The 1,093,063-nt window shown below is 38.8% G+C and overlaps 6 protein-coding genes across 11 annotated transcripts; 1 reads left to right on the plus strand and 5 right to left on the minus strand.

Moving 5' to 3' along the window:
• The first annotated feature begins 10,180 nt into the window (after window positions 1-10,180).
• On the plus strand, window positions 10,181-505,691 carry FMN1 (formin 1). Of its 2 annotated transcripts, XM_036735850.1 has the most exons (18): window positions 10,181-12,095; window positions 145,707-145,885; window positions 168,514-168,631; window positions 223,531-223,592; window positions 289,864-290,660; window positions 298,481-298,631; window positions 339,812-339,899; window positions 358,575-358,636; window positions 361,769-361,857; window positions 369,460-369,589; window positions 371,255-371,401; window positions 373,439-373,498; window positions 377,483-377,603; window positions 417,751-417,843; window positions 474,407-474,458; window positions 480,042-480,191; window positions 503,442-503,526; window positions 505,647-505,691. In XM_036735850.1, the coding sequence occupies exons 1-18, from the start codon at window positions 10,181-10,183 to the stop codon at window positions 505,689-505,691; spliced, it is 4,344 nt and encodes a 1,447-aa protein (XP_036591745.1). The 2 variants fall into 2 exon arrangements, with proteins under 2 accessions (XP_036591745.1, XP_036591746.1); XM_036735851.1 differs by lacking the exons at window positions 10,181-12,095; window positions 145,707-145,885 and adding an exon at window positions 162,707-164,080.
• Window positions 505,692-547,214: 41,523 nt separating this feature from the next.
• Window positions 547,215-548,799, minus strand: GREM1 (gremlin 1, DAN family BMP antagonist). Of its 3 annotated transcripts, none has more exons than XM_036736291.1 (2): window positions 548,773-548,799; window positions 547,215-548,562 (listed from the first exon to the last, which is right to left on the minus strand). In XM_036736291.1, exons 1-2 carry the CDS (start codon window positions 548,797-548,799, stop codon window positions 548,245-548,247), a joined length of 345 nt encoding a protein of 114 aa, XP_036592186.1. In that variant the 3' UTR covers window positions 547,215-548,244. The 3 variants fall into 3 exon arrangements, with proteins under 3 accessions (XP_036592186.1, XP_036592185.1, XP_036592184.1); XM_036736290.1 differs by having other exon boundaries at window positions 547,215-548,569; window positions 548,681-548,799; XM_036736289.1 differs by having other exon boundaries at window positions 547,215-548,799.
• Window positions 548,800-609,863: 61,064 nt separating this feature from the next.
• On the minus strand, window positions 609,864-680,661 carry LOC118830141 (neuroendocrine protein 7B2). 2 transcript variants are annotated; one of them, XM_036737040.1, is made up of 6 exons: window positions 680,558-680,661; window positions 674,554-674,785; window positions 633,260-633,409; window positions 627,076-627,185; window positions 615,302-615,355; window positions 609,864-610,406 (listed from the first exon to the last, which is right to left on the minus strand). In XM_036737040.1, the coding sequence occupies exons 2-6, from the start codon at window positions 674,768-674,770 to the stop codon at window positions 610,311-610,313; spliced, it is 627 nt and encodes a 208-aa protein (XP_036592935.1). In that variant the 5' UTR covers window positions 674,771-674,785; window positions 680,558-680,661; the 3' UTR covers window positions 609,864-610,310. The 2 variants fall into 2 exon arrangements, with proteins under 2 accessions (XP_036592935.1, XP_036592934.1); XM_036737039.1 differs by having other exon boundaries at window positions 627,076-627,188; window positions 680,558-680,655.
• A 1,915-nt stretch (window positions 680,662-682,576) lies between these two features.
• Window positions 682,577-718,611, minus strand: ARHGAP11A (Rho GTPase activating protein 11A). 2 transcript variants are annotated; one of them, XM_036737038.1, is made up of 12 exons: window positions 718,530-718,611; window positions 711,990-712,060; window positions 709,785-709,881; window positions 708,974-709,227; window positions 708,127-708,290; window positions 707,609-707,755; window positions 703,579-703,653; window positions 702,241-702,408; window positions 691,955-692,084; window positions 688,598-688,706; window positions 685,216-685,354; window positions 682,577-684,891 (listed from the first exon to the last, which is right to left on the minus strand). In XM_036737038.1, the coding sequence occupies exons 4-12, from the start codon at window positions 709,054-709,056 to the stop codon at window positions 683,309-683,311; spliced, it is 2,598 nt and encodes an 865-aa protein (XP_036592933.1). In that variant the 5' UTR covers window positions 709,057-709,227; window positions 709,785-709,881; window positions 711,990-712,060; window positions 718,530-718,611; the 3' UTR covers window positions 682,577-683,308. The 2 variants fall into 2 exon arrangements, with proteins under 2 accessions (XP_036592933.1, XP_036592932.1); XM_036737037.1 differs by lacking the exon at window positions 718,530-718,611 and adding an exon at window positions 717,184-717,312.
• Window positions 718,612-988,006: 269,395 nt separating this feature from the next.
• Window positions 988,007-989,961, minus strand: GJD2 (gap junction protein delta 2). Its single transcript, XM_036737199.1, has 2 exons — window positions 989,891-989,961; window positions 988,007-988,904 (listed from the first exon to the last, which is right to left on the minus strand). Exons 1-2 carry the CDS (start codon window positions 989,959-989,961, stop codon window positions 988,007-988,009), a joined length of 969 nt encoding a protein of 322 aa, XP_036593094.1.
• Window positions 989,962-1,028,816: 38,855 nt separating this feature from the next.
• On the minus strand, window positions 1,028,817-1,036,674 carry ACTC1 (actin alpha cardiac muscle 1). The gene is made up of 7 exons (XM_036736891.1): window positions 1,036,570-1,036,674; window positions 1,035,423-1,035,573; window positions 1,032,763-1,033,087; window positions 1,031,799-1,031,960; window positions 1,031,460-1,031,651; window positions 1,030,100-1,030,281; window positions 1,028,817-1,029,146 (listed from the first exon to the last, which is right to left on the minus strand). The coding sequence occupies exons 2-7, from the start codon at window positions 1,035,549-1,035,551 to the stop codon at window positions 1,029,003-1,029,005; spliced, it is 1,134 nt and encodes a 377-aa protein (XP_036592786.1). The 5' UTR covers window positions 1,035,552-1,035,573; window positions 1,036,570-1,036,674; the 3' UTR covers window positions 1,028,817-1,029,002.
• Between the last annotated feature and the right edge of the window lie 56,389 nt (window positions 1,036,675-1,093,063).

Genomic DNA, 1,093,063 nt, shown 5'->3' on the forward strand with positions numbered 1-1,093,063 from the left:
GCCCAAGGTCACACAGCTAGTATATGTGTCAAGTGTCTGAGGCCAGATTTGAACTCACATTCTCCTGACTCCAGGGCCAGTGCTCTACTCACTGTGCCACCTAGCTGCCCCTAATTTAAACTTTTTAACTTCCTTTGAAGCAGAAGAAGTGAAAAGTGATGTATTGGGTAGAGAGCTAGCCTTGGAACAAGAAAGACCCTAGTTCAAGTCTTGCCAATGATACTGTGTGACAATGGGAAAGTCATCTGATGTCTTTGTGTTCTAGAGACAATTCTCTGAGACTGTAAGTTGCAGAGAAGTCATGTGCAGATCTACTCACATGTCCTTACCCAATAAACTCCAGTGGTTTCCTCTTGCCTCCAGGAACAAATACAAAATGCTCTGTTATGCATTCAAAACCCTTCATAACATAGCCACCTCCAACCTTTTCAGTCTTCTTACACTGTATTCTTGTCATACACTCTTCAATCCAGTGATACTGGCCTCCTGACTGTTCCACAAACAAGACACTCCATCTCTCAACCCTGGGTATTCTCTGGCTGAACCCCATGCTTGGCAAACTGTCCTTCCTCTGCTCTAACTACTGACCACCCCCTCACCCCCATCCCCCTGCCTGGCTTCCTTAGGTCCCAGCTAAAATCCCATCTTCCACAGGAAACCTTCCCCAATCCTTCTTAATTATAGTGTATTCCGTCTGCTAATTATTTCCTATTTATCCAGTATATAGCTTTTTTGTGTATATTTGTTTGTATGTTGTCTGTCCCATTAGATTTGAAACCCTTTGAATGTAGAGACAATGTTTGCCTTTTTTTGCATAACTAGAGTTTAGCACAGTGGTTGGCATATAGTAAGTGTTTAATAAATGTTTATGAATATCTGGTCACTGGACCCAGATGGCGCTGGAGGAGAAAGTGAGGCTGGTGACCTTGCACAGCCCTCCCTCACTGAAATCAAAGTCAAGTGCAAGTCATGTCATCATTTCCCTGATGTCATGGTCCTCTTCGAAGATGAAGGAGAAGCACAATTGATTGATTGAATCTGGTAGAGGAAATTCCTCACTTGGAGCGACCAGTACCAGTAAAATCACAGGGCTAACCGCTATCCCTTCAAAGAAAGATAAGGGATAAGAACAGTGTCAGCTACTAGCAGCATTTTCTAATAAATAAGTGCAAAAAGACAGTAAAAAACTCTGTGAGAAAGCAGATTTCTTGAATTTTTTCTGCCATAAAGAAAAAGGAATGGTGCAATGGGGGAAGATGTGGGGAAATAAATGAGTGAACACAACAATTTATAATTCCTACTCTTGTACCATCCCACACAAGAAGTAAATGGATGTTGTAGCTCAAGCTAAAATATCTTAGATTTAATGTTTAGAGGGCATGACATTGTCAAGTACTGAGTAGAGAACTATTTAAACTAGGCTTTTGCTTTCCAGCCAGAATCCTGTAAGAAAGCTGTTGTCACTAGACATAATAGCTGTAGCTGGTTCTTGTATATTATTCTAGGCTAATGTAAATGAAATATGAATTGCCGTTTGGTGGTAGGAGTAGAGAATACAAAATTACAGAAAGGCAGAGTCCAGCATAAATATATAGAAATATATTTATAGTTAATGTGTTATATATTATTTATAAATATTATGTATAATATATATTTATTTTAAAACATTTCTTAAGAATTAGAACCTGTTCCAGAGTAGAATGCACTAATTTCAGAGGCAGTGAGTACCCCATCACTGAAGGCTTTTAAGTTGAGATTGGATGCCCACTAGTGAAGGATAAAGGTAGGGAGAACACTGTTGGAATCCATGACCTCTGAGGTCCATTCCAGCTCTTGAGATTGTATGATAGATTTCTTTGAGGAATAGATTATATGAGTATTAAATATCTTTTAAAAATATTTTCTGTAATGACAAAACTCTGGCAGACATTTTTCAGTTTGAGTAGAGTGAAAAGCTTCTAGCTCACTGGAAAAAGAATCAAGCAAAAAAGTTGCTACAGCATTGTGGTTTTGTGAGAAAATGAGAAAATGTCTGCCTGAGATTTGCTAGTGGAAAGGAAAGGGATGGAAGGCATGAAGACTACAGAAAAAAAAAAAACAATGTACTTTAAAGCTAAACAGAACTAGAGAAGGTCACTTAGTAGACCAAATTAAGATGTATAATTTAGTGTGTGGCTCCCACCCCACAGAGCTGTTGGATTGCAGTAAAAATATGGTGAGGCAATGCAGCTTGAATTAGTTGGAGGAGCTCAGCACAGAATTGTAGCCACTGTGTATTTTTGTCCTCTGAGTTGCTTTTCTTTGTGTTTTTTTTCTCTTAAGACTGTGATTTCTTTCTCCTTTTTAGTCTGCCATGTGGAAAATATGTGTGGTGACTCAGTTGACTTTCTAATGGGTTGTCAGAGAGAGGGGTTGGTCCTGGTTTATAAGCATCTTTTTTTTTAAATGTGCCTTTCAGCAGGGCCCTGGCAGAAGGTTGGAGACCGTTTGCTGAGGACAGAGATAGCTATTTTGCTTTTGTGAGGGAGAGCTTTGTAAGATTTCTTGGTCTTCTAGGAGATGTGACCAGATATTATTCTGAGTTAGCAGGTTGGAAACTTATGACTTAGTTTTCTTCTTCAGTTCATAAGGGATTTGAAAATTGATGACACAAGTGTTGTGTTTGGCCAAGCTCAAAATCTGGCAGAGATGCTGGACTGCTGAGCAAATCCTCATTGCCTTTTCTTTGGTTTAGAGAGCTGTTTGGGGGAAAGCTGTGGGCTTGGATTTTAAAGCATTGGGTACACTGCCATGTACCCAGTGGGAATTCAATACATATTCATTAATGATGGTGGAAGGAGTGCCACCACAGCATGGACATTTTAAAGCTTGGGGTGGGGGAGGGAAGGTAGGAAGACTTAAAGAAAAGTAGTTTGAACATGACTTTCTGGGTTAACCCAACTGAAATTGTTTGTATCCTAGATGCATAGGGGGCATACATAGCCAATTCTAATTCTATTTCAGGACCACAAAATAAACACTCTTATTTTCCTTCCCAGGTTCCCTCAGAGATTCTCTCAGTGTTTTTAAATGTAGGCAAAAATGAGATAAAACTCAGATGATTAAATATTGTTTATACTACATTGCATTATATTGTCTAGTTTCATGTGAATGGGGCTGTAAATTGGTTCAAATTCACTTTTGTCATCTGGTGGACGTTATTCTTTTAGCCCTTCACTTAGAATGTGGAATGATGGCTTCTCCTTAGAAGGCCTTGTTTAAATAAAAATGCCTAGAAAAGGGTGTTAAGCTATTCCTATCTTCTTACAATGCCATAAGAAACTCAGAACATGTCATGAGTCTCAGTTCTAATTGGCAATTAGAATTCGGGCTTCCAAACTCTTCTAGCAGGCTATTCATGTCAGGATTCTGATTCAAACGTTCATCTTTTTGTAATATCTATTTTCTAATGTTGGCTGCATGTCCTGCCAACCTCTGAATCTGTTGTTAAGTCAAGCAACACTCTAAATGCATAGCTTGTGTCTTCTGATCTCATTTATTAACACTTACTTTGGCCCTTAATTTGTGGGCTTTTCACCTCTCGGTACAGATAGGGTACTCATAGGTTGTCCTATTTGTGGAACCCACAGATAGGGAACATATTCCAAATACAAGTACACAGAAGATGATGTCATTGGTCCCCAGGAGTTAGTTTCTCCTGGATTTTAGGATAGGCAGTGACTAAGAAGTTATAGAGATGGCAACAAATAATATCACAGGTTACCAAGGGCTATCTTCAGTTAGGGAGGAAAGAGAAAAGGACTCAGGTATACAGCATGGATCATAGGATCAATCATGGACATAGAGCTTTTAGGCCATCTCTTCAGAGTCAGGAGGACCTGAGTTCAAATCTGGCTTCAGATACTTACTAGCTGTGTGACCTTGGGCAAGTCACTGCCTCAGTTTCTTCATCTGTAAAATAAACTGGAGAAGGAAATGGAAAACTGTGGAAGTTGTAGAAAGGCTGTTTTGGGGGTGAAAGACTGAGATTGTTAACCCCTTAAAGTTGCAAAGCAGATCAAAGAACCTGTACTAGCAGCCCTCTGTGTGCTCTTGCTGTTGGTTACACAGTCTTGTTGTTTATGGTCACACAGTTACAGAGCCCAGACTGAAGCCCAGATCGCTGACTCAAGGTCCAGTCCTGGGTCTTTATTGGGAAGTAATAATAATTGGGCATAATAATTATAATAATTAATAATAATAATAAGGCAGCTAGGTGATTCATTGCCGGGCCCAAAGTCAGGAAGACATCTTCCTGAGTTCAAATCTAGCCTCAAACACTTCCTAGTTGTGTGACCTTGGGCAAATCACTTATCCCTGTTTGCCTCAGTTTCTTATCTGTAAAATGAGCTGGAGAAGGCAATGGCAAACCACTCTAGTATCTTTGGGGTTCACAGAGTCAGATATGACTGAAAAACGACTTAACAAAATATAGGTACAGAGCATTTCCCCCCCCTCATTGTTAGGCCTCACAAGCCAATCTGTGAGTTAGGTACTAAAGTATTATTATTCCTGTTTTGTGGTTGAAGACACTGAGGCTCGGAGAGGTTAGGTTAAGTAATTTCTCTTATAGTCATACATCCAGCAAGTGACAGAGTTGGATTCAACCCTAGATCTTGGCTGTTGGCATTCACTGAATTGGAAAGTGAGGACTAATTGTCTCCCAAAACAAAATAGCAGCAAGAAGTAGCACAATCACATTAAGAAGGCATCCTCTGGAGCATTGCAATCATAATAAATGAACTAATTATTTTCTCATCAATGCTTTTTCCCCTAACCTCTCCCCACCTCTTTTTGGGAGGGAGGCTTATTGTCTTTTGATCCTCACAAGCAACCCTATGAGCTAGGGACTAAAAGTATTATTATTCTTGTTTTACAGATGAAGAAACTGAGGCCCAGATAGGTTAGGTTAAATGATTTCTCCCATGGCCATACATCCAGCAAGTGACAGAAGTAGGATTCAAACCTAGACCTTTTTGGCTTCTTGCCTCCCCTCCTTTATTTCTAATAAAATTATTCAGTGATTCTTAGAGAAGTAAAGTTAATCAGTAGAAGGCATTGAGCTAAGACTAGTGACTCTTGCCAATGAAGAATTAATTAGGTTATTAGAACCTTTTCAGGATATTTTTAAAAGGAAGGCACAGTGATGTTCCCATTTCAGCCCATGAGAGGAACTTTGTGGAGGTCCTTAGCATTGTTTATGGAACATTTACCTGGTCCTGATTACTCAGGGCCCAGGAAAGCTGGAAAAAACAAGAGGATTTAGGAGAAGAAAGTTGCCCCTGTGGAAAAAAGGTGGACAAAACAGGAAAGAACAGCTAAGAAGGCTCCATTCTCAACAACAAGACACCCCAGAATAAAGCTATTACTTCTCTCCTCCCTCTGAATTGAAATTTAAATCTTCCTTCTCACTCATCCTATATTTACAACTTAAACGCATTCATAATTTTGCTTGGTGAAGAGTTAGGTGTATAGTGTCATTCTATTGTTTGTTCAATACAAGAAAAATAAAAACAGAAAAGAAAATCCAATTTTACATTGTATCAGAAGTACTTTTGCTTCTGTTTTCAGGGATCTGTACAGGTATTGATCCTTGGGAAAGGCGAAGCAGGGTTTTAGAAATGTGAACCTGTTTAAGCGGATTCTGCCTTAGGAAAAATTATGGTGTAGGCAAGGTTTATCTTTAATGTTGTGCTGTTTCGTTTTATGGCCTTCCACTCTCTTCTACAGGTACCAAGGTCTTTTGTGCTACTTCTTAGCTGATTAATTCCCTACCTCAACCTCCAGGACTTCTCCATTAATTATTGCTCTTCATTCCTTCCCCAATAAAATTTATTTGTGGTATATAGGAGTTGTATGCTGGAACCAGGTCATTGTTAAATTTGCATTGTGAGCAGTTACACTTCAGAAATTGGCAAATTCTACAAATTCTACAAACTAGGTCTTGATCTGTTGTTTTCTTGATTGTCTAGACTTTAGAAAATGACGAAGAAAATGTTAATGATGCAGATTAAGCTTAAATTTGTGTCATGCATATATTTCACCCCTAGTGAACTTCATCAAATTATCTCCTGTATTTTAGGTGTTTCGATGACACCACAACCATTTGTTAAACATTCACTCAATACAAATGTTATATGTCTCATTCCTTGCTCATTTGAAAGAGCACTAGATTTGGAGTCAAGAGACTTGGGTTTGGGCCCCAGGTCTTACACATAAGCTATATGATCTTGGACAAGTCATTTAGCTTTCCTGGGTTTCAACTTATTTATCAAATGGAAATAATTAAAATTGTACTACCTGCCTCATAGGTTGTTGTAAATAAGCACCTTATTGTGTGTGTGTGTGTGTGTGTGTGTGTATGTGTGTGTGTGTGTATATCTAAGCACCTTTGTACATAAATGTGAGAAGTAAATATTAGCTATCAGTTTAAAAGGTATCTCATGATAATGTAATAATAGCTGATACCTGGTTTTAATGCATTGCTTCTTCCAAGGAGTAGTTTCATTTTACTAGAGTTGGAAATGACTTAATCCAAAGAAATAAATTGCTAGTAGTGGAATTTCAGGAATCAAGATAGTCTGGACCTTCCTGATACCCTTCAAATCACAACGGGCTGTTACAGGATTATACATTTAGAGCTGAAAGGGATCATATAGGTTATCTAGCCTAGTCCCCTCATTTTAAAGATGAGGACACTGAGGACAAGATACCTAAGCTTGGGTATCTAATGTAATAAATCTGAGGTATCACAGGTAATAAATGGCAGAACCGTGATGCCAGTCAAGTTCCTGTAACCTCAAATCTAACACTCTTTGCCTTATGCTGCTGCCTTAACCGTGTATCCTGGCTTGGATTTTAATGTATTCACTATGGGGTTTCTTTTTTCTTTTATATTATTTATATTAGTATTAATTTATTTGTTATTTTATTTATTTTTAATATTATTTTATAGTTATTTTTATTTTATATTATTATTAACTTGACACATCAACAAATATTAACAATTGCTTAACAATACAAAGAATGGAAGAAGAGGATTGTGTATGACCCTGTAAATCAGTATTTTTTATATGGCTTATTTTTTAAAAAGTATATATTGGATTGATTCCATTGATTCCAACACCACCCTGTTCACCTCTATCCCCTTGCGAACTTCCTTCAGTTATCTTCTATGTGTTTTGAAGTGTGTTTCAGTGATACTCTTCTCTTCTTTCCTGGTTTGAAATCACTATCATACTTTATTAAAAGGAATAGGAAGTTGTACATGATAGATTAGTAGTTTCATATGCAATCATCTTTTTATTACACTATGTCATAGAATTGTTTATTTTATTCCATAAATTAAAACAAAAGAAATCACTATCACTACCTTCCCTACATCTCTCCATAACCCTCTAATACCCTCCCCTCCCACCCCACCCCCCCCATAAAAGTTGTCCACATGCCTTTATGTACCAGGCAAGGTGGTAATCTCTGGAGATACAGAGAAAAATAAAAAAAACAAAAAAAACAAAATAAGTCTCTGCTCTCCTGGAGCTCACAGTCCAATGGGAGAGACAACATGTAACCAACTATTTACAAACAAGATAAATACAAGATAAAATGGAGATAATCTCAAAAGGAAGGCATTAGGATTAAGAAATACTAGAAAAATCTTCTTGCAGAAGGTGTAATTTTAGCTGAGACTTGGATGGAGTCAGGAGGTAGAGATAAAGAGGGAGAGACATTGCAGACATGGTGAACAGCCAGTGAAAATGCTGTCTGGTGTTGGAGTGTCCTGTTGGAGGACTAGCAAGAAGGTCAGTGTCACTAGATTGCAGAATAGGTGAGAGGTGTGGGGGTAGGTAGGAAGGTGTAAGAAGACAGGAAAGGTAGGAAGAGCCAGATTATGGAGGAATTTAAAAGCCAGATAGAAGATTTTTATATTTGATTATGGAAGTAGTAGGGAGCCTGTGGGGTAAAAAGACCTGCCTGTAACAGATAAAAGTATATGGAGCTTCAATTGGCCTCTAAGAAACAGAAAGAAGTTAACCAGATTAGAAACATTTAGGAGTTAGCTGATTAGCTGGGTCATCAGAAATTGGGTCCCCCTGAAAATTGTTTTTTTTTTTACATACCTATATGTGTGTTTCCTCCAGCAGTGAGAATCTCAATCTCTATACACCCTAGTAAACTGTCTTTATGAATTGGTGTGATCAGAAATATCATTACCTGGTGACTGATGTTTTGATGATGAGCCTCTCTAAATGCAGCTAGCCTTGTCTTAGACATACTGCCTGTCACTGGGCCTTCACTTGAAGCCTTTCAAGCTCTGTATAACTCACTGGCAGAGCCAATGTCGTTGCTGATGTCATGCCGAAGTATCAAGGCAGTATTTTAATGGAATAAATAAATAAACAGCTTTCAAACTACAGAAGCTGCTGTTTAGAGAAGAAAGGATTTGATTCATCCTTGTAAAGTAACACCAAACACAGTGATACTTTACAATGCTTATCTTCCCCCCACCCCCACCCCAAGATCTTAAAGAACTTATTCTCCTTAACCTCAAAATCTCTGGCAGAGAATATGTGTTATTTGATAATCATCTACAGCTTTAATAACCTAAAACCGCACCAAGATTTTTGGGACACTTGTATTGCAGATGAAGGGAGCTGAGACACTGAGGCATAAAAGGCATTGGAAGGAAGGAGCCTTGCATTTAGTCCCGCTGAATTTCTGGCATGGTCAATAATAATACTAATTAGCATTTATATAATGCTATAAGGGAAGGGCACTTTTATAGCACTATGAGATAGGGCAACCAGGTGGTGAAATGGATAGAGCACTGGGCCTTAGAATCAGGACAATCCGCATTCAAATTCGGCCTCAGACACTTACTCACTATATGACCCTGGGCCCCTATTTGTCGCTGTCCCTTGTCTGTAAAATGGGTATATATTGGAGAAGGAAATGGCAAATCACTCCAGTATCTTTGCCAATAAAACTCTGTCCACAGGTCACATAGAGGGAAGGGAATCAGTATATAGTGCTAGGTCGGTGCTAGGCACTGTGCTAAGTGCTTTTCACAAATATTATCTCATTTGATCCTTGCAACAACCCTTCAAGTAAAAGCTTCAAGGTAAAAGATACATTATCTTCATTTTATACTTGAGAAAACAGGCAAGTACCTGAGGTCAGATCTGAACTTAGCTCTTTGGGACTTCAAGCCTAGCACTCCTTCACTGTACCCACCAGCTGCTCCAGTGCTATATAAATATTGTCATTATTATTATCTCATAATTCTGTAAGGCAGATGCTATTATTATCCCCATTCAACTTTATATTTAAGGAAACTGAAGCCAAAGAAAAGTTCAGTGATTTGTCTGGGGTCACCCAACTAGCGGTTGTCTTGAGGCAGAATCTGAACTCAGGTGTCACTGGCTCCATGTCTAGCACTCTATCCACTTTGCCACCCTACTGTCTTCATAAGGTTTGCAGAGTGCTTTGTGTGTGTTACCTCATTTGATCCCCACAACAACCCTGCAAGATGTTATTATCCCCCTTTTACAGATGAGGAAGCCGAGGCTGGGAAAGGTTAAGTGCTTGCCCAGGGTTATATAATTAATATGTGTCTGAGGTAGGATTACAATTTAAGTCCTACTGTGCTCTATGCACTGTACCACCTAGCACCAAAGTACACATCCCTTTTTTTTTTTCCTTTTTAAAAAAAAATCCTCAGGTCCTATATGTAGCAATATCCAAACTTCCAGTCTAGAGAAAAGATGGGGCTGATCATGGTTAAGCCAGAAGGTAAGTCCACAATCACCTCCTACTTTGGATGACACTGGTGGTTTGAATAGTGAGCCTTAATTAACACATTTATAAAATGAAGAGTTTGTTTGAGGTGATTCCCAGGGTCCCACTTAGCCCTAGATCCTATGATCATTTTGCTTTGTTTGAGTTCTGTGTCTGATTTGTACAAACTCTGTTAGACAAGCTACTTTTCTCCCCCTCGTTCCTTCTTACAGGCACCCTCATTACGGGAGATGACTGCCAGCTGCCTTCTGTGCATTCCCACCATCACATGGCCCACCACTAGAGCCTGAGAATCTCAGCCACAGACAGACCACTCTGATGCATGAATAATTAGGTGAGCATAATGGAAGGCACTCACTCCACCCTTCAATTGCACAAACCCATTACTGAACTCTGCTACATCAGCTTCTATCTTCCAAAGGGGAAAGTCAGAGGATTTTCATATAAGGGCACTGTAACTCTAGACAAATCCAATAAAGGGTTTCATAACTGCTATCAAGTCAGGGAGGGGTCAGATACCATCAGCCTCATGCAGCAGCCATATGAGAATCCAGGGGACATTTTTTTCAAACAAACCACTACAAAAGACATCCTCATTGAGCTCTACAAGCTCACTGCGGAAAAGGAGCGGCTACTGGCCAATCTGCTGAGCTCACACCATATCCTGGGGATTAAGATGGGGAACCAGGAGGGGAAGCTTCCTGAGCTGTCTGGGGGCCTGGAATTTGAGGATGACTATTTCCAGAGTTCTGGGGGCTTGCAGGGGGAGCCACCGGCAGGCTCTTTGGACAAGAGGACAACTCTGAAGAACAAAAAAAACAAGAGGTTTGGCAAGCAAAGGGAAAGCTTTGAGGAGCTCCTGCAGAAGAGACTAAGAAGGAAAGAGCAAGGGGGTCAAGAATCAACTTCTGGGTCAGGGAGGGACAGGGTTACTTCAGGCAGCTGCCCTTCTCACTCCTGGGCAAGGCCTAATCGGCATCTGGAGGACAGAGGGAACTTGCCCCTGAATAGGAATTTTTCCTCCCCACAGCACAGGAGGGAAAGCTATTCTCCAGAAATCCCCAGGACACTAGAGTTAGAACCAGACCTTCAGGCCTCTGTGTCTGGCTATGAGAATGCTACATCGGGAGGGGAGATGCTGCCTGCGGGCTGTAGTTCCGTGGGGGATTCCCCAAGGTCTGCTGTTCACTGCATTCAGGTGCTGCATGGCAGGCCCCGTAGGGCAGAAAATCAGCAAGTTGTTTTATTGGAGAGGGGGGAGAACGCTGAGAAGGGCCTAGAAGCAGAGAGGTGGGGGGAGAAGCCGACCAAGAAGACTCGAAGGAAGAGACCGGTCACCAGAGTGGTGACCAAAGTCCGGGATCTGTCCTCTCAGGTGCAGAGAGTTGTAAAAACCCTCCCTGATTCTGAGGAAAGGAACACTTCTCTCCATGGCCAAGACATGGGGGAGGGGACTCCCCTTCCCTCTGCCATCCAGTCCGAGTGTTTTCCCAAAGCAGATCTGCTCACACTCCCTGGAGAGGAGGTCCCAGCTCAGCCAGCCACAAGGAAGGGGAAGAGGCCACAAGGGGACAGGGCCCGGCCACTGGCCAGAGAGCAAGCTCCCCTTCCCAATGAATCTTCCAGCCTGGTGGGAGCCGTGAACAAAGCCCTCCTGAAGGTTATGCAGAGTGAGAGTCTAGATGAAGTCAATGAGTGGAAACGGCTGGGTTTCCCTGACACCAGAAAAACTGTTTATCCGCTCCCAGAGGCCAGGATCGGGAGGAAAGTGGGCCTGTCCCTAAGTAGCCACCAAGCCTTGTCTTCGAATGGGTCCCACAGAGTGGACCCTGGCTCTCCCTTGCTGAGGGCAAAAGAGAAGAGGCCTTCCCCACCATCGCCAACACCTGTCACCACTCTGTTTAATAATTCATCCCCACCATCCACCACGCCTAGACAAATGTCACCTGTTCCATCTCTTTTATCTTCAAGGCTTCCCAGCCCCCAGCTGCATCACCGTATCCTCCGGCTCCCTCCCCAGCCAAGTGAGAGGGAAGCTGCGCTCTGTGACAGCCCCAGCAGGAAGCCACGCACCAACTCCGGCCTCCCCTTGGCTGACCCTTCTGTGCCACAGCCTTCTACCAGGGTTACAGAGACCGAAGGAGCCGGGCTGGCCTCCCTCCGAGCTGGCCTGCCTTGCTTTACGCCCGGGGAGCGTTTGGAAAAGGGGCCAGGCCAAGGGAAGGCTGCTGCTTTGCCCCAGCACCAGCTGCCTCCAGGTTAGTCCTGTTTTAAGATGTCCTAAATCTGCTCCTGTGCTTCTCTGAAAAGCCCCGTTCTTCATTCAGAGCCTGGTTAGTAGTGATATCAAAAGTATCTCCTGATCAGTTAGCCATGTGGCTTGTCTGCAGGCCTGGTCCTTGGTTGGAGGGTAGGGGGATAGGGGTGAGAGATGGGTCGACCTGACAGAGTTGACTCTTTTCAAATGTCTTTTTCTTTGCTTTCTGGATCTGTCCACCAGCCCTGGCCTCAGGGATATTTGGAGAAGAGATAGGCAGAGAGGGATGGCAACCTGTTGGTTTTGCTTTTGATTATGGGATAATTGATCTCTTGACCCCAGAATCAGCACGAAACTTACACACATCTGTACAGACATGTTTGTATTATATATGTGTACATGCATATATATATATATACATACATACATATATAATACATATTACACATACACATGTATACACATGGAACAATTTTTGTGTTTACTTGGGGAGCCCAAAACCTTACATCTTTGTTGATTGTATATGTTTGTTTGCTTTTCAAAATTAGAACTATGATTTCACTGGTACAGGGAGCCCTCAGCGAGGGACTGCTAATAGTGCAAATGGAAATCTTCTCTACTGCCAAGTCTTAGAGAGTTGTCTGAGGGCACTGAAAGGTTAAATTACTAGTTTAGGGTCACACATTCAGTATATGGCGGAGAACCCAGGTCTTCTGAACTGAGGCCAGTTTTCTGTCTACGTTATACCACCTCCCTGGCTTGTTGATTTTTTTAAAAATGTTTTTAAGTCCTCAGCATAGTCTAACTCAGGTTGTTTTTTTCCATCGTCATTCCCTTGGTTCCGGTGGGCATAGAAGTACAACTTGTTTTCCCTGATGTGGGTTATTGTGGTTACTGATTTGACACCATAACTTTTACGTGACTGACTTGGATTATGTGTTGGATTTTGGCCATAATTAGTATGGGTGACACCATTTGAGGAGACAATTACACTTGGGCTCTTTCAAGTCTTCTCTGCTAATTCTGTAAGTACTGTGAGAACCAAATAAAGCTTTTTATAAAAAGTGTCGCTTCTGTAGTGCTCATATCAGTCATTCTAATCTATTAATGTCTAATTAGGCTAATGTGATAAAATATTCACCATCCCTATCTTAGGTTGTATCTTCAGTGCTTTCTCTTTCAGGTTTCCCTTTGTGACACATGGCCAGTGACTATGTCTAAATAATGTTTCATATTCTGATCTGTTGCTCTCGGCTTTATTTGTCTCACAAATTGGGAAAATCATCCTAATTTTTGTGATGCTAATAGCTAGTATTTATATAGAGCTTTTAGGTTTGTAAAACCTTTCCCAAATATTATCTCATTTGATCTTCATAACAACCCTGAGAGGTAGGTGCTTTTTTTTAACCCCATTTTATAGATGAGGAAACTAAAGCAGAGGTTAAAAGACTTGGCCAGAATCACACAGCTAGTATGTGTCTAAGGCCAGATTTGAACCCAGGTCTTCCTAACACCTATCCACTGTGCCACTTAATGATGCAAATATTCATTTATTGAAAAGCAATCTAAAGTGTGATATGCTTTTGCTTACTTTATAATTTATACTATTTGGAAAATTTCCAGTTTCCTACAAATTTAAAAACCTAGACCACATTTATTAAAGAAATACCCTATAGTAATTGTTTTCCATGTTCCTTTTGTAAGATGTTAACTTTATTTGGTAAAGCTATTTTCCTATACCAACCTGATTACTCAGGGAGGGTATAGAGTGTTATTTCCTGTAGATATTGAAGAATTAAATAGACTTACAGAGATCAGCCAGGGGTTGATTAGGTTCAGATCTTTCTGGATACAGGGAATTCAGTTAGTTGGCCTCTGGAGAAGTGCTTTTTCCAGTTCACTCATAGTTTCAGAATTGCTTGCCACTTTATTCTAGCACAGTGCTTTTCACAAATAGGTATTAAATCAATATTTATTTATTAATTTAGTAATTGCCTTTTCTATTCTTTCCATTTTTTGCTACCAATTTATATTGTAAAGAGAAAGTGCCTAGTAGATTTTGGTGGACCAGAATTCAAATTCTACATCATACACTTTCTAGTTGTGTGACCCTAACAAATGGCTCTACTGAGATGTCCTTTCATTGGATTATTTTTATCTTGCTTGTTCTTTGAACTATCTTCTGGGTCATTCATTCATCATTACCCTGAGGAATGGTATGGGTCTACAATAGTAGGTTTGTAACAAATTGGTCCCTGAAATCACAGGAATTCCTTTATAGGCTCTTTGCTTCTGATTCTGTAGAGATAAGAAGGGGAGAAAGAGAAGAAAGGAATGAAGCAAGTGAACACTTTCTCTTTGAGCCAGAATCCTTTTGTTCAGAAGTTCAGGAATAGTTTCTGGAAAGAAACTTCTCAAAAAAGAATGGAAGGAGGAACTCTCCATGTATATACTTGCTAGGATTCCTTCTTCTTTTCTAGTTTGACCATAGATGGAGAATCCCCCTTCCTCTATCTCAAACCATCTTTTCTGTAGCCAGTTAGGTAATGGAGTTGGAGGTTGGGATATGGAAGTGCTATTATGAGGAAGAACATTGAACTTGAGTTCAGAAGATCTTAGTTCTAGTCTGAGTTCTACCAAGATACTTTCCTTCCCTTGCTGTAGTTTCCTCATCTGTAAAACAAGGCAACTGAGCAGATGATCTCCAAGGCCCCACATCTACATCTACCATTCTAGATCCTTGTATCTTGGGTGACTTCCTCTGTCTGAGGGATCTGGGAAAGGTCACCTGTCACTTTCTATGGCTATCCTTGCCTTCCATTTCTTTTTTTCCACCCATTTAATCCCAGAGGAAGCTGTGGTTCAAATAGTTCACAGTACAAATCTCCAGCAGATATGGAGAGGCATATTATCCACTTATTTCCCCACAGTGCACCAGTCCATTCTCTGAAGCCTCCTCTGGTGTTAGGTATTAACCAGGTTGAGTTTACGGTCAGTGAAAATGTATTTCCTGTGGAAATAATTTCTAGGTATTTTATTGAAGCAATGTGACAAAGATTATCAAAAGCCCTCATTAACAGCAAAAAAGGGATTAAAGCTGCCAGAAATAATCAGATTCCTTCCCATCTAGAAGAATCTTTCATACCATAGGTAAGTAGCAAAACCAAGAAATAAATCCATTTTCTTTTTATACAATAGCCAGCGGCCAACTTTGCCATCACTACCTGATGCAGACTGATTAATCCAGTCCTCTTTCCTCCAAGGAGGAAGGGGTGGATAACTAGGGTGACTGGTGAATCACTGAGTACAAACCCTGATTCCAAATGAATTGTACCAACCCCAGGATTTAGCTTTTTCTGATCTATTCGAGATTGGTACATTTGTAAAAAGTTCTTTTTCCCTTTGTCTACCTCCATATAAAATCACATAGACCTTAACAGCCACGGGCCATCTGGATAGAACTGACTTCCTGGGAGCACTTAGATGTTACATGTGTTACTTCATTTCCCTGAGCTATAGATGGTGACCCAGTGGGTGGAAGTGAAGCAGAAAAACATGTGGCCTTCTACTGTCAACATACCCCTTAGAGCAGCTGAATGCCTAACTGTGTCTCTGTTCTTGAGCCACTAGACTCAACTAGGGTATTCTCTATATTGGAAGTAATAAAAGGTGAAACATTACTAGGGTTTTCCCCCTCATCACACCTGCCATTTGACTTTTACACTGTGAATCCTGATTGCATAGATTTGGCAAAACTGGACACAAGTGTATAGAAATGCCCAGTTCTTCATTCAAAAGACTTTCTACACAAGTGTGTTTTCTGAAGGCAGTAGTAGCAATTAATTGAGTACCTACAGTGTGCTAAGCATAGTGCTAGGTGATGGGAATTCGAAAGCAAAAATGAAACAGTTGCTTCCCTCAAAGAACTTATTCTCTATTGTGAGAGATAATGTGTGTGTGTATACACACATATGCATATATATATATACACACTTAAATATGCTATCTATATGATATGTATTTACATACATATACACATATATGTATATTATGTGTGTGTGTGTGTATACACACATGCTAAATAAAAAATAATGGAGAGGGGAAGGCCACTGGAGGGAGGGGTGGATCAGGAGAAACTTTATGTAATAGATGTTGCTTGAGCGGAGGGTTGAGGAGAAAAGGGATTCTAAGAAGTGGTGAGGGGAAAGGAGTTCATTCCAGGCATGAGAGCTTGCTGGCACAAAAGTACAAATAGGAGACAGAGTGTCACGTGAGAAACAGGAAGAAGGTCAGTTTGATTGGACTACAGCTCATGGAAAAGAGGGCAATGTAAAATAAAGGCTGGAAGGTAGGTTGCCAGTTGGTGGGGCCAGGTTGTCAAGTACTTTAAAAGTCAAATGGAGGAGTCAACTGAGGATAGACTTGGGATTTATCTATTGCTTATCACACTTTGGTAGATCCATCATCTCAATGATGTAGGCTCTTCCTCAAACAGTACAGATTAAAACTCAGCCACATCTTCTTATCCTGTACCACTGTGGTTCATGTCTTTCCATGAACTTAATACTTAGTATACCTCCCTCTCATTCTTTTTAATATTTGGGGTAAACTAGGGCAAAATTCTGGCCCTCTATCTATATACATATAATATTATATAATATATATATATATATGTATATATATATATATATATATATATATATATATATATATAGAGAGAGAGAGAGAGAGAGAGAGAGAGAGAGAGAGAGGGAGAGAGGGGGGGCATATCTTTCAAATGTCATCTATCAATCATCTAATCATATATAGTCACATTTTGTGGAATTAGCTAGAGGGTATCCATATCTGTAGCAAAGTGCCCCTATGTATGGGTAGAATATAACATTTTCACAAATAATATAGGTCATTCTCTATCTTAGAAAAAGCCTTTGATGGAAGACAATAGTTATGATCATCTCTGTAGTAATATTTGGGAGACTTGTTGTTGGGTGCTGCTTTCCAGCATTCATCTTTTATATGAATAGATCCTTTTAAAATCAGACGAATCATGTGATTTCTTGCTCAGTCTTTTGCCCAGGAAACAGCCTAGTGCTCTGGGGCCCACCTAAACAATCTGATGTCATTGTTCTTTTAATGGGGACACTGAAATTATGCTTTGGGCTTGTGTCCTTTTATTGTGAAAGATTTGGTAGACATGTTCAGGTCTTGTGACTGTTAGCAGAAGAAGCAAGCTATTGTGGAAAATGGGCTAGATTTGGAGTCACAAGGCTTAGGTTCAAATCCTTGCTTTATTATTAAACTTCCATAAGTGAACATAGATATGTTCTATGTGAAATCCCTATAGTCTTTCTGGGAAAAGGGAAATAAGAACAGAAGGAATGGGGGCTTGGGAACAGCACCATAGTAGGGAAATGCTGTTCCCTACCTAATCTACCCCACACTAGTTTCCTTCTTCTGATTTGTATAGATCTTTTGCCTGTGAACACTTTGGTCTAGAGAAATTAGAAATTAGCTCTTTGATTTATATTGAGTGGGTTCATTCTTGAGTCTCCTTGGTTTGTGTCCCAACCCAAGGTTTTTCTTGAGAACATTAGAATTTGGCAAATGTCTAGTTCTTTTAAGAAAACGAAAGGGACCCTCATTTCTTAGGCTAAAAAAGCCAATAAATTTAGGACAAGCTTGATTTACTCCCCTCTTCCTGTTCGAAAAGCATTAGCATCTAGGTCAAGATGACTCTCTTTAATGAGCCCCACCTCCTCTAGGAACACACACAGTCATCTAAATGTAAAGTGTTACCCTGGGGTTGAGCCTATCCATGAAATTCATAGACACTCAGAATTTCTAGAGAGATATTCCTTTCCTTAGCCCTGCACAGTCCACATAACTCACAGCACCAGTGAGGGGCTAGCTTCATGTTTGTTCCTTCATGGCCATCTCTTGCTACTGTTCAGCTTCTGCTTCAACTCCTGTGTTTGCTTGGTCCAGGAACTCATCGTGGTTCAAGGACACCCCTGCTTAGTCCAAGAACTCTTCTGATTTTCTCTGGCAGCTTGGTCTAGCAATATCTTAATTGTTCCATCCCTACTGTAACATTATGTTCCTGCAGCGACCAGGATCATCCAGGTAGGTATTCTTCACTGCCCAGTTAGTGCCTCCTTTCACTGAAGTGAAACCACTTATCTCTATAGTTTTCCTCCAGGGAGCTGAACTTTGTGCAACCTACTGGCCTCTTTCTGACTCCCTAGATCTACTTCTTTTCTCTCTGGTACTCCAGTCTCCCTTTTAATTTTTTTTTTCTGATAGTCACTGACAGGACTTATGAAATCTTATCTAATCTCAATTGGGCCTCCACAACAGGAAGAAATCCTTTTATTCCTCCCTAATTTAATGTTTATCTTACCTTCCACAAAGGCTGTTCTAAACTTCTTAGTATTTTTTCAAGCATCCTTACACTACCTTTCCATGACCCTTAAAGTTAAAGGATGTCTCCATAGTGTGTGTAAGGGGGTAAGGCTAGAGGTAGAAAACAGTCATCTCTCCCCTCTACCTTAACATAGTGGTCTCAAAAGTATTGATCATCTATGAATTATATGATACATTTTGGCAAAGTTTTTTATCCAATAAAGATTAAACAAAAATGCTCTGACTTTTAAAATGATTGACCTTAAGGTATCTGGAAAACAGACATATAAAATGATACATTTTTAGAGAATTCTGGTCAAAATTTTATTATAGCTTAGTCCTGGTAGACATCAGTATTTAATCAATATATGTTCTAGTCATTTACATTTTTTTAAAAATACATACTTGCATATGAGAGGCAGCATGGTATATATAGTAACTAGAAGACTGGACTTGTAATCAGGAAGACCTGGGCTCAAATCCTACCTCAGATACTTACTAATTTTGTGACCTTGGGCAAGTTGCCTACCCTCATAGCCTCAGTTTCCTCATCTGTAAAATGAAATCAACCCATGGTGTTGTTGCGAGAATCAAATGAGATAAAGTATGTAAGGCACTTTGCAAACTTTACAACACCACATAAATATAAGCTGTTGTTACTGAGTGCTTTCTAGTTTACAAAGTGATTTATATGCCTTATCTTATTTTATTACAGAGTTGTACCTTAAGCAGAGGTATGAATTAGGCACTACCATTTATCTTACAGCAGCCACCCTTAATTCAGAACTAGTGTCTAGGATGGAATTAACCAGCTTGAATAGGGTTTGCCTTGTTACCCCTATGCCTTATAAATATTGAGGAAAAACCAACAGCTTAATCATGCATGTACATACAGGCTGACTAGGGTTGGAAGGAAATTAGATAAAGTCTAAAAGATGTTGAACTGTGAGAAAGTGAGGATTTTAGTAAAAAATTGTATTAATACACAGTGCCACTGTACTTTAATCTATCAGTTTTCATGGCATAGGGAAATGAGCCAGTTACTTACCTATGTAACCATGGGCAATTCACTTTTCCTTTTGGTCTCATTTTATTCAACTATAAAATCAAATGGTGTAATTGTACTGAAGGATCTCTAAAATCCCCTCCCAATTGTAACTCCAGCTATCTTTTCACTATCACATCTTGTGACAGAATCACTTTTTGTCAGATGGGATTGATTTGGTGGCTTACAATCTTTCTCTTCTCACTCCCAATCTTTCTGGGTTTTTCAGGTCTCATTCTTCCTATCTAATTTTCTTCTTTCTGTTTCTTTTCCTTTCTTCACTTACTCATCACCTTATCCTTTTCACTAAAACTGAACCACAAATTATATGGCCTTCCCACAAATTACAAATATGGTAAACTTTTTTCCAAATTTTTTTGTAAAGCTACATGGGGTTTGCCTTATGCAAGCTTAAATGCCTCTAGTCTAAAATACGAGGTGGGTGTATCTATTGGTCTTTATTTAGTAATACCTTCTTTAGATAGTAAACTCCTAGAGAGAGGCAATATGGTACAGGGTGTAGGTAATTGACTTAGAAGCCAAGAAGCCATGGGATCATGTCAAAACTCTGATGAAGACTGGCTGTGATTGTAGAGAGAGGCAGCTCAATGTTGCAGTGGATAGAGTGCTGGATCTAGAATCAGGAAGACCTGAATTCAGATCTAGCCTCAGATACTTACTAGCTGTATGAACCAGGGCAGGTCACTTAACCTCTGCTTGCCTTAGTTTCTTCAACTATAAAATGGGGATAATAATACCAGCCCACTTCCTAGGTTTGTGAGGATCATATGAGATAATATTTGTAGAGTGCCTAGTGTAGTATCTGGTATACAATAGGCATTTAATAAATGCTTGTTCTCTTCCCCCTCCTTCTCATCCCTATGCTGTATGAGCCTGGACAAGTTGTTTATCATTTGGGACTGTGGCCAAATCTTTTATTATCAGTTTTGGAGAAGGTGACAATTTATATTAATAGAAGAGAGAATTCTCTCTTATTTGGTGGTTCTTCAAAATGATGATGTCAGATATCCATTCCCTATTCTTAAACTCCCAGAAAATACAGGGCATCTTCATTTTTCTTTCTATAAGACTCAGTGAAGTATCAGGCTATGGTCATTTTTATAGAATTGAATACTATGGTTGCAGTTGAATAAACTGATTATCACATATATTGGATTTTATGTACGGGTTTGAATAATACCTTGCTGAATACTGATGATAAATGAATATTACTTTAATCTTTTTTTATCCCCCCATCTGTATCTTTTGATCTTGAGTAGCTCTTTGATTCTAAAAAAATATAAATAAGGACAAAAAGCATGCCATACTGGGAGAGACTTATGATGAACCATGATAATTTAATTTTCTATTTTTATATAGTACCATATTTTATAGTTTCTTCTTTTTAATATAGTTTGAGCTTTGGGAAAGTGATTTCCATTGTTTCCTTTCCCCCCATTTTTTCCTTTGTTTCTTGATCTTTTATTCTCCTACATGAATCTCGTTATGATTTTGTCTAATTTTATGAAGTATCCTCTTGTAATTTAATTGGTTAGATATTTGGTAGATCTCTTAGTTTTGCTATGTGAACAATTTCCTTTTTCAGTCATAGCTCTATGATGATATTTTTATGTCTAGTTTTGTGTAATTTTCATTGGTAATATGTCACAATGTATTAATTTCTATTATGCACTTCTTTATTCCCTGCTGGGTGATACATACTTTCAATTCTTTAGAAAATATGACATTCCATGACTTGTTGACATAGAATTTCACCAGAAGCATCTTAGTTTTTTTCATGAAGTAAATAGATAAGTTGGGATTTACTTTAAATATACCATGTATAAATTTGGAACTAGGCACCAATTTCTTTAGCCTGTCTAAATCTGTTCTTAATCCTGCCCACAACCTAATGCATAGTGCACTTTCTTGTCTGTGTGGCCTATGACTTCCAATTGTACTGACTACACCTATAATGTTAGTTCCATCATTATGACTGAAGCTAGAAGAAACCTCAGAGATGATGTAGACCAACTCTCTCATTTTGTAAATGAGGAAATAAGTTTAGAGTTTAAGTAACTTGCTCACATTATCTTGGGAAGTGCTCTACAGAGCTGGGATCATATACCTCCTGTACCTGACTTCTACTGACACAAATACAGTATGCTTTCCATTAGACCGTATTGGATTATCATACTAATTTCTGACCTCCACTTATTAGCTTTGTCTTCATGGTGTCCCTTTATATACCCTGGCATGCCTGATTATGTTTCCAGGTAAGAGTCCACCAACTTGGCCTTGCTGGACTATCTAAGAGAAAGTTGTTAAGAGTTTTGAATATAGACTCAGGAGATTTCTAAGTATAGAAACTCTGATGTCCAGTGAGCAGTAAGGATGACATTTGACAGTGGACAAAGTCGGAAATGCATTGAAAGTACTGTAAGGTGAGAATGAACAGCTAGAGACAGAGATTATAATTCCCAACAAATATAATTATTCTTGGGTATTAAATAAAATATCTAGAATATAACAAGTGTGGTTATTATCTAAACCTTTTTTTCGACCGTAGGTTTTCAACTCCCTAACCACCTTCAATTCCCATCCTAGAACGTATCTCTGATATTATCTTAGAATTCAATAGAAATATTAGTATTCACTTTAAATATCTTACATGAGTTTAGAATCAGTAAATGAGCATGTGCAGATAATGGCTGTGACACACCCATCTAACCAATTAACAATTTTCAATTCAAATCAAATACCAGCCCATTTGTTAACCTTGACTTCTGCGTATCATTGCTCCATCAGGATAGGTCTTTCTTCTGTAAAATTCATGTTTTCCTTTTAGTAAGATGAAATTTAAGAGGTATAAAAGCAAAACCTCAGGCTTGGGTTTAAAAAAAATCAACTTTACAAGTATAAGATGAGAAAATAGCAGGATAGCAGTTTGTCTGAAAAAGTAGCTGGAGGGTAATAGGCTGAAAGCTTTGTATGAGTCAGTGTGCTATGGCAGCCAAAAAAATCTAATAAAATCCCAGTCTGCATTAAAATCTTATTGGAAATGATAGGGAGAGGGAGAGGGAGAGGGCGAGGGCGAGGGCGAGGGCGAGAGCGAGAGCGGAAATATATTTACCTGCTCTTGGGAGACGGCACAGTGAATAGAATGTTGGGCTTGGAGTCCAGAAGGCTTGAGTTCAAATTTGGTCTCAGGCACTTAGTAGCTGTATGATCCTGGGCAGGTTACTTGACCTTTGTCTTCCTCAGTTTCCTCATGTATAAAATAAGGTTGTGAAGATAAACAGAGATACTTACAAAGTGCTTTGCAAACTTTTGTAAACCATAAAATTATTATTATTATGCTTTTGGCATAGAGGCAGGGGACTTTGAGGCAGAGTGTTCTATGTGTTGTTAGACCTGGACTTTACAAAAGGTTGTCTTTTACTTAATGGTTTTAATTTAGTCCAAAGGAAAGTTCAGTTTCAGGGAGTGTATATATCCAAATATGACTGCTATGTAAAAAAGCATTAATAAAGTTTAAAAAAATAAAGCAAATATTCTTACTGGTAAGGTTTCCAGGTTTCTTTGCAATAAATAATGTTAGCTTTTGGTTTTAGACAAAGTTCCTTGATTCTACGTGAAAGGAAAAGTCTTTTCTATTCTTATGACTTTAAGTGGATGTGTTTTAAAAATAAAAATATCAGTTGTATATTTTAGGTCTTTATTTTGCATATGTTGTTACAATTATGTTCCTTTTCTGTTTTACTCTCCCCTCATTTGAATATAAGAATCGTATTTGTCTGTTAGAAGGAGTTGGGTAAAATGCTTTCTTTATTTTTGAAAATAGTTCATATAGTATGGAGATTATTTGTTCTTTAACTATTGGGTAGAATTCATCTGTAAGCTGATTTGCCAGAAGGCTTTTCTCCCCTTGGGAATTCCTCAATGGTTTGTTCAATATCTCTTTGGATGTTTGGATTCTTTATTTCTTGTTTTATTCTAATAGGCATTTTGTAGGTAATGGGGTTCTCATCTACTAACTACAGGCTATGTGATTCGTTGCAAAGGTATTCCAAAAGGCCTGTCAGCTCCAGTCACTTCTTCCTTGTCTCATCCAGTCGCTACTTTGCTCAAGTCATCCTTTGAGAGACAGTGTGTGTAAGGGAAGAGCCTGTGGGGCCTGCTGCCCTCTGAAACCATATATGGACTAGTGAAAAGGCCTTAGGCTTTGGCTTTTTCATTTATTCTTTTCCCTTTTAGGTGAAGGAAATTGGAGGCTCTGTCCTTACAACTTCAAAAGTCAAGAGGGGCATCCTTGCACATTCCGTGGGGTAGGGGGGCATTCCAGAATCTAGGGTATAGAGACAATGTAGCACTGAGGACCTGAGGAGCAAGGAGTGATTTTGGGGTGTGACTTTCAGTCCAATGGAAGCTGAGACAAAGACTCATCCTGCAGTCATGCCATGTCTAGATCAACGCTATGTAGGAAATGAGCTAAATTCTGAGCCTATTCCCACCCTCACTCCCAAGACTGAGGATGGTATAGAAGAGAGGATCCCCCTAAAGGGGTGGAGGATGAGAACCTTAGTTCTTGCCATGTCTTTGAAGTAAATATCCATTTGTAAAAGCCAATTGATATTATGTATTTAAATGAAACTAAATAACTAGCAACAGGTACCTAATAATGGAAGGAACATGATTAGTGGGGGCTTGAGCTGATGGCCTTGGAGAAAAGAGACTCCCAACCCTTCGGGATACCTTGGAACAACAAGGGAAAGATATGAGAGGCTTGACTACAGCAGACAGGGTCAGAACATACTATGAAACATTTATTTTTGGAAGTTTTAATACATTTAAATTTTGTAGAGATATTGGATATTGCGGATTCTGATAATTTTTTACATTTTGTATCTGTTCATTTCTGATCATACAGAATGAAAGAATTATACATATTCTTCTCTGACCATAGCACAATAAAATTTATAATTAATCAGGGAAATATGAACAAAATATAGAGACCTAAATGGAGGCTAAATAATAAGTGAGTCAAGAATAAATTATAGCAATAATAAATAATTGTATTAAAGAGAATGATAATAACGAGACGGCATACCAATACTTATGAGATATGGGTTGCAAATGAAGCAGTTCTTAAAAGAAAATTTATATCTCTGGACATATATTTAAAAAGAGAGAGATGGAGAGGAGAGATGAATTCAACATGCAATTTAAAAAGTGGAAAATAAATTAAGAAGCCCCAAAGTAAAACATATGGAATTCCAAGGAGAAATAAAAAAAATTTAAGGCAGTCATATTCATAAAGACAAAGATACTTTTTCATGAATACAACAAAATTGATAAATCATTAGATAATTTTATTTTAAAAGGAGAGAAGATGTGCTTAGAAAGGAAACATTGTTCAGAAGTTGGATTAAGGGCAGGTAATGGAAGATGAATAAAAAGTGTGGCCTGGTCTTATAAGAAGGTAGAAATGAGCTGAGACTAAAGAAATGCAAAGAAAAAAGTGTTTCAAGCTATATGGGGGGAAAAGAAGAGGTATAAAAAAGGTATACAATCACTGCTCAGCAGAAATAGGATAGAATATTTAGAGAATATCTAGAAAAAGAACTAACAGTCATAAAGAGCCAAAATGACTTTGTCGAGAGTGTGCCATACTAACCTCATTTCTTTCTCTCTTTTTTTGACAGTTACTATATAGATAGATCAGAAAAAATATGACAAAAATAGTTTCCTTAGATTTGAAGAAATCACTTGACCAAATCTCTCATGCTGTTTTTGTGGACAAGCTGGAGATAAGTGGGTTAGAAAATAGTATTGCTAAGTGGATTTGGAATTAGTTGATAAGAATAGCTAGCAGATATATAGCACTTTACAAATATCTTGCAAAGCTCTTTACAAATATCTGATTTTATCCTTGCAACAACTCTAGGATGTAAGTTTGATTATTATCCTTGTTTTATGGATGAAGAACATTAAACAAGATTAAATGACTTGCCAAGGGTCATACAACTAGAAAGTATATGACGTAGAATTTGACCTTGGATCCTTCTAGCTCCAGGTCAGGAATGACTAGATCCAAAGAAAAGTTACTGATGGGTCAATGTCATGGTAGAAGGAATTTTCTAGAGGGGTCTGCCCTTGGCCCTTTGCTGTTTAACATTTTAATCAATGACTTAGATAAAGGTATAGGTGTTATCATCAGATTTTCAGGTGACACAAGGCTGAGAGGTATTATATAGATTATGGTCAGAATCCAAAAAAGATCTTGATAGGCCAGAATTTTGGGCCAAATCTAGGAACATTAAATTTGATGTTTTAATGTATTAATGCATAAAGGCAAAGTTCAATACTTAATTTACTTGACAATTACAAGATGGTGATGGAGTTATGGCTGAATAGCTATTATGAAAAAAGATCTGCAAATTTTAGTGGTCTGCAAGCTCAAAATGAGTCAATGATACAGCAACTGTGTAAACTATTGTGTTTTATCAGTGTTACATACGAGGGTGAAGATAGCCCTTCTCTGACTAGATGACATCAAAATATTCTGTTCAGTTCTAGGTAGAATCTTCATAAGTTGGAGCATATCAAGAGTAGAGAATCAGTTTAAGTAACTGGAGGTTGGTGGGTATATTCAGTCTGGAGTAAAACATCTGGAGAACATTATTCAATCAATCAACAAGCATTTATTAAACATCTACCATATGCCAAATGCTGTGCTAGGTGCTGGGGATAGAAAGACAAAAAATAGTCCCTCCTTTCAAGAAAGACTCTAATGGGAGGGGTAGAACAGGCACATATATGAGTATATACAGACTAAATGAAAAATAAATACAAAGTACTTAAATATGTGGTAGTGAGGGAAGGAGGACATTAGCTGTTGGGGGGGGGGGCAGTGAGAAAAAGGCTGAATGCAAAAAGTGACTTTGGAATCTTGAAGGAAGTAAAGTGGAAGTAAGAAGGTAATAAATTCCAGCCATGATGAATAGTCAGTGCAAAAATATGCATATAAGAGATAGAGTGTTGTGTCCATGGAAGAGAGATCAATTTGGTTGAATCATATATTTCTAGAAAGGGAGTCACGTATAATAAGGCTGGAAAGAAACTATAGGTAGTCCTGGTTGTGAAGAGTCTTACAATTTATATTTTATACTAGTGGTAGTAGGGAGCCATTAGAGTTCATTGAGTAGGGTAATAACATGGTCAGACCTGCACTTAAAGAGAATCATTTGTTACTTGTGTGGATTGGGGTATGGAAAAAGTTGAGGCAAGAAGACCAGGATGTTATTGAAATAGTCTAGACTAGAGGTGATGAAGGCCTGAGCTAGAGTTATGGCTGTGTGAGTAGAATGAGGGGGGCATGTAAGATATACGAGATGGTGCAGACATATAAACTACAAGACTTGATAACTTGATAACTGATCTAGGGCGAGTGAGAGTAGCAACTGGAAGATGAAACCAAGGTTGTGAACCTAGAAAACTGGAAGGACAGTGGTGCCTTTGGGAAGAAGGCAGATGAAAGAGGGATTTTGGAAGTACAAAGGGCAATATTTGGCAGCTAGTTTCTGTTTTCAAGTATTTTACAGTTTGTCCTGTAGAAAAGAGAATAGACATGATCTTACATCAGAGGGCAGAACTAGGAACAGTGGGTGACAGTTGCAGAAAGACCGATTCCTTTTGTGTATGGATATAGTGCCAGACACAAAATCACTAAGACCCAAGTTCAAATCCTTCTTTAGACACTTACTAGCTTTGTGATCCCGGGCAACCTCAATTTCCTCATCTATAAAACTGGGATAATAATACCTACCTCACGGGACAGTGAAGGATCAAACAAGATGCAGGATACCATGTGTGCTTTGCGAGCCTCGACTCTCTCTACAAACTTTAGTTGTCATTTTAGAGCTAGAGTGGCATAGTACATAGAATGCTGGACCAGGAGTCAGGAAGATTGAGTTCAAATCCTGTTGCAGATACCAGCTGTTTGGGGAAGTCACTTAATCTCTCTTGTTCTCATCTGTAAAATGGGGATGATAAAAGCATCTACCTTCTAGGGTTGTTGTGAGGATAGAAGGAGATAATATATGTAAAGTACTAGCTATCATTATTATTATTACTATTGTTATTTAAGGAAGATCTAATTGGCAGTTAGAACTATTCAGAAGTGTAATGGGCTGAGTTGGGAGAATTGATTTCCCTTCACTGGGTGTCTTCACACAATGGCTTAATGACAATTTATCAATTTATCACAAATAGAGAAATAATAATGTTCTAAGTGGCTAGTAATATTTGATAAAATTTTTTCGCAGTGCTCTCCTTTTACTTATGACTAATTTATGTGAGACATTTGAACATATTTTAAAGGCTTCCCTAGTAGATTTTAAGCTCTTTGAGGACAGGAACTGTGTCTAATTTCATATTTTTAATCCTTAGTACCTAGCAAAGCACCCTGCGTATCATGGTTACATGATTATTTTTGTTTAATTGAATCAATAGAGGAAAATACTTTCAAAATGCCACATATTAAATTTTTGAAGATAAGTTTGTAATGGTCCATCATTATCAGTTAACACCAGTGAATTTCAACTCTTTTCCTTGGTCAGGCTAACAACTCTTGGTTTAGACAAAAATAAAAAGTAATTTTGCATTGTAAAGATAGTTAGGCATTAATGTCAGTATTTTTGACGTATACAATTATCTATATTTCAGCAAAGTTGGCTGGAAACAATTCTAAATGTTGAATTCCTTTTGCTCATGGAATTGCATTTTAAAATTGAGGAGGAAAAATAAAATAAAATATTAAATAAAATTGGGGATGGCCCCTAGTGAGGAAGGAAGGAGATATGGTCTACTCCTCACGATGCCACTGCCCAGTTAGAAGGTTTCTGTTCTTCCTTCTTTCTTGCTGTTAATGCAAGGCAATTTTACCTAACTTATTACTGTTGCTAGATCATTTTATATTTGAAAAAGGCCACAAGGAAAGGCATAATATTCCTATGATAAATGATTATTTTATACTTTATCATTATCAGCTTTCAGTTTGGAAAAAAAAAACACAAATAACTCTTTGGTATATTTCAGTTGTCTGTGAATGGGTTAGATGTACATGAGCTGCATGGCTAAATTTATGGAGCAGATAATTCACTGGAACCAAAGTTCCCTTGGAATAAAAATAATATTCTAGAATTTAAAATTTTACTTTAATTTGCTCAGTAAAGCTTATCACAAGACCAGAAGGCTACCACCTTACTGAGCAGCTGAACATTTGGGACTTTAATCAACCTATCAATCTATCAATATGCTTATTTTGTAACAGGCACCATGCTAGGAGCTGAAGATCTAAAGATAAAAGTGAAAATGTTTCTTCTGCTCTCAAGGAACTTACATTCCATCTGATGAAACAACGTGTGTGTGTGTGTGTGTGTGCGCGCGTGCGTATGTGTATACACATACATACATACACATAAGCATATATGTAGTTATAGTTATATGCAAAATATATCCAAATGAAATAAAAGATCATTTTGAGAGGAAAGACACCATTTGTCAAAAAGTGCTTTGTATAAAAGCAGCACTTAGAGCAGAAACAAAAGAATGAATGAAGTGAGTATTCTTTCCTACTTACTCATTTAGTGGATGTTCACAAATTGCTTTCATTTTTGGAAGCCAATATAAATAAAAACAGTATATAATGCTATCTCCTACAGAGTCACATGTGCATGGCACTGTGTAGGGTAGGCTTTGTGCATAGGTAAAATAGCTGATCATCCACAGGGTATGATTTCAAGAAGTGCCAAGAAGAGCCTGCCACTTGAAAGAACAAATAAACCACTAAACTCAATAGTCACTGAGCATATATTAATACCTGCTATGTCCCAGTCACTGTACTAGCCCCTGGGGAATAGGTTTATAGAATCATAGATCTAGAGGTGGAAGAGACTTCAGAGATTATCAGTTTCAACATCTTCATTTTATAGGAAACTAAAGCCCAGAGGTGACTTGCCCAAGGTCAAATAGGTGACAGAGTCAAGATTTGGTCTCAGCTACTCTGACTCCAAATATGGCACCCTACCCTTTGCACCGTACCATGCTGAAAGCAAGACAGGTCCTGCTCTCCATGAGCTTTTATTCTACTAGGGGAGAAAGAAAAAAGAAAAAGGGTAGTAGAATATACTAGAATTATCTAACAGGAAAATTATATAACGGGAAAATGTACATTAGAGTAGAAATCCATAATCCAGAATGAGGAAATACAATAGCGGCTATTTCTGTAAAGATCAGTTGTGAGAGATATATAAGAAATATTGTGGTAGACAGCCAGAAGGAGGCATTAGATGATGAATTCCAGAAACAGATCTCAAAACTAACATGGAGACCACATATAGTGGCCACAAGAGACTTGTACTAGACAAACTTTTGCTTACGAGACATGTTGACACTTGATTATATTCCCATACTGAAGGAACTCACTGATGCTTGAAGAATTGAAATATGTTTTATTTCGAATGTTTGCATATCTAATATCTTACATTGTCCTTAAATCATTTATGAATAAAAGTCTTAACTTCCCAACAAAATTATAAACCTCTTAAGGGCAGCGACCATATCTTAGCTTTCTACTGCAACCCTATACTATCTAGTATAGTTTAGCTACATCATCAATACTTGTTAATTGAGTTGAATTAGATTTTTAAAAGATCAAAACTGCAAACCTAATATCTAGGAACACAGCAGACTGAAAACATCAAGAGGATGACTTCAGCTTAGGCATTGTCCATCAAAGCCAGGATGCCACATAGCAGAGGGGATTGGATTAGTTCATTTCATGATGCTCCTGAGGCCTGGCACACAGTAGAAGTTTAATAAAAGTTTATTGACTGACTTGACCTTCCTAAGACCATTATTGCTTTTCGTCTTGTGTTTCTTTGTGTCAGCTGCTAATTCATGCCAGCTGTGGGCTGGATGCCTCATTATGAGCCAGAGATTACTCTTTTGGATTATAGAAGATTATGACTGAATATTGGGAAAATGTTCTAGTAAATTTCTACTAGAGAGACAGCTATTGTGTAGTGGAAAAGGTAGGGGACTTGCAGTCATTAGCCCTGATTCTAATCACTGATGCTAGCTCTGTGACCATGGCCATATCATTTAACCTTTCTTGAGTCTCAGTTTCCTTATTTGTGAAATGTGGTCATCATCACAGGATCATAGAATAAGATTTTGAAGTTACCTTGGAGATCATCTAATCCAATTCTCTCACTTATCCTGGTTCTTTATCCTTCCCTAACATGATTGTTGTAAGGTTGGGCCTTGTCTTTAAGCATTCTGTAGAACGGGAATTCTGATACTCAACCCATTTTGAGTGATTGCTACATTATTTTTAAAGGACCCCTAAAATTTCTCACCAATGTACAGTTCTAGAAAATCTGGATATATTCCTGGGGCTGGGAGGAATGGCATTAGATTAAGCTCGTATTCTGAAGGCCAAGTGGCAGAGTTTTGAAAGACTCTCTGAAGAATGGCTTTGGCTGCAGCTGTGAGCAGAAAAGCCACTTTTTTAATTGGAATAACTTAACAGCATGACCAGCTTTAGCAACACTTGTTGTTTTGATCTCAAAGTGAGACATGACTTTCTAGTCAAAGCCAATCAGTGAAGGGTAGCCAAGTGAATAAAACTGAAATGAAAAACCAGAGGCTGTTTAACATTTCCTGTTTCTTGCTGGTCACTGATTAACAATCTTGTATTTCGTAATACCAAAGGCCAAATGCATTTGCATGGATGCACACTTTATGGCCCAGCATGTTTGTGAAACACAGGGATGGCCCTAACAAATTTTTTTTTTTATCAGATTGTGATTTCGTCACCATAGGGAGCTTCCACCAAAGTGCTCCATCTATCAACCATGCCATCGCCTGCTCTATTTAGTCTTCGAGAGTCGGAAGGGGCAGGGGTGGGGGAGGTGGTGTGGCAGTAGTACATTGACAGGTTGTATTTAGAGAAGGTCTTGAACCCAGGTCTTCTTGCTCGGAGGCAAGCTGTCTATCCACTCACTGTCTACCATACTGCCTTTCTGCTATAAAAATAACCTATATTTACATAGCACTTTTTGGTATCAAAAGATTTTATAGAGATTATTTTATTTGAGCTTCTCAATAATGCAATTAAGTAGGGAGGGCAAGTATGACTATACTAGTTTTATAGATAGAGAAGACTGAGATTCAGAGCAGTTAAAAAACCCCAGGAGAACTGAGATTAGAATGAAGTTAAAACCATGTTCCATCCCCACATGTAGGTCACCAGGTTGTGTGATTTAAGGGGCATCAAAAAATCCAGCTCTCAGAATCTACCCCCTCCCCACCCTATTGCCCTGTTATTTGTAGGATCTGAGGAAGCTCATGGACAAGATACTCAGAATGAAAAGGTGTGGACAAGATCACAAAAGGATCCATCATCATCATTATCATCATCATCATCGTAACATTTATATAGCATTTACTATATTCCAGGCCCTGTGCTAAGCACTTTACAATTATTATCTCATCTGATTCTCACAACCACCCCGGGAGGTAGGTGTTATTATTATCCACATTTTACAGATGAGAAAACTGAGGCAAATGGGTTAAGTGCCTTGCCCAGGGTCACACAGCTAGTACGTGTCTGAGGCCAGGTTTGAACTCATATCTTTCTGACTCTTGGACCAGCACTCTACCCACTGTACCACCTAACTGCCCCCAAATATGTGCAGAGCCAAAAGTCTTCATACAGTTTTAATCTACTAAAACTTAAACCTGCACGAAGACTTTTGGGACATCCTATATATATATAGGATATATATATATATATACACATATGTATGTATATATATGTATATGTATGTGTATGTGTATATGTATATATATATATATATATCACTTACTGCCCTTTATAGTTTATGATGTTACTTTTTTGCTACACCTTTGTGAGGTAGGTGAATCTTACAGATGAGAAAACTGGGTAATAATAGCTAGCATTTAGATCACTTTAAGATTTGCCAAGCACTTTACATATGTTATCTCGTTTGGTGTTCATAATAACAGCTCTATGAAGTTGATGCTTTTAGTAACTTTGTTTTACGATTGAGAAAACTAAGGCTGATAGGTTGAGTGACTTGCCCAGGGTCACAAGTTATTGTTGTGGTTTGCCTTTTTCTCAAAGAGGACTAATGATATCATGAAGGCGATGTCATGACTTAAGCGTGAATTGGATTTAATTGAGGCAGAACTGCACAAAGTTGTCAGTTTCACTCTCTATTTCACACAGTAAGTATCTGAAGCAGAATTCGAACTCACTCCTTCCTGACTCTCCATTATACCACTGAGCTGCCAAGTGGAAATTCAGAGATGTTATTTGATTTTTTTTTCATGGTTTCAAGGTATATAGTTTAGTAAGTGTTAGAGGCAGGTCTTGAAGCCAGGGTCTTCCGATTCCAAACCATGTGTTCTTTCCATGAAAGCATACCACCTCTATAAAAAAATAAAGGTATGGATTATCTCAAAGCTCTTGTCACATATGAGGTATGGAATTATAAAGCAATAATTGCTTTCCATATGCCTCATATGAAAATGAACTTCATTAGTTTATATTAACCTTAGACCTGGGGAAAAGGTGCTGGATTTGGAATCAGAGTACCTGGTTTGGGAGCCTGCTTCTACTTAAAACCTGTGTGATAGTGGGCAAGCCATTTAAAATCCCTAGGTCTCAGTTTCCTCATCTGTAAAATTAGAAGGTTGGACTAAATGGTCTCTAAGGTCCCTTCCAACTCTAGATCTTTGGTTCTATGATCCAGTTCCAAACTCTAAATTCAGCAACACTCAATTCAGCCAACATTTATTAAGTCCTTTTTGTGTGCAAGGCACCATGTTAGGTGTTGAGGATACAAAAGCAAAAATGAAATAGTCCTTGCCCTCAAAGGGTTTACATTCACACAGACACTTTGTACACAGTGGATACTGTGTGGTATACTACGTGGATACAAAGTATTTAAAATGAGAGGAAAAAACATTCAGAACTTGGGAGTGGGGAAGAAGTCTCAGGAAAGACTTTGTGTATGAGCTGTGATGATGGGCATTACATGAGGCAAAGATGAGGAGGGAGTGCATTCCAGACCACTGGGCAAAGACATTATTAGAGAGCAGAACCTTTAGAAAATGTAACATTAGTCCCCAATTGAGAAATGGTCAAAGGATATGAACAGGCAGTTTTCAGAGGAAGAAATTAAAGCTATCTATAGGCATATGAAAAAATGCTCTGGATCACTACTGATTAGAGAAATGCAAATCAAAACAACTCTTAGGTACCACATCTCTCTTGTCAGATTGGCTAAAATAACAAAGCAGGAGGATGATAAATGCTGGAGAGGATGTGGGAAAATTGGAACATTGTTACATTGCTGGTGGAGTTGTGAGATGATCCAGCCATTTTGGAGAGTAATTTGGAACTACGCCCAAAGAGCCATAGGAATGTTCATACCCTTTGACCCAGCAATACCACTTCTAGGGTTGTATCCCAAAGAAATCACACAAGCGGGAAAAGGACCCATATGTACAAGGCTATTTATAGCAACTCTTTTTGTGGTAGCCAAGAATTGGAAATTAAAGGGATGCCCATCAATTGGAGAATGGCTGAACAAGCTGTGGTATATGAAGGTGATGGAATACTACTGTGCCATAAGAAATGGGGATGATGCAGACTTCGTAACAACCTGGAAAAACCTACATGACATAATGCTGAGTGAGCGGAGCAGAGCCAGGAGAACATTGTGCACAGCCACAGATATATGAATTCCGTGAGGACCAACCCTGACATACTGCGCTCTTCTCAGCAACCTAAGGGGCAAGGACAACTTCAGGGGACTCACGATGGAGAATGCTATCTTCATCCAGAGAAAGAACTGTGAAGTTTGAATACAGAACGAGGCGCACTACATGCTCGCCTTTTCTGCTTCTCTTTTGTTTTTGTTTTTGGGTTTTTTGTTTTTTGTTTTTTTTTTTTGGTTCTGTTTCTTCTTTCTCATGATTCATTCCATTGGTCAAAATTCTTCTCCACAACTTGACTAGTGCATAAATTAATTCAATGCGAAGTTATACATGACAGTTATATGAGCTTCCATGCCATCTTGGGGAGGCAGGGGGGAGGGAGGGGAGAAAATCTGGAACTCAAAACTATGTAGAACCATGTGTGGTAAACTAAAAATAAATAAATTAATTAAAAAAAAAGAAAATGTAACATTAGGCACATATTTTCAGATGTGAAGGACCTTTGAAAGAGTAGGGATAAAGAGGGAAGACTTGGGTAGGACACTAAAATGAGGGTCCTTGGGAAGAGAAAAAAAAGGCATATGGAAATATAGGATGCTTGAGCTAGGAAGAAGGTCCTGAAAGCTGACACTCTAATACATACTTAGTGATCAGCGAGGTGGCACGGTAGATAGAGTGCCAGGCCTGGAGTCAGGAAGAACTGAGTCCACTTACTAGCTGTGTGCTCCTGGTCATGATGACCTGTATCTGCCTCAGTTTTCTCATCTCTGAAATGGAAATAATAATATCAATTTCGTAGGGTTATTGTAAGGATAAAATGAGATAATATTTATAAAGCCCTTTGCAAACTTTAAATTGCTACATAAATGCTAACTATTATTATTTATAATTTTATTGGATGTGACCCTTAGATATATAAGGAAAACAATTTAAATATCTAATCATTTATATTTTGGGAGGATTAAATTATATTTTATTTTCAGGTCTACATTGTCTCCCTCCTATGTTCCCTCCATTTCCCATTCTTTACTAGGGATATCCCCCAACGGATCGGGAAGCAGTGATCACTAAAATCCAACATAGCCTTTTAGCAAGAACAGGTCATGCCTGACTAGCTTCAGTTCATTTTTAGGATAACTAAATTGGGAGACCAAAGGAAAGTTGTAATGTTGTAGGGACTTTTCCTATAATCCTGTCTGGTTAGGGGACTAGGTCTCCCTATCATCTCTCCACCTCACAGAGGCTTGAAGTTCAGTAGCTCCTGACCCCAGTACTGAGAAGAAGAGGAATTCATTACTACCTTGGGTAGTCTGGTGCCCCTCCTCTTCCTCACCCCCACTCCCACCCCTATCTTTACTGCCAAAAACTCACCATTTTGGTACCAGACTTAATATTGACACCTAATCAGCTTTTGCCTAATGCAGGTCAGAACTGCTGAGCTCCAGTGATACAGCCTCATCCTCCCCAGTAGCAGGGATTACAGATGATCCTCCATCCCACCCAGCATTGGTTGGTAAGACTCACTAGAGCTTCTACTCTCTCAGAAGGCCTTTGAAGATTCATGACCTGCATACTATGGTGGAGCATCAACATAGGACTTCTGTGGAGTGTCAGCTTGCATATTATAACAGAATTGTATAACTAGAAAGGACCTAATGGGTCATCTAATCCAATTTATCTAATGTAGGAGTCCCTTCTATGACTCCCTTGGAAGATAAAGAATTTAGTAGCATAAGAATCATCCCTTCCAGCATTATCATGCTATTTCTTCTACGTGTGTGTGTGTGTGTGTGTGTGTGTGTGTGTGTGTGTGTGGCTCTTTTGAAGGTGATTTCAATCTTTGCATGCCAATTAGGAAAGATAGTTATCCCTTCCACCGCTGACTTTCACCCTTGTGGTTTCAATATATGGTGGGTCAACATAAGAAATTAAATGGGAATTTTTTGGGAGTTTTGCAGAAGACACAAATGACACGAGAAGGTCAACAGATGACACAGAAAAAGTTTAGATGCTCAGAAATGTATAAAATATATGTATAGTATTGTATAATATCAACCCAAATTTTATAGTAAGGTACCATAAACACTCCATAAAAGAAAAAGAAAAAATTTAGATTTTTTTCTCTGGTATATAAAAGAAGAACAAAAAAATTTACATGGATTTTCCAAATTGTGGGGTTGCCCCCCAACCCCAGAGATGTTGTATTAGCAATTTTGATTCGAAGATCTTTCACACTCATGTGATTACATCACAGGAAGCCTGTTACATGGTGGGAGGAGCTTACAGACAGGAAAAGGAAGTTTTGACACAGAAAATTCTGAGAGTGAGAGAAAGATGTTATGGCTGCTGGTGGCTGCTAATGGCTGCCCTTGTGATTGTTAGAACCGAACAGGCTGACTTAGTTGTACTGTGAGTTTGTTTTGGGGAAGACCCCAGCAGGGAGTCAAAGAGGTTTTGGGATGGCGAGGCTCCAGGTTGTGATATTGTGTGCGGAATGTTTTACTGCTGTGGTAGACTGGATAAATGGCTTGTGAGATATGGGTCTCTGGTGTCTGAATAAATGGTTTACTTCTTCTGCCTTCTATGTGGAGAGTCTTGTATACTTTGCAATAACAGAACTACATAGGCATTTTGACAATTATCATCTACTTTGTTATTATTGCCTAACTATTTCAGATGTGGAAGGAATTTTTCTCAATACCCCTGCCTCAATAGACTAGTTCCTGGGGGGATTTAACCACAAGGGGGTGCTACTGGTTAAGTGCTGGCATTTCTATGCTCACCCTGGTGATTTTGCACTCAACCCAATACCAGAGTGCATTGGGGCGAGTATCAAATTCTTTAAGACTCTCAGAGAGCTGGCTACCTCTACCCCTTATCTTTATCCCTTGTGTAGGTAGTATTGCTCCTCATTTGTCTAAGAGTGTGATGTTTGTAGATTTATCCAAATAGATAAATAGTACCCCACTTTGAGAAAGTCTATCCTCTTCTTTTAGGATAGCTTTTAGAATTCAGCCAAACAAATGGCATAATACAGTCAATCACAAATGAAGAAATAAGTGTATGGTTCTATACTCATAGCCATAGTTGGAAAAGGGAAAAATTACATTAAAACTACTACAGTATTTTCTGGGTGCTTATGGATCTTCCCAGACCCAAGTAGCCTCAAGCCATTCTATGGACCCCAAATGAAGAATTTGAGAAACACAGTTTGGGTGCAAAGATTCATAACTTCTCTTCAACCACTCCCACAGAGAGGTAGCAAGTATCTCTTAGGGTTGCTGTACTCATGGCCAAAACTCACAAAAGGTCAATGTCTAGTCAGTTGGGGGTACTCAGGTCCGCTGACCTTTTTTCCTCTTTCTATCTATGTAACATATAATGAGCCTACTTTCTGACTGCTTTTCTGAATGCCTTGCTCATTGAATGGGCAGTCCTTCAGTCCTCACTTCGAGGAGTTCAGCCTCAGTAGAATATAAGAGCTGGGCTTAAGAGCAGGCCCAGACATAGCAAGAGAATCCACTCAAGCCTGCTATACCTCAGTCTTCCCTTTGAACAGTTGTTCTCACTGACTCTGTCCTTGATCACTTCCACCCCAATTTCCCTTATTTGTTGTTTTCCATATTCTCTCTTGGTGTGTACACCTACCTTCCACTTTTTCTTAAGCTTTATAGGTGGGGATAATGGGAGAATTAAGTCCACAGTGCATGAAATCATAACTACGCTTCCATTACAGAAGTAATTACATCTTTATACTTAACAAATGGGAAAACCTATTTTAAAATACTCAGTGAAATAAAATTCAGCTTTATCAATGAGAAAATTTTATTCCCCAAAAGAAAGTAGAAAAAAATTACCTTCTTATCTTCTGTTTTTTAAACATTCATTTATTGCTTTAGGGATTCATTTCAGGAGATGGGACTTAAATACTTCATAATGCAGTAAATAAGGGATGGAATGTTTGTAAGATTAGAAATTAAATATTAATGGAAATCTTATCCCTATTCTGACATTTTAAACTATAATTTAAAAGCCAATTAAATCCAGTTGACTATAATAATGTCCCAGATTCATGAATAAATTATATCAGTACATTTAGGCATTGATATATCAGAGATATATTTGATGGGGATGAGGGACAATTGGAAAAAAGTTTTAATACAGCAATAACAATTGCTCAAATACCATTAACTGAATTCCAACAGTTGCTTTTTGAAAGTAATAGTTATCCAGAATCCTATAAATTATCTCATTTGTAGTTGGTCTATTTGTAGACAGGAAGATTTTTCTATAAATGACCATATTGGTGAATAACTTGCATATTATTGGGTATTAATTGCTCTTTTAATTTTTTTAAATAGAATTCAACTGTGAATGTCTGGACCAGGGATTTCCACTCCTCACCCTCCACCCCAATCCCTCTGCCTCTTGTAGGTCTTTGGGAGTTTACTGAATTTCATTTCCTTAGCTTGTGTTGCTTAACATCTCCATTTCACGTTATTAATTTGACCATTTTATATTTTGGTAGTGATTATCTATTTCCTTTAAATTCTCAGTTTTGCTAGTAGGTAACACTGTAGATAGAGTGCTATACTTAGAGTCAGGAAAACCTGAGTTTCAAATCTGAATTCAGACACTTACTAGCTATATTGCCCTCAATAAGTCACTTGACCTCTCTGGCTCAGTTTCTTCCTCTTTAAAAGGGGGACAATAATAGCATCTTCCTCTCAGGTCTGTTGGGAGAACAAATGAGATCACATATGGCAAGTACTTTAGGTACTTTAAAACATTATATAATTATTATTAGATAATTTTATTTAGAAGATTATGATTATTGCTTTATTTCTCCACTATAAGTTCTTTTTAATTTTAGAAATTTGACATGTTCTTCGTAAATGAGCTTAGCTAAAGGTTTATTGATTTTGTTAATTTTTATGAACTCTAGAATTTTTTCCATTTTACATATTGCTCCTTTAATGTGTAGGATTTCCTCTTGTGTGTTTCTTGATTGTCTAATTTTTTAAAATTGCATGGTTGATGTCTTTTTTATTTTGTTAATTTATATTTCCTGAAATATTTTTTCTCTGAGGAATTTTCTCATCATTATCGTTACTTTTTTTCTTCATATTTTATTATTTAATACTTTAGTTTTCAACATTCATTTCCACAAGATTTTGAGTTACAAAATTTCTCCCCATTTCTGCCCTCCCCCCCACTCCAAGATGGCATATATTGTAATTGCCCTGTTCCCCAGTAGGCCTCCTTTCTGTCACCCCACTACCCCACATCCCCTTTCCCCTTACTTTCTTGTAGGGCAGGATAGATTTCTATGCCCCATTCCTATATATCTTATTTCCCAGTTGCATGCAAACCCATCTTTCTTTTTGAGCATCTGCTTTTAAAACTTTGAGTTCCAAATTCTCTCTCATCTTCCCTTCCCACCCACCCTCCCTAACAAGGCAAGCAATTCAACATAGGTCACACATATATCATTATGTAAAACATATCCACAATAATCATGTTGTGAAAGACTAACCATATTGATTTTTCTCCTTTGACCCTGTCCCTTTTCAAAAGTGTTTGCTTTTGATTACCTCCTCCCCCATCTGCCCTCCCTTCTATCATCCCTCTTTTTTATCCCCTTCCCTTTACTTTCCTGGGGAGTAAGATACCCAATTCAGTGTGTATGTTATTCCCTCCTCAAGTCAAATCTGATGAGAGCAAGATTCACTTATTTCCCCTCACCTACCCCCTCTTCCCTTCCAACAGAACTGCTTTTTCTTGCCACTTTTATGTGAGATATCTTTACCCTATTTTATCTCTCTCTTTCTCCCTCTCTCAATATATTCCTCTCACCCCTTAACCCCTTAATTTTATTTTATTTTTTTAGATATCATCCCTTCATATTCAACTCACCCTGTGCCCTTTTGTCTCTCTCTCTCTCTCTCTTTCTCTCTCTCTCTCTCTCTCTCTCTCTCTCTCTCTCTCTCTCTCTCTCTCTCTATATATATATATATATATATATATATATATATATACACACACACATGTGTATACATACATACATACGTACATACATATATGTATATATATATAATATGTATATTACCTTCAACTACCCTAATACTGAGAAAGGTCTCATGAATTACATACATCATCTTTCCACGTAGGAATGTAAACAAAACAGTTCAATTTTACTAAGTCCCTTTTGATTTCTCATTCTTGTTTACCTTTTCATGCTTCTCTTGATTCTTGTATTTGAAAGTCAAATTTTCTATTCAGCTCTGGTCTTTTCATTGAGAAAGCTTGAAAGTCCTCTATTTTATTGAAAATCCATATTTTGCCTTGGAGCATTATACTCAGTTTTGCTGGGTAGGTGATTCTTGGTTTTAATCCTTACTCCTTTGACCTCCTGAATATCATATTGCAAGTCCTTCAAAGCAGAATGTAGAAGCTGCTAGATCTTGTATTATCCTGATTGCATTTCCACAATACCCAAGTTGTTTCTTTCTGGCTGCTTGCAGTATTTTCTCCTTGACCTGGGAACTCTGGAATTTGGTGACAATATTCCTAGGAGTTTTTTTGGGGGGGGATCTTTTTCAGGAGACAATCAGTGGATTCCTTCAATTTCTATTTTACCCTCTGGTTCCAGAATATCAGGGCAGTTCTCCTTGATAATTTCTTGAAAGATGATGTCTAGGCTCTTTTTTTGATCATGGCTTTCAGGTAGTCCAATAATTTTTAAATTATCTCTTCTGGATCTATTTTCCAGGTTAGTGGTTTTTCCAATGAGATATTTCACATTGTCTTCCACTTTTTCATTCCTTTGGTTCTGTTTTATAACATCTTGATTTCTCACAAAGTCACTAGCTTCCACTTGCTCCAATCTAATTCTTAAGGTGGTATTTTCTTCAGTGGTCTTTTGGCCTCCTTTTCCATTTAGCTAATTCTGCCTTTCAAGGCATTCTTCTCCTCGTTAGCTTTTTGGAGCTCTTTTGCCATTTGAGTTAATCTATTTTTTAAGGTGTTATTTTCTTCAGTATTTTTGGGGTCTCCTTTAGCAAGTCATTGACTTGTTTTTCATGATTTCCTTGTATTGCTCTCATTTCTCTTCCCAGTTTTTCCTCTACTTCTCTAACTTGCTTTTCCAACTCCTTTTTGAGCTCTTCCATGGCCTGAGACCAATTCATATTTTTCTTGGAGGCTTTTGATGTAGGCTCTTTGAGTTTGTTGACTTCTTCTGGCTGTATATTTTGATCTTCTTTGTCACCAAAAAAGGATTCTTGAGTCTCAGTCTACATCCTTTTTTGCTGCCTGTTCATGTTGCCAGCCAATTGCTTGATCTTTGAGCTTTTTGTCAGGGCATGACTGCTTGTAGAGTAGAGAGTACTTTGACCCAAGTTTTAGAGGCTGCGCTACTGTTTTCAGAGCTACTCCTACTCCACTGTCACTGCAAGCTCTGCCACAGCAGTGCTCCTCCTCCCCCAAAAACTGCCAACTGGGATCACAACCCAGATCCAGGCAGGGCACAGCAAGAGTACCTGCCTTTGTGCCAGCAAAGCGCTCCTTGCACTCCCGCTCCGACCTGCCACTTGATTCCTCCCACCCTGTGAGCTAGGGACTCTGGAAGCAGCTGATGCTGGAGCTCTGGAAGCAGCCACAGGAGCTTCCTACTGCTGCCACCCCCAGGGCTCGGGCTGTACCACTCTCACCCCTATCCAGCAGTTTTCCCACTAACCTGCTCAGTGGTGTTTGTAGTCTCAGAAGTCTGGTGACTGCCACAGCTCAATGATTCATGGCCCTCAGGCCTGCTCTGCCAGACTCCCAGTCTGGTTGGTCCTGGCACAGCCCATGCTGGGCTGTGCTCTGCTTCTGGCACAGTGTGATAACACCCTTCCCTGCAACCATCCAGGCTCCCCTGGGCTGGACACCTGCTTCCCTCTGCTATTTCGTGGGTTCCGCAGCTCTAGAATTTGTTCAGAGCCATTTTTATAGGTGTTTGGAGGCATTTGAGGGAGAGCTTAAGCAAGTCTTGGTGCCATCTTGGCTCCACCCCACCATTATCATTACTTTTAACATAGTTATTACTCTGTTATTTGTTCTTTGACCAACTTGTTATTTAAGGATGCTATTAAATTCAAATCTCTATGTTTTGCTTTGTTCCCTTTATTAATTATTATTTTATTGCGGTCTGGCCTATAAGTGGCTATGTTTACTATTTCTAATTTTATATTTGCTTATAATTTTTCTGTGTCCTAAAACTGTGGTCTCTAAACTCCTGTGATTGCACACCTTTAATAATCAGACATTTCTGAGTATACAACTCCAGTGTGTAGCCTTACTTATTTGTAAATTATATACATATACTACTATGCTAGTTATTATATAGATTTAAGATTTCTACAGAAAATTAAAAAGATAAGATAAAACAAAGTTCCATTTTATCTTAGAGTCCATTGAGAATTACTGGAGTCTATTGAGTAGGGGAGTTACATGGTTATGTTTTCACTTCAGAAACATCATTTTGTCAGTTCCGTAGTATTGATTGGATAGTGGAGAGAATCAAAGCAGTAAGGAGGCAACTGCAATAGCTCAGACAGGAGGTGGTGAGGGTCTGTTCCAGGGTGGTGGCTGTGTGGGTAGAGTGAAGGGAGCAGATGAGATGTGGAAGTGGAAACAACAAGGTCTGGTAATCGATTGACTATATTGAGTGAGAGAGAGTAAATAGTTGAAGATGACATGGAGCTTGTGATCGGGCGGCTAGAAGGATGGTGGTACCCTTGTAGAAAGTTTTGGAAGATGGGACATTTGGAAAGAAAGATAATATAATGATATCTGTGAGGTATGAGAACCATCCTGCCTGCTTGTTCTTACTCTGTCCCACCAAAAATGAAAAGAAAGAAGGTAGGGCTTTTACTCACCGATCACTGCTTTGGAGTGTAGAATTTACTCTCTGAGGGGCACTTGGGGTAGTCCAAAATTTATCTGTGGTCAGGGTTGGGTATGTAGCTTCTGCCTTGGGTGCTGGGTCAGAATTAGATTATAAATTCTCTGAGACTTCAGATTGTGTACTTGAATAGAGGAGAGAGAACAGAGTGAAGGAGTTTTGGTGATTCTGTCCCTATGTGAAGTGGGTGGGGGGGCGGGGTAGGAGAGAGAAAAATAGCAGTAGATGTGATTGTGTTAGAGACAAGCTCTATAATGGGTTGTTTTGGAGAAGGTGGGATACAACCTATTTTCCAACCTTCAAATCAGTAGAACATGCAGTCCTTGGTGTCAGGTGATAGAAACCTTGAAGTTGGGTTCTGGTCTCATGGGGAACTGACTTAGCATTTTTGTAAAGGTACTATTAGATGTTGAGAAATTTACATAATCTTTAATGTTACTACTCATAACATGCCATTGGTCTTTAAGATCTAATTTCTCCAACAGACACACACATACACACCCACACCCACACCCCTATAACTTTTATACATATATAAAACATATATGTATATACGTATATATGTGTCTATACATATACATATATACTTAGATTTATCCAGCTCTGATAGGTTGTTCTAAAATTATGATGTTACCATACTTGTATTTTTTCCAGTTTAGTTTATTTTCTTTTAAAATCTAGATGCTATTCCATTTAGTGCGTACGTGTTTAATAATTTATCTTTTTTTCTATTGTCTATGGTACCTTTGAACATAATGTAAATTCTCTATCTTTACCAATGTAAAGAAGTTTTATTTTTAAGTAAATACAACTCTTGCTTTTTTAGTGGAATGGGCATGTGATTATCAGATACACAGCAATTTTTAACCTGTCATCTAAATTTCATTCAATATGTATTTGTTAGATGTCTTTCTTGTAGACATCATAATGGCTAGTTTTCTTTTTGTATTCATTATGCCACTCTTTAAAAAAAATTAGATTGTTTAATCTATTCATGTTTAAGATGATGAGGCTTGTTTTTCACCATTTATTCCTTTTATATTATTTTTGCTTTTAAGTAAATATTGCTGTGGTATTTGTCCATCCATACCCATTTGCCTGCTCTATCCAAAATCTTTAAAGTTTCTTACTTTTAATTTTTTCTTTCTCTTTTCTTGTTTGTTCATTTGATCATTTTCTTGATTATTTGTTTAATTAATTAATTATGTGTTTCTACAGTCACTCTCTTGACCTATCTCTTTCCTCATATAGGTAAGGTTGTGCTTCAAAATCTTTTCTCCCCGTAAGCCAATTTTAAATAACTTTGTTTCATGGTGCCCTTTTTCAAGAAGTTTTCCTTTACTTTGACTCATTTTTTTTTCTCTTTGCTTTAATTCTATTCTAAATTCTGTGGACTATGCCCTTCCTTCTTTATTTTCTCAGTATCCCTCATGAGCATAAAACCTATGATATAATATATTTGAACTCTCTTTTCTATACCTTTTCTATGTTCTTGAATTTATAGCTTTTTACTCCATCTTCTCTATTTTTATCTGTTCCTCACTTATTGAAATGTTGAATGGAAACAGTGTAGTGTGGTAGGATGATAGGAGCTACTGTGTGGCCCAAGTTACAAGGCACAGCTCTACTCCCTGGCCTCAGTACAATCACTTACAACTCCTACAGGATTATTTGATCACTAGTTCTATGTCCTATCATCTTGGGACTGGTTGTATTTGCATTTTCATACCCTCTCCTGCGGTGGGGTACAGTCTTGCAAGGTACAAGCTGATGATTAGTGAGCGAGGCTAGTCCTCAGAAAACATGCTCAGGCTGTTCCTGAGACAATGCCCATAGTCTTTATAGCATTGCAGAACCTCTTATAGCTTATATGTTGCTGGAATCTAGAGTCTAGGGCCACCTCCATGCCAGATGAGGCATTGAGTAGAGCATCATCTGTACTTGCAAAAAGTATTCATCACTATGATAAAGGAGATCCAGCATAGACTCTAGGGAACTGTGGGATTCCCTATGGATAGTTAGGGTTAGGTCCTGTTCACAGAATGTGTTAATTGCATCAGTCCTCAGGACATTGTAGAGTATTCAGAAAGAGGAGTTTCACCTGTCCATTGACACAGGAAAGATAAAATGGATGAGGAATATCAGTTGTTCATATATCAGTATGCATCTGAAAGGACTCTCTATAGAGTTTGTCTGACTGTATGTTTATCTGGGACAGACAGTACAAATGGACAGTGAAATGAACCCAAAGTTGAAAAGGAGGAAAAGATCACGCTAGATTAATTTCAGGTAAAGGGGGTAAGAACTGAAGTACCTACATTATAGAGTTATTGTGGGGATCAAATGCATGTAAAATGTATTTATGTAAAATGCTGTCAACTATTAGATATTATTTTTGGCTCCAGTTTTTTAAAAAAAATTGAATGTTAGGATGATTTTTGAATTGGGCCATTGGAGGATGATTGGATTTTTCTCTCTCATCTTCTTTGTGTATGAATTATATATGAATATATATATATACATCTATAATTCTATTATTTAAAAAGAAATAATAGTGTAATCAGTCACTTGATAGTGTTCTAAAGTTAGTATGAGAGGATGGTCTTTTTTGAAAATAGAATTGAGAAAGTTACATAAATAGATTCACCTCTGTTTTATTTTGTTTAAATTTTCTGTAATGTCTGCCTGGTAAAAAATATCTTGAGCAAAAAAAAAAAGGTAAAATATAATTATTTCTTTTCCTTTTGACATCCATTGCCATGATCTCAACTTTTTAATATTAATCATAATATTAAACAGTCTAGACTCTGCACAATATCCACAGATAACTATCCAGCCTGCCAAATACCAGCTGCTGTTGTTTGGTCCTAAATGCTATTCCTCTGGGAGGCATTTAGTTTTATCCATTTGTGTCTCAGGATATAGCTCTTCTAATCTATTTTGTGTTATCAGTTAGGATGGATTTGAGCTATAGGGCTTCATCCTCTGAGTAATTAAGATATTCCAGTCATACTTCTTTACAAAGAAGCCAGACTGTACTTTCTCCTTGCCTTTGAGATTCTTTTAAGAGCCAATGAGACACATAATAAAATATGACAAATTTCACAAAGAGGAAATTTCACAAAAAGGAAAGAATTTACTCTGGTGTCAATGCTGGTGAAGCTCTTTAATAGTGGCTCCTGAAATCCTGAAGAAAAATCAATTTTGATTTTCCTTGGTATGGTACTTTCCTGTTGGAGGTTTACAAGTTGCTGATTAGGAGCTCTCCTATCTATATTTGGCCATGTCTGAAATAATGCTGAGCAGATCATAGTTGAAAATCATTCTCAAAATCTCAGAACCAGAAGGGACTTTCAACCCCTCAATTAATCAATATTAACCAATAAATACTTGTTAGGTATGTACCAGGCACTATGCTAAGTGTTGGGGATACAAAAAGAGGCCTTTATAAACAAGCATTCTGAAGACCTAAGAAATGAAGCAAGTTGCCCCAAGGTCATTCTGAGTTACTGGCAGAGCTGAGACTGGATCCCAATTTTTCTGACTCTCAGGTCCCTCCTTCTTCCCCGTTCTTTGTGATGCAAAAATATAAGACAAGACCTCTTGTAGATAACTTGCAGTCATCAGAGCGTGGAGGCTCTGTTCTTAGTTTTAAATTGTACATAGGCTTCCTCCTATCCTTCAGCCCAGTTCTGGGCCCCATTTCTGGAGTCAGATGATACATGCTTTGAGAGTACAGACTAATTTTATATACCAGCCTAAGCAAAAAAAAGTAAATATGTTGGAGGGGAGGAGAAGAGAGAGAGGAGAGACTGGGGAAGTGGGAAATCCACATGTGCTAAGTAGAAATATACAAGGTTTTTAGAGTATCTGCTGTTCTTTATTTTTTTCCAGGGAACTGCATTCCTTCTTTCCTAGGTTGGTGGGTAATGAAGAGAGAAACCTATCCCAAATTCTTCTTCAAGTAAAGATTGAAGCTGCTTACATAAGGGCAAAACATATATGAATACATATATTTATGTTAGAATAGAAGTTCCTTGAGGGCAGGAACTGTCTTTTTTTTTTGCTTATATTTGTACAAGTATTTGCCCTCAAAATTACTTTGCTCAAGATTTTGTAATAAATGCTTAATTGGTTGATATTTGTTTCTGTCCTTTGTACTTAAGTAGTAATCATAGTAGAGAAAAGAGAGATCATAATCAAAGTTAGTTAACTGAATTGAGAGCTGGGATCTATTTTGATATTGACTTAGGCAGGATAGACAGCAGCTGAGTGTGTAATATGTGAAGGCAGGATAGTGTATAGTAAGGGAGACTATTAAAGATTATTTTAATAGCCAGTTAATAAAAGTCAGCAAGCTTTTATAAAGTGCTTACTATGTGCCACAGTTCTAAGTGCTGGAAATACAAATACAAGCAAAATTATGATTCTTGCCCTCAAGGAGCTTATATTCTAATGGAGAAAACACACAAAAGGAAGATGAAAAGGGTGGAGCGGGGATGAGAGGTATTTGGTTCAGGGGTCATGATGGAAAAATCCAGAGGGGTGCAGCATGGTGGGAAATAAAGGGCTGGTCTCTGTGCCTCCCCTTAAATGGAAGTTCCTGGGAGGATCTTCTACTTTCTAATCAGAGGGATAGCCCCCAGGGGCAGAGGGTCCTGGTATGAGTTCTAGAACTAAAGTGATGATCTTCTAGAATGAAGAGGTTTCTGGCGCATGATGGATTTGTTTAGAGGAATGCAGGGGGAAAATGAATGAATTATCAATGTGCATATTTTCAGTGTCAGAAAATTAAGCTCCCTATGCCATGGTGAACCTACCTCATAGCTTTGCTGTGAAGAAAAGGCTTTGCAAATATCAAAGTGCTGTGCAAATGTGAGTTACTATTATTATACATTTTGTTTTCTGTGTTGCTGTGGAGTCCCAAAGCCTCAGGAAAGAGGACTGTAATCTATAGGGAGTGTCATACTCAAACTTTGGCTATGCTGAGCAAATGCCTTCATATAGATCTACCAACCTCTATCGCTAATTTTCTGTGTGACCTTAGGTAAATCCCTGAACTTCTCTGGGCCTCAGGTACCTCCTTTATGAATGAAAAGGTTCGACTTGACAGCTTTTAAGGTTCTTTCCAGCTCTGAGTTCATGTTGCTCTAGCACTAAGAATCATTGCTGTGAGGGTATTGTTTTTCTTTGTTTTCAATTTAGTGGGAAGGCAGGAGGGAGGGTAGGGCTAATAATAGGGTCCCCCCTCTCCCCAAAGAAAAAGAAAAGAAAGAGCATCATTGAAAAATTTCTTAAATGCTCCAAAGAGAACAGAAGGAAGACTAAACAGAAACACAGATAAGTAGGACAGCTTTGAAAGTTATATGTTGAATTTATAATATGCTTAAAAGGAAAAAGCAATATGTATATAACAGAGATTCACAGTTTAATGTACCATGTTCTTTTCTTGTTCTATTTTGTGTATAAAAGTGCTGATTTTTTTGGTGTTCATTAAATTAAAAAAAATCTTTTTTAAAAGATGATCACATTCAATGAGCTTCTGAAAATCCCTATTACCAGCGATCTCTCCTGGCCGTCTGTGTGTGTAAAGCACATTCTTTGATTTGGGTCATCGTTAATATGACTGTCTCTTAGAATCATAGTTGGCTTGACTCATAAGGAAAGGGGTTCAGGGTGAGAGAGGAGCCCAGGTGAAAAAAGAGAATAAGGCTAGCAACAGAAGGGAAAAGGGAGAGTGACAGGACCATGTATGTATAAGCCATTTATATTTCTGCTTTGTCTCAGCTTCTGCTGCCTTATCCAAGAGAGATGATTAGAGGGAAAATGACAGATGGATAGGGCCTTTTATGTCCTAATTTATGTTGCCTTTAGCTCATCAGATTATTAAAGGCATCAGTCTTTCAAGCTTCAAAGCCTCTCCCAGCTCTGAGGGTACACATAACAATGGCAAGAACAATGACAGTAATTGCCATATATTGGTTTTGTCACAATAAATACAAGTATCATTTCCCCTGTTTTATGACTTAGGATACTAAGGCTTGGAGTTGCCAGAAGTCATATAGCTGGTGGTGGCAAAGACTGAATTAAAAACTCAAGTTTCATGACTCCAAGTCCAGAATGGGCAAGTGCTGTAGGCTTCACTGAAAATATTAGGTTTTATTTGTATCCCAGTGGTAAATAATAACCTTAACATGATGCTTAAATTTCTTTGTTGATCACTGTTACATTAATTTTTAAGTACAAAAATCCATAAACAAGCAGTTAGGAACATTAGATGTGGTCTTATTGGAAATGCTTAACCATGTATTAGTTTTTCCTCAAGTCAAATTTTAAAATGAATAGTTTCCCATTTAGTACAAGTCACTGAATTTCTATAACAAAATAATGAAAGACCCAGTGAGTACAAACCAACAAATTCATTCAGCTCTTGGGCTGAGAAAATACTTGGATTAATTAGATGTATCTTTTAAAGCTGTATTTATCTTTTTTGTCCTTTGGCTAATGTCTCTTTCTTTGATTGAAAGGATACTGTTCAGAATCAGGAGAGAAAATAATGCCTACAAAACAAGAACAAAAACAAAAAACACTCAGCACTGAGAAGAGGAGGGTGGCCTGAAGTTCAAGGGTTCAAAAGAGTTAAAAAATGACTCAACACACACAGATGGGAGTCATAGTGAATGTGAATAGCACAAACACTGTACAATTGCCCCCAGTCAGTTGCCAAGTTTCATCAATTCTACTTCTTCAATATCTCTCCTTTCACCACAGTCATTCTAATTCAGGCCCACATCATCTTTCACTTGGCTTGGTACAATGACCTTCTAATTGACTCCATGCCTCTATTATGCTGCTCTAATCCATTCTCCCCAGCAGTTGCTCAATTAATCTTCCTAGAACAAAGGTCTAACCATATCATTCCTAGGTTCAAAAAGCTTCAGACAGTGAAATATAGTAGAGCAAGTATTGGACCTGGATTCAAATTTTGCCTCTGACACTTAATAGCTGTGTGACCTTAGGCAAGTCAATCTTCCCCTCTTTCATTTCCTCATTGGTAAAATCAGAGGATAGGAGTAGATAGCCTCTAAGATATTTTCCAGCTCTAAATCTATGATCTTATGCTTTTAGACTAAAACAAAAAAAAATCCCATTTGATTTTGGGCAACCCAGCCTCTTAGTATTATATTTATTATTCTGTGAACATCCACCTAATAAATAAAGTTGGGGCAGATCATTTTTGTCTTCGTATCTCATGAGTCTAGCACATAGAAGGAATATTATAAATTCTTGTTGACCAAATGATTGAGTCTATCTTACTGGGAAAACCAGAGCTAACCTTCTGTTGGCATAGCCTTTAATAATTTAGGGTGATCTTTCTATGATGAAAAAATAGTTAAATGAATTTGGAACTTGTTGAAAGCTGGACCCAAAGATCACATTAATGCATTAATGTAATTAATACATTAATGATTGTATGTCAAAGTGGAAAGTTTCTAGTGGTGTGCTTCAGGGGATCTATGCTTGGCTTTGTGTGAGTCAACATTTTTATCAATGATTTGGAAGAAGGCATAGATAACCTTTCAACTATATGTGAAATTTAATGCAATTTGTTTATGGCATATGCTAATGAAACAAAGTTGGAAGGGATAAGTAATATATTGGATGACATTACAGATCCAAAAAATGTCTCAACAGGCTAGAGTCTTGGCCCAAATCTAATAAGATAGAATTTAATTTTAAAAGTGTAATCTTATTTTGGGGGTGAAAATACCAATTTTATAAGTAAAAGATGGCAGAGAAATGGCTTGACAGAATTTTTTTCCCACTTCAGTGCTATTGTTTAGGAAGGATATTGATAAATTGTAGGATGTCCAGAGTATGACAACCTGGATGGAGAAGGACCTTGAGATCCTGCCTTACAAGAACAAGTTGAAAGAACTGGGGATATTTAACTTGGAAAAGAGAAGACTAAGGGAAGCATGATAGCTGTTTTTATGTATGTGAAGGGATATGATGTAGGAAAAGGATTAGACTTTTCCTGCTTAGCTCCAGAGAGTAGAAATAAAAAAATTAGGTGAAAGTCCCAGAGACAGTTGGGCAGCTTGGTGGCACAGTGGATAGAAGACTTCTCTTCCTAAGTTCAAATCTGGACACTTACTAGTGGTGTGTCCCTAGGCAGGTCACTTAACTATTTGCTTCAGTTTCTTATCTGTAAAATAAGCTATAGAAGGAAATGGCAAATCACTCCAATATCTTTGCCAAGAAAACCCCAAATGGGGTCCGATGAAGAGTTGGACATGACTGAAAACAACTTAACAACAATGAAACAACATAAAGATGATTAGAGCTCACCACGTGGTTTGTTCAGGAGGTAGAAGGTTCTCCCTTGCTGGAGGTTTTCAAATAATGGCTCCATGACCCCTTGGCAGATATGTTGTAAAATGAATTATTGTTGAGGATGGGTTGGACTAGATGGCCTATAAAGTTCCTTCTAACTCCGAAATTCTGCATTATGAATTCTATGGTTTCTGTTTATGCTTCCCATTCTTTTTCCCCACGCAAGGTTTAATTTAACTAAACATTCATTCTCCCCTGGGTTGCTACACACACATACAAACACACACACATTTAAAGATATATATGTCGGTGTGTGTGGTGTGTATATATATATGTGTATATATACAAATATACACACGTACATATATATATATATCTTTAAAAATCAGTATAATTGTCTTTAGATAGTTTTATATGGTTTTAGAGATTATCCATATTCCTGATGATTTCCTTTGGTGGCTATTTAAGCTCTTTAATTCTAGTTCTAAATCCTTAAAAGTCTGGCATTGTGAGACTTTTCCTGACTATCTCAAAGCTCAGTTATCATGTATTCCTCTGATAATAACTTATCTGTAGTGCTCATTTGGCACTTAGTTCATCCTACTTTGAATTGCTGTTCATATTTTGGGATGTATGTCCTGTCTGTACAACTGGATTATAAACTCCTTCAAAGTAGATACTGTATCCTGTTCTTTGTAAGTCTTTCCATCTCCAATACCATGGAAAATGGTAGGATGGTTTAAATGAAAGTTATAAATATTTAAGTATTATCAGTGTTTAAAAGTGTTCTTTTTTCCTACTTTCTTTGACTTATGAAAATAAAGTGTCTTAAAAGTTGTTTTTTTTCAATCTGACACCCACCAGGGCCACTCTAGTAATTTTTGGATATGAGATTAGTTGAACACGTACCCAGGTAACCGGATAATTGACAAAATAGCGAAATTGTTGATCTCCTTGATCCTATAGCCTATACCTCAGGGTGGCATTAGGAAATCAGATAACTTGGGGTAATTGAAGAGTCCCATTGCTATCAGTTGCAAGCCTCATTAGGGGTGATATATCTTAGGTGATATGCCAACTTGGAATTCTTCCTGCAGTTTTGACTAGTCTCAATGGCTTTACTTGATGGTACCATGGGTCTTTGGGCTGGGTAACAAGATTCACCATAAGCTTCCATCTAAGCCTTTGACCCTGCCTTGTTTTGAGCCAATTTGAGACTTAGTTACCTGGAGCCCTGTGGACTTCTGCCACCACCACTTCTCCAGCTCTCCTCAGATTCCTTACTATTTTGGCCTCTGCACAGCTGCAGACAATAAGCATAGATGGGTAGTCGTGGTGGTGTTGGTAGTGATGGTGGTAGAAGGGTTATCACCTGCCCATGCAAATAAGCAGCAGAACATAGGGTACCACACACTGAAGTCCTACTGACCTCCTCTGTGGGTGGTTCTCTCATAACTTGCTTTGTTCATGACTTACCCTTTAGCTCCATTGTCCTGGTGATGTTTCCTACCTCCCCCTTATAAAAAAATCTGTACCTGCTTTCCCTATCATCTGAAAAGATTTCTCCAAGATGATTAGACTTTTTTGTCAGACCCTACCTCACTGCATATTGTCCAGATGGCCCAAGATTCCCTCTGGTGGTAAAGCGAATCACTGTTTCACAAGCCACAAGTTCCTGCCTCAAGGACCCCTGTCGGATTGAAGGCCACAAATCTTCTTTACCCTCTATTCTTCTTGTATTCTCTTATAACTTCCTAATAGTTGAAAGAAGTAACATAATAATAAAGTACTAGTCCTCAAGCTTGCTACTTAATTCTACTCCTCAGCACTAACTAGTAGACATTTGGTCTACTTTTAAAAAGTCTTCCTGTAGGCTATAGATGCCAGAAACTTCAGTTTCTGGGAAGAAGGAGGAGTCAGGAACCTTGGAATTCTTGGAGTGTCTTGGATCCTGGAGTGTAGTCTAAAAGCTTCCAGATTCAGAGCTTTTGATCTGAGCTAGAGTAGGAGATACTAAATCTCTTTATCCCTAATAATATTTTTCCTTGATGAGTATGACCACAAAATGAACAATGGGGAACCATATGTTCTGTGACTGCTGCTTTTTTTTTAATGCAATCACCAAAACTAGTTCAAGAAAAAACTAATTTTTGGAAAATGTATATAGGTTTTTCTGTTTTTTGACAAAAGTATTCTTTTTAATGAGAAGACTTCTCTGAGTTATTATATATGATTTCTTATAACTCAGCTATCCTTAGTTACAATATTGTCACCTTATATTTGTACAGCATTTTTCACTCCTCAAAGTATTTTTCACAAATATCATCTCATCTAGAGTTGTTAGGTTTTCATTTAAATTCATGTGGAAAAAAATTAGATAAGGTGCTAGATAAAGAATAACATCATTTATCAGCTCAAAGTATAATAGCCAGTCAGACTTTTACTAACTTTTTTACTTCAGAAAATATAAAGTTGAGTATATGTTGGCATAATTTTGTAGACTTTTTTATTTTAAGGCTATTTTATTCCTTAAAAACTGCTCCATAAATAAAAATCTAAGTAAAACAGACTGAACTTAGAAAAAAAGTTATGAGATGAGTCCAAAATCCTTCCCATTTTATGAAAAGATTTCACTGCAAGTGAGAAATTGGACATGCACCAAATCAGCTTTGCTTTTCAGTCTGTTATTGAACTTTTTTTTTCCCCAGGAATGAAACTGCCCATCCATATGTCAACAGTAATTTTATTTTGTAAAAAAATACAATAAACATACTTTTCATAGAGAAAACAAATACATTGTCAGCTTAAAACTACAGTTTGTTGCATGGGAATCAGAATCTAAAAGGAATATAAACATTCTAAAGTCATTTGGTTCATTTCTATTTCTACTTTATCAAATTTTGTACCTGGTATTTCAGTTCAGGAATGATTGAATGTGGCTTATTTGACATTTCTCAGCTCTTAGAATTATCAGAGAAATTTAAAGAGGCATCAGATCTTCAATATTATTGGCTCAAGGCTTAAGTCACAATCGCATGATGGCAAAGATTGCCATTTTTATTGTAACTGGAGTCCAGGGCCCTTCAATCTCATAGACTGGATCTGATAGTAGGGGCTAACTCAAAAAAAGGGTTAGTCTTTTTTTTGGTTCATTTTACCACAACCCAGAGTTCACTATGGGTCATTTTATAAATATAATGTAAGTATAGCTAGTCTACATTTTCCCAGATTTGGGTAAAAGGCTCCCTGGCTCCTATACAAGCACTCATGGTAACATGTTTGTGTGTACATGACAGCTTTTATTTTGCCCAACAGAAAATGCAGTATCACTAACTTATTTTGGGACTTGGGAAATTCAATTCAACAAACATTTATTAAACACTTAGTATGTTCGAGATCCTGTGCTAAGTCCTGGAGACACATCACTGCTTATATAATCTTTGTGTTAGCACAAGGATTCTTAGCCATTTTGGTGTTGTGGACCCCTTTGGCAGTTTGTTGAAGACAGATCACTTCTCAAAAGGCATCTTAACTGTGGATCACTCTCAATATTTTAAAATACATAAAATAAAAACATATAGAATCAGAAAGGAAAGCAATCATATTGAAATAGTTATCAAAATATTTTTTTTAAGTTCATAGACCCCCCAGTTTAGAATCCTAGCTCTAGCACTGAGCAGTGCTTTGAACATGGAAGATACTAAAATATTTGTTGAATTGCCCAGATTCCCATGGCAAGTTAATAGTAGAGTTATGGCAGGAAGTTCGCTTCTCCAACTCTTAAGTTAATCTATTTCCACCCTATGGCATAGTGCCTCTTCTAAATAGGAAGTAAAGTTGTCTTTTTTTTTTCTAAAAATCTATAGTGTCTTAAATTGACTGCAGAGTTGGTTCACATGAGTGGCTTCATTATTTTTTTGGATACACTTGGGCATGTAATAAGGTTTGATCAGTTAATGAGTAACTTTAACTAGATCCTGTAGTTGCCCGAGGGAATGTTTGTGTATTGACCCTGAGCAATATGGTTCTTTAATCCCATAGTAAAACTGATGAATAGTAGAAGTCTCAAAATGGTCTACTTATTACTGAGATAATCAATGTTAATTAGTATGCAAGCTCGTTATTTATAGTAAGGAATTTTAAAGACTAATCTATGTTGATGGAAGAAGTTCCAACATCAGAGAACTCCACAAAAGGAAAACATAGGCCTGCCTAAGATCTTGCCAACCATAAAGACCTTTGTAATTAGAAGAGGATTTTACATAGGCTTACAAAGTTGTTGTTGTTATTATTAAAATTAATATCATGTACATAAAATCCTACTCCAATGCTTCATCATGGCATGGGGGTGGCCCTGGTTTCTTAAAGTAATGGAGTACAAGCTCTGTCAGTTTCTGCCATGATGGGATTAGTCAATAAACTGAATGCTTTCTGAGGACCAGCATAGCTGAATATGGAAAGGCTCATCATCACTCAGCCACGTGGTGATGAAATCTTTGAACATGGGAACTCGTGAAACTACATTAGAAGGTACCCTCAATCCTGCTTTACCCTCATCAAATTCTTCAGTGATGGTGTTGTAAAAGGAAACACAGTTTGTTAAAATATCACTGTTTTCACTTTGTGATTTTTTTTCTAGTAGATCAGACAAATATAAAATTTAATTTAGCTGCCACTACTCTAAATGTGAAATCCTTGTTGGCAGTTGGTGGTACAGTGGATAGAGGGCTGGGCCTAGACTCAGGAAGACCTCAAGTTCAAATTTGGCCTCAGACATTTACTAACTGTGTGCCCTTGAGCAAGTCACTTAACCTCTGTTTGTCACAGTTTCCTTAGCTATAAAGCAGGGATAATGATAGTACTAACCTTGAAAGGTTGTTGTGAGGATCAAATGAAATAATATTTATAAAAATGTTTGGTACAGTGCCTCAGACATAGTATGTATTATACATACATTTACACATACACATATCTATTTATCTCTTTTAATTAAATCTGTTTTGGCTTTAACTTTGTTTAAGATCATGATTGCTACCCCTGCTTTTTTATGTCAGCTGAAGCATAATAAATTCTACTCCAGCCTTTTATTTTTACTTTGTGTATGTCTCATTTTTAAATATGTTTCTTGTCAACATTGGTTTTTGATTCATTCTGCTATCAGTTTCTGTTTTATGGGTGAGTTCATTCCATGCATATTTAAAGTTATAATTACTAGCTGTATACATTTCTCTCCATCCTCTTTTTCCTCACTATTTAGCCTTCTCTTTTTACCCTAACCCTCCTCAGAAATCTAATTTACTTTTGAGCACTGTCTCCCTAATCCACACACACTTCTTTTTTTTTTCCCTTAATTTCATTTTATTTCTTTTAGATATCTTCCCTTCATCTTCAACCCTGTGTCACACATATATATACACATAGATATATACATACATACACATTCACTTATATATATACATAAACATATATATATATATATATATATATGCATATTCCCTTCAGCTACCCTAATACTGAGGTCTCATGAATCATCCATGTCCTCTTTCCATGTAGGAATGTAAACAAAACAGTTCAACTTTAGTAAGTCCCTTGCAATTTCTGTTTCTTGATTACCTTTTCATGCTTCTCTTGATTCTTATGTTTGAAAGTCAAATTTTCTATTCAGTTCTGGTCTTTTCACTGAGAAAGCTTGAAAGTCCTCTATTTTATTGAAAATCCATATTTTGCCTTGGAGCATGATACTCAGTTTTGCTGGGTAGGTGATTCGAGGTTTTAATCCTAGCTCCATCGACCTCCGGAATATCGCATTCCAAGCCCTTCGATCTCTTAATGTAGAAGCTGCCAGATCCTGGGTTATTCTGATTGGGTTTCCACAATACTCAAATTGTTTCTTTCTGGCTGCTTGCAGTATTTTCTCCTTGATCTGGGAGCTCTGGAATTTGGCGACAATATTCCTAGGAGATTTCTTTTTTGGATCTATTTGAGGAGGCGATCGATGGATTCTTTCAATTTCTATTTTGCCCCGTGGCTCTAGAATATCAGGGCAGTTCTCCTTGATAATTTCTTGAAAGATGATATCTAGGCTCTTTTTTTGATCATGGCTTTCAGGTAGTCCAATTATTTTTAAATTATCTCTCCTGGATCTATTTTCCAGGTCAGTGGTTTTTCCAAGGAGATATTTCACATTGTCTTCCATTTTTTCATTCCTTTGGTTCTGTTTTATAATATCTTGGTTTCTCATAAAGTCACTAGCTTCCACTTGCTCCAATCTAATTTTTAAAGTAGTATTTTCTTCAGTGGTCTTTTGGACCTCCTTTTCCATTTGGCTAATTCTGCCTTTCAAGGCATTCTTCTCCTCATTGGCTTTTTGGAGCTCTTTTGCCATTTGAGTTAATGTGTTTTTTAAGGTGTTGTTTTCTTCAGTGTATTTTTCAGTATTTTTTTGGGTCTCCTTTAGCAAGTCATTGACTTGTTTTTCATGGTTTTCTCGCATCCTTCTCATTTCTCTTCCCAATTTTTCCTCTACTTCTCTAACTTGCTTTTCCAAATCCTTTTTGAGCTCTTCCATGGCCTGGGACCACTTCATGTTTTTCTTGGAGGTTTCTGTTGTAGGCTCTTTGACTTTATTAATTTCTTCTGTCTGTATGTTTTGGTCTTCTTTGTCAGCAAAGAAAGAATGCAGAGTCTGAGACTGAATCTCGGTGCGTTTTCGCTGCCTGGCCATAATCCCAGCCAACTAACTTGACCTTTGAGTTTTTCAGTGGGGTATGTATGACTGCTTGTAGACTACAGAGTTCTATGTTCCACGTTTGGGGGGGAGGTGCCAGCTCTGCCGCACCAGCACTGCTCCTTCCCCAAGGACCCCCAACCCGAACTGGGCTCAGATCTTCGGCAGGCTGTGCACCCCTGCTCTGATCCGCCACTTAATTCCTCCCACCAGGTGGGCCTGGAGCCGGAAGCAGCAGCAGCCATAGCTGCCCCACCTCCGCTGCCCCCGGGGCTGGAAGCCGAACTGCGAACTCCTTCCACTCCCGCAGCTTTTCCCACTAACCTTCTCAGCAGTCTTTGGTGTTTGTGGGTTGAGAAGTCTCGTAACTGCCGCAGCTCACTGAATCAGGGCACTAGGGCCCCCTCTGCCCGGCTTCTGGTCTGGATGGTCCAAGTCGCTCAGGCTGGGCTCTGCTCCACTCCGTTCCCAGCTCCCAGCTCCGTGCGGGATAGACCTCACCCAGAGACCATCCAGTCTGTCCTGGGCTGGAGCCCTGCTTCCCTCTGCTGTTCTGTGGGTTCTGCCGTTCTAGAATTGGTTCAGAGCCATTTTTTATAGGTTTTTGGAGGGGCTTGGCAGGGAGCTCAGGCTGGTCCCTGCTTTCCAGCCGCCATCTTGGCTCCGCCCGAGACTACAGCTCCACACACACTTCTAAAAGTCTCTCCCTTATCCTTTCCCTTGCCCTCCAATTTATAAATCTGTACACCCTTCTGACTTCTTCCTTTGTCCTATCCCCTTGCCTTCCTATTTCTCTGTAAGTTAAGACTTTATACCCTACTAAATGTATATGTTATTCCCTCTTTAACCCAATTCCAATGAGAATATGGTTCCTGCTTTACCCGCCCTTCATCCTGTTCTCCCCTCCACTGTAACATTTCTTCCATTTATGCTTCTTTTGTATGAGATAATTTGCTCTATTTTACCTCTCCCTACCTAATTTTATTTTTTAGGATCATCCCATCATAATCAATTCAACTCCAAATCTTCTATGTATACTCTTTCAAACTGCCCTTGTAGTAATAACATTCTTAAGAGTTACAAATATTATTTTCCCATGTAAGAAATATACAGTTTAATGTTATTAAATCATTTATAATTAGTTTTTCATGTTTACCTTATGTTTCTCCTGATTCTTGTAAATCTAAATTTCTATGTAGTTCTGGTCTTTTCCTCAAGAATACCTGAAAGTCCTTTAGTTTATTAAATATCATTTTTTTTCCTTGCAGGATTAAATTCAGCTTTGCTAGGTAAGTTATTCTTGGTTGCAAACCCAACTCCTTTGCTCTTCAGAATATTATATCCCGTGCCCTTTGGTCTTTAATGTAGGAGCTGCTAAATCCTGACTATAGCTCCAACAATATTTAAATTGTTTCTTTCTAGTTGCTTGTAATTTCTCCTTGGCCTGGGAGCTTTGAAAATTAGTTATGATGTCCCTGCGAGTTTTCTTTTGACATCTCTTTTAGGCTGTAATTGGTAGATTTTTTTCCAATTTCTTTTTTACCCTCTAGTTCTAGAACTTCAGGGCAATTTTCCTTAATAATTTCTTGAAGGATGGTATCTAGACTCTTTTTTATCATAACTTTTTATCATAACTTTTTTATCATAACTATTATAACCTGTTTTAGGTCAGTTTTTTTTCTAATGAGATATTTCAATTATTTTCTATTTTTCATTCTTTTGATTTTGTTTTACTGTTTCTTGATGTCTTATGAAGTCATTAGCTTCACCTTGCTCAATTCTAATTTTTAAGGAGTTATTTTCTTTGGTAAGTTTTTGGATCTCATTTTCTAACCGGTTGACTTTATTTTTACTCATTTTTCCCAATTTTTCCTAAACCTCTCTCATTTGATTTTTAAAGTCCTTTTAAAGCTCTTCCAAGAATTCATTTTGGGCTTGTGACCATTTTACATTTTTCTTTGAATCTTTACAAGAAATTGTTTTGTCTTTTGAGTTTGCACCTTGGTCTTCTCTATCACCATAGTAGTTATTGATGGTCTGGTTGTTTCTCTGTTTTTTACTCATTTTAATAGACTATTTCTTGATTGTTAACTTTATGTTAGAATTGGGCTCTGCACCCCAGGTTTGGAGAATAATGACTCAAGTTTCTGGTTTTTTTGTGCTGTTGTTTTCTGGCTCTATCCAGGGAACTTTGACCTCTTGGTTCTTCCAATGTTCCAAGGCCACATGTGATCACTGCTGCTCAAGCTCATGCCTTGGTCTATAAGTGACCTCAGATACTCCTCTCTACGCTTAGCTACCACCAGGGCCTCCAGTACCAAATACAAACACTCTTGTTTCTTTTAGTCCCTCAAGCAGCTGCAAGCATCAACTCTTCCCTCTGCCTTAGAACCAAAACCAGGTTCTCTACTCTACTGCAAGTGACCACAGCAGGGCCCTTGCCCCTCTGCTACTGCACTCACTAGCACATGTTTGCTCCTCCTCTTCTACAGCCACAGCCCAGGATCCTGTCCGGTCAGTGCCTGGGCCCCATGTCCAGCACCAGTGAAGGGCCCCCACAATCTTCCCCTGATTAGCTACCACCTTCTATGTGGTGAAAGCTCCTAAAGCTAAAGCTTCTGCCTACTCAATTGCCCCCAGAGCATAGTATCTGTATTTTTAATTATTTCTGCTGCCCTAAAATTTACTTTGAGGCATTGTTTTAAGGTATTATGAGGGGAATTTGGCCAAACCAGGTAGTGTTTCTCACCTTATTCTGCTATCTTCCCACAATTCCAGTAATCACTTTTAGTGGGTGCTACATAAATGCTTATTCCCTTCCTTCCTTACTAGAAGAACTGAGTCTTATCCATTCTTGACATTCTCACTATAAATGAATAAAGGAAGGAGAAGGAAAATGTATATAAATGGAAAGATATCTCACAGGTTCTCCTATGAAAGGCAAAGAAAGGAGTCAGTAGACCACAAAGATAACAAGAAACCTTATCTTAGGAGCTATTTCATTATCCCATATTTGAAGACAAACACTATGAATGAATACTTATCTTGAGAAAAGAATTGGAAGATGTTGGATATAGTGAGCACCAGCTAATATTAAAAAAAAGGAAAGGTAATTATATTTTAACAAACAAGAAATAAACTGTATTTTGTGGGAGTTTTTCATGAATTCTGTATCTGCTTAGACTACTGACATGTTAAAACTAAGATGCCAATGAATACAAAGCTAGAAAAGGAATAAAATGAGAAAAAGATACAGCATTCACTTAAAACAACTTTAACTGGACCTGAGTCATTGATGATGTAAATTGGATAGGGATGGCAGAAAGAAATTAGAATAGATTATAATAATTTCATATAGAAATCATACCTATGTAAATAAATCATTATAAAGAGGCAAAAATAGCCTAAAACCTTAATTAGCAAATAATTGACTTACTTTCTAAGTAAAATTTCCCTAGAGTTTTACTCTAGAATGGTGGCATTAACAAGCCAAAGAAAACTTGACCATTTTAGAATCAAGCCCCATGGAAGGTGCCAGACTTGTGTGACCTCAGAGCCTCTTTGGTAGATGGGAGGGCTGGTCTTGGGTCACAGAGTACAGAGGGAAATATCCATATTAATTATATCATACATCCCCTTGAATATTTGAATAGCCTATCTGTATCTTAGTTTCCCCATTTTATTATTTCCAAATACATAATTTCTAAGGTCCTTTCTTTTATAAACTTCTATGGCACTGTGATCTCATCAATATGAGTGCTCCTTCCAGTAGCCCAGGCTAAAACCCATCTATGTTTTTTCATCCTGTGTGAGTCCTTCCATATCCTCCTATAAATACTCCCCATGGGATGAACTTTCTCTAATTATCTTAACATTAGAGGATACCAATGCAGCATGTAGGCTATCATTTACTCCTTGCTCTAGCTATATAATATACTGGTCCACCTCCTTGTATATTCATATCTTTTATGGTTTTGTGATTATGATTTTATGATCTTTCATCCATCAGTAGCAGGGACTTCAGGAATATACCAATATACGTAGTATCACTTTGTTTCAAAAGGATTAAAATCTAGATAAAGCAAAGTTGACCCTTCTCTTTCAATGTATTCTCTCCTTTAGCAATGTGTCTGTCCGCATCTGGGTTATGGATAAGGGAGTTCACCAATCACAGTAGGCTACTAACTAGAAGGATCTGCCCCTATGGATCCTTTTAAGGATGATAACCCCCTACTCTCAATTTCGTGTTGTGCTTTTGCTTTACCCCTTGAAGTACAGCGACTATCACAGACAACTATGTCACCTTCATAATGGTCAGTAACTTCTCCCTCCCTGGCTTTTTACATGCACCTGGGAAATAAAGATAAGCTGGAGGATGAACATTTAGAACTTTTTATTGTTCAAATTACCAGTCAAATGATATTTAGGTAATGTACTCATTAGATTTGTACATTAATGGAGTTATATATAGAATACTGTAGAAACACAGTAAGAATAAATCTTACCCATTTCTATTCAGGAAGGTCCTTGCACTCCTTTATTTCTAAGCTTCACAAATGTTTTCCCTCTGTCTGTTCTAGTCAAGGTCAAATGGTATTACTTCCCATCCTTCAGATCTTCCCCAGGAGCAGAACTTCCAGAGCCATCTTGCTCAGATACCATCTTTTTATATTCTATTTTTTGGGAGCCTTAATGAAGCTTACAAGAGAGTAGATGTTACCTGCCTGGTGTTTTCATTGTGAGCCAAGAACTCAATAAGTTTAGAGATTTCTTTTTGTAATTTTTTGGACTAAACTGCTGATAGTCCTTTAATTCTTCCATATTTGTTTCAGTGTCATTAATGATTCCTTCTGCCATATTGACAGATTGTACACATTCCTTCACTCTGTAAAAGTTCACTTAAATTAAGTAAATTAAGTAAAGTTCACTTTATTTCACTTTTCACTTTCACTCTTTTCACTTGTACTTGGCATCACTTGGCATACCTCTCTGCACTTTAAACCATATTCTCCTATACAACAAAGTGGTTCAGTAAGTAGAACACTGCATCTGTAGTCAGGAAGACTGGAGTTCATTAGCTGCATGACCCTGAGTAAGTCACTTAAACTCTGTTTGCCTCAGTTTCATCAACTATAAAATGGGGATAATAATAGCACTTATCTCCCATAGTTGTTGTGAGGTTCCAATGTGATATTATTTATGAAGTTCTTAGCACAATGCCTGGCACATAGTAATTAATAAATGCTTGTGCCCTTCCTTTCTTCCTATGATAAGAATGGATCATGAATCTAATGTTCATTTCCTGTATCTTTATCCTTTGTAGAAACACATATGATCCCATCGGCAATCAATATCAAATGCAACTTTAGTGTGTGGGATTTCGCATAAGGCTGGTAGAATTCCAATTAAAGTAAATTCTCTAAGAGTTTTGTTTTCTGCAGCCAGATCTTCCTTTCCCTGGTACACTTTAATTTCTACTTGTGTCTAATCATCAATAGCTGTAAAGAACACCTGGGTCTTTTAGTTGGCAGAGTTGTGTTCCTATTGACTAGTAAGGTCTTAGTGCCTCAAGAAAAGGAGAGTCACATACAGTAGCAGCACATCTGTGATATCACCAACCGAATGGCAGCTGTAATAGCCACAGTCTCATCAGGATTTACAGCTAAACTCTTGGTGGCCTGATCAAATAGATCCTGCACAATCTGGTGAACCTTTGGCGTTTTGCTCATGCCATCAAGGCATAAAGAAGCCTCTTCCAATGTTGGTCTTGCTGACTTCAACATGTTATGTGGCCTTCTGTGTTGGCAATCATAATGGGCTCTTAGCACTTAGCTTAACCAAGTGCCCTTGAAAAGTTTGGCCTTTATTTCCTTGAAGAAATTAGTAGTGACCTCCGTGCCTCAAGGGAAAGCCTAGTTTACATGGGTTTGAGTGACATATTTGTGACATCAGAGGCTTTTAGACCATGTGGGCTTAAGTCACCTCTTTGTGACGATTTTTGGTCATGTGGGTGAGTCACATGTGTGACTCACCCTTGACCCTAAAAAAGATATAAAACCAGGGGTTAGCTTTCTCTTTTCTGGAGCTCTGACCCACAGCAGTAGTGGCACACGTGACTCTGGGCCAGCCCTTGTTATGAGCTCCTGGGCTGAACTTAGATGTTGGTAACTCTGAATTGTATTTGGCCTGTCTGTCGATGTTTGTAATTTGTTTGTACTTGCTCTGAAGTTCAGGGTGCTGGATTTTTCCCCTGAACTAAGTGAATGGCATTTGTATGCTGAATTAAAGTAAGCTTGTTAACCCCTTAATGTTCCTTTCCTTAGTAAAGCAGATCAAAAGAACCTGGGCTTTTGCAGCATTCTGTGAGCTGGTTGTTGTTGATTTTACACTCCCCACAGCAGCTGCTAGCCGGATTGTTGAAACACCTTCTGACACTGGTCAGTGGTCTTCCTGATGAGCTCAGTGACAAAGACCCTCAAAATGAGGTCAAGCCAGATTCAGGTTCAGTGCTTGGACCCAGAAGCATCCATGGTCAAATATATTAAGTTGATGTCAATCATCACAGAAAAAAGTTCACATTAGGGCTTCTCAGAGGCTTCTTATACTCAATGAAAGGCTGAATTGTGTTTAATAAAGTCATGTTCTATCTCTCTTTTGAGCACCTTCATAATATGCTAGAACATAGCCTGATTAAAGTCTTCACTAACTAGGAAAGTATCTCCATTGGTAGATTTTTCTTCAAATATTTCTTTCTGAATTTTCAGAGAAAATATGTCAAAAGTTCTACTGCCTAAATCAAACATGACTATAATTCTCTTCATATTCGTCTAAACTGCAAGTCAAGGCAGAAACTATAGGTTCCTTTATAACTCGAAGTATAGCCAGGCCAAATATTTGCCCTACATCTTTGATGACTCATCTGTGGAAGTAACTGAAATAAGTTAGAGGTACAACTAGATCCTGATAAGTGTGAATAATGAAACGTATGAAGTGGGCACATTAGTCAAGTTTTGTTTGCATACTTCCATTGGGCTGGAACTAATTACCATATTATATATATATATGTATATATACACATACATATATGTATACACACATATATACATATATATTATATATGTACCTTCAAATAGTGCAAATTTGAATAAACATTCACCATTATTCATACTAATTGAGACCTGACTGTACAATGATAGCTGGATTTTTGTTAATAACCTAGGAAGTTTTCTGCAGTCTCCTTCATCTTCATCAACACAAACATACTCATCTGACTTCGAAGCCCCTTTCCATGGGCTTTGACCTAAGCAATCACCAATAGAGGCTCAATACCAATGACCACCCCTTTGATCGTTTCTAACATATAGTCCCACCCTGAAATTATTTTAAATTATTTAAAAATTATTTTAAAAGCCTCATGACTAAAACCATTCCAGTCATCCTGTCAGAGGTGAGGTGGGTGCCCATAGCACAGCTGGTATTGAGCGTGGCAGGTGAGCAGATGGGTGCTAGGATGCATGCAGAGTGGCAGTTGCAGCTTTTTTCAGCTTTGTGGCATTTACAACTAAAAGAAATCGTAGAGATCATATAACTATTCCTATTTTAATGTCTAAGAAACCAAGGCAAAGAAAGAGAGGTTAAGTAACGTGCATAAGGCCACAAAAGTAAGTAGAGTCAGGATTTGAACTGAGGGCATTTGCCTTTAAACCCCATATTCCAGGAAACTTGGGTTTTGAGTCTTTGCTCTTCCACTTATTTTCTGTGTGACCTTGGAAAGCTACATCATCTTTTTGGGTATGTATTTCTTCCTTTGTTTATAATGCTGTTTTATAATATTGCACTTTGGAAAGTATTCCATCCTTTATCTTCCCTCCTTTCTTATGGAAGGGATGGAGCTACATCTCACTTAGTCTTTATCGTCTGGGCCTTACCTGTCTCTACTCTGCCCCCTTTCTTTTTTATATCATAGTTATAGATTGAATTAACCACATCTTCTCACAATAATTAGCTCACTTTTAGCTGAGGGGCCATTACTTTGCATCCCTAAGGTCACTTTCTATGTTATAATATTTATATCAGACATAAAGATGTTAATAGAATAATAATAGTTCAGAGATCCCAGTTAGGAAAATTCCTGACATTGGGACAAAGGTTTGGTTCTCTGTCCAAATTTAAATAATATGATTTTCTAGTTAATCCCTGGCTTCTTTATATTTGTGGCAAAATCAGGATACAGTAAACTCTTTGGTAAAAGAAGGAAACACTATATTTTAGTCTCTGTGATGAGATAGGCATGAAGGGAGGAATCTGGAATACAATTCCTTCAATTCTTAAAGAAGTGAGTAAAATCAGTGGCTTCAGTCCAACTTGTGTCTTCCAAGATGAGTACAAAGGCTCAAGTGATAGGCTTCTCACCTCTATCTGTCCTTTCTCTGCCATGGCTCAACTTTCCCTTCAGTTTCTCCTCATCTGTTGCCCTCAAATCACCTCATATCAATTCTTTCCAGCTTGGCTTGTTAAGTTCCAGGTGGGCCTAGTGATGCTATGTTTCCCAGTCCTTCCTCACAGTCTGCTCTCTCGTAGGCTCTGTGTGTCTCTTTTTAAAACTCCCTGAGTGTCACTTAAATCATACTTCAAGCTCAACAATAATGATTGTCCAAATCGCTCTCAGGACTGTGAGGGGAATACTTGTCCCGATGAACTACAAATCTGGAATGCCATTCAATTCTCAACTTTCTATTACAAATAAAATAAAGGTTTGTTGTTTGTGCTTTGTTCCGGAAGATGACCAATGACATCAGGAAGGTGATGTCTTGACTTGCAAGTGAGCTGGATTTAAGTGAAACAGGGCTGTGCAAAGTCACCATCCTCACTTTCTCCTCCAGAGCCATCTGGATCCAGTGGCAAGACATAGATCAGGATGACAGGAGATGGCCCCACATGTAGTGGGAGACCTTGGCCTTTTTAAGCTAAGGTCTTTGCCAGGTCTCAGTTTGTCTGAGGCAACACCTATTCAATGATTAAGGCTAGATAAGAAATGAGGCAAAAAAACCCCTCTTTTACCTACTCAAAAAAAATCTGGAAGAGTAAAAATTGTGGCAGCAGACAATCTCCTAGGGTACTTGTGAATCTAACATTTCATGATGTTCTAGCCTGTTTTTTCATTTCTGTTCTTGCCATTAATTAGCTGTGTGACTTTGGGCAAGTCACTTAACTTTGTCCAAAGTAAGCCTCAGTTTCCACATCTGTACAATGTGAGAGTTGGATTAAATAACCTCTAGATTTCGCTAAGGTTATCTCCAGAAAGATAATCCTACTGATGCCAGTTGATCTTCATGGGCTCCAGGTTTTAGAGCTAGAAGGGACCTTCATAAAATCAAAATCACTTCCCTATTATTTGAGAGAAACTAGAAGCAGGACTTACTTCTGAAGAGGAATTGCATTTGAGATACTCAAAATGATCCTGAAAAAAAAATTATACAGTTACCACCTTATGGTTAAACAGGCTTGTCTCTGTCCTCAGTTCATGAGTGTTGGCCAGACAACTGTATTTGTTTGAGAGGGAATCGGGCTTCTGCTATTTCATTGATGCTAAAGAAATCAAGTCTATTGATTGCTTCTATCACTATCTGGGAGCCTGGGAATGGGTTTCTAAATAGCAGTAGACCCAAAGAGCAATCCCTGGTTTTTTAGAATCTGAATGATTGTTCCCATTAATTCAGTAACCATTTGCCCGGAAGGAAATCACACTTTCTCATTGTCCTTTTCAAGGCCATGCTTTAATGAATGGTAGATCTGAGGTAGGGGGAGGGGATGATCTTTGGGTTAGATTTCCCAGAGTAAATGATGAATTGTGAAGGGTTTTATCATCATTTAGCTGTGTGTGTAAAATGATCATGGTGAAAGGGAACTAATGTAGTCTTTATTGCTTCCTGGAGGAATTTGGGAAACACATTATTTCTATTCACAAATGAACAAGAAAGAGAGAATGAAAAAAAATCAAATGGAGGAATATGACTTGTAAAATTATAATTGTAGACAACTTGGTCAGATCACTAATTGAAGCAGGAGGGACATGGAACTTGGGATTGTTTTGTTAGGACAAAAGCAGTTGAACATAGGTAGTGTAGTGCATGTAGCAAAAACAGCACCAGGTGTTTTGAATCTGGACTCTGACAGTAACTGTAGGCTCATGGGCAAGTCACTTAACCTACGTAAGCCTCAGTTTCCTTATCTGTAAAATGGGGATAAAAACATATAAACTACCTCTCTCACAATGTTGTTTCACGGAAAGTGGTTTACAAGTGTATTAATGTTGTTGCTGTTAATTATTATTATTTCTTATTTGAGACCGAATGTCCCTATTTTGTCCAGGCTGGAAGTACAGTAACTGCTTACAGACCTGACCTCACTGATAATACTCATGGAAGCTTTAATTTGTGCTAGTTCTTCCCTGGGTCAGTTCACCCTTTCTCAGGCAGTCCAGTGGCCATACCACTACTCCCAACTATCGTATTATTTGAAAATATATTCTGAGCAATTCTCAATATCATTGAAATTTAATATTTGAAGAAACTGTCTTTGAGAAGTTCAATGACATGTTCATGATCATTGCTATTAAATGCCTGAGGGAGGATTTGAACCCATGTTTCCTAATTTCAAATTTAGAGCTCTGTCCATTATACCACATTGCCACCCTATTCATAGACTCATAGATTTAGAGCTGGACTCTTAGATGCAATCAAGTCAAACCCTCTCATTTTACAGATGAGGAAACTGAGGCCCAAAGAGGTGAAGTGATTTTACTAAAGTCACACAGGTTGTCAGAGGTAAAATTTGATCCTGTGTCCTCTGACACCAAATTCAGTGCTCTTTCCACTATTCCACATCTTGTTGCTTCCTCATCAATGTCTTAAATACAGGAACTCTGAAACCTGAGAAGGGAAATTAGGGAGCTACTATTTTGTAACCTTAATGATATTTCCCTTGACAACTTTGTCTATCCAAGTATTCAGCCTTAGTACTGAATGGGCTGAAAATAAAGATGAAGACAGATTAAATGATTAATAGAACAAGGGCTGTGGAGATTATGAATCCTGAATTATCCTTGAGTATTAGGTTTTTGTAAGATACTACTAAGAAGCAATAAGAACCAAATTATATCAGAATTTCTAGTACCCTTCATGCCCTATTTCTCACTATAATTAGATTTCTTATTAATGCTAGGAGACTAAAGCATACAGCCGTTAGACAAGGTGGATATGGCCTAACATTTCAAGGAGACTCCAGGGCACTTGAAACAAGCATCTTTAATTTACATTAGAATTAGCTTAAATCTATAGCAGTTTGCAGCATTTTTTTGTGCTTATCTTCCTGTGGTTTCCAACATTACTGGGGCCACCAATCTCCCTTAAACAGGGAAGAATACTTGACCTACAGTAAAATCTGAGCAGGGTTAGGTCAAATCACAGCTCCTAGATGTGTAGTTGCCAGATCCTGAACACAATATTAGAACTGCTTGGGTTTGGATTTCCTTAATTATGGTGTATATGGGTGTGGAGTGGGGTTAGGTAGTGAATGGAAGGACTTTTTTCCCACTGTCATTGGCACTCATGAAGTCAAGGTAAACTAGGAAGAGGAAGACAACTCAAACCTGGAGGTATTTGTTTGTACTCACAGCAGCATGGTGGAAGAGTCAAAGCCAAAACTAGGAATTCTAGTACCTGGGTCACGAGATCAAGTTGGCATGGAAGGGGAAGAGCCAGAGAAACCAGGACACCCTAAAGCTACTGCACATTGCCATCATAAATCCCCAGGCCAGATGATGTATAGGTAGTCTTCCTAGGTTGAGTGTAGTCATGCCAGTTTGCCTGTGGCAGAGAGTGGCTTGGGGAGAAGGGTGTGTGTTTCAGCAAGAGGACCCTTAGCGAAGTGGCAGCACATATTTCCTCTCCCTGAAGCACTGATATCTGGAGAAATACCCATTTTCCCTGTAGGGGATCTTCCTATCTCACGATCCTCTGTGTCACTTAGTACCCTGAGGGGAGGAAGCACAGTGCCCTACATGCTGTTACCCTGAAGAAATGTCCTGATGGCCCAATGCCAATGCTGGTTATATCTCTGGAGTGATAGATTGCAAATGTTTATATTAACCCACAGTAGATGTAGAAATAATTGAGTTTGCTGAGGTGAGAGCAAGGAGAGTAAGATAAGAGGAGGTGGACAAGAATTTCATGGTTGTTTTTGGGAAGACTGAGGGATATAATTCTCACACCTAGCAGAGGTGTACCCAGTTCTTAATGAGAGACTAACAAATGTCATCTGAAGGATATGAGTCTATAACTCCCTACCAGATGTACGTATTGTTCTTTACTTTCCTATTCTTTCATTTCCCATAAATATTAAAGTGGGATTCACAGCATCACTTCATCTCACTGGTGGCACTCAAGACTACGTTGTTGACCTTTGCCATACCTGCTTGCCTCTTTAATTATTACCTTCTATGTCAGGATCTTCATAGAGTTCTTGTGTCATTTTAAAGATTTCACATTGAAAACCTTTAATAGCTTAAAAATTGAGTGCCCACAACCTAGGTGAATTTCTCTGGCAAAATGAAGTGAATTTTCCTTTCACAACTCAAATGTCAGTTCTGTCATAATTCATCTTATGGTTTGTAATAGATATGGTCAGAGAAAGGACAGGGTATGGGGCCAGAAAAACTTTATGAAGACTAAAGCCAAATGGACAAGTGTCTCAAGTATTGTGGTGTAAAGGCATCCTCCCATATGGGAGTCACTGGAGAGATGACACCTCCAATGTAAGCTTGTGTCTTTTGGGTATAATTATGTGATGCAGTTGTCCTAAAAAAACCCAAAGAAACATTTAATGCGTTGACTTTTCAGGGCTGACTCTTAGCCATTTTTATAATTTTTTCAACCTACAACCTAAATACTAGAATCTACATGAGAAATTCTGAAATTTCATCTAGTTCTAAAATCTATGATTTGATTTCATGATGACCTCACAACCCACACAAAAACAAGCTTGCGTTCATGTACACACACACACACACACACACACACACACACACACACAAATGAGAAATCCTTTTCAAGGAAAAAAAATCTTTTACTTCCCTCAATCAGCAAGCATTCTGATACTGCCACCACTCTGGTAATTAGGTGATGAGTGCATCACCTCATGCTTGAACGATTGCAATAGTCTGCTGGTTGGTCTCTGCCTCAATCAACTCTTTTTCCCCTCTAACCCAAACTCCACTCAGCTGTCAAATTTGTCTTCCTCTATCACAGCTCTGACCACGTCTCATACATGCACGCACATGTGTACACACGTACACACACACACACACACACACACACACACACACACACACCATTCCCCCTTCTCCTCATACCACATACCATTCAGTAAACTGCAGTGGCTCCCTATTACCTCCAAGATCAAATGTAAAATCTTTTGTTTGGCTCTTAAGTTGTTGTTTAGTTGTTTTCAGCTGTGTCTGACTCCTTGTGACCCCTTTTGGGGTTTTCTTGGCAAACATACTGGAGCAATTTGCCATTTCTTTCTCCCACTCATTTTACAGATGAGGAAACTGAGGCAAACAAGGTTAAGTGATTTGCCAAGGGTCACTCAGCTAATGAGTGTCTGAGGCTCTATTTGCTCAGGAAGAGGAATTGTCCTGAGTCTAAGCCTGGCACTCTTTCCACTGTGCGACCTAGATGCCCTTGGCTTTTAAAGCCTTTCATAAACTGGCCCCCTCTTACCTTTATAGTCTTATACCTTACTCCCCTCCACACACCCTGGGATCCAGCCTTTTTGTTATTGCTCTCCCATGACATTCCATCTCCTGATTCTGGGCATTTTCTGGGCTGTCCCCCACGCATTCTCTCCCTCCTCATCTCTGTCTCTGGACCTCCCTGGCTTCCTTCAAGTTCCAGCTAAAATCTCTTACAAGATGCCTTTCCCTATCCCCCTTAAAGCTAATGCCTTCTCCTGTTGATTATTTACAATATATCCTGTATATAATTTATTATATAAACAAACATGAAACACAGCTGTTTCATATGGTGTACCTCTGACAGTGAGCTTCTTAAGAGCAGGGACTGTCTTTTGCCAGTTTTTTCTTCCCAAAGCTTAACACGCTCAGTTAGCTATGCACTTAAGTAATGTTTGATGACTGACTTATTAAGCTCCTTCTATGTCCCAGGCCCTGTGCTAGGTGCTGAGGCTACAAATAGGCAAAGAAACAATTTCTAATCATAAGATACCTATATTCTAATGGGGAAAATAAGAGGTAAACAAAGAAATACATACAAAATAAACATAGAATGAATAAAGACAAAGTAGTTAAATATAAGATAGTATAGGAGGGAAGACACTTGCAGCTGGAAAGTAGAAAGGATCAGAAAAGACTCCATGCTGAAGACAGCTTTCCCCTAAGTTTTGAGAGACATCATGGCATAGCAGTAAGAACACTAGTCCAGGAGTCAGCAGAACGGTGTTTTGGTTCTGGCTTTGCCATTTAGCGAGATCTACAGCATCCGTCTCCTGATTGATCTTCTTTCCCAACCCTTTGAGTTGTTTGAATTTCTCTGGGGAATGTGCTACCCCCTCTTCTTTTTTTTAAATTAAGATATTTTATTTTTAGTTTACAACACTCAGTTCCACATGGTTTTGAGTTCCAGATTTTTTCCCCTCTCTCCCCCACCCAAGATGGCATGGAATCTGGTATACGTTCTACATATACCTTCACATTAAACTTATTTACACAGTAGTCAAGTTGTAAAGAAGAATTATGAGCAATGGAATGAATCATGAGAAAGAAGAAACAAAACCAAAGAAAAAGAGAAAAGAAAAAAGAAAAAAAGAGAGCGAATAGCTTGCCTCAACCTGCATTCAGACTCCATAGTTCTTTCTCTGGGTGTAGATAGCTGTTTCCATCATGAGTCTTTTGGACCTTGTCTTTGAACCTTGTATTGCTGAGAAGAGCAAAGTGTATCAGAGTTAGTCATCACAGAATCAATATATCTGTGGTTGTGTACAATGTTCTCCTTGTTCTGCTCTACTCACTCAGCATCATATCATGTAGGTCTTTCCAGGTTATTATGAAGTCTGTATCTTCCCCATTTTTTATAGCACAATAGTATTCCATTGCATTCATATACCACAACTTTTTCAGCCATTCCCCAATTGATGGGTATCCCCTTGAATTCCAATTCTTTGCTACCACAAAAAGAGCTGCTATAAATATTTTTGTACATACAGGTCCCTTTCCCACTTGTGTGATCTATTTGGGATACAGCCCTAGAAGTGGTATTGCTGGGTTAAAGGGTGTGCATATTTTTATAGCCCTTTGGATATGGTTCCAAACTGCTCTCCAGAATGGCTGGATCTGTTCACAACTCCACCAACAATGTAACAGTGTTCCAATTTTCCCACATCCTCTCCAGCATTTATTATTTTCCTGTTTTGTCATGTTAGTCAATCTGACAGGAAAGATGTGGTACCTAAGAGTTGTTTTGATTTGCCTTTCTCTAATCAATAGTGATTTAAAGCATTTTTTCATATGCCTATAGATATCTTTAATTTCTTCCTCTGAAAACTGCCTGTTCATATCCTTTGATGATTTCTCAATTGGGGAATGACTTGTATTCCTATAAATTTGGCTCATTTCCCTGTATATTTTAGAGATGAGGCCTTTATCAGAGATATTGGTTCTGAAGATTTTCTCCCAGTTTTCTGCTTCCCTCCTAATCTTTATTGCATTGGCCTTTTTATACAAAAACTTTTCAATTTCACATAATCAAAATTATCCATTTTGCATTTTGTAATGCTCTCTATCTCTTGTTGTCATGAATGCTTTCCTTTCCCATAAATCTGATAGGTAAACTATTCCTTGCTCTCCTAAATGGCTTATAGTATCAGCCTTTATTCCTAAATCATGAACCCATTTTGACTTTATTTTGGTATATGGTGTAAGCTACCCCCTCTTCTGTAGCAAAGGCATCTTTGGTTAGACTTTCCCCTGCACCAACCCACTTCCAAGTGGTTTAACTTCTGTCCTATTAAAATGAGAGAGAGACACACACACAGAGACAGACAGAGAGAGACATACACAGAAACAGAGACATAAAGACACACACACACAGAGACAAAGAGAAAGACAGAGAGACACACAGAGAGAGACACACACACACACACAGACAGAGACAGAGAGAAACTGATTTCTGAGAATGACATCTTTAAAGAGGTTGGAATGGTCAGTGGTGGAGGTTGGGGTAGCAAAGGCCATGAATGGATTAGAGGAGAGATTGGGTTGTTTTGTTTTGCTACCTCCTCCTTCTTTTCCTTTCCAGAAGGGACAGCCTCTAGTTTATCCTCCCTCCAATATTTTCCCTATTTAGTTGTTAAACAAATATTTCTGAAGTACAGCTATGAGCAGATCACTAATATATTCAAAAAGCTTTAGCGGCTCCTTACTACCCTCAGGATAGGTGAACTATGAAATCCTCTTTTTGACATTTATAACCTTAAAATATGCCTTCTACCTGCCTTTCTTGACATTTCGCATTTCTTCCCTCATTTACTTTATGTTCTAACCAAACTGGCCCATGTACCATTTGCTGTACATGACATTCTTTCTTTCACCTCCATGCCTTTGCATAGATTTTCTCCTGTGCCTGCAATGCCCTTCCCCATGCCTGGAATATTTCTCTCCTCAATCCTGTTTCTTGGAATCCTTAGTTCCATTCAAACCTCAGCTCAAGTTACATAAGGACTTTCTGGATTTCTTGTATTATTAGCACTTCAGTCCCAGAATTTACTTTGTATTTACCCTGTGTATATTTTGCGTTTACTTATCTGTGCATGAATTCTTTATTTCCACTTGAACATAAACTCCATGGGAAGAGCGAGTATTTTCATTTTGGTATTTGTATCCACAGCCCTGGACACATAGTAGGTGCTTAATACCTATTGAAGGAAATGGCAACATTAGCCAGTTGGGAGAATTTAAGATGATGCTGTAACTAAACTAGTCTCTGGGCACCTTTGTCCTCTTATAATAATATTTAAAGCAAAAAAAAATTTCTAATTCTAATAATAGGCATGATTATATAAGATGTCTACACAATCTTAGTTATTCAAATCTTAGTTATTAAAACTTAAAAGTGCACTCGGACATTTGGGAAACCCTGTAGAGAAGAGAAAATAGACAGTGACACAGAAATGCAGTGATATTTCCAATTTAAGCTTAACTCTGGTATGTTTGATGATGCATTTAATTCTGAGTCCTAGCTTACATTTTATAGCCAATCCTCATTCTGCTGTCCATATATCTTGTCCTCTTGGCTTTGGGGGCGTAAATGTGAGTAATCACCTACCAAGCAGCATCAGCTAGGGGAAATTGCTGGATGGTTTCTTCTCAGTTTGTTCCTGTTAGACAGTTAGTTAGACTGCCAGTATTGATTTTCTGGGTCATTGTTTGATACGTGAAATTGTCTTTGCTCTGTTCTTACAATGTCAAGGATGGGCTTTGGGTTTAAGTACCATTTATCTCCGCTGGTGAGGAATTGCTTCCTCACTTTGGGGCTTTCCTTTCAAGATTCATACAAGTCCCAGTGAAATGAGGTGAAGTGAGGTGAGGTGGATAGTTTTCCTTTCCCTGCTCCCTGGCCCTTTAGTGAAGAGAATTGACTGGAGAAGGGCCAGGCCAGCACCTGAAATGACTCCATGTAGACAGAAGCCAACTGAACAGTGGCCCGAGTGTCAGGCTATGGCTAGGGAACACAGTCAGTGGGAATTGAGTCAGTGAGAAAAGGACACCTGTGATTTCTGGATGATGTCTGTGGCAGGTGGGAATCTATATCAAGGGTGATTTATTTCTGTTGTGTTGAATGATGGGCATTACCAAATCTATTTGTAGCAATTTTCACAATTAGAGCAAGCTAGTGGTGGCATGGGTCCAGGAAGGAGCTCAGCTGAGGTGCAGCCCCACTTGAGTCTAAGGAAAGGAAATGTACCACTCTCTGGTAGCTTCCTATTTTAACTACAGTAATTGTTGTGGACTAGATGTAAGGTCCGTGGTTTTTATGCTATTGGCAGATGGCCAGTGCTATCATTGTCCTCCATTTTCAGCTCTCTAAGAAAAGCCTCAGAGATATAGAAAAGAATATTATTATTATCATTAACAGGTAGTATTATTATTATACCATTATGTTCAATTTTACAGATGAGAAAACTGAGGCCTAAACAGATGAAGTCATTTGCCTAGGGTCAAACAGTTGGAATATATTGAACCTGGGATTCAACTGGAAGTCTTCTGGCTTCTAGACAGGTGTTAAGGAGAAAGCAGAGTTGAGCCAAAGAGTCTGTCATTGTACATTCTAATTCTTTTGGGAATGAAAGGAATTAATCTCAAACTGCAGAGCTGCAAGATCCAAGAGTTAGGTCTGGATTCTCTTGGGTTGATGGTGTCTTCCACTAAAATGCTTGTCTCTTTTTGTACCCTGAACCTGAGAGCAAAACTGTACTACTAAATGTATTACTAAAATTACTTAAAGAGAGAAAGATTTTTTCTAATTCTAATAATAGGCATGATTATATATTTATTTATATGTTATTACTAAATCATTAATTTTGTATTACTGTGTTACTAAATTATCAATTTTAGGAAAATCACCAATGCTTAAGTCTAATAATTAGCTAAAATGTGAGAAGATAATGATATTTTAGATGTATTTAGGGCCCCTTTTTCTAAATTTTACCTAGTTATCTCTTTGAGAAGTGGGGAGTATGACTGTTTTGCTCCAGGTACACAGCAATTTATGAATTCTTTTTTTAAGTTTCTTTTTTAAATCATATTTTATTTTCCCCCCATTACATGTTTAAACCATTTTTAACATTTCTTAAAAAAATTTTAAGTTCAAAATTCTGTCCTTCCCTCTCTCCCTCTCCTTCCCCTTCCCTGAGATGGTAAGCAATTCAAAATTTGTGTATTCTTGATTTACCTTGTTGCTGATGAAAGTAGAGGAATCAATAAAATAAATTGCTACTTTGAATTTGATTCTGATCAATAAGGAGGAACTCCTTGATAAAGAAGAAATGATAGAGAACTTAGGAGAAGCTGCCAATCAATATGCTGACTAGGTAATAGAAATTGTGCTAGGTACTGGGAATACAAATATAAAGAATGAAACAATCTCTACTCCAAAAGTGCTTATGTTCTAATGGAATAACTATCCTCTTACGGCCCATGATGAACAAAGAAGACAATACTGAAGGCATTCTGAGTTCCAGACCTTTGGAAAGCAGATTTGAAAACTTCAGAGAAATAATTGGCATCATCCAAAAGACAGAGAGTCTAAAAAGGGAAGACAGTTTAAAAGGGATAGGAAGCTCTCAAACATAAAATTCTGATTTAACTGCAAACAAGCCTAATGAGGAAGATGACTCAATGAGCACAGGATTTTAAGAGATGCATAATAAAGGTAGAAAGAAGGGCAAATAACCAAGGACCATTGTGTGTGGTGCAGTAGAAAGAACGGACTTGGATCAGAAGACCTGGCCTTGTGTCTTCAGCTGTGACACTTCAAAACTGTAATTCTGCAGATGTCACTTGCTCTTCTCTTGGCTCAAGTTTTCCCATGTGTAAAACTGGGATAATAATACTCATTGTATACCTTACAGAGCTGATGTGGGGAAAGTACTTTATAAACCTTGAACTCCTATCTTAAATTGTTGCTGCTGTCATTGCTATCACTATTTTGTTCTTTTGTGTTGAATGGAGCTCACATAGAAATGGTCCTGGGATAAGTTGATATGCTGCTATTATTCTTTTACATTCAAGGTGTGTTTGGTAACATATTGTACAGGTGGATAAAATGATTTTTTTTGGTAATTGAATGAAAATATTTAGATGCCCACTCATTTTTTATAGACTCACTGAAAGCTTCATCAGGACAACTCTAGTAGTAGCATATAGTTTGATGGAGATGATATTTTTTCATCCTGTTCTGCATGGTTTGTATTTCTTCTTATGTATCTATATTTTAAGAGATTTTCATTCTGCCTAATATTGAGATTATGAATGTTTGATATGGCAACCATTATTAAGGTGTTTTTCTTAAATTTTTGTAAGTCAGTGTTTTGTCTGAGAGATTATGAACATTTTGTTTGTAATAATACTCTAGTGCCAGTGAAATTTATTTGTTGAATTCACAAGAACATTGTGACGTTTGTATTTGTAGTATCTACTACTTTATGAAGAATTATGGGCCTGTGCTGCATAATTTTTGTTATTTGATCATGGTTCTGGTAGATGTGGAATTTTTGCATCTTCCAATGATATGTTGCATGGTTTCTATCGTTTCCTTGCAAAGTCTGCATCCTTCAAGGAGTCCATTGCCTTATGAATGAGCCTTCTGTAGTTTCTGGTAACAGTGACCTGATCCTGTATTACTATCATGAACCCCTCCATTTCTATTAAAAAAAACTGCCTTGACTTAGTAATTTGTTTGATGGGGTTTTTTTGGTAGGAGTATTGTTAGTTGATTTCATGTGGATGTTGCACAGGAAGGGTAATGTTTCTTGGATCTTGGATAGTGGTGTAGGGTATTGCTTCTATATATGCATAATTTGGGGACTTGTGATGGAAAATGATAGAGTCCCCTAATTTGCTACTAAGTTAGAAGAGCTAATGACTCAATTGGGTGTATGCAAAAAGATCTATGGACACTTCCCTGCTCTTACTTTCAGGTTGTGATGTATATTGAGGGCAAGCCAATGAGTGTGAGAATAGTGAGCCTAATTGTCAGTCTTCCTCAGGATTGACTTTGGTCTAGGAACCAAGTGCTTGAGTACAGAACAAGGAGTGATGTCCTTGAGGATCCAGCTGCTATTTCTCTGTGCTAGAGGATACTAGTTACATGTATTCACTCCCATTATGTATCTCTAGAATCAGCTTTCATTATTGTGTCTGTAGAGGAAATTTTTGTAAAACTTTAGCCTTATATAGTCTAAGAACATCTATTTTCTCCTACCTTTTTGATGAAAAAGCAGTAATCTTTCTAGAGCTGCCTTGGGATGGTGATCCTTGTGTTTTAATAATATTGTACAAGTTATTGTTTTGATACTTTCTAAATCTGTCATCAATTATCTTACTATTCCAGAAGTATACATTAAGACTGGTATTTCTAAGATCTTCCATGTTGAATTTTGATTTCAGGATGTCAATAAACATCCTGACATGTTATTACTTTTTGCTACTTTTTTTGTCCTGATAACTTGACGTGTCTTTCTTGGAGATGATGGTGAGATTTTTAAATATCACCTTTATCCATTGGACTTATCCAATGGAACATCTGTGTCCATCCTATTTGGTCTCCAGATCTAAGCTAACCTTTAGTCTCCATTGTCCCTTGGTATTGAGAGTTATACAGTTATTTAGTCCAAGTGACATTTTGATATCATTGAAAATTTCTATGAGATGTAGAAACTGCTTATTGTGTTTTTCAATGTAGCCCTACAATGTAATGTTGTATGCATATATTGAATGATTATTTCAATAGTATGATGAATTTACTCTTTGAATTGACAGCCCCACTAAATTCTATTCAGGAAAAAATGACAATGGGCTTATGACTGAGCAGAATTACAATGATATTTTGCTATTTCCCTGAAAGATGATATATTTTATGTCAATTTGTTTTTAATGTTATTGTGTTTGTAGTATATTTTAAATAGAGAACAGTTGTCCATGTATACCTCAGATACTCAAGTATTCTCATTGTATTTATGCAAAGTTTATATATTCGCAATAAATAAATAAATATGCAAAGGATATGTCACAAAGTTGAAAGCTCTTGGCTAATCAGTGAAGGCAATATGGACATGGCTTCCTATTCTGTCTGCATCTTTGCTTCTATTTAGAGATAAATAATAATGTTTGGTTTCTTTTCCATCCCTACTCCCATTAACTATGAAGTAGTTGTTGCTGTTCATTTAATTCAGAATATCTGACCTAACAATTACACATATAATGTAAGGGATGATTGAAGGACCTTTTGATGTTTGACATGAAGAAGCAAAGTCTTGGATTTAAGTGTCAGTAAGGAGAAGTCAATGGTGTACCATAGCTATCTTCAATTATTTGAAGGGCTATACTCTAGAAGAGGGATTAGATTTATTTTATGCAGCTTCAGAGAACAGAATTACATTCAGTGTGTAAAAGTTAATAGAGATGATTTCAGCTGAACTTAAGGAAGAACTTTTGAACAATTAGAAATATTCTAAAACAGAATAAACTCCCTTCACAACTGGTGTTTCAGCTGAAGCTCATGAGAGATTTTGCAGAATTGATTCCTTCACTGGGTAGAGAATTAGATTGGGTGACCTCTAAGATTCTAGTAATTGAAACAGAATGAGAATATTGATTTTCTAAATCCTGGCACAGGATTCTTTCTTGAACTGGAGTTTGAATGACTAGACATTAAAGGATCAGTAAGAAATCATGGAGTTGGAGGGCAAAGGAAGAAGGAAGACGTGATGTAGGAATAGGAAACATATGGCAAAGGGCATGGAGGTGAGAAGTATATAGCTTGGATGTGAGACAGGAGTCCAATAATTTAGTTGCCTGGACTTAGTATTTATAGAAGGGAGAGGTAAAACTGCAAAGGTAGGGTGGTATCATATAGTAGAGGGTCTTAATGCTTGGAATAGGAATTTGGACTTGGTAAGCACATAAAAGGAACAGAGAAAGATAAAGCCATATCCACATAAAGAATATGTGTTCAGCAGTGATATGAATGGTAGTTTGAAGGAGGGAAGGAGTGGAGTCTGAAATATTTTAATGAGGCTATTGGGTAATCACACTGGCATACCCAGGATGGCTGCTAGTGCAAGTTCTTAGATCTGCTTTACTAAGGAAAGATAGCTGTTTCAGGGGTTAGCAATCTTACTTTAATTAAACACACATATATCATTCACTTAGTTCAGGGGAAAAAGTCAGCACCCTGAACTTCAGAGCAAATACAAACATAAGTTACAAACAGAAAAAAATAACACAAATCAACAGACAGGCTTCTAACTGTCTGACTATAGCAATACATACAGTTACCAGAGAGAGAAGCACCAACATCTGGGTTTTCAAAGCTGTGAGGCTCCTTAATGGCCTCATCTGGCCAAATCACATGAACACTCTTTCAATGAGTGAGTCCCAAAGCAAAACACTAACCTCAGAGTATAAATATATATATATATATATATATATATATATATATGTATATGTATATGTATATGTATGTATGTATCTATATATATATATATATATATATATATATAGTTTCCAATCAAAGACTCCTGATCCAAACCTCAGAGTACACACACACACACACACACATACACATACGTGTGTGTATATTTATATATATATATGTATATATATATATATATATATATATATATATATATATATAATATAGTTTCCAATCAAAGACTCTTGATTCAATCAAAGACTCCTGATCCAAACAAAGGCAAGACTCATTCAAAGGCACCTGATTGCCTTAGTGCTGAGAAGTACTTCAAATGACAAAACAGGAAAAAAATCCCACTTTGCTTGCCATTACAGGTGGTAGCAATGGGACTAGAGAAGAGGGTATGGATGTAAGAGAAGATATAAAGGTGGGATCCATAGGAACTGGTAACTGATTGAATAAAAGACATAAGAGAGATAGAAGAGTCCAAGGTGACACCTTGGGTTCAAATTTGGAAAACTGTCTAAGAGTGATACCTTTTATGGATGTAGATAAGTTAGAATACATTACAGGTTTTTGGGGGAAAGGTAATAAATTTGATTTAGAATATTTTCATTTGGGATACCAGCGGGATGTTAAGGCAACCAGAAATAGAGTTTAGAGCTCAGAAGAGAGGTCAAGGCTAGAGATATATGAAAGGGATCTTAGCAGTCATCTACCACAATTACCTCATTATACAGATGTAGAATCTGAGACTCCAGGGACATTCAGTGACTTAGCCAAATTCACCCAAGTAGCAAGTAGCAGAACTATGCCTGTTGTTTCAGAAGCAGCTGGGGGGCACTGTGCATAAACTGCTGGGCCTGGAGTTGGGAACACCTGAGTTCAAATGTGGCCTCCGACGCTTCCTAGCTGTGTAACTTGGGATAAGTTACTAAACCTCAGTGTCCTCATCTGTGAAGTAGGGATAATAGTAACACTTGGCTGTAATAGTAACCCGGGCTGTTATGAGGACCAGATGATATAACAATTATAAAGAGCTTATTACAGTGCCTAGCACATAGTAAACATTGTATAAATGTTATCTATTATTATTGTTTGTGATCGTTGAACTGACGGGAGTGAATGGAACTGCCAGTGGGGAGAACAGGAGACAAGAAGGCTGAAGGTAGAAGTTTAGTGGCGATAAGTAGCACAGAGCTGCTTTATATCCAATCTAAAAATTTTCCTAAAATTTGTTGCCTGATCCTTCTTCCCACACCTACCAGGTTTGCTCCAATATTATTCTATTCTATTCTATATTTATATCTTTGTCTATATCTATTTGTGTATACATGAATGCAGGCACTTCTCAAGAGTTCATTTTTTATATATGTAATATATATATATATATATCTGTGTGTATATATACACAGATCTATATATGTTATAGATATGTAATACATATATGGGATAATAATAGCACCTATCTCACAGTGATGTGATGAACAGATGAGGTAATATATATATATATATATACACACACATACATATATATATATATATATATATACATACACACGTATGTGTGTGTCTGTGTGTATTAAATGCTTTGGAAATGTTGGGGACAGCTAGGTGGCCCAATGGCCAGCATGCCAGCTTTGGAGTCAGGAAGACCTGAGTACAAATCTGGTCTTGGACAATTAATATTTGGGAGACCCTGGGCAAATTGATTAACCTCTGTTTGCCTCAGTTTCCTCCTCTGTAAAATGACGATAATGATAGCACCTGCCTCCCAGGTTTGTTGTGAGGCTCAAATAGGATGAAAATTGTTGAGTGTTTAGCATAGACCCAGGCATGTAGTAAGCGCTATATAAATGTTAGTTATTGTTATTATTATATAAAAGGTTTTGAGCAGAGAGTGACAAGGTGATATCTGCATAAATAATATATGTTTTCAGGGGTGTGAAGGGTGGATTGAAGCAGGGAGTGAATAGAGTCTGAAATATTTTAGGAGGCATATGCATCTATGTGACATGTATTGCTACATATTTGTATATCATATCTACATATGTATGTGTATTTTAAGTCATGTCTCTTCATGATGCCATTCGGAATTTTCTTGACAAAGGTACTGGAATGGTTTGCCGCTTCCTTCTCCAGGTCATTTTACAGGTGACGGAACTGAGGCAAACAGGGTTAAGTGGCTTGCCTCGGGTCACACAGCTAGTGTCTGAGGTTGGATTTGAACTCAGGTCTTCCTGACTCCAGGGTCAGGGCTGTGTCCACTATGCCTCCTAGCTGTCCTATAAAGCAACTTAGAGAACTTCTAATCTAAATTAATACCTTTATTTCATAGTATACGAACCCATCATTCCAATGGAGGAGACAACGTGGGAAAAAAACTATATGCATACAAAATATGTGTATTGGAAGTAGTTGGAAGGTAATCTCAGAAAGAAGTCTCTAGCAGGGATGGGGCAGGAAAAGGGGAGGCCAGTTACCACATCTGGTTCATCCTAGGTCTGCTCCTTCTCTTGTCTTGTTTTTCTTTGTATCCCTGTTGCTCAGTGCAGTGCCTGGTACTCAAATACTTGAGATAAGAATGAGGATGGTGAGGATGATGATGATGAGGAAGATGATGATGATAAAAGGGAAGGGAGAAAGAAAAGTCAAAGGTGACATCTGTGTTCCAGAAAGAGAAAACTGGGTGAATGATGATACCATTGATAGAGATAGTAAAGTCAAACAACAGTTTATTTTTTAAAGGTGAAAAAGGTAATGCATTTAGTTTGGAACATGTTTAGGATGCCAGTGGAACATCCACTGTTAAGCTGTCCAATCTCCAACTGGAGATGTACAAGCATTTAAATTGAACTTTTAATTTTAAAAGTCCCACAGGTAGATACAGAATTCTTAAAATAAAAATGCATTTTAAAACATGTTTACATTGTTCAGGCTGTTGAAATATTTTTTGATTATGTGCCTGGAAGATTAATATTGGGTTTTGCATGATTGGATACAGTCCCAAACAGATTTTCACAAGCTGAATAACCAAGTGAGGCCACCAATTTCCCTCCCACTGCAAATGAGAAAACCACTGCTTTATCAGAGTGCCAAGCAGGCTTTTGGTCTCTTCCCCTTCAGTGACCCATGCAAAGTGGCCTCTTCAGCCCTGTGGGAATTTGTTTTCTCACATTTCAGAAGGACAGTACAAACTTCTGTTCAGGTGTGAAATGGATCTTTTCCAACTGATGCCAAAGAGGAGCAGTATCAGGGAAGGCAGAGTGATAGAATAGGCATTTTCTCTCTTAACTAGGTTATGTTGTCCTGTCTGTATATCTTAATTTTTGATCTTCCCCCTGTTTTTTTTTCAGTCTGTGCTAGCATTTAAAATCGATATTCCCTTTGTTTTCAGTGACACATCTTTACAAAAGGAAGGTGGAGAGAAATTTTGGGATGCCAAATGGTCTTGAAATTCTTCATAATAGTTTGAATATTTCTATGTAGTGGTGTTTCCAGAATAAGTTCCCTCAATGAGCCAGGCACTAAATATTTAAAGCAGTTATCTGTCTTGGAAGAAGTTTGAGTGTCAGATCACTCTTCACATGAGACTTCAAATTCTTTTTTGAGTGTCTTAGTGAAGAAAGGGAGAGGCATTTAAAGAAGATTTGTAGAGAGAAAATGGAATAAACCAAAAATCTTGATCTTATATAGTACCTCCTTTGAATCCTTAAATGCTTCATACTATTATTTCTATAAATATAATTTTTCTTCCCATTTTCCAATAGAAAAGCTGAAGTACAGTTAAAATTTTAAAAGTTAATTTAAAAAAAAAAAAAGTTAAAATTTCTTCCATCATTCCAGCCATCCAGGTTTGAAACCTAGGAGTCAGTCTCATTATAACTCTCACTCACCTACATGTCATAAATGACTGGATATTAGAGATCCACAGAGAAATAATGATCATGGTAGTCCTAGCTCAGCCAATAACTAACTATGTGGCTTTGGGCAAATCACTTTACATATCTAGGCCTCCATGTCCTCATTTATAAAACGAGAGGGTTGAATTAGATGTTCTCTAATGTCTCTTCCGGCTCTAATAGACTATGTTTCTGTAATTAAGAATCATCATAACTGTGTCTGATTAATTATGAAAGCCCTTCTTTAGAGATACCAAGTAACTTTAAACCTATACCTATTTCAAATCAAGGCTCATTGACCATTCTTCCTACTTTATAAATAGGGAAGGTGCGATCACATAGGCCAAGTGAATTATTCAATGACACAAGAAGAATGAGGAATGGAGTAGGGACAGAGTCAACAAGGTGAGCTTTTCAGTCCTCTGCTCTATTAACCAGACCGTAATGTCTTAATAAGTCTCGTACAAGTAGCCAGTGCTGGTTTAAGAATTGCTATAAGTAGGAATGAAAAGTGAGAGAAACCATGAATCTGGGCCACTAGCTACAATGTTACAATGGAAGATGAGGCAAGGAGAAGAGAAATTTTTAATGGAAGACATGGAAATGAACAAAGGAGCAGATGAAATATAGCCACGGGCTATTGAAATGTAAACAACAAAGCCTGATGGAAAGAGTAATAAATAGAGAAACAAAAAGAAACAAACTAAATTTTAAAAACCTACTTTTTTCTCTTCTGCTATCTTTCTGTGTGACATTGGACAAATTGCTTAATTACTTAGCAGTCATTTATTAAGAGCCTATTATGTGCCAGTCATTGTTAAAAGGGCGTGAGGGTCCAAATAAAAAAAAATGAAATCTCTTTCCTCAAAGAACTCACATTCTCCTGGGGATGTCAAAGGAAGATAACAAAATAAATCCACAGTGATGGGAAAGGAAGGCAGAGGGAGGCTTGGGAGCAGATCAAGAGTGAACCAGGAAAGGCCTTAAAAGCAGGCGGCACTTGAACCGAGACTCCAAGGGAACCAAGGATTCCTAAGAGAAAGAAATAAGGAAGGAGAGGATTATTGGCCTGTGCAAAGGCAAGAGGGAAAGAAATGATGTCACGTATAAGTTGACCAGTTTGAATGTTGAGTAGAGTGTGTGTGGGCAAATAGTATATCAGCCCAGAAACGTACATTGGGGCCAGAATGTGAAGGGCTTTAAATACCAAATAAAGATGTTTTGATTTTATCCTATAAGCCATGAGCTGCTAGATCAGGGAATAACATGGTCACAGCTGCATTTTAGTGATAGTAATTTGGCAGTCATGTGGTTGGATTAGAGAGGGAGATCAGTTAGGATGAAACTGCGGTAGTCAAAGATAGAGGTGATGAGGGATAGGTCACTGGGGTGATGGTGTTGTGAGTAGAAGAAGGGCATGGTTGAAAGAGATGTCGAGGAGGTGGAACTGACAAGATTTAGTTACCTATTGGATCACAGAAACATAGCCTGTTAGATCTGGAAGAGTCTTCAGTGACTATCTCATTTAACTCCCTCATTATATAGCTGAGGAAAACTGAGACCCACACATGTAAAGTGACTTGCCCCAAGTCACACAGCTAGTTAGTGGCAGAACTAGGATAACAAGACTGATCTCCCAATCTCTTCCCAATGCCATAATCATCTGTTGCTTTGTGGATCTCTAATATCCAGTCATCGGTGATCCAAGAACAACTCTTTAGAAATTCCAGGTATGGCTGTGAGCCAGGCATCTTGAGAAGAGACTCCCTAGGTTAATGTCCACGGTGCCAAATAATTTAAAATTAAACATGGGAGAAAGTGTGATGTAGTTGCCAGATCACTGAATAGGGAGTAAGAAGATGTGGATTCTGGTCTTTCCTCTGCTAATTCGCTCTGGCCTTTCCCTCTCAGAGCCACAGTTCCCTGATCTATAAAATGACAGGGTTGAGCAAGATGATCTGGAAGATCTTTTCTGCTTCTAATGCCATTCCTAGTAGGTAAGTGACCAAAGGATATGAATGAAGAATTATCAAAACAATTACAAACTATTAACAATAGGCGAAAGAATGTTCCAAATCTCCAGTAATAAGAGAATATAAACAAAACAATCTTGAAGTTTTATCTCATACCCAGCAAATTGACAAAGATGACAAAGGGTGAGAATAGTTTATATTGGAGGGATTGTAGAAAGATAGATCTACTGGTGCCTTATTAGTGGAGCTGTGAATGTGTACAGCCGTTTTGGAAAGCAATTTGGAATAAGGCAAATAAAGTGACCAACATGCTCCTACTCTGAAAAAGATTGACTACTAGGCATAATGATACTGTGAGGAAGTCATTGATATAAAGAGACTCCTAATATACAGCATAGTATTTATTACATGACTTTTTGTGGGTAGCAAAGAACTGGGAACGAAGTAGTTATCCATGGATTAAGGAATGGCTAGACAAAATGTGGCCCATGAATGTAATATAATATTATTGTACTGTATGGAAAGACAAATATGATGAACATAGAGAAGTATGAAAAGATAGGTGAATTGATGAAGAATGATATAAGTAGAACAAAAAAAAGCCCCAAACAATATGACTACAATAATGTAAATGTAGATACAAATACCACAAAACAATTGTGAGTAAATTACAAGAAAAACACATGGCCCCAAAGAAAAGATGAAAAGTTATTTCTACCACTCCTTTGCAGAGGTGGGAGGTCCATGGCATATATTTTCTCAGATTTTTTGCATATAGCGATTGTTTTCACAATTTTTTCCTTCTTTTTTTTTTTCCTTCTTCCTCTTTTTCTTTAAAAATTTCTTTGTTATGTAAGATGGCCCTTGAGGAGGAAGGGAAGGAATTCAAAGGGAAATTCTGAGGTCGTTAAAATTTTTATTTTTTAATTTTAATTTTATTTTTTTAAATGTTTTTTGGACAAGGTCTTTAACCTCTGCAGAGGTCAGTTTCTTCACATGTAAAATGAGAGGGATGGATTTAGATGATCATCAAGTGAGTGTGGTGACTGCTTTAAAAAGTGCTAGATTTGTAGTCAAAGGACCCAGGTTCAAATTCTAATTCTTATTACCTGTGTGACTGGGCAAGTCACCTAACATCTCTGGGCCTCAGTTTCCTCATTTGAAGAGGCCATACTCAATTATCTGTCAAGTTCTTTTACCTCAAAATTTAAGTCTTACCCTGGGATACCATGATATCTTGATGTGTTGGGATATAGTTTGCCCAGTAGAGGGGGATATATCCTCATAAACAAACTCCCCTCTGGGCTACTTCTCATTCCATTCTCTTCACTAGGCATGGTAGGAAGGAGAGCTTAGGGAAAGAAATGAAGTTTGAGGAGTGACATCATATGGGTGGAGGTGAAGGCAATGATGACAGAGTGAAAGTTGCCATTCTGTTAAGGATTAGAAGAGAATATTAAAGGTTGCCGTAGGAAATAGAATCCACAGCCTTATGTGTTCCTTTATGTAGTGCTAACTTAGCAATAATGTTGTGGGTAAAAGAGTGGGAGGAAACAGGCTTGGGCGTTCCTGCCTATGTCTGGGAATTTCCTTCTTCAGTTTGTGGTTCATGTTCCTGATGTTACTGACTAAAGATGGAAACTTCACACTGGGCAAATAGTCAAATGCAGCTTGGTAGATAGTAAAGTCATTTACTCAGTGTCATTGCCAGGTCTTGGTCCAATGTTACTCCCTGCCCCCCAAGTCCCAAATGAAGAAATGCATCGTAGTGGAATACTAAAGAATCATAAAACTTAGAGACACTTTTCCACTGACAGATGATAGATTCAGAAAGAGTGAATGTTCATCTATTTATAGTTGGAGAAGTTATACAGTCATTTTCTTCTCTTGGAAACTCTGTCTAGAGACATGGTATGATGAGAATCTGGCCAGTTTGCTTCATTTTATTTGTCTGGCCCCGATAATCTTTTTCTACAGAACTCATTTTGTGGTAGCTCTGCTTGGGGACAAAAGTACTAAACACTTGGTGTCAATTGAGTGTGCTTATACTCTTAGGTTTTATTGTGAAGGTAAAGTTCTGTTTCCATGGAAACGTCGGCCTTTTGTGGTATTCAAGTCAGGAGCATCTATTCACTGGATAGCTTCTGGTGATGGCCTACAGTTTGGTAGGCTAGCCATGACTAATTGTATATAAATTCCCTATTTCTACAAGTGCCTGATACCATCCTTCCCACGCAATCAGTGCATTATAAATCTTTTTGAAATTGAATAGTAGTAGATGCAGTATTTGAAGGCAATATGATTGAAGATTGCCCACATTCTCTTAGACAGTGAAAATAGTTTAAGAAATCTTCTCTTGTCTCGGAGCCTCCCTCTGACTGTGGAAGGAGGCATAGACTATGCCCAAGGAGCTTCCTAGGACAAGTAAGTGTCCCTACCTCTCTCTCTTCCATCTCTACAAATGGTGGAAAAGCAGATGTGAGAAAATAATGACAGTAATATGTTGTGTCTGTTCAGTATTATTCTCCCAGGAGCACAGAATATTTTTTGGTCATTCTAGGTTTGGGGGGAATTGATCCTGGAGCAAATATCTACCTTCTGTAATTCCAGTGGGGGAGTTAGAAGTGGGGACTGTTATCCTATATGTCAGCTGAGGCTGGGTTGCCTGAAAAGGGTTTTGGAAAGTTATTTGCTCTATGACTTACGGGCTAAACTGGCTTTTTAATATGTTTCTGGAGAGGAAGCCAAGGAGGCATCGGTAACTATGGTCATCTACCCTGAAAACTGCCTAATAATTTGCTATTATGGGAATTTGACCAATTTATTTCATTTTGGTTGGCAAAACCATGCTATATCTGCACAGAATTCACTTTGGGACAGCTGGGCTGGCACGATAGTGTGGTGTGGTGGATAGAGAGCTGAACTTGAAGACTGGAGGACTTTAGAGAGGCAACTTATTAAGATTTTAAGTTGCAGAAAAAGTGCTTACCTGTATTAGTGGAGGGAATTTTCTTTACCCTGGAGTTCCCCATACTAAGGATATCTCAAGTCCAGGCCCAATCCCCCCCACCCCCCCACCCTGTTCTTGTGTACAAAGGTACTTGAGTCAAGCACTTATTTTTGATTGAGTGTCCACATTAGTAGGTAATATGCAGAGATTACATATAGCAAATTACATATAGCCTTTTTTTGTAAAAGTTTACATAGGTTGCATGAAAATTAATCTTTCGGAAAATATGGATCACATATGCAAATACTATTTGTATAAACATTGATTTTTATTTTACTTTTAATTTTGTAGTTTTAGTTTCTTTCTCTTTTTAAACCTGATTTTTAGTTCAGAAGATCACAGATTTAGAGTGGGAAGGGACTTGTCTAGAGGTGTCAAACTCTCAGGTCTTGGGCTTCAACTGGCCCTCAGGATGCCTGAGTATAGTCACAACCAGATTAAAATGTAACTGGAAAACATTTGACAAACTAAGTAAAATACAATAAAACATAGATAGTGTTAGTATGTGGTTTTCTAAGTCAATATACAGCCCCTTGAGATCCTTATGTACAATGTAGTGGCCCCATTTCTGAGTTTGACACTGCTGATCTAGTCCAACCCTCTTATTTTACGGATTTGGAAACTGAGGCCCACAAAGGTCTAGTGACTCATCTAGTGACAGAGCTGGGGTTTCAAAACAGTTCTTCCTGACTCCAAGTCTAGCAATCTGTCCTCTCTTGGTCTCTCTTGGGAATAAATGAATTTTATGGGATTCCATGGAGGCTATTGATCTGGAGTTCACAAGATCTTCCGTGTAGCCAAAAAGGAGTTAGATCTGCTCAAACATAACCTCTTTGCCCCCCAAAACAACTGTTCTTCATGAAATACACATGCTCACTAATTCACTTTAATATGCCATGGCTACTAGAGTTTTTTTTTTTTTTTTTCCTGCATACACTGAATGCTGATTTTTGTTGTTGAGTCATTTCAGTCATGTCTTCTTTGTGACCCTGTTTGGAGTTTTCTTGGCAAAGATACTGGAGTCTTTTGCTATTTCCTTCTCTAGCTCACTTTACAGATGAGGAAACTGAAGCAAACAGGGTTAAGTGACTTGCCCAGGGTCACACAGCTAGTAAGTGTCTGAGGCCAGATTTGATCTCAAAAAAGGAGTCTTCTTGACTTCAGGCCCACCATGCTATCTACTGTACCATCTAGTTGCCTTCTTTGTATCGCCAACAGTATCAAAGTGTCAGGCACATAATAGGTGCTAAATAAATGTTTGTCGAATGATTGATTAGTAAGAACTGGATACTATTGAAGACCTACAGGATGACCTGTTATAAATAGTTCTGACATTGACTACAGATTTCTCCCTGAGATTTACAACTCAGCCATTATCCCAAATCCAAACTTAACAGAATTTAGCTTGATTTTGGGATTTTGCTCATGGGCACAAATGTCTGGAATACTAAATTGCTCACACTTAAGACAGCTGTTTGATACCATTGGATTCTAAAGTTGTTCTGCATCATTTAAATTCCCACCTCACCACCCCACTCCTGTTTTTGCAGGTGATTACATTGTGGCATTGCCTAATTGCTGTTTTAATTGCTAAGTTGTATTACTCAGGCTTTAAAATATGTATTTACATGAAAGACGATCATGTCTCTCCTGCAGGGTAATGAATATAATAAGATGTTAAACTTCAATGAGGTTTTCTATGCTGGACTTTACAATGTTTTAGGAATAGTAATTCAGCTGGAAAGAGAAAAGGCATGTTTTCCAGTGAAAAGATAGATGAGGAGATAAAATGAGGCAGCAAAAGTACTTGCCTGGGGGTAACAAGGGGAATACATGACAGAAAACTCGGGTCCAGAATTCAGGTTTTCTATTCCCTGACAACTTTCTCACCTCACTTTTTCATCGTCCTGCTTTCAGGTTCATTCAGATTATTTCTCCATAGATCATCTATTGAATTCGTATTGCTTCTTCAAAATGCAGGGTTTTTACCGCCTTCCATTTGATGATCTGGCTCCTCTAATGATCCTCCCTTATCCGTGTGTGTGTGCGCGTGCTTCTCCCTCCTTTTCTCATCCCTGGTTTCTGCTATAACTTATATTTTTATTTTTTTTATTTTTGGAGGGGAGAAGGCAGGGTAATTGGGGTTAAGTGGCTTGCCCAAGGTCACACAGCTAGTGTGTCAAGTGTCTGAGGTCAAATTTGAACTCAGGTCCTCCTGACTCCAGGGCCAGTGCTTAACTCACTGCACCACCTAGCTGCCCCTTCTTCTATAACTTTTAACTTACCTCTTTTTTGTATTTCTATCTTCTCATATTGGATATTCTGCCTGGGATCTGTCTCTCTCTCTTCTTTACCACTACCTTTTCACCTCTTCCCCTTCTTTCTCCATCTTCTTGGAGAATTAGCAGAAGTATGGGGCTGCCTAGAGCCATAGACGCTTTTTCATGTGGGTTGCACTGTGCACAGCTCACAAGTGTGACTTTGTCAGCATATCTGGGGTAGGGAGGTGAGAATTGAAAAATGTTGGACACAGACTTTTAGCAAACAGGTAGGTGAAATGTAGTATCATTATCACAAAGATCCTTATAATGACACCCACCGGAAATTTGGTCTCAGTCCCATCAAATCCTATACCAATTATAGTTTCGCGGACCCAAGAAAAATTCAATTTAAAGTGAAGGCTATGACATTGCATGGGCATGAAGCAGGAACATGAACCATATGAGATATAGATTAGATACAGGTTTGGATTGGATACATTTTGGTTTTGTTCTCAATAGTTTTGTAATATGTCTAAATTTGGAAATAGATTTCACTGGTTCACAAGGTTTTAACAAAAAAAAAAGCTACCGTTTCTAGTTTTTTTTAAATTCTCTTTTGGTTTCCATTCAGTTTGGAGCTCATAAAATCAAAGAGACATTCTCTGGTTTTTCAGTAATGGTTAAATTTGGCTTAAATTCCTAAAATAAACCCAATTGACTAAGCAATTATGCATCAATAATGGTTTCTGCTAGTGAGAAGGAAGTTGGAAGTTTGTGGTCCTGACAGATGGTTGATCCAGACTACCATTAGGGTAATCATGTCAAACAGAGCACATACTAGGTCTTTAATATTTATTGAATTCAATTGTCTCAGAGGGATCAAGATTTGGTCCTATGGCCTGAAATGTAGAACCAATTCAAAGCATCAAGTGGCAATTACTTGTAGGAAATTTTTGTTCCTTCTCTACACAAGGGAAAGTGTGGTTTGGAGACTTGTGGGATTTCTTAGGGATGGGGATAGGGAGTAGATCTGTTATTTCATTGGTATAGGGGACTTCTGGGTAAGGAAATTCTCTCCACCAATGCAGACTGATGCCTTCTCTGTAATATTTTAGTTACCTAGAGTCACACAACCAGTATATGTCAGAGGATGAACTTGAACCAGGGCTTTCTCACTTCAAGGATGGCTCTCTTTCAATTATGTTAAACCATCTCTCAGTAGTTCTTTGCTATTCCCAAATCTAATCCTGATGAGATATCATGACATCTTTCCCAACAGTGAACCAGTTTTTTCTCTCTGTGGTAGGAGTAAGCCTATTGTCCTAAATTATGATTTTATATTTATCCTATCTTAACATGTGCTTATATATTCAGAGTTTTTCTGTTTTAGCCAACTCTATGAAGTAGAAAAATGGACAAACAACTTATGGTTAGTTGTTGTCTTTCATTCTTGAAGAGGACCAAAATGACATCACTATATTGGAGTCAAGGTACAGTGTGTCTGACTGTGGCTGATCAGACCAATACCGATACTCAGACCAATACCAATACAGCTTGGAAGGTTCTAGCACAGGTCAGGCACAAATAGTCCATATGAACATTTGGAGTGGAGATGTCTCTAAATTTGTACATTGTACATTTCTATACCAACCTATAAATACCAGCAAAGAAGCCTTGCTTCTCTGAGATTTTTTTTGCTGACTTTAGGCAGCCTATGTGTGGGGGAAAGGCTGATACATTACTCAGGGCTATTGGCAGCAGCTTAAGCCTTCCTACTCCCACAAGTCAACTACTTTATACCTTCTTGACCATATTAGGAACATTTTTCCCCAGGTGGCATAAGTGAACCAAAAATCACCTTAGTAGGTCACTCTACCTGTTAGTTTTACCTTTCTGAAACTCATACAAATATTTACTGTAACCTAGTTTCAAGCCATGCCTGCAGGGATAGACTATTCAACTCTTTTAGCCCAATGAAATTGTATTTATAATGCCCCAAATCTAGAGGACATGTCCCCCTGCTCTCTTCTATGTCAAACTATATTAGCAGTTTTTCAGGGTAACCTTGTAGCCTGGAACAATTTCATTAGAAGTATATGATAAAACCTAGGTATAGATGGGTTATAATATGTTCCATAGCTGGAGCAAGATACTGAGGAACAAGTCAGTTGATGTTAAATTTGATGGATGGACATGTGGTGTGACCATGATACAGAATGTGTTCCATGCATGAATCTTTGAAAGTGAGAAAGAGGGCTGTGGAACAACACAATAGCAGGGATTTGGGGGGCAGGGAAGCAGAGAATTGCTATACTTTTTCCTTTACTGCTTTTTGGTATTCTATTTATGATGTTCCAGTAATGTGTGGTCACTGGCCTCTCATTATTCTTGTGTTGTGCTCCATTTCAGTGCTGGAGTTGTAAATATTGACCAAAGTTTAGTGAAGTTCCAGAGTATGAACAGAGCTCTTCAAGATATTGGAGTCAGCATCTTGATTTTGTTTTTTGCCCAGATGTGACCCCAAGAATCACTGCAAGTGTTCATAGTATTCTCAAAACTCAGTGTAAATAACTAGTCATGAGTTACCTATATGTATCTAGCATGCTTTTATGGGGAATTCTAAAAGAGGATGTTGAACTTTTAAATTATACATATATGTAATTATGCATATGTATGTACATGTATATATATAAAATCTAGAGATTGTAAGTTATAGTCTCTTGCACACAAATAATGCTTCTGCTTTTAGTGCCATATTATTTAATCCAATTAAAATGCTTACTAAATTAATGGCATTTTTACAGAGGTTGTTGATTAAAAATATGTTGAGAAAAGTAGGAAGAGGTGTGGAAGTAGGAAGATCCTGTAAAAAATCATACCCTTAGGAAAAATGATAGTAGGGAGCAGAGTTCTTGAATGACAGCTGTATGCCCATGGTCCTGCCTGACTGCTGGCAGAAGATCATTTATGCTGGTCGCAGAGCTCCCTTGACCTTACGTAGTTGTGTTTGTAACTTCCTGAGACTTTTTGTTTGCTCTTACTACCTCAGTCAGAGCTAAGTAAGTTTGGGCACTGGGGTAAATCTGGGTTATGTGATTCCTTACAAAAAAAAAGAATGCTGAAATCTTGTATACTTATGTACTCTGATATAACTTTTAGTTCTTTTCTACCTGTAATCTTCGACCATTTAGGAAGAATATATTGTACCTGATTTTTGTTCTGAGAGAATAACAACAGCCCTTGGCCAAAAACTAAAAAGTTCTGCCTTGACTTATTATTTTGGTGATGGAACCCCAACCCTCTCCCACAGCAGCACAGTGCTAATCTCATAGATGGCACTCAGTGAATATGCTTATTTGAATTGAAATGGAAATTCCCCTTTATTGTCAAATCTACTGATACCAGTGCTCAGATCTATACTATGGGGTGTAAAAGTCCAGGGCAAGTGACGTGTAATGTCCTGCCTCCTATTTTTTGAATGTAGACAAAATCGAGTTAAATGAATATCAGAGACTGAAATGTCAATAGGGAGTGAAAGAAGAAATCTCACAAAAGGACATCTCGTACACATCCCCTACTCTTCACTCACAGAGTCACCACCGTGGTTCAGGCCCTCATCATCTCTTGCCTGAATTATTGCAATAGCATCCTAATTGGTCTCCCTACCTCAAGTATCTTCCACTCCAAACCTGCCTCCACTCAACTGCCAAAGTGATTTTCCTGAAGTGTTAGGTCTGTCCGTGTCAACTCCACTCTCCCATTCAGCTCACTTCGGTGGTTCCCTAACACATTCAGGATCAAAGGTAGAGTCCTCTATTTGGAATTTAAAGCTCCTCACAACTTGGACTCTTCCTACCTGTATTGTCTTCTTACACTTGTCGTCTGTGTACCCTAGGATCCAGCTACATTAACCTTGCACATGATAATCTCTACCTCCCATCTCCGTGCTTCCTTCCTCTCTTACCTGGAGCACTCTTCCCTCCTCACCTCCCTCTATGAGTTTCCTTGACTTCCTTCTAGACTCAGCTCCAGACCCACCTCCTACAAAAGGCTTTTCCCAATCCTCCAAGTTGTTAATGGGTTCTCCTCCGAAATTACCTTTCATCTAGTCTGCATGTATCTTGTATACACCTAATTGTTTACATGTTGTCTCCCTCATTAGAACATGAGCTCCTTAAGGTCAGGGGTCATTTTTCTGTGTACCCCCAATTTGGAGCACCTGAGTTCAAATCCAGCCTCAGACACTTCCTAGCTGTGTGACCCTGGGCAAATCACTTAGTCCTGTTTCCCCCTCAGTTTCCTCATCTGTAAAATGAGCTAGAGAAGGAAATGGCAAACCATTCCAGTATCTTTGCCAAGAAAACTCCAAATGGGGTGACAAAGAGTCAGACATGACTGAAAAGACGAAACAACAAAAACGGAAAAGATGACTTCATGGATGTGAAATTTTATGATGTTTCATTAAATTGTTGCCTTCGACCACGTAGTACAGTAACTGAAAGATATAGTACCTTTTAAAATGTCTTTCTGGGGATTTGGGGCTGATTCTAACATGTTGAATGATAAAGTAAGTTATCAAAAGATATTGACAAGCTAAAATGTTAGGTCAAACCTCCTCAGATGAAATATAAGAGATATATGGGTAAAATATTATACTTGGGTTCAAATGATCAATTTTAAAATATTATATATTTTTGATATTTTTAATATTTTTTGAAGGGGGAAGGCAGGGCAATTGGGGTCAAGGGACCTGCCCAAGGTCACACAGCTGGTGTATGTCAAGTGTCTGAGGCCGGATTTGAACTCAGGTCCTCCCGAGTCCAGGGTTGGTGCTCTACTCACTGCACCACCTAGCTGCCCCAAATGATCAATTTTTACAAACAGGATATAGGAGATACTTTGAAATGCAGAAGTTCATCTGCAAAATATCTGGGAAATTTAGTGGTCTTCAAAGTTTACTATCAGCTAACTATGAAATACCAGCCAAAAAAAAGCTAATGGAACTTTACATTGCATTAAGAGAGACAAAGTGTCTTAGGTGGCGAAGTACATGGAGTATTAGACCTGGAGTCAGGAAGATCTGAGTTCAAATCTAGTGCCAGATACTAACTAGTTGTACGACCTTGGATAAATCATATTGCTCCTTTCTGCCTCGGTTTTCTGCTCTGTAAAATCATGAAAACAATAACACCTACCTCTCAGGGTTGTTGTTTCAGGAGGACCTGGGGTTTGTTGTTGTTGTTGTTTCTATACTCGTGTCTTCATTACCTACCATAGTGCCTTGTCTATATAGGAGGCATGTATTAAATATTTGTTGGGTTGAATTGAGAAGGTGACATGACAACTAAAAAGACTAATATAATCTTATAGTGTGTTAATAGGAACATGGTATCCAGAATGAGGGAAGTTCTAGTTCCATTTCTCTGCCTGGGTCAGATCACTTTTGGAACATTGGGTTCAATTAACAATGAGGGTGAACAGGATATTGAGGGAACTTAGAATCGGGTCACAGGAGGATCTGTGTAAGAAATTGGGCTGTTTATCTCAAAGAAGAGAAGGTGTAGGTGGGCCATTTTAGCTGTCCTCAAATACCTGAATGACTGCCATATAGCACAGGGATTATTTTCATTCCACTTGTTCCCAGACCTAGGGGCACTGGGTGGAGATTGCAGAGAGGCAGATTTGAGGGTCAGTGTAAGGGAAAAAATACCCAACTATTTGAGCTGTTTAAAAGTGAAATGGGCTTTCTTGGGGGAGTCCTTCCAACAATGAGCAAGTTCCTCATTGTTGGAGGTCTACTAACAAATGCTGGATGACCACTTTTAGGGATCATAAGGTAATAAGACCATACGTTTCTAGCTAAAAGTGACTTGGAGACATTTGTTCCTTCTTCACCTCTGTCTCTCAGAATTTTAATCTTCATTCAGGGATCAGTATAGATGTTGTATTTACAAAACCTTAGTTACCCCAACCATTAGTATAATTTCCCTCTTTAAATTAGTTATTTACTTTTCTGTTTACATAATTTAATCTATCCCCATACCCCACCTTCCAGAAATGTAAAATTCTTGAAGAGAGGGATTGTTCCATTTGTGTTTTGGTATCCTTAGCACCAAGTTGCCTTATATATAGCTTATGTTTATTATATTATTTATTTCAGAGCTGTCCAAAATGCTGCCCGTGGGCTGCATGTAGCCAGCAGTGCGATTTACCACCTACAAGCATAGAAATTTACATAAATGTTTTAGAAAATGAAGCCGAGCTACTGTAGAGCTCTCACTAAAATGGCAAATCAAAATATATTGTCTATTGTTTCTATGGAAAAAAAAAAACTAAGTTTGGACAGCCCTGATTTATTTTATGAATATATTTTAAATTTAAATCTAGCCCAAACCCATATTTTACAGGTGGATATTATAGAACTGGAGAATTTTACATGTGGATATTGCTGTTCAGGTATGGTTTGGGCTAATGTCTGGTCCCTTGAAACGCTGAAATGCTAGAATATCCGTCACTAACTTTCCATTATCCAAAATGTCTATTGAATGCCATACCGAATGATATTTGTCAACTTTCCACTCTTACTGTCTATCGAACTTCATATTCAGTACCTGCACTACATTTAGCCTGCTTGAGGTTAGTGGGTGGTAAAGATGGATGATCCCCAAAACCTTACTAAAATGACTTTTCAGCTTGGTATTCTATGCGGGTGGGAGGAGGGGCAGGAAGAATGTTTGCTTATTAAATTCTTTCATTAACTTGGTTCCCCCAAAGCCTTACAAATTACTGTGTTTAACAATCTAAAAAGAATTAGCTACAAAAGTAATTGGGATTTAATCTAGCTATCTCAAAGAACTTTATAAAAAGTGGACTGAAAGAATTATTACAATTTCCCACCATCCCTAGAGAGAGAAAATAGGGCAGTTCTCTTTCCTTTTAGATTACATGGAAAATTAGTTGTAGTTTCTAAATTGTATCTTACGGGAGAGATGGGCCAACATGGACAGATTCTACACCAGGCTAGTAGCAACAAGATGAAATCAATGTCGATACATCAGCCATCCCCATTCCTCCACAGAGTGGGACAACTGCATGTGATTCCCCAGAACTTATGGTTATATATTTACACACACACACACACACACACACACACACACACACACACACACACACTGCACTTGGTGATAGGAAATTACTATTCACCAAATATTCAAAGGATGAGCTTAATGCACCTGATATAGAGGCACGAGTCAGAGGGAGGGTCAGGCTAATTAAAACCTTGTATTGTGCCACAGAGTCACTAGCTTCTTATGCCATGTAATTTTAGGGAGAAACTAGTTGACAATCTGTTGGGCTATTTAAAAAAAATACACACACACACACACATATCTCCCTCCCTTGAAATAAGTTGCCTTGGTTACAAGAATTCAGATAAATCAACAACCTATGAAGGAAGAGAGAAGATGATTTAAAACAGGAGTTCTTAACCTTTTTTATGTCATGGCTTCCTTTACCAGTGTGGAGAAGTCTGTAGATTCCTCAGAATAACACTTTTAAATGCATAAAATGCATAGAGTGACAAAAGAAGCCAGTTATATTGAAAACACAGTTTTAAAATATTTTTTAAAAAAACCAAATTCAGGGATCTCAGGTTAAGAACCTCTGAAAAAAATTCCTCATAATATAGGAAGAATGAACAAAGTTTTCCTTTAATTCTCACGACAAATTGGGAGGAAGGTACTATTATTATCCTTATTTTACACATGAAGAAACTGAGGCAGACAGAGATTAAGAGACTTATCCACATTCACACAGCCAGTAAATATCTGAGGCCAGATTTGAATTCAGCTTTTTCCGACTCCAAGTTCAACATTCCATCCCCTTCTCCACCTACCGCCCTATAGAGGTCAAATGTTTAGGGTTGTGGGTCCCCACGCACCACTCAGCTTGGTCATAAAGATGAGGAAAGAGAGGCACACAAGAAAAAATTTCCCCCATTGTCACATTCTAACTCAGACCTAGGAACTCAATTCAAACATTCTGACTCTTAGGTGTCTTCCTCTCCATCACCTCCTTATAACTTTCTGTAAAGGGCTCACTGGGCAATTCAAAATTTTGGTGACTTACTTCTTCAGGCCTAGAAGTAATCAGCATTTTTTTTTTCTTGAACTAAACCGAAAATCAGATGGCTGATAGTACTATTCTCAGTCCAACACCATCCGTCTATTTTTCCTCAGTTGTTGTGTCTCCCATTTCATATCTTTGAATCACAGTGATGGAATGTCCTGTCCAACTGTAGGAAGGGCTGACTTAGCGAGGATCCCTGCCAAGAAGTGGGTGAAGAGGAAAAGAGGTGTCTGGTGTTGAAACTTTATTTTTTAAACAGGGCTAAAGAGTACTGTTCCTTCCTGAAGCAATAGGCTTATAGCATCCATGGGTATATAAAGCACAGCAAAAAACCAAAAACCAAAAGCAAACAACCCTCCCCGCCACCCAGAAGAATAACTAGTATTGCCATGAACAAGAATCCCGGATCAGCCTCCAAATGAATAGGGATCTGAGGGCATGGCACTCTTTTCTCTGATTCCCATGGTGATTACCTAGATTAAAGGTTAACAATCTCTGAAAAGGACTGCACTCATGTTCAAACCCTTTTTACTTCTGATGTGTGGGAACCCATGCTGCCAACTCTCAAGATTGGAGGTGTAAGTATAGGCTAGTGGCTGACTTTCATGATAGCAAGATGGGTGGTACCTCTCAAGGACACTGAATTTGGAGCCAGAGGGCCTGGGTTCAAATTCTGGATCTTTCACCTACTGCCTTTTGCCTCTTTTTGTATCTGTAGTGCTTAGCACAGTGCCTGGCACATCGTAGGCACTTAATAAATACTTATTGAATTTAACTGAATTATGTGACTTGCTGTAGTTCATAACATCCCTGGGCTTTGGTTTCCTCAGTTCCACGAAGAGGAGTTTGCATTAGATCAGAGGTGTCAACCATCATAGCCTTTAATATTCCTAAGTATAGCCTGAACCAGATTAAAATATAATTGGGAAATATTTTAACAAAATAAATAAAAACCTAAGAGAACATAGATAATGTTAATGTGTGGTTTTCTAAGTTAATATGTTGTCCACTGGAATACTTGTATTTGGTCTATTTGATGATGATGATCTCTGAGGTTCCTTTTAGGTCTCTCTTTGATCCTATTGATCTGTGAGAAGTTGGGCAAATCACTTAACCTCTCTGGCTTGTAGTTTCTCATTTTAAAAATGAGATTGGATTACATGGCTCTGAGGTTCTACCCCCAAATCTAAAATAGTGGTAGAAATGGGGATATGTGGCAACAATTGGTTCACATGTTATTTTGGACACACGTTTGGTTGTTGATACCTAATCTAGACCATGTAAAATCAGTCAAAATTTCATATAGGAACTTTGGACATTGTTTAAATGGCCAATAGGACAGAATAGTTTCTCCTTGAATTTTTTAAAGGCTTTCCTCTGCTCACAGGTCCAGTTTCTTTAAAAGGAAAGTAGTCAAGGAGAATATCAGAAAAAGAAATACAAATTTCAAATTCTGCTGAATTCTGAATGTGACCTCAATTGGAAGTATGACCTTTGATGAATCATTTAATCTCCTCTCCCTCAGTTTCTTTACCTGTTAAATGGGCATAATAATCTTTGCCATCATCATTCCTAAGTGGGGCGTTGTAAAGCTTAATAAGATTATGTTGGTCAGGTGCTTTGAGCGCCTCAGATAAAAGACGCTATATAAACAAGAAGTCTCATTAAGGATAATTATGCTGCTATTTTTCCTACTTCAGGTGTATAGCTGAACCTAAATGCTATATGAAGGAAGTTGTTTTACAGAGGAAATGAAGGAAAGCAGGTTTCAGAAACTTAAAGAAAAATCCTCAAATATTCTTTGAGGAGGCAGATACTAGACCTTTGGATTTTAGAGGAAGAAAACTTTATCATAGGGTTTTTAAAGCAAATACACAAACAAAAAGGTCCAAAGTTTCTGAATTTAAATGGAAAAAAAGGAAAATAGCTCTTCATCAGGTTCCCCCATCCCAAAGGAGAAATATTAAACTTTACAGGAAGAACATAGCTAGGTTTTTTTTTTCCTATTTTAAATGTGAGTGTAGAGTGGGGAAACCTGTTTGACCCTCTGTACAGACTGCTGGTTGACTCATTAGTGTTCAGTGTGCTCTGCATAGTGTGGCATGGTAAATAGTTGCTTGTGCAATGGAACAGAAGAAGAGTATCCACCAATGCTTCTCCCTTCTCCCTCCATCCTGAGAGCCCATCATGTTTGCTGCGGGCTCCCCACCCTTCAGCACCATGAGTCCCTGCTACCACCATAATGCCAGAAATGGCCAGTCGATTTCAGTTGCCAAGATCTGGAAATGCCGTCACAGGAGGTCAGTAACCCCAGAGGAAGGTAAGCTTGAAATTTTGGATCTGGCACATTGGTTGTAACAAAACTCTCATTTGAAAGAGTGAAACATGCCTGTCTTTGTGTATAATTCAGCATCTAAATTCATTTTTAGCTGACTTATTATTTCCACCTATTGATGATCTACTGGAAGAAATACTGAGGGGACAGGGTAGTATTTTGGCAGCTCAGCACTGGTGAAATGGCTTGAACATACATTTCGACTGTTATCTACAGGGTTGCTGTAAGGTTATAGTGTTTTGGCATCCAGTTTTTGGTTTGTTTCAGACTGAATATTGATCAGTCCACTGTATTATATTGAGGCTGTATGATGGACTGAAGGGGTAGAGTTCAGGTTACTGTTTACCTTTTTGGAAAGGATATAAGGCTTATAAATAGATTCTTATCTTGAAGGTAGTTTCATAATTGAGGATTTTACCTTTGGGGATATGAATAGAGTTATCTTTTTTTAAACTGAATACCTGGCTATGCCTTAAAAATTTATTTGAAGCAAGAAAATAGAATACCATATCAAGGAAACAAAGATTCTATGTTTGGAGAATAAGGTTCCTTTTGTTAAAAGTGTGCCCTTTTAAATATGAAACTTGAATACTTGGTTTAGTGAGGACAGTGTGGTATAGTGGAAAGAACACTGGATTTGGAATATTGAGGACCTAGGTTCAAATCCTGTTATGCTACTTACTATATGTGTAGGAAAACTTTCTTAACCTCTCTAGGTCTTAGTTTCATATTGGTAGAGTTGTCCTAGATAAACTCTGAGGACTCTTGCAACTCTAAATCTTTGATCCTATAACTATTTATGAATTTGGGGAAGAAGGGATTTCCTCTTTTCCTCTTTCCCTATCTCTTATCTGACATCTTCAAAAATTACTGGTGGTTGGAAGTCTTGAAATTTCATTTTAAAGTTTAGAGATAATTGCTTAGGAAAATGAATTCATTTTGGAAAAAAATGGAAATAGGCTAAAGAAATTGTATTTTATCCTATTTCACCCATCTTTAAGCTTCTTATTCAATGATATCTGCTTGATATCATAGCCATTTTTCTAATTTTTTTTTCTTTTGTCAATCTCTTAATATGGGTTAGAGCCTCTTTCTGTTGGGAGAAAAAAGTGAGAAGGGGTTTCAGCCTGCACATAAAATGGTTATTAGTGAAGCCAATGAGAAAATTCTTTAACTTTTAATTGCCCACTGGTAACTAGTAATTAAATAAAAAAGGCTGGTTTCCCATGGAATGTTTTAATCAGCAAGTACAATCACTTTTAAGATTGTGAACCACAATTTGTGATCGTAAAGTATTTTTTAAAGGGGTCTAGGTGAAAGTAAGCTGATTGAGTAAACATTTCACCATTCATTTTTCCTGTATGGCTAGTAATGAAAACATTAAAATGTATACTTTTTATTCATATATATGAGAAGTAAACAGTATTTTGATTTGGAGAGCAAAAGATTTTTACCTAAGAACGTATTGAGAAAGAACCAAAAGGCACAATAAACTCAAAATTAAAAAAACTTTTCATTTAATGAACCAAGGTAAATAGTTCAGCAGTAGGGAATTTGGAAGGCAAATGGCACTGGGATTTTATTCCCAGTTCAGTTTTTGATTTACTGTTAGGCACTGAGCACATTTTGTAACCACTCTGTTCTTTACTGCCTTCATTCATTCAAAGAGAATGAATTTTATTCCCTCTCCTTCTTACCAAGCTTGTAGAAGAAGCTATTTGCACAATTTTTGAATAGGTAGATAAAAAATACCTGAAATGTGTGTTACTTCATTATTGGAATCAACACAAAGCATTTTCTTGCCTTCATTTTCAATCTCACTTTTATTTATAGTTTTTAGTCCCTAAAATAAACCCAAAGTACTGTTAGCATTAATCATCATAAGTCGCAATTTCCAATGATCTCTTCTTAAGGTTGAGTCATTTAAGGATATCAAGTTCTTAAAAGTAAAAACATATATAAATAGAAGAACCCAAGAAATGAAGGTCACCACAGTAACCTCAGAGACCCTAGAACAGGGGGTCTGGTCTTTGTGTTATAGACCTTTTTAAACCCTGTGAAGCCTATGGAACTCTTCTCAGAATAATATTTTTACATGCAAAAAATAAAATACATAGGATTACAAAGAAAACCAATTTTGTTGAAATGCAATCATCAAAATATATATTAAAGCAAGTTTAAGTTGTTAAATCCAAGCTAAGAACCCTTGCTCAAAGAAAAGCCCTCCTAGTACTGGTACTCAAAATCTGTACAGAGTTATCAAATTATTTGAATTTTAAGTAGAAGCAGATACATGTATTATGTTTTTTATGACAGGAAATCATAATTACATATTTTGTTATTGACAGATGGATTCTGGAGGCGTATAGCTTCAAGGCAGTGGCACCTGGATTTTGTTTTTTGAGGAGGGGGTGAGGGTTTGGGGGGGCAGTTTCTCATGCCAACCACCCGATTGTTAAAACATTCCTTCTCACCTTAATCATCCATAAACAGTCCTACCCTAAGCTTCTACCAGTAGAGACCTGTCTTCCTTTGACTCTTGGAAAGAAACTTTGTATGCATAGAGCTTTTCTTTTTTCTCAGCTTTTGCTGTTGGTACCCCTGATTCGGAAAATATCTTTCATTTTAACTAGAGAATATTAAAGCGCTCTCCCTTGCATATTTACCTTGTTCACACTTTGAATTTTTGCTATCTATGCCCTATATTTTTGTTGGAGAAAAATGATTAATTTTAGGAACAGTGGCTTCATTACTTACAATCATGATTTCTCTATTTTGAACTGGTTAATGAAAAAAACAAAAAACAAAAAGACTTTTCCCTGGAAAAACCACATAATCTGCCATAGGTATTCAGTTTAGTGGTAGGAAAGCACATTCAGAGGTGGATAGCCTAGTTTTGTTCTTCTAAAGAAAGAAGACCAACATAATTTAGCAACCTCCTAAAGACTTATTCCTGCCTATGTGGGAATTGAATCATACTGAAGAAGTGAGGGCAATGGGGAAAGATTTCAATCTAGAATTGTAAGAAGTTGAAAATCAAAGAATTGAGAAAGGGGTAGGAGACTACTTGCTAGGTCATGCTCTACTTGAAGATAAATACTAGAAAACAGAAGAGTTAAGTGGATTCATACTGCTTGGATGACTAGATTAGATACAAAGAGAAACATTTATAGGTTTATGGGTGGGGGCGAGAGAGAGAGAGAGAGAGAGAGAGAGAGAGAGGGAGGGAGAGAGAGAGAGAGAGCAAGAGAGAGAGAGAGAGAGAGAGAGTGCTTTTTTTTAATACCCTATTGTCTATTTTCATATAACAGCACTAGTCCCAGAAGGGCTGGGGAAACTCATGCTGTCCCTCTAAAGGATCTCTAACTCTGGGTTCATTCTGAGAATTCAGATTTGTGTTTGGGAGGAGCTTGGCTTCTTTAAAGAGGCATTAGTCGCCTTTTCTCATCATTTCTTCTTCTTTGTTCTCCTACCCAGGGAGCTCAGGGGGAAAATTACTTAAAGTTTAGGTTTACTTCATGTCTAGGATCTTCCCAAAATGGAGCAGAAAGGTATTTAGTGTGTATGAGAGAGATAAGGTATAGGGAGATTCTTCATTTCTTCTATAAAAGAAATGCTTAAACCACAAAAGATTCATAAGTGTGTATTGATAATGACAGGATATGACTAGTAACTCATATCTCCTATTATTTTTTTTCTTGGAGGTTGCTTCTTAAAACATAAACCAAAGAATATGCAGTGGGACTGAGAAAAAGACATTTCACCTTTACCTAAACTCTGCAGTGTTTGAACAATTCCCTCAAGGTCCTTGTCTTCTAGCAAGCCAGGCCAGGGCTTGAGCTCATCTGCTTTTTGATGATCTCTTCTAAGAAGCATCATAGTAACTTTAGAGGGTATTTCGCACAATGAAACAGAGACCTAGTGAGGGACCTGGGTGCTTCTGACCTTTCAAACTCATGAGGTTACCCACCATGCTGGAAAATCCATCTCAGGATTACTTTTTGATCACTTATGTTCAGGAAAAGAAACATAAAAGCAAAAAGTCAGCCAGACTGATCAGGTTCTAGCTTGCCTACACACACACACACACACACACACACACACACACACACATATACACACACACATACACACACATATACACATATACACATACACATATATATGTATATTTATACACATACATACATATATATGTATATATATATGCCTACTTCTATGAGTGAACAGATGTGATGACATTCAGAGAGAATTTACAACACATGTTCTGGAGAAAGGAAGAAAGGGGGAAGAAAAAAGTTTTCTATCTCTATAAAGTGTATTGAGTGCTGAGTGCTTTCTGCCTCAGTAGTTAATCCCATTTGACATAGGAGCCTCTTCTTACTGTCAGACGATTAAAAGGATTGTTGAATCATTCCTTCCCTTAGTGCCAAGTCCTTCAGCATTGAGTCCCACATGTGATGTTGGTTTTCATAACACTATTCTCTGCTGATTCTCTACATGGTCTGCCACTGGAATTCAGTTTTAGGAAGTAGGAAAACATACCCAAGGTTGGGTAGCTGAATCTTGTTCTGGTTCTCTTCCTACCCATGTGATTAATCCTCCTGAGTCTCCTTTGCTAGATCTGAGTCTAGATAGTGCCCACTAATCATGGATGTCTCCCAAGCCTCTCTAGTGGGCCCACTTCTTTTCCCCCACTATACTGGTTTGTTTGGTGATATCATCAGTTCCTGTAGATTCAATCATCATAATCATCTCCATGCAGATAATTCTCAGATCTATTTATCCATCCCTAACCTCTCTCCTGGTCTCCAGAGTTATATTTCCAACTGCCTATTGTGCATCCCAAACTAGATATTCCATAGACATTTTAAACCGAACATGTACAAAAGTGAAATCAGTAACTTTCCCTCAAAATTCTCCCCTTTACATAACTTTCCTATTATTGTTGAGAGTAGTACCATCTTCCAGTTTCCCAGGCTCAAAACCTAGACATTATCCTCAATTCCTCATTCTCTGTTGCACTCTTCACCCCCCATCCAATTCCCCTTTTTCTGTCACATTCCTCACCCCATCCCATTATCTAGTCTGTTGAATTAAGTCCTGTTAATTCTACCTTCCCAATAAATTCCACATACCATTACTCCCCCCTTTTGTCCTTTGATGCTGCCACCATCTTGGTATAGGACACTCATCATTTTACACCTAGACTATTACAGTATTCTAATGAATATCTTTGCCTCAAGTCTCTCCCTACTCTAATCTATGCTCCACTTGACTATCAAAGTGATTTTTCTAAAATTTTACACACACACACACACACACACACACACACACACACACTCAGAGAGAGAAAGAGAGTTCAGTAGACTCCAGTGGCTCCCTGTTACTCCCAACATCAAATACAAAATCCTCTGTTAGGCTTTCAAAGCCCTTCATAACCTGGTCCCTGCCTTTTCTAGTCTTCTAACACCTGACTTCCCTCCAGGTACTCTATGAGCCAGTGACACTGGTCTCCTTGCTGTTCCTTGTACAAGACACTATAGCTCCTCTCTATATGCCTTTACCCTGGTTGTCCCCCATGTCTAGAATGCTCAGCCCTCTTACCTCTTCCTCTTAGTTTCCCTGGCCACCTTCAAGACTCAGCTGAAATCTCTGCCCCATCATCATCTCTTCCCCAGCTGCAAATGCCTTCTCCTTTCAGATTGCCTTCATCTTCTCTGTACATTGATGGTGGTGCAGAGGAGAGAAAGCTGATCTTGGAGTCAGAAAGAACTCAGTACAAATCCTGTCTTAGATACTTCCTAGCTGTGTGATACCAGATAAGTCATTTAATATCCTTCAGCCTCAGTTTCCTCATCTGTAAAATGGGGATAATAATAGTAACTACCTTAACAGGGTTGCTGTGAGGATCAATTGAGATACCATGAAAGTACTTGCAAGCCTTAAAGCCTTATGTAAATGTTGGCTGTCGCTGTTAGCTAGTTATGTACCTAGTTATTGACATGTTTGTTGTCTCCCCCATTAGAATGTGAGTTTCTTGAGTGAAGGAACTGCATTTTGGGTTTTTTTTTGTTTTGTTGCTTCTTTTTTGATCTCAGAGCTTATCACAGTGCCTGACACGTAGTAAGGCTTGTTGACTGACTACTGTGGCAGAAATCACTCCCTATATGCATTGGTGGAGGTGGTAGTCAAGCAGATGAAACCACAGACATCATCTCTCTAGAACCCGCCCGTTCCCATCCCTACCAGCACACAGGTGCTACTTATACTTACAAAGAGAGAGGGAAAAGAGATCATTATCACTTTAGCCATGTATGCTAGAGTCACATGAAGAGACCTCAGCAACTACGAGAACTGAAGTTCAGGGACTAGGCATCCTCTTGCAGGTGTAGAGGATTTAGGACATTTAGTGACTTGGATATACAATGTAGTGTGACCCTCAGAATGAGATAGCATTTGTTGAATGAGCGGAATCTTGAAATAGCAAGGTCACTCTCAACCGTATTTTCCAGATCGAGGAAAGCCACCCTTCAGCCTCTGTATGACTGTAACATAGATCTTTCTTAGTTAAGGCTAGGTGCCCCCCCCCCAAAATGTATGCAGGTGAAATATGTATACAACAGAGCAAGAGAATGGCAGCTAGCCAGTGCAATGGGAAGAATGCTGGACATGGAGGTAGAAAAACCTGAGTGCAAATGCAGCCTCAAATAGCTGTGTGACCCTGGTCAAGTCATTTAACCTTTGTCTGCCTTAGTTTCCTCATTCATGAAATGGGGATAATAATAAGACCTACTTCCCAGGGTTGCAGTAAGGATAAAATGAGAAAATATTTGTGAAGTTTTGTGAACCTTAAAGTGCTTTAAAAAAAGCTGGCTATTATTATTATTTTTATTAGCAAGGCTTACTTCTAGGTGTTGGAGACTAATAGGATCTTAGCTACTGAGGCGCTCAAACATTTCAGAGATAATTTAAAAAATAATAGCTAGCTAGCATTTATATAGCACTTTAAAGTTTGCAAAGTACTTCAGATATATTATTTTATTTGATCCTCACAGAGGGGTAGGTCCTATTATTGGCTCCATTTTTACAGAAGAAGAAAACAGAAGTGACTTGCCCAGGGTCACACACTTAGTAAGTGTTTGAGGCAGGCTTTGAACTGGAGTTTCTCTGAGTCAAGGTCCATTGTTGAATCCCTTGTGCCATGTAACATTTTCTATCTTCTAACTACAGTATATAAGAATGAATCTTGGTGAAGAGTGAGTAGGTATATGTTTACAATAGTTAGGAGGAAATATAGTTTTGTTTAGATACTTAAGATGGAATGAATGGTTACCAAGCTCTGATTATTAGACACCCTTCAGTAAAGGAACATTGTTGGTCATATTGTAGGGGAGGAAAATTTTTGGTGGTTCTGTCATAAATAAGGTGGGAGAGACTAGTGTTTGTATGATGTTTGCACAGTGTACCCAAACAAGCCCTGAGTGATGTGAGTCAAACACCTGAGCTAATGATGACATCTAAGAAGAGGAGGAAAGGCATCAGAGAGATTTTTGTGGGTCTGATGACCAAAGAGCTCTAAGTTTGTTTGTTTTTTCCCTGTGAAAGTGAAACCACCCTCATATTCAATTCTCTTCTGAAAACTTGGCCTCTATTTGGTAAGAGTGTCTTGGGAAAAGTGTCTTATGGTGTTACCATTGTTGGGTTTAATTTTGCTTGGTTGTTGGGTTTAAGTTTGCAAATCTGTTTCTTCAGGTACCTGCCTTGGTCATGGCTTCATGGTCCAAACAGTTTTCATTCATAGATGTGGCCAAGTAGGAGAGATCAGCATCCTTTTGCATTGAATTATCCTTTTAAAAAGGCTTATTTTTTCCTACTTTAATAGTATTTTATTTTTTCCAGTTACATGTAAAGATAGTTTCCAAATTCATTTTATAAGATTTTGAATTCCAAATTTTTTCTCCCTCTTTCCCTCCGTCCCCCCTCCCCCAGACAAGAAGCAATTTAGTATAGGTTATACATGTACAATTATGTTAAACATATGTTTACATTAGTCATGTTGTGGAAGAAGAATCAGAACAAAAGGGAAAAACCATGAGAAAGAAAAAAAAGAAAATAGTATGCTTTGATCTGCAGTCAGACTCTATAGTTCTTTCTTTGGATGTGGACAGCATTTTCCATCATGAGTCTTTTGGAATTGTCTTGGATCATTGTATTGAGAAGAGCTAAATCTATCACAGTGATAATCTCACAGTGTTGTTACTTTGTACAATGTTCTCCTGTTCCTTCTCACTTCACTAAGCATCAATTCATGTAAGTCTTTCCAGGTTTTTTTCTGAAATCCACCTGCTCATCATTTCTTATACTACAATAGTATTCCACTACATTCATATACCACAACTTGTTCAGCCATTCCTCAATTGATGGGCATCCCCTCAATTTCCAATTCTTTGGCACCACAAAAAAGCTGCTATAAATAGTCTTGTACATATGGGTCCTTTTCACTTTTTATGATCTCTTTGGTGTACAGATCTAATAGTGGTGTTGCTGGATCAAAGGGCATACAGAGTTTGGGCATCATTCCAAATTGCTCTCCAGAATGGTTAGATCAGTTCACAACTCTACCAACAATGCATTAGTGTTCCAGTTTTCCCACATCTTCTCCAACATTTATCATTTTTCCTTTTCTGTCGTATTAACCAATCTGATAGGTGTGAGGTGGCACCCCAGAGTTGTTTTAATTTGTATTTTTACAATCAATAGTGATTTAGAGCATTTTTCATATGGCTATAGCTTTAATTTCTTAAGACTTGTTCATTTAAATTAAAGTTTTATTGGTGTCTTTTGTTGCATCACAGTCATTTCTATATAAACTCCCCACACTATAAACCATCCCATGTAACAAAGAAAAATAGTCAAGTGAAGATGGCACAATGAATGCATCCGACAGTATATGCAGCAACAGCTATATTTCATTATCTTTTTTTCTCTTCTTTTTCCAATTCTTCCCCCCACCCCATTCCCTGATAGTAATGTTCCTGTGTACATTCTTCACCAATCAAGGACTGGAGAATAAAATAGAAGAATAATTCTCATAGGTTTTCTTATCTGTAGGTGCATTATTGGAATTTGAATCTTTGGACTTAAGCTGTTTTTTGCTACCTCACTTACTCCACTTGTTAGCCAGTTTAACCCCTTGGCCACCATAACAAACACTGTATCTTAAAAACATACATTTAAAACCATAATTTAAAAAAATAATGCCCTAATGCAGATACATAAGACCAAGAGATACTGTTGAATGGATAAATTGTGAAAGAATTGTAAATTATTAACAAATTAAAGGTGGTTCCAGATCACTAATAATAAGAGAAATATGAATCAGGACAACTGTAAGGTTTCACTTGACATTGAATAAATTGGGAAGATTGACAAGAGGTTGGAATATTTATAGTGAGGAGGTCTGCAGAAAGACAGTTGGTGGAACTATGAATTGGCCCAATCACTTTGTAAAGCAATCTAGAATTATGCTAAGAAAGTGACTAAAATGCCCATACCCTCTGACCTAGGGATACCACTGTTAGACATATACTCCAAGGAAATGAAAAACAGAAATCCCATCTATACTAAAATATTTATAGCATCACTTTTTTGTAGTATTAAATAATTGAAAATATTTTTGGGGGACTAGAGGAGCAAATTGTGGTATGTGAATGTAATGTATTATTTCCATGTCATAATAAATGAGTATAAGGAATCTAGAGAAATGTGAGAAGACTTATGTGAACTGATAGAGAGTGAAATAGGAAAAAGCAGGAAAATAATTTACAAAATGACAACAATGTAAATAGGCAAAAAAAACCAGAAACTAAAACAAAAGTGAATGTCCAAGCTTGCCTCCAAAGAAGAGATGAGAAAATGTACCTGCCCCCTTCTTTGGAGAAATAGAGGATGATAGGTATGGAATACATATATATTGTCATACTCAATTGATATGTTGGGTCATTTTGCTGAATTTCTTTCATTTTTTACTCCTTTTCTTTTTTCTTTTTTTTAATAAGGGATTGTTTACTAGGTAGGGGATGGGTATATTCAGAAATGAAGGTGATATAAAAATAGAATATTTCAATGGTATTCAAAATTTTAATGTCTTCAGCATAATCTATTACCTCTCCCATTAATACTTCAAGTTTTCAAAAGTTTAGTTATTTTATCACTGTAGACATTTCTTATTTCAATTTAATTCACAACCTTGTATACTTTAGGTGATGGTGTTTATGAATTGTTTCTGACCAAAAAAAGTCATTATTTAGTAGTAACCCATTCAACAAACCTCTCTAAACTTAGCTAGGCTGGTCCTCAGATGACATACTCTCATCACCCGTACTCAAAGCCAGATTTTGGAATTCTTGGCATTGCCTTTGAGAAGAGTTACTTCTATGCAATGATGAAGCATCAGAGTAGGACTTCAGTGAAGCCATTCATCTGTCATTATCAAATGATACTCACTCTAATGCTAATATCATCACTATCCAGTCTTGAGCAGAAGGAATTTATCTATGGTACACCCTAAATTCTTATTTTGGAAATTGACTCTTCCAAGCATTTGTCCATAGGCTCTGAGACACCTAGTTTGGTATAAAAAAACCCTAGTGATTTATGCTTTCTAGCTATGAAACCCCTAGTGAGAATCCTCTTTGTTGCATGAGCTTTAGTATTCATCCAGTGGAATTCAGCACCATCACTGTCTAACTTGCAGTTTTTCTCTGTCTTAGGTTACACAGAAATGTAAGTGTGTGCAGGGTGGGGGGTGGGACATGAAGGAAAAGACACAGAACTTGTCCTCTAGCATTTGTCTCTCAAAGCTGCTCTTGTGTGTTAGAGTATCAACTCATTGTGAATAGAAATTCTCATTCATTGTATTTGTATCCCCAGTGAGTGGCACATAATAGGTGTTTAATAAATGTTTTTTGATTGATTAATTTACTCCACAGTAGCAGAAACATATACACATACACACACACACACACACATACACACACACACACACAGATTAGAGTCATGTGTGAGGGGGTCTCCAAGTCAATTAAACAAACATTTAAGAATATATTGTGTGCAAAGCAGCTTGCTATGTATCAGGAGATTCAACAATAAAATGAAATTGTATGTGACTCTGGCAGCTTTCCTATTTTTAGCTATTTTTTTTTTGGAGGGAACATCAAGCTCCCATGTCCCTTCTGATCAAAGCCTTAGATAAGTTTTGATTGAAATGAAATTTTGCATCTTATGTTTTCCTTAACAACCAGGTCTATAACTGGGTCTGAGGGAGGCAGTGTGGTTTAATGGAAAGACCACTGAACTTTGTGTCACAAGACTTGAACTGGAATCTACCTCTACCGTTTATTACATGTGTGACATGGGACAATTCACTTAACCTCTCTAGGTCTCATTTTCCCCATTGGTAAAGTGAAGGAATATGATTAGTTAACTTCTAATGCTCTTTCCAGCTCTGGAACTATGGCTCTATCACCCTAATATTAACCACTTGTGAAATATATCTTAGAATTAGAAAAGTCCATGTATACCCTAAAGTATTTCTTAAATGGGTCAATTCCTTTTCCAGAACAAATTCCTTCTAAGTAGTATTTTGCGATGTATAAAAGTATGAGAGACATAGTTTCTGGGTAATTAATCATTTTGTTAATCATGCTAGCATTCTTGAATACCAAAGACCCCTCATGGAACCCACACAGTGCTTGTATGCCATTGAAAGAGTGGGTGTTCCTGAGAGTGGCAATAGACTCTGCTTAACAAGTAATGAGAGAATGAATATTATAATAAGAGGCGGACTTACTCTAATGAGGGATTGGGGGATACTGACTCTGATGACTCAGTCCTGGACAAAGATACATATCTTTTATCCCTACCCAGGCTTAGGGCAGTCTTAGACAAAAGAGGGTCTACCTCTGCTCAGACAGCTGAGTGAAACACAATGTTCCAGATTTCACCTTAGATTAAATCTTTGTAAGCTTCTCTAGTTGAGTGGGACAACTCCAAGACTTCCCATCATCTCATCATCTGCTATGTACTTTGGAGGACTAAGCTTTGACCTAATCTCCAAATGAGGAGGGGAAAAAATCCTAGATCTTCCCAATATTTGGTTATTTAATATTGATTTCTCTCATTTTTAATAGAATAAAAATAGAGACTTTAACCACAAATATTTTAAAATACCCACTTCTTTTCTAACACAAGCCAAGTCAACAAGTTAATTCAACAAGCGTTTAATAAGTACTTAATGTTTGCCAGGCATTTGGTAAGAACTGGAGATACAAATTTAAAAAAGGCAAAAACATGTTTCTGACATCATGGAGCTCACATTTTCATGGGGAGACCACATGTAAATAACTAGGTATATACAAGATTCGTACGGTGTACGAAGTAGATGGAAGATCATCTCAGAGGGAGGCACTAGCCACTGGGAGGCGGGCAGTGACTGGAGAAGGAGAGATTTGAATTGAATACTGTATTGAAGGAAGTGGAAGATAAGCTGAGAAAGAAGAAGCTGAGATGAGAAGCTGAGATAGAGAGATGAGGAGGGAGAAAAACCATACCAGTCATGTTGTAAGGAATTTTGGGGGAGAAAAGTAGGAAGGATTACATTGAGCTTTAAATGCCAAGGAGGGAATTTTACAGAATACTTGGGCACTTACTGTACTTTGAATCTGAGTCCTGTCTGATAGTATCCCTTGGATTGCAAATACAATGTGGTGCAGAGGATAGAATCCTAGACCTAGAATCAAGAAGACTTAGATTCAGATCTCATCCCAGTCACTCAGTGTGTAACTGGGGCAAGTCACTTGATATTCCCAAGCCTCAATTTCTTCATCTAGAACAGGCCTATACAACATGTGACCCACAGGCTATTTACAGCCCACCAAAGGATTTTGGTGGCTGGTGAAAAATGTAGGGTTTCCATTGCACATTCTCCTGTTTGCACAGCAACCAACCATCATCAGTCTGACTCTCGTCTAACTCATCTGCGACCTGAAGAAGTTTAAACTATTTTAAATTTTGCCCCTACCTACTGCCAAGTTGTGCAGGTCTGATCTAGAAGATACAAATAATAATACCCTTAGTACCTTCCTCAGAGGGCTGTTGTGAGGCTCAAATGACATAATATGTGCAGAGTGCTTTGCAGACTTTAAAATACTGTATGAATCATTCCATGTGACTATTTGTGTTGTATGAATGCCAGTTGTTACTGTTGTTATAATTGATAACAATAATAATAATCTAGGGACTCAGCCTGGGGATTCACCATAACTGGAACAACATAAATGGGAGGAACAAAATGCCCCAAAGTGGACAGTGTAATTATAATGACCAAGTGGGCTTTTCAGAAAAGGGGATAAAATGAACCTTTGTAGAGGCAGGGGCTAAGGAATCGAGAATGGTACATGTTGTGTCAGACTCAAGGCAGGAGTGAGTTTTGCTTTCTTGTGCTCTTTATGTTTCCTTTTGTCTCATTAGAAAAGCTGACTCTCTAGATGGGAGAGGAGGGAAGGTACATCTGCAGATGAAGGTGATGTAAAAATAAAACATTTTAATATTTTTTAAATCTAGGAACTTTGATATAAAACTTTGCATACACTGGTTCAATTTGGAATTTCAAACTTTTTCGAGACTTTCGAAGAAACCTCAGCATAATAGTTCCTTTTGGGATGTAAATCCCAAGAACTATGCTCTATTTAGCTCCCTAGTTGACATGCATATAAATAGTAATTTACCCCTGTAGTCTTAAAATATAATACTGGCTTTTATGCACGCCTTGTAAATGAAAATGATCCACCCTAAGTAAGGCATGCACTCTAATTTTTTTTCTAGTTATTTTCATCCATTCATAATTTGGTGTCAGTGGCAACCAATGACATGCCATGGTGAGATGGCTGGCCAGGGGTCAGGGGAAGGAGTATGTTACTGAGAAATATACTTGTAGATAATTGTAAGTTGACTATCCAATTCATAGACCCAATTCACAAGAGTTGATTTTCCAAGTCATCGTTGTTGTTGGCAGACAGGTAAATGCAGTTAAGTGACTTGCCCAGGCTCACACAGCTACTAAGTATCTGAGGCTGGATTTGAACTCAGGTCTTTCTGACTCTTTGCCCAGTGCTTTATCTGCTGCATCACCTAGCTGCTTTACCAGTAATTTTAGATAGAAACACACACACACACACACACACACACACACACACACACACACACAGAGAGAGAGAGAGAGAGAGAGAGAGAGAGAGAGAGAGAGAGAGAGAGAGAGATGCATAGATATATACATCTCTCTCTCTACCTGTCTATAGCTCATACTTACAAGAGTTGTTGCAATCTGTCTGCTTTGCTGTTGTATGCTAAAGACAATGGGACCTTTCCATCTGAATTGTAGCTGAAATTTTCTGTCTGTATTATGACCCCCATTAGAATGTGAATTTCTTGAGACCCAGATTGTTTTACTTTCCTATTTGAATTCTCAGTGCTTAGCACCATGTTTTACACACACCAAGTGCTTAATAAGTGCTTTTTATTCATTCCTTCATTCCTATTTAAAATACATAGAATCTAGAGCTACGAGTAACCTCAGAGTTCAGCAGAGGATAAGGAAAAAAAAACTGGGGATATGAGTTTAAATCCTCCCTCCGAGGCTAATTTTCTGGTGTAACTTTGGGCAAACTATGTAACCTCTATGGGCCTCAGTTTCTCATCTGTATAATGGGAATAAATACTTATAAAATGAGAGAGCTGGACAAGATGGCATCTTAAGTTCCTTTTATCTCCAATCTGTGATCCAGGTAATTGTCTTGCAGAAAGAAAAAGCTCTTTGATTTTTATTGCATCTGTATGTTTTTAGTTTTTCCTCATTTTACAGGACACTTTTCTAAGGCCTTGTGCATGACAAAGAAGGATATATTCCCTGTCCTCTGGGATCCGAATACTTAGCGTGCTTCAGGAAGAGTGTTCTATCTGCGTAACTCTGCTTCTGACTTATTCCTGGATGTGGTCCCTGCTTAGAACTCCTGTAATCTGCCTGGCAGCTGGCCTTTCCTGACATCATGAATGAAGTCATTCAATGAGGTGCTGAGATCCCTGCAGTTGGACAATGACTGCCCTTAGTGGGTTAATTATCATCACCAAGTGCTCACAGTCTTGGCTTCTATTTTATGGTCCATTATGTAGTTATGGGCCTACATTGTAGGAATGAATGAATAAGAATATCATTTAAGTGCTTACCATGTGCCAGGAACTGTGCTGGCCCAAATAGATCAGAAGCTAGTAGAATATAGGGGCTAAGTCAAATAGCTATATAGATATAGGTATGGATAAGTATACATACATATGCATATAAATATACATACACATAGGTGGCGAAGTAGATAGTGTGCTAGGGCTGGAGTCGTCAGGAAGATTTATCTTCTTGAGTTCAAATCTAGCCTCAGATACTTACTAGCTGTGTGACCTTGAGTGAGTCACTTAACTCTGTTTGCCTCAGTTTCTTCATCAATAAAATGCGCTGGAGAAGGAAATGGCAAATCACTCCAGTATCTTTGCCAAGAAAACCCTAAATGGGGTCACGAAGAATCGGATACAACTGAAAAACTCAACAACAACATATGTATACATTTTTATTCGTCTTATTCATACATATGCATTATATCTATCACTATCACAATCTAGTAATAAGTGCTCGAAAAATATTTGCAGGATAAATCTATTAAAAGAACAGTAATTGAATATGTGGCAGTCACTTAATATCCTAAGTCTTTACAGATACCCAGAGCTTTAGGAGGTATTATTTTGATGAAGCTTAAATTAAAACCCTGAAGTCTGACATAGGTTCCTCCCACGGACTTTGCTGTCCTTTGGTTAGACATCCCGAGGGAAGCTTGAGTATATTTTCTTTTATTAGATTTTATTAGATTTCTGTATTAGCTAATAGTTACTGTATTCTGTTTTTATTCAGAAAAATAGTAATAAAAATATTTCTTTGGACTTATTAGTAATATTTTATTTATTTTTATTATAATAAACCTAGCACTCAGAACAGACATGAATAAACAGATAATCCTAACAAATATGAGACAAATAATTCTCCAATAGGTCCCTAAATTCCAAGTTATTTACATTCTGATTATATAGTCAGGATGTCTTGGTGCAATTTTAAGCTTTACTAGCTTACAACGGCTTCAAGAGCTTAAAAGTACACGAAGATTTTCGGGATTCCTTGGTATTTTACACACACAAATGCTCATTTATATGTATGTATATACATGCATACATGTATGTAGATATGCATATATATACGCACACCTAAATATATGTGTGTATATGTCTTTATGTACGTATACACATGCATACACACTCACACACACGCACATAGATATACAAAACAATACATTTACTATGTCCCATTTTGAATCAAACTATGTGCTACTTAAAGATCCATTACCTTTGAGGCCACTAGGTGGCGGAGTGGCTCGATCACTGGGTCTGAATTCAGGAAGACCTGAGTTCAAATCTAACCTTTGAGACTTACTCACTGTGTGACCTGGGCAAGTGATTTAAGCTCTGTTTGCCTCAGTTTTCTCAGCTGTCAAATGGGAATAATAATAGCACCCACCTTGCAAGGTTTTTGTGAGGATCAGACGAGATAATTTTTGTAAAAGCCCTTAGAACAATGCCTGACATAGTAGATAACATATAAATGCTTGTTCCCTTCCTCTATTTTTTTAAATATGGCTGTGGGTAATTTGGATTCCCTTCTTGTATTGATGATCTTATTTTGCATCATTCTGTAGAGATTTTCCTATGTATCTTTGTATTTCGTTATTTTTTTAAAATATACACATATATAATATTCCATGAATGAATTGTTCCAACATTCCTCAATAGGTAGGCATATAGATTGTTTCCAGAATCTTGCTATAAATGAGATGAAATGTTCATAAACACATTTTGTACAAATAGAACGCTTTATCCTTTTTAATTGATGTCTTTAGGCAATTGTCTCAGCAATGAGATCACTTGGTTGAAGTCTATAATCAGTTTGATAACTCTGATGTGTTGTCAGATTTTGCTCCAAAAAGTTTTCACCACTTTACAGTCCCATAAGCAAAGGAATGGAGTCCTTGTTTCCCAATATTTTTATTTGTATGATCCCCATTTCAAGCTCTTGATGCTTTCTTTTCCAAAGAAAGAATCTCTTAACACAGAAATCTTTTGTCTGAACAAAAAAAGCCCCCCCCCCCCCCATAGATAAAACATGAAGTGAAACAGGGGGAATATAAACTAGTTTTCCTGGCTATCAGAAAGTAATTTTTTTCTTTCTTTTTTTTACTACTTCACACCTTTCTTCTGTGGATCATTTCTACAGACACAGCCTTTGACCTTTGAAAAACCTTATTTCTACAAAGGTAGGATATAAGAAGAGGATGAATCTAGCATGAGATTATAAGTGCCTTTCTGAGCACGGTTGCTTCATTTACTGGGCTTTGGAGGGAGACGGATTACTCTCTGGCCAACATATATCAGCAGTGTAATTTCATTTGCTTCATGTATTTCAAATGCTATCTTCAATGTTATGGCAAGTTCATTTTGTTTCCTCTTTCCTGAGCTATCCCAAACTCTTTGGATGCCTCCCCCACCTTGTAATGCACATATTTCTCCTGTCCCAAACCTCTGATGGATTAACATTGGAGGGCAAAGTGTCAATCAGTATGAAATTTGTAGAAGTGGATGAGGACTCAGGAGGAGAATGTGTGAAATTTAGGATGAATTACTGTTTGTGTCCTGTCTGTATTTACTAAGTCAGTGGAGTTGTTTTGGCAAATGCTGTCTCTTTGGAGTCTCTTTGAAGTGACCATCTAATGAATCAAGAAAAAGGCAGTTAAGGCTCTCATAGTAAGAACATCAAAAGAGGAATGAGATATGTTACAGCCCAGGAGTCAAGGGCTATATGTTGACTTTTCCAAAGAATGAGGATAGAAGGGATTTGGATGACTGGGTGGGTTTCCTTTATCTCTCGACCTTTTATCTCTTCATTTACCAACTCACTCTGCCACCTTATTTTCCTTAGAACTATTCATGCATAGCTTAATATCATACCAGTGTTCCTGGCTCAGAAAATGAAAGTTATATTTTGTCGAAAGGAAAGATGTCGTGATGTAGCTTCACAATGTAATGTCTATTGGTTTAGAACAATGAAAGTGAAGTGATCACATTATATTGGAAACAGCAATGTTCTTGGCATAAATTTTAGGCCACAGTCTGAGTGCTTGTATTGGAAAATAAAAAAAGGAGTGGGTAGGAGAAATTTCACTAACTTTTAGGTTATCATTTTAAGAATTCACTTTAGGATCAATTTCCTTTATTATATAATTGTAATATTACATACATTGTAATAAAATGCAATTGGGATGTTTTGATTTTATTTTAACATCTGTCTTGCACAAAATCAGTTCTCTGCTTTCCTTCTGTCTTCTGAGAAAGAAGCCGCTTAATTACCAAGAACCTAGGAGGCAGAATAAGGATGAAAGAGGAAAAATAAAGGTCTTAAAATAATTCATGAATACGATAACTTCTCCCCAGAAAAGAGTTGATTGTTATTGAGGCATCCAAAAAATGTCTAAATTCATGAAAATTTATGAAAGGTACATAAATTCCCTGCTATTTCTCATCACCACCCATAGGAGAAAACCAAGACACAACCTATTGAACAAAATACTATTTTAGAATATTATAAGCTTGGATTCCTACTTCTAACTCTGGCTTTTTGGAACTAGGTTTCTTGTGCTGGCATGCTCCTTGACTTTCTAACAGCCTTGCCAATGTTTGTGAAGTTTGTCTTTGGTAATGTGCCCTACTCCCCCCCCCCCCCCAAAAAATTTCAGAGTCTGTTAGCTAGGTTAGGAACATCGAATAGTGATATTTTCAATATTCTCTGGAAGTCTTGCCTTTATCTCCAAGTTGGTCACTGAGTAACTAAACTTCAGAAGGTATCCTCAGGAGGTCACGAAAAGGTGATGATGACTCCTAGCATGTTTGGTATATCACCTGTGTTGAGCTTATGGAAGAACCCACACATGTGCTGATATGGAAGGTTTAGAATATCTATCATTATAAGGAAAATCTACATTAATGAGATCATATAGCAATGGGACAATCAAAAAAGAATTTCACAACCCTCTTCCTAGACATATTCTTGTGTGTATATGTAACATATACCAAGAGTACAATTAGCACAACAGATATACCCTTTATTAAGTTGACCTGTTCAATACTATTTTGCAGTAATGTTTTTAGTAGAGTTATGTTATAATGTATTAACAAAATCCCCCGATGCTTAGTCAATTACTTGTTTATGATATTGTTTCCATGGCACTAACTGCCCTCCTTAACATCTTTTATGGTATTTTCACAACCACCTAATGATATCGGGAAGAGCAGGCATATATGCTTTTCAAAGAAAGAAACCATATGACTTTGTATTTGCCTGCCTATAGATGTTTACAGTCAAGGAGATAACGTTCTTTAGCCCCTTCCTCCTCTGATTTTTTTCCCTCCAAACTTTTGATTTCATTGGTATCATGAAGTCTTAGGGAGAGTTGTTCAGGACACCAAGAGGTTAGGTGATTTCTCCAGGGTCAGACAGCCAGTATGCCTCAGAGGCCTTACTTGAACCCAGTCTTCTTGACTCAGAGTCCAGCTCAGTGTCCACTTTGCCATCCTGCCTTACTTTGTGATACCCTGTCAGCTATAACACTGTTAATTTGCACCCAAGGCATTCCTGTTTTTGTGTAATTTTTCTTTATGAGTCCCCCCTCCAGTTAATTTGCTGTATTCTTGATCTCATGGCAAATTAGAGAACCAGTTTATAATTAAATTAGCTGGAAGACATTACTGAAAGATTGGTGCCAGTTGTTCTTGATAATTTTATTTTAGTTTCCCACAGCTGACTCAGTCTTTAATGGTCTGAGTAGCCTGGGCACATTTCAAGTTTTAATTGTGCTGAGCCTTCTGTGATCGTCATTTCCATGACCTCACACCAGGGGGTTTGCTGATTTCTTTCAGAATATTCTGGAGCTTCATCATTAGTGGGTATCAGCTGGGAATTCAAATGAAGGATAAGAATGGAAATTGTTTGGTTTTCCAAGCGTTCTCAGTGAGTCATTGCTTTGTCTCACCCTGCTGTTTTAAAAGATAAACCTGAATATTGTGTTTGAAATGTAAATTTATATGCATATTAACAAAATAATAGTGATAACTCACCCTTGAAATACTTGTCAGCTTAATAAAATGAGATCAAATATGTTCTTCTATTCAGAGGTAATTATTGAATATCATTTATCTGTCTATAATTCCTCAGAAGTACTGCACCAAAATGTTCCCTTTGTAATCTAAATCAGAATTTGTTAAATGGAGTTGTCTTGGGATATTTGTTCACACTGTTCCCTACCTTTGTTTTTCATTTAGGAGTCAGTTTAAATGTCATCTCCTTTGCAGATCTTTCCGTGTCCCCTCCCTCTCTATCCTCCAAAGTCAAAAAAGTTTTCTTCCTAGTAGGTTGAATGGCACTTATATAACTCCCTTATGTGGCTATGTATTTTCTATTTTGTATTATACTTAATTTTTTTGCTATATGTTTATTTTCTATACTAGATTATAAGCTTTATGAGAGAATAGACCACATCTTGGACATTTCTGCATTGTCTTCCAAAATTTGGCACTGTGCTAAATAAATAAGTTCTAAAATGAATTGTCGAGTTGAGTTTATTGGTAAATAATTGACTTAGTATTAACAATAACTAAAATAGTGTTTTACAAAACACTCCAGTTCATTTTCCCATCTGAGCTTCACTACCACCCAAAAATGTCAGATCATAGCTTTTAGAGCTGGAAGGAACTTTAGGGGCCACTGAATGTAATGACTTTGTTTTACAGATGGGGGAACTGAAACCCAAGGGGTGTGTCCAGGGTCACACAGCTAGTATCTGAGGTGAAATTTGAATCCAGGTCTTCTTGACTCCAAGATCAGTGCTGTGTCTACTATACCATACTGCAAGCATGATTATTACTGTTTAATAGGGAACTGGACCTCAGAGAAATTAAATGACTTTCTGTTAAGTAAGATAGATAGGCACACAATTCATTAGCTGCAGAGATGGGAATTAAACCCAGGCAGCATAGTATCATAGAAAGAGCACCAGGTTTTGAGTTACAGGCCCTGAATTTTAATTCTAGCTCAACTTCTGACCAGCTATAAGAGTTATTTAGCAGATCTGTCTGTTTCACCTTAAAGGGAGAAGGTTGGACATTATAGTTTCCTCTAACCTCCTTTTAGCTCTAAATTCTGTGATTTCTCCCTGGTGAAGAAGATTTGGATAATTTCACTTATACACAAGGAAGGATAGAACCTGAAATAATTAGCATTGATATTTTTAGTGAGAGAAAAGCATCAGTTTTCTTCCAAGATTGCTATTGGGAAACCAATCCTCCAAGACAAGAACAATGTTATTGGTATAGAAACAGTGTTACACCCAGAAAACTTTCACTAGTAAATTAGCAGCATTCTGTAATTCACTTGTGCGATACCTGATGAAGCTGAATGTTGGCAGACATCACACAGGTTTGGGTTGCCCTAACATAACAGGTAATTGTTAACTTTACTTCATTTTGTGTTGTGTCAGGCTGGCTCCCTAGAAGGATGTGGTTAAATTTCCTTTTTTCCTTAGAAAAATGATATTCCTCCAAAGCAGAGTTTTCTCTCCATTATTGAAATTAAATACTATTCCTCCAGCTCCATTTTTTTCCAAGTTCATTTATTACAATTTGATCCAGTTACTGGAAACTAAATCTGCCCATGAATTGGGGAATGGCTGAACAAAGTATGGTATATGGATGTAATGAAATACTATATTGCTATGAGAATTGATAAAAGGACCGTTTCAGAGAAACCAGGAAAGACTTGTAGGAACTGTTGCAGAGTGAGCTGAGAAGAACCAGGAGAATGATTCATAACAGCAATGCTATAAAGACAACTTTGAAAGTTATATAAACCCTGATCAATTCAATGACCAGCCATGCTTCCAGACAAATAATGATGAAGCATACTACTTATCTCCCGATAGAATTCACTATATGAAATATGAGAGGTGTTTTTTAAATGTGGCCACTACGGGAATTTGTATTGTTTAACTAGGGACATTTGTTACAATGTTTTTCTTAATCTTTATCTTTTTTTCAATTGTGGGGGGGTGGGGTGGGAGGAAGGAAAACTCAATTTCTGTTCACTGAGAAACTATAATTTAAAAGGGGTTGGGTCTGGGGAAAAGAAAATGAAAAAGTAAAGATTTAATGGAAAAGGTAGCATCTAATGTAGATAATAAACCTAAAATAATTGCAGATTAAGAGATATAGAAAATTGGAGGAGAAATAAATGAAAACCAAAACGACTATAGACTGTAGACTAACAATTCTAAAAGCTGCTTCCTTAAAAAGACTAGTGAAATTGAACAACCCTTTTATCAAATCTGATTTAAAGGAAGAGTGACCACAGAATCTACTACTAGGCATATACCTCTTAGAGGTCATTAATAAGAAGAAAGTACTCATATACACCAAAGTATTTCTAGCAGCAATTTTTTTAGTGATAGCCAAAAAAAAAAAAAAAGAAGCAAAACAGATATCCCCTTGATTGGGGAATGGAACATGAATACAATGGAACATTACCATGTTGCAAGAAATGAAAAATATGATAATATAAAGAAGCATGCAAATATTTATATCTAATGAAGATTAAAGAACCACATATATGTATATGTACATATACGGGCAGCTGGATGGTGCAGTGGTTAGAGTACCAGGCCTGGAGTCAGGAAGACTCATTTTCCTGAGGTCAGATCTAGCCTCAGACACTTACTTACTTGCTGTGTGACCCTGGGCAAGTCACTTAACCCTGTTTACCCCAGTTTCCTTATCTATAAAATGAGCTGGAGAAGGAAATGGCAAACCACTCCAGTATCTTTGTCAAGAAAACCATCAAAGGGGTAATGGAGAGTTGGACACAATTGAAAAATGCCTGAGCAACCAATATATATATATATATATATATATATACACACACACACATATATATATATATATATACACATATATATGTGTGTGTGTGTGTGTGTGTGTGTGTGTGTGTGTGTGTGTACATACACAACTATAACAATGCAAATGGAAAGAACAGGCACAAATTAATTTTTAAAATGAATGTTACAAAATTACAAAGAAAAAGCATGGCCCCGAAGAAGAGACATGAGAAAACACTCTTACCTCACTACATTGCATATATTTTCATACTTTTAGATACTGTGATTGGTTTTTCTAATTTGTTTTTATTTCTTCTTTCACCTTATCTTTTTTATTTCTTTAATGATATAATTTTGTATATGGGATGGCTCTCTGGGAGAAGAGGAGAGAAATGCTGGAAAAAATTCTGATTTAAAAAAATTAAAAATCAATAAAATTTTGTTTTTTTAGGAAGAAAATAAATATTTATTAATTGAAAAATAAAATGTAAAGAAGTCCAAGTCAGTATAATTCATCAAGGTTTTATTAAGCACCTACTATATGTAAGGTACTTTGCTGGGTCCTAGGAATACGAAGACAGAAATGAACAGATTCCAAATCTTGTTGTTTCTGCCTCCATAACATATCTCACATATGGCCCCTTCTCTAGTCTCATGGCTGCCACCTTAGTTCAGACCCCAATAACCTCTCCCCTCAGATATTATAATAGCCCCCTAATTGGTTTTCTTGCCTCAAGTCTCTCCCTAATCCAGTCCATCCTCCATAATGTTGTTTCAGTTATTTTCCTTAAGCACAGATCTGACCATATCACTCCCCTACTCAATAAAATTCAGTGGTTCCTTATTGCTTCTAGAGTCAAATATAAACTCCTCTCCTTAGCTTTAAAAATTCCTTACAACTTTGCCCCAGCTTATCTTTTCAGCCTCATTGGGCATAACTTCTCCTCCTACACTCTGCAATTCAGCCAAATTGGTCTTCTCTTTGTCCCTCATATGTGACACTCCATTTCCAGCCTTGTACATTTGACCCTGTGCAATGGACCATACTTCATTGCTAGAATTGGGTTGTAATGTGTGTGCTCTGGTCCTGTCTTCCAGAGACAGGTTATATATACCCCCTTAGGGTTTTAGATTACTCTTATTATTTAGGATGGCTTTTTCTCTGCTACTACTGCCTCAAGTTCCCCTGCTGGCTCTGTTCTTCCTCCTCCCACCATTAGGCATCAGGAACTAGCACCCCAGTTAGATTTAACTACCTAGTAACAATTCACTTTTACAAAGGGATATTTGCTTTAAAGATATAACAAGAACAAATGTATAGATATTTTCCCCAATACCTCAAAACTTAACTGTTGCAACAAAGCATTAGTCCCACAAAGGGGAAATCCAAGGGATCATCGCTGTCAGATAAATTTTCATATTAGCTTCCACTGCTGAGGTCCCAAAGGTCACTCCCAAAAGTTGTTCCTTATTCCTTAAGGTATTACTGCAGTGCTGGCTGCCAAACCCAGCCTGGACTCCAAATCCTATATTCCTGTTGACTTAGTCTACTGACTTTTTGAAGGTTGGCATGGTTTCTAACCAGAGATAAAGAGTCATTCAATTACGGCAAAAAAGAATGAGAGAAAAGAAAAGGCAACTGAAGCCATTCCTGATCCCCTCAACTGCTAAAGCCTTCTTTTCTGAACCACCTTATATATAATTCCTCTGTGCTTATTCTCTTTATATTTATTCTATATATGCTGAAATATGTACTTGTTGTCTCCCTCAAAGTATAAGCTCCTTAAGAACAGGGATTGTTTCATTCATTGTCTTTATAACCTCAGCATCTACCACAGTGCCTGGCACATAGTAGGTGCTTAATAAATATGTGTCACTTGATTAATCATTCTGGATAGAAGAAGTTCATTCATAAGGGTACAGTTTTCCAGATATTTGACAGTCAGCTGAGCCAACAAATAGCAGAAGTATGTTCATATGTTGAGTATTCATAATATACAAGACTTGAATGTAAAGCATTCCTGCTCATTAACTCTGTCTTGTTTCTACCTTAGTATTCTACCTGATGATTCAACTTCATTTGTAAGATTTTGATTCATGGAAGTTCTTTATGCCCTTTTCATGGATCTGAGTATTCACTGAATACCATAGTTGAAAGGTTCAGTTGAAAATGTGGATGGTAGGGAATGTTACAATTATCTACTGTCACACAATTTCTGTGTCAAGCTAGGGATTTAATTTTGAAATGTCCAAAACACATCCCTCTTCCTAATGCTCACAGGAGCTCAGTGACAACCAGAGTTGGATATGTAACAGCTATTCACTTAAAGAAAAATCCTCAGACCTTTGTCACTACAGTTAATGCCTGTGTTGAATTTGTGTTGGGAGAACTTTCCTTCATTAACTGACAACATCAGTTGGATTGCCTTTTGCTGATTGATTAGTATTCAGTGAGGAATTAAATTCTGCACCAGGCTTCATGTCAGGATTTACAAAGAGCTAAAAATAGATTGCAGGATCACAAAGTAGGAAATGTTAGTATTCATTAATGACTTTTTTTATCTTTCTCAGAGTGAAAAGTGACGTACCTGCCAAATTGGGTGTTGGGGAGTAAGCTTATTTGCTGAAGACAGTAAAAATAGCATTAGATTTCTTTGATTAGGGTCTCTAAGAAAGAAAATCCTGGGTAATATAGCAAAAGAAAAGAGACTTACCTTTGGTATCTTGTTTTGCTTATTCAAAGCAAAACAGCAGTCTTTTCATTTAATAGGGTTTAGAGCTAGAAAAAAGAAGCAGCATGACTAAAGGCAGGAGATCTGGATTAGAATTCTCCTTCAGGTGCTTACTCAGCAAGGTCATGGAAAACACAATTTAGTCTCTCAGAGTCTCATGTTCTTTCTTCTTCTGAAAATGGGGATAATAATATTCATACCCTCCATCTCACAGGGCACCTCACAGCATTACTTATATGTAGGTCATTATTCTCCTATAGTGGGAGCTAGTAGATTCTGAAGTTTTATCTAGAATATCTCAATGTTTGTTACCACCACTGCATACCTCTTTCTAGTATTTGCCAATGATTCTCAGGAGACAGAATCCCCTCTTTTAGAACCTTTTAATAATTTGGGCACATGAAAATTTTCTGTTCCCTCACAGAATATTGGGAATTCCTGAACTAGTCCAAGCCTCTCATTTTATAGATGAGGAAACGAAGCCCCAGAGAGTTTAGATAACTTGCCCTAGTTAATGAAAGACTTGGTATCCTGATTCCTAGGTTCATGTTCTTTCTTTTTTTTAAACAATCATTTATTTTCTCTCCCTCTCACATATACCCCAAGTTGGGGGATAAAAACCCAATATCCCTGTAACAAATACCATAGTCAAGTGAAACATATTCTCTCATTGGCTTTGTCCACAAATTAATGTCTCTTTCTGTACCAGGTTCTCATTCTACACCCCTCTGTCAGGAGGTAGATAACATACTTTCTTACTGGTCCTCCAGAATTGTGGTGTGCCATTGTACTGATCATAGCTCTTATCTTTTCAAAATTATTTCCACTATAAAATATTGCCCTATATGTATTCTTATTGCCTTTGTCTTCCTTCATCTTCTTCCTTCTTCTCCACTCTCCTTTGAGCTCCAAGCCCCTGAGTTTAACTTGTAGAATTTTGGTACCTTTTTGCTATTAAAAGGTATCATTTGAGAAGGAATATTGCTAGGTAAATAACATCAGCATGTGAAGTAGGCATCCTGTTTTACTATTCCTTTTGTTCATTTTAAGAATCAGTAAATCCTGGAACTAAGACACCACAAAGACTAATCGGGAAAGATGACCAAAAAAAAAAAGAATAAAAAAAATAATTCTCTATTTGCCATTGTGCCTTCTTTTAGATTATAAAATTTTCAAAAAAGTGGATTAGACCTCTGCACCATCAAATTGATAAGATTTTAGAGGTAGAAAGAGACCTTGGAGATTGTCTAGTCTAATATTTATTATAGATGAGGAAACAGGGTCAAAGAGGCCATGTGACTTCTCCAAGGTCACAAAATTCCAAACTGGATCTATAGATCCAGTGTTCTTGCCACTAAACTATGCTGCCTGTACACGGCACCATGCTTGTGAAAGACAGTTGGCATATATTCTTTGTGGAAAAAAAGAGTGCTTTCTGACCTTTCTTACCTCCATTGCTAGGATCATCTCTTAAACTTTATATTGAGACATTGGAAAAAGGAACATAGTATGTGGTGACTTGGTATATAATTGACTTTATTATTTAGCTTCTTATTTGGCATAGTTGGTTGGTTGGTTGTTGTCCTTCATTCTCAAAGAGGACCAAAATTACATCACTATGTTGAGATCAAGGTACAATGTGTCTGACTGTGGCTGATTAGACCCACACAAGCTCAGAAGTCTCTATCACAGGTTGGGCACAAATAGCCCCTATGAACATTTAGGGTAGAGATGTCTCTAAATTTGTGCCTAATATTATAGAAACATATAGAATGTTAGAAGTAGAAGAGATGTTAGGATGAAGGGAAGTCAATTCAATCCCCTCATTTAACAGATAAGGAAATGTTATTCCTGCGTGGGGAGGTAGTTTGTTGGGACTTGAATCCAGGTCTTCTGGCTTCACTATGCCATGCAGCCTTCATTGTCTTAAGTGTTTGAAGCATGGAAGTCTAAGTTTCAGATTTTGCTCTGTGAGGTAATCCAGAATTGGTGACTCATGAACTTCCAAGACTTCATCCTTCTTATTCCCTATTCCAGGGCCACCTAGACCTCTCGTAAGGGAATGGGATCCACCAGTAGTGCCACTTTAGTTACCAGGCTATAGGATCATAGCTCACTAACTCTAGAGCTAAAGGGACTTGAGTCACCTAGTCCAGCCCTCTTACTTAATAGACGAGGAAACTGAAGCCCAGGGAAGTAAAGCAACTTGTCCAAGTTCATACAATAAATGCCAGCTACGGGAGTTAATCTTAAATCATCTTCCTCTGACATGGCAGCTGGGGTGCAGTCACAGGGGAGCTGGATTCAAAACCAATACGACCAAATTCAAGTCCTACCTCTTAGCACATGTTAGTCCATGACCTTAGCCAAGTCACTTAATCTCTAAGTGCTTTATGTAACACTTTGAGACTAAGTTGCGAAGAAGGTGCAAACTTCATGAAAGTTTCTTCACCTGTGAGTTCTCCATACCAACGAAATCACAGGACAGCATCTCTCCTATTCTTTGACTCCAGAACAAGTACTACCACCTGCTTTTTTATTATGGACTTAAACATCAACAAACAAACATTTCAACATACAAGGAATGATTTAAGAAGAGGATTGTGTAGGCAATTGTGAATTTGTATTATGTACCCATTTTTTAAAAGTGTCTGTTGAGGTGGCCTTTCCTTGTAACAAGTATAGTCAAGTAAAACAAATTTACACATGGACCATGTCTGAAAACATATGCCTCATTCCATACCTTTCTGCTCAGAGGTGGGAAAAATGCTTCATCATAAGCCTTCTGAAGTCGTGATTGGTTGTTGTATTGATCAGTATTCTTGCATCTTTTAAAGTTGTTTGGCTCTGTATTATTATGGTTGCTTTATAAATTGTTCTCCTCACTCTTTTTACTTCACCCTGAGTCCATAAAAGTCTTCCCAGCTTGCTTCGCATCAATCTCTTTCATCGTTTCATATGGTAGAGTAATACTTCATCACATGAATATTCCATAGTTCATTCAACCACTTCCCAGTTGATGGGCACTCTCTTTATTTCCTATTCTTTGCTACAACAAAAGAGATGAGTGTTCAATGAACATTTTGAAAGCACCTCCTATGTACCAGGTGATACAAAGAAAGGTATGACAGTTTCTATCCTCAAGGAGTTCACAATCTAAACACATAAAAAGGAAACGAAAAGCCAGGAGGTGGGGAGAGGGAAGGTTACCCAGGCATGGAAGCATGCATGATAGTCATGCAGCCAGGATGAGAAATGATCTGAGGAAGTATGAGTTTCTGAGTTGATTCAGTCTTATAGAATGATGATTTTTTTTTAGATGAAGTCCAGAAAAGTAGCTCAGATAGGAAATGACAAGGGGTAGGAAAGTATAAAGAAAATTTTCTGGCAGCCATCCTTAAATGCAGAAGAATAAGGGAAGAGCTCCCAGATTTCCACCTCCCATTCTCTCTAGAGATATAGGATGCTGAGGAGGTATGAGTTTCTGAGTTGATTCCATCTTGCAGAATGTTGAGTTCATGTATTAGTCTTTTTCCTCTTCTATGACCTCTTTAGGGTAAATGCCTATTAACAATGTCACTGGCTCGAAGAGTGTAATTTAGTGACTTTGTTTTATAGAAGCATATTTTAAAATGTCTCTTTTTAGATTCACTCAAAATATTAAGTAATAATATTAAGTCTAAAACTCTTTCTAGACTTTTCCCTTTGGGAAGGTGGGTAGAAAGCTATTGTTAGAATGCCAATGCCTTCCTTAGGGAAATGGATTAAAAGTGATAGCCAGACTTAACTCTGGCCTAGGTAAGATCTTGGCCTTCTCCACCCATTAAGTGTTTGGTACTAGGATCCACTCAAGGGAAGTGCCCATTTCTATTGAAAGGCAATGTGCCTTCTTTGCCTGGAATTCAAATTAGATTCTTGATATAGATTTTTGGAAGGAGTCTCCTTGATTCCTGGAGGGGAGTGGTCTAGGAGGACAGGGATAGTGACTTGGTTGCCCAAATATTCTTAATGATAATTCAGAACTGTAATATTACATATTGATATTTTCTTCTTTGAGATTCCTATAAATATTACCTAAAAGTGTCTTGGGGGAATAAGTCATGTTGGAGGGAAAGAGAACCTTTAGACATCTCTCTGTCCAAGGTAGAAATGCTTGCATATTCACTTAAAGTTAAATTAAAATTTCTTCTGGAAAACTTCAGTACAGTAGCAACATCTTTTTCTTTGACAGTAAGTGTATTTCTAATTGATTTCCAGAATTGTTGAACTACTTCTCAGCTCTACCAATAGTATATTGGTGTCTTTATTACTTTATTACTATGTGACTCTGAGACTCAGCTTCTACTTGAAATCCTAGACTATTCAAGGTGTAAGATTCTTCAGAGATCATTTAGTCCAGTCATATTACAAACGAGGACAATTACCTAATTTGCAGTCTGTGCCCTAATTTTGGGCATCTGCCCTCCTTGAGGACAGTGACCACATTTCTGTGACTCTCATTGACAATGGCCAACTCTGGCCCTGTCCACCTTGTTTTCTACTTTGGGATAATTGTGTGAGTGACTGGGCTTTCAGCAAGTCCAGCCAAGTAGGAAGACAATGTTTTAAAGAGGAAAGAACACTGGACTCAGCAGAACAGAGTTGTGGTTTTGGCTCTGCCGCTGCATGACCTTGGGCAAGTCACAACCTCTATGGGCATTAGCTTTCTTTTGTCTAAGATGATCTGTCATAATGGATTATTAAGGTCCCTTCCAGATTTAACTGTCTATTATATATAAGAACTACTATTAGTATTTTCATTTCGTAGCTTAGATGTACTGCTTTGGAAAGCATTGTTCAGAGATGCCTGTGAAAAAGCCAGCACTACGGTTATTTGCTGAGGTGATTGGCTGGCTTCCTGGGAGTTATTGCATTCGATGATGTGAATCCTATTTTAGGACTTGGGTAGAGGTTGGATCTGCTGCACTGACACACTCCTATGAATTCTGATGAGCTTGATGATTTTTCTCTTTAATTTCCTTCGACAAAAATGGTCACTAGCACTATTTAACATTTGGGGAGCTTTATCAGTATATGGGGTTCTACCCTTACAAATTTCATAAACAGAGAATGTACGCTATTACCAAGGTCTAGTAAGGGATTTTTTGAAGAAATCAGTTTTGAGGAGCACTAAAAAGAAAAAGAAAAAAAAACAGGAAGAAGTAGGAAGCATGATTTGTTGGTTATCTTAACTTGGAACAATAGCAAAAAAAAAAGAAAAGAATAAAAAGGACTAAGAAAAGGGACCACAGTGGGAAGTCATGATAGCCTCAAACTGCACCAAAACTACTGGAACACTCTGTATAACATAAGAATAAGGACAAGAGACTTTAAACTAGATAGAAGTGTTTCAGTTTTAAAAAGGAATCTTAGTATTCAGTTTTTAAAGGAACCTTGGTGGTTATGTGGTTTAGTGAGGGGGAGGAGATTTGAGAAAAGGTCATTGGGGAAAAATCATTTACCTTCACAAACTTCAGTTCTCTCAGCGGTTCACCTCTGTCTCATGGAAATTGTGGGAATGAGTAAGAAAATACATGAAAATGAATTTAACTCTCTGAAAGAATGATTTATGATCACAGAGTTTCATCACCAATTGTAACTGATAACTTTACAAAATATTTTACTTGCGTGTATAGCTTATCTCCCTATATACATACAAGATTATGACTATATGAAGGAAGAACCACTAACAAATTAATGAATCAGGAGTTTGTGGATACTTTAAAAAAAGAATTATGAGTTTTAAAAATACCTTTTTTCTTAATTATGTTTTGATTGGCAGCTAAAATGATGTTTGAGTCTAGTAATTCTTTGCTGTTAAATAAGATATATTGCAGTATATAGAACTTTGGACTGGGAGTCAGAAAATCTGGGCTCTTCTGTCTCTTGTCCTTTGGTCTCAGTCTCATTTATAAAGTGAACGGGTTAAAGTTGATGGCACAGTATCTGGCACATAAAACATACTTAATAAATTCTTCTGATTGATTTATAATTCTGTAATCACATTCTAAAACTGGAAGACACTTCTGGGATTATCTGGTCCACCCCCTAGCCAAAGAAGTCTTCCCTTAAAACCTCTCTGAAAAATTGTATTCAAAACTGCTTAAACATTTCCAGTCACAGTGAGCTTTACTACATTGCGAATCAGTCTATTCCATTTTTGGGCAACTTATTGTTAGGGAGTTATTGCTCAGTTAAGCCCCAGATTGCTTCCCTATAATTTTTCACCCATTGAGCCTCATCCTCTCTTCCAAGATCAGTTAACTAGCATCTATTAAGCATTCACTATGTGCTAGGCATTGTGCTAAGTGTTGGGGATACAAAAAAGGGTAAAAAACAAATAATTCCTGCCCTGAGGAGCTTATAGTCTAACGAAGGAGACAACATGCAGACAACTATGTAATATGTATATTACATATATACACATATATATGATACGATACACACATATAAATAATATATACCCACAAATTCACATATACATATACACACATATGTGTATATATGTTATATATGTGTATATATGTGTAGGTATATGTACGTGTACGTGTATATATGCACACATATATGTATACAGACATATATACATACATACGGAGATAGAGAGAGAGAAAGAGAGAGAGAGAAAGAGAGAGAGAGCATTGAGAGCATTCCAGGCAGGGGAGGCAGCTGGTGAAAATACTTGCAGTCAGAAGATGGAATATTATATATAAGAACAGCAAGTAGACCCTTGCCACAGGATCAAAGAGTACATGGAAGGGAATAAGGTAAAAGATGACTGGAAAGGTAGGCAGGGACCAGGTTATAAAGGTCTTTTGAAAGCCAAACAGAGGAATTTATACTGATCCTGGAAGTAATAAGGGGCCACATACTTTGAATTCCTCACAAGACAGCTCTTCAAACATTTGTAGGCCAAATCTTTAATTCTTTACATCAGAGGTTCTTAAATTGGGGTCCATGAACTTAAAAAATTGTTTTGATAATTTTATTTCAGTACAATTGGCTTCATTTGTAATTCTTTGTATTGTGTTTTATACACTTTAAACACATTATTCTGAATAAGGGACCTATAACAGAAAAAGGTTAAGAACCTTTGCTGCAAGCTAAATATCCCCAGTTGCTTTAACTGATCCTCACAATGTATTTTTTTGTTTATCTCTTTGTCATCATGGTCACTCCTATCTTAGACACACTAATCTTTAATTTACACAATCTCTTCTAGGTTTAAAATTCAAGCTAAGTCCATATTAGTGCAAATAATGAATCAACTGAAATAGTTGCATTATTTGAACCCATCCTGCATATTTCCATTGAGCTGGAACCAGTGACCACATTTTACTTAATTATAACTTTGAATAGTCTGAATTTAAATGCATGTGACCACTTCAAGGGGTTCATTATTCTTACTATTTGGGACCTAGTTGTATTCTATGTCTAGAATTAAAAAATACTTAAGCTTTTGGAAATTTGGGCTCCTTTTCATTTGAAGGTTCACTTCAATATAAATTACAAACTGGCACAGAGGCAAGACACTAGTAGTGACAAAATATTTCATCTAAATAGCTATTGGAAGTATGATTTTTCTAAAGGTGGAGAATCTTGATATATCTTTTTAACTTACCTTGGCAAGTTCATCTCTTAAAAGGTACAAGTAACCAGGAGAATCTTTGTGGTACTTATCTCAAAGCTACCAGGAAGCCTGAGACTGGTAGATCTCTTGAGCTCAGGAGTTTTTGTGTTACAATGAGCTAAATAGATCAGGTGTCCCTATTAAGTCTGGTACTAATATGGTGAGCCCCTGGGAGCAGGGGCCTGCCTCTAAGGAAGAGCAAAGAAATCCAAGTCAGAAATGGAGCCAGTCAAACCTTCGATGCAGATCAGTAGTGAGATTGGGCCCATGAATGGCTGCTATATTTCCAGGCTGGATAGAATAGCATACTCAATCTCAAAGCAATAAGAAAGGAAAGGAGAGGAAAGGGCTTGGAAGGAGACAGGGAGGAAGGAGAAGAAAGAAGAAAAGAGGAGAGAAGAGGGGAGGAGAAAGGAGGCAAAGAGAGGGGAGGAGAAAAGAAGACCTAGCCCTACTGCTACCTCTAAATTTTCTTATAATATTCTATCAAAATTATTAAATATATATTATTTCATATAACGGTATTCAGTAATTTTGTTGGTTGTTGTTCATTTGGTCATGTCTGTTCTTTGTGACCCCATGGACTCTGTATGTGCTAAAGCACATTGGGTCCTTCTATCCTCCCCTGCCTCTTGAAGTCTCTCTAAGTTCATGTTTGTTGCTTCCATGATACCATCCATCCGTTTCATGTTCTACTGTTCCCTTTCCTTTTGCCTTCGATCTTTCCCAACATCAGGGTCTTTTCAATGAGTCCAATCTTCTTATTATGTGGCCAATGTATTTAAGCCTCAGTATTTGACCTTCCAATGAATAGCCTGAATTAATTTCTATAAATATTGACTGATTTGATCTCCTTTCTGTCCAAGGAACTCTCAAAAGTCTTAGTATGTCAATTCAAAGCATCAATTCTGCAGTACTCAGCTTTCTTTATAGTCCAGCTCTCATAGCCATACATTGCTATTGGAAAAACTACAGCTTTGACTATATGGACCTTTGTCAGCAAGGTGGTGTCTCTGCTTTTTAGTATGTTGTCCACATTTGCTATAGCTTTCCTTCTAAGAAGCAAGCATCTTTTAATGTTGTGACCGGCATCACCATCTACCATCTTTGAGCCCAAGAATATAAAATCTGATTCTGCTTCCATTTCTTCTCCCTCTGTTTACCAGGAAGTGATAGGATCAGTTGCCAAGATCTTAGCTGTTTTTTTTTAATGTTAAGCTTCAAGCCAGTTTTTACACTCTCCTCTTTCACCGTCATCAAGAGACTTCTTAATTACTTTTCACTGTCTGCCAACAGAGTGGTATCATCTGGATTTCTGAGATTATTGATATTTCTCCTGGCAACCTTAATTCTGTCTTTTGATTCATCCAGGCTGAAACATTTTGTTAAACTGTTTAAAGGGAGTAAAAAATTTAAGCCCTTCTCCTCTCCACAAGATATAAATCTTTTTTTTATACAATTTGACATTATTTTCACTCATGCCTTCACCAACACACATCTACTTCCCCCTAAACATCCCCAAATTGTATTTTCACAGAGTGTTTCCCAAGGATACTCCATTTCCCCAAAGAAAAGCTAACTACTCACGGTCATTGACCCAAAGATTTCATTACCTTCATTCTCCAGTGCTATAAACAGAATATCGTGCTCTTAGGAGGCTGAGATCAAGGAAATAGCAAAGGCCTTCTCAAATCCCTTCCCCTTCCCATTATTCTCAGGAGAAAGCCCCACAGTCTAAGAGAGGAGCCAAGCAAGAAGTCTTGGAAGTTAGAGGAGGGGGTGGGAAGCAAAGAGAGGAGATGAGAGGAGAGCAGAGGGAGGGGAGGAGAAGAAAGGAGGAATTCCTTGAAGTAAAAAAGTGACAGAAATCTTAGGAGAAAGGCTGTCTTCTTAAGAGTCCTTCAAAATCAATGAAAGGAGTGGTAGGCATAATCAGATATGTAACCTAGACATTATGAGAGCAGATTTCAAAATCTTCTGTGTAAAGGTAATTGTGATCGTGAAGAGCAGTAGTGTCAAACTCAAATGGAAACCTGTGGCATGGCATATTGACTTAGAAAACCACAGATTGACATTATCTATGTTGTATTATATTTATATATTTTGTTTAACATTTCCCAATTATGTTTTAATCTGGTCAGGCAGCACTCAGGAGTTTTGCAGCCCGCCTGCCAAATTTGACACTTCTAACAGACCTAATAAAAAGAATATGGCTCAATAGGGTTAGACTGCTCCAAAACATGAATTTATGACTATAGAATTAAATTATCTAAATTAGGAAGAAAAGAGCAAGGTATCTAGGGAAAAAAGTCAGTGCACGGGCAGCTCTTAAATGAGCTCATATTTCTAAAGGGAATATAAAAAGGTTGGAAGGAGGAAATATATAACCAAGGAGGCATCTGAGAATAACATAAACTCGTATTTCTAGTGCATGGAAAGCTGAATCCCAAAATGAATTGGGGCTTGTGAAGAATATTAAAGACAACAAAAATGGTCTTTTTGGTATCACCAGGATGGGAAGAACAAGTCTCATTGTTTGAGGACAATGGCATTGTGTGAACAGATGACAGAAAAAAATCAGAGAGACTCAACTTCTCTTTCTTTTTCTGTCCTCACTATCAAGGAAGTTTCTCTTCCAACTAAACATGGTACCACATAAAAATAAGTTGGAGAGGGCAAAAGACTAAAGACTGGTGCAGCTATAAGAACCTACTTTAAAAGAATTCATATCTCTTGGTCCTTTTATTCCAAAATAATGAGATAATGTGATCAGAAATCTCTGTTGACAATCTTTGGGAAATCATGGAGAAGGAGAGAGATACCAGAAAGCTGGTGATGGATTGTCCAGATTTTCAGAGATATTAAAGAAGGCTCATAGACACTATGGACCAGTAAACTTGATATTGGATATTAGAAAATTTTTAGAATGGAATATTAAATAGATGATTAGTGAGTATTTATAAAAGAGGGGAGTAGTCATTTGGATCTAGAATTTTTCTAAAGAACAAATACCAAGCTAACAACTTCATTTCTGTCAGGATTATTAATATAATTAGATGGTAAGCATATTGTAGACACTGGTGTATATTAATTTCAGTACAGCATTTGACAACAACTTTCTCGTAGAAGAGAGTGAAAATGGTGATTTGATATTTTAGTTAAGACAGATCTGTAGTTGGTTAACTAGATATTCCTCAAAACTGTTGATTAATGTATTGATAAACTAATTAGAGATTCCTAGTTGAATGCCATGGAATTGTACTTGGTCCTGAGCTTTTTAACTTTCTTATCATTGACTTAGAGAAAACATCAAGAATAATGATGTTAAATTTGCATGTGTCACAAAGCTAGGAGAGATGCAATACAAACAAAATTCAACTAATGCAACACAAAGTTCAAAATGTTCTCAATATGCTGGAATAAATAGGGATGGGGTAAGAACTGGACCTGTAATTTAATTGGCATAGGAAACTCCCCGATAAGGACACTCCTTGTGCCAGTGCAAGTCAGCACCTTCTCTGCAACTTAGAATGGCACCTAGAACACTGAGGGGTTAAGTGAGTGACCCAGGATCACAGCTAGTATGTGTCAGAGGCAGGACTTGAACTCAGGTTCTCTTGGCTTTGAGATCAACTTTCTCATCATTATATCATGTTGCCTCCAATGAAGCTAGAAAAATAAAATAAACCAGTTTAATAATGATGAATTAAAGTCTGAGATGTTAAAAAAAAACTTTGATTTTCAGGATGGAAGATATATGGCTTGACAGTAATTCCCTTGAAAAAGACAAAAAAAAATCTCATTAGGAGCCAGTAGTGTAACATGGTTGCTAAAAATACTGGTGTCATCTTAGGCTGCAATATAGTACTTTGATCAAGGGAATTGATAGCCTCATTGTAAACTGCACTAGTTAGACCATCTGGAACCTTGTGGCTAGTTGTAAACACCATAATAGGCACATAAAATTTTTTTAATGTGATTAGGATACTGAAGGTACTAGAAACCATGTCGCTTGAAAAATGGTTGAATAAGCTAGAAATGTTTAGCCTGGAGAATAAAATGTTTCACTTTGTGTGTATGGGGTAAGGGAGGAGGGAAGAAGGTAACACAGTCTTTCTCTTAAAATATTTTTAAGTCTTTGATGTGAAAGGTAGATTAGATGTCTTTTACTTTACTTCAAAAGGATCAATGAGCCAAGGTAAAAATAAGGAGGTAAATTTTAGACCAATAAAAGGCAACACCTTCTAAGGATTAGGGCTGTTCTAAGGATGAGGAAGGTATTATTTTGAGAAATGGTGATCTCCAATCAATGAAAACTGTCAAAGTATGGATGGACAAAGGTTTCCAGAGATGTTAGAGGGGAAAATACTGCTTCAGGGGTGAGGGGGATCTAAGTAAGCTGTTTTTACTTCTAGTTCTAAGATTCTGTGACTCAGTGCTATGGATGACATTAATTTATTCAAAACTCTAAAATGCAGAAGTCTGGATACTAGGCTCCAATTTTCTTTCCTTCTTTCCTTCTTTCTTTCTTTCCTTCTTTCCCTTCTTTCTTTCTTTCTTTCTTTCTTTCTTTCTTTCTTTCTTTCTTTCTTTCTTTCTTTCTTTCTTTCTTTCTTTCTTTCTTTCTCTCTTTCTCTCTCTCTTTCTCTCTCTCTCTCTCTTTCTCTCTCTCTTTCTTTCTTTCTTTCTTTCTTTTTCTTTCTCTTTTTCTTTCTTCTTCCATGCTGTAGGCATTAAAAAAATTTAGTCTTTTGCTATACCATTTATAATACCTATACTATAATACCAGATTCAGATGTATAAAAATCACCTTCTACAGATTTGATACATTTCTCCATTACTCACAGCAATTTGAGGGACCGTGTTGAGATTTCCCACTTAAGTATAAATCTATTCAGACAATGGTCATTTTATTTCCTTCCTGTGATCAATCTTTATCTCTATGGAAAGAACATATTAGCCAAAGACTTTTCTCCCCAAACTCATATTTTTAGGAGTACTGTTCCTTCATTCACAATCACTGTCATTTTCCTCTCTTACTTCTTGTAGTAGAGATTTAGGAAGGTAAGATGGACATAGAGACAGACAGTATCTCAAAATATGTCTGTCTAGCTAATTCAGTGACATTAAGTGATAGCTGCAAGGTAATGCAGGTTGTGATTATTCTCTGAAATTGACAGATAGAAAAACTATCCATTACTCCACTGTCTTTCTAAGTATAGATATGAATATTTACATGTGTATACAGAGTCTACAGAGTACTTAACACTGTCACTTTCCATTAGGCACACATCTAGATCACTGTCTCCTTCGCTTGTAAGTACAAGTTTTAAATCACCTAAGGAAAGCAACCTGTCTGTGTCTAACATATCACTTGTGATATTCACAGTTGAGAAAACTTCACCTTGTTGGATTTATTTTAACTCGAGCCTGATGGATGGCCTTGGGAGCTGTAACACTTTGAAATTCATGAGAGGAATTCAAATTGAAGAGTTTTCCCCTCCTTATTTTAAAAGGCATTACCAATTTATCACTGCTGCCAAGGAGAGGATTCTAGTTGATGTACAAATGAGAGAAGTAGAGTGATAGAGGGGAGGAGAATTTTATTTTAGGGCAGTGGCTTTAAACTTGGGTCCATGAATTTTTTTAAGGAAAAAAATATAATTGGTTTTCTTTGCAATCTCCTGTGTATTTTATTTTTGTAAAAATATCATTCTGGAAGAGATCCATAGGCTTCATCAGACAGCCAAAAGTGTCCATGACATAAAGAAAAAATTAACAACCCCTGTTTGAGGGGGAGTTTTGCCCAAAGTGTAATATATGGAAAATCAACCGGTCTTTGGAAATGGGAATTTCTTTGATGATGAAAAATCAGGGTTGATAAATGAGATTAACCTGTAACATTTAATAGATGTGGAGATGCTTGGTATGAATTAGGAAATGTGTTATAAATGCTCTCTTGAGTTATTTGATTTTTAAAGCTCTGTACTTCATTCTGAGTGTTTTCATTATGATTGATACAAACAAGTTGAAATTTCAGTTATGACTGGGATTGGTTATACCTTATGACAGAAACTGAATTTGTTTGGGTTGGGATTTGCAGACTGTGTTAGGGGGAGAGACAAATGATATTTGAAAGATTCCAGTTGCATGTAGGCATGGTTCCCATTGCTAGATGAAATTTGACCACAAATTTGACCACTCCTTTCTGTGCGGTCACTATTTTTGATAATTTCCAGTGGAAATCCCAGTCTTTAGGTTAGCGACAGGAAATGCAGTTCATCATTTGAATGCATGGGGAAGGCCCAGACTTTCAGAGTGGTCCTAAGGTAAGTCATACCATTATTACTGTATCTGTGATGTGTTGCATTAACAGGGCTCAGTTGTAGGATTAACCTTTTGTGTGTACATGCATATTTGAATAATGTCTTTGGGAAACTAAAATGATAAATGACAAAGGGAAATACAGAAAGGGACTCGTGTTAGTCACATGAAAGAGATAGACAAATGATAAATTTAGCGATGTAAAAAAATAAGCAGCCACCATGTAAAATGAAAGTTCTATTCCTCTAAACCTGCTCTATACAATACCCTGAATGATTTTTGGGTGAAATTTTAGTAGAATATATTTACTTGAGTTTTTTACCAAATTAATCAGGGAAAGAAAGTAGTATGCACACTTGCTACATAATTTACACATTCATAGCAGGGGAAAACTTATTTGCTAGATTTATGCTTCATATATTCAAATGAAGAGTGTGTCCTGTGTTCTAACCTGCATCATCAGACCACTTAGAATAAAAGCTTTTTGCATTGAATTCTGTGTCTGGATTAATTCGGCTTTTGGTCCTTTGTCATACTGACAATACAAAAATGCTTACCTATCAAGGTTTCATAATGCATGTTTCCTTCATTTGGATACTGTCTGTTTTTTAAAAAATCTTTTTAATAATTTACTCCTCAAAGCAGTCTCCAAAACTAAATTACTTTTTACTGTTTCTGCCCTGGGTTTTGCTTTTTTCCACCCTCATCTTAAATGGCAAGTAGACCACATGCACAATCTTCTGCTATATTTGCAGTCACTACAGAAAGAAGATTTTTTTTTCTTAAAATGGGAAGCAGAAAATAAAGAAGAAGAAAATTGTTAATTGTTATCTATATCAAAGTTTGTGAAATTCTGTACTCTCTGTGGTTCCATTATACCATTAAGAATTTTTACCATCAGACAGTTTCCTTTGATTATACATGCTTTAAAAAAACTTGAAGGCATTTTGCTTCCTTATGTGTCGTGATGTGTCCATTTTGTTTTATGTTGCGTCCTTTATTCATTGCAACTACATTTAATGCCAACAGTAACTCCAATGTCCAAATGGAAAGCAGAAATGTAGAGTGAGATTTGGAAGTGAGAAAGTTGCACTGAGGTTAAGAAAGTTGTGAAGGGAGAAACCATAAATTAAATCAGCTTTTGCATCCCCCAGTTCTACTTTCTGTGAAGAGAGAAGTCTCAGAAAGAGACAACGGCATCAACAACAAAAAGGAAGTGTAGCTGAAGGAAATTCAGTCCTTTGGTTCTATAAAACATTATTCCTATTTCATGTGATGAGAGTAGGAGAATAAATGGGGAGAATGAGAGATCTGAAAGCCTAAAGACATCTTGCCTTAAGAGAAGTAGCAAAAGACCTAAAGGACAATGACAGTTGAACAGGGGAATTATTTTTACCTGTTCTTCTAAGGTAAAAGGGCAGTTTGAATTTAACATTCTGGACACCCTGAAGTCTGCCGAGTAGAGACTAAGCAAACACTACTAGAGATCCCAATCTATCTGTTGCTACTTGAAAAGCCTTTAACCAAATAAGCAAAAGAAACACCTGCCATACACTTGGATAATTTGACAGATGGTGACAGCAGAAACACTGCCCCCTATGTGATGAAGCATAATAAAAGCTTTTGTGTTTCCACTTTTTTCTCTTTAAAAAAAAAGGCCATCTGGTATGAAAGGTCAGCATGAAATGCTGCCTGGCAGTCCATTTCCCAGCTGGCTTATTTTAAGCTCATGTTACTCATGAATTGAATTTCCAATTGGATAGCAGTGGCCAGTTAGCTGAGCAACTTGTGCATATACACACACACACATATGCATATGTGTGTGTGTGTATGTTTACCATAATAACCTTGAATTCCAGTTTAATAGATGTACTTACCTGTCACGTGCTTAACAATGAGTCTCAATGCAGTGGTAGGTTGACCTCTATCTCTTTGGTCTTTCCTACTGGTCTTAAAACATCACCATCATTCTGAGTTTGCTCAGAATGCTAGATCTGGGAGGGACCTTAGAGAGCAGATGAAGAAACTGAGGCCTAAAGAAGTTAAGGAACTTACTCAAAGTCACATGACTAATTTGTAGCAGTGTCAAGACTTGAACCCAGACTTCTGACTACTAGTCTGATAGTTACTTTCTTTATGCCAGGGGTTCTTATCCTGTGATCCATGGACTTTTAAGGGATCCGAGGATAGATTTCAGGGTGTCCATGAACTTGGGGGGGATTATATATTTATTTTCATTAACCTCTAACTGAAATGTGGAATTTCCTTCAACTATGTAAAACTATTATTCTGAGAAGGGGCCCATAGACTTCACTAGACTGCCAAATGGTTCCATGACACAGAAATAGAAGACAAACCCTTGGTTTAGGTAAAGGTAGAGAGAAAAATAGTAGTCTTCTTTTATTGACTGTGAATTTGGACACATCCATGAGTGTGACCCAGAAATAGTGATTATGACCTAACCCTTTGAAGAAATTGGGTCCTAAAAATAACTCTGAAATAAGGGTAAAGGAAAGAGAAGATAAAGTTTAGATAGGGATTTCCACAAGTTGGATTGAGATTTTTCCAGCCAACACCACTGATGACCTTTTATGTATGTGTTGACATCTTTTAGGCATCTCCCTAGAAGGCTTCATCAAGGATGGCTTCACTGAACAGTCATCATATAAAGAGAGCTCCAGTAGGGATGGAGATGTATGGGTCTTGGGCTACAGATCAGGACCATCCTATCCCTTCCTGGTCCATGAGGAGAAAGAGAAGCCCAGCAGGAGTGAGCTGCATTTGGACCTTCATGTGAGTGTTTCAGTAGAAGTCTGGCTGTTTGTGCTATAATTTTATGTAATCGATACAGATTCATTTAATATTCTTAATTGTTACCTGTTTTTATATATTGCATCATTTACGAACTTATTTAGATCAAAAAGATATGGTGTATTAAAAAATATTTTGGTCATATAAAAATGTGAGCTCTGGGAGAGGACAGCGCTTTCTCAAAACAAAAGAAATGGGTAAACTAAGGCTAGATGGCTTGACTTGGAGCACATAGTATGTCAGAGGTGGAGTCAGGGACACAATTTAGATTTCTTGTTTCCCTATTAGTCAATCAACAAGCACTTGTTAAATGCTTAGTATATACCAGGAATTGTGCTCAGTGCTAGGTATATAAAGAAAGGCAAAAACACAGATCCTGCCTTAAAGAGCACTAATGATAATAATAATAATAATATAATAATAATAATAAATAGCTGCTAGTATTTATACAGTGCCAAATATACGCCTGAAACTGTGCTAAGTGCTTTACAATTATTTGATTCTCACAACAACCCTGGGAGGTAGGTACTGTTATTATCCCCATTTTACAGATGAGGATACTAAGGCAGGAAGAGGTTAAATGACTTGCCCATGGTCACACAGATAGTAAATACTCTGAGGCAGGATTTGACCTCAGGTCAGGGACCTCCAGTCCCCGTCTAATGGGGTAGGCAACAGGTAAGTAAATATATACGAGCTATATAAGGTGTAAATGGGAAGTATGGTCAGAGAGAAGGCATGCAAGTGAGAAGAGGGGGCAGGATAAGCATCCTACAGAAATTGGGATTTGAGCTGAGTCTTGAAGGCAGCCAGGGAATCCAGGAGGCAGAGATAAGGAGGGCCAGCATGAACAGTCAGAGTCAGGAGATAGAATGTCATGTTCAAGGAATAGCAACAAAGTCAAGGTGACTGGATCATGGACTATGTGGAGAGGAGTAAAGTATGGAGAATGGGAAGGTAAGAAGGGCCAATAACTGATCAAATGCCCAACAGAGGATATTATATTTGATCCTATAGGGAATTAGGAGCCACTAAAGTTCATTGAGTGGGGAAAGGACAACTTGGTCAGACGTAGGTATGAGGAAAATCACTTAGACAGCAATCATCAGACTAATGCGGGTTAGACTCTCACATTGGGTTCAAATGATAGCCCAAGTGACTCTATAATAGTTGTAAATTGGTTCATTGATAGAGACTCCTTAGAAGCCATTTTAAAGAAATCTGAAGTGAAGAAATTATATTGCAAAGAATTGCTGTGTTCTCGAGACTCAAGTGGAATTCATGTATCTATGGTGTTCTTATAGCTGCAACAACCTGCCTTCCTTTCTTACTTCTATCTACTTAAGTAACAGATGGAATTTAATTATAGTTGGAACTTAAGTTCTCATAGTTGGGAAGAAATTTAGAGGCTGTTTTGTCCAACCCATACTTGAACATGAATTCCCCACTACAATAAGCCTGACAAGGGCCCAAACCAGCCTTTTTGCTTGAACACTTTCAGTGAAGAGGAGCCCACTGACATGTGAGGTGCTCATTCCCCTTTAGGATAGCTCTAATGTCAAAAAAGTTTTCTTCCCACCCCCTAACCCCTGCCACAACCCACCATCATCAAGCCTATAACAATAGCTAATAGTACTAGCATTTATATAGCACTTTACATTTTGCAAAGTTCTTTACAAATATTTTATCCTCTCAGCTGTGAGGTAGGTGCTATTACTATCCCCCTTTTACAGACCAAGAAACTGAGGCAGGCAAAGATTAAATGACTTGCCTAGTATCACACAACTACTAAGTATCTGAATCAGCATTTGAACTCAGGTCTTCCTAATTCCAAGCCCAGCATTCCATCCACTTACCTGCCTGTTGCCTGTATTTGTCTCCTTGAAACTCCCACCCATTCTTTCTAGTTCTACCATTTGAAGATCAAAAAGAACAAGGCTAGCCCCTTTTCCATGTGAGAGACCTTCAAATAATTGGAGGTGACTATCTTATCTCCCTCTTTCCCAAGTCTGCTTTCCCTCCATCCTCAGCTCATTCAACTAAACTAATCCACATATGGTATGAGCTTAAGGTCCTTTACCATCTCGTATACATTCTGCATACTCTCCAACTTAGCCAATGTCCTTCCTAAAACGTGTCCAGTACTAAATGCAAACAGAACTGATTTAACTTCCCAATTTCCCAATAGAAAACCTATGTTATTCATGAGGGTCCCTTCAGAATATAGTTTCCCCTTTTTCATTCATTCGTTCATTCAATAAAATCATATCCAACACAAATTTAATAAACTCTTACTCCAGATAAAATACCATTATTGAGATAATCACCTTTCAAATGAGCTGAAATAACTGATCAGACTACAAATATTCCCACTGGCTCAGGATCTATCTACTATCTCCAATTTCCTTTTTTTAAAAAAAATATTTGAATCAAATATTTCCCTCCCACAGGCCTCCAAATTAAGCAACTCATCCCCCCAGCCCCCACCAACAAAGTTTTAATTAAAAATAGTCCAGAAAAAGAAATTTCCTACCATTGGTCATGTCCAAAAATATATGTCTCATTCTATATTTTAAGTCTGTCACCTCTCTAGCAAGAGGTGGGCTGTTAGTTCCATCTTTTAATGAAACCCTCTGGATGCACGGTATTTCATTGCATGATTTAGAGTTCTAAAGTCTTTCAAGGTTGTTTTTCTCTGAAATGTTTTTTGTATAATGTTTCTCTGTAATGTTGTTATATGAATTGTTCTCCTATTTTGACTTCACTCTGCCTCAGTTCATAGAAATCTTCCTAATTTCTTTGGAATAAATCCGTTTTATCATTTTTTATTACATTCATATATGATAATTTGTTTAACCATTCTCCAATAGATGGGCACCCTCTTGGTTTCTGTTTTGGGGCTAATATAAAAAGAGCTACTACAAATATTTTTGTACACATTTTTTTTATTTCTATGATCTCTTTGGGGTATAGGTCTACTAATTTGTGCCCAATCTCCCACCACTGATGAGAATTTGTGTCCAACAGTAGTTAAATTAACATATTTAGGTTAGAGTTTATTCATTAAAATTTGTATGTACCTGTTGCTAGAGCCTCCTTAGGTCTTATCTAATTACTTTCAGACTTTGGACCTATTTGCATGGCTGGTTTGGATTGTGCCCCTATTGCTCACAGGCATGATGATTTACTTCTCACACTTTTCAAAATCCACTCTGGGTGTGGCTTTGAATTTTCCTGTGGGAAACACAAATTAATAATTATCCTCTCTCCCGGAGAAGCAACAGACCTCTCTCTGCCAGTCTCCTCTAAAGGGCATTTGAAATTAGCCTGCAGGTTGGAAATCATCCCTCTTTAGGAGCTGACATGGACTTTGCTAAACATTAGTCACTTCCTATTTTCCAAACTAGTTTCACAACCTGAGTGATGGACTGGAGTCTTGGAGGGTAATAGTGACATCTATTGGTGGAATAGCTGGAGAGAATTTAAATAGAAATTATTGAATGTTGCAAGACTATCACATAAAAGCTGCTGGATTTATATATTGGTAATCAGGTTTTTTTAATCCTAGTTTCGGACCAATATATATCTTTTTAATTAATATAGCTCATAGGATTGTAGATTTACAGTTGGAAGGGATCTTACAGGTTGTTAAATCCAAGCCTTCATTTTACATACAGATGAGGAAATTGAGGGCCAGAGAAGTTAAGGTCATACAGCTAGCAAATACTTGAGGCAGGATTTAAACCCAGGTCTTTAAGAATCTAAGGCCAGTGCTCTGTCCACTATGGCCTGCAGTCTCTTAGATGACTTTTCCAGTACTTCTGGGTAGGCCTTAATACTCTATAAATCATAGCATCTTGTCTCAAGTTTTATTATTTTTGTGTTTATATACTACTCTACATCATTTCTTTAAAGACCACTGTAATAGAGAGTAAAAGACATTTTTTTCTTCCTGGTGATCTGAACAGTTAAGGTAAGATACTGCTCTCAGGAGAAAAGGGAATAATATTGTACCATTTTTTGACCAGTTGGCAAACATTTATTAAGCACCTGTGTCAGGCACTGTGCTAAGTGCTGATAGAGGCAGTGTGTTACAATAGAAAGAGTATTGATCTTGGAGTTGCCAGAGCCAAGTTTAATCTTGATTTTTTTCATTTAAAACCTTCGTGACAGGAAGCACATCATTTAAATTATCTGGTCGTCAGTTTTTTCATCTATAAAATCCAAAGGGTTGAACTAAATGACTTCTAAGATCCGTTCTATCTCTAGTTCTGTGATCCCATGATATAGAATTACCCATAATATTCTATTTTTAGCTCTGTTCCTGATTTAAAGCATAACCCTTGGGAAGTCTGTTAACCTTCCTGGGTCTTTTTGTAGATTAGAGATGCTTTTTCCTCATCCGTTTCTCATTGAAATTCACCACATGGGCAATTAAAATGTATTCCTTTTCAGGCCAAGCCTGCTTACTGCTACACATGGGATCAGGTAGGTTCAAATAAGACTGAGCTTAATGCTTCATAAATCTCACTTTGAGAAATTTTGAGCACTAATTTTTAAGGAAGATGCCAATGAACTGAATGAGCAAATAGTACTACGTCAACGGTAGCACATGGAGGTTACAAAACCTTAATCATCTCCAAGTGCACAAACACCCCCATGAGTGGCAAATTCGGAACATGAAGATTAAAAAATACAAAAAACAGACTGCTACGTATTTACTCTTACGACTGCCTTCCCTTTGGTTTGAGTTGTTGTTTAAAGGTTGATTTTGTTCAGTTGTTTTCAGTCATATCTGACTCTTCATGACCCCTTTTGGGTTTTTTCTTGGCAAAGATACTAGAGTGGTTTGCCATTTCCTTTTCCAGTTCATTTTGTAGATGAGGAAACAGGGGCAAACAGGGTTAATTGACTTGCACAGGGTCATACATCTAGAAAGTGTCTGAGGGTGGATTTGAACTCATAAAGATATCTTCTTGATCCCAAGCCCAATGTTCTTTATCCATTATGTCACCTAGCTGCCTCTACTTGAAGATAATTAATTAAAATTCTAAAAAAGATTTATTGAATTAAATCATAAGCTGGAGACCAGGCTGGACCTAGCTCCTAACTATGGCTAAGATAATCATATGAAAGCATGTGGGAAGAGACTCTTTATTGCCCAACATAGAGAATCATTTATTAAAAAGTCCTTAAATTGATGTTATAGAAAAATAATAGCAAAACTACAAGATGGTTGAGGGAAGCTGAAGGATATAGCTTTGGCGCTGTCTTGGGCAAAATCTTAATCAGTGGTTTGGATGAAGATTTGGGAGGCAAGTTGCCAAATTTCTGGATGATATGAAATTGAGAATGATAGCTAATGCATCGATTAGAGGATGAATTGAGATTTTAAAAAGAGATTAACAGGGGGCAGCTAGGTGGCGCAGTGAGTAGAGCACTGGCCCTGGAGTCAGAGTTCAAACACCTGAGTTCAAATCCGGCCTCAGACACTTGACACATGTACTAGCTGTGTGACCTTGGGCAAGTCACTTAACCCCAATTGCCCTGCCAAAAAGCAAAAAAAAAAAAAAAAAAAAAAAGAGATTAACAGGCTAATGGATGATGGGTTGATGATATTTAGTAGGGATAAATAAAATGCCTTGCACTCAGGTTAAAAACATCAGAAAGTGGAAATATACCTTAGAAGTAATTCATATGAAAAAAGACATAAAGATTTTAGTTGGCTCTTAGTTCAAATTATGACAATATGAGGTCACCATTAAAAAAGTCAAGGAGATCTTTGGCTGTAATGGTAAAAGTGTAGTATGCAGAATAAGGAAGACATTAGATTTACTCTTCAGATCATATCTAGAATATCATTTTGAGTTCTGGCTACCACTAGAATATATCTAGAGGAGAGTGATCAGAATGGTCAGGGGACTCAAAATCATATCATACGAATATCATTTGAAAGAACTGGTTATGATGAATGAACCTTGGAAATGGTCTGTTATAGGGGAAAGAACTAGACTTACATTTTGTAACTCCAGAGGACAGAACTATGACAATGGATAGAAAAGGACTTATTTTTCCCTGATACGACTTGTCCTAAACTAGAATGGGCCATTTATTTTATGAGGTAGTGAGTTCACTGTTACCTAAGTAAGTCTTCAGAGACTGATCACTTAGTACTATCTATATCTATTCTATATCTATATCTATACATATATAGAAATGTATATATATGAAGATACAGATATATACATATATATGGATATATATATGGAGATTATATATATGAAGATATATACATATATATATATATACACATATATGCAGATACATTTCTTCTTGGGAACTGCAAATGGTTATTTCTAACTCATATCTCACTTGTGGCTATCTTAACTACTTTAAAAATTGCTACTGAAGGAAGATTAGCTGATCCAATAAAATAAATACCTCCCAGAATCAAGGAGTATGCAGATTTCTCATCAGTTCAGTAATAGCAGCAAAATAGAAATTCACACACCCCTACGGTTTCCTCATTTACAATAAATAACAGATTGGGAGTTGAGGTGGGAGGGAAAGGCTAAATAAGGATAGGGTAGCAAAAAAAAAGAAAAGAAAAGAAAAAAAAGATAGAGTCTTGAAGCATTTTTTTAAAAATGTACACAAGAAAAAATAAGGAAAGCTGGAATCATAGACAAGTAGGAAAGCATTGAAAGTTACATATTGAATTTATTATCTGTTTAAAAGAAAAGCAAGCTGTGTATGAGACCAACAGTTTTGTGTACAATCTTCTTCTTCAGTTATGTTGTGTGTATGGAAACAGAAATGCCTGTTTTACTTGGTGTTTAAATTCAGAATCTTCAGAATAAATAATTTTTAAAAAAAAATCAAAATAAGCAATGGTTCTCCCCTGTGAAACCAAGCTACATGAGGGATTACATGTCATTAGTTTCACTTTGAAAACTGGCATGTCCAAACCAAATTATTCATTGTAGTAGGACAAATATCATCAAGTAAAGGGGTTCAGGATAATCCAGAAGATCCTTTCATTTCTTCTTGATTGTGTTTCTTAAAGAGTATAAAATATCTTCAAGAGAGATATGAGCTGGGAATGACTGCTTTTAATTTCCAAAAAAAGAACACAGAATATAGAGAAAAATAATTAAGAACTGGCTGCTTGTATAACTTAGCATTGCAAGGGATCCAGAAGTGACCAAGGTAAGGGACAGAAGAGGTCAAGGTGATCAGTGAATCAAGGTGATCAGTGAATCTGTGATGAATAGTGATAATGGCATATCGCACGATAGAGATGCTAGCTCTCCAGCCATCTCTGCCATTCTTGACATTACTGGCTCTTCTAGTTCCAGAGAAAACTGGGAACACTTGCATAAGCTGATGCAGAGTAGAGTAGGAAGGTATAGAATAATTTATACATAATGTATATATTATATAATATCAATTATATAAAATTATAATAGATAATTTAATATAGTAACAACATAGAAAATCAACTTGCAAATATTTAAATGCTTTGAACAATCTAGTGACTATCTAATGACTCCAGAGGAGAGATGATGACATATGCTACCCACTTTCTGAAAGATGGGTAATGGTCTCAAGGTGCAGAGGGGGAAATACATTTTTGAAGGGCAAAGAAATGAGTTTGTTTTGCTTGACAATGTTGGTACAAAGATTGCAGTTTTCCCTTTTTATTTTCGAGATTGGATTTTTCGGGGGAAAGGAAGGAAGGTAGTACAACTTTCCTCCCCTTTCCAAAAAAAAAAAGAAGAGAAATTAAAAGTCATTAAAGCATCTTTTAAAAGTGCAGATAAGGGAATAGAAGGAACTTCATAGGGGAGCACAGCTTTGAAAGTAACATGTTAAATTTTTATAACTTCTTTTTTAAAAAAAACAAGCTATACATAGTTATAATGCATGGTTTCACATATCTTTTTCTGTTCTGCTTTGTATATGAAAATGCTCCTTTTTGTTTTCATTAAATTCAAAATTAAAAAAAGTAAATTACTGGCCCTCTCTATGGTGTTACCCCACTTGACTGTTAACATCCGTAAAAGTGGGGGAAAAGGCTTACAACTTTCCAGTACACCTCTGAAAACTCCATGTAGTTATTTGATTAAGGAAATTGGAATCATAGTTGCGCTTGGTGGAGATTTCACTTTTTTTCCAGTGGCAAAGGGTTAAGTTTTATTTTAGTGCTTCAGCATCAATATCAGATAGGCCCTACATCTTAATAGGGGGCCTTATAAATATTAACATTTCAATTTTTAAGTAACATCAATAAGAAAAAAAAAACACCTCTAAGGAAAGAGAGCTTCATACGTATGGTGTGCTACCCTCATCCTCTGCCCTGGGGCTTCTCTAATTAACAGCTTCATATCTGTACCTCTCATCGTTGTACCTAGAATGCTTAAAAAGAAAATATCTCTCACAAATACATCCCTTAGATTCGCAGATGATTTTGCAAATGTCTGTGTTTTAATTGCAGAGCTTTGATCTCAGGAGATTTTTCTTTTTACTGTTGTCAAAATAGATTCCTTTCCTCTTTTAGGGGTGAAAATGAAATATGAATAATTAGGTAAATAGGAGATTTCACTCTTGAAGCCCAGCATATGGTAAGGATACATTTTCCATTTGGGGAAATAATATTCAAATGAAAAATATATAGAAAATTATTATTGGAGCATCATGCATTCTTTGTCCTGGCTGTGTCAAAAGTCAGTTCATACTTTGAATATGTTTGCAAAATCTTGTGCCAAGATCTCCAGGTCTTCTTTTCGTCTTCTCTCTATGGCTCAACAACATCCTCCTTTCTGCGTTAAAGAAGGAAATATTGAAGCTCAAGAAACTTTACTAGCCTGCCCCAGGAAAGTCATGACATGGAACTATTTATGGTAGAATAGTACATATCTCTGAGTAACATAGTATTTTCTATTGCATGTTTGATTTTAATATATGAGCCCTGACTTCTGAGTATACAAAACTTTAGGAAAAGATAATACTTCTTGAACTATGTCTTTCCTAGGCTAGGTAGTCTAATACTTCCTAAAAAGGACTTTAAAAAATGAATAGCAACTATGATTACAGTTTTATTATCATGTATATACAGATAGCACCTTGAAATTTACAAAGAAGTATATATTCATCAGAAGCAGTCTGGAATAGTAGCTATATGGTAGACCTCTGAGTCAGAAGGACGTGTCTTCAAGTTATGCCTTTGACAAATATTGGCTGTCACCGTGGGTAAAGGTACTTAACTTGCCAGGGCCCTAGACAAACTCTTTAAGCCTAAAAGATGCATGACAGTTTTGCTGATTTGCATTGGCTTTTCTCATTTGATGTATGCTGATGAAATCACACATCTGGCCCCACAGACCTATACATAAATTATCTTTTTTGATCCTCTAAACATAATCACAAGTACTGTAAAACAACTACTTCTCAGGGTTGTTGTGAAGATCAAATGCCGATAATAAATGTACAGTGCTTAGCACAGTGCCTGGCACATAGTAAGCACTATATAAATGTTAGCTATTATTGTTATTATTATTATTAATCTATCAAATGAGGATTGAAATATTGTGTTATCCCCATTTTACAGATGAGAAAACTGAGACTATCCAACTAGAGTGGAGGAGTAGAGCCAGGAATTGAATTTAGGTCTTTTGAGCCCAAGTCCAGGGCTATTTTCATTTTGTGCTTGGTAAGCAAAGAAGCATCAAAGTAGCACAAAAGAAACATGACATGGGCAAATCTAGAGGCATCAACATCTGAAATGTTCAAATGGATTATTTGTGTCTGACCTGTGGTAGAGCCCTTGGAGCTTGTATTGGACTGATCAGCCACAGTCTAACACACTGTACCTTGACCCCAACATTGTGATATCATTGGTTCTCTGTGAACATGAAAGACTAACAACAATACAAGTTGGTCTTTTGATATGATGAAGGGAGAGCTTTAAGGAGATCAATCCAATGAAACTATGAAGAATATTTGAGATTTGAGATGCTGGTGACAGGTAAACCAATTTAGAGGACTCCAAAGTACTCTGGGAAGAGGATCATAAGGTCTGAATGTGGGATGGAGAATCAGAAAGACAATTGGGTTATGGGGAATAAGATAGTCACAGAGAATTCCAGGGCCACAGATAATTCCTTTAGCCAAGGTATACTTATCCAGTCTTTATGAGGATATAATATTGTACTAAATGCTAGTTCAAACCCCTTCTCCTACTGATCACGGCCCCGCACTGTTAGAACTTCAGATTCATATACATCCTCACTCTTACCTTTCTTTCAGACTTTTGAGTATGTCCCTGGCTCTACTAATTTTCCCTCTTATAGTCTTCCCTTCACTTTCTTGTTTTCCAGCATTTTCTGACTCTGTTAAGCCTTTTGAGAACCTCATTAAACCACACCCTTGGAAACTTTTGGCCTTAAAGTCTCTAAGGGGAAAAGACCCTAATTGCTACAACCTGTATTTCTTGCAATGTGAAGGTGCACTTGATTTGTACTGATTGACTAAACTCAGTTGTTGAGTTTAAATAGGTTGGACCCACAGGGAATGCTCTCAATCAGGCATTCATAGGACTTAAATGGTAGATGGTCTTAGAACATCATGAAGGTAAGGAAAATACTTCAAAGTTATACTTCTTGTGCCCTTCCAGGAGCTCAAAGAGTATTCCTGGATTTCTTCGTTTTAGTCATATTTGCTTATGAGTTAGGCAAGTGTGTTATTGTCCATTTTGTCCCAGATAAAGGAACATTATGTGGGGAAGAAGCTGAGTTATAGAAAGGGTCAAGTCACTGACCAAATTAATGAGGGAGATGTAGAGTTAGTATTTTAGGGGAAAAAGAAATGGATTGGAAGTTGAGAGACCTGTAGTCAGATCCTAGTTCTGCAATTACCTGACTGTGAGACCTGAGAGAAATTAATTAATTTCTGTGGGCTTTATTTTTAATCTGTAAAGGTGAAAGGGTAGAGATAAATGGCCAGTAAGGTCCCCTCCCATTCTGGAATGCTGTGATTCTGACTTAGCTCTCTCAACTCCACCTATATGTGCAATTTCCCATATAATCATTTGGGTAATTTGATAAATTTGGCAGCACTCCTCAAATAAAACAAACAAAAAATGACCTTTATCCTTCCTTTACACCATAATCCCACTGTTTCTTTATTATTTCCTAGGCCCTTACTCTTTCCTCACCTGTTCTCATCTCAAATAGTTCCTACTTATAGATTGCCCCCTCAGTGAACTTCTTCACATTTCTGCTCCTTAGCATTCTTTACTTACTCTCTAATTCTACCCATTTTCCTAGGTATCTGGTTCTAGTAATAGTCAATTGAACCATAAATGACTGACTCCCTTTGGAATTTAGACCAAGGAGAGATGTAGAAAGTAGGAGCTAAAATCACAGGAATCAGGCACTATACCTAGGAGAAACCGAATCTACTTTGCCTCATTTTTTTCTTCCCTTCTGGAGGTTGCTTTTATCAGAATTTCTCTCTACAAGGACATCCTTTTAGCTGAGTAATCAGTAACCAGTAAAAATCAGGAGAGCAGTAAAAAGGAATGGGGAAGAAGATGAGCAAAGTTCATTTTGTAGTTTGCATAGAACTTCAATGGCCTAATGGCTTTGGAAAACTATTTTTAAAGCCATATTTACTTACAGTATCAGGCTAAGGGCCTTGTAATACAGTGGAAAAACCACTGGACTTAAAGAGATGAGTTTTTATTCTGTTTCTGCCAATAGTTACATGATCTTGCAATATTCACTTGATAATTTGGAGCCTTTGTTTCCTCACCTCTATAATAAAGGGGCTAGATTAGATGACCCAAAAGGCCCATTTAAGTTCCAAAATCACATGCCCCTATACTCCGTGAAAGGGGAGAAGCTAGCACCGAATCCTTGTTTTCCAGGGACAGATGGTAGGGAAGACTTTATCTCTTGCTATGTTTACTATTTTGGTGAGACAAGTCATCTTCTTATTTGGTGGCTATCCTCATTGGGATGAAGAATACTTGACTACATCTTCAATCTGAGTGTAGCTGGGATTATAGTGGGATGAAGAAAAAAGGAAAAATTCCCTGGTCACCTAATTCAGAGAATATATTTCAGATCCCGAGTAGCTGGGCAAGCAAGAGTTGTTATAAAACCTGTTTATAGAAACCTTTATGTAGGTCAAGTACTTCAAAATTATTTGCTATTTGTATCTTATTATGGCTGTCTAAAGTAAATCATTGTGAGGTCCATTGTACACATGTAAAAACTATCAAGTATAATAAATGTTATAGAGGTATCTTGAGACCAGAACAAGTAGACTAAGATAGCAGGTTGGAAACAGACTGAGAGCAGCAGATAGGAGGAATTGCTGTTATATTTAGGGAGATCATCTTGATTATAATCATTATGGACATCCTGATCAAGTTTAGATGGTGTCTTTATAAGTTGTTGGTGCTTAGTTAGTCTTTGTTAGTTGGTGGCTCACACATGTCCACATACTTAGATGGTCATTCTTTTTAGGCCCAATCCCAGTCATTTACTCTAAGTCCATTGGAATATACTCCTTTGTGTGGCTATATTAGATGTCATACTTCGTGAAGGAAAGGGGAAAAAAAACCTCAAAAACTAGGTGATTTCTTTATGCCCCCTGCTACACTAGGATTCTTTGACCTACTTAATTTTTTGAAAATTTATTGTATTTTTAATTTATGGATTAAAACAAGCCTTTCGATAACATAGCATAATAAAAAAAGATGATAGCCTATGGAAATGCAAATCTGTTATGTACAACTTGCTGTAATCAAGGCCAATATTAATGGATCTCTTCTTGGCTTTTAAAAGGAAATCTGTTAAATTTCCCTTTAAAATTTTGTCAGTGAAGAATGATTATTTTTATCTTCAGTTTTCTGGAATTGGCTATGGGAGACAAGAAACATGGGTTCTAGTCTTTGCCCTCTCATTAACTTTCTAACCTTGGGTCAGTTACCTGACCTCTCTGGGGCTTCAGTTTCTTCATCTGTAAAACGTGGCTCATAGATGAGGTGACCCCTAAGGTCCCTTTCATTTCTAACATTCTGTGATGCTGGTTTTTGTTTTTGTATCTCTAGGGCCTACCTAGCATAACGTCTTGAATATAATAAGTCATATTTACTAAGTATTTGTTCATTTAACTTCTAAATCTGCTTTTCCATTTCTATAGTAAAACTCACCACAATGACACTGAGCTCCCTGGTCTGATGGTAAGAGACAGCTACTGGCACTTGGAGGGAGATTTCATGTCCTTGAAAACTTAGAGGCAGCATAGTATAGTGTGAAAAGTATTCCATGAGGAGTCAGGAAACCTAGCCTCCATCTGTCACTATCACATGTTAGCTGTCTGACCCAAGGCTAGTCACTTAACCTCACTGGACTTCAGTTCTTCATTTATAAAAGGGGAATAAGAACACCTTACCTGCCTCGGATTGGACCAGATGATCTCCCTGTCTTGAGGCTTCCTTCATTTCTCAGTTCTATGAATCTATGATTCTCCTCACTTAAATTACACTGCCTTTGGGCATCAGGATGAGATGAGACATCTATCATTCCACTATATATAGCTCGTAAAGACCCAGCTGTTTGCTGTTGCCCCTTCCATCCAGTGTCCTACTATGTCCTTTTCTAGAAACCAAAATATAGTGAGTTATTAGTAGAGAGACAGCGTGGTACAGTGGGAAGAGGATTGGCTCTGAATTTAAAGGACCTTCCATTCAAATCCTAACTACTTGTGTGACCTTAGGCAAGTCAACTGGATTTTCTTAGTCCTCATCTGTAAAGTAAGGGGTTTGTTCTAGATGGTCTTTGAGACAGACCCCTTCTACCTCTAAAGGAGGTATTCTTAACTTTGCTTTTTGTCCTGTATCCCTTGGGCAGAATGGTGAATACTATGTATCCCTTCTCAAATAATGTTTTTTTAATGCAAAAAATAAATTAGGTTACAATGGAAACTGCCTATATTGAAATATAGTCATAATAATATATGTGTAGATATGAGTATGGATCTGCGCACACACACATTCCCTGCGCTAAGGGAGTTCTAGAGCCTGTTCTAAAGCCATGATCTTATAGACCAAAACCGGGGCAGGTTCCCCACTTCTGGACCAGACCTTCTCACTTAACACCTTGTGTGACATGTCTACCCCTTCCCACACCTACCCTAAATATTTGTTTGTCTACAAGGGTCTCAGGTTTGATTTTTGAAAAGGATTTAGTTTGTTAATTTCTCCTTCCTTTTTTGTCAGAAAAGTTGGAGCTTTGTAATAATGATCTGTAATGAGTAACTCTGCTGAACAAGAAGCAAGCCTATTTTGAAACCACCATGTCATGTCTGAGATTCTCTCTAGCATCTTGGTGCTTATCCAGCCTAGTCAATAAGCTGACATCCTTGAATTAGAAGGCCGAATGCGGAAAGATAAATTTGATCTTGTGGTGAAAATGGAACAACAAATGTCTTTGATAAAGGGTATTTCCTATATGTGTCAGTGAAAAATTATATAACCTATTCATTCCCATATATGCACAGATGAGTGTGTACATATATATGTATAAATATGCCTCTTACAATCTGCATGTGTATGTGTATGTAGATAGATGGATATAGATATAGATAGCTTGTAGGCTTCTTGGGGGCAATGGCTAGAACACACACACAAACACACATGTACAAATATATATATATGTATATATACATATATATATATATATACGTATATATATATATGTGCGTGCGTGTATATTTCGAAACTATATTTCCACTGGTTATTCAAGTGCCTCACACTTAATAAGTGAATTGTTCAATATGCATTCACATCTTTAAATAGACATATATTTATAGAGAATTGCATTGGATCAAGTGCTTCCTAATTATATATTATTTGTGCTTCACAGAAGCTGACTAAGGTAAATCATTGCAACAAACTAGCTAAGGTAGATTACTGAACATGTTGCCCATTGCACAGATGTGAAGACCAGCTCATTTGTGTTGTGTATTCCAGTTCTCAAAATCCCAAAATTGCAAATTGTTGTCTATGAGTAGAGAATGTAACTGAAAATACCAGTGTATACCTCACCTAGTCCTTTCCATACTGATCACACAGGGCTTATCTTTTGGTGTGAGATTGTATTAACTTGTATTAACATTTTTAGATTACATTAGATAACATTAACATTAAAAACTTTGTATTAATTGGACTCACTCTTCTTGACACTTTTGTTCAGAGCAAACTGGACATATTCATAACTAATAATTACTAAACAAGTTTGGTATGCCCTTACCGTGCTTAGCGACACAGTGCTTGCACATAGTAGGTACTCTGTATAGATTTGTGTTTGGCTTGGCTTTAGAAAGCATGTCTAGAAATAATCCCAGAGGACAGCTCAGAAACTAGGCAACAAAGCTAGTATTTTTACACATCTTTAGTTTCCAGTCTTAGTAAGTAAGAGGTGTGGTGGTAATGAGCTTGCGTTTGTGTATTTATTTGGTGACTTGGCTCTGACCACAGAGGCTTGTGTGAGCCTTATAAAATCCTTTAGACTTTGAGGAAATTTGTCCCCCTGGCAACAGTCCTCATATCAGTTTGCCTAATGACAGGTTGCATTTTGCCTGAGGTAACTAGAACTTTATTCAGTGTGATATGTTATCCTAAAGGTGGTGGGGAGCGTGGTGTCAGGGAGGGGTGAGCAGGGGGTTGCCCCTCTGCAGCCAGGATTTTCCTTGGGAAATAGAGAAGTTTCACTCCCTGTGAAGAAGCAGTCAGAATGTTACACATTCAAGGTGCATCCAGGGCTGGCGGTTTACTCTGCCACTGGTATAACTTACAGGCACTGGGCGTGGTGATGAATGTGCCTACTAAGTACCTGTTTGTAGAACACAGGCGCAGCTACAACACCAGTAATCTGAAACCAGTCGTGTTGGTTTTCTCCTTCACTGGCCCTGGCAGCTGAAATCTGCATTCCAGATGAAACCTGTGGGGAAACGGAAGAAAGCACAACTTTTTTGGGGAGGGAAATGCAACTTCATGGGCAGTAATTTTATCCTTCAAGAAACCTTGAGGACTCTGGGCATTTTGCGACTTTTCTGTTTCTCTGTCTCACTTTGGTTTGGATTTTGTGAATGCCCCGTCTGGGGTGGAGATGTTTTTGCCTGCTTTGGCCCGGCCCTCTGATTGTAATCAAAACTGAAAAGATGATATGTGAGCGGTTTTCTGAAGTTTTCTGCTGAATCTCATTTGAAACTCTCTTGGGCTACTCCTCCCAGAGAGCCAGACAGACGCTGTCAGCGCAGGCTGACCGGCCCAGCGTGTTCGGGGAACCTCAACTTTCTCAACAAGGAGGAAGTTGAATATAACCAGGAGAACGGCAGGAATTGGGGCGGAGCTCATCGGTGGAGTTCTCGGCTGAGATTACAGAGTCGCAGGCTGACTTTCTGTCCTACAAAAAGCCTTTTGTGCCGGGAATAAATACGGAAGTGGCTGAGGAGAAGCTTCCCTGGGTTGTATGTAGTAAAGGTGCAAAGGCTCTCGGCTGTTTTGGGCTGTAAAATTTGACAGACGTTTTAAAGTTGACCTAGTCACCTCATAACTAAAACAGGAAGAAGGATACAGTGACCTAAGGAGAGACCAAGTTTGTTAACTGTGTCAATTGAAGAGACTGGTTGCCAGCCGTTGTTGGGTTCTCTTGATGGATGGGATAAACTGAGCCAGCGGGAGCCTGGCAGTCACTTGCACCAGGAACATATTTGAATGTTTTGGAAGACATGGAAGACGAGGACAATTCTCTGAATGGCAGTGACGGCCCCAGACCTGAGCATCCAACAGAAGATGGCATTGAAATAACCCAATCTATCCTGAGTAAGTTTTCCATGAAATCCTTTTTTGGATTTACTTCTAAATTGGAATCCACGAAGCCAGCAGAGGAGGATGCTGTGCTTAAAGCCTTCCGAAATTTGGGCTCTGAGCCTCAGCTGCAGCTGGGGAGCAATGACAAGGATCAGGAGGCCAAGGCCCAGTTTCCACCTGGTCTCCTGAACTGTGAAGGTAACACAAATGTGGAGCCTGAGCCAGAGAAGGAAGGATGCCCTGGGAAAGAACAAGATGGAGGGTCTCTTCTCAGGCAAGAGCCACATCCATGCTCTCCTCTGAGTCCAAGCAGAGATGATGTTCTTCTTGTTCATGGGACCCTTGTTCATACCACCAGTGATTCAGATTCTGAGGGTGAAGGCCTGGAAGTGAAAAAGGGTACAAATAGTATCAGTACAACACCAGACAGTTCTGTTTTACCTGAGCCATCTGTGGACCCAAAAGAAACCCCAGAGGAATCTAGAAAAAATGAACCCATGAATGAGATGAATGAAATGGAACTCAGTGCAGGAGTTTGTTCAGTGACTCCATCTGAGTCAATGAGTGATTTGGAGCAAAGAGAAGATAGCCTGTCCACAGGGTTGGGCCCCAGACAGGACCATCCTGGGGAAGAAGATTCCTCCACCATAGCTTGGACAGTAGATAAGAGCTCATTGGCTGGGATCTCTGAAAATGCCACTTCCAAAAAAGAAGCATCAGGGGAGAAATCTTTCCAACTCCCAGCCTTCTTTAGTGGGCTACGTGTGCTAAAGAAGGGGGCCACCACTGAGGGAGGTGAGACAATCACTGAAATTAAACCAAAGGACAGTGACCTGGCTTTACTTAAGCTGACACAACCTGTCCAAAAATCTCGAGCCCTACCGGGGACACTCTCTAGGAAGAGTGGGGAGAAAACACCAGACCTGAAAGCCACTCCCACTCTCTTGGAGCAGATCTCTCAGCTGCTAAACATTGATATGCCCAAAACTGAACAAAAAGAAGTATGTGAGCAGTCCAAGGAAGAAGAGATGGGTAGTGATACTGATCAAGAGAGTCAGTGCAAGACTGAAGAAGTCCCATCTCAGAATGAAGAGGTTAAACCTAAACCCCCAGAGACTGCCCTGGAGACCTTTAAAGCCTTTTTTATGCGGCCCCCCAAAAAAGGGTCGACAGCTGACACTTCTGAATTAGAAGCCATCAAGCGGAAGATGAGGCATGAGAAGGAGTCGCTAAGAGCTGTGTTTGAGAGGTCCAAGTCCAGGTCAGGGGACAGCTCGTCTGATTCCAGAAGCGTATGTAGAGTTGCATTTCCTACTTTAGGGCTAAATGGAGGTGGTTGTTCTTTTTCCCCACAATCTTTTTCTGGGTGATTATTAAGGTGGGATCTGCAAACAATAGTTGGTGGGACTTGAGGAATGCTAATTATTCTGCTACTTTCTATTTGAGTATTATAGTGAACATTACACTCCAAAACAAAACAAAAATAGGTACAAAAAAGCAACCTAACCATGTGCTTTCAGTTCCTGGACATTCAGTCCCAGGTTTATGATTTCCATGCCTTTTGGTTATGCCCCTGTAACAACTCAGTCTCTGCTTCAGAAATGGACTGAATTGGTTATATCCCATGGGAAATGAATAGCATGGACAGAATTTCATTCATTCAACAAACATTTATTAAGAACCTTCTATGTGCCAAACATTATGTTAATATATTGCTTTTAAACCTTTGCAGTTAGGAATGACAGGACTGAAAGGGACTGCACATTGAGTTTGGAACCCTCAGTTGCAGAGTATGGTATGGTGGAAAGAACTCTGGATTTGGAATCAGAAGTCATGGGTTGTTGTCCCAGATCTGCCACTTACTACCTCTGTGGTTTTGGACAAGTCGCATTCTCTCTAGCCTCAGTCTCTTTGTCTCTCAAATGAAAGGATTACACCAGAACCTCTTAACTTTTTTTGGTCCGTGTTTATTATTGACTCCCTTGATAGTCTAGTAAAATCTATAGCCAGACTTCTTTATTTAAAATAAAATAGTTTTAAAATGTATGGAATTACAAGGGAAAAAATTATATTGAAATACAGTTATCAGAATATTAAAGAGGCAAGTTCACATGCCCCAGGTTAAGAACCCCTGTTCTAGAGTGTTTCTAATTCACTTCTAACCCTGACATGTGCTTCTCTGGTACTCCTGAAAGGGATAATCAAATAGTTTCCCCTATTTGTAAGAAATTCATAAAGATGAAAAAATTCGGGGAAGAATGTTGATAAAACATAATACTCAGAATCAGGATACCTAAAATTGCTGGGTGGTACAGTGGATGGAGCACTTGTCCTAGGATCAGGAGGACCTGAGTTCAAATTCTGCCTCAGACACTAGCCATGTGACCCAGGGCAAGTCACTTAACCTTTGCCTGCCTCAGTTTCTTCATCTGTAAAATGGGAAATAATATCACCTACCACCGAAGATGTTGGGTGGATCAAATGAGATAATATCTGTGAGGCCCTTAGCACATAGTAGGTGCTTAATAAGTGCTTGTTTCCTTCTAATCTCAGCTTTGTGATTATCAACCTTTTTAGTCACTTTACCTCTCTTCCTTCATCTAGGAAATAAAGGGGTTGACCCTGTGACCTTCTAAGATCCTTTCTAGCTCTATTATTTTGTCATATGAGACAGCTTTCAATTCATTCTCTTCCTCACAAGTGCCAGCGGCAAAAGTTGGGCATGACAGAGTGTAGAAAGAGACCTATAGGCTTTCCGTTAGTAAGCATGTTTAAAATTTTAAGGAAGACAACATACAAAAATAACCTAACCCTAGGGAAGAGACAAAAAGTAAAAATAACCCCAAAACTGAGATTTGGGAGTCCTGGGATCTAGTTTGAAACTTCAAGTGGATAACTCTGGAAAGGCTGATTGAAATAGTTTCTCCATCTGAATGTTAGGGAATAGTGAGGGGTGTAATAATAATTTGAGTTTCTCTAATAAAAATAATGGTAGAATAAAAGGGAAATGGAGCATGTTGATGTAACTGAACAGCATAAATAAAAGAACCAGATTTGTTCAGAGTACCTAGGTTTGAATCCTGGCTTTTATGACAAATCACTTAACCTTCTGTTTCTTAGTTTCCTTATTGCAAAATGTGAGGGTTGGGATAAACCATCTCTAAGGTTCCTTTTAGCTCTAAATCCTATGATTCTCTAATCATAAAACTAAAACAGATAATTTACCAAAGTTAACAAATATCTCTCCAGTAAATAAAATGAAGTCTTATATAACAATAAAATTTTCTGTTGGAATATTTGCTCATAATATTTTGACTTACAATTATAAATTTGGGGTTAAGGACATTGGAGGATATGGGTTTGAGTTTCTGCTCCATTACTTTACTATCCATGTGTCTTTGGGCATATCATTTAACCTCTCTAGGTCTCATTTCCCTCATTTATAAAATGATGCAGTTGGACTAGATGACCTCTGAGTCCTTCGTGCTCTAAATCTGTGATCTTATTATTTGTATACCTTGGAGAAAATAATTTCATGGAATAATTGCCGTAAGCATGAAGACACAATACTGTGCCCACTGGGAAACTGGTTGCTTTGGAAAATAATTTAGCTTTATCTAGAAAACAGTTTTAACTTGAAGATCATTTTGTTCTTTTTTTCAAAGACATATCAAGGAAATAAGAGAATTAGTTATTGAGTTGTGTTTTGGCCAATAGTTATAGGAAATGACTGGCCTTACACTTTTACAGAACCCCTGAAATTGCTTGGACACTACAAACTTTACTATCAATGTAACAGTAGTGTCTTTAGTTTCAAATCTAATTAGCGATTTTTCATAGTATATATGAAGAGGAAACAAGTGAATTTTCCAATTTTCCATAATTTCCAAATATATGAAGAGGAAACAAGTAAATTTTCATAAATAGGGATATAAGTACTAGGCTTGTGATTTCATATGTGTATATATGTATATTCTCTGTACTATAGGGAATCCCCAGGTGAGAATAATTCCTCTAACCTTGCAAGCTGGAAACTTCTCAAGAACATGTCTAGAGCACTGAAATGTGACCAGGGTCACACACCCAGTATGTGTCAGAGGGAGAACTCAAACCCAGGTCTTCCTAACTTTGAGGCCTGCTCTCTAGCCACTACACCATATTGCCTCTATTTCATAGGCATATTTAGTTTTAATGTATCTTAAATGTGTATGTCTGTATGGTGTTTGAATATGTAGCATTCCTAGTTTCTATAATAATGACTTCAATCCAACAAACATTTATTAAATAACAATTATGTTCAAGTCATGGTGATAAGTGCTGGTAATTCAAAGATGAACAACAATTGTTGTCCTCAGGTAGCTTACGCTCTAATGGGAGTAGGGATAAGGATAAGACCTACATATACATAAGTATGATACAAAGTAGAAGGTGATATAGGCAAAGGAGGCTTTCCCAACTGCCAAATAAAATATAGCTTTCATTTTAAACCATTTATTGAACAGACACTTGCTAAATAAACACTTGGCTAAAATGTAAGGTAAGCATTTTGATAAGCATTCAGTAAACAAAGGAGCATAAAACTAGTAAAAAATGTGTCCAGAGGAAGACAAACAGGATAGCAATAGGAACTCTCAACTGTGTCATTGTAGTGCCCATTAAAGGAATCAGAAATTTTTAACCTGGGAAAAATAAACTGGGGATGGGGAGGGGACATCATAGCTGTGTTTAATAGTTATCATGTGGAAATTGGAAAATGCTTACTTTGTAAAACTTTAGAGTGAAAAACATTAGAACCAGAGGTGGAAGTTACAAGGAAGTAGATTTTGGATCAATAGGAGGAATAGTTGTTGGTTTTTTTTTTCCCTTAACCTGCTGGATTATCAAAAATTGAATGGATTGCCTCATGAGCTAGTGACTTCTTTATCACTGAAGATATTCAAGTAGGTGCAAGATAACAAGTTACTGTGGATATTCTTTACTTTTTAAAAATTCATATAAATGAGTTTACCTTTAAAGTTCCTTTCATATTTATTCTCTCATTCTTGTTTATGAGAGATCTAACCAGAATGAGAAAAGAACTATGTAGAAGTAACTTTTAAAAATTCTTTTTCTGAAAAAGAATTGGATAGGACTTAGAGCTAGAAGAAACTTTATAGCAGAAATTCTTAATCTGGGTTCAATGAATTTGTGTTCTGAAAAAAAAATTTTTATAACTATTTTATTTACAACCAGTTTCTTTTTTGTAATCTTATATATTTAAGAGCATTATTTTCAGAAGGGGTCCATAGGCTTGACCAGATTGCTAAAAGGGTCATTGGGGTAAACAAAAAATTAAGACTCTCTGAGCTTTAAAGCATTTAATTCCACTCCCTTAAGGCTCTACACAATAAGAAACAGAACTGAGACAGGAACCTGGTTTTTCCTAGCACATACTTAGTGCTCTTAAAATTCACCTAACTCATTAACTCACTCTAACATCTTAAACTGTATGATGCTAAGATTTAGGCTTCTTTTGTTTTAACTACAACTGATCATTTAAAATCATTGGAATAGAACCACATTGGTAATGAAATACACTCTTCATTGTGTGGATTAAATGAGATAAAGATAGAGACAACTGGTATCATTAAATTTTAGCAGCCAAAAGAATGGATTGATACTGGCCACCTTCTATTCAACTTTCTTCCTCACCCCCCCTCCCTTGCCCTCTTTTTCTTTAAAATAGGCTGACCAGAGTCCCACTGAGCAGGATGATAGAACTCCTGGACGACTCCAGGCTGTGTGGCCACCTCCAAAGACAAAAGACGAAGAAGAAAAAGTGGGATTGAAGTACACTGAAGCAGGTAAAATAATGAAAGGGGAGTGGTGCCCATAGTGCTATAAATCTCTCATGACAGCTGGGGGTTTTGTTTTGTTTTTAATGCTGTCAATTGGATCTAGTCTCAACTGGATTTTTGCATTTCATTGTCATGTTGTGCCTTTGCTTCTGAGGACTCCCTATTGTTAGTAAGTCTGTTCTAGAAGACAGAGAATAAATGCAGTGAAGTGAATGAAGCTCTTGGTGTGTGGAATGTTCTGGTGTTGTCTTGGGATTGCCTAGAATGTATAAATTACAAATTCCTTGGGAAGATGAGAGTTGGTTCTCATGCAGTAAGTTAGCGGGATCTGGTAGGGTTGCTTTCTTTTGTGGGCATAGGGGAGAGTATGCTTTAGGGCATTGATTCTCTTGAGCTGTAGTATGATGTGCTGTGTCTGAGCAATGCTGTAAGGCTAGGGGAAAGTTGGGCCAAGGGAATGTACAGATACTTTATCGGTTGTTCCTTCTCTTTTGTTGTTCAATGCATTATTTATTTCAAGGCCAGTTTTAAATCTGCCTGACTTTCTGGGAAACATACTGTGCTCTATGAGAGAAGGGAACTCTTTGAGTAGAACTTACAAATGGAGACTTCCAGATAACAGAGATGTAGAAACACAAAATAGCTCCATTGTATATGTATATGTATAATACATGTTTATAACGAAAATTGTTGAGGGTGGGGATGTGAATGGACTCATATCTGAAGATTGTCTATTTGCAGAACATTTCTTTGATGTAACTATGATTTTCTAAATTTACGTACATATCCATAATTTAGCAAAGGTCATCAGGGTTTTGATCGAGAAAACTGACATCTGGGAAACAGTCATTCTCCCTGAGGCAACAAACATCTCCCCATACCTCATTTTGTGGTTTTATGGAAGCAACTGACCTCAGAGTCTCATTGCCATGGTGCCTCTTATGTGTGCAATGGCTTGACTTTGGTTATAAGCTGCCCCTTCCCTGTATGATCTCATGCAATGGTAAGACTATCTCATGCCTCACCCACCACACTGAATTGCCCCAGGAAACTGTTTTAGCTTGTTACATTTCTGTGTACATAGATAGAATTTGGGAAGTAACATAATTTGATGATTTTGCACAATGAGTTGTCTTTCATTAATTTTCTGAAAGGATTGAGGCTTGTCACGTTACTCTTAAAAAACTTAACCCGATAAATTTTGTCTGAGTATTTTTGAATCATTAACATCATGATAGGACTTTTGAGACATTTCACAAAGATTTCCTCCTCAGGTTTAATTACCAGAGTTAGAATCTATGTAGCTATATCTAAAGCTAATCAGCTGTGTTTTGCTACTTGAATCCTCTTAAGGCAAATTTGGAAAATGAAATGTAGCTATCTTAGCAATATTATAACTCTCTTAATTAGCAATACTATTATTATTAGGTTGTTTTTCTCTGGATCAGTCATGGTTTGGATGTTTGGAAAACAAACTATAATGAGGTTTGCTGAGCTGACAGACTTCTACTAGCTGACACTGATGACCTTAGTCTATGACCTTTCTTTACTCAGTTTTCCCAAGGATAAAATGGTTACTTTCTGATAAAGTATCTAGCAAGGAGATTAAAGGGAGCATATTCCTGTTGTGTCTTTCTTGCTTTCTCTCCCTACTACCCAAACCTTCACTAGTCTTTTCTAGTCCTGTTTCATATGCCTGAGGAAGATTCTAACTAGATATTCTTGGCTTAGCCCTTGGTGATAATATTGCCTCTTGAGCCTGAAGCCTAGACTTTGTAGGTACTAGGTTCCTTTGACTTGGGACCAAGAGACTGGGCCTCTTGTCTCTCAACCTGACATCTGTTTGTTGCTTATAACATGACCTCGCCTTACTCCACCCTTTGTTTTCCCTTAGGCTAAGTCTATCTGAGCTGATGAACATAAGATGTGTTTCTGCTTTACTCATCTGAATCATGGCTTAAACAGGTTTGGGGCTTTTACCTTATGGAAGTAGATCCTGTGCTCCCAAATGAATCTGTGATCTGATAGATTCTGGTATTCCCTCCAGTGATGTAGATTGATTTTTGTCCATAATATATAACTTGACCATCTTTTCCCCAAATTCCACTATAGGAGATCCACAAAGTGTACTGAAGGGCTTCCTTGCTCTTTCCCATGTGAGCAACCCACCTTCTTGTCATACAATTCCTTGATGACCTCTTTTACTCCTAGTCTACAGATTTCCACATTGGTTCTATGTTAAAGCCTGTTCAGACTATCTTGAGCCTATCAGTTTCCTTTAGTGGTACTTTTTAGTGCTTCAGACACAGTCTTGTTCCATGTGTCACTATCTACAGCAACATTGGTAAAAATGTATTTTTAGTATTGAGCAGATGGGCCTTTACTTTTTTGGGAAGATGCTGTTTACTATATGGTTTTATAATATCTAAAAAGATTTACAGGTCATATGACAATCAAACCACCATATCCTCACTGAAATGAGTAGAAGCATGGAATACTAGAAGATGGATTTAGAGCTAGAGGATCGGGCTTAGAATCCTAGGTCTGTACTACTTTTGTAGTAGAGTTTGGACAAGTTGTCAGTCAGCTGTCTCAATTTCCTTATCTGTTAAAAAAAAAATGAATGGGCCAGGCTAGATGATCTTAAGATCCTTTCAGGTAATTGGGCAGATGCAGTTCACCAGAGGAGGTCAATCAGACTATAATTTAAAAGCTTATTATTTTGTACACTTTTGCTAGACATTGAATAAAATGCAACACTTACCCTAAAAGGTCTTATAACCTACTTTAGGAGATTAAAAGCTGGGATTTTTTTGGTGTTGTTCTTATAATACTAGTCTTGAGTAAATTATTCTTTCCTTCTGATTGTCTTCGAATTCATCCACTCTTGAATATAATCTTAGCACATAATTTTTTAATGTATTCTGCAAATCTAGGTCCTTGGATCTATGTGCTTTGGTGGTGGTGGTGGGAGGGGAGGAACATAGGAAACCTGAAGCTGTACTCTTGAGTCCAATTAAGTTCTGCAGGGACATGCTAGGCTCTAAATCTTTACTTATTTAAAAATCTGTACTCTGAGCCAGTCCTAGGTAAAACTGAGAACTAGACAGTTACTTTAGAGGCAGCAAGGTAGTATAGTAGATAGAATGCTGCACCTGAAGTTAGGAAGTTCTGAGTTCAAATCAATTAACCACTGTTTGCCTCAATTTCCTCAACTGTCCTTCCAGGGTTGTTGTGGAGATCAAATGACATAATATTTGAAAATTCTTAGCATAATGCCTGACACACAGTAGGTACTTAATAAATGTTTGCTTCCTTCCTCCCACCTTCTTAGCAGTCATTTTCCTATTTTAAGCAGTCCCTTCCCTGGTGACATCTAGGGAAGGTTATCTGATACCTTAGACTTGCCCAGCCTCACCTGGCATCCTAACAGTTTTTTGCTGCCTTAATCTCCCATATTGCAAATCTACTTCCCCAGTACCTTTTCATCTTTGGGCTTATACTAATGTTCCTAACTTCAGGTCCAGCATTCTATCTACCTCAAATAAGAGAGGTAGAGGAAAAATTGGGAAAAGAAATCATCATTTTTACCCCTGAAGGTTTGTATTCAGTTTTGCTGACTAGGCAATTCATGGTCATAGTCCTAGCCCCTTTGTCTTCTGGAATATCATATTCCAAGCTGTCCATTCCTTTAATGTATAAGCTGCTAAATCTTATGTGATCCTGATTATAGCTCCACAGTATTTGAATTGTTTCTTTCTGGCTGCTTGCAGTATTTTCTACTTTCTGGAATTTAGTTATAATATTCCTGGCTATAATATAATAATAGAGTTATCAGGACAGTTTTCCCTGATAATTTCTTGAAATATGATGTATAGGCTCTTTTTTTTGATCATGGCTTTCAGGTAGTCCAATAATTCTTAAATTATCTCTCTTCAATCTATTTTTCAGGTCAATTGTTTTTCCAATGAGATATTTCACATTTTATTCTTTTGTTTTTTTTTTAAATTGTTTTCTTGGTGTCTCATGGAGCCATTGGCTTCCGCTTGCCCAATTCTAATTTTTAAGGAATTATTTTCTTCAGTGAGCTTCTGTACCTCTTTTTTCCATTTGGCCAATTCTAGTTTTTAAGAAGTTATTCAGTAAATTTTTGTATATCTTTTTCCATTTGGCAAATTCTGCTTTTTAAGGAATTCTCTTTAGTGGATTTTTGTGCCTCTTTTACCACTTCATCTATTCTGTGTTTTAAGATGTTATTATCTTGAGTGTTTATTTTTGTGTGTGCCTCCTTTATCAAGTTGTTGACTCTTTTTTTCCCATGATTTTCTTGTATCACTCTGATTTCTTTTCCCAATTTTTCCTCTACCTCTCTTATTTGATTTTTAAAATCCTTTTTGAACTCTTCCAGGAATTCTTTTCAGGCCTAAGACCAATTTATATTTTTCTTTGAGGCTTTAGGCATCCCTGTTTTGACTTTGTTGTCTTCTGAACTTGTGTTTTGATTTTCCCTGTCACCACAGTAGCTTTCTGTGGTCAGGTTTTTTTGTTGTTGTTTGCTCATTTTCCAACCTATTTATTGACATTTAACTTTAGGTTAAAGGGCTCTGCTGGAGTGGAGGGGACGTTGTCCCAAGTCTCATATTTTTTATCCTATGGTTTTCAGACGCAAGTCTGGGGATCCATAAGTTTTCAGTTCTTCCAAGGTGGCATAGTCTAAGGAAAGCTGTAGTCACTGCTCTCCTGGCCAGTGCTTTTTTCTGTGAGTGACCACAACCATTCTTTTCAACCCTAGAACTGTGTCCTGAGTCCTTGCTTCTCTGTAGCTGCACATTCTAGTGTGGTAGTGGTCTTTCTCATCCTGAGACTGTGACCAGGAGCTGCTTATGGGCAATGCAACAGAGTCCTGCACCCAATGCCATCAAAGAGTTCCCTGTAATCTCCTTCTGACCAATTGTCCAACCCCCTTACCATTTATGGACCACGAGCTCTGAAGCCACCACTGACAATTCAGTCTTCCCCATGGCCTGCTGATATCTTGGGGTGTGCCTGCCCTGGACTGAGTTCTGCTCTTACTCCAGTAAGACAGACTTTGTGTCAACCTTCTAAGTTGTCTTAAGCTGGAAAATTGTTTCACCCTATCCTTTTGTTGGTTCTGCCACTCCAGAATTCGTTTTGAGGTATTATTTTAAAGTTTTTTGGAGGGTTATTTGGGAAAGCTCAGATGCCATCTTTGCTCCTTCTAATTCTTAATCTATGATCTATGAATGTTATACCACCCTGTAATGGAATGACCAACCTTGATTTTAGAGAACTGAAAACAAAACATACATTCATCCTCTGACAAAGAAGAGATGGACTTAGACTGCAAATTGGAACTTTTTTTTTCCTTTTTTGGACATGGACAATTCAAGAAATTTATAGTGCTTAACTATGTATATTTGTTACACAGTATTTTTTTCATCCAATGGAATGGTAGTAGGAGGGAGAAAAGAGATTATTGTTCATTGAAAAAATGAAATGTAATTTTAAAAAATTATACCACACTGACTTTCCAATCAGTACTAGGAAAGATACTTTGAACTTGAAGTCAGACCTGACTTCATTTGTCTCATCTTCCTGCTGTATTCTAAATTCCTTAAAGTCAGGGACATGTTCTTTTCTTTCCCTATATTTTTAGTACCTCTTACAGTACCTCAAATGTTGTATGTCCTTAATAAATGTATGTTGAATTGCCTTGAGCACAAGACCCAGATCTATCAGTTTTTTGTCGTTGTTGGGCAGTCCTAGATAAGTCACTTAACCTCCCTGAACATCATTCTTCTCATCTCTAATAGCATCTGTAGTACTGACTTCCTGAGGTTGTTTTAGGGTCCAAATGAAATTGTAGAATCATAAATTTACAGACTGAAGGTCCCTCAGAAGTTATCTGATGCTATTCCCACATTTTACAAATGAGAAAATGTACATAAAGCTTTGCAAACTTTAAAGCTCTATAAACTGTCACTTATTACTGTTGTTGTTGCTCTTTAAAATGTGTATGGTGACTTGGTTTGGTGGCCAAGATTCCGAGTAATCATTAATATTTGATGAGAAAGCTTCCAGGTTGATTTTTGAAGTCCATAGTCATTCAGGAAAGACCCTCTCCTGATAAAAATGGATTTTAGATTTCCCTGTGGTGAAACATAGGATACAGAAAAGCAGTAATTTTGGTGATATAATAATTCAAAAGAAGATCTTAGAGGGGGAAGGGGCAGCATTCTTAATATTATATCTTTAAAACAATTTTTCTTTGTGCCAATAGCACTATAGTGAACCTTTATTCCATGCTAGTTTAAGTTCTCATTCTTAGACTCTTTTCTGCCTTCTCTAAGTAAAATACGAAGATTGTGGTGGGTCCAGAATAAGAGGGAGTAACTTGTCCATGGTCTAAAGCAAAATCTTGGTTACCCAGCAAACTTGGAAATGAGGATGTTCTAATTAACTGAATCATTTGGTTAATGTTAAATGTTAATGGAATGTTAAATGGAAACTTCTGTCCACCCTCGGTATTGAAAATCTTTTTTAAAAAACAATGTTTTATTTTTCCTGATTACATGCAAAAATAATTTTAATGTTTATTTTTAAAAATTTTGAGTTCTAAATTCTCTTCCTCCCTTCTCTCTCCCCTCCCTGAGATGTTAAACAATTTGATATAGGTTATACATGTGTAATCGTGCAAAACATTTCCAGATTAGTCATGTTGTGAAAGAAGACCTAGATACCCTTCAAAAAAATGAGAAAAATAAAGAGTGAAAAATAATATGCTTCAGTGTGCATTCAGATTCCATCAGTTCCTTCTCTGGAGGTGGATAGCATTTTTCATCATGAATCCTTTGGAATTGTCTTGGATCATTACACAGCTGAAAATGACTGTCATTCATAATTGATCATCATACAAAATTGGTGTTACTGTGTACAATCTTCTTTTGGTTCTGCTCACTTCACTTTGCATCAGTTCATGCAAGTCTTTCCAGGTTTTTCTGAAATCATTCTGCTTGTCATTTCTTATAACAACAATATTCCATTATAATCAGATACCACTACTTGTTCAGCCATTCCCTAATTGATGGACATCCCCTCAATTTCCAATTCTTTTCTACCACAAAAAGAGCTACTATAAATATTTTTGTACAAATATGTCCTTTTCCCCTTTTTTTTGATCTCTTCATGATACAGACCTAGTAGTTGTGTTGCTTGGTCAATGAGTTTGCACATTTTTGTAGCCCTTTGGGCACAGTTTCAAATTGATCTCCACAATGGATGGATCAGTTCACGACTCCAACAACAATGCATTAGGGTCCCTTTCTTGAGGCATACTAGGATCATAGATCTAGAGCTGAAAGGGACCATAAAGGTAATTAAATCTAGCTCTTTCATGTGGAAACTGAGGCCAACAGAAACTAATTGATTTTGACTTATGCAGTAATTGGGATTCAGACTCATGTCATGGGACTCCAAATTCAGTACTTCAGTGTACCATGAAGATCATTTTTATGACTCAGAATCATGGACCAAAATTTAATTTGGTCATTCTTTTCATAATTGAGGATCTTCTAATACCTTGTCACTAATATTAATCATACATCCAGTACCCCAGCTATCTCCTATCTTCTAATCTATTATAAACACAGATGTAAAAGTTGTTAGAGCTAGTTGCATTGCCTGTATCCTAAGAGAAAGAGGACTTTAGAAATTATATTAGTGGTTTTTACTTTTGAAATGTGTGGAAAAAAATGACTTATGATGTGCATCTTTCTGCTGAAAGTTGACCACTGGATAGAATCTGGTTAATTGAAAGTTTCTGGATAGTTGCGGTTTCATTGCATATGGTTTTCTTTTCAGAAACCAGATTTGACTGCCTGATATTTTTTTTTTTCTGATCGATTCACCTTAAGGGAGGTATCTCTTCTCTTTTTCTCCCTTCAGTCCTCAGACCTGGTGAATTGAGTTCCATTGCTGAAGGCCGCCTGCTTTTTCACTGTGACCAGTTTAATGAGAATTTGTTCATCTCTGCAGGGATTTGCTGCAGTATTCTGTCTCCTGCAGAGCCCTGAGGGGAAATATGGTTGATGTTAGTGGGATTGGAATGGCACTCTGGAGAAATTGAGTATTAGTGAAGTATAAATGTTGGACAAGAGGAAAAACTACTGTTTATATTCAGGAATAAAGTTTTACCTTTTTCTTGTATACTTTGAATTGTATAGAGGAAGAATTTGTTGCTTTCCTCAACTGTAGATTTTGAGATTGTGACTAGGTTTTTCTTATATTGACAATGAAAATCTGATTAAATATGAAGGCTGCAGCTTTTGTAGAGAGGAAGATGTAGGGTGTTACATTGCCAGATTCATGGGAAATTAGTTTTCAAAGCTTATGATAATCTCATCCTGGACCTTAGCAATCCTACTCAATAACACTGTGTCACCTGTAGAGGTCCCTGGTGAGAAAGCGCCAAAGTGACCAATCTTCTAACCTGGGTGGGGTCAACAAGCCTTTTGGTTTAAAAAGGACTTTGGGATCCCTTAGCAGTAAGATAGAGCTATTGTTACTCCTCTTCCTAGTAAGTCTTGTATCCTTGTAGTATCAGGCAGGGAGGATTTGAATAAATACCCAAGGAGAGCATTTGCTTTGAGTTAGTATGATCATCCATTGTATCAGTTCTGGTTGGATTTTGTTTCCTATAAAGTGGAAAAAGCCAAACTGCATATTCTAAAGGTTTTACTCAGGTTTTTTTTCCAACGCTGTGTTAAACCTTAGGCTGTGTGTTTCTTCAGTGTATTTCAAGGGATGGCACTACTTAGGATAGGGACAAGGATAAATTGATACCCTGACTCCTCCAAATGATGCCTTAAGTTTTGTACTAAATACATACAGGAAGGTCTCAAGTTCAGTCAGGGTGCAAATTTGTATTAAGTACCTATTATGTATAAGGCATTGTGATTCAAGGGTGAAAATATAACCCCTTCTCTCAAGGACCTTATGATCTAGTGAACAGATACAGAAATAATTCTCATACAAGTTAGAAAAGCGGATTCAGTGCATAGAAGAAGGTAAATAGCATTGAAAGAAGAAGAGGACTCGTATCCATTATCTGGGAAACAAGAAAAGGGTGTTTTTGAAGAAGTGGCACCTCCAGAATCATTCCACCCACCCCAAGTTGAGGTGCCAGGCTCTCGTCAATGGAAAGGGGACAAACAGAATAGTTCTCAATATGCAGATTTTCAAGGATGTGAATTTCCTCCTCAATCAATACGTACTTATTAAATACCTTCTATGTATTAAGCCCTAGGGATATAAAGGCAAAAGCGAAAACAGTCCCTACAGCCAAGAAGTTTATATCCTAACAGGGAAAGCAACATGAATGTTTCCAAGTATGGCATGTCCCAAAAGTCTTAGGGCAGTTTTACTCTTTAATAGATTTAACTGCTCTAAGACTTTTGTATCACTGTATGTGTTACACAGTATATAAAAAATAAGCACAGTGTACTTTTGGGAAGGCACTAGAAGTTAAGGGTATCATGAAAGGCTGCATGTACTGCATGCATGTAGTGCATGAACTGTGTTATTTTCATGAAAAGTGTTTAAGGCAAGATAGCATGTTAGCATGTTAAAATAAAAGTGAGCAGCTTAGAATCTTGGAGCTTTAAAAGAGCTTAGAGCTAATCTAATTTAGTCTCTCATTTTATTTATAGATAAAAGAGCTGAGTTCCAGAAAGGAAATGGGACTTTGCTAAAGTCACATGGCTGCTTCATAGAACAGCTTGGATTAGAACGTTGGGATTAAAGCATCGCATCCAAATGGAGTTCTGAGTTTTTCAAATATACACACAGTTCAAGTAAAATAGAGTAGAAGGGAACCATTCAATATTATATAGACAGTGTCTTTTTAAAATTAACTCGAGGGAGATATTGAGCCCATGCTTCTTTCTAAGAGGAAGAAGGAAAAGGGTTGGGGATGAATGACTCATTCTGAATAATGGAGGACAGCATATGAAGACCACACCATATGCACTGACACATCTGCTGGTGTTGACTCATTCAGTTCATACAGATCACTTGACTTTAGTTTCCCCATTAAAAAAAAACAAAACAAAACAAAAAAAAAACATGACAAAAAATGAATTTACTACACATATCCTAATGTTGTAGATGATGACCTATGAACCTGAAAAATGTACTTTGAAAAAATGCCCCCAGACACTATCTATTTGGGAACATCTGTAAGATCCAGATGGCTGTAGATTCAATTAGTTTTTACTGAGCACTCATATATTAAATAGTCTAGTGGAAAGAACACTGCACTGTGCATCAGGAGGTTTGGTTTTCTAGTTCTGACAGAAAGCTTTGTAACCTTGGACAAGTCACCTTCCCTCCCTGGGCCTCAATTTCTTCATCTGTGAGAGGAGGATTAGTGGTAAATGAGCTCTAAAAATTTCTGCGAATTTTGAGATGAGATAGACAGACCTGTAATAGTCTTTGCTTGAAAAGAATTTAAGTAAGAATTTAAGTATTTGCATAAGAATCACATGGACAAAAAGGCAAGAATGGGACATAGCATGGGTGGAAAGGGTATCCACACTATAGAAAAACATGGTTCTGTCAAAGCATAACAATAGATATTAACTATAAGATAATACATAGACAATAATATTCAAAGACATACTATTTTGTTTGTCTGGGCATACTTCTTTCACTAATACAAATCACATGGCCTATATAATTTGGTGCATAATCTTTAGTCATTGCTCTAGCCAAAAATATCAGTAACTACACCCCAACCTGGTGGTAAACCTCTCTAAACTTAGGTGGATTGCTTTTAAAACAGAAGCGAGGGAGGTAGGAAGAAGGGAAGGAAGGAAACATGCATTTATTAAGTGCCTACTAAGTGCCAAGCACTGTATTAAACACTTCACAAATATCCCATTTGGTCCTTACAACAATCCTGGGAGGTAGCTGCTACATTCGTTCCTTGGAACATACTCTAAGATCTTTCTAGTTTGGTAGGATCTGATGGAATTGTGTCCTACTGAATAAGTGGATGGAAAAGCATTAAAAAGTACCAACCACTGGGGATGTAAATGCAAGAGCATTTAAGAGCGCTTAATAGAGGGGAAACTAAATGGAAGAGTAGTGACCAGCAAGGAGTATTTTGGCTGGAAAAGTTATAGGGATGGTGAGTTGAGCCAGAAGGAAATAAAGTGGCAATGATAATACTGAAATGACTGTGGTTCCATAAAGAGAAAGGAAGGAGTTAAACACATGTTGAGAGTATATGAGAAGCAGAGAGTACACATACTTTGGTGGCAGCAAGGCAGCTGGTGGCCAAGAACTAAAGTTGAATCATGCTCTCCTTGGCTCTTGACCTACTGTTCTTTCCACTATTCAACCCTGCCTCATTTAGGGAGTAAAGTTATTCCTGGTGGGGGTGGGTGGAGGGAGGAGCAGCAGGACTGAAGATAAGATCAATGCAGGGAAAGCAGCAGGAAATAATTGGATTACGTGCCAGTAGTAGTAGGAAGTGAGCGTGGCAAGATGGTAAGTTATAGAAGGGCAATCTCATATTTTATGTTAATTTTGTTTCAGGTTTTCTTTTATTTTGGGTTTTTGTTTAGACTAGGTCTCTCAATCTTTCCCAGGGTTCCAGTGGAGCATCTACTCCCAGGCCAGTTGCACTACTGATAAGCAAGTGTGCTTTATCTGCTCCATTTCCTGCCTCCTTAGGCAGCCTGGTAGTTCCACAATCCCTGTGGCTCTCCACATTGGTGCTGGATCCTGATCAACTTAAGTACTACTTTACCTTGAAATTCTAGAGCTCAAAAGATTCACCAGCCTTGACTTCCCTGGCTACAGGAACTGCAGGCATGCTTGACACCATATCTTATCTTAACTTTGTGTTTCCTCTGTGGCTGACAGTGCTTTCTGAATGAGTATGTGCTTGATAAAACTTAATGAATTTGAATGGAATTGATAAGTATGTTGACAGGTAAAGACTACATGGCTTTTTGGCTGGTGGTTGATGGCACTGAGTTGATGTAAGAGTATGATAGCCACTTTATGGATTTGAAGTAGGCTAGAGAAGAAACAAAAAGATCAAAAATCTTGGAAAAACTGTTTCCAGTTGCATTGGGCTTGGAGTCAGGAAGACTCATCTTCATCAGTTCAAATCCAGCCTTAGACACTCACTATGTGACCTTGGGCCAGTCACTTAACCATGTTTGCCTCAGTTTCCTCATCTGTAAAAATGAACTGGAGAAGGAAATGGCAAACCGCTCCAATATCTCTGCCAAGAAAATCCTAAATGGGGTCGTGAAGAGTTTGATATGACTAAAATGACACACCGATAACAACAATATCCGAGTTACATTTCAAACAGATGGTGATAGCTAGTGAGAAGAGGTAAAAAATGAAAAAATAATAGCCCTTGCCTTTTAGGAGTTTATAGTTCAACAGAGGAAGGGGAGGTAGACAGACTATGATAAAACAGGTCAACAGAACCTAATGGGAAATAGTGGTGGTACAAACTAAGAGGTTTGGGAAGGGAAGGAAATAATTTATGTAGTGTCTTATATGCCTGGCACTGTGCTAAAGGCTTTTGACACATATTATCTCATCTAATCCTTCCAACAATCCTTCAAGGTAGGTGATATTATCCCCATTTTGCAGTTGGTTAAACTGAGACAAACAGAGGTTAAGTAACTTGCCCACAGTCACACAGCTAGTGAGTATCTGAGGCTAGATTGAATTCGAATATTCCTGATTCTGGATCCAGCATTCTCTCTATTGCATCTCCAGCTGCCTCTGATGTATATTCTACAATAATGTGCTGAAAGAAATAATATTATGAGGAGTGGGGGTGGGTATTCCTCTAAGTGGTATCACTTGATTTTGCTTTTAGAAATGCCACAAGGCTAGAAATAGTTTCAAGGTAATCTAGGTGTTTTCTCCCCATTAGATAAAGTAAACTGTTTCCCTGCCTACCCCTTAAAAACTTCTGATAATTTTTTAACTACCCCATTGCCAAGTTATAGCCAGTCACAGCTAGCTCCCAAAGGAATAAAGAGTAATGAGGAGGGAACATAATAGGAAACAGAAATGAGTTTAATGAAGAAGAACTAGAAAGTGTTATGTGCTATATCTGAAGTTCCAGCTAATTTTCCTGAGAATCCTAGTTGCAGGTATTTTTTCTTACTATTTCTGCCTTTTTGTTGTTGTTGTTCAGTCATTTCAGTTGTGTCTGATTCTTTGTGTCCCCATTTGGGATTTTCTTGGGTTTGATATTGCCTTCTCCAGCTCATTTTATAGATGAGGAAACTGAGGCAAACAGGGATAAATGACTTGCCCAGGGTCACTTAGCTAGTAAGTGTCTGAGGTCAGATTTGAACTCATGATGACTAGTCTTCCAAATTCCAGGCCTGGGACTCTATCCACTTTACCACCTAGATGCCCCAATATATCTGGCTCTAAATATATACTGGTTTCTCAACTCTCCTCAGTTCCCTGATGTCACTACAGATGAGTACTTTTCTCTATGGGTAAATGTTAAGAAAGTTATATTGTCAGCTGCTTTCTAGCTGTTCCTTTTGAACTGTTGTTCACTGTAAATGATCTAGTATCTTACTAGAAAGGGACAGAGACAATGTAGCTAGTTAACTGGACTTGTTGTAGTGTTTGTCCTTCGTTCTCAAAGAGGACCATGACATCAGGGAAATGATGACACGACTAGCAGTTGACTTGGATTTGAATGAGGGACAGCTGTGCAAGGTCACCAGCCTCACTTTCTCCTCCAGAGCCATCTGGGTCCAGTGGCCTGATATTCACCAGGAGGACTGGAGATGGCCCAGGATGCATTGCAAGACCCTGGCCCTTTCAGGCTAAGGTCTTTTCAGGTTCTTTGAGTGAGGTAATGCTCATTAAGTGACTAGGCCTCTTTAAGAAGTTAATCAAGGGGTGGCCCCTTTAAACAAAACTCCAAAAAAATAAATCAAACTGGGAGGGAAGGACCCTCAGGGTTCCTGGCCAAAAGAGAAACAGTTACTGTTTCATATTTACATTCACTCTGTGCTAGATGGGCAATCTAAGAGTTCCAGAGTGAATTGGGTTTAAGGCTTGGCTTTTCAGAAAGAAATCTAGCCAGTAAACCCCATGTTAAGGAGGCAGCCTTCAACCATCAAAATGGAGCACAGAGAGGAGGCAGATGCAGAGAAGGCAGAGAGGCAGAGGCAGAGTTTATCCTTCAAGTCTGGAGGACCTGTATTCAAATTTTGCATCTGACACTTACTATCTGTGTGACCATGAACAAGTCATGTAAGTTCGTTGAGTCTCAGTTTTCTTATTTGTAAAATTGGATTAGTCATATTTGTGTTTTGTTCATAAGGCTTGTTAGATTCAAATGGGATAGGAGGGATGGATGGATGGAAAGAAGGGAAAATTTACTAAGTACCTACTATGTGCCAGGTACTATGCTAAGCACTTCATAAATTTTCTTATTTGATTTTTCACAACAACCCTGCTAGCTAGGTGCTATTATTATCCCCTTTTTACAGTTGAAAAAAACTAAAGCAGAGGTTAAGTCCAGGGTCACACATTTTAATAGTAAGGATCTGAGATCAGATTTGAACTTGGTCTGTCCGATTGTAGATCCCGCGCTTTATCCACTACACCAGTTAGCTGTCTAAAATTGGTATTTGAATTTGGGTCCTGTAACTGCAAGTTCGGAACTCTTTCTACTTCGCTACTCTACCTCCTCCTTTGCAAACTTCAAAGTGCCATGTAAATGCTGGGAAATACTATTTGTACACAGGCGGCTGGGAGCTGTATGGCTTCCCTCTTTTTTGGAATGCTTCTGCATCGTCATTGGAAATCTTCCCTGTCCAGTAAAGCCATGAAGATGATTAGAATGATGACATATTTAGGATACAAGAAAGCTGAGTTCTTGAGTCCATCACTGATATGCTGTGAAATATTAAGTCACTTTACCTGTGTGTACTTATTCATAGGATTGTAAGATAATAAATGTAGATGTGGAAGGGATAGTATTAGAAGTCATGAAGTGCAACTCTCATTTTACAAATGAGGAAACTGAGGCTGAGCCACATATGGTCGCAGTAGTAAATTTTTGAGGCAGGATTTGAACCCAGGCCTGACTCCAAGTCCAGTGTCCTATTCACTGTACCATACTATCCACATTCTTTTTTGTCTCTACCTCCTCATTGGTAAATGATGTTATCTTTCCCATGCCTCACAAGAATGCTATATAGATAAATGACATATTAGAATTGAATGTCAACAGGGGCCTATAGAACAGGTTCTATAGAAACTTTAGATCTCTCAAGAGGCAGTATAGTGGAAAGTGTGGTGGATTTGGACTCAGAGTTAGAATTCTGATTTGCTACTTTCTTCCTGTATGTCCTTAATCAAATCATTTGACATCTCTAAGCCTCAATTCTTCATGTGAAAAATTGGGATAGGAGATGAGTTGAATGGCTTCTGAGATTCCTTGTGTTTCTAAATTGATAATCCCATGAAAATCTTAGGCAGTAAGGCTACAAAGGTCAGCACCATAGGTTTGGTGTGCATATAGCACAATTGATGTCATTCTTTTCCATGTTCACAGATCAAATCTTTAGCCCTGGCCATTCCAGATGAATTCTATTGGTCATATAAAAGAGAATAGTCAGGAGAGTATGGACCAATCAATTCAAATCCATAACCGTTATTAGAAAAATAAATCAAAACACATTCTAGTAATATATTTTATAGAGACAAAATATTAAGTATTAATTAGAGAAGGGAGTATTGTTATTTTTTTACTTTTTCTTGAAGTTTTTCTATTATCCTGGAAATAACATTTATTTTCTAACATAAATGATGCTTTCACTGTGATGTAACTTAAATTCACGTTACTAATCTGTGTGACCTACAAGTAAAAGACTTGATTTTTAAGAATTCTACTTATGGGGTGGGGTGGGGCCAAGATGGTGGCTGGAAAGCAGGGACTTGCTTAAGCTCTCTCCCCAAATCCCTCCAAACACCTGTAAAAATTGGCTCTGAACAAAATCTAGAGCTCCAGAACCCATGAAATAACAGAGAGAAGCAGAGCTCCAGACCAGGACAGCCTGGATAGTTGCTGGGAAGGGTCTATCACAGGATTCTGGTAGCAGTGTGCAGCCAAGCGTGGGCTGTGCCAGAACAGACCAGACCAGGAGGCAACCGCAGTAGGGCCATGAATCATTGAGCTGTGGCAGTTACCAGACTTCTGAACCCACAAATGCTGAAGACCATGGAACAGGTTAGTGGGTAAACTGCTAGATCGGGTTACAGAGCTGTCTGACTGCCAGCCATGGGGATGGCAGAGGTGGTGTGGTGGTGGAGCTCCAGCATCAGCTGCTTCCAGAGTCCCTGGCTCACACAGTGGGAAGAATCAAATGGCAGACCAGAGCAGGAGTGCAGGGCTTGTTTTGACCTGCTTGGATCTGGGTCGCAATCCTGGTTGGCGGTTCTTGGGGAAGGAAGAGTGCTGCTGTGGCAGCAGTGATGATGGAGTAGAAGTAGCTCTGAAAACAGCAGTGCAGCCCCTAAAGCTTGGGACAAAGCACTCTCTACTCTACAAGCAGTCATACCCCGACAAAAAGCTCAAAGGTCAAGTAGTTGGCTGGGAACATGGCCAGGCAGACTCAGACTATAGAATCTTTTTTTGGTGACAAAGAAGATCAAAACATACAGCCAGAAGAAGTCAACAAAGTCAAAGAGCCTATATCAAAAGCCTCCAAGAAAAATATGAATTGGTCTCAGGCCATGGAATAGCTCAGAAAGGATTTGGAAAGGCAAGGAAGAGAAGTAGAGGAAAAATTGTGAAGAGAAATGAGAGTGATGCAAGAAAACCATGAAAAACAAGTCAATGATTTGCTAAAGAAGACCCAAAAAAATACTGAAGAAAATAACATCTTAAAAAATAGACTAACCCAAATGGCAATAGAGCTCCAAAAAGCCAGTGAGAAGAATGCCCTAAAAGGCAGAATTAGCCAAATGGAAAAGGAGGTCCAAATGACTACTGAAGAAAATACCACCTTAAAAATTAGATTGGAGCAAGTGAAAGCTAGTGACTTTATGAGAAATCAAGATATTATAAAACAGAACCAAAGGAATGAAAAAATGGAAGACGATGTGAAATATCTTATTGGAAAAACCACTAACCTGGAGAATAGATCCAGGAGAGATAATTTAAAAATTATTGGACTACCTGAAAGCCATGATCAAAAAAAAGAGCCTAGATATCCTCTTTCAAGAAATTATCAAGGAGAACTGCCCTGATATTCTAGAGCCAGAGGGTAAAATAGAAATTGAAAGAATCCACAGATCGCCTCTTGAAAAAGATCCCCAAAAGAAAACTCCTAGGAATATTGTAGCCAAATTCCAGAGTTCCCAGGTCAAGGAGAAAATACTTCAACCAGCCAGAAAGAAACAATTTGAATATTGTGGAAACACAGTCAGGATAACACAAGATCTAGCAGCTTCTACGTTAAGGGATCGAAGGGCTTGGAATATGATATTCCGGAGGTCAACGGAGCTAGGATTAAAATCAAGTATCACCTACCCAGCAAAACTGAGTATAATGCTCCAAAGCAAAATATGGATTTTCAATAAAATAGAGGACTTTCAAGCTTTCTCAGTGAAAAGACCAGAGCTAAATAGAAAATTTGACTTTCAAACACAAGAATCAAGAAAAACATGAAAAGGTAAACAAGAAGGAGAAATCGTAAGGGACTTACTAAAGTTGAACTGTTTTGTTTATGTTCCTACATGGAAAAATAATATGTCTAATTCATGAGAGCTTTCTCAGTATTAGGGTAGTTGAAGGGAATGTATATACATATATATACACGTATACATACATACATACATATATATATACATACATATACATATATATATATGTATATATATATATCCTGCCCTACAAGAAAGTAAGGGGAAAGGGGATGGGGGGGAGTGGGGTGACAGAAGGGAGGGCTGACTGGGGAATGGGTTGATCAGAATATATGCCATGTTGGAGTGGGGAGGAGGGTAGAAATGGGGGAAAATTTGTGACTCAAAATCTTGTGGAATTCAATGTTGAAAACTAAAATAATAAATAATAAAATTATTGTTTAAAAAAGAATTCTACTTATGAGTTTATTTTTTTAAACAAAGGTGCATTTTATTATGCAAAGAAGACTTTGTGCTATGACTTTTGATTCCTATTATTCAAGGAGTATGTTAAATAGGTGAGAAATTATGATACAACTAGAAATTTTGTTAAGAAGTCCAAGACTTAGCAAAATTTGCTCTACTTAGCCACACTAAGACAAGAGAAACAAACAAAAAATCAATGCAAATATTCTTAACCTTAATCTGTTGAGGATTTAATTAGTAGAGTAGAAGAATACTGGCTAGAGTTGAAATCCAATAGGAATGACAATCCAGTGGTTTTCAAATGGGTCCTCTGTGCTCTTCTACAATAATACTATCTCTTATTAGAGCAAAGCCTCCCTCCTCCCTATATTGCCATTCTAGACAAACAGAATGAGACTTTGGAAAACTGCTGCTATTGTGTATTGAGCTTCATGGTAGAGCTAGGATAACTCCTTGGGGATTTCCTTTGACTTAGTTAGAATGAACATTCTCTCTGGTGTAATCTTAGAAGGTGTAGGTCATGACATCAGAGTTACCACTGCTCACAGATGATATCAAACATTTTTTTTTTATCAAGGGTCATTTGGTGTCTAATTCACTAGTGGTAGTAATATACTTGTTGCAAATAATTTCATCTATGTCTGAATTAGTTTCATTCTCATGTATGCACATGGGTTCAGTTGTCATTATCCTGGTAAAGGCGGATAATGGGATCACAGATAATAGAAACCCATAGATTGTCTCAAAATTTATTTTAGCTGATACCTTAATCTCTTTTCTCACTAGATGCTTTATCAGAGTGACAAAAGAAAGGCAAAATTCATCAAAATCTATACTGCTTTAGGGTTTACAAAACACTTTCCTATTAAAAGCCATGTGAGAGAGATGGTTTAGATATTATCTGCATTTTACCAGTGAGAAAACTGAAGTCTAGAAAGTGATTTGCCTAGAGTTTCACATGGCTAGCAACTAGCAGAGATGGAATTCAAAATCATGCCTTCTATTTAAAGATCCTGATTCTTTCTACTGTATTACATATGGAATTATTTGAATTTTACCTCTTATTACTGTGTCCGCTCTCTGCTGGAAATGTTACATAGTGATGAAATACATTGTCATTTATGCATTAGCAAGAAAACTAGATAATCCATAAAATGAATAACTATTCCCCTGATGCTATCTGATTATATATCTGCCCATAAGCAGAAGTGTTACTCCTTTGTTGTTTTATTCATTCAATAATTATTAAGTGCTTATTATGGGCAATTCACTGAACTGAGTGGAGAAAAAATAAAGATAAATGAGAGACAATCTCTGTTGTCTTGGAGTTTATTTGAGGAGGAAAAGGAGAATACTAGCTGATATGTATAAAGCAATTTTCAAAGTTTTCTTCTTGCAATAAATTTTTGAAATAGGTTGAGCAAGTTTTATTAGCACCATTTGACAGATATGGAAATTGAAGCTAAGGGAGGCTTTGACTTAAGGTCACAAAAATATTAAGTGGTGGAGCTTGAATTCCAGTTAAGGTCTTCTAACTCTAAATTCCCTGCTCTTTCTACTCTACCGCATCTAAGGAAATGTTATATTCCTATATAGAGGGTGTCCCCAAACTCATGCAGTTTTAAGATATTTTTTAAAAAAACCAAACAACTAGATGAAGACTTTGGGAATACCCTGTACAATAGTGAATCATGTTTTATGTTCTTCAATGATTTGCATAGCTCGTACATAAGTCACCTCATAAATATTTGTTGAATTGATGAATAATTATGATATGAACAAACGAATTGACATACTAGCACGAAGTATTTCATGCTAGGATTAGTGCTTCTCTAGAATGAGGAAACAAAATTATATTCAGTAATACATTGTTTCTCTATTTAATGTCTGTTGCTACATAGTGCTCTTTTTCCAATGATGAAGAATAAAGACCTCTAGGGAGAACTGATAGCAATACAGCATAGCCCAATAATTTCCTCCTCTTGGCATCATGATATGCATATGTCCTAAGAGCTTTGTCTGCCCCTTGGAGTAGAGCAATAAGAGGTCTGTTTCAAATCCCACTCCCATATTTACCAATGCTTACCTCTTCTCCTAGTCCTGGTCTAGTTCTACTTTGTGAACCCTTTCTTAAGCACCTAGCTTCAAGTTCTCTCCCCATCCACCGAACCCCTATATTTATTTTTACTGTTGTTTTGGCAGTTATAAGGTTACATAGTAGATAGAGCTCTGGACCTGGAATCAGAGACGTGAGTTCAAATCCAACCTCAGATACTCGCTAGCTATGTGACCCTATGTGACCTCAGACTCCATTTTCTCATCTGTGAAATAGGGGTATTGATAGCACCTACTTCTCAGGGTTGTTGTGATGATAAAATGAGATATTTGTAGATCACTTTTTGACACAAACTTCCAAGCACCATAAAAATGCTAGCTATTATTATCTTACCTCCTCCCCCCACCCTCTTTTTGAGAGGAGGTAAGGGTGGGGTGACCTAAACTTTTATTGTTATTTATCTTTTTCCTCATTTTGTCTTTTCAATTAGATCACAATCTGGAGAAAGATGGTGTTACGTAGTTGAAAGAACATTGGTCTTGGAGTCAGAACCCAAATTTAAGTTTCATTTTTACTTATTAGTGTATACCTTCAGTTTCCCCATATGTTAGAAGAGAATATCACTACTACTTACCTCAAATAATAATTACAGAAAATCATGTAAGCTTAATCACTAAAAAACTGAATTGTTATTATTTTGCTAATTCAAGGATTTAGGATTTCAATAGCATGGGTATCCCATACTTTCACAGATCTCACCTTTCTTTGCTGTTGTTAAAAATCCATCACACCTTGTCCTTACCATAAATAGCTTTTCTGAATTTGGCAAGGCTGGTATTCAGACAGAAGACATACAATCTGTCATTTCTTGGCCTATACTTTTATTTGAAGCCTTTCTAACTTAGTAAGAGCCTTCAGAATAAAAGAAAGATAGCTAGATAATGGTAGATAATAATGATAACTATGCCAACTGGCATAGCCTTTAAGAATCCAGGATCTCGTCCATGCCACTGTGTGATAACAGAGAAAGATTTGCATTGAGGAAAAGAACATAAGATCTAAGTCAATGATTCACGTGGATGTGTGGTCTTGCCTTGCGGATAGCTTGTCAACAATTCAGATTCCAACCTGTTAGGGCCGACGTCCTCTTAGTTCAGGTTAGATGTTGGGAGGAAGTGAGGCATTAGTAAGCCATTGAAAGTTAATAAAAATTATTTACTTAGCCTTAACATAGCAAGGATAATACAAGGATACAGTAGCACTTCAATCCATTATATCTATATGAAAATGCATCTGTCCAGTAGGGCAGGGCGTGGAGACTCATTCGATCTTCTGGTATCCAAGTCAGAAGGGCACTTACCCCATGTGGGTGGGATATTTTGTTCCCCTAAGTGACGAAGATATATCAACGTAGCCAGAAGCCACAGAAGTCAATTATGGGAACCACAATTTGAACCTTACTCCTACCTAAAGTCAAACAAATCCTGGCTTTGTCTCAGTTTAGGGTCTAACCCATGTTGTAGGGAGGGAAGATAGAGAGGGGAAGCCTGATAGATATTGGTCCTATCACACAACCTACACATCCCTGCCCATTTTGTGTAAACCTTGTCCATATCTTCTCATATAATCACCACCCAGGGGATTCTCCAACATGCTGGTGGCATTTCTGATTTTCCCTTCATACCTCAAGGATGCAAGTGAGATAAACAGGGTGCTACTTACTTATCCCTCACTCTTACCACATGAACAGTTCATCTTATTTTGGATCATACATTTCTTCAGTGTTATCCTTTATTATAGTGCTTCATAATTCCTTATATTTTACTTATTAGGCTGCATGTACCTCCACTATGTACCTCTTCTCTGAGTGATACTCATTTTTAATTCTATGTAGTATAGTGTCACATGATTCATGGGCATTAAAATCACTGGTGGGATATTTGTATTAAAAAGATGGGCTTTTACTTCCAGGAGAAGCTTGAATCAATTAATGGAGCATTGAAAAGGCAATCTAGCTTATTCTCTTCCTCCTATGTAATTCTGGGCCTAATTCCTTGTCCATTTAAAGTATTTATCTAAGGCAGTGGATCTCAAAATGTTGTCTTGGGACCCATGTGGGTCTGTGAAGTCAAAACTATACTCACAATATTTATTAAGATGTCTTCATTTCAAATACGGTGAATATCCACAGATATAACTCACGTAAACAAAAGCTCTTTGGAGGGTCCTCAGTAATTTTTAAGAGTGTAAATAGATGGGGGGAGGATTCTGAGACCAAAAAAGCTTAAGGACTACCAATCTCAGGCATATGAACTGATGAACAAACTTTATAGATTGTTCATTTAACTTCCTGTTATAATCTGTGAGCTGCCTCTTTCTCATACCAAACCACTTGACATCATCCTCCATTTTCTCCTACCTTGCTTCAGTTGATAAGGTATCCCTTGTCCCCAGCAGGATAAACCTCTCTATTTGTCACCTTGATCCCCTTCCATCCTGTTTCTTCTGAATGCTTGACCTGCAATCATCCTCCAGTCTCTAATTTTTCGTCCCCTTATTTACTGACTCCTTCCTCACTGATGACAAAAATACCAGTTCTCCCTATCTTAAAAAAAAAACACCCTAAATCAATAACTTGATTTGACTTTACTGTTCCTTCAATCTGTCCTCTCATATCTCTTCTCCTTTTCACAAGTGAACTTTAGAAAATGCTCTCCATTCTTATTGCTCAACTTCTCATTCACCTGTCAACCTCCTATACTATGGCTTCTCACCTCATTACTCACTCAATTGAAACTACCCTCTCTAAGCTTACCAGTAATCTCTTTATTGCCAAATCCAACGACCTTTTCTCAGTTTTCATTCTTGGTGAATGCTCTGTAATCAAGATCTATCATCTCTTAATTCTTTAGATCACCCACTCCTCCAGGATAGTCATTCCTTCATGGATTTTCTTTACACTACTCTCCACTCAGTAGACTTTACTGGTTCACTTGTCTAGCCAATCCTTCTCAATCTCCTTTGTGGGATCATCATCTATGTCCTGTCCTATTTTCTACCTGTAGGTTTACCCCCAGGCCTTTGTCCATGGCCATCTTGTGTCCATTTTGGCCTATCAGTGATGTCATCTGCCTCCATGATTTCAACTATCGTATTGTAGAGATGATTTTTATCTCTGTAGATCCAACCCTCATTTCTCTCCTGAGATTCAGTCTCATTGCATCAACCGCCTGTTTTATATTTCCCTTTGCAGTTCCCATAGATATCTCATATGCAACATGTCCAAAGTAATACTCATCTTCTTTACCCCCAAACCTTTCCATTTTTTTTTTTCAATTTCCATATTTCTAGGGAGGAAAACACCATTCTTCTAGTTGGCCAGGTCCACAGTCTTGGAGCTGTCCTTACCTCTTCTCTTGCTCTCATCCTTCAAATCCAATCAGTTGCCAAGTTTTGTTGATTTAGCCTCTCTTGCACGTGGCCCCTTCTTTCAACTCACACTATCCCTCAGGTTCAGGCCTTTATCAGCCCCAGCCTAAAATACTACAGTGGCCACTTCATTGGGCTCCCTAACTACAGTTTCTTCCCTTCTTCAATCCATTCTCCATACAGTAGCCAAAATAATATTCCTAAAGCATACATCTAATCATGCTGCCACCTTCTCAAGAAACTCCAGTGATGATCCCTTGATTCTGGGATAAAAAGTAAGCTGCTGCTTTTAGCTTTTTAAAAGCCCCTCACAATCTGATTTAAGCCTACCTTTTGAGGTTTTATTGCACATTACTTTTTTTTTTCATGAACTCTGTTTCAACCAAACTGGATTGTTACCTGTTCCATGAAATATCATTCCACTTTCAATCTCCATGACTTTGAACAGTCTCTCTTCCATTCCTGCAATGTCCTCCCTCCTAATTTTTGCCTTGTACAATCCCTAGCTTCCTTCAAGGTTCATATTAAATGCTATCTCCTACATGAGGTTGATCTTGAGTTCTGCTAATGCCCATCCCCCTGGAAATTATTTTCTATTTACTTATCCGTGTATGTTTTATCTCCCCTCAAGAGAATATAAATTCTGTGAGGACAAGGACTGTTTTGGCTTTGTTCTTGTGTCTCTAGCATCTAGTGCCTTGTACATAATACTTAAAAATTCCTTTTTGGTTGAACGAGTGAATGAGTGGGAATAATGAATGCTGATTGGATGAATGAAGCTAGTCTCCACTTGATTTTCCCTATACGGAGAGTTACACCAAACTCTCTCTGAATCTTATCCATGAGAATCTGTAGTAGGGCTTGATATAAGAACAATAGTATCCATAAACAAGAGGATCTTTTTTAAAAATAAATTTATTTATTTTCAGTTTTCAACATTCACTTCCACAAGTTTTACATTTTCTTCTCCTCCTTCCTCCCTTCCTCCCCAAGATGGCTTATAATCTGATATGGGCTCTACATATACATTCCTATTAAACACATTTTCACATTAGTCATGTTGGATAGAAGAATTACAATGAATGGGAGAAACTAGGAGAAAGAAAAACAAAACAAAAAAGAAAATAGTCTCCTTCACTCTGCATTCCAATTCCACAGTTCTTTCTCTGAATGTGGATGACATTTTCCATCATGAGTCCTTTGGAATTGTTTTAGGTCCTCGCATTGCTGAGAAGGGCTAAGTCTATCAAAATCAGTAATCGCACACCATGGCTGTTACTGTGTATATTGTTCTCCTGGTTTTTCTCACTTCACTCAGCATCAGTTCATATAAGTCTTTTCAGGTTTTTCTCAAGTCTGCCTGTTCATCATTTCTTATAGCACAACACTATTCCATTACACTCATATACCATAACTTGTTCAGCCATTCCCCAATTGATGGCAATCCCCTCAATTTCCAATTCTTGGCCACCACAAAAAGAGCTGCTATAAATATTTTTGTACATGTGGGTCCTTTTCTCATTTTTATGATCTCTTTGGGATATAGCCCTAGAAGTGGTATTGCTGGGTCAAAGGGTATGCACATTTTTTATAGCCCTTTGGGCATAGTTCCAAATTGCTCTCCAGGATGGTTGGATCAGCTCACAGTTACACCAACAAAGGATTAGTGTTTCAACTTTCCCACATATTCTCCCACATTTATAATTGTCTTGTTTTATCATGTTAGCCAGTCTGATAGGTGTGATGTGGTACCTCAGAGTTGTTATGATTTGCATCTCTATGATTAATAGTGATTTAGAGCATTTTTTCATATTTCCTTGACTGGTATAAAAAACAGCATAGCAGCACCTGCTGCCTCCTCTTCTACTGACCTCCACAAACTTTTAGGATAGATAGCTTTAATTTCTTCCTCTGAATACTGCCTGTTCATATCCTTGGACCATTTATCAATTGGGGAATCACTTGTATTCGTGTAAATTTGACTCTATATATTTTAGAAATGAGGCCTTTATCGTTGTAAAAATTCTTTCCCAGTTTTCTGCTTTCCTCCTAATCTTGGTTGCACTGACTTTGTGAAAAAACTTCAATTTGATGTGATCAAAATTATCCATTTTGGATTTCGTAATGTTCTTGATCTCTTGTTTGGTCATAAATTCCTCCATTCTCCATAAATCTGACAGAAAAATTATTCCTTGTTCCCCTAATTTGTTTATAGTATTAACCTTTATACCTAAATCATGTACCCATTTGGACTTTATTTTGGCATACGGTGTCAGACGTTGGTCTGTACCCAGTTTCTACCGTGCTATTTTCCAGTTTTCCCAGTAGTTTTTCTCAAATAGTGAGTTCTTATCCCAGAAACTAGGGTCTTTGGGTTTATCAAATAGTAGATTACTGTAGACATTGACTACTGTGTCTTGTGTACCTAACCTATTGCACTGATCTACCACCACTCTATTTTTTAACTAGTAGCAAGTAGTTTTTATGATTGCTGCTTTGTAATACAATTTAAGATCTGGTATAGCTATTATCTCTTTTTGATATATGCGTGTGAGATATCATATTGTTAAAAGAGAGACCTCAAGGCAACATTTAATTTATAGAGGTAATGTATTTCTTAGAGTCAGTAAGTAAACACAGTGGGATCTTGTATTCTTTACATCTTGGGTGGTTATAAAATAGTAAATTACAGTGGAACATAACTTGTGAAAACCTGCTCTTTCCTAATACCCTCATCAAAGATACCCTACTTGTACACATATTTATTCTTAATTAAAAATTAAAATTGACAGGAAAGTAGGTATATAGGTCAGTAGCTGTTAATTGTATCTTAGTAATTTGGAGGAGTATTAATAAAGTGTGACATTTTCTTCTATCTCTCCCTCCACACCGCGCCCCCCCCCCCCGCCCCAACACAATCTTTGGTTTCTTCCTTTCTTGATAGCTGGTGAATTGATTCCTTGATGCATTCAAAATTCTGTCACCTCCAATATACATATCCTTCATGTACCCTTCATCTAATTAAGCTGAATTTCCTGTTTTTGTCCTCTTAGAATTATTTCTACTCCCTCTCTAAGCCTATTTTAAATTGTGATATTGGAGTCTGAAAGTGTGTTCCTACTTTCATTGATGTTGAAAAGTTTGTTAGAAAAATCCTTGAAGGTAAACCAGGAAAACTGTATGCACAATGACTTCAATATTGTAAATAAGGAGGAAGGGAGAAAAGGAGGAAGGGGAATTGAAACCAATATAACTATAGTGATACAGTCTTGTCTCTGGGAGAGAGTTAAGAATATGGTCCTTCCTCTCTATTTGTATATGTGGAAGACTGAGGGCATGACTATTGTCAGATGAAATTGATGAGTTAATTGATTTTTACTGAACAGCTGTTTTCCTCTTCATTCTTTGTTACAAGGAATGGCTCTCTGAGGGCAGAAAAAGAGAAGGTTCTATTTAGAAATAAAACGGATATTTAATTAAAGATATCCATAAAATTATTTTTAAGAAGTCTCTACAGTTTCTTTCCATTTTTATTCTATTGGTTATCCTTCAGTTTTATCCATAAATAACCTGGATCCATTGACAAAGTTGGATGTCTCACTGGGCTTTCCTTAGAATGCTCTCTCAGTTCTATGAGATGACACTTTCCATAATCTTCTTCCATCCTTATCACAAAGATCCTAAGATTATAGCTTTACAAGGAGAAGAAATAGAGGCCGAGGGAGATGAAGTAGCTTGTCCAAAATAATGCAAGTAGTAAATATGAGAAGAAACCCAGGTCCTCTGACTGTAAAGACTCTTTTCACTTTACTCTCCTACTTAGTTTATATTCTTAGTCTGTTTTACATTTAACTGCTGTATTTCTCTGCTTGGCAGAGAAGTAAAATCTTGGCTGACCAAAGTGCTTTGTAGGCTTTTTTTGTTTTCCTCATTATGGCAATTGATTTACAAAATAGGATCATAGATTCAGAACTGGAAAGGACCCAGAGGCCATCTTGTCCAACCTCTTCATTTCACAAATGAGAAAACTGGGGCCTGAAGACATCAGTTAAACTTCTATATAAAATTGTTGTAATCATTCCGTGTTCTTTATTCCATCCATATCTCATTTTTCATGATTGACAAGTTCTTTAAATAGAACTGGTTAGAGATCTTTACATTAAATGTCATATTTTTTCTCTTTTTTAATACGTCTAGCGTTGCACTAACTATGATCATTGCTATAATAAATCACTGGCCTTACTGTACAGAGGCAGCTGATTCAGGACTAACCCATATCAGAAAGGGTTTTTTTCCCTTCCCCTGTTAAATATAGTCAATTTCATTTTTGTATGGTGTTCTTTAGCGTTGGATATGTCTGATGCCTACTGATTCTTTTTCGAAGTATTTATGATGTGAAGTAATGATTAAGCCCTTACTATGTGCCAAGTACTGTCAATGAAAACAGAAAAAAGTGAAATGTCCCTGCCCTCAGTACCTCATTTTATAGTCGAGGGAGAACATGTATTTTAAAAATTCAGCTGTATGATGGGTGGGAAAGCCTTTATAGTGACAGGACAGATGATAAGACCTTTCAGTTATTATCCATAGGTCAGATGACGGTGCCAGGAATTTTCAGGACATGGCACAGGACAGATGGTAAGTACTGAAGGATCACTCAGGAATGGCAGAGTGAATAGTAAGATTGGAAAACCTTCTATCTCTCACAGGAAGGAAAAGAGGCAGTGACATCCATCTCATCCCTGCCATGAGAGCAGGGGGAAGAGGTTAAATGAGAAGGCAAGGATGACAGTGTTAGTGTGGGAAGGGGATCTGGCTGTTCCTAAAGGGTTCTGAGTAGTCTATAAGTCTTTCACTTCCCTCATTCCTTATTATTGATCAATATTTTCTGAAATCATAGCCTTTTCACCATGATAGTATCTGTCCAAGTTTTCTTTTCATTAGCATAGCTTTTGAGAATCCCAGGATCATTGCCACATGATGATAAAGCAATGGGAAAGGATTTTGTGGAGGTATTAGACCTCTTCACCATTATGATTAATTGACTAGTTACTTAAAACAGCCATCCTACCCACCTATGTAATAATGCATAGAACATTAACTATAAAAGAATAATAGCAGGATAATGACTTTTCCAAGGACCATTGATGTCTGAACTCTCCTAAAAAAGATGAGAAGAATGAGACGATGATGAGGATGATACATATTCTTCATCTTTTTGCCAATGTCCTCTTTTGATGCTATATGTTTTGAAGATGACCTGGGCCTTTTGAAGGCTTTACCAAGTAAAATCTTGAACAGGTTCTACTAAGTTGAAAAAGTTTTGAACCTGGACCCAATGACAGACTGTTGCCCAAGGATCAGCCTTGTTAAATTCTAAATGATTACTCCACCAAAGTCTGAAGACCAAACAAGTGAACAAAACCACTCATTCAGCATTATGTATACTAAGTAAGAGTTGCATTATGCATCAGTGGAAGGATCAGGGAAATCAAATATATTTTGAAGGACTGAAGTGCCTTGCACAAACAATTTATTAAATGCTTACTAAGTGCCAAACATTGGGGATATAAATACAGAACCAAAACTAGTTTAGTCCATGACTTCAAGATGCTTGCATTACATTCTAATTGGGGAAGACAATGCATAAAAGGGAATTATAGATAGGGAATAATATATTGGCTTTTTTTTTTCTTTTTAAGGGGAAGGGTCAGGCAATTGGGTTTAAATGACTTGCCCAAGGTAACACAACTAGTACGTGTCAAGTGTCTGAGGTCGGATTTGAACTCAGGTCCTCCTGACTCCAGGGCTGGTGTTCTACTCACTGCACCACCTAGCTGCCCCAACACATTGGCTTTTAAAGTTGAAGTGATGGTTAATTGAGCCGTATGGGAGTAGATGACATATTCTTTCCAGAAACAATGACAGCATTGATCTTATCATGATTCCAGAACTGGAAAAGGGAGGAACGACAAGATAGTAACATTGTAATTGGTTAGGAGAAAAGCACCCCCAGATGTATATGTAGCACTTAATGAATGAGGTAGCTACCAATCACACCAAACAAGAGCAGGGCTCAAGGGCAGGAGTTCTAGACCTGAAAGGGCTAAGTCCTTCAGGGCTTCTTATCTGGGAGGTGGTAGCAGATAAGCAGAAGTCCTGAGAGTGAAGTGAAGCTCAGTGGGCAATGAGCTGGATCCCCATATGCATTTGGGGAGACTAGACAAAAAAGAGAGCATTAAGGAGAGACTCTGAAGTGATTGATGGATGTTAGTAGTCAAAGAGGATGGAAGAGTCTGCTTGCTTTCTTCAGAAGAGTGATGCATGCTAGAGCAGGAGCTAACCTAGAATACATGGATAGATTTTAGGGGGTCTAAGAACTTGGATGGAAAAAAAATTTACATCTTTCTTTTTACTAACTTTAGTTCCCTTTGCAATCCTATTATTTTTTATTTAATATATTTTAAAACATTATTCTGAGAAGGCTCTATAGGCTTCACCAGATTCATAAAAAGGTTAAGAATCCCTGTTCTGTGTGGTGTTGTGGAAAGAGTGCTAGAACTGAAGTCAAGAGACACTTGGATTTGAATCCCATGTTATCAAGATGAACTTTGTGACCTTGGTCAAGTCATTTAACCTCCATTGACCTTCCTTTCCTACATAGCTTCTGAGGTTTCTTCCAGCTCTCTATCAATGAACCTATGATACTATAATTATGGGCAAGTTATTTAACCTTTCTAAGCTTCAGATTCTTCCCTGTAAATTAGGGATAATATAGTACATATAATACCAAATTCACAAGGTCATTGTGAAGATTACATTATATATATATATATATATACACATATATATATGTATGTATATACCTAATGTGTATGTGTACACATGTACACAAATGTGTATATGAATATATAGTCCTTTGCAGTATAAATTTTGCCTATGCTATACAAATGCCAGCTGTTGTTTGTCTCCCAAGAGCATGACAAAGCTTGTTTCATCTTGTGTTGGTATGTCTAATTTTCATTGACAAGACCCCATGCCTGATGTGATATGGGGACACTGATATTAGCGTGTGTCCATATGGTTTGACAAGGAATAGGATTTCTTCCCAAATAGTCACAAGTGTTGTTTCACAACCTTGGGGTGGAGGTGGGATTTGCTACAGGAACTGCCCTAAAGTAAGAATTCTAGGGAGTGCCTTATGGAGTAGAACCCATTCAGAAGTTCCCAACAGGAATGAAGAGTTCTTGGGCTATGTGTTTTTGGGTATGAGCTTAAGTATCTAGTCCTCATGTGAACTAGAGTTTGTTGCTGAAGTGACAGTGAAGATTCAAAACAGAAACTGTCATCTATCCTCCCAAACCTACCTCTCTTCCTAATTTCTCCTTTTCTATTGAGGTTTATCTTTCTGATCTCGCATTTGGTATTTTGGAGTCATTTTTGACTTGCTCTTCTTCCCTCTACATATTCAGTCAATCACCATATCATATTGATTCTATTTCTATAACATCTTTAATATCATATAGGTCCCCTCCTTTCCATTCATATAGCTAGCTACCACCCCAACTCAGGCCCTCATCACATTTCATTGAGACTATTTCAGATGCATTCTAATTGGTTTCCCTCCTGGCTCTTTCCTTCCTAACTCAACATCCACAGTGCTGCCAAAGTGATATTCCTAAGGCAAAGATCTAGCCTTGGCATTTAATAAACTCCCTATTACTTCAAAGAAGAAAATACAAAGGGCATTTAAAGCCCTTTACAATCTAACTCCAACCTAATTCTTTAGTCATCTCTTACATTTCTCCCCTTCATGTACTCTCTGGTACAGCCAAAATGGCCATCTTGTTACTCTTCACACAAGGCATTTCCTCTCATCTCCTTGTCTTTTCACAAGCTCTTCCCTGTGCCTAGAATACATTCCCTTCTCTCTTCTACCCCATATTATTCCTACTTATATTCAAAGGTCAGCTCAAATGCCACTTTCCATATGAGGCCTTTCCTGATTCTCCCAGTTGTTAGTGCCTCTCCCAAAAAACTGCCTTGTATTTATTTTGCGTGTGCTTATATGTGAACGTGTTGTTTTCCCCAATTAAATGTAAACTTTTTGAAAACAGGAATTGTATTACATTTTTTTCTGTATCCCCATTGCCCCACCCAGTGCCAGGCATACAATGGGTACTTAATAAATGCTTGAAGATTTTTGCCCATTGTCCTATTCCATCTCCCCACCAGAAATTAGTCAAAATCCAATTCTGCATACTTTTTCTGTGCCTCTTTGTTTTTGTAATTGGGGTTAAGGGGTATCTTGAGTTATACTTCCAATTAATTGAATAACTAGTCTGTCTAATGCACTGTGTTAGATGCTAAGAACATCACAAAGGTAAAATAAAATTTTCTGTCCTCAAAAAACTTATGATTAGTATTATTTCAAATAATATTAAGCATTCGATATTATTAAAACCAGGAATGTTGGGCCTTTGAGTCTTGGGCAAAGTAAATTTATTTTTTAAAGAGATAGTCATTATGAAATGGAATATAGGATGTAATATTCTAGTTTTGCATCAAATTTGCCTGAATTGTGTTCTCTACAATTGTATCTTGGATGGGTAAGTAACATGGACAAGTGAGATATTGGGTATGATTTCTCTTCTTAGTATTTATTGGTACATTAATTTTTTCGGTAGGTCTGGGCAATGAAATCTATCAATTTCTTAAGAGTTAAGACGTACTTTTAAAAATCAATTTTATTTCATGGATTTGGAAGGAAAAATGTTCTCCAAAATTGAGCCGCATCCTTGGGTGTACCTTTATATCCAAGAGAATACAAGAAGGAGTTCTACCTCTAGGCTTACTCTGGTGTTTTCTCTTCTTGCTCTCCCTTTGAGGGAGGTGATTTCCCACCTCTCCTCAGAGACAGTATTGTGGGATTGTGGATAGATTGTTAGATGTGAAAATAAGAAAAACTTGTATTCAAATGTTACTTATTAGCTGAGTGACCATGGATGTTTCACTTGACCTTTCTAAACCCATTTCCTCATCAGTAAAATGGGGATAATAATACCTGTATCTATAATACCTCATAGGACTATCGTGAAGGGGAAAAGAGAATGAACATAAAGTATATTGTTAACTTTAAAGCAATAACAATTTTATTATTGTTGTTAGGTGGGCTATTTGCTCTTCGTAAAATGATACATAATGAGATTGTGCCAATTGAATTCTTTTTGAACATCTTTAATTCATAACATACTGATTTCATTTTCAAAATAAAAGCATTGGAATTTAAATTGGCTAACATTAGTAATTTGTAGAGGGTTTGAAAGAAGCATCTCTCAGGATTGTGTTTAGGAATAATGAGTAAAATACTTCATATGCCTTTGAGTAAGTACCTTTTACTTGTTGAATAGATCTCAAATATTTATTTATTTGAAACATAAAACCCTTAAAACCATTACAGGTAGTGACAGATACTTTTAAAAATCAAATTAAACTGATAATAATAATGTTAGCTGGAACCAAGGTCATGATTTAATAAATTGAACCTTTTGAAAAGTATTGCCGATTCTTACTTACTCTGTTTCTATGGCATCTGTTGCCATAGTAACCAAGGAAGGCTTTGAAAGATGAGAGAAAGAAAAGAAAATGGGAGCATCACCTCTCTGCAGCTGCTGATATACCAAGTTATGAAAATGAATAGGAATGGACTAATTGTGAGAGCCTTGTATGAGTTTCCAGAAGCCTGGGCCAAAAAGTGTCATCGTAATGTATGGAGCTTAATGTTAGTACAGAAAAGCTTTATTGCTTAGGCTCAGAATAGTGTTTAGGAGGCTATGTTTTAAGAAGGATGCTTGTAAGGTTCAGGGAGAAGCTTTTGTGTTATGGAGGGACGAGATTTTTAGGGGGGAATTAAAGGGAATAAGCATTTTAATTGGTGGAAGGGACAAAGAAGGGGAATGGAGAAGTGAAGAGAGACTAACTCATCCCATGGCTGATTTGTGGTCTGTTCTGATAGAGACAGAACTCTATTCTTCAGAACTTCCGAGAAACTGTCACTTTTTAGGTGTTCCTGAGGTCATACAAGGAACAAAGGTGCTGAAGTTTGTTCATAGTAGGAAATTCTGATTTAAATCATAACTTTCCACAACTAATTTCCTGACTAATGCATTCTTTCAGTACAGTGAGAAGGTTCACTCATCACTCACGGCCTTTTGTTTTGTAATCTAAATGCTAGGTTATTTTGTATCTATTTGGTGGCCTAACAAGCCGTCTTACAGTCTTAGAATACAGTGGAGGGTGCCCTAAATACCTATCACTCTCCTAAAGTCCTAAATACCTACCACTGAAGCCAACAAAAATAAAAGCAAGTAAAGCATGTTGCCCTGGCTCACCTGCCACTGTTTCTTAAGCTTTGTGGAATGAAGTATCTATGATCTATATCTATTGATTATAACTTGTTTCAGCTGCTTCTCTTTCCCCTCATCTATGCATCATCCTTGCTTTGTCCTAATATGTTTTGCAAGCCCCCTCTTTTGTATGGTGGGGAGGAAAAGGGGATAACTTTAGCCAAGTGTTGACTGTGGTGTTAATCATTCATATCCCTGCATCTTAGGAGTTGAGAAAGGAGTTATAGGGGGGACTAAAGGGAACCAGAGGTTTGAGAATTGTCCTGTGATATAATGAAAGGGGAGGTGATTAAATGGAAAGAAAGGATTGGGGATTACTAGGCAGTATCCACAGGGGAGGGGAACCTGCAGCTTCCAGACCATGTGTGGCCCTCTAGGTCTTCAAGTGTGGCCCTTTGACTGAATCCAAACTTCTCAGAACAAATCCCCTTAATAAAAAGATTTGTTCTGTAAAACTTGGACTCCGTCAAAAGGCCACACTTGAGGACCTAGAAGGCCACATGTGGCCTTGGGGCTGCAGGTTCCCCACCCCTGTGTGAGTTACAGCTGTGATGAATGCAAAGGTGTACTAATTCTCTAAAGAGCTGGGAGGTAAGTCAACATCTCTTGTGGAAACCAAGTGCAAAGAAAACAGTATTATGTTTGTAGACTGTCAAGTAGAACTTGCTGTATGATCTCTGTCTCCCATGACAGTGATATTGAAATTCTGGGTTAAAATCAATGAATTTTCCCACTAACTACCACATTGATTTAAATGTAGGCAACCTATGCATATAGGCTACACCCTTAAAATCAGATATTTGAAAAGGGAAAAAAATGTATAGCTATACACTGATGAAAATTTACATTAAACTGCCACAACAGTATTTACTGAAAACTATTTACATTGATTTCAATTCAGGTAAAAATGTTTAATTCTTTAAAAAAAATTTTTTTTGACATCTTTTTTAGTTATATCACCTTTACTTCTCAATATGTACCTACCTCTCTCCCACCTAGAAATCCATCCCTTTTAAGAGAAGATTTTAAAAAAGAAGGAAAACACTTTAGTGAAACTGAGCAACAACTAGCACTAATAGTATATGTAGTGTTATACACTTATATGTTTGCCCTTCCCTACTTCCAAAAAAGAAAAAAAAAGTTACAACCTTATATTTCTCTGACTAGGTTTGGTCATTGTAATAATATTGTTGCTGTTATTTCCAATTATGTTTTACACACACACACACACACACACACACACACACACGTATTCCTATATTTCTCTGCATTTTTCATTCTCATCATTTCAATGTAACTGTTACATTTGTTCACCACCACGATTTGTTGCCATTCCTCAGTTAATGGGGATCTACTCTGTATTGTCACAAAAGTGCTACTAGTAGTATTTGGTGTATGTGAGACCTTTCGTTTTATAATTGACTTCCTCGAGATATATGCCTAGCGTATATCTAGGTCAAAAGCTATAGACATCTTACTCACTTTAGATAGCCAGGTTGCTTTCCACAATGAATATACTTCAGTTCTACCTATCTTTCTGCATCTCTCCAACATTGATTATTCCCATTTCTTGCTATCTTTGCCAATTTTCTGGGTATGTGATAAAAGTTGAGTGATTTGATTTTCATTTTTCACAGTATTAGTGATTGAGAGCATTCTTTCATATAATCAATGATAGATGGCACTTTTGTTTGAGAACTGCTTTTCCCCCCTGTCCTTTGACCACTTATCCATTAGGGAATGGCTCTCGTATAACTTTCTAATTGTCACTGCTCCCCATTCTTTCCATTGTTAGATATTATATATTAAGTTTCATTCAGTCAAGTCCAAGTCCAAGATTATGAATCACACTCCAGGGTTTATACAAACCAAATTTGAGGAGGAAAAAGAACAATAATTTTCTATGCCATTCAGTATTCATAAATCTATTTTTGTTTCAAAAGAGATTCCGGCTGCCCATAAGAGTGTATTTGTATCCCCTTTGACTCTGATCTCTAAAAATAAAGGTCTCTCATTTTAATAGCCACTTTCTAGTCAGCATGAAGGGAATGCTGGTGCACAGGGACTTTGGTTCGGCCTATTGTTTTATTTGGGGTATTTATCTTTGCACTAAAGTCAACAAAGGTCTTTCTTCTTGCAATAATGTGCCTGCAAGGTGGCCCAGCATTTATTTTCTGGTGCCTTCTTTGGAAGAGGGTTTGTAGGGTTACATTGTATTTAGACTCTGGCTCTGAGCAACTCAGAAACCTTGTTGCCTGTACCTCCACGGGCATAATTTCCTAGATAGCTCATACAACTACTTAATAAGCCGGAGAAGAGCCATGTGGCACCATAGAAATCAGAGCAGACTGGATGCTGGGAGCCTTACATTCCAGCATCAGCTCTGTGACCTTGGGAAAGTACTTGTAAAATGAGGGAGTTAGATGAGATGGCATCAAAGGTTCCTTTCAATCCTAGAGTTATATTATTCTGTGGTTGCTTTTGAACTTTATATGCCATCTTGCATCTTTTAGCTTCCAGGCACAGAGCTTCTAATTATAACTTGGAAGGAAGGAAAGAGAAATGTCATATGACTTAGCCACCCATAAGCACTGTCATAGTAGTCAATTTGTATATAATGTGTACTTGTCATGTAATCTCATAGTAGTGAGGTTCGTACAATGTTTTTTTTTTTTCACTTAAGAAAATCTTCCTCATGGTTTGGTTTATCATGGCATATACCAGGAGAGAAGAGGTATTACACAATTATCCTGGAGTTTCTTGTTCCTAATACAAAACTTGTTAAGATTCTGCCTTACACTTCAAACTGTGTGGTATTAGAGTTGCATTGTGAAGGTGGAGTTTCATTGGATTGGCTAATAGGTCTTTGGGAACTGAAACTACGTGACTGTTCAACTGGTAAACCAATGTTTTTTGCAGGAGGCTACATAAGTGGTACATTTTACACAGGAAAATTGGCAGTTTAATGTTCAAGATGTTCATCTTACTGCTGGATCATAGGAATCGAATGGTTACAGAAAGTCAGTTGTGTGCCTCTCTTTTCAATTTTCTTTTCTTTCCACTTCCACCCTCTCCCCAAATTGGGTTGATAGCTCCTGGTCCCGGAGCTATTGTAACAAAAAAGAGCAGGACCCAGTGTTTCACATTAGCCTAATTTGTTTATCACCGAGCATATTTCTGTGTTGGAGATTGGAATTGCTGGTGAATGGTGGGGAGTATTTTCTTATTTCTAGTATCAGTTTTAATCTCCATTAGTCAAATTATTTCCTTTGAGGGAAGGGAACAAAACCAAATTATATAAGGAGGATGAAATTAGTTGACAGTTGTTAAGAGATTTGGCATTACTAGTTTGTCATGATTCTGTGACACTAATCAATCTGAGCTGATGTTTGAGTCACTGAATTGTGACATTACATACAAGAAAAATTATGTAGGTACCCTTTGCTTGAGCAACTGTATTTTACCTTCAGATTAATTTGGTTGTCCTATTTACTCTTGCTTTCTTTTGTAATGAAAATGCCTTTTATTCATATATATGCTTTTATCCATAGCACTCCTAATTCTTTACAAGGAGGGACTACCAGGTGGGTGCAGAGTCTCTTGCTTTGTGATATATGTAAGTGTGTATATGTCTGTCCTGTTGGATTTCTTGTTTATTTTCTTTCTCCTTGGAATAAAGATAGTGATTTCAAGTGTTTCTGTGTGGTAAGAGTCTGGAAAGGAAACTATAGATCAGAGCACCTGTTAAAAAAAAAACTCTCATCATATTTAGCTGGGTTATCTGGGGAAAAATATAAAAGGTTTCTTGGGTTTTTAGTAGTCCTATGAGTTTCTAGAATCTTTTCTATTTCCCAGAGATTATGAGTTTCTAGGATCTTTTCTGTTTCCCAGAGCATGGTCTGGGCAACAACTAGTTGTTGTCACTTTATTAAATATATTGTACTCATATTACTTGTTAACCTCAGTAGCAAGTACACTCTCTGGTAATTTTTTTACATAAATATCCATCCAATTTTGACATCCACTTGTATATGTCTTGTATATGAGATTCATCTCATTAGAATAGTTTGGAAATGCATAGGGAGTATACCAGTGCACAGGACCATCTCTATGATCTTGTGTCTTCTGGATTTGTCACTAATTGTTATACTTTTGCTTTGAAAGACACTTAGGTATATTTCTATCCTGAGTTCTAAGTGTGACTACCTCTTTCTGCATGGCTGTGATACTGTTGTTTCACCTTTTGGTCCTAGGATTGGGCTAAATTCCTCTCTTTGTGCAGACATGAAGATAGATGCAATAGAAGAAAATTAAGAACACTCAGTTTTGCCATTCAGTATGGTGATATGATGTGAGTCAAGGTCAGATTATCACAGAGAGCAGTAATTGCCTAATGGCAAATAGTGCAACCTACATTTGAGGGTGGGTATTTTTCCAGAGAGAGAAACAATGCCCTTTGGGCCTTGTAAACTCAGTGTTGTGGCCTGGCATCACAGGAACTTGTCCAGCCTGTTTTCTGTAGGTCAGCTCGTTGGAACTTAAAGTTACGGAGTTATAGAACTCCAGAGCTGGAATAAAAGACACAAGACAAATAGATCCAGGGTATCAAAATACCAGAGTTGGTATCTTTAAATCATAAATTCTTGGAACTGTAATGAACCTTAGACATCATATAATCCTTTTCCCATTCTCAGCCACCCCTTTTTCTTTCTAGATGAAGAAGCTGTACCTAGAGAGTTCAAATAACTTACTACCAAGGCCACTAAGTTAAACAAAACAACAAACCTACAAAAATTACATATATATTTTAAAGTTCTTACTTTGTTTAGGGAATGATGTGAAGCCCTGGGTAGGATATGAGGTTTAGATAAAACGTAGTCCTTGGCTTCAAGGAATTAGCTTGTACTTGAACCCAGGAATCTCAGCTCCTAGTTAAAAGGGCTGATTGTGAATTGTGAAGCCAAGAAATATTCCATATACATCTCTTTCTCTCTATCTGTCATATATATGTATATATAGTATGTATATATATATATATATGTGTGTGTGTGTGTGTGTGTGTGTGTGTGTATATATATATATATATAGAGAGAGAGAGAGAGAGAGAGAGATCTTCTGTAGATAGGATACATATATATGCCTTATAGTCTGTTTCAGATATTTCTTGGATATAAGAAAAATAGAGAATATTTTTCATTACTGAATTCAGATATATTAGAAATAGATAGTTTTCCCCAAAAGGTAGAAGTAGCTTCAACATAAGGAAAAACTCATCAATTAGAGTTGTCTAAAAATGAAATAGGTTGCTGCAGGGAGTAGGATGTTCCTCATTACTGAGCTAGGTCTGCAAGCAGAATTTGTAAGCACTCAGTGAGAATTTCATAGGCTGGATTCATGATTTAGGTGAAAATCGAACTATGTGATCTCTGAGGTTCCTACCAAGTCTGTTTGATTCTTTGATAATACTACCTAGGTTTGTCAAGGTCAATGACTTATATAGTCTTTAATATGTTTTTGCTGAGCACTAGAAAAATTCACAATATCCCTCATCCATTTGATTTGGACTGAGGATAAGTAATTGACTTCTCACAGAAGAAATATGTTAGTTTTTAAGTTTTGATAGTAACAGTTTCAGACTCAAATATATCTACTGCCATCTAGTGGCAATGATCAGGTAAATTTTAGATGTTCTTTTAAAAAAAAAATGATTTTTCCTCAAAATTATGTCCTTTCTTTCTGAGGCAGATTGTAGCTGTAGACCTGGAAGGGATCCTGGAGTTTGTTTAGGCCAACATCTTCATTTTACATATGAGAAAACTAAGGGATAGAGAGTCACACAGGTAGCAAAGCTGGGATCCAAGCAAAGGTCTTTTGACTCCAAAGCCAATGGTCTCCACTACTCATACCACTTTCTGAGAAAATTCTTACTCTTTTTGGATAATTTTAAAATTAACCTTGCTCTTATCAGATTCAGGGATTGCAGACATAAACAATAGTTTATATTTCTATAGTACTTTCATTATGCCTTAACTGCAATATATGACTGTGGACAAATTGTATTACCTCTCTGGACTTTTTTCACTTCATCTATAAAATGAGGGGGTTGAGCCAGATGCCTCTAAGTCCTTTAGAGCTCTAAATCTATGATTGAATAATCTTTATTTTAATGGATATAGATAGTAAGCATCTGCTTTATTTGAATCTCTCTATAACCTTCAGATAGGAAGGAAATTATACCAGAGACTTTTATAAATTAGGAAATTGATATTTAGGGAAGCTAAATACCTTATCACATAGAGCAAATAAGTGTCAGAAATGGGAATAAGCCCCAGGTTTTCTCTCTCTAAATAAAAAATTTGAAGGTAAGTAAGTTATAGTGTCCTCCTCTCACTTTCCTAGTCCTTTTCTTACCTGACCTTATATTCAGTGACCCATGAAACAAGCTCCCACTAATTCCTTTCCTAGAATTTCAAAATGGCTCACAGCTATTACTTGAATCTTAGATTGCTTTAGCATATTCATTTCAATTCAATAAACATTTATTAAGCGTTAGGATCCAAAGATACGAAGTTTTTTTTTTCAAAGTCTCAGTCCCTACTTTTAAGGAATTTATAGTTTATTGGGAATTGACAACAACAACAAAAAAAGGCAGAAAAGTAACTTGGACTTTTTTTTAAATCTGGTTTTTATCATAGCAATCACATACCATAGTAGTCTACATGTAATAGTCCATATATATATATGTATATATATATATATATATATATATATAACATATATCAGTCTACATATATAATCAGCAATCCACATATACCCTGCCAAACGTATCTTCCTTGGGAACTGACTACTAAATGGTCCTTAGTTGTGAATTTTCACTTCCTAGAGACTAGGTAAGAAGCCTATCGGAACACACTGATTTTTTGCTGAACATTGGATCCCGCAGGTCTCTCTTCCTCTCACCAAAACTTAGGATGTCAATTTTGGCTCTCATGTGGAAAGAGTTGAAAAATATGAGCTTCTTAATTTTCTTCTGTCCTATGTGCCAGAATCTTTCCTGGAGTTTTTGGTTTCAGAGAATGGGTGGAACTCTAGCCCCTCATGAATAGCTACCTGATTAAGTTCAATGACCAAATTGGGCTGGAGATCTCAAATTTTACCTTTATCTAGATATGTATCTATGAATCAGTTGAATTGGATTATGAAATAAAACAGAAGCAAAAACTTGCATTAATGAGGCCCTTTAATTTTCTGTCTTAAGCTCCTTAGAAACTGCAAGGAGACTGTGTGGTTGAGTGTTTGGGTTCTATTGCAGTTTCATCATCAAATGAGTATATACCTCTGGCTAGGCTTGTTTATCCCTTGCAAATTAAATTGTGGTACAGCAGAAAGGGTGCTGAGGGATTTGAACTCAGAGGGCCAGGAGTTAAATCTCACCTCTTCTACTACCTCAGTGTGGCCTTGGAAAAGTGGCTTAACTTTTCTGGGACTCATTTTCCTTTGTAAAATGGAAGGGATTGGACCAGATGTTAAGGCCCCTTCCAGTACTTAATCTGTGATCTGTTATCTCCAGTGTCCTTTAGCATGCTGAAGTGAGAAGGATTATGGTACAAGAGAAACACTGGGCTTGGATTTAGATCTAAGCCTTGCGCTGTCACAACCCCCCTGAGCATCACTTTCCTTGTCTGTAAATGGAATAATTTACACTCCAGTATCTTTGCCAAGAAAACCCTGTGGACAGTACTGGTGTGCTTTGGTCCATGGGATCATGAGGAGTCTGACATGACAACTCAACAGCAACAAATGGGAATAAAAGTACCTCCCTGTCTATCTTATGGGGGTTTTGTTAGGATCAGATAAAGCAATGAATATAAAGCACCTGTATAATCCTGTAGTGTTTCCATAAGCTGCTGAGCTGTGGAAGACGTGGTAGTGATGGTAGTTGTCATCCCTGATTTCCCTAGCACTTCAATTGCCTCAAGAAGTAGCATAACAGTGAGAGGCAGTGTTGTATGGTGGATAGAGAGCTGACTTTGAATAAGATTTGTGCTCTGGTGCTACCTCTTTCAAATACTGTTTGAATAACCCTGAGCAAGTTACCTAACCCCCAATTCCTGCTCTAGGGCAGTAAGATCAAATTAAAATAGAAACAGATCCCTGAAGCACCACACGTTGAATTAGAAACCCACAAACTAACATTATTTATATTGTATTTTTATTTACTTATTTTGTTAAACATTTCTTAGCTACATCTTCATCAAGTCAGGGCAGGAGAGGAGTACCTATCTCTATCAGTATGGGGAATTTCTTCACCTTGACTTGTCCACGTGTGGCTTATTAATTTGTCCATTGAGTTTCCTTTATGGAGTTTCCAAATCTGATTTTCCGCCCACTTATCTTCTTGGTAGTCCTCTTTCTTCAGACTGACAGATTATTCCTTTTTGTTTACTGCTGATTTCTCAAGGCATGCTTTGGTGGTTTCTTGCTTTGAGTTTCCCTGATTGCTGTTTTTTGGCCACATAAATATACGTACCATATAAATGGTATAACTTCTTTTGTTGATTAGTCTGTTTTCTTTTTTAGTTTTTGTCCCATAGCCAAAACAATAAGCATTTATTAAGTACCTACTATGTAGCAGGCACTAACCTAAGAGTCAGGGTTACTTACAAAGAAAAACAAAAACAGTTCCTTCCCTCAAGAAGCTCAAATTCTCAGGAGGAAGAACAACATGCAAGCAACTATGTATGAGCAAGATGTATACAGGATAAATTGGAGATAATCTTAGAGGGAAGGCACTAAGGTTAAGGATAGGCAAAGGCTTCTTGTAGAAGGTGGGATTCTAGTTAAGACTTGAAGGAAGTCAGGAGGTGGAGGGGAGAAGGGAGATGATTCCAGGCATGGAGAAAAACCAGTAAAAAATGCATAGCAACAAGAGATGGAGTGTCTTGTGTGAAGAACAGCAAGGAGGCCAAAATCATTGAATCATAAAGTGCTTGGGGAAGATTAAGGTGCAAGAAGATTGGATAGAGAGGAAAGGGATGTGTTAGGAAGGTCTTTAAAAGCCAGAGGATTTACATTTGATCCTGGAAGCAACAGGGAGCCACTGGAATTTATTGAATAAGGGAGTAACATGGTCAGACCTACACTTTCAGAAGACCGCTTTGATGTCTTTGTAGAGAATGGAATATAGGGAGGAGAGATGATAGAGGGAGGCCAACCAGAAAACTATAGAAATAGTCTAGGTGTGAAGTGATGAGGGCCTTTACAGGGTAGTGTCAGAAGATCGAGGGGGCTATATATGAAAGATATTTCAAAGGTAGAATCAATAGGACTTGGCAACATATCAGATATAAGTGGTGAGAGAGTGAGCAGTCAAACCTGGGTCACTGGGACTGATTAACTCTACAGGCACTCATTAAGTAGAGTGAGAGTAGAATTCTGCAGAGTCTGTTTGCCCACATTCATTAAGTAGAGTAAGAGTAGAATTCTGCAAAATCTGTTTGCCCACACCAGGAAAGCTGTTTAAAACTGGATCAGAGGGGACATGGTTCCTTCCTCAAGGTTCATACCTTAAGTGTAGTATTCTGTGGATATATCTATTGTGATTCCTGCCCTGCCATTCCAGGTTTCCCACTCCAAAGTCTGTCCTTCTTCCATTTTGTGCCTGGTCTAAACCCTGAATAATTTTCACCAGAGACTAATCAATTTGTCTGGCTTGGGCCTCTGGATTCCGTCTCTGGCCTGTATAAGTGGACCCCAAACCTTTCCTGTGTTCTTCAGTTTGGTCTGATATTTCAGGATGGGTAGTAACTGCACATCCTCTTTCTATATCAACTGACCATTAGAACAAGATCTCTAGGCATCACTCCTGAAAACCCATCTCCCTATTCTAGTTACCCATGGACTTGTCCATAACTTCCGATGATCTGGAACCAAGATAAATTAATTCCAAAGAATTAGTATATTTCCTGATTAGCAAAAACCCTGATTTTATTTGAAGTCCTAAACTTTGGTATCTACTACTTGAGGTAGGCATGACCCATGCATAAAGTAGGGAAATGAAAAATAATTTGAAAAGTATAAGATTTCAGGGAACTGCATGAGGAAATTCAAAAGGATGATTTAGCTGTGGGGAAAAAAAAGATGGTGCAGCAGACATTCACAAAATACTAATGAGAAAGAGAAGACAAATGACGGATGTAGCAGCTGCTGGCAAATGATGAAATGCAGGACAGTAATGGTCTGGGCCAATTTTTAGTGTCACACAGGTTGTTGTCATTATGTCTGACTCTGCTACTGTGAAAGGTAGCTGCTATGAAAAAGTCACACACCCTTGTTGGAAAGTCAGTTTTACATTCAGCAGCTCTCCCTCTCATGGCAAAATACTGTCGTCACTGAGTGATGCACCACATGAATCCATGAAAATTCAAGGCACCCCTCTCTCTCTCTCTCTGACACTCCATCATCATACTAGAAAGAAAGGGATTGGAATCTTGATATGCTCATTTTTAGAGTTTACTGACTCTCAACTAAATTATCCTGTAGTAAAGGATTGGGGCAGCCCATGAGCTGAAGCTGGACTTTCTTAAACATACATAGGATGTTACACTACTGAGAACAGTATAGTCCCTCTTCACTCTATCTCCCTCTCCCCAACCCTATTGTTAGTTGTTTCCGGGGATTTGAATGGGAATAGTGACAGGAAGTGAGGACAGAGGCGCAGCAGTGGGAGGAGAAGAAGGTGACTACATGGAAGGTAAAGGTCAGAGGAAGCCTGGGGAATGATGGAGGTGTTATCCTTGCTGGGTCTGGCTGTCATGTTCACTCACCGTGCTCCTTGATGGCCTAACAGAAGCCGAATGAGGTCAGCAGTCCCCCCAGTGACTAGACAGATGGAGGAGAGGGGGAGAGAAGCACCATCTTTCTCGTATTTTTATTCAGACCAGATCCTGAGACTAGTCCCTGTGCTGAGAGTCTGGTCTACAGGAGCTATAGAGTTTCTGAGTTTTCAACAGCTGGACTGAGCATCAAGTAGGCATTCTTGCATTTCTTTACCCACTCAAAAAGGATCAACAGTGGGGAACCAAATGAATAATAATAGCTACCATTTATGTAAAGTCTGCAGACCACTTTACAAATATTATTTTATTTTCACAGACACCCTGGGAGATAAGTTCTATTATTATCCCTTTTTACAGATGAGGAACTGAGGCAGAGATTAAATGTCTTGCCTAGAATCACAAATCTGAGGCTAGATTTGATCCTATAACTTCCTGACTACAAGTCCAGTGCCTTATCCACTGTGCCAACTAGCTGTCTCTACATATTAAACAAGCAAACAAAAACCCTGATACTATTCATTTCCTCAAACTTCTGAGTTTGGATTGATCTATTTTGAGAGACTTCTGGCATGTAGGAAAAGGACAGGCTTACAGTCACTCAGTAGATTTTTTTATTATTATTATTACATGTCATGTCCTTGTTATATACTGTGTTTTTGCATATCAATTCTTGACAAAGAGAAAATGCTATGTATGGTATCTGAGCATGTTGGTCTGTTTCTTTGGAGAACTAGTTCCATTTTTCCAAGGATATATGACTAGGGATTCATGAAATATTTCCTGCTCCAAAGGCAGCAAGATTTTAATGCTGATTAGGAGCCCAGAGCTGATTTTGTTTCGGTAAATACACAAATCTACCCTTACCTTGACAATTAATGAACATTGTCCTTTGGAGAAAAGTGCAACAAAAGATTTAGGTGGTCACGAGCTCTTTGGAAACCACAGAGAGCTTGGTGTTTTTCCAATACTTTTGCAGGCCATACTCAAACTTCCATAGTGAGTGTGGCATTTGACTTTCTGTAAATACAGATAGACTAGAGTTAATGTTCTCTCTTCCTCTAGATTATCTTCTATTTGCTTATCTACTTACATGACGTATCCTCCCAGTAGAAAGTAACCCACCTTTACTTAAGTCAAAGAATGTTTTTGTCTTTGCATATCTGCCACACAGTTCCTTGTACATTTTTTTCCCTTTTTCCTTTTTTAAAGATCTATAGTTTTATTGGTATCCTAAACTTATAGTGTGGAAATTCCATACACTAGTGCATATTGGATATTCATCTTTAACTTATAGCCTTTGAGCAATGTCTCGGGGCACAGAGATTATGTCAGAGACAGAACTTGAACTCAGGTCTCCAGGTCCCCAAGGAAAGCCCTCTATCCACTGTGCCATACTTCCTTTCATGTGTTCAGTCATTATTAATTGTGTCTGATTCTTCATTGCCCCATTTGGGCTTTTCTTGGCAAAGATACTGGAGAAGTTTGCCATTTCCTTCTCCAGCTCATTTTACAAATGAGGAAACTGAGGCAAACACAGTTAAGTTACTTTCCCAGGGTCACATGGTTAGTAAGTATCTGAGGCCAGATTTAAACTAGGGTCTTCCTGACTCCAGGTCCAGCATTCTATCCACTGAGTCACCTAGCTGCCCCACTTCCTTTCATAGAAGGCATTTAATAAATGTTTTCTGTATACATTGAATTAAGCTAAAAGTTTTAGGGAAGCAGTGTGGCATAGTAAAAGGAGCACTGGGTTTGGAGTCAAAAGACCCAAGTTCAAATTCTTACACTCATCTATTCCCTGTGCGGCCTTGTATAAGTCACTTAACTTTTCGGAACCTCAGTTTCCTCATCTCTAAAATGAAGGAAGAGGTTAAGAATAAGAATGGGCTAGTTTCTTTTTCAAGGCTATTTCCAGTTCTTAGTCTATATTTCTCTGCATTATGAGGAGAACTTTAGTGGAGGAAAACATCTAGCTGTAAAAAATTAAGCTCAGAAATTGTTCTAAAAAGTTTAACTTCTTTCTCCAAGAACTTATAAGATATGAATTTCATGTCTCTCCACCTTCACACATTTTTATTATAATGACTCTGAGACTTCTGTACAGCTTGTAGAGAGAAAAGAGATAGGTGATAATAGGATTCCTTGTGAAACTGTCTGCAGAAGGAACCTTTATCCATCCATCCAGGGACCATCACTAAACTGCATCAATACCTACTTATAGCGCTTGCCCCTACACTACAGTAGCAGTTTCTATTCATTGTCTTATACCCTTCATAATAAAAAAATTACTAGATCATTAACTCCCATCTCTAGAATTTGCTTTTGGGAATTTTTAAAACTAAACAATATCTAAGTTTTTTTTTTTATCTAAGAGAAGAAAATTCCACAGCTTTTCTCAGTAACAAGTTCCTGTGTCTTGCTACTTAACAATATTAATGACATATCAATTTCTAGATATTTGGTATGTTTTCTTTTAGATGCTTGCCCAATCATTAATAATGTAAAACAAATCTTTGCTTCGTTCATGTTCTTAAAATCCCTTTCACTACTTAGGAGAAATGTGATCATCAGCAAAGACAATTCCCGTATGTCTTTAAGTAAAATAATCTTTTAGTAGTTCTGTACATCATGATGAGCTGGAGGACACTGTCCATGTTATGACAGCTGGCAAAAAAAGATGCTGACTTGTTGCTGGGAATTTGCTTAAAAGGAAGTATTGTGCAATGAAAGACCAGTGAATAATAATAATACTTTAAAAATACACTGCAGCTTGTTTTTATTGAGCAAAAGGTAGCTTGACAGTTTCAACCCAATGGGCAGGTTCTAAAACCTTTCAGTTGTTCAGATAAAGAATTGTTTGCTTACAGGGAAGTCTTCACACTTATTCTCATGAAGGTAAATTTAAGAATCAATAAGCAGCCCTTTTCCCTTTTCTGTACTTGAACAGAATATGCTCACTGCCCTCCTACCAAGTTCTATCATCCTTTCCACCAGAATAGATGATACTTGTTTCTTCAATCCACTGACTTTCATAAAGCCAATAGCACAACTGAGTAAAAATGACACACTCTGGGTAAAGCCCTCCGTTATACAATTAAATTCTCAGTTCTGAAGGCCTGACCCCTTCTTCTCACTATCAGCTACAGTAACTGAGTCCCAGAGTTTTTTTTTCCTTCAGGCTGGTTTTGTCATTGCTAAGTTGTTTAGTTGTGTCTGACTCTTTGTGACCCCATTTTTATGGGGTTTTCTTAGCAAAGATACTGTAATGGTTTGCCCTTTTCCTCTCCAGGGTCCTCTTTTTACACATTTAGAGAAACTGAGGCAAAAAGAGGTTAAGTGACTTGCCCAGGCTCACACAACCAGTGAGTGTCTGAGGCTGGGTTTGAACTCAGGTCCTCCTGACTCCAGGTCCAGCACCCTGCCCATCATGCCGCTGCACTTTCAGAAGTGGTCATTTATAAAGACACAATTCCTATTGATAATCAATCTCATTTGGAAACTATTGACCTTTTGAAAGTGATATTACTTTCTACACTGTGAACTATATTTAGTCACCTGAACCCTTATAAGCCTTTTCTCTGTATTTGAGAAACTCATAAATAAGCAGTACTCTTTAGAAAGGGCCTTGACCAGAAGGCATTATTATAAAGTTCTAGAATTTTTGATCACCTTGTCCATCCTCTCAATGTAGAGATGACAAGAGGGAAGAAGTGATTTGCCAAGGTCACACAACTAGTTCATGGCAGAGCCAAGATTAGAATTCAAGACTGCAGTGAATGTTCTACTAAATCTGCCTCTTCTTATATGCTGTATAGCAATTTGATTTAGGCCTTCTAATCAAGAGTGTGTTTGTGTGCTTTGCTTGTAAAACTAGGACTCTGGGAAAATATATTTACTTAGAGGTGAGGTAAAACATGAAACATATTTTTGTTGGGTGTCAGCCCCAATGAAAAAATAACCTTTAACTACCATTTTTAATGATCCGATTACAAATATATTTGTAATATACCCTTCAAGGGATACAGAGAAGAAATAGCAGAACCTTCATACTTTTCATTAAGAATACTGCAATATTTATTTCAGGATAAAAACTGTAGCACAGGTCCCAGGAGCATACCAGGCAAAGTGTAACTCGGGATTTGAATCTCCGAAATGATCCAGATTGACATTCAACATTTCTGTGGAGTCTGGCTTTTTTGAGTCAGTTTATATACATTAGTGCACCAAAATATGCAATCCCAGTACCTCTGTTATTAGCTTCATTTGACATATTGGAAAGCTGAAGCAGTCAGTACTGATTCAAGTACCCTGCAGAAGGCCACGGGTGATCTCCAAGAGGATGCGGAGACTGTATAAGTTATACTGTGACTCCTATCCCCAGCTTTTGTGCAAATGAATCAAGTTAAAATGCACATCAAAGGGGAACCTTAAGTAAAAAAGGGTCAGGATGATGATGAGGTAGGAAAGAAGGGCAATCTGATCACTTTGCTTTGGTGGTTTTAAAAGGAAGAATTATAAACTGATTGCACGTATAAGAGCTTGTAGTTCATTTTAAGTACCAGCTAACAAAACTAAGTCCCTTTCTCCTACCTCCCTGCCTCCTTGAGGGTGCCAAGATTCCTCCTGGAATCTGGAAGGATGAGGAGTGATGGTGAGGTGATAGTGAGAGGATATATATAGGAATTAGGGGCCAAAATAATTGCCCTCCAAAAATCAGAGGCCTGATTTACCTTACCCAGAGTTTCACTCTTGGTGGTGTACCCTGAAAATTTTAGGTGCTTAAACATTCAGTAGGATATAGTGGATAAAATGCTGGACTTAAAGTCAGGAAGACCTGTGTTCAAACATCTCCTATGACATTTTTTTCTTACCCTGGGTAAGTCACATAATCTCTATATACTTTAATTTATTTGGTTGAGGTCTGTGTTGGTAAATTTCTGCTGACAAATATCTCTCTGTATCCTTAAGTCACCTCTGACTGCCAAGTCTTTTTTTTTTTTTCTTCCCTCTTTCTCTCTTAGTTTAACTATGAGAAAGGTTATGGTCTTGCCTTCAGGTGCAGTTGCAGACATAGTCCATTTTAGGTAATAACCTTAAAGTCATCAAGACCACTCCAGGCTGTACATCTAATTAAAACATGGCCTTTTGATAATGATCCCTTAACAGAAAGGATAGTGCATATCAAGTTACTGATCTTGCCCTCAGGTCTGTCATTTCAGGCTATATCCAGACAGGAATGGAGCAGTACGAGAGTGCATTCATTGCCTGTCTCCAAAGAGTAAACAGAGCTAAAAGCCTCTAATATCTCTCCAGACAGCATGGCATAGTGCATGATGAGTATGTGTTTAAGGGGAAATAGTCATAGAATAAAATTTTTTGAAGGGCTACTATGTAAATATGACCCAGAACACTGGGCTTATAGCCAGAAATATTAGTTCAAATCTTCCCTTAGACACTTACTAGCTATGTGACTCTGAATTAGTCAATATCTTTGATTTTCAATTTCCTCATATGTAAAATAAGCATATTAGACTTCATGGCTTCTAAGGTCCCGCCAGCTCTAACCCTATGACTTGGGTTACACGACCTATATTGTCTGGGAGGATGGAAGGGGTGATATGTATCTCTCTTTTATTATTGTTCCCACCCCAGAAACTCTGAAGAAATTTTCTGAATCAGCTTAGGTATATGGCTTGTGTCTAGGCTAACCCAAAAGAAAGGATACCCAATTCTTGCATATGTGCTCAGTGTACAATATAGAAATTGGTCATGCATTAGTCTTTATTTCATGAACCACAGAAAATACATGATATAAAGATTCAGTAGGTCCTAAGAAAATATAAAAACACGAAGGACTCAAATAAGGACCAAGGACCTGGGAATCCACCATTAAGAGTGAATTAAGTGCCTATTATGTAGTAGACACCATGCTAGGTTCCAGAAAGACAAAGACAGAAGGTCAAAAAACTTTGGGAGGATGCCCAACAGGTACTCACATTCACTTTGGACCTGTATTGTCTCTGTATCGCTCAAGCTGTATTGCTCTCTAAGTAGGTTACTGAGGTGGTGCAGCATCTACATGTCCTCTCCTCTCTTTCCTCTAGAGAGAATGATACATGCAGGATACCTTTTTCTTCCTTCCTAGATGGTTAGGAACCAAACTCTCAAATTCAGCAGCACTTGATCTTGAAGTTTTCCAGAAGGCAATTCCCAAAGCTGATTTTGTCTAGGAAATCACCTTTCTCTAGGAAAGTCAAAATCTCTATCTCCTCCCTACCCCAAGAAAGGACATTGAGGTTTAGGAACAAAATTATTAAACATCCTTCTCAGATGTGTCCAAATGTATTTGTGATTGCTATGTACTTCTAATGTCATCATTATTAGGCCTGCTGAGGTAAGAGAGAACCCTTTTCCACTTCCCCTTTCCCTTGCTTTACCCTGGAAGAAAGTGGAGAGGGAGCCCTAGGGAATGGAGAATGGCAACATCTGCCTGCTATTTGTGGACCACTCTGCCCACTGACTTTCTCAGGAAGGCTCTAAGGCTACAGGTTCCATGGAATGTGCCCAGAAGGCAAGACCTTATAATCTCATATTTCGTTGAGGGAGTCATCCAACTGATGAGGCTTCCTCTGATAAATGTCCATAATAATAATAATAATAATAATAATAATAATAATGTATATAGTGATTTGGGTTTGAAAAACACTTTACAGATATGTTTAGTTATACAGATTTTACACCAACTCAATTTGGACTGATTCGTACATCGTTATTGTTTTATTTAAAGTACACACATTCACATAAGAGGCTATAATAGCTATCTCTAGAAGTCCTTAGTGATAATGTCTCATGTGTTAACTAGCAGCTCGGGAGAGAGCCCAGAATTACCTAAACCATTTTTATATTAGTGCAATGAGTTTATCAGACTAACTGCTTCTCATCCTGGAGGGCTCTGAGCCTGGTCCTGAGGAGATGAAGGGACAGAAAGGAGCAGAGGTAAGAGCTCTGTCAAGAAGGCACAGTGCCTACCATGTGTCATGCACTGTGCTTAATGGTATGCATGACCTTAGCAAAGTTAGGGGGATGGTATTGCCGAATAGGAACCAAGGAGAAGAATCCCTAAAACGTTGCCTAGTAGAGTCTTTGTTACATGAAGAATAGAGGAGTAGGGGAGGGGAAGCTTTAGATTTATAGGCCTGAGTTTTATTCACTTTTGTGCTAATAGTGTTTTATTCTCAGCTAATATTTTTAAAAGATGACTTGACAGATATGAATTCTTTCATTTGCCCTTTTACAAAAAAGTTTTATTACTTTATTTCAGAATATATACTCCTCCCTGCCCCAAACCCAAAACCTTCCCTTATATCAAAAATTAAAACAAAAAACTGTTCAGCAAAACCAGCCAATACACTGACAGCATTTGACAGCATACCACATCCCATGGTTCCATTCCTCTTCAATGAAAGAAAGGAGATATATTTTAGCACCTTTTCTGTAGGGGGCCAAGATTGGTCAGTATAATTTTACATTTTTATTGTTCTTTACATTAATGTATTCTATGTATTACTGTAGTCATTGTGTATATATTTTCCCCTAGTTATGCTTACTTCGTACCGCGTCACTTCACATAAGTCTTCTCATGCATCTGTGGATTCCTCCTTATTTCTTATGGTGCAGTAATATTCCATCATATCTGTTCCACAGTTTGCTGAGTACTTTCCAATCCATAGGCCTCTACTTAGTTTCTAGTTCTTTGCTATCACAAAAAGTTCTGTCGTGAGTATTTGGTAGATGGGTCCTTTATGTCTTAGACCTCTTTGAACTATATACATAGCAGTGGGTTCTCTGAGTCAAAAGTTATGTACACCTTGTTATTGGGGTTTTTTTTTGTTTTGACTTAAGTCCAAATTGTTTTCTAGAATGGCTGGATTCATTCACAGCTCCACCAGCAGTAAATTAGTGTGCTTATCTTCCTGTAACCCAGCTAGCATTGACTATTTCCATCTTTTTGTCTCCTTGGCCAATATTCTACATATGCGAGGTAAAACATTAGAATTGTTTTAATTTTTATCTCTCTTATTGTAAGATATTTGGAATAGTCTTTCTTATGATTGTTAATAGTTTATAATACTTTTGAGAACTGTTTGTTCCTATCCTTGACCACTAAATGGTTCTTGGTTTTTCTTATATATCTATGCAAATTCCCTATATATCTTCAATATCAGACCTTTATCGGAAATATTGACTTCAGAAAAATTTCCCCAAAAGGTGAATTCCCTTAATTACATTAATTTTGTACATGTAAATTGAAATTATTTATTTAATTTTTTGTGATCTCTTCTATTTTCCTTGATTCATTAACGAAACCATAGTTATGAAAGTTGGGCAGCTAAATGGCCCAGTGGATGGAGCACTGGGCTTTAAATCAGAAAGGCTAATCTTTGTGAGTTCAAATCTGGCCTCAAACTCTTACTAGCTGTATGACCCTGGGCAAGTCACTTAACCTCAATTTCCTCATCTGTAAAATGAGTTGGAGAAGGAAATGGCAAACTACTCCAGTATCTTTTCCGAGAAAACCCCAAGTAGGAACATGAAGAGTCAGACATGACTGAAACGACCAAGAAACAACAAATTGTGAAAGATCTTTCCATCTGTCTTCTTTCATTTGTAGAATCTATTCATTTACTTTGGCCAAAAGAACTCATATCACACTCTGATACCCCCAACTCCAACCCATGTAGTAAAACAAATGCTGCACTTAAAATCAGAAAGCTAACTCTAAACTTAATAGTAATGTGATCTTAGATTTGAACCAAAGTCCTCTAACTTCAAATCCAGTATTCTTACCATCCATACAGTTGCTGTGAAGATTAACAAGACAATATATGTGAATGTACTTAGTAATTATACAAAACCATAAACAAATGTAAGGTGGGAAGATACTGATCATGACATACATTGTTAGACCAGGACCTTAATTCCATGCTTCTCATTTCTGATACCCTATTGGTTAAATAAGCCAATTTTAACTGACTTTCGGGTCAAATTCCAAGCCATTTCCCTTTCTCACTCATCATGCTTTATCTCTCTGTATAGCATTAGCTTGAGGGTTACGTGTGTCATTCTGTGTCATGACTTGAGAGTTAATACAACGGAGGTCTCACCCCTTTCCACTCTAGTTCTCATTGTACTATGATTTCATGGTGTTCAGCCTCATTGTAGGACGTGAGTTTTAATTAGTAGATCAATAAGCATATATTTAGTACCTACTGTGTAAGTTTATCTTGACTTCATTTCAGATCTATGGTGTTCCCAAATCTGTATGTACTTGAGATTGAAATACTATTAAACTTGAACTAAAATTTGAAATTAAAAAGAAATTTTTTCTTAGTCCCTTTCTCCATTCTTGTCTTCTCGAGTCTATAATCAAATTGATCAATTGCCTTTACTTTCATCTCTGTCTGTATAGATTAAAACCTTGTCTAAGAGCATGCTTAGATTTTTCTATCAAGAGAAGGTTTCTGAAAACAAAATTTAAATTCTCTGTTCCTACATATTAAAAAAAAATTCCCTTGTTTCCTTTTTTTTTTTTTTTGAGCATGTTCATATTTGTTCTCTGTGGAGCTTTAGCTGACTGTGATCTCCTCCCTCATGTCAAATATTCAACCCAATATTTATATGAAGCACTCACCTCCATATTTTTTAACCCTACCCTTCCTGTCTGATCACTGTGTTTGGCCATAGTCTGAAGTTCTGATAAATGGTGTACTTATATATCCTGTTTCACATGTGTTATTTTATGACTTCATATAAGCCCCCTTTATTAAATTTCTGCCTTTTTGGAATTCAAACCAAGACAGTCTCCCCAGTTGGCCTCTAGGAGGGCATCTATCCTTGGATGAATGCTCACTTGAATTTGGTGAATGATTTCTTGCTCCTTTTGTAATGGCTTCTTTTGTAATTTTACAGAGTACCAAGCTGCAATTTTACACTTGAAGAGGGAACACAAAGAAGAAATTGAAAACCTTCAGGTACACTTCTTTAGTCCTACTGGTTATAGGAAACTGATCTGTTTCTCTCAAATATTGAAGTAAATCTCACCCTTAGATGAAATGTTTGAATAGACAGCTTTTTCTGGCAATACAGGCTATGGAAATACCCAGGTACACATTTAATCCTCATTTTTCAGGAAAACCCCTCAAAAGGGTGGGAAGAGAAATGTGAAAGTCAGTGAAAGATATTTAAATGGAAACTGTAACTGAGGATGCACGTGCCATTGAAGTTTCACCATATAAGAATTATTTTCAGCTGGTTTCTAGTCTGTTTCATGGTTAAATTTTCAAGAGAGGTCCCTTATGTCCAATGATGTACAAAGATCATCTTTATAGATAGATAGAGCAAAGGACTGGAAAAGTAGAGATTACATTTAGGAAATGGAAAGTAGATCTTATTGGCTACAGTTTGAGATGCATGAAAATAAAAAGAATTAAGGCTGGAAAGATTAAATGATTTCCTTGCCTTTCTGATCTTCCTTCTCTTCTGTCTTTCCATGCAATCTAATATATTTGAAAGATTACTGGACTGGCAGTAGATCTGACTTCTAGTCATTGCTCTCTCACTAACCAATCATATGACCTTGGACAGTCAACTTACCTCTGTTTCTTCATTTATAAAATGAAGTACTTGCTTTTAATTAAAGGTCATTTTAGCTCGAATATTATGAATCTATTATCCACAAAAGAGAGTCTGCATCTTTTGGTATACTGCTAGTCTCTGTCTCACACAGATAAATGGCCCTCTGGGGCAGGATCCAAGAAGAAGTGGCTTGACTATTGACCATCTGCCAGTGTGACTAAGGTCCTATTAGCGTTTTAACCTCAATTTGTCTAAAATGGAACACATTTTTCCTCAAATATACCCTTTCTCCAGACTTCCTTATTTCCCTTCAGGGTACCATAATTCTTCTAGTAGCCCAATTCTACTACTTTAAAGTCATCGGTGACTCTTTCCACTTCATCACCACATGTACCTCAAAGCTAATCACTTGCCCAGTTTTATTGATGTGACTCTTACCTACACAATTTTGCATATTAGTCCTCTCCTCTGCTCGCGTGGCCACCATCTTAGTTTAGGCAAACTCCATTAGAGCCTTCTAATTGCTCCCTGCTTTAGTCTCTCTCCCTTGCCAATCTATCCTCCACATAGCTATCAAAATAATCTTCATAAGGAAGAAGTCTGACTATGTCACTCTTTTATTGAAAAAAATCTTCACCAGCTCCCCGTTGTTATTGTATAAAATATTAGGATATTAGGGTAAAATGCTAATATTAGGACAAAATGCAAACTGTTCAAACTGTTAAGGCCCTCCAATGTGATTTTTGCCTGCCTTTGCTATTCTCTTTCATATTGCTCCTCTCCTTGCATTTTCTATTACAACCAAATTGTACTCTTAGGTATTGTCTGAGCCTTCTATTTTCTGCTCCATTAATTTTAATAGACTTTGTCCCTCCTGCCTCAAATATACTCCTTCTTTATCTCCACCTTTCAGGATCCATAACTTACTTCAAGATTTAGTTCAGGTAACATTTCCTTCATGCTGCCTTTCCTAACCATCCCTAACCTTTCCCCTCCTACTGTTAGTGAAAAGCAATTGGATTAGGTCAAATTCTGGATCTGTTACTTAGCTGTATGACCTTGGGCAATTCACTTCACTGTTTAAATGCCTACAATATGTCAAGCATTGAGCTAGATACTGGTGGAATAAGACAAAAGGAAAATCATCCTTTCTTTTAAGGAACTTACTTGGAATGATAGAAGAGAAGTGAAAAATATATACGAAGATATATAAAGTTATTTTGGGGATGGGAACAACTGGGAAGAATTTAGAAAGATTATTTAAAGAAGGTGACACTTAAATTTATCCTTGAAGGGCAGCTGTGGACTCCAAATCAACCCTTTTAAACCTCGGTTTCCTTATTTGTAAATTTGGGGGTTTAGACTAAGTGACCTTCAAGCTCCTTTGTAGCTTGCAATTAATGGTGCTGTGATCTCTTGATTTACCTTGTACTTATCTGTATACATGTTTATTCTACCAGAAGAATATAAACCCTCTGAGGGCAGGAAATGTTTCATTTTTATCTTAGTATTTCCAATGCCCAGCACAAAGTGTTAAGTACTTGAAGGAAAAGCCAATGTTTGGATATTGTGTACTACCTGAAGCATAGAAAAATGAATTGTCAGTCTTTTGCGGGGGGAAGGCAGGGCAATTGCAGTTAAGTGACTTGCCCAACGTCACACAGCTAGGAAGTGTGTCAAGTGTCTGAGGGCGGATTTGAACTCAGGTTCTCCTGACTTACAGAGCTGGCGCTCTACTCACTGCGCCACCTAGCTGACCTGAATTATGAATCTTAACTTCAAAATAATGGATATAAAGTCAGTTCTTTGAAAATTGCTGACTCAGTAGCTTACTAACTAGCTAGATTGATTCATCTAGTCCTATCCTCTTATTTTCAAGGTGAGGAAAATGAGGCCAGAAAAGGTAAAGTGATTAAGCAAACTAGAGGTAGAGGTGAGACTTGGACTCAGGTGTGTTGACCTCTTCCACTGCAACACATTGCCTTCTGTATTGTGTGAGGGCAAATGAAGAAATAATTAAAAAAAATTTTATTGTAACTTGTGGCATAACATATTACTATTTTACTTTTAATTTTCTATTGGATAGTTTCCCCAATGTTCTATGTAAGGAGATACCATTTCTTTAACTGAAGTAGTTTAAGTGTTGCTTATAACCACCCACTGTTAGATGAAAACTTATATGTAGATTCAAGCCACACCCAATTTAGCTAAAGAAGTCAAATAGCTGATGGGAGGAGAAGGGTATTTCTTAACAATACCAATAATAATAATTATTATTATAAGAAGAAGATGACCTTTTGATTTGAGGAAGAGAGAGTCTGGACTTTTATACTTTAAAAGGCAAAAGGATCAAAATTCAGTCTGAGTGAAAAGGGTGGGGAATTGCTTAAGAAACATTTGAGGATATTCAAAGAAGTCCTTGAGCTGAAGGCATTACTAGAAGATGAGAGAGTAGTTAAAGGGATCTCAATGCCAAAATAATGTGAAGTCTTAAAGAAGTGTACAAACTCTGGGTGGATTTTGATCCCAGGCCAAGATTCAAGGAAACATAAAACTACATCCTGATTAGGGTCTGAATATGATATTACCCTTAAGCAGTGATGGACAACATAGAAAATACAGTAAGAAAGATATAAAATTATTAATACCTTAGAGTTTGTTTTATAATTACTCTAGAATAGGAATTCTTAACCTTTTTATGTCATGTATCCAGCCCTCTGACAATATCTTCTCAGAATAATGATTTTTAAATGCATAATATACATGAGCTTACAAAAGAAACCTATTGAAATAGTTATCACCTTTTTTTAAGTCCATAGACTACAGGTTAAGAACTCCTGCTCTAAAATATATGGTTTACTGGTTAAATTTAATTATTTTAATCCAGTGGAATTTGTTTTAAATTTAGAAGGCCTGAAGCACATTAATCTCTTCCTAGTCAAAATTTGCTTATGATTTATGTCCTACCTGAATAAATCATACTATCATGAAATGCTTGTGTCACTTGGTGATGTCAGTAGAGTGGAAAGAATGCTGGATTTGGAAATGGAGACCCTGGGTTCTAATGCTGTCTTTGCTACCTTTTTGCCCACCTATGTGACCTTGAACATGTCATTTAGCTTCTGGGACCCTTAGTTCTTCATTTCTAAAATGAGAGAGTTGGAATAGATGCCTTCTGAATACCCTTCTAGGTAAATATCTGTGATCTTGTGATTCATGTTCTCAGTATTTCCTCCTCCTGCAAGGCACTTGATCTCTTCTCAGAATTACTCACTTTATGTCCCTGGAATTAGGATTTCTAAATGAGAAAGTACTGGACCTAGGAGGCCATGTTATTTATCTTTGCATATATCAACTTTCTTTTGGAAATTCAAAAAACTACATTAGCCAGGGAACTACAAATACAAAGGACCATAGACTCTTACCAAAGATCTTTACTTTGCCATGTTGTCTTGGCCTTCCAATCTTTACAATAAAAGTGTTGCTGTTTGTCCCATTTTACATGGGGTTGTCTTGAAGATGGAAGAAGATGCTCCATATAGAAAGGGCTCTTTCTACCTGGGAGGCAAAGGATTCTACAGATGCCAAGGTTTCTTTGTAGCTCTCTAAGTAGTTGGAAATTCAAAGTTTCCTGGCTAGATGAAGACAGAAAACTGCTGGCATAACATTTGAGGTTGCATGTATGGCAAATTGACACATCTAGTGTGGAGAGAGTTTAAATATTACTAAAGGTCTAAGGCACATTTGAAAAAAAAAACCATAGTAAGAACCTATTTGCCTCTGATACTTTCTTGTGAAGAACTAAAGAAATTCACTTGTAAATTTCTCAGTCTCCTAATAATTTAAAAACCACTATTTTTCAGAAATCAGTTACTCTAAGAACTTTAAGAAAAAGAGTGAATACCTGGGATGTCCATTCCAGTACAACACCAGAAAAGTTTAATTCAAACTGGATTAACCAATGTCCTATCCTGGATATAGATACCAGAGCCTCAGAGTATGAATAATGAATTCTCTGAAATTTTCATTTTCTAAAAAGAAAAATAAAATGTGTGCTTTTGACATAACAAAGCAGAGGAAGCATAGAGGGAAAATGATCAGTTGGGTTGATAGAAATTCAAGGATTGAAAGGGGCACAAGTATAGTTCACTGTATATATTGGGATCCTAACTGACTGTCTGTTCTGACCACTGACCAGTGGCAGTTTTCTGTTACTGAAATGAGTGAAGGACTTAGAGTCTGCAAGATCTGGTTTTAAAATCTTCCTCAGAGAGTAATTAGCTGTGTGATTATTAGAAATTAACTTAATCTCTCTGAGCCTCAATCTCTTCATTTGTAAAATGAGGGTAAGAGTAGTACCTATTTCACAAGGTTGTTGTGAGGATCAAATTAGATAATACATACATACATATATATATATATATATATATATATATATATATATATATATATATATATATATATAAAGTGCCTTGCAAACCTCAAAGTCTAAATATCAGTTGTTATCAACCATTGAATCCATCCTGAACCCAAATCACGAGAAACAGAAGAATAATTATCTGATTTATAACATCCTTCTATAACATAGTCTCTTTCTTATCCACTCCACTGTTAACAGCTTTCAATATCAGATTAGTCCTTGCTACACAGTTGATGCATTCTCTTTTTATCTCACAGAAGTCTCCTAGAGTTGTACCTCCATTTTTTGTCTCCTTCCATTCACACCGGAGTTTGAAAACTGGGGGTCTAGTCCTCATCCTGTGGAAAGTCAATCAGTCAATAAACATTTATTAAACTCCTACTAAGTAAGGTAATATCAATCTGTAACTAGATATTTGTCAACCCCTGGATTTCAATTAGTCCAACTGACCAGACTCCCTTCTGCTGCATAATTTGCCTTTATACAAGAAGCGGACCTTTTTATAGAATGAAATCTTCAGAGAATTAGTATACTTGCCTTCTGAGGCCAACATGAAAATGAAGGTTGTTGGCTCAGTGTATGAAATCATCATTCAGATGATTTTTAACTTCTGAAATTATATTTGCTGTGTGAATGAGTTGAACTGGCATTCTGAAGGTTTCGTGATACGTTTGAAGCCGGATTTCCTGCATGTAAATATTTTGATAAAGTAGAGTTGCTGTTAGGAAGAAAATGACCAGCTTTCTCCTTTTCTTGTTACTTGATAACAGATGGTGCTTTTTTTATTTTAGTGACACCATTAGCAATGATGTTCCAATCAGAATCCAGAGATGACCATGTTTTGAGAAACAACTTAGAGATTATCTATTCCAACAGGAAACTGAGGCCTAGAGATATTGATCAACTTGCTCAAGGTCACTGGAATAGTAGGTAATAAGTAGCAAAGCCAGCATTAGAACCTACACCATCTGACTCCAAGTTCCACATATTTAAGTCAGGAGATCTGGTTTCAATTTTTTGTTTGTTCACTGACTTCCTAAATAACCTGGATAATTGACTCCCCCTTCCCAATTCTGACATATGTACAATGGTGGTAAATATCTAACACTTAAATGTACTTTTAGAAATCTAACTAGGAGAAATTAAAAATACAATACAAAACAAATCAAAAAACAACTTAGGGAAAATACAATATAAACTTAAAATCTTTAAGATAGAGAAGGTGACCAGCAGGATAGTAGAGTAGTTGATATTCCTTAACCCAACAATCTAAAAACAAAAAATGCTCTAAATTTATAGTAATTGAGGCTCCATAAATAATATAGGAAAACATGAACACTACCCAAATGTAAAAGCCTTTGGAGAGTGAAAAGACTTAAACCATCACCAGCTCATCCAAGATGTTGAGTGCACCTTAAACCTAAAAGGCCTCTCTTTCATCCCTTCATGACATTGAGCCACTCTAAATTGTTTACACCTTAAAAGAGGTATAATACCTTGATCCACTCCTTTGGCGGGGGTGGGGGGGGGTGGGACTTGACAGTACAGTATCAGCTGGAAAGGAAAGGACCTAGAAACAGATATGCTCAGACTTCTCCCAGGAGAATGTTCATAAGGCAGGCTGCAATACTTCCTTTCCACCGTTCCTTTCCCCCAACTTGGGGAAGCTAAGGCTGCCCAGCATTGGGATCTGTGCAGGAGAAAACTTGTGTACTATCCTAGTGGAAGAGAGTCGGGGCTAAACATTAGAAGAGGTGTCTGAATGGACTCCTGGAATTGGCCAGTACCTGAGGTAGGTAGGGGAGACAGTGATATAGAGTTAGGGTATATTAACCTTGGAATGAGTTGTCAGAGTAAGGTCAAGAAGTAGTACTGGACCTCATCATGCAGGATACGGACTGATATCACACCAAGTTTCCTTTCTTCATTCGTTGATATTTCTACAAAAATGATAAGCAGAAATCCCTTCCCAAAACAGAGGAAAAGAATAGAGGAAGCAAGAATGGGATAGCTCTACAAAGGCACTAACATTAGAAAGGAATAAAGGAGCAAGCTCAATTTTTGTATTCCAGAGACCCTGCCTTTCATAAGAAACTTAGAATAAAGAACATGTTAGTGTATGGTTCATAGATGAGAGAATAGAGTTCAGTATAGCCACAATGGGAATAGAAATAATCACGACAAAATAAATCAATAATTCTTGGAAGGAGTACCACCAAAGAATGTTCCATAAGTTAAGAAGTTGGACCAATAGAGGGAAGATTATAAATAAACTATTGTGAGGATGGGAAAGAGGGAAGGGTCAAAAGTTTAGAAAGAGTCAATAAATAAAAATAGAAATGAATAAATTACATAAACTCAAGAAACTTTGAATAGGGCAAGCGAATGGGAATTGAGGGCAAGGGAGAGCCTGTAAGAATAGACTGGGATCAAATGAATGTAAGCCAAATTTATCACATGGACCTTAAAGCACTGATTTAAAAGATGGATCAAAATCTATATAAAATAAATAAATGAAGCAAACTTAAAAATCATGTCTTTCAATGTGAATGGAGGGACTCCTGAGTTATATTGCTGTCAAAATGATTATTTACTTTATCTAGACCCTTTTAACTTTCTAATCCCACTCCACACCCTCCCCCGCAAAAAAAAAAAAAGGAACCATGTGCTAGATATAGAACAGCCACAGCTAAATCCACGGTACTAAGAAGAGAGAACTGTAACAAGTCTAGATCCTGTTAAATTAATATTGGAGAATGTAATGTTCATTCAAAACTCCTTACCCACCCCCCTCTAAGCTTCTGTTGTAGGGATGCAAGCTGTCTTACAGCCTTATTTCTGGGCCTCATTGAGGGGACTTCTTCCAGCTACAGCAGTTCTGCCAGAACATTCCACTACTTTCCATTCCTCCAACTTGCAACAAGCAGTGGATATTTATTGTCTTTGTACAATCACATGAGGAGGGAGGGAATAGAGTGGCAACCCACAATGTGTTGCTTTCCAACTGTGACCTGATCCTAGTTTAGGGCCCCTAGGATTGTAGAGACCTTCCCTAAGACGCCCTCACTCTACCCCATAAGAAGTAAGACACTCTTAACGCCAACCAACTTGAGGAGGAAAGGAGAAGAATTGAAGGAGAAAATGGGCCAGTGACTAGCCCAGTCTGGGTGGCTATTCCAGACATAAAGGAAAAGATACTGAAACACATCTGAGTTTCAACCGACCAACTTGAGGAGGAAAGGAGAAGAACCGAAAGAGAAAATGGGCCAGTGACTAGCCCAGTCTGGGTGGCTATTCCAGACATAAAGGAAAAGGTACTGAAACACATCTGAGTTTCAGTCCTGTCCCCCTCTTGCCCCCCACCCCCCCAGAGGGTACTCGGGGCAGAGATCCAGGCTGGTGAACCCAATATCCCCCAAAATATGGAGGCTGAATCAGCTTTACAGCCTAACCTCAGGAATATCCCTACCAGTAAAAGGGAGCATGTAGAAAGTGACAGGGAAATATTTTAAAAGGGGAGAACATCAAAGATTTCCAGAGGAAAGCCTACAATATTGCTAGAACAACAGGGATAATCGTGAAACCAGAAGGAAAAATGTACACTAAATCCCTAAAGAAATTGCAAATCTCTCTTAACAAATATTACAAGACAAAGAGGAATACTGTTCCACATGAAATATGAATACTATAGCCTCCCAAGAGAGCATGGGACAGCAACAAGAAACTCCAGAATTGTCCAAAAGAGGGATTAAAACCATAAAAAATGAAATCAGGAATGAATGTCAGTCTTAACTTAGAGCTCTTGGTGCAACTAAAAAAAATCTATGATGAAGAGTCTCCTTATAGATGGTAGAGATGAACAGAAGTTTAAAATAACAATCCCAAGGTAGGATAAAGACTGGCAAAAGAGAAATCAAGAGGCAACCATATTAAAAAAAAACATTGAATTCTATACAAACCAAAGAAGTTGACCTTGAATACAGCTTGCACAGAGATGAAAGAATGACTGGAAAAGTGTTAAACCCTTATTCTGTGTCAAGCAATGGCCAAGTGCTGAGGATACAAATAAAGCAAAGATGCCCCTGTAGTCTGTTTCCATTCTTCATGGAGCTCACGTTAGATGGGGAAAATGACACATGTAGGGGAGTTTTGACGAGGGAGAGCTATATCAAATAGACCGACACACCCTATCTAGGTACAGTGAAAGTTAGTTTGATCATGGTTCCAGAACTATAGGGTTAGAAGTTGGCAATTAGACTGTGGAAGAGGTAGTCAGAGTGAAGGATTGCTGGGGTTGGATGGAACTTAAAGATCAAACCTAAAGGCAGATGTTATTGTGGACTAATAGCAATAGTGTTTACCACATACTAGTCATTTAATAAATGCTTATTAAAACAACTACAACGACATAATTCTCCCAGAAGAATATGATAAATTTTTAAAAATCTGAAAATCATAATGAAGAAAATAAGAAAACTGCCCAGAATTTCTAAATACAGACAATAAATCAAGACTTGAGATAATTCCTTGATTATTTGCAAAAAAAAATATGAATGGATTAAACAACAGTAAAATAAAAGACAATGACAGAATGGATAAGGAAATAAAACCCATTTTCTACATATGAAATAATCTAAAAATAAAGATATATGAAGAATCAAGATAAGGGACCATGACAAAATTGACTGTTCAGGTGAGTCTAAGAAAATAAAGAGTTGCAATAGTGCTGTCAAACAAGACAAAAATGAGATGTAAAAAGTAATCCTCCCACATTAGTAAGTCAAGCCAAGAAATGCTTGAGCATCTACCATGAATAATATACTTTAATGATCTACATGTAAATAAGGAATCTGTGCTTTATCTATGGGTTCATAAAATGTGAGAACTAGAAAGGACTTTGAAGATCATAGACCAACCACTGCATTCCACAGAGGAGGAAAATTAAGGCTCAGAAAGAAGAGATTTTGCCGAAGATGACATAGCTAGTTAATGATGGGGCCAGAGTCATAAAGAACCTTATTTCTTGGTTCTTGATCCAATGTTCTTTCCACTGCATCACATTGACTTCTTTTGGAGGGGTGTTTATATGACTAAAGTAATCATCCTAAGCTTATTGGCTCAGGGCCTAAAAGAAACTAGACATTGGGGACTAAACAGGATCAAGAGGTTGGAAAGTAGAACTTTAAATGGAATAAAAAGCATGAATCACATCTCTGGTCCTGTTTCCTTCAATCTATTGATACTTATTGTTCTCAGCAACATCATCTCCAACTCTATAAAATGTAGAAATAATAGGGAGATGGAGAGGAACTACTACTGTATAGAAGAGAGTGAGGGGTCTTAGGCTTAAGTCATAGCTCTGCCATTTAGGAGCTTTTGATTTTGAGTAAGCCATCTAATTCTCCTTGGCCTCACCTCAGCTCATAGAATTTCATAGTTGGGAGCAACCTTAAAGATCACCTAGTTGAACCCTTGTTCAAAGAATGAACCTCATAGAGAGTACTCCCAAGAAATGGTCATCCAGCCTCGGCTTGAAGTTGTCCAGGAATGGTGAACTCACTAATTCCTGAGGCAATTTTCATATTATTTTAACCAAGGTTGTAATTAGCAATTTTAACACCCAGAGCACATACAGAAAATGTACCCAGAGCAAGCAGCATGAAAAGTATACTTAAATCAGTTTTTCAAGACACATTCATTGGGCATGGAGAGATTTCAGAGAAAGACTAGGATACCATCCTATTTAATGGGAGTCACAGACTCCTTCCACCATCAAGAAAGGAAACAGGGAAAGGCCAAGCTAAGGTGGAAGTCATCAGGAACAAGGAATTACCTGGTATTTTTAGTAATTATTCTTGCTAAATAGGTGCTAAGATAAGTTTGAATGGAGGACAATAAGAGCTGTCAACAACATCTACATTTTGGTGTTCTAGGGTAAAGTCCACCATAATCATGATCTCCAATCAGAAAATGACAGAATTTTGGAGATAGAAGAGAATTCAATAACCATTTGATAAAATCAATTTTTATTCAGGCATTTTCAGTCATGTCTGACTTGCACAGTGTCACACAGCTAGCAAGATTAGAATTCATGAAGATGAGTCTTCCTGACACAAGACCTTGCACTCTATCCACTACACCACCTACCTGCCTGATAAAAATCTTTAACCCAAAAGAATTCCCTCTGCGACATATTTGACAAGTAGTCACCTATCCTCTACTTGAAGGTCTCCCAAAAAGGGAACACTGCTTCCCCCATTTCCTGAGGCAGTCCACTGTACTTTTGGACAGCTCTAATTGTCAATAAGTTAATAGTCAATAAACATTTGTTAATTGCTTGCTATGTGCCAGGTACTGTGCTAAGTACTGGGGATATAAATATGAAAAAAGAAAGTCCCTGTCCTCAAGTAGGACAATCTAATGGGGGAAGACAACGCATGAAAGAAAGCTGAAAAACAGTGAGGGAGAGAGAGGTACAGTGGAGAATTCAGAGATGTCCCAGAGTAGTACAGCCAGGTGAGAAATGAGATGTTTTTAGATGAGCTCCCTCCCAAATGGAGGTTTGGGAGCTCATGGCTCCACCCTTCAATTAAAGGGGCAGTGGGTAGTGATAGGATGGAGTTCCAAGGCTCATGCGATCTTTTAGGATCATGAAGTTTTCTCAATAATGAGCTTCCTGGGGTGTGATAGAGAAGTTACAGGCACCCTGAGTAGTGCAGCCAGGTGAGATGTTTTGGGCTGAGTTCCCTCCTTAAATGGAGGTTAATTAACAGGAAGCTGTTTCTCTCCCCCCCCCAACCCCACCATGTAAAACCTAAATATGCCCTTTTTTTCAACTACTATCAATTGCTGCCCTCCAGAGCCTACCTAACAAATCAGATTTAATCCCTTTCCCACATGACACATCTTCAAATGTTTGAAGAGAACTATGTTGCCTCCTCTCCCCCCACCAAGTCTTCTCAAGATTTCCAGTTTAATAGCTCCACCTGTTCAGAAATTTGTTCTTTATATTGTGTTGAAATCTGCTTCTCTATACTTTTTGACCCCAAGGTTTTTCATATTGTTTCTGGTCCCTTTAATGAAATTTCTTGTCACTTATTTGAAAATCTGATGTGGTGAATAGCATGCTGACCTTAGAGTAAGGAAGACTTGGATTAAAGTTCTGTCTCTGACAGTTATTAACTGTGTGATGCTGAGCAAGTCTCTTAATCGTTCAGTGTCTCAGGCAATATTTTCTAAGACATTGATTACTATAGGTGAGTTCTTCTCTTTTGGTAGCAGGCTCTTCTTTACCAGGATTTCCTTACATTCACAAAATCACATATCCTATCTAAAAAAACCAACCAAACAAGAACTCTGTCTTTTGAGCCAGCCAGTAAGGTCCAATTTCCTCTGAGGAGTGCCTCTATAGTTTTACAATATTAAAAAGCACATGAAATGTACATTCAGTTGTCAAATCCTGTCAGTTCTACTTCTTTCATGTCTGTCATATACTTTCCACTTCTAATGCAACAAATCATTATTACTTCTCCAAACTTCCTACCTGGACTTCCTTCTCTCCTTTCCTTTTCTCCATCCCCATTTCACTCCCCCCTCCAATTCATTCTTTTAAGTTTTATTTTGAGCTCAAATACAAAAAAAAGAGAATTTATATACACGTATATGTACATATATAACAGAACACAAAAAAGAATGTATATAAAACCATAAATTCCCATTATATACTGCATGCTTTTTAAAAAGTATATAATGAATTCCATATATTGCTTTCAAAACTGTCCTATTTTCCTGAGCTTTCTTTTGTCTTCTTTTAATTAAAAAAAGTCTCAATGACCTTTAAAATTTTTTGTCACATCAATAACAAAAACAAGAAAAAATCATATTATGTCAATAGATGCTGAAAAAGCTTTTAACCAAATATAACACCCATTCCTATTAAAACACTAGAAAACATAGGAATCAATGGAGCCTTTCTGAACTGATAAATAATATCTATCTAAAACCAAGAGCAAGCATTACCTGCAACAAAGATTAACTTGAAGCTTTCCCAATAAGATCAGAAATAAAGCAAGAATATCAATTATCACCACTATTATTCAATATCGTATTAGAAATGCTAGCTATAGCAATAAGTAAAAGAAATTGGAAGAATAAAAGTAGGCAATGAGGAGACAAAACTATCACTCTTTGCAGTTATAGAACCAACTAAGAAATTAGTTGAAAGAATTAACAACTTTAGCAAAGTTGCAGGATATAAAATAAGCTCACAGAAATCATCTGCTTTTCTATATACTACCAAGAAAACCCAGCAGGAGATTGACCTGATTAGTCTACCTGAATACTCAAGGGCTAAGGTAACTCCAGAGAAAAGGTCTACACTTTTACCAACTTTCCTGCCTGTTGCCTATCTGTCTGTAGAGCCTCAAATATAAAGTGCTGTTTAATAGCTCAATCATTTCCTTCCAATCACCTGACTTTTTGCCTCAACCACAAAGACGTCAGCCATAGTCTTAACTGGGCGTCAGAGGAGGGAATCATGTAGACCTGAGGGGCCATTCTATATAATTATGTGTGTGTGTATGTATGTATGTGTATTTGTTTATTTAGTCATTTGGGGTTAAGTAACTTGCCCAGGGTCACATAGCTAGTACCTCTGAGGTCAGATTTTAACTCAGCTCCTTCTGACTCCAGGGCCTATGCTCTATCTACTGCACCACCTAGCTTCCCCCTGTTATATTTACCCTACGCTTAAAACAAGCTAATTATTGTAACAGGGCATCAAATATGTTTTTATTTTTCACTTTACTCTTTGCTTCTATTAGATATGGGCACATGACTTCTTGAGCTATGGTATCTAGGCCTTTTTTTTTTAGTGGTTTTCAGTGAGGCCACTGACTCTTAAATTATTTCTCCTTGACCTGATTCTTAGGTCAGTTGTTTTTAATGACAGATATTTTACATTTCTTCTATATTTTGTTTTCTATATTATTCTGTTCTAATATTTCTTGTTATCTCATGGTGTCATGGATTTCTTTAGTAAAATGCTTCTCATAATTTAAGGGGTAGGCATTAATATGAATATTTTGTTCATCTGAATTGACTACCTTAGGACTGAGGGGAAACACAACTCCTACCAAGAGGAAGGATGGGTTTTCTGCCTAGAAGACACAAGTAAGGGAGATTCTAAAGCCTAGGAAGAGAATAATTGGGCAATTATCTTCATCATTCTCAACCTCCATATGTTTCCTCAACTGTAAAATGAAAGGGATAGGCTAGATGGTCTATTCGAACTCTATCACTCTGTTCTTTGATTCTATGAGTAAAAATAGTTGGAGAGTTAAAGAGGGAGAAGCTAGCAAACAAAATTAAAGGTGTTAACATTTTAATCATATTATCATGAAATATTTATTGAGCTGTGAATAAGACCATGAGACTACCACCACTGGTTCATTTGTAGTAAGATGCATTTGTGATGACGTGCCATTTTCAGTTCCAGACCAATGTCTTACTAGTAGACTGAATCAATTTATGTGCAAGGACTAATATTTAAATAAACTAAAAGTATTCTCAAAGCCTTTTATAGACTTTTCTACAAAGTAAATATATGGCAAGTATCTTTGGCCCCACTTTGTCATATAAAGAAACTGAGGCCAAGAAGATGAATGGTTCTCTAAAATCACAGTGTAAACTTTCTCCCCAATCTCCAAGTTTATTTATTATACTGAATAACTTATGACTTAAGATTGAAAAATTCTTGTGTAATAGAGAATTTTATGTTTGGTGCTAAGTCCTTTATTTTGCCTCAGGGTCCTCCCCACCCTCTCCCTCCCCACCAGACTAATGAGTTGAGCCAAACATCTTCCAAGTTTTATGACCCATACTTCAAATTTGGGATCTTTGGACTCATTTTTCCACTTTGTACTGATTCTGACTTATGGTCAGGATGCTATTCTTGAAAAAAAGAATAAGCCATTCTACATTGCTTGTTCCTAGCATCTGAGACATCATTTGATTATTGTGAACATAAACTCAACAATTCCAAAATTATTGAGGGAAAAACACAATGCAAGCACAACTGCTCTGGGACATTTGAACAATTTCGGGTCTTTGTCCTGTTGTATAAAAGGACACCTCAGTTTGCCTTTGCTTCTGTGTGTCAGTCCCAGGAATGGCACATCACCACTTCAGCACTGATTTACGTTGAAAACCTTTGCCCCAGCAAGGCCAATCTCAGTAGCCCTTTAAGTGGTGAAAGACTTAGGTTTAAGGGGAAGCTAGGTGGTGCAGTGAGTAGAGCACCAGCCCTGGAGTAAGGAGGACCTGAGTTCAAATTCAGCCTGAGACGCTTGATACTAGTATTAGCTGTGTGACCTTGGGCAAGTCACTTAACCCTAATTGCCCTGCCATCCCCCCTCAAAAAAAATTTAAAAAAGAATTAGGTTTAATATTTATCTTATGCTGACCCCTTTATATTACTGGGCAACTAGAGAATTATTTTTTCAAGCTCCTAAAAAAAGAGCATCTGTGTGATATCCTGGAGATTTGGCCTCTGAACCAGCAAGACCCAGATTCAGGTTACACATATGCTGGCCATGTGACCCTGGTATCTCTCAGTGCTCTTGAAATTTTTCAAGGTTATTAGCTGCATCCTCTGCCTGCATTGATAGAGGAAATTTATTCACCCTGAAGTTCCCTGTATCAGTGAAATCATGGGTCCAGTATTTAGTCCTCTCCTTATCCCAATTGAAGACCCCTTTTTGGCACCCAGCTTAAACTCTTGGGGCCCAGTTCCTTTAATACACACATTTCCTTTCCCTCAGTGCCCTCTAGGGAAAGGCAGCATGGAATAGTGGATAGGATATTGGATTTGGAGTCAGGCAGATCCAGAATTTGGGTTCAAGTTCTGCCTCCAATATTTGTTAAGTTGTGTGGCCATAAGCAACTCATTTTAATCTTCCCAAGTCTCAGTTTACCATTCTGTAAATTGGGAGTAACAATAATAATTGTACCTCCTTCACAGGGCTGTTAAAAGGTTCTCTGCAAACCATAAAGTGCTGTGTCAATAAATTTTTTTTCATTACAGCCCGAGTTGCCTTATATGTAGGTGCTTAATAAATATTTATTGTTTTAACTTCTCAGTGAGACAGATTATCTCAGTGCCTGATCCATTTCCTGGGGAAGGTTAGGTACTTTAGCAAATTTCATGAGTTCTTATCAGGTCACCAAGGTCTTATTTGGTAATATTGCTTTCCTGTATCCTTAAAATGGAGAAACAGCTTGGGTTAGTGAAGATTATGGAACCTGGAGTCAGGAGATGCAGACACCATCTTTCACTAAAGGAAAAGCCTAGAGCCAAAAAATTTCCAAACTCATCCCAGGTGCATTTATTTCCAGTGCAGATTCCTGGCTTGCCCGGGCTACTCAAACTGATTTATATGACCTTGGAAAAATAATTTCACTTCTCTCAGCTTCAATATCCTGATCTGAAAAATGAAGGAACTGAAGTAAATGATTTCTCAAAGGCTCCCAAGGTGGTGAACTTATTCATTTGAGAGTAACTTCAGCATAGAATTGCATGCATATAGTTTAGAATCATTGGATTCCAGTCCTCCCTCCACTCTTGATATCAGTTACTTCCCATCCCTGCTCTTTTTCCTAAAGTTATTTTTTCCCTTACCTATTCTTCCTCTCATTATTTTCAATAAGAAAACTCACTCATGTTGTGTATAAACCGTGTTGAACTCCTCCAAATTTTCCATACACCCTGCAAGGTGGTTTGAATAAACCATTTAATTTAGAAGGTCTGCATTTATGTTCCCTATCATGCAGGAGTCAGGTGTGACCTGTTTGGCTCCCTGCTTCTCCTTTTGTGAAAGGTGAAAAATAATACATACCCCTCATCTGCCTCGTGAGAAGCAGTTACAGATTAAGGAGATTGTGGCTTTGAATAGTTTGAAACAAGGTGGCATGAAGATGCCAGAGGGGTTTATCAGTTTCTAACCACTAATGTGACTGGACAGTAGAAGGGTGGGGGGTAGGGAGAACTGGTTACTTTAGTAAGTAACCTTTTTCCTTTATTAAACCAGGATCATAGACCTTGGCATAGGCAGAACTCTATATTAGAGTCTCTGGTGTTTCTATTCATTGTTAAATGCATTCAGGTTTATAATAGGGTGATTAAGCTATGAAAGGAATCTGGGAATGGACTCCAAACTGGATGTGAATTTAGGCTGTATTTTGTTGTCCCCACTGGAACAACATTGTATGTCTCCATTAGGAAACACTTGTGGACTTTCTTAATCTTTTTGTGGAAATAAAGTTGTAAGAATCAGGGCACCACAAAATAATTGTATTCATACAATGTACCCCTTGGGCCCACTTTTACTGACTTACATTTTGCTGATGAAGCTAAAATGAACAGAAATTGGGTTGGAACTGAAGTTGTTGGGGTTTAAAAATAATCTGGCTGATTTGCAAAATCTCATGTTACTCATTACCAACATTAAGCAGATAATCTATTCATTTCTGGGGAATGGAACAAGGGAAAAGGAGTAGAGTTATTTGCAATCCAAGAATCATTTGTATGCCTGGGCAGAAACTGATGATATGACAATTGTGGCATAGTGGCACCATGAAGGCCCATAGTATAATACTGTTAGCTTAATTGAACTTACTATTAGATCAATTTCCCTGCACCAAACAAAACAGAAATATAGAAAAATCAGTTCCTTTGAGAGGTGTCAAGTCTCCCAAACCTATACATTTGCATTTTCTTTATGACTTGTATGCCAGTTGTCACTTTATGTCATTAAATTCCTAGAAGCCAAGAGGCATGTTTCAAATAAAGTCATTGGGGTGCTATAGAAAGGGCATGGGGTAAGGAGCATAGTCGGGGACCTAGGTTTGCATCCTGCCTCTGCCACTCTCATCTGTATTATTTTACAGGAGGCATTTCATGCTTCTAGCTCCTAGTATACTCATCTCTAAAATCAAGTACTTGTATCAGATGGCCCCTGAACCTCTTCTAGTTTTGGAGCTATGAATCCTAATTTGTAGCATAGAATCCTAATTCAGAATTGTTGTGAATAGAGAGCCCTATATAAACCTGAAGGCATTATATAATTGTGAGCTATTACTGCGATTTTTGTTTTTATGCAATTGAGTGAAACAATTTCACAAGTATCGGATAGTCCCAGGGAATTCTTTGCCTCCTCCCTTTGGAGGATCCCATCTTACATCACAGGCAGATAACAATGCATTGTGCCAGACTCTGGTCCTGCACAAATAGGTGGGTTGCTGAATAACAAGTGTTTTCATTATTCATGTGCAATACACAGCTGGTTGCTCATCTCCTAGGATTCTTCTCCTCAATTCCAGTTTCAAGCTTCATACGTGTCTGTGCTTTTCTACTGAATACACATTTCTTCTTGTTACTACACTCACCATCTTTGAAATACCATTGGGACTTGAAGTGGCTTTTCTGGGAAGATTATTGGCTTCAGGTGAGAGACTATCAGTGGAGCTGAAACATTTTGAATGTTTGGATTTGTTATTCTGATGCTTCACTTAAGAGAAGGGAGTATAGTATGGTAGAAGGAACTCTCAAATGGGAATCAGGAAACCTAGGTTGGAGCTTGGTGCCCAACTAAATTTCTTATTAATTTTGAATCTTGGAGGTTCTCTTGGATCTATTTGCATTTCCACCACCCTCCTACCTTTTTGCTTAGCTCCAGAATTGAAAGCCACTCCTTGCTGAGATGCTGTATAGTGGATGTAAGAAGGACACTCAACTGGGATCAGGAAACCAAGGTTATAGCTTTGCTGTCAACTATTTGTGTGACATTGGCAAAGCAATTTAACTTCTCTTGGAATCTATTGCCTCATATATAAAATGATGGGATTGAAATAGATATCAAAAGGCCCTGGTAGCTTTAAAATTGTTTCTTTGAGGGATCGATAATTATTATGTTTTAATTTATTCTCATCTAGATTTTTGGATCCTCCCAAGTACGGGCCATGCCTGACATTTCTTTTATATCTCCTATAATGCCAACACAATGCTGGGCATGTAGTAGGGATTTGATAAATACTTTTTTAAAATCTCTGACCAAATACTGACATGATATAACACTAATATCATACTTTAACAAACCTTGTTGGAAATTCTTCTTCTCATGTCTTGTGTTTGGTTGCATCCTTTTCGTGAACAGCATAATACATTAGATGAGGAGGTTGAAAAGAAGCATAGACCTCTGACTCACCACTGACTCAGTAGACTTTGGATTTCTTAGCTTCCTATTTCACTAGAAGAGCCATTGAAAAGATGGAGTATTGTAACAGTATTGTTAGAGCCACAATACAATCCTTAGATGAAAGGATTGAGAAAACAGCTAGTGAAAGGGGAGAAAGGAAGGAAGGAATGTAGGAAAGAAGGGAGGAAGAGATTGAGGGAGGAAACTAGCATTTATTAAGTACCTGCTGTGTGCCAGGCACTATGCTAATCACTTAACAAATGTTTCACTTGATCTTTACAAACAGCTCCAGGAGGTAGGTGGTGTTATCTCCATTTTACATTTGAAGAAACTGAGTCAGACAGAGACCCTGGGCAGACTTTTTCCAGGGTCATATAGGTCTGCATTCAAGAAAATTTGTTGGAGGGATTAGAAAAGGAATTGACTAGCTCTTAGAACCTTCAGAACTTTGTTGTATTCCCATTTGGGGGATAAAAGTCAGAGTCTATCTTCATAATGCAACCACAGGGCTTAAATTTTTACATCTGATTATGATGTAGCAAGCTTACCCTTCTCCCCACCCTTCCTCCCCTTTTAAATTGTTATATCCAGTACAGAGAGGCAGTATGACATATTGGATAGAGAACAGATCTAGAAGCTAGAAGTACCTGGTTTCAAGTCTCGCCTCTTACACATTCTGACTGTGAGATCCTGAGCCAGTCACTTGACCTTTTAGTGCCCTAGGTAATCCTCTAAGACTATTAATTGTAGAGAAGTTTCTTTGGACCTGCATTAATAGAGGGAGTTTCCTCTCCTGGGCATTCCCTATACCAAACAGATCATAGCTCCTGTTCCTTTCCTTTGATTCCTTGGAGATCATTTTTCAAGATATTTGTTATTACTTTGTTGGATTATATGAGATTATAATTGTGTAATCCCAGATTCAGTCCCTGTTTAGTATATAGGTGCCTTGACTTTTTGTGCCTTCAGTAGACCATTTTCTTTTCCTTACATAACTAAGTAATAACTTTGATGGAGAGAGAGAGTGATAGTAATATCCCTCCTTCAATTTATTTACTTCTCCTTAACCACTTTTTCCCCTCCCTTTGGTCCTGTCCCCTGTTTGAGAAATGCTATTCCATCATTTTATCACTATGATCCCAATTGTTGGTTGTGGCCATTTGGCAGATAAGAAGAATAAAACTCAAGAAGGCTACAAATGATTTTTATAAGCTCATAGAGTGAGAGAGTAGTAAGATCAGGTTTTCAACTCATGTACCTGTCCATTTAATTTTTTTTTACTTCAAATATATTTATTCCTCTCCTCCTTAACCCTTACTTCCAATTCCTAATTTCCTACAGTGTGTCATATAAATTCCTCTGACTCTCAATTCCCAGCATCACTGAGGGAAAACAATATTGTTTTCCTCTGTGCCATCACCTGGTTGTGGGATGTTCCCACATAGGGTAAACAGTTCTGTCAGTCTCCTTGAACAAGTCCAGGCATATTTGTGTTTTGAGATCCTAGTTGCTAATCTATCATGGAGGTAGGAGAGCATGATTGTTGACCATTTCGTTCTAGTTTATTTTGGCTTGCTTTGTGGTCTGGAAGTGTTTATAAGATGAAGGTGCTTGAGTAGTTTTTTGTCTCAGTAATATTCTGCATATGTTTATTGCCTCAGGGTGACTCTTGGCTTTGATAGATCTACACTAAGTGTAGTGTCAGCACTCATCGGTAGTATATGATTGTGAAGAATCCAGAAGATGTTACTCAATAGAGTAAATGGTATGAAACGTTTGGATAAAATGAAAGGTAACTTCAACACTAGGTCAGTAAAGCCAACAAACATTCATATAGTTATATTGTAGTCCAGGTGCTGTCCATGTATAAGGAAGCAATGTTTTATGTAGACACACACACACACACACACACACACACACTCACTCACACATATATATAGCTGTATGGGATGGAAAAATCAAATAATTGAAGAGACATCTTTAGGAGAAGCAAAGTGAATTTATTTTACAAACCTCACGAGGTTTGGGCAGTTGCCTCCAATAGGAAAGTAGTGGAGGGAGGCAAAGTACAAAGGAAATGCAGCACTAGATATACTCTCCCCGCCCACCTCTATCCCTTCTCACCATTGGCTGGGAGGCAGGCTTACAATCTAGGTGTGAAAATACAGAGCCAATCCATACATACTTCCCTTATTTGGCTACTGATGAGGTGATGGCTAAAGAGAAAGAATGAGGAAGGAGAGGGGGACCTTCCTGGAGCAGAGAACAAACAGCTCACAGGTAGTCCATTATCTCCCTATTTGGTAAAATTCTTGTGCTAGCGCTGAGAGAGGGGGAAGGGAAGGGAAGTCTTCAAACTAGGACTGATCAACCTTTTGTAGGGACATTATAGATGCGGTTTGTGTTTGTGTATATAGGTGACTAGATGGCTTCCCAGATTCCTCCCAACTTGAAGATATAGTGATTATAATTTTGTTGTTGTGATTGTCCTTCTTTCTTGAAGAGGACCAATGACATCAGGAAAGTGATGTCTTGACTTACAAATGAATTATTTAAGTGAGGCAGGCCTGTGCTGAGTCAGCAGCCTCATTCTCTCCTCCAGAGCCATCTGGGTCCAGTGGCAGGACATAGATCAGGATGACTGGAGATGACCCCAGATGCAGTGGAAGATCTTGGCCTTTTTAAGCTAAGGTCTTTCCGAGGTCTCAGTTTGTCTGAGGCAGCATGCATTCAGTGATTAAGACTAGGTAAGAAATGAGGCCAAAAAATGGCCACTTTTACCTACTAAAACAAACAAACAAAACACAATGAAAATCAATCTGGGAGGGGAAGACCCTCTGGGTTTCTGGACAGAACAGAAACAATTGCTATTTACACTCATCCTGAGCCATCAAAACTCAATTAAAAACAGTGTCCAACTGAGGCTTGGGTTGGAGCTCATTATTAGACAATCACTGAGAGCCAGAGTGATTGGTTTTAAGGCACAGTCAAGTAGCTCCATTTGAATCTGAATGGGCTTTATTAAAGCTTGGTTTAACAGAACTCTATTCAAGAAATTTATATTGTTTTGGGCAGCACACTCACATGTGAGTATATGGTTTTCATTGTGGAGGGAGGAAGGGACTGGAGGAAAGGGAGGGTGGGGGAGAGGGAAGTAGGAAGGGAGAGAGGAAGGGAGGAAGGAAGGCAGGCAGGGAGGCAGTCCCCAGTGGGGCAGCTACTACTACTCACAACAATTATTTTAAATGCTATAAGGAGCTGGATGATCTGTTATTGTCAAGCTCATCATCTGTACCTTATTAAGGGTATGATTGGATTAGTGTTGTACTTGGTAAGTAGGCATTTATTTGCAGCCTTACGCCTTTTCATGAAGCTTAAGAACCCTTTCTGAAAGGATTAGGAGACCTATGGAAAAGGAGACCTCCTAGTTACATTTCTACCTGAGAAAGAAATAATAAAGATTCACTACAAGATTTCCATAGCATAACTTTCTCTGAAGGGTTATTGAACATTGCTTTCCCCAGATATGTGAAGAATTTGATTTATGCTTCGGTGTAGTGTCTTTACTCTGGGAAACAAGAGTCCTTTTGTGTCTTTATTGTTGATAGGCTGTTGCTTTATTTATGATGCAAGTTTCATGATTTGAGGTGGCTCTGTGAGTGGGTGAAGATGCAATGGGACCAAGTGGGGACTGAGAAATAGGGGCAGGATGAGGTCAAGGAAAGAGCCTTCCCACTGAATTTCTCCAAAGCCCTGTCACCTCCCAGCCTAAATTTGTGATGCTTTTCCTCTCCTTGTGCCACCACCTTTCTTTTTCATGTACCACTCAGCAAAGTGTTCAGAAGGATGTATGTAAATAATGAAGGAAACCGAAAAGGAGACACTCAGATAGATGAGTCATGGAACCCTAAGGGTGTTTACTATAGGGAAGGTTTAGTTGTGTTGACTGTTTTGCCTTTGCTTAGAAAATGGGTGGGGTGTCAGGAGGTACTACAGGAAATCATATTGATAAATTATCCTTGGCTCATTGTTTACACCATTGTGTGGCTCAATCTAGTTGACATTTCTAGAAGCGGTTATTTTGCCATCTATCCATGATGGGAGGAACTGAGAAGGGGACAAAATAATCTCAATTAATATTAGGAATACAGGTGCCCACTACTCTGAGTAAATTGATTAATTTGTCAACAAGAATTTCTTAAACAAGTAATCCTGTGTTACAAGAACTCCTGTGTTAGCCACAGGAAATAGAAATACAAGAGTGAGTCATTCATTGCCTTCAAGGAACTTAGATTCTCTTGAAGGGATACAACATCTGGCCAGATGAATGAATATTAAACATACATGAAATAAATATAAAGCTATTTGGGGTGATAATACTGCTTAGTCATTTGAAAAATGATTTCACCTAGGTTAAATATTTACCAAGAGAGGGAAACTAATTAATATTGACATAGACAGATACTCTAGATATCCTTTGTGTTAAAAAGCTTTATATGGTTTTGGTGGGCAGCATATTTACTTTTCGAATTATGTTTTACTCAGATTAATATTCCAATTAGTTTGTATTCACTAAGCATATACCAATTAGAAGTAGAAGCTAGCTTATAAGTTCTGAAATGAAAAATCTCTTGTGAAATATGCAAATGCAGAATATAGGGAATCAATTGCATTATAAAAGTGTAAAACTTATATGTCCAAGATGACATAGTTGTTTTTTTAATGATGCTTTTTTTTACATCACTTTTATTTCCAAATATATCTCTTTCCTACCCTTTACCTTACCTAGAGATGTAGCTGCTTCAAAAAGAGTGAAAGAGAAAAAAATGTGTTTAGCAAAACTTATTGATCTATCAACTAAATCTGATAGTACATGCAATGTTCTGCGTCCATAGTTCCTCACCTTTGCAAAGAATGAAGTGCATTTTTTCCTCTTTTTTTTTTTTTTTGGAGAGGGGAAGAGGACCAAGTTTGGTCTCTTCAATTATACTCTGGTGTATTTTTTGTTGTTGTTGTTGTTTTGGTCTTTCTATTTGTATTACTGACTTCACTAAGGAAGATATATTTCATAGATGCCTATTTGTAAATTTCCAAAATGAGAACAAAAAACAAAACAAAACAAACAAAAAACAACCTATTTGTAAATTTTAAAAAAAGATAGGAAAATAAATTTCATTATTGCCTATTTGTATATTTAAGCACACAAACAAATCAATCTCCTTCTGCATTATTACTGTGTTTACAATTCTGCATATGTTTATTGACTCCCTATTATGCACAGTGATTCTGGGGATTCAAAGAAGCTAAAAATACCATCACTAACTTAAAGGAATTTATAATCTACTTGAGGACCTAGGAAAGTATACATAAAAATATAACAATAGAAGGCAGTTCTTTAGTAAGTCTAATCCTGTTTCATGGTGGAGTTGAATGATCCTTGAAATTTATTACTTCCCCACAGCAGCTACCAGAAAAGGAATTACAGGTTAGTGGAAAGAAGGGATTATTATGTGATTAGTAACAGTAGCTTTGAGTTCGCAACTGTATATAGGTAATGTTAGACAAATTTCAAATTATATCATCCAGCTAATAGTTTGTAAATATCTTATGACTTTATATCATCATCTGACAAACAGGCAGTTACTTACAAGTTTAGGAATTATGTTGTGTTGGAAGTCACTTCTCCCTGTCACCACTGGAGGTCAGTTTGGCCTTTTTTCTACTTAGACTTTTCTTTTGCCTATACAACATTACTATCTTATTCTAAGAAGAGGTTTTGCCAACAAGGCATCTACAAATAGTACCTAATTTAATCTACAGTACAAATTTATTGTACAATATTAATATAATAGAATGCATATTGCCTGAAACAATGTAAACTAATTGGTATATAACCTTCTAATCCTTTTAGTCTTTAAAAATATTAAATACATGTTTTCTTTTCTCAGTAATCATTTGTTTTAAGTAATTTGGCATTGAGTACAGAAGATTTTGACACATTTGTCATCATGAAACCATACTTATCATAGTGGCTATTAAGCATGCCTTTGACAAACAATCCATTTTTCTACATCTGACTTTGATAGGCCATTGAAACATGTTTATCTTCATCTCTCAAATAAATTTCTTATCCTTTTGTCATGTGACAAATTGCAACATTGAGTTACAGTATTCCTTCACTCTTTGGAATATCTTTAATTCTGGAGCAATTCTACTTCTCAGTGCATCAAAGTATTTATCAGAATTCATCACTTGCTTAATGAGGATAAGGCTTCCTAGACCAATAGTATTTTTTTAAAAATTCCCAAAATATTGTTGGATAGCTATTTTACTGTCTCCTGAAGTCACTCAGAACTTACAGGCCTACCTGAACTTTTCAAGACAAAGGTTTTGGTATAGCCCTGAATGAAGTAGCGAGTTTCATCAGTAAAAATGACCTTTTTCCAATAACTAATTATTTTCATTGTCTTGCCTGTGACAATTTTTTTTTCTTTCATAACAATGATTAGCAGCTAATTTTTAAGTTAGTCTTCTCATTTTTCTTCCAACTATTTGGGAAGCCTCTGCCACATTGTAAAGAAATCAATAACCACTCCTCTAGCTGCTAGGTTCTTCTGAAGGTCTTTGCGTGTCTTCTGATGATTAATTAAGCTGTTTTGTAGCAGTATTTTGTCCATCTGGGCTGTTACTTTTTGTTTTTGACTACACTTCCCTTTGTTCACTGGTAAGACTAATCCTCTTTCATTGTATGGTTGAATGATCCATGAAATTCATTACTTCCTCTCAGCAGTTAACATTGCAATATCTCTAATAACCACTGAAGTATGCTCTTTCATGAGTACCATTGATATATGCATATATATATATAGTAATAGTTCTTTAAAAGTTAGACAATTAAAAACAAATTATGAAAGCAAAAAGAGTATTTGTGTGTGTGTGTGTGTGTGTGTGTGTAGCACAAAATCCAGCACTCAGATGACATAAAGCTAAGTAAAGTTCTAGTCATTCCCAATCTAGTTCTTTCTATCTAGTCAAGCTAGACATTCTGAGTCAGCCTTATCTTAGTAGAAGCACACATGCATGACCAGTGCTGTCATAAAATGAAACCATATCAAAATTAGTGCTTGTCCCAAGTAATTAACACACTACTTAATATATTGTGTACATATAAAACATAAACATATATGCATTTTGTGTACATGTGTGCAAATGTATTTCCCCCTTCCAACTTATTAGTACTTACTCCATGAGTCATTGAAATAAAAACCAGTGAGGGCAAGTAGAATCCCATAGCATCAATTGTGGTCCATTCAGGGATAGAATTAGAGGAAATGAGTGGCCTCCATCATGCTATAAATCACCACTGCTAAGTCATCCCACAAAGTAACAACAAAGCAGTAAGTTTAGAATGCAGTGACACTTTGGTGTCTTCCTGCTCCTTTTTTTTTTTAAAGTGTAATGAAAGAAATCCAGTTCCTGAAAATTTTCTAAATTTCCTTTGAAACAAATATAAAATCCTTGAAACCAGGCACCCATAGCTATTTTCAAGTAGATGTTTCTTGGCAGAGAACTTCTTACATATTCCAGTAGTTAAATGACTATGACAGTACTAAGTTAACATACCCTACCTATAAAACCACTTGCTACCTCTGTTTTTTTATATGATGAATTTCCTGTTCTTTAGTGTCGTTAGGGATGATGAGGTAATTATAGTTATTCTGCTTAACAGTTACCTCCCATATACAATACATAGTTTGATAAAAGAATTAGAAGTAAATGAAGTTAAATAGACATTTGAAGAGATCAAATATCATTTTTTTGCACATTTTAGCACCTGGTATAAATGCTTATAAATGAAGGATGCTGAATAAATATTTCTTTAATTGAATCAGTACAAATGCTATTCCAAATATATGAAGATTATGTGAGCAGCAAGATGGAGGAGTAGTTTTTCCCAACCTTCACCAACCCAGAAATCTCAGGAAAAGGAATTTTGCGCCACATATAAAATAACCAAATTTAAATCCACAAGGTTAGATAGAAATACCACGCAAGGTAAAAACCTCATGAAACAACACTGGAGAGTTTAAGTACCAATTCATTATCCTCTACCCCTAAACCCACCTCATATAATTCATACAACAGTCCATTCTGCTTGTCAGGCACAGTGAGCACGAGCACTATACCTCAGGGTCTGTTTTTAGGCACCCCTACTCACTCTCTTGGTCATCAGTGACCAAGTCTGAACCTCTCCCTTCCACCTGACAAAAGACTAGCAGCAACTGGTTCTATGCAACTGTACAAAGGAAAAGGAAAGGAACTGGTGGAGGAAGACTTAAAAAGGATAGGCAATATGGATAGTACAGAGCACAATTAGAAGGGGAAAAAGCATCAGGAACCCAAAAGAAAAGGGACTAATAACCAAAATGGGACCAGTCCTCTCCCCTAGAGTATGCTGTGGCCAGGGATCCAGACTGGCTTGTCTTTAGGGGTTTGTGTAACAACTGAAGGGGGAGAAACCTAAGAATGAAGGAAGGAAACCTGAGGCAAATATTTGGGAGTATGAGAGAAAAGCTGAAAGAGTAAAAGTTCAAGAGAGAAAAGCCTGATTAAAACTCTAGCTTATAAACAGATAAACCAACATAAAAAGGATCATAAATACAGAAGGAAAAATGAGCAAAACCTCAGAGAGGCCCCATGCATAAATATTTTACTGTGAACCAAAATTCTCCGATGAGGAAGAGAAACTTTTTGACTCCCCAGAGATGTTAAAACATCAGTAAGGAAGGCTAGAATGCTTTAAAGTAAGAAATTGGGAATGAAACATACCTAAAATCAGAAATCTCTAAAAAGATTTATAAAACCTAAAAATTAGAATAGAAAAAAATTGAATTTGTTGTGAGAAAAATCCCTCAAAAGAAATAGGGAGCAAAAGATTTGAAACATAAAAACATTAAAGTGGAAGAAAATTTGACAGAAGAGAAGACAAAAGCAACAATATAAAAAAAACACAAAATTCTATATAAACCATTCTGTATGAACTTTAAGGCAGTATGGACTGGCATAACTTAAGGATTATAGCTTTACCAGAACATGAGGAAGTTAAAATTCTAGATACCCTACCAAGTAAGTAATAGTCTGGAACTTTTGAATATAAACAACAAAACATTGATCTATAGAATCCAAAAAGAATTGTCAAAAAGGGGAAAAAAATCAGCCCATTTAGATTCAAGACTTAATAGTTCCTAAATTCCACAATTTCAGTATCAAATAACAAATTTTGCAAGCAGCCCAGAGAAAGGCATTCATGTGTAAAGGAAAAGAAATTCAAATAATACAGGATTATTTTGACTTCATAAAAAATTGGAGAAGGCAAAAAATAGAATTTTCCAAAAGACAGAGGAGCTCTAGTCAAGACCCAAAATTATATACATTTCCTGCCAATTTGAGTCTAACAATCAAAGAAAATTGGACTTTCAATAAGAGAAAGGTATTTGAGGCATCTTGCAAAAAAAAAAATCAAAAAATGACAGAGGTGAGCTGATGACATGATTTGCAGATACTCCGAAGTACAAAAATACTGTGAAGGTAAATAAATACAACAGAAAAGTCTAAATAATGAAAGCATTTTTTAATGCATATAGTGTATTGTTTAAAAAGAAAAAGTACAAAAGGAATTATTGAAAGACAAAAAAGACCTGCAGGGCCAGAGATTTAAAGTGAATTCAAAGTATCAGTAGAAGGGAAACAGGAAGAGTAAATTAATATTCTATTTACTAAATCCCTTAAGCCTATATCAGTGAATGAATCTTGTATAGGAGGGAATAACAGAATGGGAGGCTTTGCAAATGTGGAGAGAGGAAGGTGATGGAAAGGACAGGTGATGCACCCCTAACAAGTCTATAGGTGAACACTGAAGGGATAGTATCTCTAGTCTTTCAATAATATTGGGGGGAAGAGGGCAGTTAGAGAATAGCATGCAAGTAAAGGAGAAGAGGGGGTACTAAGATGGCAGTAGTAGAATGAGGGAAAATTTCCCTCAAGGGTGTCACTAAAGAACTAACACCATAAGAGAATAATGTTTTCATTAAGAGATAGGTTTTCTTCTCCACATTAGGAGCCTACCTTCTCTAAGAAAGGTTTGTTTTTCCTGACTAATATCCCACCCCAGGAGAAGGGATACATATAAGTCCCCAAGGACAACCAGCAGTCAAAGCAGTAGAAGGGAAATGGTACTAGAGAAGATAAGTTAACATAGTATTAGGAGTACAGATTGATGATGTTGAAGGTAGGAGTTGAGACTGGTCTTATGACTTGGGGCCAAAAAGGACTCCCTCTATGGGACACTGTTTCTGTCTTATGTATTGATTTCTAAGAGCAAGAGATGACAGAAAGCAGGTTAATATCTTAAAAAGTAATAAAGGAAATGGGATAAAAGAGAAAGTTCAAATTTGGTACATCTGAAACTTTGCCCTCATGAGACACAAAGGGACAATAAAGAGGAATCACAGAAAAAAGGGGTGTAATTAAGGAATTAGAAAATGAAATCCAGAACATAAAAGAGGAAAGAAACATAATGACTATAAGGTGAAGAGCAACTTTTTGCTCTTGCAAAAGAAGGTTATTGCTGGGCATGATGGCACATACCTGTAATACCAGTTACAGGAAGGCTGAGGTTAGCAAATTTCTTGAGCTCAGGAGTTCTGAACCAGGTGTGCTAAGTTAATCAACATGTCTGCATTAAGTCCTGACTCAATCTGGTGAGCCCAAGGTGAGGGTGAGGGAAAGGCCCCCAACCCCTTGGTGAAACCAAGTAGCCAACCATCTTAGATCAGAAGCAGAGTGTGATCAGCTACCAATCAGTAGAGGAACCAGGCACTGAATGAATATTACATTTCCATCCTGAGCTGGCTATGGAAGAGAAAAGGAAGAAAGGAAGTAAAGGAGGAAGGGAAAGAGGGAGGGAGGGAAAGAAAAAGAGAGAAAGAAACTTAAGATGTTGAAGAGGAGGCAGGAGATATGATTCTGAACCATCTCCATGTAACTGGGCGGGGGGGGAAGGGTGGAAAGAGAGAGGAAATGGGGCAACTAGGTGGCACAGTGGATAAGGGCCTGAGTTCAAATTTGGCCTCAGACATTTCATACTTGGTAGCTGTGTGACCCTGGGCAAATTACTTAACCCTGATTGCCTCGCCTAAGGGAAAAAAAAAAGAAAAAAAGAGGAAATAGATGGTTTCTTTTAACAATTTAAGTAAATTCAAAGAACTTGGGAGAGGGAAGGTAAATAGGAGCTAGAGGAGGGCTGATAGAAATCGAATAGTGTGAAGATAGTGTAAGCAAAACTAATCACAGAAAAAATTACTGAATTAAGATGAAGGGAAATGATCACTATGAAAGAAATTATAGATGAAAGCATAACAATCATAACTTTAAATGTGAATGTATTAAGTAAATCAAAAAATGAAAGGAAATGATAGAATAAGTAAGAAAACAGCTTTTATGTAAGAATTACACTTAAAAATAAAAGCATTCAGAATGAACATGAGGCTAAATCAAAATCTAGCAGAAGATTCTGAAAAAACAGGAGGTGCAGTCATTAATGTAGCCAGTATAAAATTTTTAAAACTAGAAAATCGGCAAGTAGACTTCAAATAAGCACATGGAAAAGAACTGTGAAAATTTGAAGAGAAATAGATAAAATAGAGAATACAATGATCACAGAACTGATAAACAATACTAAAAGCTGTTTCTTTAAAAAGACTGGACTAACCACTCAGGGCAGCTGGAAAGCTGGGACTTGCCTAAAGCTCTCCCCCTCCAAACACCTATAAAAATGTCTCTGAACAAATTCTATAAATGCAGAACTTACGAAATAGCAGAGGGAAGCAGGGCTCCAGCCCAGGATAGCCTGGATGGTTGCTGGGTAAGGTCTAACACACCATGCTGGAAGTGTTATGTATGTATATAGACAGAGGGCACAGGGTGAGTTGAATATGAAGGGATGATATCTAAAAAAAAAAAAATTAAATTAAGGGATGAGAGAGGAATATATTGAGAAAGGGAGAGATGGAATGGGGTAAATTATCTCAGATAAAAGTGGCAAGAAAAAAGTTTTTGGAAGGGAAGAGGGGGCAGGTGAGGAGGAATGAGTGAATCTTGCTCTCATCAGATTTGACCTGAGGTGGGCATAACACACACACTCAATTGGGTATCTTACTCCACAGGAAAGAAGGAGGAAGGAGATAAAAAAGGGGGCACTATAGAAGGGAGGGCAGATAGGGGGAAGAGGTAATCAAAAGCAAACACTTTCAAAAACGGACAGGTTCAAGGGAGAAAATTAAATAAAGGGAATAGGATAGGAAGGAGCAAAATATAGTTAGTCTTTCACAACTTGAGTATTGTGGAAGTGTTCTGCAAAATGATACATGTGTGGTCTATGTTGAATTGCTTGCCTTCTTAGGGAGGGTGGGTGGGGAGGGAAGAGGGGAGAGAATTTGGAACTCAAAGTTTTAAAAGCAGATGTTCAAAAAAAGTTTTTACATACAGCTGGGAAATATGATATACAGGCAATGGGGCATAGAAATCTATCTTGCTGTACAAGAAAGTAAGGGAAAAGTGGATGAGGAGAGTGGGGTGACAGAAAGGAGGGCTGACTGGGGAACAGGGCAATCAGAATATATACCATGTTGGAATGGGGGGGGGTAGAAATGGGGAGAAAATTTGTAATTCAAACTCTTGTGGAAATCAATGCTGAAAACTAAATATATTAAATAAATAAATAATAATTTTTTAAAAAGAACTAAGCACTTCCTAATCCCACCCCCAGACACCAAACTGACATGTTTCCCCCTTTAATCTTTTATAAAAACTCCCCTACACCCCTCTATGTTTGCAGGTTCCCTAAGAACTCTTGCCCACTGAAAAACATAATAAATCTTTGCCCCCTTGACTTAAAAAAAATGGCAAAATCAATCAACATTTAGCTAACCTAATTAAAAAGAAAGGGGAGGAGAATCAAATTACCAAAACAAAAACTGAGCAAGGCAAAATCAGAAAAGAAATTTAAATAATAAGTATCAGAACTTATTCCAACCCATTATATGCCAGCAAAACTGAGAACTGGAAAAAATAGAGGATTACTTGAAAACAACGTAATATAACCAAATTAAATGAACATCAAATAGAAATCTTGACCTAGTTTTAGAAAATGAAATTGAACAAGACATAAAGGGGAGATAAAGTCCAAATAGATTTACAAGTAAATCCTATCTACTGTTCAAGGTCACTACTATTCTTATGTACCTTTTTCTTAAAAAAATTGAGAAAAAAGAAAATACCTTACAAAGATCTAAAAGACGAGGAGGAGGGAGGAGACAAAGAAGAGTATGGGTAGAGAGATAGAAGGTCCAGAACAGTGCATTGAAGTTACATTCTTAGTGGTTAGAAAATAAATGATGAGCTAGCAAGGGAGTTTAAAAAGGAGTCCTCAAATAAGATATGCCAGAGAGGCAGAAGAGGGAAGTGTTATGGAAGCTGAAGGAGGAACATATATAGGAAGAAGGGGTGATTAGTAGTGTTAAAACTGGAAAGAATACACACACAGGAAAATTAATCAAGGAAGCATTAAAAATGCACAGAAAACATAAAATTCTGGAATTAGAAACAAACAGGACAATTTTGTTACTGTCTTGTAGAATTCAATATATATTTAAAAAATCAAATTGTATATAACCAAAGTTTGTAGTTTCATATATAGACCTTTTTTTGTTCTTTCTATATTGAAATTTTGTACTTGATGATAATTAAGTTTATAATAAAGGGGTTATTTTTTAAATGCTGAGAGATCAAAAAAGATGAGGACCAACTAGAGCTTTTGTTATTACAAGGAATATTGTTTGTTGGTAATATAGGAAAGATCAGTTTCAGGTAAGGGTGTTTTAGAAGCCTGAATATTAGTATCTGATAAATAGAAAGGTGGTAAGCAAGTAAGCAACTTAAAAAAAATTTTTAGGATCTTGTCAGTGAAAATGAGAAAAGATATAGGATAATCATTTGAGGGGTGGTCAGGATCAAGGGAAGGACTTTGTTGCGCTATTCATATTTGTTCTAAGAATGGGGGAGACTTAAAAATGTTTGTAGGCAGCTAGGAATGAGCCAATAGAAAAGGAGAGATTGAAGATGAGAGCTTGGAAGGAATGATTAATGGTACCACTTCTCAGAGGAGGAGGGATGGGAACAAGGATACAAGTTGAGGACTTGTTCTTGACAGGAGGACTGCCTCATCCTCAGAGAAAGTAATGAAGGAAAGGAGAGGAGAAATAAGAGAAGCATTTTGAGTAATGTAGCTGGTGAGATGAAGTTGCTTCTGTTGGATGGACTAGATTTTCCCAGTAAAGTAGAAGGCAAGGTTATCTTCTGAGAAGTAGCAGAATAAACTTTGTGGTGAGAGATTTGGACACCGCTGTGGGATCCTGATGAGGAAAGAATAAAGCTATATTTTATGGAATGTACTTGTCTCCTAGGCTACATCAGATGAGATCATGCATGTAAAGTGTTTATAAACCTTGCAGTGACACATAAATATCAACCATCATTATCATTACTATTGCTATATGCTCACATATTAGCTGAATGAATACAAGCATTGGTTTTCTTTAAGACTGGGACCATTTCAATCATAAATAAGAGACTTTGCAGTTTTGCCTTGCTCTGGAAACGTATATGGCTTTATTCTCTGCTTCATAACAGAAAGAGAGCATATTCCATTCACCCTCTTGGAAATAAAATTCCATATTCACCCCCAACGAAGAATCTCTCCCCTCCCCTCTCAGGTATAGCCCATCTCCAGGGGAGGATTGTTTCCCTGACACTGTGAACCTATGGTGAAATCTTCCTAGTGTTCCTATCAATGGATGCTATTGAAAGGAAGTATGTGTTTTGTGTATGATAATTTAATGTAGCCTGTATTTTCCAAATAGATACTATAAAAGTAATTGAAAATATTAAACAGGGCAAGCAGAAAATTAATTTTATGAATGATTGTAAATAGAAAGAGTGTGTATGCTTGATTCAGAGAGGCAAGCAGGTATTACAGATGGGGAGCTCTCTTGCTTACATGTGCCATTCCTCTAAAACATTACATGAGGAATGGAACCAAATGTTATTATTTCAGGTGGAAAGAGACCACACTTGGAAACTCCTGCTGTGTTTCGATATAGAGTACTGCATAATGGGCCTGGACGGCACCTAATGGATAGAATAATTCCTTTCCAGTTTGCATTGTTCAGGATTCCTCTGTCTTGGTCATACCATGTGATAGAGACAAATTAAACACATTGGCTGTCTCTTCACCTCTCATAAATTACTACTGTCATTGAATAAATTATTTTAGAGGTGAGCCTATCATTCCACAACTTATAGCCTTAGAAATTAGCTTGGAGCATTATTTGTAATGGGGATAAGCTAGATGCATTCCCAATAAGATCAGGGGTGAAACAAGGATGTCCATTATTACCCCTATTATTCAATTTGGTACTAGAAACGTTAGCTGTAGCAATAAGAGAAGAAAAGGAAATTGAAGGAATTAGAATAGGAAAAGAAGAAACTAAATTATCACTTTTTGCAGACGATATGATGATTTATCTAGAGAATCCTAGAGAATCAAGTAAAAAACTACTTGAAATAATAAACAACTTTAGCAAAAGTTGCAGGATATAAAATAAACCCACATAAATCCTCAGCATTCCTATACATTACTGACGAAGCCCAACAGCAAGAGATAGAAAGAGAAATTCCATTCAAAGTACTGAAGGCACTATAAAATATTTGGGAGTCTGTTTGCCAAGACAAACCCAGGGCCTATATGAACATAACTATGAAACACTTTCACGCGAATAAAATCAGATCTAAATAAATGGAAAAATATCAGTTGCTCATGGTAGGCCGAGCTAATATAATAAAAATGACAATTTTACCTAAATTAATCTATCTATTCAGTGCCATACCAATCGAACTACCAAAACATTATTTACTGAGCTGGACAAAATAATAACAAAATTCATTTGGAAAAACAAGAGGTCTAGAGTATCTAGGGTATTAATGAAAAGACATGCTAGAGAAGGTGGCTTAGCCACACCAGATATTAAACTGTACTACACAGCAGCAGTCATCAAAACTGCCTGGTACTGGTTAAGAAACTAGGGGTGTGGATCAGTGGAATAGGATAGGTACACAAGTAGGAGAAATCAACAAGTTTAGCAATCTACTCTTTGATAAACCCAAAGAGGCCATCTTCTGGGCTAATAATTCACTATTTCACAAAAACTGTTGGGAAAATTGGAAAATGGTAGGGCAAAAACTGGGCATAGACCAATATCTTACACCATATACCAAAATAAAGTCAAAATGGGTTCATGATTTAGGAGTAAAAGCTGATACTATAAGTAATTTGGGAAGCAAGGAATAGTTTACTTATCAGATTTTTGGAAAGTAAAGAATTCATGACCCAACAAGAGATAGAGAGCATTACAAAATGCAAAATGGATAATTTTGATTATGTCAAATTGAAATGTTTTTGTACAAAAAAAGCCAATGCAACAAGAATTAGGAGGGAAGCAGAAAATGGGAGAAAATCTTTGCAACTAGTATCTCTGATAAAGGCCTCATTCTAAAATATACAGGGAACTGAGCCAAATATATAGGAATACAAGCCATTCCCCAATTGAGAAACGGTCAAAGGATATGAACAGGCAGTTTTCAGAGGAAGAAATTAAAGCTATCTATAGGCATATGAAAAATGCTCTGGATCACTACTGATTAGAGAAATGCAAATCAAAACAACTCTTAGATACCACATCTCTCCTGTCAGATTGGCTAAATAACAAAACAGGAAAATGATAAATGCTGGAAAGGATGTGGGAAAATTGGAACATTGTTACATTGCTGGTGGAGTTGTGAGCTGATCCAGCCATTTTGGAGAGCAGTTTGGAATTATGCCCAAAGGGCTATAGATATGTTCATACCCTTTGACCCAGCAATACTACTTCTAGGGTTGTATCCCAAAGACATCACACAAGCGGGAAAAGGACCCATATGTACAAGGATATTTATAGCAGCTCTTTTTGTGGTAGCCAAGAATTGGAAATCAAAGGGATGCCATCAATTGGGGAATGGCTGAACAAGCTGTGGTATATGAAGGTGATGGAATACTACTGTGCCATAAGAAATGGGGATGATGCAGACTTCGTAACAACCTGGAAAAACCTAGACGACATAATGCTGAGTGAGCGGAGCAGAGCCAGGAGAACGTTGTGCACAGCCACAGATGTATGGATTCCGTGAGGACCAACCCTGACATACTGCGCTCTTCTCAGCAACCTAAGGGGCAAGGACAACTCCAGGGGACTCACGATGGAGAATGCTATCTTCATCCAGAGAAAGAACTGTTGAAGTTTGAATACAGAACGAGGCGCACTACATGCTCGCCTTTTCTGCTTTCTTTTGTTTTTGTTTTTGGGTTTGGTTTTTTTTTTTTTGGTTCTGTTTCTTCTTTCTCATGATTCACTTCCATTGGTCAAAATTCTTCTCCACAACTTGACTACTGCATCAAATTAATTCAATACAAAGTATGCAGGACAGTTATATGAGCTTCCATGCTGTCTTGGGAGGGAGGGGGGAGGAGGGGAGACAATCTGGAACTCAAAACTATGTACAACCATGTGTGGTAAACTAAAAATAAATAAATTAATTAAAAATAAAAAAAAGAAGGGAAAAAAAAGAAATTAGCTTGGAATACTGAGCAATTAGAGATTTACCTCTGGTCACATAGTATGTACCAGAGGCTAGTGTGTATTTGGATCTCCTGATTCCAATTCCAGTGCTACACCAGAGGTGCCAATATGAGGCTGATGGGCTGTATGCCACAACATTTCCAAGTGTGGCCCAGTACCAGATTAAAATGTAATTGGGAAATATTTAACAAAATAGTTACGATACATTAGAACATGGGTAATATTAATATGTGGTTTTCTAATTCAATGTGCAACCCACAGGGATCCTTTTGTTTCTAAATGAATTTAATGATGCTGCACTATACCATGCTTTTTCTCCAATTTTGTGTAATGGTCACAATAGCCTAAGGATACTTCAAGCCTTAGACTTGAGTGAACTCTGCTGTGATTGAAAAAAAAGTCCAATCTGACCAAATTCCTCTCCATTACAAACATTCTTTGTTATTCTTATCATCATCGTTATCATCATATGCAATGTTCTAATCACTGTAAATAGTGATCATCTTGGTACAAAGTGGCTTTCTTTTTTTGAGTGTCATATTATTGCTCCCATGAAAAAAACATCGTTCAAATATGGCTCAGTCTAAAAAACTATCATACTTTTTTTGTGTGATGCCAACATTTTCAAGTAATGGCTTAATCTCAAAGTTAGGTTGCCAGCAGCTAATTCAAACTCCTTCCCCTGTGCTATGAACAATAGTGGATGGACCCAAAAGAAAAAGGGGTATGGGAGGGGGAACAAGATTGCATTACAATTCTGGCAACATCAACCACACTAGTAAAATCAAATCCAATGTTGTTTACCGACCCTGAATTTATGTGAGTGCCCAGGCTCAAAGGGCTGGAATCCCACTGGACTACAAGGTCTATAGTTCATGGCAAAAAACTCATCAAAAAGAACATTTTAGTCGTTTAGGCTTTTCATTTTAATCAGCCACAGCAATAAAAGAACCTTAGGTGTCCAAAAACATTCCATAAGATCAAGAGGCTGTTCTCCCACTCAATGAACTGCTTTCTTATTGGATCCATATAATGTCTGCAACCTTAGAGTGTCATGGAACCATTGCCTTCTACTCATTGGCTTTTGGGGATGAGGATTTTGGGGGGGGAGGGTGGGAGGGGTCCTTTGGCTATGTATCATGATATTCTACAACTATGGCGCCTAGCAGGGAGACCACAACATGTGCACAAAATTTATCAGACTATTTCTGCCACTTAAAACTTGTGACCTGACATCGTGCAGGCACTCTGCTGAATGTAGAAAGAAACCCTCATCTATGACTTTGATGACCTTATCAAAAGGAAATATAATTCACTGTCAGAGACACATCTGATTAATTTGAATTTTTCATAAGGTATCAGTTATTCTCTTTCAGAATAGGATGAATAGTGTTTGTCTGGAAGGGAAGGGAGGCACTCATTTTTTGAGGGGGTGGGGGAGGGTGTCATTTTGTTTTGCTTTGCCATTTCAATTTAAAAGTGATAGCAATTCCACAAATAACACAAGTCCTTAAGATCTTAGGACCTTCATGCTAGTTCTGTAATTCTGTATTTTTATGGTTCCGCTAAAGCTCTGTAGTCTTTGGCACTTAAGTTAATGGGTATGGAAAAAAAATATTGTGATGTCCCTGTCTTCAGATGTAGACATGACCAGAAAATGTGTTGCCCAAGGTTACAGAGAAAGTCAGAAACATTAAGACTCCAGAGCACATGATGGCCTTATCATTCTTGAGGCAGGTGTCCCTTGGCTATTGTATAATAATCCTAATTCATCCTCATTGGTTTCCAGGTTAATTCAAGGAACTGTAAAAAAGCTGAAAATTACAAATGAAAACCTTGGTCTCCCTGTTTTCCTCCTGTATGGCTTTCATTTGAGCTATGTTGACTGCTCACAAGCAGAAGCTCCCAGTTTCTAGTTCTTTTTTTACATTAATTTGTTTTATTTTGCTACTGAAAACAATTTTAAGGAAAATATCTTACAGCATTTTCTCTTTGTGCTACATAAGGTTCAGAGTAGTGGGAAATTAGAAATGAGAGAATGAGGAGGAAAGCATCATAGTTTTTGATGTGGGGAAAATGATGTAGTAAAATATAACAAATATTTCTAATTTTAAAAACCATGTATAGTATTATTTTAGTTCTCATCTGTATTCAGTAAGAAGTCACTATAAGTTTAACTATAATGTTTAAGCTTGACATGACTGAGGACCTCTTATTCCACATAGTTTTGGTAGTTTAATATGGAATGGAAATTCAAATTAACAAACTTTAAGCATGTATGCTGCTTAAAGTACATAACAGAATATTGCTATCTCTGTGGTCGGTTGATAGCATGTTATATATCCATACATTTAGTACAGAGAGTTTCTTGGACTATTGCATTTTTATATAGGTGAATATAAATGAATAGGAGCTTCAGTGGACTACCCCTACATTTATGTTGCCTGCTGCGCCATGGTTATAAGACATTTCTTATAACATGTCCTTTAAGAGTAAGGCATAGGAAATATGACAGCATGAAACGTGGAATGAGGAATAATTCTCAAAGGTTCTAATCAAACAGAAGTTACATTAATAGAGAGTAGGAACATTCAACAAAGTTGATGTAACAAGAAAGAATGGCTTGCCCCCTTCTTTTTCTAATGAGGAAAGAAGAGCTACCCCAGGACAACCCAAGGGATGCACAGGCTAGAGATAGAAGAAGTTTCCAAAGCTATTTAATCTATGACTACCCCATTTGGCTAGAGGAAAGTGTTATAAGGCTAGAGTCAGTACTGGATTGCATATGAACCAGTTAACTTTTTACAGTGGTCCATTATTATGCATTTTAAAATCCGTGCCTTTGATTACAGTTAGGCCTGGGTAAGTGAGAATGGATGAATTACTGCAAATCTATCACCAGTCCGTAGGGAAAAAAAAATCTTTTAACTTATATGCTATTCAGATAGAAGTCATTATCATCTTATTTATCTATTCTGAAGATGTCTTTGTTCTGATTATATTAAAATATGTTCCTTGTTCTGTTGAGGGTCTAGCTATGTGAAACAGAAACATCAGTACGCAAGAACTTACTCCTTTGTCATTCTCCCTACCCTCATCATTGCTGCAGCACTTCCACCAGCACCACCACCACCACTATCACTACCATGAAGCAACTATTACCACCAAGACACAAACACAAACCAAGAAATGCCACCATAGTGATTGCTGTGGAAACCACAGAAACCTCTGTAGAAAGGATTCTGCCAAAGCTGCCAATATTAATCTGGATTCACAAGTTACAAGACATAACCTGAGTATTCTTATATATTTTGCATGATATCTGATGTCTTCTGACACTCAGTTAATAATTAATTGATTATTAGCAATGTGAAGGTCTTGAGAAGAAATAATTTGTGCATTTGAAGCTAAGCCTGTTTTAATCGGGGTCCTTGTACACTCTGCAATTTGCTCATAACAAAAGTTAAAGTCTTAAGTACCCCCTTATTGGTACATTTAAAAGGGACAGCAGGTCATGGACAAAGCCTGAATTTCTAGACTTTTATTCTATTTAATGTACTTATCATCTTCAGACACATCTTTGGCCAAAACGCCACATCAATTTACGTGAGTCTACAAAGAACTTAACTAATATTTAAAAAACAGACCTCCTCTATTTTCTTTGTTTCAGTAAACATGGAAGAAGAAAAATGTAAATCTTTCATTTGGGTTTATTTTTTATAAGTAGGGATTTTAATTGTGTATTTATAAATTTGGAGTGTTTGATGCCTTAAACAGTTAAGATAATAAATGGAAGTTGGCAGAGCATTGGTTTTGATTTCTGGATGTTAATGATACTTGGAACATCAAAATACATGTGAAATTGCTTTATAATATAATGCATACAGTATAACTTTGGAAAGGATTAGATCTCCTTTTTGACTTCTTTTTCCTTGGAATAATGACAAACCACATTCTTGGATTTTTCCCCCCTTAGATTAAACTTTATACTTTTGATTGATATTCGCCCCCTTAATTTGTGCATTTGAAAGGATAATTGTTCCAAGAATTACATATGCCAGTCTTTGCAGTAATTGCAAGAGATGCATTTAAATCAGCATTCTTATTCTTAACAGATCTAACATGGGATATAGTTCATAAAATATTTTCAAATAAATGTTTAAATATTTAAATGCGTCAAAGCAGTGTTTTAATGTTACTGAAATTTCATTCTACAAGATAATTAATGGTTTCTATGATTATGTTCTCTCAATCTTCATTTTAAATGTTATATCATGCATATGTTTAATTATATGGATGAGAGTATCCTTTTGTTCTGCATACACAAAACATTGCATGTTTAATAACGAAGTATTCACATTGGGATAGCTTAGGTAAAGTCTACATCAAGAAACAGACCATCTCCTGTTTTCTTGTTGTCTAATTCTGTCTTAGTACTTTTCAGTAGGTGGATGCTAATTAAAATAATATCCACATAACCTGTATATACAGTTCCATGATCTGCTCCCTTCATGGGAAAAAAAAAAACTGGATCATATCCCCACCCTTGCCAATCTAGTCTAAACAGCTATTAAACTACTAGAGTCCTAAATATCTCATTTCTAGGACTCTCATCATTGGGGCATCACCTTTCTTTCTTTTTAAATTATATCATCAGTCAAGGTAGTAGGTGACCTTTAGATTTCATGTCCTTGAACATACTATTAATACAGCATGTGTAACTGATTATCATGGTTGAGGGTTTGAAAGAAAGGAATTTTGATTTTCATACAGATTGGCATAGAGATCATTTGGGGGGGTCCAATTTCCTTTAATTACTCACCCCCCTCGATTGCTGTTTTTTAAAAATTCAAACAAATGCCTGTTTTTCCTCAGCTTTGCTTTCTTTTTTTGGTCCTTCTTTTGCTGATTTCCTTGCTACACTAATGGCAATAAGAAAGAAAATGTCCCTGTTCTAAAGATGATAGGAGAGGCATCATGGCCTAGTGAAGGGTCACTAGATCTGGAATCGGGAATACTTGGGTTTTAAAATCTTGCCTATTGTTGGCTGTACCTTGGCCTTGGTTTCTTTATCTATAAAATGAAGGTAATAGCAACTACCTTACAAGGTTGTTGTGAAGCTCAAATGAGATTAAGTATGTAAAGTACTTTGCAAACCTTTAAATGCTATATAAATATGAGCTACTGTAATTTTTTCCATGTCAGACCAAAAATACAAGACTACTCAGTACTAAAAATGGAATTCATGGAAGGGAAATGTTTGTCCTTCATCTTTCCTGGATAGAATTGTTTGTAAGGTCCATGATTTTTGAGTTTTCTATGCACAGAATCCTTGGACACAGTTTTCTTCTTCTTGGTTGTGGTGTTTTGTTTTTTTTTTTTAAATCCATTGTTCATTCATTTGCATAATCATAGGAAATGATCATAGGATTTAGAGCTGGAAGAGACTGGAGATCATCTTGTCCAATCGCTTTTGCTATACAGTTGAAGAAACTGAAACACAAGAGATGTTAAGTGACTTAGCCAATTCAATTAAGTATTAAGTGGCAGAGCCAAAATTTGAACCCTGGTCTTCTGGTTGTAAATCTTGTGCCCTTTTCATCATTTCACATATCTGGGAGAAAAGCAAGAAATCCATCCCGGGAACTTTGCTATGTCTTTGTCTTCTTTCCTCCTTTTTAGATTGGGGGATAGATAATTGGCCTCTAACTACCACGCTAAGTGTTTTTTGGTGAGCTAGTTAATTGGTAGACAGTGGCATCATGATGAGACAGGAAAGGAATCGGGAGAGAGCTGGGTTTAAGTCCCTCTTCATATTGGCTGTGTAACTTCAGATACTGGAAAATCCTTCTAGCTCTTGTGTCTTGGGCAACTCTAAAATGTTAACTTGTGAGTCAGTTACTTGTCTGTGTTTATAGAAGGGAGTTTCCACACTCTTGAGCTCCTCACACCAAAAAAAAGAGGTCTGAACCCCCAATTCCTCCCCCACAAATAATAGTAAACAGTAAAAAAACTTATTTAGTGCTTTAAAATATGCACAGTGCTTTATAAATATTACAAATATTATTTTATCCTCACTGTGAAAGGTAGATAGGTATCATTCATTACGCCCATTTCACAGATAAGGAAATGAGGTAGAAGAAGGTTAAATGACTTATTCAGGGCCAGGTCAAATATGAACTCATGTCTTCCTTATTCCAAGTCCAGCACCCTCTCTCCGCTTGTACCACCTAGCCACTTTAAAAAAAAAAAACAAGCAACCAAAACAATGGAGAAACAAAACATATTAGGTAATATTATAAAAAGCCCAGTGTTTGAGCCTGGGTCACATGAGAACAGTGTCAAATCAGGTGCTGATCCATATCTCTTGAGTGTGCAGAAACTGGTCTGGGAGTTGAGATTCCCCAAATCCTGTTTATAATTCCTGGCTGGAATCCCAAACTTTAGAGATGAATGAGGAAGGGAAAAATAGTAGGAGACAACTTCTGAAGCTTAAAAGGCAACAGAGCTGAAATGGAAGTAAATATTGGAAAAGGTGGCCTTATATTCCCCCAGTTGGTTTGTACATTAATAACAGAAACATGTTTAACTTAGTTCTGTGCCTGAAGGTTTTGATTAGAAAAACAGTTTTTAAAAACTGCCCAGATTATAACTCACCCATGGTGCCATGCTGTTTTGTGGATTCCTGACCCATTCACCCTCTCTGTCTCTTTTTCTTTACTTCTCTCTCCCTCCTTTCCCTTCTCCTCTCCTCTGCTCGCTCCCTAACCCCTTCCCTATTCCTCTTCTCTCTTTGATTATTGAATTTAACTCTTGTTCTCAAACTCTATGAGGCATGGTGGTATTATGTTTGTCTCACCTAACTCTCCACCATGAATGATCTCTTGCTACAGTTGTTTAAGCTGCTTTGAGTTCCATATGTGATAAAGGTTGAATCTAGGGTCGCTTGCAATCATTTGTCTTTCTCTTTTGGACTAAAATGATCTTGATAAGCTGGAAGCTATCGTGTGTAGACTCCTGTTTGAGGAGTTCATAGGGTAGCTAGCTAATGAAATAGTGTTGGACTTAGAGTCAAGAAGACCTGAGTTCAAATCCTACCTCTGACATTTACTAGTTGTGTGACTATGGGCAAGTTGCTTAACCCTGTTTACCTCAGTTTCCTCATCTGTCAAATAAGCTGGAAAGGAAATGGCAAACTGCTCCAGTATCTTTGCCCAGAAAACCCCAAATGGGATCACAGAGAGGCAGATACGACTGAAATGACTGAACAAAACCCATAAAATAGCCAAAATTGAAAGGGCTCACTCAGGAGAGTGCTGAGCTCTGATCACCAGAGATCCTCAAGCAAAGGCTGTGTTCATGAATCACTTCTTAAGGATTCGTGATTTCTTGGGGATTAGGGATATTTGAGTAAATAACCTCTGACCTTCATGATGTCTGCATTTTTCTAGTCCTCTGGGAATTTGACTGGATGATTCTTAAAGTCTTTTACAGCTTGCACATGCTATGGTTATAAGTCCTGAACATTGTACTTCAAACAGCTAGATGGCTCAGAGGATAGAGTGTGGTTCTGGAGTCAGGAAGACCTGAGTTCAGATTCAGACACTAGCTGTGTGACCTTGGGCAAGTCATTTAACCTCAGTTTACCTTAATCCACTGGAAAAGGAAATGGCAAACCACTCCAGTAACTTTTCCAAGGAAACCCTATGGACAGTATGACCCATGGAGTTACAAAGAGGTGGACACAACTGAATAAGCAAACAGCAACAATGATTGCTCTTTTCCCACTGCTATAACTCTATAGTTCAGGTCTTATTATCTCTCTTCTGGCAAGGGAACATGGTATAGGAAAAAGAGTCTCAACTGGAGCAAAGGGTTTAGGTTTGAAACCCAATTTCTGCTTTTTATTTATTACCTGTGTGACCTTGCAAGTCTCTCGATGTCCTTTTGCTCATCTGTAACATGATGGGTTGAACCTCTTGTGTTCCTTCCACCTCTAAATTCTATGACTATGTCAGTAGTTTATCCTTTCTGCTCATTACTGCCAGGGGAATCTTCATAATGTTCCAATTCCTTCACAATCCTATTCAAAAGCTCACAGTGGCTCCCCATTGCCTGTCAAAGTCCAACCTGGCAATTAAGGTTCTGCATTTAAGGTTACATTTCTGGCTTCCTTTTATACGCTGCTTTCTCACATATTCTGTATTAAAGCACGTTGGACTATTTATCTCTCCTAAACTTGCTCTGCCTTTTTGTACCTCTATGCTTTTATTCATAGTCCCTTGTACATGGAATTAAATTTTCTTCCATCTCCCAATCTTCCATTTACTTCCATCTCCCATCTTCCATCCCCTTCCATTGCAACCTATCCTATCTTTTATGGCCCAACTCGAAAAGCACCTCCATGAAATCTTCTCATGGTTCTTCCCAGTCAAAAACTTTGTCCCATAGCCGAAGTGTGTGTATGGTGAAGAGTGGGGAGAGGGGGCATTTACTCACTTGCCACTGGCTTCAAGTACAGAACCTATTTGTTGCAGCCACAAGGGGACCTTTGGGATGGGGTTGGCATTTTTCCAGTGACACCAGCCTAGCTAATATGGACAGCTATTCATTTAGGTTTTAACTGCCCCCAAAAGGCCAATACCAGGTTCAGAGGGGGAGAATTTGGGAACTTAATAACTCAATGTGCTAATATGGTTGTTTTGGAGTAACACGCAATTTACTATTATGTACTGGGGTAGGATGAGACTTGTCTTTCCAGTCTCTGATTGGTTGATCATATACCCTCTTTAGTGATACCATTCCCTTCAGGGCTCCCTCCCTTGTATCCTCTCCCCCCGCCCCCATTTTTAAGAACATTGATCCAAGGCAAAAGTCAATAATGGTCTGAACTTGGATGCTGGTTGTGTGAGTTGTGAAGAAGTGAGAAAGGTGGTAATAAACACTGCAAGATGCTTTAACTAATGGATATGTAAGTTGACTGAGAATGAGTTGTTGAAGATTTTACTAAACCTCGGTGACTGGAATGATGGTGATACCCTAGATATAACTATAAAAGTTAGAAGCAGTGGAAGGCAGTGGGGTGAGTAGTAGAAATAATTTTTTTTGTAGTGACAAAGAACTGGAAACTGAGGGAGTGCCCATTAATTGGAGAATGACTGAGCAAATTATTGCATAGGAATATAATGGAATACTATTGTGCTATAAGGAATGAAGGAAATGATGATTTCAGAGAGATTTGGAAAGACTTATATGAACTGAAGCAGCATAAAGTGAGCAGAATCAGGAAAACAGTTTATATATTGTAAACAAACAAGCAAAAAAGATCTCTGATCAATGAAATGCTCAACCATAATTCCAGAGGACTGATGAAGAGTGCTACAGACCTCATAACAGAGAGATGAAGGACTAATAGGCAGAATAAGAAAAGCATTTTTGAATATGGCAAATGTGGGAATTTGTTTTGCTTAATTATGCTATATTATGAGTTTCTTTTTTTCTTCCTTTCTTCCCTCTATCCTTCCTTCCTCCCTGAATGCCTTCCTTTCTTCCTTTCTCTCTCTCTCTTTCCCTCCCTCCCTCCCTGCTTCCTTCCTTCCTTCCTTTTTCAGTAGGTCAAGGAGAAAAATTAAGAACTAAATAATTGAAAAAAATTTAAATATTTTTTAAAAAAATGTCTAATAGTTTTATCATATAGGACAGGAGCTCAGGCAAGGATTTTAAAATACAAATTTTGGAGTAATCTGTACTGAGGTGATAGAAGTGTTTGGAGTGAGTGAGATAAAACACTTATAAGGTTTGTGCTATAAGCTTTACAAAGGGCTTTATACACTCATTTGAAGCTCAAAACAATCCTATAAGGTAGATATTACAGGTATAATTTCCTTGTTTTATAGATGAGGGAAATGAAGATGAGGTTAAGTGACCTGCCCATGTAACACTTTATTGGATTCAAACTCAAATCTCTTCTGATGTCCAAGTTATACTGTCTCACATAGTAAGAATATAAGCTTCTTAATGTCCAGGACCATGTTTTTGCCTTTCTTTCTATCCCCAGTGCCTAGCACAGTGCCTGGAACATATGGTAAATGCTTATTGACTAACATAGTAACTGACTTCTGTACCATACCTCTCTGAAATGGGAAAACATAAAGCATAATGAATATGAATATTCTTTTAGGCAAGGTGGGGCAAAAATAGGTAGAGGTTATGGTAATCTAGCAAAAAGAACCATGACTTGGGAACTGGAGGACCTAAACTTAAGTCCATTCTAGCTCTTAGTCTTACCAGTGTATAACATTGGCTAAGTTGTTTAAATTTGTGGAGACTTATTATCTCATCTGTAAAGTGGACTTAAAAATAGCATGACCCATGTGTGAAGAAAGTACTTTGTAAACCTCAAAGTTTATGGAAACGAGTCTCTGCTGTTGTTTCAAAATAAGCAATTGTTGGTAAGAAAAAGCTTTCCACCCTCACCCATTAAACATTGCATATGTTACTAGACAGATCTTACTGACTTCTCTCCCCAGCCTGAGTTATCACGAGGGAAAGAAGTTCTGGCCACTTGGCAATTTCTCTGTGGCTAAAGACTAAGATGATGATATTTGAGAATTCTCTATTGTAGATGTTTCTCATAGGGTCACACCCAAATCTATAGAAGCCAATCTATGAGAGAATTTGCGTATGGAATGCCCTGTGATTAGGATATATTTTTGGAGGCAGGCTATTTCTTTGAAGCATAGAGGCTGGAGTTTTCTGTCACAGCATCTGAGACCTTAGAGATAATTACAATTCCTATCCCATCCCCTTGATTTTACAGATGAGCCTCAGAAAGATAAGGGGATTTTGTTGTTCAGACATTCATTTCACTCGTGTCTGACTCTGTGACCACATTTGGGGTTTTCTTGGCAAAGATAGTGGAGTGGTTTGTCATTTCCTTCTCCAACTCATTTGATGGATGAGGAAACTGTGACAAACAAGGTTAAATGACTTGCCCAGGGTCACACAGCTACTAAGTGTCTGAGGCCAGATTTGAACTTAATAAGATGAGTCTTCCTGACTTCATCACTTTCTCCACTGTGCCATCTAGCTGTTCCTATAAAGGGACTTAGAGTCACATAACAAAGTCTTCTAGTAGCATTAGCAGCATCTCACATTTATCTAGCACTTTAAGGTTTATCCTACAGCAACTCTGTGAGGTAAGTAGAAGAAATGTTTTCCCTGCTTAACAGATAAGGAAACTGAAACTCTAGGAGGTTAAATTACTTGCCCATAGTCATACAGCCAGTAAGTATTAGAAACAGAATTCAAACCCGGTTTAATTTCTGATACATATCCAGGGCTCTTTTCACTGTACTCTGATTCTCACCAGAAATTGGACTCAAAGAATCAGAGACTTTAATTCGAACTGTTCTTTCTATCTACTGCACAGTCGCCAATATTTTGTTAGGAATGGAATCTCCTTGCGTATTTGCTTAGGAACTAGTGTCTTTAAGGAGGCCTTTATATTCTATCAAGCCTGTTAGTTCATGCCTGCTATTTTGAGTATTCCTTGTAGCTGGGATCTTTGGAAATTTAAGACATTCCCCTCCCCTGTCTCCTCTAGAGGAACCTTCATGGGCCAGAACCCAGGCTTTAATGAGAAACATGTAAACTCCATTGTTTGTCCTCCCACTTGCATTAGCCTATGATCTCAAACCCATTCAACAGCAGATTTATCAAGTGATGGATCCCTGGGTAGCCTTGAAGTGGCAGAAGGGGAAAAGGGAATATGGCCTAGGCACACATCATCTGTCATTTGTTCAAATAATAAAGGTAGGAGGCCGATGTTTGCTGGTTCAGTCAGGGAAAAGCATTTAGGGAGGCTGTTAAATTGTTCAGTTCTGGGAGGGCTGTTACTTGGCTAATGAAAGCACCATGGAAGATTAAGTCTGTGTTTGAAATGCAAACTAAAATTAGGTGCATGAGAGTTCCAAGATGTTTTTATTGGCCTTTTGTTTGCTTAGTTTGGTTTTTATGATTGGTGTTTGACAATGAAAATGACTTTGATAACCCATATTGACAGTCCCTAGAAATTGTATACATCTCACAAATGTATTATTAGTAGTCAATAGTTGGTTCTGATTTCAAGCTAATCAAGGTTTATTATGCCTATAATTGCTATTCATTTCACATTCACAACATGTTTATTAGAAAGGAGGCTGAGAGACTAATAGATGTCCCGTTCTGAGTTGTGATATAGTAGAATGAATGCTGACTCTGGGGTCAGAACGCTTGGGTTCAAACCCTACATCTGTTGCTTACTTATCTGTGTGGCATTGGGCAAATCACTTAACCTCCTTGGGCTTCAGTTTCTTCATCTATAAAACAAGGGTTTGAACTAGAATGCCCCAGAGATCTCTTCCAGATCTAGGTTTAGGATATTACAGAAAGCTCCAAGAATCCATCTATAAGGGTGATCTTAGAAACTCTTACAGAGTGTTAAGTCCCTCCGCCACTGTTGAAGGTAAGGGATCATTAACCAGCTTCAGTATGCTGGACATCCAAAATTGTCAGACTCCTTTGGTTGTGGAGAGGGGGGTTAGTACTCAGTCTAATCATAGGTGGAAAAGTACACAATCACCGAAGCTGGAAGAACAGGATGGAATACAATCTAAGTCATTAGACAAAGTGAGATAAATACATCAGCTAAAATGAGGATGGAATGGAATCCGGAAAAAGGTCTTTGGGAAGACAGATCATTGAGTGAAAAGGATTCCCTCTTAGCAGCTTCCCTTTGACAGAATGCTTTATGTACCTTCTTTTGCATCTTAAAAACAAACAAACAAAACTGCTCAGCTGTGCTTTAGGAAAGAGATACAGAGAAGTCATATTCCTTGCTGGTTGACTGATGGTGACTGATGCCACATCCTACAGAAAATTTGGAGTGTGGAGTGGCAGCGCTTCAAATATAATTCAAGAACCTGAAATTCTGTTCTTCAGAATAATATGTTGGCCATTGTATTGTAGAATTATAAATGTAGCCAATTATAAAAGTTAATAACGAAGGTCTGATAGGGGTAGAAGGTGTACACTTGGGATTAAAAACCCATTGTTCTCAATCTGGCGCTCCAACTTCATGTAGAGTCCATAAAACTTAAAGTCACGTGCAACCTCAATAATAATGGCAACATTAATAATAGGAATTGGAATCCCAAATCCGTTCTTTCTCACAGTAGAGAGGGAATTAATGTCTTGGCTTCTTGCCTAGGAATATTCATCCTTCAATGTGCTAAATTCAAGAAGTATTATTAAATTTGGAATTATGTATAATATGAATCATATGAAAAAATGTTTCTATGACTGTCCCAAGGTATATATTACCTATAATTTAGATTCTGAATTTAAAATATTAATAGCTAAGAAGTGAAATGTTATGAAAGGTCTGCTTAATGATTCTTTTAGTTCACAAAATGCTCTCCAGCTACAATCATTAAGCTATTAGTATTCTTGTTTTGGCTTTCCAGAGGAGGAAATTTCAGTACAGATCTCAAGTGCTGATTAATTTCTCTTTTCCGTATCTACTTCCGTACTACATTGTCACATGATTTATTCATAATTGCATGTGCTCAGTTCCTTTTTAGATCCCTATTTATTAGGAATCGTCCTATCACAACCATAAGGCACAATTTCTCCCAATTGTCTGCTTACTTATCATAGTGGTTTGGAAAACATATGCATGAATCTGTTTACCTTTGTGGCAACATTGCACTGATAACAAAAAAAAAATCTATTTTCTGTGGCAGCTAGTTACTTTATATGGCAGAGGTAGTATCCCAACTTTCTTCAGTAATAGTTGAACTCACTTGCCTCAGTAGCACTTAAGGAAGAAATTATGCATGGAAATATGGAATCCTAGAGTTGAATGGGACCTTAGAGACATCTTCATTCTGTAGATGAGGGAACCAAATGATTTGCCCACACTCAGGCACATAGCTAATTAATGACAGGGCTAGACCTATAATCCAGCTCTCCTGACTTGGCCCAAATTCAAGGCTCTTTCTACTACTTGAATTGAAATCAAGAAACCTAATTTCTACCGCTGACATTGGCATTAACTCTCTGAATTATCCCAAGCTTAATTTATCTTTGCATGGTAGAAAGTGGAAAAAAAAAATAAGAGAAGCATTTTAGATTTGGAACATCCTCTGTTTGTCATCACTGACCACTAAAGAACAGAGAATGAGGAATACTCTTTAACTATTATACCCAACACCAGACATGTCAGGAGTATTTGTGGTCTTTTTACATTTCCAACAGTTCCTTTTCCTTCATTTTGAGTACTATCCTGGCACATGTGATGCCATTTTTACCTACCAGTTCTAATTTGCATCCTTCTTTCTTGGAGAGAATACCTAAACTTAGCCAATCACATACACAAGAAATCCATGCTGAGGAGAAAACAATTTTAAAGGAAATCAGTGATCAATTTTCAAGATATCTTAAGAAAAAAGATATTCCAAGAGAATAGCAAAGATCACAAATGACACTTTTATGTAAACAGGTGACCAAGGAAATTTTAGCAGAGTAACCCTAGTTATTTACATATTTTCTCCCCATTAGAATGTGAGTTTCTTGAGGCCAGGGAAGGTTTTTTGTCTTTATATCCTCAGTGCTTGGCACAATGCTTGGTGTGCAACAGATGCTTAATAAATACTTGCTTGACTGTCTTATCTTTATAAAAATCTTTATGGGAATGGTCTTTGTAAATATTAAAAAGCATCCTTGAAGAAACATAAGGGTGTAGGTGGTGGTGTTGTTTGGTCATGTCTGACTCTTTGTGACCCCATCTGGGGTTTTCTTGGCAGAGATTCTGGAGTGATTTGCCATTTCCTTTTCCAGCTCATTTTATAGATGAGGAACTGAAGCAAACAGGGTTAAGTGACTTGCCCAGGGTCACACAGCTAGTAAGTGTCGGAGGCTGGATTTGAACTCACCAAGATGAGTCTTCCTGACTCCAGGCACAGCACTCTATCTACTGCACCAACCTAGGGTAAAAGTAGGCTTTGCAAATGATTCCCTATTGGAACACCACTTAACTGACTGAAAAGTGGAAACTGTAAGTTTATACTGTGTGTATTGTTGATTTTGAATTTTTTATTAGAAGTGCTTGACTCAATAGAACCAACTATAATGTTGATTTTATTTTGCTAAACAAATGCAACCATATGTTCAAAGATGTAGATAACCAACATCAAGTGCGGCATAGAAAGGGAGATGTAACTTATCCAAAAATTGTGGCTGGATGTATTTGGCCTGTAAATGGGGGGAATGGTTTGCCAACCTCTGACCTAGATCATTTGCCCATTTCATAGAGAATGCCCTAGAAAGAGATTTCTTTTTGATAGGTTTTTACTGCAACAAACATTTTCTATCTTCCAAACACCAATATTTGCCTACTAATGCTATATTGCCACATATTATACTAAGCCATCATCTCAAAAAAATCAAAATTGCAGATAACACAAAGGACAATTGGAAGATGCATCCTGCCTGTAAATAGATTGTAGCATACTGCCAAATAGTTCAAGAAGAAGCTTAAAAGATATAATGAAGAACATAGAGAACAGAAAAAGAAATGCATTAGTCACATATTGAAAGTGATGAATAACATATGGACAATCCTATCCTGTATCATTACCCCAGCCCCAAGCACACCTTTTAAAAGAATCAGAAAAGGTGTATTAAGTAGATACTTTATAGAAGATTGAGAAAAGGTACAATACCATGGAAAGGGCACTGGATTTGGAGTCAGGGGAACTGTATTCAAATCCTACCTTTATTACTTATTACCTATGTGACCTTGGGCAAGGCATTTAAGCCCTCTGAAATTCACTTTCCTCATCTATAAAATGAAAAAGATTAAATTAGATGGCTTCTCCTTATACTTCTAAATTGATGATCCTGTGATTTATAGGAAGACAAAAACAAGAATTGCCTAGAATAAGGAAATATAGAGAGGATCAAGTCTGAATTTGTGAAGGGATTTTGTCTAGGTGTAAGGTATAGGTATAAGGATCCATCGAAGTACTGGAGAAATACTGATAATATTAAACATCTGTTTATGCTATTCTTTATTCTGTATTTGAAGATAGCAAAGAATTTGTGACAGTTCTTGATGCTTTTTGGCATTTTCTTTTATGTCTTTTTGTTTTCTTTTTGCTTTACCCCTTCTTCCCCCATATTCTATCTGATTTTAATGGTACTATAAATACAAAGAAAAATACAAATGCAAAAATCTGTATTCACAAGATTCTCTCTTGTAGTTTATATGATATATTTTTGTTTTCTGTGTGAACTAATAGTTTGCTTATTAAAATCAAATAACATTTCATAGGTGCCTCAAGAAAACCAGTATCATTCTCATTGTGTTTTGGATTTTTGTCTATTTTTTTTGGTGGTGGTGGCATGTATTATTCTGGTTAGTTAATCAGGATGATGATCTTGGATTCTAAAAAGCTATTATAGAGGTGTATAAGCTGTAGAAGGTTCTACCAAACTTAAAAGACTAGAAGAATAGGCTGAGTGATGGACAGAGTCAGTCATTTGAGAATTTTCCTAGCCAAGTTCAGAGGAGCTCATCACCACATTGACCTCAGGGTGATGAGTTTTCTGCCAAAGCTACTCTCACTTAACTTCTATGAAGTCATAAAGGAATTACAATTAGCACTGGTAGAGGGACTATTCCCACACTGATGAAATAACAAGTTGAGATATTGAGGTCTGCCAGTGGTGGCAAAGAGTGGAGCTCATGAATGAGATAAAAAACAAGTTAGGGTACAGCAAACTTGTTCTTGAAGTATATGGCAGGTCAATTAGTTACTTGAATTGAATCAATTTCCATTCCAGTTTAGTACTTAATGCTTCCAACCCCCATTTTCCTTTTCCTTTTTTCCTTAGTGATAGAATTCTTTTCTGAACTTGTAGAGAATAGGTCTTAGCAACATGTTGGGAACTTCTGGCTTACTCCGACCTGGGGATGTAGAATTTGGAATAGTTCCTGGAAAAGGTTGACTCAAGTTGTATGGCAGATAACCTGGATTTTTACTGGCCCTGGCAGCCCTACTGGGATAGCATGTTCATAACAACAAAATACTAATGGGTAATTTTTCCACAGCCCTTGGCACTAGCTTGATATCTTTCATCAACAGGCACTTTTCCCCCTTCTTTTCGACAGACGTGCTCATGTGGACCAGACAAGCAAAAGTCTCCCTCCAGTGCTTGGGTTTCAGTACAACACGTCCCTTTGATGCTATCTCAGAGCAGTGGTAATGTGAAGGATTCTAAAGTAATAGTAATAATAATAATAAAGAGGATTTTGGTTTTGGAAAGGAAGAGGAGGGAAGACTGGCTTTGGAAAAGGCTAAAGGAGTTGCCTGGAAACTAGTCCTTGATCAGATTAGAATCACAAATATGACTCTATTATGCTAGATTCTTTTATATGAAAACAGCTGCATAGAACACTCAAATCATTCTACTATCTGTATTTTGAATTAACAAAACAAAACAGCACCAACTTTTTTTTACAACACCTGTATGGAAATAACACCTGTGCATTTGATTTAAATTTGCCAGTTACCAACATCTCTCATTAAAATCATAGGACCTGGATTTGAATCCAGTTCTACTATTCATAAATTCTGTGACCTAAAACAAATCCCTTAATCCAGAGGTGTCAAATATGCTGCTTGCAGCCCTCAATATTTAAGAGTGTGGCCAATCCAGATTTAAATGTAATTGGAAGGCAGCTAGATGGCTCAGTGGATAGAGCATGGGCCCTAGAGTCAGGAGGACCTGAATTCAAATTTGACCTCAGACACTTACTAGCTGTGTGACCCTGGGCAAGTCACTTAACCCAGTTGTCTCCAGAAATACGTAAGTAAATAAATAAATAAATGTAATTGGGAAGTGGCCAACAAAATAAGAATTACCATATAGATAATGGCAATTTGAGGTATTCTAAGTCAATACATAGCCTGAAGCAATCTGTTTCTGAGTCTGACACCACTAACTGTAAGCTCTCTGGACCTCAGTTTCATCATCTGTAAAACTGAATTTAGACTGGATGAATTTTAAGGTCACCTCTACCCCTAAATCTTATGCCTCTGTGTTACTGGTTATAGAGTAGGGGTTGGGAGTATGCTGGAAGAATAGAAGGCATGGTTCTTGCTCATTAGTGGGCTATCATCTAGCTTGGTTTACATAAAAATGTGTTATCAAAAAATATATACGTAGAACAGGTTATCTTCTAGTTTGATGTACATAAAATGTATACGGTGAAAAGACTTAAAACAGCAAAAAACGAATGTTTGGTAGAGTGTTCATGGAATGCCGAAATGCTGAGGGAATACATGGCATAAAAGTTATGGAGGAAGGTAGTTTCAGTCTAGAAAGGTCTCCTGGGTAGGGAGGGGTGGAGTGGAGTGGGGTGTGTATCCCACAACAGTATAATGGGGGGGAGGGCAGAGATGTCTTAAAGTCTGTCCATTTGTTACTTAGCAGATAAGTCTTACAGAATTGCCCGAGGCTCAGAGAAATTAATGGCTTGCCTGTGGTCACATGGGTAGTGTCATAGGTAGAATTGGAATCCAAGCCTTCCTAATTTTAAGCCCAGCACTCTATCCATTACAATTCTCATTCTGACATGGAACAAGCAAGAGAAGATCTTGATGAACACTCTCAATTCAGTTAAATATATGCTAGTGCAATAGAGTGCTGGATCTGGAGTCAGGAAGACCTAAGTTCAAATCCAGCCTCGGATATTTACTAGTTACATGACCCTAGGCGAGTCACTCAATCTATGTTTGTCTAAGTTTCCTCAAATGTAAAGTGGGAGTAATAATGTCACCTACCTTGAAGCGTTGGTGTGAAGATCAAATGAGATAATATTTGTTAAAAAAACAGTGCTTGAGCTATTGCCTGGCACACGCGCGCATGCACACATACACACGCACACACGCTATATAAGTGCTTACTCCCTTCAATTGAACAAACATTAAGCACCTGCCATATGCAATGTGTTGTTCTGGGTGCTAGGAATAGATGCAAAGAAAAACAGAAACAGTCCCTGACCTCAAGGAACTCACATTCTACTGGAAGAATAGAATATGTACAAATAAGTAGTAATTATAGGCTTCCTCTACTTGAGTTTACCCTAGCTACAATTTCTGTAATTTCAGGGCGGGGATAGAGCCTGGATCTGTGAGTTTGTTGGTTTGGGGAATTCCTAGTACAGAGGCAGCTGGATGGCTCGGTGGACAGAGAGCCTAGCCTAGGGTCAGGAAAAGCTGAGGTCAGATTTGACCTTCGACATTAGCTGTGTGATCCTGGGCAAGTCACTAACCTGCTATTTATCTCAGTTTCTTCATCTATAATCTGGAGAAAATAATAGCACCTACCTCTTGGGGTTGTTGTGAAGATTTAATGAGATGATAATTTTAAAGCATTTTGCAAATCTTAAATCAATATGTAAATGTTAGTTATTATTATTCTTATCTTTTGCAATGCAACCAATGCAAATGGGCATCTTAGCTATTACTTAAGAGAATTGTCTTGGCTACTGAGAAGTTGAGACTTGTCCCATGGTCTCATAGCCAGTATGTATTGGAGATGGGTCTTGAACCTAGGTCTCCCTTACTCTGAGGCAAGGTATTAATCTGCTCCATTTTGCTGCCATTCTCAACCTTCCAGAAAAACCTATCTTAAATATCACTGGTATCACATCCTCCACATGCTTTAGTTCAATTCAGTTCTGCAAACATTTAAGCATTCATTGTGTTCAAGATGTTCTACATGAAGGGAACTAAAAAATAAAAAAACAAACATGTTCTGTTATAATGTAGTAAAGTGGTGGGAGAAAGCTCTTGAACTAGGAATCAATAGAGACCAAGTTCATATCCAAGCCTTGATCCTTTTACTTGCTTCCTGACCCTTGGTAAGTCACTTGACCCCTCTAAGTTTCTGTTTCTTCGTCTGTTAAATGAAAATCATCATGCTTGCACTACTGATACAGTTCATTGTAAAGAATATGCTTTGATAGCATTATACAAATGTGACTTATTATTAGAGATATAGTCTTTATCTTGAGGAGTTTACAGTCTAACATATGTACATGTTGTATAGACATAAACAGAAACATCTGTGATACAAAGTAGAATGAGATAAGTACCAAGGATAAGTCTAGGCAAAGTGCTAGGAAAAATATGAGATGGGAGGGATCACTTTCACCTGGGGGAGCGGGAGTGAGATTCCCTTCATGGAAGGCTTCCTGAAAGAGGGACATACCTGAGTTGAGTATTGAAAGGAGGGAAATGAATACATTCGAAAGGAGCATTCCAAGAATGGAGCAATGCATGAGCCAAGGAACAGAGATATAAGAAGACAGAAAAAAAAATGAAAGAATCAAAGAATGTTTAGTTTATCTCAAAGGACAGTAACATGAGATATATGAAGGAAAATAGTGTGAAATAAGGCCTGAAAGGTAAATTGGAACCAAATTATGAAGGACTTTGAATGCTAACCTAAGGATTCTTTGTTTCATAGGCATTAGAGAGCCTCTGAAAAGTTTTTAGTTAAGGATGTGATGTTGTTGCTGTTGAGTGATTTCAGTCATGTCCAACTCTTCCTGACCCCATTTTGAGATTTTCTTGGCAAAGATACTGGAGTGATTTGCCATTTCTTTCTCTAGCTCATTTTACAGAAACTGAGGCAAACAGGGTTAAGTGACATGCCCAGCTAATGTCTGTGGCTAGATTTGAATTCATGAAGATGAGTCTTGCTGATTCCAAGCCCAATGATATCATTACAAAGGCTTAGATGACAATCAATTAAGACAGTACCATGAGAATTTAGGTGAGAAGAGATGGAAATCTAAACAAGGATGGTTGCAGTGGAAGTTGAGAGAAGCAGACATATATGGAGGATGTTGAAGAAGGAAAATCAACAGGCAACTAATTAAATTTGGGAGATAAAACCAAAGATGACTCAGAGGTTAGGAGTCTGATTGACTGATAATATAGTATCATTACAAAAATAGAGATAATACAGGGAAAGGCAGCTTTCAGGGAGAAAATGATACAGTCATTTTAGACATATTGACCTTGCCTTACGAATGGAGCATCCAGGTAAGAGAATCTAGAAGGCATTTAGAAATCTGGAACTTAGCTGTGTGGAAAGGTTCAGGTGTAGAGATATGGATTTGAATCATTTACATAGAGGTAGCTTTTGAAGCCAAGGGAGCAGATGAAGTCATCAAAAGACTATAGAAGGGGCAGAGCCAAGATGGCGGCTAGAAAGCAGGGACCTGCCTAAAGCTCTCCCTCAGGACCCTCCAAACACCTATAAAAAATGGCTCTGAACAAATTCTAGAACTGCAGAACCCACGAAATAGCAGAGGGAAGCAGGGCTCCAGCCCAGGACAGCCTGGATGGTTGCTGAGTAAGGTCTATCACGCCATGCTGGGAGTGGAGCAGAGCAGAGCCCAGTGTGGGCCATGCCTGGACCAACCAGACTGGGAGCTGGGCGGAACAGGCCCTGGCGCCCTGAATCAGTGAGCTGTGGCAGTTACCAAATTTCTCAACCCACAAACACCAAAGACAACAGAGAAGGTTAGTGGGAAAAACCGTGGGGACAGAGTGAAAAGAGTTCTTGGTTTGGCCACCCTCCCCGGGGGCAGCAGAGGTGGTGCAGCTCTGAGAAACTACAGCTACAGTTTCCTCTGGCCCCAGGCCCACCTGGTGGGAGGAATTAAGTGGCCACTCAGAGCAGGACTGCAGAGCCTGCTTAGATCTGAGTCAAGGTCTGGGTTGGCAGTTCTTGGAGGAAGAGAAGTGCTGATGTGGCAGAGCTTGTCGTGTAGAAATAGCTCTGAAAACAACAATGCAGCCCCTCAAGCTTGGGACAAAGTACTCTTTACAAGCAGTCATACCCCAATGAAAAACTCAAGGGTCAAGCAGTTGGCTGGGAACATGGCCAGGCAGCGAAAAACGGACTCAGATTCAGACTCAGATTTTGGAATCTTTCTTTGGTGACAAAGAAGATCAAAACATACAGCTAGAAGAAATCAACAAAGTCAAAGAGCCTACATCAAAAGCCTCTAAGAAAAACATGAACTGGTCTCATGCCATGGAAGAGCTTAAAAAGGATTTGGAAAAGCAAATTAGAGAAGTAGAGGGAAAAATTGGGAAGAGAAATGAGAGTGATGTGAGAAAACCATGAAAAACAAGTCAATGACTGGCTAAAGGAGACCCCCCCCAAAATACTGAAGAAAATAACACCTTAAAAATAGACTAACTCAAATGGCAAAAGAGCTCCAAAAAGCCAATGAAGAGAAGAATGCCTTAAAAGGCAGAATTAGCCAAATGGAAAAGGAGGTCCAAAAGACCACTGAAGAAAATACTACCTTAAAAATTAGATTGGAGCAAGTGAAAGCTAGTGACTTTGTGAGAAATCAAGATATTATAAAACAGAACAAAAAGAATAAAAAATGGAAGACAATGTGAAATATCTCATTGGAAAAACCACTAACCTGGAAAATAGATCCAGGAGAGATAATTTAAAAATTATTGGACTACCTGACAGCCATGATCAAAAAGAGAGCCTAGATATCATCTTTCAAGAAATTATCAAGGAAAACTGCCCTGATATTCTAGAGGCAGAGGGTAAAACAGAAATTGAAAGAATCTACAGATTGCCTCCTCAAAAAGATCCCCAAAAGAAAACTCCTAGGAATATTGTTGCCAAATTCCAGAGCTCCCAGATCAAGGAGAAAATACCACGAGCAGTCAGAAATAAACAATTTGAGTATTGTGAAAACACAATCAGAATAATACAAGATCTAGCAACTTCTACATTAAGGGATCGAAGGGCTTGGAATATGATATTCTGGAGGTCAAAGGAGTTAGAATTAAAACCAAGAATCACCTACCCAGCAAAACTGAGTATCATGCTCCAAGGCAAATATGGATTTTCAATAACATAGAGGACTTTCAAGCTTTCTCAATGAAAAGACCAGAGCTGAATAGAAAATTTGACTTTCGAATACAAGAATCAAGAGAAGCATGAAAAGGTAAACAAGAAAGAGAAATCATAAGGGACTTACTAAAATTGAACTGTTTTGTTTACATTCGTATATGGAAAGATTATGTGTATATTTCATGAGACCTCAGTATTAGGGTAGCTGAAGGGAATACGCACACACATACACACATATATATGTATATATAGACAGAGGGCACAGGGTGAGTTGAATATGAAGGAATGATATAAAAAAAAAATAAAATCAAGGGATGAGAGAGGAATATATTGAGAGAGGGAGAAAGGGAGAGATAGAATGGGGTAAATTATCTCACATAAAAGTGGCAAGAAAAAACAGTTTTTTGGAAGGGAATAGGGGGCAGGTGAGGGGGAATGAGTGAATCTTGCTCTCATTGGATTTGATCTGAGGAGGGCATACCATACACACTCAATTGGGTATCTTACCCCACTGAAAGAAGGAGGAAGGAGATAAAAAAGGGCAGGGGGGAGACAGAAGAGAGGACAGATAGGGGGAGGAGGTAATCAAAAGCAAACACTTTCCAAAAGGGACAGGGTCAGGGGAGAAAATTGAATAAAGGGGGATAGAATAGGAAGGAGCAAAATATAGTTAGTCTTTCAGAACATGAGTATTGTGGAAGGGTTTTGCGTAATGATACACATGTAGCCTATGTTGAATTGCTTGCCGTCTTAGGGATGGAAGAGAGGAGAGAATTTGAAACTCAAAGTTTTAAAACCAGATGTTCAACAAAAACGTTTTTGCATGCAACTAGGAAATAAGATATACAGGCAATGGGGCATAGAAATCATTCTTGCCCTACAAGAAAGTAAGGGAAAAGAGGATGGGGGGGAGTGGGGTGACAGAAAGGAGGGCTGACAGGGGACCGGGCCAATCAGAATATACGCCATCTTGGAGTGGGGGGGAGGGTAGAAATGGGGAGAAAATTTGTAATTCAAACTCTTGTGAAAATCAGTGCTGAAAACTAAAAACATTAAATAAGTAATAATAATAAAAATAAAAAAGAGTATAGAAGACGAGAAAAGAATCAAATATGAGAATGTATATAAGGAAGAAGGAACTAGCAAAAAAAGGCACAAAGAAATAACAGGAAGGTAGGAGAAGGGGCATAATAAATCCTTTGTCATAGAAATCAAGGGAACAAATAATATCAAGAAGAAAATTACTGTGTAGTAACACAGGCCAGTAATCCCAGCTTTGGAGGAAACAAAAGGGAGGTGTGTGTGTATGAGGCTGATGAACTGCCTGAGTTTTGGAGTTCTGAGCTGCAGAACTTAGAGTCTACACTAAGTTGAGCACAAATAGGGTGAGCCTCTGGGAGCATAAAGTCACTAAGCTGCCTAAGGAGGGGTGAACTGCATAGGTCAGAAAAATGGTTAAAGTTTCTGGGCCAAGCATTATCAGCCTTGGCCTATAAGTGGATACTACATTTCTAGTATGGGATTAGATAGAGAGATTAAATATTTTTTAAAAAGTGGCCATGGGGAAGGTGAGGTAAATTCAGAGTAAAAAAAACCATTAATATATTAAGACAGATGAAGAAAGAAAAAAGACAAGTGGATTAAGTGAGAAAGTTTGACCTTAGAGAAAATTGTTTAAGGGTAAAGGTAAACTGAATCATGAGAGATTGAGGAGTCATCAGAGTGTCAAGGGATTGAAGGTAGTGAGTCTTTCCCAAAGCTTTGCAAGAGAGAAGGGATAGAAAAAAAGCGTAACGAAGAGGCAGAATAAAAGGAAAGGGGTCCACCTCCCCTCCCCCAAGATAAAGCATACCTGAACTTTTTTATAGATGGAGGAAGAGTCTGATAGAGTGGAAGACATTTAAGATATGAGAGAGAGAGAGAGAGAGAGAAAGAGAGAGAGAGAGAGAGAGAGAGAGAGAGAGTGAGAATGAGAATGAGAATGAGAATGATTGGAAAGACATTATGTAGGGGAGCACACCAAACTCACAATTGAAGGGTTTAGCTTTGGCTAGGAAAGGGGCAACCTTATCCTCTGAGGCTGGAAAGAAGAAAATAGACAAGGATTTATGAGGAGGGCAGGATACCTTGGATCTCCTTTACTGTTGTTGTTTGTCCTTCCTTCTTAAAGAGGACCAAGACATCAAGAAGGTGATGCCCTGATTTGCAGATGAATTAGATTTAAGTAAGGCACGGCTATGTAAAGTTACTATCCTTACTTTCTCCTCCAGAGCCATCTGGGTCCAGCAGCAAGACATAAGTTAGAAAGATTGTAGATGGCCCTGGATGCAGTGGGAGATCTTGACCTTTTTAAGCTAAGGTATCTCTCATGTTTCAGTTTGACTGAAGCAATGCCCATTCAGTGATTAAGACTAGGTAAGAGATATGGGAAAAAATTTTAAAAGGCTTCTTTTACCTACACAAGATAAATCAATGGGGTGGCAGAGGGGGGGTGGGGGGTGGGGGAGTGGGGGGGGGTGGGAGGGGAAGACCTTCAGGGTTTCTAGTGGGAATGGAAACAATTGCAATTTACCTCACTCTGGGACATCAAAAACCAAACAAACACCAAAAGAGGCTTGGGCTGTTACTTATTATTGGCCAATCAGTGAAAGCCAGGGTGATTTGGTTTTAAAGCATAGTCCAGAAGTTCCATTTGAATCTGAATGGGCTTTATCAAAGCCTGGTGTTAACAGAGTTGTATTTCAAGAAATTTATGTTCCTTTGGGCAGAGCACCCACATGTAAGTATATGGTTCTCTATGTGAAGGGAGAGAAGGAAGGAAGGAAAGAAGGAAGGGAGGGTAGGAGGAAGGGAAGGAGCAGCAGCATTGCCCAGCTGGAACTGGCTGCTCCTACTCACAGATTGGTGTTTGTCCTTAGTTCTTCTAGAGGACCAATAACATCAGGAAGATGATGGAATCAATAAGAACCAAAATTCTTCGAATGTGGCAGTGAGGGAGCAATTGAGACCTAGTCCAGTGCCTTATCTCATACACACACACACACACACACACACACACACACACACACATACACACATACACACATTCATACACATTCACCAACATTCTTTCACACACTTATACACATGTGCACACACTCTCAAATACACATCCACACACACAGACTCATACATTCACATGTGTTCACTTACACACTCATACATGTTCACACACTCACACATACACAAGCTGACATACACTCACAGACTATACATATTCTCACACACACACACACACACACACACACACATACATACACATTCACCAACGTTCACTAACATTCACCTAACGGTCATTAGGGCAGAGAATGGGTTGTTAATTTATTTGAATCCCACCACTGGCCTTACTGTATGCCAGGCCTTGCACTAAGTACTTTAAAAATATCTCATTTAATCCTTACCCACCTAGGAGGTGGGTGCTATTATTATCCTCATTTTACAGTTAAGGAAAAGTGAGGTAGACAGAGGTATTAAGTGATTTTCCTAAGGTCACCCAGCTAATAAGTTTCTAAGGCCAGATTTGATCTGGTCACTCTAACTCCAGGCCCTGCCCTTTATGTGATGGGATACAGGCTCTGGAAACCCCCTTGAACTCTCCTTGAATCTTCCTACTTGATGGGGTTTGCCTGAGGCATCCCGGTAATCCTCTCAACTGGTCTTTCATTGTTGATGTCCAATTCTCTGTTACCCCTAACCTAACCTAGCCCAGCCTGTACCTCCAGATTGTTTCCAGCTACTTGCCACATTTGATCCTCTCTAGACTGTCATTCTCCCTTGCCCACATGGTCCAGGTCCCTGGCATTCCCAGCCGTTCTCTGTTACCTCACAAGTTACCCCAGCCTATTGGCCATTCTCATCAAGATCTTCCCTAGACCCATCCTCCAGTCACCCCAGACTACTTGGCCACTCCTAGATGCCTCCCACAGTCTTTCTGTATATGAGATCCATCTCGTTTCCATGAAAGTGCTCAGATTCAGTTTGGCCTGCTTGTATTAGAGATAGAAATGCTCAGATTCCTTAAGACTCCAGCCAAGGCTGAGATTCCTTAAAAGTCTGGCCAATATGGCAGATCTTTAATAAACCGTTTTTTCTTTGGCAGAAAGAAGGCTTGGGTGGAATTCATTCAGGCAGGACCCATGTGTCGCTATTTCAGGGTCCCAGCACCCCTAAACTGCAACATATACGCTGTGCTACCTCCAGAAAAGGTCCATAGAATAACAGAATCTCACTTAGGTGAGACCTCAGAAGTCATCCAATCCTACCTATGTCTGAATGGAAATTGTCTCCGCACTATCCCTGACAAGACTGTAAACTTGATTCCCCTTAAAGATCTCCAGAGATGGGGAACCCACTGCCTCCCATTCTATTTCTAGATAGCTCTCATTTTAAAGATTTCTTTATATTCTTTATTTATCTATATCTATATTTATATTCTTTATATATCTAATATATTATGTTAATATTTCTTTATATTAATCAAAGATCTGTCTTTCTGAATCTTCTATTGATTCCTCCTTTTTCTGCCTTTACTGCATTTCACATACTTTAAGACAACTATCACAACTCCCGAAAGTTTTCTGTTCTTCAGTCTAAACACTTTTTGTTCATCAACTGTTGCTCATATAAGATGGTGGTCCCTTTGGAAATAGGGTATGCCCCTGTTGTTCATATCAGATTAGCCTCTGGCAGCTATAGGGAGTTGCCAAATTACCCCCATCTTTTCTTCTTGCTACTGGATGACTACTTTTCTGCTATTCATTCTTTGAATCCAAAAAAAAAAAAAGCTTTTTTCCTCAACAGGATTCAGTGTCACCAAGATATCTCTAAAAGTTCAGAATTTTGGAGGCAGGACAGTTGGAAATAAAAGTGAGGTTTAGGCCTTGAGACCATGGTGGGTGACTAAAGTAGAGTGGAGGAAGAGGTCCAGGAAATTAAGTTTAAAAAATGCTCTTTGTGGTGGAAAAATAAGATGTTAGAAGGCTTATCAATTTGGACATTGAAGCCTCAGAAAGACATTGGGAAGAGAAGGAGTAGAGAGGAGAAATGTAATTTCTGCATGCATTTATTAAGTGCAAGGTAAAGGGGATTTAAAGATTAATAATAATAATAATGTCCTTTGCTTACAAAAGCTTACATTCTTTTATGAAAACTATGACTTATACACAAATAATTATAATACCAAGTAGGATATGATCTAAACTTTGAGACAAGAAAGGATACTTGCATCTGGGAGGATTAGGAACGGTTTCATGGGTGAAGCAACAGGGGTAGGGTATATTACTGGAAAACCTCTGTGAATTGAGACAGAGCAAAGTGAGTGGAACTAGGACAGTTTCAACGCATCCTGATATTAAACTTATTAATTTGGAATTCTTGTTTAATTTTGAATAAGTCTAAGACAAAACTGGATACTGATGATTTAAAGCAGGGTTTCTCAATTTTTTTTTTGTTTCACAGAACCCCCAGGCAATCCAAAGACTATGAACCTCTTCTCAGAATTTTTAAGTGATCAAGATAAAATACATAGTATTACAAAGGAAAGCAATTATTTTAAAAAGCAGTCATCAAAATATTTTTAAGAAAGTTCACAGACCCCAGGCTAAGAACCCCTGGTTTAAAAGTTAGACTATTAAAAAAAAGCATTAAGAATTTTGGAGACTAACCTCTCTCTACCTTTTTGACCGATATGTTAGTCTGAAAAATCCAACAAAGACAGGCATTCTAGGGCGATTGCTGGAACAGCAGCTATAGGCCAGAAGGATCCCCAAACATGCCTTTCTTATGACAGTCAATTTCCAAGCCAGACCTTGAAACTACAACACGCATATTCAGGCACGTCCGAATATGGTTTGTGTTTGATACTTTAACCGGGTAAAAGTTCTTAGGTGATGTTTTTGCTCTTAAACTTTAATCCTCAGTAATTATTCCCCATGAGCTCAGGTTAGCTAAAATCACCCTTCTTTTCCAAGTGTTTTAAGTTTCTGGAAAATTCATAAAGTGAAATGTATACCCATTTGGATTATTTCATGATTGCCGCTTTGTCTCTCTATTCAAATTGCATGTGCTATTTTGACACTGGGAGAGTACTAAGTCTTTTAATTAATATGTCTGATCTTCATTTTACTGAACTCTTTTCTTTCTTTACTCTTATCCTCAGGCCCAGTTTGAACTGAGGGTCTTCCACATTAGGGGAGAGCACGCAGTAATAACGGCCAGACTAGAAGAAACCATTGAAAATCTCAAGTGTGAGTTAGAGCACAGGTTGAGTGGAGGATGTGAAAAGACGAGAGATGCCTGCATCTCGACAGAAGATGATTATCCACCAAAGACTTTCCGAAATGTCTACATACAAACTGACAGAGAGACATTTTTAAAACCCAGTGAAGATGAAAGCAAAACCATTAAAAGTAGCCAAATAGTACCCAAAAAACTGAATATCTCCTCTCTAAACCACTTATCTCCCCCAAATGACAACAAAGATATCTCTTCAACCCTCCAATCTTTAGAAAGTTGCTCATCTGGTCAACAAAAATCATCTTCCCCTCCTGCTCCTCCACTGCCAACAGTGATTCCTCCGCCTCCTCCCCTTCCACCAGGACTTGAGCCTCCACCATTATCTTCACAATCAAGTGCTGGGTCACCACCCCCTCCTCCTCCTCCACCCCCACCACCTCCTCCTCCACCACCTCCTCCTCCCTTACCTCTAAGTTCTGGGAGTACCCTTCCTCCTCCCCCCCCACCCCTTCCTATCCCACCACCTTTCCCCAGCACTGGGCAACCACCTCCACCTCCTCCTCCTCCTCCAGCTCCTCCAGGAACTGGACTACCACCTCCTCCTCCTCCCTTCTTTGGAGGCAACACATCCTTCAGCCAGATTCCTCGAAAGCCTGCCATTGAACCCAGCTGCCCCATGAAGCCTCTGTATTGGACAAGGATACAAATAAGTGGTGGAAGGTAAGGAAAACCCTACCATGACACCTAAAACTTAGCTTCTGCTTGTAAAATTCCCAAGAGCTTCCATTAAGTGGGGTCTTATTCCTCGTAGCTCTATACCTGTTCATTGCATAGTATAACATTTACCACATGCATGATTCCTAAGTTCTATGTGTGGTTATCTTGGTGATGATGGGATACTTTTGGAAGGAGTGTCGGTTGAATTTGGCAGCTATTTGGCAGACATTGACTGGTCTTTTCTTCACTAAATCTTTGGTGATGGTATGCCAAGCAATGATCTTTGAGCAGGCACACCCCTTCCTGCCAGCTAATAGATCATTTTTAGAGACTGGACCTGGGTGTGTCACAGAGAGAAAGAGAGAGAGAGAGAGAGAGAGAGAGAGAGAGAGAGAGAGAGAGAGAGAGAGAAGACCAATTCTGCAGTAGATAATGTGGATTTTGATAATATCTTTTGAAAAAGATTTTGAAAAGCAGAGATTCTTCAGGTAAAGGGATACCTTTGTGGTGGAAAATTCATAAATATATATGCTGTTCAACTAGAAGTAACTAAGTGGTAAAGTGGAGAGGCCATTAAGCCTTGGGTCAGGATGACTTAAATTCAAATCCAACTTGACACTTACCAGCTGTGTGACCCTGGTCAAGTCACTTTAACCACTGTCTGCCTTAGTTTCCTCAGCTGTAAAATGAGCATCTACCTCCCATGATCAGATAAAATAACATTTATAAAGTGCTTAGCACAGTGCCTAGCACATAGTAGGTACCTAATAAATGCTTCTTCCCTCTCTTCCCTTCCCTCTCTTCCTTTCCCTCACTTCCCTACTCTCCCTTCCCTTCCCTTTCCTTCCTTCCTTCCTTTCTTCCTTCCTTCCTTCCTTCCTCTTATAAACAGATGCAAGTAAATTTAAATTTGGGGCCCAAAAGGGGTATGAAATGATCTAGGATGAGTGAAGAAAGACCAGATGATTTTTTAAATTAGTTGATTGCAAAATTATCTTAAAACTATGTCTACTGTACCCTCTGGAAAAAGCACAGTGGTGTAATGGAAAAATCAGTGGTCTGAGTGGGCAAAAGCAAGACTTGTATTTAAATTCCACTTTTGCTTCTTACTGGTTATGTAACTGCATGCAATTCATTTAGCCTTTCTTTGGCCCTCAGGTCCCTCATCTATACATTTCAAGATGCTTGTTACCTTTCTCATGGGATTGTTATGAAGACCAAACGAAATCATATACATACATACATACATACATATATACATATATATGTATGTATGTATGTGTATATATATACACACACATACACACATATTATATATATATACATATATATATATGTGCTTTGCAAATCTTATCAGCTGTTATTTTTATTATCATTATTTTTCCAAAAAAGTATTACTTTTTGGATCTAGACAAACACCTTTTTTATGTTATAAAGATAGTTATGAATGATATTCATTTAGTTAATAATAATAATAAGTTTATATAGCATTGCAAGGTTTGCAGAGCTTTACAGATGATCTCATCTTATCCATACAACAACCTTAGGAGGTAGGTGCAGCTATTATCCCAAATTTATAGATAGGGAGACTAAGGCAGACAGGTTAAGTGACTTGCCTAGAGTCATACAGATAGTAAGTATCTGAAGAAGTATTTGAATTCAGCTCATCCTGACTCCAGGGCCAGTACTCTATGTATTGTGCTACACAGCTATCTTAAGTTATTTGAATATTTCCATTCAAACCAATTTTCATATAGATTTTTAAAGCTTACTTCTTTGCTGCCAGTAAGATTGATGTATGATGTACAACTTAGTTTTATCTCTCCATAGCTTCCACCTTCCAGTATTTGCCAGTTCTACTCCCTGACTGCCATCTGTTCTCCATTGTCATTTGTTAACAGAGCTTGAGCCTGATTATAGGAGATGGACCTAATGTCAGGGTTGAAGGGGTCACCATATTTTGTCATATAATTGCCACATTTGTGAGGTGATACTTCTCATGGTCTTCCTCCTCCATAGATTTTTTGCAAATTAAACCAGTGCTACTCTCTGCTACCACGAGAATTTATGGGAAAGAAGGAATGAGAATTATACAGGATGGGGAAGGCAAGAAAAGGTCATAATCTGTGCTGGGGGAAGAAGTAGACACACTGGTCAAAATCCCAGACCCACCAAAATACCATCTCCCACATTGTCTTGCCCCTATTTTCAAGCTAAAACTAGTAGGAATTGGGTGATAGCCAGATCCAAGTAAAGATGTTGTTGAATGACGATCAGTATTCACTCTATATTGTCTTTGTTCATACTATGGTATAAGGCAAACCATATGATGATGCCTGACACAATCAATAGGACTTCTAGTTTACAGCAGTAGGAAAACTGGAATTGGGATGGGAAATGTTTTAAATCTAACCAAGCAGGTGAATAGCCTGGTCTTAGCCTATCCCAAGTAGCAATTTGGAGCCTTTCTTAAGCCCACCATTAATAAAGAATAGAAACCAGATCTTATACTGGGCAGCTACTTTTTAACCTTACAATTAAATGTTGAAGCAAACATGCCTGTGATCCTGAAATAGCCACACCCAAAACTCAAGTGCCCCTGGCAGTCTCACCTAAAGTTGAAGTAAAGGCTCCTAGGAAATAACTTTCCAGCACATTTATTTTGAGTGATTTTCATTTATTTGGCATTCTTAAATCCAAGTGGAGAAGCACTCAAGGCTAATAGATTTCATCTCTCAGTCACATAATGCAGTTCTCGGATCGTACTTGTTTCCATTCCCGTGTGTGTCTAACTAGTCTTTTTCCACATTCTGTCCCACCTGCTTTCATTATCAGTGGGTAACATTAGAGCCTTGTAACAACACCTCTGGGAGAGACAGACTCTGCTTCTGCTACTCAATCTGGGTTAAGTACAGGCCAAAGATGATTGTTGTCTACATTTTTTCCTCCTTATGTATTGTACCATTTTGAAAAAGGAAACAATTTAATATTAAAACTCTCATTAGTTTCAAAAGAAATCTAGTGCTTCACTTTTGAGAGAAGGGAAAAGCATGTGAATATATTTACAAATCCCAACCAGAGGCATCAGGAGAGGCTGACTCAGTAACAGTTTCAGGCACTAAGCCACAATGTATGAAGTCTGGGGCAGGGGGTGGGGGGACATTTCTCTCTGAATGAACTGTAAAGTATATTGAACATGGTCACCTTCTTCCTTCTCTGGGTGTTTTATGATTTAATATGGTCCCACTGGACTGTTTTCTCCCTCCTAATACCCCCAATTTAAACCAAAATACACTGTGATTTTTATGTCATTCATATTCTGTTTTGGATGGGCTCTTCGATGTGGTGAAATGTTTAATAATTAGTAGTCAACCACATTGTACTAAAAACCAAATATGGATCTGTTTCCTGATAACTAACGCCCTAGATAGCAGGAGGTATGTAATTATACGCAGCCACATGCATATTGTTGCATCTGTATATACATACTACTATTTTCTTATTTCTGGGGAGATGGTATCATAATCTGAAAGCACTGTTGTTCTTGGAGTCTGAGAAACTGGGTTTGAATCTTGGCTCTGGTGACCCTAGGCAAGTCATGTAATCTCTCTACTCCATGGTTTCCTCATTTCTAAAAATGAGAAAATTGGACTAAACGAACATTGATATCCCCTCCAATTCTAAATCTGTGATCCTGAATGATGCCTGTTTTTGAGCAGTAGAGAAATCCTCTCCCAACCCACCTGATTTGCTTTCTAAGTATTTAGATTTAACAAAACTATTTTTTTTTAGAATGGCTGCTTTCAGCAACATGGTAATAATGTCCGATTTGTTGCATTTTCTTATTATGTTATTGATAATATATTACTAATTAATTAAGCACCAATGACAGTAGTAGCTCACATTTATATACTGCTTTAAGATCTACAAAGAGCTTCTTATGCATTATTGCATTGTAGCTTCACAACAACTCTTAGGAATATAAATATTATCCTCAGTTTATAGAGGAGGACCCCAGAGTCACATAGCAGGTACGTATCAGAAGCAAGCCTTTAACGAAGGCTTCTCCGATTCCAAATATATAGCGCAACACTCTGTCCTCATTCTCCATTTGGATGAGTTCAGACAGCCCTGTGGTAGATATTTGATGGAGTCATCGAACACCCAGCCCAAGAGGTATCCCTTACTGTTCCCACCAAACGAGACAATCCTCAACTGACAAGTTTGGTTATCAAAGTTCATTTATGATAAGTCAATTATTTGGAACTCTGAATCCATAGATATAACAGCATCCTATTTTCTATTAGTATCATTAAGAAAAGTTAAAAAGGAATATATAAGTCTTCTAGTCCAGTTCACAACTGAGTAGGAAACCCCTACTCAGAGACCCTTACAAGTGATATCCAACTTCTGTTTGATGACCTCCAGGGACACCTTTCCAAGCAACCCATTCCACTGTTGGACAGCTCTAAAAAGGATTTTTTCCCCCTTTCTATTGTTGTTGTTCAGCCATTCCAGTCCTGTCCAACTCTTCTTGACCCCATTTGAGATTTTTTTAGCAAAGCTACTGGAATGGTTTGCCATTTCCTTCTCCAGCTCATTTTACAGATGAGAGAACTGAGGCAAATGGGGTTAAGTAACTTGCCCAGAGTCACTCAGCTATTAAGTGTCTGAGGCCAGATTTGAACTCAGGAAGATGAGTCTTCCTGACTCCAGGCCTACACTCTATCCAGCTTCCATTGAGCTAATATTGAGCAATTAGGTGGCTTAATAGATAGAGTGCTAGACTTGAAGTCAGAAGAACCTAGGTTCTTCTTGTATCTATATGTGCATATATGTACATATGCTATACCAGCTGTGTGGTCTGGGCAAATCACTTAATCTTTCTTAGCTTTAATTTCCTCATCTCTAAAATGGGAATAATAATGGCACCTGCCTCTCACTGTTGTCATGGAGATCAAATGAATTAACGACTGTAAAGTGCTTGGTAAACATTACCAGGGCTATATGAACCTTAGCTATATCATCATTATCTCCATCAATAAAAGCTTGGCCATTCTTTCTACCCATTTGTTCTTACTTCTTCGCACTGGGGATAGGCATTGTTCTTGTTCGATCCTGTCAGACTCTTCATAACCTCATCTGGCGTCTTCTTGGCAAAGATACTGGGGTGGTTTGCCATTTCCTTCTCCAGCTTGTTTTACAGATGAGGAAACTGAGGCAAATAGGGCTAAGTGACTTGCCCAGGGTCACGTAGCTAGCAAGTGTTTGAGGCCAGATATGAACCCAGGAAGATGAATCTCTGTATGTTCTATCCATTGTGCCACCTAGCCGCCCCTGGGTATAAGCACAGCATTTGTCTATAGTCTAATATTTTTGCAAGACAGCACTTTATATATTTGACAACTTCTATCTTTTCACAGCTGCTGCAATTCTCTTCTTTAGATTAAATTTTTTAGTTGTTTCCATCAATCCTGATCACTGGCATGGTTTACCCTATCTTAGTTTTCATCCTCTGTTATATGGTTCTTCAGAACATAATACAAAACTCCAGATGTGGTCAGACCAGAGCAAAGTACACTGATACTTTAATCCCCCTCGTTCTGTATACTGTGCTTCTATTAGTATAGCCTAAGATTGAATTAGCATTTTTCACTGCCATGTTATACCGCTGACTCATTAAGCACCAGACTAAAGCCCTGAAATCCTCACATGTTTTTCATATGAACTATTGTCCAGCCATGTCAAGTTATCCTACCCTCTTAGGTTCCTAGACCAACCGGCAGCAAAAGATTATTTTAACTTATTATATGGTATTAATAATATTAGCTAACGGAAGAAAAAAAAGAAAAAAAATTTCTTTCTGACATTCTGTGCATAGGGCCAGTCTTAAGCAACATTTTGAAATAGGTGGTTTGTCTTAGATATCCATCCCAATTCCACTTCAGATTCCCCCCATTTCCTAATGCCCTGCTTTCTAGGATCCCAGGCTTCCTTTTCCTGATGAGTTCTTAAAGTGCTGTAGCATTCCTAGACCCTAAAACCAATAAGCACTTATTAAGTGCTTACTATGTGCCAGGTACTTTGCTAAATGCTAGGTATACAAATATGAGTAAAAAGTAAGACTGTGCCTGCCCTCAAAAAGCTCATATTCTAATGGGGGAAGACAACATATAAAAGGGAACTGGTGGGAGGAAAGGAGGGGATGGTGGTGAAGGCAGAAGCAGAGCCCAGAGAAGAATAAAGGGAACTCCCCTGAAAGTACTTGATGCTCCAGAATCACCTCCCTTTAATGGAAACTCCCAGTCCCTCTGTACAGATATCTCAGCTGAGTGTTAGAAAGAAGAAATCTTATTGAACTACTTCATTTAAGTTTGTGAAATAATAGCTGTTAAGTGCTCCTGAGTGTATTTGAAGCTTTCATTGGCAACCAGGGGGCAGCAGTGGCTACTGATACAGCATTGGACCTGGAGTCAGGAAGACCCTGAGGGAGTCACTTAAATGATTGTCTCAGTTTTCCTCCTCTGTAAAATAGGAATCATAATAGTCTCAATCTTACAAGATTGTTGTGAGGAAAGATTAAGATAATGTTTGTATTGGTACAGTATTTTTGCATCTGTGGGACCTACTTTTTTTGTTTAGTAGTTGAACTATATATAAACTGTACAATCTGTAAAGTTTTTATAGAATAAATATTCAGTTGTGAAAACTGGTTAAAATAAAACTAATATTTGTTAACAAAAAAAGATAATGTTTGTAGTGTACTTTCTAAACCCTAAAACATTATATAAATACTGGCTGTTATTGTTACTATTATATCAAATCCAAATGAATTTTTAATTAATGGATTTATAGCCAGTACAAAAAGCCATAGTAAAACAGTAGCAACAAACAATATTTGGAAGCTTTGAGAAGATAGTTTGAGGGAAAGGGCACTACTACTCTGAGTCAAGCCAGGCATTTCTAAGAATCTGTCCCTACAGTCAGCTGTCCTAAATTATTTTTGCTTATCTAAGCTTCTCTTTACCTTTCTCCCCTTCTGAATCCATAGGTCCCCTTAATGGATTAAATTAATTAATCTCCTTATGGATTAAAAGTTACTTTTCTTTTTGTCTTCCATGACTGCTATGACAGGAATAGCAGGGGTTCTGATAGTAGGAGAAAGAGTTGGTAGAGAAAAGAGAGAAGGCAAATGCATCAGGGACTTGGAGTGGGTATTTCCCAGACTCAAATATGGATCATTTATTAACTGGTGTTCTAGAGTAGTTCAGTTTTACCTTGGGTGGGTATAAGCAGTTTCAGATAAAACTGAGCCATTATTAAAAGCCAATTTTGATATCAGAGTAAGAAGAACATGCTGGGGGCAAATCTTTAACTGGAGACTCTATTTTGACAATACCTTTGATTTTCTAAGACTATACTTGGCAAAATTTTTATTTTATTTTTCTCAAATTTTGTACTAGTAGGTGCTAAGCCTCCATAGAAACTTTCAAGGAAGTGTGGAGGCTTGCTCATTTGACCTCACTAATCTGATGGCTGAATCCTCCAGTCATCTTTTTTTATTGGACTTCATCAAATCCATCATTTTGCTGCTTTCAAAAAGCATCCAACTTTTAGGATGTATATTTGCTTTAATATCTACCCAATATTCTGTTATACTTTTTCACATTCTCCTAAGCCAATCTATTGGGATGGGAAAAACAACATATTCCCCAACTCTTGAAAGGGTTATTTGTTTAAAAAATTAATTAGAAAAAGATCTCATTGTTTCACAGTGTCATTGATTTCAATTCATTATATCACTTTGCTTTTTTCTTTTTAAGCCAAAGTACTACACCAACCCTATGGGATTCCTTAGAAGAACCAGATATACAAGACCCAAGTGAATTTGAGTATTTATTCGCCAAAGACACCATTCAACAAAAGAAAAAGCCTTTGTCAGAATCCTATGAGAAGAAAACCAAGGTCAAAAAGGTACTGAGTAATTATAGAAACAGTCATTGTATTCCTCCTTATAGATAAGAATTAATTATATGCTGCTCTGCTTACCTATCTTTTCAGGTAATATTGGAAGAATTTTTGAGTCATAGGAGGAAAGAAGGGAGTCTTAAAATTAAAGTAGTGAGAGTAGAAACTTGATTCCTGCTATGGTGTTCAGAGAGTCTATGAACTTTTGTGCAATTTTATAGATTATTTTACCTGATCTCATAATCTAGGTCTGCTATTTTTGCATCAGCCTGTTCTTAGTTCTTCAAAAATGCATTTAAATTTAATGAACAAGCCTGGAGAACATAGTATTATCCTGTCCCATTCCTTCTCCCTCTCCCTTTCCCCCTTTTCCTCCTTCTTCCCCTTTCCGCCCTCCTGAGCAGTGGTATATTTTCTATTAAACAATAAAAAGATTGAAGGTTTTGATAGCTTTGCTGCTTAAGACATTTGATAAAAGCCCAGGTAATATGAGTAAGAAGAAGCACACAACTAAGAGTCAATGGATATGGATTCAATGTCTCATTTACCCATGTGATTTTAGACAAATTACTTTTAGTCTCTAGACCTCAGTTTCTCCATTTGTAATAATAATAATAATAATCCCTGGCTTGTCTATCTCAGAGAACTTCAGAAATGGAAAGGACTTTAGCAGTCACCTATTCCAACACATACTGGAGAGGAATTATATAATTCTATTATCCTTTGAAAACCTCTAAAGAGAAGTAGCCCTGCCACCTCCCAAGACACCCTGCATGACTTTCGGATACCTTGGTATTGCTAGGAATCTTTCATCCATTTCCTCATCTGTGAAATGTAGATGATAATAATAGCATCTACCTATCAGACTTGTATCAAATGAAATGATATATGTAAAGCATTATGCAAACCTTAAACCATAAATATTAATGCCAGCTGTTACATGACTTGCTTTTGTTGTTGTTCAGGCATGTCCGACTATTCATGACCCCATGGACCATAGCATGGTCCATGGGGTTTTCTTGGCAAAGATATTGGAGTGGTTTTGATGGGGTACTTGGGTGCTTGTGCTTGGACCCCAATGTCAAGATCACATTTCTCCCTAGCTTCAAAACACTGTCCCTGACAGTTTTCTCCCCAGTCCAAGGACACTCATGAGTGGACCCCAGAAAGACAAACTCTCTTTCCTCATCACAGGAACTAGCTGACCTCAGAAGAAATTCTCCTGTAAAAATGGAACTATCTCGTTACCATAGAATTATCATGTATTGATTCTCAAAGTTATCATATACAATCCAGAGGTCAACCTATAGTCATCAACTCTCAAAGCTATCTTGCTACAGACATAACAGGCTAAAAATACGCCCCTGAGAAACCCCTTCCCCTGGTTTCCAGTAGTGAATGATACCTGTGACCAAGGTTGTAAATTATCACCTAATTAGCATATCTGCCAGATAATCCACTACTTTTCCTACATAAGCTTTAGCATCATTTCTGTAAAGGGGCAAGCTCCTTAGGGAGCTCTACCCACCATATTGGCGTTACAATAAACCTTTGCCACCTTGACTTAAAGAATGCTTGAGTCTGTGAATTCATTGTAGACTACCCTGTCCAGTACTTCAGTCCTTGAGGGGTACCTGAACCCCTCAAACTGCATCAGTTTACCATTCCCCTCTACAGTGGACTAAGGAAAACAGAGTCACAAGGGCACACAGTTAGCATTTGAGGTCCAATTTGAACTCAGGTCTTCCTGACTTCAGGCCTAACGATCTATCCACTGAGCCATCTAGCAGCTGACATGCTGAAATATGATATACTATGAAACTGGAATTATATTTTCACAGGAAGACTTTTGCTCTTAATGTTAAGTAAAATTATGGCAAATATTTACAAATCATAATTAGAATTTTCTGATAAAGTAACAATGTTCAGAGTATAATTACATGATGAGCATGGTTGAATCTACATAAAAGGGGGAATCTGCTTATATCTTCCTGGGTCTTGCATATCTGATCTGTTTGAGATAGCTTAAAAGATGTTTCTTGCCTGTTGGGGTAATAATAGTCTTTTCATTCCAAAGCAAGGATCAATACTCACCTCATCTAGGATGTTTTCTTTCTCTGCACTCCAATCAAACCCACATTTGTTCACTACTTTATTTATCCTTTATAGTTCTTAAATACTATGGAAGATCTTCCTGATGCATGATGTGGGTGCATATCTAATGGTGGTCTAAGCCCTCCCATCCTCAGTGGGTTCTTCATCTCCTTCCATAAATCTTCCCTATATTTAATTTTCTCATTAGCTGTGTGACATTAATAAGTCAGTTAATTTCTCTGGACCTGATTTTCCTCTTGGGTAAAGTGAGAGAGTTGGACTGGGTACTCTCCGAGGTCTGTTCTAACAACAAAAGCCTGCTAGGAAGATATGATAAATGCTCACATTCTCTCTTTGTTTCTTCTAGGTTGTTCTTTTCTATTTTGGTATCCTCACAGGGCCTATCTACCTAATGCAGTGCTGGGTAGCTATAAAGCTCATTAATGCTTGGTGAATAAATGAAATACACCCATTTTTACTCCCAAGGTAAAACTCCCTAGTTAAAAGCTATTGGTCTAGTTTTGGTCATCTCTTATCTCTTAATGGTTTGCTTATTTAACTAAGGGTTTTAAACTAGGGCTATTTGTACTTAAAGAGTGCTTAAGTAATCTGTCAGTTTCAAAACAAAACAAACCCCAAGACCTCTACTTTCCTGAAAGCTGCTTGATCTTTCCGCCCTGTGGGAGTATCACTTATCTTGTGGTTAAAAGATATTTGTAAGGTGTGTTCCACAGTTTTGTTTTTGGGGGTGGGACCCCAGCATACCTGTAAATGGGCCAAAGCTTTTGAATTTTGAGAATTGTTAACCTCCTGCTCCTTTGGGGCAGAGGGTTTTTTTTTCTTTTTCTTTTTTGTATCCCTGGGCCTAGCACCAAAGCTAGCAGAGCAGGCAATTCATAAATGGCTGTTGATTGATCAATTAGTAGGAATTCAGTTAATTTGACTTGTCTAGGAATCAGATCACTGTTATGACTGCTGTTGGCTAAGCTTGTTAATTCACTTATTGCCAGCCAAGTACCCAAGGAAGAGGTAACATAATTCTTGCCTTGCTGTGTACATAAGTTACATGTAAAAGATACAGATTCGTATCATCCTCTCCAGGGAAAGCTTCATACTCCATTCCTAGGAACAACACTTAGGCATACTGAATTTGAAGGAACAATTTTGGAGAAGGTACCTAAGAAAATTCTCTCTCAGGAGCCTAATTTGGATCCAGAAAAGTAGGCTTACTAGAAGCCTAAATCTGAAGCCCGAAGGGACCTCAAAGATCATGTAGTCCAGTCTCCTCATAGAGACAAGGAAACCAAGGGCCACATAGTGGGCTTGTGATTTGCACAAAATCACACAGGTAGTTAGCCTCAGAGGGATGTTTGAACCCAGATCTTTTGACTCTAGGAGCTACTATTCTTTCCAAGGCGCCTCCTATTTCTGCTTTATGTCTATCTCACATCACTATGGTCCTGGGAAACAGCGTCAGATGCTCTGGGCCTTCGGCAAACTTTTTATGACTTACCTTAATTATTAAGATTTTCAGTTTACAATGTTTTAAGCAAATCTGAGAAATCCACCAGCTGAACTCAAGCCAGAAAGTTTAAAAGAAAAAGCCCTCCTTCCTGCTTCTTACTACATATCTCTCATGCCTTCTCATCTAAGTTTTTTAAACACCTAACTCTCTCTCCTTAGGCTCATCTCATGAACTTCTTTCAAGAGGTCCTTTTGGATTACCCTGATGGTTAGTGTGTATATTGTCAATCGGGAGTTGTCAGTCAATTCTGACTCTTTATGACCGCATTTGGGGTTTTCCTGGCAAAGATACAGGAGTGGTTTGCCATTTCCTTCTCCAGCTTATTTTACTGATGAGGAAACTGAGGTAAACTGGGTTAAGTGACTTGCCCAGGTTCACACAGCTAGTAAGTGTTTGAGACCAGGTTTGAACTCAGGAAGACTCATCTTCCTGACTCTAGGACCAACGCTCTCTACTGCATCACCTAGCTGCTGTCAGCATGTGTATAACCTTTACGATCTCTGAACATATATCCTTTAGTAGAATAGGAGGTGGCACATTGCATGTAGAACTCATATTCAGTTTGCATTTATATCTCAGAAGTCTGGAATAATGTTTGGCATATGATAGGGGCTTAATTGAGGATTCTTAGTTGGTTCATTAAATTTGATCCCCTGGCTCTTTTATAAACTGAAAAGGGATTTTTTTGTTTGTTTTTTGTTTTTAATAATTGTAACCAGTCCAGGAGTTTGAATTCCAGATTTGCCTTACTATATATGTTACCTTGGTCTTTACATCTGTGAAATGAGGGGGCTGGGCTAAATGACCTCTATGCTTCCTTCTAGCTCTAGCTTTTGTCATCACTTCATCCCTTGTTTGGTTAAAAATTTTCTTCATAGTCATATTTGTGCAATATTCCATTCCTCAATTTTTTTAAAAAATGATGTGGCCTTTTATATTTAGGCATTGTATCTATTTTGAGCTTATTTTGGTATATGATGCAAGATGTTGGTATGAATCTAAATTTTGCCAAAATGCTTTCCAATTTTCCCAGTTACCCCATTAGTTATTGTTAACATCCACAAAGGTGTATTCAAACCTGAAAAAAGAGAAAAATCATCTCATGAAAATGATAGAAAATTGCTTCAGGAACTGTGAATTTTTATTGTTACTCCTAACTGGTTAGGCTTCCCTCTGATAGTCAATGTGACTTCTTCCTTCTCCCCTCATCCCACCCCATAGCATGACTTAAGGTTATGGTTTGTAGTTATAAAACTGAGCAACAGTAACTTCCAGGGCAAAAACTTATATGTTGTATATATTATTCCCACAGCGCCCTAATCAACAGCATTGTTTAATCATTTTCGAAGTTTATAATGAGGAACTTCCACACCTTATTCCAGTTTACAGATTTCTCCCTGGGTTCTGTGGCCAACCTTTGAGAATCCAGTTTAAAACAAAACAGAATCTACTCAGTTTGCTTTTACCTGACAACAAATAACTTCAAAAGCTAATTTGTGCTTGTATTTATTCATATTTTAAAATCAGCTGTCAGAACTTGTCAAGAGTTGAAAATACATTGACTCCTTCAAACTGATGTAATTTGTGCATATGCGATGCTTGTTTTGAGTCTTTTGCTGGCTGTTGCATAGTAATATAACCACATTGGTACCCTAGGCAGAGGCAGTTTTAATTAGGATACTCCTTACCTCCCTAAAACCACAAGAGGGCACCTTAGAATGTATAGACAAATAGGCTTTCTCTGTTCCAATAGCACCAGAAGAGAGGAGTGACAGCTCTTTAACGCCTACACAGTCCTATTACGAGTACCTGTATTATTGACTGTGAGCCCAGGCATCGGACCACATTACTAACATATCCACACCCCAGCCAATTGGACCAAGCAAGAAGAGAAATTATTAAGCAGTTCAGTCCTAGTGGTTTGAATGAACAATGACTGTTAAAAAGTCCACACATGAGGTAGATCTTGTCTTTTCTTCAACGACTAGAGTCTTCTTGCTTTTTTCTTCAGTTTCCCAGTCTCCGGGGGGATTGGGCTGTGTGTGTGTGTGTGTGTGTGTGTGTGTGTGTGTGTGTGTGTGTGAGTGAGATAATCTGGTCGTCATAATAATAGGCTTACTTAGTTTATACATATTGAATAAGTTATGTCTCTTCTAAGGATATTTCCTATTTCCTTGGCTCCTGCCCTGAAACCCTCAAGTTTGCCCCCTCCTGGTTCAGTATACATATTAGGAAAATTTTGAAGTCTTGCCCGTCTCTCTCCCTAGACAGGCTACCTGTATTTATAGCTTTCCAGACTAAGCCTATTTCCATCGACGTGCCATGGGCTGGAGCCATCCAGATGGGAGGATGATGACTCACTATGCCAGCTACTTCTCCAGTGACAGAGACAACCAAAGCCTCTGTTTCTTAGCCAAATGGGTTGGAGAATATGATAGGAATAAAATCTGGTAATAGTCATCTCAGGGCTCCAAATCCCAATAAAGGTACTCAGTAACTTGGGGGCTTACTTTCAGATGTAATGGTTTCTGTGCCTATTCATAGGTATAGACGTGGCTGTACATGTGGATATCTCACAAGCACACACAAATACTCCACGAAACCAATCTTGACACAAACACAACTGAATCCACAATGCAAGTGCACATGCACACACCTGTTCCCTTATGTTCACAATATTTAGCAAATATACACTCACATAATTTTTTTTAAAAATCCCAGTAACATACAAAATTTAGCATAGTGGTGGGCACATAAAGGGCTCTGAATAACATAGTATTGACTAAATGGCCATAGATCCTTGCATTTATCTATGTAACCCACTTAAGAAAGAAAACCAGAAATATCACCATTTGGCTAAGACTGAGCCAAAGGTAAAGTTCCACAGTACCTTTTCATACATTCTCAGAATAGCCAGATGATTTCTCTAAACACTAAATGTTTATAACTGTATACAAAACAGGATTTAGATATTTTGGCTCTGTATGGCATCATAGATTGAGAGCTGGCTTTGGAGTAAGGAAGAGCTTGGGACTAGTCCTAGCCTAACACATACAGGATGTCCCAAAATCTCAGTATAGTTTTAAGGTCCTAAAGCTTTTAAAATTAAAGCAACACTAGTTGAGTGGCCTCTCAGGGTATCAGACAATTCCCTTAGACTGTAAATTGCAAAATAGTTACAGACCTGCGTTGACAGAAATTTCTTTACTGGGAATTATTCCCTACATTGACAAAAACCATAGTTACAGACCAAAAAATGAAAACAAAGTTAATAGACTATTTTATATCTAGAGTGTATATTGCAGAGAGAAATATTCTGAATACTATGGTAAAGATCAATAGGTTCTCAGCTATATTATAACATGAAATTCTTGGTGGTATAGGTAAATTTGATCATCACTTTTAAAAATCAAATTTCATATTTAGCTTTCATATCAAGATAAAAGACATGTTAACCTGAGGCACACCTTGAATTACACTGGAGCCTTCTGTAAAGGTTTTATTTTATCAGATCTAGGACATCATACTAATGATCTTTTAGTAGGATAATGGGAATCACAGATCTAGAACTAGAAAGGACCTAAAACCCTCTGCCCATTTTACAGATGGGGAAACTGAAGCTAAGGACATTAAATGATTGGCTTAAGAAGACATAATTAGTAAGAATATAAGGTGGGCTTTTGATCCAGGTCCACAGAATCCAGAGGCAATGTTCTTTGTAGTCCCTTCACTGGGACAAATCACAACTCCTCTTTTCCTTAGTAGACAATCTTTGTGAGTAACTGGGACAGAAAATATTCATCAGAGAGTGCCCAACATTTTATGATCACCCTAGCCTTTCTGAAGTCATTTAGATTAGTCCTTAGCTGATAGACATATCGGTCCATCTCAGCATTCATACTCAAAACCTTCCCAGTTATGTACAGAATCTAAGAGCTTTTAAAGAATTTTGAGTTTCATCATTATTATTCTTCCTCTGTATCATAGGGAGGCATCAAAAAAGAATTAAGTGGAGGAATAATATAATAATGGTGATGGTACACTCAGGTGTATTACTCTTGGGTTTGTTGTGGTTCATTCACATCTGATGCTTTGTGACCAGATTTGGGGTTTTCTTGGCAAATATATTGGAGTGGTTTGCTGTTTCCTTCTCCAAGTCATTTTTTTGGATGAGGAACCTGAGGCCAATAGGATTAAGTGACTTGTCCAAATTTGAACTCAGGTCTTCCTGACACACTATCCACTGCCCTTCCTACTGGTGTACCACCCATTTACCCCATTTACCAAGGACCTTTTCCTCACAGTCAAGCATCATGAAACACACTGGATTTGGGAATTGAAGGACTAGAATTAAAATCCCAACTGTTACTCACACCTCTAGGCCTCAGTTTCTCCATTTGCAAACTATGATTTTTAAAGTCCCTTTTAGTCCTAAATTTTTATGAACTGTATGAGATCAGTAGTACAAATAGTATTGTCCCTAATTTCTGCCTTTATTGAGGCTCATGCTTATGGACACATGCTAGTGAAGTTACAGATCCAGGGTTCAAATTCGGTTCTCCCAGGTCAACTTCATTTTTCTTTTCACCCTCATGATGTTGAATATTTACACACACACACACACACACACACACACACACACACACACACACACATATATACATGTATATATGTATATATATGTTTATGTGTGTGTGTATATATATGATAAAATCTTGTCATGATATTTGGGAAAACTTTCCAGTAAGGAAGTGGAGAACTAAGAATGTCATTTGGAGAAAGAGAAGAACTAGAACATTAAGGGAAATAATGAATCTCAGGGTAGGAGTAAAAGGAGAACAGCATCAAAATATATTTTAAAGGAGCAGTCATCAAAATCACTTGGAATCAGTTAAAACAGAGCAATAGAACAGACAAGACGAGGGAGAATCAAGGACAGTGGAACTTAACTACCCAATAGTCAATAAAATGGAAAACAAATTAATTAGGAAAGAACTTCTAATTTGATAAAAAAAATTACTGCTGGGGAAACTGGAAAGTTGTCGGCAGAAATTAAGCTTAAACTAAAATCTTATACTTTATGCCACGATATATTCAAAATATAGGATCTTAATGTTAAAGATCATACTATTAAAAGAATTAGAAGAGAGGCTGATCATATACCTTTCAAAGCTCTGAGTGAGAGATATATTCTAAACTAAACAAGGAATGAAACAATTACAAATTGTAATGGAGAAAACTTTGATTACATGCAAGGAAAAATTTTCTACAAAAACAAAATTGAATTAATACATCAGGAATAAAAAGGGAAGTAGTGGAATGAGAAAAATAACTTCCTATCAAATTTCTCAGTTGAGGGTTCATCCCATTCACATTCATAGTTATGATTACTAATTGTGTATTTCCCTCCACCTATTTTCCTTCCTATTTTTCTTCTCTCTCCTTTCACCCTTTTCCTCCTTGACAGTGTTTTGCTTCTGTCTACTACCTCTCCTGGTCTGCCCTCTCTTCTGTCAGTCATTTTCCACTCCACCTTCCACACCTTTACTTACTTTCCTCCCCTCCTACTTTCCTGTTGGGTAACATAGATTTCTACATTCAACTGATTGTGTATATTATTCCCTCTTTGAGTCAATACTGATTAGAATAAGGTTCAAGTGATGTCCATTACCCACTCTCCCATCTTTCCCTCCACTCTAATAGGTTTTTCATGCCTCTTCATGTGAAATCATTTACCCCATTCTATGTCTCCCTTCCTTCTGCACTCAGTGTACTATTCTTCCTTATCCCTTAATTATTTTTTATGGCATTCACTCAAATTCCCCTTATGCCTGTACCCTCTGTCAATGTATATTCCTTCTAGCTGTATAGTGGTATAATTTTTAACAATTACAAGTATCATTTTCCCATGTAGAGATGCAAACAGTTCAGCTCCATTGAATCCCTTACAGTTTATTTTCCCTTTTTTTGCCTTTATAGGTTTCTTTTGAGTCTTGATTTTGGAGATCAGTTTTTTTGTTCAATTCTGGTCTTCTCCTTATGAAAGCTTTAAATCCTTCTGTTTCATCGAATGAACATTTTTTTTTTCCATTGAAGTAGTATGCTTAATTTCTCTGGGTAGGTGATTCTTGGTTGTAGTCCTAGCTCCATTGCTTTCTGGAATATCATGTTCCATGACATCTGATCCTTTAATGTTGCAGCTGCTAAGTACTGTGTAATCCTGATTGTGGCTCCCAAATATTTGAATTGTTTGTTCTTAGCCACTTGCAGAATTTTTCCCTTGACCTGATAGTTCTGAAATTTGTCTATAATGTTCCTTAGAGTTTTTATTTTAAGATCTCTTTCCTGACGTGATCAGTGTCTGTTTACCTGGTGCTGCACTGATGTTGCCCTGAGGCCCACGATGGACCCTCATGCCTTGTGGAGTGGGGGGTGGCAGGTACTTCTAGAAGCTGTAGGGGTCTGGCAGCTTACTTGGTGCTGGACTGGCATCCTAGTGCTGGCATCTGACATGTGCTGAGGCCAGTGGGGTGTTTCTGCATTTCCCTAGCTATACAGAAACATATAGTGGTCTGGCTGCTGGAGGCTGCCTGTTTGTCCTACCTGGGGAGTCCTGGTGTTGGCATTTGCCTGCTCCACTTCGCTGAGGCTCAGGATCACCCACTGGTTTGCTGTGATAGGGCTTGCTGCTGGCTTGCTGGGGTGCTTCCTGTCCTGGACTGGGCTCCCCTTTTACCAAGTAAGACAGACCTTTCCTGCTGACCTTCCAAGCTTCTTGGGCTAAAAATTTGTTTCACCCATCTTTTTGTTTGTTCTACTATTCCAGAATTTGTTTTTGGAGCACTATTTTATGGTTGTTTGAAGGTGAATATGAGAGAGTTACAGTGATTTACTGCTTCTTCTACCATCTTGGCTCCTGGAAGTGAAAAAAATTTAAAAAAATTGTTATATGGGATTACTCTTTGGGAAGGGGGAAGGGAGACATGAGGAGAAATTCTAGTGGTATAAAAAAACCCAAAAAAATTCTCAACAAGAATCCACTTTAGAAGGAGAATTCTGAATTTTAATTATATCATAAAGATTTAGTTAACCTTTTGGTTGAATATTCCAAAGTACTTGACAAGATCAGTGGCTAAAGGTATGATTTATATCAGAGGAGCTAAATTTGCAAATTAAAATCCTAGGTGACTGTCCATTGAACCTGGAATTCTGTCAGTTTTTTGGGAGGCAGTGTGCTATAATGGGAAGAAAAAAAGCATTAGTCCAGTAATCATGATACCCATGTTCTGTTCCCAATTTTTATGTTAAGTAGGTGTGTGATTTTCAGTAAGTCATTTCACCTTTCTTGGTCTCAGTTTTCTCAACTATAAAATAATGGAGTTGGACAAAATTATATTTAAGGTCCTCTTTGAGCTTCCAAAGATTCTGTCATTGCTCCACTTTTACAGATGGTAAAAGTCAGACATAGAAATGTTAAATGACTTACCCAAGGCCAGACAGATTGATGAATCACAACCAAACTCAGGCTTCCTAATTCTCTTCACAAGCAGGGCTAACTTTTCCAAATCAAATTCCCTTCATTAATCCACATGTTATACAGGAGGAGCTCAAGATATAATACATCACACCCATCTTAGTAACATCCCAAAGGAAAGAAAAACAATTATTTTTTTTTAGAGAAATGACAAATGCATTTATTTTTTGTATTTTTTTCAAAGTTTATATACTCTTAGGTTAGGGAAACTAGTGTATCATAATATGAAGATTTGTACTTCCAGTGGTGCTACTATCTCTGTTACCTTGGTCAAGTAGTTTAAATTCTCTAGGCCTCAGTTATCTTGTTGGTGAAATAAAGAGGTTAAATTGTATATATTTAATTCTCTTCCAGAACTAAAGGTTTTTGGTTCATTTTTAGTGATGCCTTTTGTAATTATATTACAGTCATTTCAGGAAGTAGAGTGGTGATACAGATCTTTCTCTGCTTCCTGAGAGAATACTCCTATGAAACAAAGAAAAATAGTTTAGCCAATATACCCAATACATTGACTGTGTCTGATAATTATTGTTCTGTAAGAATGTGTACAATATTCTTCCCAGAAAGTCTCTCCTTCTCTACTGTGAGAAGGGAGATTGGTTTCATTATCTGTTTACCAGGACTATAAGTGATTTTTTAAAAAAAATTTGAAGATCAACTTTTAGTGAGCTTTTCATTTAAATTTAAAAATAGGGGTTTTTTGGTAATTTTTAATTTTTTGTTGTTCTGATTTTAACAAACTAACAAACATCAATCTTTATGTGTACAAAAATAACAATAGAAAAGAGAATTGTACATGAAACCATGAAACTACTATGTGCAGCCTGATTTAAAAAAAAAAAATAACAAATTTATGTATAATAAATTCAACACATTCCAAAGTCTCCCTCTGAATTTCCTTCTGTTGTCTACTGCACATTTTAAAAATTCTTCATTCACGTTCTTTTGTTTTCATTACTTATTTTTTAAAAAATATAACTAGCTCCATTCTTCCCCCATCCTCCCCCTGGTTAAAGTAAAATCCCTCCCTCTTAACAAATAAACCTTTTTCTTTTTGACAAATAGGCAAAACAAATCTATACACTGTCCAGGTCCAAGGTGGCACAGTGGATAGCGGTCTAGAATTGGAGTCAGGAATATCTGGCCTCAGACACTTACTAGTCATGTGACCCATGGTAAGCCATTTAACCTCTGTCTGCCCCAATTTCCTCATCTGTAAAAGAGGGACGATAATAGTACCTACCTGTCAGGTACGTAGTGCTAACTATATCTCTAGTTCCTCATCTGTCTTTCAAGAATTAGGAAGCATGCTTCAATCACTAATCTTCTGGAGTTGTGGTTGCTCCCTGCATATATGCGTTCCTGTCTTTGCAAGTAATTTTTTCTTCACAATATTATAGTCATTGTATAAACAATCTTCCTAGTTCTGCTCTTTTCACTCTGTAATAGTTCACATAATATTCTTAAGTTTCTTTGAATACTCTTTCATAATTTCTTACAGTGCAATAATAGTCGATCATATTCACATTCCATATTTGGTCTAGTTATTCCCCAGTTGATGGTCACCTGCTTTTTTTTTCTTTAGTTCTTTGCTGTAACAAAAAACTGCCTCTGCGAATGATTCTATATACATGTCCTTTTTTGTTTTTTGGAGGTAATAGTTAAATGACTTGCCCAGGGTCACACAGCTATGATTTGCCCAGGGTCATACAGCTAGGAAGTATCTAAGGCTGGATTTGAACTCAGTTTCTCCTGACTTCAAGGCTGGTGCTTTATCCGCTGCACCACCTAGCTGTCCCTACATATCCTTTCAAAAACAGATCTCTTTGAGGTATATTTGGGGTATGTGCCTAGTAAAGATATCATTGTGTTAAAGACTATGAAAATTTTCACTGACATTGTAGTCATTGAGTAGTGTGTCCTTTTGCTTATTTTACTCTATCAATCTGTAGGAAATCTCATATTTTTTCTGATTCTCATGTTCATTATTTCTTGCTGCATAATAATTCAGTTTTACTCCAATGCCAGGTTTGGGGTTTTTTTGAGCCATTTCCCAATTCTATAACATACTCTTTTAAAAATTTCTTTGCTGCCCCCAAAAAGTACATCTCCAGATGTTTTGGTATTTATTAGAGCTTTGATTTTGTCTTTGACCTCTGTTCAACATGTGGCCAATACTGGGATCACTAGATCAGAAGGTCTTTTACCTATGGAGAAATTGTTCTTGATATAACATGTGTGTGTGTGCGTATGTTTCAGTATATGTTTCATGTGTATTTTGAATATGGCTTTTATCAGTGATAGTGGAAATATTTTCTTCACTCAGTTATTTCTCTTCATATTGTCTTCCTGAAGTATGTTTGCAAAATTTAAAAAATTTTACATAATTAAAATTGTTTCATTTTATTTCATTTATCACTTATTTCATGAAAAATTATCCTCCTATACATAGTTATGAAAGTTACCTCCTCAAATTGTTTTCTAATTTTTTTCTTATTTAAACTTTTAAATTCAGATTGATTCATCCATTTTTGGAGCTTATTATGTTATAAGGTATAAGATACTGCATACACCTAACATCTGCCAAACTGCTTTCTAGTTTTACCAGCAATTCCTGTCAGAAAGAGAACCTTGCCCTAGTAATTTAGATTCTTGGGTTTATCAAACCCAAACAGCAAAGAAATGGGGCTGCTCTTTTGTGTTGCTTCTGTTTCTTGCTTATTTAGTCTGTTCCACTGTTCTACATTTCTGGTTTTGACCATCCCCAGATAATTTTGACATTTGCTGCTTTATTATATACCTTGAGGTATGGTAATATTATGCCTGCTTCATTTGTACTTCACATGATTTCCCTTGAGGTTCTGAAGATTTTGGGGGTGGGGGGTGGGTTGCTTTGTTCTTCCAAATGAATTTCATAATTTTTCTACCTCTATAAAGTGCTTTTCAATAAATTTGATTAAAATAATATTAAATCCATTAATTTGTGGTATCATAATTTTTATAATATTGGCATGGTGAGACCGTGAGCCAATTATTTCTTGTCTTTTGTTTCTGTAAAATGTATTTTATAGTTTTATTTATAGAACTCTTGTGTACATGTGTGTATAGGCTAAGACCCAAGTGTTTTATGCATTTTGTGTTTTTTTCAAAAGGAATTTCTCTTAATGGCTTTTCTCCTCGGTTTTATTAATTGTTTAGAAATTGATGATTTTATAAATTTATCATATATTCTGCTACTTTGCTAAAACTATTAATCATGTCACTGAATTTCTTTTTTAATTCTCTGGAATTTTCCAACATACCATCTGCAAATAAGGATAATTTGACCTATTCTTTCTCCATGCTAATACTTTTAAATTTGTTTATTCTTATAAGTATCATTTCTAGAAATATGTCAGATAATGGTGGGAAGAGGGATTTATTCTTGCCTTTCCCCCTGTTAAGACTGGGAAAGCTTTTAGTGTTTCTCTGTTGCAAATAATGAAAGCTCTTGGTTTTACATATATGCTCTTGATAATATTATTTGCAACATACCATACCTCTGGTTTCAGAGATTTTAAGATGTATGAGTCCTATATATTTTCATATTTTTGTATATTTTGAAATAACATTTTTAAAAGTTTTGTTGTTTTATGATTAATTATGCTAATATTTATCCTAATATTGAACAATCTATGAATCCCAAGTATCACTCCACTTTGGTCATGACAGAGTTGCTGGACATATTGCTACAGTTCTCCTTGAAAAGATTTGATTCAAAATTTTTGTATCAATAGTAATTTTTATGGATGTTCACATACTTCCTTTGTTTCTTCAAGTTTGCCATCATATAATTGTACATAATAGTTTCTGACAATTCCTTTCATTGACTTTCACTGAAACATCTTGGGCACAGGAATGACAAAAATAGATTTATGCACAGGAAGTGATGTGAAAGAGGTCGATGTTGGGAGAAAGTGGATGGAGCTGGAAAGGCCAGTCTTTATGATAATGTACTTGTGATCTATGTAATATAGGATGCACATAGGCACACATGCACATTATGTTGATGCTTTAAGTGAACTTTAACTCCTACCATTCACAAAAATAATTATCCTTCTGTGCTTTATCTTGTGAGACTTTTGTCCATTCATAAATCTACTCAGGGCGATAGACCCAGTCCTCTCATCCTTTTTGTCTTGCTTGGGTGCAAGTGTACTATTTCTATTACGTAACCAATCCATCTTTTCTGGGCATGCTTGTATTTTTCAATGTCCTTCACTGAACTTCTTGAAAGTCTTTGTATAAGGAGACTCAATCCCTTAAATTTAGTCAAATAGAAACACCTAAGGAGCATTCATGCACCAGGCTTGTCTCTGCAAGTTATTTCTCTTAAGACAAATAAAATTTTCTTCCAATAAGTCAAGTTCAAGCCTCTCAGCAGTAAGTCACACATGGCTCAAAGCAACCATTTCCAAGCTTCCTTTTAGTTGCCATGTAGCAGGAATTGTGATTCTGAGAGTGCTTCAAAAAGGAGGGGATAGCCTCTACTACACTTTATACTTCAAGCAACTTCTTCATGCTGTGACAGATGATCACTGTAGTCAAAAATAATTTATCTTATCCTCAGCAACCCTCTGGATTTTGATAGGCTCATCTTTGGATGACAGCTATTGAGTTCATACTCAGTTTTCCCAGGTTGTTAGTATTCTGTCAAAGCTTAAGGTTCAATGGCAAAGCTTTTCAGAACCCGAGATCATCTCCATGTTATGATGAATATTTAAGTAGGACTTTAGTGGAGATACTCAATAATATTTTAGGAACTATATATTTATATAAGAGCAGTATTAGTGGCCAGGCTTGGTCACAGTCTAGATTAGGTACTAGGGAGAGTACCATCCTAACCTTGGACTCAGGAAGATCCAAGTTCAAATCCTCTCTAAGATACCTAATAGTTGTGTGACCCTAGACAAATCATTTAACCTCTCCTAGCCTCAGTTTTCTCATCTGTAAATGGAAATAGTTTTAGCATCTATCTCACAGGGCTGTTGTATCACATCAAATATGATAATATATGCAAAGTACTTTGCAAACCCAGGGATAGGGCTTGAACCAGTTATTATAATAATATAGGGAATTTCCAGGTGAGACAATTTCTTCCAATTCAGGTCAGAACCTTAACTGCAACTTATAGTCTTACAGGTTTGCCTAGAACATTGAAGGGCTATGACTTGCCAGGCGTCATGCATCCAGTATGTGTCAGAGGCTGGACTTGAACTCAAGTCTTCCTGACTGCAGGGCCAGTTCTTTATACACCACGTCATTTTGCCTCTGAAAACCATAAAGCATTATATAATGTTAGTCATGGTCTTGATCATCATTATCACTTCTGAAATCTCAGCTTACCTCACACAAAAGTGTTCGTTTTTTTTTCTTCAGGATAGTCTAGATGTAGTTCTAGGACCTGATACAATTTTTACCCATCTGTGATCAAGGGATCACGATGCCTGACTATAAATATGGGGTTTATAGAGGATGCTGACAATGATTTTCTTTTAAAAAGGAATGCTAAAAACTTTTTTTAAAAAAAATCCACTTCTAATATCCAAGCTCAGCTCTGCACCTCATGACATAGCCAAGACATTGCTAATCTGTGGTTAGTACAGTGAAATTATGATTGACCTAATTAGGGCAGCAGGTTAACTATGGTGTATTTGCAAAAAATGGAAGGGGGAGGGAGGACTCATGTGTAGTTGTGTTCTGGGTCCCAGAGGCTGCTGTCAGAGGTTATTTTAAAAAACCATATCTGTGCCAGAACCATCCTCATATGCCATCTACAATGTGTAAATGGGATTGGAGCATTTTTTGTGGCACTTTCAGTGGAATGAATGACAAAGGAGATTCCAATGTGAAGAGCTAGTGAATCACTTTGAGTTTTTCCCCCCTCTTGTTCCCAGCTGTAATCTTTAGCTGCCAAGCCCCTCACATATGAGTAGGAGAATGTGGGAATTCCCTAGTACAGCTTTGTGAAAGGGGCTATCCTTGCATCCTTGTTCAAAAAGAGAGATTAAAAGGGTCTGATTTGACATAGGAAAGTGAACCCTAAATGCGCTCTGGATTAGAGCAGAGGAGTAGCCCAATGTAGCCTAGGGATGCTTTTGATCCACCCTCCCCCTGCTTTTTTCTCTACAAGGAATATGGTTCCAAGTAATATGTGGCCCCAAGCCCTGGTTCTGATAATATGGAATATAATCATCAACAGCAAACAGGTTGAGAGCTTACTTTGTGTAAGTCATGGTGTTCAGCTTATGAGCAGTGATATGAGCAAAGTGTCAGAAATGTCATCTTCGCATGCCTTGATAACTCTGCCAAAAATGGATATGACACTTTACCCCCAATGCCTCAAGTACTTAGTGTTTCCTCTTGAATTGCAATTGAGGCTTTTGGTTCCTAAAAGTAATATATTCTCTCTCTCTCTCTCTCTCTCTCTCTCTCTCTCTCTCTCTCTCTCTCTCTCTCTTTCATTCTCTTTCACTCATCTTTTCTCTGTCCGTTTTAGTGGATCTAGGCACTTCAAAATGCCAGATGATGTAGAACAAAAAAAAAACAGTATGAGTGTTCCTTTAAAATGACATCCAGGGGCAGCTAGGTGGTGCAGTGAGTAGAGCACCCACCCTGGAATCAGGAGAACCTGAGTTCAAATCCAGCCTCAGACACTTGACACATGTACTAGCTGTGTGACCTTGGGCAAGTCACTTAACCCCAATTGCCCTGCCCCCCAAAAAATTACATCCAGTTGAAAGTCAAGAGATTTGTGTTGCTTTCTCTAGGGTCCATAGGTCGTTTTAGTATCATCTCCAATTATAATGTGTTGCAGCTTGCTCAAACCTACCATGTGCCTCTCCATTTTGTCTTTTGGCTAGCCCCAAAACTTAATTTGTCAGATAACATGACATGGACAACTCACAGAGTTGGTTTCACATATGCCTTGGAGAGATGTAGTTCATTGGCAATGAGTTGGGCTCAGATTTGACTATAATGAGGAAAGCAAACTGGACTGCTTTGGGGAAATTCAACAAGCCAATGACACCAGCCTTCTCTCTGAGGCAAAGGCCTATCTTTTTAAACAATATTCTTTATAGTTAAAAGTTATAGAATCACAATTTTGCTGATGGAAAAAGGAAGAATGGAGATGACTGATATTATAGGAAGTTGAGCTTGGATACCCATAAGTAAATTCCTAATGGGAATTACAAAGTGAAATATAGATGCCAAGGAAATTAAGATTGTGGTTTTAAGCGCACACACACACACACACACACACACACACATATATATATATATATATATATATATATACATATACACACACATTGGTTGGGGATAGAAGAGTAGAAGTCTATGGCCAGATACATTCGCCCTTTGGGGAAGGAGGATAATGGACAGACCTGACTCAGGAGGGTCCCCTGTTAGCTTAGATATAAAATTGGAACAAGATGAGATACTCATATGTCACTCAATAATCAATAAAAGGAAATTTATTTTTGCCATAACCTAGAAAGAATATTCAATAAAGATACAATAGCATTTAGCTTGGGTGGACACAGGTTTCCTTGCCTCTCTATATGGAAATCTGGTCAGCAAAGCAGAGTGGAACATTTTGCCCTTCTCCTTTCTTTTAAATTTGAACTCTGCTCCCAGGTTGGCAGGGGCTCTGTCTCTGACTTTGAGTATCTGTAGGCCCTGGCTGTTTACCTGGTGCTGCACTGACATTGCCCTGAGACCTATGGGGGACCCTCATGACTGATGCTGTGTTGAGGGAGTGAGGTGGTAGTTGGCTGGTGCTGCTGGAGGCCATAGGGGTCTGGCAGCTTACCTGGTGCTTAGACACCTGTAGGGTAAGTGTCTACCTGTTTCTATATCTTCCATCATAGGGACTGGATTCTAAACCTGGAGTTCATGACCCACAGAGAGGCTGTGGATTGAGTTTGGGGGCCATGAATACTCATGGGAAAAATTACGTCTTTATTTCAATATGATTGATTTCCTTTGTAATCTCATATTTTTTGTGCATTTAAAAACATTATTGAGAAAAATAGTCCCTAGGCTTAACCAGAGTTCCAAAAGAGGGTTCATGACATTAAAAATATTAAAAACCCCTGTTCTAGCTACCGTCTCATGTTACAGACAAAGAAACAGGCCTAGAAAAGTGAAACGGCTTATCTATTGTATCACAAATAGTGATAAAGCTAGGGAAAAGAAGGAGATATCCAGTCCAGTGAGGGCTCAGACCTCTTAGCTTATTGATGCAGAGAATTTCCTGTAGAGCTGGGGATAGCAAAGAGACAGGTAACTGGGAAATATAGGTGGAACCAAGAAAAAAAAATATGCTATATTTCTTTGGCCTAATAAGTATAGAAATCTACCATAAATACATCTTATTTAAATTATTAAATAATTTTATGAGATTTAAAAAAATTCTATAAAATTTTTTTAAAGCCAGGCCGTAGAACATCAAAGCTAGATGACTTCTATCCATAGAGTCACTGCTTGTGAGAGAGATGGCAGAGTGAACTGTAATCCTGACTCTGCCCCTGACTATGTTTGTGACTTTGGGCAAGTAACTAGATGTCTTTAAGCTAGAAGATAACTTAAAATGCTAGATGTGTAATATCATTTTATAATATTAACCAAACTTTTGTCTTGGCTAAATGGTTTCTATCAAACCTTCTGGAATAATCTTAGTATGTATCTATTTGGCTATATTCAGGCCAACTTTAGGAATTTAATCTTCAATTCAACTCAACAAGCACCTACTGTGTGCCAGGCATTGTACCAAGTGCTAGAACTGCAAAGAAAGGCAAAGATAAACCTGCCCTCGAGGAGCTCCCAATCGAATGAGGTCCAAGTTATCAAAGAAAGTTATAGTTGGACTCTGAAAAAGGAGTGATGACTGTTTCCCAGTTCTGTGGCTTTATATTTAGGCTTGCTACTTTTTCCTCTTATGATGCCATGAATCAAATTTTTTCAAATACCTGTAGAAAACAGCAAGACATAGCCTATTATCAGAAAGAGTGGGGTTCAAGTCTTCCTTGTAACATATTGTCTATGTGACGCTCTGCCAATTGCTTAAATACTTGATGCCTCCAAGAAATTGTCTGAGACAGTAAATTTTAGAACTATTTCTCATTTGTGTTGGTAGATGAAGTTTCTTCACCAAGAGAAATGAAATCACAGATGTGGAAATAAAGAGGACAGGTTATATTGAATAAGATGAAAAGAATGGTAATTCTATTGATTTAATTACTACCATGAAATACTATGATTTGTAAATGGAAATGACATCACTGAAACCCCTTTTTCTTTTTTTCATTTTTAAGCATTTATTTACATTTCATTTATTTACATTTCAGTAAGTACTTCCCAAAAAACCTTGCTCCAATGTACATTTCTCTGAAAACTTTTAAGTAATATAGAGTCCATGGATCTGTGGATAGATTTCATAGAGTCTCTGAACTTGTATGTGAAAAAAAAATATATCTCTATATATGCATATATGTGCACATATATACACAGACACATAAATGTTCCTTCCTTTCATCTTTCTCTCTCTCTTTCTCTTTCTCTCTCTTTCATTCTTCTAACCTCTATTTGAAGTTTAGTATTTCCTTCAGTTATGAATGTAGGCAAAAAAACCCAGTGTTCTGAGAAGAGGTACACAAGCTTCTCCAAGCGGCCAAAACCAAAATTCTCCATGGCTTCTCCATTAAGCCTCTTCATTTAATAATGTCATTGCAACTTAAAGTACGGTTACTTCTACGTTTGTAGTTTGCTGATTGTTAGCAGAAAGAAAAGATGTGTGTGGTTGAGAATGGATTTGTACTGACCCCAAAGCCTCAGGGCTTTAAATTCCTATTGTTGACATAGTGCTAGTCCACATGAGCAGTCATTCCCAAGGCAGGCCACCCATTTCAATCATGAATGGTAACTCTGTAAATGAATGTGACCTGGCAGTGGTGAACCAGAGTAAAGAAAGAAACCCTTTAGGAAAGGGACTTTAGGGTTTAGCTGAGGAAGCTGCTTCTTGCCTTTCAGGATTGTTTTTTCGGTGTCTTCTCCTTTAAAGCTACCATTCGTTTACCCTGTATTCATCTTGTATGGACTGGTGTATATTTATTTTCTTCCCCCTTAGAACATAAGCTCCCTGAGCACTGGGAGTGTTTTAGGATGAGTGGATGTGTGGGGTTTATGGGGGGACTTTTGTTTTGTTTTTATATCACTATCACTGAATATAATGCTTGGTACATAGTCAACAATTAGTAAATATTTATTCTTTGATTGAATGTGGGTTCTGCTAGCCTAGGGAGCAGAAGATAGTTGGAAAGTGAAGAATGCCTAGAGAATGGCTTTAGTAAACAAGAGGCTGGGAACACTGTAACTATCAGGGGCCAAACCGAATTTTTTACTGGTGCTGATGATGTTTTCAAGACCGTTTTCCAGGCCCATGTAGGTGATGGATACCCTTTGAATTCATCTGGAGACAAAGGCAAAGCGTAATCTCAGTTATAATTATATTGAGGAGCCTTTCCTGTTAGAATTTGTTTCGTATACTTTGAGGTCCATTGGCTCCAGGCCGGCCCTGTAGCCAACAGTGCTCAGCATCACTCACTCTCTAGCTTCCAAAAGTGAATGGGAAAATGCCAGGTAATTTGCATCATGTGTACGATCTAAATCAAAGTCCATCCATCATTTCTGAGTCCTTGAATGCCGTGATTATCATATCAAAGACGTAGGATGACATTGAAGATAATAACTTTTCTGTTGCCCATTATCTCTAACCAGCTTTGAGTAATTATTAGCATATGTTCCTGAAAGTTTAATGTGAATGCTGATTTTCATAAAGGCAGCCCTATTTGAAGAATCAAGGGTATAGGTAGGACCATTCTCCAAATCTGTATTTTAAGTGGAGACAAGGTAGGAAGGACAGATAAAGTAAACTCCTGACTGTATCTCTTTTTTCTTCTTTCTAAAATTTTCATTAAATGCTCATATAAGAATTTTTCCTGCTAGGTAGGAATTCAAATTCAATTCATGAAATTCAGCAAACGTTAAGTGTACCTAAGTCTGCTATGTATAGAGAAGCAACACAAAGTATAAGGAGTCAACCTGGAATCAAAGAAAACCTGAGTTCGAGTCTCACCTCTCACACATATTGGCTATATAACCCTGCGTGAGTCAACTTACTTTCTTAGTATTCTAAGTACCTCTTAAAGTCCCCATTCTGGCCTCAGACACTTACCAGCTATGTGGCCCTGAGCAAGCCGCTTAATATCTGCCTTTCTCAGTTTCCTCATTTGTAAAGTAGAGATAATAATAGTACCTACCTCCCAGAGTTGTTGTGAGGATAAAATGAGATAAAATTTGTAAAGTATTTTGCAAACCTTAAAATGAGATATAAATATATTATAATATATTATAATGTAATATAAATAATAAATATAAAATAAATATATTATTGTGATGATGATGACGATGATCAGTAGTCATGATTAAATGAGTTCCTCACCTAAGAATTCCCTCTACCAATAAAATTGTAGTTCTAGTCCCTATCCTATTCCTATCCCTTCTATTTATTTTTTAAACATATTTCCACATTAATCATGTTGTAAAAGAAGAATCAGAACAAAAGGGAAAAACTACAAGAAAGGAAAAAGAAAGAAAGAAAACAGTACGCTTTGATCTGCATTCAGACTTCATAATTCTTTCTCTGGATGTAGATAGTATTTTCCACCATGAGTCTTTTGCAATTGTCTTAGATCATTGCAATCTTGGTCTTCACACAGTGTTGCTGTTACTGTGTCCAATGTTCTCCTGGTTCTGCTCACTTCACTTGCATCAGTTCATTAAGTCTTTCCAGGTTTTTCTGAAATCCACCTGCTCATCATGTCTTATGGAACAATAATATTCCATTACATTCATATACCACAACTTTTTCATCCTATCCCTTCTAATCCTCAGGGAAGGCAGGGAGACTAGGGAGAGGGTCCCCAGAAACATGAGTGAAGATAAAACTCAGAGTCCAAGATAATTCTGTGATCTCTTTTGCTTCCCTTCTATGGGGGATGGAAAGTGGGATTTATGCCATTAATTCAGAGACTAAGAGAAAATAAACCTAAAATGAATAAGTGTTTAAAATAGAGGTTCTTAAACTGGGTTCCAGGACATATGCTCGAGCACACAGACACACACACACACACACACACACACACACACACCCCTCTCCAACCATGGGATCTGTGTCTAAATTTAAGGAGGAATATTAACTTGAATGGAAAAAATACGTTTTTATTTTCACTGATCTCTGAAATTTGGTGTTTCTTCCAATTATTTAACAGCATTATTCCAAAAAGGGGTCCTTAAGTTTCACCAGACTGTCAAAGGGGTCCAGGACACACACAAAAAGGTTTAAGAATCCCTAAGTTCAAAAACTGTTGTGATGGTGGGGGCTACTGTGTTGTTACTATAGGAGATCGTCTGCAGTTTTATAATCCTATCCTCTAAAACCTTGATAGTATTGAACTCATTATTTGCCCCCCTCCCTTCCCCTAAAAGAGTCCTTTTTAACCCCTTACTCCCATGCCCCCCTGGCAAATACTTAGGCTAAGCAGGGACCGTTGACTTTATTGACCTTTGCCAAGGATGTCGGTTCGCCTTTCTCATTTTTCCTTGTCATTTTCTCTTTCCTTCAGGCCTTGTCACACTTGTTTATTTGTTATACTGTTTATGGCTTGAGAAGTTTTAGAGGTGTGTTTTAGTGTTTGTACTGTAAAGGTACAGCAGCTTTGGACTTCAAAATGATTTAGCCAGAAAGACTCTCATCTTTCTGGGATGACTAAATGTAGTCCTTCCTCGAAGCAAAGAAATGATTGGGATAATCTCTCAAGGTTCTTTGTAGCTCTAGGACTCAAATTAGGTGGGAAATTGGATGGGGCTTTGTTGGGCAGTTTGCTTTCTACAAGACAAAAAAGCCCTTAAAATCCCAAGATGGGCTCCTATACCTTCCTTCCAGCCCTCACCTGCTCTAGCCTTCTCTGCAATTGCTTACCTACTATATTCATTAGCATGAGAAGCAATAAAAAGGTTTTTCTGTCCCGACAGGGTGGAGGGGGAGAGTGCCAAGTATGTTTCCTGACACATAGCAGGATGACAATTCACTTTTTCACATTTCTTGGTTGGGATCCTAAAATGCTCAAGTAAACTTCAACTGGGCAATTTTATGTGTCCCCAAAATAAGGCCTTGGAAGAGATTCAAACCTAACAGTTTGACAGAACAGTGAAGCTTATTTTGCCTTGTAATGTTTAATGGGATGGATTATCAGGCTGTGTGAGGAAAGCTCATTTTAATGGCAGCATCAGGCAAACTGACAGAGGCTTCTGCCCAGAAGCATACTGGGCTAAACTGACCACAAGTAGAAAGAGCTTGTTTGCACCGAGTCAGAAGACATTTCATAATGCAAGACAACATTGCCAGCCACTTGATGTGAGCTATGAGACAGATGAGGAGTACAGGGTGGAGAATCAGAGGAACAAGGGGTCTGAGTCAACACTTGTATTGCTGGCTTCAGGCCAAAAACCAATTTGTTTTCCCAGCTACGTGCTCACTCCAGTTGAGAAGAGACAGCAATCTGGCTGCTAGGTCTGGTCCTCTAATGCCCTCTGCCAGCTGGTACTTGGCACCTGGCATTGGCAAGGAAGAACAGTCACTTACCTGCTCCATCTCCAGCCACTGGAACACTGGGAATGGCAGGGAGGGACAAGAATAACCACAGTCACAAAGCTTTGCTTCTGTCTCTTGCCTCCTCTTATAGTTTGGCATGCAAGGCCTGAATCCTAGCAGCTACCACACCCCCATTCCCATGACCCATCTTATGCATTCCTTGGCAGAAACACATTTGCCATAGGGGAATGCTTGCTATATTTTCTAAGTTCATCTTTGGTGAGGGGGAAAATGTCTACAGTTTTGATCTGGGATGTACGAATGGGAGATAGGGACAGGAGGATAAGAATTAAGCATGAGAGGACCCTCAACATTCCAAAGAACTCAAACACTGTCTTCTTATTTCATCCTTAGAGGAAACTTATCTACAACAAGCTTCAGCTACCCTTTATGGAGACTATAATGTCTCAGGTTAATCATCAATGCAGCCATCTCAGCTTCCCAGAATCTTCATGAGGCTACCCCGTTAAGAGGAGAGGGCTGGGAATGGGAAGACAGAGATTCTAGTCAGAGCCCGGTGCTGGATTTAGGTGTTACATCATTGAGACTCTTTTTCCTCATTTTGTCATTGATTAACAAGGTTTGTGCCACCTGCTTTTCACTACTTCATGTGGGTGTCTTAAAGATAAATGAGAGACTCAGCATGAAAGCTCTTTGGTCCCTTTAGAAGAAGAAAAGGAATCTGGAAATTTAAGGACTAAACCAGCCACACCTCTCTGATGTGCCCTGGGTGGCAAGGAGAGGGTGGGATCCTGAAACATTCATGGGAAGGCAATATAATAATATCTATTTCTAGGTGGCAGAATTTTAGTATATGAAGATATGAAGAGTAGGTGTTCCATAACTTGTAAACACAAAGATAGAATAAATTTTGTTTAAGATTTTACTCTTTTGCTGACTTGCTATTGTCATCTTTTTCTACAGTAAACATTTAGTTTTCTAACATATACTGTAGATGCATATATGTATGTGTGTATATCTGTATACATATATGTATATATGTATAATCTCACTACGCAATATGATCTCCATCCTACATAATTAAATTTGGATTCCATTAAGCTGAAAATTTTACCCTAGCATTCCCTGGCTGACTCTTTTTAAAGACACATTCTGTGTACTCTAGTTTCTTTTCTCTGTTTTACCCAAATGCCCTCTTGCATCTCACTGAGTAAGGCAAATGGAGGTTTGGTAAGAAGAGACATAAACAAACAAATAAATGAATGAAAAAAACTTGTAATATGTATATCAATATAAAAATATTGAATTTTATCTGACATATGGTAAATGCTTACTAAAGGCTTATTACCTTGTATCCCCACGTTTGGTAGCATTAGACTTTAAGCTCCTTGAAGAGAAGGACCTTGTCATTTGCCTCTGTATCACTAGCACCTTAGGAAGAGAAAGAACTCAAAATTTAAAAATTTCTAAAAATTTTCATGAACTAGATCAACAAATATGAACTTTCCATATTTAAAATAATCTGTTATTTATAGCTTTAAAAAAGGGATAATGACTCAACCTGTGATTTCACTGAAAAGAACTCTCAAATGAGAGAATTTCTTTTACCAAAGTGGATTGTCACCTTTTCTTCACTGAGACATTAAGTAACTTTCCTAGGGCCACAGAGTTGGTTTGTGTCAAAAGTGAGATTTGAACCCAAGACTTCCTGGTTCTAAAATTGAGTCTCTGACCACTATGCACCTGTCATCCTCTGTCCTATCACTTAAAGACATAAGATATAAAGAAAACCCTTGGGTTATAGAAACTGCATCTGAAATTAGGAAATAAAAATGTTAGGGTCATGTCTAAGTACAGGGTACATACTTATGTTGAATACAAAGTTGACTCTGGGTGTTGTACAGGGCTGGGTGATTGGGGCAGAGAAATTAAAAAATGGATCCCCTACTTCCTCTAAGTCAGAAAATATTGTCTAAAAGAGAAAGGTTTCCATACTCATACTGATTTCAAGCAGAATCTCATTCATTCTGCCAGGTCTGCTCTCAGCATTCTAGTCAGAGACATTTATTTTTATTTCGTACTTTATTTGCCTGCCAAGTTAATCCAGAAAGTTGCAAGGTGTCTGTGGACGTGAAGCTTTCACTGGGCTTTCAATCTTGCCCTGCCTGGCAGCCCTCACCTGGCTGAGTGGAAAATGTGTAATTTTCCAGGAAAGTAAATATACCTTCCCATTTCCATCTTCATTTCTATCATTTATAAATCCGTTTTTTTTACCAAAATAAACCCCAAAATGTACCGATGAGAAATGGTAACACTGTGGACACCTTTAATAAGATGTTGGCTCAGAGGGTCCAGGCAAGGGACTAATTTTCCCCTTTCTGGAGAGCACTACAACAGTTGCTTGGGCAATGGATGAATGCACATGTTTGACATGTCCTTTAACTGGCATGAGGTAGGAGTCTGGAAAGGCTTTGCTTTTAAACTAGGCATGTCTAATAGGGTTTAATGCAACCTGCGAATTTACCCCTGAAACAAGGTCAGCTTTTAGGTCAGAAGAATGCTGTACAAATTGCACTCTCTTCCAGACTGTAATTATACCTGGGAGAAGTTAATATGCTGCCAAGTTCAGCAGACTCCAGATATGACCAAGATAAACTGGGAGCTTTTTAATACCACCACCCTTCCACCACCCACCCAAAAAACCCTGACTTTTTTAGGATATGATATAAAACAAAGCATTTTTCTGTACACATGTGAATACATACATATGTACAACCTTGAAGTCTTCGTCAGGCTGTTATTTAGGGGGTTGGTGCCCATAGGTCACAGAAGGATAGATGTAGAGCTGGAATAGACCTTAAAAGTCATATAGTCTGACTCTTTCATTTTACATATGAGAAAACTGAGGCCAAGGTCACACAAATAGTTAAGTAGTGACAGGATTTGAATCCAGCTCCTTAGGCTCTAAATCCAGCTCTCTTTCACTGCTGTGACTCATTGCTTATACAAATAATTTTGGTTTTGTAGTAGAAAAATAATTTTAATATATAATATATATCATTTATAATTAAGAAACCTGGCAAATCTACCTTTCTCAAAGAAGATTTTTTCTGCATATCTGAGTTTGTGGTTTTGTGTAAAGATGGGGGTATTACGGTATTAGCCTTCTCAATTTTCACACTAACCTCAGGATTCTGTGATCATGTGATGTCATGTGGATCAGTGACTTCAGTGTAAATGCTAGGTCCCCTCTGCAAAATTTTGCAAAATTCCAATCATGTCCTTCCCCCAACTCTTTAGCTCACTGCCATCTACTTTCTCCATGTTCTCTTTGTGGATTGGGAGGGAAAGAGGAAATGGATCTTCTATAGCAATATGAAACATTGAGTTATTATTAGTACTATGATGTATACTTTCAGGGGACTTCTTGATATTTTCTCTGAGCCATAATTCCACATCAACTTTTTGAAATAGTATGATTGAATGATTTGGGTTGTTCTCATTCATCAGCTATCATACCTTAAGGAGTGATATTTTAGCATTTTTCACCACCTCAAAACTCCCTATTTCTAAGAAATGCTAGTGTATAGAAGTATACCAGAATTCTTACTCCAAGACCCACATAGATAAGAGAATAAATGAAAACAGAGGTCTTTTTCTTTTCTGCCATGTTCACCTGGTATGATACCAATCATGTGATTTAGAGAGGACTTCTAAATGCACACAGGGAAGAGATTTTGGGCACCAGATTTTGAGACTCAGTTGTACCATTTATTCCCTGTATAACTCTAAGATAATCACTTAACCTCTCTGGGATCACCTAAAAATTGAAGAATATTTGATTAGATAATATCTAAGATATCTATTAGATGGTATCTTCCTTCAAATTCAAAATTTCTCTAGTAGAATTGTCTTTGTGGTACTGATCAGATATTTTATAGATGAGGGAAAACTGAATATTTCTGCTTAGGAATAAAAGGAATAGATATTTTCTCTGTCATCTTGTCACACAGAGAGGTCATGGAATGCTTTGGAGTGATGAGACATATCCTCAGAGATGTTGCCCTACAGTGGTTTTCCTGTTTGGAGACCAGAGACATAATATTCTCCTGTGGCATTTAAGCATTTCTCCTTCCTTGTCTGCATCTTTAATTACTTAATCTCAAATGCTGAGAACTAAAGAAATACTAAAAGAGCCATGCGCTTCTGAGAGCATTTTCCTACCATCTGTTGGGGCGTGGGGAAGGGGAGAAATCCAGATTGATGCTTGATATAGTAGAAAGAACACTGGCTCTGGAGTCAGAGGCCCTTGGTTCAAATTTGACCTCTGAATTCAGGCTCTGCTTCTTATTACCTCTATGATGTCAGATATGTCATTTAGTGTCCCAGGACTTTAGTTTCTTTATCAGTAAAATGATCGGTTTGGATTAGATGGCCTGCAAGGTGCCTCCAACCTGAGATCTACAATCATATCATTCATTTAACTATTGTGTGTCTTCTGCAGGTCTTTCTAAATTTTCCTGTCTCATTGGGCTTATGGTTCCAGAGTTCATATCACATCACATTCTATGTGGTTGTATGATACTGTTAAATGTGCAGTTTCACAATTTAAGGGAATAAACATGTGGAGTTAAAGGCTGTTACACCTTATACACTGGAGTTTTGAAAAAAGAACAAGTTCACTTTCATGAATAAAGTCTTTGTTAGTCTTAGGTTGTGATTTTTTGTTCTGAAGGATTTATCCTCAATATCGCTCAGCAAATGAGGCCATGGAAAAAAATGCTGGATCAAGAACCAGGCAGCTCTGACTAGTTGTGTGACCATGGACAAGTCATAACCTTTCTGGGTCTTTTTTTCTCATTCCTTCAATGAGATGGTGTGGCTATAAGATCTCTTAATTCCCCTTCCAGTTCTAAAATTCTACTATTCCCTAAGAAAATTCCATGCCAGGCAGCCCACTGTGTGTTTTAGAACCAACTTGTTCTTAGGTAATCTGGTGTTTCTCAGGGACCTTAGTCTCCAAATATCACTGAGCATGACTGCCATGGTGAGTCAAGAGCCTGGGAATAAAAATCATATCTGCTAAGATTCTGGAGGTCTCTGTCTACAGAGCATACTTCTAAGCATTTCTCAAATCATAAAAAGAGGTCAAGGTGATTCAGTACATTAAAGCTGAAGGCTCTAAAATTAAAAAAAAAAAAACCTAGTGCTTTACATATGTCCCAATTCTGTTTTTTTTTTTTATTTCTGCATTTGGTACATTATTCTAGGTTCTTGTGTATATTTTAGAGCCTAATTTTGTTATCTAGAATATTGCCTAAGCCTTTCAAACTTTGTATCATCTGCAAATTTGATAATTGTACAATCTCTACCTTAATTCAGATATTAAATATTTCAGTGGATGTCATGCCTTAGATATAGGTATTCATTCTATCAGTGAAAATCACATACTCGTCATACCTTCTCATCCTATGGGATTATCACCCATGTTCTTTGATAAGTCTCCATAGATTAATCTAATGTATTGGAGTCCTTTCCTTGGATCTTTTCGTATTCCATTGGTGCCAGTATAGCACTTAAGCTGTACACCTATTATCGTTTGCTACATATCTGCTCCCTCCCTTCCTTTTTGCTGACTGTTATCCTTTATGGCACTTCTTGCTTTGTTGGAATTATGTTGTAGGGTATTTATAAACCTGTTGTGTATATCTCTCCATTTCCTTTTGGACTGTTTACTACTTTAGGGGGGAAAGTTGTGGTATTTAAAACTATTCAACATTACTTGGAGCATGTAGATTTTTTTTGTTTTTTTAAAGTTGAGGTTTGGCATTGAAAAGCAACTTGGAATAATTAAAAAAGCAAAGTTTCCCTGAATATAGTCCTGCCGGACATCTTCCTTCTAGCCTCTTCAGTGAGAGCTATGATTACTCAAAAAGATAAACATTAACAATCCATACTGGAAAACTACATTATGAAAAATACTAATTATATATACTAATATGTAGTCTGATGATCCAGCCATTGAGTAATACTTCAGTACCTAGAACTGGTGCTACTGCTAGGCTTTTAATACAAAAAATGGATAGAAATATTTGTAAAAACAGGGTCAAAGACAGAACCGTGTGAAACTACTGAAAAACAATGGCGACAGCACCATCCTTCATGTTGACCTGAATCTATTTAATCATTACTTTTGGGGTATGGTTTTTCAACCAGTTTTATAATAAGTCCTGACTCTCCTGTCTTCCAGCTTACGTATCAAAATCTTTGCCAAAAAGATAGCATAAGAGACTGTGTCAAATGCCTAGCATATTTTGGCACACTTTATCTAAGGAATCCCCCTGATGTATTAGACTAGCAACCTTGTCAAATAAGTAAATGCATTTAAAAATGTAAATTTTTTATATTGTTTTTTGGTTACATTCATTCCTGAAAATACTTCTGTTTCCCATTCCCACCTCTGCCCCTCCCCCCACAACCAGCCTCCACCTCGATTCTCCCCTGTGATGTTTCCCTTGTAACAAACAGTTAAAAGGAAAAAAGTACCAGAAAACCAAGCAATACATTGACCAGATTTGACTGTATATGCAACATTCCAGGGCCATAATCCCCTAACCCTTCGCTGAAGGGAAGGAGGTCCATTTTCCCTGTCTCTTCCCTGGCGCTGAGCCAAGTCATATTAATTCTATACCATTCCATTTCCTTTTATTATCCTTTCAGTTTATGTTGCTGTAGTAATTGTGTATAATATTTTCCTGATTCTGCTTACTTTGTGTAAATTTGTATGTCTTCTCGTATTTCCCTGAATTCTTCATATTCACCATTTCTAAGCAATATCCAATTATATTCATGTACCACAATTTGTTTAGCTATTCTTTAATCAGGAGATACCTATATTGTTTTCAATCCTTTGCTACCACAAAAAGCACTGCTATGAATATTTTGATATATATGAGACCTTTCTGGATTTTTTTTTTATCATTGACCTCCCGGGGGAATATGCCTAACCATGGAATCTCTGGGTCATTTAAATCACTTTCTAATGTCATTCCAATTTTCTTTAGTTAGATCAATTCAAAGCTCTACCAATAGTGTATTGTATGCCTGTTTTTCCAAAAATCAATCCAACATTAACTATTTCTATCTTATGTCTTCTTTTTTCAATTTGCTAGGTGTAAGATGTTATCTCAGAGTTGTATAAATTTACGTTTCTCATAATACACTAACATTTTACAATACTTACAGCATTAAGACCAAAAGGTGTAAGTGATCTATATGTCAAAAATTACACTATAAGAAAGTTTTAAAGGAAAATTTTAAAAGTACCAAATTTTAAATTACCAAATTTTATTTAAATTACCAAATCAGGTACTTTTTACATCCATGGTTAGGTAGAGAATTGTTTGTCAAACAAGGGACAAAAATGATCACAAAAGACAAAATAGATAATTTTGATTGTATAAAATCAAAACACTTTTGCATGAACAAAATCAGTACAACTAGAATTTTTAAAAAGGAATGCTCAATTGGGACAAAAGTCTTTGCAGCAAATATCTCAAAAGTCTGATATTCCAGCTATATTTGAAATTAAGACAAAAATAAGATTAAAAATCAAATATGATCAAATGATATAAAAATTTCAAAAGATAGATGGCGGCTGGTAAGCAGGGACTAGAGTGAGCTCTGTACCGAGTCCCTCCAAAAACCTATAAAAAATGGCTCTGAACCAATTCCCTCCAAAAACCTATAAAAAATGGCTCTGAACCAATTCTAGAACGGCAGAACCCACAGAACAGCAGAGGGAAGCAGGGCTCCAGGCCAGGACAGCCTGGATGGTCTCTGGGTGAGGTCTATTCCACACGGAGCTGGGAGCTGGGAACGGAGTGGAGCAGAGCCCAGCCTGAGCGGCGTGGAACAACCAAACTTGGAGTCAGGCGGATGGGGCCCCTAGCGCCCTGAATATGTGAGCTGCGGCAGTTACCAGACCCCTCGACCCACAAACACCAAAGACTGTGGAGAAGGTTAGTGGGAAAAGCTGCGGGAGTGGAAGGAGTTCCCGGTTCAGCTTCCAGCCCCGGGGGCAGCGGAGGTGGGGCAGCTACAGTTGCTGCTGCTTCTGGCCCCAGGCCCACCTGGTGGGAGGAATTAAGTGGCTGATCAGAGCAGGAGTGCAACAGCCTGCTGAAGATCTAAGCCCAGCCTGGGCTGGGGGTTCTTGGGGAAGGAGTAGTGCGGGTCTGACAGAGCTGGCACCTCCCCCCCAAACGTAGAACATAGAACTCGTTAGTCTACAAGCAGTCATACCCCACTGAAAAACTCAAGGGTCAAATTAGTTGGTTGGGAATATGGCCAGGCAGCGAAAACGCACCCAGATTCAGTCTCAGACTTTGGATTCTTTCTTTGGTGACAAAGAAGACCAAAACATACAGCCTAAAGAAGACAACAAAGTCATAGAGCCTACAACAAAAGCCTCCAAGAAAAACATGAACTGGCCCCAGGCCATAGAAGAACTCAAAAAGGATTTGGAAAAGCAAGTTAGAGAAGTAGAGGAAAAATTGGGAAGAGAAATGAGAAGGATGCGAGAAAACCATGAAAAACAAGTCAATGACTTGCTAAAGGAGACCCAAAAAAATACGGAAAAATACACTGAAGAAAACAACACCTTAAAAAACAGACTAACTCAAATGGCAAAAGAGCTCCAAAAAGCCAATGAGGAGAAGAATGCCTTGAAAGGCAGAATTAGCCAAATGGAAAAGGAGGTCCAAAAGACCACTGAAGAAAATACTACTTTAAAAATTAGACTGGAGCAAGTGGAAGCTAGTGACTTGATGAGAAATCAAGATATTATAAAACAGAACCAAAGGAATGAAAAAATGGAAGACAATGTGAAATATCTCCTTGGAAAAACCACTGACCTGGAAAATAGATCCAGGAGAGATAATTTAAAAATTATTGGACTACCTGAAAGCCATGATCAAAAAAAGAGCCTAGATACCATCTTTCAAGAAATTATCAAGGAGAACTGCCCTGATATTCTAGAGCCACAGGGCAAAATAGAAATGGAAAGAATCCATCGATCGCCTCCTCAAATAGATCCCAAAAAGAAATCTCCTAGGAATATTGTCGCCAAATTCCAGAGCTCCGAGATCAAGGAGAAAATATTGCAAGCAGCCAGAAAGAAACAATTTGAGTATTGTGGAAACCCAATCAGAATAACCCAAGATCTGGCAGCTTCTACATTAAGAGATCAAAGGGCTTGGAATGCGATATTCCGGAGGTCAATGGATCTAGGATTAAAACCTAGAATCACCTACCCAGCAAAACTGAGTATCATGTTCCAAGGCAAAATATGGATTTTCAATAAAATAGAGGACTTTCAAGCTTTCTCAGTGAAAAGACCAGAACTGAATAGAAAATTTGACTTTCAAACACAAGAATCAAGAGAAGCATGAAAAGGTAATCAAGACACGGAAATTGCAAGGGACTTACTAAAATTGAACTGTTTTGTTTACATTCCTACATGGAAAGATGATGTGTATGATTCATCAGACCTCAGTATTAGGGTAGTTCAAGGGAATATGCACATATATATATATATATATATATATATATATATACATATATATATATATATATATATAAAAGTGAATGTGTATGTATGTATATATCTATGTGTATACGTATGTATGTGTATGTATGTGTATATATATATGTGTTTATATATATATGTATACGTATGTATGTGTATGTATGTGTATATATATATGTGTTTATATATATATATATATATACACACATACACATATATATGTAAAAGAGAGAGAGCAGGCACAGGGTGAGTTGAAGATGAAGGGAAGATATCTAAAAGAAATAAAATGAAATTAAGGGATGAGAGAGCAACATACTGAGAGAGGGAGATAGGGAGAGATAGAATGGGGTGGATTATCTTGCATAAAGGTGGCAAGAGGAAGCAGTTCTGTGGGAGGAGGGGAGAGGGCAGGTGAGGGGGGAATGAGTGAACCTTGCTCTCATCAGATTTGGCCTGAGGGGGAATACCATACATACTCAGTTGGGTATCTTACCCCACAGGAAAGAAGAGGGAGGAAGATAAAAAAAATAAAAAGGGGGGGATGATGGAGGGGAGGGCAGATGGGGGTGGAGGTAATCAAAACAAACACTTTGGAAAGGGAACAGGGTCAAGGGAGAAAATTCAATAAAGCGGGATGGGTTGGGAAGGAGCAAAAGGTAGTTAGTCTTTCACAACATGATTATTGTGGAAGGGTTATACATAAAGATACATGTGTGGCCTAGGTTGAATTGCTCGACTTCTTAGGGAGGGTGGGTGGGAAGGGAAGAGGGGAGAGAATTTGGAACTCAAAGTTTTAAAATCAGATGTTCAAAAACAAAAAGTTTTTGCATGCAACTAAAAAATAAGATACACAGGCAATGGGGCGTAGAAATTTATCTTGCCCTACAAGAAAGGAAGGGAAAAGGGGATGAGAGGGGAGGGGGGTGATAGAGGGGAGGTCTGACTGGGGAACAGGGCAACCAGAATATATGCCATCTTGGAGTGGGCGGGAGGGTAGAAATGGGGAGAAGATTTGTAATTCAAACTGTTGTGAAAATCAATGCTGAAAACCAAGTATGTTAAATAAATAAATTTAAATAAAAAAAATCAAAAAATCAAAAAAAAATTCAAAAGATTTATGAACTATTAACAATGAGATAACAAATTGTTCTAAATCACTAATAAGAGAAATGCAAATCAAACCAATTCTGAGATTTTATCCCACACTCAGCAAATTGGCAATGATGACAAAAGAGTAAAATAGTCAATGCTGAACAGGATGTAGAAAGACAGACATACCAATATAATGTTGATGGAGCTGTGAAGTGGTCCGAACATTTTGGAATTGGAATGATGCTTTAAAAATGCTTTAAAATATTCCTGTCTTTTGACCCAGAGATTCCACTGGGTAAAAAGAGAAAGGTGCTATTTGTGCCATTATAATTCTAGCTGCAGTTATAATAGAAATAAAGTGGATACTCATGATTTGGCAAGAGACTAAACAAATCATCATACTTAATGCCTAGGAATATTTCTGTGCTATAAGAATATAGCTTTGCATTTTGATAGATGTTCCAACAACATAATAACTACTTATCTTTACCAAGCATGCTAAGTTCTCCTCCCTTAATATTTATCTAAATCTTAAAAATGATTTCTGGCATCTTTTGTACATCAATCAAAAAGACTTTTATTATTTCCCTTAGGAAATTGCTTCATACTCATAGTAAGCTCACTGTGAGAATCTTTCTTCCTTCTCCTTGGCCCAAATTGCCTTTTCCCGACTTTACTCTATTGATCTTGGTTGTCACTCCCCATGCCAATCTGCTTGGTCCAGTAATTTCAAAACTTAGTTCAAATAAATATCCTTGTTTATTCCAATTGTCATGTTAGCTATAATCATAATTAAACTTGATCATACTTCCTTAGAAATAAGACCAGAGGGGCTCACATAGATAATCTACCCAAATTCTAGAAAACTCTGGACACATCCTAAAGGCACTGACCAGACAGATACCATACTAATCTGTTGGCCCATTGATCAAATGTTTGGCCTGCTTATTAGTCTAAAATGTCTTTTTCCTTGGCATGTGTTCTCTTAGTTACTTTGTGTATCTGGACTTGATTAGAGTGTGTATTTTAAACTATATATTTCCTCCACCCTTTTTACTCCCAATTCCCTCATGAATTTTCCTTGTAATTTGTTTGTCATCCTCATATTACAAGGAAGAAGCCAACATTTTCCCTAAACATACCCTAGATCAGTTCTTCCTCTTACAACTACCATGGGGATGGCAATGAACCTAGCTATTTAGTAGAAATATAGTGCCTAGAGGTGCCAAGCAAGAAACGGACCTTTGTCATTATCTTGTGCACCGATGTAATATTACCATTTCCTAAAGAACTCAGAAGAATCGGCATGTAGGTGAATAGGACACTGGATTTAGAGTCAGGAATACCTGAGTTCAAATCCTGCCTTAAGTATTACCAGCTTTGTGGCACTGGGCAAGTTACTTAATCTCCCTCAGACTTAATTCCTTCATCTTTAAAATGGGCATACTAACAAAACCTACTGTATGAGAATCACGTGATATGTGTGTATACATATATACATACACACACACACATACACACACACACACATATATATATATACATATATATATATATATATATATATATATATATATAGTTTTTCAAACCTTCAGGTGCTATACAAATGCTAGCTAATATTACTATTGAATATATCATCTAATGAGTTCTTGGCATATCCCCATAAAGTAGTGTGAGGTTGAAAAAAAAATTATTATCACTGAATTACAGATAAGGAAATTAAGACACAGAATGATTTGAAGGATTAGTCAGGCAAAGAATTAGAGACAAACCTGGGGAAAAATAATAACAATGACTCAACTTTGGAGGGAATAAATAAACTTCTTCATAGAAATCTTATTAGACAGTACAGGCATAATAATCCCCATTTTACAGATGAGGAAACTGAGTTTCAATAAGATTAAATTAGTTAATTTTTGTGCCATAGTATGTGTTGGAATCAGGATTCAATGTTCTTTCCACTATACTGTATTGCCTCTCTAAAGGAATAGAATGAGTTCCCAAGTTCCAGAGTTTCCCATCACTTTCTCGGGAGGAACCACTGCATTGCATAGAAGTTGATAATCTTAGCAAGGCCAAAGATCATAGGATCATAGATTTCAACCTGGCAAAGGCTAGAAGTTGAGTTTAGCAATCTGGGTAAACAAATTTAAAAAAGATAACAATGCCCCATGATTCCAAGTTATAGACAGTTTCTAAGGGTGCAAGTTATTACTGCTTGCTCCCACAACCCGCTGAAAGTGGGGAAAGGTACAAATGCTTGGTCACCCTTTTAGATAGTCCATGTTATTTACAAAGAGAAGGTTGAAAGTTAACAGTTTTTTTTTTCCTGTGGAAGATCATACTTATACTGTCTCCTTCAGAGGGTCATTGTGAAGAGAATACCAGGTACACTGAAAGGCAATGTGGTGTAGTGGACAGAGCAGTGGACTCGGAGTCAGTAAAGTCAGGGTTCAGCTCCTACTTCAGACACGTAACTAGCTAGTGTGACATTAAGCAAGTCTTTGAATCTCTGTGAAACTCATCTGTAAAATGGAGATACTAATATTTATACTGCTTACCTAACAGGGTATGAGATAATTTAGCTAAAGTGTTCTACAAACATTAAGGATCTATATTAAGGTTAGCAATTATTATTAAAATTTTAAAGCACTGTAGAAAAAAGTTATTATGGTTATTTGCATTATCAGACTGTTTACTGCCACCTCTCTTCCTGACATTTTGCATGCGTTGTTTCTGTCCTGAGTATGAAATGTGAAGCCAAAGAATTTCCAAAGCCCCTTTTCCCTAAATTTTCATTCAAAGTCTGCTCTAGTGATGATGTGCATTTTCTTTCGATCTCCTTATGGTAGTTTAGCAAATTAATTACTTATGCCTTGGTGACATTTATTGTCTTCATTTGTGATTGGCAATGTTCACTATTTAAATTTGAATCTGAGCTCTTAGCTTCCTAAAATAAAAAGCCAGGAGAAAGACAGGGTGGGGGTAAAAGGAGGGGGAGAGGAAGACAGAGTAAATGGAAACTGCACAATTCAAGTAGCATTTTAAAGGTGTTTGAAGCTTGCTCTATTCTAATTTGTGTACCAAACTCTTTTATTTTTTGCCTGTCTTCAGGAAGAATAGACCAGCTAAGCACTGTCTCTTTCTTTATGGGCCTCCTGAAATATTGTGCAATGAAGCTCTCTCTTGAGGAAAATTGATTGAACAAATGGGTTTGTTCCTCTTGACCAAACAACATAGAATTGATAGTATTGTGGCCTCAGTCGCTTGAGGAGAAGCTGGTCAGTAGGAAAGGCAAATGCTTAGGACACTAATACTTCATTCAGTAGCTTTATGTAAAACCTTAAACACAACTATGATAGAAAAGAGTATAAGATTAATTTAGCCTTTATTCTCAAACTCTAGTAAACATGTTATATATTCCATAATACTTTCACAGGCACCAGTGTTTGTCTTTTATTTTGTCATCTAGCTAAACCATTGTTTCTCTGAATGTTGTTCAATGATATGAGTATATGAACCTAGAAGGGAGTGAGACAGAGGTGATACACCACATTAACTTGACTGATGTGGACATTTATAGAGATTTACAAAGTACTGTCTTCATAATAATGCTATATGGTAGGTTGTGCAAATAGTACTGTCCCTGTTTTACATATGTGGAAAACGGGGCCCAGACAGATTAAGTAACTTACTGAAAGTCACGGAATCACTAAGTATCAGAGCTGGAACTAATACCCAGGTCTCTCCCAGGCTTTCACTGAACTGCTACTTCTCAGGCTTAGCACAATATTACATTCTGGTGCCATGGGGAGCAATTCCTCCTAATTTACTGGGATTCTTAATCCCCTTTAGGGAAAAATACCAAGGATTTTTTTTACCTCTCGTCCCAATATTTTTGCTAATCACAAGTAGGCAAATGATCAATAGTCAGGATCTCACTTCTATGACTGGAGGAAAGGAGAAGGGAATAAATGATAACACTGTGACAGTTTAATGAATTCTCGAGCAAGGATGAAGAAGCATGTTAAATGATTTCAACCAGATCTTAGTAAATTAGGATACCAGGTCATCTGATAAGGGAGAGAGGTGGTGGCAAGAACCAGTAAGAAAAAGGGAAAGCTATAATGAGATAAGGACTTGGTAACCATAGGATAGAAGGATTATAAAGTAACATCAAGGGCCCAGCTGAGGTCATGTACTTCATGAATTTGTAGTGGGTGAAATCAGTTGGGATCCATTTCCCCCAAATTCCCATAGAAGTGAATTTTGATCATTCTGTGGTAGTTCAGTAATTGCCACAAGAAAAATTGTATTGTCTTAAAGGATTATCAGCATCTTCATATTGCTGTCCCAACAAATAATCAGGCAGGGCCATTTCACAAAACTAAATTTAATTAATATTTCAATAATCATTTGTGTATACTTACTGTTCTTTCTTGTGTCCATCGCATAGAATATTGTACTTTCTCCCATCTTTGCTGCCTTTATTGTCACTCTGCAAAGGTCCTACTCCAGTGTCTCCAAGAACTATGGATTAAGCCTTTGCCTCTGGAGTGAAAACTGGCAGATTCTGCCAAGCTGGAAAGGTTTTGTGTATGGCAGATATGTGTGTATGCACATGCACATGTATATGCCAATCAAGACCTAGCCTAGCTAATTTTAAAGAGACATGATCACCAGAATTTTAGCCACGGCAAATTATTATGACCTTATCTGAAAAAAAAAAGCATAGAATTGCAGTCTGAGTTGCTACATGATGCACCTACACCACTTAATTACTGGTGAAGTCACAAGAGGGGCAGCATAATTTAGTGAAAAGAGCTTTGGATACCTAGATTCGCATCTGACTTAATATCTGTGTTACCTTGAGCTAGCCATTCACCATCTCATGGGCTTGATTTCATCATTTGCAAAAGAAAGAACTTGAACTCAGTCATCTGTTAAGATCTGCTCTCACTCTCAATCCTATCTTATATAAAATCATAGATCAATAGCCAGTTGTTAATAAACATTCATCAAGAGCTACTATGTGTCAAGTACTATGCTAATCTCTGGGGGATAGAAATAGAGAAAAGGAAGACAGCCTTTTCCCTCAAGGAGCTTATAATCTAACGGAAGAAGACACACACAAAAGGAAGGAACATAGAACTTAAAAAGACCTTAAAGGTCATCAGGTCCAACCCCTTCATTTTACAGACGAGGAAACTGAGGCCCAGAGAGGTTAACTAACTCAAAAACCCATAGTAAAAATCTGAGACAAGATTTAGACCTAGGTCCTCCTGACCCCAAGTCTAGCACTTTGTCCTATACCACATTACGTCTCTTTCTTGCTCGTATTACAGAAGTGAGAAGTCATCGATGTGACATCTAGTTTGGTATTTTTTTGGGGGGGGGGTTGCTGTGTGTAAGAAGAGCATGACTTTAGGGCACTTTCAGTGAAAGAAACAGAAAAGGTTAATTGATTTGTGATCAGGCTAAAGTCTCTGAAGAGATGAAAAGAAATTCATTAAGTTAGAGAAGTGTCGTTTAGTATCATTTGAGACTTCATTTAGCTCTTCCATACTTTATTTGGTTTCTGAAAGATGGTATTACCTTTTGGACTAGTATCATGTCTTTTTTTTTTAAACTCTAGATCATCAAACTGCTGGATGGAAAAAGATCTCAGACTGTGGGAATTTTGATATCTAGCTTGCATTTAGAAATGAAAGATATCCAACAGGGTAAGTCTTCTCTATTGGTTCATTTATTATTTTTTTAAATAAAGACTGTTATTACTTTGTACCCTGACACTGCTAAAAACAGAATGAGTTTGACAAAAGGATAATTTGTGTGTCTGTTATTCTTTACATAAATGTCAAATTAATTATTTTTTTTCTAAAAGAATAATATAATCTAGCAAAGGAAAGCAGTTCCAAAGCCAAATTGACTTCCATGCCATACTTGTTATAAAATCTGACTGTATCCAAAATGAAAACACTCCCCCTTCCTCCTCTATACTCAATTGAATATAAATCCTTATTTTATTTTTTTTTCCATTTCACTTGCAATATGTTCTAATTACAACACTTCAGAGATATTTTAGTAGTGTTTAACACTCGTTTTAGCAATGGAGAAACTCTGAATCTCTTCTTCCATTCAAGGTTTGTCTATCAAAATTATTTTGTTTTGGCTTTTGTGCCTCTGAACCAAGAGACTCTGCTTTCCCTTTCCAGGAAACTCTTTGCATTTGTTAGGTGTTTACTTTCTTGCTCCAGTTTTTAAAAATCCATTCAGAGCTATAAAAAAAACAGATGACAACCGCAGTGTAATTAAACTAACTGGCCTATATTCTGTTAGAATATGTCCCACTGTTAGAATGGGAGAAATAAGAGTGAATCTCAACAACATAAGTTGCCATGAATTAGATAGAAAGATTTTTTGGGAATTTTTAGTTTGTGTTGCCAAGAACATTTCTTCTGGAAATATTTTTATAAAGTTTTAACAATTATTCTGATTCGGAGGACATTTTGTAAAATGGCAAACCCCAGTCTTGGTTACTTCAGTGCCATATGGTATGCATTGAGATGATTTGTTCTCAGAATCATGTGTAGCCCATATCATTCCAAGTGTCTTGGGTCATGGCTTCTTTAATCCTCTTTCCTTTTTTTTATTAAGAATTTTTATTTTTAGTTTACAACACTCAGTTCCGCATGATTTTGAGTTCCAGATTCTCTTCCCTACCTCCCCGCCTCCCTCCCCAAGACAGCATGGAATCAGATGTATCTTGTACATATAACTTCACATTGAACTTATTTACACAATAGTCAAGTTGTAAAGAAGAATTATAACCAATGGAGTGGACCATGAGAAAGAAGATACAAAACAAACAAAAAATGAAACAAAAACAAAAGAAAAGAAAGAGAGAGAGCAAAAAGTTTGCCTCAATCTGCATTCAGACTCCATAGTTCTTTCTCTGGATGTAAGTAGTTCTCTCCATCATGAGTCTTTTGGAGTTGTCTTTGAACCTTGTATTGCTGAGAAGAGCAAAGTCTACCAAGACTAGTCATCACAGAATCTGTGTATCTGTGGTTGTGTATAATGTTCTCCTAGTTCTGTTCCACTCACTCAGCATTATATCATGTAGGTTTTTCCAGGCTATTATGAAGTCCATATCTTCCCCATTTCTTATAGCACAATAGTATTCCATTACATTCATATACCACAACTTGTTCAGCCATTCCCCAATTGATGGGCATCCCCTCGATTTACAATTCTTTGCTACTACAAAAAGAGCCGCTATAAATATTTTTGTACATACTGGTCCTTTTCCCACTTGTGTGATTTCTTTGGGATACAACCGTAGAAGTGGTATTGCTGGGTCAAAGGGTATGAACATTTTTATAGCCCTTTGGGCATAGTTCCAAATTGCTCTCCAGAATAGCTGGATCCGTTCACAACTCCACCAGCAATGTAACAGTGTACAAATTCTCCCACATCCTCTCCAGCATTTATCATTTTCCTGTTTTGTCATTTTAGCCAATCTGACGGGAGAGATGCGGTACCTAAGAGTTGTTTTGATTTGTATTTCTCTAATCAGTAGTTCTTTAGAGCATTTTTTCATATGCCTATAGACATTCTTAATTTCTTCCTCTGAAAACTGCCTGTTCATATCCTTTAACCATTTCTCAATTGGGAAATGACTTGTATTCCTATAAATTTGGTTCAGTTCCCTGTATATTTTAGAGATGAGGCCTTTATCAGAGACACTAGTTGTAAAGATTTTCTCCCAATTTTCTGCTTCCCTCCTAATCTTTCTTTCATTGTCTTTTTTATACAAAAACTTTTCAATTTAACATAATCAAAATTATCCATTTTACATTTTGTAATGCTCTCTATCTCTTGTTGTGTCATGAATTCTTTGCTTTCCCATAAATCTGATAGGTAAACTATTCCTTGCTCTCCCAAATTGCTTATAGTATCAGCCTTTATTCCTAAATCATGAACCCATTTTGACTTTATTTTGGTGTACAGTGTAAAATATTGGTCTATGCCCAGTTTCTGCCCTACCATTTTCCAATTTTCCCAGCAGTTTTTGTGAAATAGTGAATTCTTAGCCCAGAAACTGGATTCTTTGGGTTTATCAAAGAGTAGATTGCTATAGTCATTGACTACTGCATCTTGTGTACCTAACCTATTCCACGGATCCATGACTCTATTTCTTAGCCAGTACCTGGTAGTTTTGATGACTGCTGCTTTATACTACAGTGTAATATCTGGTATGGCTAGGCCACCTTCCCTAGCATTTCTTATCATTAATTCCCAAGATAGTCTAGACCTCTTGTTCTTCCAGAGGAATTTTGGCATTATTTTATCCAGCTCTGTAAAATAATTTTTTGGTAGTTCAATTGGTATGGCACTGAATAAATAAATAAATAGGTAAATTTGTCATTTTTATTATATTAGCTTGGCCTAACCATGAGCAACTGGTATTTTTCCATTTATTTAGATCTGACTTTATTTGTGTGAAAAGTGTTTAATAATTATGTTCATATAGGCCCTGGGTTTGTCCTGGCAAATAGACTCCCAAATATTTTATAGTGTCTACGGTAACTTTAAATGGAATCCCTTTCCTTTTTTCTTACTGTCATTTACCTGTTTAATCATTATTTTAAGGTGGATTAAATGGAGTCCTTCAAAGGGCTAAGCCTTTCAAAGGTCTCCCAAAAGATAGAAGCTTTGAGCATTAAAAAAAAGAGGAGGGGATGATAACCAAAGAAAAGAGGTGCTCAGGATGAAATGGGGTAACTAAGACCAGGCCAAGATGAGGAAGGACAGCTGAAAAACAGGGAAGAGGGAGTGAATGAAATAGATGAGTGAAAAACATTTATTAAGTGCTTACTATGTACATGCACTGTGCAAAGAGCTATGGATACAAATGTAAAAACCAGACAGTCTCTGCTCTCAAGCAGCTCACAGTCTAATTAGGGGAACCAGCATGTAAAAGAAAGTCCAGCTGAATGGAAGATTAAAAAAGACAGTAATTGTAGGGCAAATGGCAAAGCCTGAGGCACAAATAAGTTCTTTGGTTGTATTTAGGTGAAGATTGAGGGGTTTGCTTTTGGTGGAATCACCTTTTTGGTGGAATCAGGTAGGTACCTATAGGGGAGTAATTGGAGGCAATTCTAAGAAATTGCTAGATACTAGGGGAAAATAGTTTGCTAAATTAACAATAAAGATGAGAAAGGGAAGCAGAAAGACTAAACAAAAGGCTAGGTCCAGGTGTGAGCTAAGCAAGGCAAAAATGTTTGAACTTGGAGATGCAGGAGAGGTAGCAAGAGAGGAAAGGAGGGCAGAGCCAAGATGGTGGCTGGAAAGCAGGCACTTGCATAAGCTCGCAGCCAGGTCCCTCCAAAAACCTATAAAAAATGGCTCTGAACAAATTCTAGAACTGCAGAAACCACAAAATAGCAGAGGGAAGCAGGGATCCAGCCCAGGGCAGCCTAGATGGTCGCTGGATGAGGTCTATCTCACACTGGAACTGGGGGAGGAGGAGAGCAGAGCCCAGCGTGGGTGGTGGCAGGACCAACCAGACTAGGAGCCCAGCGGAACAGGCCCTAGTGCCCTGAATCAGTGAGCTGTGGCAGTTAACAGACTTCTCAACCCACAAACACCAAAGACAACAGAGAAGGTTAGTGGGAAAAGCTGCGGGGGACAGAGTGGAAGGAGTTCACATGGTTTCGCGGCTGCCCCAGGGGCAGCAGGGGAGGTGCAGCTACAGAACTACAGCTGCAGTTCCTTCTGGCCCCAGGCCCATCTGGTGGGAGGAATTAAGTGGCAGATCAGAGTAGGAGTGCACAGCCTGCTTAAGATCCCAGTCAGGTCCTGGCTGGCTGTTCTTGGGGAAGGTGGAGTGCTGGTGTGGCAGAGCTGGCTGTATAGAAATAGCTCTGAAAACAACAGCGCATCCCCTCAAGCTCGGAACAAAGTACTCTTTACTCTACAAGCAGTCATACCCTGACAAAAAACTCAAGGGTCAAGTAAGTTGGCTGGGAACATGGCCAGGCAGCAAAAACAGACTCAGATTCAGACTCAGACTTTGGAATCTTTCTTTGGTGACAAAGAAGACCAAAATATACAGCCTAAAGAAGTCAACAAAGTGCAAGAGCCTACACCAAAAGCCTCCAAGAAAAACATGAACTGGTCTCAGGCCATGGAAGAGCTCAAAAAGGATTTAGAAAAGCAAGTTAGAGAAGTAGAGGAAAAATTGGTATGAGAAATGAGAATGATGCAAGAAAATCATGAAAAACAAATCAATGACTTGCTAAAGGAGACCCAAAAAAATACTGAAAAAAATATTGAAGAAAACAACACCTTAAAAAATAGACTAACTCAAATGGCAAAAGAGCTCCAAAAAGCCAATGAGGAGAAGAATGCCTTGAAAGGCAGAATTAGCCAAATGGAAAAGGAGGTCCAAAAGACCATTGAAGAAAATACTACCTTAAAAATTAAATTAGAGCAACTGGAAGCTAGTGACTTGATGAGAAATCAAGATATTATAACACAGAACCAAAGGAATGAAAAAGTGGAAAACAATGTGAAATATTTCATTGGAAAAACCACTGACCTGGAAAATAGATCCAGGAGAGATAATTTAAAAATTATTGGACTACCTGAAAGCTATGATCAAAAAAAGAGCCTAGATATCATCTTTCAAGAAATTATCAAGGAGAACTGTCCTGATATTCTAGAGCCAGAGGGTAAAATAGAAATTGAAAGAATCCACTGATGGCCTCCTCAAAAAGATCCCAAAAAGAAAACTCCTAGGAATATTATCGCCAAATTCCAGAGCTCCCAGGTCAAGGAGAAAATACTGCAAGCAGCCAGAAAGAAACAATTTGAGTATTGTGGACAAACAGTCAGGATAACACAGGATCTAGAAGCTGCTGCATTAAGGTATCAAAGGGCTTGGAACATGATATTCTGGAGGTCAGTGGAGCTAGGATTAAAACCAAGAATCCCAGCAAAACTACCCAGCAAAACTGAGTATCATGCTCCAAGGCAAAATATGGATTTTCAATGAAATAGAGGACTTTCAAGCTTTCTCAGTGAAAAGACCAGAGCTGAATAGAAAATTTGACTTTCAAACACAAGAATCAAGAGAAGCATGAAAAGGTAAACAAGAAAGAGAAATCCTAAGGGACTTTCTAAAGTTGAACTGTTTTGTTTGCATTCCTACATGGAAAGATGATGTGTACGGGTCATGAGACCTTGGTATTAGAGTAGCTGAAAGGAATATGCATATATATATATGCATGTATGTAAATATATTCATGTGTGTGAATGTATATATGTGTGTGTGTGTGTGTGTATATGTATATATATATATATATATATATATAGACAGAGGGCACAGGGTGAGTTAGAATATGAAGGGATGATATTTAAAAAAATAAAATCAAATTAAGGGATAAGAGAGGAATATATTGAGAGAGGGAGAAAGGGAGAGATAGAATGGGGTAAATTATCTTGCATAAAGGTGGCAAGGAAAGCAGTTCTGTAGGAAGGGAAGAGGGGGCAGGTGAGGAGGAATGAGTAAATCTTGCTCTCATCAGATTTGACCTGAGGAAGGAATACCATACACACTCAATTAGGTATCTTACCCCACAGGAAAGAAGGAGGAAGAAGATAAAAAAGGGGGGACAATAGAAGAGAGGGCAGATAGGGGGATGAGGTAATCAAAAACAAACACTTTCAAAAAGGGACAGGGTCAAGGGAGAAAATTCAATAAAGGGGGATAGGTTAGGTAGGAGCAAAACATAGTCTTTCACAACATGAGTACTGTGGAAGGGTTTTACATAATGATACGCATGTGGCCTGTGTTGAATTGCTTGCCTTCTTAGGGAGGGAGGGTGGGTGGGGAGGGAAGAGGGGAGAGAATTTGGAACCCAAAGTTTTAAAAACAGACATTCAAAAACAAACAAAAAAAAGTTTTTGCATGCAATTAGGGAATGATCTATATATAGGCAACGGGGCATAGAAATTTATCTTGCCCTACAAGAAAGTAAGGGAAAAGGGGATGGGGGGCAGTGGGGTGACAGAAGGGAGGGCTGACTGGGGAACAGGGCAACCAGAATATACACCATCTTGGAGTGGGCGGGAGGGTAGAAATGGGGAGAAGATTTGTAATTCAAACTTTGGGGAAAATCAATGCTGAAAACTAAATATACTGAATAAATTATATTAAAAAAATTTTTGAAAAGAGAGGAAAGGAGAAGGAGGGAGGAAGAGAGGGCGGGGGTTGGGGGGCGAGAGAGAGAGAATGAAAATCACTAACATTTTGTAGCAAGAGAAAAAAATGAGGCAGTGGTTCATGAAAATGACAGAGCTATCTAGGGGCAGATGGACAGAAAATTCGATAAGTTCAGCAGGATTTTGATATAAAAGAATAAAAAGCCTTGCTTAATCTTAAAGAAGTCCTGAAAAATAATCATCTTAGTGGGCAGGTGCCTATTTAAATGACCCAGAACACATGAGCAAACCCTCATTTACTTTTGTGATTAAGCCCCTCTTGGCAGGAATTATTCAGGTTATGACTGTTACAGCTCCACCACAATGGAGAGACAGCATGATAAAAGGGAAAGAACCTTGGCTCAGAAATCAGAGGAATGAATGATTCAGAGACTGCTTCTGACACTTACTACCTGTGTATGTATTTGGAAAGTTACTTCAGTTTCCTAGGCCTCAGTTTCTTCATCTGTAAAATGAAAGAGTTGGACCAGTTGACCTCTGAGGTCCCTTTCACTCTAGAGCTATGATCCTAGCCATTCTTACATTTCCCATGGAACACACTGTAGCTCATAGTCCTAGGGATGAGACAGTGAGAAGGAATGGAATGAACCCTGAACTGGGAGACAGAATACTTAGCCCTGCCATTTAATACCTGTGTGACCCTAGGTGAGTATTTCAACTTTTCTAGGCTATAATTTTCTTATCTATAAAATGAGAGTTCCGTGTTATCAGGGTCTCTTAACCCTGGAGTCCATGAATTTGCTTTTTTAAGAATATATCTTAGAACTGTATTTCCATATAATTAGCTTCCTTTGTAAACTTAAGAATTTTATTCTTTCGTACTTTAAGACATTATTCTAAAAGAGGGTTCATAGACTTCACCTACTGCCAAAGGGGTCCATGCCACCAAAAAAAGGTTAAGAATCCCTGGCTTAGATGAACTCACTCACATGTAGCACTACATTTGACGAATCTAAGAAATTGATTTATCAGACTTCCTGAAAAGCCTCTCACTAAAGTTAGTGAAGGATTCCCATACATAGTGGAGGAACCACCATGAAAACAGAAGTTTCTTTACAGTTTTGGAAAAGTCTAAGATTGCCGAGTGTCAAATCATGGGGATGGTGTGGCCAGGTTTCTCCCAGAGTAGCATCTGATAAGATTTCACTGGCATGTTTATAAGTAAAGCCAAATCTTCCACAAACTTGCTAGTAATAAAAGCATGCCAGGATGCTCCATAGATAATAGCAAGTCTGACAAAATAACCTTATATTCGAAAGGCCAGGACTTTTATGATACTCTGCCTACTGTCTGTTTCAATGGTGTCTGGTAGAATATTTATCATCAGAAATAGCACGCTTAGCTCATCTCCACCCCTCCTCCCCCTTTCTAAGCTCACTCATCAGCCAAGAACCTGCTTACATGGAGGAAAAATGTGTGGTCAGTGCTTTCCTGTTGATGAAAATGATAAAATCATGAATTCCTAGGACTGGAAGAAGTGTAAGGTGATCATTTAGTCCATCCCCCTGCCTTCAGCACCCAAGCCATTCCCAAAAGATTATTGTCTGCCTGTTCTGAAAAATCCCCAGCTTCTCTTAGTAATGCATTCCAGATAGATGTGGCAATATAACCAGAACATAGTCTTCTTTTTGAGATGGTTGACTGACGCAGACATCTGAAGGTCACTTAGGACCATCAACGTCATTTGCAATTTGCTTTGCATGTGCATATGCAAGACACAGAAAAAGCTACAGACTAACTTGTATTGTCCTCTTACCAAAAGGATTCCTATTCTTAGGCTGGCCTGTGAGAGTCCAGTGAGTGGAAGTCCTGGACGCTAGGTAGACAGAGTTTGATGTGAAAGTAAAGTAGGTGGCTATTAAGTTATTAAAAGAAATCTGAGAAATTAAGGAAAATGAAATAACCTTCAGACAACGACCCAGAAAATGGGTGGAGGAGGTTGAAGATGAGAGCAAAAACTTGTAGTGGCTCCCAGAACATTGTTCTCTTTATTTATTACCCCTAAAAACATGACCTAACCTATCATTTAGCACCACAGAATTTACAGCAAGAAGAAAATTGAAAGTTAGCCCAACCGTCTCATGTTGCAGGTGCAGAGATGGTGGTCCAGAAAGGGAAAGTCACTCCCCATGATCACACAGGTAGTAAGTAGCAGTACTAGGATTCATGGGCAGGTCTTTGGATTGGAAATTCAGTGATCATGCCATGACATCATGATTCTCTAGTAAATCAAACCTGTTCCCAATGTTCCTGACTACTTAAATGAGTACCAGTAATGATCTCAGAGAGGACCAACACAACAGGAAAGGTTTTGTTGATGAGTTAGTACAGAATGATGCTGCAGTTCTTTTTCTGTGACTTCTTTAAAGATTGCCAATGAAAGCTTTAGGGGTCATTCCCCACATTTTGAGAAACTGTCTTTTTGGAGAATTCATTCCATTAATTGGCTGTTTTTAGTAAAAAAGAAAAAGAATCATTGCAACATATTTAGGCAAATGTTTATTTGTATATTTTAAAATATTTGCCACTTGATTAACATTTTATACATCTCTGTTGTTAGGAAACTTTCATGCCAGGGCTTTTTCATACTTTAAATATATTGGTGGCTCCATGATCTCATTGATGTGGGTCCTCCCTAATATTGGGGCAGAACACAACCTATCCATGCCTTCTTATCCTATTCAATCCTTGTCTCTGACCTCCTACAAAGTCTCTTCTGGGGGTCCACCCAACATGCTGGAGACATGGAGGTCTTTTAACATTGCTTGGATAGTAGTACTGTATTTAGCCCATTCATGTGTTACACCCTGTTCTTACTACATAACTTGGTTCACTTCTTTTCCCCAGCATATATCTCCTGGATGATATATTTCATGCTATTTTCTGTGCATATCATTGTTGGTAATTTGCCAGAGCCCATTGATACCCACTGCATATTTCTTCATTATCCTTTGGATTACTTGCAATTTTGATTCTTCAGAGATTGTAGCATTCTATAACTATTAACCCTATAGCATTATCAGAAGAATATATGTGTTTAAAAAGAATGGTCTTGCCTATTGCCTGAGGCTTTTCCATTTTATTCTTAATAATATTCACTAATAATTAGAAAAATGCACATCAAAGCATGTCACACCAAGCAAACTGGCAGAGATGACAAATTTGGAAATAGTGTTGGTGAGTAAGATGGGCACATTATTAATACACTAGTGATCCAGCCATTCTGGAAAGCATTTTGGAATTATGCTGAGAAAGTGACTAAAATGTCAATATTCTTTGACCCAAAGATCCATACCCCAAGGAGATCGTTGGCAGAAAGAAAGGCCCATATACCCAAGATATTCATAGCATCCCTTTTTGTAGCAACAGTTAATTAGGCGAAAGAAAGTAGATGCCCATTGGTTGGGGAATGGCTAGTGTTTAGTAAAAGATAATGGAATATAAATAATTCAGAGAATCATAAGAAGACATATCAACTGATGTAAAATGAAGTAAAACCAGATAAAGGATATAAAAAGTCACTTCAACAATGTAAATGGAAGGAACAAAAAAAATGTAGATAGAGTAATTATAATGACCAAATCTGGCCCTATACAAGAGTTGAGAAATGCATCTCTCTTCCTTTTTTTGCAGAGGTGGTGGATCATGGGTGTGGAATATTGTGTATACTCTACCATTGATGTGTTGGTTGATTGTGCTGATTGCTTTATTCAACTTCTTTTTCCTCTCTCTCTTTAAATCTTTGTTAGAAGAGAATGCCCTTGAAGGAAGGGATATATTTGGAAAATAAGATGATGTAAAAACAAAGAGGTTTGTTTTTGGTTTTGGTGGGAGTAGATGACCAGACCTGTGATTTCTTTGGTATAGGGAACACTCGCTGAAGAAATTCCTTTTAACAATACAGATTGATACTTGCTCTCCAATTTATAGGGAATTGCCTTGGGCACTAAATGGTAAAGCAGCAGCAAAGATATCAATTAAAATTACGATTTTTTTAAAATGAGACTTTGTGCTTCTGGCCATTGTTCTTGGTGTAGAAGTGGACAATTCTTGTTAACCATACCCAACATAGACCTCCACAGCAACCAACTGGGTGCTACAAACCTCATAGCATTTATTTGAAGTTTCTCAGACTTTTGAAAATGGTGTTTCTTATGTTCAACCTAAAGTAAAATTAAAAAAATATTCAGAAGTAGCCTCTCAATCTTAGCTTTGGGGAGTGTAGGTGCCACAACGATGGTGATTTTCTCTGTCCCATTGACCCTTTTTAAAAATCCAGCTGCCAGGAATGAAAAAAAGAAGCAAGCCAGTCATTTACAGGATTAATTTCTAAACCCTAAGTCTTTAGATTCCAATGTCTGTCTCTTAGATTTTGTTCCCTTCAGCTTTGTCTCCAGAAAGATTTGTTGAAATATCGGTACTAATTGAAAATCAACATTAATTTCCCTGTAGTTCAGAAATGCAATGTATATGGTCCAGGTAATTTTAGAGAAAATCCCAAAGAATCTCATTTGACTCTAGGGGATCTTATTAACTAGACCCTAGGTATCTAAGGATCCTGTGATGTGCAGGATATTCCAAAATTTTGGTGCATTGATTTTTGGAACAATATTTTTTTCAAGATGATTGAGAGATTTTACATGATTGAGGATAGGGTATCTTGGTTTCAATCTGAGCTATTTTGTCTGACTGTTTGTAGTTTGTATCCTAGATATCCCCACCATGCGTGTTGCTTTACTGCTCTTTTGATTTGGGGTGTCTATGTAGGTTTGACATAGTTCCCAACAAGGTATTAGTAAAGATCTCTTGGAATCATACAGACTTTTTAGTTTTCAGGGCTGCAGATGCATAGTACAATTTACTGACTTGATATTTTGTTTTCTTTTTCCTTTGAAACTTCTTTCATTGGATCTCTGACCATGTATCTTACTTGCTCTAGGGTTTTTATTAGTTATTTTGGGCTTTAAATATAACCTCAAGATCATTGCCATCATTTGAAGGAAAGTAGGCTTTCAATACTTTTAGGTTCATTTTAAAATCAAGAGCCTCATTATTAGTAATCTTAAGTTTTATGATATGCAGCTGAAAAAAATTCAGTCTTTTCCAATAATTGGTATAATTAGAACAGGTTGGATCAGCCCTTTAAGTCCCTTGGGGAAGCTTATGGGAATTAAATAAAGGTTTAGCCAATATTATAAATGCTGAGTAGATAAAAGTATAGTTGTAAATTAATCAATCTCCCACTATAGAATGTGAGCTCCTTATGAACAAGGATTGTTTCATTCTTTATATGTGTATCGCTAGATCCTACAGTAGTCCCTAGAAGACTGTTAGTAAATCTATTATAAATATTCTATAAATTCTATTACAAATAATATTTGCCGCCTTTAATCTCATGCTTTAAAGTTTTCGAAGTGCTTAATGGACATTATCTCATTTGATCCTCTCTATAACCTTTTGAGGCTGGTGCTCTTATTATCCCCATTTTATAGACTAGGAAACTCAGGTTAAGTGAATTGCCTAGGGTCATACAGCTAGTAAGTGCCTGAACCAAGTCTTCCAAAAACCACCTAACTGCCCCAGAGGACAAATACATTCCAACCACTCCTTTTGAATTTGGCGAAGATTCCTCTGAGCTTTGTGGCTAGATTTTTTACATAAATTTTTATTGACATTTTCTGTTTTTTACATTATCATAATATTTCATGTATTCCTCCTCTTCCCCTTCCCTCTTCCAGAGAGCCATTCCATGTGACAAATAGTAGTTTTAAAAAAAGAAACAAAGTTAGCACAACTGATCGATACATTTAAAAGTCTGGAAACATGTACAATACATAACATTTGTGGACCTCCCACCTCCACAAAGGGTTTGGTTTCTGGGTGTCGTCTCATATCTCTTCACTTGATCTATATAATTATGTTATACTTGCTTTTGATTGGTTGGTGTGTGGTTCTTTCTATTTACATTGTTGTAGTTACTGTGTATGTTATTTTCTTGGCTCTGCTTACTTCACTCTGCTTCAATTCATATAGATCTTTCCATGCTCCTTTGTATTCATCATACCCATCATTTCTTACAGCACAGTAATATCCCATTACATGCATGTACCACTATTTGTTTAGTCATTCTCCAATTGATGGGCATCTTAATTTGTTTTCAATTCTTAGCTATCACAAAAAGTCTTGCTATAAATATTTTGGAGTATATGGAGATTTTTTTCTTATCAATAACATCCTTGGGGTATAAGCCCAGTAGTGAGAGTCTCTGGTTCAAGAGCATACAGACATTTTAGTCACCTTATTTGCATAATTCTAAATTGCTTTTCAAACTGATTGTAGCATTTCACAGCTCTCCCAGCAATGTATTAGTGTGCCTGTCTTTTCACAATCCTTCCCTCATTGACTGTTAACATTTTTTTTGTCATTTTTGACACAGATTTTATGAAATCTATATTCATCTCTGATATTGCTGGGGAATATTTAAAGTCAGTATTTCTCTAGAATAAGGGTCCTTAACCTAGGATAATATGAGGTGTGTTTTCTTAATATTTTGATAACTGTATTTTACTATAGTTTCCTTTGTAATCTTGTGTATTTTATTTTTGCTTTTAAAAACATTATTCTGAGAAAGGGTCCATAGGCTTCACCAGACTGTTAAAGGGATTCATGATGTGCTTTCTCTCTGTCTCTGTCACTTTCTCTCTCTCTCTCTCTCTCTCTCTCTCTCACACACACACACACACACACACGCTAACCCCTGCTTTAGAAATGCTGATATTGTAGAAATGATGTGGAGATTAGGGTTGTAGAGCTGTTAGCATTGGCTCCTTCTTTTACTCTCTCAAGGTAGCTTTTACTTCTCTCCCATACAGTTCTCTCTTTCTCTTTATCATCTTGTTCCCTACTCTCATAGTTATCATTATCTCTCCTAGTCAATGCCTCTCTTGTTCGAGGTAAAACAAAAGGTAGTTGCTATTATTGAAGAAGAAAAGAGGTAGTATTCAGAATTCATTATTTTCTTTCATTTTTAAAAAATGAAATTTTATTGATTTTTTATATCACCATGGTCTCCCCCATTGTTCCTCCTCACCTCAAAAAAAAAAGATTTTTTGAGACAAAAAAGAAGAAAAAAATCAGCATAATTGATCGATACATCAAAAAATATGAAAATATATGCAGTGTGGAATACTTGGAGACCTCCTTCCTCTGCAATGGAAAGGTCTTCTCATATCTCTTCTTTCAAGTCATGCTTATTCTTTATAATTTTGCAAAAGTTACTTTTTGTGGTTCTTTCATTTACATTGTTGTAGTTATTATATACATTGTTTTCTTGGCTCTGCTTACTTTACTCTGCTGCAGTTCATACAGATCTGTCAGATTTTCTGTATTTATCACATTCATCATTTCCTCTTGCATAGTAATATTCCATCATATTCATGTTCCACAATTTGTTTATCCATTTTCCCACTGTATAACTGATTTTTCTAGCTAGAATTCAAAAATAGGATCATTAATGAAACTAGGCTTAAAAATATCTCTTTTGTGCTGAAAATCTACAGGTAATCAAATACCTAGTGTTACTTAAAATGCTAATGGAGACCCCAGTTTTATACTTAAAGCCAGAAGTGACATAAAAGAAACAGAAAATCTGATAGAATAGTAGATCTACCTTTTTATTTTCCTGGGATAAAAGGGGTCTAATTATACATGTAGAAATATAGTGGGGTGAAAAGGAAAGATAGGAAATACCTATTTGAGAATCCCATTTATGGATTAATCTACCTGAAGACAGATATAAATCTCCTCCTCATTTCTTCTGGGCACAGTAGCAGGACATAATAAATTGGTGTAGCTAGGTAGCAATGAATTTGAATCTCGCCTTTGACATTCACCAGCTGTGTGGCACTGAGCAAATCACTTAACCTTTCTGGGCCTCAGTGTCTTCATCTGTAAAATGTTTATAATAATAGCACCTACATTTCACAAAGTTCTTCTGAGGATCGGATGAGTTAACATATATAAATTGCTTTGCAAAACTTAAATCATTATATAAGTGTTAGTTAATATTATTCTTCTTGTTATTTAAGAGTAGAGACAAAGGAACATAAACCTAGAACACAGAGGCCGACTAATCTAACCACCTCGTTTTATAGTCAAGAAAATTGAAGCCCAGAAGGTGACACGTAGATAGTAATTGCCAGAGAAAGGATTTGAATCTAGATCCTCTGACTTTAGGCGTTTAGACTGTTCTGTGTTTTTTTTTCCCCTCTTTCTTTCCCAAATTAAGCTATTCTAAAACCCAAGTATGAGCAGAAAATAGGGATTCATAATGGAACATTGTTGAAACTGATCCCATCAGGAGCCCTCACGTGGTTTATGAGTGAACTATTAGAGTGTTAAAGTTAGCAAAGCCTTTCCCATTAGCAGGCTTGGGTTGTTGCATTAGTCTTTTCTTTGCTGAGAATATACTCAACCAATTGTGAAATGTTTATTCACTTACTGTCATATTTATTAACCAATTGCATTCAGAGTAGTAAGGAGAGACATAGAATCCTTTGACATAAGATGATGGCATATGTAAGAATTCTTATTTTGTGTGTAAGTCAGAAATTCTAGGAAAAGGGACCAAGCATAGCAGAGTCCATCAGATTTGACAGCTAACTTTGTTTTCACCATTTGAAGTCTCTCATCAATGACTTCCTTGATCCTTTGTCTTTTGGACTTGAGATTAGGAAAAGTGTTGAGGGTGAGAAAATGCACCATATAGGGCAATGAGAACTCCTAGTTTCACTATGCTTACCTTTAAACCTGTGAAAAGCAATTTTTAAGTCTGAGAGGGAAGCTTACCTTTTATGCAAGGCCCTCTGCCTGTGCCTGGAACTGGCACATAGTTTTATGTGTGCCTGTTAGTTTGAACGCATGATGTGGATCTGCTTTTTGTCCAGGCTGACGGTTATTATATCTTAATGGGTGAAACACTACGCTAATGATCCTTGTGTATATAAATTCTTGTAGTAGAGAGCAGGCACCAGAGGACCACATAAAAATGTTTGCCTCAATTTCCCTGCAAAAAAGGAGCTCAGAAACCAGACTCGGCCAAGTAACAGATTTTTAAAGGTAAAGGAACCCAATAAAATTACCAGCTTTTCACAGCGTGTGTCTACTTCCTTTCGACATATTGTGAGGTGTAGGTGAAGTATTCTAACTGAACTGACAGTGTGAGGGGGACAGCTCAGGAGAGAGCAAGATAAAAGTAAAAACCACCAGCAATGATTGGTCTTCGCTTTGTGGATTTGACACTTCACCTTTCAGACACCATCTGCAGGAGTGTTGGTATAATGAGATATGGAGAGGAGATCAAAAAACTGGAATACTGTATCAGGGCCTTAAGGCTGGCTGCATTATGCTTTTTGGAGTTTTGGTATTTGTTCATTTTGCTGGAATAGCCAGATGAAAGGCATAGGTTCAAAATAGGGTGAAAATGAGATTTTGTCAGACCTCAGGTAACACAAAATCGTATCAAAGAATGATTTTTTTTCCTGGTATGATGACTTCCTTGTTGGTTTTCTGGGTTAATATAACATACTTCAAGTTTTATAGGCTGTGCTTTTGCACAACAAGCATTTATTAAGTGCTTATTACCTGCTAGGCCTTAAGAGTAGGTGTAGGGTATATAAAGAAGTCTCAGAAATGGTCCCTGCCCTCAAGATGCTTGAGGCATTATGACATAGTAAATCAAAAAAGCCCAAACTAGGAGGCAGAAGACCTGTGTTCTAAACTTACCCTAATCTTCTAACTAATCTTACACTATTTTCTAGCTGTACTCCTTAAAACAAATTGTTTAAATCACTTCAACTTGTTTTGGTCTTATCTGATGCATCTGTAAAATGGGGGTGTGGTAGCAATAATGATACTTTATCTTCCTAAAGACAAAAGGGTATATATAAGATGATTTAATCTACATATTTAATTTGCATTTAATCTACAGATCTGTGACCTAAAAAATAAGTAAATGACGAGTGTCAAATGAGTGATATATAGATAAATAAGTGCAATAGGAATACCGATTGGAAAGAAATCATTGTAGTCATGGAAAGCTTCCGGCAGCAGGTGAGAAAGACTATGATGAGGTGTATTCTGTTGCTGGCCCATTTTCTCTCTGCAATACCTGTAAAATTCCAGGAGGTTAAATTTGTATCACTATTAGGAATCAAAGGTTGAAGTTTTCTCCTTCGATATCTCTTCTAGTCAGTAAAAAAGATAAGTGAGAAACTAACATTCACTAATGAAGTTTCTTTATAGTCCATATGTTTTGCCTTCTATCTAGAACACAGAGGATAACCAGTTGACATTTACTTACTAAATTATTGAATCTTTAAATGAAAAAAAGAATGGATGCTTATTGATGGTATAACTCATATGTTTTCTGGTTAAATTTACACAATAACTGTTTAACATTGCTATTCAAATACATATCAGATCTATAGAAATTTTAATTTAGATGTGAGAAAGATAACTGGGTATTTTCCTTTCCCCTCGTAATTTCGTTGGCTGATTTTCCTAAGAAGGTAATGGGATTTGCATAAGGCTGAAAAGGTATCTGGCCATTTCATTTAAACAGTTACTGGAGGTTTAAAGGCATGTTCCATCTGATAAATTAGTGAGTTCATATTATTGACACACATAAAATAACAGTCCTGCTGAGAGGGTAAATTCTTTCCTCCTTCCTTCAAGTGATGACTGCATTTTCATTTAGTGGTTTCAGATTGGTCTATGTGAAAGTGTATGGCTTTTTGGGTTTCACTCAAAGCTTAGATGCCTTACTTTGTTACTAAAGTATTAACCTGCTCTTTCCACATCCCTAAAGCCACAGGTCAACCCTAGGTGTTACAGTGAGTGGTGAATCAAGGAATTTAGGGTCTTTGCTTAGTATCGTATGATGACTTACAGCTGAATAGCTCTGGCACATTTGGTAAAGTGACTCATATGGTCCTAACTTGAAAAAGAAACCACATGAATTGAAGTAAACTTGAATTTTACCTTGATGGTCTTTAGCATGTTTGTATTTTTTCTCTTCTTCCTCCTCCAGGAGTCACATTGTAATACCAGTGGACAGATTAATAATTGACAGGCAAAATTTTAAAGCATTCTAAATGTCACTGGTCCTTTTAATAAAATTAATTAGCCTGCCATGGAGAAAATTTACTAGCCTGCTGGTTAATTTCACAATGTAAAAATCAGGGAACAGAGTGTGTGTGTGTGGGGGGGGGGGTGGGTTGGAGAAGAAACCTTATTACTTTTGAATAATTATTTAAAGATGTGAGCCTTGCCTATTTCAGACATTTTGGATAGCCAAATCCATGAGGGCTTTTAAATCTCAGTGTTTGTGTCCCCACATTGAAGGGAAGAAATGGAACACAGCTGAAATGGAGGGAGTATCAAGTAGCAGTTAAATGGCTTGTTTAGGTTACAGTGCAACAATTGAAATGGGACAGAGAGGTTGCTTTAAGATTGGGTTTTGGGAGGTGGCCATAATCTTCATTTGCCATCGACACTATTTTGTTCTTCATTCTCTTTGTAACCTAAACAAGATGTTGGGTTGGCAGTGGAAAGGTGCTTGAAATCACATGCCTGGATAAATTTAATTTGCAAAATTTTTCTTTGTTTCCCCTCAGAAAGGGAAAGAATCCTTTAGTCAGGTCTGTGACACTAGGTACTAAATCTCTTCAATTACTGGCCGGGAAGAAAGATTAAAAAACGTGCCTCAAACCTACACCCTGGTTTAGTTCTAAAGCATAAACACTTCTCCTGCAGAGCCTAAATTAAACAGCAGTGGGACATGGAGTTTGTGGAATTAAATGAGGCAGGGCAAGGGCGCAGGCCAGTGATAGAAACCATTTTGGCTCCTTTCATTTTGGCTCCCTGGGGATAAGGGAAGGAGAACAGTAATATGGTGAAAGGCATAGCTTGTGTGAGAATGTGTGATATTATATTGCCTGGAAACTAGGAGTGAAATAAATGTTGGCTTGGGGGGTCTAATGAAATTCATTCTCTCTCTCTCTCTCTCTCTCTCTCTCTCTCTCTCTCTCTCTCTCTCTCTCTCTCAGCAATTTTCAATGTGGATGATTCTGTGGTAGACTTGGAAACACTGGAGGCCCTGTATGAAAATGTAAGTATGACTTGCAATGTCCATCCATATTTGTCTTTGCTAAAAGCAAGAAGGCAAGAGGGGCATACTGGATAGTGGAACTAGCCTTTAGGTCAGATAGATTTTGGGTTCAAGCCCTGCCTCTGACACAAAGTAGCTGTGTGACCCTGGGCAAGGCCCCACCAAGGCATCTTTTTCTAATATGTTCTATATCAGTTGTTAACAAGTTATCAATATTCATTAGTAGAAAGAGTGTTTCCATTACACCAAGAGTTTCCTATACACGTGAAATCACAAGTCCAGGACAAAACTAATAAACCAGCTAAAAAAGACCACCCCCCAAAACAAAAGAAGATGAAAGAGAATTGTATTAACCTTTAGACATAACCTCTTCTTCTTGAGAACCTCAAAAATGTCCATAAGCTTTATCTGGACATAAGAATTGTACCATTTTGTAAAAAACAAGTATTTCTCTTTTGCATTTAATAACTAATTATTATATTAGGACCAAGGTTTTTCCCCTTTTCTAAAGTTCCTCATCCAGAAACCAATGAGAGTGGGAAATTTCTCTTAAAGATTTATCCAGGCCAAGATCTAATCCAACAGTAAAAGAAATCCTAAGTTTTGGCCAATGGGTATATCCCTGCTTGTTGTGTTTGCTCACTTGGGTCTGGAGAAGTGTTGATTCTCCCTGTTGCCAGACTGGTGATATGGAAATTGATCTCTTTGACCAAGATTTGGGTGACCCAAGTCACATATCCCAAGACCATCATTTTAATCTAGTCCACCTCCTATTGTGTTAACCATTCACAGTTGATCGGTACTCCTCAGGAACACCTACTCTTCGAAGAGCATATAAACTGTGAGCCTACCGCCTAAGAGAGACAGCCAAATGACCATCCTTTTATTAATAAACATGCTGGCCTTATTATAATAAAATGATTAAATTACCCAGAAACTATGTCTCTCAGCATTTTTCAATCATCATGCTCCACCAGAAGCAGTAGTGGGGAGTCTAGCTAAAGGCTGAGATGATAATACAAATTGAATCACGTAAATCTCTGTTGCAATGCTCAGGGTAGTAGATCTCATTTCCATTGTGGAGTAGCGGTGAAGGGTGAGATTAAGGTTGGAGTTACCTTTCCTATAGACAGTCTAATCTGATGGAAAAAGCAATAAGCAATCAGAAAACTTAGGAGATCTGGGTTGTAGCACCAGCTCTTGCTCTAACCGTATGTATTCTCTTGGGTAAGTCCCTTAATCTCCATGAGCTTGAATGACCTCATTTGAGGAGTAGTACTACTATTTAGCTACTTAATCTCAAGGGCAGTCAGGAAGACCTGAGTTCCAGTCTGGCCTCAGAAACTTACTAGCTGTGTGACCCTGGGCAAGTCACTTGACCCTGTTTGCCTCAGTTTCCTCATCTGTAAAATGAGCTGGAGAAAGGAAATGGCAAACCACTCCAGTATCTTTGCCAAGAAAACCCTAAGTGAGCTCACTAAGAATCAGAGAGGGCTGAAGTGACACAACAACAACAGCTTAACCCCAGAAGTGTGCATGAGGGCAAAATAAGATGATGGATATGAAAGTGCTTTGGGGAATAAAAAGACTCATAAAACTATAGGGTGAGATTATTTAGCATATTAGTGGAAAATGACTGTCATCATCTAAGTTAGGTGAGAAGGATTCCCAGAAAAGTCAGAACAAACGCAGTCACATTCTTGTGAGTGGATTCTTCAGCATTAGGCGGGATAAAAAAACTAAGGGGACAGGTCACCAGGTGGCTGAGTCCCCAAAAGTGACTTGGGGATCTTGGGCTCTGGAAATTATTCCATTCAGTTTTACAAATAGTTCTTGTGTTTTAACATTCTGTGAGTTGCGGTATGTAGAGCATGCAAAGAAGTGCAAGTTTTGACCCCTGCCCTTGAGGACTTCACAGCACAGTTAGAAAAGCAACACATACCACACACACGCACACACGCACACACACACACACACACACACACACACACGAAATAATTTATGATCATATAAGGCTGCAGCATGGCATAGTGGATAAATTGAGAGGCACCCTGGCTGGGCTTAGGGTTAGTTTCAGATCTCATCTCTGGAGCTTACTAGCTACGGAATCCTGGACAAAGCATTTAACTTAGCTTCCTAAAGCAATTTCCTAAGACATGGGTACTAAATCATAGGTGAGGTCTAATCTACATTGGTGGTGCAAATTACCATGGTGAAAAACACTTTGCTTAAGAAATCACACGTTCTGTATAAAATCCAAATGAAACAATATATAATTAAGTGTAAATTTTGCTAGTGCTATCAATGTTCAAAGAAAGAGAATGAATAGGATGAGTATTTTAAAAAAAAACAAGAACCTGATAATAAACATATAATGATTAGAAATATTCTTGACAATAAAGAACTCTAAGGTGTTTGAGGCCTGGTAGAAGACTAAAGAGTTTCAGGTATGATGTAACTTCTGGGTCACAAAGGGAAGAGAAACAGTTATAAGACTGAAAACACAGTAACAATTCACATTATAACACCTTAGAGTTTGCAAAATACGTGTCCTCACTTTAACTCTTTGCAGTATTGATAGTACATTACTACTACCCACTTTGTGCAGACAGTTAACTGAGGTTTGGAGAGGTTGTGACTTGCCCAAATCGCAGAATTAATAAACGTTAGAACCAGGACTTCAACTGAGACATCCTTACTCTTGATCTGTCATTCTTTTCCACTTTGCCGTCCTTGAAATATTGGGTACCGAAAGAGAATCTTTGAAGAAAACATTCAGGGACCATATACCTATAATTTTTTTACATGACAATATGTCTTTTATGGGAAAAAAATACTGATGTGTGCCTCAGAGCCGTTTCTAAACTGGGGGTATACGAATCTGGGATCTCTATCTATACAACCTAATGCCATTGGCTGCTCAGCCTCTGAACCTTTTCCTCTCTGATACTTTGGCTTTAAACCAGCTGCCTCCATCTCTCACAGTTCAGGGAAGGGAAAACTTTCTTATCCACCAGCTTGAATAGCCATACAGACTCCAACCTTTTGTGTAGGTTGAACTAAATGATCTCTGAGATCCCTTCCACTCCTGAGATTCCCTCTCATTTCTTCCATTTTGTTATTTTATCACAGAGAGCCCAGAAGGATGAGCTGATAAAAATAAGAAAACATTATGAAACCTCCAAAGAAGAGGAACTTAAACTTCTGGACAAACCTGAGCAGTAAGGAAATGTGAATGTTTCTTCCCTGGGTGGGAAGGGGAGACTGTTAAGCTTGGGGCCAAAGTGGGGATTGCTGCCCTTCTTTTCCACCCTGCCATCCTCCCCCTGCCCCCACTTTCCTGGTCCCTCACTTTTGAAAACTAAAACCCGATCCTTATAATCTGTTAGATCACAATGTAGTCATTCCAGTGACCTATTGCACAGGCACAGAAATAGCCTCAGATGCCAGGAAATTCAGCATCAAGATTTAAGCTGCTGCATGCTCTCTCACTCCCCTCCCTTCCCCCTTTTCCCCTAGTTTTAGTAACTCACTAATTCCTCCTAGACTAAACATTCCGGCTAAGAGTAACTGAGGAAGATAACGTAGTTCTGACTACTTGCCTACTCTAGGAAAGAAGCAGCATCAGAGTCCCAGAATTAATTACAGTTATTATTTTCCTAAATGTTTCCTCCAATAAATAAAACCAGATCACATTTTGCTCCCACATTCTTCTAGCTGGCTCTCTTGTTGTTTTGTTTTGTTTTTTCTCCCCCACACAAAGCTTTCGAACTTCTTTCTGTATTTTTCTGTTTGTACCCATCTTTTTTTTTGTTCTGCAACTGTGGTTCAGTGTCAGTCTGCCTTCCCATCCCTCATTCATGCAGGTAACAGCTGTAGGAAGATCAGAGATGTGGAAGGGCCTCAGAGTGGATCCTGGGATCCTTCAAACTACTGTTGACTTGGGTGGATCACACCAAGCCTAGTCTCGAAGAACCAAGAAAGCACTAGAGAAAACTGAGGGGCCTCTCGGCCCTTTGGGCACAGTTAACATCAAGAAGGATCCTTGGGGAACAGGTGGAACTGAGTACCCATAGAACTCTTTAAGAAGATTAGAGCCCTTGGATATATAGTACTGAACTTTGAGACATTTCCCTCCAACCTCCCTTACATACTCTGCTGAAGATCTATAGGGTGGCTGGGTCTACACCCCTGAGTGATGGTGGGATCCCTGAACTAAATCCCTGAGAGGCATTGGGTCCCCAGTGTGTGTTATTGGAGGCTTTGGGTCTTGACCTCAGAAATTTGGATAGGAATAGTCCTCAGAAAAGTGGGAAGCAGATCATTTCCAACTTTTTCCCTTATCCTTTTGTTGTCATTCCTTTTCCTTTTCTAAGATTCTGAAGGCCTTCAGTATTGCAGGGCCTTTCATCATGATGCTATACCTTAGCCTGCCCTCATTCACAGTGCCCCATAGTCTAGACATGCCTTCCTCATTGTCTTCCCTGGCTCCGAATCCTCAATCCACCCTTTCCTGTTATGTGCCTCATTTCTTCTCAGACCATACTGTCTTTTTAGCTAAGTCTCACAAAAGTGTTAATGGTTGACTATGAAATAGCTAATGGCGGGAATTTTAGGCCATGGAAAATCTGAGATATCTGGGGAGAGAGGTTTAGGTAGAGCAAGCTTTTCAGTGCTCCTCAAATCACACCATGTAGGCAATTGCCTGCTGAGACATTTGGAAAGGATCTTGCTGCCTGTAGACACCAGTGCCATTTTTTGTACTCAATGGATAGAATGCTAAACCTAGAGTCAAGAAGACCTAAATTCAAATGTGGCCTTAGATAAGTAATCCTAGGCAAGTAACTTAGTCTTTGCCTGTCTCTGTTTCCTTATTTGTAAAGTGGACATAATAATAGCACCCAATTCCTAGGATTGTTGTGAGACTCAGATAAGATAATATTTGTAAAATACTTTTCCAACTTCACAGTTTCATATAAATGCTAAGCTGTGAGGAAGTATCTTTGACCTTGGTTTTTAGCTATAATTGATATTTTAAGCAATGAGCAAATACCTAGTAGGTAACTGGGGGAAGGATGCTTTTGCTTCTCTCTCCTCTGGCTCTACACTGCCATTCCTGATATCTCTACCACCAGAAGATCTTCACTTTCCTTTTCAGCCCTGTCGCCTTCCCAGAATTATTCCAGATGCCAAGATGTCAGATCATAAATATGGGTATAATAGTAACTCTTAGCCTAATAACGAGTGCCCCTATAGCTGTCATGTTGAAGTATTGGGAGAGGGAGGAGGTTTCTAATCTAATGGGTCATGAACATAATGGTTCCTCAGAACATCTATGAGAATCATTGACAGCAAACCAGGCACTTCTGTTGTTCCTGGCAAGGTGGGTGTGCATGGGTTGAGTTGTTGGAAGGAGAGGAGAACGAGAGACTATTCAGACTGAGCAAATTTTACCTTCCCTCCCGACCTCCTGCACAGTGTTGTGTGTGTTTGAGGTTTGCCAGAGTTTGACTCTCTGGCAACCTATTAGCTCTTCAACTCTTAGTAAGTTGACTATAAGTATGTTTTACATACTGGAAAATATGAATCATTTACTGAGTTCCAACATTGCAATTTCCTTCAAGTACTGTGGTGCCAGTCCTGTAAATCATAGCAAGGGGCGGTTGGCCTCATCGCTCACCTCATCAGCTTTATTCCATCCCAGCCCGAGAATTGGAAAAACATTTGTAGTATAGCAGTTGTCTACTCAGGACAAGACCAAAAGCCACTTGTGTGATAGAATTAGGCAAGGGATTTAGGGGCTCTTTGTTCTATACTCATTAAAAAGAGCCCCTGGGATATATACATCGATCTCCCTTTTGACTGGTCAGAGACTTCAGAAATAAGAAACCAATGACTGGCCCTTTAAAACCAAGTGGACAGTTACTAAGTACTCCTGGCATTCTGGTAACTTCTGCCATGTAGTCTTACACAGGTTAGGTAACTTTTAGAATGCCTTTTGGATTTTCAGACTGAAGCAAAATCATTTTTGAAAATAGAGAAAGAAATGAGAGAAAAATAACTACTTACATGGATATAACACTTATAGATTATGAAGTACATGTATCATTTGTCCCTTTACATGTGACTTAACTTTTGGGGAATTTGTTCCTCTGTTGGTGTATAGTGGGGAAAACCCACTAGATTTGAAGTCAGAAGACCTACATTTGAATCCAAGAGCAGGACTGGGAATGTTAATAACTTAGATGCACTTGTTCTAAGCTAATATACTTTCTAGTAAACTCAAGCTAGAGAAATCCCAGTGTTCAGAATATAAATGTTCATTATTTAAAAAGAGAAACACTGCATTTGTGTTGGGCCCCACTTTCCTCGTTTGTAAAATGAAAGGGGTTGGAATAGATTATCTCTGAAGTCCCTAATAGCTTGACATACTAGGAATCTGTGAAATAATTGGCCCAAAGATAGAGGGGTAGACTACACAAAATGTAGTTCATCAAAAAATATTTATTGATTGCCTACATTGTGGAAGTCAATTTGGTTGGCGTTATGGTGCTTACACAGAAGAATAAAAGGAAACCTCAAGGAGCTTACAACAAACAAAACTTACAACTTACAAAACTTCATCACATTTTGCCCCTTTCCTGATAAAAGGGAACAGAGTCACAGTATCCTAGCACTTCACAAACTCTGATTTGGCTTAGTATCATGGGAACTTATCCAGGTTGCTTTGAGACCCTTTTCTAAGACACAGCCTCAGTTCTTGCCTGGCTATGCCACTTATGTTGAAAACTGCAAAATGCCATTCAAACATCAGGCTTGTGTTTCTCATTATGATTTCAAAGGTGTCTAATACTGTTTATGTGACAAGAAGAGTGCAGTGAAATCTCCATCTTCTAATATCACGAAGCTCTGTCTTGTCAAACTGGCAAAGTTCCAGTGGGCATGAAGAGCTAGATAGCTACCTTAGTATCACTGACTGTAGGGTTGTAGCTATGGATGGAGAGAAAACAGATGGGAGAGGATGTCTTAAGGACATAGTCTCCAGTTGGTTTCATAGTAATATATTTCTCAAATTGATCAAAATTAATTTGAAAGTGCCTAAACCTCCCCCTTACACATATGGCCAATCCAGATAGTAGGTCCTAGTCCCTTCTATGACCCAGACCCAGAAAAAAATTCTGGGAGAAATTCGGAAGTTTTCCTTTATGCATATTGCTCTCTAGTTGTGTTGAAAAGTCTATTTCTTTGTAATTATCTTGGTGAAATCAAGGGTATCTTTCAGTTGTTCCAAGTTCCCTGATAGGAAAAAAACCCTTAGAACAGAAAAAAAAAATCAACTTTAGGACAGAAAACATAATTTTATGTCACGGAGATATTTGGTAGTCTAATGCTATGGAACCCCTTCTCAGAATAATACTTTTAATTTCATTAAATAAAAGAATTACAAATAAAATGATTATATCCAAGTTGTTATCAAAATACTGAAAAACAATAATAGCTAGCATCTACATAGAATTTAAGATTTTCAAAGTCCCTTATATATGTTAACTCATTTTATCCTTGTAAGAGTCCTATAAAGTAGGTGCTATTGTTATCCCCACTTTACAGACAAGGAAATTGAGGTACAGAGAAATTAAGGAACTTGCCCACGGTCACACAGTTAACAAGTGTCTGTGGCAGGATTTAAACTCAGGTTTTTGGTTTGTTTGTTTGTTTTTTTTTCACTTCAAGCCATTATGGTATATCTACTGCAACATCTATCTACACAAACAAGTTCATAGACCTTAGTTTAAGAACCCCTGCTTCGAACTGTTATTGAGAAAAGGGGGAAATGACTCAGGAAATAAAGAGAAAGGTAACTTCCTGGTTTTTGTTTGCATGTAGCTATGCACCCAGAGAAATACATTTCCACATACTCCCTAAAGCACAGTGACAAGCATTAACAAGGACACTGCTTTGTGTACCAACAGAGTAAATAAATGTTCTCACGGCCTCCAATGATCTCATTCGCAGAGAGATGAATGAAAGCATGGAATAGTTGGGTTGGTGGACCAAGTATTGACAATTAGTCTCTGTAAAGTTTGATTAGTATTTGTGAGAGGAATACACCACAGGCTCACCACATATATCTGAAGGAATTTGGTATGGACATCATTAAAAGACATTTGCTTTACTTACTAGCAGTGTGACCTTGGGCAAGTCACTTAACCCCAATTGCCCTACCTTTTCCCCTCCAAAAAAAAAAAAGACATTTGCTTTGTAGTTGCTGAATCTTAACCAGGGTCAGCCTCTTTGAAAGGTTTTAGATGAGGTCCATTTGTGTAATCAGAGACACAATTTCCAAGCAGAAGTTGGATTCCTGAAGGTATGGGGAAAGGACAAGAGCCTTTCTCACGTCTGGAGTCCCAATTTGCTCAACTATAAAAGGATGGGTTGTCCTAGAAGATTTCTAAGGTCCCTTCCAGCTTTAAATCCAATGATCTTATGTAGCCCTATTGCTGATCATTTTCCTTTCCCACCACATTTTCCTTGCCATTCACTCTAATGACCAGAGGTTATAAGGCTTTTGAAGAAGGACTCCTTTTCTCCTATGGACTCCCTTTGCTGAAGCAATTAATTTCTCAAATGAAAGAATTTGACTTGAATGGAGGACTGAGTATGGAAAAGCAGTTGATTATTATTAGTTTATTAAAGTGTAAATATCTCCAGAAGTAGAGGGATCATAAAGTGTGAGCCAAATAAACTTCTTCGGGTACAGAAATAAAAAGCCTTCCAATTTTACTCCTGTGTAAAAGTGTTCTTTATGTCAGACTGCAGAAACCTCAAGGAAATGGTGCTCTGGGTCCATCAAGACCTTCAGAAATACCAGTTAGTCATCATCTCGATTCCAAAATCAAATTAATAGCTGAGTGTGTGGATTCTCTCCTTTGCTGAGGTCATGGCCAGCTGTTTCCATTCATATTAATTTATGCCCCTTACTCTGATTGTTGGCCTGGAGAACTTGTCAACTATTCCAGCCTAAGTCTGCAAAGACCAGTAATGCCTGAACTCAGACAGTGAGTTACTGTGTAGATCAGTCCCCACATTTAGCTGTCTGTTGGGATCTGTTATTAGTGTTTTCTTTATACTTTGTCAACACATGTAGGGTAAAGTGAAGGGCTGAGCAGTTGTCAAGTGTTTTAATCAACATAGACCACTAGTCTAAATTATAGAAAGTCATGTATTGTTAAAAAGGACTTTGATACTGATTAATAATAATAATAAGTAGCATTTACATAGTACTAGGCTTTCAAAGTACTTGATATGTGTTATCTCATTTGATCCTCACAACAACCCTATGAAATAGGTACGGTTATCTACATTTTAAAGACAAGAAAGCTGAGGCTGACACAGACTAAGTGACTTGCCCGGGGTTACAAAGTTAGCAAATATCAAAGACAAGATTTGAACTCAGGTCTTCCTAACCCCAAATCTAGCACTCCTTCCACTCTGCCACCTGATATCTGTCTTATAGATTTAAGGCTGGAACTAACGTTAGAGGCTATCTAATCCAACTTGCTCATTTTACAGACTGGGAAACTGAGAACAAGAGAGGTTAAACGCCTTGCCTGAGGTCACACAAGTAGCAGAGCCCGATTTTGAACCCGAGTCTTCTGACTCCAAGTCTAACTCTCTCTCTCTGTTACTCCAGTCCACATCCTAACTTTACAGATAGAGAGACAAGAACTAGAGAAGTGACATTTGCTTAAAATCACGTGGTGACGAAGCTGGGTCAAGACTCCAGGTGTTCCAAGTCAATGCTCTTTCCGCTACTCCATACAGTCTGCTTGCTTTTTCCTGGCCCTGAATTCTGTATGTCACTTAACCTTATAAACACAGTGAGAATGGGTATTTTGAAGAAGGGAGTGACCATGCTTAATTTCAGATACTAAAAATAAACATAGGCACTTGCACCGATGTTTGCTCTTTTGGAGCAAACCACATATGACAATAGAGACTAGTGGTCATGGTTTTAGGCAACAACTTTTCTGGTCCTGAAATGCTTAAGATCAATTCAATGGATATTTATTAAGTACCCACCCAACATACCGTTCTGGGCATCGGAGAATATGAAAAGATAAGACATGGTCACTGCCGTCATGCAGTTTGCTATCTAATAATACAGGCATATACATATAATACATATGTATGTAGAAATATGCATATACATGAATATATACACTTATCTTTAGGGAATCTCTATTAAGTAAGAACTTTTTAATAGAGGTTGAATTTGAATTGCAAAAAAAAAAGGTTGTATGTGAACCATATTTATAACAAGCATCTCTATAGTTAAGGCTTGCAAAGCACTTTACAAATATCTCATTTTACTCTCACAACAACCTTGGCTTCGAAGTAGGTGCTTATTGTGCCCCTTTTACAGATGAGCAAACTGAGCCAGGTAGCAGTGATGTGGCTTGTCCAGCGTCACACAGCTAGCAACTAATTGTCTGAGGTCCGGTCTAAATTCAAGTTTTCCTCATCCCCTTGCTCTTTACTATGTCAAATAGCAAGCGCGCAACTGGTTGGAAACTGAACTCTTTGATCCTCAGTTTCTTGTCACAAAGTCATTTCTGCCACTTGGTGGGACTTCTGTAAGTTCTTAGATTTGTCTCATCCAACATCTTTTGTAGGTGTTGGGTTTAAAGTACCTAAAACTCACACCAAAATGACTTCTTCCTCAAATAAAGAAAACTCTGAGGCTAGCTCCTTTCCGTTTTGTTTCTGTCATTTAATTTCCCTGAAAACATCTGTGTATGTGTAATTCATTCTTATTTCCACAGATTCTTATATGAATTAGCCCAGATTCCAAATTTTGCTGAACGTGCCCAGTGCATAATCTTCAGATCTGTCTTTTCTGAAGGCATTACCTCTGTTCATCGAAAGGTGGAGATCATTACCCGGGCTTCAAAGGTGTGTTCGTTACTTAATATGATATTCAGAGACGGGGGCGGGGTAGATAAAATGTCCTCCAGAGAGCATTTTCCACCATAGGCGTCTTGATTTTTCAAAGGCCTTTAAAGTAGGGATTTTATTATTTCCTACCCTTTTTTGCGGGGTGGAAGTCGGGTGGGGAGATAAAAACATCTACACCTCCCATATACCTCTGGATCTAACCACTGGCTCTTCAAAACCAATTATATTGAAAACAAAATCATTTTATCACAGTTCTAGCACTTGGTAATGATGATAATAATGACGATAATAACTGACACATAGGTTTTCATAGTGTTTTATACACATCAAAAAGCACTTTAAATACATTGTCTTCTGGTCCTCAAAACAGTCTTCTGAAGTAGAACATCTCCTGAGTGGTTTAAATGAGAAGAATATTGGCATTGGGTCCATAAGATTGATGCATCTGAGTCTCATGAAGTTTTGAAGATAAGATGGATCCTAAGGACTTGGAATGCAAATATATATCAGTATTTTTTTCTTGCCTGTATCTTTGGACCATTTACAGGAGTTTTGTATGATCAGGGCCCCTAAAGTAGGCCTACAAAAAGGTAACTGAGGTGGCAGTAGAGGGAAGGTAAGATTCCATATGGATGGCACCAAAGGGGGAAATATTCTCCCTACTCCAAGAGGCCCAATATAGTCACAGCTCTTGCTATACCAGACATGTTAAAACACTTTGGGGTTCAGCACAAGGCTTAAAAGGTTTCATTTCCCCTTTTTCTTTCAAAGATCCATTTCTATGAGAACACAATATTTTCCATGAATGACTTGATACTTAATCAGTTTTCAAACGGTCATAGGTTTGGTTTTTTTAACCCCAATATTAGATGTTTTCGATAAAGAAACAATAAATATTACCATATTATAATGAACTCCTTTAGAACCGCCCTCCCAGAGAAGAGGAAAAGATTGAAAGTAATTTAAAACAAAACAAAAAACATTTCATCTCTGCACTGAAATGGATTTCTATCCATCTAAGACCATAAGGAAGAAATAAGTTCTCTTGATTTTTTTTTTCATTTGAGTAACAAGAATAAGAAGAAAACCAAAATGAGATGGGGATCTGAAGGAAACCTTGAACAGTTTTAAATTGTAAAAGTTTATGGACTCATCAGCAAGCACATAGTAAATCCCAGTGCATGGCCTTAGGTTGCTTTCAAAGTGGCTGTCCTCTTAATTTTATACTTACTGAGAAAGGAGAAAACTCTTACTGTTTGTACTATACTGAGTATAATCGAACTGTACATATATGAATTGCCTGTCTTCCAGGTAGATTCTTAAGGGGCTTTAAATTTCTATGCTGAAGTCATCAAGGACTAAGTCTAAATAAGTAAGACTTAAAAAAAAATGTAGACGATTAAATGTATGTGTGTTTTTTTAAAGCCTCGATAGGTTCAAAGACAGCATGGTTTCTCCAATTAGTCTTTTATAGTATAAAATATGCAGTGCTTATAATTAATTTGGTGAATAGAAATCAGTAATTTTTATGAGTATTTCTGGGGAAACTGATTGGGGAAAATGTGTTTTTAGACCACTAACAACATTGTTGCCCTGTCATGTATCAGCTGCATTATCATTTGGGGTTTAAGACAAATCGTAACTTGGTATTTGCTTTCACAGGGCTTGCTAGACATGAAGAGCGTAAAGGATATTTTAGCCTTGATTCTGGCTTTTGGGAACTATATGAATGGAGGAAATAGGACTCGGGGTCAGGCAGATGGATACAGCTTGGAAATTCTGCCCAAACTCAAGGATGTCAAAAGTCGGGTTAAGTATCTATTCATTCTGGTGTAATGGACATCAGGCATTTTTTCTCTCTACCCATACAATTTCTTGAATGAGAAAACTCCCTATACTAATAAAATTTAGCATCCTCATGGGACAGCTAGGTGGCGCAGTGAGTAGAGCACCAGTCCTGGAGTCAGGAGGACCTGAGTTCAAATGCGGCCTCAGACACTTGGCACATGTGCTAGCTGTGTGACCTTGGACAAGTCACTTAACCCCAATTGCCCTGCCAAAAAAAACAAACAAAAAAGTTAGCACCCTAACGTACAGAGGTGGCCAGAGCAGTGAGAGGTTAAGTTACGTGCTCAGGGTGACAAAGTCAGTATGTGCTGGAGACGGGTCTTGAACTCAGCTCTTCTTGGACTGCAAGTCCAGCTGTCTATCCAGTATGCCACATTGCTTAAAATAATTTAATTCAATTACTCTCCCTGACTTGTCTGTGAAGATGCATGTTCTTCATAATTTTTTTTGGCTTGCTTTTTTCTCCTTTTGTTTCTCAAGACAAGGTAGTTTTTCCTATGGGACAATTAGCTCTCTGGTCTCTATGGAAGAGTCCAGTACTACTTTATTTCATTCTATCTATTGATTGCTTCAAATGAGCTAATTAGGAGCTGAGTTTCAGGAGCAATGAGGAGGATGTGAAACAAATAACCCATCATCCCATCTGTCACGTGAAACACCAGCCTAGCGGAGCCTGGAGTTGGCTGCGTGTAATCTATTCTTTCCTGAACGGCAGCAATGAGGAATCATCATTACGACTGTGCATTTGAATTGCTTTTTAGCTAACGACAACAACAATTGGGCTGGAGTCTCCCTACTGTCACAGACCCGGAGCCTGATTATCAGTTGGCTCCACACCCCTGCAGAGTCCATTCTTTAGGAGCCACCAGCCTATACCTTGGAGTCCCAAGGAGGTTGGGGGGAGGTGAGGGAAGGCACACAGGCAAATTAGAATTGGACCCATGTGAACAGAACACAAAGACTGCCTTGTGGGAGGGCCTGCTCTCCTCTGGCCTCCCAGGGTCATAAAATGACATGGTGTTCCTTTTAAGCCTTTTTTCACGCCATTACGAGCACTCCTATGTTGTGCCTCTCTCGAGATGGAAAAGTTGGGGGGGGGGGGATGGAATAGAAAACTTTTCTATTCTGTTTGGGTCTCCTTTTCACTCTTCTATTCCTTCTCAACTCATAGCATGATAAATAAATAAATAATAGCTAACATTTAGATAATGCTTACGTACTATGCTAAGTGCTTTACAATTATTATTTCATTTAATCTTCACAAAATCTCTGGGAGATAGGTGCTATTATTATCACCATTTTGCAGATGAGGAAACAGAGGCAATCTTGCCCAGTGTCACACCGCTAGAGTAGGAGGCTGGATTTGAACTCCAGTCTTAATGACTCCAGACCCAGTGCTCTGTCTATCGCACCACCTACCTGCCTCAGTGGAAATACTTTGTGTCTGTTTAATCATTGCCCCAGAGAACTATAGATAGATAGATAGATAGATAAAAGTTTTAGAACCTGAAGAGACCTTAGCCCGTAGCTTCACCCTGCTCCTTTTACAGATAAAGATACTGAGTCTCAGAGAGATCATGACTTTGCCAAGCGTCCCACAGGGAGTAAATATCTGATTTAGAATTAGAATCCAAGTCATTTGACTCTAAATCCAATTTCTACTGTATCATTGCACATAATACTTAAAGATTTTATTCCTTTATTCATATTGTGGAAAGATTTTGCTTTCTCTCATCATCTATTTCATTCCCATGATACTTCCTATTAGGGATAAGTTTATTTCAATAGTACGGATGAAAAACTGAGGCATAAAAGTGGAGGCATTAGGACTCGGCTTGAGGAAAAAGGAGAATATGGTAGAAGTCAATTTGAACTAACATGCTTAGGGTTAGGCAACTGAACCTCATCCTTTCACTTAACATGTGGAAACATGTAAATCAAATGATTTTAAGTTAATCTAAAAGTGTGAATGACTTTATTTTTCTGTTGTCTCCTTAGGATAATGGGATTAATCTGGTAGACTACGTTGTGAAATATTATCTGCGCCATTATGACTCGGTAAGCACAGCGAATGGCAAGAGAAAATAACATTTTCGATGATGCTTTTCCAGAAAGTCCGGAAGTGACCGCATGCCTTCACACCACCTTCTACTATACCCAGGATTTTTCTCTGGAAAAATCTAGATGGAGTCAGAAAAGTCATATTTCTAAAACAGAGTGCTGTGATGACTATTCAAATGCTGAAAAAAACCAAGTCATCACAATGCCAGACCTTTTTCTCCTTGGTGCTTGTGTGCGACTGGTTTGAGGGCAGGGCATTTCAAGCCTTTGTTATCGCTGTTAAGTGGTTCGTTCATGTCCAATTCTTTGTGACCCTATGGATTATAGCATTCCAAATCTAGCTGCCCAATTTAGTTTTATTTCCCAAAAAGACTATGGAGAAGAACAAATGATGGTCTCGGTCTTCAAGAAATGCAGTAGCTTGAGTGGAAAAATATGGCAGGGAAATGTTGACAACCGTACTGTTTGATTATCCATTTACAGTCAGGATGATGGCTAATACTTAGAAGGAGGCAGCCAGGTGCCTCAGTGTGTAGAGCGCTGGCCCTAGAGTCAGGAGTTCAAGACCTGAGTGCAAATTTGGCCTCGGATACTTACTATCTGTGTGACCCTGGGCAAGTCACTTAACCTCTGTTTGCCTTAATCTCTTGGACAAGAAAATGGCAAATCACTCCAGTATCTTTGCCAAGAAAACCTCATAGACAGCATGGTCTGCAGGATCACAGGGAGTTGAACATAACTGAATAATAATACTTATAAAACACTTTTAGGCTTACTAAGAACTTATTGCACGCATACAATATCATTTGATCCCCATAACATCCCTGTGAGTTATGTGTTATTATTCCCGTATTACAGATAAAGAAGGTGAGGTTGAAGAAAGTTACAGTGCACACCCTTAGTAAGAGCTGGAGGCAAGATTCGAACTCAGATCTTCCAGACTTCCTAGTCTAGTACTTTATCATAACACTTGGCAGCCTATGCATCACTGTTCTAGACCAGGGAATCTCAAACTTTTTATCTTAATACCCCTTTATACTCTTAAAAATTACTCAGGATCTCCCTTAAAGAGCTTTTTAAAAAAAAAACTGTGACATATCTATCAATATTTATTGTATTAGAAATTAAAATGTCTTAGTATTTTTGTGAAAATTTTTTTGACATTGAGGAGCACCCGAAAGGGTCTTGGGGACACCCTGGGGTTCCTGGACCATACTTTGAGAGCTGTTGTTTTAGATCTTGTAAGAAGATTTGGAAACACTACATACCCTCAGGAGGCCTTCAATCTGTCTGACAAGAGATATAGTTCAAGTACCCAGAGAGGCGGGGAAAGAAAAATATTTAGACATTTCTGTTATTTACCTTTTAAAATGAATACATAACTTCTAATAAGCAAAAAAACCCAAAACTATAGGCTCAGGATTTCTTAGAGAACTAAGGTAAACAAAACAAGGTGAGACTAGTCTAGGACAACTTAGAAGCGGTGCATCTATCTTTTCACATTTTAAGCATAAACATGAAGTCCCTATGTAATTTGAGCATTATCCTGAAAGACGTTAGGAGAGGAAGGTTCTAATCCTAGGTTTTAATCATTGCCTGCTTTGGAGAGTGAATTGCCTGATATGCTTGTGACTCCATTAACTGAGACGAATAATTTGGTGATGAAAGTTTTCAAAAGACAAACTAAACTGTTGGTGAGTAGAGTTGAATGCAACGAAACAAATCCCTCAAAGGAAAATTTTAAGATTATATTCAAACAGGGAAAGGCCCAACCCAAAGTGGAGGAAAACCCATATTTCTGTGGTGGTTTATTGATCTTTATTGTGCAAAATGTATTTAACTTGAAACTAGTATGCAATTTTGTGATTTATTAGATCTCCGTCTTCAAGTGCAAGCATGGGTGGTGATTTTTGTGGTTGGCAACAAAGAGCAGTTATTTGAGGGCCCTGCCCCAAGTTTTCTTCCTCGACATCTTAAATATTTAGGCCCTACCTAGGGTATGTTGGATTTTAGTTAAAAGCTACCTGGGTCCATGTCTTTTGAATTCTAGTTGAAGAATGTTCAGAATTTAGAGATGTCTATGGAATTCACCAGCATGTGAGCATTCTTTCTCACGAAACAGAAGCTCTCTATGGATGCTTCCAGGTAGAGGGACTTTCATAAGAGCCACTAATAGATTGACTTTCTTAGTGATCTTGTTAAATCCTGGGTTGAGTTGAAAAATGGGTGGGAGGAAAGGAACTTGGTATAAGTATCAGATCATAGAGCACTATGGAGCTTTTTGGGTGAGCATTTCGCTCAGAGCTATTCTTCATATTAATCCACATTTCTGTTTCATTCAGGAAAGCTGAAGCAGCTAGGTGGCTCAGTGGATAGATAGAACACTGAATCTAGAATCAGGAAGACCTAAAATCAAATCCAGCCTCAATCACTTATCAGCTCTATGACCCTGATTCAGTTACTTAACCTCTGCTTGCCCCAGTTTGTTCATCTGTAATATGGGGTTAATAATACCATTTATCTCCTAGAATTGTTGTGAGGAACAAATGAGTTAATATTTGTAAAGCACATTGAAAACCTTAAAGAGTTAGCTATTATCATTCTTCCTGCTACTTCTAAAATAAATTATAGAATCATATCTTTAGAGCCAGAAGGGATATGGGAGACCATGAAGTCCAATTCTCTCATTTTTCATATGGGGAAACTGAGGTTAAGAGAGATTAAATAAGTTGCCCAAAATCCTATAGGTCTCTTCAACTCCAAGTGTAGCGGCTCTTCCAGTATTATTCTAACACCAAGCCCCATAAATAAATAAATCGTTTGTGATTTCCTCAATATTGATGCTTCCCCTCACCTGCTACCTCAGTGAAGTTCAAAAGTGAGTACAGAAATTGAAAAAAAAGTCTTAGGGAGCAACCTCTTGATGATGAAATATCTCCTTATACTTACCTACTCATCCTTAGGTGATAGATACTCAGGCCATTACTGGACCTATACTCAAAGCTTCTACATCTCAATAGGAGCTCTCAAAGCTTATTCATATTTAATTGGATCACCTTTGAGAAGCCAGAACCACCTCTGTGCCATAATAAGGCACATGAGGACTTCATGAGAGGAAGTTATTATTATTATTGATGGCAATAATAATAAATGTGTTGTTGTTTAGTTGTTTTCAGTCATGTCCAACTCTTCATGGCAAAGATCCTAAAGTGGTTTGACGCTTCCTCCTCCAGCTCATTTTACAGATCAGAAAACTGAGAAGCAAACAGGGTTAAATGATATGTCTAGGATCACACAACTAGGAAGTGTCTAAGGCCAGATTTGAACTCAGTAATCTTTTCTTTGGATGAGTCCAATAACATTTGGAAAAAGCCTTTTAGTTATTTATTTTGATCCAAGCATAAAAATGTACCTAGTTGGAATTTTATATCATAATGGCAAATCAAGCAAGTTACAGAAGTCGTTTGTAGAACTGTAGGAAGACTATTGTATATTTCAGGATTCACTCTAACCAGACAGCAAATTTCACGAGTTTTATGTGTATCCTTATCCAGTGAGTTTCTAAACTATTTATTTAAGATACTCCTATGATAACTTGTTTAACTGTCAGCATGAGGGACTCAAACTTTAAATTTGAGCTGCCTTCAAATGCCTAATTCTTTATCCCTAAGAACAGAGTTTCTAAGATCAAGATATACATAACAATTTTCTTTTTGATTCACAAGGCAAAATAGAATCCAACCCATGTCTATAGATTCACAGAGCCAACAAGACCAAAAATGTATTCTGAAGGAAAGTAAAGTAGACAGAGAGGGAACATAGTTCATATCTAGAAATGGTAAAACATTATGATTATTGTTCTAACACTATACAAAGCATTTTTTCCCATCAGTATCACCCCTTTGAGATTCTAACTACATGTCAAGCTAGGGGATTGTGCTTTATTTATTCTCTCTCTGTGTATACATTTCTTTTTCTTAGGAGGCAGGAACAGAAAAGAGTATCTTTCCTCTCCCTGAGCCACAGGATTTCTTTCTGGCTGCCCAAGTCAAGTTTGAAGACCTCATTAAAGACTTGAGAAAGCTGAAGAGGCAACTGGAAGGTAATGGGAATTTTTCCATTGTTATGATAATAATTGAGAGCACTTTTTTAGACACAGGATTGTTTACTGGTTGGTATACATTGATGTATGGTTGTCATAGCATTCCACAATCCTTACAAAAATTTCCATCCCTCTTTTTTTTAATGTAGTAGGTTTAAAGATTTTTAGGTTATTCTCATACTGTATACTTTTCCTACATACACACAAATGGAAACGTTCATACTTGATACATGTGTAAAACGAAGTGGGAGCACCATGGCAAGGCACAGGAAGCCAACCATTTTTCTTTTCGCATTCTATTTCTGCTTATTTCAGATTTTGAAATAATTCAATATAAAAAGGAGGACACCTCTCCCCTCCCCATTTTCTTTTTTAAAAGGTGAAAATAATGCTTTTCTTAGGCAGGAATTTTCCTCTGGCATTTCCAGAGACTTGCGTTTTAACTGTGGAGACATCGCTTTGCCCAAGAGCATAAAGATGCCTCAATGCTAGACTAAGTACAACCGAGGAGCTGTAAGGAGGACTTAGGAAGAGCGTTAATGTGGAAATGGAGCTCTGGAGCCAAAAGAGGAGTTTGAGGAAATGAAAAACTTCGGCTAGGAAAATTTTTACTCTGAGATATAAAATAAACATTTTCAAAAATGTTTATTGTAAGAGGGAGCTCAGAAACTTAACTCTTTGACTAGTCACAACTTGAGATTTGAAATAAAATAGGGATCATCATCTCCCAGATGCAGGAATAACCATTTATTTTTACTTTAGGCATAAAACTTGTTTAAATAAGTGAGGTGGTGACAAGCAAATACTTATATCTTGTGAATTTTACTAAAGAAACATGTGGGTTCCCTCTTTTGATATAGTTGGAGGAGTGAATTTGACTAAATGGGCAGTTCATTTAGGAATGTAATATAAGAATTTGTGATCGTTTTGCACTTCCCTTCCCAATTCTTTAAGACCCGATGGTGTGTTGTCTTCTTCCAAGTTGACCCTACAGCTCAATTTCTTATTGTAGTAAAACAGGGAAAGCCATCATATAGCAATTTATCCTTCCCCTTTGCAATGGTTGAATCTACCTTCAAGACAGCTGCAAAGGTCAGCAATGGTAGGGCAGGATCAGTGCTTGTTTATTCAATAGAGCCATCCAAGAGTGCTCTATCTCTTCTCATCTCTTGGCCCCTGTAAAACCCTTGGCCTGCCCTCTCATGTAGTCCTTTGTGTGGAAACCTGATCTCCGTTTGATCTTCCCTCTTCTCTAACTTGCCATCCGGGGCTGCCTCGTTCAGTCTTCCTGCCTCCGCGGCTTTGCTTTGACATCCCTATGATTCTGATGATAAATTGCAAAGTCAGAAGCAGGAGGGTGCCGGGGAAGAGAGTAGGAAGGTGGTGGTTTCCACTGGAGCTCCCTACTTTGATTTATTTTGTTTCCTCCAGGGAAACACAGGGGTCTAGTCGAGAATCACTTATTGACTGGCTGACACTTTTCTTGGTTGATTGTAAGGAAATGATGGGGGCCCTCCAGCTCCAGTTTAGTGGCCTCACAGAGAAAGCCAGAGATACACTTCCATTGTTTTTCTTTTTTGTATTGGGCTATACCAAAGGATTTTAAACACTAAAAAAGCACGTTAAAACCAGTGTATCCCTCCCTACTGTACACATTGAGATCTTAAACAAAAATCTTTAGAGATGCCATTGTTTTTTATTTTTCCTTTTATAGACAAAAAGATACCCAGTAACTACTTAAAGAAAATATGGACCATTGATTCTTTAATGAATTTCTTTTTCTCTAACATCTGGGCAGACCATCTAAAGTCATGGTGGGTTTGTTTAATCTAACATTCCCTTTCAGGTTTAACCTCCCTGTCGATAAGACCTCGACTTGAGCTCAGATTAAATGTTTAATTGAAGAGGACATAATTTTCACACATACAGCAAAGATTTGATGAGGCTCTGAGGTTTATTGTAGCCATTAAAGTGTCGTGGCTGCTGGCAAAACCCCAGAAAATATCTAAAGCTAAACCAGATGTGATTAGCAAATCCCAAGAAGCACCAGGCCCTAATTCTCTAGGCAGGCACAGTCCTTTAGAAGCAAATAATTTGAACAGCATTAGCTAGAGTAAACGTTGCACCTTAGCAGTAAGATTTAAACTGAACTTCATTAGTATTCACACATAGGTCAAAGATAGATGTTGTAAATGGCCATTGATAAGTCGAAGTGTCAATAATATTCATTATAATATCAATAAGTGTCAATAATATTGATTATAATATCAATAATAATAATAGTAACTAGCATTTATATAGTGCTTTAAGGTCTGCAGAGTGTTTTGCAAATATCATTTCAACACTAGGAGGTAGGTGCTGGTTTTATACCCATTTTTACAGATGAGAAAAATGAGGTAGATAATGGAAAGAGTCTTGAATTTGGAGTCAGATAACTTGGGTTGAAATCACAAGTTGCTATTTACTGTATATTTCACCTTGGGCAAGTCCTTTACCTTTTCATTATTCGGTTTCTTCCTATCTAAAATGAGAGTGTTGAACTGGATGATTTCTTGTGCTTTGCAAGCCAAAATGTGCCATACACTAACTCCAAATCCTAGGATCTTCTGCACAGTAACAGAACACCATTCTATGCAGAGTCTTGGGTAGTTTCTGTGAGGAGATGAAAAGGAAATCAAAGGGATCACCTGAATCCTTTAAGGAATATATAATCTAATTTAGGAAATGGAAACGGTGGAGGGGGGAAGAGTATCTGAAAAGAAAAATGTATATAAGGTAAAACAATGAAGATAAATGTGCATATAAATGTATAGCTTTTCTCAGAAGTAGACAGTTTTGCAAGGAAGTGCTTATTTGTCTGGGAGGAGATAAATGACAAGAAAGCACTAAGAGGAATTCATAGCTGCTACCACTGTTCCCATATGTTAAAAAACCATCACAGGTAAGACTAGATAGACATTTTGGCTCTGAGGGTCCCCATCCTGCCTGAAATTATTTTCCTATGCTGCCTCACTCCTATCCAGAGGAGGACCACTGCCCAGACACACATTTCCACTTCCCCAATGCCATTGGTGTTTTATATTCTAAGAATTTAAAAATTCATCCTTTGGCCATTACTTAAAACTGCCTTTAGAAGGGAATTTGAAAGCACTTCTTTTATTTTCAGATTAGAATCTGAAGGCAAATAAGATGTCATAGCTACCACTGAATCACGGACTAGAAGAGTTGAGACTAAAAGCCATGGTCTTTGATTCTCAGTCTTGTTCTGTTATGTAAATACACACACATGCCCACACACATGTACGCACACACGCATACCCATCTCTCGGCCATATTTCCCTTATGGGATTTGTTGTAATTGAAAAAGAATTGGGTTAGTACATGTGTTCTATGGATGCTAGTGCCTCTATACATTCAAAAATAACACCAATATGACTGTAAGCAACTTGGAAGCTAGTTAACCCCTCCAAAAATCCACATTTGTTTATCACAGTCTTACAGTGGTATTTTATTCTGGCTGATAAAAACATTCATTCTGGCTGCATAGATGACAGGTCTTAATAAATGACTTCAGAGGAACAAGCATTGTTTATTGGCACAGGAGGCGCAAACTACTCAGAAGAGCCCAGAGAAGCTGGCATACTCAAAATAGCTCATCTTAGGAAAAAAAATGAATGTTTCTAAATCAGTCAACAGTATATATTGAGAGCACTTTGTGTATAAAGCATAAAACTAGGGGCAGGGTAGGACATTAGTCAAAATCATACTAGAGCCTGCTTTGAGAAGGAATGAGTTAATAAGGCTGGATAAGATTATTTCAATAACCAGTGCGCACGTTATGGGCCCTTCGTCTTAAAACCTTTCTGATTGAGAGCCCTATTCATGACACAGGATTATACATTTTCTTATTCTAGGATGGGTTAGCCTAAGTATGTTGACATTTTCTCCAGATACTTCTTCACACTTGTCTGAACCACTTCCTTTCTTCTGTGCCAATAAGAAATACTTGGGGCTGATTTCTCACATTTATGGGAAAGCGATGGGATCATATTTACCCTACCCACAATTTTATATATCTTGACCTTGTCCTGCCTTGACCATCATCTTTTCAGGCTGAAGAATTATATCTTTTTTAGACTGTCTTTATATGGAAATCCCAACTATCCCCTCCATGGCTGTAGTAGTCTTTCCTTGGACTTTTCTACCATTTTCTCTTCCTTGAAATTGGATGACAAGATCTATACTTTATCTTCAAGATTCTATATTGGTCTACATACAGGCTACAATTTTTCCCCAAATATGTCATACACAACCCAAATGTAGTCTTATGACCATGCTTTTAGTAACAGAAAGAAAATAAAAATGATAAAGCAAAAGTGAGATGATGGTTAAAATGAATCATATCTTTGTTTCAATTGAAAGATATCTATAAAAAAGCCCCCAACATTTCACAGAACATTTACTTTGTTTGATAAATTGTCTATTTTTCGGTGTACACCTAAAACTTCCTTACCTTTTCAAAGGAATGCCAGTAAATCAACTAGTCTGAGTATTTGAGCAAATAGGCCTAAGCAAGAAACTACCCGGTGTTCATTCAAGGGTCCACCAAAGGAGAAAGCAATAAAAACGCTCAATGAGTACATAACCATCTCTGCTAAGATTCTTTATGTTAGGAGACTGGCAGTTTATAAAACCCTGCATCCGAATCTTTCGTTTAATTTCTACTGAAATTCTTTGCTAGTGCCTGGAACATTTTGTGGTTGTTGAATTGTTTCAGTCATGTCCAGTTTTTTGTGACCTCATTTGGTGTTTTCTTGGCAAAGATACTGGAGTGGTTTGCCATTTCCTTCTCCAGCTCATTTTACAGATGAGGAAACTGAGGCAAACAGGAATAAGTGACTTGTCCAGGGTAAGTGTCTAAGGCTGGATTTGAACTTGGGAAGATAAGTCTTCCTGATTCTAAGCCCAGTGCTTTATCCACCATGCCACCTAGGTGGCCGTGCATGGAATATAGCAAAATTTTAATAAGTGCTTGTTGACTTATTAATTAAATGATTATGGCATTTAAGTTACCCTGCATTCTGGCATGATAGTAAAAAGATCACTACCTCAAGACTCAGCTGTCCAATTGGTCCTTCTAAAGTGTTGAGCTGACCATGTTTCCCTTCTCCCTATTCAATAAACTCTTGGGACTCCCTATTACCTCTAGGATCAAATAATCCCTTCTTAACCTGGCCCCATCCTACCTTTCCAGTCTTCTTATACCTTATTCCTCTCCATAATCTACAATCCTTGCTGTTCCTCACACATGACATTCCATCTCCTGACTATACATTTTCATTGTCTCCCTTGTTTGTGTAATGCTTACCCTCCTCATCTCTGTCTCCTAGCTTCCCTGACTCCCTTCAAGCCCCAGAAAAGACAGATCCTTCTGCAAGAATCCTTTCTCAATCCCCCATGGCACCAGTGACTCCCTTATATTTGTATTTTGTTTGTACTTGGTTCTTTGCGCATGTTGTCTTCCTCCATTAGACTATAAACTCTTTGAGAGCAGGGACTGTTTTGGTGGATTTTTGTTTTGTTTTGCCTTTCTTCACATCACTAGCATATACCCTCTTAGCCCAGTGCTTGGCACATAATAGGTGCTTAATAAATGTTTGTTGACTTGACTTGCTCTTGTAGGTCCTACTAACTCAATTAAAAAAAACTCCAGGGAAAGACCTTGTCATGGATTTTATGACACCTGAAAACCAGCCAAAGCCTCTTTGGAGAGGCTTATCACCAGACTGACCCCAGGATGATGAATTTTTCAGGCATAGAAACTCATGATGGTTCAAATATGGCATAACATGGTTACATTTTGCATTTGTGCAAACTGATGGAATCTCACACTGATGGAATCCCAGATCCTTAATATAGTGTAATGTAATGGCAACAAAAACACACACACACTCACACACACACATTATTCATTTATCCCTATCCTTGATCTTTTGTCTTTAAATCAGTTCACTATCTATGATAAAACATCTTTCTCATGCCAACATGTGACAGCAACTTACTGTTTTGAAATTAATCTGTTGTGTAACCTTGTCAAAGGTTTGCTGAACATCTTGATCAAGTTTTGACCACTCTTCCCCCGCCCTTGAAAACATATTTGTTTATTCTCCTTCACAGATACTCTTAGTGGATTGAGTCACAACCACTCCTTGCATAAACAGCTTTGCTTTTTCTCTAATAGTTTAAGCTTGTTTTAATGAGCATCAGTTTGCTCAATGAAGAAGTGAAACTTATCCCTTTATTTCTGGATAGCATTTTCTTATGGTTGGAGCCTGGAAAGCAGTCTGACAGTCCTTTATAGGGACAGTTTATTCATCCATACTCAAATTTCCACCAGTTAACCCTTGAGTGCCCTTGTAGAACTCTTGGCTGGTTGCCATCTAGACATAGTGGTTTATTTGCATCTAGTTTGAAACTTAGGTTTTTAACATCTAGCTAGTATTTGGACAAATATTCATTGCTGATAATGGATTATCTTTTGCCTTTCTCACATCTTCAGCGCTTAGTATAGTACCTGGCATGTAGTAATGGCTGACTGATTTGAGCAAGTATTTCTGACATGATTGAGAGGCAGTATGACATTGTGAATGAATCTGGCCTCAATGTCAGGAAGACCTGGGTTCAAGTCTAGCCTTTAACTCATATTGGCTGTGTGCCCACAGGCAAGTCAGATTCCCTCTTGGTGCTCTAGGTCACTCTAACTGAACTGGTAGAAGAAGTGTCCTAATCCAGGATTTCCCTATACAAAAGTAATCAGAGTTCCAGTTCCTATGTCCTGCTTCAAAAGCTAATTGTGGTATGAAAATTTTCTTTGCTTCTTCCTCAAATAAAGACTAAAGTGAGTCTTTAGTATTTACTGTTACTGGACTGGTAGCCCAGGAAATTCAGTAGACAGTGCATTTGAGAAAGTCTTATATAAGAGCCATGTTCAAAGACAAGATGAGGTTTGGGTAATACGTGGATTCATAATTGGCTGAATAACTTGATCTAAAAAAAATCCTGTAGAGGAGTCATTGATTTCATCATGGTGGTGACTGAGGAAAGCTCCCTTGCATGTAGGCATACAGATTCCTAACATTTAATGGAGAGATTTGGCCAGGGGAGAAGGAGAATCCAAGCTAGGCAGAAGAGGATCATCCCCTGTATTTTGTCTTTCGATAGCAAGTGTCCAAATGAAAGACTTGCAGTTCAGTTATCCCTTAGCCACCTTATGCTGTGAAACTGGTCACAAAAGTTCAAATTTCACATTAGCAATCATCTCAGCACATCAGATACTTCTTATAAAGTAGACCATGATACAGAGTTTTAGAGGTGATGTATGGGAAGTAGAAGGGAAAGTCAGTATTAACATTTTAAAATTACCTGCGTAGTCAGGAGGAGTTTGCACATATGGGTTGGGCATGATGGATTATGTGATTCTGTGTGTATGTGTTTGTATACCTGTGTTTTCAGAGAAATTATATTGAAGAAGAAAAAGTGTTAACCTTTTGTTATTTTAATGATTATGCTTGTGCTCTCACATTTCCAAAGCATTAGTTGGTCATGTGAATGGTTTATCTTAAACATATCATAAAGAAGTTAGAAGATATAGAAGCTAAATGCTTCAAAGAAAATGCTGAGATGCTTTAAGAAAGTGAAATTTTTCTTAAGAGAAAAGATTATTTGTTATATTTATATAACAATATATTAATTTATATTTGCTTTATGCATACACTTTATTTTTAAGTTCTTTTTTTAGTTTTCAACATAGTTTTCAGCAACATTTTCAACATTCAACATTCAAAATCTTTTACAAGATTTTGAGTTCTAAATTTTCACCCACCCATTCCCCAAGATGGCATGTGATATGATACAGGCTATACATGTACAATCATATTAAACATATTTCCACGGTAGTCATGTTCTAAAGAAGAATCAGAACCAAAGGGAAAAAACCACAAGAAAGAAAAAGAGAAAATAGTATGCTTCTATCTGCCTTTAGACTGCATGGTTCTTTCTCTGGATATGGATAGCATTTTCCATCATGAGTGTTTTGGAATTGTCTTAGATCGTTGCATTGCTGAGAAGAGCTAAGTCTATCAAAGTTGGTCATCACACAGTGTTGCTGTTACTGTGTACAATGTTCTCCTGGTTCTGCTCGTTTCACTCAGCATCAATTTGTCACGCATATACTTTAATGGATCTGCAATCTCATCTATGTGTGTTTTCTCTCCATGTCTACAGATAAAAACCTCTACATGCCCTCTCATCTTGTGTGACTCTTATCCCTATTATATCATAGCTCCTCAGGAAAGGCCTTCTAGATCTTTTTTAATACCATGGGGTACCAGTGCAGTTGGTCAATAAACATTTATAAGAACCTACTGTGTGCCAAGCACCCACATCATTAACCATTTATTAAACACCTACTATGTGCTAGGCACTGTGCTAAGCACTAAGGATACAAAGCAAGACAAAAGATACCTTGCCCTCAAAGAGCTTGTATTCTAGTAGGGGAGACAATATGAAAATAGCTATGTACAAACAAGCAACATACAGGATAAGCAGTGCAGAACTCAGGATGTCCATCTGTGATCTCTCACTTTTGCTTCATGACCAGCTCACCTCCTTTTCCATTATATATTCCTCTGTTATCCCACTTGCCTTAAATTTTGCTGATAGATTGTCATTAGAAATGTGTTGAAACCTATTTGTGTCCCCCATGAGTCTGTTTCTGTCTCTCTCCCCACCCTTGCCCCCCAAACCCTGCTTTGGAACATCCATAACATTAATTCTTCAGAGACTGTAGCAATTTAAGATTTGTAATCAATCATACAGCAGGAAAATTGTGTTAAAAAGAGAGGGTTTTTGTCCTGGGGATCAAGCACTTCATAGTTTCCCAAATGCATTCCAATTCACTTTCTTTCTTCTATTCAATCCTGGGCACAATTCTGCCAACCTGGAACATCTGTCCCAGATATCATGTGCTGATTTGCTGTCTTAATAGATCGATCATTTGTGCATTATAGACCTTGTCATGTCTATCTTTGTATCTCACATTGTGCCTAACACAGTAGGTACTTAATGGTGGTTAAATGAATGAATGAATCAGTACTAATTCAGATGCCTCAATAATAGGGATATTTCCTCCTTCCCTTTCCTCTTTGTTTGATCTCTTTTGGGTCCCTTCATGTACATAGATATTTATATCACTTCTTTTTGTGTTGGCCAAAAATTAGAAACTAAGAGTATGTACAATTAAGGAATGGTTGAATAAGTTATGGTAAATGAATGTGATACAGTACTATTGTGCTGTAAAAATAAGGTAACAGATGCTTTCAAAAAGACATGAAAAGACTTATATGAACTGATGTAGAGTGAAGTGAAACAGAACATTTTATACTATGATATCAATATTATAAAAATGAATAATTTTGGGTATTCTTGTAAAATGATGAAGAATGAAATGAGCCAAAACAATTTATACTGTGTTATGGAAATGCTAGTTTTGTTCCATCAATTGAAAATAAAATAAATTTTAAAAATAAAAATAATTACAGTGCTATAAAAATAAACAATTTTGAAAGCTGTAAGAACTATAATCATTATAATGACCGTTTATGATTCCAGAGGACCAGTGATAGAAAATGCTATTACAGAGAGGTGATGGACTTGGGGTACAGAATGATACATATACATTTTGTATACAGATATTTAGGGAATTAGTTTTGCTTGACTATGCATCTTTGTTATAAGAAATTTGTTTTCCTTTTCCCCCCAGAAGGGTGGGATGGGAAGGGAGAGAAAATAGATTTCTGTTCATTTTTTTTTAAATAGAGAGGTGGGGATGGGGCTACAGACGTGAAAAGTTGCATGCACTTTTAGATGAGATCACTGTATAATTAGTTTTATTTAACTGATTTTACTTTGTTATGAGACCTCTCACAAAATGGGATTAATCCCTCAAAGTTTGTAATATAAAAATAAAACACTTAAAACATCAGTAAACCTTAAAAATAAGGAAGAAAAAAAGATATTAGAGATAGGAACTGAACCTGTCATTTCATTAGTAAAGGGAACTCCTCCCAGGTAAGGAAACTTCCTCAAATAATGCAGGTCTATATTTTCTGTGCAATTTATGGATCTTATGCCTAGTTAACCTATATGATTCTTATCCATGTTCTACCTCCCCTCCCTCCCCACCTAAATTCTTTGTAGGGAGTTGCCAGGGACCTTGAGAGGTTAAGTAATATGTCCAGGGCATACAGACAGTATATGTTTGTCAAGATTTGAACCCCAGTGTTCTTGGCTCTGAGGCCAACTCTTTACTATACCGCACTTTCATGATAATATATCTATTTTTTAAATCCTCCACACAAAAAAGTTATACTCATGAGATGAACCTGCCTCTTTTTAGCAATCTCCAAAAGATTTTAAAGCTACTATTGGCTATATCTAACTTATTAGCTTTTTCTTTCTTTCTCTCCAGTATGAGTTTCTGCCAGTGCTTTTTTAAAATCCGCACTGCAACACAAGACCCAATACATTAGCCAGAGTGCTGAGCATGTTGCTATGGTGTCAAAAATATTTAGTTTTGCAAGCAAAGTGGATTTTTTAAAAATAAAAAATACTTTGATTTGATTTATGTTTGCAAAATGATTTCAACAAAGCAAACTTAAGGAACAGGATTAAGCATTTCACAGACAGTGGGTGTAAAATGTTGATCTGCATCATGGTGACTTTAGAGGCAAAGCATTCAATTAAAAAGAGTGTGATGAGGAAAGGTCACATATTTCCCAAATGGAATGCCTTCAAAGACAAACTGTATTGTGCAGAAAGAAGAAGGAACAAGACAATTGAAACCTAGTTCATCTGTTTGAATACCAGAAAAAAAATTGTATTTTCATATATGGGTGTCTCTGAGGAGAAACAGCCTTTTTATAGTGAGGAGGAAACACAACCTCCTGGAGGCAAAAGGCTTGGGTTTGATTCCTGGCTCTTACTACATGGGTCACTTTAGACAAGACATTTAATCCCAGTGGGCCCCAGTTTCCTCATCTATAAAATGAAGGGCTTCAACTAGATGCTTTCTAAGGTCTTATACAGGTCTAAATAAAAAATCCTGTGAAGCCATGATGATGGCCTCTCTCATGTGAAGGGTGAGTAAGTTCTTCCATTTTACACTATTTATAGAATGATACTCGTCTCGATATTTTCTTTGAGGGTAAAAACTAACACCTTGGAGTATAAACCATAGCTCCATTTGACCTTTTCCAGTTTTATCTCCTTTATCACCTGTTTTCCCACAGTACACTCCTTCATGTAACCACCACTATAAGTCAAACTGGACTGCTCTGGTCTTCAAATGCATTGTAATATTCCTGCTTCTATCCCTTTGCTCAAGCTGTTCTCTGTGTCCAGAATGTCCTTCCCTTGGCCTTTTGTCCCACTTCATTTTCACCTGTTGAAATTATATCCATCCCAACTCAAATATCACATGTCCTATGACATTTTCCGTAATGGGACACAGTACACCACAAAGGAAAAAGTTCTGGATTTGCAGTCAGAGGACCTGGGTTCAGATCTCACCTTTGTGTTTTTTTTTAAGTGACCAATTTGTTCTCGGAAATATCACTTAATCCATCTGTGCCTCATTTCCCTACCTTTAAAATGAAGGGGTTGAAATAGATGGTCTCTGTGATCCTTTTTAGCTCTAAATCTTTGCTCCTAGGATTTCTCCCCTCTCCCTGCATCTTGAAGTGATCTTTCTTCTGGAAAGTTCATTGTATTTTGTAGTCTAGAGGAAAGAGCCCCAGATTTGGAGGCAGAAAACATGGTTTCAGCTGTGGTATTTACTGATTATGTGACCTCAGGTAAGTCACTTAAAGTCTCTAAATCTTTCTAATCTATAAAATTAGAATAGTAGTACTAGAATGCCTCAAAAGGTGATTGTGAGGATCAAATGAGATTGTATAAAATGATACATAAACATGGGCTATAACTATTTGTACCTTTCTCGTGGCACTCCCTTCATTCCACTTATTTGTGTATATCTCTTATCTCTCTCCTGTTAGGCTATAAATTCTCTAATGGCAAAGATTGATTTCCCTTTGCATCTCCCCCAAGTGATTAGCACAAGGCCTTGGACCTAGTCCTCACTAAATCAGTATTTCCCCTAGCTTCCTTCAAGTTTCAGATAAAATCTCACCTTCTACAAGGAGCCATCCCAGTCCCCCTTAATACTAGCCCTTTCCCTATTGATTATTTGGGATTTTTAATGTTAATGAGGATTGTTAATTCCTGTTGATTATTTCCATTTAATCTTCTATATAGCTTGTTTATACAAAGCTGTTTGCTGTTGTTTTCCATGATCTCCTTGAGAGGGGGGACTGTCTTTTACCTCTTTTTATATCCCCAGCACTTAGCATAGTGCCAAGCTGCCCTAGCACATAGTAGGTGCTTAATCGGTATTTTTTGACTGATAGAAGCTTGGGAACCACCTGTGTTTAATAGGTACTTAATAAAAGCTTGTTAACTTGTGTTTTGAAAACTGAATTGACAGTCTAGTTTTCCTTAGCTATTTCCACAAGTACTATAAATATAGTCGTGATTGGGTAATTTCGTTAGTTTTGTTAAGGAAAACAACTTGAAATCCTAAGACTTTGGATATCTGCTGATGGTTTTGTCAACTCTTAGGATGTATCATATTTGTTATCTTGATAGAGTGCTTGAAAGAATGTGTAGATAGATCTTCTACTTAGACTGTCCTTTACCCAATGGTTCTAATATTGATATCGATACCTGCAATCTGTAGTTGAATTCCTTTTTCAGCGTTATGTTTAAAAAGAAAGAAAACCCAAAGAGGTTATCTTGTATCTTGTCAAATTATCTCTCAGAGAAGGTTTGTAGATTACTTGGGAATATTAAAACATTTTTCCCCAAGGCAAATTGTGTGCCCTATGTAGACACGCCAACCCCCGCCTCCCCCCCCCCCCCCCCAGGGAGGCAGAGTAAATATTGGAAATAGTTGAGGATTTGGAGTAGAGGACCTGGGTTCAAATCCTACCTGTGCTTCTTACTACCTGGCAAATCACATAACCTCAGTGCGCTACAGTTTCTTCATCAGTAAAATTAGAGGTTGAGATTAGATGGCTTCTGGGGTGCCATCCAACTCTAGATATATAATCCTGTGAACCTAGTCAGATACAAGCCTGCTTGGAGCCCCAGTAGTAACTCTAACCCTTGCCTCACTGAAGAAATTCATTCCACAGTGTACCTGTACTTAGAGAAAGCCTTCAGCAAAGAAGACATCTCCCATTTCTTGTCAGGGTCTTTCTAGGATTTCTGGCACTGACCCTGGAAAGGAATGACATTTTGGTCATGTACATGAAAAGATAAAGGGTAGAGCAGGTGGGGTGGGGGGAGGTTTATTAACTGCGAATGCACTGCACTTATATTATTAATATTATCCTAATTGCTTTATTATTATTATTTTAAACTATCAAAATTCCTAGATACCAAGTAATCAGTATAAACCTATACCTAACACCTAAAATTATAATGTTAGGAAAACCATTATCCATGAGCACAATTTTGTATCTGAGGATTTTGCTTAATCTTTTTTCAACCTAGTTAAAGATTCTTGATTTATTTTTCAATTTACAGAAATATCCAGTGATCTCTAAGCATATTTTTGGCCAAGGGCTAGCCCCTTTTAATAGGTGAATGAATTCATTCAGTGTTAGAGATTCAATTTTAGCTTTTTCCCGTTAGTCAGTTGACACTAAGTAAGACTTTTTGCCAACTTAGCACTTTCCCCGCTTGGCTACTACTCCCATCATTTGCAGCCCTTACATATAACAACTAGTTAAAATATCCGTAAAGGACTGCTTGCTTATGAAAATGTGAAAACAATCAACGAACAGATATTTGAAGTGATTACTTATAAGCTAAGGATTTTAGCTTGGTGCCTTATATATAATAATCTATACAAGGAAGTTAAAATAAATACAGTTGGGTATAAATAAACAAGCACCATAATTCCAGTCTTATCATGAGTACCTGACTAAACAGGGTTCAGAGAATAGTACTAAACTATTATTTTGCCTTTTTTCCCTTTCTGGTTTTGAGCGCTACAATTTTCTTCACAACACCAAAGGACAAAGGTACCTGAGAATGTAACATTTATTCCCAAACTGACCTTTTCTGAACCATCTCCTTTTTCTCTTTCTTCCTAGCATTGGCCCTCCCTGGAGTGCTCCTACCCTTCAATGCACTTCATATCCCCCAAATCAATTCAGATATCAATAGAAAGGAATTATTACAGAAAGGAAAAAAATTTCTTCCAGGTATCCCATAATAATCTAACTTGTCATTCTGTGGGACATAGATTGTCAGTGATGGCTAGACTAAAAACTTTCACTAAGCCATAATTCAAGTAAGGGGTTGGATTAGTGACAGGTTTACAGGAGAGTATGGCTTTAAATAGTTGAGGTCACTATCAGAAGAATTCCCAGTAATACCATTGAAAATTGAGGGCAAGCCAAACTATTGCCCATTCTAATTTACTAATATGAAACTATTTCTGGTTGTGCATTTGGTTTTCAGACAGGTCCTAAGAAATATTGGCTTCCAACTGATTGACACTGCAGTCTTCTTTATGACAAAGTCTTGTTTATAAGCCTCAATTCGTCTGACAGCTTTACAAGTATCTGTGGTGTTTTAAAAGAAGATTGCCTAATAGACATTAAGTGAGACACATAGGACTTTGTAAATATTTTAGCTGGAATTGGGGATTTTGGAAATTTCTGAGCCAAATATTGCATTAAATCTGAAGACAGTGGCAAACTGATTAGCAGAGGCTTCCAGCTTTCCGCTTTTGCCAGTGTTTCCCATAGCCAGTATCCTGGAGTATCAGGAGGGGTTATATCCAACAGTTTAGAGTCTGCATTTTTAAAATAACTTTCCAACCTCTTTTTTCCCCTACTATTTTTTTCTTTCTTTTTCTTTCTTTTTCTTTTTTCTTTTCTTTCACCCTGTCCTTCTCTCCATTTCTCCTTCTCTTTCCCTTCCCTCCTCTCTCCCTTTCCTCCCTCATTCTCTGTAAAAACCTTCTTCCTCTCCCTTTTCCCCTCCCTTTCTCTCCTTACTCTTTTGCTCTTTCTCCTCTCCTTTTCCCACTCCTTTTCTCTCTTCTTTCCATTCTTCTCTCCTTCCTTGTCTTTTCCTTCCCTTCCTCATTCCCTCTTTATTTTTCCCTCGTTCCCTTCCTTCATCTCCCCACTCTTTTTCTCTCTTTTTTCTTTCCTCTCTTCATAATTTTCCCTTCTCTTGCTCCCTCCCCTTTTTCATCTTCCTCCCACACTCCCTTCTTCACCCTCCCCCTTCTCACCTACCTCTCTTTCTTCTACCTTCCCTTTCCCTTTTCTTTATTACCCTTCTCCCTTTCCCTCTTCTCCATTCTTTCCTTCTCCCTTTTCCTTTTCCCTCTTTCCCCTTCTTTCTTTCTTCCTTTCCCATCCTCCCTTGTCCCATGTCTGTCAAAGAACTATTCTGAAAGTAGAAAATCACAGTTAAATGTGACTAAATAATAGGAGCAGAAACTGTGAACCAAGAGGTCAGGGAGGCAGCAGAAGGCTTGCAGCTGTCCTGTGTTGAGTAGTATGAAAACAGGTTGCTTTTGCTAAAGTAATTGAGTATCTTTAATCACTGACTTTTCTGTAGTCAGCTGCTATTGAGTCAGTAGAGAAATGGGCTAAAGACCCATGTTGACTGTACAGCTTGTGATTCTTTACCTTGAGATTAAATTTCCATATCATATCTTGAAGAATCAGAGGTGTAGACCTTTAGGAAAGCATCATTTGCTCTGGGTTAGTTCAATCAACTAACAAGCATGTATTTTGTGTTTACTATGTGTCGGGTACTGTGCTAAGTGCTACAAAGGCCAAACGACAAAAACAGTACCGGCCCTCAAGGAGCTTACCACATTAATGGGGGAGGCAATGCATAATAGGTCCATATGAAATATATGCAAAGTAGTTGGGAAAACTCAAGTTGGTGGTTGGGGATGGAGAAGGGACTGGAAAGGGCTACTATAAAAGGGTATTTGAGCTGAGCCTTGAAGAAAGGCTGAGATGTCAAGAGGGAGAGCATTGTAGACACAGAGGATAGACATTGCAAAGGAATAGACATAAAAGATGGAGTGCCAAGTATAGCTTTATTTTCGGTATTTGATTTTAAAAAGTACCACTTCATTGCATGGGTCCTCATTGAAATGTTACACATTCTATATGCTAGCTACTTCAATTTCAAGGGCCATATCTTTATTATGATGATAAGCATACAGTCCAAGACTATGCATAAGTGGGTATGGGACCAGATCTAGGCTAAGCTGTAAAGTAATGAAAACTTTTCTTCAGAATTCCTTTTCCTATTGGTCACCTTTTCTCCCTCCTTGAGTGTCCATCCTTCCATGAAACCCATTCATTCAGACTTTGAGGTTGAGCTCTAGCTCTTTCAAAATAGTAGATTCATCCGAAACAAGACTGTTACCACATCAGCACCACTTTAGGCTGCATACCCACATCCCAGACTAGATCTTTCTTGAATCCCTTTTTCCCCCATGATCAAAACTAAATTCCCTATATTAATTGCCTTTAGAGCCTACATTCTTCTGACTAATCTGTTAATCCTCAAAAGTTTATAGGTGTTTCTCCATTAAAATGCTACCCTTCCAGAGTAACGTATTTTCTTTTTAACAGGAATCTTCAGAAGCCAGTGCTTTTGTCTATCTCTAATAGTGGATATTTTAGTCCCCATAGAAGCTAGTAGAGGAAAAACTAGATAGGCCTCTCATAACCCTTTAAGGTATTCCATGTAGGCAGCTACATACTCTGCCTGCCAATGAGGTTGGACCTAATGTAGATAGGTCCTTGATAAATATTATTCGAATACTGATGTCTACGAGACTAAGGCTCAGCATGGGTATAATCAACAGAGTGGAAATTCTGACTCAGATGCGTTGTTTGATAGAGAGAACTGTTGAATAGCTCTGTAGACAATTTCACGCAAAGGTTGTAGTCGGTGGCCCTTCCTGGCAAGTCTTTCCAAAGCCTTAAAGCATGTTGGCATGCCTTCACTTGGCCCTGTCACTTCTGCTTAAGTTTTTTTCACAGAAAATGCCCATGATCATGGGACATTAAGGTGAATTTGATCTTGTGCAGCCTCCCTCTGTGGAGTGAATCAGCGTCATGGGATTCCCCTGAGCTCAAACTTTCATGGTGGGTTGGTTTTTGCAGAACATTTCTCTAGGGGAAAGGAGTGTCCACTTTGGGATTTGTGCTTCTTGATTCCTTCCAAGCAGAATTTCCCTGTAAAATTTCAAGACAAAATACCAAGTGATGGTGTTGTTGGGACAAGATTTCCATGAAATAGTTGAGATAGAAAAAGCCGTTTCATCTCTCCTTTTGCTTCCAAATGAGCACACACCTAAAAAACATCAAAGACAAATGAGAGTTGATCTAACCTGAAAGACGTCAAGAGAAAAAGATTCCAAGAGCCTCCTTCACTCACCTTTTGGAGCATTGTTCTCTGGATAGATAAATTCTTTTGTGTAAATTCAATTTGTGCTCCAACTACATCTCATTTCTTTTTGGTCTACCTTCATGAAAATCATAATTCACCTTTTGGTATTTTCTTCCTCAGGATAAACAATACCACCTAATTTAGTCTTTCCTCACAGGTCTTGTTTTCCATAGTTAGATGGTTTAATAGAAAGAGCACTAGTTTTTATGTCAAAGACATGGATTCAAAATCTAGCTATGCTACTCATTACTTGAGTGACCACAGGGACATCACTTCATTTATCTCCATTTCCTCTTCTGTGACATTGATGTTGAGCCCCTTCTAGATATAATAATCAGGCAGCTAGGTAGACGGAGCATTGGGTCTGGAGTCAGGAAGACCTGAGTTCAAATCTGGCCTCAGACACTGTCTATGCATCCCTAGACAAGTCATTTGACCTCAGTCTTCCTCTATTTCTTTGGTTTTAAAATAGGGATAATAATAGCATTTACCTCTCAGTGATGTTGTGAGGATCAAATGAGATAACATTTATCAAGCACTTATAATTTCTGAAACATAACAGGCACTTAAGAAATGTTTATTCCCTTCCCTCACCCTTCCCGATTTGATACAAGTTAATGCTGGGATTAAAACCTAGGAGAGATCCAGATAGAGATTCAATAAGGGAGAAATCACTTAAGACTTCATGGGAGGGGTGATATCAGAACTGGATTTTGAAGGAAGTAAAGAGAGGCAGAATGATATAGTGAAAAGAGTAGGGCATTTGGAATCAGAGGAACTAGGTTCAAATACCAGCTAAGCTACTTAGTACTTTTGTTTCTTTGGGCAAGTTCCTTAATATGTGTGGGCCTCAGTTCCCTGTTCTATATAATGAGGGTTTTGGACTACCTACTCTGTTAGAGCCTTTCCAATTCTTAAGTGTAGGAGCTTGTGATTTTTTACAGCAGAGGTCAATCAATTATTTTATTTTATTTTACTGACTGGCTGACTTCCAGCTCTAAATTTAGGAAACTATCATTTCAACCAGTAGAGGCATGAGGAAAAACATTGCACACATGAATATGAGAAGATACAAAAGCATGAAAGCACAAAAAAGGCAGGATAAAATCAGGGAATCATGAGTAGTCTGTTTTGCTTGTGACATACAGTGTACAAAATGGAAACCATGCCATGTTAGAGTTGTTTATCCTGGAGACAAGATGTAACAGAGGACGTAATAGTTGTCTTCGAGTGTCTAAAAGGGCCCCTCAGGTAGAAGAAAGGTAAGACTAGTTCTACTTGGCCTCAGAGGAGAGCACTTAAGTCCATTTCCTTTTGTCCTTTCTTACCAGTGTTGCAAGAAAGTAGATGGTGGCTTTATATCTGAAACTTCCTCACTGTTGGAGCTATCTGTAGGCAGAATGAGCTGCCTCAGAAGGTGATAGGTTTCCCATCATTGGAAACTATCCAGTAGAGACCTGTCAGGGACATTCTAGAGAAGATTTACATTCAGATAGGAGTTGGACTGGTTGAGGTCCATTCCTACTCTTAAATTGTGTCTCATAGATAGGCAATACCACATAATCCAGGAGTCTAATATATGCTTTTAGAGGTCCTACTTACATTTAGGTTTGAATCTACCTTTCCCCAAGTCTCCAAGACAGTTTTTGCCTCTAGAATTAGATTGGATTTGACTTGCAAGAGAGTGTTCCCACTGCCTTCACTTGTCCCAAAGTCTCAGGACCTGTACTATAGCAGTAACACCTCACAGTCATTTTAAAACTTTCCTTACTCCCTCCTTTTGCCATCTAAGAGAGCTCTGAGTATCTCAGAGCAAAGGAAAAAAATATAGAGAGAATCGGTTTGCTTTAGTAATTATATCCTCCCCAGAAGACAAAACCTGATTAACAAGAGCCAGAAAAGAGTGGCATCTTTATTACAGGTCTTAATACCCCTAAATTAACCGTGTTTCATCTATATCTCTATTTTTCTTTCTGTCTCTCTCTTTCTCATCTATTTCTCTATATCTCTATAGTCTCTGTATCTCTATATGCCAAAGCTAGACTCTAGAAACCTGTCAGTTCCTCAATTCCCTTATTTGTAGTATCTGCCCATATTTACTGGATAATTTGCTGAACAAATAAAATGGTTTATGGAGGCTGCTAGTGCTCTTTGATGGCTGTCAGCACATCAAAAGGATGTTTACTTTTTTTAAACCCCTCGGTTTGCAGGTTGTCTTAGAGCTTGTGACTCCATGCTCTTCCTCCACTCAAGGGTGACCCTGCTCTTGGCTTGGTAATACCCCCTATCGGCTGCTCCCTGCTACTGCCTCTCCCCTTTGAATATGTATTCTTTCATCTGACTGAGTTAGCAGTAAAAGAATACCCCAGACACACAGGCAATAGGCCTTTAAAGTTCCTCTCTTTGCCTTCAGTTCTCTGAATGACCATGTCTCTTTCCAATTTGGCTTTTTCTTTGTCTTAATGTCCTGAAAACAACACTACCCTTCTTTTCAGTAATTTAGCCCTTATTTTGGGCTTTGATAAACCCTTTACTACTCAAGAAAGACACAGGAAATTGAAATTACAAATAAGGAAAAAAAATTTTAAAAAGTTTCATTGTGCTTATCAATTATTATTCCTGGCTCTACATACAAATGTATCAAGAACTAGGACCTAATCCAGCTGGTCCTCATTAGTGTGAATAATGAATCCTGTGAAATGGTTGTAATATTTGAATTTATACTATTCAAAGATATGATTCCATGTAAAACCTGGAAACTAGTTCTAGCTTAATGAAGATACACAGTGTGAATTCAAATAAAACAATTACTTTGTGAGATTTATTATCCACGCTATTCAGGACCTAGCTATCCTTTTCAGTTCTTCCCTGTCTTGCCTTAATGAGTTCTTTCTTTCAGGTTTTGGTCCTTAGAATTAGCTGGCCAAATTTTGACTAGACTGAGTTTTAGGTAGAACTCTGTGTTTCTAGTTTATATAAATTTGATTTGGCAAAGGCTATGAGATATGTCACCCATGTCTGAATTTATTTTCCCAGCCCTTACTCTAGGTTTAGGGGCTTCAGATTTATAGCAGGCATTATCCTTTCTATGCAAACTCCTTGTTGACCTCTATATGAATCTTTCTCCTGGATATTAAGTCTTCAATAAATTTATAGATGCCTTCAGAAATAATTATAAGATTCATAGCAGAACTGGGATTTAAATCTCTAAATATGATGCGAATCCAGTGCCACAAAAAAATTTACAAACATGATAAATTCAGAGAATTATAGAAAGACTTATGTGAACCGATGCAAAGGGAAGTAAGCAGAGCCAGGAAAAGAACATACACAGTGACAAACGCAATATAAATGGAAGGAACAATAACCACAAAACAAATGAAATGGAACATTGTGAAATTGTAAAGACCGAGCTACACCCTAAAGAAGAGATATGAAAAGACACCTTCCCTGGCTCCTTTACGGAGGGTAGGAGTCCACAGTTTTCAAATATTGCATTTAATGTTGGGCTTTTACTGTATGTATGTTGAATTTTTTTTCTTTGTTACGTAAGTGACAGTACAATGGGAAGACATAGGGGAAGGATAGATGGGGAATGGGGGAAAGTAAAAATAAATTATATCAGTAAAGTACACAAGAAAATTTTTATACCAAACTATTTTCATCATTAAGGACAATAGAGCTACCACTGGCACTAAAGAAGGATAAAAAGAAAACAGAGAAAGCAACTAGATTAGACCAAGTGAACACAAGGAGATTTGTATAAGAAATAACACAAATGTGAAGGCATTGATATAAAAGGTATTTGACATAGATGAAGATAATAAAGGTGTGGAAGGAAAAAATCTCAGACCTTGGTAATCCTGAAAAAAAAAGTAACAGGAAACATCAACAGATATTTGTTTGTGTCTCCTTTTCCATCTATATTCAGTTTTTATAAGCATCTTCAACACATGGATGAAGGATATCCCCAATGAGGATATTAGGGAATGGACTGGCTTTTCTAAGTGATATTGTATATTGGACCATACCTTTCCCATCAAGCAGTCAACAAGTATTTATCAGGTGCCTATGATGTGTCTAGCACTGGAGATGCAAAGACTAAAAAGGAACACTCTTTACCTTTAAAAAGCCTACATTCAATTGGGGGATTGTGTGTGTATGGATGTGTGGACATGTGTATGTGCATGTATATGTGTGTATGCATACATGCATACACACATATATACGTGTGTATACATGCCGTTTGTAGCAGCTCATGAGAGCCAATTGTTAATTTTTCAATGTGAGCATTTACATTTTGGAAATTGGCAACTGCTATAAATCAGAGCTTAATTTATTGTTTTGTTGATTGTGTGGATTTAAAGTGATGGAGATTAATAATGCCAATTAATCTTAAGAGTATGTATACTTTTTTTCAGAGAACTGGCTATTGAATATTTATCAGCAAATTCCTTTATATTTGTATTCCATATATATTTGTATGTATGTAAAGAGTATGAGTATTTGTGTGTACGTAAAGAGATTTACATAACCATAGCTAAGCAACTAAGTGGTAGTAGATAGAGCATTGGGTCTGGAGTCAGAAAGACCCGAGTTGAAATACTGCTTTAAACATTAATGAATTCAGACACTGTTGAATTTTTTTTCTTTGTTACATAAGGGATGGAACTATGGGAAGACATAGGGGAAAGATGGATGGGGAATAGGGGAAAAGTAAAAAAATATATATTGGCAAAGTACACGAGAGGATTTTTATACCAAACTATTTTCATCATTAAGGACAATAGAGCTACCACTGGCACTAAAGAAGGACAAAAAGAAAACAGGGAAAGCAACTAGATTAGACCAAGTGAACACAAGGCAAATCACTTAACCTCTGTCTGCCTCAGTTTCCCCAATTGTAAAATGAAAATAATAATTTCATGTATATGTATGCATGTATATATGCACATATTCAATAAACATTTCCCCCAATCCAATAAACATTTATTAAGCACCTACTATATGTCAGGCACTCTGCTAAGTGCTAGAAATACAATTAATAAAAAGAAAAACACTAAATGGGGCAGAGGAGACAACACACAAAAGGAATCAGGAAAGGGAGAGGAGAGAGGCCAGAGAGTGCCCAGTATAGAGGCCTCTTGTTCCATGGAGTTGAAACCAGGCAGAGCAAAAGATGCAAAGTGGAGTGAGCCAAAAAGTCTAATCTATGTCCCCTGTAAAGGAAGATGGGGGAGAGGAGGCTGAGAGAGGTGGTGTTAGTCAGAGCTTGAGTTAGAAGCATGGTGGTGAGATTGGATGTGTGTCTCTGTGTGTGTGTATGAATAAGGTCAGGGACTAAATTAAAGGATGTCCTCAAGGAACAAAAGAAGATGGATTGATTATGTGATAGAAGCAAGGAGTAAAAGGTGGACTGCTTGAGTGTCCCACTGATATCTTAATAGTGTCAGGAGGAAATGAGGAAAACCCCAGCTCATTGGGTTGACCCCCCCAATAGTGAATTTATTGTAACAAGAACTACATAGGAAAAGCAAGAATAAATAAGTTGTGGGGCATCTAGGTGGCACAGTGAGTAAAGCGCTGGTCCTGGAGTCAGGAGGACCTGAGTTCAAATCCAGCCTCAAACACTTGACACCCCTATTAGCTGTGTGACCTTGGGCAAGTCACTTAATCCCAATTGCCTTGCCTTCCCCCCTCCAAAAAAAGAGAATAGATAAGTTGCAATCTGTCATTGCAGGGAACATTCAAATTGGTGAGATCACAGCTCTATTTGAGTATTTCCATCACCAATCATGCTAGGAACACTCTACCGCAACTTTCATTAAGCTTTAGAAACAAAATAGTAAACATACACAGTGTATCACTTAACCAGACCCAATAAATTATTTTTATGAGCTAAGGGACACTAATGGTTTTGTTAAATATATCATTAGGTTAAAGAGAAAAGGTTACCTCAGTCTTACAATTTATTGATTATTGATGGATTCTTCATTAATGAAATATTCATATGAAACTGTTGAGTGAATGGGGATTAATAGTGTCCTTGCCTGAAAAAGTAATTAGCAAATTCTTTAATTCTCTCTGTGAAGCATCCTATTTTAAAAGGCATCTCAGAGATTTCTTGGCCCTGCTTTAGTGAGAGTAGTTTGCCCTGACCGTAAAAGAAGGGCCTTCTTCCCTATATTCAATCCGTAGTCCCATTAAGGGAATCACTTTACTTCTTCCAGAAATTCTCCCAGTTAGATTCTGGAGGCTGCTGCGTATCCTTAGACTGGAAGAGAGCCTCCCCTGGGTCAGCATAGATATAATTTCCCGTAGATTTTTCAGGACTTTTATGTCAAATATGTCTACTAGGGCTTACAGACTTCATGGCCCTGATACAGGGAACATGAGTGTAAATGATATGCAGAAATGATACTGCAGTCTCACTAGTTTCAACCACCTAGTCTTTTCCAGAGGTAATTAATTAATGAACAAATATCAGTGGTTTGAGTTCAACTACTTTTTTTCTTTGTCCAACGTGTGGTGGAAATTCTAAATCGCTGTGAAATGGATAAAGGGTGTAGGAATAGAAATAGAAGGCTGGGAGGCAAGTGGGACAATCAGTTGCTGAACTATCAAGAGCTGATGGTAAACATCTTGTCTATTATTTGAGCAAGTCACTTAACCTGCGTTTACCTCAGTTTCCTCCTATAAAATAGGAATGATAATATTCTGTACTTTCCTGGGTTGTTGTGATGATAAAATGACATGTAAAGCACTTTGCACATATTAAAGTGTTATTTGTGGTTTTGTGGTGGTGGTGGTGGTGGTGGTGATGATGATGATGATGTTTTGACCTGGTTTGTAAGTGAATGCACAAATTGTGCTTTAGGTCAAATGATTGGGGTAATTAGAAAGCATAGACTTCTTCAAGACTTGAAAACATCCCTGATTTCACCAGTTTGGGTTTTTCTTCCAAAAATACAGATTGAAACATCTCCATGCTTTCATGAATTGCTGTGGCCATGCTTTCATTGTCCAGTAACCATACCTCTGCTGATGAGCCACTCTGTAATTAACTAGGCTTTGATAACACCTACACAATCTATTGTTAAATCATATTTGAAGCCTTTCCATCTTGGTAAAACTATAGAGCTTATGTTATTCTGGCAGGATCTTCCAGAGCTCACAGTCACTTTAATGCTTCACAATAGGAATTTATTGGAGGCAAATTATGTATAGACTGGGAATTCTCAAAATCATAGTGAATTTTTAAGCTATTGAAACTTCAAAATGAACTAAGTTGGAGAAAGGCTATATATGTGCATGCATATCCGTTACATGTACTTCAATGTGTATACGCTTCAGTGGACCTGCGATCCCAGTGATGATGACTGCTCATTTCACTGATGAAGAAAACATGTCTACAACTTCCGATTTTGTATAGTCCTCGTCCTTGTCCTTACATAACTTTTCTGTAAAACATATACCCGAGTAGCAGAAACCTTCCTCTGGTCAGAGGTTCCCAAAGTGGGTGATACCATCCCCTCGGAAGTGCCGGAACCATCCAGGGGGGTGATGGTAGCTTTGGGTGCAAGTGGGGGACGTTGAATAAAAATAAGGGGGCGGTGGAAGCATAAGGAAAGAGGAGAATTTTGAAAAACCGTTCATACATGTTTCATCTGTTGTGTAACAGAGTTAAAGTCATAGTGATTGCATTATTTTCCAAATTAACACACAAAATGCTAGGTATAGCTGATCAGTGGTCAACTCCCCTGAGAGGTCTTAACAAGCAAGTGTCAGGGAAGTCCAGGATGCATCAGCAAGAATATATGCATGTAATGACTTATTTATAATATGATACTATACAGTTATAAGATGCAATATCGCATCATCAAAATTTCCATGCAGGAAAAAACCACAAATTTGCAATAAATTATTAAATTTAAGATACATCACTTTTTAATTTTATATTTTTTTGAAATGATGCAAATTTTAAGAAAAACCATTTTACAAAAGTAGATTTTCAGCAGGATGCTGAGTAATTTCTTTTTTTAAAGGGGACAGTAGGTCAAATAAGTTTGGGAACCTCTGTTGCAGGTCTTTTAACATTTTATAGGTACTAAGGCTATCTCTTATCTTTGGTTCTTATTACATAACTGACTTTCCTCCTTTACTGCATTCCTTGTGAATGTGTGAATTCCTCAGTAGCTCTTGTAAAATCCTTTTCTATTTGTATCCTCATTGCTTACATGGTGATTCATACATAGTATGTAATAAATGCTTCATTCATTATACATAAATTATTATTGATAATGTTCTCTTATGTGTTGTGTTTAAATATAGCATTGTGCTTAACTTTAAAATGTATGAAGGAATTCTGTACATTTTTATCATAAATTCCTTTTTTCTGAAATTAATTTCTGATCATCTACTTTGAAAAGGCACATGTATGCATATAGGTAACCTATAGAACTCTTGGCAAATGAAAAAATTGACTATAGTCTGGACCTCCCACAAGATTTACTGATGACCCAAGAGATTTCTTAGAGGAAATAGATAAGTAGTTATCAATATAAAATGTTCTTGGCATTTGGAAGCAGTAATATTGAGGTACTGTTTCTAGAGTGTCTTTATAAATAGGTTTAAGGATATCAATGGCAACTTTTATGTATTTAGTCTTTACTCTGAATATTTACCCTGACCTTCAAATTCATTCATTTGTCACACAGCCCTAACCTAAGGGCTAAATCTAAGTTATCTAAGTTATAAATCATAGTCAGATAACTTTAGCTTAGGTAGAACTATCTTATAATCATCTCGTCCATTCCCTTGACTTGAGGCAGAATTTTTGTCTAAATTGTTCCAGACAGAGAAGAATGTCTAGATACATACATACATACATACATATATATATACACACACACACACATATATGTATATGTATACACACACACACATATATACACACACACATACATACACATATATATATGTAGGTATGTATATATACACGCTCCAGAAATGTCTTTTGGTCCCCACTTTGTATTCCTTCACTCCAGTCGGATATGAATTAAAATGTAAGCTCCTTGAAAGCAGGGCCTACTTACTTTTTTATTTGCATCCCTAATGCTTAGCACAGTGCTTTGCATGCAGTAAGCACGTAATAAATGCTTTAATCATTCATTCATTCATTCATTCATATAACTACCTCACCCAAATTGTGAGTAAGGTTCTCCTAACATGTTAGATTGTAATAGGACATAGACCTAGGTTGGGATTATGTAACGAGACCCTCTGTTGTCAGCTGGGCCTGGCCCAGGCTGCATGCTTGGTAGTATAGGTTTGATACTGGAACAAAATGGGGCACAATAGTCCATTTAATAGTTAAAAGGAGGTATCTAGCAGCTATGTGGGGCACAATGAATAGAGCACTGAACCTGAAGTCAAGAACACTTGAGTCTAAATACTGCTTCAAACACTTAGGAGCTGTGGGACCCTTGGAAAATTTTTTAATCTCCGCCTGCCTCAGTTTCCACAACTGCAAAATGGGACTAATAGCTACAGCACCTACCTCCTGGGTTGTGCGAATCAAAGGAAATTTGATTTGTAAAACACTTGGCACAGTGTCTAGCACATGTTAGATGCTTAATAAATGCTTGCTTCCTTCTTTCCTCATGGAAAAGAACTAGCCTAGGCTTCATGGGATTGGGCCTTAGGAAAAACTAGCCCAGACTAAATAGCAAGGCTCCAGGAAATATTGCTCCTAACAATTAGTCTGTATGTCAACAAACATTTATTGAGCACTTAACTATTTGCCAGGCCCTCGGATATCAAAATAAAAATTAAACAAACAAAAAAATCTAGCCCCTGCTCCCAAGGACCTCACGTAATAGAGTAGTCATCTTATAAATAACAAGGTATGTGCAAGACCTAAGCAAAGTATATGAAGGTAATCTGAAAGAAGAAGGTATAGGGAAACCAGGATACCACAGCTTCTATAAGACAATCAGCATCAGTATGATCCATTCTACAGCTAATCCCCCAGCACTTATACTGTTTGCTCTGTACTTGACCTCTAATTGTCCAAGCATCATACATTTGACCTCTTTGTCCCCTCTGCTCTTATTCCACCTCAATTCTCATTCCTGCTTCCCCCCAACTATTAATGTAGGTTCTTGTTCTTTCTGAATTGTGACCCAGTTCATCTACTTATCCCCTCTATTACTCATCTGCCTTTCCATGCTCATGCTGATCTTTATCATTGGCCAGTATACCCTCATAACCATGCTGCCTGTCTGTTCTACTTTGTCAGTATCATGAACCAGTTCTAGACTCCAAAGAAAAGCACTTAATTGGAACTCTATCATCTACCTACTTATTCTAAATTCTTGAACACTGAACCCCACCTGTGTACTTGGAACCTACTTCTGCTCTCCTATTCAGTTCAAACCCCTGTTCCCTGGCCCCAGACCTTCCTGCCTGATCTAAATCATTGACATTATAGGTGGTCTGTTTGTCTGACCTCTATGGCCTACCTACTTTCTCAAGTCCATACAACACTCATATATCCTCTTAAAACTTGCTGCTCCATTCCCCCCACAAAAAAACCCATTTTTGCTTTCACATGGAATTCTGAATATCATCAAACCCCAGAAGCCTAGATCTTAGGCCTGTCTTTGACCTGTTTTTTGTTGTCCCTTGTCTTCCCTCTCACAACCTCACAGAAAGGAAATGTACTAGCGTGTTTCAGAAACCTACTTAGGAAGTTTTTATTTTCTGCATCTTTTGTCACCTAACTCCTTCTTGCCCACTTTCTTACGTCCCTTTTTGTTTAGTCCTATCCTTAGGGGAGATGATGGACAATAAGTTGCTATTGTCCTTTATGGTAATCTTTTTAGAAGTGGCCTCTCATTCTTCTCTTCTAGCTAAGTCATCCCTGTTCCTTCAACCTTTCTTCATACGTCCTTTTCTTTCCTACTTCTTTTTACTCCTAGACAAGACAAATTGCTAATCACCTCAGAATAATAGGCTGGAGGTGCTGGTCCCATGTGGAAAACGACACTCTTGCCTTTAGGAAGAAAAGTAGCCAAAAGTAATTTTTAAAGGAATAATTGGGTCACAGGAGGTTATCTCAGCTGAATCCCTAAACCATGGTAAAAAACAAATATAAAACGGTTTTGCGCATGTCTACACAAGTTAGAGCCATGGGGTTATCAACGCACAGCCTAATTTAAGTGCAAAAAGATGGATTTGGGGGGTAATGGGTCTAACAGTCTCCTCTGGCACCTTAACCATATGAAATTCACCATGAGTGGATTTCCTGTTTGCCTTCACATGATTTCCTGTAACACTACTACTCCTCTCCATGCCAAGACTTGAAATTCTTTCCAACATTTAACATCAGAGCTCAAGAACGTAAAATATGCACATATCATTTCAGATTTCTGTCATTTATATTTGACTTAAATCAACTTTAAAACTTCCTTTATGTGGCCTTTTCTGTCTAGACATTTTTTAACATACACAAAGAGTAGCCACAAAATTGTAGTTTCTCATTTGTGCCAACCTTTAATAAGAGAATTAAAAAAAAAGTTTTTTCAATCATTTTACCACTCACTTTTGTTTACAATTTTTTTCCCACATACACTAACTTATGCTGCTATCTAGCCCACAAGTAGAATAGTGAAATTTGCATTTTACTGTATAAATAAATTTTCCTTCAATCTCTTTCTCCAGTCATTCATTTTAAAGTTCAAGCTGTTAACCATGAGAGGTCCACGGCATCACAGGTCTTTTTCTACGTCCCTGTTGTATTTGTAATGCATTTTTTTATTTCTGCATTTTTGTAATATTTATTTTTGTTGGACACCCATTTGGGGGTAGAAAATTGAAAACTTGTTTTGTTCCTCCGAAGGAAAATTCGTGCTTTCCTGAGCAATGTTAAATAAAAGAGATGAAATAAAGTATTTCATCTGAGGGCAAATTATTTACCCATTTCCCATTAATCATTGCAGTTCTAGACTCTACGGGTAATCATAAAACAGTTTTTCACATATAAACTCCTTGCACAAAATCTTTCAGTGGCTCCCTATTGCCTACAGGATGAAGATCAAACTTCTTGAAATAGTATTAAAGTGCTCCAAAATCTGTCCCTTACCTATTTCTCAGATATCACGTCCTATAGTTTTCCTACTCAAAGAAAGCTTTGGTTTCAGTGTGACTCATCGGCTTATTACTGACCACATGTGCCATATACATTCCTACTTCTATGCCTTTTTTTGTTTTCTTTGACTCTTCTATTTTTTTTTTGAGGTCAAGCCTCAAGTCCTATCTGCTTCTATGAATCAGTCTTCAATGATCTCTCCTTCCTTCTGAAATCACAAAGCACTTACTCTATATATCGCTCCCTTGGCATTCAGCATATTTTACTTCGTGTTGTCATCTATTAAGTGTCTACTCTGAGAAAAGCATTGTGCTAGGTGCTAGGCATGCAAAAAATGAAAAATTATATGATTCAGGCTTGTCATCTTTTAGAACTATAATGTGTATACAAAGAAAAACAAACAGTAGAAGTTAGAATGAGATTAAGTACATGGGAAAGTTAAGACAGAGGCATGAAAGATTTGGAAAAGGAGGTACTATTTCTAGTTTTTTGTTTGCTTATTTTTTGAGGTAGTTGGGGTTAAGTGACTTGCCCAGGGTCACACAGCTAGTAAGTGTCTGAGGTCAAATTTGAACTCACATCCTCCTAACTCCAAAGCCAGTTCTCTATCCACTGTACCACCTAACTGCCCCTATTACTTATAATTTTGAGGATCATAAAAGGCTTCATTCATGGCGAAGGAGATAACAAAGAGCCTACACAGCATAACTGTCATCTTATTGGACTACTCAGTACCATGCCTAGAGTGGGGAAAATCCAACAACCAAAACATGTCTCAATTTTCCAATGAAGTACACCCTAGAACACCTAAGTTTGTAAGTCCTTCAGTTTACTTTGATGAATACCACTTCCTTGCCCTAGAGTTGATTTAACTCTAACCAGTTTTTAATAGTTTTGGATTATATTGCATTAACTAAATGCTTCTTTGAACCTTCTAAACTGCAGCACACCTTTATTCATCAAGAGTGTTCCCCTTGACATAATTCTACTCATTGCCAGTATATAAATTTCTTCTTAGTGTTATCTTAACTGAGTTTTTCATAGGCCTCTTAGAGCATTATCTTACTTTTGGCCAAAATATTTTTTCCTTTGATGAATGTACTCTGTTCTTTCCATAGACTAGAATTGTGAAATAGTCATAATTTTAAAAAAGATCAACCTCAGTGAGCATCTTATCTAGCCCTATTATTTGACAGACTAAGAAGCTGAGACATGACTTGTCTAAGGTCACACAGGAAATTGAGGGCATCATTAGGACTAGAACCCGGTCATTTGACCTGATTCTGGGTCCAGTGCAGTTGTTTGTTCTCCTGACTCCTTTATGTATTTATTCTCTTTGTACTTATTTTCATTGTGGGATCTCCCTGTACAACATAATTAATATTTACCATCTAAAACTCTTATTAAAGAGATAATTTTTTTCTTTTTTTCCCAAAAGCTAAGCATTTTGCTTAATCCAAAGTAACAAAAAGTGTTTTGTTCCTATTGCCTTAAAAAAAAGAAAGAAAAAAGAAAAAAACAGTCTCACCCTTCAGTGGCTGTTGGTTTTCACATTGAAACCACTGGAATGACTTCTTTGTTTGAGGCTGCCTTGGTGGTCCAGCAACATTGTGTACTCACTGCTGGCTGGACAATAAACTGCATTCATGTATTCCTCAGTAGCCTCCCCTTTCCATACTGCCAACCTCAAATGGAGCTTCCATTACTGTGACAGTTTCATCGTTAATTAGACTCCTAGTCCCCCATTTGTTTGATATTAAATGTCTCAGAACAAGATGAGTTAATAAATTAGCACAAGGCAGGCTGCCTGGCCACTGAAATGTACTGCTGTGCTGTGGCAGTCAGAGGGCAACCCTCTTGTTTGATCGTAGGGGGAAGTTTAATCCTAATTGACCACATGGGAGTTCCGTCCTGTTAAGGTTCAAGAGAGAGCACAGCGGTGGAGCCTGGTTTGCTTTGTACTTGTTTCAGTTCCTAATTTTCAAATGGGCAAGCTCAGAGCCCTGGGAGGCTCATTTCACACTTGCAGGGTGGGGGCCCTTTGCCAGGGGGTTTTCTGACATGCCACAGCTAATCCTGATGATGGGGTGGTGTGACTGCAGCAAAGGGACAGGTGCAATTACCCTCCTCCAGACAGGGAATCTGTGGGTAGAGGGTGGCCCTTTCACTAAACAAAGATGACCTAGGATGTCTGTGGTCAGCAAGCCCAGGCCATCCCCCACTTCTGCCTGACTTTGCTGTCAAAATGGCCCATGTTTCTAATGTTTGCAAGGACACATTCTAGGGGACTCATTGTAAAATTCCAAGGGATTTAAATAAGCAACTGCCGAAAGACTGCTCCCACAGGCAATGCGAGGAATGAAATAACACCAAAAATATATCCTGGTCTTTAAAATTAAGGGACAGAACTGGATGATCTCTAAGGGCCTCCCCCTCCACACATATATATGTATGTATATATATATATATACATATATGTATGTATGTATATGTACATATGTATGTGTGTACATATGCATACATATACACATACATAAATATGTGTATATATAACTATATATACACACACATATATACTTTCAAAAAGCAGGAGGAAAACAACGAAAAAAATTCATTAACCAGGATCCTGTTTTGTTATACTTGATTGGAAGCTTTTCTCTAGTAACCCACAAAGCATCTCTTTTGCCCCCCACTTGGACTATAGAGAAAGAACCTTGGATAATTGTCATAACTAATAGCCAAAGCTGAGGACTAATAAGTCACACTTATTTGGCATTACTCTTGTGTTTATAGGATGGATACCTTACTATTTAGTCTGTTTTGGGGTGGGGGGTGCAATGTTCCCGGGGTGGACCTATGATTTCATCAGTGTAAGGAACTCCTGGTGGAGAAATCAACTTGTTCCACCTGTGAAGTTCAGCATCTCGTCTGTAACTTGAAAAGTTGCCTTAGGCTCTGAAAGGTTAAATGACTCTAGTTATATAACTGGTATATGTCTGAGGCAGGACTGAAACCAGATTTTTCTGACCCAAAAGACAAACTCTATCTCTAGACTGTGCAACACTTTTTCCACATTATCCATGGGCTCCCTGAAAAATGTGTGTCAATTCTATTGTATTTTAAAAGTACTAGTAAGCTAGTTAAGGAATCCTTTTTTTGTTCATTTCCCAATTTTTGATTTATCTTATTGAACTTGGTTATAAATCCATATTTTCATATATCACACTAGCTTCAAAAAAAGTACACTAGCACATGAAGCAAAGTGTTTGAATATAAGCAGAAAAGCGTATGTAACTATATGAATTTATGCAGCACTATTAACCCTTTGTTAACAGTTGCATGTTACTGTATGGCTCTAGCTCTCTTATGGGACAATGCAGTGGATAGAGCATGGGCCTAGAGTCAAGAAGACATGAGTTCAAAGTTGACCTCAGACACTTACTAGCTGTATGACCTTGGGCAAGTAACTTAACCCTGTTTGCCTCAGTTTCCTCATCTGTAAAATGAGCTAGGGAAGGAAATGGCAAATCACTCCAGTATCTTTGCCAAGAAAACCCCCCAAAGGGTCAGGAAGTCGGAAACAAGTGAAAAACAATTAAACAACAGCAAAGCTTCCTCATATCTAGTTCTGGAATGAAGATACTGTATCTTCCTATGTTCTGAGACTTTCCGTTGCTATAAAGTCAGGTTAATCATATTTGCCGTCTATGTACTTCACAAGCTAAAGTGGAGATTGGTGTGATGTCTTTCAAGTATACTGAGCTTTTAATTAACAGTCTTACAAATAGCTACACACCCAAAACAAGTTGTTTTTATTTTTTTTCCCAGCTGAGTAAGAATTTTCTTTGGACTTATATCTCTTAGGAGATGATTGTGGGCTTAGGTAGAGGATGGTGGTTCAGACTGAAATTTGGAGAATTTGTTAGAAAGTCTGAGTTAATGTTACTGCTAACATTACTTAGAGTTCTTCTACCCCATGCCCACCTAAAAAACTACTCGATATATATACATATATAAACATGCATACATATACATATGTATATGTAGATACACTTACGTGTATATATATAGATATCTATATCTGTCTTTATCTCTATAGCTATATCTGTCTTCAGGGCTTTGGGACTAGATCCAGTTGGCTTTCTGGAGAAGTTTTATAACCAATAAATACAATCCATGTGATTTCTCAGTCCCACATGATGATTTCCTTAAATTTCCTTCCTAAGCTTCATGACTATTTCTGACTTGCTCAGAAATATATTTGCACCTTTTCACTGTCCTGATCTCACTTTTCTTTTGCCAATAAAGAATGAGTGAACAAATGACAAAGCATTTATTAAAGCCCTTAATATGTGTGAAACACTATGCTGAGTGCTAGGTATATATATGTATATAGAAAATCAAAACATTCTCTGTTCTCAGGGTGTTTTGGTTCTAATAAGGAAAAATGCATACAGGAAATTTCAACTGTAAATCAGAGGGAAAAGCCCCAAATCCCAGTAGCACTTAGGGGGCAGGAACCAAAGGGATAGCTCTGCGCCTTCTTTAATGTCATTTCCACTGATAAAACCACATTTTTCAGATGTTGACTCCTTTGAAAGTGTCAAGGACTTTGGTGGTGGACTTTGTTTTCTAGGTCTTCAGTGGTTGTGATTGCTGACGAGATGGGGGGCTGCAACTCCAGCAGAGGCAATTGCCAAGTTGCGTCTCCATATTACTACCCTGGACCATGGCTCTGGGGACTGGGCTGGTGGGAGGATCAGTGGTCTAAGTGTTGTTATTCCTAGGGCTTACTGGCTAGGCAGGGGTAGTAGTTAGTGTTACAACATTACTGGCTAGGCAGAGGTAGTTAGTCAGTGTTATAACATCACACTGAAGTGAAATAAGGACTAAAATCAGAGGTGGAGATGCCTAAGAGATCCCAAATAAATCTCCAATAATAACAACATTGCTAGAAAGAGTAACAAAAATGTAAAGAAAATTACATTTCTATTCATTTCAACAAGAATTTCACTGATGTTAAATACTGTGCTAGGCATTAGGAATCGAGAGATGAAAAAGGACAGTCCCAGCCCTTTAAAAGCTTACAGTTTAAGATCTAGATACAACATAAACATAAATAAATAATATGAGTTAGGGTATGATAGGGAAAAAGAGACTAAAGCAAAGTAATTTAGGAAGATTTGGTTAGAAGGAGAAAATTTGAGGAGAAAGCACTTTCAGTTTGGGCTGTTATGACAGAAAACTGAACACCACCTAATATGATATAAGAAAAAGAATAAATAGTAATGTATTCATCAATATTTTAACTTATATTTCTGCTTGCTATAAGAAGTAATGAATTGGCTCTCTTAAGTAAGATCTTATACCTTGATTTCAAGTTCTGGATCTCTGCTGTGAAATGCAAGAATGAAATTCAAACATGGGTGTGGTAATTCAAGTGAATTTTTATTTTCCTATGAACAGCATTGGCACCATAGAAACATAAATCTAGCATCCTCATTTTATGTATGCTGAGTGCTAGGATATATGTAAGTAGAAAACCAAAGTGTCCCATTGCCCATCCCAAAGCCAATTGGTAAGGGACACTGTCTTCAATGGTGGCAGTGAATACACTGCTTTGTTTATAGTTGGAGTTGGTGAGAGAGGAGAACTCTTCAGTTTTCCTGGGTTCTCTTCACACTGAGTTGCTTTGGGTTCTGCAGTCACTTTGAGTGCTTCTGGCTTTCAGCTTCAAGAGAGAAGATGGAGGAGACAATCGCACTTCATGTTACTTTCATGTTTTCCCAGAGTCTTTTCTTTCAGCAACCTGAAGAGAACTCAAGAAGAGTCTCAGCAGCTCCACCCCACCCCTTGTGCAGGGCTAGGCATTCCTCTCCACAACTGAGGAGAAAATCCTATACCAATTGGCTTTGGGACTAGGGTTACCATATGATGAAACAAAGGCCCACAGAAGGGAAGTAACTTGTCCTATTTCATGCAGGTAGTTAATGGCAGAGTTTGGTGTGAAAACTTAGGTCTTTTGATTCCCACATCAAGAGCCTTTCTACTCAGCCATACTCTCTTCTTAGACTAGGTCACAAGAGAGCATCCCATGTAAGGAGGTGATTGGCCTCAATAAAAATGGATATGTAAATGGACCCCTAGTTAATTTATTTGATCAGTCTTTTCTCATACTCTACATAGAAGCACAGAATTCTTGAGCTGAAAAGAGACTTTGTTGTTGTTTTCAGTCGTGTCTGACTCTTTGTGGCCCCTTTTGGGGGTTTCTTGACAGAGATCCTGGAGTGGTTTGCCATTTCCTTCTCCAGCTCATTTTATAGATGAAGAGCTAAAGCAAACAAGGTTAAGTGACTTGCCTGGTGTCACACAGCCAGTAAGTATCTGAGGCCAGCTTTGAACTCAGAAAGATGATTCTTCCTGACTCCAATCACTGCTCCACCTCGCTGCCCCAGAAAGGGACTTTAGTTATCATTTATCATCTGACTCCTTTATTTTATGAGTGAGGTTATATTTTCAGTATTATCTGAATTGATAAATTTTATCTGTATATCTAATTTCACAAGCCATAGGCTTACCATTACTTCACATATTTTTAAGGGCTAATCCAGTGGAAAGGACACTAGCTTTGGAGTCTGAGAACCTATGCTCAAATTCCATCACTGTCACTTAACTGCTTATGTGATTGACAAGGGTCAAATCATTTAACTTCTCTGCACCTCAGTTTCATCATTTATAAAATGAGAGGATTAGACTAGATGACGTTTATGGTCCTTGGAGCTCTAAATCTTTGATTTTCATAATCTCATTTGAAAAGGTCTGAGTATCTGGGACATCTGAGAACAAAAGTGGCACAGATACATATTTGGCCTCTAACCTGATATCTTCCCCAACATTTTTTTTCTTCCAGATTTGATGGCTCATGGTAGATTAACTTGTTCTTTTGGGGAAAACGTTATATGATAGTTGACATTTAGAGAGCACTTTGAGATTTACAGCTAGGTTCTGATTAGTGTGGATAATGAATACCCTGAAGTAGTCTCATGCATTTTAATTTTCATTATTTGAAGTTATAATTATGAAAAATATGGCTGTTGATTTCAGACCAGTGGAAAAATGCAGGGCAAATTTAAATAATGCTACTACTTGAGCAAGGGGTAGGGAGATTCATTATTTGCATTGAGACCTATTTGACATGCTTTATCTCATCTAATTATTCACAATAACCATGTGGGTTAGGTAGTACAAAAGCTATTTTCCCTATTTCGTATTTAAGGAATTCAAAACTTAGGCCAAATGACTTGACCAAGATCACACAGCTAATAAATGGTAGACCCAGGATCCAAACTCGTCTTCTGACATCAAGTCCAGGGCTCTTTCTGCTACATCAGCTCTCTCAGCCCAGCTATCCACTCACTAAATGGCAGTTCATATTTTCCCACTAAAATATGTAGCGTTTCCTTGAATTGAGACTTTTATGAAATCATTGATGACGTTTGGTCTCAAAGATCATTCGGAATTCTAGATTCTTTTTTTCTATTTCCTATTTTGGATTTGGGGAAGAAATGTTTTAGAGTGATAGTTTTATTAGATTTTTTTTAATGTCACAATGAAAGCAAAAGAAGCTGGGGATTGGTACACACTTTCTGGAAAGTAATTTGGAACTCTGCCCCAAAAGACACGAAACTGTGCATACTCTTTGATCCAGCAATATCACTACTAGACCCGTACCCCGAGGAAATCAAAGAAAGACAAAAAGACCCGTATGTACAAAAATATTCACAGAAGCTCTTTTTGTGGTGGTAAAGAACTGGAAACTAAAGTGGGGATGGGGTCCATCAATTGGAGAGCACATGAGAAATTTATGGTTGTGAAATAATAGAATAATGTTTTACCATAAGAAATGAATAAGGAGATTATTTCAGAGAAACTAAGGAAAACTTGCCTTAAAGAAAGGGCAAAAGAAGGTTTTAGAAAATGTTTTCTGCAAGATAAATATGCGTGATTAAAATAGTATTTGTCTCAGGAATAACAAACTTTTGTTATGCTCTTCGTGGAGACATTTCCTTAACGAGTGTTGGGATAGTTCTCTAAGAATTACTTGTAACCCCCCTCCCCAGAGGGCTCTGACTGTTCCAACAAACACTGGATATTTTATCTTACTTTAAAATTTATTAATGTATTTTGTTTTGATACAGCAGATACTTCTTAATATGCACAAACTGTCCTGACTTCTAAGTACACTCCCTGAAATATAGGTTATCAGTTACTGACAGAAAGGAGGAATGTGTCCCTTGACTGAGAGTATGATAATAACATTGACCATTATACTTTACCAGAGTTTTGTGACTTCTCAATGTTGGCGTTATATTTTTATAGTCATTGTATATAAAATTTTTTTGGCTCCACTCTTTTCCTTCCTCAAGACTTCAAGAGACTCTTACCAAGTTTTTCTGAATTCTTCATAGTCATCATTCATAAGATTATGAGATCATAGGTTGAAGGATAGAAGGTACCTTAGAAATTAACCCCCTTATTGTATACATAAGAAAACTGAGGCCCAGAGATGGTAAATGATTTACCCATGCCAGATCTAGTAATCATCTGAGGTAGGGTTTGAACTCAGGTCTTCTTGACTCCAAATTCTCTACTATTTTCATTGCATCTCTAGTAAAAATTCCATTGTATTCATATAACATAGTTTGCTTAGCTATTTCTCAATCATTGGGCACATATTTCGTTTCCAGCTTTGTGCCTTGACAGATGCCACCATGGCTGTGTTTGTATGGACATTTTTTAATACTATCAATAACTTCTTTGGGATATAGCCCTGAGAGTGGAACCTCTGGGCCAAAATATAAGAGCAACTTTGTAACTTTCCTTGAGTAATTCCAAACTATTTTTCATATGGGCTAAACCAATTCATAGCTCCACCAGCAATAAATTAGCATTGTCTGTTTTCCTTCAGCTCCTCCAACAATGATATACTGGGTGCTCTGGAGTTTGGAGATGGGGGCAGTTAATTCATAATTCCTTAGAAATGCATAGGGTTAGACTAGAAATGACACAAGAGACCTCCAACATCATATTATCATTTCCCTGACAGTCCCAAAGTTTCTTAAGAGTTGCCCAAGATTCCAGGCATCTTGTTTGAGATGATATTTTTAAAATGGTACTAGGGGATATCTGAGGGATCTTTTTAAAACTTACTACCCCCAGAGCTTACTATCGTTACAAAATAATCAATTTTTGCTAGGCCCAAGCTCACTGAAGGTTCTGAATTGGTTCTTAAAAATCTAGAATTATTTGGGCAAAAAGTACTCAGAGAAAATAAAAGGTTTACCCTCCCCCAGTCCTTTTTTATTCAAGGTTCTGTGGTATCCGTAACAGGATTACCCTCAACCAGAAGCTAAGGTACATGTTTCTGTCTTTCACACAGTGCAAGATTGTTCAGGCTAAATCAGAGCATCAGGCTACATGGCTGATTTATGGTGAAGCTCCAACAGATTCAGAATATTCTCTTAGACAGTGACATGTCAGGAATCTGGCCATGACCAACAGACAAAAGTATTCTTTAATTAGCTCCAGCTTTGGAAAAATTAAACCTTTGTTTTTTGTTGTTTTTTTTTTTCTAGTGGATTTCAGATACCGGAACAAGCTAACAGGGACCTCAGGCAAATGTCTCTTTGCCTAGGTTGAGTGTGCTTTGTTGTGGTGAATTATAGTATATAATATATGCTCATGTAGCCAAATCAAACCTGCCCTTCAGAGGTGGCCTGATGGTTCATTTTGCTGCAAATTTCCAAAATAATTTTCTTAGAGCCTAAAATATAGTAATTTTATGGGGGCTTTGTATTTATTGTTTCAGGGGGCTTATTAGTAAGGGTGATGGTAACTTTTATCTTCCTGTTCATTCATGACCTAACTGGCAGGCCCTATGCCATGTTCTTGATGAAGAAAGCATAATTATGACATCTTATTCCTGGTTGCCCTACTTAGAGGTAGGGGCATCTGCAGCAACTGCTTTCTAGGTCTCTTTTTTTTGGAAAACAAAGACATAGGCTGTAATTTGTGAATATGAAGAACAGAACCTTTAACTTTCTCAGTCTAGACCTTCAAAATTTTTGTCTACTCTGGTGAGTCAGAAAACGACAACAACAACAAACCACCTTATCCTTTTCCCACTTTGCTGACTTTTCTGCCTAAGGAACACATTGGAGGTATAACATTTCCTTTTTCCTAAATGACCCTTGTTATTGTGAAGGCCTCTTTGTTATTGTGACATGATGGAAACCACTGGAATTTGGCTAAACATCAACTAATAATCCAGCCAAGCAATTAATTAACATTCTAATTCTGGGATTCTTTTCACAGCGAGTGAGAAGCAGATGGTGGTTGTGTGCAAGGAGTCCCCAAAGGAGCATCTCCAGCCTTTTAAGGACAAGCTAGAGGTGTTCTTCCAGAAAGGTAGGCAGTATGTTGCTCAGAAACATATTGTATATCCTCCCAGACCAGTTAGTATGGTCCAACCTCCACTTCTATCACTGGATAATTATACCCAGCTCCAACTACTCTATTTCTACATCTTCCTACAGCTTTCCTGAACACCTGTGTACATAGTTAATATGAAATTAATCTGTACTTGATTTATATCACCTTTTTCAGTGTTCTTAGATCAGAGGTCCTTATCCTTTGTGTCATAGATCCCTTTGACAATCTGGTATAGTTTGTGGACCCCTTCTCAGAAAAATGTCTTTAAGTGCATAATACAAAATATTTAAGATTATGAAAACAGTGAATTATATTGAAATATAGTTATTAAAATCTTTTTTAAAGAGGAAACAAGTTCACAGGTCTTAGTTAAAAAATCCTGTTTAGATCATTTTAGTTCTATGCATCTGTACCTACCCTATTACTCTCATTCTTTGATAAACTGTTTAAAGGAGGGCCCATGTCTGCTCTTTACTGGGAGCATAGATTTAGAGCTGAAAGGGACCATAGGGGACATCTAGTCTAATCATGGCCCTATTTAGCAAATATAGGGTAAGGTTAAGTGATTTATTAAGTGATTTGTTACATTGTACTTTATGCTGTGGGTGCTCATTTTTACCTGACAAATTGATTCACCAGTGGAAGTTATATAAAGCTCTTCCAAGCAATCGTACACATCATTTACATGGTCAGAATGGCTTAATTGAGTATTCCCTTTCTGATTTCTCTGAATTTCATCAATTTGAGGACTATGAATTTTTTTATTATTTTTTTTTTACTGTTTGTCAAACTGTACTCAGAAAAGCAAAATAAACCAGGTGATATCATAAAGGGAGTCAATTAATCAACAGATATTTATGAAGCAACTACTATGTGCCAGGCACCATGTTAAGTATTAAAGATACAAAGACAAAAATGAAACAGTCCCTTACAGGGGCCTTATATTCTGATGGGGAACATGTACATATATAACTAAGTATGTATAAATGTACATAAAATGAAGCAAGGTAGTGTTGGGAGAGGGAACACAAGCAAAAGGGAAAAGAATCAGAAACAGCTTCCTGTAGAAGGTGGCACTTGGGCTAGATCCCAAAACAAAGCCAGAGATTCTAAGACGGAGAGGTGAAGGAGGACACTCCTGAAATAGGAGATAGCTAGGAAAAATGCCAAGAAATAGGTGTCCTTGAGAGCTGATGACTTCCCTCTCCTTGGAAGTCCTCAAGCAAAGACTAGCCATCTATGAAAGGAATCCTCACTTTTTACTGCATAGGAGATAAATGGTCAGTTACTCTTAGAAGGATGATGAGGTCCTTCCCAAATCTATGATTCCATGACTGTGAGGATTCCGTGATTGCTTGTGTGTGAGGAAAGGCAAGAGACTTTAGTTCAATTACAGATTCATCTTTCATTAAAAAAGTGAATAAAAGCGAGGCGTACAAGACATAGTATCCTATTTAGAAATATCACTTGGGCACCTACATTATTCATAGAACTGACAGAGGAAGAGAATATCATTCACTGTCACCAGTCTGCCAGTGCCTTTTAAGACATGAAGGTAGCATTTCTTGCTTTCTGGGTTATTTCTTAATCTGTTTTTTTCAAAATTTAGAGAAAGATAAGTAAGAGAAAAAGAAAAAAATCTGCTTGCATTTATCTTTGCTAGAAAGCCAAAGGAAATGAGTGTATGAACCTTTGGTGAGCCATCAACATACCATTGCTGATTTTGAATCAGCCAACATGATACCACACCATAAACAGAAGACTGCTCATCAGGGTGAATCCATAAATCATGGCCAACAGTCACTGGAAGTTGGCAGAATTTCCTGCGTGAGTCAGAGAAGCTGGATTCTGGCTGTCTCTTCTGAGGGGGAAACATAGCTCTTGTGCCCCCTCATATTAAGGAGTTATAAGAGTAGTCACTGCACAAGTTAAAGCTTTACTCTAACATTCTGCAAATAACCCCACCAGTTTACCATCCTGAAATCTAAACAATGAGACTAACACACAGACATTCTGTAAACATAAAAGACATTGCTAGATGGCATAGTGGATAGAGTGGTGGACAGAGTCAGAAAGAAGTGAATTCAAATCCTACCTCAGACACTCTCTGTGTGACCCAAAACAAATCACTTACTTTCTTCCAGCCTCGGTGCTTTCATCAGTAGAATGAGTTTAATAATATGTGATAACTTATGTACAGTGCTTTGCAAAACATGAAGTATTATATAAACACTAGTTATTACTAATAAAATAATCATAAAAGAAAGAAGCTAGTCTTCACATGTGATTAGTAGAAGCTATCTGATAATTTAATTATAACTGGACAAGTAAAAAGCTTGCCTTTAAAAAACCTTTTTTCCCCTAAATTACCAATAGCTTCCTTTACTTGATATGAAGTCTTAAGACAAAGATTAATTTGTATTTAGTTTTAACTTGTATTTTGAACAGTAAATATTCCAGATTTCTATTAATAGATATCTGTATTGCCTTCTCTCTGGTGGCCGCATTAGCAGTTAATTTATCCACACTCTAGATAGCATTTTTTTTAGTTTCTCCATGCATGCTTTTTTATACATTTGCCCGTTTTCTGGAAAAGAAGAGATGTACCTGTTGGGATAGATCCTTGATAATCTTGTTAGCTCCTTGGTAGAATGATTTTGAAAGTCTCAGCTTAAAATTATGTGTTAAAACTTTTGTTTCACTGAACTGTTTTAAATTTCTGCTCTACAATAGGTTCTTTAGTTAATGTTTGTTGAGTTTATGACTCAAATGGGTTTAGGGTCTTTTGGACAATATGGTTTCAAGAAGAATCATGGGCTCTAAAGCTTCCAGAGAGCATCCTAAAGGCCACTTATTCCAGCACCTTCAGTTTACCAGTGAGGAAACTGAGGCACAAAAGGATTAAAATGGCATGCCCCAAGATCACACAAGGACTAAGTAATAGAATAGGAGTTAGAACTCACATCCATTTGCTCCAAATCCAGCTGGCTTTTCTACTGCGCAGTTCAAGTTTTCCCCCCTTTTTAGGATTATATACTATGATTAGGAACACAGAGTCTGGTGCTGTCATTGTGGTAAGATGAAATGTTCCCTTCATTTTGTATGGCTGGTTACATAGAGCAGCCTGCTGGAAAGTTTGTATTCCATGATAGTTATTATCACTCATAAAATCTTAAGCAATTGAGTTCTTTATGCTTGAGAAGTCACATGAGGTGTGACTCAGTTGATTCACGGAAAGGCTTATTTTTAGATGAACTGTAATTCAGTTCTTCTAACAATCATAATGATTTAATTTTTCTTTTGTAAATCATATCCTGTTGCCACACTCGAGTGACGATGGTGTCTTTGAACTTTGCTTTATGTCTTTTATTGGTCCTCCCCTTCTCCAAACACCCTTAAATAGCCTCGTTTGATGAAACTGCCTTACTCCTACTTAACTAATTTCATTCCCCAAACAGAAGTGAAAGTATTTTTAATGGCAACACTTACCAGAGTTGCACTCTTCACAATATTTGACCTTTCTTCTCACGCATTTCCCTTTTCCACTGTGTTCTTTTGCTTGTTCCAATTTACAGCTCAGTTCAGGGTCAGCTTGTGAAGGCATTATTTAAGCTCTAGGTTTCCCACCCTCAGATCAAACATGTTCATAATGATATGGCCCTCAAAAATGTGATACACACATTAAAGTTTCCCATAAACCTGGCAGGGATCCTGTAATTGAAAGAATCCACAATGAGGTTGATTGGGTCCCAGGTATGGCTCTTGTAGGTGGTCTTTTCATGCTGTTAAATTGGCTTTTTGTATTTACAACTCTAGCAGGGAGTACTGAAGTTGGAATGGGCTAAACTTATTTTTTGTGTGTCCTAATATTAGCATTCTCCCACACTTGGTGCTATCTCATTTTCTATTATTTTATCTGACATACTGCTAATTAAATAAAATCAGTGTGATCTTTAATGGTACAGGGTGTCCCAAATGTCTTAGTGTGGTTTAAAGTGATTTAAGCTTTCATAGCTTAAAACTGCACTAAGACTTTTGGGACAGGCTGTACACACAGCTATGGAATTTACTGAACTATAACTTTTTCTTGTTTCTCAAACCAGTCCTTTTGAGATTTTTTTTGACTGGCATAACTTTCTTACAGTTGTCCTTAAATTCCAGATAATTCTACCACATAGGAAAAATAAAAGTAAGATGCAATGTATGAGCTATCCTATACCTCCTATGTAGAAGGGTAAAGAATTACATAAATCTTTGTTTTATCTAATTGTTAAAACTCTAAAACAGGATGGTTACAATAAAATATCTAGATGCTTTGCTTCTTGTTCAGATCCATTCTGAATCCATTTCTAGATCTTATATGAAGCACATTGCCAAACTCAAAGGAGTGCCTCATGATCTTCCTCCAAATAGTTAGAAGATAAAATATTATCTTGGTTAATAACCTGGAAGATTTGGCCTCTGTCTCAGGTGACTTACATTTAAATGAAATTAATAAATAGGTGTTGAATGGAATAAAAAACTGGCAAAAGTAAACTTTTTCCTGCACCTTTCATTGCTATTAAAACACTAAAGCCCATTAAGCAATCCAAACAATTCAGATAAAATAGAGAGCAAGACCATTCACATCATCTTCAAATATAGAGGTACTTGGAGTTCTGGGAAATGCAACCTAAGAGAAAGTGATGAATTCAAGAATCAGAGACATACATTTTTGGACATAATCAAAAATCCAGAGTGTGTTTTGCTTTACTATGCTGATTTGTTATACAGATGTTTTTTCTTCTGTTTTTTAATTGAGGAAAAGGGTAGAAAGAAGAAAGAGAGGTTAGTAATGATGGGGAAAAAAGAGAGCCATTGAATTTTTTTAAAGCATGGAAGAGTCAGACAATAAGCATTTATTAAACACTTACTATGTACCAGGTGCTATACTAAGAGCTAGGAATACAAAGAAGAGCAAAAGACAGTCCCTCTTCTCAAGGAACTCATAGTCTAATGGGGGAGACAAGATGCAAATGACTATGTAAAAACAAGCTATATACAAAATCAGTGGGAGATCATCAACAGAGATAGGAACTACCATTAAGGGGGATCAGGAAAGGGTTATTGTAGAAGGTGGGATTTTAGCTGGGTCTTGAAGGAAGCCAAGGAAGCTCAGAGGGGAAGAAGAGGACAGAGAACATTCCAGACATGGGGGACAGCAAGTGAAGTGTTGTGTGTGAGGAACATCAAAGAAGCTAGGGTACTAAATCTTAGAGTATGTAAAGGTGAGTAAAGTGTAAGAAGACTGGAAAAGTATACACCTTTATAATATCTATATTACTATTTATAATATATATTATAATGTGCATTTATAATATATTTATTAGATATAAACAGATACTTATATTACTCATGGTTATCCAGCTAGTATAAGAGAGGTAGGGCTTGGACCTAGGTTTTCCTGACTCAGAGTGTCTTTATACCTTAGACAATGCCTTGTACTATTCTTTTTAAAAAGTAATGCCACCTGTGAAAATAAATCTAAAGATTTTAGTATATGGAAAAGGAAGCAGGAGAACCCAAGGTAGATAACCCAATCATCACTAACATTTTTGCCAGGCATAATGAGCAGAGGGAAGGATGACCAGAAGCAATGATTTCAAGAGGCAACCAAAGAGGTCTCCTTGAAAAATGGAGATGATGTATTTTGATCATTTGGTAACACTGGAAGAGTGTTCCTTGGGCTAATTTAAACAAGTCATTCTCAGAATTTTCTGTCAATGACCCTGTTTTCCTTCTGACTCCATCTTCTTTTTATTTTTATTGTCTCTATTTTTTATTCTCTTGAGCCAAGAAACACTTTTCTTTTCATAATCACTAATCTCATATACCTCCACTCCCCACCCCTTTTTCCTTTCTTGATAGAATATAAATTCCTTAAGATCAGGAATAGTTTCCTTTCTGTCTTTATATCCCCAGGACCTAGAACAGTGCCTGGCAACACAGTAGGTACTTAATAAATGTTTATCGATTTATTCTTCCTCTTCTGCTTGCTGTTGGGGGAGGGGAAGGGAGGGCAGGGGAAGCGAAGCTTTCAGAGCACTCATTCTTCCCTTCCCTTCTAAGATTGATTTAGGGATGTGGTCTGATTCCAATCTACCTCACTGATTTAATATAAGTCCAACAGAGTATGACCAAATCTCTAAGACTGTCTAAACAGACTTCCTATCACACTTAGCTGAAATGTCATTCATTGATTGATTCAGTGGAGGTGTCCAAGCCTTGTTCACACCTAGTCCTCATTATGAGTGTTCACTGGATTTATCAATGGAACAGACTTCTTAGGTCATCTCATCTGAATTCCTCATTTTATAGATTTAGAAACTGAATCCAGGGGATGATTAAATGATTTGCCCAAGATATTAAGATATGCCCAGATATTAAGAGTGAGAGGTAGGATGTGGCCTCAAGTACTCTGACTCCAACACCATTTTTTCCACAGTACCATGCTACCTCCCATATTGTGGAAAAGCTTTTAATTTTCTTGTTTTTACCATGGTATAACTCCAGCCTGCCCCCTTCCAAAAACCAACCAAACAAAAACAACTACCACATGCCTTTAAAAAATTTATTGATGTGTTTTGTTTTTATATTACAAACATTAACAGATTACCCTCAGTCCATGAAAGAGCTCTTGTAACAAATTAAAACTATTACAGTGATCTCATGTGAAAGTACATGCAACAATTCACATATGTAACACCATCCAATGCTTCTATTAAAAGATTTCTTTTATTTAACAATGATCTACTTTCTCTCCCTCCCATCTCCCGTCCTATTAGAAAAAAAAAGAAAGAAAAAATTCCTTGTAACAATTATTCACAGTCAAAGAAATCAAATCCTCCTTTTGGTTGTGTTATGTGTTTATCTATATATCTATGTATATATGTATATGTGTGTAGATATATGTATATATGTGTATATATTTACATTTAATTATTTAATTATTAAGTAATTAACTGTCTTTAAGCAGTGGTTTAAACCATGGTTTGTAGTTGTATATATTTAGTAGGTATACTTCCAAGAATTTTGTACATTCTATAGTTGTTTTAAATGGAATTTCTCTATTCTCACTGGGTTTTATTGGTATTGCATAAAAATGCTGATGGTTTGTATGGATTCATTTTACATCTTCTAAGTTTTATTTCCTCTCCTGCAAGTTTGCTCAAGTTACTAGTTGTTTCAGTGATCGAGTATACCATCATCATCTGCAGAAAAGTGATCATTTGGATGCTTCTTTACCTGTCCATTCATATAAGTCTCTCTGTGTCTCCTGAAAATCATCTATTGCCTCATTTCCTCCAGTCAAATTTGATTAATTAAATAAAAATTCCAGTATTTCAGAATTTGCAAAATGATAAAAGAAGGGACCTTACCAAATTATTCCAGTGTCACAGACATGGTCTTAATGTATAAACCATGGAGAATTAAAACAGAAAACAGAAAACCATAGATCAATATTGCTGATAAACATTGATGTTAAATTATTACATTTCAATTAAGTTTATATTTAAATGATTAAATTATTAATAATGGTTTATTGTTTTTAAAGCTCCTATTAGGACATAAAAATCAATAAAATAAAATTTTAAATTATTTAAAACATACTTGTTTTAGGTACTTAAAATATTTTACTTTTAGGAGAAATTCATGTAATGCTATGTTCTGTTAAAGGCAACCAGTTTGTCTCCAAACCTTTACCCTATGGGATTTGGACATCATTTGAAGGAGTGTCATAGGATAGTTTCCATAGAATTTTGTTACTGTGACCTTAGGCAAATCATTGACGTATCTAAAAATCTAAAAAACAAAAAGATGCCAGTATTTGTGTCTTTTCTTGATGTTGACACTGTAAGGATGTGAGAATAGTACTTGCCCACTAAGCATTAGACTTGTGGAGTCTTAAGAATTAAGCTCTTATACTCACCCTATGCATCCCACTTTCCCCAACTAACATTTATTTTAGTCATACTCTGTTAAGATCTGTGTTGCTCAGTGTTTCATAGAGTTAACTTTGATCTCCCTCTTCAGTGATGGTTGTTTTCACAATGAACTATACAGTTTCATTTTTAGTCCAACTACCTCTCCCAATGTGTTATTTGGAATTCACAAATCAGTCTCATCAATTCTGGTTGTAGATTGTAATTTCATTTCTGGTGGCAGAAGCTAAGTGCCTGTCACATATTTATTCCCCAACTTCCTTCATTCATTGTTTGGCTTGTAGCCAAAGACTTTAACATTGATGCAAAGGCTTTTTATGATGATTTTTAAAAATCATGTGATCCCTGAATATAGAATGAAGCTCTTTCAAGAATATGTAAAACTTTAAGATCTTTTCATCTTTTAGAATGGCTTATGTTTGTTTTCTTTGCTTTATCCATTCTTCACACATACCTCTTCCTTGACCACTTGTAGAAACACTGGGTTATTTAGAGCTAAGAGACCTTAAACACCTACCAGTTATAGAGAACATCTTAAAGTTACCAGTACTTAAGTACCAGTGAACTGTAGAGAAAATTGGGAGCAACAAGATGAAGCAGTACTGGCTTGTGAGCCATAGGGACCAGAGCTTCCATGAAATTTCCTCCAAAAGACTGCAAGCTTAAACTAGCAGTACATTAGTATTTAATCATAGAGTATTAAATCAGACAAATAGAGTCTTATAAGTTTAAAAAGTGCCAGATACATGTAATTGTTTTTGTTCTTTTGTATTCTTATTCCAAAGGAGATTTGTTATGGTGGTGAATTCCTTTTGTATAAATTGGACTAGTTAACCAGTGAGGTCTCTTCTCACTCTCCAATTCTGTGATTGGTCATATAGAATTTTATTGCCTTTTTATTCTTAAAAAAAATTAAATTAAAAAAAAACATGCATTTCCTGGGGTGAAACAGAAATTCAGTGTCTGAAATGAGCTTAGGCACCATCTACTGGCAGTTCAATTAATTGGAGATACCTGATCCCTGGGACCCAGAAAGAGTCTGAAAGTTATATCCCAGTAGTTAACCCAAGTAAAGTTGTAGCAAACACACAAAATTCAACAGTTTTATGATTAATAACTATCTGATATCAAGAAAAGATAGCGTAGCATAGTAGGAGGAGAACAAGCCTTAGAATTAGGAAGAACTTCATTCAGGTCCTACCTCTAATTCATATTTGGTTCTATGATCCTAGGCAAGATATTTAATATCTCAGTCTCTGCCTCCTCTTGGCCCCCACCCTACCCCGACCCTGGTTACTGGGAGAAGAGAGATATTAGACTGACTACCAAACTGAAGATCTACAAAAGCCATTGTGCTGACCTCGTTGTTGTATGCCTGTGAAACCTGGGCAGTATACCAGCACCATGCCAGGAAACTGAATTGCTTCCATTTGAATTATCTTAGGAAGATTCTGAAGATCACCTGGCAGGATAAGGTACCAGACACTGAGGTCCTTACTCGAACTAAACTGCCAAGCATTCAAACTCTGCTTCAGAGAGTGCAACTCCAATGGGCTGGCCATGTTGTTTGAATGCTAAATGTACGCTTGCCAAAAATACTATTTAATGGGGAACTCACACAGGGCAAGTGTTCACGTGGTGGTCAGAAGAAGCAATACAAGGACACTCTCAAGGTCTCTCTTGAGAACTTCAGAATTAATTGTGTGACATGGGAGACATTGGCCCAGGACTGCTCAGCATAGTGTGCCCTCATCAGAGAAGGTGCCATGCTCTATGAGCAAAGCAGAACAGAAATAGCTCAAAGGAAGTGCAGGATGTGCAGATTTGGAGTATCCACCCCAAATGTTCACACAGATTATTTTGCCTGACCTGTGGTAGAGCATTCTGAGCTCATATTGGATTGATCAGACACAGTCGAACACATTGAAACTTGACTCTTAGCATAGTGATGTCGTTTTGGTCCTCTCGAGAATGAAAGGACAACAACCAACCAACCAATTCTAGTTACTATTTAAGACTAAAACACAGGAGAGTTACCATTCTGCATGGGGAAATAGGATCCCTATGCCAATGAAATCACAGATCCAGACAAAAACAAAAATCTCTTAACTGTTCCAAGTAAAGTTAGAGGATCATAGAATAGAATGATACATTTAGAGCTGGAAGGTACCTTAGAAGTCATCTAATACAATCTCCTCATTTTATAGATAATGAAAATGACTTGTCCAAGGTCACCTGGATAGTAAATGGAAGAGACTAGATTCAAGAGACATAGCTTTTTCTAGTATATATACCACATTAGCAGAGTTACACACACACTCCAAAAAACAAAAAAACCTTGAACTGAATAAATCTGCTTTGGTCTCCTTAACTCCATTGAAGATAGATAAATTTCCTAATTTTAGAGCTCTGCAGCAGAGAGATTCCACCACCATCTTGGATCTCCTCTGAAGAAGAAACTTTATAATTCTGTCCATGGAACATGGAAGAAAATAAACAACCTCATGTGCTAGCCTTGTGAACCCAAACCCATAAAAAGATCTAAGTGTTTCATACCCATTTCAGTACTTGAGAACCTTTATTTGTGACCAAGAAATATTTCTTTGTGCTTTATCAAGTCCTTTTGCCTTCAGTTTAAGGACGTTTTGTCTCATCATGCCCTCAATGGACATGAGGAACAGCAAATCAGCATATACAACATAATGACACTTTAAGAGCTAAAAAAACACACTATTTAGTCCCAAAATTTCCAGCCTACACATGACTTTAACCTGCCTTTCTAGGTTCTTTGTTACATCCAAACAGTCTTTTTGTGTTCTTCTTGGCTGTGACTCTTTGAAAATATAAACTGTTTCCTGAATGATATGTCCTACTCATCTTTATTTTCAAGTCACCTGAATCTTTGTTTCCATTTGCTGGTGTGGCATTTATCAAAACAAAAAATGAGAGAGTTAATAAAAATTATTGGCAGAAAAATTAATGCTACAGAGAATAGAGCCAGAGATACAAAGAAGGGCAGGTCTCAACCACCACTACATTCTTTTTTGTAGCATAAACCCTGTTCAATTTAAGGTCTGGCTTTGAGAACTTAAACATTTTGATAAAGGTATAAATTATCAGAGGGGGAAGGCAAAAGATATTGATCCCAATGACCTTTGGCTTTTGTGAACCTTAGTGTTTCCTTTCTTGTGATCTTGCCCTGAATAGAATAGGACATCCAAAGCCCAGCGATAAGTTCACATATCTTTCCAGTGTATCATGATTTGCTGTCTAGCCACTGAGATGGCCAAGTCAGTGATGACTGCTTCTGACGTTCCTGAAGCCCAAGTAAGGCTCTGTTGCCAGGATGACAAAAATCGCACGTTGCTGGCATATTTTAATCTAGTATTCCAGGAGAAGTTTTTCTGAGTGTTTGATGTTTTTTTCTCCTCAAAGAAGGGGGGAGGGAAGGAGACTTTTCAAAGTAATGTCTCTGTAGATGCAGTTTAATCTATCAGATGAATATACTAGTGACAGTAGGGATTGGCACAAGGCTAGACACTAGACCTGAGATTTCACTGGTATAGGGAACTCACAGGTGAGAAAGCAACACAGGTTAACTTCTCTGCAATTTCTTCTTAGAGTTTCTTGAAGCAGTGTTCTGGACAACTCTCTAAGCCCATAAAATGCAAAGAAATTATTGATCTGCATTGGTATAGGGAGTTTCCTCCTCCCCAGAGTTCCCTGTATCATTTAAGTTACAGGTCCAGTCCTATCACCTGTACTAAAGAAATATGCACTTACATTGGCACCCCCTTTAAGTGTTATCTCCCAAATTTTAAATGGAACACATCCACCAGCAGTGACAAGCCAAGAAAATAGCCACCATGATATTGTTTCCCATGAACTGTGATACTCCAAATCTAAAATCAATGAGCTGTCATGGAAAGAAAAAAATCTTATCCAAGTTAAAAAATATGTGAAGTAATAGCCAAAGGAATAAGGAAAACCACTAGTCGGGCTAAAACTGTGATAAATTGTTGGTGGTTTGTTTGTTTTTCAGACTTGTTCCTGTGTGTAAGTCCTTTTTTCAGTAACAGATTCTGTTCTTTCCCATAATGCAAACCTTTTGTATGTTCTGTTGCTTCTGTCTGTGTATATCTTCCAAAGAAGGGAGAGAAATATCATCTTTTCTACTTTAAAAGACTGTTCTCTCACTGCCTAGGGGCTTACCCAATTGTATTCACATTTTCCTTTCCAGAACTCCTGTCATTCTAAATTATATTTTTGCTTCATGAATGCTCCACTGGAATAGAAGGTTCTAATCAGGACTTCTTTCTCTGATTTTTATACCATTTTTTTAACCTGGCACTTCCCATCCCTCTCCGTGTATTTCCATTCATATTTTTAGCACAAATGTAAACCCAGAATAGCATCATAATATCATCCACTTCCTACAACACATGCTTTTATCTACTGGAAGAGAGTGTGTGTTCTTGTATCCTTTCTTGCCATGGAGTTTATAGAAATCACTATTTCACTGTTTCTTCTCAGCTGCCTGCAAGTGAGGCCACACACAATTCAACCCCACCCCCTCCATCCCACCCTCTGCAATTACTGTTTGTCTCTGTACAGGAGAAACCAAGCCTGCTTTCATGGTTTATGTATTCATTTTATTGACAGAGACTAAAGGTTGGTGGGAGACCTCCTCCGAGAGATTAAAGGAGGCATGCACATAACTGTTTACCACATTATTTTTCACAGAATCATAGAAGGGCTAAGTTAGAAGGGACTTTAGTCCAACCCATACCTGAAGCAGGAATCCCTTCTCCGTTCCTGACAAGTGTTCATCAAGCCTTTGCATGGAAACTGAAAAGGACTGGGACTTCACTACCTCCTAAGACAATCCCTTCTGGCTTTGGGCAGTTGATTAGTAGGAAATCTTTCCTTCTATTGAGCCCAAAATCTGACTCTCTTTAGTTTCTTCTCATTGCTCCTAGTCCTGTCTTTTGGGGTCTGGCAGAATGAATCTAATTCTTCATCCATATGGTAGCTTCTCAAAAAGCTATCTTGTCCCTTGTGAGCCTTCTCTTCAAAGTAACCATGCTCAGCATCTTCAACTGATGCTCATATAACATGCTCATCACACACTTCGTACTTATCTAGATAACCTTCAGTTCATGACACCTCCCCAAAAATCCAGAACTCAAACTTGAAGACAGTTCTCCTGATGTGATCTGAGCAGGCAGAAGACTATAGATTCTATGATTCTGGACCTATGCTTCTATCATTATAGCCTAAATTCATTTTATATATTTTGTTGGCCAGATCACGTTGTTGACCTATATTGAGCTTACAGCACACTAAAATTCCAGATCTGTTTCAAAAGTACTTTTGTATGGCTACACCTCCCCCATTAATCAGATTGGCATGTGGAATCTTAGATTTGGATGGCTAACACAGCAGAAATTACTGGTCCATCTTAGTTGTACTTCTTAATCTATTATCTCCAACTCTTCCTTCAACAGCCTTTGTATACTTCCTGGAGAGTATAGAATGTGATATGGGAAGAAAAGAGAAGAGGACAGTTGTACTTTCACATGCTGGGGCTTCAAAAGAGATAGGTTTTCCCTCATGCCTGGAATTTTTTCCTTTTTCACTTCTACCTCATGGAATCCCTATTTTCCTTGGAAGATAAGCTCAAATACCTCCTTTTCAGCATCTCTCAAATATGGTTCCTTTTCTCCCCTGACACTGCTACTTCTCTAGTGGGGGCCCTCATCACCTTCCACCTGGACTCCTACAATAGCCCACTGGTGGGTCTGCCTACCTCAAGATCACCATCCTGCTATGATGAAATACTGCAACTGAGTCTTTGCAGAAGGTGAAATAGCACAAGATAAGTGCTGTCTTCATTCAAGAGATGAGGGAACTAAGAAAAATGCAGAGAAATTAAGCCATTTGCCCAAGGCCACACAATTAATAAGGGGCAGAGCCAATGTTTGGATCAAGTCTTCTGATTTCAAATACAATATTCTTTCCACTACAACAAAACTGTTTCTAAGACAAGATCAAAACAAGATGGGTTCAAATCCTGGATCTATCACTTAGAAGTACTAATAACTGCCCATTATATTTTGTTTCAGGTTTTTAAAATCATTTATTTATTTTTAGTTTTCAATATTCACTTTTATAAGATTTTGAGTTCTAAATTTTTACCCCTACTTTCTCTCCCCTCTCCCCAAGACAGCATGCAATCTGATATAGGCTATACATGTACAATCATATTAAACATATTTCCAAATTAGTCATGTTGTGAAAGAAGAATCAAAACAAAAGGGAAAAACCACGAGAAAGAAATGGCATTCAGACTCCATAGTTCTTTCTCTGAATGCAGATAGCGTTTTCCATCCTGAGTCTTTTGGAATTATCTAAGATCATTGCATTGCTGAGAAGAGCTACCTCTGTCAAAGTTGGTCCTTGCATAATGGTGCTGTTACTGTGTCCAATTTTCTCCTGCTTCTGCTCACTTCACTCAGCATTAGTTCTGCTTCAGAGTTTTTAAAGCCCTTTGAGTATCTCATTTGCTCTCCCCTCCCCAACAACCCCAGAGATAGGTGCTTCTATTAATCCTTATTTTAGAGATGGAGAAACTGATGTTGAGAGAGGTTTGACAGTTTGTCCGAGGTCAAAATAAGTGTCCAATTCAAAATCAGGTGTTTCTAACTCCACTGCTTTCCACTGCTCCATTCAGCTGCTTACTGTCTCCCTATGTGACCTTGGATTAGTCATTTAATATCTCTGGGACTTCTTCAGTTTACCTCATCTGTAAAATGAGAAGGCTGGATTAAATGTTGGACTAGAGTATCTTCCAGTGCTATGTCTATAGTCTTAGGAACCTGTGAAAACAAATTACAATATAGGAGGATATGAGATAAGTACCAAATAAAAAATGAAAAGGCCAGGACAACTGAATAGGCTAGTTTTCATGAATGAATATTCTTGATTCCATTTTTTCTATTACTTCTTTCACTGGAATATCTAAAAGTTTATTTCAGAGAATAGGTAAGGAAAGGCCAGGTTTATAACTGGGAAAAGGGGCCTGCAGAAAGGGCCTTTACAAAAACCTTGGCCCAGCCCTACCTCTACATGTAGGTTCTTTGCTTTGATTAGGGGTTCATGTGACATCTTCTCTGTGCCTTTTCTGTACCCTGAGCTGGATCTCCCCCCACCCCAATTTGTTGTAATTTCAAGAGAAATAATCTGATTGCTCATCCTATTGTCATCCCTGGGCTGTGTAAACATTCAGATAGGCAATGAGTGGCTGTATTGGTGCCCTGGACCGCTGCTTGTACAAACAGACTCATCACTCATCTTTTGGACTATAGTTATGCAAGTATGAGATAATGGGGATTTTGCTCAGCTTTCAGAATTTCTTCATACTGTTTAGATTTCAGTCTGCGTGTCAAAATCCTATTGTTCAAACATTTTGGCAGCAACAACTGCTGCCACTTGGTTCATTTTGGGGGAAAAATTCAGATTATGTTGCATTGATTTTTTTTACATTAAATCATTTTTTAAAAATAAGGCAAGAAATAGGCCTGAGCACACTGAGATCTGTAGGTATCATCTTTCCTTAATTAATCATATGCTGAAAAGTGTGTGTGTAGGGATGTGTATATATTTATATATTATGGGCACATATATACATATGTATGTATGTGTGTATGTGTATATATATATTAGTATGTATGTGTATATGTGTATATGTGTGTGTATGTAAATTATACACGTACTAGAACCCCAAGAGTTAAAAAGATGCATCCTTTGCCTGTTTGTACTGGTCAGCCTTCTGTTGCATTCTAGAGGATGAAAAGTCAAGTCCCTTGTATCTGAATTCTTATGATGTGCTGTGTCACTGTGATCATGTTTTTCCTTCTAGCTGGCATTCTTTCCTTTACAGCACATTCCTAGAGACTATGTAGAGGGACTCCTTTCATGTTAAGGACCTCCTTCTAAAGGAATGCCTCCAACCTTTTTTTAGGATCCATAGGAAACAGTCCAGCTGCTACTAGCAGCTCAAGCCCTGTCTCTGATTCTTTTGAGATGAGTTGATGACACCAGATTCATTTTTCTTTTCCTCTAGACATCTGCCTCACCTCCTCAGGTTTCTCCTTTCTCTGCTTCTGCTTTTAATTTTCTTTTCCCTTAGTTTTCTCTGCCTTCTATCGTTAGCTTTCTTCTTTCTGTCTCCTCCCTTCCCTTCTGATTTTGTTTTTCTCTCACTCTTTCTCCTCAGACCCTGTCTCTGTCTTTGACTCTTAATGTTGGTTATCTTTTCTCTGAATCTTCCTTAATTTTTCTAGTCTTCCTTTTCTCCACAACTCTTTCTTTAGCCTCCTTTTCAAACCATCATTTATTTCTACTCTTAACTCATTAGTCTCAAATGTTCTCCCACACACACCTCAAATTCATGCCAATATCCGTTCTCTTATAGTGTTAGAAAATCACAGGAACTTGCATTCAATTTAGTCATTGATATTCACTTCCTCACCAACTCAAAGCTCTCTTCAGCACTATTACTGTTGTAGTTGACCTCTACTCCTGCTAGATACTCTGGCCTTAACCTTCATTTTGATGCTCGGTAAGATGTGGCAACAGGGAGCACACCATTGACCATTATTACTCACAGTGGCACCTTTGCTCATAGAATGCCTGTAGAAGCCATTCTGAGATAGGACTTAGTAGGGGGACCTGGAATCCAGACACTTCTCTAGGGTAGGAGGAACTTGTCAGGTCAGAAGTGCTCAGGGAGAGCCAAGGATCATGTCTTGGTTTCTTCTCTGAGCTCAGATACTTTTCAAATGAGACTGAAAGGTAACTAAAAGGAGATAGGCATGGGTACTAGCCCAAGGATTTCATTGATATTGAGAAAACCCAAGTGATGGAATGTCCTCTATCAATCCAGATCAGCACGTTCTCTTCAAATTATAGTCTGAGTTACATAGAACACTGAGAGGTATGTGTAAGAGACAGAACTTGAACCAGTCTTCTTCATTTTGAGGCCAACTCTCTAACTATAGTACCATGCTCTCTTAGAATAAGGGGTTCTTTTGTCTTTTACTAACATTCTTCAGTATTCCTGTAACCATTCCCATGATATTTTGTTCAAGTGCTATTTGCTCTATGCCCTTTAAGCACAAATATCATATGCTTTAGTACAAGTATATCCAGTAGGGTATTCAACCCTCTCTACTTGTATTCTTTTTACTTGGGGCAAAGGAAGTAGAGTTCAAATAAATATTATTGGCTTGAGTTAATATAATGATTTCTCCTGAAGAGAAATGTATTTTATCAGATAAACACAATATAATTTAAGTACTTAGAATATAGTTTTTTCATGAAAATATATAATAGAATATAAGTTCCCTGAGGGTAGAGAATGTTTTATATTTGGTCTTTGTATCTCCTGTTTCTGACACATAGTAATGTTAATAAGTGTTTGTTGAATTCTCAGACTTCATCTTAAAACTCTGAGACTTTCTTATCTCTCAGGATACTCTCAGGACCCCGTGGATCTATAGAAGGGTTCCCAAACTACCCTTCCTTCTTTATTGTACATCAGTTCCTTCCACTCATAGTAAGGTCCAGCCAAACTGCCTTTCTTGTTGTTCTTTGTGCACGGCATTCAGTCTCTCACTCCAATAATTTTGCACACCGACTGTGCTCCATGTCTAGAATATGCTCCCTTTTTATTGTTATCTCTCTGGATTCCTAATTCTCTTTAAGGCTTAGTTCAAGTCTCAGCTTCCCCATGAAATCCCTCCTTATGCTCCAGCTGCTAATGCCTTCTGTTCAAAATCACTTTGTATCTCTTTATATAGACCTATACATGTTCATGTTTTCTCTCCCACTAGACTATAAGTTCCTTGAGGGTAGAGACTCTTATTTTTGTCTTTGTATCCATAATAAATGCTTCATAAATACTTGTTGATTTAATAATTGTTGACTGGTTAAAGGGAGTGAGATAGCTTCAGAGCTGTTAAGTGAAAAGTATGTGAAGCTATACACAGGATATCTAGAAGGATCTGGATATATTTAGCTTAGGGTTGTAGGGGAATTAAAACTGATAGAATATAAATTGTCATAAAGAATGAACAGAAGAAGAAACATGTAATGAAAGGTTAATATAGTCACTGACAGACCCAAAATTAAATATCAAATGCAAAGAGCTGAGCCTGGAAAACTGACTGTTCTCCTTTTTCCTTTCTTCTTTTTGTTTTTTAAATTCCCCTTGACTCCATCTGCTTTAATCTGTTCCTTCCTCCTTTGCATCAGACCCAGACAAGTGTTTTCCAGAGTGAATCTGTCTTATCTATGTGCCAAGGTTATCTCTACCTCCAAGGTTACACTCAAGAAGGAGTGGCTATCTTTTAATGATGGTCTGAAATAGGATTCCTGTGGAATTACCCATGACATCCACATGAAAACAAAGCAAGAACACACACACACAAATACCACCATAGCAGTGGGTATCACAATTCAATATGAGAAAATTTCCAAAGTTTCTGAGGTTGCAAGTTGGACCACAAAAAAAATGCAGCAGTGTCTCCAAACCTCTTTGGTTTGGAAATTAGAATGGAAGGGGAGATTATTCGATCAGGCTTCCTCACAGGATATCCAGTACTTCCCCACTTCCAATGGGCTGAAAAAACTCCAAGAGTAACCTGCTTGGTGGTCTGGGCCAGGAAGAGGAAACATTATTTTTGTTTTGGGAAAAAAAAAACTTTTCAGTGTTTTTTTTTAAAAATATCATTAATAATTTTTAAAAAGAATTCTGACCAAAGTTAAAATCAATCATCATTTTATCAGAATGACAGCCATTTCAAGAACCATGATGATTTATGATCACAAAGTACCAACACCAGCATTTAAAGGAGGGCATATAGCCCTCCTTTAAAATGGTTGAGAAGTGTTTACCATTTCTAACCCACCTTCTTCCTCATGTCCTACCCCCTAATAGAGGGATTCCCCTGGAAGGTTTGTCAATTTGTAAAAAGAAGAGGGCTTGATGAACACCTGACTATTTTGTAAGACTGGCAACGATAATTATTCACAAATAATCACAGTCACTGGGTTCTAACATTAGAAGTATCTTGGAGGTTATAGAGTCCCACCTGACAGGAGTCCTCTCTACAACATCCATAACAGATTGCCATCTAACCTTCACTAAGAGGTGTACAGTAATTTGCAACTCACTGATTCCTAAGATGGCCGCTTCCCCCTTCAGAATTATCTGATTGTTAAGTGTTCCCCTCATATAAAGTTGAAATCTTACCTCTCTGCAACTTTTATTCTTTGGTTCTAATCAACGTGGGTGATGACAATGACTTTCCCCTTTGGTCCAGAAGTCTCATTTCTCAACTTATAGGCGTTTGGCTTGTATTTAACGTTTCCAAGCTCACAGTTCAATACTTAGCATGTTTGTAAGCTTCTACTAGATATGTTTCCCCTCTGTCAAAGTTTCCAAGTTCTCTGTATAGTGCTCTGTGAATATAAAGCAATAATAATAAAGCAGTACAGAATCGATTTCCTATTTTCACAAATGCTCTCCCTTTTGATGCTGTATATTTGTGAATCCTGAATTTCTGAAGAACCAAAGTATGGATGTCCCTGAAGACAGCGGAGTGATGCAGTGTAGGAGCCAGTAGGCTGGGGCATATTTCCAGTGACCTCTTAGTGCAAGGAAGTGATGTAAGGGTTAGGTGTAAAGGAAACATATGATGAGACAAGATTGACTGGTCATGGACAGTCAAAGGACAGCAGATGGACAACCAATCCGCTAAATGTAAAAACATCCAGAAGACCCTCCAAAGTGTTGGGTAGATACTATGTGGAGGCTCTTTGGACCCATATGGACAAAAATTGCATAGGATAAGGAGCTACAGAGTAGTTGCAAACTGATCAACCGGTAGAGGGAGTACCCACATAGTTACTGAATTTTGAAAAGCACTAAGGGAGACGTAAAGTTTCGATACACCATAGTCAACTAAGGCAACAGCGACAACACACTGCACCTCATTTTGAGCATTGCTATTGGAGAAATTAGAAAATTATTGGGAATTTCTCTCTCTCTTACTCACCTTGAGCAAGTCATTTAAGGTCTATTGGCCTCAATTTCCTCATCAATAAAATGAAGGATCTGTACTAGAGAATCCTCTAATTGTATGATCCTACCTTCTCAGAGTATGCTCCACAAGCTTACCCCCTGACCCTAAATCCTCCTCCAAGTTAAAGGACATTTGACCGATTCAGATGGTGTTTCAAGTGGTAATAAGGGACTGCTCATAGGTAGCTAGATTTAGGTCTGTGTTCATAGACCCAGGATTTTCAGAAGGTGATGATATTTCAGTTTCATAAGCAACCACTAAGGAAGAATATATATTATTGGAAGCTTGGAGAATGACCATCAACTTTTCTTGGTTGGGGCCTCTTTCTACCCAAGTCCCCCGCCTCTAAAGTCAGCAATCCAGAAGAATTAATGAGCAAACAGAGATGACATCTGAGGAGAGGGAACATGCCTGTGTATGTTTAAGTTTTTGTTTCCTCAGCCTGCTACTATCAAAACATAGGGAAACCCAACTCTGAACTAAAGGCAGGATGGGAGTTTAAGATGGCTTAAGATGAGTTAGTTATCGGCTTCATGTCAAGGACTAAGAAATGATGAGTTGTCCTCTAGACTGTAAATGATAATTCATGAGTATATATTGTCTGTATATTTTTACACCAAAGATATGTTAAGGAACTCACAGGAGAACAATAAACTGCAGATTTTTGCTCTGTAAAAGAAAAGCCAAAACAAGTAGGGAGTTACTATTTGACAGCTTACGTTAGTTTTCCTTAGAATGTGATAGAACAAGTATTCCAAGAACAAGGCCTAACAGCTTTGGAGACCAAATTTGGCTAAGAACAAATATGGCCACATAGGAGGGGAATACCAGAAAAGGCCAAACACCAGAATAAGTAATAAGGAATTTTTTATTTATTTATTTTTTAATTTATTTAACATATTTGGTTTTCAGCATTGATTTTCACAACAGTTTGAATTACAAATTTTCTCCCCATTTCTACCCTCCCCCCCACTCCAAGATGGCATATATTCTGGTTGCCCTGTTCCCCAGTCAGCCCTCTTCTCTATTACCCCCCTCCCCTCTCATCCCCTTTTCCCTTCCTTTCTTGTAGGGCAAGATAAATTTCTACGCCCCATTGCCTGTGTATCTTATTTTTTAGTTGCATGCAAAATTTTTTTTGTTGTTTTTGAACATCTGTTTTTAAAACTTTGAGTTCCAAATTCTCTTCCCTCTTCCCTTCCCACCCACCCTCCCTAAGAAGTCAAGCAATTCAACCTAGGCCACACGTGTATCATTATGTATAACCCTTCCACAATATTCATGTTGTGAAAGACTAACTACATTTTGCTCCTTCCCAACCCATCCCACTTTATTGAATTTTCTCCCTTGACCCTGTCCCCTTTCCAAAGTGTTTTTTTTGATTACCTCCACCTCCCCTCCATCATCCACCCCTCTTTTATTTTTTTTTATCTTCCTCCCTCTTCTTTCCTGTGGGGTAAGATACCCAACTGAGTATGTATGGTATTCCCTCCTCAGGCCAAATCTGATGAGAGCAAGGTTCACTCATTCCCCCCTCACCTGCCCTCTCCCCTCCTCCCACAGAACTTCTTCCTCTTGCCACCTTTATGCGAGATAATCCACCCATTCTATCTCTCCCTATCTCCCTCTCTCAGTATGTTGCTCTCTCATCCCTTAATTTCATTTTATTTCTTTTAGATATCTTCCCTTCATCTTCAACTCACCCTGTGTCTGCTCTCTCTCTTTTGCATATGGGCACATATATAAATACATACATACATACATACATATATATATATATATACACATACACATATATACATATACACATAGATATATACATACATACACATTCACTTCTATATATACATAAACATATATATATGTATATACACACACATGCATATTCCCTTCATCTACCCTAATACTGAGGTCTCATGAATCATACCCATCATCTTTCCATGTAAGAATGTAAACCAAACAGTTCAACTTTAGTAAGTCCCTTGCAATTTCTGTTTCTTGATTACCTTTTCATGCTTCTCTTGATTCTTGTGTTTGAAAGTCAAATTTTCTATTCAGTTCTGGTCTTTTCACTGAGAAAGCTTGAAAGTCCTCTATTTTATTGGAAGTCCATATTTTGCCTTGAAACATGATACTCAGTTTTGCTGGGTAGGTAATTCTAGGTTTTAATCCTAGCTCCATTGACCTCCGGAATATCGCATTCCAAGCCCTTCGATCTCTTAATGTAGAAGCTGCCAGATCTTGGGTTATTCTGATTGGGTTTCCACAATACTCAATTGTTTCTTTCTGGCTGCTTGCAGTATTTTCTCCTTGATCTGGGAGCTCTGGAATTTGGCGACAATATTCCTAGGAGATTTCTTTTTGGGATCTATTTGAGGAGGCGATCGATGGATTCTTTCCATTTCTATTTTGCCCTGTGGCTCTAGAATATCAGGGCAGTTCTCCTTGATAATTTCCTGAAAGATGGTATCTAGACTCTTTTTTTGATCATGGCTTTCAGGTAGTCCAATAATTTTTAAATTATCTCTCCTGGATCTATTTTCCAGGTCAGTGGTTTTTCCAAGGAGATATTTCACATTGTCTTCCATTTTTTCATTCCTTTGGTTCTGTTTTATAATATCCTGATTTCTCATAAAGTCACTAGCTTCCACTTGCTCCAATCTAATTTTTAAAGTAGTATTTTCTTCCGTGGTCTTTTGGACCTCCTTTTCCATTTGGCTAATTCTGCCTTTCAAGGCATTCTTCTCCTCATTGGCTTTTTGGAGCTCTTTTGCCATTTGAGTTAATCTATTTTTTAAGGTGTTGTTTTCTTCAGTGTATTTTTCAGTATGTTTTTGGGTCTCCTTTAGCAAGTCATTGACTTGTTTTTCATGGTTTTGTCGCATCCTTCTCATTTCTCTTCCCAATTTTCCCCCTACTTCTCTAACTTGCTTTTCCAAATCCTTTTTGAGCTCTTCCATGGCCTTGGACCAGTTCATGTTTTTCTTGGAGGCTTTGGTTGTAGGCTCTGTGACTTTGTTGTCTTCTTTAGGCTGTATGTTTTGGTCTTCTTTGTCACCAAAGAAAGAATCCAAAGTCTGAGACTGAATCTGGGTGTGCTTTCGCTGCCTGGCCATATTCCCAACCAACTAACTTGACCCTTGAGTTTTTCAGTGGGGTATGACTGCTTGTAGACTAACGAGTTCTATGTTCCACATTTGGGGGGGAGGTGCCAGCTCTGTCACCCCAGCACTCCTCCTTCCCCAAGAACCCCCCAGCCCGAACTGGGCTTAGATCTTCAGCAGGCTCTTCACTCCTGCTCTGATCCGCCACTTAATTCCTCCCACCAGGTGGGCCTGAGTCCAGAGGCAGCAGCAACTGTAGCTGCCCTGCCTCCGCTGCCCCCGGGGCTGGAAGCCTAACCGTGAACTCCTTCCACTCCTGCAGCTTTTCCCACTAACCTTCTCCGCAGTCTTTGGTGTTTGTGGGTTGAGGGGGTCTGGTAACTGCTGCAGCTCACATATTCAGGGCACTAGGGGCCCCATCCGCCCGACTCCAAGTTTGGTTGTTCCACGCCGCTCAGGCTGGGCTCTGCTCCACTCCGTTCCCAGCTCCGTGTGGAATAGACCTCACCCAGAGACCATCCAGGCTGTCCTGGGCTGGAGCCCTGCTTCCCTCTGCTGTTCTGTGGGTTCTGCCGTTCTAGAATCGGTTCAGAGCCATTTTTTATAGGCTTTTGGAGGGACTCGGTAAGGAGCTCATTCTAGTCCCTGCTTACCAGCCGCCATCTTGGCCAATAAGGAAATTTTTAATGGTAAATTTTTTTTTTATTAAACAGTAGCTATTTTTCTTAGTAAGTCAAAGATATTGCTACAACATTGTTTGCCTTCAAACAAGATCAATCACTCAGACAATCAAGAGATTGCCAGCAAAAGAAACTAATCTGATTTAAATGATGCACTTTATTCTCTGTTGCCATTTCTTCTGAAGTTCCCAACTTAGATTAACCACTAATCTATTTGTAACCTAAATGCTTCTTTAGAGAATTGGTTGAAGGCCTCTAACCAGTGAGGATTCTGGACTAAATGATGTCTTCAAGTCCCTCCTAATTCTAAATCTTTGGTCCTATGATTCTATAGTAAATTCTACTTTTAAATTTGATGAGACTAAATGTTATGAAATATGGATTGTACTTGCCACTAACTCTTTTGGAGAAGTTATTTCAGTGCTTTCAGATAAGATGTGCTCTGAGACACCAATATTAGATAGCAAATTTAATAAGGTTTTCAAGACTAGTAGTATTGGAGGTATTGATGTAAACCATGCCTCCAGTCATGGTTTCTTCTTCTATGTGCTAAATTCAGGAGCATTGTTGGATGCATTTCTTCATAGTATCATGACGTCAGTCAGGAGGTTTACTTCCTCTGTCCTTGGCTCTCCCTCATATTTGGAATGCAAGTTGGCTTTCTATGGACCCTCACCAGTGCCAACTTCTGATAGAATAGACTTCTCCAGACCAGCCCCTTGATAGCACAGCTGTTGTTTTCAGGATATTTTCCCATGGCCCAAGCATTTTCTTTCCCACCAATTATACAGATATAAAACCAAAAACACTTTCTTCCCAACAGAACCCATCTCTACAAAGTTACCCCCAAAACAACTTCCCTTCCCTCAAAAACTGGAGTGCTACAGACTGAAATTTCAATGGAAGAGGGAATTCCATTGAGTAGAGACAAGAAAAGATTAGGAAACTAAATAGAAAGTTAGCTTTTTTATTTTTTGAGAAAAGATGACAGACTATGAAATTAATTTTTTATGCCCCATGTTTGTCTTTTTTTCTTTAGACACATCTAATATAAATTATAATTACCTGTATCTTATCTCTGTACTATCTTTCAGCCAATAACTTCAAAATATTTCATTTGCCAATAGCTTTAGACCTTCCCTGATATTTGGAAAAATGGAGGCATGAAAGATTACATAGCTTACCCCTGATCAAACCATAGGATTTGGCAGATTTTCAAATAAAACTTAAATCAGCCTTGGAACACAAGGCAGTCCTTACTCTTGGTTTGAGAATGAGAATATTAATGGATTTTTTTTTATCTAAAAGGCACTGCCCACCCTATCCCACCCATACCCAGACATGTACTTTAAGCCATCAAGCCTTAAAACATCTCTTCCTTCTGTAAATCTAGTGTTCTCTTGTAAAGATATGTTAAGGAACTCACTGGAGAACAATAGACTGCAGATTTTTGCTCTGTAAAAGAAAAGCCAAAACAAGTATAAAGCATATCATTTAAACACCACAAGTCAATAAATAGCCCCCAGACTTGAGACCTAAAGCTAAGAAAAGCATTAAATCTATGGGCCTTCATGAAGGCGTAATGTTATTTCATACTTCTCTGCTGCCACCACGATTTACATAACAAATCGCTACAAAATGCAATCATGTCAAATGTTGGAAATAAACTCCTTAGAGTGTAGCTATTTTTAAACCTCCCATAGTAATAAGAATGACTTTTTAAAATGTACAAAAGCGGAATTTGTGTTTTTAGTCATGACTAACAGCAGAAGCTCTCTGCAGTTGGGCTTGGATTAACCTAGTGAAAAGAAAAGACATTTTTTCTATGAGATAAGATGGTATAATGGAAAGAGTGCTGGACTTCAAGTCAGGAGAGAACTGGATTCATATCAGGTCTCAGTTACTTACTGTGATAAAGTCACATAACCTCTCTGAGCCTTTTTCTTCATCTGTAAATTGTAGGGGAAAATAGAACTAATCTCACAACTTATTGTGAGTATCAGATGAAGTAACATGTACCATATGCAATATTCCATACCCTTATCTGATCACTTTGCCAAACAATCTCATCTCTTCATCAGGGACAAACTTGATCATTATAATTATACAGTATTTTTTATTTTATATCATATATTTATTTATAATTTTATTATATATTATTTATACCATATATAAAAGTATCATTTTTATCATGGTAATTCTTTCATTTGCATTGTTTTAGTCATTACATTTATTGTTTTCCTGGTTCTCCTTACTTCACTTTGCATCAATTTATAGAATTCTTCCCATGCTTTTCTGTATTCCTCATATTCATTCTTTCAAATGGCTTGGTGAGATTCTATTATATTCTTGTAACATTGCCTAATAAATGGAAGGAAGGAAATAAGCACTTATTAAGTACCCACTACATGCCCTACACTGTCCTAACTGCTTTGTAAATGTTATCTCATTTGAGCCTCACAATAACCCTGGGAAGTAGGTGCTATTATTATTATTCCCACTTTACAATTGGGGAAACTAAGGCAGACGAAAGTTAAGGGATTTGCCCAGGGTCACACAGCTTGTAAAGATGTATCTCAAATCACATTTGAATTCACATCTTCCTGACTCTAGAACCAGCATTCTATCCACTTTGCCACCTAGCTGCCTCTACTGTTTTTATACTAGGTATTGACTGTTTACAGTTCTTTGCTAGTATAACTAGTGCTGCTACAGATACATGAACCCTTTCTTTCTAACTTTGACCTCCTTAGAGTGTATGCCTAATAGTGGGATCTCTTGGTCAAGGGATATGGAAATTTTAGTCCCTTTTATAGTACAATTTCAAATTGCTTTCCAAAATAGTTGAAGCAATTCATAGCTCCACCAGTAGAGAACTGGTGCTCCTATCTTTCTGTTATTGTCTGTCTCTGTCTTTTCTAGTGTTCATCATCCCTATATTGTATCATCTTTATTTGTAGGATGTAGAAATTATATTCTTAAAGCATAGGTCTAAGTCACTCCCTGTTCAATAAACTCTAGTGATTCCCTATTACCTTGAAGACCAAATATAAACTTCTTTTTTTGGCATTTAAAGCCATTTATAATCTGGTTCTAACCTACTTTCTCAAGCCTTATTATATGTTAGTCCCATTTACAGTCTCTTAAGTGCAATGAAACTGGCTTTCTTGCTGTTTCTTACAAACAACAATCCTACCTCCATAACTTTTCACCAATTGTTTCTCATGGCCGGAATGTACTCTCTCCTCACTTCAGCCTCTTAGAATCTCTGGTTTCCCTCCAAACTCAGCTCAAATACTGCTTCCTAGTTGAAGATTTTCCTAATTCTCCCCAACTGTTGGATACTTATTTTTCATATACTTATGTGACAGGAGTGTTGGCGGCAAAATGCTAACATGTTCTAAAAGGTACATTTAGAAATAAATACAAATAACCATGGTGCATTCTCCCATTCTCTGCTGTTCCAAAGAGAATTGGATTTTTATATAATATTTCAATATTTGAGCCATCTGGGGGAGTGTGTAGTATTTAGTTTGCCCACTAGATAGTACTGTAGTTACCCATGAGTAACCTACTCCACCCACATCCTCCCCCCTGCCCACCCCCCCAGCACCCCATCCCCCAATATAAACACACCTACGTTTCTTGTTGTTACTGTTCTCTACCAACTAGTGAAAAAAGTAGCCCCAGGTTCAATGTAAATCTAGTGGTGTGATCTGGAAGATACCCCAAATTACCCAAAATGCAAAATCTCAACTCAATGAGCCTCAACTCCATTAGCTCACTTTACCTCCTCATTAACAATACCATAGTAACAGGAGTCAACAATTCATATTTAATGGCCTTATAACTTCACACACAGTCACCATAGAAAGTTCAAGCATATAGCAAAATAAAACTTCAAATTGCAGACCGCAATACTGCAATGTCATTGTAAATTGGTTTAATTTTTTCCCTTTCCTCCCATCCCTCCTCCTAGCTAGTCAGAGAAAAGGAAAGAAAAGGGTTTAGATAAGTTTAAAAACACTACTTAAAATTTAGCCACTCAGAAGGAAACTGAGAACAGGAATTCTACTTCATGTCATTGACAACAGCTGCTTAGTTTTGCTCCATTCCGGTCCATGCTTGACTACTAAGCTTGGTTGCTCTCTACTTCCTCCGGTCTGTATTGAGTGTCTGCTTTAGTTGTGTTCCAAGTCCATGAATGTCCTCACAAAGAGAGATCAGTTCTCTCTTTTCTTTCTCCTACTAAAGGCCATTGGAGCAGTGCAATACACCCCTGCCCTGCTCCATTTCCATAGCAAGAAAATCAAGGAGTCTTAGGGACTGCTTCTTCTTCATCCTCCTCTCTAAGCTATTCTTGTCCTTGTTCATGGTTGGACTTGCTTTCTAAAAATGGAAGCAACAAATTAAAATGTGTCTAGAGGAAACATTCTTTTGCTTGCTCTTGCTTTGATTTCCATTCAGCATGAATGGTTTGGAGCCTCTCAGCACATGTGCAGACTTCCTAGTGAGCAACAGAGAAGGGATATCTCCTAATAATGTCACATGGTGGGGAACATGTCCTGCTTGACTTTTTTTCCCCACTGTGGTGACATTTGCCTAAAACTCTTCTTTCTTCTAAGAATTGATGTCTCAAACTTTGAGGGGTTTGTATCTGGATGTAGAACATTGTTTTATAAGCCAGCAACAGAATTTCTTTAATCTTTCAAACTGTTTGTGACAGTCATAACTATTTTCATCACTCACGGTTCCCAGACTTTAAACAGATGAAAGGGTGATTTACATGGATTGGCAGGGACTTGAGAATCCTTCTTGCTTTGGTAAGCTGAGACAATAGCCTCAGTCCATAAAGACACCAAATAAGGTGTCCTGGAATGTGATTGTATCCATATGCTTTCACCTAATTCAATATAGACACAGTGAATAAATCCCAACATATAAGTACTAATCTTGCCTAGGAAGAGCAGGCCACTAATTTGATTCCCACCTTGCTACCCAACCCAAAGAACCTCCAGTGACCCAGTCTGAGTTTGGGATATTAATGAAAATAAGAAATTTTGTGGAAATGTTTAATTTGGTGAAAAGCAAACAAACACTGTACCCTCAAAGGATATGCTCCATTTCCTATTCACCATCAATAACTATTGGCAGCTGGATCCTAAGAAAGGTTTCCCAAATCTTCCTCACTATCAGTACTGCCAGACCATCAAGTTTGTAGAACACCCCTCTCCCCAACACTGGCCAGCTATTCTCAGCTTTGAGAAAGAGATTTACTATAAAGGCTACTTCAGGTAACTCTCAAAAATCATTACATAGTTGCAAACTGAGTATTATGTAATATACTTTTGTTCTCATATTTTTGGCTAGTTATATTAAGATTAAAATTTGAGTGGAATAGAAGAAAACAGTAAAGGAAAATTCTCTTCATTTTGGCTGCAATTTTATTCTCTAGTTTTCTTTGTTCTTTGAATTGATAATCTGAATTTGTGGTCAAATTGCCAACTACTGCCAAGTGATACAATGATGCTTGTCATTTTCCAGTGTCTTGTTTCCAGATCCAAAACATTTTATAGACTTTAAGCCTAAAAAGAAAGGTGCAAAAAGCTTAAGAGACTTCCCAAGAACATTTATTTAATAGATATCTCTTTTCTATTAGGGATATAATGGGATGAAAAGTTAACTTTGAAACCTTCAAATAAAAGTTATATGTCCAAACTATCAAAATGCTCCCTTGTTATGTCTACGTCCTTTGTATTTGGATGCTTTTTAATAATTGCTTCCTTATTTGTAGAGTAAACTTTATCCTAATTTCATTAGGTCACTGGAAAACATGGTTTGGCTAGAAAAGAGACTGAGTAAAATGCTTCCTTCCTTTCATCCAACAGTCCTGACAACTTTTTTGATCACAAATATTTATATTCAGTTCTCAGGGAAGATTCCTGACCATGCTAAACCCAGATGGTGTGACTGTGCTTTAAAATATTTCTGTACTTATACATTCACTGACACATAGAGACAGCAATAGCCTGACTTTTTATATCTTGTGGCCATACTGAGTTTATTTGTATCCAGTCTTCTGAAAAGCTAGCAATTAAAACAGCTCACTCCTGTCCACAGAAACTGAATGTTGTAGAACTAATGAAATTCTATATTTTTGTCCAATTAATTTAAAAAAATTAGATCTTCTTTGAATGCCTAATTATTGATCAAAAGTCATCGGGTTGGAAATTCAGGTATTCTGGGTACTCGATCCATGTTCACCTATCAATCTTGATGTGAAACTCCATGTTGAAAAGAGAATAGTAATGCTTGTTCTCTCCTTTCCTCATATGATGGATGTAATAGCAAATATGAAATGTCTTGACCATATTTGTCAAAAAGCAGCATATGAAATTAAGATAATTATATTTGACCATTTCACCTTGGATGGTTACCACTGTTTTAAGACCATATTCCCGATGCTGAGCAAAGCTTTTCATTTTTATCATATATCAAGGCTAGTACATATTTAAGAAAGAGATAATACCTACACATATGAATTATGAAAATGTAAATTGTGATCATTATAACCAACTGAATCTCAATGTAATATATTCAGCCCTCTTCATGCTACTAGTATTAATAATACTAGGCAGATGTTGGATTTTTCTGCTCACCAAGTCATATTGAAGCTGGTTGGTGGATCTCATCCAGGATAGCATTTTAAAAATAGCACTGTATGATCACAATCCAACTGAGCTCTCCTGGGTTCCTAAGTGGAGAGTCATTTCCCCAGAAGCATTGCTCTCATATGGATCAATGTCATCAAAATGATGATTTATCACCTTTTCTCTCAAGAAGATATACAAGATATTTTAGTAGAGGAACCTTGCACATATTTTCTAATATTCTTCTTTGGACTAAACTGAGCTATAAAAGTAAACACTAGTTTATATCCCCACCGGGGATAAGACAGTGGGCTGGAAGGAAATGTAATACTTTCTCCCTTTTTTGTGCTCCCTTTTGGTTTTATGTAGTTTGGTACAGGGTGAACGTACTGACTCTAGGCAGATGTTTGTCTTCTTTGATCTGAGTAGTAATAGAAGGCAGTGGGGACTGGTTAGGTTTGGAAGGAGGTGGCACTGAGAAAGATAGCCTGCCAAATGTATATTTGTTTGCAAAGTAGGATTTTGCAACCTAGTGATCAAAATAATACTGTAAATTCATTATGATAGTATTCCTCTCTTTAAAACATTTTGGTAAAGTCAGTCAACTAGCATTTGTCAAGCTCCTACCATGTACAAAGCACCAAGGAGATAAAGGCTAACAATGAATGAACGAATGAATAAATGAATGAATGAGCGAATGAATGAATAAAAACAAAAAAATGAAACTAAAAAACAGTCCCTGCTTTCATGGAGCTTATAGTTTATTGGGAGAGAGAACTCAAACAACTATGTACAAACAAGATAAATTGAGGGTAGTCTCAGAGAAAGGGCACTAAGGACAAGGAAAATTGAGAAAGGCTTCTTGCAGAAAATGATACTTTAGCTGAGATTTGAGGGAAGCCAGGAGTTGGAGAAGAGGAGGGAAAATATTCCAGATATGGAACAGCCAATGAAAACAAGTAGGATCAGAAGATGGATTTTTTTCTGCATGGAACAATAAGGAGGCCATTGTCACTAGATTTTAGAATATTGGGGGGCAGGGAGAGTAAGGTATAAGAAAATAAGAAAGATGGTAAAGGACCAGGTTAGGAAGAACTTTAAAAGCCAAACAATGGAGGTTTTTTTTTGATCCTAAAGGCAATAGGGAGCCACTGGAGCTTTCTGAATGGAGGAGGGTATGATATAGTCAGATCTGCCTCTTAGGAAGATCAATATGACAACTGAATGGAGGACAAACTAGAGAATTGTGGCAGGGAAACCAACCATCAGGATACTGCAATAACGCAGGTGTGAGATAATAAGGTTCTATACCAGAGTGGTAGCAATGTCAGAGGAGAGCTGGAGGTGTATACAAGATATCATGAATGTAGTAATGGCAAGTAATTGGTGACTTATTGGATATGGGAGAGAGGAGGAGGTGAGAGAGAAGAGCTGAGGATGCCATCTATGTTGTGTATCAGAGTAACTGGGAGGATGATCATACTTTCAGCACTAATAGGGAAGTTAGGAAAAGAGGAAGGTTTAGGGAGAAATAGAATGAGTTTGTTTTTGGATATGGTAAGCTTTAAGATGTCTTCAGGACATCCAGTTTGAGATATCTCACAGCACCTGGAGATGCAAGACCAGAAATCAGTACATTAGGACTAGACAAGTAGATCTAAAAGTTCTCTGCATAGGGATGATAATTGAAATCATGGAATCTGATTGCCCAAGTGAAATAATAGAGAGGGAGAGAAGAAGAGAGGGCCCAGGACAGCCCCTAGTTAGTGGGCGTGACATCCATGACATGAAGATATCTAACAAAGGAGTTAGAGAAGGAATGGCCAGACAGATAAGAAGAGAACTAGAAGAGCACAATATCATGAAAATATCACGAGAGAGAAGAGAGTATCAAGGCAGAGAGTGATCAACAGTATTAAAGGCTACAGAGAAGTCAAATAGGCTAAGGACTGAGAAAAGATCATTAGATTTGGAAATTAAGAGATCATTGTTAACTTTGGAGAGAGCATGATGAATGACAAGATTGGAAGCCAATCTGAAAAGAGTTAAGAAAAAAAAAGAGAGAAAAGGACATTTAGACACAAAGGAAAGGACAACAGGAGGATAGCAGGAATAGATGGAACAAGTGAGACTTATTTGAGAATGGGCATGTTTGCAGGCAGTGGTGAAGCAACTAATAGGGAGCAAATGAAGATTAGTGAGTAAGCAAAGATGATAGAGAGGACAGACTGCTAGAAAAGAAGTCATGGCATTAGGATCAGTTGTGCATATAGAGGGGTTTATCTTGGCAAAGAGAAGATCCACCTCTTTTGGGGGGTGGATGCAATAGGGGTTAAGTGACTTGCCCAGAGTTACACAACTAAGTGTCTGAGGTCAGATTTGAACTTGAGTCCTCCTGACTGCAGGGCTAGTGCTCTATCCACTGTGCCACTTAGCTGCCCCTGAGAAGGGCCAACCCTTCACATGAAACAGGAGTAAAAGAGGAGATAGTGGCAGAACACACCTAGATGATGCGAGATGATAAATAGGGGAGAAGAGGAAACTATCTGTGATTGACCTAAATTTATTCAGTAAAATATGAAGCAAGGTTCTCAATTAAGAGAGCAGGGGGAAGAGGTATGATAGGAGATTTGAAGAGGTCTGAAAAGTTTAGAAAATCCATTGAGGTAAGTAGGATAGTGAATCAAAAAGGGATATATAAAAAGGTTTCCTACCAGTGAGGGCCTGGTTCCATTAGCTCCATTTTGAACCCCTCTCGAGAAGGCTTGTTACTAAAGCACCAAAACCTTATTTGAAGGTGACCCTATAACACAGTTTGACCCAGACACCAGTCAATGTTGAAGCATCCTGATTTTACAATGAAAGTGATTAGAAAGTCAAGGGCTAATGAATTCTGGTTCCTAACTAGTTATTGCATCCCTCTAACTAAATCAATTTTCTCTTGGTCTCTGGGTTCCTGGATCTGTAAAATAAGGTTTTATCTTCCCTTTTCTGAATCTTCCCTCAGTTTCATTAAATACTACTAGTTTAGGTCCTCAGTTAAGTTCTAAGTCTGCCCTTTTGTTGCAAGGAAATCCTCCACCATTTTTCAGTTCTGGGTACTACTGGCATGTAGCTTTTCAGTGACCCAATGGCAATACTCTCATAGTCCCAGCATATTCTATTGCATATCCTTCTCCATAGGAGCTCAAAGTATTTCACAGAAATTGATTTATATTCATAACGCCTTTCTCAGAAAGGCAGTTATTAGTTTCCTTATTAATTATGATGAAACCGAGACTCATAGAGGATATTACTTCTCTAATGACCAAATAACAGCTGGTTTTGGAATTCAGAAGAAATTCTAACTTAAGTCAGGAGATACTGAGGCTTGAATTCTGCCTCTGACCCTAGATAATTCATTTCGCTCTTAGTTTCTTTCTCTATAAAATGAGGATAATGACACCTGTATATTTCTACCTCTCAGGGTTGTTGTGAGGAAGAATAGAGGAAATTTATATAAAACACTTTGTAAAACCAAACACTCTATGTTAATTATAAACTGTTAGAGGTCTCTCCACTCTGCCCCCCTTGAGATGCTTCTCATTGGTCTACAAGCTAGGTTTCCAGAGGATACATAGGCCCCTGCTGACTTTTCTTGAGGCTTCTGGTAATCCTGCTTCACCCAGTAGCCACAAATTGGCTTAAAATGAGCCAAGCCTATGACTGCTGCTTGCTAGGGTTGGATAAGAAGCAACAAGACAATATGAGTCTGCACTTTTTTGCCTGTAGTGCATTTGTCCTTTATGACAATAACAGTGAATTTGTATGGTGAGGAAGTCCTCCAACCCAGGCTTTGTTTTATGTTCCATTGACTTAAATGAGGCTCATCTTAGATGGCCCATCCTATCATTCACCTGCTTACTTCTTTTTTTCCCTTCATGTTTTTGTCTAGAAGCACCATATTTAATGGTTTTTGGGGTTTTTTAATAAACTGAAACTTCAATATAAGTCTATAAATACAGGGTGTGCCAAAGGTATTAGTGCAATTTTAAGCTTTAATAACTTAATTTATAATTAATATAGCTTAATTTAATTTAGTAGCAATTAAAGCTTAAAAATGCAGTAAGACTTTGGAATACTTAATATAAGTTACTGAGGGAAGAAAAGAAGCCAATACTATCTTAGTCTGCATTAATAGAGGCATAGGAGATAATGGTCCCACTGTACTTGACCTTTTATTCTTCCCTAGACAAGAGTGCATCTGGAGTTCTTCCTTCATGACTGATCAGCCAACTGATTCTGGGCGCTAGATTTTGGGAAGTTCATTAACAAGTCCACAGTTGGGCATCCTACTCATGGAGTCTACACCAGGGCATCCAGGACTGTGAAAGAACTGGAGTCTATGACATATGAGAATCTTTTAGATAAACTTAGGATGTTTAGCATGGAGAAGGAAAGGAATGGGGTGGGGTGGAGTATTAACTCGATAGCTGTCTTCAGGTATTTAAAGGGCTATCATATGGAAGAGACATTAAACTTTCTCTACTTGACCTCAGAAGGAAGAAATAGGTGTAATGAGTGGAAGCTTCAGAGGGGCAGATTTCAGTTCTGTGCAGGAAAGACTTCCTAGGAATCAGAACTAACCAAAGGTAGAAACAGGATGCCTACAGAGGTAATGAGTTCCCCATCAATGGCTATCTCCAAATTGAAAGTTGGATGATGATTTGTTAGGGATATTATAGAGGACCCTTCCAATCCCCAAACTCTGTGATGTTATGCTATCTATAGGGCTTGTGGGTTGTTGTTTAAACCACTATAATCATGATGTTTGAGAAACTAAGGAAAACCTTGTAAGCAGCAGGAACTATGAATTGTCATTGGGATCTGTGCTTTGACCCCAATCAACTTGCAGCCCATAGTATGAAGACAATGGCAGACTCACATGAATTCAGTGCTCTCATTTCCTAGTGTTATTTTTGAGTCTTCATTATCTTTGTTAATAACTAGGTGGTAGATGAGTCTTTCTTTCTTTGTGTTGCTTTTTTTTTAATTCCTAGCCCTCCCAAAGAATTCAATATAACGTCTGCTGTGGATGGAGTGCTGGCAACTCCAAAGCCCTTTTCAAACAGTGTGTGGCTTGAAGCATTTAAATGAAACGCTATTTATTCACAGCTGCTGTTTTATAGAACTGTTAAAAAGAAAGCACAGCCCCAACATGGCCTTCTGCTATTTTTGCAACAGAACATTAGAGCCACACAGTCTCTCCCCAGGCCTGACGCCCTTCTTCCCTTCAAATTCAAATAAGCCCTTTCTGGGTTTTACTGTGAAGAATATCCTTCATAAGAGAAAGTTACCCATAAAGAATTCCACCGGCTGTTCTGCCAAGTCTGCCACTATGAGTAAAAGAAAAGTATTACTTTTAGAGGTTTGTTCCTGGGGAACTTCTTAAAATGAACTTTACTTTTAAAGTGGTTATTTTAATAATTTTTATACTTTGCCATTTTACTTTCTTTCAGAGTCTCTGAAGAGCTGAAAGCCTAATAATGATAATAATCACTAGCATTTACATGTCACTTTATACATGTTATTACTTTTGATCCTCTCAACAACCTTGTGAGGTATGTGATATTATTATCCTCATTTTACAGAGGAGAGGACATAGAAAACTGAAGTGACTTGCCTGGAGTCCCAAAGCTACTAACTTTCTGAGTCTACAATATTATCGAACTTTTTCTCGTGTTTCTCATGACCAACTTTTGGGAAAGCCTGATCAAACTAGAAATGCCAGAACTTTGGTTCTATAAGTTGATGAGAAAGAAAGAATAGTAGACTGGGAACCAAGAGACCTGGGTTCTGGTCACAGTTCTACCACTGATTTGGGAAGGTTAATTTCTCTAGCCTTGTTGCCTCACATGTAAAATGAAGATGGTTATGTAGTAGAAAGATCAATGAACTTGAAAGGAGGAAGATCTAGGTTTAAGCCCCAGCTCTGCAATATTAGTCATAGGCTCACGTAGCAATCACTTAACTTTCTGAGCCACAATTTTCTCATTTATTAAACGAAGATAATAGTGTTTATACTACCTACCTCACAAGGTTGTGGCAAGGAGGATGCTTTGGCAATCCAAACATGCTATACAAACTTTATTTTTATTAAGAATTAATCATTTGACAAATCATTGATACTAACCAAACATATAGATTATGATAGTAATAATTGACTTTAAAAAATTGTGCATTTTAATGTTATTACTAAAAGCCCTTTCGACATTGATGGTTGGTATAGGTATTCCTGTGCATGCTTAGAGTTTGATTCCTTTGGTCAGTCTTGAACTGCTCTGCTGTACTTCTTTTCATTACCATAGTTACCACATTCGAACCCTACACTTAGCATGGATAGGAATATAGTGTAGTTGCTTAATCTCAGATATACAATATCCCTATAATTACACTATTGAAAATAGTAAACTGGAGGGCTTGGGCCCTAATCCTGATTCTACTACTCATTCTTACATGACCTTGGGAAAATCTATCTCTTTGTGCCTCATTTCTTGGTCTATAAAAAATGAAGATTACTAGATGATCTTTAATGTCCCTTCCAGCTCCCGAATCTGTGATGTTGTGACCCTGAAATAGCCATCTTCTAAGGCTTCTTATATGACCCAAGTTTATTCTTAGAGCCTGCTGTTGTTCAGTCCTGTCCAACTCTTCATGACCCCACGTACCACAACATGCCAGGCCAGGCCCTTCTTTCCTCCGCTATCTTCTCAAAGTCTGTCCAAGTTTATCGTTGTTTCCATGACTCTATCTATCTCGTCCTCTGCCAACCCCTTTTCCTTTTGCCTTCAATATTTCCCAACATCAGGATCTTTTCCAAAGAGTCCTGTCTTCTCATTATGTGGCCAAAGTATTTAAGCTTCCCCTTCAGTATTTGAATTTCCAGTGAATAGCCTGAATTAATTTCTTTAATTTTTTCACTGAGTTGATCCAAGGGACTTTCAGAAATCTTTTTCCAGCACCACAATTCAAAGTGTCAGTTGTGTGGCTCTCAGCTTCCCTTGTAGTCCAACCCTCACAGCCATGCATTGCACTGGAAAGAGCTTAGCTTGGACTCTACAGACTTTTGTCAGCAAGGTGATGTCTCTGCTTTTTAGTATGCTGTCCGGGTTTTTCATAGCTTTCCTTCCAAAGAGCAAGTATCTTTTAATTTCATGGCTATGGTCACCACCTGAAGTGATCTTTGAGCCCAAGGATATAAAGTCTGACACTTCTCCCATGGGACCAGTTGCCAAGATCTTCATTAGTTTGTTTTACGTTAAGCTTCAAGCCAGCTTTCACACTCTTCTCTTTACCCTCATCAAGAACTTCTTAATTCTTCTTTACTCTCTGCCATTAGGATGGTATCATCTACCTATCTGAGATTGTTGGTACTCCCCTAGCTACTTTAATCCTGGCTTTCAAATCATCCAGTCTGACATTTTGCATGATGTACTCTGCATGTAAGTTAAATAAGGGGACAATATACAGCTTTATTGTGCTCCTTTTCCAATCTTAAGCCAATCAATTGTTCCATGTTTGGTTCTAACTATTGCTTCTTGGTCCGCATACAGGTTCCTCAGTAAGATGATGCAGTGCTCCCGTCCCTTTGAGGACTTAACACATTTTGTTGTTATCGACACAATCAAAGGCTTTAGTGTACTCAAGGAAGCAGAAATAGATTTTTTTTTCTGGAACTCCCTTGCTTGTCTACAAGGAACTGGACCTACGATTTCATTGGCATAGGGAAGTCCCAAGTGTGAAGTCTCCCTCTATCAGTGCAAACCAACACCTGCAACTCAAAGTCCTAGAGTTTTGCCCAGGGCACTAACATTAAGTGGCTTATTGAATCACACAGCTAGCTTGGGCCCAGGCCATCCTGGCTTTTAGGCTAGTTCTCTATCCATCATGTGATGCTATTCATCTTCCTCCTTCACACCTCAACAGAACTACATTAGGTATGATCATAGTCTTCAATAATGTTCTAGAGTTCAACTCCAAATTTCAGCTACTAAGCTGCTATCAGGCTTCCTCTGCTGTTCCCCAAAGCTCGTGCTGGTCCTGCTTCTGAACCCCATCCATCAGCTAGGAAAAAACAAATGAATAAACAACACTGTTGCTGGTTGATGGTTAATGGCAGCTACCGAGTTACCTTTAAACTTGTATGGATCTGGAAAAGAAATACTTAATCCGGGAAGACTGAAGCCAACCTGTTGATGGGAGCCCTGTGCCACAGGACTAATTGTATGCCTTGCCTATTGCTTCAATTGCTTTTTGACAGCAGTGAAGGACAAATTTCAGTGGAGATAATGTGAAGTTAATTTGGAAAGCAGGAAAGTGGAGGACACCTTAGGGAAGAGATGACATGAAGAGGAATTAAAAAAACTAAGAATCAGAATGACATAGGTAGACAAAGGAGACAGAAGAAGATAAGATACTCACATATTTCTGGCCAAGCTCAATTCCTTAAAAAAAAAAGTATTATCTCATACCTACCTTTTAGAGTTATAAAATATTTTCGTAGACTTGGAATTTAGAAAGTTTGGACTTGAAGATTTATATAATACTCAGAACCATAGGCCCCCTCTAAACAGCCTCTATTTCCCTGTATAAGTTCCAGTAACTTATATCTCTTAAAACAGGAATGTAGTTTTTATGTAATAGAGAGTTTCTCCTGCATTATATTTTTGCTACAAGAGTTTCTGGAGAGCAAACAATTTTCTATGTACTCATATTTTTTAAAGGACCTTCATGTTGGAACTGCTTGAATTTACCTTTAGGAACAGCAAATTGAAATGTCTATAAATGGCATATTTGTCATCGATGCATCGGAACATGGAGTCAAAGTAAACCATATTATTGCTGTTATCATTATTCATTAAGCCTGCTATTTAAGATGGAAAAACCTTAAAAAAACATCAAAGCCTCTAAGTTATTCTTACCAGTTCTGTTTTGAATATAAAATCATATGACATGAACTTTCAATTTTAACTTTGTTATATAAATGGCTTTAAACCTACCACAAAGTAATTGTTGCTAATAACAGTAATGTTACACTGGGTTTTGTTAAGTGGCTATGAGGCATTGTTTTCCCCGCTCAAAAGTGTGGAAGAATTTTTTTAATGTCAGGTTGGGTCATAAGAACCTAACTTCTTGACTACATTTTTTTCTATTATTTTTTACCATCAGTTGTTATATTTCTTTAGGAACCTTCATTACATTCTTTAAGGAAAGAAGTGAAGCTAGCAAAGAAACAGATGTGTCCCATATAAAATATGCAATAAATCTTGTCCCAACAAATTCTTTGCTCTGGAGTCTCTGACAGAAACTGTCAAATATCCACTTTAATTCAGGTATAAAATGTTCACTCCGTGTCATGGCGCCAACCGCCATATGCCAGAATAAAATCAGTGACTAGCAATAAAAGGGAATTCAACCACCTTTGAAACCTTACAGGCAATGAGAAAGATGCATATAAACCTATGGAGAATAATTTCAGCTTTGCCACTATCCCACTGGACATTTACAATGAGCCTCTACTCCCAATTATGAAAGAATTATACTTTTAAAAAAATACCATAGATGGATGCAAAAAGGAAGACCTTCCTAATGAAGAGGAACATCTTTGGACACAGAAAACCATACTTTCTCCTAACCCATCCCTTTTCCTCTCCCCTCTACCCTGAGCTCCAGAATCCCCTTGAAGGGCAGATCCTAGAGCTTTAGTCAAACATCTGTGGCTGCTGCTCCCAGCTCACTTTGCCCAGTTTTCCTAGATCATGTGAAACCAATCTTGCTTAAGCTCAATCAGAAGAAATGACTTCAGCCTCATAAATCATTGTTATCATCCCACAGGAGGAGGTCATGCTATGGCTTTTCTCTACTAAAACATTTCAAGCCTCTGGTTTCACATGCTTTACCCCTTCCCCACCCCTCTCTGAAATCAGCATCATGTGGTTCAGACAACAACCTTTACGCCTCTACCTGAAGGGTACTAGTCAGTGGTTCTTTTCACATTTTCTTATTATTTGAACATTTCTATCTTTTTTGAGTTTGGAGGGAAACCTACTTCTCAATCATAATGCTTATACTATGTATTTCCCTTAATTTTCCTATTATGCTACAAGAAAAATGCTGGTGCCCTGTTGCATCATAAGTGAACCTAAAAATGCATCCTTTATATTATCTCTCAGATTCTTTTTCCCCAACACAGAATAGATTGAGTCTAACCTTTTTTTTCCTATTAGGTCTCAGGTCTCTAATTTTGTAGTTCTGTAAGCTGGATACACTTGGTCAATTCAAAGAGATTTTTCTATGTTGTAGATGCAAACCATAGTGTAAGGATGGAATTCTTCCAAATGTAGTTAAATGTAAAATTTGCTTTCATTACATTTAAGAAATAGAGAGAGGCCAATAGAACACAGAAGAAGCACTAAATTTGGAGTCAGTAGACTGAGTTAGAATTCCAGTTCTGCTCCTTTCCTAGCTCTGTAACCTTACTTCTTTGAGACTCAGTTCCTTCATCTGGAAAGTGAATAAGTTGAAATGGATGACCTTTTGAGCCCTTGTTAGCCCCAAATCTATGATTCTTTGATCCATCTTTAAATCTCAAGATCCAATGAAAAAGCTAGGAAAATTATTTTGAAGCTTTTTGCAGTTTAGGAGTATCAGAGAAAAGAATTATTTGTATTTTCATAAGCCACTTATTGTAAGTTAATCTTATTTTCCATAAAATTGTTCTTTAATTGCATACAATTGTGTATTATAGAAAGCAGCAGTGCCCTCCTTCACCTTAACAATAGCATTACCAAAAATTTCATTGCCACTAAAGCATGTTATCGCCTAGAGGAGTTTGCATTTTGATACTGATTTACAAACTTCATAAACATACATATTTCCACTCAGGTTTCCCACTTCCTAGTTGATCCATCACAGTTTTCAGATGCCAAAAGGATCTATGTTTTTAATAAGTTAACATTATAGCATATGTCTAATGTATGACCCATTTGTTTTTCCTGAAGTAAAAGCATTTTATAAAGAAGAGTACTGTCTCTGCGTTGAATGATAGCTAAGGAATAAATGACTCCAAAAGTCTCCATCTCATTGAGTACTTTCCCCCCAGTAACATGGCTTCTTTAAAACAGATCCTTGTTTGTTTGTTTTTTTTTTCTTTTAATTGCTCTGAGAATAAACCCTTGTACTAATGGTATAGCTGTCCGCTAGTAGAATGTAGAAGCACTTCTTTAATATGGAAAGCATGTCTACTATGGTAGCTTGTATGGGAGGTAATACTACTAATTAACACATATATAGTAGCACTTAAAGATTTTATATCGGGGCAGCTAGGTGGCGAAGTGAGTAGAGCATTGGCCCTGGAGTCAGGACCTGAGTTCAAATTCAGCCTCAGACACTTTACACACTTACTACCTGTGTGACCTTGGGTAAATCACTTAACCCCAGTTGCCCTGCCTTCCCCCCTCAAAAAAAAGATTTGTATATATCTATATACATCTATATATTTGTATATATCTATATATCTATAGATATATATATAGAGAGAAAGAGAAAGAGAGAGAGAGAGAAAATCCTGTGAGCTAGGTACTAGAAGACTCATCTCCATTTTACAAATGGTAAATTAAGACTCAAAAGCATTAAGTGACTGGCCAGTGTCATGTAGCTAATGAGCATGAGAGGTGGGATTCAAATCCAGTATTTCCGACTCCAGCTCAATCCACTATGCCCTGTGAATTGAAGCAGGTCATTTATTACTTTCACTGCATTGATACTTAGTTAACTGGAAAATAGCTTTGATTATTAATGGATTTGGGGTTGCATTTCCAAAGAAACTCTTTAAAACTATAATTCTGAGAAAAAATGTTGGAATAAAGTAATAGATATGAAAGTGCTTTGAGTGACAGCTAGGTTGTGCAGTGGATAAAGCACCAGACTTCAAGTCAGGAAGACCTGAGTTCAAATTTGGCCTCAGATACTTACTAGCTGTGTGACCCTGGATGAGTCACTTAATCCTGATTGCCTCCAAAAAAAGGGAAGAAAACACTTTGACTAGTTTATAAGTACTACATAAATTCAAATGTTATAGTAGCAAATGCAAAGGAAAGTAAGAAATGTATGTGAGTTAGGAGAGGAAACAGGATATAATTAGAATAATAAATTTGGAGTCCAAGGAATTGAGTCCTCGTACCAACTAGTTGACTAGTTCTGTGGCCCTGGGCAAATTACTTAACCTTTCTTGTCCTCAGTATCATCATGTGTAAAATAAAGAGGTTGGAGTAGAGAACTGAGATCCCTTCTAACTTTAAATCTGATTTTATTTCTGCCTTAGTGTCCTAAGCCACTACTAGAATTCTTAAAGAGAGTTGTGGCTTAATAGTGGAAAATGAGTGATTCTTCCATAGACAATCCTCTTGCCTAGCACAAAGATCCCAGGTACATTTTAAGGGACTTCTTTGTCTCATTAACTCTATTAGGATAATCTTGGAACTTCAGTATTGGATACCTCTAAGGTAAAGTTATCTCATTCCATCACAAGCATACTAGCATATGCGGCTCAAAACTCATGTTCATACAGGTTTATTTTAGGGGTTAAGGGAACTATTGGGGCTTTTAACAGAACCATAGAAAGCATCAATACTCACCAGCAGGCAAATCTCTCCACTCACTCCCCCCAAAGGTTTTTATAGCCTCAGTAATTTATAGCAATTTCTACTGAGGGTTCCTCCTCCACATTAGATCTCCTCAATGTAGTTCCTACTACTGTCAAAGAGCTCTTTCCCAGCTTCCTTTCATATTCTCCTTTGCTGTCCTGAATTGTTGTATGACTGCTTTCCACAATTCTCAGATCTCGGCAGGTAGCAGCCATTCACTATTCATTGTTATAGGTGTGTTTCATGGTCCTTCATTACTCTATAGTTCTTCTTGCTATTTCTCTATGTGTAGTTCTCCTCAGCCTCCACCAGATGGTAATTATTCCCTTATCCAGGGGATCAGCTCTCTTCCATGGCCAGTGGGGAGGAGTATGCCAAAATCTCTATTTTAGCAGAGTGTGTTTACAATTCAAAATTCATATGTAGATCAGACTACTTACGTTTTTCTGAAGTCACTTTGTATTCTCGTTCTTTCTCTCTCCCCCTCCCTCCCCCCCCCTCTCTTTCCCTCTCTCCCCTCTCCCTTCCTCTCCTCCTCCCTGTCTCCTCTTCTTTTCTCTCTCTCTTCTTTCCTTTCCCCTCCCTTCCCCTCTCTCCTCTCCTCTCCCTCTGTCTCTCTCTTCCTCCCTCTCCCTCATCTTCTCTTCTTTCTCTCTGTCACTGTATGTGTCTCTCTCTCCTCCTCCTCCTTCTTCTACCTCTCTATCCCTCTCCCTCTCCAGGTAAAATGATCAGCCAGTAGTCAAACTACTAATTAATTAATAGCATTTATTGAACCCTGCTTGTTGGCCCAGCAAGTGTTGGGGGACTGGGGAGGATAGAGTCAGTGATAAGTCTTGTGATTTCATTGGTATGGGAAATTGAGGAAACTCTCCCTACAGCTGTAGGTTGGCTCCTTCTCTGCAATTTATAGTCCTAGAAAATTAATTAGAACACTGAGAGGTGTCACAGCCACTACATGTCAGAGATGGAAACAACACAGATCTTCCAGATTTAGAGGGTGGTTTTCTTTAACTTGGGAATACAAAAGAAATAGAACTTTGTGCTCCTTGACTAGTAGACCACTAAATTTTAGCTATGGAGACAGAGCATATAGGTTCTGTGCTGTCCCTCCAGACCTCTCAAAAATCCAAGCCAGCAGTTTACTTCATGGTTAGTCTGAATAGTTAATGAATATATGACCCAGTCATCTCTTCACCCACAAGATTTATAATCCTGAACTCTAGGGACTTGTGGTACAAACTAATGAACAAATATGGATTGTCCCTGCCTTAAGTGAGGATATCACCAATTTAGTAGCTCTAGTTTCCCTCTTGGCATTGGAACAGACTTTAATGGTCAGAAGAAATGCTGTAAAGTGATTGCAAGTTTTGACTCCATCCAGAATAGCTGGCGGTTCATTCCTAGTTCCTAATTTAGTGTTCCAAAGCTCTAGTCTCCACCTCCTCTGAAATTTCCACAGGGTACTTGCTGAAACACAGACTATGGATGATCCTCTGGAAAATCTGGAATTTTAGAGGAAACCAAATGCTTTCATCATTTTGCTTCCTTTGGCATCTTCTGTAAGAATGATAGACTACCAAAGCCCACAGCACTCAGCAGAAACTTGCAAAAATTCTGAACTACTAGTAGATGCCCTGGCCAGGAATTCCATTATGAGATTAAATGGCTGATTTCATTGAGCATTGTGAAAAGGACATTAAAAAAAAACTTATAGGAGGTTTCCAGGGAAAAGTTATATTAACATAATTATTTAGAACATCTATAAATACTTGTTATTTTCTAGCCTGTTAGCTAGTGAGAAAACATACCCACAAAAGACTCTTATCATTTCATTTTTATTTATAATGCTAACTTTTTATTTAAAAAATATATATGTATATATGTGCCACATCATGAGGAATTTCATACTCTTTCATAACCACCTGACTCTTATTAATGCTAATGAGTCTCTCACAGCTGAATTTCCAAGTGAATCACTCCAAATCTTGGCTCCTGGATGTTCTAGAGCCAGAGTTCTGGAACCTGATGTTCTTAAGCCAATGAAAGCCAGGAAATTCAGTATGAAGCCTGAAATTCCATCTTCCACTTGCTCTCTGACGTGCAGACTCATGCAGAAAACTTGGTAATTGTTATAATAACTCACCTTTATATAGACCTCCTCTGTTTGTTATGTGCTTTCCTTAGATAGAAAATAAATCCAGCTCTATGATGTGGGTAGTATATTACTACTTCCATTTTGCAGATGAGCAAACTGTAGCTCATAGACATTAAATGGCTGGGGTCATATAGATGTTACATGACAACACCAAGTCTCAAGGTTGTATTCCTACTTGTCAGACTGGTCCTTCTCCATTCTCTTTTACTGGGTCAGCATCTGCCCATTAGTTGTGAGTTTTCTCCAACCCCATCTTTTAAAAAAAATTGAATGTACAATATGTATATATTTATTTCTAATTTAGGAAAGAACCCTGTCTCTGTAGAACCTGGGTTCAAATCCTGTCTCTGATGTTTACTGCCTTAGTGACCTTGGGCAGGTCACTTAACTTCCCTAGGTCTCAGTTTCCTCATCTGCAAAATAAAGGAAGGAAGGTGACTATGATAGCCTCTGAAGTCTGCTCCTGTTCTAGAACAATTATCCTATGATCCTATCATCTTGGGTACAATGCACTACTTTACTAATGTATTAGGTACAATCAAGGGTGTGCTGGTAAATATTTAACAACTGTCTCTGCAGAAAAAAAATTATGCATGATACATTTTTAAATTTAATGTGCATCATTAACATTTTCTCCATTCTTTTCCTAAAGTTCAGACAATGAACAAAACAATAAATCAAGCCTTGATTTGTAGCATTTGCCAGCTTCTGAAGTGTAGATACTCACACTCAGAATTTAACAATCAGCTCTCGTGTGCTAGTTTAAGCTAACTCCAGCATATTCCTGGCGTTCATTATGAAGCATGCTTTTTAAAAATAAATGAAGAAGGATGAGAGAAAGGTGAAATAAACCAAATGATTTAATGTTAATTTGATTTTTATTAAAATGACTTTTGCTCTCATTAAAATTTATTAACAGTCATTTTAACACAAGCTATGTAATTAGATGGTTTTTTTAGTTGGCCTAACATTTTGATATACAATGACTGGAAAGTCTGATTTTAAATTGAGTTCACTTAAATGCTTGGTTTTAATGACTGTCATAGCTTTAAAAAGATATCTTACAATGATACAGAGATCCAAAAGGAACAATTGTACCACTGACTTAATAAATCATATTACTAATTTTTAACCCCTTTCTACCAATTAAGCACAAGTTTCTGTTGAAATTTTCTAACAGTTTTCCATCTTCCCTTGATGCCAATCAGTTTTTCTAGTAAACATATCAGAGAGTTTTACATCTTTAGATTTTTTAACAAATAGATTCAAAACCCAATAAAACTCTTTATTTGGATCTTTTTTAAACAAGTTAGAAAACTTTGTTTCCAAGTTTTTCACCTTGTGCAGATATGTAAATTTTATACATGAATCACAGTTTTCAGCAACAAAATGTTAGTTCTTAAATGTCTTCCTAGTCATTGGCAATTAGCCAATATATATTTTTACATTTTATTTTAATTTTATTTTTCTCAATTACATTATTAAACAAGAAATTTACTTCTCTTCTTCTCTCCCCCCCTCACTGCTCCAATTTGATACCGATTATACATGTGCAATCAAGATGCAATATATATTTAAGAGGAAATTCATGATTAATTATAGTAGATGAAAAACCCATATTAAAGACAATCTTGATGATTTCATGATGGGGGAGACTTAATTCAATCTGATTAGATGGTCACTGGTTTTCTTTCATAATGTGAAAAGCTAGTCTTAGGAGTAGAAGCAGTGTCAGTTCTGCTATTTTCCTATTCACTTGTACTTGCATTATTGTTATTCTCCTCAATAGTTTCTTTTTAAAAATTTTTTTTTGTTTCATTAAATATTTCTCAATTGCATGTAAAATTATTTTAACAGTCATTTTTTTAAAATGTTGAGTTCTTAATTCTCTTCTGCCCTCCTTTCCTTTCCCCCTACCTTGAGAGGGCAAGCACTTTGATTTCAATTATACACGGGAGGGCATGGCAAACATATTTGCATGATAGCCATGTTGCAAAAGAAAACACAAGCAAATTAAACAATAAAAATAAAATAAGTTTTTTTTCTAAGTATGCTTCAGTCTATATTCAGAGTTCATTAGTTTTCTCTCTGGAAGTAGAAAACATTTTTCATCATGGGTTTTTTTTTTAATTGTCTTGGATCATCATCTTGATTAGAGTAGCTGAGCCTTTTACAATTCATCATCCTTATGGTATTGCTGTTACTGTGCATAATATTCTCCTGGTTCCGTTCACTTTGCATCACTTCATACAAGATTGAAACCATACTGTTTGTCATTTCTTATAGTACAAAAAAAATTCCATTACAATCATATCCCACAACTTGTTAAGCCATTCCCCAATTGATGGGCATACCCTCAATTTTCAATTCTTTGTCACCACAAAAAGAGCTGCCGTAAATATTTTTGTACAAATAGAGATCTTTTCTCTTTTCTTTGATCTCTTTGAGATACAGACTAATAGTGGTATTGCTGGTCAGAGGCTACGTACAGTTTTATAGCCCTTTGGCATAGTTCCAAATTGTTCTTCAGGTCAGATTAGTTTACAACTCCACTCATGGTTCATTAGTGTCCCAATTTTTCCACATTTACTCTAGCATTTGTCACTTTCCTTTTCTATCAGGTTAACCAGTCTTGTAGGTGTGGGATGGCAGCTTTGATTTCTTCTTCTGAAAACTGTTTACTCATATCCTTTGACCACTTGTCAACTGGAGAATGACTCTTTATAAATTTGGTTCAGTTACCTATATATTTAAGAAATGATGCCTCTTTCAGAGAAACTAGCTGCAAAATTTTTTTCAGTTTCCAGTTTTCTTTCTAATTTTGGCTGCGTTAGTTTTTGTATGTATGCAAAAACTTTTTAATTTCATGTAATCAAAATTATTTATTTTATTTCCCATAATCTCTTCTATCTCTTATTTGGCCATAAACTCTTCCATTATCTGACAGGTACATTTTTACATGTTCCCTCAGTTTGCTTATGATAGGACTTTTTATGTCTAAATCATGTTTCCATTTTGACCTTATCTGGTATATGGTGTGAGGTGTTGGTCTATGCCTAGTTTCTGCCAAACTGCTTTCCAGTTTCCCAGAAATTTTTATCAAATGCTGAGTTCTTATCCCAAAAGCTTGGAACTTTGAGTTTATCAAACACATGATTACTATGATCATTTACTACTGTGTGTTATGTATTTTACCACTGAGCCATCACTCCGTTTCTTAGCCAGTGCATAATTCTTTTCATGATTCAAGCTTCAGGCTTTTTCATACTGCTGTTTTCAGTTAGCAAAATTTGGAAGGTTTTAGTGCTTCCAATTTGGTGTGATCTGGGGAGATATGAGGTCACTCCTCTCTTGGTCTGCACTCTGGTCCTTTCCCAGGAAGGGCCCCTGGTCCCTTGGGATTGCAATCAATCCTGCTCCTCAGGGTCCTTCCTCCTTTGGGACTAGAAATTATACTGTTCCTCAGAGTTCCTGATCCCTTAGGGCTAGAAGTGATACTATCCCTCAGGGCTTCCACTCCCTCTTGAACAAAAGTGTTCCTTTCCACACTTGAACTAGGCAATGGAGTTTCAGACAGTTGTCCCTCAGGCCTCCCCCTTCCTCTTGGCCAAAAGTGCCCCTCTCTGCCCTAGGACTATGACCCAGAAGTGGTTATAGGCAGTAGAGTTGCCAAACACTGTCTGGTACTGCATCCAATGCTAGCACAGGTATACCCTGTAACCTCTTTCTGACCAGTGCCATATCCTTTTACCATCTCTGGCTTGAGAGCTCCTGAAGCTGCTGCTCTTTCTATCACCACTACTTAGTCCCACTAGTGGTGTTTCATCCATGTGGGCTCCAAGCCACCCTCCTCCTTTGTGTCACAGATCTCTCTTTATGGACTCCTTCCTAGGTTGTCTTGGGCTGGAAGAATGTCTTACTTTGACCTTTTATTGGCACAACCATGCTAGAATTCTGTTAGAGGCATTATTTTAAAGTTGTTTGGAAGGAAATGTTGGGAGAGCTCAGCTTAGTGCTTCTCTAATTCACCATCTTGGCTCTACCCCAATGAATGGTTTCTTCACAGGCAGTTTTATTAATCCACTAGTCCATTTTGTGTGGATTAGTTTAGTTAAAAATAGATAATCCATAAATTCACTTAACTGGGCACATGTAAGTGTAACATGTCACCGTATGCTGAAAGCAAACTGGAGAGTTGTTAACATCAATCCGTTCATTGTTGTAGAATTCCTACTCTTTTCTCATGTATCATACACATGTTCATCTAACATACAAAGTGAGGGTTCCAATATCAAGCCATATATTAAATATTTAGTGAAGCTTAAGTTATTTATTATTTTTATTGATAATATATATATATATAAATAGAAGTTTTAATGGTTTTTCCCCTTCTGTGCTCCCCATGAATGCAACCTACTTTGGGAACCACTACCTTAAGGGTCTGTCCTAGTTCCTCTCCTCTTCTCTCTCAACTCTTTTAATAAAGTAAATAAAAATAGAATAAGATATAGATAATGTTAATGCGTGTTTTTTTTTAAATCAATATGAGGCCTACAGGGATCCTTATGTGCAGTTTAATAGTCCAGTTTCTATTTGAGTTTGACACCACTGATCTAGGCAACTCTCTACTATAAGTTGTATAAAAGAAGATGTTCACTTGCATTGGTAGAAGAATTTCCTCACCCAGGAGTTCCCTATGCAAATGAATCACAGTTCTGCACTTTTTTCCTATCCATTATGTGTTGGCTGGCCCACTAATCTATGCTTTCATCTTTCCTAGGAAAGATATATACAAGGTGTAAGAAAGGTAGCCCTTATGACTCTAGACTTTCCTGCCCTGGTTTAAAGTCTACAATTGGGCTTTTCCTTTATTTCCTCCAAAATGACCTCAGAAAAGCTATTCCCTCTCCATCTTCTCCCCCCCATGAAGTCTCCCCTTCACTGCTATGCTGTTGTCACTCTTGGCGAGCAACATTCTTTGCTCCTGAAAAGTATAAGACAGAATGACTTTCTAAGCAAAAGTGTAGTATCAGATGGATACCACATGAAGGGGGAAAGCACTCCCTTTGTTTCCTCATTAGCATCGCTATTTGTAGAGCCATAATAAAAACAACTTCTTTATTGTGTGTCCTGTTGGTTTATACCAGTCACGTCAGGTCTATAAACCATGGTATATTAAAGTATAATAGACTGTGTAAAGAATTCTAGGACAATCCCCCTATCCCACTTCCCTGTTCCTGATTCCACTGCCTTTACCACCCCGACAGACAGGTATCCATAAACAGGTCTTAATTATGTTTGGCATAATGGAATGAATTTCTTTGAAAGTGACTTCAGAAACTACTTTCAGAACATGAATGGCATCCCTTTGAAAATCAAGTTGTTGAATACTTCATTCAGGACGTTAAATGGATAAATTTCCTTAGCCTGAATACCTCACAGAATTATAACTTTATTTACCATGTGTGTCAAAATGGGGCTGCCATGATTACACCATTTTAAAAAATTACCATGTCATATATGGAATTTTCTATTGGGACTTATGATTATTTGTGTTAGCTAAGGGCTTCTAAGTGGTACAGTGGATAGAGTGCTAGGCTTAGATTCAGGAATGCCTGAGTTCTTATCCAGTATCAGTATGACCCTGGGCAAATCATTTAACTTCTCTTTGCCTCAGTTCCCTCAACTGTAAAATGGGGATAATAATGGGACTTATCTCCCAAGGTTTTGTGAGGGTCAAAGGAGATGATATTTGTAAAGCACTTAGTAGCTACTTAATGAATCTTTCCTTTCTTCCTAATTAATTATGATAGTGAGAAGCAGTGTAGTATAATAGAAAGAGTGCTGGATTTGAAGTGAGAGAGACTATGAAATCAAATCCTGTCTTTGCTACTTTTTTGTGACTTTGAACAAATTATCTTATCTCTCTGGGCCTCAGTCTCACCTTCAAAATCAGGAAGTTATTTAGTTTTATATATATGATCCTATAAAGCAGAAGGGAATTTAGAGGTCATAGAGGTCAATCCTGTCATGTTATTATTGTTTGTGTTATTATTAAAATAAGGAAACTGAGGTCCCTTGTCAAAGATCATGTACTTAATGAATTGCATAACTCAGATTGCAACCTAAGTCTTGACTTTCCATTCCAGTTTTCTTTCCTCTCTTTCCCTATGACCCATGCTTCTTTTCTTGCCCAAATGTACCAGTTCCCAAATGGGATATGCTAGGATGAGGAAGAGAAGTATCATGCCATTTAAGTCTTTCATACTGAGGGAGTTGGGGTGTATGGATTGTTCAAGGAGGAGTAGCACCACTGATGTATTCTTTTCCATAAAAAAGCCTTATATCCTAAAAGTAATAAGATGAACAGATCCGTCTTCGTGCTTTGATAGTGTGGGTGTGACTCACTGTTGTGTAACATTCCATCTGGTCTAATAAACATTCTGTCCAATTAACCAGATCAAAGGTTACCCAACCAGTGATTATTAGGTAGCCTGATACAGTAAAAAGAACAGTGGATTGGGAATCAGGAGCTCTCGCCCTGACTTTGTAACTAGCAAGTCCTATCCAAAACTCAGATTTGTCATCTGTAAAATGGATAGAATAATACCTGCCCTGACCACCTCACAGGATTGTTGATGAATCAAATGAGATATCATATTATATTGTAGTATATTATGGCTATGAAGCATTTTGGAAAAGCTGTAAAGCTTTATACAACCAGAAGGTGATAGTATTATCATCAAAATTTTTCATCATCATTATTCTCAACTATTGAATTTCCCAACTACGTAAACTTGGGTTGTTGGTTTGTTCATTCCACTGGAATGGAAATTGTACTGATTTACGGGAAGACAAAATAAATCAATGGAAAGAACTCTGCTAGGAGTCAAAAGTCTGGGTTCTGGTCTTTTCTCCTCTGTGACCTTGGGCAAGTCCTATTAGTCCCTACATGCCTCAGTTTCCTCATATGTAAAACAGGGATAATAATACACTATATACTTCACAGAGTTTTTGTAAAGAAAACTCTTTAAAAAACAAGCCAGTAGTTATTCTTAGGATTAGTAGTATAGCAGATGCATCTTAAAAACGATGGAATTGTATCAACTATAGTAATATGGTGTGGTGGAAAAACCACTTGAATTTGAGTTCTGGCTCTGCTACTAATTACCTATATGACCCTGAACACGTCATCTTATCATTTAGGGCCTGAGTGTCCTCATCTTCAAATGAGAGGATTAGAAGAATTGATTTCAAGAATCATCATCATCTAATACATAGGATATGTGCCTCCTTAAAAGTCTTTTAGTATAAGCTTCATGTTATACTATATAAACATAATACATTATTGTAATATTTCATGTTACAATAATAGTGATCAATGCATGTTATGCAGAGAAATGGTAGAAACTGCTACACATTATTGCAGGTTACAAAAGTTTAGCCCCAACCAAATATGTAGCAAAACATGCCTCAATAGCTAGAATTTTGTCATTTCATCAACTGAAAGGCAACAGATCCCCATGATACAAATACAGACCTCAAGTTATCCAGGAGAATGCAATCAATAAACTGCTGTGGAATTAGACCATTGGCACAGATCAAAGTGTTGCTCGTGATCGCCTAGATAGAACATTGATCCATAAAAACTTTAGAACGATATTTTTTATCTCCATATAAAATGCACATATCCTCCAACTGAAATGGAACAAAGAACTTCCAAAATACAGACATCAAAATACAGAAAGGACAAAAATTGCACAACATGGAAAGAGGACAAAGTACAGATCATCATTTATTATAGGATAAGCTTATGTCCTACTGCTTTTAGTAAACTACAGAAAAGCAGGTATTTTGTCTGCTTGTACAGTGGTCCACAGAACATTAAGTATAAAAGAATAATAGCAGGGTAGCATCTTGTCTCAGGACCTTCTTTATCTGAACTTTATTGGAAAAGGTAAGAAGACTGAGATCACAGTAACAATATAGTGAGAATGAGAAAAATAATGATAGCTAACACTTATGTGGTGCTTTCAGTTTTGCAAAACATTTTGCATACGTTATCTCATTTAATCTTCACCATCTTGAGGTAGCTATTTTTGTTACCCCCATCTTACAAATAAGGAATATGAGGCTCAGAGTGATTAAGTGATTTGCCTAGGGTCACACAACCAGTAAGTTTTGGAGACATGATTTGAACCCAGGTCCTTCCTACTCTAAGTCCAACTCCTTTCTACTATCCCTGCAAATGACCCTACCAATCAGCAAGTATATATTAGGATCATACTTTATATTTAGCACCATGATAAAAAAAATCATTGGACACAATTATTTTATGAATTAGTTGCATACATTTACTTTTTTGAGTTTAAAAAATACATATAACTCATTAAGTTTGAGTAGGAAGAGGTACACCTACCATCAGCATTATGAAACTAAACAGCTAAAATATAAATGGTATTTCAAGGATATTGTGTGACTAACTCTTTTTGCTACATTAAAGTATTCTTCAACTTGAGAGTAACATGGGCATGTATTTTATGATGACTTTCAGTTTCAATGATGAGTACTCAATTTTTTAAAAATGAATGTTAAAAATATATAAATGTTAAAACTTTTAAAAGGAATCCATTAAGATTGCTGTTAAAGGAAAGAATAAAATGTTGATTTAGGTTAGGAAGATTTTTTAGACTGGAAAAAGTTGTAAAGAGATTCTGTAGTTTTCTGAGGTTGGATGCAAAATTAATATAATGTTATTTGTAAATAGCAACTTAGAGGATCTTGCCACAATTAGTTCATTAGTCTATGGATTCCTAGGAGAATTGAAGTAATCATGACTTATCATTAAGAGACTTTGAAGAATATCATGCTCCATTTAGTTTAAAGAATAAGATAGGTATCTGTTGAGGTAAGAATATGCCATATTCTCAAATATGGGATAAACTAAGTGTTTACTCATGATCTTATTCAGCCCTGGGATGCTAAAAGAATCTGAAAGTGGGAAAGTATAGACATTTAAAACTGATTTATTATAAGATAAATGGTTTGCAGAATCCCATATTTCTGATATTTGGTCTTGGATGAGGCAGAGAGATCTATAACCTTTCAACCTTTAAGAAATGCCTAACCAAAGTCATGTTTATTTTCAAAGTCATGGTTAAATTTCAAGCAGATGAGCTTAGGTGAGAGTTGGTGGAGGGGGCGGCAAAGAGGAGGAGGAACATGGTACAGTCTTTTTGTGCAGGAATTATTTAATTATCCTACATAGTTGACATTGAATTAGTAATTTAAATAAAGGTAGAGGAACCTTTTATTTTCACATTTCTCTTTCACATTAAGATCTCAGATACAAACATAAAGCCACCTCCTATGTCTTCAATAGAGCTGTTTTCTCACAACAACCCTGTGAATTAGGCAGTACTTGCATTTCATCTCCATTTTCAAGTCCAAGAGCTTTGTTAGCTCAAGTATATTTCCTATTATGTGCAAGCTAGTGCAGGGGCTGAAGATTAATGCATCTGCCTTCATGGAATATAAGAGCAGAATATCAGGATCTGAGATTTGGCCTGGATTACACCATCTTAGCTTTAGGGGTTCAGCTCCAAGTTCAGGGCTCCATTTGTTAACATAAGTCTGCCTCAAGTAGTTGACATTTCTAGTGAGATAAGTGGAAATGCTAGTCTGGAATAATTAATAATATTAGCTACTAGTTTCTAACATTTGTATAGTGATTTTAGGTTTACAAAGTACTTTATGTGGTATCTCTCTTGATCTTCTCAATAGCTTTGTGAGATAGGTGATATTATCCCCATTTTACAGATGAAACTGAATCTGATATAAATTAAATGACTTGCTCAGAATCACATAGCCAGTGAGTCTAAGGTGAGAGTTTGAACTCAAGCATTCCTGAATCCAAGCCTGAGGCTGCCCTATGCACAGAGCCACCTACTGGCCTAACTACTACCACTACTTGACTAGACTAGGACCAAAGAAAGTCAGATCTTTGAAAATTGGAGGCATTAATATTCAGTAATCATATTTATCAAGGCAATTTCTCCAAGAAGCTGAATACTCAAATAATATCAATAATCAAGTAATTCATACTTTGAAAAGAATTTTCAGCTGCTAATGGTAAGAGTTTGGGGAGTTGACCTTTATAGAACATCAGGTTCTAAAGAGTTCTCAGTTGGGAGAATTCCCACCATGCAGTGCAACATAAAGGTTAAAAGGTTTTGTTCTTGCAAGACAAGCCAACAGGATGTCCACAGTCAATGGTGATTGTTTTCATGATCATATTGCAGCAGATAACACAAAGGCTCTCTTCTTCTTCTTCTTCTTCTTCTTCTTCTTCTTCTTCTTCTTCTTCTTCTTCTTCTTCTTCTTCATTGTCATCGTCATCACATGGACTTGTTCTCAACAGTTGGAAGGGTGATTTTGAATTCATGATTTTGGTAGAAAGGGTTGGGTGACAGAAGTGGCTGAATTCATGTTGATTCTCAGGAGATAAGGATGTGAAAATCTGGTGGGAAGCTGGCATTGGCCATTATCAGGAGTGATGGTGCAGCCAAACTGTCCTTCTTAGTGTTCCTCCATCTGCCGGGTCCATGCTTTTTCACTGGCCGTTTCCTGTTCCTGGAATGTATTCCCTCCTTACTTCTGCTTCTTAGAATTTTTAGATTCCTTCATTATTCAGTTCAAATGCCACCTAGATATGAGGCCTTTCCATATCTTTCCATTAGCTAGAATCCCACACTCCCAAATTACCTGATATCTATTTTGTATGTACTTATATGTTTGTCTCCCCCAATAGGATGTAAGATTTCTGAGAGTGTTTCACTTTTGTTTTTGTATCCCCAACACCTAGCATACTCCTTGGCATATAGTAGGTGCTTAACAAATGCTTATTGATGGATAAATTGAATGAGTGAGTGAGTGATGTAGAGTTGCAAAATTGTTCCATATACCATCTCCACCATCATGTTCCAAGTTACCAGTTCCAAATGAAGGCTGATATTGCTTTTTTTGTTTTATTTTTAAGGTAAATTCTCAGATCTTGAGCATGAGATAAAAAGTCAGTAGGTATGGTGGAAGATAAAGAGATTTTTTGTAATCATAATTGTTCTTCCTTCACAGCAAAAGGAGAGCATAAAATGGAAGAAACCCACTTGGAGAATGCTCAGAAAAGGTAAGTGGCCAATCAGTTTCTTATTCTTCTCTAAAAGAACCATTCTCTCAACCCCATTAAGACCAAATTTCCAAGAGAAAAATAAGTCCTTGGAAACCGGATTAGAAGCTCTAAGGGAGGGTGGTACAATATTTCCAGAAGTGATAACACCAGCTATGTGATTTCATTCTGCCTTTGTAGAATAGAATTATACAGATTGTGTCTAAGTAGCTTTAAGGAGATACTTAGTGGCTGCTTCCCTCCTTCTCATCTGTACGAATAGTATACTGGAACAACTTTTGTAAAGGTCTTCCTTTCCTCTGATTTTAAACAAAGATGGTTTGAAGATGAAAGAAAGTAGCAAGTGGTTGAGGGGAAAGGGTGAAAGACCTCTAAATGTCCAATGCCCTCACTCTTTGTTCCCTTAAGAGGAAAAATGAGGAAAAAAAACAGTAAGTTGAGAAGATGATTCCTTAACATTCTTTATTCCTTTTGCACAGTTCAAGTAACTCAACACTCTCTCCCTTTTGCAAAGTTGAGCTGGGACCTAATGCTTTAGAAGTTCTCAAATTAAGGGTATATATTTGGTGCAGGTCTTTGCCAGTCCAGATGTTGGACAAAATTCCCACAGCATTCAAAAGTGGGATGAGAAAAACATTGGACATTAGAAAAACAAAGTACACTACCTCTATTATTCCATGCTGCTAACATAAGTTTCTTTCTTACTATGAGATACCATTTTTTAAAAACCCGTTGATTTCCAAGCACTAGGTAGGAAAAGGTTCTGGTTCCATTTATACTGATTTCTAATAGGACATATCATCTGGTTATCATTCCACTGTACCTGTTCACATTGTGAACTTGCTGGGGAAGGAACTTTAGGGAAAATATTTTCAGTGTTCTAGGTATAGAACCCCCTTGGCACTGTAATTCTTCTACGCTGATTCCTTTTGGGGGGAGGACGGGAATATAGTTATAGTTATAAACTTAGATTTTATCGCAGTACTTCTTAAACTCTGGGTTGCACAAATTTGGCAAAAGTAAAAGGTTTCTGAATGCTCGGAGACCAAAAATGAATTAAAAATCAAATGCGTAATGAATCTGAGGTGTTTCTGGCAGCGCTTGCCCATTTGGCATCTCAACTTCACTACAGCCTTGGTTCTGAACACAAATCACACACACTTTGCCCTGTGCATGCCTTTGGGCCCTACAATGCCAATGAAGAATGGAAAAGGTTAAAGAAGCCCTGGAAGGTACCTTTGCCCTGAGTATATGTTATTCTTTTGTTTTCCAGTGTATAAAGGAATATAGTTGCTTGATAGTACAGTTGTTTTGTTCATGTAGGGAATCCCAAATAGGTGCTGCTATCAGAACACTCAGAAATGCTGCTTTCAAGGGCAGACATTCATTTTGCTGTCTTTGTTCGTGCTTTAAGAAAAGAGGCCCACCTGAGTGGGTGAGGCTGCTGCAGTGCGTTAGCTATGCTGAGTGAGGCCGTAAATTGCCATTGTCAGCATTTTCTGTGGCTTTGTGGTGAAGGTGGTCTAGCTTTCATGACAGACATGAAAAAAAAGATCCCATCTTTAATGTGGAAACCACAATTGTTTAGTTGCCCTCTTAAAAGGAGGTTGGTGGTCAGTGTTGTAATATTCATGCGAGATTTGGTCAATTCTTCAGTTTTATCCTCAAGAGAAACAATTTACTCTGAGGCTAGAGAATATTTGCTTTTCCTAAGCAGTTTCTGAAGGGAATACATGGAAAACAATAAGTGAACATGTTCCAGTGTGGGATCTTACGCTGTAAATACAGTTTCCTGGGATTTTTGCCTAAGAGAAGATACAGAACAATTCACTTTGCTGGAAGGGGGAGGGAGGGTCTTTGATATAGTCACTATCTATGCCAAAATTTTGGTTGAATTAAAAGGATATAAATCAGACAGGAAATTGCAGAAGAAAAAAGAGGATAATTAAGGGAGTAATTTCAGGGTAGGAAAAAAGTCATATGAATACAAAATATACAGTTAGAAATCCATTTTTTTTAAAGTTGAAAGGTACTTTCATGTATTATCATTCTACTCTGAGACACTAAGAAACATTGTCGTCCTTTGGACTGCTATCTGTTAGAGAGTATTGGCCTGCTCTTGAACAATCTATTAATATGATTAGTTATTATTTGGACATGAAAGCTTATTTTAGATTGTTTACAGTGGCCACCTCTAATACTTATTGAAATTAAATTCTAAAAGAAAAGTACATTGCATCTGGAGCTTGGTATCCTAAACCTCTCAGACAGTTGTAGATTTAATTTCTAGGTTTTCCTTGAGAAGGGTAACAAAGATTGACTCAAATCAAGTGTTTGGTCTTTGGTAAAGTTGGAGGGATTAGCCAAGCTTGCTCATCTTCCAACAATTTGTTTTCTCTGGTTTCTCTAGAGGTACATTTGCTGTTAGTTTCCAAAACATACAGGCAGAATTGCTGAAATTCAGCATTCTCTTTAGTTTTCACCCCAGTAAGTGTTAGCTAACAGGGTCTCAGAATCCCAGGGAGGGGGACAATGAGTGTGTATGGTTAGACTCTGTTTACATTTTGGGAAACCGAAACCTCAGAGAAGATGACAAGCTTTTCTCCTTCCCTGTGATAATAGCAATTCTCCAACCCATAGTGTCATTCCCTGAAATGGCTTCAGTGTTTATAGTATCATCAGGAGTCTGTGGATCCATTCAAACACAATGTTTGTTTTTTACCCCTTTGCCTCATGCTGCTGGTGAGGAAGGAGGTAACCTTTCTCTCCTTCCTCTTTCTTGGAACACATTTCTCAGTGCTAAAGGCAGACTTACTGATTGTGTGTGCATGTGCAAAATAAATGTGAAAGAATAGAGGGAAAAAATTAATAAGAAATATTTATGTGCTATACACCAGAACTTTCAGAATGAGTAAAGAAAAAAAAAGTTTATAAAAAAAACTACCTGCCTAAAATAGAAGAAAATATTTTCTTTTTAAATACCCACCCCACTTACAAGAGAGATATGGAACTGTAATAGAAGTAGAGTCAGGCATCAGGACACCTGGATTCTAATCCTGTCTCTGCCACTAAATTTGGGAAAATTGTTTCACCCACCTGAGACTCATTTTCATCATCTATAAAATGAGGGGTTAGAACCAGATAATCTCTAAGATTTCTTTCCAGATATAACAATCTATATCATCTAAATATTCCACAATAAACTCCTCCATGCTATCTAATTTGTTACTTGTTTCCATGGTGATGACTTTTTTCTTTTAATAGAAAAAATTACTTCTGCCTATTCATTGATTTCCTAGGAATTTTTATTCCCATAGTCTTGAAGTTTTGCATCTGGCTTAAAAAGGGGAAAAAAAAGAACATTTCTTTTTCATTTTTATTATTTCTGTTTTTCTGGTTATCAAAATATGTATGTTTAAAATTACAAGACTCATTCTCTTAGGAAACCACTAAAATTATTGACCTGCTCCCTTTCTGTGCTTCCATTCTTTTGATAACTTGGATGTAAAATTCCCTGGCCAACATTTTTAATTTTTACTAAAAACATATTTTTTTATTTACAGAAGCAAAAAGAATTTATAGGACTCTGAGCTGTAGTTCCAGCTTGGATCTCGCCTAATCATGGCCATGGAGTCAATTAGCAGTTCATCTGTGAAATGCGATAAAAATCTTATGACATACATATTGCCTGATAATTGAAAATGAGATGAAAGTATGAATCATAATTGTAAAGGGGCTTCAAAGTTTTATAATAACTGATGAACAGAGTTCCAGAAGTCCTATATTCAGAATGGCCACAAAAATGCGGAGCCTGCAGGAGATGATAGAGCCTGGAGTCATAAACCTTGCTGGTCATAACTCCTTTGATTACTTTCCAATGCCCTAGGAAAGAGGTCCCTTTACTGAAGCGTGCTTGCCTCTGGCAAATTAGCCTTTTGGTACTTTCCGGGGAAAGGAGGAGTGAATGAGGGGAGTGGATAAGAACAGAGTTTAAGTTTAGAAATAAAAATCGTTGACTCTCTAGAGCTTTGTATTTACTCAAAGAATGACAGTTTGGGGGACCTAGGCATTTCTATGCTAAAAATCACTAATAAGGCTTGTAAACAGTGAGTAGAGCACTGGCCCTGGAGTCAGGAGGACCTGAGTTCAAATCCAGCCTCAGATACTGGACACTTACTAGCTGTGTGACCTTGGGCAAGTCACTTAACCCCAATTGCCCTGCCTTTCTCCCTTAAAAAAAAGGCTTATAAAATACATGTTTTCTAATTCTCACAACAACTTTGTTTCCCCCCATTTTACGGATGATGAAATAGAGGCTGAGAAAGATTAAGTGACTTGCCCAAGGTCACACACCTAGTTTATTTCTGAGGCTGGATTTGAATTCAAATGCTTCTGACTCCAAGTCCAGAACTTTATCCACCATACCACCTAACTGCTTATAATAATAATAGCTAGCATTTGTACCATACTTTACAGGTTTGCAAAGTGCTTTAGAGAGTTTTCCTTATTTGAGCCTCACAACCACCTTTTGAGATAGGTACTGGTATTATCCCCATCTTACAGATGAGAATACCAAGACTAGAGCGCAAAAGGGCCTGGAATCTGGAAGTCTCCTCTTTCTGAGTTCAGCTCTGGCCTCAGACACTTATTAGCTATGTGACCCTGAGCAAGTCACTTAACCCTATTTGCCTCAGTTTCCTCATCTGTAAAATGAACTGGAAAAGGAAATGACAAATCACTCCAGTATCTGTGCAAAGAAAACTCGAAATGGGGTCATGAAGAGTCAGGAACGACTGAAAAACAAATGAACAACAGAGTGCGAAAGAGGATCCATAGGATATGGAGATTCTTTTCTTTGAGGCCTCAGTTTGGGTTTTTTTTTTCTCCCTTACTAAATCTTTACAAAGGATTTTCTTCCAGCCCAAACATCTTCCCATCTCCCAAGCAAATCTGGCTTTGGTTGTACCAGCTATGCTATATGAGTTGATATGAGTCTGTTTATGTTATTGAATTATGCTGGGCTAAGCAGAATCAGAGACTGGATGGAACAATAGCCATCATGTAGTGCAACCCCCTCATTTTGCAGAGAAAGAACCCGAGACCTAGAGAGCTTAAGGGAATGACCCAAGGTTAGACCTCTAGTTAATGGCAGAGCTTGGGATTACAATCCAATTTTCTTACACCTAGTTCAGTACTCAGTGTACCCCATTTTATCATGATTTTAGTTCTGGTGTGGAGGAGAGGAGTGGAACTCAAAATTTTCCCCTCTTATTCCATTCTGCCCCTACCCAATACACACACACACACACACACACACACACGCACGCACAGACGAATTGTACATTTTGATTCCCAGACAAGAAGCTATGTCCCCGGAATCATGCCCCCAAAGAAACAGAATTTGAAGATTGTCATATTTGGTGGTCAGGACTGTAATACTCTCTGAGGTTGAAGGGAACTTACAGTAATTATTAGACTAAGCTACTGAGTCAGAAACCAGGCTTGCGGGAAACCTAGATTCCCCCCAGTGGGTTTACGTGTTGACAGTTTTCCTGCCTCTCTCATCTTTCTTCTCTCCTGCAGTTTTGAAACAACAGTAGGATATTTTGGGATGAAGCCAAAGTCCGGTGAGAAGGAGATCACACCCAACTATGTGTTTATGGTGTGGTATGAATTCTGTAGTGACTTCAAGACCATTTGGAAGCGAGAGAGTAAAAATATTTCTAAAGAAAGGTAAGGTTCTAATAAAGTCATTAATACCCCCTTCAGGAGTCTGGGAAACTGCCTTCCCAAACTTAACAAATTACACTCCCATATTTCACAGGCGTCAGTGTTTGCTTTCAGATCAAGTGGACATCAAGGAAAGATTATTGCCTCGGGGTACATAGGGAAATTCAGGGAAGGCTTGCTCCACACACCCCCCTCCCAAGCAGATAAACACACATGATCTGATAAGTTACACTTTCTTAACCCCTTCCAATTACTAGCTAGTAAAATGAAAGGCGAGCAGTGCTAATTTGCAACAGATTGCTTCTCTGGGCATTCTCATGTTGGGCCGGCCTAAATGAGGTGGTATTGCTGTCGCAGACAGTACAGACAAATAAAAGTGAATGCTTTTCCCATTAATATACTGAACTTGCATCAAAGGGAAGTCCCTGAGACTCAGGCCACACTTAACACAATGTTGAAGCCCCACGTTGGATTTACAGCGCCACTTCTGACTCCTTGTATCCTGCCCAGGACATCAAACTGCATGCCGCTGGGTCTCATTGCAACCTCTTGATTTTATTAGTTGGGAGCAGAAGGAAAACCTCAGCCTCAAGTCGGTTTGGGTTTTGTTTTCTTTCTTGGAAAGGCTGGATTTTGCTTTGGGTTTATCATAGGGAACATCCCTGCCTGTATCTCTTATTGTAACTGGTTCTAGCAGGCTGCCATCTTTCTTGAAGGAGTCCCATCGGTCCATACTTCAAACAGGTCTGAACTCCTGCAAAACAGATGTATAGGCAAGCTGGTTAAGAGTGAAAAGGAAAAAAAGACGTCTCCTGAAGTGAAGGAAGGTATTCTCCCAGACGCTATCTACACTAAATATTCATTGGAAGTTATTCCTATTCATCACTACTGACTCTCACTCCTTTCCATAACCTTGAAATTATAAAACAGAGAGATTTTGGTTTATGGTTTTGTACCTGGGAGAAAAAAGATATTTAGCTCTCAGCATGTCATGCCTCAAAAGTTAAATTTGAGGGTTTTGATGAGTTATAGTGCTTTTTTAAAAAATAAATTTTAACTATACATTTTGTTATTATACTGCCTAAATTTCATTCTATGTCCTGCCCCCTGCCTCTTATTGGAGAGCTGTCCCATATGATAAAAAAAAATTAAAAGAAACGTGGAAGATGAAAAAAAAAATCAGCAAGACCAGTCAATACATTAAAATATCTGAAAATATATGCACTGTTCCATTCCTGTAGACCTCCTGCTTCTGCAGAGGAATGGGAGCAGGGAGCTGTCTTTTTATGTTTCTTCATTAGGGTTATGGTTGTTCTTTGTGAATTGCAGTACTTTCTCTGAGGTTTAGCTGGCAATACTATTTGGTTCTCCTGTGATACGTTATCAAGGAACAATTTTAGAGATTCTCATCTCCCCCTCCCCTCCCCACCTTAGGAAAATAAGGGCTTACTAAACTTGCTCCATGCAACTGAAGAAGAGATTATGACACTCTTGTTAAACAACAAATTTGCAGCAAAATCCTAATAATCTTAATACCCAACTAATTGGCTTTCTGCTGTCATGATGCTAACTCTTGGGAACACAGGAGCATAGATAACCCTAGACAGGGTGGAGACTTCAGGGGCCATGTAATCCAACCCCCTCATTTTTCATATGAGGAAACTGAGGTCCAAGAAGTTCAAGTGACATCACACAAGTAAACAAGTGTCAGACGCAGTACTTGAACCCACTTCCTCTGACACCAGAACCACTTCTCTTTCTACTGTAGCTATTCTGTAAGATGAATATTGTGTTTTACAAGATCCCTGCAAAAGATGGTACACCTAGTCACCTGCTTTTTTGATGGAGTACCCTCGTTATTGGTTTTCCATACATGAACCTTAGTCATAAAATCCAGTAGCATTTCCTATGCCTCCAGCCAGGGGTCTCTGTCAAATTACCACTTGAGCTGGAATCTTAAGAGTAGAGACCCCCCCCCCCCCCGCAAACATCAGAATGACAACGAGAAATCAGTCAGTTATTTTTCATTCTAATGACTGTTGAAATGCCACACAGTACACAAATTAATGAATGTCACTCTGCCAGAGGAGTGAACTCTCTTGTCCATTCAGACCAGAATAATCATCTTTCTGCCAGGGCAATAGAACCCACCATTCTTCAAAGTGACATTTTCCCCAGCTTGCTCTCATAGGCTTTTTTTTTTGAGCTTTGCTTTCTGGAAAACAACTACCCGCTTTGTACTCTGTAAACCAACACCTTTTAAGGATCCTGAGTTTAAAGTTTTTAAGATGGAGACACTTTTTGAGGCCTCTGATTTGGCAGTCTTGGGCATCTCTTCATTCCAACCATTCTTTGTGCTGCGGAAACCCCCTGATTTCTAACTTAAGATAAAATCTTTGAAAATTAATGATGGCTAGTAGAATATTTTGAGGAAGGCATTAATTAATTAAGAGTTGCAAACATGTTTATGTAAGCTAATGGAAACTAGTTAAAGATCTTGGTTATTGTCTGCTATTCCCTCATGCAGAATTTCTCAAGGGAAATATAATGAGGAAGTAGGGACTTTGGGTTGTACTTTTTCTGAAATGGCAGGTATTTTGTTCTTTGGGTCCTCTCAGACTGATGTAGTGAACCTTGTGGTGACTTCAAGCAATCAATTTGCATTTGCACAATAGCAAGGTGTCAGCCAAGAACAGCCGGACTCCTGGACTTGGAGACCTAAGTTTGAATGTTTCAACAGTCACTTAATAGCTAGGGAGCCCTGGGCAAGTCACTTAAGCTCTCTCAGCCTCAGTTTCCTCATCCGTAAAATGGGGATAGTAATAACACCTATGTCCCAGGGTTGTTGTAAGGGTCAAATAGCATATGTAAAGCACTTTGTAAACCATAAAGCCCTATATAAATATTAGCTACTGTTAATCATTTATCAGTAAGCATTTATTAAGGACCTGCTTTGTGTCAAGCACTATGCTAAGCTATTAGTTATTAGTTGTACAAAGTACTATTTATCATTTTGACACCATTTGCACTGAGGATGCATGGCAGACCTAATCAGAGAATTACAGAATTTGAAAATTGGTAGGGAATCTCAGTGGCTATGTAGTCCAACTGATAGACAAAAGGAATCCCCACTGTAATAGACCGTAAGAATAGAAGTGGACCATTAGAATTTTAGGCTGTGTTTTGTCTGGAAATCAAATTGTGTTTACCAACACTGAATACTCAATTGTAGCCTAATATTAAAAAAATTTGTCCAATTACACCATAAAAATAAAATAAATACTCTTATGAAAACTTGATCTTTTAACTATTCACAAAAACTAAAAGTGTAGTGTTAGAGTTCATCCAGAAAAATTTTATACTTCATCTTTTTTTTAAGTAATAAATTGGGGCAGCTAGGTGGTGCAGTGAGTACAGCACCAGCTCTGGAGTCAGAAGGACCTGGGTTCAAATCCAGCCTCAGACATTCGGCACACTTTACTAGCTGTGTGACCTTGGGCAAGTCACAACCCCAATTGTCCTGCCTTCCCCCCTCAAAAAAAATAATAAATTAAGTTATATTAAGGGCAACTAAATTAGACCTCAAGAAATATAGAGGATGGGGGCAGAGGTAGCACCAATTTTTGTTTTATGTTGGTGTTTGTGAAGTTTTATATTTGTACAGCTCTGTGACTAGAAATATTGCAGACTGTTATACTTAGACATTTGAGGAAATTTGGTATAATGGAAAGGGTACTAGACTTAAAGTCAGAAGACCTGGGCTTATTTCCCACCTTGCTACCTTTGTGACTTTAGCAAGTTACTTTAATTTGGGGTTTTTTTTAGCAAATTTTTCTTGTCTGTAAAATAGTGAGTGTGACCTATTAAATGGAAAGTTTATCTCAGAGTAAGAAGGATTTGGGTTCAAGTTCTAGTTCTGACAAATACTGACTGTGTGACCCCAGACAAGTCACTTATCCTTTCAATGTCCCCACTATCTCTCTAAGTTACAGAGTGGGTACTCATCTGTTTTGGTAGAGGGAGTTTCCCCACTGGGAATTCCCTATGACAGTGATATCACAGTTCCCATTTAAGATATATATATATACGTATATATATATATATATATGTATATATATATAATTTAAATTATATTTTATAAATTTGTTATAAATTATAAAATTTGTTATGAATTATCTTATATATACATGTTTATATATTGTATTAAACACATCATATAATATTTTATACTTATTATTATATTATAAATGTCACATATATTTCTAAGAGCCTTCATGGTAGAGGAAAAGGAGCACCATATTAAGTCAAGAGACTTAGCTTCTAGACCTAGCTTTTCATTAATTTCCTATTCACCTTGGAAAAATCTCTTAACTTCTCTAGCACTCAGGTCCCTCATCTTCACTCTTTTCAATTTCCTTAGACCTCACCAACCCTAGGCCAGCCTTGAGCAGGTTATATGAGATTTATCTCGGAGATCTCTGCCAGTTCTTAATATTCAGTGATCCTTGGAAAGAGTCTAGACAGTAGTGACATGACGTAGTTACGAGCAGCAGTTAAGTCTTTCTTACTGTCTGATGACATTCTCTTTTGAGTTTACTTCCGTGAATTTCATAACCCAAAACTACTGCTGCTTAATGATAGCTGGGATACCTTCATTATAAAATACTCTAATACCTAATTGAGAAGGCCTGCCTACCAAATATATGTTGGAGTTCACAAAAGGTAAACTCCCAGGGAAACCATGTGGGAAATATTATTGGTAATTATTCATTCACTCTGAGCCAAACCAAACAGCTATACTATTTAAAAGCCCACAATGGGAAAGTAATAAATGAATAAGGAGTATGGTGAGCTTTGTGGGACGTGCAAAGGAGAGATTCCATTATACATATAACACTTACTATACAGGATAAGGAAATGGTTACTTTATTTTCAAGCCCAACTAAATTTGGAGTAGATGTTTTGAAATACATCACTTGTAACTGCTGTGGCCATATATAAACTTATATTGTTGCTGCTGTGGTTAGCTTTGAGAGTTATGAATAAATTCTCCCCCACTACCGAAGTGGATAATAAGATTTAGAGCTGGAAGGAATCCTAGAGATGATATAGTCTCAAGTCAAATGACTTGCCCAAGGTCACGCAGGAAACGTCAGAATCAGAACTGGAATACAGGTCTTCTCTACTGTGTCATGCTACCTTTTTGGAGTAAGAGATGAGGTTCTTGGACAGTCACGGTCACTCATTCAAGTGACGTGGGGACCACTGAGTATGGTACAAACAATAGTTATACTTTGATTTATAAACTGAATCCTATTCCCATTGACTTGCAATGGAACTCCAGAGACCATTACCTTCAATCAATCAATAAACATGTATTAAGCAACAGAAATACAAATAGAAGCAAAAGATAATCCTTGCTCTCAAGGAGCTTACAATCTAATCTTTGTGATTAAATTTCAACTGGCACTGACTTCCAACACTTAAGCTTTGAGTTTCTCTGCCCCTCTGTCAAATTCAAAAAACCTACCCTTCAGTACATAAATGCTGTACGATTTTAGAGAGAGTTGGTGTGGTGTAGTGTAGAGGGCAGCTAGGTGGCACAGTGGATAGAATGCTGTGCCCGGAGTCTTCTTCCTAAGTTCAAATCTGGCCTCAGACATTTCCAAGGTGTGTGACCATGGGCAAGTTACTTTACCTTGTTTGCCTCAGTTTCCTCATCTGTAAAATGAGCTGGAGAAAGAAAAGGCAAACTACTCTGGCATCTTTGCCAAGAAATCCCAAATAAGGTCACAAAGAGTCAGGCATGACTGAAAAACGACTCAACTCTCACAGTGTAGAGGGAGCTGGACACAGAAGTCAGGAAGACCTCAGTTTAAATAGTACCTAAGAAACTTGCGAGCTGTGTGACACTTAGCAGGTCCCTTACCTTTTCTATGCCTCAATTTCCTCATTGGTAAAATGAGGGAGTTGGCCTCAGTGGCCTCTGAGGTTTCCTTCCTGCTCTAAATCTATGATCTCCTATTTAAAAGGAACTTTAAATGATCTCTCCTTGACACAATCAATTAGGAGAGATCTATTATATATCTACCATGTGCCTAATATCTTGCTCATGCTATGTGCATCACAAAGGTATAGTACTATGGTGACTTACTTTTATACAGCTCTTTAAAGATCACAATGACCCAGTGAAGCCGGTAGTGTATTACTATCCCCATTTTACAACAGGGAAACTGAGACTCGGTTTATATGCTGCAGTGATAAGCAGTGGTAAATGTTGGAGTCAGGATTTAAAACCCCAATTCTCCTGATTCTAAGTCAGATCATAGGATTGTGTATCTTAGGTCTAGAGTCAGCCTGGGTCTCAGAAGCCATATAGTCCAACCTGTTCATTGTACAGATGAGGAAAATAGACCCAGGAAAGTTCCAAATGAGGGTCACACAGAAACCAGGTGTCAGAGGAAGAATCTGAATGCTGGTTCTCAGACTCCAGAGTTGCTGTACCTGGCCTCTACTCTTTCCTCTGTACCCTGCTCCCTAAAGTTTAATCGATCAGTCACTAAAACACACTTATGAAATGCTTATTTTATATCAGCTACTATATTAAGGGTTAGAAAAACAGAGGAAGGCAATAATGGAGCTTGTCACTTTGAATTCACATTCTAATGGGGAAAACAACATGTAAGTAACTAGAAATAGCTACATATATATGACACATATACAGAGTAAATGGAAGGTAATTTCAAAGAAAAAAGTACAAGCAGCTGGAGGATCAGAAAAAGGATTTTTTAAAAAATATATATATATTTAGTATTTTATTTTTCCCCAGTTACATGTAAAAACAATTTTTTAAAATTCATTTTTGAAAACTTTGAGTTCCAAATTCTCTCCCTTCCCCTTCCTCAACCCCCTTCATTGAGAAGGCAAACAATTCAATATAGGCTATACATGTGTAGTGATGCAAAACTCTTCTATAATAATCATATTATGAAAGAAAACATAGAAAAAACTCAAGAAAAATAAAGGAGATTTTTAAAAGTATCCTTCAGTCTGCATTCAGACACCATCAGTTCTTTGTCTGGGGTGGATAGCATTTTTCATCATAAGTCCTTCAGAGCTGTCTTGGGTCATCATATTGCTGAAAATAGCAAAGTCATCCACAGCTGATCATCCTATGATATTGCCGTCACTCTGTACGAAGTACCTTCCACTTTGCATCAGCTCACATAGGTCTTTCCAAGTTTCTCTGAGAGCATCCTGCTTGTCATATCTTATAGCATAATAGTATCCCATCATAATCATGTGCCACAATTTGTTCGACCATTCCCCAACTAATGGGCATTCCCCTCAATTTCCAATTCTTCGCCCCCAGAGAAGAGCTGCTATAAATACTTTTATACATGTAGATCATTTTCCTTCATTAAAGGATTCTTGCAAAAAATGGGATTTCAGCTAAGTCTTGAAGGGAGCCAGGAAAAGGAAGAGGTAGAAAAGAAGAGAGAACAAGGATTCTAGGCTTAGTGGAGATGGACAGTGCAAAGGCACGATAATAGCTAGTAATAAGAGCTAACATTTATATAGCACTTGGTATGTGTCAGGCACAGTGATAAGCACTTTACGAGGATTACCTCATTTGATCTTCAACATCCCTGGGAGGTAGGTGCTGCTATTATTCCCACTTTACAGATGAGGAAACTGAGGCAGAGATTAAGTGACTTGCCCTGGATCACACAGCCAATAAATGTCTAAGGCCGGATTTGAACTTGGGTCTCCCTGATTCCAGGCCCAGCTAAATCAGACACTGCATGGTGAGAAGGAAAATGTAAAAAGACTATAAAGGTAGGAAGAGGCTAGATTATGACGATCATTTTTTGTGTGTGAAAGGATTTTTATTGAATTATAATTTGTAAAATGAGGATAATAATGCCTGTAACACCTCTTCCATAAGGTTTTTGTGAGGTTTGAATTAAATAATATCTTAAGACCCTCACAAACTTTATAGGGCTATACAAATGTCAGTTATGATTATTAACATGGAATTCACTTCCTATTGTATCCTCCTCAGTAGATGACTCCTTCTTAGTCTTTCTATATCACCACTTACTTGCTGGGCATCTTCATCTGGATATCCCATAGACTTCTCAAACTCAAACTGTTAAAAGAGTCATTACCTTTTCCTAAAACCTATTCCTCTCCCTAACTTCACTGTTTCTATCACTAAGTCACTTCAGTTCAAATGTAATCCATTGCCTCCATCCACCACCCTGATGCCAGATACATATTCCTAAAGCATAGGTCTGGCCATGTCACTACTTTGCTTAAGAAGCATCAGTAGTGTCTTATTGCTTACAGAACAAAACATAAGCTCTTCTATTTGACATTTAAAGACCATGATAATCTGGCTCCAACATATCTTTCTAAACTGATTTCACAATACTCTTTCTCATTCATTCTACATTCCATTCATAATGGCCTATTCTACAGGACTTTCTGTCTCCCACCTTTGTACTTCTGGAAAGGTCATTATCCCTGCTTGAAATGTCTCTCTCCTCTCATTCGCCTCTTGGAGTCTCTGACTTATTTCAAAGTTCATCTCAAGAACCACTTCTACGTAAGGCATTGTTTTCATAGCCAAAGAGAAAAACAAAGTTTATTACAGATTTGCCATAATGGGTAGTCTTAAGAAATCTCACCATTTGTTTTTTTTCCTCTTCTACCAATGCTGGTATTTCAGTTTATTAATTTTTTCTTTTGATAAATTCTTATTTTTAGTATTTAATATTTTTAGTGTTTAACATTGATTTCCTCAAGATTTTGAGTTACAAATTTTCTCCCCATTTCTACCCCCCCCCACTCCAAGATGGCATATATTCTGATTGCCCCTTTCCCCAGTCTGCCCTCCCTTCTGTCACCCCACTCCCTCCATCCTCTTTCCCCTTACTTTCTTTTAGGGCAAGATAGATTTCTATACCCCATTGCCTGTATATCTTATTTCCCAGTTGCATGTAAAAACAACTTTTTTTTGAGCTTCTGTTTTTAGAACTTTGAGTTCCAAATTCTCCCCCTTCTTCCCTCCTTACCCACCCTCCTTGAGAAGGAAAGCAATTCAACATAGGCCACACATGTATCATTATGCAAAACACTTCCATAATAGTCATGTTGTGAAAGACTAACTATATTTCCCTCCATCATATCCTGTCCCCCTTTATTGAATTTTCTCCCTTGACCCTGTCCCTTTTCAAAAGTGTTTGCTTTTGATTACCTCTTCCCCCAATCTGCCCTCCCTTCTATCATCCCTCCTCTCTCATCCGCTTCCCCCCTACTTCCCTGTAGGGTAAGATACTCACTGAGTGTGTATGTTATTCCCTCCTTAAGTCAAATCCAATGAGAGCAAGATTCACTTATTCCCTCTCACCTGCCCCCTCTTCCCTTCCAACAGAACTGCTTTTTCTTGCCACTTTTATGTGAGATAATTTACCCCATTCTATCTCTCCCTTTCTCCTTTTCTCAATATACTCCTCTCTCACCCTTTAATTTTATTTTATTTATGTATTTTTTTAGATATTATCCTTTCATATTCAACCTGTGCCCTCTGTCCATATATTTGTGTGTGTGTATGTATACATATATATATGTATAATATGTGTGTATGTATGTATATTCCCTTCAACTACCCTAATACTGAGAAAGGTCTCATGAATTACAAACATCATCTTTCCATGTACGAATGCAAACAAAATGGTTCAACTTTAGTAAGTCCCTTATGATTTCTCTTTCCTCTTTACCTTTTCATGCTTCTCATGATTCTTATATTTGAAAGTCAAATTTTCTATTCAACTCTGTTCTGTTCATCAAGAAAGCTTGAAAGTCCATATTTTGCCTTGGACTATTATACTCAGTTTTGCTGGGTTGGTGATTCTTGGTTTTAATCCTAGCTCCTTTGACCTCCAGAATATCATATACTAAGCCCTTCAGTCCCTTAATGTAGAAGCTGCTAGATCTTGTATTATTCTGATTGTGTTTCCACAATACTCAAATTGTTTATTCGGGCTGCTTGCAATATTTTCTCCTTGGTCTGGGAGCTCTGGAATTCGGCAACAATATTCCTAGGAGTTTTCTTTTTGGGATCTTTTTCAAGAGGCGATTAGTGGATTCTTCCAATTTCTATTTTACCCTCTGATTCTAGAATATCAGGGCAGTTTTCCTTGATAATTTCTTGAAAAATGATGTCTAGGCTCTTTTTGATCATGGCTTTCAGGTAGTCCAACAATTTTTAAATTATCTCTCCTGGATCTATTCTCCAGGTCAGTGGTTTTTCCAATGAGACATTTCACATTGTCTTCTATTTATTCTTTTGTTTCTGTTTTATAATTTCTTGATTTCTCATAAAGTCACTAGCTTCCACTTGCTCCAGTCTAATTTTTAAGGCATTATTTTCTTCGGTGGTCTTTTGGACCTCCTTTTCCATTTGGCTAATTCTGCCTTTTAAGGCATTCTTCTCCTCCCTGACTTTTTGGAGTTCTTTTGCCATTTGGGTTAGTCTAATTTTTGAGGTGTTATTTTCTTCAGTATTTTGGCAGGGTCTCCTTTAGCAAGTCATTGACTTGTTTTTCATGGTTTTCTCACATCACTCCCATTTCTCTTTCCAATTTTTCCTCTACTTCTCTTACTTGCTTTTCCAAATCCTTTTCGAGCTCTTCCATGGCCCGAGACCAGTTCATATTTTTCTTGGAGGCTTTTGATGTAGGCTCTTTGACTTTGTTGACTTCTTCTGGCTGTATGTTTTGATCTTTGTCACCAAAAAAAGATTCTGTAGTCTGAGTCCTTTTACACTGCCTGTTCATGTTCCCAGACAACTACTTGACCCTTGAGCTTTTTGTCAATGTATGACTGCTTTTAGAGTATAGAGTACTTTGTCCCAAACTTTAGGGGCCTTGTGCTGCTGTTTTCAGAGCTACTTCTACTCCACCATCACCGCAAGCTCTTCCACACCAGGGATCTTCCTCCCCCAAGAACCGCCAACCAGGACCGTGACCCAGATCCAAGCAGGGCAAAGCGAGAGACCCCTGCTTCTGCACCAGCAAAGTAATCCCTGCACTCCTGCTCTGATCTGCCACTTGATTCATCCCACTGTGTGGGCCTGGGGCTGGAAGCAGATGCCGCTGTAGTTCTGGAAGCAGCCGCAGGAAGTTCCTGCGGCTCCTGCCATACTGCCCCGAGCCGGGGCTGCACCACACACTTTTCTCACTCTGATCCAGCAGTTTCCCCACTAACCTGCTCCATTGTCTTTGGTGTTTGTAGGTTGAGAAGTCTGGTAACTGCAGTAGCTCAGTGATTCATGGCCCTCAGGCTTGCTTTGCCCAACTCTTGAACTGGGCGGTCCTGGCCTGCACTTCATTCCCAGCACCGTGCAATAAACCCTTCCCAGTGACCATCCAGGCTGTTTTGGGCAGGAAACTTGTTTCCCTCTCTTATTTCATGGGTTCTGCACCTCTAGAATTTGTTCAGAGCCATTTTTACAGGTGTTTGGAGGGATCAGGGGAGAGCTTAAGCAAGTCTCTGTTTTCCAGCTGCCATCTTTGGCTCCATGACAATCATTAATGCCAATCAGAGGAGCTTCTATTTGAACTTGGAGGTAACAGGGAACCAGTGGAGTACCATTGATAGGGGAGTGGGGAGATGGGAAGGGGCAATCTGTGGTGACATGGGCAGACCTAAGCTTTAGAAAAATGACTTTGGCACCTGAATGGATGATGGTTTGGAGCAGGTTTTGACTAGAGACAGGGAGACCTATTAGAAAGCCATTACAATAGCCTAGATGAGAGGTGATGAGGCTTGAAATTGGAAGGTTCTGTGAATCAAAAGAAGATGCATATAAGAGATGTAGTGAAGGCAGAAAAACAAAACAATATTTGGCTATGGATTGGGTATGTGGCATGAATGAGAGGGAAGAAGGAGTCCAGATGACACCAAAGTTGTAAGCCTTGGTGACTGGGTACATAATGGTACCCTTGACAGTAACAGGGAAGTCTGGAGGAGGTAAGGGTTTGGGAGAAAAGGTGAGTTCTGCTTTGGACACATTGAGTTTGAGTTGCCTGCAGACATAGGACATGGCTCTTGTCATCAAAGATCTTGCAATGTAACTGTGGAGGAAACATAAACATACATGAAACAAATATCATGGTGTAGGAAGAACAGAGATGTGGTATCTGAAGGCCTTGGGCAGGTCATTGTATTTCCCAGACTTCAGTTTCTCATTTGGAAAATAAGAAGGTTGTACTATATGACCTCTAATGCCTAGAGGTCCCTTACAGACCCAAGACCCTATGGTTCTGTGATATAAATGAAAAATGTGTCTTATTGGCTATAAATGATAGTTAATATTATGATAGAAAATGGAGATCTTGTGGGCTATAGAAATCAGAGGGTGCAACTGAGCTCAAAGGCTAAGCAGAATTTATATACAGACCCAGGAGAAGAAGGGACTTATTTCACATAGGTTGAAATATCATGAGTAAAAGCATGGAGGTAGGAATGAACATGGTTTACATGAGGAACAGCCAAGAAGTTAGCACTTGTAGGGTACAGTTAGAGGAGTACAAGGAAATAAGATTGGATGGGTAAGATAGAGTCAGGTAGTAGGAGCCATAGAAAATTAGCTAGAGCAGCCTCATACTCTTGACACTAGCTGTGTGACCCTTGGGCAAGTCACTTAACCTCTGTCTACCTCAGTTTCCTCAACTGTAAAATGGAGATAGTAGCACCTACTCCCAGCATTATTGTGAAGATCAAATACATTCTTAGCACAGTGTCTAGCATATAGTAGGCCCATCATAAATGCCTATTCTCCTCCCACATCAAAAAAGATATTCAAGAAAAAAAATTCCATAGCTCCTTACTAACCTCCTTATTTGTGTGTATATATACACACACACAAACATGCATGCATATGTATATACACATACACCCCATATGTGTGTATGTATATGTGTATATTTATTTCCTTAATCTTCCTGCTGCTGGCGGGTAAGCCTTCATTTGATTAATTTAGATTGTGGTATTGTTGGTGTGCAATCAAGAGTTCAAGTCAGAGGAGACCTCAAGGGAACTCTAATTTAGCTCTGGGAAGGCATGAGGAGGTGTCCTTTGATTCTCATTTCTTTAAATTAGAGCAGGGTCTGGGACTGTCCAGAAGCAGATAGGGAAAGCATTAGACAAGGAAAAAGCAGTTCTTCCCTTCTCATTTGGTGGCTTTAATTCCAGCCCCCTATTTCTAAGAAGGTGACAGGGGTGGGGAACCTGCAGCCTCGAGGCCACATGTGGCCTTCTAGGTCCTTAAGTGCAGCATTTTTTTTTTTACTAAGTCCAAGTTTTACAGAACAGATCCCTTTATTAAGGGCATTTGTTCTGTGAAGTTTGGATTGAGTCAAAGGGTTGCACTTGAGGACCTAGAGGGCCAGATGTGGCCTTGAGGCCACAGGTTCCCCACCCACTGCACCAGCTCTCCAGTTGTTCTCTTCCAACTCTCTTTGTCCCTCACCTTTCCTTTCTCTCCTTATTGAAGCCCAACGTGATTGCTTTGGAGAAAGAGAGTCAAGGGGGTATCTAGTTCAGGTTGGGAAGTGGGATCATTTTGGTCCTATCTTTTCTACTTTGAACCCTAAGTTGGAATACCTTGCTTCTTCCTTTTATATTGTTATAATTAACTACATTAGGATACTCAAAATCAAGGGTGTCCTTCTTGCTGCTGAGAGATGGGGCACTTCATCTATTCATTATAAAAATGATAACAACTCTGACTTGATGGAGAGGTTGGGAAGGTGAGCCAATTGGAAGAAAGATATGTGTTCCATTTTGCATATATTGAGTTTCAGGTGAACATCCAAGGAGAGATAACCTGTAGTTATTTAGAAATGCACAAGTTCTGTGCTTGATACTGAAGGGGCTATGCAAATAAATAAGGCATGTTCCCTGGATCTTACCATCTTACCATCTAGTATGAAATAGGAAATAATGCACTCTGTAACCATATAATTACATAATTGGAATATTGTGTTGAATATGTGTGCAAAAGAAATGCTTAAACAGATGAATGCTATGAGAATGATGAGGAAAAGAAGGATAGTAATAGGGAAAATTTGAGGGAGGGGAGTGACCAGATCTAGTAAGGTAGATTTGACCCAGATCTTGAAGGATGAGTAGGATTTCACCAGGCAGAAGGAGCTCAGATAAGGACTTTAGGAAGTATCTGTCCTCACTCCATTCCCTTTCCTTGGCAGTGAGCAGTGGAAACCCAAAGTAAGACTCCTCCTAAGATCCAGCTTCAGAATCTTAAAATGATTTGTCTATATAGCTCTTGACAGGGCCAGCCTTTGGGTGGAGGTGGAATAGGAGGTTGCCTTCATGGCACACCTACATGGTGTGATTTGAGGGCTGGCTGGAAAGCTCCCCTATCCAAAAATATTTCCCCCACCCCATCCTTCCAAACAGCCTTATACCATTTTTGGTACTAGGTGAGGCTGAGCAAGTGAGGCAGGTGTGTTTTATAAACAAAAAACAAGGACTTGGTATCTGCCATCACACATATGTTTTCATAACCAAGGCTTGAAATATTTTTCCAAGGACAAGCTGAGAATCCCCTGTGAAATTGCAGATTTACTCTATACGGCTAAAAACTTCAGTCTAAAAGCTATTAACTTAGATAACTCCCTCTGACCCATTACCTTTCACTCTGCACCTCAGTCTCCTGGTTAGCTTGGGGTGTTACGTCTGCTAGGTGCAGAGTGATTGGTTTTAACTGACTGTGCATTCCAGGGCAAGTCCAGGGACACCCTCCACTTTTACTCCCCTGTGGCCTAGAAAAGAAACCATGGAAATATGAGGGAATTTTGTTCTGTAATTAATCATTTGAAGTTAGAGTGTGTTTTGGTTCTCGATGTGGTATCACATTGAAAACTATGAAGTAGTTCATTCTGTCACCGGTATACTGGACACTGGGAAACTTCCTCAAAGAGGAAAAGAAGAATCTTTGCTTAGGAGGCTGGGAAGGGGAGTTTGGTGGATGTAAAATTTAATGTCTTATTCTCTCACCTCCATATAACAGGCAAACACACACACACACACACACACACACACACACACCCTAAGTGAGTAAGTAATGGTCCTTTTCTAAGAGAAAAGGTTCTAATATTAATTTTCAATTTTCCCACTATCCCAGCATACCCTAGGTCACCAACAGAACTGTGAGAGGGAGATAGGACCAGGGTCAGTCATCAAAGAACTGATGAAGAATATGGGTTTGCCTCAATCTGAGTGTGTGATCCTGACTGTCCTCCAAAGATAAATGCATATTGGCTTATCTTTTATTTTGTACTATCTGTACTTCTCACTTCAGCTACTGCGGGTTATTAGAAGTCATACTTTCTTACATCTCAACAGTATTTCACGGGGACTATCAATCCTTCATCATCTGCTACCCTTATTATCGTCAACATTTCATCATTATCCATTGTCCAGGTCAGATTTAATGGTTATGTGGGGGGTTTGTTTGTTATTACTAATAAAGGAGAGTGGCTTTACTTACCATAATTCACTGGCTTTGACAATCCGAACTGCTAGGAGATAGATAGACAGACAGACAGACAGACAGATCAGTGGATGAATGTATAGACAGACACATACACGCACACATATTATATTTTTTTCCAAAGGTGCAAAGCACAGTCTGACTTTACTTGCCACTTTACCACCCATCACAATTATTAACCACTAAAAAGAACTTTTATTAAAGGCACAAAGAATAAAGTTGGGGGTGCTTCCGGAAGCAGCATGAATTCATAGTAATAATAACAGCATTTATATAGAGCTTTAAGATTTCCACAGTTCTTTACATATAATCTCATTTGATCCTCAAAACGACCCTAGGAGATGGATGCCATTACTACCCCCATTGTACTGAGGGAAATAAAAAAATTGAGGCTGAGTAACTAGGTGGCCAAAGCAGATCTCCAGCTCAGGTCTTTCTGACTCCAGGCTCAGCCCTCTTTCCTTTGTGCTACCTAGCTAAAGGAATATCGCTCTGGGGCCACTCCTTGCCCCAGGCTAGTTCTGAAATCCTTCCTTGAATCTGCACAGTTATTCTTCTCTATGGCCAGAATGAAACATTGCCACCCTTGTGTAACTGAACCTGACATTAAAAATTGCTTCCTAAAATTGCTGCTAGGTATTGACTTTAAGAATGCCAAGAGGATTGTACCACCTCCCTAGAGCAAATTGAGAAAATGCCTCTAAGGCAGTGTTCAGGAAAAGTGGACTATTGCTGCTTCAATTAAGTTAAACAAATATTTATTAAGCCTCTTTTGTCTGCAAGGCACTATGCATCCATCCCTCTCCTCTAAAAGTGCAAGAAACTTAATGTCAAACAAACAAAAAAATCAATGCAGGTTGTACCCCTGACCCTCCTAACCAGAAAAATCATTGCCTTTTGGTTAGCCCTGAATTGTCAAAGAGGAGGTGAGTGTGTGTATGAAGTGGCACCCACCGTCAAACCATCAGCTTATCTTCTTTCATCACCTTTGTGATCTCTCTTCCTCTGGGTGTTCACCTCTGGCCTGACTCTACTTAGCTTTCAGGTCATTTAGAGAGCAAAAGAATTGATAGACCGCTGTTGTGACTTCCTTGTACCTTTACCCATCTCCTTTTTTACTTCCTCTCTCAAAGACAGACCAGAGATTTTTAGCAGTATTACCAGTACCCTCACTGTTATTTTTGGTTCCTTTCCCCCAGACACTTCCTGGCAAATCATCTGGTTTTCTCCAGTGGGTTGCAGGAGAAGCATGCCTTAGAGAAGTGTGAAGCAGAGCTCCCTCGCATTGCACCACACTGCTGAATGCAGCATTGGAGAATTGGAGAATTCTTCCCACCTGTAGGGTCTAGAGCCAATGGTAGCAGTCTTTTCTAGGTAGAAGCCCCATCTACTCCTCAGACGAACCAAAGCCAGACTTTACTAAACTGACAACAAACAACATGCTTTGCTTCTTCTTTCGTTGGTTTTTCAGCGTATGTTTTCCACGTATTCTGAAGCAGACTCTAGAATTGGGAATTTATTTATATGTAGAGAGAGCCAAGTGATAGTGGTTTGGGTCTTAAGCTTTCTTTGTCATTTCTCAGCAGTCTTGGGTTTTTCCCCAGGCAAGCAAACTTGCCACAGTTTTTAAGGACTCACTGCTGTTCATGTTGGCGCATGGAATCTGCCTCATCAATTCCCTTAGAGTATTTTGACCTCTGTCTTACAGTGGTGAGTGATATTAGGTCGTTTTTTGAACAGATTCATGTTACAGGTGGTCATATTTCATGCATTTAGCAACTTGCATTTCTTAAGCTGTCTTCCCTATAATTGCCTCCCTTTTCTATGCCTTTGTCCACCAAAGTTTCCAAAACCATTAACTTTTAATATCTTGGATGATGACGTATATATGATCACACAGTGATTCATGTTTCAAAGTCACCCTGTTCTGCATGGGCCTTCGATGTTATTTTACCCCTCTTATCCCAGTCCAAACCTAAAACTTACTTCTGAATTCCTAAGATCACTTGGCTGGTATTGTCTACATGACCCAAAATGGGTAATTTCATTATCAGATTGTAACAATTCAGTAACCAGAATATTACCCTAGATTATGTGTATGCCTACTGATATAGTGAAGTATTATTAGCACTGAAGAAATGTTCAAATGGATGCAACCAAATGATTACCAAGAAAGGTATGCTTATAGCAGAAGGGGCTCTGAACTGAGACTGACATGAGTGACTTCAGTTCTAATACAATCCCTGCCAATGTTTTGCTGAGCAACTTTGGACCAGTCATTTTTACTTTTCTGGACTTCTATTTCCTCCAGTGTGAAATGAGAAGATTGGGCCAGGTGGTGTCAAAGGTTCCTTCCAGCTCAAACAACTGCCAAATCCATGAAAACTCACTTTCAATATCCAAATCAGTTTGGGCTTATCAGCCCTGCCTCAATTAAATCCAATTCACTTACAAGTCAAGATAGCACCTTCCTGACTTCATTGGTCCTTTTCAAGAATGATGGACAAACAAGAACTGATAAGAGTTTAGGATTGTTAGAATCATACATGTAGAGCTGGGAGGAATTTCTGAGGCCATCTAGTCCAATTCTCTCATTTTACAGATAAGGAAACTGAGGCTCAAAAAAAGGATAAGTGATTTATTTGCTGAAGGTCACACTGGTAATAAGTGTCAGAAGTGGGATTTGAGCTCAGGTCCCCTGACTCTGGGGGAGCTAGGTGGGGCAGTGGATAGAGTGCTGGCCTTGGAGTCAGGAAGACTTGAGCGTCAGACACTTGCTAACTGTGTGGCCCTGGGCAAGTCACTTAACTGTGTTTGCCTCAATTTCGTCATCGTAAAATGAACTCGAAAAGGAAATGGTAAACTACTCCAGTATCTTTGCCAAGAAAATCCCAAAAGAGGTCATAAAGAGTCAGGCATGACACAAAAACAACTAAACAACTACCACCGCTTCTGACTCTGGAGTAACTACCACCACACTGTCTCTGTTGTATTCCTATTCTAGAAATTTTAGGAGTAAAAGATACCAATGTGGGGAGAGAGGGAAATTATAGGAAGGAGGCAAGAAAGAAGGGCATGATAAATACCAGGCAAGGCTATAAATAAAATAAATCATAGTGAAATATTAAGTAATTACTACCCTTGTGTGAGAAGGGAAAGTAGAACTCTGATATTTTACTTATTTTCCTGTTTCTTCTTTTGGCTTATGGCTCTCATAGACCTGACCATATGTTTGCTTTCTGGCTGGCAGTGACTATGCTATGATGCTAGGTTATTTTCTAGGAAGTAGCAAGAGTGGGCATTGGTTGAGGAGTTATGGGTTGATTTGTGTCTCATTAGCATTTTGTTAGAACTCAGACTGTGTACAGGGCTCTGTCATTCTAGGACTCCAGCAGTCAGTTTGCTTGTAGTTTAAGAGACCTTATCTTTTTAACATATTGTTAACTTCCAGTTGTCTCTGAATAACCCTTTGGGGAGAAGCACCAAGTTGGTAGTCATTCTTCCCATCAATACCCAGGGAACTACCCTAGAACTTCCGAAAGGCCATAAGTAGATAGTGTTCTAATCCTAATGATTGTTTAGATACAGCATGTGATCTAGGGCAGTCCAAATTGTCCTGTCCCTGCATCCCCTCCTTCATATATACACACAATACCTCATTTAACTTTTGACTGATTACTCAATGTAAACAAATAACTGACTTCCCACCTTTTTTCCATAAACATCTCCACATATTCAGTCTTTGCTTTCTCATAGAACATGATCTCCATTAGATGGAAATAGAATGAATCCATCTGCCCAAATCTAGGGATCTTGCTTGGTCTCTGATGTATAAATCTCATCTGGAGTGAGCTGACATCATTTCCTATCTGGAAAGCCTCAGAAAATTAGAGTGATCATAAGTCACGAAAAGGCTATGGCAGTATTGATTTAGTATAGGACGTTCAGGAATGTTCTCGCCCATCCCCTTCCCCAACACAATCAAGAGTAAATATCTAATTCCCTGTCAAAGGGAATTAACAGGGAATTAAGAGTGAAACTGACTTCTGGGAGGTGAGGGAGTATTTCTCATATACCAAGAAGAACAAGACTTCTGTGGAAAAATCTTCTGTTTGGCAGACTTTCCCTACCTTTCTGGTCTTCTTATATCTTATTCCCCACCATATAAGCCAAATCTCCCCATCTGATTAAATTTTGTGCCCAATCCATTGTCTGTAGTAATAGTGCAAAATATATATACCAAAGATTCAGTTTATAGGCTTTACATTTAAATGCCTGTCATAAACCATTTTTAATCCAGTTTGTTTTTCTTGTATGAATGGCTAGACCAGTATCTGTCATATGACTCTGGATTCACTGAGGTACTTTTGGAGTCATCTAGTGCTAGGTGGCAACTAAGTGATATAATTAATAGAACGTTTGGCCAGGAACTCAGGAAGACCTGAGTTCAACTGTGACCTCAGACTCTGGCTTTATGTCCAGGGTAAGTCACTTAACTTCTCTGAGCCTTACTTTCTTCAGCTATAATAACACCTGCCTCCCACAGTTGTTATGAGGATTAAATGAGATAGTATTTGTAAAACAGTTAGCATAGTGTCTGGTACGAAGTAGGCGTAGATGAAAGCTTGTTCCCTTCCTTCCCTCCCTTCCCAATGAAATTAGGATAATTTCATCTACAAATAAGAACATTTGCAGAATCTGACCATTGGTTAAAAAAAAAACCCTTTGAACTTTAAGCAAGACACAGGATCATAGATTATACATTTAGAATTGGAAGTACTGAGGTCATTGAATCCTACCGCTTTATTTTATAGATGAAGAACTGAGGCCCAGAGAGATTAAATGATTTGCCCAGGATCACACAATAAGTGTCTGGGGCAGGAATTAAAACGAGGCTTTCTTGACTCCAAATTCCATACTCAATTCACCTCACTATATACTAAACTGCCTCTTGTGTTCCATGATGCAGGCCAAAATGCTTCTGCCAACCTATAGCTCCCTTTGAAAAATTTCCTTGATGTCAGCATCCAACAGGCTATCCAGCAAAATAATCTCTGTGATAACTTATGTCACAAAGGCTTATATAATTTTGACATGTGCTGAGACACCTTGCCTGAGAAGATCCTGCAAGTCTGTACTTTACTCAGTAGAGTCATATGCTTTCTTACAAACAAGTTATAAACCCAGTGAAATCGTAAAATTCTCTCCTCCTGAAAAAAAAATCTGCCTATTCCTTTCTCTTGTTTTCATAAAGGATATATCCTCAGCAGTTCCAATGTAATTCTCATAAAGATTTTATAGGAGTATGATTAATGTCTCTCTTCTAACACTTTCATATATACCTAATACTGTCTTTATTTTAGTTCCTACACTGGAAGTTGCCTTGTGCCGATGAAATCAGCTCATTCCTTTCTTTGTGTTTATGCCACCTCACTGCTGATTCCCTATGTGGACAGGGGAAAGGAGGAAGGAAGGAACGAATGAACGAACGAAAGAACCAACTGGCCGGTTGGGCAATGCAGGACAACTGGCCAGTTCCTTCCTTCCTTCCTCCTCGCTCCTGTCTACATACCCTTACCTGCAGGTGCTCTACTGAAAGGAGTAAATTTCGATTGCTAACCCCCCCCAAGATATATTGGGGTTTACAGGCTAGATTCCTTTTTTAAGGACCATGCCTTAAACTCACATCACTCTGGCTCCCATTGATTGGCCAACAATAGGTCTCAGCCCAAGCTCTACCTGGCCCTTGTTTGGGCCCCAAAGGCTCAGAGGGAATGTAAATGGCAGCTGTTTCTGTTTTGGCCAGAAACCCTGAGAGTCTTCCCCTCCCAGATTTTTTTTTTACTAGGTAAAAGAGACCATTCTTTGCTTCATTTGTTACCTAGCCTTAATCACTGAATGGAAGACCTTAGCTTAAAAAGGCCAACGTTTCCCACTGCATCTAGGGTCCCCTCTAGTTGTCCTGATCTATGTCTTGCCACTGGACCCAGTTGGCTGTGGAGGAGGGAGTGAAGCTGGTGACTGCACAGTCCTCCTTCACTTTAATCCAATTCTCTTTCAAGTCAAGCACAACATCACCTTCCCAAAGTCATAGTCCTCTTGGAGAATGAAAGACAGACAATCTTACTACTGCTCTGTGCTCTGCATGAGAGGAAGACGGCATCTGACAGAACTTAGGACAGTGTTTTCCATTTTGCCTCTAATTTACTCTTCCAGCCATATTCCACACTTCTCCCTTTCATACACAGTCTATACATAAAGAACAATGTAGTGTGGCAATTTATATGATTTATCATCAATAATAATAATACTAGTAACTTACATTTATATAGTTATCTGAAGTTTGCAGTGCACTTTCTTTAAAGTACATTATTTGATCCACATAACCAGCCTCTCAGTTAAGTGCTATAGATATTATTCCTGTTTTACAGATGAAAAAATAGAGTGGTTAAGTGACTTACTTCCAGTCAAACAACTATTAAGTGTCAGAAGTGAAATTTGAACTCATATCTCTTTTAAAAGAAATGCTAATAGCCCCAAAAGAGCTGCTTCAGGTGGAGCATGCTATACTACTAATCTCCATTACTGTTGCTTTGCTTTGCAAATTCCTCAATATTCAGTGTTTCAGAAGTGGTTTAAACTGGACTCAATCTTTTTAATACATTCTTTTCTTGAGTGGGGATTGGCACAGTTATTTCTGCAAATGGAAAAGTTTAGTAAGTAGGGAATTTCAAGTTCTGTTACCATCTAATCATGCCTAGATCTAATATCAAGAGATGCCCAGTTTTCTGGTCAACTTGGCAAACTTTTTTCTGGTCGTCTTATAAATCTCTGCTCGTATGCAAGTCAGACTGTGTCTCTGTGTCTCTATGGCCCTCTCTCTCTCCCTCTCTCCCCCTCATTTTATTCACCCCCACACCCACTCTTCATGTAACCAAGGTAGGGTTTCAATTCATTATCATTAACTCCCAACTGTAGACAGAAAGATTGATTTTGATGTGTATTTTGAATGTATTAAATTAGCCTTGCAAATAGCCACTTGCCTCAGGCAAGTGATGATTTATATTGAGCAACTAGTGGAGAATGTGAATTTCCCTTATTTAAGTCCATGAAGGAAAAGGGTACTTTTTTTAAGTTTGTGGGTTAATTTTTTATGCATGTTTGAAATTTTCTAGTTTCTAAAAATTTCCCCAGAGTTTCAATTTTCAGAATTGTCTCTGATAAGCAGAAAAAGAAGCAGAATCCAATTAACCATGCAAAATGCATACTGAGGGTTAAAGAAACTATATATGATATTCAGTTAATAGGAACCTACCACATATTCAGAGACATAGAAGCTTAAAATTGGAAAGGTCCTTAGAGGTCATAGATGACCTACAACCTTCCAGTGAAGGAATTTGATAAGGAATTCTGGTTTTGATAAAACATCAACTAATCAGTTAGGAAATGTGGTAGGGGAGTGCTGAACTTTCAAATCTAATTATCCACCTCGAATTTTAACACTGCTAATCATTTGGAAATGATTCTAATATTTCCAAACTCCCAAGAAACTGATTGGATAATGGAGAAACAATGGTTAAAAATGAGTTCTTCTGTTTCTGCTTAATATAATTCTCTCTACTCTTTTTTTTGTCCCTCTTTCTATTCATTTCTTCTCTTCATTTCAGGCTAAAAATGGCCCAAGAAACAGTCAACAAGTTAACAGCAGAAAAGAAGGTGGAAACAAAGAAAATCAATCCCACTGCCAGTCTGGTAATAAGATGTTTTATTCAGTGTAACCAATGCTTTCTTAATACTGAAAAAAAAAGAAAAGTAAATGTGAGGTAAAAAAAATGAAGCTTTTTAAAGTTTGCCTTCTTTTCCTTTTCCTTAATTAAAATGGACACCATTACCAATAAGCCCAACCTGGTCTCCCTAGAATTCTCACACCCTTTTCTCAGTAGATCATGGGAATAGAATCATAATACTTTATATTTCAATAATACCATACTTCTGAAATATCCCAAACATCTTCATATTTCCAGTCTCATTTGTTCACACAACAGAAAGGGCAACCAGTATTCTCTTTGAGCAGATGAGGAAACTGAGATGCAGGAAATTTAAGCGATCTTGCTAAGTCGTAAAAAAGGGTATCAAAATCCAGACCTCCATGTTCCCAGCCCGGTGCTGTTTCTCCTGCCTTATGTTACCTCACCAGCAACAGGGTAAAATTAACATGTGACGAGCTACATTGAATTTCAACTCAAATGGAGTGGAAGATAGATGAGTATAACCCAAGAAACATTTAACTGACCCTCTTCACTATTAAATAGAAGCAAATTTTTTAAACACTGATTTTTTTTTAATTAAAGGTTTTACCATCATTTTGTTTAACTGTATCTTATGACAACCTTATAAGGTAGCTCCTCTGAAGTTTGGTATGGCTTGTATGTAGGAGCTCAATGCATGCTATTTGATATAAGAAATAAAGAAACCATGACCCAAAGAACCTGCTTCTGCTAATTGATGGCAGAATGAGTACATGAACCCCCTGAGCTATGTTTCTTTATCTCCCATGCCTACATGACTGGGAATTTCACTCGACTTTCAGATTTCTGGACTGTGGGCTCATGCTCCAAACAAGTATTGCTTTTGTTCTCTTCCATTTCCACCTTGCATATGTCATTCTCCCTGCTCTCACAGACAAACTTCATCCCACTAAGGTACCCCATCTTTATTGAGAAGGTGGGATCTTCTATTTTGTCAGAGGGAAACCTATGTGGCTCATTACATTATTGTAATTATAAATTGACCTCAACTAGCCAGATTCCAATTACAAAGCATAACTTTTTTTTGTATGGGAAGTATCAAAAAGCCTATAAGATAATTCCTTATACAAGTACCTGAGTAAAAAGATGGTATTTAAATTTAGGTGGGTATTTTTTTAAAGTTGACTGAATTTAGAGTCAGGAGATCTGAGTTTTAATCTTAGTTGTGATATTAACCACCTGTGTGACCCTGAGCAAGTTACTTAAGCTCTGGCCTTCAGTTTCCTCATTATTAAAATGAGGGAGCTGTATTAGCTGGACATTAAGCTCCCTTCCAGCTCTCAATATATGTTCCTTGACACTATTATCTCATAGATAACAGGCACCTCTCTTTGGAGGTCCAAATCATTGTCCATTTCTCAGCGAACTTCCTCTCTCTCTCTCTCATCTTTCCATACCGGTGCTTGTTGGCCTTTTAAATGTTTCTGTCTCATCCCACAAGCAACACTCATCCCCTTAACATCTTCAACATATATCTATATTAAACCTACAGAAAGTGTGCATTCATGTTTCTATTCTGTGTATACTTGTTTCTATTTATGTAAACTCAACAGAACTATATGCACCATTCATCTAAAGGGGGGAAAGATTAATGGAGAGGAAATATTGGTAGCAGCAGTTCAAACTGGTGAAAGAATATCTACTGTCAGTCTTCTGCAGATATTTTCAACCTGGAGACAGGAACTTCTCATATTCCCATGAATGAGAAATCACTATTGCTTTCCATAAAGTCCTTGGGTAATGTACCTTAGCAGGTCCTGAAAGGTGTAAGGGGAACAAAGAGTAGCCTGCTATCCTTTAGAACTTGATCTGAGACCTGGAGTTGCATGGGGTTAATTTTGCAATGAGCTTTAAAAAATAAAAAATAGTTGGTGGGCTGGGTAAGGGGTATGATGATGACAGAACAGTAGGATAAAGAGTGATAGACAGAGAAACATTCATTCCTTTGGCATGTTTCAGACAATTCAGCACAGCCTTCTAGACCACATGCTTGCTGTAATTTGAGAACAGATGGAAAATTAGAGAAAGGAATGATAATAAACTTATTTTTTTCTTAAACAACAGAAAGAAAGACTGCGTCAGAAGGAAGCCAGTGTGACCACCAACTGAAAGGAGACATGTGAAGAGGATGGCAGTGGGACTTGATAACCTTGCATGATGCTTTGCAGTGTAACTGGTGCCCTGGAGAGCACTTGATAGAGGACTCGGTTACCAAACATTTGCTTTGCTCTACTTTTCCTGAGATTATCCAAGGAAAGCTCTCCAGGTCTTTGCAGAAGAAGAGCCTCAAGAAGCCAGAGGAACAATGAGAAGCTGTTTACAGGAAAATTAGAAAGAATTCTGGTAACTAAACCTTGGGGGAACCCAAAGGGATCCCCTCTGCTAAGTGACTAATGGATGCACCGTGTCTATTCAAGGCTCATTGACTAGAGTTTGATATACATGTTACAAGAGATGAATGAGGGAGCTGTTATCAACAGACCTGCCCCATAAGATCCTTTTGAAGCCTGGGTCTTCCCTCCCTGCTCTTTTGATTGTTGGCCCTATTTTAATCATGTTGGAAAGAATATGCATTCTTCTTCTCAGAAGGGTTGAAGATTTCTATACATAAATATACCCTGTATTTTATTATTTTGCTACAACTATTTTTAGAGACCCAAGACTCTGTAAATATCCCAAGTTAAAAGGTTGCACACCGGTGGGGAGGGGAAGTAGTAGCCGTAAACTCCATTCTCCTAGGAGAATGTCTAATGATTCCAGGTAGTTGGCCTGTACTAGGTTAATTCCCTTGTTTCAGTGTGATGACTGTTTGGTGTTCTTCCCTCTGGGCCTAGGTATGCAGGAATCCTGCATGCTCAACTCCCAGAAGACCAAAAAAAATAAAAACACCAAACAGCCTGAGGATCAAATTCATTGCTTGTCCAGAAGAGAAAAAGTGGCAGGTATATTTTACATTTCAGACTGGCATTTGATTAGTGATGCCACAGGACAGCTTGACATCAGGGGTGTGGTCCCCAGGTGAATTTTGCTGCCAGAACAGTTCAGTTAGGGAGCCTCTGGAGATCCCTGAGTTCTTTCTTCCTCCTGTATCCAAAAAGATCAGGAGTCAGATATGAAAACTTTCTCACTAACAAGTGATGTTTGTGGCAGATACAGGTCCTCAGTGTAGAAATAAATGAGCTCATGGGGAAAGACCTTCACGTATAAAAGAAAAAAAATGGATAAGCCTCAAGTAGGCCACTCTTGAGCAGGTAGTTTAGTTTAGTTTTGTTTTATAATCCTGAGAAACTAGGAGTAGTTCCTGGGACATAAGCCATGATGATAAAATTGTGAGCCCAGGGAATACCCATCTTGGACCCTTCCTCTGACCTGACTCTCCTTACCCCCCTTGTTTGCCCTTTCGTTCTCAGGTAGAAAGCCATAGAACAGGGAGGAAAGTAAGGAGAGGTTTTAGGTGATGTTTCTGGGAAGGCGGTAAAGCTACCTCTGCTGATCAGTGGAGCACCATCTAGATGCAAGAAATACCCCTTGAGTGCCTTTTCCATCCCTACTGCCTCTGATATCATCCATCACCCTTCTCCTCAGACTCCCAGATCATTCTGCCTTGTCGGGTCCCTGAGTCTCTCTCCACTGTGTGGTCCCCACCAACCTGCCATTCAGCAGTCCTTTCAGAAATTGCTGCAAATAGAAGCATCTAATAAAAAAAACCCTTCATCCTTAACACAGTTTTTATCTCTAAGGAGTTTTTTTAAATGTATCATGAAGGTCAAATCGAAGCATAAGAAGCATATTCACGCAGGTGCTAATTGTTTTCTTTAAGCCGCCAAAAAAAGGAAAATGATTGGCTTTTTGTATCCTCAGATAAAGTGCTAGGACAATCAAGGTGGAGAATCTATGCAGAACTATGTAGGATTCATTTGACTTCCTGGTTAAAGAGCCTTCTATTGCTGGGTTCTTATGTTTCCTATTCTGTCTCACTCATGTGGTGAGATCTCTGGAAATTTAGCAACTAATAAATTTGATGGTAGTGATCCATTTAAAATAAAGTCCATCCACTACTGTTGGGAGTTCTTCCTGGTATTTTCATGTGGAAGAAGAGTGTCCATTTCCCCAGGGAAAGCAGGCTAGCACTACTGAACCTAAATCAGTGTAAATTTTTACTTGATGATCGGCGACTACAGAAGGGAAATCACTACACAGTTGGACTTAGTCTGCTATTGTTGGAGGGATGCCCCAGACCAAGAAGTGGGATGTTGAAAAGAACAAATCCTTTAAGGCAATTAGGATTGTCCTATTTACCCCAAAAAGCACATCTCAAACAGCTAAAGACTGGAGAAGGAGAACAAGAAAGTAGCTAACAGAGAGCTAGGCAAATGCAACCCAAGTTACCGGTAGTCCTACCTTTGTCTTGGTTGAAGCAATAGAAATTGGTTGTAAAAAGAAGAAAAAGACTACTGAGAGAGTGAGAGGCTTTTGCCTTCATCCTGCTGCTACTGATAAAGCCTGATGGTCTGGTCACCTCCAGCCAAATGTAGCACATCACATTAATGCTCTGTACTACTTTTGCACTGTCTTCATTACCTTTCCCGAGTTTGGCAGTGTATTCACCATTGAAAAGAGGCCTCAGGACTCCCAACCATTCCTCCCAAGAAGCACTGGCTGAATCCCTAGTTCATAGTTATTCCTCAGATGTCAGCTACTAATGAATGTAAAAGACCTAAAGCAAGTCTGGCCAGTGAGGCCCTTCTAAATGAACACACCGTAATATAATAGACTGGAGAGGAGGTATAGTAAGGTTCCTAAGATTTATGTGGCATAGAGCTACTTCTGATTTGCTCAAAGTGCAGAGATCAACAGATGAGTTTATGATCAAAGGTGTAGAAGTATAAGCCATTGTGACAGCTGGGTGTGGTAACAACCAAATCCATGATTGATGGATTCGTTTGTGTATGTATGTATTTGGCTACCCCCAAATGAGGAAGAATAAGGGGAAACTCATCCAGAACATTGGACATTTCTAAAGAGGAGGGGGGCTCTAATAGCTGTTGAGTTCCCTACCCATTCTTCAGTGGAAATATCCACATACTTCCAAGGGAAGGGGTTGCTAACAACAGCATATCTTTCTATCCCTCAAAAAAAGAAATACTACAGCTCCATATGAAGTGAGCAAGTAACTGGGTTCAGGGTATCTAACTCTCACTCAACTCAGTAGAAGGGGCAAGTTGGCAGTAACTACTATCACCTGATTAACCAGATCCAGCATCCAGCAACTAGATCAAAGGGTCAAATGTGACCATCTACTTGGTACCCATAAGATAACAGCTTCTGAGCATGGCCCCCATTACCTAAGGAGCATGCTAATATCCTTATAGCCAATTTCTTGATGCCATAAATCCTGAGACTGCATGTTTCCTGCAGTGCAGATTCTTACAAAAAAAAAAAAACGATTGCAATAAGCATTGATTGCTGGACATGTATATGATACTTACATATGTTACTATCTATCCATGCACAATGGCAAGAAAGCTATATCAGGCCGCAAAATAACCTGCATCTTACTATGAAGAATATTAGAAGGTGGGTTCTCTTCTGCATACAGACTTCTAACCCAAGTTGAAAAGGAAGGAGGAAAAGCAAAGTGTGGGTAAACAAGAATGGAAATGTGAGTGCTAGGTGGCATTTCACAGCCTAGCATCTCAATACCTGGTGGCAAAACATGGGGAGAAAATGATCAGTCATGACAATCATCTCATGCAACAAGAAGGTGGCTTTTAAGTCACTGAGCCCTGTTGATAGGAAGTGCCTTCAGAAACCCCTAGCAATGTGCTAGGGCCCCCAAGGCAAGGGGAAATGTGAAATCTGGAAAACGGCAGAGGGAAACCCTCTGGTGCTATTGTGTCTTGCATTTTTCCAACTGAAATGGATTTTATCTTAGAGTTAGCAAAGAGACTGAGTACTTATGATTTTTCAGTGCAAATACAGAAATCATTGCAGTGTCTAGGGTTGGACTAGGTGACCTTTAAGACCATTTCTAGCTTAACCACTTTTCCATTAAGATCTCATAGCCTACTATTGAGGAAATTGGGTGCCCTTATTTGTTACAGGAGGGCTGTGGATGGCTTTAGAACTTTAATGATATTCGTCAAATGGTCATTGTTAATTTTCCCAAAGACCAGTTGTAGATGAAACAGGAGAGCTACAAGTGTACTTGAATAATGCTTTGCCTATGATTTACAAATCTCACCATAGATTTTGCATCCTGTTCTCAGGAAGTTTTCAATTTAATTTTGTTATTGCTTCTCTAGATGTTTCCATTACTTGCTTTCTCCTACTATTTTTCCAAGCCTTGATGGTGGATATAAAAGTATACAGCAGAAAGAAAATTTAAATCTGAAGTCATACAAAGATAGAACAAACTCTAGAATTCTACTTGGAATAAAGGAAGTAGGACATCAAAGGACTTGCTCATTTCATAGGGTTGTACCCACCATCAACCCTTAATCATAAACAGTGGGTAGGGTAGAAAGAAAATGCCAATTGTAAGATATATGAAATCTCATCTTGTGTAAGTCATGAATTTAAACCTTTGTGATTATCTGATGATTCTGAGCAGAGTAGTCCCCAGCCCCTGTTTGAACCATCCATATAAGCACATATAAACTGTTCATGGTCCAGAGAATGGTGAAATCTAGTTCCTTTTGAAAAGTCTACGTACAAGGCAAAACAACATATTATGATGCTAAAAGCCTTGGATTGGGAGTTTAAAAACCTGAGCCAGAACCTTGCTCTGCCATTAATTACTGTATGACATTGGAAAGAACAACCTTCCTAGACTTCACTTTCTCTATCATCAAGACAAAAGAGTTGGACGACTTAGATGTCCTCTCTACTCCAAAATGCTGCAATCCCAAGATGAAGCGGTAGAACAAATCTTTTTTAAAATTTATACCATTCAGTACTTCAAAGAGAAATCTCAAGATCAAGCCCTGAACTTTGTCTTAAATTTGTTGGACTTCACATTTACTTCAAACCCATCCTAATGGACAGTGAGGTCGAAGTTAAAGTCCACATTATCGGACTAATGTTGTCAAAATTGAAATGTGGCATTGGCAAGAGAATAAGAAAAGAGCTAGATGTATCCCTGTGTGTCACAACTACAGCTGAATCTCATGATTATTCATCCAAATAGAGCGGTGTCTATTTTTCTGTGTCCTCTTCTCTGTAGTATTGGTTAGTGATAAGCCTTTTGTTTCCATTTTCAGCATTTCCAGGCTTGACTCTACTTTTAGTGCAACATTATCAACAATTAGTGATTATTTAGCCCTAAATTTGGTGCTAGAGCCTTTGTTATGCAAGAATAATATGGTCAATAAAAACACTAACATTTAAGGTGAACAGACTCCCTCAAGATTAGACTAGAATTTCTTCCTTAGGTAGTGGTTCCATCTTGATTTTTCAATTAGCCTATATCCTAACTATGGCTACTCAATAGTGGCTTATAAAAGTGTGGAATATCCAAAGGACATGGACCTCACACACGTTACAAAGTCCAATGACCATACTTTAAACATCAGTCAGTTGACCTTTAGAAAACTTGATTTAGTAGGAGAATGGGATGTGGCAGTGAATGTCGCTGAATTATTGATTTCGTTCCCTTTACTTCTTTGTCATATAACAACAAACTTGCCCCTATCTTATTCCAGAAAGCCCCTGGGGTTGACATGCATGTGAAATAAGTTCCATAGAGTCAAACTGATCTGGAGTTCAGCACATGTGGCCAGTTTCAGTCTTTTCAAAATGCAAAATAACCAAATTTGTTGTCGGATAGATTTCCTCTTTCAAGCAACATGCAGAAATAATTCACTATGCTTAGAAACCTCCCTCAACATTGGCCAAGAATTGCACATGAGGAAAAAGCACCTTCAAAAATGGGAGTCAATAAATATTTGATCATCCTTTTATATCAATGTAACATGGTATTTGCAACTCCACTGGCAATTGATTCTAGGCACAATCACTCTGGGTGACAGGGAGACAAGTTCTTCATGTTATTGGGCAATGGCACAACTGATATTTCTATACAGCCTGTCAGCTGTTGACACCTTGTTTGAGGCACCAGATTCCTATTTCACAATTTTTATTTTCCTCCCAAGAAGCAGTCAAAACCTTACATTCTCCAGGTCAACGCCTTTATGGAAGTTACCGAATTTAAGATGCTCTCAGTATGTCAGACTTGAAGCCAATTTAGTAGGCTTACTTTTTTTTTGCTTGAGATCTCTAATCAACACTGTGATCCAAATTTGTCAAAGGACATGTAGAGTATTAAAGTTTTCTGAAAATGAAGCAGTAGAAATGCAAGTGAGATCAAGCCAACCAGAGATGTTTCATGCTATTCCAAACCAGGTAGAAAGCTTTCTTTGTCCAAGAGTGTGCAGGATCAGCAACCAATGGAGAAGACAGTGAAAAATCCCACACTTCACTTCTTCTCTAAGACCTTGTCCCTTTGTTATCTTCCTGTTCCTCTCAAGCTGTGTCTCCTTGTCCTTCCATTAACTGGCTCCTGAACCTATAACAAATAACTAGTTTGACTGACTCTTTGTTGACCTACCTCAAAGAATCTTTTTTCTCCTACTTCCTATGCCCTAGAATAATTCTCAGAGAATTTACTCTAGTGTTTTATAGTCTACTTCAGTCCTGAGTATAAACTAGCTAAGGATTGAATTGCATGTTTTATCTTAGAAATCTTAGAAGATTTTCTGCATTCAATGTGCAGGGGAAGATAGCAGAATTGATTTCAATTCTTAGACAAAGTGATAGATGAATCTGCCCATTTATCTTGCCACACCACCTTCTCATAAAATTTCCTATTTCCTATCTTCTCTGAAATGCTAAGAATGCTTGTGTCTGTCCTTTGATCTTAGCCTGCTCAAAATATTTCCGTAGGCTATTTTTTTATGCATTGTGTGAAACTTGATACAAGTGTGCTAGCAAAATGTCAGTGAATCTACAGTTTCTGGCTAGCTTGCCGCAAGGAATTTGGCAGCCTTTAGTATAAGTCTAACATATTCCTCTGCATGTGGGCCATCACCTATGCTGAGAAATAGCTCCCATAATCTTGCTGGTGTAAAAATTGGGGGACTGTCACCCTGAAGAAAGGGAATATCTAAATATAGAAGCATTTCTTCAAGATTGGAGCATGCATTGCCAATACATTATTGTATTGTATACTTAACCTATCAAGCGAGGAATCATGAAAACATTTTCAGGAATGTATGAGTAGTGATTTGTCAACAGCCCTGGCAAAGTTCAACATACTTTGCTCTATTCTCACTGAAATTTTCCTTCTACTAACATCTCATGGACTATAAAGCATTTTTATCTATTCAGCTGTCTGCTGTCATTTTCCAAGCCCAACACTCTGAAACAGAAAGGTGGTTCCTACAAATAATTGGGCATAGGGGATCTATCTGAGTGGATCTTCACATATAAGCCTCTGGAAAGACATTGGTCAGATATGCATAGTGTTTTCTCCACTATTTGGTCTTCATTTCGTTAAGAGCTATAGAATGAAGATAAGTAACAAAGTTTTCTGGGTACCTTCATCTTCCCATTGAGAGACTAAAAGCTCAATCAAAATCTTTATATTTAAGACCAGTTTGGGGAAAGGATGAATAGTTCAGTTTTTATCCTCCATATCTGACACATGTAGAGTTACTACCTTGCTTTTTTTTCTTTTCAAAACATACCCACCAAAAGTTTCCATTTGTCCTTCTTGTAATACTGTATGATAGGCATTCTTCTTGAACTATCCTCACTGGTCCAATGTGGTTCTACCTCCTAGTACAAAAGAATGGATAGGTGTCGTTACAAGGCCCCACCTTGCCTGTGGGCATTATAATTCTCTCTGTCAGCAATTTCCCAAGGCATAAATCGTGTGATCCTCCTATAGAAGCTTCATTTTAAAATCATCATAAGTATTCAGTAAAAGACATGTTCCTTTAAACCACCATTCTGAAATATGCTTACAGTAAGGGGAAGAATGGTTTTTTAGCTAAATTTTTTCCGGGAATTTTCTAAGGAAAAAAAGTGACAATTAATGCTCAATTTCTCTTTTTTGACTTGGGTTTCAGTATGAATACCAAGCTGGCAATGGGAATCATGGTGTCTCCAAATTGACTCAGAGGGTCCTATGCCTTAGCCAGGAAAATAAGCACTGGCCTACATGCCTGGGACCTAAATGAAATCAGGGATAGGTTTTAATAGAAATCAGGAAGTGGACTAGCCAGATGTTTATATTTTCTTATCTATGAACTGGGAGATAGCAGATGATGGAAAGAGGATGGGAAGAGATAGGAGATGGAACATATGGAAAATTGGGTGGAGCAAACAGATTTTTTCAGAACAGTAAACTTTTAGTGGCCCAATGGTTTTTGTACATTCTCTGCAAAGAGTGAAGTGTGATCTCTAATCAGTGAGATCTCCGCAGTGAGATGTAATGTGCAAACATCTCTGTGAGAGTTCAGTAAGCCTTTGACAAGAACCGAAGAGTACCCTGAAAACCTTATTATCCTTCGTGTTGATCACTTCCTGGAAATGTGTTGAAGTGGAAGATGCCAAAATGAAACTGGCCTGTGTTTGATTTGATGAGTCAGCTAAAGGTATGTGTTTACTGGTCCAGTTCCAGTTTTTCTGATCATATCACACTGAATTTCCAAGACTCCTTTGGTCATTGGCAGTTTGCTTCATTTTGCTTATTCCCTTTTGATGCTTCTCCCACGTCTTCCCCTTGTATTCCATAGCTATTACTTCTTTACCGTTACAATCTCACTAGGCCTCAACTCTTTCCATCTCTTCTATCATAAATAACTTTCCCCTTCAATCTCTGCTTCATCCCTTCATACCCTTCACATCCCATTCCTTCTCCTCCTCCACAACACCTTTCATTCCAAAGGATGCCCTCATGATAGTTATTGGACTAGCCAATTCTACATTGTTGTACCTCTTGGTAGGGTTATTGTTGCTTCAACACTTCCAGAGACCTGCTTACACTAAGCATGCCTTCAAACACACACGGAATCAGGAAAACAAATGGGGGAAAAATTTTATTGGTCTGATTAATTTTTTTTTATTTTTGATCTGGCTTTAAAAATAAAGCAAAATAAATAAATATTTGCTTTGTTTTTATGGGAGATTAATATAACCCATCCTATTCTAGCCCTACTTTGGCTTTTAATTTGGGTTAGACATGAATTTTAGTAGAAGTTATGGCACAGTTTGGGTAAGAGGAGGAATAGTTATTTGAAAAATCAAACTTACATGATCTTAAATAGCTATTAATAAGCTAATTGGATTCAGGTACATTTCCTTTAAAATATTAAATGTATATGTATTTCTAATCTATATTTGCACATTTAATTTTGTAAAAGCTGAGAAATGCTTATGAGTTGGATTTGTAAACATCCTTTGCAACCAAATGAAGTATTTATTTTTCAAAAGAAAGGGTGAAGGAACTATTGTTGGTTTGTATATAATGAAAATATAGATATATATTTTCCTCCTTGACACTGCTATTCACCATATTAAGTGTATTTTTGTATGTAAAATATATTAGATACAGATTGTCTACTCAAAGAATTCTGTCTCTCATGTAGTTATTATTTATCCTATGTTATTCATACTATTAATGTTTTAGGCCTCTTTCAATTTGTTTTAAGAGATAGAATCTATTGTTTTTTAATTTGCAGAGGACTACATTTATGGCTTAGAAATGTAAATTTCTGAAGGTTATTTTAATAAATGTTTTCATGTGTTCCAGGTGTGTAGTACAAATTCATTGTCTATTTTCATTTATAATAGAGCTTACAAATATGGGCAACTTGTAACTTACCAAGAATGCCTATCTTCTTTCATTTGTGTCTTAAGCTTATTACTGCCACAACCTCCTATTTACTATCTAAGGGAATCTGAGAAAGTTCACCATTTCCATTTTTCTTTCCACTTTATATGTTTTTGTTAAGAATTTACATCTTTGCCTTCTGTATTCTAACTCAGTGCCCACAAATGGTCTACTATAGCTACAGTCAAGATTAAGCACTAACTGATCCTCATCATTCATTTTTTTCTAAATTGGACTATCTTAAAGGCAACCTCTATCTTGAATAATAAAATGGTGGACCTGAGATAAGAAACAGGAGTTGGAAATTCAAAAGTTCATGCATGTAGGAATGGGAGGAAATGTATATGTTATGACATAAAACAAAAAGGAGAAAATTATGTTCAAACTCTGCAATAAAAGCATGGATTGGGTTGATTTTATGAGCAGTAAGTAAATGGCACCATATTAAAATTCAACAAAAGTGTAGTCAGCAGATCTAAGATGCATAGCAAAAGATATTCCACTGTATTTAAAGATAATAAAGTAACACCTAATTACCATTGAAGAATTTCTATTCTATCTTTAGTAAATCTTAACTATGAAATCATGGAGTGGAAAGATATTCTTATAAATCATCTAGTCCAACCCCTTTATTTTACAAATAAGGAATCTAAGTACCAGAGAAGTTGCATAAATTGCCCAAGATTATTTAAAGAAGTTACATAAATTGGACAAGATGAGATCAAGACCTAGGTCTCCTAACTACTAGCCTTGTTCTTCATCTACTACACTCTCTTTCTCTCAACAAATCAAGGCTTCCTCCTTTTTATCCAGATATACTATTATGTTAGTGTAGGCAGAGTGAAAACTTACCTTATAGTTTAGAACTTGGGACACCAGAATCCTAGAATTGTACCAGATAATATTGATTCCAGCAACCTAATGATGATCATGACCTGTAACTAAGAGCCAAGAAAGATATTGGGAGAAATGTATTGTTGAATATCTTTTGACAGAAGGAAAATCTCCATGGCACTCAGAGTCCAAGAAGAAATGTCTAACAAGTTGTGGAAATATTTCCTCTATAGTTCAGCCAAATTATAGCTTTTCCTTCTAGGTAACCTGATAAAAATAGGCAAGGGTGGATTGAGTTATAAAGATATATTGTCTTATGGTCCTGCACCACCCTCTGATGTACAAACTTTCCATGAGACTAGGAAGGCAGAGAAAAAAGTTTGTGGTGTTGATCATAATTTTCCAACATGAAAATACAGATTTGCAGACTTCTTATGTCCATATTCTCCCATTCCAATACATTGATACAACTCCTCTATGATTCTGAGATCCATAAATTCTTAAGGTTGGAAGAGACTCAGAGCCCACCTAGTCCATGTGCACCTGAACAATAATTGCCATGACAACATATTCAAAATGTAGTCATCTAGCCTTTACTTGAAGACCTCCACTAAGGAGAAAAACCATTTACTCCAAAAGCAGCCATTCCACTTTGGGATAGTTCTAAATTTCATCAGATCTAAATCTGCATCTTTGCAACTTCCTCCCAATGTTCTTACTTCTTCCCTTTGGGGCCAAGCAGAATAATTCTAATCCCTCTCCCAAATGGCAGTCCTTCAAGTACTTGAAGAAAGTCATTGTGTTTTTTGTTCTCCAGGTCAAACCTCCCTCAGTCCTGCAACTCATTCGCAGATGGCAGGACCTTGAGGCCCTTACCATCCTAGCTGTTCTCCTCTAGACATTCCATCATGTATCAATGTCTTTCCCAGAACAGAAATATTGATTAAGTTTTTTCTGATCTAATTAAGCGCAACATTACAGTCTGTCATGAGCTTGTGGGATCCTGACAGTGTCATCTAGTTATGTTAACTGTCTTTTCTTTGTGTCATCTGCAAATCTGAAAAGCATGCCATTCATTACTTTATCCAAGTGATTGATAAAAGTGTTGAACATTAAAAGGCAAAGGAAAGATTACTTAGACATTCTACTGGAGGCCTCCCTCCAAGTTGACATCAATTTATTAATGATTACTTTTAGGATCCTGTCATGTTCTGGTTCATTTCCTATGTCTAAATTTTACATTCTCCCTTCAAAATAGATAGATAGACAGATGGATGGATGAGACAAATGTAGATATAGGTAGATAGCTATACAGATATATTTTATTCTGAATTTAAGAAGAAACAACATTTCAATAACATAGTAGAATAGAAAAAAAGATCATTGCACATGAAACTGCAAATCTATTCCTTTTAAATATATGCTAAAGTTATCATGTAACTTTTTTTTCCTTTTTTTCTTCCCTCCCCTCACCCTAGAGATGGCTACAAATGTGTGTGTATGTAGATATATATAGAGAGAGAGATATAGATATAGATATATATAGATATATGTATATATGTATGTATACACACACATGTATGTAAAATCATTCTATGTATACTTGTATTTATCAGTTCTTTCTCTGAATGAAGATAGCATTTTCCTTCATAATAAGTCCTAGTGTAATTAATTTGGATGTTTACATAGTCAAAATGAAGATTCTTTCTCTGATGTCAAATTGAACACAACTCATTCAAGCTGCTTTATATCTTTTGATACTTATCTCTTGACCTACACAGTATTAGTACTAAAGTCTACTTACAGGTACATTAATATTGGACAGGATCTTTCCCCACCCCATCCCACCCTTTCCCTACCCCCACCCCAGTCCCACCCAACATTATAGAAGAAATCAAGAAATTCGTGAGTGTTATAAATGTGCATTATAAAATTCCTCCTTTTTCCTCTTCTTTTGTCTTTGGTCTTCAAAAGATTTCCCAGCAACTGCTATCCTGAACAGGAGTGTCTCTTACCTTAGAGGCCAACACTACTATAAAATTGTAAATATTAAAGGAGAAAAGAAGAAAACATGTGATACCATGGTTCTATTCCTAGAGGGCAAGCATTCTTTTTCTTTTTTTCTTTATTTTTAGCACACGGCCAGCAGCCAAGACTATCAGTCTGAAGTATGGTCATGGCTGAGAGGTAAGTGAAAAGATTGATGTCTGTTTTACTGACTTCCACCTTGGTCATAGACACAAGCACAGTGCACTTCACACACTGCAAGAAGAGATGCATAGGAAAATACTCAGCCTCCTACAATCACAGCTACCCTGTGTTTTTGCTTATAAGGTGAGTAATGAGACTTTATGTATGTTCCTTACTCTTGTTTTAGACAATGTTGTTCTCTTAAACCTCTGCCAGTCCAAGTGGGCACATGTCTGCTGCATAATTTTCTGTTAAAAGCCCCATGCAGAGGCATAAGTAGGAATTATTTCACTTAGGGTAAAAACAGCTGGGCATAGGGCAACACAGAGGACCATATGACCATGGATGTAGCCACATTAGAGGACGTAGTGACTTGTCCCCCAGAAAAAAACTATCCCTCCACAGATTAGAATGGAGAGAGGGACCCTGGAAGAAGTTCACTATGGTGAGAGGAACTATATGGCTGTAGCACCCTGAGAAGAGGTCCCAGGGAGATGCAGGCCAATAGAAGATGGTGAGGTAAGGTATAGGAAGAAAGTGTCCTCAACTATGTCAACACCTTGGGATAAAGACCCATCACCTTGGAGCCAATCATGACTCTATTACTTCCAAAAAAGGATATGAGTTGCCACTACTTCTGGGAAAGTTAAAGAACTGATTGTAAGATCTAAATATAAGGAATGCAGCCTACATATCCTGTAAAGTTTTAAAGAACAGCTAACAGCTTTTCTTTCTTTTTTCCTGTGGGTCTTATAGGCATAATGTGAGATGAGATGTGAGCTGGAATAAGATTGAAATACCAGGGAAATATATGGGAAATGCTGAGTATGGACAAGCAGGCCCAATTAATGCTTCATTGCTTTCTCTCCTATGTTTGCTTTGTCATCTGGAAATAACCATGGAATGAATAAGCCTTGAAATATTTCTTAGATGGGAGAACAATGTCCTTACCACAGAGGAGGATATTTCAACAACAGAGCTGGATTCTGCAATGCTTAAAAGGTCCCAGGGATGTCTAGCAAGATCTTTCTTAATGGGAGCCACTGATTGTTTTTCAACCCATTTGGAGGGCATTAAGTATCATTTTTCAAAATAAAGGACACAAAATTCCGCCTTGCTGAGAGAGGAACAACCTATTTTGCTTCTGTTTCTCTACCAAGGAGGATGACTTTTAGACTGGAAAAAAGAACAAAAATGGTTAATGGGAAGTTCATAAGCAAAGTACATAAGGACATAATGAGAACACCTAACTGCCCTTAATGAATTCAAGTTGCCCAACCCAGATGAACTAATTAATGTGACTGCTAAACCACTGTCAGTGCCACTGACATGGGGAAATGGAAATGATACCATGTAGATGAACAAATGCCCTAAATTTTTTTAAAGGAAAGAAAATAGAATCTGCATACTGTAGTCCAATTCCTGGGATAATTCTTAAACAAATCGTTCAAAGAAATGAATAGTTAAATGGTTTTTAGAACTTCTAGAAAAGGAGGCAGTAATTATGAAGAGCCATCATGGATTCACCAAGAATAATTGGTCATGATCTCTATGTGTAAGTACTTGAAGGATAGTCATGTAAAAGAGACATTAGTTACCCTATTTGGCCTTAAAGAGCAGAAGTGGGAAGAATGGATGGAAGTTGAAGAAAGGCAAATCTAGACCTGATATCAGGAAAAACTTCCTAGCATTTACAACTATGCAGAAGTGGAATGCCTCTCACTGGAAGTCTTCAGGTAAAATTTGGATAATTGATTGTTGGGTATGTTACAGTGGGGATTCCTTTTTCAATGTGACTTGGATTGGATGACCCCACTGAGGATGCCTTCAACTCTAAAATTCTGTACTTCTGTGGGCTCAAAGAATGTGGATGTTCCTTTGAACAATGCAGACTTCAATCAGTCCATGCCTGCCCATCCTGTGTGACTCTTGTCTGAGTCTTCCTAAAAAAATTCAACAGAGAAGGTCCACCCGATGAGCTGCAGTTCTTTCTAACTTTCTTCAATTTCAATAGAATGCCAGGGCAGCACATGGGATATCCTTTGGCTGGCCCTCTTTCTCACCACATGACCAGCCCATGATTCTTCAGCAACATTTTTAAAAATTTTATTTTATTTTTAATTTACAGAATAAAACAAGCATTTCCATCATCTTGTAGTTTTAAAAAATGATTATAAATACCAAAATTAACTACAAAGGAGCATATATTTTTGAATGACATCTTTTACTTTGATTCTTCCTAGTTCCTTATTTAGAATACATTAGAATATGAGCCAGCCTATGTATGATGAGGTCTCATCAATAAGAATGACACAGCCCCAGGCAGGAGTGGGAGTTATATGTAACAATAATAATATAATAACGATAATAGATGACATTTACATAGCATCTACTATGTGCCAGGCACTGCGCTAAGTGCTTTACAAATATTGTGTCGTTGTGGTTGTAGTCCTTCGTTCTCAAAGAGGACCAAAATGACATCACTATGCTTGAATCAAGATTCGATGTGTCCGACTGTGGCTGATCAGACTAATATTGGCTTGGAATGCTCTACCACAGGTCAGGCACAAAGAGTCTGTGTGAACATTTGGGGTGGATACTCCAAATTTGTGTGTGCTGCATTTCCTTTCAGCTGTTTCCATTCTACTTTGCAGTGATGTCTTTTGATTTGTGCGTAAATTGTGTTTAAGTGAGGCAGAGTTGCACAAAGTCATCAGCCTCACTCCCTCCTCCAGAGTCATCACAGTCCAGTGGCAGGACAGAATCAAGACAACTGGTGATGGCTCAAGATGCAGTGGATGACCTTGGCATCTTCAATGTCTAACCAAGCTCTAAGTACTCCACGGTGCCTTCTTCAGCTGCCTTCATGGCTACTGGAACAAATTGCCCTCATCTGCCCATTCCACCAGAGGAAGTCTTCACGTGCTTGGGGTAGACACCACCCTAACTCACCAATGGGTTTGAGACCCCTTGGTTACCCTCAGCCTGGTCCAGCCTGTCTGCCAAAATGATTTACGAGGGTGTGGCCACAGTGCATGCCACAGCTTCTTGGAGCCACAGGTGAGAGTTGGATTGAACAGGTGGACACCAAAGGTGGAAAGCAGCCCTGAAAATGGCTTGGCAGCCATCACGCCAGAGGTACCAGCCCTCCCTGAACGTACCCTACATGTCATGTGATCCTCATAACAACCTTGCAACGTAGGCACTATTATTATCCTTAGTTTACAGCTGAGAAAACTGAGACAAACAGAGGTTAAGTGACCTGCTCAAAGTTACAAGCTAATTTCTGAGGCTGTATTTGAACTCAGGTCTCCCTGACTGAAGGCCAACACTCTATCCACTATACCTCCTTGCTGCCTCTGTTCACCATGCCACCTATGTGCCTCCCCACATTAGGAGGACACCATCATGGCTGCAGCACAGTGGCAAGATAGGAAGATGTGCTGTGCTATCTTCATTCTAGCCATCATGGTGACCTTCTGCCCTCCTCACAGGAATCTTGGACCCTGTCCCTGGAACCACCTTGGCCTCTGATTGGTGAGCTTTCACCTTGCTTGCCAGAAACAAGGAACCTAGTACTTGTCAGGGTTACCCTGTACACAGTCCCCCATCCTTTTCTACCTCTTCTTCATATACTGTCTTCCTTGAGGGAAGGAACTGTCTTGCTTACTTGTATTTGTACCCTAGTTCTTAGCCCAGTGGTTGGCACATGGGAAAGGCTTAATAAATATTCTGTTCAGATGTTTATGAAGCATCACAATGCCTTGGAGAATTTAACTATTTCATGATTTTTTTAATTCATTCAAGTGGCCAATAAAACTTATGTTAAAAATTTAATAAATTAAAAGGTTCTACTGGGGCAAAGTTTGACATTTGCTTAAACAATGGTTCTCTGTTCCTTGACCAAATATGACAATACTCTGGTGGATAGAAGCATGTGTGCTTACCCACTGAGCTATAACTGGCAAGAGCTGTCTTCTGCTCCAGGAACCAGCAAACAATTCTTGTCTACCATGGGTGTTGAGAGCAGTAAGGGGTAAAAGACTAAGCTGTCGTTCCTACTTCCTGTGATGAGCAGAAGGCTATTCTCACCATGGCCCTTAACTGCACTTCTTCCATCTTTGTTAGTTTATGTACTACAAAAAAGGATTTGCTCCATAAGACAGAGTCCCTTGTTTAGTAAAGAGTCCAATTTCTGATTTGATGGAGAGAGGACAGAAAGGAGTTTACAACATATGTTCTTAATAACTAAATTTGTTCATGTTATTAAAATTATATCTGGCTACAGGATGATAATTTTAGGAAGCCTGCCATTGCTCTCCACAGGGTATCTCTGGTGGAGATAGAAGAGATGTCAAAAAAGCATCAAACTCTGCTCAAGGGTGAAATAGGCAATAGGTGATCAGGCACACTGAGTAAACTGTCCAGTAAGAAAAGAAAGGAAAGAAAAAGAGAGGAGAGGAGGGGGCAGGGGAGGGGAAGAGAAGGGAGGGAAGAGGAGAAGTCAGGGGAGGGGAAGGGAAACGAGGGGAGGGAAGGGGAGGGCAGGAGAGGGAAGGAGAGGAGGGGAGGGGAGGAGAATCTCAAAACATACATAAAAGCTCTGATTTGGAAAGGACTTCAGAGGCCATCTAGCCCTAAACCTAGCCAATGAGTGATTTCCCATCTATAACACCATCTCCTAAGTAATCACCTAGCCTTTGTTTGAATGGGGAGAATCACTACTTCAAGGAGCTGCTTAGGAGCCAAGAGCCAACAGTTTCTAGTTCTAAACTACTCCAAGGTTCCTCCTCATATCAATAAGTTGGCAAGGATGTCAAAAGATACAAATAGTCAACACTGGAGGGAGTGTTGGCAGATAGGCACACTAATACAATGTTTGGTAGTGCTGTGAATTGGTCCAGCCATCCTGGAAAGAAATTTAGAATTATGCTAAGAAAGTGACTAAAATATCTCTACACTCTTTTTGTCTAGAGATTTCACTGTTAGACACATAACAGAGATCAAAGACAGAAAGAAAGGTCCCATATACAACAAAATACTGATAGCATTTCTTTTTTTTGGCTTTTTTGTGGTTAAAAAAAAGAATTGAAAACAAAGTGTCATATTTGGGGTCAAAGGACCTGAGTTTAAATTCTAGCTCTACTACTTATGACCTCTGTGACCTTGGGCAAGTCAACTAACCTCTTGGGGCTTCATTTCTTCTTCTATAAAATGAGAAGAATATACAAGATGATCTCCATAGTCTCATTAGTTCTCGTTTTATGATCCAATAATTTCATGTATGGGGCAGCTGGGTGGCACAATGGATGGAGACAGGAAGACCTGAATTCAAATCTGTCAGACACTTAATAGCTCTGTGACCCTGGACAAGTCATTTAACCCGATTTGCCTCAGTTTCCTCACCTATAAAATGAGCTGGACAAGGAAACGGCAAACCACTCCAATATCTTTGCCAAGAAAACCTCAAAAAGGGGTCACAAAGAGTCAGACATGACTGAAAACAACTGAACAATTCCATGTAAGCCAAGAGACCTGAGCAAAAGCCTAGAAGCTGTCCCTTGAAGCTCTTTGATTAAGGAATGACTAAACAAGTTTGTGGTACATTAATGCAATAGACTATTATTGCACTACAAGAAGAGATAGATATGAATTTAAGGAAGAATGGGAAGACTTATATGAACTGATCCAGAGGGAAGTAAGCTAAATTAAGAAAGCAATATCTATAATATCTAGTGTAAATAGACAGAATAATGAAAACAACAAAACTAGAAATGAGTGTTGTGTAATTATTATAACAAAACTTGGCCCTGGAAAAGAAATGAAAAAAATCAGTCCCATTCCTTCTCTATAGAGGTAATGAACAATGGATGTGGAATATTATATATACCATCTGACTTAATTGATATGTTAGTTGGTTTTGCTAAAATGCTTTTTTTTGTTCTTTAAAAAGTTCGCTGTTCAAGCTCACTACATGAAGGAAGGGAGATGGATATATTCAGAAAGAAAAAGCAAAAGATACTGATAATCATTAGCCTAAGCAAGAATAAAAGCCAATTTCTTTTTCCATTTTTAAATACTTTTATTTGTTTTCCCATTTCAGGGATTAATAAAATCTTAGCCTTGGAAGAGACATTAGAGACCATCTTATTCAACTTTCAACTGAATGTAAGAACTTCAAAATCCCTGAAAGGTGGTTCGTAAAATATTTGAGAATATTGACTGTGTTTTCTACAATTCTCCTTTCCACATTACAGGGGTTAGGGGTAAGGCACCCTGGTGATCTGGAAAATCTGTATAAAAATTTTGGTCCTCTTTTCATTCTAGAGAAGAAGTCTGAAATTTTTTTCTTTTTTTTAACAGGGTGTTTACAGTACCTTGTTGTAAAATCTGGGTTAAGTATTTGGTCATAAGCTACATATAGGTCAATATTAAGTAAAAATAACTATATGAAAAGAAATAAAAATACAAAATAAATATAAAAAGAAACAAATTTGAGGAGGATAATACTAAACATACTGAATGTACAACAAAATATATTTTTAAAAAATAACCATTGAGTAGCATATGTAGTGTGTCTTTAATGTCTGTGTTACCCCCTTATCAAAAGACTAAATGAGAGATGTTTGTGTAGGTGGCATGTAGATGACTTCAACGTGGAATCTATGGGGTTTTGGGTGGCTGGGGGCATTGTCCAGAAGTAATAACATTTTAAGGGTAATCCCTTGCTGACAAGGTATTTTCTAACCTCCAGCACAAAACACTGATGGAACCAGTCAAGGAAGTGCTTTGGTCATCCATGCTTTCTTACTGAACATCCAGTAGATAGGCACTTTTCCTTTCCTTCCAAAGCTCGAGGGTTAGCAGCTTTATATATCAGGATTGTCTTTATCATGAACTCCGTAACACTGGCACAAAAGAGCAGGGTAACCCTATCCCTTTTGGCTTTAAAACCTGGGGCTCACTTCTCTTCTTGGCTAATGTATGTTCTCTGAAGCATCTTTTTCCAATACAGGGCAGTTTGGTTAGTATTGAATATCTGTTCTGGTTTGTAACCTTTCTCTTCAATCAGTTTCTTTGGGATTTCAGGAAACTCTGTAGCTGCCTCTTGATTGGCAGATGCTGCCTCTCCTATTACTTTTACATTGCTTAGGCTAAACCTTTTTAAAAAATTTTCAAACCAGCCTTTGCTGGCCTGAAAATCCATAGGATTAGACCCTTCACTTTCATTTTCCTTTAGGAGATCATATAAGGACTTAGCCTTTTCTCAATGATGCCAGAGTCTACTAGAATGCCTTTCTTATACCAATCCTGCACCCAAAAGAATGTTGCACTTACTACTGGAGAGAGATGCAGATTTCGTAGCTTATACAAATGCTTTGCAGTTGTTGGTGTGGCTGCAGGCTTTGTGGATTTCCTTCTCTTTTTTTCTTTTTTTAAAGTAGTGTTTTGGTGTTTCCCAATTACATGGCAAGATATTTTTAGCATTCATTTTAAACAAGATTTTGAGTTCCAAATTTTTCTCCTTCCCTACCTCCCCTCCCCTCTTCCTAAAATGGTAAGCAATTTGATATAAGTTATATATGTGCAATTATGTAAAACATTTCCATATTAGTCACAGTTGTGAAAGAAGAAACAGATCAAAAGGGAAAAAACTGCAAAAAAAGTGAGTCAAAATAGTATGCTTTGATCAGCATTCAGAATCCATCAGTTCTTTATGTGGACATGGATAGCATTTTCCTTCATGAGTCAATCATTATGTTGCTAAGGAGAATGAAATCATTCGTAGCTGATCATTACGCAATGTTGCTGTTACTGTATACTATGTTTTCTTGATTCTGCTCATTTCACTTTGCATCAGTTCGTACAAGTCTTTCCAGGTTTTTTCTGAAATCTGCCTGCTCATCATTTCTTATTGCACAATAGTATTCCATTACATTCATATACCTTGTTCAGCCATTCCTCAATTGACGAGCATCCCCTCATTTTCCAATATTTTGCTAACATGAAAGTACTGCTATAAATATTTTTGCACATGTAGGTCCTTTCCTCTTTTTTATGATTTCTTTGGGATACGGATGTAGTGGTATTGTCAGATCAAAGGGTATGCACAGTTTGGTTGCCTTTTGGGTATAGTTCCAAATTGCTCTCTAGAATGAATGTATCAGTTCACAACTCTACCAACAGTGCATTAGTGTCCCAGTTTTCCCACATCACCTCCTTCCAATATTTTTCTTTTTTGTCATATTAGCTACCCTGATAGGTGTGAGGTGGCACCTCAAAGTTGTTTTAATTTGCATTTTTCTAATCAAAAGTGATTTAGAGCGCTTCTTTATATGCCTATAGATAGCTTTGATTTCTTCATCTGAAAACTTCCTGTTCATATCTTTGACTATTTATCAATTGGGAAATGGCTTGTATTTTCATAAATTTGGCTCAGTTCTCCATATATTTGAGAAGTTAAGTTTTTATCGGTGATGCTTGCTGTAGAGATTGTTTCCCAGCTTTCTATTTTTCTTCTAATCCTTTTTTTTGTTTGTTTTTTTGGATCAGGGAAGGCAGGGCAATTGGGGTTAAATGATTTGCCCAAGGTCACACAGCTAGTACATGTGTCAAGTGTCTGAGGATAGATTTGAACTCAGGTCCTCCTGACTCCAGGACCAGTGCTCTACTCACTGCACCACCTAGTTGCCCTTCTGTTTTTCTTCTAATCTTTGTTGCATTGGTTTTGTTTATGCAGAAGCTTTTTTATTTAATATAATCAAAATTATCTATTTTACATTTCATAATGCCCTCTTTCTCTTGTTTGGTCATGAATTCTTCCTTTCTCCATAGATCTGACAGTTAAACTATTCCTTGCTCTTCTAATTTGTTTATGGTATCACTCTTTATGTCTAAATCATGCACCCATTTTGACCTTATTTTGGTATACAGCATGAGATGTTGGCCTATACCTAATTTCTGCCCTATTGTTTTCTAGTTTTCCTAGCAGTTTTTGTCAAATAGTGAGTTCTTATCCCAAAGGCTAAGGTCTTTGGGTTTATCAAACACTAGGTTACTATGGTCCTTGATTACTGTGTCTTGTGCACTTAATCTCTTCCACTGATCCACCACTCTATTTCTTATCCAGTAGCAGATACTTTAGATGATTACTGCTTTATAATATAATTTGAAATCTGGTATTTCTAGGCCACCTCTCTTCATATTTTTTTCATTAATTCCCTTGATATTCTTGGCCTTTTGTTTTTCCAGATGAATTTTGTTGTTATTTTTTCCAACTCTATAAAACAATTTTTTGGTAGTTTGATTGGTATGGCATTGGATAAGCAAATTAGTTTAGGCAGAATTGTCATTTTTATTACATTGGCTTGGCCTATGGATGAGCAATTGATATTTTCCAATAGTTTAGATCTGTCTTTATTTGTGTGAAAAATGTTCTGTAATTTTCTTCACATAGTTCCTAGGTTTGTCTTGGCAAATAGACTCCCAAGTATTTTATATTGTTTACAATTATTTTAAGTAGAATTTCTCTTCCTAACTCTTGCTGCTGGGTTTTGTTGGTCATATAAAGAAATGCTGGTGATTTATATGGGTTTACCTTATATCCTGAAACTTTGTTTGTTGTTAATTATTGCAACTAGTTTTTTAGTTGATTCTCTAGGATTCTCTAAGTATACCATCATATCATCTGCAAAGAGTGATAGTTTTGTTTCCTCACTGCATATTCTAATTCTTTCTATTTCTTTATCTTCTCTTATTGCTATAGCTAACATTTCTAGTACTATATTGAACAATAATGGTGATACATTCTTGCTTCACCCCTGATCCTACTGGGAAAGCTTCTAGCTTATCCTCCTTACAGATAATGCTTGCTGATGGTTTTAGATAGATATTGCTCATCATTTTAAGAAACACTCCCTTTATTCCTATGCTCTCTAGAGTTTCTAATAGGAATTAGTACTGTATTTTGTCAAAAGCTTTTTCAAGCATTTGTTGAGGTAATCATTTGATTTCTGTTGTTTTTGTTATTGATATGATCAATGTGTTGATAGTTTTCCTAACATTGACCCAACCCTGCATTCTTGGTATAAATCCTACCTGGTCATAGTGTATAATCCTTGTGATTTATTGCTGCAATTGCCTTGCTAGTATTCTGTTCAAAATTTTTGTATCAATATTCATTAGAAAAAAATGGTCCTTAATTTTCTTTCTCTGTTTTAGCTATTTCCGATTTAGGTATCGCCACCGTATTTGTGTTATAAAAGGAGTTTGGCAGGACTCCTTTTTCACCTTTTTTCCCAAATACTTTATATAGCATAAATGATTGTTAGAATTCATTTGTGAACCCATCTGGCCCAGGGGATTTTTTTCTTAGGGAGTTCATTAATGATTTGTTCAATTTCTTTTTCTAAGATAGGATTGTTTAGGCATTCTATTTCTTGATGTATTAATCTGGGTAATTTATATTTTCATAAATATTCATCAATTTTACTCAGATTGTCAGATTTATTGGCATATAATCAGGCAAAGTATTTCCTAATGATTATTTTAATTTCTTCTTCATTGGTGGTGATTTCACTCCTATTCATTTTTGATGCTGGATGTTTGGTTTTCTTCTTTCTTTTCCCTGGGCAAGTGATTCTTGGTTGTAGTCCTAGCTCCTTTACCTGCCAGGATATCATGTCCCATGACCTCTGATCCTGTAACATCGCAGCTGCTAAATCCTGTGTAATCATGATGGTGGTTCCCCAATATTTATATTGTTTCTTTCTGGCCACTTGCAGTATTTTTTCCTTGATCCCATAGTTCTGAAATTTGTCCGTAATGTTCCTGGAAGTTTTTATTTTGGGATCTTTTCCCTGAGGTGATCAGTGGATTCTTTCAATGCCTGTTTTGCCCTCTGGTTTCAGGATATCGGGGCAGTTTTCCTTGATAACTTCTTGAAAGATGTTGTCCACATCCCTCTTTTGATTATGACTTTCAGGTAGTCCAGTGATTCTGACATTGTCTCTCCTGGGTCTATTTTCCAGGTCAGTTGTTTTTCCAATGAGGTATTTTACATTTTCCTATTTTTTCACTCTTTTGAAATTGTTTGGTTGATTTTTGATGTTTCATTTGGTCATTAGCTTCCACTTGTTCAATTCTAACTTTTAAAGAGTTGTTTTCCTCAATTAGCTTTTGTACCTTCTTTTTCATTTGGCCATTGTACTTTTTAAGGAGTTGTTTTCTTCAGTAGATTTTTGTACCTCCTTTTCCATTTGGCCAATTCTATTTTTAAGCAGTTGTTTTCTTTTTCCAAGCTGTTAACTCTCTTTTCATAATCCTCTTATATCACTCTCATTTCTTTTCCTAATTTTTCTTCTACCTCTTTTATATGATTTTTAAGCTCCTTTTTGAGCTCTTCCATGAGTTCTTTCTGGGCTTCAGACAACTTCCTATTTTTGTTTGGGGCTTTGCCCATAGGTATTTTGACATTATTGTCCTCTTCTGAGTTTGTATCTTGATCTTCCCTGTCACTGTAATAACTTTCTATGGTCAGATTCTTTTTGCTGTTGTTTTTTGCTCATCTTTTTTGGTCTTTTTCCTTTCTTTTAAATTTAAGCTCTGCTCCTGGGGAGGAAGGGGCACTGTCTTAGGCTTCTTGTGCCAGGGGCTATAAGCCTTGGCCGTTTACTTGGTGCTGTGCCAATGTTGCCCTGAGGCCCACATGAGACCTAGTGTCTGATTCTTTGCTGAGGGGATAAGGTGGGGGTGGCTGGTACCACTAAAGGCTGTAGGGGTCTAGCAACTAACCTGGTGCTGAGCTGGGATCTTGTGTCAGTGCTAGTGTCTGGCGTGTGTTGAGGCCAATGAGGTGTTCCTGCATCAGTTTCTGCCTGTTTCCCCAAGCCACACTGAAGAACATAGTGGTCCTGGGGTTGGAGGCTGCCTGTTTGCCTGTCTATGCTGAGTTATGTGTGGGCTCCTGGCACTGGTGTTTTGCGTCTGCCCATTTGCTTAGGCATCTATCTGTTTGCCTAAAGCTAAACTGAAACACATGGAGGGGGAGGCTGCCTGTTTGCCTGGGGCTATGCTTAAACATGAAGTTCTTGGAGCTGAAGGTTGCCCTTTCCCCTGGCATACTGGGGGGGGGCAGGTCCTGATCTTGGTGTTTGTCTGCTCCACTGCACTGGGGCTCAGGATCTCCTGCTGGTTTGCTGAAGCAAGGCTTGCTGCTGGCTCACTAGAACTCTTCCTGCTCTGGACTGTGGTCTCCTTTTACTAGAGTGAGACAGACTTTTCCTGCCAACCTCCCAAGTTTCTTGAACAAAAACATTGTTTCACCCCATCTTTTTGCTGATTCTGCTGTTCCGAGACTTTTTTTGGGTTGCTAATTTATGGTTATTTGGAGATGAATGCCTTTTCTTTTTTCTTGATATGTCTTATGACAGCACTTCTTAAACTATGGAGTCACATAACTGAATGTGGGGGTCACAAAAAGTTTGGCAACAGTAAAAGATTTCTGAACATGCTACAATCAAAAGTTAATTCAAGAATTAAATAAGTAATGAATCTGAGGTGTTTCTGGCAGTGCTTGCCCATGTTGCGTTGCATGACTTCACTGCAGCCTTGGTTCTAAACAAATAACATGCACACTTTGCACTATACATGCTATCATGCCACACATCACCAACAACTGCTGCCAGAAACACCTCAGCTCAGAATCGAGACTAGTGTATGTTGTTAATTGCAGTATTTTCATTATACATACAAGGTTTCCTGCTCTTACAGAAACATAGTAGTTCAATTATGGAAAATAAAGACTTTTAATATTTTTCTACCATCATTCCTTAGCATATAAGTATCAAATTAGTATATCTTTGAATTGTATTGTGTTAGAATGTTTGATTTTAAAATTGTTATTATATTCTTTTATAGAAACATATGTTTAATTGCAGCAAGTAAAAACAAAAGCCCTTTAATAATATTTCTCCACCATCAACACTGTATGTGTATGTAAGTATGAATGTCAGTTTTTTTAAAATTAAGCATAAACAAATATAATTTCATAAACTAAAGCTAGTATTTATTTGAGAAATTATTAGCAATATTTATTTGTATTTTTGGACAAAAATATTTTTAGTTATGAATAAGTGGCCAAATTTAGACAGAAGAAGTAAGAATACTGATGACAATGTGGCAGAGTATTCACTACCAGGTTGTGGTACACCTAAATTGACAAGAAAAAGAAAATATGTTGAATCATTTTTACAATATGTATTTACTTCTAATAATGATGATGGTGTGGAAAAACCTCTTTGCTCAATTTGTAATGAAGTTCTGGCTGCAGAGAGCATGAAACCAGCCAAACTAAAATGACATCTTAATACCAAGCATGCAGCATACTGCAATAAATCAAAGGAATATTTTGAACAACTTTTCAAATATTCAAATAAAGAAAAACAATGTCTTGAGAAATTTGTTGCTGTCGATGGAAAGTATTTACTTGCATCTTATGAAACTTCTTATTTAATTGCAAGAACTAAAAAACCCTAGGCTGTAGGAGAAGACCTAATGTTACCTGATGCTATTAAAATGTCAGAAATAGTTCATGGGAAAAAGTATGGGGATGAAATTCATAGAATTTCTTTATCAAGTGATACTGTTTCCAAAAGAATTTCTGAAATTAGTGATGACTAATTCCAGCAGCTTATTACCAGGCTTAAGGGCAGCCCAAAGTTTGCAATTCAGTTAGATGAAACAACTGATATTTCTAACATGGCACAATTGCTACTTTATGTAAAATATGTTTATGAAGGAAGCATATATGAAGAATTATTGTTTTGTCACCCTCTGGAAGGGCACATAAGAGGGGAAGCTATATATATATATTAAAGTAGATAAATTTTTCACAAATGATGGTTTACAGTGAAAAAATTACATTGGAGTCTGTACAGATGGTGCTAGAGCAATTGATGGGTGAGAATGTTGGATTTGTAGCAAAATTTAAAGCTGGTGACAATGAACATAACACTTTTACTCACTGCATGATCCATTGGGAGGCACTTACAGCCACAAAAAAATATCACTAGAGTCAGATGTTGTGCTTCACAATATTATAAAAATCATTGACTTAATTAAAGACATGACCTTAACAGTCATTTGTTTTCAAACTTTTGTAAAGACATGAACTCCAATTGCAAAAGCTTATTACTACATGCAGAGGTACAGTGGTTCTAAAGAGGATGAAGTTTAAACAGATTATTAAAATTGAAAGATGAAACTGTTATATTTTTGACTGAGCAGAAATCCAATTTTGTTAATTTTTTTCATAATGGCATATGGCTTGCAAGACTGTGTTATTTGTCAGATATTTTTTAAAAAAAACCCAGTGATTTAAACATGTTGCTTCAAGGGAAAAAATGTGATATATTTATGTTAAAAGATAAACTTGAAAGTTTTACTAAAAAAGTTAATATATGGAAGAATAGGGTGTGAAATAGTTCTTTAGAAATGTTTACAGCTACAGATGATTTTATAATTGAAAATAACCTTCCCAAACATTTAATTGTAAGAGTTATAATTGATCATCTGAAGTGCCTGGAGACACAGTTTTGGAAGTACTTCCCTTCAAATTTTGATTCCAAAAACCTAAGTTGGGTTCATAAACCATACTCAATTGAAATAAAAAATGTCAGTCATCTGCCATTAAAAGTTCAAGAAGAATTTGCCAAGTTATCAAACAACATAGGTTTAAAACTTGAGTTTCCTAAAAAATTGTTAAATGAATTTTGGCTTGGGATTAGAACTGAATTCCCAATAATTTCTGAAATGGCCATAATCATACTTCTGCCATTTTGTCTTATGTATTTATGCAAGTGGCATTTTCAGCATTGACGATTATAAAATCAAACTACCAATCAATTCTGAAAAACATTGAAGATGTTTTACACCCTGCAATATCAAATATTTTACCAAGATTTAACTCTTTATGTAAAAATAAACAAGCACTCCATCTCATTAATATGCAAATTTGCTTTACTCTTTAATAAATGGTAAAATTATATATATATATATATATATATATATATATATATCAAAGAATTGTTTTAAAATAAATTTATTTATGATTTATTATCAGTAAATGTTTGGTTTGTATACCTATTTTATATACCTATATACCTGGGGTTGCATAAAAATTTCCTGAGTGAAAAGGAGTTGCAAGTAGAAAAAGGTTGAGAAGCTCTGCCTTATGGTGTACTCATTAATGCCCTAACTACAGTCAACTACAGCAGTCATTTACCCTGAACAACGCATATCTAACAATTCTTTTTTCTTCATCACTTTCTTCTGTTTCTTTGGAGCACTTTCCAAACCACTAGGAACACTACACTTGGGACCCATAATTTTAATAGAATTTATGCTGTTTAAACCATACAAGATTCAAGGAACTCAAGATGCAAAGATCACTGCTAGAGTACCACCAGACATCACATAAGAGATTGCCCTAAACATTCTTGGCATGGCCAAATCAGTACATAGAATTGCAGTTCTTTTGCTAAAAATTGAATTTTAAGAAATAGCTGTTCATTTATATTATTAAACAGTAAAATGCATACTGTACATGTAATATTATATATAACAGTACATACATTTTACGCATTTATGAATTAGTAAACTTTTTAAGATAGTTTTACATTTCTAGTCCTTGTGTGTTATCTGCTGCTTTTTGTGGTTTTACAAACTTAAACTTTTTACTTATTTGAACTTTAAAAAATAAATTGTGTATATTTATAGTATTAAAAGAAAATATTTTCATACTAGACAATATTATACATATATTTTATGCATTTCTGAGTTTCTAAATTTTTTTGTCATCTTCTGGCCTTCACGTATCATGTGCAACTTCCTCAAAACTCCCCAAAAGTTTCTATTGAATTTCTTATGTCAACCCACATGATATATCAAAACCTTCATGGGGAAACTCTCAATGTGGAAGGGATAATTTATTTCACAGATCATAGGATGAGAGATTAAGACCTAAACAGGCTGTTATTACTCTGTAATCTAACTGGAGCCCAAAGAGTCAAGTGACTTACCCTGGACCACTCAGGTAATTAATGAAGAGCTATAATTCTAACTCAGCTTCTCTACTACCAACCAAAGCCTGTTTCCTTTACCCTACTCCGTGTTACCTTCCTTGGTAACTTTTCAAAACAAAACATAATGCACACCACAACCCCAGGACAATTCCCCTCATACCTGGTAAAGTGCTTTGCATATAACAGACATTCACTAGTATGAGAGATGGACTGATTACTTAGCATGGTGTGATGCAGAGGTGTCAAACATACAGCCCACAGTACTCCTAAATACCACCCAACCATATTAAAATGTAATTGGGAAATACTTAAGAAAATAAATAAAAACAATATTGATAATAACAATAATAAAATTAATAAATACAATAACAAAACAAATATATAATAAAATATATAAACATTTTAATATAATATGAATATATTAAAATATAAAAATAAAAAATAATAATGATAATAGAACAGAGATAATGTTAATGTGGGACAGGGATACTTGTATGAGGTTTCGTGGCCTGATTTCTATTCAAGTTTAACACCGCCAGTATAAAGAATTACACCCAACTTTATAGTCTCTCCCTACTCAATTTGGGATCAGTCCCTTTTTATTTAAATAGTTTTTCCTGCCATTGCTGCATTTAAAAGCATCAATTTTAGTGACAATATTAGTGAAACCATACAATAAACTCTTCATTGCCTGATATGTTATATCTCATTTATTAGTTAGACATTAATTAAACCACTTCAGAGAACTTTTAGAGAGAGACCAAAGGGCAGGCATGAGCCCTGTTCTAAGTACTTCTTTTCTCAGACCACAAAGGTGAACTATACCAAAGAGGAGCAAAGGATCCTATTTAATGTTGTAGAGTCAGTGAAGTATCATAGTAGATAGAGTACTGGATTTGCAGACAGGAAATGATTAATTTGAATGTTGCCTCAGTCATTCAGAAATTGTGTGATCCTGGACAAATCACTTAGCCTTTCTTAGTCTCAGTTTTCATCTGTAAAATGGATAATAGCACCTACTTCATAGGACTAGTGTAAGGATCAAATAAAATTAATGTATATAAGTGCTTTGCAATCCTAAAAGCACTATATAAATGTTAGGTATTGTTATGGTTTTTATTTTTCACTTTGCTGGTGGTACTTTGGAGATTTCTTTTAATGGTTCCAACATTCATTCAGGAAAAATCCTTGAACTCCGAAAAATTCATTAATTCAAAATATAGAAGAATAAATTGCTACAAAATATCCCTGTACTTGATATCAGGTTTGATTTAAGCTTCTGAAGGACTAGAGCAAAGAATGTAATGGAATATTACAATTTTGTAAGAAATGAAAAATAGATATAAAGAAACATGGAAAGATTTATATCTAATGCAGAGTGAAGAAAGAAGAACCAAATATATATATATGTGTGTGTGTGTGTGTGTGTGTGTGTGTGTACATATACGGGCAGTTAGGTGGTTCAGTGGCAGTGGATAGAGTGCCAGGCCTGGAGTCAGGAAAACTTGTCTTCCTAAGTTCAAATTTGGCCTCAGACACTTCTTAGCTGTGTAACCCGAGGCAAGTCACTTAATGCTGTTTGCCTCAGTTTTCTCATCTGTAAAATGAGCTGGAGAAGGAAATGGCGAGCCACTCCAGTATCTTTGCCAAGAAAACCCCAAACAGGGTCATGGAAGAATAAATATTAAACAACAGCAAGAGTTACATGCAATCATCAATGTTAATCCAGATACTTAAACTCAGGATAAGAAATGAATAGACTTAGCTATGTGCTAGAAAGTCTGAAAATTGCTAGAATGAAAATTAAACAAAATTAAAGTTAAAAATTAAAGTGAGATGAAGGATTTATATGACTTTATGCTTTTGGTTTCTTTGTTTATAGTTGCTTCTTTCTCTCTTTTGCTTTGATAACACAGACGTCCTATAAGAAGCTTCATGCCAGATTTGACACTGGGACAATGAGTTGAATGTTCCATTTCAGAAAGAAATAACAAAACAAACAAACAAAAAAAGGCCTATGCCCCCAAGTAGGCTTTTGTTTCATTGCAGAGAAATGTGCCTGAGCCTCTGCCCAGTACTTTCCTTTTTGGGCTGCACTGAAGACACCCCAGTTGCCTATATATAGCTCTGTCTTGTGTAAAGAATTTAAAAAGCATTAGAATGCAGAAATCAAAGAGACAATAAATTTAAAACCAATCTTATTGTCTGCAGCCTAAAGTGTTATTTAGATCAAAGGGGAGGGGACATCTGGCTTCTGGCTGGCTGCAAAAGTCAGATCACGTGACCTATCGATTCCACTTGCTCATTTCCAGGGTCCAGTAGAGCTGGAATTTTGCAATTCCCTGGGAAAGTTAAATTGGTGAATGAAAGCCAAACTTCCCCATCTTTTGGGAATGAAAACTACCTACATAGAAGAATATAAAAATGGACAGGCCACTTCATTCCCTGCTTCTCTAGAGATTTAAAAAGCCTGGAAGAATGGAAAGAAGCAGTTGTGTTGAGATATGGTGACTCTTATTTCAATGACCACCCTTCCCTAACCCCTCCCCCTGCCCCAAAACTAGATCTCTGTGGTTTGAGAAATAATACTGACCTTGCAAGGAAGGGAGGAAAAGAAAAAAAATTGATAGGCTCTTTGGATTTTTTTTCTTACCTGCATCTGAGTTTAAAGTTTATTTACAAAATGTTGAAATAGAAACTTTTGTCCATTTTTGCTTGTTTGTTTTGTTTTGGTTATAAAGGTAAAGATTTGCTTTATCATCTGACTATAGCTATTTTCAAATGACTATGTATGACACAAATATCTCTTGTGTTCTTTTAACTCAATTTTTTTTTCTCAACATCTGTGCAACTTCTATACATTATTCACTTCCAAACTATATGAATTACAACCTCACTTTTGGCATAGAGGTGGAGTTCTGGTAACCTAAAAGCCTCTTTTAAAAAAAATAGGTACCGGAAACAGAGAAGTCTTCAGCCCCTTACGTGACTTTGACTTCACTTACTCTCAAGAAAGAGTAACCCAAGTGTAGGGTATTCCAGTAATTGAGGAAAACAATTGTAGATGTAGAGGATAACAATTAAAAACAATTCCTTTCCATAGCCACCCCCCAAAAAATGCCCTAGAAAGGAATCCAGACAACCACAAGCTAAATAGCATGGGACATTTTTATACAAGTTGCCAGCTGCATTCCTAGACCACTAACACAGATCTTTCAACTTCCAACACAAGGGCCAAGGTCCCTGCTAAAGTGTCACCACAAATTACTGGATATCCCTCAGCCGTGCTTGAGTACTTCATGGGCTTCATCCCTCCCCCTACACAATGTGCATTTTCTGTCTTTCTCACCCACCTTCTCATGGGAAAGGAACTCAGTCACTGACTACCATTTCCTAGTGGAAAATTGTCTGCTGCCTAAACACGAGTAATTGGAAAATGCCTCATGAGTCCTAGAAGATTTCCAGCCTAGTAACCTTCCCCAAGAGACATGGTACTTTTGAGTAACTTTGACTCACTTTATGCCAAATATGACCATAATGGTAATTGATTAGAATATAGTCACCTTCTCAAGCCAAGAGTGTGGAGGGTTAGGGGAAGATTGAAAGATGAGAACTGTGTACTGTTAAAATCTGTATTTTAATACCTGACTACTTATCAAAGGAGAGGGGTATTCAGTAGCCTTCTATTCCTAGAAGTGTTGAAATAATTCTTTTTCATCTAGTGTTTCATCAGAAAGCATTGTTCCCAGAATTCCACTTTGGGAGCACTGCCAAACTTCCTTTGTAGTCAAAAGATAGCATGAAAGAGCATCACGAGGGAGAGTTTGGTACTAACTTAGCATTCCACTACTGACAGTGCCTCTGAAGAGACAAGAAAAGGAATAAAGAAGGAGGCCTCCCCACTTTGCCCCCAATAATTAGTCTTTGATTACACAGTCTGAGTTTGGAAGACAAAAAATGCTATCTTGAGCTCTGAATAGGACTGAGACCCAAAAACTTGTTGGTTCTGTGTTCAAAAACCCAATGCCTTCTCCAGCAATTAGGCCATACATCTTAATCTCTTTCAGTGAGTCCCCAATACTTATGGGAGAAATAAGGAAGAGCTTGGTATAGTAGAAAGAATATTAAATATGGAGTCAGAGGACCTCAGTTAAAATTCTGACTTGGCCCTTCTTACCTGTATGACGAAGTCACTTAATATCCTCAGGCCTCCATTTTCAAAGGAGTTAAACTAGATAACCTCTCATTTCCAGCTCTATAATCCTACTATCTATGATCCTGTGACTCTTGATTCCTTAACTACTTAAAGAAAATTGGATCACTTTTGTATCTACGACAGCATATATCCTTTCACTCTAAGAAGACACAGGGATGGCTCTACCCTGCCCTGTACATTTATGGAGTAACTGATAAAGGCAGTGGACTTCTATTAGAAATCTATTGAAATAGACTATTAATTAGAGGAAATTTAGAATCATTTCCCTCTATAAAAAGTCTCCATTTTTGCTTCTTGATCCTTCAGATTTCTAAAAAGGAAACTTTTAAAAATCTTCCCTTTCTCCCACCAAAAATTCGAACTAACAAAGGCAAGGGGCAGTTAGGTGGTGCAATGGATAGAGTGTTGGGCCTGAAGTCAGAAAGACTCATCTTCCTGAGCTTAAATCTGGCTTCAGACGTTTACTAGCTGTGTGACCCTGGGCAAGTCCTTTCACTCTGTTTGCCTCAGTTTCCTCATCTATACAATGAGCTAGAGAAGGAAATGGTAAACTACTCCAGTATCTTTGCCAAAACTCCAAATGTGGCCACGAAGAGTCAGACACAACTAAAATGACCAAACACAACAAAGCCAAACTTTGACTGGAGGAGACGAGGGTGAAATGCATCTGAAATAAATGTCTGGTAATTGAAAGGAATGCAGATTGCATTACTGTTTATGGCCTTGTTCTCGAGGTTGGATGAGCATGTTGAAAAAATGTGGTGTTATGTTTATTTGCATAGTTATCAACTTTCAGGCAAGGCATAGATCTAAGCATCTCCACTCCCACCCTCCACCCTCAACAACCCCCAAATTACAATAGACTTCACAGCCTATTCTGAAAGAAGAGTTTGCTTATCCCAGCCCCCATTCCAGCCTAACCAGCTTATCTGCCCACTTATATTTCCTTTGTAGTTTTTCTGAGAGGTGTTTTTGGCTCTTTGCCTTAAAAGAGCAATCTTGACCACCAGCATGACCAAAATTAGTTTCTGATAAATGCAACAGGAGACAAGAGTTCCTATATCCCTAGGGGGGTGAGTAGGTAGGATGAAATATTACAGATAAGCATCAAGATCCAAATGACCCAACTAAAGTTTTAATTAGCCCCTAGTCAGAAAATGGGGTGCTCCTTATTTGCCAGTTACCAGCACCTTGAAATCCATGGAACACCAGTCCCATGCAATCTATTTGCCTCATTAAACAGTCATCACTGTTTTTGTCCTTGCTTATTTGACCTCCATGTCTTGCCAATGTATACCACCCACTCACCCACACTCATACCTCATGTTCTTTTGAGATTTCTGCTAGACTTGTATCAAACATTATAAATTCCCTATCCCAACTCTGTCCCCAGCACACTATGGGTTTCAAAGGCAATAAATCACTTTAGCCTCCCTATGGAGCTGTAAGTTAAACTGTTTAGATAAGATTCTGGGTATAAGTTCATGGTGGATGTATGTGTGTGTGAATTTTTCTAAACAACCTATCGACTTATATAACTTAAAGGAACTGAAGCTTTTTCTAGTCCTCTGGTCTCTGTCATCCAAAGAAATCCTCCTGCTCTGCTTAGCATTATTATCAATTTTCACTGATTTTTAGCTGTTCCCTTAGAATTGAGAGCCTCAAATCCAGTTACCTTACATTCTTACATACTACATGGTGGTCTAGGTAAGTCTGAAATGTTGAATCAAATGACTTGATCTATCCTTTCCCTCATTCCTCCTGAAATCTAAATCTACATCATAGATATTCTAAGGTTTGAAATGGGGACGTAGGAATTATATGAGATGGTGCAACAAGTCTTGACGGGACTATATCTTAGCTTCTTCTCTGTAAACTGAGACTAATACTTGCCCCTAGGAATGTTAGGATGTAGAGTCCCTCCACTCCGCTTCAAGGTCCTACTGAGTGCTCCTTTAACTCTCTTCTGCTAGAAGCAGATGAAGCTGCTGATGACAGCTATGTAGATTATTGAAACTAGTATTACCTTGTCAATATTTGGCAGCCGGGGAATAAGTCATTGTTAATTACAATTAGCGATGGCTTAAAGTTTTTAATTGGTTCAGAAATAGATGTTGTTAGAGTACAGTCAGTCAATCAAAAAACACCTCCTATATGCTCAGCATTATGCTAGACATTGGACACTGAGAAAGGAGAGTCATTTCTTAGTATTGTAAGGAAGTACCATGCATATCTGCTTTTTCCTTGATTCCAGAGGCACAGGGAGCTATTGGTGGGAAGACAGCACTCTTCTGCAGATAGGTAGGACCTGCTTCTTTATTACCGCATATATTCCCTCTCATTCATCCACCATTGAATTCTCATTCATTTAGCCAAGAAGATGAGATTCTAGCCTTTCTTCTTTAGGGCATTTAAGGACCTTGACAACCTGGATCCAGCCCACCACTGCAGATTTGTTATCCATTACTCCCCTTCACATATTCTATAGTCCAGCAAAATGGCCTACTTGTTTCTCACAAGTGACACTCAATGTCCCATCTTTATGCCTCGGCACAGGTGGAATTCAAGACTGATACGTACCCCCTTCTAACTTCTCCCTCTTAGAATCTCTGGCTTTCTTCATCTCTCTTACACAAGGCTTTTCCTGATTCCTCCAGATGATTATGCCTCTTCCCTTTGTCCATATTTTGCATCTGCTTGTATAGATATGCACTGTTTTCCCAAATAGAATGTAAGCTCTTTGAGGTCAAGGATAGTTTCTGTGCCTATCATGATACCTGGAGCATAATGAGTTCTTAACAAATGCTTCTTCATTGACAGATTGCCCACACCCAGCATTTCACTGTATCACTGAACTGCAAAGAAATGCCCTTACACAGGGAGACAAAATATGGCATCAATTCAATATGAACAGAATTTTTGAGGCAAAGGAAGACTTTTTGTCATGGACTCATTTCACTGTACATTTGAAGGTACCAGAGGTGGGGGAAGGAGGTTTCTAACCATTAAAAAAAGACACAATAGCATCTTAGAAACACTAAAATCTAATTCTTTATTTCATGATAATGGAGAACAGTGATAATATGAATAATGTAAATACATGGAGAATCAGAAAATATTTTTTAGTTCTTCCAGTTGTTTCAACCTCCTTGCCACTAAATTCTTCAGTGGCCTATATTTAAAGGATCAATGGTGTCATTATTCTCCATTATCACTGAATGAAGTGTTGATCATGGGTGCTCATGAGAAAATGGTACTACCCTTTTTGTTTATGTTTGGAAAGTATACCTCCCCTCCACCACCACCACCACCCCCAGCTGCTTCTACTACCGCTGGAACACATGCATAAAGAACTTCTAGCTTCATTCATGGAACAGGTTATAATATTGGATGGCATCTAATAAGATTAAATTTAATAGGGATATGCAAAGTTTTGCCCTTGGGTTCAAACAATCCACTTTGTTAGTATGAGACAGAGTTGAAAGCATGGCTTAACAATATATCTAGTAGATCGGTGGATGGATTGCAAGCTCCTTTTGCATCAACAGTATGATGCAGCAGCCAGAAAAGCTACTATGATCTTTAGCTACATTCATAGAGGGCTAGTATTCAGGATAAGGGCAGCGATAATGAACTGATGTTCATAGCATCATAGATTTTGAGAGAGAAGGAACCTCAGAGGCTGTTTCATCCTATCTCCCCATTTTTCAGTTGAAGAAACTGAGGCCCAAAGAAATTAAGTGATTTGCCCTTGGTCACATGGGTAGTAAGTAGATGATAGGGTCAAGTCCTCTGACTTCAAATCCAGCACCCTTTCCGTTGAACCACACAGGAAATGTCTAGCCCAAAGAAAAGAAGGCATAGGGAATATGATAACTGCCATTGTGTATTTAAAGAACTGTTATGGGACAGCTAAGTGGCACAGTGAATACAGCACTGGCCCTGGAGTCAAGAGGACCTGAGTTCAAATCCAGCCTCAGATGCTTGACTAGCTATGTGACCTTGGGCAAGTCACTTAACCCCTATTAGCTTGCCTTCCCCCCCTCCAAAAAAAATAAAGAGTTGTTATATGGACTCTTCCATTGGCTCAAGAGGACAGAATGAAGTACTATGGGTAGAAGATGAAGAAGGGAAGAGGTAGGCTTGATGTAAGGAAAAGCTTCCTAATAATTAGAGCTGACCCAAGTTGGAATAGGCTTTCCCATTCTTGAAGGACAGCCCTTATTAGAGGTCCTCAAGAGAAGACTAGATTATGATCCACTGAGGATGCTTCCAAGGGAATTCTGGGTGAGGTGTGGGTTGGACCAGATGGCTTCTAGATCCCTTCTGATGCTAATCTTCTACATTCATTTCTTCCTGGCTCAAGTCATGGTAATTGCATAATGAAATTAACTGGGGCCTGCGGGAGAATTAGGTGGAAGGTACAAAACCTCTGACATTTACAGAAAGCATAGAAGCCGCCATCTTTCCTCCTTTCCTCCTATGACAAGAGCTATCACAGTGCAGTAGAAAAAGTGTTAGATTTATAGTCAAAAGACTTGGTTGCAACTCTACTACTTACTATCTGTGGGATCTTGGGCAAGTTACTTAACCTCTCTAGGTCTCAGTTTTCCCATCTGTAAAATGAAGGTTTGGACTGGATGATCTCTAATGTTCTTTCCATCTCTAAATACATGATCTTATAATTTAAAAAAATTTTTCCTTCTCTACTCACTTCCCTCTACCTTCCATCCCCAATATGAGAAATTACACAAAACAAAACAAAAACAATATAGAAGAGGTTTAATTTATTGGTTACCCTTGAGAAAAGGCTATATATAAAATTCTTGGGTGAAAATCCAATCCTATTCAATTACATATCAATAGAAATTCATTTTAAACCAAATTTCCTTTTGAGTCCATGAACACACATAAAAAAATAAGGCACCTCATAGTCTATATCTTTTTTGTTTAGAATAGAGAAGTTTAAATACATGATACAGTTTATATTAAATATCTTGGGGAATGAGAGATCAACAGAACTTTTTTTCAGTCTTATGCATTAGTTAGCCATTCATGTATTCTATGCATAAAATTGACATTTAAAATTTTTCCTTAAGGCAACTTTCTTTGTGAATTATTGTTGATATTGGTATTTCCTTTCTGTACATCTTAAGTCTTCACAGATATTGCTTAAAGTCTTTACAAATGTTGCTTCAGGAATGTTAACCTCTGAAACATAAAGTAGAGATGTCAGTCCCTTAATTTTTGATAACTGCAATACTTCTATGTGCACAGATACAACAAGGTTTATTGTCTCCCTCTGAATAAAAGTCATCCCATACAAAAAGCTTTCAACCACCTAGAAGGAGCCAGGGTCTCCTTTGCCTAATTCAGAGGAAGCCATACAAAAGAAGGAAAAAACTGCTGTTATCACACTGAACAAAATATTTGAATTAATAATTACATTAAATACCCATATCTTTCTGTTTATTCACATTCCACACAGTGGAAATTATCTCCTTTATCTTCAAATTTCTCTCTTCCCTTGTCATAATTATTATTACTATTAATTTTAATTTTTGAAGAAATGCAGATGACAAAAACACTTAAAGTATATATATATGTATATGTAAAATATATATTTGAAAAGATGTCAGGTATACGCCATAATATGCAATTTCAGTGTTTGGCATTATTTTAATAGGAAAGATTGAAATCATGTATATCTCTCAGTCAAAACAAATAAACCTACAGCAAATGCAGAAACGTATTATTGCATCATCAGTGAGTACCTGATATAATATGTAACCAATGTGGCATTTTAAGTAAATGTTGGAAGATAGGCTGTATTCATGCTAATCTTAACCAACAGTGGCATAAGACAACAAATAGAACTACTCTCTTTGTTTGCCTAGTTCTGCTTTGGGGGTAGTTATGTTGCTGATTATCCCCGGGAAGTTAATTTTGAGGAAACTCTCTTTACTGTAGCCAAATCCTCCCCAAATGCAAGACTGTGGTACAGGCTACTAAAAGGAAGATTATTGCTGGCCACTTAAGTCATCTCTTTTTAACAAAATCACATGCCTGTGGCGGAGTTAAAACAACAAGAGAAATTCAGTGTTTACTGGTTCTGAATGCTATTTCTCCTCTCTGGTGTGGTTTTATATTTTCGGTTCCATTCTTGTTTCCTCTTCCCACTCCCCATTTTGGCTTAGGCATTTGTGTGCTTAATTAAAGCCATTCTATGCTTTCCTGTTTGAGGATTTGAATGAAAGAAAGATTTGGGGCAGGGAGGATTCATACAAGGAGTAGACAAGATGCTTCCACATTGGAAGTATCTTTGTGTGGATATGGGAGGGGGAGTATCTATGGTAGATCTTGGGTCAAGGGTAAGATTCATCAGGAAGGAATTGGAAATGAAATTCAATCAGAATTGAAAATTGGAAAAGGAATTCAAAATGAAACCCAGTGATGGATCTTCAATTCTATCTTAAAATACATGGTTCTTGTTTCTAAGTGTTGGGTGGGATGACTTTGAAAATGATTTCTTGGCGAGCTAGCAGTGTCCTGAATTTTTTAACTCCTGGTCTTTGAGTTCCCATCCCCCTCCCCAGTTGTGGAGCCGAGAAGGCACTGGGCAAGAAGAATACAGGTTTGATTTTGATGTATAAAACCTCAAACTTTGGAAAAACGGTGTAGTCACGCAGACACCAGAGCTAAGCATGCCTATCCTCAGCAGTGTTCCATCTTAGCCTTAGATGGAGATTAAGTCAGGAATAGCCATTGGGAGCTGCCCCAGTTCATTTAGAGCAATGCAGATAAGTTAACTAATAAATATCTGAATGATTATACATCAAATACACGAATATTATTGGACAAGAAACAAATTTTCTTATTCTGAATGCCTCCTTTAAAAAAATAAATAAAATAGGGATTTCCCTTGAAATTCTGAACAGAGGACTATAGAGGTAAATGTTCCTATTCTTTATCTTTCGCTCTGAATCATACTAACATATGACTCTCCCAGGAGATCTCTCTTCTTCCTCTCTTACCCCTTTTCTGTCTTTCCTTTTCTCTTTTTCTCCTTTCTCTTACCTTCTATTCCTTCTGGTTAAAAAAGAAAACACCACAACCGCAATGTTGTCATAACCATCCCTAGCTATTCCATGTTATACTGGAGCTTGTATACTTTAATATATTTGACAAGTTCAGATCTGGCACAATTAGCATCAGGACTTCCAGAAAGAGCCAATTTTAAGCCAAAATTCTAATTTACAAAAACAATGCTAAAACCGTGAAGAAGAAAAGAAAAAGAAAATTGCTTGAGTCTTCTTTTAGAGAGATTTTTCCATGCCATTTTCCCCATAAAAGCATACCTTAAAAAAAGGTGCCAGATCTGAACTCTTCATGGAGAAGGAGGTCTGAGCAATATTTCTCATGATCCCCAGGAGCAAGGGTGGTGGTGAGGGGCTATTTTAGGTTGGTTCACCTAATTCTGAAAGTATTTGTGTCTTAAGTCTGGCCTTGCTGACTACATGTTGCTCGTGTGCTCAGGGCCAATAATTAGAAATGGTAGGCCAACTAGGACAGCTAAATGGCATGGTGGATAGAGTACCAGGCCTGGAGTCAGGAAGACTCATCTTCATGAGTTCAAATCTGGCCTCAGACACTTACTAGCTGTGTGACCCTGGGCAAGTCATTTAATCCTGTTTGCCTTAGTTTCCCCATCTATAAAATGAACTGGAGAGGGAAATGGCAAAGCATTCCAGTATATTTGCCAAGAAAACCCCAAATGGGGTTAGAAAAAGTCAGACAGGACTGAAAAATGTCTCAACTAAGAACTGAGGCCAACTTTAATTTTGATCTTAGTTGATATTCTTCCTTATTCTGTGAGAAAAGCAAGCGACTTAGCCTGGGAGAAAGGATAGGCTAGGGATTCTTTTTTGTGAGTTGTACAAATGGTGGTAAATACCTATCAAACTGGCCTAGTTAGTAAGTAGGCCAGCCACCATGACATGAAATGTAGGGAGAAAGAGAAAACACTTTGAAGCCAACCCCGATATTGAGACCGTAAGAGATCATCCATCGTATAGAAAAATCTTCACAGCCCTGTCTGGGAATTGAATTTTGGGTAATCAGCATCTCCCATATACTGCTACCTTGTCCTCAACCATGTGTTAGAAGGCCAAAGCAGCTTCCAAACCACTATGACTGGTTCTATTTAGTAGCAGAATGTAGGCCCCTCACAGGCTGTTTCATTTATGTCTTTGTATCTCCATCACTGGCAGAGTGACTAGCATATAGTGATGCTTAATAAATTCTTGTTGAGTGAACAATTATATAATGATTTAATTTTCTAGAAGGCTTTAAGCCCTGTATTTGTGGGGAGGTGGGGCAGAGGGTGAGTAGGCAGTAACAGCTTAGTTCTTTTTATATATTGTGAATTTTCGATGGGCTGGAAAAATCAGCAAGATAGAAAAATGATCTTGGGTTGGAAAGTGCCACAGTTGAAAATTTGGATCCCGACAAATAATGTCGAGAAAATCAAAGCTAAGCCTACCATATTTTATTCAGGTCCTTTTCAAAATGCACAATAGAGTTAAGGGTGTTGTGCAAGACATTTGTTGAGTCCTTGCTTTACTTAGGTTCTGTTTCATGCAGCAAAAAAAAATCTCTACTTCAAAGGATGATTTTACAGTGTTTTCATGTTCAATTCCCTATACACACCCTACCTCAATCCTTCCAAGCTCATGTGGACCCTACCCCTAAATTCTACTTCCTGGACCACTACTAGCCCCTCAGTGTCTCACCTCCATTTTTCTGGCAATCCAAGTAACTGGAGTATTTTTGCAAAGAGGAAAGTATATAAAACCATGGTAAGAAGATAACAGGGAGAGCTCACAGAAAAGAGTTTGGTTTGGAAACAGCTATTGATTTGGAGTTTGTGGGCATGGACCAAAGGCTGGGTAGGAGAAGGAGCTTCTGAAATCACTTTTCTATGTCAGGTACAGATCTGAAAGCAAGTCCCTTTCCATTCTCCCTTAACAAAACCCAGGGTTAACCACTGTTCATACAACACTCATTCTGAAGAGAATCTTAGGTGCCTAAGAAGGCGTATTGAAGGCAGAGGCAAAGCAAGACAACATCCCTGTACGGCTTGTGATTTGCCTGAGGGAAGTTGCCAGGGATTTGGGTCATCTGCATCAACCCCAAGTGCAACAGATACTCTTTACATAATAGGAAGTGCCCTCCAGAAGAGATTGTTTTATCCCCCATGGTGCCTCTGGACATGCATGCAATGCTCCAATGCACAGACAAATACATAGGTGCTTGCTCATGCCCAGAGGCAGTGAGTGGTTCTTCCTGCATTTGGGATTTGAGCATAGGAAGTGCCAAGCTGTCTTTGACTGGGCACTGTGCGCATCTGGGGCTGAGTCGTTAGGTAGGCTGGGTGTCTGTGGCCTAATCCAAATCAATAGATATGCAGCGACACTGCTTCACCCGGGTGACTCTTTTCTTCTTGGTCGGTGGCTGCAATTCGGGACAATTGAGCGTCACCATCATGGTGGTGAATTTCTTGGGCTTGCAGAAGGAACATGACTGAAAGGAGCCTTCCTCCTTCCGGATGTGCCTGGGAATGTAGAAAGAGTTGCACTGGCCATAGCAAAAGCGGTTGATGATGGTGCGGCTGTTGCAACCCTCTTCATGTATGGTCTGCTTGAGAGGCTGTGTCTTACACCAGTCCCGCTTCAGGTATTTGCGTTCAGTCACATGCAGGGCCTCCTGGCTGGACTCCAGCACCTCTTCCCCGGGCATGGCAGTGCCCCGGCCCTGGCCCCTCCCCCGATTCCTGGATCCAGGCTGTTGGGGAGTCTGAGTCTGCTCTGAGTCATTGTACTGGTCTTTATCAGGAGGTGGGATGGCACCTTGAGATCCTTTCTTTTTCCCTTCGGTGGCAGACAGTAAGGTTCCCAAGAGGAGAAGCAATGCCCCCACGGTGTAGGCGGTTCGACCCATCCTAACAGAAAGGAAAGAGGGAGCAGAAAGGAGAATGCAATTATTCTTCTCACATGGAAAATAAAGGAATCACCATAACTATCACATGGAGAACTAAAGCAATGATAGCTAACATTCATATAGCCTTTAAAGTTGGGAAAGCATTTTCCATATATTGTATCATTCTATCCTTCCAACACCTGTGACATAGATGCTCACCCAAGCCTCGATTCACTCTCCAGACTTCTTCTCCTCCTCTTGGCCTACTGCCTTGCCTCCCCGGAGAAACCTTCCCCTCTTGCCCTTGATTGGTGACTCCTTCCCCTAGGACCACCATTTGACCCCCATCGTGCTTCACCTCACTCATACCTGGATTCATTCTTAACCCCTTCAGCTATACCCCCAAAATCTTCCTGAACTCCCTTTTCCAGCCCACCTATATGCATTGTCTTCTCCCATTAGAACATATGCTCTTTGAGGGTAGGGATTATCCTTTTTATTTTTATTCTTTGTTTATATTTGTATCCTCAGGACCTGGCACATAGTGAGTATTTAACATATACTTTATCTATGTATGTATGTATGTATGTATTTACCTATCTACAACAAGCATGTGAAATGGGTACTATTGTGATCCCATTTTACAGATGAGAAAACTGGGACTGAAAGAACCTGAAATGACTTACCCCAAGTCACACAGCTAGTAAATGCCTGGGACAGGATTAGAACTCAGGACTTCCTGATTCCAAGTCCAGGCAGTGCTCCATCTTAGAGTACCACATACATCATTTTCTTTGATCGTGAGGGGAAGGCAACTTGTAGGGGGAGAAGGAGTATAATAGACAGAAAGACCACCAGCTGGGGTGTTCACAAACTTGCCTCACAGTAGGCTGAAAGACCATTGTGGTACTTGCTTGAAGCTACCATGCTACTTCTCCTCTCGAGGAAGCCTGGTATACCAGAAAGAGAGTTGAGCTTGGAGAAAGGAAAGATCTAGGTCCAAATCTGAGCTCCAACACTTACTAACTGTGCCATCATTGGTAAGTCATTCATCCTTTCTGAGTCTTATTTTCCTCATCTGTGAAATGGAGATAATCCCATCTATGGTAACTGGTCCCCATATGTGAGGATCAGGTGAGATAATATTTGAAAAATGTTCTTTCTGTGAAGCTTAGACAGCTCTCTAAATGTCAGTTATTATTATTACCCCTGCCTGGTTTCCTGTCGTTAGAAAAGAACTATAGATCATCACTGTCTGTCTCCCCCTCCCCCTTCCCCACTCTTATTTTGCCCTGATTCTAAAATTTTACAAATGAGAAACAACCAGTAAAAATTGAATGCTAACTTTTTAAAATTTCCTCCCACTCCCCACCATAAGATTCTATATAGAGCAGGGCGGTATAATGGAGATTGCTAAATCAGAGGGCCTGGGTTCAAATTAAGCCTCTTTCTATTTGCTACCTATTTGACTTGGGCAAGTAATTTCACCTTTCTGAGTCTTAGTTTCCCAATCTGTAAAATCAAGAAGCTAAATATCTAAGATCGACACCATCTCTAAATTCAATAATTATCCAATTTATCCAAAGGATTCAATAATTATCCAATAGACAATATGTGTGAAAAATACACATTCCACAGGCCCAAAGAAGATACTGTCTTTCAAAACCCTAAGAATAATGTGGAATTGCAACCACAAGCCACCAAATATAACACCATACGTCAATAAAAAGGAATCAAGATTCTGACACAACCTAATACTTCGGGGGAAGCAAAGACTCAAAGCAAATAATGTGACATTTTCATTCCAGTTCTGACTTTAGATTTCCTGGCTTTTGTCAGTTTGTGTTACAACATCACTGCTATTTAACAGAGCAAACTTTCCCCCCAAAATTATTAATTTACTTATTTTGTCCTAACATTTTTTTTCCTAAAAAATCTAGTGTTATAACAGTGCATGTTTTCTCCAGACACCAAGATGACTTGAGCCAGAACTATTCCGTCTCCCAGGGAAATATACTTTGTATTTCAGCAACCCTTAGAAGTCTGTGTTATTTACTCAGTACAGAGACAGAATCAAAAATAAAATTCAAACCAGTCACTGCCCATTTCAGTAGAGGAACACAAGAGATGGTCCCAGGCCTCCATCCTAGAGAATCTACTGTAGATCTCTGCCAAAAATGGATCCCAGTCCAGTTCTAGGCCTAATTCCAGGCTGTATTACTTATCGATGGTTAGTTGTTTGCAATAGAGGACACTTTTAATAGTAATAGCTAAGATGGATACAGTGCTTTTAGATTTGCAAAGTGCTTTACAAATTCTCATTTAAGGGTCGCAATAACCCTAGGAGATAGGAACTATTATAATCTCCACTTACAGATGAAGAAACTGAGGCAGATAGAAGTTAAGTGGCTTGCTCAGGATCACCCAAGTAGTAAGTGTCAGAAGATGGATTTGAACTCAAGTTTTCCTAACTCCAGGCACAGTGCTTTATCCATTTGACCACCTTAGTGCCTCATAAGAGAACACTTGTTCTAGAGAAAGAATATAGAATCATAGAACTTGGAGCTTAAGGGGATCTTGGAAATCGTCTAACCCAACCCCATCATTTTATACACAAGGAAACTGAGACCAAGAGGCTAATTGATTTACCAAAGGTAGATAGTCACATAGTAAGAAGGACTAAGTAGCTGGTGTAGCCCATACTCACAATCATAATCTTCCAAGGTCTCATGATATAGTGGTAGGTGGATTGAGGGAATCCAACTAGCCCAGCAGAAGTAGAAGGAGAGGATGACTTTAAAAAGGAATAGAGGGGCAGCTAGGCGGCACAGCGAGTAGCGCACCAGCCCTGGAGTCAGGAGGACCTGAGTTCAAATCCGACCTCAGACACTTGACACACTTACCAGCTATGTGACCTTGGGCAAGTCACTTAGCCCCAATTGCACTGCCTTCCCCCCTCTAAAAAAACCCAAACAAACAAAAAAAGGAATAGAATGAGGGGATATATTAGGGTAAATGAATAAATGTTGACAAGGCCTCCCCACTCATCTCATGGCAGGCAATAGACTTGTTCCTTTAATTTAACCTTTTGTCTCTTCACAAGAAGAAAGTGTTTCTGTTTAAAGAAGTCTATTTTATGGTGGCTGCTGTTTCAAATCGAGGTGAGGTGGGATGGGGAGTAGAGAAGTTGAATGAAATTATATGGAGAAAATGTTTTAAATTTTTCTCTGCAATATGCAAATAAATTGGTAGCATCTTGTCCCTTCCCACATGAAAGAACTATTTTCTCATCCTCATTTTACAGAAAAGACATGAAGCAGTAAGGCAATATGCCTTATATAAATTCACCACACAGAGTAAATCAGTGGCACAGCCCAGACTAGTGCTCACGGTTTTTAACTTTCATCCCAACAAGGTCTCTGCTAGCCTGGCCAGCCTCCCAAAGCATGCCTTCCTTTTTCTAAGGAAACTCCAAAGTCCATTAGTTTTATGAACTGGTCTTAGGCCAAAATCTGTGGATTTTATTTTCTAATTGAAGTCATTTTTATTCACTTTGGGGCCAAAAAGAAAGCAGTAAGTTCAAAACCATGTTTCACTTGTCAAATACTATATAAAACTCACCAAATGTGGTTTTTAATTTTAATTTGGACAGGCTCTGTTCTTCCTATGGGAGCACACATGTCCCATAAGCCAACTCTGAGGGGAAGGGGGGAGGGGTGGCAAGCTTTATTTTTTCTTAATAAAAGAAAATTACAGATTTCTTATATTAAGATTTAGTAGCCTGGCACAGTCTGGAAAAATTACTATGAATTTTTTTCTTAAAAAAAAAAGCATAACTACTGTTAACTTTAAAGATCTTAAGTACTTAGTGTGGACTATTTGAATTCTTAAACATTATAAATAGCTGTTAAGACAGGAGTAAAGGCCAACTTCAACTATTTCATTCAAGCAAGGTCTGTTTCCTGGAAACCAACAGTACTCTGAAGAGTAGGGGGAAAGAGGGATGTTGAAAGCTCTGTATCCTATATCTTTGTGGGAAGTTAAAGGGAGGCTATGCTGTTCACTAACTAAAAACATGGAACTTTGAACTTGGGCTCTGTTGAGCCAGAGTTAGAGTTAGCTTTTCCATTACTCTTTGGGATATTCTGCACTTCTACCTTCCAAATCTTCTGCCCAACACTTTGTTTTTTTAAACAACATGAATGTAAAGAAGGAACAATAAAACGTAGGGAGGGGTCATATCCCCTCCATTAAATTTTATGATCCATGAGGAGCTGTGTCATTTTTCATCTTTGCATCTCGAGCATGTAACACTCACAGTAAATGCCTAAATAAATGCTGTCTTGATTCATCTTAGTATCCTGGAGAAATGGAACAGTATCTTATATACAGTGGGTAGTCAATAACTATTGATGACAATGATGTCCCAGAATAGGTTTTGTATGAATAGCCACTATGTTCACAGTGGATCTCCCATTGTCTATGAGGGCCGTATGTGTTCTGAGTGTTTTCTTTCCACTATACTATCCACTTACATAACCATGCTAGATCATTATTCTAGTAGCAAAGTTAAGTAGAATTAACAGTGACAAGCAATATAAGAGCATATCTCTGTCACTTACACATGTGACTTTAGACAAGTCATTTAACTTCTCTAGATCCTAATTTCCTCATCTGTAAAATGAGGAGGTTTGATTTGGTGATGTTTAAGGTCATGTCTAGTTCTTTGGGTTGGATTCTGTGATCCTTCATACTCACTTTTGTGTCAGCTGAAGGCAGAAGCATGCTAGAGCCAGCTCATACTTGGACAAACAAATGTTAAATATTCGGTGTGAGCTTTTACATCTCAGAGATCAGAGAATGCTACAAATCAGGACTTAATTTAGTGTTCTGTCTAGACATAAAGTGATGGAGAAAATGTTTATAATGTGAATAAATGTTAATAATGTAAATTAAACTTTAAAATGTCATGCATACTTTTTTCCCCTAGAAGGCTGGTTGTTAAACATTTACCAGCACACCAGTGAATGGGTTCTGTCAACACATTAGAAGTCTATGTCAATTTTCACTGAATATTCTTCCACGTAATCTGATTAGATTTTTGTGAAAAGCCATCTTCTATCTGTTGGACTATCTTTCTTCACAGGTTTTCTTCTCTTCCTATCTCTTTAAAACCTAACTAAAAGTATATCTTTTTTATCTGACTCTTTTCTTGAGTTTTCCTTCATGACTGAGAAAGAAAGTTTGCCTGCAAGACACTCAGTGTGTGTGACATATGCTGATTTGCAGGTCATTGTGGTGGGTGCCACTGGAAAGACTTTGGGAGCACAATCTTCTGGAACTTCAAGAATAAAAAAATAGAACTCGTTTGCACAACCTATTTCTAGTGTTCTTTACTCAACATAAGACAGAATCTGTTATCTTACTAAATTTGGGGCTATTTCCTTTTTACTCGGCTTTCTCAGCATTTCATAATTTGGCTGACTGTGTCACACCTACTTATCATAATAACATCCAGCATTTATATAACATTCTAAGGTTTGCGAAGTGCTTCACAAATCTTATCTCATTTGTTCCTCACAACTCTGGGAGACAGGTGTGACTATTACTCCCATTTTTCAGACAAAGAAACAGGTGGAGAGAGGTTAAGTGACTTACACACAGTGTCTGAAGCAGGATTGAAACTCAGGTCTTCTTGACTCCAAATCCAGTCCTTTTTTCAGTGGCTGTCTAGTTTTTAAGGGTTTGACACAATAAATACAGTAGAGAAAAGCTATAAGGAGGTCAGAGGCTTGTGCCTAGGCTCTTGGGTAATTCTCAGTGAATAAAGTTTTGGAAAGACATACTTTAATGTGATAGTCTCCTTAAAAGGATGCTAGAGATGCTCACCTATACTCCACACTTTTTGGATGATGTGACCCTTTTCTTCCCAGGCTTATAGTCTAGGAAGTGCAGAGTAGGAGTGGAGAAGAGTTGGGTATGTTATTGTTTTAGAGCTAAGATGAATTCATCATAACTCAAGATAACTATTTAACAATGATAATTATAAAATAAAATAATCTCGAATTTTCTGACTGCTGAACTCACCAAAGAGAAAAGTAGTCGTTACATGGTTTTTTTAAATGCCTATGAAGAACCAGAAACTCATCCATCCTCTGCATGTTACAAGTGCCCAAGCCAACAAATCCTGAAACTAAAGACCATTAGTTAAGTTGAACTTGTCTCCCTCTATTGCATAAACCAAATGACCAGACTCAAATCCAATTCACTTGCAAGTCATGGCGTCATCTTCCTGATGTCAGGGTCCTCTTCTAGAACGTAGGACAAGACCAGATGACACTCAGAATCAGAAGACACAAAAATTTAGAAGTTGGGTACTTAAAGTATTATCAGTATATTAAAATAGGTTGAGAAAAAATTATTCTGCAATAAACAATATCTCCATCAATATGATGATGTCAAGGCAAATTCATGTTACATACAGGTTTTTTGTGTGAGTATAGATCTACTCTAGGGTACATGATCTGACACCGCGAATGACTGAATTTGTAGTGTATACAAGGTCAAGTTTTTATTTGCATTACGGGCATGAAGGATTTTTTTTCCCCTTAAAACTGCATTGTTTGGAAATGTTGTAAACCAGCACTTGAGATCATTTATTTAGAGCTAGAAGGGGCCTGGAAGGTCATCTAACCTAATCCCCTCTTTTTACAGATGAGAAAACTGAGGCACAAAGGAATCAAGTGACTTGTCCAAGGTCACACAAGTAGGAAGTGGCAGAACCAGTATTTGAACCCAGGTACTCTGTTTCCAGAACCAGTGCTTTTTCCACCATACCAGGCTACCCTCAATGAATGAGACTTATTTTTCATCTTCTTTGTTTTTGATGAAGAAAAAATTAGATCTATTATGAATTTACTTCTCTAGGATTGGGTGTTATAGAAAATCATTTTTAATATATAAGCAACAAAGGTGATACTTGCTGTCATGATTCATTCCTGTCATCTAGCCCATAAGTTCACCTTCCCCACATACACACACACACACACACACACACACACACACACACAAAATAAATGGTTTTTCCCAACTCAGTGTCCTGGATTAGTCATTTCTGAGACATGATTCCCTCACAAGATTCATTGTAGACAATGCTATTTCCCAGCATTACCTCTTAGAGCAGTTGTATCTCTGCTAGTGTATAAAGTACCATTTATATAAGTACATAGTAGTAGTATAGTAGTATATTATATAAAATATATAGTACATAAAACAAAATCTTTAAGCAGACAGAAAGGGAAATGCCCTTGCGACACATTTGATTTCTGTCTTTGGTTGCTAAAGATAACTTTTCCAGCTTTTGATCCTTGAGTATTAGAAGGTCTGGAGATGTAAATGTCATCATTTCTCCATGTATTTATTTAGCACAGTGTTCTAACAGGGAACTTCAATTTGGGAGACAGAGGCAGATCAGAACCACATTGCTGATGCATAATCAAATTGGAGCTAAGAGCCTGAGGGTCCCAAACTCCTGAGTCCTAGTTAGAGACTGTACAAAGATGAGGAAATGAATCATGTTTCTATTCTTCTCCAGTGTAGCCACTATAGTAAGTGCCTGCAGAGACCCTATTATTCAACACACACACACACACACACACACACACACACACACACACTCTCCAACTTTTCATTTAACAGGATTTGCTCTTCCATGAATTTTAGATTTCTCAAGGCTGGACCCTACAAGTAAATAGTTTCTCCCTCAAAAAGATAATGTGATTAAAAAAAAATTACAAACCTATGACACTATCAAACCCAGAAAATGCAAAATGAAAATGCTAAGCTCAGCAGTAACCTTAAGGTTTTTCTTTCTTAAAGTGACCACAGTTTTGAAGAAGCCTTAAATAAAATTTCATGCTCAAAATGAAACAGTAGTTTGCCAAGGAAGATTAGTTAATTCAGCTGGATTGCTTTAGATTTTAGTTTATGTGCTAGATAGGGATTGAATTTGAATCATGCTGTTATTTAGGCACTTTGGAAAGTTTTTCAGATAAATCCTTGGGATTCATTTCACTCTTAAAGAGTTATCTTAACCTTTTTCCTTCTATTTGTTTTACTTATGTGGATAGACAGAAAGAAGCACTCCTCCAGGGCCTATAAGGCAATTTAAACAGAAAATAACACAATGGGCTGATTTAATCAACTCCTTTCCTGGCAGCATCACTTTGGGGAAAATAAACAACCATTAATAAACATCACCTAGATTTGCTGCTTCAATAGGAAGATTCCATAACCGATTCTGGCCTCTGCAAGGAAAGATCTACAAAAGTCTTAGCAATGAAACACTTCTGGGTTTTGTTGTTAGTATTGTTGTCATTAAAAGGCTTACAGATTCTGCTAAGAGGAGGTAGTCCGAGAGCTTAAAGTGCGAACAAAGGAAGGGCACAACAAACCCCAGCAGGGAAGGAATTCGTTTCTGATTCTGCAACCAGGAGGTGAATTTCCCTAAGGAAAAGTGATTTTTTTTTGGTTCTCTCTCTCTCTCTCTCTCTCTCTCTCTCTCTCCTCTCTTCTCTCTTCTCTCTCTCTTTTTATCTCTCTCTCTCCCCTCTATGTCCAGATACCTATGCTCCCTTCAAATATCCAGTGGCAAACTAGAGCCCCCATGGCTAAGGTGTGTTAGAGCTGGAAAGCCCATTGCTAGATGATGCAGAAAGGAGGATATGGGTGGCATTTTGGTTTTTACTTAACGTTAATAGGTTAAGGAGGCAGCCTGGCACAGAGGATAGAGGGTAGGCTCAGGAGTGAGAAAAAACTTGAGTTCATGCAATGTGACCTTGGGCAAAGCCCCTAAATTCTCAGCCCATTAGGCGACTCTCTAAAAGCAACGAATTGGCGATCTGCACCGTTGGAAGGGTTTTCCACAACTAGACGGTCCCCTCACTCTTTTAAAATCACAAGTTCCTATTAAACAAGGGGATGGGTTGGGGAGGGGGAAGATTAGTTTCAACACTGATTGCATTAGCCCCTAGGCAACTGAACTTTCTGCAGGGTTGTTTGTAAAGGCAAAAATGCTTAACTAGATCAGGAACGCCTATAAGACGAGTTCCTGAGACTACAGGGGATTGCAAAACTGCCAGGAGCTCCAGGCTTTCTTGTGACACAGACTTTTCCCCCAGAGTTCCTGTCACCGGGTGCCTATCGAGAGCCTGAACGGTGACTGCCCCTTTTGAGTGACAGTCGAGGAGGAGAAAGGGAATAGGGAAGATGGGATTTGGGATGGACATCTACAACTTTTTAAAGTACCTTCCAACGTAAGAGTAAGAGTGAGCATTTCAGTGGAAGACGGAGGGAGTGTCACCTAGGGCTGGACTACGTGTAGGGATAAGTGGAGATCCTGGGGGTCTCCAACTTTGCGCGTCTCTAGGAGTTCCTCGCTCACTTTGGTTTGGAACCGCACACACATACCCAGTCACCTTTTACCAGGTGCGCAAAGGCGCAGGCGAATGGTTCTCACACTGCTATTCGCACGACCCTTCGGTTTTCCCTTCTCCCAGTTCTCCCACTTTGCTCGGCCAGTAGGAGATAGGAGACTGGGGCGGACGGACACACACACACACACACACACACACACACACACACACACACACCACATCACACGCACACACTGTAGCACCCACAAAAACACATGCACAAGCACACCTGAGAAGCTCCCATTCTCCTTCCCTGCTTACCCCCCGCCGCTGCCCCACCGTCAAGTCCACGGACTCAATTCCTTTCAGTGCCCGGGTCGGAAAGGATGACCCCACTGCTCCCCAAGTCTCAAGTCTTCCCCAATAAGGGAGATGAGACGTCAAGGCCGCAGCTCCCCAGCCTCTCTCCCTGACGGATGGGGTCTCTTCCCGCCTTTTAGGGGAACAGGAGGCGGTCTGAGAAGGTAGGAGCGGAACAGGCGCTTCCTCGATAGGCTTGACCTACTTGGGTTCCACCGAAGAGAAGCAACCTGCAGCTTGGGACAGCTCCTTCTCTGGAGCTCGCGGTCCTTCTTGGGATCGCGCCTGTCAGCAGACACCTCCGCCCGGGGAGAACAAGGAAGAAGGATCCCAGCATGGATTGCGGGCTGTGGGCTGCACTGATGGAAGGGCTCGAGATTCTCTATAGAAAAGCTCTCTTCGAAGGGTCTGCGCCCAACCAGGCACTGGCATCTGTCGGGTTAAACTCACCTGTTCCGAGGCGTCCTTTTTCCTTCTCTTCCCTTTGTGACCGAGGGTTTTTGTAAGTGTTCCTAAGTCGCTGGGACTGCCCCCAGGGGCTAATTCCGCGCCCCCGGACCCCCCTGGGGCGGCACGCGGGGTTAGCTTGGGAGCTGCGACTGTGTCTGCACTGCTGGATTGGCCCCCGAGTCCATGGAGGGCGCGCCGAGTGCCTCTGCATCTCGGCGTCTCCCATTTAAATGTCCGCCGGCTGAACGCCGCGCTCCGGGGCCTCGCCACATCATTGGCCAGGCGCCGCCCGTCCCGGACCCGCTATTCCGCCCCCTTTTCCCGTTATTGAGTCCCCCTCCTTCCTCCCCTCCCCATACACCCCCCTCCCTGGCTCCCAGCGGGGACCCCTACCAGACTGAACCCGCCTCCTTTTCTCCTCCCTTCCCAAAGCCCCCTCCCTCTGCCGGGGCCAGCGGGGAGAGGTCACCCCAGGGGACCGCGCCTGGAATGCACAGCAAATCACATTTTCCGCTCCCGTTAGAAGGGGAAGATCGGTAGGAAATCCCCCAGCCTTCCCACCCCCCTCATTTTCTCCTCCCCCGCCCCCAGAGCTTTGCCTTTCTCTCCTTCTGAGGTTTCTTTCATTGCCTTGTGGCTCCCTACATCCCTGTCGGTCGCTATCTCCTGATAGAGGAAATCTGTGTCACGACAGAGGATGCGGTTATTTTCGTCCAACGTAAGATTGATCAGAGAAAGCGGGACCCCGAGGGCCCGGGAATCCCAGGGGTTTGATTCTAGGTCCCCAGATTTGAAATGGATCTCAAAGACCCTCTTAGCCACCAAGAACTCAACCACCACGGACCTCGGAGCACTTAATCCGTCTATCAACTTTTCTTCTTCCATCCCCTCACTCTCCTTTCCAGGATTACTTTTAAATGCAGACTAGCTTTTTAAATGCAGACTAGGCTACAGATGTTTTGCGGTATCCTTCTGAAGTAAGGAGGGAAAGTGGAGGGAAAAAACCCGAAGAGCCAAAATTTAGTCGACCTCACAGAGGGAAATATTTACTAATGGAGAATCAGGTAACTGTAGCAATCAGAGATGATTAAATCTCGAAAAACTAACTCCAGAAAAGTTAAATGAAGAAATGTAATATTTAAAAAAGGCTGTTAGTCTTTGGAGGTATATGTTCACCTATATTACTATCATTATTCACCCAATTAATGTATCAGACACTTCTAGGCACATGAATATTGTGTATGTGTGTGTGTGTGTTTAAATAGGAGTAAGGACTTTTCACATTTGCCTTCCTTGGCCATTCCACTCCCATATCATACAGAAGAAAAAAAATGTACATCCATTTAGTCAGCTTAAAAAAAAAAGCCCTATTATTCCAAAGACTGTGGAAATTGTTTTGTGTGTATCTGCCATGACCCATAGGGAAAAATTAGCCAGTTTTCTTTATCGGCAATCAGCTTTGCCTGGATGTAGAAAAACATTAAAAGTTATGCAAAAGAACGTTTTGAAAAGAGCATATCTGAATGTTAGCTTCATTTGTGACAATGAAATCTACAAAAAAAAAAAAGACAGGGAGAATTTAAGAACCAATTTTTCATGAAATACAAAATCAGAGAAAGTCAGAGAAAGAGTTCCCTTTTGGAAAAGGAACTTATTGCTGATCTAAAGTCAGAGACAACAATCCTAATGGTTTTAAATGACCTTACATGGTTTTTTTCCTAATTCATTTCTTGGAATGAGCAACTTCCACAAACATATGGACTATAACATCTGAATGGGTGCCTTATGTCAAACCAGTTTAAAATCCAATAGCTATCTGAAGAGAGTGGTTAACGTAGACATATATGTAAAACATTAGAACGTGACTATTTAACCAAGAATCGCATGAGACAAAGCCTACCCTGGATTGTCCTGATTTAAAATTGTGGAGCCAAATTCTGTCATTGAATAAACTACTCTTCAGTGTTTCAGATGCCTAATCTCACTGGTGCCAGCGTTGTCTCCAACTGACAAAGATTATAATCCCTCTCATTTTTAGTCTTCATGATTCTTGTGTCTAGAAAAATCCATAATCTAGTGATCACTCTTACCTACCACCTTTAAGAATAATGCTTTTTATTATCTCTTCTTTAAATGCATCCTATAAATATTATGCACTTTGCTAGGACTAAAGAACTAGTTTATTACACATGAGGTCTATAGTGATGAGCTTCTCAGAATTTAGCTAGGTTAATCTTATTCAAAAGACATCCGATCCATGAAAGGCCCATTCTAGGATCCTTTCCAGCTTGGTAGAGACCTCCATAGTTTGTACTCAGTTCTCAAAAATTATAAACTAGGACAAAGGGGATGTATTTTGGCAATTCATTAACAGTAAGACTGTGCCTAATTCTGGTGTCATTTTAAAATGTTTTGGTGCCTCTCTCTCTCTCTCTCTCTCTCTCTCTCTCTCTCTCTCTCTCTCTCTCTCTCTCTCTCCCTCTGTGTGTGTGTGTGTGTGTGTGTGAGAAAGAGAGAGAGAGAGAGAGAGAGAGAGAGAGAGAGAGAGAGAGATGGAAAGATGGACAGAGAGACAGAGACAGAAATAGAGACAGAAAGGAAGGAAGGAAGGAAGGAAGGAAGGAAGGAAGGAAGGAAGGAAGGAAGGAAGGAGCGAAGAAAGGAAGATTTCATTTTTAGAGACTAGGAAATTGTTCAAGAATTGATTCTTCTTTATTCAATGATCTTTTGTCTTAAACTCTAAGTAAATCCTGGAGCTCAGTAATGATAATAAATGAGTCCATTAATTCAATTGAATTCAACAAATATTTATTAAGTGCCTACTATGTCCAATGCACTATGCTAAGTGATGGGTCTATAAAGACAAAAATAAGACAGACCTTGCCTTTAAAGAAATATTCTAATGGGTGGGAGGTTGCAACATGTATGTAGAGAAGTAAACAAAAAAAAATTGGGCAAAGAAATACAAACTAATTCCAAGGGGGAAAGACTACTAATATCTAGGGGATTTTGTAATAATATACAAAACTTTCATATGTATTGTTGCTCTAGCATCATCCTCATGGGGTAAGGAAACTATTTGGATAGCCATCAATTTAATTTGTTTGCATAGTGAAGCAATGGACTAAAGGATTTGGATTTGCTGGAGTGGACTAAAGAAGTAGATTCTTAAATCAAGTGATCTGTTGTAATGACATGAAGAGCCATTAAAAACCTCTAGAGTTGTTATCTTTGACCTTAGATTAGCAAACTTCAGAGTCAGGAAGACCCAGGTTCAAATCCTGCCTCTGGTACTAGCATATGACACTGGACAAGTAATAACCTTCCAGAAGTCCCCCACACCACAAGTTCTCTAGGATTTTAAATTTGTGAACAACTATCTTTCTGGTTGAGTAGCGGGAGTTTCCTAACCAGATGAATGAAACCACAGATTGTAACAACCCCTCCTCAAAGAAAATGTATTTATAATGCAAACTATCTGTGAGTTCTGATCTGGGTCGAAGATCCAACAGGATATGAGTTCCTCCAGGACAGGGATTGCTTTTCATTTTTGTATATGCATCTTTCCCTAGCCTAACCATGACTTGCTTGTAGTGGAAGCTTAATAAATACTTGTGAAGTGGAGCTGAATTGACCTGAATCATAGAAAACTAAACCAAAGTTGCTGGGTAAGGGTGATGAGCAGAATGGAAAGGTCAAACCAGTTTACCTGAGCCAATATGTTTAAGCCTTCTATTTTTAGTAGATATAGAGTAGGGAGTCAAGTGAACTAAGTGGGTTTGTATAAGGATAAAATTTATCTTAACAACAACCAGTTTACCTTAACAGTTCTTTTTTCCAAATCATTTTTGGATTACTAAATAGATATTGTAGACAACTAGGTAGTATAGTGGATAGAACAGTGGTCTTGGAGTCAGGAGGACCTGAGTTCAAATGTGCCTCAGACACTTAGTAACTATGTGACCCCGGGCAAGTCACTTAACCTTGTTTGCCTCAGTTCCCCATCTGTAAACTGAGCTGGAGAAGGAAATGGCAAATTACTCCAGTATCTCTGCCAAGAAAACCTGAAATGGGGTCATGGAGAGTCAGACATGACTAAAATGACTCAACAACAATGTATAGATATAAATTGAAAACAGGATACCTTGATTCTAATCTGAGTTTGGCTACTGATTTGCAATGTCATTTGCAACTGATCACCAGGGAGTGTTAGTTTGTTCTTTATGCTACTGGGCTTCTACCCTTTGGTTTGAGAACTGAATTACGTAGTAAAGTCTATAGATCAGGTGTAAGAAGACCTTGACATTTTTGTAAACATGGTGAGCTTGAATAGATCATTCCATCCCTACCTAAAAGATGTCATCTGGAAAACATTGTGTTTAAAGTATACCACACCTCTCAGCTTCAGTTTTCTCATCTATAAAATAAGAAGTTAACAAGTTGAATTAGATGGTCTCTAAGGTCTCTGACTCTAAATCTGTGATCCTGTAATCCCAGTCTCTCTCTCTCTCTCCCTCTCTCTCTCTCTCTCTCTCTCTCTCTCTCTCTCTCCCCCTTTCTCTTTCCCTATCTTTCCCCCATCTCTCTCTGGTGAGATCTCAAATAGAATTATCCTTCAGAGGATCACAGTACCATATTCATTCAAAAATGACTAATAACACTTGAAATCTTATAATGTTTTAAAACTTACAAAATGTTTCATTACAAAATTCCTTGATCCCATCATAATCTGCTATCATTCCATCTCCTCCGAGCCTCATTTCTCCTAAACCTTTTCTTTATCCTCAAGGGAACCTCTAGCCCCTCTGCCCCTCAGGGTTCTCCCAGGCTCCATTCTGGCTTTGTTTTCCTCCTTTCCAAATCTTGATCCTGTAAATAACCAATTCAAATCCTACTGTCCTCTCCTGTCAATTCCCTGCCCCCTTATCTATTGCCACTCATACCTTAGCAAACCACAACCTCAGATTACCCCTACCACCTGTGTCCATTCCTACTCAAGGACCACTGAAGGATATTGGTGGAAGTCAAGGAACCACATTGTTTGGATCTGTTACAACTTTATGTAATTTAATCTTAACTGGGATTTCACTACATAGGAATTACTCCTTTACGCATCCCTAATAGCTTCTCCCATTCACCTCAGTGGTTGTTTCAGATTTTCTCTTCTCCCTTCAAAGTTCCCACAACATTCTTTCCCCCTTTCCTCTTAGCAGAGTACTTTCCCTCATATTTTATTGAGAAAATAGAGGCCATTCACTCAAAACTCACTCTTTGCCCCTTGTTTACATCTCCAGATGCTTTGACACTATCCCCACTTTCTTATTTTATTCTAGTCCCTGATGAAGAGGTGACCTTTCCCCTCACCAAGACCAACCCCTTTACCTCAACTCTGGATCTTACCCTTTCTAAACTTTTTACAGAAAAAATCACTCCCACAATCAATCCCCCTCTCTCTAAATTCAAATACCTTCCTTTCTACCAACTTCTTCCCTGCTACATATAGATCTGCTCAGTTCTACCCCTTCCTCAAAAACACATCAGTTGACCTTACCATCCCCTCAAACCAAAATCCTGTATCTCTTTTCCATCTCATATTCAAACTTCTAGAAAAAATGTCTATTCCTATTGCCTCCATTTTCCTCAAACCCTTGCAACTTGACCTCTGATTTCTTTGCTCAACTGAAACTGTTCTCTCCAAAGATTCATAACTACAAAATCCAATGATCTTTTCTCAGTCTGAATCCTCTCTGTAACATTTAACATTATCAACCACTCCTTCCTGGAAACCCCATTCTGGGTTTTCATAACAAAACTAGTTCTTTTCCTACTTTCTCTCAATCTCCATTGCTATATTTCCATCCATGTCCTGACTCCCTAACTGTGGGTGGGCTTCAAATTATATTTCCAGACTTATTGCACATTATTCCTATTCAAATTCCAGCCAAGGTGGTCAACTTGCAATGCATCACAGATGACATTTCATTTTTCATCCCTATGTCTTCTTACAGACAGTCCAGCATTTCTGCAATTTACTCCCTTCTCACCTTCCTCGTACACGTCATACACCTCCTGCATTAAACTTTTCCTGATCATCCAAGATTACCACAGGGTGCCATGCTACCATACAATCTGTCTGTCTTTCTTGTTTATGTCACTTTCCAGATCTAAAATTTTGGATTTGAGGATTATAGATCCAGAGCCAAAAGAGATTCCAGAAGCCATATAGTCCAAATCCTTCACATTATAAGTGGGGAAACTGAAGCTCAAAAAGGTCAAATGATTTGCTTCAGGTGTATGAGAGTTGACATAAGAATTCAGGAACTAAAACGTTGCTCCTCTGACTCCAGAGCCAGTGTTCCTTCTCCCTTCTCTTTGTGTGATCTTGGTAAAAATTCCTTAATTTCTTTGAGCCTCGGTTTCCTCATATATAAAATAAGGGAGTTGGACTAGATGGCCTATGAGCTTCCTTCCAGCTCTAGAGCTATGATCTTATGATCCATTCTGTGATAGTACAATGTAGTAATGGATTGGATCTGGTCTGGGGAAAGAGTCCCTCACCCCCTGGCCCCCACCCAAATCATTCCATATTTTCTTTGTATATATCCCATGTTCTTTCTTCCAATAGAGTGTTTGCTCCTTGAGGGCAGGGGCTATTTTACTTTGTCACCATGTCTTTAATGTTGACCACAATGCCTGTATATAACACACTATAATCAGTCAGCATTCATTGAGATCAATGTTATGTAAATCATTTCATTTCAGCCTTGAAATAACTTTGTATGCTTTGCACTACAAGTATGACTTTCCTCATTTTACAGAAGAGGAGGCAGAGGGTCAGAGAGCCATTTGGCTGTTCTTTCATCCACAGATCATAAGTAACTGAGGTAGAATCCAGTTTTTCCCAACTCTGAGTCAAATATTCTATCAGCCTCTTTACACTGGCCCATCTTTGCACACATTATCTCATTCATTTCTCACAATAGCACTGATGTCGTATTGCACAAAGAAACTGAGAGACTCCGAAAAGTCTTGTCAAGGTTACATGGCTAATAAGTAGTGGAACCAGAACTTGAACCCAGGTCTTCTGTCTCTAAACCAGCATAGTTTCTCCTCTACCATGGGACTTCACTTGAATGATGTGTGCTTTCTGTTTAAATAAGAAATTCAAAACACAACCATTCTATGATTTCCTACATTCTTTTTTTTTAAAAAAGTTAAACATCTTTATTTAAAGTTTTGAGTTCCAAATTCTATTCATCCCTCTCTTTCCTCCTCCCTCCTTGAGATGGTAAGCAATCAGCTATAAGTTACACAAGTGCAATTATGTAAAACATTTCCGTATTAGCCATTTTGTACAAGAAGACTACAATAAAAGGGGAAAAAAAGAAGGAAAGAAAGTGAAAAAAATAGCATACTTCATTCTGTATTCAATCAATATAAGTTCTTTCTCTGAGGGTAAATCGTATGCTTCACCATTAGTCCTTTGGGATTGTCTTGGATCATTATATTGCTGAGAATAGCTAAGTCATTCACAGTTCTTTATTGAACAGTATTGCCGTCACTGTGTAAAATGTTCTGGTTCTGTTCACTCTACTATGCGTCAGTTCATGTAAGTCTTTCTAGGTTTTTCTGAAATCATCCTGCTTGCCATTTCTTACAGCACAATAATATTCCATTACAATCATATACCACAGCTTGTTTAGCCATTCCCCAATTGATGGACATCCCTTTGACTTCCAATTCTTAACTACCACGTAAAGAGTTGCTATAAATATTTTTGTATGAATAGGTCATTTTCCCTTTTTTGGATGTTTTTGATTCCCTACATTCTTAGGAGGATCTAGTCTAAAAACTGTCTGAGCCTCACCACCCTTGTGGTTGCTATTATTAATAACAGGATTGTTTTGTGTTATCATTCTAGGGCCATAAAGGTTAGTGTGCATGATCCTACTCAAAGGAAAGGCACACAAAGATTTGTCAAGAAAATAGGGATGCATCCTACATACTGTCCAAAATCCCCACTGACCCTCACTGGCCAGATACATATCTAGAAAGGAAAATGGTATTTGCTTTTTTATATTTACACCCCTCATACCAAGGAATCCTTAACCTTGGGTCCAAGGAGTCCATGCATAGATTTCAGAGAATCTATGAACTTTTTTTTTACATATTTTGATAACTGTGTTTCAGCTTAATTAGGCTTCTTTGTAAACCTGTGTGTTTTATTTTATGCATTCAAAAAGAATTATCCTGAGAAAGAGTCCATAGGTTTCACCAGATTGCCCCAGGGGGCCATGACAGAAAAAAAAAGATTAAGAATTACTGCTATACACATTTGTCTTCTTTGAATTTAGGGACCTCACAGATTGTGGTCATTCTCATTAAAGCTGGGCTGTGATTAATCATTTGTTTCTAGACCTAGTGATTCAATCCCAGCTCACAAAGAAGGTATTATCCAAAGAATCTGTCTCATTTTTGGTGTCTTGGTATGTCGCTGAGGAACAGCTTGTTCTAAGATGGGTAAACATAATTTATATTCTGCTTCATTCTGTCTACAAAGGGCATTAAAAACATGATTAAAAAAGTGAGTGTGTGAGAGATAGAAAGAGGCAGAGTAAAGAGAGACAGAGAAAAAGACTGTGGGGGGAGGAAGATTCTTTCTACACTCTCCATTCCCACTCAGCCTAAAAGGCTGGCTCATATGCAATATGATGTCTCTTAAAAAAAAAGACAAAAATGTAAACTGTGGACGCCTTACAACTTACATCAGAGGTATACATGTGTGTTCTATCTAAACTAACCATTCATTTGCTAATGTTTGTAAGAGCTTTGTGAACTTAAAGCATTTGGGGTATATACTCAAGCAATGGTGCCTTTGGAGATATGATCGAAAAGGGAAGGAACTAAGTGTAAGAGACAGTCATTTAGAATCATGTCCATGAAATGTGAGGAAAGTATTAAGAGTTAAACTGACCCACATTCTTTCTGATACAGATGACTATGTTTGCACAAAGTTCAAAAAGTTCATCTTTACCATATAATTTGGACACAAACATTTTTCCCAACCTCCATATAGTCTACAGTGCTTGTCTGTATATCAGAGAAGGAAACAAAATCAAGAATATTTTCAACTAAATAATACAAAAGTATTGTTATTCTTGGGAATAGAATTCTAGGTGATCAGAAGGGCATCTCCTGAAAGAAGGAGCTTCTATGTTGCTTACGTTGTTGTCGGTTAGTAGTTTTTTCTTGTCGTGTCCAACTCTTTGTGACCTTATTTGGGGTTTTCTTGGAAAAGCTACTGGAGTGGCTTGCCATTTCCTTCTCTAGCTCATTTTACAGATGAGGAAACTGAGGCAGAGTCAAATGACTTACTCAGGGTCACACAGCTAGTAAGTGTCTGAAGCCAGATTTGAACTCAGGAAGATAAGTCTTCCTGACTCCAGGCCTGACACTCTATCCACTGTGCTACCTAACTGCCCCAGATTTCTTACAGATACTCTCAAAGACACTCCTCTTTCCTGCTGAGATGAAAAGTCAGGGACTCTTTCTCTAGACCAAATCCAATCTGTTATTACAATGTAATATCACAGAATATTCATGGGATCATAGCTCTCAAGCTGGAAGGAACTTCAGAGGCCATCTAGTCCAACTCCCCATTTTACAGATAAGGAAACTGAGTCTCAGAGAAGTTAAGGGATTTTTCCCAAGTTCGTACAGGTAATAAGCAGAAACAATACTGTCTCTGAAGTCAGCAAGGTTCAGCTCCTGTTTCTTATGTTAACTACATCATACAACCTGGAGCAAGTCATTTAACCTCCCAGGCCTCAGTTTCCTCATTCATTCAGACTATATGGCTTCTCGGGTCTTTTGGCTCTGGATCTATAATATTCAAATCCAAAATTTTACCTCCGGAAAGTGACATAAACAAGAAAGACAAACACATTGTATAATAACATGGTGCCCCTGATAATCTTTTCTAATTTTAAGTTTTTTTCAACTTGACTAATTTTCTCCAAACTTACCTTTCTATCAGATATCCTATTGACTAACAAATATAGGCAAGCACCCAGAAACACTTCTCAATTGCCGTAGCTAGCTGGTGTCTTGGCTAGAGCTCTAAGCCTGGAGTCAGGAAGACCCGAGTTCAAATATGGCCTCAGACAACTATTACCTGTGTGATCCTGGGCAAGTCACTCAACCTCTCTTTGCCTCAGTTTCCTCATCTGTAAAAAGAGAGAATAATGACACCTAACTCCCAAGTTGTCATGAGGATCGAATGAGATAATATTTGTAAAGCTCTAAGCACAGGGCCTGGCAAATATGAGGTGCTATTATATAACTGCTAACTATTATTATTGTTAATTATACTCATATAGACTAGGTCTTTGGGCTACTCCCTGGAGTCCCCTCTAACAAAACTGCCAATCAGATTAGTCTCTAAAACGCTGATATTGTTCTATGGAAAGGTATTGGAACCCAGAGCTGCCACAAACTCAGTGCTTGAAACGTGAGTAGAACATAGAATCTTCCATCACCCCTAATATTTACTCTTTCTAGTCTCCCACAAATCCAGGCACAAGACCCCTACTGTACTGCTCAGAGACTGCCAGGTTCCAAAACCAATCACTACTGTCAAGAGAACATCCGTCAAACTCAGAGATAGGAGTGGCAATTATTGGCTGCAGACAGCTGCACTATCTTCTTTGCACAACTGTCTGCCTTGCCCATCATTTTCAACCCTAACCATTTACCACATAGGTGTTTGTGGGTTAATTTGCATTAAAGAGTATCTTAGCAAATATAACCATCACAGAATTGGGCGCTAAGTTCCCTCTGATACAGACTGAATTCTGCAAGGTGGGGGAAGACTTTGGAGTTACAAAATATAATTTTAACTAAAGCTTAATTTTTCAATAATATTCAAATGGTTTTAAATAGAGACATTCTATTTTCACCAAACCACTATACAGAAAAAGAGATATGTGCATCTTAGTCATACGTATAGGTTTACGGACAGGCATTTTGCTGTGCAGTGCTTCTTAAATTGTGGGTCACAACCCCATGAGGTCATGAAAAATTTGGCAACAGTAAAAGGTTTCTGGGTGCACAATGATCAAAAATTAGTTAAACATCAAACTCATAATAAATCTGAGGTGTTTCTGGCAGTGCTTTCCCGTCTTGCTTTGGGCAACTTCACTGCAGCCTCAGGCCCCTCTATGCCAAGGAATGCTGCCTAAATGCGAAAATGGTGGGAAAAGCTTAAGAAGCCCAGGTGTAGAAGATAGAGCACAGGTTGGAGTCAGGGAAAAAACCTGAGTTCAAATCTCATCTCTGACACCAACTCTATACCATGGAAAAATCATTTAATTTCTCCAAGCCTGAAAAAACTCTTTAAGATTGATAGATTTATATATTGCAGTTTTCATGGGTGAAGGAAATTTCCAAACAGAGGAAATCATGGACCCTTGATACGTTGACATTTATGTATAAAATGTTTCTAATAAATTCTTAATAAAATGTTAGGTATCCCTTTCCAAAGTTTTCCTCTTTATAGCTAGCTCTCAGGTGTGACTAGAAGGTATAGTAACTTTAGAACTGAATTTTGGGGGTCAGAAAGACCTGAGATACCTTACTAACCTCAGACACTACAGCTTACTAAACTTTAAGTCACTTGACCTTTCCCAGACTCAGTTCCCTCATATGTAATATAAGGATAATAATAGCACCTACTTTTTATTAAGCTTAAAGCACCATATAAATATTAACTACTATTACCATCTTTGGATATTTTACAGGTCCTTGTCTTGAATTTTGTTAGATTAATATTTTAATAGAGAATACTTTTTATTGTGTCAATTGCATTTAAAAAAAACAAAGAAAATTTTATCTACACATGGAATAATACAATTTTAGGGTGTCATCTCAATATATTTTCACAACATTTTTCAAGGAAAAATGCTGAGAAGCAGACTGGAAAGAAACACAAAGACTTTAATCCCAGATCTGCCTCAAGCATGTACTGAGTATATGCTAATAAATATGGAATTAAGGTCATGTCAACACTATTTCAGCACAACCAATCAAAATCATGAAGATCTTACCAGTTATTCATTGGGGTTGTTTAAGGGCATCAGGAAGTGGACTGGAGATGGCATGTTTGGAAACTGGCTTGTGAGTGACAAAGGAAGAAACATAGATGGAGAACTAGGACTGGTATGAAGGACTTCATTAACCAAGGAAGGAGTTCATTAACCTATGTGAGAAGGAAAAGGTGAACTATAATGTGAGCATATATGGAATCAACGACTGATTGTAGGGGAGCGAGTCTGTTTGTAGTGTGAAAACAGGTTTGATTGGGAAAAGTGAATGGGGGGCAGAGAGGAGTGAGGAGGGGATGCACAGTATGTGTGCCAAAGGCAAGTGGGAATTGGACAGTCCTGAAGGGACTATGTGAGGAGCCTGGGTCCTCATGTAGGTATGTGTGTATGTATGTATGTGTATATACACACAAATGTGCATATTTTGGGGGGAACCCTGTAAATAATATGATAATACTATTTGTAATTCTATAATAATATTTCTTAATAGCTAACATTTATATACCACTTAGCATGTGCCAAGCACTTTACTATTTACTATATATCTCATTTCATCTTCCCAAAAAGTCTGGGAAGTAGGTGTTATTAACATCCTCACTTTACAAATTGGGAAACTGAGGCAAACAGAAGTTAACTTGCCCAGAGTCACATAGCTAATAGGTGTCTGAGGCCAAATTTGCTCTCAGGTCTCCCTGACTGCAGATCTGGTTCTCTATCCCCTGTTCCACCTAGCTCCCCCTATATTATCGTAGTCATCAGTGATAAGAGGCTATTAATTAGATTTACCTCAGATCTCTTATCTAAATAGACTACTTCCTGAGCTTTCCTGGTCTGTTTTGGAAAGATGTTGTCCATATGGTATTGGAGGACCTTGAGCATAAGATATCTATATCTGTAAGTAGCAAGTTTATGACAAATATCATCAAAGGTGAACTCATCATCTTCCCCTCTAAAATGTCCCCCTTTGGGGTAGCTAGGTGGCTCAGTGAGTAGAGCACCGGCCCTGGAGTCAGGAGGACCTGAGTTCAAATCCGGCCTCAGACACTTGACACATGTACTAACTGTGTGACCTTGGGCAAGTTGCTTAACCCCAGTTGCCCTGCCAAAAAAAAAAAGTCCCCCTTTCCCTGACTTCCTCATTTCCATTGATGGTATCCTCATCCCTCTAGTCACCCAGGCTTGAAAGCTTGGAACCATCTTTGACTCTTCTGCCTCCCTTCCTCCCCTTAATCAATCAATCATTTATTAAATGCCCATTATATGCCAAGCACTATGCTGAGAGCTGGGGATACAAGTACAAAGAATAAAACAATCCCTGCTCACAATAGGCTTATATTCTGACGGAGGAAATAATAATCATGCCTAAAATATAAATGTAAAGCTAATAAATACAAATGTACACAAAATTGTTAAATATAAAGTAGCTTGGGAGAGAATAAACTAGCTGTTGTGGGGGGAGGGGTAGAGAAAGGACTTATGCATAAGATAATTCCTGGGCTGCATTTTAAAGGGAGAGGCACTCTGTGAGATAGAGGCAAGAAGCACATCCCAAGCATGGGAGACAAAGCAGAACAATGACACCAAATGAGAGATGAAGTGTCATATGTGAAGAACAGAGAGAAGACCAGTTGGGCATGAATGAAGAGTAGAGGGAAGTGGGGATTAACGACTAATAAGCTTAATAAGATAGGCTACCAATCACCTGTCAACTCTAGATTTCACCTATGTAATATAGATGTTTTTCTCCACTCACACAACTACCACCCTTGTTCAGGCCCTTACCCCTCTCTCACCTCTTTCCAGACTATTGTAATAGTCTTTTAACTGTTTTCCCTCCCTCCAGTCTCTCCCCTCCAATCCAGCCAAACAAAGCTGCCAAAATAATTTTCTTTACATATCACTCTCCTGCTCAAGAAACTGAAATGGCTTCCTATTACCTGTTAATAAAAATTTCTCCATCAATTAATTATCTGTTGTGAGGACTAGATCAAGAGCTAAAACCTGAGATTTAGCCTATCAACAGAAAAGAGCACTCTGAAGAAGAAAAAAGAACGGAGAGAGGGAGTAAAAATAAATTAAATTAATTTTGTTTTCAACTAAGTTTTATGAATACTTTTTAAAAATATCATATGATCATAGACTTAGAGCCAGAAGGCACTTCAGAAGCCATCAACTGCAGTCTTCTCTATTTAGAGATGAGGAAACTTGAGCCCAGGGAGCAAAGGAACTTGCCCAATGTCACATTGTCATTTCTGGGTGTGCCCCCTACACACACACACACACACACACACACACACATACACACACACACACACACGCATGCACACGTGCCCGCACACACACACACATCCTAAAATTGAACCTTCCTTTGTAATAAGAACAAGAGAAACAGTTAAGCAAAGACAATTGAGTGATCATATTTTATAATACAGACAACATTCTGCCCCTGGAGTTCCCTAGAACTACGCCCTAGTGTCATTATCTTCTTTTTATTATCTGTTCCCCTGAATCATGATCACCCTCTCCATCCAATCCTTTTTCCAAGGCACAAATCAGTTTAGAATTTTATTCTGTCAATAGCAGAAAGCCTCCTGCTTAATCCAAAATGACTTTTTGGGACCCACTATTGTTCTGCCCAGAACTGAACTGGGAATAAGGAGAAGTCTTCTCTCTACCCTTCTTCCCATTCCAAACAGCTAGAAGGTAACTTGATATCACTTGTAATTATGATATGGCCAGGATGGCTAAGCGGGCCAACTGCTGACATACCTGTAGGATAAAATAATCAACTCTTCAACTTAGCATTTAAGGACCTCTCCAATCTGGCTCCAACCTGCCTTTCCAATCTTATTTCATATTACTTCCCTTCATACTTAAGCTCCCTGATTTCATCCAGCTGTTTCCTACCCCATGCATTCACACTGACCATCCCATAGGCCTCCAAAATGTTCCTCCCTCTGCCTAATCAAATGCTCCTCTTCTTTCAAAGGACCAGCTCACTTTTTGCCTTCTCCATGAAGTCTACTGTCATACCTTGAGCTGGAGTGAGCTCCCATTCCTCAAATCATCATAGAGCCTTTGTCGGTATCTCTATCACACTGTACCAGTCAAATGCTTATTTGTCTACATGCTGTATCTCCTTGGTGGACTATACAGTTTTCGAGAATGTGAATTGTATAGTTTATCACTGATGTATCCCCAGTGAGATAGAAGCTGTTTAGTATTTGAAATACATCCAAGCAAGGGCAGGAATATAAAGGAAGGACATTGATTTGGACAATGAGAGACATACATAAAGTCTTTGCCAAATGATTGCCATTTAAAATTTCTGTTCTATTTTGTCAGGCCACCCACAGCATCAACATTAGAAGTCATTCTTGGATAATATACCAGTGTGAGAAACGAATATTCCTGTCTTATATTTAATAACTAATTATTGTATTAGAAGCAAAGTTTTCCCCTTTCCCACTTCCTTATCCAGAATCAACCAATGTGGAAAATCTCTAATAGAGATTCCCCCAAGCCAAGATCTAATCAAACAGTAAAAGAAATTCTAAGTTTGGGCTAATGGGTGTATTCCTGCTTATTGTGTTTGCCCAGACAGGCCTGGGGAATATGTCGATTCTCCCCATTATCAAGACGGGTGATATGGAAGTTGATGTTTCTCTGACCAAGATTTGAGTGACCTAAGTCATGCACAGCGAGATAGCCCCCCTGCCATTGTCTTAACCAATCAGAGTCCATTGCCATCCCTCAGAAACACCTACTCTTCAAAGGGCATATAAATTGTGCTGCAATCACTATTCAGAGACTTTTGGTCTAAGAGAGGTGGCCAAATGACCATCCTTTTATTAATAATCTGCTAGCCTTATTAATAAAATGATTAAATTATTCAGAAATTGTGTCTCTCTAACCTTTTTAATCATCACACCGGGATGTGAATGAAAGTTATGACTGTTAATGGGGACTCCAGCCATTGTCACTAATTTTCTTTTTCTTTAATTTTTCTTTATTTTTTAGTTGATGGAATGAAGCATTTCCATAACATAGTATAATTTTTAAAAAGACGATTGAACATGAAATTGCAAATCTGTTACGTGCAACTAGCTATTCTTTTTAAATATATAATAAAGTTATCTCGTAAATTTCTTTTTTTCCCTTTTTTTTCTTTCCTCCCCACCCTAGAGATGGCTACCATTAGACATAAATATATATATGTGTGTGTGAGTGTATACACACATATACATATGTGCATGTGAAATCGTTCTATACATACTTCTATTTATCAGTTCATTCACTGGATACAGATAGCGCCATATGTCTTTTGTAGTTAATTTGGGTATTTATAATAGTCAAAATGACTTAGTCACTCAAAGTCATTCTTAAAACACTGTTGCTGTTACTGTATATGTTTTCTTAGTTCTGTTCATTTTGCTCTTCATTATGCTATGCAGGCCTATTCGTGTTTTTCTAATTTCATCGAGCTCCTCATTTCTTATAGCACAGTAGTATTCCATCACAACCATATACCACAACTTGTTCAACTGTCACTGTTTTTCAAAATATCTCATTGCAGGTTCTATTTCCCTATATCTCTCACATCCTGTTTTTTTTTCTTTTTCTTGGAGTGGGGAGGCAAGGCAGTCACATCCTGGTTTCTACTCCTCAAATGGAAGCTACCTATTTGTGACCAAGATATCTACTGAGACACAAAGCTTTGGCCATATTATGAAATTAGCCTTCTAAAGGAGCTCTGTTAAAGGCAGCTAGGTCATGCAGTGGATAGAGTGGAATCAAGAAGACTCATCTTCATGAGTTCAAATCTGGCCTCAGATACTTACTATCTATGTGACCCTGGGCAAGCCACTTCACCCTGTTTTCCTCAGTTTCCTCATCTGTCAAATGAGCTGGGAAAGGAAATGACAAACCACTCTAGTATCTTTCTCAAGAAAATCCCAAATGGGGTCACAAAATGTCTGAAATGAATGAAAATGACTGAACAATAAAAAGGGACTCTATCATTGGGTAATTCAAAGAATACTGGACTGGGAGACAGAAACTGTGGATTCAAGTCTTGGCTCTGCTGTTTGGTAACTCCAGGACCTTGAGCAAGTCATTCCCCCTAACCTAGATGACCTCAAAGATTCCTGCCAGTTCCAATAAGAAAGCTCAAGATATGATGATTTTAAGGTGTCATTTAGATTTTTCAAACATTTCATTTCACTTCTGAAGTAGCATTGTATAGTGAACAAGACACTGGGTTCAGAGTTAGGAAAACCTGGATTCAAACTTGCCTCAGATACTTACTAGCTGCACGATCCTGAGTAAGTCATTTAACCTCTCTATATCTCATTGGCCTTGATGGTCTCTATCCCTTCCAGCTTTCAGTCTATGATCCTATGGCCCTATCAAAGTTACATAAGGAAATATTTCCTGCTGAATTATACAACTATATTTAAGTTGCTCGTCAAATGATCATTGAACTTTAGAACTGAGAGGAAATGTGAGATCATCTGATCCAAATCCCTCATTTTGAAGAAGAGGAAACTAAAGCTTAGATGGTTAAAGTGAGTTGTCCAAAAGCAGATAGCATCAGAGACAGAACACAATCTCCTTATTCCTATTTTATGGATACAGTTTGTTTTTTCCTTTCTTCTACCATGAAATAATGATCTACTATGGAAATAGTTTTTTCTGGGAACTTTGACTATATAATTAAGTTCTTTCCATGAAATTAAAAATGGGCCAATATTCCTAAAGTCTAAAAGAAATCACATGTGTATGAATGCACACTTGTACTGACTGGGAAAGAAGCGCGATAATCAGTTCTTATGTGGAGGGTATCTTGGATGTCTTGGTCACAGACACCTTCATTAGGTGGAGATGATGGCCTCCAAAAGAAATATCAAGGTTCTCTAATGGAAATATGGTAATGGGCTCAATGAGGAAGTTATAAGATACATCTTCTTCTGTATTCCCCCTTTGTTTGGCTTTTTGACAAACCTCCATGTAATTGTTGAAAGGCACTGCTTGAATTCTCTTCATCTAATAATACTAAAAATAGTACCTTTCATTTGTTCAACACATTACAGTTTCCAAAGGGATTTCATATACCTGAACATTATCTTCTTAAAGAAAGGTTGAGATGGCCAAGAGAAGGGATAACAATGGAATGTGTAGGGTTTGAAGCCCTAATTCCTTTTGAAAGCACTTTTTGAAGAAGGCAAAGTCACTCTCTAGGAATATGAGAAAGGCACCATTACTTTTGTGTGCATATACACACATGCACACACACAGACACTTGTTTAAGAATGAAAATTAGTGGATCAGCCTAATCCATCATGAAGGAACACTGTGTAAAAGCAGTGTTATTTTGGTTGTTGCAGCTTCTGTGTGAGTGGTTCCCAACCACAGGAGTATCTGGTAGCCATCTGGGAGGAGGTGGATTGGTTAAGAAGATGGGACTGGCTGCAGAAAATGCAGGTGGAGCCAATACATATTTTGCAGACCTGGTAAAAAAAACAACTTTTTTCCAACCTAATAATTTTCAAAAAGTATTTATTGGCAGAGCATGGTTAACCCACTGTTAAAAATATGCATAGAGGATGCTGGACCTAAGTTCTTTTATCCCACCCTTTTCCTCTATTCCACCCTTTTTGCCAGCCCTTACTTCTCATGTTACACCTCCACATTCTGCCCCAACTAACTTTGCCCTGTATGTCAATGTTTATACACAGACATATTTCCAAATACATATACATGGATGCACACATACAGACACAAACATATTTCCAACATAAACTGATATTGGTGGGACTAGACCATCATTACTGTTGTAGTGATTTTGAGACTTTTAGGATGAGAGGGTTGTTTTTACTGAAAATAGTCCTTTCATATAATATCAGAAACATTATTAATGTTGATAGTACCACCATCCTTCTGGTCATCCAGAAGTGTGGTCATGTCTGAGTAAAATCATCATGCCATGTGCTCTGATTTCCTTTCATACTCCATCACTGTGGTAAGCTCTGGGCATTTAATATATGTTTCTTCCTAATCTATCTCCTTCAAAAATTTCCAATGTAATTTCCATTTCTGGGAAATCAGACAGACATGCTTGGATCTAACTCTTTTTATCTTTAAATTCCCAACTGTCTGTTTTCTTTCCTTCATCCTGTCAAAATAGCCTATTTTGACTAATTTTAAACTGAGCATATAGCAGACCAGCTTCTCCTTGATCTTTTCCTTTCTGATAAAATCTTGAATTGTCATTAAACTTTTTTTGCAATGTGTTTTCTCCCCAAGCACAAGATGCCAGGAGTTTAGTTTCTCCTTTCTCTAGGCTGTGTCAACATCCCAAAAGATTTGAAGTTTTATCTTTCAGGTGAATCTTCTAATCTCTTTCTCTTCTTCCAAGGCTCACAAAGTAGATGGAGCAATTATCCTTGAGTTGAAAATTGTTATTAAAAACAATAATGGAAAAAATGTAAATTCATTTGGTGGGAAGATTTTGTACCTTTATTCCTCTTTGGGCTGCACTCCTAACTCTCTGGATTTGTTTCTCTAACCCTTCCCCAGTATTCTTCTCACCCTGGAAGATTCCATCACCACTGTGGCCACTTCCTTTGATGGATCACTTCCTCCTGGAACATTTTGCATGCATATACACACATGCACACACACAAACAGACACTTGTTTAAGAATGAAAATTAGTGGATAAGCTTAATCCATCATGAAGGAACACTGTGTTTTTGTTTTTTAAGGAAATTTCCCAAGTCAGCCACATTTACTCTTTCATTCCTCAGTCTTCTCACCACTTTTGACTCTCCAGACTTATTACTCTACCATGCACCACCCCCACATATTTCACGGATACCTTTCCCTTCCTATCATCTTTCAGCTTCCTTTTATGTATCGTCTTCTCCCCATTAGAATATAAGCTCTTTGAGGGCAGGAACCATCTTTTCTTTTGCTTGTATGTGTATTCCCAACACTTAGCACCCAGTCTGGCAGAGAGTCGGCATCTAATAAATGGTTGTTGGCATGACTTCGTAAGTTGTCTTAGTTTAATTGGAGACAATGTGCTGTAGGCATCTACATTGAATCAGGGAGAAAATATCCACGCTTCCTGAGGGGAAAATACTGATTATACTTTAAAACTGCCACAAAATGTATTCCCCTCCCCCCACCAAAAGTGATTTACCTTAAGATTCAAGTGACAAAGATCAAACTGCAAAGGAAAGCATCAATCATACTTCAGACTGAATAGTAACAAGGCTATGATTCTGTGCCATGCAGAGCCAAGCACAATAACTGAGGTTAGTGTTTTCAATTGAACATATCTATTTGTAAAAATAGAAAAAACATGGCACCAGAATTTCCATACCTCCTTGCTATCCACAGTCCCCGCCTGACCACCCTCCACCTCCTCACCACCACACCATAAAAAAAAAGTTGGGGAACTTCTGGAAACATCTTTGGTGCATACAATCCACGAAACAGTGAAAGAATAAATTGGGAGAAGGTTGTGCTGGGTAATAATTATGATTTACAGAGTGTCAGAAGCATTTCTTCAGTTTATTTGTGGCTCTCTAATGGGCCCCCAGTGACCTTAGATACATCACTCACTCAGTTCCTTTGCCATTTTCCTGAGAATGACTCTTTCTGTTATGTAAAAATCCCTTCAAAGATCTTCTGAGGATATGTGATTGACTGTTTGCGAAGTAGTTTTAGTTTCCTAAGTGGTCTGTGCTATCTAAGTATGATTACATGGCTATCCATGTCAGAGAATTCCATTTCTCATCTCAGTAAAAAAAACTTCCCAATGTTATCTCAACACATTTAAAGAGAATTTTAAGATGTTGATGTCCCATTGAAAAGTCAGAGACGTCCTTACAGGCTTGAAAAGATCCCCTGAAAAAGTTAGTGAGAAAAGTTACTCTCATAAACCTGGAGAAAAAGCCCAGTAATAATGGGTTGTCTTTGGATTCTCCTTTCTCTGAGCCATAACTAAGTGGGGCAGCTAGAGCTTTGTCCTAGGGTACTAAAATCTAGAGCAGAGGTTCTTAACATTTTTGTGTCATGGATCCCTTTGGTAGTCTAGTGAAAACTATGGACAGAAAAATATTTTTGCCTAAATTCATAATTAAAGGAAATGAGAAATTTCAGTTAGAGATTAGTGGAAAACAAAGATGTCATTTTTTCCCACCCAAGTTAAAGAACCTCCTGAAATCCATGGGCCTCATGTTAAGAACCTCTGATCTAGGGGACAGCACTGTCAAAGGCTACGCTCTTCTTCTTCACTTTCCATGGCTACAGCCCAGGTAAGCAGTCCCTAATCACCTGATCTGCACACTTTGCTCAATGTGCAGAATTCCTGCTTATGGTTCTGCTCCCTCCTCAAAGGAGTGCAAAGTACTTCATAGATATCTAGTGGCAAATGGTAGCATTCACCTCATTTTACAGCTGGGGCAGAAATCAATTAGAGAGATACATATAGTTATTTATTAAATAAATGTAAAAGGTGACTGAATGATGAGGTCTCTTGATTTGACCAAGCATATTGTTCCTTGAGTCCAACAAATGTGCAGTGAAATCATCATACTTTCCAAGTCAATAATTGTCTTTTCTTTGATGCTCCTCAGTTTCTAGATTTGTTTTAGCTCCTTTGCCAGAGCAACAAACCTTATTTATTTATTTTTTCTGTGTAAATGTTTGTGGTTTTTGCTAAATGGACCAGTTATATCAACACGTCCTACCACATTATTAGTTTTATCGAATAGCAGAACGTCTGGCCTGCTGGCCAGGATGTGTTTGGTGTCTGTCCATACAGTACATCTTGTAACAGCCCTTTTCTAAGATATTTTAGATTTCTTTCGTGTAAGTTAACATGTTTATCAGCCCATATTTCAAGGCAAATTTTCTAGTGCATAATTTCTGTAGGAGAATTTTCCCTGTTAATATGATCCATAGACACTAAAGTGCTTCATTCCCTATTTCTGTGTGCATGGAAATTGCTGACTATTGGAAAAAAATGTTGACTGGTTGGAAGAAAGGAAGGAAAGAAAAAGGAAGGGAGGGAGGGATGAAGAGTAGGAGAGATAGAGGAAGTAAGAGAGGGAGGAAAAAAAGAAGGAAGGAAACAAGTTTTGGTTTGGGGGGTTTTTTTATTAAGCACTTTTTATGTGCCAGGTTCTATACTAGACATTTTACAAATATTATCTCATTTGAGCCTCACAACAACCCAAGTAGGTGCTATAATTATCTCTGTCTTACAAATGAGAACACTAGAGGCAGACAGAGGTTAAGTGATTTCCCCAGAGTCATACAGGTAATAAGTTTCCGAGGCCGGATTTGAACTCAGGTCTTGTTGACACCAGGCCCAGCAGTGTATCCATGGGGTCAGCTAGTTACCGTGTGCCTTATGCCCCTACATTTATCAGCCTAGTTTTTCTCCATTAATTCCTTGTGATCCTTTTTGGTGGCCATCACTCTGTCTGGGGGCTGTGGAATTCTCAAACATTTGGGTTTGGCTGGAACAGCAAATATGCTGCATCCAACACATTTTCTTTTAATTGCTAAGCCCATGTGTATTTTAGGAGGAAATTTGATCCATATGTTTCTGATTCATCTACATTTAAGTCACCAAAATGTTTTGTAAGAGAGACTTAAAGGCCAGAAAGCTTGATGAGTCTTTTCTTTCCCTTAGAGACAGGAAGTCGAGGTTGTGAGGAGGAAGTAACCCCCAAACCCATCCTGACCTAGGGTTCATTTGGTTAAAAAAAAAAGAAAAAGCCGAACTTCATCAAGTTTGCATGGAACTTCACTGGTTCCAAAGCATTTCCCCAGCCCTTGTTGCTGAAATGGCTTCCCATTCTAACCCAAGCTACCAAGGTCCAAGCTATCGTCTGTGTCTATGGAGCACATGAGAGAGCAAATCTCTTATTTTCAGATTGAAGATTCTCTGTAGGAAATAACTTAGTTTTGCATCATGGTTTGTGTAGGGGTAGAGAAAGGTATGGATTGACCATTTTGCAATGAACATCTCTGATATCCTGGTGTTTCCCTATAATTGGTGCCTCTCCTATGTCAATAGTCCATAGGGAATACAACATGAGAGAATGGTCCTCTAGGGATTGAGGCTCTGGCCAGAGAGTGTTTTGTGGGCTTTCTTGACAAGTTTCCTCCACCCACTGTCATTTGCCAATTAGGTCTAGGATTTGAAGCAACTTTAAAGTCAACCAGTGTTTATCCATGTGGATCACAAGGTCCAACAGTTTCATTAGCAGAGAAAAACAATTGGTGAGAGGGAGAATGTCTGTGAGCCTAGAGAAATTATGATGCTTTGATTTCTTCAGAGACTTCTCCACCACATCGAATCACTCCCCCTTATCTTTCCAAACCATCTCACCACCCTCCCCTTGTCACCCACCTCTGCATGCTAACTTCCTAAACCAAAGCAAACTCATCATTCTCTGGCCAGACAAGGTTTTCCAAGGTCTCTCTGCTCTAATTACTGAGCTGCTGCTGCCACAGCCCTGAAAACGGTTTAAGATGTGTAATGCTTCCTTCCCGTGTGCAGAACACATGGCTACCAGATATTCTGGTGGTCAGGAGTACAGAACCACTCAAAAGCCATTGGCATAACCATGGTGATGGTGCTGCCTTATGCACTCGTGGTCCTTGTGGCGAGAAACTGGGATGCTGCCCTAGCATGTCGATTCATCCCTTGAACAAACAGGGGGACATGTGTAGAGTTGGCATCAGGGTGATTATCCCAAGACCCAGAATTCAGAGAATGCTATCCTGCCAGCTATTGGGTAGTTCCCTGTGGGGGAAAGGAATGTGGTTCTGATAGCTTGTTCTAAAAGAGACCTGACATTTTCTGGAACATTGAACACATATGAATACACCCAAAGACTGAGTTAACCCTGTCTTACAAAAAGGTTTTAGTACTCAAAGCTCACAGGAATTCTACATAGCCTATGGAATTCAGAATCAATTTTCCCTAAGCTACTTCTCTCATGTTTCTTCAGGCATGCAAAGTACTTGGAGTTGAAGAGACCCTAGAAGTTGTTTGAGTTTTCACCCCATGCGGAATTCTCTGCACAAAAAATCCTGACAGGTAGCTGAATACTCAGGCTGTGCTGAACACTTCTGTGACAGCAAATTCACTAACTCACATATTTCACAATGATTTGTATTTATTCTGTAGATGACTACATAGGGATCTGTTGTCTCCCCTTTCCATGAGGGAATTCCAGGAGGATAGAGATTGGGTTACTATTTGTATTGGTATCTTCACTGCTGATGTAATATATCATCTCTTTATGGCTTTTTCAGCAGGTTAGCATTTAAAAGGGCAGGAAAAGTTCTTTTGCATAAAGGAAAAAATTAGTTAAATCAATTGTTGAAGGATATAAGATGTTGCTGCATTTTTGATGGCTAAAAGGAAAAGGACTCTGCTTTAATAAAAACTGCTAAAATATATGCATGAGGAAGAACAGGTTTTAAATGGGATTTGAGTAGTTTGGGACAGAAAATGAAAGTAAGATAGACATGAAGACTCAAAAAGCCTTTGTAAAAAGATGTATGATGATGATGAGTCATGCCAAAATTGCATTGTATTTATTGTTATATACTTTAATATGTACATATACTTTAATGCATACACCCCAAAAGAAAGTAACCTCTTAGAGGGCATGGGCTGTGTTCCCAAGCCTAGCACAGTACCTGGCACAAAATAAGTGTTTAATAAATGCTTGTTGACTGAGTGTTTCTGGTTCTTGCTTATCTCGTCTGTTCCACTGATCTGCTTTTCTATTTTGTTGTTGTTGTTCAACCATTTCAGAGTCTTTGTGACACCATTTGAGATTTTTTTGGAAAGATACTGGAGTGGTTTGTCATTTCCTTCTCCAGCTCATTTTACAGATGAGGAAACTGAGGCAAACAGGGTTAAATGACTTCCCCTGGGTCACACAGCCAGTAAGTGTCTGAGGCCAGATTTGAACTCATGAAGATGAGTTTTCCTGCCTCCAGGCCTAGAATTCTATCCACTAAGCCACCTAGCTGCCTTCTGTACCACCTAGCTTCCCCTAATAAAATGATTTATTTTTTAACCAGCACCAAATGGTTTTGACAAATACAGTCTTATACTATACTTTGTGGTCAGGAAGTGCTATTCTCCCACCTTTTCCCCATTATTTCCCTTTAAGTCCCAACCATTTTGTTCCTCCAAATGAATTTTAACCTGATTTTATCTAATTCTATATAATGACCCCTTGGCAATTTGATTGGTATAGCACTATGTAGATTACTGCAGATAAGATCATCTCTTTAAATTATATTGCCATGGTCCAATTATAAGCAATGAATAGCTTTTTAATTACTTAAAATTTTATTTCTAAAAAGAGTATTTTATAATTTGTTCATATAAGTCTTGAGTGTGGTAGACTGGCCTCAAGATACTATATACATGTAGTTATTTTGGATATGATTTCTTTTTCTATTATTATTATTATTTTCTATTATTTCTTCCTTCTTTTGATTTTTATAGGAATACTGATAATTCTATGTATCTATTTTGTATCTTGTTACTTTATTTAAAAACTACTGATTCATTTAGTTTCTTTGCTGATTCTGTAAGGTTTTCAAAGGAAACCATCATGTCATCAATCTGCAAAAAATGATAATTTTATTTCTTCTTTACCAATTCTTGAGTTTTTAGTATCATGTTCTTGTGATATTTCTATTGCTAGCATTTTTAGAACTACTGTAAATAACAGTGGAAAAGAGTGGCATTGAAATATCTGTTTTAAATACACAAAAAGGAACAGAATGAATCATAGATAAGTGGGACATCTTTGAAAATGACATGTTGAATTTATTATGTACTTAAAAAGAAAAGCAAGTTGTATGTAAAAGAGATTTGCAGTATTGTGTACAAAACCTAGCACAGTGCCTGGCACAAATTGGGTGTTTAATAAATGCTTGTTGACTTATTGTTTATGATTCTTCTGTTTTCTGTTCTAATGTGGATATGGAGATATTTATTTTATTTAATGTTTCTTAAGTACAGAATAAAATAAAATTCAAAGGGAGGAGAAGAAATATCAAGTCTCACTAATCCATCCCCCACATGGCTGTCTGACCATATCATACCCTTGCTCAGTTGGTTCTGTATACTAGTTCCCTATCACCTTGAGGGTCAAATACAAACTCCTCTTTTTGATATTTAAAGCCTTTCATGATCCAACCTACTTTTCTTATATTATTATATTACTCCCCTGCATATACTCTTTATTCTGATCAAATTGGCCTTGTTTCTGTACCTCATGTATGATTTTAAATATTCCACCTTCATGGCTTTGAACAAGCTGTCCCCACGTCTGCAATGTCCTCCTCCTGACTTCTACCTCTTAGAATTCCTAGTTTACTTCAGCACTCAGCTCAAATGCCACTCTTTTAAGGTATCATGTTACATTTTTATTTCAATGATTTAAAATGACTTTAAGAGTCTCTGTTTAGTAGTGGTTATATTGATGACTGAAGTCCAGACTATCTGAAATAGCATAGTATAAAATGTATTTGTAATGCTTAAACAAGTACATTCTACAGGGCTCAGGCATGCCCAGTGAGTTCCTTCAAAATTTGGAATACTACATGCTTTTTACCCTTATTGCCTTGTCTACTCTTTCCAAATACTAGTGCCTCCCTCCTCCAGTTACATTGTATTTTCTTCCTTCCTTCCTTCCTTCCTTCCTTTTTTCCTTCCTTCCTTCCTTCCTTCCTTCCTTCCTTCCTTCCTTCCTTCCTTTCTTTCTTCCTTTCTCTCTCTCTCTCTCTCTCTCTCTCTCTCTCCACATATATATGCATAGATATATAGATAAATAGATATGGTATATACATATACAATGTGCATACCTGCTATTTCTTTCAAGAGAACATAAGCTTCTTGAGAGTAGGGAATGTTTCATTTTTGTCAATGTATCCTCGGGGCCTACCACAGTGCCTAGCAAATAGAGGAGGCTTAACAAATGCCAGTTGATTGATTCATTCTTTTTTGCTTTTGTTATTTTTGCTTTGGCAGCTCTTATTTCTGACCTAATATCCAGCCCAATAATTTTTTAAATTATTATTTATTTATTTTGAACATTTTACAAAAAATTTTGAGTTCCAAATTCTGTCCCTCCCTTCAATCCCTTCTCCGCCAATCGAGAAAGCAAGCAATACATCAATTATACACATGAAATCATGCAAAACATATTGCTGTGTTGGCCATGTTAGCAAAAAAGCAAGAAAAAATAAAATAAAAATTATACTTCAATTTGCACTCTGAGTTCGTCACTTCTCTCTTCTAGGGTAAATAGCATTTTTATCATGAGTCCTTTTGACTTGTTTTGGATAACTGTATTGATTAGAGTAGCTAAGCTTTTCATAGATAATCATCCTTACAATATTGCTGGTCAATGGTCAATGATCTCTTGGTTCTGCTCATTTCATCATGCATCAATTCATATAGATCTTTCCAGCTTTTCTGAAATACTCTGATCATCATTTCTTATAGAACAATAGTATTCTATCACAATCGTATGTCAAACTTGTTCAGCCATTCCCCAATTGAGGGACATCCCCTTGATTTCCTATAAATATTTTTGCACATAATAGGCCCTTTCCCTTTTTTAGAAAAATCTCTTTGGGATACAGAGCTAGTTGTGTTATTGCTGGGTCAAAGAATATATACATAGTTTTATAGCCTTTTGAGCATAATTACAAACTGTTCCCCAGAATGGTTGGACCAGTTCACAACTTTACTAGCAGTACATTAGTGTTTCTACTTTCCCACATCCCCTCTAGCATTTGTCATTTTCCTTTTGTGTTATGTCAGAAAATCTGATATTTATGAGGTGATAACTCAGAGTTGTTTTAATGTGTATTTCTCTGATCAATACTGATTTAAAACATTTTTTCATGTGACTATTGATAGCTTCAATTTCTTCTCCTGAAAACTGCCTGTTCATATCTTTTGACTACATATCAATTGGGGAATTGACTTTAGTTTTATAAATTTGACTCAATTCCTTATATATTTGAGAAATGAAGCAACTTGCTGTAAAAACTCTTTCCCAGTTTCTTGCTTTCCTTCTGATTTTGGCTGCATTGGTTTTGTTTGTGCAAAATATTTTAATTTCCTGGAATCAAAATTATCCATTTTACTTCCTGTGATAATCTTTATTTTTTGTTTAGTCATAAATTCTTCTCTTATCCATGGATCTGACATCTAAAATTTTCCATGCTCCTCTAATTTGTTTATATCACCCTCTCTGTCTAAATCATGCACCTATTTTGATCTTATCTTGGTAAATGGTGTGAGATGTTGTGTCTATGCCTAGTTTCTGACAAACGACTTTCCAGTTTTCCCAGCAATTTTTGTCAAATAGTGAATTATTACCCCCAAAAGCTTGAACTCGGGGGGTTTATCAAACACTAGTAACTATGATCTATTACTGCCATGCATTGTGTAGTAGCAATTAGGTTTGAAGACATTTCCCACCCACTAATAGGCCATGTGACCTGCTAATGTCACAGGAAGCCTAAGTTACATGGTGGGAGGAGCTTCCTGACAGGAAAAGGAAGTTATGTCACAGAAAATGCTGAGAAAGAGAAAGATGTTATGGCAGCTAATGGCTACTAATTGCCACCCTTGTGATTGTTAGAACTGAACAGGCTGACTTAGCTGTACTGTGAGTTTATTTTGGGGAAGACCCCAGCAGGGGGTTGGAGAGCTTTTGGGATGAAGGGGCTCCATGTTGTGATATTCTATATTGAATGTTTTGGGTTCCTAGCTGTTATGATGAAGTGGACTGACTGGCTATGGGAGCTGAGCATTTGCTTATGGGATATGGTTCTCTGGTGTCTGAATAAATGGTTTACTTCTACCTTCTATGTGGAGAGTCTCATATACTTTGTGATACAGAACTACATAGGCATTTTGACAATTACCATCTATATTGTTATTATTGCCTTAATGTTACAGTAGCTAATCTATTTACCTGTTTCTTAGCCAGTACCAAATTATTTTGGATTTGATATTCTTGAACTTTTTTCTTCCAGATGAGTTTTGATAGTATTTTTTCTAGATCTACAAAATAATCTTTGGTAAGCTGATTGGTATGGCACTGAATAAATAAACCGATTTGGATAGAATTGTCATTTTTATTATGTTGGACTGGCCTACCTATGAGCAATTAATATTTCTCCAGTTGTTTAGATCAATCTTAATTTGTGTGAAGTGTTTTGTAATTGTATTTATATAGTTTTTTTTATTTGTCTTGGCAGGTTGACTCCCAAATTTTATACTGTTTGCAGTTATTTTAAATGGAAATTCTCTTTCTATCTCTCTTTGCTGGGTTTTATTGGCAATTTATAGAAATGTGGATGATTTGTGTGGATTTACTTTATAAAGGTCACACAGCTAGTAAGTGTATCCAGTGTCTGAGGCTGGATTTGAACTCAGGTCCTCCTGACTCCAGGGCCAGTACTCTACTCCCTGTGCCACCTAGCTGCCCCTGCTTCCTTAAGTCTTGTGTTAGATATCAAATTTTCTATTCAGCTTTAGTTTTTTTGATTGGAAATGCTTGAAAGTCATCTATTTCATTAAATGACCATTTTCTCCCTGACTGATTATACTCACTTTGCTGGGTAGGTGATTCTTGGTTGTAATCCTAGATGAGGGGTAGGGAACCTGTAGCCTCAAGGCCACATGTGGCCCTCTAGGTCCTCAAGTGTGGCCCTTTGACTGAATCCAAACTTCTCAGAACAAATCCCCTAAATAAAAGGATTTGTTCTGTAAAACTTAGACTCAATCAAAAGGCCACACCCAAGGACCTAGAAGACCACATGGCCTTGAGGTTGCAGGTTCCCCACCCCCTGTCCTAGATCCTTTGCTTTCAGAATGTCATATTCCAAGCTCTACACTTCTTTAACCTGAAAGCAGCTAAAACTTGTGTAATACTGACTATGGCTCCATAATATTTGTAATATTTAAATGATTTCTTTCTGACTACTTGTAATATTTTCTCCTTGACCTGAGAGTCTAGAATCTGTCTATAATATTTCTGGGAATTTTCGTTGTGGGATCTCTTCCAAAAGGTGATTGGTGGATTTTTTATTTCTATTTTGCCCTCTGATTCAAAAATATTGAGGCAGTTTTCCTGTATAACTTCTTGAAATATGATGTCAAGGTCTATTTTTAATCATGGCTTTCAAGTAGTCCAGTAATTCTTAAATTATCTTCCTTCAATCTATTTTCTAGGTCAGTTGTTTTCTTGATGAGATGATTTTCCCCATTCTCCCTCTCCCCTATTCCTCTCCTTTGGGTTATTATGTACCAAGAATGTGCTGGTAATACAAATGTTGTTTGTGCTTCATTTTCAAAGACCAACGAATTCATTGGGTGATGTTTTGACTCATACGTGAACTGGATTTAAGTGAGGCAGAATTGCACAAAGTAGTAAGGCTTACTCTCTCTCTTTCAAAGTCATTGAAGTCCCATGGCAAGACAAAAGTCATGACTACTGGTAATGGCTCTAGATGCAGTGAATGACCTTGATTTCTTCAGTGTCTGACCAACCTCTAAGCATGCCACAGTGCCTGCTTCAATCATCTTCATGGCCATTGGAATGAATTGTTCTCATCTGCCCCTTCCACTGGGAAAATTTTTCACATGCTTGGGGCAGAAACCCCCCTAACTCATCAACGGATTTGAGGCCCATTGGTTTCTCTCAACCTGGTTTAGCCCATCCGCGGAGGTGTTTTACTGGGGTATAGCCATGGCACATGATACAGCTTCTTGTAGTCACAAATAAGAGTTAAGTGCCAGGTGGATGAGCAGCCCTGAAAAATGCTTGTCAAGCCCTCATATCACAGTGCTTGTCTTCCTTATATACCCCTAAGCCCTAGGAGAGCAAATACAAACTCCTTCCCCTCCAGGAGCTTACATTCCAATAAGAGAAGACAACCCATAAAAGGAAGCTGAAGGGAAGGTGGGAAGAGACAAAGATAACAAATACAGGGGCATAGTAGAGAAAATCTGGAATTCAGCCTGGAGACTAAGGAGCTATTGCTAGCCCCATTTCCCTCCTTAAATGGAACTTTTGGGAGAAGCCATCTGATCAGAGGGAGAGATCACAGGGACAGAGAGACTCTTTGTGTTCATTTCAGATTGAGGCTCCAAGATGAAGATCTAGAGTATGGTAGAGAAGATATGGAGTGTAGCCTCTCCTTTTATCTTCAATTGCTTCCTATTCACTGTCTTGTTCTCTGACACTTTCAAAAATTCCTATATCTCTTCTGTCACTAAAACCTTCTCAGGCTATGATTCTATATTTTTCCTGACTTTCACAGCCAAACTCTAAGGAAAAAGCCATCTGTACTTGGTGGCTCCACTAACTTTTAAAGCCTTTATAATATGGTATCCAACCCCACCATACTATTGAAACGGGACCAAATTCAACAACTTCTTATCGCTCCTCCTTTATTTCTCTTTAGCTTTTGACATTGTCCACTACTACCTCCTTGTGAGTATTCTGTTCTCCCTTGGTTTCCATGATACTTCCGGTTTGCCTCCTATTTTCGTGACTTCTGCTCTTGGTCTTTTTTTTTGCTGGATTGTCAAACGACTCCTGCCCCTAACTGTGAATGTTGCCCAAAAATACATCCCAGGTCCTCCCCTATCTCAATAATCTCATCAGCTTCCTTGAGTTTAATTATTGTGTCTATGTGACTCCTAAATCTATTTTTTCAACCTTAATATCTCTCTTCCAGTCTAGTTCCACATTTACCAATTGCCTATTAGGCATTTCCACCAGACTATCACATTGGAATCTCAAGTTTAACATGTCCGAAATAAAATTCATTATCATTCCTTCTAAACCTGACCTTCTTCCAAACTTCTTGATTTTTGTTGAGAGAATCACTGTTCTCCAGTTCACCCAAGTTTGTAACCTCAGAGCCAACATTAATTCTTCCTTTTCCTTCCCTGCAAATAACCAACCCATTGTCAAATCTTGTTCATTGTACATGATATAGTCTCCCAATTTCATTCTCTTCTTTTTATTCATGACTGCTGTCCTATTTCAGGTCTTCATCAACTCTCATAGGGCCTGAAACATAACACACATTTAATAAATGCTTGCTTACTTGATCTACTCCCACCTGAGCTATTGTAATAGTCTGCCTTCTTTCAGTTTGTCCCTATCTAAACCATTTTTCTCACAGCTGACAAAATAATTTTGCTAGAAAACAGATCAGACTATGTTTGTTGAACTGGAATTAATTGAAATGTGGACCCATTGGTGACATTAAGAGAGGAATTATCCAGTAAGAGTCAGAGGGAGAAGAGACCAGTAGTGATGGTTGGCAACACTGCTGAGCAATTCCAAGGCATTTATTTATCAACCTGACATTAACAATGGGGATGTCTGCTGACTTCCCGGAGAATGTATCTAAACTATGACAGAGAGTCTCCCAAGATTTGTTAAACCTGACATTTCCAAACACTTCTGGTAATTCATGTGTGGGATCAAACTGTTGCCGGAATGAATGTAGACAGCATTGCTGGGGATTACAAAGTCCAGGACAGGTCTTTGGGAGAGGGGGGAATGTTTTCATCACTGCTGCCATTTGGAGGCAAGGCTAATATGGAAAAGGCCAATTTGGAAAATGATTAATAAGATAATGCCTGTGAATAGGATTTGGATTTCTGGACCACAAATTAAAACATATGAAGGATGGACATATGGCCAGGGATGAAATGCAGATGTTGATGACTGACAAAATTATATTTTCCTAGAGTCTTACAAGTCTGATAAAAAGTGATTTAAATTTTTAAAAAAGAGAATAAAAGAATAAAAATGTCTATTAAGTTAGAGACTATACAAAGTAGTAGCTACAACATAGGAAAAAATAGTCATTAATTCAAGAAGACAATTGTTTTAAAAAGAGCCAACAATAAAATCCCTACCTTAAGCTTTCTATATACTGATATACAGAGTGTTGGTACTAAACAAAATTGAGTAGAAATTTAAATTTGCAAGGAAGCAAATTTAATCTCACAGGTCTCTGTGGTTTGGTGAGATACAATTCATGACTAGATTATGACTCTGGAAAAGTGGTTTTTTTCCATGAGTTAAACATGAGTTAGAGTAGCTTTATATATTAAGACATACCCATGTGAGGAAATTCTGGCAAAGAAGGTAAAAGCACAGAGGAAAAACTTTTGGGTAAAGATAAATAGAAGGAAAAATAAAAATTATATTGTCATGTTAATAGAGATTACCTGGACAGAAGAGGAAATTGATTAAGAATTTGGGGAAGTGATCTGCAGCCAGGCATGAAGATATGTTTCAGTACTAATAGAAAATTTCAGTCAAAATCAAATGAGGTAAGATATGTAAAATACTTTGTAAACCTTAAAGTACTTTATAAATGGTAATTGTTAAACTTATTATATCTGGTCATCTGCTGGAATTCTGCCAAAAAGAGAGTAGGAACAATTTGTATAATAACAACAATATTATAGAGAAAAAGTACTTTGAAATACTTTGGAACTCTAATCTTTGCAATTTTGATGAGAGGATCAAAGATGAAACATGCCACCCACATCTCATCAGCAAGGTGACAGGCAGGCATAAAATGCAGAATGAGACATACATATGTGATTAATGAATGAATAAATCATTTGTTAGGTGCCTACTACAGGCAAAGCAGTGTGCTAAGTGCTGGGGATATAAGTAGAAAAAGAAGTTTTTTTCAAAGACCTCATATTTAAGTGACAGCACACATGAAAGATTTCAGCTGTAAAGCGGATGGAAAGGTCCCATGGTCTTTACGGTACAGTGGCAAAGCAGATGACATGTGTCTTTTTAAATGTCATTCCCATTGATAAAATCATATCAGTTTCTGATGTTGACCCACTTGACAGTGCCAAGGACTTTGATGGCAAGAACCTTCTTTTCTAGGTCATCAGGACCCGGGGCTTTGGCACCTGCAGTACCAGTTGTCAGGTTACCTCTCCACATGGATTGCTTCCCAACAGTACGGCTGAGGATACTGGCTGGAAGCATTGCTGTTCCTGAGGCTGAGGGATTGTCTCTATCAGGATCTGAGGGGCGATAGCAATCAAGATGATGGTGGTAGTTTGGCTTGCCTGGCACATGCCGACTCCTTTCTCTCTCAGAGTACCTTGCTGCTTCAGTTGGGTTAGTTTGCCTGCTCAGTAGGTGTAAGTTGCTTGACAGTTGAGGGAGGTAGGAAATGGCTAGCCCCTTCTCCCCAGGAGTTATTTCCCTGCATGATGGTGATGAGGACTGGTCTAGAAGCCAGACCCACAATGATCTGAAGGATTCTGCCACTCCTGAGGCTCCTGTGCTTATCTACCTATTAGTGGCAATTGGTCAACAGTTGTTGCTAGTGGTGATGAGGAAGATGGGTCCCTTTTTCACAATGATTTCTTCCCTCAATCATGGCTACAAGGGCTAAGCTGGAGGCCTAGTGATCTGGGGAACACTGATATTTTTAGACATGGCCAATCTGGGAATGTGTCTTGCTGAGCTATGTACATTTGTTAAGAGGTTTTCTTTTGGAGGTAGGGTGTTAACTCTTTATTCCAGGGACAGTGGGAGGAAGAGATAACAAATGCTTATAGTGATAAAGTAATGAATAAATAATTAATTAGAAATAGAAAGAAAAATTCAGAGCTGCTAGCACTCTGTTTGCATTGATGTAATTTCACTCTCTGAAATGTAGAACACACATATAAAAATATTGACAGCTCCCCTTTTTGTAGCACCAAAGAACTGGAAATTGAAGAAGTGCCAATACATTGAGAGATGTCTGAAAATATTATGGTACATTGACATAATGAATATTAATAAATAATAAAAAACAATGGAAGGGACAGTTTAAAACAAACCTGAGTAGACTTAAATGAACTGATGCAGAGTAAAGTGAGCAAAACCAGGACAATTTATACAATAGCAATATTGTAAGGATAAATGACTTTGAAAGAACTAAGAACTCTGACCAACCATGGTTTCAGAAGACCAGTGACAAAACACTTTACCCTCACAACAGCAAGGTGATGAACTCAAGTTACAAAGTGATATATATATATATATATATGTATATATATATATATATATATATATATATATATATATTTGTACATGCTAAATGTGGGGATTTATGTTGCTTGATTGTTCATGTTTATTATAAGGGTTTTATTTTTCTTTCAGTTTGAGAATGGGGGTGGGGAAGATGGGGTGCAAAAAGGTGCCAATGTTAGGGTTACCAAACTGAAAAAAAAAAGTATGAAGAAAGGTTGTTGAAGCTTTTGTTAGAGTCATTGAAAGAAAAAAGGAGGATCAGTAGAAAACATAGATAAGTAAGACAGTTTTGAAAATAATGTGTTGAATTTGTTGCATAATTGGAGAGAGAAACAAGCTATTCATGGTTCATATTCAGGGCTCCATGGGTAATCATCTTTTTCTGCTCTGCTTTGTATATTGAAATGCCCATCTTATGTAGTATTTGTTAAGTCCAAGAGAAGAAAATTAATACACGTACAAGAAGCAGGAAAGGGAACTGTATCCCAGACTTGATTCTGAACATGGAGAAACTAGTTAGTAACTATAAAAAATGATCTTATCCTTGAGGAAGATTTTTGCCTTTTGTTTAGTACACCCTAACTGGTACATAGCAGGAGCTTAATAAATGCTTATTGACTAACCTTATAAAATGTTTTGCATTTTTCCCCATCTTTGATTCTCCTCTCTGTACCCATTCCAATTTTCCAATGGCTTTTCTGAAGTGGAATGAAAAAAAAAACACACGACTAAAGCCAGCACCACATATATTATATGATAAGGGCAGAGTAGAGCAAAGATGTTTCCCTGATCATTCTTCATGGACTGGAGGTAAGACGAGGTGCTACAAATATTAACATTTTATATTTTCTCAATAATGTCAATATAGTTTATGCTGCCATTAAAACTTTATTGAAGCATTAAGGGAGTCTTTCAATTCTATTCTTAGTGCACTCTAAAACCTCTATGTCGACTCTAGTTCTTCAAAATCATAAACAGAAAGGAAAATATAATAATGGAAAGGGTAACTTGGTGGCTAAAATGCTGAAGTAAGATAGAAAAGATACGTACAGCACAATTTTGATATCATAAAATCTCAATTGGCAGGAATGTTGGAGGTTATCTAGGTCAATTCTGAATTAGAATTATACACACACACACACACACACACACACACACACATACACACTATTCTTACAAAGTGGTTATTCAGACTCCATTTTAAAAACACAGTGATAAACTCATGATGAAGCACACTACCCACCTCTGGAGAAAGAACTGATACTGTCTGAAAACAGACTGAAGCATACTATATTTCACTTTTTTGTTTCATTCATTTTAAAAATTTTAATCTTCTTGTACAAAATGACTAATATGGGAAACGTTTTACATGCTTACACATGTATAAACTATATTGCATTGCTCACTGTTTCATGGAGGGGGGAGGCAAGGGAGGAAGAGAGGGATAGAATTTGGAATTCAAAACTTTAAAAAATGTTTACAATTATTTTAACATGTAATTGTGGGAAATAAAATATTATATAAAAAGATGACACTGGACATGGAGAGAACCACAGAAACAAACAAACATAGTGATGAGAACCCAATACCTTTTGAGGCAACCCAGGCCACTTTTGGATAATTTTCACTCTTACAGAGTTCTTTCTTATATTAACACAGTCAATCAATCCAAAAAAAGTTCAAGAGAAGATAATCAACAATGTTGAGTGTTGCATGGAGGTCAAGGAGAATGAAGACTAAGAAAAAGCTGTTGGCTTTAGTTATTAGGTCATTGATGACTTTTTTAGGAGATGTGGGATAGAGAGCAGTGTAGTATTATCTAGTTGCATTCAGTTGACTTCATAACAAAGTGGATTCAGAAGTGGCTTAATGATTAGATCTATGAAATTAATGGATCAATGTCAACTGGGAGGGAGGAATCTAATGCAAGTCCCCAGGGATCTGTCCTTGGTCCTGAGTTATTCAACTGTTTAGTGACTTGTACGAAGGCAGAGTTGGAATGCTTATCAAATTTTCAGATGATATGAATCTGAGAGGGATAAGTAATATGTTGGATGACAATGAAAATTTAAAATTATCTCAATGGTTTAGAATAGTGGGCCAAGTCTAGTGAAATTAATAACTGTAAGGTCTTCATTTAGGCTTTTTAAAAATTAACTGTATATACATATACAGGAACTGTAGCTGAACAATGATACATGTTTTAAAAAAAAGATCTGGAAGTTTTAGTAAATTGCATGCTCTGAAGGAGCAACAGCAATAAGAAAAGTGACCAGGCTCAAGAAGGTTAAACTAGTGAATCATAATCATTAGCAGGTTCCAATAAGCAGGAAAGATTTCTCCCTGTGCAATCCATGTTTGTCATCCAAGGAGTAGTCTAATTTTGAAGAAGCTTGCCAATAAAAGATGGGCTGCCTGGTGATGATTTTTTCCAGTTATAGTAGTTCAAGAAGGCCATCTACTAATGGGGTGGTGGAGTTGTGACCTGTGTCAGCAAAAGAAGTATTCATAGAGACTAGACACTTTCTCCATTCCTCACATCCTCTCAAAATTCTCCAAAATTTTGCAAAAACCTATAAAAATGGCTCTGAACCAATTCTAGAACGGCAGAACCCACAGAACAGCAGAGGGAAGCAGGGCTCCAGCCCAGGACAGCCTGGATGGTCTCTGGGTGAGGTCTATTCCACACGGAGCTGGGAGCTGGGAACGGAGTGGAGCAGAGCCCAGCCTGAGCGGCGTGGAACAACCAAACTTGGAGTCAGGCAGGTGGGGCCCCTAGCACCCTGAATATGTGAGCTGCGGCAGTTACCAGACCCCTCGACCCACAAACACCAAAGACTGCAGAGAAGGTTAGTGGGAAAAGCTGCGGGAGTAGAAGGAGTTCAAGGTTCGGCTTCCAGCCCTGGGGGCAGCGGAGGTGGGGCAGCTACAGTTGCTGCTGCTTCTGGCCCCAGGCCCACCTGGTGGGAGGAATTAAGTGGCTGATCAGAGCAGGAGTGCAACAGCCTGCTGAAGCTCTAAGCCCAGCCCGGGCTGGGGGTTCTTGGGGAAGGAGTAGTGCTGGGGTGACAGAGCTGGCACCTCCCCCCCAAACGTGGAATATAGAACTCGTTAGTCTACAAGCAGTCATACCCCACTGAAAAACTCAAGGGTCAAGTTAGTTGGTTGGGAATGTGGCCAGGCAGCGAAAACACACCCAGATTCAGTCTCAGACTTTGGATTCTTTCTTTGGTGACAAAGAAGACCAAAACATACAGCCTAAAGAAGACAACAAAGTCATAGAGCCTACAACCAAAGCCTCCAAGAAAAACATGAACTGGCCCCAGGCCATAGAAGAACTCAAAAAGGATTTGGAAAAGCAAGTTATAGAAGTAGAGGAAAAATTGGGAAGAGAAATGAGAAGGATGCGAGAAAACCATGAAAAACAAGTCAATGACTTGCTAAAGGAGACCCAAAAAAATACTGAAAAATACACTGAAGAAAACAACACCTTAAAAAACAGACTAACTCAAATGGCAAAAGAGCTCCAAAAAGCCAATGAGGAGAAGAATGCCTTGAAAGGCAGAATTAGCCAAATGGAAAAGGAGGTCCAAAAGACCACGGAAGAAAATACTACTTTAAAAATTAGATTGGAGCAAGTGGAAGCTAGTGACTTTATGAGAAATCAGGATATTATAAAACAGAACCAAAGGAATGAAAAAATGGAAGACAATGTGAAATATCTCCTTGGAAAAACCACTGACCTGGAAAATAGATCCAGGAGAGATAATTTAAAAATTATTGGACTACCTGAAAGCCATGATCAAAAAAAGAGCCTAGATATCATTTTCAAGAAATTATCAAGGAGAACTGCCCCGATATTCCAGAGCCACAGGGCAAAATAGAAATTGAAAGAATCCATAGATCGCCTCCTCAAATAGATCCAAAAAAGAAATCTCCTAGGAATATTGTCACCAAATTCCAGAGCTCTGAGATCAAGGAGAAAATATTGCAAGCAGCCAGAAAGAAACAATTTGAGTATTGTGGAAACCCAATCAGAATAACCCAAGATCTGGCAGCTTCTACATTAAGAGATTGAAGGGCTTGGAATGCGATATTCCGGAGGTCAATGGAGCTAGGATTAAAACCTAGAATCACCTACCCAGCAAAACTGAGTATCATGTTCCAAGGCAAAATATGGATTTTCAATAAAATAGAGGACTTTCAAGCTTTCTCAGTGAAAAGACCAGAGCTGAATAGAAAATTTGACTTTCAAACACAAGAATCAAGAGAAGCATGAAAAGGTAATCAAGAAACGGAAATTGCAAGGGACTTACCAAAGTTGAACTGTTGTGTTTACATTCCTACATGGAAAGATGATGTGTATGATTCATGAGACCTCAGTATTAGGGTAGTTGAAGGGAATATGCATATATATATATATATATGTTTATGTATATATATAAGTGAATGTGTATGTATGTATATATCTATGTGTATATGTACGTATGTGTATATATATATATGTGTTTATATATATATATATGTAAAAGAGAGAGAGCAGACACAGGGTAAGTTGAAGATGAAGGGAAGATATCTAAAAGAAATAAAATGAAATTAAGGGATGAGAGAGCAACATACTGAGAGAGGGAGATAGGGAGAGATAGAATGGGGTGGATTATCTCACATAAAGGTGGCAAGAGGAAGCAGTCCTGTGGGAGGAGGGGAGAGGGCAGGTGAGGGGGGAATGAGTGAACCTTGCTCTCATCAGATTTGGCCTGAGGGGGACACCATACATACTCAGTTGGGTATCTTACCCCACAGGAAAGAAGAGGGAGGAAGATAAAAAAAAATAAAAGGAGGGGGATGATGGAGGGGAGGGCAGATGGGGGTGGAGGTAATCAAAACAAACACTTTGGAAAGAGGACAGGGTCAAGGGAGAAAATTCAATAAAGCGGGATGGGTTGGGAAGGAGCAAAATGTAGTTAGCCTTTCACAACATGAGTATTGTGGAAGGGTTATACATAATGATACATGTGTGGCCTAGGTTGAATTGCTCGACTTCTTAGGGAAGGTGGGTGGGAAGGGAAGAGGGGAGAGAATTTGGAACTCAAAGTTTTAAAATCAGATGTTCAAAAAAAAAAGTTTTTGGCATGCCACTAAAAAATAAGATACACAGGCAATGGGGCGTAGAAATTTATCTTGCCCTACAAGAAAGGAAGGGAAAAGGGGATGAGAGGGGAGGGGGGTGATAGAGGGGAGAGCTGACTGGGGAACAGGGCAACCAGAATATATGCCATCTTGGAGTGGGGGGGAGGGTAGAAATGGGGAGAAAATTTGTAATTCAAACTGTTGTGAAAATCAATGCTGAAAACCAAATATGTTAAATAAATAAATTTAAATTTAAAAAAAAAGAAGTATTCATATCAATGAAGACACCCATTCTTGAAATATTCAGGTAAGACTTGTTGTTCATCATGATACTTTGGTCCTCAGAATTCCATAATGGGTCTTAATTACTCTAGTTAGAAAATTTAAAAAATTACTATAACCAAAGTCTCCTGCCATATAGTTTTGTTGTCATACAAGGCTAAAGCAAAGGAATTGGGAGAGAAGGGGTTAGCCTAAAGAGAAAAAATGTGGGGCTATATGATAGCTATCTTCAAATATCTGAATGGCTGCCATGTGTATAATGGTTTAGATTTGTTCTACTTGGTCCCATTATGGACAGACCTGAGAGCAGTAGATAAAAGTTAAAGAGAGGGAAATCTTGGCTCAATATAAGAAAAAATTCTAATGATAGAACAATACAAAAACAGAATGGGTTGCTTTGTAAGATATTAGAGAAAAAGAATTATCAGAGGTAACTGACTTGATATAAAGAAAGAGGAAATATGGTGAATTCAAGAATGACTTCAAGATTTTGAACCTCAGAGAAAGATTATATCCATTTATAAAAAGGAGAGAAGTCCAGAGGAGAAGCTCGTTTTGGAGAAGATAAAGAGTTCCGTTTTATACATGTAGAGTTTGAGATGACAAATGGAGAAGACTGGAGGGTTATTGCAATAGCTTCCTGAGTTTTGTATATATTTTCCAAAAGACTATGATGAGCATTTGCAAACTTTTAACAAATCATTAATAAAATCATTAATTAAATGCAAATCTAAACAAATGTGATATTTCATCTCATAACCATCAAATTGGCCAAGATAACAAAAGATAAAAATAATATTGGATGGATTGTGGAAAAGCCATCACACAGATTTCTAGCCAGCATGGCTGCTTGAATAGGAGGCAGACTGTCCAGCTTCTACATACCTACTCTAGCAAAACCCTGAAGTTCATACTAGAATGAATAATGATCAAGAAATCCAATGACTAATTATAGTAAATGGCTTCTTACACTTCACAGAAGCACAGCCAGAAACCCATGGGCATTAACGGCAGGGGGGGGGGGCTTACCAGAAAAGCCAATATCATCAAAATGTTACAATAGATGGGACATGTGTAGCTTTCATGGCTTTGTGTCAGGAGGCAGCAAGAATAGAGGATTCCCCAAGAAGGTCCGAGGGTGGCAAAAAAAAAGCCCCAGGATGGGGACTTTGGAAGCACTGGGGCACTGTCATAAGCAGCAATTAGCAGCCAGCATAGTGTCACAGTATGCCTCTCTGGTCAATCCAGGTTCAGGAACTCTGAGGGCCCTAACTTTTTGTCACAAGATCCAAGAGGGTCCTAAAGATTGAATTCTCTGAATGGCAAAGATTCAGGGAAGTCTAACCCCAGAACATGGAAGTCAGTGGAGAAACCCAGGTTTCTCAGGGCAAGACCAAGTAGATTCAACTACCCCACTCAAGAGTGTATCCAAGTATAGATCTTGGCTCCAACAGAAAATACATATTCAGGAACTAAAGCTAGAGAGATGCATAAATCTCTCAGAAGAAATACAGACAAGTGTTAAAAGTTATTGCAAATCTAGAGATCCCCCAAAAGGAAGAGAGTAATTTTATAAAAATCTCAAGCAGACACTCAAAGGGAAAAAAATGGATTTTCCATAAGGACTACATGAATACTTGAAAGAAATGAAGCAAAAAATAAAATAAAAGTTTTGGAGGAATAAATTGGAAAGAGAATAAGTAACTTAGAAGAGAAGGTGATGTACCTTACAAAATAAATGTATTCCTTGAAATCCCTAGAACAGAACAAACAGAAAGTAATGGCTTCACAAGACAATAAAAAATATTAGAACAAAATCAAAAGTTCAGAAAGGTAGAAGAAAAGAGATCTGACATAAAAAACTGACCTGGAAAACAGGTCAAGGAGAAACAATTTAAGAATCGTAAGACTTGTTGGGTGAAGCCAAGATGGTGGCTAGAAAGCAGGGACTGGCCTAAAGCTCTCCCCCAGGACCCTCTAAACACCTATAAAAAATGACTCTAAACAAATTCTAGAACTGCAGAACCCACGAAATAGCAGAGGGAAGCAGGGCTCCAGCCCAGGACAGCTGGCATGGTCGCTGGGTAAAGTCTATCACATGGAGCTGGGAGAGGAGCAGAGCAGAGCCCAGCATAGGTGGTGCCCAGACCAACCAGACCAGGAGCCAGGCAGAACAGGCCCTAGCGCCCTGAATCAGTGAGCTGTGGCAGTTACCCAACTTCTCAACCCACAAACACCAAAGACAACAGAGAAGGTTAGTGGGAAAAAAACTGCAGGGACAGAGTGAAAGGAGTTCGAGGTTCAGCCACTGCCCCTGGGGCAGCGGAGGTGGTGCAGCTACAGAACTACAGCTGCTGTTGCTTCTGGCCCCAGGCCCACCTGGTGGGAGGAATTAAGTGGCAGATCTGAGCAGGAGTGCAGAGCCTGCTCAGATCTGAGTCACGGTCCAGGTGGGCAGCTCTTGGGGGAGGAGGAGTGCTGGTGTGGCAGAGCTTGCTGTGTAGAAATAGCTCTGAAATCAGGTGCATCCCCTCAAGCTTGGAACAAAGTACTCCTTGCTCTACAAGAAGTACTCTCTACTCTACAAGCAGTCATACCCCGATGAAAAAAGGGTCAAGAAGTTGGCTGGGAACATGGCCAGGCAGCGAAAAACGGACTCAGATTCAGACTCAGACTTTGGAATCTTTCTTTGGAAACAAAGAAGACCAAAACAAACAGCCAGAAGAAGTCAACAAAGTCAAAGAGCCTATATCAAAAGCCTCCAAGAAAAACATGAACTGGTCTCAGGCCATGGAAGAGCTCAAAAAGGAACTGGAAAAGCAAGTTAGAGAAGTAGAGGAAAAATTGGGAAGAGAAATGGGAGTGATGTGAGAAAACCATGAAAAACAAGTCAATGACTTGCTAAAGGAGACCCAAAAAGATACTGAAGAAAATGACACCTTAAAAATAGACTAAACTCGAACGGCAAAAGAGCTCCAAAAAGTCAATGAGGAGAAGACTGCCATAAAAGGCAAAATTAGCCAAATGGAAAAGGAGGTCCAAAAGACCACTGAAGAAAATACTACCTTAAAAATTAGATTGGAGCAAGTGAAAGCTAGTGACTTTATGAGAAATCAGGATATTATAAAACAGAACCAAAGGAATGAAAAAATGGAAGACAATGTCAAATATCTCATTGGAAAAACCACTGACCTGGAAAATAGATCCAGGAGAGATAATTTAAAAATTATTAGACTACCTGAAAGCCATGATCAAAAAAAGAGCCTAGATATCATCTTTCAAGAAATTATCAAGGAGAACTGCCCTGATATTCTAGAGCCACAGGGCAAAATAGAAATTGAAAGAATCCATCGATCGCCTCCTCAAATAGATCCCAAAAAGAAATCTCCTAGGAATATTGTCGCCAAATTCCAGAGCTCCCAGATCAAGGAGAAAATACTGCAAGCAGCCAGAAAGAAACAATTTGAGTATTGTGGAAACCCAATCAGAATAACCCAAGATCTGGCAGCTTCTACATTAAGGGATTGAAGTACTTGGAATATGATATTCTGGAGGTCAATGAAGCTAGGATTAAAACCAAGAATCACCTACCCAGCAAAACTGAGGCAAAATATGGATTTTCAATAAAATAGAGGATTTTCAAGGTTTCTCAGTGAAGAGACAAGAGCTGAATAGAAAATCTGACTTTCAAACACAAGAATCAAGAGAAGCATGAAAAGGTAAACAAGAAAGAGAAATCATAAGGGACTTACTAAAGTTGAACTGTTTTGTTTACATTCCTACACAGAAAGATGATGTGTATAATTCATGAGACCTCAGTATTAGGGTAGTGTATATATATATATATATATGCGTGTGTGTGTATAAAATTATATATACATTTATATATATGTATATATACATTTATATATATATGTATGTATGCAGACAGAGGGCACAGGGTGAGTTGAATATGAAGGGATGATATCAAAAAAAAATTAAGGGATGAGAGAGGCATATATTGAGAGAGGGAGAAAGGGAGAGATAGAATGGGGTAAATTATCTCACATAAAAGTGGCAAGAAAAGGCAGTTCTGTAGGAAAGGAAGAGGGGGCAGGTGAGGGGGAATGAGTGAAACTTGCTCTCATCAGATTTGACTGAGGAGGGAATAATATACACACTCAATTGGGTATCTTACCCCACAGGAAAGAAGGAGGAAGGAGATAAAAAGGGGGGATGATAGAAGGGAGGGCAGATGGGGGAGGAGGTAATCAAAAGCACTTTCGAAAAGGGACAGGGTCAAGGGAGAAAACTGAACAAAGAGGAATAGGATAGGAAGGAGCAAAATATAGTCTTTCAAAACATGAGTATTGTGGAATGGTATTACATGATGATACACATGTGGCCTATGTTGAATTTCTTGCCTTCTTAGGGAGGGTCGATGGGGAGCGAATAGGGGAGAGAATTTGGAACTCAAAGTTTTAAAAGCAGATGTTTAAAAAAAAGTTTTTGCATGCAACTAGGAAATAAGATATACAGGCAATGGGGCATAGAAATCACTCTTTCCCTACAAGAAAGTAAGGGAAAAAGGGATGGGAGGAGTGGGGTGACCGAAGGGAGGGCTTACTGGGGAATGGAGCAATCAGAATATATGCCATCTTGGAGTGGGGGCGGGGAGGGTAGGAATGGGGAGAAATTTGTAATTCAAACTCTTGTGAAAATCAATACTGAAAACTAAAAATATTAAATAAAATTTAAAAAAAAAGAAAAAAAAGAATCATAAGATTCCCTGAAAATCATGGTTTAAAAAAAACCTAGACCCTATATTTCATGAAATTATTCATGAAAACTATCCATATGTATTAGAACCAGAGGGCAAAGTAAAAATGGTGAGAATCCACAGATCATCTCCTGAAAAGAACCCCATAAAGAAAAATACCAGGAATGTCAGTCAAAATCCAGAATTTCTACATAAAAAACAAAAAACATGCATTCAGGCAAAAGAGCTTCAATTATCAAAGAACTATAGTCAGAACCACATATCATCTGACAACTTACACTATAATGAGATTAGATATTAAAATATAAAATTCCCAAAGGCAAAACAGATTAGTTTAGATCTGATAATAACTTCACCTGCAAAGCTTAATATAATCCTAAATAGACATTTAGTGTAATGGAGGATGTTAAAACATGTCTCATTAAAAGAGCCCAATAGGAACTTAGAAATACAAATACAAGAGTGAAGAGAAGCCTGGAATATAAATTTATTTGAGCAGTTGGAATCTATATGATGATGTAGTGCTAACATTCTAGTAGAAACAAGTGTCCCTTCAGAACTTTGATATTGTCAAAGGGTATTGAAAGCATTAACTAAGAAAAATACAAATGATTCTATTTAGTGGGAGTGACTTAGTTGTGTTTTGAGAGTTCAAAGAGGAGGAAGAAAAAGGAGAGTAAAATGAATACAACAGTGTACAAAGGAGGAAGAAAGTATAGACTTGCTGTTTCCCATAATTGAGGTATGTGAGAAGAAGAGTAAGGGGTAAGAGAAAGAGGAAGTGGACATTAGATGAACCTTACTATTATTTGAAACAAAGGAGGGGGTGAACACAGTTCAGTGTTAAAATACATCAAGCTCAGATCCAATAGGGAAATAACTTCAGACAAGGAGAGAGAAGTTAAGAAAAAGGATAATGCCAGGGTGGAAATGACCATAGGCAAAATGAACTCCCTGTATATAAAAAGGGAATTGAAGACAGCAGAGAAACAGAATGGTGTAGTCGATTAGAAAGATAACTGTGGAGTCAGGAAGACCTGGGTTTAAGTCCTTCCTCTGACACACACGCTGACTATGTGACCATAGGCAATTCACTTAATTTCTCAGTGTCCTAGACACTGAGACAATAAATTGCATAGCACATGTGAATCCATGTTAGTCAAAGAAGTTCACTCCCTGAGGATGAAATCACAGTTCTTGTTCAAAATGCACCAAGAAAGTCAAAGCATATTGAATAATACTATCTGCCTCTCAACCCTCACCTAGTGCATCATAATAAACAAACATGCATACTCTATGTGTGTAACTATATATGTACATATATGTGTATATTGTGTGTATATAGTTTTAGGTAGTTCTGTCATCACATAAGTACATGCTAAACATCCTTATCTACAGCATGTGTATGTGTCTTTATCCATGGCGATTATTTTAATAGGAAAATGGATTTAGGACTAAATGAATTCTTAGGGCTTATCTAGTCAAACTACTCATTTTTACAGATAGAATAACTGAGACCCAGAGAAAGGTTGCATAGTGAGAAAGTGGTAGAGCTAGGATTTGAACTTGTGTTCTTTGATTCCAGACCTAGCAACATTTTCACTTCATGTTTATACAAGACCTTACAGTTGTCAATATTTCCACATCCATCGCCTCACTTGATTTCACATTGTTAGGGTCTAAAGGGCCCTATATCTTATAAATAGTAAAAATTAAATACCTATCAAATTTGATTTTTGCAGTTCAACAAGCTGCTATTTGATCATATGTAAAGATTTTTTTATTGCCATGATAATGTTGACTTAAGTTTCCAGTAATTCAATTCCCTATCCTCTAAAGTGGAGAGAATTGTTATGATTTTGTTACGACTTTGTTTTTTGTTATGAATTTTCTGGTGTATTTTTTTATTTCAGCCTAGATCCTATGAATGGCATTAGTTATGTAAGAATGAACTGTGTTCTGACTTCAGGAATCATACAGAAGGTGAGAAAAGGAGATGATCCAGAAAGAAGGTGTTAGTTGAAAACAGCTTCTGTCTCTGTTCATGACAGTGATGCATGGTACGGTAGAAAGTACAAAAGCTGGAGCTAGAATTTTTTTTCCCATTACCTTAAGTAACGAGCATCTTAGCCTCCTCTAACTGGTAACGGTGAAGTGTTATACTAATTGCTTCAGCAACTTGGATAAGCATAGGCGATTGTGGTGTTAATGTGATTAAACATCTTCTCTCTCCGATCCCCCTCCCCCACCGCCCATTTAATAGACCTCAGGTAGAGCTAGCTAGGGGAAGCTTGATTAGGGGAGGCTTATTTGTAGGCAGGCCCACATCCTTTTGCTGATTAGGCGTGAAGCCCTCAAACCCTAACACACACACATATACACACACACATATATATGTGTGTGTGTATATATGTATATATGTATATGTATATGTGTGTGTGTGTGTATACACCCCATATATATCCTCAGAGTAGCTGTTAAGCTGAGAAGACTGAACTGCAAGGGAGAGAGAGCTGTGAGAGGGAAGAGAGAACTGAAGAGAGAAAGAGAACTGGAATGGCTGAGAGGGAGAACTGCAAGGGCTCAGAGGACTGAAAATTCTCAGAACTGTGGGAAGAGAGGACACAGGCAAGCAGACAGCTAGGATTTATGAGTGTTTATGGGAAGGCCCCAGCAGAAGGGAAAGTTACAAGATGGCTTGGCTCCCTGCTGTGATATTGTTTTAATTTCCTTGCTATTATGATAAAGTGGACTTACTGGTTTGGAGATACAATTGTTGCTATGTCAAATTGGAATTATTGGTTTTGGGATTTGATCCTCTGGTGTCTGAATAAATGTTTTACTTCTTCTGCCTTCTATATAGTCTCTTATATTCTGTGATACTGAACTATAGAGGCATATTCACAGCCATCATTGATATTATCAATCTTGCCTTACTGATACAGTGATTTTAGTGCTTGTAATCTGTTGATTATTTTAGATGACCTAATGATCATGCTCACCACTCATCTTGTCACCTTCCTACTCACTGTTGTGAATTACTAGAAACCAAGTTGAAGTCATGGGTCCCTGCTATCTTCCTCTATCCTGCCCAACAAATTTCACAGTCATGGTATTTTTGTACGGTGTAAAAATACTAAACCTCTACATCATATTATAGCTATTAGTATTCTGTATTTATTCCCAAAGATTGTAAACTCTTTGACAGCATACATCCGGTTTTATTTTTTATCCTCCCTGGTGCCAAAAGATGATGATGGTGATGATGATGATAAATGAATAAGTAAATCATAGAACTTTAGAGATGGAAAAGATCTTAGAGATCATCTAGCCCAAGCTCCTGGTTTTACAACTATGGAAACTAAAGCATAGAAGTTGAGCTATTCACTTAAAATCATGTAGCTGCTAGCCAGTGGAAGTCAGGACTAGACCCTAATAATGAGGCAGATATTTTTAACTATGCTAAATTTTTGTTGAATTGAAATATGTTGCAAACAAAGCATTTGAACTCAGTAGCTATGATCCAGGCATGATTCTGAGGGGGAAAATTATTATAGCATGTTTTACTTAATCCTTTATAACAAAAATTCTAAATGGAAGTAACAACTAAGACAAATTTGAAATTTAACCAGAATTGTTTACAAGGGAAGAATATGGAAGACAAAGAGTCTTATATCCTTTTGGGACCTGAAGGCCAAAAAGGCGATACTTAAAAAAAAACATTTTGGGAATGCTTTGCCTGAAACCAACCTATTCACATGTGGAATCATTGGGCTTTTATGAAATCTATAGAAGCATCCTCCCTGACCTCAATTGTAGATGGATTAGATGGCCCCTTAGTCAAATCAACAAATATCTAAGTACTTGTAAATGCCATCCTTTCATCATATCAGCAGGAATTGAACAAAATTCTCAATATTTATTATTTTATGGGGACTCTGCAGAGGACTGCCACCCCCCTCATTTTGGACAACGTTAGTATTGATACATCCTCAGATTTTATTAGCCTTCAGGGCTGCCTTTTCAGCCTGTTAACTCACACTAAACTCCTAGTGTACTTAAAAACAAATCACTAGATCTCACTCATGAATTATTATCCAACCATGGCTTTCTTGTTCTCTACTTGTGCAGACTATAGTATCATATGATCATAGGATTTAATGCTGAAAGGAACCTTAATTTCTAATCTCCCATATGAGGAAACAAACCCAGATAGGTTGTTATTTGCCCAAGTTCATAGAAATGTTACTTAGTAAAACTGGAATTTGAACTCAGGTGTTCTAACACCAATATTTTTAGTCCAAGTGTACAATTTTTTATTGATTCCTCTTCAATTTTAATATATTAGATTTGCACTTTCCATTAAGACTTTTTTGGACCCTATTTAGATCCAAATGATACTTTTATAGTCTGTCACCCTAAATATTAGCTGAATCCAATAAGCATGCCACATATGCCTTCATCCAAATCTCATAAAAATGGTGACCTATTACATAGGACCAAGCATGAAGCCCTTCAGCATTCTACTAGAAACTTCCCTCCAAGTTAACATTGACCCATTAATTCTCCTTTTTTTCAGTCTGATCATTCACCCAGTTCTAAATCTGTCTAAATATGAAGTCCAAATCACCATCTAGGCCACAAAGATATCATGAGAAATAACATTAAAGGCCTTAATCCCAAATATACTGTGCCTATGACATTAGTCTACTAGTAGAGCAATCATGTCAAAAAAGGAATATAGTGAATCTGGCATCACTTGCTCTTGAAGAACCAATATTGTTTCTCAGTGATCACCTCTCTCTTTTCTATGTTCTCATAAACATTCCTTTAATAGTGTGTGCAATAATTTTCCTGGAAATTAAACCCAAGAATTTTATTATTGAGAAAATTATCTGTCTCTTGCTTATACTTCCCCTGTAGCATTTTAAATCATTCACCCTCTTTGAACTCTTTGTATTCGGCTCTCATAAAATGTAGGATAACTTGTACTGCATTCAATTTTCTCTTATCTTGTCTACCATGAACTCTTAAGTTGAAGGATTTTACCTTATCAGCCTTCCTATTGGTCAAAATTGATCAGAAGGCCAACTCCTGTTTTGTAGATGAAGAATAGGGAACAGCTCTAGCTTGAATGAAAACATATGGAAGTGTTGCCATAAGCTCACCAGGTTCCATCTCGAATGTGTTTGTGCAAATCATTTTGTTAAACTTCTAATGTCTATACTGAGAGCAAGTTGCACATCTCTTCAGCCATCTGGGCAAGAGGAAACCTTTGCAACTTGCCATAAGAAGTCCAATGAACAGCAGGATAGAGACCAAGTAAGTTTGCTTACCAAGTGCACTTTTAAAGAGCCTTATAAACATGGTAGTCTGTAGGCCTACTTATAAAGATAGAGCCAAGTAGAAAGCCTCAGCTACTTCTCATGAGTAAAATAATATTTATTGGGGTATAACAATGCCCAAGGGCTTGGTGAACTAAACGATCAAAATCAAACTCTGCCTTTTACAGTAATAGGTATCAAACTAGAGCTCCAAATACCATTTAAACTACAACCAAAGAGTAAATTTTATGGTCTTACTTTTTATGACTGTAGACATATACACTAGCTATCAAAAGCACTTTAATTTTGAAGCTCACTCCAGGCCTGAAACAAAATAACCCAAAAGCTCCTATTGCTGTAATTTAACAGAAAGCAGAGCCATCTTTTCTTTATCTATGACAACACAATGTCATAAATACAGCTGCTTTTCATCCATAATTACATAAACAATAAACATGCTGCCATTCACTAGGGTTTTAATAGTCAATACACGTAAGCAATATTGTGATCTAATGGGCCGCATCTGTTTTCTTCTATCTTCTTCACTTTACTCTTCATTCTTGTCCTCGTCGGAAAAATGAGGTACAGACTTCTTTGCCACCACGTTGTCCAGTCTCTGCCCTTGCAGATAGGGGTTCACGTTCTGAAAAATACATAGTTTAGTGATATAAAAAAGGATCAGTTATGCATAACACAGGAAAACATATGGAAACAATGTATTATGATATGCCTATTACGTGAGCAAATGACCCTATAGATATAAGCTGGACCATTTTGTGAGAAGCCTTACTGAAGAGTCCCATTGATTGAATTATTATTCCAGAGTGCTAACCAGAATTTATGTTTCTAACTTAAACCTGTAGAATAGCTAACAACCAACCTCCCCCCGCCCCATAATCTGGCTTGTTTTATCAGTGCAATATGAGTGCTTGGGAGAATAAGCTTCCCAGTAGCCTAGCTATTGATCCCTACATACAGGAAAATTCTCATGCTATGTTCCTGTGGGTGGTTTAATTTTTTTGTTTTATCAAATACTTTACTAAAAATAGCTCTAAAGAAGATTTATAAGCATGCTAGAAGTGAAACTGAAATTCAATAACTACTGAAGAGAATTTTTTCATTGTTATCAGTGACTTTTTTCTATTCGAGTACTAAATAGTAGTGAAGTGGAGATGCATGGTGGGAGTCACCAGTACTTACATGTATCTAGTTTGTCAAATTCAAAAGCTATACACTTTGGGAGGAGCCTGTATGTCCAGTGCTGGCCTCTATATTATGTAACACTCTTCCCTCTGGTGGTATGCTGAATGAGTCAAAAGTTTTTCCATTACTGCTCCAACTCACATCTATTTTGTAGTATTTGGAGTTCAAGCAAGTAATTGGAGCCTTGCAATATAGTCTTTAGCAGGAAGTAAAGTTGTTGTAAAAGCTTTTGAAGATATTTGTTTATTGAAGAGTCTTTCCAATGACCCAACAAAAATAATAAAGGAGCTGTGGGATTTTATGATTCCAGAATGATTAGCAATTCAGTTACATGTAAAATTCACATAGACAGACACTGAGGCAACATTTTTAGAGGCTTTGTGTCCAGATGGGGCTCCATGTTGGTCGAAAAGCCACATTTCCTTTCTGAAGGCTTCATATGGAGGTGCTAAGCTCACTTAGAGCACTTAACTAAGCATGCTCCCCTGAGTACTAGATTGGGGGATCAGCTTTTGCATCTGACAGCTAAATGACTAGATCATGGGAAGGTTTTCAGGCTAACACTGTATCCTTTCTTGTTGGGGCTCTACTTCAAAGCAAGTCAAGAATGGGCTCAGAAGTGAAACAGATCAACCTGGTTGAAATTTGTGGAAATTCCTACATGAAGGGTGATATGTTATTTTTTTAAAGTCATTTTCTGGGAAATCATCTTCTTAGATGAATGTAAATGCTTTTTAGACTAAATAAAGGGGAGTTCTCCAATATTAATTGAATATGTTTTAAGACTGAACAGTGAGTAAGACATTTAAAGGTTGACTGAAAAGTGTTTTACAAGTGAAAAATCTGAATGTTTGGTTAGCTTTGGATGATCGCATAAAGTCTCATCTAAACCATATGCAGCACTTTGGACTAAGATGGAAGTTTAGGGAGATTACCACTGGCAACGGGTTTTTATGTGACATTTTAATGTTTCCCCATCTACCCAGACCCAGGAAGTGCCATACTGAGGGGTAAGGGAGGAAAAGGTGGTGAAGGCTGGGAACAGGAAAAATAACAGGAAGGGAGAGAAAAGGAAAAGGGAATTTATTTGAATGTTTTTTAAACCACCCAAAAAGTTCCACTCCAATTCAGTGCCTCCATTTGTGAGAAAATTTCAGTGCCCTGTTAAAGCTAGCTTTTATGGTCCAGCAAACAGACTAGCAGACACAAGCTGGGAAAGCAGGATCACATTGTGAGAGACAGCATACCACAATGGGTAGTAGCACACGCTGGATTCGAAATGGGGAAGAGCGGGGTTCAAATCAGATACTCGCCAGCTATGTGACCACAAGCAAGTTACTTAACCTCTCACTTTCTTCCTCTGTAAAATGGGGATAATAACACCTACTTCACAGGTCTGCTATGAGGCTCCCATGAGATAATGTAGGTAAAGAACCTAGAAACGCTCTATAAATGTCAACTTTTATGATCTTCATTATGTGTGAGCACCGCCACTCTCTCAGATATGCCTCTGTAATAGTTGCTCAGTCTCCCTGCGATTCAACTTCTATCAGAATAATAGCTTGTTTCCCTCCAAGACTCACAGGATTGGCATAAAAGAAGAGATATGAAAAAAATAATAATACTAAAAGTAAGTAGCATTTATAGAGCACTTTAAGATTGCAGAGTGCTATATCTGTTATCTCATTTCATTCTCACAAGAACCCTGTGAGGTAGGAACTATTTGTTATCCCTATTTTACAAGTGAGGAAACTGAGGTGAGGCAACAAGCATTTATTAAGCACCTATTATATACCAAGCACTTTGGCTGACATTGATTAAGTGACTTTCCCAGGGTCCCATAGCTGCTAAGTGCCTGAGGCAGGATTTAAAAGCTGCCTCACCCTTACTCTTTGGAAACCATAATTTGTCACTATAATTCTTTGGAAACACAGAATCATTAAAATCCAAAGATATAATTTTAAATTTTGGAGTTGGTGGGTAATTGATGGATAACCAAAACTTAATATTCTATTCTACCTCTTAATAACAACAGTCAATAATTCTGTTTTTTTATATAGCATCTTTCTTCTAAAGAAATGAAGGCACTTCCATATCATACTGTCGCTGAGCCAAGGGGTAAGAGCGGGGGAGGGGGGGGGTGGGGGGTGGGGGACAAGAATTTTATCCCCATTCACAATTAGAAGAAATGAGATACAGCAAAGTTTGAGTCATCCTAGATCATACAGTGTTTATAGTTAATGGAGCCAGATCTAGCACTTTCAGGTCTTCACTTTCTTTTCTTTTTCTTTCTTTCCTCTGGAACAAAAATAAGAATTGGATCTCTGCTCTTGATTTTTTTTGTCTGGAAACCCACAACCTATGCTAAGCTTCTTTGGGAGAAGTCTTGCTTTTAAACTAGTCCAGAATTTCTCCTTTATGAATCATGGACTTAATGAGATGGTTAAGGTCTTCAATCAAACTGTGAAGGGCATCTGAGTACTGATTATAGGGAAGGCAACTTCTGTTACCCAAGAGGATTGAGACCCAATACTTCTGGCGTGAGGACCTGATCTCTGTATGCTCCAGAAGAACAGACAGTACTTGATACCACTGGGTCACATTGACCTTCATAGACATAAATTCTAGGTCTCTTCCATGTAAAGGAAGTATATAAATATAAACCCTGGCCATAGTTCTGAAATTTTGGTATCTGGGTTTCATAAGGATAAGACCTAAGTAGTCACCCACTGACATTCCCTAAGAAAGGACCAATGGATGGTGGGATAGGGAATGGAGAAAAACTGAGGCTCTTTGCTGAATTTACTGCAGATGTCATTTATGTACCATGCAGAGTGGAGGAAATGGAAATCATGGACACCTTCTTGGTAAATCTCCATATAATGGCCATTTACTAGCATAGTTAGAAGGATGTAGGGACCTGGAACTCTGCATGTTCCACCATGGTCACCACTCCCTAGGTCCTTTTCCACCCCCAACTATGAGATTGCAAATGGAAGTCTTATTCATTCTCAAATGGCAGACTTCTAAACGGTGTAATTAAACAAATTCTGCCAAATAAGGTATTTTTCTCTCCTTTTTGATAACTTATTAGTCTCTCTTATAAATCCTGCTTTGGGTATATCTATTCTTTCTCAGGTTGAGGCAGAAGCTTGGAGCTCTGTGACATGGAGCTACTGGGGATAAATGCTGTTGCTGGACAGCCATACAACTCTAAGGCCAGAAGAAGGAAAACTCATCAGAGTAAGGAAATAGATTCGATAATACTATTCAGAACAATTTGCAACTATTATTGTCTGGTTCTCCAACCTCTGATAGGGCCCAACTATTTGTTTTGTTTTTCTGAATTAACAGTCTCCATGTGAAAAGCTTGTGGTGATGTCATTGGTTTGCTTTTTAAAAATTCAACACAAAATAGGCGTTGACCTGGTAACAACCATATTTTCATCAAATTGGAAGGGGTAATAGATAAGACTGTAAAACTCCTTTAAGGGTAAAGTGTTGGTGGGACAGCAAAGCTTCACATGTTCAACTTGGGAGCTTCAGTGCTTAAAAAAATTCATTAAAAGCCTAAGTCCATTCAGTTCTCTTCAAGGAAATGTCATAATAGTCAAACAAGAGCGTAAACAGTTGAGTCCATGTTGGATGACTAGGGTAAGGAAATGGTGTTGAAATCTTCAAACAGAGATACATGTGACATGTGGCAAACGAACATAGCTCAGTTAAAAACTTTTACCATAATCTGGCCAGGAAAAGGACAGGAATATGTCTAGGCAAACTGAATGAGGAAATTGCTGAATTTAGCTTCTCTAACAAAAAAGCTCATATAAATTAGTTTGAACCATGGAATTTAGCCCTTGACTTTATTGTATCACTTTGGAAGTATCTCATATGTGTAAGCTGCCTTCTCAACCAGGCTGCACTCAAGCTTATCACATGGAGACCTCATACAGAAAAACAAATATTTGGACCCTATCAAAGGTTTGTGGGCAGAGCTCATTTTAGTGGCTTCTTTGGGATCTCCCACAGTACCTAGCACAGTTAGAAACAGAGTAAGCACTTAATGAGTTTTCAATGAATTGAAACTATAGCAGCTATGAGGCCTATGTTTCTCAATACTGTAGTCCAAAGTCTCGGTAGCCAATCAGAGAGCCTGGGACGTTCTTTCAGAGCAAGTTCCATCTTTATGCTGGACCACTCTCCTAATTTTTCATAAATGCACGTGATGGGACTCTCAGGTTGCTTCAGAAAAAACCTGAGATCTCAGCATTTGTCAACAACCCTCTTCAGATAACATCACACAGAAAAACAGTCAAGCAGATGACTGTAAGTTACCCTCCTTCTCCGTCTCTGTCCACCCTTCATCTTTTCATAAAGAAGCTTCTTGTTCTAGAGAGGGGGAGGGGAGGAGAGAAAAAAAAAACAAATGCAGAAGTAAGGATCAAATTTGGTGAATGTCTATTTTAAAAGCAATACGCTGTATTTCCTGTGAACATTTGCATACACATATTTTGGAAACAAAACTAGATGAAAAGAATGTCGTGTCAGAAAGATAAACCACAAGAGAAAAGTTAGTGGTTTTTCAGCTTTTAATAAAGACCTTTGGAGTGCCCAGGGGCCCAGCAGTGTCATCAACAATCATATAAATAGGAAAATACATTTTAAATTACAAGCACTAGAAACCAGTCTAGCACAGATCTAGCGCCTCCCCATGAAATGGCTATGGTTGAAAACAGCCATGGGGGGATTGGGGGGGCAGGGGAGAAGAGGAGAATGGTGTCTAACTCCCTTTAACAAACTGTATAAACTAATTGCTCCAGGGGTGTAGTGTTTGATTATTTGTAACAATCCTCCAAGTAAATAAATTCAACATCATGGCTTCTGCAACCAATCCATCTGTAATTTTAAGTTAGTGCCCCCAGTAAAGATGCTAAGAAAACCATTTGGTCCATAACATTTTTAATAGAGTGAACCTTTTAAAAACTGCCAAAAAAAACTTCTTGGCAGCAAGGAAAGCTATATTGAGGGAAAAAAGCTCTGTTACCACAGTTTGTATAAGTGTTTCCACATATTGCTATATTTCAAACACATAGTAGAGTCAAATAAGCTCAAGAATATAGGACACATGCTCAACAGATTTTTCCTTTGATTATGATTATAAAAGACAGAAAACTTAACCTGTGAGTGGGATGGGAGAAGGAGAATGGTGGTGTTTGTGCTGGCTGTTGTTTGGTTTAGTTTGGTTTTTTAATGAAGTGAAAATAAAGTATAAATGAGGTGATTCATCTTACTCTAAATAAGCTTCCTTAACTTTGATAAAGGGAGTGAAGCATAAAGTTTTGGTGAAGTACAAATTTATTCTGTGCTTGTATCCTTTTGAATTGTTTGAGCACAACCATTTTTTTAAGAAATAATAGATGTGGAGACAAAAATGACAAGTGCCAAGAATGAGCTTTGTACTTTTCATGTTCATTAAAATCTCCCTGATTCACAATACATATCTCTTGCCCAACCTCAGCTATGCATGGAGGCTGTGCCAGGGAAGGAAAGGCAAAGAGCCCTTCCATCTGCCAAAGAGGGACGTCCTTGGCTGCAATCACACTCGTCGGCTTTCTTGGGGAACAGTTCAAATTAACATTTGAAGAGAGAAAAGGCAGACATGTAGATTGTTCCCTCTAGGAATAAGCCTATCACACTCTGGGCTTGAAGGCTGCCTTTTCTATGGATGTGATGTTTTCCCAATGTCCATAGTGGCACTAGTGTTAACACCACCAGGCAGAAAACCACCTCAATGTGAGAATTTTTGTTCACTACTCAGGGCAGAGTGGGATTTGTTCCATCTGTGCCACAATATCAAATTCATTGATCAGGCATGGGTGTGGAGCCAGCAGGACAGCTGATACAGCAAAATGGGGTTACCAATCAATCTGCTGAATAAACAAAATGGGGATGGGAGGAAAGGAATGAAATAGAACAGGAAAGGACTGATTAGAACAGAAACGGATGGGATAGAGTGGAATGGGACTTACCTGAATTCTAATATCATAGGATATGATAAAGCAAAACATTTTTTTGGTTTTCCTCTTCAGTAGCACTTCCTGGAGCTACCTTGTTCCATGAGATTGTTACTACCAAAAACAACAACCCCTTCTCTGACTCTTGTGACTTTGGGAAAGTCACTTAACCTCAGTTTCCTTATCTGTGAGGTAAAGGAGTAGGATCAGATAACCTCTGATGTTCCTTCAAACTCTACAGCTATGATCCTACCATTCTGATCTTCTATAATGCAATCTGTCTGTTAGCTCTTTCCCTAAGTATCACTCTCACATTCATCCCAGGTCATCAGGACGTGCTCAGGCCTGCTTCCATTCTAAGCTTCAAGGGGAACTAAGGCGGACCCTGGCAACCCTGACTTTGACTGTCCTTTAGGCAAGGGAACTATCAGAAATAGATGGAGCAGGAAGACAAAACAAAATGAAGGCTAATAAACAATCTACTTCTCTAGGAGCCCAAATCCCTCAGGTTAAGCCAAGCTGCTTTCAAAGGAGGTGGCAGGTTCCAGACTCTAACAGAGGCTTCCTAGCCTTTATTGAAGAGCTTAGACATCTAGTGTGCTTCAGCAGAGGTGAACATGCACAGATGACAGGGAACCTACTTTAGTGGATATTCAACTAGAGCAGGGGTTCTGAACCAAGTTCTTAACTTGTTTGTGTCATGGATCCCTTTGTCAGTCTGGTAAAACCTTCTCAGAACAATGTCTCAAATGCACGAGATATATAGAGTTAAAAGAGAAAGTGATTATATCGAAATATAGTTATCCAAAATATTTTTAAAAATAAATCCATGGATTCTCAGATTAAGAACCCCCATATGAGAGGGAATCTCTACCAGCTCTGTAATTATGGGATGCTGAAACAAATAAAAGGCAGTAAGTTTATTTCCACTGAGAGAAAGTGTCACAGGGCATTGTGGTATCTTGGAGTCACTCTCTTAGTTGTTGCCTTATACTGTATTTTTCAGTAAGCGAGCCTTCCACTTCTGGAAGGTTTTCCTCAGGAACACCTTTCTCTGACAGTTCAGTGTACTGCTGTCAAAAGGCATTTAGTTATATTCTAAAAAGAAGTATTAAACCCACTTCAACATCATGACAAATGACCGCCCAGTCTTGGCTTGATCAAACATGGTCAACTGAGGGGGATGTGATTCAATACCAATCTTGGTACCACCTTGCAAAGAGCTACTTGCCCAGGATGAATGATCTACTAGGTTTATCAAATGGGGCTGTACACAGTGAGGAGAAACCAAGTGCAGACAGGGTCATGGCAAGGGTATGTCCATTACCGAGAGTTAGGTGCAATGGCATATAAGCCTTGGGTTGGGAGCAACTAAATCCTGGTAGTTTTAAATACTGATTGTATAGAGTTTGAGACACTAGGTTTAGGGGGAAGTCACCCAGCCATGCCATGAACTCAGAAATACCTAAGCATAGGTGAGAGACTAATGGCCATTTGAAAGAAGGCAAGTTAAACCAAAGACAGTGCTGTGACTTTACTGTTAACTTAACGTCTGCAGCGCTGAACAAAGGAGAGTGTCCCCATCCAGCCCATCTACTGTGTTCACCATGCCCAGTTTGCTTTGTCTTACTGAAAATGCTCTAGAGTCATCCAAGGTGCTGATCAAGATTAATGATGCATGTTTAGAAAGGGAAAATATTTGTCTTCCTAGGTCAGAAACTATTTTCCTGAGTAACATTAAATTCAAGGATAAAGAGGGAAAGGAGTGCAAAATTTACAAGAACCCTCACTGAGCTCAGGTGTAAGCTATTTAGCATCAGAGTGGATTGGCTGTTTATTTCTTGCAGTGCAACTCTTCACTCCCCTCCTTTGTAGGCGTGATTGCCTCCCAGGAGATATCAGTGAAGTAATGAAAAGGAATTTATCCAGTTTTTAAAGCTCCCTGGTCAACATTTACTGGATGCCTACTCTGTATCGAACACTGTGGAAAATTACAAAGGAGAATGAATATTCTGTGCCTTTAATCTAATGGAAGGGACAAGACAGACACTGATGCTTAGCTTAGAGATGCAGTGGATAGAGTAGTGGACTTAGGAGTAAGGAAGACCTGGGTTCAAATCCTGACTTTATCACTTACTGATTGGGCATTGACTATTGGCAAATCACTTAATTTCTCTGAGATTTGGTTTCCTAATTTGTTTTAATACCTGCCATACTTTCAGAGGGTTGTCATGTGGCTCAATTGACAGAATATATGCAAAGTGTTTTGCAAACCCTAAATAACTATATGAATAATAATCTCTAATAATAAGGAACTAAAAATAGTAAGTTATCATAGAGATAATTACAATGCATATGTTGGACCTATGATTTCAACTGGTATGAAGAAATATCAGTGTGGAAACTCCTTCCACTAATTCAACTCATCTTTAAAACATCTGTCTTAAGAGAGTTGCCTAGGCCGCTGATTGATTGACCGAAATGTTAATTGTGTATATATGTAAGATATATATAACATATATATATATGGAGGGGGGAATATGTAGGTTTGGGTCATACCTCTGAGACACATCATCTGTGCGACCATAGGCAAGTCAATTAATGTGAGTGCGTGTTGTGTATACATATATATACACGTATATATATGTATATGTAATATATATTCATATCATTGTTCTTAATAGGACTACACAAGAAACAAGAAACTATGCTTTCTTGAGAACTCCAAATCTGTGAAAATACTGCCTGGAGGTTGTGGTACCATACTAAAAAAAACACACATACTTGCGAATTTCAAGCAAATTAACTCTTTTTTGGGTCTCCTTTAGCAAGTCGTTGGCTTGTTTTTCATGGTTTTCTTGCATCACTATCATTTCTCTTCCCAATTTTTCCTGTACTTCTCTTACTTGCTTTTCCAAATCCTTTTTGAGCTCTTCCATGGCCTGAGCCCAATTCATATTTTTCTTGGAGGCTTTTGATGTAGGCTCTTTGACTTTTTAACTTCTTCTGGCTGTATGATTCGATCTTCTTTGTCGCCAAAAAAAGGAATCTAGAGTTTGAGTTTGAGTCTGAGTTTGAGTCTGAGTTCATTTTTGCTGCCTGTTCATGTTCCCAGTCAACTACTTGACCCTTGAACTTTTTGTCAGGGTATGACTGCTTGTAGAGTAGAGAGTACTTTGTCCCAAGCTTTAGGGTCCAAGCACTGCTGTTTTCAGAGCTACTTCTACTCCACTGTCACCCCAGGCTCTGTCACAGCAGTGCTCCTCCTCCCCCAAGAACTGCCAACCAGGACCACAATCCAGAACAAAGCAGGGCACAGCAAGAGAATCTGCCTTTGTGCTCACAAAGCACTCCTTGCACTCTCTCTCTGATCCGCTGCTAGATTCTTGCCACTGTGTGAGCCAGGGACTCGGGAAGCAGCTGATGCTGGAGCTCTGGAAGCAGCCTCAGGAGCTTCCTGCTGCTGCCACCGCCACCGCTGCACCACCTCTGCAGGGATGGGGCTGGACTGCTCTGAACTCGATCCAGCATCTTCCCACTAACCTGTTCTTTGGCATTTGTGGGTTGAGAAGTCTGGTAGCTGCCACAGCTCAATGATTCATGGAACCTAAGGCTTGTTCTGGCCAGCTGACTCCCAGTCTGGTCTGTCCTGGTGTGGCCCATGCTGGGCTGCGCTCTGCTCCCAGCACTGTGCAATAGACCCTCCCAGTGACAAATCCAGGCTCTCCTGAGCTGGAGACCTGTTTCCCTCTGCTATTTCGTGGGTTCCACATCTCTAGAATTTGTTCAGAGCCATTTTTTACAAGTATTTGGAGGGATTTGGGGGAGAGCTTAAGCAAGTCCCTGCTTTCCAGTTGCCATTTTGGTTCCGCCCCCCAAATTAACTCTTAGTACTGGTCACTAATAAGGCAATAAACTAAGGAAAGCTAAGTTAAAACAAATGATCACAGTTGATAACAGACTTCAAAACATGACCTAAATTAATGGATTTACTAATAGTTCTTCTCTCTTATAGGGAGTCTAAGTTCTAGCCTTTGGCCTTGATACATGCATATAAAACAAGTGACAGAAACATAGATATACTACACATATGTGTTAATTATTCAAGGATGTGAATTACAGACTGGGTAGTTATTAGAATGACTGAAGCTACCCTAGAAAGGGTTTCTGAAAGAGATGAGCCAAATTTGGGAAAAAGGAAAATGTCTTCCATCTCGCCCACTAAACGTATTCTCTGCCTTTGTTGGAGCCTTTATTTACTCAGTACTTCCTGCTCCACCCTCCACCCAGATCATTAGTTCTCATCTAACTGTTCAGATTGCCTCTCAACTTCCCAAGGTCAACTACTTCTTCAGCATTGCCCTCTATAGCACTCAGACTCCTTCTTCAAAACTCAATATGCTATTGCCTAACTTTTTCCATCCCCAGCTTCTGTTTTTTTCTATTCGTACCCCTGCACCACAGCGCACTGCTGGAAGAAAATGTAAAACCAAGAAAAATTGAGACCATTAAAGAGTAAAGAGTAAAGGAATGACTTCCACTTTGATCTCTCTTGTCTCCCTAATATACTCCCCAATGCCAAGTGAATACCTATTTTTTTTCTTAAGCTACCAATTCTTCTTCCCATCGCATTCTAAGAGTATGATCTCAACCTATGAATTTACAGAAGTGACTAAGATCATCTGACCCCATATGTTGTCATCTTCACATCAACATCTATCTTGTCAGCCTTCCATGCGGTTTCAAAGAAAGGAGATCTCTCTTTCTCGTTCTAACGCTAGCTCATCCAACTATACTCAGGACTCAATCTCTTCCCCCTCCATTGAGAGTTTACAGATACCCTTCCCCACCCCCACTAGTATCTATTTAATCCCTCCTTTTTCACAAACTCATTTCTACCTCAACTGTGCATGGGTTTTTTCTAAACTAAAAACAAAAACCTCCACTTCATCCTCCTGTCCCTTCTAGTTACAATCCAAATTTGATTCCTTTAAGTCCTAGAATATATTGTCTGCCTGATTTCTCTCTACTCATTAGCTCCTTATCCCTCTGACAACAAGCTTATGTTTTCACCATCTTACTGAAACTATGTTCTAGAAGTTATCACTGACTTCCTTCCAAATAAACACCACTCTTGTAATCTCCCGGGCCAAAAGCTTTGGTGTCATCTGGTTCTTCTCTATCCTCTACCTCCTCTATTCAATTTCCTTTTTCAATTTCCAAGTCGTGTTAATTCCTTCATCACTATTTCTTTCCTTTCCTGCCCTTACCAGCTATTTCCATTACCATCACCTTAGACTCTGATGATCTTATACTTGCGTTGCTATAGGGGCTTTTCTAAAGCTATCCTGGAGGAAAGGGAAGGATTAAAGAAGGCCTAGGACTACCACCACTATGGCTGACTGGGGAGATGATCATCTAACCTCTGAGTTTTACTATCCTTATCTGTAAAATAGGGATAATAGCAGCACCTGCCTCACAGGAACATGGGAGCTTCCCATTAGATTGTGAGCTCTTTTGAGTATATGCGCAGATAGGAGAAATTATAGCAAAGTATAGTAAAATTATTTTTTAAATTATAAAAAAATTCTTGTATCAATTGACACAGAAAGAAAGACATAATCACTGTCTTCAAGAACTTGAAGAACGATCATACAAAACAGGAAATAAACTTTTTTTTGCTTGAACTTAGGTGGCAAAGTGTAGAATTGTCAAGAGATAGATTTTGACTGGATGTAAAAGAATACTTCCTAATAATCAGAGCTGTCCACAAATAGAATAAAGGTTCTTGGAAGACTGCATGTTCTTGGTCAACAGACATCTTCAAGTGAAGTTTTGCAATGTGCATATTGGGAGTGCCATAGAGTAGATTCTCAGTCACCAGACTAAATGTGTCAGAGTAAATGACTTATGAGGTCTCTTTCAACTCTGAGATACTGTGATTCGTCTATGATTTTTAAATTGCCTCCTAGCTGACATTAGCTGCCAGACTAATCTCAATAAAGAGCACTTGTATTATATCAGTCTCTTCTTCAAAACCCTATCTTTCACATCAAGCCTAAATTCCTAGAACGCTGGATTTGGAGTCGGAACCCCAGGTTTCAAATTCCACCTCTGCCATTTATTAAGCAGGTAACCTTGGGCAAGCTACTTCCCATCTCTGGCCTGCAGTTTCCTCATCTGTAAAATCAGGGGATTCAGACTAGACGACTTTAAGATGCATTCCAGCTCTAAATAGATATTCCTATGATTCTTTTTAAAGATCTTCCATAATTTAGTTCCAATCTCCCAATCCAAATTTATTTTGCACTGCTCCCAAATACCAATGCCCCATTCCAGTTAAGCTAGCTACCCTTATTATACGCTTTCCTTTCTGAATTCTCTCCTCCCACTTTTCTCCACATCCTACTTATATTCAAGACACAGCTCACATCGAGCTAAAGAGGCATTGTGGAATGGCAGGAAGAGTCCTGGACCTGGGAGTCATAAGGCATTGGACGATAAGATAGATCCATGGCTTTAGAGCTAGAAGAGAATTTAAGAGACCATTTAGTCCAACCCGTCATTTTATAGATGAGGAAACTGAAATTCAGAGTTAAATGACTCACCCAAGATCACCCAGATAATAAATAGCAGAGTTCAGTTTTGAACACAAGACCTTATGGAATACTGAATGAAGGAACAGTAGGACAATTAAGGAAGGAGAGAAGGAAAAGTGAATTTATTAAACACCTAATATGTGCCAGGTACTGTGCTAGGTGCTTTATAAATCTCTCATTTGATCCTCACAACAATCCTGGGAAGTAGGTGCCATCGTTAAACCCACTTGATAGTTGAGGAAACTGAGGTAGAGTTTAAGTGGCTTGTCCAGAGTCACATAGCTAATAAATATGCAAGATAACATTTGAATTCAGGTCTTCCATACTCCAAGCCTAGCACTTTTTCCACTGCACCACCTAGCTGCCCAAGTTGGAACAGAGTATACAAAGATAAGTGATAAATAATTCAGGAAAGGTGGATTGGTTAAAGATTTTAAAGGGCTTTAAATGCTAGGTTGAGGAGTTTGTATTTTATCCTACAGCCAATAGAGTGTCACCAAGGATTTTGGAGTGGAATTGGAGTTGCAGGGGAAGTGTAGCTGTGCCTTCAGAAAATGGCTTTTCCAGCTGTGTGAAGAATAAATTGAAGAGAGGTGAGGATGAAATCAGTGAGACCAGTTGACCAGTTAGGAGGTTAATATAAGAGCCCAGCTAAGAGATGCTAAGGGTCTGAACTAAGGTAGTGGCTGTTTGAGTAAAAAGAAGGAGGAGGAGAGGAGAGATGATGTAGAGGGAATACTGACAAGTTTGGTGACTGATGGGATTTGTGAAAGAAAAGAAAAAGTCTAAGATGACACCTGGGTGACTGGGAGAATGATGATGCCCTCCACAGAAACAGAGATGTTTGGAACATCTTGGTCAGGAACAAGGATTATAATGATCAGTGCTGTTTTGGAAATGCTGACTTTGAGATGCCATTAGGACAACCAAGTGACATCAAACAGGTAACTGGCAAAGGTTGAATTTGAATTCAGCGGAGACATTAGGTTTAGATACACAGATTTCATTACAAAATCATCACCATAAAGCTGATAACTGAAGCAATGAGAGAGGAGTAGATGCAATCACTCTCCAGACTTCTACAATGATGACAGGTTGGGTCAATGTATTCTATCTCCAAACAGTATCTAATAACATGAAGTATAATATGGAAAAATGTAAAGTCTTGCGCTTGGGTTCATAAAATCAACTTCTAAAATATAAGACAGAGAGAGGAGAGTGTCATCTGCAAATGATCTAGGTAGTAAGTATAATGGACCAAAAGTTCAATGAGTCAAAAATGAGATACAGCAGGCAAGAAAGCTAATGCAACCCCAAGCTGCATTAAGAGAAGAATAATGTCTAGGATGAGGGAAATGATATTACTGTATTCCACTCTGTCTGGCCACATCTGGAGAATTATGTTCACTTCTGGGAGTCATATTTTAGGAAGCACTTTGGTATGTGGGAAAATATCCACAGGAAGGTAACTAGGATGGTAAAGAGTCTCGAGTTCATGTCATATGAAGATTAGTTAGAAGAACTAGGGATGTTTAACCTGGAGAAGAAAAAACAGAAGATAAGTATGATCACTGTCTTCAAGTATTCATAGTTGTCACATGGAAGAAGGTTTAGACAGCCAAGTGCCATAGTAGAGAGAACACTGGACTTGGAGTTAGGAAGGATGAATTCAAATCCTTCCTTCCTCAGATGTTCACTACCCTTAACGTACTATATAAGTGTTAACTATGTATTATAATTGCTTGTTTTGCTAATCCTCTCCGCCCCCCACCCAAGGGGGACAGAACTATAAGCACTTAGTAGAAACTGCAAGGAGACAAATTTGGACTTCATGTATGGGGGGGGAAGCTTATTAATTAGCAGCATCAAAAAATGGAATGGGCTGCCTAAGTAATGAGTTTTCCATTATTAGTGGATTTTCAGGCAAAAGCTGTGAGACTGCTTCTTGAATATGTTGTACAAGGAATTTGCCTTCAGCTGTAGGTTGTACTAGATGATCTCTGAGATTCCTTCCAGCCCTGAGATTCTATGGTAATACCAGGGAGGAGGGGGTAAAGGTGTAATTCCTGGTGATCCTCCAGAGTACTGAGACGGGGAAGGGAAGAGTAGATGCTGAGTCAACGACCCTGGTGTCAGAAGCAGCCTTCCAGCCTCCTAGTAATGGAGGGCTAAGACATTGTCACTTTTTTTCCCCAATGGTTCAGGTGACACAGGGCAGAGTGGGCAGTGTCTCCACATATGACAATAAGCCTTTGGAGGGGAATACCTCCAGACTAGGGTCTGAGAGCTGGATCCCTGCCCTCCAAGACCCACTGATGAGGGAACAGACTCCAGGAAGAGAACCTCTAACACCTGCAGTGACAAGAAACTCACTCCCTCAAAAGGAAGCCGTATTAGATGAAAACTGTACAACAAAACGTCTGTCTCAAAAACATAGTATGGACTTAATAAATACTTACTGATTTAATTTAATTTTAAAAATAAATCCTTACTTAAGAAGCCTTATTTTCTATGTATTACACCATGGTAAGTGACACAAATAACCCAGACCCAGATTCCAAAGAGTAAAATGCTTATCCTGCATCATTCCTTAGCCAACAAAATATTAATCTGTAATACTTTAAATACTTACCTACTCATTCTATATAGTCAGGAAGCTGCCAAGGCAGATGACATATATCATCAAGAAACTGCTCAAGGTCCTTCCCCATCGTAGGCTTTTAATAAATCTGTTCCTGAACAATCCTCCCGTCCGAATCTCCTCTATTATGATTTAGCTCTACTTTAGCACCTTCGATAAGTGAGTATGGAAAATGTAGGCACAGGATGGAACAGTGAAGAGAGTGTTGGGCTTGGAGTCAGGAAGATCTGCCTTCAAACCTCACCTCTGATACCGACTATCAGTACAACCCTACGCAACCATTTCACCCCTCTTAGTCTCCTCTTCTGTCCAATGGGAATAATTATAACTGTAGTACTTACTCCATAGGTTTGCTCTGAGGTTCAGTTGAGATGATGTACGTAAAGCACTCTGTAAATTTTTTTAATTTATTTATTTATTTTTCGTTTACCACACATGGTTCTACATAGTTTTGAGTTCCAGATTTTCTCCCCTCCCTCCCCCCTCCCTTCCCAAGACGGCATGGAATCTCATATAACTGTCATGTATAACTTCGCATTGAATTAATTTAAGCACTAGTCAAGTTGTGGAGAAGAATTTTGACCAATGGAATGAATCATGAGAAAGAAGAAACAGAACCAAAAAAAAAAAAAAACCAACCCAAAAACAAAAACAAAAGAGAAGCAAAAAGAGGCGAGCATGTAGTGCGCCTCGATCTGCATTCAAACTTCACAGTTCTTTCTCTGGATGAAGATAGTATTCTCCATCGTGAGTCCCCTGGAGTTGTCCTTGCCCCTTAGGTTGTAAATTTTAAAACATTATATAAATTGCAACTATGATTGGTCATTCAGTAATTGGTAATTAAGTTGAACTCACCCATTTGCCCAAGCCAGGATAGTCATGTTCAGGATCAAAAAGGTGTTGATGCAGCTGGAACTCTCTGCTGAACTCTGCAGTGTCGGGGGAGTTCTCCAGACATCCATCATCTACTGCAAACAGCCAGAAGTCTTTGAGAAATAGCTAAGCAACTTATGCATGCCCCCATGGGTAAAGGTAAACAGGAACAAGGCAGGCCACTGATGATCTGAATCACATTCCCATCTGTATCCCATGTATCTAGTCCTGCTTCCTTTTGACTCACTTTGTGACCTCAGGCAAATCACTTTCCCTCTCTGGGCCTGTTCTCCATCTGGAAACTGAAAATGATGATGGCTGCTTCTCTCTAGTTACTTCAGAGGGATATGGTGATTTTTGGAAATACCTTGTCCTCCTTAGAGAAAAGTGTAATATCAATTTATTTTACATATAAAATATATTTCATGTAAACATAATAATACTACATAATATGATAAATAATGTTATATAATAATGCATTATATATAATCGTTATTGTGTTTAGCACAACACCTGGAGCATAGTAAGCACTTAATAAACCTTAATTGACTAATATATATTGGGGCACAGTTGTATCCAGCATGAGGCCAAATGGGACTCTGCCCCAGGGCAATGATAGGAGATAAAGTGTGATTCCTCCCTCCCCTGCTGATGACCTTGACTATTTCTTGATTCACCTGCTAGATCTCTAGAGGCCCAGGATATAACCACATCCACAATTCTCTCCTGACCTTACTTCACTCACCCAGCCACAAAATGAATTTGTCTCAGGAGAAGTTTGGGCTAATTATAGTTCTAATATGAGATACACATTCCTTGGGGGGAGAGGGAGGAGGAAGTGCTGTGTATTTTGCATAACCAGTACAGTTTGCATATTTTAATGTGCCCCTTGATTAATAAACAACACATACACCATAGCCACTGAACAGAGGTGTGTGTGTGTGTGTGTATGTGTGTGTGTGTGTGTCTGCGTGTGTGTTTTGGGCTAATGGCTGTCCCAGCATGACTGGTGCTATAGGCATTGTCTTTCCTGCTGTTGGTATTTTGGGTTCAGATATATGATTTCATCTAGGTAAGGTAGCACCTAATATGGACATTCCTTCCAAGGATGTAGAATGGTATCATCTGTGGGAGTTGCCTGGGGCACAGTGGTTAAGTAACAGGCTTGAGCAGCCATTAGTCTGCCACACATCCATTCTGTGTTCAATGGGTATAGTATATGTGTTTATTAATCTGGGGTCAAACGCAAGACTTGAACTCAGGTCTTACTAAATCAAAGGTCAACTTTCTAACTAGACCACACTATCATTCAGATACAGTGTCTTCAAAATCTTTTTCCCTTTTGTAAATGTTTTATTGATGCCTTTTTTAAACTTCACTATCACCACTCAATGACTTCCCTCCATGGAACTCTCCCTTGTAACGAATACGTCCAGTCAAATAAATTAACATATTGTCCATGTTACATATTCTGCATTCCACACCTATACTCCATCACCTCCCTGCTAAGAGGAGGACAAAGCTTCCCTGGCCTCAGCACTCTCCAAAGCCCCTCTGGATCTTATGATTCTCTAGAGATGACTCATTCTGCCCATCTTTTATGTGCCTTGGACAACCAATAAAGAACATAGGGAGTATGGGTTGCATGAGAAGCTGAGGGGAGGAGTGAGGACCTGTTTTCAAAAGGCTGATGAGACATCAAATAAGTGCTGAAAATGGGCGCCTATTTACAATCAGCCAGGTATGTCCTGTGTCTAGTTTCTTGGAGCATTTCCAAGTCTTTCAAGGCAGTCTGAAATGCACACAAGGCCTCTCAGCAGCATGAACCTAATGTGGAAGTCATTAGCATACCAAAGAATCTCTAATGCAGCTCTACTGTGTCTGCTCAGTGTTCAGAGCTCCTGACTGCGAACGTTATCTAACCCCTACATCTGCAACCATCAGGATGTCACTCTGGTAGGAATGGAGAAAATTACAGCAAAAATAGGTGCTCAGACACATTATTTTGGATGATAATATTGTGGAATGGATTCTAATCCTTTACTGGAAGTGATTTCCTGGGTGATGCTGAAGGGTGGGAGCCCACTGGGGTCATGAGAACATAGTAGTAGGAGTCAGATAACTGGGACACCAAACACCAGAGAACTTAAAATATCATCTCTGTGGCCAGGAAACAACATAGATGAGGATTTCCCTATGGTTTCCACAATGACACAGAAAGCATATTGAGAGAATTAAAGGATAAATTTTCTTTAAATTAGAGACTAAATTTTCAAGGTAGTATATTGGAAGCACGGAGGTCTGAAAGCTGAGACTTGGGGCTTATACCACAGTCCACATTGACCTCTTCCTTCTCTGACATCCAATATTATTTATGGTCTATACCATACAGTCTAGCACCTGATGATACCAAACAGTGAATAAGCATTTATTATGCACCAACCTTAGACCAGGCAATGTACTGAGTGCTACATATACAAAGACTAACAGGGAACAGACCCTGTCCCTCATAAAGCTTACATTCTACTAATAAAACTTTGTATTGTTTCCTAATTTTTTTTGAGAATGTCCATCTCATCTCCCCTCCACCCCGCCTCCAAAACTGTTTCTTGAGAACTGGAGCTGTGTCTTAATGATCTTTTGGTCCCTTCCACATAACCTTAACATAAATACTAGTTAGTTAATTAGTGTGACTTCAGCATTTTTTCTCCCCTCTTCCCTTCAGAGGTCAAAAGTGAATGTCACTTAACTCTCACCTAGCAAGGCCTTACACATAGTAACCTTTCCACGATACTCAACTCATTTATCATGAAAAAAATAACACAATGAGGTATATGATTAAGTTTAAAATGAGAAATACAGGCAGAACTTGAGAAATTTAGAAGAAGAGATCTGTGTACTGTAAATTTAGTTCAATAAACATTTGTTATACACCTACTATGTGCAGGCCACTGTACATACAAAGACAAAAACTATACATCCCCTTTACTCAAGGGATTTACATTCAATTGGGGGAGGGAGAGGAGGAAAAGTAAATGTAAAGTACATACAAAGCAATTTCAAGATGGAGAGAGTTCTAACAACTGGGGTAGCGATCAAGAAAGTCCTCACATGAGAAGTGGCCTTTGAGCTTGCTTTGCAGCAAGCGAGGGATCCTACAAAGCCCAGGGAAGGAGGGCAAACATTCCAGACGCGGCGGACCACCAGAGCAGAGGTACAGAGGTGAGAGCTAGAATGTCATACACCAGGGACAGGATAAAGGCCAATTTGCCTAGAAAGGTGAGTACTTTGAGGGGTAATATTATGAAATAAGCCTAGAAAGGTAGTTGAGAGCCAGGCTAAAGTGAGTCTAAATGCCAGATTGAGGATTTTATATTTTATGAAGCATGTAAGACTTGAGCCAAGCCTTGAAGGATGGGTAGAATTTGGAGATATGGAAGGGGTGGGGAGGACACAAACCCAAAATGTTTGACTCTGAACTCACTCCTTCTAAATACATGAATAAGGCCCACTGCTGTGTCTAATCAATCCAGCCAGCTGCCCCTGGGGACTGTTGTTCCTTAAACTTGGTACAGGTCTTTCCTCTCCCTGAATCCAAAATTCTACAAGCAAATAATATGTGGCTGAAGTGATCTGAGCCATGCAGTGATTCAGGTTTTCCTCCAATCCTGTTTTCAAATCTAATTTTTCACTGTGCCGGCAGACCCACATTGCTCAGTCACACGCAATCACTTAGATTCCTGTTAGTTACAGTGACCATGTTTTCTGAACACAAAAAAAAAAAAAAAACCAAGATGCATGATCTGATATAAGATATTCCTTTTGTGAAGTCTTGTTCAAGTACACTTTCTTTTCTTGGAACTGGGGCTATTCTAGATTTTCCAGGACATATGGTTGCTGTGCCAGCTCAGTACCTCCTCTAGTGGCTCTAGCCCAAGAGGGATTTTCATGGGGCAGCAGAGTCCAAAGCCTACTCCTGAACATCCCCTTTGGGGTCCCTGAGACGTTTTCTTGATCTCTCTGTAATGCTTGAAATAACACCAAGCATCGACAAAATCAATCATTTCAATAATGAGGAAATTGCACCACCAAGAGACCAAGGTTAGCAGTATTCAGGCATATTGATACCCTATACCCTAATGCTCCGATTCAGTTTGCCTGCCCAACTCTGGATTCCTTTTCACAGAATCCATGAGCTACTGAAAGTTATAGATTTGTCCCTGAAATGGATGACCCCTGGCAGGTAACTGGATTAAATCAGAACTTTGGGTTCCAACTCAGTCCACACTTAGACACAATATTTTATCTTAATTTGAGATAGAAATGGCAGGTGGTAGCCCTTTGTATGTTACTTTGAAAAGTAGAGAAAGGGAAATGGGGAATTACATCCTTAGTCATTGAGTGCTAGCTTAAAAACAAAGGTCTTACTTCAAAAAGAGCCTCAAAGTAGGGAGAGAGGGGTCCTCGGGCCAGGGCTGCCAAAATTATCAGTGCTACATCAAGATGCAGGCCTATCCTGGTGACATGAGTTACCACATCCTAAGAAGAACTACTATATGAGTAACACTGTCCAGGACAACTTTAACAGGAAACGCTAGAAATAATCTCGCCCTCTCACTATTATCCATAGAAACGGTGTGTGCAGACCTGAGGGGAGACAGCAGGGAAGGGAAAGGAAGGTAGTAAACTGGAATATTACAGAAAATTTTACCCGTGCCTCCATATCTGATCTTTTATCAGAATTGTTAAAATGTATTCAAGTTGACAGTTGGGTTTTTTGCTTAACCTTTACTGGGCAAACAAAATCATAGATCTACAAATTGGAGGGACCTCAGGGGCCATTTAATTCAACCACCTCGTTTTATAGATGAGGAGACCATAGCCCGAAGAATTTAAGTGGCTTCACCCGAGGTCAAATAGGCAAGGATGTATCAGAGACAGGATTTGAACCTAGGTCCTCTGACTCAAAAGCTATGTTTCTTTCCACTATGCCATGGTATATTCAGAGAGGTGCTATAGCATAATAGAAAGAATACCAGAGTTTAGATTCCTACTCTTCTACTTACTATGTGACCTTAGATGAGCCTAGGCTCCTACCTATAAAATTAGGACAGTCATAATAATAAATATTCAGTGAGATGATGGAACTGAAATCATTTTATGTCTACACGGTTCCACTTGTACGAATCCGAGCAAGTCACCTTCATTGTTTCAATTTCTTCATCTGGAAGATGAAGGGGTTCAACTAGATGGGCCCTGAGGTCCCTTCCAGCTCCACAGAGATCAATCGATCAAAAAACATTTATTAAGCACTTACTATGTGTCAGGCACTGCGCTAACTGTTGGGGATACAAAAAAGAGCCAAAAGAAAGTCCCTGCCCTCAAAGAGCTTATGATGTAATAGATCTGAAATTGTTAGCACTGTGCCCCTCCCACACCCCTACCACCTCCTGCAAAGGGAGGGGCTGACCAGATCCAAAGGCTGGTAGTTAGGGGGGAAAGTAGGACAAATGAATGGGTGTAGATAATCCTGAGGGTAGATAATCTTGAGTTGTCTACATCTTATATTGAAAAGAGAAAGATGTTTTGGAAGAATTTGGAGGGGGCATGATAGTGATTTTTTTAAAGTTAACGAGAATGGGGAGATGATGGATGGCAGATGAAAGAGGGACAGCTAGATGTCTCAGTGGATAGAGCACTGGGCCTGGAGTCAGGAAGACCAGTTCAAATCCAGCCTCAGATACTTCCTAACTGTGTGACCCTGGGGAAGTCACTTAACCTCTGCCTTAATCCATCGAAGAACAAAATGGCAAGTCACTCAGGTATTTTTGCAAAAGAAAACCTCATGGACAGTATGGCCCATAGGGTCATGAAGAGTCAGCCATTACTGAACAATAACAAGAGACACACAGATAGACAGACAGAGAGACAGACAGAGAGACAGAGAGAGAAAATCTTGGCAAAATTATATATCTGGGCCTCATGACTGAACTATATATTGTAAATTAAATTCACCTGGCCCCTTCACTTTCTAACACAGGGCTGCCCAGTGGAACTGAACTGTTAGTAATTCTCAGTGCTTACCATTAGCACTTTCTAGGTTTAGATTGCTTATAATCTCAAACCTATTTCTCCCTGGGAACATATCCACATGCTTGCCCATTACCTGTTTTTCCAACGGGGCAGGGATTTGGAGGATCTGGATAGCCTTGGTCCTCACTGAAGTCCTTGGGGATGTTGTCACCTGTCAGCTCAGCCACGATGTTAGGGATGTTACCATATGGACCCAAATGCTGCAGGCCTTCATGGGCACCACCTATAAGGAATATAAAACAGCCTCAGGTACATGTAGACAAGGAGACCAGAAAGATTGACACTCACTTCTCAACCAGACTGTGTTCCTACTTCAGGGATGTGCTGGAGCCAGTTTAAACAGGCTCTTGAGAGATGGTTGTTAAATTTTCAGTGTGAACATGTATACTTTGTGAATTGGCAATATGCTATTATTCAGAGTTCCATTGATAGCTTAGACTTAAATTTTGGAAAAATGTTAATAATGCAGAATAAATTGACAGAGATGACAAAAAATGGCAATAATCAATGTTGGAGAGGCTGTGTAATGACAGGCACACTAATACATTATTGGTTGAGCTGTGAAATGGTACAACCATTTTGGAAAGCAGTTTGGAATTATGTAAGTAAAGGGATTACAATGCCCAGAGCCTCCATTATTGGATTTATATGCTAAGGAAGTCATCAGTAAGAAGAAAGTTCCCATATACACCAAAATATTAATAGCAGCACTTTTTGTGATAGCGAAGAATTGGAAACAACATAGATGACCATTCATCGGGGAATGGCTAAACAAACTGTAGTAATGGAATATTACTATGGGGTAAGAAACGATGAGTATGATGAATACAGGGAAGCCTGGAAAGATCCACATGAACTGATGCAGAGCCAAGAAAACAACACAAAAACACAATAACTACAACAAGTAAATGGAAAGGACGACGCTGAAAAAAATCAAGTGAATGTAACAAAATTATAAAGATCAAAGAGGATTTGAATGAAGAGATATGAGAGGACACCCCCAACCCACCCCTTCAAGGAAGGAGGTCCACAGGTGCTCCCCACTGCATATGCTTTTGTATTTTTCGATGTATTGATCAGTTATGCTGATATGATTTTCCTCTTTTAAAAAAGACCATTTGTTAAACAGGATGGCTCTCTGGGAAGGAGAAGTATATTTGGGATAACTGTGATGATGTAAAAAACAGAAGACATCAATAAAAACTTATTTTAAAAAGAAAAATACATATTAAACAGTGTTTGTAAGCTTTTTTTCTGGTGAGCCAATTATTAAACTTTTACCAGCACACCCATCTCCTGATGCCTTTTAAAAACCAAAGCAAATCCGATTCTCTTAGAAAACATTTTTTGGACCCAACTAATTGTATACCACGTCTTCCACAAACTTAGGGATTTTATGCTGTATTAATAAGATTATTGATTTAGAAGCAGAAGGGACCTTTTCTCTACCTTCTTCAACAAGAATACTTAACACAATTTAACCTTGGTCTTGATGACTCTGGATCGTCCTTATAAACCTTACATTTTATAGCAACAATTTTTTTTCATTGTTTTCTTCACACATCCTCATCCTCAAAATAACTCTGTGAGGTAAGCAGGATAATATCAATCGTTATCCTATATCAGTATTTTAAGGAATCAAGATTTCTTTTAGTGTAAGTGCTCCCCCCACTGATGTTGATTTCAACTTGGCATCAAGAGCAGCTTGGCTTTGAATCCTATGTGGACTCTGACTGTATGAGCCCAGGTGAGTCAAAACACCTCTGACCCTTCTCTACCTCATCTGTAAAATAGGGATATTACTAGAACCTTCCTCATAGGGCTGTTCTAAAGATCAAATGAAATCATGAGATGACCCCACCAGACTGTGAGCTCCTTGAGGGTTTGTTGTTCTTGTTTGTTCAGTCCTGTCCCACTCTTTGCCACCCCACGTGGGGTTTTCTTGGCAAGGATACTGGAATGGTTTGCCTTTTCCTTTTCCAGCTCATTTTACAGATAAGGAAACTGAGGCAAATAGGGTTAAGTGACATGCCCAGGGTCACACAGCTAGTAAATATCTGAGTTCAGATTTGAACTCAAGAAGATAAGTCTTCCTGACTCCAGGCCCAGTGCTCTAACAGACTATGACAAATAGCTGCCCCTCCTTGAGGTAGGCACTATCTTTTGCCTCTTTTTATACCCCCAGTGCTTAGCACAGTGCCCAGCAGATAGAAGGTGCTTAAGAAATGTTTACTGACTAACTTACTAATCTACATAATGTTCTTCGTACAACAGTGCCAGTCGTTTTATTTATTCAACAAGCACTTACTAAGAGTCTGTGCGGTATCAGTTATTGACATTATTTGTCTACATATCCTCAGTGCCTAACACAGCTCTGTGCACATAGTAGGTGCTTAGCAAATTATCGTTTAATCAATATCTTTATTAGAATGTAAGAAAGCAACAAAAATAGAGTACTTTGGGAGTTCAGAAGTGAGAGTGATGACTTCTGACTGGGGATTAGGGAAGGCTTCATGGAGAAGATGACATCCGAATTGGGGTTTGAAGTATGGACAGAACTGGATCAAGAGAGTGTTAGGCAGAAGGGGTGGGGTTGGCAGAGAGTCAAGGCAAAAGGAGCAACATAAGCACGGTAGCAAGAAAACCTGCACTATTCCAATGAAATATGTAGGGCTGCTATCCCCGATTTACAGATGAGAAAATTAAGGCCCACAGAGGATAGATAATTTGCCTGTGACCAGGTAGTGATGCCCAGCACAAGCACATTAGGGCCCCACAAGCATCTTCTCACTTTCAGTTTTCCAGTTCCAAAGAATGGTTAGAGCCCCAAAGTGTCAACTGGTAAAATGAGATCTCCCAGAATGAGAGCGGGCTCAAGAGGTCCAGGGGGCTTACTCTCCCAAAACTATTCTCCTTACTCACAACAACTCACTATGAAGATTCAGAGCGACTGAAGCCAAGTCCCCATTCTGGGCAGGCATTGGCAGAATCCTTCTAGGATGGGACACAGGCCATTATTCTTGCTACTGTGGTTCATTAATGTCTGAGTGCCAGCTCCATGCCAGGAGGTTTACAGCATCCAGACCCAGTCCCTACCCTGCAGACTTTCACTCACAATGTGGTAACGCCCTGACAAGCTCACAGCCAGCCAGCCAGCCAGTCGAGTCTCATCAATAAACCCTCTCTGCTATAACCCAATGACGCCAAGGCTGCCAGTTGGGCTGGATGACTGGACATTGGTGCTGGACAATAATGAAGAATTGTAGTGGGACAGTCAGGTGCCAAGTTACCAGTCACCCACATCATAAAAAGGGAGTTCCATGAGGGCAGCTTGGCAGAGAGTGGGTGCAAGCTCCTGAATACCAGCCATTCAGCTAAAGGGGAAAAGATCCAGCAGTTTTCAGTTATGTTACCCACAAACAGCAGGCACTAAAAAATACACAGCAGCCCCTTCCTTCATTCTTCCAACCATCCTGGGGATACCATTTCTAAAGAGATGACCTTTTTATGGTCTAAAAAAACACAAGAAATCATATAAGTTATTAAAGCCAGCTCCTTGAGCCCACACCCACCCATGGTGCTTCTCAAATATCCTTGCTAGTGGATGGGGGTGCCAGCCTGGGATACCCAAGGGAACCAGGACAGAAAAAAAAAAGATCTGAACTAAGGGAAGGGAGAAGTCTTCTGCTCAAAAAGACTGAGGCAACTTTCATCCCTCAAAAACCAAAGAGCAATAATCAAAAGGGATATGAAATGGATGACAGCAATTCCACTTAATTCATTTATTAAGGATGTAGCAATGTTATGTCTTTACAAAGCTTCTCATGCTTGCCTTCTTTGCTCTCTCAATATGGCTCTTTTCCTTAAGATTTAGATTCTGCCTCTTCATAAAAATCCTTATCTTCTTTCCATCAATTAATCAACAAGCATATATTGACTGCAAAGCACTGTGCCTAAAATGTAAATTCAAAGACCAAACCAAAATAGCTCCTGCCCTCAAGGACCTTATCCTCTACTCATGAGTATGTGCTTATGTGAAGTGGGGAGTATCACATGCACAGAGATAAGTCAATACAAACTACAGAGAAGGTCATCTCAAGAGGGAGAGAACATAGACACCTGGGAGGTGGAGGAGGTGGCAGGCACCTGAATTGTGCTGAACATGACCCATTGCTATATATTACTCCCCCTCTATATACTTTGCACTCTATCAGCCTGGCTCTCTCTTGCTGTCCCTTACTTTCAATATTCTCTCTTCTATCTCCATCCATGCCTGTGTGCTGGCTGGGATACATTCCCTCCGGTAATGGTAATTTAAATTTGAAGATCTTTCCCACCCATTAATAGGTCCATGTGACCTGCTTATGTCACAGGAAGCCTAAGTCACATGTGGTAGGAGGAGTTTGCTGGGAGGAAAAGGAAAGTATGTCACAGGAAATGCTCAGAGAGAGCAGTTAGAACTGAGGGAGAGAGCAGAGGTGTCCTAGCAGTGCTGTGAGTGATTGTGGGTGGCACGGCCCCAGCAGGGGGCGGGGAAGGTTATGGGATGGAGTGGTTGTCTGCTATGAAATTGGGTATTGAATTCTTTGCTCCTGTGAAGGATTGGGCTTATTGGTTTTGGGATCTGGTTCTCTGGTGTCTGAATAAATGGTTTACTTCTACCTTCTATATACAGAGTCTCATATTTTGTGATACAGAACTACATAGGCATATTGAGAATCATTGTCTATATTGTGATTACTGCCTTGCTAATACACCTCCTTATATCCACTTCTTCAAATCCCTGGTTCCTTTCAAGACTCAGCTCAGGCACCACCTTTTGCAAAAGGACTTTCCTAGTTGCCAACCCCATCCCCTTCCACCCCACCTGCTAATGCCTTCCCTTCCTTGTATGTGTTTTCTATGGGCTTTGCAGATGCCTATCCATGTACATGCTGTCTCCTCTATTAGGATGTAAACTCCTTAAATGCAGGGGCTGTTTTACTGTCTTTACACCCACAGCATAGGTCATAATGCCTGGCACAGAGAAGTCATCAATCAGTTATTCTGCATTTATTAAGCTCCTACAATATGCCAGGCACTATGCTAAGCTGGGGATACAAAGAAAGGCAAAAGACAGTCCCTGTTCTCAAGAGCTCACAGTCCAATGGAGGAGAACAACATACATGCAAAACTAAGACAGATACAGGAGAAACTGGGGGGTGGAAATTTCATAAATGCTCATTGATCTTGCCCCCCAAAAAAAGACATCTCCCCCATTCCTTTGTGCTGGGGAGGGTGGAATAGAACAATGATGTCAAACTCAAATAGAAATGGGGAACAAAACCATATGTCAGGATCCCCACAGGCTGAATATTGACTCAGAAAACCATATATTAACATTATCTATATTTCATTGTATTTTCATTTATTTTGTTAAATATTTCTCAATTATATATTTATCTGGTTCAAGCTGCACTCCAGCTGTACAAACCCCACATGCTTATGTTTGACACCTCTGGCATGGGAACAGTACTTCTAATGTCAGATATTTTTTAATGCATTGATCAGCTTTGCTGAAATTTTTTCCCCTCTTCCTCCTCTTTTTCTTTTTAAAAAAAATTCTGTTAGAAGAAATGGTTCTGTGGGAGAGCTGGGGGGAGAAACCTAGGCAAGGTAACATAAAAGATATCAATAGCAATCTAGTTTTAAAAAATAAATGGCTGTTGATTGGTGAATTGAAAGAAAGGAACAATTATAGGAGGTAGTAGTAAAGAAACAGAACCTACGATCCAGAGAAGAGCCAAGAAAAAAAAAGCAAGCATGAGAGGGCCTTGTAAGGACACAGCATTCTGAGAAACTTCAAACTTGACCTTGAAGTTTATATGGAAATATCTGATTTAAATATATCCACCCACCATTTCAAAAAGTACAACTACTTCCCAAAGATTCAAATGCTGATAAGACACTTTCTGGATTTTCTGGCCCCTTATTTCTCCTCACTCCTTCTTTGGGATTCTCCCTACACACTAGAACCCCAACTGAAGAGAGTGGGGGGAGGAAGGAGGGAAGAAGGAGAGAGGGACAGAGAAAGAAGGGGAGGGAAGGAAGGAAAAAGAGAGGGAGAGAGGGAGGGAAGGAGGGAGAAAGGAAGAGAAGAAGAGAGAGCGAAAGAGAGACAGAGAGAGAGAGAGAGAGAGAGAGAGGATGGAAGGAGAAAGGGAGAGGGGGAAAGGAAAAAAGGGAGGGGGAAGGGAGAGAGAGGTGGGGAAAGGGACAGAAGAAAGAAAATGAGGGAAGGATGGAGAGGGGGGAGAGAGAGAGAAGGAGGAGAAGGAAGAGGAAAAACATAAATTAGTCCTCCCTTATTATGTAGCTCTTGTTAAAAGGTTGAAAAGATTGGTTAAAATGAAGTTTATGATTGTGTATGGGTTTCAAATATGTGTTATGCTTTCCAAAATTGGCACAAATACCTTATAGATCTGTGTAGAAATTAAGCTAATGGGAAGAAAAAATTAGGAAACTCATTTATTGTGTTTTTCTCTATACTCCCACCCTTTTACTATTTTGTTGGTCTGATTTAATCTCCAGTAAACATATATTCATATTTCAAAGAAAATAATTTTCATTTGTTAAAGACCTATATTCAATCTGTAAAATGAGAGTGTTGGATTAGGGAATCTCTAAGGGCCCTTATAACTCTAAATCTATGACTATAATCCTGAGGCATATCCTCTCATACAAATAATCACCATATCCCTCCTAATAAAAGAGTAAACATTGCCCTGGTACTAGATGCTTCGAAGGATTCTTTGTTGCTTTAGTGGCAGCCAAAAGGGACCTAATATTTTAATGGCACCTAAGCCATCATTCCCATTTCAATTAAAGTTCTTATCTGTGATGAGTCCAATTGATTTTGGGGGTCTAGTCTAATTTCTTTCCAGTTTTAACTGGCTAGGCAAGTGCCAGATAAGTGATACAGATATTAAGAGCCATTTGGGAAGATACCAAAAGAATGATGTGTCTTCTTCAGCATGGAAACCCAACTATGACTCAGTAGCTAAGTCACAGGGAGCAACCTGAGGTACAAAGATGGATAAGCGATTTGCCCAGAGTCATCGTATCAGTGTCAGAATTTGAACCTAGGTCTTCTAGATTCTACATCCAGCTTTCTACCCATTATTCCATCCTACTTCTACAGAATAAGAAACATGGAGATAATTGCCAGGGACAATGAGAATGTAACCCTTCGCCCTTAAAGAAACTATCATTTGCCCATACTGCACCGGTAGCCAAACAAGGCTTGCATTGTTTAGTGATGATGGTTGGCACTGGACCATCCACATTCTCTTACCCATGACACCATGACACAAATCAAGGTGATTAGGAGAAAGCGGACAACTATCCACTCTGGGTAGTCTGTATATTCGCCAGCCCTTAAGGCCAAGTAGCTGAACAAGATGGCAATCTGCAATATAACTCCATCAATGACTGACCATTCGCAAGGATTCCACCATGTATTCTCAACTTCGGTATATATCACTGACCTACTGAGATTCACTGGGGCCATATGGCGCCTTTAAGGAGAAATCTGAGTTGAGGTGAAATGGTGGGAAGTTGAACACAGGAGCAATTTGCTTCTCAGATGTGCCTTATTAACAAGCATTGCTCTTCATTTCATTCTTTTTTTAATGCAATGTTGCCTGAGAAGCCCCAGAAGGAAGATAGCTCATTCTTGTTGGGGGTCATTCAAGACCAGTCAACTCAACTTAATATAAGCATTCTCTGTGGCATGCAAATAATGCAGGCAGCGAAGACAGAATATAAATGGATTGTTCTTGCAGCTTTCACATCTCCATATGGTCCCAATTTATGATCATAAGCAGAATTGTTTATTTTTTTAAAAGCTTTTTAGTTCACTTTTAAGGTATTTTGCTGAGGCACAGCATGCTGTTAAAAGAGAGAAAATGTGTGTTTTTTTCCGAAGTGCTGTTTGTTTTGGCTGTTTACTCATTTGCAAAAGTTCAAATGTTATTCTGTGGATTTTACTAATTTTCCTGCAGCAGCCACAAGACCAAGAGGGGGAAAATTTTTTTGCAAGAAGATATTGTCAGGGCTGCCATGAATTTGGTAAGTTTTGCAAAAGTAATTTTGAATAGGTAATTTGTTATAGTCCTCTCAGTCACTTAATTTAACTTTACTTGCTGCCTATAATGAGGTGTCAATTTGGCAGTTTGTACAGTGCCCAAATATGTTTGCACACGGAGGCCAAGGCCTCTCTTTTCGGTGCTTGAACTCTGAAAACTCACCTCCTTTGATATTTGCTGAAAGACAGATTATCAGGGGACTAGAGCAGACCTTGAGTTAAGTAAGAGTCAATAGTTGCTCACAAACACTGGGATCTATCAAATTATGACTTGCCCTAAACTGAACTCTGAAGGAGTACAACATATTTCTCACTCCTCAGCCCCTTATATATAAGTATCCCTGAGGATATAGGCTTTCGCATGGCTATCCCTGGCTATCCAAGGTCCCCACTGAAATTCCTCTTCTGGGCTTTCTGACCAGATATTCCTAGGTGTCCCATGTTCCTGAGCCCTCAGCCATACTGCAACTTTTCCATTAAAAAGCTAACAGTCCTCTGGCCTCTAAAGTAAAAAGATTTGGGGTCAAGTCCAGCCTCTGAGACATGTTGGCTGTGTGACCCTAGGCAAGTCACTTAACCTACCTCAGGACCCCAGACAATTCTCTAGAGTTCCCAATACAAAAAATAATCATAGGCTCAGTCTGAAAGAAAAAAAAAACCTAACAATTCTATGCCTCTGTTCCTTCCAGATCCTGCTTTCTACTAGTATGATGGTGGCTGCTAACTGGACTCAGTGATTTCTTTGTCATATATTTATACTTCAAAGGAGTTCTGGAGACAGTGTCTTAACCCAAAGGGATGACTTCTAATGTAGGAATATCAGGAACCATAATCCATCTATAGGGAGACATTAGGGAGTTGAAAAGTCTTCCCATGACTCTCACAGCATACCATATAAACAGTTGCTTCTTGTATTATGTACAGGACTAAAATTACATTTATTCCATTTAAGAAAGAGATTGACAAACTAGTGAATTCCATAAGAGGCTGACTAAGAAGGTCATAGAATACAGAATCATATCATATGAAAATCATTCAAAGGAACTAAAGATATTTAACCTAGAGATGGGAAGACTTGAGGCAGGGGGGTGGGGGGAGTGGGAGAGTGGGGATTACATAAAAATAAATAAGCATTGGATTTAGAACCTGAAGACCTGATTTCAAATTTTGGCTCTTTGCACTGAAGCCAAGTGAAATTAATAGTACCAAGATAACAATCTATATCAGGGCTGTCCAACCTTAGGTTTTTATTGAAACAGTAGGCAATATATTTTGATTTGCAGTTTTAGTGAGAGCCATGTGGTAGCTCAGCTTCATTTACTAAAGCATTTATGTAAATTTCTACACTTGTAGGTGGGCCGCATAAATCGAACTGCAGGCTGCATTTTGGACAGCCCTGATCTATATAATGACCTCAGTAATATAGAGGAAAACAACATAAGGTCTCTGATCAATGCAACAAGTAAATCATGACTTCAGATGGTGACGCAGGTCCCCTTCCTCACAGTAGAAAAATGGTGGATTATAGGTCCAGAATGAACCATGCGTTATCAGATATGGACAACATATTAATTTGTTTTGCTCAGCTGTACTTTTTGTTTCAATGCCTGATATTCTTTCAGGTTGTGGCACTGTCTCCAGAACCCCTCTGAAATATAAGCACATGACAAAGAAGTCACTGAATCCAGTAAGTACCCACTATCACACTGGTACAAAACAGGTTGAAAGGAAGGAAGGAAGGAAGGAAACGAGCATTTATTAAGAGCCTAATGTGTGCTAGGCACTATGCTAGCACTTTCCAAATGTTATTTCACTATCTGCACAACAACCCTGGGAGGCAGGTATAATTATCATTCTCATTTTGCAGTTGAGGAAAACTGAAGAGATAGGTTATATGACTTGCCCAGGGTCACACAGCCAGTAAATGTCTGAAGGCCACATATGAACTTAGATCTTCTTGATTCCAGATCCAGTGCTCTGTGCACTATGACACCACCTAGCTGCCTCTCTGTGGAAGAAATAGAGGAAGTCACTGGGAAGTGGCACCGATGCTTTTAAAAATGCATCAATTTTTAAAAATCTTTAAACATTCTGTCCCTGCTACTCTGTGATGTGACCTCAAGCAAATCACTTAAAAGCTCTGGCATCAGTTTCTTCATCTGTAGACATCTAAAGTTCCTTCCAGTTCTGAAATCTATGAATCTATGAAATGTTTAAATGGCTGTCATGTAGAAGAGAAATTAGCCTTATTCCGACTGGCTCCAGATGGGAAAACTAGAACCAGTGAATAGAAAATAGAGAGGAGGATATTTTGGCTCAATATATAAGGAAGAACGTGCTAACAAAACCAGCCAAAAATATAATGAACTGACTTTCAGATTTCACTAGAGGTGTTCAAGTAGAGATTACATGGGCAAATGTAGGAGATGTTAACAGAGAAGATTTATGCAACAGGAAATGAATGGGACTACCCGACCTCTAGGGTCCATTTCAACTGTGACATTGTATGATTTTACAGCATTAAACTGAAAAACAATCCTCCTTTTTATATCTGCGCAAGTCTTTACTTGATTGCTCATGGTTTCTGGAGATTGTAAAGAAAAGGACAAATATCCATCTTTCTGGAGATGGCCTGAGATAGTCCAGAGGCAGGGTGATTTGGGGGATAATACATGAACTCCCTGTCAAACCTGGGCTTCTATGGTCAAATGCTTCTTGTAAGTTATTAGTAGTGTCTCAGTATTGCAATAACAACAACAAAATTACCTACGTACTGACTGTAGGAAGCAATCTACACTGATTGACTAGAGAAAAGCAAGCCAAGTGGCAATATTCACTTCACTGACTCCCTGGTAGATTGTTCTCTTTCGGGACTGGGAAATAGGGATCAGAAAGCTAGATCTGGGAACTGGGCAACCTGGGTAATGGGGGTCAAGGATCTGGATGAGCAAGTAGAAGGCAGGGCAGACATGAATACCCAAGGTCAAGTCACCCAGATGAAAACAAGTCAGAAGCTAAACAAATAAATGAGAACCAGGTGAACATTTTTTTTCAGGATCTGTTGAGTGGATATTCAGGATTCCAAGTGGATAGTTAAGATCCAAAAGAACCACATAAGCCGAAAGGCAAGACAACCATAGGCTGGCTCAGATGCCTGATACCAATAGCAAGAGAGATGTTGATAACTCAGTCAGCTCTAGACCTCCAGCTCTGATAATATAGCTGGTTTGGAGAAACTGCTCCTCTTTACTCATTTCTTCTACCATATATAGCAATAGCCCTAAAGCTAGTAATAGTCTCAGATGATTTGAATGCTGCTGCCCAGCTTACTGAAGAGAAACTAGAGGGGTGGAGGGGAATCAAAGAAGGAGCGATTTAAAAGAATTCTTAAAAAATCAGGCCTGGCATTTAATTGGTAAAGTGAATTTTCAATAAGGAAAAATCTCTCTGCAATATAATAAGCATCTATGATGCAATTTATGGTCTTTGAGAGGTGCCTGGAGCGCTGAAAGGTTAAGTGTTTCATGCAAGGTTCCACAGCCAGGAGGTGTCAGAGGCAGGATGTGAACCCAGATCTTCCTAATCCTGGGTCCACTTTACTTCCAATATGCTGTACTGCCTCTTTTAAGAGAGAGAATTCAGAAGAAATCAAGGCTGCTTTGCCAATTCCTGGACCAAGTAAAGAATGTTCCATTGGATGGGAAACTTCTCTTCAGGTATCTAAAGGAGAACATGCATAGAAACTTGTAGTCATCACAGCTGAACCTCTTCTTGGATGACATGACTTCTCTTGGAGACAAGGGAGCAAGACCATGCTACTCCCTTGTGAGACCAGGGTGAGTAGCCTCAAAGAAAGGAAGTCCATAGTTTGGTCCTGTTACCATTCAGCAGGAATGCAATGAGAAACTTTGCCTCCTTCCAGGCAGGGAGACCCTACAGGCATTCCCCTTTGCTCTAGGAAAAAGCTTGGCATTGCCATTGAGTGTTGCCTGATACCACCTGCTGGGAGCTGCCTAGATCTGACTACAAGAAAAGCTATTTTAGAGATCAATGTCTAAAATTTTTTACAATGCCCTAGGGAATGACTAGAAGTTGTTGTTGGGAGCCCATGGCCCAAGACTCACACTACACAGGTGTTTGGGAGAGCTAGTTGATCATTAAAGAGGGTCTTCATCTTCCAAGAACTCTGTTGGGAATTCTACTTTTTTTCCTTCCACCTTTCAATAAAACTTTCCTTTTTTAACTTTGTGAACTGCATGCTTGCCAAGGGAGTTGGCGTTAGCACACTGGGCAGTATCAGTAATTTTCCACAGATTGGTGTGTGTGTGTGTGTGTGTGTGTGTGTGTGTGTGTGACAGAGGGTGGGGAGAGAGGGGGGAGAGAGGGGGAGAGAGAGAGAGAGAGAGAGAGAGAGAGAGAGAGTGTGGGGGGGGAGAGAGGGAGAGAGAGAGGGAGACAGACAGACAGAGACAGAGAGAGAAAGAAAGAGAAACAGAGTCAGAGACAGAAAGACAGAGACAGAAAGAGAGACAGACAGATTACCCAAAGTGAATCTGAGTTTTTTGTGTTGTGAGAGCCCTCTGATACAAGAGTTACAATGTGATTCCTATCCATCCAGGAATTAGACCCAGTATAGCTATGCTGAACTGATGTGAGGGAGTGCTTAATCAGCAGTACCTAACTAAAGTAAAGGGTGTATGGTCTGGAAAAATGAGTAAGGTCTGGTAGGCAGCTCATAACTTCTGTGGGAGGTTAGAGAAACAAAGAGACCAGGAATAATACTCTGATACCAGCTGGTAACTGCAGATTAGAAGAACGATGGAGAGACTTGTCTATTCTATTTGATGGTTTAGGACCATGATCCTACTTCCTGAGGCATAGTGGTTCAATAGAAAGCACACTGACTTTGGAGTCAGAAGACTTGTGTTCAAATCCTACCTCTGATATTTACTACCTGTATGACCTAGGGCAAGTCACAACCTCCTTTGACCTTAGGTTCCTTGAGTATAAAAAGAGGGGACTGGTTTAGAACAACTCTGAGGTCTCTTCTAAATCGATGACCTTGTGATTCCTGTGGATGCCCTGAGATGTGGAACATTGTCTCCAAAGGAAAAAAAAAGGCACAAAGTTGGCACTTTTCTAATTTAACAAGAAAATATGTCAGGGAGTAACAGAAAGGTAAATGAGCCCAGGTAATCAACAAATGAAGAAGCACATCCACTCCAAACCATACATGAACAAGAATCCCCTCTCTACCATTCCCACAACTAATCACCCAAGATCTGCTTTAAAATCTCTAGAAAAGAAGAACTCAATTTTTCTTGAGGCAGTCTATTCCACTTTTGGATAACCCTGATTTTAAGAAAGTTATTCCTTATGTTGAGCCAAAATTTGCTTGCCTTGCACTGGCTAATTATTGCTACCAGTTCTGCCTACTAAAGCCAAAGGGAAAATTCTAATCGCCTTTCCATTTGACATCCCTTCAAATACTTCAAGGCTGACTTCTCTCCTCCAGGCTAAACATCTCTAAACACGCTAAATTCCTTCCACCAATGCTTGTATGGCATCACTATAGAGATACAATGGCTCTTCATCATACCATTTGCTCTCCCCTGGACCCACTGAATGATAAATGACAGCTGGCCATGTGGCAGGTAACTGTTTAGAGAGACTGCCTGAGGCTAATCACAACTCAGAATGGCTGCTAAGTAAACATACTTGGTTTCCTATGCAACATTCACTTTGGGCTGGCTAACAGGTAGGACAGCTTTTTATGGCTGGTGCTTTATGTTTTACAACTTTTTTTACAGGATCTTACATGATGCAACCATTATATATTGTTAAGTACAGGAGAAAGTGATAATATTTTAAAGCTGCAGTTATCAAGATAAATAGATATGTATATATAGAGAGATATGTATGTATATTTTGGGTGTGTGTGTTGGGAAGGAAGGGAAGGGGAAAGGGATTAAGAGGGGAGAGGAAGAGAAGGAGAGGGGGAGAGGAAGAGACAGACAAAGAAGCATGAGAGGATTTTTTTAATGGGATTAGTGTTAGCACAGCAAGGAAGGTAGTGCAGCTGAGCTACTGGGGAGGGGGGAGGGAGGGGAGGCAGCAACTGCAGTCAATACCCTTAGTGAAACTAAAGTTGCCTGAAGCCAATGCACAGGAGCAAGAAGCAGCAGAATTTGCATTGTTGGTGTTTGGAAGATGGTCACCAACGTACAGTATTTCCTGTGCCAAACACTGCAGTGCTTTTAGGAAGAAGAAGGGAGGCAGGTGGGAGTACTAGGAGTATGGGAGTTGGATATCCCTGAGTGTTTTGTCTTTTGTGTCTTTGGGAATATTTTTCCTGTATGTTCCCCTGGAGGGGTCTTCTTGTGTGCTGAACTAGGAAGACAAGCTGTCTTAGGGTTCATGCACAGTAAACAACAAAAGGGCTTGCTACAATAGCTCTGTGTCACAAAATCAGGAAAGACTCTTTCTGATAGTGCCTTCTGAATGTCTTCCTCCTCTTTAGGGACTTCTGAGACTCTGATAATGAGGACAATGAAGATACAATGATGATTAGCATGTAAGTATTATTTACTTTTATAGGGAATTTAAAAAATATATTTAATGGGTCACACAAGATATCAAGAGGGAAACTTGAAAATTTTAATTAAAACCATGCTCTAAATATCCTGCTGCTCTTCCACATATTTGTTTATTTCTTCCTAGGACTGGTTTGTTAAGAGCTTTGGAATTACCGGGGGGAAAGCTTTTGGGGCTGTTTGAAAGCCATGATTCAAAACAGGGAGAGACACTTGGGTGATGGAATTGGCTATGACATCAGAGGTAACTAAGTCACTCTTCATGCCATTAGCTTAAAATCATTGGCCCTGCCTGCCCTTCATGGAGATGCTGAGAAACGTTCCTCGGTTTTTAATCCCTCTTATCTTTTAAGCTTTTTACAAGACTCATTCTGAGTGAGGGTAAAACTGATACTAAAAACAAAATTATTTTCTGATAGTAGTGAGGACCCCTAACCTCTTCCCTGCCAAACAGAAGGGAGATTTTGACTAAGGATAAGCCAAAATGGTTCTACTAAAAGACTGACAAGTTCATAGTTCTCAGGTTGTTTCTCTTCCACAAGAATTCAATAAAATTAAACCTACCTATCAACACAAAATGAAAAAAGGAGTAAATCTAATTCTTTAATACAAAATGTTCAGTCTAGCATTTTAGAGGCTTCCATAGGCTCCTAACTACCTATCTAGTCTCATTTTATATTGCTTCCTTTCATGAATTCTCCATTATAGTCAAACTGGCCTGCTACCTGTTCCTAGGATAAACCATGCTGTCTCTTGCCCACTTGTCCTTGCACATGTTAAGGGGTCCTCCGAACTTGTCTTTTTGAGTTGCCATATTTTCCAGGAATACTGGACCCAGACCATGCAGGAGGCTCTGAATGCATCAAGGATGAAGCTCCCCCTAAGCTTACCTAATTTGTTGTTGCACCCCAAACTGGACTCCCTGTGTGTCCTTGAGAGGCAAGATAGGCACCAGCCAGTTTGATCAGGCTGGGAAAATGCTTGTGCAGCTGGGGTCCTTTACAGATAAACAGACCTTCCTATCTTCGTAGTCTAGCAGCTCCCAAGGGAAAAGACTGAGGCTTTGGCCATCACCTTGCTCTTCCTCATGGGAAGTGGTCTCATTTTTTTCCCACCTTTGAGATACCATTGCCCTTCCCATGTCATTCCCCTTCCTGGTATCCCCTCCTCCCTTTGTCCTGCTATTATAAAAATGTAAACTTCTGTAAAGACTGGGAATGCCAAGGGTTTCACGTGCATGTTCATTTTGTTTTCACTTAAGTCCTGTTACACTGTGATTGCCTATTGATACCTCCCATATCTGGAATGTACTCTCTCTCCTCACCTCTGCCTCTTGGAATCCCTAACTTCCTTCAAAATATCACAGAAGTAATACCTTCCATTCAAGGTCTTTCCTCAACTATCTAGTTGTTAATCAGATGTCATGGCACAACATTCAGAATGCTGAACTGAACTCCGAATCGAGAAGACCTGGGTTCGAATCCTGCCCTAGATACTTGCTACCTATGTAACTCTGGTTTACTAATTTCCCTTCTCTTCCACCTCCTCAGTTTTCTCATTTGTAAAATTGCACCTAGTGATTACACCTACTTCACAGAGCTGTTGTAAAGATCAAATGAGGAAATACATGTAAAGAGCTATACAAACCTGAAAGTCAAAAAAGAAATCAAACTCTGTTAAAGCTCCTTCCTTCTTGAAATTACAGGGTGTAGGCAAATAGGCAAAAATGCATATTTTCAAGAAATGAAATGAATGAAATTTTCAACATTTCATTTCATTGGAATATTAACAAATAACATCTTCAATATGATTTCCACCATTTGTGACGCAAAGGTTGATGCTCTTTGCAAGATTCACGGGAACTTGATGCAATAACTCCATATGGCCGTCAGTTTTAGCACATTTACTCTTTATGCGTTCAATCAAGTGTGTCGCATCTGTGATTTTCATTGAGTATATTTTCTCCTTTAAAAGCATACCCCACAAAAAAGAAGTCAAGGGGGCTTAAGTCTGTTAATATTCCAAATATTTCAAAACATGCATTTTTGCCTATGTGTCCAGACTTTAGGGACACCCTGTACTTTGCACAAGCTTTTAAATACTTAGTATCTGTGCGCCTATCCTTCCAAAAAAAATGTGAGCTCTTTGAGGACCAGGACTGCTTTTGTATCCTCAGTACCTATGGCATATACCTATTAGGCACTTACTAGACATCTGCTGAATTGAATCGAATGGAGTGGCATTGAATCCCGATATAGTCACAATACATACCATTAGATAAGAAAGCTGATAATGATTCACCAAAATAAAAATTACTGTATACAGATTTGTTGTTGTTGTTGTAGATAGATATAATCATAAGAATGCTCACATACATGTATGAGAGATGTATCTATCCAAAACATTTCAGTAGAACTAGGGCACATACTTGGAGGGAAAGTGATTGTTAGGGTTGAAGGCAAGTAACTGATAGCCCAATATACTGATAATTTCTTACAATTCAGGGGTTTGGGATTGAGAGACCCTTCATACAATAACATTTTTCCTTATATTTACAGTTTTCAGCTGATTTCACATACACTGTCTCAATGAATCATCATGATAACCGCAGGAGGTAAACAAGGTAGGTATTATATTCCCCATTTTACAATTGAGGCTACTGAAAGCTCAGGGAGGTTAAATAACTTACCAAAGGGTCAAACAGCCAGTAAGTCGCAGATCCAGACTAGAAGGCAAGACAGTTGGCTCCTAACCCAGTGCTCCCATCACTGCACTAGGAGGCCTCATGATAATACTCATTCTGAGGTCCTTTCCAGCTCTAGTTCTATGCTCCTATGACCTGGACCTTTCATCTAGGACACTTCTGAGCATCATCTGATTTATCCCCACCCTACCCTAGTGGATAATGGAAATATTCACCTCCCACTGGAGGTGGGACGAGTCTAAAAGTCTAACTGTGAACTCTAGGTAGAGGCTGAGCTCTCTTAAGCAGGGCTGACTTGCCCTGGGCAAAACTATAAAATCAGCTATTCCTCTCTTGAGTACCCTTGTAAGACCCTTACTCACTCTGGGCACCGCCCCCCCTCTTCCTGGCTAGATTTTCAGCGACGTGATGTTAATCCTATTGGGTCACATCATCAGTCAAAGATAGGATCCTGTGTTTCCAGTGTGTTTCCTTCCATCCAAACTTATCAACACTGTATCTCAGCTCTCCAAAACCTGCTCTCTGCCCTATGACATTATGTGGTAGCATATTCTAACTAAATAAGCACATTCCTCCTGATGTGTTAACTAATAAATGTGATTACTCCTCCTACTTAGAGGCCAAAAATCACTTCTATAAAAAGCCTACAAGGAATAATAAAACCTTCAGACATAGAGTAGAGGAGAGGTTTTTGGTGAGATGAGTGGTTCAATATCCCTCAAGGGCACCATGTAGACAGCAGCCTAGTATGCCTATATCTGAGGCCAATCTGGTCTTTTGCATGCTTACACCCATTATTAAACCAACCATGGAGTTGCTTTAGCAAAGTCCAACTTGGGAGGCAGGAGGCAAAAGCAAACCACTTCCTGACTCTTGTTAACATTTCATCCCTCTCACTACCATCACACCAAGAACACTAATAAAGCACTGGTCTAGGCATATAGTAGTGCCAGGTATTTTAGGAAGCTAGTTAAACGGACACGACTTTGAATACAATGTCATTACAAGGAAATGCCCTGATGAGTCATTAAGAGACAAATATTTCAGAGGCAAGGAACCAGTGGTGGAAACTCTGCTCTCCCAGGGCTCTGCCTTCCTTTCTCCATATTTCAACTTGACATAAAAGAAAAATTTTTGACAATCAGAACCGTCCAAAAGTGGTCCTGCCTCAAAAGGCAGAGGAATGCCTTTCTTTTATTTTATTTTAAATTAAGTTAAATGTTTTTGTTACATTTTTAAGTTTTGGACTGTCTCCCTCCCTCCCCACCCCATACTAAAGAAGGCCACCATTTGAAATATATATGCATGTATATATATATACACATATAAATATATGCATGTACATACATGCATATATATATACACACATATACATACATACACACATACATACATATATGTGTACACAGATATATGTAAAGCCTTGCTAGGTATACTTCTATATCAGTGCTTTCTCTGGAGGTAAATAGCATCTTCCTTCATAGTCCTTTGTAGCTGATTTGAGTATTTGTAATGCTCAGAATAACTTCGTCATTCACAGTTATTCTTCGAACAATTATTGCTGTTACTGCATACAACGTCCTCTTGGTTCTGCTCATTCAAGTCTATATTTTTCTAAAATTATCCTGCTTATCATTTCTTACAGCACAGTAATATTCCATCATAAATCACAACTTGTGCAGCCATCCCCCATTGATGGGCATCCCCTCAATTTCAGTTCTTTGCCACTACAAAGAGAGATACCATAAATATTTGGAAACATAGGTTCTTTTCCTTTTTCCCTGATCACTTTGGGAAACAGACTAAATAGTGGTATTGCTGGGTCAAATGGTATACACAGTTTTATAACTCTTTGGGCATAAAGGGAATCCCTTTCCATAGAGGTCTTAAAATTGAGGTTATATTACTACTACCATCAGAGATATTGTAGAAAGGATTGAGTTGGCCTGCATGTCCTAAAAGGTCCCTTTCAATTCTGGGATTCAACATATGAATTAGCTATGGCAATGAGAAAGCCATTTGTTACATGGTTCTCAGTTCCCTTATATGTAAAATTAGGATAGGTTTAAACTACATACCTCAAGGTCTAATGAGATCCCTTTGTAAAACTTAAGCACTATATAAATGTAAGTTGCTAATTTTCCTGTCAACTAGCCTAATTGGACTTGATGAATTCTAACATCCTTTCTAGCTTTTAGAATTTAAAAAAATAAAAACAACATGATGGCATGGTGGAAAGAGAATTTGGATGGCAACTAGAAAACCTAGTGATAATGACAACACATCTTGATAGAATCAGTCAACCAGAACTAGGTGTGAACAAGGACTGGATACCTCCTTGAATCAAAGACATTTCAACTAGATGCTACAGGAACATGGTTCCACTTGCGTGAGGGACTTGGCAACACCTTGTGGGACTTACATACTACCAGAGAACATGAAATATTTGAGTATATGACAAGGGAGAAGAGAAAGAGATAAAAAGGAATCACTTGGACTTGGAGGGAGAAGTGCATTTCAGCTGTGGCCCAGGTCTCCTCCCACCTCCAGCTGAAGGAGGACCCTTCAAAAAGACCCAAAGATTTTAGATTTTCTACCCTACCGCTTACCATCAACATCCTAGAAGTGCTCCAGGATTGGCTGGTGACAGTGTCTGCCTTGGGAGTCAAGGGCAAGACTGAACATGACGAGGAAACAGATTCAAAGGTCTACAGAAAAACTAAACTATACTTAAAGGGAACATCTTAAGAACTCCAGCTAAAGGATTTTCAGGAGCTTATGAGTTACTCCTTTTGCCATGTGTTCTTTCTAAAGCCTGAATCTGCTTTACTTCGGACTCTTATATAGTGATGGAAGAGTGTGTCACAGACTTTGGGGAAAGGCTGTTTTCTACCAACTGTTCTTACTACGTACTACCTTTGTGAAAAAAAAAACAAACCTGTTTCTAAAAGCTAATTACATCTGGCTAATTGGTTAACAACTGATAATCATAGCAGGAAGCACAACAGTGGTGCTCTAAGCTATAGGATGAGAAAACAGCTCCAACTCCTTAGGGCTACCCCTAGACTCTGAAAAGTGACCTGTAGCCACGTAGTGGGAATCTAAGTCAGGGTTGAGACAGAGTCCAGATATGTGCTAGGTTGTCGTTGTTACTAAGTCATTTTCTGTCTGACTCTCTGTGACCTCATTTGGGGTTTTCTTGGCAGAGACACTGGAGTGGTTTGTCATTTCCTTCTCCACCTCATTTTATAGATGAGGAAACTGAAGGTTAAGTGACCTGCCCAGGGTCACAGAGCTAGAAAGTGTCTGAGAATGGATTTGAACTCACAAAGATGTCTTTCTGGTTCAGTGGTCTCTCCAGTGTTCCATTTAGCTGCCCCCATGTGCTTCACAGTGTAAAAGAATAGAAAATATAATGGATGTGGAGTAAGACAAGGTGCTACTTAATAATTATTACCTTGGGCAGGCGCTGACCTTCACTTCCCCAACTGTGAAAACCTGGTGGGGTTGGACTAGATATTCCCTCTGGTCCCGTCAGCTCTCACATTCTGAGTTCTAGTCCCCAACCTGCCACCATTCATCTGACATCAGTCAAATCACTTAACTTTTCTAAGCCTCAATTTCTCCAGCAGTAAAACGAGGTAGATGTACTACTCTATGATAATTTTTATCCCTATCATTCACTTATTATTTTATTCTAGTTCATTGGCTTTTGCATAGTGATGTATACTTTTTCAGAGCAGGGCAGCGGGGTGGTGAAATAGATAAGAGTACTGGCCTGGAGTCAGGAAGACTCTTCTTCCTGAGATCAAATTCTGGCCACCTTTCTAGCTGCGTGACCCTGGGCAAGTCACTTAATCCTGTTTGCCTCAGTTTCCTCATTTGTCAAATTGCTGGAGAAGGAAACGGCAAACCACTCCAATATGTTTGCAAGAAAAACCCAAATTGGGTCACGAAGAGTTGGATGATAACTGAAAAACGACTGGATAGTAGTGTACTTCTCAGAGCACCATCACACACGTTCTCTCATTTCACTTTCACTACAACTCAGTAGGAACAGTAGGACAGTATTATTTCCATCTTACAGATGAGAAAACAGATGCAGAGAAGCTAAACCACTTTCCTAAAGCCCATATCTAGCCCATGACAAAGCTAGGACTATAATTCCAGTCCTCTGACTTCAATTTCATTGCTGTTTTTCCTACTACACATATGGACATGGCACCTACGCGATGAACACTTGCCAGCTGTATGTTAAAGAAAGCCAGTCATTAATTTTTGCTACCCACAGATATATGTTGTTGTCCTTCTGATTCAAAGGTGACATGATGATAATGATCAGAGCCCAAGTATGCAAATGCGACAGAAACAGCCAAAACATAATCCTTCCTTACTTCTCACACGAAGACTGTCATATGGTTCAAAGCTAAAGAAATTTTGCATAGAACATGTCAGCAACTGTGGTTCCTTAGGCAAGAGTTCTTCTCCAGACCCATACTCAGAGATGGTTGTCCTCTTCCCATCCCCCCTTAACCTCACGCTAGGCTGATTGTCACTTACTTTCCAGCCACTCATGGCAGTGCTGTGTCCTTTGGGATTGTCTCTTTGACTTATCTTCCTGAGAGGAGCAGCATTTTCCAGCATATACAACTATAGTCAGTAAGCAACGCTAAGTAAGGACCCACAATTAGCAAAAGTCTATACTACCCATGCACCTAGGTGGTGCAGTGGATAAAATGCCAGGCCTGGAGTCAGAAAGACTCATCTTCCTGAGTTCAAATCTGGCCTCAGACACTTACTAGCTGTGTGACCCTGAGAAAGTTATGTAACCCTGTTTGCCTCAGTTTCCTCATCTGGAAAATGAGCTGGAGGAGGAAATGGCAAACGACTCCAGTATCTTTGCCAAGAAAACCCCAAACGAAATTATGAAAAATTGGACATGACTGAAATATCTGAACAACAACATGCTAGCCACTGATAGTCTGAGCCCCTGCCGAAGTTGAGAACATACATATTCATCCTAGGAATATCATGGATATGTGAGTGGTACATGTCTTCTGACTAACCATGCTGAGCTTACTCTACCCTTTCTCCTCCGGTAGACTCCCATACTCCCTTGCTCTCAGCTATCAAGTTGTCAGGGGCCAACAGTGCCATTTGATGACCCAATCAAAGTCTCTTCCCCTTTATTGCCTTTTTTCCCCTGATAAGTGGTCATCTAGCTCTAACCCAGGTTTATATTATGTATTAGGCACCTATTGTATGCTAGCAGTTGAAAGAGACACAAAGTTTAGAAAATCCTTCCTGGAAGCATGTTGACACACTCATCATGCCATAAAAATGGCAGGATGGTTCCCAGGCATTCGCAGGTACAAAAAACTGACTGTACTGATGAAGCCAAGGGAAATTTCATCTTGGAATAAGAGGGAATCCTCTACAGAACAGTAGGGGTTTAGACACAAAGATTCACAAATATTCACAAATTCACAAATATTACTTGGAAATTGCATTAGAGAATTGAAGAACAAAGCATCGTGTGAAGCCTGAGAGGAAAAGCTATGTAAATATTACTAATAATAACAGTAAGCATTTGTATGACATTTTCATGTTTTCCTTTTTGTTTGCCAGTCACTTCTACTGGCAATTTCTCAAGGAGATCAGGTGGCATGTCATTATTTCCATTCCCCAAACAGGGTCACTGAGTCCCAGAGAGTTTGCCTGACTTGTCCAGGCTACAGGCCAGATCTGAGGGAAGTCGGGAGGACTGGTCTAGATAAGCTGCATTTGGGACATTGCTACAGGTCCTGTTGTAACCATAGACTTGAGATCTATCACTTGACCACTCTCCTAAATGCAGTGAGTCTCTGCTTGTCCCTAGATCAGACCTCTAGGCACCAAAGCTTGTTCCATAAAAAAAAAAAACAAAGGCACTTAAAAGGCTCCTGTGTGCTATATATAAACCTAGTTAAATGGAAGCTAACTGCCAAACACTCTACTGAACACACACACGCACACGCACACACACACGCACACACACACAGAAATATGATTATAAAGCATCATTTACTATCAGGACAACTGCTTGGTATTACTCTTCCCTCCTTTCAGAAACATTTTAAGACAATAGCACCTTTATCACTGCCATATTTTTGCACACTTCAGTGACCAGCTACTATTCAGAGTTTGAATGGCCCTCAGCAAATGGTCCTTCTCATTATCCACTGTAGATTGAAATTACAAAGAAGTCGGGGAGGAGAAAGAGAGAAACTCAATAATCAGGTTCAAGAGGCAGACAGATATCTTATGCTCATTTTCAGCAAAAGATTTGTCTCCTGTCTATTGCTGATATTTGGGATGTAAATGTTGGTCACTCACCTTAAGAGACAAGAAATAAGGCTTGTTGATAAGTCACCATCAAAAATCACCAGAAAGATGGTAGATCGCTTCTTACAGGCTTCAGCAGGTCTAGCACTCTGGTAGCTATATCAGCCATGATCTTTATGAAAAGGCCCATAACAAGGATGATGTCAACTGAGTGCCAAAGGAGAACCACCAGTGGAATGACTAGAACCAGAAAGTCCCAATACTCTAAGGTCATTTTAACCTTACAGAAAGCATCATTCCTTTATCTAGGCTGAGCCAAATTCTTTCCAGGTTCATCTAGCAAATAACTTCCCTTCTTACCTGATCTCCCCAACTGCTCGTGTCTCCCCATCTATGATTAATTCCACATACTCTGTATCCTGTAGGTACCCATTTGTGTACATGTTTATCTGCTCTAAAAGAATGTGAACTTTTTTAGGTCAAGGATTGTTTTTTAATTTTTCTTTGTATTCCCCAGAACAGAGCCTGGCATGCAATACATACTTAATAAATGCCTGCTGGCTGACTGAGTGAATGACACCCTTGAATCCCTGTCTTAAGCACCTGCCATTCAGTAAAGCACCATATCAAGCAACAAGGTCCAAGGACAAAAGTTTGACACTCAAGGATTCAAAAGAGCCTCCCTCTGGCTCCTTCTGACTCTCAGAACAGTGTGGCCAACACAGTCATGGAAGCTACACCCAACTGAATCGATCCTGTGTCCCTGCTAAATATCCTTTCCCTACTCTGGCTAAGTAAACCTCCTTTTTTGTTAACTGTGGTCTACGAGCGATTGCTTCATTCCATTCGCAAACCTCAATTACTAGACCAGCCAGATTCGAGAAGATACTGGATAATACAAAACAATGGCTAGTCTAAGAATACTTCATAGTTAATTTCGAAATCATTTGAAATCACTAATTAATTCCTACTCAATGCTCCAACCTTGACTTAACCTCCCTGCTCAGTCATACACTGCCAGTATAATCCCAGCTTCAGTAAAAGGCCTTCAGTTAATCTACATGATTGGTAAAAATATTAATTACACACTTTATAGCACTTTAAAGTTTACAAAGCTCTTCCTTCATAATGTCCCTGTCACACTGGTAGTGTGACTATCATCATTATCTAGCCCCATTTTACAGATAGAGAAGCTAAGGCTATCAGATTTGAGGATGATAACCAAGGTCACACAGCTAGTGATAGGAAGTGGGGTTTAGCACTGCACTGAGGTTTCAGAATTGAATAAAAGCAAGAATTAAGTTATAAGAAGACCATGACAGAATCTCTCCTGGCAATGCTCACAAGTTCCTTGCTCTTAAGGACATCTTCTACCAGGGAGTGGTAGAACAAATCTCCCCCAAAACATCATTTAAAAAATCTCTATGTGGTTTTCCACCAGTCCCAGGGTTGCTATTGTTACTGGACCAAACACAGCAGAATTATACCAATCCAAGCAGATGGAAGGGAGCTGAGGTTCCAGAGCAGTCAGCTCTCCAATACCTACATTACCTTGCTCTCATCCTGTACACCAATTCAGACAGCTTTGGTATATACTTCCTTCTCATTTCCACCTGTCTAAACCTTTCCTTTCTCCTTTTTCTTCTAGAATCAGTACAGGTATCAACTTTCTTGATTCCTCCCAGTTGAAAGTGATCTTTATCTTTAAGCCTTGTCAAAATACTTCAAATAATTTTCTCCTTTGCACATTCACCTTGTACTGTATTTATTCACCTCTGGGTTAGCCCCTTCCCTTTTGACTGTAAACTCACTGAGAAAAGAGGGTGTACCATTTTGAAAATTTAATACCCAGCACCTAGCAGAGAGTTTTTGCATGTAATAGGAGCTTGATCAATGCCTGTCAAATTAATAAACACCAAATGAATATGCATTATGTGAGGGATTTTGGGAGGTATGGAACGATGTTCATTCCAAGATGACTCGCTCTGACTAATAAAAATAACAGCTAACATTTATATAGCATTTTAAGGCTTGCAATGTACTTTACACATGCTATGTCATGGGATCCTCATTTCAAGCCTATGTAACAGATGCTATTATTATTCCCATTTAAGAAATTAGAAAACTGAGGCTGAGAGTAGTTTGGTGAGTTGCCCAGGGTCACACAAACAGTAAGTATCTGAGGTAGGATTTGAACTCAAGTCTTCCTTACTCTAGGTCCAGCGTCTTATCCAGTATGTCAAACTGCTACCCGTCACGATTCCAACCGGCTCCCTCTCATGTCAAATGAAATAGGTTCAGGGGATACAAGCTACACTATTATCCTTCTTTAATACTTCAAAAGACTTGTGACCTAAACAGGTGTTAATTCTAAGCAGTATCCTCTCATCAAATAGTGAAGAACAATGAATAGGAATATGTAGAAAGTTTGGCATGATGCCCAAGATGAAAACTGGAAGGAGAAAAACAAACAGACAAAAAATGGAACAGTTCTGTCAACACTTCTATAACAAATTATTTTCATCATCGCTGATCATGAAAACACAGCATTTGGCTTCCAACAACTCAGTCCTTGATATGCTGTATAAGAAAATGAAAGTGACACTAATAAGATGAAGACAAGAATACAAGTTTCACCAAAGCAAGTATGCACAAAAGAAACTTATGTTGTTGGCAACACAATTTTGAAAGAACTGAGGGATCATTTTTGAAGATATCAGAAAGCATGGAAGATACCAAATGACGTAGGGAAGGTATCACAAACGGTATTATTTTTATAGAGCAATTAAGACATTAATAACTACTGACCCGAATGCCTTGTGAGCACGATCTACACACTATCAGAAGTATCCTTGATGAAAATATGAGATAGAAACAGGCAGGTTTTTTTCAAAACACTCAACCTAGACTGACTATGGGAAACATAATGGACCAAAATTTGTCTAAGGAACATAGTAAGATCCCACTGATTATGAAAACACTTGAAACTCTAAATCAAAATGCAACATCAAAGGCTCTCCTCTAAAAGGTCCCATGAATTAAGACCACAAAAGAGTCCTTGGTAGATGCAAAGAGATAAATTTGTTCAGTGATCCTTTGAATAGTAATACCAATCAAAGGATGAAACAAGGATTTGTATGCCCACCAAAAGTATCTGCCAATGCCATCTTCATTGTTTTGAATGAAGACCCTTCTGCTTTGGTGAAGATAGAGATCTTACTACTGCTGATGCTGGGTTTCACTGATATTTAGAAAAACATTTAGCTCTGTCCTTTCTCAACTTGTTACTAGCTTCCTATACCCCCCTCCCCCACACACACACATCCCATCCCCTCACACACATATCATACACTGATTTTATGGAAAAATCCATTCTGAGTTCCAAACCACTTAGAAATGGATTTTTGGAACACAACCCATTTGTAAGCTGGAGTCCTCCTATATCCGCCTGTATTCATTGTTGGAGATTATCTGGGAAAACATGGGCTTCCTGCCTCAGCCCTATTGCCCAACCAGCCCTGAGCTGGGAGTGAAATCAGACTTGGGCATAGAGGATCTGGGCCTGAGTTAATTTGTGTCTGCATTCCAAAATGAACTGGGGAGTATCTATTGTTCTATATTATTCACATTTAACTTTCTCCCTGATTTGGATAATTGGGGTGTATCCCCTTAGAACGGAGTTCATTGGCAACCAAGCAACTAAAATCATTTTAACTACTCAGAATATTATGAATAATAACAGTATTTATACAAAATGTTTCTATTTTGACAGTCATTTCTCCAGGACAGTGATTTCCACACTTAATTATATCACAAAGATTTTGGGCTTGAAATATATGGACAGAACCAATAAATGCTGGACAGGGGGTCATGGTATACGTATGCAATACTCCAAAGATAAAGTGTTAGAAATTTTAAAGCAAAAAAAAAAAAAGAAAAGAAAAAACTTAAGCCCTTTTCACATTTTAAAAATGGCACACATAAAAGTTTTAAATACATACAGAACTATTTATATTATACGTTTTGGGGGGGGAATGTTACTAACATTGAAATTTTCTCCCAGAACTCTTTTCTGAAACATTTGAAATACCAGGATTCTGGGGAACATGGTCTGGGAAGCAATGTTCCAATACAAAAAGTTGCATATGATCATTCTAATTTCCCCAAGGGTTCACTGAAGCCCAGAAAGATTGCCTCACTTAGCACAGGCCAAGGAGTAGTCAAGTTATAGGGCCTTCTATTCCTACTTTCTCCCTAAATTATCCAGATGAAAACCCTTTTCTCAGAAGTATTTCTCACACATGCTAATGCTACTACAGAGGAATAAATATAATCCACTGATTTATTTGGGAATTGCTGATGCTTGCCAAAAGGCAGAGAGCCAAGTAAGTGTCTTCAAGAGTCTAGATATGAGGGAATTACTGGAATAGACCAACTCTGCTTACTTCACAACTCTGCCAGGATCAATCTTGTTCACACTGGTGTATAACCAACAAGCATGAGCACTTGGTGATATGGCAAAAAGTCATTTTTCTTAAAACACACAGGTCCTGGTGACAATTATGTTACTCCCAGAATCTGACTTTCTCTTTCTCATCCAAACAGGCATTTTATCTGGGAGCCCAGAAGTACAATGGCACTTGGGCTTCAAGAGCAAAAAGAGTAACTCACATGAGCCTTCCCACGGTCTGACCAGAATCATGAGACTTCAGAGGTTGTCTTGTCCAGTTCCTTCATTTTACAGATGAGAAAATGGAAGCTCTGAAAAGTGAAATGACTTTGCCCAAGGTTACACAGCTAGTAAAGGACAGAACCTGGATTCACGAACCTGGGTCTTCTGGCTCCATACCTAATTTTCTATCATACTAAATTTCACTCATTTACACATTGATTCACTTAACCATAAGTTATGAATTGGCCACTATTATGCTATGGAATTATGATAGGCACTGGGCCCATAAAGAGGGGAAAAGATGACACAATTCTTGCCCTCAAGGAATTTGAAACCCACTAAGACAGCATTTCTTAATGTAGGGTTCATGGATAGATTTCAGGGAGTTCATAAACTTGAGAAAGGGGGGATCACATTTTAATTTTCACTAATCTCTAACTGAAATTTAGTGATTTCTTTCAATTATGAATATTTTCTAAAAAAAATATATATTCTGAGAATGGGTCCAGAGGTTTCACCAAGCTGCCAAAGGGGAAAGAAAGATATGTGACACAAAAAAGATTAAGAGCCCCAGTTCTAGAGGGAAAGAAGGAAGGAGACATACACTCAAATAAGTATAATACAAGGTAGGCAGGAGACAGCATAGGGACAAGAGAAATCCAAGCAGAGTGCTATAGGAAAATCTGAGGAAGAAAAAACCACTTTCAGCCAGGGGGATCAAGGTAGGCTTCACAAAAGCAGTGGCAGCTGAACTGAGCCTTGAAGAAAGAGAAGAATTTTCATAGGTGGATACAAGGAAGGAGTGTATTTCTAGCACAGGGAATGAGCTACATGAATGCACAGGGCTGGGTGAGAATAGGTAAAAAAAAAGACTTTATTTTGGCTGGAACACAGAGTAAGAGATGTGAAATAAGACTGGAAAGAGAGATTGAGGCAATTCACAGTTGTTATACATTCCACTTAATTTTTAGTCTTTGCTCTCTTTTCTATCACAAAAGAAAATTTGAAGGACTAAATGCATTCACAAAATTCTCTTCAGCCTATTATTTGTGGACAACTCCTAATTTTATTCTAAGCTCATGCTTCAATTGGGTGGCTAGGTGCCACAGTAGATAGAGTACTGGGCTTGGAATCAGAAGGACTCATCTTCAAGAGTTCAAATCTGGCCTCAGACAGATCCTAGGCAAGTCTCATAACCCTGTTTCCCTTAGTTCCTTATCTACAAAATGAGCTGGAGATGGAAATGGCAGTATCTTTACCAAGAAAACCCCAAAATGGAGTCACAGATAGCTGGGCACAACTGAACAATAACAGTGGCTTAAATAAAATTTTAATAATAATGTAAGCAGAAAAAAAATAGTACACTTTCTAGGCTTTGGAAGCAGGATTTCATTTTCTTATACGATATCAAGTTGAATAGTTATGCAGGTGAAAAATATGAAAGTCACCACTGTTATGTACTTAAAGTAATGCTGGGAAACAGCTCCAGATCGTACATGTGAACTGATACATAGCATGGGGGAAGGGAGGATGAAGGCATTTCATTCTTGTATTCCTAGTTTAGTTCTAAGAAAGCAGTGTGCTGTGGTCCAGAGTGACCCTGGCACATCTGGAAAAGTCTGAGCTGCGTGCCAGAGGAAAGGCTGGAGACCTAATTGGAGGGACACATACAGAACGGGCCCAGGATGATAAAGGACCAAACGATATCTATTTCCATTCCAACTGTACAACCTATGAGATCTTAGGGTTCACCAGATCAGAGATGACCTGGAAATAGGGTGAATCTTCTGGTCCTCTAAAAAAAAATCAGCTACACCCTGAGGCTTCCCAGCGACCCAGAGGGCCTCCAAACGTATAGTTCCTGGCTATGGTTCACTTTGCGGCAGCTTTTCCTTCTTACCTACAAACAAGATGCAGCTGCTGTCCTCTTGTGGCCAAATGGAGAATTGCACCTCCCTCTTTGTGAGCTCCAAATGGCTCGTGTAATTAATTTTCTGATGACTTCTCATAATGCAAGGGAGACCAACTGCATCCACTATAAATTTGTGTTATCCAGCTTGGACTGGGCCCTCACTGGCAGCTAGGTGGTACAGAGGATAAGGAGTTAGACATGGAGTTAGGAAGACCTGAGTTCAAATCTTGTCTCAAAACACTTAGCTATATGATCCTGGTCAAGTCACTTAACCTCTCTGTGCCTCAGTTTCCCCACCTTTAAAATTGGGATAATACTAGCACCTACCTCACTGCATCTATCTACTGAACAAATCGCGGTATATGAATGTCATGTAATATTACTGCATTATAAGGGCAGCTAGAGAGCTTACTGAATAGTGCCGGATAATGTGAGGATCAGAGGAATTAACATCTGTGAAGTGTTTTGTAAATTTTAAAGCTCCAGATAATGTTAGCTGTTATTATTATTATGAGGTAACCAGATGGTAAGAGTGTTGGTTTTGTGGTTGTTAAGTCATTTTTCAGTCAGACCTGACTCTTTGTGACCCCATTTGGGGTTACTCTAGATGTGGTACTCCATCCACCGCATCATTTAGCTGCCCCAAGAATGCTGGACCTGGAGTCAAAAAGACCAGTTCAAAACCATCCTGAGACTCTCACTGGCTCAGAGACCCTGGACGAGTCACTCAATTTGTGTCTGCCTGTTTCATCAGTGAAACGGAAACAATTATATCGCATGCCTCTGTGGGTTTTTGTGAGGATAAAATTAATAAATATTTACAACGCTTTGTAAACCTTAAAGTGTTATATAAGTGCTGACCATTGTTATGATTTAATTCCTCCCTGAGTCCTCAACTCACTGTCCAGAGAAGCTGTTTCAAACCTTTTCTTCTCTCAAGCCTCCCTCACTCATTCTCAGGAGAAGACCTTGCCTCATGCACTACCTACAAAATTGAGATCACTGTATTCCTCACCATGGTACTCCATCTCTTGTTCCCATGCATTTGCACTGGTTATCCCTCAGGCCTGGAATATAGTAGCTACTTATCCCCACATCACAGCATCCCTCTTCCTTCAAGACATTGCTAAAGACCTTTTACGTGGTCTTTCCAGATTCTAGCACCACTACCCCTCCCTCTTTAACTACCTTATATTAAACTACTTTGTATTCATTCTCTTTATATTTTTCTGTATGTATGTGTGTATATATATATATATATGTATACATATACACATACATGTGTGTTGTATTCTTGTCTCTCTCATTAGAACATAAATTCCTTGAGAATAGGGATTATTTAATTTATTGTATTCATATTCCCAGAGCTTAACATAGTTAGTTGGTTGTCTTTCATTCTTAAAGACAACCATGACATCAGGAAGGTGACATCATGACTTGCAAGTGAATTGGATTTAAGTCAGGCAGGGCTGTGCAAAATCACCAGCCTCACTCTCTCCTCTAGAGCCATCTGGGTTCAGTGGCAAGATATAGATCAGGATGACTGGAGATGGCCCTGGATGCAGTGGAGATGTTGGCCTTTTTAAGCTAAGGTCTTTCCCAGGTCTCAGTTTGGCTGAGGCAACGCCCATTCAATGATTAAGGCTAGGTAAGAAATGAGGCAAAGAACGGCTACTTTTACCTAGTCAAAACAAAACCAAAATCAATCTGGGAAGGGAAGATCCTCAGAGTTTCTGGCCAAAACCGAAACAACTGCTATTTACACTCACTCTGAGCTATCAGATCCCAAACAATGACCAAGCTGGGCATGAGCTGAAACCTATTGTTGGCCAGTCAATGAGAGCCAGAGGGATTTGGGTTTAAGGCATGGTCCTTAAAAAAGAAATCTAACCTGTAAACCCCAAGATAGCTTACAAAGTTTCAGCGATCAAAATTTATATTCCTTTGGGCAGAGCACTTGCAGGTAAGGGTATGATTCCCTATGTGAACAAAGGGGTAGGAGGGAAGGAAGGAGTGAAGGAAGGGCTTAACATAGGACCTGGTACATAGTAGGTGCTTAATAAACGATTGTTGATTGAGTGATTCTTGGCACCAGGTCCCAGTACAGTCTTTTCTACCAACAGTTTGCTAAACAAAAGTCAACTTGTTTCTCACCTGGAAATTAGAGAGTGACACTTGATGTCCAGTATTCTAACCTCAATCTTGTCATTTTAAGATTTTTCAATCATTTAAAATCAGAAATTGAAAGATGAAGCACAAACTTCATTTCTCAACTGGAATTTTAGGAGTTAGTGTGATAACCACCACTAGGGCCCTTCTTGGATGTTTCATTGTGTAAGTAAGACCTTTGCTTCTTGAAAACTATATCAGAGGAGTTCTAAGGAAGTATAATGAAAAGAGCAAAGGATATGACATTAAATCCTGACTCTTACTTATGTGGCATTTGGGATGTCACCCGAGCTCTCTAAGACCTGTAAAATGAAAAGGTAGGAGCTGATGGCTCCTAAGGTCCCTTCCAATTGGGAGCAGCTAGGTGGTGCAGTGGGTAGAGCACCAGCCCTGGAGTCAGGAGGATCTGAGTTCAAATTCGGCTTCAGACACTTGACACATATACTAGCTGTGTGACCTTCGGCAAGTCACTTAACTCCAATTGCCCTGCCAAAAACAAAGAAACAAAAAAATAAGTACAACCCCAGTTGTGACTACATAGCTGTCATTTGACGGCCAGGGCCAAGTTTGGAGAGATTCATAGGCTCATAGATCCAGCGCTAGAAGAGACCCTCAGAAGTCATCTAATCCATATCCTTAGGGTAACAGAAATGTTTTTTTTGATCTTGGCCACAGAGGCACATAAGTATTGCACATTGTACATGTTTTCACACCGTTTCAAGGTGTGTTATGTTGATCTGCTATGTTGATTGTTTTTCGCTCTTTTTTTTCTTTATTGTTTTCAAAATATACTGTTAAACAGGATGGATCCCTGGGAGAGGGAAAAGGATACTGGGGGAAACCATAGTGATGTGGGGGGGGGGAAAGACATCAATAAAAACTTATTTTTTTTAAGAAACAGTAAATTGAATGGACCATAAAGGAAGCATTTTTCATCCCCCAGCCTCTTCCTGTGTTTCTAGTCTCCTTATTCTCTTCTGTGTGTTCTATGACTTAATGATGGCCATTTTGCTGGTTTTTTTTTTTTAACAAGACACTCCTCCTCCCAGATCCATGCATTTTCCCTGGCTGTCCTCCATGACTCCTTCTCCTTCTCTGCCTCCTAGCTTCCCTCACTTCCTTCAAGTCTCAGCTAAAATTCCACTTTCTGCAAGAAGCCTTTGCCAACCTCCCTTATTGTTAGTGCCCTCCTTCTGAGATTACCTACAATTTATCATTTTTATTTATTTGTACATAGTTGTTTGCATAGTTTCCTCTGTTAGGTTATGTGCTGCTCGAAAGCAGACATTATTTTTTTTGCCTTCCTTTGTATCCCCAGTAGATCATAAGCACTTAATAAATGCTTATTGATTTTTTCATTTGACTTAATTTATATACCTTCGGTATATATTCACAATAGTGAAGCTAGGTGGTGCAGTGGATAGAATGCTGGGCCTGGAGTCAGGAGTTCAAGACCTGAGTTCAAATTTGGCCTCAGACACTTACTATCTGTGTGATCCTGGGCAAGTCACTTAATCCTGTTTCTTCATCTGTAAAATGAGCTGGAGAAGAAAATGGCAAACCACTCCAGCATCTTTGCCATGAAAATCCCAAATGGGGTCACGAAGAATTAGACGTGACTGAACAACAAGGAATGAGGAATATGAAGAATTCAGGAAAAAAATTGATCTCGCCCAAGTGAATAGTCAGAGCAATAAACTTTTAAATGCATTAACTTTGGAAATAATGTGGCATGACATTAACCTCCCACCTGCTTGGCATGGATGTTGTGGCAACCGATGAAATAATAGATACAAATGCCTTTAGGCTCCATGGAAGAAAGCTTCTAAAGAAATACAAGGTACAGTCAGCACTCAAAGATTCTTGCTAACAGAAGAAAGGAGGGCTGGCATGAAAAACAGAAAATGGTGGTGGGTATCGAGGGAAAACCATTTGGAGATCAAAAATTGTCTGGAAGTGATTGACAAGGTACTTCATGACTGAATGTTTCCTTTTACTCCTATTACTCCATGTGTCTTGTATTGAAGCAGTCCTTGGCACAGTGCCTGGCACACAGTAGGCACTTAATAAATGTTAGTTGACTGACTGTACCAACAAAATGTAATTTTGATGGTTGGTTTACACCAAGCTTTGACTGAGGGTCCTTAAAGACATCCAAGGAACAGAAATTCCTTGATCTTTAACTGATTTGGGAAATAAAGCCCACCAGCTGCATAAGACTATCCACAAGCAGAAGACCCAGTATGGCTTCTTCCAGACACCTGTACTCTGGATGGTCCCTTGCTGAGTGAATGGGAAAGCTGTCATGTCTTCTCCTTGCTCCACTAGGTAAACGTGACTAGCATACCTTGTTACTATGGTGACTAAGGTCATAAAATGGCCAAGATCAAAGGGCATTTCTATGACACTAAGCTTATAACAAGACATTTTCTAAATAGTCTGGAAAATAGACTGATAGTTTCTTTTAACTGAGCCTTTTCCTATCTTGAACTGAATGATTTTTTTGAGACTGGTAGATTATTTTTTTTTTGGTCCAGAACATTGCTTTTGTGGGTATAAGGAAGCTCCTAGTAAGGAAATTCCTTCTACCAGGACACACTGGCATATGTTCTGCAACTTGTAGTCTTATATTTGCCTGGAGACTGAGAGGTTAAGATATTTACACAGTCATAGTGTGTGAAAAAACCAGGATTTGAACCCAGAGCTCCAGATTAAGGCCATGGTTTGCCTCTCACCAAACACTGCTCATAGGACCACAGATTTTGAGCTGGAAGGCATCAGAGAGGCCCTCTAGTCCACCCCCTTCATTCCACTTTTCTTACCTCCGCTAGCTATGAAAAATAGAATTAACTATATTGTAACAAAGTTGAATTAAATCAATTGTGTCTTTTGGAGGAGACTGTAGCAATGAGAGGAACCCTGGTATAGGTGAGTCAGGAAGAACTGGGTTTATATGCTACCTTTGACATGACCACTGACAAGTCATTTAAGGATATGAAACTCTCTAAGCCTTCCCTCACCAGACCACAGAAGGAACCTTAGACATTCTCTCTCCCAATCCCCTCACTTTACATTTGAAGAAATTGAGGCACAGGAGTTTAAGTAATTTGTCCAAGGTCACACAAGAGGTACTATAAAAAGCATTCAATGGGGCAGCTAGGTGGTGCAGTGAGCAGAGCACCGGCCCTGGAGTCAGGAGGACCTGAGTTCAAATTCGACCTCAGATACTTGACACATGTACTAGCTGTGTGACCTTGGGCAAGTCACTTAATCCCAACTGCCCTGCCAAAAAGCAAAAAAAAAAAAAAGCATTCAAGCTCAGGTCCTATGACTTTCCAGTGCACCATACTGCTTCCCCCAAATTTCCTCTTCTTCTAAAATACATGAGAACTGTTAAGTTTCCACAAAATCTCATAACTTTGATATAGTGCCCTAACAGTGAAGGCAACTTTACTCTTCCTTTCAGAGTGGAAAGAAAGATGCTGTAAGAAGAAAGGAAATTAAAGTGGGGATGAGAATTTTGAAGAATAGGCAATAAAAATGACAACATTCCAGCTGGGCATATTAACTGACCCTGGCATATGGCACCACTGGAGCTGTGTGTTTCAAGGATATTTTTAGACCAGTTCTGTAGTGATGCCAGGGTCAGTTCATTTGGATCCTGTTATCTAAATGGTTTCAATTTAGCTTTGCCCTGGAATTTGCATATTCTCATCTGACAATGCCATGATGAACATCATTAAATATTCATCGTAGAGCAATTAAATATTATTTAGACCCTGAAGCATAAGAGTATGAAAAATGAATTGGCTGTGATGTAACAAGATGGCATCGCTGTAGTATAAGAAGTAGGGAAGGGCTGTGATCCTAGAAGAGCTTAGAAAACTTGGCAGAGAAATTCAGCTTTGCTATGGTACACTGTAGGTTGTTGATAATCCTGACATTATACTAATCCCCTACATTTATATAGGGCTTGGTGGTTACAAATGCTTTGAGTATATTATTTCATTTGATCCTGTCACTAATTCTGCGAAGGGTAATTTGATTCAAAGTGTTTGAAGGATTAATCTGGCAACAGTATGTAAGATGGATTGGGGGCAGGGAGGAAGGAAGAAGCAGGGGGGAAAAGACTAGAGGCAGTAATAGGAATTGAAATGATGAGGCAGCCAGGTGACACAGTAGATAGAGCGTTGGGCCTAGAGTCAGGAAGACCCGAGTTCAGATCTGACCTCAGCTACTGGCCAAATCACTTAACCTCTGCCTGCCTCAGTTTCCCCCAATGTGAAATGAGAATAATAACAGTACTTATTCTCCAGGATTGTTGTGAGGATCAAATGAAACAATATTTGCAAAGCACACAGTACCTGGAACATAGTAAATGCTTAATAAGAAAGTTGTTTTCTTCCGCCCCTCCCCCTCCTCTCCCTTCCTTCCTTGGACATGGGTGTTGGCATTGGGAATGGAGAGGAAGCGACAAAATATAGTGAATGATTGGATGTGAGAAGTGAAAGAGAAGAAAGCCCCCCAAATTACGCAAAAGTTTCAAGCTTGGGAGAGTGGAAGAACAGTGACACTCTGGATAAGGATAGGCGAATCAGAAAAGGGAACCAATACAATGGGATGAGGGAAGATGATGAATTTGGGTTTAGACAAGTTGAGCAGGCAATGACAGGCAATAGAAAGAACACTAGAATCAACCACAGAAGATGTAGGTTGAAGTCCTGACTCAGCTATTTATCAGGTGTGTAACCTTAGACAAATCTCCAGGCCTCAGTTTCCTCAACTGTACAATAAGGGTATGAGATCACTGGCCTCAAACTTAAGTTACAAGTTTATCACACTCATCTTCTTGTACTAGTACTATCTAAATTCTTGTTTCTCTTCCCCAAAACTTAATAGAGTGGAATTTTTTTAGGCATAGAACTGCATAATATTCATGAGGTCTTTGTGATCCAAAGTATGGTCTAAGTTTCTTAGACTATAGGATTTTTAAGGTATCTCTCAACTCTGACATTCCCCTGGAAGAACTGCATGATTTCATTCATGCGGGTACTCCTCCAATGGTACAGATTACAATGTACACACACCTCCTCATGCTGTGATTATTGCCCATGTCCTCCCAGCACATCTCTTCCACAGGGGTCCACCCAACATCATCAGGAGCCTTCCCCTTGCCAGGACAATTAGAAAATAAGATAGTATATAACAAATTCATAATTATGAAGGTTCAGACAAAAGTAGAGTCAATACTGGATAGAACAAGGGCTGAGAAGAAATGGGGATGGAATAAGAGACGCAGGAAATTGTGCCATGACACAGTAGGAAGCCACGCTCTACAAGGTAAGTAAGTTGTTCTATAGGACTGTATAGAGATAAAACAGGCCAGCTTAGTACAAGGCCAGCCAACCTGTCCTGATATGGGCTTGATGGTCCAGGTCTTAAAGGATGGCCACCACGCAATGGATGTTTTCAGCCATGGGAGCTCATGACAAGTATCTATTAGGACATGGAGAAGTAGCAATTTGCATTAATGGAGGGAGTGCCCACACTGAAGAAATCATGAGCCTTTTGAAATAAATACTATCCCTCACTAAAGGAGGATCCATCGATCAACTAGCATTTATTAAGTGCTTGCCAGGCACTGTGTTAAAGCTGATAATACAAAGAAGGACAAAAAGAATCACTGCCCTCAAAGAACTTAGATTTTAATGAAGAGAACAGAGATCTGAGCTCTGTGTATGAGAAACGTAGATTGTATAACTACATTAGTTGGGAAGCTAGGTGGTACAGTGAATAGAGGACTATGCCTGTAGTCAGGAAGACTAATCTTCTGAGTTCAAATCTGGCCTCAGACATTAGCTGTGTGACTCTGGGCAAGTCACTTAAGCCTGTTTGCCTCAGTTTCCTCATCTATAAAATGAGCTGGAGAAGGAAATGGCAAACCACTCCAGTATCTTTGCCAAGAAAATCCCAAATGGCATCATGAAAAGTTGGACACAACTACAGACATACCCAGGACAAACTACAGAAAATGGAGCAATGTCAGAAAAGAGACCCAGGTATTAAAAAAAAATACACATTCTAAAAACATTTCAAAGCATTCCTGAGAGCATAATTCAGCATGTATGTAATAATACCTAGCATACCACAGTAGTGGACACCATCTTTAGCTAACCAAAAGTTTTCAGCTCCAGCCAGAATGGAATCTTTTTCCATGTGAATATTGTTTCATTTTATAGTACTAGCAAGCAGCATGACGAAGTGCACTGAGAGTTGGATTTGGAGTCAGGAAGCAAACAAGCATTTATTAAGTGCCTGACATTTGCCAGGTACTGTGTTAAGAGTGAATGGTATCAAAAAAAAAAAAAAGGCAAGAGCAAATGATACAAAGAAAAGTGAAAACAAAACAAAAAGACAATCTGGGTTTAAGTCTTGTCTCTGAAACATAAGAGTTGTGTGACCCTGAGTAAAGTCCCTAACTTCTCAGACAGCTCTCTAAGACTATAAGTTGTGAAACAGATGCTAATCTGTATTGGTAGCCAGAGTCTCTGGGGGTGCCCAACACCATTGAAATCACAAGTCAGCACACACAAAAAAAAGGTAGTTCATGATAAAGGAAGACTCATATCTAAAGAAATTCCCTTTACAGCTATTTAGTGAGAACATAATCATGAGATTTTTGGTCTTTAATCAATTATAATCAAAAGAGGTCCACATTTATATAGTGCATTACCGTTGGCAAAGTGCTTTACAAAGCAACAGAGGCTTGGCCTGGGGGCTATTATTGGCCAGACTGTAAGCCCCTTGGAGGCAGAAACTACAGTGTTTCCAGTCATCTTGATCTTTGTCTTGCCACTGGACTCCTATGCCTCTGGAGGAAGGAGTGAGGCTGATGACTCTGCCAAGCTCTGCCTCACTTAAATCCAATTCACACAAAAGCCAAGACATCACACTTGTGACGTCATTGGTCCTCTTCGAGAACTAAGGACAAACACTAGCTTTACAAAACTAATTCATGGGATTTTAATAATAATCTTGTCAAGTAACTGGTACAAGTATGACCAATCTCATTTTACAGATCAAGAAACCAAGACTCAGAGGACTTATGTGACCTCGTTGGCAACTGGCAGAGCCAAGATTCAAACCCAGCATTTCTGGCACCGAAGTCAGTACAATATTGATTGATAGAACAAGGAGAGAATTACGGACTAGACCTGTGATCTCACTGGTGAAGAAGTAGGGGCCAGGTTCACAAACTGCAGCTCATGGGCCAAATCCCATGAGCTAAGAATTATTTTATATTTTTTTAAAAAATAAAACTTTACTTAAAAAATGTAAATATTAGGGGCCAGGTGGGCAAACTACAGCCCATGGGCCAAATGGTATGAACTAAGAATTGTTTTATATTTTTTTTTTTACCGCAGAACTTTATTTAAAAAATGTAAACACCACTCTACCCAAAACAGAGGGCAACTGGATTTGGCCCAAGGCCATAGTTTGCTGTCTCATGGTATAGAGAACTTCTAAGCGAAGAAAGTCCCTCCCAGTTATGCAAGTCAGCACCTTCTCTGTAATTTATAGTCTTACGGAGTTGCCTAAAGCAGAGATGTCAAACAAATAGTCCACAACACTCCCAAGGGCGGCCAGAACCAGATTAAAATATAATTGGGAAATATTTAACAAAATGGATAAAAACCCAATGAAATATATGTGGTATGCTAGGTCAATATGCAGGCTGCAGAGATCCTCCATGTATGGTTTACTGGCCCCCACTTCTATTCAAGTTTGGCCACTGGTCTAGAGCACTGAGAGGTTAAGTGATTTGCCTAGGGTCACAGAGCCAGGATGTACTATTTGCAAGTATTGTCTGATTCTTCATGATCCCATTTGGGGTTTTCTTGGCAAAGATGCTGGAGGGGTTACCATTTCCTTTTCCAGTAGATTAAGGGAAACAGAGTTAAGTGACTTGCCCCAGGTCACACAACTAGTGAGTATCTGAAAAGGCATTTGAACTCAGCTCTTTCTGACTCTAGGTCCAGCGCGCTCTTCACTATTCCCAAAAGTCAAGACATCACTCTATGGTGTCACTGGTCCTCTTCAAAAACAAAGACCAAACAACAAGAAGTATTTACAAGGCAATAAACTGGAGAAAGGGTAGGAGAAGAGTAAACTGGTGAAAAATGCCAGATCGTTATTTTATTTTCCTTTTCAGCAAAGCTGGTTAAAAGAAAACTGAGTAAACTCTCAATTTTAATTTCCAGGTGAGCTACTAACTCTCCATCAACACACATATAATCAGGATTCAAGATATTAATGGAAACTCTGAAAGTCACATGAACCTTTTCTCCATGACAACAGCTGGGGTGACTAATCAGGCATTTCCTGCTTTTACAAAGACACAGATATTTACTGAAGTATAATGCAGTCGGAGGAGCCTAATGGAAATGGGCAAGTTTGCCTAAATCAGCAGCTGTACCAAGTTACTGATATAAGTGCATGTGTTAGACCCAAACATAGCCTTCTGGATTACTGGGTGGGAAGACCTGCAAGGGAACAAACATTTATTAAGCATCTACTTTGTTCCAGGCACTGTGCTAAGCACTTTACAAATATCTCATTTAATCTACACAACAACCCCGTGCAGCAGGTGCCATGATTATCCTCATTTTACAGTTAAGACATTATGTTAGAGAGCAAATCCCCCCCTGGTACGGCCCTGTGTGAATATGTGGGTGTACAAAGCCTAGAAAAGGGAAATGGTGGGGGGGGGGGGGAAGAGAGGACCAAAGAGGATGGGATAGGGTTTTTTTTTAAATCAATTAATAAAAGCCAAAGCAAAACCAAGAAGGGATAAAACATCATAAGTACCTTCAATGCTCTGCGGACCCACAAGATTCATAGCTTGATGCGCCGGATATTCTACACGGGGCCTGGCAATGCCCAGTTGTTCCATCACCCCATGGAGCAACCTTTGAATATCTGCTTCTGAGACTCGGTCCGGGGTCCGAGGACTATGGGCATATGACAGAGTACATCCCAATGCCAGCCAAAACACCACGTTGTATAAGACAGTGGGCAGCATCATGGAGACTATTCTCACCTGAAAAAAGAAGAGAGACCAACTATCAACTGACCACAAGGAGAAAGGGGACTGTGTAGTTTTCAGAAGAGGGGAAAAGTAGGCAATTGAAACTCTAGGTTACTGAGCTTGACTGCAAATCCTGGTAAAATTCAAGGTTTGTGAGTGTTTAGAGACGGAAGAGGTGATCACTATGATGCAGTGTGGGTGTAATAAGAACAAGTCAAACGAACCTTATTTCTTTTTGTTGTCAGGGATTTGAACATAGTATATCTTTATTAACAAAGTATTTTATAATACTCTTTTGGGCAAGATGGAGAAATATGGACTGGATGACAGTACAGTTAGGTAGATTGAGAACTGGCTGACCAATCAGACCATAAGTGTAGCGATGAATAGACTGACTGATGTCAGACTGAATGGAAGAGTGCTATGATGGAATGAAGCTAGACTCTGTCTTTGGCCCTAATCTATTCAAAATTTTTTCCAGTGACTTAGTGGAAGACATAGGTGGCACGCACTTAAATTTTGAGATGACACACGGCTAGGAGGTACAGCTAATATACTGAATGACAGAACAATGATCCAAATGGCTATTGACAAACTGAAGCTAACAAGGTGAAATATGACCATGAGAGGGATATCGACAAAGTCTGTGATCTCATTGGGATAGGGAACTCCTAGATGAAGAGTACCTCTAACAATGCAAGTCAATACTCTGCAATATATAGTTTCAGAGTTGCCGTATTGCCAAGGTGATATTCACAAAGGTTGCAATTGTAATGAATATGCTAACTTGGTTCTGTATCGCAAAAGATAACAGACTCTCCATATAGAAGATGGACGAAGCAAAACATTTATTCAGACACCAGAGAACCAAATCCCAAAACCATTAAGTCCAATCCATCCCAGTAACATAGAGGTTAAAACACATTATCACAGCAGAAAGCCACTACATTCCATAGCCTCTCTCCTAACTGACTCCTTGCCTGCCATCCTCTCCCTCCCACAGCTCTAACTGCTCTGAGCATTTCCTGCTCCACCCTTTCCTGTTCTTCTTGTTCAGTAAGCTCCTCCCACCACATGTGACTTAGGCTTCCTGTGACGTAAGTAGGTCACATGAACCTATTAATGGATGGGGAAGATCTTCAAATTTACATTACCATTACAGTTGCCCAGAACATTGAGAGATTTAAGTGACTTTCCAGGGGTCATATAGCCAATATGCGCCAGAGGCTAGATTTGAACTCAGGTCCTTTTGGCATTAAAGCCAGATTTCTATCATGGCGCCTCTCTATAATGTAATCACAGATTAATAAAGAAACATTGTAAATGTGGCAAAATATATTAGAGATAAAAGTCCTCCATTTGGGTTTAAAAAACCAACTATCAAGGGCAGGGCAGGAGAGATGTGGCTATATAGTAATTAAAGTGAAAAAGATCTGGTGGATTTGATGGACCGCACAATTCCATACAAGTCAAAAGTATGATGTGGCAACACAACATCGAAATCAAATGCAATCTTGCTCTTTATTAATATTCAAAGCCAAGGAGGTTGTGGATGGCCCTGGTCAGACAACATATGGAGCATTGTATCCAGTTCTAAAAACACAAGGGGCTGACCAAGGAAGTGAGGAGACTTGAAACCATGCCATATAAAGATTAAAGGAATTGGGATGTTAAACCTAGAGAAGATCAAGGAGATGGTTACCTTAAACTTCTGAAAGTTTCAAAAGGGCCACAATTTGGTGCTTGAAAGAACCCAAGAAGTCATCTAGTCCAACCCCATCATTTTACAGATGAGGAAACTGAGGCCCAGAGAAGCAAAGTTACTCGCCCCAGAGGAGGTTTGTAGCATAGCTGGGATTTTGAACCCAGCTCCTCTGACTCTCAATCCAGTCTGACTCTCTTTCTGCTACACCAGACAGAGTTGGTTCTGGACAACATAACATGGAACCATGAATAGAAATGACAAGGAAGCAGATTTCACATTAATATAAGGAAAAACTTCCTAACAGACTTGTTGAAAAATGAGATGGACTACTTAGGGAAAGGGGTATAGGTCACTACAGGTCAAGAATGCTGTATCTCTATACATGTTCGGGTACAGGTTGCACTATAAATGAGCCTCTGAGACCCCTTCAAAACCTAAGGTTCTGTGATTCTAAGGGATATTCGTGGTGCCACATCTCTGATTGAACTGGCAGGCTCCAGGACAATTTGAATATGATCTAGGGAGTTGAAAACTTACTAGAGGGTTGGTACCTTGACTCCACCCAGGCAATCACTTTTAGTGGGTGTGCAGAGCATGACACAAAGTTAGGCGCTGCATGTAAATAAACACACATACAACACCTTATGTGAAGTGTCTCTACCTAGCACAGTGCTCTGTACTCAGGAGAATCAATACATGAAATATCCAATAACACTAGGCTAGGGGAGTAGTCCCAAATATTTTTCCCTTTTCACAATCCCCTCTGAAATCACAGAATCACGGAATTTGAGAGTTAGAGGGACCTCAACAGCCATCTAGTCCAACCCATACATGAAAAGAAAACTCACTTCAAAATACTCAACTTGAAGAGCTCCAATGAGGGGGAAGCCACCACCTTTTAAAGTTGTTCCATTTTTAGACAGCTTTAATTGTTAGGTATGGGGCAGCTAGGTGGCACACTGGATAGAGCGCCAGGCCTGGAGTCAGGAAGACTCATCTTCCTGAGTTCAAATCTGGCCTCAGACACTTACTAGCTGTGTGACCCTGGGCAAGTCACTTAACTGTTTGCCTCAGTTTCCTCATCTGTAAAATGAGTCAGAGAAGGAAATGGCAAGCCAGTATCTTTGCCAAAAAAATCTCAAATGGAGTGATGAAGAGTTGGATGTGACTGAAATGACTGAACCGTAACAAAAATTGGTAGATAATTTTTCTTAACATCAAGTCTACACTGTTGTCTTTGCAACCTCCATCTCACATTCCTGTTTCTGCCCTGTGGGGCCCAAAAGAGTAAGTCTAATCTCTACTCCACATGACACCCCTTCAAATACTTGAAGACAGTCATTATGTAGCTCCTGAATCTTCTCTTCTCCAGCCTGAACATGCCCAGTGCCTTCAGATGCACATCACCCCTATGATAATGTTCAGGTAGTGATAACTACCATATAACCAATCAAAAGAAAAACGTGGTATTTTCTTGCTAATAGGAGAGGTATAGTAGTAATATCATCTCCCCTCTTCTCTCCTTCTGCCCAGCTCTACCCCCTGAATAGCAAAGACTAACAAGAATGAATTGATTTCAAATCATAACAGTAAAAGAAGGAAAAGTGAGATAGAATATGAGTAGTTTGTATTAATGAGTTGTTGCTGATGCCATCATTCATTCACTCAACAAATATTAAATAAGGACTTAAAAAGTGCACTCATTATATTAAGTGCTAGGAGGGAGGTAACTTTCTATTTGCTTTGAAGTACCTTACAATCTAATAAGGGCAAATGCAAGAGTATACAAGTGACTACAATACAAGAAATATATAAAGGCCATATGAATAGTATAAGATGTTATCATTGAGGAAATTCAGAAAAAGGAGAAAGTGAATTCAATTTTTAGAATATGTATTGGGTATCTTTTAGGCTAGCTAGGATGACTATAGGGCAGAGAACTAGTGTTGTCAGACAAAGAACACTGATCCAGGAAACCAAAATTCAAATCCTGATACTGGCACTGTGGGACCTTGCACAAGTGATTTAACTTCTCTGGGTCTAAGATAGCTCACCTATAAAATGAGAGACTTAGCTCTTCTTAAATGATTCCTAAAGCTCTTTACACCTTTCAGATTCTGTGAGTCTTCTTCATGATGGAGGATATATATTCAAGTTGGGCTCCAATCGAAAGATGGGAGAGGATGATTTTAATAGGCAAAGGTGAGTGGGGATCAGGGTGATGGTGTTATTCTGGGCAGAACGAATCGGATTTTTTAAAAGGCAGGAAATAATAACTGAAATATATATAATGTTTTAAAGTTTACAAAGCTGAAAGTCCTGAGTTCAAAAACTCAGAAACTTAATAACTGTGTGACCCTGAACAAATCCCTTAATCTTTCTCAGACTCAGTTCCTGAAGAAACTGAGGTTAAATGATGTTAAGTGACTTAACAAAAGTTGAACAACTATTAAGTGGCTAAGCTAGGACTCTGAGTCTTCTGTGACGGGGGATGCTGGTAAATGTTTAATTACTTCTGGGAGCTGGGGGAAGGGAGGGAGGAATTACACACATTTTAAAATTTAATCCACATTATCAAGATTTTCTCCAATCCTTTCTTAGGTCTTGACAACGAACAAAACAATAAAGGAAGCCCTGATTTGTAATGGTAACTAATTTCCAAGGTGAAAATGGTCACATCGAAAATTTGATAATTGGCTCTCTCAGATTCTAGCTAGCTCTAGCACACCCCTGTGACTGCCTCCCAATCTAGTAGTTCTACCACAGTATTGCTTCCTACCTGGAAGAACAGTGTCTTGGATGCTTTTGTCTCTATAAGCTTCAGGGCTTCTACTTTATTGACAAATAAAGACATATGGCAGTAAGCAGAAAAAGTGATCTCTAGCATCATCACTTCTCAGGATTTTGAGGAGCTGAGGAAGAGCTGAGGTGAACAAATCAAACTTTAATCTCCATTTCTCCCATCCTTAACTCCTCATAACAAAGAAACAAACAAAAATTGCTGGTCTCAGCCTATGATTTCATTTTTTAGGTACATAATTTTTAGTGAGAACATTTCTTCTGCCAATTAAGTTTCATCCAGGGTGTTACATGGCCAGCATGTATCAGAGGTTAGATCTGAACCCAAATCTTCCTGGCACAGACCAGCTTTTATCCATTACAGCATGCTTTCACAAATTGCATAGTATTTTTAACTTTTCAAAGCATTTCCACCTATCTCTGCTCCTTTAATGGAGTTGAGAAAGAGGGAAAAAAAAATCAGCTCCTCCAGGCAGTCTGTACTAAATCTTGGCTTCTCTTTCTACTCCACCGCTGTCTTTCTCTGTGCAAAATCATTAACCTTGCTAGAATTATCCTCCACCTCCAACCAGTCAGTATCTCAGCTCCCTCTCACTTCTCCTTTTCCACCTATTTCTCTCCTTCTACTTACAGAATAGACTAACTTCTGGGCAAAATTAGGGAACGAAGCTAGTTTTTCTTGCTCACTCCGTCTCCACCCCCCACCCCCCCCCATCCCCCGGAAATGCTTTCATCTAAAGTGGTTTGGTTTGTTTTGTTCAAGAAAAAAACAATACGACTTCCCTCTATTTTAAATCCACCCTAAGAAAGCAATGAAAGGACCAGCAGCTTTGGGCCAGGGTAGAATCTGCAATTCCTGCCAAAAAGGCAGGTGGCAGCCAAGTCCCTCTCCATCTATCTCCATCACTCCCTCGGAGAGCGGAGGCGGAGTGTGTGTCTATCTCATCACCACAATACAATTCTGCACAGATCTCCGCCCTGCCCCGCTCCCCCTTCACCCTCCCCCCCCCACCCCGCCCCAGTCCCCAACCCTTATCTCTTTCCTCCACCTCTACCTCCTTCCCCAGGCTGATTTCCCCCAATTTACCTCCCACAGAATTTAATTCTCATCCTCTCTCCTGCATCCCAAACCAAAGAACCGGGCCTCGGTTCCAGCCCTCCTGCATCCCCATCTCTTGAGGGAAGCGCTAGCCTATGCAAGGGTGTATTCAAGGTAGAACCAAAGAGGGCGAGGGGTGAAGGGGACGGGAAACGTGCCTCACTTCCTCAGGGCTACTCACCCGTTCGGCTAAGAGGGGAACTCCTGCGAGGGTCTGCCAGCTCTCTGGGCCTGCCTTAAAGAATCACTGGTGCGTCACCCCCTTCCCTCCGTAACTCTGGCTCCGCCTTCCGCTCCTCCCCTGGGCAGGTGGCTCCACAGCAGCCTACTTCCAGCAGCCTCTCCATTCCAAGCCTAGCTCCTTAAGCGCCCCACCTCCCCAACCCCCGGCGCCTGGACCACAGTGCCCACAGATGGCTATAGTGTGCGCCCGCCTCTTCACCTTTCTCCAGCTTCCCTCAAGGACAAGGACAGTACTTAAACCAGCTCCCACGATTCTCTCTTTTAAAGGTGTAAAGGGCGGCTTGTGTTATCTTTTAGCCCGAATTAGATTAGTAATAATTAGCATTTATAAATTTAAAAAATTAGCATTTACATAGCGCTTTAAAGGTTGCAAAGCTCTTTACATTTGTCTCATTTTTACCCTCATGACAATCTTGTGAACCTATTTTACAAGCGAGGGAACTGAGGCTGGGAGACATTAATCGACTTGTCTAGGATCACTTCTCAGTGAATAAGTATTTATTTCAAGTCAAACATTTCATCGCTGCACCACCTAGCTACCCTAATCTAAGTGTGAGCTTCTGCAGCAGAGACTATATCTTATCTTTATATCTGCTCCAGGGTCTAGCGTGGTGTACTTAACATAGGCTTTTAATGAACATTTGTTGAACCAAAAAGAAATAACACAAATCTCTTCTATGCTGGAAGAAAGGATATCCTAGTGTGTTTCTCTCCCTCCTCAATCATGCCATCTTAGAAAGGATTTTAATTACAAATTCCATTTTTTTTTGAATTGAGGGAAGGTAGCAGGGCATACACACAATGCTTTGTAGACAGGAGACAACAGGTTGAAATAGTGTCAGGAAATTTGTAAAGATCTGAGGAGTCTTTGGTGGTGGATGAGATAATGAAACAACTTTAGAATAAAGGAATTCAAACCCATTTTTGCTGGTGGTGGTAGTGGGAGTGCAGTGGGCAGAGGTGTGGTATGAGAGTCTGAGGGATCCTCTAGGAAAATTAAGGTAGATATACATTTGAAAATCGCTATTTCACAGGACACAAAGAATCAGCTTCAAACCTGGAGGTTTTGACCCTGGGTTAGTTTAATTTCTCAGTGCCCCAGGCAACTCTAAAACAAATCTAGTTGCAGAACACTTGCCAATATGCATTCATAGGAGTTCCCTTCACTGATGAAATTCACAAGTTAAAACCAAATATAAAAGTTCAAAGGAATGCAAGACCTAGAAATGGACAGCATGGGGCAATGGACTTGAATTAGTAAACCTGTGTTCTGATCTGTAGTCCAACACATAAAAGCTATGCCCAGCTACAGCGAAATATAGTGAATAGAGAGCTAGCCTTGAAATTGGGAAGATTCGAATTTAAGTCTCGCCTCTGGTACATACTGCCTGTGTGTTCCATGGCAAGTCACAACCTCTCCGTGCTACAGAACTATCTTAAACTATAAATTGTAAAGAAGGTGCTGCTGACTCCATTGATTAGAGGCAGCCTCCTCATCTGAAACATCCCTATGTCAAAGAAATTACAGGTCCAATCTCTATGCCTAAAGCATGTTTAACCATGTTACTCCTCTACTCAAAAGATCTTTGGCAACTTTCTATTACCACTAGGAAAAAAATTTAAACAACTGTTTGACATTTAAAATACCTTTCACAATCTGGTTCCAAGCTGTCATTTCAGATTTAATTCTCAGTATTCCCCCTTGGTTACTCTACCAAACTAGTCTTTTAACTTTTCCCCCTACAAAACATTTTATATTCGATCTCTGACACATTTGTTATCGTTTCAGACAAGTAATTTTTCAGGACATTCTTATTTTAATACCTATGCTAAATAAATAACATTTAAACACAATCATTACAAGCCTTCATCTTAAATTGAAAGTACATTGATGCTTCAAATGTCATCAAAATCCAAATTATTTGCATACAGAAATCACCAAAGATCAAAGTTGCTTCAAGTTTTACTCTTCCTCCTTAAATACTTTTAATTACAAATATGACAAGACAACAGTTACAAACATGTTTGTGCAAATTAAACATACAGTATGGCTTAAAAGTCATCAATTGTTTCTGCATCACAATCATACTACATTGATTGGTCTGATTTAGACGCCACAATATAACTCAGAATGATTCGAACACATTATAAAAGTCCATGCAAATGCACAGCAGAACACACTTGTTCTAAGTATATGTGATGCTGAAACACTTTTTAAAAAACAAATGGGAAGTTTCAAAAATGTTGTATCAATAGTAAAGGTATCAAATGTAACCTTCCACAAAGATTCTGAACATTAACAATACAAGAAATAAGACTAAAATAAATTTATTTCCTTGACATATCTAGCCTTTTTCTTTGTGAAATTTTATCTAACTTAGGAATTCGAAGAGGCACTAGCCTAGTCTTCCTTTCATTTTCAAAGCCATTTATTTAAAAAAATTATGTCTTAAAAACAAGTTCTCAACTCATAAATCCAGTCAGAAAATTTTTGTAAAAGTTAAATCAGGGCAGTGATATTTGTACAAGCATAAAAACCCAAGACATTTGGCACTGAAATTTTAAAACATCCAAGAAAAACTGATAAAAATCAGCCTGAGCTACACACTGGCATGGATATATGCTACAGTTCAAGCACCAGAACCTTAATCCTATATACATTACTAAATCAAGAAAAAATGTTCTATAATTACAGTTCCAGAGGTTTGGTTGTTGGCAGTAGCTGAACCTTTGCTATTGGATTCTTTGGAGAACCTTTATACCAAACCCTTTCTCTTCCTGATGGTTTTCTGACAATAGTCTTCTCTTGTGTGCCAACAGAAAAAGCTGTACTTGTATTTACAACAGATTTTAATGATTCATGATTAGTTAGGTCATCCAAAACCGACTTGATTTGGCTACCAAGTATCACCTTCTGTTTGCAAACTCTTGCGGGTCTCACAGAAGTACTCCATGAGTCTGGGTGTCTCTTCACCTTTGAGCAAGGTTTAGAAGATAACTCTATGCTTGATTTGGAAGTTAGCTCCGTGCTTGACTGGGCAAATGACATAGACTCTTGTCCTCGCTTATGCTCTGAATAAAGAGGAGCAGCAGAGGAATTATTTGATGTGCTTTCTATATGAGAAGAAAGATCACTATCACAGCTCATGGATTTAACCAATGGAGAAGGCACCTCCCTCAAACTGGCCAACCTCCCCGATTGTCTGTTCATTTCTATTAAGGAATTTATCCTTCTGACAGACTGACGAACAGGAGTACGCTGAAATTTCAAAGGTGACTTAGCTTTGCTTTCAGTTCTTGAATCATTTAATGAAAGTTTATTAAACCAATGTATATGGTCTGAAACCTTTCCATGATCTGTCATTTGAAAACCCCCTGGAAGAGTTTTATCACAAGTTTGTACCAACAACTGCTGCTGAATAGTTCTTATGTTCCTAGGTAACTTTGATATATGACATGTAATCTGTCCTAAAGATTTAGTGACAACTTCCTCGGAACTAGAGCAACTTGGTTCATTTTCTTCAATACTAATTTTAGTCTCTTCCATTGTAATGATTTCTTTGTCTCTAGGGAGATCTTGCTTATTTGTTTGATCATTCCTGGGAAATTCTTGCTTATTTAAATAGTCCTTGGGCATATTTAAATGAAGATTCTCATCTAACTTAGTTGCTTTCTGAATTGTATGAGATTCCATAGTGGTGTCTTTTACCAAATTTTGAAGTTGATGTACTAAGAAGTTTTGCTGTGAAACAATGGAATCCTGTTCATTGGTATGATTTTCATCATGCTTTTCCACAGATAGCATTGTCGTTTCATGATAGTCTTTAGCCTCGGTTAGATTCTTCTCTGGACCAAATTCTACATTAGGCACTTCACTTAATTTTTCTTTCCTTAAATCAGATTCTAATGATGGATTGTCACTTATCAAAGCATTAAGATTACTTCCAGATTCAGAAAATGCTTTCTGAATTTTCACTAAAGTTTCTGTGGTTAAATTATTTTCATCTCCACTAAGAGAGCTCCCAGTTAGGCTGTTTTCATGTTTATCATTTACATTAATATCTGTGAGTTCACAAGGCAATTCAGGTGGTATTTCAACTGTAAGGACAGGTTCAGAAGGATTACTTTCCTTGTCAAAAGTTCCCACAGGAAGTGATGTCCCATCTTGAAAATCATTATTATTAGGTGCAGTCCAAGACATTCGGTAATTCACATCATCTGTTTGTTCTGGAGTTTGCAAATTTTCTTCAGATTTGCTAATATGCTTTGACCCTGAAAATGAAATGGTTCAGAAATTAAATACATTTAACTTAATCAATTTATGAGACACCAATGTGTCAGCTCACTTTATTTCCAAAGCTCCTACATTAAAACAAATTTAATCCAGTAACAGAAACATTTTTAAAATGTGAAAGTTGATTGTTATTTTAACAGATAACTTGTCAACTATTCATAAAAAGTAATCACCAGTACAAATACTTTGCACAAGTATTAGGATTCAATGCCAAGATAACTACGAATTGTCTTTTTCTTTGCTAATCTTTAACATTTTTCTAAGTCTTTTTAGCAAATTATAAGGATATTACACATACATACCTTTCTTTGTTAATCTTTCATCAACATCTGGGCTGAAAAGCAGTCCAGTTTTTACAGATTCAATCCTATTTTTAAAATCTTGTTGACTTGCAAGTCTTCGTCCAACATGTTCATATCTATTCAAACCAGAACATCTGTTCTTTTGAGAAAAACAAATTTTAAAAGCTTGGGTTATGAAATTAATTACTCATTTACAAATTATAAGATAAAGTGAAACAATGATTTCAGAAAAATAACAAGACTGATGTAAAAGAAATTAATAATAATTAACATTCTAGGGGAAGTTTTATTCAGAATAACTACAAAATAGAAAAAGTACATAGGAGTCAATCTACCAAAATACACTCAAGCCCTAGATAGATACATTTACAATATGCTCCTTAAAATAATAAAAAAATTACTTAAATAAGCGGAAGGATATTTTGTGCTGATGTCAGGGGCACACCAGTATAATACAAACGATGATACAACCAAAAATAATATATTTAGTGCTATTCTAGTCAAGTAACTGAGTGTTTTATAGATACAAAATAAGGGGAAAAATTCATTTAGAGGAAAAAAGACCTAGAACCTCAAGGGATATTATGAGAAAAAGTAGGAATGAAAAAGGAATAGTATTTCTAGACCCCAAATTATTATGCTATAAAACAATAATTACCAAATTGGTTTGATACCAGTTTGAAAATAGAAAAATTGATCAATGGAAAACACTTGATTAGCAGTCATCAAAGTATGGTCTATAGACTTCTAGTAGGAGTCTCTGCGACCCTTTCAGGGGGGTCCAAGAGGTCAAAATTATTTTCATAATAAATACTAAGATATCATTTGCCTACTAAAATATTCCACCCTTTTCGAACTGCCTATCTGCAAGGCAGTATTTTCTTCACTTCAACAAAAACAATGTATCAAACAGGTTCTGTGCATAAACAGATAATAGTTTGTCTTCTATTAAACCAGACATTAAAGGGATTTGCAAAAATGTGTAAAACGTCATTCTTCTCCTTAAATGTTTTTGGTTTTAAAAAAGGTATTTTTCATAAAACAAACCAAACAACCCAGTAATCAATAAACCCAAGTTCATAAAATTATTGGGAAAGAAATCCCTACATATCAATTCCATCAGTAAGTACTTGTTAAGGTGCTTTACTATGTGCCAATAACTATGGTAGGAGCTGGGGATACAAATATAATAAATCTGGACAAGAACTTCTGGGAAAACATGAAAGAAGTTTGAGAAAAATTATGTTCAAACGTTTTATAGTATATGCCATAATAAGCTCCAAATGGATGTATGATCTGAAGATTTAAAGTCATAGCATTAAAATTATAAGAAAACCAGATCAGGTACCTATAAAAGCTATAGCTAAGGATAGAATTCTTACCAAACAAGGTTAGAGGATAAAACTGATAATTTTGATTACATGAAATTGAAGAACTTTTGTACAAATTTAATGGAACTAGAATAAGGGAAGCAGTTGACAAGAGGAAAAAACTTTCACATAGCTCAGATAAATGCCTGATTTCCCAGATTTAGAGAGAACTGGTATGGACATATAAGACTGGTTAAAAGGTTAAAAAGAAAAAAAAAGATATGAACAAATAGTTCTTTTTTTTTTTTTTTTTGCTTTTTGGCAGGGCAATTGGGGTTAAGTGACTTGCCCAAGGTCCACAGCTAGTACATGTGTCAAGGGTCTGAGGCGGAATTTGAACTCAGGTCCTCCTGGCTCCAGGGCTGGTGCTTTACTCACTGCCCCACGTAGCTGCCCCACAAATAGTTCTTCAAAGACAGTGACTATGAACAATTATATGAAGGATTGCTTCAACTCACTAATAATAGGAGAAAAATAAATCAAAGCTACTCTGAAGTTTCATTTCATGTCTAGAAAATTGGAAGATAACAAAAGATGGGAAGTCAAAATTGGAGAAGTTGTGGAAAGAGAAGCATATCAAAGATAGCAGGAAAGGACAGAAAATATTTCTAACCACTTTTTTTGTAGCAAATAAGTGGAAACAAGGAATGGCTTAAAAAAATTATGGTGTATGAATGGCAGAGAGGTACAGAATGAGGCACGTATTTTCACACATGGCCAACATGTTGATTCCTTTTGTTTGATTATGCAAGGCAGGTCTAGGGCTTCTATTTTTGAAAGGACGATTTGTGGAGTGGGATGGGGATGGTGGGTAGTGCCAGTGACACACACCCTCTACCCCACATACATACATGTGTATGTGTGTATATATGCACATACGTATATGCAAATATGTTGTATGTGTACACACACATATCAAAGAAAAGGTCAATGAAACATTTAGAAATACACAAGAGATCAAAATCAGAAGGAAGTTCAGAAGGGAACAAAGGAGTTCTGTTACAACTATGTTAAATTTAGCATTTACTAAAAATAAAAACCACCCTCAAACTACTTACAATAGAAGTTTTGTTCTTTGTATATTGAAATGTTCCTTAAGTTCATAATAAAAAAAAGAACATTTTAAATTAAAAAAACAGACATACCACTACACTGTTACTGAAGCTAAGTTATTCCAACCATTTTGGAAACAAGCAATTTGGAAATACCTTAAGAAAGTGACTAAAATGTCCACATCCTCTATTCTAGATACCACTGGCAGACATATACACTAAGTAGGTCAAAGACAAAAAAGGTCCCATTAATACCAATATATTGATAACAGCACTTTTATAACAGCAAAGAACTGGAAACAAAGTAGATTAGATACCCCATCAAATGGAAAGTAGATAAGCAAATAGTGATACATGAATACAATTGGAATATGACGGATACAGAGAAATATGTAGTCTTATATGAAATAATGCAAAGTAAAGTAGTCAGAACAAAAAACAGTATACATGACAACACTGTAAATGTAAAAAACAACAAAATGAGGCAAGGAAAACTGAATGCAGTGAAATTATAATGACCAAGAAAGAGAGATGAGAATCTACCTCCCTCCCTTTTTTTTTTTCCAGATATTGAGGACTATGTACATGGGATACTGTATACAAAGTCAGACTTGACTGATATGTGGGTTTGTTTTGCTGAACCATTTTCTTTCTCATTCTGTTATTCAGGACAGTTACCAAGAGAGAAGGTAGAGGTATATTGGAAAATGAAAAACAAAAAATACAAATCAAGTGTAAATTCTTTGTAGCTATCAGAGTCCAGTACATATAAACATGAAATTTAGAAATATATTACTCATAGTGCAAATTTTACTTGTGGACTACTAAAAATATGGGCATTTTTAACAGCACCTAGTACAATCTGTGGCTAATTTGGTATTTTTTTTGGCAAATTAGTCACTAAAATTACAAGTCTGAAATGATGAATGAAAAAACAATGAAGGAATGAGAGATACTTACTACATCTCTGCTACTTTTCTTCAAACTAAACTTGAGACGAAGAGATCTTCGGACCTTTTCTTTACGACTTATCTTAGGGGAGAAGCAACCTGCCTTCCCCGACTCCACCCTAATAATTTTTTTTTTTTTTTGCAGAAGAGGGAAGAAAAAAATGCAATTTTTGAAAACAAGACAATCTAAGTTGTATATGTTGCCAACAATATTCTTTCTGCAGGGAAAAACTTTAAATGAAAATCCATAATAAGTTTAGTGATCATCTCCTAAAAGAATAAAAATACCAGACACTCTTGATGGAGGAGTCCTAACTAGCTATATGGGACCTTTAGCAAATCACAACTTGATGACAGTTGCCTCATCATTTATAATATGAGGGTTTAGACCAGATCATTTCTAAGTCTATTCTAGGTCTAAAATTTTATAAGTAGTAGGAATATGAAAACTTTTATTTGTGTACCAAATTGTCATGCTTCTGATAAGAACTACTCATAGTCCTTGGAACGTGGTATCAAATAGAGTTTTAAATCACAAGTAAAACATTAAGATTATATACTTGTAGGAGAGGATTCTGGGAAGATGGTGGAGCACGTTAGAAAATTCCAAGCTCTCATAATTTTCCCTCACAAAAGAGTTAAAATAGCACCTTAGGGTGAACAAAGTGTGGGTGAAGACAAAGAATAGGGGCACAACCAGGATCTTCCTGGGACAAGTTGAGAAGATTTACAGAAAAATCCCAGGACCAGTTTTGGTCCCTGCAAGGAATAAACACCTCCAGGCTAGGTTCCCTTTTAACAACAAGGGGGCAAGCTGCTTAAACAACTAGCGGCAAGCCCTGGGGTTAGTTGGTTTGAGAGGCTGCCTTAGCCCCAGCCACTGGAATTTTGTACCCTTGGATAGTGAGGGGAGTCATGCGTTTGAGCCCAGGAAGACTGCAGGAACCTCTGCTGACAAGGAATGCCAGACCCAGCTATGCTGTGAAGAGTGGGGTAGCGCCAGAAGGAACAAGCACAAGCCCAGTGTGTGCAGAAAGCCCCTGGCTGTGGGCACTTAGAGGAGGTTGGAGGTTTGGCTTTGATTCCCGGCTAGAGGGGAGAACTGAAGATCTGGGGCAAGAGGCACCATTTCCCATACCCCAGGGCTAGAGGTGATTACAAAAATCAAGTTATTACCACAAAAAATGCACAGGCAAAGGAGAAAGAATCCAACCATAGAAACCTATTATGGGAATAGAGATGACCGGCGTTCATCTTCAGAGGAGGATATTGAAGTAAAGAAACCCCCAAAGAGCAACGTCAAATGGTCGCTTGCCCAAAAAGAATTTATAGAAGATCTTTAAAAAGACTTTAAAAATCAAATGACAGAGATGGAGGAAAAAAAAAATAATCCAAGAAAAACAAGAAGGTTATGAAAAGAAAGTCAAACAATTAGAAAAGGATATCCAGAATCTCAAGGAAGAAAATGACTCCCTGAAAATTAGAATTGAACAAAGTGAAGCCAGTGAAATGGAGATCAAGAAATAATTAAACAAAACATGAATAATGAAAAAATAGAAGAGAAAGTGAAACATAAGAAAAACAACAGATTTGGAGAACACATCAAGAAAAGAAAATATAAAAATAATCAGAGTAACTGAAAGATATAACCAAAAAGAGGATCTTGATACAATAATATACGAAATAATTAAAGAAAATTGTCCTGAAGCATTAGAACAAAGCAGGGAAGTAGAAATAGAAAAAATTCATTGAACACCACTTAAAAGATATGCTATGAGGAAAACTCATAGGAATATCATAGTCAAGTTCCGAAACCCCCAGCTCAAGGATAAAATATTAAAAGCATCAAGGTTAAAACAATTTAAATATGATGGTGCCACAATTAGAATTACACAAGACCTAGCAGCAGAGACATTAAAGCACCCCAGGTCTTAGAACACAATATATTGAGAGAGCAAAAGACCTGGGGCTCCAGTCGAAAATATCATACCCTTCAAATTTAAGTAATATCTTGAATGAAAAAAATGGACATCTGACAAACCCTCAGGCTTTCAAGACTTTGTTAAAAAAAATCCTAATCTTAATAGAAGATTCGACATACAAGAACCAAAAGAACCATAAGGTACATACCACAGACTGACTATAAGAGATTCATAAGGACAGACTGTTTACCTTTTATATAACATAAAATGTAAAATGTATGTCTAAGATTCTTATTAATAATTGTCAAGCACATAAGAGGGGGATAAACCTGACTATGATATGAATTTAAAAAGTAAAACCATTTAGAAACAGCTAAAAAGAGTAACTATTTTATACAAAAGAAGTGCAAGAGGAAGAAAGGATACAGAGGATTTAGATGGGGGAGGAGGGCAGGTAGTTCTGATAACCTACTTTCATCAGGAATGGGCTTAAGAGGGAATACATATATATATTTAGAAGATATAAAAGTCTTCTAAATTTAGAAGAAATAAAATGGGGTATAGTGAGGGGGGGAAAGGACAAAGGAAGGCTTTTAGAGGGGGTAATGAGGGAACAGGTAAAGGGTATTTAGATTAATGGGAATGAGAGGACAGGGGAGGAATCCTTGGAGGGGGAAGGCAAGTAATAGGAGGGCAGGGTGGTTGGTGGAGGAGGGGGGTAGCCAAGTAATAGGAAGGCGATGTAGCGGGTAGAAGTAAGTAGAGGAGGCAGGATGGATAGGAAACAAGAGATATCTACAAACATAGAAACAAAGATCAGGAGTAGAGTATGTTTGGGAAAATACATGCCTATATATGCATGTATATCTGTATGTGTATGTATATAGCGAGAAACATCTCAACTACATTGCAGCCTTCTGGGAGGCTGGGGGGAAGGGAAAAAAAAGAACAAAGTTAAAAAGCGCACAGCAGAGAACAAAAGAAAACACAAGGAAGCAAAAAAAAAAAGATGGACAATTCTCAACACAAGGTGTATTATTTATCATACAGGCTTTCTTGAAATGAAAATTTATTGTTACATATTTTGAATCCTCTCATGTTCTGCTATGGACATGACATGCTTTTTTTTTTCTTTCTTACTTTGTATTTAAGTTTGATATGTTTTTGTTTCTTTTCTTTATTCTGCATTTGTGTTCTGATAAAATAATTTTTTTTTTAAATTATATACTGTAAGACAAAAGAGACAAGGTTTTAATCAAGGAGAAGTTGTTTTTAGACTGAGAATCTTTCTTTGATAAAGGAAAAATGTTCTTGACTAATAAGAGTACACAGACAAGGAAATTTATTAAAGTCCTATTAGTTTGCAAAAACAATAAATAACTGAAAGCAAACTATCAAAATCATTTAAACTTAAGTTTCATTGGTTAATTACTGAGGCAACTTACCTACATACTTTTTTGCTTGCAATCCTTTTACTTCTCCTCTGAACACCTGTATTGAACAGATGATTTCCACTGTTGGCTATGGGGGAGATTGAACTCTGGGAAGATGCACCAGGACTTTCTTCAAATTGAACTATAAAAGTACCATAACATACAATAACTGTGATTTTTTTTAAAAGCACAAAACACAAATAACATTAATTTTAAAGAGACTTTTCAATTCCAAAATTTTTTTTAAAACTTTGGCTCAATAACCTTTCTTCATTTCTCTTTACATAAAAAACTAGTTTAATTTATTAATTTTATACTTTAAGAGGATGAAGAAAATGTTTAATTTGGTTTTAAATTCTGCTAATAACATACAGAACAGTTCCTATATAGAAACTCTAACTTAATATCCCCAGGGGAGAATATCACATTCCCTCTTTGTTTCCCCAATTCATGATAATTAGCTCAGCTAGTTAGAACATTATGCTAATAACCACTTGGATCTTCCAGTATTTTTTTCTCTTCCTTTGGTTTCAATTCACTCCCCAAGTTGTCTTCTGACCTGAGCGCCATTTTCAGTTTCCTTTGCTGAATCATCACCCATGTCCTACTCCCAACCATGTATATTCTCCAAGTTTCTGCCCTGGGCCCTACTCCTCTTGCCTCCCTCCAGTTTCCCTCCATTCACACAGCCACCACGCTAGTTCGGACTTTCCTCACTCTTCCTTGAAACTATAATAGCCTAATTAAACTCCTAGTTTAAGTTCTCCCTCTCCAATACATCCTCCACACAGCCTCCAAAACAATCTTCCTATAACAGAGCACTGACCATGTCACTTCCTTAAGAAGCCTTGGTGCCTTCAGGAAAAAAATAAATACAAAATTCTCAGCTTGGTATTTAAAGTTTTCCACAATCTAGATATAGACTACCTTTATAGATATTTCCCAACACTTTCTTTCATGTAGTCTTGTTACACACTATCCCAACCTGCTGTCCTCTGAATTTAGAAACCCATTTCCTGCTTCCATGCCTTTGACTGAAATGCACTCCCTCTTTATCTCTGCCTCTTAAAATCTCTACTCCTCCAGGTTGTTAGTGTTTTCTCTCCCTCATCAAGTTATCTCATATTTATTTGTATACTTGCTTATCTTCCTGGGTAAATTTTTAAGTCCCCTAAAGGTAGAGACTTTGGGAAGCCAGTGTCATTGAACTGAAGAACACGTGGTGGGACGTAAGGTATAAGAAGACTGGAAACAGCTAAGAAATTGGCAAGGGTGACTGACAACTGGTCAGAAGGAGAGTATAGGGGTCCCTTTGCTGGCAGTGGGCACAGGACTCTGTTGCATCGCCCTTACACAGATCTGGGTTGCAGTCCCAGGGTGAGAAGGAGCACTAGCACAGCAGAGCTTGCGGCTAAAAGGGAGTGAGAATCTTGGTGAGAGTTCCAGAGTGGAAAAGAGTGTTTGTGGTCATTCACAGAGTAAAGCACAGGCCAAGAGAGAGTAAACACACCTCTTTAGATCATACCACCTTGGAAGAACCGAAAACTTTTTAACTCAGAACTAACCGACTAAGCCCAGAACTAACTCAGAAAACAGCTGTACAAAAAACCTTGAAACTTGGGACAGAGTTCCCTCCACCCCAGGAGTGAAGACCAACTTTAACATAAAGTTGAAAGCTGATTGGAAAAATGAGCACACACCAACAACAAAAAGAACCCTATCACAGAAAGTTACTATGATGTGTTTTGCTTGACTACATATGTATGAACTTTATCAAATTGCTTGCCTTCTGAAGGATGGGGAGAAAAGAGGAGAGAATTTGGAACTCAAAATTTTAAAAAATGAAATGTTAAAAATTGTTTTTACATGTAATTGGGAAAAAATAAAATCAGTAAAAACATGACAAAGGCATTTCTTAGTATCTGTGGAGATTCCCAATCCCTAAAGGGCAATTATTTTTTTAATTAGGAATAAACTTTACTTGGGCAGTACTTTAAGAAACTAGGTCAAAACAGAAATTTGAAGCTATAGTAAGAACATATTTAATTCAAATAAAATATTCTCAAGTTTGTAATAAATCCATATATACTGATCTATGCTCATATTTGTACTAACTGACCCAGTTTGTATCTTACTGGAAGTCTAATTTTGCTTATGTGAGAAAATCTGATATTAACTCAAATTTTTTATAATTTTTAAAAGATGTAGGTAGCAGTAGTGGTGGTAGCAATCATAATAATATGATACTCTTGAAGACCAAAGTCTTCAAAGAATGGTCCAAGTTTCAATTCTACTACCCAAGCCAAAGTTTTAGAGTCCCTCCCTCCTCTAGACCAACACTCTCAGAGACATTCTTAAATATACTATGCCTGAGAAAACCTCAAAACTCTGCAAAGGAGGAAGTTAGACAATAGCTATTATTATGCCTAAAAGTAAAAAATTAATTTGTAACCATTTTTGTGTTTGCATTTTTTAGGTATCCATGGTAAAGGTAAGTATTAAAAGTATTAACCTTGAAAAAGCAAATTTTTAACATCACAGACATCATCCCCAAAGTTATTTTTAAAAATTCTTTGTTATATTGATTTTTAGAAGTTTTTTAAGTGTTTACCTTTGGGTTTGCTATGTGTATTTTTTTAGAGTTTAAATATTAGGTTTCTTATAGTTACCACTACATGAGACAATTTTTCAAAATGGGCAATAAGAGCAAGAGTTTATAATTATAATGGAACCCATACTTTTCCGGAAACAACATAGTATGGCAGAGAAAACATATTGAATGTCAAGACATCTGGATTCCAGTTCCAACTCTGCTACTAACTAGTAGTATGCTGTATGATCTTGGGCAAGTGATTCAACTTCTCAGGGTTTCAGTTTTCTCATTTATAAAATAAGGAAGCTGAACCACAATCCTAGAGATCCCTTCCAGTTATAAAGATCTATGATTTTACACACACAAAGACATAGTAATGATAGTGGATGTTAAATATCAGAATATCTTCTATAAGTTTAATTCTGCTTAAAATAGTCACATCTGATAAATTATTGTCTTGCTGACATTTTCTTTTTTCAGATGGTAGAGTAAACTGGCAGAGAAACTGGAGGTTAGGATTTAATTCTCACCAATAAAAATGTAGTATAATGAATAGAGAGCTAGCCTTGGAGACTGGGTTCAAGTCCCATCTCTGACATATACTGGCTATGTGACCCTGGGCAAGTCATTTCATGTCATGGCTCTAGGTCAGTAACATCAAACTCAAATAGAAACAGGGGGTTACTAACCTGTACTAAGGATTCCTGTGTTGCATGTTGACTTAATTTTAAAATGTAATGTTTTCTGTTTTAATATATTTTATTTCCCAATTACATTTTAATCTAGTTCTGGTTACATGGGGCCACATGTTTCACACCTCTGCTCTAGGCCACTCTTTAAGTTGCAGAGAAGGTGCTGGACTCACCAGAGAGTTCCCTATACAAATGAAATCACAGTTATAGTCCTTCTTTAACCCTAACAAGGAAAAATTGGTGATTAGTATTAAAGTGACCAAAAAAAATTGAGAAAAATGATTGTGACCATATCATCTTAAGAGTATACAAAGGATAAGAGGTGGAGCTGTGATTTCAGTGACTGCACCTATGATTTTAATGGTATAAGGAACTCTCAGGTGAGCAAACTCCCTCTACCAACTTATAGTCTTAGAGGACTGCCCAGAGCACCGAGAGGTTAAATTACTTGTCCAGGGTCACATAGCCACTATGTAGTAGACCATATGCCCACAGTTATAGAGCCACTACATAGCTAGCCCCAAGGCCAGCTCTCTATCCACTAATGCCAGGTTGCCTCTCCAGTATATGCAGAAGAAAGGAAAAGAACATTGGTCACAGTCATTTAACCTAAAATTGAGTAAAAGTGATTTTTTTTAAGTCAACTGTTGATTTTAAATCAACTGTTTTTTAAATTAACTGCCGATTTTAAATTCAACAAAAAGATAGTCTTTTACCTATCCAGGTTTATATCCAAGAGAATATGCCTAAATTAGAAGGGAAAGCAGGTGCTCAAGAACAAAATTCTGACTATGTAATTTGTGTACTGAGGAGGAAAATTTGCATTTTAATGCACATATGGGTAGAGGTGAGAAATATCTATAGAAACACTGTGGTATGTTCCACATCTATCTGATGTTCCCATCTATCTGATGGTTCATTATCTTAAAAGAACAGGAACAAAAGATGGACAGACAGAACAAAAGGAGAGAGATAACTGTTTAAGAATACTATGAAGGAAAAGTAAAGCTCAGAATTAGCTTGTGAAAACTGCTAAAGACAACTGGTGCTTTAAAATTTATGTTCGGAATAAGACTAAGGAAGAAGTAGCCATTTGTTTAGAGAAGATAGTATAACGTCAATAGATGACTAAAAGAAGGCAGAACTACTCAAATCCTAATCCGCTCCAAACTTCTCCAATAAGGAGAATTACCTTCGAAGTAGAAATAAAGGGAGAATTACCACCAAGATTGGTGAGGGGGATAATAAAGGTATAGCACCTTGCCACTTTAAATCATACCAAACCAATTTAACTGCCTTGTAAATTAAAGATTACTAGATTAATAATTAGACAGCTAGGTAGCAGAATGGATACAATGCTGGGCCTGGCATCAGGAAGACCTGAGGTTAAATCCAGCCTCAGATACGTACTAGCTGTGTGATCCTGAGCAAATCACTTAATCTGTTTGCCTTGGTTTCCTCAATTATATAATAGGGAAAATAATAGTATCTACCTAGCAAGGCTGTTGTGAGAATCAAACGACATAATATTTGTAATACTATATTTGCACTGTGGTGCTTGGGACCTAGTAAGTACTATACAAATGCTTATTCCCTTTCCTAATTGATGAAGGAAATTTCATAAATTGTATCTTGATCTCAGCATTTGCATTTTGACTAAAGCATTTGCATTTTGACTAAAGCATTTGACTGAAAAATCTCTAACGATATTTTGGTGAATTAGATAGTAAAATACAGGCTGGCTAAAACTATAAGTGGATTGAATAGTAGATAAAACAATTGTATCTAGACTACAAATTAGTAATTTGTTGTTAACGAGGGGTTTCTAGTGGAGTGTCACAAATCATGTGACAGTCAATGCCTTAATTAAAAAAAAACTTAGATAAGGGTATTAATGAAAAGAAATGCTAGAGAAGGTGGCCTTGCCATACCAGATATTAAACTGTACTACAGAGCAGCAGTCATCAAAACTGCCTGGTACTGGTTAAGAAACAGGGGTGTGGATCAGTGGAATAGGATAGGTACACAAGTAGGAGAAATCAACAAGTTTAGCAATCTACTCTTTGATAAACCCAAAGAAGCCAGCTTCTGGGCTAATAATTCACTATTTCACAAAAACTGTTGGGAAAATGGGAAAATGGTATGGCAGAAACTGGGCATAGACCAATATCTCACACCATACACCAAAATAAAGTCAAAATGGGTTCATGATTTAGGAGTAAAATCTGATACTATAAGTAATTTGGGAAAGCAAGGAATAGTTTACTTATCAGATTTATGGAAAAGTAAAGAATTCATGACCCAACAAGAGATAGAGAGCATTACAAAATGCAAAATAGATAATTTGATTATGTTAAATTGAAAGGTTTTTGTACAAAAAAAGCCAATGCAACAAGAATTAGGAGGGAAGCAGAAAATTGGGAGAAAATCTTTGCAACTAGTTTCTCTGATAAAGGCCTCATTTCTAAAATATACAGGGAGCTGAGCCAAATATATAGGAATACAAGCCATTCCCCAATTGAGAAATGGTCAAAGGATATGAACAGGCAGTTTTCAGAGGAAGAAATTAAAGCTATCTATAGGCATATGAAAAAATGCTCTGGATCACTACTGATTAGAGAAATGCAAATCAAAACAACTCTTAGATACCACATCTCTCCTGTCAGATTGGCTAAAATAACAAAACAGGAGGATGACAAATGCTGGAGAGGATGTGGGAAAATTGGAACATTGTTACATTGCTGGTGGAGTTGTGAGCTGATCCAGCCATTTTGGAGAGCAGTTTGGAACTATGCCCAAAGGGCTATAAAAATGTTCATACCCTTTGACCCAGCAATACCACTTCTAGGGTTGTATCCCAAAGAAATCACACAAGCGGGAAAAGGACCAATATGTACAAGGATATTTATAGCAGCTCTTTTTGTGGTAGCCAAGAAATGGAAATCAAAGGGATGCCCATCAACTGGGGAATGGCTGAACAAGCTGTGGTATATGAAGGTAATGGAATACTATTGTGCCATAAGAAATGGGGATGATACGGACTTTGTAACAATCTGGAAAAACCTACACAATATAATGCTGAGTGAGCGGAGCAGAGCCAGGAGAACATTGTATACAGCCACAGATATATGGATTCTGTGAGGACCAACCCAGACATACTTCGCTCTTCTCAGCAAGGTAAGGTGCAAGGACAACTCCAGGGGACTCACGATGGAGAATGCTATCTTCATCCAGAGAAAGAACTGTGAAGTTTGAATGCAGATTGAGGCACACTTCATGCTTGTCTTTTTTCTTCTCTTTTGTTTTTGTTTTTGGGTTTTTTGTTTTTTGGTTCTGTCTCTTCTTTCTCATGATTCACCCCATTGGTCATAATTCTTCTCCACAACTTGACTAGTGTATAAATTAATTCAATGCGAAGTTATACATGGTAGTTATATGAGATTCCATGCCGTCTTGGGGAAGGAGGGGGAGGGAGGGGAGAAAATCTGGATCTCAAAATTATGTATAACCGTGTGTTGTAAACTAAAAAAAAAAAAAAAAAAAGTATCTCCCTCTCTCCAAAAAAAAAAAAAAACTTAGATAAAAAAACAGAAGGGAAGCTTATCAAATCTGCAAATGACACAATGACTGCAAATGACTACCATGGGGATAGGAATAGCTCATATTTCAATTCAAATCAAAATTTAAAATGACATTGACAGAAAAAGTCTAGACTGAAACCAAAAAGATGAAACTTTTTAAATAGGAGTAAAGGCAGAGCCTCACCTTAAGACTGTTTTTTTTAAATCAACTGCACAAGCACATAATGGAGATTTGGCTTGCTAACAGTTCACATAATAAAAACTTGGGGCTTTTAGTTGACAGACAGACAACACAATTTTAGGCTATATTAATAATATGGTAGGATACAGCAAAGAAAAACTCATTATCGATAATCACCTGCAAGTTTGTTTAAATTCTCTGATAATTATAGAAACAAAGGATAACAACTCTAAAATACCCCCTTATGTCCATTAAATTGGGACAGGGATAATTACAAATAATAAAATTCTAAGCTGATGGGAAAATGGAGAAATAAACAAAATAACACACCATCAATTTTAGAAAGCAATATAGTATAAAAAAATAAAAGCTACAATTTTGCATACTGACCCGATGGTTCAAATCCCTACACCAACTATTTTTTATTTACAACATGCAAAGAACTGTGCAAGGCACTGGAGAAACAACAATAAATATGAAACTTAAGTGGTGGCCATTCTACCTGAGGTACCCACTACTAAGACAATATCCAAGGATGTACTGAGAGTATAAAGAGCCCTATCTTTTCCAAAAACATCATAGCAGTTTCACTCATGATAGCAAAAAAATAAAAATCCCTGTGTTCAACAACTAAAGGATGATTTTTAAAACTGGTTATATAAACATAATGAAAAATTACTGCACCCTAACAATCAACAACTACGAAGAACACCGAGATATACAAAACATGTGAAATGAAAGAAAGGATAATCAGAACAATAGAGCCTATTGCTATATAAATAAGCAAAACAATGGCAACAAAGTATACATACAAAGCATTGAGAAAGGATTAAGAAGAAAAGAGGATATCATTAACTTGTTAAAATGATTAATCTTATTTGGTAAAAACTATACATAACAAAATTGATTAAAAATAGATAAAACTAAAGATTACAGGAACCAATCCTGTTCTCTGTGCAGATCAGCCATCAGGAGTATTGTGTCCAGCTCTAGGTACCACATTTTAAGTGGGATAATGAAAGGGTGGAATATCTCAAAAGAGGTCACAAAACCATGTCATTAGGAGAATAGTTGTAAACACTAGAGATGTTTTTCCAATGATTAAGGGAGTTAGGACTGCCCTCCAAACTGTTCCCTTCAAATATGCAAAGGACTATCACATAGACAAGGAAATAGACCTTTTTTTGACGTTGTTATGGCAGGCAGAACTAGTAATAATGAGTAAAAATCATGAAAAGTTAGATTTCAGCATCAAAAAGGACCAGAATCTCAAAAAGCAGGCCCAACTAAGCACATTCTCCATGTGCAGGAGCATGAGATCTCCTGACATCTGGGTTGGAAACTACAGAGCTTGAGACAAATATAAAGTTAAATACAGCGCTAAGAACCCAATCACCACGTATTTATTGAGCCAGACAACAAGTTCAAACTCCTGATGCCTTCAACTTCACTCCTAGGTTCCAGTGTTTAGAGAAAGAAAATGTAAAGCATCATCACAAGGATCCTGAAGAGTCAGAGCCCCATTAAAATTTTACTTTTTCCTAGAGTCCCTGTTGGAAGAGACCTCAGGAGCCATCTAATCTAATCTGTATCTGAACAAGAAATCTCCTCCATAACATCCCTAAAAGGTGGTAACCCAGACATCAAAGGCCTTTATTGGGGGGGGGGGGTGGGGTGGGAGTGGGGGCTGGGAATCACTTCTTCCTGAAACAATCCATTCTATTTTTGGATAGCTCTAATTGTTAGGAAAATTCAATTCAATTTAACAAATATTAACTGACTACCACAGGGCATCTAGGTGGCACAGTGGATAGAGCACTGGGCTTTAAATCAGGAAAACTCATTTTCACGAGTTCAAATCTGACCTCAGACACTTACTCATTCAGTCACTTAACCTTGTTGGCCTCAGTTTCTCATCTGTAAAATGAGCTGGAGAAGGAAATGGCAAATCACTTCAGTACCTTTGCTAAGAAAACAACAAACGGGGTCAGAGAAAAGTCAGACACAGCTGAAGTGACTGTAAAAGTAACTACTTGGCATATAATAATGTAGTCCCATGTCCTCGAGAACTCATATTCTACTGTAGGAAAACAATACATTCACAAATAAATACTGGATTGGCAGTGGAGTGGGATCAGGAAAAGATATGTAGACTAAGACCTGAGTTGTGCTTCAAAAGAGGCTAGCGATTCTAAAAAGAAGAGGTGAGAAGGGAATGTATTCCATATATGAGACAGCTTATTCAAAGGCATGGAGTTAGAAGATAGAACATTGTATATATACTAGGAATAGTTAGACCAGTTTGATTGGAACAGAGAAAACAGGAAGGGAAATAATAGGAAATAAAACTGGAGAGGTAGGTTTATACTAGATTGTGAAAGGTGACAAATGCCAGGCTAAGAATTATGAGAAGAGTATGCCTCCCCCTCCTCTTAGCTAAGGATACGTCAGAGAACATGAGAAAAGAAGCTATCAGTACTGGAGATGGTAGCAAGAATGATACTATCTTCTCAGCAGAATCAGGTTTCTGTTATTGTAAGATTTTAAAGAAAAAGTTAAGAGATACAGGAACTTTAAAGAATAATTTGGGTCTTTAGAAGATATAAAGGAATACCTAAGCAAAGGAGAAATATGAGAGGGTAAGGCTGAGGAGTATGGGAAGATATAGGAAGAGAAGATTTTTGTCCCCTTTTGACTGAATCACAGGAATGATGGGAGTAGCAGCTGAGAATTACCCATAACAGAAAAAAATGACTAGTTGATAAATACCCCTACCCTGTAGCATCCTTCAATGATTGAGCATCAAATCAGTGCAAGTCCTCACTACTTCTGCCTTTCAAAGAGGCACAGACATCTCTAGTTCTGAGATACTGGCAACAGAGAAATAATAATCTGGTTGCTAGGTTGAACTCATGTTTTAAACTCATCCTGAATTCTCAACCTAAAATCCCCACTGTTATCCAATGTGTTAGCTATTCCTCCCAGCTTTCTGCCATCTGTGCTCTGATAAGTAGATTTGCATTCACTTAGCCAAGAAACATTATTATGACCTACTATGTTTTAGGCACAGTCACAGATTCAAGATAGGGATATAAAAATAAATACCATAGTTCTTGTGCTCAAAGTTTACAATTTTATACATAATAAACATTCAATTATTTGTTGAATAACTGAAACACAATTCACTGCTAGATAAACAAGGCATCACTGCATACATGTCTAACCTTAAAAGTACAAATTCTATTTCCTACCTGATGCAGGTGTTGAAAGAGTACTGAAGAAATTACTTGGTAACAACTCAAAATTTAAACTGGCCTTGATGGACTTCCTTTTTTTGCTTGAAAAGCCATGTGAAGAATCCATTGGTAGTTTTCGTTTTGTCTTGGGTGTAAGAATCACTGGTGTCACTGATAACAGGACTGTAATTTAAAAAGTTATGTCTTTTTTCCTCAAGAAAGATGCATTTTAACAAAAACATTATATTTTAAGTGAGAATCTAAAAACCCTGTCATTTAAAGCTTGCTGGAAAAAAAAATATGTTCACCTTTTAAATAGATTAAGACTAAGGGTCAAATAAACATTACAAAGTAAATTAAGGCTAAGCAATAGTTTAGATGAAAATAAGAAAAGTTACAAATACTTGCAAGAATCTTAGTGCTAGCAAACAATAACCTAAAAATCAACGAACTAGTGGAGAGGCAACCATATTATATAAGAAAGCTCCACTCAGAGTTGAACCAAAAATTTATTGAAAAATTATTTTGAACTTGAACTTGTAACAAAATATGAACAACTCTTCTGAAGTTATCCATACCGTTTTACTTTCCAGACTATTATAGGGAACAATTTCACACAAAATTACACAAGAATTGAGATATAAACTTGTTCAACTCCCTGGTATAGAATAACTTATTAATTTGAAAAAAAGCACATACATCTCATTTGCAAGAATGTGAGATCCCACGTTTAATAAGCAACCCATTTGAGTTACGTTACATGTTTAGCAGTACTTAGTTATAAAGAGACAGAAAACTGTTTCAGCATATTAAACTATGGACAAGTTGCTTAATTTTCTAATCTCAGAACTTTTAGTACAATATAACCAATATCACTAGAAGTTCTGAGACTCATACAATTGAGTCTCTATATGAGGGAATCCCCTACATAAGGAGCCCTTTACCCAGAATCCATGGCCTTACAAGAAATTCTTGGATAGATTTTGGAGCTTCATGAACTTGGATGGGAAAAAAAAATTGCATCTTTATTTCAAAGCCATTGGCTTTGTAATCCCATTTACTTCATTTCATATATTTAAAAATATTTCAAGGAGTATAATATATCTATATATGAAGATATTGATAGATTTCACCAGATTGCCAACAGGGCCCATGAAACAAAGAAACTTAAAAACTCCTCCACTATGCAGTATTCCCACTGAAAATTCTACTTTATTTGGCATTTTGTTGACATATTTTTCCTTACTGTTAAAAAACCAAATTTTGACTAAACCCAAATAAATTTTGTCAGAGAACAAAGTTAAAGACATACTGCAAAAGCTTCCATCTAGTATTAGTATGTATAATACCTACCGTTTTTCTCTTGCTGAGGTGTAGTAGAGGGTGTTCTGTTAGATTTAAGCTTATTCAGTGCTCCACTAACAAAATCTGAAATACAAGACATACAGAAGCAATCATGTCTTGATCTATTAATACGCATTTAATATTTATGATGTCTTAATAAAAAAACCTAATTGCACCAGCATATACATTTTAATTAGGTCATTATAAGAAAAATAGTCACATGTGGAATTGATGCCTGGTAATAATGGAATACAAAGAAATTTTGCACCTTTCAAAAGATAATCTTTTAATTAAGTAGCTAGTATCTCTCAAGAGAGGATATTTCAACTCAAATACAGTTAATGCTATACTTCTGAGTGTTTCTCAGTAGAAAAAAAATTTTTAGAAGGTACTCTTACCTCTGGGGAAATGCTAATTGAAAAGCAAAAGGTTTTAATGAGTAAATGAAATTCGTGACTAAGTTGTGAATTTTCTGAAACATAGTTTTGGAGTTTTAAAGTGAAACAATGTATTATAAAGCCAGATGTCGAATATTATTAATTTACATTTATGTAGCATTTCAAAGTTTTCAAATGTTTTCCTCACAACCTTGTGAGTTAACATATTTTAAAATTTGTTTAAAATAATCAGTAAATATTGATACTGAAAAGTAATTGTCTGAATTCATTTCCAAATAATTCACCTCTTGAACAGTAGTACAATGCTAAAGAAACTAGGCCATTCTGGTGATGCAGGACAAATACCACCTTAACAAACATGAGTAAAAAGAATCCTCATTCTGCTTAAACTACAGAGTAGAGACAAGTTGATATGGCAGGCATCCATAATGCCTTTATGACTAGAAAATGTAATCATTCCAGAATATTAAAACATTTCTTACCTATGAGCTAACCTAAGGACATTAAACATTTTATTGCTAAATAATTGTAGAGCATAGTAAAAAACTAAAGTCAACTCCAAAGAAGATGTAGAACAATATTTTACCAGACACAACTTATCTAAAATGAAACAGACAAGATTATAGCCACCAGAAGGTTCTTCCCCACCCAATTCTACCATTTAATAACTTTCTGCTACTATCATGCAAGAAATATGAGGGGAAGGGGGTGTTTGTTATTCATAATCCCCATTTGAGTTCAGTCTTAATACTTTGCTTCTGTGGCCAGCAAGAAACTATTGAGTATAATGTCCTCCTTCAATATACCCATATATACAGTTGATGGTTTAAAGTAAAGATTATTTTAATCGTGTATAGAGAGCTCAGATATGAACTGTATACAAGCAGGTAGCATTGTCAAATAAAGCAATTTGCATTCAGAAGACCTGGATTCAAATCTTGGGTATACTACTTTTGCTATCTTTGTGACCTTGGGTCTCAGTTTCCTCGCATATTAAAAAGGGGGACAAACCAAATGATCTCTATATTTCTCCAAGATATCTTCCAGCTTCAAAAATTCCTATATTCAGTATCATCCACTTAAGCTTGGTCAAATTTAACACAATCAAACCTATACTCTAAAGCCATTTTACATATTTCTAAAAACTCTATCCCTAGGTTAATCAGCTTTACCATATCCTCTTGACAAGTAGTATCTGCCAGGTACGCAGTTCCAGGCGTCATTGTCTTTTCATTACCAAAATTGACATGTTAATTATAAATAACCAAACCAACATTTGTATCTTATCTTACAATGTTGTCTAGAGAGAAACAATATAATCCACATAACCACTGAAGGAGCAAGATTTGTGTCATACTGTTTGCCAATATTACCTCATTGATTCAGGGTATTATTTAAAATATGAATAATATCATGCAGTTAATAAGTAGAGCAGAGATTTATACTACATAACCTAGAAGTTACTACAGAGATTCAGTTCTGGCTTGTTTGAAATTAATCAATTAGATAGGGATAGGAGGAAGAAGGATGTCAATTTCCTGAAAACTATTAATATTTCAGACCTTCTGAGCTAATTAACAAGATAACTAAAGATACTCAACTGGAATAAAATATAAAAGGGCAACCTTGCTGAAACAATAGATCTCAGAGAGGTGGCACCCTTAGGCTAGGTGAAGTACTGTAAGGGAAACTTAAGGGAAGATCTATGAAACAGACTGTTAAAGCTAGAGTTATGAACACTCAGGAAGTACTGGGATAAAAACTAATAGGAAAGTGAGCTTGTACTGACATGATGGTTGCCTGCAAATATGTAGTATCTGATATATAGAGCACTATCTTTTGACACAGATTGGGGCACAAAAAATTAAAAGGATGTAGGGCATTCTTCCTTTTCCCTCCCAGCAACCCAAGCAGGATGTGTCTGTCACTCTGCATTTCCTCAGCCTCAGGGGCAACTATGAAAAAAGGAAAAAAAACATGGACATAAAAGACAACCGAAAAATAGGCTATAGGACCATAGGCCATTGTAGCGAAGTTGATAACGGAACAAAATAAATTTTCATAGAAACATATAATTGGTAGGTAAAAGGAATTCTTAAGAGTCCACTTAAAACCATCTTTATTGGTCCTGGAGACAATGCAGAGCTCCTCTTGCTCCACCTAAGGATGATGGTATAAGGGAATCACATGGAAAGGAGGGAGATACAAAACGATCAGTTCACTTAATTATGCTATTTTCCTTCCTGTGTATCATCCCAGGATTTATATCTGTGTGCTTATCTGCTCTCTCTGTATAGCAGTCAAAAAACATTTATTAAGCACTTACTATTTATTAAATGTCAGGTACTATGCATGTAAATTATCTACCTTTTTAGCTTGACTTCTAGCTCTGGCATTTTGGTTTATAAAATGCTTTTGCTATCTTTAAAAATGGAGAGAAGCTGTTTTAGATTTATAGGTCTGTGTTAAGCTAAAATTTCTCTGGAAGAATCTATATATGCTTTATTTTGGTCTTGCAAGATCTGTGTGATTTATTGGGGTTTACTCTACGAAAATGTAATCTACCAAATGCAAAAGAACAAGACTTTTTGTTATCATTCCCCTAAATTCTAAAAAGCTTTGCTTGTAAAGAAAATTGGACTAGATGACCTTTAGAGTCCCTTCCAACTTTAAGTTATATGAATCATAAAATATATTTGACTATTAAAAATTGTATTACAAGGGACTGCAGCCTTAGTGACTCTTTTTAATATAATTTTTATCTATTCCTCTTTTAATGCTACCAATCAAGGCCAAGCCTTTACTGTTTCACACCTGGATACTGCAAAAGCCTTCTTCAATTCCCTTCCAGTCTTTCTGGCCTAAAAATAACCCTGTGTATTGCTAGAGAATTGTCAAAAAATATTATTTCCATTACATCAATACTCTGACCAAACCTCCAATTTGATGTCCACTACTTACATAATAAAATCTAATTGCTTGGGTTAGCATTCAAAAGTTCTTCATGATCTGTCCTCAGTCTTCTTGTCTAATTTCATCCCTTATTGCTCCTCCACTTAAATCTTCATTTAAAGAAAGCAAGTCTGCTCATTGTCTCCCACATAATACCCTGCCTCCCACACCTGGATTTCCTCATCCAGGCTAAATATTACTCAGTTTTGAGTATGCAAATAAAATGCCAATAAGCCTTCCCTAACAACTCATTCCACTTTAAGCCTAGGGCACTTTTTAACTGTACTAGTCATTTAACACAATCTCATACTTCTTCATATCGATGTTTTTAACTTTTTGTAACAATAACTCTGTAGATCTACATTCCGGTTCTGTCTTTGTCGTTAGCAAACAATACAGTAGTCCCAGACAGCTTAGGCAAGTCACTTAACTTGTATGGAGCACAGTCTCCCATTAGTAAAATAAGGAGTCTGGAATAGGTACCCCTTCCACCGCAAAAATTCTATAATTCTAGGAGTCTAAGTCTTATCTCTCCAACTAGATTGCATACCAAGAGAGGTAATAATGTCTTGTGCTTCTTTACATCTCCCACAACCCTTAACATACAGAAGGTACTAAAAAAAATCTGTTGAATAAATATAGTTATCTTATAAACCTCCATGCTTAGGTCAAATAGTAACAATACTCACCACCTACACTCTGTCTTCTCTTTCTCTTATGTTCAAGAGGAGATTCACATTCACCGTCTTCGTAGCCATCTAGTGATGGAGTAGAACAGGGGCCATCAATACCCAACATGACTGGTATCTTTTCTATGATAAACTCTGGCACACGACCTAAAGGACAGCATCGACAATATTGTTTTTATTATGTTGTTTTAAAAATAAAGGTATTCTACACTAAACCTCTACTGGACAATAGAATCTTAAATCATAGATTTGAGCAGGAAGGAAACTTCAGAAATCATTTGGTCCACCCACTTCATTTTATGGATGATAAAACTGAGATCCAGGGTGGTTAAATGACTGACCCAATGTCAAAAAAGGAGCAAGCAAGAGAGCTGGGAGTTCTCCTTGAGCCTAAGTCTTTTAACTCAGTCCAATGTGCTTTCACTATAGCATGCTGCCTCAGAAGTTTTAATGGTCACTTTGGAGAAGCTAGCAAGCCAAAAAAAATTCTGCACTGAAGACATTTCACCTCTTCTTACCAATATCAGCTGCATGATCAATGAGGGTCTTCACCACTGCAGCTTGCAGTCGAAGTTTTTTTTCTGTGTTGGCTGACATTTTCTCACGCCCATCACTTGATTGTAAAAGGTTTGGAGCAAATATTACTGCAAGATTACTGCTATCCATCTTATTCTCACCAGCTCTTTAAAAAAAAAAAAAGTAGGTATTATTAAATGTAGCCAAAATTTAAACTAAGAAACAATCAATAACCTAAAAGGTATTATTTGTAGGGACTCTTACTTTATTGGCTATATATCAAGAATTTAACCAAGAAATAGCAAATAAAAACACTTCTAAATAGTCAAATTAATTTATAAAGTCAATGCATCCAAAACTAATATTTAATTCACAGCCATGCCTCTCAAAATCCTCACTCAGTACTCACTCTTATTTAACATATAATAGTAAGAAAGTTGGTTAAGCAGCCAAACAGAAGGGGTGAGAGGAGCTGTTACAGGTAGTCACAATAACAGCAGTGAGAAATGACAGGGATAGCAAGGAAAGAAACAGAAAAATGATTAAAAACAGAAAGAATTCAAATGGCACTGCAGGCTAGATCTTCTAGGGTAAACTGCCTTGCATCAACAGGCCCCTGGGGATCACTGTATAATGGTATAGAAATAATGACATTCAAATGATGAAGAAACAATGAAATTGTATTCAATATTTGAGAAGTATGTAAATAAATTTTAAGAAACATTTCCTCCCCAAAGTTGAATTAAAAAGGTACTGTTGCTAATAATTATAAACGGCCAGCTATTTAGAATGACTGACTTCCTAAAGGTTTCCGTAGTTAAAATTTTTCTGTACTTGATCTTTACTTACCTAAGAGAAACATTCCTCAGAAAGTTAAAGAAGTATCGTAATACATAAATTATACTGTCAGCCATAAGACAAGAGAGCAACATTGTAGCAGTATTCTTTTCCTCTGTTTCCAACTGTTGAGCTTTGATAAGAGCTTCATGCAAATCAACTGGAAGGATGGGTTCTGGCAACTCCCTAAAAAACTGCTTAAGAAGTCCTGCGATATCACATGGCGGTGCAGAAGATAAACAGCTTTCACCATGATCCAATTTGCTCTGAAATAAATTTCAAGTCTTTAATACCCTTTGGATTTAAGATCTCATTTTGATCAAAATCTCTGCTTACATCTCAGGATAAGAAGTTTTTCTTAGTAAACTTTAATTTTTTTATTTATTTGCTTCTGGTCATATATCACAAAACACATAAGAAGGCCAGGCAAACAATCAAAAATATTTAATTTCTTTAATTACTGGATACATGTAAGCTATAAATGCTTTCCACAGAGGGATCCACCTGGTCAACTGCATCTCTGCCAATCATTGACACCAAAAAGATGAAGTGTGGCAGAGTAGATATAGTGCTGAGCTTGGGAGTCAGAAGACCTGGGTTCAAACCCTTCCCCTAACAATAACTATCTGTGTGCAAGGGGTTTCAGGGACAACTCCATAGCAATTATTTAATAAGTCATATGGGCTGAAATGTTAGAGGGAGTGCACACATTAGAAAATTATAGATTCTCTGCACATTCATGTTATATTTGAGAACTTTAACAACAAAAACAGAATTAGACAACTGTGGAAAGAAAAAAAAATTAGTAAAGGAATATGCTTACCTTCAATGCTTTTAGACGGATAACTGATCCAGATTTCCTAAAAAGCCCCTCAATATGAACATGCTCTTCCAAAGACGTGCAAGCATCAACAAGAAAACTGAAAAAGGCAGATCTTGTCAATGTATTTGATCTTATAAAAACCACACTAAGTGAATACACTTGTCAGGTACGTCAACAGGCTGTGAAGACCCTTGACACTTGACTTTTGAATTATAAATCCCTTCCTCTTTCTATAATCTATTCATTGTTCTTTATCAATACCAAAACTCCTCATTTTAGTATGACCTTTGCTCCCATTCCAACACCTTCAAAGCCTACTATACCCGAAAGCCATACTATATAAGTGAACACACACACACACACACACACACACACACACATATAAACTCTATACATACACATATGTATACTCCAACAAATCCTTCTGCAGTTACCATCCCATAAAATGCAACAACCTCTTTTAATTAAAGACAAAAAATTTCTTCCCCTCAACATATACAGCATGTAAACAGTAAGTATATAAAAAGTAGTGTTAAGGGGCAGCTAGGTGGCACAATGAGTAAAGCACCAGCCCTAGAGTCAGGAGGATCCGAGTTCAAATCCAGTCTCAGACACTTGACACTTACTAGCTGTGTGACCTTGGGCAAGTCACTTAACCCCAACTGCCCTGCCTTCCCCCCTCCAAAAAAACAAAAAAAGTAGTGTTAAGAGGTAAATAATAATAACTAGGGTAAGAGGAAAAATAGAAGTCAGGAAAGGTCTTGTATAAGACCTTGTATAAGAAGCCAGGGATTATAAGAGGTAAAGGTGAAGAGGGAATGCATTATACACCTGGGAGACAGTTTATGCAAAAGATTGGAGGCAGGAGATTGAGTGCACCGTAATGGGGAGTAATAGCAAATAGATTGGGAAAGGTAGATGGGAGCCAAACCATGAAAGATTTTAAAAGCAAAGCTGAGGATTTTTGCATTTTATCCCAGAGGCCATAGCAAGCGTCTTAAATGGAGGATGACTTGGTCAGACCCCTGTTTTAGGAATATCAAACTGGCAGCAGCCTGAATGATGGATTTAAAACAGGTAGACTTGAATCAACAAGACCTGGTAACTCACTGGATTGAGGGGATGTGGGTGGCGGGAGTTTCAAAGAGAAGATAAAGGAGGATGACTGAGGCTCTAAACCTGGAAACTGGGAAGAATGGCTGTGCATTCAATCAAAACTGGCAAGTCTGAAAATGGGATAGATTTGGGGAAACACGAGTCCCATTTAAAAAAAAAAATCAGTTTATTTTTATTTATAGGTTCTATTAATCTTACTCAGTTTACTTCCTTATTTACTTGTCTGTGGGACCTTTATCTCTCTGCCAGCATTGTTTGTCCAACTCTTCAGGAGACAGATGATTTTTTTTAAAATTAATTCAACATATAGAACAAAATAACGCAGACAGAAAGGTGCTCAATATAACTCTGTAGATTATACACGTAGTGTCAATGTTAAAGTGGGCAGCTAGGTGGCCCAATGGATAGAGTGCCAGGCCTGGAGTCAGGAAGTCTCATCTTCCTGAGTTCAAATCTGTCCTCAGACACTTCCTAGCTATGACCCTGAGCAAGTCACTTAACTCTGCTTGCCTCAGTTTCCTCATCTGTAAAATAAGCTGGAGAAGGAAATGGCAAACCACTCCACTATCTTTGTGAGGAAACCCTAAAAGAGATCACAGAGACTGAAAAAAACCTAAATGACAAATCAATGTTATCTCTACAGATTAGACAGTTCTCTTAGGTAAGAGAGTCATAAGATCTAGAAAGGTTTATTAACCTGAATTTTGTCATCATTTCCTCAACACAGGGCATTTAGAAATGCTTTTAATAGAATTTTAAATATTCTCATAATAAATTTTAATAACATTTTGTGATTATTTACAAAAGCTTAGGCACCCCAACTCAAATATAATTAATCTTATCCCATAATTCTTCCCAAATATATTCACTCTTTCATCCAATAAACATTTACTGAATGCCTGTTATTTGTCAGGCACTGTGCTAAGGGTATCATCACAATATTACAAGACTTTTCATTAAAGATTTCAGAGTGGAATTATAAAGTCCATGAATTAAGGGCCACAATTTGAAGTATCTACTAATTTTTGAACCTTGAAATCCACACAATTCACTACTTACATTCTATGCTTAATTTCATACTTTGCTTACCTTGGAATGTTTCCATATTCTGGTACAAATGACTGGGGTAGTGCAGAAAAAGGTACTCCAAATATTTTCCCCTAAAATGTAAAAGTCACTTGTTATAAGCATCAAGATAAAAATTTACAGGTATAAGCACAGAATGTGATACTTAGAAAGGAAGACAAATTATGATTTCAAGGAAGGAGTAAAAAAACCAAATTAAACTAGTTTCTAATATTCTGAAATATAATTAGTCATATTAGATAAAAGACAACAGACTTTGGTGACAGGGAGTCTTAAGAACAGGACAACAAGTCTCAAATACTAAATACCTTATATAAATAATATCTATTAATTATGCTAATGAAGGAGTTACAGAGCATTTGGATCAAATACTAACACACTTTAAAGTATCATTATTATACTATTTTTTAAAAAGGACTTCAAGTACGTTTAATGCTTCTCAACTTGTATCTATTAAAAAGGACATTTTTTTTCCTTAAATCACCTACAGTTTTGTAAATACTAACCTTGAGCAAATTCAAGTCATGTGATTAGCAAAAAAAATCTACATCAAATTATCTGTGTACTTCTTTGAGCAATAATAGGGTAGAATGGATTAATTTTTGTGGCTGATGAATGTCATTACTATAGAAGTTACAAATTTTCTAACAAAATGTTCCAAGAGACCAGGACTAAGAAGTATTAAAAGTAAACCTTAAAAATTCCAACCAATGAACCTCTTCTTGTACAGTTGCTATTTCTACAATAAAATTGTCTTCTTTCTTATTTTTCTTAACTATTTGAAGTACAACTTTTCCCTTAGAGTATTTATCAGAAGAACAACTTGTGAAAGGCACCCAAGATTCAATAGCCCTGGATTTCAAGTCATTTTTCCTTCATTTATTAGTGATGTGGCCTTTGAAAAGTCACGTCACCTCTTTCAAGACCATCACCTCACTTGTAAAATGAGGATAATTCCACATAACTCATAGAGAATTTTATAAACTGCATGTTATAAAAATGAGTTATTGTTAATAATCTGAAACCAAATTTTGAAATCCTGGAAAATAGTGCAGGTGTTAGTATTGAAAGAATTATTACGCACAAAAATTTTCTATAAGCTCATTTGACATTTAGGCAAATGACTCATTCAGAAGACATCCCATTGCTAGGATTGGAGAAAAGCTTTTATAGTAGTTTTTTTTAATCAATCCATAGGCATTTATTAATCCAAAACTATACGTCAGGCACTAGGGAGAAAAAAACAAATAAAATAACCCCTACTGTCAAGGAACTTGTGTTCTAATGAGGGAGATAACTATGTACAGAATATAAATACAAAATAGTTAAAGAAGCACTTTTTGGGGGGGAGGAAGGAAAATCAGGAAAGGTTAAAAGTGATATTTTAGCTGAGTCTTGAAGGAAAAGAGATTCTATGAGGCAGAGGTGAGGATGGAGTGAATTACAGGCATGTGGAGATGGCAATTGCAAAGGAAAAGACAGGAGATATCTAGTGCGTGAGGGGCACAGAAAAGGCTAGTCTGTATGGATTGGGGGTGGGGAGTGGAGTTTTAGTGAGTAACACAATGAGGATGGAAAGATAGGTTGTAAAGGGCTTTTAAAAGCTAAGTAGAGGAGCTTCTATTTTATCCTAAAGAGGAAATAGGGAACCATTGGAGTTTATTTTGCAGGTCACATTTGGACTAAAAGAAAACCATTTTGGCAGCAATATTTAAGATAAGACTGGAGCAGGAAATGGTTTGAGGCAGGAAATACAATTAGGAGACCAATTCAATAATCTAAATGTGATGAGGGCTTGAACTAAGGAAGGGTCAGAAAGAAACAAGAAGATCCGCAACTGATTAGATATACTGGGTAAGGGAGAGTCAGGAGATGAGGATGAAGGAAAGGTTCAGAACCTGGGAGACTAAAAGAATGGTGGGGCAGAAATAGGGAAGTTTGGAGAGCAAGATAATGAGATGTTCTGGACCTGTTAAGTTTGAGATATTTCTGGGACAAGTTGGTAATATCAAGAAACTGAGACAAATCTTGGACATCAAGTTTGATATATCTGATAGGCAAATAGTGATGTACAACTGAAGCTAAGAGGAGAAACTGGGGCAGGATATATAGAACTGTAAGTCATCTACGGTTAGCGGTAGGACCTGTGATTTCACTGGTATAGAGAACTCCCAAATGAGGGCACTTACTCTACCAATGAAGATTGGCACCTTCTCTGCAAATAATAATGCTTAGATACCTAGAGCACTGAATAGTTAAGTGACCTGCCAGGAAATCACACCATAAGTCAGAGGCAAGACTTGAATCCCAGGTCTTGTTGCCTTCAAAACCAGCTTTTTAACAACAATGTTCTCAAGTCATCACCTGGGAGCTGATGAGGTTACTTAGAGAAATTGTTTCATGCAACAAATATCTATTAAACACTTCTTATATGCTAAGCTCCAGAGAAAGATACAATGACAAAAATGAAACAGCCCCTGCTCAAGGAAATTACATTTCATAGAGGTGAGGAGGAGAGTAGAGGTGAAAGACACAGATACACATAAGTAAATATATGCAAAATAACTGAAAGGAGGCACTAGAAACTAGGGGATGAGGAACTGGAAAAGGGTAGGCTACACTTCAGCTAAACTTTGAAACAAACTAACAATTTAAGAGGCAGAGGTGTGGAAAAAGAGTATTATAGGCATGAGGGATGGCTTCTGTGAAGGTATGGAAGCAAAGGAATGTCAAATAGGCTTACTTTAACCACAGTGCAAAAAATAGAGTAATATGTAATAAACCTGGAAGGGATGGCTGATGCTAGCTTTAGAAAGACTTCAAATGCCAAACAAGGCAGAGTTATAGTATTTGATTCCAAACATGACAGCAATCTTTTTGAGCAAAGGAACCAGTCATACTTTTGCTTTAACAATCATTTGATAGCTGAGTGGAAGATAGATAGGACAGTGTAAAAACTTGACCTACAAGAGAACAATTAGGAAGCTACTAAGTCCAGATGAGTACTTGAGGCCTTGAACTAGAGTTATGGCGTGAAGGATTAGAAAAATGTTTTGTAGGTGGAATCGACAAGTGATTGGATATGGGGGTTGAGGGAGAATGAAGCATTAAAGTTGATTTCAAGTTCACAAACAAGAATGATTAGGATAGTAGGGCTCTCAAAAGAAAGAGAATCTTCAGAAAGGGGTAGGTTTTTAGGGAAAGACAACTGAGTACTATTTTGGAGATGTTGAACTTAAGATGCCTACAAGACACCCACCTGGAAATGTCTAAAAGGCAGCTCATAATTCAGGTTGGAATGGAAGAGAACTAGGGCTAAGATACAGAAGGTGCATACCAAAGACAGGTGAATGAGGCCAACGTCCTGACTACCTGCCTAGTGCTCTTTACACTATATAGATTTAATCAATGCCTTCAATAATTGACAAATTGACAAAACTGACAAGTTGGCTACTTTTAGAACACAAATGTTAGTTTTTACATATTAGTCTACATATTTGTATAAGCTGCAATCCATAAGTTTTCCTATTAGAAACTATGAATGTAAACCAGCATAAAATGTTATTTCATTTTAATATTAATTTTAATATTGTTATAAGCCTCGTGTTATATTCTGAACAAATTCCAGTGGCTACTTGCCCTGATTTACACTACTCTTTAAAGACATTCATCCTAAATTATACAACTGTCCATTCTCATATTTGAGTAATATTCTGTATGGCTGTTTGTCCAATACAATGTGCCCATTAGTCAGTTTCTACTCTAGTGACAAGACCTTAAGTATTGTTCAGCACCTAAAACATAGCATAGATGCTCAATAAATGATTCTTTTAATTATGAAATTAATTCCTTGATTTTGTGAGTGGAAAAAATATCAGGGGCTATGTTATGCAAAGACCTTCTCCATCTTTCAATCACTTTATTTAGTCTCCTTTATTCATTTTTGAATGTAATGCTGTCTCAAAAATTATCACATGGTTCACACCACACACCTAAATCTTTTCCTTCAGTTTCCTAAAACCTTTGAAATTACTATCTCATAGGTATAAAATCTTGGGTAAAGAGACTGAAACAATTGAAGAGACTATCATATTGGTAAATGATCATCAGCAGAAACAAAAAAGTGTCCATTTAACTACCTAGTTAAAAAATGTTTTATGACATAAAGCTGACAACAGCAAAAATTAGGTTTGGGAATAATCAGAAGATTTCAATTTACCATTAAGCACTCAAAAAGTAGCTGTAACAAAAATGCACAAAAGGACCACATAAAAGCTGTATTAATCTCAGTACACACACTTCTAGCACTTAACCAAAACTACTCCTACACATTTAACAATTTCTACTTAACCATTCAGAAAACACCATCCTTTTTAAATGAACAACCCTTCCCAACAGCCCGTAAGCCTCATAAAATAATCACAATTAATACCCATTTAACCTCTATGAGCCTCAGGTTCTCACTTGAAAAAAAGGTATAATATTACCATGTAGTGTACACACATCAGACAAAGGTTGTTGTAAAATTCAGATAAAATCAGTTATATGGAGCAATTTGCAAACTTTAAGGCATTATATAAATGTTAGTTATAATCAATAGTAAATCTTGGGATCTTCTCCATATGGCTTATATATTAGATCCATATGTAAGATTGAGAAACAGCATGGGCTAGTAAACAGAATCAGAAAGATCAAGGTTCAGAATCCATCTTGTAGAATAATTGTGTGATTCTGAGCAAATCACTTAACCTCTCTCTGGGCCTGTTTCCTTAGCTGTAAAACAGTGAATTAGATTAGATTATTTCTAAGTACCTTTCTAGCTTTAAACAGGGAGCTAAATGGGTCAGTGGACAGAGAGCTAGGCCTGGAGTCAGGAAGAGCTGAGTTTAAATCCAGCCTCAAACACTTGTTAGTTGTGTGATCCCAGGCAAGTCACTTAACCACTTTGTTTCAGTTTCTTTCCCCATCTCTGAAACAGTGATAATACTAGCACCTACTTTACAGGATTGTTGTGAGGACCAAAAGATTGTAAGGTGCCAGCACAGTGCCTGGCACATAAGTAGCTCTATAGTAATGTTAGCTATCATTCTGTCCTCTTTTCTGGACAAAACTAATGCTCCACTTTCACCTGTCTCGTTTACAGTGACTCTTACTAGCCTTCAGATTTCCTCCCTCAGCCCTCTTCCCCTGGACTTACCCCAATAGCTACAGCCGTTGACTCCTGCCGGCCGAAATCCAACTGCCCTCGAGCGCCCTTTATCTTTATGCCATGGGCGGCTCGGAGATGCTGCAACAGGGCCAGCCTCACCAGCCTCCGGTCCCTCATTCCTGCGTGTAACCCGCACCGCTCACCCACCCTCCTCCTCCTCGTCCTCGCCCGCCTCCACTCCCCGACCTTCCTCAGCCACCAGCACTTCCACTTGCTACAAACCCTCACTGTCACCGCCTTCAGCCCAACTCCCTTCCGTCCACTTCCACCACCCCGCCTGGGGCCGTGCCCTCCTCCAGCCACTTCCGTGTCTCCTTCCCCCAATTCCAAGCCCTTAGGTCTGCTTTTCCACACCAAGCTCCTCACACTGACCCTTCCCCTCCTCCACGCTGCCTCGTCCACACTCCTTTCCAGTCACTCCCCACAGGCTTGTCCACACCCGTTTAAGACGCTTCGTACCAACCTTTCCACACTCCTTTTCAGACACTTCACACCCACCTGTCCACACTCCTTTCCAGTCACTCTTCACAGGCTTGTCCACACCCCTTTGAGACACTTCACACCAACCTTTCCACACTCCTTTTAAGACACTTTACACCCGCCAGACTACGCTCCTTTTCAGTCACTGCCCACCAACCCGTCCACGCTCCCTCAGGCCCTTCACACCAGAAGACCTTTCCCCTAGACCCCCAGTCGCTCTATACTTCCGGTCACTCTTGGGTCAGCAGGCTTTTGTGGCCTTCCCCACGCTGAACCCTCGCGTCCCCTGCTCCTGGCCGGCCAGACTCTAGGCTAAAGCTCCACCCGACTCCAGAGACTCCGCGGCGCCCTCGCCCCAGCGCTTCGCCCGCCTTCCTCGACTCCCTCCCTGCGGCCCAGCCGCGAACTCCTCGAGCTCTTCCAGTCCCGGTCCCAGCCCGGGCTGGTCTCTGCTGTCACCTCGTCTCGCACGCTGAAGCTCCCTCCCTCCCGCCCACCCTCCGTCAGCCTGGCTGTTCCCCCGGCCAGCGCATCCCGGGCCGCTCACTCCGGCTGAGCCGCCGCCCCCACAATCGAAATCCTGAAGCTGCAGCCTCCCGCCCCCCCACCCCACCCCACCTCCGCAGCCTCGCCAAGAGGTCGCCTCCGGTACAAACCGAGCAGCTCAAACGGCAGCGCCAAAGCCCGATGCGTTCTCTGATTGGTCCGGTCTCCATTCAAAATGAGGACCCCAAGGGAGGCCAAATAAGGGCCTGACTCGGCGGTAGCGCTGAAGACAGAGCAAGCCAAGTCAAGGGGACCAAAAAACAAACAAACAAACCAGGAATCTTTTACAGGGACTAGCTCTTTCTTACCAATATTTTCCGGTCCGCAAGGAGTACTGAAGGAAGTGCGTCGGAAATCACTAAACCTTCCCGCTCCGAGCTACATCTCACTGAAAATACTCAGGCAATAAGAAGAGACACCTCGTCGGCCTTCAACTTGGAGGTGGCGTGGGCGGAGAAGAGTAGAGCCAGGTCCTACGGCAAGTCGGAAGAGGCGTTTGGTCTGCGCTACTGTTGAGGGCAGCGAGTCACACTGTGGCACCCCCATGACTGTGTGGGCGAGCCGGGTCTGGAAGGGATCCAAGCGCGCCCCGCTGCTAACAGCAATTCAACTCAGACCATTTATTAAGGGCAAGGCGCGGGGACTCCACAGATGAGTTCTCTTCCTGGATGGGTGCCCGCCCTAGGGACGATTCTGAGGCTCTGACCTATCTTGGGCGGGCCGGGCTCCTGCCTCCTGTTTGTAAAATGAAGACTAGAGCGCTACTCCTCCTTTAAGGCCCCTTCATTGCATCTGGAGTTGCAGTGAGGAAAGACCTGCATTTGAGTTCTTCCTCCGATACTGGTTGTATGATCACGAGCACGTCTTTTAAGCTCTTTTGAGCCCTAGTTTCTCGTTTGTAAAGTCGGGGTTCATTGTAGTCTCCAAAGAAACGGGAAGTGGGTTTAGCCCGACCCAAACCCGCGAGTCAGAGCTTAGGTTTGAGTTACAACGTGTTGGGAGAGATTTATGAGAGAGACTTAGAGCGATAGATATGCTTATCAAAAAATACACAGACGTAATCTGCAGGGATTCAGCAGCCCTGGAATCCATTCCCAATAGCCCTAAAGTAGAAGCCCCATTCCAAGTGTGTGCTAGTCCAAAGTCCCATCTTCTAGCAGTCTAAGGACAGTTTTTAATCGTTTTACAATCGTGTCCAACTCTTCACGACCCCTTTTGGGGTTTTCTTGGCAAAGATATACTAGTGGTTTCCCATTTCCTTCAGTTAGTTTTACAGATGAGGAAATTGAGGTAAACAAGGTTAAGTGACTTGCCCAGAGTCATACAGCTAGTAAGCAATATAAAGCTAGCTGCAATCTACAGCCCTTTTCAAAGGACAGTTTTTAACACCTCAAAGGAGGCCTGGAAGGAAAAATAATGGCAGTGCCCTTTTGACTTTTCTCCTGGGGTCAGTCTTGTGCAAAGCACTTTGGGGAAGGAAAGGAGCCGGAAGAAATTTGGGATTTAAAAACTTGTGACCAGAGAGATATGACTTATCTTATCTGTGAGAGGGGTCTGCCGGAGTTGAGGCACAAATGGTACATCCCTGAAATGGGATTATCTACTCAAGCCTCTTAAACTAGCCTAAGAGCTTCTTATCTTTTGCAACCCTACCGGAAGGTACTCTGGCTCTATGGGAGGTCTCCACTAAACACGCCATTTCTCTAGGAAGAATTTGCCTAGGCTCCTATTATCACGTGGAGGTAGCCCAACTCTAACTCTGCCTACCCCAAGAGTCGGTGGTGTTGATTAATATCTGGTCTAATATTGTAGGAAAATCACCTGATTTGAACTCAACATGGGGGTTCAAACTGCAGCTCTATTTACTATTTGTATGGCCATGGGCAATACCTTTACCTCTCTGGGCCTCAGATTCCATCTCTGTAAAATGCAACAATAGAACCATGATTCTATGGGCTTTCTAAGGTCTCTTCTAGCAATAATAGAGTTCAAATTCAGATTGGCCACCTATCCTCTGTAAGGGAAGTATCATCAGTTTCATAAAAGGAGGTGGGATGGAAGCCAAATGAAGTTGGGTGGTGTCAGGGGAGAGAAACTGTAGTTCTTAAAGGAACAAAGGGTGGGAAGCAGCACTTTATTAATCATTATTACTCATTATTGTGATTTCTAAAACCACAGGTAAATTTCAGGCATTTTTCTCTGGCTATCTCCCATCCTTGGAATGCTCTCCCTCCTCAAGTCCACCTATTGACTTCTCTGGCTTCCCAACTAAAATTCCATCTTTTACAATGAGCTCTTCCCAACCTTAATCCTGGTACCTTCTCTCTGGTATTTATTTCCTATTTGTCCTGTATATAGCTTGTTTGTATATATTTGTTTGCATGTTGTCTCCCCACTTAGGTTTTAAGCTGTCTTTTTTTTTTAATCATCATTTATTTATTTATTTAATATTTTTTGTTTCCAGCATGAATTTTCACAAGAGTTTGAATTACAAATTTTCTTCCCATTCCTACCCTCCCTCCCATTTCAAGATGGTATATATTCTGATTGCCCCCTTCCCCAGTCAACCCTCCGTTCTATCACCCCAATCTCCCCCATCCCCTTTTCCCTTACTTTCTTGTAGGGCAAGATAGATTTTTATGCCCCATTGCCTGTATATCTTATTTCCTAGTTGCATGCAAAAACTTTTTTTTGAACATCTGCTTTTAAAACTTTGAGTTCCAAATTCTCTCCCCTCTTCCTTCCCCACCCACCCTCCCTAAGAAGGCAAGCAATTCAACAGAGGCCACATGTGTATCATTATACAAAACCCTTCCACACTGCTCATGTTGTGAAAGACTAACTATATTTTGCTCCCTCCTATCCTATCCCCCTTTATCCAATTTTCTTCCTTGACCCTGTCCCTGTTCAAAAGGTTTTGCTTTTGATTACCTCCTCCCCCTATCTGACCTCCCTTCTATCATCCCCCCTTTTTTATCTCCTTCCTCCTTTCCTGTGGGGTAAGATACCCAACTGAGTGTGTATGTTATTCCCTCCTCAGGTCAAATCCGATGAGAGCAAGATTCACTCATTCCCCCTCACCTGCTGCCTCTTCCCTCCCAGCAGAACTGCTTTTTCTTGCCACTTTTATGCAAGATAATTTACCCCATTCTGTCTCTCCCTTTCTCCCTCTCTCAATATATTCCTCTCTCATCCCTTAATTTGATTTCATTTTTTTTAGATATCATCCCTTCATATTCAACTTACCCACGTTCAGGCCACTGAATGGGTAGGAACTACCACAGAGTGGTCTTAAGTTTTGCCCCAGATGCTCTAAGTGTTGGAAAAATGCTGATGGAAAATAAACATTGGTTTCTTAAAAAAAACAAAAAAAAACAAACTTACCCTGTGCCCTCTGTCTAAATATATATATATATATATATATATATTCCCTTCAGCTACTCTATGCATCATCTTTCCATGCGGGAAGGTAAACATATAAGTTCAACTTTAGTAAGTCGCATGTGATTTCTTTTTCTTGTTTACCTTTTCATACTTCTCTTGATTCTTGTGTTTGAAAGTCTAATTTTCTATTCAGCTCTGGTCTTTTCACTGAGAAAGCTTGAAAGTGCTCTATTTTATTGAAAATCCATATTTTGCCTTGGAGCATGATACTCAGTTTTGCTGGGTAGTTGATTCTTGGTTTTAATCCTAGCTCCATTGACCTCCAGAATATCATATTCTAAGCCCTTTGATCCCTTAATATAGAAGCTGCTAGATCTTGTGTCATCCTGATTGTATTTCCACAATACTCAAATTGTTTCTTTCTGGCTGTTTGCAATATTTTCTCCTTGATCTGGGAGCTCTGGAATTTGGCTACAATACTCCTAGGAGTTTTCTTTTTGGGATCTTTTGCAGGAGGCGATTGTTGGATTCTTTCAATTTCTATTTTACCCTCTGGTTCTAGAATATCAGGGCAGTTCTCCTTGATAATTTCTTGAAAGATGATGTCTAGGCTCTTTATGATCATGGCTTTCAGGTAGTCCAATAATTTTTAAATATCTCTCCTGGATCTATTTTCCAGGTCAGTGGTTTTTCCAATGAGATATTTCACATTGTCTTCCATTTTTTCATTCCTTTGGTTCTGTTTTATAATATCTTAATTTCTCATAAAGTCACTGGCTTCCACTTGCTCCAATCTAATTTTTAAGGTAGTATTTTCTTCAGTGGTCTTTTGGACCCCTTTTCCATTTGGCTAATTCTGCCTTTCAAGGTATTCTTCTCCTCACTGGCCTTTTGGAGCTCTTTTGCCATTTGAGGTAGTCTATTTTTAAGGTGTTATTTTCTTCATCTTTTTTTTTTTGTGTGTCTCTTTTAGCAAATCATTGACTTGTTTTTCGTGGTTTTCTCACATCACTCTCATTTCTCTTCCCAGTTTTTCCTCTACTTCTCCAACTTGCTTTTCCAAATCCTTTTTGAGCTTTTCTATGGCCTGAGACCAGTTAATGTTTTTCTAGGAGGCTTTTGATGTTGGCTCTTTGACTTTGTTGACTTCTTCTGGTTGTATGTTTTGGTCTTCTTTGTCACCAAAGAAAGATTCCAGAGTCTGAGTCTGAATCTGAGTCCATTTTCGCTGCCTGGCCATGTTCCCAGCCAACTACTTGACCCTTGAGTTTTTTGTCAGGGTATGACTGCTTATAGAGTAGAGAGTACTTTGTCCCAAGCTTGAGGGGCTGCATTGATGTTTTCAGAGCTATTTCTACACAGTATGCTCTGCCACACCAGCACTCCTCCTCCCCCAAGAACCACCAACCTGGACCAGGAGTCAGATCTTAAGCAGGCTCTGCACTCCTGCTCTGATCCACCACTTAATTCCTTCCACCAGGTGGGCCTGGGCCAGAAGCAACTGCAGCTGTAGTTCTGTCCTCAGAGCTGCACCAGCTCCACTGCCCCCTGGGGCAGTAGCCTAACTGCGAACTCCTTTCACTCTGTCCCTGCAGTTTTTCCCACTAAACTTCTCTGTTGTCTTTGGTGTTTGTGGGTTGAGAAGTCTGGTAACTGCCACAGCTCACTGATTCAGGATGCTAGGGCCTGTTCTGCCCAGCTCCCAGTCTGCTTGGTCCTGGTGCAGCCCATGCTGGGCTCTGCTCTGCTCCGCTCACAGCTCCATGCGATAGACCCTTCCCCGCCACCATCCAGGCATTCCTGGGCTGGAACCCTGCTTCCCTCTGTTATTTCATGGGTTCTGCATCTCTAGAATTTGTTCAGAGCCATTTTTATAGGTTTTTGGAGGGACCTGGGCAGGGAGCTCACGCAAGTCCCTGCTTTCCAGCCGCCATCTTCAATTTTAAGCTCTCTTAAGAGTAGAGGCTGTCTTTTGCCTTTTTGTATCCCCACTGCTTAGCACAGTGCTTAGTAAATGTTGGTTGATTGTAAATTGGGAACAGTAAGGAAAAAGATTTCTCTAAAGTGGCCATACTTAAGCTGGAGTCTGAAATTTTGTGTCTTTTTACTATTTTGAAAAAATAAAAATAACTGGTTTTATTTGTAATCCTATGTGTTTTATTTTATGCATTTAAAAACATTATTCTGAGAAGGGGTCCAAAGGCATCTGTGATACACACAAAATGTTAAGAACCACTGCTTTTTAAAGAAGAAATTTCTTAGGAGGAAGCATCCTGTCCCAGTTTCCTGATTATCTCAGTTTTAAAATCCCTGTTCTTGACTTTTTTGAGGGTACTATTTTTCTAAATTATAAAGGGGGAGGAAACAGTTTAGAATCATTGAAAGTGCTTTGCGGTTTCCCAAATGGAATCCAGTTTGATTTCTTTCTCTTCTTCCTATCCAATTCTGGGTTTAGGTAATTGTCTGTCTTCGGTGCCCACCTTTGACCAAAAAAAAAAATGGATTAATTCAATGTGCCATCTCTCCAGTTAAGTATCATGATCTGTGCAATATGCATGCTTCATCCATGTCTGTATGGATTGCTAAGACAATCTTTAAAGAAGCTATGGAGCATCTTGGTTCATTCATTCATTCAAAAAGGATTTATTAAATACCTATGAATTGCGGGCACTACATTAGATGAGTCCCTTCTCTCAGGGAACTTACAGGCTATTAGAGAGAAACATCATGGCCTTTTATCAGTCATCATCCTTCTTGACCTCTATGCAAACCTTGACCCTGTGATTACCCTCTTCTCTCTTCTTTTTTTGGGATACTCTCTTCTGGTTCTCCTCCTACATACCTGACCACTCCTTTTCATCTTCTTTGCTGGAGCTTCAACCAAATCATACCCACTAACCACAGATGTGCCACAGGGATCTGTCCTGGGCCCTCATCTTCCTCCTATTTTACTTGTTAATTTTGTTGGTTCCTATGGATTCAATTATTATTTCTATGCCAATGATTCAAAAAAATCTACTTATCCAACACTAACCTCTCTTCTGACCTCCAGTCTCACTTCTTCAACTGCCTATTGGATATCTCAAACTGGACATCCCATAGATATCATAAACTCAACATGTCCAAAACTGAACTCATTATCTTTACCTCCAAACTTTCTCCTCTTCCTAAATTCCCTTTTGCTTTGTCGATTGTCACTATTCTTCTAGTCATTCAGGAAACAGGGTTGGTCCAAGCCTGGGAGGAATTTGCCTCTATTACAACCCTGAGGGGAGCAGTTGTACCATCTGGCAGCTTCCTATTTTAATAATTATTATTGTTATCCAGGTGCTAGGTTCAGCTGTTTCCATGCTGCCAAAAGAGTACAAGTGATGTCAGTGTTCTTTAAATTTCAGTGTCCTGGGCCAAACTTGATTTTCCACACCTTGGTTGTAACACTGCCTTGTGCTGTTTAACTTTTTTTTTTAAATTAATGACTGATAAAGTAACAGATGGAATATTTATCAAATTTTCAGGTGACAAAGTTAAGAAGGATAGCTAACATACTGGATGACAGGTTTGAGAAAGATCTTTTAATATATGAAGAAGTTAGGACATTGGGGGTGGGGTAGAGGCAATGGGCCTGCTGTTCAGTGGGGCCTATGAAGAAGTCAGAATATTGGGGCCGAGGGCAGCTTTATTAGGATTCCATCAAAACCAACTTAGCTAACTCCTCTACTCAGTTCTCTGGAAAAACAAACAAAACCTGTGACTCATCCTTCATTTAGCAGCAACTTCTTTATGCTTTGTAGTTTCTTTTATAGCGAGAATGTGATCACCTCCCTGATGTCATGGTCCTCTTGGAGAATGAAGGACAAATAACAACAAATTTTGATCCCTGAAACATTTTTTTTTCCCTTAAGGACCTGACTTAAAGCCAGATCACCCTGGCTCTCATTAATTGGCCCATGATAAGTCCCAGGCCAAGCCCTATTTGGTCATTGTTTGGACCCTGATTGGCTCAGAGTGAATGTAAGTGGCAATTGTTTCTGTTTTGGCCAGAAATCCTGAGGGTCTTTCCCTTCCAGATTGATTTTTTTTAACTAGATAAAGGGGCCATGCTCTGCCTCATTTCTTTCCTAGCCATAATCATTGAATGGGCATTGCGTCAGTCAAACTGAGACCTGTTAAAGACCTTAGCTTAAAAAGGCCAAGGTCTTCACTGCATCAGGGCCATCTACAGTAGCCCTGATGTATAACTTGCCACTGGACCCAGATGGCTCTGAAGAAGAAAGCAAGGCTGGTGACTTTGCACAGCCCTCCCTCACTTAAATCCAATTCACTTGCATTGTTGCATGTGGTAGCATCACCTTCTTGATGTCATGGTCCTCTTCAAGAACAAGCAAGAATGTCAGTATGAATGCAGGTCAGTTGTTTCGGTATATTGACTTATTAGACAAAGATCACACATGTAGAGAACCAACAGATTGATGTTTGTAATGCTGATATGAAAACTTTGTTGTTGTTGTTGAGTCATTTGGTCCTGTCTGACTCGTCATGATCTCATGTGCCATAGCACTCCAGGTCCTTCTGTCCTCCACTATCTCCTACAGTCTGTCCAAGCTCATGTTCATTGCTTCCATGACATAGTCTATCCATCTCATCTTCTGCTGTCCCCTTCTCCATTCGCCTTCAATCTTTCCCAACCTCAGGGTATTTTCCAATGAGCCCTGTCTTCTCGTTATGTGGCCAAAGTATTTAAGCTTCAATATCAGTATTTGTCTTTCCAGTGAATTAGTTGAAGTATTGCCTAATTTGATCTCTTTGCTGTCTAAGAGACTCTCAAAAGTCTTCTCCAGCACCACAATTAAAAAGTATTAATTCTGTGGTGCTGAGCTTTCCTTATATTCCAACTCTCACAGCCATACATCGCTACTGGAAAAACCATAGCTTTAACCCTATGGACCTTTGTCAGCAAGGTGATGTCTATACTTTTTAATATGTTGTCCAGATTTGCCACAGCTTTCCTTCCAAGGAGAAAGATTTTTTTTTTAATTTCATGGCCACAATCACTGTCTGCCCTGATCTTTGAGCCCAAAAATATGAAATCTGACATTGCTTCAATTTCTTCTCCCCTTTTTGCCAGAAAGTAATGGGACCAGTTGCCATGATCTTAGTTTTTTTTATGTTAAGCTTCAAGTCAACTTTTATACTCTCTTCTTTCATCCTCAAAAGGCTTATTAATTCTTCTTCACTTTCTGCCATCAGAGTGGTATCATCTGTATAGCTGAGATTGTTGGTATTTCTCCCAGAAACCTTAATTTCTGTTTTTGATTCATCCAGCCTGGCATTTCACATGATGTACTCTGTATATACAATATACAACCTTGTCATACTTCTTTCCCCATCTTAAAGCAATCAGTTGTTCCATGTTTGGGTCTAACTGTTGCTTCTTGACCTGTTTGCAGGTTCTTCAGGGAACTAGTAAGATTATCTGGTACTCCCATCTCTTTGAGGACTTGCCGCATTTTGTTGTGATCCACACCATCAAAGGTTTTTAGTATAATCTCTGAAGCAGTTTTTTTCTAGAACTCCCTTGCTTTCTCCATAATCCAGTGAATGTTGGCAATTTGGTCTCTAGTTCCTCTGCCACTTTGAAAACCAACCTACCCTTGTGGTAGTTCTTGGTTCACATATTGCTGAAGCCTAGCTTGTAGAATCTTTGTTTGAGCCTTGCTGGAATGTGAAATGAGCACAATTATTAAGTAATTTGAACATTCTTCAACATTGCCCTTCTTTAGGGTTCGGGTGCCCACTGATCTTTTCCAAACCACTAGCCACTGTTGAGTTTTCCAAATTTGCTAACATATTGAGTGCAGCACTTTAACAGCATCATCTTTTAGGATTTTAAATAGCTCAACTGAAATTCCATCATCTTTACTAGTCTTATGGTTAGCAATTCTTCCTAAGTCTCACTTGACTTCCTTCTCCAGGATGTGTGGCTCTATATCAGTAACCACACCATCGTGGTTACCAGTGATGTTAAGATCTTCCTTGAATAGTTCTTCTATATATTCTTCCACCTCTTCTAATCTCTTCTACTTCTCTTAACTCCCTACCATTTTTTTTATCATGCCCATTTTTGCGCAAAATGTTCCCTTCTTCTATTTCTTTGCATTGCTCATTTAAGAAAACTTTCTCTCTCCTTGCTATTCTCTGGAATTCTGCATTCAGTTGGACATATCTTTCCTTTTCTCCTTTACCTTTCAATTTCCTTCTTTCCTTAGCTATTTGTAAAACCTTATTTTAGACACACATTTTGCTTTCTTGCTTTTCTTTTTCTTTGGGATATTTTTTGTTCCTGCCTGCTGTACAATATTGTGAACCTCTGTCCATAGTTCTTCAGGCACTCTTTCTACCAGATCTAATCCCTTAAATCTATTCATCACCTCCACTTCATATTCATAAAGGATATTATTTAGGTCATATCTATAGGGTCTAATGGTTTTCCCTGCTTTCTTCAATTTAAGTCTGAATTTTGCAATAAGAAGCTCATGATCTAAGCCACAGTCAGCTTCAAGTCTTGTTTTAACTGACTACAGAGCTTCTCCACCTTTGGAGTACAAAGTATATACAAAGTATATAATCAATCTGATTTCAATATTGACTATCTGTGTTGTCCATGCCTTTTGGATTGTTGAAAAAGAGTATTTGCTATGATCAGCGAGTTATCTTGACAAAAGTCTATTAGTCTCTTCCCTGCTTCATTTTGTATTCCAAGACCAAACTTGCCTGTTATTCCAGTTATCTTTTGACTTCCTAGTTTAGTATTCCAATCCCCTATGATGAAGGAGACATATTTTTGTTGTTGTTGTTTTTAGAAGATGTTGTAGGTCTTCATAGAACTGAGCAGCTTTAGCCTCTTTGGTGTTAATGGTTGCAACATAGACTTGTAGAACTGAGAACTATGTGATGCTTAACCCACTTGACCCCTTTCTCAGGCTTCCATCACCATCATCACAGAAATGAAAGGGGACCACATATTACGGAGGCCTGTTTTGTATTTTTACCTCTTTGGTACCTGGATCACCATGGCCAAAGAATTCATCACCTTGTGGCCAAACGTCTGGTAGTAAGTCTCCTTATACTTAGCTGGTCCTCATGGAGCAGACACAATCTGTCATCTAGATCATACTCAAAGTTTTTCCTGGTTGTTTGAATCTGCCAGTGCTTCTGCTACCTGGACATAATCTTCAGGAGCCCAGCATTACTTCCATAGCATGATGCAGCATCAGATTAGGATTTCTGTAGAGGAGTGTGGAGACATAAAGATTAAATAAGAAATATTCTTTGCTTTAGATCTCACTATTAAGTCCAGTAGGTATTTATGGAAAATATTTAAGAGAGGCTGCCATCCCTAATCGCATACTGCACATGGTTCATGAGAGGACAGATGTCTGGGTAAATAGAAGAGAAAGTATTGTGATAAGGTCTCTATGCTTTAAGCATATTCTCTCTGGGGACAACTGTATTGACAATCCAGCTAGCAGCTTCTGTGGGGGCGTAAGATCCCTCCACAGCTAGCACCCAGGAGGCTGCCGGGCACGCCGGAAAAGCACAGGTTCTTTTATCAGCTTAAACAAGGAAAGCACAGTGAAGGGGTTGACCAGCTTACTTTAATCCAGCATTCAGTTAGCATACAGACAACATTCATTTAGTTCAGGGGAAAACGCCAGCATTCAGTTAGCATTCAGTTAGTTCAGGGGAGCAAAGAGACAAGCATCAACAGACAGGCCAAATACAGATTACAGTCAGCTAGTTCAGGGGAACAAACAGCCAGCATCCTGAAGTTCAGAATATGCATTTAGTTCAGGGGAAAACAAAACCATCATCCAGAACTAAATACAAACAAATTACAAATATCAACAGTCAGACCCAATACAATTCATAGTTACCAACATCTGGGCTCGGCCCAAGAGCAAGGGCTGGCCCAGAGTCACGCTCCCCACTGCTGCCGCGCCAACTGGAAAAGGAAAGCGAGCTCTTCAAGCTGTCCTCTCCCCTCTTACAGAGTTTTTGACATCATCAAGCGCCACCTGAATGACCGGGCCCGATTGGTTCTTGAGTTGGCCCCTTCCCCTAGTGTAGACTAGGTTAACACCCAATAGGGCGTGGCTCTGGAGTTAACACCTCCCCTCAGCCAGCCCCATGACTCATCATACAGGAAGTTCTCTGCTTCCTGGCATGCTCTCTGGGCTTCCTGCCCCAGAAGAGAAGCAGCAAGCCTGGGAAAGGTGAAGAGCTTCCCCAAAGATGACCCTACCATTCTGGTTACAACTACCTAATAGGGAATCTGTGTAAAGAAATGTTGCTGCATATTTTCTTCTAGTAGAGGAGGGTAAAGGGAGGGGGAGAGAGCTAATTCAAGGCTAGGAAAGAAGGTTGGAGATGGCTAGATGAGGAGTTTATTAACCTGGTCATTACTGTTGTTCCATGAGACTTTACCTTCAGTCTAGACTCTAGAGGACTTGACCAGAAGTCTAGTAAAGCAGAGGAAGCCAGTTCAGACTAAAGAGGCTGCCTGATTAAACTGCCAATCCAGAAACATAATGGCTGAGGTAAAATTGCCAGTAGAATCTTTGTGCATATGTGAGTGTGCTGCCCATGTTTTTGTAAAGGAAAGAAAGGAAACTAGCAATGTTGTGCCTTTCTAGTTGAAAATAGGTAAGTCTTTAAGAGTTACACATAAACAGCCCACTCTAATTTGTTCTCTCTTCTTACTGAGACTCAAGTGACTCTATTTTGTCCTGGACAATAAATATACGCCTGAATTAAATAGCGTGTAACTTCAGGTGTAATTAAAAAAAAATTCTACCTTTTAAAATAAATAAAATGGAAGGTATTTAAGTTGCTAAAATATTTCCAAATCTATTAAATAACAGTTCTTATGCTGGTTAACTCAGGATTATTTAGGCGAATAGGTTCAAAATCTACCTAAGGCATTCTTAACCTTTTTGTTTCAAGGACCCTGGTAGTGATCTGGTAGGGTCCTGGACCCCCTTCTCAGTATAATATTTTTAAATTAATAAAATAAAATACATATGGTTACAAAGGAAACAAATTATGTTGAAATAAACATAAATAATAAAAAAATAAACAAAATATCTAAAAGAAAAAAAAAACAACTTCATCGACCCCAGGTTAAGAAATCCTGACTAGGGTCATGAGCTTTTCCATTTGTTGAAGAGAAGCGATTTTGCCACTCATCAAATTGACTTCCCACTTTTTCATTGAATTCCACCCCTGTGAAATGTCCCCACTGTACCTGGATAGAATTCCAAGTCTACAGCCAATTGAATTTTCCAATTAGAGTGTTGGAGAGCAAAGGTAATTCAAAAAATGCTTGTTTGGCAGCAAGTCCCTCTCTGCCCATAATCAGTCTTAGGCTCTGCAGGATAGAAGCTGCCCATTCTGTTAGGTGACCTGGAATGATTTGTATCTCGACCTTTACCTATTAGCCAGATTCCAGAGAACCTTCTGTCTCTGTGGGCTAGGTCAATTCCTGTGACTAATCTATCCTGTAAATTGCAGACTTGACCCCCATTGACATTCTTGCTGGAGGACATCTGCCCCCCTCCCCCATTCAAGGGCATATTCTGGCAGAGGAGGGAAGAAAATTAGAGGAATAGCTCTAGTAAAAGGGCAAGAAAGAGGATATCAGCAGGATGAGGAACATGGGTGTAAGGTCAAATAACAAGTGAGATTATTTCCATTTTTCATTGAAATGACCCTGAATACAAGATGTGAAAACATTTCCCAAGTTAATTTGATATATTTTTCTTCTCTCTCTAGAGTTACTCCAATGAAAGAATATTTATTTTAAATTTCTAACAATGTTATTGTTCATTTAAAGGCTTCTGATGCCATTAGGGCAACCAGTTCACTCAATAAACATTTAGTGAGTATTTGCACTATGTGAATAGTATGCTAGGTACCATTTGGAATGCAGAGAAACACAACACACCCTTTCTGACCTTCTCTGGGGCCACCACTTTAGAAAGCCTCCCAGTCATGCTTCAACTAACTTATTCTTTCTTCCTGCTTCCTTCTCAATGCTCCACCCAGACTTCCCACTTCCCTTTTATTGGAATAGAAACTCCTTGAGGATAGGAACTGTCTTGTTTCTTGTAGTTGCATCCCCAGCACTTAGTGCAGTGTCTGACATATAATAAATGCTTCGTAAATACTTAACTATCTACTTAACTTGTTTATAACAATCTTGGGAATAAAAGACATATACCTAAAATGTGTTTTTTTAATTAAATATTTTACTGATGATATTTTTCTTTTCTCACATCAGTCACTTCCCAATACTTCTCCCTCCCCTCGTACACATTTGTAAAAAGGTAAATAACAAGACAGAACAGAGGACACAGAGGTAAGACACAGATTATTAGATTTATAGAGTTTTCGAGATAGGAGGAATCTTAGACATTACCTATTCCAGAGCCCTTGTTTTACACATGAGGACTTTCACCACTACATTCATGCTATGTACTACTCTCTTATGTGAAAGGAATGGTATAGGCAGTAAGTGATACAGGTTTAGTGGAAGAAAAAGCCTCTGTGGCTTGGAATAATAACATGTGAAGGCTTCATGGTGAAAGTGAGAGTTGAGCTGGGCCTTTAAAAATGAGTATAAGTAGAATAGGCATAGTGGGGGGAAGGGGAGGGGGAGGATGTGGGTAGTAATTCTAGATCAGGATAGAGATGGGAAAAGGCCTGAGAGAATAAAGGGTAATAGCTATGAAGAGAGGCAGTTTAGTATGAAGGAAGATAATGCGGTATTATTATCCCCATTTTAAGGATGAGGAAGCTGAGGCAAACAGAGGTTAAGTGACTGTTCAGAGTCACACAGCTACTAAGTGTTTGAACTCTGGTCTCTGACTCCAGGGCACTCTATCCATTCAGTTGCCTAGCTTGCCTGTTAGGAGAGTAAATATAAATCTAAGAGTCCAGGCTGGGTTTTGCATCTAGTTCAGCATTGATGCCTGTAGGAAATGGGAGGAGGAGTTTTGTTTCCACAGAACTAAAGGTGTGCTTCCCCGCCCTCCCCCACCCCAGCTTTAGCAGAGACCAGGCCTCAAGGTCGGTCAGGTGAGAGGTCAGAGGCTTGTATGCATGTGCATACTTTTTGAGAAGGCAGTCTGGGGAATTAGAGAGGCCAAACCCACTTGAACCTGTTCAAGCTTATCTAGGGTCTGGTCTTGGTCAAGAATCCAGGCCTACTGATTTGCATCATTTGCATATGTTAAAGAGGGAAAGTAGGGGAAGTAAAAGAATATAGTTTAATCCTAAACTAAGACAAGGAAAATCTAATTAACTTCACTTTTGCTTCTGTATCCTTATCATCCTATTTATATAAACTGTATAACCTAGGAAAACTATGTAAAAAACAAAGATTGTAAACTAACCATGACTCTAGCAGGAGTGGAGGGAATGGTTACCCCTGCTCCTGCAGCTGTAGCACTACACCAGCCCTCTTGGGGAGCGTAATAAAATGTGTTCCTCTGCCCACTCTGGTCCTGAGTTCTTTGGGTGCGAATGGGCAAATCACATGGATTTTCCTAAGATCAAGTGAAGGGAAGCAACAGGCAACAGAAGCTTGCCAGGCTTACTCCTGGATCTTGTCTTGGGGTGTCCTGTGATCCCCACTGCGGTGCCAAGAGGGCTACCACTCTGGATTCCCTTGGGGAACCCTGTGGTCTGCACGGCCTTCTTAAGGGGACATCACATGGGACTTCCAGCCCTGTCTCGGGAGCCTTGTGATCTTACTGCCATCCTAAGGGGCCATCACTTGGGTCTTCCTTAGGGTCTGACCCCTAGGAGGCCCTGGGATCCCCACAGATTAAGGGATGGGTACCACTTGGTCTTCTACAGCCTTCCCTAGGGATTATCACAGGGTTCTTCAGGACTTTGGCCCTGCCTAGGAAGTCCAGTGATCCCCAAAACCACGTTTCTCCCAATGCCCCTACTAGCAAAGCAACCTCAAGGAATATCTTCTAAACCCAGTAAAGTCATATATGGATGTGAGCTTTGTGGGGCCAATGTAATGCAGGAACTGAGCTAACTTGAGGCCATTCCCCCCCAGATACCTAGCTGGGAGGCTGCTCCCCACAGATACCTAGGTGGCATAAGGAGGAGTATTCTCAGAAGGTATTAGGGGAGAAGTTTATGTAAGTGTTCTTGCTATAGCTACAAACATGCCTTGGTAAAAAACAAAAACAAAAAACTAATTGATGTTAAATGGAACTGGGGCACTAGATATTGATTTCTTACAGTTGGGGGTGGAACACAGCCAGTTGAGCTCCAACAGATGGCATTGGGGAAGAGACAACCTATAAAACTAGAGTGTACTAGAGCCTAAAGGGGGAGATAGATACGAGGATGAATCCGTGAGAGTAAGGCAGAGGATGCTTAAAGGCAAATGTTTAAAACGAAGAAAAGTAAACAAACTTTCCCTTTGCCCATAGGGAAAGGCTTTAAGTTTCCAGGACTGAGCTGAAGTGAAAAAAAAAAAGAGCTAAATGATGGGAGAAAGATGTTATAATATTCCTGTCTTGGAGTCTAATCTGAGGAGTTTCAGCAACATAGCTTCAGTCTTGCTCTAACCTTTTAGACATCTTGTTAAGATCTGGCTTTCTGTTCAAGTCGGGCTTTTGCTTAGATCCATTCAACTCAGGCTCATTGGGGAAGTATAGTCTCTACCACCTCCAGCTTCAGGCTCAACTGCAAACCCTCTGCTGGTTTACTACCATGTTCTTGTAGAAAGTGCAGTGATTCTTACCCTGGCAGCAGCTTCTCCAGTTCTATTTCTCTAAGGTGGGAGATGGGAAATAGGAAGGAAGGGTCATTCTACTTAGCCCTTTAGGATTTAGGTTCTCCTTTTCACAAATTTTTTCTGCTGCATATCTGGGCTCCCCACTCCACACCCTTCCCCTCGATGAAAGAACTTACCCTAAATTACGGTAATTATCTGGAACATTTCCCAAGTCTTCATCCCTGCAGGCTGGAACAAAACCAGGCAATGCCCATTTGCCCAGTAACTATTAAATAATTCTGGGACTCGGGATTCCCATCTTCATGAGTTCAACTCTGGCCTCAGATGCATACCAGCTGAGTGAACCTGGGCAAGTCATTTCACCCTGTTTTTCTCAGTTTCCTCATCTGTAAAATGAGCTGGAGAAGGAAATGGCAAACCACTCCAGTGTCTTTGCCAAGAAAACCTCAAATGGGGTCATGAAGAGTTGGGCACGTCTGAAAAACAACTCAACAACAACATGGTAAGTTCCCTTGCAGCTCTGTTATTCCATAAACCATCGGTATAAAGATTCAAACTATGGCCCCCCAACCTCAAGCCCAAACTTTGACTCAATCGGACTATTAGGGCTTTGCCTTAGGGCAAAAAAATGGGGTGCCAACCCCTTCAAAAAAGGGCATGCATTTCATTTTACTCCCTTCCCTTTGCCCAACTATACCTTTAGCATCAGCTTCCAAAGGGGCTTTCCTCCTCAGAAATAAGAATGAGCACTTAGCACTGCCACAAGCTTCTTCCTGGTCCTGCCCCCACACATACTCTCTAACCTAGGGTATACTTCAAACCTATTTCCCACTGTAAATGACCAGTCCTTAGGCAGCAAAGAAACCTTGGGCATTTGGGATTATACTTCCTTCCTCTATAGCCCCTCCAACATGCCCCCACCAATAGACACAGACACACGCACACACACAATGTTTTTAGTTTCTGTGACTCTGTTTCAAACCCAGGGTACCCTCCTCCACCCTCCACTACCACTTAGTTAACTCCTAAGTAAAGAAAGGGGAGATAGGTGTCGAAGTAGATAGAGAAGAGCACTGGGCTTGGAATCAGGAAGACTCATCTTGACGAGTTAAAATCTGGCCTTAGATATTTACAAGCTGTGTGACCCTGGGCAAGTCACTTAACCCCATTTGCCTCAGTTTCCTCATCTGTAAAATGAGCTGGAGAAGGAGATGACAAACCACTCTCTTTGCCAAGAAATCAGCAAATGGGGTCATGAAGAGTCAGACAAGACTGAAAGGAGTGAACAACCACAATAGAAAAGAGAGCGCCTGCATCTCTGTTACTGACATAGCTGAGAAATGATACTGTGATGCCACACTCCCTTTGAAGAGAGAGGATGGTTCAGGGTCTCAACTCGTCAGTCATCACCAAAACAATAGAGGAAGTGGATTAAGAGAAACCAGGCAAACATACCATACAATGGAAGAGAATGGGCTAATTTGAAAATCTCTAAATCTAAGCAAAGTGCAGGGATTAAAGAGGATTTGGTCAAGTCTCCTCGATCCTGAATTTCTGGGTCTAAAACAATGTGGCTGGCACCTTGGCTAATCTGTGATTTGGAGTGTTGTAGTCTACCTGAAAACTGAGAGTACTCTTAGGGGTTGGATTTGAAATTTGGAAGTACAAATTTAATTCTGAAATAGGTTCTCATCATTTGTTGAGGAGGGGATTTATTAGCTTCAACTCCACCCCCTTCCCTCCAGGCCCCCCCCCCGCCCCCCCCCCCCCCCAGTACTCCACAGTACTCCATTAGCTATGAAGAGTGTAAGGACCTCAGTAAACTCCCAGACAGATAAACAAGCTTCTGGGAAACCCAAATTCCTTAAGTCAAATCCCCAACCAAAGTAAGGCCTGTGGTGATGGTTGTGGCCAAAAGCCCCTTTCCTTCTGTAGGAGATATCAATTAGACCAACAATTTTCCAGGGATTCTCCTGGCATGAACCAGATCCGGTCCATGAACCTTGACTTTCATAACATATCCAGGGTTCCTGCTCCCTCTTCTGTGTCTGAGCCTGCGTGACTCTGATAAAGAACCCTATTAAAAACCCAATGTTGGCATCCCTTCCACTGGGCATTATAGAGGGACCTGACCTGTTTCTGTCCTTCCTAATTACCCCTGGTATTGTGAGTATCATCCCCTCAATAAAGCTGGCTTGCTTCCCTTTCCCTTTGTTAACTGCCCGTCTCGTTCTGTGTTCTCTTGTGGTACTCAGCCTCCTTGTCCTGTCCCTGGAATTCCAAACCTCACTCAAACAGCAGCATGTTTAGTGGAAAGCAACCAGGCTCTGGAGTCAGAGGACTTGGGTTCAAATCCTGCTTCTGTCATTTATTGCTTTGGAGACTAGGGAGGTCATCAGACCTTTCTGGGTTTAGTTTTCTCATTTGTAAAATTTGTAAAATGGCCTCTTTGGTCCCTTCCAGCCCTAATCTGTGACCCTGTATGATAGGCCATCTCTTTCTTCCTCACCCTGGTGCTTCCACTTTCTTCTCCTCTTCATGAGACCAGACACATGGCAACTCTAAAAGTACAAAAAGTCCGCAGATACTGTACTGAAAACTTGTGGGGGGTGGTGGTGGAAGGAGAGAGCAGGGCTGGGAATTAGTTTGACTTTGTGTTTTCCAGTTAACAACACTAGATGGCACACTGCAATTTCTTTAGACTACATCCCTGCAATCTGAGCTGTCGACCTTTTCAGAATAAGGCTTTAAAAATGACGAAACGATTTTCCTCTTCCACTGCTCCTTGTGTTCTGGACCTTCTTCTTGGTATTTTAGGGCAGGAAATAAAATTAATTTTACCATTCACATACCATCTAGCTTGTGAGATTATATAGTAGAAATAAAATTTGGAATAAGAGAACCTGAGTTTAAACCCGAGTTCAGATATTTATAACTTATATAACCTAGGGAAAGTCACTTCTCTGCACCTCAGTTTTGTAAGGTTAAGAGGGTTAAATTAGATTATCACTAAGATTTGGTTCATCTCTAAGACCTGGGGTAGTACCCTCAACAAGTGTGAGTCTTTTGCATATACTGCTACTAAGCTAGATGACTGTTGAATAGAAAAAGTAATAGGAAAGAGCAGGCTTTTGCAAGGAAGATGATGAATTTAATTTGGGGCATGTTCAATGATTAATCCACAAGCATTTATTAAGCACCAGCAATGTGCCAGGCTATGTGTTGGGTTCTGGGGGTACAGCTACAGGGAATGAAATATTCTCTATTCTCAAGGAGCTTATGCTCCTTAAGATAAATATGAATATAAATACAGAAACATAATAAATACAGGGACTGGACCTATGTTTTCATTGGTATAGAGGACTTCCATGTAAGGAAATGCCCTCTACCAAATACAATGGTACTTTCTTTGCATCTTAAGGCCGTAGAGCCAGCCTGCACAACTTTAGCCCAAGGGTCGCTTATGGCCCACCACTGCTTGTGAAAGGATTTCCATATGGCCTGCAAAAAATGTACAGGATATAAAATAGGTCTTTACAACTGCTATCAGTAGGCTACTTTGGTGGGCTGCAAGTGGCCTGAGGGCAGTATATTGGTCAGGCCTGCCATAGAGAGTTACCTAGAGTAATTAAGTGACCTTCCCAGGGTCACACCACCTTTATGTCTCAGAGAAAGTTGTTGAGAGCCAGGTTTTTCTAACTCTAAGGTGAGTACCCTGTCTGTCATTATAGATGCTGCCTCTCTGTAAATTAGCACAAGACAGTTAAACACAAGGGAGGGGAGGGGAGGGAGAATATTAGCAGGTGGGAGGTATAAGAAAAGGCTTCATGTAGTAAGTGGTGCTTGAACAGCTTGTTGAAGGAAAAGAGGAATTCTGTGAGGCAAAAGATGGTAAGAAGTATACTCTAAGCATGTGGGACAGTCTATGCAAAGGAACAAATATAGAGTGTGATGTGTGAGGAAAAGAGTGGAGGGTTTGGCTGGTTCTTGCAGAACTCAGAGAGTGGAAGGGGAATTGATGTACAATAAAGCTGGAAAGAGGTTGGGCCAGGTTGTAAATCACACACACACATAGACACAGACACAGACTTTTTCAATGTATTGATTGACTGTTGATTTTCTTCTTCCTTTTTTTTCTTTCCCCACCTCCTCCCTTAAAAACTATTCTTTGTTACGTGGGTTAGCTCTCTCAGAGTAAGGAAAGAGGATACTGAAAAAAGTTTAGGCCATGTGAAAACAAAAGATCAATACAATTTTATTTTAAAAAACAAAGTGTTAATAAGGGGAAAAAATAAGACAGGAAAAAGGCCTGTTGGAGCCAGATTTTGGAAAGCCTTAAATGTCAGGCTAAGGAGTTGATATTTTTTCCTTGAAGACAATCTGATTGACCGGGAGAATGGTGATGCCTTCATCAGAAACAGGAAATTTTAAAGAAGAGAAGTTTTAGGGGGAAGATGTTCAAGTGACATGTTGAGTCTGAGCCTTCAATACATTCAGAAATACATGTCATGGTATAGTAGAATGACCAGTAGCTCTAGAGTCAAAGGTCTTGGGTTCAAATCTCACTTCTGATTATTTATTAAGACACTAAACTCTCTGCGTTATCTTTAAAATGAGCAATTTGAACTAGATTGCCATTCGTGAGAGAGAAATATATACATACATATGTATATACACATATATAGTAATATAGCCATGGGAGCTGATAAGATCAACAAGAGGGTAGAGAAAGCAGCAAAAAGTTCCATTTTAGACCCTTGGTGGACACCAAAAACTTAAGGGCAGGAGATAGGTGGTAAACCAGTAATGCAGAAGGAAAAGGAGATATCAGATAAAAGCAGAAAAAAGCACAGTGATGGAAGCCGAAGTTGGATAGAGTAACCAGGAGGAAATGGTAGCTGACAGTTCCAAAAGATACAAAGAAAACTAGTAGGCTGAGGACTGAGGAAAGGGTATTGAATTGACAGTTCCAAATCTTTGGTCACCTTGAAGAGAGCATAAAAATAGGTGAGTTATATATGGAAAGTTGAGAAGTAAATAAAAGGTAAGAAAGTAGAGGCAACAAGACTAGACAGTTATTTTTAGGAACTTGGTATGAAAGGATGGAAAGGTACAGGCTGATAATTTAATGGAAAGATGAAAGGATGGGAATGATCTCTAGGGCAAGTTCCTGGGAGAGGTGAGAAAGCCTGGAATCAAGGTCATAAGCATTGACCTTGACAAGACACCACCTCTTCTTATCCAATCCCTGCTCTTGGAGACTAGAGCAAGGAGGAAAGGATAGTTGAAAATATAATGTTTTTTTTTTTGAGTTATAAAGTAGGTGAAATGGGAGCTCACAATGTATAGTCTCAAATTTCTTAATGAAGTAGGTGACATTATCTGCTGGTAAGGAGTAGCATAGGGACTTAAGGAGAGTGGAGGAGGTTTGGAACTTTTATTATCAAAATGTAGAGAAACTCAAACTTAGAAGAATACAGTTGAGATTAGATAACATCAATTCATACAGGACTCAAGTCTGCATAGTTACATGTGTTCTTCCAGTGGTATATGAATAGAGAAGGCAGATAGTGGGATCTACACAGAGTTGAGCATTGACAGGGTGTGAATGTTAGTAGGACAAGGAAGCAAGAAATTGAAGGATTGAGGACACATTCAATTAGAACATGTCAGCTCAAATGCTAAGCTTATTAGGAAAAGAAAGTGAGGCCAGAGCAGAGTTGATGAATTGAGAGAAGAGAGAGGGACAAAGTGATTGGAGGTCCTAGTGAAGAGAGAATTAAGAGGTAGCATAATGCAATGGAAAGAACACTAGATTTGGAGTCAGAAGACCAGGATTCAAATCTTGACTCTTCTACATACCACCTATGTGGTCTTGAGCAAGTCACTAATTTCTTTGGTTTTCCATTCCCTAATCTATAAAATACGAGGGTGTAATGCCAATGCAATATCCATAGCAGCTGCTATGAATATACATATGTATTTCCAGGATTGGTTCACAAAATATAATAAACTCTTCCTCCAAGATAAAACCAAAATGTTTATTTCGAATATCATTATTAGGATACCCAAAAGCAAAATTTAGCAAGGTTACAAAAATACTTGTACGCATCACCGATCCAGGGAGCACCTGACATCTTAAGTGTTCTTTCCATCTTTCTGTACCCCCCCCAAAGCAAGTTCCCCTAGGCAAGTTCCTCCCTCCACCCTACTTCTCTCTCAGGCCCTCACCTCTTCCTCCAAGCAATATAATATATACAGTTTCCAATCAAAGACTCTTGATTGGCTTAGGGTCAAGAAGCTTGGAAATCAGCACTTAATTGGAAAAATCCCTGTGGCCCAGAGCCTAATTGACTCTGCCTCAGGGCTCTATGTGAGACCTATTAATGGACAGAGGGGATCTTCATACTTCATTAACGATTCAGAGGGTTAGACTAGATGGCTTATAAGGTCCCTTTCAGTTCTAAATCTACGCTCCTATGATAACATTATTAAGCAGTGAGGCAGAGAGAAAGATGGAAAGAGAAGAATTTATGATCAGAGATGAAAATTTGAAATTCCCAATAATGAAGCCAGTGATAGGAGTGGAAGCTGAGACCTATCTTCAAGACAGGTACTGAATTCCTTTAGAAAGGAAGGAGAGTTACCTGGAGGCCAACATATTACAGCAACAAGGATTCAGATGGAAGTGATGAAGATAAACAGGGGTGACTCTCTAAGGAAAAGAAATTGCAATGAAGGCTCTGGAAATAGACTTCTCCTGGCTCATTGTATTAGCAAGTACGAGAGAAGGAGCAACCAATCTCAGAGAAGGAAGCCAGGGATGTCTATGATTTCTATGAGCACCAGAAAAATTTAAAAGTGTGGAATGAGATATAAAATGAAGGGAAGGGGGAAGTCCAGAAGGAATGACAGGAAGAAGGGGGATAGGGACTGGGAAATGGATGAGACTGAGCTGGATAGGAATGAGAATGTGGGGAGAGGTATCAAGAAAGGAGGGAAAGAATCAGAGTTGGAGGTTTCCATCCAAACATCAGGTATCGACTAAAGACTGTGACGATATTCTTGGTGGTTTTAGATGAATGCATTAGAAAGGCCATGTGCTGACTCTACTGAGCATTCTGCTCAAACCTTGGGATTCCAGAATTCTCAGTGTTGTTTGTTGTTCAGTCATTTTTCAGTCATGTCCTACTCTTCGTGACCACATTTGAGGTTTCTTTGGCAGAGATACTGGAGTGGTTTGCCATTTCCTTCTCTAGTTCATTTTATAGATGAGAAAACTGAGGCAAACAGGGTTGAATGACTTACCGATGGTCACACAGTTAGGAAGTATCTGGGGCTAGATTTGAACTCAGGAAGAAGAGTCTTCCTGACTGCAGGCCTGGCACTCTGTCTACTTTACCAACTAGCTGCCCTAGCATTATCAATCTGCAAGGGCTCCTTGAATGGCTTTGCTGTCAAAATCTCAACTTTAATCAGAATGGACTCTGAAAGGGAATACCTATATAGAAAAGTGCTTTCAGAGGTAACGGCACCATTGGAGTTTATTGAATGAAATGAAGAGGATAACATGTTCAGTCATATCACCAATTAGTTTCTTCGTGAACTATTGAAAAGTGTCACGGGCCCTCAAAAATCCCTTGGGAGCTGTGTTCAAATGGGTAAACTCCTTTTGGCCAGATGGAACCTTTTTTCCTTACCTTCCCTTGTCGTGGAGATCTCTGACACTACACACTCTGCAGGTAGGACACTGAATAATATAGACTGACTAAACTGTGACCCAGAAACACTACTATTAGTCCTATATACCATTAAAGAGATCAAAGAAAGAGAAGAACCCATATGTACAAAAATAATTATAGCAGCTCTTTTTGTTATTCAAAGAACCAAAAACTGAGAGAGTACCCTTTAACAGGGGAATGACTAAACAAAGTATGGCATAAGAATGCCATGGGATATTGTTATGTCATAAAAAATGATGGAGATGGTTTCAAAGAAACCTGACAAGACATGTATGAACTGATGAAAAGTGAAGTGAGCAGAACCATGAGGAAAAAAATTATACAATACCAACATTATAAAGAAAACAACTTTGAAAGGTTTAGGACCTTTGATCACAACTATGACCAACCATGACCTCTATTAGAAAATATTCTTAGTTTCTCTTGCTTAAGGGGATTTCTAGAATGTCTCCCTCAGAACTTTGAGGGTCCTGAGTAGAAGGGCAAAGGACAGAGGATCCATTTCTTTTCTGCACTTCTTTGAAGATGAGAATTTCTCTTTTATAAATTTCCCCCAGTAGAGTTTAGTGTTTACCTATTTATTCTGCATGCCTCCCAAGGAGGTCAATAAGGCTGTAAACAGAAGAGAGCACCAGATCAGTCAAACAAATTGCAGAATATTGAAAAGGTCACTGCAATAAAGTATGTCACTATAATCCACAGAATATATGAGGCATTAAAATCCTAATGCCTTTGACTTTTGATCAAGATTTATATGAGAGGAGAAGAATGCACAACTCCCAATGCATTTTTATGGCCAAAATTAAAACAGGGATGGATTCACTTAACCCCTGCCAGCAGTCTTAAATTCATTGAACTACCTTCTCTGCCTATGGAATCCTATGGGATCAGAAATACTTTGGATGCCTTCTCTGAATGATAGAGAAGACATGGGAGTACAGATTGTTGTCATAAAACAGCCAAGTAGGGCTGGTCAGACAGACATCATGAGGTGGTGCTGATTTTCAGGATATTTTGTTTTTATTCTGGTTTCTTAGAGTTCAGGGAACCATCTGGTCTGTGAGTCTTCATTTTCTCTGGCCCCAAGCTTTATTCTCATTCTCCATTCAGTAGACCAATTCTCTCCTCCTAGAATAGTTCCTGTTACTCTTGAGCCATAAAAGCCCTCCTCCCAGACCCCACCAACAGAACTAGTTGCTAATGAGATTATTGTTTCTGACTTCAGGATCCTTCTAGAAAGAAAGTAGAATTTGGCTAGCAGAAATATCTAGCATATGGAATGGAGTGGTCTCTTTGACACTGGAAAATACAAGGGTGAAAGCAACTCTCAGCCTAAATTAATACCAAAGAATTACCTTACTCATCTGGCAAGATAGGTCTCAAAATTAATGCTATTAACAACGTTCATTTGTAATCTTTTGTAAAAATTATGGTATATACTACCATCTGCTAAATTGCCCAAAATAAGTGAGATTTCTCCATGTTGGACAAAGGCTCACTTCCAACCTAGCAATTTCTGTGTATGAATGAAAAAGCATTTATTAAATGTTTATTACGTGCCTATCATTGTGCAAAGCACTGGAGATACAAATACAAAAGAAAAGACAGTCTGTGCTCTCAAGGAGCTTATATTCTAAGAGGAGAAACGACATACCTAGGAAAATGGGGTCCCCTAAACCTGCCCATCCAAGTTTATTTATTTGTCTTTATGGTCGATGGCACCACCCTCCTCCCAATCACTCAGTTGCAAAATCCCATTCACCCAGTCATTCAAGTACAAAACCTTTGATCTGCTCCTTTCTTTCACTTCTAATATCAGTTATCAAATCACATCAATTTTACCTCTACATTATCTCTGGGGTCCTTCCATCTCCTCTTCCTTACCAATATTGACATCATTTTGGATCAGGCCCTCATCACTTCTGCCTGGCATAGTATAAATAGTATAATAACTTCTTAACATATCCCTACCTCTGGGATATGCTTCCTCTAGTCAATGCCTCAAAGACCTGCTAAAACAATCTGCCTCAGGAGTACATCTGACCACGTTATTGCCCTGCCCCAAAACCTTCAGTGGCTCACTACTGCCTCAAGAATATACAAATTCCTTAGCCTGAATTTTAAGGCCCTTCACAATATGACTCCATATCCACACACTACTTTTCTGTTTAACCAGACTACTAGCTGTTGTTGTTCAGTTATTTCAGTCCTGTTTGACTGTTTGTGACACCATTAGGGGTTTTCTTGGCAAAGATACTGGAGTGGTTTGCCATTTTCTTCTACAACTCATATTACAGCCTCAGCAAACAGGATTAAATGACTTGCCCAGGGCCACACAGCTAGTAAGTGTCTGAGGCTATATTTGAACTCAGATCTTCCTGACTCCAAGGCTGGAGCTCTGTCCGCTGAACCACTTAGCTGTTCCCTGAACTAAATACAGTATCTACTGTCCTTGTCTATTTGCACAGGCTCCTCTCTCTTCCCTACTCCCCATTCCCCATGACTGGAATGAATATATTCCCTTTTCAACTCTACCTTTGAGAATCCTTACCTTCCTTCAAGGCTCAGTTCTGTTGCCACTTCCTCTGGGTAAACTTTATTGATCCGGTACCTTGGAACCACCTGTACTTTGACTGACAAACTTCTGTCTTATCTTACCCTGATCTAGGCTATCATCTCACTTCTTGATGATTTCTGTTATGCCAAAGTGTTTATGCCATCTCTACCCAGCCATCATCTCTACTTTTTAACTTTCATCCCCTTCTATCCCACCCTAGACCCCTCCCCAGCCATGCTGAGATCAGATTAAATCTACTAGCATTAGAGAAGGGGCAGAGATGGCATGAGCACTTGGTAACCAGGGTCCAGTCCTCCACCTCACTTCCTAGCCATCTCTCTACAGTGTCATTACCCTTTCCAGCTCTGCTTTATGTGTCATCTGCCATTAGAATGTAATTTCCTTGGGAGCAGCAAATGTTTGTATTTGTACTCCTAGTATATGGTACAGTATAAGCACTTAGAAAATACTTCATTCTATTTGGAGCTGAAAGTGTCCTGTTCCCCTTCATCTACTCCCAGAACACTTTGATCTCTCCTTTCCTCCTCTACTCCTTATATATCCCATCTATACCATAAATTTAACTGTTTGGCACTCTACATGTGAGATTCTTGTCCAGTGACCAGTAAGTTGACTTTTTTGACCCAACCTGTAATTTCACTGGTATAGAGAGCTCCCGATGAAGAAACACCTTCTTACAGTCAAGATCAGCACCTATGCTGCAACTCGTAGGCTTTAAGGACTGCCTAAGGCACTGAGAGATTGAGTGACTTACCTAGAGTCACTCAGCCAGTATGTGTCAGCAGTTCCTAACTCCCAGGCTGGCTCTTCATCCACTGTCACAGTACCCCCTAGAGTTGACATTACACTCCATATAAGATCAGGAACATTAGAGGAATGATCCTGGAACCTTGGGTGGAACCTCTATGGAGGATTTCACTGAGCACATGGGCAAGAGTTGTACAGGATGAGAAGGCCCAGACTGATAGCAATGTACACTATTAAAATATCTTCATCACTGAGATCACAGATCCACTGAAGCATTGAAATACTGAAGATAGTGTATGTCATATCCACTACCACCCCCAGTAGAAGGCAAACTCCCTGAGGGCAGAAATGGTGTCTTTTTTTCTTTTCTTCAGCACCTAGCCCAGTTGCCTTGCAATCAATCAGCAGGCATTGATTAAGGACTGGCTAAATGCTTGCACCTAGCAGGTACTTAATAAATGTCTTTTATGTGAATCTGTTGCCTTCTCCTGACAAGACAAACTATAGCAACATAAAATCACTTATGGGGTTGCAGGAGGAAGGTAGAAGTTCTAGTAAAGGAGAGATTAGGCTAAAAAAAAGGGAGGAGTGGGGATGGGGGGAGGTTAGTTTCAAGCCCCAAGCTATGTTTGTCTCCTTCACTATTTTGCCTAGGGCCAGGCCTGGTTAGCCTGTGTAGGCTGAGGAGATTCTAGACTTTGAGCGTGTGAAAACATTTCAATCTTTATATGAAGTTCATTTCAGTGGCCAAATGCACATATCATGCTCCAACCACTGCCATTTTCTTAACCATGAATCAAGTATACATGAAAGCAAAGATGCCCCCGGCACTACAATTTCCCTGAAGCAAGTTATAGAGGATAATTGATTGCAAACATTTGGTCTGCTCTGGTAGTTTTTCATATTTCAAACTGACATAAAATATCCGTTAAGAGAAAAGTGGATATGCTTCTTGGGGAACTGACAGCATTTTTCCTCCTATGGTTTTAACAATATAGCTACTGTTTTCTGTCTATTTGGCTTGTTTTCTAATTTAACAGCAGTACAGGGATTTAGCTATAGAGGGCAGTAAAGGTGCATGCAAACATCATTTACCATAACTTGTGCATAAATAGGACAGTGATGTCTGTAAGTAAATGTTTATTCATTAGCCAGTGGAGCCATGTGGGCCTATGAAAATTTATTAAAGGATCTGTCAGAAATGGAGGTCAAATATACTATCTGAAAGGTCATAAGGGCCTTGGCATTTCCAATGTCCAGTCAGGGATGGTCAGTAAAACCTTCTTTGTGATATCATTTCATGCCTTTTCTGTGCAGTGATGTATCTGGTACAAAATGGCCGGAAAAAAGGACACTTGATACAAGTCTGTCTGGGAAAAGGTTATGGGAACTTACATATAGATAACTCAGAAATCAGGTATAGATTCACTTTGGTTGACACCTCAAAGCATCTTTCTCTGTGTACCTTCAGTAGATGGCTTCATGGTTTGGGTTTATAAGAGCTCAGCTCTAGATGGATGGGTCTAGGTGCTGTGACCTTTGAAGTATAAAGACTAGGAAAGGAATAAAAAGGTACTGTCAAGGAATCGGTTCATTGGCCTTGTAACATAAAGCTGGCATCTATGGGCTCATCATTCTTTGCCCAAGAACCTAGGCAGTTTGTAGCACTGTCTAATACACGAATACACTAATACACATAAACTTCCCAGGGGACACAAAGAATAAGGTACCCTGCTCCTGATAGGAGATGGCATTTGCCAGGCAAGTGACACCATCACTTCTCACATTCCAGTGGAGATGGCCCAGGATGCTGAACGAAAGAATAGCAATAGCAGGGCCTCCCACACCACCCTGGCCATACCACCTAGCCCCTACAGCCATGAACTGAGAGGAGCAACCCAGTGGAGAAGGGACCTGGCTTCTTCCCCATCACCCACATAAACTGCCATGACATATAAGCCCAGGAGCCCTAGGAGTATTGATTGGCCTGCCCAGACCATGTACTCTGCTTCTAGCCCAGCTCCCAAAGTCATCATTCAAGGAAACAATTCCCATAAATAAGGTGAAAGCCACCACTACAATCTGCCAACCAATTGGGCAGACATACCAGACTAGCCCAAGGAGCAAAGCACTCTGAGAGAGAGCAGGAGGCAGCATGTGGCAGGCAAGTCAAACCACCACCACCACCTGAGCACCACCTTCCTTCAGACCCTGATGGAACTAGTTCAGGATCCTGAACCCGAGAGCCTTGGGAATAGCAATGCTTCCAGCCCAGTGCCCTCAGCCATCATCCTGAGAAGCAACTCCTATGGAGATGTGGCCTGGTCCCTACTTCTGCAGTCCTATAGCCACAGCTTAGAAGATACAGAAAAGAAAGTTCTTAGCACCAAATACTCTGGCATTGTCAAATGGTTCAACATCAGAAACTGATATTATTTTATCAGTGGAATTGATATTAAATAAAAACCAAGAATAGAGAAGAGCTTAGAAGGTGTTGTCAAGGAAGTAGCTGTCATTGACCTTGTGACACAAAGCTTTACCCTAATGACTTTGAGTCCTTTCCATCTTACTTGCAGGTAAAACCTTACTTATATATTGCTTCCCCATTAGAATATGAGCTCTTTGAGCTCTTATTTTCTTATTTCTATCTCTAATACTTAGCACAGTGTTTTGTACATAGAAAAAAACTTAATAAATGCCTTTTCATTCATTGAAACAACTGAAAACACACCTGGAATGACCAAACCTCCCTCCCACCTCCCCGCAATGCGATAAAGGAGATAAGCATTTATTTAGCACCTACTGTGTTGAACAGATTGATAAGACAGATTGACAACTATATGCAACTTAAAAGTCTTAGAGAATTGCTTGGGGGCTCTGAGAACTTAAGTGACCTAACTATGGTTAAATAAGCTAATATGTTTCAGAGGCAGGACTCAATTCAATTCTTTCTGACTCCAAGATCTACCCTTCAGCCACTACTCTATATCCTCTTTAAAGAATTCTGGGAAGGTGCCATGCTACCCACTAGGGATGAAGAGAGGTATGAGGTATAGTTTATAGGATGTGGTCCCCATACTTGAAAAGCTTATAACTTAAATATGGAAATAGATTACTTAGATAACATAATATAAGATCATATAAGTGCCAGATGAGTGGAATAGATAATAAAGATCACAAGAAATTCTGAAGAGGAGATAATCCCTAAGGGAAGTTGAGAAAAGCTTCGTGGAAGAGGTGGGAAGGATTTAAAGGAAAGGTTTTATTTAAACAAATCAACAGTCTTGAGGAACTCCTGCTTGGCAGAGGAAGTAGCTTGATCAAAGTTGTGGAAGTTGGAATATACAGCCATTGGGACAGAATCAGTCTGAGTGACCCTCATGTTTTAACCTGGCACCTATGTGGCACAGTGGATAGAGTGCCAGGCCTAGAGTCAGGAAGACTCATCTTGTATAGTTCAAGTACAGCCTCATACACTTCCTAGCTGTGTGATTCTGGGCAAGTCACTTAAGTCTGTTTGCCTCAGTTTCCTCATCTGTAAAATGAGCTAGAGAAAGAAATGTCAAACCGCTCCAGCATCTTTGCCAAGAAAACCCCAGATGAAGTCAACAAAGAGTTGAAAATGACTGAGTAACAACAATATGAACAGCTCAATTGGTGGCCAGCCCACTCCAAATGCTTGTTGCCTTGGGGTGCCAATAAACTCCTTTTGTCTTATTTTCCTGAGTTTGCCTTCAGAACCAGGATTTTCTTTTAACACATGAGGTCTTTGGGGAATAATTAACAGACCAGTTTGGCTACTTGGAAGATTCTAGCAATGTGATTTATCTAGAGATGAGGGGAAACTTGATAGTGAACATCTTAGCAGTGAAAGGATAACTCTGGTCCTAACATATTCATCTGTGAATAATCCTGGTGGTTCTAGAGGGGTTTAAAAATCATAAAGTGAACCTGAAGGCTCCTATTTCTGAAATCCTTGGCTTGGTTGGAATCCAATGGTATACAGAAAATACTGTAATTTTATAGTTAGGCTCTTCGGCCTACGTCAAACTCCTGCCTACCAACTCAACAATCTTACGTAACCTTACTTAATGAATAACTTTGAAGTTGGCCTCAATCTATGCTGTTTTTTAGAAACATAAATCTTTGTGTGTAATATGAATCCTGAGTATTGCATGCAGGGCCTCCAAATTTATTTTCCTCCAACAACAATCCAATTCAGAGGTATGGGATTATGAATGTGGCTATCCCGGTAAAGATTAGGTCAGGTTAAGTGATTTTGTAGCTCAAGATTTATAGCCACATTTTCATAGGGTGGCCTCCCTGTCATTGCTCAATATTTCAGGCTGAACTTTTATGTACAATGTGCCCACAAATAATTACAAGTACAGATTTCAAGGGGAATGGGGAAGTTTGGTATTCGCTCCTTTGGTAAGATAGAATTTATCATACATGTCATCAGCCTAGATAATTCAAATATTATTTTTGAGCCCCAGTCTCCAGATTTGGGTCTTTGGTTTTTTTTTTTTTTGTTTCATTTTGTGCCCAGGGCAGATATTTCGGAATGAGCCTCAGAATAAAAGGTTTCAAATTTGTCCTATTGCAAATAACTTGCTTGGGGTCATGATTGCCTCTGTGTTTCAGAGATAAGATTAGGGATTAGTTGAAGGCTATGGGACAGGAGGTATTCAGAAAGAACATATCGATTGATTGTAGTCAGTCGAAAAGAATTTATTACATGTTTACTATATGCTAAGCACTGAGGTGGGGTGTACAAAGAATGACAAAAACACAATCCTGGCTCTCAAAAAACTCACATTTCTAAGGGGGAAGAAAACATGCAAACAATTATGTACAACATAGAAGAGAATTTGGGTTTGTTCAGACTCTACATGACTCCATTTGGTGTTTTCTTGGCAGAGATACTGGAGTGGTTGGCCATTTCCTTCTCCGGCTGTTTCTACAGGTAAGAAAACTAAGGCAAAAAGGTTAAGTGACTTGCCCAGGGTCACACAGCTAGTAAGAGTCTGAGGCCAGATTTGAACTCAGGAAGAAGGACTCTAAACCCAGCACTCTTATCTATCTAGCTGTCCATATAGAATATATGTACTATGTAGATGGGAGATAATCTCGGAGGGAAGGCAGGAAAGGACTCTTCCAGAAGTGGGATTCAAGTTGAATCTTGAAGAAAGTCAGGAAAACCAGGAGGCCGAAGCAAAGAAGAAGAGCATATCACACAACCATTAAATCTCAGAACTAGAAGAGACATTAGAAATCTTACAGTCTAACTCCCTTATTTTACAGCAGTGGTTGGTCAGTCTCAATGCCAAAGAAGATCTGGGTTCTAGGTCTACCACTGCTACATACAAGCTATGTAACACTAGGTATATTACTTAACCTCTCAGTGCTCTAGGCAACAGAGAAGGTACTGAATTTCATTGAGAGACAGTTCCCTCATCTGAAAATTCCCTATATCAATAAAGTCACATTCTAGTCCCTATTCAGATTCCTTACCTCCTATTTAGGAAGAACAATTAGTTTAAATTGGAAGCCACTGTGTGTCCTGCTTCCTCTCCCTAGTGGTGAAACCCCAAGTAAGCGTTCTCCTGCCTGGGCCTTGTCCTACAGCAACCTCTACAGCAGTAACCTTATAATGTCCAAGACATCTGCCTATAGGGAGGGCCACTCTCCCAATGGAATCTATCTTAAATGATTGATTTAAGATCCATTTCATGGAACACTAGGCACATTTCATGCTGCTTGTCCTGTATGGTAAGAGGAATATGATAACCTCTCCCTTCATTCAAGTTGGGCTAATTTTTCCTTGAATGAATGAATGACTGTAAAGCATTTATTAAGTACTTACCATTTGTAAAGCACTGTGCTAAGGGTTAGGAAAACAAATGGAAAAGTAAGACAGTCCTTGTTCTTAATGGGGGAGACAACACATATGGAAGCTTTCAGCTGCAGGTCAGATGGAAAAGTTCTATGGTCTTTAGGGTACAGTGGCAAAGCGGATGGTAATACCTGTTATATATACACACATATATATATATATACACATATGTATTTATATACACATATTCAATTATATATACATATATAGTATACATATATGTATATATACATATGTATTACATACATGCAATATATATACATGCATACATATGTGTGTGTGGATATGTATGTATGGGTGTATATGTATATATGTCATTCTCACAAATAAAATCATATCAGTTTCTGATGTTGAACCATTTGATACTACCAAGGACTTTGGTGGCAAGAACTTTCTTTCCTGGGTCTTCAGTAACTGTGATTGTAGGACCTGCTGAAACAGTGGCCGAGTTGCAACTCCACTGGGAGATCCTGCTTCCTGGACATTAGTCTTGGCCACTGGGCTAGAAGCATTGCTCTTCCCAAGGCTCTTGGGTTTAAGGTTCTAGGCTATCTCTATCAGGACCTGAGGGGAAATGTTGGTCAAAGGTGGTCTTGCCTGGAACATGGTGCCTCCTATCTCTCCTTAAGGGTGTGCCACTGCTTTAGCTAATCTGGCTCACCTACCCTGAGTGTGGCAGTTGGTTGATAACTGGTAAGGATGGCTGGCTCCTTCTCCATAGGAGTTAATTCCTTAGATGATGAATAGGCTGGAAGTGGGGTTGGGGGCGGGGTGCTGTGCTGCCACTCCCAGGCTCATGTGCTCATCCATCTGTCGACTGCAGCTGGTTGGCAGTTGTTGCTGGTGATGATGAGGATGGTAAGCCTTAAAACTTATTGAGGAAATTCTCCAGTTGATTTTGCTTGCATTGCCCACCATGATATACCAACCAAACCTCAGAGTGCCCTTGCAGCAATCTGTGGTTTCTTTGTACTCAGACAAAAAGCCTGAACCTTTAGTGCCTGGAGTCAGCCAAAACTCAGGACGGCCTTAGAGCCTTCTAAGGGAAATGAGCCTAACTTGTACAGGGCATATTGTTTCTACCAAACCCTGGCTTTATTTTTTCTACTTGCCACAGATACAAAGATTACTAGTAATGGTTTAGAGTAGGGATATGCATTCATTTGAGGATCTAGGGGAGGAATACTTCAAAACAGATGCTGTGAGGAATGACACTTAGGCATGATCGCTGAATTGCAAAGTTGAATTATGTTTTGGAATGACTCCTCTGAGAACCTGGTGAAGGAGGGGAGAAAATTTCCCAAAGGCATTTTGTTTGAGGTAATTCCAAATGCTAATTGCAATTATTTTTGAACATTCTCAGGTAGTATTTATGGGTAGGTAGCATCATAGAGTGTTGAGGCTGGAGTCAGGAGGACCCGAGTTCAAATACAGCCTCAGACACTTACTAGCTATATGACCCTGGGCAAGTCACTTAACCTCTGTTTGGCTCAGTTTCCTTATCTGTAAAATGGGGATAATAATAACACCTACCTCTCAAATTTGTTGTGAGGATCAAATAAGATAACAATTGTAAGGTGCTTAGCATGATGCCTGGCACACTGTAAGCACTACATAAATGTTAGCTATTATTATAGCCATTAAATATAAATATTGATTAAGTGGTAGTTATCTGAAATAAGGAAGATATCCTTATAGAACCCTCCAAAGCTTCAGTATCATCCTGGAAAACTTCCAGCTGATAGCTAAAATATACCAGGATTTCTACAATCACCATCTATACCAAAGGCTATCAGATAGAATTTTAGTATTTCTTTATACAATGTGCCAAACCCAATTCTGTGGAACAGAATGTGGGAAATTAGCATGTTAAAAATACATGAACCAATAAAATCTTCATTTAAGTGGATCTGTGTTGTTTCTTTTCCTGTAACTTGTCAATCTGTGTAAATCTTGTCCATATAACATACTCAACATGAGGTGCTCTTCCTTGAGATTTCTTGATATTGTATGGATACCAATGGAACATACAGGCTGTCTGTCACCTTGTCCCTTCCTCTTAATACATGACCAGTTTACCTTTTCTAACCACATGTCTTTGTGATGACATACTTTAGTCCAACTTTCCTGTATAAATCTTCATTCATTATGTATTGCAGCCTACTCATATCTTTACATGTTTTTACCTAGTCCTTTGTGTTACTAGAAATTTTAATTGTGTGAAGACCATGGTATTTCATGTCTTGCAGCCATCTAGTATCCCTGAAAGAATGTTAAGTATCACACAGTAAAAGCATTCCCTACACAAAGCCCCATTGAATGATTGTATTTCAATTTTGATTCTGAGAAATAAAGTAAGAAGACTTTTTTAATAGTTCATGGGTCAGATAATAATGGTCCAAAGACTGATTTCATTTGTGTCCTGAATCTTGTGGGCTTGTGCAGACTTCGGTGATGAATTTGGCCCTATATATTCAGAAAGGTTCTCATGTCCAAATTTCCTTTGTGTGATTGTTACAGCTATGACAGCCTTAGAAAAGACTGGCACATTGTAATCTCTTCATAAATGGTTGCTGCTTGATTGATTACCACAAAGCCATGATTACACTATGATGAGCCTTATATTATTTGTTATAATAATAAATATAAGCAAGAATAACTACAGCATATTTCCATAGTACCTTCCTGTAGCACATGTCTGGGGACTATGTGGTTTTGATCTCTGTATCATCAGTGCCTAGGAAGTGCTTGGCACATAGTAGAGCTTAACAAATAATTGAGTAAATGAATGATTAAATGAAAAGACCCAAACTTTATACTTAGAAAAATGTCCTCTTTAAGCTTAGTGGAAATTCTCACACCCTAATTCAGGATGGCATTTTGCTTGTTTAAACCCCTTCTGAGGGGGGGCAGAGCCAAGATGGCGGCTGGAAAGCAGGGACATGCCTAAAGCTCTCCCCCAGGACCCTCCAAACACCTATAAAAATGTCTCTGAACAAATTCTAGAACTGCAGAACCCACGAAATAGCAGAGGGAAGCAGGACTCCAGCCCAGGACAGCCTGGATGGTTTCTGGGTAAGGTCTATCCCATGGAGCTGGGAACAGAGGAGAGCAGAGCCCAGCATGGGCTGCACCAGGACCAACCAGAGCTGGAGCCGGGCAGAGCAGGCCCTAGCACCCTGAATCAGTGAGTTGTGGCAGTTACCAGACTTCTCAACCTACAAACACCAAAGACAACAGATAAGGTTAGTGAGAAACAACTGCAGAGACAGAGTGAAAGGAGTTTGAGGTTTGGCCACCACCCTGGAGGCAGCAGAGCTGGTGCAGCTACAGAACTACAGCTGCTGTTGCTTCCGGCCCCAGGCCCACAGGGTGGGAGGAATTAAGTGGTGGATCAGAGCGGGAGTGCAAGCCTGCTCAGATCTGACTCCTAGTCTGGGTTGGCAGTTCTTGGGGGAGGAGGAGCACTGGTGTGGCAGAACTTGCTGTGTAGAAAAAGCTCTGAAAACAACAATGCAGCCCCTCAAGCTTGGGACAAAGTACTCTATACTCTACAAGCAGTCATACCCCAATGAAAAACTCAAGCATCAAGTACTTGGCTGGGAACATGGCCAGGCAGCAAAAATGGACTCAGACTCAGACTTTGGAATCTTTCTTTGGTGACAAAGAAGACCAAAACATACAGCCAGAAGAAGTCAATAAAGTCAAAGAGCCTACATCAAAAACCTCCAAGAAAAACATAAATCCCCTCTGATTATGTCCTGTTGGGTGTAAGACCTGTATCTGCACAGATTATGGGAACCTTATTTCCAAAGGAAATCACCCATGTATTTTTTTCTTCTGGTTTTCCCTTTGAAAATAGCCATAGGAACTAGCTTGCCAAATACAATAAATTTTCTATCAAGTCTCAGCATTGGGGTGGAGCCAAGATGGCAAGAGAAAAGGCAGCTGCTTACCTAAGCTCTCCCCAAAACCCCTCCAAACACCTTTAAATGATGCCATAACCCAATTCCCAGAGTGGCAGAACCCACAAAAGGACAGGGTGAGATAATTTTCCAGCCAAAGACAATTTAGAAGATTGGCAGGAAAGGTCTATCACACTGGGGTGATAGTGGAGCACAGTCCAGTGCATGCCGTGCCAGGGCAGACCAGGCCCCAGCAACCAGGAACTGGCCTTGGGAGTGACTGAATTGGTAGTGGCAGCAGCAGCAGATGCTTCCAGACCTCTCAGCCCACAGACAGTAAAGGGGTCTAACAACTGATCAGAAGGAAATTACAGGGATCTCCTTGCTGGCACTGAGGGGCAGGACTCTGTTGCTTTGCCCATACTCAGATCTAGATTGCAGTCTGGGTGGTAGTTCAAGGGTGAAAAGGATACTAGAGCTTGCTGGCTACAGTGGGGCAGGGACCCTCCTCACAGTTCTAGAGTAGAAAAGAGTGTTTGTGGTCACTCACCAACCAGAGCACAGGCCAGGAGAGTAGAAAACACACCTCTCCTTAGATCATATCACCTTGGAAGAACTGAAAACTTACAGATCTCTAGAAGTATCTCAGAAAACAGCTACATGAAACCCTTGAGGCTTGGGACATGCTCCCTCCACCATGGAAGCAGAGCCCTACTTTAACAAAGAGTTAAAAGTCAAGTAATAGGCTGGGAAAATGAGCAAACAAGGGAAAAATATTCTGACCATTGAAAGTTACTATGGTGACAAGGAAGATCAAATGTCAGCATTAGTGACATTTTTGTGTGTGTAATTTATGGCAACATTTTCTTTCTTTTTTTTTTAACAGAAACTTGAAGTAATCAGGAAGATGAAAGTAAGGTGAAGAGCCACCTTAGCATTAAGAATCAGGCCAATTGCTGCCACATAAGTTTTTCTGTTTAAAAGGCTGTGATGAGTTGCTTAGCAACCCTATCAGTGAAGAACTCAGAATTCTTGTTCTGAAGCTGGAGTCTTAGGGATTGTCTGGGAGGGGTTTGCCAGTGGGTGTTGATCATTTTAGCTGAAAGGATGATTTTTACTAAGAATTAAGTTGTGATGAGTTCAAAATTGCTGCCAATATGAAGTATATGGGGGGGGGGAATGGTGGGTAATAGGATTTGTTTGTTGTTGTTTTTAATGGAGAAAGATGATTAACCAAATAGTCTACATTTCTGTTGGATTAAAAGGGACCAGGTATAAGTTTCATCATGAGGGATATGGGCAGATCCATAACTAGGAATATTGATACTGGGGACAGTTGCTGCCTGAGACAAGTAACACCGGTTGGATTAAGCAGCATAAAATGTGCCCTCAAATCAATTATGTAATTCATGAAGTGAAAATAGTACAAGAAGTAATTAAGACAATTTGTAAGAAAGAGAATTAGTTGCCTTATGGAGTAGAATTTCAGAGTTGGAAGGGATCTAGCAGGTTACCCAATCCTCAAATTTTTGTGTTTTATCATCTTGTCACCTTCAAGGTTGGACCTAATATTAAACTGATTTCACATGTAGAGAAATATTGAGGAGGTAGATAAGGAATACACAGTTTGATGAGTATATGCCTCGTTTCTTATCCCCAATCCCTTATTGACAATGCCCCATACTACACAGTTTGGGACCCCATATTCTTTCTGTTCCACAGAAACATCTAGGCAAGGCTGATTCTTTGTAAATTGTGTAGGTGGTCACTCCCAAAACTGGTTAGTATTTGAGACTCCGGAAGAAGAAAGCCAAAATAGAATTCCAAAGTATTGCTGCCATTTCCCGTTTCTTTAAAACCTGAATTAAAAATCCTAAAAGAAGAAAGTATGCAGGGTAGCTAGGTAGTGCAGTGGAGAAAGCATTGGTCTTGAAGTCAGCAGGACCTGAGTTCAAATGTGGCCTCAGACACTTAGTAGCTATGTGACTCTGGGCAAGTCACTTAACCCTGATTGCTTCCCCCAAAATAAAATAAATAAAAATAAGAAAACAGTATGAAATAGTGGCCACAGCACTGGGCCTGGAGTCAGAGAGACCTCCGTTCAAGTCTTGCCTCTGACACATACTGGCTGTGTAACCATGAGCAGGTCACTTAACCTTTCAGTATCCAAGGCATTTCTCTAAGACTATAATTGAAGTATGAGTTACTGAACTGAATACTTTAGAGAGAAGATACCTACACCAATAAAATTATTATATAAATAAAATTCCCATAATAATAACCAGAATAACCACTAGTCCTATGGAAAATGGGAGCCAATTTTGAGTCTATCCTTTGAATTCCTGAATGTCAATATGTCAATATAAGGGATCTCAAATGTACCCTGTAAGGTTTCTGAAATTTTTGTTCTCCAAGCCTGTATGCCCTAAACTTTACTGGGAAGAGCATAAGAACTGGCTAGTAGAATGGAATTATGAATTCTTGAATGATGCTCTCATTACCCTAAAATGACTCATTTTCTTCAATTGAACCTATAGGGTTCCTTTTATACAACAGTCCCCTTAACCACTGAAATTAAGCAGATGATTCAACCAAGCTGGTGGCTCTGGCACAGAGATACAGAGTCTTTACAATTTGCCAAGTGTTTCAGAAGGGACCCCCCTCCTGGTTGGGGAGGGGTGTGGGATGGTGGGCAAGAGGAGAGAATCTGGGATAGGATATTGGGCTAGATGATCACTAAGGTCCCTTCCAGTCTAAAATCAATGACTCTGTGACTCAGTATATGATTAATTAGTTATTACTCCCATATGTCTTTACAATTCAAGGGAAATGAGTGAGAATTCCAGGCCTGGTCTCAGATCTCTCCCTGAGCTTTAGAGGTGAATCTCCACTAGCCCCTTCCCTTCCATCCCTGAGCTGCCTTCAGGCTATATGGGAAGTGTGTTGTTCATTACCCTATGTTACCCTGAAACACTGAAAATAAAACTGACATACATAAAGCCTGACTCTGATTCCTGCTGTTCTAAGGATTTATCTATTTTTGAATGATTCCTGTTTTGCTGATCATGCACTCCATGACACCCCGTTCTTTATCCATCCCATCATAAACTTAATTCTCTGACCCTTCATTCTGAAGATGATGTTTCAAGGTTGATCCTCTGTGTGTCTGCCTGGTGGAAAAGTAGAAGAAGACATTTGCCATTCTGGGAAGGGCACTGCCTGGTAGTGGGTCGGGAGGTGAGGGATAGGACATTTGAACTATGTACTCCTTTCTTTCATCCTCCATGTTTCTCTACAGGTGAAATTAGTTCAAAATGAATACTAAGATCAGCTCTGAAGGGGAAAAGAACTAACAAAAGGGCAGAAAACCTTAGGGCATAGTGTGCGTGTATGACAAGGTATGCATTTGTTAGGATGGGGAGGAGGGCTTTTCTTGGGCAGTGTTATTTTAGGCTCATTGCACATCTATGTGAAGCATTGCCCAGGCCTCTTTTTCCTTCCTTCAGCTACCTCTCTGGAATATTGACTGTCCAGCTGCCTGTTTTGAAAAATGAAGGTCAATTGCATAGAATCATATAGATGCTACGCAGTATACATACAGTATCTATGCATATAGATGCAATGGAATCATAAGTTCATATATTTAGAACTGGAAGAGACCTTGGAAGCCATCCAGTTGAACCTCTCCATTTGTTTTTTTTTAAGAGACTGTTGTTATTGTTTGTCCTTTATTCTTGAAGAGGACCATGACATCAGGGAGGTGATGCCATGACTTGCAAGTGAATTGGATTTAAGTGAGGGAGGGTTGTGCAGAGTCACCAGCCTTACTTTCTCTCCGGAGCCATCTGGGTCCCGTGGCAAAATATAGATCAGAATGATGAGACGGCCACTAATTATGTATGTAAAATCTATGTGCCTGTGAAAAATACATATGTCTACATAGGTTGTCTAAATGTGATTTGCAGGAAGCATAGACAGATATCTCTGAAATCTTGCCCTATTCTTATTGATGGATATCTGACCCTTCTTGACCTCATTTGGGGTTTTTTTTTGGCAATGAGACTGGAGCGGTTTGGCATTTCCTTCTAAAATTCATTTTATAGATGAGAAACTGGGGCAAACACGGTTAAGTGATTAGCCCCGAGTCACACAGCTGTTAAGTGTCTGAGGCTGGATCTGAACTCAGGTCCTCCTGACTCCAGGGCCAGCACTTTTCCCATTGTGCCCCCTAGCTGCCCACCCCTCTCCAAAGGACACTGAAGCTCCTGCCTTCAGAGGAGAAAGAGAATAGGCCTGAAGTTGGCTATCTTTTTCCGTGTCTGAGAGGTGTACTGGACTAGAATTGTATGTGTGCCTCCACTAAATATTGTTGGCCTAGGGGCACAAACAAAAACTACTCCCCTGATAGCTCTTAAGAGGAGAGAGTTACCTTAAGCTCACACCCCTAGCTTGGCCTCTTCCCACCAAAAACATATTATACAAAAGACCTTAACAAATAATGAATTGTGAGTAAATCCCTTTACTCAAGCATATAGTAAAGAGAAATTGGAAAAATTCTACAGATTAGAAGATACCAGAAAATACCCAAAACTAAATAAAACTCTTTGCTAGGATCAAGATAAGATCTCTACTTAAGCCAAGAGAGGCCCCAATCTCACCCAAGGGGAAATTCCCCAAAATCTCTAGGGAAGCAAGCTGGAAATCAGGGACATGTTGAAGAGTTGGCTTCTCCTACATATCTGGAGCTTCCGACCTCTCTTTCTCTCTGTATGTGCGTCTCTGTGTCTCTCCCCTTCTCCCTCTCCCTCTTTCTCTCTCTCCCTCTCTCCCTCTTTTCCTTCTCTTCTCTCTCCCTTCTCTCTTTCATATACACACCTTTGGAGTCAGTTCTGAAGAGCCTGCCACCATATATGTCCTCTTGAAGAAAGAATATCTCTCTTTCCCAAAGCTTTCATACCAACTCCACTCAGGTCCACAAGCTTGCATCAGTTTTCTCCTGCCCCCAATCTGGAGTCATACCTAAGCAGCAGCATGCAAAATGTCCCAGACATGGCTTGAAAGCCAGATTGTATGTAAACTAAAAGAGAAGTGACTTGCTGAGGTCAGAAATGGCAGAGTAAGGATTTGAAGTTAGGTCTCAGTCCTCCTTCCACTTGCCCATCGATCAAACAAGTGCTTATTGACAGTGGCTAGGAGGTACAGCAAATAGAACTGAATAGAGCACTGGTCTTAGAGTCAGAAAGACCTACATTCAAGTCCTGCTTCAGACACTTGTTCAGTCATTTCAGTCGTGTCTTACTCTTTGTTGCCCCATTTGAGGTTTTCTTGGCAAAGATACTGGAGTGGTTTGCCATTTCCTTCTCTGGCTTGTCTTACAGATGAGGACACTGAGGCAAACAAGATGAAGTGATTTGCCCAGGTTCACACAGCTAGTAAGTATCTGAGGCCAGATTTGAACTCAGGTCTTCCTGACTCCAGGTCCAGTGCCCTATCCACTGTGCCACCTCCCTTCCCTAACCTCAGACACTTACTAGCTGTGTAACCTTTGGCAAGTTACTTAATCTTTCTGGACCTCACTTTCCTCATCTATAAAATGGGGATAATAATAGTATTATTAATTATTATAATTAGTAGTAGTAGTAGTAGTAGTAGTAGTGGTATAGTACCTACTTCACAGGGTTGTTGTTAGGAACAAACATGATAACATATGCCAAAGCTTTGCAAACCTTAAAGTTCCATATAAATGTTAACTATTATGTTAACTAGAAGCCTAGCCCTATGCTAAGTGCTATGCAAAATAGCCCTGGAAATCACTGGACATTGGCATAAGGAATTCCCAGGTGAGGAAACTCCCTCTACCAATCCAGGTTGGCATCTTCTCTGTAATTTATAGCCTTAGAGAATTACTTAGAGCATTGATAAGTTATGTGACTTGCCCAGTGGTCATATACTGTAATTAGTGTGTGTCAGAGGCAAGACACAAACCCAGGTCTTTCTGCCAGGTCACTTCTCTCTCTATCCCCTAAACTACGCTGACTGTGGAGCACACAGAAGAAATATAAGATAAGGCCCTGACCTTCATGAGGTTTGTAGTTTTGCAAATAGAAGCAAGATAGATATACATGAAATAATTTAAAAATTATAAAATACCAACTTGATAGAAAGATCTAGGTCCAGGTCTTGCCTTTCACATATACTGGCTGAATAACCATGGGCAAGTCCCTTAGCCTCTTAATACTCCTGGCAATTCTCCCGGTCACAATGTTCCTGCACTTAAGGAATCACAGGCCCAGATCAAAACCAAAACACTGCATCACTTGTTTGGTTTGGAATATAAGTGCAATACTAATTTTAAGAAAGGAGAGTTCAGCATGGATTGGGGTAGCCAGAAGCTTCATGGAGAAGAAAATACTTGAAATGTGTTTTGATGAATCAGTAGGATTTAAGGAAACAGAATAGTGCTGGTAATCATGGGGGGAAGGGGGAAGAAGGAGTAGATAGCAGGTTTACTTGTAGGGAACATAGGATTTTGAGCTGATGGAGACACTCTCTTTAAACTCCCTCATTTTATTGATGAAGAGAAAAAAAATTCAAGGTCCAGAAAGGTAAGGAGATTTGGTTAGAGGGGTAGAAAGTTGCAAAAATGGGACTCAAATGCAGGTCTTTTAACTCCAAATCCAGCACTCTTTCCAGACTAGGGAAGTAGCATGAGCAAAGAAACAGATATAAGAATAAACATGACATGTGCAAGAGATGATGAGTAAGTCTGTTGAACTGGAGTGGAAAAATGAGCATTGATTGCTGAGGGGTGAGGAATAAGATTGGATAGATGAAGTGGGAGCCAGATTATTAAGGATCTTAAAAGAAGACAAGGAAGCTTGATTTGATTTGATGTGACAGGGCAATGGGTAGTTATTGAAGATTCTTGAGCAAGGTGATGGATGTCATGAAAGTGGTATTTTAGGGAAATGATTTTGGCACTGAAATAGAAGATGAAACTGAGAGGGTGGAGGCAGGGAGACTGACTCAGAAACTATTCGTGGCAATCCAGTTGTAATGAGACCTCATTCCTTTGGATAACAATGTGATTTTCCCTTCCCCCTTCCACTTACATAGATGCCATTTAAAAAATTTATCTCCTTAAGCATCTCATTACATCCTTTAAGTGTGCACATATCTTGTTCTTACTCATCTCATAACACTTCCTCAAGCTCTGTGCATTCTTAAAGCCTTCCACATTTCATTAGAATCTCTTACATCTCAAACATCTCATGGCATTCCTTAGCCTCATCCTTTCTTAAGTCCTCCTGTGAGTGCTTCTCATTTGACTTGTACTCCTCCTCTACCCACCTTCTATCTTTCCTCTTTATTTCAGACTTTATAGATGGGCATATAACAAGTCTGCCAATTTGGATTCATAAAATCAAAGGGGAAAAAAACAACAACCCTGTTTGGTTGTGTTTATTTTTAGGACAATCTACAAGATGACTTAGCCCCCACACATCTACAAAAATGGACCTGACCTTATTTAACAAAGACTCACATAAAAGCTCCTCCACTTTATTTACCTTGAAAACTTTGTGGGCTCATTCCCGTATGTCTTCTGCAGTGATGCAGACACGCAACTGACAAACAGGTGGAGCTATTTTTTTAAAGCTAAGATTTGTTTAAAAATCTAATCTTACAAATTGTTCAGAATCACAGAAAAATACACATTAAAACAATCCTGAAGTATCACATCATTGCCATGAAATTAGCAAAGAAAGATGGGGGGAAAATTTGCTGAAAGGGATGTGGCTGTTAGTGGAGCTGTGAATTGGTTCAGCCTTCCTGGAAAACGGTTTGTAATTATGCAAGTAAAATTACTCAATTGTTCATATCTTTTGAGCCGGGGATTCTGTTATTGGGACCATATTCCAAGGAAGATAACAATAGGAGCCTTGACCTCGATGTACCAAAATATTCACAGCAGCATTATTTGTGTCAACATAAAGCTAGAAATAATGCTCAACAATTGAGTAGGTGCTGATAAAGCTATGGTATCTGAATTTAATAGAATACTATTTCACCATAGTGGAAGATAAAGAATTTACAGTGAAGAAGCAGAATAAACGTAGTTAAAGTAGAATTTAAAATGTATAATACTACATATAGGTTTGATAATAGAAATAAGGAAAGATTTGTTAGGATATCATTCAGAGTAAAGTATGCAGAACTGAAAGACTGATAGTGTTAATAAAGCCAGCTCTAAGGGACAACAAAAAAACATGGGTCAAATGCAATATCATCAGTACTGAAGCACACATCTTTCCTTTTTGTCAACAATTAGTAAGCTACAAAAGTGGGACTTGACATATATTATTATTTATTTTTTTATTTAATATTTTAGTTTTCTACATTGATTTCCACAAGATTTTGAGTTACAAATTTTCTCCCCATTTCTACCCTCCCCCCCATTCCAAGATGGCATATATCCTGATTGCCTTGTTCCCCAGTCAGCCCTCCCCTCTTTCACCCCTCTCCCCCTCATCCCCTTTCCCCTTACTTTCTTGTAGGGCAGGATAAATTTCTATACCCCATTCCCTATATATCTTGTTTCCCAGCTGCATGCAAAAAAGAACTTTTTTTTATTTTTGTAAGCATCTGCTTTTAAAACTTTGAGTTCCAAATTCTCTCCCCTCTTCCCTTTCCACCCACCCTCCCTAGGAAGGCAAGCAATTCAACATAGATCACACATGAATCATTATGTAAAACACTTCCACAATGCTCATGTTGTGAAAGGCTAACTATATTTCCTTACATCCTATCCTGTGCCCCTTTATTCAGTTTTCTCCCTTGACCCTGTCCCTTTTCAAAGGTGTTTGCTTTTGATTACCTCCTCCCCCATCTGCCCTCCCTTCTATCATCCCCCCTTTTTTATCCCCTTCTCCTTACTTTCCTGTGGAGTAAGATGCCCAATTGAGTGTGTATGTTATTCCCTCCTCAAGTTGGATCCAATAAGAGTATGATTCACTCATTCCCCCTCACCTGCCCCCTCTTCCCTTCCAACAGAACTGCTTTTTCTTGCCACTTTTATGTGAGATAATTTACCCCATTCTATCTCTCCCTTTCTCCCTCTCTCAATATATTCCTCTCTCACCCCTTAAATTTATTTCATTTTTTTAGGTATCATCCCTTCATATTCAACTCATCCTGTGCCCTCTGTCTATATTCCCTTCAACTCCCCTAATACTGAGAAAGGTCTCATGAATTACACACATCGTCTTTCCATGTAGGAATGTAAACATATAAGTTCAACTTTAGTAAGTCCCTTATGATTTCTCTTTCTTGTTTACCTTTTCATGCTTCTCTTGATTCTTGTATTTGAAAGTTAAATTTTCTATTCAGCTCTGGTCTTTTCACTAAGAAAACTTGAACATCCTGTATTTTATTGAAAGTCCATATTTTGCCTTGGAGCATGATACTCTGTTTTGCTGGGTAGGTGATTCTTGGTTTTAATCCTAGCTTCATTGACCTCCGGAATATCATATTCCAAGCCCTTTGATCTCTTAATGTGGAAGCTGCTAGATCTTGTGTTATCCTGATTGTGTTTCCACAATATTAAAAACATGTTTCTTTCTGGTTGCTTGCAGTATTTCTCCTTGACCTGGAAACTCTGGAATTTGGCTACAATATTCCTAGGAGTTTTCTTTTTGGGATCTTTTTCAGGAGGTGATCAGTGGATTCTTTTAATTTCTATTTTACCCTCTGGCTCTAGAATACCAGGGCAGTTTTCCTTGATAATTTCTTGAAAGATGATGTCTAGCCTCTTTTTTTGATCATGGCTTTCAGGTAGTCCAATAATTTTAAGATTATCTCTCCTGGAACTATTCTCCAGGCCAGTGGTTTTTCCAATGAGATATTTCACATTGTCTTCCATTTTTTCATTCCTTTGTTTCTGTTTTATAATATCTTGATTTCTCGTAAAGTCACTAGCTTCTACTTGCTCCAATCTAATTTTTAAGGTAATATTTTCTTCAGTGGTCTTTCGGACCTCCTTTTCCATTTGGCTAATTCTGCCTTTCAAGGCATTTTTCTCCTCATTTACTTTTTGGAGCTCTTTTGCCACTTGGGTTAGTCTATTCTTTAAGGTGTTATTTTCTTCAGTATTTTTTGGGTCTCCTTTAGCAATTCATTGACTTATTTTTCATGGTTTTCTCGCATCACTCTTATTTCTCTTCCCAATTTTTCCTCTACTTCTCTTACTTGCTTTTCCAAATGCTTTTTGAGCTCTTCCATGGCCTGAGCCCAATTCATATTTTTCTTGGAGGCTTTTGATGTAGGCTCTTTGACTTTTTTACCTTCTTCTGGTTGTATCTTTTGATCTTCTTTGTCACCAAAAAAGGAATCCAGAGTTTGAGTTTGAGTCTGAGTTTGTTTTCACTTCCTGTTCATGTTCCCAGCCAACTACTTGACCCTTGAGTTCTTTGTCAGGATATGACTGCTTGTAGAGTAGAGAATTCTTTGTCCTAAGCTTTAGGGTCCAATCACTGCTGTTTTCAGAGCTACTTCTACTCCACCGTCACCCCAGGCTCTGTCCCAGCAGTGCTCCTCCTCCCCCCCCAAGAACCACCAACCAGGTCCACAATCCAGATCCAAGAAGGGCACAGCAAGAGAATCTGCCTTTGTGCCCACAAAGCACTCCTTGCCCTCCTGCTCTGATCCCCTGCTAGATTCCTCCCACTGTGTGAGCCAGGGACTCAGGAAGCAGCTGACACTGGAGTTCTGGAAGCAGCCTCAGGAGCTTCCTGCTGCTGCTACTGCCACTGCTGCACCACCTCCACCACCCCCAGAGCTGGCGGCTGGACCGCTCTGAACTCGATCCTACAGTTTCCCCCTAACCTGCTCTTTGGCGTTTGTGGGTTGAGAAGTCTGGTAACTGCCACAGCTCAGTGTTTCATGGCCCCAAGGCCTGTTCCAGCTGGCTGATTCTGGGTCTGGTCTGTTTTCCACTCTCAGCACCATTTATCCAGGCTCTCCTGGGCTGGAGCCCTGCTTCCCTCTGCTATTTTGTGGGTTCCACAGCGCTAGAATTTGTTCAGAGCCATTTTTATAGGTGTTTGGAGGAATTTGGGGGAGAGCTTAAGCAAGTCCCTGCTTTCCAGCTGCCATCTTAGCTCCACCTCGCTACTTGACATATATTATTAATCACAATCATATTGTTGGATTGTTTTGCTTAACTATTTGGGGGAACGTATTTTATAGGAGAATTTATTTGGGTATTTTCTGGGAAATATCTACTGTTTCAAACACGTATTAATGAATTTAAAATATTGTATATACTATACTATAATGGAGAAAAGGAAAGATTCCAAAGATCTGGAAACTATTCTATGTGTCTCTAGGATGAATAAGGCTAATAGAGGCCAGTCACTGCCAATTACCCCTCAGGAAATGGGTTCATCCAGGTATCTAATATTACTGCTCAGTGGAGTAGGTGAGATTGTAAGCCAGGTCTGTGAGTTTATGACAAAGCTTATATCAGCGTTTGGGTATCTAGAGGATGGAGAAAGTGTGGAAACAAGTGAATATGGAAAGAAGGGGCAGGCAATAAGTATTTAAATAGTGCCAAACATTCTACAAATGTCATCTTATTTGGTGCTCACAACAACCTTGTGAGGTAGGTGCTGTTATTCCCTAAATTTTATGTTTGAGGAAACTAAGGTAAACAGAGGTTAAAGGAATTGCCCAGGGACACATAGCTAGCAAGTGTTTGTGGCTAGATTTGAACTCAGATCTTCCTGACCCCAGGCCCAGCACTCTACTACCTTGCTGTCTCAGTAATCACTGACATGATTATGGGTCTGAGGGAATACTAATTATTATGAGTCCATGTCAGTGTAGTGTAAACCAGTGCATCTTGTGAGTGTGGTATTGCTTGAGTGGAGATCCTAGGCAATTTGAGCTGTTTTTGTCCTTTGAATATAGGTCCCAAGAGGGCTTAGATTGGCCCTATGGATGACCATCTAATAAAGGTATTAATTATACATGGAGACAAGTGCCTCTAGTCTAAATTCAGTCGGTGAAATTGAGACTGGGTCCTAATGGCACTCCCCAGGTAGTGATACAATCAGTTTGGGACATTAAGGAGAGAGTCCTGCCAGACAAGGACGTTTGCCTGGCACAATTCTGATAGTTCTGTGCAAGAAAAGAGAGAACTCAGGAAGAATCAGATGACCCCGGAGTCTAAATGTGAAAAGAGAGTTATAGTATATTTGCTGTTTATCTAAAAGCATTTACTTATGAAACTGAATTTGGACTAGGAAAAATTATGAAACAAAACATAGCTCATGTCAGTTTTTAAATGATCATTTCGATAAAGTGCCTGATGCTAAATATATACACTTTAACTACCTAAGAAGCCATGTGGCAATATACATTGTACGAACACAAAGTCACTGTGTGTCAATTAATCTCTCAGAGGTCCTGCTACCTCCTAAGAGTTGTATATCTGCATTGATGGAGAGAATTTTTATACCTAGAGTTCTTGATGAAATGAAATCACAGATCTGGAGGTGGGGGAGAGAGATAGAAAGATGGAAACAGAGAGAGGGAGGAAAAGAGAGAAAGAGAAAGAAAGAAAATGAGAGAAAAGAGAAAGGAGAGGAAGAGAGAGATAGAAAGAAGAGAGGGACAGGGAAAGAGAACAAGCAAGTATAATCTACATAGATAAATAATTAGGAAAAAGGGCCCCAAATTCTCCAATTAAAAATCAGCATTCATTTTACATACTGCCATTGTTCCTGGAAAGGTAGAGTCACAATTGACTGTCTATGAACCAACTTACTATAAATGAAAGAAGGAAAAGCATCTGTTAAAGCATTCATTATGTGCCAAGCACTGTATTAAATGCTGTGGATACACAAACAAAAAGCAAGGCAGTCTCTGCCCTCATGGAGTTTAATGTAACTCCCTATATACTCCCATCCCTGGATGCCACGCCCATGTTTTATCTCCCCATATCAGAATGTAAGCTCCTTAAGAATAGGGACAACCTCATTTTAAAATTTTTATCCTTAGAGCCTAGCATAGTGCCTGACATATAGTAAGAATTTAATCAATGATTTTTCATTCATTCATTCATTCACATTAATTACCCATAATTTCTTGAGTACCAGAGAAAGGATAAGTTCCCTGCCCTTAATGAATTTAGGTTATAATCAATGTACCTTGGAGTGGAAAAGGTAGGATTTCTTTTGTATGGGGAACTCAGAGAAGATTGATATGCTATCCATAATTTATATTTTTATTTATAGTCCTAGGAAGTTGCCTGAGGCACTGCAAAGTTAGAATGACTAGCCCATGGTCACTCGACCAATATATGACAGAGGCAGGCCGAGGTCTTCCTGGCTGCAAAACCAGCATCTTATCTACTACCATGTTGCCTCTAAAGCTTATATGACTTAAAATAATTGGATGTTATTGTTGAGAATTGTGACCTTGAAAAAGAAACTATTTCAAATTTATAAGATTATAAGCGTAAACATCTCTGAGATAGCACAGCCCACCTATCAGATTGGCTAATATGACAGGAAAGGGAAAAAAAATGTTGGAGGGGATGTGGGAAAAGGGAGACACTGATGCACTGTTGGTGGAGTTGGGAACTGATTCAACCGTTCTGGAGAGCAATTTGGAATTATGTCCAAAATTATGGAATTTTGACCCAGCAATACCACTACTAGATCTGTATTCCAAAGAGATTTTTTTTTTAAAAAAAGGAAGAGGACATGTATATACAAAAATATTTATAACAGCTCTTTTTGTGGTGGCAAAGAATTAGAAATTGAGGGAATGCTCATCAGATGGAAAATGGCTAAACGAGTTGTGGTAGATGATTGTGATGAAACACTGTTGCGCTATAAGAAATGACAAGCAGTATGCTCTCAGAAAAATCTGGAAAGATTTACATGAACTGCTGCAAAATGAAATGAGCAGAACTAGGAGAACATTGTACACAGTATATGATGATCAATTGTGAATAACCTACCTATTCTCAACAGCACAGTGATCCAAGACAATTCTGAAGGAATTATGATTTTAAAAAATGCTATCCATCTCCAGAGAAATAACTAATGGAATCTGGATGCAGATTGAAGCATACTTTTTAAAATTTTGTTTTTCTTGGTTTTTTTTTGGTTTGTGTTTTCTTTCACAACATGACTAATAAGGAAATATGTTTTGCATGACTGCACATGTCTAACTTATATAAAATTACTTGCCTTCTCAATGAAGGGGGAGTTGAAGAGGGAGGGAGAGAATCTGGAACTCAAATGTTAAAAAATGAATGTTAAAAATTGTTTTTATGTGTAATTGGGAAAAATAAAATGTTAAATAATTTTTAAAAGATTATAAATTTAATTATTACATAGGTCTCACAAATCTCAACTTGATTAAGAAAATTCAAATTCACTGTCAGGGTAGTGTGGAGGAGGGAAACTGTAAGTTTATGAAAAACATTTCCTCCTCAGCAAAAGTGACCTTGGAAGTCAAGGAAACACCCTCAGGCTGGCAAGGACAGGATGAAGCTTACTGATTTCTAATTTGAAGGAGGCCTCCACTATATTAGAGATCTCTGGCCCCACCAGGATATTCTGATGAGATTAACAACAGACTAAACAGCACACTGGAACAAACCTTATCTTTGGCAACACCTGAGACCCCAAGGTTAACACATTTTTCCTTAAATCACCTGATATCCTGTCCCTATTACTCAGCCCTGTCCAAATAAGCATAGTACCTAAGTAGCCACACCCGATAGGCTCCTTTTACCTCTGGTAATATCATACTAAAACTGTGTAAACCCTGTGTGTGTGTGTGCGCGCGCGCGCAGGCGTGCGTGTGCACACGTGCTTGCACTTCTTTTTGTTGTTATCTGTGGGACCACTGCCCATCAGCCTAAACTTTTTATCTTCTAGCATTGTTTCAAACTCTTTCGTGACCCCATTTGGGGTTTTCTTAGCAAAGTTACTGGAGTGGTTTGCCATTTCCTTCTCCAGATGAAGAAACTGAGGCAAACCAGATTAAGTGACTTGACCAGGGTCATGAAGCTAGTAAGTATCTGAGGCTAGATTTGAACTCGTGAAGATGAGACTTCATGACTCCAGGCCTAGCCGCTATCCACTGGGCCCCTAGCTGCTCTACCTTCCCTCCATCTTTAGCTCCTGACTTATTGATCTCCTCTCAGATGAACCAAAGTGGGAGCAATCACTCTTTGACAGGATCTTGAGACTTCTGGGTTGAGGTATCCCCTATCCACACTGTATGCCAGACACTTAGTGTGTTTTAAGCCTAAAAGCTGATAGGAAGACTGTCATCAAAACTGAGCCAAGGTGCTGAAAAACATGAGATATGACCTGAGGACAAAAGTCACCATGCAATAAAATAGTCTTGGTTCGTGAATGTTCAATGCCAAGTGAAATCAGAAATTATGTCTAGTTTCATTCCATCACAGACTAAAGGAAGCCCATAACTAGGAGGAGCGTGGGCTTGGTGGTGCTTCCATGTGTATGTCACTGGATCAGCAGTCTCTATCCTCAGGGTGCTGTATGAAGGAAGCTTACAGTGACACTTCAGCCTTTTGGTTTGAGAGGCTGTCTGACACTCAAAAAATGATCCACAGAGATCAAGAATTTTAAAAGAAGCCTTTGAGATACTGGCTTGTACTAACAGCTCTCATAAAATAAGCATAATTAGGCCTGGGAATAGAGTGTAATAAAGCCATGGAGACAGAAGTGACTTTGGGATGACATCTAATTCACCTCATTGTCTTAAAGTCCATAGAGCAACTCTGGCCTCTAAGGTAGCTGCTGGCACAGTGCATAGAGTGCTGGGCCTGGAATCAGGAACACCTGAGTTAAGATGTGGCCTCAGACACTGACTACTTGTGTGATGCTGGGCAAGTCACTTAACCCCTGTTTGCCTCAGTTTCCTCAACTGTAAAATGGAGGTAACAACAGCTATAATAATAACAATAATAATTTCCCCGGGTTGCTTGTGAGGATCAAATGAGATTTCTAAAGTGTTCAGCACAGTTTGTGGAGCACAGTAGATGCGATACAAATGTTTAATTCCTTTCCCTCTGGCCAAGGAAATGGCTTCTACCCCATCTTCTATGTGGTTTCAACTGAATTAGCTTCCTCATTCTAACACTTCACTCTCATATACATTTTTTAAAACTTTGATCTTTAGAACAGTTGGGAAGACAACAATCATTGTCTCCATTTTATACCACAAGGAAACTAAAACTTAGAGCGGGCAAGTGATTTGCTCAAGATCACTCAGCACTGAAGATGGGCAGGGCTTGGTGCGGGACCCCTCAAGGACCAAAGTGCAGAACAGGGTCGTCTGGAAAGAATTCACAGACACAAACAATCTTTAAGTCAAGTTGGCAAAGGTTTATTGTTATGCTATCCAGCACACAAAAGTTCTTAGGGAAGCTTCAACCTTAGAAGGGTACAGTTAAACTATAGTAAAACATGTGCCAAGTATGCTAATTAGGTGATTCAGGGTGGGATTAGGGAGTGGTTAAGGAGTGATCAGTTCTTAAAGGAACAGGCACTTTTTATCTATTGTGCAGGTGTTTTACCCAGAGTTCACCAGGAAAAGCCCGTGGGGGAGCGGGGTGGACACAGAGAGGTGTGATTTTTAGGTCTGAGACATCACTAAGTTAATTAGTGGTCAGGGCTGACTGAAGATTGTTCAGTCTGCGACTAATCAATGTCTTGTTTGACAAGATAGATGTAGGGAGTGTACGTATGTCTTAAGGGACATGGGAGTCAAAAATGCATTTAATGAGATAGAGAGTTGTTATTGATAGTCTGGTTGATACCAAATATCTTTATGAGCAAGTACAAAGCCAGTTCAAACCAATAATTCCTACAGGCACAGTTTGTGGCTGTACAAGGGAGAGAGATAAGTGTTTTACTGGGACCCACTCATGAGTAATTGCTAGACACGGTGTTCTTGGGCTGAGGGTAAGCTGCCAGAGATAGTATTTTTGAGGCTAGAGAGAAATATGATCTTGGAATTGGGGTCTGAGCATAAGGAACCAAGCACCTCATCAGGCTGATATTCAGACCCAGTATTCTTTCCCCTATATCATAGCTGCCTTACTACAATCCCAAAAGATGGATGATGGAGTTAATGTATCATGTCCCTTATGCTGACTCTTTTTCCAATGTGTATAGCTCCATCATGCTTCTGGGTGTACCTACACCCAAACTTACTCTCACATCTCCCTTGCCTTTCCCCTTCCACCCTCCAGATTAGCTTTCTGTCCATTCCCTTGCTTCCTACAATGTTCCTTTGTATTTTAGAACACTTTAAGTCAGACTAGTGATTCTTAACACTTTTTGTGTCATAGGCTACTTTGACAGTGTAGTGAAGCCAATGGGCCCCCTCTCAGAATAATGTTTGTTACCTACATTTATAATTGAAGGAAATGTTAAATTTCAGGTAGAGGCTAATAAAAATAGAGATGTCATTTCCTCCCCTCTCCCCCTTCCAAGTTCATGAACCATCTGAAATCTATGCAAAGAACTCCTGGTGAGGGCAGGGGCAAGGGAAGGGAGTTAGTGAACTTGAGGTTTAAGACCCTTGAGCCGGACAGATTACAAGACAGCAAAGACCACTTTACAACAGTCATACAGAAAGGTAATTCACATCCAGATTTCAAAAGATTAGGTACAATTAAGTGAGATTTAAAGAAATGAAAGTGTGTAGGTGTCATTAGATACTTTTAAACTAATCTATTAGTATTTATAAATCATTATTTAATTCTATGGATTTTTCCTTGGGCTCACATAGTCTACACCTTTTAAATTCTGCCTTCACATATTGTAAGATCACAGATCTTCAGAGATAGAAAGAATATAAGAGGTCAAATAGTTTAATCAGTACCTGAAAAAGAACCACCTCTACAAAATCTTCAACAAGAGGTCAGCCATCCAGCCTTAGGGGCAACTGGTGACACAGTAGATAGAGTGCTGAGCCTGGAATCAGGAAGACCTGAGTTCAAATACAGCCTCAGATACTCAGTAGCTATATGGTCCTAGGCAAGTCACTTAACCCATTTGCCTCTGTTTCCTCAACCGTGGAGTGGGAATAATGATAGTGTCTACCTCTCAGAGTGAAGATCAAATGAGATAATATTTGTAAAAAAAAAAGTGCTTAGCACAACACCTGGCACATAGTAGACTCTATATAAATGCCCTTTCTTTCCCTCCAATGGATCTTGGAAGGCAGCCCATTAAACCAACAATCAACCTAATTGTTAGGAAGCATTTCTGTATTTGGAGCCTAAATCTGCCTTTCTACAACTTCCAATCATTGTTCCTAGTTCTGCTTGGTTGGGGCCAAGAAGAAAGAATCTAATCCCTCTTTCATGAGGCAGCCCCTTAAGTCCTTGAAGACAGCTATTAAGTCACAGTTAAGTTTACTTTTCTCTAGGCTGCACATCCCTGGTTCCTTCAATGAACGCTCCAATGGCCTCATTTCAAGCAGTTAAACTCCTTTGACTGTCTTCTTCAATTTAAAATGGAATATCATAGCCGCTTGATCGCCATGATTATCCTTAATACTTTGTATTTGGAAGCATTAAAAAGTCCATTTAAGGACACTAAAAGCAGCATGATAGAGTTTGTTAGATCTGTGCTTTAGTTCCTATTCTTCCAGTTACTAATGGTGTGACCTTGGGCAAGTCAGTTCCAAAAACTTCTTTGTGCCTCGATTTCTTCATCTGTAAAAATGGGGCTAATAATAGTTACACTGGGGCCTTAATGTAGTTTGAGTGAAGTGCAAAGAAGGGAGCAGAACATCAAAAGAGAGAACACGTCAGGAGTGGGGAGATAGTGGAAAAAAGTAAACCAGGCAATCTTTATTGAGGGAAAATAAAACTGAAAGGGATAGTCAGAAAGGCTGGAAACAGGCCAGGTCTACTGGGTTCCCTGGTAGAATAGGGCACCAAAAACCCAGTAAAACTTGGGTGGGTTTTTACAGGCATTGGTTGGAAGGAGCAGGGAGTCAAGGTTTGGGGACTGATACTGATTCATGCAGGAGGTAGCTAGGTGGCTCAGGGGACAGAATGGTGGACCCGGAGTCAAGAAGATCTGAGTTCAAATCTGGCCTCAGAAACTGACTAGCTATGTGACCCTGGGCAAGTCATGTCACCTCTTTTGCCTTAATCCACTGGAGAAGGAAATGGTAAACCACTCCAGTATCTTTGCCAAGAAAAATTCCATGGACAGTATGGTGCATTGTAACAAAGATGATGCTTGCAGCTACTGTGGAGGTATAAGGTCAATAACACCAGCACTCAGGAGGGCTGCTACCACATGTTCTTTGATCTGCTTTTCTAAGGAAAGCAACTTTAAGGGGTTTACAATCTCACTTTAATTAAACATACATATGTAATTCACTTATTTCAGGGGAAAAAGTCAGCATCCTGAACTTCAGAGAAAACATACACAGAAATTACAAGCAGAAATTATATAAACAGAGAAAATAACACAATTCAGCAGACAGAGCTTCTAACTGTCTGTCTATAGCAATACACACATACATAGTTACCAGAGAGAGAAGCACCAACATCTGGGTTTTCAAAGCTGGGGGTGCTCCTTAATGGCTACCCAGAGTCTCATCTGGCCAAGTCACAGGAACACTCTTCCAATGAGTGAGCCCCCAAAGCAAAATGCTAACCTCAGAGCATGTATACCCTTCTTCAGGATCAGCTCACAGAAGGTGTCACACCCATGTGACTTGAACTCATGTGATTTAGGTTTTCTTGTGACTTAAACAGGTCATCAAAGACTCTTGATTAATCAAAGACTCTTGATTCAAACAAAGGCAAGACTCAATCAAAGGCACTTGATTGCCTTAGTGATGAGAAGAACTAGAACTCCAAAAGAAAAAAGAGCAAAACAAAAAGTCTCACTTTGCTTGCCATTACATGCATGGGGTCACAAAGAATTAGATATGATGGAATGGTACAACAACAACTAATTCATACTGGAAAGGAACACCTGAGGAATTTGGATACTGGTTGATAGTCTCCTTCCCTCAAGTATTTCATCTGGCTATTGGGAGGAAAGTGCTTTTTGTTTGCAAAGTACCATATGAATGTGAGCTTTTATTACTATGACCTCAAATAGGATCAAATGTATCTGTTCTCAAATACAGACTGTTTCATTTTTTCTAAAGATAGAGTCTGCTTTCTAGTTATAAATCCAAGCTAACCAGAAAGTAATTTATTAAAACATGCATACACAGTATGAAACTAAGTTTCTATATGTAGATATAAAATGGCTTCATGTTTTCCAGTCTTCTTTCAAATGTGATTAGGTAGGTTGTGAATTTAGTAAAAATGGAGGCCCGGTATCATTGTATCCCTCCCACAGGATAGGTGCTCAACAGACACATAGTCCTCGAATGAATAAATGTCTGGATGGAGGCATAGAGGACATGGAGGAAGGGGAAGGGAATGATCCAATTCAGTAAGATCTGCTTGTGAGCCATTTGGGTGTTCAGAAGGCAAAGAAGTGGGTAAGGAAGAGGGAGGAAAAGCAGAGGCGAGAGGCTGGAGTAATTAGTCCCTTGGGTAATGGAGGAAGTTAACTCCTACCATAAAAGTAGTTTTCAATGTTTCCACTTAAAAAAATGGAGAAGAAGACTATGGACACTTAGTCCATTTATAACCACATGGAACACAAATATAAACTATGGGTCTGATGTGACAGAACAGAGAATGATTTTTACACTGGGGGTGGAACAACCTGAGGGTGTTCCATCTCTCAATTCATTACCAAGCATTTGTCTGTGGGTTTTAGGTAATTGAGCAAATAATGCCCTTGACAACCATTCCCCACTCAGACTCTGAGACAAGGTAATTAATTAGAAGCCAGAAGGGGGTTGTTAACAGCTGCTAATGAACCACTATTGTGGGAATTACTTACTAGGGAACTATAAGATGCTGTAAATGTGCATGAACAAGTAGTTTAGGTTCAGCAATGTCTCTTGGTCATATCTCATCCATTGAAGGGAAGGTCTAAGTTGTGAGGAAGGGCAATGGGGTTTTCCATCATGTGATCTGTATGAATTTGGCTTGTTAATCATGAACCTTTCAGAAAATCACTAGAGAGTTATCAACAGAAAATCAGCTTTGACATTCGATTGCATTCAAAAAGCTTTTATTAAGCACTTACTATACATTATTTTGCAGAAAGGAGAGGTGAGTTTGGGCATGAAACTATGAAAGAATTTCACAGAGGATGAAGTATCTGATGTAGGTTTTGAAGGATAGGTAGTTCGGATAGGAATAAAGGAAGGAAACATATGAATAGTAATGAAGGAGGTAAATGGTACTGATTTACCACATACCTATGTGGGGTTGAAGGTGTACCTTCAACATGAGATTACAAAGGTTACAACCTGAGGATACAAAGTCCAGAGTGAAATAATCTCATCCCATCTCTCACAGATAGAAGGCAGCATGTGCAAGGCAAATCCAACCACCATCATCATCTTGACCATTCTTTCCTCTCATCTCTGATGGGGGCAGTCTAGGATCCCAACCTTGGAAATAGTGTCCCCCACAACACCAGACCTGCTTCTAGCTCAGCCCTTATGGATATTATTGTGGAGAATGGGCCTACCTTCTTCATCTTCACCCTGTAATAACTACTGACCAACTGCCACCAACAAGCAGGAGCTCTGGGAATGGCAGCTCCCCCTGACCACCATTCCTGCTTCCAGCTCAACTCTTGTAGCTATCCCTAAGGGAGGCATTTCCTGCAGAGAAGGCACCAGCCATTGGCACTAGCCATCCCCACCAACCAACTTTCACCCAAAGAGTGAGCAAGCTAGCCAAGCTGAAGCAGAGAGGTACCCTGAGGGAGAGAGAGGGGACAGCACATGCCAGGCAAGTCAAGCCACTACCCCCACCATGACTACCAACTCCCCTCAGACCTTATTGGGGACAGCCCAGGTCCTTGAACCCTAGAGCCTTGGGAATAGCAATGCTTCAGTCCGATGACCTCAGATAGCATACTGCGAAGCACCTCCTATGGAGATGTGGCCCCTGCTCCTTCAGGTCCTGCAGCCATAGCTCCTGAAGATCCAGAAAAGAAAGATTTTGCCACCAAAAGTCCTGGGGACTGTCAAACTGTTCAACATCAGAAACTGATATGATTTTATCAGGGGAAATGACAGTGAAGAAGATACATTACCTCCTATTTTGCTATTCCACCCTAAGGACCATGGGACCTTTCCATCTGACTTGTAGCTAAAATCATCTATCTATCTATCATCTATCTATCTATCTATCTATCTATATGTATATATATTATATATACATATATATATATAATATGTATGTGTATGTATATGTGTATATGTATGTGCATATATATACACATATAAATATATATATATATATATATATATATATATATATATATATATATATATATATATATATGTTTCTATATATGAAATCTCTCCCTTTAGAATATGAACTCCTTGAGAGCAGGGACTCTCTTAGATGCATCAGTTTTGCATGTATTGTTTGTATTTCCAGGGCTTAGTATAATGCTTTGCACATTGTAAGCACTTGGTAAATACTGCATGCATGCATTCATTCATTCAAGGAGCTCTATAGGGGTTGAGGGTTGGAAAACAGTTTTTACACAGATAAGTAAGTACAAGATACATGAAAAGTATCTTGGAGATCAAGAAAGGTAGAGACTAGACAGTAGCCCTTGATCTGAGCCTTCAAGGGAGGTCAGGATTCCAAGAGGTAAAGATAAGAAGAAAGCATACCTAGCCTGGTGTAATGTTAATGGGATAGGAAGATCTTCCCCATCCATTAATAGGCCTATGTGACCTGCTTTGAGCTCACGGCTCACAGCTGTAATACATCCTGAGTCACAGAGCTTGCTTAGGGGAGGCTTGCTTGTAGGAAGGCTTTCACACCTTTTGCTAATTTCTATTCAGGCACTGAATCACAAGGTTTATGATGCCTTCTGGCTCTGAGAAGTGTCTATATACTCTGAGTTGGTATTCTGCTTTGGGAGTTTCACTTATGAGAAGAACGTTGTGATTCCCTGGCTGAGACTCTGAGTAACCATATGTTCAGACCCCCCACCCCAAGTGCTTAGATGTAAAGTCTCTCTCGATCCAGTGGTATATGTTAAGTGTATGACAATATTGATTCAGGCAATCAGAACCCTGTCTGTTGGTCTAATTGCTTGTATTTTCTCTGCTGTTCAGTGTGCTGACTTTTCCCCTGAATTAATGAATATAATTAAAGAAGATCATTGACCCCTAAAAAGCTATCTTTCCTAGTAAAGCAGATTAAAGAACCTGTGCTAACAGGTATGCTAGGGTGCTTGCTGCTACACCTGGCAGAGAGCCTATGCAATGGCACAGAGGTAGGAGGTAAGATGTTTTAAATGAGAGTGCATCTCTCTCCCTTCTATAAGACTGAGGGAAAGGATCAGTGTGGATTTGGAGCAAGTTAAAGAGAAGATATACACCAGAAATAGGAATAGTCAATCTATCCTGGGGGAAAGAATCATTATCTGGAAGATGCTGCATCAACACCATCTTCTGAAGAATTAGAAGCATCATATTGCAGTAGGAAAAGTGCTGGGTTTAGATTAGAAGACATTGATACGAATCCTGTGTCTGTCACTTACTACCTGTATGATTTTGTAACTTAGCCTCTCTGGATGTCAGGTTCCATCTGTAAAATGAAGGGCACTTGATGAACTCGATGACCCCTAAGGTCCATTCTAGATGGAAATCTATGACCTCCAAGAGTCTTTCATTGATATATTTGTAGGAGGCACCTAGAAGCTGCTAGGTGATATAGTGGACGGAGAACTAGGTACAGAGTCAAGAAGATCTGAGTCCAAATCTGAACTCAGTTGCTGTTGGTTCAGGCAAGGTCACCTAACCTCTGCCTGACTCAAACTCCTCAACTGTAAAATGGGATAATAGCATGTTTTAACAATTGGCTAGCAGCTCCTGTGGGGGCATGAGATGCACCCAGGAGGCTGCCGGCACGCTGGAAAACCACAGGTGTTTTTATCTGCTTAAACAAGGAAAGCACGGTGAAGGGGTTGACCAGTTTACTTTAATCCAGCATTCAGTTAGCATACAGACAACATTCATTTAGTTCAGGGGAAAAAACACCAGCATTCAGTTAGTTCAGGGGAGCATACAGGCAAGCATCAAGTGACAGGCCAAATACAGATTACAGTCAGCTAGTTCAGGGGAACAAATAGCCAGCACCCTAAAGTTCAGAATATTCATTTAGTTCGGGGGAAAACAAAACCAGCACCTCGAACTTCAGAACTAAATACAAACAAATTACAAATATCAACAGACAGACCCAATAAAATTCATAGTTACCAACATCTGGGCTCGGCCCGAGAGCAAGGGCTGGCCCAGAGTCACACTCGCCATTCTCCCAGGCCAACCGGAAAAGGAAAGAGAGATCTTCAAGCTGTCCTCTCCCCTCTTGTAGAGTTCTTGACATTGTCAAGCACCGCCTGAATGACCAGGGCCGATTGATTCTTGAGTTGGCCCCTCCCCCTAGCATAGACTAGGTTAACATCCAATAGGGCATGGCTCTGGAGTTAACACCTCCCCTCAGCCAGCCCCATGACTCAACACACAGGAAGTTCTCTTCTTCCTGGCATGGTTTCTGGGCTTCCTGCCCTGGAAGAGAAGCCCCAGCGCCCAGCAAGGCTCAATGAGGTAAGCTGAGTCACTCAAAGAAAACAAAGGCCATTCGGGCCACATAGCAACTACTTCACAGGCCTGTTGTGAGGATCAAATGAAATAATATTTGTAAAGTATTTAGTACTGCACCTGGCACAGAGTAGACACTTAATAAATGCTAACTCCCTTCCCTTCTAGGACATAAATTTTGTTGTTGTTCAGTTGTGTCTGACCCCATGGACCATAGCTCGCCAGGCCCTTCCATCCTCCACTGTCTCTCAAAGTCTGTCCAACTTCATGTTCATTGTTTCCATGACACTATCTATCCATCTCATCTTCCACTATCCCCTTTTCCTTTTGCCTTCAATCTTTCCTAACATTAGGGTCTTTTCTGATGAGTCTTGTCTTCTCATCATTTGGCCAACATATTTAAGCTTTAGCTTCAGTATTTGACCTTCCAGTGAATAACCTAAATTAAATAATTAATAAAAATTAATTTCAAATTAATTTAATTAATAAACTTCACTGGTAGTGAATGATACATTTCTAGGCTTGGGTCCAGGTATCAATCAAATATACACTAATTGAGTGCTTGATTCATTCCATTACTGCTTTGGGTAAAAAAAAAAAATGTACTACTCATATGCATCTTCCAAAACCAGCAAGAAGACAAAGCAAAGAAACATCTTGTGAGCCATCCTTGATGATAGCAATAAAGTATGAAATTTTATTGTATGCACTATATTTCCAGTAGTCGTGTAAGTACACAGAAGGGTCAGTGTGGGCGTGAGACTAGAGGAGGAAGACAACAAGTTTGGGGAAAACATCTCCCAAGGAGGAAAAAAATAATGTTAGAAGTCAACGAAATGGAGATACAGGGTTGTGTAAATAGAGACAGACCCTCATTCTAAATTTTATTCAACAACAGGGTGAGCCCACTGATTCTATCTTGAAAGAGGCTTCTATTATCTTAGAGATCTCCTGCCCCATCAAGATATTCTAAGATTAACTGTAGACAAAACATCCCCATGGGAACAAATTTATTTTTGGCAGCTCCTGAGACCCCAAGGTTAACATGTTCCAAACCCAAGGGTAACACAGTGTGCCCCAAATCACCTGACATCCTGTTCCTTTTACTCAACCTTCAAAATAAGGAAAGTGACTGAACAGCCTCACCTGGTTGACTGGCTCCTTTTGCCACTAGCAATGTCACCCTAACACTCTAAAACCCTATAAACCTCTGTGTGTGTGTGTGTGTGCGTGTGTGTGTGTGTGTGTGTGTGTGTGTGTGTGTGTGTGTATGTGTGTGTGTGTGTCTGTGTCTGTGTCTGTATGTCTGTGTGCATCTACCCTTTTTGGTGCATTGCTATCCAACTGGCAACTGCCCATCAGCTGACGCTAATTAAACTTTTTGTCTTCTAGTCTTGTCTCCTAATTTATTGACCTCCAATCAAATAGACTAAGCGGGGAGGAATCACTCTCCAGCAGGGTATCAGGACCTCTGGGTTAAAGAATTCCCCAATAAAAATATATTTCATGGAGGAGGTAGTCAGAATTTGAGGTAGATTTTGGAGGATGGGTAGTTTAGAGGAATAGTAGGGGAATAAAAAGGGGAGGGAAAAGGAAGAGAAAGTATTTCAATGGCACTGACTCAACATAGTTCTACATCAGCTTGAGGATAGAAACTCATTTTAATAGTGGGAATCCATGTGTGCAAAATCAAGTTTCAAAAGAAATGAAGGTACTCTGGCCTGGAGATAAGTTTATGAATTGTAGACATGTTTGTCAAGTTATCATTTTAGCACTTTTCAAACTTTTTTATCTTAGGACCCCATTACACTCCTAATAATTACTGAGGACCCCAAAGAGCTTCTTGTTTTAATGTGGGTCATATCTCTCAATCATTATCTTATTTGAAACTAAAGCTATAAAATGGGAATAGTTATAATCACACCTATGTCCAGAGTTGTTACAAGGATAAAATGCAATCATATTTGTAAAGTACTTTGCAAACTTTAAGGCATTATATATTATTGTTACAAAAGTCACTTTTCCCCACTTTTAATTGGAAAATGAAATTATATTTTGAGTCATGTGATCCTGAGTGATCATAAAGAAAACCAATGGCTACTCTTCAGGTGAACGTGAGATATTGACATTCCCAGGTTGAGATCTGGTGGGGACAATAAGCCAAATAAGTGAGAGGTCCTTAAAGTACACCGAGGTCATTTACATTAGGAAGAAGTCTCTGACATGGTTACATAAGCCACAAAAATAGTAAGAGCAAAGGTGCAATGGCACAAAGTTGAGAATGAGTGTATATATATAGGGCATAAAAATGGGAGAATTGCTTTATTAGGGGCTAGATTTCATAGTGGAGTGCAGGATTAAAGAGCTTAGAAGACTTTTGTGTGGTTCACTGGGAAGGAAACTAAATAAGGCAGTCAGTAGATCTGGTTTCTACTCATCATACTGCTGCCATTCGTTGTTTGAATTTAACCCTTTCCTTACATCATTTCTGTCATCTGTAAAATGGGGGATTTGGGTTATCTCAGCCAGGGAAATCCTTCCCTGGATAATTTGTTCTGCTTCTCTTTGCCTTACCATCATTGAACTATCAGGCAGCACCCACTCACCTTTCACACAAGACAATCACCCTGTCCCACAAGTGACCATATTCCAGCCAAGGTTACTAGCAATGGGAAAGAAGCTTTGGATTTCTTCCCAAGTCAAAGGAACATCAGGTCAAGGGGCTGTTCCTGGGAACTATGATTATATTTATTCTGATTATGCTCTTCGTGGACCTCAAGTGTGGAATATGAGAGATATGAGAAAACCTTCAAGTTAGATATGATCAAAAAGAGAATGATACAGCTGTAGGCGAGTCCAAAGGGTGGTAACAATGGTGACATTTTTATTTTCACTATGAGAGTCATGAATATCCTCATAAGTAGTTGACTAAATTGGATCCAATTGGAGATTCGACAAAGACTCATTAGCAAGCAGAAGAGAGTTCCACTCTATTTTTAGCTACAGGATGCCTGGTGCAATGCCTATTCATATAGCATTTTCATTTCTCATTGCCTTCAGTGCTGACATGAAAGTTAATGTTAATCTGCCAACTCATTCTGATTGGATTGCTTTGGAAGTCACTCCAAAGTCACAATGGCTAAATGGGATGAGGCTGTTAAGATAGAAATGCATTTCAGTTAATACCATGGGCAGCACTGAAGCTAAGCCAGTGCCAGCCCTAATTCCTGAAAGAAAACAAATCCACAATAATCCACCTTCTAATTCTGCACAGACTGGCACAACACCGAATAATATCAGGCTTGCACCCTCTTTACCCCTACATGCTCGAGCTATTCCATCCTGGGCTGAGTCACTCTCTCATTCACTCACTTTTGAGGTCAGTAAGCATCATACATGGAAAGCTGTGATCCATGTCAACACAAACCCTCTTCCTGTGTTTATCTAAAATAAGAAAATTTTGTGTTAATGGGTATTGGGCTCACAACACTTCTTATATGTGTATCTTTTTTTCCCCACTGAAAATCATTAGCAGCTAAATTTGGAGAGATAGCAAACATGCTTGTCCTTAAGCAAAGATTTTAAGTTTAAAATGTCTTTATCATCATCGCTTTCAGTATTTTTTTTTCTACATCAAGAGCAACCCTTGAGTGTAGCCAATATGGCAAACCAGCTGAACTCTCTCAGCATTCCTTTCCAAACAACTTTAAAATAATGCCTCAGATAAAATTTGGAGTGGCAGAGTCAACAAAAGTCAAGGTGAGACATTTTTCAAGCCTAAGAAAATTTAGGAGGTCAGCAGGAGACGTTTATGACACCAGGATGGAGGCCTGTCCAGAACCCACACACACCTAGTGGCAACAGCAACTATAGCAACAGCAGCAGCTTCCTGAGATCTCAGTCTAGAGACAGTAAGGAGGTCAGAAAGAGATTACAGAGGACTTTTTGCTGGCACTGGGTACAATTGGCACTGACTGGCAACTCTATTGCCCATATGCAGCTCTGGGTCACAGTTCCAGGATAGAAAGGAGCAGTGAAGATCGGTCACAAGTGAACAGAGGCACTGATCACAGTTCCAAGGCAAAGAGAGTACTAGCACTTGTGGCTGCATGGGAACAGAGGTCCTTCCTGGGTAAACACCAGAATGCAGAATGGGAGAACAGTGACCATCCTCTCCCAGGATCACAGCACTGAAAACTTGAAGACCTCAGAACTAGCTCTGAAAAGAGCAGTATGAAAAAACCCAAAGCTTTGGACAGTGCCTCCCCACCCTCAGTAAGCAGAGCCTACCCTTACCATAAAGTTCAAAGTCAAGAAATAGACTAGAAAAATGAGCAAACAACAGGAAATTAACTTCACCATAAAAAGCTACGCTAGTGGCAGGGAAGATCAAGACACAAACCCCAAAAAATGATGTCAAAGCAGCCACGAACAATGCTTCAAAGAAAACTGCTCAAATTGGACTCAAGACTAGCAATAATTCCTGGAAGAGTTCAAGAAAGAGATAAGAGAAAGATATAATTAGAGCAAAAAATTGGGAAAAGAAATGAGAATGGTACAAGAAAATTATGAAAAGAGAATTAACCTCTTGTAAAAGAGGCACACAAAAAAACCAGAATTGGTAGAAGAGGTATAAAATCTTCCTGAAGAAAACAATTCCTTAAAAATTGGAAGAGAATGTTAAAAAATTATAAATTTTTTGGGGGAGGTAAGCAATTCTGTCCTGTTCTCATATGCCTAATTCCTATCTATTTCATTCCTTGATTTATTCTTAGAAGCTTTATGAAGCACCTTTATATGCAGTGTACTGAAGGAAAAACAAAGACTTGGCCCTTGCCCTCAGGGATCTTACAACCCAGTAAATTATGCCACCTACTCTCAAAATATACTTTTAAGACTGGATACACTCACTTGCACTAAAATGTAAGTGACCGATAAGGATTAGCATCTTACTTTTTCCAGAGGTATTCTAGTTGGGACACTTAATGGTGGTGTAACCTTGGGAATTTTCTTCATTTGAGTTTCTGGGTTGGAAGGATTTCCATGGCTTACATAGACTTTATTTATACATACAAATAAAGAGGAATTAGCAGTACTGACTGATACTAAATATCAGTTCCTACTCGACTTTGTCAGCCAAACTCCTTGAGAAAGTCACATTCAGTGCCTTCACCTTCTCCCCGCTCTTCATAACATTTTGCAATCTGGTTTCTGACCTCATCATTCAACTGAAAACACTCTCTCCATTGTTGGCATCGAGGTCTTGATTCCCAAATCTGGTAGCCTTTTCTCCGTTGTCATCCTTTATGACCTCTTTTTGGTATTTGACGCTGCTGACCACCATCTCCTAAAGGCTCTCTCCTTTCCGGGTTTTTGTGATTGCACATGAAAATGCAAATCTATTATGTACAACGTGCTATTCCTTTTAAATATATAATAAAGTTGTCATATAATTTTCTTTTTTTGTCCTTCCCCCCTTCCCTGCCCTAGAGATGGCTACCATTAGACTGCGCCTACACTTAGTTTTCCCCTCTATAAAATGATGGGATTGGATGAGATGGCCTCTTAGCTCCCTTCCAGCTTTACATCTATAATTTTCTGATCCTATGAACTCAACCCTCCCTGTTTCTGTAGAGGGCACCACCATCCTTCCAATGACCCAGTTACCCAGGCTAAAAACCTCAGTATGATTTTCAACTCCTAACTCTCATTCACTACATATATCCCATCACTAGAGCGATTACATGAGTGGAGAGAAGAGACAGTCAACTGGCACTCACTAATGTGCCAGACACTGCACTGGGAGATGAGAGTGCCTTATGGGAGGAACAGCAAGGAAGCAAATTTTACTGGATCACAGCATACATGGAGAGGAATAATGTGTAAGAAGATGAAGTAGGAAGGGGTCAGGATTCAAGGGTGTTCTGCAGCCAACTTGAACTAGCTCTAAGAGTTTATTGTTAAATTTTCAACCTAAGTATTTATTCCTCTGAAATCAGCAAACACTACAAATCAGGGCTTGGTTTTTTGTTTTGTTGACTGTCTAGACTTAATAAAGTATTGGAGAAAACATAAATAATGCATATTAAACTTAAAATTTCATCCAGTGTACAATTTTTTGAGAGCCAGTTGTTAACCACTTACCACTACACCCTTAGAGAGAGCACAGACTTGAACATGAATCTCTTGATTCCCAGTGAAACAGCTTTTTCATTTTTCTATGTTGTCTCCCATGGTGAGAGCATGGGCAGCTAGGTGTCGCAGTGGCTAGACTAGGCCTGAAATCTTCCTGATTTCAAAACTGGCCTCAGCCACTCACTAGCTGTATGACCCTGGGCAAGTCATTTAACCCTGTTTGCCTTAGTTCCTCTTCTATAAAATGAGCTAGAGAAGGAAATGGCAAACCATTCCAATCTCTTTGCTAAGAAAATCTCAAATGGGGTCACAAAGAGTCAGATACAACTTAAACAATTGAACAACTCCTCTGGTAAAGTTCTATTTATCCAAAATGCATGTTTGGCAGATTAATAATCTATATTACTAGTTTTTGAAGAATAAAAATCATCAATTTCAATTAGTATGAAAACTTCTCCTGATATAATCTTTTCTTAATAATTCAGAAAGTATTTCAGCATCATGTAGAACCCCAATATAATAATTTTGAGCAGCAATTATTAGCATATGGGAGTATAGTGATATTCTTTTGAATAAATTCTAATAGCTTGTTTACTTATCATTTCCCACAAAAGTACTCAGATCATGGGGCGGGGGAAGCAGTTTGGATTCTGGATAAGCAAGAGTTTGCTATGTAACCCACATTGACTACTCATATATGCAATTTATTTTCCAGAAGATCCCAAGGCAATGGGTCATTTTAAAATATGGAATCTTTAACCTGTGTCATCTTCTTTATTACTAATTCAGGGATGACATTTTCTCTGCATTCACAAAGTTTCAACTTCAATGATAAGACATATTTTTGCCTACATGGTGCTGGTTCATATTTACAGATCCAAACTAATCCAATCCAACAAATATTTAAGCATCTGCAATGGGCAAGGCATTGTGCTTTGTGCTAAGAATATAAGGGCAAAATTGAAAAGCAGTTCCTGCCCTAAAAGAGCTTCCGTTCCACTAAAACCTGTAAGACTTGCATCTGTACTGAATTCTGCCTGTGCGTAATAAACTGAAAATAACTGGGAAAATGATCTGGTTAAATCAAGCCAAAGGAACACCCACTTTGCTTCATTTATCTGTAGATGTCATTACTCAGCAAACTTCTGCCATCTCCTCATAATCCGTCTGTTTCAGAGAGTTTCCAAGAACATTATCACATGTTGTATTAATTTATTCTCTTCTGTATATCCTGATAATTTCACAGCTAACAAGTACAAAGATTGTCAGGCAACATGTTGGGCTGATGGGTACCTCATGACTCAGCACTGGGAAGCCTTTTTTTTCTCTTTGAGGAGTTGCCACCAAACTCACTCTGGTGCACTGCTCTGGTGAAGGGTGAGTCATTCCCTTGCTCAGCTAGGCTGGCTCCTCACCTTGGTGAGTGTCTCAGATAACAGGTCAACTCACTAGTGAGCTGGTCAAACTGTTATGCTCCTTATCAGGTTTGGCTGCTTCAGTGACCAGAAGATTCTATTACTAACTACAGTTGTTGGGAGGAGGCTTCTTTGATGACTTCAATGGATCTCCTCTTCTCACTGGTCACCTGAATGTTCCCATCACAGTATACTTAGTCACTAAAGATAAGAAGAACATGACCTAAGAAACAGGCTCTTTCTCCCAGATGAGAAGCAGCAGCCACCGGTCTCTACATACTCTCTTCCCAAACCTGGCAGCTCAAATTAGAAGGCTTTTCATCACCACATAGCATTAACCTTGAGTCATCATGGACAAAACAGGCTTCTGGGGTTTCACATATTGGCTTGGAAGCAGTCATGGAATGTTTTACATGCTCTGTAGAACCTACCAGGAAGGGCAAATTTGAGCATGTCCAAAAGACTGAGCCTTCATTGGCCCCATTACAAGTAGATTAACTTCCCTGGGAAACTGAGGCATTTCTGGTATAGAGAAAAAAGTCCCTGCCCTCAAGGAGCTTATATTAAGCTGGTTTATTATATTCATCTTTACACATGAGAGCCCTGTATGTCTTTATTTTCATTTTCTAGAAGACATGTCAAACTGCAAGAATCCCTATGGGCTACATATTGATTTAGAAAACTACACATTAACATTGTCTATGTTCTGTTGTATTTCTATTTATTTTGTTAAATATTTCCGAGTTACCTTTTAGTTTGGTTCCAGCTGTAAGTCGGGCTGCAATAGGCCCCAGGGCAGCATCTTGGACGACTCTTTCAGAAGGCCTAGTTCAGCCACTGAGATCAAGTGTAGGAGCTTCATGAGTTAAAATTGAGAACACATTAAGTTTATTCTATCAAAGATCAGGCATAATATAACATTATCTATGAGATAGGTATATGATTAGAAAAGTTATAATCAGATTTTGGTGTCATCTTTAAGGTCAGCCAGCAGTCTCCAGAATGATTTTTATGAGGGCCATATCCTAGAATAAATGGAGGTATGAGAGACACCTCTGTATTTGCATATCTATTTACTTAAGTATACAGCAAGAGTTCGCAAGTCACAGCCAATAGGTAGCTGACATGATTCCCTCCCTTCACTTCAATTTACAGGTATTTCTGGTAGAGAAATGAGGGTGGCTAAAGGTTTCAGTGAGGATTGTTTCCTGCCATGTCAAAGAATGACTACTCAATTCCACTTCACCTTCCTTTTTAATTCTACATGCCACAACTTTGCCCCAAACTTAACTTTGGAAAAATGGAAAGTAGTTCCTCTATTGAAAACATTTTCCTTTTGTAGAACAACATCTGCCAGGTTGCCTTCTAAAGACTTTCCTGATTCCCCCAAATCCTGGTGCCCTCCCTCCCAAACTACCTTATATTAGACTACTTAGTATACACTCATATGTATTAACTTTACATTTACGTATATAAATATGTCTATGTACTTGTTTCTCCCGTTAAAATGTAAACTCACTACAAGTAGGAATGGTTTCAGTGCTTAGCACAGTGTCTGTCACATAGTAGGTACTTAAAGATACTTGTTGATTGATTTATTAAATGACATATTTCTTAATGGTTTCTAATCTCTGTACTGTCCACCAAGTTTATGGAGACTTCTGGTCATGGCTTTAGATTAAAAAAATTACAGCCATATGAGACACCATTTGTTTGTTAAGGTGGAGAGTACATGACTGGTTAGAGTTCAGCAAGCACCCTTCTTCTTCTAGCCAAGTCCACATCTGTCGACCTCCTGGGCATAGCACCCAAACCATCTGTTTATTCAGCTTTTGCTTGAGGTATGAGGATAGGGGGTGGGGGGATGGTTAAAGTTAGAAAACCTTCCCCTGTTCCCTCAGGTCCCTTAGATGTACTCAAGATCATCTGGTGCATGAAATCCAACCATCATGTGCAAGTACATTCATGGGTACATGTCTGCCAATTTTTTGACTAAGTAAATGAGGGAAGTGGTCTGAACCAAAGGAAAAAATCCATTGGATTTTGGGAATCTAAGCAGGCACACCCAAAAAAGAAGTTTATTTTGACGTTACACTTGGGTTTTTGTAACAAAGGAAAATATATTTGTATTAGGGTCCCCAAAACTCTGAATGCAAGGGTCTTACAGCTTCTGATACAGACATACCTGAAAGAATAGGAGAAAGCTCAGGAATTGTCACAGTGGTCACTGACATTATACCATAGTGTCATCAGTGTTCTGTGTTTTAGTATATATTATGTCTAAGTTCTCCAGTAGCTTATATCACATCCAAGGGAATGGACTTTCCCCAAAGAAACATGCAAAAAAATTGAATCACAAACAGACACAAAGGTAATAAAGCCACTCAGGTAATCATACTCCCTAGAGCTACAAAGCTTTGTCACAAAGTGGTCTCACCTGGCTCTCTTATTCATCCTTCTGTCAACCCACTCAGTCTTTACAGAGTAAGGACCAGTTTAGGAAAGACTGACTCAGAAGCCTAGGTTATACATTGCCTCTATGCTGCCTCAGTGGGAGAGAGAAGCTAATGTCCTTATTAGGACTGTGAGCACCAATTATTACTTTCTTGACCCATAGATCAATTGACTTCTCTCTGTGATAGTTGAAACTACTTGCGCCTTGGTGTGTATGTCAAATATTAGCTACACAGGAGCATCCTTGGTGTTCCATAAATAAGATACCCCATCTCAGCTCTGGGCATTTTTTCTGGCTGTCCCTTATACCTGGAATGCTCTTCTTCCTCATCTCTTACTGGCTTCCCTGGCTTCCTTTAAGTCCCAACTATAATCCTGGAAGTCTTTCCCATCCCTTCTCAATTCTAGTACCTTTCTTCTTTTAATTATTTCCTATTTATCTGTATAGAACTTGTTTGTACACATTTTTTGGCCTGTTGGCTTCCTCATTAGATTGTGAGCTTCTTGAAGGCAAGGACAATCTTTTGCCTCTTTCTGTATCCCCAGCACTTAAGCACAGTGCTTGGCACAAAGTAGGCTCTTAATAAATGTTTATTGATTCCCCAACTGATACATGGTCAAAGGATATCAAAAGACACTTTTCAGAAGAAATTGAAGATATCTATAGTCATATGAAAAAATTCTCCAAATCACTATTGATTAGAGAACAAATCAAAACAACTCTTAGGTACCACATCACACCTGTCAGATTGGTTAATATGACAAAACAGGAAAATTATAAATGCTGGAGAAGATGTGGAAAAATTGGAACACTAATGCATTGTTGGAGGAGTTGTGAACTGCTCCAACCATTCTAGAGAGCAATTTGGAACTATGCCCAAAGGGCTATAAAAATGTGCATACCCTTTGACCCAGCAATACAGCTTCTAGGGCTATATCCCCAAAAGATCATACAAATGGCAAAAGGACCCACATGTACAAAAAATAATTATAGCAGCTCTTTTTGTGATGGCAAAGAACTGGAAATTGAGGGGATGCCCATCAGTTGGGAAATGGCTGAACAAGTTGTGGTATATGAATGTAATGGAATACTATTGTGCTATAAGAAATGATGAGCAGATGGACTTCAGAAAAACCTGGAAAGGCTTATCTGAACTGATGCTGAGTGAGGGGAGCAGAATCAGGAGAACATTGTACATAGTTACAGACATTGTGCGATGGCTAACTTTGATGGACTTGGCGCTTCTTAGCAATGCAAGGTTCTAGGACAACTCCAAAAGACTCATGATGCTTTCCACATCCAAAGAATTATGGAGTCTGAATGCAAATTGAAGTAAACTATTTGCTCTCTCTTTTTTGTTTTGTTTCTTCTTTCTTGTGGTTCATTGCATTGGTTATAATTCTTCTTTGCAACATGACTAATGTGAAAATATGTTTAATGTAAATGTGTATGTAGAGCCTATATTGAACTGCATGTCATCTTGGGGAGGGGAGGGGGGGAGGAGAGGGAGGAAAGGGGAGAAGAAGGATGGGGAGAAATTTTGGAACTCAAAAGCTTGTGGAACTGAATGTCGTAAACTAAAAATTAATTAATTTTAAAAATGTTTATTGACTGAATTCTGGTTGCATAACTTAATGGAAAGGGCTGAGCTTATTCCTAGAAAAACAAAACTATTTGTTAACAACAGAATGAAAATTCTTCAACCAGTCTAATAGATCTGAGAATCATAGAATTGTAGTTAGAATGAACATAAAAGGTCATCCATTCCAATCCATATTCACATCTTGAATATTGTCTACAACATTCTTCACGTGTGGTCATCCAGCCTGTGTTTAAATACCTCTAACGATATGGGACTTACTAAGTCTGTGAGAAAGCCCAGTCGATTTTTGGATAGCACAAAAAGAGAGTTTTTCTTCATGTTCAAGTGAAATTAGTCTCTCTGGAATTTCCATCCACTGTCCCTAGTTCTGCCTCCCCTCCTCCATCAAGCAAAATGAGCCTAATCCCTATTCCACACATGAGATCTTCAGATACTTAAAGCCTGCTGTCATGCCCCATCTAAATCTTATCTTTCTCAACCTAAACATTTCTCACTTTTTTCAAGCAATTATCATGGCATGTTTTCAAGTCTCCTAGCCATCCTGGTTGCCATTCTCTGGACGCATTCCAGCTTTTTAATGTCCTTCTAAAATGTGGCACCTAACTCCGGAATGGAACATAATGTTCTAGAAGTGGTCTGAATAGGGCAGAATATATCTAGTGATCACATCCTTTGCTCTGGTTACTCTTTTATTATATGCATCCTAAGATTGAGTTAGCAGAGGGAAACACATTTTTTAAACTCAGCTGGTATGGGAATTTATTTTGTTTGACTATGCATATTTGTTACAAGAATTTTGTCTTTCTTTTTTTTTCCAATATGGAAAGGAGAAGGGAGGGAGAGGAAAATAAATACTTGCTAACTGAAAAAATATAATATGTTGTTTAAAAAACAAAACAACAAGCAGCTCTTAATACTGCAAAGAACTAAGAAGACAAAGATGAAAATAACATAGTTCCTGCTCTCTAGGTACTTACAATAAAGAAGGGGACATGGTTGTACACAAATAAATATGGCACCAGCCAGAATGGATAGGGGCTAAACAGAGAACTAGTCAGTCAATAAACACTTTTAAACACCTACTATGTGCCAGACACTGTGCTAAGCTCTGAGGATACAAAAAAGGCAAAAAACAGTACCTGCTCCCAAGAAGTTCACAGTATAATGGGGGAGATGACATGAAACAGACACATACAAACATGAAATATACAGGGCGTATTGATACTAATCAACAGAGGGAAGACTATAATTAAGGGCAATCAAGAAATCCTGTTGAAGGCAAGATTGGATGGTTGATTGTCGTCCTTCATTCTTGAAGAGGACCAAGATGACAACACTATGTTGGAATCAAGGCACAGTGTGCAGGATGAATTGGCTAGGGAAGAGACTGGAGTGAAAGAAACTAGTTAGGAATAATTCATATTAATGATGAGGACCTAAAATAGAATAATGTCACCTTGAAGGGAAAGGAGAAAAATGGATGCAAGTGATTTTGCCAGGTGTAAAATCAAAAGAAGATGATAACTAATGGCCATGCTTAGCACAGTGCCTGGCACTTAGGAGGTATAAAATAAATGTTTGTTGACTCAACTGGATTGGATTTGAGGGATGAGAGAGAAGGAAGTGTCAAAGATGACTTCAAGGGTGCTTTGGAGCATGGAGGTAGAAAGAGGAAAGTTAGAAATAGTAGAGTGGGTAGGGATCAAAGTCAGATCAGGAGTTAAAGATTGAGTGAAGGATAAGGAAAGAGAGACAGACCATATTTTATATTTCTTTTTCAGAATAACCCAATTGGTTGTAGGGCATGTTCCATATGGAAATGACAGTTCCATGTATAATCTGATACCAGCATTCAACTGAGGCAAACATCTTTCTAGATCTTCCATTAGTTTTTATTCTAGAGTCTTCAGTTAGCTGATCCCTTCAGGAGTGCTGAAAATCAATTATCACCTGCATCATTGACCATTTCTCAGATGACATTTATGACAAGTTGAGATATACTGATGTGTGCTTTGAGGAATTCAGGTATCTGAGTATAAAAGAGACTGAGGTAAGTCTGAATAGCTCATGTGGTCTTATCGTTGTTCCATTTAATTGCAGTCCCTTAGAAACTTTAAAGAACTGAGTGTGCTAGTGCTCTGTCCTTTGCATAATGATGATGAGTAGATGTTAATGAAGTTAATGGATTGACTTGGAAAGAGTGATCCAAAATAATTAGCCAGGTGAACTCAGCAGAGGATTGGAAGAAGAACACATAAAGGCAAAGGACAGAAATAAAGTTTCTGGAAGTGAACATGGGAAATGATAAAGGGGGTTGCAAGGCCGAAGAGCCTGGAAGATGAGTAGAAAACAATTGTCTTTCAAAATAACCACATTTTCTGGGCTTTGGCAGAACATAATCTGAAAATGCAGAAGGATCACTTCTTACTACTCATATTTCCTGTGTCCATTGCTCTAGTCTAGACCAAACTGTTGTTGTTCATTCTTCATTTTGGAAGAGGACCAATGGCACCACAAGGTGATATCTTGATTTGCACATGAATTGGATTTAAGTGAGGCCCTCTATTCCAGGGTCAGCAAAACTCTAATGAAATAGATGTGATTTGTTTTTAGCACTTTATCACCATTCCTTTCGGTGCCTCTCCAGTTCTGTTCCCCTCTTTGCCCTCCTGCCTGCTTCAGTGTCCCCACATTGATTTTCTGTCCTTTGTTCTATTCATTCAAGGACATGATATCCATTAGGCTACCGTTATGTAATCTCATAAACTAATCCAGGGGTGGGGAACGTGAAACCTCAAGGCCACATGTGGCCCTCTGGGTCCTCAAATGTGGCCCTTTGACTGAATTCAAACTTCACAGAACAGATCCCCTTAATAAAAGGATTTGTTCTGTAAAACTTAGACTCAGTCAAAAGGTTGCACCCAAGGACCTAGAAGGCCACGTGTGGCCTTGAGGCTGCAGGTTCTCCACTCCTGAATGTCAAAATGTTAATATGTTATGACTGCCAGGTAACAGGTATAAATTTTAAGTACAGGACTTCTGGAAACATAAAAAATCTTAAGGACAAAAGGTAAGGGTGGAAATTTTTGGCAATACACCAGTGGAGTTATTTTGGGGCAAGTAGGGCCTTATGGTCCCCTTAAATCACATACTGTTGGTGGCCCCTGTCTTATGGAAAATTGCTTTTGTTATAATATTTATTCAACAGAAACAATGAATCAAGTCAGCAAGTATTTACTAAGCACCTATTATATGTCAGCCACTGTGCTAAACTCTGAGAATAAAAGAAAAACAAAAGACAGTCCCCCGCTCTCAAGAAGCCCACAGTCTAATGGTAGATAAAGACTTAGTAGATGAGAGGCCATGTAAAATTTAGCAGAGGTCGTTTCCCTGTAGGTTCACAGTACTGATAGGATCAACCCGTGATTTGAGTCATCTCTGTTTAACAATGGTTCATTCATCATATTTAGTGATGCTTTGGTGATTCCATGGCCCCAAAAATGTATACATGAAACACGTTTAAGTTTAATTGGCAGTATTGACATTTTCTCCACCACTTTCTTAGATTCTGACAATTAGGGAAAAAATAAATCAAGCCCTGATTTATGGCATTCACTGATTTTCAAGGTATAGATACACTGAAAATTTAACAATGGGCTCTCATGAGATGGTATAAATTGGCTCCAACTGGAATTCAAGGCCATATGACAATGGGAGCAGAGGTTCAATTTGCTCCTGAGTCCCTTAAGCCACCCCATACTCTCTAGAATGGATATGGACTCATTGTACGCTCTTAGCTGATTTACTCTCCCCAAGGTCATTATTTTCCAAACACCCTCCTGAGGATAAGCTAAAACCAAATGGCTCTAACGTCTGAAGAAATTTAGAAAAGAGTCACATTCACCCCGTACCCACTTCTCCTTTGTGATTCCATATACATGTCTAGCCCAGGAAAATTGCTTCCATAATAACCCAGACCTTACAAAGTCAAACTGTCTGGGTTATCACAGCAATGCTACCACAGCTGTCCACAACAGCCGCAGCTCTAACTACATATGTTTGCCTTTAAGGGTACAATATGGCTTTGTCTGATAAATTGAGAGGAGGTGGGGGGAGGAGCATTTCCTTGCCAGGACTAGGACTTACTGTAATAGGAATGAATGCTTTGGCAATGGTGGCCATCATTCTTGTCCCAGTGGGCTTACTTTGAGATGACTAGAGATCTTTTCATTTCTTCGTGAAGCCCAGTCCTAGAAAGTGTGTCTGAAAACAACAACATTCACGGTCTAACCAAAAATAGGAAATAAGGAGAGGGACTAGACCTTGGGAGGTAGCTGATATCCAGGGTCTAGTCTGCCTAGTTCAAGTACTAATGATTGTCCTTAAAGCAACCTTGGAAGAAACAATTGCTGAGGGCAGAGGGTAGAACCAAGATGGCAAAGTAGAAGGAAGCAATACAGTTGAGTTCCCACCCACAATTCCTCCAAACAGATCTATAATATGCATCAGATTGAATCCTGATGGGGAAATTCAGAAAAAGTCACAATAAGTCCTTTGTCCAGCTTAGGTTGGCATGGGGACACAAACAGAGAAATCTGCAGACACTGGGGACAGAGTCAGGGCAGAAGGACTTGACTCATACCCGAGGAGAGACTGCGCATCATTTTACAAGGAGGTCTCAGACCTAGATCAGGGAACAGCAGTGGGGACAGATGTGAACTGGCAGCTTTGTCACCCACTACCCAGTGCCAGTGCACTGATGTAGGGCAGAGTGAGAAGGAGACCTTCTCATGGTGGTGACAATATTCTTTGATAGAGAGGCCCTGGACAGTGTACCAAGAAAGGAGGAAGCTCAGAAGCCAGCAACAGCAGCAGCAGCAGCAGCAGAGGTGTGGCTCAGACTTCAGACATGGACCTTGTTTCCAGCATCAAGCCCAGCCTGCAGAGGAATAACCAAAGCAGGAGACCCAGAACAAAGGGAAGTCTACAATTCTGCCACTTTGAAGCAATAGAAAGTTGACTGACAGAGATAGAATCTAACATCAATCTACTTTTGCACAGACTTAAACCCCAATCAGGAACTTGGAGAGCAAGGAGGACTAGGGGGCAGCAATGAGATTTTTTTTCGTGGATGAGACTATTTGGGGAGCCCTGAAAGCTTGTAAGTCCTCAGTCTGTCCCTGAGATCTTAGGATAATACAACGCTCAATGCTCCAAGAAAGTGACAACAGGACCTTCCCTCCACATGTGTGGCAGAATCTAGGCCTAATATCAAAGTCCAAAGTCAGGAAGTAAGCTGGAATAATGGGTAAAAAAAACCCCAAAGCAAACAAACAAAAAACCCCTCCACTATAATGAACTAATATAGTGCTAGGGATGTTCAAGATTCAAATGCAGAAGAAGAGAATGACTCCAACACAACTATAAGCAAAATCTCAGAGAAAAACATAACCTGGGCAAAAAATCAAGCAGAATTCCTACAAGAAATGAAGCAGGAGTTTAAAAAAGAGGAAAAAATGTTTTTATAAATGGAATGAGAGGGCTTGAGGGGGAAAAATGGAAAAGAAATGGGATCTATAGAAAAAATAATTGGAAAGAGAAGGAACAGCTTGGGCACAAGAGCTATAAAACGTTGCCCAAGCAACAACCTCCCTGAAAATTTGAATGGACCAAATAGAAGTCAATAACTTCTTCGTGTGGCAATAAGAAATATTAAAGCAAAGTCAAAAGGCTGAAAAAAATAGAAGAAAATGTAGGGTATCCCATAGCAAAAACAATTGACCTGGAAAACAGATCAAGGAAAAAAAAATCCTTTGGACTATCTTTTTTTTTTTAATTTCTTTATTTATTTTTAGTTTACCACATACGGTTCTACATAGTTTTGAGTTCCAGATTTTCTCCCCTCCCTCCCCCTTCTCTCCCCAAGATGGCATGGAATCTCATATAACTGTCATGTATAACTTCACATTGAATTAATTTATGCTCTAGTCAAGTTGTGGAGAAGAATTTTGACCAATGGAATGAATCATGAGAAAGAAGAAACAGAACCAAAAAAAAAAAAACAACCCAAAAACAAAAACAAGAGAGAAGCAAAAAAGGCGAGCATGTAGTGCGCCTCGATCTGTATTCAAACTTCACAGTTCTTTCTCTGGATGAAGACAGCATTCTCCATCTTGAATCCCCTGGAGTTGTCCTTGCCCCTTAGGTTGCTGAGAAGAGCGCAGTATGTCAGGGTTGGTCCTCACGGGATCCATATATCTGTGGCTGTGCACAACGTTCTCCTGGCTCTGCTCCGCTCACTCAGCATTATGTCGTGTAGGTTTTTCCAGGTTGTTACGAAGTCTGCATCATCCCCATTCCTTATGGCACAATAGTATTCCATCACCTTCATATACCACAGCTTGTTCAGCCATTCCCCAATTGATGGGCATCCCTTTGATTTCCAATTCTTGGCTACCACAAAAAGAGCTGCTATAAATATCCTTGTACATATGGGTCCTTTTCCCGCTTGTGTGATTTCTTTGGGATACAACCCTAGAAGGGGTATTGCTGGGTCAAAGGGTATGAACATTTCTATAGCCCTTTGGGCATAGTTCCAAACTGCTCTCCAAAATGGCTGGATCAGCTCACAACTCCACCAGCAATGCAACAATGTTCCAATTTCCCCACATCCTTTCCAGCATTTATCATTTTCCTGTTTTGTTATTTTAGCCAATCTGCCAGGAGAGATGTGGTATCTAAGAGTTGTTTTGATTTGCATTTCTCTAATCAGTAGTGATCCAGAGCATTTTTTCATATGCCTACAGATAGCTTTAATTTCTTCCTCTGAAAACTGCCTGTTCATATCCTTTGACCATTTCTCAATTGGGGAATGGCTTGTATTCCTATATATTTGGCTCAGCTCCCTGTATATTTTAGAGATGAGGCCTTTATCAGAGATACTAGTTGCAAAGATTTTCTCCCAATTTTCTGCTTCCCTCCTAATTCTTGTTGCATTGGCTTTTTTTGTACAAAAACATTTCAATTTGACATAATCAAAATTATCCATTTTGCATTTTGTAATGCTCTCTATCTCTTGTTGGGTCATGAATTCTTTACTTTTCCATAAATCTGATAAGTAAACTATTCCTTGCTTTCCCAAATTACTTATAGTATCAGCTTTTACTCCTAAATCATGAACCCATTTTGACTTTATTTTGGTATATGGTGTAAGATATTGGTCTATGCCCAGTTTTTGCCCTACCATTTTCCAATTTTCCCAATAGTTTTTGTGAAATAGTGAATTATTAGCCCAGAAGCTGGCCTCTTTGGGTTTATCAAAGAGTAGATTGCTAAACTTGTTGATTTCTCCTACTTGTGTACCTATCCTATTCCACTGATCCACACCCCTGTTTCTTAACCAGTACCAGGCAGTTTTGATGACTGCTGCTCTGTAGTACAGTTTAATATCTGGTGTGGCTAAGCCACCTTCTCTAGCATGTCTTTTCATTAATACCCTAGATACTCTAGACCTCTTGTTTTTCCAAATGAATTTTGTTATTATTTTGTCCAGCTCAGTAAAATAATTTTTTGGTAGTTCGATTGGTATGGCACTGAATAGATAGATTAATTTAGGTAAAATTGTCATTTTTATTATATTAGCTTGGCCTAACCATGAGCAACTGATATTTTTCCATTTATTTAGATCTGATTTTATTCACGTGAAAAGTGTTTTATAGTTATGTTCATATAGGCCCTGGGTTTGTCTTGGCAAATAGACTTCCTTTGGACTATCTGAATACCATGATCAAAAAAAGAGCCTAGACATGCTATTTCAAGAAATCTTAAAACTGCCTACATCTCATAGAACAAGAGGGCAAAGTGGAAATAGAAAGAATTTACCAGTCAAATCCCCAAATGAAAATTCCCAGGAACATCATAACCAAAATCCAGAGCTTTCTGATCAAAATTAAAATACTGCAAGCAGCCACATAAGAAGAATTTGAGTACTGAGGAGCCACAGTCAGGATTGTACACAATTTAGCAGCCACCATTATAAAAGCAGCAGAGAACTTGGAATAGAATATTCTAGAAGGCAAAGGAAATGGACCTTCAGTCAAGAATAACTTACCCAGCAAAACTGAGTATATTACAAGGGAAGAAATGGATTTTTAATGAAATAGAGGACATATAAGCATTTCTCATGGAACAACCAAAGGAACAGAGAAACTTTAAAGTTCATGCACAGGAGTAAAAAGAAGCATAAAAAAGGTAAACATGAATGAACAACAAAAAAGGACTAAACAAGAATAAACTGCTTACATACAAATATGGGGAAATGATACACATGTCCCTTCTGAACCCTATCATCATCAGAGTTCACAGAAGGAGTCCAATTAGACAAAGCCTGAGAGTGGTTCTGTTGTGTCTCTATGGTCTTAAGAATGGAAAGGAGCCACTAGGTGCTGGTGCTGCAGTGGATAGAGTACCAGCCCTGGAGTCAGGAGGACCTGAGTTCAAATCTGGCCTCAGACACTTACTAGTTGTATGACCCTGCCCTGGGCAAGTCACTTAACCCCTATTGCCTCCACAACCACCCCCTCCCTAAAAACAAGAATAGGAAGAGGAATACACTTGGGCAGGGAGAGAAGAAAAAGGTTAGGGAAAATTATCTCATATAAGCAGGGTAGATAGCAATACTAACAAAAAAGAGGAGGTGGTGAGGAGTGGCTGACATTTGAATCTTGCTCTCATCTGAATTGGTTAAAAGAAGGAAGCATACACGCAGAATAGGGTACAAAAAGACATTTTACTCAAGAGGGAAATAAGAGAGAAGAGAGAGAAGTGGGGAGGGAGACTTAGAGGGAGGTCAAATTAAGGAAGGGATTAGGAAGATTGTACAAAAGTCTTTATGACTCTTTTTGAGGTGGCAAAGGATGAGAATCTGAGGGGGTATTTATACATTGGGGAATGGATAAACAAATTACTATATGTGATGGAATACTATTATGCTGAACTTTACTAGAATAGCAACCAACCAGGATTCCAGAGGTTCAATGAAGATGTAAAGGACCCAGAATGGAGAATGAGACAAATTGAACGTGGAAATTTGTTTTGATTGACTATACATGTTACTAAGGGGTTTTATTTTTCTTATATTCTCAGTTGGAAGTGTATGGAGGGGAGAGGTTGGGATAGCAGTGTAAGAAGGTAGAGTTTCACTGATTAAAACAAATAAAATATTTTGTTTGTAAGAAGGTAGAGTCTGACTGATTAAAACAAATAAACAAATAAAAAAAACATTTTTTAAAAGGAGCAATTGCTATCTTAGAGAATACATGTGTATGTGCTTGTGTGTGCTTGTATGTGAGTGTGTATGAGGGGGCTGGGCTGGGGAGGGTGATGCAGGCTCCTTGCAAAAGATAAAAAAGGAAAAACCCTATCAAACGTATAGCATGCAAACTATAAGGCTAGGGGTGGCTATTATTCAAAAAAAATACTATTAACCCAACTTGGAAGAAATTATAATAAATTATAATAAACTATATATACTAATATTTCTTCTATTTAGGAAAGGAATATCCTCAAATGGGAATTGTACCATTAATTTCAATATTCATCATATGATAAATAAATCCAATCCCATGAGAGGTTTAACCCATCACCTAACCTTATTTCTGAGGTAGAAATTCATACATCTGCAAGACCTTGAATCATGAAATGAGTCATAGCACTTCGAATGGTGAAGAGGGCCATAGCAGTTACAAAACATCCATGAAGAACACCATGATTGCATAGCTACTAAGTCTCCAGGACAAAATTGGAACCCAGGTCTCCTGATAACAAGTCAAGTGTCTTGACTTGTATCTCTGCTGTGAGATGCTTTCTTTCCACTAGTGATAATGATAATCATGACAACAATGAAAGGATACTTTGTCACGGACCCTTTGATGGCAGCAGAGAGTTATGAACCAATGTCATTGCAACTCTCAGCAACCGAGATGAGCTCTGAGCTATCGCAGATAGCAGTTGTGCTGAATTGAAACAAAAAAAGGATGTGCCTCTGCCTTTACATTCCCAGCTGGCGATCTCTAAGGGTCCTTTTCGAGCTCTAGCACCTTATGATTCAGGAGCAGATCCTATGATTCACTAACAATCTCGACCAAAGGCCTGTGAATGAGATGGGGGTGGCACAACCCGTGGAAACCCACAGATAAAAGAATAAAAAGCAAACCGAGATGTGAAAGTCAGCCAGGAGAGAATTTAGGTTCTGAAACATCTGTGGAAGGCAAATCGGGGATTAGCGACACTGCTCATTGGCCAGAGAAACTGATATCATTGCCACTCTGCCAAGTAATCCAACCAATCCCTGGTAACAGGGGTAGCCATGTCACATTTCCATTGGCCAATGGACAGAGTAGCTGTTGTCTCCATGGGTGCCTAAGGAATTAATACAAGGGCTTGCGTGCCTAAAGCCTGTGGCTTTTAGCTCCTATGAGAGCCAATTCTCTTTTTCCAGTCTATCGGAGCAGAAAAGCAAGGGGCTCTCAGCGCATATGTCCAAACCTTGGCTCCTTGTACACTGTGTCCCACTCTGGGAGCTCTTTCCTGGGCACGTAGAATACTAAAACAGAAAGATAAAGTACTCCATATGCAAGAGTGTGACAAGGCTTCTCATTAAATACAGCAACATTTTCATGGCATTTTTCCCCTTTCCAGTTCTGGGATTGGATATTTGTGTTAAGGTATTTTGGCTCACTGAGCAAAATTAATAATAATTAATAATAATAATAATAATAGCTGGCATTTATATAGTCCTTTAAGGTTTGCAAAGGACTTCAAATATATTATTGCATTTTATTTCCATCACAGCTCTGTTAGGTAGGTGCTATTATTATCACGATCTTACAGATAAGAAAATAGAACTGAGAAAATATAAGTGACTTTCCCAGTATCCCACAGATAGCAAGTACCCGAGACAGGGCTTGAAGTCAGGATCTCCCAACTCCAGGACCAATATTCTAGCCGCTGTACCACCTCTTTTGTTGTTGAGTCATTTTCAGTTGTGTCCAACTCTCTGTGACCCCATTTCGGGTTTTCTTGGCAGAGATACTGAAGTGATTTGCCATTCCCTTCTCCAGTTCATTTTATAGATGAGGAAACGGAGGCAAACAGGGTTAAGTGATTGCCTAGTGTCCTACAGTCTGAGGTCAGATTTGATGTCATAAAAATGTGTCTTCCTGACTTCAGGCCCTTCCTTGCTCTATCCACTGAGTCACCTAGCTGCCAATAACCTGGAAACCCCAAAAGTCATGACTTCTCATCTTGCCTTTGTTATATAATCCTACAGAAGCTAATGAATAATCCTATACTTCAGTTTAGAATCAGAATATTAGAATCACAGGGTTCTAAGATACCTGAGGGAGCAGCTAGGTGGCAAGGGGGATAGAGTGCTAGACCCAGAGTCAAGAAGACTCCTCTTCCTAAGTTCAAATCTGCCATCAGACACTTGCTAATTGTGTGACCCTGGGCAAATCACTTAGCCCTGTTTGCCTCACTTTCCTTATCTGTAAAATAAGCTGAAGAAGGAAAAGACAAACCACTTTAGTACCTTTGCCAAGAAAACACCAAAAGGGGTCAATGAAGAGCTAGACATGACTGAAACAACTCAACAACAAGAAGATACACCAGAAGTCAACTAATTGTTATGGTAATTAGGGTGGGACTTTTTTTTTTTTTTGCTGTTCTTCTCTTTTGGAATGCTAAGTCCATCAAATACCTTTAATGAGTCTTGCCTTTGTTTGAATGGGGCAAGTAAAGTGGGACCCTTTTGTTTTTAGTTTTGGAGTACTTCTCAGCACTGAGGTAATCAAGTACCTTTGATGAGTCTTGCCTTTCAAATGTAATGGTAAACAAAGTGGACTTTGTGTTGTCTTTGTTTTGGGGTGCTTCTCAGCACTAAGGAATCTTTGATTGAATTGGGAGTCTTCGATGACCTACTTATGTCACATGGGTTTGAGTCACATGGTTGTGATGCCCTTTGACTCTGAAGAAGTGTATATATACTGAGAGGTTAGTGTTTTGCCTTTGGAGACACACTTATTGAAAGAGTGTTGGTGATAAGACTCTGGGTAGCCTTTCAAAGAGCACCCCCCTCTTTGAAAACCCAGATGGTGGTGCTTTTCTCTCTGGGAACTATTCGTGTATTGCTATGATCAGACAAAAGCCTATTTGTTGACCTGTTTATGTTTTCTGTTTGTAATTTCTGTTTGTATTTCCTCTGAAGTTCAGGGTGCTGACTTTTTCCCTTGAATTAAGTGAATGATATATGTATGTTTTATTAAAGTGAGATTGTTAACTCCTTAAAGTTGCTTTCCTTAGAAAAGCAGATCAAAGGACCTGTGCTAGCAGTCTCTCTGTGTGTTGGTGTTATTGGCCTTGCACAGCCACAGAAGTAGCAAGCAGCATTGTTGTTACACTAATTCAATCTGGATGTGAGTTAAAACATCCTCTACAAGAAGTCCAATAAGTGATCACAGCTTCCACTTGTTTTAATAATCTGGCTGGCAGCTCCTGTGGGGGTGTAAGATCCCCCCACAGCCAGCACCCAGGAGGCTGCTGGGAGAGCACAGGTTCTTTTTATCTACTTAAACAAGGGAAGCACAGTGAAGGGGTTGACCAGCTTACTTTAATCCAGCATTCAGTTAGCATACAGACAACATTCATTTAGTTCAAGGGAAAATGCCAGTATTCAGTTAGCATTCAGTTAGTTCAGGTGAGCAAAGAGACAAGCATCAACAGACAGGCCAAATACAGATTACAGTCAGCTAGTTCAGGGGAACAAATAGCCAGCATCCTGAAGTTCAGAATATTCATTTAGTTCGGGGGAAAACTAAACCATCATCCCAAACTTCAGAACTAAACACAAACAAATTACAAATATCAACAGACAGACCCAATACAATCCATAGTTACCAACATCTGGGCTCAGCCCGAGAGCAAGGGCTGGCCCAGAGTCACGCTCACCACTGCTCCCATGCCAACCGGAAAAGGAAAGAGAGCCCTTCAAGCTGTCCTCTCCCCTCTTATAGAGTTCTTGACATCATCAAGCGCCGCCTGAATGACCAGGGCCGATTGGTACTTGAGTTGGCCCCTCTCCCTAGTGTAGACTAGGTTAACACCCAATAGGGCGTGGCTCTGGAGTTAACACCTCTCCTCAGCCAGCCCCATGACTCATCACACAGGAAGTTCTCTTCTTCCTGGCATGGACTCTGGGCTTCCTGCCCCAGAAAAGAAGCCCCAGCGCCCAGTGAGGCTCAATGAGGTAAGCTGAGTCACTCAAAGAAAACAAAGGTCATTCTGACCACACCATTTGAAAAGCTTATGAAATGGGGAACTGAGGAAACATGGGAAAGAATACTTGATCTGTAGTCTGAGAACATGGCTTCAGTCCTACTTCTGGCATTGATGTCCCTTCCAGCTCTAAATCTGTACAACTCACTGCCTCCCAAAGCAGGGCCCAATTTGTATGGTTCTTATTGTTTGGAATCTTTTCCTCATATCTAGCTGAAGTCTTCTTCACGGCTCTGCTCTGGGATCAAGTAAAGTCAACCAGCCATTCAACAAGCATTTATTAAGCACCTACTACATTCCAGGCTACAAGAGCCTGGAATTTTTTTTTTGGAAGAGTTATAGAGGCATAAAAGGCAGCATAGTATAGCTTTTAGAAAGCTGTCCTTTAATTCAGGAAGACCTGGTTCACATCCAGCTTTTGATTGTGCCCCTGGTGAGTCATTTAACCTGTCATTGCCCCCAGGCATTTATTTAAGATTTTATCAATCCCTTTCTCTTCTCTGACACCAGCATGACTCTGATGCAAGTTCTAATCAACTCACACCTGGATATTTGCAATGTTGCTCCCCTAAATTCCATTGGTTCCCCATTACCTCCAGGACCAAATATAAAATCCTCTGTTTGACTTTTAAAGGTCTTTATAACCTGGCCCCTTTCTATCCCTCCAGTATTCTTATACCCTGCCCTCCTCTGCACATTCTACAATTCAGTGATGCTGGCCTCCTTAGCTATTGCTTAGAAAGAGACTCCATCTTCCAATTCTGCATTTTCATTGGCTGTCTCCTATGTCTAGAATGCTCTCCCTCCTTGTCTTCACCTCTAAAATCCCATCTTTTGCAAGAAGTCTTTATTGTTCCCCCTTAATGACAGTGCCTTCACTCTATTGATTAATATCAATTTATCTTGGATAGATCTTGTTTGTATATAGTTGTTTTCATTTTGTTTTCCCTACTGGTTGGTGAGCTTTTTGAGAACAAGGACTATTTTGGCCTTAGCACAGTGCCTGGAATTCAGTAGGCACTTGATAAATGTTTGTTGACTTGAGTTTGTTGACTTAAGTCTCTCACCAGGACTTCTCTACAAAGATAAAAATCACAGGTCTAGTAAAAAAAAATTTTAAATATGCTAGGCATATTTTTGGCTGGGGTTATACACAAAAAAGAAATCCCTCCCTTCAAACAGCTTATATTCTACTTGGCAAAAGAAGGGAAAGTTCTGTCTGTGTGAGAGACCTTTAAATACTTCAACTGTATTATGTCATCTTCTCTTATCCAAGTTGAACATCCCCAATTCCTTCAATCGATTTTGTACGACTATACAAATAGTTTCATATTCCCTTACCCCTGTGTCATTCTTCTCTGGATTTCCTCTAGCTTGCCAATGGCCTGACTAAAATCTGACATACAAAAATGGACTAAAAATTCCAGATCATAGCTGGCCATAGGGTGTGGTTTGGGGGTATCAGTACATCAGGCACATTTAGTCCTTTGCATGCTTCTGCTCCACATGTGTTCTAGCCAGGACAGGAGAAAATAGAATTATTTCTGTACGCTGTGCACTGTACTTCCACCTTAAGCTTCCCTCTCTGTGGACTGAGATTGGTCAAGGTCCTATCTCACCAATTATGCAAACATGCTCTTTGGCAGAGAACTAAGAAAAATGGGTTAGAAACACAAACCTGAGGATATTACCTACCTCAGCCCCTCATTGTATGCTTCCTCTCTGATGCCTCATGCCATCCACCATCTTTTCTCTTTATGACTCATCTTCTTTTTATCCCTCTTTGAGAGGATCAAGAAAAAGGCAGGATTGGACCTTAGGATAAAGAAGTAAATACTAAGTTAGGGAGCCAAAAGAAAAGCAGCAGTGTATTGAGTGGGAACAGCACTGGTTTTGGGGTTAAGAACTATGATCAAATTCTGATTTTACTATTTGCTGCCAGTAATAATACTTGACATTATAGAACACTCTGCACATACTAGTATCTCATTTGAGACTCATAACGACACTGTAAGGTAAGTACCATAAGTAATACTTTCCCCATTTTACAGATGAGAAAACTGAAGCTCTGAGAAGTTAAATGATTTTTCCCTGAGATACATCAGGGAATTTGAAACCAAGCAGTGGTGAGATTTAAAACCAAGTTTTCCTGACTCAAAGTTTAGAAATCTATTCACTATGTCATTCTGTCTTTCACACTACCTGTGTGCTCATGTGACCTTGTATAAGTCACTAAACCTTCCTAAACCTCCCTTGGGGTTGAGAGGATTGGGCTCTTTTATTTCCAAAGTCTCTTTTAATTCTAGATCCAATGATTCTTAGCCTCAGTCTGGGTGAAGGCAATCCCTGGATTGCTTTTGGAGGCTTTTGGCTTTGTAATCATTCCAAGACTGAGTACGTGTCCAATGAAAGTGGAGGTTTTCTGAGAATCTACTTAAATCTATATGTTGGAAAAGCCTTTTGGGGATAAGAAGCTCTGAGGCATTATGAGTGGCACAGAAGAGGGTCAGAGGGATGAGTAGGAGGATAGGGGAAAAGTTGTCTTAAGTTGATAATAGAGGGTAAGTTGCTGTCTTTACTCTCCTCCCAGTTGGGAGTTCTCATGAGTCTTGGCAAGGGTGGGGCACAACAGTGGCAGCCAGCTTGGAGACCGATAAACCTGGTTTGGAAACCAAACCAACCAACAAACCTTGATGGAAGTATTGGGGATGCCTACTATTATGTCTAAGAACAAAATAGTACAATTATTTTAAATAGAGAGGGGGCATGGTATTTCTATGAGATATCACCAATTCAATAGGACTTTAGAATGAACTCATAAAATTATTACTTTGAACTAAAAGAGAAATGAAGTGGAACGGGTATATAAAACCACCTAACAGAACTACCCTCAAAGCAAAATGGAATTTGGGCATGGGGGGGGCAGGGATATCTTTTCCTAGAATTCAATGACAAAGGGTCCTTGTTTAATGTTTGAGACCAGAGGTTGTGGATTATGATTTGGTACATTCCTAGAAAAATCATTAGGTCATCATGTTCTCTTATCTTCCACAGACTCTGAGGGAGGTGCACATATACATTAATCCAGGGGATTGAGCTCCACATGATCACATCTCCTAACAGCTTCTCAAAACTGCTGCTCAAGAAGAGCTAGAGAGAAAGGACAGATAGACAGAGGGGAGAGAGGAATGGAGAAAGAGAGTAAGAGTAAGAGAGAGAGAATAAAAGATAGAGACAGAGTCCCAAAGAAACACACACACACACACACACACACACACACACACAGATAGAGAGAGAGAGAGAGAGAGAGAGAGAGAGAGAGGGAGAGAGAGAGAGGGAGAGAGAGAGAGGGAGAGAGAGAGAGAGAGAATAAAAGATAGAGACAGAGTCCCAAAGAAACACACACACACACACACACACACACACACACACACACACACACACACACAAAGAGAGAGAGAAGATTACGAGTTATCTCTACAGGATTGTAAAAATCAAAGTTGCTTCTCAGACCCTCACCATCTCATATACTGAGCAGATTCTTAGATCAAAAAGATTGTTACACCCTTAACAAAAGATGTTTATATTGATTTTAGGTTAGTGATAAAGAAATTATTCTACTTATTTCTATAATGCCTTTTAAACATATTTTACATGTATTTAACATGGATTTGGAAAGAAATAGCTGTATTATCTTTAATTACATCATAGTTGCTGTGCATTTTTTCTTTTGTTTCTGCTTTCTTCATATTTATTTAAGCACTTTGTCTAGACTGCAAAGCAATTCAATTTAACATCTTCATATCACTTTCACATGTGCCATAACTCTTGATTTTGTCTCATTGACAAATGTCAATGCATTTTGTGAGGGGCTTCCCACTCTTAATGATGAATGCATATATAGATGTAAAAAGACAGGATATGAATATAGTCTACCATTAGTGTCCACGCAAAAAATGTCACTTCAGTAATGCTCTCCAGATGAACACTGCCAAATTGGGCTTTAATAGTAGACATTACAGGATCTCAGGAAATGCATTCAGTGCCAATGGCAGACCTCAACAAAAATGTGAGCTGGCTAACTTTGTCTTTATACCCAAACTACTTCCTTTTCTACCAGGGTGGGCTTTCCTTTTCTTAAGGCACCAAGTCTCCTTATGTAATCACCCTGGTTGTCTAGAACTAACCAGGCCCCCTTCAGGCCTATTCTGACTGACAGAATCCTGTGCTTCAGACAAATCACTCCATCTCTCTGTAACAAAACACAACATGTTTCATTCTTTGCTCTCTGCTGATGTCTAAGTTGGCAATAATGTGTTTTCTTTACCTGAAAATGTTTATCATGTTCAAATTCAAATGCCCTTCTGACAATACTTAAGCATTTCAGGCATGGTGGATGTCAATAAGACAAATCAACAAGTATTTATTAAAGGGTAGCTAGGTGACACAGTGTATAGAGCACTGGCTCTGGAGTCAGGAGAACTCGAGTTCAAATCTGGCCTCAGACACTTGCTAGCTATGTGACCCTGGGCAAGTCACTTAACCTTGATTGCCTCAAAAAACAAGCATTTATTTGACATTTATTTGGTGCCAGGTACTGTGCTAAGTGTTGTAGACATAAATATAGGCAAAAATAGTCCCTGCCCTCAAGGAGTTCCCATTCTAATGGCAAGCCAGTAGAAGAAATATTTTTGTCCAGATAGACCTTTCAGCATCACTGAGATCATGAGTCATGTTACATAATTTAGGACCACAGATTTTGAAAGTTAGAAGGGACCTTCTATAGTAGAGCAGACATTGGCTATGGAGTCAGAGTACTTAGAATCAAATGTTAGAGGGGCTGTAGATATGAACCAATCCACCCATTTTGGAGAACAATCTGAAATTATGCCCAAAGAGTTATTGAACTGCCTATACCTTTTGATCCAGCAATAGCACTACTAGGTCTGTTTACAAAGATAACTAGGCAAAAAGGTAAAGAACATATATGTTCCAAAATATTTGTAGTAGCTCTCTTTGTGGTGGCAAAGAAATAAAAATTGTGGGGGTACACATCAATTGGGAAATGGCTGAACAAGTTGTGCTATACAATCGTGATGGAATACTACTGTGCTATAAGAAATGATGCGCTGTATGATCTTAGAAAAACATGGATAGACTTGCACAAAATAATGAAGAGTGAAATGAGCAGAACCAAGAGAACACTGTATACAGTAACCCCAATGTTGTTTTAAGAAGAACTTTGAGCAAGTAAATAATTTTGACTATTATAAATACCCAAATTAACTACAAAGGACCTATGAAGGACAATGCTATCTGCATCTAGAGAAAGAACTGATAAATAGAATTATGTATAAAATGATTTTACACGTATATACCTATTTGTGTCTAATGATAGCTATCACTAGGGCAGGGGGCAGGAGGAGAGGAAAAAAAAGAAAAAAGTAAGCTACATGATAGCTTTATTATATAATTAAAAGCAATAGAAAATTGTACATAAAAGATTTGCAGTTTCATGTGCAATCATCTTTTTTTCTATTCCATTATGTTATGGAAATGCTTATTTTATTTCTTAAGTTCAGAATAAAATAAATTTAAAAAAATCTCACATAAGATGCTTAACCTGTCTAGACCTCAGTTTCCTCACCTATAAAACAAAGGGGTTGGACTAGATGCTCTCTCAAGTCCTTTCTGGGTTTATTATCCTATGGACTTCTTTGGGTTTCTTTAGTACATATATATGTATATGTGTATGTATATGTATATATATATACACATATATATCACAATTCCTTGCATATAAAAATGATAATAGCTAGCATTTCTATAGCACTTTAATGTTTGCAAAGTGTGTTATATGAGTAAGACATATGTGTGTGTTATCTAGTACTATATCTATAGCTACATGAGCTGGCTGAATGTGACTCATGAGAGGTTTTGATAGGTATCTCCAGAACCTTACTCACTCCTTTTTAAGGAAGCCTGCAATTTCTGACTTGAGAGCATGAGAAGGGCCATGAGACTGGCCACTGTGTTCTCTAGTCTCTAGGAGGGCTACTGCACAAGAATTATAACTGTCTCCTCCCCCCCCCCCAAATATTGTTGGTGTTGGGGCAGTTTTAGGTTCAGAACAAAAACTGCTTTCCTGGTCACTAGACTTTAAGTGAGGAGTATTGCTGCTAGCTTATACCCACCAGCCTAGCTCCTTCCCACATAATGCTGGTTACAAAAAAGACTATCATGAAAATGAGTAAACCCATTTATTCAAACAGCAAACAGAAAATGGAGAAGTTATACAGATTAGAATACATCAGAAAATACAGAGAGTGAATGAACCTTCTCACTGGGAGCAAGATATCTCAACTAAAACCAAGAGAGAGGCCCTGATCTCACCCAAGTGGAAATTCCCTGATGGAGAAGCAAGCTGGTAATAAGAAACCAGTTGACGAGCCACTTCTACTTCCAAAGTCTGTCTGTCTGTCTGTCTCTCCACATGTGTAAAGTTGATCCCGAAGAGGGTCTCATACTGTACATGTCCTTTCAAAGAAGAGTATCTCTCCTCTTTAAAGTTCTTGAATCAAATTTAACCCTCCCTCACATAAGCACACAGCATCACAATAGCATCCTCTATCAATCTGGAGCCGCACCTAACTAGCAGCATACAAAAACCCCAGGCGTGGTTTGAGACCTCACTTACATGGGTATTATATCTCATATCATCGTCACACAACCCTGTGAGGTATTATTCCCATTTTAGAAATGAGGAAACTGAGGCTGAGAGAGGTTAAGTGACTTGGCCAAGGTCACACAACTAGTCAGCTTCTCAGTTGGCATTCAGATTATATTTGCATAATACATTATGTTTACACAGTATTATATTTCTATTATCTTGCTTGATTTTTCTCAACAATTTTTAAAATACCTGCTATATATATAGTATGTGTCAGTTAGGTGGGCAGAGTGGATAGAAAGCTGAACTTGTATGTATTATGCAAATATAAATTATTGTTATGATTATGTAATACAGGTACTATTTGACTCTGGAACCTCTTGCCATGACAGGTTCAGAAGGGGGATTTTTAGGCAATCTTAATTATAAAAATATGGCCACAGGTTCCATCTATTACATTCTCCATCTATAGACTAGTCAAGAATTAAGAGACTAGTCAAAACAAATAGTATTGTATTTAATTAGGACAGCATAGCATTTTAATAACAAGGAGAAACCAAGTAAGAGAATCACCTCAGCACCCCCATATACACAGGAGTGTAATCTCTTCCACACTCACATGTCATTGTGAAGGGAAACAATCCTCAGAAAACTAACACTTCCAGGTGAAGAAAGATTGCCTCAAGGCTAGGACCACAATTTCATCTCCTGTCAACCAGCTCTGCCTTGCTGCTTCTTGTCTCTGCCTCCTGAAACTATCCTGGCAAAGTCCTGGAATTCCCCTTGCATTCACCTCTCCAGCCATTCTTCTACTCTGTCCCTGGAACTCTTTCACTTGCTGTTCTTTGCTGCTAAGCTGATGCGGCTACTACTGCTGGAATCTGCTATAGCTGCCAATTGATGCTCTGGCTTTATCTTCCTGCAGGAATAGGGGCATTCATAGTATTGCTTTTCCAAGAGATTTCCCTTGGTCAATATGCCTACAGGGATGACCAACAAAATTTTAGCTCCTTTTATTATTCAGGCCCACAGCCACTATGGTCAGCACACAAAAGGGGTCCTCAGGCAGCAAACAAGACTTTTTCTTTCTTGCTGGTGCCCAATCTAAAGTTTTCCAGCCCTCATCCCTAACAAGGTTAAGCCAAGTGAATTCCTTTAAATTTCCATCATGCCTTTTGGTAGCTAGTTCCAGGGTAACACAAATTGCTCGGAAACTTCAATAACCTCATGGAGGCACTTAGCAATATTGGAAGCCTGATGTGTGGTTAAAAAAAATTTAATAAATTTTTCAGTTGATTGTTTGGAAGGGAGGGGTCAATTTCTGTTACTATGTTAGAGGACCCTATAGCTATTAATGGAAAGAGGCCTGGTCTTATAATACTTGGGTTTGATCCCATGCTTTGACACTTGCTAACTGGTGACCCTGGCAAAATCATTTAACACCTTCCAGCCTTTGTTCACTCATCTGCAAAATACAGACAATGATATTTTTCACTACCTTCTTCCTAGAGTTATTCTGAAGAAAGAACTTTGTAAGCTTCAAAATACTAGATAGTATAGGGTCATAGAAATATAGATTTAAAGTTGAAAAGGACCTCAGAAACCACCTACTCCAACCTTCTTATTTTACAGTTGAGGAAACTGAGGACCAGTGAAATTAAGCACCTTCACCAAATTCATATAATAAGTATCAGAGGCAGAATTTAGACTCAGCTTCTCTGACTCTAGACTCAGCTTCTTTGACTCTAGGGCCGGTGAGTAGTTATTGCACGTTTAAACAAATTACTGCTTCCCTCATCCGTAAAATGAGGGGATTGAAATAGGTAATCTTGGAGCTGCTTTCAGCTCTAACACTCTGTGATTTAATCGTCCCGTTTTGGGCTAGCCTGGGAGCCTCACAATAATTCATAATATTGTTTCTCTGAGAAAATGCAGGTTGAGGTTCAAAATAACTGACGTATGCATGAGCTTTTAGAACATACCTGCTTCCTAAATGGTTTGCTTTTAGCTTGGAAGAAGGAGGAAGTAGAAATCAATCTAAAAACCTTGATGACAGGATGAAAGGAGAGTTGACCTAGCAGTCTGCCTGGCCATTGACACTGTTATGGAGAGAAAAGTGAGAGTGGGGAATGTGTCTTGAGTATTCTGCAGCCTTTCTCCAGATAATTGCTCTGATGATCTAAGGGCAAATGAAAGTGACAGCCAACCTCACACTCTCATCCCGGCTTCTCTCAAGCAGGAAATAACATGGATGCAGCTGAATCACTAACATGAGGTAAGGTTTAAACTTTGACAAAGATGTGGACTGGGGAGGAGAAAAGGATTGGACTGGGTAGAGAGAAGCAGAAGAAGTCTGAGTTCATCAGTTTCTCTCTCCTTCCATTCCCGCTTCTGGGAATCCTCCCAAAGTCCCATCCCCATAATAATGTAAATCTCTATTCTGTGGCATTATGGAAATCTGTAGGTGCTATGGTCACAGTGGAGTTATTTCTGGTTTGCTACCAGATGTGACACCTGCAGCAATCCCCAGACAGCTGACCCAGAGCAGGGGTTACTGACTCACTAATTTGTTGTGCCACCAAGCAAGGGAGTTGAAGGGATTGTAGGTTGCTAGGGAATTATGGGATTATTCTTCCATGTTGCTTTGGCTATGCTCTTCTGCTCCTTATTACCTTTCAGAAACTTCTGATCACTCTCTAGTTGAAGGATAAACTTCCTGCCATTAGTTAAAGCTTTTCCCTAATGAGCCCTTCCCTCCTTCTTTGTCTTCTTTTGTCTCCAATGGGGCAATTGTCTCCATCAAACCAAACAGAGGTGACTTTCTTATGCCTCCCACACCTGGTGAAACTGTGAACATGTGATCTGTCATAGAATATAATCTGTGAAAGTTTGACAGTTCTTTTCTTTTTTAGGGGTGAAGTGGGGAGCAGAGCTATTGAACATTTTGATTTTGTATATGTTGCACTGATGCCTTTCATCTTTACATCACAGTTATTTCCCACCCTGCCCTTTGTTGCAGGCCTCTTTCAGACTATCCTGTGATAAAATGAACCAATTGCAAGCTGTCGAACAATTAACAAAAGGTTTACTTTGCCCTGACACAACAAGACTATACAACAAAGACACAGAGGACAGTCAGCTTCTCTGGACACAGTCCCTTCCATCTCCTGGTCACAGGGCAGAATATGAAGGACATAGGGACTCTTATGGTTTTTAGAAATCCAAGTTAGAGAGGCACAGACTCCATGAGACTGGGATTTTTTATGCCCTTAGGTGACTAGGAAGCTGCTTCAGTGGAGCCTGGGTCAATCAGGTCTTTGTCTCCTTTTGGGTAAAGTTAATCTCTGTTGCAGGAAGAGAAATGGAAGGGGTGGGCCAAACCCAACTTATGGGTTTCTCTTTATATAGCATTTTTAAGGTGAAAAAGCATTTCATATAATTTTCTTCTTTGATCATCACAACAACCCCATGAACAAAGTACTTGCAGTATCATCCCCACTTTATAGATCAGGAGACTGAGACTCAGAGCAGTTAAGCATCATTGCCCATGGTTGCACAGCTAGTTAGTATTAAGGGTGGGATTCAAACTCAGGTATCTTCTGATTTTAAGTCCCACACTTCTACAATACCTTGAGCCACATCCCTGCTTTCTTATTGCTACAAAATCTTTATGAGAATGGTCTGTCCATGTATAAAGGGTATCCTTGGTGAAAATTTGGGAAGGGCACAAGTAGACTTTTGCAGATTCTATTCTATAGAACCTTTCCAGTCATACAATTGACTGAGGGATGTATGTATAAAATATAAGTCCATTATTTCTATCATTTGTTGTTTTATTTTTTAATATTTTAATTTTAACTTTTAAAAAAAATTATATTTAATTACTTTAATATTTGACTTGATAGAACAAAACCGAGTCTTAGAAATTCTCTTCAACCATGGTGTTTCCCACTCATATACAGGTTATATAAGAGTCCATGACAAATATTACCACAAAGGTAATTTTTATAACATTCTAATAGTTTATTTTTTGCTGATTGTTTGAACATTTTGACTTGATAGACCAAAATGCACACTTAAAGTATCTCCTCCAATACGATGTCTCCCAAGGATATGTTAAAATCATGTGAGATTCCTTGATAGATGCAATGAACACAGAGATAAAACTTTATTCCCATGATTCACTTATCACTATGACAGTATTCTGGATTACAGGAATAGAGTTGGAAGGGATTTTTAGAAGTTACTTGGTCCAGTTCCTTTTTTGTTATTGATAAGGAAACAGACCCAAAAAGATTGTGTGATTGTCCAAAGTGATACAGATAGTAAGCAGCAGGGCCAGGACCAGAACTAAGTCCCTATCTCTGGCACCAAATCCCTCTATCTTTCTACTGCACTATGTTGTGAGGTATAAAACAAGGGGATGTATGATCATTAAAGATTTTCTCCATTAGCATGGAGAATGTCCTGTGTAGAATCCAAAAAGAAAAGGATTTCCTATAGATGATAAGGTGCTACAAATGCTTGACTTCCTTTGAGTCTCAGCTAAAATCCCACCTGCAAGAAACCTTTCCTGATCCCCTTTATTGCTAGAGCCTTCCTTCTGAGATGTTCTCCAATTTATCCTGTATATTTCTGGTTTGTACATAGTTGTCTTCTCCAATTAAATTATAAGGTACTTGACAGTGATCATTTTTCATTTTTATCACAGTTCCTGGAACATAGCAGGTACTTAATAAATGTTTGTGTTGACTTGACTGCACATACATCAAGCCTCAAAACATTCCAAAGACTCCTCAACAAGATACATGAGCAATCAAAAGAGATCAGTCTAACATTGTAATAGAATCAGTGAATTGCAAGCTTCTTTAGTGTAGGGATTGGTTTGTTTTTGCCTTTTCCTCTCTTGTGCACAGCACAGTTCCTTACACAGAACATGCATTTAATATTTGTTTAGTTGAATTGAATCTATAAAGAAAATGACAAGTGGATAAGGAAAACCTATTGCGCAGACTATGACATGCAATGTGTCTATGATGTGGATATGTTTGTTTCCTGTGTACCTCAGTTTCCCCATGTGCAAAAGGGAGATAATAATAGGACCTGCCTCATAGGATTGTTGTTAGGATCAAATGATATAATCACTGTAAGGTGCTTTGCAGAGTGCCTGAAATATAGTAAGTGCTATGTAAATGTTAGCTATTTATATCATTGTTATTATTATTAACTAGAACTGGGCCCAGAACTCAAAAGGAGAAAAAGAGGCAGGCTGGATGGATTAGGAGAAATTGTACAGTGCTTTCAACAATCTTACTGTCGCAAAGACCCACTTTTTTAACACTGATATTCTTCTGGTGAAAGTTTATGGCTATGAATCATTGAACACCACAATCTCCAAGGAAAGGAAACTGGGTAACTCAAAGGACAATAGATAAATATATGGTGAATGTAAGTAGGTTACAGTGTTTGCCAATGATGACTTGCGTGTAAGACACAGAGATGCAGAATCAGAAATGGAGATGGGCTGGGCATGTAGTTAGGGCAAAGGATAAGAAATGCATAAATTCTGTTCTGCATTAATACCCATAGAATGCTAAAAGACCTAGAAAAATGTTTCTGATATATTGGCTAGATCATCTTTGGAAGATCTCTAGGAGGATGTGGACAAGAATTGCACAAGATGATAAGGCATGAATGGGTTGTGATGTTGACCTTTGTAACAGATATATGTGCTGATAGTATTAGCAAAAGAAATACTGACATATCACTATCAAATGAGACACCAAATAAGGAGACAAGTATTCAACAAAAATGTTTGCCAATATTGTGGTGTCCTATGTAAAGTCTGAATACGAGAAACATTCTCTAGAGGTGGTGAGATTCTCCAGATGTTCCTGTTTGAGAATGACACTGTTGACATTAAGCACTGGAATACTACAAGGTTTTTTCAACGAGATCCGTGATCATTCAAATGAGATTGGAGCAGTCGTTACTACAGGAAAAACCAAGTGGATGACAAATTCATATGGTCCAGATTATGGGATACTAATAAATGGGTAGCCCATTAATCTGGCATATATCTCGAACAAGCAGTCTTGCTGGGTAGTGAACTGGGCCTAGAATCAAATAAAATGAGATAGGATTAGATCACATTGGGGAGGTGATGTGGAAGCTTAAATTATCTGAAACTATTTGCTGCTTATAAAAGTCCATTTTTAAAAATTCATGACACTCTTGATGACACTATACATTGGCAAACCATGAATGAATCACAATCTCAGATGACCCACAGAGCAGTGGGAAGATACATAATGAAGTGTGTTGATCATGGGGTGAGAATGAGGGATAACCAATTAGCAGTTTGAAGGTTCACTGTGTTATGGACATACAAGCTTATTTGGGCTCTGGCAAGAAGATGGCTTTGGATTGCCTGGATTTTCTTTTCTTTTTTTTTCCATTTGTGTGAAGACTACTAGGAACTCAGAAGTGTCCCTATTGGTTACATGACATCTGCTAGGGTTCTTTCATCACTGTTCCCAATACTAGGGAACATTCCAAATGAAAAGCAGTAAGATCCAGCACATAGTCAGTTTTGTCATCTAGGTGTATAGTTTGGTCATGCCTGCCTCAGTATGTCACCTTACGTCTATATTGTCCCCAAGGTCCTGCAAACCAAACTCATCCTGGGGGCAAACCCAACTTTCTAGGGATCTGTACCTATAGTGACCTATACATTTTGGAAGATCTATACCCAAACGTCCCCCTAAAACTGCCTACAACCCACATTTGAACATAGTCATAAGCTACCATGCTTACTCACCATCTCCACAGTTACATCATTCTCTAATAGTTTTTTTCTTGTTATAAGATCATGCTAACTCATTCATTTAAATGTTTTTTTTCCTCTCTCCCTTTCATTCTCATTCATATTTTACTCCTATTATCCACATGTATTCAATATATTTCATATTGTCAGTCACAAACACCTAGAGGCCACCTAACCATGGCTATTTCACCAATTATTGCAGTCATGATAACAACCTGACCACTCTTCATGGGGGTGAGGGGTGAGAGAGAAACAAAAAGGGGGTAATTGATAACTGTGAAATCCCCAATAAATTGCAAGCTCCTTGAAAGTAGGGATTAGTTGGGAGCGGGGAGTTACCTTTCTTTGTATCCCCTTAGCATAGTGCCTGACATACAGTGCTTAAGAAATGCTAGTTAACTGACTGACTGGACATTTGTGAACTCACTTGAATTTGAAGGCACAACTCTTTCACTTTGGAATATATCGCTCTGATTTCCACATAATATTAAAAGAAGCCCAGGGTAGCCTTGGCACTTTGGATACATGCTCTATGGAGGATTTATAGAAAGACATGGTCAAGAACTACTCAGGATATGAAGGCATGCATGGGTTGTAATCTGCACTTGAGGAAGGAGTAACCACACCAATAACATTATGGATCCACCACCATCATTTGTAGCTAGTTTCCAAAGAAACACCAAGGAAATCTGCTCAAATACTATAGAAATAAACAGTTACAGACATTTCTGCACCTGTGATTTTGTTTCATCATATACATGTATGTATGTGCGTATGTATGTATGTATGTATTCAGGATGGGAAGTTCAAACAAATTCTTCCTTAAGGCTTCCTTGTGCCAGAGGCCTAGGGATACTATAATAGCCTGTGGTTCATGTCTAAACCTAAATGCTAACCCAGCAACTCCTCTCTGTCTCTTGTTCTGTGTCCCCTATCTCCTGCTGCCTTAAAGCTTCCTCTGGCCCCCTTGGTGGAAGAAAAAGCCAGGATAATTCTTACTACTTCCACTTTTGAAAAGACTAGGACTGATAGAATGAGGTCTTTCTCTGACAAGAAACATTTCTTGAACTCCCAGCTGTGAATACTCTTTCCGCCCAAACTGCCTTTTATTTGTTATATATTCTATATACTTGTGTGTGTATATGTCATCTCCATTGGTAGAACAAATGTGTGATCCTTGAGGGCAGGTAATCTTTCATTTTTGTCTTTGAATCCACAGTGCTAATAGGCAAGGCAAGACAACAGCCATTAAAGATTTTACTTTGTGCTAGGTGACTTTGCTAAGTGCTGGGGATGCAAATACAAACAAAAAGAAAGACAGTCCCTGCCCTTAAGGAACATATACTCTAACAGGGGAAGACAGTACACAAAAGCAGATTAACATGTGAGTCAGTCTGAGTGACCCCCATGTTCAATCTTTGGGCAGCTAGACGGCATAGTGGAAAGAGTGCCAGACCTGGAGTCAGGAAGACTAATCTTCAGGAGTTCAAATCTGGCCTCAGACACTTACTAGCTGTGTGACCCTGGACTTAAGCCATTTAACCCCATTTGCCTCAGTTTCCTCATCTGTAAAATGACCTGTAGAAGGAAATGGCAAACCAGTCCAGTATCTTTGCTAAGAAGACCCTAAATGGGGTCATAAAGAGTCTGACACAACTGACAATGACTAAATGACAACACATATTTATAGACTGAATTATTTTAAATTTTTTTCACAGTCTCTTCCTCTAAAGCAGACAAAAGAAAACCACAAACACAGTGAGTGAGTTCAGGGCTTTCTGACCTGGTTTAACAAAACGCTTCTTAAAATCTTTTCCAGCCAATGACAGAAAATGACCTCCCACTGAGCAGTGGCAAAAACCCTGTAGAATCCTTCTGTGAACTACTCATCTGTCACAGAATGTCAAGGCTGAGAGGCCTGTTGACTGAGGTACGGTAAGAGTTCAGTAACTAGATGGCTCAGAAGGAGACCTGCCCCACAGGGAACTGTTTTAATTAAACATGAGTGACCTTAATGTGCGTGGAGACGCTGCCACTTATCATCTTCTTTACTTTTTTTCCTTTAATATTTAATTTGGGATGAAATTGTAGGAATTCCTGTGAAGCCTCTTAATTGGGAGGCATGATTGTTTCCAAGGAAGTTTCTTACCACTTGTTGCTACATGATTTAAAAAAATTTTCTGTAATATCAACTCATGGATTAAGTTGGTCCTGTTAGTATGTTGGTACGATGTCGAGAGATAAAGTACAAGCCTTTTCCCCCCACCTCCTGCCCCTCCCTCAGGTTGGGTAGACCCCTATGGTAGATTTAAGGGATGGTGTGATTGAGAATTGCACAGGATGTGGGCATTGTTGGAGAACCTACACTGAAAAGATCACAGATACATTAAAGCAAGATATTACTGGTACAAGGGAAAGGATGCTGGATTTAGAGTCAGAGGTCTTGGGTTCAAATTCTGACTCTACTATTTGCTTCCTATGTGATCTCAAGCAAGGCATTTAACATTTCTTGGAATTGGTTTCCTTATCTAGAATATGAAGTTGGGCTTTGATGACCCACAGGGTCCCTTCTGTCTCTAAATCTATGATTCTATGGATCTCTATCCAAAGGAATAGTACTATCAGGTATTCTGATTTTATTTTTTCCTTTCAGTTTTACTGTTGTTGCTCAGTCATTCAGTCATGTCTGACTCTTTGTGACCCCATATGGAGGTTTTTTTGGCAAAGGTATTGGTGTGGTTTGACATTTCTTTCCTTCTCCAGTGGATTAAGATAAAAAGAGGTTAAGTCACTTGCCCAAGGTCGCATAGCTAAGTGAGTTTCTGAGGCTGGATTTGAACTCAGGTCTTCCTGACTCCAGACTCAGTGCCACCTGGCTGCCTCCTCTTTTCATTTTAGAAATGCACTATTAAAATATTAATGAAAATAATATAACTCCTTTTACCTTAGATATGAATTATTATTTTTGTTAATATTTTATATGATTAGTGGAAATAGCACATTGCCTATGTTTAGGGAGTTCTGCTTTCCAAAGTGCTTTTATGCATATAATTGCATTGGTCCTCCCAACCACCTTGTGAGCTAGTTAAGTCAGATGTTCTTATACACAATTCATAGTTAAGGTAAGGCTTAGTGAGATCAAGAGCCATGTCCAAGATAGAGATAAAACTGCCACTAGAATCCAGGTCTCCTGACTCTAGGATTCTGTCCATGAAACCGTGCAGCCCACCAAGATCATACTTCAGTATTTCAATATACCAAAATATATATTACAAACTAGCTTCATCCATCGTTATTAAGTAACTGCTCCTTATACCCTGTAGCTTACTGGAATTCACTGTGGTGCGTGAAGCAACTGTGTACAAAAGTTACCCATAATTAAGAATGGATATTAAAAATTTGGTAGACTCTAGTTTGAAGTCATTTTTAAGGACCATAACAACCTTGGGAGCCCAATGCAGTATAATATACCAGAGGGAACTCAAAATACATAACATCAATTGATAATGCCTTGATATGTGAAATAGCACATGCTGAGGCCAATATACTATAGGATCACCTTTTCAGGGTGTAAAGAATAGCCCAGAGAAGTCAGGAAGGAATAAAGACAACCAACCTCCTTTTCTCAGCCTCTAAATTCTTCACTATACAGTTGGCTGAGTGATTCCAGGCTGCTTTCTCCTTTTTCTGGGGCCCTGCCTCAGGCAAAAGACCAGATTTAGTGGACCAATGGAATGAATCTAATGCAGGAAATCTCTTGGGCCTATGCAGGCTGTGAAAGCAGAGGAAAGGGCCCTGACTTCACTCCTTGTTTCTGGTCATACTACTAGGTCTGTTTTTGTCAGGAAGGCAGGCAGGATTCTGAAGAGGATGTTGGGGAATCACAATGAACTCATAACTTTAAAACAATTTAAAATAAGAATATACTGCAAAGGGTAATACCTGAATTGTACAGTGCTCTGCCGTACCAAATAACTCATGTTTTTATTAAGATTTTGGAGGAAATGTCTTAGATTCTACTAAATGGGCTTTTGTTCTCATAACACTGCTCTCTCCTGGTTCTCTTTCTTCCTTTCTGGCCACTTGCTATTAATTGTCTTTGCTTAATTCCAGTACTTTCCCTCTGGTAGTTATTTCCTGTTTATCCTATATAGAGCTTGATTTGTATATACGTGTTTGCATGTTGTCTCGCCATTAGACTGTAAGCTCCTTGAGGGCAGGGACTGCTTCCTTTTGTATCCCCAACACTTAGCACAGCGCCACTGGGCACAAAGTAGGTACTTCATAAATGTCGGTTGACCCTTTATGAGTGGGTATATCCCAGGGTTTTGTATTAGACCCTCAACTCCTCTCTGATGTATACCTTGAACACCCTTGTTGACCTTATCAGGTCCCATGAGTTCAATTAATGTCTCTATGTGGTTGCTTCTTAAATCTACATAGCTACATAGCCCTCATCTGAATTCTGAGCTCCAGGCCCATACCACCAACTGCCAACTAGATCTTTGACTTGGATATTCCCATCCATAAACATCTCAAACTCAACATGTCAAAAGTGGCCCTCATGATCTTTCCCCCTAAACTCACCTGTCTTCCTAATTTCTCTGATTCTGTCAAGGGTGCAATTGCCTTTCCAGTCTTCCAGGTTCACAACCTTAGAGTCATCATCTATCTAGGTCATGATCACTAATTGTGGCTGTCGCCCAAAGCTCTATCCTGAGCCCTCTTCAAATTTTACTCAATACTTCTCGTATTATGGTCTCATCAAGTCTCATGGGTTCGATTGTCATCTTTGTGCAGATGATTACCATATCCATTTCTTTTGTGGTGGCAAACTAGGCCATCTTTTGTCTCAATTCTTACCTATCCCTTAATCACTGAATGAGTTTTATCTCAGACAAACTGAGACCTGGGAAAGACCTTAGCGTAAGAAGGGCAAGGTCTCCCACTCCATCCTGGGCCATTGCCAGTCATATTGACTTACGTCTTGCCACTGGACTTCAATGACTCTGGAGGAGAGAGTGAGGCTGATGACTTTGCACAGCTCTGCCTCACTTAAATCTAATTCACTCACAAGTCAAGACATTAAACTTGTGATGTCATTGGTCCTCAACAACAACAGACCCAAATATTCAGCTGAGTTGTAGTTCCATAGCTCACCAACTGCCTTTTGGACTTCTCAAACTTGATGTCTTGTAGGAATCTCAAAATGTCCAAAATAGAATTCATTTTCTTTCCCTGTTTCAAATTAGGAAGAGTTTCTTCAAGTCCAACACCCTATCCACTGCACCACCTAGGTGCCATAGGTGTTTCCCAAGGCTCTGTGCTGAACCCTTTGGTCTTCTCCCTCTATATTAAGGGTTCTTAACCTTTTTGTGTGTGTCATAGAACTTTTTGACAATCTCATGAAGCCTGTGGACCCCTTCTCATAAGATAAATGCATAAAATAAAACGCATATGAAACCAATCATATTGAAAGACAATTACCAAAAAATAAAAAAAATCAAAGAGGGGCACATGAGTCTCAGTTTAAGAAGCCCTATTTAAACTACCTCCATTAATGATCTTAGCAACTAAGTCTTAGATATCTCAAACTAGATGTCCCACAGACATCTCAAGATCAACATGTCTAAAACAAAACTCATTATTTTTACCCACTCCCAACTTTCCTACAAACATCAAAGATACCACCATCCTCCAATTACCCAAGCTCCCAGCCTCAGTCAGCTCCAGTCAGCTTCAACTTATCTCTCAAGCTCACCGCATCTATCCAATCTATTTCCAAAGCTTATCATTTTTACTTTTGCAACATGTCTCTTAAATGTCCTCTTCTCTCCACCCCCTGGGATTGGTCCTAATCACCTCACAACTGGATGATTGCAGTAGCCTTCTAGTTGGTCTCCCCACTTCAATCCACCTTCCACTCAGCTGCCAAAGGGATTTTCTTAAAGCACATACCAGTCTATGCCGCCCTCCTAATCAACGATGTCCGATGGCTCACTGTTACTTCAAGGAACAAATAGAAATTATTTTCTTGGCATGCAAAGTCTTTCACAACCTGGTGCCTTCCAACCTTACTAGTCTTCTCATACTTTATTTCCTTCCAAGAACTTTACAATCCAGCTGTAAGGGCAAGCAAAGTGGGACCTTTTGTTGTCTTTTGTTTTGGAGTGCTTCTCAGCACTACGGCAATCAAGTGCCTTTGATTGAGTCTTGCCTTTGCTTGTAGGAAGATCCACACCCTTTTGCTAATTAAGTCATCAGAGGTGCGAAACCCTGGAGAGGTGGGAAGTGCTCTGACCCTGAAGAAGTGTATATATACTCTGAGGTTAGCATTTTGTTTGGGGACACACTCATGGAAAGAGTGTTAGTGATGAGACTCTAGGTAGCCCTTGAAGCAACTCCCCTGCCTACCCCACCCTACCCCGCCCCATTTGAAAATCCAGGTGTTGGTGCTTCTCTCTGGTAACTATCTATTGAGATGTTGGACAGACAGCTAGAAGCCTGTCTGCTGGTTTGTGTTATTTGCTCTGTTTATATAATTTCTTCTTGTAATTTCTGTTTGTATTCTCTGTGGAGGTTAGGGTGCTGGCTTTCCCCCCTGAACTAAGTGAATGATATATGTATATTTAATTAAAGTCAGATTGTTAACCCTTTAAAGTTGCTTTTCTTAGAAAAACAGACCAAAGGACTTGTGCTAGCAGCCCTCCTGCGTGCTGGTGTTATTGGCCTTACACAGCCACAGCATCATTGTTACACCAGTTACACTGACCTATTTGCTATTCCTCATAAGTGACACTCCACCTCCCACCTCTATGCCTTTTCATTGGCTGTCCTCTATGCCTAGAATGTTCTCCCTCCTTGTTTAGGATTGTATCTTCCTCCACGCCTTCAAGACTCAGCTCAAATCCCACCTTTAGCAAGAGGCTTTTATTACCCTCCACCCCACCACTACTTTGGTGTTGAGTCATTTCAGTCATGTCCAACTCTTCGTGACCCCATTTGGAGTTTTCTTGGCAGAGACGCTAGAGTAATTTGCCATTTCTTTTTCCAGCTCATTTGACAGATAAGGAAACTGAAGCAAACAGGGTTAAGTGACTTGCCCAGGGTCACACAGCTATAAGTACCTGAGGCCAGATTTGAACTCAGGAAGATGAATTTTCCTGACCCCAGGCCTGGCATTCTATCCACTACACCTGTCAGCTGTACCCCCCCCCCCCCCAACTCTACTACCAATGCCTTCTCTCCGGTATTGCTTTCTAGTTACCTAGTATATATCATATATTCAATTTTTAATTTTTACATGTTGCCTCACCCATTAGAACATGAGCACCTTGAGACAAGGGACCATATCTTTGCCTTTCTTTGTATCCTGAGCACTAAACACAGTTCCTGGCACATAGTAAGCTTAATCTTCTTGGGCCTCTATTTCTTAATCTGCAAAATGGAAGGTTGGACTTGACTAGTTTTAAGGTCTTCTCTGACCCTAAAACAATGATCCTATGATCTATATTTCTCTACCTTTCCATCTTTCAAACATTGCTGCAAAATGGCTCAGTCACAGAGCCTCAGACCTCTGAGTAGGCAAGAAAACAATTCTCCACCGCTATAAATAAAAACCTTAAACCTGTCACACTTGGTTAATATCACCATGTTAGAACCCATAGACAAATAGAGAAGGGGCAAAAAAAATTCTGTTGCTTTATTTAGAAACTAGTGCATGAAAGAAGAATAAAGCACCAGTTTTCTGGCATGTGGCGATTTCAAATACCTCACACCATAATATTTTGGATTGGGAACCTTATAGTCAATACTAGTTAACTTCTATAACACCTGGTAATAAGTAGAGCGGAAGTAAAAACATACAATATGCATCTTTTATTTCTGTTGATACTGACCACTAAGAGCATAGAAAGCCTGTTCAGATTTTTCTCCATAGCTTCTTGCACATAGTAGGACCACAGAGTTCAACTTTGCATGAAACAGTCCACAGAATAACCAAGCAGGAGGAATTTGATGTCTATATGGTCCATGTCCATCTAGGTGGTGCAGTGGATAGAGAGCTGAGCTTTGAGTAAGGAAGACCTGAGTTCAAATCTTGTCTTAGACACATACAAGGTAACTCTAGGCAAGTCACCTCACCACTTTTCTGCCTCAGTTCCTCATCTATAAAATGGGCCTATCTTATAGGGTTGTTCTGAGGATTAAATAAGGTAATATGTGTAAGGGGTTTTGCACACTTCACAGCACTACGCAAATGTTAGTTATTATAGGACATCTAATGTACAATAAAGTTAGAAAAGTAAGTTGGGGCCAGGTTTTAAGGGCTTTAATTGACAAACTGGAGATGGGGGGTGGGAAGGGAACAAGTGTTTATTAAGCACCTACATTGTACTGGGCACTATGCTACTCATTTGATCCTTACAACAGCCCTGGAAGGTAAATGCTATTGTTATTATTCCCATTTTTTACAGATGAGGAAACTGAGGCAGACAAAGATTAAGTGATTTTCCAGGGTCACACAGCTAGTAAGTGCCTGAAGATAGATTTTTACCTCCCATCTTCATAACTCCAAGCCCAATATTCTATTCATTGTACCACCAATTTTTAGGAGGGAGGAGACAGAAAATGTTTGTGTATCATTGCAACATGACCAAAATCTGTGTTTTAGGAATATTATCATCCTGGTAGCTCTTTGAAAGTTGGATTAGGGAGAAGGAGAAGGAGAGAAGGGAATAAGCATTTATATAGTGCTTACTATGTGCAAAGTGCTTTTTATAGCTATTATCTAATTTGATCCTCAGAATAATCCTGCAAGGTAGATTTTATTATTATCCCCATTTTATAGTTGGGGAAACTAAGGCAAAAAAGTTAAGAGACTTGCTGAGGCTCATACAACTAGTAAGTTTCTGGGGCTAGATTTGAACTTAGGTCTTCCTGACTCCAGCTCTAGAGCTCTAACCACTGCACCATCAGCTGCCTGAGAGGTAAGATATTGGAGGTGAGGAGAGATCAACTGGGAAGCTTTCTCGGTAGTGTGAGTAAGTTGGGATCTGGCCTTGACCCTTTTAGGTAAGAGACAGAGTTGAGACAAAAGGATAAATGTGAGAGAGACTCTGGAGATAGGATTGAGAGGAGTTACCAACTGATTGACTGTATGGAGGTTGAGAGAAAGGGAAGAGTCAAGAAGGACTCTAAGATTTTGAATGTGGATGACTAGAAGGATGGTGGTTATATCAACATAAATGGAGAAATTTGGAAAAGTGATAGGCTGAGAAAGTGGTATATAATGACTTTTGTTTTGGATATGTTGAGTTTGAGATGCCTGTGAGACATCCCAATGGTGATACCCAATTAATAATATGAGACAAGGGTCCAGGAGAGAGATTAGAACTGGATATGGAGAGTTCAGAATCATCTGCCAAGGGAAGATTGAATCCATGGGAGATGAAGAACTGACCAATGTAAAAAGTGAAGATAGAGAAGAGAAAAGGGTCCAGGACGGAGCCTTGATGGATACCCCCACAGTGGGTAGGAGGAGGAGGATAAAGCAAAGAAGGCTGAAAAGGACAAAGTGATCAGACAATTAGGAGGAGAAATAAGGAAAAGTATTGTTACAGGAGTCTAGGAGGAAGGGGTTGGAGCAGAGAAGTCGAGAAGTATGAGAAGTGAGAAAAGGCTAATGGAGTTAGCAGTTAAGACATCATTGCTAATCTTAGGGAGAATGGTTTCATCTACCGATAGGATCAGAAGCCACTTTGTAAGAGATTGAGTTGTAAGTGGGAAGTGAGGAAAGGGAAGCCCACAGAAGGAAAGTGACTTGGGCAAGGTCATACAGCTAGGAAGCGACTGGCAATTGGGGTAAGGCATGGTTGCCCATATGGGTCCTAACCTGATGTAGGGTATCAAAACCTTTTTTTATATAAGAAAAGACATGTCAGGAGATGGAGCCATGATGGCAATAGCAAGAAGTGTACCAAAACTCTACCCCATAACTTTTCCAAGCAGATCTAGAAAAAGCACCAGAACAAGTCATGATCAGGAAATCTAAGGAAAAAATCTCAGTGAGTCATTTTTCCAGTTGAGGTCAGCAAAGGTAGAGAGGCTGAAAGATGTACAGGAACTGGGGGGTGGGATCTAGCCAGTAACAGCCCATGTAATACAATTTAGCACAATGAAAGGCTATGCATTAGGGTGAGAAGAAAGTCCTCAATCTAGCACAGAGGTTCCTGACCATGTGCAGAATATAGGAATAGCTGCCAATCAACAGTTCTGGGTCGCAGTTTCAGGGTGGACTGGGGAGAGGATTATGCGCATTAGGGGTAGTATGTCAGGGTGATGAAAAGTCATGGGCCCTAAGTTTGAGTACTAGGAAGGAAAAAGTTCAGAAGCAAGCAGCAGTCATGTGAGCATGACCTTGGAAATGTAGTGGAGTGTCTCAATTCTACCCTCCAGCCCAGTCTGAAGCCTCCAGAAGAATAACCAAGGCAGGTGTCCCAGACCAAAGAGAAGCCTGAAGTTCTGTCACTGAATCAGCAAAGCTATCTAGCCAGCTGATAGTGACTGAGTCCAGCAGTAGTCTAATGGAACTCCAATAAGGGCAAGTCCACAGATGGGTTTGTCAGACCCAAATCCAAGTCAGGAATTTGTAGAGATCAGATCAGAGAGGTAACAATCATATTGTGCTCTGGTTCAGACCACTTTGGCTACACTGGTAGCATGCAAGTCTCTAGCCTGAATTGTCTCTGACATTCTGGAATAACACAACACTCAATACTTTCAAGAAAGCATCAACAGGACCCTAGAGTAATGGTGTCAAACTCAAATGGAAATGGAGATCATTAAACCATACATAAGGATCCCTGTGGGCCATATGCTGACTTAGAAAACCACATATCAACATGATATATGCTCTATTATATTTTTATTTATTATGTTAAATATTTCCCAATTACTAATCTGGTTGAGTCTTGGAGTGTTTGCCCTAGAAGATACAAGAAAAATCCAGGTATTTCCTCCACAAGTGTGCAGAGCCTGGCCTTAACATAAAATCTGAAGTCAAGAAATAGACTGGAAGAATGAACAAACAAAAAAGGAATCCAACCATGAAAAGCTTATTATGGTGACTAGGATGCTTAAGACACAAACCCTGAAGAAGAAAATGTTTACAAAATATGTATAAGCGAAGCCTCAAAGAAAAACCTAACTTAGGCATAAGTTCAACTAGAATTCCTGGGAAAGCAAGCATTTTCAAAAGACTTTAAAATGTTTTTTAAAATGGAAGGAGAGGACTAGAGAGAAAAAATGAGGGAAAAAATAAGAACCATGGAAGAAAAAAATGGAAAAAACATTAACAGCTTTGCACAAGAGGTACAAAACCTTGCCCAAGCAAAAAACTCCCTGAAAATTAGAACAGACCAACTAGAAGCTAATGAAACTGAGACAGCAGACAAATTATATCAGTGAAAAGACTGAAAAGAAAGAAGAAAATAAAGCGTACCTCATAGCAAAAACAATTGACCTGGAAAATAGAAGAAGAGAGGCAATTTAAGAATCATTGAACTTCCTGAAAGCCATGATGAGAGAGAAGGGGGAGGGGAGGGAGAAAAGGAAGGCAAGGATAGAGGGTAGATATCATGAAAGAAAACTACCCAAATCTCCTAAAACCAAAGGGCAGAGTAGAAATAGAAAGAATACACCAGTCACCTCCTGAAAGAAACCCAAAATGAAAACTTCAAGGGCATCATAGCCAAAATACAAATGAAAATATTAGAGCTAGATAGAAACTTTAAAGTTTCTTTAAACATAGGAGTGAAGAAAAGCATAAAAGGTAAACATGAGTGAAAAATAAGAGACTAAAGAATGATAAATTGTTTACATTCTAATATGGGAGGGAAAGAATAAGAATTTATTAAGTCCTACTATGTATGGGTCAGACACTATGTTAAGCACTTCATTACCTCTTTTGATAGGTTGAGGAGATGGTACATATGTCTCCTTAGTACTCTTTCATCATCAGGGGTTATAGAAGGAGTCTAGTTGGACATGGGTCTTGGGAGTGGTTTTATTATGTTCTGATGATTGTAAAAGAAGAATGGAAAAGGACAGGAAGAGGAATACTGGGGCGGGGAGGAAGGGAGAAAGAGGAAGAATGAGGAAAGTTATCTTGCATAACAGAGGTATGAAGGAGAAGTATATACAAACAAAGATGAAGGGGTAGAGGGAAAAGTCAATACTTGAATTTCATTTTCACCTAAACTGGTCAAAGGAGGCAACATGCACACAGCTGGGTACAGAAATACCTCTTATTCAACAGGAAAACAGGAGAGAAAGTTAAGAGGGGGGAGTAGTGGTGAGAAAGAATGGAGGGCAAATGGAATAATTAGTCCTAAGCAAAACAAACTCTGAGGATATACAAAATAATTATGGAATCTCTTTTTAAAGTAGCAAAGAATTCCAAGTTGAGGGGTGCCCATCAACTGGGAAATGGCTGAACAACTTATGATATATGAAAATAATAGAATGCTATTGTGTTGTAAGGAATGATGGAGGATGTGGTTTTAGAGAAACTAGGAAAACTTGTATGTGAGAAGAATCAGGAGAACACTTAATGCAATAACAACAATATTGTAAAAAAAAACTTTGAAAGACTTAGAAACTCTGATCAGTTCAATGACCAATATTCCAAAGGAATCATGATGAAGCATGCCATCTACCTCCTGATATGAAAGAGAGGTCTCAGAATTGGAGTGCAGATTGAGATGTTTTTATTTTGAACACAACCAGTACAGAAATTTGTTTTGCTAGACTGTGAATCTTTGTAATATGGATTTTGTTTTTCTTTCTTGGGGAGGAGGGGTGGAGGGAGAGTGGAAGGAATATGAAAAAGAAGAGTTTAATGATTGAAAATAAAATTTAGTTTAAAAAAATGTAAAGAATGCTTAAAAAAGAAAATATGTAAAATTTGGAGCAAGTGGAGTATAAAGATGAAAAAAGGGAAAGTAATATGCAGATCAAAAGCAGTTCTAATTTATGTAGATGATGTAATATTATGATCACTCTGACAATAATAAGAGATGGTCTTAAAATAAAGACTTCAAGGAAGTACAGAAGAGAAATGAGAGACATAGAAAACTTGATAACATTGACAATCAGATATCCCTAAGGCTGGAAGAAATAACAACTCATAGCAGTACAATATTTTAAGGCTAACAAAGTACTTTCTTCACAATCTTGGGTGGTAGGAAATGTACATATTACCATTTTGTTTTACAGATGAAGAAACTGAAGTACAAAGATTAAGTAATTTGCCTGAAGTAAGCCAGATCCTAAGAGGCAATGATGAAATTCAAACACAGATCTTCTTATACCAGAACCAGCACATGTTCTGCTCTTTCATGGTACCATTTGGAGAACTTAGAGATCCTATCGTTCAACTTCTTCATGTTACAGTTGTAGAAATTAAAGCCTAGATGGGAGAAACTATTTACCCAAGATCACATGGCCAGTTATTGACAGAGATATTACTAATCTGAGTTTCCTGATTCCCCACCCAATGTTCTCTACCACTATGTCCTGGTGCCTCCCCAAAAGAGGACAGTAGATCAGTGGGAATTCTTGATGTAACCTATGGAAGGGAAGATGGATCAGTGATCCCATCTGTATAAGCAGTACCTCCAATGAGGCAGATTACAACCTAACTGTGCCTGTCCATTTGTAAGCCTCTTGTAATAAATATTCACAGAGGATCCACCCAATGTGCTAGCAGACACGTAAGACACATTGTAGAAAAGCAGGAAATGAGACAGTTAAGCAAAAATAATGAAAATTCAAGCATTGGATTGATAGGCAAAGTATAGGGTGAGGCCTTTTTTGTTTGTTTCAGTGGGAGAATTGTAGGGATAGGAGCTTCATGAGGGCGGGGATTGTTTCCATCTTTGTCCTTGTATCCTCAGCATCCCACTTCCTGGAACATGGTTGGCACTTAGTAAATGCTCATTCAATTGAATTAACTGTATATATACGTATATATATGTATATATATATATATATATATATACATATATATATATATAATACATAAATTCCTTTGAAATTGTCAGTATGAAGTGGGATAATTGATGTAAGGGCATTTTGGAAAGCATAAAAGACTATCTTTGAATAAGATCTTCTATGTGAAGACTAGACAGAAAAGGATTGGATAGAAGTGAAATGAAAGTAAGAAGAGATTAAAATCATGACAGTAGATTAGAGGAAGCTGTGGAAATGCGGAAGCAAGGCAGCTCCATATTGTTAGATAGTGAAGGGAAGTGAGAACAGAGAACATTTCCTTGACAAGCTCAAAGCTCCAGACAGACATTGGCCCACCTTCCTCCCAGAAATGCAGTCAATGAATTCAAAGCAATGACCTCTGTGATTTGGGGGGTGGGGGGAGGGACTTTTAGGTAAATGAAATGACTTGCTCAAGACACTAAATCCAACATGGATGTTTGTTGAGGGTAGGCATGAGAAATTCTCACTTTGGAGAATTTCCAGAAGTGAAGGTAAGGCTATTAAAGGTCCAAGCCCAGGCAAAACTTACAAGACTAGAAAAATTGGTGTTTGGTTCTTTTCCATCTTCCTTTCAGTACCCTTACTCTGCTTTATCCTTTCCACACCCTTGGATGTCCAGTGACCTCATACTCTCTGATCGTAGCTGACCAGAGTTTCTTTCCCAGGATCATCCTTCATCGTAACTGATCATCCCTTTTCCTATTGCCAACCCCCCAAAACCTTTCTTTCAGCCAACTATAATTTGGAAAAGTGAGCTGTTAATTCATGCAAAATTATTAATGGCAAATAATGGTTTAAATCAGAGGAGTCAAACAGTTGTGCAACCCACAGCATTCCCTAATGAGGCCAGAGCTAGATTAAAATGTAATTGGGAAATATTTAACAATACATAAAAATACAATAAAACACAGGTAATAGTACATTTGAAAACGAAGCCAATATACTGCCTGCAGGGAGTCTTATATAATGATTAGTGGCCCTTTTTTCTATTTGAATTTGATATCACTGATTTAAAGCAACACCCCATCTCAGGGATATTCTCATTTTAGTAGGAACTCAGAGATTTAAGCCCAAAGATTCACAGAAATGACCCTGAGATGGTAGGAGGGAGATTCTGTAAGACTAGACAGGTAGATGGGTAAGACATTTTCGGACATAGCAGCTTTTCTAGCATGATTTAAAAGATACCAATCAACAAATATTTACTCAGTACCACTGATGAGCTAAGCTCTGTGCTAGGCACCTGGGGCAGGCAGGCCTACCCTTCCTTTGTAGAGTTAGGACCTAGTCTAATTACAGCCACAGATAAGATAAAACTAGATGGTCTCTAATATCCCTTCCATTTAAAAAATTCCACAAGTCTATACTCCCATAACATGAAAAAATAAATACATAGTTAATGAATCAGGCTTGGCCCACCTACACTAAGCAAGTCAGGCAGATTGCTGGCATACCAAGTCACTAGGCAGGATTTCTAGAAACAAAATAGGCCTTTGCAGTTCCCATTCTCCCACCAGAAAAGATCAGAAGGGGACAGGTCATGGGGCAATTTCTTGACTGCCATTTGTGTGGCTAACACTCCAGGGCTCCAGAGCAACATGGCTCAACCATTTTCTGCTTTTGTGACAGATGAGAAGGGCAGCTAGGTGGAGCCATAGAGCACAGAGTGCCAGCCTGAAGTCAGGAAGACTCATCTTCCAGAGTTCAAATCTGGCCTCACTTACTGTGTGACTCCGCAGGCAAGTCATTTAACCTTGTTTGCTTCAGTTTCCTCACCTGTAAAATGAGCTGGTGAAGGAAACGGCAAACCACTCCAGTATCTTTGCCAAGAAAACCCCAAATGGGGTCATGAAGAGGTGGACACAACTGAACAACAAACAATAAAAGTCCTGAAAATTACTACTCCTAAGAATCATTTATTTTTGAGGCAGCTATTGACTCAGTGGATAGAATACCAGTCCTAGAGGCAGGAAGACCTGAGTTCAAATCCAGCCTCAGACACTTCCTAACTGTATAACCCTGGACAAGTCACTTAACCCTGTTTGCCTCAGTTTCCTTATCTGTAAAATGAGCTGGAAAAGGAAATGGCAAACCACTCCAATATTTTTGCCAAGAAAACCCCAAATGGGCTCATGAAGAGTCAGACACGACTCAACAATAATAACATCAGATGAGAAAACGGCTGCCCACCTCAATGCGGTACCAAAGCGCTGTCATTGTTGGATGAGGAAAGCGGTATCATCCTGGCTCCCTGATGTGCTACCACTTCAGGGCATCTTGGAACAAGGGAGCCAAACAAGTCAGCCTGGCAGCAGCTGTTCAGGCCAGGACAGGGAACAAAACAGAGGGGAGAGAAGAGGAGGGGAGAGAACCGGGCACTAGTTCTACCTGGGGATTCAGCAGGCACCTCATGTGTGGACACTTTCACCGCCTTGTGTAGTCAGAGTTCAATCTGTTGCTGCTCCTTAGCATCATCAAAAGCCACATGTTTTATTTAATAACGATGATAAAAAATCCACAATAATTAAATTGCATGCAGCTGTATTGCTTCTCAGGAAAAGGCTAAATAGTTGGCAGGCCTCCTAAATTAGGATTAGGCTGCAGACCAGCTCAGACAATGCTTCCAGGCACTGAGGATGTACTGCAGAATCAGCTTGATGCAGTCTGATTTGATTACTTTCTCTGGTCAATTTGAAGTACTCTGGCCAAAGGAAAAAAAATCATCTTTTTATCTTGTGGCCCTGCTCTTTTACTGTTAAAGGTGTCATTTCAGGAATATTAGTCATATTTTCTTCCGAAACAGTCTCTGTAGTGGCCTAATGATGCTAATGAAGGTAGCCCCGGGGTGTCAGCCTTCCTAAGACACTGAATTCCTTCCTCAGTGGAGGAAAATTTTTTATTTAAAAAAAATTAAATAAAAGGGGCTATAGAAAAGTACCTAAATCTTCAGCAAGATGGTCCCTCCTGGAATGTATGTGTAAAGACTGTATCAGGTTGTATGCCATCTTGGGGAGAGGGGAAGGAAGGAGAGAAAATTTAAAACTTATGGAAGTGAATGTTGAAAACTAAAAATAAATTAACTTACAAAAAATAAAGATCAGAAAACCTAAAAAAAAAAACCTACCAGATTTAGACAATAAAAAAGATGGTCCCTCCTCCTTTTCTCTCGAACCCCTCCCTCTCCCTCATTTCCTCTGATCATTGGAAGGATTTCCCAGAATTTTATGAAATGAAAGGAATATAAAGACTATTCTGATCTAGGATTATAAGTGAAACAGATCAATAATAATAATAATAATAGTTAGCATTTACATAGCACCTACTATGTGCCAGGCACTGCGCTTAATGTTTTACAAATATTATTTCACTTGATCCTTACGACATCCTTGGGAAGTAGGTGCTATAATTATCCCCATTTTATAGTTGAGGAAATGAGGTAAACAGAAATGAAGTGACTTGCTCAAGGTCACAGAGCTGGTAAGGGAACTCAGGTCTTCCTGATTCTAGGCTTAGCTCTCTATCCACTGTACCTCCTAGTCATCTACACAACTGTACATCACTACCCATCTCTAAATTAGTAGATAAGTCTTAGTTACTTGAGGATGCTCACATAGCTAGTAAATCCCAGAGGCAGGATTTGAATCTGGGTCTTCCTGATTCTAAAACCATTGCTTGAGCCCCTCTACCCTGCTGCCTCTCTGTATTTCCTTCTCCTCCCAGTCATTCATAAATAAGTTTCACTAATCTGTCCATTTCTTACTGTGGCAATACAAGAAGGTGTCAAGAAGGTCCAGAAATGTACAAATCTGAATTTGAAGGACTGATCATTCACATATAAAAGAGATTTAGAAAGCATTCACTCAAGAAGGATGATTTCAGAAAAACTGGGAAGACTTGTATGAACTGATGCACAGTGAAATGAGCAGAACCAGGAGAACATTGTATGCCGTAACAGCAATAGTATAAGGATGATCAATGGTGAAAGACATAGCTCCTCTGATCAAGACATTTATCCAAGACTCATGATGAAAAATTCTATCCACCTCCAGAGATAAAACTGACAAGCCCTGAATGCAGATTGAAGCATACTTTTTGAACTTTATTTTTCTTGTTTGATTGTGTGTATAGTGTATTTCACTGAATAATCATCACCACTGCAAAATCGTCACACCCTGTTTTTCAGTCCAAAAATTGGTTTATAACTTTTTATTATGTAATCATCTCATGGTATAAATCTGTTCATCACACCGCTTAAAAGGTAAACAGACCAGCAATGTATTCACCAGTGGCATTGGATATACATTTATCTCTCGCACATTGCAAGCAGGGAGCCTAGAATTCTCAGTGCAAGTGCATTGTCAGTATTCAATTTTAATGCATATTCATGAGTATTCCATGAATCCTAATCTTGTGTCAAAGACAGTTTAGTAATAAATGATTTTAAGTAACACCAGTAAAAATTTTTTTAAAAGCTTCACATAATGGTTGTGCCCCACTTTTTTGCAAAAAAATTTGGCATAAAATCTGTGATGATTATGTGATGAAATATGGCATGTTTTCTTTTGCATCATGACTAATATGGAAATATGTTTTGCATGACCTCATATGTATAATCGACATCATATTGCTTGCCTTCTCAATGAGTGAGGGGAGAGGAGAAGAATATGGAAGTCAAAATTTTTAAAAAAGTTAAAAAGTTTACATGTAGTTGGGAAATATTTAATGAAATAAACAAAAATGTAAAACAAAAACAGAAAAAGAAAGGATTCACTACAAGCGTCTTTCAAGCCATACACTTTATTTGTCTCCCCCAAGAAACTCTAGGCTCGCAAAGAATGGGGGCCATTCTAAGGGGTCTGATTCTCTCTCTCTCTTTCTTTGTATTTGCTCCTACTTTGGAGAAAAGCCTCCAGGGAAATCTCTAAAGCAAAGCTTAGGTATAGTTTATGTGTAAGATGTAGGTAATAGGGTCCCTATCGAAAAGGTACTCTCTGTGTGCAATTTGGATAGCAGGTACAGGCCTGCTGTTTATTCCCTCCAGCACAGAAACTGCATAAGATGCCAAGGATTGAAGAGCCCGTATAAACAATCACAGGAAATATAAAATACTCAAACATCCCATGACATTAATTATTCTCTCCTTAAAAGGTAAGGACCGATGTAGAACTACTGAACAAATATTTCACATTAACCTTGGATCTAGCACTACCTGAGTAATTCACAACAATTATCACAGAGTATTGGCAAGGTCCAAATTTCCTGGAAAGCCAGAATTAAATCTCTACCCACATTTCCCTCTGTAAGCAGGGTCTAGATTCCAATAGACCACACACACACACACACACACACACACACACACACACACACAATCATACTTTTTACTACACAGCAGATATCTACACAACATATGTTGTACCTTCTACTTGAATGATATTAGACCACAGGTTTCTTTCTAAAAGGGGTATTTCTTCAGCCTTGCATTCACTGGCCCATATTAAATACTGAGAGGTTCAAAGCCCAGTCTATAAGCTCACATGCCCCTCCAAGCCAAAACTGAATTCCAACTCAAAACAGGATTCAGACATTGCACATAGTTCACTTGTCTCTCACTGAAGAATAAACAGAGCTTCTCATTCTTCTGCAGAGCCAGGAAATTATTTTGATTTGAGTGTCTGTGGCAAGGATGTGTTACGAAAATACGTTTGCATAACATCAGTTGGCACAGATCTTTCTAAGGCATTCAAATTATATTCAAAGAAGTATTTGTGATTTGAAGTCAAGAGACCTAATCTCAGTCGCATAATACATGCCTAGACATCTAATTCTTCATCCATCACAGCAAGAGTTGAGTTGGTTTTCATTGATCTGAAATAAATACTGGACAAAGTACCAGGCACTGTGCTAAGTGCTTTTTACGAGTATCATCCCTTTTGATCTTCACAACAATCCTGGGAGGTAGGTGCTATTATTACCCCCATGTTATAGTTCAGGAAATTGAGGCAGACAGACATTAAGGGACTTGCCTAGGGCCACTAAGCTAAGTAAGTGTCTGAGGCTAGATTTGAATTCAGGTCTTCCTCACTCCAGGCTCAGCTTTCAATCCAGTGTACCACATAGTTGCCTCTATGAGCTCATGTTATGATAATGTGATAAATAAAGACAGAATATTATAAAAAATAATTTTACAAATGACCCCTTTGAGGGTCCTCTGTTCTAAGTAGCACCTAGGAATTTAAAGACTAGTAGCATGACTTGACTTTAAAGATGTAGTCTAAGAAAAGGAAGTCAGGAGATGAGAAGCTGAGTCTCACTTCTGACACTGTGAAAATAAAATAATGATGACGATAACAACCATAACAACGGTGAGGATAGTATTGCCTAATTCTCTGACTCATGGATAGGAACCCCTATGTAGGTACTTTCTGGAGATTTGGACTGATGGGGTAAGTCTGGATATATCTGACTCCACATCCCTCAAGGAAAAGAATACCAAGTTTCCTCTAAGGTTCAATCATTACAGAATCTCTAATGGGAATCCTTTCTTGATCCCCCTAGTGGTTAGTGCCCTCTTTTGCTTCTCAAGTAATTACTGTCCATACTTCTCTGTTCACATGTTGTATGTCCCTAGTAGGATGTAAGCCCCTTGCAGGCAGTCTCTCTTCTTACATCAAGTATAGGGCCTTGATTAGAGTAGGCTTGTAATAAGTACCAATTGGACTGGATGGAGGCTTTTCCCTTAAGAAGCATTAAAGGGTGTGTGGTAGTATGGCTATTTTCTCTCTTTTACAGAAAAGGAAACTGAGTCACTATTGGATGGGACCTTAGAGATCATCTATTACTTCAATTCCTTCATTTTAAAGCTGGCCTTGGGCAAGTTACCAAACCCCAATTTATTTGTCTGTAAGATGAGGAGGTTGGTCTTAAAGGCCTCTGAGGGCCCTTCTTACTCTAGAACAGGGCTGTCCAAAAAATGGCCTGCGGGCCACATGCAGCCTGCAGTGAGATTTTCTGCGGCCTGCCTGTGGGTTTTAATTTTCACAAGTGAAAAAATAAAATAATAATTTGCATGGAATGCATATTAGATTTTTTAATTCCACCACTAATAAATAATCTCGTTGATGTTAATTTTCCTTGGTGTTTTTAAGCATTATTACAGATGGAACATATCGCACGGAATTTTCAATCAATCTGTGGGATGCATTCTGTCTGTATGATGCAGACTAGTCAGTATGCACCTACCTTTATATTGTTGTGTTGTCGCTTTGTTGTTTTGTGTTTGCCTTCATGCTTTGCGCCTTTGCCTGTCATATTGATGATGCACATTCCCCCACTTTCTATTAGTGTACTGTATTTTTTATTCTGGGTGCAGCCCTCAAATAATTATTTTATTTTAATGCAGCCCTAAGATAACCTAAAGTTGGACAGCCCTGCTCTAGAACAACTAGGTGGCATGGTGGATAGGGTGGCGAACTCTGAGTCAGGAAGAACCACCTTCAAATTCTGCCTCAGATACTTATTAGCTATATGACCCTGGGCAATTCACTTAAGCTCTATCAGTCTGTTTCCCCATCTGTAAAGTGGGGAAAATAGTAACACCTTCCTCAGAGGCTGTCATGATCATGTAAAGCATTTTGAAACCCCTAAAGCACTATAGAAATGCTAGCTACTATTATTAAAACTATGATCCTATGAAGGCCTTCCTTTGGTAGGAAGTGATTCTTGAGTGAAGCTTTGAAGGAAACTGATGGAGTATGTAACAAATTCATGTTATCCAACTGTAACTGGGCCTTCATTGCATCGACAATCTTCTTATCCCTCTCTAATTGAATTCTAAGAGGTGGAGGTAAGGAAAGAATGCATTCTAGATATGGGGTACCACTTATGCAAAGGTATAGAGCTGGATAGAATGTATGCTGAAAATAGAAGACAGACCAGTTTGATTGGAATGAAGAGTGTGGAAAGGAGAGAATGGAGCAACAAGCTTGAAGCCAGACTGTGAATGGCCATGCGATTTAATTTCTCTGGACCTCAGTTTCCTCATCTGTACAACAAAGGGATTGGACTAGTCCTTTTTACCTCTAAATATGTTCTTCTGGAAGAATTTCTCCATCATGAACAGTATAAAACAATATGTAACCATGTATGGTTAAATTATATGATATAGCTCAGAATTGTAACTAGTGATTTTGGCACCTGTGGCAAGTTTCACAAAATGCACCTGGGCACATGGCATGAAATGCCCCTCAAATCAACTTTAAAAATAAGTTCAGATATATTTGAGCTTGGGGTATAGGGAGAGACCTCAGGACACTGTGTTGTGGCAGAGGAGAGATCTTGAAACACCATCCATATGGCTGATGACCCCAGGACATCATGAATCCCCCATCGGGGTGAGTGTTGCTCAGAATGGTAAGGGGAAGTAACAGTACTATCTGGCAGCCTCTTGTTTTAATTAGTTATTCTTAGTAATGAGGCTGCCAGATGTTAATGTTGATGCTAAGCTTAGGTGTTTCTATGCTGTTGACAGGATGTAAGTATTGTCTGGCAATGCCTTCTAAATTTTTTACCTCTTCTAGTTATGACTTAGGTGAAATCTAAATGATATTGGAGTTCAGAAGAGAGGAGAATCGGTGGGGAATGGAATCACTAGGTGAGGTTTCATGAAGGATGTGTCAATTCAGCTAGGTAAAATTTGAATGAAAAGAGGGTGAAGGATAGAGAAGGAAAGGTCTCCAGCAATGATAATAACATGAGGAAAGGCAGAGATGGGAATAAACATGTTGGTTTTATGAGATAAGGAGAAGAGGTTGGACAATCTAGAGAAGATGGTGTCTAGGATAGGGCCAGATTACAAATTCCCTAGTGACCATGTGCCATGGGTCAAATCATGTCCCAAAACAACCACATATATAATACGGATACCATTCTTGCCATGGTAGAATGTGGGTTCTCTGGGGGTAGTGACTGTGTTTTTTGCTATTATATCCCAAATACTTACTATAGTACACAGCATATAGTAAAGAGTTAGTAGATGCTTGTTGACTGTCTAATGCTACCTTTTATAAAGGGGTGCTAATGAATGCCTATCTATATCATCTTTCTGAGACTCATTTATATTTGTACTGTGAGAATCCTGGATGAAAACATGAGAAAGATTTAGGCAGATGATTTTCCAGAGTGGATCACATCTTCATGGTCACAAGACATTCTAGGCTGCATCAACAGAGGCATGGTATCTAGTCCAGTGGTAACAAACTCAAACAAAAATGGGGCTACTAATCCATGTATAAGGATCCCCACAGGTTGAAAGTTGACATTTTAAAAATTTATAGCTGTCAGAGGCCATTTAAAAAAATTATCTATGTTTAATTGTATTTTTATTTATTTTGTGAAATATTTCCCAGTTATATTCTAATCTTGTTCAGGCCATATGTGAGAGTGTTCTGGGCCATACATGTCCCATGGGTCATTCGTCTGACACTTCAGATCTGTGCAATAGTACCATTGTATTCTGCCTTATTCAGATCACATTTGTAATATTATGATCAATCATGTCATCAATTAAATTGTAGTTTAGGAAGAATATTGATAAGCTGGAGAACATCCAGAGGAGGGCAATTAGGATGTCACAAGGCCTCCAGACTATGCTCATATGAGAATCAGTTGAAAGAACTGGGAATGTTTAGCATGAAGAAGAGAGAGTTTAAAGGAGCATAAAAGGAGACTTCAAGCATTTGAAGAGATGGAATGGGGAAGCAAGTTCAGAGTTGCTTTGCTTGGCCCCAGAGAACAGATCTAGGAGGAGTGAGTGAAAGTTACAAAGAAGAAAATTTGGTTTGATTTTAGTAAAGGAAAAAGTTCCTAGTCATCAAAATATCCTACTTTTTAAAAAAGAAAGGACTTTGGGGGAAGTTCCCTCTCATTAGAGGTCTTTAAGCTCCTTCTGTATTATTGGTAGAGGGAGGAACTCACCAGTGTAGCTCTCTACACCAATAAAATCATGAATCTGGTTTTTTTTAAGTGTTTGAAAATTACTTGTAAGATGTTCTGCGAAGAGCCTAAATAAAAAAAAATAAAGTTTGCTAAATGTTCCTATTCACAAAAGATATTTTACTAAAGGCATTGAGCCCCAGAATACTACAAAGAATCCTTAGGTAAGTCTATAGCATGGTGAAAAATATTAGGTCTAACAATCTACATGGGAAAAACAGAGTGGATGAGAAAACACATTTTTCACAGTCTGACATAGGGCTAAGACAGGTAGTCCATGAAGTTAGTCCATCAATATGTATTATCTGAAATAGGTACAATAGATGGACAATGAGCATTGTCCAGAACTGAGTAGAGAAGGATGTGGAGCTATATTACCCTGGAAAATTGTTCAGTGACTTATTGCTTCCAATTACCTCAAAGTGCTCAGTCATAAATGCCTCACTCCTTTATACCAGTATTTTCCCAGTGATGTTAAATGGCTGTGAATAATGGAATACTATGATCTCTGAAGAATCACATTACAAATAACCCAACTAGCATGGCTATCATAATTAGATCACAGCATATTAGTAGTGGCAATTTATACATAATAAATGATATAAAAGACATTATCAATGACAAATATGGCCAAGATAGGTTTATAAGCTTATAGGTTTATGGGCCATCCATATAACAAGAATGAGGGATAATGGAAAAGTTGTTACCAATTGTGCATCAGTATCCCTGAGATATTAAAAGGAGAGGGAAGCTTTCAATATTTTAGGGAGAACCAAGGCCAGTTTTCTCTCTACTATAAGATGGTACAGTGGAAAGATCACTGGCTGTAGAGCCAGAGGACCAAAGTTCAAATCCTACTTCTGATTCTTACTACCTATGTGACTTTTAGTAAGCCATTTAATCTCTTTGAACCACAATTTCTCCATCTATAAAATGAGATGATTTGAGTAGATGGCCTCTGAGATTCTTTTCAATTACAGATTTTTGATCCCAAGATTTGTAAGAAAATATAAACAGGAATTACATGAAATAAGAATACATTAAGGAGTTATTATATATGTGTATATATACATCTATGTGTGTGTATGTATGTGTGTATAAGTGGAAGAAGTCTGAATCAGTAAAATCACGGATCCAACTCAACAGATTTAAGGTTAGTTGTGTAGATCTAACTACACATGCCCACACAATATTGGTAGAAAAAACAATGAAGCACATTGTGTATGGTTTTTAAAGTAATGGTGAAAAGGGACAGATTTTTGAAGTGGTCTCCTAGTAAGAATAGTTTGGTCCTTTCTAGGGAATTGGTCCTTTTTGCCAATCAACTAATCTATTTTTTATGAACCTATTTTAAATAATATTTTATTTTTCCTTCAATTACTTGTAAACAACTATCTTTAAAATTCTATTTTTTTTAGTTTTTAGTTCTAAATTCCATTTCTTCCTCCCTTTCCTTTTCTTTCCTTTTCCTGAAATGGTAAGCAATCTGATATAGGTTATACATGTGCAATCAAGTAAAATATTTCCATATTAGTCATTTTGTACAAGAAGACTTTTACAAAAAGAAAGAAAGAAAGAGAGAAAGTGAAAATAGTATGTTTCAGTCTGTATTCAGACATCAGTTTTTTTCTGGAAACAGATAGTATTTTTCATCATGAGTCCTGTGGAATTATCGTGGATCATTACATTGCTGACAATAACTAAGTCATTCACAATTCATCATACAATATTGCTGTTACTGTGTACAATGTTCTCCTGGTTCTGCTCACTTCACTTTGTATCAGTTCATGTAAGTTTTTCCAGATTTTTCTGAAATCATCCTGCTTGTCATTTTTTATAGAACAATAATATTCCATTACAATCATATACCACAACTTGTCCAGTCATTCGCCAATTAATGGGCATCCTTTCAATTTCCGATTCTTAGCTACCACAAAAAGAGTTGACATATGTATTTACAAGTAGATTCTTTCCCCCCTTTTAAAAAAATCTCTTTGGGGTACAGACTTAGAAGTGGTATTGCTGGATCAAAGGGTATGCACAGTTTTACAGCACTTTGGTCATAGTTCCAAATTGTTCTCCAGAATGGTTGGATCAGTTCACAATTCTACCAACAATGCATTGGTATTACAGTTTTACCACATCCTCTCCAACATTTTTCATTTTCCATTTTTGTCATATTAGTTATTTTGATAGGTATGAGGTGGCACCTCAGAGTTGTTTTAATTTGCATTTCTCTAATCAATAGTGATTTAGAGAAGACACAAACTCAGAAAAAGATAACAATGTGAAAACACCTAAACCAAAGCCTCCAAGAAAAATACTAATTGGACCCAAGGCCAGCAAGAATTCTTGGAAGAGTTAAAGAAATAGATAAGAATTGTAGAAGAAAAATTGGGAAAATAAATGTGATGCAAAAAAACTATAAAAAGAATTAAAAGCTTTGTAAAAGAGGCAAAAAATACTGAAGAAAGTAATACCTTAAAAAACAAAATTGGTCTAATCATAAAAGAGGCACAAAAATTCACTGAAGAAAAGAATTCCTCAAAAAGCAGAAAAGGCCAAATGGGAAAAGAGGTATGAAAACTCACTGAAAAAATACTTTCTTTAAAAATTAGAATTGGACAAGTGGAAGCAGTGGAGATCATACGATATGGAAAACTGGGAGAAAGTGCACTGATTGAGTTTGCAAAATGAGGCAGCCATACAATACCAATCTCCTGACTCCTGCTTAGCAGGAGACAAAGACTAATTTGTTTTCTGTTCTAAATATGATACTTATACAACTAGGATGTAAACTACCGCCTTGAACTTCGAGGTGACCCTTTCCTCCTCAGATTTCACAATATAGATGAATATGGGGGAGAAATTGAGCTGTCTATGTAACCAAAGAATCTGACAAGGCAAGGCAGTGACAGGGTGAGTGATGATGACAATCATAGCTATTTACATAGAACCTTAAAGTGTGCAAAGCATTTTATATGTGTGAGGTCATTTAATCCTCATAACAGCCATGTGAGGTTGGTACTACGATCTCCATTTATTCAGGTGAGGAAACTGAGGCTCAGAGAGAACAAGTTCCTTGATGTAGTCCTAAAATTACTATCAGAGGTAGGATTTGAACCCAGGTCTTACTAACTACAAGTCCAGCACTCTCCCTATCAGATCACTCTGACTTAAAAAAATGACCTCATTCATTTCTCACAACAACCCTGCGATATAGGTACCAGTGGTATTACTGTCTCCATTCTTACAGGTAAGCATGTTGAAGCTTAAAGAAGGCAAATTACTTGTTCATAGTCACCAAGTCATTATGAGAGGTAAGATTTGAACCCAGGTCTTCCTGACTTTAAGTCTAGCATTCTTTTCACTCTCACATCCTGACTGGGAGGCAGGGTGGTCAGTGATCAGTGAGCTTGGTTTTTTTGGTTTGTTTGTTTTGGGGGGATTTTTTCAGTACTCTGAAAACTGTTTTTCAATATAATTGGGCTTTCCTTGTAATGCTGTGCATTTTATTTTAAACATTTTAAATCATTCTGAGATGGGGTTCATAGGTTTCACCAGACTGCCAAAGACACTGATGACACAGAAAAGGTTAAGAACCACTACTAGAAGACATACAAATAAGGATTCAGAACCAAGGAATCAAATCCTTTGCTTCTGTTTTAGTCATCATTATTAACATCATTACGTTGTATATCTTCACCTTCTGTTGATATTAGATTATCGAATGTGGTGGTATCTTAGGTGCTGTCTCAAAGGATTATCATAGTTTGACACATGGAGCGTATTAATTTTTTTAAAGATGCCATTCTTCACCTCATTTCTTATTTAGCCTTAATCAATTAATGGGCATTGCCTCAGTGAAACTGAGACCTGTTAAAGACCTTAGCTTAAAAAGGCCAAGGTCCCCTATTGCATTCTGGGCCATCTCCAGTTGTCCTGATCTACATCTGGCCCCTGGCCCCAGATGGCTCTGGAGGAGAAAGTGAGGCTAGTGACTTTGCACAGTCCTTCCTTACTTAAATCCAATTCACTCTCATGACATGGCATCACCTCCCTGATGTCATGGTCCTCTTCAAGAATAAAGGACAAACGGCATATTCATGGTTGATTTTCTTAAATAGACTTTAGTAGAGGATATAGGGAAACAGAAAAGTTCACAATTCTAAGGCCCGTATGCAGTCTTGGTCACTCTGCATTATTACCATGGCCCCAGGATTGCCCCAGTGGAAGTCTGTGCTATACCGATCATGACTTCTGTCAGGATCGAGGAACCCATTCTCTTGAGGGGAGATGAAGAGACTGTGGCCTAAAAGAGGCCTCTAGGCAAAGCATGTACAAAGCTACCTTGGCTCATTCTCAGCTCGCCTTATGTGGTCCTTACCTCTCAGCATATTTTCTCCACCTGAGGTTAAGTGTCAGGCAAATTTCCAGGTGATGGGCATAGTAACAGTCCCCATTCTGTACCTATTTCTGCAACAGTCGGCTTTCATTTCTGGGTGAAAAGTAGCTTTTGCCTTGTGGCATCACCACATGAATGTGTCACAGCAGATCTTAATAAACCTAAAGCCTACTTTGAAGAGATTTTAGAGAGATTCTATGGCCATATCACTCTGTATCACAAGAAAATTTAGTCAAATGTAGTTTTGGTAAGCTGTTGCTGCAATAATCCAGACCAAATAGCTCTACCAAAAACAGTTGCCTACCAAATTTGCCTACAATTTGCCTACCAAATACAGTTCAGACCTCTTAGCCTGACATTCAAGGCTCTTGACAGTCTAATGTTACCTTATTTTTCTAGTCTTATCTCATGCTACTCTTCGCCATTTATCATACTCGTGTAGCCAAATTGCAATGTTCTTAGTTCTCTGTACAAACCCCCTTATTTCCTGCCTTCACACCTTTGCTTACACTATTTCCTAAGCCTCAGAATTCTCTCCCCAACCCCCACCATACTTCTGTTTTCTCTACCTATTGAATTTCTATCCATCCTTTAAAGTCAAACCCAAATGCCACCACCTACAGGAAGCCTTCCCTGGAATTTGAGATGATGTGGCACTTTGTTGTCACCTCTGCTATTCACGTGTTTGATTCTTTAAGGTAGATTTCTGTGCCTGTTCCATTAGGGTATAGACCCATTAATGACTAGCACAGTGCTTTGAGCACTGTAGGAAAATATTTGTTGAATGAATAAATAAAGGAAAGAGAACAGAGGAGACAGATTTTTATAATTTCTTTAAAGCTCCTTCAGCTAGCTTAGCTCCAGAGAGGGAATTTTCTTTTAAGAATTCCTTAAAGCAGTAGTTATTTTGGCTACAGATACTATTACAAGCCAACCTACTTAGATTTGGCGGTATCTTAATTATCAACTGACCCCTCCTCCCTTTACCTTCTAGTTATTTAGAAAAGGGCTAACAATAACTTAGCTCTTCCCTACTTAGCTCCAGCTCCAAAAGACAGGAGCAGCAGTGAGTCATGTGACTGGATTGAGGATGTGGCTTTCTGTTGTTTATAAGGTTTGGAACTTCCCAATTCAAAATTGACTTATCTTTCAAAAGGGGACAGCAATCTATATGGGCCCTCAGGTGTTACATAGAGCTTAGAATGCAGAAGACATGAAGCTATTTCTAACTTTGAGCCATTTCTAAAGAGCGGGACTATGCACTTTAGCAAGAGGCAAAATATGAGGTCTGAAGTAGTGGAAAAGACATAAAAAGACAAGTCTTCCACTCATCTTCATCACCATCATCATCCCATGCATCATCCTTAATGCCTTTCTCCCTCCCTTTCCCCCACTTCATTACTCCCTCTCCCCTTCCCTCTTTTGCTCTCCCCCTCTCTTTTTTCTCTTTTCCTCTCTCCTCTTTTTTCTCACTTCCTCCCCCCTTCTTTCCTTTCTCCCTGTCTTCCTCCCTTCTGCTCTCCCCCTTCTATTTCTCTACTTCTTTCCCCCTCTCTCCCTTTCTCCCTCCCCCAATTTCTCTTTCTCCGTCTCTCTATCTGTTTCTCTCCCTTCCCCTCTCTCCTTCTCTATTTCTTTCCCTTTTCTCCCTCCTTCCATCTCTGTCTCAGTCTCTGTCTCTCTCTGTCTTTCTCTCAATGATGGAGGAGCAGAATGCAGTACTCTTCAGATCTTTGTCTTAGTTTAGTATTTTTTTTTGTTTTGCTCTTCCCCCTCTCGTGGTTTGGTTTCAAGCTGGGAAGCCATACAGCACTGTGTCAAGGCAGACCCAGGAGAGATAATCTAATTCCATTCTATTTCCTGTATCTTACATCTTTGGGGCTACTGTTAAGAATAATAGCATCCATTTTTAGAAGTTGTTTTTGATGGATCTGCACATTCGTATTAAGCTAGAAAATTTCCCTATGGCCCATGTGCTTGCCATTCTTCATTAAATGTAGCTCGTATTAGCTAGCCTTTATAAGGTGCTTAGAGGTTTGCAAAATAATTTTGTCAAAATTGTCTGTTTATTCAAAGGATTGTCCAGACAAGAGTCCTATCATCCCCTTTCTAAAGATCTTGGTTACAGGGAAGTAGTTGGATTATAAACCCAAATTCCATCCTAGAGCAGTGCCCTAAACAAACCAGACAGAGAATGTAGGCATAGAATTTCAAATAGTTTTAATGCCCCTAACAATACCAGGATAAGACTACCTAACAGGGTATTTACTCTGTGATTTACAAAGAGAAAAGTCAGTGCCTGTAGTTGTGACCACCTACAGAGCTCTTTTATCCCTAGCCCCATCTCTTACGTGACATTCCATAGGGAATGATCTTCAGCTCTCAGGAGGGGCTACTCTAAGAAGTTCCTCAAGATGTCATGAGAATTTTCTAACCTTCAGAGCTTCTGTGGTTCAGCTCTGAATAAATTACTTTTAATTAATTTAAAGTATCCATATTCCACTACTGTACTATAAGAAATGACGAGGAGGATGCTCTCAGAAAAACTTGGAAAGATTTGCATGGGCTGACGCAAAAAGTGAAATGTACTGTGTACGAAGCAACAGCAATACTGTAAGATGAGCAGCTGTGAATGACTTAGCTATTCTTAGCAATACAACGATCCAAGACAACTCTGAAGGACTTAGGATGAAAAATGCTACCCATCCCCAGAGAAAGAACTGATGGTGTCTGAATACAGATTGAAGCATACTATTTTTTAACTTTATTTTTCTTGAGTTTTTTGTCTATGTTTTCTTTCACAATATGAAATATGTAAAGCCTATATTGAAATGCTTGCCTTTTCAACGGAGGTGGGAAGGGAGGAAGGGAGAGAATTTGGAACACAAAGTTTTAAAAATGGATGTTAAAAATTGTTTTTGCATAAAGTATTCATATTCCCAGGGAGTCAATGTTAGAAGGAGAAGGATCAAAAAGGAGGCTAGATGGGTAGAAGAATATGAAAGGACCCTCTCTGTTCCTTTCTCCACAGGCTGTATCTCCTAGCCATGGGGGAGACTAAGGAGGGAGCAGCAGGAAAGAATACACGGCCAGAGGTATCACCTTAGTTCCAAATCCAGATTTTGTAGGACCATAAATTTGAGCTGAAAAAAGCCTTAGGGACTGAGGTCAAGAGAGGTAAAGTAACTTGATGAGGGCTGCACAGCTACTAACAGCTTGAGGCAGAATTCGAACCCAAATCTTCCTGCCTCCAACTCCAGTGCCCTATTTACTATATCCTGCTTCTTTGCTGCAAAGGAATATACAGCTCATGGAGCCCATAGGATATTTTTCCCCCATGGCTATCACTATTCTCAAAGACAGGAATCTAGATCTCCAAGCTGCTGATAAACTGCCAGGTCAATGAGTTACTTTGTGAATGGCCTCATCATAGTCATTACACAAAGCAAACTGTATTGCTTGTCAAAGTTTATCTACAGGAAGACCTGGAGCAAACAAATCCTTGTCTACAATATGACCAAAGTGATTCTTGGACCGATTCTGTTAAATAGGTTTGATTTTAGATCTGGGAGCTCTGCTGTGTTTAGTCTACATCAATAAACTACATCCTGCCATTTAGGAGAATCAGGCCTTAGTCTCTAAAAAGAGACAGCAAAGGGGAATTTCAGCATATCAGGCAGGAGATAATCTGAGGGGAAATTGAAGTTTCTCTGAGCCGATAGTAACTTCTTCCCAGCAGACTTCTGGCCCACATTTCTATCTACAAGTGCCTTTTAGAGCTTTCAGGTGGTTCAAGAGCATTGTAGAGAAAGTCATAACAACCTGGGCCTCTGGAGCTTAAAATGCCCCCTGGAGACACGAGAGAGAATTGATACGACATGGGTTTACATCTAGAGAAGCCCCCACACTCAGTCATTTAGAATCTAGATCTTGATTTTAGATCAGACAGTGTTTCTTGTAGCATAAGAGCATAGATTTAGCTCTGGAAGGGTTCTTACAAGTCATCGAATCCTTCCTCCTCACCTTATTTTGTAGATGGGGAAATCAAGGCTCACAAAGCTAGTGCCTGACATCGCATGGGTAGAAAGTGTGTGAGTGAAGAATCAGACTCAAGTGTTCTAGATTTTGAGGAGTCTAGCACTCACACTGCTATGCTATTCTTCCCTTCACCACCAGCTTAGTTCAGACCATTATCTTCTTACGACTGGACTGTTTTGATAGGGTAACTTACCTCTGAGGTCCCTACCCCAACCCAGTCTCATATCTTCTCTAATCCAAAGTATACTTTGCTACCAGGCTAATTTTCCTAAAATACACCTTTAATCATATCCCTCTTGTCACTTCTGTGCTCAGAACTCACCAGTAGCTCCCTATTGTCATTTAAGCCTCTCTTCCCCCATCCCCCACCATCTGGTCTTCATCCAACTTCTCAGTCTTATTTCTCACTATCCTTTCCCCCATATCCCAGGATCCAGGTAAATTGGCCTGTTTTTTATCTTTTTCACAAGGCTCCCTTAGTCTGGAAAACACCTTGTTCTTTTTCACCTTCTCTACATCGTGATGAAATCAACCAATACAAATACAACAACAAATATTTGTAAAGCACCTACGCCACACTAGGTAAGGAAGATGGTTGCATAGAGTTACAAAGTTCAGAGAGGACATGATCCCTGCCTTCTAGAAGTTTACATTCTAGGAGAGGAATAAAATACTAAGAGGGATAGCTATCATAAATATGGCATCCTAAGTACATTGGAGAAATGCATAACAGTGTCATGTGATGTCTAGGTAAGGAAGCTTGCTCGTGACACTTCTCCAAGGACTCTGCATTAGCTCCTTCTTCCTATGGGCCCTCCCTTTCCTTCTTGTACCTATTATGTACAAGATTTCACTGGGTGGTGCTTACAGTGTACTTAGAGACCTAAGTGGTACATTTAACAAAAATAGCATTAAAATGTTTTCTCTCCAGCAGAGAATGGTGGCCCATGTAATCCCTGCTAATGAGTTTTGAGGAGTCCTCAGCTGCAGGAGAGCTAAAGGTAATTGGTTATATGTGCTAAATCTGTGCTAGTAATGGTAAGTGCCATCCCACTCCCTACCCCATCCCGAAAAGTGGGGCCATCAGGCCGTCTAAGGAGAGGTGGACCAGCCTACGTCAGAAACAGAAGGTTCAAAGCTTCTAGATCAATCAGTAGTGGTACTGAGCCTTTGAATGGCCTCTGCATATCGACCTGGGTAAAATAGGGAAACACAGTCTAAAAAAAACGTTGTCCCTCTGTAAGCCTGCTATTCTTCGTATTAAATTGTAGACCAATGCCTACACTTAGTCTTGCCTCTCTCGTCTTTCTTCTTTTTTAATTTCATTTTTATTGATTTATTGATTTCTTTTGTCTCTTCTTAAAGATACATCTATTAACTAATGATGAAGCGTGCTACCCACTTCCAACCAGAGAGATAATGAACTCAAGGCACAAAATGAAGCATATTTTTTTGGATGTAGCCAAAGCAGGATTTTGTTTTGCTTGTCAGTGCAGATTTGTTACAAGGTTTTTTTTTTCTTTTGATGGGAGGAGAACTTAATGAGAGAAAATACAATTTTGTTATGTAAAAAACTGATTTAAAACAAAAAGATATAGGTATTAATCACAGAGGATTGTTTAGGATTGTTGCATTGTAAAATTTTGTCAATTGATTCATATAAGTATTTATATTTTTTCCACAATATAATTTGCATTGATGGACACTTGAAGTTAAAGACACGGCCTGGTATAGTGAAAAAAGCATTGGCTTCAGAGTCAGTGTAACCTTGGACAAATCACTTAACCTCTCTGAGATTTAATTTTCCATTTTTGTATAATCCTAGGATTGGATCAGATGGACTCTTAGGTCCCTTTCATGATCCCTTACAAGTCCCAGAAGAATACAAAGACCAAAGTATCACACTTTTTCTTATTTCCCCATATGTTAAGTTGGCATTACCAGCCCAAAATAAAATGTATCCCTTTGATGATGGCACTCAGGGTTAACAAAATTCTAATCTATGTTCCTGCTTTCCGGCAGGACTGAAGTCACCTCATAGGATCAATAGGGCTTTGAGCTGGAGGGAATCTTAGAAATCATTCAAATACAAACCCCTCCTGTGTAACAGATGAGGAAACTAAAGCCTGCTAAGTGAAATGATTTGTCCATGGTCACATAGCTAGTAAGCATGGGAACTGGAATTTGAACCCAGGTTTCTTAACTTTGAGTACAGTGATCTTTCTATAATGCTACACTGCCTCCCCTCCTATTTCTGATGGATTGAATTTTCCTTGAAAATTTCCAGAGAAACAACTCCAGAACCCCCCATGGTGAAGCATTCTAGGGTCTCATAACCTGTACCATCTGCACATTTTTCTACCAATCTAACCCAAATCCCCCCTACTGATTTTTAAGCCCATTCATTCATTCTTTCTTTCTCCATCCACAGCTGCTTACTATCACTCACATAGTTGCTTCATATGCTGAAGACACCTCCTAGAGAGTTATTAAAATCATCTATGTGACTTAACTGGGATAAAGTCACTTTGTTCTTTATGGCTGGAGATGATAGTCATCTAACAATGGGCTGTCCCAGAGAACATGCTTTCAGAACCATGTGTCGGATCAAGGAGGAAAAAGCTGGAACAGAGAGCTACTAGTTTCTAAGACAAGGAATCTGTCAATTCACTGACCATGATGAGCTCCAGGTCATGGGCTAATTAATGAGAAAACAGAAGGACTTTGGGGAGGAAACAGAGATAGGAATAAGAAAGGTAGATCAGCCTACAAAGTATAGAGACAGAGACAGTGAGAGACAGATATAGGGAAACAGAGACAGACAGAGACCCACAAGCAGACAGGCAAATATAGAGACAGAGAGGGAGAAGGCATAAAAATTTTAAATCTTTGGTTTATCACAAACTTCCTCTTGCCTATCTCTTCTGCTCAGAAATGTAGTCTTCATTAAAAAATGAAACGTCAGCCAGGTAATTGCGTGTGGATGGCATTAAATTCCTGTGTAAGGAAGGTGCTTCAGCACCTTTTATTAAATACTTTCTCTGTAATAATAATAATAATAGTAATTTTAATAATATAATCACAATGATAATAAATCACATTTCTATAATACCTTGAAGTTTGCAAAATGCTTTATACACATTCTTTCTCACCCCTCCACCCCCCACCTCAGATTCTCAGAAAGTCCTGAAGGAAACTGGGAATTCTATGAGATTGCTAGGAGGCTAGCTAGCAGAAGGGAAGATTGGCATAGGTCTGCATTCCCACTCAATCTCAACTACCTCCCAAGGTATCATAGGCAGTATTATCTCCATTTTACAGATGAAGAAACAGAGGCTCTTGAAGGTTAAATGTCTTGCCCAAGATCACACAGTAAGGGTCTAAACCTTTTCCCCCACAAGTGGATTTAGGTTTTTAGACTACAAACCCTGGGATATGCTCTGAGGGAGGCAAATTTAGATAAAAGATAGTTCTTCTCCTAGTGGAGTTCATAAGACATATAAAGAGATAAGACACATACATAGATAACTCTCTCACAAAATAGCACAGGATAAGTGATAAACACAGGCAAGGTACAGAGTTTGAGTCTGTGAGGCAGAAGATCCTTAATAACTGGGGAGAGCAGGGATGACTTCAGGAAGGAGCTGGCATTTGAGTTGGGCTTTAAAAGATGGGGAGGCTTCAAGGGATGAAGAATAGGAGAAAGGACATTCCAAAAATAGGTGACCATGTGAAGCAGGAAAATATCAATGGGTGTTTCAGAAGACAGAGAATGGTAGAGTTCAACTAGGGCAAAGCACAAATGCCTTCATTCTGGAGTTGACATCACTCTCTCTTTTGATGCATCAGTCCTCCCTGTGTGCTGATCCCTTCTCAGAAATCTTTCCGTTATGGTTCCATTGCTACTTCTTCTATGAAACCTATCCTGACTCCCTCAAGAGAAGTACTTTCTGCCTTTCAGATTTCTCAAAACATTTTCATTGGAGCTCTCTTACATACTCCTCCCATCCTGTTATATATCAAACTCATTTGTATAGCCCATGTTAGATTGCATAGTAAGAGATGAAGGAGATCTACAAAACATGGTGGAGGGGCAGGAGGTGATAATAGGATGGAAGAAAATAAGGCTATAATGGACAGAGAATACTAAAAAATGGCTGATACAGGAACACAAGATTGCAAAGAGAGAAATCACAGAATCATGGGATCACAAAGTTATCTTAAGTAAGTTCTTGACAAAATACCTACTGATTGATCAGGTGACTTAGGAGGCGATGTAGTTGTAAAGGATTGATAGGTAGGTATAAGGGAAAACTAAAGTCCTGAAGGCCTTTTCCTTCAGTGTGAAGACCGAAAAAGAAAGGAGAGAGGGAGGGAGGGAGGGAGGGAGGGAGAAAGAAACAGAGGGAGGGAAGAAGGAAGGAAGGAAAGAAAGAAGGAGGGAAAGAAGGAAGAAAGCAAAGAAGGAAGGAAGGAAAGAAAGAAGAAAGGAAAGAAGGAAGGAAAAAAGAAAGGAAGGAAGGAAAGAAGGAAAGAATAAAGGAAAGAAGGAAGGAAGGAAGGCCTACTATGTGTCAGACAGTTTGCCAGGCATTTGGGACAAAAAAAAGAGTGAGGCCCTCAAGAAGATTATATTCTAATGGGGGAGGAAAATGTAAATTTATAGGTATGTGTGTGTATGTGTCTGTGTTTGTGTGTGTAAAAGCTAATGGGTAGTATTTTTTGGGTGGGGGAGAGGGAATACACTGGCTACTGGTGGGATCAGGAAAGGCATCATGCAAAAGGTGATGCTTGAGCTGAGTCCTGAAAGAAACTGGGAATTCTATGAGGTTGCCAGAAGGCTAGCTAGCAGAAGGGCAGACAGGCACAGGCCTCCATTCTCATTCAGTCTCAAATACCTGAAGCAGACGTTCCTTAGTCATGCACACATCACTTTCCATTCATCTTGTTCTAAACCATATGCTTTCTCTGCCTTTCACCTCATGCACACAAACTGCTTCAAGACCCATTTCTAGCCCATTCTTGCTTCTCTCAATGCTTAAAAATAACTCTCCTCAATGACCTCAATAATTTAGAATCCATGAATAAGTCATTTGCCCAGAAGGCTACCATGGGGCTTCTATTTTTACTTGTGGTCTTACACCTAGGGAAGTGAAAATGACCTCTCTTAAAGAGTTGACACTGACACCCGTTATTCTATTGGCGTCCCTGGAAATGGTCAGTTGTAATGCATCTTCTCTCAGGGGCAAAGACATGCTAATGGGTTTTCATGACTTAAGAAAATGTGTAACCAACAGGGCATGTGGCAGTCTGGGCAGTGTATATACAAGTTGGCTGCCACATCTCTGCACTAAGAAATAACTGCCACAAATCAGGGCAAACAAATCTCCTAATATTAGGGTATTAGGAAGAGAGCTTCTCTTTCCTAAAATATAAGTCGCTCAACAGATATCCATTTGCTACACACCCACCCACCCACACACATACAATCTGACCCTGCAAGAGAGGCCCTAACACATATTTCTACTTTTCTCCTTAAGAGAAATATAATTCTTTTGACTCAGTTCAAATTAATCCATCAACAAACTTTTCTTAAGCCTCTCCTATGTGCAAGGTACTGTGCTCTGTGCTAGAGGAGATACAAACACAAAAATGCAACAGTTCTTACCCCCAAGGAGCTTACATTCTATCAGGGGACAGGTATATATACATCTGTACATAATAAATTTAGATAATTGTAAGGGCAATTTATAATTTATTTATAAGTGCAGGTAGATGGTACAGTGGATAGAGTACCAGGCTTGGAGTCAGGAAGACTCATCTTCCTGAGTTTAAATCCAGACTCAGACACTTACCAGCTGTGTGACCCCGGGGCAAGTCATTTAACACTGTTTGCCTCAGTTCCTCATCTGGAAAATGAGCTGGAGAAGGAAATGGCAAACCACTCCAGAGTATCTGCCAAGAAAACCCCAAATGGGATCGTGGAGAGTCAGACATGACTTTAAAAATGACTGAATGATAACAAAGGGCAATTTTGAGTTGGAGGCATTATTAACTGGTCGCCTCATCTAGGATATGGCGCTTGAGCTAAGCTTTGGAAGAAACTAGAGATTCTAAAAGGCAGAGGGGAGGAGGAAGAGCATTCCAGGCATGGAGCCCAACATGTGCAAAGTTACTGAGGTGAGAAATGGAATGTCATACGTGAAAAACAGCAAGAAGGGCAGTTTGGCTGAACCATAGAGTGAACGAAGGTGAATGACACATAATAAAGCTGAAAGGGTAGGTTAGAGTCAGGCTTTTGAAGGACTTTAAATGACAAAGAGAGGAATTATGTTTTATTCTAGAGGAATATGGAATAAGGAACCACTGCAATGTATTGAATAAGGAAGTCATAGGGTCATACCTGAGCTTCAGGCATATCACCTTGGCAGCTTTGTGGAGGATAGATTAGTGAGGGGAGAGAATTGAGGCCGGAAAACCAATTAGGAGGTAAACAAACATTTATTGAGCATCTGCTCTACATAAAGGACATTTATTCTGTCATACACAATATTATTTCCTCTCTAAATTTTTTTATGATAAGTATTGTTCTAATATATCAGCAAAACCCCAGGATACAGTTAAAATCCCCTCAATGTATAATCCCTGGGCAGAGTTAAGTAAAAACAATATAAAGGACAGATTGTGACTGATGAATACATGCAACCTTACTCTTTAATAAATTTCATTTGCTAAAAAGGAGGACAGGTATATGCTTAATAAATTGGGCCAACATTGTGCAATTGTCTAATGTTTTTATATTAATTTTGTTGGCTTTTAAAGTTGTCCTCACATACATACGTGTGTGTATGCATGTGTGTGTGTGTGTGTGCGTGTGTGCATGTATATTTCACCTCTTCATATAACCTCTGGATGATATGAAGCCAAGTTGAAATCAGATCCAATCAAATACTCACCATCAGTGCCCATTTTCCCCTCTCCGAATCTCTCCAGGTCAGACAATATTAATTACATGATAAACAGTATAGTGATGAAAAAGAACGTTTACTTAAAACGTAAGGTAGTATGATATAATGGTTAGAGGGCTGGCCTCAAAGCCAGGACAATGTGAGTTCAGTCCTGCCTCTGACATATCCTGGCTCTGTGACCCTGGGCAAGTCACTTAACCTCTCAGTGCTCTCAGCAAATCTCTAAGACTATAAATTCCAAACTTTATTAGTAGAAGAAATTTCGTCACCTGGGAGCTCCCTATTCCGATAAAATTTCATGTCCAGTTCCTACTCTTACTTAAAATAGCACTTCAGGGTAAATGCACTAAAGTACTTTTCTTAAAACTCAAGTCCAATGGCTCCCTCTTGCCTCCAGGATTAAATACAAAATGCTCCATTTGGCATTCAAAGCCCTTCATAACCTAGCCCTCTCCTACATTTTCAGCCTCCTTACAACTTATTCTCTGCCACATACTCACATATTCTGCCACATACTGCCTGGCCTCTCTTAAATCCCAACTAAAATCCCACCTTTTACAGGGCACCTTCTTCAACCTTTCTTAATTCCAGTGCCTTCCCTCTGTTAATCATTTCCTATTTATCCCGTGTGTGTAACTTGCTTTGCTTGTATTTGTTTGCATGTTGTTTCTCCCATTGGACTGTAAGTTCCTTGAGGGCAAAGGATTACCTTTTGCCTCTTTTTGTGTCTTGAAGGCTTAGCACAGCGCCTGACACTTAACAAATGTTTATTGATTGATTGAAATAGTAGGAAAAATCAACAGAAACACAAACACTCTTAAAATCTGTTGCCCAGACTAAAACACTTCCAGGGATGGAAAGTTGTGAGTCTAAGCTGATTCCTACACCTTGTTTTGGCTATCAGCCTGGTGCCTTGCTTCAAGAAAGTGTAAGTGCTGGGATAACAACGTACTCACTTGATAACCCTAAAAGGTGCTGCATCTCAGTATCTGAGTCATGCCTATCATCTTGCTGTTGGGCAGGTAAGTCTTCAGGACTCCAGTTCAAGGAGGAAGGGCCAAGATTTCAAAAGACTGGCAAGGTTGGATTATATCAAGTCCAAGATCAGGCATCAAAAGCCATGGGAAGAAATCTCCATGTTCAAATATCTACCATTGGCAGAAAAGAAAGGAGATACCACAATGTCTGAAAACCACTGCAACATGAGGTAGCAAATAAGGCAGATCCTTGACTTCACCATGGCCATTGCTTTCCCCTACTTTACTTCCAGGGCAGCTAAATGGCACAGTGGATAGAGTGCCTGCCCTGAAGTCAGGAAGACCTGAGTTCAACTGTAGCCTCAGATATTAATCAGCTGTGTGACCCTGGACAAGTCACTTAACCCTGTCAACCTCTTATCTAGATTATGGCAGTAGCCTCTTAATTGGTCTCCCTGCCTTAAGTCTTGTTTTCTGGTATGTAAGCACAGATCTGAACGTGTGGCTCCCCTACTCATCAACTACAGCGGCTTCTTCTTGCCTTGAGAATAAAATATAAACTCCTCTTTCTAGCTTTTAAAGTCCTACAAAACCTGGCTCCAAACCACTTTTCTATCCTCGCTAGACGTTACTCCCCCTTTTCAGTCAGACTGGCCTTCTTTCTTCATCTCATACTTGACACGCCATCTCCCATCTCTTTGCATTCAGGGTCCATCTGCCTGGAATATACTCATTCCTCGCCTCTCCCTCATAGAATCTCTTTCTTTCTCCAAGATACAGCTCAAGCACCATCTTGTCCAGGAAAGCCTTTCCTGATTTCCTCAACCGCTAGTGTCTTCCCTCCCAAGTGACATTGTATTTAACTACTGTTGTGTGTATATGTAAGTCTTGCCTCTGACACATGGTGGCTATGTGACCCTATGTAAGTCACTTAACCTCCCAATGTTCTGGATAAATTTCTAAGACTTTTGGGACACTCTATATATGTATATCTGTGTATTAATTTGATATTTACATCATATATATATATATATATATATATATGTCTTCCCCATTGGAATGTAAATTCACTGTGCGTAAAGATTGTTTCATTCTTTGTACTTTTATTCATAGCTTCCAGCATAGTACTTGGCACATAGTAGGCACTTAATAGATATTTTTTGATTGATTGGTTGATCCTCAGGTTGATTCTTAGTCCTAGAGGCGCACCTGACCCAACTAGAGTATGCCTGGCTGTTGTGGTCACACTATGGAGCCCACAGCTTCTGGTAAAAGAGTTCAGAGAGCCTCCCCCAATGAACAAAGCTCTCCGTCCCAAAGCTTTATGGAGAACGTAGGCAGTCAAAAATAATTTATTAAGTACTTACTGTGTGCCAGATACTGTGCTAAACACTTTATAAATATTATCTAGTTTGATCCTCACAACATTTCTGAGAGGCAGGTGCTATATTATCTCCACTTTACAGTTGAAGAAACTGAGGGTAAGTGACTTGCCAAGGGTCCCACAGCTAGCATCTGAGGCTGACTCCAGGCCCAGTACCTTATCTACTGTGCCACCTAGCTGCCTCCAAGGGGCTTAGGGTCTATTGGGGTAGACAATATGGAAACAAACAGGCTATATTCAGGGTTGACTGGAGGAAGTCTAAGAGGGAAGTCATTAAGATTAAGGAGGATTGTAATGCCATCCTTAGAAAATGTGGAATCTGTGCAGACTCAGACATAGGCCCCTTATGCATACTTACCATAATTGTGTACGTTTCCTTTGGTTCTGCTTTGTTCACTCTAAATAATTTCATATAAGTCTTCCCATACCTCTCTGAATTCTTTATACTTGATTTATGTTCACATTGACAAATTAAATCCCTTTATATTCACATAGCACAATTTGTTCAAGAATTCCCCAATTGTCGGGCACTCAGTTTGTCTCAGATTCTTGGTTATTACAAATAGTGCTGCTATGGATAGGGTTGTAAGACAGGTCTTTTATAAGTGTTGTCAAAAACTTCACTGGGGATGCAAACCCCACAGTGAGATTGCTGGGTCCTGTTGTTTTCAAAGGGGAGTCTTCATGTGTCCCAGAATAGGAAGTCCCAATTTTTGCAAAGGAATTTGCACAGAATTGAAAGGCTCTTAAAGCAGATATCCCTGGCCTAATGTATGTTCTAAAGACAGGGATTCGGGCAGCACTAAGCTTCCTAAGGCCCATCAAAAACATTAGCACCACTTATTACAATTATTTGATACTCCAGTAGATCCAAGTTCTTATTAAATGTGAACTCTGCGGTTGCCAATTATAGCCCAACCGTGCATTTCTTGTCCTTGCCTTGTCATAAATCCTTTCTGTCCTGAGAAGCCTTTTGAAGCCTTCTAATTAATACTTCATGAACACTAGTATAACACTTAAATTCAGGTTGTGTCTTTATTAACCCTTATTCCTGTTGCATGACCAGCCCACCATCCTCTTTCTGGTTATACACATCCTTTATTCCTCTTGTCATGCACAAATCAGTGTGGGGAGAAGATGGGAGGGACCACAATCACGTAGTGATATCTTGATGGATTCATCCCCCAATCACTTGGTAGCCTAATAGTGGAAAGTCTTCAACCACTATTCAATGAGAAATAAAACATAATGAGCAGTGGAAAGACATGGTAAAGTGGATGTTTCCATCCACTGTTATAACAACTATTTGTTATTCTTGGATAAAAGACATCTACAGTTTTCCCTAAATGAACTTCTTGAATAATTGGGAAAGTACTTTATTACCTCCCCTTGTCTTCTGCCCGTCGACAGGGAATGTCACTCATTCCAACAATAAACCCTGCCAGTTACATGTCAGACATTCCCCAAGAAATCCCCTTTTATCCCTTTGCCAATCCCCACCCCCTGTTTCTTCTCCACTCCTTCCCTTTTGAAATGCTATACTTATCTATTCCCAAGTCAAGGCAGAATGTGGCTGATTAGCTGTATACTTAAAGCAGGTCTGAAAAGTTATATAAAAGCTAAATCTGTTCCTCAGAAGTTGGAGCTGCCAGCAGCAAAAGCAGTCTTCCTTTGAATACTAATAACTGTTCTTGTTTTCAGTTTGGCTTCTTAAACTTCTGGCTTTAAATCTATGATCTGATGGAAATCATCTTCATTGTTGAACAATTGAATGAGGGCTGTACATTACAAAAGATCTATTATGTCTATGGTTTGCTGATTTTTTTTTTTTGCAGGGGGGAAAGGCAGGGTAATTGGGGTTAAGTGACTTGCCCAAGGTCACACAGCTAGTAAGTGTGTCAAGTGTCTGAGGCCGTATTTGAACTCAGGTCCTCCTGACTCCGGGGCCGGTACTCTACCCACTGGGCCACCTAGCTGCTCCTGGTTTGCTGATTTTATAAACATATGCATTTGGCTCAGTAGGACAAAATACAATATTCAAAATGTATGTGTATTCAAGATGTATGTTTCCTATGCATATGTAGAGATCACGTACTTACTAGGCAGCTAGATGGCACAGTGGATAGAGTGTTGGGTCTGGAGTTAGGAGGATTTGAGTTCAAAGGCTGCTTTAGACATTACTTAGCTGCGTGAGCCTGGGCAAGTCATTTAACCTCAGTTTCCTGAAGTGCAAAATGGGGAAAATAAGAGTACCTGCCTCACAGGGTTGTTATAAGGATCAGTGAAATAATATTCATGAAATGCTTAGTTAGCATGGTACGTAAGTATGTGCTAGATATTAATAATAATAATTTTTACAATAATCAGCTCTATACACCAGCCTGTTTCTTTCTAATTTTTTGTGACATGAAGTTAAGTTCTGGCAAATGAGTTCTTATGGAGAAGGCTTTAGGCTCTGGATCTATTGCGCGACTATCATGAGAACAGGTGTGATCAAGAAGAGATATATTTTCTTCTTCCCAGCTGAGGTTTCTGACCAAGATAATTCAATTTGACATTCCTGGGGATTTGATAGTCAAAGATTCATCTTGAGTCAGTTCAGCTGCTCTTTGTCAATCAGTCAATCTGTAAGAATTTATTAAAGAGCTATAATGTCTGGGGGTGGGGCAGAGAAGTATTAATGCTTCCTACAAGGAACTCACGGCCTCTCTGGAGAGACGTTGACAACGTACATAAAGTGTGAGACGGCGTACCCGCATGGGTTATATTTACCCACATGGGTTGTCTAAAAACAGAGACATGAGGCTTGTAGAAGGCACAGAGAGATATGAACTGAGGTTCCTGCCACCTCCAAGGCCAAGCAGTGGCCAGGACAATGCCTACACCATTGTTAGCATTCTGGCAGGAATCAGGGAAGGGTCAGGCAGGCCTCAGGAGGCTGGGTGTTCTACTGGTTAGAATATACAGGAAAATACAAAATGAGCTGTTTGCTGAGAGTAAGAGGAGATCTCAGCTCAAACCAAGATAGAGGCCCTAATGAGGGGAAAGTCTCTAGAGTCTTTAAGAAGGTAAGCTGGAAATATATTAAAGAAGTATATTGTTTAGTTGTTTCAGTTACCACCAGATAGTGCTAGACCTGGAGTCAGGAAGAATCTTCTTCCTGAGTTCCAATCCGGCCTCAGACACTTATTAAGCTGTGTGACCCTGGGCAAATCACTTAATTCTGTTTGCCTCAGTTTCCTCATCTGTAAAATGAGCTGGAGAAGGAAATGGCAAACCACTCCAGTATCTCTGCCAAGAAAACCACAAACGGGGTCACAAGGAGTCGGACATGACTGAAGGGTGTATTATCATATACATTGAATATATTGAAAAATATGTATCGAATATGTTGAAAAGCTGTCTTCTCTTATGTGTCTGTAGCTTCTCTCTGTCTGATACGATGTTTGTCTCTCTCTCCCTGAAAAAAGCCCAGGCACCAACCCTGATCCTTACACAGGTACTCAGTGTCATATTATGCTCAGCATTCTCTCTGCCAGTTAGGAGCCAGATCTCCATCTTTAATGAACAAAAGCAGTATTCTGTAATGTAATGCTAGTGCACGAAGAATAAGAGAAGGCTTCACAGAAAAACTGGAGTTTATGCTAGGCCTTGAAGGATAAATTGGATTTAGTGGAGGGCAAAGGAGGAGAGAGGATGCTTCTAATGGGTTAAGTAGTATGAACCCAGATCTCCACACTCTTAAAATTTGGATTGGTATTCACACTATCTCATGCTAATATACCCGACTCTTTGTGGGCAAAGATACCAGAGTCATTTGCCATCTCCTTCTCCAGCTCGTTTTATAGATGAGGAAAGTGAGACAAACAGTGATTTGCCCAGGTTCACACAGCTTCATAAGTGTCTGAGGCCGGATTGGAACTCAGGAAGAAGAGTCTTCCTGACTCCAGGTCGAGCACTGTCTGGTGATAACTAAAACAACTAAACAACAAAAGTAGCGTAAACAAAGGGACAGAGTAGAAGTGAGCATGGCTTAAAGATGAGAGAATAAATCAACCTAACTGAGCAGTGGGTACATGCTGGAGAGTAGTGGGGAAATAGGAATGTATGGTAGAGTGAGGCCAGATTATATAGAAGGCTTTGAAGGTCACCAGTGAGATTTAGATAGGATGTAATGGACCACAGCAAGCCAATGTATGTTCTTGAGGAAAGGAGAGACATAACGGAAATGTTCTTTATGGTGAGAAGTTGGTGGTGGTCTCCAAAGATGGAAAGAACCTTGGAAATTGTTTCAGGCCAGGTCTGATTGCGACTCGTCCAGTGGTTTAGGCTTGGAATTGGAACAAAATGAGACGCTAGTAATAGTCCACCTTACAATTAGTAAAAGGGTGTGTACATACTTGGGAAGGATATTCAGCAAAGATGTAGCACTGATTTGCAGCTCTCCCACCCCACCCCCACCTCTGCATTTGTCTTGGTGGAGTGCCCAATCAGCTGATCTTATCGAACCAGAGGAGCCCTTGACTTCTGTCCAGGGCATCCATGGGCAACCAGGAAGCTATGTCAAAGGTTTAAGCTTTAATCCCCTGAACCAATTAAGATTCAAGGATGGTTTCATTGCCTTTTAGGGAAAAGATAACCTAGTGAAGATATTGTTTCTATCACAGGGAGAATCAAAAAAAAATCCTGTTTTTACAAATAAGAGGAAATGAGGACAGAAGTCAAGTGACTTATGCCAAGTCACACCCTGAGTTAATAGTATCCTAGGGACTTGACCTTTGTCTCCTGATCCAATGCTCTTTCTATTCTATTGGAAATGGAGCTTTACTCCAATTTTAAAAAGAGTAAATAAAATTCTAGTGTGGATAAAGCATTTCCAATCAAAGGGGAAAAGGGAAATAAAGAACATTTCTGTGGCCTGGCTGTACATGAGAGAAACAAAAACAAAAGTCATCTCCCTCCCTTCTCGCTCCCAGTTCACATGTTTTCTGCAACCTTCTTCTCTCAGAGTTGAAATGATGTGGCTCACTAGATGTCTCACAGGCTGCTAATGAGATTCAGTTATAATCTATTCATTTCATAGGCATCGCTAGAAAATGAGCTTTCCTCATCATCAACAATTCTCAAGGGCCCACAGGGTGAATGGTGAGAGAATAAAGTCCTGACCTCAAAGAGGTCATTGCTCCCCATCAGAAACTTCTAAAGGAAGCCAGGAGAAATAAACTTCTCTCTACAAGAAAGTAAAATCTGAGAATCTGACAGGGGACATGAGAAAGGCTACTCAAGGAAATGGTGGGACAGACCTAAAAACTGAAATAGAGTTAAATTATAGAATCAAAACCAGAAGGGACTTCTGAGAAGTCCAACTACCTCATCTTACAAATGAGAAAACTGAGACCCAAGAGGATTTTAGTGACTCATCCCAAGGTCACGCTGGCAATTAAGGGGAAACAGACAGGATTTGGATTCATGTCCTCTTATTCCAAAGTTATCGCCCTTCATTGTGCCTTCATTGTACCATTGTATTGCCTTTCTCTCAAGGGAGAGAAGACGGAAACTCAACTGTTTGAAGAATAACCATACGAAGTAGGGTAATCCATTAGATTGTGAGCTCCTTGAGGTCAGGGGCTGTCTTTTGTCTCTTTTTGTATCCTTAGCACTTACTACAGTGCTTGACACATGGTAGGCACTTAATAAATATTTATTGATTGATTTTATTGATTAACCAGACATTCTATTCCTACTCATCATCTCTACTGAGAACAACAGAGGAAAATGGGGTTGATCTGGAACAGTTGTTTCAAGTTTTATGCATAGGTCAGATGTAAATAAATAAGCAGATGTTTGAGGAAGGAGCCTGCCATTCTGATCCAGGGAAGTGAACTTGACATGATACTATGCCTGGATGACAACTTTTTGGACTGTTACAAAACACACAACAAAACACACACAAAAAAGATATAGGCTATAGTTCAGTCTTCACTGGTGATTAGTTTTATAGAGCTTTATTTTTCTTCCATTTTTAAAATTCTTCATTAGAAAGGATGGCCCTCTGGGCGGGAATGAGGGGAGGAATGCAATGAGAAATGTAGATATGAAAATAAAAAAATTTTGTTGTTTAGTTGTTTTTTAGTTTTATTGGACTCTTTGTGACCCCATTTGGGGTTTTCTTGGCAAAGATACTGGAGCATTTTGCCATTTCCTTCTCCAGCTCATTTTACAGATGAGGAAACTGAGGCAAACAGGGTTAAGTGGCTTGCTCAGGGTCACATGGCTAGTAAGTGTCTGAGGCCAGATTTGAATTCTGGAAGATGAGTCTTCCTGACTCTAGGCCTTGCACTCTCTCTATCGTTTTGTCTAACTGTTCCCAAAACAAAAAATAAAAATGATAATTTATTTTTAAAATCTACAATGATTCACCAGTCTTTCAAGGGTCTTATAGGAGCCTCAATTCATTTTTTTCCAAGATAGGTGGTGGGGACAGGTCTGGATCTAGGATTTTATCGGAGTAGAAAATTTCCTGGTATGGAAACTCTCTACACATATGGAGAAAAGCAACTTGTCTTTACCATACAGTCTATCTTAGTTAGTCACCTGGGGGCAGTAAGAGGTTAAGTGACTTGCTTACATGCACATAACTGGAATATGTCAGAGGCAAAATCTGAAGCCAGGTATTCCTGAGTCCAAGACTGACTACTACGTCATGCTATCTCATGGGGTCATAATTTTGAACACAGATTTTCCTTGCATGGGATTGCAACAAATCAGTTATAATACCTTACATCTGAGAGTCTATGATTCAGAAGCCACCTTTCCAGCATACCTTTTCTTGAAACTTAAGCACTAATCGCTCTTGAGGGAGAGGTTTTTGGTTTATCTAGAAGGATCCAGACATGCTATTAGAAGGGGTGAGATAAGGAAGATAGCTAACATGATGGATGACAGAACTGAAACCCAAATGCATACAGTTGGCAGAATCTAATGCGATGGAATTTAGCAGGGATAAATATAAGTTCTGTGCTTGGTTTCATATAACCAATTGTACCCGTATAAGTTGGGGGATACATGTCCAGACAACAGTTCATGAGAAGAAGACCTGGGAATATTAGTGGTCTGTAAGTTGATCATTTGAAAATAGTATGACATAGCCAAAAAAAGGCTAATATAATCTTAGACTACATTACCAGAAACTTATCGTCCGGAAGGAGGGAAGTGATAGTCCCTTGTTTTCTGAAATGATTAGAACCTATCTGGAATGTTGTATTCAGTTGTAGGGACCACATTTTAGTGTAATAGGTCAGTGGCCACTGAGCCCAGCCCTTATAAGCATGAACAGAGTGCAAAGAAAACCTTCCTAACCATTACAGTTGTCAGAAAATGGAATGAGTTGCCTGCTATTAGTGAGTCTCCATCTTTAGAGATCTCCAAGTAAAGGCTGGACAACCACTCTTCAGAGACATTTTAAAAATTAATTTATATATTTTTAGTTTTCAACATTCACTTTTGTAAGATTTTGAGTTCTAAATTTTTTCCCCTTCCTTCTCTCCCCCCTTCCCAAGATGACATGCAATCTGACATAGGCTATACATGTACAATCACAATAAATGTATTTCCACATTAGTCATGTTGTAAAGAAGAATCAGAACCAAAGGGAATAACTGTGAGAAAGAAAAAAAGACAGAGAGAAAAAAATAGTGTGCTTCGATCTGCATTCAGATCTTCAGAGATTTTTAAAGTAAATTAATGCTTCCAGGCAGCTAGATGGTGTAGTGGATAGAACACCAGGACTTCAGTCAGGAAGACCTGAGTTCAAATCCGACCTTAGGCATTTACTAGCTGTGCAACCCTGGGCAAATCATTTAACCCTGTTTGCCTCAGTTTCCTCATCTGTAAAATGAACTACAGAAAGAAATGGTAACCACTCTTTTTCAAAAAACAAACAAACCCAAAAATGAGGTCACAAAGAGCTGGACACAACTGAAATAACTAAACAGTGCTTTCCAGGATTGGGCGGGGGGTTGGATTAGGTGACTTCTGAGATCCTTTCCAACTCTGAGATGACATGATTATTCCTCTGAATGTGATGGGCAGAGAGCAGCTAGGCTGTAGGAGCAGGAAACTGTCATTCTGGGGAGAATTTTGCTGACATGATGAGAGTTGAGCATGATGTCACCCAAACCCTGCCATGGCCAGCACTGCATGGTGCCTGTGGCAGCTGATCTGTTCGTCTAAATTGAAAAGACTCCTTCTCCTGCTGCTCTGCCACCCTCCCCCTCTACCCCCGCCAGCCTGAGTGATAATTGTAAAGTGATGCAGTTCCCTTTCAGAAGTAGGCCACAAGAGCCAGGGCTGGGTGGTTTCATAGCTGGCATGTAACAATTATCACTGGAGATGCCACCGATGGCATATTAATACATGTGGTGTTTTGTGCTAAAAAAGTAAATGCCAGAGGCATGAGCAAACAAATGTCCCTGCCAGCAGAGGGCATTTTCATTCTAAAACTTGAGCCTAAAATTTGGTAAGACCTAAGATAGGTTCACATCTTTCCTCTTAGGGGAAATATTCTACTGGGAGCTTTTTGTTATTAAAATAAGGATGAGAGGATCCTTTCAGTTTTTTTTTTTTTTTTGGCCAACTGAATTTAAATGTTTGGTCAGGATATTCAAGAAGGAATAAAATTGTTCTGATCCACCATGGATGGGGAGAAGAAAAGTTGCGATGGGAGGGAGAAGGCAGTGAAAAGTTTGGGGCACCGGGCATTTCCCAGGTAGGGCAGTCTTGGGTGGGGTTTTCTGCAGCCTCTGAGGGCACTCTGGGGAGAGGGAACTATCAGGTCGTTGTCTTTCATTCTCAAAGAGGACCAAAATGACATCACTATGTTTGGGTCAAGGTTCAATGTGTCTAACTATGTCTGATCAAACCAATACAAGCTCAGGAGACTCTACTACAAGTCGGGTATAAACAGTCCATAGGAAATTTGGAATGGAGATGCCTTTAAACTTGCTCGTCTCATGTTTATTTTAAGCTACTGAAGGGAGGGAGATATAGGAGGCAGATAAGAAAGAGTGACAGATAACAATGACTAACATTTGTGTGACACTCTGTTTTTAAATCACTTTACACTTATTTCATTTTATCTTCTCAATCATATAAGGTAGGTACTATTATTATCACTCTATTTTACAGATAAGGAAACTGAAGCAAGGAGAAGTTAAGGGATTTTCCCAGGGTCACCAAAAAAGGGGGGAAAAAGCTATCAGCTTTGAACTCCAGTACTCTATCCAATATGCTGTCTTGATACCTACTCTGCCCCTAGCTGCCACATAGTGTGTGTTCTTTGAAGCTTCTTCTAGTATTGGAGGTAGATGACCATTTGTCAGATAATGGTGGGGATTCTTTTAGTTAATGGGTGGGACTGGATGACCACTGAAGTCACTTGCAGTTCTCAAATTCCGAGATCTAAGATTTTATGGCCTTAGAGTGATGAAATTACAGTGAGGAGGATTTAGACATGATCAAAGGAAGATCTAAATACTCCAAGCTATGTAAAAGTATAATGGACTTCCTTTGGGGATGGTGGTGATTTCCCCCTTACTGGAGGCCTTCAAGCAAAGACTGAATGACCACTGGAAAGGCTCATTGAGAAGGAGCTTCTTTAGATATGGGGCTACAATAGATGGTCCCTTCTGAGGCTCTGTGATCCTGAGATTATCCTAAACCATCTTAAAGAAGCCCAGCAATTGGGACTACTTAAAGAAAACAATAAGGGATATTAGAGTATGATTGCATACAATTTAGAAGAGGGTATTTCTTTACATATTTGTACTCTGGTTATGGCACAGAAACACAAAATTATCACAAAATTTCAAAGCATTTAAACAGGCTAAGAAACATTATTAGCTTCAGTGAGTATTTTAATTCAAAATCTATTTTAGGGAATTACTTTTCAAGAGGATAGTTTACAACAACAATAATACTAATAGCTTGCATTTAAGGTAGCATGAGATGGTAGAAAAAGCTTTGGACTTTGAAATCAGGAGACTGAGATTCTATCCTCAGTTTTGACACTGGCTAGATGCATGACCTTAGGTAAATAATTTCACCTCTCTGAGCCTGAATTTCCTAATCTGCAAAGCAGGAAATATTGCTACTTCCACTACCTACTCAACAGGGCTATTGCGAGCATCATGTGACAATGAAGTTTCTCTCCTTAGACTTCAAAGGATTGGATCTAGAATGGGAAGAGATCTTAGAGAAGGTCCAATACAAACCCTCATTTTTACGGATGAGGAAAACTGAGGCCGACAGACAATAAGGACTTGTATAAGGTCACAAAGAGAATAAATAGAAAAGAGAATCCAAACCCAGGGCCTTCTATCCCTAAGAGTAACAATGACATAAACTTACTGTAAGTGGAGGTGAGACAAAGCTGGTATTAGTTTATCTTTCCTTAGTGTCTTTAACGTAGTTTCCTGACATTCCAGTAGCACAGACATAAGCAGTCTTGGCATAATAGTTTCTAAAAGCATTTTGAGAGTGGCAGTGATCAGAATTAACATTGGTATAGTCATCTAGGGTGCCACTTGCAGGATGGGTGAAACAGTAAGGCAGTAATAACAATGTAGATGATCATTGCCAAAATGCCCATCTAGTTCTGTATCACAAAGTATATGAGACTCTCCTCATAGAAGGCAGAAGAAGTAAACCATTTATTCAGACACCAGAGAACCATATCCCATAACCAAATGCTCAGCTCCCACAGCCAGTCAGTCTACTTCATCATAGCAGCAAGGAACCCAAAACATTCGATACAGAATATCGCAACATGGAGCCTTGCCATCTCAAAATGTCTCTAACCCCCTGCTGGGGTCTTCCCCAAAACAAACTCACAGTACAGCTAAGTCAGCCTGTTCAGCTCTAACAATCATGAGGGCGGTCATTAGCAGCCATTAGTAGCCATAACTGCTCTCTCTCTCTCTCTCTCTCTCTCTCTTAGCATTTCCTGTGACATAACTTCCTTTTCCTGTCAGGAAGCTCATCCTACCACATAACTTAAGCTTCTTAAGCTTCTTGTGATGTAAGCAGGTCACATGACTCATTAATGGTTAGAAAAGATCTTCAAATGTAATTGCTACTACAATGGGGTAACAAGGAATACTTTATAATATTGTTTTTTTAAAAGTATTATATACACACATATGTATATATACACACAAATACATACACATATTTTGTTGTTCAGTCATGTCATTCTTCAGGACTTCATTTGAGGTATTCTTGGCAAGGATACTAGAGTGGTTCACCATTTCCTTCTCTAGTTCATTTTACAGATGAGAAAACTGAGGCAAACAGGGTTAATTGACACACCCAGGGTCACACAACTAGTGTCTGAGGTTGGATTTGAACTCATGAAGATGAGTCTTCCTGATTACAAGCCCAGTGCTCTACATGCTATGCCACCTAGCTGCCCTATATATACATGTACATATATATACCCAGAAATTCCGCTCTCAAATATATTTGTTTTGTGGTAAATCAAGTCACAAATTTCATAATGAAGTGTCAAAATCTCTGGTGGGAATGAATGGATTGAACACATATGTCTCACTGCAATTTCATGTGATAGAGATGCAAAGGTCTTTGGTATGATTTTTCCCCCACTGTCTATGAATGGCCAATTAGAGACATAAGACATTTCCAGAACAAATGCTTCTTCTGCAATACTCGTATCTGAAGAACTTGAAGCATTCTGCGGAGTGATATTTTATTCAATTTGCAGAGCAAATTTTGTGAATTATCCTCCCCCTTCTACTCTCATCTGTATATAGCAACAAATTCCAGTCAAATTGACCAAGGCAACGTCATAGCTCTGACCTCACTTTGACAATCTACAAAATTAAAATAATCATCCCTTCCTCCCTAGTATACCCAGGAATCCAAAGAGTTCGAACTCATTGTTTAGTCGCCACCTCCAAAGATAGCCAATTCCATTTATGGATAACTCTAATTATCAGGAAATTCTTCTTGACATTGGGCCTTGGGTCTTTGTCCAGTGTGGTCAAACGGAACAGTTATACTCAAATGAGATAATATTTCTAAAGTGCTTAGCATATACTGCACATAGTAGGCACTTTATATAAATGCCTATTTCCATTCTGTTCCATTCTAAAATCCTTCTTCTACATGACAGACCTTCTAATACTCAATGATGGCTATCATGCCTCTCCTGAGTCTTGGTTTTTTTTCCTTCAGGCTAACAAAACCAACCTCTTATAGCACAGAGGTGAGGCTCTTTACCTTTCTGGTTGCCTTCTTTGGAATTCTCTTCAACTTACCCATGGCCTTCACTAACCTCTAGTGCCAGAACTGACCATGTTAGCCAGTGGTTATTGTTGTTCAGTCATTTCAGTGACGTCCAGTTCTTGGTGACCCCATTTGGGGTTTTCTTGGCAGAGATACTGGGGTGGTTGGCCATTTCCTTCTCCAGCTCATTTTACAGATGGGGAAACTGAGGCAAAGAGGGTGAAGTGACTTGGCCAGGGTCACACGACTAGTAAGTGTCTGAGGCCAGATTTGAACACAGGAAAAGGAGCCTTCCTGACTCCAAGCCCTACTTATATCCATCACGCCACCTAGCTGCCCATGTTAGCCTATTGCCTTCTTTGTAATTCTCACTCAGTTATATAATAATCACAGCTAGCATTTATTTGCCACTCTAAGGTTTGCAGATGGCTTTACATATGTCATCGCATTTGAACCTCACAACCATCTTGTGAAGTAGGTGTTATTATCGCTTCCATTTAACAGATGAGGAAATTGAGGCTGAAACTTGCCCAAGGTCACACTAGTAAGTATCTGAGGCAGGATTCAAACTCAGAACTTTCTGACTGAGCACTGTCTGCTTCACTATTTACCCACTCACATGTATACCTCAAGCGGATCTTTATATCCCTAAGCTTCTAGCGAAATGTCTTGCACGTAATAGCTCCTTAATAAATACTTGAACTTAATTGGATTGAGAATTGTCAATATCCTTGCTCTTTAATGTTATTTCTCATGTTGAGACAACCTTCAAATCAGAGAGAAGATTTACATAATGTGGTGAATTGAGAAAAAGCATGTAAATCCAAAATTTCCCATGAGACACCGAGAAGGTTTTAAGCATAACTTTTATTGGCAAGTATGATGGCAATTTAAAAAAAATGAATTATATATTTAATGTCTATTTTTAAAACTAAAGCTTAAACTTCGCACATTTATGGAACTTTCTGAACCAGATAAACTTATCACATCATGGCTATTTTTATTTACTTGAACGTGAATTGCTAACATGCAAAAGCTTTTCCTCATTCATTATTAAACATTAAGCACTTGCTTTTCACTTGAATGCAAGTTATTAATTTATAGGCTGGTTTTACCTTAAGACATCTGGCAACAAAGCAAATTTTTAGAGGATGCTTTTATAGATGGCTTCAGGCAAGATAAAAATTAGGCTGTGATGTTTTGATGTTTAGTCAATGGTCTGTTGAGAGGAAACAATAACATGAAAGTTATGGGGAGACTGCTCTAGTATGGTGTAGTGGAGAGAGGACCAAACTTAGAGTCAGGATGATCTGGGTTCAAATGCCATCTCTTATGCTGACTGCCAGCTAGGTGGCTCAGTGCTAAGCCTGAAGTCAGGAAGAATCATCCTCCTGATTTCAAATTTGGCCTCAGACACGTACTAGCTGTGTGACCCTGGGCAAGTCACTTAACCCTGTTTGCCTCAGGTTCCTCACTTGTTAAAATGAGCTGGAGAAAGAAGTGGCAAATCAGTCCAGTATCTTTACCAAGAAAACTCCAAGATGGGGTCATGAAGAGTCAGACATGACTGAACAACAAGAATATTGACTAGCTAGCTGAGCAGTCAGCACCAACCATTTAACCTCTCTGGGTCTTGGGACATTGGGAAACTATAAGTTACAGAGTGCTTGTGATCTGTCTTTGTGGAAGAAGTTTTAATACCAAGAAAATCACTTCATCGAGTTGACTTCTGGTGCTAAAAAATGTCTCCTTCATGATATCATTCAATAATGTACCTGCTCTACGAAAAAGGTTTTGGTGCTAAAACTGGTCTGATAATATACTAAGTCTGTGGGGTTTGGATTATTATAATAAAGGCTAGCATTTATATAGTGCACTAAGGTTTTTGAGCTACTCCACATAGGTCATCTCATTTGATCCTCAGCCCAGGGAGGTAGCGGCTCTCTCCCATTTTACAGGTGAGGAAAATGAGACAGGTTAAGTGACAGCGAATTTCTGATGCAGGATTTGAACTCAGGTACTCAAAGTCCAATCTTCCATCCACTATATCACCTCTCTGCCTAACAGACCAGGGGAAAGATGAAAATAGAACCTGAAGAATGCAAGTCAAGAGATCATCCTCCTGATGTCATGGGTCCTCTTCAAGAACAAAGGACAACCAACGACAACCATAGCAGTGATAAATTCATGTTATACCATAGTAAAGAAGGTCCAAAAAGTTGAGCAAAGCAAACACCATCTGAGTCGTCATGGGCTTGCACATGGTATGGATTAGGGATGCCTATGAGTACCGCCCACATGACCCAGACTCTAGGCACACCTGTGGGGTTACTACTACATTTGGAACAAGAGGACCCAGGTTTAAATCCTAGCCTTCCTGCTTGCTACTTTGGCCTCTGTTTCTTCGTCCCTAAAATGAGGGAAATGGACTAGTAGACCGCTAAGGAAAGTTCCATTTGTAAACCTATGATCCTACATATCTTTGGAGGGTAGAGTTAATCACGGATGTTGTAGACACTTTTGAAATCATTTATAATCTCTGTTTGAAACTGCAGATGCATTGTTTCTAATTGTCTTTTACTATGTATCTTGTTCCTTTATATGAATAGTTGTGCTTGCCAATGGAAGTCAAAATAAAATTTATATTTAAAAAAAAGACTACAAAGGCATAGAGGGGGCACTTTGTTTCAGACTGATAGGAAAAAAGCAATCAGAATGCTGGTTTAGCCTTGGATGCTGGGATCACACATGCAGATGACACCAGGCATATCAATCCTTTTTTAAAGCCTCCATTTAGAAGGGAAATAGGCATTGATGGAGAGATAATTGGGTCACAGTGAATTAAGGAGTTCTGGGTAGGCACTGGATATGGACTCTATTAACAGCTCAGGAGCACTTTGTGTAACCTGTGTGCTCTTATAATTCAGGCAGAGATTCCAGACCACCATCACTGATATGTGCAAGTGGAAAACAAATGACGTCATGAAAATTCCCTATTAAACTCAGAGGCAACATTATCATTGTGATCTTCGAACCCGAGATAAGATGATTGTGGACAAAATAGCTAATTGGGATCAGGTCCAAATTCGACATCCAAATAAAAATTAATTGGACACATCATTTTTTCCTTTCTTTTTACCATTTCCTTGAATATTTCTGTTTAGAATCATACAACGTGTTAGAGCTGGAAAGGAACTAGAGATCATTGAGTTCGCCCCACTACCCATCATCTTACAGATGAGAAAACTGAGGCCCCAAGAATCAAAGTGACTTTTTATATGGTTACTTAATGGCAGGGTCAGAAGTAGAACCTAGATCTCAGTGATCTTTACAGAATATTGCAGTTAGAAACATCGTACATCAGTCAAGCTCAGGGAAATGGGTTTTGTGTCCCTCTGTGGAGGAAAGAGAGCTAAACATATGTGTGTGTACACATACATACATGTAGATGATGTAACTATATACAAATGTCCATGTACATATATATATAAATATAGTATATATATTATATACATGTATACATGTGTCTATTATATGTGGTACATATATAGACACTAGGTTTCCTTCTCTTGCCTAGGCTAGATGCACAGTGGATACTCTGGAGCTCACACCTCCCTCCCTCTTTCCAACTCTTGCATTAATGACAATAATAAATCAATACCACCATTCCTAATAGGGATATGTCAGTCAATTGCATAATGACTAAAATCTCCATTCCCTCTGATTTCCTTTTCAAAGACCCTGTTATCTTCCTCTATAAGAATGTATGTTCCTTGACAGCAGGAACTGTTTCACTAGGTTATGTTTGTATTCATACTACTTTGTTGTTATTAAGTCATTTTTCAATCATGTCCAACTCTCTGTCACCCCATTTGGGGTTTTCTTGGCAAAGATACCAGAGTGGTTTACCATTTCCTTTTCCCATTCATTTTACAGATGAGGAAACTGAGGCAAACAGCATTAAGTGACTTACCCAGGGTCACATAGTTAGTAAGTGTCTGAGGCTATATTTGAACTCAGGTTCTCCTGATTCCAGGTCAGAATTCTATCCACTTCACCACCTATTCCCACTACTTAGCAAGTAATTAACTCTTAAATGTTTTTTTATTCATTTATTCCTGGGAACACTTATATTTGTACCTTCATTTTCCTGAGCCAGACAGGAACACAGAGGATGTCAGCGAAGATCATGTTTTCTTTTATCCTTTTTGTATTAATGAGTATGTTTACATGGTTTGTATTAATAGGTAGAATCATTAACAGGGGTGTGCTGGAGCCAGCTGAATGGGCTTGAGAGAGCTGATTGTTAAATTTTTAGTGTGAACATTCATACACTGGAAATTGGCCAACAATACAAATTTGGGTTTTATTTATTGTTTTGATTGTTTAGACTTAATAGGGTGGAGGAAATGAAGATTAAACTAAGAAGTGTGCCATGTATACAATTTTCTACAGAGCTGGTTGTTAAACATTTACCAGCACAAGACTGTTTATATATTATTCAATAAATGCTCAGGTGAGGGTTTAATTTCTTTTCCTTAAAATTCTAGACCCAGCTAATGTGTAGCAGGGTATGAAGGAGATAAGTAAAAAAATCCAGTGACTTTTAATATATGTTCAGAAGGTGAATCTGGACTCCAAAGTAACGGTTATCAAACATAGGCCTCATGCTGGGTCAGTAGTTGAACAATCTAGGTTCTAGTCTGGACTCAGACACTAACCTGCACTAGCTTGGACAAGTCAATTCTTCAGTGAGGCTTTTCATATTTTCCTTTCCCAATTGCCAGTGACCACTTTGGTGTAGGTCCAGAGCATGGAGATTGTGATCATGAGAACTTCTTAGCCAAGCCAACAAGAGTCTTTCAACTTCAGCAAAGACGAATTAAGCTCCTACTGTATGCTAACAACTTGGACGATGAAAAAATCAGTAAGTCATGGTCCCTGGCCTCATGGAGTTGTTCTGATGTGGGGTATGATAGTCACACAAATAATCATAACATAAAATAATATATAATAAATATAAAAGCCTTGTGTTGGGGACTCCTTTCTGACATGAATGGCCCAGTTTCATTTTAGGGACCGTTTCCTCCTCTGACTCATGGCTCCCACCCAGATGATCTGAGTTTATTATCTGATGCTCCCAACTGGATGTAAGCCAGAGGTTTTCAATTTTTGTATTCGCATACACAAGACCTAACGTAGCACTTGGCAAACAGTAGGTACTTAATAAATGTTTGTTGAATTAAATTAAATTGTCTTCAGCTCCTTTTACAGGCACACTGGTCTACTAGACTTAAACAAAAACCAATTGTTTTATTTAGAAGTTAATACCAACTGCATTAGCATCTGAGCCCATAAAAAGTAATGACTCTCCAAGAGTTCTGTATGATCCTTGTGACTTACAGCACTACCCAGGATGAGGCTCTAGGTGGGGGGCAGTCATAGTTTCCTTCCTCATATTTGTTTATCCCTCCATAGCTCATTTGTTTGTGCCACATTGATTGCCTCCAAAAGCTCTTCCAGCAGGCATTGTTAGAAGGCGATGGTCATCTCACCACTGGCACTGTCCTCTGCAGCCTCAGCTCCCAACCCGACCACTCATCTATGCTCCAGCTCCCATCACTATCCTCCAATGTTCAGTAGTTCTACTTTTCTCCAGAAGGTGGCACTTATCACCCCTGTTTCTTCTCTGTACTCTTCATTTTGACGGTTTGGTTCTCTTCCTACAGATGGCATTCATCACTTTTCCCAGGGGACCAGCTCCTTAAACTAGCCCCTATGGGGATGAGTCTCTGGAGAGTATTTTTATAGATTAAAAAAATCTCCAGTATTCTTAATCCTTTTGTCACCGATCGATAAGCAAGCATTTATTATAGACTTAGTATATGCCCTAGTATTTGCTAATCACTAAGGATGCAAAGACAGACAAAACCATAGCCCTCCTTTGTCCCCACAATCCCAAACCTCACATTGACAATGTGTTAAAGGAGGGGAAAATCTATGAGAATATCTCCCTCTGGTGCTGCACATGCAATCCGTCTCTACTTCATGCAGGCTTTTGGTGAGTAGCAGGCACATGCCTCATTCTACATTGTACAGATCTTGTGTGCCTCCCTTTGGGTCTCAGCATTCAAGAATGCATGGCCTAGTCCAGGGATGGGGAACCTAAGGCCTCGAGGCCATGTGTAACCCTCTAGGTCCTGAAGTGCAGCCCTTTGATGGAATCCAAACTCCATAGAACAAATCCCCTTAATAAAAGGATTTATTCTGTAAAACTTGGACTCAGTCAAAAGGCTACACCCAAGGACCTAGAAGGCCACATGTGGCCTTTAGGCCATGGGTTCCCCATCCCTGACCTTAGTCCTTCCCAGAAGTGGCTGATTTCCCTGGGGACAGTAGGACCAGGTTTTTCAAATTACTCAAGGCTGTTTCATAAAAATATTTATAAAAGCTCCCTCCTTCTTTGCAACACTTGGATATGTTCAGGCCATTTGTTCCATTTCAATAATGTGACCTACGTCAAGGGTTAGCAACAGCCACCATCCTTCCTCCCCATAATTTTTGCCAGCTGCCACCTGCAGCTGCTGAGAGTCACATCTCTTTTTCAGAGACAAATGTGCACACGCAGCCATTGAAAACAATTGGCATGTTCACACATCATCTCCCCAACTCCCAGAGTCAGCTTTGTCATTACCCCATCTCCCAATCTCCCCATTTCTCCACTAGAGGAGAAAAGAGGTCATAGGCTCAGAGACTGAAAGAATTGAAAAAGGATTGAGATAAAATCTAATTAACTAAATTCCAGAAATGTAAAGTAACTAACCCAAAGTCTAGCAAGTGACAGAATTGGTACTTGAAATTGGGTTTTCTGATTCCAAGTTTGGTGTTGTGAAACCCTTGATACTCCACTTTCTATAAAATACTAGGTTTTAGTCTTTATTTTATGGAAATCATAACTACTAGATATAGATAAATTTTGAATAAAAATCCTTCCTCTTCTGAGTTCTTTGGGATAGAATAGAAATTCTGAATTCAGAAATAGGGTTATCCATACAAAATGCAATATCATATAAGAAAAAAAAGAAAAGCAAGTAGAGAATTCCCCATAGTTGTCAATATCTCTGTTTCTTCTTCGTTTGGGTTCATAATTGGCTTCGGCTTATCACCTTCTTCCCTTCTTGTCAATCTCCATAGAAAATACCTGCATATTGAGTTCTACTGCAGATACTTACAAGGGAGAAAAAGAGTAAAGACAAAATGGCTTAGGAGACAGTGAGCTGACCTAGAAGACAGGAAGAAGAGGGTTCGAGTCCTGCCTTTGACATCTACTTTAACTGTGTGACTTTGGGCAAGTCACTCAGCCACTGATTGCCCTAGGTACCTCTCTAAGACTATAAAGTTGCAGAGTACTTATGATCCCCATTAATAGAGGGCATTCCCTATTCCAATTAAATCACAGGTTCAGACATAACATCATTCCTTTCCCCCCTCCATAAAGGACAGTGTTTTGAGAGTCATGAAATCTTATACCCATCCTTAAAATCTCCCCTTTCCCTCCTTCATGACACAAACCTCCTAGACTCATTTTCCCCATCTGTCAAATGGAGGCAATTCCTGATGCTTATATATTTCACAAGGCTAAGATGACCATCTCTGATTATTTGGGGGAAAAACTTTAGTCACCTTGTAGGGAAAAGATGGACTTTATGCAGAATGAGATATACATTATTGGACAGGGCCAACGGGAATATTTGTTTGTTTCACTATGCATATGTGTTATAAGGGTTTTGTTTTTATTTTTATTTTCCAGTGGGGAGGGGGCAAGCAGTGGGAAGGAGATAAAATAAATGCTCGTCAATTAAAAAAGTAAAATTCGATTTAAAAAGACTGAAAGGCAACCATTAGTAATCTAGCATTTGACAAATACAAAGATCCAAGCTTTGCAGGGGGATGGGGTGGGAATTCACTATTTGATGAAAATTGCTGGGAAAACTAGAAAGCAGTTTGGCAGAAACTAGGTATAGACCAAAATCTCACACCGTAAACCAAGATAAGGTGATATCACAAGCAAATTAGGGGAGCATGGAATACTTTACCCGTCAGATCTATAGATAAGGGAAGAATTTGTGACCAAAGGGATAATTTTGACTACATTAAATTAAAAAGGGGGTTGCACAAACAAAGCCAATGCAGCCAAGATTAGAAGAAAAGCAGGAAATTGGTGGGGAAATTTTACAGCAAGTTTCTCAGAAAAAAGCTTTATTTCTCAAATATATATGGATATGAATTAAATTTATAAGACTATGAATAATTCCCCAATTGACAAATGGTCAAAAGACAATGAGCAGGCCTTTTTTGGAAGAAAACAAAGCAATCACATGAAAAAAAATGCTCTAAATCACTATTGATTAGAGAAATGCACATTAAAATAACTCTGGGGAACCACCACACACCTATCAGAATGTCTAATATGACAGAAAAGGAAAATGACAAAGGACAAGTGTGGAAAAATTGGAACACTAATGCATTGTTGGTAGAATTGTGAACTAATTCAACCATTTTGGAGAGTGATTTGTAACTATGCCCAAAGGGCTATAAAAACCACATACCTTTTAACCCAGCAATACCATTATTAGGTTCATATTCCAGAGATCAAAGAAAAAGGGAAAAAAGTCCTATATCTACAAAAATATTTATAGCAGCTCTTTTTGTAGTGGCAAAGAATTAGATATTGAAGGGATGCCCATCACTTGGGGAATGGCTGAACAAGTTGTGGTATATGATTGTGATGGAATACTATTGTGCTATCATAAATGATGAAGGGGATGTTTTCAAAAAAATAAGGGAAGACTTATATAAACTGATACAAAATGAACCGAACAGAGCCAGGAAATCATCGTACACAGTAACAGCAATATTATTCAATAATCAATGGTCAATGATTTGTTCTCAGCAATACAACAACATAAGACAATTTCAAAGGACTTACAATGAAAAATGCTATCCACCTTCAGAGAAAGAACTGATGGAATCTGAATGCAGATTAAAGCATACTTTTTGTATGTTATTTTGCTTGTTGTTTTTTTGGTGGGGTCTTTGTTCTCTTTTGCAACATGACTAATGTGGAAATAGATTTTAAATGATTACATATGTATAATCTATATCAAAGTGCTTGTCTTCTCAAGAATAGAGGTAGGGAAAGAGAAACAGAGGCAATCTGGATTTTAAAAGTGATTTTAAATGTTAAAATTGCTTTCACATGTAACTGAGAAAAATAAAATAAAAAACATTCTTTAAAAAAAAACTAAAAATGCCTCCCCCACCAAAAAAAAAACCGTAAAGAAGTGACAGATGAAGCAGCAACAGCAACCTCATCCATCCCTAGCTTGGAGAAAACATTCATATTCATTATAACCTTTTGTCTTCTAATCAGCCCAGTACTATAGGAAAAGTGAAAATTATTGCTGTTACATTACAGATGTGAAAAACTGAGGTACAGAATAGTTCAGAGGCACATAGGCTGGCCTATGGTCACTTAGTAACAGAGTGCCAGAAACAGGAACAGACTTGTCCAGTGTTCTAGCTGCAAGACTTTGCCTGAGTTCTGTTCTGGAGTCTTTCAGGATTTTCTCATATGACTCCAGAAATTTCTTTCTGGATCTTTTCGTTTCAATAATAAATAGTACTCATAGAATTATCTAGTATTGAGGGGGGGAAATTACTTAGCAATTAATTTTGGCATGTTTTGGAGTATTAGAGAAAAAATTTTTGATGCTTTGAAAAAAAAATTGATTCTGGGAGATTTTCCTTCAATTGGTGTACGTTCTAATCTTGCTTAAATTTGAGGAGTGGACAAAATGACCACTTAGGGTCTCTTCAGGTCCCGTTTGTCTCACACCAAACAGTATCTTGAAAGCTCTGTGGGTGTCCTTTATGACCACTAGAGGTCAGAGTTTTCATCTCTCATGCAACCCTGCTGCCTACCCAATAATTAACTCATTTTCTCCCTATTGAGAGGTGGGGTAGGCGTGGGGGTCCTCTTGTCTTCATATCACACATAGGCATGATTCTGTGCCCTTACAGATCTCAGCTATGATGAAAATTCCCACTATCTCTAAGTCACTAGGTTTCCAATCATGTTTCAAACCTGTGCTTGGTAGTCTATGCCTATGTTGGTGCTTTAAGGCCAACAAAAAGCCTTTTGGATTTTCTCCTTTAGGGGAACATCAGCATCTGACACAATGGGATCAATTCATTTTTATTTTATTCTGTATTTAAGAAATAAAACAAGCATTTCCAGAAAACAATAGAATGGGGGTAGGAGGGCAGGGAGAAGATGATTGCACATTATAGGGGCATAGAATTTAGAGCTGGAAGAGTCTGACCCCTCTATTTTAATGGATGAGAAAACTGAGGTCTAGAAGGAGGAACTGACTTATCCAAGTCAAATTGGTAATAAATATTAAACAAATGAATGAATGAATATCATAAGGTCCTGTTATATTAGGCATCTGTGTGTCACACTGTCCTTGGAGACAAAAAACTCCTCCTCAACTTTGGCCAAGGCAGCCGGGCAGTACAATAGATAGGATACTAGATCCAGAGTCAGAAAGGCCTCAATTCAAATTTGGCCCCAGATATTCATGAGCTGCGTGACCTTGGACAAGTCACTTAACCTTTGTCTGCCTCAGTTTTCTTGACTATAAAATGAGAATAATAACAGTACCTACATCCCAGGATTGTAGTGAAGAAGAAATGAGATCTTATTTGTAAAGTGCTTAGCACAGTGCCTGGCACATAGTAGATGCTTATTAAATACTTATCCTATTCCATTCAAATCTAGGAAAAGTTGTGGGACTGACAGGACAAGTATGGATTGTAACAACAATGCTACTTGCTGCTACTGTGGCTGTGTAAGGCCAATAACACCAGCATACAGGAGGGCTATTAGCACAGGTTCTTTGATCTGCTTTTCTAAGGAAAGCAACTTTAGAGGGTTAACAATCTTACTTTAATTAAACATACATATATCATTCACTTAGTTCAGGGGGAAAAGTCAGCACCCTGAGCTTCAGAGAAAACACAAACAGAAATTACAAACAGAAATTATATAAACAGAGAAAAATAACACAAATCAACAGATAGGCTTCTAGCATCTGACCAAGACATTACATACATAGTTACCAGAGAAAGAAGCACCAACATTTGGGTTTTTCAAAGCCAGGGGGCTCCTTAACAGCTACCCAGAATCTCATCTGGTCAAATCACAGACACTCTTCCAGTGAGTGAGCCCCAAAACAAAATGCTAACCTCAGAGTATATATACACTTTTTCAGGGCCCAGAGGCTTTTTCAGAGGCTTCACACCTCTCATGACCTAATTAGCAAAAGGGTGTGGGCCTTCCTATAAACAAAGGCAAGACCCAATCAAAGGCACTTGATTGCTTTAGTGCTGAGAAACACTCCAAAAGAAAACAACAGTACAAAGTCCCACTTTGCTTGCCCTTACATGGATACACTTTACTATTAAGCTAATGTATAACAAGCATATGTCAGGCTTCACAAGGATGCTTTGATCAGAGGCAGCATGGTGTAGAACATGGGGTGGTTCAGGAGATAGAAAGGAGTTCTGGATCTAGATTCTAGAGGACTTTGGCTCAATTTACTAGCTGATTGATAGACCAATAAGCATTTAATTAAGAGCCTATAATCTCCCAGGCTCAAATCCAAGATTTGCTACCTGTTTCCTGATCAACCTCAGGCAAGTGACTTAAACTACCTGAGCCTTAGTCTTTTCCTCTGTCAAATTTGGGAGGTTGGAACTGATGATCTCTGAAGCGTCTTCCAGGTCTAAATCCACGAGCTGATAAGATCTGGCCCACTTTAAGCTGTGCCAAGAATCCTGGCCAGAAAGAGGTTATTACTTTACCAATATGTCACCCCAAATAAGGCATATGATATGGGAAATTTCTTTCCCTACACCCATCAGTATATTAAGAATTTTCCTTATCAATTTAGGACTTTCTAATCCAATAAAAGTTTAGCAAGTGCCTACTATTTGCAAGGGGCTAGCCTGAGTTTTACATGAAATGCTTACCTAAGATGTAATTATAATAATATCTCATGGATAGAGCTCATTATATCTTACAAAGTGTTTTACTTGTAACAACTCCAAGAGATAGATAATAGGCTATTAGTCCCATTTTGCAGATGAGCAAACTGAGGTTCAGAGAAGTTAAGTGAGTGGGTTGAGCTTGGTTAAGTTCTAAGGTCCTTCAATTTCTCAACTCTTAATATTCTGCTAACCCGCCCATGATCATTATGATAAGATGTTGGATTTGAGACTTGATCTTCAAGTCTCTTTCTTACAAATCCACTATTACTTCTATCATACCATGCTGTCTGAGGCACATAAAAATATAATGTAATTACTTTATGGTCTTGTATGTTATCATTCTCTAGGCAATACCTACATTCACCTTCACGTTGGCTGACATTTCACAGATAAAACTAGCGCACAGACAGGAATGGATCTTCCTCACTATGTGTCTTCCATCATTATCACCATCTCTGCCACCAAAAAGCATTTACCAAGCACCTGTTGATGTCAGAAGCTGGACCAGGTGTGATATGAAGGGCATTCAGGACCAAGCCAGAATGAAATCCCCTGCTTAGCCCAGAGAAGCATATAACTTACATCTCTCATCAACTTCTCCTTGGATGAAGGACAGTGGCAGAAACTTGACTCTGAGCCCAGGAGCCGAGCTATTTGTAAATTCCTGGAAGTGGCCCATACTTAAAGATACCTAAAGGCCTTTCAACTTGCTTGCCTTAAGAACCTTGGAATAAATAAATCCAAGAGAAAAAAATTGTACTTGTTCCTGATAAATTTATTTGCTCTTCAGCCTTAGAAGCCAAACATTTCCCTAAGTGCAGTAGTTGGTTCAAATGAATCAGAAAACCCATGATGGAAAAGATGTGATGTTTCTTTTCATTTTAAAATGGAAGAATCTGCAACATGGCCACTATTCATGACATTAATATGTTATCTCTAAAAAACACTGCTAGACATAAACCAAACTTTAATGACATTTAAGCCTTCCCACATGGAGAGTGGTACAGACTTCAACATGGTGTCCTGTCTAGCAAAGGCAACACTAATTTACTTAGCATTTCTCTGCCTCCAAGCAGAATAAATAAGACTACAAAAGTTACAGAAACTTGTCATATGGGGAAAGTCTTATGTTTTACATGCAACTGGAAATATGGGCTCCTTGAAGTAACAAAAGTTGTTATACCAAAGGCTTTCAGAGAAGGAGAATAAAGTATCCTGACCCAATAAACAAAATTGACCTCCCTATGTGTGATTTACATTTCTCACATACATTGGTTTTTCTAAATAAATTAGAAATAGAACAAAAAGGGATCTTACAAATCACTGCATCACAAATTTAGAGCTGGAAGGGACTCTGAGCCTGCCGGATCCAACACTGTCACTTTACAAATGAAGAACGGAGGCCCGGAAAGGTTGATTTGCCCAAAGTCACACATGTACAAAATAGCAAGGGCAAGAGCCAAACCGAGATCCTTTGACTCCAAATCCATCATACTTTCCTCTATAGTATGAAACTTCCTATGATTGCTAAGATGGAGAAGCAACATGAAATAATGAAGCAAATGCTGGGATTGGCATTTGCAAGACCTCAGTCCATGTTCCATGAAATGGAGATAGTAGCACCTACCCCATAATATTGTTGTAAGGCACAGGTGAAATAAAGTCTGTCAAGTACTTTGCAAACTAAGATCTATTCATGTGGCATCTATTATCCATTTTGCCCAGGCTTACACAGTTAACGAGTAGAGGATCTGAGTTGTACATTCATGTTTTTTCACCATATCTGTTTTTTCATTTCACGGAAGCAAACCCCACTGATACTTCAATGGTTAAGATGGTCTGTTATTTAGGCCCAAGGCTTTCTTTACCTATAAAATCAGGGGTTGGAGGTAGGGGATGGGTAGAAATTTCATTTGTTCACTCATTCACATGTGCCTTATATAATTGGTCTCATTATTTTATATTGACACCCTTTTTACCTGGAAAATACCTGCATCTATAAAAGATTATGTATGAAGACACATAGAACACGTACACACATGTATTAGTGAGCTATATTCATCATTCATCATGTGGGAGTTATTTGGTACATCAGGGCCCAGGGGAAAGGGTGTTCTCAGCTTCCATTTCTGAAAGGAGATGTCCTCAATAAGTGAAAAGCTGATGGTCTCTGACCTTGGGGAAGGTCACTTTCCCTCTCAAATGTTTAGATTATATTCTAAGTCCTGAATGTGTACAATGCCCTGAGCATGTTTAGCAGATGGAGTCATGGGGGTGGGAGGGAAGAGTTTAGAGAGCAAACTATTATCTCTCATTTGGTATTAATGGTTCCCAATTCTAGAGATCCAGGGAGCCTCTGTCTTCCAAGCTACAGGAGAGATAGTAGGTAGGTATGAAGAGCAATGTTCTTTTAGACTGCCCACTTAAAGGCTTATAAAATGCAGATTCCAGTGTCAATGATGAAAACGGAGATTGTTGAGAATATCAGAAATGAATGCATTCATTTTAAAATTAAATCTTGTTTTTCAATTGCCTTATGTTATTATTTCAGAGGTCTTTTATCTTCATTTCCCCTTTAACACAAGTTTTAACACTTAAGCTGTCAACTCTCCAGTTCACCAGGTCCTTGCCTTCAATGATCTGTAACCAAGCACAGCATTTAAATGTACAGAACCTTTTTGTAATGCATTCATTGGTAATATATGATGAATCACTTTCTGATTTATTTGTTTGTAATAAATTCATTTTGTAATTCTTGTGTAAACCATGCATGGATTTATTGGGCCTGTACGTCCAGGTTTTCATAATCAAGTTTTCTTAAAATGGGGCCCAGATGCCTTTCCATATGAGAGAGAGAGAGAGAGAGAGAGAGAGAGAGAGAGAGAGAGAGAGAGAGAGAGAGAGAGAGAGAGAGAGAGAGAGAGAGAGAAGGCAATTCAAACAGAAGTTGCATTTCTGCTTTCCTATTTAGGAAAAAGCAGATAGCTGTGAATGTATCTGAGCTTTTACACAGGTGCTATGGAAACCTGGAGATGTCTGGTAAATGAGATGTGACATCTCCATTCTGCAACCTGGGCAAGGATTTCAAAGGAAAGGTAAACACGATCCAGGCATCTCATGAGTTGCAGTCAGACTCAGCCAGGAGAAGTTGATCCAAGTGGAATAGGTAATGCCCGGGCTTATTGAAAAATGACAAGGTTAACAAAGGACACAGGGGTTCTTTAGGCACTCAGATGACTTGGGGTTGCCCAGACGTTTCCAAGGCAAAGTTTTAAAGTCAGCATATCCCACTGCATACACAGATATAGATGGTAGATGTACACACTTTGGATGAGACCAAGAAAAGCAGGAAGGGATGGAAATGGCACTATACTCAAGTTAGAAGACCTGATTTCAAATCCTGGCTCTTGCACTTAGAATTATTTGGATTTCAGCAAGTCATTGGAGTAAATCTCCACACTGGGAGAGTCATGCTGATAGAACCAAAGACCCTTTGAATCTTCATGCACCTATCTCTCAGGACTGTTAGGGGTTCAGATAGAGATCGAAGATGTGAGAGTACCTTTAAATCATAAAGAACTGTTTAAGTGTAAAGTATTGTCCTTGCAAGAGATACATGGAGAGTTTGCTGCTAAGTTAAGTTGGCTTTAGTCCGAGTTCTAAGAAAATTGTTGATTTTAAATGTGACAAGCTATGGTAAATAGGAGAAAATGATTACCAGAACTGTTTTATGATTATGACAAATATAATTTATCTGATTATAGAGAGATGATAACTTTGTTGCTAACCATAAGCTAAAGGTTCATTTACCAAAAGTATCCAGAATCTGGAGTCAGAAAGATAAAAGGAAATACATGAAATAACAGATTTCAGAACTGTATTAACTAAGCTGGAAGCTGGAATGGATATATACTACAGGTACTGTTGAGGAATAAGTCTAACTGAGCAGAGGCTTCTCTGCTTGAAAGCAGAGAATTAGAGAAGTCACCCAGAAAATCAACTAGTTTGGTTTTATGGACAATCATTGAGACAAAAAAAGAACACTGAAGGTTACCTTTCTGGAGAGGTATGCTACCCAGAGCTTATGGGTTTTCCTCAGTCATGTTCTCATTAGCAGGTTTTTGTGCCAATGCACTCAGTATCTGTAGGAGAGAATGGCCATTGGTAGAAAAGTGATTGGTAGAATGATTGAAATAAGTGTGTGGATTATAATTTATTTCATTATTCCTTTATTTACTTTATTATATGACTACCTGTAATATTATTTATTTTGCCTTACTGTTAAGTAAATTATTATGTTTAAGTGGCTGGTTTCATGTAAATAGAAGCATATTAGTAGAGGCTCAAGAGTTTATTCTCTTACAACAGGACTACCCCTAGGACCCTGAAAAAAAATTGAATGTAATTTCTTATTGGTGGTCCTTCTCTGGAAATCTAGACCTGACAATGGATGAGCACATTGGAATGAGTGACTAAGTGTACATATGCCTATGTGATAGGGATAAAGCATTATGGTGATGGTGGCCACCCTATGTATATGTTATATAATTATAAACTGTTATTATATGACTAGGTCTTTGCAGTGTGTTGCATTTCTTTAAGAATCAGCCAAGGGATTTGAGTTTGAATTCTAGTTCTGCCCCTTACTACCCTTGTGACTGAGCTAATAAAATAACCTCTCTGGATCTCAGTTTCCTTATCTGTAGAAAAGGAGGGAGTTAAACGAGATGACCTCTAAAGTCCTTTCCACCTCTAAATCTATGAGTCTGTGAATAGCAGATTTCAAATGCACTTTGGAGTGTGCTAAAGATAGATACACATTCCTTTATCACTCATTTCTAGGCCTGGGAAAACCTGAGGCAAAAAGAGGAGAAATGGCTCATCCAGACCACATTGTAAATCAGCGACTGAATGAAGACAGAATCCAGGTTTGTAGGTACTGTCTCATCCTGATTGATTCTCAAGAAAGTGGCCAGGCAGAGACAATGAAGATATTTTTCTTCAGGACCTGTCTCTTCATAGGATCATATATAGAACCTCATGGGGAAGTGGAATGAGCCTTGGATCTGAGTCAGGAAACCTGGTTTTGAATCCCAGATGTGAAGATTTGAGTTCAAATCTGGTATCAGATACTTTCTACGTGTGTAACCCTGGGCAAGTCCCTTAACTTCTGTCTCCTTCGGTTTCCTCAGCCATAAAATGGAAATTATGATATAACATATAATCATCCCAGGAGTATTGTGATGATCAAATAAGATCATATTTATAAGCTGCTCAGTACATCTACACCTTAGTATACCTACATAGTATGTGCTTGGTAAATTCTTGTCCCTTCTTTCTCTTCTGTTTTAATTGTAGATTTTTGTTTGTTTTCCTGGCACACGGTAAGCACTTAATAAATGTGTTGTTGTTGTTCATTCATTTCAGTCACATCTGACTCGTCATGACCCCATTTGGGGTTTTCTTGGCAAAGATACTGGAGTGGTTTGCCATTTCCTTCTCCAACTCATTTCACAGATGAAGAAACTGAGGCAAACAGGGTTAAGTGACTTGCCCAGAGTCACACAGCTAGTAAAGTGTCTGAGGCCAGTTTTGAACTCCAATCTTCATGACTCCAGGCCTAGTACTCTATCTGCTGTGCCACCTAGCTCTGCCCCTAAGCACTAATAAGTGACTGACCCTAAGATGAACACATCTGTTTCTACAATTTTGATGCATTGTCCCTAATTTTGCCAAACAAAACTTCCAAATGACAACCATTAGGAGATCTGAAGATAGCTACCATGTCCTTTCAAAGCCTTTCCTTTCTTCTTTGAGCTAAACATCCCCTAGTTCCTCCAACTAATTCTTCTGTGGAATGATTTTGATTCTCCTTATTGTGGCTGCCTTCTTATTAGATGTGTCGCAACTTAACAATATCCTTCTTAAAATGTGGCATCCAGAACCAAACCCAAAATTCCAACAGTAGAATAACCAGGCTACTTTCTCAACTGCAATCTTGACCTTACTATACAAATAGAGAAATATCAAATTACAAAGCCCTAAGATTACCCTGGAAAAGATTTTACCTAATTCAATAATTCATTAACTCAAATTCATCAACTTAATACTTCATTAATGAATTATTGTTGTCATATGCCAGGCACTGTGCTAGGCTCTGGAGTTAAAAAAGAAAAAAAAATAGTCCCTGCCCTCAAGACGTTTATGTTCTATGATTTTAGAAAAAACATGGAAAGACTTGCATGAAATGATGAAGGAGGAAATGAGCAGAACCAAGAGAAGATTGTATATAGTAACAGCAGTATTGCCTTAAGGATGATTTTGAATGAATATATTATTTTGACTATTATTAATACCCAAATTAACTATAGAGAATATATGAAGAAAGATGCTATCTGCATTCAGAGAAAGGACTGGTAAATAGGGTATGTATAGAATAATTTTACATATATTTGTATATACGTGCATGTACATATGTGGATGTATATATGTGTGAGTATATATATATATATATCTATATATACATACCTACATACAGATAGATAGATACCTATATTTGTCTAATGATAGCCATCTCTAGGGTCAGGGGGAGGAGGGAAGAAAAAAAGGGGAAAAGAAATTTACATGATAAATTTTGTCACATATTTAAAAGGAATTGCATCGTTGTGCACAGTAGATTAGCAGTTTCATGAGCAATCATCTTTTTTTATTGTACTATGTTATGGAAATGCTTCTTCTATTCCATAAATTAAAAATAAAATGAAGTACAATTACAAAAAATAAGTTTATATTCCACTTGGGTATACACCATGTACACAAGTAAATAAAATAATTTCAAAGGGTTGGAGACTACTAAGGACTGGAGCATCAGGAGGTGGCATTTGACTTGATCTATGAAGGGATCTGGGAATTTCAACAAGTGGAGGTAAAGAAGGAGAGTGTCCCTGGTATAGAGGGACAGTCTAGGGAAAAGTATGGAGACAAGGAATAAAATATATGCAGAGAAGTTTTAGTAGTACTATTTGGCTAAAATGTAGAGAATCTAGGGGTGGGGGGGGGTGGGATATGAAATGAAATTTCTGGAAAAATCTCTTGGAGCCATCTTGTTAGGGACTTAAAATGTCAAACAGAGAAGTTTTTATTTTATGCAGGTGGCAATAGGAGCCAAAGAAGATTCTTGAGCAGGAGAGTGACATAGTCAGATCTATGCTTGGGAAGAGCCAAATTCCAGAATCAGATTGTAATCACAGCTCTAGCCCATTCAAGGAGGGAAGAGGATAAAGGGAATAGAAGCAAACTATGATGAATAAGAGACAGGAGCATCTATGAAACAAACCTCAGGAAAGATATTAAAGAAGGGTCACTATTTTTTGCAAATCCACAGGAAACTAAAATGTTTTCAATTAATTGAAATAATGATTCTTGTAAGCTACCATTCTCCTAACTCCCCAGTGCCTTTACCCCTGGGGTGTCTGAGAGAAAACAAACTCTTAAGGTGGAAAATCTATTTTCAGCTAGAAAAATAATTCTCTCTTAGAGGAGGCCACTCTTTGTGAATGGATGAACAAGACTGAATGAAATAACCAGCACATCTTTCTTCATGATTGAACTGTCCCTACAGCGTGAAGTAGTCACTGTTAAAAAAAACCAGAGCTGGGGGGCAAAATTCTTACCTGCCTCCAGTCCCCTTGCCACCCTCAGACTGGACTTCTCCCTGACCAAAATGTGGCTATTGTTTCCTGCGTTGTCCTTCTGATTCTCAGTTCCCCCTTCAGGCCTCTATAGGGCTGTCCTCTCTCTCTCAGCCAGAGACCTGCTATTCCTCACACAGTAACTACATAATCAAATGTGATTATTGGACCTTCACAGAAAAGCCACAATCAGGGCACTGTACTGACTGATTATAAAGCTCAGAGCAACCAGGACAATTAGAAATAGACACACCCTTCTCCAGGTTTTGATGTTTGTTTGTTTTACATAAGTCAGAATTTTTATCATTTAATGCAGTCGTTGCTGCTCAATCATTTTCAGTGGTGTTCAACTCTTCATGATCCCATTTGGGGTTTTCTTGGCAAAGATACCAGAATGGTTTGCCATGATAAGGAAACTGAGGCAAACAGGATTAAGTGACTTGCCCAGAGGCACACAGCTAGTAAGTATCTGAGGACAGATTTGAACTCAAGGAAGATGAGTCTTACTGACTCCAGTTCTGGTGCCACCTAACTGCCCATTTAATGAAGACAGAATGGGGAAAGACAGTTATTTGACAGAGAAGTTTATGGTATCTTCATCCTGACCCGCCTAATAGGCTTCCTGGAGAAGAATTATGGATGGAGTCAGAAAATAAATTGCCAGCAAGCAGGTCACTGAGAAGAGTTTGCTAGTCACAATATCTCTAATATGTCCAACATTTGCCAATATTCTGAATAGCACCTGAAAAAAAGCCAAACAATATATTTATTATACATGCACACACATGCATATTGGTATTCGCATGGAAAGGACCCTGACCTTAGAGTGAAAAAACTAAATTTAAGCCTGATTTCTACTTTTTATTAGCTATGAGACTTTAGTTAAGTTACTGAGTGTCTTTCTGCTCTATGAAATGGGGACAAAAATCCCTGCCCTACCTACTTCACAGGGTTGTAGCAAGGATTTTTGGATTATAGAGCCAAACCTCAATGGCCATAGTCTATATCTTTTCATTTTATAAATGATACAACTACAACCCAGGAAAGTTAAGTGACTTGCCTAAGGTCACATAGGTAATAAGCGTCAGAGGTATGGAAGGTAAGTCCAGATCCTCCGACTCCAAAGCCCAGTACTCTTTCCAATGTATTCATAAATGAGCCCATATCTGTGGAAACTTCTTTGTAAATTGTAAAGTGGTTTACAGAATAAGATTGGCCAACCAAGAAGGGAGAAGATGGAGAAGACAACCAGCTAGTGGTGTGATTTGAGAAGTGTCGGAGCGACTCATCTCTCCAAAAAGAACTTTTACCAGCTTGATGCTCAGAAATTAGAGAGTCATTCTTTAGCAGTGACACATTAAGCTAAAGGGGTGGGACATCTTTCAGCTTCTCTTCTGAAAATCGAGTATCCTTGAGGACAAGAGATAACACTAAATTCCTAACATAATATGAATTAGTTTAACTGAGCTCACATTGCTTCTTAATGGAAAAGGCCCAGGGCAATAAGAGAATATGGAGTACAGAATTATAGCACAGCAAAAAACAAACAAACAAATGTGCCTTTAATAGAGCACTGAGTTCAAATACCAGCTCTGCTATTAACTACCTGTACAACTTTGGTCAATACCCTTGACTTCTCCAGGCCTCAGCATCTTCACCTGTAAAATGAGAGGATTGGAGTGGATGACCTCTAAGTCTGTTATCCCATGAACTGTGAGGGAGAGGAAGAAGGGGAAATTGAAAGGATGTAAGGGAGCCAGAAAAGGGATGATGGGGGATCATTTCACAGACTTTCCAGATTTGCGCTGGGGAACATAGAACACACATACAGCTATTAAAAAAACACCAAACAAATCAACAACAACAAAAACCAACTCTCCTCCACCCACAACTTTTCTTTTCTCCAGAAAGTCCCTTATGCTTTTGTTCTCTGACAATCCTCTAAATCATTAATGGCACTCAGGGCAAAAATCTGAACTATTGGATGCTAGAGTGTTGTCTGCATCTTCTGTTTATAACAGACACGGTGTTCCCTCTGAGGTGAACTCCATTTGCTCACACATGCTGGAATAATTAGGGAACAAGCTTTCCTATGGTTAATTTACTATAAATAAACACCTTCAGAGACGGGTAGCAGCTTACCAGACTCTTCACCATAAATGTCCCACATGAAAACTGACCCGTGGGTGACTTGTAAGCTATTTTTGAGACACACTCACAAATTCCTCAACTCTGCTAATCTCTCAAAGCTGAAATGTCCTTACTTTGCTAAAGAACCAGAGCTCCCTCTCTTTCCCTCTCTCTGTCTCTGTCTCTCTCTCTCTGTCTCTTTCTCTCTCTCTCTCTCTCTCTCCTCTCTCTCTCTCTCTCCTTTCTCTTCCTCTCTCCCTCTCTCCCTCTCTCTCTCTCTCTCTCTCTCTCTCTCTCTCTCTCTCCTCTCTCTCTCTCCCTCTCTCTCTCCTCTCTCTCTCTCCTTTCTCTCTCTCTCTCCCTCTCTCTCTCTCTCTGTCTCTGTCTCTCTCTCCTCTCTCTCTGTGTCTCTCTCTGTCTCTGTCTCTCTGTCTGTGTCTCTCTCTGTCTCTGTCTCTGTCTCTCTCTCCTGACAATGAAAGTAGGTAACTGAGAATAATTAGGTTCTGCTACAGAGAGCTGGAGGTAAATGTCAAGAGCTTATTATTTCTGGTTGTCTTGTTAGTACTTTTGAAATACAGCATCCGATAGCACACACTATTCAAAATCTTCAAGGCACAGGAGGAGAAATGAATTGGGAAGCAAGTGATGTGTTCATTGACTCCCTTTATTCCGGTCCACCCAACAGTCGGGCCCCAGGGCAGTGTGATATAGTCGCAGTGTCAAACTCACATAGAAAGGGGGGCACAAATCTATACATAAGGATCTCTATGCACCACATGTTGACTTAGAAAACCACATGCTAAAGGTATCTTTGTTCTGTTGTATATTTATTTATTTTGTGAAATGCTTCCCAATTCCGTCTTTACATGGTTCAGACCACACTGGAGAAGGAAATAAGCATTTGTAGAGCATCTACTATATGCCAAGCACTGTTATCAGTATTGTCCCATTTGATCCTCACAACAACCTTGTAATATAAATGCTATTATTATCCCCATTTCACAGTCGAGGAAACCAAGGATAAGTGACTTGCCTACAGTCACACAGCTAATAAATGTCTGAGGGCAGATTTGAACTCGAGTCTTCTTGACTTCATACCCAGCACTTTATCGACTGCACTACTGACTCAGGACAATAGATTGTGAGCTCCTTGAGGGCAGAGACTGTATTTTGTCTCATTTTGTACCCCCAGTGCTCAGCATGGCACTTGGCATATTGTTGTTATTCAGTCTTTCAGTCATGTCTGTGACTCTTCGTGAATTCTGTGAACCATGGCACACCAAGCCCTTCCTCCCTCTATTATCTTGTCCATGGAGTTTTCTTGGCAAAGATACTGGAGTAGTTTGCCATTTCCTTCACCAGTAGACAGCTTTTTATAAGGTGTTCACTATGACCTGTCCATCTTCGTAACCATGCATGACTTAGCTCATAGTTTCATTGAACTACGCAAGCCCTTCCACCACAATGCACATGATAGGTGCATTAATAAGTGTTTATTGATTGACTGAGTGTTGTGGACCTGCAATGTGGCCTAGGACACATGTCTGACACCTCTGGATAGTGGATAGAGTCAAGTAGACATGAGTTTAAATCTGACCTCTAAGATTAACAAACCATGTGACCATTGGCAAATCACTTAATAACTCTGAGCCACAGTTTCCTTATCTGTAAAGAGGAGCTTAAAAATAATTGTTGGACCTACCTCACAGGTTTCTTGTAAGGCCCAGATGAGAAAGTATAATCAGCCAATAAGCATTCATTAAGTAACTGATCTGTGCCAGGCACTATGCTAAAGGCTGGAGGTGCCAAGACAAAAGCAAGACCCTCCTGCCCTCAAGGAACTTATATTCCAACAGGGGAAACAGCATGCATATATACAGGCATATTCAAATCAGATAATGACAACCTTTAGGGGTGTGAAGAAGGGCAAAAAGCAGCTGGGCATCAGGAAAGGCATCAGCCAGAAGATGGTGCTTGAGCTGATCCCTGAAGAAAACTAGAGATTCCAAAAGACAAGTCTCATGACAGAAGGAGTGCATTCCAAGAAAGGGAGATGATAGTACATGGATTGTCATGTGCCGGGAATAGCACGAAGGCCTATTTAGCTCAACCATAGAGGACAGAGGACATGGAGAGCAGCTAGTTGGTGCCATAGTGCACAAAGTGCTGGGCCCGAAGTTAGGAAGACTCATCTCTCTGAGTTCAAATCTAGCCTCAGACACTACTAGCTGTGTGACTCTGGGCAAGTCACTCAGCCCTTTATGCTTCAGTTCTTCATCTGTAAAATGAGCTAGAGAAGGAAATAGCAAACTACTCTGGTATCTTTGCCAAGAAAACCCCAAATGGAGTCACAAAGAATCAGACACCACTGAAAAGACTCAACAACAACACAATGTATAATCAGTCAAGAAAGGCAGGATGGATAGGGCCATATCATAAAGAGTTTTAAATGTCAAACAGAATACATATTTGTTACTAAAAGGGATAAGAGTTACTAGAGTTTATTAATTGTAAGAAAGGCTTTACAAACCTCAAAACATTGTAAATATCAGGTTGTTTTGGTTTGGTTTTCAATCTGACCACTAATTTCACCTGTTGTACTCCTAATATGGAAACTCTCTCCACTCATGCAGATCAACATCTCATCTTAAACTTATTATTTTAAATTGCCTGGGAACACTGAGAACTAGGGAACATAGCAAACTTGTTCTTCAAGCCCAAACCAGATTAAAATATAATTGAAAAAATGCTTAATGAGATAATACAATGTTAATTTGTGGTTTTCTAAGTCAATATACAGCCCAGAGGGACCTATTTCTTTTGGGGTTTGACACCATTGGGCTAGATAATCTCTAAGGCCCCAAGGTGATCCTCATTGGAACTGCATTTAGAGTTGCCCCTTGATTCTCAGGGGACCGAGCCAACTCATCTTTCATTATTTTAAATTGAATATCACATACCTTTGTATGAGTTTATTTTTACCTTGGGATCCTGCCAGTATATAAAGGATATCTGTACAGTATGCATTGGTCTCAACACTGAAAGTAACAGCTTACTATATCTAGTTAGCAATCTGATCCTTCTCTTGTGGGCTCAAACCTCTCCTGGCCTCTGTCCAGAGTTCTGAAGCTAGTCCCAGTTCCTGTCTTAACCAAGGTCGCAAAGAGTCAGGGATTGAATTCAGAACTTCCTGACATCAAGACCAGGCTGCTATCCTCTATTCCATAGCAGCTCCCAGTAGGTGCTGCAGCTACAGCAGCAGCATCACGTTGCTGATCGAGCATACCACCTAAAACCAAACATACAGGCTCTCCTAACTGAGGGTGTGACTAAAAGGCTAGGTCTCAGTCTGCAATGAAATTGGCCTCTACCAGACACTAAGCGAGACACACTTTTCAAAAATGACTCCCTACCCTCACCCCAAACTGAGAATTATCATTTTTAGCAGTGGGTGTGTGTCCTTCCCTCCCCTGCCCCCACTACTAGTTCCCACTACCCTTGACTTGTCCAAAAAAAATCAAATATGTATACCATTAGAAGGAGGATTGAAACAGATGTGATGTGATTTAGTCTGAATGAATGAAAGCTGGTTTGCAATTCACAATCCCCTTGAATGGGATATTAAGCTCAAGGGTAACCATTATTTTCTGCCCGTCTGACATGCACACAGTACTCGAATATATCCCAATCACAAACCGAAGGCCCTGTCGCTAAGCCTCCAAGGGAATGCTATTTGCATTATTGTTTCTTTCAGGAAAAGACCCCAGAGGACAAGTGTGCGGGGAGCAAAAGTTTTGAGAAAATCAAGAAACCTAGAGAATACATCTGAATGAATTGTAATCCTCTATCCTAACTGCACTTTATTTAGAATAGGAAGACTTGGCCAGTGACATTAGATATGTAAAAGAAATTCAGATCAGGTGGTATCCATCTGTGCTGGTACCTGGGGTTTCCCTGGACCTGATTGCACTGTTGTGTCCTGCATTCAATTACACCATCATCATTCAGAAACATGTTCTTGGGGCATGCAATCTGTGGGATGCCTGGTACTAGGGAGAGAGGGCAGTGATTATATCAGCTTGAGTCAGTGAGGGCTCTCATCCGAAGGCTATGGGATGGAGGCAGGAAATTACCATGTGTATACTCAGCTGTCACTCTCAAGTCCTCAAATGGCTGCTTCGTATTTCTATATTTCACTTAGTGAAAGGATTTTATTTGTGGTTTTATTTAATTATTTACCAATTATCCTTCACCATTGACTAGTTAAGTCGGCTAACATTACAATTCCTGATTTACACCTACAGAAATTGAGAAGAGTTTAAATGATTAGCCCTGGATTAGAGACAGGAGACTTGGGTTAGAATCTTGACTCTGCCACTGACTGTGTGGTGTGGATTTAGGAAAGTCAGTTAACTTCTCTGCACCTTGGTTCCTTCATCTGTGAAATGAAGGAGTTGGCCTAGGTGACCTCAGGGGCCTCTGCAGTTCTAAATCTGTGATTCTATCATCCTATGACCTATGTTAAAAAACCACCTCTACCACATCTGACCTGTGTAACCCGGGACAAATCATAGCCTCTCCAAGCTTCAGGGTCTAGTGAAGTAGTTCAGAGGTGTCAAAGTCATTCTTCATGTGTACCCAAATCAGATTAAATGTAATTGGAAAGTATTTTATAGAATTATTTTCAGTTGTTTTTCAGTCAAGTCTGACTCTTTGTGACCCTATTTGCTGTTTTCTTGGCTGAGATATTAGAATGGTTTACCACTTCCTTCTCTAGCTCATTTTATAGATAAGGAAACTGAGGCAAACAGGGTTAAGTGACTTGCCCAAAGTCACACAGCTAGTAAATGTCTGAGGCCAGATTTGAACTCAAGAAGATGAGTCTTCCTGACTACAGATCTGGCACTCTATCCACCATGCCCCCCTAGCTGCCTATAAATAGGATTATATAATAATAAATAATCATATAATAAAAATATAATACACTATAGATTATGTCAATTAGTGGTTTTCTAAGTCAATATGTAACCCACAGGCCTCCATCTCTATTGGAGTTTAATGCCACTGGACTAAATCGTCTTTAAAGTCCATTCCAGCTCCTATGTGATCCTTGCTGGAACTGAATTTAAAAGCCATTGTTCATTGATTCTCAGGGCAGCAAGCCAACTCATCCTTCATTATTTTAACTTGAATGTCATGTACATTTGTGTGAGCTTATTTTTACCTAGGGGTCCTGCCAGCATGTAAAGGATATCTCTACAGTATGCATTGGTCCCAACACTGAAAGCGACAGCTTGCTACATCTAGCTAGCAATCTGATCCTTCTCTTGTGGGGCCCAGGACCTCTCCTGGCCTCTGTCCAGACTCCTGAAGCTAGTTTCAGTTTCTGTGATGTGTATCTCTGTGTATACATATGCAGACCTGATATTGAGAATGTGAATGAATCTAGAGCCCTTAGAGGTTAATGTCTTTTGTATTCAGCTGTTCACAAGTGAGCAGAAATCTAGTAACCGGACCCTCCGGCTCTCTGTTCACCTTCTGCCAAACTGTAGCTTTGTGTCTACAGAATCCCCGTGGGGGAGATTTCCGAAGCAACTGAGCTCACAGAACATAGATATGTGACAGTGGCCATTCTTTGCCTAACTCAGCAGAAATCTGACCCTCAAGTGTTTTACAGAGGCTATCATGTCACATGTAGCGTGACTCTTTTGTGTTTTAGCTCACTGTTTGTCCTGAGTAGCCTCAAATGCTAGAGTCCATTTTGGATAGGAAATATTCAGCAGTGGGAGAAGACTCAGTTCCCGCAGTCCATACCTGCTTCCATGGTAGGCTGACCCTTTATAGCTTTGATCACTCTTCTCTGACTTCCCTTTCCTCTTCTGCTTTTTTTTAACAGAATATTACAAAATTTTAGATTTGGAAGGGACCTCAGTGGCCATCTAGGCTAATCCATGACTCGGCCATGAGGCTAATCATTAGTTCTGGGACCTAGTTATTTTGCTATGTAAAGACATTGCGACCATCCCTTCCTTCCCACCTTTCCTGTCACATTCAAATGGTTTAAGGTCCCTGCAAAATCACTTTAGAATCCTCTAAGTTTAATTGTTGCTTTCAAATCAAGTTTCACCTCTAAGTTCATCAATCTTCCATTCAAAATAGATTGAGTGTTATTGTCTAAGATTTAAGGACTTTTCAGACAGACCCAAGAGAAAAGAAAAGGAACCAAAAAAATACCTGACCAAGCAAATTTTAAAATTTGCTGTTTTTAAAAGTTTGTTTATAGAAAACATCTAGACATTTGAGTAATTTCAAATAATTCTTTCCAGTGTTTGCTAGGTATTTTATGCTTGGCCAATTAGATTCAAAACACTTACTGAAAAATTAGGAGCAGTCCTCTTACCTTTCCCAGTCTCTCCTTAATTCTAGTTCCTTTCCTCTATTGATTAACTCCAATTTATCCTGTATATTTCTTGTTTAAACATAGTTCACATGTTTTCTCCTCCTTTAGACTGTGAGCTCCTGGAGCTTTTCTTTATACCATATTCAATGCTTATCACAGTGACTAGTACATAGTAGTCATTTAAAAATGCTTGTTAACTTGACTTTGGTCTCACTCCATCTGGATTGAATGAAGAGGTGAACTCCATCTGAAAGAACAGACATTTTAGTGACTGACTTAGGAATATAGATTTAGAGCTGCAAAGAACACAAGGGGACATATGGTTTAACCCCCTCATTTTATAGATGAGAAATTGAGACCTAGAGAAGTTAAATGACTTACCCAAGGTCATAAAAGTAAATAGCCAAGCCAGGTTGAACTCTACACCCAGTATGAGTTCCCTGGTATCTACTTCCACCTCCTCCTCTACAGGCTGGTTTGTTTAAAGACCAATACTAAAATCAGACTCAGGATTAGAGAAGTAAGTCCAGGAATTTGCATTGAACATCAGGGCACCCCATAGAGAAGGCTCTAGCTTTGAGGGGGGTATCCTAAGAACTTACAGCCTCCCAGTTCTCCAGCCCTGCTCCAAGGTCATCTAGAACCAGGGCATATCCTCTAGGCTGGGCCCTAAGCCACACCGGTAGCTCTAGAACCAAATGAGCTAAGAAAGAACATGCACCCAGAAATATCCATTGCCCCTTTTGACTCTCTTTAGACTGTACTGTCTAGTCTAGCTACAGCAATATTCAGCTGAGTGGGAGACAGCCTGTCTTCTCTCCAGCAGGTTTCATCAGCCAGAAAGATAAGGAGCAGGGCATTTAATTTGGAACCTTCTCCTTGTCACCAGGCCACACAAACACATTTTGATTCCTTGGACCCAGGAGTCATTTTGGCATTTAAAGAAAAGCTGAGTTTCTCCCTCCACCCAGGGAAGGCTCTCCCTGACCAGCAGCCTGGCTGATTCTATATAAGGGCTGGACAAAGGGATGAAGGACAGGGAGTAGAGGGAATGTGCTGAATGAGTTAAGTACAACACTTGTCCCCCACAGCAGGCCTGGCAGGGCTGAAGCTAGTGATCTAGGCAGGATCAGAGCCAAAGAAGGATTAATCCATCACAATGAGACGTTCTATTTCGGGCAGGAGAGCAAATGCCTGGTGCCTGTAACACACACGAGCGCGAGAGTGCGCGTGCGCGCACACACACACACACATACTTGTGTGCAACTACCACTCTATTGCCTGATGAAAAGAAAGGAGCTCTGGTGAACCCAAGCGTGCACATTCCTGTTGGTTGATCCCTTGCTCCAGACATTGTGTTACAGTGAAGGGTACTGAATTTGAAGCCAGAAGTCCCAGCTGTTCAAGCCCATGAAGGGCAGGGACCATTTTCTTTTTTCTTTTCTTTTAATTTCTTTTCTCTTCTTTCCCTTTTATTTCTTTTTGTTTTTTTTTTTCCTTTTTATTTTACTTCCTTTTTGGGGGGAGAGGAGGGATTTTGTATTCCCAGGTCTGCCTAGCACAGAGCACGTAGTAGGCACATAATAAATACTCATTGATTGATTGCCACTTACTAGTTAGGCAAGTCATGACCTCTCTGAACTTCTACTGCCATACCTGGAAAATGGAAATCAGAATCCTATACTACTTTCTTCCAGAGTTGTTTGTGAGGGTCAGATGAGATAACATACAGAAAGCACCTTGTAACCTAAGGCTTGGGATGGTCAGTCAGTCAATAAGCATTTATCAAATGCCTACTGTGTGCCAAGTCCTGTGCTAAACACTGGATACAAAGAAAAGCAAAAGTGGACCTGGGATGTTAGTGACATAGCTAACTTCTACATGAGGAAATTTCCTCTGTCAATACCCCTTCACTGAATCTCATAGAGGTTCTTAACCTTTATTTTCTGTCAGGAAACCCTCTGGCAGTCTGGTGAATCCTGTGGATCTCTTGTCAGGATAATGTTTTAAATACATAAAATAAAACACATTGAATTACAAAGGAAACCCACCATATAATTGTTTTTTCCCCATCCAAGTTCATGGAGCCTCTCAAATCTATCCATGGGCTCCTTATACCTGGGCTAAGACTCTTGCTTAGAAGGTTGCCCAAGGCAGTGAGAAGTTAGGTAATACTTCCAGAATGGTGTAGCCAGTATGTGACAGAGGTGGGGTTTGACTTTCATCTTTCTGACTCCAAGGCCAGCTCCCTATTCACTGGGCTAAGCAGCCCCTAACCTCAAGTCTGTTTAAGGGGAAGCTATCTAAGGGCCCCTTCTGAGAAGCTTCCTTCTAGCACAGATCACAGGAACTGCTACATGTATTTTTGAAGGAGTAGGGTTCCAGAAAAAGGATCACAGATTGGGTTTTAGAGTTACATATTAACAGGATTTTAGTCAGTGAGTCACCAAACACTTACTAAGCTCTTACTATGTGCCAGGCACTGTACTAAGGACTGGGGTTGCAAAAAAAGAAAAAAGGCAAAAAAATTTAAAAATAGTCCTAAATTTCAAGGCTCACACAGTCTAATGGAGGAAGAAAACATATAAATAACTGTGTCCAAGTAAGCTGGATGAGGAATAAACTGAGGATAATCAACAAAGCGGAGGTGCTGGCATGAAGGGAGACCAGAAAAGACTTCCTGTAGAAAGTGGGTTTTTAGCTGGAATTTGAAGGAAGCCCAGAGTCAGTATATGGAGAGGAGGAAGGAGAGAATTCCAGGCTTGGGGGACAGGTGGACTAGGGACGTGTAGTATCACATGAAGAGCAGCAAGGAGGCCAGTACCACTAGTTCCAGAGTATGTAGGGGAGTAAGTGAAGGAAGACTGGAAAGACACGGGGAAGAGGGCAAGTTATGAAGGCCTTTGATTGCCAAACCCCTTCATCTTATAGATGAAGAAATTGAGCCCTAGAAAGGCCACAGGTAGGAAGTTATAGGTCAAAGTGAGTTATGGGTCATCTAAAAATGTAAATAATGGGGTGGGGTAGACAGGAAGATGGCAACTAGGTGGCACAGAGGATAGAGTGCCAGGTCTGGAGTCAGCAAGACTCCTCTTCCTGAGTTCAAATGTGGCCTCAGACACTTACTGGCTGTGTGACCTTGGGCAAGTCACTTACCCCTGTTTGCCTCAGTTTTCCTCATCTGTAAAATGAGCTGGAGAAGGAGGTAACAAACTACTCCAGTATCTCTACCAAGAAAACCCCAAATGGGGTTAAGAAGGGTCAGGCATGACTGAAAAATGACTAAATAGAGAGGAAGCTAGAATTAGAAACTTCCGACTAAAGTCCTTGCCTCTGAAAATGGGGCAAGGGCCCTGATGTGGTTACAAGCTGGAATGTAAGTTCTTAGAACCTGGGAAACCAACCCCCCCCCCCACACACACACACACTCCTCCCAAGCAGCTTTAACTTCTGTCACCCTCTGGGGATAAAGGGAGTCTGACCTGAACACACACTGAAGGATGGGATTTGGGGGATGTGTCTAAAGTAGCATCTCACCTTCTAAATTAAGAAAGGCAAACCAATTCACTACAGCTACATTTCAGGCTTTATGAGGCTCAAGCCAAAGTGGAAAGCTAGATAAGGTCCCTCCTCAGGGAGTTAACAACCTTCTAAAAGCCTGACTTTGATGTAAAACTATCTCTCTGCCCACTGTGGAGATTACCTTCTTCCCAGAGAGGATAACCTTTTGACCACAGAATCCTGTGTTTACTTTTCGGTTGACACAGCTGCTCAGGCAACTTCATTCAGGTATTGCTCTCCCCAAATATTTATAGTGATAACAGGAAAATGGTGGTGGGTAAAAGCTGAGAGATAATATTGGATTTCACAAGAAATGCATTTTTTAAAGGCTTCCTTAGTTTTGGTGCCCGAAGCATACTGTTTTGGCGGCTAGGTGATACAGCGGATGGGCCTGGAGTCAGGAAGGCCTGAGTTCAAATGTGGCCTCAGACTCTTCCTAGCTGTACGATCCTGGGCAAGTCATTTAAACCTCTTTTTGACTCAGTTTCCTCATTTATAAAAAGAGGATAATAGCAGCACCTATCTCCCAGGGTTGTGAGGCTCAAATGAGATGATGAGTAACAGTGCCTGGAGTGTCATAGGAGCTGTAGAAATGCTTATGCTCTTCCCCTGCTTTTGTCTTCAGGACTCAGGCCTTCACAAGATCCTGTGATTGGACTTCACGGTACAACCAAAAAAGCCCAGCATCTAGTTCGGTCAGATGACTTGGTTTTGAATTTGACCTCTGATATTACTACCTGTGTGACCTTGGCAAGTTTCACCTAGGCCTACCGTGGGCCTTAGTTTTTGTCATCTGTAAAATGAAGGGGTTGGAAGGGGTTGGATGGAAGAGATTGGTCCTGAAGGTCCAGCTTTGAATCTATGATCCTCTGATCCTATAATTCTTTGATATGTCTCAGGTACTGAGGTCCCTTCCAGCACCCCACTCCACAAAAACATTCAGAATTAAGCCAGGATAGCTAGCTTTCCAAGCAAACTTAACAAAATCTCTTCAGAGAGGGCAGAAAAAGATGTCCTGTGAAAAATGGGGTTATGAGCAGATTAGAGCTATATGAAGGTTAGAAATGGGGAGGGGGAGGAATTGGGAAAATTCAAAGGGAAAAAGATTTTGTTTCCTTGTGTCCAAAGTATATTTCAGGATTCTTCCTTCCTGCCCCCTCCAAAAAAAAAATTAGAAAGCTGGGAAGAAGATTTACCCCTAGATTTTCTTTCTTTATCTGTTCTGCCCTTTCCACCCCCTCCCCCACCATTCCCATTTTCCTCTTTCCGTCTACTCTCTCCCTTTGAGCGAAAATATTTGAAACTTCAATGAGATCAAAGACATGGACTTAAACAGTAGCAGAACCAGGCCTATCAATCTGAAATAGTTAAAGACCAAGTGACAGTGGCTTTTGCAGTATTTCTTCACACTTGATAAAGGCATATATTTTTGTAGTTAGAAGGATAGCTGTAGAAGGCAATGGTAACAACACATATCCCATAGGCAGCTAGGTGGTGCAGTAAATAGAGTGCTGGGCCTGCCTGGAGTAAGGAAGAAGTGAGTTCAAATTTGACCTCAGAAACTTACTAGCTGTGTGATCCCTGGTCAGTCACTTAAGCTCTGTTTCAGTTTCCTCACTATAAAATGAGGATAATAGCATGTAGATAAAAATGATATTTGTAAACAAACAAACAAACCATTTAGCACCAGTGCCTGGCACATAGTAGGTCCTATATAAATGTATATTCGCTTCCTTCTCCCTCCCCCCATATATCATAGGATCACAGATTTAAAATTAGAATGGGTCCTAGAGGTTATCTGGTACAATAGCGTCATTTTCAAATAGAAATGGGGAGCCACTAAACCATACATAAGGATCCCTGTGGGCCACATATTGACATAGAAAACTACACATTAACATTATCCATGGTCTATTGTATTTTCATTTTGTTAAATATTTCCCAATCACATTCTAATCTTGTTCCAGTGGGAGTGTTACAGGCCAGGGACTGCATGTTTGACACCTTTGATCTAGTTTAACCCTTCAAATTCTGGCTATGTGAGATAAAGCAAGTCCTTTAACTCCCTTAGTGCCTTAGGTAACTCTCCAAGACTAAAGGCTGCAAAGATAGCACAATTTCACCTCACTGGTGGATGGAATGCCCTCATCTGGGACTTCCCTATGTCAATTACATCATAGTTCAGTCCATATCCCTTCATTGAGTCATCAAATTTTAGATCCGAAAGGGACCTGAGACTTCATATAATCCAAACATCTTATTTTACAGCTGAGTTAGCCTATTCCTCTCTGTACCAGAGTGCTTCATCCATGCCACCCACCAATGGGGAAGATGTTTACTAGTTTATGCCCCATCAGGAATAGGCTAACTTAGCAGTAAAATGAGGTGGTTGGTTTTGGAAGATTATACCTTACTCAAAAGGAAAGAACTAAAGAAAAAGGGTAAGGAATAGTACTAGAAAATATCTCCAAGTACAAAGATTCAAGAATCATAAAGGGGAAAGAAAGGAGAGCACTGGGGTGAGAACCAACAAATTAACTGTTAAGAAGCTGAAACCCAAGGGAGACTGTAAGAGAGCATCTAGTTGCCCTATATAATCCTGAATCATTGGACTCAGATGATCTGTGCCCCACTATAATAAAAAGAACTTGCAAAGGCGGTTGGAAAGCCAGTGTTAATGGTGTCCAAAAGAACATGGTGAACAAAGGAGATGTCATAGTATTTGAGAAGAACAAAGTATAACCTAGTCAGCTTGGCTTATATTCCTAGAAAATTCTAATGCATACTACTGAAGAGATCGTTTTGAATATCTGGAAAACTATGATCACACACATGAAAAAAAAGCATCATGACTTTATGTATTAGGAGGGCAGAGTTTATAATCTCAAAGAGGATCATAAACATGTCTGAAAGGTTCGGAACCGCCGGATATAAGAAACTCTCAAAGTAGAAGGCAGAAGAATCAAAACATTTATTTAGGCTCCACAGTAACCAACCCATGAACCAGCAACCCCATCTTGATATATTGATCAAAAGCTTCCAGGCCCAATAAGTACGCCTTGAAAGAGTAACCAGGAGGCTACAGAGAAACATGATTGCGTAAAGCAAAATCATGTTTCCCCCTCTATGGTAATAAGATTACCCACTGGACTGAAGTCTTTGTTCAGCTTCCTCCCGTAGGTCAGCTCTGCTACTGGCAGCTCCTGCTTCAGCTGTGGCTGTGGCTGTAACTGTAGCTGTAACTGTCGCTGTAACTGTTGCTGTAACTGTCGCTGTAACTGTTTCTGGCTCCAACCGGAAAAGGAAAAGAAGATCTTCAAGCTGTCCTCTCCCCTTTTATAGAGTTTTTGACATCATCAAGCACCGCCTGAACGACCAGGGCCGATTGGTTCTTGACTTGGCCCCTCCCCTAGTGTAGCCGTTAACACCTCCCCTCAGCCAGCCCCATGACTCCTCACACAGGAAGTTGTCTGCTTCCTGGAATGCTCTTTGGGCTTCCTGCCCCGGAAGAGCAAGCCACAGTGTCCAGAGGCTCAATGAGGTAAGCTGAGTCATTCAAAGAAAACAAAGGCCATTCTGGCTACACTCCACCCATTGTTATAGGATACATAATCTAATCAGCCATGTATCCTAGAACATACATTGTGATCCAATTACAAAGGAAACTAAAACATATCATTCATTATAAAGCAAAACATATCATTTGGTGACATTCCTAAATATTGGTTTACGATTCAAATGTGATCCACCCCTAGGTCCCAGCAAGATAATCTCTTCAATCAATCATCCCCAAAATAATTATTAATAATTCAAATGTCCACCCCTAAATCCTTGTATCCATTACATAGGATCAATAATATCATAACAATAAAACAACACAGCAAGGATAACACAAAATAAGTAAACAGAACACTATCATCATTTCCACCCCCCTTGAACGATTGGGGCTCAAAATCTTGGGGTGAGGGGTGAAGGTCTCATTTTCCATAGCTTCTTCATGCTGAAATTGGATGTAGAGATGGCCCTGCCCCCAAAAAGTCCCATTCCAGAGGTCATTTCTTTAACGAGCTGGCAGGAATTCCAAGAATGCTACATGCTTAGGCAGTCACCGGAAAGTGCAGGGTGCTTAAGCCTGAAGGAAACAAAACTAGCAACAAGGTTAGCCAAAACAAAGGACAAAAAGAATAGACAAGTATGGACTATAATTCTTCAAATAAAATCATCTCAAGTTTGGTTGAGATTTCAGTTATGCAAAGATCCAACATCAGAGCCAAACTCAGGTGGGAAATGTTTCTTTTCAAAAGGAACATAATGAGGAAGCCAAGAGGATCCCACCCTAGATAGAGACTAAGATTGTCCTCTCAGCCTTTCCCCAAATGTACAAGTTTTCATCCGTTAATCACACAAGGTCACCTTCACTCTGAGTGGCTTGTGGGCTTGCAGGAGCAGTTCTTATTTCCCTATCTCTCCTGTTATCAAGGCCTTTATCTCTGTACATTCTATATAATTCATTGGTTGGAATTCCATCTATCATTTCAAAACCTACCCCTGCTCTCAATAGAGCAGTAAACATTTCTTTCCTTGTTACTCTCCTTTGGCGCCAAGTTTGCTGGTTATTCACCCTTCTCTCTCGAGGAGATCTATCCCTTCCCCAGTCACCTAAGTCATGTAACTGTAAAATCTTATTTATCACTGTTGTAAGACGGCTCCCTACTTCTCCAAGTAATAAATTCAAAATTAGTTGTTTATAAGCAGGGGGAGCTGTCCTAATTATTAAATTCCTATGAGGCAGTTCCATTGAATCATTGTAATATTTGTCTGCAGTTCCTATCATAATGGCAGTCTTCATTACCTCCTCCTTTAGTCTCATGATACAATCTCTAAGTGAATACCAGGGTCTGTGCTCAGTGGGCCACATAGAATCAGTAGCATATCTCTTATTGCATCCCACAGCGGCTAATGCCAACAGAGTAGTCCTGCTATCACCATCTCCTTGCTGATGATGTTCCCTAAAAGCTTGTTGAACTAGAGGATCATGGCTGATACCTATGAATCTCATGCAGTCTGTCCCATCTACTGATATTCCACTGGCCCCTTGATCACTGAGTCTTACCATCCAAGATATCAATGGTTCTCCTATTCTTTGGCTGAATCTACTCAAAATATCTGTGACCTCTTGCGGTGAGAAATCTTCCTGAATTTCCCTTGTAACTGAATCTTCACCTCGGGTTTCTGTCTTCCTCCTTTGTATGGGTCGAGCCCTTGTCTGATCATTTAACCATCTCCTATTCTCTGTGTGATGCACATCCTGAACCCTAGTAGTGTTTTGTGCCTCAGCCCCTAACATTGTCTCATTCTCTCCCCACTCACTTCCTCTGCCACCATGGCTAGGACGAAGCAGGCAGTCAGGCTCTTTCTGGGCTGGGTTGAAATGCACTCTGGGCTTTTTTGGTCTCCTGTTGCTCTTAGCCACATTAATAGAAAAGTTCTCATTTGAGTCAGTTTGGTCTCCTGCTATCTGAGATTCCCCTTCTTCCTGTGGGGTAGGAGTGCCCCCATGTCTTTCACTTAATCTCAATCTTTCGTATACTAGCCGGTAGGCTGATAACACTATCCAGCTTTGCCTAGATAGTGATGCCCCTGACTGAATCCCAACTTCTCGTAAACACTTTTCCAAATCCCTAGGATCTCCTCTCCGTAGCCTTGGTTCCCAGTTTTCACAGGGTCCAGCTTTTTTAGCCAATTCTTTTGCTAGGGAGGAATAAAATGGATCCTCCCATCCTGGGATATTCATCTCTTCCTCTGGAATTGTTCTGCTTCTAAATAGAGATCTTATACCTAGCGATCCCATCCTCGTCGCCAAATGTATTAGGAGGGCAGAGTTTATAATCTCAAAGAGGATCATAAACATGTCTGAAAGGTTCGGAACCGCCGGATATAAGAAACTCTCAAAGTAGAAGGCAGAAGAATCAAAACATTTATTTAGGCTCCACAGTAACCAACCCATGAACCAGCAACCCCATCTTGATATATTGATCAAAAGCTTCCAGGCCCAATAAGTACGCCTTGAAAGAGTAACCAGGAGGCTACAGAGAAACATGATTGCGTAAAGCAAAATCATGTTTCCCCCTCTATGGTAATAAGATTACCCACTGGACTGAAGTCTTTGTTCAGCTTCCTCCCGTAGGTCAGCTCTGCTACTGGCAGCTCCTGCTTCAGCTGTGGCTGTGGCTGTAACTGTAGCTGTAACTGTCGCTGTAACTGTCGCTGTAACTGTCGCTGTAACTGTATCTGGCTCCAACCGGAAAAGGAAAAGAAGATCTTCAAGCTGTCCTCTCCCCTTTTATAGAGTTTTTGACATCATCAAGCACCGCCTGAACGACCAGGGCCGATTGGTTCTTGACTTGGCCCCTCCCCCTAGTGTAGCCGTTAACACCTCCCCTCAGCCAGCCCCATGACTCCTCACACAGGAAGTTGTCTGCTTCCTGGAATGCTCTTTGGGCTTCCTGCCCCGGAAGAGCAAGCCACAGTGTCCAGAGGCTCAATGAGGTAAGCTGAGTCATTCAAAGAAAACAAAGGCCATTCTGGCTACACTTTATCAAAGATAGATCATGCCAGACTAGCCTCATTTCTTTTTATGAGAAGGTTACTAGATTGGTAGGCCAGGGGAATACTAAGGAAATAGTTTATCTAGCTAGGTTAGTGAAATACTTGACAAAGTCTCTCCTGCCATCTTTGTAGACATAATACAGAAGAGTATTATTAAATGATAGTATTACTAATTATGTTTGGAACTGATCAAGTGGTTAGGACCAAAGAGGAATCATTAATTGTTCAAATTCAACTTGGAATTAGGTGTCTAACTGTTAACAACAATGTTGCTAGCAGCTACTGTGGCTGTGTAAGACCAAGAATGAGAGCACACAGAAGGGCTGCCAACACAGGTTCTTGGATCTGCCTTTCTAAGGAAAGCAACTTTAAGGGGTCAACAATCTCAGTTTAATTAAACATACATATATCATTCACTTAGTTCAGGGGGAAAAATCAGCCCCCTGAACTTCAGGGCAAATACAAAGAGAAATTACAAACAGAAAATATCAACAGATGAAATGACACAAGTCGGTAGACAGGCTTCTAGCTTTCTGTCCAACATCTCAGTACATAGTCACCAGAGAAGCACCAAGATCTGGGTTTTTTCAAAGCCAGGGGTGGGGGGCTATTTCAATGGTTACCTGTCCCATTCAAACACAGGCCAGACTCATTAAAGGCACTTAAGAGAAGAACAGCAAAAAATCCTGCCCTGATTACCATTACACTAATAGAGCTCCATGGATCTGTCCTTGACCTTGTTCCATTTAAATTGTTTATTAATAAATTGAATGAGGGCATAAATTACATGCTTCTCAAATTTTCAGATGACATAAAGATAGAAGAGATAGCTTTCATATTGGATGACAGAGCCAGTATCCTAAACATTATTGGCAACAAAGAATGATGACTGGAACTAAGAAAATTGAATTTAACATGAACAAAAGCAAGGGTACCTAGGATAAAAAGTAATTCACCTCAGAAGTATAAGATGGGGCAAGTAGGACCAGTGTGTAGTTCATCTGAAAAATACTTGGAGATTTTAGCGGACAATATACTCAATACTGGTCAGCAGAGGGATATGGCAACCAAAAAATTCAAATACATTCTTAGACTGAGTTCAGAGAGGCATAGTTTTGAGATCATGAGAGGCAATAGATTCTCAGTACTTTGCCTTATTCAGGCAACATCTATAATACTGTGGTCAGTTCTGGGCACCATGTTTTAAGAAGGATATTGATAAATTAGAAAGCAAGGATGATGAAGCACCTTTACTTCCATTTCTAGCAAAATCCTGGAACATAATACTAAATAAATCTAAATCAACAGATAAATAAATCTAAATAAATAGATAAATCTAGGAAAAGGAGCAATGATCACAATAAATGCTGTTGGCTTGACCTTGACCTTATACTCTATAGAATCATTTGGGGGAATGGGAGATGTTTAGCCCAGATAATGAAGTTATAGGGAAACATGATAGCTGTCTTCAAAGATCTGAAGGACTGCTTTGTGGAAGAGGTGTTAGACATGTTTTTTTCTGGTCCTTAAGGTAAGCAACTAGAAGTTGTATGGAGGAAAAAAAATCCTAACAGTGTTACTTAACAGGTAGTGAGTTCCATCACTAGGAATCTTTAAACAGAGGCTAGAATACCACTTGTTTATAAAGAGTATTTCTGTTCAGGTATAGGTTGGATTAGATGCCCTTTGAGATCCCTTCTACCTCTGAGATTCTATGATTCTGCTAAGTGTAGCAAAGAAACACATATGAAGTAGGACCCAAGAGGGGAAAGGTCATTACTAACTGAAGGGATCAAAGACTCCTTGGAGATGACTTTTAAACTGGTCTTTGAAGAAGAGGGAAGAATTGGGCAACTAGGTGGTACAGTGTGGAAGAGGGAGGGCAGTGAGTGAAGAACAGAGAGAAGGCCAATTTGTTTGGATTGCAGAAGGAAGGGAAGAATGGATGATGAATATGGAGATATTTGGGCAGCTAGGTGTTGCAGTGGATAGAGTACAGGGTCTGGAGACAGGAAAACTCATCTTTCTAAGTTCAAATCTGGCCTCAGACACTTACTAGCTGTGTGACTTTGGGCAAGTCACTGAACCCTGTTTGCCTCAGTTCCTCATCTATAAAATGAGCTGAAGAAGGAAATGGCAAACCACTCCAGTATTTTTGCCAAGAAAATACCAAAATGGGGTCATAAAGAGTTGGACATGACTGAAATGATTCAACAACAACAAAGAATTGAATAGGTTGGGGAAAAATAAGGGAAACATAAGCATTCTAGATATATGGAACAGCACGAAGACCCAGTCATTGGGCAATGTGGAGCTTTTAAAGACAGAGATGAGTCCAGTTTGATTAGAATGCAGATCACATTGAATGGAGTAACATAGAAAGGGTTGAGTAAGGTCAGATTGTAAAAGGTCTTAAATGCCAAGCAAAGGGGTTTGAACTTTGCTGGGAAGGCAATAGGGAGCCAGTGAAGGAAGCAAGCAAAGCAAGGTGGGAAAGGGATGAAGAAGACATTCATTTTCTCTGAAAAATCTTGACTCCCAGTGCCTAGGGATCTTCTTTCCAGGCATCCTATGTCATTTAACAATGAATCAATGAAGACTTGCTTAAGGGCCAAGTTTTGGAACTATCAATATCTTTGCATTGATCATCATGGCTTATTTTGGGGAACTTTTTGAGGCACTGAGACTCATAAAGAGGGAATGCCACCCAGCAGACACTGTTCAGAGACATTAGCTGACTGAACAGGAATACAATGGCAACATTTGTGGAAGGTCTCACATTATATCCTACAGCTGTCATATGCTTCCTTCTGCAACCCCATAGTGAGTGCACACCAAAGACTTGAATGAAGATAGGAATTTTGTTTCAGCTCATTCCCCTCCCCCATACCGATGCCCACTTCCCCCTACTCACCTTACTCCCCCTCAGCCAGTTGTCTGAACAACTGCAAAGACAACTGGCTGGCTCCAAGCTTCTCACTCATTCCTGTCCTAATAGCATGACTGACACCTGAGATCATATTCTTCTGCTGTTATTTCAGTGACAGGCATCACGGCATGGGCTATTATAAGAACAATTTCATATGGGAACAAGATGAGGTATATAACATCCCTGTTGCCCTGTCTGCTACCAGAATTGTACTGAGGTTTTTTGCAGTGAACTGTGCTGAAGAGCAGCAATCCTTCACCGTTTTTGTCATGGTCCCCTTTGGCAGTCTGGTGACAGAGCCCCTTCTCAGAATAATGTTTTTAAATGCATAAAATACATTGAATTGCCAAAGAAAACTATTATATTGAAATAGTTACCAAAATGTTAAAAAAAACCCAACAACAAAAAGCTCATGGACCCCATTTAAGAATGCTTGTTATAGAGAATAAGATAACGTTCTCATAATTTTATTCAACTAAAATTATTTTATCTACTGATGTAATGGTTTGTAGAACATTATATCTTCTTTTTAAGTAACCTCTTATATTTATTTATATTTTCAGTTTCAAATTCTCTCCTTCCCCCTTCCCCATGCACTGAGGCAAAAAATATGATGCCCATTATACACATGATGTCATGCAAAACATATTCCACATTAACCATGTTGCCAAAGAAAGAAAGAAAGAAAAAGAAAGAAAGTTTAAAAAAAGTGCTTCAATCTGCACTCAGAGTCCATCAATTCTCTCTAGGGGTGGGCAGCATTTTTCATTAGGCATCCTTCAGAATTGTTGTGGATCATTGTACTGATGATCAGAATAGCTAAGTCACAGTTGATTACCGTTACAATATTGCTGTTACTATGTACAATATAGAACATTATATCTAAAAGAATAATAGTAGCAGCATAGTGACTTTTGTCCCTGGACTATTTCTATCTGAACCTCATTTTAATTTTTTTTCTTTGAAAATTAATTAATTTATTTTTAGTTTACAACATTCAGTTCCACAAGCTTTTGAGTTCCAAATTTTCTTCCCCTCTCTTCTCTCCTCCCCCCTCCCCCAAGACAGCCTGCAATCCAATATAGGTCCTATATATACATTCACATTAAACATATTTTCACATTAGTCATTGAACCTCATTTTTAAAGATGAGGATGAGGTAATAGCAAAAGTAATAATAGACATGTATATAATACTTTAAGGTTTCCTAAGTGCTCCCTCCTGTCCACAGTCTCCTCTCCCCTATATCTGGGAGGATCTTTTGCTCGGGAGCCTCATTCTCCTGGTTGGTGACTGCTTCTCTCTGGGACACTATTTAAGGAAAGCCCTGGTGCTTCACTTTACTTCCACCTCTCCACTCACATTCTCTGCAACCTCCTTGCCAACTGCTTGGTGCCTACTCTTTCCTCCCCTCCCACCAACCGTGCACGGTTTTGAAAGTATAAACCATGATCGAATCATCTCTGTCATTGTTCCTGGTTAGGGTGTGTCAATCTATTTCACTATGTGACCACTCACCATTCCTGTAAGTTTCTGAACAAAGGTACACCTCTCTAGCAGTCATGACTCCTCTAAGTATGTTGTTTCCAACATTAGAATGTAAACTCCTTGAGAGCAAGAACTAGCTTTGCTTTTCCAGTGCTTGGCACATAATAAATGCTTTTTTTTTACTCACTCATTCATCCATTTATTCATTATATTTGACTCACAATAACATTATAAAGTACACGTGTTATTGTTTTGTTTTTAAGTAAAAGAATTCAAAACTCAGAGAGTTGTGACTTGCCCATGGTCACACAGCTAAGTTTCAGAGGCAGGATTTGAACCTAGGTTTTCCTGACTTCAGGTCTTGAATTCTGTTTCTATAGTATAGTTAACTACCTATTTTCCCAGGGGCAACCAAGACTTTTAGCATTCTTTTGAACTAGTAAAGAGAATAGCAGAGGCCTGACTCCCTTGGCAATTCTCTCTAGTTAACTTGTGATGGATGAGTTTATTTCTCACTTTTGGAGTAGAATTTTATTCTATTTTGAAAGAGACAGGGAAAAAAAAACTTAAAGGAAATGCTAGGTCTTTTTTATCCTTTCCCTCCCTTTGGGAGGAGGAAATAAAGATTTCTCCTTAGCTAAGTGATTAGATAACCATTTGGGTGGGCCATCCTAGCATGATAGTAATCTGGAAGTTTCCTAATTGACTTAATGAACCTGAGTTTGTGGAGCAGATGAAAGCTCTCAATCCAGAGTAGCCAAGATAAGAGAATACATGAAAATATTAGGACTTTAGATTGAAAAAATTATTAGAGATCACCTAGTTCAACACTCCCAATTTTACAGACGAGGAAAATAATAAGAGTCATTCACATTTGCGTAGCACTTTAAATTTTCCAAAACACTGTCTTAAGATCATAGATGTAGAGTCAGAAGGGACCTCAGAAACCATTTAATCCAATCCTCTTATTTTATAGTTGAGGAAATTGAGTCCTAAAGAGACTAAGTGGCAACAATTCTGGTCATGCAAGTATCATTATCCCCATTTTAGAAATGAGGAAATAGAGGCTATGAAATGTGAAGTGAGTCACCCATGCTCACATAGCTAGTAAATAAATAAGGCAGGATTCAAATCAAGGTCTCTTAACTTCAGTTCCAGATCATTTTTTCACTGTTCATAAAGGGGTGAAGTAATGTGCCCAAGGTCACACAGGCAAAGATTTGAACTCAAGTCTTTTGGTTCCAAATCCATGCACCAGCAATGACACCCCACCCCTCTCTATACATCACCTTGGAGTGTATGAGGTATTCAAGGAGGACTAGTACCTCTGGTGTGAGGCTGCTGAGACTTTTTCAGGGTAGCTCATTTACTTTTGGAGTCCACCTGCTACCCAGCTCTCACCTGTGGCTACAAGAAACTGTAACGTGCACAGCAGCCACACCCCAAAAAACCATTTTGGCAGACAGTCAAAACCAGGTTGAAGGGCTGCATCGGTAACTAAGGTGGGGCTTTCTTACTGTTTTAGAATGAAAAATTAAGTCTCTTTGATTGAGTCTTACCAGGTGCTAAACCCCAGGCCCACACCCTTATAATACTAGCTGTGAAGCTCCAGGCTGGTTAGCAAACTAATTGGCTAGTTTGAGAGAGGAGGGGAGCCCCCAGGGCCCTAAAGGAGTTGCTAAGACCAGAACCAATAGTAGGAGCCTAAGTTCTGGTTGCTCAGATGACGGTCTGATGATGGCTAAAGAGTGTATAAAAAGAGAGAACAGAGGCTCTCACTCCTGGAGGAGTGTTGGTGTGGGACTCTGGGCAGCCGCTATAAGAGCCTCCCATCAACCCAGATATTAATGGTTTCTTGTTAACTATGACTTGCATTTGGTCTGTTTATAATGTATGTTTGTAATTTGTTTGTATTTGTTCTGAAGTTCAGGGTGCTGGCTTTTTCCCCTGAACTAAGTGAATGATATTTTGTATGTTGGACTGAAATAAGATTGTTAACCCCTTAACATTGCTTTCCTTAGTAAAGCAGATCAAAAGAACCTGTGCTGACAGCATCCTTGTTGTTGGGCTTGTGTTGGTCTTTCAGCCCCACAGCAACTGCTAGCCAAATTGTTGCAACAAGGGCCTCAAATCAGTTGGTGAATTGGGGGTGGGGGAGAGGTGTCTATCCCAAGCATGTAAAAACTTCCCTTGCAGAAATAAGCAGATGTGAACATTTTGTTTCAACAGTCCGTAAAGGTGATGGAAGCAGGAGTTATGGAGCACTTCCAGCTTGGTCAGACTCCAAGGTCATCCAACGCATTCGGAGCCATAGCCAGTCATCTTAACTTTTGTCTTGACACTGGACTTTGATGACTATGGAAGAGAAAATGAGGCTGATGACTTCAAGCAACTCTGCCTCACTTCAATCCAATTTACTGGAGAGTCAAAAGGTATCACCATCTCCTCAATTTTCTGGAGAAGGAGATATGATTCTCTTTAGGGAACTAAAAGGGAGCTAGACACTCTAGGCTTACAGAGAGTCATGGGCCAAGATGAGCCATATAAAGTATAGCTAGAGAAAGTAACTTAGAAAGTTTAGGGACAAATGTGCTTAAAGGACCCATTATTCCATTGATGTGGGTACTCCACAGATGCAGTCAAGAAACATTTGTTAATCACCTACTCTGTGCCAGATACTTAGTAGAAAATGTCATGAATTGCCATAATCCTCCCTAAAAATTCTATTGCCTTGTGACCAATCTCATGGTGTTATGTTTCCTTTTCACATGTACTTCTAGTCATCTTGCCATGGTGTACATTCTTGAGTTGATATAATCTCTTTTCCCTTGTAAGTAAAACTTTAGAAAGTGTACTTTTGTGGTCTGAGGAGCGTGTGGCAAATAGGAGTTGGAAAGGAAAGAGGGAACAAATACCAGAATCTGGTATTTAGTTTCAGCAGCGGCAGCAGATGGGGGAAGCAATGAAGGATCAGATAGAGAAGATCTCAGAACCAAGAGAGCCAAATGGGCTCACAGACAAAGAAGCTCAAGAGACTCAGTGCTTTGATGCGGAATTTAAAGCTTAGTGAAGGTTAAGAAAGTAGTGAAAGATGTGAACCATTGGATTAAGGACAAAATCCCCTGGACCATTTCTGAGGGGGAGATGCTACTCCCAGGAAGCTGACACGGTACAGGCCTAAAGCCTGTTGGATCCTCCACACCTGGTATTGCGAGAATTTGGCCTACTGGGGGAACTACCAGAACATTCTAGGGGAAAAAAACAGAAAATGAGACAAAGAAAGAGGGACAAAAGGTATTAGGGAGGCAAACTGACTCAAAAGGATGTCCCTGGGTTGCTGCCAAACAAGTTAAGCAGGTACAGAAGAGCTAGAGATTGCCTTGTTTGTTTGGTTTTTTTTTAGCACAATGAGCACTGCTTAATTTTGTTATTAGTACAATTAGCTCAGTATGGTTCCAGGAATTCAATTGTCATCAGAACAATGAAAGAGTTGGGTTTGGGGGTATGTAAATGTCTGATGGGCACATGGGGCATTTGGGTAGGGCATTTGGCACCACTAAGAGTTCAAAGATGTTTCTTTTGTACCAACAATTCTTCTAAACCAGTACTTGTAATTTTAGTCCAGAAGGCCAGCAAAACATACCCCTTAAGGTCACCGAGGTCATCAGCCACAAGCTAGAAGGGACCTTGGAGGACTTCTAATCCAAGCCCCTCATTTTATAGGTGAAAGAAAACAGGCCCAGAGAAGTTAGATTATTTGCCAAATGTCACACAGGTAAGTAGTAGAGGCAAGATTCAGACCCACGTCTTTGGACTCCAAATCCAGCTCTCTCTTCACTAGAAACTTAAGAACAACCCCAAAATGAGTACAGTTGTCTTGACTGAATTTTTTTTATCATAGGTTTGTCTGTTGCTTCAGGTTTAGAATTGAAAAAAGTGGGACACTTGTACCTTGTAACAGTTGACAAAAAGAGGTTTACTTAACCATAGCATCAGACAGATAGATGGCAAAAAATAGTTCGTTGAACGCAGATTCCCTGTCTCTGTGTTGACAATATAGGCGTGCCAGCCTAGCCTGAAGAAGATCATATCCTGGCTTCATGTGGCCTGTCTTTTGTGCTTAGGCCATCAGAAAACTACTTCAGCAGCCCAAGCCTTAGTCCCATGAGCCAATTAAGTCTCAAGGACAGTTTCAATCCTTTTGGAGGAAAAAACAAGTCTAGCCTAGGCAAATATGGCTCATGTCACAAAAGGCTAAAAGAGGAAAGTTACTGGATAGCAACCCAATGAAATGTCATACCAGAGCAACTGAATTTCAGCTCAATCCTTTCATAAGAATCCCTTTTTAGACATCTGAGCACTCCCACAGGTCCTTCCAATTTCCAGGAAGGATTAAAGCAAATGATTCATTTCACCATGGGAGAGATGTGAGTATGTTAATGGCAGATAGTCATAGCACAAGATGACAGGCTACCTGCCTGAATCTCACAAAATACTAGCAAGGTTGTTGATACTTCTTGACCCTTGATCAACTGGGTTGGGTTTTGTGTCTAAATATTTGCATTAAACAATAAATTGGCACTTCAGCCAAGTACTCCAAAATGCTCACAGTCATCTTTTTTTATGATACTGGTCTTTGTTGTGGTGGGAGAACCCAAGCACATGGATATCTGGAGGGAGTGTAGTTTTCCATCAGAATGACTCGGGGCATGGAGCAAGAGGGAACCATGTAATCCTCGACAAGACAATTCATAGTTTTGAACTTCAGTTCCTCATCTGTAAAATGAGAAGGGTGATCTAAATGACCTCTGGGGTCCCTTCCAGCTCTAGATCTATGATCCAAAGAGCCAGTGGTATAAGTGACCTTTCCAAGGCCTGCCAGGCAAGATCGAATGGTTTCCAGCTGGACTAAAATTTAAGTAGTAAATTTCAGAGCTCCTCCAATAACTCCAAACTACATCCATAAGACAGAGAATAATTATCACTTATTGTCATGTATCCCTCAGGGTTGCTGTGAAGATAGAATGAGATAATATTTACAAGGCACTTTTCAAACTTTAAATTGCTATGTAAATGCTAGCTATTATTATCCATTAGTTTATGAGCTCTTTGAAAGCAGAAGAATGTTTTTTTACCTTTCTTTCTATGCTCTGCACATATCACAGTGCCTGGCACATTTGTTATTGTTGTTGTTCAGTTGTGTCCTACTCTTTGTGACCCTGTTTGGCGTTTTCCTGGCAAAGATACTGGAGTGGTTTCTTTTCCAGCTCATTTTACAGATGAGGAAACTGAGGCAAACAGGGTTAAGTGACTTGCCCACGGTAGCACAGCTAGTAAGTGTCTGAACCAGATTTGAACTCAGGAAGAAGAGCCTTAGAGGAGACTCTAAGCCTGGTACTTTATCCACTGTGCCACCTAGCTGTCCATCACCTGGCTCATAGTAAGGGCTTAATAAAGGCTTGTTGATTAGTAAGAGGCTAGGGCTTTAGGAGGAAAGATAATGAGTTCGGTTTGGTACATGTTGAGTTTAAGATGTCTGGTCTAGGACATTACATTCAAAATATCCAATACGCAGCTGGAAATGCAAGACTTAGGGGCCAGGAGAGAGGTTTGGGATGGATAAATAGATCTGAAAATCATCTGCATAGAGATGATAATTGAATCATTGGAAGTCGATAGCATCTCCAAGTGAGATAGTATAGGAGTAAACAGAAGAGGCCCTAGGACAAAGCTTTGGGAAACGCCCAAGGTTGGAGGCCATGACCTGGATGAAAAACCAACAAAAAAAGACGCAGAAGCAGTGGTTAGGTAGGTAGGAAGAGAATCAGGAGAGAATCACAAAAATCTAGAGAGAAGACAATATCCAGGAGAAGAGGATGATGAACCAGATCAAAGTTTGCCCAAAAGTCAGGGGAACTTCCACATCGATAAGATCATCTATACAATATGATTATTTAAGCATCTTAAGCTGAGCTCTCAAATGAGTTTTGCATAACAATTTCACCAGTCAACAGTTCCAATATGGGCAATTCTATATCTTAATATGCTCTTCATAGAGGCATCTACTCCAACACAGTGTTCATATGTATAAATTCTATTTTCCCAACTAGAATTATAAGCTCTTTGAGGGCAAGAAATACATTTCATTTCTTTATCCCCCCGCCCCCACCCCAGACTGTGTTGTATATAGTAAGTACTCCAGAAATACTGGTTGAATTTATGCACATCCCAACTATATTTTATTAATATACCACACAGAAACCTACGACCCACATGCTACATGTCTTGTAGCATCCATTCACTCTCTCTCTCTCTCTCTCTCTCTCTCTCTCTCTCTCTCTCTCTCACACACACACACACACACACACACACACACACACATCTGTTGTGCTTGCAACTGTAAAGAATTACAAAGCAGGGGGTCAGAGCCAAGAGGGCAGCTGGAAAGCAGGGATTTGCCTAAAGCTCTGCCCCAGGACCCTCCAAAAACCTATAAAAAATGGCTCTGAACCAATTCTAGAACTGCAGAAACCACGAAATAGCAGAGGGAAGCAGGGCTCCAGCCCAGGACAGCCTGGATGGTCGCTGGGTAAGGTCTACAGCATGGAGCTGGGAGCAGAGAGCAGAGCCCAGCATGGGCTATGCCCGGACCAACCAGATGGGGAGCCGGGAGGAACAGGCCCTAGCACCCTGAATCAGTGAGCTGTGGCAGTTACCAGACTTCTCAACCCAGAAACACCAAAGACAACAGAGAAGGTTAGTGGGAAAAGCTGCGGGGACAGAGTGAAAGGAGTTCAAGGTTCAGCCACTGTCCCAGGGGCAGCAGAGCTTGTGCAGCTCTGAGGACAGAACTACAGCTGCAGTTGCTTCTGGCCTGAGGCCCACCTGGTGGGAGGAATTAAGTGACAGATCAGAGCAGGAGAGCAGAGCCTGCTTAAGATCTGAGTCAGGTCCAGGTTGGCATTTCTTGGGGGAGGAAGAGCGCTGGTGTGGCAGAACTTGCCGTGTAGAAATAGCTCTGAAAACAACAGCACAGCCACTCAGGCTTGGAACAAAGTACTCTCTACTCTACAAGCAGATGAAAAACTCAAAGGTCAAGTACTTGACTGGGAACATGGCCAGGCAGCAAAATCAGACTCAGATTCAGACTCAGACTTTGGAATCTCTCCTTGGTGACAAAGAAGACCAAAACATACAGCCAGAAGAAGTCAACAAAGTCAAAAAGCCTACATCAAAAGCCTCCAAGAAAAACATGAACTGGTCTCAGGTCATGGCAGATCTCAAAAAGGATTTGGAAAAGCAAGTTAGAGAAGTAGAGGAAAAACTGGGAAGAGAAACGAGAAGGATGAGAGAAAACCATGAAAAACAAGTCAATGACTTGCTAAAGGAGACCCAAAAAATAGTGAAGAAAATAACACCTTAAAAAATAGACTAACTCAAATGTCAAAAATGCTCCTAAAAGCCAATGAGAAGAAGAATGCCTTGAAAGGCAGAATGACCCAAATGGAAAAGGAGGTCCAAAAGACCACTGAAGAAAATACTACTTTAAAAATTAGATTGGAGCAAGTGGAAGCTAGTGACTTTAGGAGGAATCAAGATATTATAAAACAGAACCAAAGGAACGAAAAAGTGGAAGACAATGTGAACTGTCTCATTGGAAAAACCACTGACTTGGAAAATAGATCCAGGAGAGATAATTTAAAAATTATTGGACTACCTGAAAGCCATGATCAAAAAAAGAGCCTAGATATCATTTTTCAAGAAATTATCAAGGAGAACTGCCCTGATATTCTAGAGCCAGAGGGTAAAATAGAAATTGAAAGAATCCACAGATCACCTCCTGAAAAAGATCCCCAAAAGAAAACTCCTAGGAATATTGTTACCAAATTCTAGAGCTCCCAGATCAAGGAGAAAATACTGCAAGCAGCCAGAAAGAAACAACTTGAGTATTATGGAAACACAATCAGTATAACATAAGATCTAGCAGCTTCTACATTAAGGGATCAAAGGGCTTGGATTATGATACTCTGGAGGTCAATGGAGCTAGGATTAAAACCAAGAATAACCTATCCAGCAAAACTGAATATCATGCTCCAAGGCAAAATATGGATTTTCAATAAAATAGAGCACTTTCAAGCTTTCTCAGTGAAAAGACCAGAGCTGAATAGAAAATTTGACTTTCAAACACAAGAATCAAGAGAAGCATGAAAAGGTAAACAAGAAAGAGAAATCATAAAGGACTTACTAAAGTGGAACTGTTTTGTTTACATTCCTACATGGAAAGATGATGTGTATAATTCATGAGACCTCAGTATTAGAGTAGCCGAAGGGAATATACATATATATATATATAATATATATAATATATATACATCTATATAATACGTATATATACATACATATATACATACATACATACATATATATATATATATATATATATATATATATATATATATATATATATATATATATTTAGACAGAGGGCACAGGGTGAGTTGAATTTGAAGGGATGATATCTAAAAAAAAATCAAATCAAATTAAGGGATGAGAGAAGAATATATTGAAAGATGGAGAAAGGGAGAGATAGAATGGGGTAAACTATCTCACATAAAAGAGGCAAGAAAAAGCAGTTCTGTTGGGAGGGAAGAGGGGCCAGGTGAGGGGGAATGAGTGAATCTTGCTCTCATCGGATTTGACCTGAGGAGGGAATAACATACACACTCAATTGGGTATCTTACCCCACAGGAAAGAAGGAGGAAGGAGATAAAAAAGGGGGATGATAGAAGGGAGGGCAGATAGGGGGAGGAGGTAATCAAAAGCAAACACTTTTGAAAAGGAACAGGATCAAGGGAGAAAATTGGATAAAGGGGGATAGGATAGGAAGGAGCAAAATATAGTTAGTCTTTCACAACGTGAGTATTGTGGAAGGATTTTACATAATGATACCCATGTGGCCTATGTTGAATTGCTTGCCTTCTTAGGGAGGGTGGGTGAGGAGGGAAGAGGGGAGAGAATTTGGAACTCAAAGTTTTAAAAGCAGATGTTCAAAAAAAAGTTTTTGCATGCAACTAGGAAATAAGATATAAAGGAAATGGGGCATAAAAATCTATCTTGCCCTACAAGAAGGTAAGGGAAAAGGGGATGTGGGGGAGTGGGGTGACAGAAGGAAGGGTTGACTGGTGAATGGGGCAATCAGAATATATGCCATCTTGGAGTGGGAGGGGAGGGTAGAATTGGGGAGAAAATTTGTAATTCAAATCTTGTGAAAATTAATGATGAAAACTAAAAATATTAAATAAATAAACTAATGATTTTAAAAAAAAGAATTACAAAGCAAGGGGAAAGAATACATGGACTCCAAAAAGGGAAGCTATTGTTTCTAAATTTAGCTCCCACAATGCCTTTGCTTATGTCTAAAACTAGCTTGGCTCTGAAGAAAATCAGAAAGGGAAAAAAGACAACATCTGCATTGTATATGTTCCACAGAATGTCGAGTTACTGTATGACATTTCCCTTCAGGAATAGAAAGGGAGAGGGAAGTTATTGTCGACACAGCCAGGAGCAAATTCAGCCATCTTCCTCACCACCGAAGAGAAATGTCATAAAAGATCAATCAGATATTAAAGATGCACAGACATGTTTTCCTCTCCTGTTTTCTAAGGGCAGAGATGTGTTTGGACATATGCACAGCACTAAAATGCATCTGGGATTTCAGCAGTTCCTCGTTAATGTCCACATCAAAAGTTAAATAGCTATTGCTATCCCAAACCTGGGTATGAGAGAATAGCTTTGGGATATAGACAAAAGAAGAAAGTAAAGATATGCATTTAAATCTAAGGGATTCTCATCTTTCCTGCAGTTGACATTGCCTTATTATCTATTAATTTTAAAATAATAACTATAGTAATAATAATAAAAATTCAAATTTCAATGGTATTTAAGGCTTATAAAGCACTTTCCTTACAACAAACCTATGTAAAAATGTCACTTCACCAATTTTAAGGATAAGGCAACTGAGGCTTAGAGAGGCTAAATGATTCGACCATGGCTACCCAGACAATAACTTGAACCCTCATCTTCTGACTCCAAATACAATGTTCTCTCCTAAGAATCTTCATATTTTTATTCTTTCAGCTGAGCCAATTATGAGGAAATTCAACACACCATACATTTATTGAGTACATCCTATGTACAGACATCTAGTACCTGTGTGACCCTGGGCAAGTTACTTAACCCTGTTTGCCTCAGTTTTCTCATCTATAAAATGAGCTGGAGAAAGAAACGGCAAACCACTACAGTATCTTTACCAAGAAAACCCCAAAAAGGCATCATGAAAGAGTTGGATATTAATGAAAATGACTAAACAACAACACTGCGTACAGAAGCTAGGTAGAGGGAAAGTTACAGCTATAAAGGGAGCCTCTTGGAGCATGCACAGAGTTTCAGCTTCTAGTTGACCACATGTGCATGACTTAGCTCTGTGAGAGCTTGGCACTTTTAGATAAATGAGCCGGTGGCTACTTCAGGCCACATGTGACTCAGTTGAAAGGCTTGGGCTTTGAGATAATGAAGTAATCCCCAAATGGCCACTGAACCCAAAGAGCCCATGACGCAGTTGATCTTTTAAAAAATGGAATGAATCCATCTCTCTTCCTTCAAATCTCAAGATGGCATCATGTAGCTTTAGGACTTCCCATGAAGGATGTGGGTCCCTTATCCTGGTTGCCATGCAGAAAAGGCCACAGAACAGTTAAAACCCACATCTTGCCTAGGATAGCCTGATCCTGGGTTTTGGACTACCTCTTCTGTGTTGGTTTTTTCTTCATTTTAAGCAAAAGAGTATCACTCTCAAGATGGACATGTGCAGGCTTAGAGGCAACCTTGTGAATTGGAGAGGTCTAGGGACCCTTGGTCCTTTGGGCAGAGCTGACAAGTAGCCAGGAGGAAGAGTCCCTGGCAACTCTTATACTGCTCTTGGAACAGATGACCACAAATAAGAGGATGAGTCCAAGCCTTTGCCAGCTTGCCAGAAGATATCTCCTGTGAGGGGACAGTACAGGGTCTAGTGAAATGTAAATGCCCAATCAGCAATCCCACAAAATGCTTTATGTTTAATAAAGTCTAAGTATCAGCCTCCTAGAGAGTATAGAAGTAATTAGTACTGCCATTTGTTCAGTTTGTTTCTGTCAAATGTGAGCTTGTGACTGTTGTGTGTTTAGCATTTCTTTTTTTATAGTTTATTTATTTTTGGTTTTCAACATTCACTTCCATAAAATTTTGAGTTTTAAATTTTCTCCCCTGCCCTCTCCTCTCCCCACCCCAAGACAATGTGCAATCTGATATAGGTTCCACATATGCATTCATGTTAAACATATGTATTAGGAGGGCAGAGTTTATAATCTCAAAGAGGATCATATATATGTCTGAAAGGTTTGGAACTGCCAGATATAAGAAACTCTCAAAGTAGGAGGCAGAAGAATCAAAGCATATATTTAGGCTCCACAGTAACCAACCTATGCACCAGCATCCCCATTTTGACATATTGATCAAAAAGCTTCCAGGCCCAATAAGTACACCTTACAAGAGTAACCAGGAGGCTACAGAGAAGCATGATGGTGTAAAACAAAATCATGCTTCCCCCTCTATGGTAAAAAGATTACCCACTGGCTTCAAGTCCTTGTTCAGCTTCCTCCCGTAGGTCAGCTCTGCTACTGGCAGCTCCTGCTTCAGCTTCGGCTGTGGCTGTAGCTATAGCAGCCTCTGGCTCCAACGGAAGCTGTTTTTAACCATCCGGCTTCTGCGGGGGTGTAAGGTACGCCGGGGAAAGCACAGGTTCTTTCAATCTGCTTAAGCAAGGTGAAGGGGTTGACCAGGAAAGCACAGGTTCTTTTGATCAGCTTAAGCAAGGGAAGCAAGGTGAAGGGGCCGACAAGCTTACTCCAGCCCAACACACAAACAGCATTCAGTTCAGGGGAAAAAGCCAAACTAGTCAAGGGCACTTGTTGACTAAGTGCTGAGGAGCCCATTTTTGGTTGCCAACACAACATATTTTCACATTAGTCATGATGTAAAGATGAATAAGAACAAATAGGAAGAACCACAAGAAAGAAGAAACAAAACAAAACAACAAAAGAAAAGGAAAGCAAATAGTATGCTTCCATCTGTATTCAGACTCCAAATTTCTTTCTCTGGATGTGGATGGCATTGTCCATCACGAGTTTTTTGGAGTTGCCTTAGATCCTTGCATTGCTCAGAAGAGCTAAGTCTATCAAAGTTGATCATTGCACGATGTGATTATTGCTGTGTACAATGTTCTCCTGGTTCTGCTTACTTCACTCAGCATCAGTTCATATAAGTCTTTCCAGGTTTTCTGAAATCTGCCTGCTCATAATTTCTTATAGTACAATAGTATTCCATTACATGCATACACCACAGCTTGTTCAGCCATTCCCCAATTGATGGACATCTCCTCAATTTCCGGTTCTTTGCCACCACACAAAGAACAGCTATAAATATTTTTGTACATGGGGGTTAGCATTTCTTTTGTATGTAGGAGATAAATCCCTTTCTCATTCCTGATTTACATTGTAAATTGAGTAACTTTCTACACTCTCCTTTTGGGGGATGCTGGACATGAGTCAAATATAAGCTTTAAATATATTTTCCCTGGAGGAAATCTTTATGTTTCCAGTGTATTTTTAGTAAGTAATGTATTTTTAAATTCTGTTTTCTAATCCATTCTGCTATCTTCTTCTATTTTATGGGTTAGTTCACCTCATTCATGTTCGCACTTATGATTGTTAATTATGTATTCTCCTCCATCGTATCCTTATATATTTGTACTCTCTGCTCCCTGCTCTCCTCTTTACATAACAGAGTGTGGAGGAAATGAAGAAATATAATCAACACTAATGATCTACAATTGAAGTGATCTCCTTCTCCTAGAACGCCCCTCTTCAATTGCCCTCACCTAGACTCTGATGAATGTTTCTTACACTTTAATTCTTTCCTTTTACTCTCTCATTTACGATCTACCTCCAAAGTGGAAGGTGTTTTTTTTGCTTAATCAAAATCTACCTTTTCTCTTAAATTATTTTCTCCACTTTATCCATTTAAAGCATTAGAATATTTCATTTCTTTTCTCCTACCACTATCCATTCACTCCAAGGTAGTTGATGATACAAAAATATAGAGCTTTGTTACCTCTCTTCAAATCAAACTGAATCACTTGGTCTCTATTCCAGGTTTTCAGATCAGTGGAAAGCATTATCTACACATTGGCATTATAAATGCTGTGTTTATGCCAAATATTTGAATAATTTCAATTTCTAGTTGTCTGGCAATGTGTAGATAAAATAACCAAAAGATTGAAAAACTTTAAAAGTCATTTATTCAATAGGCAATTTATTTATTGCTTTTTAATGTACACTCATACTAGATTATGCTGAAAGAAATAAAGAAGTATAAAGAGCCTATATTTGGAATCAGAGGACTTAGAGCCTTGAATTAAGGAGATGCTTCTTAGTATGTACTTATATCACATAAAGCTAATCACTTTAACAAAGAGGGCCTCAGTTTTTTCATCCATAAAATGGGGTAGTTAAGCTAGCTAACACCTTTCAAATGTAAATTCTATGAGCCAATAAACCTAGTTTAGGAAATAATACATATACAATTCAATTCATGAATAATCTGAAAGTTACAATGAATGAATGAACAAATGGAAAAATAATTAAATACTGAATATGTGCAAGGCACTCTTCTAGACTAGGGATACAAATACAAACAGGAGTTGGCCCCTGCCTTTGAGGAACCAGGTGGCTCAGTGGTTAGAGTGCCCAGCCTGGAGTTATTAGCACAGTGCCTGGTACATTATAGGTGCTATGTAAATATTAGTTATTTTTACATTCTAATAAGGAGATACAAGGAAGGAAGTTTTGGTCTAGAGAATCACAGGGATTTTGCATTCTAGTATTATGCCATTTCTGGTTGCATTGTGGGTATTGATTTCTTTACTGTTCACAGAGGAAGAGGAAGAAGGGAATCGCTGTATGTGCAGAGTAGGTGGCAAGATGTTCAGATAGGCAGTTGGTTGGATATAGTATAAAGCATGGTCTGAGCTAGTGGGTTAATCAGGACAACCCAGTCCTATGGCAGAGTCCCAAAGTGAAATGGATACCTCCATCAAGAAGGGAGGAGTGTGATCTCTGGAGGTCATTTCTTAAAGGTAGCTGATCTTCATGGAATGGAGGGGAGTGATAGGAGTGATGGGAGTTACAGGGAAGGTGGCAAGATGTCCAGATAGATAGCTGTCTGGACAGGATAGGGTGGTATGTGATTAAATACCCAAAATGTATGTCCTAGATGAGTGCCAGTGTAGTTCAGAGAAGAGAGGGATCACAACAGGCTAGTGGAATTGGGGGAATAGTTGGTGGAAGACTGACCAAAACTCATGATTTCCACCAGAGTGACAGTGTTAACACTTAGTGAATCCTATAGCAATCAATTTGTATGGTTGTAATGTTCTACATTCTACATATCTGCATCACATGAAACACTGCAAACATTACCTAATAGTATAATTATATAATAATACTTAATAACATAACTTTGGATAGAACATAAATTCAGTTCAATTTAATTTGATTCAACAAACATTTGTGAAGCACGGTGCTGGGAATGCTATGACCAAAATGAAATAATTCTTCCTCCTAAGGCACTTACACTCCACTGGGAGGATGCTGAGTTTGAGATTCTGTTATCTGGAAATGTCTGTCAGGCAGCTTTAGAGATGCTTATCCCAACTCCTCCTTTCATTGACAAGTCAGGTCCCCAGAACAAGGCTCGTGGATTTATCTTTCCCTCAGAGTACTAGGGGGTACCCCTGAGAGTTGGGGATGTCTTTACAATGCAGTAAGCTACAGTCCCCATTCCAGTGCATTTTCCTCCATATCAATAGCCAATTTTAATTATCATTGCCCTTGCATCATTGATAAACTTGAGTGATTAGCATCCCAGTATCATTTAACCAATTAAAATCAATTAGTTTTTACAAAGTGATACTTCTTGAGAAGGTATAGCAAGAACGTAAGTTATAAAGCATTTTGCCCCAACTTCTGGTCACATCCTATACCACCCTATACTGCCTTGATCCATGGAAAAGAGTGAGTTCAACCTTAGAGAAATTGCTACAAAGTATTCACTCAAGTTCATTTCCTTTTTTAAAAGGAAAATTTTAAAGTTCACTTTTTAAGTTCACTTCCAAATGTTACATTGCCAATGGATGAGTCATTGCTGCTCTCTCTCTGCTGCTTTGACTCCAGCGCTATGCTGAGTCAAGCAAGTTACTGAGGACTTTGATCCTTACTGTGATTAACTGTCCCACAAATTTGGCATAGGCTCCAAATCCTGGACCTCTGTAAGATTGCCTTTCAGCCTTTAAAGCTAAAAAGCAGAGCTGGATATTCCTTCATCTAAAAGCAGGGAAAAATGAAGACAAAGAGATAGAAACAGAAGTCTATATTAATGAGCCACATGTTGGCACAAGAATCACTATTAAGGGCCAAGGACTTTCTCCCTACCCAGAGGCTTATAGCATGTCTTTCTCACTCAAAATATCCAGGTGAGAAAGAGGGCTAGTTACTTCTGTGAAAGTTTTTTTGTATGGCTTTCAGTTCTGCTTCAGCAGCCAACCAAAAAGGACTCTCTTTACCATCTGATAATGGTACATCTACCCTTGCTCTCAATCAAGGAGCAAGTCCCTCCCGCTACAAACTTCACACACTCACAAAAGCAGGCTTGCCAAACCACAGAGACTCTCATTGGCCAATCGAAGTCACACACTGTAGCCAGAATGGCCTTTGTTTTCTTTGAATGACTCAGCTTACCTCATTGAGCCTCTGGACACTGTGGCTTGCTCTTCCGGGGCAGGAAGCCCAAAGAGCATTCCAGGAAGCAGACAACTTCCTGTGTGATGAGTCATGGGGCTGGCTGAGGGGAGGTGTTAACGGCTACGCTAGGGGGAGGGGCCAAGTTAAGAACCAATCGGCCCTGGTCGTTCAGGCGGTGCTTGATGATGTCAAAAACTCTATAAGAGGGGAGAGGACAGCTTGAAGATCCTCTTTTCCTTTTCCGGTTGGAGCCAGAGACAGTTACAGCGACAGTTACAGCGACAGTTACAGCGACAGTTACAGCGACAGTTACAGTAACAGTTACAGCCACAGCCACAGCTGAAGCAGGAGCTGTCAGTAGCAGAGCTGACCTACGGGAGGAAGCTGAACAAAGACTTCAGTCCAGTGGGTAATCTTATTACCATAGAGGGGGAAACATGATTTTGCTTTACGCAATCATGCTTCTCTGTAGCCTCCTGGTTACTCTTTCAAGGCGTACTTATTGGGCCTGGAAGCTTTTGATCAATATATCAAGATGGGGTTGCTGGTTCATGGGTTGGTTACTGTGGAGCCTAAATAAATGTTTTGATTCTTCTGCCTTCTACTTTGAGAGTTTCTTATATCCGGCGGTTCCGAACGTTTCAGACATGTTTATGATCCTCTTTGAGATTATAAACTCTGCCCTCCTAATACATTTGGCGACGAGGATGGGATCGCTAGGTATAAGATCTCTATTTAGAAGCAGAACAATTCCAGAGGAAGAGATGAATATCCCAGGATGGGAGGATCCATTTTATTCCTCCCTAGCAAAAGAATTGGCTAAAAAAGCTGGACCCTGTGAAAACTGGGAACCAAGGCTACGGAGAGGAGATCCTAGGGATTTGGAAAAGTGTTTACGAGAAGTTGGGATTCAGTCAGGGGCATCACTATCTAGGCAAAGCTGGATAGTGTTATCAGCCTACCGGCTAGTATACGAAAGATTGAGATTAAGTGAAAGACATGGGAGCACTCCTACCCCACAGGAAGAAGGGGAATCTCAGATAGCAGGAGACCAAACTGACTCAAATGAGAACTTTTCTATTAATGTGGCTAAGAGCAACAGGAGACCAAAAAAGCCCAGAGTGCATTTCAACCCAGCCCAGAAAGAGCCTGACTGCCTGCTTCGTCCTAGCCATGGTGGCAGAGGAAGTGAGTGGGGAGAGAATGAGACAATGTTAGGGGCTGAGGCACAAAACACTACTGGGGTTCAGGATGTGCCTCACACAGAGAATAGGAGATGGTTAAATGATCAGACAAGGGCTCGACCCATACAAAGGAGGAAGACAGAAACCCGAGGTGAAGATTCAGTTACAAGGGAAATTCAGGAAGATTTCTCACCGCAAGAGGTCACAGATATTTTGAGTAGATTCAGCCAAAGAATAGGAGAACCATTGATATCTTGGATGGTAAGACTCAGTGATCAAGGGGCCAGTGGAATATCAGTAGATAGGACAGACTGCATGAGATTCATAGGTATCAGCCATGATCCTCTAGTTCAACAAGCTTTTAGGGAACATTATCAGCAAGGAGATGGTGATAGCAGGACTACTCTGTTGGCATTAGCCGCTGTGGGATGCAATAAGAGATATGCTACTGATTCTATGTGGCCCACTGAGCACAGACCCTGGTATTCACTTAGAGATTGTATCATGAGACTAAAGGAGGAGGTAATGAAGACTGCCATTATGATAGGAACCTCAGACAAATATTACAATGATCCAATGGAACTGCCTCATAGGAATTTAATAATTAGGACAGCTCCCCCTGCTTATAAACAACTAATTTTGAATTTATTACTTGGAGAAGTAGGGAGCCGTCTTACAACAGTGATAAATAAGATTTTACAGTTACATGACTTAGGTGACTGGGGAGGGGATAGATCTCCTCGAGAGAGAAGGGTGAATAACCAGCAAACTTGGCGCCAAAGGAGAGTAACAAGGAAAGAAATGTTTACTGCTTTATTGAGAGCAGGGGTAGGTTTTGAAATGATAGATGGAATTCCAACCAATGAATTATACAGAATGTATAGAGGACTTGATAACACGAGAAATAGGGAAATAAGAACTGCTCCTGCAAGCCCACAAGCCACTCAGACTGAAGGTGACCTTGTGTGATTAACGGATGAAAACTTGTACATTTGGGGAAAGGCTGGGAGGACAATCTTAGTTTCTATCTAGGGTGGGATCCTCTTGGCTTCCTCATTATGTTCCTTTTGAAAAGAAACATTTCCCACCTGAGTTTGGCTCTGATGTTGGATCTTTGCATAACTGAAATCTCAACCAAACTTGAGATGATTTTATTTGAAGAATTATAGTCCATACTTGTCTATTCTTTTTGTCCTTTGTTTTGGCTAACCTTGTTGCTAGTTTTGTTTCCTTCAGGCTTAAGCACCCTGCACTTTCCGGTGACTGCCTAAGCATGTAGCATTCTTGGAATTCCTGCCAGCTCGTTAAAGAAATGACCTCTGGAATGGGACTTTTTGGGGGCAGGGCCATCTCTACATCCAATTTCAGCATGAAGAAGCTATGGAAAATGAGACCTTCACCCCTCACCCCAAGATTTTGAGCCCCAATTGTTCAAGGGGGGTGGAAATGATGATAGTGTTCTGTTTACTTATTTTGTGTTATCCTTGCTGTGTTGTTTTATTGTTATGATATTATTGATCCTATGTAATGGATACAAGGATTTAGGGGTGGACATTTGAATTATTAATAATTATTTTGGGGATGATTGATTGAAGAGATTATCTTGCTGGGACCTAGGGGTGGATCACATTTGAATCGTAAACCAATATTTGGGAATGTCACTGAATGATATGTTTTGCTTTATAATGAATGATATGTTTTAGTTTCCTTTGTAATTGGATCACAATGTATGTTCTAGGATACATGGCTGATTAGATTATGTATCCTATAACAAGGGGTGGAGTGTAGCCAGAATGGCCTTTGTTTTCTTTGAATGACTCAGCTTACCTCATTGAGCCTCTGGACACTGTGGCTTGCTCTTCCGGGGCAGGAAGCCCAAAGAGCATTCCAGGAAGCAGACAACTTCCTGTGTGATGAGTCATGGGGCTGGCTGAGGGGAGGTGTTAACGGCTACGCTAGGGGGAGGGGCCAAGTTAAGAACCAATCGGCCCTGGTCGTTCAGGCGGTGCTTGATGATGTCAAAAACTCTATAAGAGGGGAGAGGACAGCTTGAAGATCCTCTTTTCCTTTTCCGGTTGGAGCCAGAGACAGTTACAGCGACAGTTACAGCGACAGTTACAGCAACAGTTACAGTAACAGTTACAGCCACAGCCACAGCTGAAGCAGGAGCTGTCAGTAGCAGAGCTGACCTACGGGAGGAAGCTGAACAAAGACTTCAGTCCAGTGGGTAATCTTATTACCATAGAGGGGGAAACATGATTTTGCTTTACGCAATCATGCTTCTCTGTAGCCTCCTGGTTACTCTTTCAAGGCGTACTTATTGGGCCTGGAAGCTTTTGATCAATATATCAAAATGGGGTTGCTGGTTCATGGGTTGGTTACTGTGGAGCCTAAATAAATGTTTTGATTCTTCTGCCTTCTACTTTGAGAGTTTCTTATATCCGGCGGTTCCGAACGTTTCAGACATGTTTATGATCCTCTTTGAGATTATAAACTCTGCCCTCCTAATACACACACACACACACACACACACACACACACACACACACACACACACACACTCTTTTGGAGATAGAAAGTTTAGGGCTAGAGATGTAGATTAGGGAATCATTACCTCAGAGGTGATGGTTGATTGTAAGGTGGGATGAGATCCTCAAAGAAACAATTAGAGGGGAAATTAGTTGATAAATAGTTAATATTAAAGGTTAGATTGTGAGTTCCTTGAGGGCTGGCACTGTCTTACTTTCTTTTACATCCCCAATGCTTAACACAATGCCTGGTGTAAAATAGGTCCTTAATAAATGTCTATTGATTGGTTGATTGATAAATACCTTCATTCATGAGGTTAGAGGAAGAAGAGGAACCATGCTAAAAAAATTGAAAGAGAACATCCATTAATTTGTCATTCAGCAAACATGTATTAAATGTTTATTATATGCAAAATATTATGTCAGGAATTATAATCTCTTCCTAAGGCTAAAATGTCATTGTAAATTGGCTCTAATTCCCTATATGACCTTAATTCAATTCAAATAAACAAAGATTTAAGTGTTTACTATGTGGAAGCACTGTCAGGTTCTAGTGGCCTCAAAGATGACATCAAAATAATTTCTGCTTCCAAGGAAATTATATTCAATTGCAGGATATAGCATTTAAACAAATAATTAAATTTAAGAAGGAAAAGAGCCCAGAGAGGATGAAAAACAGCTTCGTGGAGAAAGTGGTACCTGAGCTGATAACAAGAGTGTTACCACAAGACGGAAAAAGAACAAATGTTTGACCTTTTAAAAAATGGAGGGCAATGGAGCCTGTAAGCCATAGGCTGGTAATCTTGATTACTGTTCTTATTTTAAAAAATCTAAAATTTATTAGTAAAGGAATAGTTTGGGGGAATTAAGGGAGAGAGCAAATAAACACAAGGACCAAGCATTACTTTATCAAAAATGTACCATGCCAGCTAACCTCATTTCCATTTTTGATAAAGTAGACTGCTAGAGAAAGAGAATGCTGAAGATGCATTATGGACAGATTTCAGCATAGCATTTTCTAAAATTTCTCATACTATCGTTGTGGGCAAGTAGGAGATGTTAGCTAGTTCAGTCATCACCAAACTTTTTTGGTCATTCATTTCTGTCAGTAAAAACATATATTGAACATACACTCTGTATCAGTAAGGCAAGATTCACGATATCAGTGGTGAACATGAATATGTTTGTATAATTCGGAATTGCAAAATATAAGAGACTCTCTATATAGAAGACAGAAGAAGTAAAACATTTATGCAGACACCAGAGGAAAAAAATTCCAAAACCAGTGATTCCACTTTGACATAGCAACAATTGTATCCCAAAACCAGTAAGTCCACTTCATTATAACAGCAAGGAAATTAAAACACAATATTGCAGCAGGGAGCCAAGCCATCCCATAACCTTCCCCTCTACTGGGGCCTTCCCATATAAACACTCACTCACAAACCCTAGCTGTCTGCTTGCCTAAGTCCTCTCTTCCTGAAGTTCTGAGAGCCCTTGCAGCTCTCAGCCCTTGAATCGTTGGTTCTCTGGTTCTCTTGTTCTCTCTCTCCCCCTCTCCCCTGCTTCCTCTCTCTCCCCCTTTCTCTCCCCCTTTCTCTCCCCCTTTTTCTCTCCCTTTCTCTCCCCCTTTTTCTCCCCCTTTCTCTCCCTCTCTCCCCCTCTGTCTCCCTCTGTCTATCTCTGAGTTTAATGGCTACCCCAAGGTACATATACCCTTTTTAGGGCCTGAGGGCTTTATGCCTCTCCTGACCTAATTAGCAAAAGGGAGTGGGCCTTCCTACAAACAAGCATCCCCTAATCAAGCTTCCCTTAACTAGCTCTACCTGAGTCCTATTAAGGGGATGACGAATGGGCAGGGAAGATCTTTAAACACATTAACACCACATACCCTCAATATAGGTTGAAGGTAACCAAGGGTTCTCAAACCCATTGGTGATTTAGGGGGATGTCTACCCCAAGCATGGGTAGACTCACCCCCTGTAAAGGCAATCAGTGAATGGGAAGATCTTCCCCATCCATTTGAGTGGGCTTCAGGGGTGGGGCTCTCAAGGTCCTGGGGGGAGTGGCTAGGACTGGAGTCAATGGAAGCCTGTGGTGGGAGGAGCTTGCTGAACCATTGGAGCAGAGTTAAGAGGCAGTTGGTGAGAGCAGTTAAGAGCTGAAGGAGAAAGGAAGCAGTCAGCTAGCTGGAACACAGCTTGGAGATTGTGGTGAAAGCAGCAATGGCGGTGACAGGCGCTACAGAAAAGCAGGACTGACCCTTGTGGAGACTGGAGAGTGCTGAGCAGGGACTTGAGGCCAGTGGGAGGTCTTCTTGCTGGAGGGCCCTGGCATGGGGGGGGCGGGAAGCACGAGTATGGCTTGGCTTGCTGCCATAATGTTTTTCTGTGGCCTCCTGGTCACTATTGTGAGATGGGCATACTTGTTTTGGAATGTTCTTGCTAGGATGTCGAACTGGGGACACTGGTCCGTGGGTCTGCTACTTTTGAGTTTCAATAAATGCTTTAACTCCTCTGCCTTCTACTTAGAGAATTCCTTATATCCTGTGATTCTGGACCATTCAGGCATATTCATGGTTATCTTTGAAGTCATGAATTCTGCCTTAATGATATACCACCACCACCACCACCCCCCCCACCCAATGTAATGGTTTGATGAGAACAATTTGTTCCGATGGCCATGAAGGCAGATGAAGCAGGTGCTAGGGAGTGCTTAGAGCTTGGTCAGACATCAAAGAGGCCAAAGTCATCCATTGCATCCTAGGCTATTGCCAGTTGTCCTGACTTTTGTCTTACCCTGGACTTGGTTGACTCTGGAAGACAGAGTGAGGCTTAAGACTTTGTGCAACTCTGCCTCACTTAAATCCAATTCACAGACAAGTCAAGTTATTGCCTTCAAGGTATCATTGGTCTTCTTTGAAAATGAAGGATGAATGACAACATTTACTTACTTATAAATTAGATAATGTACATAAACAACATACACATATGCAACTATGTTGTATACATTATAAAATATACAAAAAAGAAAATTAAAAGATGAGCTAAAGAATAAAATAAATAATCATTAAAATATTTTTATTTCATTAAAGGTTTAAAACCATTTTGCTCTTACTAAATATTTACATTCATATTATTCCAATATTTTAAAGAGAACAATATATTTGAATATACATAATTTTTAAAAATTTGGTTTAACATTTCATGATACAGTGATTCAAAGGTCTAGCTCTAAATGTAATTTATTTCCTTACTTGGTCTTACTGGTTGTCATTATATAAGAAGATGCCTCACAAAGTGTGTCATTAGCTGCACAAAACTAAATTATGGCGTTTATTTTTCAATTCCATCTACTAGTTATGCAAATGTTTTTGTTGAGATTTGGCTGATGTCAATTAATTGTTCTTGCAAACTCCTCAGAAAGTATTGTATTTTTATGTTTAAGGAAAAAAGATTCAAAAACCCACTCAATTGAGCACATGTAAACTACAATACACTGAGAGTAAATGAATGGATGAAGGTGTTCCTGGCCATCACTCAATATTATGAAACTCCCACTTTTCCCTCGGGGCCTCCAGGCTGTACAGTGGGTAAAGCACTGGGCCTGGAGTCAGGAAAACCTGAGTTCAAATCCAGTCTCAGATACTGTGTGACCTTGGGCAAGTCATTTTATCTCCTGTTCGCTTCAGTTTCCTCAACTGTAAAATGAGGATAATAATAGCACCTACCTTCCAGAGTTGTTGTGAGAACCAAATGAGATAATATTTGTAAAGCACTTAGCATGGTACCTGTGTAAGGTACTATAGTACCTTAGCATAGCACCTATGTACCTATGTAAAAATGTTAGCTATTACTACTACTTTTCTCCTTTTTCTTCTGTCTTCTTCTTCTTTTTCTCCTCCTCCTCCTCCTCCTCCTCCTCCTCCTCCTCCTCCTCCTCCTTCTTCTTCTTCTTCTTCTCCTCCTCCTCTTCCTCCTCCTCCTCTTCTTCTTCTCCTTCTTCTTTTCTTTTTTCTTCTCCTTTAACTATTACTACTGTATAGCATATGGACCAAGTGAGAATGATAGTGTCAATTTAAATTTTTAGTATTTGTAGAGCTTAATTTCTTTTTTTAAAGCTAAAATAAACATAAAAATATTTCTTCACCATACTTATCCCCTGGAGTGCATGAACCTCAACTTAGAGACCACTCATAGTGTAGTTAGTTGAACTAAGCATGGGTTGAATAGCTACAGTAAATAGTAATTAATGGTTACATATTAACTTGGAGTGAAGTTACTCATGTGGTACCCCCAAGGATCTGTCCTGGCCTTGTGCAGCTCTTTATCAGTGATTTGAAGTAAAAGATGGCATGGTTATCAAATTTGCAGATGACATAAAACTGTGAGGGATAGCTAACATACTATACGGCAAAACTGTGATTCAAAAATATTTTGATAGACTAATAAAAATGGGCCGAATCTCATGAGATAAAATTTAATAGAAATATGAGTTTTACATTTAGGTTAAAATTAACTTTGCAATTACAAGATTGGGAAGGTGAGGCTAGACAATTAAATCTAGGGATTTTAGTGGGCTAATTAATAACTCATGAGTCAGTAGTGCAACATAGCAGTTAAAAATGCTAATAAAAGATTATATTAGGAAAGGCATTGTGACCAGGAGTACAGGGAGAAATAGTCTTACTTTACCAGGACTCTGTCCTGGTCAGAGTATATCTAGAATATTGTACTCAGTTCTGGGAACTACACTTGTAGGAAAAACACTGTCAATTTGGAGCATATCTAGAAGAAGGTAGTCAGGGAAGTGATGAGATAAAAGACTATACTTTACAAGAATTGATTGGAGGAACTGATTTTAAGTATACAAAGGACATTAGACTTGATCTGCTTGGACTCAGAAAGTGGAACTAGGAGTAATAGTGGAAGCTATATAAAGACAAATTTGGACTTAACGTAAGGAAAATCTTCCTAACTGTTGGAGTTAGCTGAAAAGGGATAAGGCTGCTTTGGGACATCAATAGCAATCAACACACTTATTAAATGCTTACTATTTGCTAGAGGAGCTAGGTGTCTCAGTGGATAGAGCACCATAGGCTTGGGATCAGGAAGACTGACATGCTCCCTACTTCTGCTGCTGCTGTTACCACAATCGCATGCTCCTGGACAGACCTTCTCCTCAAAGTTTGCAGTCCTCTCTGTCTTCTTAAGTCATCCTGGGCTGGAAAAATTATTTGCTGTGACTTTGTGGCTTTTCTGATTAGAATTTGTCTGGTATATTCTCTAGACGATGCAGTGTATGGAGAGAGCTAGATTCTACCATTTCCTCTAACTCTGTCATCTTTGCTTGGTGAAAAATAAAGTAGTGGTTTACCCCATACTGGAAATGTTCCAATGAAGGCTGGATGGCCACTTGTTAGAGACATTATAGAGGGGATTCTTCATCAGATATTTATTGGATTCTTCAACCATAACTCCTAAGTGGCAGTTTCTAGATGCAAATCTAGCAAACAACAATTAAATTTCATCATAGTTACTATCTCCCTAGACTCATCTATGAGCAATGTGTTATTCATGGCAGCTAAGGGGATAGATAGAGCATTGGGTCTGGAGTCAAAAAGATATGAGTTCAAATTTAATCTCAGACATTTACTAGCTATGTGATCTTGGACAAACCATTTACTCTTTTTATCTCAATGTCCTCAACTTTTTTGGGGGGGGCAGGGCAATTAGGGTTGTGACTTGCCCAAGGTCACACAGCTAATATATGTGTCAAGTGTCTGAGGCCGGATTTGAACTCAGGTCCTCCTGACTCCAGGGCCGGTGCTCTACTCACTATACCACCTAGCTGCCCAATGTCCTCAACTTTAAAATAGAATAATAATAATACCTACTTCTCAGAGTTGTCATGAAGGTCAAATGAGAAAAATTTTTAAAGCGCTTAGCATGTGTCTCTCACATAGTAGGTACTATGCAGATACTAGTTGTTATTATTAAAACCAACATTTTATCAAAACAATCTCAGTTTTTCTTATAAATTGGTGTGACTACCAGCAATATCTGTAGTATTTTGGAGGACATCTGAAAGAGAGGTGCATGCCAAGGGCATTTCTGGGACCCAGGGGCAAGAGAAAAGTCCATTAACAATGTTTTTTTGGCCATCCAGAATTCAAATTTTTGCTAATGAGTAAACCTGTAGGACCATATTTTGGGAAGGACATTGATAAACTACAGAACATAAGCTCCTCGTAAGAACAAATGGTTTTGTTTTCATCTATGAAATGCCCAGCCTGGCAAATAAAGGGAACTTGATAAATACTTGTTAAACTGAATTGATTTGAAGCTAGAAGACACCCAGAAAAGAGCAAGCAGGATGAAAAAGGGTCTTGAGCTCAAACCACATGAGGGCTGGTTGAAGAAAATAAGGATGAGAAGATTTGAAGGTAATAAAATAGCTTCCCTTAAGCATTTGAAGGGAATTCACCTGGAAAAGAAATTATTGACTCATACTTATTGCCAAACAACCAGACTAGTAACAAGGAATGGAAGGTGATCCTTGATGGAAAGGAAATTTCCTAACAGAGCTATCCAAAAAGTGGGGTAGGCTGCCTTAGGGGGTAATGGGTTTCCCCCTCACCAGACAACTATAAGGTGATGCTGTATGTGGGTATGTTAGGGAGAGAATTCTTTTTCAGGTATGGCATATATAGAGTCCAGCTTGTCTTGTTCCATTGTGGTTCCTGAGCACTCTTCCAACCCTTGAAATTCTGATTCTTGGAAAGTAAATTGAACTGGGTGATAAAATATAGTCTCACAAAACATTGTTTACCCAATGGTTTTGAGCAACTTTATATGCAAGTCAGTCTGTGAGGCTGATGCAGAATATGAAAAAATAGTAACATCAAAGAGGAAAAATTCCCTTAAGAGCATTGCATATGTACATTGAGCTTCCTGTTTAATTATGTGAAAATCTGATGATATGTTCTCTCTTCACACATAGCATTAGATGAGAACTAGAATTTAACTAAAGTATAAAAATTCAGAATGCCTTAATCCAGTGGCGGAATTCAAATAAATTAACACCCATTTCTCCATGGAACCAAGCCAAGGTGCCCCTGCCAACAACTGGTTCCCCGACCTCAACCTAAAGTTAGGTATCATTCTCTCAAACCGGTGTGATCTGGCTGAATCCCACCACTGTCTTAATCTATACAAGCCCTACTATTTCTCAATAACAAATACAGCAAGGTTATGGGGTCTGCAAACCTCACTTGTAGGTCACCCTTTAGTCTGCTCCTTGGTTGATTCACTTATTTAATTTCAATATCCCAAGTTATGGAGTATTCCAGAACGAGTACTTGGATATTTTTTCATTAATTAATAAAATTACAAAGTCTTTATAATTAATTATTTAGCTCACTAATGCCCTCCCAGATTATTAAATACTATTATCAGAAAAACCTCCTTTCCTAATAGTAATTATTCATATCTCTCACAATGTTAAATTTCTTAATCTTCTAAAATTAACTTGATATTATAGTTACTGGCTGTATAATTTATAAATCATATAACCAATAATAACACAAGGATCTAAATAGCTATTTACAATACTTTGTCTTTGAGAAAGCTGGAAAGTTTTCTGGGGCATTAAGGGGAAGTCCAGAATGCAACCTGGTGAGAAACAAAGTGATGCCTGGCCTAGGCACATGACAGGAATAGGAATGTTGTTCAATTGTTCAGTCGTGTCTGACTCTTCATGAACCTGCGGACCATTCTGTCCATGGGGGTTTTTTTCAGCAAAGATACTGGAGTAGTTTGCCATTTCCTTTTCCAATAGATTAAAGCAAATAGAAGTTAAGTGACTTGCCCAGGGTCACACAGCTAGTAAGTGTCTGAGACCAAATCTGAACCCAGGTCTTCCTGACTCCAGGCCTAGTCCTCTATCTACTGAGCCACGCAGCTGTCCCAGAAGGGTTAGTCACTACTAATTATCACTAATCACAGATCACTTCTCTCCTGGAAATATAGTTCTACTATTAGTTTACTCCAGATACCAAGTAAAATCTCTTTTCAAAAATTCTCTTCATCTTCTTCACAAGATAAAGGTTAAAACAATTCCATCAAGAAAGAAGTCCTCTCCATCCTCTTTAGCATTTCCCCTAGCTTCTCTCCAGGCATGACGGGGAAAAAATGATTTCTTTAGATTTTCTCATGCCATCACTGTGAAAAGTTTCTTCAAACTGACAGCTAAAAACCACCATTATCACAATATTTCATTTGGCTTATAAAGTTACAGTAACAGTAACTATAGCCTCTTCAGATGAGACTATTAAAACAGGTATAACTCAAGGCACATAACAATGTAGCAATTCAGCGAATTCTCCTCATCTCTGAGCACAAAGGTCTATGCATAGGTAACATAGTGGCCTCCAATTTTTGAAGTTAGTCAATAAAACACTTATTAAGTGCCTACTAATGCACCAGGCGTTGCTCCCTGGGAATATAAAAAGAGGCAAAAAGACATCCCTTGCCCTCAAGGAGCTCGTAGTGGTGATGAAAAAGGTTGGTCCCTTCCCCATAATAAATTCTCTCCATAATGATGGCTATCAGGGATGGGTGAGGAGCAGATCTGGTGGCTTTGGGGATGTTACTTCTCTCAAAGCTCTTGGGTTCAGGTTCTTAAGCTGTTTCCATCAGCATTTGAGGAGAGATGATGGATGAAAAATATTATTCTAAAAACTTTGTATTGCATTAAGCTTTACAAACCTCCTTACGGTATAGATTCACCTAATATTATTTACTTCTTAATAACAAGGAGTCAAGAAAGACTTCCTGCAAAGATGGGCATGTGAAAGATTTTAGTTAAACCCTTTCCCGTCTAGACCTGCCTCAGGAACAACAGGAAAAAGTGTCAAAGGAAGCAGAGGATAGGTAAAAAGGAGCTATCAGTGGTTTTAGTAACTTGGAGAAACACACACACACATACACACACGTGCATATAAGCATACATACACACAATAAAGGATCACACAATGACCCCCAGATCTGAGCCAGTGCCAAGAGGAGGCTGATCCTCCCCATCCAACCCTCTTGAAAAAGTATAGTCAGGGAACAGGCCAAGAGTATAAAGGGCTGGGCTTGGGGTCAAGGAGATATAGTTTGGATCTTATCCCAGACTCTTTCTAGCTGTCTGACCATGGGCAAGTCACTCAACTGTTGTCAGCCTCAGTTTTCTCATCTGTAACATGGGAGTAATAATAGCCCCAATCTCACATGATTGTTGTGAGAATAAAATGGGATAATATGTAAGGCATTTTGCAAATCTTAAAAGCACAATGTAACAGTTTGTTATTATTACTATTGTTATTACTATCATCATCATCATCTCTCTATGGAAAGGTTCCATAGTCCTCAAACCTTTCAGGATTATGGCAGGGATAGGGCCTGGTCCCAGCTTAAAGTCCAACTGTAGGACTTTATCCAGTGGCGGAGGGAGGTCAGTGATTACAAAAATTTTGGGTCATGTACCTCATGAGAACTACAGATTAGTTTTAAGACTGATTGTGATCTTCACTTCTGCAACTTCCCCCACCTCTATCCAGAACTGTGTGAGGGGACGTTGGCTTAAAAGCTTCATTAAAGATGGCTGAAGGGAGCAGGACCCAGCCCTGGTTGATCATCCCAGTATACAGTTGTAGTCAGGGGCAGAGACCAGAGACCACAAGGATTTCAACTCAGATACCCCATGCAGTATTAACAAAAGGATAGGAGCACAAGAGAGTAAAAACTGAACCTCAGTTGCCCCATTCAGGGCCATAATCTCTGCCTCAATGTCCCAAACCAAGACTGCTAGGGGGGCCTAGGTAAAGAAGATATTATTAATAGGACTCGATGACTGGCCTACTCCAAAGTAAAGACTTAAAAGCTCCATCTGATTGCTCACTACCCTTTATTCCCACCTTGGGTCTTGCACCAAAGAAACAGAGTGACATAAAACCAGCAATTCTAGAACCAAGAGAAGTTTGAAAGGAGCATCAAGGAGGGAGATTTTCATCAGAAATAAGAAATGACTGGCTCCGAAGACACCAATGGGACAACGAGATGAAGGAAGAGATAATGAATGAAACTTAACTCTAAAAGAAAACCTTAGAAGGAAAATAAACAATCTTAGAACAAAAGCTAGAAAACCATACCAAGGTAGTGAACATCTTGAAAAATAGAATGGAGTAAACAGACCTTAAAAAAAGAAATATTATGACAAAAGTATGAAAGACAAGCCAAGAAGCTAGTAGAATTAGTAGACAACTTAGAAAGCAAAAATTAGAAGAAACATACATGAGATATCTCTTATCAAATACTGTTAACCTATAAATCTGGACAAGGAGGGACAATTTACAGATCACTGCGCTCCCAGAAAACTTCAGTGAAACCAAATAACCGGACATCATATTTCAAGAAATCATGAAAGAAAACTTCTCCAAGTTACTAAAACCACAGAACCAAATGAAAATGAATAAAATAACAGAATCCTAAGAGAAACCCCAAATTGAGCACACCTAGATATTGAACAAACTATAAACGAACTTTCTTTTGGAGAGAGGAAAGAAGGGCAATTGGGGTTAAGTGATTTGCCCAAGGTCACACAGCTAATAAGTGTACCAAGTGTCCAAGGCTGGATTTGAACTCATGTCCTTCCGACTCCAGGGCCAGTGCTCTAACTCACTGTCCCACCTAGTTGCCCCTATAAATGAACTTGTAAAAAGGGAACTGAAAATGATTGCCTAAGTAATGCTTAGTAAAGACAGGAACACCAGCTACTGGGTAAGGTCTCCTTATCGACAAAAAATTTCTTAAAAAACTAGAACATAGTCTGGCTGAAACTGTTGAGACTGTCATCTTACTCCATATACTAAAATAAGCTCCAAGTATATATAACCTATAATAAATAAAAGACCACAATATAAAAAAATTTAGAGTAGAATGAAGGGAGAACTTTGCAAAAATATGGTTGGGGGGAAAGTTCTTTTTATTTTACATATACTTTTAGTTCCAAAATCTCTCCTTTCCTGCATTCCTCCTCCACTCACTGAGAAGGCAAGAAATATGATTCTCATTATTTATATGAAGTCATGCAAAACGTATTTCCACATTAGCCATGATTGGTGTGGGGGACGAGAGAAATAAAGAAAAAGTTAAAAAAAACATGCTTCAACCTTCTCTCTGGAAGTGTATAGAATTTTTCATCATGAGTCCTTTGGAACCATGGTGGATCATCATATTGTTCAGAGTCACTAAGTCTTTGCAGATGAGTACCTTTACAATATTGTTGTCACTGTGTACATTGTTCTCTTTTGTATCAGTTATAGAAATAAGTTTTTGTGGGAGAATTCTTAAGCAAGTAAATGTAAAAGGTCATTTTGAAAGGTAAAATAAACAATATTGATTACGTAAAATTGAACTGCTTTACATGAAGAAAATCAATGTAGCTAGAATAAGAAAAAAAGCAATTAACTGGGGGAAATTTGTAGAAAATCTCTCCAATAAAGGTCTGATAACCAAGACATGTGGAATTACATAAATACATAAGGACAAAAGCATTGCTAAATAAATAATTCATCAAAGAATATAAATAGGCAGTCTGTAGAAAAAGAAATCCAAATTATCAATAGTCATATGAAAAAATCCTCCAAATCACTAATGATTTGAGGAATACAAAATTTAAAAATTGTGAGTTTAGTGAAACTTTGAATTGATGTCTGGAAAAATATTTGCAGTTATGATTGTTTTGAAAGTCACTGAAGTGTTCTTACCTCTTGACCCAGTGATATCAGCAGTAGATGCATATTCCAGTGGAATAAAAGAGAAAGGTAGCATGAATATATACATACCTATGTGCATAGATTTGTATGTCATATATATGGAAAAAATGTATATATAGCTATAGATAGCAGTACTTTTTGTAGTATCAAAGAACGGGAAGGAAATGGGTACCCACTGATTACAGAAAGACTAGCAAGCACTTAAATGCTTATTGATTGTGAATGGGAAGGAACATTATTACACCACAAGGAAAGACAAATATGAAGAATTCAAAGAAATTTGGGAAGACTTGTATGAACCGATGCAGAGTGAAGTTAGTAAAACTAAGAAATTTATACAGTGACCCCGATAACATAAAGGAAAATAATATTGAAAGACCTCAGAACTCAAATCAGTCAGTGATCAATGGTGATTTCAGAGGACTGATTCCAGAAGTTCCACATGAATGCCTCTCACATCTCAGCTATGGATCATAGGTGTTGAATAAGACAAATATTTTCAGGCATGGTTGAAATGTTCTCTTGTTTTACTTAACTGTACTCATAGGCTAGAAAGGAGTCCTCAGTTGAAAGGAGGTAGTCATTGGGAAGTGACAGTAAAAAAAAAGCATCCATATACTTATTTTTATGAAGAGATTGGAGTGGTGTAGGGGGAAAGCAAACAAAAAAAACAAACAAGATACTGACCTTCCCTTGACTTACTGCAGTCTCACTACAATGGGGAATATTTTCTTTACAGGTCACTTAAGAATGTATGAGATAGACATTCTTGTCACTAAACATTAGCAATACTTGAGCCATTTTCTCCCCCACTCTAGATAGAAAACAGAATATTACTGGAGATAAAAGTTTGGAGGTTTGGGGGTTTTGTTTTTGTTTTTTGGGTTTGTTTTTATTTTGTTTGCATACTCCCTTTTCCTGACAGAACTATCTGAACAATTTGAGAAAGCCCAAAGGATCCTGCTCTTCCTTGTCCTCAAACATGACAATGGGACAAGTCAGAGGCAACAGTGATAAAATTAATAGTCAAAATATACAGAATCCTTCCATTTTATAGACAACATAGCTAATGCAGAGGATATATAGTGGAGAGAATTCTAGATTTGGTATCATAAGGCCTAGATTGGAATCCTATCTCTGCTCTTACTTTCTGTGCACCCTTGGAATGTCCATTAACCTCTTAAAGCCAGGCTAGATGACCATTCCTCACAAAGAGTATAGAGAGGTTTCTTTTTCAGGTATAGTTTGTCCTAAATTATCTCTTAAGATTCCAGTTTGTTCTTATCATATGTCTCTATAGCCCCTGACCACTACTATTCTATGACTTCTTTCAATTTTCTTACTCTCACTAAAAATTCAAGGTTCTTCCTATAATACAACAGTTGTCCCAGGTTACAGAGGAAGGTAAATAGTATGGTGGAGGGTCTCAAGATCATGACATAGGACTCTCTATTGAAAGAACTAAGAAGAGAAGACTTAGAGAGTTATGATAAAAACTTTTCAAACACTTGAAATTAGTCTACCTCTTCTCTATTATCACACTCTTTTAGGTTGTCCTTGATGCGAGTGGGTTACTCTCATAAACATTTCGTAGAAATGGAATGATAATCATGAAGGCCCCTGGTTGTTAAGATCTTCTCAGTTATTTGGGGGTGGAAGGGTGTTAATAAGATCCAAGATTTTTCCCCATGATTTTGGTGTCTTTCTTTCTTTCAGCTCTCTTGTAAATTGATATTTCAATGCTCTCACAATTATGTTGCTTCAAGCATAGATTCTTTGTCGTCTGGGTCTAATGTAGCTGCTTTTCTCATCTTTGTCTTCCCTGGGGTCATTTCAGGGTCAAGAATGGTGACGGCTGTCCTTGAGGGTGAAAAAGAGAATGTTATAAAAATCTTTTCTATTTTTCTTCTATTTATTGCTCTTCTTCAATATTCACTTTAAATGCCCTCAGGATGACTTTACTGATTTAGGTCTCTTACCAAATCACGTTTAAATTTGTTTTACCACATGCTGACTCTCTCTGATTTATGTGTGTGATGTATAAAAAGTTCAAGAGACATACTTTCTGGGTAAGTAATTATTTTATTAATTATGAGCGGCAAACAATTAATAAAAAGATGATCATTTGGCTTTCTTTCATACACCAAAGACACTCGTGTAGGCCTCTTGATGCTTATATACCCGTGGAAGACTGGGTATTCCTGACAGGTGGCAATTAACTCTGATTAATTAACAATGAATGGGAGAATGAATATTACAATGAGAGGTGAACCTGTTTTAATAAAGGGCTGGGGGGAATGGAAATGTGATTTTGATCATGTCATTCTTCCTCCCAGATCACCTCCAGCCTCTGATAATCTAGACGAGAGGATCTTCCTCCAACCCAGGCTTCTCTGAGTAGAACATAATGGGCTAGAATTTACCTAGAGTAGATTCTCTTGGTAAGGTCTTCTAGTAGATGAAGTAACAATTTCTCTTTTTTTTTTACTAAGTTTTTTTCTGTTTTGGGGGGGGCAGGGCAATTGGGGTTAAGTGACTTGCCCGGGGTCACACACCTAGTACATGTGTCAAGTGTCTGAGGCTAGATTTGAACTCACGTCCTCCTGACTCCAGGGCCAGAGCTCTACTCACTGCGCCACCTAACTGCCCCTGGAGTAACAATTTCACCTAGATAAGATGGTCTAGATCAGGCTTCTTAAACTGTGGGTCTCAATCCCATATCATATGGGACTGTGTAACTGAATGTGGGGGTCATGAAAAATTTGGCAACAGTAAAAGTTTTCTGAACATGCAACAACCAAAAATCAATTCAAAACCAAACATGTAATGAATCCAAGGTGTTTCTGGAAACTCTTGCCCATGTTGTATTGCATGACTTCACTGCAGCCTTGATTCTGAACATGCAACATGCACACTTTGCATTGTACATGCCATCACATCACGTAACACCAATGAATGCTGCCAGAAACACCTCAGCCCAGATTTGAGACTATTGTGTGTTATGAATTGCAGTGTTTTTTACTGTACATACAAAATTTTCTGTTCTTACAGAAACATAATAGTTTAGTTATGGATGATAACGACTTTTAACATTTTCTTACTGTCATTCCTCAGCATGTAGGTATCAAATTATATCTTTGCATTGTACTGTGTTAGAATGTTTGATTTTTAAAATTGCTGTTATCTCCTTCTTTTACAGAAACATAAGTGTTTAATTGCTGCAAGAAAAGACAAAAACCCTTTAATAACATTTCTCCACCATCACCACTGTATGCAAGTGTGAACATCAATTTTTTACATTAAGCACAAACAAATGCAATTTTATAAACTAAAGCTAATATTTATTTGAGAAATTATCAGCAATATTTATTTATATTTTAGGACAAAAATAATTTTTGGTTATGGATAAGTGGCGAAATTTAGACAGAAGAGGTAAAAATACCAATGACAATGTGGCAGAGTCTTTGCTACCAGGTACGCCTACATTGACCAGAAAAAGAAAATATACCTAATCATGTGGCTCTCAAAAGGGTGAAGTTTAAACAGATTATTGAAATTGAAAGATAAAGCTGTTATATTTTTGACTGAACAGAAATCTGATTTTGTTATGTTTTTAATAATGACTTATAGCTTTCAAAACTGTCTTATTTGTTGGATATTTTTGAAAAACTCAATGATTTAAACATGTCACTTCTAGGAAAAAAATTGTAACATTTATGTTAGAAGATAAAATTGAAAGTTTTACTAAAAAAGTTAACAGATGGAAGAATAGGGTGGGAAATGGTTCTTTAGAAATGTTTACAGCTACAGATGATTTTATAATTGAAAATAACCTTCCTGAAGATTTAATTGTAAGAGTTTTAATTGATCATCTGAAGTGCCTGGAGGCACAGTTTCAGAAATACTTCCCTTCAAATTTTTATTCTAAAAAACTAAATTGGATTCACAAACCATACTCAATTGAAATAAAAAAAACGACAAAGGTTTAAAATTTGAATTTCCTAAAAAAGTGTTAAATGAATTTTGGCTTAGAATTAGGATAGAATTTCCAACAATTTCTGAAATGGCCCTAAACATACTTCTGCCATTTTGTACTACATATTTATGCAGAGCATGGTTCTCAGCATTGACAATTATAAAATCGAAATATCGATCAATCTGAAAAACATTGAAGATGCTCTACGTCCTGCAGTCTTAAATATTCCACCAAGATTTAATTCTTTATGTAAAAATAAACAAGCACATCATCTCATTAGTATGCAAATTTGCTTTCATCTTTAATAAATGGCAAAATTGTATGTATACCTAAGAATTGTTTTAAAATACATTTCTTTGTGATTTGTTATCAGTATATGTTTGATTTGTATGCCTATTTTATATACCTATATAGTCTGGGTTGTATAAAGATTTCTTGGACAAAAAGGGGTCAAAAGTGGAAAAAGTTTAAGAAGTACTGGTCTAGATGGGGTAAATTTTGGGGCAAGAACAGTAATATACTTCAAAAACAGGCTATAACCTACAGTGGCTTATTTCTGAATGAGGAAATAGAAAAAAATCTTAATCTCAATTAATAATTGTCTATTAGTACAAGAGAAATAATCATTTCTCTTATGTGGTAATGTTGCTTACTTATAATCTTCCATCACCCTTATCCATATGATTTTACAAACAGTTTTATATTCTAAATCATTGTTACCTCTGCCTAGTATTTCTCTCCATTTTACAAATAAGTCCAATATTTACTTAGGTGCTTTTAGGCATTTTTGGCCTCTTATCATAGTAATTTATTTACATTGGCTAAATTTCCATGTGAAATTTCCATTGTCTATGTCTATGTCCTTTATTTTGCCCATTGTCCATTTTTCATTATAAATTGTTTGGATCTATCAGGATTCAGATGGTTCGGTTGTATGTCTTATCTTTTTCTCATTTTTATTCTTCTAGTTTCATAGTTATTATAATCTCTGCTCTGATATTATGCACAGACACCTAATTTAGGAATCAGTAAGAAGTAATTTTGTATCTATTAAAACATAACAAATTTTTCTTTTCATCATATTATTTGGTGTTCACCATGCAAATTCTTTTGTGAAGAAGGCATTCATGATGTAGGAGTATGAGGCTTTTATATTGTCTATGAGTCTTCAATGTGTCTGATTCTAAAGTCCTGAGCCATTTAAATAGATAGATAGATAGACAGACAGACACACAGATAGATACAGATATATCTAGCTAAATCTTTATATGCATACATATAGGTATGTATGTATGTATTTCTCACCATCTTCACCTGTTCCCACTCTTCCATTTAAGTCCCCACGTATCAAGTAATAAACTGATTTCATTTGGAGGGGTTTTTCCCAAGTTCTTCATAGTTTCTCTGCCTCTTCATCATCTACGATGAATGTTGCTGCACAAGCGTCAATTGTTTTCATGATGATCTTTTTGCAAAATCTCATTATGAGCATTGGAGTATGATATAACCAAATGTCCCATGAAATTGTTTCTTATTGTCTTTAGATGCCTAATAAAACTAAGTTACTGCATTTATTTGCCTCTCTCAAAGAAAACCTGTGAGTCATCTTTCAATCTAGCTGCATCTTCTTTCTTCTGTTTTCATTTATAGAAGAGCCTGTCATAATTGATATGTTTCAGTTCCTCAAGTGGTATGGGCGATTAAACAGGGATCTTTCATTTAGAATACCAGCAGTAAAGTTAAAGTTAATAAGCTAAGAAGAATGTGATTCTTAGCACCCTTGGTATCCTTTCCCACCATTCTGTCACCATCACTTTACAAGTACAAGGGGTCCGTGGTTGGAGCAAGATAATAACCACCCCTCCTTATGCAGGTTGGGCTAATTTTTTCCTTAAGAGGTATTGAAATCTTCCTCCACACTTAGTTGGCTTAAGTGACAAATGGCTCTGACTGTTCACGTAACTCCCTCATCACCTGAGTACAAAGAAGCCACAAGGAGCTCCAGGGGCTCAGATGTTTGTATGGTAGGTCACAATGGAGAACTAGACCAAGGCAACTTCCCTTAGTTGAATCACCTTCATATGTCCTAATATCTATAAGGCACCTAAATCTTCTTTTTGAATATAATTTTCCTGCTATGTCTAAGTAACTCTCTTTTTGTTAACTGTCAAAATGACCTATGAGTATCTCATTTTGTTCTAACATTGAGCCTAAAGTTGAAAGGAATCAGACTAAGTAGGGACTATTTCAGAACAGTCACATAGGAATGAATCCATTTTGTGCTTTTTTCCTTCTTTTTTCTTTGCTTTATAGGTTTCCATGACTTCATCACCAAGATACCAACTTACTAGTAGTAAGAATTTCTCTAGGTTGGGCCTCAGAAAACAGGCTTGGCTTTTGGCTCAGACTATACTCAAAGCCTTTCCAACCTGGTAGAACCTGACAAACCTTGCACTCCTTTGGTGTAGCCTTGGAGAATCCAAGTAATAATAACTGACATTTATATAGCTCTCTATGCAAAATGCTTTACATACATTATCTCATTTGATTTTTACAACAACCCTGTAAAGTGTGTGCTGTTATTGTCCTCATCTTACGAAAGAGGAAAATGAGACTCTGAGAAGTTAACGACTTGCCCAGGGTCCCACAGCTAGTAAGTGACCCCATTCAAGTCTTCCTGACTCCAGATCCTGTGTTCTTCACTTTGCCACCTAACTGCCTATCTTCTCTACAACATGATCAATTAATTAGTCATCAACAAGCATTTATAGAGTGTCTCTAAGTACTGAGGGAGGTGATAAGAATAAAAATACAAAGAACGAAACGATCCTGGCTCTGTAGGAGTTTACATCTTAAGGGTTGAATGTAGTTTATTCCTAGACAGCCAATGATTAAGTAATATGGAGATTGGGAGGGCAGCAGAGCAAGTGGCAGGGCATTGTTAGGCTCAATCCTTTGGATCAAAGGGCCAAACTCGAGGACCTAGAAGGCCACATGTGACCTGAAGGCCACAGGTTCCCCACCCCTGACTAACCTTTGTGGGCCTCAGTTTCCTCATCCTCATAAAATGAAGGTGTAAGACCAGATGACCTCTAAGGTCCCTTCAGCTCCAAATCTATGGTCCTATGATCTATCGCTAATAATATCTGATATAAGACTGATTCTGAGAAATTGCCAAGTGGGGTATGGTCTCAGGAGAACTCTGTCAGAGCAGGGACTAAATGAGGGATATTTGTTCCATTAACCTGGCTGTAATCATCTCTCAGTCTGGGTTAATGATTACAAGGAAAGCCTTGACAACAGTTAAGGGAAATTCTTCTCCAGGGGAGCTCTTCCTAGGTTGTTCTCTTTAAGACTCAAATGGAAAGAGCTAACCTTGATGCTCAGGGACCAGAGGGACCAGACACATTAACCTCCGTTAGACCTCCTGCACATAGGACATTGCTGACACTAGTCAGAGTTTTGTTCAGCAGGACAGCGGGTCTTGTACTGACTGTGCTGACAGCAGCTGTTTCTCTCTCTGGTGCCAGAAAGACAATTATGTAATCACCCCTGCTTTTGCCCTTAAGGAAACCAAGATAACAAACAAAATGGCTGAACTCAGCAGATTTGGCTTGTGCCTTGCACATACAAGTCCCATTTTCATATGTCAAAGGCCCCTTAACCCGAGAATGGCTGAAACTTGCTAAAGACATTGCTGGTACCATCCTACTAGTTCTCTTTGATTCCTGACCTCCACAATGTCATTCACCTATCTCGAATGACAACTACAGGCCCCAAAGGTAAATAGCAATGTATCTGTTCTGGCTGGAAATTCCAAAGGTCTTCCCCTCCCAGAATGATTCTTTTGTGAAAGCAAACTAGGCCATCTTTTGCCTCAGTTTACATAATCTTTACATTACTTACATAATCTTTAATTACTTAATTACGGTTACCTGAAACAAATTGTGACCTGGGAAAGACTTTAACTTAAAAAGACCAGGGTCTCCCAATGCTTCTGGTGCCATCACCAGTCATCCTGATCTGTCTAGCCATTGGCCTCAGATGACTCTGGAGGAGAGAGTGAGGCTGATGACTTTGCACAGCTCTGCCTCACTTAAATCCAATTCTCATGAAAGTCAAAACAACACCCTTTTGATATCATTGGTCTTCTTCAAGAAATGAAGGAGGCACAACAACAGGCCCCAAAGTCCTATGTCACATCTGGAGACTACTTTCCTAGTTCAGTAACTATGGGTGGTGTTATGGTAATTAGGGTGTGACTTTTTTGCAATTCTTTTCTTTTGGAATGCTGAGGTCATCATGTGCTTTTAGGTCCTGAGTCTTGCCTTTGTTTGAATGGAGCAGGTAAAGTAGGACCCTTTTGTCTTTTGTTTTGGAGTGCTTCTTAGCACTGAGGTAATCAAGTACCTTTGATGAGTCTTGCCTTTCAAATGTAATGGCAAGCAAAGTGGACTTTTTGTTGCCTTTGTTTTGGGGTGCTTCTCAGCACTAAGGAATCTTTGATTGAATCGGGAGTCTTTGATGACCTGCTTTTGTCAAGGGGGAAGGCCTAGTTCACATGGGTTTGAGTCCCGTGGTTGACCCTGAAGAAGTGTGTGTATATATTCTCACCTTTGGGAGCACCCTCATTAGAAGAGTGTTGGTGATTTGGCCAGATGAGACTCTGGGTAGCCATAGGAGCCCCCCTACTCCTGGCTTTGAAAACCCAGATGTTGGTGCTTCTCTCTCTGGTTTATGTACTGCTTGGACAGACAGACGGAAGCCTGTATGCTGATTTGTGTTATTTTGCTGTTTATATAATTTCTGCCTGTAATTTCTGTTTGCATTTTCTCTGAAGTTCAGAGTGCTGGCTTTTCCCCCTGAACTAAGTGAATGATAGATGTATGCTTAATTAAAGTAAGATTATTAACCCCTTAAAGTTGCTTTCCTTAGAACAGCAGATTAGAGGACCTATGCTAGCAGTCTTTTTGTGTGCTCTAGTTGTTGGGCTTGTTGGGCTTTCCCCTCCACAGCAGCTGCTAGCAACATTGTTGTTACAGGTGGGGCACTGTTCTACCAGTTGTTTTTTTTCCAATTAGTACTTGAACTTCAAGACTCCCATGTATTTAGGCAGTCAACAGTATCTCACGTCAGACATTAGAAGAAAGTTTTTTCCCTCAGAGACTAGTGTGCAGTCATTGACTTTACCTCTAACACTTGTCATATCATTTTGTTATGCCAAACAGATACCATTTTGGAGTCTGAACAGAGAGACGACAGAGAGAAAAGATGCCTTTCATAGTTCACTCTCATCTGGTCTGAAGGAGGCTGAGCCAAGAGAGCCTCTAAAGCTTCCATCTCTTGGGATATAAACAGAAATACCCAGAGATAACTAAGGCCCTAAATAGCTGTAACTATGCCTGGGGCAAATTCAGCTGATTAGAAAGTAGGGAACAGGGCACCATGACTGCAGTGCACAGAGGACTGTGGACTTTGAGTCAGAGAACATGGGTTCAAGTTTTGGTTCTGCTACTCCTGAGTGACATCAGTCGACCTTTCTGGGTCTCAGTTTCCTCATCTTATAAAATGAAGAAATGGGACCAAATAACCTCTAAGGTCCCTTCCAGCTCCAAATCTATGGCCTTATGATCTATCTTTAATAATATTTGATATACGATTGATTTTGAGAAACTGCCAAAATCCACAAGGTAGAAGGGGAGGGTGAAAAGGAAGGAGGACCTTGAGGAAAAGCTACAATAGACCCTGGGGTTGGCAGCTCAGGGTGAAAAGAAGTAGGTCCTTTTGAGGAAGAAGTTTATGGAAAAGGAGGAAACACACTCTCACCCCTCTCCCACTCTCAGGTGTTACTGTCCTGGGAATTTCTCCATTTGCCCCATGCTAGGCATGCGTCTGGGAGCAGAAGGGCCAGTGCTGCCTTCTTTTACCATCGAATTCTTGATCAAACCTGAAAATTTTACTAACACAACTCTGGAAAATTTAAATTTTGTACATATAGGACCTTTTTCTCTTTATTTGGGTATAGCCCTAGTAGCTTTATAGCTGGGACAAAGGAAATGCACTGTTTATTAACTTTCAGGACATAGTACCAAATTGCTTTCCGTAATGGTAGAACTAATTCATAGCTCCACCAACAGTGTACCAGGATACTTGTTTTCCTACTTCTCTTTCAATATTTATTTCCTTCTTTTGCCATCTTTGCCAGGTTGGTAGTTGTGGATTAGAACCTCATATTTGCTTTGATTTGCATTTCTCTGATTATTAATGATTGCAATCAGTCTTTCATATGATTGTTCATATCCTGGATTTCTTCCATTGAAAACTGCCATTCATTTATTTTGACCATATATCTATTGGGGAATAGCTCTTAGTCTTAGAAATTTGAATCAGTTCCTTACATACCCTGGATATTCAACCTTTATCAAATAAACTTTTTGCAAATATTTTTCCTCCAGTTATCTGTTTCAACAGTGAAATTTAAAAGAGAAGGGTGAGTTTGATGAGCAAATGTAATGAGTTCTATTTTGGACATATTTGTTTTGAGATGCTTATGAGATATCTACATTAAATGTGCAATAGAGAGTTGATTATTGTGGATGGGAGATCAGCAGAAAGAATAGGGCTGAGTAAAAAAAATAAATGGGAATTGCTTGGATAGAGATTAAAATTGAACCCATAGGAAATGATAAGATCACCTGTTGAAAACATATAAAAAGAAATGAGAAGAGGACTCAGGACAAAACCTTGAAGCATCCACACTTAGTGGGTTTTAATGGATGAAGATCTAGCAAATGAGCCTAAGAAATAGCAGTAAGACAGGAAGGAGGAGAACCTAGAGAAATCAGTCATGAAGAGAATAATGATAATAATAGTCGCTAACATTTATATAGTGCTTACTCTCTGCCAGGCTTTATGCTAAATGCTTTACCTGATCCTCACAACAACCTTGGAAGGTAGGTGCTGTTATTATACCCACTTTACAGTGGAGAAAACTGAGGCAAACAGATAAGTGACTTGACCAGAATCACACAGCATGTAAGTGTCTGAGGCAGGATTTGAACTTGTGCCTGACTCCCAGTCCAGAGCCCTATCCACTGTGACACCTAGCTGCCAAAGAGGAGAGAATGTGCAGGAAGAAAAGGTAGTCACCAGTGCCAAATGCTGCAGAGAGGTCAAGAAGGATCGACTTAGAAAATGTCATTAGATTTTGCAATTAAGCAATCACTGGTAACTTCAGAGAGAGCAATTTCAGTTGAATGATGAAGGCAGAAGCCAAATCGTAGAGGCTTTAGAAGACAGTAAAAAGAGAGGAAATGAAAATACCAGTGTAGATGGCTTTTTCAAGGAATTTAGCTGAGTAGAGGAGTAGAGATATAGGACAACAGCTGGCAGGCATGGTAGGATCTAATAAAAGGGTTTTTGTTTTGTTTCATTTTAAAGATGAAGGAAACTTGGGTGTATTTGTAGACATCACAGAGGGACGCAGTAGATAAGGAGAGACTGAAGGTTATAGAGAAAGTGGGGATGGTATAATTCAGCTGTACTCAAGAGGACAGGCTTATTGGCTGCGTGTTGACACCTCTGCTCTAGAATAACAATATAAAAGGAGAAGATGGATATAATTCTAGGCCAGTACCCCCTCTCTTTGGGGAGAGCAGTTGTGGCATCTGGTCCAACCTCCTGCTTCCCCTTCTGGCAGGAATTAACGTATGCTTTGGAGAGGGGCTGAGGGAGAAGATGCTGGAAACGTCTATTCTTACCTCTCTGTGAGCCACATGCTTGTCCTTAAAATGAGGGGTCAGGTATTTGATCTAAGAGAGATAGTTAAATGATCCTTTTATTAATAATGTGCTGACTTTATTAATAACGTGATTAAATTACCCAGAAAAAAATAAAATGAGGGGCCAGACTCAATCATCTCTAAGGTACCTTTCAGCTTTAGCTTTCTCAGGTTTTCTGATTCAATCACATGGCCTTATTTCCTTCAACTCTAGCCTTATCTCATGGTACACTTTTTCATACAGTCTATAGCCCAACCTGATTAGATTGCTAGCTCTTCCCCAGTCTTGTCTTACCTTCTTTCACCTGTCTACAATTGAACAGACCAGCCTTCACCACTCTAGGGGTGGAATACATCTCCCCTCATTTGCCACCCTTCGAAATCTTCCCCTTCTCTCAAGAAATAGTTTAGGTGCCAACTCCTCTGTGAAACCTACCATGATCCTCCAAAATTAAAATAAATTCTTTCCCCAAATTTTTCTTAGAGTTTTTTGTCTGGATTTCTATTTTCTCTCTGTTACCACCTAACTTATCATACTCTTATTTATATATGTTACTGTAAAAGCCTCCTAATTAGATTCCCTGACCCAAGTTTCTACCTACCCTACAGCAAGATGGCACAGTAGATAGAGCGCTGGGCTTGAAGTCAGGCAGACTTGGTTTCAAATCTGGCCTCAGACAATGTCTGACCCTGGGCAAGCCACTTGATGTCTGCCTCAGTTTCCTCAACTGTGAAATGGGAATAATAACAGTGCTGACTCCCCAAGGCTGTTGTAAAGATAAAATGAGATAATAGTTGTAAAAAGCACTTAGCACGTGGTCAGTGCTTAATAAATACTTGTTTCCTCCCTTTCCCCCCAACTCCAATTTATCTTCCTTGTAGTTGCCCAAGTGTTTTTCTTAGGTGTAGCTCTTACCATGTCCCTCTCCTACTAAATAAATTCCAGTGGCTCCCCATTGCCTCTATCATCAAATATAATCTCCTACGTCTTTTAAAGTCCTTCACAACCTAGCCCCAAACTATCCTTCTGGCCTCATTTTACATTGCTCCATTCCCACATTCTACAGCTCAGTCAAACCTACCTTCTTCCTGCATAGCACCCATCCCCCTTCTCTGTCATTTCCTTGGCTGTCCTCTATTCCTGGAAGGCATTCCCTCCTCATCTCCACTTCATAGAATCCCTCTCTTCCTTTAAAAGCATCACCTTGTACCACCTCATGCCCATCAGTTTGGCTAACATGACAAAACAGGAAAATGATACATGTTGGTGAAGAGGCAGGAAAATTGGAACACTAACTCGTTGTTGGTGGAGTTGTGAACTGATCCAACCATTCTGGAGAGCAATTCAGAACTATGCCCAAAGGGTTATAAAAAATGTGCATACCCTTTGACCCAGCAATACCACTTCTAGGGCTGTATCCCAAAGAGATCATAAAAATGGGAAAAGGACCCACATGTGCAAAAATACTTATAGCAGCTCTCTTTGTGGTGACCAAGAGCTAGAAATTGAGGGGATGCTCATCAATTTGGGAATGGCTGAACAAGTTGTGGTATATGAATGTAATGGAATACTATTGTGCTATAAGAAATGATGGCAGACTTAACAAAAACCTGGAAAGACTTACATGAACTGATGCTGAGGGAAGTGAGCAGAAGCAGGAGAACATTGTACACAGCAACAACCACAGTATATGATGACTGACTTTGATAGGCTCGACTCTTCTCAGCAATGCAAGGACCTAAAACAATTCCAAAAGACTCATGATGGAAAATACCATCCACATCCAGAAAAAGAAATATGGAGTCTGAATGCAGATTGAAGCAGACTATTTTCTTTTTTTTTTAGGTTTTTCTTTCTCATGGTTATTCCCATTCATTCTAATTCTTCTATACAACATGACTAATGTAAAAATATGTTTAATAGGAATATATATGTGGAGCCTATACTGGATTGCATGCTGTCTTGGGGAAGAGGAGGGGATGGAGGAGGAGAAAATTTAAAACTTATGGAAGGGAATGTTGAAAGCTAAAAGTAAATTCCTTCTACAAGAGATTTCCTGAGATTTCTGACCACTAAAGCCCCTCTCTAACTGCCTTGTATTTTATTCTCTATTTACATAGTTATATATGTACACAATGACTCTCTCAATAGAATAATAATAGCTAATATTCATTTGGCAATTTATGATTTACTGAGTGATTTATGTATGGGTCTTTTAATTAGAGATTGTTTAATTTGGGGGGTTTCTTTTGTATCCCTTGTACCTAGTACAATGTCCATCACATACTACTTGCTCAATAAATGTTTATTGGTTAAATTGGGTATATGTTATACCCCACATTGGATTGTAATCTTGAGGACGAGGACGATGTTGCCTCTGCATTCCTAGTACCTACCTACCTCAGTGCCTTTAACAACAGTATGAATTTCATACATGTTTGTGGAACTAAATAATGATCTTGCTCTTGTGTCACTGGCCAATTAGTACCATCAAGAGGCCTAAGTCCAAACAGAGGGGCTTGCTTGCACTTGGCTCTCCACAACCCAAACTTTTAAATCAAAAAGGTAGCTGAATAAAACATTCAGTCACTACATCTCTTAAACTCTCCTTGACCTCTTTAAAAAAAAAGTCATTACATCATTTCTTTCCTCTCATTTAGGGAGGTCTATTTAAGTACAAGTCACCCTCATTTCAACACTCTGGGACCCTGGGAGTGCCAGAGAGAGAGGTGTGGTATGGAGAGCATAAATATCACAAAGTGAGGAATAAATGCCTACCAGGCTCATTAACACCAAAGAGCAGAGACAAGATTTGCTATTTTTACAAAATGTACCTTCTCATAAACCAATTGCAGACTAACTTGAGACAAAAATTATTTCTTTTGGAAATGTTCTTGTCCTTTCTAGGCTGGGGCTTCTCCCTACTTTGTGACACTCAGGGTATTAGAAATGCTCCTCTTGGCACCACTCAAAAATTAGCCCACCTTTGGCCAAACTGTGCCTTCCTGCCTGCTTGTCAGAGCCAGTCCAGGGCTTTTGCATGCCCCAGGCAAGGTTTGAAAATTGTGCCCATCTCTGACTGTCCACTAGAGGCTTTGTGTCTTCAGTTCAACCATGCCATGAGACTCATCATGAAGCAAACACCTACTTGACTTAGAAGGTAGATTCTCTAATATTAATTTATGTGCCTTTAGAGAAGCTGGTAGGATGCTGTCCTCAGAACCAAGCAGAACTTTGTTCAGGTCCCACCATTTACACATATTGGTTTTGTGACCCTGGGCAAGTCGCTTAACCACTAGGTACATCAGGCAACTTTCTAAAATTCTAAGTTACAGAGAAGGTACCACTCTATATTGGTAGAGGAAATTTCATTTTTCAGGGAATGTTATTCTATTTTGAGGATGCAATGACATCATAGGTCTGGTCCTTATCCATACTGGCAATTCTTAAAAAGCATCCTTTCTCTCATTCTCTCATTCTCTCTCTGTCTCTCTGTCTCTGTCTGTCTCTCTGTCTGTCTCTGTCTCTCTGTCTCTCTGTCTGTCTCTCTGTCTGTCTCTGTCTCTCTGTCTCTCTCTCTCTCTGTCTCTCTGTCTCTCTGTCTCTGTCTCTCTCTCTCTCTCTCTCTCTCTCTGTTTCCTCTGCTATGTGGGATCTAGGTGGCTACCTACTCCCAGGCCTAGCTCTTCTTCCTACAAACTCCTCACCTGATCTAGATGCACTCATTTATATCTACTTGCTGATGCTATACTTGCTATGGCTTCCTTGGTGAAGCAGACAAGATCTTGGGATATATGGATCTGTTCTTGTTTACACTTTACCTTCAGTTGCTACATTTCTCCTGGTTCCATTTGACCAACTGCCACCCTTACCTCTGCTACTAGTATGTTCCCTGCTTCCAGCTTGGCTGTCTGGTTTCTCGCTTACTGTTTGGTCTTAACCATTGGAAAGAAGAAAATAATATACAATTTATTATTAATGATAATCATAGCTAGCATAGCACTTTAAGATTTATGAAGTACTTTACATAGGTTATCTCATATGTTCACAATCATCTTTTGACAGCAGTACTAGACATTGCTGTTATTATTCATCCTTCATTCTCTTAAAGAGGACCAGTGTAATGGTAATCAGGGTAGGACTTTTTTGCTATTCCTCTCTTAAGTGCCTTTAATGAGTCTGGCCTTTGTTTGAATGGAGCAGGTAAAGTGGGATCTTTTTTGCCTTGGAGTGTTTCTCAGCACTAAGACAGTTGAGAGTCATTGATTGGAAACAATGTATACGATGCAGTACTAGCGATTAACTAATTTTCTCATACCCTGGTTTCCCACACCCTGGATGGTAAGCCTCAAGCCCTCAGGACCCTGAACAGGATATATGTGTTGGAAGGTTAGGGTTTCACTTTTGGGGGTACACTCATTGAAAGGGTGACAAGACTCTGGGCAAGCCATTGAAATAGCCCCCCACAGCTTTGAAACCCAGATGTTGGTGCTGGATAGACTGGTCTGGTTATTTGATCTGTTTATAATGCATGCTTATAATTTCTGTTTGTATTTGCCCTGAAGTTCAGGGTGCTGATCTTTTCTCCCTGACCTAAGTGAATGGTATATGTATGCTTGATTAAACTGAGATTGTTCACCCCTTAAAGTTGCTTTCCTTAGAAAAGCAGATCCAAGAACCTGTGTTGGCAGCCTTTCTGTGTGCTCTTGTTGTTGGTCTTACACAGCCACAGAAGCTGCTAGCCACCTTGTTGTTACAACCAGACATCAAGAGGGTATTGTTTTGACTTGCAAGTCAATTGATTTAAGTGAGTCAGGGCTGTGCAGAGACATCGGCCTCACTCTTTCCTCCACAGTCGTCTGAGTCCAGTGGCAAGACATAGGTCAGGACAACTGAAGATGGCCCCGGATGCATGGGAGAGACCTTGGCCTTTTTAAGCTAAGGTCTTTCTCAGGTCTCGGCTTGTCAGAGGCAACACCCATTCAGTAAAACTATATTATAAGACAAGAGCATTGCTGTAGTGTAAAATGGGACAATTTTGATTATTTTAGATTAAAATTTTCTTGTATAAATAAAACTAATATAGCCAAGAAAGGAAGGAAAGCAGAAAATTGAGGGGAAAACCTTTTATAGACTATCTCTCAGATAGAATATGACTCTGTAGGAATACTACTGTAATATAAAAAATGATAAGCTGGCTGATTTAGAAAAACATGGGAAAACTTGGACATTTGAAGAAAGATACTATTCACCTCCAGAGAAAGAAATGACAGAACTATGAATAGTACCATCTTATTTATATATACATATGTATATATGCATGTATATGTACATATATGTGTGTGTACATGTATGTGTGTGTGTGGTTTTTATAGGTATTTATGTATATGTAACTATATCCATGTTTAATTGTAGCCTTCTCTGGGGCACAGGAGAAGGTAGGAGGTGGTAGGGAAGGAAAAAATGTAAAGTAAAAACCAAAAGAGCAAAGAACAAAAGAAAACCTAGAAGAAAGCAAAGAAAAGCTATGTAGCTTTGAAAACAATGTGTAGCATTTATTACAAAGGTTTTCTTGAAATGGAAATTTATTGTTTTATATTGAATGCTCTCTTATGTTATATTGTGTATATGGAAACTTTTTTTTAATTTTTAGTTTTGAATTTAAGTTTAAAATGAATAAAAAATTTACCCACACCCAAAAAAATCACCTTTTAAGACATGCTATTAATATCTTCTTTTTTTTTTTTTTTTACAAATGATGAAACTGAGACAAAAAAAAGATTATGGGACTTAACCAGGGTCACACAGTTAGTAAGTGTCTAAGATAGGATTCAGTCTCAGTTCTCTTGATTCCAAGTTCAAGACTCTCTGAACTATTGGCTATTTATTTATATGGATTAAAATTGTTTCATATTTAAGGTACCAATCTCTTTTTTGGTAGGTTCATGATAGAGAGAGAGAGAGATTCATTTTATTTTTATTGAGATTTTTTTATGTTACTTTCATTTCCAGATATCTTTCCTACCTTTTCTCCTCAAAGAACCATCCCTTGTTAAAAAAAAAGAGTAAAAAGGAAAGAGGTGAAAAGAGCAATTCAACAAACTAACCAATACATCAGCTGTGTATATACTCTTCACCCATAGTCTCCCATTTCTGAAAAGAAGGGAGATATTGTGTTTAGAGACTGATTTTTAATGAAAACTGGTTTGCTTCCCTACTCCCTACATATGCTCTTCTCTTATGCTTACACTTCAGTACTCTCCTGAATTTTGTTACTCCAAGAACCACATATTGTTATCCTATAGCACAATCTGCTTTATTTCAAAACATTTTATATGCTACTACAATCTTGGGCTACATCACTAGAAGTATGGGGTCCAGAATAAGGGAAATAATAAACTCACTGTACCTCATACTTGCCAGATTTTTTCCATATTTTTGTAGCCCCCAAATAGTACATGGACCACAGTAAGTGTTTAATAAATGGTTATTGATTGGTTGGAGTGTTATATTTATTTCTGGACCCTAAACTTTTAGAAGGACTTGGATTATACTAGAGCTTGTCCAGAGAAAGTTGCCCAGTATGCTAGAGAACCTTGAAGCCATGTCATGTGAGGAATACCTGGAAGAATTTGGAGTGTCTCTTCTGCAGAAGAGAATAATTTAAGAGAATCATGATGGAGGTCATCAAATATTTAAAAATCCAGCTAGAGATTTAACTTACTCTATAGCTCCAGCAGGCAAATCTAGGACCAGTGGGTGGAAATTAGTGGTAGATTTCAGCTCAGTATAAGGAAGAATTTTCTCATAATTAGAGCTGTCTAAAAATGGAATGGGCTATTTTCACACAATTTCAGAGTTAATGGAACTTTATTGGCCATCTAGCAAAGTCTGAAAAAGAGTCCTCTCTGCAACCAACCTAGCAAGTGGTTATCCAATTTTAAGAATAGTCTTTTTTATCCTATCCCTATCACTCATCTTTCCTAGGGACTTTTCCAAGGATTTTGTAAAGAGATTTTTTTTAGAGAAGAGAAATGTTATTCCTCTGTATTTCTAGAGAAACTAAGCAGGGCTATCTCCAGTTGTCCTGACCCATTTCTTGCCACTGGACCCAGGTGGCTCTGGAAGAGAAAGTGAGGCTGGTAACTTTGCACAGCCCTCCCTCATTTAAATCCAATTCACCTGCATGTTGTAGCATCACCTCCCTGATGTCATGGTCCTCTTTGAGAATGAATGACAAACAATAACAACAAATCCCTCCAATGAAGGGGAGCTCATTACCTCTAGAGGCAGGGTTCTCAACCATTTTTGTGCCATGGATTCCTTTGGGAGTCTAGTGAAACTTATTAACCCCTTCTCTAAATAATATCTTTAAATACATAGAATTATAAAGGAAACCAGTCATATTTAAATATAGCTATCAAAACATTTTAAAAATTAATTCATCAAAGCCCAAGTTAACAACCCCTGTTGTGAGGAAGCTTTGTAATAACCAATTGTTAGGAAATCTTTCTTTGCATCAGGCCCAAATTTACCTCTTTTTCACCCATTGTTCCTAATCTTATTCTCTGGTGCTAAATACAAGTCTCATTCCTTTCCTTAAGACAGTCTTCAAAGACTTGAAGACATCTAGCAAGTAACCTCTAAGTTTTCCCTTCTTCTACCCCAAATCCCTAGGTTTTTTCAACTGTTCCATATATGGTATTAACCTGACTGGACTGGTTACCATCCTCTTCCTGCTCTCCAGCTTACCGGTGTGTCTTCTAAAATGTGGCACCTGAAACAGAGCACAGTCACCCCCTACCCCTGACCCCACCCCGTGGTCTGATTAAGTCAGAGTTACAGTGGCACTGTCACCTTCTTGGGACCTGAAACCTCGATCTTCTTAAAATCTTCTACTGGCATCCTTTCTAGACAGATTAAATGAAGCATTTATTAAATGCTTATTATGTGTTAAACACTGTACTAAAAGATGAGAAAGTAAAAAGTAAAGTAAATAAAAAGTAAAAAGAAAGACAGTACCTGCCCTCAAGGAGCTTCCATTCTAACAGGGGAAGACAATGCTTACAAAGAAATTAAAAAGCTAAGGGAGAAGAGAAAGGTTGGGCTGCCACTATTTTCATCTTTCACGATCCATGATTAATTTTGTATACATTTGATATCTAATTATAAATGAATATGTTGTCTTGCCAAATAGAAAGAATGTAATCTGGACAGTTGAGACTTTTGTTTTTGTCTTTATATCCCTAGTACCTAACAGGGTACCTGGGCCAAGGCAGTACTTTTTGATTGAATGGTTATTCTAAGATTAGCTATATGGCTGAGAAACAATCTTTACAGCAAGTGTCTCTGATAAAGTTCTCATTCTTCAAATATATAGAGAACTGAGTCAAATTTACCCTAATTGATAAATGGTCAAAGGATATGAGCAAGCAGTTTTCAGATGAAGAAATCAAAGCTATCTATAGTCATATGAAGAAATACTCTAAATCACTATTGATTAGAGAAATGCAAATTAAAACAACTCTGGGGTACTATCTCACACCTATAAAGGCTAAAATGACAGAAAAAATAGCTAATGTAATTGGCTAATATGAAAGAAAAAGAAAATGATAAATGTTGGAGAGGATATGGAGAAATTGGGACACTGATGCAACATTGGTGGAGTTGTGAACTGATCCAACCATTCTGAAATACAATTTGGAACTATGCCCAAAGGGCTATAAAACCGTGCATCATATTCTTTGATTCAACAATACCACTACTAGGTCTATATCCCAAAGAGATCATAAAAAGGGAAAAGGACCTATGTGCACAAAAATCTTTACAGCAACTCTTTTTGTGGTGGCAAAAAATTGGAAATTGAGGGGCTACCCATCGATTGGGGAATGGCTGAACAAACTGTGTTATATGAATGTAATAGAATGCTCTTGTGCTATAACAAATGAAGAGCAGGCAGATTCAGAAAAACCTGGAAAGACTTATTTGAACTCACACAAAGTGAAATGAGCAGATCCAGGAGAACACTGTACACAGTATCAGCAACATTGTTCAATGATCATCTATGAACGATCACATTGGGTATTCTCAGCAATACAATGGTCTAAGACAATTTCAAAGGACTCATAATGGAAAATGCTATCCACACCAGAGAAAGAACTGATGAAGTCTGAATGCACTTTATTTTTTGTGGTTTTTTTCCTCTTGGTCTATTTCTACATTCATAGGAATAATACAGAAATGTGTTTTACATGATTGCACATATATAACCTATATCAAATTGCTTACCATTTTAGGAGGGGAAGAGGAGGAGGAAAGGAGAAAACATAACAGTTTGCATGATGTCTTTCTCATTAGACTGTGAGTTTCTTGAGTGCATGGGTGCTATTTTTTGCTTTTGTATTCCACACCCTTAGCCTAATGCTTGGCATAATAAATGCTTGTTGACTGACTGCATGACTTTAGGAAAATTACTTAATCTCTCTGAAACTATTTCCTTATTTGTAAAATGGGGATGGTAATAGCTATAATACATTCCTCATAGTCATTATAAAGTTCAAATGGTATAATATATAGAAAATCCCATATACATATTAACTATTATTTGCAAATATTATAACAGTTCAGTTCTTGCTTCTCCTTGGAGATAACTTCATAGAGAAAACAAGGTTCTCTCTCTCCTGGAGGAGTGTTTCCTAAAGGCATCCCCAGAGAATAAACACTGAGGCAGATCTTGGAAATTACCTCAAGATAGAAATTAATGTGATCTTTGATAAAGTCCAGTGGCATTATTATGCAAAGGTAGATCATGGATCTTTTCAACAGTAGCTCCTCTATGTAGTATATATTTAGAAACTAAGAAAAGGTATCTTTAAAATTAGGAAATAAATGAATGGGGAAAATAGGAGTTGCTTAGGGTATTAGAACTATACAATACTTCGGGATTTTCTAAACCAGTGGTGTCAAACTCAAATAGAAACAGACTACTAAACCATACATAAGGATACTTGTGGCTGCATGTTGATTTAGAAAGGCATAAACTGACATTATTTATGTTGTAATGTATTTTTATTTATTTTGTTAAATATTTCCCAGTTACATTTTAATCTGGTTCAATATTGTAGTGAGCATTCCTCTGGGTAGTATGTTTGATGCTTCTATTCTAAACTATCTCCTTCCTTTTCCCAATAATGAAACTGAGGGCCAGAGAGGTTAAGCAACTTATCCAGAGTCATGTAGTTAATTAGACGCAGAACTCTCGCATAAATCCTGGTATTCTGACTCCCTAATCTGGAGCTTCTTCCACCATGGCATACTGCTCCTGCTTCATTTTTAACAACAAAATCCATTTCAGGTACAACTCTTAGGAAATTCTTTAGCCATCACACATTACTTTAAGTAAGTAGTGACTGTAGAATGAAGAAACACATAAAGGGTGACTAATAAATACTTGTTAAGTAACTAATCCTTTGCAAGCAACCATATAATCATCTGAATAAACCAGCTCTCTCAGGCAGGCAATTTTCCATAGTATTAATTTGCCTCTCAGACTTCCTACCTCCTACCCCTTCCATTGTATGTAATATCAATGCCTACAAAAAACTTTAGAATCCTTCCTGTTACAGGGTCCCCATTCTTCTCTCATGAAACCTCAGTATTCAAATATGCCAATATTAAAATGGGTCTGCATGCTGTTGTTGCTGTTTGTCCTGTGTTCTCAAAGAGGACCATGATATCAGGGAGGTGATGCCATGACATTTAAGTGAATTGGATTTAAGTGAAAGAGGGCTGTGCAAAGTCACCAGCCTCACTTTCTCCTCTGGACCCATATTCACTTCGATGATACTGATCAAATCCCATGTCTCCAATTCTTGTCCAGGCCCTCTTATAAGTTTACCACATTGGGTCCATCCAACAGTCTGAGGCCTTCCTTTCTCTCTTCATCTCAAAAATACCACTGGAACATACAAGCTGCTCAACAATTACCTCTCATTCTTGCTATGTGATCAATCCATTATTTCTTCACTTAAACGTGTCCTTGACAATGTTCTTTACTCTTTTCATTTCTCCTTTATAATTCCTTTCCATGCTTCTTTCCATCCTTTGGATGGCTTTCAATTTTAACTTTTTGGAGATTGTAGTATTCTATAACTCGGCCATATAACAACATGGGAAGAATACTGTCATCAAAAATATGGAACTTTGTTTCAGGGAAAAGTTTGGGCACCCCAAAAAGAAAGGAAGGTAGATAGGAAGGAAAGAAAGAAGGAAGAAAAGAAGAAAGGAAGGAAGGAAAGAAGAAAGAAAGGAAAGGACTTTGTAATTTCCCAAAGGCAATTTAGCTTGCTCTCCCTTCCCTTCCCACTCCCACCACCACCCCCAGTTCAGTTCTGGACTCAATTAATTCTCCATTTTCAATGTTTATCATATATACATATGTGTATATGTAGGCATATATGTAAACACATCTGTATGTGGACATATACATATGTGTATGTGTAAATACACATATGATAAGAGAGACAGAGATAGAGAGAGACAGAGACAAAGAGAGATATCTAAGCATATGCATATGAAAAACCTGGGCAACAACAATATGGAACAGAAAACCTCTCTAAGAAAAATTGGCAACCAAGATAATCAAGGTCCACATCCTAGAAAGAAAGCCATTATAAGATGGAAAGAGTTCTGGGAGTCAAGAGACCAGGCTTTGCCACTAAGTAGTTGCATGAACTCAGACTAATCACCATTTCTTGAGTCTCACCACCTATTTATAAAATAAGAGGCTTGAAATATAACCCCAGTCTGAAATTCTAGAACCACGGATCTAGAATTAACTGGGATCCTAGAGGTCATCTAGCCCAATACCTTCATTGTATGGATGAGGAAACTGAGGGCTAAAATAATTAGGTGAGTTGACCCACATCATAGAGGCAGTAAATAGGATAGCTACAGTGGGATTTGAACCCAGTTCCTTTAATCCCAAATCTGAGAGTCTTTCCACAGCGTCATTCTGCCCCACCTTGCATTAGCTATGCACATTTGACACATCACACCTTGTCAAATAACTGTTTCCTGTTTGTATGCTTTACATTTCCGGCTAGAATATAATCCTCCCAGGGACAAGCATTGTATCTCACATTCTTCCCTAAACCCACTAGCTTCTAATGTGATGCTAAGCACATAGCATGTAGGTGTTAAAATCTTATTAAATGAATAAGCAAAAGAAAATAGTTACCTGAGCTGAGAAACATAATGCTAAAAAAGCCCCCACTGTGGGCCCAGCAGCACCAGTAAACCCCTACTCTCATTGCATGGGGAACAGCCACAAAGGGCTCACCAGAAGGTTAAAAGGAGGAGCCCTTAGATCCCATTCCATTATATAGATGGGAATTAGGGCTCACCATTATGGAGATTTCATGGTCTTCCTTGGGGATTCTAAAAGCTCCAACTTTCTTGGAAAATATGGGAAAAGAAGGGCAGAGTACTCTTTTAACCCAAATCAAGACTCTGGGAGAAGATTGGTATTAATCTCAAAATAAAAACAGATCCCTGCAGGCTGCATATTGACTCAGAAAATCATAAATTAACATTTTCTATGTTGCCTTATACTTTTATTTATTTGTTAAATGTTTTCCAATTACATTTTCAGGCCACTTGCAGCCCAAGGGCCACCAGTTTGACACCTCTGAGACATTAGAGTGTTCAGACACATTTCTCGAATGACATAGGGATAAGGCCAGAAAATCTGTGTCCAAGAACTAATATGATGACCCTGAATGAGGATATCTATTGCATGCTATATCAAGACATAGATCACCAGATGTACTGAAGATGAGGTTACTTCTGTAACAAGGGCATGGAATATTTGCCCTTCCTGGAGAGTTATACTGAGTGTGCATAGATATTCTCTGCCTGTTTCTAATAAACCACATGGAAACTTGGGGGGAACCCATCCAAAGTAATTTAAAATTGGAGATGATTAAAAAGTTCTCTATTTGGCTTGCAGAGCCAGATCTCATTAGATATACAAATTATAATAACCTGCATGCTCTCTCTCTCTCTCTCTCTCTCTCTCTCTCTCTCTCTCTCTCTCTCTCTCTCTCTCTCTCTCTCTCTCTCTCTCTCTCTCTCTCTCTCTCTCTGTCTCCCCTTTGAATTCAAAGCATGAGGACTGCTTTGAGCTGCCTCCCAAGAACCAGGTAGGTGAGGGCACTCTGGCCCATTCCTCCACCTAGCCTCTATATACCTCATGTCCTAACTAGGTCAACCTGAACCTAAACTTCAGCTACTTCTCTGGTGTTTTCTTCCCTGAGTAGGTGGCCCAGTATCCTGAGATTGAAAATTTTAGGAAAACTTGTAAGTTTTGTAAAGGTCTGGAGGTCTGTGTGGTAGCAGCTCATTATCTGCTGGAGAGGCTGAGGCTGATGGCAGGGGAAGCATCTACATCAAGAGTATAGAGACATACTGAAGACAGACAAATACAAAAAGACAGTTACTCCCAAAAGGAAGCAGCTTCAAGGAGCATAACTCCTTGGACCAGCAAAGACTGCTGATTACGGGTTCAGAAAAGGACTTCCAGGCCATGAAGTACCAGGAATTGTGAATCACCTAGAGAACTTTCCAGAATTGGGGATATGGACAAATGTGACAAAATACCTTAGCTAATTCGCTGGGACAGCAAATATTTAACTAAGGAGGGAATAGCAATCAGGTGTTCCTGACTCCAGGCCCTGAGCTCTATTCACTGCACCACCTAGTTGCCCCCCAATACCTACTATCTCCTACTTTTTTTTTTTTTTACCATGAATGCCTTTCTAGAAGAGACCATTAATCCCTTAAGGGAGGCTCTAGACATGAGTTATCATACCTAAGCTATATTGGGAGATTTTCCTGAAATAACTCCAGGTCAGGGATATGAGCCAGAGAGTACAAGAAAAAAAAGCCTGATCACCTCTCTTTGGAGCCAGCCTCCCCCAGGACTGAATCTGGTCCACCTGAACCCAGAGTCAGGGATCTTTTGCAAGACAGCACACCCTATCCTAAGCCATGGATAGCTTTCTTTCCTATATTGTACTAACTCACAAATCAAAGGAATGAAACCTGATTTTTCCTCTTTGCTGGCATTCATCTTCACCCCCCTACAGAGACATCATAGGCTAGTGGAAAGAACACTGGGCCAGGAGTCAGGAGACCTGGTGTCCCAGTCTGTTGCTGCTGCTTTTTTGGGGATTGAGAGATTTCCACAGAAGGAATAAAACAGCCAACATTGCTAAAAGCAGCAGGACTTTATTAGGGGCACATTGGACCTCACACAAGGAAAGGTACTTAACCCTAAGATAGTTGGGTGAGGGAGATGAGAAGGGGGCAAGGGGGGAAATGGCAAGGATATGTCAGAATCCACGCCATCTGAAAGACAAGGGAAAAGATACATCAAATGAAAAAGTTGAGGGCTTGGTTGAGATGATCCTTGAGGCCATGGCAAGTGGAAAAAAAAAGAATTGATGATCATGTGAGAGACCCCCTCTGGTCCTGATGCCCTGGTTAAGCCAAACTCATCACTCTTTTCTCATTTAGTGTGGATACGTGCCTGGATCAGTTCCATTTAACTGGGACCCTGGACAATGAGGAATTGGGTCAGATGCATTATAGGAAGGGCTGGGATCTCACTCAGTCACATGTGATTAGTTTCCCACCTTTGGTATCACAGGCAGGTCAAGTCAGGTCAATAAGCATTTTAAAAATGCTTACTTTATGCCAGGTACTATGCAAAATGCTGAGGATACAAAGAAAGACAAAAGTAGTCCCTGGCCTCAAGGAGTTCACATTCTAATGAGGGAGGCAACATATAAGCAAATATGTATCTACAGGACATACACATGGTAATTGGAAGTAATCTCAGGTCAGTGCCAATAACCTGTATGCCTGAAAGTTGGTGGCACGAAAGATTACAGGCATCGGGGAGTAGGGAGAGAATTCTAGAGAAGTCTTTATGCAGAAGGAGTTGACTTTTGAGGGAAACCAGAGAGTCTAAGATGGAGGTAGAGAGGGAGTGCTTTCCAGGCATGGGGGACAGTCAGTGCAAAGGTGTGGAGGTGGGGAATTAGAAATCTCAAGTATGAGAAACAACAAGAAGACAAGATTGGCTGGACCATTAAAAATGCATAGAGGGAACAGGAAGGAGAAGAGGCTGTGCCTAAAGCAGAAACGGTCTATCACAAAAATAACCAATCACTGTTTAGTCCTGGCTCTGCCTTCTGTCAATGAATTAATCAAGCAATATGCATACAATTTATTAGGTCATTTATTAAATGTATTAAATAAATAGTTATTGAACACTTACTATATGACAGGCACTGTCCTAGGTGCTGGGCATACAAAGACCAAAATAAAATAGTCCTCCCCTTTAAGGAGCTTATGTTTCAGAGTAAGAAACAACATGCACTTATATAGGTATAGATACAAGGTAACCTTGGGTGAGAGGGAGGGAAAAGCAGCTATCGGGATCAGGAAAGTCTTTGTGCAGAAGGAGCTGAGTCTTGAAGGAAATCAGAGAAACTAAGGTGGAGGTAAAGAGGGAGTGCATTCCAGGCATGGGGGGCAGCCAGTAAAAAAGTGTGGCGGTGGGAATTGGAATCTCAAGTATGAGAAACAACAAAAAGGCCAGATTGGCTGAACCATAAAAAGTGCATAGATGGGAGTAATGTAGGAAGGCTGGAAAAGCAGATTGTGGCTAGGTTGTTAAAGACTTTAAATGCTGAACAGAGGAGTTTTATATTTGACCCTGGAGGTAATAGGGAGCCACTGGAGTTGATCGAATGGGAGGAGAGGAGGAGTAATACTTAGTCAGACTTGCCTTTCAAGAAAATCACTTTGGCTTCTAGATAGAAGATGGATCAGAGAAGAGACAGACTAAGAGACTACAGATAGAGAGACCAATTAGGAGGCTTGTTGCAATAGTCCAGAGGTGAGAAGGACTTGAACTAGAGTGGTGGCTGGAGGTGGCTGCATAAGTGGAGAGAAGGGGATGTAAGCAAAGGACTAGTCATGTGACATTGGGCAGCACCCATCCCTTCTTTTGGAATCAGTTTCCTCATTTGTAAAATGAGCAAGTCGGACTAGGTGATGTCTAAATTTCCTTCTAGCTCTAATATTAGTTCTAGCATGTAATTTCAGGTTTGGACACACCCATCCCTGGTTTCCTAAGAATCCACCTAGTAAAACTCCTTTTATACTTAGAATTCACAAACACATTCAGATTTTATGCAATGATTTTTAAAAATCTTTTTATTAGGTAGTGAGTAGGGGAAAAATTTGAAAGTGAGACGGGTCAACAAGAAGCTTACAAACAGACATTTGTAAAAGGTTTCACTCCCAGCTTCAGAATAGGTAGATCAGAGGAAGCTCCTCTGATCAGACATATCAGAGGTTTCAGAATTGACTTGTTTTCAATTAAAAACAGTCTATATTTAGCCGTCCATATGCTCCTACTTGACCGGCAATGCCCACAAACACAGACGTTTCAGTGTACACAGAAGCAATTCTCAGCAAGATCTCCTTTTTAGGAAATGAGAGAGAAGCTGCAGAGCTTAATCGGTTCTAAGTGGTTCTGAAATATTGTATCAATTTACAGCAGGAAGGTCATCTTGGTGAATGAACGGGAGCGTTCCACTCCGCACCCTGGATTTAGCTGTCTAACTCCCATTAATGTTCAGAGGAGTCATGCTGCCAAATCCCTAGCCATCACTCTGGATATCTGTCCCAATCCCTTGCTGTTCAGATTGAAATGTATCTTCCAAAGCAGGACCCACCCTGAGGGGGAGCAGAGGGAAGCCTCAACCACACTCTTGAAATGGTTCCTTTTACTTCTGTATTCTGAACTAATTCCAACATTACTTCCATCTATGTTAATAGCATAAATTTTATTTTAATCTAAGTGGCTTTTTCTTTGGGGTGGTGGGAATAGTAGCTGATCTTTGTAAATTTCATTCTTGATAGGACTAAATAAACAATTTTTAAAGAACTCAACCACAGCCAGGACAGCACCTGCAGCATGCATGGGTTCACATCTTGGTAGCGTGAAAGGTGCTCCATTTTTTTGCAACCAACATATTAAAAGGACTTTGCTTATAGACCTGAGCAGAGACTAAAGCTGATCTTTTTAAAAAGAGAATGATAAGCTAGTGACAGAAGGAAAGCTGATAACCAAACACTCCTTTCATATTGAAATTTTAGTCTTATGGGGATTGTCCCTGACAAGAGGTGATGGAGGCAGGTGATTTCCCAGATTGCTCTGGGAAAGTTTTGGGCAAATGCACTCATGACAAAGAGGCTTCCTCACATACTAAGAAGAGCACAGAACTCGCCCCAAAGGACCTAGGTTTGTTTGAGCCATGACTGTCATTTACTAACAGTAAGTCTCTTAAAACCTCAGATTTCTCATCTGTTAAAGCTAAAGAGCAACACAGCCTGGAACTGGCCTCTGAGTCATTTAGACCTGGGTTCAAATCTTCCTTATGGGTTGACCGCTTATAGTACTCCAGGCAAGTCACTTAACCTCTTGGCACCCCAAGCAACTTTCTAAGAGTATAAATTCCAGTCAATGCTCAGGGTATGCTTTGTTAGAAGGAGATCCTAACAGAACTCTTTGTACTGATGAAATCATAGGTCTAGTTTGCTGTGTTTTTAATGCATTTTCTACTTCACAAGATTGTTATCAAGAGAGAAATTTTTCAGCAGTAAAGCACTACCTATGAGAGGCAGAATGGATTCTTGGAAGAGAGCTCGCTCAAAAGTTAGGAAACCCTGAGTACAAGTCTTACCTCTTGACCTGACACACACTGGCTGTGCGGCCCTGGGTAACTTAACCTCTCAATGCACCAGTCAGCTCTCTACGATTATAAGTCGCAAGGCTGTTGCCGCCCTGACACTGATAGGGGCAGCTATGTGGTGCAGCAGTTAGAACTCTGAACTTAACATCAGGGAGATCTGAGTTTAAATTCCCCCTTAAATGCTTTCTGGCTGTCTGACTGAGGACAAGTCACTTAATCTCTCTCAGCTTCTGTTTGCTCTTCTATAAAGTGGGGATAATAATAGCACCTACCTCACAGGGTTGTGAGAATCAAGTGAAAAAACATGTAAAGGGTTTTACAAACCTTAAAGGACTGTATAAATGCTAGCTATTGTTATAGAGGAAACCATTTCAATGGCAGTTCCCTCTACCAATGAAATCACAGATCCAGACTGAAAAAAAAGTACTCTATCAATATGACCTTCGATTATTAGAAACTGACATTAGAGACCACCTGGTGGCACTGGCAGAGATCCATTGCCCGTGGGTTTGATCCAGCATGGAAATTCTTGATTTCTTTTTCTTCCAGTGCTAAAATATTCCCAAAGATTTAAACCTAGGCCATTGCTTATCACCTCACCTAGATGACTCCTAAAACAGCAAAGGGAGTAATTCAAATTATGCACAGGTTTAATTCAGTAGGCTTTGCTTTAGCAATTGTTCACTTGCAATCAAGCTTTAAAATAGTGATTCTTTGTCCTGATAAATCAATATGGCTAATCCATAAAGTATACATCTATCACTTCATCCATAAAGTATACATCTATCACTTCATCCATAAAGTATACATCTATCACTTCATCCATAAAGTATACATCTATCACTTCATTAGGTTGCTGTAAGAAAAGCATTTTGTACACCAAGTGGGAAGCTAGGTTTCACAGTGGATAGAGCACCAGAGTCAGGAAGACTCTCTTCCCCAGTTCAAATCTGGCCCCAGACACTTACTAGCTACGTGACCCTGGGCAAGTCAGTTAACCTTGTTTGCCTCAGTTTGCTTGTCTACAAAATGAGATGGAGAAGGAAAGGGCAAACCACTCTAGTGCCTTTGCCAAGAAAGCTACAAATGGGGTCACGAAGAGTCAGATAAGCTAGACAGGACTGAGTAACAACAACACCTTAAAGTGCTGCACAATTGTGAATAAGTGTTGTAGGTTTTTTGTTTTGTTTTTAAGACAGAGACTTAGAATGGGGAAAACTTAAGGTAATAATTCTATTTTATCTTATTATTTTAAAAGATGTGTACTTAGTCATAAACTACAGTGCTTGGCACATAGTAGGCACTTAATTCCTTGTTGATGGATTAAGTTGAAGTCATGGTTATATTTAGACCAAAGATATCAGAGATTAAGAAACATTATTCTGAAGTTTTCTTTGCTTCCTTCAAAGTACTGCTCGGTTGCCATCTCCTACGTGAGGCTATTCTTGATCCCCACCCACCTCCCAATCTCCTACCCTTGCTACTCGAAATTCTTCCAAGTCACTTGGTATATGCTTTGTATTTTCTTATTTGTGTGCACGGTGATTCTACTACCCACAGAACATAAGCTCCTTGAGGTTACGGACTTTTCCCCCTTTTGCTTTTGTTTCCCTAATGCCTTAGCTCAGTGCGCCTGCTACATGATAGGTGCTTAAGAAATGGTGAATTTGTTGTTAAATAGGACTGATTTCCTCCCAAATCAACATAGCTGGAAAACGTTGGTGATGCACAAATAGGAAATTAATCAAGGGAAAATGCAATAATAGCTGACATTTCAATGGTGTTTATGGCTCCAAAATGCTTTAAAATGTCTCGTTGGAACACACATTAAAACAAATCCTTTACAATAGCTAGCATAGGCATTATTCCCATTTTAGAAATGAGGAAAGTGAGGCTCAGAAAGATTAAATGACTACGGCTATTAACTGGCAAAATCAAAACCGAATTACCACATAACAGGATTGAAAGGGACCACAGAGATCACCTAGCTAGCCCAAACTATGTCTGAATAGCAATCTCCTCTGCAGCATCACCTGACCTTCAGCTGGACACCTTCACAGAGGGAGGAGTTCCCAAAGAGGAACTACCTCTGATGGAAGTCCATTCCTCTTACGAGTAGTGCTAATTATTGGGAAAGCTTTCATTACATTGAGCCTAAATGTGCTTCTTTGCAACACAGAATGGGCTGACTCCAAGTCCAGAGCTCCATCCTCTGCTTCATCACACCATCTGGCAAGAGAGATAACATTTCAGTGGATGATAAATCATATTGCAAAGGAAAGAAATAAAAGACTATACTGTTGCCATCTTTTTTCAATAATTATGAGATATTTAGCAAAGTGGCCTGATTATTCTTCCTTCTAGGGTTGGATCAGTGAATTAAGGTTCTCTCTTATCAAGAATAAGGCTTCTTTAATCCACAGTTGTGTTGGTGTGGTCCCACCACTGACAAGGACCACAACTCCCCCGCCCTTACTAGATGGCTATCACGCTCCTCTCTGGGGCATAAAGGGCCTTGTCTTCTGATTGTGATGGAATACTACTGTGCTATAAGAAATGATGAGCTCATTGGTTGTAGAAAAACATGGATTGATTTGCATGAAATAATAAGGAGTGAAATGAGAAGAACCAAGAGAACATTTTAAGAGCAACTTTGAGTGAATAAATCATTTTGACTATTATAAACACCCTAATTAACTACAAAGGACATACGAAGGAAGAGACTGGAGGCATCCAGAGAAAGAACTGATAAATAGAAGTATGTATAGAATAATTACACACACACACACACACACACACACACACACACGCACACGCACACACACACATATATGTATGTGTCTAATGGTAGTCATCTCTAGGGTGGGGCAGGGGAGAAAAAAGAGAAATTTACATAACTTTATTATATATTTAAAAGTAATAGCAAGTTGTACATAATAGATTAGTAGTTTCATGTGCCATCATCTTTTTACCCTACTGTTATGAAAATGATTTTTTATTTCCTAAATTAAAAATAAAAGGGGAAAAAACCAATTTAAGCTGCTTAAGCTCTGCTTTCCTGGGCTTCTTTCCCAGGTGAATCACTTCACAAGATCTTTAGTTATTTTGGATCATCCTGTTGTTCTCTATAGGTGAGTCTAGTTATTCCTCCCAGATCAATTTCCACATCTTTTGTGTTTTTTGGAAGTAGGAAGAGGATTACAGAATAGATTTGGAACTGGAAGGAAGCCTCTCATTTTACAGATGAAGAAACTGAGGCCCAAGGAGGCTAAATGATTTCACAGGATCATATATTTGCAGCTAAAAGGGACCTCAGAGGCAAACAAATCCAAACCCCTTATTTAATAGATGAGGAAACCAGGGATTATAAGTGACTTGCTATGGTTACACAAGTGGAAATGCTTAGTAGAAATTGTAATAATAGAAGTCATGGTGGTAGTAGTAACCATGGTGGCAATATTAGATCCCATTCCACACATAGGAGAGCTTATTTGAATATGGCCTGATATTGACAAAGAGAGAAGTCATAATAAAAGTTAGCATAAGAATTTCCAATATGTCACTAAAATTCTATTGGTATCTTTTTTTAAAGAGGGGGGGAGATGGAAATATAACCTGTCTTATAAGTACTGAAGTACTTTTTAAAAAATCTACAGTTCCATTGATGTAGTTTCTCCACTGACATAGATCACAATCCTCCCGTGCCTTAGTAGATGGCCTTCATGAAATGTCATCATTTAGTGACCAGCTTTATGTTGATGAACCTGCTTAAACTGAACCAGGTTGGTCCCTAGGAAAATGAACACACATTCTATTGGATGGAACGGGTGGATGGGGGACAGTCCTGGAAGCCTCTCTATTCTTGTAGCATTGGTCAGAGGTTGTACTCCATTGCCATAGACTTTAGTACTCAAGACCACAACATTTCCATACATAAGGGTGGGGAATGGACAGGCCTGGCCCTTATGAGTATGTGCAGCTATGACTGTTTCCCATCTTGTAACCACATGGCAAAGAAACTGACATTTGATTGGCTACTGAGCTAGACCAGGGTGTACACCGAAACCAGACAAAGAAACCCTCTGAGAATCACTAGGTTGGGAAGGCGCCCAGGGCCCTCTTTCACCCAGAGCTGGCATGAAATATCCCATAAGTGGCTTTAGGTGAAAGAGTATTAGAGATGGAACAAACTTAGCCATGACTTTATGAGCTTTGGAGGGTTGGTCCTTTTGAGCTCAAATCCCCTTTTGTCTCAGCAGCCAGTCAAAAGTCCTTTTTTCTTCATCACATGATTAGCAGATTGGAGAAAGTCCTAGCTGCTCATGCTCTCAAACCCATGTGAGGACTGATCATTTCAGCCAAAGCACACTGTTCATGCTCTTAAGGGCTAGATTTAGCCAGTCCCACCCTTATATTCTCAAGTATGTACAAATATGGAGATGCTGTCCAGTGCTCTGTAGCATCTCCCCCATCCCCTTTATCAATGAGTTCCTCACTTTTCTTTATTGCAGACCTCTTATATTTGATAGAATAAGACTCAGGGGTGGGGAATCTGTGGCTTTGAGGCCACATGTGGCCTTCTAGGTCCTTGGGTTGAGCCTTTTGACTGAGTCCAAGTTTGAGAGAACAAATCCTTTTTTTGAGGGGATTTGTTCTGAGAAGTTTGGATTCAGTCAAAGGGCTACACTTGAGGACCTGGAGGACCATATGTGGCCTGGAGACTTCAGGTTCCCCACACCTGAAATAAGTAGTTATTTTCTTCATAGAAAAAAAATACTTCTTTTTAAGGACAATCCAGCAAATCATAACCACATTTAATAAATATTCCTCTAAACTCAGAGGTCTTAATTTGCAGTGTGTGAACTTTTTTTAAAAATTGATAACTGTATTTCAATGTAATTGGTTTCCTTGGTAATCCTATGTATTTTATTTTATGTATTAAAAACCATTATTCTGAGAAAATGTCAATAAGCTTCCAAATGTGGCCATGACCAAAAAAAAAAGGTTCAGAACCTCTGTTCTAAAGATATCCAATGGACTTAGTAAAGAGCAACACAAATCAAAAACAGCCTGATTATTTCCCAGGAATTTGTTCAAGGCTTTCTCTGAGGAATTTGACCCAGATTCAGACAGTAGAGCTTCTTCACCTTAGTGCTTCCCCTCCCTAACAACCACGTGTTTTGCTACCTTGCTGTGTTGGTAAGCAAAATGGGCTCCTTAGCACTTAGTGCCCTTGAAGAGTTTGGCTTTTGTTTTCTTTGAGTAATTCAGTGTATTTCATTGAGCCTTAATAGGTGCTAAGCCACAGGCCCAAACCCCTATTAGGTGTGGAACCTATGTGGGTATGGATTGGTGACTGGTGTGGGGCCCAAGGTGGGGCTGGCTAAGGGGAGGTGCTAACTCCAGAGCCATGCCCTATTAGGTGTTAACCTAATTTATGTGGGTGTGAACCTCCCAGAGTCCTAAGGGGAGGGGCCAACTCAAGAACCAATCACGAGAGCCTAAGCTCTTGTCATTCAGACAACGGTTGATGACTTCTGAAGCCCTATAAGAAGGGAGGACAGGGCCATTTGTGCAGGGTTCTCGAGATGGTGTTGATGAGGATACTCCGGGCAGCTGTAGCTAAGGAGCCCTCTAGCTTGTAAACCTGGATGCTGAGACTTTGTGGAACTCTGGTAACTATGTATTGGGATTTGAATCAGACAAGGTCTGTCTGTTGATGTTTGTAATTTGTTTGTATTTTGTTCTGAAGTTCAGGGTGCTGGCTTTTTCCTCTGAACTAAGTGAATGATATTTGTATGCTGAATTAAAGTAAGCTTGTCAACCCCTTCACCTTGCTTTCCTTAGTTAAGCAGATCAAAAGAAACTGTGCTGTTGGCAGCTTTCTGGGTGCTGGCTGTGGGTGGATCTTGCATCCCTACAGAAGCTGCTAGCCGGATTGTTGAAACACTTGCATATATTACTTATTAAGTATAAACTTATATGTGTTTATGTTGTCTGCCACAATAGAAGACAAACTCCTTGAGAGCAGGAGTTGTTTCTTTTTATCTTTATATCCCCACTGTCTTTTTTTTTGGATCTCCACTGTCTTTTGCAATGGCTGGCACATAGTAGGCATTTAATAAATAAAACTTGTTGAATGGTTGATTGATCATCATGCAATTGATTGATGTAGCAGTTGTCGAACTTTGGTACTTGGAGTATAGTCACTAAATCCCTAAATACTATCTCCCTTCTAGCTCAAAATCTATGAACCTATGATCAGTACACCACAAAGTACAACATGCCATCAGAGACCTCAAGCACCTTGTGGTTGGAAGGTGCCAATGTACCATAAATAACAAGGCTTTATTGGAATTTGAGAAGTTATTTACTCTAACTCCTGCTTCTTAGAAGTTTAAAATCCCCCTAGAAAGATTCTCATCCCCCTCCCTGCCTCTTTTGGCTATATAATTCCCAGATAAAGAAAACCTACAACTTTCCTTGATAATTTTTTTTTTCTAGCTCTCAATCCTTATAGCTGGAAAGTCCTTTCTAATATCATCCCTAAATTCCTCCCACCCCACTTAAAACCCATTTTATTCACCCTCTAGAAATACAAACTATCTCTTCTCACTCCCTTTGGTAGCTAGGTGATGCAATGAATTGAACAAAAAGCCGTGAGTTTGAATCCCACCTCAGAGCCTCCCTAGCCATGTGACTCTGGGCAAGTCACTTAACCTCTCAGCCTAATTTTCTTTGCAAAATGAGCAGAACCAAGGAACATTGTATAGAAACAGTAATATTACTTTAAGAACTACTTTGAGTGAATGACATTTTGACTATTATAAATACCCAAATTAATTACACAGAAAGAAAAACACTATTGAAAGAAGATGCTATCTGCATCCAGAGAAAGAACATACTCATAGAATGATTTTACATATACATATATGTATATATATATATATATATATATATATATATACGTATGTGCAGAGATGCATACTTATTTGTGCCTAATGGTAGCCATTGCTAGAGCAGGGGAGGGGAAGAAGAAAAAATGGAAGTTACAGGCTAACTTTATTAATATTTAGAAGGAACAGCAAGTTGTACATAATAGATTTGTAGTTTCATGGCCAATCATCTTCTATTCTATTATGTTATGGAAATGTTTTCTTTGCTTATTTTATTTCTTGAGTTTAGAATCAAATAAATAAAAGTTTTTAAAAAGGAATAAGCATTACCAGGCAAATAAACATTTATTAAGCACCTACTACGTGCCAGGCACTGAGCTAAACACTTTATAAATATCATCTCATTTGATCCTCACAGCAACCTTTGGAGGTAGGTGCTATTATGACCCCCATTTTACAGTTGAGGAAACTGAGGTAGACAAAAGTTAAATGACTTGCCCAGGGTCATACAACCAGGATATGGATAATAATAGTAAGCACCTTGCCAGATTGTCGTGAGATCAGATGACGTAGTACAATGTAAAGCACTTTGCAAACATAAAGCACTGTATAAATGCAAGCTGCTATTATTATTATTTAGCCCTTCATAGGTCTAAATCTCTACTATAGTCCCACTTTGATAATTCACCATGGTATGGAAGAAACCCTTGGTTTACGTTCCCAGGACATGCTAATGAGCCATAAGCTTTGGCAAAAGATTCAAATGGAACCAGAGAACGACCATATGTTATTGTCTAAGGATATGCCTAGCTAAGTTTGGAAAGGGTCATTACCATAAGACCAATCATCAGGCGATGATTCCCCATGCCCTGCTGCCATCCTGTCAAATCATGAAACCAGCTACTGAGGTAGAGTTTGCAATGTGTATCAGTGGAGAGAAAGAGTATGTGAACTGATAAAATCATGAATATTTTGAAATATTAAATTATAAGCTTACAGAATGTTATCAAGTAAACTCCACTTTCCTATCTTGGGGCCTAATAATTCAAGTTCCTTTAGTCTGATCAACTTGAACAATGCCACTTCTGAGTGGCATTGGAAAATCTACTTTTCCAGACATTTTGCATCACTCCTCTATATTATATATTACACACGATATTCCAGCCAAACAGGCCTACTTGCCATTCCCCAGACTTGGCGTTACATCTCCCACCTCTGTGTCTTTGCCCATGCTTTTCCTATGCTTAGGATTCAGTCCCTCCTCACCTTTGAATCTTAGAATCCTTCTGCAGGAAGTCTTTCATGATTCCCCTGATTGCTAGTGATCTCTTCCTTCTCAAATGAGTTTCTATTTACTTTTCTGGTTATGCATTATATTCTTCTAATAGAAGGTAAATTCCTCAAAAACAGGAACTATTTTCATTTTGTCTTTGTGTTCCCAGTGCCTAGTACAGTGTTGTGCAAAAAAAAAAGTTTTGTTCTAGTGAATTGAAGTAGATGAGCTGAATCAGATGGAGGATGGAAATGAATTTGAAGAGAATAGTCAGGAAAATGTCAAGAAGGCTCCTTCTTTCAAAAAAGCTTGTGGATCAATGGAGTAAAAAGCCTTAAACTTAAGAACTCATATGAAAATACTTCCTCAACTCACCCCATTCTAGAGGGCCCCACTGATGATGTCTTCCTTTAACCTACCAGGAGGCTTGCCTTATTAAAAATAAAACAAAAGAGACAATGACTAACATTCCACAAATTGTGGTGGATGTTTACACATGTTGAGATAATGGTACAAGATTCTTCTCATTTAACATCAATTATGGACATTTGGAATTGCCTATCTAAAAAAAATAGGTATCTGAAAACTAGTGTGGAATTCAATTTTCCCAGAAGATACAATAATTATTTCATAAGATATCAGGGCATAAATACAACAGCCCTTGTTTTCTACACTCTCATTTCTTTCACACCCAACCATATGCTTAGTGCTATCAAGCAACACTCTTTCTCCATCTCTCAGAGGTGCTTTAAAACATTTTTTTCCTTTTTTAGTTTACAAAATGAAAAATAGAAAATTACTTTCTCCCAGGAATAATATTCTTGGGAAGCATATTTATATTAAAGATGAAAGCCTATATGTTACACCATCCACATTTTTCTTCCTAAAAAATATCATGCTCTTTGAATTGAGGATAAAATAAGATCCTTGTATACAATCATCTAAGAAATTCCATGGGAGCTTTGCAATGAATTACCAAACCAAATTTTAAACAAATAATAGCAATAGTTCACAAACTTTTAACACTTTATAACTACAAAGGGCCTTTATACGCATCATCCGATTTGATGCTCATAAGAGTCCTGGAAGTTGGGTAGTATATTATACCTATTTTAAATATATAAAAACAGGCCTAAAGAGGTTGTGACTTGGCCAGTGAATTGCAGAGCTAAAATTCAAAACAAGTATTTTAACTTTGAATTTGGAACTTTTTAAATATCCTGCCAAGTCCACTGAACCTGATATCACACTCTTGCTATCACTCACAAGAACATGGAAAGCTCTAAAATGTGGGATATTTTCAGACAGCAAAGAAACATTCCCTTCTGAAATATCCTAACATGAAATAATGGATTAAAAGGCAGATGAAGTTTTCTTTGTCTCCAAGGAAAGAATGAAGTTGTGAATGTGGGGCCTGGAAGAAAAGATCATGAGGTCTATTGTGTCTGCTACACAGGTCTGTTACAAAGTGGTGGAAACAGAGACCATTCAACTCCTTGAACCAGTTCCTGCTGGCTGACTCATGATATATTTCTGGCACATACATTAAGCAAAGTTTTGTCAGATATCCAGAGAGCATCCAGATGGAAAACCAAAATGAGAGGTTAAACATGAAGTCACTCACAATTATAAGACCCTACTGCCAACCCTGAGCCCCAAAGTCACAAAATACACTGGTTTCTGAAACATTACTCATGTTTGAGTGATTGTTTGGGATTTGGAGTCATCATCAAATAAAGTTGATTAAGCTGTCCTCTCTTCCCAGTTCTCTGCTAAATATAAAAATTTCAAGGCTTCTATAAATAAAAGAGGCCCCAGCAAAAGAGAAAGAAAGCTCAGAAAGTCCTATTTTTACAAAAAAAGGCAAGTCCTTTATTTGAGATGGTTCACGGTTGTATATTACACCATTGTCATATCTAAATCAAGGGTCATAATGTAAAGGAAACAAAGGGTTTCATAAAAACATGTTACTCCAAGTGGTACCCCTGGCCAACTCTTTGATTAAATACATAGTGAAATATTCAAGGTTATTATATGGCACTTAAATTAATAAGAGCAGAGACAAGGTAACATTTATTCACAGTCCAAAGCAATGACTTTTGAGCCTTTGGTATATGTCTCAAATAAACATCGGTAAATACATTAGTTAATTAGCTGGATAGTATTTAGTTCCAGGTTACTCAGGCCAGTGCTAGGGTGTGTGTATGTGTGTGTGTGTGTGTGTGTGTGTGTGTGTGTGTGTGTTTAAAGAATTGACAAAGTTGATGAATCCAGAATTCACATGGGAGATGATTAAGGTCTCTGGTGTGAGCGCACAGGCAAATCCAAAACATGGCAAAAATCAAGCGCTGCAGTGCTGTGCAAGAGAACTACATTAGAAAATAGCAAGTGAGATACACCAAGTTACAAACTCTGTGGCTCTGATAGACTTCCAAAATTAAAAAGAAAAGGACACTCTCAAAAATTCATGAGCTAGGCAGAAGAGATGTCCTGGGGCTCATGAGTCAATTCCAAACAGTGCAACAATCCTCATATAAGTATTTTTGTATTTGCATATTATAATACCCTTCCCACCCACCCCTTTCCCCTAATAAACAGCACCAGTGCAGTTTGAGTTAGAAAATTGGAAATCTGAGACATTCTACAGGTTTTCATCATAAGTAGGGACCATTCAGTCTGGGCTCAAACATAAACCTCTTCATTAGCCAGTCCTAACAGCGCACCCCAAACAATTCCCTCTGGTTGACTGGTAAGAAAGCCATAGTAGGTATGCTGTAAGGTCATACATAGAAAAAGCTGGCAAGCTGTCCCAGGGTGTTGGGGAAGGGCTTGCTGGTGGAGAAGAAGAGGAGCACTTCAGAGATGCCTGTCTTGTTTTCCAGGAAGAGGGGATAAAATGAGGAGGTCGATCACAATTTTTATACCAAAGAACTATTTCACTCCCACCATTCCCCAGTGTCCTGGGCCCAGTCAAAGCTTGACATGATCCTAACTAGTGACTTTTTGTGTCCATTACTAGTCAGGTCATACCAACCCATGGGGTAAAGAGGGCCCATTTCCACATGAAGCCTTTTCTTTACCCAGTTGGCTCTATAGGGTTAATGGTGTATCATTTGCCCATGTTTCTACTGGACTGGGCTTCTTTTTCCCTTCTTGAAGCCATTGTCTAAAAGTTTCTCTGGAACCAGCCCTATCCCATTTTAGGATGGAGAGAGTGGAGCTACTTGCTCTCTCCCCAAGTCCTCTCCGCCCCATCTATCCCTTCACACATAGGCAGAGTCACTTGATTGAGTCCTGCCAAAATTGGGAACACTGACCCGAGGCAGGTCCTTGTTGCGGATCTCATAGACTGACTTCCTCTTGGCCTGTGCACCACGCACAGCCAGCTTAATCTTGCGCCAGCCCAGGTGGTTGAGTTCAGCCAGATTGAGGACAACACAGATGCCACTCACAGCAAACATGAATACAAGGAAGACTGTTTTCTCTGTGGGCCGGGAAACATAGCATTCTACCTCCTTGATACAGGGGTAGCGGTCACATTCATACAGTCCAGGGACACTGAAGCCATAAAGGAAGTATTGGCCTACCAGGAACCCAATTTCTAGGGCATTACGGAAAACCACCTGGATAATGTAGAAGCGGGAGATGCCCTCTTGCCGACGGAGCTTGGAGCGTGCTGCTGTGCGCAGCCCTGATGGGTGTGGGGCCAACTCCTTAACCTCTAGACAGTCTGGCTCATTCTCCTTGCTAGTATTTTCTGTGTTCTGTAGTACTCCATTTACAATGGCATTTTGCAGCTTCTTATTGTCTTCGCGCTTGCCCCCACCACTGCCCCCACCCCCAGCTCCTCCAGGACCCCCAATCGACTCAGGAGGGTCCCTGTCCAGGGCGAGGAAGACAGTAGAGTAACGGCGTTCCCTCTGTTTGGCAGACTGGTGCACTGAGTAGGTGATGAAGCAGAGGCTAGGGGTGCACACCATGATGATCTGGAAGACCCAGTAGCGTATATGAGAGATGGGGAAGGCTCTGTCATAGCAGGCTTGGTTGCAGCCTGGCTGCAGGGTATTGCACACAAACATGGTCTGCTCATCATCATACACTGTCTCACCCACTATGGCCACGATGAGGATGCGGAAGATCACCACCACTGTCAGCAGGATCCTGGGCAAGGAAGGAGGGAGGGAGAAAGAAAGAATGTCATGGGCTGAGAGTCACTCAGTGGCCTGCTGCTGGCTTAGGGATCCCCTGCTCCTCCCATCCCATCCATGGGGTTTCCCTGCTGCTTTGGCTGGGGAGCTGTCCACCATTCAGTGGTCCTGAACTAGGAATCTGAGAGCAATGATGCTTTCAGCTTTCTGATCGTCTGGGATTTGCACACCTCCGTTTCAGAGGTCCCGCGTACGCCTATATATATATATATGTATATATATAGGAGAAGTGTGTATATGCAAGAGATTCAGACACATCTATACATAATGTATCTCTACATAACATATATTCATTATGTATATGGCATAGACGCACAACTACATCAAATGCAAACTAGGGATATGCATCGTGTTAATGGACTCTAAAAATGTTCATTCTCTAAGTAAATATTGTCCCTAGTGTTATATTTAAAATAGTCTATTTATATGTATAAACACACAAAAATAATCCTGGTGTATGTGTGTGTTTCTCACACTATAAGCTTTCTTGAATAAATCGAGGACAGAAGCTTCAGCCTCAAAGGATGACTCCATCTCCCTCTTCGCCCTTCTCTCTCCAAACACCATACTCCCTTCCAGCTTCTATTTAGGAAACAGAAGGGAGATCAGCTCTGACTCGGAGCACTAGGGGACCCAACAACCCGTGCCCAGAGTTCCGGTTCCGATGGGGGAAGAGTTACCCCACGGAAGGGGCCTCCCAGCAAGGGATCAACTTTCGGGAAGATCCCGGGGAGAGAAGGAAAGAGCTGGAAGAGAGAGGGGCAGCTCTGGGCTTGGGATGGTCCCACCATATCCAGAACCCAGGGGCCCAGGCAGGAGGGAGGGAAAGATGGGGGAGGGAAAGGGGCGCGAAAGAGGACTCGAATCGGTGAGGAAAGGGGGCCATGGGAAGGGGTGGACGCTGTCAGGCTCTGGTCCAGCGCGGCTTGGCTCCCTTACCTCCCAATCATAGTGGAATGTTGCTGTACGGCGGCTTCCAGCAGCCTCTCTAAGATGGTCCATTCCCCCATCGCTGTGCATTCGGAGGCAGCAGACAAAGACTGGGCAGCGCTGGGCACGTCCCTGCTCCTGGCCCCCTCCCCAGTCACCACCCGACAACAGGGGGCTAAAGACCAAAAATAAAAGCAAAATAAACCTAATCCAGTATTCTTCCCCCTCCCTCCCTTTTTTCTTTCTTTTTTTTTTTTTTCACTTAAAAGAGAGGAGGGAAATCCAAGCGAGTCCAGAGACGTGGGGTAGCAGCTGGTGCTGTCCAGGGACTAGGGCACCAACCGGTCAGTTGCTGTCCAGCCTGGGGAAGATTCCCTGTGTGGCTTCTGTCCAGGCAGGGGGTGGGGGCGACTGGGAGAATGTACTGGTCACTAGGCTGCTGCTAGCTGGAAAGAGATCTCTTGCTCCTGTTTCCCAGTCGGGTGGGTTGGGGGGGAGCCAAGGTCCCTGCCTTGTCTCTGTCCCAGGGCAGCCCGCCCCTCGTCTTGCAGCCTCAAAGAGTGTTGGCTGTTGCCTTACTTCCCGCCTCGGAGGCCGGGCCGGGATCGCGACCCTGAGTGCACAGAGAGGACTGGGAATCCGCGTCTTGCCGCCTCTAATCCTCCTTTAAGTAGTCTCTGCTTGCGTCACTCCAGGTTGGTGGAGGGGAGTGAGCGCCGGCGTGTTGTAGCTGCGCGCCCAAGCCGGAGGGGCTGGGGACTTGTCGTGGAAAGGGAAGAGGAGGGAGGCAGGGATGAGGATGAGTCCTGGGTCTCCCAATTGGGGGCGGAGGGGAGGGAGTAGGGAAGGCTCCAAGAGGAACGATCGCAGCTTCCCTAACTGGCCAGCTCCAGCTTTCCTCCCCGCTAAGCTGCTCAAAGCATTCCCTCCCCGCCCGCCCAGCGCCCAGGTAGCACCGGGAGCTCACCTGCCAGCCAGACTACGCCCGTAGCTGGGGAGAAGATGGGCATGGGAGGTGAGAAGCTTGGGACCACGAGCGAAGGGATGAGGGCAATTGTGTCTTTTTTTTTTCAGCCGTCCTAGTATTCAGCCCCATTTTTCTTCTTTCATCTAGTGTACTCACGGTGGGCTCAGAGTTGGGATTTCCCCTCGAAAGATGCCAAAATGGGACTGATTTAAAAGCTCTAGCAAGGTTGCAGGGTAATCACTGTCTGTGAGCAGGGCTGGAATTGAGGGGCTCCGTGGGCCTGTGGAGATTTGGCGATATAGGTGTGAATACATTTTGGTGGACAGCGAACATAGCCGTGAACTTGCCCTTGTGAATGTCTGTGTCGAGAGAAGTATGTGTCCACTTATGTATATGCATATGTCTATCTATTACTAACGTATATACAGTACAGCGATTGTATGTGGACACCCTCTTATTTATGTTAATAAGAGAGCTAAGGAATAGGGCCACTCCTGAGAGACTGTGCATAACCACCCTCCTAATTTGGACAAGGAATAGGCACAAACATTGTCTAAATTGGACATTTAGCATTACTCCTACTTCCGTCTTTCTCTTTTTACACACCCACCGCCTTCCCCAAATAAGCCCAGCTTAATTTCTTACTCCCTATTTACTTTGGGTTGCCAGATCTGCCTGAGCAAAATGTTCAATTGGTGGCTAGGAATTCTTTCACACCAGGATGCTTAAGGCTAGAAATTTGAAGACATTGGTAGTTTTCAATGTTTGGGAGTATTTTCCAGCAGCGTAAGAAAGGAAAATGCTTAGTGTTCCTACTCTAAAAGAAGAGTTGTGAATGTGTCAGCATTTCTTCTTAGAAGAATAATGCTCTCAGAATTGTTTCCATCTACATGGGAGGAGATCACATACATGTGTGGCTTAAACCACACACAGAAGAAAGCATTTCAATGAGTCCTTTAGTTGCAGCAGATCCTGAGCCTTGTTTTAGATAACAATCCCAGACTTTTGAGATGGCAATTCTGAAGCATAGACTTAGTATAGGAAGTGATTTTATTTATACATGTCTTCTTTAGGCAAAGGAAAAAATCATTTCAAAACCTAGGGAGCTTCATTTTTTCTGTCCTCCCCAGAGGTAGCTACTATTTGTTGCTTAACATTTAATATTATAAGTGCATTTCCACAGCAGTTCACACACAAAAAAATAAAGAAGCAGAAGTAGAATAGGGAAGATGCAAATGAAACATCATGATGAGCGAGTAGAGTGGGTAGAGTGAATGTCCTTCACTGTTCTTTTACTTCCTCTGTCTCTGACAAAATGGGGCTTGAACAAAACCCTGCTCCTGATGACTGTTGAGGGACTTGATTTGTTTCAATTCTCACTTTAGGGCATCAAATGTATTGGTGAAGAGGAAATAATGATCACAAAGAGCTAGAATGGCTTCATCAGAAACATCATGCCAGACTAACCTTCTTTCCATTTTTGACAGGATTACTGAAGTGTTAATTCAGGAGAATGCTGTAAATATAGTTTCCATGGATTTTTACAAAGTGTTTTATAAAATATCCATTCTGTTGTGGGAAATGGAGATATATGGTCACATGATAATTCAGTGATATGAATCAGGAACTGGTTGATTGGCCACATTTAAAAGGTAATTGCTAATAGTTGGGTCAGCTTAGTAGAAGGTCTCCAGTGAAGTGTCTCAGGAATCTGTTTGGTTTTGTGCTATTTAATATTTTTTATCACTAATTAAAGGCATAGATAGTGTGTTTACTGATTTTGCAGCTAACACAAAGTTGATAATATAACAAATAACAGAGTTAAGATTCAAAAAGACCTTGGTAGTCTAGAGGAGTGATTTAAATGTAATCAGATGAAATTGAATAGGGACAAATATAAAGGTTTATATTTGAATTAAAAAACTCAGAAGTTCAGCATGGGGGAAGCATTCCAAGATAGCAATTTGCCTAAAAAAGACATGGGGATTTTAGTGGACCACAAGCTCTATATGTGTGAGCAGTGTAATATGGCAACCAAAAAAAGCTAATGTAATCTTGGGTTACATTAAAAGAGGCATAGCTTCCAGTAATGAGGAGATCATAGCATCATCAATTTAGAATTTGAAGATATCTTAGGGTATCAAGTCCAACCCTATAATTTCAAGGATAAGGAATATCAAGTCCCAGAAAGTCAAAGTGACTGGTCACACAAGCAGTGGAGCTAAGATTGAAATTCAGGCTCACTAACTCTGTGATTTCCTGTCATTTCTACTGTACCACACTATTTCTGAACAATTCCTCTATACTCTTTCTGGTCAAATCATAGATGGAGTATTGTATTCAATTAGCTCTGGATGTCACAGTTTAGTAAAGATATTGATAAGTTGGAGAGCCCATAGAGGAGGGCAACCAGGATTTTGGAAGCCTGGAGTGTGGATTATGTAAGAATCAATTGGAGTGATGCAATGTATTTAACCTGGATAAAGAAAGACTTGGAGGTGGGGATGGGAGCATAATAGCTGATTTCATGCATTTGAAGGACTGTCATGTGGAAGAAGAATCATTACTTATTCTGTCTGGACCCTGAGATCAGTACCAAGAACAATGGATGGAAATTTCATAAAAGCAAATTTAGGGTTGATGTCAGGAAAATTTTCACAATTAGAGGTGTTCAAAATTGGAACAGGTTGTCTCATTGGTTTTGCCTTCTTTGGAAGTCTTTAAGCAAAGGTTCAGTGACTATTTGTTGGGTATGTGATAGTGGGAGTCGAACTAAATAGCTGTGGGAGTTCCTTCCAACTCTAAAATACTGAGATTCTTGTGCTTCTTCAACTAAGACTCCCAGAAAGATTTCCCCAAATCCTCTTTTTCCAGCTTAACCCTGTTCCCTGGTTCTCCCTGTCTGGAGTATGCTTTTGATGAAAGGGAGGTCAATAAATGGGAACAAGTGGGTAAAAAAAAGGTAAACAAAAATAAATCAAAGATAACCTGAAGGAAAAGTAATGGCAATATTTTTATCTGGATATGACTGAGAGTGTTAGAACGTAATGCAGGATACATTGATCATTACATAAATGTGTGTAGTTCTCACATATCATGTATTTGGATGTGGTTCTGAGGACTTTAATGTTTTTTGTCACTATCTGGTTTCATCAGGGAATTCCTTCAATGTAGAAACTCCCTCTATTGATATAAATCAGATACTCATGTGTAACTTAGCATCCTATGGGCTGAAATATCAAGTAACTTCTCCATGATCACAAAAAGGTATATGTCAGAAATAGGACTGGAACTCAGCTCATCCTGATTTCAAAACTAGCCCTCTATAGATTACATCCCATTGCTTATTAAAAAGACACATATTCCTATTCATATGTGCAAAGGATTTTATTTCTGAAGACCCCTCATCTGATATGGCATGAAGTCAGCTGTGTTTAAATAAACCAACTATCCACACATAAAGTTTTGCAAAGAATATTTATTTACAATGCTTTATAATAACCGTGGACTACGTCCTTCCTTGTCCTTCCTAGGATAATAAATTTAGAATAGAAAAGGACCTTAGCAGTCATCAGGTCTAACTTCTTCATTTTGTAGAGTGGGAATCTGAGGCCCAGTGAGGGTTAAATAATTTGCTCAAAGTCACAGAGCTAATAACAGTCTACAGGAGGATTTGAACCCAGGTGTTAAGTCAAGGACTCTGTTCACAATAACATAATGGCCATTCTCATCTTCAGTTTAAAACTCTGTTCATACGGCAATACCTTAGTCTGTTATGTAGTTAGATGGGCAAGCTTTGGATTTTGTCCACTAGTATACCTGTCTTGGACAGACACTTCAAATAGACAATGAGCTAAGCCCAGGACTGAACAGGAGCAAAGCAAGTCTTTGGAAGATTGCCATGTTCTCTTAATAATGCCTAACTTCTATCTGAAACAGAGACCTATCATTTTAACACCAATATTCTTCTGGTAATGCCATATGGTTATGAGTTATTGAACACTACAGTCTCCAAAGAATTGAAGTTAAAATCACCTAAAGAGCAATGAAAAGGCAAATGGTAGTTGTGAGCTGGTTGTAGCATATTGTGAAAAACAATTTCACAGAAGAAGTGTTGCAAAGTATATAATCAACAAAATATATGATGACAAAAGATGGGCTGATTACATATTGACAGTGAGGGATAACCAATGGTTAACCCACATGCTCCATTGGAAGGCTTGACATTACTTACAAGTATACAATGCCATTCTAACTTTTTGGCCCCTTTTTGATTATCTTATCTCTTCAATGTAGTATACCCTCTTGCCTCCTACAATCTTTTCCGTGTCACTCTTGCTATTCCCACATTGTAGTTACTCTATGGTACCTTGCTGGGTAGATAGATGTAAATCTCTCTCCCACCCTCTTTCCAGCATAAAGTCTTTTTTGTTTATATTTTCAAGACTTCAGAAAAATACATTTATAATAGCCTCTGTTAGGTTACTCCATCCCTGGTCAGGAGTCCATCATCTTATTAAAATATAATCCATGGTCCTGAAATCCAAATCCCATTCTCAAAGACCATCTCCTTAACCAGCTGTCCACTTTCCAAGTCTGCCTTCCTTTTCTGAAGCCTTCCTTTAAGCTGTAATAGTGACAAAAACACTACTTTTGCACTAAGATTTCCAGTTTCTAACCCAAAAATGCACCAGGCCAGGGATGTTCTATCAGGAGGCTGCTTCCTAACACTATATTCCTTGTTCTCAGCCTCTAAAGTCATCTAAACTTATATCCCTTTGGTTAGGTTAATCCTTGAACTATCTAAGAGAATCTTAGATAGCGAGTGTTGGGTTGGAACACCAATGAGAAGCAGTTTCTAAAAGCTGAAATTTCTTCTGGATACATCTCTTCCCATGAAAAGTCAGCATTTGCAGCCTCCCTGGATTTATGTGGCTTGGGACTGCATGTTATTTGGGATTGGACCCTGTGCTCAAGTCATCCACATTTCATTCATAAACAGCTGGGATTAAGCAAGATTTATCCTCTGCTGTGGCCTACATAAGTCTGTTTCCTAATGAAACCATGAAATTACCTCCCCAAAAGGGGCAAACTTGCCCTGTGACATTAAAAAGAAAATGGTATTATAATAGAGAGCATATGAAGATGACACTTGTTTCCACAACCAAATGATTCTTTTTGTAGAATGCTTTTCTTGGGTAAATTGTCTAGTGGAAAGGGCATTGGATTTGGAATGAAGACCTGGGTTCACATTCTCCAGTTCAGCTACTTACTATGTGACTTTGGGCACTCAATCTCTCATTTTCTTCATTGTAAAATGATACAGTTGCACTAAGTGATCTCTAAGGAACCTTCCAGGTCTGAATCTATGTTTCACTTTCATGTTGCTTTAGGAATGAACATTGCATTTGCTGTTAAGATTCTTTATGCATCACCATTTCACACAAAAAGTGGGGAGCTAATCTATTGGAAGAACGATGTATATACATGTATATATATATATATGTGTGTATGCGTGTGTATATGTACATATATGTATGTTGGTTGTGGTCCCTTTCAAGAAATGAGAGAGCCAAGACACTTTCCCGAGGCAAACATATACTGTACGAAGGACTGCTCAACAAAAAAAAGGTGAAAGAGTCCCACGTTTGCTTTTAGTTCTATGTTGTTCCCTCCATCTGTGATGCCCACACTAATCCCCCTAGCCCAGGTTAGCAGGGTAGGTCCCCTCAAAGCTTTCATTTCCTTCCATCTTCTTTCCACTTCACCATTTCATCCCAAATACATTCTGGGATTGACTCCTACTTCAACGAGCTACTGTATATCAAAGCTCTGGGGCTGAGAAAGTTTCCAGTGAAGTCTCTGAGTTCTCCCCTAATCACGGGTGTTCTCAGTTCTACCGGCTTCTTCTCTTTACTACTGCATGTCTCCTATTCCCTGTTTGTCTAGACCTTGGACCTGACACTATATATACATATAGTGTACATGTGTGTGTATGTGTACATATATATACAAATACATACACACATACATATACATACACACACATGTATATACACATGTATACATACATATGCATATATACACTCATGTGTATATAATACACATACATATTTATATATACATACACATATACACACATAAATATATTTATATATACACGTACATATGTGTGTGTACATATATATATTACAAATGAAAGGTAATCTCGGCAGGACAGGACTGGTGCATTGTTGGCATACCAGAAAAACCTGCTGCAAAAGGTAGGACTCGAGTTGAATCTTAAAGGAAGCCACAGAAGCTGGGAGTCCGAGGTGATGAGGGAGAGACATGGCGGTCCAGTAGTGCAAATGTACAGAGTCAGGAGTGAGCTATCATAGGCCACTGCAGCTGGCCTGAGGAGTGAAGTAAGGTAGAAGAGGACTAGAAAGATAGTAAAGGGCCTTAGAAACAGTTGGAGAAAATTTCAGTTTAAAATTTCTATGTGCAAGCTTTTGAAAGTATAACTTGTATGTTGCTATGAGAGAGAAAAAATCGCATCCCTTGCTCTACTTTCTGAATTAGTCAAAAAGGTATGTGGCTCTTTAAAAGACAACATATGAAGGTACCCATGTATGTAGAGACAATGCCTTAGGGTAGTAATATCTTGGGTATTAACGTAATATTACATTTTGACTGGAGCAGATGTGTGAAATCACAGCAAATAAATTAAAGCCGTGTTAAGAATCAAGGCACTGCTTCTGATGTATAATCTTTCACTTCTATGTCAAGTCGTGATCCCCATTCACATTGGGAGCATCCCAGGGGGTCTCAATGAACCTGCGCTGAGAGATTTCTCTAAGTCAACATATTAAGAAATCATTCAGCTCTACTGCGCCAGCCTCAGCTTAGAGATTGGGCACTGGCTTTGTTGTATTTCACGATTGTTGCTGTTTAACCTTGCTTCATACTTACTGTTATTCAGAATAAAGTTGATCGTGGTTGCTACCACGAAATGAGAGAGCCAAGACACTTACCTGGGGCAAACATATACTGTATGAAGGACCGCTCAACAGGAAAAATGGTGAAAGAGTCCCAAGTTTGCTTTTGGTTCTGTGTTGTTTCCCCTGTCTTTGACGCCCACACTGCCCACCCCCCAGCCCAGGTTATCTGGGTGGGTCCTCTGAAAGCCTTCACTTCCTTTCATTTTCTTTCCACTTCTTCATTTCATCCCAAGGTTCTCAAATATATTCTGGGATTGGCTCCTGCCTCGATGAGATGTATATCAAAGGTCTGGGGATGAGAGAGTTTTCAGTGCCAGTTCTCTGGGTTCTTCCTTAATCACAGGTGCCATCAGTTCTACTGGTTCCTTCCCTCTCCTCCTGCATGTCTCCTAGTCCCTGACTGCCTAGCCTATGAACATGACGTCTTTGTCTGTGCTGTGATGTTTGTATCTTCCTAGTTTTTGCATCACACTCAATACCTGGTTTCTATTGCTGTATCTGGTTTCTTGAGTGCTTGTGTCTGACTCATGGTCTTATTTACTTTAATCTTGAGAAACTGGCCATGATCCTACTCTAGATTGCTCATCTGCTTTCACATCCCAACTCCTTTCTTGATCAATAATTTCTATCATGGGTCAAGCCTGCTCCTATGTTTACTGATTATTCCCTACAATGTAGGCCATGTCTTGTTCCAATTTTCTCAAACCCTGTTTTCCACACTGCATCCATCACCTGTAATCACCTAAAATTCCCAGTAGTGACACCCAGTGCACTTATGCTGCCCCTACCACCACCACAAAATAAGATGATAACTATAAATTAATATCAAGACATTGATGGCTACAATAAATGAAAATATGGGATAAATCCTCCCTTCACAAAGAAGTAAATCTCTGATGGGGAAGTTCAATCAATAGGCCAAAAAGAAAGGAGAGGGGGTAAGAGGACCATCCCAAACCTTTCAAAACACAGATTACAGGTAACTGTACATTCTACTATTAAAGAGAGATTGTGAAGTATGCTAATATCTGAGAGGCAGCTGGTAGCACAGTGGACAGAGGGGTCACCTTGGAGCCAAGAAGGCCCAAGTTAAAATCCAGCCACAGATACTTACTAGCCAAGTCAAGCTCTGTTTGTCTCTGTTTCCTCAAGTATAATGGAGATAATAATAGCACATACCTCACAAGGTTATTATGGGGATCAAATAAAATAATATTTGTTTTCTTTGGAAGTACTTCATGCAGTCCTTGGCACATAGTAGGTGCTCTATAAACACTTATTTCCTTCTCCGTCATTTCCCTAATGCATACTCTATCTATTTGTGGATATCACCATCATTGGTCAAAATTAAAGCAGGTTCTCTGGTACCAGTGGAGTTTTAGTGACAGGATATTTGTCTGGACTTAAGACCAGAATTTTATTCTGGAAAACGTGTGCATGTGGTTCAGTTGGTATTTAGTATAATCCATACAGCCTAAGCAGTTAGTTGCTAAACTGCAAACATCCATCTCATTTCATCCCAGACTACTCATGGCCATCTGGACCACTGTATTTCCATTACATGGCCATGTGTATATTAATGAATTGATTGCATCAGATTGCATCTTTTATTCAGAAAAAATAAGCAGCCCATCTATTCTACTGTCCACCATCAATGTTTCTGTCATGAAGCTCTTTCTTTCATGTTGCTACTGACCAGTCACACTCAGGTAATAGACATATATACATCATTACCATCCACTAAAAGAAGTGTGCATGTACTTGAGATATACATTTAAGATTGAGCTTGGATCTTTACAAAGAAAGCACTGAGTGATAGTCACTTCCTGGGTGCTTTTCCCCCACAAGTTTAATTCATCTAGACAATTAAGGTGGGCAGCTCCCCAACACAAGTGATTTCAGAAAATTAGAGAGGGGGCACCATAGAAGCAGGCAAAGTCAGGTGGCCTGGAAGGATGAGGTCTTGAGGAGCTGCCCCAATAAAAGTGATTTCAGAAAATTAGAGAGGAGGCACCATGAAAGCAGGCAAAGTCAGGTGGCCTGGAAGGATGAGATCTTTGAATTTGTTAAGTATAACTACAAACCCAGATTTGATCCATATTCTATGGTTCATCTAAAACCCAAAGCAAAGTCTGAGTGCAAGACAGAAGAATATCCTTAAATGTGAGCAATATGTCTAAACACTTTTGCTTTGGATGTGCCCTAAAGTTTGGCAATTAATTCAAATTATCCAAAATGTGTAATAAAGTAACAAGATTTGGGGTGAAAACTATTAGCACATAACAGCAGTAATAATACCTAGCATTTGTATAGTGCCTACTGTGTGCCAGGCACTGCGCTAAGTACTTTACGATTATTATCTTATTTGATCTTCACAATAACCACGAGACATAGGTGTTATTATTATTCCCCATTTTACAGTCAAGGAAACTGAGTCCAGGTCTTCCTTACTTCAGGTCTAGTTCTCTACCCATTGCACCACTTAGCTGCCATCAGAACTTATATGTTCATAATAATAGTGCATCAGATTATTCGAATGATCCTGGTCTTTATCAAAGTAGTCACTTTAGGAAGCAATATAAACTTTATGTGCCACTGCTCAGAAAATTTTTGGAATTCCTCTTTTGGAATTGACTTCAACACAACCATGTAAGAAAATTAATCTTATGACTTTATAACTTGTTTTCTTTTAACTATAGAGAGTATTATTCATGTCGATAACCATCTTATTCACCACATAATTTTAAGTGACTTTTAGGATCTTTCCAAAATTGTAATACCTCATCAAGTTTGGCCTCCATTGAGGATATTCAACAGAATGTGCCACAGGCTCAGAAACCAGTTTCAACGTGGGAATTTTGAATATGTTTTCGATAATGGAGCCATCATGGGAAAAGTCTATACCTTGGCAAGGTGACTCCTTTGAAGGAGAAAAGCTTAGTTGTGTGTATACATTTTAGTAAATCATACTAAAGTGACATGGGCAAGTGTTGTCCTGCTTTCTCCAGTACCACTTAAGGAATGAGGCAAGAAGGCTTAGACTGTTGTAATAAAGATTGCATTAGGTTTTATGAACCTAAATAAAGAAGAGAATCAAGGGAAATGCAGGAATAAATGAATGAATGATTGAACAAATAATCACTAAGTGTCCACTGTGTGCTGGGCGCTGTGTTAAGTACTGGGGACATAGATACAAAAGTGAGGCAGCTTCTACCTTTAGGGAGTTTATATCCTAATAGCAAGAGGCACCACATATAGACAATTAGTGGCCAGGTAAGGGAATTTTGGTCAGGGGAGTCAGAGGAATTGTAAGTAGAGCCACAAGGCTGTTGATTATCAAGCTTTTTTAGTAGCCCTGGTTGCCTTGATATGATTACTGTTCTCAAAGCAAGAGATAGAAATCAGAAAGAGGGAGGGTATATGTACTTGGTAGCAGAATAGATGGCAAGATTCCTGGGTAGTCACTTTATTCCTGGGGCTGGGTGGACTATGAAGCACCCACCCCTTAAAAAAAAGGATGCTGTGACATTCCCAGTACCATTGTTCCTGGAGTCTCTATCCCTCTCTGGTCAGGTCCACAGGGTGGCTGTTTCAGGAAGTAAGGCAGATGGCAAGATACCCAGGTAAGCCCTGGTTTCCTCTAGAAGGATGGGTCAAAGAAAAGGAAGTAAGTGATAGGGAGGAGCACAGAGAAGTGACAGGGAGTCCTAAAATGTTCCTAGGGTTCTTAGAGATGGAGAGGCAAAGTCTGAGCTGCAGTCTAAGTAAAGCAATAGAAAAGGGAACATATGGAGCAGTTTGGTCATGATTATCCCAAGACCCATGAGTACCAGCAAAAACCTAATGATTCCAGGCAGATTCAAGCTTGTTCTTAGAAGCTTCTTCAGCATTTCATGAGTCAGATGGCACAAAGCCCTTGAATTCCAAAGTAAATAGGCCTCTCTCCCAGTATGCTAGGAGAATCAGGGGGGAATTAGTTCATAGGACATTGGTCCCTGCCGTTTGTGGGGTAGATTGCAGATAATTGTTATAATTTGGTTCTCTCTTGTTTTCCTACATTGATTTCATGTTCTAATGAAATGCTTTTGTTATTGATTTGGTGACTCCTACAAGGTCTGGTAATAGAGGATATTGTACTAGATGGGGGCTCATACCAGTCTTTGCATGACTGATTACACAAAGCAGTCACACTGAACCTGGGAAAGTAACAAGGGGATCCAGAGCCAGAGATTTTAAAACTTCAGGGGGCCCAGTTGTTAATTTTGGGCTGACTTATCTATGCTCATCAGGATTCTACCAGGAATTTTGGGTTCAGAGATATCATTGTTATACTACTCTAAGTATATGTGTGTATGAGTGTGTGTGCGTGTGTGTGTGTGTGTGTGTGTGTGTGCATACATATATGTATTATATATAGATATAGAGGAGCATGTGGTCCCTTTTGGTGAAAGGTTATCTTACATAGACTTTGTCTTGGTCCTAGATGTGTTGACTAGGGATATACATGTATCTTCCCAACTTTATACCAAGAAGGGTTGGACCAAACATTTCAGGCTCGTTAATAGAGATTTATGACAGTGTGGATAGAGACCAGCTTCAGAGTCAGAACATCTATCTCATCTCTGACACATATGGGCTCAACATAGACACTATAAATTACAGAACAGGTGCCAATCTGAATTAATAGAGGGAGTTTTCTCATTGAGAGTATTAAAGATCCTGTATCTCTTAAATAAGAAGATGCTGTAAGAGGGCTGTTGCAGTTTCATGATGTGTTGTGGTGGAACCATCTCAAAGAATTCAGAGTCAGGCCACCTCTAATCCAAGTATAGGCATTTATTGAGATTGATGCTTCTCATGAAGCAGGCTAACCAAGAGGAACCAGCAACTTCAGAGAAAGCAAGATGGATTTTTATAGGGTAAAGATGCAATTACATAACAGGAATTATGAATATTAAGAAGGCAAGAGGGGTTTGTTAAGGGATTAGGTAATAGGGGAGGGGTCCCAGCCACAGTGGAACTTCACATGCAATTACCCACAATGCATTACAGAAAAACCCATGGGGGGGGGTATGTATGCATGATAATGATATTATAATAAGGCTCTCTATATCATAGTTCACCTAAAGGACAGCTTTTGGTATTACCGTTCGGATGCTTACTTAGGGAAAGTCCCTTCTATTGTTTTGGGGGCCACATCCTTCTTGGGCATTGTGGTTGTGCTGCTTTCTGATTGGCTGAGTATTGTGGTCTTATCTGAGACTAGATGTTGTGGTTGAGTGCATGGACACACCTGCTGTTTCTGTGGGAAATATGAGGAATGGATCTGAGGGCAGTGGCTAGCTAGAGGCGAAGGCTGGGATCCCATCACATGGACATGCCTGCTGTTCTGTAAGAAAAATTTGAGTTCATGGACACCCCTGATCTAGTGAGCAGTGAGGTATATATGAAAAAGTTAGGATATTGAGTGTGTGTGGGAGTGGTGTTAGTGGTTTGGTAGGTGCAGTGGGCCTGCTGTTCAGCGCGTCTTATAAGGAAGTTAGAATATTGGGGCTGGGGGCAACTTTAATAGGATTCCATCGAGGCAACTAGATGGCATAATATAGCACTGGCCCTGCAGTCAGGAGGACCTGAGTTCAAATATGACCTCAGACTCTTATTGTGTCACCCTAGTCAAGTCACTTGACACAAATTGCATCAAAAAAAGATACTGTAACACCCCCAGTGCCAGTGTTCCTTGATTCTCTATCCCTCTAATGCCTTCCAGAAGAACTCTAGTTTATCAAGTAACTACTATGTATCTCTAGGACCCAGCCAGTGTCTTGCACATAGAAGAAACTTAAAAGAATGCCTACTGAATTTAGTGAATTGAAGGAGCAAAGGAGAAGGAATAAACTGGTAAAAATGTGATTTAAATAGGCCCCATTTCCCTGACCCATTCTAGAAAGATGAATAAAGGGGAAATGAGATGAAGGCTGTAACGGGTACAAAGCCAGGTCATAATCCTCATCAGTGCATTTCCTAGGATTTTCACCATTGGTCCATCCTGAAATCATCCATCACAAGGACTGAAGGGAGCAGTGCTTGTTTCAAGGCAGTCGGAAAGAATAATCAATCGGTGGTCTTCGTTAGGCTATCCTTAAGTTGTGGTGTACTCAGTATTTCAAGAGAATGAATTGGTTTTACAGGACAGTTCTGCGTCCCTAGTCTGTCCTAGAAGAATGACATCTGTCTGGAATGATCTGTGTATAATCAATGAGAGATGCCATAAAAAAGTCTCATTTGGTGGGAGATTGAACTAAACCATTTCCTGTGGCCCCTTCCAATCTCCAAATTAATGATTCTGTGACTCCCAGATGATGGTGGGAAGATGGATTAGATGACCTTTCAAAGTCCCCTTCAACCCTCTGATACTATTCATCAAGTAGGCAGTAAATAGGCCTTCCTTAAGATTAGCAGGCATCCCAACGTAAATATTTCAACAGTAAATTCACAAGATTATTATTTTGAGGCAGATTTCCTGGAATGGAAAATTAGCTCCTTCCCTCGAGGCTTCTCTCTTAAAGTACAACATCTGGAAACCAATTTCCCATATTGCTATGGGAGCCTGCAGTATTTTTACAATGGGGCATTTCACAACTTATCAAGCACATGAAGAAACTTCCCTTTAGCCTGGAAGCATGCATCAGTGCTCCTGAATAAAGGATTGCTAAATAAGATAAACCCATTGACAAATAGAATCAATAGGTATGGTTTGTACACGTACTATGTGCAAGGCACCTTGCCATATGCTATCCCTGATCCCCCATTTATGATTTAAAAGCGGGTGTGATTAAAAATGCGCAGCTAGCCCAAGCACTTGAGGCAGACTGGTGTCATGGCTAGAGTGTGGGATAAAATTTAGAGGAGGCCCTCTAACACTTAACAACAATATGGCCCCAGGTAAGTAATTTATCCTCTTGAAGCTTTAATTTTCTCAGTTATAAAATGAGAGTGACAGCACATACCTCACAGGGTTGTGGTGAGACTCAGGTGAGATGATGTATGGAAAACATTTTGTAAACCTTAGAGTCTATATAAATGTCAACTGGCATTATTATAATGATTTTCATATCAAGATAGATTTTTTTAATTAATTTATTTGTTTATTTTTATTTTGGGGGATAAAACAAGCATTTCCATAACATAGTATAATTTTAAAAGATTGCATATGAGACTGCAAATTTATTGTGTACAACTTGCTATTCCTTTTAAATATATGATAAAGTTGTTGTATAAATTTCTGTTTTCCTCCCTTTTTTCTTCCCTCCCCTTCCCCTGCTCTAGAGATGGCTACCATTAGGCACGAATACATGTGTGTGTGTGTATACACACACTATGCATATGTATACATATATGTATATGTATGTATATATGTGTGATATCGTTCTATGTACCTATATATCCATTTATCTATTCTTTCTCAGGTTTCTTTTTCTTAAGGAAATTCACCAACCTTAAATCCTAGTAGGAGTTGAACTAGAATCCCCACAATCAATATTTATTTGTTTTATTTTATTTTTGAGACTAGGTCTCCCCATCCTGCCCAGGCTAGAAGTTCAGTGGCTACTCCCAGGCTTGATTTCACTATTGATTGGCAGGGAGCTTTGACCTGATCTATCCCAATCTCCTTAGGCAACCTGGTAACACCACTACCACCACCACCTCTGCTCCAGGGAGAATGACCATATTGATGGTGAATTTAGTGTGGACATTGAACTGGTTTAGCCCACTGAATTTCAGAACTCCTGGACTCAAGAGATCTATCAGCCTCAGCCTCCTCAGTAGCTGGAATTAGCCTCACTTGTCAATTGTTAGAGTTTAAAATGACCTTGGGGAACAGACTACACCAAAGCCAGGAAGAAAAAATAATAGTATAAGCATTTTCTGCTGGTGGTCCTGCAAAGGAGGGAGGGAGGAAGGGAGGAAGGAAGGAAGGAAGGAAGGAAGGAAGGAAGGAAGGAAGGAAGGGAGGGAGGGAGGGAGGGAGGAAGGGAGGGAGGGAACGAGTTAAGAAAGGGAAAGGAAGGGAAGGGGAGGGAAGGGGAGAGAAGGGAAAGGGAGGGAAAGGAAGTGGAAGGAAAGAAATTGGTAGGAAGAAGGGAAGGAGGGTGGAACAGAAAGGATGAAAGAAGGAAAGGAGAATGGGAGGGAAGAAGAGAAGGAAGATGGGAAGGAAAGGAAGGGAGGGAGCAAGGAAGGAAGGGAAGAAGGAAAGAGGGAGGGATGGAGAGAAGAATTGGGCCTTGAAAAGTAAGCCCAAACTGGACTAATAGAGGTCAAGCTTCTCCAGGTAGCTCCCTACACCAATAACAAAACTGCCATAGAGCCAGCACCCATTTACCAAAGCTCTCCACCTATAAATCTGATTCTTGGTACTGTCCTTTGATAAGTTTCAAATGAGTGACTTCCAAGACCTGTTTTCTGTCCTGAATTTCCACAAGGTGTGCAACTGCTTCACTCAACACCAACTGGGGTGTCATCGGAATCAAAAACTTGTTTTGCTAGAGGAGAAGGGAAGGAGCCAATATTTCTCAGGTACAGGGTGCGCTGATGTGTTTCATTCACACTCTGGCTTCTTTTCTTATAGGGGTGCAAGCAGCCACCCAGCCACCCACCAGAGAAAGTAAAAGAAGCAGCACAGCCAGACAGCTCACTACCAAAAGGGAATGTCTAAAGCTAAAGTGGCAAGAAGCAGCCCGGTAAGAACTGCAGACCCACTCGTGTTGGACGCAGGTAAATAGTTGATATCCTACAGCCCCTGGGAAACTGAGCAATAAATGATATAGGTTCTATCTATTTTAAAACAGAGGAGAGTGATTCTCCAGCACCATGGCAACAGCAGCATCATTAATGGTTCTCTTGGAGAAAAATATATAGAAGTGTGACCTGCACCCTTACGTCCATGGTATCAATTTTACAAGCCAGAAGCATAGAGTTTGGGATTGTGTTTCAGGGGGCTGGGTTTTTCTTATAATTGTATTTTGTCCTTCAATTTAGAAATCTGCAATGTACTCTAAGAACTACCAGTCTTCTGTTCAGTGGAGCAAGGGGCTCATTAAGTAGCTGCTGAGGTTGTATGTGATTTTCAAAAGATTCCTCCCCAGCCTCCCAGAGTCAGTGTGTTAGACAGTATAGTGAAAAATGATCAGATTGCATCCTAGGAGGTGACCAGGAGCATTCTCACAAAGTAGCTAAGTGGCAAAGGGGATAGAGCACTGGGCTTGGAATAGGAAAGACGGGAACTTAAATCTGGCCTCAGATACTTACTAGCTGTGTGACCTGAGCAAGTCATTTAACCTCCGTATGCCTCAGTTTCCCCAACTCTAAAATGGGGATAATAATAACCTACCTCATAGGGTTGTTGGAAGGATTAAATGAAATATTTGTAAACTGATCAGCCTAGTGCTCGGCACATAATGGCTGTTTAATAAATGCTGGTTCCCTTTCTCCCCATAAAATAAATGTGTTTTCCCTGATCAGCAGGTCCATGATGACCTCACATTGTCCTTTGCATGTCTTTGCACAATAATATTGTGTATTATACTTATCTGGGTTTGTGTCTTATCTTCATTAGACTATAAGCCCCATGAAAGCAGGGACTCTCATCTAAATTTTGCATCCTTCCCCAGTATCTGCCACAATGCTCTGCAGTTAATAGATGTTTGTTGCTTGACTGAACAAATGAACGAATGGATGGATGGATGAATGGATGAATGCCAGGTATATTGGACAAAGATGCCAAGGAGTAGAATAGACCTATCACTCCCCCTTTGCAGAAAGGAAGTATATTTCTATTTCCTTGGATATCGAAGACTGCATATCTTTCAATATTAAGGTTAATGAGGTCTATGGCCCTGTAATCTACATGAGTAGGTTAATTCTAGTGTGTCCTAGATAGCTGAGAGAGAGATTTAAGACTTCAGAGGCAGCCAGCTGAAAGCTGTAGGGGATACACAGGCTGCCAAACAGGCATCAGGATATGTTGCTCAGGGTGGCAAGGGAAAACACTCAGCAGTAGACCCCCTGTGCCTCAATTTTCTCATAAGCAAAGTGGAAAATCAATCCACCAAACATTTTCTGAATGCCTACTATATGCAAGGCACTGCTTTAGGCACTGGAGGTACAAAGATGAAAAAGGTATAGCCTCTATGCTTGAGGAACTTGCAGTGTGCCAGGAGTAGGTAGATATAACATATATACAAGATATGATACAAAGTAAAATGCAGCAAGAGGAAAGAGGAATCTGGACAAAATTTGAGGAGGGAGCTCTTTCATCTTGGAGGGAATACCATCCTGGAACAGGTGGCTGGGACCCTGAAGGAAGAATATTTCTACAGGTATAAAGTACATTACAGCCATGGAAGACAACCTGTGTGAATGCAGAGAGGTAGGAGAGGGCAGAACCAGGTCGTGGAAGAGTCAGTCCAGTTTAACTGAAACTTAGAGCATTTGAAGAGGAGTAGTCTGAAACAAGACTGAAAAGGTAGGTTGGAACCAAATTGTAGAGAGTTTGAATGCCATGACCAGGAATTTTATTTTGTCCTAGAGGCAGTAGGGACCCACTCAAAGTTTTTAAGCCAAGGAAGCGACATGATCTAACATGTGTATTAGAAAGATTATTTTTGGCAAATGCACAGAGTAGAGAGGAGAGAGATGGAAAGAAAGAAGACTGGTTAGTAGGCTATTATAATAGTCTAGGTCCAAAGTGATGAAGGCCTGACCTAAGCTGGGATCTGTGTCACCAGAGGAGTAAGAAAATTCTAGGGCCTCTTAGAGAGGCCCTTAATGAGCTTTGAGTCCATTAGGGAAAAAATTATATAACCTCAAGATTTGTTTATATTTTTATGAAATTAAAATGTGATACCCTTTACATACAAACGTGCCAATATTGGCCTAATACAGGGCTTTGAGGTATTTTTTTTAACAGGAACATGGTTTATCCTAATTTTGTGACCCTGGAACCAAGGATACACAAAGAGACAGCATGAGATGGTGGGAAGAGCATTGTAGTTGGAGTTAAGAAACCCTCTATTCAAATCCTGCCTCAGGCATTTACTACTTGGGTGACCTTCGAAAAGTCTCTGAACCTCCATTTTCTCAGCTATAAAATGGAGATAAGAACTACAGTACCTTCCTCACAGGAGAATAAATGAGACAATTTATGTAATACATTTTGCAAACCTCAAACTTCATATAAATGGCAGCTGCTATTTATTTGCAATATGGTTATCTAGGATTAGTTGTACCTTATGGTGACCGTGGAATAGAGGAAATCAAACCAACCTCTATGAAGACGAAGTGCAAGAAATTATAAACCTTGGCACAATGCTCTAATGCCCAAACTAACCAACTACAAACACATTTTTAATAACATTAGGGGTAAAAAAAGGACTAGATTGTGTCAAGGTTTCATCCATTCTCAAACTTGACTAAAATTAGAATGTACTTAGATTGGAAGGTCTTTCAGAGATAGGCCTGGATTGTATAGCCTTCCAATTATCTCCAATTCCATTTCTCTAAGTCCCCAAAAGTAGTTTATTCTCAGACCAAAGGTCTTGGGCATAATTAAAACATAATAAAAATCTTAGAAATTCTTTAGCTCTGGATGTCTCTTTCCAGTCATCTGGGTCCAGTCTGTTTCTGGTTTGGTTCCATCCTTTCCTGGCTATCCAAGAAGCCAATATTTTCTTTCTTATTCCATCTTGCTTCTTCCTTATTCAAAATCAATCTCTCTTGAACAACATGGATGAAAATGAATTTGTTCATGAAGTTTCCTTGTACATTTGAGCAAGGGACTTTCTTCTTCTCTCTGCAGAGGTAAGAGACTACGGGTATGAATACTGTAAATACTGTCAAATATGATTGATTGATTTTGTTGAACTGATTCTTTTTCTCTTTTGTAAGGGATAAGTTTCTGAATAGAGGATGGGAAAGAGAAATATTTGGAAATGAAGATGAGAGCAAAACAAAAGATATAAATAATGATTTTTTTAACTTAAGGGGGCACCTAAGTGGCACTGGCCCTGGAGTCGGGAGGACCTGAGTTCAAATCCAGTCTCAGACACTTACTAGCTGTATTACCTTGGGCAAGTCACTTAACCCCAATTGCCTCCAAAAAAAAACCTAAGAGAGAGAAGTTTAGGACTAATAAAAGGAAAAAAAATACTTACATCGCAAGTCATAACCTGATGAATGCTATTCTTCCCCAAGAGTGCTGGTGTGGGGCATCAATGTAGAGAGTCTGGAGTACTAGACCTGGAGTTAGGAAGATGTGTGTTTAAGCCCCACCTCTGCCACGTGCTGACTAGATGACCTGTGGCAAGTCTCAACATCTAACAAGGCAACTTAAGTCTATAAATTACAGTCTAATTGCCAATTTGTGGATGAAGTCATAAGTCAAAGGAAACATCAAAAAAGCAAGTGAGGGGTCCTGACACAAAATATAAAGGGATTTTTAGAGGGTTTGAATAATCATAACTGGATACTTTGATTCAACAAATAATTCAGCTCAACCCAACAGAAATGTACTAAGTGTTTATGATGTGCAAGGTTTTGGGCATGATTACTGAGAGAAGGTGAGATTGAGCTAAGACAATGCCCTCTCCTGTAACATCCCTTCGAGTCTCTGTTAGTCCCAACACTGGGTTGGATGGAGCACCAGTCTGATACAGCAATTCCTGTGTTAGAATGTGCTTCTTTAGCCACCAAGGAAAGAGTGACTTTTGTTCCTATCCCAAATCAGGCTATGTTACACCCCTGATGTAGCTCTCCAAACTCCACACTGTCCCTGTTCCCAGCTCTTAAAAGAACTATGTAGCTAAGTAAGTCTTTTCTGTCATTAACTGTGTTTTGACCTTCCATAAAAATGTCTAGTGTCTGTTCTTGATCTATTGTTGGAACTGAGACAGAGCCCTCAGTCTCCTCTGGCAACAACTGGCTTATGCAATGCCACTCTCTGTATGCATACCTGCTCTATCTCAATGGTATCTCAGGAATAACTCTATGACTTCTCACTCAAGATTTCCCCTAAAAACATCAAAGTTTGGCTATGTCTATCTATTAAAAAGAAGCAAAGAGATAAGGGCCCTCGTGTACCTGGCAAGCACTCAGGCCAACATGATGTGAGATATAGGACAGATTTTATTTAACCTGACAGGAAATTCAAAGGACTCATGCCAAGCCCGTTAAAGACCAAGACAACTCTTGTCTTTGTATAATCCCACCTTCTCTAGGGATCTATAAAGTCCACATGAAAAAGCAGAAGTGAAGAGAGAGGTCCAGGTTTTTCCATTTCCAGGCCTCAGTTATTTCTATCATGAGAAAAACTGTGGATGTGCAAGTTTCTCTCCCAGGAACCCATTCCATCCCCAGTCATCCTTTTAGTTCCACATACTAGCTCTGTTCTGAGCAGTCCTCCTAGAAACAAAGGGTTAGACTAGATAAAGAGATGAATATGAAAGGTAAAAGGTATTCTGCACTGTGCTAAACTATAGCAGTTTAGCCACCTCCCACCCACCTCCACAATCTTTTAACACCTCATTTTAAGTAGGCCACAGGGCTAGAGACAAACCAAGATAAATGTGTATAGGTATGTGTGTGTATAATATCTGTGTATATATACATATATGTGTATGTATACCTATGCATGTGTATATATGTATATATTTGGAAGAAGAGAGAGATGAGAGAGGAGAAAAAGAGAGACAGAGACAAAGAGAAAGAGACAGAGAGATGGGGAGAAAGAGACAGACAGACAGACAGAGACAGAAAGACAAAGAGAGATGGGGAGAGAGAGATGGGGAGAGACAGACAGACAAACAAAGAGAGACAGAGAGGAATGGAAAAGGAGAGGGAGGGAGAGGGAGAGAGAGGGAGAGAGAGAGAGAGAGAGATAGGGAGAGCCTGAGCACCTAAGGTCTCTCTTCCAGAGTCTTGGAAATCAAGAGTGTGTAGCATAATTTTGCTTCCTTATGCCTGACTTAATTCTCTTAGTGTTTGGAAACATGTTTAGCATTTAATTTCCTTCCTACTCAGGGTTTGTATTCATAGTGTACACTCATCTAGTTCTTCCTGTTGAATCCCTGGTCCCCCTCCCCACCTACACTTTTCTTTTCAAAAATCGAAACTCTTCTACTGTATTTCAGTGGCAGGAGCTCCCTTTTGTGTATTAGTATCAAACTAGTTATTATCAACACAATGGAATTGACACTCCAGGCTAATAGATAAGAAGATGCCTTCCTTTACTGTAAAGCTTGGATAATTTAAAATAATTTAAAATAAGTTCTCAACTTGAGGGGAGGCCCAAAGTAGTGAACAAAGTGCTTCCTACATTGGTAGCTTAGAATTCAGGATGCTAATATAGATGAAATGTTTTTCAGCATTTGTAATCTATACCATACAATTTTAAATAACTTAGAACTATATATAGTCTTTGTTTCCCATTGGTTTCATGTAGGTTTGTTTTGTCCATAAAAGCAGACTGTGACCTGTCTGAAGACAGGAACTACACTACCTTGAGCATCGTGTAACAGAGTGCTAGCCTTGAGGTGGGAAGAGACCTGAGCTGGATCCAGGCTCTGACCCTGTAATCTAAAATCTTTGAGCCTTAATCTCCTTATCTGTAGAAAGGGGATAATCATAATGGCACTACCTACCTCGTGTTGTTGAGATGAAGATGAAGAAGAAGGAAGAGGAGGAGTTTTTGTATATCTTTAAATTCCAATTCCATCGTGAGCTACTAGGTTTTATATTTTTATGCTCCCCCACAGCACCAAGCATAGCGGTGCTATTATACATAGCACATATAAAATACATACAGCACATGCACAAAGAGAACTTCTATTATGGAATTACAGTAGGAGAATTTCAATTTTTGAAAAGGAAAGTGTAGGTGAGGGGGGTAACGAGAGAGCCAACAGAAAAAGCTAGACGAGAGCGTGGTTGTTGTCATCATTATTGTTTGTCCTTCCTTCTCCAAGAGGCCATGACCTCAGGAAGGAGGTGCCATGGTTTGCAAGTGAATCAGATTTAAGTGAGGGAGGGATGTGCAAAGTCATCAGCCTCACTTTCTTCTCCAGGACCATCTATAGATCTATAGATACAGGAGATGGCCCTGGATGCAGTGGGAGACCTTGGCCTTTTTAAGTTAAGGTCTTTCCCAGGCCTCAGTTTCACTGAGGCGACCTCCATTGAGTGATTAAGGCTAGGCAAGAAATGAGGCCCCAAATGGCCTATTTTACATAGTTTTAAAAATATCAATCTGGGAGGGGAAAACCCTCAGGGTTTCTGGCCAAAATAGAAAGAATTGGTATGTATACTCACTCTGAGCCGTCTGGACCTAAACTATGACCAAGGGAGGCTTGGACTGGGACCTATTATTGGCCAATCAATGAGAATCCAAGTATCAATAAATAATAGCTACCATATATGTATGTGTGTGTATAGATAGATAGATAGATAGATAGATAGATAGATATGTGTGTTTACACAGCACTGGAGAGAGAGAGAGACAGAGACAGAGACAGAGAGACAGAGACAGAGACAGAGAGACAGAGACAGAGACAGAGGGACAGAGACAGAGACAGAGAGAGAGACACACACACACACACACACACACACAGAGAGAGAGAGAGAGAGAGAGAGAGAGAGAGAGAGAGAGAGAGAGAGAGAGAGATTGTCTTAAATAATAATCCCATGTGGTAAAATTAGAGCCTCTACTTCCTTTCCTCTCACTTGCTTCTAAACTCACTGCAGTCTGGTTTCCTACCTCATCATTCAACTGAAACTGCTGTTTCCAAAGTTACCAATCATATCAATACCTCTTAGGTGCCAAGTCTATCTCAATCCTCATCCTTCTTGAACTCTCTGCATTCTTTGACAATGTCAACCACCCTCTTCTCCTTGATACTCTCTTCTAGGTTTTTCATGGCACAGCTCTCCCAGTTCTCCTACTTCTCTGACCAGACCTCAGTATTCTTCACTGGATCTTCATTCAGGTTGTGCCCATTGACCAAGGGTGTCCCCCAAGGCTTTGTTCTGGGCTCTCTTCTCTCCTCTCTATACTATTTTGCTTGGTGATGTCATCAATTCCCATCTATTTATCCAGCCCTCATCTCACTCCTGATCTCCAGTCTTGGATCTCTTGCCTAGACACTTAAAATTCATTAGGTCTAAAGCTGAATTCATTATCTTTTCTCCCCAAGGCCTTCTTAACTTGCTGTTGAGATCACCATCATCCTTCCAGTCATCCAGGCTCACAACACAGGTATCATCCTTAACTTCTCATTCTCTTTTGCTATCTAGTTACCAACAAGTTACCAACTCCTGTCAATTCTATCTTTCTCATTTGCTCCCTTCTTTCCTCCAATGCTGATGCTACTGCGGTATAAGACCTCATCATCTCTATTGCTAGCCATCTTAGAGGCAACTAGGTAGCACAAGTCAGATCTCAAACATTTATTATTGCTAGCCATCTTTTTTTTTCTTTTTTAGAGGGGGAAAAGGCAGGGCAATTGGGGTTAAGTGACTTGCCCAAGGTCACCCAGCTAGAAAGGGTGTCAAGTGTCTGAGACCCCTGGCTTCTTCTTTCTTTTTGGAGGGGGGAAGGCAGGGCAATTGGGGTTAAGTGACTTGCCCAAGGTCACCCAGCTAGTAAGTGTGTCAAGTGTCTGAGACCCCGGCTTCTTCTTCTTTTTTTTGGAGGGGGGAAGGCAGGGCAATTGGAGTTAAGTGACTTACCCAAAGTCACACAGGTAGTAAGTGTGTCAAGTTTCTGGGGCCAGATTTGAGCTCAGGTCCTCCTGACTCCAGGGCTGGTGCTCTACTCACTATGCCACCTAGCTGCCCCTATTGCTAGTCATCTTAGAGGCAACTAGGTTGCACAAGTCAGATCTCAAACATTAACTAGTGGTGTGACCCTGGACAAGTCAATTAACTTCTGTCTGTCTCAATTCCCTCAACTGTAAAATGGGAACAGTGATCACACCTATCACACTTACCTCACTTACTTGCAACATTGTTAGGAGAATCAAATGAGGTGATATTTGTAAAATGCTTAGCACATAGTAGGTGCTTAATAAATGCTTGTCTCCTCCCTCCACTGATCAATCTATCTGTTGATCTATATCTTAGCTCGTTGCTCTCCAGCTGTGGCAACTGCTTAGTTCAGGAATTTCATGTTGTACAAAAACACTTCTCTCCAGGAAGATTCATCTGGGAACGAATTAATCTGATCCTGCCTCCAGCCACTGTCATCTCAGGAACATGTGGTTTCCTCCTATTCTGGGGGTATGTGAGTCCCTGAGGGGCTTCTCAGATAAATAGGCTTTCCCTCCAGGGAACTGAATCTAGATCTCTTTAACCCCTCTCCTAGATGTATGTCATGGTTCTGGTACTCCATTTCTAGTTTCTTTCCCTTTATAAAGGCCAACCCAAGGTTAGTGCTCTGAAACTGGCCTCAAAAATCAAGCAGTCGTCTTTAATGGGTAACAACAGACCAACAAATATACCCAGGATAGGGACAGTTAACGCCCCATTAAGGAGAAATGATTAATTCTGGAATAATGCCTCAATGTGGTGCCAGTGGGGATGTTTATACCTTTTTTTGTATGAGGAGCCATCTTTAATTCCCAAACAGAATGAAGGTGTATTTGGAGTCGGAGGATGTGTGTTCAGATCTTAACTGTTTGCTCCTGTGTGGCTTTGAGCAAGTTCTCCAACCTCTCTAGGCCTGTTTTCTCACCCATAGAATGAGGACATTGGACTAGATGATTTCTAAGGTCCCTTCCAGCTCTAAATTTATGATCATGTAAACCTTGTTGATAAAGATTTAGCCTTGACCAGGCTCCTCTTAGGCACCCCTTCTATACTTCCTCTATTATAGCTTAGAATTCCAGAAGACAAGTCAGATAAAAGGCTTTCTAGTCTTATTTCACAGAATTCTCAGCTCTCCACTCTAATCAGGCCAGTCTCCTCACTGTCCAACTAATACATACTCATGGTATAAATACTTGTTGACTGATTGGGTTCATAGTGAGGAAGTGGTGCTAGATTTTTTGGAGTACACATCAGCTGTGGTTGCTGGCCCCAACCCAGTGATTCCAGGTGCACGACCCATAGGGGTAGGAAGTAATAAGGAGACAAGCCAGAGTGTCAGCATTTTCTTCTACATCATATTGCCTCCCTGCCCAGTTTCTTCTATCCTCCTGGGGATGGGGAGGGAACTTTGTGGGGGGAGTTACAAATCGTTTCCCTTCTCTTGCTCCTCTAACCAGTCTGACAATGGCCAGCTGGAATCCAAAATGAAGAAGGGGGACATAGAAATGGGTGAGAGCCTGCCTGGAGAAAAGAAAAGGATGAATGCCTCAGAGCCCAAAACTGGACATGTGGTCTAGGTCTGCAGATTTCCACTGAAGGCCCCGGGGAAAGAGGACATTCCAATTTGGCAGCTACATCAGCAATGATTTGACCTTGTGCATTTTATTTTTACATCAGTCCAAGGGGACTGCCACTGTGGGGAAACAGCTTCTGATGAAGCCAAGCCTCTCCAAGGGGTTTTTCTGATCATCCCATGTCTTGCCTGCTTGACAAAACGAGCTCTAGAAATGGAGTGGTTTCCTATTTCTCCAAGGTATGAGTACACAGAGCAGAATTCATGGCTTACTGTGAAAGAAATCAGACTCATTATTAATTTCGAGGAAGCCAAGAATCAGCCATATCAATTATTTAAATATACCTTTGAGCTCTCAAAGTAATGAATATGACTTGGTCATATCACATGCATGTTTTCTATATTGTTTGTGGAGATAGGAGGATTTAGAGCTGGGAGGAACCTTAAAGGTCAATTAGTCCGATCTCCTCACATAAAGAATTTAAGAGAGATGACTGCTAGTTTGTTTTGTTTTGGGGTTTTTTTTTTGTTTTGGCCGGACAATTGGGATTAAGTGACTTGCCCAAGGTCACACAGCTAGTACATGTATCAAGTGTCTGAGGCCAGATTTGAACACAGGTCCTCCTGACTCCAGGGCCAGTGCTCTACTCACTGCGCCACCTAGCTGCCCTGATGACTGCTAGTTTGGTATAAAAAGAAAGGAAGAGGGGGCAGGAGTTAGAGGATCAGCCTTACCCTTAGGTTCTATAGTGATAACCGGTTATATGGCATAATTTTGGGAACCCTGAAAAGAAAGGTTCTCCCCCCCAAACTCCATGATCATTCATTTTTCTTTAGGCTTTTATCTCTATTAAAATCACTCTTTATTAAAATCACATAATACTTTCAGTTATTTATACCTTTGTATGAATGAGTCAGGAGAATAGGGAAGAAAGAGAGTCTCAGAGCCAGGAAGCCCAAAATTGAAATGATACATATGGACTAGATGATCACTGGCAAGCAATTTAGCATGTCAGTGCCTCAGTCAGTACCTCTAAGAGTTTTAAGTTGTAGAGCAAATAACAGTCCTTATTGGGAAAGGGAGTTTATGCACTGAGACTTCCCTATACCAATAAAGCCACTAGTTCTAGTTTTAAAAAAAATAGGTCAAAATTATTTTGGAGGAACAGGTTTTAACAGAGAGGAAAGTTGAGGACGTTGAATGAAATCAAGGTGGTAGAAATAATACCGACTCAATGTAATTCATTTATGTCTTCTTCTAGATTGTGCTTCACTTCTGTGTATTTACATTATCAATATATTGTTCTCTCTTTTATTTCTTTGGTGAGGCTTGCCATTGCAGATTCAAGTTTTTCTACTCTGCTCATTGTTTTTGCTGAGCAGAAAATAAATTCTGTTTTCATAATTCTCATTTCTGTTTTAAACCACTCAGGAACGGCATGTTGTCATCCCATGTTCTTAAATTCCACAGTGTTCTCTGTATCATCAAGTATGGGATTGTTTTCCTTTATTCTGATGTATTTTAATAAATAGATGCCTGAACTCATTTACTAGATCTGGAGGACATATTCGTATCTGTTTATGGCAAAGGTTTTTTCTTCCTGAAATCTGTGATACATTTAGTCTCCCTGCCCCGCCCCTTATTTTCCTTACCATTCATTTCCTGACTCCCTCCCTTCTGGTTTTGGTTTCCTTGCAGGCTGGATCTCAAAGCATCTCAACCTCCTCCCACACTAGGCAATTCACAATTCACCAGCCAACTCCCTCCTCTCCTCCCCTCCCCTCCCACCCTCCATACACAATTGACTTTTGAGTGGTCAGAACAGGCTCCAGATGGACACTGTGTTCTTGTCTTCAGAACTGGTGGAGTGCTACACAGCCCCACATTTGCATGGAGTCCTGTCTTGGTGACTTGGCTTAATCCTTCTGTTCCTCAGTTCTCTGGCCTGGTACTAGCCATTCAGAGACTCTTTTCTCAGCATAAGTGGTTCAGGATTTTGCAGTGCTGGTGCTTCTGGGTTCAGCCTCCCAGCAGGCTTTTTCTCCTGAAAGGCTGTGACCAAGCTGGCTAATCCTTAGAGTCTTTAGGATACTGGTCATGCTCCTGTGGATACCCTCTAGTTTGTCTAAATCCTCTTAAAAGATATACTCAGGAGCAGAACCAGGAGAACATTGTACAGAGTAACAGCCACATTGTGCAACGACTAACTTTGATAGATTTAGTTCTTCTCAGAAATGCAAGAATCTAAGACAACTCCAAAAGACTCATGATGGAAAATGGTATCCACATCCAGGGAAAGAACTTTGGAGTCTGAATGCATATGGAAGCATACTATTTGCTCTCTTTTGTTGTTGTCATTTTGTTTTATTTCTTCTTCCTTGTGGTTCTTCCCATCTGTAGCCAGAATGGCCTTTGTTTTCTTTGAATGACTCAGCTTACCTCATTGAGCCTCTGGACACTGTGGCTTGCTCTTCCGGGGCAGGACCAGACAACTTCCTGTGTGATGAGTCATGGGGCTGGCTGAGGGGAGGTGTTAACGGCTACACTAGGGGGAGGGGCCAAGTCAAGAACCAATCGGCCCTGGTCGTTCAGGCGGTGCTTGATGATGTCAAAAACTCTATAAGAGGGGAGAGGACAGCTTGAAGATCCTCTTTTCCTTTTCCGGTTGGAGCCAGAGACAGTTACAGCGACAGTTACAGCGACAGTTACAGCGACAGTTACAGCGACAGTTACAACGACAGTTACAGCGACAGTTACAGTAACAGCCACAGCCACAGCCACAGCTGAAGTAGGAGCTGCCAGTAGCAGAGCTGACCTACGGGAGGAAGCTGAACAAAGACTTCAGTCCAGTGGGTAATCTTATTACCATAGAGGGGGAAACATGATTTTGCTTTACGCAATCATGCTTCTCTGTAGCCTCCTGGTTACTCTTTCAAGGCATACTTATTGGGCCTGGAAGCTTTTGATCAATATATCAAAATGGGGTTGCTGGTTCATGGGTTGGTTACTGTGGAGCCTAAATAAATGTTTTGATTCTTCTGCCTTCTACTTTGAGAGTTTCTTATATCCGGCGGTTCCGAACCTTTCAGACATGTTTATGATCCTCTTTGAGATTATAAACTCTGCCCTCCTAATACACCATCTGTTCTAATTCTTCTTTACAACATGACTAATGTGAAAATGTTTAATACGAATGTATATGTACAGCCTATATCAGATTGCATGTAGTCTTGAGAAGGGGATAGGGGAGGGAGAGGGAGAAAACTTAAAACTCAAAATCTTATGGAAGTGAATGTTGAAAATTAAAAATAAACAAATTGATTTTTAAAAAGATACACTCAGAACTAAACATTTTATTCTAGATGTTGTCTGACCAGGGCAATATACAGTGGGTATTATTTGTTGCTCTTAGAAATTGGACCTAATGGGAAGTTTTATTCTAATTAATATAAAGTGAAGTAAGTAGAACCAGGAATACAACAAACTACAAGAATGGAAATGGAAACAAAAGCAATAATGACAATGAAATAGAAACTGAATGTTGTGAAATTGTAATGAGCAAGTTTAACCATGAAGAAGAGATATGAGAACACTCCCTTCTCTATAGGAATGGGGGCTATGACTATAAAACACTGTCTATACTGTCAGACTTGGTAACTTAAACTTACTGAGGACAACGAGACACTCTCTTACTATCTCTTCACTTTTCTTGGGTTTCTATTCCTCGCTAACTATTGCCTATTCCTTCCAGTCTGGAAATCTTTATACTTAATAATGAAAACAGAAGCAAAATAGGAGCTGAGTAGTTCTTGCTTTTCTCCAAGTTCATTCTCATCGGTCCATCATTGACTACAAGATTTCATAATCCCTCTACAATCTTTCTTTGTTCCTTCTGGCATTATTATTCATTTCCACATGTATTACCATGGATGGGGGGGGGAGAGAGACACTGAGTAGAAATTGGTAATCTCCATGATGAGAGTGAGTTCAAAGGCTTCAAATATGGTGAGGATAGGCTAGCAATGATGGTGAATAAGGGATACGATGGCATGTCTATAGATCTTTTCTGGAGAGAAACAAGACTAATTTTAGGCAAAATTTTGAAGTGGATGAAATTTGTGTAAGGGAAAATTATCCAGCTACCTGTTTAGGCTTTGTAATCTTCAGAGTACTCTCCATAGGCTGGTACATAGGTATATAGGTCCATAGGACTTATTACCGAACTCTGTGTGCATTTGCTGTGCCAATTAATCTGGTCAACTAATCTCTGCTAATGTGAGATTCCTAGGGCTCTCTATCTTTCCAGGTAGAGATGAATGCCATGCCCTGCATAAAAGGCAGGCAGAAATTGGCAAGAGCAGGAGACAAGAGAGTTCTTCGGCCTCTTTCAAGTTGTCTTTGAGTTCTCTTTAAGTGTCAAATGGCTTAAGGTCCTTCTGGCTTCCATCTTCAAGAGGGAAGATGGATGAGGCCAATTCCACTTCAGGTTTCTGAAGGAAAAGATTCTGGAAAAGCATGAGAGGAGTTGGAGACTGCCATTTTTCTATTCCTAGCTTGCTACACTGGAGACTTTGGAAAACTTCCACTTGAATGAGATCTAGAACTCTCTCTCTCTCCCTCCCTCCCTTCTCTCTCTCTCTCTCTCTCTCTCTCTCTCTCTCTCTTATCACTCTCTCTCAGTGTCTCTCTCTCTCTCTCTCTCTCTCTCTCTCTCTCTCTCTGTTATGCTGAGTTGCCTCACTCCCAATGGGAGAGCTCCTTCGCTCTGTATTTCTAGTATGTATACCTTCTTTCATTTCTGTTTTACTACTGATTTGGATAAATGGATTTTCTTTGATAATTGTTATATGTGTTCATTGTAAAACTGGTACTTGGTGGGAAGAGAGTCAAGCCTTGGATATAAAGCCTTGGGTGAAGGAACTGGAGACATTTAACCTGGAGAAGATGTGCTTTAGTTGGCACATGATAGCCATATCAAAATATTTGAACAGCTGTCATGGGAATAAGGGATTAGACTTGTTTTGCTGGACTCCAGAGAACATTACTAGAATTGATGGGTATGAGTTAAATACAAATTTTAGCTCAAAACAAGGAAAAAACTCTGTGGAAGCACCTTTGGGGCTTACTCCCCCCCCCCACCTACATTGTACCAGCAGCTTGCAAACTGGGGTATGGGAAGGAAAACTACCCCAAGATTTAAGGTACTCTATGGGTCTACACTTCTAAAACTGTACTTCACAAGCCCCTGCCAGGGTGCTTATCTTAATTGTCAAGTGAGCCCCAACCTATTCCAATCCCAACTTTAGGAAAACAAGCAGAAAAATCCCATTAATTATTTCTGTGTAGGAAGCAGGGAATTCAAGGCTGGGTAAGAGCATTGCGCAGAGGGTACCCCACACCATTCATGAATGAATATTTGTACAAAATAATCACACCTGCCCCATGCACATACTTTTATATTTTTCTTCACATCTGCCAAGAAGGGATGACCCATACCTATCAAGATACATAGAAACTACAGGATCTGATAGGCATTTTCCTTCCTTTTCTCCAACCTCAGTAAAACCCTGCCTGGATTTAGTTTGTCCACACTTAGCAGTGAATTTTTCTTCAGAATCTCCACCTTCAGATTCCTGGATTGTTTCCAGGCTTTATTCTCTCCCCTTGTCACCACAGCTGCACTAGCAGCATCCTTCCTGGGGTCACTACGAAGAGTGTCTTTCCATAGTGAGTTCTGTTACCCTGGAAACAGCAAGAAACCCTCTTCCTATAATGTCCCAGAAGATCATAAGTCGATGGGATGGAATCCTTTTCTCAAGAACAACGACAATAATCATAGAAAATCTATTTCACTGAAAAAAAATGTGATATCACATACCCAGAAGGGAATATATCATATCATATCATATCACATCATATCACATCATATCATATCATATCATGTCATATCACATTATGTCATATTGTATCATCATCAGATATCATATAATAATAGCCAACATTTATATGATGCTTTAAGGTTTGCAAAGCACTTTACAAATATCACCTCATTTTATCCACGCAGCATCCCTGTGAGGTAGATACTATTATTATCCCTATGTTATAGGTGAGGAAACTGAGGAAGACAGAGTTTAAGTGATTTGCCCGGGGTCATAAAATTGGTTTGGTCTCAGAGGCCGGATTTGAACTCAGTTCTTCCTGATTCCAGTCTCAATGCTTTAGCCGCAGGGCCACCAATTCACATCTCGCTGGCTGTTTGTTAATGAAGAGTAAAAACATACTGATTTTCACTTTTTGGAAAAGCCTTATTCATTGGTTATTTTCTTTTGACAGTTGGATGGCGTGTTTACAAAGGGGCTATTTTGACCCTCCCAGCCCTCCAGTCCAGCCCCCAGTCATAGGATCATGGGTTTCAAGCTGTAAGAGACCTTAAAGCTCACTGAGTCCAACTTCATTTTACAGATGATAAAACAGAAGCCCAGAGTAGTTACTTAACCACTTGCTTAAGGTTACACAGGTAGTAAGTGGCAGAGCTAAAATTTGAACCCAGGTTCCTTATTCCAAATTCATCACTTTCTACTAAATGAAGATACTTACTATGACTAGCTCCTGGGAGAAAGATGCACACCAATCTTGACAGACTCCAACAATGAGCCAAATCTGAAGGGGACACATTCTCCATGTTGGGCTTGTGTGTAGGGAATGAACTATATTACCATCAAATGCTTATTCTCTAGCATGGTCCACAAGTGGTACTCAGAACAAATCACTGCTTTTGGGGAAACTCAGAAGTGATTCTTTAGTATCTTTTGTCACCTTTAAACTCCTGCCAGTGTGATTTGTGATTGGCTCCCACCTTTAAGACAAAGGGGCATTCTTCTTACCTCTTTTACCCACTCACTCTCTTCCCCTGGCCCAGAACCCATCCAGGATGGCTGAGTAGCAGAAAGGCTCACCACCACCAGGGAACCTTCCCCTCTTGCTGCTTGACTGCCCACATGGCTTATTTAAGATGGGAATCAATTCCTTCTGGTGACATGGAAGACCACCATTGCCTCTGAAGGTCTTCCAGGCTTTGTACTTCAGTTCCATGACACCATCTTCTGGCATACTTAAGTAACCTAAGGACCTCTGCGCTTTGCTCTTCACCTATTACTATACTTTCAGGACTGAACTTTCTTGTTTAATTCTCCCCCATAATTAGAGTCTGATTTTTTTGAGAGCAGGTCTTAGTCTTTCTGTTTGGATTTCCATTGCTTAGCACATTGCTTAGTATGTAGGAAATGCTTAATAAATGCTTTTTTCCATTCATTCAGAAGTGTGTTCATCCCTGTCTTCTGCCTTGGTCAAGCCTACCTCCTTCTGTGGCCCCCCAATCATACACTTTTTCTTGTTTTATAGTTATTCCTTACACCTAATATTGTATGTCCCTTCCCTCTTCTCTACCAAACCAATCCCTCCTACCTCTCTAGTCTTAGGACTCCTTTCTAATAAAGCTCTTTCTCACCTAAGCATTCTAAACTACTCAGTGTTTCCAATACTTTGGAAAGTATTGAGTTCCCTGTTAAAGGATGTCTTCTAGTAGAAGATGGACAACTATTTATCAAGAATGCTGCTGTGAGAAGAACACTGAACTTGGAGCCAGAAGACTTGATTTCCTTTTCTCTGTAGTTTTCCTCTCTTGAATATACAAACTCTTGCATAGAATAAGTACTTCCATGTAAAACCCTCTGGAATTACAATCTTTGTGTTAATTATTTTTTTTAAAAATTCACTTAAAAATTGATTGACAGAGGCTATTGCCTTTGCAGGCATTTGCAAGTAGCATTTTGAGCATAAACAAATTCATTTTTAGACCTCTTAACTATTTCATACATTTGGATGTGACCCTTGGGAAAATCCCAGTGGAGATCTGCACTAATGTATTCCACTCAACACAGCTCTGGGAGGACTTACTCAGCTGTCCCTGCCTATTATATCTCCCCGTGAGTCAGAAATGAAGAAACCCCCAAATATGACACTGGAATCTAAGCTACCATTGGAATTCTATTGCCCCCAAAGTGTCTGTTACTCTGAAGGATCTCAGGCTTGCAGCTTCATCCCCTTTCTGCTGGCAAACATTAGCAGAAAAGATGTCAGATCCATAGGATCATAGTTCTAAAGCTAGAAGGCACCTCAGAGGCCATCTAGTCCAACCCTCTCATTTTACAGATGAGGAAACTGAGGCCAAGGAATTAAATGTCTTGCCCAAGCTCACACTGATAGAGGCAGAATTTGAACATGGATCCTCTGACTCCAATTATCTCACTTTTTCCTATGTGTGTAAAACAGGGTAGGGGGTAAGGATTATAGTTTCATTAACTAGCATTGATGCTAGAGAATGGATAATTAAACATATCTTCTTCTCGTCAGTAGGCAGATGATTATTCAGGGGGGAGAACTGCCTAACTTATCAGATGCAGTTGCTGCATCCATTGTTTTTGTGGTTGCTTTTTTCTGTTACAATTCTGGAAAGGGTCTGTATACATAAATGGGGGTGGCGTGGAGAGAAAAGGAATATCTAGAAATGACTGTGATGTTAAAAAACAAACAAAATACATCAATACATTTTTAAAAGGTAATGGTAATATCTCTTCTACCAACCTGGGCAGCTTTTTTACTCATTGTGGAAAAGAACCACATGTCACTACACCTAGCATCAATATTGTGTAGCAAAGAAGATGTTTGTGCTCATTATCGACTCCACTTGACAGGTGAGAAAGCAGAGGCCTACAGTCTGACTGAGTAAAAGCACCTTATGGCCTAAATCAGATTCCTTGGCCAAAGCCCAGCTTTTGTGGCAAACTACTATTCATCTGTGGTACGATAAATGAGAGTGTAAAGAAAACAAGATGATAAAATTTATATGCTATCCAACGATGCCACACAATACATTTTAATCTCTTAAACACACTTTAAAAACCCTGTCACAGCCTGTGGCTGAGTTTCATCATTTAATCCTTTGTGACCGGACAAGGTACCATTCTTCTAAGAGCTATTAGGGAACACAAAGGCAAAATCCTGACCCTGAACGATAATACGACAGTAGCAACTCATCAAAGAATTCTGAAGAGCTCAAAGCACTCTATAGTTCTGTTCTTTTTCTTTCTTTTTTTGGCCCAGATTTTTTATTTCATCAGATGTTGAAGATCTTTGTAAGATGAACAGAGGAGTTTCTAGTGCATCCTAGGCTCAATAGGGAACCACTGGAGGGCACTGACTAGCAGATTGACTTCGTAGGTAGGTGGTGAACAGGAGAGGGAAGAGATTTGAGGCAGTGAGACCAATTGGTAGGATATCTCAATAGTTTAGGCAAGAGATGATGAGAGTGGTGGTCACATGAGTGAAGGAAAGGGGATATACATGAGAGATGTTATGGAGAGGAAAATAGTAAGATCTGGCAACTGATTAAATATGTGGGGTGAGTAACAGTGTGGCATTAAGGGTGATACCAAGGTTATAAACTGGATGTCTAGAAGGGTGGTGATGCCCTCCACAGAAATAGAAAAAAAAAGTTGGTTAGTTTTGCTGAACTGTTTTCCCTCCTATTAAAAAAATTTCTTTTTAAGGTATTAATTACTCTTTGGAAAGAACAAAGGGAGAGATATATTGTGAAATGTAGATGGTATATGTACAAAAGATAGAGCAAAATTTTTAATTTGAAAAATTAGAAAGTTGAGAAGAGGAATAGGTTTAGGGAGAAAGATAATGAGGTATATATTAGATATGTTGAGTTTGATATGCCTGTGGGATATCTAATTTGAAATGCCCAATTGGCAATTGATTATATAGGATCAAACTCAAGAGGGAGAATAGGACTAGATATATAAATCTCTAGACATATGCATAGAGACAGTACCAAGGAACTGATGAGATCACCTAGTGGGAAAGTACAGAGAGAAAAGAGATTTGAATTCAGGTCTCCCTGACTCCAGGCCCAATGCTCAATCCACTGAACCACTTAACCTCCTATAGTATGATGACCAAGCTTGGTATGCCACCTTCCTCCCTCCCCCCAAAATATAAGAAAATGCTCTTCCTTCTTTTCATTGGAAAAGTTGGGAACTATGGAAGTAGTATGTTACATATGCTATATTAAGTAGTTGAAGTGTGTTAGTTATGCTAAACCCTTTTTTTATATGAATCTTCATTACAAGGGACAGTTAATTGGTTAAGGGAGGAAAGAGGATTTATTCATTAGTGAATATGACTTCAAAACAAAAAGTATGAATAAAATGTCTTTAAGAAAAAAAGAAAATGATATTTTTATTTGGAACATAAAAATTAAAACTCCTTAGCTCCCCACATTGTCTCCAACCTACTTTTCTGACTCAAAATGATATGTGATCTCAATTCATGAGTTTCTTCGATTGATGCAGTTCAAAGCCCATCCATGCCTACCAATCCTGTGCCCCTGTTTTCCACATACTCCCATAAGTTCATCACATAGGGTCTGTCTAACGTGCCTTTGTTGCTCTCTCCTTTCATTTTGAGAGTACCAGTGGAACGCCAACTCTCCACTTGCATCTCCATTTTCACCATATGACCAGCCCATCTTGTTGTCCAATTGTGTTGTTCCTTGATGGTACCTTTTACTCCTTTTCTTCTCTGGAGTCCCTCCCTAGTTATATATTGTAGCTTGCTCACAGCCATCATGTGCCCCCATTGTACTCTGCATGGTATTCATCTGGAATTCTTCAGAGGTAGTTGTGTCTATGACTCATTTCCATTTGGCAGAGTGTTATACCTCCTATCATTCCTCAGTATAACCCCTCTACTCCAGCCAGACTGATGTATTTATTGTCCTTGTGTATGTGTATTCTTGCCTCTGTTCCTTTCTTTGCATGAGCTCAAGGTGCCTTCATGTCCAACTTTCAAGGCTCATCTCAAGTTTTCCTTTCCTCTAAAAAGCCTTCCCTGACCAATACACTGCCAGAGAATTCAGTTCTCTATCCTCTGAATTACTATAGAATATTTTGTTTATGCCACTCACTTCGCACTTAATTACATACTTCCTGGAATTAGGTCATTAAACTGTTTAATCCCTTGAGGATGGGGGATATATCTCATACTTCTTGGTAGCCTTAGCACCTAGCACAGTGTGTTTCACATTGCAGTCACTTCATAAATACTTGGATTTCTCAAGTAACTTGAGAAAATCAACCCTCATTTCATCTCTTTATTTAAGAAAGACATCCCCAGCTAGAAGACTGGAATCTACCAGCAGACTCAATTCAATCCAATTAATGTTTCTTATGCACCTATTATATGTAAGGTAAGAGGTAGGGTGGGGTAGTGGATATAGGGTTGTTTTTGAAGTCAGGAAGACTTGGGTTCAAATCCTCTCTCAGACACAAACTAGCTATGTGACCATGGGCAAAGCATTTAATTCTCTAGGTACTTCCAGGCACAACTGTCTAACATTGTAAGATACAGAAGAGTTCGTGATTTGTCCTGATGTGATAGTTTCCACACCAGCTTCTCACTCCACCCCCCAAAGAAATAAGATTTTTTTAAAAGTTAAGGCATTCTTATTGGCTTTGAGGAAACAGAGATAAAAAGGAAATAGCCCTGCCTTCAAGGGACTTACATTCTACTAGGTCTCAAAGCATTTCCTGACAGATCTCTAAGCAGGTCGCCTCACTCTCTATGGTTTGCTAAAATTCCCAGCAGGAAGAGCAATTGAACCTGCAGTACACCTTCTACCCAACTCTGATCAAAGACTTCACTGTCAGCATCCCTCCCCAAGCCAGGGATTTGAAGATTTCCTTTCATTTGAAGGAAAATGAAAAGTAGCTCCCCCACACCAAAAGTTTAGGGATCTTGAGCTAGAAGTTAGCCACAGAAAGGATCATAAGACCATAGATTTAGAACTAGAAGATTCTTGGAGGTCGTTGAGTCCAACTGCCTTCAATTTGCAGAGGATGAAATGGAGCCCCAAAGGACGAAATGAGTTGCCCAGTTAGAAGCATTTAGTTTCTGACTCTCATTCATGGTTTTTTTTTTCCTTGTCCAATCCTATCAGGTTATTGATTTGTTTGCATGTATTTGGAATCAAGAAGAGACAGCTGGCATTAATGCTTCCCCATAAAAATGTATAACCCTCAGAAGACAGCCAAGAAGTTCCAAGTGTTGAGAATTTAAGCTAATTCATTTGGCATAGAATGGAAAATAATCCAGAATGTAACTAACATATGACCTCTGAGTTGTGCCCTAAAATAACTGATTCCCTAGGACTGCTTTATCACATCCCATTTCTTATTGACATTGAGTTGAATCTTATCGTTTCTAACAACAGTCATGTTTGAGAACTCTTGCGTTCAAGGTCTTAAATCCAATTTGGATATTGTAACTTTCCACTGAGACTCACAACGTGCATCTGATTAATTTTGTGAAAATGAAGTGTTGAAGTGTTGTCTGTTTCAAAGCCCCCTAATGTATAAATGAATTCTCACATCTCCTCCTCCATACCCACCCTACCCCACCCCAACCATAAAAATATCAACAAGGAGTAATGTAGGTTGCAAGTCCCGGTCTTGTTTATTTATAAAGCAATAAATATTAGAAGCACAAATAATTTGCACATGTGTGTAAACAAACTGTACAATGACTGAAGAGAGTTCAGGTAGGGTGATATGGAAGACTCCAAGAAGCATAACATTGTCATCCTGAGTGGGAGGTACACTGAGGGAGAAGGCACTTTAGAAGCATTTGCGGTGGACAATGGATGGGCCAGCCTCGTCATACTCTTGTTTGCTAATCCACATTTGCTGGAATGTGGACAGGGAAGCCAGGATGGAGCCTCCAATCCAGACAGAGTACTTGCGCTCAGGGGGAGCAATGATCTGGACAAAGAGAAACAAGACTTTTCCAATCAGTATTCTGAGTGACACTGATAAAAAGAAATCAATAGGAAAAATGCAAGCCATTTGTGCTGGGTTGTCTATGTTTTCCCAAAGCTTACCAAAAGTTGTCTAATTTGGGGGGACTTTCCCTCTATTTCCATGTAGATGGCCTCACATATTTCCATTACCAAAGATTATTTAGGATGAGAAATGCCCCCACCCTCTAGGGCCATGCCAAGAGCTTGGTGCAGTGGCAAGGATGATGGAATTGGTATCAGAGTACTAGCGTCCAAATATTTGTTCCATCACTACTCATCTGATCTGGGGTAAATTGCTTAATCTCTCTGAGCCTCAATCTCCTGATGTGTAAATGAAGAGGTTGGATTAGATGTCCTCTGAGGTCCCTTCATATGTGGCTGGTATGTCCTTGGCAACAAGCTAAGGTCAAGGGTGAAAGGCAGAACTACACTGGTAAATATTTAACAACCAGACCTCCAGGAGGGCGGGAATGTATGCACAACACACTTTTATGTCTAATCTGTGTTATTAACATTTTCAGTCCATCACTCAATGACCCAATCTCTTACTTGTATTAGAATTTGTCAGTTTCTGAGGTGTAAATGCTCAAATTGAAAATTCAGCAATTGACTTTTGCCAACAAGCATGAGCTGGCTCCATCACACCCCTGGATTTAAGGGTGGATCAAAGGTGAAGTACAAGGACAACATGGGTGCCAGGCACAAAGGCAAAATGTGTGCCAGGAGCTATTCTAAGATCTATCTTTTGTGAAAGCATTGTAAAAGTCACATGTCCTAGGGATGGGGACTAGGCACTAGAAATAGAGAGAGCTAAGTGCTAAGCGTTGATAAGGTAAATGTGTGAGAGAGCTTCAGAATACAATCCTTCCAAGGTTTCAGGACCATCCTGTCTTTTGCCCCAAAGAGGCTCCTTACCTTAATCTTCATGGTGCTGGGAGCCAGAGCAGTGATTTCCTTCTGCATACGGTCAGCAATACCGGGGTACATGGTGGTGCCTCCAGATAAGACATTGTTAGCATACAGGTCCTTACGGATGTCAATGTCACATTTCATGATGCTGTTGTAAGTGGTCTCATGGATGCCAGCAGATTCCATACCTAGGGACACATGGTAAGGAATTAAAAAGAGTGAGCTCAGGCAAACAGAGGGAAAAACGAGGAAGAACAGGATGATAGATGTAAGTAAGTTGTCACAATTTGTCTCAGTAGCATATGCTCGCCTATAAAATAAAATCCATGTGTTGGTTAAACAGGTGTTTCCTAAAAGGGCTGACAGTTAATCCACAATGCACTGCCAGGTAATGCAGAACTGAATTTCTCATCGATTTGCTATAGTTGTTAGATATGTCAGCAGTTATGATGAATGAGGGCAAAAATATTCATTTAAGATAACACAGTGGTGATTACCAGACTAGTTCTAGATACTGGTCCTAAAAACTTTACTCTAAAATGATTTCTTAAGAAAAGATTTCCAATGATGCATTCTGACTAACTTAGCAGGGATTATCTGATTGAGAACTCACAGGAATAAGTCAGTTTCCTCTACTGAGTCAACCTCTTAAGTGAGATAGAGCAATACTCATTGTATTACCTTGACTCATCTTTCCTTTTGTGGTGAAATCTATGCCGTCCCTTATGTTACCAAGGCAAAACATTCGCTTTTACAGTGATTAGTCAGTGGGACTGACACGCCCAAGTGGGCCCTATAATAATTTTAAATAGAAAATGGAATCATAGAGCTGGGAGAGACCTTAGAGATCATCTAATCCAGTTTCCCAAACTGTACTCCAAGGAACCACAAAGCTCCCCAAGGGGATGGTGGTTGTGTTTTAATGAGCTTTATGTTGTTTGATACTAGGCATTAAAAATAATAATTTTAGAGGATTTCACTACATGGTTTCTGCCAAAGTTTTTTTTTTCTTTTGGTTAATTGAGGGGCTTTTGTACTACAAAAAGTTTGAGAATTACTAATCTAGTCATAAAATCATAGCTCTACAGGGACCTCAGAGACCATCTGGTCTAACAGCCTCACCCTGCAAATAAGGAAACTGTCCCATAGTCTCATTTCCCTAGGAAAGAAGCCAAAAGTCAGGTAGATTAGTAAATTTCCCAAGTTAGCGGCAGACTAGACTAGAATTCAAGTCTCTGGAATCCCCTTCCCCACCCATCTACTGCTCATTCCATTACACCTTACTTTGGAATATGGAAAAGGTTCCTTGTCCCTAATGCCTACATGGGAAAAATGATTCATTTGGCTCACTTCTTCTACAACTCACCAATGAAAGAGGGTTGGAATAGAGTCTCGGGACAGCGGAAACGTTCATTGCCAATGGTGATAACCTGACCATCAGGCAATTCATAACTCTTTTCCAGGGAGGAGGAAGAGGCTGCTGTAGCCATTTCATTCTCAAAGTCCAGGGCAACGTAGCACAGCTTCTCTTTGATATCACGGACAATTTCACGTTCAGCTATAAAAATAAAAGAGAGTCAGCCAAGTTTGGAAGCGTATCCATTGCTGAGTGGAAAGTAAGTTCGTTAGAGAAAGGAAACTAACAGACCCCTGCTGACAAGCCCACATGTACACACACAGGAGAAAGAGAATCAAATCAACTTACCAGTAGTTACAAAGGAGTAGCCACGCTCAGTGAGGATCTTCATGAGGTAGTCAGTTAGATCCCTACCAGCCAGATCCAGACGCATGATGGCATGAGGAAGAGCATAGCCCTCATAGATGGGGACATTGTGAGTGACACCATCACCAGAGTCAAGAACAATTCCTGTAAGAAAGAAATGACAAAAATAAGGTAAATCCCTAAGAGCAGCAAAATTCTTTAGTCATAACAAACCCAGGAGAGAGAAGCTTGCTTCCAATCTTGGCTGCTGACAGATACCAGAGCTGGGCATTGGCCCAGGAAAGATCAGATCTCATCTACAGTAGAGAATACATTACCATGTAATGGATGCTAAATCTGAAGCCAATCAGTCACAGCTCACACTTTTAAATAATGAAGTAGAAAAAAATGATTTCACTACACTTACAAATGACCACATCTTACCAGCCACACCTCCCTTATTTAAAGATTACAGTATCCTGCTTTTTGTATAATGTTTGTCTTGTTTCACTACTACATAAAGGTTATGTACACTTTAGATAGGAGAGATAAGTAAATACTACTTACTGGCGTTTTACTCTTTCTACTTAACCATGGATCTTGTGAATTAAAATATAAAAATGAACTTATTGATCCACATTTTGAAAAGAATGAAAATTCACTTTTGGAGTTTGCATGGTGCCTTCCACATATGTAAGCAAATGTAAAATCACTATATTCCAATTTGCAACATGTTGCAGGTTCTTACCATCGTATCATGTCCCTTTGAAACAACAGGAGAATTGTTAAAGTTCTTAGCATACTTAGGAGGACAACTGTCCTATAAACTCCTGGTGTTATTACTGTCTCGTTAAAATGACAGAAAGAAAACTAATTAAATTGCCTTGTGCTGCAGGTTTTTCCAAATTCTCATAAAAGCTCTATTCACTAGATTGTCTCCGCAGTCAAGACAGAATATCTTTCATACCTGTGGTACGACCAGAAGCATACAAGGACAGCACCGCCTGGATTGCCACATACATGGCAGGAACATTGAAGGTCTCAAACATGATCTGAGTCATCTTCTCCCGGTTGGCCTTGGGATTCAGGGGGGCCTCAGTGAGGAGAGTGGGGTGCTCCTCAGGGGCTACACGAAGTTCATTGTAGAAGGTATGGTGCCAGATCTTTTCCATGTCATCCCAGTTGGTGATAATGCCATGCTCAATGGGGTACTTTAGGGTCAGGATACCTCTCTTGCTCTGAGCCTCATCACCTACATAGGAATCTTTCTGACCCATACCCACCATGACACCCTGTAAAAAGGAGGAAAAGATAGGGAGACTGAGAAGTAAAGCTCCCTTTCTACCAACATTGATCAGTAGGCATCACTAACCAAGGCAAAAAGAGATGAAGTAGTTTGTGGTGGAAAGAATTCTGGACTTGAAGTCAGAAGACTGGACTTGGATCTTAGCTCTGTGTTTTACTGGCCTAATGACTATAGATAAGGCATATAATCTCTCTAAACCTCAGTTTGATCACCTGTGAGGTAGAAATAATAATACCTATACTACTTAATTGGGATTTTTTTAGGAAAACATTTTAAAAACTGTAAAGTATCACATAAATGCATGCCATTGTTAATAATAATACTATTTTGTGTTATATATGTGTGTGTAACATATATATATATATATATATACACACACACATATGTTGTACACACACACACACACACACACACACATATACTAAATAACTCCTGGACTTATTTTCCCCACTACAGGAATGGATGAGTAAAACACACTATAGGAAATCTATTTCACTGAAGGAAACATAATAGGGAAGGGACTTCAGATATCACATAATAATAGCTAGTATTTATTTAGCACTTTAAGGTTAGCAAAGTACTTTACAAATGTTATCTCATCCTCACAAAAACCCTAGGAGATAGGTGCTATTATTATCCCCATTTTACAGGAGAAAAAACTGGAGTTAAGTGACTTTTCCAGGGTCACATGATTACTAAATGTCCCAGGCAGGATTTGAACTGGAGTCTTTCCTGATTCCACACCCAGAGCTTTTCTCCACTGCCCCACCTAGATGCTACTAGGATCTCTCTCATTTTGCAGATGAGGAAGCTGAAATGAAGAGAGTTGAAGTTATTTGTCCAAGTTCCCATAGACAATAAATAGCAGAATTGTCATTCAAACTAAGGTAAATTATGTTAAAAAAACTAATTCAAATGAATATATATACACATATGTAAATATATACATATATTTATATATGTGGGGGGTATAAAATTTCTTTTATGAATGACACCTAAGGGGAAAGTTTTAGGATTCCCAGAGGGGATAAAAAATTATAAAGAGCTAGGCTATTATCACCCTGACAGTGAAATTTAATCTCCACAGAACCAATATAGCATTCATGTGTTATAAGAAGTTCTGACTAGACCAGCTTGGCAGCCTTGCCTGGCTGGCATGTTGCAGACACTCAGAGGGTGACATTTCTTGTAGTAAACAAGGTGGTATGTTACTAGCACCATTTCAATCACTAATTAAACCATGCCTGGATTTTTAAGAAGCAGTAGCAAGGGATATGAGACATAATTGAGGGCTAGGAAAGTCTCTTGAAGGAAGAAGAAAAATGGGGGTGGGGGGTTGAAAGGAGTTTTATTTTTGTAGAATTCTGTTAAAAGACAGAAAAAGGAAGAGAAAGCAAAGTGTATGGTAAATGGAAAAGGAGAAGCTACGTTTTTGACAGATAATTCCAGAGGGCATAGTTGGAAGAGAGTGGGTTAATATTTGGGAAATGGTATGTATGTATCTCGTATGTATCTATAGGGAGAGCCAGAGGAAGGATGTTAAGTTCACTGGTAGGATTTCAGTGAGGCAGTTTTTGCTGGTGTTGATTTTGGTTTTTATGTTTTTGCTTACTTGGTCTTGGGACAGATTAAGCCATCAAGGTTATAAAAAAGCAAGGTCATACTTAGGGTTGTTGTGAGGGTCAAAAGTCAGATTTCAAAGTAAGCAAGGAGGCATATGGGAAAGAGCTCAGGACCTGGAGTCATGAGCTCCCTGCCTCTGACATTAGCCGTGTGGCCAGAAGTCTCTGAACCTCAGTTGGCTCAGCTGTAAAATAAATGTCTACCTCCAAGTGCTATTTTGAGGCTGAAATGAAATAGTTAATGTAAAGTACTTTTCAAACCTTGAAGGGCTATATAAGATCATAGCTCTAGAGTTGAAAGGAGTCTCTGAGGCTTTCTAGTCCAACCTTCTCATTTTACAGATGAGGAAACTGAGGCTGAGAGGTTAAAGTGACTTGTCCAGGGTCACATAGGTAATAGGAGGAAGAGCTAGCATTTGAACCCAAAACCTCTGACTCCAAAGCTAGTACAAATGTCGAGCTATTTTGTTATCTTTCTTGTTTTTGTTGACCCTCCTTCGTTCTCGAAGAGGACCAATGACATTATGAGGGTGATGTCTTATTCTTATTAAATATTTCGTGGGATGGGGATGAGGAGGACCTGAGTAAGGGATGAGGTATGGAGGTCAGAAGAGTTAGGGGGAAGGGGGGAGGGGTTGCTGGTGGAGTAGAGGCTCCTCCAGGCCGTAGATTTGTGTTAGAGAGGAGCGCAAAGGTTACCTGGTGACGGGGGCGGCCCACGATGGATGGGAACACAGCGCGGGGCGCATCATCGCCGGCAAAGCCAGCTTTGACCAGCCCAGAGCCATTGTCGCAAACGAGAGCGGTGGTCTCCTCGTCGTCACACATCTTGCTGAGGTCTCTAGGAGTTCTGTGGGTGGAGGAGAGAGAGGGGAGGGTCACGCTCCAGAAAGTGAGATGGGACTGGTGGGGGACGGGTAGACATTAACGAAGGGGGGAGGAGCTAGGGATAAGGTAGGTGGGAGGGGGGCTGCACTTGGGCTCCTCAAAGGGAACAAAAAAAGCGATTTCGTTGCGGGGGGTGGGGTGTCAGAGAGAAAGGGAAGACGAAACAAAGCAAGAAGAGGGGATGAAAGAGCAAAGGACTGGAAAGAAACCATTGGTCGGTGCTCGAGGAGATAGTCACCTTTCCCTTCTGTGGGGTAACAAAAAACTGTTTGAGACCAATTACAACTGCACTGAGCATTCCCCGACTTCGCTCCCTGGCGCCTGCCCTCAGTATCCCCAGTATCCCCATCCTCTGCTCCTGGGCCGGCTGCTGCATGGCCCTGGGTTAGGGAAAAGCGCCTCTAACTCGAGCCCACTCCTAGGCTGGGTCTCAGAGTCAGCCCCATTCAGACTCCAGCCTGGGCTCTAGAAAGCTTGCCCTTCTCCATCCGGGAAGCTGGAGGGTAGGTACCGCCAGCCGCCACTGCTCCCCCAGTCCTGGTCTAGAATGGGACCCCTGAGCCCGCTCAAGCTGAGAGATGGCTAGGGAGTGGGAAGGGGTCGTTCCCACAAGAAAGAGAAGACAAAAGAAAACGAGAAATGCTCTCTGTCCATTCCCTATTCTACCCTCAACATCTCCCAAGTGGAAGGACCAAATAAAAAGAAAGTTGGTACAAAATCAAACAAGTTTTTTTTTTTTCGGGAGGGGTCGCAGTGGGGAGAAAGAGAGGGAGAGCAGAAAAAGAGAAGAAAAGCAGAGAAAAGAAAAGAAGTAACTAAACGGTGCCCCAAGCCAAGCGTGCGGACCGCCTGCTCTGCTCTCCCTCCCTCCCCACCCCTCTGTCCTGAGTCTCTGGTCCTACTTGGCTGGGAAGAGAAGCGTGGATGGGACGCTGCGCCAGGTTCTGCGCTGACTCACCAGTTCAGCACCCGCGGCTCAAGCTCCGGGGCAGGCAGACGCTTGGTGTCTGGAGCACAGCAGCCTCGCCGCTTTATACTGCTTTGATGGACGGTGTCAGTTGGGGCCGAGAGGGGCCAGGGGGTGGGGGGACCCAGGCTTGCCACCTTGCCCTTATTTGGTCTCCTTCACGCCATTAGGGAGCGCTGAGTCCATTCATGGAGCCAAGAGAAGGGGAGAGGCAGAACAGGGGGCCCCCAGACCATGTAAGGTAGGGGAGGGGGATTGTCAAGGGGATAGCCAAATAGGGAGTCCAGGGAGGGGGTAGGAGAATGGGGGAGGATGAGGGGGAGGGAAGGTCACACATACCCTATTCCTGGGGGATCACAGGAACGAGGGAGAAGGGCTTCTCGTTGAATTTGGATTGACTCTACAGGATCATGGATTTAAAGATGGAACAGACTTTAGAGGTTCTCTAGTCCAACACCTCATTTCACAGATGAGGGAACTGAGACCCAGGGAGGTAAAATAACAATCAAGGTTACAGTGGGAGAGCCAGAATATTAAGGAAAGATCTCTTGCCCCAACTTGGCACACTTTCCACCATGCCAAGGCAAATTTTCAATCTGTCATACCTATGTAGCAGGAATAAGGCCAATAAGTTATATAGAGATGATTAAAGAAAGTCTGGCATAAGGCCCTCTTCTAGAAGAACCTAGAAGCTGAGCCAAGCATGAAGAAAACAGCCGCATCCTTCTAGTGTCCCTGGGCAAGGAATAGGGAAGGAGATGCAGGTACAGTTTTCTTGAGCATTATAACCTGACACATTAAGGCCATGGAAAACCGTATCTTCATGGCAAAGAGGTGGGTAGCTGGGTAGGAGGAACCATTGGGTTTCTGGAGCTGAATAACCATCTTGGTGGTGTCACTATATACCCTACTGAGTCAAAATAGGAAAGTAGAGCTGATTTCTTCAGGGTGAACAACAGCTTTTATTAACAGTTAAATTTATCAGCTGTGTAAAGCCTCTTATTGTACCCTATCAATAGAGGAGTGAGAGAGGAAGAAAGAGGAAGAGTGATTGCAGGGTGGAGAGAATTTTCAAGTCTTTCTCGAGAAAGAGAAGCAGTTATATTCCAACTCACAATTAATTAGCAAATTGATCCCTAAGCCTAAACCATGTGTGAACTGGATAAACTGTATTTGTGTGATTCCAGGATCCCAGGAAGAGCCCATCCCCTGCCTTTCCCCCCTCTTGCCCCTGCAAATATCTCTCCCACCTGTTCTCAGATGTTTGCTAGACGTCTTTTAACAGGACACAAAAGCTTTCATTTCAGTTAGAGATGTCTTAAAATGCAAATACCCTTTGGGAAATACAACACATTAACTTCAATCCTAAAATCCTAAAAGATCTAATCCTTTACATCTACTCCTCCTTCCTCATTTACAAGGTGTCAAAAGAAAGTTGTTAGATCCTTTCTTGCTAAGAAGTTTCAGTGAAGATTTCAGGGAGAAGGATTTTTGGTAAAGAAGTGTGTGAAAAGCTAAGGACAGATCACCTTCATTCATCATTTTACACAGTACTGATCCCCTTGGATCTATAAATCTTTAAGGGAGTTATGTTTTGTTGTTGTTTTAGGTTTATATGTATTTTTCTTCTAGTCCATACCAGTTAAAAATAGAAGACCAGGCAGGCATCCCTCAGTGGAGTGGACTTGGGATGGTATGCTGAGGAGGCATTCAGATTAGAGATATGGGTCCTGACTGAAAATATCTAAGGCCTGCCCCTTTTCTCCTCAACCATGTTTGGGTTGGTCTATGTAAGAAGCAGATTAAGCCAGCCGGGGTGTTGAGCTTGGCTTCTCCTGGAAAAGGTACCAGATGTTCACCTGCTTGCATTCATATTAATATGCAATGGGTATGTTATACAGGGTGTCCCAGAAGTCTTCAGTAAGAATTCTGGGACACCCTGTACATGAGGAAGGAAAAGCAGATGTAAAAGATTAGGTCTATTAACCATGTATACATGTAGACACGAGATGAAGAGAGGCTATAACGATGGTTATTCTTTCGGGCTCTATCAATTGCTCTTCCTTTTGTAGAATTAGGATCATCGTCCCATTGCTTTAAGGTATAGTGAAGCTACAATTTGTCCATTTACTTGGGGTGGTAATAGAGCCTGTTCCCCACTCCCATGATTCCCATTTGCAAAGCACCCTTAAGAAATCCCACATTGAGGTAAATAACATGAGTGGAAATGATGGCATCATCTCTCTGCCTCAGGGGGCCCAGTGGCAGCCTGTTCAGCAGCCATTCAATCTTGTTCTAGAGTCAACTAACCTAGAAATCTCCAACCAAGGAAGGACTAAAACTAGAATAGGCCCCAGGAGGCGATGTAGAAGACCACCGGAAGATACTAAGTAGTAATTTATAGGATCCCATTTAGAGCTAAACGCTGTCTTCTTTACTTATTTGGGTCCCCAGTGCTTAGCAGAGCACCTGGCATATTAGCAAGCGCTTTATATAGTTCAGCTATCTCATTTAACAGATGAGTAAACCAAGGGCCCTGAAAGGTTTAAAGTGACTTCACATAATTAGTAAGTGGCAAAACCAAGATATCGACCCAGGTCCTTTGACTCCAAATCCAGTGTTCTAGATGTGTCAGAGACCTTTCAGATGACCCAAAACTGGGCCAGATCACCTGGAACAACAGAACTTTGCTCCCTTTGGGCCTCACCATACCTCTGTGAATAAGAGAGTGGAATGCTATTTATCTGGACAGGTATAGAAATTTGCTGGATGCTTCCTGTACTGTTCTAGGTTAGATCCAACTAGCCTCATTTCCGCCAGATGTCAGAATCTTCTTCTGTGGCCTCAAAAGCCAAAGACCATACATCCAGAACCCCCAGAAGACCACATGCTGAAGTCAGGCAGGCCCTTTGCAGTGATGATGTGGTGAACATGCCAGGGGGCAGAGCTAAGTAGCAGAAAGAGGCAATGTCTCTTGAGATCCCTGTTTTTATTCCCTGATTAGAAGAAGTCCCCAACCACCATCTAGAGGGATCAGAAGAATCATAATAATGTTTGTAGAGTGCCTTCAGATTTGCAGTCTTTAGATATTTTATCTTATTTGATCCTCACAATAACTCTATGAAGTACGTGTTATTATGATCCATCCCCATTTGACAGATGAGGAGGTTGAGGCTGAGAAGTTCATTGACTTGCCCAGCTAGTAAGTGATACAGAATATGAAATCGGGTCTTCCTGACTCTAAGTCCGGTAGTCTCTACCATAGCACCAATAGAGTGGACTCAGCCCCTTCTAGGGCTGATAGATTAACAGTCACTTATCTCAGCTGTTCCTGCTTTCAGAGGTGCCACAGTATTTACATAGAAGCTGGTAACTGATAGCCCTGGTTGAATTCCTCTCCAATCAGACTCTCCCAGTCACATCCTGCATTCCCCTGACTGCAAGGGAGAAAGACTCCTGCATCCAGATTGCAGGAGTGGGGGTGGGGCGGGGAACCAGCCCTCCTGAACAGGGACAGCTGATGTCCTTCACACACGTGTTTCTTTTTATTTCCTTCAGTTGGCGTGTCCACACTCACCAGTGCCCTCTGGCTGGAGCTGGGTTTTCACTTTAATTGAAAGAAGAAAGTGTGTGTGTGAGTGGGGATGGGGTGGGGGAAAGCGAAGAGGGGAGGTCACATCAAGAAGCTTAGAACTCAATACCAAGGGGCTAACATTCTCTGAATATATTTCCCCGCATTTTACGTGCAGCTCCCAAAGAGGCTGAGCACTAGGGAGAGCATTCCAACCCCAAATGGTCCTCTTCCCAGATAGCACATTCCTGTGGTCACTGTCATTTGACATGTTAGGGCCAACTGCAATCAGCTATTTACTAAGACTCAGAAAATGGGGTTTGGGGGATGGGATAGAGAGAGGTGGGGGAGAGTCAAGATACCAAAGGAGACTGAGTCCAATTCCAGTTGCCTCCTGGCTACATTTTTATTACCCGCCCACATCCCCACCCTAACCCCCCTTGCATGAGTCAGAGTCAACGCACAGGGATTTCTAGGTACCATCCTAATTCCTTAAAAGGATCTTGTCCTTCAGGAATGTTTTAAGAGTCAAAAAGTTCACAGGTTTGCTACTTAATTTAGTAGGTTTTCTCTTTAGGTCAGACTTGGCTGGCTATCATACTGGCAATCATTTTATGTATGGAGTTTCCATTTTCTGAGGGTTACTTGTAGCAAACCTACCTTTCTCGGACAGCCCAAGCTTAGTGTTAACCTGCCCATGTTTGTTTGTAACACCTTGTTTACAATGAACATTAGAATACATTAGAATGAACCAAAGCAAGTTGTCACGTAAGTGGGTGCCATCTCCCAAGTTGGGAGGTTCTGGTGTTTTCAATTCCTTTTTTGACACAGGTCACCAATCAATTTTTAAACACCAACATGGGCCAGCCACTGTGCTAAATACTGGGGATACAAAGAAAGGTTAGACATAGTCAAGAAACTCAGGGTCTAATGGAGAAGACAACATTCAAACAGCTGGGTACCAACAACATATGTACAGGATAAATTGGAGATAATGTTAGAAAGAAGGCACTAGCATTAAGTGTGATCAGGGAAGACTTCATGCAAAGAAGACTGTGAATGTATAGCAGCCAGAAGATCACCGTGATACCGCCTCAACGCTTATCCCCCGTACCCGTAATGCACTCCCTTCTTCCTTTTGCCTCTTAGAATACCCAGTCTCCTTCAAGACTCAACTCAAGCATCGCCTTTTACATGAAGCCCTTCCTCTTTCCCCAGCTCCTAGTGCCCTCTTCTGCCAAATCGCTTTGTATCTATTTTGTATAAATTTATAGGATGCTAGACCTACATATATGCACATGTAACATCTGCCGATAGAGTGTAAACTCCTTGAGAGCAGAGACTGTTACATTATTGTTTCTCTTTCTCCAGTGCCTAAGAGAGCACATAGGAGATGTTTAATAATGCTTGTTGACTAATCATAGATTTAGACCTGGCGAGAGCCATAGAGGTCCTGGTCACCTACTCCAACCCCCTCAATTAACAGAGGCTAAAGTGACCAAATGATTTGTCCAAGGTAGTTAAAAGACAAAAGTGGTATTCAAACACAGGTCCTCAGATGTCAGATCCAGTATTCTCTCTATTATACTACAACGCATGTTTATCATATTTGTAGATGACACAAAGTTTGGTAGTATGGCTAACACACTAGATGACAAAGTCAGGAATCAAAAAGATCTTGACAGGCCATAACATTGAGTTGAATAGAGTAAAAAGGAATTCAACAGGGATAAACATCAAACATTACTCTTAGGTTCAAAAAATTTCCTTTGAAAGTACAAGTTGGGGTAGGCACATTTGAAAGGCAGGTTGTCTGAAAAAGATCCGAAGGCCTGAGTATACTGCAAGATATTAGTAAAATAGCATTGGTGACTCTATTTTGTCCTTACCCACCATTTTGTGAAGTTAAGTTTCAACTTCTGAGAAGTTACTTGATTTTGGAGAGATCACAAGAATACTCCCTCTCCCAACTGTCACCCAACTTAAGGAATGTCACAAAACTACCCCTCTCCCTCTCACCTCAGTGTCTCCCAATCCTCTCCACCAATAAGAAACCAGGTGTCTCAATCCCTAAAATCTTGTTTTTCTTGTTTTTTTTCATTCCCTCCAAATTATATATTAAATTTGTAGAAACCAACGGTCAGGGTCCTTGGCTACTGAGAGCCTTGGACCCAATTTGTTTCTTCAACTACATGCCTTGCTAAATAAATTGATTGTCTGTATGAAACTTGTTTTTTTTTATTCCACCACAACGGTTATATTCCACCATAATAAAGCTCAGTATGAATCAATATTGTGATATGGCAAGCAAAAACACTAATGTAATCTTGGGCTATATCAGAGGAGGAGCATAGCTTCTAGGAAGAAGAGGTGATAATCCTAGTATACCTTGTCTTGGTCAGATCACATCTGGAGTATTATGTTCAGTTCTGAGAATTGCATTGGACGTTGATAAACTGGAAGGTGACAGAAGTGGTAAAAATAAAAAAGGACCTTGAGTTCATGCCAATAAAACATGACAGGGAGAAGGGGATTTATTGAGCACATCCCATGTGTCAGGCATTGTGCTAAGTGCTAGGAATACAAAAGAAGCAAAAGGCAATCCCTGACCTCAAGGAGCTCACAATCTAATGGGGTCGACAACCAGCAAAAAAAAAAAAAAAAAGTTAGCTGTCTTCAAGGATCTGAAGAGCTGTCATATGAAAATGGGAATGAATTTGTTCTTTTTGACTCCAAAGAGCAGAATTAGGAGAAATATGTGGAAGTCATGCATAGATGCATTTAGGCATTGAATAAGGAAAAATTTACTAACAATGAGAGCTAACCAAAAGTGGAATGGGATACCTTGGTAGATACTAGAATCCCTTTCTTTTTTTTTTTGGAGGGGGCAAGGCAGGGCAATTGGGGTTAAGTGACTTGCCTAAGTTCACACAGCTAGTTAATGTGTCAAGTGTCTGAGGCCAGATTTGAACTCAGGTCCTCCTGACTCCAGGGCCGGTGCTCTACTCACTTCACCACCCAGCTGCCCCTAGAATCCCTTTCAATGGTGGTTTTCAAACAAAGGTTGGATGATCACTTGTCAGGTATGTTGTTGAGGGGAATCTCTTTCTTCAGGGCTAGTTGGGCTAGATGGTCATGAGGTCCTTTCCCACTCTACCCATCGGATTCTGTCATTTGTGATTTGCTTGGTTGACAGTTTCATTTCCTGAAATATGGAGGAAAGAATTAAAGGAACTGCTGCTCTGGATCTAATTCTAATCATGAAGTGGAGGTGGTGTGAACCTTGTGGGGGGGAGGGGAAGTGATCACATTATCTATAATTTACAACAGCCAAGTTAGATGTGCTCCAAATATGATATTATAATCAGAAACTTTGTGAAAGGAAAGAAGGATAAAGAAAAGCAAGGGGATTTCCAGATCTTCTCATGAAATTTTGATGGCATAATCATGAATTGCTTATGCTCTCTCAGCCTTACTTTCCTTATCTATAATATGGGGATAACCCCTGAAGGAGCTACCTCACAGGGCTGTCCTGAGAATGTATGTTCTCAAATGAGGAAGTACATAGAGCACTTTGTGAAAGTTTAAGGTGCTATATAAATGTCAGTTATTATTATAAATGAACCCCAGCAGAAGCAAGGGGAAAGTATTTGAAGAGGTCAGAATGACTTTACTGGGATCTCTCAGATGAGCTCACATCAAAAAATAAATGGAAGGGTAGAACAAACCTCCACTATAGTGCTCCTAGAAAGAATGCGCAGGAAGAGCAGAGATTTGTGAGATTTCTAAGAAGAATCATGAGGACTCAGCTTTTTAGAGGCTAGAGTGATGAACTCTAAATGGATAGAGCCACTGCTTAGGGAAAAAGTTACAATGAGTACGATGACAATGGATGACAGAAAGTAAATAATTTTGCTCCAGTCATTATCCTTAAGGCGTATAATTTTCAAACTCTAAAAGAACAAAATGGGTAAGAAGGAATAGGACTTGAAGGTAGATGAAGAGGTAAAGAACTCCCAGAAGGTTTAAGTAGACTTCTCTTGGTCATTCATTCAGTCAGCAAGAATTTAAGTGACTACTTTGTGCCAGGTGGGCAGCTAGGTGGTGAAGAAAAGAGTCGTGTGATAGCCTATTAGTAATACTTTATAAGGGACTCATGACCAGATTGGGGCAGCTTGGTGGTACAGTGGACAGAGTAAAGTCAGGAAGCACTCCACTTCCTGAGTTCAAATCCAGCCTCAGACACTTATGAACTATGTGACCCTGAGCAAGTCACTTAACCCTGTTTGCCTTAGTTTCGTATATAAAATGAGCTGAAGGAAATAACAAACCACTCCAGTATCTTTGCCAAGAAAACTTCAAATGGGATCACAAAGAGTCAGACACAATTGAAACAACTGAACAACAACAACTTGTGCCAGGTACTGTGCTAAGTTCTGGAGATATGAAGAAAGGCACAACAACAACACCACCGTCCTTCTCAAGGAGTTCACAATCTAGTAGGGAGACAACTTGGAAACAACTATTCTTTAAAAGCTATATAAAGGGTAAATTGGAGACAATCAACAGAAGGAAGGCAGTAGCATTAAAGGGGACCGGAAAAGGCTTCCTGGAGAGTGATTTTAGCCGAGATGTGAAAGAAACCAGAGGAGCCAGAAGGTAGAGGTTAAGAGGAAGAGTATTCCATTTGGGGGTAGAGTCGATGAAAATGCCCAGAGTAGGGAGATAATTGTGACAAATTAGATCTCAAAGCACAGAAAGAGGACTCTAAAGTGGCATTTAAATGACCTAGTGATCCTTGAGAAATTGTAGAGAATAGGAAAAGTGCCAAAAGACTAGATTGACAAATATAGCCTTAATTTTCGAAAGGAATATGGGGCTAGGAAGAAGAGGGAGAAAGGAAAGTGGATTCAAGAAGCTGCAGACTGGTCAGTTTGACCTCAATACACATACGAACAAATTCTAGGGTGATTTTTTTTTTAATATTAAGTGAACATTTAGGTAAGCTAGATGCCAGGCCAGGTGCCGTTTTTACTTTTAGCAGTTAGGAAACACATACGATAATAAATCTAGAGCTGGAAGGGACTCAGAGGTCATCTAGGTCTAACCCCTCATTTTACAGATGAGGAAACTCAGTCCTGGAGAGGTTAAGTAACTTACCCAAGGTCATACAACAGTAAGTGGCAGAATGCGTTTTGTGCTGGTCTTTATATGGTGTGCCTTTTGGCTATTTCCTTAATTTTTTTCTTTCTATATACTCTATGTTTCAGTGATATCACCTACTATTGAAGTTTCATTTTTACATCTATGTTCACATTTAACTCACAAAGACACCTGAACTTTTCCATATTCCATAGACATCTTTGGGACACATAGCTTCAATCTTTACACTAGGCTTCTAGTCCTGCAAATGCTAATTGGATAACTCTAATCATATGTGTCTCAAGCACCACCATGTCCCAAATCAAACTCATCATCTTCCCCTTTTTCCCTCAAATCTACTCCTCCTTTCACTTTCTCTATTTTTGACATGCTTTGCAATCCAGCGACACTGCCCTCCCTGTTTTTCCTCATACTGAACACTTTATTTCCAGACTCAGCATTTTTATTGACCGTCCCCGTGCCTGGGATTTTCTCCTTCCTTATCTCCATTCCTAGCTTCCATGGCTTTCTTTAAGTCCCAGCTGAAATCTCACCTTCAGGAAGATCCCCTTTAATGCTAGTTCCTTCCCTCTGTTGATTATATCTGATTTGTTCTCTATATATCTTGTTTGTACATAGTTGTTTACATGCTTCCTCCACCATTAGACTCTGGGTAATCTAATGAAAGCAGGGCTGGTTTTTTGGTTTTGTTTCCTTTTTTGTTTTGTGTTGCCTGTCTGTATATCCTCAGCATTTAGCCCATTGCCTGGCACATAGTGAGCTGATAAATATTTGCTGACTTGGTTTGACTTTCTCTTTCTAGTCACCCAAACTCTTAAACTTAGAGCCGCTTTTAACTTTTCCCTCTTCCCCAATAGCCATACCCAATTAGTTTCCAAATCTTATTGATTCTATCCCATCCCTCATCTTTCATATTTGCCCCTTACTTTACACTCTCCCTACCAACACCCTGATTTAGACATTCATTGTGTCTTTCCTAGACTACTATAATAGTCTCTTAAGTGGTTTCCCAACCTCCAGTCTCTTCCTCTCACTATTCCATCCTTCACCCATCCTCCAACTTCCATCCCTCCTGATCAAACTTCAGCTAAATCTTTATTCTGTAATTCTTTAATTGATCCTTTCTTAATGTAATTTGAATTCTCCAAAGTAGGAAACTCATGGTGACTTTTCTGAACCAAAAGTTGCCTTTGGCCTATAAAATACTTAGCTGTCAGACTGTTTCAGGACAAATGTACATCCTTTACTGTAGGCTTTACTCCAACCTCTAACTACCTGTCTAGAGAGAAGCTGTTAATGTGTATTTGGAGCACACCCTTCTTCCTCCAGACCGCAGGGGTTATGCCTCTGTCTTAAATGGTTCATGTCTGTTTCCTGTTCTGAACACTTTCAAACCCAGTAAAACAGGAGATGCAATATGGTAGAAGAGAAAAGAGCATTGGGTTTGGAGGCCTTGAGTTCATGACATCTGAGGATCTCTTGAAGTTACTGGGCTTGTTAAGACTGGAGAAAAGAAGAATGGGAATCACTATATTCAAGTATCTGAAGTATTCTTTTGTGGGGGAGGCATTAGATTTGTTTTTTTGTACAAGATTTGATAACTATATGTTGGGTAAGGAAAAGTAAGTCATCAAAGATAAGATTAAAGTTGCAAATCTGAGTGATTGGAATGATGATGGTACCCTCAAAAGAAGTAGGGAGTTTCAGAAGAAGGGGCAGTTTTGCCTGCAGAATTGTCTCAGGTGCCTAAGTCAGGTTAGACCCAAGAGGCCCACTTGCTAGGGTGTAGGCAGGGGCAGAATGAAGGAATGTTGAACCCGATTGGGTAATTGTGTTGGAAACAATCCTGAGACTGGTTATGAAAAAAGGAAGGGATCTAACTCATCTTCTCACCCTTTAACTGCTTGATCATATACCTCTTGGAATCAAGCCACAGGCTACTTGGGGCTATTCCATGGCTCATAATTTGGAGACCAGTGCTCTATAGGATGAAATATGGATGTTTTTACTGGTGAGTTTTAAGGTCCTCCACAAAATTATAGATTGGTATGCATTTGAGTCCGAGGAATCTTTGGGGATGTCTGAATTCATGTGTGGTTCTTAGGATTTTGTCTATAGACCAGATCAAACCCCCCAGTCCCTGCAGTTTACTGTCCATTTGGCCTTCAGTTCTTTTTATTCTCTGGACTTCAGTTTCCTCATGTATAGATGAACTGGGTTAGATGGTATTAATTTCCTATTTTTAATATTCTATAATCCTGTAGTCTAGCTGCAATATAGTTTTCCAGCCATATTCAAGTCTACCCCTTGTTACAGTCTCTGTATGTCAGCTAAGTTGTTTCCAGATTTTGCACTGCCCTCTCCCAGCTCCCCATATTTACCCAGGCAATACTCCATGCTTAGAAAGTATTCCATCCACTTTTCTCTCTCTCTGTCAACCTTCTCTTAGCCATGCAACAGAACGTGATACTTTCCTCTCCATCTTTCTTATATCATATTGTCTAGATAACTCTTTTAATATAAGTCACATTTACAGGGCTTTTTAAGGTTGGCAAAATCCTCCCCACCACAAGATTATAAGGTAGGTAGTAAGTATTCCATTTTGCTGGTAAGGAAACTGACACTGGGAGAGGATGTGACTTACCCTCGATCACATTAAATGGTGAGATTTGCACTTAGGTTTCCTGATTCCAAAGTCCACATTCTATCTGCTGTGCCAAGCTAGCCCCCCTTTGTCCCCTATCATATCTCTTCTACTATCATGCTTATTTGTCTACTCCACCCCCTTAGAATAAAAACTCCTCAAAATAAGGACCATGTTGTTTTCCTCCTTTGGATCTTCAATGCCTTACATAGAAACATTTATTAGATTGAACTGAATTGAATTTGTTAATAAACATAGCAACTTCATAGGGTCAATTATTTGCATATTTTGATCTCAAGGTAAATATAATGGCTGTAGAGTTGTTGGGTTTTTAGGCATATGTTATAACTTAACAAAAATAAGAATATACATATCACAAAATCCAAGGGGTATTAACTTTCCTATCTAGTTACAACCATTGTATATGGGGAACAGACAAACAGCCCGCTATTTTGGTAGATTGCAAGAATGTCCACTTGCTCTTCAAAGAGAGATGTGCAATGTCTGGAATTCATGTTAAAAACATTGCTTAGGTTCTATGGTATAATCTCAATCATCTCAAGTCAACAGCTGGAATTACACAGTGTTAAACTGGATAGCAAGTTCGGTGACTTAAGACTGCGCCACCTCTACCTCACTTGTGAATTTTAGAGTGTGGGTTTTAGTTTCCACTTCAGCTGTTGAACTCTTTCAAAATGCCAACCTAAAAACAGTCAAGAAGAGAGACTTGCAAATATGGACTAAAAAGTGGCACATAAAGAAATTCCATTGAAGCCTTTGGGCTCATCTTGTGGGATTCAAAGAAGTCAGCTTTCTAGAAATTCTTCCAACTTCTCATTATCACTTTTTCTGTGTAAGGTAAGATTGCATTAGTCAAATTCATGTTTTTCCTGGGTTACCTTTTAACCCATCACCATTATTAGGAAAATGCTTCATCAATTATACCTTTTACAACTTAGGAATAGCAACAAGAGGAATTCTGAATTAGTCTTTCAATTTTAGATCTTGATCAACTGAAGAGCTAGAAGGTTATCTATTGGAGGAAAGATTCTCAAACTTTTCCATATTCCTTAGAAGTCTTTGGAACAAGAAGCAAGAGAAGGAATCCCAAAGAAAGGAAGATACAGAGACAGATGTTCTATGATGCAGCTTGGATAAGAAAGAGTATATATAGTAATTTTTAAATGGATAGATGGGATCGTAGATTCATAGACTTTTTCTAGAAAAGACTTCAGAGGTCATCTGGTCTAATTCCTTCATTTTACAGATGAGGAAACTGAGGTCCAAATAGGCTAAACGACTTGATCTAAGGTTATGCAGGTAGTAAATGGCTGAAGTAAGATTTTAATTTAAGTCTCATGACTCTTAAGTTCTTTAGGAAAGTTCAGCATGCTTTGTACTGTACCATGCCTCCTACCTGGGTACCTGGAGGTCAAAGGGAAGAAAGATGTTACACCAGGAATGTGAGGAATAAAAGCATACTCCCTCCAAAATCAGAAATGCCAATATCTAGAAATTTTGAAGGGTTTAGATCATAGAATCATAAAAGTGTAGAGCTTCAGGAGGCATTAGAGATCATCTCTTCTGGCTTCCTTATTTTGCAGATGAAGAAGCTGAAAACTGGAGGAGAAAGAACATCAAGGGAAAAGTCAGTGTAGTGCAAGGTTTCACTCAAAATATAAAAATACCCTTTGGGTTTGTTGATGGATTTTATCCAAATAACTGAATAGGTTCTAGGAAATTAATCATTAAAATTAAAAGTAACAGGTCTGAGATGTGCCCCTCCCCTCACCATTTAAGTGTAGTTCAAAAAAGAAGGGATGACTGTTAAGGTACCAAGATAATGGATCGATTTCACAGATATCTTCAAGCTGGTGGTCACACCCTAGGATGAGATCAAATTGAACCTTAGAGAAGAAAGCAGGGAGGAAAACAACTTACCATAGCACTTAAAGTTAGCTATAATACAGGGAATGCTCTAAGTGTTCCTCAACAGCTCACAATTACAACTGCCACAAAGTATTCCTGAGAGGAACTGTTCTTTCCACTAATGGCCATGTCTTTATTTCTCCTTCCTGCTTCCTTATCACTTCCACCCATCCTTCAATGCTGAAATAATCTAGGACCTAGCTCCTGGAACTCAACCCTATGTAAATGCATATCCCTAAAAACCTTAAATGACCACAAGAAAAAAAATCAACCATCAACCAATTATACTGATCACTTATTGAAGGAACCAAAGAATCACATCCAAAACTTATCAACTTGTTCAAGGGCTGAGGTAAACAAGACAAAATACTAATTTTCTGCAGGGTGTCCCTGTTCTCCCTTCTTCCTTCCTCCCCCCACCCCATTCCACTGTTCTCAAAATAAAACTTGGCTGAACACAAATGACTGAGCAAACTGTGGTAAATGAATGTAATGGAATACTATTGTGCTGTAAGAAATGAAGAAAAATATGGTTTCAGAGACAGCCAAGGAGACTTGTATGAACTGATGCAGAGTGAAGTGAGCAGAACTAGGAGAATAATTTATATTATAACAAACAATTGGCCACAGTCAGATAGATATAAGTTCAATATCTTTGAGATTGATGTTAGATAGGAGCTCAGAATTAACAGATATTCTTTGTTTTCTTTCTAAAGATTTAAATGAGAAGTACTGTGGCCTCAAAAATAGAGAGTTCGTTTCAGAATAAAGAAGTCACACCTTTGGTATACGCTGGCTCTGTGACCCTGGACAAATCACTTAACCTCTGATGACCCATATGCAACCCAGTTGCAAAGTAGTTGCCTATCTGTACAATCTAAATTGGTGGAGGGAGTTTCCATATTGAGAGTTCCCTACACCAATTAAATCACCAGAGGAAAAAGAGGAGGAGAAGAAAGAGGAGAAGGAAGAGGAGGAGGAGGAAGAAGGAAGGAAGGAGGGAAAGGAGGAAGGAAGGAAGGGAGGGAGGGAGGGAGGAAGGAAGGAAGGAAGGAAAGAAGGAAGGAGGGAAAGGAGGAAGGAAGGAAGGGAGGGAGGGAGGGAGGAAGGAAGTAGAGATGGGAAGAAAGAAATGAAAGAGAAAGAAGAAAAAGAGGAAAAGGAAACTGAAATGACCTGTCCAAGGTGACACATGGTGCATGTGTAAGAGCCAGTATCATGAACCTAAATCCTCTTGACTTTAATTCAGTGCCCTTTTCCACATGGACACAGTTTATTCATCTGTAAAATATGAGATCAATAACACCTGGAGCGTTTACCTCAAAAAAATTATTGTTAAAATCAAATGTGATGACGTATGAAAAGTGCTTTACAAATATTAGAGCACCATATAAATGTCACATTTATAGACAAAACCCCCTAGTAACTAGGAATCTGTAGTTACACTTTAGCATTGTGGTTCCCAAACCTTTTGCAATGTTAGAGCCCTTCACTTGAATCAAACTTTCAATAGCACCATTCCAGAAAAACAAATTTCAAATGATTTTTTTATAATCTTCATTACCAAAGAAGCAGAAACAAAATAGATGCCCATTGATTGAGGAATGGCTGAACACATACATGCTGGTAGCTGAATTAAATGGAATGAATATGACTGTGCTATAAGAAATGGAGATTATGAATCCAGAGAAGCATGGAAAGATTTACATGAGCTGATGCAAAGTGAATTCAACAGAGCCAGGGAAAAAATACATAATGACTACAATAATGTAAATGGAAAAAATAATGTTCACAAAACAATCAAAAATGACTAATGAAAAATTACAAAGAATAAGCTGGGTCCCAAAGAAGAAATCTGAGAAAACATCTATACTCTTGCAGAGATGGCCCATGGATGTGGGATATTACATATAAAGTCAGAGTTTTTTCAATGTACTGATTGATTTAGCTTATTTTTTTCTTCTTTTTTCTCCCTTTTTTCTTTTTCTAAAAAAATTCTTTGGTTTAAAGATGGCTCACAGATTGGGGGCATGGGAAAGGTGGGGGATGTATATAGGGGGAATCTAAATGACATAAAAGAAATACTATAAAAAATTTCTTTTTAAAAAATCCCTCCTACTTTTGGTTCCAAATGACTTGATACTAGACTTCAAAGATCTAGGGTTTCATAGGTGTGGGCACTCCCTTCATGCATATTTATTATCTGATCACTTGTGTTTGACATCTATTTTTGGGTTTGTCCCCTCTCCCCATCAGTTCTGTGAGAGCAAGGTCAATATCTTCTAATTACTCAGAGACACCCCCTACAGTTTAGTACATATTGAGACCTATTGATGGACTGAAGCCAACAACCACAAAATGTTTGGGAGAAAATGAAATATGACTTCAGAAAGAAGGTTTACTGTATGCATCTATTAGAAAGGCTGTGTAAATGAGGACAGAATTTTTTATTATTTTGCCCTTGCTCTTGTTGTGGCTCATGTTCTACTTCCTCTCCTAGTCTTGGGTGAAACATGCCAGACATTGCACAAAGTGAAGAGCATGTCTAGGCTGGGGAGTGGGGAACACACTAAATTAGGTAAGTGTAAAAACACATACATTCAAAATCAAATAATTATTCCTACTGGTTCCAAATTCAGAGATTTGTTCTTTTGTGTTGTCAAGGATACTTGTAAGATTCTTTTGTCACATTTCCAGCATCAATCAAATGTGCCTGTATCCTTGGTCTCTCGTGACTGATTCAGGTATGAATATGCATGTGTAACTGACTCATCTGCATTTAAAAATAATTAGCTTTCACAAAGCAAAAGAAGGTCTACAACAGGCAAAAACTCCACTCTAAACCAGCCCATCCCTCTACTTTAGCTTGCTGTTCTCCTCAGTCCCAGATTCCCCATACTGTGCAAATTTATGGATTTTCTCCCATCAGAAGGAAGATAAAAATCTCACCTAAAGAATTATCATTAGTAAGATATTTGATTAACAAAATATATGAGAATATAGAAGAAACTAGGAGCACCTATCTAGAAGCAAAATGTTTTTGTCACTGTCACACATCTATGAAAAGAAATATGATTATGACGAGGTTACTTTTCAGGTGTCCTTGTCTTGTTGAGGATTCTGGAAACCGCTGCCTCCTGTAAAAACAAAGTGGGGGTGGGGTGGAAATCCGGTGACAAAATACAAGAATAAACAAATTTTTTTTAATTTAAAAAACTTTGTTGGGGAGATTGTCATTCATTCATTCATTCTCTTACTGAGTATTTATTAAGCACACTAAACTATGGGAGTAAAAGGAGAGTAGGAATAGAATTGTAGTTAGAGAAGAGAGAAACAGGGTGCAGTGGAAAATGCATTCAGTCTAGCTTAAGGAGACCAGAGTTTGGCGTGATCAAGTCAGTCAGTCAGTAAACATTTATTAAGCATGTACTATGTGCTAGGTACTATGTTAAGAACTAAAAAGGAAAGGAAGCCCTCAAGGAGCTTACAATTTAAGGGGGAAAGACAGCACACAAAAGCAACGTGCCTGTCACTGGTGGGGGAAGGTGGCAGGGGAGGACATGATGGAGAACTCCAAAAGAGTGCAGTGTAGCCTGGTAGGAAATGAATTGAGGGCTGGCCTGTGTGCCCTCCTTAAGAGGAGGTTCTAGGAGTTCTCCCACTCCACTCTTCTATCAGAGGGAGGGTTCCTAGGGTCACCCCTAGGCACAAAATGAACGGGGCAGTGTAGTTTAGTGGATGGAGTTCTGGATGAGGAGTCAGGAAGATGTGGTTCAAGCCCTTTCAGATACTTACTAGCCACCTAACCCTAATCAGGTCTCTGGGGCTCAGTGACTTCCTTGGTAAAATGAGGGAGTCTGGTGCCTTCCAATTCTAAACCTAAGATTTTTACTTGCTATGCAATCATGGACAAATCATTTAACCTTTCCGAGACTTTTTTGAAACTGGAATAATAATACTTTCACTAGCTCCCTCTTGGTATTGTTGCAAGGAAAGATGTTTATCATTAGTAATGCTCTTTCTAAATAAAAGGCAGTTCTCACTTTACGTAAATTTGAATTATGCAAATTTGACTCCCAGTGCCTTGGAAGCAGCACCCCCTCCCTCCCCAACACTGTTTGGGGCTCTGGTTCTGGCTCCTGACAGACAGCAGGGCAGCAGCCCCCGTGCAGCCCCACACCAGGGGTCCTGGGGGCAGGGAGTGTCAGCCACTGAAGCTGCTCCAGGGCTGCAGAGCCTTGGAGGGGACAGGACCACCTGGAGCCCCATGATGGGAGAAGTTGGTCTGCAGAACAAGCCATTTTCATTATGCAAGAATTGACTGTATAAGCATAGACCTAGCCCTAGGAAGGACCTCAGAGGCCATTGGATCTGACCCCCTCATCTTATAGATCTCATCTTAAAGATGAGCCTGAAACCCAAGGAAGTTAAGTGATTTGTGTATTGAATGCTATTATACAGACCTTTCTTGCCTTACATAGATTCACATTATGCAAATTTGACTTTATACGAAGAATTTTGAAAGAAATCCACATTCAAAAAACACCTATGCTAACTTTGTCATACAATACTGTGCTCTCTCTGCTTCAGCCACTAGGCTTGGTGCTTTGAGGCCACTACCCGCCCCCCCCCCACCTCCACCAGAGGATAAACCATAAAAAATCTTCCAGGTGAAAACTGCTGTTGTTGTTCATCCTTCATTTTCAAAGAGGACCAATGACACCACAGGGTGATGTCTTGACTTTCAGGTGAATCGGATTTAAGTGAGGCAGGGTTACACAAAGTCGTCAGCCTCACTCTCTCTTCCAGAGTCATCGAAGTTCAGCAGCGAGACAGAATCAAGATGGCGTGACACTGGGAATCTCACATAAATAGCTATAATACATAGTCCACCTATTTGAAGTTGAACTCCTCTTAGAAAATGCAAGTATGTCAAGGGATGATGAAGCCTAATTAGATATTGGCATCTTATTGTGATTTATTCGGATTGGATCACTAAATTGCCTAGTTCCTGAGATACATGATTATGGCTCTTGACTGAAGAACAAGTAAAGCAAAACAGTTTGGGAGCATGGAGAGCATCTGTGAGGTAAAGAGTGTGGCGCCCCACTTGGAGCTTAGAGACAACTGGAGGATTTGTATGGAAGCACTAGGTACCTTGAGCGCAGAGGGAGGGAGTAAGGACAAGGATGCAGAAAAGGAGGTAGGAAGGAGCCATCCAACATCAATTTATTTGCCATTGTAATCACCAGTGCGCAGCTGCTTAAATGTAAAGTTGAAATATTTGTCACATTACATAAACTGGGAATATCAAAATCCCCTAGCAACCAGGAATCTGGTTACATTCTGGCTTGGCAGTTCTCTTTTTTGGCAGGAGGGAAGGGAGGAGGGGAGGGCAATCCTAGATTCCTTCACTTTAAACAAAACTTCAACATCACCATTGTAGAAAAGCTAAGGAAATCTCTGCTACTTACAGTACAAAACAAACATGTCCATAGTTATCTACGCCAGAGCTTTTACAGAAATTTCCTCCTCTTCTTTGCAGCCCTTTTTTTCCTTCAATGGAAAGGGTGAGAGTGAAAGAAATTACATTTTTGTTAAGTAAAAATAAAATAAAATTTTATAAAAGTTAGAAATTTGGTCCTTTCCCCCTAGGCAATGCCTCCTTCTTACCTTCTTGGATGCACAAGAACAGAGGCGTGGGGGATTTGAGTGTTTTCTTCCATAATGGGGTAAGAGAAGCAATCCACCCTACCCAAAGATTCATAGGCTGTCATTATATTCAGGATGGATTGGGATTAATTTTACTTCATCATATAGTCAATGTAAAATCTGGACAATTAAACTGAGAGGAAAGATGATTAAGGAGCAACTCAACAAGCAGAATCTAAGATTCTGAACTTATCTCATCTTTTCCCTGACTCTGGAAAGCACTAGACTGAAAGTCAGGAAAGCCTGGTTCTAGTCCTGACACTGTAACTGGTTAGCTGTTCAACCTTCAGCAAAGCGCTTTCTCCTCTATGAAAGTGAGTTTTCTCATCTGTGAAATAATGAATGTAGACTAAATGATCTCTAACTGCCGGCTCTAACCTCCTATGAGTCTTAATGTCTTTCGGTAGTTTCACTTGGGATGAGCCCTAGAAAGTTGCCCACTCTTTACTTAGCAATGACTCTCTCCTCCATGCCAACTCAATATACTCTGAACTAAGATTAATCTTGATTCCAAAGGGACAACTTCAGAGATCCTTCATCTCCCTTTTTGTATTGCTAATTAATGTGGGTTTCTATCTAGATGATTTGCATATGTTTATTCTTTTTTATTTAATTCATTTTTTGTTACATTTTAATTTCCAAGCTGTCTCTCTTCTCTTTCCCTTCTTCCCCACCCTGAACTTGAGAAGGCCACCATTTGACACAGATATATATGTATAGATATAGATATTGATACCGATATCTGTATTTGTATGTACAAACATATACATGCATACATATTATATATATGTAAAACCATACTACACATACTTCTATTTATCATTTCTTTCTCTGGAGATGGATAGCATCTTCTTTCATAGGTCCTTTGTAGTTGATTTGAATATGTTTTTAATAATTAATTTGTTTATTTTTAGTTTTCAATATTCACTTCCATGAGATTCTGAATTTAAAATTTTCTCCCCCTCCTTCTGCTCCCCCCTCCCCAAGATGTCATGCAATCTGATATAGGCTCTATATATATTAAACATATTTTCACATTAGTTATAACATAAAGAAAATTAGTACCAATAGGAGGAACCATGAGAAAGAAGAAACAAAATATGATTTGAGTATTTGTAATATTCAGAGTAGCTTAGTCGTTCACAGTTATTCTTGCTGTTACCGTATCCAACATTCTCTAGGTTCTGTTCCTTTCACTTTTAATATTTCAGGCAATTCTTTCCATTTTTTCTAAAATCAGTGTGCTCATCATTTCATATAGCACAGTAGAATTCCATCACAATCACATGCCACAACTTGTTTAGTCATTCCCCAACTAATGGGCATCCCTGCAATGTCCAGTTCTTTGCCACCACAAAGAGAGGGGCTATAAATATTTTAGAACATATAGGTTCTTTTCCTTCTTCTCTGATCACTTTGGGGAATAGACCTAATAGTAATATTGCTGGGTCAAAGGGTATACACAGTTTTGTTTTTGTTTTTTTTTAACACTTTGGGGATTAGATACTCTTTGCCACCATATAGACTGCTCTCCAAAATGGTTGGATCAGTTCATAGTTCCACCGACAGTGTATTAGTATCCCAATTTTTCCACATCCCCTCCAACATTTGTCATTTTCCCCTTCCACCATTTTAGCCAATCTGATAGGTATGAGATGATATCTCAAGGTTGTTTTAATTTTCACCTTCATGATCAATGATTTAGGGCATTTTATATGACGATATATAGCTTCTATTTCTTCATCCAAAAAAGTTCTTGTTTATATCTTTGACTATTTATCATTTGGGGAATGATTCATATTCTTATAAATTTGAGAGAATTCTCTTTATATTTGAGATGAGACTTTTATCCAAGAAACTGTCTATGAACATTTTTCTCAATTTTCTGCTTTCCTTCCAATCTTGACTACATTGGTTTTATTTTTACCAAAACCAAACTTTTTTTTAATTTGATATAATCAAAATTATCTATTTTATATCTTATAGTGCTATCTCTTGTTTTATTCACAAATTCTTCTCCTGTCCATAATATGGACAGGATATGTTTGATAAATAATGTGTTTTATGTTCTTCTAATTTACACATATCTCCCTTTATGTCTAGATCATGTATCATTTTGACTTATCTTGGTAAATGGTGTAAGATATTGGTCTATATCTAGTTTCTGCCATACTGCTTTCCAGTTTTCCCAACAATTTTTACCAAATAGTGAATTCTTATCCCCAAAGTTTAAATCTTTAAATTTATCAAACATATGGTTACTATAATCATTTAGTACTGTATATTGTATATCCTCTCTGTTCCACTGATCCACTTTTCTATTTCTTAGCCAGTACCAAATGGTTTTGATAATTAACACCTTACAATACAGTTTAAGATCTGGTACTGCTTTACCTACTTCCTTCACTTTTTTTTCATTAATTCCTTCGATATTCTCGACCTCTTGTTCTTCCATTTGTTATTATTTTTTCTATCTCAATTAAATAATTTTCAGTAATTTAATTGAGATGGCATTGAAGAAGTAGCTTAATTTAGGTAGAATTGCCATTTTTATTATATTGGCTCTGACCACCCATGAACAATTAATATTTCTCCAATTATTTAAATCTGACATTATTTGTAACCATTTCATAATTATGTTCATGTAATTCCTGGATTTGTCTTGGCAGGGATACTTCCAGATATTTTATGCTGTCTATATTTTAAGGGGAGTATCTCTTACTATCTCTTCTTGCAGGGTTTGTTGGCGATTTATAGAAATGTGATGAATTGTGTGGGTTTATCTCATGCCCTAATGGTTTATTCTTATTGATTCTGTCAGGACAGAACCATACAAATTGATAAGGTATGAAATCTAAAACCAAGAGCCCTATGACAACCGTCAGCCACTGAATTGAGCTTTATCCCTCAGCACAACTAACTACAAGCTATTTCCATCTCATTAATACTTTGCCCCACTATAACTTTTTATTATTAATTTATTTGTATGTGTGTGCCCCCTTTTTTATTATTACCTTCCTAAAATTGAAGGGCATCATGGCATATTGTCTAGAAAGTCTATCTCAGAGTCAGGATGTGTTGGGTTCAAGATTTGCCTCTGACGCATCTGGGCTGTGCGACACTGGGCAAGTTACTTTCCTTTTCAGGGTCCCAGGCAAATTCTCTCTTTCTATAAGGTGCAAGACTTTCTATAAGGTACAACTGGCATTGGTAGAAGGAATTTGTTAATTGGGGAGATTTTTTAACTGATGAAATCTTAGGTTGGGGGGGAAATATCCAGTTGGTAATCTTCCTTATCACCAAGTTTTAAGAGCATTCTTTTAATTTTTAAAACCTTTGGTTCTATGAAAAAATGCTCCAAATCTCTAATAATTAGAAAACTACACATTAAAACAACTCTGAAGTTCTTTGCATCCAGCAGAGTGGCAAAGACAACAAAAAAGGAAAAATGCAAAATGTTTGAGGGGCTGTGCCAAAAACAGATGCTACATTGTAGATAGAATTGAGAAGTGGTCCAACTATTCTGGACTTAGACTCAACAATATACTCCCCAAAAAGAACAAATAAAGAGGGAAAGGGAAAGGTAAAAAAAATATTATAGCAGTTCTTTTTGTGATCTCAAAGAACTAGAAACTAAGGGAGTGCCAATTGAGGAAAAGCTGAAGAAACTGTGGTATATGAATGTAATGCGATACTATTATACTATAAGAAATAATAAAGGGGGGGGAGTTTCAGAGAACCCTTGAAAGACTTGTATAGCCATTTGCAGAGTGAAGTGAACAGAACCAGGAAAACAATTTATATAACACAATTATAAAGACAAACCACTTTGAAAGAAATTACTAACTACAATTCCTGCAAACCAATGATGAAGCATGCCAACTACTTCCTAACATTGGTGATGGACTCAGAGTACAGATTGAGACGTGTATTTTTCATGGGCAATGTGGGAATTAGTTTTGCCTAACTATCCATATTTTATAAAAGAGCTTTGTCTTTCTTTGTTTTTCTTTCTCTCTCCCACAATGAGGTGGGGGTGGGGGGGTGCAAGGGAAAGAAAATAGATTTTTAATGATTTTTTTAAAATTAATTTTAAAAAAGGTTACGGATCCATTCTTCTACCATATATGTTACAAATATCAGAGCATATAGTCTGCCTAGGCTTTGCTACCAAATCTGTTAAGACCAGTGCTCTCTTTACCTCAGAATCCTATCACATTTGGCAGACTCTGGAGACAGAAGAACCTGGCTCAGCTCTTGCCTCTAATGCTTACTACCTGCGAAACCTTGGAGAAGTCATTTAACCTTGACAGGCCTCAGTTTCTTTATCTGAAATATATGGAGGTTGAAATAAATTACCTCTGAAGTATCTTTTAGCTCTCTACCCATAAGCCTATGCTCCAGGTAAGGAAAACTGTACAAATATCTTGGCTCAGTTCTAGAGAATTATTTGCCACTTGTCAGTATTTCATGAGTGTTGCTATATATTCTTCTGGCTAAATAAAGAGATACACTCAGAAATCCACATTGTAAAAATGACAGGATGGGTCATAAGGGTTTCACAGGAGGCAAAACAGCATCATAAATTGAGAAAACCAAAGTGAAGATAGTTTTGAAGCTTAGGAAACTGCATTTTTGCCTTAGTTTCCATATATGCAGATCTACAAAATTTACATTATCAACAAACCTTGATTCCCCCCAAGGTTATATTTTTTAAAAACATTTTTATTTAAAGTTTTGAGTTCCAAATTCGCCCTCCCTCCTCTCCCCCTCTCTCTGAGATGTTAGATATAGGTTATACATGTGCAATTATGTAAAACATTTCCATATTAGTCATTTTGTACAAGAAGACTGAATAAAAGAAAAAATGAAAGAAAGTGAAAAAATGGCATGCTTCAGTCTGTATTCAAACAATATCAGGTCTTTCTCTGGAGGTGATAGTATGCTTCATCATTAGTCCTGTGGGATTGTCTTGGTTCATTGTATTGCTGAGAATAGTTAAGTCATTCACCGTTCTTCATCAAACAATATGGCTGTTACTGTGTACAACATTCTCCTGGTTCTGTTCACTTCACTATGCATCAGTTCATGTAAGTCTTTCCAGGTTTTTCTGAAATCATCCTACTTGTCATTTCTTGTAGCACAATAATATTCCATTATAATCATATATCACAGCTTGTTTATGCATTCCCCAATTGATAGGCATCCCTTCAACTTCCAATTCTTAGCCATCACAAAAGAGCTGCCATAAATATTTTTGTACAAATACGCCCTCTTCCGTTTTTTTGTATGTCTTTGGGATATAGACCTATCAGTGGTATTGCTGGATCAAACGGCATGCACAGTTTTATAGCCCTTTGGGCATAGTTCCAAATTGTTCTCCAGAATGGTTGGATCAGCTCACAACTCCACCAACAATGCATTAGTGTCCCATAAATGGACTATTTTTTAAAAAAAACCTTACACTAAAAAAAAAGTTTCATTTTGAAAAATCCTGTTTAAAAAGTTTTTGCAAAAAAAAGCCAGTCTCTAATTTATCTTTCAATAAGTCTAGATTTTTATACACTGTACTGAATGTTTGAAGTGTGAAACATCTGTAATGAAAACAGTCGAACTTGCTGTAGAAACAAGGGACTTGTTGGGCAATGATGACACACTTTGCTGGATTCATATGACAATACCATCCATCCGTGCAGATCACAAAACATCCATACCTTCTAATCTTATACATCTGTTATTCATGTCTATCCATAAATCTTCTGCCAAGGATCAGACGAACTAGAGGCCTTCCTCTGGTTCTTTTAATATTTTGGGGATACCAGTGCAAAACTTGGGCCCCTGCTCTGTTGTCTCTTGCTTTCACTACATGTGAGTCCAAGTCCTTTTTCAATCATACAGCTCCCTGAATGCATCTCCACTAACATTGTCACTAGTAACATGCTACAGCCCACTTACACTCATTTTCTATCATTCCATTGCCATTATGGTTCCTGACAACTGTGTTATGTGATGGGGTTACTTGATTCTTGGCCATATGGCATTACCAAGAACATATTGGTATTTAAAAAAAAAGATGGAATTTTGCAACAACAAGCAGCTCTAAATAATTGAAAGCAATTTCCCAAATGTAAATCATGTTGCTCTCTTATTCAATTCTGGATCTAGTTCATCATCTGTCTGCAGTTACTGTTCAAGATATTTGTTTGGTTGACTTGTTTTCATTTTGGGGAGGGTGGTACGAGCCTAAAATTTCATTGGTGTACAGAATCTTCCATCTGAAAACTTAGACCAGTCAATATGTGACTGAAACCAGTAACATGGTTTTAGAGAGCTGCTGGGACATTGAAAGGTTGTGAATTTTCCCATGTTAACATAACTGGTATGGCCAAGACAGAACTTGAACTCAGGTCTTCCTAATCCCTAAGCCAACTCTTTAATTTCTATTCCAGGTTGCCTCAAATGCTGATATGCTGACTCAATGGAATTTCCATCCAACTATCATAAGAGGAGCAATATAGCTGTTCTGTTGACTTTATCTTTCTAGTGTAGATAGGCAGACCATTCTCTTTTGAGTTAATATGGAGATTACTGAGGAAGGTCTCTACCATTCCAGGCTTGATGCAATCAACATATTACCAACCATGAACAGAAACATCTGGGGAACCTCTCCCATTAATAAGAAATTCCTCCTTTATTTGGACTTTAGGCAACATATCCAACCTTGAAGGCAGGGGTAAAAACCCTTTAGTAAATATGTTTTCCTATTTTATGGCAGCTTGGTGGCACAATGGATAGAGTACCAAGTCTGAAGTCAGGAAAATTCATCTTCCTGAGTTCAAATATGGCCTCAGATACTTACTGGCTGTGTGATCCTGGGTTAGTCAGTTAACCCTGTTCACCTCAGTTTTCTCATCTGTCAAATGAGCTGGAGAAAATTCCCCACCACTTAATGATGTGCAACTGAAAAATCAGAAATGCTATGAAGTCAGTGTGTCCTTTGAGAAACCAATAGGTAATATGCAATGCTGGAATGTTCTTCCAATCTTTTCCTTGTGTTTGCCTTCCCTGTTCCTGTCATAGGCTTCTCATCCCTAAGGACCATACCTAACCTTTCCCTGAGCAATATATCTAACCTGATTTTCCTTAATGCTCTCTAATATATATGACAGTTAGGTATAATGGAAAGTGGGGCAGCTAGGTGGCATAGTGGAAAGACCACCAGGCCTGGAGTCAGAAAGACTCATCTTCCTGAGTTCAAATCTGGTCTGAGACACTTACTAGCTGTGTGATGCTGGGAAAATCACTTAACCCTGTTCTCAGTTTCCTTATCCATCAAGTGAACAGGAGAAGGAAATGGCAAATCACTCCAGTACCTCTGCCAAGAAAACCCCAAACGGGGTCACAAAGAGTCAGACATGACTGAAAAACAAGTTAAATAACTTGGCAAAATAACAGAAAGCATGACACACTAAAGCTTAGAAGACCTCAGTTCAAAGCCCAGCTCCGAACTTTACCATCTGTGTGACCCTGGGTGAATCACATAAGGTCTAGGAACCTTTATTTTGTTATCTCTAAAGAGGAGTTTAGCGTCAGAGGACCTGGATTCAAATATCAGCTCTGTTGGTATGATCACTAACATATCAGTTAATGTCATTGGACCTCATCTGTGCAATGATGGGGTGGATGAGAGAGCCTCTAAGGTCGCTTTGAGCTCTGAAATGGATGAATCTCCTTTCACTATCTACCTCAAAGCATCATTTTGAGTAAAGAGCTTCTTCATTATTTTTATCCTTGTATGTTTGCTCCCAATCCATCATCAGACGGGAAAGGATGTCATCCATTTAGTGATGCAACAGAGGCGGTAAAAGGGCCGGGACAAGCTAAGCCCTGCTTGGCCCTGCTGTTTGGATTCGAGAAGTGTTTAGCAGATCTCTATCTGCTAAGGGAATCTCCTGGCTGCAGTGAGTTTAAACTTTCCATCATAATGTTAGACTGACATGCTCATTTGCACTGAAATATTTAAAGGATGGAGAAATTACACCCAAGCTGTGAAAGACACATCACTGACGTGGGAAGTAGTTCAAGGAGTGCCATGTGTTTGTCAGAATGTGAGACAGAAATAGACTCACTGTGTTATCTGAGGTGTCTCACATGGAGCATATATGTGTGTGTGTGTGTGTGTGTAGGTATGTGTATGTATATATGTGTATATATGTATATGTATATATATATATATATATAAAATCTACCTGATATCACACATAGTAATAGATGTGTGTCCTGTGCATTTAATTGAGAAAATGATCATAGAGCTATATCTGAGTGTACTATTTAAGCTTATGAAAACAAGATGAAACCCCTTGTGATCACAGAACCAAAACTTTCAATTTATCAAGGAGTATAGTGGAAAGATTACTGGAACTCATGCAGTAGTGCCTTTAAGTCAAGAAGAAAGAACTGAGTTCAAATACCGGCTTTGACACTTACTAGCTGTGTGACCCTGGCCAAGTCATTTCATCTCCCTAGGACTTATTTTTCTTCATCAGTAAAGTGAGGGAGTTTGACTAGATGAGCTGTGAGGTCTTTCTGAGCACTAGGTTTATGATCTTAGGATTGAATTTTTACTGGGGTTGCATCCATTATACATTTGATGTCCTACATATGTAGCCTTCACATAATATAATTTCAGAAAGGGGAAATATATTTTCAATAAAAAAAACTTTAAAAAAATTGAATTGATCTGAATTAACTTTGTAAATCAAAAAGTCTATTCTGGGGAAAAGAAAAATAGAACTGTTTTTATGACATTTTTGCCATGGAGTTGGAAGGGACCTCAGAGATCATTTAGTCTAATCCTCTTGTTTTATCAATAAGGAAACTGAGGCCCCCAGATGCTTGCACACAGGTAAATAAACAGTGGAGCCAGGATTTGAATCAGGTTCCCTAGCCAAATAATATCCAGAGTAGGAGGTGGAAGGGATTATTGTTGTTATTCAGTTGTGTCTGACTCTTCATGACTCCATCTGGGGTTTTCTTGGCAAAGATACTTGAGGGGTTTGCCATTTCCTTGTCCAGCTCATTTTATAGATGAAGAAACTGAGGCAAACAGGATTAAGTGACTTGCCCAGGGTCACACAGCTAGTAATTGCTGGATCTGAAATCAGGAAGATGTGTCTCTTACTTCAGGCTCAGGACCCAATGCACTGCACCACCTAGCTGTCCATTAACTCTAATGCCAAATATTATTTTACCTTTACCTCATCCTTATTAAGTTCATGTTTTGTGTAAGTTTTATAATATACATAATTATTAATATAATAAATGCACATATGATTTATGAGTAAGTAAATATATTTGGGGTACATAATCAAGAAATTTTAACTGATAGGGTGTGTGATAAGAAAAGCTTGGATACCATTGTTCTAGACTCACTCTATGCTCTTCGTTCCTCTCTAGGTGACACTCTGGACTTTCTCCCCCATGCCACCAAAACCTCTTCATCTTGGAAGCTAAGTCCCCCCTGGAATTCACTCACTGGACATACCCTTCCCTGTGACCTTTCTCTTTGATTAAATGACTCCTCCCAGACCCTCGATTTAAGGACAGCACCCAGGCCAGCCATTTTCTTCATCACTTTCCAGACTACACTCCAGACTTTCTCTACTGTGTCTTCATGAAGTTTTTTTAGCTGCCTTTTATGGGTTGTCTTCCTTTATTAGAATGTAAGTTCCTTGAGGGCAAGGACTGTCTTTCTACTGGTATTTGAATTTCCAGATGAGCTCAAATCCTAGACAAGTCACTTAACCCTGTTTGCCTCAGTGTCCTCATCTGTAAAGTGAGCTGGAGAAGGAAATGGCAAACCACTCCAGTATCTTTGCCAAGAAAATCCCAAATGGGGTCACAAAGTCGAACACGACTGAACAACAAAGCACTGTGCCTGACAGAAAGTAAGGGCTTAATAAATGCTTGTTAACTTGACTTGCCTCTATATATAGTGTTCATGCCAGAACATCTGGACAGGATACCACTAAGAGACAGGATCACAGAGTCAGATAACCCCTAAATACCCAGTGCTCTTTAGGAAATCTGTAGAACAGATTTTACCTCTTCACTTCACTCTTTTTTGAGATTATAGCACCTAGCGCAGTGCCGTGCATCTTGTGGTTTTGATTCATCGATTGTCTATTCCCAGGGATGTGCTGGAACCAGCCCTTACCTGCTCCCAAAAGCTGATTGTTAACATTTTCAGTGTGAGAATTTACATGTAGGAAATCAATCACCAAATGCTGCAAATCAGGGCTTAATTTATTGTTTTGCTGATTGTCTAGACAACACAGTGATGGGGAAAATGTTAATAATGCTCCTTAAACTTAAAGAGTGTATTGTGGGTTCTTTTTTTTCCCCTCAGAGAGCTGGTTGTTAAACATTTACCAGCATCCTCCTGTCTACACATTTCCTTTGCAACAGTAAAATCACTTTTCTCTTGAAATGGAATATTAGTGAATTTTGCTTAGCTGAAAATCTAGTAGTTTACAATTTGTGCAAAATATGTCCAAATTGCCATTTGTTTCACAGGCCATTGCTGGTATAAAATATTTACCATGGCATTGCTGGAAATCCCCAAATACAGGAGCCCTGAGGACTCACATTTTGAATTCTTTTACTAAGGTCAATTTTGCTACCTGAAATATAAATATTTGGAAGAGTGCCTAAAAGTAACCTAGGCCAGCCTTCTCATTTTACAGATGAGAAAACTGAGGCCCAGGGCGGGCATTGACTTAGGCAAGGTCATACAGCTAAATAGTAGCAGAGTTGGGGCTAGTACCTAGTGTTTCTGATTCACTGTGGAATGCTCCTTCAAAATTCCATAGTTCAATCCCTCCTAATGTTATATCTGGCATGATTACTCAGAAGCTGGACTCCACAGTGCTTGTACCTGAATTAATTTAACGAAATAGAATTAATTTGATGAAAAAGAATTACTTTGAATGACAAAAAATAGATTATTAAGGTAATATAGCCAACTTTAAAACACTAACCCCAAATGGGAAACAGCTCTATAGGTTATGTGGGTGGCAATTTTCTTGATTTCAGGATATAATTGGTGGTGGTGGTTGTTTTTGTTTAATTTGGTTTTTTTCTCGGCATATACAAAAATATTCGCTGCTACTGGAAGAGTCAGAGAAAAGACTGTTGGGCTAAAATTACATGTCATACTGCATATATTAGTAAGTGTGGGTGGGTATTTTATCATATTATCTCCCCAAAATGGAATATTAATTAATTAAATGGAAAAAATGGAATATTAAAGCCCCTCCCTGCTGTCTTATATATGCATATGTATGGTAGTACCAACCATTCTGCCTAGAGCTGGCTGTCTCTCTAATCTGCTAGTTGTCCAACTACATAATATGCCCTCTACCTCACTATCTGTAATCTCTCTCCCTGAGCTCATACCTCCTATCTTGTAGAATGCATGGAACCAATTTTACTGCTGAATTAACTCATTACTTGTGAAAACCAGAGCAGTAAGATGCCACCAGGACAGCTCTGTAGATTCATTCTCCATCTCCCTTCTACTTAAGGCATTAAGTACATTTTTGGTATATTTTTTAAAATAAGTTTTATTGATATTTTTTCCTTCTTACATCACCATAATATCTCATATGTCCCTCCCCAAGAGACATCTCATATGACAAAGAGTTGTTGGGTTTTTTTTTTTTTGAGAGGACAAAAACATCAGCACAACTCATTGATACATTGAAAAAGTCTGAAAACATGTGCAGTGTGTAACACCTGTGGAACTCTCACCTCCACGAAGGAGTAGAATAGGGGTATCTTCTCATATCTCTTCATTTGAGTCCCCCTTGATCTTCATAATTTTGATATATTCACTTTTGATTTTTTGGGTGTGTCATTTTTCTTTCCATTTACATTTAGTTATACATATGCATAACTATATACACACACATATACATAAGCCATATACATATACATAACTATAGTTACTATAGTTATTGTGTATATTGTTTTCTTGGCTCTACTTACTCCACTCTTCATAATTCATATAGATCTTTCCATGTTTCCCAGTATTCATCACATATATAATTTCTTACTGTACAGTAGTATTCCATTACATTTATGTATCACAATTTGTTTAGCCATTCCCCATTGATGGGCATCTACTTTGTTTCCTAATCTTTGCTGTCATAAAAAGTGCTGCCATAAATATTTTGGAGTATATAGGGACTTTTTTCTGTTATTGATGGCTTCCTTGAGGTGTAAGCCCAATAATGGAGCCTCTGGTCTAAAGGGTATGGACATTTTAGTCATTATTATTCACATAATTCCAAATAGCTTTCCAAAATGGGTTGTGCCACTTCAGAGCTCCACCAATAATGTATAATCCTATCTTTCCTTACTCTCTCCAACATCGAATATTGCCATTTTTAAAAAATCATTTTTGCCAATTTAAAGAATGTGAGGTAAAACCTCAGGGTTGTTTTGATTTGATTTCTCTTATTCTTAGGGATCTGGAGCATTTTAATGTGGTTGTAAACAATATTCCTATTTTTGACCATATATACATATATATATATGTATATATATATATATATATATATATATATATATATATATATGTATGCAGAGAGAGAGAGAGAGAGTTTGTATATCTTGGACATCAAACCCTTATCAGAAATATTTGATACAAAGATTTTTTTTGCATTTGACCACTTCCATTCTTATCATAGATGCATTAATGTTGTCCCTACACAAGCTTTTCAGTTTCAAATAATCAGTTATTAATTATATCTTTTTAAATTACTCCTAGCTCTTATTTGGTTAAGAATACATCTCTTACCCATAGTTGTAAGAGATAATAGGATGTTTCTTTTAATTTTTTTATAGTATAATCTTTAATATTAAGGCCATATGTCCATTTAGAATGTGTTATAGAGTGTGATATAAGCTGTTGGTCTAAGCCTAAATTCTGCTAGGCTGCTTTCCAGTTTTCCCAGTAGTTTTTTTTTTTATCAAATAGGGAGGTTTTTCCCTAGGTGACTTATATTTTCCATTTTATCAAACTCTGGGTTCTTGAATTCTATTGTTCTGAATCTGCCTTGTCTAGCTGGGGAGAAAAGGAAGGCTGTCAGGAAGAATGTAGTATAGTGATTAAGACCAAAAAGAGAAGACATCAAACTCAACCTAGAAAGGGGTATGTGGTGAAATGTCTCAGAGATATACCCTTGACTTTATGCTATTCAGCATTTTAAACCAATGACTCGGATGAAGGCAGAAGTGGAATGCTTATCAGATTTGCAGGAGGCACAAAGCTAAGAAGGACAGGTAATTCAATGAATGACAGAATCAGAAGCTAAAAATATCTTGACAAGCTAGCACACTGGAAAAACTCTAAAAATGAAATCCAATAAGGATAAATGCAAAGTCCTTTCCTAACCAGAACATCATGGAATCTCCAGTAGTAGCATGGTGGAATGGATGGGGTTCTGGATTTAGGGTCAGGGGAGACAGGTTCAAATCCCCATCAGACACTAACTCCCTGTGTGATCATGGCAAGTTACTTACCACTATGTGCCTCAATTTCCTCACCTGTAAAATGGTGGGAATGCTAGATTTAATGGCTTTCTAAGGGCCCTTCCATTTCTAAAACCATGATCCTATGAGTTGGAAGGGACTTCAGAGGTCACCAATCATAAGATCATAGATATAGCACTGGAAGGAACCTCAGAGGCCATCTAGTAGGTAGAGAAATGGATAGAGTGCTGGGTCTGGAGTCAGGAAGACTCATCTTCGTAGTTCAAATCTGGCCTCAGACACTAGCTGTGACCTTGGGCAAGTCGTTTAACCCTGTTTGCCTCAGTTTCCTCATCTGTAAAACAAGTTGGAGAAGGAAATGACAAACTACTCTACTATCTTTGCCAAGAAAATTCCAAATTGGGTCACGAAGAGTCAGACATGACTGAAAATGACTGAACAACAAAAGTCTAACTTCTTCATTTACAGATGAAGAACTGAGACCCAAAGAGGTTAAAGTGAATTGCTCAAAGTCACCCAGGTCTCAAGTAGCATGGCTGAAATTTGAACAAAGATCATCTAACTATAAATCCAGAATTTGTTTGAGTCTTTCGCAGGCCTGAAACATGGATGGCTTCTAGAATAGGGGTGGGCAAACTACAACCCAAGGGCCAGATCCATGAACCATTCCCCCTCAATATGCCCATGAGCTAAGAATGGTTTTTTATTGCATTTAAAAATGTAAATCCCATTTGTAGCTCAGCAGGCAGTACAAAAACAGTTGTACTTGGCCTACCCTTGCTTTAGGACATTCCTGGCTCATAGTCATCCAGATTCCACTTAAAAACTTACAATGATGGAGGTCCATTCCACTTGGGGAAGCACTAATTATTAGGAAGTTTTTCCTTACATCGAGCCTCTCCCTAATTTGATGCATTGGTCCTAGATCTGCCCCTTAAGGCAGATTGAGAAGAATCTCATGCAAAAAACAGGCCTAATATCATCATTTGACTGTCTGCAACATCAGTTGAAAGGAAGAATTGAGCATTTCAGCCAGGAGATATTGGAGAGGACTCCATTAGCAATTCCAAACAAACAGTATTGGAACTCATTCTTAGCTGGCAAAGCTACCAAGGGAAAGGGGATCAATAGCTGGGGAGAAAAGGAAGGCTGTCAGAAACAATGTAGTGCAGTGATTAAGAGTCCTGGGTCACAAAGGGGTGGCTGTGTGGAAAGGAGATGAGAAGTAGCAGCAGCAGCAGCAGCAAGGGACAATGGAAAGAGATTGGGCCATGAGCCAGAAGCAGGAGAGAGGCCTTCGAAGGAAGGAGCCGGAACAAAGTAAGTGCCAAAGTTAACAGGCAGGGAGCTACTGTGCAAATGCCTGCCAGATAATTCTCCCACAGAGGAAGAAAATCTAGGCTGTGCTGTGAGTCAGCACCCATCACATCAGCCATTCATCTTTTCCTCAAGCCAAGACTCTAGTTATTTCTGAAAAAAGGGAATCTTTTCCTTTTTCTTGGAGTAGATGTGAGCATGAATTAGTTTCCTCTTAATGAAAGCCGTTATGTCATGAAGGCCCATTTGATTTATTTGGCAATTGTCACTAATGAAAAAAAAACAACTATGTCCACCAACTATGCTACCACCACGGCATCTGTTTTAGTTTGGAGAAAAGCCAGAGGCAGAGATATGGATTCTCTGCCCAAGAACCACTACGAGGTCTAAATAAATTCAAATTAAAACAAGCAAGTAGGATTTCACACATGAAGAGCTCACAGTAACATCAGCTAATCAACACTGTGCATACTTAAAGAGCTATAACTAGGGCAGAACAACCAGTGCTTTGTCCCAAGGGTCCCAAATTTAGGACTTTAGTGAGCACAGACAGCGGTCCTCCAGCAACATAGAAACAATAGAGATTAGCACCTGCTTAGCAATACTAGCTAATTAAAAGAGGAAGTAATCAAACAGGGTAAGCTCCTCTTCTGACCACTTATGTTGCCTGTCCTCCTCCTCAGTTGAACAGACTTGGTGATGACTCCGACCGGCAAGTTTTGTTGCATTTGTGTGAGTGGAAAGAAAGGATGAGATTGAGAAATGTCACCAAGGTAGAAATGGCAAGATTTTTGGTAACTGATTAGCAACCACTTGTACTGAAGACAAAAATTCTTAGTTGTAACACTGCATGCTTAGCTAGTGATTTGCCAAAACGAAAATAGAGCTTACAGGGGTGGGGAACCTGTGGCCTTGAGGCCATATGTGGCCCTGTAGGTCCTCAAGTGTGGCGCTTTGACTGAATCCAAACAAATCTTGATTTGTTCCAAGAAGTTTGCATTCAGTCAAAGGGCTGTACTTGAGAACCTAGAGGGCCACATGTGGCCTCAAGGCCACAGGTTCCCCACCTTTCATCCAAGGTTCATGAAGCAGATTCTTGAGCAAAAAAAAAAAAAAAAGCTTGGTTTTCTACCATTTCCAGCATCCTTCCAATCTTCTACCACATCTCAGTTCCCCTGTTCCATCATGGTATTTTCTTTCTAGACACCTGTGTCAATCTCCCTGACCAATCCTGCATAGTACAAGTGGAAAGGGGATTGGCTTTCTAGCCAAGGACCTGGGAACAAATCCTGGCTTTGCTACTTCCCACCCGTGCACCCCTGGGCAAGTCATTTAACCTCTGTGGGCCTCAGTGGAGGACTAGATAACCTCTAAGTTCTCTTCCATCTCTAAATCTATGATTCTATGACTCTGGGCAGCATTGCCTACTTCAGAGCTTTCCTGATACCATTTCCTGTCAAAATAAATCTAGTCAGCGTCTCATTCCCTCAGGATCCTTATGTGTGTTAGTTAATCTATTAAGCCAATGTGCTAAAGTGTTAATGACTCCATGTTTTGCATTTCAGCAGTGCCATAACCCAAAGGATTTAGGCAGGGGCAAACACATACTTTTGAACAGGGAACTTTTCAAACACCTCCAATAACTACAATTTATTTAACAACAATAACTCAGATTTTAACACTACCTTACAAAGGGCTTTTCTCACCATGGTTATATGGCAGGAAGGGGGAGAGTGGTGCCATTATCCCTATTTTGCAGATGAGAAACATGAGTCTCAGAAATTAAGTGACTTGCCTATGATTACGCAGAGCCAGTAATTCGGAGCCAGGATTCAAACTGACTTTGATGTCTCCTAACTCCAAGTCTTGCACCCCTTCCACACCTTCCTCCAATGTACCAAGTAGGGTATGAAAATACTTCTAAGTCTTCCTTGATTGGACTTCTATAGAATATCCTGGACTTTACACTTTTGCTACTCTCCCTCTCTTGTCAACCTAATCAGCAGCCATGAGCATAACTATAAGCTCTAGGAAGATTACACACATACACACACACACACACACACACACACACACACACACACACACACACACGCATGCACGCACGCACGCACACACACTCTGTGTGTGTGTTGTTTTTGTTGTTGTTAAGTTGTTTTTCAGTCATGTCCAACTCTTCACGGCCCCATTTTAGTATGTGAGCTCCATGGGAGTAGGGATTGTTTGATTCTTTGTACTTATTGCCCTAGCCCCTAGCCTAGTGCCTGGCACATAGTAGGTGCTTAATAAATACTTGTTGATTGCCTGATCGCATTGACTCGGTAGAAAGGACAGTTTCAGGCACCATTCTGATTGTGCAGATGCAGCCTCAGGAGATTCCATTCTTCAGGGGACTCTCTTAGATCAGTCAGTATTTGAGAAATAAAGGCAGAGCCAGCCTATGGCATGCCTCCACACTGGGCAAGATTAGAAAACTGTGCCCCATGTGTGCTACTTTTAGGAGCTTTGTGGCAATATGAATTGATATCACAGAACAAATATCCACATGCCATGGGGAATGAAACTTCCTGACACTAAAAAGATCTTTATTTATAAAAAGCAGTATTCAAAGGGTCAGAATAATCCTATCCTTTGGCCCAATAATTCCATTACGCTGAAGTGTGATCATAAATAAAAAAAGAAATGCCTGTCCAAAATGCATACAGCAGTATTATCTATAATCAACAAAGAACTGGAAGTCACTTAAATATCTGATAAGTGGTGAATGGTAAAATCTCCAAGGAGATTCGTTAACATCACACAGGTATTAAATGCAGAGGTGGTATTTGAATCCAGATCTTCCAATTCCAGAGTGAGAATTCTTTCCACCCCATCATGTTGCCTACTTGTTATGGCTTTCAAGACCTAAAATCATTTTGCCCAGAATCACCTTTCCAATATTACTTTCTACTAGTTGCCAAAACAAATCCTCTACAGCAGTCCAGGAGGTCTTGACTCAGAGGCAGTACAATGTGGCAGATAGCAGGCTGTATTTGAGCCATTCTGGGTCAGCTAGGTGTCAAAATGGGTAGAGTGTCAGGCCTGGAGCTAGGAAGACTCATTCTCCTGGGTTCAAATCTGGCCTTAGACACTTACTAGCTTTGTGACCCTAAGCAAGTCACTTTATCTTGTTTGCCTCAGTTTCCTCATCTGTAAAATGAGCTGAAGAAGGAAATGGTAAACCACTTGTAACAACAGCATGGCTATTAGCTGTTGTGGCTATGTAAGGCCAATAACAGCCACACACAGAAGGGCTGCCAGCACAGATTCTTTGATCTGCTTTTCTAAGGAAAGCAACTTTAAGGGGTTAACAATCACAATTTAATCAAACATACATATATCATTCACTTAGTTCAGGGGGAAAAGCCAGAAATTACAAACAGAGAAAATATAAACAGAGCAAATAACACAAACCAGTCTGTCCATAGCAATACATACATACCAGAGAAGCACCAACATCTGGATTTTCCAAAGCCAGAAGGGGTGGGGCGAGCTGTTAGCAATGGCTACCCAGGTCTCCACACCAACACTCTTCCAGCAAGTGAGAGCCCCAAACAAAACACTAACTTCTGAGTTTATATACCCAACTTAGAGCCCAAAGGCTTCACACCTAATCAGCAAAAGGGTGTGAGCCTGGGGCTTAGCACCTAGCAATACTTAATCAAAAGCACTTGATTACTTTAGCATTCTAAAAAAGAAAACAGTAAAAAGAAAAAAAAAAAGTTCCACCTTAACTACCAATAACCAATTCAATATCTTTGCCAAGAAAGCCCCAAATGGAGTTATGAACGGTCAGACACGACTGAAATGCCCCAGCAACAACAAAAAGTGACCCTTCTGTCTTACTGTGACCTTGTGCAAATCATTTAACCTTTTCAGGCCCCAGTTTCCACATCTGAAAAAAAAATAATAATACCCAAATAAATGACTCTCAGGATTGCTGAGAAATTCAAGTGAACTAATTCACGTAAAGCTCTTTGCAAGTTTTAAACACTATGTAACTATCAACTATTATTATGTTTCACTTTTCTCAATACATCTTATCCTTTCTAGGCTCATGTTTCATATATCCCTTCCTGCCTTCTCTTTCCACCTTCCCTCAACCTGCCCGTCACAGTAATCTGTACTTCCTCTCAACTCCTACAAGAATTCCTTATAATAACCATTCAGGTGTGGATGACTTGTTTTCCCAGTGAGACCATACAATCAAGGGTAGAAACCAGTCAGTCATTCAGTTAGCACTTATTAGGCATCTACTATATAGCCAAGCAATGTCCTAAGTGCTGGGTATACAAAGATAGGCAAAAGCCTACTTGGAGGCTGAATGAGGCTGGTGGATCATTTGAACTTGAGAGTTCTGAGCTGCAGTAGGGCTAGATTAGTCCATTGTCCACACTAAGCCCAGCACTAGGGTAGTGAGTCCACGGGAGTGAATTGGCTCAAGTTGGAAACAGATTGGGTCAAAGACCCCATGCTGTCAGTAATGGGATTTGGCCATGAGTCACTCCCGTACTCCCAGCTTGGGTAAGATAGAGAAGGAGACTCGGTATTTAAAAAAAATAGAGACCATGTTTTATGGCAATAAGGTAGTACAAAAAAACAATGGACTTGGAGCTAGATGATCTGGGTTTGAATCCTGCTTCTGCTACTTCCCATATAACCTTGCACAAATCACTTGGATATTTTTTAAAAATGGAACTCCAAACCACCCGCCCACAGTGAAGTACACTTTAACTTAGATAAACTGGAAACATTGACCTTGAAATAAACCATATTCTACATACACACAGTATGTGTGTGTATTTGTGCTCATGTGTGCATGTGTATTTATAATGTCCAAAGAACCAACTTCCGGATGAAGACCAGTTGCCTCACTTTCCAATCATCCATCTAGCTTTCACTCCTCTGTAATGGAATGTGATGTTCAAAAGAACGACCCTGAGGCACATTCTAAATCATCACACAAAGGTTAATCCAAACTTCACAGAACAAAACTAGGATTAGAAGTTTGGATTCAGTCAAAGAGCTGCACATAAGGACCTAGAGGGCCACATGTGGCCTGGAGGCCACAGGTTCCCCAACCCTTAAACTCATTTCAATATACTATTTTTACTGAGGCAGGAAAGTCTACAGACATCAGACAAGGTTATGAAGTAGGTGAGTTTTGTAAGCAACGTCTCCAACTCACTCTTCAATGACCTTCCCTAAACCCTACTTTAGTGATGAAAGTCTTCCTGTCCCAGGGGGTCCAGTAGTTTCTTGATCTCAGGGAAGAACCCAATAAATTCATTCACATTGAAGTATACATGACTAATGAGGTTTATTTAAATTATTTTCATTTCAATTTACTAGATTAAAACAGCTACTGTCATATTTTTATTAAATTGAGTTGAAAAGAATTGAGTTAAAAAGGCAAACAATCTGAAGCCAAAAAGTTAATGTTCAATGTTTACCTTAGTTTGGTAAATCACATCAGTTCTCTGGGCCTCAATCTCCTTATTTGTAAAATGAAGGTGAAGGACTGCATGAGTTTTAAGGCCCTATGATATTAAAATAGTAGAATTTCAGCAACACTTGAAAGGCCAGGGTCATTCCACTTGTAGGGAAATAACAACAGGAACCGATATTTAGATAGAGCTTTGAAGTTTGCAATGTGTTTTACAAATATTATCTCATTTTATTCTCATAATGACCCTGTAAGATAAGCACTATGGAAATTATTTTCCCAATTTCCCAGTTTTTATAGATGAGGAAACCGAGTCTCATTCCTATGGTCACACAGCTGGTATATGTTTGAAGTAAAATTCAAACCCAACTTTTCCTGACACCAAATCTAGTATTCTATCCAATGTGAAAGATTTACAACAAAAGGCTTGAAATGCAAAGGTGTTTCTGGCTAAACCAGCAAGTAAACAAGAAATCCAGTTACTCAAGCACCCCCATCCTTAGCATTCTGGTTAATTGAGGTTCCACTGTATAATGCTCCATTTACCCAAATAGATTAAACCTGATCCTATAAATAGACCTGTTTGAGGCTTCGAATGCAATGCTGTTTTATTTCTAGGACCTTGCTTCCTGCCAGGTGATTGCTTGGTTGTTTTTCCATTTCAGAATACAAATAGTTCTCCCTCCACAACTAATGGGAAGCTTGGCAGGGTGTAGTACACACTCCAGTCCTCGGTGAAGCCTTTTGCTAAACAGTGTTAAGTGCTCTTCCCCTGGATTATGTAAGTAGGGCTGACAGAAAAGGAGAAACACCATCTTGGGATCCTGTAAAGATAAGAGTGTTTTAGACTTCTGGTGCTTGACAGAAGCCCTAGATAAATAATAAAAAAAATGATCATATGTGCTGGTGAAGATTAATTTATTCTAAATTAAACAAACTGGGCAATAGATTACAGATAAATGTCTGCAGAGATTTAGCCAACATGGGAGGTCTCAGAAGAGTCTAAGGTTCTTTAAGCTAATATGTAAATAAATTCCCAACTAGAAGCCACTGAATACAAATGGCAGTACTGAAGTCACAAACTATAATAACTGCCCAAATCAGACCCAGCTGGAAGCTAAAACTGGGACTTCAGAGAGAGGCAGAATCAAATTGTCATCTTTAAAGTGACCTCCTTGGAAAGTGATGACCTCCTAAGCAAGGATGACCCTGAGCAACATCGTGAGGGAGATCAGGCTTTGCCTTCAGGGCCTGCTACATGGCCTTCAGGGGCCCTTCCTGTCTCAGTGTTCCCTCTTCCTCCTTTTACTTCCAAGCACCCAGTGATTTCAGACTTTCATGCTTTCTCCTCAACCTCTCTACTCTCCATATATCTGACAAATCACTCACACGTAACTGTTACCCTGAAGAGAATGTTTGTGTTTTGTAGGAAACAAAGCTTTAAGCCAGAGGGATAGATCTCTAATTCCAGGAGTTTCAGGTGGAATGTCAGGTGTTAGTGATAGGTGACAGATATATTTTGGAGGACAGAGGCCTTCCTTGGGCCCATAAGAAAGGAAAGAAGGAAGGAAGGAAGGAAGGAAGGAAGGAAGGAAGGAAGGAAGGAAGGAAGGAAGGAAGGAAGGAAAGGAGGGAAGGAGGGAGGGAGGGAAGGAAGAAGGGAGGGAAGGGAAGGAGGGAGGGAAGGAAGGAACTAAGGAAAGAAGGGAGGAAGGGAGGAAGAAAGATAGGTAAGGAGGAAGAAAGGTAGGTGTGAAGGAAGGGAGGGAGGAAGGAGGGAAGGAAGGGAGGGAGGGAGAGAGGGAGGAAGAAGGGAAGGGAGGGAGGGAGGAAGGAAGGAAAGGAAGGGAAGGAAGGGAGGAAGGAGGGAAGGAAGGGAGGAAGGAAGTTTTTTGTCCATGTACAGCCCATCCCTAAGGAAGACAAGGTAGATATGTTCCTAACTGACTTTCAGAGTCTTTTCCCTGGGCCTCAGGATATTCTACACAGGACCTTGTCATTTTCTTTATGCTCTTGCAGGTGACTAAGGCTCTAGCCCCTTAGAAGTCCTACTCTACTCACCCTTGGCTTCCTGGATGAGAAATATACTTCCTTTCTAGTAATCTGACCATCACGTTCTTCATCTTCTCAGAAATCCTAATGGCTCTGGCCCCTGTACGTCCTGACTCATCTCTGACCTTTTTGGTTTACCTGAAGCAAATTTGCCATCCAGTTATGAAGGCTTAATCTACACTTAACATGAAGCTTGTTTCTTTCAATTCAATTGAACTAGACTATATCATCTACGCCAGAGGTGTCAAACATGTGGTCATCAGACTTCATGTGGCCTACAACACTCTCCAGTGTAGCCCAAACCAAATTAAAATGTAATTGGGAAATATTTAACAAAATAAACAAAAGTACAATAAAACCTAGATAATAACACATTTTTAAACTCTGTCAATATGCAGCAGCAAGGATTCTTAGGATTGGATTAGTGGCCCCCATTTCTATTTGAGTTTGACACCACTGATGTAGGCCAAGTTTCCCTAGACACAATATGCTTGGATCATCTTTGCCATGGTTCCTTTGAAATCTGTCTCTTCTTGGCCATTCTTTTCAAAGACCATAAACAGACTGCTTTGTTTTCTAATTTCAAAGCCATGATCCCTTGTTGGACCTCCTAATAAGTTCCTGTTTGCATATGAAGAATGGGCCATTGCCCAGTTGTTTCAAAGGACTGAGATAATTGACACATGCCAAGGTCTGTGAATGAATCTACCTTTTCCAGCTTGGGTTATTGATTCTAACCACTTCCTCAGGTTATCCTGAATGACTCATCTCTGTGATTCTGACACATACTTATACACTCACACCTCTGAGCGTCCCATCATTACAATTTTGCAGCAGGAAAAAATAAAATGCTTTCACATAGAGGACTAATATAGACAGTTCCCACCAAAAGCAAGAGAAAAGTCTTTTTATCTCCCTCCCTTTCTCCCTAATGTGAATTAGTCTAAAAATAAGTGTGCTTGTCCCATGAAAGATGTTATAAGATTTCTACATGAGCTTCCTGAAGTGCCTAGAAATACACAACATGTATTTCCTTTGTAGATCCTGCTAATTTAGGAATCAATGACTGACAAGTTAGCACCTTTAATCTCTTACAAGAGTGACAAGTCTGGTACCAAGGACCTGTTTACATTCTTTTAACCTGGGTTTGTAATGCTTTTGACCTTTCCCCAGAGTATAGGAGTTTCATATGTGACTGTGGATGTTAGAGAACTGCCCTGAATTTTGCTTCGAATTGGGCCCATAATAAAGACCCTGACACACATTAATGCATTTTTGGTGGTGCTGTGAATTGTTCTAACCATTCTGGGAAGCAATTTAGAATTAGTCTAAAATGGGACTAAAATGTCCATATCCTTTGATTCGGAGAACCCCTTGCTGCGTATATATGGCACAAAAAAGTGAGACATAAAGAAAGGTCCCAAAATGTTTATAGTAGCATTCTTTGCAAGGGCAAAGGAGTAGGAAAAAAATGTCAATTCTCATCCATTAGGGAACAGTGAAACAAATTGTGGTATAGAGATATAATAGAATATTACCATGCTACAAGAAATGGTAAATATGAAGAATTCAGAGAAATATGGCAAGACTTACATGAACTGATGCAGAGTGAAGGGAGCAGAACCAGGAAAACAAAGTTCATAATTACTATGCCAGTGTGAATGGAAAGAATGACAAATTGAAATTAAATGGTGTATAATTATAATGATCAAGAAGAGCTGAGAAAATATTCTTCCTTCCCATCATTATAGAAAGGGAGGTGGGGATACATACGTGAAATACTACATATACTGTCCTATTGTCAGACAAAGTTGATGTATTAGTTAGTTTTACTGAGCTGGGTTTTAAAATATTTTCTTTTTAAATATTTGTTTTAAGCAAAGGCTTACAGGGAAAGGAAGAGGAAAGACGTGTTTAGAAATGAATGTGACATTTTTTAAAAAAGGCCTAAGTATAAATACATTTACACATACATACCCTGACAAGTTAAAAGATTAGTCTGATCAAAGTGGAATCTAAAAATTGCCATCGTCATGGCAATGGCACCAGCAATTTCCTGGTGATTTTCCAAAAGTCAGTACTTTTACTGCTTCTCTGTACACCTTTGCCCCCTTGAAGAAACTGCTCTTTAATAAGCGGTGAAGTATAGGACCAGATCTTGAAATGGTGGCCTCAGCAAAACCATTTGTAATTAATTTCAGAAACTGCTGGTAAAGTCTAATCTTTCAAAGGTCAATGAATTCATGAGGGTGAGAAGTCCACCTACCAATCCGGTAGACTTTAACGAGCATTTGTTCAGTACCTACTTGTGTTAGACCACTGAATGTACAAGAACAAAAACGAAACATGCCTACATTTTACAAGTAGAAGGTAAATTCTACTGAGGGAAACATGTATCTGAAAAAAATAAATAAGAAATGTAAACAAAATACAAAGTGATCTTGGAGGGGTTCTGATGAATGAGAGGCTCAGGAAAGTCCTGGAGGTGGGAGGTAGGAGGTGGTACAGCTTCCATGTGGCTAGGGATGCCAAGAGGCAGAGCTGAGAGAAGGCATGTGGGACATTCCATTCCAGGAATGGCAAACGGCCTTGGAACTTGTACAAAGGCACAAAGAGAGGAGTGACAAGCTGTTGTATGTGGGGAATAGCAAATAGGCTAACATGCCTGGAATATAAAATATAGGAAGGGGAGAGATGGGGGGGGAAGTCTAGAAAGTCTGGTTGGAGACAGATTGGGGGGAGGCGGCTTTTTAAAGTCATATGAAGAATTTTAATATTATATTTTCTAGGCAATAGGGAGCTACTAGAAAATCTTGAGCAGGAGTGTGATATAGTCAGACCTGTGCTTTAGGAATATCCATTTGTCTTCAGGATTAAATATAAAATCCCCTGGCATTCGAAGCCCTTCACAACCTGGCCCCTTCCTAGCTTTTCAGTCTTACTACAATTCACTCCCCCTCCCACATACTCTGGGATCCAGTGACACTGACTTCCTTCCTGTCTCTTTTACATGACACGCCATCTCTCAACTGGGCATATTCAATGGATTTTCCCTATGTTTAAAATATTCTTCTTCATTTATGATGAAAAATGCCATCCATCCCCAGAGAAAGAATTGTTGGTGTCTGAATACAGATTGAAGCATACTTTTTTTTTTGCTTTATTTTTCTAGAGTGTTTTTTTCTTGTCTATGTTTTCTTTCACAACATGACTCTTATGAATATGTTTTGCATGACTATACATGTATAACCCATGTGGAATTGCTTGCTTTCTCAGTGGGGGTGGGGGGTGGAGGGGAAGGAAGGGAGAAAATTTGGAACCCAAAGTTTTAAAAATGAATGTTAAAAATTGTTTTTACATGTAACTAGGGAAAAATAAAATATTAAATAAAAACTAAAAAAAGTTAAAAAAAATAAAAATACTCTCTTTCCTCATTTTTGCTTTCTGGCTTCTTTAACTTTCCTCAGGATCCAGCTAAAATTCCTTCCTCAATGAGAAGCCTTTTCTGATCTCCTTTAATGCTAGTGTCTTCCATCTATTGTTTGCCTACTATTTATCCTTCATATATCATTAGTATAGAGTTGTTTGGGTCTTCTCTCTCCCATTTGACTGTGAGCAACTTGAGCAGGGAATGTTTTTTGCCTTTCTTTGTGTCCCCAGCACTTAGCACAGTGCCTGGCTCACTGTAGGCATTAATAAACACTTATTGACTGACTGAGCAACGAGCCAGAGGATGGATCAGAGAGGTGAGACAATTCTGATTGTAAGGGGACAATCTAGGAAGATATTATTATCTCTGAGAGAGATGATGAGGGACCAAAATAAGGTGAGAGCTATGTGAGTGAAGAATAAATATGGGAGGAAGAATCAACATAACATAGCAACAGATTGGATATGGAGGAGAGGGAGAGAAAGGGGTTGAGATTGACTCCGAAGTTGTGAATCTGGATGCACTTGACAGAAATAAAGAAGGTAGTGTAACTTTAGGCAGAGGAATAAATTTTGGAAGAGATTATAAGATCATAGATTTGGGGGTGAAAGAGACCTTAGAGGCCATCTACTCCTACCCCTTCATTTTACAGATGACAAAACTGAGGCCCCTGGAGGCTAAATGGAGGTTAAATCTCCGGAGGTTTAATCAGATAAGTTAAGTGGCAAAGCCTGGGTTTGAACCCAAGTCCCAAAAGTCCAGTTCCAACATGCTTTCTCCAACATACTACGCTAAAATAGGCTGCTGGTGAATAGGGATTATTTCATTCTTTTGTATCTGTATTGTCAGTGCCTGCTACATTATAGAGACTCAATAAATGCTTATTGATCAATTGATCAACTGACTTAAAGCACAGGTTCCTCTTTTATAAAATAAGAGGGTTGCACTCAAGTGGTCTTCCATCTCGAACTTATTATCTTAAATTCTGTTTTGGAAGTGCTGCATTTGAGATTCCTCTAGGACATTCAGGTAGAGCTGTCCAGCGGGTGGTTTGTGGTGTGGAATTGAGGCTCAGGAGAGAAATGAGGGCAGTGCAGATCACACCATTTCCATGCCTCTGTCTATCCAAGGAGAGAGAGAGAGAGAGAGAGAGAGAGAGAGAGAGAGAGAGAGAGAGAGAGAGACAGAGACAGACACAGAGAGAGAGACAGAGAGAGAGACAGAGAGACAGAGACAGACAGAGAGACAGACAGACAGAGACAGAGAGAGGGAGGGAGGAAGGGAGGGAGGAGGAGAGAGGAGGGAAAGGGAGAGGGGAGGGAGAGGGAGAGAGACAGACAGATTGAGAGAGAGTCAGAGAGAGACAGAGAGACAGAGAAAGACAGACAGAGAAAGAGAGAGACAGAGAGACAGAGACAGAGAGACAGAGACAGAGAGTAGATGGACAGATAGAGCATTTATTAATACATTTATGTCAGGCACTGTCCTCAGTGTTACAGATACGAAAACAAGAGATCAAGACTTTTAAGGAATTTACATTTTTACGAGGGAAGACAACACATGTTGTGGCTGTTGCTGTTGTTTGTCCTTCGCTCTTGAACAACACATAAAGAGGAGCTAGAAAAAGGGGGCAGTTGCCCATATTGGGGCAGACAGTTTGGCTAAAGCATGGGCTGAAAGGGAAATGGGAAGCAGGTGGCCTTCATGGGGTTACTGTGGCAAAAAAAAAAAAAAGAAAAGCCGTTACTTAGAGCTTAACGTCCTCACAACAAGCCTGCCCAGCCTTAACTAGGTGCTCAGATGACAAGAAGACACTGGTTACTGGCCTATGCTCAAAGTGTTTCCTTGGCAGCACCTTCTAGAGCTTGTGCTTGGCTATCATCATCTCCCAGACCTCAGGTCATTTCCACCAGAGTCATCCTGGAGCAGAAGATGCATGTATATAACATTTGAAAAATTAAGGCGTTCTAAAGTACTTTGACATTGGAAGCATATCACAGAGAGGGTGATGGGAACTGGAGTCTGAAGACCCGAGTTTAAAACTGAGTTTTGCCCCTTCAGAGTTTTGTGACCTTGGGAGTCACTTAACTACTCTGGGTCTCAATTTCTTCATCTGGAAAATGAGATTAGACCATCTCTAAGATTCCTCCCAGCTCTCAGATTCTGTGATGTCATGTGGCAATTTTTTCCTCAGGATTCTTCTTTAACAAACTGGTTTTCACATGGATCTTTCTCTTCAGCTCCAAAACGTGTTAATGATGACAAACACCAAGAGACAGTGGCAAAGACAGTGATAGGAAGTTTAGAAACTGAAGCCCAGCCTTCCAGGGCTGATGGATTGGAAATAGCAACATGAAATCAAAATGTCTGCTCAAAGCTGAGCCAACTCTCCCCTTGAACAAATCTCAGAATTTAAAACAAACGTTGTTTCTGCGTGTACTGTCTTTGTTTTAAAACAAAAGACAACAGCTTTATAGTAAATAACCAGCATTTCAGAGGCACTAATAAGTCCTGCTCACTGGAGTACCTCCCCTGGATGTTTCTGATTGCACCCATTTCAAACCCAAATTAAATGTTAATTTGGCTTCTACCCAACAGTGTAAACACTTGTGTAGTTATTTCCAATCTTGATTCTGATATTCCCACTCTGAAAAGAAATTCTCTCACTGGCTTTGTTTCACCAAAGAAGAGAAACTAGCTTTGAATCATTTTATGTCTTCGTTGGCTAGGGAAAGAACAGAATAGTGGACACCCAAACACCAATCCAACTCTGCTGCTTATTAGCATAAATTTAGAGTTGGAAGGGACCTCAGCAGTCAATCGATTAACCAACAAGTATTTATTAAGGACTTACTCTGTGCCAGGCACTGGGCTGGGTACTAGGGGACACACAAAAACAAAAATGAAACAGTCTCTGCCCTCAAGAAGCCTTCATTCTAGTGGAAGAGGAGGCAACATGTTCATATGGAGCACACACCCCACCCTCCACTCTCCAGGACCATTTCAACTGGCAGGTTAGATTCCGAGTGAATAGTATGATGATTCCACTCAGGATCCTAGGGGTAACTCTGAGGGGAGAAGCACACATCTAAGTGCACTCTCCAATATCAATTTACCAGTTGACAGCAATTAGTTTTTACAAAGGGATATTTACCGGAAAAATATAACAAGGACTGAAGCTACAAAAAAAATCCATTTACTAAGGGCACAATCTCTCCCCTCCACCCCTCATCCCACACACACACAAGGTCCCTGGGGAGAGTGGCTTTCAACTTGAAGTACAAAGGTGGCCTTAAGAGTCCTTTTCTCCCATCACAAAGTCCCTGCCAAGTCTTCTTCTGAACATGTCATGGATGTTGCTCATCTAGGTTGATTGTAGAGGACAGTGTTACAGCTGATGGGTCAATTCATTGCTGGCCTGGGTCAAGAAGGTCACATGGCTGCTTCCATAGCTTTTCACTGGACTTAGCCACTACTGCTACTTGGCTCCAGTCATTGGTTGGACTTGGTCTCACCAGGAGCCTGTGTACTCCCATCTCAAGACACAGGTACACATGAGATCAGGAAGGCTAAATACCAAAGAAACAGAGATTCCAAGCACTCAGTGACACATGGTGGCTAGGTGGGAGGTAGAGTTACTGCTGCCCTTCCCCTACTGCCAACTCATTGCTATACATTGTAGAATGGAGCCATTCAATAATCATGCTATTTCAAAAAGAGACTGTTGGGAGTTATAGAGGCAAAAACTAGCGTTCAGATTTTTTTAGTCTGTGATATAATAGAGAAGTGCTAGATTTAGAGTCAGGTTCAAATCCTGGCTCCATCACTAACCCTGTGGAACTTTTGGCAAGTCACAACCTTTCTGGGCCTCAGTTTCCTCATCTAGAAAACCAATTAATGCAAACTCAGGTCCCACTCAGCACCTCCTGGGTTATGCGTAGCTCGAGCTCTGCAGCCAACCAGAAGACTCCTCCTCACAAAACAGCACAAGCTCCTCAGACTCATGGCCAGAATTAGGTTCACATGTTGGGTTGGAACCAAACAGGGGGAATTGCCCATGTTTTATAAAACCCACCAGGAAGGGCAAAACTGAACATGTGCTAAATACTGAGCCTCTTTGGGCCACTATTTTATTTATACAAGTGTATACAAAATAAATATAAAGTAATTTGGGAGGAGGTGGGCACAAGCACCTGGGGGGTCAGGGAAGGCATCACGCGGATCAGAAATGGAGTGTTAGGTATGAGAAATGAAAAAAGGCCAGACTGTCAGGGACAATATATAACGCTACAAGGGGAGTAATACATAATAAGGCGGGAAAATTACTTTGGTTCAAGTTTTGAAGCACTGGGTCAAGAGTCCAGAATAACAGCAACGACAACTAATACGACACTTGCTCTGTGCCAGGCACTGTGCTAAGGGCTTTACAAATATCATCTCATCTGATCCTCTCAACAACCCTGCGAGGTAGGTGCCATTATTAGCCCCATTTTACAGATGAGGAAACTGAGGCAAACAAGAAGCCCCGAATTAAAATCTAGCCTCAACTACCTATTACCTGTGTGGTCCTGGGCAAATCACTTCACCTGTCTGCCTTAGTTTCCTCACCTGTAAAATAATAATAATAGTAAAAGTAGTAATAATATATGTTATGATATATAATAATATATGTTATGATAAAGACTACTGGTTTTAGAACTAGGAAGACTTAGGTTCAAGGTCTGCCTCTTACATACTGGCTTGTGTTATGTCACTTAACTTCCCAGTGCTCTAGGGTGAATCTCTAAGAATATGCATCTCAAAGAAGAGGCTGACCTGTCCTAGTAGAGGGAGTGTACTCATCCTGGAGTTCCTCTTACTGCTGAAATTGGAGGTGCTATCCCTATGCCTTAATCTAGCTCCAACCAACCTTTTTAACCTTATCTCTCATTATTCCTTCCCAAACACTTTACATTCAGCCCATATTTACTACTAACGACTCCTGATTTTCTCCTGTGCATTCACATAGGCTATTCCCCATGCCCAGAACATATTCTCTCCTCAACTCATCCTATTAAAATCCTCTTTCTTCAAGGTCCAGCTAAGGTTCCATCTTCTCTATGAAACCTTCCTTTGACCTCCTAAGTGAAAGTGATTGCTCAGATTTTCTTAGATTTCATCTGGATATCTATTATGTTTTATCTTACATAATATTTATTTGTGCACCTCTTCCTCATTCAGTTGTGAGTTTAGTTAGAGCAGAAACTATGTCATTTTTAATTTTTGTATACCCCAGTGTCTAGCACACTTTGAGGGGTTACTACACCTGTGATTTCATTAGTATAGGGAATTCCCAGAGAGAAACTCCCTATTCAAATGGAGATTGGTACCTACTCTGCATGGGGCACTGAAAGGTTAGTGACTTGTCCGGAGTCACACAAAAAGTATGTGTTAGAAGTGAGACTTGAACCCAGGTTTTCCTAACTCTAATCCACTATGCCCCACTGCCTCTTGCTCAGCTCATAGTAGGCACTTATTAAGCTTTTGATTAACTGAATGAGAAGTTTAGGTGGAGTTCTGGATTCCAAGTTAGCTTTGTCACTTATTCTGTGTGACCTAGAGCAAGTCTCAACCTCCTTGATCTTCAATTTCTTCTTTTATAAAATGAGTAGTTTGGACTACTAAAGTCCCTTCCTTTTCTAACATTATGTGATTTTAATAAAGACTTTCTGAAAGCAGAGAAAAATAAATATTACCTTATCAACTCCTACTCAACTGCAAGTCACGAACACATACAACATGACTGAGGCTACTTGAACTCTCTTTGAAACCTCCAAGAATTGATGATGGCACCCAAGCACAAAGTAGGGATGAAAATAAAATAACTTAGCTAGAGACTAGATATGTTGAAGACTCAGCCTTTTATCTGACCAGCACCTAGAAAGGACAAATCTGTGAAGTAAGTCTACATTTAAAAACTGAGTTTAGCAACCCAGTTTCTCAAAGGAGGTGCTTCTGAGCATTAAACCAAGGTTCCATACTCTTTTTATGTTGGAGAATTTCTTTTGATTTTCTCAAGGTTTTATGATCTCCAAAGACCAAGGTAGGATATGTGTTTACAATACAAGAAAGTTATCGAGGGGGGTAGGAGTGGGATCAGGGAAGAAAAGGACAAACTAGTAGCTACTTAGGCCTCTTTGACATTGCCCAAGCAAGGCTTCAAGATCAACCCGTAGACTGTGATTGGCCCAATAGGTTCCCATGCATTAAACATTTCCACCAAGAAGTTTCTCTCAGTATTCTGTGTTTTCCTTAATTTCATTCTGCTATTCCTAGTTATGTTCCCAAGGGCTATGCTAAATAATTCTTCCATTTTTAAAAATATTTGCACCTTTTAAGGAAGTAAGAGAACCAACAAGCTGAGAAAATGAGATGCATAGGTAATATGAGCTGTGTGCTTTCACTGTTTTGCAGAAAAAAAGCGGGGAGGGGAGCAAAAGGGGGAAGAAAGGCTTAGTGTTAAATCCTGGAGCTTAAAATGAAAATGTAAATAGGAAATGCTCAGTGACCTTTTCCCAGGGGACTTATATGAACTAATGCTAATGTCATGGTACATTGGTCAAACTGCTTTACTCAGTTTATTCATCTTATTTTAAGATATTGCTTTTGTATAGAACCATTAAGGGGTTGAACTAGATAACCTGTGAAGTTCCATCCAACACTAACATTCTATTGATCTATTATGAAATCATGACACATCCCCTTAGCTTCTTCCTCAGGAATGTCTCTGAGCATCTAAGATTATTTTTGAAATTTTTTTCTTATTAATCTACCCCTCCCACTATCACCTGTCCCTCGAGTAAAAAAAAAATTAAAGAACCTGACAAATGAAGCCCTCATTACATAGCTGCAGAGTCCTGCAAAACAAATTCTCACATAGCCCACATCTGAAAATATGCCTTTTTCTGTACTTGAAGTTCATCATGTCTCTATCAGGAGGTTCCTTTGAACTCATGTCGATCAGAGTTCTAAAGTCTTACAAAGTTGTTTTTCTCTATGTTATTATTATTGTATAAATTGTTCTAATTCTGCTCACTTCACTTTGTTCATAGAGGTCTTCCCAATTTCCCATGAAATTATCCATTTAATAATTTCTTATAGCACAATGATATTCCATCGCATTAATATACCACAAGTGGCATATTTCCCAGTACATCAATTGATGCTAGTCATTTCCCAATAGGACATTTCCTTAGTTTCCAACTTTTGGCTACCACAAAAAGAACCGCTTTAAATATTTTTGTACGTGTAGGTCTTCTACCTTTCTTCAATTTCTTTGAGGTGTGGGTCTGGTAGTGGTATAGGTAATTCAAAGGACCACAATTTGGTAACTTTTGGGGCATAGTTCCAAATTGCTTTTCAGAATGGCAGGACCAATTCACAGCTCTGTCAACAGTAACCTGTGGCCTTGAGGCCACATGTGGCCCTCTAGGTCCTCAAGTGCAGCTCTTTGAATCCAAACTTCACGGAACAAATCCTTTTATTAGGGGGCATAGCTTCTACGACATTTGTCATTTTATTCTTTTGCCAGCTTTACCATTCTGATTGGTGTGAGGTGGAACCTCAAATTTGCTCTAATTTGCATTTCCCTAGTTATTAGTGATCTAGGACTTTTTTTCATATGGTTATTAATAACTTGGACTTCTTCCTTTGAAAATTACCTGTTCATAACTTTTGACCATTTATCTATTGGGGAATGACTCCTAATCTTGTAAATTTGAATCAATTCCTTATTCATCTTGGATATGAAAGAAACTTGCTGCAAAAACTTTTCCCCCAGTTATGTTTCCCTACTACTTTTAATGACCTTAAATTTGTTTTAGCAAAAAATCAAAAAGTTTAAATCAAAATTGTCCATTTTATCTTGTGTGATTCTCTTGCTTATTTAGTCATGAACTCTCATCTCTATCCATAGATCTGAAAGATAATTTCTTCCTTGATCCTCTAATTTATATCACCTAAGGTTACTAAAAAAAAAAAAAAAAGACAGTGGTGACATGTTATCTTCCAAGGAGAATCGTAAGGTTATAAATTTAGACTTGAAAGGGGCCTTTGAGGCCATTGAGTTCACTCACCTCATATTACTCATGAGAAAACTAAGGACTAGAGAGATTTAAAAACTTGCCCAGAGTCATAGAACTAATAAATGTCTGAGGAAAGATATGAACCCAGGTTTTTCTGACCCTAACTCAGGGCTATTACATGCTGTTTCAAAATTCAATTGTTATAATGAAGTTTTAACGGACCTAGAAGAAAAGAGAGTATTGGCTAGGTCATCCTTGCATATATAAAAGAGAGTGCAAAAGTTTACCAGGAGACAGAAAATGTGTCACCAGACAAATACAGAGGATTTGTCTTGCAAGTAGGATTAGCTATAGACAGTCAGTATTGTGTAGTGAATAGAAAGTTGGCCTCAAACAATCAGGCAGACCTCTGATACATCCTCACTGTGTGACCCTGGGAAAGTCATTTAACTTCTCAGTGCCCTAGGTAACTTTTAAAGACTATAAATGGAAGGGACTTTCAACTATAATGAAAGTGCTAACTGCTGACCTGCATTGGTAGAGGGCATTATCTCAGTAGGAATTCCCTTATATCAATGAAATCACATATTTGGACAAAAAGGAAAGAAAAAAGGTTTTGATATAGAAGATGAAGGAAAGAATTGAAGAGGACTTCCATGGTCCCCAGACTAAGAGAGAGGCAGAGTGTTTAATATTGGCTTAAAAATCAGTGAATGCAAGTACTTCAAAATTACATCTAACATCTAGGCTTTTCGTAGGAACCATGCCCCGTGCTGAAATCCTTCTGTTCCTTTACCTAGCATGATCAATCAATCAATCAACAAACCAAAAGACATTTAGTAAGAACTTACAAAATACCACAAACTGTGCTAAGCACTGGGGACACACACACACACACACACACACACAAAGCAAAAACAGCCTCTGACCTCAATAAACTTACATTCAGATGGGGGAGACAACATATACAGAGCAGTCTTATACGGCAAGGGACTGGGGAAGGAGCACTGGGAAAAGTGTCATACAGGTGGTGGCTCCTAAGTTGAGCTTTCAAAGAAGCCAGTGATCTAAGAAATGGAGATTAGGAGAAGAGTATTCCAAGCATCAGGTACCACCAATGCAATTTCAAAAATAATCAACAAAAATAAGCAATATACCTTTTGGTCAATTCTGCGAGCAAATATATGATTTGCTATTGAAAATCATCTGCAAGAGGTGGGGGTAGGGAGAGGGTAGGTCTGGTCCATGGGTGTGGAACATAGCATATGATATCAAATTTTTTTCAATGATTCTTAAATCAGTTTTACTACTTTTTTAATAAATCTGTTATGTGGCAGCTAGGTGGCACAGTGAGTAGGGCACCAGCCCCAGAGTCAGGAGGACCTGAGTTCAAATCCTCCCTCAGACACTTGACACACTTACTAGCTGCGTGACCTTGGGCAGGTCATTTAACTCCAATTGCCCTACCTTCCCCCCTGCAAAAATAATAATAATTTTTTTTAAAAAAAATCTGTTATAAGGAATGGCTCTGTGATAGAAGGAGGAATACGGAGAAATCTAGGTGATATAAAAACATGAAATCAATAAAATGCTATTTTTTTTTAAAAAATCATCTTCGAAAGCTTGCCTGTTCTCTTCTCATATTTTCATCAAAGATGCATTTTATAGCAATGCAGATCCTCATAAAAATTTTAGAGATAAGTAAGGCATATAATTCATTAGTTTGATCATAGCCTTTGGGGGGGGGTGATAGCATTTTCATGATTCGCCCCCCCCAATCATTTGCTGTCTTCTACTCTGTTCCATATGCTAAAAATTAATCTGTTAATACTTTTGAAATTATGTCACCTCAGGATCGATTTCTTCCATGCATATTTGGTCTGTTTCTGCCATTCTTCCCAATTTCATCATCTTAAGTGCCAGCTCCAATTACTCATATAGCACATTGGGGTCTGAGATATTTAGTCCAAATGTGATGGTTTCACTGTCATTGGTGATGAGTGGATCACTATGGAAATTCTCATAGATGTTGTCCATTGCCCATTTATCTGATACCCTTCCAGTTAAAATCTATAAATGCTCTTGGAGTAATCTGGCTTAGTAGGTCTCACACTGGGCTCTCTGAAGGCTAAATTTCCCCCCATACTGTTTTCCATTGTTTTGATAGGCAATATTGCTCATGACATTCCTCTATCTTCCTTGTAATGATGTTCTGATTGCATCAAGTTCCAGAATACTATATAGACTCCCAAAGAGATCCATGGAAATTTTAAAGATGTCCAACAAGCCACACAGTATAAAATAAATTAAAAATTTGTAAATGGAAGAAAAATGCCTATTTCCCAGTTGGACAGGCAATCTATTGTGCTGATTCCTTGGCACTTTAGACAAGCACTCCATGATTTAATGGAACCCAAATTGGTTAAAAGTGGGCTGGATTGAACTTGGAACATTAAGTGCTTTCAATCTCAAGCTGTTTCCTGGTGCGCCAAACCACCTTTGTAATACCAATATTCTAGTGATGTTAAAACAAAAATCACAGGTAACTCAAAAGGCAATGGAGAGATGCATGGTGGGTAACCATAACTAAGCTCAAGCATATTATCAATGATGAGAAGGGATTTAATAAAGTTGGAAAAGGAGATGGGAAAGTGTACTGAGAATGAGGAATAGATAGCCCAAGTGCTACACTGGTACCTACAAGATATTAAAAGACTTAGAGTAAGGCCTTCAGCCCCCTGGGTACTTTCATGGAGAATTTCTAGGAAGATATGGACAAAGAAAGCTTAAGATGAGAAAGTATGAGTGGATTACAATTGACACTGGTGGAATAAGGTAGAAGTAATAGCTACCAGAGACTTTGCCACATGTACTAGGGTAGTTTTTTTTTCCACTAAAAAGAAGGGAAGCTACCTGAAACTTGACCAATCCAGAGGACTATGGTACAAGTTAATGATGCAACTTACCAGTCATTGGAGGAATAAAAAGGCCTACCCATGAGAAGTCAGTGCCCCTTAAGGCTTGTCAGACAGCCTATGATGAGAATCAACCTACCCTTCTGACCAGATGCATTTCCATACAGAGAGAGGAGAGTTGCATCTTTCTTAACCAGCACTGTACCTTAGACGAAAATCTTTTCCATTCTGTGGCTAAGGAAACATTCTTTAGGAAATAATTAAAAGAGGGGCCCAGCCACATGGCTTAGATTTTTTCCCTTAAAATGTAGGGCAGATGCCTGTGAAACTTGATTGATTTAAGGATTCGAGCCACTGATGTGGCTTCTGGTCACCTGGCTTATCAAAAAGCCGGCCCACAGGGGGTCAGTGCCATTTAGATTGGAGAGATGTCTTAGAAGTCAAGAAAGCCTTCTGACTAGATGTTTCTGCATGAAGCTGAGGGGAAATGCATCTACCTGAACTAACTGAATATCCTCTCCACACTACAGCTAAGTAAACTTCCTTTTGCTGTTATTTAGACATGCAAGTGTCTCATTCCATACCGATTTTGAACCTGAACTACCTGAAAGGCCTGAATCAGACTTGACCCAACAAAGTGGGTAACC

This window comes from Trichosurus vulpecula, chromosome 8, assembly GCF_011100635.1.
Source record: "Trichosurus vulpecula isolate mTriVul1 chromosome 8, mTriVul1.pri, whole genome shotgun sequence".
NCBI lineage: Eukaryota > Metazoa > Chordata > Mammalia > Diprotodontia > Phalangeridae > Trichosurus > Trichosurus vulpecula.

Bases quoted from the DNA above. Each gene is read 5' to 3' on its own strand.
- GJD2 (XM_036737199.1), bottom strand. From the start codon at position 989,961: ATGGGGGAATGGACCATCTTAGAGAGGCTGCTGGAAGCCGCCGTACAG. The intron at 988,905-989,890 runs GTAAGGGAGCCA...TTCCTTGCCCAG, and splicing joins CATTCCACTATGATTGGGAG to GATCCTGCTGACAGTGGTGG.
- FMN1 (XM_036735850.1), top strand. From the start codon at position 10,181: ATGGAAGGCACTCACTCCACCCTTCAATTGCACAAACCCATTACTGAA. The intron at 168,632-223,530 runs GTAAAATAATGA...GTAATTTTACAG, and splicing joins ATTGAAGTACACTGAAGCAG to AGTACCAAGCTGCAATTTTA. The intron at 361,858-369,459 runs GTAAGGAAATGT...TTATTTCCACAG, and splicing joins CTTCTGGACAAACCTGAGCA to ATTCTTATATGAATTAGCCC.
- GREM1 (XM_036736289.1), bottom strand. From the start codon at position 548,799: ATGGGTCGAACCGCCTACACCGTGGGGGCATTGCTTCTCCTCTTGGGA.
- LOC118830141 (XM_036737039.1), bottom strand. From the start codon at position 674,770: ATGATGCTGCCCACTGTCTTATACAACGTGGTGTTTTGGCTGGCATTG. The intron at 627,189-633,259 runs GTAATGGGCAAG...GGCTGTTTGCAG, and splicing joins CTGCCCCGTTGGAAAAACAG to TAGATGATGGATGTCTGGAG. The intron at 615,356-627,075 runs GTGAGTTCAACT...CCCCCTCTCTAG, and splicing joins ATCCTGGCTTGGGCAAATGG to AACAAGAAGCTTCTTTATGA.
- ARHGAP11A (XM_036737037.1), bottom strand. From the start codon at position 717,312: ATGAGGGACCGGAGGCTGGTGAGGCTGGCCCTGTTGCAGCATCTCCGA. The intron at 709,228-709,784 runs GTAAGCATATTC...AATTTATTTCAG, and splicing joins TCCGTCTAAAAGCATTGAAG to AGCAAATTGGATCATGGTGA. The intron at 692,085-702,240 runs GTAGGAAATAGA...GTACTTTTATAG, and splicing joins TCTTTCAACACCTGCATCAG to TTCAATTTGAAGAAAGTCCT.
- ACTC1 (XM_036736891.1), bottom strand. From the start codon at position 1,035,551: ATGTGTGACGACGAGGAGACCACCGCTCTCGTTTGCGACAATGGCTCT. The intron at 1,031,961-1,032,762 runs GTATGAAAGATA...TCTTTCTTACAG, and splicing joins TGCTTCTGGTCGTACCACAG to GAATTGTTCTTGACTCTGGT. The intron at 1,029,147-1,030,099 runs GTAAGGAGCCTC...CTCTTTGTCCAG, and splicing joins CCAGCACCATGAAGATTAAG to ATCATTGCTCCCCCTGAGCG.